General features: G+C 35.5%; 10 protein-coding genes and 1 long non-coding RNA gene across 13 annotated transcripts; 6 read left to right on the forward strand and 5 right to left on the reverse strand.

The window, feature by feature from the left end:
- The first annotated feature begins 138,669 nt into the window (after positions 1-138,669).
- Positions 138,670-139,818, forward strand: LOC145679231 (ionotropic receptor 25a-like). Its single transcript, XM_081749816.1, has one exon. The coding sequence runs from the start codon at positions 138,670-138,672 to the stop codon at positions 139,816-139,818; it is 1,149 nt and encodes a 382-aa protein (XP_081605942.1).
- Positions 139,819-148,640: 8,822 nt separating this feature from the next.
- LOC145679761 (uncharacterized) lies at positions 148,641-157,740 on the reverse strand. The gene is made up of 3 exons (XM_081750315.1): positions 157,537-157,740; positions 150,145-150,290; positions 148,641-149,174 (listed from the first exon to the last, which is right to left on the reverse strand). The coding sequence occupies exons 1-2, from the start codon at positions 157,721-157,723 to the stop codon at positions 150,163-150,165; spliced, it is 315 nt and encodes a 104-aa protein (XP_081606441.1). The 5' UTR covers positions 157,724-157,740; the 3' UTR covers positions 148,641-149,174; positions 150,145-150,162.
- A 15,816-nt stretch (positions 157,741-173,556) lies between these two features.
- Positions 173,557-174,066, forward strand: LOC145679232 (uncharacterized). Its single transcript, XM_081749818.1, has one exon. The coding sequence runs from the start codon at positions 173,557-173,559 to the stop codon at positions 174,064-174,066; it is 510 nt and encodes a 169-aa protein (XP_081605944.1).
- Positions 174,067-174,302: 236 nt separating this feature from the next.
- Positions 174,303-176,966, forward strand: LOC145679233 (uncharacterized). The gene has a single exon (XM_081749819.1). It carries the CDS (start codon positions 174,303-174,305, stop codon positions 176,964-176,966), a length of 2,664 nt encoding a protein of 887 aa, XP_081605945.1.
- Positions 176,967-194,340: 17,374 nt separating this feature from the next.
- On the reverse strand, positions 194,341-716,495 carry ssp3 (SCAPER domain-containing protein short spindle 3). 2 transcript variants are annotated; one of them, XM_081747551.1, is made up of 27 exons: positions 716,322-716,495; positions 705,768-705,883; positions 666,765-666,917; positions 659,846-659,949; positions 650,223-650,369; positions 645,606-646,778; positions 644,714-644,839; positions 636,353-636,584; positions 628,486-629,212; positions 616,264-616,429; positions 614,728-614,860; positions 609,560-609,786; positions 607,890-608,102; positions 604,446-604,562; positions 595,656-595,765; positions 576,443-576,677; positions 568,720-568,952; positions 566,524-566,713; positions 555,974-556,080; positions 552,078-552,201; positions 465,242-465,323; positions 449,811-449,955; positions 292,825-292,971; positions 247,759-247,996; positions 219,713-219,862; positions 200,068-200,238; positions 194,341-195,271 (listed from the first exon to the last, which is right to left on the reverse strand). In XM_081747551.1, exons 2-27 carry the CDS (start codon positions 705,862-705,864, stop codon positions 195,176-195,178), a joined length of 5,643 nt encoding a protein of 1,880 aa, XP_081603677.1. In that variant the 5' UTR covers positions 705,865-705,883; positions 716,322-716,495; the 3' UTR covers positions 194,341-195,175. The 2 variants fall into 2 exon arrangements, with proteins under 2 accessions (XP_081603677.1, XP_081603685.1); XM_081747559.1 differs by lacking the exon at positions 644,714-644,839 and having other exon boundaries at positions 716,322-716,494.
- Positions 380,037-385,544, reverse strand: LOC145676752 (uncharacterized). Its single transcript, XM_081747561.1, has 2 exons — positions 380,258-385,544; positions 380,037-380,153 (listed from the first exon to the last, which is right to left on the reverse strand). Exon 1 carries the CDS (start codon positions 384,667-384,669, stop codon positions 380,956-380,958), a length of 3,714 nt encoding a protein of 1,237 aa, XP_081603687.1. The 5' UTR covers positions 384,670-385,544; the 3' UTR covers positions 380,037-380,153; positions 380,258-380,955.
- A 50,771-nt stretch (positions 716,496-767,266) lies between the features above and the next one.
- Positions 767,267-768,739, reverse strand: LOC145679234 (uncharacterized). Its single transcript, XM_081749820.1, has one exon. The coding sequence runs from the start codon at positions 768,737-768,739 to the stop codon at positions 767,267-767,269; it is 1,473 nt and encodes a 490-aa protein (XP_081605946.1).
- A 90,679-nt stretch (positions 768,740-859,418) lies between these two features.
- Positions 859,419-969,015, forward strand: spz6 (Spaetzle domain-containing protein 6). Its single transcript, XM_081747569.1, has 7 exons — positions 859,419-859,858; positions 931,910-932,060; positions 945,233-945,347; positions 946,590-946,721; positions 956,145-956,291; positions 959,793-960,056; positions 964,364-969,015. The coding sequence occupies exons 1-7, from the start codon at positions 859,835-859,837 to the stop codon at positions 964,755-964,757; spliced, it is 1,227 nt and encodes a 408-aa protein (XP_081603695.1). The 5' UTR covers positions 859,419-859,834; the 3' UTR covers positions 964,758-969,015.
- Positions 969,016-977,078: 8,063 nt separating this feature from the next.
- On the reverse strand, positions 977,079-1,032,114 carry LOC145676764 (uncharacterized). Of its 2 annotated transcripts, XR_014129462.1 has the most exons (7): positions 1,031,817-1,032,114; positions 1,014,364-1,014,446; positions 997,149-997,239; positions 991,265-991,347; positions 983,628-983,763; positions 978,840-979,110; positions 977,112-977,274 (listed from the first exon to the last, which is right to left on the reverse strand). XR_014129462.1 is itself a non-coding variant. In XM_081747574.1 (6 exons), exons 2-6 carry the CDS (start codon positions 1,014,436-1,014,438, stop codon positions 978,914-978,916), a joined length of 582 nt encoding a protein of 193 aa, XP_081603700.1. In that variant the 5' UTR covers positions 1,014,439-1,014,446; positions 1,031,817-1,032,112; the 3' UTR covers positions 977,079-978,913. The 2 variants fall into 2 exon arrangements, 1 of the variants encoding a protein (XP_081603700.1); XM_081747574.1 differs by having other exon boundaries at positions 977,079-979,110; positions 1,031,817-1,032,112.
- Positions 1,032,115-1,049,362: 17,248 nt separating this feature from the next.
- On the forward strand, positions 1,049,363-1,109,965 carry LOC145679235 (uncharacterized). Its single transcript, XM_081749821.1, has 5 exons — positions 1,049,363-1,049,530; positions 1,100,430-1,100,513; positions 1,106,135-1,106,240; positions 1,108,607-1,108,692; positions 1,109,816-1,109,965. Exons 2-5 carry the CDS (start codon positions 1,100,439-1,100,441, stop codon positions 1,109,963-1,109,965), a joined length of 417 nt encoding a protein of 138 aa, XP_081605947.1. The 5' UTR covers positions 1,049,363-1,049,530; positions 1,100,430-1,100,438.
- Positions 1,109,966-1,110,332: 367 nt separating this feature from the next.
- On the forward strand, positions 1,110,333-1,118,931 carry LOC145679762 (uncharacterized). Its single transcript, XR_014130525.1, has 2 exons — positions 1,110,333-1,110,459; positions 1,114,369-1,118,931. It is a non-coding gene; the product is annotated as an uncharacterized LOC145679762 (long non-coding RNA).
- The last annotated feature ends 34,502 nt before the right edge of the window (positions 1,118,932-1,153,433 follow it).

The following is a 1,153,433-nucleotide window of genomic DNA, read 5'->3' on the forward strand; positions in this document are numbered from 1 at the left end:
TAGTCTTGTGGTTAGAACTTTTGACTCCTGTTCGCGTGATTCTAGGTTCGATTCCCTACTAGAATACTCAAATCATTGGCGTTTGCTCATCGTTGTGAGGCAAGCTGGGGAGCCACGTGATTAAAAGACGTGAAAGTCTATAGAATTAATATAAATGTATACACAGTACAAATGTTGTTTGACAGTAGTAAGGTATTTCGTTGATATGTATATACTATTTCTAGGATGTATACATTTCTTTGTATACGACTTTTATAATGTATAATGTATTCTTATAATCAAGAACGAAATTTTAAAATTATTATTATTATTATTATTATTATTATTATTATTATTATTATTATTATTATTATTATTATTATTATTATTATTATTATTATTATTAAGTATTCTGCCTTTTGGCCGGTCCTGGGACTGATGAGATTTTTTTCGTTTCTTCTTAATTTTCAGTTTGGACCTTGAAATATTTTTTCCATGTTTCTCGATTTTCAGCTTCTTCTTAATAATAATTAATTATTAATGCTTAATAATAATAAGGCATAACAATGTTAGAAAACTGAAATATTTTAACAGAGCAGTTGATTTCCACGAATGTCTAATAACAAATTTTACCACCCAAGTGAGATTTATACCACTTGACACTATGGTTCGGAACTCATGACTATCATATTTGTGTTACAAGGTTATTTTCTAAAGACAGCTGTTTATTAGTCTAAAATCTAAACTCAGCAATACAGCCCATAGGGGCCTGGGCATGCCAGTTGGTAAACATTCACAACCTAGAAGATCGTGATCAGTGCAATGACATCAAACAATCCTTTCGTCTTTCTTGGCCAGAGATCGCTACCACTTTATTCGGATAGTTCTCCATTTCTTTCACGATGTTGATTCAACTTCGGAAGTTGTGAGCTTACACTGGCAATCGAATCCTATTCTACGTACAATGGAGACACAATATAACGAGATTCAGCTAAGGAAAAACTCCTAAATAGTCATTAGTAGGAAAAGAAGCTGAGTACTATTCAGGAATGAATTGTTGATCATCTCTTAGGGGGAGGATATTTTCGAGAAAATGTACGCATGGAAAATAATAATAATAATAATAATAATAATAATAATAATAATAATAATAATAATAATAATAATAATAATAATAATAATAAAACAGCTACACAAAAAGAATAAAAGTTCTGTGCACCAGACCCCAGGGTATGGATTCAAAATATTTTGGTACCCAGAACCCAAATTTCGAAACCCCAGGACGAATGACCGTGATATTTTTTTAAATGGGCGATAAACATAAGCAAACGTAAAACAGCACTTACGTTCTTCGCCCATAAAACAAAGTTGACACGGTCAAATCGTCCTGGAGTTTCGAAATTTGGGTTCTGGGTACCAAAATACATCGAATCAATACCCTGGGGTCCAGTGCACAGAACTTTTATTTATTTTGTGTGGTTGTGTAATAATAATAATACTGTATAAGGAAAAGGAATGAAGACGTACTAAAGGAAGCTAATGAAGGACGACAGATCATGAAGATAATAGGAAAAAAAAGAAACAGCATGCTTGGACATCTTATTTGGCACTCCGATTGGATCACCATGTTGATAGGGGAAAAAGCAGAAGAAAAACCAGGAAGTGGAAGATCAAGGATAGAAAAATCTATAAGTTTTACGTCCCACAGTTATGCCTGGTAGGTTAAAGGAGCTAGTGATGTTGTGAAAAGAAGGAAATGCTGGAATGCAGAAAGTGGAAGGAAACGGGAGAATCCCGAGAAAACCCCCACATATGGTGTTTGTCCTCCACAAAGTTCACTTGGTGCGAGCTGAGATCGAACTAAGGACGCCATGCATTAGAGGTGAACGCTCTACCACTGACCCACCGCGGCCCGATCAGGGATAGATGCAGTTACGAAGAAGAGACCTTATCAAATTATAAAACAGCTCTCCCAGGGGAGAGAAAAGTTTTAAAATTTCCTTCTTGCGCATCAACCTATGATTGAAGTGAGAAAGATTATTATTATTATTATTATTATTATTATTATTATTATTATTATTATTATTATTATTATTATTATTATTATTATTATTATTATTATTATTATTATTATTATATCGGGAATGTTCTTCTGGGTTTCCTCCTTAAAAAATACACACACTATTTCCAATTATGGTTATCCTACTTTTTACAAATTTGTCTTTTTTTCCCTCTGTCTTTCATTCCCATCATGCGATGGGTGGGCCATAGAAGGTGACGCCTTTTCTGTGGCCAGAGTGATCAAATTTGTCTAATTCAATATTGGTTTAAATAGTATTAGTTTTCAAGCTACATATATGAGTTCTTTGACTAACTGAATAGTGCACGCCCCTTCTGGCTCACTCGCCACTATTTAACATTAAATTTCAGATGCCTCGATATACTTGCATAAGTTTATTATTTCTAAAATAAACATTACGTAAAAGGTTATTCAAATTGATATCAAGTTTTTCTGACATTTGTATATTACGCATATCTTTCTTAATTTGCATTACTCACATTACCCCAGAGAACGAACAAATTTCAGAGTTCTGGTTTGAACTTCTCTTACAATAATAAGCAAATATACGAGGAACAAATTTACCATTATTGACGATGCGGAGGGGAGGAGATTTTCTGGACTAGGAAGGAATGTGTGCGGGTGCAGAGCAGAGGTCTGCACGGGCCGGAATTTTCAGCCCGGGCCCGGTCTGTGAATTTACAATGTGAGGCCCGACCCGAGTCCAAAATATGTCTTAGCATTTAGGCCCTAGCCCGGACTGAGCTCTGTGATAATCAATTGAGCCCGAAATAAGCCCGAATTGCAGAAACTTAATTATTAATGCAAAATTGTATTTTTATTTACAGCAATTCGAGGTTTGATTTTGCAGTTGTGTTTTAAAAGTCCTCCAGAAAGAACGGTGCAATTTGTATCGTTTTACACTATATTTACAAAGTTAGTCCCGAAAAAGTCCGAGAAATATGGTTGTATATTTAAAAATTCACAGCCCGAACCCAGGGGCGTCATTTAGGAGGACAGGGAGAGGCATTTGCCCCCCTCCCGAGTTTGAGATTTATATAATTTTATCAATAGCATTAGTAAATCAGTGAAAAACGCGAAATTTTACATATATCAAGGGGTCTTGGCCCCCCCAAGCCAAATCTGAAATGACGCTACTGCCTGAACCCCTCCCGGGCCCGAAGTGATACATTCTTTGTAGGCCCGAGCACGTGCAGACCTCTAGTGCAGGGGCGTTTCAAGTGGTGGGCGACTGCCCACGGCCTTGCATCTTGAGGGACCTCGCAAAGACCAACGAGCCTAAATCGATTTAGCACTCACTTTTGTCGATGCAACAATAGAAACAAATATGAATTCGGACTTAATTACAGAAAAACAATACGCTTCAAACTAACTTTTCATCTATTCGTATATATTAGATCGCTAGCATACGCGACAGGCGGCGAGTTTATTTTAAAATTGCAATAATGAATGTGTATAAGTCTTTATCGTTGAGATGAATTGTTTTCGATAAATTTTATTATAATTAGCAATTTTTAGAAAAGGGGGCAGGAAGGACTCGTAAACCTTATTCGCCTTCTGTGCAGATGGTATGGTAAAAATCAATACTGGATAATGAAAGGGTAAGTGTAAAGGCTAATATGGAACAGAGAAACAAAAGAGAACTTCTTCAGAAGGGAATTGGGAGGGGAGGGGATGAGAGTACAATGCTGTGACACTTAAAATGCGTCTTGATTTGTATACTTCAACAAACTTTTCTTATTAGATTACGCAATTTCTAGTTTCTTACTCTGATTATTCAAAGTATTCAAATGTTCTCGGAGGGAGTGACCGCCCCTCCCTTTAATCCGTCCGTGGTGTCATTCAGTTTGGCTTTTCGCTACTAATTCAAAGTGCTTTCCGAACCAAGTTGTCTTCTTGTGACAGCAAGGGGTGGAAGAAACAAACAAATTGTGAAAGGAAGAAAGAAGAGGTTTTGGGCTCTTCCAGTCCAGACCATTCTAACCACTGAGAAGTGAGAATCACAACGTGATTTTTCTGGTAAGAGCGTCCTTTTCAAAGCAGCCAACAAGCAAACAGATGGTCAGCCCTCTCCCCTCTGCAGCATACTTTTTATTCTCTGTTGCCAAACTTACTGAAGAATGTATTGCAATTAATCTAACGCATGTAACGTAAATTGGAGACCGTGGTTGGATTTATATGGGTCTTGTGTATTTGTATTAAAAATTTCAAGTTATTACCTGCAATACTTTGTTAGAAATTACCATATTAAATTTTACATGTTATCAAATGGAGAGTTAGAAACCTAAGCGGAGATGGTAGAAGATCCCCTTAACGTCTTCGATTTTCTCTCCATCTACCCACACGTTTGCGTCTTCCTGTCCTGCTCTTGTCGCTTTATCACTTTCGTTTTCTTCTTATTTATCTTCATTTTGCATGTTCTTTTTTTCAGCTGGTCGTTCAAGTTTGAAAGTGCTTCCTGCAAATCCTTTTCGTTCTCCGCTATCAATGCTATGTCATCAGCAAACCTTATTCTGCTGAAAACCTGACCATTTGCTTTTACGCCTTTCTCGTTTCTATCAACGAAGTCTTTCATAGCCTCTTCTATATAGACGTTCAACAGGAGAGGTGAAAGTCTACATTCTTGCCTCACTCCTTTACTTATTCTTATTTCCTTTGATCTCTTCTTATAACAGCTGTCTGGTTCCTATAAAGTTGGTATATTATTCTTCTGTTTCTGTAAACCACTTTCAGATTCTTCAATGCTCAGAACATGATATTCCAACCTATGTTGTAAAAAGCTTTCTCTATATCTACAAATGCTATCTCAATCGGTTTGTTTATTCTCATGTGCTGTTCCATGATCAACCGTAGACTCAGTATTGCTTCCCTTGTTCCCCTTTTCCTCCTGAAGCCAAGCTGGTCCTCCGATAGCCGTTCTTCGATTTTCTTTTCTATTCGTTGTACCATATTTTTGCTCAGTATTTTTGATGCATGGGAAAGCAAACTTAACATTCTCTGTTCTTCCCTTTTTCGTGCGCCTTTCCTCTTCGGGATAGGTACCATCTGCTTTTCTAGAAGTCTCTTGGTATTTTTCCCGAGATGTACATTTCGTTAATAAGATTAAATAGTTTCTTCTTTGTTGCTATTCTGACATTCTTAATCATTTCCGTTGGTATTTGATCTACTCCTGGGGATTTTCCATGTTGCATTTTGTCCAAAGCATTGTCAAATTCGCACTGTAAAATTGGTGGTCTTAATTCATTTTCATTGGCGTCTTCTTCAAGACTATTTTAGCTTTCCTTGGGTTGTAAAACCAATGGCTTGAGTTTCAGGTTGTTACAATAAGGAGCACTCTGATAGACCAAATTAAAATGACCTCAAAGATTTATTCCTCTACATGCGACGTCTCCTTCATCGCCTCCGTGACCAAGTCGGAAGAATACGTGCGTATGGATCATAAGATTGGTGTTCGCATCAATCCCAGGGTACGTTTTTTAGTGTTTTTAAGACTGACTTTAATGTAAACAAATCACACATATAGGCGATTTAGTTCATTGGTGCTTCGTCGCACCTCTGCTGTTGGTGGTATAATTCTTAAAACGGAAGTGGGACCACAGCAGATCATCGCTGCGGGCCATCCAATTTTTGTCGAGAGGTCACTAGTTGCCCATCGCTGGTCCATCGACGCTTTCGGCTTGGGATAGCTTGAGTTTCAGATTGTTTACATTAAAAGTTTTCTTTTCCTACATTTCACAAAAACAAAATTTCCATACAAAATAACGTAATAAACAGAAAATGTGCATAAAAAGTACGTTTGAGTGCACGGGCCATACATCACCTCTACGTGGGCAAACGGTTAGAGATTTTGATTTCCTCAATATCGAGTAAACTGTATAAAATGTTGAACTGGATAAAATGTAGACAATCTGCAATGTATATTAATAGCTAGTGAAAGAATATAATTATAAAGAAATGCACGAAGAGATATATTTAAACTGCAGTTTCACATAACATTAGCCTCGATGCTCAAGCATGGCGTTAAACTTCCTCATATCTAAATGCTGCAACAACTACAACTTCTATCACTCACTTTCATCAATTTATTTTGACAATCTAGATTTGAATTCTCTTGACTACTGATTCTACATAACAGTTTCTATTTTATTATGACCGAAACAAGAGTTTTTGAACATTAAAATCGTAAAAGTGTGCAATTTTTGTGACGCCAAGTTTCCCCCTTAATTAACAGCGATGTCTTAGAGTAGTGGGATAAGGGTTGGTTTCACATGCTGGTGGTCCTGCCTTCGATTCCCGTTGGGTAATTAAAAGAAATTTTAATCATTTGTAATGTTGATGCTTCTAATGTAAGATAGCATTGAAAATATTGAATTTCTCTCGGTTTTAGTGTTGAGACGGCTTTCTTCAGTGCACTCGCAATAGAAAAGTGACTTACTAAACACGACTACAAGATGACATCATCCGTATCAACCTTGATTCGTACTGTCTGGGAACGTAACGTGTTTAGCGAACAATTGATGAATACGTAAGGCATATCGCTGGTATGAGTCGAAAATACGTCTGATCAAAAACAAAAGTCATTGTTTCCCAGAAATTGCTTATAAGTTTCTACTACTTCTTCTCCTACTACTACTGCTACAATTATTAATGATTCAAGCAATTCACGATTTCAGATACGTTTCATATCAACAAATAGACTTGAAATTCAATCAAAAACTTCATGAAATACAAAATATGTAGCCAAGTCTTGACCTTCCAATAATAATAATAATAATAATAATAATAATAATAATAATAATAATAATAATAATAATAATAATAATAATAATAATAATAATAATAAAGAAATAACAGAATTACAATAGCAATTACATAAAGAATACCTTCTAATTAAGGAAAAATAATTGCCACGATGGGATTCGAACCCAGGTCTCTGCCATACGAGTTTCATGCTTTTCCAATCTGCCACAAATTCCTCACGAAAATAAACTAGTAGTCATGCAAAATACAAATAGTGCTTTCTATTTCTACACGTGTTGATGCAATTCAAAAAATGTGAAAATAATGTCTTCCGTCTTTTCTTCTTTGGAAATTAGAAGTTAAGGTGACGAAGAATAGTAATGTAAATCGGGAGTAGTTAAAATCAATGAAGTAGACACAACTTGAAGAACGTTTTGTGATATTCTCTTCATTAACGAAGGTCTATATAACTTGTTTTTGAGTTACAGAAGAAAATATTGAGTAAGTCATTGTGACACACATAATAATGTATCCTTATACGATCATTAGTATTTTGTGTATAGTCTTACATGCAACGATTTTAACTAGCTAATAGTTTAAATGGAAACTGAAGTGACGCAGTAGGAAGTGCTTAGCGCATTCAACTTCTATTTGGCGAACCCGGGTTCGAATCCCGGCCACATTCAAACTTTTTCAGATGTTTCAATTTCAATTTCAATATATATATTCAGTGTGGCCATCGAGATCTCCTCTCCAGAAAGAAAACTATGTTGGAATTTGGAGAATTGGAGAAGTTCTGTCAATGGGTTCAATCATTTACAAACTTACTTCCAGCAGTTGTTCTAGATTTGATATTTTCACCTACTTTTAAGCATTTTCTGATTCATGAGTGGTCAGTATTTTTATTTCGCCAAACATGTAGTATATAAAGAAATAATACATTACATACACAGCAATATTGAGAATAATATATAGTGTTCGTTGGACAACACGATCCGAACCATAGAGATTCATCTCAGAATGGAGAACTGTTTCGTTAGTCACCTATTTTACAATTTGACCTTCATTAACACCTGGATCAGGGCTACCAACTGCTGTCAGTGAGGAGAAAAATTATGTATAAGTTGGGTTGCACCTATCCAGGCGTTCTCACAACTTGCAGATTATCTGGACCCCAAGTAATGGAATTAGAGCACTTAGGGGGAATACTTTTGCTGGTGACTGTACCATATATGGGGATTTGTTTACGTTGGGCGTATGCACTTCGGTTTACAATATGTTCATTAAAAATACGTGATTCAGCGTTTCCGAAAATCCCAAATCTTAAGGGGAAGAAAGGAGAATTTCAACAATATTCAAATTTCCAGTTATATATTTATTACATATTATTCTTCCCGTGCTCAGAACGAACACTTCTGCTATTATTGACATAATTTAATGGTTATTTATTTTCTTCTACAGTGATTCCCCATGCGCGACACACTAAAGAATTAGTTTCTAGGATGAACGCATTTCCACATTGCTTTCTATTTGTAAGCATATACATTAAGGACAAAGGGGGAAGAAGTTGAGATTTTGTTTAATATGTATTGTATATTCTAATCTACTATATTACATAATTGTGATATGAATTTCTTACTATCATTCATGGATGCTCCTTGTCAATAAAATGCAGATTCTTCATTAAAAAGTAAAAAAGAACTTTTGGTAAACAGGATTCAAACCCATATTAAGATTAACAATGGCACATAGTTCCATGACACTATTCACTACGCCATGGGCGGCCTTTAGGGGGGGCAAGAGGGGGCAGTTTCCCCCCCCACTTTTTGAAGTGACCTATAAAGCATATAGTTTCATTTATAAATGTAGTTTCATTTATAAATGTAAATGTAAATGTATAAATGTATAAATGTAAATGTAGTAGTTTCATTTATAAATGTAAAGTTTTTGTATATTACTGGTTCATAGAAAAACAGGTGCCATGTAGCATTTGCCGTTGCGTGAGTACGTATGGGTTATTTGTCTTCCCGTGTAGTTAAGAAAGCTATAGGAATTGCGTTGTAATTGCCGTGGAAAATGGCCCAAAAATTAACCTATTGGAGCGCTACAATTCCAGCATACTTTCATTCCTAATTACAAGGTCTCGATATGTTAGTTAGCCGCTTTGAAACCATTTGAGAGAACATTTCGAAAAAATTTTACAAGCTATCCTTTAATTGCACAAAAATCGACAGTGTCTAAAATGTCATTATTCATTACTATGATTAATATTATCCTTTCCATTTATTTGTTTTTCAAATTAGTTATTAAATAATCTAATCACACAATTTTTCAAACAGAATTTTAAGATGTTCATGAGCAAGGAATCAAATCTGTTATTACACCTTCCTTGTTTCAGAGTACAAAAGGCTAGTATCTACTTGTGCAGCTCTTATCAGTTTACTTAATAAAATATGAAATACGATATACGGTATTTTAACTGAAAAAGTAGTATCCTATGAGCTATACAACCTTTCGTCAAACAAAGTGTAAGAAACAACCAGGAAACGTAACACTGATATACAAATATTCAGATCATGTTTTGCCCCTCCACTTTTAACGTCCAATCGCCGCCACTGCACTACACCAAGAACTGAGGACTGATTTTCCTCCGTTTTTTACTATTACTGTTCTGTTGACGGTATACCCTCTACGGCCATGAATCTGGCATCATGCACTATGCGATTTCTATATTTTATCTCCTTTTTAGTCATATGTTACAATATAGTCTGGAAGCACTCGTATCAAGTGAGGCGTGGGAGACCCGGGTTCGATTCCCGGCGGGAGCTCATGTGGTTCGGATTCCACGTTAATCAGTAGGTCCACGTCTCATATAGCCTATATTCTGACATATATATTTATATATCTCTGACATTTATATATTTTCTATCATTTATATATTTCTGACAATGACATTTACATATTTACTTGGCAGCAATGTCTAGATGGTCTATTTCTATCAAAGAATACGCATGTTGCTCCATAACATAATGAAAGGAAAATAGATTTCCCTTGTAAGCAGACCCAACGGACGTATGAATCTAGATTCAACTTTTTGGACTTACTCTCTGAAAGGCAATCTAAGTTTCTGTGAACAGAAGTGTACATAAACATTCCAGGATAGCATGAAATACAGAAAGACATGTTTCTCTTCTATGATTAGAATATAAGTCTATCATACTCCAGTGGTTGTATAGTCACTTGATACGAGTTGAGTTGATTTTTTAGTTTAGCGTCCCTTTAAGCAGCGAGGCTATATGAGACGTGGACCTACTGATTAACGTGGAATCCGAACCACATGAGCTCCCGCCGGGAATCGAACCCGGGTCTCCCACGCCTCACTTGATACGAGTGCTTCCAGACTCGATTCCAAGTATGGATGTTGAAGGTAGATTTTATCTCCACAGCCTTGCTGCTGACAAGATACAGATATAGAGCTCCTTTGTGTCTATAGGCTTAGCACATGCGTCTTGGGCGTGTGAAACGTGGTTTAATTCCCAGTGGGAGCTCATGTGGTTCGAATCTCACGTTAAGCCGTAGGTCCTCGTCTCATATAGCATCGGTGCTGAAGAAGACGCTAAACTCCAATCCAACCATCCAATCAAGAGACGAAAATGCATACAAAAACACTAATCACATATCACCCACACTTTGAAAATGTACTGACAACAATATTCATACAATTGTTCCAATATTATATTAAATGTTGGAGAATTGCAAAATTTTGCTTACAGGTTTGTTTTTGTTACAATGTATGGGATTTAAAATAGTGGAAACCATATGGATATCTCCATTATCATATTAATAACATTGTTTTTATAGAGCATACACATCACAGGTCTTCGTTTTGATCCAATTTAAATGAATATTTCTTGAGCAGATGTGTGCATAATCTCCAAATAATTTGTATTGTGTCACCATGGAACAAATACACAAAATTAGGTTACTCTGAGTGTATACTTTAGTGCAGCTCTTCGAAACTTTCCCTTTTATCTCATATAACGTTAAAAAAACGTCATTTCAATTTGTGACATTAAATTCTGAAATATAAACATAAAGAAAAAACACACTAATTCCATGTTGTGTTGAAATTCGTAAATTGATTACATTCATTACTATTACGGACTTTTCAAATCAAAGTAATTAGATTTAAAGTAATTTTGTCGATTACATTAATCAATAATAATTAACATTCCCAGAAATAATTTATGATCTTTATATTCAGCTATAATTTATTTAATTTAGTATATCTTTTATATATTAATTAAATTTATTTATTATAGTAGAAATCTAAAGAGGTAAAATTGAAGTGTTTTTAAAATAATAAGCCCAGTATATCTTCATCCAGGGAAAAAAAAGAAAAATTATACAATGCAAAACATAATATTAGCCTACCAAACTTAAACAAAATATTTTAAATTGACTAGACTACTTGAGTTTTAGAAACCCGGGTTCGATTTCCAGTGGGAGCTCATGTGGATTCCATGTTAAATGTGAATCTATGTCTCATGTAACTTCAGTGCTGGACAGAACACTAAGAAAAAAAAAACAAACTCGAAATCAACCAATCAACTATTTATTTATTTATTTATTTATTTATTTATTGGCATTTATTCCGAAGTTGTTCGTCCGGTCGGTTTTCGACAAAAAGCATAATAACAGCTACGAAAATTTAAAAACAATCTATTTTTAGGACCGCTTTAGAAGGGTATAAAAGAGTAGTGTAGCATAGAATAGAGTAAGGTAGGGATAAGTAGGGTAGGGTAGGGTCGGGTTAGCTTAGGGTTAGTGAAGTTTGGACCCATTTTGTTAAAATTAATAGTTTTGTTAAAATTAATAATTTTTCGTCTCTGCGTAAGGATGCCAACTGGAGCATCTCTGTACACTTGCAACCATGTTCAGGATACAAATACTCATTATTTTCCCACAATCCAACCATGCGGCAACCTTGCGCAAAGAAATTCTCTCCGCTTGCCAAATAGTTTCATGTTTATAACCACTTATAAAGAAAAATAAACACAACTTCCGCTTTTCTTACACATTATCAAGCACACAAACGAGCAAATTATCCACTTCATCCCGCTAAATTTTCAAAATTTTGCTAGAAACCGATGACTAACTTTGGAACTTAATCCTTTTTAAAAAAAATCAAGTTAAATGCGAATATCGGAGATAGAGCTGGGCGCCAAACGGACAAAAAATCATTTTTATAAAATGAAAACTTTCAAATTTTACGTCCCACTTTTATGCCAGCTAGGTTAAAGAAGATGGTGATAATGAGAAATGAATGAATTGGTAGAATGAATAAAGTGGGAGGAAACGGGGCAACCCATAGAAAATCCACGGTGCTTGTCCACCACAAAGTTCACTCGGAGTAGGCTGGGATCGAATCAGGGAGCCCACACACCAGAGGTGAACGCTCTACCACTGAGCCACCGCGATTCAACCAAACGGACAAAGAGGATGTGCATTAGCTATTTGACCAGGACAAGAATTTTGTTTCATTCGTGTAGGTAATTTTCAGAATAACTTGAGATTTCCCAAAGTGTGGTGGTTTCAGCAAAATATATACAAAATAATACACAAATGTAACAATAATAGTAAATCTATTTTTGTGTATCTTTTACTGTGTTTAATCATCTTTCTGTTTCACCGTATGCTACTTCATAAATGCAGTCCTTGGGGAAGAGCATCAAATGTCGCCTCTATTTTTTTTTTTTTTTTCCAAATCGGTCGAAAAATGTACGTGTAGCTCCCCTCCTTCTCTCTTTAAGGAAGAGACCCAATTCAGAAGTTTCCAATCATGCGACTCGTACATTTAACCTTTGTCTCTCGGAAAGTTTAATCTTCATGGCCTGTATTGTGAAAGCCGTTACTCAACCAACCCTGTAATCACGCTACCTTCCATCATTGAACACCCATCTCCATTATACAGTCCCAGCTCTCTCGCTTTTTTAATTTCCCTCGACATTCACCACATGGGAGGACACAATAGTGACGACAAATTGTCTTCAACGAAACAAGCACATTACAACAATTTGTGTGACTGACTCTTCGTCCCTCGCGTTGCCTCGCCCTGTCAGTACGCACACTGATATAATAGGTGTGCAGAAAGCGGAGTGTCAATAGAATAGCAGCTACTGGAAGCTCTTCTTGGTATTTGAAAACTAAGGAATAGAACGCGGTTGGATTTCTGTTAAAGTGACTTGATGTGTTGGAAGTTTCTTCATTTTCTACCCAAAATACAATAAAATAATACCGTTGTTACTTCGTTTATAATTTTGTCTTATGAATCATGCAAAATGTGACTCTTAGTAAGTATTCACCATTTATTTAGTACTTCACTAGCCTTAGAGCATTACACAATCTATTGGCTATGGTATCACTCATCACACAACCCGGTGGTTCAATGGTAGAGCATTCACCTCTTGTGCGAGAGGTCCCTGGATGGATTTCAAGCCGAGGGAGTAGTGCATGCTTCCGAGAGAGCAAAGCTCCCTCCCTGGAATAAGTTAACCATCCCTCCATCCCAAGCAGAGATTACATAAATTCAATTATGACTAAATGCTACTCTTGTGCAGAGCACGTCATTCAGCAAATACTAATATCCCAGTGATACCCAGTGTTGGGTAAGTTACTTGTAAAAATGTAACGCGTTACAAGTTACTTTACTTTCTCTTAAAATGTAACGCGTTACTTGCAACAAAAAAGTAACTGTTACTTTACTTCGAAACTAACGCGTTACTTTTAGGTCCGAAATTTTAAAAATATGAAAAAAATTATGACTTCAATTTTCCGTACTACTATTACTACCGCTATTATTATTATTATTATTATTATTATTATTATTATTATTATTATTATTATTATTATTATTATTATTATTATTATTATTATTATTATTATTATTGCACGTTCTGAATCGCTTTATGTAAATGCAAGGACAAATTTTAACTTTATATATGAAGATTCTCATATAATGTAACATTGATAAAATGCCATACTGCGTTACTCGTACACAAGCGAGTTCGAGCGAGTTTTCTTTGAAACTCGATTCGACTAGAAACAGATATCTTTGGGCTCGAACCGAGAACTAGACTCGAAAAATTTCCTCCAACTCGACTCGAATTTGGGTTCAGTTTCGAGTCCAGTCGAGCCAAATCCGGTTTGTAAATTCGAGTATATTCTTCAAATTTATTACATAGACAGTATAATTATTATCAATGACACTACTACTACTACAACTTATATTATTATGTTGTTAATGTAATGCTAGTGAATAACATTAACTTATTAAAAGATTTGTAACATCGGGGTCACAACTGGAACATACTACATGAAAGCAGAATCAATTTTGTATCACTACTAAATTGAGGATGATTTGAGGCGAGTCAGCACCCTTCCTACGCCATTGATACTGATTCATTTTCAATTTTCTTACTCTCATTTAACTAAGTGGATGCCCACAGTTGCTATTTCATTAGTCTACTATAGTATTGCTTGATAGCACCTGACAGTGATCTTATAATCATTTATTCTCTATTTTTACAATTTTCTTCACAAGTAAAAGCAAAGTCAAGCAAATAGTCTTCCTAAAACAATTTTTCTTTTCTTGTGAATAATTTATTGACACAACCTGTGATTTCTTTGATTCTACAACCTCTGATTTCAATTTTGCACGGTGTCAAACCCCATGTTCCGGCCGCCAATGATAATCATAATAATATGTATAATATATATGCAGTCTATGCATGGTGAGGAATTAATGCTTTAACATTCTGTAACAAGACTTTCGGTTCCCTTTTACTATGTAAAAGTCCGACCCCTCTGAAAAAGTCATAGGCCCCTCAAAAAGAACTTGCTGACGTAGTGATATCTATTAGTATGAATATTTATTATTATGAATTAGCTGAAGCGTCTTCCCGTTAATTATAAGGATTTCTAATTATGATTCCTGTCTATATACAACCAATATTACAAATCTCTCAAGCAAGTTTGTATAACATTCCAGGATAGCTTGATTCAGAGACTGACATGTTTTCCTTTATAATCACGTTGAGTTAAATTGATTCTGAGTTTAAGCTCCCTTTTGGCAGCGAGGCTATATGAGACGGAACCTACTGATTAACGTGGAATCTGAGCCACATCAGCTCCTGCCGAAAATCGAACCCAGGTCTCCTACGCCAAAGGCGCGTATGCTAACCACTTAGCCACAAAGGAGCTCCTTTATAATCAGGATTGACTTTTACGGCATTTTGTGATATTGTAGGCTGTTTAAAATCAGAATGATTTCTAATTTAAAACCCTTCATCAAAGGTTTAAAATTAGAATTTATCATGATTTTATCCTACCTTTTCAGTTTCCACATCACACTGAGGTCTTGTGGAACCTAGTTACTTGTATTTTAGAAGTAATAAATGGTATTATTTATTTATTATCGTGAAAGCTTCGCATACATTCTTGAGTCCAACTCTCATATAGGCTAATACAGTATAACAGACAAGATATTAGTAACGTTATAAAACGTTTTAAACAATAATAAGAATATTATGTTATTGTACTCAGGTATAATACAATATGTGTATGTAAATACTAAATTTTCCTTGTTAGCGTTACCAACTTCCCTATCATCAAAAAGCGCCTCTTTCCCCTTTGCATTTCTCCATTGAATGTTAACCCTGAGTATACATGGCATCCCGCCACATAACATTTAGGGTCTGCCACGGCTATGATCACTGTCTTCTAATAAAATTTTATTCCCATTTTAATCTGTTGGATTTCCAAAAGAGTTGCATTAGCGAGATTAAACTGGCACGGCTCGTGGCGGTCAGGTGGTTGTGTGTGTGTGCTGAGTCAGTGTGTAAGACTAGGGGAACTGAGAATACAGGGAAAAAAAAAAAAGGTTCCCGTACGCAATGTACCGACCGACGCAAGCTGGACCAAGCACACACATACGGTTGGTAGATTTATATATGAACTACGAAATTGTACGTCAAACCTAGGGAGACGAAAAAGTAAGAATTGCAAAACCTTTGAATACGACAAGAATCTCCGCTAGTACTGAGTCTTCACTGACTACGATATATGTACTAACAATAACAGTGTTTCATTTTCTCCTTTTATAATAATAATAAATTTAAAAATATATTTACAAGTAGTGTGTGCGTAAAGAGTGTTAGTTTCACCGTTAGTAAAAGACAAACTACAATAGAAATAATCTGTAAGTTAGCAGTGTTATTTGCTACGTATAACAGCATATAAATAAAGAACAATTTCTTCCAGCAAAAAAAAAAAAAAAAAAACTATTGTTATTTTTATTATTATTGGCGACGAACGATATCCTTTTTTTTAGCAACACCGAAGTTTGTGCATTTTTTTTCGATTTTCTTGAAAACTAAACATGAGAATTTACAAATGCGTTATATTGCTAGCTCCATGAGATCTATCGATTGATATACACAGTTTATACAAAAAACAAACAAACAAACAAACGAACGAAACTGGATTAATGAAAATGAGAAATAACTCAAGATGAAGCTTTTAGTGCTTCAGATGTTCTGCATAGTTCAACGCACAGAATGTTCATAAAACCTATGAAACTGTCCAACCAATAGTTCTTCTTTGAGATGTTATTCAATATGTACGTCACTGTGGCTTAAATGTCGGTCACGTTGTCGTATCGTTCACGTGAATTTTGTTTTTGAGGAATAAAACAGATCACTCGGCACCAAATCGGGTGAATATAGAGGGTGATTAAGAACTGGCGTTTTTTTTTTTTTTAAGGGGCGCTAGACTCTGCAATATATACAATTTAAGCTGTGTGAAAGGGCACATTGTCGTGCAGAGGGAAAAAATTTTTCTCGTTCCGTCATTCTGGAAGAACCCATTGAATCCCCTTAGACAACCAATCCATGAAACCCAGATACTACTAAGAATTTACAGGAGTGTCGGAGGGAACAAGTTCCCTGTCAATAGTGCCGCGTGCGTCAAAAAAGAAAAAAAAAAAACATTGTCTTCACTTTTGATTTTTTTTTTTTTTTTTGAGCTTCTTTCAGCATTGCCGAACCATCGCCGACCCATTCTGCACTTCATCGTTTTATCCTAGGTGCGTACTGATAACACCAAGTCTCGTCACCAGTGACGATTTTTTTCATAAAAGAATGTTCGAATTTCAAATTTCAATCAAGTTGCTGCTGGCGTCCACACGTTATTGTTTTTGTTTGGGAGTCAAAGTTAACCGCATAAACTTCGCACAAACTTCTCTCTTCATCAAAACATTCTGGACAATGTTTTGATTTAGAGATGCTCAGCTCTTCTGCGATAGCTCTGCATGAGAGATGACGGTCGGATTTCAGAAAATCACGAATTTTCTAAATATTTCAGTTGGCTGAACTTGTCGGAGACGACCTGCTCTGCGTCCTTCTTTAAAACGTTTAAACCACCAAAACAATCTTGCGCGACCTAAACAATTATCACCGTGAACCTTTTTCATAGACTTGAATGTCTCTGTAGCCGTTCTCCTGAGTAAAATGGAAGATAGAAACCATTTTCGTTGCTCCATTGCGATTTCGTGATACAACAACGTGTACCCACGACAGTCGTGTCTACTACTTAACACTGACTTACTGAATGTACGTCTATTGTTTAAATTTGTTGGTTGAAGCTACCACCGTAGTTACAGCGCAGACATCGCTTATATGACAGGAAGAAAATCAGTCTCGGAACTTTTTGCACAGATGGTGTATGCATCGTATTTGGACAATATTTTGGATAAGCGTAAATTAAATTTTAAGAACTAATGAAAAGGCTATATCTCATTAACTATGGACTATGTACTTGTCGGGCGTCTTGCTAATATCATGATAAATAATTTAATAAGGGTATATAATCAGTCTCACCTTATTTAGTATCAGTCTCACCTCAATTAATAAATGCCATGATTCTAGTACAGAATTTATTTTTAGGTTTACAGAGAAAGTAGTTTCTCTTCATTTTCTCTAAAGCTACGAATGAGCTTTTACATTGACCTCTATCATTTTGATCAGCTTATTAAGATCTATTGGTTGGCATGTCTTCTAACATTTTTTTTCTTTCTTTTTTTTTTTTTTGTGAATGGTATTGTAGAATTAACGAAGCCATATTTACATCAAACACTGTAATATTTAATAATAAAAATGGTCTTTTGAAAGAAATTTGGCCAGGGCTACTACTTAACACATTAGATTTCGGAGTTGTATTTAACTCACATTATGTCTGTTAAAGAAGTTGAGTGCGTAAAAGAAAAAACAGTCAAGTGGAATGTACGTTTAATTAGTTTGATACATTTCACATTATATATAATATATAAAGTGAATATACATGATGTCTTTTCAAACTCATGAAAGCCAATCAATATATACATAAGCATTCCAGGCATTGCTTTGTAGAACTGACGAAGAACATGTAGGAAAGATTAGAATTACTGGCCTACGATTTGAAAATACAACTTCTAATTGCAAAATAATAATAATAATAATAATAATAATAATAATAATAATAATAATAATAATAATAATAATAATAATAATAATAATAATAATAATATTAATAATAATAATAATAATAATCTGTGTTCCTAGTTTTAAGGACTGAAGCCCAAGGAAAATATAAAAACTGAGGAATACAATGAGGGATTTCAATATGTCAGATCTCTATTTTGGTTTTGCATTGCCGAATTGCAGGCAGATCCATAGTAGTAATGATACTTTATATTCAAAAAGTACACTAGAACATATTGATGATCTATTAAGGAGATAAAGAAATGTCCAATTTCCACAAAATACAATATCCTGTAGACACCCAGGGACTAATCCGTGGACTTGTTACGAATATTGAGATTGTTTTGCTGCATTTTCAAATGTGGAATTTTAAACCCGTTGATAAATATATAGAACTATTTATATACGAGGGTAATCCCAGAAGTAAAGATCTCCAAAGTGCTGAGGACGCAGGGAAATTGTTCGTGCGGCTGTTGGAAACATTCTTTTTTTATTTCCTCCCACCCCCAAACAAGCTTGCGTGCACCTCACTGGGACGCTTAGTCTTGTCTTGTAGCCGTGGAGCACCCGCTTGGTGCTATCACTAAATGAGGAGTTCGAAGCAATAATTTTGTTTTTGAAAGAAAATGTATTCAACCAATTGAAATTCATTATCAATTGGTGGAAGTGTATGGCAAATTGTGCATGGATGTCAAAAACGTCCGAGAGTAGTGTAGAGACTTTGCAGTTGGTGGCTCTGAAATTCAAGATGAAAAAAGGAGCGAGAACTGCCAATTTAAATGAGACAATTGCGAAGGTTGAGCAAACAAGTTACAAGCACTTATAAGTTGAAAAAAGTATTTGGCCGGGACGCACTCAGTAATGACGATGAGATGAAGATAAGACTCAATATTTCCTCAAGCACATGACGGCGAGCTGGTATCGCATGGCATACAAAAACTGCCACAGCGCTTTAAAAAATGCATCGACCAAAATGATTATGTAGAAAAATATATAAATGTATAAGCTTTAAACTGGAGTAAACCAGTGGCGTCTCCTTTTGCAGTTCGCAAGAGCACGTGAACCACCAAATATCGTGGGCTGTTTGTTACTCCATAAGATATTTAATAGTATTTAGAATATTATTGTATTGTCGTTTCGTTTCTATTCTTCGCTTACTTTACCAATTGCGCATATGCATTCCATCATCACACCATGTTCACAAGAGAGCAGCGAGCGTGATAGGTTGATCTGTGTGTAGCACGGAAGGGAAACGCGGGCAGCTGAGGGGAGGAAATGCGGTCTCCTGACGTTCAAATCAAGATTTGCACGAGCAGCGTTGACAACACTGTTGTTGACTTACGTATATCCAGTAATTTGGCAGAATCAAAGAATGAACTTCTGCGTTGAAAGCTGTTGTTGACTAATTTCCAGTAATGTGGAGCTTTGAACAGAATCAAACAATGAACTGCAACTTAAAATATAAAGAAGAATATAGTAGTACTATTTAACTCATTCTTTCAATCAGTTATCTACATTTCTTTTTATCTCAATTTCTCGTAATGAAAATACACTAATGGAACAAACAAAATTACGGCTTTCTGAGATCATACCAAGGGGAATGGGAGATTTAAAACCCTTCCGCAGAGATTTTTAACTTAATGAAGAATAAAATTAAATTTTAATTTATTTTCAAGACTTTTTTTTTTAAATATGTATAATCTCTTATTTTTCTGTAGGCTACGGCTTTTTCTACCTAAATAAACTAAATGTACTACTATTGAGAGAAAAATAAGAGTTATTGACAAGTTGATTGTCCAGAAGAACATAAGAAGTAATTTCATATACGGATGAAATGGAGCATTTGTTTATAAATTGATGCTTTTCATTATGTGTAAATGTATATATAATTATTTCATTGATTATTTACAGTTTTTCTTATTTAGAATACTGAAAGAATTCTAGACTAGAAGTTTCTAACGACTGTGAACTACCGACAAATTATGTCACGAGATGCCACTGGTGTAAACATTACTAAAAATAAACCCTTCTTTGTATTTCTGAAAAAAAAAAAACATAGACTTTACTTTTCAAATTACCGTCGTAATTGGTAATCATTAATTTATCCATAATACGGTTATTTCAAACCTCAATTTTTAAATGCCTAACGTTATTGATTTTTTCAGAAGATATATGCGGTATGTTACAATAATAGAAAAAAAAGATTTAAGAATTCCCTCATGGCTCTATGGTTAGCGTACTCGTTCTTGATGCGGGAGATCAGGGTTCGATTCCCGGCGGGAGCTCATGTAATTCGGATTTCACGTTAAACTATAGGTCCACGTGTCATATAGTCTCGTTGCTGGAAAGGGCGCTAAATCCAATTAAATCACATCCGAAAAGGTTTCGAATTGAAAAACCACAGTGTGTTAGTTATGAACAATTTGCACCGTAGTGGTTCAGTAAAATTACAATGAATAATTGACATGCACTCATCTATGAAAATATTATTAAATATACAATACATGAAAAATGCATTAATTGATATTAAAAAGTAATAATTGCTATGAAAATAAGCATTATTATAAAACGAGATACGTATTTCAGCCTGTTAGACATACGTATTCCTATCATAGTCAGACTAATAGATGTCGTTAGCTGCGTTCCCTCCTACCCGACGCCAAAAGATGTCACTAGTAAGCAAGTAATTGAAGGATTTTGGGGAAAGAATTAGCACTAGTAATATATTCATTATTCATTTTAATAATAATCGTATTCTCGGTTAAGCTTCGTCGTAATTTAATTTTAACCAAAGGAGCCTTGGTTTAATGTAATTTTATTTTTAAATAAATATGTCGTATCGCTGGTCAGAAGAAATACAGGTTTCGTCCCTCAGTTCATGTAAGCTTGTGAGCAATATCATATCGACGGGTTTTCTAATAACTCTTTTCTACCTACTATCAAAATTCCATCAACCATATCTTCATTATTCAGTGTATATGCAGTGCGGCAAATTCATGTGAACTTCGGAGAATTTGCGAATATTCCATCTATTCTTGTACGATGGCGAAAACTGTTATTTTATCTCTGCGCAAACCTTTTTTTTTTTAATCTGTTAATAAGTGTATAATTACTGTCACTCATAAAACTAGTAGTGTAAGGGAAGCATAAAATTGACAGGCACTGACACTAACACTAAGTCTTCTCAGTCTAGGTTTCATATGTTGGCCGCGTAGTATCATTAGCGTAATTCTGTCTTCAAGGTATAATCCAAGGTGGACATTTTCCCCTCAAACGTCAGGTCTATGCTACCTGCTAATTTCATAGTCTTCTCAACCTCAAAATGTTTGAGACTGTTACAATATGCTCAATTTTAACTTTACGTCTCCTTTTTGCCTATTCCTTTACTCTGAATTTACCTATCCACACTAACAGTTTTCAGTCTTATTTTGCTAGTGAGTGCACTTTTTAGGAGGAGGGAGAGCTACGTACCTTCAATTCAGGAAAAGTCATTGTCCCGGATACAAACTTAAACTACTAGTAGGTCGGATCCTACTTTCAGTAGGTCCTGCTTCATAGAACTTAGGTGCTGAAAGGGCCATTATTCTGTAATAATAATAAAAAAAAAACAATGAATCACTGCCGAGTGTGCTAGGTATACAATGATTTTTTTTTTTTCAAATACAGTACAGCTTATGATGACAATACGGTTTAAAATAATGATTTATATTAGAATCAAGTAATTGGAGTAAGCGTACGCAACCGGTGGACTTACAACAAATACTTCAAAGCCATAAATGCATTCAAAAAGCGTACGTGGAACAAATAGATAACTTAAAAATATAACCTTTTCCAAAAAGGTATCTGCTTGTGGTAACAAATGATTTGATAATGATGCAATGAAGATTTGAGAATCGTGAAACTAGACAAATGAAACGGGAAGTAAATTAAATCCGTGTAAGTAAACTTTGAGAAATTTTGATAACACAGTACATGTTACACGGGCTATTTATAAGCCTTATCAGAAATATAATAGGTAAATGCACTGTTTCCATCTTTTTAAGTAGAAATGTATTCTTCAAATGTCATTGCGCAGGCACGTAGCCAAGATTTCGTCAAGGGGGGGGGGGGATCCGTGACATGAATTACTGTGGTCATCACAACAGGGGCTCGATCATTCTGAAGTATTTTACTGGAACATGTATTGGTTCGTTCAGCCAGGATTTCGTAACGGGAGGGGGAGGGGACGTGACATGAAATTCTGAATGCCCAGGAGCTCGATCAATCTAAACTACTTTACTATCAACATATATTGGTTTGTTAGGACAATAAAATGAAGATATCTTGGTAAGTATTTTAATAATAAACTATGAGAAATCTCAAGTAAGATAATAATATATATATATATATATATATATATATATATATATATATATATATATATATATATATATATATAAACGTGCTGAAAAAGATTTTACAATATTTACATCCTTCCTCTGTTCATTCAAATATAACAATTTACCTTTCATTATGACCTCAACTATTATAAAAAGTACATATTCACTATTATAAAAAGTACATACTCAATAATGTCTTGTAAAATATTTTACAATATCTGCGTTCCTTTCTCTGTTGAATCAAATGTTAACAGAACATTCTTTCCATATAAATTTTCGTTTTTATTATTCCGTCAACTACTGTCTGTTCCAATGACAGGTTAAAGGAGCAGTAGAAGGTTGTTTTTGAAATAACATGTTTATACTGCAAGGATGCGATGACGAAAATTTATGATAAAAAATGTCCACGTTGGTACACATCGGTACTACACTTTCCGAAGCTTGAAATCTCCCTTGAAATCCCCCTGACCAGTAGCAAAAATTCTGAGAATTCCGTAACTCTTCTAGAAATTCTGAGAATTCCGTAACTTTTCTAGAAAGTTCAAATTCCCTGATTCTTCCAGGATATCTCGCTCACCTCGCCACCATGTATTTCAAGTAATAAAAATTTCCTCAGAAGAAAGAGTAACCAAAACCTCCTGATTTTTTTTTAATTTTTAACGCGATCCTTCTTTTTCTCATTTCATTTTTTCATCCTTCCTTATTTTTTAAATTTCTGGTCTCAAAGGGGGGATCCGGACCCCCGGACCCCCCTTGGCTACGTGCCTGCATTGCGTCGCAGCGATGTGGCCAATTAGTTGTTCTAAGGTGGTTCATTAACATTTTCAGGAGATGGGCCAAATTTTTCCGTACTAAAAGTAAACAGAAAGTCTTCTGTCAGAATATGAAAGTATCAGTTCTATACTATTATATGAGCGTTTAATTGATGTTATACAATAACCATGGGACCTGTTTAGGTGAAACTGATAATGAAATATTCACTAACCTTGTCATCATGGTACTAGCGACATTATAGAACAGCACTCCTAAGGTTGACTACAGAAACTGTTTTAGATGTTTGTCTGCGGGGCAGCTATGATTTGCTTACTTACTATAGTTCTAAGTGCTATAAAGCTGACGATATGTTGTATTTTTAAACAAAGCCAAAAATACTTGAACTTGTGTATAGACAGCTCTTGCGAAAACAAAATAAAATAACTATCATTATTTACTTAATTGTCGATTGGATTGCATTTGAATTAGCGTCCCTTTCAGCAGCAAGGGTATATGAGACGTGGACCTAAAGCTTAACGTGTAAAGCGAAACACAGAGCTCCCAGCGGGAACCAAACACGGGTCTCCGACGCCAAAGGCGCGTATACTATCTACATAGCCACGAGAGAGCTCCTACTTAATTGTCGAGAAACCAGACATAATCACTTACACAGTAAGTTAGTTTATAATGAAAGAGGGTGGAACAAATGTAGAGGAAAAGGTAAAGTGTAGAGGAAGGTTTTCATTTTCCTGTTAATTAATTGGAAAGCTTTAATTTTCTATTATCTTAGATGACTATAAAGCTCACAACCATTTTCATAAAACCAAACACTTTCCATGTTACATTTAAACTTTTCAGAGTCCAACACTTTATAGATTGCTAGTAAAATCAACAAAACTATACAGCATTTCTATTATGAGAGTCAATATTTGAAATAGATTCAAATTTATGTTATTATTCGTTCTTTAGTATCATTATTGAAACCCGTTGTTCAAATATCATACTTAAATGATATACTGATTTTAATTAATAAACAGTTATATAAAAGTACTATTTTTTCCTCTTTTGTAAAAGTTAACGACACTTTCAGTATGGTATTTTATCGATTTCAGTGTTTCCTAGATTATCACTCAGAGATGTTTGACTGCTCATTGAGTTCCACGAGTTAAAAACATACTAAACATTAATACCAGGCTGCCAAAGGAGAAGCTACGTTTGAGTACGGTCCAGGCTATCATTATCTTCGTGTGTTCCTTCCAAATGTTGCGAAAGGAACATACCAAAGTTGTGTTTAAAAGACATTTGGACTTTTCAGAAAATAATTCTTACTATAGTTACTATTAAACAAATATACAGGTACAAGCTTTACGGTTATCAGGCGTAGATAAATATTTAAAATTTCTGACTTCACGCCTGAAATGTGTTGGGTTAGAATGGCCGTCATCCATAATTTTTCAACAGTCATACCGGCCAAACGTGAGGATGGAACTTTAAATATACGTCCATAACAACTTTCTTTCACAATCCCTTCCTAGTTTTCATCTTAACTGTATAAATAGCTTGACAGCTCTTTGGATGTTTCTAAAATATACACGTTTTTTTCTGAAGATTAGTAACATGATTTTTCTGGCAGTTTTTTTTTATTTTTTGTATTTGTAAAACGAACGCCTTAATTTATATCGATTTGAAGACTAGAACAACACTATAGCAAATTATGAAAGTGTTTAGATTTTAGAGGTCATCATTGAGGAATATACATGCACCATTTTGTTCGATAATCTTCTGTCATTTTTCCGGCAACAACATAATCCCATCACTATAGAACTTCTGTGATTTCTGGTCAAACTTTCTGACACGTGGTTTTCACAGGCCTATTTTGAAACTAACTTAACACCGTTCAGGGAGTTCTACAGAGATCGAAACAAATGATAGACTGACGATGCCAGGTCCGGACTATACGGTGGATGCATCAAAACCTTTTAGCCAAGTTTTGTCAATTTCTGACGGGTCGTTAAAGATGTATGTGGCCTGGCTTTGTCAATTGACCAGTTCTGGCTATTTTTTAAATGCTAGGTGCACCCGCTCTAATCGTCAACAGTATAGGTTCGAGTCTATCGTTCTGCTAGGTGGCAGCACCTCGTAATGAACGATGTCCTTCCAATCGCACCAAAAGCACAGCATAACCTTCCTAGGCGTTGATGTAAGCTTTTCAACAACCTGTAGAACTTGTTCTTGCTTCGACGACGATCTTATTCGCACATTGTTGTCATAGGTTATCCGATTTTTATCACTCGCTGATCACAGCTTCAGAAATGGTTCGTATTCGTTACATTTCAGTAGATTCGCGGATAGAAATTGGATCGGGTAAATTGTTTCAGTCACATTGTATGACTCAGCTTCTTTTTGTACTCTGTTTTCTCCAAGTAGTTTAACACCGTTTGATGGTGGATGTCTAGGACATTGGCGAGTCGGTCTTTCTCAATTTTTGACAGAATAGTGTATCATCCATCTTTGCTGTGACTACTCGCCCACTGCGAGGAGCACTTTGGATGTCAAAACTACCAGAAAGAAAGCGACTGAATCTTCTTCTGGTTGTTGCTTTTGATAATGGATCTTGTCCATAAACAGGAGAAATTTCTTTACAGTCTTGCTCATTATTTGTGCCTTTCTCAAAAGAAAATTGTAAAATTAAAGCAGTACATTTTCTTCCGGATGGGTATCCCTAATCCTGACTCTCAATCTATCTCTACAGCTTTGTCATACACAGTTTTCTATATAGGGTCTTTTTGAAGCACAGGGGAAGGAAACTCACAATTCTATCACTGTTCTATTGGCTTAGTGGCCCAACAATTACATTAGATAAATGTGCTAGATTCGTACGTTTTTGACTGTTCATGACTGGCAGATCATTCTGATAAGATGTACTGTATCTCCTTCATTTCTTGTTCAATCAAAACGGGAAATAGAGGTAAGAATAAAGTCTTTGCACTTGTCCCCTGCCCTGCTTGCAAGGTGTATTAAATACGAATAATGTTCCTGTCTACAATGGTTTAGAATATTAACATCAACGCAAGTATCTTTATAACGACGAAACTCAAAAACCGAATAATGTTCTGAATAAATCACCAATTTATATATAACTAACGTCATTATTCAAAGATCCTCAGTTTGTATATTTATATAAGCAAGGCTACGGCAAATCACCATAAAACATTTTACGTACTGTATTTAAATATTACCTTTTATTAGAACACATAACAAATTAATCAATTACACTCCTTAGAATTATTCATGTAGCTTACACAAGATGGATCCGAAATTATCTCTATTTATCTTTTTGTTGCTAAGACAACCAATTTCACATCGTCGAATTACTATATTAACAAAACAGTAACGTATATATCAACTACAAAGAAATTACATCTACATATCCTTTTTTCATATACTTCTTCTTCATTTTCTTGAATAGCTTGTGCATAATTAAAAAAAAATATATATTCTGCCCACAAATACAAATAAAGGTTGAAATACAAGTACCGTTATAAACCGTGAAACGGTAATGAAAAGCAAAAAAATCTTGATATAAAATGAATTATGCGTTGTAAAGGGAGTAAATGCTACCGCATATGGCCTTAACAATTCTTAGTATTGACATCTGTCCATACAGTAAAAACAAGTCTCCGGCCTTTCTTTGCTTAGCTACTTATTTGAATTACCAAGGAGTTTAGAACTCATACGAAACTGTTTAAGTTTTATCTAGTCTGCTTACGGAATATATTTTACATAGATTGTACTCAAGAACTTTTAATGGAATTTGAGTTTCACGCCTCGAAAAAGGCAGTCGTCTGAATACTAGTCAACTTATCTAATTGATGCTAAGCTATCAAGCAACGAACTACTGATACTCAAGCAGAATGTTCATGAGAAAATAAAGCGATTGGTGCTAAGTCCTAGCTGTAGAGTGGGTAAATCGAAAAAGTTACAAATCACATTGTTTGTTTGTTTTGTCAGATTATCACTAGCAACTGATTTCATTCTATAATATCCTTATTGACATTTGTTTATCCATTTAAAAACTCTCAATACTATTTTAAAACTTAGCACCGGCAAGTAAAATTGAATTCAAATTATTATTTTTCTTTCAAACGAAAGCGAATGATTATGAAATGAATAGATGGAATGAGAATGTGGGAGCAAACGGGAGAATCTCAAGACCTAACTCACATTGTCTGGAACCGAATCCGGAACCCTTCGCATTAGATGTGAGCGCTTACCACTAGGCAACAGTGTCCCCGGCAAGGAAAATGGTTTGTTTTCCAATCTAATGGCATACAAGCGGGAATGCCTCAATAGAGCGAGACAGAAAACGTAGTACATCATTATGACATGTTCTTGAATATGCGTAAGAGACTACATTAATTAGTAAATGGTTAGCACAAGTGTGTGTGGGAAAGCTACCAAAACAATGAAAACATCCACACTGCAATAAGCAATCTGTACGAATTGTCTTGTGTTAAGGCCGGCTGCACACTGACCAAAGGCAAGACAGACAAACCGAGGCAGAAAGAGCCAGGAGAAAGCCCAGTGACTGTGTGTCTCAGTTACAAGCTGTAGAGGCCATTATCTAGATATGTTTGAGTGTATGTGAGGTACGAGGTTTTGTTTCATTGCTCGGCTTTCTTGTACTCTGTAATATATGTGCGACCGATCTTAGTATTGTATTGGGTGATAGTGACTAATACGTGAGACAGTATGTAATTTGAATTCATATGTGCAATAGCCCAGATTATCAAGGTGTAAATAAAAGACCACACTAATGTTCAAAGAAGACACATTATGGGTGCCCGATTACCTACAACAAGTGTATCCACGACTGCTAATGTGTTAAGTGTATCGAAAGAAATAGTGTAGGAATAGTGAACAGAAACCAATCATAGGTGAGAAGGATCGCAGAAAATTGAAGAGGATTGTTCCAAAGAATGTAGGTGTAGAGTTAGTGAGGCACAATTGGCTTCAGAACTCAATCGGTATTTGGAATGACCTGTTTCTACAGCCATGGTTCAACGGGAATTGCATAACCTCAACGTTCACTGCCACTTTACAATTTCGAAGTCTTTTATCACTACCGCCAACGCGGTATTGCAATAATAGTGGTGCTGATAACATAGAACATGGACCTCCGATAAGTAGAAGAGAGTAATATGATCCAGTGAGTAATCTTTCTCCATTTTTCTAATAGCAGATTGGGTTTATCAATTATAGACTTTTAATTAAAAGTGTGCTCCACATTTGCTACTTCCTACAGTTAAATAAGATAGTGGCCTTCAATTAGTGTAGGACCACAGAGGAAATAACAAGATTTATTTCCTCTGTGGTAGGACGTAATTTCATAGTATAGTGTAGTATCAGGTTACGAACTCCTCGGTTTGCGTAGAGATCGATTTACGAACAACTTTTGTGATCAACTTCTCATTCGAATTACGAACAACATTTCGGTACACGAACCCACATACGCGTGTATTGTCTTTTAAAAGAACAATGTTATATTTTCATTACATATTATTCATCACAGAAAGCACTTAAAAACGTTGAAAAATGCACAGAACACCATATCTCTATGGCTAGAACGGATTACTTTTATTTATATTAAAACCAATTGGAAAAATATTTTTCGTTTACGAAAATTTCAGTTTACGAAGAGGATTAAGATAATAACTCTTGGGTCCATTGCATTCCATTGGTTCTTTTGTTACTCTTATAGGACGAAAGGAATTAGGTTGACATTCTAGGTGACCAGTTACATTCTATGGAACAAAGGTTGTTCTCTAAGAACAACACAGTTTCCAAGATAACAATTCGCCAATGCATCTGTTCAGGAGGGTTGAAGAATATAAGGACGAACTTCATCACCTTTTCTGGCCCGCTTAATCTCCTGATTTCGAGTTAATTGGTCGTGAAAGGCAGTGGTAAAAGGGGATCTGAAAAGGTGGGGGGACGCATGACGTCACGTAGTCCTCCGTGCCTATATTTTCCCATTGTAATATTTTAGGAAGTAAGAGGATGCCATAGATATTTTTGGAAGTGGGGAAACGACGTACCCCTGCGTTTCTCCCTCACTTTTACCCCTGGTCAAAGGTAAATTTTAGAGTAGAGAGCCTAGTCCAAGTTTCCTCCTTCATCATTGGTAACGCAACTATGAGTTGCACTGCACGAAGAATGGTCGGAACCGATTGACGAGTTACATACCTCAATTTCACGACAAGTACACCTATACAGTACCGACAGGCTAAAGGTGATCCAACGCCGTAGTAATCAAGTAAATTGCATTTTTGTTTTTAAGTACAGTATTTCCATAATTTTGATTTGTTTTTATGCGGCTCGCTAGAAATTAATTATCCCTTAAATGATAATCCAAACCAATAAACTAAAATAAATGTATATATTGAATCTTTAAAATAAACTACACTTAACAAAGTATTTTCTAAATAGTGGCTTCCCAATATCACTGAAGAGAAATCTCAATGTTAATATAAGAGAAAAGGAAGGTCAACAAAATTTGACGCACTATCCTAGTTTATGCTGCAATTTTGAACTACCAAGATATATATTGAACATTCTTTTACCAAGCTTTCTTCGCCTTTTGTTATAGTTGCCGCAAGACTTTTTCCACAAGAGCGTAATAAAGAATTTTTATGGTATTAATGTGTCATTCCAGTAGAGGAAGGGGGAATAAGGAGCAAGAAAGTGTCGTATATAAACTTACTGCGTAGACGTAGATAATAACTTTCTTTGCAGTGAAAGAAAATTCTTATTTATATTCCCATATTCTCTCTTCCTTTCCTTTTTCTTTAATGGTTGAATGTAGTAAATTTTAAGAACAATAAAATTATATGTTCATGTTGAATTCTAGTTTCAATGTTTCTTCTAGCTTCCATTTTTTCTGTTATATACAGTTGGTTTGATTCCAAGTGTAATTATTTGGGTTTCCATTTTGTAATATATGATATTGTCGACATATTCAACTAAAAAGAAAAACTATGAAAAAAAAAACTTGTAAGAGAGGATAAATACACACTTCTTGCAAGGGTAACTGAAATCTTGCATTCAGAAGAATAGCATCATTTCAGATTTTGCCGGAGGGGGCTGAATTGTCCACCGACATAGAAGTTTCACGTTTTTTTTATTAGTATCTTAGTATACAATTTACTAAAAGGCATATGTTTCTTAAACTCAGGAGAGCAATTGCCCCTTGCCCTTCCCAAATGACGAACCTGGTTCAGAATATGGGAAACTGTTCTATTAAAAGAGATCAAGAAAGAAAGAAAGAAAGGAAAAGGAAATAAATGCATCAAGCAAAAACTACAATACAAAAAGATTCTTCTTAATACAATAAAACTCGTCACATGACTATTTTTTATCATCAGCACACTGCTTCATTTGAACGCATGTCCCTTTCAATATACAGTAAATGACCAAACTGCAATTTTGTTGATTTGCACTCAAACGCGAGCCCTCCAAGAACAGAGATCCTGAGCAAGCGCGAATCACACTGGTTTAACAAGCCCAGGACCGCGAATCCCAAAAAGGTTAGCGAACTTGATGGAAAATGTCCATCTTTGGTTATAATTTTTTAAGGTGGCAATTTACATACACAGCAACTGTGTTTGTAAAGTTGCCAATCCTCGATAAATAGTTTAAGGAAACAATTGTGACAAGTGTGGTCCCTCTACACCTGCCATCAAACAGCTAGGGTTAAAAATGATTGCTTGATTAATGTTCAGAAGAAACAGGGAATTTTTTGGGGGGGGAGGGGAGTGACAAACAAAAAATAAAGGTGAAATTTCAAAGACTCCATGATGGATATAATTCGAATCTAAATGGAGATGCTTTAAGCGATGCTACTATATAAGCTGCATATTTTCCGTGAAGTCAGCGATTACACTGATGTTGCCAGCACATTCGATAATGTTTTTATGTATTCAGATACCCAAGTACATAGTTTCTGAGACTTGTTTTGTTAGTGATTATAGTAAATTTACTAAATAAGGTACTGAATATCATTGTAGCATATGCAATTCACACATCTGTGAAAGAATTCGAAGTACTCATCCTGACAGAAGTAGAAACACGTTCTATGATTTCAAATATTCAAATAGGATCAAGCAATGATGCTACAATGTAAGTAGAATTCTACATAATCGATTCAAGGAAATCAACACATTTATGAAGATCATGTGCAACACAATATACATATAATTGTGTCACCATCTGACTCACTTGGAACCAGATGCACTTAATAAACAATATAAAATGGGGAAAATGATGGACCTTGAAAAAAACATTCTTGTTCACAGTGGAGTAGGTAGAAGATAAAACTCCCCTATCAAGGCCCCCCCATTACAGTGATACTGAAAATTGACTTTGTTTGCATGCAGTGTGAGCACTTGAGATACCCGATGTTGCAAAGCTTTTTTTTTCCTAAGTGAAATTACTATAAAATACAGTGATTGCTTAGTCATGTGAAGCAAACTTCATTCTCAAAAGCTCTATCTTTAACCAGGGGAGGTTCTCTAATGTAGTCACAAAGTTATATGCTTTCCCAAATAATACGAAGAAAAATATTTAAAAAAAACAAAAAAAAAAAAACTTATGGACATTTATTTCTGTACGCAAATGAGATACGACCGAACAAATATTTTGGCTCTTTTAATATTTAGTCTGAAATCCTAATTGATGTCCACGAGATATTTGGCAAAGTAGTAGGGACCCCGTTATGTCCAGCCGAGTCAGCAAAAATTTTTGTGACGTCATAGGTCAAAGGTCAATGACCTTGGCCCGGGGTCAATGACCTAGGGGTACCTAGGACCACCCCCTCTAAATTTTGGCAGGGGTACCTTGGCCCACCCCCTAAAATTTGGCAGGGGTACATAGGACCACCCCCCTTAAATTTCGGAAATTGTCAAATCTAAAAATTGGGTATGGTAGCCTAGGACCATAGTATGTACCTCTATCAGTATTGGGTGTCTATGTCGTTCCCTTTCATGGGTAAAAAATTGCCAAAAATTCAAATTTCGGGGGTTTTTGACCTAATTTATTCCCTTTGATGAGGTGTTATTACCCTATATAGTTATATGGGCGTATACAGGGGTCCATTACCTTTCATAAGACATGGGAATATTAATGCACCCATTTAAAAATTTGGGAGGGGTACCTTGGCCCACCCCTTCATTTTTAGAAATTGCCCAATTTAAACATTTGGTATTATAGTATAGGACGCTAATATGGATCACTATAAATTTGGGTGATCCACCTCGTTCCCTTTTAGGGGTACAAAATTGCCAAAATATAAACGTAAGCAATACGTTATACCACGTGTTTTGTTTCGACCTAAGTTATCCCTTTGATGAGGTGTTATTACCCTATATGGTTATATGGGCGTATACAGGAGTCCATTACCTTTCATAAGACATGGGTATATTAATGCACCCCTTTAAAAATTTGGGAGGGGTACCTTGGCCCACCCCTTCATTTTTAGAAATTGCCCAATTTAAACATTTGGTATTATAGTATAGGACGCTAATATGGATCACAATAAATTTGGGTGGTCCACCTCGTTCCCTTTTAGGGGTACAAAATTGCCAAAATATAAATGTAAGCAATACGTTATACCACGTGTTTTGTTTCGACCTAAGTTATCCCTTTGATGAGGTGTTATTACCCTATATGGTTATATGGGGCGTATACAGGGGTCCATTACCTTTCATAAGACATGGGTATATTAATGCACCCCTTGAAAAATTTGGGAGGGGTACCTTGGTCCACCCCTTCATTTTTAGAAATTGTCCAATTTAAACATTTGGTATTATAGTATAGGACGCTAATATGGATCACTATAAATTTGGGTGGTCCACCTCGTTCCCTTTTAGGGGTACAAAATTGCCAAATTTTAGTACAACCACGTGTTTGGTTTTTAACCTAATTTATCTCCTTGGATGAGGTCCTATTACCTTATATGGTTATATGGTCATGTATAGGTGTTCATTCCCTATCATAAGACATAGGTACATTGGTGCACCCCTTTAAATTTTTAGGAGGGGTACCCTGGCCCACCCCTTCAATTTCAGAAATTCTCCAATTTAACCATTTGGTATTATAGTACAGGACCTCATTATGTATCATGATAAATTTGGATGGTCCATCTCGTTCCCTTTCATGGGTACGAAATTGCCAAATTTAGGTACAACCACGTGTTTGTTTTTTGATTTAATTTATTCCCTTGGATGAGGTCCTATTACCTTATATGGTTATATGGTCATGTATAGGGGTCCATTTCCTATCATAAGACATAGGTACATTTTTGCACGCCTTTAAATTTTTGGGAGAGGTACCTTCGCCCACCCCTTTAATTTTGGAAATTGTTCAATTTAAACATTTGGTATTACAGTATAGGACCCTAATATGGATCACTATAAATTTGGGTGGTCCACATCGTTCCCTTTTTAGGGGTACAAAATTGCCAAATTTTAGTACAACCACGTGTTTGGTCTTTTGGCCCAATGTATCCTCTTGGATGAGGTCCTATTACCTTATATGGTTATATTGTAATGTATAGGTGTTCATTTCCTATCATAAGACATAGGTACATTGGTGCATCCCTTTTAATTTTAGGAGAGGTACGTACCTTGGCCCGCCCCTTAAATTTTGGAATTTTTTTGATTTAAGCATTCGGTATTATAGTACAGGACCTTAATATGTATCATGATAAATTTGGATGGTCCACATCGTCCACTTTCATGGGTACGAAATTGCCAAAATATAAACGTAAGCAATACGTTGTACCACGTGTTTGACATTTTGACCCAATTTATCTCTTGGATGAGGTCCTATTACCTTATATGTTTATATGGTTATGTATAGGGGTCTATTCCCTATCATAAGACATAGGTACATTTGTGCACCCCTTTAAAATTTGTTAGGGGTACCTTGGCCCATCCCTTAAATTTTAGAAATTGCTCATTTTATATATTTGGTATTATAGTACTGGACCCTAACATGTATTATGATAAATTTGGGTGGTTTACCTCGTTTCTCTTTCATGGGTACATGTTATATGGGTATGTACAGAGGTTTATTACCTTTATATGTTTATGTTCCCTTTTAAATTTGGGGACTTATCAAATAACAAAATTCGGTAAACCTTTTTCTAGGACCCATTGTAGATGTTGGTGTTCCTCTTATGGCCAAATATTCAAAATTTAAAGGTTATTGACCGGCTTTATTATTGAATAAGTACAGGATTTATTACTTTTTCATAACACACAGGTGTATTTGTGTACCAATCTTAAATTTTGGGAGGGGTACATTTCTTATTGTCATATCAATAATTGGTAATTGGATAGTATCTCATTCATTGGGTAAATCATTATGATCACGTAATCAGTTATTGACCTATGATGGAATTAGGAGTCCAGGACATTGGAACATTGAAACTTTGTAGGATAATTTGAGAATTGCGTCATTGGTTTTGATTATTCCCGCCAAATATAAACGTAAGCAAGACGTTGTACCACGTGATTGTCCTTGATGAGGTAGTGTACAGGGATTCATTTCCTTTGTTGTGGTACTTCTTAAGTTTGAGTACACACACACACTTCTAGAAAACAGTTGGTTCTACTCAGGTAAACAATTGACGGACATTATTGACATTATTGAACATATAATGATATGATTAACTCTAAGACTTAGGTATATCAAGAGAAGTATTCTTTAAATTTGGGAATGGTGATAAACAGAATTTTAACATAAGGTGCGAAATTTGAAACAATACATTGAACTTTAGTCACAGCTCATAGTCTAAGATCATTGGTGGTGATTGATTTGAAATCTGATAGCTAACCTTATTGCATTTTATGACTCATAGACGAAAGGCAATACATGCTACAACACTGGCAAAGTTATTGTTAATGCAATTTGATTGGTTGATCACTATCTGTCGTGCAATCTGATTGGCTGATCACTATCTTTCGTGCAATCTGATTGGTTGATGATTTTCAAATCTTTGCTGTATTCAGTTTTAAGTTTTGTTTAACATTTAAAAATCTTGGTTTCGTTCAACATTTTGCACTCACTGATAAATATGATCAAAACCGTTTATTTGTTAATCGAATAGTTAAAAACCGGATAAAGTTTGACGGTTAACCGTGAAACGTAAAATTTTTTTAGTTTGAAATTTTTTGCTTGAAATTTTTTGTTTGAAAATTTTTTCGTTTCCAAATTTTTTTTGTTTCAAAATTTTGTTTGAGATTTTTTCGTTTGAAATTTTTGTTTGAAATTTTTTTCGTTTGAAAATTTTTGTTCGAAAATTTTGTTTAAAATTTTTTGTTTAAAATTTTTCGTTTCCAAATTTTTTGTTTGAAATTTTTTGTTTCAAAATTTTGTTTGAAATTTTTTTCGCTTCAAAGTTTTGTTTGAATTTTTTTTGGTTTGAAATTTTTTGTTTGAATTTTTTTCGTTTCAAAATTTTGTTTCAAAGATTTTTGTTTGAAATTTTTGTTTCAAAGTTTGAGTTGACATTTTTAAAAGTTTGTGCACTTATTAGTAAAGAACTGGAACTGTTTAGAACAAAAACCTTTGACAACATTGTGGTGCAATAGTACACGTCAGAACCTGGGGTTGTACTTGAAATGAAAAAACACAATTCATTGAAATGGATCATTTTATTACACTCCACATACATCCATACCAGATAATGGTTCTGGATATTGTCGATACAATGTATTTTGAACTTCTTGCACTAGTTTGTCTTTAGCATATAATTTTAATTCCAGTTGAAGTCTTTTAAGGTCTAATGCAATATCAATTGGTGGAAACTCAATGTCCATTTGATCACAAATAAACTGTTTATCAATACAGGTATGCACCCAAGAACGATGTTGACATCCATCACAATATCTAGATACATGTTGTACAATATGCATAACACATTTTTCAAAATAGTACTTTTTCAGGAATATACTAGTTTTGTTGCACACTTCCACTGCATGTTTAACACACTGAAATACGTTGATAAATTTATTCCATTCAGTTTGTGTTAGATACACCATGTTGCGAGGGACATGAAATGTACTCTTTTTACGTAACAGCACCATCTTCTCTTCGAGGACTGTACGCAGCACCACTTCATGATTTGAGCCTAATGATTTGACTATGGTCACATTTAGCTCATCATGAAAATAATCGTTCATTTGGTCGATTTGTGAACATAATATTTGCCATTCTTCACAGGTCAGTTGTACACCAAATTGTTCTGCTTTGCCCAATCGAATCACTGGGTCAAATGTTCTAGCACTGATACCAATCATCACATGTTTTGTTTATTGGATAATAGCTTGCGAAGATGAACTCTTTATCGTTAGAAGTACACATCTTTCCTCCTGAAAAGCACTTGCTCAAATGATTTCGTGGGATGACACTGTATTTGCTGGTTTATAGTTATTGCTGACGTCATTGGTAAGGAATGTGCTGACGTTTGAATTCATGATTTCATCACAGTTGCTGACGTCATGCCGACCAACCAAATTCATACAACTACAGCTGACGTCATTGGAAAGAAATGTGCTGATTCATGATTTCATCACAATGGCTGACGAATCTGGCTGCGTACTAAATTCAAGTTGATGACTTCGACCCAAGAATCCTTTGTAACATAAAGATACAGATCCAGTATTTAAGAAACGCAGCAGTTCTTCTTGTTTTGATGGTTCCATGGGTAAATATCTTGCTGGTAAAATTATATTCTTATCATTTTCAAGCTTCACTACGATTCTTAATCCAAACTTTGTAGGGATCATTTGGCTAGCTAAGATTCTATAAGGTACATTTTGTTGTAAATCAGTAATCTTGGTAAATGATTTCATCAAATCACGTGTGTTTAGAAACTGCAGACAAGTAGCCATGATGATGTTATCATGAAAACTAACTCGAACGATACTTGTATATGATGCAAAACTGATGACGTTGCATGATCATGTTCTAACGTGTACTATTGCACCATGATAAACAACGTTGCCAGATGTTTTTGTTCTAAACAGTTCCGGCTAGTGCATACCTGTATTGATAAACAGTTTATTTGTGATCAAATGGACATTGAGTTTCCACCAATTGATATTGCAATAGATCTTAAAAGACTTCAACTGGAATTAAAATTATACGCTAAAGACAAACTAGTGGAAGAAGTTCAAAATACATTGTATCGACAATATCCAGAACCACTATCTGGTATGGATGTATGTGGAGTGTAATAAAATGATCCATTTCAATGAATTGTGTTTTTTCATTTCAAGTACAACCCCAGGTTCTGACGTGTACTATTGCACCACAATGTTGTCAAAGGTTTTTGTTCTAAACAGTTCCAGTTCTTTACTAATAAGTGCACAAACTTTTAAAAATGTCAACTCAAACTTTGAAACAAAAATTTCAAACAAAAATCTTTGAAACAAAATTTTGAAACGAAAAAAATTCAAACAAAAAATTTCAAACCAAAAAAAAATTTCAAACAAAATTTTGAAGCGAAAAAAATTTCAAACAAAATTTTGAAACAAAAAATTTCAAACAAAAAATTTGGAAACGAAAAATTTTAAACAAAAAATTTTAAACAAAATTTTCGAACAAAAATTTTCAAACGAAAAAAATTTCAAACAAAAATTTCAAACGAAAAAATCTCAAACAAAATTTTGAAACAAAAAAAATTTGGAAACGAAAAAATTTTCAAACAAAAAATTTCAAGCAAAAAATTTCAAACTAAAAAAATTTTACGTTTCACGGTTAACCGTCAAACTTTATCCGGTTTTTAACTATTCGATTAACAAATAAACGGTTTTGATCATATTTATCAGTGAGTGCAAAATGTTGAACGAAACCAAGATTTTTAAATGTTAAACAAAACTTAAAACTGAATACAGCAAAGATTTGAAAATCATCAACCAATCAGATTGCACGAAAGATAGTGATCAGCCAATCAGATTGCACGACAGATAGTGATCAACCAATCAAATTGCATTAACAATAACTTTGCCAGTGTTGTAGCATGTATTGCCTTTCGTCTATGAGTCATAAAATTCAATAAGGTTAGCTATCAGATTTCAAATCAATCACCACCAATGATCTTAGACTATGAGCTGTGACTAAAGTTCAATGTATTGTTTCAAATTTCGCACCTTATGTTAAAATTCTGTTTATCACCATTCCCAAATTTAAAGAATACTTCTCTTGATATACCTAAGTCTTAGAGTTAATCATATCATTATATGTTCAATAATGTCAATAATGTCCGTCAATTGTTTACCTGAGTAGAACCAACTGTTTTCTAGAAGTGTGTGTGTGTACTCAAACTTAAGAAGTACCACAACAAAGGAAATGAATCCCTGTACACTACCTCATCAAGGACAATCACGTGGTACAACGTCTTGCTTACGTTTATATTTGGCGGGAATAATCAAAACCAATGACGCAATTCTCAAATTATCCTACAAAGTTTCAATGTTCCAATGTCCTGGACTCCTAATTCCATCATAGGTCAATAACTGATTACGTGATCATAATGATTTACCCAATGAATGAGATACTATCCAATTACCAATTATTGATATGACAATAAGAAATGTACCCCTCCCAAAATTTAAGATTGGTACACAAATACACCTGTGTGTTATGAAAAAGTAATAAATCCTGTACTTATTCAATAATAAAGCCGGTCAATAACCTTTAAATTTTGAATATTTGGCCATAAGAGGAACACCAACATCTACAATGGGTCCTAGAAAAAGGTTTACCGAATTTTGTTATTTGATAAGTCCCCAAATTTAAAAGGGAACATAAACATATAAAGGTAATAAACCTCTGTACATACCCATATAACATGTACCCATGAAAGAGAAACGAGGTAAACCACCCAAATTTATCATAATACATGTTAGGGTCCAGTACTATAATACCAAATATATAAAATGAGCAATTTCTAAAATTTAAGGGATGGGCCAAGGTACCCCTAACAAATTTTAAAGGGGTGCACAAATGTACCTATGTCTTATGATAGGGAATAGACCCCTATACATAACCATATAAACATATAAGGTAATAGGACCTCATCCAAGAGATAAATTGGGTCAAAATGTCAAACACGTGGTACAACGTATTGCTTACGTTTATATTTTGGCAATTTCGTACCCATGAAAGTGGACGATGTGGACCATCCAAATTTATCATGATACATATTAAGGTCCTGTACTATAATACCGAATGCTTAAATCAAAAAAATTCCAAAATTTAAGGGGCGGGCCAAGGTACGTACCTCTCCTAAAATTAAAAGGGATGCACCAATGTACCTATGTCTTATGATAGGAAATGAACACCTATACATTACAATATAACCATATAAGGTAATAGGACCTCATCCAAGAGGATACATTGGGCCAAAAGACCAAACACGTGGTTGTACTAAAATTTGGCAATTTTGTACCCCTAAAAAGGGAACGATGTGGACCACCCAAATTTATAGTGATCCATATTAGGGTCCTATACTGTAATACCAAATGTTTAAATTGAACAATTTCCAAAATTAAAGGGGTGGGCGAAGGTACCTCTCCCAAAAATTTAAAGGCGTGCAAAAATGTACCTATGTCTTATGATAGGAAATGGACCCCTATACATGACCATATAACCATATAAGGTAATAGGACCTCATCCAAGGGAATAAATTAAATCAAAAAACAAACACGTGGTTGTACCTAAATTTGGCAATTTCGTACCCATGAAAGGGAACGAGATGGACCATCCAAATTTATCATGATACATAATGAGGTCCTGTACTATAATACCAAATGGTTAAATTGGAGAATTTCTGAAATTGAAGGGGTGGGCCAGGGTACCCCTCCTAAAAATTTAAAGGGGTGCACCAATGTACCTATGTCTTATGATAGGGAATGAACACCTATACATGACCATATAACCATATAAGGTAATAGGACCTCATCCAAGGAGATAAATTAGGTTAAAAACCAAACACGTGGTTGTACTAAAATTTGGCAATTTTGTACCCCTAAAAGGGAACGAGGTGGACCACCCAAATTTATAGTGATCCATATTAGCGTCCTATACTATAATACCAAATGTTTAAATTGGACAATTTCTAAAAATGAAGGGGTGGACCAAGGTACCCCTCCCAAATTTTTCAAGGGGTGCATTAATATACCCATGTCTTATGAAAGGTAATGGACCCCTGTATACGCCCCATATAACCATATAGGGTAATAACACCTCATCAAAGGGATAACTTAGGTCGAAACAAAACACGTGGTATAACGTATTGCTTACATTTATATTTTGGCAATTTTGTACCCCTAAAAGGGAACGAGGTGGACCACCCAAATTTATTGTGATCCATATTAGCGTCCTATACTATAATACCAAATGTTTAAATTGGGCAATTTCTAAAAATGAAGGGGTGGGCCAAGGTACCCCTCCCAAATTTTTAAAGGGGTGCATTAATATACCCATGTCTTATGAAAGGTAATGGACCCCTGTATACGCCCATATAACCATATAGGGTAATAACACCTCATCAAAGGGATAACTTAGGTCGAAACAAAACACGTGGTATAACGTATTGCTTACGTTTATATTTTGGCAATTTTGTACCCCTAAAAGGGAACGAGGTGGACCACCCAAATTTATAGTGATCCATATTAGCGTCCTATACTATAATACCAAATGTTTAAATTGGGCAATTTCTAAAAATGAAGGGGTGGGCCAAGGTACCCCTCCCAAATTTTTAAATGGGTGCATTAATATTCCCATGTCTTATGAAAGGTAATGGACCCCTGTATACGCCCATACAACTATATAGGGTAATAACACCTCATCAAAGGGGATAAATTAGGTCAAAAACCCCCGAAATTTGAATTTTTGGCAATTTTTTACCCATGAAAGGGAACGACATAGACACCCAATACTGATAGAGGTACATACTATGGTCCTAGGCTACCATACCCAATTTTTAGATTTGACAATTTCCGAAATTTAAGGGGGGTGGTCCTATGTACCCCTGCCAAATTTTAGGGGGTGGGCCAAGGTACCCCTGCCAAAATTTAGAGGGGGTGGTCCTAGGTACCCCTAGGTCATTGACCCCGGGCCAAGGTCATTGACCTTTGACCTATGACGTCACAAAAATTTTTGCTGACTCGGCTGGACATAACGGGGTCCCTACTACTGGCAATATAACACAAGTCATGATGCTTGATGTTACCCTCTGTTCACGTGTTCTGGTTTGCTCATATGGTCTTTCTTGCATTAGCCTGCCTCAAAGTGCTCTTTCTTGCCCTTAAGTACAATGTAATCACACTTTTACCGTGTCTAAAGTTGTTTTATACCTAGCTCCGTGCAGCAGGTAGAAGAGGAGGAACTAGGTGAAGCTTTTAAGCTGAGTGTTGATTATACGGTTGCACTGGCTGCACACAAGCCAGATGGAAGGAACTAATTTCTAATCACAGGAAATGGACTGGCTCGTATTATTTCAAGGACGAAGGGCTCCAAAGTAGATTTTTGAAGCATTGTGCGTGCTCTGTCATACTCATATATTGTGAAGAAAAAAAAAATCAAATACTTTCTTAGTGCACTCCATGATTTTGGAACTTAATAACATCTGATGTAAATTTACAAAACTTTATTATGAAACCATTTACCATATTAATATTCTTGAATTACGTTTTAAATAGATTTCCTCTGAAACGTTACTTTGAAAGTAAGCTCGCGAAGACATAGATAAATACATAATTCAAATAAATAATTACCAAATTTAAGTAAGTAGAGAATAGTGAAATGTTGAGTCATGTCGGCAGGGGTAAAAGTGGATCTGAAAAAGTAAGGGGACTGTAGGTAGCGGCATGATGTCACGGCCATCCTCCTGTTTATCTTAGCACATCGTAATTTTTTAGGAACTGGGGGGATGCCGTACATACTTTTTGGAGGAGGCGATACGGCGTGTCCCCGCGTTCCCCCTCACTTTTATCCCTTTATGTAGGGCAAATTTAAGGTGGGGAAAACTCACGGGGTTTCAGTAAATTCGGTCTCCGCTAGATTTATGGAATTTCATGCATATTCTGAAGCATCCTCGTGGAAACATGGTTAACAAATACATATTCAGCATGGGATAACAGCAGATCTACATTTTGGTGCTGAAATATATTGTAGAATGAATTACTTGTTTGCTTTAAGGTTGATTTCAAGTTTTGCGACCCTTTCAGCACCAACCAGCAATGTACTGCTAAAATTTTTGGAGGTATTCGGTCGATTGTTTTCAGAAACATAGCGTATACTCATCATGATACTCTTCATTACATCCCTGATTTAAAATGAGTATACGCGAACTATGAAAATATTAGGAGGTTATACGCTGTATATGGTACCCTTCATTACATTCAAGACTATGTAAAACGTGACTTAACATGAGATCCCAACAACATAAACTCCCAACGGGAATTGAACCTGGGTCTCCTGTGGCGAAGGTCCGAGAGCTAACTATACAGGGTAAAAGGTAATTCCACTAAAAAAAAAAAAAAAAAAAAAAAAAAAACTTTGGGAGATGAATCCTTATATGAAATGAACGAAAAAAGTTGTAATAACATGGTCGAAAAACGTCTCCTTTTAGAGTTATAAACGCCGAAAATTCGAAAAATGAGATTTCAAAATGCCTTGGCTTGAAAGCTATATGATCTACTCCAAGCGATTTAAGGAATTGCAAGGAACCAAAATACACTCTAGTTAAATGTTCATGTTTCAGAATTCTGTGATACCAGAAAAGAAAAAACGAATGCACCATTAGTACTAAAGGTGTATCACCATAGAGGTCTGCACGGGCTCGGGCCGAGCCAGCGGGCAGGACTCGGGCCTTTTCGGGCCTAACTTTGTACATCGATATTTATTGGACCGTTCTTTCTGAAAAACTTTTAAAGCACAACTTCAAAATTAAACTTCTAATTGCTGTAAATGAAAATACGATTTTACGTTAATTGTTAAGTTTCTGTAATTTGGGCTTATTTCGGGCTCATTTGATTATCACACGAGCTCGGGCCGGGCTCGGGCGTAAATGGTAAAACATATTTCGGACTCGGGTCGGGCTTCACATTTTAAGTTCACGAGCCAGGCCGGGCCTGGGCTAAAATTTCCGGCCCGTGCAGACCTCTATATTACAATACTCCAACTTACTTTATACAGTTCGTTTTGCGGATAACAGGGGATGGTAAAACATAGATATTTAAATAGAGCACCTGCTAGTGTAATTCTTGTGAAAGGAGGCGTTTACCGACGACTCGTGTTGGTTAGATTTTTTTCTTTTATTTCATGTAAGGAATCATCGCCGTACACTCTGCATAACCACGAGAGATAGAGAAGGTTCTAATCGAATGCATGTGTGAGTTTCAATGCATCATGAAAATATTATCGTCTTTTTATTTAGAAGCTAATAAATAAACTAAATGTATGTAAAAAGAAGCTAGTTAACTTTTCACAATCATTTAGTTTTTGGTATCCGTTTCAAATTGCACTGTTAATAAGTATATATGCTAATGGATATATAATCAAATAATTTTAAAAGAATCGATTGAGAAATCAATATGAAGATAAGTTAAGCAGTATTGGGAACATAAATTATTTTCCACTTGTTGGTTATATTGAATTCTTTGCGCTGAGTATTAAGAATCTGAAATTCAGTTCAGCAATTTCGTGCGTAAAACATATACTGGACATATAAATATACAAAGGCAAATTTGTTGTCATTTCCTGTAGGGTCTAATATTTTCACCTCACATCAGAATTTAAAGTGAAAAAAATCACCGGGGGCGTTGCAAGTGGAGGGGGAAAGGCCATTTGAGACTTCCTCCTTTCAGAATTCTAGAACAGCCACTACTTTAACCCTGCATAAGATTTCCGCAAATTAGTTACAGTACATAATGTACTCTTTATCTTCTAAACCCCTTTCTCATTAGCATATTCATCAAAATTTACCAATGAGTGTTCAAGAATTGTTTTAATATTGCTGAGCTCCAGCTTAACCGCATTCTAAGCGTGCGTAACTTCTGTTTCCTTGGTCCCTTGTTGTATTCCCAATAGAAGTATTGAATCTTTTCGGAGTTAACCCAATATTATGAAGTAATTGAAGAACTATTTGAATTAAGAGGTAGCGAACTCCTGTGCAGAAAGCCAGAAATAAGGACAGCTGGAAACCGATGCACTGACTACGCATCACTCCTTTGAACGTGTGCCATCTGGCCGGCCGTAGTTCTTTATGGATTGTAGCACCGGATGTTTAACACTCGATAAATTAGATAACTAGCGACAACATGGGTGAAGCTCTAGTGAGAAATTCGTATGTGACACATCTATATAGTTACTTCGTAGCATTCGTACAGAAATAATAGCTTTGGAACGTCCTATATTTATTATTCAAAGAGTGAAAGAAAAGTAATATTCGGTTTATAATTTCTAAAAACATTGTAAATAAAAACGAACTGGATTGCGGTAGCATTTGACTAGGCTACAATATGTGTTACAAAATTAACATATGTGTGAAAATAAGCTATCTCTTTGTCATATGAACAAAAGTTTACTTCATGGGGTGTATTTTTTTTTTCGTTTTTTGACAGCATTGTGGATTTAGAAAACTTCCCATGAATGCATCCAAAGTCAACTACTATCTTAGGCAGTCTATAAAATGACAAACTTATTACTTATAAAGTGAATCACGATGAAAAATTGAACGTGTTTTCAAGATTGCTACAGAAACTTTATTAAAGTATGTATACGTGTATGTTTCTACGATATAGCAATTAGTAGCTCCACTATGATGTTTCTCTGAGTATACCACTGCTTATTCTAACAGCATTGAACGATTTAGTATGTATATCATGTCATACCAAACTCAAACGCTTATTAATTTGTATACTATTAGTTGTATGCTATTCTAAAACTTGTATTTTATTCGAAATCCAGATTCCTCCGAAATCCCGATATTCTCCGATATTTGGAATTGTTCCAAAATCTGGATATCGGATTTACTCCAAAACCTGGATTTTCTCCGATATCTAGATATCCTCCGAATTCCGGCTTTTCTCTAAAATTCGGAAAGTAAAAGAAATCCGGTTTCGGAAAATTAAATCTCTTGATTCTGGATTCCGGAATTTTTGGACCAACCCTAGTACGTGCGTTAACAATGTTCAGCCCAGTTTTAGAAAATAAACATTCAACAACAGAGTTATATTTATGAGCTCGGAAGAAGTTTCTGATCAGTGACAACAAGAGCTTCCTCACTTTTTCCACACTCACACTACGATTAAAATTTTTACTTCATCAATATTTTTATGGGTGTCACTTCTTTCTTTTTTCATGCTCTAAGCTGTTTTATTTTTTCCCTTCATTTCAATGAAGAAAAAAGAAAGAAAGACTAGAGAAAATGTAAAAGCATTCAAAGGACGGACTTGGAGGGAGAGTTTTTCTTTTTCTTTTTTTTTTTCTCTATTTTGGATGAACGAAGATCGATAAGACCGATTTCGCAACCATGCATTTTCATCTCGCGTCTGCCCCAACCTCGCCCTCTAACACCTCTTTACCCTATACATCAGCTCTCTCTCTCTCTCTCTCTCCTTCTGTTCAACTGTTTAAAATACAGTTCGATAAAAGAAGGAGGAAGGATTTTCTCCCCTTTTAAGTTTTTTTATTCATTGTGAAAGAAGTTGTTTTTGGATAAAGACCCCCTCCTTAGTAGATGTTGACGTCGGATAAAGAGAAACAATAATATATATATATATTAGTCTGAAGTATGAATGATGCATAACTAGATACACAGACTATATTACAAATTCTATGAAAGGAAGAAATTATGTTGAGATTAAACCCAACACTTACATGACAACGTGATTTTCAGTACTATATCATACAAAATCAAAAAACTCGTCCGATCGTAAGCAAACTTGAAATGAGCCTGAACTTCCTTAGACCGCACGTGAAATCATAACCGAACAACCTTCTTACAATGTGTCATTTATGAATTCTGATGGACAACTCAAGGTAAGACCAATTAGTGACACGCGGGCACTTTCTAAATGGAATAAACAAAATTCTAAAGGGAACGGAGCCACACTAATATGAGCGTAATAACTGAGATCAATACCTGTTCAGATTATCCGAAATAATTGTCATAATTAAGAGTACTATTACTTTATAGACAACAAGCCTTTGGAGAAATGCATTCACAAGGAACAAATAGATACACATCATTAAAAGAAATTTACATTATTGAAAGATTGCAAAGTGAGTCAATGTATCTTGCTACTCCATGGTTCATGGTGTGTCGCTAAATTTAGCATTTAAAAATAAATGTTAAACCATCCAAAAAAAACTATAAATTTAAAGATTTTATTTTTTACCATGCAACTCTTAGTAATAAGTTAATGCTTGCTCATATACAATGATAACACAAGTTGAAATCTTTAAGACTCAGCTTCACACCAAGGATTGGATTATTCATTAGTTGCGGGACAAATATTTATGGTAATAAGAAGTGCCAGAATATAGTTGTGTCAGACTAACCCCTTATGTACCTAAATTACAAGCAAGTTATGGTTTGGTACATTTTGGCTTCAACGGAATCGCTACAATCTTCATTTGTGACATAGTTGTTCATGTTCGAACACACAAATGGTTATGGAAATGCTAATTATAGCTTCGGGAAGAGATATATTTGACGAAAAAAAAGAGATTATCTTTTTTCATGACAATTTTGCCCCTGCCACATATATGAAGTTCGTAAGTAACGTTACAGAAGTTCTTTTGATGAAGGAGATGAGTGTTGCATTTTGTTTTTCGGATGAAATAAGCTGTTTCAAGTAATATCATAGAAAAATCTCGAGAATAAGGCCGGGCAACTTGAATGGTCATTCAACGCAACGTCATCGGTTTACTCAACTGGGAAGTTTCACATCCTGCCATTGACAAAAGTCTTGTTCTTAGTATGGTGGTGCTCTACCCTGCAAGAAATAACGAAGGAACAGAAAAGGTATATTCAAGCTATTCGAGATACCGCGGAGAAATGCGTGATGTCGATCCCATATTCAGTGCCCGTATTCCACATCACACCATCAATCACTACCGACTAATGACTGCTTTCGGTTCATCTAACCTGAGGGGTTTATGTCACTTCAGTCAGGTGGTTTTGACAGTTTATCTCGCCATCTACATGAAAATATGCCTCGTCGGAAAACAAAATGTTTACTACGAATCACGGATCTTGCTCCTCTTAGTGTCAGTCACAGGCACAGAATTGTACCCGTCTTTCTCGATCAATCTCCTCTAGTATCTGATGAATTTGTATTTCGTATGATTGCATTTGGAGAGTTCACAAAATTCGCACAATGTAAATCCGACACAACACTTTATTGATAGATGTCATACTTCTCGGTGAATTTTTGGCAACAGATGACAAGACCTCGTAGATATTCCTCATCGATAGCCGTTTTCGATTGACTACAGTAACGCTTTTCCGCTAAATGTCCTGTTTTTACTGAACTTGGCTATTAAAAATGGGATGGTGCTGAGGGAAACTTGTCTCCTCTTGGAGTGTTTATTCTTAAGGTCGGCACCTACGACACGCTCTTTCCTAACAACCAAGATTACCTCAATCTTCTCTTCCATTATCAGGCCATCGTTATTACCTGCAGTAAACGAAGATGATGTCAACCTTTAGATGTTAATAACTTTCGAACCATAACAGTATAACGGAACTAATTGTTATACGGAACTGTTCACCTAGAGACGAAGCGTCAAGAACATTCTTTACACAGACGACTATGGTAAACATATATAACTCGTGACGTCAATATATTTACGGAGCATATTATATTCTGTTATTAGCTAACATGAAACATTGAAAGATTTTAAACTGATTTGAACATTTCTATTGTTTTTTATTCATTGTAAGCATATGGTGACTCAATATTACACTTGTAGTTACAAATTACAACTTTATTGGTTGAAACAAAAAACAAAACTTTGACTCGAGCGGGAATCGAACGAGGGACCCTTTGGACGTGAGTCACAGATGCAACTCACTCTGCCACGCCGCCAATTGAAAACGTCACGCGTCGTACGATATATGTAGCGAGTCAAAAACTTTAAAACGCTATTTATCCGCTATTTTTGGCCCTTGCACTCTCCCAGTTTATAATATTAACACTTTAAATGTGCACTACCACACCGCGAAAAATCGCCCCGAAGTTAATTTACCAAAGTCTGCTTTCTCCTTGTTAGTAGTAATAGTGGCTAGTGCATTGATGCAGCAAACTAGAGGCCCAGGACCGATCATTGGTTCAGACACATATTTTCATTAAAAACTATAAAATTTAGGATTTAGGATTTAGATTTCTGGGCTTTCGGTATCTAAGGCAATTTAGCCCGTCATGTTTGAGGAATGACGTCACTCGGAGAGCACACTATCCGGGGAAAGGGGAAGAAGGAAGCGGTCTAGGACCTATAACTTAGGTAACACCCCGGCATTTGCCTGGTGTGAATGAGGAAAACCCAGAAAAATCTCATTCAAGGTAGCTGGCCTGAAAGAGCGTTTTACACTTTTTCGACTGAGTGTTCCCACCGGGAATTGAACCAGAGATCGCTCGCACCGAAGGCGAGAGTGAAAAACTATAAAATGTATGCACTTTTTTATATAGTCTTTTAGCGAGAGATCATTCGAAATCATAGATATATCGATTTGACATGAATAGTGATACAAAAATGACAACATAACTGGACTAATCCATTGAGAAAAAAGTTAGAAGTTAGTCAAAATCTATAAGCCCATACCCAGAGACAGTGGCGTATTTACGATTTTGTTTCGGGGGGCTTTGCTAACTTTCGGAGGGAGCTTTGCTAATTTTCGGGGAGGCTTTGACTGGAAATGTGAAAATTCTGCAAAATATTTAATTTACTTTACTATAGTAAGATTTCGTGGGGGCTTAAGCCCGGAAGCTCCTCCCCCCCAATACGCTACTGCCCAGAGACCCCATGAGAATTCTGCTTATTTCACTCTAATATCGATCTGAAGTGTTGTTGGTTACGGTGACATAAACTTTGTAATGGATCTACGTATATGTATGTAGGGTTACATAATGTATTTGATAAGCAAAAATTACATAAAAGGTAAACGATGAGGAAGAATTTAGAAAATGTGTGAAATTAAACGAAATGGAATTGAGGAAAGAAAACATTGTACCGAAAATAACGAACACGAAGGAAAGATTTCGTGTGGGGAACATTGTGGAATTGAACAAAGGTATTTTTAAAAGAAAAAAAGAGAGAAAAGAAAGAAGCAGGAATAAAACGTCCACACTAATTTCAGTTCATTGCTAATTTGCCATTAAGTACAAAATGCATAATCTCTAAGCTCTTTCTACTCTAACCCACTCCATGAATAGCAAGCACATTGATGTCTGTCAAATCACTCCCTTTCTTTCAAAGCAACCCCCAAAATCCTCAAAACTCTTACTTTCCCTCTTCTACAACCTCTCTCTCCCTCTATAACTAGCAACCATCCATTTATTCCTCTCTCTCTCTCTTTATCATCTTTTTTGCGTGTTCCCTTATTCTCCTCCTGCTCTTTTTCCCTTTTTCTCTACACTAATTCAACCCATTTTGTGCAAACCCAGAGATGTCGATATCCTCAACAGAAGGTTACTAATGGTTCTTGGTCGAAGCTTTCTGGATTTCTTTCTCCTTTTAATGTTACAGAGCACATTGGTGGACTCGGGTGAAAGTATGCATCACAGACGAGAGATAAGTGAGGTAGCGAGACCATGGGTATGTCCATGGTTGCTTCTCTTCAGCCCATACATATACAGAGATGTGTGTGTGTGTGTTGGAAAGTAGTAGTAAGCACTTTGAGAATGAAATACATATATAAAAAAAGGACAGAGATGGGACTAGGTTAGAGCAAGGACATATAGCGGTCGAAAAATTTTGCTGAAACGACAACCACACACGCATTTCACCCCGAAGGAAGGAAAAGAGAGGTCAGTGCACAAAAAAATAGAAAGAAAAGAGCAAAGCACAGCGACTGGAGGAGAAAGAGAAAGAAGAAGAAGAAATTGCAACATAGAAACGTTAAAACGAAGGGGAAGAAGCGAGTCGACCAACCAAAAATGTTCACTCTCCAATATGACAAGTGATGCATGAATTACAAACGCGGTTGTCGAGATGGAACATTTCTGCTATCACTTTTGAAGGTAATGGACAAAAGACCAAAATCTAGGGAGAAAAAAAATTTCTCCCCGTGCTGCTACCTTTAGAATGCTGGTGCATTTGCGTCCAACAAAAGTAACAATGATGAAAGTATTGTTTAATGGTAATGTCTTTTATTACTTGTTTGTAATATGTATAGCAATAAACGTTAATTACTTCGGGCGTTCATCATTCAAAATTATGAGTATATTGAGATAATAACTCCCCGCTAAATTAAACAAATACTTTGATTGTTTTAGTACACCAAAGTAAGGATTCTCCCTTGCAGGACAGACCATGAAGACCCAAGGGCTGTGTTTGAAAGTGAAGGTTCCACACTTTTTTGACTTAGCACCCATGGAGGTGATGCAGTTGACACCACTCTCCAGTCCTTTACTTCCCAACTTGCCACAGGTACCCATTATAAAGGGGCTAGGTAAACCTGAAACCCGCATTGGAACGAGGGTAGTACGAGAAAAAAAAAATCCTGTCCCTCTTGGAATCGAACTCGGGGCGGTCAGAAGGCAAGCAGACGCCCTACCAACTACGGAACCACAGTTCTTTACTCCTTTTAAGTTTAATATAATTAGCTGTATGCGTCACTTTCAATTTAAGTCTGTAGAACTATTTTTTTTTTTTTTTTAGATTGAAAGAGAGGACACATGTCTTCAGCTGTGTATACTTTTGGGTCGAATTTTCACAAATAGGCGTGAAATTGTAGTAAAAAGGATTATAAATAAAGACTTCAGTAGTAATTGCAACACAAAAATATTTAATTTAAGAAATGGGAGCGAGAAAGTTCAGTGTTGTCAACAAAGGTGCCTACTTTCGACTAACCTCACTCAAACTCACGCTTACAAATCATTTCAACCTCACGCTCACTCAACCTCACACTCATACCTCGTCAACCCGACGTCATGCCCACAATATCATTTCGATCCCACGCTCACAGTATCATCACGACATTACGCTCACTCGACCTCACGATTACAACATCCTTTCGACATCACGCTCACATCGTCAAATTAACATCACACTCATTCGACTTCACACTAACTACATCATCTCGACATCACGCTCACTTCGAGTTCCGAACTCATGAGCGCCGATCTCATGAGTTCTGGTACCTTTGGTTATGAATATTTCCGAGAGAAACAAGTATCATTACATTATAAAATATTTGATTGTGAAATATGATTGACTGGTTGGATTAAAGTTTAACATTGCGTTCAGCACAGGCTACATGTAACGAGGATCTACAACTTAACGTGGGATCCGAACTACATTGGATTTGTTTTACAGTGGAAGATAATGTGATTTGGGTAGCACCTTCAGCTGAGTGGGGCGCTTAACTCTAATTAAGCAATGAACCGAACCACATGAGCACCGTCAAGAATCGAACTCAGGTCTCCCACGCCTTTGTGAAATATAAATTTGATCGTTAAAGCCATTTACGATCACCCTCTAAACTGTTCTTACTTTGATAGAACTAGTGACGGCGCCTAAGAGAGGCAAAGGGGCAAAAGTGTCCTCATCTCTGTTGGCTACGATTACCCACCAGATATGTATTGTAATGCGGGCGAAGTAACATTCGTATAAAACTTCCTTTTCGGGATACAAAAAGAAAAAGGCTGCCCTTCCAATTTGTCTGCCCCTTCGCTTGGCTCCTTCCAAGAAACTAAAGTTGCTGTCGTCACTGGTGTGTAGGTAGAAAATATGAAATTTTCTCATGAGGAATGACAAATAAGTTTAAATTTTGATCTCAATAAAATGAATCTCACATTACAAACGGATGGATATTCAGAAATCACTAGTGCAGTATCTAGATATCGTGAAGCGTAGGGCTATATTTTTCGTAACTATTCAAAACTCTTTACTTGAAAGTAGCAATAAGTACAGTTTATTTCAATCCGGATCCAATTAACTTCGACTCTTCAAATACAGACATATTAAAATAAAATTCTATCATTTGAATTTAGTTACATCCAGATCAAGGAAATAACTTATTTTTGGATTAGTATATAGTCCTTGAATTTTGAAAGAATAAAAAAGAAAGTTCTTATTCTATCCATTTGTTTTAGAAAAAGAAAAGTGATGAATACTCCATACAGTGAATTGAAGGAAGATCCTTCAATTTGCAAAGGTAAAGCAAAATGTACACTGGATGCGATACCTCTATAACTATCAGTATGTTCTCTTATGAGGTGAAGTAAGTTAAAGTATATATTAATATATTGAGAAATGAAGAAGTACAAAGGATAAAATCAAGTTAGAATGCGATTCGCGTGGTCCAAGGTTCAATTGTGGGTGACAGCTGTTCCTTTGGATTGTATAGTTCACTAATTTTAAGCACTAAGCTCCATCTCACATAGGTGCCTCAAACTCACGTCAACAATCAATCAAATTAGTACTCATTTCTCCATCTGAAAATAACTTCTTACATTATTCCTTATAACTCGCCTAAAGCAGGGGTAAAAGTGTGGGGGAACGTGGGGTGACGCCGTTCCCCCACCTCGAAAAAATATGTACGGCGTCCCCCGAGTTCCTAAAAAAATTACAATGGACAAAGATAGGCAGGGGAATAGCGTGACGTCATGCCGCTACCTACCGTCCCTCCACCTTTTCAGATCTACTTTTACCCCTGGCCTAGAGGCTATACCATTTAACGTATCTTAACCAAACTTTAAACTTAAGATTTTTATGTGATTCTCTAGTAATATTTTTTTAAAATTTTCTTTCTACCCCCTAAAAATAAGAGTTGTTCACTGAAGGGCGAAAGTAAAAGACTGTGATTTTCTCAAGAACGATTGTAACGATTTTGTTTATATTTCATAAATCAATTTTTCAATAACAACCCCATACTGTGGTCTAAGTTATTTCTCTGAAAAAAAAAAATCGAGAAAGGGTAGTTCCTCTTTAGAGGGTGTTTTTTTTTTTTTTTTTTTTTTTTTTTAATGATTTTCTCAAAAATCACTCAGTAGATTTTGGTCATATTTCATTAATAACCTGATACTATGGCATTACTCATTTGCCCTGGCATGTTTCTCAGCCTGTGTTTGTGGCCACGAATGATATATTTTTCTACACTATAAAAATTTGTTTTCTAAATTTTCTCGAAAACTATGTATGATAGTTTATATTCAAGCATGGCATTTTGTTCAGGCCACTGAGATCTGTCGATTGATATGTATGTCAGCTCTGAGCTTTTTTTTCAGTATATGCTAATACTATTTTAATATTTTTATGTTCGACACGCTTAATAAAAACAATTTTTAACCACTGCGTTACCCAAAAAAAAATATCAAAGCTGAATTCTTTCCTTAAGGAATTCTCTGCTTATTCTGCATAGTTACATTTTACAAATATAGGGTAATAGTTTCTAATACTACTTTTCGAAAGATTTTGCTAATGTTGACGTTATCTTTTATCTTTTAAGTTTTACGACCAAAATTTGCCGGCTAGGCTAAATGAGACGACGATGATGAGAAATGAATGAAATGGTGGGAGGAAACGGGAGAACCCCGAGAAAACTCACGTACACGGTGTTTGTCCACCATAAAGCTCAGTTGGCGCGAGCTGGGATCGAACCGAGGACTTCATGTATCAGAGGTGAATGTTTTACCACTGAGCCACCGCGGCCCCTGATATTGACATTTTAGCTTGAAAATTGATATATGTTAATAAATTATGGGTCCGTAATTATTTTCAGTGGACTATCAGTATAAAATGCTTACTTTTGCGTATTTCCATCAGCTTTATTCTCACTGTTGATTTTTAATTTAGACTATTCGCTTAAAATTGATGGTTATATATCCGAAATTGCTCTGATAAAAGAGTGCATTATCATTTTACCTTTATATGTTCTCATTAACTCTATCAACCAAAAAACTATGGTATCTTCTCCCAACATCTACTTTAATTGCAATTATTTCTGATAGTGATTACAGAAGACAACAGAAGAAAAAAATGGAAGAAGAAGTCTGCAAACAAGGAAACAATTGTTTATCTTCCGTTTCATTTCCACTTTTCTCTTGTTTTGATCTTTGTTGAAAACGGGAAGGAGAAGAGAGAGACGTATGCTGCTGATAGTTGAAGGTTGATACTTTATTTTTTCTATTTTTATTATTTTTTTACGTGTTCTTCAAAGGAAAATCTTCTTTGATTTTCTCTTCTCTTTTTTTCTTTCTTTTCAACAACTGATGCTTTCTGAGCTACTGTGACCCTGCTGACTGGTACGCCAAAAAGCTGACCAGGAAAGACAGCAAGTACCCTCTGACCCCTCTCTTCTGTTCACCCACCAATCGATAACTCATTGGTGTAAAAGGGTATTAGTGCTGGCAGACCAAAAGACATAGAGGGAATGCAATATGTGTAATGGATATCGTCTCCAGTGAAAATGAAAGACGTCGAGCCGAGAATGTGGGGAGGAAAAGGAGAGAGACAGAGAGATTCGTGTTTTCTGAGGCCCAAGGGCGGCTATGTTGTGATGTCTCTAGAATTTGATGGGTATGTTGCGCTGATTGCACGAGTCACAGCAGCTTAGATTAAAAATGGTCTCGATAATTTCAGACATGTCGTAAGTTTAGGATTAAAAAAAAAAAAAAAAAGAAAAAGAAAGACTACAACAAAGCATTTTCATGGTAGCAATCAAAGATATTTTTGTAATTAGCCTGATATATTAACATACAGGATGACACACACACTGCTTAACGAGCTCTTTTGTTGCTATATGTAGCGCACACGTCTTTGACTAGGGAAAACTGGGCTCGATACTCGTTGGGATCTTACGTTAAGCTGTAAGCGCACGTCTCATATACCCTCAGTGCTAAAAGTGGCACTACACACGTACCCAACCTAACAAAACTGTTTAACAAAATTATGGATAGGTATTGAACACATTACATACAGAATTCTAGATATACAATTTTATTTTCGGACTAGTTTTTCGGAAACATCTGAAGCAATTTTGTTGATCTATTATATAAAAGAGAACGCACAAATCCTTTGTTAGCTCATCACGCTAATACGGCTGAACCAATTTCTTTCATTTTTGGGGGGTTATTAGGATTTGGACCCTAGATGGTTTTTATCATATCACTTTAATTTTTAATTACCAGTGTCTTGAGATAATTGACCATTCAAGTGTCCATAACGTACAAATCCTTTGTTAGTTCATCATAGGTATAAAAATAAACGTATTTATATGCAACACGCATGACCGTGTCACTCGGCGGGTTAACATAAATGACAGGCGCTATAATGTTAAAATTTGAAAGCGAAAAAGTAAAAATTATCTAAGTAACAAAGTTTATTGCGTTCCGGGGTGACCGCAGCGAAGCGGGGTGAACGCTGCTAGTATTTCATAAACAAATATTTCATTAATTATTCCATAATGTGACATAAGCCATTTCCCCTTAAGCATTCTAAAAGGGGTAGTTTATTCCTGAGGTGAGCTTTATTCAGACGAATTTCGCAAAAAACTGCTCAACCGATATTGTTTGTATTCCATAAGCAAATATTAACAACTTTATAATATTCTCTTGGAGATACTTAAAAAAAAAAAAAAACTCACAAATGTTAGTTTACTCTTGGGGTGATTTTTTTCAGGCGGTTTTCTCAAAAAATACTCAGGCGATTTTATTCATGTTTATACACATGGTAGAACATTTATTCTGATATGTTTTTACAACTAATTTAATATATACAAAAAGCTGAAATTTTGCACCATACAAATATTGACAAGGGGATATTGTTTAGCATATATTTCAGTACAACAAGATTAATAGTGTTGCCAACACAACATAAACTTGTGTTTTGTCAAATGGCACTAGTCATACCATTAGGTATTTCACATCTACATACTAAATGAAAACTTTTCACTCTTGTTACACAGTGTTACTAAACTAAGGACGCTGCAATATTACAAACACCAGGGGAAAAAAAATTGGAGACTACTACGACAGCAATAACGCAAGTGAAACAGACAGGCCAATGCATATCCAAAGTACATTAGTGTCGAATACTACGGTCATGATATGTCATATTTCAAACAAATAGAAACAAAATTACAAGAAATTGGAAATTTGATTTTTTCAAAGGACTTTATTTCGAAAAAGTGCTAAGTTTTTTTTTTCCATAGGCATGGTTTTCAATAGATATGAAGATCGTAATGCCATTTACAGCAATTTGATATCTCAAACTATTCCGAGAATGTGAAAAAAAATGTAAAAATTTCTATATCGCTTACAATAGTGTATTTCTGAAAACTTTATAAAACGGGCGTAACTTTTCTTTGCTTCTATAACATTCGAATATCAATTTTTGGTACACGCAATTAAATTACACCAAGTTCTCGGAATTACATAATTTGAAATAGTTTTGCAAACTTTACCAGTGTTTTCCATAACATCAGAATAATATATTTCAAATTGCTTTAAACGGCATTATGATCTTTACCTATATTGAAAACTATATCTGTGATTGGATGAGGAACTTATCTAAGTATTTTTTTTAATAAAAGCTTTTGAAAAAAGTCAAATGTTCAATTCCTTGTAACTTTGTTTGAATTCATTCGAAATCCACCATATCATGATCATAGCAATAGATACTAAAGTATTTTGGATGTGCACTGCTCCGTGCGTCTCACTTGTGCTACTACTGCTGTAGAGCTGGCCAAAACTTGGATGTTTCCGATATATAGCGTTCTTAGTTTCCAACACTAACATTATGTAATATCGTAAGCTTTCGTTTCACGTTGATATTTGAAATGTGCAATAACCTGACACAGTGTCATTTAAATGTACAAACTGTTCGAGACGAAACGCCCTAATTTGAAATGTTTGTAATAAACAACATGTATTCAATACATACAGAAGGTTCATACAACAATGTAAACACAAAGATTTCCAGTTATATTTGTTCAATCACCCTATTTTTACATGAGCCCCACGAGTGGCACGTAGGATGTCTAATCGATACTCGATTTTTTCAGGTATTCCCTAGCATATGTGGCGTAACACTCTCAATTACAACTCTAATTCTCTCACGAAATTGTTTCAGAATTGTCACTTTAATACAGTACAATCTGTCCTTAAAGTACCCCCACAGGAAGAAATCCAAGCGAGTAATGTCAGGCGACCAGGGTAGTCATGGTATTGGATCATCTCTACCAACTCATCTTTGGGAATTCGTCACTCAATGCATCACGAACTTCCACATGCCAGTGTAGAGGTGCTCCATCCTGCTCAAAGTATAGATGTAGGTGTCGATGTCCTATCTGAGGGAACACAAGATTAACTAACATATCAATATATGACTCACCAGTGATAGTTGTGTTTGCAAAGAAAAAAGTCAAAAATTTCATCCTCCACTAAGATACACTAAACATTGACCTTTGGACTATCTCGTTGATACACTATGGCCTTCCGAGGATATTCACTACCCCATATTCATACATTTGGTCTGTTGACATTTCCACTGAGGTGAAATGTTGCCTCATCAGAAAACATAACCTTGGCCAAAAAGTTGTTGTTTATGATGACGCGCTGAAGAATGTCTTCGGCAAAGGTTGCTCGTTCGGGTTTATCGTTGGGTTTTACCTCGTGTAACAATTGCACTTTCTATGCATAAAGCTTTAAGCTCTTGTGTAGAACATTGTGGATAATGATTTTGGGGCACCAAGCGCACGTGACCGCCGTACGAACGGATTTCTCCGGACTTCTTAAAAATGTATCTGAAATGCGATTAACAGTTTCCTTCAATGTTCTTGATGGTCCACCACCATGCCTCTTAACAACAGATCCTGTCTGTAGAAACGCTGCTTTCCCCGAATTGATTCTCTTGGGATCGGCACAGTTTCTATGGCATTCTGCATTGCACGCAAACGCCACTGAACTGCAATAATGGACCCTAGTTCTGCATACTTTTGCACGATTTGTGCTTTTTTAAGCATTATTTGCCATTTTTCAGTTTTTTAAAAATTTATAACCGTTTTTCGTTTTGAGCATCTGAAATAAAAATGAACAAAAATAAAAATAAACTTGATATTATTATAAATATACATTTACAGAGCTAATCTACCATCTAGCACCTAACAAAATTATCTGGATTGATTATTATGTTCAGTATAACTGTTCCAAATTAAGGCGTTTCGTCTTGGACATCCTGTGTATATATAAATGAATGAGCCATGGGTGTATGTTCCAGCATAACTCTAGAATCTTGGAGCAATTTCAATCAAACTTGTTAGATAGACATATGGCATACAATCTGGGAAAAAGCCCTGTGAGAGATAAGACCCCCTAGCACCTCGAGAAGATATACCAAAGGGTGATATGTAAAAATAATCGAAAACAACCAATATTAGTATCGAATACATAATTTTCAGGGTCCCTAAGCTAGTTGGTGATACACACGATGAAATTTAAGCCGAAGTTTAGGCAAGATACAAACATACAAGCTGGCTTACAACTTGATGAGCTTAGGCCAACGCTTCTCATTGCGGATAATTTTACTGTTTTTTAAATTATTAATTTCGTACAGGAGCAACATCCATACATTTGTCTATACTAATATAGAAAAAAACGTGTGTTTGTGTGTATCATCAGATTTCCGCATAGAAATAAGCCGCCTAGAGTCACCAAATTTTGTACACGGATAGATCTTACCCACAGGGGCGGACCAAGGCAAACTTTTCACCCGGGCAAAGTGACTTTTTGACGTCCCCCTAGTACTAGCCTATATTTTACATTTTATTACATGATTTTAATATTTAAACCCATTTTTCAGAAAGAAAAATTAATACTCAAATGCATGATATAGGTATATTTAGTACTTAAAAATATACATATGGGATGAATTACATTGTGTTTATTATTATTATTATTATTATTATTATTATTATTATTATTATTATTATTATTATTATTATTATTATTATTATTATTTATATACCAATAATATAAACAAAAACAATATCGAACACCATTTATGAATACTACTAATGGTGACATGATTACTACTTTATTGTAAATTGTTTTGTTATATCAATAACATCAGGAGTCATTCTAGAAGAGTACTATATATATATATATATATATATATATATATATATATATATATATATATATATATATAATCCAATAACATTCATTGTCTGGGAAAAGTTCAAAAAGAACATGACCCGCTATAAACAATATCAACTCCCCATTCTACATACCATGTCTCCATTTGCAGATATAGACCCCGCCCCCCCCCCTCCGCTAGTACTATGAAACTCTCTTCTTCTGTGCGGAATGGAAAAAGATTATGTAATTGACGCTACTTTACATGAATATAAACCAAAAATGTCACTAGGAAACATGTTCTAAAATCTACTTTTTGAGGCTCGGTTTGGCGCTCCCTGACTGTTGTGCCTCGGATAAATGCCCAGCTTGGCCGGGCCTTGGTCCAAGCTTCCCAGATCTAATCGTGTTCGAAACTGTTTTATCAATTTTCGACTAGAGGGGAGGGGGGATTGGGGCTCAAATTTAATACAAAATATTGAATATCTCACGCAACAAAAAAAGTAGCTCACGAGGCTGTGAAGTTAGAGGATGAAACTTGATGTACCATATATGATTTATTCATTAACTGCAAACGAAAAAAACGGACGCCTGCCCCAGCGTTTTTAAAAATTCCCTTTATAAGGAGGTATGGAGTAGGAAAGGAGGATTGATGTGTAAAAATTATCGAAAACGACGGATATTAGTATCAAATTCATAGTTTCCGGGATTACTCAGATGAACAGTTACACCATTCAAGTTCAAGTTTAGCTCCAATTGTCATAAGGGTGGGGAAAATAGCATGTCAAAAATGACCGATATTAGTGTTAAATCTATATAGTTTTCAGAGTCGCTAAAGGTAATTGGTGATAGTCTTGATGGCATTTCATCCCAATTCCCGTTTTAAGAGGGAAGGAGGGGAGAGGAGGTGATATGCAAAAGTAATCGAAAATGGCTTATATTAGTTTATTCCATATCCATAGTTTTCAGTGTTGCTAAAGTGATTTTTGACAGTCATTTTGTTGTTTCTTTATTGACATTTGTATCCTAAGAAAGAATGGAAGGAGGATCAAGAATTTTCCATAAACCAAAATGGATGACGTACCATTGCCTTCTACTTTAATATTAGTAACGATCTTCATTGTGTATCTGTTCTTAATTACAACTGCTGAATTAAAGATGAACATTAAGGATATTACAGAGTAATATATCCGGAATACTTTTCCTTATTTCACGGATGTAGAAAAAGCTGTTTAAGTAATGCTAAATTAACTGTTGTTTCTTTTCCTTATTTAATTTTATGGACGAGAAGTTCCTCTATGAAATTTTATAAGCATGAAAATAAATTTTAATTATAAGGAAAATTTGCACCCCACTTGAAAATGTTATGAAACAAGACTGCTAGGAAACACAGACTCCCAATATTTTTTGCATAAAGTGCTTTAAATTTGTATTATAAATTTTGAGAAAGTAAGAAAAAACGAGTCTCAAGCTATCCCGACTACTAGCCTGAAGCTTTGGTTGGGACAAGTAGTTGTATGTGATGAGAATTGCATGATTGTACTTAAGTTATAGGACCCTTATACAGAATCCATAATGTCACTATAAATATTGTAATTGTATCTCAAACTATAGTCCAGGTAGAGATAAAGAAAGAGGGAGAAATTGAATGTTTATAATACTTGTGTTTCTTTTTCTTACAAATATTGATTTGCACATTTTTAACGCAAAGTACTGGTTGATAGCTATAACCAATCCTCTGGTTTAATTTGATCCTGTTTTAACTTCATGATTTTGCCCTATGCTATTCCGAAATTTCTGGATCTTCTCTCTTCCGATTTGCACGGTTTACTCTCAGTTTCAAAGGAAAGTTGGTATCATTACTTATACCAACAGTTGTGTCAAAAAAAAAAAAAAAAAAAAATTCTATTATAACAATTTCCTTTAAAACTAATTGTGTAGAGTCAATTACTGTTTTGCATATACTATAGATTTCATGCAATAATAATTGTAGTACTTTAGATCTATATATCTAAACATATTCTTTACATTCCAAACGTATGTTTCCCTGGATAATTCCTGAACGACGTGAGAAAATGTCAAATCGTAATATATGGAAATTTGTCGGGATTGTAATACGGCAAATTATGGGTGCGTTAAAATGTTAAATATTACTTTCGACAAAGTGGATACTTTCAAATATCTAGCTAAATATTAACAGACGAAAACCATATTCACGAAGAAATTGAATGTCGACTAAAAGTAGAGAATTCGTGTTATAATTCAGTTCAAAATCTCTTGTCGTCGCGAATTCTGTCGAGGAATTTGAAGCTTTAGGGTGTCTCACCTAACTTTGCGACCTAAAGTATTTCCGAAATGACACAAAATGTGACAAATCTAGTTACGTAAAAACGTACCCATGTCAGGGGCCTATAAAATTCTGTAAACAACAAGTGCCCCCAGGGGTACCATCATAGGGCCCCAGGGGCCAACTTGAAAATTTCAAATAGAAACTCCCTACTTTTATTGCATATTCTGATTCTGCGATCAAAACTAAGCAACTTTTACTTGAAGCAATTTTCGTTATATTAATAAATGGCGCTGTAATCGCAAAAAAATGAATATCATCATACGTATGTCTCCCAACTTTGCGACCTCAAATATTTTCGAAATGACAAAAAATGTGACAAATCTAGTTACGTAAGAATTCACTCATATCAGAGGCCTATAAAATTCTGTGAGCAACAAGTGCCCCCAGAGGTCCGATTATAGGGCCCCTGCGGGCAACTTGAAAATTTTAAATGGAAACCCCCTATTTTCATTCCAGATTCTGATTCTGCTATAAAAACTAAGCAACTTTTACATGAAACACATTTTCGTTATTCTAATAGATGGCGTTGAAGTCGCAAAAAAATGAATATCATCGTATGTACGTCCCCTCACATTGCGACCTCAAATATTTCCGAAATGACAAAAGATGGGACAAATCTAGTTACGTAAGAATGTACACATGTTAGGGGCCTATAAAATTCTGTAAACAACATGTTCTGTCAAGGATCCCATCATAGGGTCCGAGGGGCCAACTTGAAAGTTTTAAATGGAAATTCCCTATTTTTGTTGCAGATTCTGATTCTGCGATCGAAAATACGCAAATTTTACTTGAAGTACTTTTCGTTATCCACCTAGATGACGCTGTAATCACAAGAAAAGAAACATCATCGTACGCTACCTGGGATGGATGATAAACTAAATACAGTACAACCCCTCAAATCCGAACCCCGGAAATCCGAAAACCAGGCAAATCTGAACACGTTCTCAGGGGGAAAAATAACTACAGCTGGAAAATGAAAAAAATAGATTTAATCACACAAATTTAGTTTTTTTAAGGTTTTAACATTTTTAGACTTAATGCTTATTAATGCATATTAAGCATGCATTAATGCATATACAAGCATCTTAATGCATGTATATACATTCATGTCCAAAATTATTATGGTATATCTATAAATATGTTGTTGTAGCAATATAATTTGATAACTAGGGATGCGCACGAGTCGAGTCGAGACATAATTTTCCTGAGAAATTTCGAGTCGAGACACAGCTCTTCCAATAGAAAAATATACGTTTTTCGAGTCGAGACATCACTTTTACAGCACATTTTCGAGACGAGATAGCCTCAAATCTTGTCTCGTGCGCATCCCTATTGATAACGAATTCGTCCGGTATTTCTTATAATGTTAGTATGTTTATAATCGACAAAGACATGTATGTTGCAAATTTCTTGTCAAAAGAGCAGTAATTAAGAACAATAAAACAAAAATAAAACTTTCTTGTCCATTTAGCAACATTTTGTTTTACTCACTCTAATTTTCGTATTTATAATTGTATTCCTGTGAAATTTGCCACAAATATACATTCCCGATTATACATATAGTATTACCATTAAAAGTATCCTGCAAACTCATTATCTAATTATATTCTTATAAGAAGACAGTTATAGATATGCGACAATCATTTTGGACATGAGTGTACACCCGTCAGTCAAGGTCACTGCCCTTTCGACCACTGGGCACCCTTTCTAACCTCACTCGTTGTTTTACCGCCAATTCAGTGACGAAATAAGTACGTAATATTATTTCCCGGGTAATCCGAACCCCCCGAAATCCGAACAGGCTTCAGACCCAATTAGTTCGGATTTGAGGGGTTGTACTGTATCTCCAGAAATACACGTGCAATTAAAAAGCACGAAATACGTGTAAAATATTTTAAAAAGGCTTAGCATAAAATAAAATTGCTTTTATTTACATTTCAATGCGAGCGTGGTAGGCCAATACGATACGGAAAGGAAAGTGTTTGTGTTTTGCAACAAGAAACATCTTCCCTAGAATTGTAAAGCTCAAGTAGACCAATATGTTCGTTAAATATCACGTGACACGGACAGATTAAGTAAAATCATTATTTCACAGTAAGTAGGAAAAGGAAAAATGGCAAAAGAGATTACACAGGAGAACAAATTTAGAAAACTGGATAAAGCGCAAAGAAAATTAATTGATATACAGGGCTATTGTAAATGATCCTCCCGATTTCAAAGGTTAATAACTCACGTGTGTTTAGTAACAATGACATGCTGCTTCTGTTAAGTGACAGAAAACTTAAAATTATTTTTTGTTTATAAATACATGCTTGTTATGTTTCTTATCAAAGTTGCTCAAGATGAGTGCCGTTTGTAATTCAAAATACATCAGTTTGATAATCTAATTCTTGGTACACTCTTTTTTACATTTCACAGCCAGGAGATCCATCTGCTTCTTAAATGCATTCTCAAATTTTAGTTTAATTGTTAGGGGTGGGTGACCGATACACTTGAATTTAACATAACCCTAACTTCATTGAAAATTCCGTTTCACATGAATGTAGAGAATAAAAAACAAAAAACAAAAAAAGAAACATTGTGCTGTCCACGTAGTGTCTCCCCGTCTTTTTTTTTATATATAGAATTTCCTTATCATGAGTCTCCTTGCCTCTCGCGACACTGTTGTCTAAAATTAGCAGATGAACAAAGTGTAACTGATGTTTTACAGCATGTGATCAAACTGCGCACCTTTCTTGGTATGACAGTGAGCAATTCGATGGTAAAACACAAATAGTGCATTCCTGATGACGCCCAGTTCAATAAGAGCAGAATCATCAATAACCCTTTGACGAAGATTATCCAAAGTGGTTGGCATTGTTTGATATACTCGGGTTTTTAGATAAACCCAGAAAAAGTATCTACTGGCGATAAATCAGGGGAAAAGAGAGCCAGTGGGCTACCCAATATAACCTCTTCTGCAAATCCGTTATTTAGGAAATTACGTGTTAAGAAGTTGCCGCATATTTACACGGTTGTGCGATCCTGCAAATCTCGCTGAAACCATATGTGGGCAAAATTGTCTTCTGCAGTGTCTCTTATTGTTGGAACTACTTGATTTCGAAGCATCTCCTCACACGGTTCAGAAGCCATATTGTTATTAATAAAAAAGGGACCAATTATTGTATATTTAGCACTACCGCCCAGATATTCAACTTTTCAAGATGTAGAACGTGTTACTTATTCTTCTTTCTTATATGCTTCAAGTGAACTAGAAGATATAATAATGTGTTTCTGAAAGAAGACCAATAATGCGAAAAAATACAAGTTCTAGGAATAATATAACTAAATAATATTTTTACTATATACTATATGTGATCAAAAGTATCCGGACACCCCCCAAAACATACGCTTTTCATATGAGGTGAATTGTGCTGCCACGTACTGCCAGGTTCTCATTATCAGCGACCTCAGCAGTCATTAGACATCGTGAGAAGGCAGAATGGGGCGCTCCGCGGAACTCATGGACTTCGAACGTGGTCAGGTGATTGGGTGTCACTTGTGTCAGAAGTCTGTACGCGAGATTTCCACACTCCTAAACATCCCTGGGTCTATTGTGTCTGATGTGATAGTGAAGTGGAGACGTGAAGGAACACGTACAGCACAAAATCGTACAGGCAGACTTCGTCTGTTTACTGACAGAAACCGCCGACAGTTGAAGAGGATCGTAAAGTGTAATAGGCAGACATCTATCCAGACCATCACACAGGAATTCCAAACTGCATCAAAATCCACTCTAAGTACTATGACAATTAGGCGTGAGATGAGAAAACTTGGATTTCATGGTCGAGCAGCTGCTCATAAGCCACACATCACGCAGGTAAATGCGAAACGATGCCTCGTTTGGTGTAAGGAGCGTAAACATTGGACAATTGAAGAATGGAAAAACGTTGTGTGGAGTGACGAATCACGGTACATAATGTGGCGATCCGATGGCAGGGTGTGAGTAGTAATGGCATGACTTGGCCGAACTTTTGGCGTCCCGCCAGTGGCGCCGGCGCCCCACCAACATTTTGCGCCCCGGGCACCCAGATCAATAACCTAGGGACCACCCCTGGCAGGGGTACCTTGGCCCACCCCAATACTAATAGAGGTACATACTATGGTCATAGGCTACCATACCCAATTTTTAAATTTGGCAATTTCCAAAATCTAAGGGGAGCCCATCTTATGTGTTTCCGAAATTAGGTCAAAAGCCCCCGAAATTTGATTTTTTTGCAAATTTTTACCCATGAAAGGGAACGAGGTGGACCACCAATACTGATAGAGGTACATACTATGGTCCTAGGCTACCATACAAAATTTTTAGATTTGGCAATTTCCAAAATTTAAAGTGTGGGCCAAGATACCCCTCCCAAATTTTTAAAGGGTGCATTAATATACCCATGTCTTGTAAAAGGGAATATACCCCTGTACATGTCCTAGTACACAGCCTCATCTGTGAATTTGGAGTTGTCAGCATGACGTCAGCAATTGTGAGCCATAGTTGTATGATGAAATCGTCAATGCAAACGTCAGCAAATTCCGTGTTAGTCTGTAAGCTATAATCCCTGAAATCATTCGAGCAAGTGCGTTTTAGCAGGAAAGATGTGTACTTCCAACGATAAAGAATACCTCTTCGCAAGCTATTATCCGATAAATATATTTAAAACAAAACATGTGATGGTTGGTATCTGTGCTACAACGTTTGAACCTGTTATTCGATTGGGCAAAGCAGAACAATTTGGTGTACAACTGAACTTTGAAGAATGGCAGATATTATGTACACGAATCGACCAAATGAGTGACTATTTTAATGATGAGTTAAATGTGACCATAGTCAAATCATTAGGCTCAAATCATGAAGTTGTGCTGCGTACAGTCCTCGAGAAGAAGATGGTGCTGTTACTTAAAAAGAGTACATTGCAGGAAGCCCGCAACATGGTGTATCTAACGCAATCGGAATGAACCAAATTTATCAATGTATTCGAGTGTGTAAAACATGCAGTGGAAGTGTGCAACAAACCAAGTATATTCCTGAAAAAGTACTATTTTGAGAAATGTGTATTGCATATTGTACAACATATGTATAAATGGTGTGATGGTTGTCAACATCGTTCGTGGGTGCATACCTTATTGATAAACAGTTTATTTGTGATCAAATGGACACTGAGTTTCCACCAACTGACATTGCAATAGACCTTAAAAGACTTCAATTGGAATTAAAGTGTACGCCAAAGACAAACTAGTGCAAGAAGTTCAAAATACATTGTATCGGCAATATCCAGACCCTTTAGCTGGTATGGATGTATGTGATTAACCAGTGCAGTGTAATAAAATGACCAATTTCAATGATTTGTGTTTTTCATTCAAGTACAACCCCATGTTCCAGGCACGTAGCCAGGATTTCGTGAAGGGGGGGGGTCCTTGACATTAAATACTGTGGTCATCACACCAGGGGCTCGATAACTCTAACTATTTTACTGGAACATATATTGTTTCGTTTAGCCAGGATTTCGTAACGGCGGGGGGAGGGTGACATAAAATTCTGAAGGTCCAAAAGCTCGATCAATCTAAACTACTTTACTATCAACATATATTGGTTTGTTAGGACAATAAAATTAGGATATCTTGGTAAGTATTTTAATAACAAACTATGAAGATATCTCGAGTAAAATAATTAAAAAAAACGCATTGAAAAAGATTTTACAATATTTACGTCCTTCCTCTGTGTATTCAAATATAACAATTTTCCTTTCATTATGACTTCAACTATTATAAAAAGTACATATTCACTATTATAAAAAGTACATATTCACTCTTATAAAAAGTACTTCAATAATGTAATAAGTATTTCAATAATGTCTTGAAAAAAATATTTTACAATATCTGCGTTCCTTTCTCTGTCAAATCAAATGCTAATAGAACTTTCTTTCCACATAAATTTTTGTTTTTATTCCGCCAACTACTGTTCGTTCAAAGTAACAGGTTAAAAGAGTAGGAGAAAATTGTTTTGGAAATAACATGTTTGATACCGCAACGATGCGATGACGAAAAACTATGATTAAAAAAATGTCCACGCTGTTACTCAACGGCACTATGTTCGGAAGCTTGAAATCTCCCTGACTAGTAGAAGAAATTCTTAGAATTCTCTAACTTTTCGAGAAATTTCAAATTCCCTGACTCTTGCAGAATATCTTGCTCACCTCGCCACCATGTATTGCAAGTAATACAAATCTCCTCATAAGAAAGAGTAACCAAAAGCTTCCTGTAGTTTTTATTTTTTTATTTTTAACGCTAATCCTTCTTTTTCTCGTTCCATTTTGTTTCATCCTTCCTTAATTTTTTTCATTTGAGATCTCGAAGGGGGGGTCCGGACCCCCCGGACCCCCCCTTGGCTACGTGCCTGCATGTTCTGACGTGTACTATTGCATCATGATAAACGGTATTGCCAGATGTTTTTGTTCTAAACAGTTACGGTTCTTTACCAATGAGTGCACAAACTTAAAAAAATTCAAACCAAAATTTTCCAAACAAAAATTTCAAACAAAAATTTCAAACAAAAAAATTTGAAACAAAATTTTGAAACTAAAAATTTTCAAACAAAAAATTTTGAAAAAAATTCAAAAGATTTTGAAAAAAATTCAAACAAAAAATTTTCAAACAAAATTTTGAAAAATAATTCAAACAAAAATTTCAAACAAAATTTTGAAAAAAATTTCAAACTATTTTTTTAAAATTCAACTTAAAATTTTCACGTTTCACGGTTAGCCGTCAAACTTTATCCGGTTTTTAACTATTCGATTAACAAATAAACTGTTTTGATTATATTTATCAGTGAGGGCAAAATGTCGGACGAAAATGTTCAAACCAAGATTTTTAAAGAGTAATCGATAAATGTTAAACAAAACTGAATGCAGCAAAGATTTGAAAATCATCAACCAATCAGATAGCACGAAAGACAGTGATCAACCAATCAAATTGCATCAACAATAACTTTGCCAGTGATCAGATTACATCATCTTGTGACTAAATTTCAAAGTGTTGAAGCATATCAGATATCATTAAGATTACCTATCAGATTTCTAAAGCTCAAGTTAAAAAATCAACCATCACCAATGATCTTAGACTATGAGCTGTGACTAAAGTTCAAAGTATTGTTTCATATTAATCAGGTATTGAACATTCAAACTTCGCGCCTCATACTAAAATTTTGTTTATCACAATTACCAAATTTAAAGAATGATCCTACGTATCTCTCTCGATATACCTAAGTCTTAGAATGAACCTATAATTATACGTTCAATGAGGTCAATAACCTACAAGGAAATAAGCAGAACCAACTGTTGTCTAGAAGTGTGTTATTTGATAACTCCCAAATTAAGAAGTACCACAATAAATTTTGAAAAGGAAATGAATTCCTGTACACTACTTCATCAAGGACAATCACGTGGTACAACGTATTGCTTACGTTTATATTTTGGCCCATTGGCGGGAATATTCAAGACCAATGACGTAATTTTATTTTGACAATTCTCAAATTTAAGCAAAGTGATCCTCCCAAAAGTTTAAGAGGAACATATCAATGTACCAATGTCATGGATTCCCATAATCACATCATAGGTCAATAACTGACCACGTGACCATACTAATATTTGACAATGATTTACCCGAAGAATGAGATAAACTGAATCACTCAATTCTAAGAACAATTACCAATTATTAATTTGACAATAAGAAATGTACCCCTTCCAAAATTTAAGATTGGTGCACAAATATACCTGTGTCTTATGAAAAAAGTAATAAAGCCGTATCAAAGAAGATAAAATAACCTTCGAAATTTGAATATTTGGCCATAAGAGGGACACAAACATTTACAAAGGGTTCTAGATAATGTTTACCGAATTTTGTTATTTGATAATTCCCAAATTTAAGGAATGGTTCTATATACACCAAACAAACAAGAGAAAATCAAAGTATAAGGGAAATGGACCCCTGTACACATCCATCCTTATCAAAGGGGTACAATTACATTTTTTCATAACTTTAACCCATGAAAGGGAACGAAATTTATAATGATATTTGTTAGAGGCCTGTACTATTGTACCAAATTAATCAATTTCTAAATTTTAAGAGGTAGGTCAATGTACCTCTGCCAAATTTTAAGATGAAAGCATCAATAGTTATGCCTTATAAAAGAACATAGACCCCTGAACACAATCATATGTTCATATAAAATAACAAAGCCCTCATTAAAGAGAAAAAATGGGTAAATAACCTCCGAAATTTAAATTTTTTGGCAATTTTTTTATCCATGAAAGGAAACGAATTAACCACCCAAATTTATGGTGATACATATTAGGGTCCTATAGTACTATATTAAATGTTTAAATAGGGCAATATCCAAAATATAAGATAATAAAACCTCATCAAAGGGGGTCAATAACCTCCAAAATTTGATTTTTGGTAACTTTTTACCCATGAAAGGGAATGAGGCGGACCATCCAAATTTATAGTGATACATAATGATGCCCTATACTATTATACCAAATGCTTATATTGGACAATTTCCAAAATTTAAGGGGTGAGCCAAGGTACCCCTCCCAAATTTTAAGAAGGGTGTATCAATGTACCTGTCTTATGTAAGAAAATAAAACCCTATACATGCTCATATAACCATATAAGGTAATAAGACCTCATCAAAGGGGATAAATTGGACCAAAAACCGAACACGTGGTACAACGTATTGGTTACGTTTATATTTTGGCAATTTTTACCCATGAAAGGGAACGAGGTGGACCACCTAAATTAATAGTGATACATATTAGGGCCCAGTGCTATTATACCGAATTTTTAAATTGTGCAATTTCCAAAATTGAAGGGGTGGGTCAAGGTACTCATCCCAAATTTTTAAAGGGTGCACCAATGTAACCGTATCTTATTTAAGAGAATGGACCCCTATACATATCCATATAATCATATAAGGTAATAGGAACTCATCAAAAGGGATAAATTGGGCCAAAAATCAAACACGTGGTCATACTAATTTTCGACAATTTTTTACCCATGAAAGGGAACGAAATTGACCACCCAAACTTATCATGATACATATTAAGGTTCTGTACTATGATACCAAATGCTTAAATTGGAGAATTTCCAAAATTGAAGGGGTGTGTCAATGTACCCCTCCCGAAATTTTACAGGGGTGCACCAATGTAACTATGTCTTATGATAGGAAATGGACCCCTATACATGACCATACAACCATATAAGGTAATAGGACCTCATCAAAGGGGATAAATTGGGCCGAAAACGAAACACGTGGTACAATGTATTGCTAACGTTTATAGTTTGGCAATTTTTTACTCCTCAAAGGGAACGAGGTAGACCATCCAAATTTATGGTAATATATCTTAGGGTCCTATACTATTATACCAAATGTTTAAATTGGGCAATTTCCCAAATTTAAGGGATAGGCCAAGGTACCTCTCCGAAATTTCTAAATGGGTGCATCGATATACTCATGTCTTATGAAAGAGATTGGACCCTTGTATACGCCCATATAACCATATAGGGTAATTAAACCTCATCAAAGGGGATAAATTAGATCAAAACCCCCGAAATTTAAATTTCTGGCAATTTTTTACCCATGAAAGGGAACGAGGTGGACCCCCAATACTGATAGAGGTACATACTATGGTCCTAGGCTACCATACCCAATTTTTAGATTTTGCAATTTCCAAAATTTAAGGTAGGTAGTCCTATGTACCCCTGCCAAAATCTAGAGGGGGTGATCATAAGCACCCCTAGATCATTGACCCCGGGCCAAGGTCATTGACCTTTGATCTATGACGTCACAAAAATTTTTGCTGACGGCGCAATATACGCCGACCCCTACTACTGTGTGGGTATGGCAAAGGCCCGGTAAACGTCATCTATAAGCGTGTGTAGTGCCAACAGTCAAATTCGGAAGTAGTGGTGTTATGGTGTGGTCGTATTTTTCTTGGATGGGGCTTGCACCTCTTGTTGTTTTGCGTGGCATTCTCACAGCGCAGGCCTACATTGATGTTTTAAGCACCTTCTTGCTTCCCACTGTTGAAGAGCAATTCGGGGATAGCGATTGCATCTTTCAACACGATCGAGCAGCTGTTCATATTGCATAGCGTGTGGCGGAGTGGTTACACGACCATAACATCCCTGTAATGGACTGGCCTGCACAGAGTCATGGGCTGCCATTCTCCAAGAAACCTTACAGCACCTGATTGAAAGTATGCCTGCGAGAGTGAAAGCTGTCATCAAGGCTAAGGGTGGGCCAACACCATATTGAATTCCAGCAGTACCGATGCAGGGCGCCACGAACTTGAAAGTCATTTTAAGCCAGGTGTCCGGATACTTTTGATCACATAGTATATATATATATACGCTCATAAAATATATATGAAACGATGGCGAAGAATAATCCCAGAGATGACTTTTCTGACATTGGTATTAATATATTTTATGAGACGAAAAACGAGGAAGAGAGTTTCACTTATCCAAAGATTGAAGATTGACATCCACGACATATGTATCTATCATCTCACATAAAAAAGTAAATTCAACATAAGAAAAATTCCATCGTTCTTTCTCTCCATTTCTATCTTTCGCTTTCTTTTTTTTCCTTTTTCCAAGTTCCTTTTTGAAATTTGCTTTTGTCCTTAGCACTTTTCCTCGAAATTGATATATGTTACCCATCGATCTGTGATCATCAAAGTGCATTTTTACGATTCAAGACGGTTTTTGGTAAAGAATAACACATTAAGGGTTGGTACCAAAAAGTCCAGAATAAAGAAAAGAAAGAGAAAGCTTCTAGCGATCAAACTAAGAAAGGCATGGCTGCGTAGGAGAATGGGAGAAGTACAATGGGAGGAGAGATGTTTCGCTGTTAACAAATGTTAGATACTCTGTCATCATCTGGTTTCTCTAATAAATAAATAAATAAAATAAAAGTAGAGTGAAAAAGGTACACTACAGGGAATAACACAATACAGATAAGCGAAATATGTCAAATGATACAAGCAAATAATAATAATAATAATAATAATAATAATAATAATAATAATAATAATAATAATAATAATAATAATAATAATAATAATAATAATAATAATAATTACTTTTAAAAAATTCTTTTACAGAAGAAAAAAAATCGTGGTTTATTCCGAAATCATAGTAAAGATGTTTTACATTACAGGATTCAGAAGACCAAATTTTGTTTGGATATAACTTAATTTCATGTATGAGAGCCGTGTAGGCTCAGTGGTAAAGCGTTCATCTCCCTGCACGTGGAGTCCCTGGTTTGATGTCAGCTCACGTCAAATGGTCTTTGTGGTGGACAAATAGTATGTGTTCTATTTTTATCGAAGTTCTCCCGTTTCGTCCCACTTCCGCCATTCCATCATCATTATCCCTTTCATCATCATCGTTTCCCATAGCTTCGGTGCAAAATCGTGAGATGTTAAACTAAAAGGAAAAAAACATGCATAACACGACTAACTTGGTTATTTTAAGATTTACTACATATGAAAGTACCCATAAGCACCATATATATACCAGTCATAAAGAAAAACACACCTTTCTTACAAGGCTGGCTAGAATATTTATTATAAAAAATAGACTAGAAAAGTAACGGTTTCGGAAGTATAGCACTTCCTTCCTCACACTACACTCTAACTCTACAAGATACGTAGAGTTAGTCTGAGGAATGAAGAGCTATACTTCCGAAACCGTTACTTTTCTAGTCTATTTTTTATAATAAATATTCTAGACACGAGGCCATATTATCATAATATCCATATCAGGCATATTTCAGCACAATTATGCTAAGAGGGTGATCCAGATATTTACAATCGATATCTTATACACTTTTTCAATAAATGCTGGTGTCTTTGCATGGATTTGGTCTGATTCTTTATATAATATGCAGTTACTACTGTACAACTGCAGAAAGTCTCTTCAATGTACCTTTCATGTGCTTCTCTTAAAAGGTTTCCCAGATATAGTGTATAGTCTACACGAATCACATAAAAATATTTGAAAAAGGTGTAGTCCCACATTGGTTTCTGTAATTCCTTACTGATAGGAGCTACTCATTGATACCGCTAATATTTTTATTCGTAAGTTCAAAACTTTTCAAACTAGAGATATTTTGATTCTATTTAAAATATATTTGTTACATAGAGCCAAGAAAAATAGTCCTTAGCTCCTTATTGTATGAGATAAAATCCAATTTTAAAATAAAGTTCTTACCTTTATTATCTTGGACAAAGCTATATTTAAAAAAAATGAAAAGCTTACAAAAATAGTACTTAAATAAGCTAGAATGGAAGAAAACCTGCTACTGGATGTTTGATTTACAACACCTGATAGATGCTGGCTATGACTTGCTCGCTTCTCTAGAGTGCTCTTTAAAAAAAGAAAAAAAAAAGTAAAAGTAAGTTTCACTGATCGCTCAATCACCGAACGGAAATGATCATACTTCTTTTGAGATCTAGACATATTTAGTAAACTTTCTTTTTCGATCTTTTCCCGAAGCAGTTACGAGTTATTCATGGAGCAGTTTGTGCTCCGCGGATCATAGTTTGGACACCGGGCATTAATATATTTAAAGATATGGGATTATTTTAATTTTACAAATGAAATCAAGTTTTCCTGCTGAACGAAGTTACAACTCTAGGAATAATTCACCATTTCATCTCTTCAGACTAGTGCTCTCAACGGGTCGGGTCGGGTCGGGTAGAAGCCCGTGACCCGAATTGACCGACCAGACCCGATGACCCGACCCGACACGTGATCCGATCCGATTGACCTGACCCGAGCTGACCCGATTGACCCGACCCGAGCTGACCCAATTGACCCGACCCGACAACCCGACCCGTTTGAGAGCAGTATGGTCACGACACTGGGTGAACGAAAAAATGCACTTCCATTGGGAATTAAACCCGGACCACGTGTACCGGTCTTACACGTTAACCACTAGCTAGATCAAGCGGGGGATTTGTATATGCATCTTAATGAATATTTGGCACTTTTGAGGTTTGGTTACTTCTTTTTATAACTGATACCAGTGTCCGACGTGGGAGAAATTTATTTTTTTCTTGCTTTAGTTCTATGTGCCGAAATTTTTATTCAAGGTCAGTGTTCTCACCTGCTCGGACGGCAGGGGGTCTTATCGGAAGGCAGTAGCAAGAGTCTCTTGGCGGAGACAAAAGGAAATCGTTTAACTACAATGATAAGGGTTGAGGAAACAGGAGAACACCTGTGATTTTTTCCAAGCCTTCAACTTTCATTCCAAAATAGGTTCTTATGATTCCGGGACCCGTGCCACTTTGATTTTTCTTTCTTGGTAATTAAAACGTATTTCACAGTATATGTGGTTGCACGTAAGAAGATACATAATATGAATTTTGTAATTTAAAATTTAAAAATACAGTATGATATTTAATTACAAAGTGCTAATTTTATTTCATCACTTTCAGCCCAACAAATGAAATTCAAACAATTCGCTCCCTGGGTCTTGGTCATCAATACTGCTTCTTATTCTTTGTCTTGCAGTCAAGTCTTGGTCCTGCATTTCGTAGTCTTGGTGGTCTTTCATGCTATACAAGAGCCAAGAATGCTCGCCTCATCGGTACAAATGAAGACCAAGTGTGATTTTGATTATGGTCTTTCATACTATACGGAAAGCAAGAAAATATGCTCATCGCTACTTCGTGATCACTAAAACAAGGCCAAGAGCAAGATTACTATGCACTTCGTCTTGCATATCCAATCTTTATCTTATTCTTGTATCGATGTTCTTGGGCTTGGTGAAATAAAATGAAATATTCAGTTTAAGGTCCCTCGATTCTGCACCGAGGCTAAGGGATATGGTGACCATGAGAAATGAATGCAATGGTGGAATGAAGAAAGTGGGAGGAAACAGGAGAACTTCGAGAAAACCCACTACACGGCGTTTCTCCACCACAAAGCCCACTTAGCACAAGCTGGGATCGAACCATGGACACCATGCACCTATAACAAAATACTTTGGTTTGTGTAATATTTACCTGTACCTTGGGCAGAAAGTACTCATACATATGCACTATACTTAGTAGAATGTTCATTTCATATTAACAAAAGAAGAATGTTTTTAATATATGTAAGTGATTATTATGGGATAGTTGTTGATATGGACATGTTTTATGGTTACCTAGTCAGTGAGTTTGTGTACTTAACAGTTTTAAAAAAAAGGATATTATAAGTTATATCAAATAATAAACCCGTTTAACATCGTTTATAGACGTTGTCAGTTTTATTAAAAAGGTGAGATTAATGGTACTTAAATATCGAAGCTAATATTTTTAATGTCAAAGAAATACTACCACTTCAAATTTTTACCTCAGCAAACGAACCAGGTTTACAACTATCTTTTTGATAAGTCGTTATAAAAATTTTGGTGCCGGAACCCGGGACTTGTAAATTCAATTCCCGAAGAAGAGTAAGGTGGAATTTACTTTTATATTACAGTTAATGAATACGAACTTAACCATATTGCGAAGTGGTAAAGTAATCATAAGAAAAATGGACAACGAAACAATGCAGCAGGAATCAAACACTAGTGACAGCGATGAGACTAGTATAACACCAGGATTGACATCGGAAGATATCTTGTTAGCTTTACAGCGACAATTAATGCAGTTGTCTACCGAGATAAATCAGAACATGGAACAGAAGTTCAACGAATCTAACAAGACCATAGAACAGAAGATGGAACAGAAGTTTGACGAAGCTAACAAGCAATATGAAGAATTAAAGCAGACCATGGAACAGAAGTTCAACGAAGCTAACAAACAAAATGAAGAATTAAAGCAGACCATGGAACAGAAATTCAACGAATCTAACAAGACCATGGAACAGAAGATAGAACTGAAGTTTGACGAAGCTAACAAGCAATACGAAGAATTAAGTAGACGGATAGAACGGATAGAACAGAAATCAGATGAAACGAAACAAACAATTGTCCAGGTGGTGAACGACATTTCCTCACAGTTCGAGGAAAAGTTAAAAAGGATATCCGATGATTGTCAAGAAAAGTACAATCACCAAAACCAAGAAATTAGTGCTTTAAAAAAGGATTTAGAAGTAATAGAATCTTCCATTAAACAGCAAAAGATCCAGGTCAGCAACAATTCTAATAACATACGTGTAAATACACAGTTGTTAGCTACTATTCAGGAAGAGATTAGAACGTTACAGGCTAAAGACAAAATTTGCCGTAATAACTTGGGTAGTGATCGCTTTGAGTTTCCCCACTCACCAGAGATGACTTCGCCTTCGCCGGGGTCTGATGAAGATATTATACTAGAAGAAAGTTGTCCGAAGAGTACTGATGAGCGAAACATAGATGGTGTCACGACACAGCACGTCACGGATAGGAACTATCACTCAACAAGAACAAGGAATGAGAAAAAGAAGGTAAAATTAAGTGTTAAGATGAGTGAAATTCGAGCTATGAGCAAATTCAGTGGTAAGTGTAATGAGAATGCTACTTCTTTCTTAGAGAAATTCCAAGACGAATGCAATATAATGTGTATCGATCGATCACAATATATGAAATTAATACCCCATGTATTACTCCCACCTTGTTCCTTATGGTTTAAAGCAATACGTGATCACATTAGTTCATATGAGGAATTCAAAGCGGCATTGATCGCAAATTATGAAAATGACTTTTTGCTGGCAAATAGAGATGCCACCCTTAGAAATCAACACTTCAATCCTCGATTGCACAAATCTGTTGTAGAGTTTGTTGTAAATGTCTACAACGAATTAAAGGTCGTTAATCCTTTGCAATCGGAATCGAGAATAATAGCATCGATTCGAAATTTGCTTCCATTTAAACTGCAACAGATCTTATTTTCCACACAGTGTATGAGTTTCAGCCATTTATTGATGCTTGTCCAATGCTACGAAACTCAATACCATGCCATGAATTCACAATCAGGAATGGGTAAAAATAAGAATAATTCAGATCATTTGGTGCCTGTTCGGAATTTAAATATCCGAAGTGTGAATAATACAGAACATAACCTAAGCCGAGTATACTCTAGCAATCAAAATGAGCAAAATAGACAAGGTTATGTAGGGAATCCGCCTAACCTAATTAATCGTAACAATTCATATGTTAGACCATATAGTCAAAATAGGTTTAAAAATCGACGTAATGTATGGCGAAATTCCAGAAATACAGCGAACTACGTGGATAGACGTAATTGGAGATCAAGAGAGGGCACTTCATATCAAAATCTGAATCACGATGAAAGACATGTACAACATAATGTAAAACCTAATCATGATTGTGCGGTACAATGCACTTTATTAGATTCATATGCAAGTACGAATGTAACATGATTACCGTCAATGAAATTAGGTTAAAACCATATTAGTTATAGATTCTTGTAAATTTTCATTTTAAAGTTTATGTGTTAATATCAATAATGAAAACGATTCTTAAAAATACTTGAAATGCTTAAATAGAGTTTTAGGTAGACTGGAAAATTGATTTTCAAATGATTTTTATTCTTTCTTGTTAATGTGAAGAATCATAATTCGATTTATAATTAATTAAAAGCAAAGATTATTTATATTAGATTGATTTGTGTTGAAAACTTAATTGTCAAAGATTATGTTAAGAAGAAGATCTATTCTATAAAATTAATTATTCAACGACTACCTTGAATGAGATTCTTCCTTACTATAACATATTAGTGCTACGATGTATATCTTTAAATGCAACATCTAACTTATTTATTATATAATGCGCTCTGTCTATTTGTAACCCACGTTTGTCCTTTACATTTTTTTTGAAATCGCACTCGTCGACGATTAATTAAATAAGCGACGATATTTTAATAAGAAAATATATTAATAATATAATGGATAATAATGGAATAAATATAATTAATGTAATTAAAGATAAATATTGATGAAATGAAAGAATTGTTATGAATGTATTTATATATATATGTATATGTGAAATATAATGAATAGATATACAAGGTGCGATTAAAATATGTTGGACATAAGCAATGTAAAGAACACTAATGTTAACGGACCAGTGGTTCTTGAAGATAAAAGCCAAGCCTACTCATGACTTTTATATTCAGTCCCTTTGTCGAGCGACATTTTTATATAACAAAATACTTTGGTTTGTGTAATATTTACCTGTACCTTGGGCAGAAAGTACTCATACATATGCACTATACTTAGTAGAATGTTCATTTCATATTAACAAAAGAAGAATGTTTTTAATATATGTAAGTGATTATTATGGGATAGTTGTTGATATGGACATGTTTTATGGTTACCTAGTCAGTGAGTTTGTGTACTTAACAGTTTTAAAAAAAAGGATATTATAAGTTATATCAAATAATAAACCCGTTTAACATCGTTTATAGACGTTGTCAGTTTTATTAAAAAGGTGAGATTAATGGTACTTAAATATCGAAGCTAATATTTTTAATGTCAAAGAAATACTACCACTTCAAATTTTTACCTCAGCAAACGAACCAGGTTTACGACTATCTTTTTGATAAGTCGTTATACACCAGAGATGAATTTTCTACCACTGAGCTACTGCGGCCCTGCTTGGGCTTGGTCGTCCATATCCAATATTTCTTTTGGTCTTGCTTAAACAACTTCTAGTTTTCTTCTAAATCCAGACTCCATATTGGCGTAGATATTAATATTACAGTCGATTGGTAAAATTAATTTTCCACATTTAAAAATTAAAGTACACACAAGTACAAAAATAAGCATTTACCATAAAAACACTAACTTCAAAATAGATTTGTGGTTTCTATAAAATCAATTGAAAATTCCTATTTTTAATTAGGCAGCTAGTGAAAAACAGCAGCTTTCGACTCCAGTCGAGTTTAAGCTCAACCTAAACTCGGTTGACCAAAGTGAACTGACCCGACTGAGCCGACCCGAGCTGACCCGATTGACCCGAACCGACAACCCGACCCGAGCTGACCCGACCCGACCCGAGAGGCCTGACCCGACAACCCGACTCGAGCTGACCCGACTGACCCGACCCGAGCTGACCCGAAAGGCATGACCCGACAACCCGACTCGAGCTGACCCGACTGACCCTAGTTGACCTGACCCGACCCATTTGAGAGCACTACTTCATACGAACTTTGATATTGATGCCCTTCCTGCTAGTGTAGTGACTAGCGTGTACGCCTATGGTGTACGTAGTCCCGGCTTCGTTTCCGCGTGGGAGAGCACAAAAAAATTAGTTTCAAATCATTCGCTTTTATTAATAATCCGTCTTCTTTAGTCTAGGCCAGCGTTTCCCAACCTTTTTCAACTTGCGGCACACTACAGGTGTAACTTGAATTCTCGCGGTACACTCATGTAGATATTATTATTAATATTTGTAAATATAAAATACCGTGGTAATTTATTTTTGTGATTACGGATTTCCTCAGAGAGAAGAAAGCTCGATGACTGGTTTTCGGTAAATTATTATGCTTATTTTTCATTCTAATTTAAAAGTAGAAAACAACTGCAATGAGATATAGGACTCAAGATTTCCTTTTTCGAACTTTTTCGAAAACTGTATCCAATCTTTCACTAAGAAGGAAGATAAGTAAATAACGAACGAGCAAACAAATCTCTTTTATTTTAAAAACACAAATGTAGGTAATTTGTATGCATGTTTGCTTTGTTGAAAAGATTAACTGATAGTACGAAACAGTCTGCAACAATAAAAAAGGAATAATGGTCATAACAATTATAATAAATACACGTTTCAACATTAAAAATATACAGAGATGTAACTGAGTATGAAAATTAAAATTGTAGATTCATAGTAGAGGTTCATAGTGATGTGAAATACAAATATACTTTTTCCGCTATGTTTTGCAATTTGATTGCCATGAATTAATTTATTTCGATTTCCTCGCGGCACACCAGCGAACCATTGGCGGCACACCGGTTGGGAAACGCTGGCCTAGGCCATAACCATGAGACGCTAAACTAAAATTTTTATTTCAGTTGGTTATCGATATATTACGATATATCACATATTTAATATTCTAGATAAACTAAAAGGAAAGCCTTCTTGCTTCATAAAATATTTCACTCTCGATTCCGGTGACCCTAAATTTGTGTACTTTTACAAGTTAGCGAGATTATAACTAATCCACGTTGAATTATAATGATACGAAATACATCAGATTTAAAAAAAAAAAAACTGAACTACGAGGCTGTTGCAAGCATGACCTTACGGTTGATGCAATTTCCTTAAAGTCTTACGCTAACCTTAGTAGTACTCGTTAATATGTATCCAACAATATCCACCGAACTTTTAAAACACTTAACTTTGGTGTGCATGGTGTCAGATTTGATTACTGGAAAAAGATTGTGGTTCGGATCGTAAAACGAAGTTCCCTATATGAGGTCAATGATAATAAGGTAGGCTATGTAAAGAAACTAGAAATTCAAATCGCGATCTACCATGCAATGCACTTTGTAATCTTTGATCAAATTCAAATACGTAAATAGGTTATCTTCCTATTATAATTTACACGATGAATACTACCACCCAGACGTACAAAGTTAACCCACTCTGAATCTGAACATTAAAACCAGAAAAAAATTCTGTCTACTATCGTCATAGAACAAAACCCCATTATAATGACGTACAGTATTTGCAACAATGTTTTATTCACAATAGAACAACATATGCTGACCACACAACACCAGAAAAAGCCATATAGATAATAGTCCAATGTTGTAGCTCTAAGGAGAATTTTCCTGTTGGATGCAGTATATCAATAACAAATTGTTTGAAGGGAACTTGGTTGGCTGGTTGCGTATTTACCCTCTTTCTGTAAAATGCTCCAGCGCCTTGTATTCCTCTATGTTTGCAATTCTTTTACTTTATCTTTTAGTGTCTATTCTTAGAGAAGTAGCGGAGGTCGATTTAAATATTGGTATTGGTCTGTTTATTTCAGTTTAACAACACAATAGAATTTGTTTTAAATAGTAAGATAACAATCGTATTCCGGTCATTCCAAATTAAAGTACCAAAAATATCTGGAACTTGAGTAAATACGTTGAACATTGTATGTAAAATCTTTTTATTTTAAACAGTAGCGGATTTTTTTCTTTCTTTTAAAATAAAAATTGTCATGGTTAAATGGAGCTCCCTTATGCGCCAGATCTGGCGAAGAGCTTTCATTTTTCATGTGTCGGCGCACGCTAGGCGCCATTGTATGCGTTCCCCGCTAAGTGCTACTGTTAATCTTTACCAGAGAAAGAGAGCGAGAGAGGATCATTTAAAATCTCGTCCCTTTCCTTCGAAAGCTGCAAACAAAAAATATGAAAAAAAAAAAAGTTGTCTCACTGTATCTAAAATAGTAAAGAATACAGATAACATGCCTGTGAGGCAATATAAACCAACAACACATCCACAAAAATCAGATTCACATTTACCTTCTTCCTCAGTTTCCCTGTCGCTACGTTTCTGTTCATTTTTTTAAAACTATTTCTGCCAGTATTCTATAGCGATGAATGCATGAGAACAACTTGATGACAAATAGCAGGGAAAAGGTGTAACACAAAACCGTCAAAGACAAATGGACCATGTAGATAAATCAGGAAACTAAATCCACCTCATGACAGAAAATGAAAATAAAAAGAAAGGCCTTTCCAGTCAGTGTAAGAGTCAGAGAGACAAGAGGACTATTGAAATTGACTGATGATCTATTTGTACAAAGAAATTTGATCGATTTTATTATTCCTGTATTATAAATATTATTTTAAATGCAACTAGAATAAGATTACGGGAGTTTTTTTACTCAATGAATCCGGAGAAGCTCTTCAACTTTAGTTAAAAAGCATAAGGATTTTGCCTTAAAGCCATGCTAATTTCAGGGAATGTCCCCAGGGAACGAGTATGTCTCGTAACCTTAAAGTACAGAATGATTAGCACTCTTGTTACAGCATGGTTATCACGTTACATGAATCTTGTATCTATCATAAAAAGAATCTTCGAACCCTACTATATTTCTCCATGTAAACATAATTTTGAAAGGAACACACACACATATATATATATATATATATATATATATATATATATATATATATATATATATATATATATATATATATATATATATATATATTCCATCTTGTAAGGAGTTAAACCATGTGCAACTTTGTGGGTCGTCTTGCTTGCTACCTGCTATCGCCCTCCCGCTGACATAAAGGAAAAACCAGTTTCGCCGCTCCCGAAACAACGGATTCTTTTGGACAGGGAGAGGAAGTGCGCCAAAATACACGTTTTTAATGAGGAGGTTCACTATTTATCCACTAGAGTGCAGTGCTGCATGGATGAAGGTACCTTTCTTGCTTTCAGGAAGTTGTAACATGTAAACAGTAAATAGAAAGATCGGGTTGCAAGTTTTTTAATTTTTTTTTTAATGACAGCTACAAGATTCATGTAAAATGGAAACGTGGTTTACAATATACGGTGTTACATGTTAGTATTCCGTTGTTAGAAAACTCTTGTATTGGAGCCTATCTTACAATACACATCTACTTATATAGGTATTAACAATCGAGTGTGGTTGCACATGACAGTTCGAGATCTTAGTTTTAATTACTGTACTGCATATATGGTCCTTTTCTCTACTTCTTCATTGTCTCTCGTTCATCAGTTTAATTTGGTCTGTCTGTACGATTAGCGATTGTAGAAAGAATTGGTCATAATTATTCAATTAAAGTGTCCCATCTTGGGCAGTGGCCAACGCAAATACTTTCTCTGCGTGTGATCCCGGGCTGGGTTCCCGTTGGAGATACGTGCCTCGGGTGATTAATTAATTGATTTGAGGGGATTAATGGGAACGTTACCATCGTGGTCACGTGTCTTTGTCACAATAATCACTACTGACAAAAGGAACGGACTCCTAATGTTGTAAAAAATAACCAAACTTTAAAAGAAGATTTAAAGAAACAAGAAAACGAGCAAAAGGATGAAAACATTGCGAGATAAAGAATAAAACAAGAAACAATAGTTAAACGAAGAAATAACGCACATTAAACATACAATAATAATAACAATAATAATAATAATAATAATAATAATAATAATAATAATAAAATGAAATGAAATGAAATCCTTAAGTTTTACGTCCCATGGTTATGCCGGTTAGGCTAAAGAAGACGGTGATGATGAGAAATGAGTGAAATGGTGGAATGAAGAAAGTGGGAGGAAACGGGAGAACCCCGAGAAAACCCACGAGCACGGTGTTTGTCCACCACAAAGTTCACTTGGCGGGGGCTGGGATCGAACCCGGGACCCCAAGCACCAGAGGTGAACGCTCTACCACTGAGCCACCGCGCCCCCTAATAATAATAATAATAATAATAATAATAATAATAATAATAATAATAATAATAATAATAATAATAATAATAATAATAATAATAATAATAATAATAATAATAGAAAAATATAAAATGAAATGCAAAACTATCAGCGAAAAATAAACACGAAAGAGCTAAAAAAAGAAAAAGACAGAGAACGTGAGCAACGTAAGCACCATTCGCAAATTCAAGAACACGAGAAACACAGCCTAAGTGCACTAAGCAGTTCGTGGCGTTCTCTGAGGTCTGAGTATTCAGGACATTCGACAAGTTTACTATCGGGTAGATGGCACAATCGCACTAAAATATATAATTGTAATGAAATGAAATGAAATCTTTAAGTTTTACGTCCCACGGTTATGCCAGATAGGCTAAAGGAGACGGTGATGATAAGAAGTAAATGAAAGGATGAAAAAAGTGGGAGGAACGGGAAGAATTGCGAGGAAACCCACGCACACGGTATTTGTTCACCACAAAGCTCACTTGGCGCAAGCTGGATCGAACCAAGGACCCTATGCACCAGAGGTGAACACTCTACCACTAAGCCACTCCGGCTCTATATTATTGTAATGCTTTTAACCATTAATTGTGAAAGAGAATTGAGCATGAATAATATTTTAAAGTAATTAATTCTCTTTTGAATGAAAAGACAAAATTGTGTCATTGTTGCACACTTTTGGGGGTAGAATTGTAAATGTGGAATAATTGCGCGCCCAAGTAGTTGGAGGAGTTATACACCACTAGTACCATGTTTATGCTTTATATGTTGATGAGAAAGGAAAAAATGAAAATGAAATCTTTGAGTTTTACGTTTCACGGCTGTGCCGTTTAGGCTAACGGAGACGGTGATGATGAGTAATGAATGAAATGGTGGAATGAAGAAAGTGGGAGGAAACGGGAGAACCCCAAGGAAACCCACGCACACGGTGTTTGTTCACCACAAAGTTCACTTGGAGGGGGCTGGGATCGAACCCAGGACCAGAGGTGAACGCTCTACCACTGAGCCACCGCGGCCCTCTTGATGAGAAAGGTATCGAAGCAGAGACCTTTCACACTTTAGATGAGAGCTGTGTGATTGAGCCAAAGCATTGCTAATCACTTCATTTTGCTATTATATTATTCATTTGGTCCGAAATTCATCTACTTAGGATGATAAATAGTATAATATTTTACTCACGTTAACATCCCGATTAAGATGTGACAACATTACTATCTATTTCATGTAGCAAAAAAAGCTCGCAGTGGCTTGCCTTTAAATACATCACAATTGTCCCGGAGTATCTTCATTAAGGAAAGAATAGTTTCATAGCCAGTGGTCGAAGTGAGACGGTATGCGGTGGTATGCCATATAGCCTCTGATTTTTCAGTGATGAAGGCATACCGCCTCTAGTTTCTCAGTGATCAAGACATACCGTCACGGAAGAGTAGATGCTGAATATCTTTAATAAATTCAATTTTATACACAATAATTGACGAATAGCTTCGCACGTAAAATGATTTTATTTTTTACCGGCATAATCGTAAGCTGTAAAACTGAAAGATTTTATTTCATTTTTCAAAGATTGCTATGAGAATTATCAAGTTTTTCCATCACACTCCTAAATATTACAAATAAATAAATAAAAGTACCTTAAATCATTCCTTAATACATTTTAAGTATATTAAATCATTGATGGAGATAAGACTAATTCGATTATTTGTCATTTTTTCAAAAAAAAAAAAATAATAAAGAATAAAAGAAAAGGAAAGAAAGAAAAGGAAAGAAAAGAAACACCCGTATTATAAGGCCCGACCACTGAAAAGAAATCCACAAAATGCAATGTAGTCAAAATTAATAATTAAAACATAAAAAGAAGATAAGAATGGATGCATATGTTTTACAAATACAAATAGAGTCATACTTGTATATACTATCAGTCCCCTGTAAAGAAAGAAAGGACTATAATGGTGATACATAATGAAATTTCCGGCCAGTTGCAGGCTTCTAGCTAAAGATTCAGAGACACATAGCTTTTGCTACCCTTTTACGCAAACTCAACCTGAGAGAAACAAACACCTGTGAAGCGGAAGTTCATTAGTGAAGTCCTATGGCAGTCGAAAAACTGTGGGTACATTGTTGCCACGCATGAAAATTATATGAAGATCAAGGGAACTTGAAGGTATTAATTGTCTGCAGGTGTTCGAGTACTGACTACTACTTCTATACTGATAAGGGAAGGTGGGTATTGTATTTGAATTCCATTAGTATATTTTACGAAAGCAAATCAATGGACAGGAAGGGAGATTGTAAAACTAATTAACATACTGTATATTGGAATCTTCTTGTTGTGACATAACACACACTCACACCTGTGTACATGCCAGTTTAGTTGCTTTCTAAAAGTAAAATTGGAAAAGTCCTGTTGATTATATCACTCCGCAATAAAGTTCTATCAGCGAAGTTCTTCCATAATTTTACTGTCTAGAACTAAATAAAGCAAAAAGGCGAAATACTAATGTTCTCGGTTTTTTCTGTAAATTTACGATGTTCATTGCATTTAACTAACACGTCAGCAACATTTGATGGAATATGCGTAAATAGTAATTTCACATTACCACAAAACATGATCCTTACTGCGCATGATACAGCACTATTGTCTCATATTAATGATGGTTACAAAGACCATCGAAATTTCGAATTCTGCAGTGATATCAGTGTTAACCACCCCGTCCCTGGGGAGACAAGCATTGATATTTGGGCCAACGTAGAGAAATATGAAGTTAGGCCCCCCATTAAAATATGAAATAAGATATTTCTCTACTCTCCCCCCGAGAATTTAAAGCCTTAATAAACATATTTGTTATTCTTCTATCGGCCCGAGGTGGCGTTTGTGATTAAGGACCAGGATTACATTTATACTTCATCTTAGGGAAATATAATTTGTTCAGATGATTATTTGAAAGAAATTTCAAAATTTTAAATTGAATCGATGATTGCAAAAAGGACCTAAGTCACATTTTTTTCTTTAAAAAATATGGTTTACGAACTTCTCCATTTCTCTGGGGCCCTACACAACTCTGCGTATAAGAAGGACAAATGTAGATGTTACAACGGTGTAAACGGAACATTGAACTGTAGATCGAGTGTAAGAAAAATCTACAGTCCTAGATTTAAAAAGTTTTTCTTTAGTATCTCCAAGCTACACAAATGAACTTAAGCCTTATCTGCAATCACAGATTCAACTGTATTACTGGAAATAATATGGTGAAGGCCATTCCACTCTTTACAAGATAATTTGAGGTGACAGCATTTGACACAACTTAAGGCCTTGAAGAAGTATATACTGTAGATTATTTCTGGAGAACCTAAAGCAGATGCTTTACTGAAACGGGCCCAGGACACATTTTGTTTCATTTAAGAGATTTGTATTGTTTTTCGGATGTGGTGAACTTATTCCATGCTTCATTTATACATTCATGTTCGTATAGTATCACATGGAGTGAGTAAGCTTTATCTTGAACTGGATCCCCTTCGAACGACAGGGAGCTTAAATGGAGGGATAGTTGCCTCTCGTGCCCCCTCCCCACAAGTTACGGCCCTGATATTAACCTCTGTTGCTAATGTTTTCCCAGATTGAAGGAATTAAAAACTTTCAATTGGTTTCAAATTATATTTTCTGCGTGTGTGGCATTATTAATCCAAAATTCATATTTTCAAGGACTGAAATGTACTAGTTAGATATATCTTTTACAACGTTACACGCGAGTAAACCTTCTTTTAACACGAGTAAAGATAGTCACTGAATTCTACCGTGTGCCAATTCAACCCAATTACCATAGTATCGTAATAGTGTTATTAGTCACCTACCTCTCTAAAAGACCCATCTTTATATTACACTCCCATTCTTTTAATCAATTTATCCAAATATTTCACCAGTGGCGCGCACAAAAGGCGCGTGCGCCCCTCCTCTTGAATGAAAAATTGTAACACTGGGGTTCCTCTATCGGAAGCCAAGTTTTGTAATGATAATGTTATTGTTTTGGGCGCTAAGTTTTGCAACGATTGAAAATAACTAATAATTAAAGGAAAATTTCTGCTCGGGCTGCCAAATAGAATTACTGCGTGATATTACCAATAAGCAGATTTTACGTATTTGGGCGACGAGGAATATGAAACGTATTGTTTTTGGAATTTGATTCCTTATTTTTAATTTGCATATTTAATTTGCATTAGAATGAATAATTAAGGCACTCACGGATGAGCCTAATATGCATTAGAAAAATGAATACCTGACCTTGTACTTGAAAAGTGAATGGTATTGATGAGTGGCAACTCATCTGCCTATTACACAAATAATATTTAAAAAAAAATGAATGAGAGTTTGGAGAATTGAAGTTGACTTCACGGGGCTCGAACTTCAGTTCTCCAAGTTAAAGATACAGTTTTGCTAAGATGGTTAGGAATTTAAAAAAATTATATATATATATATAACGAAAGATGACCTAATGTCTAATCGATCCTGTTTTCCCCATAACGGTGTTTCCAAGGCGCTAGGAAAACAGGTGCGTAGTTAATAGTTAAGTGATTTAAACATGCGGAGCAAAAATTTTAAAAGCTGCAAAGCTGAAAGAAAGATTTTTCGCTAATGGCTTGTTTAGTTGGCTACACTGACTATCACTCTGTTACCGAAGTGTGTGGAGATAGCAAAAATAGTTAAAAAGCAACAAACAAGGAAAGTTTAATTTAAAGTTTAAAAAAAATGAGTTAATTTAGATAAAAATTTTTGATGGTTAATGTAACCGTATTTTAACTTTTTTAGTTTTTTTAGGTATGCTAATACCGGTTAAAGAAATAGGCATATTTTTGAAATGATAACCACATAAATGCTTTGGTTTTAACGTTAAATAGACTTTTAATAAATTTAACGAGAAATAAGGTGATATTTACAAAAATTAACAAGAAAGTTAATTTGGATTTACAAAAAAAAAATGAATTAATTGACTTTACTGAAAATGAATTAGATTTTTGACTGTTTTGACCAAATAATATGATTTTTTTTAACACATTCTTCACTGTACAACGTAATATTTAAATTATTCAATTTTGACTGTAAAATTTAGCAACAATTTATTTTTACTCAATTAAACTGACAATATTCGATTTTTTATAATTACCATGACGTAGTTATACAAACAAAAATTTCTATTAAACTGAATATTAATTAGCAAAATGATTTATTGTTTTCCTCCCAGACATAACCGACTATTAAGTAATTTGCCCACAGTTACTAACTCTTTTTATTAATAAAAGAAATGGAAATAAGTTTAAGAATTGGATTGCGGAATGAAAGAATTAATGGTTTATGTTGCTTGCAAGACTTACTGGAGAAATAGTTTAGAAGCGATAGTATGCTTTTGAGTAAATTTAGTGCACTGTTTTTAATGAACTCTAGTGAATTTTCAATTTTAAAAGATTTGCATAAACAAGACATAACTTTGTACACATACTATATCAGTTGGAAAATAATACAATTCACAATAAAAATCGTTACACAACACTAACTACACAAATATTTTATATTTAAATACACTACACAGAAATATATATATAGTACTACCATTATTATAGTTTGGCCAATTGATCAAAATAATTATATTGTTGACACTTTTTTATTTTCTTACTGATTCCTTTTTTTGCGAATAAACGTTTCTCCATAGCTATGGACCCTATCTGCGTTCGTTGCTTAGATAGGTACCTCCGAAGGGATTTACTCGAGTATTTTAAATTGTTTACCTTATTTATGAGACTCTAACGATATTACGGGATAAGAATATTTACACTTATTTGTTTGAAACTTACTCAACATAGCACGTCTTTGGAAGCTTTATATTGATTGTTTCTTTTAAGAATGAGTATAATAAAAATTGACAAGTTACAATAAAATTATATTAAGCCTGTTTACCGCTCTGACACATATTTTCCTAACACAACCTATACAAATGTTAAAATTTGAAAAACTAGACTTTGACGCTAAATCATAGTTTACTCAAAACAGAAATTACATTACATTTACACATTTTAAACGCGATTTATGTTTAAAAGAGAAATAATCCATACTTGATATAAATAAATACTGGATTGCATATAAATGATTATAATGACGGCTTTAAGGATCTAAATATTGACACATTACGATTACAAATAAATGCATGATTGAAGATCAAATCAATGTATACAAATTTCACTAGTAAAATAATCAAAAATTTTATGGTACTTATTTAAGAATGAAATTAACAGTTCCTATATCAGTGAATTAATTTTGGAAATGCAACCAAGGCATTAGGCTATTTGTTTACTTCTTTAAAAAAAATGCTTTAAATGTTTACGGACAGTTCCGTATGAATAAACAATGTCCCGAAGTTTTTAGGAAAAGGTGAGTATGGAGATCACGAATCACGGAAATATTGGCCATCGTCCTTCTTTAATAACGAAAATAACAGAATACTTTGTCCTACCTTAATAAGTCTTTTCGCTTATATTTTCACACTTCAGAAGAAAACTGCACTGTACTTAACTGACCGTCACAATGCTTCCTAATGTTCCTTCTCAGACCCCGCTGTCCTCTGGATTTAACTCCCGGAGAAGAGGTCCTCGTTTGTCTGAAGCGTTTGGGTCTTCCTGTGGCAAGGCATTTGTCTCGAGTATCGGGGATTGAACCCGTGTCTCCGTCCTTCATTTCCATGTTGTTGAAATGTAACGATGCGTCACTTATCAAATCCATCTGCACTTAAATTTCACTCGCACAGTTTATATATATATCCGCCATCCATCGCACTATTTTTCCTCTCTGAATACAGGAAGTTTACTATATAGATCAATCACAGACTCAGTTCAAAATCACAAATTACGTAGCGTTACCATAAGATGATAAAAATTATGTTTAGGTGTTGATGTTTTAAATATTTCTATAAATAATCTTGTAACGACGAAGTTGCTGTGGATAACGCGTGGTTTAAGTAACTGGCTGCTAACGGGTTTTTAGCTAGCCATTTTTCTGAAATTTAAACACTTAAATATATATATATATCTATATATGTATATATGAGTTGACGTATGCTTATGAATCGCGTGTTGGTGATGTTTTTACGATGAAGTGTCGACTTAGAGTAACCTCTCTTCCGTGTAGGCGTTTCCCAGCTTTCTTTATTTTTTTAAAAAAAAATAGACGCTTCATTCTTCTCTTTGTGAATTTTGAATTTCGGATTTTGATTCGCCGCTTTAAGTTTGTGACACCATTTCCCAAAAATTGGTTGATAATTTGGCTTGGGTTTCTAGCGTTTCTTCTGGGCTAGTACGTGATGTTAAAGAGTTTCATAAGCACTTGCGAAGATTGTAGATAAAAAATTTTGGTTCCTGTGTGTCTGTGACGTGATATTTGCGATATCGAGGTACTTAGGTAGTGCGACAGTATGGCTGGAGGAACAATAGCAAATTCCATTACCGTTTACTGGCGAGGTAGAAAAGTGGGTGGTCAATTAGTGCGGTTACCGTCTTATGTTTTTTTTTCTTTCTGAAAAGCAGAGAAACTTCTTTACCTGGGACAAATGAAAGAGGTTCGCTTGGCTGCTAAATGAAACAAAATAAAATTTTCCTTGACTTATTAAAATAAATTGAATTTACATATAAATATGTTTTAATTTGAATATATGAACAATTAATTGAGTGTGTGAGCGTAATTGTCACAATACCCCCCTCCCAAGATGTAGTAAGTGCTGCAACAGAGTGAAGCACGGCTGCATCTAAGGAGAAGTAACATTTGATAAATATAAAAGTTTAAATTTTGACAAAAAGTACAAATACATGAAAATCCTAACCCTAATTTATGTTGAAGAAGAAAATTTATATATTCACCAAAAATCCGAACCCTAATGTTAAAATTTCGTGCAAGCTGAGAGAGATAATTTCAATGTTATGTTTGAAGATTATTTTTGGCTACTGGATTCTCCGGGTGAGAGTCGCTCATTTATGCGTTGGATTTATTTTTCCTTTTTCTCTTTTGAGCATTTTCACGTTTTGAGATTTTCCAGATGTTGTGGGACCAATTTTTTTTTTTTGTACTACAGTTAATAATGGCGAAGGTATTAGCTCCAACCTTTTTTTTTTACATAGTACGGACCCTGGTAAAGATTGAAAAACTTCCGCACGGTCTGGTTTGCAGCAGCACTTAACCTGTGCGCTTTTAGGAACACTAAGTCCCCAGGTGTTACCACCGGACCTTTAGTGGTGAGTTTTTCATTTTTTCGCCTTTTTAAGGTGATGTTTCTACGGGATGCATAGAACAGCTTGTCCTCCCAGGTCTCTCGTTTTTTTCTCGGAATACCAAAATGTTCCAAGATGGGATTTTTTCGCACTGCTTTTAGAAGTAATTTCGCTGGAGTATAAGAGAGGGATTTTGTTACCGCATGATTTACGAGGATGACAATGCTTGGTAGATGTTTTGCCCAAGAAGTGTGATTTTTGGCACAGAATACTCTGAATAGTCGGTGAAGTTTAGCGTGTGTTCTTTTTACCAGGTTTGACTTCGGATGGTATGGAGGTGCGTACAAGACCTTGATGTTGTGTCTTTCCATTTTTTTCTTTCATCTTGAACAGGTAAATTGTGGTCTTTGGTCACTCAATATGGCATTTGGTACCCCAATGATGGGTAGAACGTAACGGCTGAGATACTTGAGGACTAGGTTAGCCGAACTGTTCCTCAAGGGAATGGCTACGAGATACCTCGTGCATCCGTTTATTACGGTGAGGATATACTTTTTTCCCGTGGGTGTTTGTGTTATTGGTCCTACAAGATTGACATAGTAAATATTTTTGGGTCGCTCTGCGTGGTAAGAGGTTACTGTTTGCTGAGGGGGATGTTTGTCCACTTTGGATTGAGCACACATTTTACAATTGGCTATTTATTTTTTTAAGTTTCGCCTCATTTTTTCCAGAAGTAAGATTGGCTCAGGGCCTTCCACGACTTGTAAAAGCCAAAGTGTCCGCCGTTGTTATGGATGTTTTGGAGTGCCTTGTTTTGAAGTGTTTTTGGAAGACAGATTGTCAGCATTTCTAGAGCATGAAAGTTTTTGAGGCATAGAACTTGGTTAGCTAAGCAATAGCTTTGACTCCAATTTCGGTTTCTGGTGCTCCCATTCGTAATATCGCCTTTTATTAGGAAGTCAATTATATCCTTTCACTGAGGATCCTCTCTCTGCTGTCTCGCAAGCTCTTCTTTGGTGACTGCAAGTACCAAGGTCTGCTGCTTTACAGTATTCACGCTGAAAGTGTTTGCAGGGCCTTCCTCGTAATAGCGTGACAAGGAGTTTGCAACTGTGTTATTTTCGCCTTTGCAGTACTCTACATTAAAAGCGTAATCCTGCAGCTGTACACTCCAGCGGGTCAACCTACTGTTCCAGTTCTTGCTGCGGTGCAGCCTTTGCAGGTTTTTGTGATCAGTGATCACAGTGAAGCGCCGACCAAGGAGGTAGATGCGAAATTTATGTATGCACCAAAGAATGGCAAGACATTCCAGCTCATTGATGGCGTAATTCTTCTCTGCTCCTCTTAAACTTTGGCTGGCGTATTGGATCACTCGCCTTTCATCCCCTTGTTTTTGGTACAAACAGCCTCCCAGGCCTGACAAACATGCATCACACTGCACGTAAAAGGGTTCCTGGAAGTTGGGATGGTACAGCATCACATCTTCCGCGATAGCCCTTTTTAAGTTTTCGAAACTTTTCTGGTGTGCTTGAGTCCACTTCCATCTTTGGCTCTTTTGCAGCAACTTAAAGAGAGGTTGCGCCACTTGCGAGAAGTTTGGTATGTATGAGCGGTGATATCCTAAGATGCCAAGAAATTTTTTCACTTGTTTTATTGTGCGAGGCGGCTCCAGGTTTAGTATGACTTTTACTTTCGATTTATCTTTTACAATACCAGTTGGTGAAATCACGTGTCCCAAAAATTGAACTTTTTGTAACCCGAACTCTGATTTCTTTAATTTTACCGTCATTTTTGCTTTGCTGATAAGTGCCAAAACGGTGTCGATGTGCTGCAGGTGTTTTTCCATCGACCTAGAAAAGATTAGGAGGTCATCCACATAACAAATGGTGAAGTCCTGAACCTGATCCCCTAATACCAAATTCATCGCATTCGTAAAAGATTGAGTTCCATTGCAAAGTCCAAATGGCATGACTTGAAATTCATACAATTTGTTTTCAAATGGGAAGGCGGTATAGGGTTTCGAGCGTTTCGTCAGTTCTAGCTGCCAGAAAGAACAGTTTATATTTATTTTTGCAAAATGCTTCACACCGTGGAATTTCTGCAGTATCTCCTGAATTTTTAGAGGTTGTGTTTGTAACACCTTGGTATGCCTATTTAGGGATCTAAAGTCAACACATAGACGTAGAGTTTTATCACTTTTAGGTACAACCAGCAGTGGATTCAAATGACAGGATTTTGAAGGCCTAATAATGTCCCATTCAAGCATTTGCTTAAGTTGCGTACGCACTTCATCTCTGTGTGCTAATGCAACCGGATATATCTTGGAAACTATGGCCTCCTCTGTTTCAACAACAATATCATGTTGATACACCCTACAGCGTCCTGGACGATCAGAAAATACTGAACAGTGATTACGAAGGATATCTTGAAGTTGTTGTGCCTCAATGTGCGAGGGTAAGTTGGCTGCACGCACTTTTTCTTCAATCTCTTGCATTAATTTGTCTTTGGTTACATTTGAAATTTGAAGATCTTTTTCGACGCAAAGTTCCTCTTCCATTTTTGACATAGGTAGGAATTTGCGGATTATGTTGGCGGGTTCTGCATCCGCTCGCAGCTTACAGCGATTGAAATTTAGCTCGGCGCGTACACGGTACAGAAAGTCCACGCCCAGGAGAATGGGTGCGTTGAGTCGTTTAACTACCAATACTTTCAACGCAATTTTCATCCCTGAGAGCTCAATCGGTATAACTGCACGACCGATTGCTCTGGATTGACACCTACCCGTGAAATCCACTAATCTGATCTCCTGTGCTTGTCGCAATGTTGGGTTGCGAACATCTGCCGATATCTTTTTCCAAGTGGACTCCGTAATTAACGTAGCTTCACTGCCCGTATCCAAAATTGCCTCGAAGGTATGTTGGTTTATAACGACTTCTATCCTGGGTGTTTGATATCGTTGTGTTTCATCTTCCTCTTGTTCATTCTCATTATCATCAGAGGTAAGCCAAGTGGCAGAGACATGCACATTCATCTTCTGAGGCTCAGTATTCTTTTGTGTTTGCTCTACAACGTTTTTTTGATTAGTCTCTGTGCAACATTTGCCTTCTGCATTAATTCTTATTTTCACTGCTGTTTCATTTCCTTCCACATCGGTGTCAACTACTTTATTGGGTTCCTTTCTAGCAGACTGAGACTGACCGTCAACCCGAACCCTGGACCGTTGGCGGTCAAGTTTTAGTTTTCCTGCTGCTGCTCTGCCTGCAGGACCAGTGGGTTGGTAGCATTGATGCTGTCTGGTGTACTGCTACCTCTCCCTCGTGACCCACGATTGTTTTCTCTGGTGTGACCTCTTCGCTCCGAGCTGTTCTCTCGATGCGTGGTCACTTGTCGGACTTGTTTTTTTAGTTCTTGGCCTGTCTCCTCTGTTTTTTTGATTGCGGCGGAAACGGCGCTGCGCGTGACCTCTTGTTGGTGCTCCTGTACTTCTCTCGCTGCCGGAACTGTTTTTATCTGTCCGCTGTGATGGCTGGTGAGTGTTGTGCAATCGATTGTCCTCTCTTCGATAAGGATGGTTTCGTTGTCTTTTATTTCCGGAGTCCCTATATACGGTTTTCTCCGTTGACTGCCTACGCACATGCTGTACTTTCCGTTGGCCTGTCGTACCCCTGTTATTCCTTTGGGCATTTTGGTCTTTCTGGAAACTCTCTATCCTGTCCAGCTTTTCGCTGTCCCAGAGGATAATTGACAGTTGCTCCGTGTCCTCCAGCTGAACTCCGATGAGCTGCCTTTGGATACGTAACGGTAACATGTTCTTCACGTTTGAGAGAACTTCCGCTTCTGATATAGAAGGACTTAGTTTCCGGAACGCCTTGACTTGCTCCCAAAAGAATTCACGCAGGGACTTACGTGAATCAGCCCTATAGCGTGTGTTTCTGAGGCGAGTGAGCTTTTGCTGAATAATGGCTTCGCTTTGGAAATTCCTCAGAAAGGCACGACGGAAGTTTTCAAAAGTTTTGAACTGTTGGATGTGATTGTTTATCCACATCTTTGCTGCTCCACGTAGGATACGTGGAATTATGTGGAGAAGTTTTTCCTGCGCTATTCCGTATAGCCTGCAGTCATCCAACAACCGCTCAAGGAAGGTTGATGGCAGTCCCACATCCGTGTCCGGATTAAACGATGGCAATTTATTTATTTTAGGAGCTCGAAGAAAACTTCTGCAGCTAGCGTGAGAGTCCACAGATCTTCCACTTTCCTGATTCCCTTGACTGAGGTCTTCTAAAATTGGATTTGAAACCGGAGGCGTCGGAGTCCTTCGAGGTGGTTTTATTCCTGAGAAGGCGGGTTGAGGTATGTTTCTTACTGCTTTCCCAACTCTCCTTTCTACCAACTCGGACATCTCCGTTAGGGATGCTGTCAGTTGGTCCACCGTCTGCTGAATAGCTCCTGCTTTCTCCCGTTCGACATCTTGGATTTGCCGGAGTTCCTCAATCCTGGTGCTCTGATTAGTGAGGCTCTCTATTAGCTCCTCTTGTCGTACAGTCATGGAATGTTTAATATTCTCCATTCTTGTTTGCAGCTCTATCCTTTGTGCTTGGGTCTGCGTCTCCAAGTCCATCCGCATGCGCTGCATATCTTCTAGGACCTGTCCCTGCTTTTCCTCCATTTGCCTGACCATCCTCTCTTCCATTTGGCCAGCTTGTGCCGTGAGACGTTTTTCTGTTTCCTGCAACTGCCTGTGCTGCCGCTCTCTCTGTTCCTCCAGACTTTGGGAGATGGTGCGCTTGAAGTCCTCCAGCGCTTCCGTGTTTGACTTCTCGTGTTCGTTTAGCCTCCTAGCTTGCTCCTGTAGTTTCCTCGAGAGGTCTTCTGCCAAATGGTCTTGTTTTTCCATGAGCTTGTCAAGTTTTTTATTTTGTTTTTCTTGGTCTTGTGCCAGATGGTCTTGTTTTTCCATGAGCTTGTTAAGTTTTTTATCTTGTTTTTCTCGGTTTTGTGCCAGATGGTTTTGTTTTTCCATGAGCTTGTCAAGTTTTTTTATCTTGTTCTTCACTTTTTTTTGTTCTTCTCTAAATTCTTCGTTTTTTTTGTTCTGTTCTTCTATATTCTTCCTCTGTTCTTCTCTAAATTCCTCCTCTTTTCGGTCCCGTTCTGCAAGCCACTTTTGTATCATTGATAGAAGAGATTCCTGAAAATCAACATTAGTGCTGTTTGGCCCGTGATGCTGTTGAATGTTGTCTCTACTTCCTTGAGTGATATTATTTTCCATAACTGGACTTGTATTCCTCTGGTCACCACATTCAGGACAATTTCGAGCCTCATCCGTGGGATCCAAATCCTGTTCCCATAGGTCACGTCCACACGTGCGACAACGTTGTGCTTCTTCCATTGCAGACATCCTGTTTCTTGGTCGTTGCCTCAAGGTAGATGGCCTCAACTGTGGCATCTGCAAGTAGACTTAAATAACTGGATTGTCAGAATAATTCTTATTAAAATTTGTCTAAAATGAATTCTAATTGTCTGACCTATGCTGTCAATCACTCTAAATTTCGTACTCTAAGTTCACCTTAATACGCAAAAATATTACTATTTCATCAATGTAGCATGCCAAGCTACTTTATCACCACACGTTTTCCACAACAACTTAGTTCATTCTTGTTTTTTTTCTTTTTTTACTATATTCATATGGATATTTATGTGTGTGTACAAATAGTGTATTAATTAACAGATAACATGTCTAAAACACAATAATATGTAAGTAATAAAATGCATGTGTAAATAAAGGTATTAAATCTGACCTATTCTAAACCTATATCTATATATGAATATATAATTATGTTAATACTAATGTTATTCACTAGAAACACACTTAGCTAAATTTATGCATCAATATGCCAAGAATTTGCATGTTCACTTATATTAGTCGCTTACCTGGTGCATTACCTTTTTGTTTTCTTCTTTCCTTCTTTTCTTCTCTTTTTTTTAAACAAACAAAATGGTGTATCTCCTTTCTCTTCCAATCAAACAAACCAACAAACAAACATGAGGTAAGAACAATTATTATTATTATTTTTATTTTTTTTTATTTTTTTTACGCATGTGCTGAAATGAAATAAAATTGGATACGAGGGGGAGTAGAACGCTTAATCGTTCCCTACGGGTAATCTCGAAATAATGATTCTTTGAATACAAAGTTACCTAATTTCATATCACGCTTCCCATTCTTAATTTTAGTATTACGGAATAGACTTGATTACTGTTTTCGTTCGCTGTTCGAAATTTACTATGTATGCTTCTCCAAACTAGATTTCCTACTTTTTTTTTAGGCTTACTACGCTTTTCGGTCCTGAAATAAAATTAACTACGCATGTTGGTCCTTCAAATAAGATTAACTACGCATTCGGGTTCCTCAAATAAGATTAACTACGCATTCGGGTTCCTCAAATAAGATTAACTACGCATTCGGGTCCCTGTTCGGGCGCCATTTCTTGTAACACTGGGGTTCCTCTATCGGAAGCCAAGTTTTGTAATGATAATGTTATTGTTTTGGGCGCTAAGTTTTGCAACGATTGAAAATAACTAATAATTAAAGGAAAATTTCTGCTCGGGCTGCCAAATAGAATTACTGCGTGATATTACCAATAAGCAGATTTTACGTATTCGGGCGACGAGGAATATGAAACGTATTGTTTTTGGAATTTGATTCCTTATTTCTAATTTGCATATTTAATTTGCACTAGAATGAATAATTAAGGCACTCACGGATGAGCCTAATATGCATCAGAAAAATGAATACCTGACCTTGTACTTGAAAAGTGAATGGTATTGATGAGTGGCAACTCATCTGCCTATTACACAAATAATATTTAAAAAAAAATGAATAAGAGTTTGGAGAATTGAAGTTGACTTCACGGGGCTCGAACTTCAGTTCTCCAAGGTAAAGATACAGTTTTGCTAAGATGGTTAGGAATTAAAAAAAAATATATATATATATATAACGAAAGATGACCTAATGTCTAATCGATCCTGTTTTCCCCATAACGGTGTCTCCAAGGCGCTAGGAAAACAGGTGCGTAGATAATAGTTAAGTGATTTAAACATGCGGAGCAAAAATTTTACAAGCTGCAAAGCTGAAAGAAAGATTTTTCGCTAATGGCTTGTTTAGTTGGCTACACTGACTATCACTCTGTCACCGAAGTGTGTGGAGATAGCAAAAATAGTTAAAAAGCAACAAACAAGGAAAGTTTAATTTAAAGTTAAAAAAAATGAGTTAATTTTGATAAAAAATTTTTGATGGTTAATGTAACCGTATTTCAACTTTTTCAGTTTTTCTAGGTATGCTAATACCGGTTAAGGAAATAGGCATATTTTTGAAATGATAACCACATAAATGCTTTGGTTTTAACGTTAAATAGACTTTTAATAAATTTAACGAGAAATAAGGTGATATTTACAAAAATCAACAAGAAAGTTAATTTGGATTTACAAAAAAAAAAATGAATTAATTGACTTTACTGAAAATGAATCAGACTTTTCACTGTTTTGACCAAATAATATGATTTTTCTTAACACATTCTTCACTGTACAACGTAATATTCAAATTATTCAATCTTGAGTAGTATGGGCTGCACTATAGGACACTTTTTGGCCCCTGGGTCCCTGCCTCAGGACCCATGGTCCCTGGCCGGGGTCAATGACCTAGGGGTACATAGGACCACCCCCTCTAAATTTTGGCAGGGGTACCATGGCCCACCCCCTAAATTTTGGCAGGGGTACATAGGACCACCCCCCTTAAATTTTGGAAATTGCCAAATCTAAAAATTTGGTATGGTAGCCTAGGACCATAGTATGTACCTCTATCAGTATTGGGTGTCTATGTCGTTCCCTTTCATGGGTAAAAAATTGCCAAAAAGTCAAATTTCGGGGGTTTTTGACCTAATTTATCCCCTTTGATGAGGTGTTATTACCCTATATGGTTATATGGGCGTATACAGTGGTCCATTCCCTTTCATAAGACATGGGTATATTAATGCACCCCTTGAAAAATTTGGGAGGGGTACCATGGCCCACCCCTTAAATTTTAGAAATTGACCAGTTTAAACATTTGGTATTATAGTACAGAACCCTAATATGTATTATAATAAATTTGGATGGTCCACCTCGTTCCCTTCTAGGGGTACCAAATTGCCAAAAAAATATAAACGTAAGCAATACGTAGTACCACGTGTTTGGTTTTTGACCTAATTTATTCCCTTGGATGAGGTCCTATTACCTTATATGTTTATATGAGCGTATACAGGAGTCTATTACCTTTCATAAGACATGGGTATATTGGTGCATCCCTTTAAAAATTTGGTAGGGGTACCTTGGCCCACCCCTTAAATTTTAGAAATTGCCCAATTTAAACATTTGGTATAATAGTATAGAACCCTAGTATGTACCACGATAAATTTGGGTGGTCCACCTCATTCCTTTTAGGGGTACAAAATTGTCAAATTTTAGTACAACCACGTGTTTGGTCTTTTGACCCAATTTATCGCCTTGGATGAGGTCCTATTACCTTATATGGTTATTTGGTTATGTATAGGGGTCTATTACATATCATAAGACATAGGTACATTTGTGCACCCCGGGAGGGGTACCTTGGCCCACCCCTTATATCTTGGAAATTGCCCAATTTAAACATTTGGTATTATAGTATAGGACCCTAATATATATATTACTATAACCTCGTTCCCTTTTAGGGGTACCAAATTGCCAAAAATATAAACGTAAGCAATACGTTGTACCACGTGTTTGGTTTTTGACCTAATTTATTCCATTGGATGAGGTCCTATTACCTTATATCGTTATATGGTCGTGTATAGGGGTCCATTACCTATCATAAGACATAGGTACATTTGTGCACTCCTTTAAATTTTTGGTAGGGGTACATTGGACCACCCCTTCAATTTTGGAAATTGCTCAATTTAAACATTTGGTATTATAGTATAGGACCCTAATATGTATTATGATAAATTTGGGTGGTCCACCTCGTTCCCTTTAAGGGGTACAAATTCGCCAAATTTTAGTACAACCACGTGGTTGGTTTTTTGGCACAATTTATCCCCTTGGATGAGGTCCTATTACCTTATATGGTTATATGGTCATGTATATTGGTCCATTCCCTATCATAAGACATGGGTATAATGATGCACCCCGGGAGGGGTACTTTGGCCCACCCCTTTAATTTTGGAAATTGCCCCTTTTACATGTTTGGTATTATAGTATAGAACCCTAATATATATTACTATAAATTTGGGTGGTTCACCACGTTTCCTTTGATGGGTACGAAATTGCCAAATTTTAGTACAACCACGTGTTTGGTTTTGGCTCAATTTATCCCCTTGGATGAGGTCCTATTACCTTATATGGTTATATGATCATGTATAGGGGTCCATTCCATATCCCCTTAAATTTTGGAAATTTTCCAATTTAAGCATTTGGTATCATAGTACATGACCTCAACATGTATCATGATAAATTTGGGTGGTCCATCTTGTTCCCTTTCATGGGTAAAAATTACTAAAATATAAACATAAGCAATATGTTGTACCATGCGTTTGGTTTTTGGCCCAATTTCTTCCCTTTGATGGGGTTCTGTTACCTTATATGGTTATATGGTCATGTATATGGGTTCATTTCCTATCATAAGGCATGGGTACATTGACGCACCCTTTAAAATTTTGGGAGGGGGTATCTTGGCTCATCCACTCGGTTTTAGAAATTGTTTAATATAAGCATTTGGTATCATAGTACAGGACTTCAATATGTACCACTATAAATTTGGATGGTCCACATCGTTCCCTTTCATGGGTAAAGAACTACCAAAAATCGAATTTCGGAGGTTATTGACCCCTATTTAGCACGTTATATGGTTTATTACCTTTATATGTTTATGTTCCCTTTTAAATTTGGGAATTATCAAATAACAAAATTCGGTAAACGTTTTCTAGGACCCATTGGTGTTCCTCTTATGGCCAAATATTCAAAAATTTAAATGTTATTGACCGGCTTTATTATTGAATAAGTACAGGATTTATTACTTTTTTCATAAGACACAGGTGTATTTGTGTACCAATCTTAAATTTTGGGAGGGGGTACAGTTCTTATTGTCGTATCAATAATTGGTAATTGGATAGTATCTCATTCATTGGGTAAATCATTATGATCACGTGATCAGTTATTGACCTATGATGGGATTAGGAGTCCAGGACATTGGTACATTAAAACTTTGTAGTATAATTTGAGAATGCGTCATTGGTTTTGATTATTCACGCCAAATATAAACGTAAGCAAGACGTTGTACCACGTGATTGTCCTTGATGAGGTAGTGTACAGGGATTCATTTCCTTTGTTGTGGTACTTCTTAAGTTTGAGTACACACACTTCTAGAAAACAGTTGGTTCTACTCAGGTAAACAATTGACGGACATTATTGACCTTATTGAACATATAATGATATGATTAACTCTAAGACTTAGGTATATCAAGAGAAGTATTCTTTAAATTTGGGAATGGTGATAAACAGAATTTTAACATAAGGCGCGAAATTTGAAACAATACATTGAACTTTAGTCACAGCTCATAGTCTAAGATCATTGGTGGTGATTGATTTGAAATCTGATAGCTAACCTTATTGAATCTTATGACTCATAGACGAAAGGCAATACATGCTACAACAGTTTGAAATTTAATCATAAGGTGATGTAATCTGACACTAGCAAAGTTATTGTTAATGCAATTTGATTGGATGATCACTATCTTTCGTGCAATCTGATTGGCTGATCACTATCTTTCGTGCAATCTGATTGGTTGCTGATTTTCAAATCTTTGCTGTATTGTTTTTGAGTTTTGTTTAACATTTAAAAATCTTGGTTTCGTTCAACATTTTGCACTCACTGATAAATATGATCAAAACCGTTTATTTGTTAATCGAATAGTTAAAAACCGGATAAAGTTTGACGGTTAACCGTGAAACGTAAAATTTTTTAGTTTGAAAACTCTTGTTTCAAATTTGTTTGAATTTTTTGTTTCAGAATTTTGTTGAAATTTATGTTTCAAAATTTTTTGTTTGAAAATTTTCGTTTGAAATTTTTGTTTGAAAATTTTTTGTTTAAAATTTTTTGTTCGAAATTTTTCTTTTGAAATTTTTCGTTTCCAAATTTTTTTGTTTAAAATTTTTTGTTTCGATTTTTTTTCAAAATTTTTTTGAAATTTTTTGTTTCAAAATTTTGTTTGAATTTTTTTTCGTTTCCAAATTTTTTCGTTTCAAAATTTTGTTTCAAAATTTGGTTTGACATTTTTATTGTCATGTTTGTGCACTCATTAGTAAAGAACCGAAACTGTTTAGAACTAAAACCTCTGGCAACATTGTGGTGCAATAGTACACGTCAGAACATGATAATGCAACGTCATCAGTTTTGCATCATATATAAGTATCGGTCGAGTTAGTATTCATGATAACATCATCATGGCTACTTGTCTGCAGTTTCTAAACACACGTGATGTGATGAAATCATTTACCAAGATTACTGATTTACAACAGAATGTACCTTATAGAATCTTAGCTAGCCAAATGATCCCTACAAAGTTTGGATTAAGAATCGTAGTGAAGCTTGAAAATGATAAGAATATAATTTTACCAGCAAGATATTTACCCATGGAAGCATCAAAACAAGAAGAACTGCTGCGTTTCTTAAATACTGGATCTGTATCTTTATGTTACAAAGGATTCTTGGGTCGAAGTCATCAATTTGAATTTAGTACACAGCCAGATTCGTCAGCAATTGTGATGAAATCATGAATTCAAACGTCAGCACGTCAGACATAGTTGTATGAATGTGGTTGGTCGGCATGACGTCAGCAACTGTGATGAAATCATGAATTCAAGCGTCAGCACATTCCTTTTCAATGACGTCAGCCGTAGTTCTAAAAATCAACCAATACAGTGTCAGCCCATGAAATCATTTGAGCAAGTGCTTTTCAGGAGGAAAGATGTGTACTTCTAACGATAAAGAGTTCATCTTCGCAAGCTATTATCCAATAAATATATTTCAAACAAAACCTGTGATGATTGGTATCAGTGCTAGAACATTTGAACCAGTAATTCGATTGGGCAAAGCAGAACAATTTGGTGTACAACTGACCTTTGAAGAATGGCAAATATTATGTTCACGAATCGACCAAATGAACGATTATTTTCATGATGAGCTAAATGTGACCATAGTCAAATCATTAGGCTCAAATCATGAAGTGGTGCTGCGTACAGTCCTCGAAGAGAAGATGGTGTTGTTACGTAAAAAGAGTACATTCCATGTCCCTCGCAACATGGTGTATCTAACACAAACGGAATGGAACAAATTTATCAGCGTATTTCAGTGTGTGAAACATGCAGTGGAAGTGTGCAACAAAACAAGTATATTCCTGAAAAAGTACTATTTTGAAAAATGTGTTATGCATATTGTACAACATGTATCTAGATATTGTGATGGTTGTCAACATCGTTCGTGGGTGCATACCTGTATTGATAAACAGTTTATTTGTGTTCAAATGGACATTGAGTTTCCACCAATTGATATTGCATTAGACCTTAAAAGACTTCAATTGGAATTAAAATTATATGCTAAAGACAAACTAGTGCAAGAAGTTCAAAATACATTGTATCGACAATATCCAGAACCACTATCTGGTATGGATGTATGTGGAGTGTAATAAAATGATCCATTTCAATGAATTGTGTTTTTTTCATTTCAAGTACAACCCCATGTTCTGACGTGTACTATTGCACCACAATGTTGCCAGAGGTTTTAGTTCTAAACAGTTTCGGTTCTTTACTAATGAGTGCACAAACATGACAATAAAAATGTCAAACCAAATTTTGAAACAAAATTTTGAAACGAAAAAATTTGGAAACGAAAAAAAAATTCAAACAAAATTTTGAAACAAAAAATTTCAAACAAAAAATTTTGAAAAAAAATCGAAACAAAAAATTTTAAACAAAAAAATTTGGAAACGAAAAATTTCAAAAGAAAAATTTCGAACAAAAAATTTTAAACAAAAAATTTTCAAACAAAAATTTCAAACGAAAATTTTCAAACAAAAAATTTTGAAACATAAATTTCAACAAAATTCTGAAACAAAAAATTCAAACAAATTTGAAACAAGAGTTTTCAAACTAAAAAATTTTACGTTTCACGGTTAACCGTCAAACTTTATCCGGTTTTTAACTATTCGATTAACAAATAAACGGTTTTGATCATATTTATCAGTGAGTGCAAAATGTTGAACGAAACCAAGATTTTTAAATGTTAAACAAAACTCAAAAACAATACAGCAAAGATTTGAAAATCAGCAACCAATCAGATTGCACGAAAGATAGTGATCAGCCAATCAGATTGCACGAAAGATAGTGATCATCCAATCAAATTGCATTAACAATAACTTTGCTAGTGTCAGATTACATCACCTTATGATTAAATTTCAAACTGTTGTAGCATGTATTGCCTTTCGTCTATGAGTCATAAGATTCAATAAGGTTAGCTATCAGATTTCAAATCAATCACCACCAATGATCTTAGACTATGAGCTGTGACTAAAGTTCAATGTATTGTTTCAAATTTCGCGCCTTATGTTAAAATTCTGTTTATCACCATTCCCAAATTTAAAGAATACTTCTCTTGATATACCTAAGTCTTAGAGTTAATCATATCATTATATGTTCAATAAGGTCAATAATGTCCGTCAATTGTTTACCTGAGTAGAACCAACTGTTTTCTAGAAGTGTGTGTACTCAAACTTAAGAAGTACCACAACAAAGGAAATGAATCCCTGTACACTACCTCATCAAGGACAATCACGTGGTACAACGTCTTGCTTACGTTTATATTTGGCGTGAATAATCAAAACCAATGACGCATTCTCAAATTATACTACAAAGTTTTAATGTACCAATGTCCTGGACTCCTAATCCCATCATAGGTCAATAACTGATCACGTGATCATAATGATTTACCCAATGAATGAGATACTATCCAATTACCAATTATTGATACGACAATAAGAACTGTACCCCCTCCCAAAATTTAAGATTGGTACACAAATACACCTGTGTCTTATGAAAAAAGTAATAAATCCTGTACTTATTCAATAATAAAGCCGGTCAATAACATTTAAATTTTTGAATATTTGGCCATAAGAGGAACACCAATGGGTCCTAGAAAACGTTTACCGAATTTTGTTATTTGATAATTCCCAAATTTAAAAGGGAACATAAACATATAAAGGTAATAAACCATATAACGTGCTAAATAGGGGTCAATAACCTCCGAAATTCGATTTTTGGTAGTTCTTTACCCATGAAAGGGAACGATGTGGACCATCCAAATTTATAGTGGTACATATTGAAGTCCTGTACTATGATACCAAATGCTTATATTAAACAATTTCTAAAACCGAGTGGATGAGCCAAGATACCCCCTCCCAAAATTTTAAAGGGTGCGTCAATGTACCCATGCCTTATGATAGGAAATGAACCCATATACATGACCATATAACCATATAAGGTAACAGAACCCCATCAAAGGGAAGAAATTGGGCCAAAAACCAAACGCATGGTACAACATATTGCTTATGTTTATATTTTAGTAATTTTTACCCATGAAAGGGAACAAGATGGACCACCCAAATTTATCATGATACATGTTGAGGTCATGTACTATGATACCAAATGCTTAAATTGGAAAATTTCCAAAATTTAAGGGGATATGGAATGGACCCCTATACATGATCATATAACCATATAAGGTAATAGGACCTCATCCAAGGGGATAAATTGAGCCAAAACCAAACACGTGGTTGTACTAAAATTTGGCAATTTCGTACCCATCAAAGGAAACGTGGTGAACCACCCAAATTTATAGTAATATATATTAGGGTTCTATACTATAATACCAAACATGTAAAAGGGGCAATTTCCAAAATTAAAGGGGTGGGCCAAAGTACCCCTCCCGGGGTGCATCATTATACCCATGTCTTATGATAGGGAATGGACCAATATACATGACCATATAACCATATAAGGTAATAGGACCTCATCCAAGGGGATAAATTGTGCCAAAAAACCAACCACGTGGTTGTACTAAAATTTGGCGAATTTGTACCCCTTAAAGGGAACGAGGTGGACCACCCAAATTTATCATAATACATATTAGGGTCCTATACTATAATACCAAATGTTTAAATTGAGCAATTTCCAAAATTGAAGGGGTGGTCCAATGTACCCCTACCAAAAATTTAAAGGAGTGCACAAATGTACCTATGTCTTATGATAGGTAATGGACCCCTATACACGACCATATAACGATATAAGGTAATAGGACCTCATCCAAGGGAATAAATTAGGTCAAAAACCAAACACGTGGTACAACGTATTGCTTACGTTTATATTTTTTTGGCAATTCGGTACCCCTAGAAGGGAACGAGGTGGACCATCCAAATTTATTATAATACATATTAGGGTTCTGTACTATAATACCAAATGTTTAAATTGGTCAATTTCTAAAATTTAAGGGGTGGGCCATGGTACCCCTCCCAAATTTCTCAAGGGGTGCATTAATATACCCATGTCTTATGAAAGGGAATGGACCCCTGTATACGCCCATATAACCATATAGGGTAATAACACCTCATCAAAGGGGATAAATTAGGTCAAAAACCCCCGAAATTTGACTTTTTGGCAATTTTTTACCCATGAAAGGGAACGACATAGACACCCAATACTGATAGAGGTACATACTATGGTCCTAGGCTACCATGCCAAATTTTTAGATTTGGCAATTTCCAAAATTTAAGGGGGGTGGTCCTATGTACCCCTGCCAAAATTTAGGGGGTGGGCCATGGTACCCCTGCCAAAATTTAGAGGGGATGGTCCTATGTACCCCTAGGTCATTGACCCCGGCCAGGGACCATGGGTCCTGAGGCAGGGACCCAGGGGCCAAAAAGTGTCCTATAGTGCAGCCCATACTACTTCTTGACTGTAAAATTTAGCAACAATTTATTTCTACTCAATTAAACTGACAATATTCGATTTTTTATAATTACCATGACGTAGTTATACAAACAAAAATTTCTATTAAACTGAATATTAATTAGCAAAATGATTTATTGTTTTCCTCCCAGACATAACCGACTATTAAGTAATTTGCCCACAGTTACTACCTCTTTTTATTAATAAAAGAAATGGAAATAAGTTTAAGAATTGGATTGCGGAATGAAAGAATTAATGGTTTATGTTGCTTGCAAGACTTACTGGAGAAATAGTTTAGAAGCGATAGTATGCTTTTGAGTAAATTTAGTGCACTGTTTTTAATGAACTCTAGTGAATTTTCAATTTTAAAAGATTTGCATAAACAAGACATAACTTTGTACACATACTATATCAGTTGGAAAATAATACAATTCACAATAAAAATCGTTACACAACACTAACTACACAAATATTTCATATTCAAATACACTACACAGAAATATATATATAGTACTACCATTATTATAGTTTGGCCAATTGATCAAAATAATTATATTGTCGACACTTTTTTATTTTCTCACTGATTCCTTTTTTTGCGAATAAACGTTTCTCCATAGCTATGGACCCTATCTGCGTTCGTTGCTCAGATAGGTACCTCCGAAGGGATTTACTCGAGTATCTTAAATTGTTTACCTTATTTATGAGACTCTAACGATATTACGGGATAAGAATATTTACACTTATTTGTTTGAAACTTACTCAACATAGCACGTCTTTGAAAGCTTTATATTGATTGTTTCTTTTAAGAATGAGTATAATAAAAATTGACAAGTTACAATAAAATTATATTAAGCCTGTTTACCGCTCTGACACATATTTTCCTAACACAACCTATACAAATGTTAAAATTTGAAAAACTAGACTTTGACGCTAAATCATAGTTTACTCAAAACAGAAATTACATTACATTCACACATTTTAAACGCGATTTATGTTTAAAAGAGAAATAATCCATACTTGATATAAATAAATACTGGATTGCATATAAATGATTATAATGACGGCTTCAAGGATCTAAATATTGACACATTACGATTACAAATAAATGCATGATTGAAGATCAAATCAATGTATACAAATTTCACTAGTAAAATAATCAAAAATTTTATGGTACTTATTCAAGAATGAAATTAACAGTTCCTATATCAGTGAATTAATTTTGGAAATGCAACCAAGGCATTAGGCTATTTGTTTACTTCTTCAAAAAAAAAATGCTCTAAATGTTTACGGACAGTTCCGTATGAATAAACAATGTCCCGAAGTTTCTAGGAAAAGGTGAGTATGGAGATCACGAATCACGGAAATATTGGCCATCGTCCTTCTTCAATAACGAAAATAACAGAATACTTTGTCCTACCTTAATAAGTCTTTCCGCTTATATTTCCACACTTCAGAAGAAAACTGCACTGTACTTAACTAACCGTCACAATGCTTCCTAATGTCCCTTCTCAGACCCCGCTGTCCTCTGGATTTAACTCCCGGAGAAGAGGTCCTCGTTTGTCTGAAGCGTTTGGGTCTTCCTGTGGCAAGGCATTTGTCTCGAGTATTGGGGATCGAACCCGTGTCTCCGTCCTTCATCTCCATGTTGTTGAAATGCAACGATGCGTCACTTATCAAATCCATCTGCACTTAAATTTCACTCGCACAGTTTATATATATATCCGCCATCCATCGCACTACTTTTCCTCTCTGAATACAGGAAGTTTACGTATATAGATCAATCACAGACTCAGTTCAAAATCACAAATTACGTAGCGTTACCATAAGATGATAAAAATTATGTTTAGGTGTTGATGTTTTAAATATTTCTATAAATAATCTTGTAACGACGAAGTTGCTGTGGATAACGCGTGGTTTAAGTAACTGGCTGCTAACGGGTCTTTAGCTAGCCATTTTTCTGAAATTTAAACACTTAAATATATATATATATATATATCTATATATGTATATATGAGTTGACGTATGCTTATGAATCGCGTGTTGGTGATGTTTTTACGATGAAGTGTCGACTTAGAGTAACCTCTCTTCCGTGTAGGCGTTCTCCCAGCTTTCTTTATTTTTTTAAAAAAAAATAGACGCTTCATTCTTCTCTTTGTGAATTTTGAATTTCGGATTTTGATTCGCCGCTTTAAGTTCGTGACACCATTTCCCAAAAATCGGTTGATAATTTGGCTTGGGTTTCTAGCGTTTCTTCTGGGCTAGTACGTGATGTTAAAGAGTTTCATAAGCACTTGCGAAGATTGTAGATAAAAAATTTTGGTTCCTGTGTGTCTGTGACGTGATATTTGCGATATCGAGGTACTTAGGTAGTGCGACAGTATGGCTGGAGGAACAATAGCAAATTCCATTACCGTTTACTGGCGAGGTAGAAAAGTGGGTGGTCAATTAGTGCGGTTACCGTCTTATGTTTTTTTTTTTCTTTCTGAAAAGCAGAGAAACTTCTTTACCTGGGACAAATGAAAGAGGTTCGCTTGGCTGCTAAATGAAACAAAATAAAATTTTCCTTGACTTTTTAAAATAAATTGAATTTACATATAAATATGTTTTAATTTGAATATATGAACAATTAATTGAGTGTGTGAGCGTAATTGTCACAAAATATAACTCTTTTTCTTTTATTATTATTTTGAAGACTCGCTGACAATAGTATTTTTTCTGTCGATGCATTAGATCTACAATCTAATCTCAGAATATGTTTACTATAAACTAGCTATTACTTCAAAAGTTGCAGCGAGTAATAATTTGCGCTACCTCCACCCTACAATCCTTTCGCGCAAGAATGAAGAGACACGAAAATCCCGAGGTCGAAGGTTTACTTGTGCAAATATATATATAAGAATTGATAGATTATCTTCTGTGATGATGCGGTCCGTCGTCCACGGCACCAAAGTGAATTGGCAAAATCTTCCAGACTAGGAAGACTTAAGAAAATAAAAGTTACATATTCAAATCAAACAATACAGAGATTTCATACAAGTTGTAGGACGGTTGAGTTATGAAAAATTACGGAATTATCTCCAGTTAACTCCTTTCAAATTCCTGGTGCTGCTTCTGTTTCAGCAGAGACATAGCTAAAACCACTCACAATAAGAAGAACTAAAAAGAAATGAGTTTCATTTCACAGTGCGAAACTACAGTAGAGTTCCAAACTATAAAAATTGAATACCCAAATTTGAAGTAGTACATCTATAACTACTGGTTACAATAGAGGAATAAGATAAAAGGTATAACCTGTTCCTTGGATGCTGAATCCATATCAAAAAGCCATTACTCGCTATCCCTTACTGCTTTTGTTCTATGGCGTTAAAAATTGAAACCAAAAATAGTTAATTTCAACTATTTCCGGTATGAATAGTGTGTTAAGAGAGGACATAGAGTCTATTCAGGTGACTCTGAATCGATTGCAGAAACCACATTTCAATGTTTCTTACCGTTTTTGCTCTATGGAAATCTACATTAAAACCGGACGTAGCAGTAAATATCAACCACTTCCGATTTTAATAGAGTGTGGGGGTTGTGATGATATTCTCTCTTGACACCCTGAATCGATTGCAGAAAAACGTTTGTCATTATGTGTTGCTATTTTTGTTCCATGTCGATAAATATTGAAATCGGAAATGGTTAATTTGAAACAGTTCCGGTTTGAATAGAAGATTAACGAAAAACAAAGAACTTATTCTTGGCAAGCTAAATCGATTGGATAAAACCCCATTTCGATATCTCTTACCGTCCTTGCTCTATGGAAATCAGTATCAGATATACAAAATACGATTTTCGCTATCTGTTACTGTTTATGTTCTATGGCGATAAATGTCGGAGGCGGAAATGATTAATTTGAACCACGTCCGGTTTGAATATAATGTTATCGAAGCATATGGAATCTATTTTTGGAACGCTGAATCGACTGTAAAAAAGTTAGGAACGATTCTCGATATTCTTACCGTTTTTGCTCTGATGCCTGTCGACAGATACTTGGAAGGACATAACCATTCTATAAGACTTTCAACATTTATGCATACCATAGTTTAAAAGTACAAAAAAAAAAAAATCAAACAAATGTGTTTATGTTGAACTCGTATTAAATTTTGTGAATACTGGAACCTAAAAGTTGATATCCAAAGTAGAACCTACCAGTATGAAGAGAAACATCACACACACACACGTATTACATATATATATATATATATATATATATATATATATATATATATATATATATATATATATATATATATACAGGGTGTTAATGAACTAGACTGACAAACTGAAACCGGCAATTCCTGACATCAAAATAAGGAAAAAAGTTTATATGGATACGTGTTCAAAAGTGCGTAGTTTCAGAGCTAGGACTCTCCAAAACCGAGGAAAATGAATTTTGGGAACGAATGTCTCCAAAACCATTAGCTATTGAGCTGAGGCGGTATGTTATTGTCTTAGACCTGTAATCTGCTGTATCCAAAAATGCATGATTCTGAATCGTTAAGTGGCGGCGCAAGGGAGTCCCTCAGAGGAAGTGGGGGTCCCGGATATTTAGTTAGAACAGATGGGTCCAATTCATGACAGATAGATCAATGTACCACCAAGTTACAAAAAGCCGTTGAAAGGTCATCAATATTTTGAACAAAATCAAGATGGCGAAGGGTTTTTGATGTGTTATGCGTGGTTGCATAACTACAGTTGGGGCTGAATATAGTGGATAAAAGGAAATTAAATAAAACTATCTGAACCTGCGCTATTTACATAGCGCACAGTTCTAATATGAGCGTAAATATCTTCCCACTTTTCACTATATCTGTGCAAGTCCCCTTACGAACACAAGTAAAGGACAGGAAGACTCTCAAAGGGAATGAATTGCCATAGACAAACATATAAATGTGGTTTGTGACAAACTTGGATAAGTAATAGATTATACCAAATGCAGTTTTTTCTTATAATTATATATCGAAGTACGCCTCATTGTGGGTCCACAAGCCTTCGAAGTTGCCAAAGGTTTTGTCATTCAGATTAATGCAAAGTGTCTGAAATGTCTATCAACCCTCTATAATACGTAGCTCCTCTACTGGTTGCCTTTCACAAGTGTCAATAGGGCCAAAACGATACCTAAAATGTGGAATGGAAAAATAAAGATAAGTTTTCATGGGGGGGGGGGGGAGTTGAATGAGAACTGGCAAATCTACGCAAAATTTGAATTGACCACCAGAGAGGCACGTTTCTAGCACTTGTGGTTTTCGAGATTTCATTGTCGAAAGGATTGGGGACAACATATAAACTTTTCTAGCATTTTAACATATAGACTAGCTGAACCTGCGCTGTCTACTCAGCGCATCGTTTTATTATGACCATGAACCTCCTTCCCACTGTACATGTCTCCTTACTCACACAAGTAAAGGACAGGAGACTCACAAAGGAAGTAAACTGCTATGTATAAATGTTGGAGTGTGTTTGTAGCAAATTTGTAGAAGTAACACGGTATCAAGTGGAAATATTTTTTTCTAATAAATCCATATCCGTCCGAGTACGCCTCATTGCGCCTCTTGAAGCCTTTGTAGTTGTCATCCAATAGGTTTTGCCATTCAGATTTAAGTAAAGCACCTATAATGTCCGTCAACCCGCCATACGTAACTTCTCTACTGGTTGCCTAACACCGTAATTTCGGCCTGCAACAATGTTAATCTTATGGGCTGAAAACGGCCCCTAAAATGTTCAATAGAACAATAACGACACGGATTTTAAAAATTTGAATGAGAACTGAACAATCTACACAAAATTTGGAATCGTCCAGCGAAAACGACACGTTTCTAGCATTTTAATATATACTAGCTGAATCTGCGCTCTCTACATAGTGCATCATTCACATATGAGAATGAATCTTGTTGCCATTCCTCACAACATCTGTACATGTCCCTTTACAGGTACAAGTGTAAGGCCTGTTGATAAAAATGGGCAAGGGCTACCATAAAGAGGAGATTTTTTTTCAATATCTCGCACCGTTTGCAAGATTGAGTCTATTTCCTGTTGGAGTTTCTAATTCATGTATGTGATTAGTGTCTTCTTTCTTCTTGATCGCAGTATGTAATAAGCAAATACATTACATGCACAATTCATTATAATGTCAATGATATGTGGTGTCCATTGAGCAAAACTCTCCAAACAATATTCATCTCAGACTGGAGAAAGGGTTATCCTTCGTTTTTTCATTACAAATGCTTGAGAGATATACAACCACTATATACAACATTGTGGTGTTGGAATGTATGACTTGTAGGATATGATGCTTGACTTTTTAAAAATTTCAATATTTCTAGTGTAAGCTTAAAAACGTAATAGCGGACATGTTTTTAAAATATTCCATTAGAACTGGACAATCTACACAAAATTTGGAATCCACCAGAGAAAACGACACGTTTGTAGCACTTGTGGTTTCCGAGATCTCATTGTAGAAAAGATTGGAGACAAACATATAAACCTGGCATTTTAATTAGCTGAACCTGCGCTCTGTACACAGCGCATCATTCGCATATGAGCATAAATCTCCTCATTTCTCACATCTGTACATGTTCCCTTACAGACACAAGTGAAAGAAGTCTTGATTAAAAGAAAATGGGAAAAGGGTATTATAAAGGGGAGATTTTTTCGATTATTTTTTCTCAATATCTCGCACCGTTTACACGATTTGAGCCTACTTCCGGTTGGAGTTTCTAATTCATGTATGATCAGTGTTTTCTTTCTTCTTGCATGCAGTGTGTAATAAGCAAATACAATTACATACACAATTAATTATAACGCCAGTTATATGTGGTGTTCATTGGGAAAAACACTCCAAAAATATTCATCTTAGACTAGAGAAATGGTTATCCTTCCCTTTTCATTATTTGGCCATGAAACAAATGCCTGAGACATATAGAACTCCCGTATACAATTATGTGGTATTGTAATGTATAATGCGTAGGGTATGTTGCTTTAGTTTAATTTCAACGCTTTCAGTGTACCGGTAAAAATGTAATAAAGAAATAATGGACATGTTTTTCAAATACTCAATTAAAACTGGACAATCTATTCAAAATTTGCAATCGATCAGTGAAAACGTCATCTTTCTAGAGCCTGTAGTTTCCGAGTTCTCGTTGTCGAAAGGATTGGCCACAAACATATAAACGTCCACAAACATATAAAAATCCACAAACATATAATTTAAAAGAACTCCAGAGGTGGCAGCCCAATTCATTTGCATTGATTTTGGAAAAGGCTTATTAAAATACAAATGCTTTGAACAATAATTTAAAAAAATAAACTTTATGAAAATTATCTAGTTATATAATTTATTTAAAGTACACATACTTTAAAATATTTGTCTTTGTTAAACGTGAAATCACAAACGTAAATCAAAGGTTTGAAATCAAAAGTTAGAGGTTGGAGCTCATGTGTTTTTATTGGTATTGTAGAATTTTAATAGATAGATAGATCATTACATCTGCAGGTTCATGACCCATAGTCATAATATGTGTGCTAAAGGAGCCAGACATTAATAATATGTAATGATGGTAGAAGAATTGATCGAATAAGGATTTGCGAGAAAATGGGTGTATCCTTGAAAAAAAAAAAAAACAACGTTCTTCATCACAAACTTGTAGATTAAAATGGGATTCCTTGTCATATAGGTGCACACTAACACTGTGGAATGTAAATTTGTTTCAAATCTGAGAGGATAAGTTACCAACTCTTCTAGATATATCTACCTTCTTAAAATGATTTTCACTCTTTTTGTTACACAACCAGTATTGTTGCTTTGTGTGTCATCAGCTCCCATGATTTTATTTAATTTCCTTTTATTCACTATATTCAGCCCCAACTGTAGTAATGTAACCACGCACAACACATTAAAAATCCTTCGCCATCTTGATTTTGATCAAAATATTGATGATTTTTCAACGACTTATTGTTAATTGGTGGCACACTGTTCTATCTGTCATGAATCGGACCCATCTGTCCTAACAGAATATCCGGGACCCCTACTTCCTGTGGCGGACTCACTTCTGCTGCCACTGAACGATCAGAATCATACATTTTTGGATACAGCAGATTACAAGTTTAAGACAATAACATGCCGCCTCAGCTCAGTAGCTAATAGTTTTGGAGATATTCGCCCAAACATTCATTTTCTCACGGTTTTGGAGAGTCCTAGCTCTGAAACTACGCACTTTTGACCACGGGTTCATATAAACATTTTTCCTTATTTTGATGTGAGAAATCACCTGTTTCAGTTTGTCGGTCTAGTTCATTAACACACTGCATATATATATATATATATATATATATATATATATATATATATATATATATATATATATATATATATATATATATAAAAGGTCAAAAATGGTTTTATATCGGACCAAAGTAGAGTTGGAGGAATATGATCAAAGAGAAAACCGACAGACTTGAAAAAAGTAGACCTAATATAAGAAAACATTAAAACAATCTTTTATAAGGAAAAGAGTAAATCATCATCAAATAAGTATTCTGCCATTATTGACAGGTCATTTGCCGCTAATGAAAAGCTTCCATACATCATGTTCTTCAGTTAATATCTTGTTGCAATACTGTTCACCAACTGTAGAGTCTTTCGCCTTATTCTTGTTACTGCCACCAAATTTAATGGCACGTCAATCGTGATACTGCTCTTTCTCAGCCACGTGCCAATCAATCAATCTTCCTTTCTCTGTTTAATTATATCTAAAATTGTTGCTTTTCCTCTACTATTTATAACATTTTTCATTCGTTTTCAGTTCTTACCAGCTAGTTATCTCAATTAAGGAGTTTGATGTAATAAGGGCGTAAGTCTAAAACATGTAGTTGAAGAGAAATGATGTTGAAAATTTAAGTAGTGTTTTTTTTTCTTACAGAAAACAATGTAATATGCAGCGTTTTATTCCGACATAGAATCGAAATGTTACTAGGAAGCTAAACAAGCATGGCAAAAGTCAAAAATGCGTTTGATGCAAAAAGGGCGTAAACTCGCTAACGCCCTTATTACATCAAACTCCTCAATTCTTCTCCACACCCACATATCGAAATTTTCCAACCTTTTTTCATCGCTTTTGCGTACTGTTTGTAATTCTGCCCCTTAGAGTACAATACTCCACACGAAACATTTTATGAATCGTTTTCTCAACTTTTTTTTTTTTCAAGGACCCGCCACAATATAGATTTTTCTTGTTCCTAAATTGTTCTTTCGCCATGCCTATCTTTGCTTTTGTTACAGGTTTACATTTCATGCCTTCACGAGTTATGGGAAACTAGTTAAACATCACACCAATTATTTCTTCTTCTGTGGAAGGGAGAGTTCGAATTGAATCTACTTACTTTTTTTGTCATAGCTGTATATAATTTTATTTTAAAAAGGAAAAGAAAATAGAAAGTAAATGTTTGCAGCTTTTAACAAGCACGAAATATTGCAGTCTTGAAATATCTTGAAACATTCCATTAAAACTGCACTTTTTCTTTCAGTGGAACCATGTTATAAAATGAGCTGACAAACTATCTAAAAAGCGTCTGTCAACGCAAACTTCCCAACAGCAGAGAATGGATAAACAAAGTCTTTTTTACCCTTTAAAAAAAATGAAGATAAATTTAACCTTGGTGTCAGCAATTCTCTTGTTTCTATTCGTATTAACCATTGCATTGCAATGCTATGGAAGGTTTCGACATAAACTACACAGACACTTTGTTCTTTTTCTTCACAAGTCGCTTAAGTTCTTCCCCCGATAAAAGGCGACACAGACTAAAAAGAAAACTACACTTTTATTAAACCTTTGAGTTTATATAACGTTAAAAAAAAAAAAAAAAACAGTAAACACAATCGCTTGCTTATGGTTTCATTCTGTCCGATCGCACCAGGCATTTGGAGATTAAAACGAATAACAATAAAACAAGTAGCTGGTCATGTGTAGGCCACGGAAGGAGTTTCGTTTCTATGGCGTGATATTTTCTCAATTAATATTGAAATCGGAAGGAGTTTCGTTTCTATGGCGTGATATTTTTTCAATTAATATTGAAATCGGAAGGAGTTTCGTTTCTATGGCGTGATATTTTTTCAATTAATATTGAAATCGGAAGGAGTTTCGTTTCTATGGCGTGATATTTTCTCAATTAATATTGAAATCGGAAGGAGTTTCGTTTCTATGGCGTGATATTTTCTCAATTAATATTGAAATCGGAAGGAGTTTCGTTTCTATGGCGTGATATTTTCTCAATTAATATTGAAATCGGAAGGAATTTTGTTTCTATGGCGTGATATTTTCTCAATTAATATTGAAATCGGAAGGAGTTTCGTTTCTATGGCATGATATTTTCTCAATTAATATTGAAATCGGAAGGAATTTTGTTTCTATGGCGTGATATTTTCTCAATTAATATTGAAATCGGAAGGAATTTTGTTTCTATGGCGTGATATTTTCTCAATTAATATTGAAATCGGAAGGAGTTTCTTTTCTATGGCGTGATATTTTCTCAATTAATATTGAAATCGGAAGGAGTTTCGTTTCTATGGCGAGATATTTTCTCAATTAATATTGAAATCGGAAGGAGTTTCGTATCTATGGCGTGATATTTTCTCAATTAATATTGAAATCGGAAGGAGTTTCGTTTCTATGGCGTGATATTTTCTGAATTAATATTGAAATCGGAAGGAGTTTCGTTTCTATGGCGTGATATTTTCTCAATTAATATTGAAATCGGAAGGAGTTTCTTTTCTATGGCGTGATATTTTCTGAATTAATATTGAAATCGGAAGGAGTTTCGTTTCTATGGCGTGATATTTTCTCAATTAATATTGAAATCGGAAGGAGTTTCGTTTCTATGGCGTGATATTTTCTCAATTAATATTGAAATCGGAAGGAGTTTCGTTTCTATGGCGTGATATTTTCTCAATTAATATTGAAATCGGAAGGAGTTTCGTTTCTATGGCGTGATATTTTCTCAATTAATATTGAAATCGGAAGGAGTTTCGTTTCTATGGCGTGATATTTTCTCAATTAATATTGAAATCGGAAGGAATTTTGTTTCTATGGCGTGATATTTTCTCAATTAATATTGAAATCGGAAGGAGTTTCGTTTCTATGGCATGATATTTTCTCAATTAATATTGAAATCGGAAGGAATTTTGTTTCTATGGCGTGATATTTTCTCAATTAATATTGAAATCGGAAGGAATTTTGTTTCTATGGCGTGATATTTTCTCAATTAATATTGAAATCGGAAGGAGTTTCTTTTCTATGGCGTGATATTTTCTCAATTAATATTGAAATCGGAAGGAGTTTCGTTTCTATGGCGTGATATTTTCTCAATTAATATTGAAATCGGAAGGAGTTTCGTATCTATGGCGTGATATTTTCTCAATTAATATTGAAATCGGAAGGAGTTTCGTTTCTATGGCGTGATATTTTCTGAATTAATATTGAAATCGGAAGGAGTTTCGTTTCTATGGCGTGATATTTTCTCAATTAATATTGAAATCGGAAGGAGTTTCGTTTCTATGGCGTGATATTTTCTGAATTAATATTGAAATCGGAAGGAGTTTCGTTTCTATGGCGTGATATTTTCTCAATTAATATTGAAATCGGAAGGAGTTTCGTTTCTATGGCGTGATATTTTCTCAATTAATATTGAAATCGGAAGGAGTAGTACCTTTCTTCCATTTCTGGTTTTAGTAGAGAAGTTAGAGTAGAGACGGAATATATTTTCGGGAAGCTTAAGAGGCCCCATCACGACGAAATTAAAATATCACTAATTTTACAGTAATTATCTGATATCTTTAAATAGATAAAATATAATCGAAAAGTGTAACAAGAGCTCGCTGGACAATATTATTTTACACGAGATACCGTTATTACAACTCACTTATCAGCTTTCGATTTCCAGTTATTTACAAAACTGGCATTTATTTTCGCGTTTCTAAATGGCTGCAAACGAAAAGCTACTAGGTGACTTGTGATACACGTTACCTCATGCAAAATATTATTGTCAGCGTGCTCATGTTCCACATTTCAATTATCTTTTATCTATTTAAAGATATCAGATAATTACTGTAAAATTAGCTGTATTTTAATTTCACAGTGATTAGGCCTCTTAATTTATTACAGAAAACGCTTCTCGCTATCCAGTACGTTTTTTTTTTTTTTAATGGCGGTAAATGCTAAAACCGAATATACTTGATTTCTACCACTTCCGGTTTGAATATGAACTTCAATAATGAAGTAGATTCCTAGCTTTTGACCCTATACAGCTTGATCAAAATGGTAATGTTTCATCAAGTAATTCTTGAGATTTTTGTCTCCTAAACGGACACATGACAGGGTAAACATATAGGAGTGATAAAAGATTTCTGTTGAAACAAACTCGTTAAAAAATTTAATTCCACTAGAAAACTATGGTTACATAAAAATTATTCAATCTTTGGTTTGTCTGACACTTTATTTTGCCAATCACAAGTTTTCTTTGCCTCACTTTTGATACTTTCATGGGGAGCAGAAGGATCAGGATAATATGTTACACTTCATATTTCTTATTGCAGAATCTGAATCGCAACTTGAAATGTTATAAAACCTTAAATATATATATATATATATATATATATATATATATATATATATATATATATATATATATATATATATATATATATATATATAGTGGCGTATTTACGATTTTGTTTCGGGAGGGGCTCTGCTAACTTTCGGGGGGGCTTTGCCTGGAAATGTGAAATTCTACAAGATATTTAATTTATTTTACTATACTAAGTAAGATTTCGGGAGGGGCTTAAGCCCGGAAGCCACCCCCCTAAATACGCCACTGTGTATATATATATATATATAGTAATAAAGAATGCTTAGATTTAAATCAGTTTATTACACAAAACACCCATAAAATGACTACAGAGTATATGCAGAGATTACAGAGAATCTCACGCTATTTTCATATTTCTTTAAAAAAAAAAAAAAAAAGTATTTTCTATGTACGAAGAAATAAAAATTCTGAATAAGCTTTAAGAATTGAGATTTTACCTCCAATTTAACCACTTAAGAGGCTCCATCACTGCGAAATTAAAATATCGCTAATTTTACAGTAATGATCTGATATCTTCAAATAGATAAAAGATTATCAAAATGTGGAACAAGATCTCCCTAGACAATTATCATTTTTTGCATAAGGTACCGTTATCACGAGTCACCTAGTTGCTTTCCGTGTGCAGCTATTTAGAAGCGCGAAAATAAATGCCGATTTTCTAAATGACTGGAAATTGAAAGCAGATAAGTGAGTCGTGATAACGGTATTCAGAGCCCTGCAAACCCAGGCCCGAAGACGGCCCAGCCCGACCCGAATGGATCTGAATTCTGTGCCCGGCTCGACCCGGCCCGAATCTCGAGCCGGGCCGGCCCGACTCGGCCCGAACACTGTGAAAGACGGATCGGAAACTAATGGTGGCAGCCTGTGTTAATCGTAATGTGTTTGGCATGGGCGGCGATTAGGGGGGGGCAAAGGGGGGCAGTTGCCCCCGCACTTTTTTGAAGTAACCAATTAATGTATATAGTTTCATTTGGAAATGTAACGATTTTGTATGTGTTACTGATTAATAGGAAAAAATGCTGCCATATAATATTTGCTGTTGCGTGAATACGTATTGGTTGTCTTCCCGTGGAGTAAAGAAAGCTACGGTAATTGCGTTTTAATCGCCACAGAAAATAACCCCAAAAAATAACCTATTGGAGCACAATTTCAGCATACTTTCATTTCTTCTTACAAGGGCTCGATATGTTAGTGAGCCGCTTTGAAGCTAATCGAAAGAACATTATGCAAAAAAGTAGGGCCTATTTCACAAAAATTGACAGTTCCTAAAATGTCTTTTCTTCTTTCTAAAGTAAGGAATATCGATTAAAAAGAGCGTGATAAGAAACAACTTCTACCTTTTCCATTGTTTTGTAGTGTAATATACGAGTGAAGTGTTGTGTTTAAGGATGTACGAGTGTATATACAATAAAATTTAGTAAACTGAACATAATTCTAGGTTTTAAGTTTATTTTGTATAACTGAAGTGTGGATTGTAAGTATTGTTGTGTTTTGATGTGTTCCAAGAAAGTGAAAACTGCACCTAATGGCAACGAACATATTTCAAGAAGTTGCAAAAGCAAATATTTCTTTAAATGTCGTAGCATATGCTTGTAGTATTTACTGCCTTTCATTTTCTAAGAGTAATAACATACATTTAATAGCATGTGTGGAATTAATATTAAGTTTTTCATTAATCCTCAGTTTCAATATAACTTTTGCAAAACAAGCATCATTATTCATTACTATGATTAATATTATCCTTTCTATTTATTTGTTTTGCAAATTTATTAAATAATCTGATCACACAATTTTCCAGACAGAATTTTAAGATGTTCATGAGCAAGGAATCAAATCTCTTCTTACACTTTCGTTGTTTAAGAGTACAAAGGGCTAGTATCTACTTGCGTTGTTCTTCTCAATTTACTTAATAAAATATGAAATACGATATACGGTATTTTAACTGAAAATATAGTATCCTATTATTTATACAACCTTTCGTCAAACAAAATATTAGAAACAACCAGGAAAACTAACATTTATATACAAATATTCAGATCATGTCTTGCCCCCTCACTTTTAACGTCCAACCGCCGCCACTGGTGTTTGGGAAATTAACTCTTTATTCAAGACTGTAAAGTACTGTACTTCTACTACTCTTATTACTACTACTACTGCTACTGCTATTATTATTATTATTATTATTATTATTATTATTATTATTATTATTATTATTATTATTATTATTATTATTACCATGTCTGGTGGTACATACTTTACAATCTAAGTACAGAAAAAATCGAAGAAATACTAGTTATTATGGCCAGTCTGCGTAGTCTGGCCAGTAGAATGCATTCACATCTGGTGCTAGAGGTCGTCGGATCGATCCCTCCTCGTGTTATGTGAGCTTTGTGGTGGACAAACATCGTGAGAGTGGGAGTTTTTGGATTAGCCCGTTTTCGTCCAGTCTTCATTACACCAATTCATCCCATCATCATCCATACGTCTTGAGCCGTAATTGCCTAAAGAACATATGAGAAAGTCAAGTCCTTGACCTACTAATTAGAATTTGTTCCGCTACCATTAGACCACGGAGACCGAAACCATGAACTGGCGTGTTCATAAGATTAGCGCAATTTGTAGTAATGTTCAATTAGCACGGCAGATTCCAAATCATATTACATGTTCCTGTATTCTTTATAATTCGATGCTACAATAATAATAACAAAAAACAATGATCAAATAAATCACTCAGACCCCAGGATCGATGAAGTGTTCCTGGAACGGTGCGTAACAAGTAAATAACAGAGCTATATGACGGAATGCGAGGCAGTAAATCAAAACAAAATCCACACATATCATTTACCTCAAAAGTCCCCTGAATGAAAAATGTATAGATATCAGCTATCAAAAATGCCTCTTAACATCACATATAATAGAAGGGATAGTTGATATTAAGAAAATGAAAATATAAGGTTTCCTAAGAAACCAATAGTGCAAAATGAACATCGCTTTACTGTATGTCCTTGTACGCATCGAATAGCACGGAAACAGATTCAACAGTTTCAGGCTTTAGAGCATTTCTCCGTTCCTGAGTACTAAAATCTCTTTCAGTAGACGCACTAGAAGCAGGGATGACGAGATACTGACGCGTTAATTTACACAATTTTGGTAATGTTTGTTCTTGTTGCTTCCACCACTGCAGTATATCTAGTTCTCTTACACATGATGACATGTTGAGGTAGATGTCTACTTCACCATCAAATTCACCAGAGACTGAATGTCTATCTTCCCAATCCATTAGTTTGTGCTTCTTGGTAGGTGGTTCCAAGTCATGCCAACTAGCCTAAAGGAGACGATGGTGAGAAATAAATGAAATAGTGGAGTAAATAAAGTGGAAGGAAAGAGGAGAACGCCGCGAACCCCCCACACGGTGTTTGTCCACCACAAAGTTCACTTGGCGAGAGCTCGGATCAAACCAGGGACCCCATACACCAGAGGTGAAAGCTGAGCCACCGTTCCAGGAACACCTAATCGACCTTAGCGATTTGGTGATTTATTTGATCATTATATTTTGTTATATTTGTAGCATCATACTATAAACAATACATGAACATGTAACACCATTCGATATTTGCCTTGCTAATTGAACATTACTACAAATTGCACTGATCTTATGAGCACGCCAGTTTATGGTTTCGCCCTCCGTGGTCCAATGATAGCGTACCAAATTCTACTTACTAGGTCAAGTACTTGACTTTACCATACGTTCTTTAGGTAACTACGGCTCAGGCTGAATGGATGATGATGGGATGAATTGGTGGAAAGAAAACAGTGCGAGGAAGCGGGACCACCCCAGAAACTCCCATGCACACGATGTTTGTCCACAACAAAGCTCACATAGCATGAGTAGGGATTGATCCGACGACCTCTAGCACCAGATGTGAGTGTTTTTTCTATTGAGCCACTATTCTCCCTCGTAGATCAAGCATCGGTTCACATTCTACCCAGACCGGCCATAATAACTAGCATTTCTCAATTTTATTCTGTACCTAGAAGGTAAATTCGGTACCACCAGACATGTCAACTCTGACGCGAAGTCGTAGCTCTTGTAGTAGTATTAGCAGTGGTCGTAGTAGTAATAGTAGAAGTAGTAATAATAGTAGTAGAAGTAGTAATAGTAATAGTATTACCAGTACATCACAGTCTTGAATAAAGAGTCAGTTTCCCAAACACATTACGATTAACATAGGCTGACAGTAAGACCGTACAAACGCGGCAAAAATAGAGGTAGTGGAGGACATTAAAAAAACAAATAGGCTGACAACATTAGTTTCCGAACCGTCTTTCAGAGTATCTGATATGTGCTCGCCCCGATTCGGCCCGAAATGTGCCCGGCCCGGTCAGGGCCCGGTCCAGTTTGATATTACTTGAAACGGGTCGGGCCGGGCGCGCCCGGTCCGTGCAGGGCTCTGAACGGTATCCCACGTAAAATAATATTGTTCCACTTTTCGATTATCTTTTATCTATTTGAAGTTATCACATAATTACTGTAAAATTAGCGGTATTTTAATTTCACAGTGATAAGGCCTCTTAAGTCGCTTTCTTTCTTTTAGTACGGGAGATATGAGCTCCCGAATTAAATAAAATTGAAGGACAGGAGAAAGTTTTAAAATTGTGCCAAATGGGAAGCTGCTATACAGAATGGTTCAAAACAGTAATTGTGAAAACTTGAGAAGTTAGAGAGAAAAAAACATAAACAAGATTTTATTATGGAAGATTCGAAATCAGTCGAAAAATAAAACCAAGAAAAAGCAGGCAAAATGAGCATTTAGGAAAAAGAAAGATTTATTTTTGTGGATATTTAAATTAGGAATGGGCAAAACCGGTTTTTACAAAAACCGAAAACCGAAAAACCGACATTTCGGTTTTGTCCAAAACCGGTTTCGGTGAAAACTTTTCGAAAACACATAAAACTATTTCTGTGGAAATGGATTCGGTTTCCGGAGAACAACGAAACACCATTGTGGTCAGAAATAGAACAAATTTGGAAAAAAAACGGAACCGGTTTTGAAGAAAACCGATAACCGGTTTTGAAGAAAACCGATAACCGGTTTCGGAGGAAACCGAACCGGTTTTGAAGAAAACCGAAACCGGTTTTTTGAAAATTTTTAAAACCCGGTTTCGTTTTTTTAAAAAACGAAAGAAAACCGAAAAACCGGTTTTTGTGCCCACCACTAATTTAAATAGGACTAAGGAAAAGACTCGTCAAACACATCGTGTGGTGCGTGGTATTTTTGTGTAGCAAACATGGTGACACTAGGCAAAAGCATTAAAGCTATAGACTTTCGGTACAAAGAAGGATTGAAAACAACTGTGTCGAGTGGAAAACTAATAAGAAATTCCTACAGCATGATTAATAGTGAGAAAGAGTTGAAAGTCATCTTAGTGTTGTATTGCACAGAGAGATTAATATTTGCACCCTGAACATTATACTAACCCGCTATTCTCAAGAACATTGCGGGTATTTATCAAGCAAGGATGATATTTTTATTTATTCCCATAAGAGTACATGTAAAACTAATTTATGGTTGTCCATATCTATGATTAATTGGATGGATCACCTCTAATAACGAACCCGATTCCTAACTTAACCTTCTACATCCTGAATAAAATTAATAGAGATCCATTAAGTAGTTCTTGAGATGATGTGTCTTCCGAACAGACACAGGGACAAAGTGAATATATAAAGGAGCTTTAAGTAAATTAAATTCCTTACAAATTGAAGGCAATTAAAAGAGAGAAAAAGAAACCGGTCATAATATTGTTCAAAAAGCAATTGAATTCTGAGAGTTTTGGCGGGTGGAAGAAGACGGAGAGGGGACGATAATACAACGGACATTCTTCACATCGAAGTAGAGGTTATACCTGAAGATCATAATCCATGCAAATTCTTCAATTTGTGGTAAATGAGGGCCGTGGTGGCACAGTGGTAGAGAACTTATCTCTGGTGCATGGGGTCCTTCGTTCGATCCCAGCTCGCGCCAAGTAAACTTTGTGGTGGATAAACACCGTGTGTGTGAGTTTTCTCGGGGTTCTCTCGTTTCCTCCCACTTCCTTCATTTAGTGACGAGCAAATGCAAGACCAAAACCAAGACCCGGGTGATCTCGGTCTTGGTCTTGCACATCCAGTCTTGGTCTTGGTCTTGCACTGGAACCCTTGGTCTTGGTTTTGCACACCAAGTCTTGGTCTTGGTTTTGGTCTTGCTGCAAGAGGCTTGCAAGTCTTGCTTTTAAGAAATCTTATGCTTTTCATAGGTAAATTTTACTCTGGATAAATTCTACAATACGCCAATAGTAACGGAAATACAATGTATGTTCTAAATGTAATATAGTTTACCTTCGTGTAAGTATGATGATAGTGTACAACATAGGCAATAACCTTTATTTTTTCGATGAGTCCCCACGCTTCACTACTTATAAGATAAATTACAACGTTTCGTAATCTTTTTATTTTATTTTTTTTTTTTAACAGATTCAATACTCCACTGGTTCCCAAAAATTGGGTAGGCTACCCCTGAGACGCATAAAAGAAAATAAAGACGGCACAGGTTACTGAAATAGCATAAATTGCTAAATTGTTTTTACACTCTAAACGCGTCAGATATTTTTTATTTTCAACCAAGGTTAGCTAATCTTTGTATTGAACAAACTTCCAATTAAATATTGAGATTTTGTTTTACTGATTTCAATATGTACTCTATGGAACAGAAACACGGACATTACACAAAAGCGATGAAAAATATATTGGAGGTTTTCGAAAGAGAATTAGCTGGGTTAAACGGGAAACGAATGAGGAAGTGTTAGAAATAGTCGCAGTAGGGAAAAAAGAAGAATTTTAGATGTAATTAAGAGGAGGAAAAGGAACTGGTTGGAACATTGGCTGAGGAGGAACTTTATTATGAGGGACGTCCTAGAGGATATGGTGGAAGGAAAGAGAGAGGGGGCAAATGAGACTGTAGTTGAAGGAAAGTATTAAAACCGAAAATTGCTACGTCAAGACGAAGAAACTAACTGAGGACCACCGTACATCGAAGCTTGAGTTGCAACAAGTGGACTGCCAATAATGACAGAATAACTATGACGACGACGATGATGATGATGATATGTTAGCAATATGGACCAAAAAAGAGAGAGAGAGAAATTAAAATAATAACGATTATAATCAAACCTCTTAATATTTTAGAATAATTTGACTGAAAATTGAAAACGACTCAACTGTCATTGTCTTTTGTGTAAATTCAATTTATACAAATACTTTTGATCTATATTAGAAATACGAAAACACAGCATCAAACTCCAAGTTATTTGAAATAACGGTACAAAATTACTCTCACTTGTGAATATGGATTATTTATTGTTGTATAATGTTATATGGCTTAATCCTCGTGTGCTATATACTTGAGGAGGCTAAAAGCATGGGCGGAGTTATGGGGGGCGTGGAGGATATTGCCCCCCAACTTTTTGACAAAAAATAAAAATACCACCTATAAGATGGCCACCTCCGATACCGACCAAATTGTCTGGTCCCCACTGCCCTCCAGCAGACAATTCCTAGCTCTGCCTATTATAAATAAAGGCTGAAAGTTATATTGATAAACAATTATTGAACGTATAAGCACCCGCCCATGATTTCAAACTTGGGGTCAAATACACTAAGTTTTTGTCAATGTCATGAAAATGTTATTTCGATATTAATTTTTTGAGCACACATTAAAACATTCTAACGGATCTTGATCCTTGGAGCCAAAACCATAGTCATGTAGTCGGCACCTATGGTGTACAGAATTACCCATATTCAATACTATACTTCTCTTTGGTTTTGGAAGAAAAATACCACTAATATGTTCTGAAATGATGTAATAACTAGTTTTACGTGCCAGAATTATACACCGAGGCTAAGGGAGATGGTAATGATGAGAAATGAATGAAATGGTGGAATGAAGAAAGTAGAAGGAAAGGGGAAAATCCCGAGAAAACCTACACACACGGTCTCTATCCACCATAAAACTCACATGGTGCAAATTAGGATCGAACTAGGAACCTCAGCACCAGAGGCAAACGCTCTACCACTGACCGGTACTTGTGCAAGACTCTTGCGCAAGAGTCTTGGTCTTAGTCTTGCAACCCTTGGTCTTGGTCTTGATCTTGCATCGGGATTCCTGGTCTTGGTCTTGCATGCAAGACTCTTGCAAAAACTGCAAGACCAAGACTCTCGCGCTCATCTTTACCTTCATTCTGGCATTTCATTCATTTCTCATCACCCTCTCCTTTAGCCCAGTCGGTACAACTATGGGACATAAAACTTAAAGATCTCATTTAATTTCATTTATGGTATGACCTGCCAATTATGAAAGAATACAAGTGAGTTTCGTTTCACAGTGTGAAAATATGGTAGACATTCAAACTACTATAAGCATTCAATACTCACACTTTAAGTAGTACATCTATAACTGCTGGTTGCAATAGATTAATAAGTCAAAGACAGAACATGTTCCTCGGACGTTGAATTCGTATCAGAAAGCCATTACTCGCTATGCCTTACTGCTTTATTCTATGTTGATAAAGGTTGAAACCGGAAATCGTTAATTTCAACCACTTCCGGTTTGATTAGATGGTTGATGAAGAAAGAAGATAAAATCTACTCTTGGAAAGCTGAATCGATTACAGAAAAAAAACTATATCTCGATATTTTACCGTTTTTGCTCTACGGACATCAGTATAGAAACAGGAAATAGTAGTAAATTTCAACCACTTCTGGTTTTGGTAGAATGTTGCAAGTTGTGATAGTATATTCTCTGGAAACAATATATCAATTGCAGAAAACCACTTGTCGCTATTTAATACCATTATCGTCCTCCGGCGATAAGTATTGAAGCTAAATCGATTGCAAAAAAACTGCATCTCGATATCTTTTACCGATTTTGCTCTGTGGAAATCACTATTCAAGCCAGAAGTAATATTACAGTTGAAGCACTTCCGGTTTTGATAGACTTACCAGTTTGATAGTTATGGTACATTGTCTTGAGATGCCGAATTGTTTGCATAAAACTGCTCCTCGCTATTGTTACCATTTTCGTTTTGTAGCGATAAAAATTGAAACTGGAAATGCCAAATTTGAACCACTTCGGGTTTGAATAGAGAGTTAATGAAGGAGATAGAACCTCCCTTGAGACGCTGAATCGATTGCAAAGAAAAGTATCTCGGAGTCTCTTACCGTTTTTGTTCTAATGCCTGTTGACAGACGGACAAAACCGTTTTATAATACTTCCGAACTTACGCTTAGCACAATTTGGAAGTCTAGAAATTTTCCGTTCGATAATGACTAGAAAAAAAAATCGTTAATGGTAAATAAACAATTAGCGTTGTCCAGGAGACGAGACGAGAAATAAAGCTTTCTTATGTCGTCTCGTCTCGATTCTCAGAAAATTGTTTCGTTTCATTTCGTAAATTTATGAACAAATTTTATCCCCTACATTTTTCTCTATTTTGTCTAGAAGTGATAAGAACCTCTCCGTGTCATGAGAGATCCACGAAAGGTATAACATAACAACATTTATACGTTGATAAAACCTTCCTATTATATTTGTACAGTAGTTAGGATTTCACATCTGTTCTAATCCCTAATTTACTAGTTAACTTCAAAGCAATGCATTTCATCAGATCAGAACTAGTACCTTCCTCTCAAGGTTATTACGAAACGAATACTCTGCGAGATCACAGAGTAATCTTCGGTGAAGTAAATGAATACTTTATGTTGTTAGCCATTTGTTGGATTTGCGAGATATAGTATGTAACTATCTAAACGCGTATGTAATTATTGCGAAATTTAATTAATAAATTGGTGTATGTAAAGACAAGTTGGTGTAAGATTTGAAACACATATTATCAGCGGGACCAGGAATCAAAGTTATCAGTTTATTGATGTTTAATTTACTTTTCATATCTATGGATTTTCTAATAATTCCGGTTACTATCATTTTCTGCTATTTTAAAGTCTACTTCAGATATTATTCAATCTATTTTAAGTTCTTATTCTGTAGAACTACGACAAGAGGATACACAATACAGTAGTTTAAATAAAACATTCTTTCCCTGTGCGTCTTTTCGGTTAGTATAGTTTAAAAAGTTTATTGTGCTTAGTTAATGCTCATAACTTGTCACTGAGAAGTTATAATTATCCAACTGGATTCCGATTTCAGTTCTAACGACCTCGCATATATTTGCAAAACTTATTCTCCCTCCTATTTCCGATGTTTTATATTCATTTTTCATTGTAGTTCTCGTCCCATAATTTTTCTCATATTCTTAATTAGGAACAAGGGCTCCGTACTTTGTCCTTGTTCTTACACGTATACGTATACTCAGTGGCGGATCCAAGGGGGGACTAAGGGGCTATAGCCCCCCTTGACGCTCAGGTATACACTGGATAAAATGGGCTTCAATCCTGCTTTACACTGGATAAAACGTCAAAATATGGTTTAGCCCCTCCCTTGATCATATTCTGGATCCGCCCCTGCGTATACTCATAATGTATTTCCTTATTAAGATCACAGAAGTGAGCCTTATAAGATTGTAATATATGTCCGTTACTCCACACGATAACTCTTGGACGAAAACAGTTCTAAAACTCTGTTGTTTTGCAATATATACGTGCTAGAGCGATTGTCTCATGCGAGTTTGTTACTGGAATTAATATTTCGCAGGTAACGATGAATATATATACCAAGGTATATATCATATTCAATCATTCATAAATGTACGGTTTCCTTAACGCTGATAGGCAACCCGCAACACAATTAAGAGCAACGGATTGTATAAAATCCAGGCAAAAATATTTAGATATCCTTAAACCATATTATAAAAGCAACCCCATTCATTCATAAACGTACTTAACAGAGTTTATTTACAACCTAAATTGAATTTCTCTTGCGTTACAGTGTACCAGGAACATTTTTCGAAATGTAATTATTTGTACCTACAAAGACAGATTCCTTTTCATTCGAACAAACTGAAGTTATTACTTACTAGTGGCCTAGCCAGAATATCATTATGGAGGTGTCGGGGTAGTTGCTGAAATGTTGAAAAAGCACCTCCACACACACACACACACACACACACACACACATATATATATATATATATATATATATATATATATATATATATATATATATATATATATATATATAAATGGTGGAAAACATCGTGTTCGTGAGTTTTCTCCGAGTTCCCTAGTTTCCTCCCAGATTTTCATTCTACAAATTACACCGTTAGTATTCACTTTCACCAATCATCCGTCCTTTTTAGCCTAAAGAGCATAACTTGGGATGTGGAACTTGAAATTTCATTTCATTGAATTTGAAACTAGCGGATGACAGACGCTGAAGTTTTGTGCAATACAAACATCAACAGGAGAGAAACGTTTGACATACTCTGCAATACCACTAGATTAACAGAGTTGCCAACCTAATATAAAGTTGTATTTTTTCAAACAGTTATGTCAGTTTACAAATTTTAAATCTATATGCTTAATGGAAACTTACAGTACCGCATGTGTTATTCATTGTTCCGAACTCAGGACACTACATCATCAGATACATTGCAATCTTGGAGGCATCTACAACAGTAACAACCCAACTGAGATCCACGGAACAATAAGAATCCGAAGTATCGTACTGGAGTTGACGTCCCTTTCAGCACTGAGGCTATATGAGACGCGACCTACGCGATGAATCCGAACCACATGAGCTCCCGTCGAGAATCGAATCCGGGTCTCCCACGCCAAAGGTGCATACGCTAACCGCGTAGCCACGAAGGAGCTCCGAATTACTGTACTGTCGCATACTATGATGAGTTAGTTCGGAGTTTTATTTAAAAAAAAAATGCTTGGATAAGTATCATGCAATCACTTAGATCGTTTTCAACAGACGTAAAGATCATAATGTTGTTTTACGATTCTATGATATCTTAAACCGTTCTAGAGATATGATAAACAATGTTAAAGTTTCCAACACTGCTTAAACTTAATGTCACTGCGAGAACTTGTAATTACAACTAGAGATGCGCACGAGTCGAGACGTATCTCAACTCGACTCAACTCAAATTCGAGTCGAGACACACTTTGTAAAATTCGAGACGAGTCGAGACAAACGTATTTCTCGACTCGAATGCCTCGAAAATCTTTCAATAATTTTTAATATTATTTTAAAGAAAGTATTCACTCAGAAACAGCCTTGAAACCAATTCCAGCATTTATAACTTTAGAAAGGTACAGAACGCATAAATTTAATAGTTAATATTTCGAGGTCAACATTTAATTTTCAGATCAATTCAGTTAATTAGTGAAGTGCTGGCAGCGTGTAGAATGGGGAAGGCGCGCAATCTATCTGAGTTTGACCGGTAGCAGGCTGTAATAGCCTGGAGACTCGGCATGAGAATTTCGGAAACTGCAGGACTTGTCGGGTGTTCGAGGAGCCCTGTGGTGAGTGTCTTCAACAATTGGAGAAACCAAGGGGAAACGTCGAGGGGTTGGCACCCCCTTCTCATTATATATGTCGGACGTCGTAGGCTGGGCAGTCTGATAAAAAGAGGATAGGCAGCGAACTGTGGCGGAACTAACATCAGATTTTAATTTTGGGCAAAGTACAAGTGTATCTGAACACACAGTCCACCGAACACTCCTAATGATTTGCCTCCGCAGCCGACGAATGTTAACACATGTGCGAATGTTAACACCACGACATCAGCAACTACGACTGACCATCGGTACTGGACCTTGGCGCAGTGGCAGAATGTTGCATTGTCTGATGAATCCCGATACCTTCTTCATCATGACGATGGTACAGCTCCTTGACACCTGTACTGCGGGACGGAGCCAAGCTGGCGGTGGCTTAATTATGCTCTGGAGAACATTCACGTGAGCATCCATGTGTCTAGTGGACCTCTAGCAAGGCACCATGACGGCCGAGGCATATCGCACACTGCTTGCAGATTACGTACCTCCTTCATGTTTCCCAACGGTAATGGCATTTTCGACAAGATAATGCACCATGTCACAAGGCTACGAGTGTGATGGAGTGGTTCCAGGAACACAGGGGCGAGTTTCAAGTGATGTGCTGGCCTCCCGACTCGCCGGATCCAACCCAATCGAACATATCTGGGATGTGATTGAACGTGACGTCAGAGCGCATCGACCCCCCTCCACGGAATTTACGGGAATTATGTGATCTGTGTGTGCACATGTGGTGCCAACTCTCTCCAGCTACCTACCAAGGATCATTGCGTCCATACTAAGACGCGACGCCGTTGTTATCCGTGCCAAAGGTGGACATACTGACAATTAGGTAGGTAGTTATAATGTTCTGGCTGATGTGTGCGTATATTTTTTCTCGTCTCGAATTCGAGTCGAGTCGAGACAGAAACATATTTTCGAGTCGAGACGAGTCAAGACAGGCTTAAATCTCGACTCGACTCGACTCGTGCGCTTCCCTAATTACAACTACGAAAAACTGTTACTCTAATGTTATGAAAGGAACAAAAATTCATAATAATTTTGAAAATTTCTCATAATTACGTCATTTCAAGCAGTAATGCAATCTCTAGGCGTGTTTTACGTATCTCAAAAACCATAGCTTAGTCGTAGAGTGCCCCCATCTGAAGCGCAGGCCCCGAAGGTTCGATCGCACCAGGTCATGTGAGTTTGCAGTGGGCAACACTGTGTGTGTGTGTTTTCTCGGGGTTCTATCGTTTCCTTCCACATTCTCATTTCACCAACTATTTCACAATTATTCACTTTCATTAATAAATCCTTTAGCCTAAAAAGTATAAACGCGGGACGTTGAACTAGAAACTTCATTTCATTATTGTTATTATTATTGAAAATGATGATGCAAGCTATTAGTTTTCGTAAGAGGTGGATCTTGTGGTAGAGAGAGAATTTTAACGGGAACCTGAGAAATTTTAACAATAGTTTCGGGCGAACCAATGAAAACCGGCTTAAGGCTCCACTGATGGAATCACGTTTTCATTTTTACTGTCTACTAGAGATTATTTATTCATAAATACCTGTATTATTTATCAATCGTTCAATTATACTACGTTTTAATGAATATTTAGTTGTTGCATTTTATTCTTATAATAGAAAGGGAATATTGATATCTGATAGACGTAACTAATGACTATTCAAAGTTCCTTATTGTATTATTCGCCGTAGAATAATGAACCAATTTTATCAGAATACCTGATAATTTACTCAGCAATATACTTAACAATATGACACGTAAATGGGATATTGATAAGCTCTTTTCTTATCTTGTTCTCTTACGCAACACACAAATTGACAATAATATCATCGAATTAAGCTTATTCAGTCACAAGTATATGACACTGTTTTGAAATAAGGAAACACGTATTCACAAAATAGTTTATCACATTTTATAAGACTATTGGGTAGCACGAAACGATGAAACAGAAAATCTTAGGAAATGCAGGAGAATTCATAAAGGTTGTAGCGCACTCCTGTTAGTGACATTATACTTCAAGTGTAACAACTATCTATAATGGGTAAGTTAAAAATTGTTAAAATTGGTAGTTGAAAGTAAGTAATAAATAGTTATTTCATACTTAAACTGTTATTTCGTTTTATTTCATTGTTATTATCTGGAATCACTCGTATATGAATGCTTTTTCCTTAACCTGTTTCTGGATTCTATCCCTGTTTAAAACACATATTCAGTAGTTCGGAACATAGTGAATTGGCAGTGGCTTGAGGCAAAGCGATCTCTCCACGCAATAGCCTGTTAATACAGGTGTGCCTTTGTATGCTTCGGTCTCAAACATTAACAAACACTGGTAAGTGTTCAGGAAATCAATTTCCTCCGCAAAGATTTTTTTTTTAAATCTTCTCAGGTGGATCAGCGGTACAGAAAAGCTAGCTCATCAATATCCACGCTTCTGTAAGTTCTTACATATCACAAGTGTATCATTTAGTTATTTATGTGAACGCGGTCTAAATACTAACAAGTAAAAGCTTCAGATGAAGTAATCGAGTTATGAAATGAAACGTAGTACATTTGATAGAACATGAGATGAAAGAAATATTAGCAAAGTTATAGCGAATAAACACCATATAGAATGGAGAAGAAGGAAGGAAGCATGATAGGAGGCAGCAAGACTGTGCTATTAGAATGCTCAAAGGGATCCTCAAAAGTTTCATTGATAAAATAAAGCACTGAAGGGAGGTGAAACCAAATGAGTTACGTGTCTCCAGCGCAATCTAGATATTCGATATTTTAAATTTAGCTCCAAATTGTAAATAGGAAGATAGACATGTGATTTATCAATCTGAGCTAACTACGTGCACGATTCTACACGAGGTCTAACCATGAAGTTCGCGAACTTGTTCCATAAAATGTGCTACATACCTTATTGCTGCATACAGTGTAATCCACCTTCAAAGTGTTACATTGGTAAACCCCATAAATAGAGTTTCATTATGGAAAGTCTCTCAGGAATCTATGCATAACAGAGCTATTTGTTTTTGTATGGCTTAATAAATATTTTCGAAATATCCATTATTATTATTATTATTATTATTATTATTATTATTATTATTATTATTATTATTATTATTATTATTATTATTAATAATAATAATAATAATAATAATAATAATAATAATAATAATATAGTAGGTAAAATTATGGTTAACACGCGTACGAGATCTCAGTAATGATTGATGTAGAGTGGTTTAAAAGTTTTAATGACTTGTGCTCCCCCCAAAAAAACATATTTATGGCCTTCCAAACTTCTGTGCTGGTTGCAGGTCGGGCTTACTCACAAAGATCTTATAAAGTGACCTACATTTACGAGTTTATATATATAATGCCTATTACAAACTGACTTACATTTAGGAGTCTCTTTTAGATTAATTGCGCACTAACTGCATTTGTTCTACCATAGCCTAGGGTAAGTCCCTAGCGGTATTAAGTTATCACCTACTCACTTTTACCACAAACCTTAACTTTTAATTTGCAACGAATAAGATAGTCCTTATGAAGTCACTAGGAAATGCCAATACGATACTGTTCTTATTAATTATGACATTTTTCATTTCAGGATATCAGTTGTTTCTTCACCATTTCTGTGGAAATATTACTCTAATGCATAATAGTGAAATCAAAGATGAAGAAAATGATAACAATGCTTCTGTTTCTACACAATTTGGACATGCAAGCTTTCTTATCTGTTTCTCACTACCAGGAGAGTGATAATAGTAATAAACAGAAATTACTTGCTTCAACAATACTTGATCGTTTTCTTCACGAAGGAGTTTGTAACATTATTTATCAAGATGGACATAACACCATGTTGAATCAATTTGTTAATCATAATCTGTATAAAACTTTCTATGTGTCTCTCATAAATATAATGGTGACGAACACACTTGCATTGGATGTCGTAGTTATAGAGGCTATGAACCAAGGATGTACAAATTTCATAATCAAATCACAAAATCTCACACAAACATTTTGGTATCTAAAATCTTTGGATATAATTTCAGCTCGGAGAAAAGCAGTAAAATTTATTGTGGTGAGTGAAGAATCATCACTTAAGTTAACTCGCATACTGAATAACAACTGGATGAAATTATTTTGGAATATGTGTGTACTAGTATGTAATAGTAACTTGATCGATGGGTCTGAACAATGTCAACTTTTAAAACCTACTTTTGGAGAAAACTTACGGCTTGAAAATTTTCAACAAATATTTTTATTGAGAAATAAGAGTTTTATAGAAACTACAGTGGATACTAAAAGAGATGAATTTTTCAATTTAAATAACATACTAGTAAAGTTACTATTGATATCATATTTTCCTTATGCTTTTCATACAGAAAATGTGACTGACGGTATAGATTTCAGGATAATGAAAGAATTGTCTTCCAAACTAAATTTCACTTGGGACATAACCCAAATTGATGAAGAAGATTGGGGATCTTACGAGGATAATGAAACTGCCCAAACGTATTGTGGATTGCTAAAATCATTTGATTATGGAGTTGGAATCCCTGCTGAATACATGTCATATTCTTTACCAACATATTATGACACAACAATCTCATATTCCAAATCTAGCATCTGTTTCCTTGTACCAAAACCTCGACGATTAACAAATTTGTGGTCCGTGTTTCAACCTCTCTCAATCTCTGTGTGGGGAGCCATTTTGGGATTTATTTTTTGTTCTTCAATTTTGTTATACACTTGTTCACATATCCAAACCTGCGTAAAGAAAAATAGTGATGGATTATGTAGATCTGATTTTCCTAACTTCACATATACTTTAGTAACATTTATTTCTGTTGTTGTGGGTAACGGTAGTAGCATACCTCAACCACGAAATCCAGCTATCAGACACTTGTTGGTATGGCTTTTTATGATTTCCATAGTCAATATTACGGCTTATAATAGTAACCTGGTTTCATTTTTAACATTGCCCATTTACGAAAAACCAATTGACACACTAAAAGAATTTATCAGCTCTAACTTGCAGTGGGCCACTGACGATATAACGTGGTTAGATTATTTCGAGGAGACATCAGACGACCTTCTTCTAATACTAAGTAAGAGGTATACGGTTATTGAAGATATTGGTAGTTTTAACCAAGTAGCTAGGAATGGTCAAACAGCTGTGCTTGTTGAAAAACTATCATCAAATCGTTTAACAAATCTGCACACCATCCAGGACAAAACTTTCAAATATTTGCGACTGATGAAACAAGAGATATACACTCGTTCTAATGTTTTTACCTTACGCAAAGGGTCTTTTCTTGTACATAAGTTAAACATACTCTTGCGACGCTTAAGGGATTCAGGTATAATTGAGAAATGGCAAGATGAAATTCTTGACAGCTACCAAACAAGAGACACTATATTGTCACTATTACACACACCAAAGTATTCAGATGAACCTCGCACTTTATCATTAAGTGATATTGTTGGAAGTTTCATTATACTGCTCATAGGTTATGGACTATCAGTGATGGCATTTATTGCAGAGACTCTTAAGAAGGACTGATAAAAGTTATTACTTAAATTGTGTGTAAGTATTAGTAGTATACACTGCAAATTTGGGTAAATTAAAAGTAAACAATGTTTACACCCGACTCTTAGGTATGTTGTACATTATAAGTGAAAATCGTGCTCTAATTGTTTTCATTTAACTTTTCTCTTTTAAAGTTGCCAACCAACTAGCCTGTGGTTACACAAATGTTAATACTTAGTGCTAAATATGAGTATGGCTCTTGCCTTATTTTGAAATAAATTGAAACAATGCAGTTCTAAGAGCTCCCTCATGGCTACATGGTTAGCGTAACCGCCTTTGGTGCGGTAGGCCGCATTGGATTCCCGGTGGAAACTCATATGGTTTGAATGCTACGTTAAGCTGTAAGTCCATGTTTTATGTAGTCTCGGTGCCGAAAGCGACACTGAACTCGAATCCAACCAACCAAACTAATGCAGTTTTTAAATTGCAAGTAAATTGTCACAATAGTTGTAAACATCCACATTGCCAGCACGCTAGCGACACCTATTAGCCAGAGATGACGTGGGTCAATGAATGACCCACTGACTCAGCATCCACTCTGATCCACAACCCACAATGACCCACCATCCACGGTGACCCACTCTGACCCACCACTCAACAATGAAAACCCATCGTCATCAACCCTGACCCGTGATCCACGCCTTCCTCTCAACTGAATAAAGAGCTTACACTTGTAACAAACAAGGCTGTGAAATTATCACTAATCGGAGTTTAAATGTCTACGGTCAATCGCTCAAGCACCACTCTGTTACAATACCGGTCGATCTGACCTTCACGATATAAAATGTAGAGTGTTTGTCATGTGCCATAATATGAATTTCAATTTAATTATGATATGAAATTATTTCCTTGTTGAATTACAAATACTTTTCAGTGGAAAATAGGATGGAATTTGAGTCTCAAATCAAGATAATGTAGGCCAACATAAAGGAAAAAACCAGCGTAAAATTCGATTGTCTGTCGAAAGCCAAGTAGTAAGTCGTATAGCTATTATTACAATTACAAATATCAATATCCAAGAGTGCCTGAAGTTGTTTTTTCACCTGTTAGTTAGATATAATTACTCATCTCAGGTAAGTAAATAAAACAAATGAAAAAGGAAGAAAAATGGAGCCCTTGAAAGTAAAGCGTAGAAGAATTTACCAGTGTTCGGAAGAATCTGTCTATAATGCACTAAGAAGAGTGAGTCGGTGGGTTAGAGTGTGTGGTGGGTCACGTCTTGTAGACGTACGACCAACTGACCCACTCCATCTCTGCCAGTGGCGGCTTTAGCAGGTAGGTCGGGTCTACGAAAAAATTTGAAAAATATATAAACGCTAAAAGATACAATAAAGAGCAAATATATTTTCCACTATTTATATTAATGGTAGATAATTATTTAACAAATAGTATCAACCATTACTGTAAAAGTAATTTCCTACTCTCATTAATCAATTAAGTATATATATGTATCCACAGCGAGGAAGCGGGCCTACCCAAAATTAAAATCCTAAAGCCGCTCCTGATCTCTGCTATAAGGGCATGATTGTTTACTATTAGGAATTAGCAGGACCTAATGACATGTTTGTCTTTTATAAATAAGATATTGTGCCACGTAGACGGCCATAGTCCTTCATGTGCTCTGGTGACATGAATCTTAATATTTTCTTTCAGTAACAGAGGTGAGGTGAAATGCGGGAGAGATAGACAACAAAGGAGTCTCATTCTTTTCAGTTTTCTTTACTTACACAGTATTGAAATGCCGGCGATTAACTATCAGATAGAAAGATGTACTAAAGTAAACTCCCTGGCGCTACACCCGATGAAGGGCTATGGTAGGGAAGAAGGTGAACGTTCAACTAGGTGATGCGTGGACAACGCATCGTCTTTCAGATGCCATATTTCTAGCTTTTTGGACCGAGTTTGCTACCTCTTAATTCAGTTAAGTTTTCAATTGACTCATGATGCTAGGTCAACGCTGGAAAATTATAATGGTGCCACCGGAAATAAAATCAGCGACCATGCACACCAAATGCGTATGCGCTAACAATTTTGCTATGCAGAAAATAAGTAGTATCTAAAAGTCCTTGACCACCCACTATCTTTTTTAATAATCTATTCCGTACCAATAGACGAAGTATTTCCATGAATATGCTAAGGAGAAAAAGCTCAAAAAGATGACAAATATACTATAACTAATTTGTTTAAATACTTCGGAGATTTAGAGCTTTTGATAGTAAGTTTTTGAACATGACTGCTATTCTTGTGACGAATTTAAAATAAAAAAAAAGACGCAATATTGGACAACAAATAGATCCATTTCTGATATCACTGTACTAATGGAGAAGGCTTGAGCCGGGTTAGCCCCTTACTTACACCACTGTTCCTTAAGATATTCCACCCTACAACAATACGTTGTATATTTTTACTTGTTACTTGTAAATCATTATTTTCTTGTAATCTTGGGCCGTAAGGTATCTTAAATATGTACTAGGCTGATTCTACTATTAGAAGAAGAAAAAGAAAAAGAAATAAAAGTTAGTTATAATGTCAATATTAAAAAAAAAAAGATATTCAAATGTTTTTAAATAATATGATTTTGGGATGTCGTTGTCAGGACAACCGAAAATAAATAGATTCAATGAGTTAAACGAGATAGACATCTTGAAGAAAAAGTGTTTAAAGGTAAACTGTACATTTGTCGTTTATGATTATTAAACAAAGTGTGAAAACAGATAAATAAAGATGTTTTAATGGCTCAATATTAAGGATAAAGAACCAGTGATATCGTTATATATATTAGTTATACTCGAAACACCGAGAGTGGGTTGTATCGTTTAGAAGTTCAGTAAAAGCGATCAACGTTGAGCCTGATACGAGCGTTGGGCCTCGTATTAATCGTACTATTTTGAGGAGTAACAAGATTATATATAGAAATATCATGAGTGATACAGATAGTGGAACGATTGACAATATTCCTTTCGTAATGAATTCTCCAGATAACATGTTAGAAGTCTTAAGAGAAATATCCCGACAAATTAGGGATAAAGCTCAACAAATTAAGGATCAAGCTCGGGATCAAGATCGACTAAGTGAGAAGATATCACGACAAATTAAGGACCAAGATCAGGACCAAGCTCGACATGGTGATGAACATTTTGAAAAAATGAATCAACAATTTGAAAAACTGGAACAAAAGGTGAATCAACAAGCTCAACATTTTGACAAAAGATTAGAGCAATTGCAGCAACGCAATGATGGCATACAACAGCAATTACATCAGATAACTCAGCAAATTGTAGCTAAATTTGAACGCTATGATGAAGAAATGGAAAAGATAGTACAGAGATGCACCGAGGTTCAAGACTCTGTAGATATTATAGACTGTGGTAAATGAACACGCCAATCAAATTAAGCAGTTACAGGATGAAGTGAATTTCATCAAAGAGAAATGTATACATGAAAGTGCAGTGCATAATGGTGGGCACACGGATACTGTACACCCTACTTTCATCGGTTTGGAATCTATACGTCTTCGTCATACAACTCTTGAATGTAATGAATCTTCAAGTTGTACTGAAGATAGCACCGAAGGAGAAAGGAGAACGAGGCAATCATCCAGGCAGAAACGTAATCACCACAGGTATTTGAAGGCCAATTAAGGTAAATCATTACAGTTTAGTGAAGTAAAAGCACTTACTAAATTTAGTGGTGTGCCGGTACCGGAAGACATACCTGCACGAGGGTTTCTTGAAAATTTTGAGGACAGAGAGACATCAGATGACCAGAGGAAGACTCCATGGAACAGAAACCGTGGTAGGACAAATTACCGTGAATATTGGGGAAAAAATAGGTACAGCCCTATTAGAAGACACGATATTTCGTCACCAGTCAAACGGATGAGAACTGAACCAAATTCTAACGGCAAGATAACCAAACCTAATCCTAGTAGCAACAGTATTAGTAATCGCGTAACGAAACCTAATCTTAGTAGCAACAGTAATAGTAATTGTACTACATTTATGAAGCATGTAATCATTAGACCTAATTTCATTCGAATTGGATTTTGTAGAAATTTCACAGATGGCAAAAATTCTCAAAATAGGAAACAAGGAACTGAAGATGTAAATAACGCGCAAGACTGTATTCTGGTTTATGACTTTCAAGGCAGCTTACACAAATTCGTTGGTCACCTAACATAACCTAATGTAGGGGCGTCCGAAAGGATATATTCAATCGATTCTTATTTCATTTCACTGTAAATACCGTTATGATTTCGTTTGTTATTTATACTTTATTTGAATTCTATGAAGATAATCATATTCACGAAGAAATTAAATGTCGACTAAAAGCAGGGAATTCGTGTTATTATTCAGTTCAAAATCTCTTGTCGTCGCGAATTCTATCGAGGAATCTGAAGCTTAAAATATACAAAACGATAATCATGCCTCTTGTTCTGTATGGTTACGAAACATGGTCGCTTACTCTGAGGGAAGAACATAGACTGAAAGTATTTGAGAACAAGATCCTGAGACGAATATTCGGACCCAAGAGGAACGGGAATGGGGAATGGCGGAAACTTCATAACGAGGAACTACATAATTTATATGGTCTACCCAACATTGTTAGGGTCGTCAAGTCTAGGAGGCTTAGGTGGGCGGGTCATGTAGCTAGAATGGAAGAAAATAGAAACGCTTTCAAAGTCTTGACTGGAAGACCAATCGGAAAACGACCATTAGGAAGACCTAGGCGCAGATGGGAAGACAATGTTAAGATGGATCTCGCAGAGATTGAAGAAACTGGATGCAGTTAGCTAAGGATAGAAATCAGTGGAGAGCTTTTGTGAACGCGTCATTGAACCTCCAGGTTACATAGGCCATAGAGTTAGTTAGTTAATGAAGATAATATAAATAATCGTAACACATTTTGGTATCAAAGAAATTAATCCTAAAGTATTTGAACTTATGGATATAAGAACTGGGAAAATATTAGGATTACGAAATATTGATGAAATTAAGCTATGGCAGCCTACCGAAAACACTAGAAAACGGTGGATGGATTTAGTCAATACTTTAGTTCCTTCTGAAGTTATAAGAAAGCTAATGTAAAGAACGTTTAACAGAAGGAACTTAATATGCTATTTAGTCTTTAATTTTATATCCATATTAGTAATTGCTCAATTTTATGTTAACATCCGTCTTAATGTTATGTGTTTTCTTTGATATTTGTATTTCATACTATTCATGTGTTCTCCTATGATTGCAAAACGCAATATTAGTCGCATTATTCATGTTTCATGTTAGAGAGTATATTTGAAAGCATCTTTGTAATGCGAGAATATATATTGAAGTTAATAATTCATGTTTTCTAAAAGGAATTTGTATTTAAACAATTCTTACTTTTGTGTTCTTGTCATATTCGAATTATATGCTAATAATATAAATGTTAAAGAATAAAAGATGATATTTTAAATGTAAACGTATGGAAGTAATGATCATTATGTAAAATTGATGTCATGTATTTCATCGAGTAATGAAAATCAAAATTTTTACGTTTTTCAAAGAACTTCGAAATTAAATGTTATTACAGATTCAGTTTTGATTTGCCTAGAATACATATACATTAACATCTTCAGTTATTATGCCTAAAGTCAATGATTTAAATTTGTTAACAATTAACCTTATATGACCCTTAACGGACTTAAATTAAGTGACCGTAATTTTTTTTTTGTGCCTTGTAATCAACGATTATGATGAAATATAATTAATAATAGTGTTTTAATGTAAAAATAAGAAAATGCATGTGTATTATATGGTACCGTATATTTTGTATGTACGAGGGCCACATAAGAAGTACCTAAGGGTAACGGTCCAGAGTTCTTTTTCTTTTTATTGAATAAATAAATAAAAAGAAAAGTCAGTCGAGCGTCATAATATACAACAGTACGTTGTATATTTTTACTTGTTACTTGTAAATCATTATTTTCTTGTAATCTTGGGCCGTAAGGTATTTTAAATATGTACTAGGCTGATTCTACTATCAGAAGAAGAAAAAGAGAAAGAAATAAAAGTTAGTTATAATGTCAATATATAAAAAAAGATATTCAAATGTTTTTAAATAATATGATTTTGGGATGTCGTTGTCAGGACAACCGAAAATAAATAGATTCAATCAGTTAAACGAGGTAGACATCTTGAAGAAAAAGTGTTTAAAGGTAAACTGTACATTTCTCGTTTATGATTATTAAACAAAGTGTGAAAACAGATAAATAAAGATGTTTTAATGGCTTAATATTAAGTATAAAGAACCAGTGATATGGTTATAACCCCACCACTATCCCACACAGCAATGAAATATTTTCAAAACGTTTCTAAAACGTGCCATCATTTTCCTTCAGAAAATGTATCCTACTTCCCTTAAGGAAATATATTCCATATGTTGTTGAAAACATTTTCCACATAATACTGAAAACATTCTCTGAATATACTCAAAAACGTTGTAGAAATATTTTATACGCCGTTAGAGAAGATTTCCAAAAAATGTTTCCTGTACGATTTCCAAACATTACTGAAAATGTATTTGGAACGTTTTATACAATGTTAACGGAATGGTTTTTAAAATGTTTCTCATGGAATATTTTAAAATTATTTACTGGTAACACAGACAATATTTTCCTACATATGCCGAAATATATTTAGTGAATATTTTTTGTACATCTCAGAAAATATTTAGAGAATAGTTTCTGTGCATGACAAAATATTTAGGGAATATTTTCTGTACATGACAAAATATTTACAGAATATTTTCTGTACATGATAGAACCCGAAGCCCATAGGCCAACCCGGTTACTATTGCAGATACGGAAACAAGGTAAGATATAGAAGGAAATTTTTAAAATGCAGCAAGTTTTGTATTTATATTAGTATACCGCCCAATAGTAACGAGAAGTACAACGCTGCCACTGTTGGATAACACTGAATGAAAGAAAGTGTGGTTTGAAATTATTTGGACCAAAGGGAACGGAAAGACGCAATGAAAAATATAGTGCAAGACCCAATTTCGCGTCCTTCGTATCTTCTCTCTCCCCCCTCCCCCCCACCGTGGTTGCTACGCCACTGGCGTAGACATTGCATTTGAATGTTTATTCTTCACTGTGTCTCCTTTCAATTCTTCTCGGTGTAGCTAATTTTAAACTACACATTATTTCATTCGTGTAGCCCAACATGATGTATGGTAACGCATTTTCTTTATTGAGCGGTACACTAGTACAAAAACAAAAGTGTTGCTGGAATTTAAAAGTGTCCTTACATATCTTACCTTGTTTTCATATCTGCAATAGTAACCGAGTTGGCCTATGGGCTCCAGCCTTTTGCGTCATTGTGTATATATAATGGCTTCTTGCTGGGAACAAATAGTGGGTCGAAAACAAGGCGGCCAGACTGTGACATAGCAGCTGGAAGAAAACATAATATTCTTCTGTCCAATTTTACCTGCTTAGACGCCTTTGCCTCACTCTGTCTTCATGACGAAAAACCATTGCGGCCCACAGACTCAGACAAAATATATAACTAAACTAAAAAAAACTAACTCTATGGCCTATGGAACCCGGAGGTTCAGTGCCGCGTTCACAAAAGCTCTCCACTGACTTCTATTCTTAGCTAATTGGATCCAGTTTCTACTTTGTATTCCTATCTCTGCGAGATCCATCTTAATATTATCCTCCCATCTGCGCCTAGGTCTTCCTAATGGTCGTTTTCCTATGGGTCTACCAGTCAAGACTTTAAAAGCGTTTCTACTTTCTTCCATTCTAGCTACATGACCTGCCCACCTAAGCCTCCTAGACTTGACGACCCTAACAATGTTGGGTAAACCGTATAAACTATGTAGTTCCTCGTTATGAAGCTTCCGCCATTCCCCATTCTCGTTCCTCTTGGGTCCGAATATTCTTCTCAGGATCCTGTTCTCAAATACTTTCAGTCTATGTTCTTCCCTCAGAGTAAGCGACCATGTTTCGCAACCATACAGAACAACAGGCATGATTATCGTTTTATATATTTTAAGCTTCAAATTCCTCGACAGAATTCGCGACGACAAGAGATTTTGAACCGAATAATAACACGAATTCCCTGCTTTTAGTCGACATTTAATTTCTTCGTGAATATGATTTTCGTCTGTTAGACAAAATATATATAAAATAAAAATTAATAATAATAATAATAATAAAGAGTGTAAATTGTAACTACAATAATGTTAGCTTGTTCTCATAATTTTAAGCATTATTTTTTTACTAAAAATATTATCTATACAAATGGTTTATGGGTGTTCTACTGGTGCTACTGGTATGTGGCCACGCCGTGCATATATGTTGGGCTGTCTTATGTGACTTACGAGATTCAAACTGGATATTAGTGTGTTCACAATCATCGCCTGCCAGTTTTGAAAGCGGCTGTATTGGATCCATTTTAAAAAAAATAAAAAAATTGAGGTTTAGACATCCAATTCAAGAAACAATTGTTGGCAATCCTTTTCCTATCTTAAAAATAATAAATTCAATATAGCCGCTTTGAAAACTGGAACGCGATGATTGTGAAGACTAATTTGCAGTCTGAACCTCGCAATATGACATAAGACACCCCAACATACATACACAGCGTGGCCACATACCAGTAGTAGCAGTGGAACACCCAGAAACATTCTGTGCATAAATAAGATTTTGAGGAGGAGGAGAAAAAAAATGAGAGCAAGCTAACATTATGTAGTTATAATTTACACTGTCCACTATAATAAATATACATATGTATCAGTTTATATCGGTTAGTAGTTTAATAAAAATATAAATATACACTATTCTGGTTTTATTTATTTAAATTCTCTTCAGCAGAATCTTCATGCTGCTCGTATTATTTGTTTCTATACATTAAGAACAATCTTCTCAAATATCAGAAATTCACATTTTAACTTCTAAAAACTTGTTCTAGGAAATTATGTCACTGACACGCTAATTCAATAAAAATCAACAACAATATTTATGTGTGTTGCTAAAAATATGTTCCACAAATCTACGGCGCATGGGGAATAGATCTTTTCACGAAATGTCACTTTCTTGCTACTTTCAAGAAATATCACATTGCTGAATAACCAGAAATACTCATTTGCTTCTGTATAATCTCACTTTTGATTACCACAACTAACTCTAATTGCGACGCTGGGAATTGTCACTTCAAGTTCTGTGGAACTGCAGCTGAATTCTTAACTGATTTTCTTGTTCGTCTCTGTATGGCATGTTGAAGCCAAATCCCAATAATCCACGCGATCTCATCGTTAGTTACGTTTCTCTCGTGTTGCAGTTTCTGAAAATAAAAATAATAGGTAGTGTTTAATAACATAATAACAGCAGGGAATGATTAGAGATCAATTATTACATCTTACACTTACAAAAATATTTAAAATGTTTGTGTAGGACCTACAGCAGGTTGTGAAGACAATAATGTGTTACAAAAGTAACATCCTGAAGAAAGTGTAAAGGGCAAGGAAGACAACAGCTAAAGCTGAAAGTGATATACCTCAGACTGTAGCTTAATTACGGACGTCGTAACATGTTGAAGTTGTCGCACTTTTATTTTTAAAAAGTATAGCATCTTATAAATATTAAACCTAATATTAAAAATAATAATAATTTGAAAACATGTGGCAGCATTTGAGTTGATGAACGAGCGTCTCATTCCGAAGGCTCCGATCTCAAATCTGGGCCCGATCATTCTTTTTCCCTCAGTCGCACAAGATGAATGCCGAGATGGTTACTAAGGCTTTGATGACCGCTACCTTGCTCGATTTCTTTGCCACGGAGCAGGTCATACATATTACTTTGCTTTATACAAATGAATAATTTTGATAATGTAGGAATTAATCATGAAATGCTCAAGAAAACCACCAACATGACAGAAGAATTCAGTAAAAGGATGAAATGTATTTTATACATATTCAGCTCTCTCTTCCACGGGCACTTAAATGTAACGTGTCACTTGAGGACAGGAAAATTGCACATTTTGCTAAAATAAGAATTTCCAAAGCCTATTAAATGTTATAACAGCGGTTGCAGTATATGCTTTTGGGAAATAAAGTTTACAGGAAGATGGTTCTGAGAAGTATTCATGGCACAATAGTAAGTATTTAAAGCGAAGAAAATAAAAAGGGCACCAGAATGTTTTTTTTTTTTTTACAATATTTTAAACATAGTGTATCCCTCTTCAAATGACAACTTCTATATTTTTTTTTCCACTCTGAAAATGAGATTAAAGAACAATAGGGAGAGTTTCTTACCTATTATTGTGTTAGTGGTTAACGAGGAAAGCTCTTTCCTTTTGCACCGTGCCAACTAAATTGCTCAGCTATTGCACTTGCCTTTTTCATGATGTTTCTTGTGATGGCTTCTAAGCTGTGACCTCCCAGTTTTTCATTTCTTAGACCTGTAATGAAATACACATTAAGCACCCAAGTAATAGTAATGGAAATTTAGAGCATACAACTGATGCCCTTAAACAAATTACATTGATTTTAGACGACAGTCTCACCGAGTCAGTTGCAATTGGCGCATCCTCAAAAATTAATGTTTGCACTGACGTTTTATTTTTCTAATAAAAGAAAAGTTACATACTAATTTTCAAGCAGTTGTACAGAGTTGGCAAAACCCATGGTTTTTATTGAAAAAAAAGTTTTTTTGTTTAAATAATTTACTCTTTGTATTTATATTAGATATGGACAGAAATTAATTTGTTTCGTCTTGGTGTTATTATGCAACAACAAGGTTATGCTGAAAGGGAATCCAAACCGCTTCTCGGCTTACATCCAAGAGAAATTGTCCATTTCGACACGAAACCGGGACTAATTGGTCACAAGTGAGATTGTCGACTCACTCACGAAGGACTCCTGATAAAAATACGTTATACTGATCTTTACATAGGCCTAGTTGTTAATATAATTGTCAAAAGTCATGTCAGAAGGACAAAAAGATAAGTAGTTACAGAAGTAAAAACATTATACAGAATTACATATAAATCAGGAAACTCCCGCCTTAGCCATTGGGAAAATCCTATTATTAGTTTAAATGTATTTGTATGTAAAATTTTAAGGTGAACGTATCATATTAAATGACAAATTTATTATGTAGATAACATTCAACAAAATTAAAACAAAGTCGAATCCAAGCTGACGTTGGAAGCTAAGTAGGCAGTTGATACATTTTGCCAATTTCTATCAATATATTTAAGCAACCTTGGCTTCTTTATAAAACAACAGGCATTCAGGCAAGTAGAAATATACAATTTGTTTTCGTTTCGTATGTTTAGGCTTAACATCCTTATGAAATACCAAAGTTGTCACGGAGAAGACTTTCGCTTAAAGGGACACCGAATCGCTACTTGGTTTACACTTGAAAGATGGGTTGTGGTTCGACCGAGAATTGAACACGGGACCCCTTGATTAAAAGATGAAAAGTAGATAAACATAATGCATATGGTGTGATATGTGGAGACCACACCATGAAGTTCACACGATTTAAAGCATTTTTCGTTCTTTTTTTCTTTTTTGTCTTAAACCTGTTGGTTTTTTTTTTTGAAAAACAAAAACAAAAAAAAACTGCTGTTTAAACCAGCCAACCTGCCGTTGTAAATTAGAAATTGATGAAAGCAACGTATCTATAAAAAAAATATTACGAAATCTACAGGAAGACGAGGAATAATTTAACAGTTTCAGAATATACACGGTGGTTATAAAGTCAATACCTATTTTTAATCTAGATTATCCTAGAAATTGGCATCAGCTTAGCTGGCGTGTGATACTGTTAACATTTTAGAAGTTGTGGAAAATGCGGGTTCATACGTTGAAATGTAACTTAATAACCAAATGGTGCACTCTAATAATGTATTCGATGAAAATAAAACTGTGATAAGTTGTTTAGTTTTAGAAATATTCATTGTTACAAATAAGAACTGACTTTACACCCACGCTGTATTCAGGGAGTAGTAATGCAGTAAACAAACTATTCGCGAACATGGATGAGAGATACTTTCTAGCATGCATTGTTTAACAAGTCACGTATTTCCAAATTACTTCCAAAACAAAGCCTACACGAAGTTGTTCTATCAGAATTCATAAATATCAAATTCTGCGGAGAATTGTAGGTACTATAACGTCAGCAACCTATATTAATACACTAGTTTAGCATTGTTCACAGATTGAAAATATTACATATAACTCAAGAAGCAGGTATTGTACATGGAAATTAAAATGAAATGAAACATTTAGTTTAACGTCCCACGTTTATGCATCCAGGGTGAGACGCTGATGATGAGAAATGAATGAAATAGTGGAATAAAGTAAGTGGGAGGAAACGGGACAGCCCCGAGAAAACACACGCACACGGTTTGTCTACCACAAAGCCCGCTTGACGTTAGCTGGGATCGAACCAAGGACCCCATGCAGCAGAGATGAACTACGTTCCTTCTAAACGTTTCAACTAGTTCTAAACGTACTCGCTTCATTGTCGGACCAACAATTGAGCCTCTTTCACTCTAATATACGGAATTTTCAAAAACTGTCGGACACGTGTCTACTAACTTTTACCACCCATCTCCCTTAGGCTTATAGACATAATCGTGGGATGTTAAACTGGAAGATTTCATTTTCATTTCATTTCATATTTTTTAACACCTCCATCGCCGTCAGCACCCTTCTTCTTCCCTTCTTTTTTTGAAAAAGCCCAACACACCTGAACCCATATGGGGTTTTTCGGGTTTGTTTTTTCTTCGGGTTTAATTGAGGTTTTTTTAAAAATATTCCAATGCCTTTAGGGTAAAAGTGTTAAAATGTGATTTATATTTCAAGATTATGATTGTCACAACTTGCAACAATTTTATATTCATTGCTGTTTTGAAAAATGACTGTCATTTTGAAATTTTATGTTGGATCGCCGCCAAAATATACACAGTTAATTTAGAGTGTCTTGTGCTTCTACTCTGAAAATTTCAACTTGAAAAACTGAAAATTGCGGCGTGGATACCCGCTATTTTGAAATTTTAGGTTGGTATGCCGCCCAAATCTGAACATGAGAAATTTAGTTTGTCTCGTACCCTGAAAATCTAAACTTAAAAGACGGAAAGTGGTACCCTGTTGTACGTGTGGTACAGGCAGACGAACGAACAAATATAGAACGAATCAGCCTAATACCCTTACTGACATTCGCCAAATATATTAATTGAAAACAAATATATTAATTTAATTTAAACAAATCAATCTATAACTCATGTTTTATAAAATAAAAGTTTCAAAATGTCTTAAATAAAATTAAATATTTTCTAGCGTAAAATAAATGGTTCTATTGTTGAAGTTCACTGCCGAAAACATGAACAAGCGGTAGTTGGACAGTACTCCAAATTATATGCCAGTAGCAAGGCTAACTCTATAAAAATTGTTGCGTGAGTACCGCAGGATTCTGAAACGTGTAGTTTTGGAGAGTGCACATCTCGTTTTTAAGTGAAGTCTCGACACGACTACGGTAGGTCCCATAGTTTTGGCGCTATAGACCTTTAAAATTCATCTCTTCATATTTTCGGCAGCCTACAAGTCCGAAAGGAAGCAACTGTGCACCCAGGTTGGTCTATACTTTTTGTCTTATCTTGGTGTCAGGAATCATCTCAAAAACGTTGTCGGTGTTGTTATAAAACACCCTGTATAATTCAATTTCATAAAGTAAATGTTTCAATTGTCTTAAATGAAACTAAATATCTTACAGCGTAAAATAAACAGATTTATTAGGGACGCGGTGGCTCAGTGATAGAGCGTTCACCTCCGGTGCTTGGGGTCCCTGGTTCGATTCCAGCTCGCGCCGTGTCGACTTCTTGGTGGATAAACACCGTGCTCGTGAGTTTTCTCGGGTTATTCCGTTTCCTCCCACCATTTCATTCATTTCTCATAATCACGGTCTCCTTTAGCCTAACAGGCATAAACGTGGGACTTAAAACTGATAGAGTTCATTTCATTTTTTTCAAATAGTTTTATTGTTGAAGTACCGGTATTTACTTTCGATGCTTTGTGCGTTTAATTGCGGGAATTTCCCGAGCACTTCTTTCGCGACGAAGGTTTATTATTATTTTCCGAAAATGCAAGCTTTCTTTACTGTACATCGAAACTTCCACTAGTACAAAGTTTGAATTCAGCACTTGAAATAGTAAGCGTTACGCACTCTTCGAAACTCCGAGCACTAAGATTCTTAAATTTGACACGAAATTTTACGCTATTGCTGCTGTTGATTCTACAGAAAGCTTATTTGAAAAGTAGCAACAAATAACTAAACTGTTGTTGGAAAACCAAACTCTACTGAAGAATACCAGTGTTACCATCAAAGATAATAAAAAATAATACTAATAGTTTTATCAATACACTACATATTTACTAGTACTACCAGCACCTATGGCACTAAACCCATCAGATGTATGAGGGATAATGTCCTTCGGCGTCGCTAAGTAAGCGAGCACACTATTCACGGAAAGTATTTTCTAAAATATAAAATTGCATATTTTACTTCAAATCGGATATAAGCACATTCCATAAATGAATTTGTTCTATAATTATCTCAATCTAAGGTACGGCTTTTTTAAATGCATTCAGTGCATTAAGAACTTTATAAAGGCCTTACTTTGGATGTTGTATACCTTAACGTGAAAGCACCTACTGTGCCCAAGGAAAGTCCAAAATCTGATAATAATCACTTCCAACGTGATCACCTTAATTGCACCAATAATATACTAACGAAAATTTCAAAAACTCAGGTGGGTCCAACCCGAAAAAACCCGGTGTTTTTTTTCGGGCTGGGCCCACTTGGGCAAACCCTGAATACAATACAATACAATCCAATACAAGAATAATTGTAATTTATCGGCAAATCTAGTCTGATGGCCCCCTTGAATTTTATATATGCTAGGTGAAATATTTACATTCGCCTGCCGCAAATCGCTTAAGAGACAATAACAAAATTAGCAAAAGAATTATAATTTTTCAACAAATATTTCGAGCGGCACGCCAATAGTAAACCTGCACGCAGAATTAGGCAATACTCGAGCAGGCTGTTTTACCAAATTTTGACGCATTTCTTGCATCTTTCGGTGTCCTTTTGCAGAACATGCACTAAATGAAAAATCCTTAAGTTTAACGTCCCGCCGCTTAGGCTAAAGAAGACGGCGATAATGAGAAATGAGTGAAATGAAGAAAGTGGGGGGGAAACGGGATAACCCCGAGAAAACACACGAGCACGTTTGTTCACCACAAAGTCGACACCGCGCGAGCTGGCATCGAACCAGGGACTCCAAGCACCGGAGGTGAACGCTCTACCACTAAGCAACCGTGCTCCCCTATGCACTAAATGAGGAGCTCTAAAAGAAAAAGCGAAACAACTTGTGCAAGGTGGCCAGTAAAAAGTAAGAACGCTATTTAACCGTCAGGGCAGAAGCACAGCAGGGGGCCCGAGCGACAACGTAGGAAGCAGGCACATCAGCGACAGGGGGTGGGGGTACGCATAAAAGAGTACGGATGGTTATTTACAATATTTGTAATTATTCTTATCTTCAAAAACACTTATAATTTCTATCCTTTAAAAAAAAAACCTTTCACAGCTAATACACGTGTGTTACACTCCTTTCTTTCTCACCTTTACAACTGAAAATAGTGTATGTAGGGCTATTGCCTCTGTTCTGAATTTTTCTTCGTGAATACATCTTTTCCACACTTTGCGCAGTTGATTTTACGCGCTTCACCATACCATGGCTCTGTAGAAACTTTATAATCCTTCTCTCTTTATTACACAATTCTTTAAAAAAAAAAAAATCACATTACGGCCATCGCAGATGTTCACAACTGACGTATGAACCGGAAATTCCCGTCGCTTACTCCTGACCCTATTTGTATTCAAAATCCATTTCAATAAGCTGTGCAATGACAGAAATAACTTACATTCACACTCTTATTCCTTCACGAAAAATACTTCACATTTTACCTATAAATTTTGTTCTCGGTGTAAACATCAGCTCGAACGATCCCCACAATTATTATAACCCAGTGGTGTATTTAAGGGGGGCTTCCGGGTTTAAGCCCATTGAAATTGTATTAAAGTAAATAAATTATCTTGCAGAATTTTTTCATCTCCAGGAACAAAGTTAGTCAAGCGCCTGTACCCTAAAAAAAATCGTGAATACGTCATTAAAATGGTAATATACGCGCCATTATCCCGTGATCAAAATAGAAGAGTACGTGCCTGCTCCCTTCGGAAGCACTCCCTTGGGCCCCCGCCTTCACCCTCCATGACTCGGTTAGATGGTATTCGTGCTTTTTAGTAGCCCACTAACACAGATTGATTTCTATTTTTTGTACTGTACTTCTTATCCACACATCAGGACTCAGTATAAATACGCAAATCGTAAAAGAATTGTAACTTTTCGACAATTAATTCTGATGGTCCCATTAAATTTTATCTATGCCAAGTGAAAAATTTATACTTCGCTTGGCGAAAATCATTGAATACACAACAAGAAAGAAAGTGGCGAAAGAATTATATCTCACTAAGTATTTCGAGCAGTGTTTCTTCCAGACCTGTTTTTGGGAGGGCAGTGCCCCCCGGAGCATCCAAAACAATACGTTTATAATAATAACTAGAATAGTATTAGCAATGCCCCGGGAACATTACTTCTGAAAGAAAGACAGATATCGAGTGGCACGCCAGAAGTATAACTACACGCAGAATTATTATAACCTGTCATTAAAATGGTAATATACGCCTGGTAACTCTACTTTGGGCAAGGCAGTAATATTATAAAGTACAAATCGCCGAGCGAGCGTTAGCGAGTGAAGGCGGGGTCGAGCCCCGCAGGGCACGTTGTTTTCTGTCTTTCCTTCTTGAGAACTGTAACTAACTGCAGGAACAGGTTCAGATGAATTGTTTATTGCCACTTCCTTGCCTAAAGTAAAGTGTTGCCCACATCCTTTCCCTTTGGAAAGCATCCACTCGCTCCTGCTGTCCTCCACCTTTGCCCTGCTCTGATTCAGATAGTATTGTTGCGGGAAGGTTCTAGAACACAGGTCCCCATATAGGTTAATAGATTTTTTCTCTATACCAAAGTAAAATATTTAATTCACATAGTATTGCCAAGCGAGCGTTAGCAAGTGAAAGCGGGTTAGAGCCCCGCAGGGCACGTTGATTTCTGTCTATATTACAGATAAATGGGAAGAGAGACCTGTGTTCTAGAGCCCTGCCTATTGGTGCTTTTTAGTGGCCACGTAGTACAGGCTATTTGTATTTTTTGTACTGTAGTTTTTACGTGATATACCCGGCCCCGTATATATATACACAAATCATAAAATAATAACTGTAATTTTTCGACAATTACTTCTGACGCTCCCTTTGAATTTTATCCATGCCATGTGACGTATTTCAAATCACCAATCGAAAATCACTTAGGAGACAATAAAAAGAACATTATTAAACTAATTCATTTTTCAGCAATTATTTCGAATGGTGAGCCAAAAGAAACCTGCACGGTATTTTATGTATAAACATAAAAAAATGGAAATCTAGCCTCCCACATGAATTTACTAATTTGTAAACAAATTTGTCGTAACTTTTACAGACAATAAAGCAAAATTATTTTATGTAATCGCTCTACTTACCGACTTTTCTTGTAAGCTCCTGCGTTGTCACAACTTCTTCTTCTTCTTGTTGCTTTCTTGCCCCGGCTTTTACCTTTGGACAGTTTATAAACTGATGATTTTGACGGTATTTGTGCATTTTATATGGTCCACTAAGATAAACTGATCGTGTAAATATGTTCACAACTTCACAGGGACAGATCAACATTCAAATTCAACATATCGCGCAAGGAATGCTGGTACTTTTGAGAAACAAATGACGGTTGATGTAGCGATGCTATTTTGCGATCGCAAATAAATGCCTGTGCGATGCCACCAGGATATTATAAATTTCAAATTTTTAACAAATATATTTATTTGATGCTGCTATAATTAGTATAATGATTGGTAATAATGCTACTACGATACTCTTGTGAGAGAATTTATTCAACATTCGATAAAATATTCTGGAAATAATTCCAAAATATTGCATGAAAATATTTCATTTAAGTTACAGGACAAGGTAACAAAAACATTTCCATACAAAATTAATAGGCGTTTTAAAAATATTTCTGAAAAATATTTCTCATATTACGAACGAATTTATTTTTAAAATATTCGAAATATTTTAAAAATTATATTTCATATGTTTTCTTGTAAGAATAGAAAAGATTGCAAATGACATGTTGGAAAACATTTTATTCTGTTCACAGGCCTATTCTGTTTTCTTTATCATGTAGGCCCTATGTAAAACATTTTTAGTGTTACTTCGAAAACATTTTCTCTTTCAACTAGAGGCAAAAAGTGCGGGAGGACGCCGCCCCCCACCTGGAAAAATATGTACGGCGTCTCCCCAGTTCCTAAAAAAAAATACAATGGTCAAAGATAGTCAGGGGCAACGGCGTGACGTCATCCGCTACCTACCGTCCCCCCACCTTTTCAGATCCAATTTTACCACTGCTCTCAACATTGAAAACATATTACATTACATTCAACACAATATTTCTATTACAATTTGTGAAAATTTTCCTTACATTATTTTCCTACTAACGTTCTAAAAATGCACATCCTGTCAGTGGCGTATTTACGATTTTGTTTCGTGGAGGGAATTTTTGCTTACTTTATTCCTGGAAATGTGAAAATTGTACAGGATATTTCATTTACTTTAATATAGTAAAACAAATTTCGGTGGGGCTAAGCCCGGAAAGCTTATTTAATTCCACTGCTTCCTGTACTTCATTAAATGTTCTCCAAACACATTTTAAAAAATATTTCCGGCAAATATGTGGGATACTTCTCAGATCTAACAAGGAATGTTTTCTCCAGTAACGGAAGAGTATATTCTGAAAACAATGTAAAAATGTTTCTATAATAGACCTATATCCAGGGCCGCAACTAGAGGGGGGCAGAGGGGGCACGTGCCCCGGGCGCGTGGTTGGAGGGGGCGCCAGAAAGAAGATAGTATATCAATTGTTTTAAAAATCGCACCCTTTGCCTTGAAGAACTTATTCTAGAGGTTAAAAGAAATCAAAAGTTTACTTGGCCTTTTCCATGGGACCTCTTTTAGAGAGAGAGAGAGAGAGTCTCATCTAAATAGGTGTAATATCATACATTAAAAACCTAATATTGCATGCATTTGTTCCCTTGGGCGACCATAGAGAATCCGCCCCCCTTTCCTTTTCCTACCACAAGGAGCTGTTTGTCTGTATAATTCCATTGAGTTGAGTTGATTTTGAGTTTAACGTCCCTTTCAGCAGCAAGGCTAAATGAGACGTGGACCTACTGATTAACGTGGAATCCGAACCACATGAGCTCCCGCCAGGAATCGAACCCGGGTCTCCCACGCCAAAGGCGCGTACGCTAACCGCTTAGCCACGAAGAAGCTTTATAATTCCATTGAGAACAGCTCTGAAGTATAAAACGCTGTTATCAATAGAGGCGGGGGCGAAAAGTTACCGATTTTTGTTGCTTGCTGGTGGTTGAAGAGTTTAGCTTAGACGCGCCCTCTGTAATGTTACGCAATTGCTGTAATGTTTTTAAACTAGAGGGCAGTTTTGTGGCGGAAAAGATAAGTTACACGCCTCGGTGTATTTAATTGTTTCTTGTACGCCTACCAAGGGATTTTGCGAGTGAAGGCTGTATGAAGTTTTATCTATTAGTTTTGCTTGAGAGCTTTCCGAGGCATTTTGAATTGTTATCTATCAGTCCAACTTATGCTTTATTATGCTTTATTGTTAATTTCAATCATTGTTTTACATTAATCGCGTATAATGTATAATATTTACTATACATTAAATAATCTAAATATCTTGATCTATTTATTAATATTTTATGAAGCAATTTCTTTCATATTTTTCTAGTTAATGCACTGTAAAGATATGCTTTGCTCGAATCAGTTTTTTCTATCATTTGTGTGCACCTTAGAGGTGCATATATACAGAAAGAGAAAGTATACAGAAAGGTGCACAAAAAGTACTGAAAGTGCTCAAGTTCGAGAGGTACACATAACAACATAGTGTGGAGTTCTTGTGTGCTTCATTGTTGATGGAAAGTTTTCTTCTTTTCTTTTCTTCTTTTCTCCACATCAAAGGATTACACCAAAAAATTTACAGAAATAAAAATAAGCTTTTCATTGTTGCATTATTATGTTCTCAATGATTTTGCATTGTAAATATTTTTTAAAAAATATTAATATAGTATATGTTAAACTTGCAGTTAAATAGAATTTCCAAGAATTATGCTATATATTTTAAATTATGCTTTATTTTCTAAAATTATGCTTTGTTATTATTTAAAATTAGTTTCTTCTGGACCCTTAGACAACCACACCCTTGTTCAAGGTACCAACCATATGTCTAAATTGCTATTATGCTTTTTATGCTTTTGGGTTGCTCTATTTATAATATACCCAAGGTGACCAGAACTTTTACTTTCAAAAACGGGATGCATACGAATCGGCGACGGGAGGGGGGGGGGTGACTTCCACATTGCATTTTGGGACTCAGCAGTGTTTTCAATTTACAAAATACACAAGTAAGAATGATGACACAGCGAACTACTTCAACACTCAGAATAACCACTTAATTTCCACTTGAACCACAGAAAATTCAATTCTCATTTGAATATTCAGAAGTTCTAGGCACGGCTGAACCTTCCCAATGAGTGTTGGTACGGAAGAGTGTAGAATAAGCATTGACCATTTATATTTTGAATAATATTTACGGGACACCTGGGTCATGTTTGCTTAAAAACGGGACATTTAAGCGTCCCGTTTGAGAATCAGAAAAAAACGGGACAACGGTTGAAAATAAGGAACTGTCCCGGCTAAAACGGGACGTCTGGTCACCTTGAATATACCAGATATTTTCAAGTTTATTTTGTATTGTTTTTATATTTTTAAATGAAAGCTTATGTACAAAATTATTTTTGAGTTTATTAGAACTAAATGTTATTTCAATTATAACTTTATGATGTACTAGATATTTTCTAGTTCATTTTGTTTTGATTTCTTCATACAACATTAAAACAAAATGTATGTTCAAAATTATTCTTAAAACTTGTGAGCACATAACGAATGTAATATATTTTTGTGGTTAAAGTAAGTTTGATTAAAGTACTTAAAAATCGATATAACTGGTTTAATTAAGAATGTTATTTACAGTTGCAATACATAAGTAATGGGGCGTTTACACTTGGTCGATTTAGTCGCACGACTAAATCGACTCGCTGCATTTGCCACTAAATCGAAGCAACTAGGCCGAATTAGATCGATGGATGTGTTCAATTATTTCAACCACAGAAAATAGAACGTCTTTCAATTCAGTTGCCAGTCGATTAGTCGCCTTCGATCAACAAGCGATTAAATTGAAGTCCCGTTTACACGGTCGATTAAGTTGAAAGTGACGTCAATTCAACTGAATCGAACGCAAATCGACTAAGTGTAAACGCCCCATAAGTGATACTTTTCGACTAAACCTGGGGGGGGGGGGCGCCGAATTGTGTGTTTGCCCCGGGTGACAGAAACCCTAGTTGCGGGCCTGCCTATATCAGAAAATGTTGTTCACTAAAGACACAAAATATTTTCCAAAACAGAATGGAAAACATTTTTCTATTCATTTTTAATGTTTTCTTTTATCTGCTTTAAAGTTTTATATTCAAAATTTGATAAAATATTCTGGAAATAATACTAAAATATCATACGAAAATGTTTCATTTAAGTTATAGAAGAAGATTACCAAAATACTTTTGTAAAAAGTAAGTAAACCTTTTTAAAACATTTCTGAAAAATATTTCTTATATTACGAAAGATTTTTTAAAAATATTCTAAATGTTTTTTATAATATATATTTAATACGTTTTCTCGTAAAAAATAGAAAATATTGCAAATAACGTATTAGAAAACATTTTTTAAATATGTGGAGTATATTTCGTTTCATTGTTTTCCGTATCACATATAGAAAACATTTTTAGTATCATTTCAAAAATATTTCCCTTCTCAACAGTGAAAATATATTAAATTAGATCCAAAACAATATTTCTAATATATTTTGTGAATATTTCCCTGGATTTACTTTCCGGCAAGCATTCTCAAAATGTACTTCAGGTAATTTCTGAAATGTTTTACAAACATTTTTGGGAAAATATTTTCGGGAAATATTCTGAATACATTGGGGAAACCAGCATGGAAATGTACAGAAAAGGAAAATCTTTTGGAAACCAAGGAAAATATTTTCTTTTGATTGAGGAAATATTCCTTGCTGTGTGGGATCGATCATGCTGGATGTGATGGCCACCAGTATGGGCCATTGCACAACATCGTAATTCCACTGCAGCTGTACCACGAATATATATTGTCCCTTTCTTGCTTGCAGGCTTTGTAAAGACCATTTACCGTGCAAACCCGACATTATGAAAGGCGCCGTTCAAGAAGTTAGCACACGGGAATATCCTCGAATGGTACAGCATAAATACCTGTTACGGTTGTCATGAGCCAGTGGAAGGCCAATGATGTTTTGGCCCTGTGACTTCAAGCTTTGTCTTGGTGCAGTTCCACACGATAAGTGTCGTCGCCACACAATGCTGTTATTTCGATGTGTAAACTGGGGAGAAAAATGTTCTGGTTAATTAGCAGTATGATTTTCACATTTTTTCGACCTTACGAATCTAGGGCTTCCCTCTGTAGCAAAAGCCAGTAACAACTACAACATTTTTGAGAAACTTTTTTGGTATAGACGCACAGAAATACAATGGCCTTTCTTATGAACATCTCTATAGGTGATGGTTCAAATTTTTTCACAATCACTTTGGCAGATCCATGCTTCGTCCATTGTCACAACTAATTTCCAGCATTTACCTGTGACATACTACGTCAGGAGGGAAGAGGTAAAAGTCAACGCCATAGTAATGGGAGACTTGAACAGCATGGTAGAGCTTCTTCTGGTAGAACTGGAAAGGTGGGATAAAATCGTGCTGAATTCTAATTTTAAACCTTTGATGAAGGGTTTTAAATTAGAAATCAGTGTGATTTTAAACAGCATACAATATCACAAAATGCCGTAAAAGTCAATCCTGATTATAAAGGAGCTCCTTTGTGGCTAAGTGGTTAGCGTACTCGCCTTTGGCGTGGGAAACCCAGGTTCGATTCCCGAAGGGAGCTCATGTGGTTCGGATTCCACGTTAATCAGTAGCTTCCATCTCATATAGCCTCGCTACTGAAAGGAGCGTTAAACTCAATCTCAATTCAACTCAACTCATTAAACAGCATGGTAGGAGAAGGAGCTGCAAGTAAGGGGGTAGAATCATTTGGGGTAGGCAGAAGAAACATAAGGGACGAGATGCTTATCGACTTTTGCAGGCAACGGTGACGAACATGTGGTTTAAGAAATGAAAAACCAAGCTGTACACGTTTTAAAAGTCAGAAGTCAAGAAACGCTACCAAATCGATTACATCCTTGACAAGCAATGTTTCAGGAATAGTGTACAGGACGTGAAGAACTATCGCGAGCAGACATTAATTCGGACCACAATCTCATTTGGTGGAAGTGCAAATCTGGTCATTCAAGAAAATTGGGAGGAGAAATCAAAAATGGAATTTCAAACGACTAAGAAGTATGTGAAAGAAGATATAGAAGATACATTTTGTGCAATGGACGATAGGGTAGAAAATAGCTGAAGAAAAGTTAAGTAGATTCTGCTAGATACACTCAATAATATTGGCAAGATAGAGAGAGCACATGAAACCGTGAGTAACTGAAGCGGTTTAAGGAGGAGGAAGAATGAAAAAGAGCGAAAATTACGGACATCAAAGAATACAGAAGGCTGAATAATCAATTAAGAAGAGAAACTGACAAAGCCAGAGAGAAAAGAAATATGAAGAAATAATGGAACTTCAACGACGCGGAAAATATGATCTGATATATCAGAAAGTACAGGAATAGGGAAAGTACAGGAAAGCTAACAGAAATATACAGGAGTCAGGGAAGGATAAGTCACCCAAATTATTCAACGTTTACAGTGAATGCTTAAAGACGGAATCATTAACAGAAGCTGACATTTTCAAGCATCATCAGCAGATCATCACAAAGATCATTAACAAAGTCAGGTATGCGGATGACATGGTGGTTGTTGGATTACATGCGAGATCGACGCGGCGTAGACCGACACTGTCAAAGGATCGAAAGCAGCTATTTGCATATCGGAACGAAATAAATAAATATTTATAATCACACAATATTGACTAATGATCATTTTCTTGAATAAGGAAAACCCGGCATAGATCTGAACGGCATAAGATTGAAACGGTATACGACCGTTTCTACGTAGGGTCGACAATGTCTGGAATACCTCCGTGTCCCGCACCTTGAATGTGGGAGCATAACAATCTGTGAAGATAAATAATTCTTAACAGTTGACTAAAGCTTTTTGATATCAACGAAATAATATTTTTATGTCTCGTCTTGAATTTCGTCACAGCAATTATCTCATCTCGTATCGTGGACAACAGTAATAACATTATATATTCTCCCAAATGAATAGCCTACTACTGCTCAACGTCCTAAATGAATAGCAACGCCACTACTTATAGGGAAAGAACAACTTGTACCCAGTAATTGTTTACGGAACTAGGGCAGAGAAAGAAGCACCAGGGACAAGTGATCATAATTACGTTGCGACGGTATACGATACAAGTAGATATTATACGAAAATTTCATGTTCCTGCGATATCCGATCCAAATGTGCAGTAGACAATTTATACTTGACTACCTTAAGAAGAAATAAAGTAATTTTGAATTCTGAACTGTTCGTATCATAATTTAATGTTAGGGATTATTTGTTCATAAGTTTGAATATGAAAATGCTCATTATTATTTTATTATTATTAGCAAAAGTAAAATATTAATAAATTCAAAATTTATTCCTTGGATGCCCTTACAAGTATTAAGACTGCCGCGTCTCTTCGTCATCTTATATTTTAACCTTTTTCTGAATATTGAAAAGTAAAAAAGTAATCAAAACTCCCTTTAATTTAAACTACGTTTCATGGAAGTTTACGGACACCCATATGGCACACATTCAAGAGGCTGATGCATGGTCTGTACATTGGCTTCCACTCACATTGTAGATCGGAATCTGCAACATATATAGATGCCAATCGACCAGAAGAAGTTTTAAATTTTTTACATTGTTGGCTTAGGGTTAAAGTACGACAGGTAAATTTATCACAGAGTACAGTAATTAAAACGGCCTGGTCTTAGGTGTGTTTCCTGAACTGCACGAAGAGAAAAGTAGGCCAAGCGGCTTCATCAAGATGTGGTAACATGATCTGTAATGATATACTAAACATTCCATACGTACGTTTCCTACATAGAGTTGTGAGCATGAAATATTTCAATTTGAAATATTCCAAATAAAATATTTCAGAGCTTTAAAATATTTAAAAAATGGCGACCGACATGAAAAGTGCCCAGTCGATTTTCACTGTCAAATTCATTCCTGGACATAGAGCATAATCGAATAAAGTCAGAATGTGATTCTAAGGTAGAAGTCTTTTTATCACTTGGACTAATGTGTAATGGGTGGAAAAACATAAGAAGAGAACGTATCAGTAACTTTATTGTAACCGAGCCAGTTTTTTTTTTTATTTTTTTTTATAAGTCCCTTCCAACCAAAACTGTGAAACATGATGCTCCATAAGTTGCTAAAAGCATGACTAATGTAATGGAACAAGTCGGGCCAGAAAAGTTCATTAGCATGCTAACTGATAGACAACGCAGCAAATATGAAAGCAACATGGAGAAAAGTGGAAGAAAAGTATCCGTATGTCACAACTTATGGTTGTATGGCATTTCGTCTGAACTTGCATATCCAGGACTGTGAAAATAGACAGCCTGAAGCACCTTACTGCCAAACAAAAAGTGTAATAAACGAAATCAACGACAGTGCAGTAGCGAATGCAATGTTCAGGGAGAAACAAACGGGCAAGAAAATTATACTGAAATACCAGCTGAGAGTCGATGGGATTCCTAAGATATTTCTTTGGGCAGTCTGCTGCAAAACAACTCAGCACTAAGAAGTTTGTATATTGATGGAAAGGTAGAAAAACTGCCATCGAAAACAACCAAGGCCCCGATTCTCGAAGATGTCTTCTGGGACAAAATAAACAATTTTTGTATTTTAATTGTTTCAACAGCAGACTGGATCACTAAAATCGAAAGCGACAAACCTCAGCTAAGCAAAGTGTATGAAATATTTTCCGACCTGAGGGGAAAAAAATCCAGAACACAGTTTCAAGTGCTTCTGTTTTTAGAAAGGAAGAGCAAACCATTATGCAGTTCTTCGAGGACCGTAAGCAAATCTGTCTGCGTCCTGTACATTTGTTAGTGAATATTCTAGACCCTAGTTACAAAGGCAAGAACTTGACCACTGAATAACAATTGGACGCTCTAGAATATCTGAGATAGATCTCAGATGTTGATGAGACAGAAGTTCTGCCCTAATTTGCACAATACAGAATGAAAGAAAATGTCTGGTCCAAAGAATATTTGTGGTCTACTGCGTCATAGGTGTCTCCTCTAACTTGGTGGAATGGACTATGCCCTTCTTGTGAGCTCACAAAAGTTGCAAGCAAAGTCATTGGCCTTCCTACTACTTCTGCTTCTTGTGAAAGTATCTTTAGCACATGCGGAAACATTAATACCAAGAAACGTAACTGTTTAATAAATGAACGTGCTGCTAAACTGACTTTTGTAAAGCTTGACCTGAAGTACACATCACTATTTAAAAAATCTGTTGGAGATGAAAAAACATCTCCCCTTTCTAAAAGGAGTCGACCGAGTCCGAGTCGTAACCTAAGTGAGCCTATAGCAGGAACAAGTGGATATTCAATGAAGAAAAGGAAGAAGCAGATTCAAGGACTAATTGAGCCAATATATGACGAAGAAACAGACACTTCTACTCCTACAGAATTTGATGACGGTGACACTGATGTCGATGTATCACATGCAGAGACTGATATCTCTGAGAACAGTGACAGTAATCTTTCTGATGTTTCTGATGCAGAAACATATTTAAAGTCGGTTAAACATGCGAACTGTCGAGTCTGTCGTATACTCGTATAAGAAAAGTCGTACATGTTTTACATCATAGTTCCTTCTTGGTAACTTAACCTACTTTAATAAAAAAGACACTGTATTCATTGTAATAGCTGCAGTTTTTATTTTCACAATGCCAGTGTTATATCTTTGTTAAACAATGATAAAAACAAAAAAAAAAATCCGAAATTTCAATGAAATATTTCAATTTTAAAAATTTCATGAAATTATCCATTCCTATTCCTACATATTCAGGAAGTTGCAACGCAAGTACGTTTGTAACATCCAGAATACGTAGGGAACATATCCTATTCGTGTCAATCTGTAAATGTTATAGAAGAGTCCGGAAATATTATTATTAGTATCTATAGAAATTGGAATGAAATGTTCTTGACCAAGCACCCAACAAATTGTATTTTATATCCACTACTATTTAGCACTATGGTTATTTTGTTGTTTACAATTATTAGTATTCATATTGTGAATATTTTATAGCTTTATAATGTAAAATCGATTGGCAGAGTTCTAGTTGCTTTCTTGAGAAAGAAATCTTTGTTGCAGTTGACCTTACACTGTGTTGATTGACGCCATTTTCATCTACGCCGTTTCGATTGGGTAAAGTCCATGCATATAACTCAAACTGGAATAGAACCGACAACAGTTTATATAACTGATAGCAGTACAGATTAAACAGATTTTTTGGGGGGAGGAGGGGGGGGGGAAGAAGCGCATGATTAAAACAAATAATTTCAGGACAATGGCGTAGGACCGAAACGACATACGATCGAAACATCGTACGACTGATAGCGGTGTAGGGTCGTAACAGGTTTCTGAGCTGAAGTATTGACCATATGAAATTTGAGGTTTTCAATCTTATGCGGGTCAATCCATCTGAAGTGGTCCAAAGATGGCGAAAATGGTTGCTCGACCATCTTCGAAAATTACAGAAATTAAGAATGTGATGAACCTTGTGTATGAAAAGGTCAATAACATCATTCACGTTTCACATGTACAAGTGTTCCTCAATGGCGGCCATCCTTGTTATCGGTGGAGTGCCAATTTTTGCATTTGCAAGCGTTTGCGAAAACTACAGTTGCTCAGGACGTACGTATCAGACGAATACCAAACAAAAACGAATGTTTAGAGGAGAGACTAAGGTACAAGGAGAATATATACTCTTGCTTCTAAATAAATATGCAGGGTTGCAAACCAATACATGAAATCACAAGAAAAAGTACACAAAATTACACTTTTAAAGGGGCTGTATTTTGGAATGGCATAAAGTGGGGGTTTATAAGTTTTGTGCTGAATACTATTGCATGTAAGGAGTCTGCAGAAATATCCACACCTATGATACTACTGGCACCGTAGATTTATGGGGATTCAAAAGTTGAAGTTTGTGATTTTGATGCCATGTTTGGGGCGTAATATCTCAGGAGGGCAAAGTGCTAAAAATTGCTGCTTAGGCCACAAAGTAATTCTGTATGTGAATAAACTATTGCAAAAAAAATCATGAGTGACATTACATGGAGAAAAAAGTAAGGACTTGGTAAAAACGCGAAGAAAGCACGCGCGTGACGATGGTCATAGTCTGGAAAAAATTAAATGTTTTGATACGTTTCATGCTAGATCTCAAAAAAACTGCGAATGGTTCAGCAATTAGGTTCGCTTTTGTGTGTATTCAGTTGTGCAAAAGGTTACGAGTGCCGTTTTTTCCATCTTTCTAGTTCCATGATAATTGTCCAGTCTATATGGTAAGGAGGTTAGGTCTCCCTTGCACCCACGACACCCATTGTTAAACTGGACCGCAGTATTAAGGCACTTAATGTATCAGCAAAGTATCATTGAAATCCAATCCCAGTTGCGAGAGTAAATGTGTCTACAAGGTTGCGTTGCAAATATCTATCCTATCCTGCTGAAAATGCCGTATTTGTGGAAAATATTTAAAATGATTATTGTTTCCCTTCTCTTCTATAGCATTACAGCAATACCTTTTAGTAGCTGTAATTACAACAAGTTCTCGCAATTACACGATTTAAGCAGTGTTGTAAACTTAAAGGAGCAGTTCGAGTTAGAAATGCATTTTTTACAATTTATTTCCATTTGTAGAGTTGATAATTCTAAAAGGAATGGTGTTTGTTTGATCGCGATACGTTCAGTCGTTAGCGAGTAACAGAGGAAGAAAGATTTTGTGATGACGTCATAGGTGGGCAAGAAGCGAGAGCAGGCTTACATACTTCACAGTGCCAAGCATTTCGTTTGTGAGAGGTGCGGTGGCACGTCCTAAGTGTGGTTTCCTTTTTCAGAACTGATTGCAAAGACTTACAAATATCATCTGCATGTAGAAAATGATATCTGATGGTGGGCTGTACAAACGCTTTTATAATATTATAAAACGTATCCTATAAAGCATGAGTTCAGCGTTTCAAAAAAAAAAAAAAAAAAAAAAAATCGAAACCAATATGTAAATAGATGGCGGACGAGATTGCTGCAACACCTAAGTACCTTTTCTTTAATCATTCTTTCGATTCCCAAACATAAGTATACAGGAGCGTAACATATGAGGCAAAAATGAAGTAACATCTGTAAAGTTTGCCAGAATACGAAAAACACTTCACCGGTTAAATTTCTTTTATTCTCATAGCTGTCCGCGGAACAACTCTCATCACCCGTTTCATCATCATTGTCACATGATACAGAGAAATTAAACGATGGTTCAATGTCTTGAGGAACAGTCATCGTCACTGATTCCTTCTACAAGCCGGTATATTTCACTCCCTAATTCACATTGTATAGCTTATTTCTAAAGCAGTATCTTTAGAATCATAAGTGATGTTCGATTCCCGGTGGGGGCACTCGGTCGAAGAAGTGTAAAACGCTTTTTCAGGCCAGCCACCTTGAATGAGGTTTTCCTGGGTTTTCCTCATTCCCACCAGGCAAATGCCGGGGTGGTACCTAACTTATAGGTCCCAGGCCGCTTCCTTCCTTTCCCAAACCTTTCTTCCTTCCCTTTCCCCGGATTGTGTGCTCGCCGAGGGACGTCATCCCTCAAAACGTGAAGGGCTAAATGGCCTTAGATGCCGAAAGCCCAGAAATCTAAATCCCATCCCATCCATCATAAGTGACATCGTCTCTATTACCCTCTAATGCCTCGTCTTGACTACAACCATCAATTGCGTCTTGTACCATATTTGTACGTTGGTAACTGGACATAGATCGGTGCTTGTTCAATGGCTCGGATTTTAAACCTTTCAATAATATACTTCGAACAGTATTCTTTCTCAGTTTGCGTGTAAATAATTCTCCTGGCATTAGCCAGAAGTGCATCTAGACGCTAAAAGCTCAGGGGGGGGGGGAAGTCAGAACCCAGAATATGATATGTATATCATGTTTACTAAAAACTTTCAAAAATATCTAAATAATAGCTTAAATCAATTTTGTCACTCAAAAACTGGAATGCCTAGGCCCCCGGCCCCAGCCTAGATCCGCCACTGGCATTAACTTTTCTTTCAGTAAACTTGACTTCTCGAAGGCCGGCTCTTCAAGATGTTTGGAACACGGGTGATTTTATTTGGTACATATTTTTCCCATTGATTTTCTTGGGCCATAATTTATATCGATCTGATGATTTCTCACGACTTAGACACGTAAGAAAAGATACTTTACGTCCTCAGCTTCAATTGCACAAGAATTACAACCGAAAACACAGCAGGTGTTAGGCATTTCTACTTCATTTCACAGACACAGCACGCGCTGTACTAACACATGTTTTCTACTTCACACTAGTGTTTCTTTCAGGAAAAAAAATCCGGGGGGGGGGGAGGGCAAGGGACACTTAGTATTCGGAGAGGCACATTATTTTTACACAGTATTATTATATTTATTACATTATAGACGTATTATTTTGGTCTCCTCCGGGGGAATCTCTCAGAGCTCCAGGAAACAGTGCCACCCTAAAAACATGTCTGGAAGAAACATTATTTCGCACAACAAACGTAATTACTGCTCTCTACTCTTTTTTTTATACTAATGCTATAGGAAAAACAACTAACAAAGACTTCCCTCAAGAATTCAACACACAGCAAGACTGCTAACAAATCCAAAACACAATCTATTAAATCCAATGCACTATTAAAGGTTTATCAGCTGTGTAGCGTTCTGAGAAGAACGAGTGTAGAACAGTAAAGAAGAAGAAGAAGAAAGACATTATAGTATAGTGGAAGCGGGACATTTTTGTTTCATGGAACTTCAGTTTTCTAGGAAAATAATGTTTGTCTTGCCTAGAGATTACTGGAATGAGTTTGGCTATATTAAGAAGATGTATAATAGATATTGTACCAAGTAGTTGAATGTTGAGAATAAATGCATGATTTATTCAACGTGGGAATTATAGTTTTTTGTTATGAATGTTCGAGATTCGATGCAGTTATTGTCTGCACATGGATTGGAGTCGGTGGAAAATATAGTTAGGTTGTTGGTAGCAACTATTAGAGTGTAATTGGTGAAATTGCAGTAAAATAGGTAAGCTTCGCAATAATTAGATTTAACATTTTTGGCGCATCAGCGTGGGGCATAGAGTTTCGCATTTTATATATTGCGAAGTGATAGTGTAACTAGTGAAACCACGATGGATAAGTTAATTGCATTACGGAAACCCATTCGTACATTGTATACAAAGACTATCATTAGTGCAAAAGAAGAGTTAAAGGAGAGTAATCCGAATGAAGAAACAGTAAGAGTGTATATTACGAAGTTAAATAGGCTAAGTACAGAACTTGCTGATTACGATACAAAGATTCTAGAGCAGTTGGCAGAAGAAGTAGAAGCAATTGACGTAAGTGTATATGAAAGTGAATATAACAGCATAGAAGAATATAAGTCAATGTGGGACGAAGTGCAAGTGTTATATGAGCAGCTCATTAAGTCACAGTACGAGAAAAAGAGTGAACAAGGCAGCAGTAATAGTTCAACTGGTTGTGTTAATTCATGCAAAAAACTGAAACTACCCAAATTAGAGCTTAAGAAATTTGGAGGACAGATTAGCGAATGGCTAGGTTTCTGGGGACAGTTTAAGAGAATACACGAAGACAAGGACATTGACAAAGAGGACAAATTTCAATACCTACTGCAATCCGTTGTACAAGGTACCAGAGTCTGGGAAGTAGTAAACAGTTATCCTCCTACAGCACAAAATTACGACAAGGTCATTCAGAGTTTGAAGAACAGGTTCGGTCGTGAGGAATTGTTAATTGAATACTACGTCAGAGAATTGTTAGGGATTTTGATACAGAATGTGTCAAACCAATCCAACAAGCTATCGCTTCCTCGTTTGTACGATAAATTAGAATCACAGTTGAGAGCATTAGAATCGATTGGTATGGATAGTGATAAGTTCGCAGCAGTACTGTTTCCCTTAGTTGAATCATGTCTTCCCGAAGAATTCTTACGAGTATGGTTAAGGTACTCAGGAACTGATACAAGGAGCACTGAAAATGAATCAGTTGTAACGTACAGTGATAAAATGAATCAGTTGTTGAAATTTTTGAAAAATGAAGTGGAAGGAGAGGAAAGAATCGTTCTAGCACAAACAGGCTTCAAGGTATCAAGTAGTAAAACAAGTTACGCAAAGAAGATGAGAATTGAAAACAAAATCCCCACAGCTAGTAATTTGTTGTCAAGTCATAAATTGAATACAGAAGCAGGTAAGAAGTGCATATTTTGTGAAGAATCACATCTTGAACAGAACTGTTCCAAGGCCCGTGACATGTCACTGGACGAGAAAAAGAAAGTTCTTTTGCACAATAAATGTTGTTTTTTGTGTTTTCAGCCGTATCATCAAACAAAGTCTTGTAAAGTGAAGGTCAACTGTTTTAAGTGTAAACGAAATCATTTTTCTGTGATGTGTCCAGTGAGTGTGGAAAGAAAAGGTAAAAGTACCGGTGATTGTAAAGAATCGAAAACGTGTACGCTTACAAACCAACATTACTGTGATCAATATTTGTTACAAACTGTGAAAGTAAAACTGAATGTGAACGGACAAATGCGTGAAGTAAGAGCTTTAATAGATAATGGCTCTCAGCGTTCTTACATTCTGAAACGGGTCGCAAGAGAATTGAATCTTAAAACCCAAAGAAAAGAAACCGTGAAACATATGTTGTTTGGCGGAGTTGAAACAAATAAGGAACAGCACAATTGTTATACGATCACTGTTTGCGACATGCAAGAAAAGTTTTCATGTGAATTAGAAGTGTTGGAAAGATCTGTTATTTGTGTTCAAATACCAAGTTTGAAGCCAGGACCATGGGTTGCAGAAATGAAAAGAAACCAAATTTGGCTGTCAGATTTCGGAGGTCATGACACAGAAATAGAATTATTGATCGGTGCAGATGTGGCTGGTCAACTTATGACAAATAAAGTGCATAAGTTAAAATGTTGATTAGTTGCTGTTCGAACTTTGTTAGGCTGGGTTATGATGGGAAAGGTGCCGATAAAGAAACAAGATAGCTGTCATGAAGTTTCAACATTAAATGTTATTTCACTATTGACACAGAATGCAAATACATCAGATTTGTGGAAGTTAGACACATTAGGAATTTGGGACCCAACAGAAACAAAATCCAGAAAAGAATCGGATGAAGCGGCTTTGAATCATTTTAAAGAAACTGTACGAGTTAATGAGGAGCGACGGTACGAAGTCAGTCTTCCATGGAAAGTTTGTCACCCAGAACTACCTGACAACCGAATACAAGCAGAAAAAAAATGTGTTTTGGTTACAGAAAAATTAATTGTAAATGGAAAGTATGAAGAATATGAGTCCGTGTTCAATGAATGGTTGCGAGATGGAATAATCGAAGAAGTCCCACCAGGTGAGGTTACAGATTCAGGATATTATCTCCCGCATAGAGCTGTTTTCAAAGATCAACGACTAAAATTAGACCAGTTTTCGACGCTTCGTGTAAAGTACGAAATTCACCTTCGTTGAATGATTGTTTAGAGAAAGGTCCCAACCTTGTGGAGTTGATTACTGACATTTTATTGAAATTTCGAGAGCATAAAATAGGGGTAATATCTGATATTAAAAAAGCATTTCTACAGATAGCTGTTAAAAAGGGGGATTGTGATTTTTTGAGATTTTTGTGGTGGAGGAATTTTGCTGAAAGAAACTTAAAAGTGTACCGGCATCGTAGAGTAGTTTTTGGTGTCAATTGTAGTCCATTTATGTTAAGTGCTGTTATACAGTTTCACTTAGAACATGTTTCTTCAGAGTACAAGGGTACAGCTAAAAAGTTGAAAGAATCATTTTATGTTGACAATTGTGTTACATCAGTGCGTAATGAAGAAGAACTCACCTCATTTATTGAACAAGCTAAGAAGTTATTAGCTGAAGCACAATTTGATTTACGTGGATGGGAATATAATAGTGTAGATGATAACAGTGAAAATCATGACAGTACCAATGTTCTAGGCATGTATTGGAACAAGCAAAAGGATGTTATTATGTGTGATCTGAATAGTTTAAAAGGTGTTGAAGAACCTGTGACCAGAAGGAAAATGTTGGCGGTAGCTCATAGCATATTTGATCCATTAGGATTCCTGTCACCTGTGACTTTAGTACCTAAACTTTTGTTACAAGACAGTTTCCGTAAGAAAGCAGGATGGGACGAGGAAGTATCTCCTGAAGTAAAACAAAAGTTTGATCGTTGGGTAAAAGATTTATATCAGTTAAAACAAATAGCAATACCGAGATGTTTGTCGGTAGATGAATCAAGGAAGTCATGGTCTCTGCATATATTTTGTGATGCTTGTCAGTATGCATATGCTTGTGTTGTATACTTGAAAAGTGAACATAATGGTAAAGTCGTAGTCCAGTTGGTAGCCAGTAAGGCACGTGTTGCTCCTATGAAGGAAATAAGTATCCCTCGTCTTGAGTTGTTAGCATGTTGCATTGGTGCACGTCTTGCGAATAATATTATTAGTAGTTTGAAATTAAATATTCCCGTAAATTATTGGACTGATTCTACAACTGCGTTATATTGGATTCAAAAGAACGAACCATGGAGTGTGTTCGTGTTCAATAGAGTCAAGGAAATTCGTTCGTTGAGTGACATAGCGTGTTGGAGACACGTACCTGGTAATTCTAATCCTGCGGACCTTCCCAGCAGAGGTTGTAATGCCGCAACTTTTGTGAAATCCCGTTGGTGGGAGGGACCGGATTGGTTGAAGTTAAGAAAACCTGATTGGCCCACAGAAGAAAGCGCTTGCGACAAAGTTGAAATAAATAAGGAAAGAAAGAAGACAGTAGTTGCGATGACTGTACAGTGCGAAGATGTGTGGTATCTGAGACGTTTCTCCAAGTATCAAAATGTGTTGCGTATGATAGCGTGGATGCGCAGATTTATTATAAATTGTCGGACTGTACCGGTTAACAGAAATGTCGGAGAGTTGACTGTACAGGAGCTCAACGCTGCAGAAAGGCGGTTAATATATCTCATGCAAAAAGAGAGTTTTAATGACGACAGTGAGAAATTGAAGACGTTGATGATTTTCAAGGACGAAGAAAACTTGATCCGAGTCAAAACGAAGATTGTTAGAAGAGATTATAAAGAGAACTTCAGGAGTCCATTTGTACTTCCGTCAGATCATGAGTTAGTTCACAGAATGGTTATGGAGGAACATGTTAGGATGAACCATGCAGGGACCCAAATTTTATTATGTAAGCTAAGAGAAAATTACTGGATATTGCGCGGAAGAAAGACTGTACAGAGTGTAATTCGAAAATGTGTCATATGTAGGAAACAAGACGCTGCAAGAATGACTACAGTCACAAGTCCCTTACCTGATGATAGAGTGCGCGATGCCTTAGCATTTGAGATAACAGGAATTGATTTGACAGGACCGCTTATATTGAATGATGGAAATAAGGTTTGGATAGTGATATTTACTTGTGCGGTGTATAGAGCTGTGCATTTAGAATTAGTGTCTTCCTGTGAATTCATGTTGGCAATGAGAAGATTTATTGCACGACGAGGTAGACCAAAGGTAGTGTACAGTGACAATGGAACGAATTTTGTGGGCACTGATAATTTGTTTAAGTCTATTGATTGGAAAGAAATAGAACTGAGTTGCTCTGTATATAAAATTCAATGGAAATTTATTCCCCCAGGAGCTCCATGGTGGGGTGGATGGTGGGAGAGAATTATACGTACCTTGAAAAATCTGTTGCGAAGAACACTAGGAAAAGCTTCATTGAATTTTGAGGAGTTGTCTACTGTTTTATGTGACTGCGAATCCGTAATTAACTGTCGTCCTTTGACGTATGTATCTGAGGACACTGAGGATTTTGTTGCTTTAACACCCGCTATGTTCATACAGGATGTTCAAGAAGTTGGAGTGCCTGACTTGGACCGAGTGGAAGACACATTATTGATCAAGAGATACAAGAGGTTGAGTGCTATTAGACAACAATTGCGAGACCGGTTCAGAAATGAGTACTTAAGTCTGTTGGTGCAAAAGCAATGGGATAAAGGACATGGTAGAGAAGTGCAGCTGGGAGATGTTGTTTTGGTAGCAACGGAAGATAAGAAAAGAATTAACTGGCCACTAGGGAGAGTTACAGAATTGTGTCCTGGTGTAGATAGTCATGTTCGAGTGGTAAAGGTGAAAACATCGAGTGGAGTTTTAACTCGACCTATACAGAAATTATATCCTTTAGAGATAGTGTTTCCGACCGATCAAAGTAAACAGGTTTCGTCAAAAACTGTTGAGAAGATCGAAAAATCTGAAACAGATGAAAAATCGATGGCAGAGCCAAGTGTTGATGAACGAAAAATAGTCACTAGAAGTGGACGTGTTGTAAATGTTCCATTACGGTATTTGTTTTGATTGCTATTCGCAATCAAAAGGTGGGAGGATGTAGCGTTCTGAGAAGAACGAGTGTAGAACAGTAAAGAAGAAGAAGAAGAAAGACATTATAGTATAGTGGAAGCGGGACATTTTTGTTTCATGGAACTTCAGTTTTCTAGGAAAATAATGTTTGTCTTGCCTATAGATTACTGGAATGAGTTTGGCTATATTAAGATGATGTATAATAGATATTGTACCAAGTAGTTGAATGTTGAGAATAAATGCATGATTTATTCAACGTGGGAATTATAGTTTTTTGTTATGAATGTTCGAGATTCGATGCAGTTATTGTCTGCACATGGATTGGAGTCTGGTGGAAAATATAGTTAGGTTGTTGGTAGCAACTATTAGAGTGTAATTGGTGAAATTGCAGTAAAATAGGTAAGCTTCGCAATAATTAGATTTAACAAGCTGCGTACAAGGGAGTGGTTGCTGACTCACATTGAGTTTCTCACGTATCCCACCAATGACGTCACGATTTACGATTCATCAAAAACAAATGCCTGTAGAAGCTCAACGAGACGGCCTATCAAGATATAAAAAAATACGGGTCTCTTATTTTTTGTTTCTCTTTCTATTGCACCAAACTTGTTTTTAAGTCGAACTGCTCCTTTAAGCAGTTTATCATATTTCCGGAACGGTTTGAGATATCGAAGTGCTGTAAACGGTAAAATAATTTACACATTCATTGCAAACCATACAAGTAACTAGATATGATACTTATCTCAGCAATTTTTTAAATAAAGGCTTTCAATTTTTTCAAGCCCTGGTAATTTCGTTCCTGTTCATTGGAAACAAATCATACGATGGCCACGGCATCCAACACTAAAGTACTTTCGATGTAAGTTATCTTGTGCATCTCCGTTATGCTGTATTTGCGTTAGAAGCTTCTGAATGTTGGATGTTTGTGATACTATAACGTCCTTAGTTTGCAACACAGAATAACAAAAGTTGATTTTAAGTTTACGTTTGACACGTTGATTTAAAATATGTAATAATTTGACGTAGTGCCATCAGAAAAAATAAAACTTTATGTTGGGATGGCAACACTGTTGACTATTCCTGCTTAATACATACAAAGATGTCCCCCTTCTTATAGTTGCTTCGTGCAAATTTTCGCTTTTCTATCTTTTTCTTTGGTTTGTCCCTTATAGCGGATGGTCCTAATTGTCCACTCTGTAGACGAGACAATGAGCATGTGCTAGAAAGATGCAACAAACGCTACTCGCAACCTTTTGCACAACTGAACACACAAAAGCGGGCCTAATTGCTGAACCATGCGTAGTTTTTGAGATCTAGCATGAAACATATCGAAACTGAAATTTTTCCGGGCTACGGCCATCGTCACACATCTGCTTTCTTCGCGTTTTTAGTATGTCCTTATTTTTTCTCTACATGTAATATCAGTCATTATTTTTTTTGCAATAGTTTATTCACGTACAAAATTACTTTGTGCCTAAGCAGCAATTTTTAGCACTTTGTCCTCATGAGATATTACGCCCCAAACATGGCTTCAAAATCACAAACTTCAACTTTTGAATTCCCATAAATCTACGGCGCCAGTAGTATCATAGGTGTGGATATTTCTGCAGACTCCTTACATGCAATAGTATTCAGCACAAAACTTATAAACCCCCACTTTATGCCATTCCAAATTACAGCCCGTTTAAAAGTGTAATTTTCTGTGCTTTTTCTTGTGATTTCATGTATTGGTTTGCAACCCTGCATATTTATTTAGAAGCAAGAGTATATGTTCTCCTTGTACCTCAGTCTCTTCTCTAAACATTCGTTTTTGTTTGGTGTTTGTCTGATACACACGTACTGAGCAGCTGTAGTTTTCATAAACGCTTGCAAATGCAAAAAATACTCCACCGATAACAAGGATGGCCGCCATTCAGGAACACTTGTACATACGACAACGTGAACGATGTTATTGACCTTCTCATACACAAGGTTCATCACACTCCAATTTCTATAATTTTCGGAGATGGTCGAGCAACCATTTTCCCCATTTTTGGACCACTTCAAATGGATTGACCCAATAATAAGAAAATGAAATGAAATAATAAGATAGAATGAAAACAAGACAGAGGAAGATGTTTCTCTCTTCTTGAATAGAGAAAGAAAAAGTACAGTTAAGTAGGGCCTCCAAGGCTTTTCTTGGATTTAGCAACTGCGCCCAAGCAAAGAGCACCTGATGATCATACGTGTATTTTTGTGTAAATGCGCATTGAGGCATTACTATAGTAGTACGAAAAATACGCATCATCAATCATTAACAAAACAAAATCACATAGTCTATTTGACAAAACGAAATAGTGCAAGTACATGAAATACTATTAAGTTTGTCGAAGACACCACTTATCATATGCTATAGCAGGAGAATATTGTGCCCAAAGTGCTAACGCTCTTCCTTACTCTGTGTGTGATTCCGTGTTCGATTTTCCGTTCGATACTTGCATAGGATAAAATGGTTCGGATTCCATTTTAACTGGTAGCTCTCACCCTTTTAGTCTTAGTAGTGAAAAGAGACGTTTAACTCCAATAAATAAATGAATAAAATTGGAAGTAACCCAGTAGCGAAATAGAACTAAAGGCTCAAAATTATATTGGGAACGTGCAAGCGTTCTACCTGTTTGTGGTAGGTTGCTGGTGACACGTATTGACCGAATAGATGGCGCTCCAAAAGCTGGAATTGTTGGTCATGTTATCGGGAGAACATTACACTAACAGTAGGCAGTGTATACTAGTGGCTTGTAACTGGAAAGAATGTTGTGCCGATCAAATAGAGATCAATAAGGAACACATCAGACACTGTTTACTGTTTGAGTTGGATAAGGGTCGTAGTGCCGAAACATTAGGAAAGTGTATTGTGACGATGCAATTTACTAAAGTATACGTCATCGCTGGTTTTAAAAATTCACGAACGGTGACAAGAGCTGTCAAGATCAACCACGGTCTGTGCATTCATCAGCGTTTTCTGAAGATGATCTGGACCAAAACATAACAGTCAGCCCGAATCAGACTGCAGAGAAATTAGCTGAAACTTTCCAGGTACACAGAAAAACAGTGAAAAGCTTGTAGGGCTGGGTTTCACCACAAAGTTCGGTCATTGGTTCCACGTCAGTTAAATGCAAATCAACGAGAGGCGAGTCACATCTGTTTCCTTCCTTTCCATGTATAAAAATGGCTCCTTGATACGGATTGTCACAAGTGATGAGGAGTGGGGTATGTACCTGTACCGGTAAGTGAAGCGTCCAGGATTCTGTCGCGTTTCCGAACTGGCTCGATCAACGTCCAAACAAGAATTTCATCCCAAGAAGGTGTTGTTGAGTGTGTGGTGAGTAGTTCAAGCCATAATTCATAGCAGTCCTGCAACCTAATCAAGCCAATAATGCGACATTCTACTGTCAATAGCCAGACACACTGCATGAATCATTGCAGTCAAAGCAGCCAGGCGGCCAGGCCTTGTCAATCGCCAAGGGTTATTATCCAGCGTAACACCACTACGCCACATTGTGGCGATGACATGTCAGAAATTAATGGGGTTTGATTGGGAGGTTTTACCTCACCTTCCATATTTCCCTGACTTGGCTTCTACAGACGTCTACCTTTCTTCACGCTTTGCAAATCCCCTAACTAGGATGACATTTACTGATGTGGAGGCTGTGCAAATTACCTTACGTGAGTTCTACAACTCCAGACCTACGGAGCTGGGATTCATTTTCTACCAGAAAAATGGAGAGAGAATTGATCATGCTGATGATTACACACAGTCCTAGGTGAATTATATTTTGTGTTCTTCATACTTCTATATGCATACTTAACACACGTAGAATTTGTACATGACTCAATATTTTCTGTAGACTACACTTCAAAGGGCAAAGATAAAACGAACATTTTGCACCTAGGTATATATGATATAATGCTGGCTAACAATTGTTAGGAAACAAACACTTATTGACCCATAACTTCTGGGAATATGTGTATTAATTGACTAATGTATGAGTACAGATACAGGAGTCCTCAACTTTATGTCAAAAAAATGGCTCGGCTTCCCCGCTATGCAAAGGAACAAGATGTGATAAACCGAAAAAGATTTAAAAAAAAAAAAGCAATATAGAGAGGATATGAAATTAAAATTGTCATGGCTATTTTATATTGGAAAACTTAACAACTGCGAGGCAGTGATTTATCTACCCCCCCTAACACCCTCCCAGCACCCCCTAAAATTTTCGGACACTCCCCCGGAAATAAATTGCTTACACCCCTCCAACTAGGGGGTGCAATATTAAAAATATTCATTCTCGTTCTGCCTAAAGCCCTCCAGGACTTTGTAGAAAATATTTTAATCGATTTTATTTTTAAGCAGAACAGGAATTTCCGTTCTGCCTAATCTTTGGAGACAGGGAATTCTATGCGAGGCAGGGGCGGATCCAGGACCGACTTCTGTGGGGGAGTGGGGGGTTGTCATACTGCTACTTTTAAGGGCTCCAAACTTTGGGATGGGTTTTATTTATATATATAAAATAAGAAAGTTTCCTCTTCTGGGGGGCGATCGCCCCCCTGGATCCGCCCCTGATGCGAGGAGAAATTTTTTAGGGAAATGCAGCACCGAAAAGCTTGACTCCTAGCGTGTTTGAATGCAGATTGGAACTCATGTATAAAATGACTGTAATAACGAGGGCAGGAACTAAATCCAAGTGGTCAAAATGCAAGGAAAATTCTGAAGAGGAGAAAATCACAGGAGTATTTATTGGATGTACCAGTGCACATCCTATATGATTTTTTCCCCTTTCAATTCTCATATATTGTAAAATGTTATCTATATTTTTTTTTTAACTGAAATAACTTTTTCTTTCTTTTAAAATGCTGAAAACTCAATAAAACGTAAAAATGTTATAATAAAAGACCAGATTAGCTTTAATTATTTTCACACATACTCATATCATTTTAATTACAAAAAGTAACTATAATGCTATTTGATTTTTGAAAAAGTTGTTCTTGTATGGTAACATATAGCAGTCTTTTACATTGAGTAATGTATAAATATTTATTTTAATTCTGAAATACTGATCAAGAATTTTTTTTAGCAAAGATCAAAATGTGAAATATATACAGTACTTACTATAACAGTCTTACGTCTTTTATTAGGTTTTCAGCATTTTAAAAAAAATGTTATTTCTGTAAAGTGAAGAATTTCAGATACTTTAGATGCATAAACATTGAAGAAAAAACTAATCATACTTTTGTTAATCTGCGCCTATGATTCTGTCGCTTGAATTTAGTCCGTTTTGTCTGAATTTTCCTTGGGGTTTGTCCTCTTGAACTTTGTCCTGCATTCGTAATGATCTGTGGTAATTCTAACAGAGGCTGTAAAAAATAACCATTTCTTCAAGTTTCATCATAAATTTAGATGTTATTCTTCTTGTTCTTCTCGGAAAAATGTCAAGGACATTCTTTATCAGCAGTGTTATTCACATCTACTTTGGTAAAGATGAATGTGATTTTTTAAAAATACCTGCGGGCAAATGGAAAATTGGTTGACTCACTTGTAAGAAAGCCGTTTGACATTGTAACTGAAACGAACGTAAAATAAACTTAATTCGGTATAATATCAAATTATTTCATATCAAAATTTTATTCACTTTTTCAATAGTTCATCTCTAACATGCTAAGAGTCGTAGTACGTAAAATTTGCCACAGTTCACATCCTCAAAGCATGTTTGACCTTATATTAAGTAAACAATGCAAGAGAATGCATAAGGCGACTATTAAGAAAGATGTTAATGTTCTACATCACAACTCCTTTTTCGGCATTACCTTATCAACTGATTTGTTTTATATACATAATTCTATACTATATGCAATAGTATCATATGTACTTCTATTTTCATATTTATATTGTCAATGTAAATAGCAGGAATACAAAATATTAATATCAATACTGAAATACTTGCATGTTTTTTGTAGTTTAAATCAAATCAAAAGGTAAGATAATCGGGGATAAGGGCCGTCTTACGCAACCTTTTGCATTGCTTGCTTAATATGTGGCCAAACTTGTCTTGAGGATGTGAACTGTGGCACCTTTTACGCACTACGAGCAGTGGCGGTTTTAGCGGGTAGGCCAGGTAGGCACGGGCCTACCCAAAAACTTTGGAAAATATATAAACACTAAAGGATACAATAAAGAGTAAATATATTTTCCCTTTTTATATTAATGGTTACATGATTGTTTAATAAACAGCATCAACCACTACTGTAAAAGTAATTTCCTATTGTCATTAATCAATCAAATGTGCATATGTATCCATAGGCGAGGGAGCGGCCTACCCAAAATTAAAATTCTAAAACCACCTCTGACTGCGAGCCTTAGCATGTTGGAGGTGAACTACTGGAAAACTGAATAAAATTTTGATATGAAATGACTTGATACTAGATCGAAGTAACTTCGAGTTATCTTCGTTTCAGCTACAATGTGAAACGGTTTTCTTGCAACTGAGTCAATCAATTTTCCATTTCTCTGCAGGTAGTTTTTTTTTTTTTTTGAATCACATTCATTTCTACTGAAGTAGATGTGAATAACACTGTTAATAACAGAACTGTATCTAGTCATTTTTCCTAGAAGAACAAGTAGAATAACATCTAAAATTTATGATAAAACTTGAAGAAATAGTTATTCTTCTTACAGAATCTATTACAATTATTAAAGAAAAATTTTCTTGAGGAAATCCCTCCCTGGACAGAATTCCTCGTCTCGAAATATTAGACAGAACGGGAATTCCCGTTCTGCCTACACACCATTTAAAATTTTTCTACAAAGTGCTTTAGAGCCTTTAGGCAGAACGGGAAGACACCATTAAAAAACTTACTGTTTTGGTTCTTAAAAAATTTTGAATTCTTGTTTGTAAGTGCCAGTATAATAAAACAACTTACTTTCGACAAGATAAATTTTCAGGCAAAGCACGCAACGCAAGGTTGAATGGAAATCAACCTTTACACGGCTGTGATCGTCACAACAATGTTTGATCAATCGATTGCGAAGGATTTCATCTCGACTTCACACAAAGCATGAGAAAATCGACGCTAATTCGCTCTGGCTGAGGAAGGAAATCCAATGCAATCGTTCGTTGCATCAACGAATTTTAGTTATATATATATATATATATAAAAAAAGACGATAATAGTATACGACCTTAATTCAAGATTGCAACCCCCAGATTTTTTGAACACCCCCCTAAGTTCAAAATTCTGCATAAATCAGTGCTGCGAGGAAAGGAGGAAATTGGCCAAAATCTATTTTTACAGCTATTTTACGTGAACTGAATAAACCTGCAAAACGTTCAATTACGAGGGTCAACCATCGTATCCTTGATTGGGAGGCAGCAACAGTAACCGATAGCTGACGCCCACTCTGCAAATTACGTAACAACAGAGTTACGTGAAAAAATAATTAGCAATTGTTGTGAAAAAACTTGGGAAAGCACTAATCCAGAAATGGATTGACAACTATTGACGATTATGATTATATATATATATATATATATATATATATATATATATATATATATATATATATATAAAACGCAAGTTTTGTAAGATGAAAAGAAGTTACGAAATACTATCTAAAATACTACTATTGATTTGATATATTAGCTGCAATGTCCGTCCTACTTTGACGTAACATTTTCAACCACCTTGCTCATTTACGATACGCCCTTTAATCAGACTGACTTGATAAAATCCAGGTGGAGATAAAGTGCAAACTATATTCCAAAATTCATTTCAAAGGGGCAATCATTTTTCCGTGGTGCGATCACAAACAGATAACGTCCAATTCAGAGTGGGAGAAAAATAAAACGCTCTCCTTCCACCTTTAAAACACCGCCACGTTGTATTCCTTTCCACAATTTTGTAGAAGGTTGTACAGAATTCTATTCGCTCCTAAAAAAAAAAATCTAGAAAATATCTAGATAGTCTTATAAAGCCTGGGCTTCAATGAAGTGGGGACTGTCACCAATCAGCTTATCCCCGAAAACTATGGATTCGACACTAATATCAATCGTTCTAGATTATTTTTTACATGTTACGCCTTCTCACACTCACCGCGTGTACTAGGGGTATATTACGCACCACAGTATTTGTTTTCAAGATTGTAAGTCACACGAGTACCAAGTTTGGTTGAAATTGCTCCAGGCGTTTGAGAGTTATGTGGAATATACACACACATAGAGCTACATTCATTTATGGTAATTATATAGAGAAATAAAATGGTTAGAGCTGATTTCCAAAAACTCGTAATTTTTATTTTCATCCTCCAGTAAACTACCAGTATCTTTTAGGGCAGGAAAATTCGAACCTCTTTCCCTGTAAAATCTTCTGAAAAGCTTAAGTTTAAACTTTCATCCAGATACTTGAATAGCATAGTCTCCAGGCAAGTCTAACTCATTGGCAGGAAAGAACAAGCGAACTGGTGAACAGATGGAGGAACAGACATCGAAGAATCACTTTCCTGCTATGTAGAGACCATAAAACGTGCAAATGTTTGGAAATCTCGAATTAAATTCTTTTCACGATCACCATGCTTTTTTCTCGCCTATCGTCGCTCGAAAGTATAAAAATGATTCTGGTAGCTAGCAAATGTGCTATTGTTATAAATTTTATCAGAAAACTAGCTGAAATCTCAGTCCTATATTTAATTTGACCATATATTAACAGATTACATTAAAAATATATATTATTTCTTAAAGAAAATCCTGGATCAATTCTCCTATGCAATTTAGTTATTATTTTCAAAAGAAATCATAGTCTGTTCATTGAAGAACTTTTGCTACGTGATATCCTTAGTTTATTATTATTACTACTACTATTTTGTGACAGTTGCCTCATATTCATTTTTATTTAATTTTAAATAAATTATTTTAATTCAATTACGCATATAATTAAAACAACGTTAGTGAATATCATTTTAAATTTTGTGTGGTTAAAGAAGCAAAGGGAATTAAAATGGCATCCTTTATTTTATTTCCCTATCCAAGAGTAAGATATTTTCTTTTTTCATTCTGTATACCTGTTGTTGCAGCGAGGACATTTAAACGACCCTTCTTTTATCTCTTAATACTCCGCTGAACGTTTGAAGCCACACTAAGACCACACATACAGAGGACCCTTCGTGAGCCCAAGCAAAGGAAACAGAAGAGCTTTTAGCATCTTTTTGTGAAACAGGAGAAAAATAGTAAATTCTGCACAAACTGAATAGGATCGAAGTGAAAAATAATCTCTGTGAATTTGTCAAACTCACATACTAGTCAGGATGGCTCCACATAGAACGTAGATAAAATTTTGACAGGTCTGTAAGTTGGTCCAAGAGCATGCACGAGACAGAAAGACTCCAAATGAACAACCATAAAAATTTTCGATATAACTTGTGAAATTTAAAGAAATCACATACTTTGGAGAGACGACGCTCGAACACCGTAAATAGGCGGATACTAAGAAAATAAAATAAGAAAATAAATTGAGAACACCAAAATAATTTGACCAATGAGAGAAAATTAGGGAGATCAAAAACGCGGTTGGAGGCGTGTTCAAGAAAAAGATCGGCGGGTTGAGAATTCAAAATTTCCAAGTCAGTCGCAGTCGCAGTCGTAGTCAACTCGAACAACCGGGAACCAGTGCGTCCAAAAACTTCCATAATACCCGGAAAACGCACATACACTACACGAAGTCTCATACGTTAATTAACAAACAGTATGCGAGGCTAGGTTAACAAGTAGCCCAGTGGAAGATTTCGGTAACACTAAAGTATAGATATTTATACGTAGATTTTCTTCAACTAAAGGAAAACTTTGAAACTCCGAAATACCGCAAACGTTTATAGACATTTTGTGTGAGTGATCCATTTTTACACACTTACGAATATTAACGAAAAATTCCGCACAGAGAGCGTTAGCGAACTGATTTTGCTAAGATTACTAACGACTCGTGAAAACAAACTTGAACGTCGTTTACACACTTTCAGACAGAACTTAAGACTAGCCCTAACAACATGAAATTAGTTTGAATTACCATGAACACTTCATAAAAACACTTAATATAATTAGTCTGTGCGACAATACACTCACGACACAAAGAGTGATGTTGGTGTAGTGCAATGGTTAAAATTTGCTAGTGCTAAAAACGATAGAGACATTTTGGCAAATTTTACTTATATAGTATGTGATATTACTGACCGCATCATTCTCATTAAAGATATATTAATTCCTATAATTTTTTGTTGTCATTTATGAAGCATAATTGCGGATAGAAAGAGAGAAACTAAATGTAAACAAAATAATATGTAGACTTTTTAGTGGCTCGAATTGTGCAATTTTTGATAAAGTATGACAATCTAAGTATTCATAATAGAATGTTTACATTTGTATGCAATGAAAATGCGTCATCTAAGTCATTGACAGGCCCTTTTTAATGTAAGATAATTAAAAACAAAGCTGGATATTTTTTTTAAAAAAGTGTAATCAGTGTATTGTTTAAATTATATGAAATCACTATGTTTGTAAAGTCATTTACATAGGAGTTGGTAACTGATCGAATTTATTTAAATCAATATGGTAATAGGAGGTTAATAAATGATCTGCAGTCATGTCTCAATGAAAGTATTCGACGCAGAAAGCTTAAAGGTTAATTAGTAATTAGAAGAACGTGGATAATCTCACGATCAGTCAATTTTGTTAGAGATACGGAATCCGTCATTAAGAACGGAACAGCTATTGTATTCTGTCATGAAAAGTATGTATTTGCAATAACCGTGAAGTAGGCTAAGCAAAGCCGCATTTAATACATTATTATGATCCTCCAACCAATAGAGCGATCAGAAGTCTATGCGCATAGATCACACTAATTACGACAACCTACGGATATATGCATGTTACTGTTGCAACATAAGAAAAACCATGAAAAATAGACACATTTGTCTAAAAAATTCTTTAAAAGACGTCTTCGCATTTATTATAAATATTTGAGTATAAATTGTATTCTGTGTATGTATGCATGCTTATATTTATGATTTATCTATGTATATTTGTGTCTTGATATTTTTCTATATTCGCCAACATGTGTGTATATATGTTATGCATTGTTAAATCACAATATTAATCACATTGATATTATGTATGAGGTATTCTTGTTGTTTACGTTAATATCAAATTTAATATCAAGTGTAATTATCTCCGATTCTCAGCTATAATTAAAAACAATTAGAAGTCAGGCTTAGGCTTACTTAATTTCTGCTTTTCTCTCAAATTTCTCACTAAATTCTAAATCAAAGTCATGACTTAGTCCAACTTATTTCCACGTATTCCAACTTATTCTGGATTATTCCACTATATATATATAAATTTTGCTTAATTTAAATCGTAAGTAACTAAATTCAGGTTCTATCACACTATACAAATCTTTAATTCATAATTTTAGGAATATCATTAGTCATAGAGTATCAGCTGATCAGCGCTAATCATGTTTATTATCCAATGTTACGCAAATAAGTATTTTCAAATGTAAGGTTCTAAATTGACCAGCTTGTATTGTGCATAATTATAAGAGCTCATTATGTAAGGATAATCAATCGAAAATTTCAGATAGGACTGGTTATGGATATCGATTTCACTATTTTGGCTATGTATGTCAAGTTACTTACAGAAATTCATTCAAGCTGGAGGTCAAGAAAGAAAACAGAGATGTAATTCACTCAAATTAATTTTTAGTGCTACGCCCTTCTGCCTTACTCTTCATATCTGTTGTCACAAAATTCCAAATTCAGTGTTAATTTTCATCATACTTGATTTTTTAAAATATTTTTTTATCTAAACATTTTTGTTTGTTTTTACTCATTAAAGCTTTTATTGTTTTGTTATCCTAAATTCGTGAACTTTTTCTTTCATAAACAAATTGCATCCCTAACCTCAAGGATAACTTTTTTTTTTAGAGTCTGTTAGGCTAAACTATTAAGGCAACGTAGGTAATTTTCTAATTCTATCTACCATGGACTGAATTGAACTTATTTTCAATCAAAATTTTAAATTCAAGATTTGTTTATTTCTTGCAACATTATTATTATTATTATTATTATCGTTATCATCATTCAATTTTTATGGAAAGTGAAAATCAGTCTAGTTCGTCCCTACAAACCAGAAATTAGAGCAAACTTCCTTTTCAGCATTGCAGCATGTGAATACACGGATACAGACGCGAATAGAATAAATTTTCGTTTGCTCTCTCGGTTTAGGGGATCTTATTTCCCTAAAGCCCTGGGATACCGCGGGGAGATAGGATTTCCAAACCGTAAAATCAGTCTTTATCGTCATAAACCATTTTAATTCAAAGAAGGGAGACTTCAACAGTGGTGCACATGATAGCAATGGTGACACCAGGAACACGAACCCAAAACCCCACTCATATAATTTTCAACTTTAACACATTTGGCTCTCCGAACAAACAACCACCATCATACATCTCTCTCTTCTCTCTTTTAATTTTTACAAATTTGGCGGCCCAAACAGGGTTCCCCTATCTTTTAATTTTTATAATTTTAAGATTGAAAAACTGCTCTCCCCCGCTGCTATTGTTATACAGTGCGGTATGCTATTGTTATACAGTGCGTCCCACTAGCTTTCGAACCCGAGAAAAAGTTATTTCCGAACAAATGTACATAAGAAAATGAAATTCACAATACACGTACCTTGTTTCATGCTAAACACGAGAACGGATTGAACAGAAGCGCACACGTCAAAACAAAAACGATAGGTGGCGCCAGGGAAAGTGCTGCTTGGCGTGGAGCGCGTGCGTTAGTGTGACTCGAGTCGCTCCATTGCTAGGATGGTTCTGTACACCGTACAGGAACGCGTGTTCATTGTTAAAAAATATTGGATATCGGGATCGTATTAGACCGTTCAACGTGAATTTGGATGCCGTAAAGAACCATCGAAATCATCAATACATCATTTGGTGAACAAGTTCGAAACAATAGGAACGTTGCTTACGGTACATGGAGGCGCACGTCCACGGATGTCCGAGGAGACTGTACAGAATGCGCGGCAACGTCTTTTGCAGTCCCCTAAGAAGAGCCTGCGTCGATTATCACAAGAGGTAGGTATGTCAAAGTCAACTGTGCAAAGAGCCGCCAAAAGAGCCAAGCTGTTTCCATATCGCGTTACAGTCGTCCAGGAGTTGAAGACTACAGATTGGGAAAAGCGCGTGATGTATTGTCGTTGGTTGCAAGCTTTGTTGCATGACAATCCAGGAATCCTAGACTATACTTGGTTCACAGATGAAGCTTAGTTCCATCTCTCCAGTTATGTGAACTCGCAGAATACTCAGGTGTAGGCCGACGAAAATCCGCATGTGTACCATGAGATTCCACTTCATCCCTTGAAGGTGGGAGTTTGGTGTGCAATTTCCCGACAGCGTATCATTGGACCCATCTTCTTTGAAGATACAGTAAACACATAAGTTTACTTACACATCTTCAGTGAATTTGTGAATCAGCTGGACGATCAAGAACTGCGTCGCGGTTATTTCCAACAAGACGGAGCAACATGTCATACTTCCAACGTGGCCATGGCAGAAATTGAGTCCTTTTTTGGTGACAGGATAATCTCCGAAGGATTGTGGCCGCCAAGATTTCCGGATTTGACACCACCTGATTTCTTCTTATGGGGTTTTCTTAAAGGTTGTGTCTACAGAAAGAACCCACGATCACTGCAAGAGTTGAGAAACAACATTGAGAATGCAATTCATGAGATCACACCGGAGACTCTACATCGGACTTTTCACAATATGGAACGCTGTGTACAAACATGTCTTGACGTCCAGGGAGGACACTCAGCACCTGCTGTGACTGTCATGTATTCAGCATGAAACAAGGTACGTGTATTGTGAATTTCATTTTCCTATGTATATTTGTTCGGAACTTATAACGTTTCGGGTTCGAAAGCTAGTGGGACGCACTGTACTAGGAAAAGCCAAATAAGGTCGGTAACCAGCGTTGTAGTATTTTGTGCGACAATGATCGTCCCGATTGCTCCAGGCACAATATATCGGTGCATTCACTTGCAGAAACCCTTTGATCCCAGTATTTTATTTTGTTGTGTATAGAGCATCTAGGTTTAAAGTTGAATTTACAAATTCATATTTGCTCAAGGTAAATTTTACCAAATTCCTCTGCAGAAGTATTAAGAGTTAATTCGGATATCCTCCACAAAGTTACCTTCAATGTAGCCATATCTCTCGTATATTTTTGACGTCTCATGTATTTTTTTATGGTCTCGTCTCGCCCCGCAAATGTGTATACTTGATTTTTGGAAATAATGCAAACAGTAGCACTGTTAGATTAATTTAGTAATAGGACCAGTGGCGGCCCGTGACTAAATCCTGCATGAATCGCATGGCATAAAATGGTCATTTTTCTGGAGGCTTCGAAGTATATAATATTCTGATGGACTGCAGGTGTCTCCAATGCCCTATTCGGCTGGGTTGAGCAAAATTAGTGTAGAAATATGTATGAAATATGTACCTTTAATGCTAAGAACAAATTGCCAGGCAAAAGTCTCTCGAGGCGATGCTGTATAGAATTTGTTCTCAGCACTAAAGTTGCAACTTTAATTCACCGATTTCCATAGAACTTCAGATCGTTTCAGAATACTTACACAGAAGCTATCTATTATATTAAAGATAATATGAAAGAGGGTTTGTACTACCGTAAACTTCAAGCTAGGAGTTTGGAAAGTTGCATACTCCATATAAACATTTCTGAGATTACCGGAATCTATAACCTTAAGCCCGTTACGTATAAACGATGAAGTCCTTCGGTAAGCATACTATCCGGGAAAGGGGGAAGGAAGGAAGCGGCCTTGGACTTTTATGTAAGGTACCATTCTGGCATATGTCTGGTGTGAATGAGGATAACCCAAGGAAAAACCTCACTCAGAAAGGATGATCTGCAAAACTGGTTACAGCTTTTCGACTGAATGTTCCCACCGGGAATCAAACTCGTACCAAAGGCGAGTGTTAGCAATTACGCTACGCAGGAACACAGCACTAAAGTTGTATATTTAATTTTCCGATTTTAATAGAACTCAACATCGTTTCTAACTTGGCACCGTTTTCCACATTTAGGTTTTTGGTAGAATTCAAATTGCTTCTCTCGCTGTCCACTGATGAACATTTTACTCAACTCCACTGTAAGTATTTTTGAATCTGTACTTGCTATTCAGGTATAGTTGTAACCAGTGCTCGAAAAATTTTCTTCTAACCTAGGCGTCAGCTCTGAAGACCAAGCGTCATAGTAATACAAATCTAATTTGTATCCTTGGCCTACACGTTCTGATAGTAAATTAGTAAAGTGCGAGACTTATATTTCTGGTCGCCATGGCTCTGGTTATAATCCTAATATTCCAACACAAACGTTAAAAACATTTTGCTAATACATCAGTGAAGATATTTCATTCTACTCCTACTGAAACATATTTGTGGTACAGATATAATGTGACACATGTAGCGACTACAGTCGTATTGCAGAATTGAAGAAACTCCTATTTATATTAGGCATAAATTGCAGAATAAGCGGTATATTCAATCACATTACATGGGAGAAAGAAATGGTGAAAACAACTATCTATTTTTCTTTTTTCCTTCGATATTCGCTAAGCTTCGAAATGCAAAGTAGCATTTTTGTGTTATATCTAGTTTACAAAACCTTTTTTTATTTAAAAAAAAAAAAAAGATGGACTTTTTTTTTTTTTGATCAGAACCAGTATTGTAATGCTTCTCAACTCGTTTCGAATCTCAAAATCCACTCCTTGTCTCGGTTTTGGGACAAGAGAAATTTCTCATCTCGTGAGCAACCCTTCTGACATCTTATGACTGCACTTCACAAACAGCAGAAAAAGTGTAATAGCAGATGGTTCGCAATTGCTCAATATTTTTATTCCTAAGAATAAGTTAAAAATAGTAAACTTGTTAATTTTCCTACGGAGCCAGAACGTTTTCTCGCATAGTGGAGCGGCTGCCCCATTTACCCCACCCATGGGCCATGGGTAGAATTGAAGCGCTCAAGGTAACCACTTGTGTGTTTTCTAGTCGCAAGATAGACATGACATGACATTCAGTTTTTGTATACTTGAATGTGTAGCCAATGTTGAATGTAAGCATATTATATAGGGCTGGTCTGGTATTTCTTCATAACTTCCACTCATAACTTCATACGTCTTCCGATAGGTTGCTGCGGTATATTACAAAGTGAAACCGTGTTAGCAGTAGGCCTACATCAGATCAGCTTTGAATTCTGTAAGTTAACATGTGTACAATCAACACTATTTATTGGAATTTTGTAATTTCTTCTTCTTGCGACAGTCCGAACTACTGTCCATACATTTCTACACATAACCTGATTCTTGAATCCCATAACATAACAATAGAACATCATGTAACAGGAGGTAATATTTAGGACTGCATGAAAAGAAGAAATACAGTATCAATTTATGAAACAATCGTGAAATTAAGGATGTCTCGTGTTTCTTCGTTTAGTTTTATGTTCCTTCTCAGCAGTGAGGCTATATGAAGTGGGACCTCTTTCATTTCCAAGGCGAGAACGCTTGCTACGGAGTCACAGGGATCAAAACTTGGAATACCTGGCAATCCTTACGTATTGCGTCACGTATGATATATCTGATAAATCTGTAATGACAATACTTGACAAACTGAACGCTACCTCTAGTTTCACATTCCATGACTAGATCCTGTAGGCTAAAAGAGAAGGATCATTAATGAAAGTGAAAAATATAAATTGGTAGAATAAGAATGTGGGAGGAAAACCCCGAGGAAACCCATGGGCATGATCTTATTCATCATTTTAGTTTTAAGATTTTAGAGTGTTTGATCCTTAACGGAATCTAATCTTCTTACTTGCAACAAATCCGTTGTGGAACTTTTTCGTATTATTACATTTTTATATTTGAGAAAGAAAGTAGTCACCTACAGGACACGATGTTATTCATCATTTTAATTTTGAGATTTTAGAGTTTGTTCCTTAACGGAATCTAATCTTATTTGGAACAAGTCCGTTGTGTATCTTTTCGTATTATTTACATTTTTGTATTTGGGGAAGGAAGTAGTCACATACACAATTTTTTCAGCGCTTCTGCACATTTCGGGTCTATACTTCTTTTTTTTTTATCCACATATAACACTACATCATTCATCTTCATTCTATACTCACTCTCACTACTTTTTTTTTAAAATTATTGGTGACCTTACTAAGGACATGTAATATGGCTGACCAAAGAAAAAATATTACAAGAAATTGCAATTCTTTTATTACCTTTAAGGTAATTTACAAGCATGTAATTGATTGAATTACAAATGCTTTACACTTAGTAACTGGAATGCCTCTACATATAAATAATTTAAAATTTCTTAGAAAAGATTCAGGAAATGAATTAATATGTACACAATCATACTCATTCACATAATCGCTTGACATGCAGAAGTATAACCAATACATCAAAATACTGCTCATACACGTCTCATATAAACTGTGCCTGGATATGTGCACCGTACACGATGCTAAAATATAATAAAGTATAATACAAACCTATAGTTAATATTATTGATATACTTTTTGAAAGTAAATATTACAATTACTGCTTTTACGACACAAACAATTCATGAGATTCTTACAAGATACGAAAATTCTCAAAATTTATTTACTGTAGCAAAAAATAGTTACTATTAATTCTTTCAACCTTCTTTATCAAGAAAGAGGAACGCTCATATACCTACGAAGATAAAACGACTAATGCACTCACAGTGGACAGAATTTATTATTACCCTAACTTCACATGACGAATCTCCACATGCTTCTTGGTTGTTCAACCATTACTATGCATGTCCCACCAACACTCACAGAATGGCTAAAGTACGTACATTATATATTTTTGGGGAAATTGCAATGAAGACGAAATACTTGCAAATTACGCAAAGTACTGGAGTAGTCATTGGTACAATCTTTCAAATTGTATCTTATTTCGTAGACGAATTATTGCAACGACTACCACCACCCGCGATCCCAACAAGACCATAAAGAACATCAGCTCATTCCAACCAGTTTTCATCCATACTAAGCTTCACTCCTGTTAAGAACTGCTCACTTTTGTTTTATTACTTTCATCCAACAACTGGACCAAAGCATTATTCTTTCCTGCTTCCGATAAACGAAATTCTTCAAGCAACTAGAAGAAAAAAGGAAACACGACTGTAATTAGAAAAGTATAATAATAATAATAATAATAATAATAATAATAATAATAATAATAATAATAATAATAATAATAATAATAATAATACAGTGCAAGGTTTGTTGGGAAGACGGTTTAGGATAATTGTAAGATTCACTTATTATTATTATTATTATTATTATTATTATTACAACTGAAAATAATGCCAATCCTAAATAATAGATACAATACACTTGCACTGTACAGCAGGGCTTTGTCACACATCTGAACAAAAGGTAAAGGACTATTTAGTATCTTGAATCCTAATGTAACACGTAATAATAAATTAATAATAACGAATATATGTTTAAATTTTTATATTTATTTTTGAGAATGTTTATTTACCTAGGTATATGTAGCTACAGTACTTATTTATACTAAGAATCTTATTGAAAAAAGGAAAAAAAATACGTTTTATAAGAAATGAAGTTATGAATATTGTAAAAGTTATATATATATGTAAAAAAAGCAAAAGTAAACGGAAAAGCCTAATAATGGAATTTATGAAAAAATAAAACAAGATTAGATGAAGCGATGAAGAGAATTAATTATAAGTTTTCCGTACTGCATTAAGCTGAGTGAAAAATTCGCTAACATTTCCAGTCTGAAAGGTGATTATGAACGCCTCTGAATAACAGAGACAGACTGTCTTCCTAAAGAATTTTTATGTCTAGAGAATCTAACTCAAACATGCAAAATTTACCTTGAGTAGTGAATTTCATCCATTAATTCAAACCTGGTTTAGCTACTTATAGCACTACATTATATCTATTACTTCCATAAATTATCATCTCTATTCATATATTTAATAATGTTAATTCTGAATGTACAATGTTTTCAAAGAACCTTACCACCCATCTCCTCTAAAAGGTGGCCAGTTGAGATACTTATTTAGAGCGAAAATATTAGAATTTTTGAAGTACGTTTGCCGGAATATGACCTTTTAAGACAAGGTGGGTGGTAGAGACCTGCGCGGGCCGAATTTTTCGGCCCGAGCCCAATCCAGCCCGAACGTACCTAGGCCCGGCCCAGCCCGGGCCCGAAAAGTTTTGGATATTTTCGGCCCGAGCCCGGCCCGGCCCGATAATTTTTCCAAAATTCTTGGCCCAAGCCCGGCCCGGGCCCTATAAATTTTAAAAGTTTTTGGCCCGACCCCGACCCGATAATTTTTTAAAAAAAATAGCTCGAGCCCGAATCTTTCTCAAAATTTAGTACTAAATTTGACCTAACCCTCAGAAACATTTTCTAAACTTTGGTTCACAAACTGACGCTAGCCTTCCGAATGGTACCATTGCCTCCTAGAACTTTGCCTGTCATCGAGAGAACAAAAACTCCATTCCCTGTAACAAAAATCTAACTTAATTGATTTTTAGCATAAAGTGAAGATGATAATATTGTTTAGCGACAGGCAAAACATTCCCACCCCTTCTTTTTATATATTGAGTTCAGTGAAGGTCAAGGTCAGAGCTCAATTTACCGCAATCCTCTATAGTGAAAGTGGAGCCGCTAAGCAACACAAACTGTAAATAGCTATTGCATTCTTTGTAACATTTTTCACGGACACACTTCTTCAACGTTTGGCTTTATTCCAATTATCGTTCAACGAAAGTCAATAATTATTGAAGAATTGCAATTGATCGGCCCCAGCCCTGCCGGACCTGAAGAGAAATCAGTGTCGGCCAGCCCAAGCCCGGCCCGGCCCAAAGAAATAACAGTGTCGGCCCGCCCAAGCCCGGCCCGCCCAAGCCCGGCCCATGCAGGTCTCTAGTGGGTGGCCGAGAGTTTTTTTTAACCAAATTGTACACATAAATCAACCGGTGAATAACTGTTCTTGCTCATATAACTGCATCAAACAGAAACAGCACAAAGAATTAAGACAAAGGCTTCTGACGAATTAGAGTACATTCATAAAAATGAAATTAATATTGAAAAAGCATTAAAGTATAAAATCACTACAACAGGCACAACAAATTATTATCAATAAATGGAAGCTAAGTCTTCACGATGTTGATGCAAAATAGTCTGCTTACAAATAATCCCACATCACTTCAGAGAGTGAAATAAAAATACAAATGCAAAGATTATTTCTTTGTTTCTACCCTAACGCCTTGGTAATTAAATTAGTTCTTTTCACCGTTCAGAACAGTATAAGACCGTTCCTAATCCGGTTGGATCCAGGGTTGAAGTAATAAAAGCTGCTCAGTCCGGTTGTTTTCACACCCTGCTTCCCTCACCGGAAAGTGCGCGCTCCTTATTCGATTACTGTACGAAAGGCCGTGTCCACCTCGATTACAACTACATGTCATGAAGTTCAACACTCACCGAAGAGAAAAGGGTCAGAAAACGCGTTAATGGAAAGACATTGCTGCTCTATCTATACCATTTCAGCAACGGAAGCGCTATATTTAATCATTTTTGTACAAATTACAAATATTACTCAAACATACTAAAAACATAATTATATTTTTAAAGCCACATAGCAGTTTTGTTAAGAAGGTTTCATCATCTCTAGTATTTTCCTAAAATAAAAGGGAATGTTTAATATATGGAGTAACAGCTTGCATTTAAAGTATCGATTTACAACTATGGTCACGTTCAAAAATGAATATCTACCTATTTTTCGGAAGTTCGATACATAGAAACAATTTGTAACGAATAACTTTAAAATACTTTAAGATTTTGTATAAGGTGAACTAATTCATTCACTCATCACCAGCTCTTAGGAGTCTCGAAAATTGAAAATTTGAATGTGTATTCTTCTTAAAACCTAGACTGTGGTAAGGAAAGTACGATGTATATTTCTTGTATGTTTGGAACTACCGGTATCATATCAACAACCATTTCGACTGTAATTTCTTTGGAAAGGAATAACTCCTTAACTTTCGAACAAAGATCAGAATGCTATCGCTCGTGGTTTCAAGAATAAATAGATAGATAGTTCTATCTATCTTTTACACATCGAAGCCATGTGAGAAGTAGACCTACATGAACTGATACTGGAAATATATTATATTGGAGTTATTTGCATTACAGAATATCGATCCGATCATACATTACTTGTATTTATTTGCTTGTGTTCAAATAAGAAGAAAAACTAAATAATGATTCTGTTTTTATAAGTAGATAAAAATAAGTAAATAAAAATAAATATGACAGAGGCATATATAGGTGTTAAATTCCATAACATAGTATATGACATTGAAACAGTATGCAAATAAGCAACAAAATTTTACTAGCCCACATCCAACAATAGAAATCATTTACTTACCTTCGGTATGATATTAAATACTCGCCCGCACCGATGGACGGGCAAGTGATTATCTGTATCCCTGATCTTTTTTAATTCACGAAACTGCAAAATCATAATTAAATACTGATCTACGCAACTTACAGAAAGCTTAAACTCAGTTACTGATGCATATACGAAGATTTTCGCCTTTAAGGATTAAAATAACAGGTTCCATGAAGCCAGAAATACAAAAACAATCAAAAACAAACATAAAAAATGGGTTTTTAAATATGGAAGTAACAGACGAACAACTATAAATAAGATTTATGATGTTTGATAGTTCTTTCTTTCATTTTATTGCCTTTCCTTTTAGTATTGTTCCTGAGTTGTGCATCTTTCTTTCAAATTGACTTGGAACAATCAGCCACCAACTGATGAAGCAGTTACTGTAGAAAAAATCTGAATAAAAAGACAAGATTCCTTGAAGAAAACTGCCGCAGAAAAGAATCCTTTCCACTGAAACTGAAAACTATTAATTTTAATCAAAATTCGTGTCTTTTTAAGAGGGAAGTTTGTAATCATTAACTTAAGAATGTATCAGGAACAGAAATTTTATCAAGGAGGACTGCATTTTAAATCAGAATTTATGCTAGTTCATATAAGTTGCTCACAATTAACTAACGCCTGTTTACTTTTCGAGGCTAGTCGTGTAAGTAATAATGATAGTACCATTATTTCTAAGGCAGAATTAACCGCATTTCGATGGTTCAGAGAAGTTAATAAAGGCAATATTTCGACAAAATAACCAATCCAGGCGCTCTGATTACAGCAGTGAAGTGAAACAAGGCAACGATCAACAATGATGCCTCCATTGTTTTTGAATCATAAGGTAACTATGTATATGTTAGACATGTAGCACAAGTTCTCTACGAACACTTTCACATGTCACTTATTTGCACACGGTGTGACCTGAAACTACTTACACGTGGATGTTGTGCATTAATATTTGGTTATATTACCCTCCATACAGCTCTGATCTTTTTGTGTAACTTTTTTTTTTCTTTATTGGTTCCCTCACATCAAACTGAAACAAGAGATAAAAATTTTGACTTGTTTGGGGTTGTCATATCGAAGGATGTATTCTGGAACGCACTCCAAAATCGGCAAATCTCTCTGAACTAATGTACTGCATTTGGTAATAAATTAACTCTATTTTTTTACTAACTAGTCCTCATATTACATTGCTTTTAGATATGACATCGTTACACATGAAAATCCAGGTGAACCACATGATAAACGCCGATAAAAGTCGATATCTGCCCAAGAAATGGGAAAGTATAATCTTTTGTGATTATGTTACGTACTTTCTGTAATAAAACTTTTGAAATATGAAATTTATCTTGTTACCGTCATGTATGAAATTTATCTTGTTACCGTCATGTTATTACCAAATAATTCTTTGGGTGAGGCTCTTTAACACTTGTTTTAAAATGAAACATGTCTGTACAGCGAAGAAACTTACCTCGTAGCTGACTTCTTGCTCCAAAATTGCCCTATTTTCTGCATTGTCAACACAGCAGGCCAAAAGTGTAGGAAATAAATGACTGGATAATGAAGGATCACTAAAGTACGAAAAAGGTAAATTACATAACTGTTGTAATACTGTAGGCATGTAACCGGATTGGATCATGGTCTGAAAAATAAGACAGAAAATAAATTATATATATAGTTTATTTCAATAACGACAATGTTTCAAACAGTAAGTTGATAAGATACATTAAAAAGTTTGTATAATAATATGTTTGCTCTTCCTTATGTTAAAAAGTAATTACCCCGGTAATATACAATCGTACACCGGAACTGATTGCAAGAGAAGAGGAAAGTTACCTTAATTCTACTTAATTTATGCCATGTACTGTTATCACAAAATAATATTTATTCTGAAGTCGAAGGTAAATGTACAGGCACATATCTTTCAGAACCTCTATATTCTTATCCATACGAAGGATTACTGCCAATGTAGACATATATTCTTCGTTCTAATGAGATCTTTGTTGTACAGCTATGTGTGGAAGTACACAACTATTAAAAAATGATTCGATTTTCAGGTGTTTCAGAACATGGTTGTAAAACAGAACTATTTAGGACTACTGAAGTAACACATCGTTCTATGTAAAATTAAGAACTTCAGTACTGAAATCTTTCATAACATACCATAGTGCAAGGAAGGGGGGAGCACGATGGCTCGGAGGTAGAGCGCTTACCTCTGGTGCGTGGAGCCCATGGTTCGATGTCTGACTAAGTACGTTTGTAGTAGACCACATCGTGTCCGTGGGTTTTCTCGGGGGTACTCCCATTTACTACCATTTTCTCATTCCACCAATTCTTCCATCATTCATTTGCTTTAATCATTGTCTTCCTTGGCCTACAGGGTATAATGGTGGGACGTTAAACTGAAAGTTTTCATTTTTACACGATAATGCATAAAAATCCCAGAAACAACTGGAAATATATTGAAACACGCTCACTGATGTATTCCACGATTAATAATAATAATAATAATAATAATAATAATAATAATAATAATAATAATAATAATAATAATAATAATAATAATAATAATAATAACTAATTGCACTAAGGCTCATTTTAGCTAGTTACCTTGACTTTCCGAATTTAACCTCCTGACTGTTATTTCTTGTTTCGTCCATATCAACTAAAGGTCTGCCTGATACTCATAGGGTAAAATACTGTACATCAACTAACAAACGTTTGTTTATTATGAGATTGACGCAGAATCCGAACCACGCATTTAAACTGGTAACTGAACCACCCAAAGCGAAATAATAACCAATTAGTTACAAGGCTGCTCTTAATAAAATGTATGTATTAATTTACAGTATAGGAATACCTTGCATAACGCGGTCTTTTATTATTTCACATATCTACGAACTAGAGTGCTGCCAAAATGTCTTCATCCGTGGAATAAAAATGCGAATTAAAGCTCACCCCACGCGTTGAGCCAATAAGGGTTCAGCTGTTGCTAAGCGAGACAGCGCATGGCGAATGAGTGTGGAATTCCTTCAGCCGATAGTTGCGATTGGAATGGAAGACAGGTGTCAAGTCAATGTGGTATATCTACAGCAACGAATTTACCACAGTAGATTTCGAACAACGTGGTTTTGTGCGGCGTGGAACCAGCTAATCGCGTTACGCAAGGTGTTACTTACATATTATAGACATACAGAAAATAATGGAGCATATTTCGAAACTCTACTACTGAAAATGAAACGCTTGTCTTGAGTGAAAAATTGTGTCTGAAACTTAGCATCTATGATGTATCTACGTATCGTCACCTAACATGTCCATTTTATCTTTAATTTAATCTCATCCAATAAACCTACACCTGAACATTCTTATTGATATTAGACACACGAGAAATAAATGTGTGGTGGATTGTTTTATTATACAAATATCTTGTTACCGTTAATTTTCTTTACAATTTCTTGCAAGGCTATTACATCAAAATACTACTTATAAAAATAAAATCGATTTGAGAAAATATTAAGAAAATGAATCTAAGTTTTACGTCCTACAAAAAATATTAAGAATAAAAAATGGTGACTCAATAACAGAAAGGTCAAATTATGCGCAAGTCACTGAACAGCATATGGATAACAAGATCAAAATATTTAATGTAGACACACACATCTCTCGCATAGAAAATATTGTTAGTTTGTTAAGTTCACAATCCTTTTCCAGGACCGAGGAAGACGTGGAGCAACAGCGTAAGGTGAAATCAGAATTCAAAGTTCAAAGTTTCTCACGCTTTTTCACTAGGAATCGAACCCAGGACCACATGCATCAAGAGCACACGCGCTAGTCACTACACCAGCGGCGAGGGTGCATAGACAATACTTGTACAAAAGTTAGAGATAAGTTTTTGGGTGGAAGATGGAAAAACAATATGAAGCTGGATTATAACAATCCTGACTTATTTGGTTGTCACAGTACAACAAAGACAAGCACGGGTCAAATGTTGGCATAATCCAACCCGGGATTGGAAAGTTTTGGAGGAACTGGATAAGCAAGCCGCTGCTAAGTAACACCAACTGTAAATATTGCATTGTTTGTAATATCTTTCATTCCACCTGCGTGCACACAGATCTCAACATTTCGCTTTATTGCAATTATCGTTTAACGAAAATTAATAAAGTATTGCAATTAATCGGCCCGACCAACAGGAAGCAGTATAGACCTCGCCCACAGAAATAGCGCAGCTGCCCCACCTAAACCCGGCCAGTGCGCAGCAGCAGTATAATTTTTTTAACACAAGGCATAACCCAATGATGGATTTTGATTCTGTGGCAATTAACACGTCGTGTTTCTTAAACAAATTTGTTAATTCTGCAATTTTAATCTCTATAAGTATGTAAAAAAAAAAAAAAAAAAGTAATGACTGACTAACTTATCAACGCGTAGACCAACTGCTTACGAAAGAACCTTGACATTTGGACACTACATAGCATTTGTGACGTAGGGTATCAGTGAAGAAATAATTTTAGGAATTCGACGTCAGAGGGGGTAAATGGCGGTTGATTATTATAACACTGGTAACAAATTTTGACCAACTTTATGTTTATCTGATTTCTTTTCTTTTTTTAATATCGTTGGGTGGTACTAATAACGTGCATAACATTAGTTTTTCGAAATGTCAGAAATTGCCTTAAAATTCGTCTTTAGCCCTTAGAAATCGGGTAATTTGTCGCCCTAACACAACCGGTTATGCCTTGCTTTTTAAGCAAAGGAACAGACTTTTAACTGTGTAAGTTTATTTGCAATATTACATGCGAAATTTATTCAACAAATTTTGAGAAAATTCTTAATTTTTCCTCAAAATTAAGTATTTTTTTATTTCTGGAAAAATGAAATGAAATCTTTGAGTTTTACGTCCCACAATTATGCCGGTTAGGCTAAAGGAGACGGTGGTGATGAGTAATGAACGAAATGGTGGAATGAAGAAAGTGGGAGGAAACGGGAGAACCCCGAGAAAACCCACGCACACGGTGTTTTTTTATTTCTGGAGTTAGCAACACTGTTCGTAGTTAGTCAAATTACATCAGATTTTTTTTTTAAATCAGAAATTGATTCTGTAAGTTTTAAATTGGTATTCACGAGACGACACAAAATGTTGGGGACAAAATTAGAAATTTGGTTATGAAATCAACTGGAACTCGACAAAGAAAAATGAAAAAAGTCATTTTTCATTTCCGTATGGTAGTTCTTAACCTCTATCTTCGACTAAAATATATTACATTTCTAACACTTTTCGTACGCAGAAGAAGTGAATATTAAATGGCTAGTCTATATAAGTAGCAGTTTGGGCCCGGTTTTGATTTTTATCGAGAAATTTAGAGCTAATTGCTATCTTTATGCAGAATTAACTTAGTCACTATGGAGTACGAATACAGCGTACAAAATAATAATAATAATAAAAAAAACTTAGCAAAAATATATCCACTTTCACTACAAGCACATAATGCAGAACATTTTAAAAATGAGCATGCTTGCTTTTTTGCTTGTGCGAAGCTGATGTCATCAGAAATCAATGTCCAAATGTAATCTCCCATCATCGCGGTGTCCCAGCGCCCTTGGTATCTTCTTTCCATTTGTTTAATATCTTGAAAGCGTTCACCATGTTCTTCACTCATCTGCTAAATTTGGACGGAAAAAATCAAGATGAAAAAAAAAAAACAACAAAAAAGAAAAAGCAATTTCAACAACATTCTACAACCCAAATTGCGATATAGGTCAATCAAAGAATCTATTAACTCCCTATAATTTTCACTCCTATTTTTACCAAGAAAACCTTGCACTACCGCCCTTAAAGCTTTCCAAGCACTTCTTTGCTCTTGAGTCATTCTATACTGAAGTTAAAGCATCACACGTATCTGTGGACCAGTAAATACGCCAGCTGTGATTTTAGCGTCAGTTAACTGTGGAAACATTTGTCTTATGTAAGAAAGAGCTGCAGAATGTGGATCTAATGATCTAACAAACTGTTTTACAAGTCCTAATTTTAGATTTTTTTCTCTTTCAACTAAAGGTTCATGTATGACATTGTGAGTGCCAGGAAGTAAATGTTTCCTTTCTGGCCACACTTTGAGTGTATAATGACGGTCAGTAGCTCTGCTATCCCAAAGGCAAAGAAAACGTGAATATTTAGTATTGCCACTCTGCAAGCCTAAAAGAAAACCGATCATCTTAATATCTCCACAAATATCCCATTTATATTTTTGGTACTCAATCTTTTCCAACAATAATTTCACGTTTTCGTAGTCTTCCTTCATGTGGACTAAGTGTGCAACTGGTACAGAATGATTCACATTTCCATTGTGCAGAAGAACTGCCTTCAAACTTCTAGATGAACTGTGTATGAAAAGACGCCACTCCTCTGGTTGATGTGGGAAACCGATAGCTTCAAATAGACCACTAACGTCATGGCAATAACACAAACTTCCTTCCATTTTGAAGAATTGTGAAAAAGTCTTATGTCTTTTTCTATATTTTGATATTTTACATGTTGTAAGGAGAAAATTTCACTTATTTAAACGTGAAGCAAGAAGTTCTGCCTTTGATTTGGGAAGATCTAAATCTCTTATCAAGTCATCAAGTTTTTGCTGATTAAGCAAATGTTCCTTTCCCCTGGTTCATGCGAAAAACTAATATCAAGATCGGAAGATTCCTCTGGCTCTTCTTCCGATGACAATATCTCTGGTGGTTTGAGTACAGGAAGTTCGTCACTGTGTGGAATTGGAGCAATGTATGAAGGTAAACTGGAGTATTCTATTTTTCTCCTATTCTTTCTCTTTTTATAGTGTGTCACGTCAACTGAACAGAAGTAGCAGTCATTATGGTGATTAGTAGGCTCTCTCCAAATTCGAGGAATAGCAAATGGCATACACTTTCTGGTTCCCCGTAACCAACCTTCTAATGTAGAGTGGCAATTACCGCAACACACATGCGGGGCCCAATGTTTGTCTTGATCACCTACAAGCACTCAAAGTAAGCTTCATATGCAACACAGAACTTTGTTTCAAGCACAATGTTGTGTTTAAGTTGTTTGGGGCTTATGTAATACCACAAACATAACAAAATGAGTATACTGACATTTTACAACGCCTATTTGTAGACATTTTATCTTCCACACAGCACCTAGTGAAATTAAATCAAATGCCACTGATGTAATATAGTAACCACTATAGTTACTCAATACTGTATGCAGCTGGCTATCCAAGTGGAGTCATATAGAAATTTACTGACTTTACTTAAGTAAAAGTTAATATTTTTTGTAAAAGTAAGGGGAAAAATAAGAAATTATATTTTTCTAGACAGTTATTTTCATTCAAAATAAATGCTGTATTCAAAATTTGTAATCATAGAACGAAACGGAACTTGCTAATTAATCCACAAGAGTTTGTTCTGTGTTGCCAACTATAGACAGCCGAAGTAAAGGCTGAAATTCTTCCTCTAAAATGGTGTTCTTGAACAAAGACGATTTTGTAAAATTCCTTCCAAACAATCGACATTTGAGGAAAACTAATACCAGATTCGTAAATTAGCACGTCAAAATCATTCGGTAAATGTAAAAACTTTAAGATAAAAAATTTTGTTGTTGAGCAGTGTAATCATTTGTCCATATTTCGAAAATTTTAAAGGTTAACGACATTTCATAATTACGCTTTTCTTTCTAAATAATTAAACATGTGTTTATAATTTTAGTTATTGATTACTAAATTCGTTTGTTTAAGCAAGAATTAGGTAAGAAACAACTTCAATAATCATTTACAAAATTATCATCGACTTCTTAAAGAAATTTGACAAACTATTATAATCCAGTTTCTTCTGATGAACTTGAACGTTCCTTTCCAGCACCAACCTATGAGATGGAAACTTCTAGCTTAACGTGGAATCTGAACCACATGTTTTACACTGGGAATCGAACCCGGCTTTCCCGGACCGAAGCGAAGAAGACTGATCATTTAGTTGTGAAAGAAATCATAATTTTCCTTCAAAAAGCAGTAGTAAATGATAGTACACAATAACAATTCTCTAAATTTCTTTTTAAACGAAGTAGATAACAAGTATACGTCCAGCAAAATGTCACGATGTAAGACGTGTATAGATTACTTTACCTTCAGCCCATTTAAATTTATTTAATTCTGACTGTTTAAAAATTACTCATGGCTGGAGTCTTACTTCACAAACTACCTATGTATACAGTATACAACGCTTATCAATAGTTAAAAAAAAGAAAAAGAAAAAGAAAAGAAAAGAAAAGAAAAAAGAAAGAAAAAAAAGATGTCTCTGCCGGTGTCGCTTTTGTTAAATATGCTTCATGATAACTAGCTATTTTATAAAATTTTAAAGGCTCCACTACAAACATCCTGGAGACTACCGTTGGTGAAATAAGTACTTTTACTTAGACTTAAATAGTATTTTAGGTATGTTCATTTTTATGATCGTTTCAAATTGGCGAATGAAATCATACATTTATTCCCTTCCTCGTGTCTATATGGTTAGTGTACATGCTTCCGTCGCGAAAGATTTGGGTTCGATTCCCGGTAGGGGCTTATATGGTTCGAATCCCACAAAAATCGTACGTTCCACGGTTCATATAGTCTCGATGTAAAAGGGAAGATAAATTTCAATCCTAGCAACTAACCTATTCATATTCCCCTTGCAAATTAATTTCTTTTTTCTGTGGGGGCGTGGTGGCTCAGTGATAGAGCATTCACATGGTGCATGATGTCTTGGTTCGATCCAGCTTGCGCCAAGTGGACTTTGGTGGACAAACACCGTGTGTGAGAGTTGGATTTTCTCAGGGTTCTCCCGTTTCCTCTCACTTTTTTCATTCCACTATTTCATTCATTTCTCATCATCACCGTCTCCTTTAGCAGTGGAACGTAAAACTCAGATTTCATTTATTCTTTTCTGTAACCATATTGAAGTATTATTAACGGTATTAGAGTATAACAAAAATAAAAATGGTAATAATCTAGTGATTTGTCATGCTTGGAAATTTAACTAATTTTAAGAGCGACGGAGAATCCTGTTATTAATTTAACAAAATTTAAGTTCCAAATATTTTAATACAAAAGCTAATGTATAAAGATAAGCAATATTTTATTTTTATAATAACAGCCATATACTATTATTTTCCTAACATTTATTATCCAGGAGGGAAAGATTTGGTTCATTTGGAAAAGAATACAACTATTTTTTACCATTTTTTGGTCTGGCAACCATAGCCAGTATTCTCTCTCTCTCTCTCTCTCTCTCTCTCTCTCTCTCTCTATATATATATATATATATATATATATATATATATATATATATATATATAATGAATAAAATTATTTATAAATTTACTTTCATGAAATCCTGTTGGAAATTCCAGTTCTAAGGGAAAAAAATCTGCAATATAAACCGGTGTACGTTTCAACAAGATAAGCAAATGTACCTAAATACTGTGCAATTGACATGTAAAATATATTTACTTACGAAAAGAAAAATAAAAAAATTCGAAAGATGTATGTATCAAGTCAAGATGGAGACTAGAAGTGGTGGAATGACATCAGTGTGTTGGCGGCCTTCACGGAAATTATGGCTAGATACGTCTCTTCATGCATTGTCGCTCTTTCGACAAGAATGTCACTGCTTCACCATAAACTCGTTTCCCACCCCTTAGTTCATTGCAACAGAACGGAGTGGCGTCAGGGAGCCGGTATGTTATCTTAATGGCTCAGGCTCTGGACCATCGATGACGCCAGCAGAGGTATTTCCGGTCCCCACACACACACAAATATATACCTTCACACACGCACACTAGAATACGCACATATACAGTGTCCGCGCCTCATTAAGATAGCACGTGCGGCCAATGAGACGCCTCTATGTTGTCATGGCAAGAGGCGCCTCCCATCAATCTATCCATCTTACATAAAGGTTCACAAAAATCCTAAGTCTGTAGTAATTCCTCTCTCATCTTCCAATGGGAGGCATATAAGAATTTCACGCCTAGTCAAACATACAACACATTGATGCATTGGCGATAGATTATTCAACAGAACCTGATTCTTAGAAACGCGACGAAAACGCTTAATCTTTTGAACTAGCACTGGCATGATTTATTATTCAAGCAAGTGGATTTTAAAATAAAAAAGGTTAAGATAAATTCCATGCACAACTCTTTCCATTATTTGTCTTATACTCGTTCGTAGCAAATATAAGTATTGTGTGTGTGCCACTGCAAGTAAGAAGTGTGTCACGTGAGCCACTGTTAGGAGTACGTATGTCATCGATAAGAGAGAACAAAACAGGTACAATCTCTCACCTAACACTGTATAATATACAATATTTTAAATATATATATATATATATATATATATATATATATATATATATATATATATATATATATATATATATATATATATATATATATATTCCAGCGCAATAAAAGTTATCAATTATCTTTGGAAATGAACGGCACATCTTTTAATGCAATACATTTCTTTTCAATTTTTTTTTCGAAAACTACAAATAAGAATATATGTACCTTCAAGTATCTCACTTTGTTTAATCTATTGATTAATACTGTCTCATCCTTGGACGATGAATTAATTAAGCGCAAATTAAACTTTAACAGTTAATCATTATTTTGGTCTATATTTCATCTAACCATACTGTGTACTATCATCTTGCTAATTTCATAGTGAAAACTTGAAGAGGGTGTACTACAATTATGAGTTTAATCTTAATAGCTGGCGTGGTTATTGAACAGAATCATTATTTTAGGCTTGCAAAAAGACTGTTTTCTCTATTGTTTTCGAAAATTACGCATCAGGATTTACTCACTCATATCACTTTGTTCAATTCAATATCTATCGATTGAAATACTGTACAGGGTGGCCCAAAAGTAGATAAATATCCCTGCATTGATCAAGTATGTCATTCTAGTTTATGGGTTTATTTGCTTCGGCTCTTCCGAGCTTAAGATATAAGTAGAAACACGCTAAGAACAAATAATAAAGAAACTAAGTCTACCTGATGGATATGATATGATATGAAATACACTAAGCTGATCAGTATGGGACTATATACCTACTTTTGGGCCACCCTGTATGTCTCATCTTTGGTCATTTTCTTCTTAAATTCTAATAGTATTGCAGAATATCCAGAATTTACTGTACGATTATTTTATGAATATGTAATTTTTCTTTGTTTTTAAATGTACCAGTTAGGAGTCTTAAGTTTTACTGTGTCATTATCCACAAAATGTAGAAGCCCACTTCATCATTAATTTATCACGTGAGTCACAAGTTAAAGGTAAAACCATATTTCTACACTGCAGCACAGGAATTAGAATAATTTGAGAAAAATATACTGCGAGGAATTTAATTCTCTAGTGGAGGGGTCTTTGGTTTGATCCTCACCCACGCGAGTTTGTGTTGGATATTATCGTGTCCGTGGGGTTTTCCCGGTTCTTCCGTTTCCTCCCACATTGTCTTTCCACTAATTACTTCATAATTCAATTTTATTAATTCATCAGTCTTCTTTAGCAAAAGAGCAGTAACAAGGGAGGTAAAACTAGAAATTTCGTTTCATTCACAGGACTGATTGAGAAAATTTGGTTGAAAAAAAAATAGGTTGAGTAGTGTTAGCAGGATCAATTGTTTTTCACTTCTTGAATAACTTGAATTATTTGTGCTGAAGAAACGTGAAGTTAAATAATTTTGTATCGTAAGAGGGGTTACTTTGCACTTCAGGGGTAACTTTGCACAAAATATGAAGGAGTTGCACAGTCCTCTGTCACTAAAGCCATGAACTGTAAAGAGAAAGTTTCAACTGCCACCGCAAGATAGAACATCTAACTGTATTTTGGCTATAGTGTTGGCGGTTAACATCAGTGCTAATTGTCCGGAGGGTTTGTTGTTGTAAAGGTATGGAAAGCAGTCACTGTAAAAACCAACAAAATATGAAAAATATCACCTACTAGAATTTCCGCCAAAGTTGTCAGTTTCATAGAATACTATTGTGTATAATAGAACTTTGAAGCAATAGTTGAGATTGAAAAGTGAAACATTTTAAAGTCATAAGAAAAATAAAGCTGGGAGAAGCCGGTTTCAGCTTCTAATTGGGGTTACTTTGCACCGGTCCAAAGTAACCCCTTACATAGGAAATTACTACCGCTGGTACCTCCTGTCTTCTAATTTTAGGTAAATTTCCTATTTAGGTAAATGCCGGAATGGATTTCTAGTTAGAAAATAAATTACGAACAGTGGCGAATCCAGAATATAGTTTGATAGGGGCTTCACTCAGAAAAGTTTATTTATTTTTAAGAAATCACTAGACTTTTTTTGGGGGGGGGGGGGACTGAAGCTTATACGCATAGGAATGACTAACATTAGATATTTTAAAATATGTAATTTTAGTGGGCTTCAGCCTCAAAGCCCCAAATCCCGTAAACATTCCACGGATTACGTTTGGGATGATATTCTTGGACATAAAGAGCAATCAAATCAAATCAGTTTACGGGGATTTTTTCTCTTCCTGAGTTGGCAATTTTGTGGGGCATACGCTAAACTATCAGAATGTGGTTCTTATGCCGGTACCAGAAAATACATAATTTTCTTTACAAATATCGATAATTCATACTAATAAGGGAACATTCTGATTTGGTAAATTCATTTGCTGAAAATGGCTGCTAGCACTGTATTCAGCACCGAAAGAAACAGACAAAAATACGTTTAGTGGCAGACCGTATACAGGGTGGGAGATAAGTGAGGGCAAAGTGCGAAGATAGAACGTAGAAAATGTCTAGAAATGTCATTATAATTTTGGAACAAGTAGAGGGATTGAAGTCAAATGTTGACATGAGGAATGCATGTAGAGCTTTACTGAATAGGAGTAATGTGAATCATGGGGGACATCTGAGAAAACGCCATGTTGAAATTAGCGCAAGAAGAATATAAGGAAAAGGAGTCATGTGACATGGCTATTGACGCACATCATCTATTGAAATCAATAGTGGCCAATACAGTTTGAGACCTCTGCAACAAGAGGCGTTCCATGCTATCGCAATGTAGCAATACTGTCGTAAAGGTGACGTGAATGAGAAACAACCACAAACGTGAATGAGGCCACTTTCCAGCCAATTAGCGTCCCGATCCATCCAATATTCGATCATATGCTGGTAAAAGTGCAAATATGACCAAGGAAAATCTGAAATAGTTCATGACTGACGTTTTCTGGCCTTCTATAGAGCAGATAAAACTACTGTCCCTCGTTGATTCATGGAGAACCAATAACGGTGAAGAGTTGGTGCTAAAACCGGACAATGTTGAAATTATCCCAACTTCTTATCCCTGACGGTTGCATGTTACTCATATAACCGTTGGATGTGTTCTTCTTCTGTCTATACGAATTTCGTAAAAATATATAACAGACACCGTTTCTCTGTCATCTGACTTCAAAATATGACAACGGGACTTCATTAATTTGCCATAATTCACCCACTTCCAGTTTACAGCACCAAGGTTCCAAGATATAATTAGATATGCTTTCTACAAAACTGGATATTTGCAAACACAGCTTGGCGCATTCATGATACCTGTTGACTACTGCCTTGTCGACTACCGAAGACAACTGTGACGAGCCTGATTGTTCATCTTTATCGTTTTTCAAATGTGCCCACTGTTACCTTCATTTTTGTATCAACCACACAATCATTCTTAAGTTTCATAACAGTTACAATTAAACAGTCTCAAACCGTATTGGTCATTATTGATTTCAATAGACGACGTGCGTCAAGAGCCATGTCACAATGACCCCTTCTCCGTATATTCTTTTTGCGCTAATTCCAACATGGCAGCTTTTCAGATGTCCTCCACGATTCACACTTCTATTCAGTGGAGCTCTACATGCATTCCTCATGTCCAACATTTGACCTTGATCACTCTACTCGTTTCAAAACATGGCATTTCTAGACCTTTTTTAAGTTCTATCTTCGCACTTTGCCCTTACTTATCTTCCACCCTGTATACGGTCTGTCACTAAACATATTTTTGTCTCTGTTTCTTTTGGTGCTGAATCTAGTTCTAGCGATCATTTTCAGCAATTGTATTCACCAAATTGGAATGTTTCTTTGTAAGTACTGATACCGGTACCATCATTCTAATATCAATATTTGTAGACTGCATGCAATTTTGTGTAGGAAATGAAATGTATAAACACTGAAGGGAAAACATTGCACAGAAACATTATGTTCGTATGTTGAACATACTTTTTTGTATGTTGTGCAAAGTATTCCTACCTATAAGAAATTTTATACATTTATTGAGAGTGTAAAAGAACTTCTTTAAAAAAAATCCTGTAGTTGAAGTTTAAAGAATAAATTTCATTTTCCAAATCCAAAATGGTCACGTAAAGATTAATATACTTTTGTTCCTCTGTTTCGATAATTTTAAAGAAGTAGCAGTTACTGGTAATACAATAAAATGACCAATGCCTATTTCAGTTTTTCATTTATAGCACAATGCATCTATTAAGCTTCTTAGTGAATGTACTAAAGATATACAGAATATAGGTGCTAATGCACTTTTGTTCACGACAGCTCATTTATTTCCCATGGTCTATGGATGGATCCGAACAGAGATACTTCACACAACAGACAGACACTTCATTCTTGTCTGTGCTTTACACTTAGACCTATATCATAGGGAATTTTGAGAGGGTACCGCTTTTTTTTATTTTCCACAGTTGGCAACCCTAGTTAACCCCCTCAAAACATTATCTCAGTACCCTGTCTTAGTGTCGTGGCTACGGCCTGCATATATATTGGATACGATTATACAATGGCAATTTCTTCTAATATTAGAATTTACCAAAATGATTTGAAAGTAAAATATCACTGCACGCCCCAAAGCCAGGGAACAATTTTGTGACGCGGAGGGGGATGGGGAGCAAGGCTAGTTCTACTGCCATTGCCGATAATATCTGATGTAGAACTCTACAGCCGCCACTGCGTTTGACCTATCTATCAGTTCCGTCAGTACTTGAATATGATCTACCGCGCTGTAACCACTTTAAATTCAGCCCTGTTCTCTTGGTTAGGCGAGGTTTTTCTACTCTAAGCGTCAATGCTTTCTGAACTGCAGAGAGTACATTACTAGGTCTATAATTGCGTTGACCTTCGTGTTCTTTCTTACGAAGCAGTACGATAACCGCACACCTCCGTTCCTCAAGAACTCGACCGCTTCGCAGACATTTAGAATAACGTAGCGCAAGGACTTTTTCCTCTCTTCATCAGCTTCCTTTAATATGTCTAATGAAACTCCATCTTCTCCTGGTCCTCTTCGTTATAGCGTATGCTATTTCTTGCAGTATGGCAGTATCCCTGTTTCCTCTTCCTCTTTACATTTATTCACTTTCGGTTCATTGCTTGAATACAACTTGCCGTATAATAGTTGAATCTCCTTCAGTGCTTCCTTGCGTGTTTTCGTGGTTGTCATCGCTAAGACACTGTTTTTTCTTCCTACGACCCATTTTGTCTTCAATCATCTTTTTACGATACTGATGTTGAACTTTCTTACATCTTCTGTTGTATCATATGTTCTAATTTAGATCTTGCATTGTCACTATTAATCTCCACTTCTCTTCTTTTCCTCATCAGACAGCGCGTTTCATCGAAAATTATGTTTTTCGTCGCAATACTTCTTATCTTCGTACCTGTATCCAACATAATTTATAAAATCTCGTTGTTAACTTCTGAAATGCCCATATCCTTTCCGAGTACGGCTTTTCTTTCTTTCTTTTCTTTTCTTTTTTTTTTTTTTTTTTTAGTTATAACTCAAATACATTACAATGTTTATTGCAAAATCTTCCTTTCTACATGTTCCTGTCCCCTACAAGTTTACTTATTTCCAATTTGATCTTCAGGTCAGCTTACAGTTTACCATTCGATGGTTACTTCCTGTGTTAAACTTGTTTGATCTGATATAGTCAATTTCGTTTGTCCTTCCACTTGGACGTCGCTATGTACATTTTCAGTGCTGCTTTTTCCCGAAGAAGGAATTCATAACGTACATCTGATTGGCTTAGGTGAAGTTTACACGTTCATCTTGTTCGCTATAACCGAAATTTATTATCGATTTTTCATTTTGCTCTTTTTCTCCTAATTTGCGTTAAAATCTTGAATAATATATATAATCATGAAATATACAGAGGTTGATTCATTTACATTGAACCGAAATCAAGGTGCAACTGTACCGCGCATGCGCAACATATCACCGTAAGATTGTCACGAGCAAGCAAGAGTATCTCGTTAGTCACGCAGTACAGCAGTGTCATCCAGCGCAGTCTAATGCCGCTGAAACTGAACAGGTTCTGGGACGGGTTCATTGTGACCCGTACCGACGCTAACTTTACGGCGTCGCGCATCGTAGAAATGTATAAAGTAATTTTCTTGTAGGACGTGTCACTATGAATTATTATACGGAAATATGTGGACAGTCTTGGGTTCACCACACCGATACGACCAGCTAGAAACCAGCTTCCCGCCGTTATCGCGTATTGTAACCTCCGAAAATTACCAACATAAACTGTGCAATGGCCAACAAATGCCGCACACTGAAGGCGACAAGCAAATGCACCACTCAGAGGAATTTACGCCTCATGGTCGTTCGGGAGTGCAGTGTGCACGCCCTGACATCATGTCATGTGGCTGAGCAAAAAACCACCCTGCAAGGGACTGTATGAACGTAATCTCGCGGGAGATCGGTAGAAGTTTGTTGTTACCCTTGATGAGGCATGGATTTAACTCAGACTGTGATGAATTGATTGATTGGGGGAAGAATAGGGACGTCAGCAGCGGGGCCATTTGTACCCGTCACAATAAAACGAAGAAGGGATAAAAGGACTGCCGAAATCTGTGGTGTAAAAGACATGCTACAACAGTAAAATGGTAAAAGTTAAAATAATAGAGCTAAAACTAACAATAACAAAATAAGGGAAAACAATAAAAGATCAGAAGAGTAAAATAGACAACAATAAAGACTAGAACAATAAAGTAAATATGAAAACAAAAATCAACAAAAGGCTAAAATAACAGATAAAACACCTCAGAGAACGGTATCTAAATTCGCAGCACGAATAAAACTAAGAACAAGACCAACATTAGAGAAATTTCCCTCAAGGTTTTGTCAAGAGTATGCGGCAGTCCGACACGTTCTCTGAGATTCGAGTATTCAGGACATTCGACAAGAATGTGCTGAATACTTAGAGGAACAATCCAGTCGTCACAATACGGACGGTTCAATTAGCTACGCATGTGATGACTGTCCGATACGCAAACGCGCCAGGAGCACTTCATCTCAACGATTACGACCCGAAGATGTTTCCCAGTTCCCAGGCAGTGGCTTAACGGCGTGGAGTTTATTCTCATGTGCTGGTCCCAATCTGTTTGCTAGTGAGAGCGCATCAAGCTTGAAAAATAACGACAAACATTGGAGCGAGGAAGACTATGCTCCAATGCAACATCAGACAAGGCGTCCTTCTTGACAACTGTGTCAGCACGCTCGTTTCCTCGAATGCCGACATGATCCGGCACCCAGCAGACAACGACGACACAACCTTGTTGCTGTAGTTGATGGCATCTCACAAGAATGTCTTGAACGAGGGCATTCCGGCTAAAGACATTCTGTAGGCTAACGACTACGCCGAGAGTTGGTGCAAACCAGTACGCGACTAAGCGAAAGGTGAAAGCATGGTCACAGGCAAGTTTAAAGGCATGGAATTCAGGTGATGTAGACTGAATTCTGAGCTGAAATCGCCTGCGACAATGGCACAGCCAACAGAATTCCATTCTTGGAACCGTCCGTATAAAACACATTAAACCGGGATACTGATCTAACAAAGCTGCAAACTCCTGTTGGTATACCTGAAAACAGGTGTGCTGTTTTGAATGGAAAGACAAGGGCATATTAAATCTGGGTGTAAGAAGGAGCTACGGAGGCAAAGCACAAAAATTAAGCAACTAGAAAGAGGGCCACATGAAATTCTTAGCGAGAAAACTCTCACACGCACGGATATACCATGGGCGTGCAGCGCGAGGACGTGCAACACAGCGCTGGTAAATCTGACTACCACCATGACAAGGTCTACAAGGGTGGTCAGGAATACAACGCATACGCGCACAATAATGGAGAAGTCTCGATGATATGCCAGATGGTTCGTTGGCTTCAACATAAAGGCTAGCGACGGGACTAGTATGGAACGCTCCAGTAGCTAATCGAATACCCAGGTGATGAACCGTATCTAATTGTTTCATCAGGGAAGAACGAGCGGACGAATAAGCAACACAACCATAGTCTACCTTGGACCGGATTTAAGTACGGTATAAGCGAAGGAGAACGGTACGATCAGCATCCCACGTGCGGCGGGACAGGACACGGAGATTCATAGTGTGGAGACAATAGTACTTAAGAAATCGTATATGCGGTTCCCACGACAAGCTACGGTCAAAGATTAGGCCCAAGAAACGGGCAGTATCAACGAATGACAAGCGTATGCCATCGATATACAAGTCCGGGTCAACAATGCAAGTGTGCTTACGGCAGAGACGCACTGAGATTTCTCGGTGGAAAATCGAAATTCTGTCTTGGTCGACCAGCGAACAAGACGATTTAGAGTCAGCTGAAGCTGTCGAATACTGCCACGAAGGTGGCGGGAGCGACAGAATATGATAAGGTCGTCGACATAAAGCAGACAAGATACAGAAGCCTGGATCTGCGAAAGAACACGACGGCAACAACAAACAGCGTGACACAAAGGTAACCTTGTGGAACACCATTTCCTTGGAGAAAGCGCTCGGAAAGACTGGATCCCACACGCACTCTAAAATATCGCTCGGCAAGATACTCCTCAATAAAGTGAGCCATATGGCCACGAAGACCCCAGTCATATAGCTGCTTCAAGATACCGTAACACCAAGTGCTGTCGTACGCCTTCTCTAGGTCGAAAAAATAGCAACAAGATGTTCACCGTTGAGAAAGCGTCCTGAATTTGACCCTCAAGATAAGCAAGATTGTCAGAAGTGGAGCGGAAGGAACGAAATACACTTTGATGGTTGCTCAAGAGCGAATTAGACTCCAAATACCAGACCAGGCGTTTGTGTGCTACAGAACTTATTATGAAAAGAAGGGATATATTTCCCTCCCTTTCTCAATATTTGTATCAAATATGTTAGGAAACACAGTCACACTGTTCACAATCACTTCACACACCTTCAGCACAAACAATTAGTCAAATTCTTTTTCCCATTTCAATGATGCAGTTCCACATGTCTGGAACAGCAATCCTCAAATCAAAGGAATGAAAATAATTTGTATCAATGTAACCAATATAATTTTAGAAACATCCATACTGACTAACAAAAATAATGATCTGTATTGAGTAATGTTCGGAAACAATACCTCTCTAAATAACTCGAAAGGTAGATAATTGTGTAAATTCGAATGAATACATCAAGAAACAAATGAAGTTGAATATAAATTCTTTGGATGCTCCAGGTAAATAGCTACAGGCAAATTGTTATCGATCTGAACCCAGATATTCACATGGTCAATATCTTACAATGTTTGGTTTATGTTGAATTTTGAATCGGATCCCATTGAGTGACCAAAATGCAACTTTGTGGTGTTTTAGTACACATATGAGACTACAATCTGAATAATTTTGAAATTCACAGGGACATTTCTGTGCGAAATTCGAAATTCAAATTTTAATTTGAATTTTTGAAGTGCTATTTTTTATTGTACAGGTTTTTTTCCAATATGGTACAACTTGTAGAGCAATGTTTAAGCTTTCCAATGGTGTTTCTTCCATGTCCCTAGTGTACATATTAACCATTTTATGACAATATTTAATAATCGCTGTAACTGAACAAATGTCCTTTTTCGAAATTTTGGAACACCCAGTATGGGGGCACTTTCAGGAGGAGAGAGATAATATTTGGAATTTTTTCATCTCTCACTGTGCGCCAATTTTTACAAAAATCTGCGATGGTCAAGTCTGATGACTTGTTGATTTCACATGGAATGTATCAGTTCGAAATACTTCCATATATTTTTAATGACCTTCAATTTATTATTATTGTAAATGTATCACTTGAGAAATCTTGCGTTCGAAAAGTAACTATACACCAGTCGTCCACTGTAGTACATTAATATGTAACATCGACTTACCGTTACGGTAGTTGTGGATGGGCAGTTAAGGTACCCATAAACATCCAGACACGTTTGTACTGTACGTCTTTCTTCTTGTTCTCGAAGACCCTCAGAAGTTGTTCATGTGGAATGTTCCTGGTGAAATCACGAATAACAATTTGAAGTTCCTAGAGCGTGTAGGAGTTTTCTCGACAGACACTTCTTTATGCATAGCCTCAAAAGTAAAAACCCAGTGGGCTTAAGTCCAGATAATAATGTGGCCGCAAGTCCTTAGAAACCAATTTCAGTGAATTAAATTTTGATTGACACAGTTTATAGCAAATACCTTTCCAACAGTTTTCACTTTATGTGGGATGAATCTGAGTTGCTTTGCTTTGTATGCAATTGCAGCACTAGTGTTTTTCTGCATCAAATTACTGATGGCCTACCATTCTGCTCATTAGTTCTTTACGGATCCACTTTCCGAAAATTTTTAAGTAATACTAAGTCGATTAGGAACGGTGTATTTGAAAATTTAACGGAAAACTGATCTTTCATACTCTGTGTATACTCACCATGTTTACGGATGACGTATCTAACGAGAAATATTTGTTATTGTAAAGTTAACACCATTCTGAATGTACACGACAAGACGCTCTCAATCGTCCAAAGGCGTTGAAGACACGACGAACAACAAAGAACTCCTTTCTGTCTCAAGATCGCCAGTTGTATTGGCTCATGGAAGCAAAGTACACATTACCCAGAATTATTAACTTTCGCAGATAAAACTACACGCACCACAGCGTACAGAATACAATCGAGCAACATATAATCGTATTTATAAAGGTGTATAGTTACTTTTCTATTGCGTTGTATAAGGCACAGTACTTGAATTCTTACCTGGTTGTCGTGATTTCGCACAGCGAAAAATCCTACTATTCTAATCACTTCGTGTAATAGATCTTGTTCCTTATCATGAGAACAATACCACAGAAGGTAACTAGAGATGTGTCGGAATTGTAATGAGATGCCTTCTGCTCCCAAAACACACTACAAATAAAATAGAAAAAAGGAGGTTTATTCCAAAGGAAAATACAAGAAATCAATTTATACATACAAGAAATACACTACACACACAATAAACAGGCACATTTATGTTTTTTGAATTCAGAATTCGAACAGTTTATGAAGTATCTTGGATGCAGTAAGATGAAAGAAAATGAAAACGCCACTAATAAAAACTATAAGTATCATCTGGTTTCTTTCCGATGTTAAACTGAAACTAAACTTCTTAACGCTGCAGCGCGTATAAACAGGCCAATCAAATTGTTTCCCTTGTGTGGATACAGAAAGATGGCGTCTGACAGATGGCTCCATGTATTTTGCAGTACACAACAGGAAGAAGAAAGTTGTTCATCAATCAGTGCAATATTCTTCCATGCAGTTTCAAAGTAAACAAATTTTACTGCCAACTCCGTTGCCTTACTCACAAATAATCTTGTCATATTTATTACGATTTAGATTTACAACTTAGTCAACATATCTGCTGTCTTTGTTATTACAGTACCTTTAGTCACAGCGTCTTCAACGCACCACGTGCCGTGCTCTTTGCTCAACTATGAGACGCCAGCTTTATTTAGGAAGGCTTCTCACGTGGTAACCGAGTGACGTGACTAAGTTCTGTCACTGCTTATGAACCAGGCAACCGCCAGGAGACACCGAGGTTTCTTGTTCTTTTCTGTGTTTTTCTCCTTTTATTGCCCAAATTATGGATGGTGTTGCTAGGACACATAGAAATATATGGAACACACAGAAACATACATATAGCCATTCATTGTTCGAGATTTGTGTCCACTCGAATAAAGTTGAATTAATTATTTTTCGGTGACGCTGAGAGCGGTCTGTGACGGCAACTGTAGTTGCCTCGTACAAAAACAACAATTTAAAGCAATGCTTCACAAGCAGTTGTGTCACTCAATGACTGGGTATGAATAAGCACTTAAGAGCACGCTAGTTGTGTGACATGGTGGCACATCTGCCCTATCACAGCTACTCCACAGTTCAATTTAATTTAAGACGCTAGCCAACTAACTACTTCTTGGTGATTCTGCCCCAAAAAAGTCTGTGCTCCTTTCGTGAACGGGCCAATAACGAAGTATGCTAAACAAGTGTCTACATGAGAAAACAATTTAATCTTTCGATGGGTCCAAAAGCTTGTTTTTGTGATATACTAGGTAATCACATTTAAGTTGTTCTTGACGAAGAAACCCGTTCAAAAAAAAATCTGTAGCTCGATCACTCTCTAATAGAGATAAAATGCATTGCCCATTACTTCCTGTTACATATAAAAGGATCTACGATTACGAGACGAAAATACTTTCAAAGGAAAGAAAAGTGGAAGACCACAATGACCGTAGGTATGTTCAAGGGTGACTCCTCTCATCAATTTTTAGCTAGTTTCAAAATATCAAAATTACAGAAAATATAAGTACTCGTGTTATAGGTACACCCTACCGGAGTAGTACGCTTAGGGTTTTTGGGAATGAAATTCATATGAACAATATAAGGCTAAGTCATAAGTCTTACCATATTCTGGTACACAATATATTTGTACAAGGGGCATACTGAAAGTCGTGAGCAACATGTTTTCTCAACCGTAACCTTTAGTTGTAAGTGAAACCTAGTATATCATCTCAATCTACATTCTTTTTTTCTTCTTTCTAGACGCTGACGCTATTTGTTGCTAGCACGTGACCACAGGTAGGATTTCCAAAATGGCGGGGAGCGATGTTTCGTTTCGACAGCATGCTGTGATTGAATTCCTTGTTAAAGAGTATCAATATGCTTCTGAAAGTCACCGCAGACTGCAGCGTGCCTATAAATATGTATGCATGGGTGTAGTGTTAGGAGGCAGGTGAAACATTTTAAGGATGGAAACACGAGTATCGAAGATGAGCCTTGCAGCGGGCACCCTTGAACTGCCTCTTCGGAACGCAACAAGGAAAGGGTTGATGAGCTGATTAGGGAAGATAGGCGTATTACTGTGAATGAAATCGCTGTAAAACTTCGTGTTGAACATAGTGCGGTGTAAGAAATGATTCACAGCTTAGGTTATCGGAAGGTTTGTGCTCGTTGGGTCCCGAGGACCACAAATGTCAGGAACTAACCAATACCCTTCTTCAGAGATGTCGATATGAAGGTGATGACTTTTTGACGAGTATTGTGTCTGGAGATGAAAGCTGGTTATTATGAACCTGAAACTCATCGACAGAGTAATGGAATGGCATCACTTGAATTCGCCACCGAAGAAAGCGAAGTCAGTGCAATTGGTAGGGAAAGGTGAGGAGCGTCTTCTGGGATGCGCAGGGTTGCATTCTGGTTGACTTTCTTGAGCCTGAACAAACCATAAATTCTACCCGCTACACCCAGACACTTTTGACACTACCATCTTTTCGCTTTGGTGAAGGAACAGATGCGAGGCCATCGCTACGAGACACTGGATGATATTTGGCACGCAGTGCGTCAGTGTCTACGGACAGCTGGAACGGAAATCAATCAGAAATGCATTTTCAAACTTGCAGGACGATGGGAAAAAACGTGTTAAAAAATACGGAAACTATGTGGAAAAGTGACAGAAAGGTCTGCAGATTGAGATGATATATTTGGTTTCACTTACAAATAAAGATTACGATTGTCAGAAAAAAATGTTGCTCACGACTTTCAGTATGCCCCTCGTATTTATTACAATATAATGAAAGCAGGTGAACACTCAAAGTAAGGCCTCTTGTGTTGGACTGTCCGCAGTCACCTTCATGCCAGTTCCTTGATTCCACGTCGATACCACTTCTTAGCGAAAAAAAAAGTCTGTTACTGCTTTTTCCATTTCATATTTCCGTCGATATCACTTCACATAGTTACTGAAGCATCGTATCACGAAGTGTGCCATGGACCGAAACAGGTGGTAATTCGAAGGGACAAGGTCAGGATTATATCCCGGATGTGGCATCAGTTCAATGCAATCAAATTCCTGATTTTTTTTTGTTTTGCGAGCCGATTGTGGTTTTGCGTTATCCTGTTAAAGCAGGGCGCGCTTCTGGTTCAAAATTCATTCATTCATTTATTTAATTTCAGCATACATTTCCTTCAACTCTTTGGAATGAAGGTCCCCATTGGTAGTACGACAGTTAGGAACGAACTCGAAGTGAATTACCACCTCGTAGTTGAACCACACAGAGACAACATACTTTTATGCTTGAAACGGCCCTGATTAAAAACCACTTCTAGAAGTTGATGCTTGCTCAACCATTGTTTTTGCACATTCAGACTTCGGGGAAACACTCATTTTTCGTCGCATGTGACAATCCATTTCAGGAAACACACACCAAACGAATTTTGCAGCGGCTGTCAGCACAGAAACACTTTCTTTTGGGCCTGAGCTGGGGTCAACTCATGTGGCAGCTCCTGATGGTTTTCACGAGTTCATGACGGTTACGCACTACAGTGCACTGGACAAATCGAACTGGCTGGTGAATGAATTTTCCTCAAGAGCTCGTATGACCTCAGAATCTGCTCCCTGGGACGGCTGGACATTGGCTGATCTGCGACATTATTACAACAAGCACGAAATCTCTGGAACAAACAAGTTGTTGTGCTGTGATTCCATACACCTTCCCCTTTCGTAAAATGACTGTTTTAGGTTGCCGTTGCAGCGTTATGGCTGAATTCGGACTTATATTACAGTAACACTTCACGTATTAGACGTTCTTGATCACTTGTAACTGTCACTAAAAACTAACCGAAGATAGTGACGGAGTGGCGGTATCCGCGTTAAATAGTCTGCTTACCATGCTACCTCTTGGCCTAGTTTAACCTTTAATTACGATTGACTATAGCGTATAATACATGCGCCTGCTGTTTGAGTTGTATAAATATTGCATTGGAAGACATACTCTCTCCCTTGGGGGGAAAAAACCTACACACGCGCGATGTATCAGTAAGTTACATTTCTTCGAATTAGGGCTGCCCACGAGACGAGACAGTTCTTCCAACAGAAACAAATACACTTACCAAGAAACCGTTTTACCTTTTCGAGACATGACAATTTCAACTCTTGTCTCGTAGGCGACCCTACCTAGTATCAAACCTACGCCCAGCAGTACCAGATAGCTTAATACTGAGAATCGTCCCCTTTTCCGCGTAAAAAGATAAGGCTACTAGTAATTAAGAGTCAGCAAACTATTCGAATTAAAGCCTGTGACAAACATCTTGGCATTTCAGTTAAACGAATAAAACGTAGGTTCTTACGCGATGTTGCCGAATGCTAAGGGGTGTAATTATGGCTAAACAGACGAACTACAGCGCGATCAGGTGGCAAAGGATAGACGTGGATGTGTACAAAATAAATGTGGCAATACCGCTGGCCTCTCATTTGCTAGCAGCATTTAAAGGGAACTTGGAGCGCCGCCTTCAAATGCCAAGATATTTGTCATGCTGTTTAATTCACTTCAAAACACATGCAATTCTCAAATATTATAGTCAACAACAGACGTGAAAAAAACTTGCATTATTGAAATTTCTGGAAATAATTTTTTTTATTGAAGTTTCTTGAAATAGGCTAAAAATAAAATAAGTTAAAAAAAATATTTACGGAAAACGTACTGAAAACATTTTTATAATCAAAAAGGAAGTATTGTATTTTCTCCATCTTGCTCTAAAAATGATTAATTTCCACATAGATTAAATTTGCTGTTTATTATTTACTTATTATTAAATGATGCAGTGTCTGCCAAGGCGACGTGCAACGATATATATAATGGCGACCATCATTTCTTCATTTCTGTAGAGTAGGTCAATTCTCGACTTAGCTTGTTCTCTGAACAAGAAGTTCTAGTTCTTTCATCGCCTGTTGAAATGCTGGGTCAGGATGAAAAAGAGAAGAGAATTACGCTTTCTCGGAGCATGGGTCGCACAAGTTACGAGGGAATTACGTGGGCTGCTTGGGCCATGAGCGCTCCGCCAAGTGTGCATTTTTCGAGATTTGTGAGACAACCTTCTCGCTCTTTCCATGGCTTTCAACTGAATTACTGAACTAAGGCATACTGGACCGTAAATACAGTATGCTAGAAACGTAAAGACAGACCCAAGGCAAATTTATCGCTTCCTTTTTCTCTTCCATTCTTTCTTTCTTTCCGACTGGTGGTTGGAATTACCACAAGTTTTCTTTTTTTACCATTAAATCGAAAAACCTCAACGAACACTATAATAAAGTAAATTTAACAATACGAGCGTATTAGAAATGACGTTAAACACACAGACACACACATAGTCATAATAAGCCACTATTATTGTAATCCAGTTCTTCACAACGGAACAAAATGTAACAAAAATATTTTCATTATTATAAAACAAACCAATAAATACATTTTTAAAATTATTCAAAACCAGGAAGGCTAAAGTACTTTATTATTATTATTATTATTATTATTATTATTATTATTATTATTATTTTTAAACTTCCAAACAATGCACATGTATGGTCGTATACATGTGTCGGAAGAAGGCTTTGTCCGTCTGTTAGTCTATAGACAGATATCAGATCAAAAACGGAGAGAGATAATGCGATTTTTTTTTTTACAATCTATTCAGGGTCCCAAGGATAAGTTTCATCTCCTTCGTTAACTTTCTATTCAAACCGGAAGTAGTTTAAATTAGTCATTTACAGTTTCAACGTTTATTGCCACAAAACGAAAACGGTAAAAGAGGACGAGAAGCGGTTTCTTGCCAAACAATTTAACGTCCGAAGGCAATATACAATGACAATTCCGAACGCTCTACCGAAACCGGAAGTGGTTCAAATATAATATTTCTTCCGGTTTCAATACTGATTTCCACAGAGCAAAAATGGCAAAAGATATCGAGATGTAGTTTTATGTAATCAATTCAGCGTCCTAAGAATATGTTCCATCTTCCCCACTAACCTCTATTCAAACCGGACATGGTTCTAATTAATCATTTCCGGTTTTAACGTTTATCGCCATAGAGTGAAGACGATAACAGCGAGAAGCCGTTTCTTATAAACTATTCAACGTCTCAAGGCAATGTACCATGAATATTCCAAATACTCTACCAAAATCAGAAGTGGGTGAAATTTGCTACTACTTCCGGATTTAATACTAATTTTTATACAGTAAAAGCGGTAAGACAAAATGAGAGCTTTTTTTTTTTTCAATTGATTCAGCGTCCCAAGAACGTCCCATCTTCAGAACAAAATGGTATTAGATAGAGATAAGCTGCTTCCTGTACAAGTTCAGGCTACCAGGAGAACATACCACACAACCCGCAACATTTACACAAAACCGGAAGTGATTGAAATTTACTGCTACTTCCGGTTTCAACACTGATTTTCATAAAGCATAAGCATTAATATACCGAGATGAGTTTTTTTTTGCAATTGATTCAGCTTTCTAAGAATAGGTTCGGCCTTCTCCATTAACCGTCTATTCAAGCCGGAAGTGTTTTAACTATTTCCAATATCAGTACTTATCACTATAGAGAAAAAGTAGTAATAGATAGCGACAAGTGATTTTCTGCAATCGATTCAGGGTGCAAAGGGCATATCGTCACAATCAGCAACAGTCTATCAAAACCGGAAATGGTTGTAATTTACTACTACTTTAGGTTTCAATACTAATTTCCGTTGAGCAAAAACGGTAAGAAATATCGAGATGCAGACTTTTGCAATCGATTCAACTTCCTAAGAGTAGATTCCACCTCCTCTTAAACTTCTATTCAAACCGGAAGTGGCTCAAAGTAAAGAATTTTTGTTTAACCTTTCATCAACTTACAACAAAAGCAGTAAGGCACAGCGAGTAGACTTTGCGATATGGATTCAGTGTCCGAAAAAAGGTTCTATCTTTGATCTTATTAACCTACTAGCATATATTACCCACTTCGCTGGGTTGAAATGAAAATTTAAATGCACAACTTCATATTTCATGTGTTTAGTACCCATGAAATATACTGTACTCGTATTTAATGGCATCGATTTAAACAGCATCGGAAAGATCATTGATCATCTCGGCAACCCCGAAAACCATGGATTCGACACTAATATTGGTCATTATAAATATATATATCACCTCCCTCGAGATGCGGGGTTGAATGTGAATTTAAATACGACACTATAAATTCGACACTGATAGTGGCCATTTTCGATCATTTTTATATCTCTCTCTTTCCCCCTCCCCCAAAGTAGCGGAGCTGATTTTGGATTTAAATCGAATAGAAAATGTCTCTGCTCATCTGAATGATCCCGAAAACTGAGTTGATTTTGAGTTTAACGTCCCGTTGTAAGAGACCAATTAGGAAGATGTTAAAATTTACTTTATATACAAAAGTACTTAAGTCCTTAATTATATAGATGCTAGCTTATATTTGATTTATTTTATTTTATTAATTTAGTTTTGTATTCTTTTACATTTTCTAGTAGAAGTCTTTATAGTTATTAAGATGCATTTATCTTTTCTTTTGAAAATAATAATAAAAAAAGGGTATTGCTTTTCTGGTTATGGCTGAATGTAGCTACAAAAATATACACAAAATTACAGAAATCCCAAAATTGCAGAAAAAGACGCCAAACTTAGAGTTTGTTGAACTCACTGCTATGCAGTGTTTATAACCATTTAAAATTCATTTGGTCAAGAAATTTAAAAAAAAATCTCATCTCTTTTAGTATGGGAACAAAACACACCCCTGTTAGCTATATTTCTAACAGTTGGCCACAGTCTCAACGAGGTGTCAAGTTTCAGTGTCCACTTCGTTGCAGAAACCCTGTCCAAAAGTAAAAAAAAAAAAATAAAAATAAAAAAAAAAAACGTCGCATGACGCTAAGATAGCGTTGGTTGATCTGCCCAGTCAGCCAGCCTTTCCAAAGTGACGCTTTCTTGCTTTGTTTTATATACAATAATTAAATATAAGCACAACAATTATTTTTGGAAGTACTAATAACTCTAGAAAATTCTAATTAACATAAACCTTTCTTAAAACCTTTTCCAAATTGCCTTCCTAAGTTTGTATTTACTTCTAAACAGTACCTGGAGGGAGGGTTGTGGGTGCCTCTCATGATGAGCAGACAACCACGACGGATTTTGGAAATACAGGTATTTGTAGCTAAACTTTTAAATGTCATCCGATTGTTAGTACTTGTAATGTCAGCAAAAATATGTAAAATTATAATTGTACATGAATTCAAATGTGTGCTTGTTTAAAATCACATAAACTTTAAAAAAAATTCAAACTAAGGGTTGTAAAAAAAAAAAGCAAAAGCAAAATACTCTCGCTGTCACCAGGCGGCGCTGTCATTTGTTTAGGTAGAAAATTTGTAAATAACATTAAAACAACTAGTTTAATGAAAAGGAAAATATAACAATACATAATTACGGTGAAAATCCAAAAGTCAAAAGGTTTGTGTGAAAGATAAACAAGTGTTTCGAAGAACAGTAAAAAATAGTGCGAGTCCATAAACGCTAGTGTGGCGTCCCTTGGGAACAAAAACCAAAGCCGATGGCTTGGGTGGTCATTAGAACCGTGGTCAGTGTAAAAGAAACCTATGAAAAAAGTCCAGCTGTAAAATAAAAAGACTAAAAAAGATACACAACATATCTGCAGCTAGTTAAAGTGTACAAAAAAAACTGAAGTAGTTGCGTGGTAAACACGTCAAAATTCAGAAATATCGCCGTATGCAACTAATAATTTTAAAAATCACAATTATATAATAGTAAACTTATACAAAGCGTGCCCAAGACCTCTAATAAAAAAGAGAAGAGGAGTAAAGCACAACAATAAACTGTTATTCAGCATAGGGAGCAGACTCAACCATGAAGATCTAAAAAATGGAAAGTTAAAAAGGAACTAAACAGTGCACTAAAAAGTATAAAACTAAGACAATTTTATTTTATCATAGTAACCAAGAATAATAAAAGTGGTAGTTGTTGAATAAAAGTGTTATTGCAATGTGTAGTGTTTCTAGTGTGGTGTTTCTAGTGAGAAGGCTAAATGCATATTAAAATAGTCTACCTAAATAATAAGTATCATTAATTTGTGTTCAACTTACATACACCTGTGTTTCCAACAAAGCTGTATGGTAAGTCCAAATTTTTCTTATGTTTTATATGTTTGCATATATATGTTTGTCGGGGAGGATCTCCTAGGATCTCCTGATGTTTCCTTGCAGGTATTGTTTAACTAGCATCTATGTATCATAGCTTGGTTCACGCTATGGGCGCCAAAGTTGTATAGTTGCAGGACTATTTCCAGAAGAGGGGGTGCTATTACAGTGTGGGAACCATATGCTTTGCCCACTACCTGCAAACAATGGGTTTATTAATTTGAGTTTGCTACCCCTTACAGACTTGCTTGGTTGGTACCAGGCCTTGAACCCATGACCCGTGAACCAAGCTATGATACATAGATGCTAGTTAAACAATACCTGCAAGGAAACATCAGGAGATCCTAGGAGATCCTCCCCGACAAACATATATATGCAAACATATAAAACATAAGAAAAATTTGGACTTACCATACAGCTTTGCTGGAAACACAGGTGTATGTAAGTTGAACACAAATTAATGATACTTATTATTTAGGTAGACTATTTTAATATGCATTTAGCCTTCTCACTAGAAACACCACACTAGAAACACTACACATTGCAATAACACTTTTATTCAACAACTACCACTTTTATTATTCTTGGTTACTATGATAAAATAAAATTGTCTTAGTTTTATACTTTTTAGTGCACTGTTTAGTTCCTTTTTAACTTTCCATTTTTTAGATCTTCATGGTTGAGTCTGCTCCCTATGCTGAATAACAGTTTATTGTTGTGCTTTACTCCTCTTCTCTTTTTTATTAGAGGTCTTGGGCACGCTTTGTATAAGTTTACTATTATATAATTGTGATTTTTAAAATTATTAGTTGCATACGGCGATATTTCTGAATTTTGACGTGTTTACCACGCAACTACTTCAGTTTTCTTTGTACACTTTAACTAGCTGCAGATATGTTGTGTATCTTTTTTAGTCTTTTTATTTTACAGCTGGACTTTTTTCATAGGTTTCTTTTACACTGACCACGGTTCTAATGACCACCCAAGCCATCGGCTTTGGTTTTTGTTCCCAAGGGACGCCACACTAGCGTTTATGGACTCGCACTATTTTTTACTGTTCTTCGAAACACTTGTTTATCTTTCACACAAACCTTTTGACTTTTGGATTTTCACCGTAATTATGTATTGTTATATTTTCCTTTTCATTAAACTAGTTGTTTTAATGTTATTTACAAATTTTCTACCTAAACAAATGACAGCGCCGCCTGGTGACAGCGAGAGTATTTTGCTTTTGCTTTTTTTTTTTTTTACAACCCTTAGTTTGATTTTTTTTTAAAGTTTATGTGATTTTAAACAAGCACACATTTGAATTCATGTACAATTATAATTTTACATATTTTTGCTGACATTACAAGTACTAACAATCGGATGACATTTAAAAGTTTAGCTACAAATACCTGTATTTCCAAAATCCGTCGTGGTTGTCTGCTCATCATGAGAGGCACCCACAACCCTCCCTCCAGGTACTGTTTAGAAGTAAATACAAACTTAGGAAGGCAATTTGGAAAAGGTTTTAAGAAAGGTTTATGTTAATTAGAATTTTCTAGAGTTATTAGTACTTCCAAAAATAATTGTTGTGCTTATATTTAATTATTGTATATAAAACAAAGCAAGAAAGCGTCACTTTGGAAAGGCTGGCTGACTGGGCAGATCAACCAACGCTATCTTAGCGTCATGCGACGTTTTTTTTTTATTTTTATTTTTTTTTTTACTTTTGGACAGGGTTTCTGCAACGAAGTGGACACTGAAACTTGACACCTCGTTGAGACTGTGGCCAACTGTTAGAAATATAGCTAACAGGGGTGTGTTTTGTTCCCATACTAAAAGAGATGAGATTTTTTTTTAAATTTCTTGACCAAATGAATTTTAAATGGTTATAAACACTGCATAGCAGTGAGTTCAACAAACTCTAAGTTTGGCGTCTTTTTCTGCAATTTTGGGATTTCTGTAATTTTGTGTATATTTTTGTAGCTACATTCAGCCATAACCAGAAAAGCAATACCCTTTTTTTATTATTATTTTCAAAAGAAAAGATAAATGCATCTTAATAACTATAAAGACTTCTACTAGAAAATGTAAAAGAATACAAAACTAAATTAATAAAATAAAATAAATCAAATATAAGCTAGCATCTATATAATTAAGGACTTAAGTACTTTTGTATATAAAGTAAATTTTAACATCTTCCTAATTGGTCCCTTACACCGTTCAGCAGCGAGGCTATATGAGACGTGGACCTACTGATTAACGTGGAATCCGAACCACATGAGCTCCCACCGGTGATCCCGAAAACTATAGATTAGATACTAATATTGGTCATTTTCGATTACAGCCCCAACTCCCCCTCCACCGTGCTGCGGCACACGGCACCAGAATTGCCACTGTTAATATCAGCTACTCCTAAAACTATGGATTCGACACTAATATTAGTTATTTTCGATCATTTTTAATGTTTATCCCCTCCCCCACGTTGCACCCTCCAACTCTCCGACTATTGGGCTGAACTTGGTTTGAAACAGCATCAGAAGTGTCACTGTTTCTCTCATTGACCCCAAAAATTATGGATTCAACACTAATATTGGTCATTTTTTATCATTTTAAAATTTCTTTCCCCCTCCCCTCCTCTACGTTGCATCATCAAAGTGAATAGCCTAAAGTAATCCCTGCCCCTAAGCTCATGTATGTTGAAAATTTGATTGAGATCGGTCAGGTGGTTCAGGAGTGATGAAGTCACAAAGGCAGTCATTTTAATTTAATTTTTTTTACACACATCTCCCCTTCCCCTCCCCCAGGTTGGCTCGTCAAAGTGAAACGATAAAAATCACCCAAGTCTCGACCCTCATATATGTTGAAAATTTGATCGAGATTGGTTGAGTGGTTCAAAATTTATTAGGTTTTATTAGTTTTATTAGTAGTTATTATACGTCCCTCTCCCCTAGGATCTACCATTAAAGTGAAATTACTAAAATGTTTCCAGATCCGAACCTCATGTATCTTGAAAATTTGATTGAGATTGGTCGGATAGTTCAAGAGTTATTAAGTTACAAAGATAGTCACTTTCAGTCTTATGTAATGTCTCAGTAAATTGATTTATATATATATATATATATATATATCCCCCTCCTTCTCCTCCCCTACTTTGCTCCGTCAAATTTAAATCATAAAAACGATCCCAGGCCTGAACCTCATCTATGTTGAAAATTTGATCAAGATCGGTCGAGTGGTTCAGGAGTTATTAAGTTTTATTTATTTTTATATACCTTCTCTCCCTCCCCCAACTCTCAGTTCTACCATCAAAGTGAATAGTCTAAAACCATCCCAGCCTCGAAACTCAACCATGTTACAAATTTGATCGAAATCGGTCGGGCGGTTCGGGAGATTTAGTCACAAACATAGTGATTTTTAATTTTAGATTCCAATCAGTAGTTATAGATGCACTTCAAGTTGAGTATTGAATTCCTGTACTCTGGAAGTTACCGTAGTTTCACATTATGAAACTAAACTAACTCATTCTTCTTCTTCTTCTTCTTATTATTATTATTATTATTCAAAGACTAATTTATAAATTACGAACAACTATTGTTGACCAGATAGCATATAATCAATTGTTTGATGTGCGTTCTACACACGGGCACCAATCCTGAAAGGGGACACACTAACTGTTACATTTTCCATAAGTAGAAGCTTTGCTTTGTATATACTTAAACACAAACAAACTATTTGCTGAGCAAAACAATATATTCACATAAAAAACTACATACGTGTTACAGTTTCGCCAACTAACATTTTGGCTTCATCAGACACTATCAGATAGTGTCTGATGAAGCCAAAATGTTAGTTGGCGAAACTGTAACACGTATGTAGATTTTTATGTGAATATATTGTTTTGCTCAGCAAATAGTTTGTTTCTGAAAGGGGAGTCGAGATGGTCCGGACCTCTCCCGCAATTCTCACTGATTTCTTGCAGATGATATCTTACAATGAAATACACGTACAGTCACGAAAGAAAGTATTCTTCAGTTGATAAAATTTCTTTTCCTAATAACTCAACAACAAATTATCCTATCAGAGTATCGATTTTGACAAATTATCAAGTTATAACTATTCTAAGGATAGCAACAAAAAGATCCAAATTAATTCATTTGTTCCCAAGGTATTGCTAATGAAAATTTGTCAACTCTCAAATACTTTATTTCCCGTGTGTGTACCTAAACAGGTGATCCAAAGTTATATAGTAGAAATAGGCGCCACTGGTTCAGTACATCAGTTCTCAGAATCATTATTTCTGGAGTTCTAGACCGGAATTTTCTACCTCCTTATATAACTCCGAAACTGCCCGAAGATGCTGGAACAATGCAGAAAAATAAATTCCTATTGGAATTGAAGCTGGAACAACGCGAATCAAAGGTACAAGCGCGATATACACCTGTACGCATCCACAATAACCCCGGTCTTCATTTTTCCTGCAACAATTCATTCAGTTTTGAATACCTACTCTTGTCTGTGTTTGGATACATTTGAGTAACTTTCTCTGATAGATTGTTTATTACTCTAGAATTTTATTTTATTTTATTTTATTTTATTTATTTATTTTTTTTTTTTTGTTTAGTTAAACTGAAGAATTTAATTTTAGTAGCAATCAAAAGCAGATTGTTCTAGAGACGATGTTCCGATGTGTCGACAACAGTTATTTACAAAATCGGCAGAGACTGAGAGGATCTGCCACATTGTCTCCTAATTGCGATATAGTTATAAGTTGAATGGTTATCGTATCACTGTGTTACAGACTGTAAAGTCAGAGCTAAGGGAAATAGGCTTTTACTCCAAATGAAGATCTTTAACTTCGTCATTAGTATTAAAATAACCTGTTTAATCTTGCAGCTCATTGTGAACAAGCAAGATACTACAGTTCTCATGCATTAATTTACATGAAGCCATGGACAAGATTAGTAGATTATCTGTTGTCTTACAAGACTTTCGAAATGATGAGATATCTATGGCGATATCTGAAACTGGTTCTCCAGATTTTCTTATCAATATTTCGAAGAGTACTTTCTTGGTTTACGTCTTTCGTGTTAAGTGACTTCTTTTACTTTCTCTCCTATATACCATATGATTACACTGTAATATTACCATAATCACATTGGAAATGTTTTATTACTTCCTCATTTCGCTTTTAATGGTCCTGATAGCCATGTGGTCTAGAAGGCTAGACAACCGACATATTTGGGATCGCGGGTTCCAATCCCACCTCGGACGTTTTTGTTGTACTTTTCTCCTTATATTTCATTGTTATCTTTCTCTTTCATAGTGGTTCGGATGCCACAGGACGTAAAAATGGCGTACAAGTTGTCACTCAATTTCGTTTTTCAAATGTAGCAATATTTTCTGACACTGCTGAAAATTTGCTATGTCATACTATCGGTGTTATGTATTTGAACTAAATTAATGATATGAGACTCAGATTCCTTTATTACCATATGTTGCCACATATCAGACTTCTCCAGTGTACATTTTCAGCACACGTAGCTCCAACAGTATGCAACAATGTACCACTACACTTCACTGTTGTTTAGTGATAATAGTGCATTTTAAATCTGTATACGCTTGTATATGGTGCTATTTCAAACAATATATTTTATGCTGAGTTGGCAACACTGCTTCACCTATGGCAACACTGTTTGTTGTTTTCGATATAGAGCATTTTGTTCTCATTATATTGTGGAACTTTTGTTTTGATCGCTTTAACGGTTGATGATATTTACTTTCAACGTACGTAATTCCATGATATATAGGGTGGCACAAAAGCAGGTATACACCCCTGCATTGATTAAGTGTAAAATTCTAGTTTATGAGTTTATTGGCTTTGGCTGTTGTAAGTAAAAACACATTAAGAACGAATAATAAAGAAACTAAATCTACCGGATGGATAACAGTAAAAAATGATATAAAACGCAGTACGGTATTGTATACCTACTTTTGGGCCACACGGTAATTTTTTGTATATTCAAATTTTGAATCTCCGTAGCTCCTATCCTTCTGGTCCATAGCACCTTAAATTTTGCTCATTTTCATTTCTCATGATGCTCTATCAGATGTGCTATGTGGCAATTAGATTTGAGCGACAACTTGTGGGATCCTCCTGTGTCAGCACTCTCAGGGGTCCCTCAGGGCTCAAACCTTGGCCCACTTTAATTTTAATTATTGATATTCCCAATTGCCTCCAAAATGCATTCAGTCTACTATATGCAGATGACCTAAAATTCGGAAGATGTATTAGTAATGTCAATGACTCAGTATCTCTACAAAAGATATAAATGCTGTTTCCAAATGGTGTTAACACAATGATATGAACCTTAATATAAATAAATGTTTTATGTCATACTCGCGTAAGAATACACCTCTAAAATATAATATTGCATTGGTACGTCAATACTACAAGGATCGAAGAGTTTTAAGACCTCGGGGACACCTCTGATACAAAACTAACATTTTCCAACCACGTTTAAAACATTGTGAACGAAACTTATAGAAATCTGGGGTATACAATAAGAAGTGGAAGGGATTTGAAGAAACAAGACACTAAAAACGATATATAATGCAATTGTTAAATCAAAACTGGAATACGCTGCCAAAATCTGGAACCGCAAAATTCGCAAAATATATATATCCGCAAAATAGCAACAATATAATAAAAATTCGCAAGGTACTTAGTTTTCAACAAAACAAGCATATATCCTGAATTTGAATCATATCAATGTTTAATTAAATAAGTGAATATTATATCCCTCGACAGCAGAAGAAAAGATCGGTTACTCTGCCTTCTATATAAAATTTTAAACAACATAATCCAAGTGTTGCCATTTTCTGAACTTCTGCTTTCAAGTTCCCAACGATAGACGATGTCCAAAAGTTGGCTTATTTTACTGTGGAACATTAAAAACTAAATACAATAAAGAGCTCACCTATTTGGAGCATGTGTGATCTCTACAACAAACTTTGTGTGGTTGATACAAATATTGATATATTCAGAATGCCCTTCAATAAATTTAAGAAGTACGCGCGTTTGCCGTGGGAGACCCGGGTTCGATTCCTGGCGGGAGCTCATGTGGTTCGGATTTCACGTTAAGGTCCACTTCTCATATAGCCTCACTGTTGAACGGGACGTTAAACTCAACTCAACTAATTTTAAGAAGTAGTAAATTCTTAAAGTGACAGAATCGATGATTAACCTGTCATTAAAATTATCACTTGTCTGTTTATTCCACTGTTATATGTTTATCTGTTTTTCCGAATACTGTAAATGGGTATTTTTACCTGTAGTATTAATCTCCCTCTACATAAATATATAAATAAAACGTGGATGTCAGATGCTATGGTTGCTACATGATATTTTCACTGTGGTTCGTCACGAAATATCTTAGAAAACACGATTCAGGCTTATATCCAATAGAAGCACCCCCATTGGAAGCCGAACCCTGGACCATGCAAATGGAAAGCACGCCACGAACGAATGCATTATATAATTATTACAATTTTGAGAAATTTTGACTGAAAGCAGAGAATTCGTGTTACTATTAAGCTCAAACTCTTTTTGTTTTCGAAAAATATGTAAGAATATAATTATGCCTATTGTGCTCTATGGCTATGAAAAATTGTCTTCACCTTGAGGAAAGAAGACACTTTCTTTGAGAATAAAATCCTGAGGCGAATATTCGGACCTCAGAGAGACGGGAATGGGAATCTGGTAATGGCGAGAACTCCATAGCGAGGAACTGCATAATTCATACAATTAACATTAACATCATTAGGGTCATTAGGCATAGAAGGCACAGCTGGGCAGGTCATGTAGCCAAAATGGAAGACAATAGAGACGTTTCCAAAAATACCGGAAACCGAATCGCAAAAAGGCCATTAGAAAGATCTACGTGGAGGACAATGTTCAGATGGATCTCGCAGAAACAGTATTACAAAGTAGAAATTGGATCCAGCTGGCCAAGAACAGACATCAATGGACAGTCTTTGTGAACGTGGCATTGAACCTCCGTGTTCCATAGGCCATGAAGTTAGGTAGTTTGTTTTTGTCCATATCCGAAAGTGTCCGTTAAAGAAAGGGTTCTAACCCTAATAATACACATTTTTCCCAGGAAAGAAAAATCTGTCCGTATTATGAAAGTGTCCGTTAAGGGACGTTTGAATGTATTTGGTCTGACTATTAACAAAGCAAAATTATTTAGACAGTGATATGCGCACCTTAAGTAATTTATATCAATGCCATTGACTCTATACAGGGTGTTTCAAAACAACATTGACAACGTTTGGAAAGTGATTCCTGACACCACGATAAGACGAAAAGTATAGACCAACCTGGGTGCACAAATTCTTCCTTTCGGAGTTACAGGCTGTCGAAAACATGAAAAAATTAAATTTACAGGTCTATAGCTACAAAACTATGGGACCTACCGTAGTCGGGTCAAGACTTCACTTGACTTCACTTAGAAACTAATATGTGCGCTACCCAAAAATACATATTTCAGAACCCTAAGGCACCCACGCAACAATTTTTATAGGAGATTTTGAGTACTTCAGATTTTTTACGCGTAGCCAAACTGCCTCTATAAAAATAAATTGTTGCGGAAGTACCGCAGGATTTTAAAACATGAATATCTGAATAGGGCACATAATAGTTCCTAAATACAGTATTGATCCGACTACGGTAGGCCCCATAATATTGGAGTTATGTATCTTTGAAGTTCATTCTTTCATGTTTTCAGTAGCCTGTAACTCAGAAAGGAAGCATTTGTGCACCCCGGTTGGTCTATACCTTTCGTCTTATCTTGGTGTCAGGAATCACCTCCCAAACGTTGTCAGTGTTGTTTTGAAACACCCTGTATAAGCCATTTTGGTGCTATGCACTGAAAATATTATTTATTCCAAAACATTTATTTCCAGTATTTTTGAAAAACGCGACATTAAAATATGAATTTGTTAACAGTTTTCAAGAATACTCTACATTCTTGATAGTTGTCAAAACTGTTTGGCTTAGTGGCAGAGCACACCACCTCTGATGCGAGAGGTCTTTGGTTCGATTCCAAGCCATGTTAGTTTGTGGTGGACAATCATGTTCATGTTTTTCGGGAGTTCTCCTGTTTCTTTGCACATTCTCATTCCACGAATTATTTCTTAACAATTATTTTATTTTCATAATACACTCATAGGGTGTAACTATGTACATAAAACTAAGGGTTTAATTTCATTCCATTTTTTGAAAATTAAAAGGACTTTCTCAACAAGTTTTTCTGCTAATAAAACATAGGACAGTTTACGGTCTGAGACACCAAAATAAAGGCAGAAACGCTCGTACAAAATGTTCAAAATAATTAGTAAATAATTCAGAACGTTGTGTTCACCTTGTACCTAGGTACTATATTACCAGGTACTTGCGTTCAATTTGTGTTATTCATATCTGATTAAATCTGTGCTGTGACAATATGTGTATTAGATTGTGCTTCGTGCATCACGTAAATGAAGATATATATAATGTAATAAATACAAAACTTTTACGTAGACCCTACTCTCACAAGGGAAGGTTACGAACTGGATCTGCTGAGATCCGAACGAGACAATTGTGTTTGCATCTGATATGGTATAACTAGACGAATCCCAAAGTTTACGTGCCACCGGTCGGGATATCGTGAGTTAGAACATATTTTGAAACGGAAAAGCTACAAAAAATTAGCTTGCAGGAACGGGGTCATTCGTTCGGAAACGGTTGGGTAGATGGAAAATTCGGCGAACACGTATCCCACTATTTTTAAGACACACTTTTTGGGGTAAAAACGTTTGCCCCAGGGTCCCCCGCAGAATTCCAGACGGGATCCAACTTAAAATTTTCAAATGGCAAGGGGGTTAAGTAGCACATCGCTAGAAAGCTGTTGTGAAATGAAAGAAGATGAAGCAAGTCTCGACTCTCTACAACAATCCTGTGCAAAATGGCGGCGGGTCAAAATGTAAACACAAACTTAATTGAAAAGTCCATGGTCACCCCTATAAATCGGAAAGTGTGAGACAAATGTGAAAACAGGAAAGCATGTGTAGCATTATTTTCAAGGTACAACGATTTGAAGTGAAAACGTCTTATCCCAAGGCCCCGCACATCCCAAGTGGGTCCAACTCAAAGGTTTCAAATGGCAAGAAAGGTTAAGTAGCACATCGTTTGAAAGCTGTTGTTAAATGAAAAAAGATGGAGCAAGTCTCGACTCTCTACGAGTGTTCATCACTCTTGAACCAGCCAATCGATCTTAATGAAATTTTCAACACATATGAGGTTCGGACTTGGGATGTTTTCTATCACATCACTTTGACGGTAGAACTTAGGGGAGGAGGAGGGCAGGGGAAGTGTACAAAAATAAATAAAACTTAATAACTCTTGAACCACCCAACCGATCTCGATCACATTTTCAACATAAATGAGGTTCGAACCTGAGATGGTTTCTGTCATATCACTTTGACGGTAGAGCTTAGGGGACGTGGAGAGGAGAGATATTTAAAAATGATCGAAAATGGCCGATATTAGAATGGAGTCTATAGTTTTGGGGGTCGCTGAAAAGATAAACAGTGACACTTCCGATGCTGTTTAAATCCAAATTCAGCCCCGTAGCTTGGCGGTGGGAGGGTATATACCTAAAAATGATCGAAAATTAATATTAGTGTCGAATTCATAGTTTTTGCGGTCACTAAAGTGAACAATGATACTTCCAATCCCGTTTAAATGCAAATTCAGCACCGCAACTTGGGAAGGGGCAAGAAGGAGATATATATAAAAATGATCGAAAATGGCCATTATTATCAATGTCAAATTCATGGTTTTCGAGGTCATTGAGATGAATAGTGACACTTCCGATGCCGTGCCTTGCAACATGGGGGAGAAGGAGATATATAAATTTATTGAAAATGACCGATATTAGTGCCGAATCCAGTTTTCGGTGTCTCTATGATGAACAGTGACGTTTCTGATGCCGTTTAAACCCAAATTCAGCCTCGCAACTTGGGGAAGAGGAGGAGAGAAATATAAAAATAATCGGAAATGACAGATATCAGAAAGCGCTTAGTAAGAATAAAAAGTGACTGATTAACGAAAGATATATATATATATATATATATATATATATATATATATATATATATATATATATATATATATATATATATATATATAAATTTAACCCAATGAAGTGGGTAATTGATGCTAGTAATCCATATTCACAAGTGAGATTCATTTTGTACAGTTATTTTAAAGCATAAGATTTCTTAAAAGGAAGACTTGCAAGACTCTTGCAAGCAAGACCAAGATCAAGATCAAGACTGAGTGTGCAAGACCAAGACGAATACTGGGTGTGCAAGACCAAGACCAAGACTGGGTGTGCACGACCAAAACCAAGATCAGCCCAATCTTGGTCTTGGTCTTGCATTTGCTCATCACTAATCACAGGTATACTAATACATGTTTTCATACTGCCGCTCGTAGCCTGATTATCTTAAATTCATGGTTAGTCACAAATCTTGGTTAACAAATCTGTACCTGTTACATAACACAGTTTTTAATTATAATTAAAATTATATAATTATAATTATCTTCGTTGTTGATAACTAATCAAAGTACTGTAAGGTTTACATTTTGCATGAGTGTTAAATTAAACGTTTACCGAAACTAGTGAATTCTATTTCGAAAATAAATAAATAAAATAATAAACAAGGAACAGCTTTCATTAGATTTTACAGGTGGACGTAGATGAATGGCAAGCACACGGGAAGTACCGGGGTCGAATTACATGGCCGGCTATCTAGATTGAGATTTCCACGTTTTCTCAACCCTACCAGGTAATTTATGGAATCACCATAAATCTAATAGGACTTGGCCTACCTTTATTAGACACTTCTTTTGTGAAATATTCTCATGATGCACGTCTCGGTTATAACACGAGTGATGGGCGACATGTTTTAAACCCGCGTTATAATCTTACCGTGGAACTTAAATATTACATGGTAGTTAAAAGAAATTTTCCCAGTTTTATTAACTTTATTGCTACTTCATTAACTTCGTTGCAGTTTTATTAATTACATTTCTATACTTAGATTCTTAAGTCTTCACCGAAGATCTCTCAATTTTTCTCGCTCGCAATTCAATCTAATGTACCGCATTTTGATAAAAACTTTTTGTGATCACATGTTACTTTGTCAATTATTTTCTTCAGTATTGGACTTATAATGTGTACTAGCACGAATCGAAAATGAGATTATGATATTGCCACTGGTTTTAATATTTCGTTTGAAACCAGAATCGACAAAGTCGAAACGTTTATTTCTTGACTTGACATATTATGAAGAATCGAATTTTCTGAACTCCAGTTTTCTTAAAATCGATTTTCTATGTGCTTTCAAGTAATTATAATTTTCCATTGGATCAATCATATCGTACAGTGGAGACTGAGCCAAACAGTGAAAAAGATACTACTACTCTTGTTTAAAACAAATTTTTGTTACCTTCTTGTTTACTCGAAATCCAGAAATATCTTTATACATCTTCGAATTACTCAAACCTGAATATAGTTTCCGACTCGTGACACCAGAAAGCATATTACTGTATTAGTATTGTACCAACCAATCTAAACATCCGAAAGTAACTAGAAATAATTATTGTCATTGATAGGTATATAAACTGATTGTCGTTTTATTTTCACTTATTATAACAGTATAGATCTAATCAGAAAAAACGAAGATAGCTGTGAATTGGCCACTTTCAATTTCGGTCTTCGGCAATTTTGCTTCAAATAAGCTCACCACTGTTTGTCTCAGTCTAACAGTGTTTGGACGGATGTAATTGAATGATTTCACGACCCAAATTAGCTTTGGGATGAGAACTTTTCTATTGGCACCGCGCTCTCTTCAAGCCGAATGCTCATCCCTCATCGCTTGGCTATGGTTACCATGCAGGGAAGTTAATCACGAGGGAACATGCTCCAAAAACTCTTCCCCCTTCCTCCAACTAAGAAAGAAAAAAAGATAGAGGGAGAGACACAAAGCCCAGGCTATCAATATCATAACGAAGCAATTACCATTCAAAAGGGAATAGCTAGCCGGAGAGCAAACATCAGAACACCGCTAGCTATAATATATACATAGCCATATTAACGCCTGAATGACAGGTCCAATAGCAAACAATCTGTGTTGAACCATGTGCGGTCTCAATCAACGTCATGTACACATACTTAAGCGCTGGTGGCATCATTCTGCTTCTGCCTTACAGTCCTGACATGTCTTCTGCTTACAGAATGCATTAATTGCCAGCCATCAGATCACAATCACTCGCATCTAGATTCCCGAAGATGATGTTCCGTATTGGTTGTGTTCTTTCAAAATACTCTTGTCATCAGATGAAATGGAACATCCAAGAGACGGACTGAACGGTGCCTATCTGTTATGGGCTCTGCAAATATTGACTCAATTATTATATGTCCGTGATTTGTTGTTGAATATAGCGACAGTCAACTTTCGTTAATGTATCCGTGGAATTCAATTTCCTTACTTGGGTTTTTTAACGATGATGATTGATGTAGTAAAGCTTAAGAAATTAATGTAACTCTGAAATACAAACGAATGTTCGTTAATCACGACAGCTTTTCTTAAAGTAAACACAAATTTCTAAGTTGCACAACAGTTGGATATCATTTCAGATAAAAACACATAAACTTCAGTAATTATTCACTTTGTTGGTGAATTAATGCTTACATCAATACAATCTGTACGTTGATCACTTCTGATTTCGCAAAATGGTGGTCATCTTACAGGGATATACATAGTCCTTTCTTTTCTGGTTTCACACGAATGTGCCAAACGAAGCTAAGAGTAAATCATATATCAGTGAAAAAAGAACTTTCGCTCATGCCAATGGTAAAAGGGATATTTATATCCGAAATTGCCAAATGAAGCTAAAGGGCAAATTATATATCGCTTATGACAATGGTAAATGGGACATTTATTTATATTTCAACTTCGAAGTCATTTTTCTCCTAACTCCATGGATAGATACGTTTTAAAATATTTTCATTAGATCCCGCGTTCTCAAGTTAGTATATAAAAAAGTGCAATTAGAAATTTATTGAAGCACGGATACTTTTTACCATTGGCACGAGCGATAGTTTGAATATCCCAATTTTTTTAGGTTATCTTTCTCGTGATCCATGGACTTTAAAAAAAATCCTTCTATTGGACTTAGTATCCTTCAATTCATATAAAAGGCGAATTAGAAACTTATTCAAGCGTTTGCAATTTTACTATTGGCATGAGCGATAATCTTCACAGATTTGGCTGTTTTGGCAAATAAATGTTGAACAATGAATTGTTCTCGCGCATTTTCAATAAACCCCGTTGAAATATTCAATACAAATTCAATGTAAATCTGTAAAGTTTCAAAAATTTAAAACTGACAAAATTCCTGATGCAAGACTTAACATAACTAAATTTCAACGACAATAAAGAGCAATATCAACAGTTGTCTTGTTCCTTTAGTGCATACAGATATTTTTCTTCTTGCAAATGACATCGTAGCATGTTGTTGACAAAACTGAATACCTAATGTGTAAATTCTGACGTTTAAATCTAGATAATTTTCAAAGTAGAACATTAACTGCGAACAATTCCAACAGGATAGAACACGATTTGCAGTTTATCATTTTCACCTCTTATGAGAACGATCAACAGGTAATGCACAACAATTCTTTTGCATGGGACCTGGGACGGGAAAATTGAGAGTTTTGAAGTTCACACTGTAGCAGTGTTCGTAGGTTTCCTTAAGAAAATTTCCCTCGACTAATACAAAATTTTCCCTAGTTTGTTGAATATCCAATTCCTGTGACAGAAGTTATGTGATAAGATTAATAATTTATCTATATTAAAGGAAGTATTGTCACATTTCTTTTATTCATTTGCATTTTGCTTCTTCTTTTACTTTTTCCTTCACTTTTCTTTTTACAAAAAAAAGAAAAGAAAAGAAAAAGAAACATACGTAATACTCAGGCAACAATGGATGTAAAATGTGCTACATTGAACAGGCACACACACACACACAAACTATTTTTATTGTATTGGTTCATTTCTGAAGAACAAAGAAACATTTAAGCATTTATATTGGTAAATCAGTCAGTGCGAAAATTTAACTTTCTATCGAAGAAATTCCCTTTTTCCTAATTTACCTACGAAATTTCCCTGGATTAGGGAAATTTTCCTCATACTACGAACACTGCTCTGTAGTAGGCAGTTCTTCGATCAGGACAACCTCTCCACCTCTAGTGGGGGAAAGGTGAATTAGTAAGAAAATATGACGCGTGTCGTCTACTTTTGAAGACAGGAGGTATAGTTCGTTTTCTGTGGCCAAATGGACAAAACCCGAGTTAACCCCTTCAGACCTGAATTTTTTTTAAGCTTGAAAAAAATTATTTGTTGTGGTTTTTAAACGCATTGGGGTCTTCTGATGCCATTTTGCTTGAAATTTTGTTTTTGTTACCCATAGTTCTCCAGATATTTTATGTGCACAAATGTGTACATCTGGACTCAACTGTTATATAAATTTTTAGCTTTTATATAGCATTGGTGACCCGTTGTACACATTTGTGTACATTAAATATTTAGAAGGCTATCGGTGATATTTTTTAAAAATAAATAACCGGTGAATCTTCCTCAGTTTCATCTTCAGATAAATCGAAATCAGGAATGTCACCTTTCTCCAACACATCTAAAATTTTCTCCGTGGAGAGAAATGGGCTGCTACCAGATGGTTTATCCATGATTCTAATTCGTGTACACACTACCTCAATGTACCATATAATTTATAAGAAAATTTTGGTCTCATGTTGATATAAGTCCGATCGAAGCTAAAACAAAGCAATTCTTACTAATATTATCACCCAAAAACACATACTCAATGAGCTTTCATTGTTAACGCATCTGTTCATTACGATCCTCTTGGGCACAATTGTGTACATTATATTTCAACAACAAATAAAGTTATAACGAATTGCTTGTCATATTTGTAATTTTACCACAAAAGATAACAGATAATAACAAACACACGCAAGCACTTCAAAAAGATAGATCACAAACGATAAACTTCTAATTATTGTAATAAAATCGACGAGGTAGTACCTGTTGATAAAACTGCAACACCATGGACTATTTACAATACTTTTATCACATACTACTCACTAGAGCGCAGCAGCTACTTGTATAACAGTGAAGCAAAGCTACACAAATGTAAACAATCGGCCTGTATGCCCACAACAATGCTTTAAGTAGAATTAATGCAATAGAAATTTAATGTACACAATTGTGACCGCCAGGTCTGAATGGGTTAAATTCACAGTGAAATAGTAAACAAACATCTCCAGGCAGTGCAAATTCTTTAACGAGGGCCATGAACTCTGAGGATATGCAACGTGTCGGGAGTCCTGTATCATCATCATGCGAACAGAATATCACGGCCATTAGAGAGGCAATTCGAAATGACCAGCGAATCTTCGAATATTGTCGAACACACTGAACATTTTATACGATACAGTGTATGATGTAGTAGTGGATAAAAGAAAAAGAAATTTCGTTGAGTGCGTGCTCGGTGGTTGCAGTGAACCTCACAGACGTCAATAAGGGGCAAAGATTGATGACAAGCCTGTATCACTTAACACGGTACGCTGAAGAAACACATGCTTTCCGCGAGTTATCGTTACAGGTGACCATCTTGAGTGTATGACCAGGGGCGAAAATACAGGGGGTTCACTGGGTCCGGACTCTCCCAAAACTTCCAAACTCAACATAAATTTGTACATTTTCTCAATAAAACTATACTTGTTTAACAGGATAATAATTGATGTACATGAAAATTTGATCTTACACTCCATCTGTACTCTTTCTCTTATAAAAACAATCTAGTTCTATCATTTTTATTCTGAAAAATGAAATGAAATCTTTGAGTTTTACGTCCCACGGTTATGCCGGTTAGGTTGAAGGAGACGGTGATTATGAGAAATGAATGAAATGGTGGTAGGAAACGGGAGAACCCCGAGAAAACCCACGTACACGGTGTTTGTCCACCACAAGATTCACTTGGCGAAGCTGGGATCGAACCCAAGACCCCAAGCATCAGAGGTGAGCGCTCTACCACTGGGCCACAGCGATCCTCCATTTTTATTCTGAAAATATAAGTGACAGTATTTTACAACTGCTTATTGTCTTTTCGGGTGCACAATAATACCCGTTCAATATTACACAGACGTAGTGGCTTGTAGTATTGGAGCTTCCTCTCAAAGCCTGGACCCCCCCCCCCCAACAAAAATGTCTAGGTGCGCATCTGTGTATGACTATACGTCTGAAACAAAGCGGGCATCCATAAAATGGAAGCAGTAACTCTCCATCAACGGAGATTAAAGATGACTGAATCAGCGAAGAAAAAAGTGTTGGTGACTGTGTTCTGTGACATAGAAAAGGTTCTACTGGTGGATATTTTAACAGGCTGGGCCACTATGAATTCTGCGTCATAAGAAATAACACTGATGTTGCATGTTTTCGCTTCATGACAAACACCCCAACATTAATGCTTGAAATATCAAATTCTTTCACGAAAGTTGGTGCTTTTGCTCGTGAAAAATACGAAAGGTGCTCGTTCACGAGCCATACAGTCCTGATCTGGCATCTTCAGACTATCATCATTTTGCCCGATCAAGAAATTCATGCCCAGTCATAATTTCAATTCCGATGACAAAGACGAATTAGCTGTGTGCAGGTGGCTATACTCCCAAAAGACGGACTTGGGATATTTATAGGATATTTCGAAGCTTATGCCATGGTGGGATAAATGTGTTAAAAGACTTGGCGGCTGCGTTGAAATGTAATATATTTAATATGATCCTTTATTTCATATATATTCTTGATGTGGTAATTTCTTCTACGTAAACTGTTGTGTGTAGTCAGCCCAGTCTCACGAATTTTAGGGAAAATTTTCTCACGCAGCAGGTACATGGGTGTAAGATATTCATTGTCTTACATTGGGTGTCTCACATTTAACCCAAATTTATACAAATTACATTTGCTTTAAAAATATTTTATTAAATTTGGTTTCATCTTAATAATACTCTATAGCAGTGGTTCCCAATCGGTGTGTCCCGATACACGACATGTCGCGTAGTCCCATAGGGTGTGTAGCGAAATTTTAGAATTTAAAAATCATGAAGCATTTAACAGTTAGTTAAAGTCAAATTTTGAGATAGATTGTGCCAGTTAATATCTCCAGCGGCAGCAACAGTGCTCAGTACTACACGGAGTCACTACTTCGTAGAAATTTACAAGCTATTATAATTTACATTGTTATTTTTTTTAAAAAATCAAACAAGTGCGTCACGCTGTCATGGGTTTTCCAGTAAAGTATATTGTCAGTCAAAAAAGAATGGAAACCACTGTTGTAGAGGTTATATTTCGCCAAAACTTTTCAAACTAACTTCAATAAATTATTTACAAACTTTCCAATCTATCACCTCCTAACCATATGTATAAGTAAATATTCTGAATAGTATTATAAAATTTACTTCACCAATTGAAGTTCCAATTCTCTTTAGTAGTGTTAATTCTCTCAGTTTAGCACTAAACATACTAACCTGTTTTATACGAATAGATATATTTTCCTTGATTAGACATTAAAAGTTCAAATTACAGGTGCAAAATGAAGCTTTGCACTTACCTGAAACATGTGGAGGTCGAGTTCAGCCACGCGGTTCAGCAAACGGATCGTTGCTATGGTGACAGCAATAGTGTGAGAGGGAAGAGCTGGAGGAGGTGAACTACTACCCCTTGCTGGTGCGCCCTGATGCAGCAGCATTCCATATAACATAGAAACAGCTCCCACAAGCTCTGTCACCTGCAAGGTGGCAACCAGTTGCGTCGGATCCTCACCTCGACGAATGAAACCACTGCGGAAGCTGAAATAACACACAATTCACAGTCATTAAGCATACGATTTATTTGCTTTTACTGTGACTTTATTCTCTTGATGTAATTACGTTCTAAAATGACCAAAAATCTGTCGAGATGGATTAAAGCGTCCACTGCTTCATGGTCGCCAAATTTGAATTTAGTGAAATGCAATGTTCTTTCCCACTGGAAAACTTATGTTCAGATCGAGAACCCTTGATTAAGAAATAAACATTAATCATATTTTAAGGAAAATAATTTAATTTCACTGTAGATACCCTACAAATAAATAAATAACTTCTTAAATTTTTCAGTTTCACTTAAAACCCTCCCCTACTCATCTTGGTATTCAGGTTAATTTGAATTCCAAGCTTGAATTTCAATAATAATAATAATAATAATAATAATAATAATAATAATAATAATAATAATAATAATAATAATAATAATAGTAATAATAATAATAATAATAATAATAATAATAATAATAATAATAATAATAAAAATAAAATAATAATAAATATACACAATAGAGTATAGATAATATAGAAATGATGATGGAAATACCAGATAAATATTGTGCATGTTGTTTACATTTGATCTGAATTATACGCCTCATTTATATAGACAAATTCACATGGGATCCGATATACTATCATCTAGGACGTATAATAATATTTGATCTTTTGCAGAACGTATCATTTTTCTTTGCTACTGTTAATTTAATGAGGTCCCGTGTACCTAATGATTAGCTCATGATTCTGACATCGATTCTTGATAGAGACAACGAGTTTTCGATGTCGACATTCTGTCGTGAGGCAAACGGGAAGCTATTTAAAATAAGGAGTATCAAACTATGGTCTGGAACGCCGGCAGTGGGAGCGAATACGCTTACCACGTATCATTTAGTTAATTACTGTATATTTCATTCAGCCTGCCACAGCCAATTCTAGCTGTACACCAAGAAGTTTAATTGAGATGATTTTAATTGTTCTTTAATACAGGAAATGTGTACTGTAGAGATTATGCTGAAATTCAATTAACTTTCCACATATGTTACCCACATACTAAACCAAGATATGAGTTAGTTTAGTTGTTCGTAAGACATTTCTTTCACAATTCGATTAGGAAATGTCCATAACCATTGATTATGACAATGATATCACTTTATACGCGTGTTATTCATATACTAAACCTCAGAAACTAAATGTGGTTTACGTCAGATGTTTGTAAGATTTTTCTTCCACAGCTCTATCAAAAAATGTGCAAAATTGTTGATTATGATTAATACATCACTACATCATCCACTAGTGTATTATAAAATTCTGCCTTTTTGAATTGTGTGGATGTAACGTCTAATTTAAACCATTTTACATTATGTTTATTTAGGTGTACACAGCATAGTATGTTTTGTACGAGTTCGTAAACATAAGAGCGCACGGAGACCCTATTAATACATTATCACCAATCACCACAACAGACGTCTTTTCGAATGGTAATATGTACACTCATGTCCAAAATGATTGTCGCATATCTATAACTGTCTTCTTGTAAGAATATAATTTGATAATGATTTTGAAGGGTACTTTTAATACTGATACTGTGTGTATATCGAGAAATGTATATTTGTGGTAAATTTCATAGGAAAAGAATTATAGATACGAAAATTAGAATGAGTAAAACAAAATGTTGCTAAATGGACAAGGAAGTTTTATTTTCGTTTTATTGTTCTTATTTACTGCTCTTTTGACATGAAATTTTCCACATATATGTCTTTGCCGATTATACACATACTAACATTATAAGAAATACCGGGTGAATTTGTTATTAAATTATATTCCTACAACGACATATTTATAGACATGTGACAATAATTTTGAACATGAGTGTACATACTACATGCATGGTACATCCAGCGGCGCAAATCTGTCTTCAACATTTGGAGGGGGGGGGGGTAGTATGACCGATCCCATTCTTTTTAAGCGATGTTCAAAACATTTATGAAGTTGAAAAAAATGCTGTGGAGGGTCAGGGAAGTAGAGTTGTCTTCAACATTGGGAGGAGGGCAGATTTGAGGCTTATTTTGGGGAGACATCAATTTAATCTCACTTTCCTTTGTGACAATCGGACACAAATTATCACATTCCTCACCCCCCCAAATAAATTTCAAATTGGATTATTGGGAGGGACAGTCCCCTCAGTTTCAAGATTGGATGGGACATGTCCCCTCATCCCCCCGAGATTTGCGCCAGTGGATACATCGACATTTATAGTCCTCACTTCTGGTTTTTGAAAGGGGAGTCTGCCACAGTTTCCAACTGCCTCTTGGTCAGGGTTCAGGGTGTCTACTAAAAGTCCAAAATGAAACTTCGTGACTTTTTCGTGACCTTCTCTTTACCAAACCATAAAATTTCTTAACATCCTAAAGAGCGAATTTTGGTGCGAATTAGACCGACTTTTCATGCACGCGATAGAAGCGTGCTTTGCTTGCAATTTAGTAACGTTTAAAGCCGACCACAGACATTTTGGTGGTTAATTTTATCGTTTTATAAAACAAACTTTTACATTCTGTACTTATATTTGCACAGATAAAAAATAGTCACCCAAAAGCTAAATTTTGGGACTTTTTCTTGACTTTCATGGCCGTTTTCTGATTTCGTGACTTTCCTGACCGATAAACACCCTGGAGTTGTTAGAATTTTCCCCAGCCCGAAATTCTCCTCTCCCCCAAATAAATACTTCAAAACTTGGATTGAAATAATAACCTTAGTGTAATTATAATTACATTCTTCAATCGTGGTTCTCAGTACAGGCCTAGTTTCAGAATTGGTTTAAAATATATATATTTATTAAGTGATCATCACCAGAACAAAATACTATTAAAAAATGTTTGGGAATCGAATTTTGTTTGTGCTCGATCAATTTGCTTTAACGGTATTCAACTGTAATCTGGAACAAAAAGTAATGCGACTATATTCCCTTTGTTTTTGCAGTACAAACAAATGATAGTATTAGCACAAACAAATAATAAAGTATTTTTCTCCATGTGTTAGGTAATTACAAGTCGAAAACACTTCATTTAAAGAACGAAATTCTTGAAGATACACCTCTATCTGCTCAACACTAACGGCACTCAGATCAGGAAACTCCCGCTTTCTTCTTGGGTATATGGTCGAGATGTGACGTATAGTACAGTTATCGTAAATTATAAAGGCCCTTTAATCGTAAAATGTAAACCAGCAAATTGGCAACTGGAAATGATTTTTTTTAAAAAAAAGTTTCCGTTTGTTTTAAAAAAATCGACTTTTTATTAAAAAGCACCCATTTAGTAAAATCGTATATTTTATCTCTGGCTCCTAAACTTGACGTACTATCCCAGTATTTGCCTGGCGTGGTTTGAGGGAAATTGAAGGAATTTTCAGATAAGGCGACTGGGCCAAGGATTTGATCCCTGAGTGAATGGGGAATTTTATTTCTATTGCAAGGTTTTACGTGCTTTTAACACCGCGTGCTGGCTGTAAACACATTTTAGACGAAAGCTACAAAGAAGACGGTCGACCATTATTAACAATTGCCAAATAACGTCGCCAGTCAACTCTAGAGAACTTTTGGAATCGAGGATTAAATGTTTTTGCTTTAATCTCATCAAACGCTTTTTGTATCTTTCTGATTTTACTCGTTCATTCTTCAATCAATGGTCGCGGTGGATTGCTGTGATCTTTCAGCACACTAGCAACAACTGCAAATTTTAAGACACAACGACTACACTAGAATGCAATCCAATACCTGTTTCAATCAGAAAGTTACGCTACGACTGCATGCAAGGTATAATTCTATATTACAAGGACCGCTATTAGCATTAAATTTCATAATTTTACTACTTATTTGTTAATATATTGCAGTAATTCACAAAAATAAATGAATAAAATGAATTTACTAATGCCGCTCATCCCTACTTCAAACGACTGGTGTGATACAATGATGAAATCTCAAAAGTTATAAAATCGTATCCCTTGAGTCAAAAAGGTCCCATTTAGCTTTTGAACTTCCGTTGTTACACTACATGTAATTACAAGATAACAACAACAATAATATATGACATTAAACTATTCGATCTTCCACGAATATAAAATAGCTTGTGAATAAGTACTCCTTAATTGAAAAGAAGTATTTTGTGTTGTTAGAAGTGCAGTGTGTCCAGGCTCGGACTGGTCAGGGCAGGAGGGCAGGATTCCCTGCTGGGGCCCTCTCTGAATATATATTGTAGTTTGTTTCGTTTCCAGAGTTCAGTGGCCCCGAGCATTGAAGGTAGTTTTATGGTCCCACTATTGGAATGAAACTAACAGTATTATAAATAGTGCTGTCGAAATCGGTTTTTGAAAAAACCGAAAACCGGTTTTTGAAAAAAGTGAAATTTCATAAAACCGAAATGTCGGTTTTGAAAACCGATTTTGCTGTTTCGGTTTGGAAAACCGATTTTGCGGTTTCGGTTTGGAAAACCGCATTTGCGGTTTCGGTTTTGAAAACCGCTTTTGCGGTTTCGGTTTCGAAAACCGCTTTTGCGGTTTCGGTTTCGAAAACCGCATTTGCGGTTTCGGTTTTGAAAACCGCATTTGCGGTTTCGGTTTTGAAAACCACTTTTGCGGTTTCGGTTTTGAAAACCGCAAATGTCACAAAAATTCTACAGCACTAATATCAAGTAACGACGAGAAAACAGCAAAGAATCTTTCCCCACACCGGCTCTCAGTTGCCAGATGGAGGGAAATTTCCCTCGGCGGCTTAGGGGAAAATGATCAAAATTTGCAGAAGGAAAAGAAGGTATTTTTTCTTAAAATGTCCTAAAGTGTAGGGAAATTCTATACTTTTACAATTGGCAGAATAAAAAAAAAATAAGCTGCAATTTCTCAAAGAGGCACGGCTATCGTTATTGGGAAGTAAAAAGATACAGAATAAAATATGATCGGTGTTTCCGTCTAGTATAAACTATTGCAGGTGTCTGGGACTTGCGATAAGAAGCCAGTCGACACATGCAAAACCACAACATTCACATTTATCGGAGTGGCAACAAATCAACAATAAAATTGTGTATTGCGATAGAGATTTTCTTTCTTTCTTTTCTCTTTCTTTATATTAAGAAAGGGAGGTGGTGCCTTTTTGTTAACAAAAGAAAGAGTGGCAGTACTATTTTTAAAAATATGGGGAGAGAGTAATAATAATATAAAAGATGTCAGTCTAAGTGGATGATATTTCAAATTGAATTTCATGAGTTGCATGTGTAGTGATCTTAAATAGGGATATACCTTATTTCTATTGAGCTTCGTGTTGGCTTATTACCCTATTTTAGCGGGTACCACCCGATTTTCAGGTTATATATTCGTTCCCCGCTTAAACATATCTTAATCACGAAAAACCACCCGCTTTTTGGGATTGGAGAAAAATCTAAGAAAACTTAGTTGATAAAGTGTTGGTATGATATATTCCCCGTAAACCGCTACACCTTTGACAATCTCAATCGCGATTGAGTTAAATTTGGACTCGCGCTCAGGCTCAAGCTCTGGGCTATCTGAGCAGTGCGCGTGTGCAGAATCATTTGCTAATAAGAGATCTGCTCTAATGCACAATGGTTTTCTTTGTATATTTTATGTGTTTTCTATGTAATGTATTGGAGGTTCTATACGAATGAATATTCGTTTGTAGATGTTGTAACAAACATACTTGAATTATTCATACCTTCACAAGCTACAAGAATGCCGAACGACAATTTCAAGTGTAACTTTAAAGACTCTTATAGAAGCGAATTTACTTTTCTTAGCCAGGGCAGAACTCAGTTTGAAGCAAAATGTACAATCTGGAAAACTGTTTCGTTTGAAAAGTAGGATGCAGGGAAGCAAATTGGACCTCCCCTGATTTTTATATATTTTGTAAACTAGATCACGAGGAACACGAATCTGAAGGCGTTTTGACATTCCGACCTCCGGAACTCGAGATATTAAAACTTAAAGTTTAATATAGACGCTATATGAAAAAAACACAATATTCTCTATACGAAACATATTATGTCCTGAGAGATATATAAAGGTAACCAAGAAAGTTCTGTCGCTTTTTGTGGAATTCTGTGTAAAATTGACCCTCATACCGTGAGTTTAATGCGAATGGAGATAAGGCGAAGATCAGTTGTTGGTGTGGGTATATCCGACATTCTACCTGGTTGTGGAAGTTCAGTGACGGAGTGAATATGGAACCTCCACAGAGCGTCATAGGGGCGTGTATGCTGTACGAGTTCCAACTTGGATCAAACGCCACTGTAGCGGGGCGGAAGATACCTCAGGCCTTTGGTGAGGGTGTCGTGATTACGCAGACAGTGCAAGAGTGGTTTAGCAAGTTTAAGAACGGTGACGAAACACTCACGAAAGACGCACCATACGTGCCGGAAGACCAACACATGTACAAAATGAGGATCTTCAGGTAGCAATTGAGCCGAACAGACATGTGAGGAACTGGTGCTAACATTCAATGTTAGTCGAGAAACCATTCGCCAGCACCTCCATCAATTTGGGAAGCACTACAAGTTGGGTCTATGTGTCCCAGATGATTTGTTTCCGGGCCAGAAAGTCCTCCTGTGTGTTTGGTGGACTGCTCACGACATCGTGCATCGGGAACTGCTACCGGGCGGTCAGAGAAGAACATCAATGCAACTGTCTACTGTCAGCAGTTGAGCCGTGTTCAAGAAAAACTCAATACCCTGGAGCCAACACTTCTCAATCGCTAAGGGGTTCCCCCATTACGGGACAACGCTATGCCCCACATAGCTAGAATGAGCCGGAACACCATCCTACACCTTGAATGGGAAACACTATTGCATCCGCCATACTGTCCGGGCATTATACCGTCCGGTTATCACCTGTTCCTTTCCTTGGACACTCACTTTAGAGGACTCCAGTTCAACTTCGTAGTAGAGGTGCTAAATGCACTTGATACCTTCTTCGCTTCACGGCAAACCAAGTTCTACCGCGAAGGAATCCATGCCCATCCCGAACGTTGGCAGAAGGTCCTTGATACTGATGGGTACTATTTTTGATCTTCCAGGTACGTCTTTGGTGACATATCTATGCTCTAAGTGATAGGTCAAAAAGCGACAGAACTTTCTTCGTTACTTTTATACATATTACATAAAACTACTGTATAAGTTCTAGTATCTCGAGATCGGGAAATCGGAATGTCAAAATTCGTTCAGATAATTGCTAATTTTGGTCCAGTTTACAAAATATATAAAAATCAAATAGTGTCCTTTTTGCTTCCTGGTTACTTTATGTTCGAATATCTCGAGTTCCGAAATTCGGAATGTCAAAATTCCTTCAGATTCGTGTTTCTCGTGGTTTAGTTTACAAAATATATAAAAATCAGTTGGGGTCTAGTTTGCTTCCGTTTTCACTGATGTTCGAATATCTCGAGTTCCGAAATTCGGAATGTCAAAATTCCTTCAGATACGTGTTCCTTGTGGTCTACTTTACAAAATATATAAAAATCAGGTGGGGTCCAGTTTGCTTCCATGGTCAATTTATGTTCGAATATCTCGAGTTCCGACATTCGAAATGTCAAAATTCCTTCAGATCCGTGTTCCTGGTGGTCTAATTTACAACATATATGAAAATCAGATGGGGTCCAGTTTGCTTCCCTGCAGCCGAAAAGTACATTGAATAGTCGTCAAAGAAATAACTAAAAAAAAAAAAAAAAAAAAAAAAAGCTAAGGATCGAACGTCAGTATTTGTCACCCTAATTTAGCTGTGACTTGTACAGCCATCGAATTATCCCTTTCGCACTGTGCTGCACATATTACCATAATAGTCTTGGAGCAAATAAAAAAAGATAAAACACACATATAAATCAATACATTTGTCTCGATCGATAGATGCTTTCACAATTGTTAAAAGGTGTAATTAAAAACAGCAAACATTGTTTCTACTTTGAAAAGGACAATCCCTTATAAAACCGCAAACACGGTTTCGGGCGGCTTTCGCTTTCGAAAAGAGCTTTTTCGGTTTCAGTTTGGAAAACCGCATTTGCGGTTTCGGTTTTGAAAACCGCTTTTGCGGTTTCGGTTTTGAAAACCGCATCTGCGGTTTCGGTTTTGAAAACCGCTTTTGCGGTTTCGGTTTTGAAAACCGCTTTTGCGGTTTCGGTTTTGAAAACCGCTTTTGCGGTTTCGGTTTTGAAAACCGCATTTGCGGTTTTCGGTTTTCAGAAAATCGGTTTTCTCAAAAACCGAAAACCGCAAATGTCACAAAAATTCAACAGCACTAATTATAAAGTCCTGTTTGGGACCCTTTGTTTGTGGCCTAGTAAGAATATATTTCAACAATATGAAAAATGAGGCCCCGGCATCATATTGTTTAAATGTGTATTGGGGTCTCATGAATGACGAAATGAGACTGGGTTTTATCAAGTCCTGTAGGGACCCAGGGACGCCCGAATAAAATTTCCTAGAGTTGCCCATCTCTATGGTTGCTATATTATGTCTGGTATTTCTGGTAATCAATATACGTGGTTTGCTATGTTACGTATACATTTTCGTGAACCAGGCGGGGGAAGAGGGGCTCTACCCTGTCCCCACGCTCAGGCACCCATTTTATTTTCTTTATTTATTTTTTCTTTTGTACACTTTACAAAATATATTTACATGTATACAACATTTATATATAATATGTTTTGTGTGAGAGAAAGAAAACCAATATTATGCAGTCTAAATGATTCGTTAAGTATGTGTTTTAACTCCTTTCTGCATGATTTTTTTCTTTTAGAGAAAAAAAATAATCAGTATTGGAAATCCTCATATGGGAACTTGAAAAATGAATTAAACCTGGAATTTTAGATTTTCCACTTAATTCTGACGAGAAATAAGTAAGTACTATATATGACACACTTACAACTCACAAAGAACATGCCAGATGACTCCAAAATATCTTACTCATACACGTCAATATCTCACACAGTAGACAAAACAGTCATTTGGTGCCTTTGATAAATCACAGAAAAGCTAAAGTGAAAAAAGGGGATGTGCCATATATGGCACAGCATGCGATAAGGGGTTAACATGCATTTTAAGAATAACAATGATTCACTTCTCTGGATACAATAAGTTCTGTATGAGAGCCAGAAAAAATGCTTGTCTTGAATGCTCACTATGAAGTCTAAATGATTTTTATGTGCTAACAAGTGATTTGTTATAAATAACAGTGGTTCATTTTTTCCCTTCGTTCTCATTTTACTTGCCATTTTTGGGTGTTTATTTTGCAATTTTGCCAGTCATTTTCGGGCTTTTATTTCGCCATTAATTCCGGGTTTTACTAATGACTTTTCTCTCTTCTTGTAGTTTCTGTAGTTCCTTTGCAATATTAAGTTTGTCATTTTTCTCCTCTCTCTTTTGGTTTCGTGCCTCTTCCAAAAAAACTTTCATACCTCTGTCCTGCTGCTCGAACATATCCCAACATTTTACTCTGTAATTGTTACATATTATCTGCCACCATGAAACTGAATGGCTTCATAAACAGTTCTCTGTGCTATGATGCTGAATTCACTCTGATTCTCAACCATGAAGTCTTTGTTGATCGAAAATCCAGACTCCATAGATGCATTACTATGCGAAACAATCAACACTAGCTTTGCAACTTGCCACACTTCAGCATACTTTTTATCCTGAAGAATACGTACATAGAAATAATCTAATCGCTGTGGTTTATTAGCATGTTCTTCGAATATGTTCTTCAAAGAACCGTTTGCCTCAAAACAGTTGAAAATATTGATGCTTTGCCTTCTCTGCAACACTTCCACTTATTCTGTTTAAACTGAAGAGTCTCTTAAGGAGAACATTTGCTCTAGATTTCCCTACCTCAGATTCGTTCATTATAATTGGTGGATTAAAACAATACATTCCTCTCACTTCAGGATATTGAAGGGGGGATCTCTCTTTCAACTTGTCCACCATTTTCATGAGAAATGTCCTACACTCATTCCGAAACTGTAAAACACTGACATCTTTTTCACATTTGACTTTTTTCAAAAACTTTTCACACTCGAATCCAATGTCTACTTTGGAGGCAAGAAGCAAGGTATTATAGGGAGCTAGCTTTAATGCGAGGCTGAGGAATTCAGAGTTGGTTGGCAGGTTCCCCACCCCGTCGCCAAGAAACGGTCACTCGACGGTCCTGGGCAGGGTTGCCAGTCGTTGTCAAAAAATTCAGCTAATACTCACTTAATTCAAAGAGTTTATGCAATTATACAATCCCTATCAAAGATCCCTGTATACGTGGAAACACGCAAATTAGGCTGTGATAACAAATGCTTCAGTTTTTTCTCCTTCGCTTCTTCGTCGCACTGCACTATGGCCTTCCTTATTACTTCTCTAGCTTCGTTGTGTGTAGTTTGCCCTCTCTTACGCTGTGAAGCCATTGTCAAATGAATAATAAACAACAAAACCGCAACCACAACAGCACACAACAAATAACCAACTCACACTAACCCTTCAGAATGACATTCATGTGACAAATTTTTAACCCTGGCAACGCTGACATATAGAAGGAGGGTAAGGGAGTATTGCAAGAGTCAGGCAGAAAAATTGTTGAAATTTTTCCCCCTTTACCTCAGCCCCCGCTGGTAAACAAGCTAGCTCCCTATAATATCTGACTCTTTATCCATGTGTACAGCATACAGCTGGTTGACAGTAGTAGCTTCTTCCATTACTCTTGGTTTGACAATTCGAGCCATGAGGACCCTCAACAGATGCAAAAGTTCTCCATACAAATATGAAGACAATGGATCCGAAGTCTGGAATCTTCTCGAAAAGCCTTGGCAATCACATGGGATGGTATTAAAGAAATTCAATTTACATTTCAGAAAGGGGTCCCCCATGTACTGAGTAATTTTTTTTGTATGGCTCAGAATTTAATGGTTTTGTTTCATGAATGTACTTTTTTACATCCTCAAATATTTGCAATGCCCTTTCAGTCAATTTTTCATTTTCCAGCCATCTTGTTGCGCAATACTTCATAGGGAAGATTGAACTACCTGTCACTGCTGTATATTCCCCATGTCTTGCTGGTGAGTTATTAAAAATGTACAAATCTCTCAGAAATAAGTTCACCTCCCAACTAACTCCTCGCATACCAACATCATAGCGATCTCTTCGTCAGAGTTTTATCTCTTCGTCTTGATCACCCCCTAACCCTTCTATGCATTACAACATTAACCCTCAGCAAAACAGTAAGTCATATTACTTCTTCTGTCATGACTGGGTTGTTCGTATGATGTAATTTCAAGAAGACATTATTATAATTGTCACACAAACAAAAACTACGTACTACTACTACTACTACTACTAAGATACCCACTTAGTCTGTGAAAATGTATTAAAATAGCAAAATAATTTAAAACATAAATCTTCATACAATTTTACATTACTTTCATTCCTTTTGACCTTGTTTCTATTACTTTCACATTCCATGACTTTCCAGGTCTGTGGCAACCCTGTAGAAGTAGTAGTAGTAGTACTACTACTACTACTATTACTACTACTACTACTATTACTACTACTACTACTACTACTACTACTACTAATAATAATAATAATAATAATAATAATAATGGAAGATGGGGCCATCCAAATGAGGCTCCTGCCGGGGCCCTATACTACCCAGTCCAAGACTGAGTGCGTAAATCACATCTTTGTGACATCACCTCATGCTGAGCCTGACGACACTTGAAAAACTTCGTTTTCCACACTGTGGAAGTGCATTGTGTTTCGTTTGATAGTTTTTCTTTTGTTCGTTCTTTCGTTTGTTCATTATTTTATTTTACCAAAGCACAATTTTCGTTTTTCGAATATCACACACTTCATAAACCATTTCCTCAGTAGATTGAACTTTCGAGATTTCTTTAAAAAAGAAAAATAAACTTCTTGTTAAAATTTGATAACTAACATTAATTTCACGTTCTTTGAGCACTCGTTATATCTATTTTTCGACCCCTAGAAAATTATGATGGCATGGATTTTATATGTACAAAAAATTCTATATATGCTGCTAATTTCAACAGAAATTCCCCTTATCTTTTTTCGGATAAAAATAATGTCAAAAATGGGATTTTTCCACGAGAAAATTTACAGGATTAAATTAGGCAAAGTTCGGTTGCTATTAATCGAGTTGCTTCGTCAATATATAACATACCGAGCTCTTGGTTACTAGAGCCACATACCAGTTACCTAGTTAATCTTCATTTATTTATCCTAGTAATTGATAAATACAATTGAAGGAATTACGTAATCGAGTACGTAGAGGCCATTAAGAAAAATAAGAAAGGGAAAAAAAGCAGAACGAAACTCGGACGACTCGAACCACTGTTTCCTTGGTCAGCATGATAACACCATGACATGCTGGGCTGTGAAGAGGTGATACCTATGCCATTTCTTCCTTCTCTACTAAAAATGTAACAATGCAAACACCGATCATTTCTATACATCCCTCCCAAACGGATTAATTTGATTGGAACTTGGTACGTAGGTTCCTTTTATGTTGCAACACGATCTTTTACTAATTCACCCCAAAACACAGAAGGCCTTATGCAGAGTCGTATTGACGAATGATTAGCGTCATACTAAAGGCCTGACTACTGCAGGAAACATACATACACTATGTGATCAAAAGTATCCGGACACACCCAAAAACATACGTTTTTAATATTAGGTGCATTGTGCTGTCACCTACTGCCAGGTACTCATTATCAGCGACCTCAGTAGTCATTAGACATTGTGAGAAAGCAGAATGGGGCGCTCCGCGGAACTCACGGACTTCGAACGTGGTCAGGTGATCGGGTGTCACTTGTGTCAGAAGTCTGTACGCGAGATTTCCACACTCCTAAACATCCCTAGGTCCACTGTGTCTGGTGTGATAGTGAAGTGGAAATGAGAAGGGACACGTGCAGCACAAAAGGGTACAGGCCGACCTCGTCTGTTTACTGACAGAGACCGCGGACAGTTGAAAAGGGTCGTAAAATGTAATAGACAGACATCTATCCAGACCATCACACAAGAATTCCAAACTGCATCAGGATCCACTCCAAGTACTATGACAGTTAGGCGTGAGGTGAGAAATCTTGGATTTCATGATCGTGCGGCTGCCGTAAGCCACACATCACGCAGGTAAATGCCAAATGACGCCTTGTTTGGTGTAAGGAGCTTAAACATTGGACGATTGAACAGTGGAAAAAAGTTGTGTGGAGTGACGAAACACGATACACAATGTGACGCTCCGATGGCAGGGTGTGGGTATGGCGAATGCCCGGTGAACGTCATCTGTCAGCGTGTGTAGTGCCAACAGTCAAATTCGGAGGTGGTGATGTTATGGTGTGGTCGTGTTTTCCTTGGGAGGGGGCTTACACCCCTTGTTTTGCATGGCACTAGCACAGCGCAGGTTACATTGATGTTTTAAGCACCTTCTTGCTTCCCACTGTTGAAGAGCAATTCGAGGATGATGGTGATTACATCTTTCAACACGGCCTGTGGCGGAGTGGTTACGCGACCATAACATCCCTGTAATGGACTGGCCTGCACAGAGTCCTAACTTGAATCCTATAGAACACCTTTGGGATGTTTTGGAACACCGACTTCATGCCAGGCCTCACCGACCTACATCGATACCTCTCCTCAGTTCAGCACTCCGTGAAAAATGGGCTGCCGTTCCCCAAGAAACTTCCAGCACCTGATTGAACGTACGCCTGCGATAGTGGAAGCTGTCATCAAGGCTAAGGGTGGGCCAACACCATATTGAATTCTAGCAGCACCGATGGAGGGCGCCACGAACTTGTAAGTCATTTTCAGCCAGGTGTCCGGATACGTTCAATCACATAGTGTATGTTAGTCGAACTCTTTAGTATGGCACTAATCACGCGTCAGAGCAACTCCGCATAAGGCCAATAGCAGGCTTTCCAATGCTAATGGAAAATATATAGGAAACCATGATGAAAAAATATAGGAGGTTTCGTGAAACTGTGAAAAAGGAACATTTCAATTATTTCCTGGAACATTTTGAAGGAAAACTTGTGCATTTGGAATATTTTTAAAGAATAAGAAATTAAGAAACTCATATAACAATATTTCTACCTATTGGAAGGAATATTTCAATTATCCAATAGGTAGATAAAAATCACATGGAAATCACACCAACTGTTATATGATCATACATTCTACTCTAAATATAACTAAATGTGTACTTATCTCGTTGCAAAATTTTATACGAGTTTCTTAGTGTTTTCGTACGTAGCTCACCAATGCTAAGCAACTATCTGAAATGTAAAATCTAAAATGCAAACATTCTCGCGCTTTTAAGGTAAGATTTGATTATGTGTAACATATTCTACAATTATTTGCCTACAATTAGTGCAAAAAGTATTAATGCCTAAATAAATTATTTATAAGTCTTGAAAATCACTACTCCATATAACTTTTTAATAAATATGACGAAACTAGTTTATTTTTTGTTTCATTTTGCAGGTGTATGAATAATTTTAGCGCTAACTGTATATTGTTTGATGTAATTATCTTTAGACAATGAGCAGGAAAGGACGAAACACAGAAGAGTCTCCATTCAACCACCCTACTGTGGAGACAAAAGGCCCTCCAACCATCCACACCTTATTTCCTTATGTTATTTTCACAAGTGGAAGTAGCAACGCCACAAAAATATAAAAGGTTTCGTTAAAATGTAGGAGATATACGAGTTTATAGGAAGAGACGCAAATACATAGGAAAAATAGGAAATATAGGAACATTAGAAAGCCTGTAATACTATTTAACGTGTTTAAGTAGCCGAGTTAATTAGTAAAATATTTTGGTCAATTTTGTCGGCAACTAGTAGCGCAGAAATAAATTAAAAGAACAAATTATGGTTTAACTGAGTACTGCTCGGTTATTAGTAGTCCAGAAGATTTCTTCAAAAAGAGTAGTTTTAACAGAAATTCAGCTACTAGCAACCGAGTTATATTTAACTCTCACTCAGCACACGTACAATTCTCTCAGTGTAAATTACGTGCACTAACGAGGAAACGGTCCCAAGTGTAAACAACCGATACGGAGAAATTTCCGAAATACGCGACTCCAAAGTGGCCCTACACGCTATAACTAGAAAGCGAATGACGTTACTTGTACACAACCGATTTGGCTGGGGCCCGGATATGTGTTACGGGAGACCAAAGTAGGAGACACGTATTTTGGCGTTTGGGCTCATACGCAGAAATTTCCGAAATACGGGACCCCAAAGTGGCCCTACATGCTATAACTAGGAAGCGAATTACGTTACTTTTACACAACCGATTTGGCTGGGGTCCGAATGTGTGTTACGGGAGAACAAGGTAGGAGACACGTATTTTGGCGTTTGGGCCCATACACAGAAATTTCCACAATACGGGGCCCCAAAGTGGCCTTATATGCTATAACTAGGAAGCGAATGACGTTACTGGTACAGAATGTTGGCTTGGGTTGGAATGTGTTGTAATATATCCAAAAGTATGAGACTTGTGTTTGTTGTTAGGTCCCACAAAAAGGAATGTCGAATATACAGGGTCCCATATTGCTAGATTTTCAATAAGGCCATGAAGTGGGCGTATGTGGTACCCATGCAATTCTGAACAGATGTTCAGCTGGCACGAGCCGTCGAGGGGGGATCTGCTGACCACGAGCGTGTCAACGGAGCGAAAGAATATTTGCGTTTTTCGCTTGTATTTCTATGGCTGTGTGTGGAAACCGGGCGGAACACTTTTGTCCACGAGAGTGAACATTTATATTTAATCGATACGGCGTGTGTTGTCAGGAAACCGGGCAGAGTGGCGGAAGTAAAGTTTGCCGGCCTGTCAGGTTTGGTTGGAAGAAAAACTAGATCTCTTCAACTTGGGTTTATAATAGCCATATCCGGATCCCAGCCAAATCGGTTGTGTACAAGTAACGTCATTCGCTTCCTAGTTATAGCATGTAGGGGAACTTTGGGGCTCCGTATTTCGGAAATTTCTGCGTATGGGCCCAAACGACAAAATACGTGTCTCGTACTTTGGTCTCCCGTAACACATATACGGACCCCAGCCAAATCGGTTGTGTACAAGTAACGTCATTCGCTTCCTAGTTATAGCATGTAGGGGCACTTAGGGGCTCCGTATTTCGGAAATTTCTGCGTATGGCCCCAAACGCCAAAATACGTGTCTGCTACTTTGGTCTCCCGTAACACATATCCGGACCCCAGCTAAATCGGTTGTGTACAAGTAACGTCATTCGCTTCCTAGTTATAGGGCCACTTGGTCTCCCGTAACACATATCCGGACCGCAGCCAAATCCGTTGTTTACACTTGGGACCGTTTCCTCGTAAGACATGCAGGGATCGTCGTTATTTTAACATTAAGGACATACATATGCATTTAATATTTTTCGTCGTAAATTTCACAATGACATACATCAGTCACACCTATAATTTCATTCTACACTGCAGTGTTACAGCTATCAGAGAAATAAAAATTATGCCTGTTCGCCTACGTTAAGAAAACTGACCAACAGTTGTTTCAACATAATGTATGGGTGAGGACAGGGACCGGCGTGACGAAATCATGGAATTTTATTATTTGAATCAACATAAAAGTTATTTACTGCAACTTCAACCTGGATTACATGCAGCATTATGAATTCCAATATGCAAAATTAATACGAAGTATACATTTTGAAATAAAAATGAGGGACACGAAATTATTCCCAATTCAGATTTTCACCCTTATATAATGTGAGCAGAAACTTCAAGCTTGCTTTAAATATGTACATAGTATTGATAAGTGAGTAAAGGTGTGAGAGGTCCCTCAACACTGAACCAAAAACAAGCCAGGATTGTAATCAAATATTTATATTTGCTGAAAAAAAAGGCAAGACCTAAAAAAAAAACTTCACAACGACATGTTCAATACACTTGTTAATACGTCGTTAATTCCTATTAAATCATAAAGTAAGCTTCTCCACAACTGAAACACAATAGGGAAGCCACTTGAGATGATCCACCATTGGAGCGTCCGAAATCAGAGACCATGCATGGAAGTCATTCAACATCATGGTTCTGCAAGATACGTACATGCCTAATTGCCAAATACATAGCAGAAACATTCGTTAATGCATATTAGTGTTGTCTCTGTTTACTCGGTTTTGATCAAGGGCCTTTATAAGAGAGGGCTAGTACCTATGTATCTTCAACGCATGAACGCACTGGAGCCCCAAAACAATCGAACATCAATTAATATGGTTATTTCTTTCCTCAAAACATTAAATTAATACATAAAAAAATATATTCTGTATTTTTTTACGTTTACTTCCTCTAAAATGCTCGAATTTCACTTAGATATACAGGCCCATTTCAGCAGTAAACTAATTTTGATTTGTGTGTTGTAAGCAACTTTTTCTTCTGTTGTTTTCCTAAAGTTATTCTTACAGTGGTTAACTAAACCTGAAATTGTACTTGCAATTGAATATTGAATTATCCAGAGCTTAAATGAATGCAACACACTAATTGCAATTTTAACTCTGGTGTAAGTGACAATTAATTCAGATGTACCAACATCGCACGAACTAACCAATTTTATTCATGTCAGAAATCCTATCATCGTACTGAAGTTAATCTATATGTTATCGACCTTTGGATCAATATATCGTGAAATATAATTCATTTTTTAAACAACAGTCTCTTGTTAGAAATGTCTTCCGTCAATTTTTTCCATATTTGCTTTTTTGTGGAATAAGCAAAACCTACTTCTGAATAAATGAACTTGGAAACATTGAAGATTTTCATTTTTTTTACTACGAAAAAAATAGTTAATTTTAGTTTAGTAATTTAACGTTTCTTTTGATGTGAACTATACAATTTGTTTCGTTACTATTAAAAAAAGAAAGAAAAAAGAAAAGAAAAATAATAATGGCAGTGGACAAGGCAAAGCTAAAGGGGCATATGGTTCTACTAAATAGATGTATCATCTATACTATAAAGACTTTGGTTTTTACTGCCTTCCTGGGAATAAATAAGCTATGTAAGATGGGTTCTTTAAATGGTTACGCCGGAAAAGAAGAAAAATAAACTGGAGAATTGGAGACATGTTCAGACAGATCCAGGGAAATTCATCAGATCAGTAACTAATGATGGAATTTTAATTCACGGAAAGCAAAAAGGAAACATACAGCTTCGTCTTACTCCAAGGAAATTGAAGAAAGAGGTATTTGTCAGCAAGATGATGGTTTTCAGTATTTAAGACAATCAGAGAGCCCAAATGGAGCTGTTAATGGGGCTACTATCCATCAGAACACCAATAACTAAAATAATCCATCAAGAATAAAAAGCAAGGAAGGTTTCACGATGGAGTGCCCCTATCGTTCCTGTTTCAACATAATCCCTCACCACACCCACAGATCACTATGGCATCAGAAGGCAAATGTGGCACTAGGCTGTTGACCCATGTACCTTAATTGCCTAACCTTGCACTACCGGACTTCTGTTCTCGAAATTTAATTTATACCTGAATGGTTACCGTTTTATGGAATGTAAGAATCGTAATTTCACACCAATGATATTATCGACGTTGTTCATGCTCAAGATACGACCTTCTACGAAAGGAAAGCAAAGTTGGAATACCCAAAGGAGACTACGTCGAGAAATAATACACACACGATATATTCTGAGCTGATGTCTTCTAGGTAAAGTCGAAAATACAGTATTTCGAGCTATCCTCGTAAATAGCCAACATTAAGTTTTTCATTATAAGAATATATGCCTCCTGACATTTGAACAAAAGTATAATCATTACATTTTCTCAAATGATACCATTATTCTGCAAATGGAACTTACTTGGGAAAAACAACAGTTTCTCTTACATTTGGATATAGCTTATACTTTCTTTTTTATATGTCTGAGAACAAAACACAAGAAAATGAGACTGAATATCCCCTGTAGAGATAAGATATTTTCTTAAGATTTTACGGAAACATCCCAAGGATAAAATATATTAGTGGTGCTTTCCAGGCTACTTTAGCAAATGATACGCACGCACAAAATGTATAGCCATAATTCCTACTGACAGGAAGAATAAACTTTGTGTCGCTCTGCAATTTGCATTTTCTGTGTCTCATCGTCAGGTGTGCCTGACACTGATGAGGGAGATATAGTTTCCATGTCACAAATATACGTTATCAGAAACAACCATTTTCAGGGAAAGATGTTATTACGTATTCAGAAGAAGCTGTAGAAAGCAGCAGGTGGAAAGAGAACAACATACACAGAAACCATTTCTTTGTTTCTAGATACATTTAGCTAGTTAAAATATTGTGTCATTAAAGATTCGAATATTATTGTAACTCAAACCTAAAACTATCATAATTCGTTATATGCTTTGTACTTATTTAGTTAAATTAACCGTCGCTACACAATGTGGATTTTTTTTTTAATATAGTGAAGATACCTTTCCTACGATAGAGAATAAAAGCGAAAACTAAATTACAGTCTCGATGGCGACTTCCTCTGTAAGACGACAACTATTATAGTTGTATTTGCGATAATAATTTGTCAAAATAAAGTACAGGAATATCTTGCGCTGTATTTATTATTTGACATATTTACAAATTGGCAATATGTCTACCAACTCAAATTTTTAAAAATACCCCCCCCAAAAAAAAGCAGTAAATAGCACGTATGTGCGCATAAATGGAAATCGTTTACAAGTCGAGTCGAGTCTTGGTTTGTGATATATGACGAAATTAACAGTTTTTCATTACAGTACATTGAAGAAGGAGGGCACAGTGGATCAGTAGGTTTTCTTAAGGTTCTCCCGTTCTCACTCCATCGATTCCCTTCATAATCATTCCACTTTCGTTAACCATCCAACTCCTTTAGCCTGCTTTAGACGTAAAACTATCATTAAGGAGGTTGGTTTGCCAGGACAATTTTATATATTTGCTCTGTCTGTCCGTGTGTCCGGGAGACCAATAGTCTCAAAATTCTACTTGATAGAATACCATTAATTTTCGTCAGGACAGAGAGTTAAGAGTTACGAATTGAGTTCGTTGATGGAGATGATCTATCCACTGGAAATGGTAGAAATCCGATTTTAATGTTGATCACTATAGAGCAAAAAACGGTACTAGATAACGAGATGCGGTTGACGGACGAGATGGAACCTATTCTTGGGAATCGATTGCAGAAAACATTTCTTGACATCTCTTATTGTTTTTGCTCTGATACTGGTCAACGATATAGTCGTTCTACAAGACTTACACCACTTACGCGCAGCATAGTTTGGAAGTTAAAAAAAATCTAGAAAATACGAACTATATATTATAAATGTATATCTATCGCTTCACACGTTACATGAATAATCCTGAGGATGAGAATATTTGAAAAGTCATTTTCCCTATTTAACGCAGTAAACAATTACGCAATGGAAATAAGTTATCTCTAGTCGAATGGATACGATAACAAAAACACATTATAATGATGTACTAGGTGAAGTAATAAATGGAACAGGTGAAGAAATTCCATGTATATGGGTGTTTGTTCACATGACTAGTTTTTCCCCACAAATTTAAGAAATGGATAATGCTAAATATCGAATTCAGATTTGTTGTGAGAAACTAACAAATACAACAATTTTATGAAAGAGAATTACCATACCATGAACTCATTTTTCCTATTTTCTTCTGTGTTCCTACTACTTATAATCTAATCTGGTTCTTAGGGTCAAGCTTCCAACCAGTTAGGGCTGTATTCATCTTTCTAATGGTCTTCTCAAAGGACTCGTTCGAGATATAGGCTACGTAAGAAACTGATCTTCAGTTTAATGTGAAATTCGATCCACATAGGGAATAAAGTATTTATTGAAGGTAATAACATACATTTTAAGCCACTAATCGACTTGCAAGTTTCATTTTTACTTGAAGTAACTACCACATATTTATTAGTCTATATTATTATTATTACACTACAATACTGACGTTGGTTCATCAGTATACTCTCGACCTGTTTATATTTTGCCCTACATTGGCATCAAATGGCTAATTCATACTAACAAGGGACACCCGCGAACTTGAACAGGAGAAACCGGATGAAATTTCTACAGTTAACTAATTTCAGGTAACTGAATCCAGTGGTGATACTCGTTTCATGCAAAATCAAGCAGTCAAACACTGGCGGCGTCAGCTCATGGAGTATGGTCCAATTTTTTGGACAAGGTATGAGAAGAAACGGGAAAATTGAAATGCTCAATGTAGTAAATATGAGTAACGATTGAGTCTACAATATGTAGAAGCTCATGTGAACGTCTTACGTTAATCACAGTATTGCCAACTCATTGAAAATCTTGTGTGAAAAAATGGTAATGGAAGAAAGTGTCAAAATAATGCGAAGTACTGTAATAAGTATTGTAATACATAAAGAACCCGACTCGTCACACGTAAAGATATAACTGATGACCAGATTATTCGTCAGAATGCACGAGAGTTTGAACACGTAAATACTATATTACACAAGATACTTTGGTGCAAAACAATATGTGAAATAGTGATCAAAGCCAGTATTATTATGAAGTGTCTTCATCGTCTACACTATGTCGTAGAAGAGAAAAACACATCCGTGGCATGCTCCAGTCTGTTCATAGCTCTCCCCACAGTTATACAATTGATGTGGCTATCTCAATGGGTGATACATAAGCCAAGAAGCTCTACTTATGTTTTCAAGAGCCACAATGCAGATCTGGCCCTCATATTGCCAAAAAACTTGAAACATGCCCTCGCAACATTTACGTGGAGGCAAGTACAAGTGGTAAAATATCGAAAGTATATATGAAAAGTTTTCTAACGGCTGTCCTTGGTGACTATATCAGCGATGAGAAGTGCTAGTGTGTTTCCCAAACATACATGTTAAGTTGAAGATAATACCATCTAAGACAACGAAATATTATCAACCCCTTGATGTCTGGTTCTTTTGGCAATACAAGCTTTATTTTCGGCGGATCGGTGATTTCGTACGGCTCCAATGTGACAAACCTAAGGTGAATTTATACGATCGTAATTTCGTTATCAAGCTGCAATCTGTGATCTACAGTCAACTTTCAGCACCGATCTACAAGCCGATGTTGCAGTATGCCTAGCAAAAGGCAGGGTACGACATAGGATCAGTCATATTGTCATTTGATAATGTCATTAGTGTAGCATTTGTCATAAGATTGTTACTATGTAGAGGTGATGTTGATTGTGGGTCAGTAGCGATGGTCAAATGTGCATACTGTACACTGTCTCTGTGCTTTGACCACCTCCTTGACAACCCACATCTGCATTTTGAGAATTAACTGGTTCTTGCACACTTACAGGTCAATGTAGACAAGTAATGTAACTTATTTTTAAGTTCTTCAGTATTGTATCATTTTACCAGTATCACAGTCGCCTCGACGGTTCCATATTTATTTTGGTCCTTATAATAATGATATCTTGTCGCAGTACTTCTCTCTTACTCATAATATTCACACACAAAATGGCGCCTGTCATCCAATGCAGCGTATTACATGGATATCAGTAACGCCACTCTTTCTTTCTGTGCGTGCTGATTTACTCCCACTTATCGTGTCTGATTGAAAGTTTTCTTTTTTTTCTTTTGCTTATACCTTACGTTTATTACCTTTTTTTATACTTTATGAAGTTAGCAACACTGTTTTATACCTCTTTCCCGAATAATGTGTCAAGTTCTTTATGTATTGCAATACAATACATCGTGTTATTTTGACACTTTCTTACATTACCATTTTCACACACGATTTTTAATGTGTTGGCAATACTGTGTTTCATACTACATTGAGCATTTCAATTTTCCCGTTTCTTCTCATACCTTCTCTAGAAAATTGGACCATACTCCATGAGCTGGCGCCGCCACTGCTTGACTGCTTGATTTTGCATGGGAACGACTATCACCACTGGATTCAGTGACTTCAAATTAGTTACTGTAGAACATTTCATCTGGTTTCTCCTGTTCAAGTTCGCGGGTGTTCCTTGTAAGTAACAAGAGAATGGAGGAAAGATATGCAAAATATGGCGGTGATATCAAACTAATTAGATGAGAGGTAAATTTTTCAGACCAATCCTTACAACATACTAAAAGTCCCCATTGATTCCAGTTTCAAATGGCATCTCAAGATGGCGGCGTGGAATTTCATACGCCCGCACTTTCGCTCTCATGATTAATTAATGGATTTTCATCTTCTAAACGCTAAATTATACAGAAGGTCTTGATCTTGTTTCTGATTTAACGTTCCTTTCAGAAGAAGGCTATATGAGACATGGATCTACACCTTAACGTGGGTTCCGAAGCACACGAGCTCCCGCCGGGACACATTATACAGGAATGAACTTGTAATTAATAACAATATAATATATTTACAGAATGACTTTTGATCGTGAAAAAATCTTTTGATTTTCTACACTTTTGTCAATCTCATGTGAATTTCACTTTGAAATATGTAGAAAACTAGGATTTTTAGAAAAATCTTCCTATAAATGTTTTAGATGTTAATGTTTACTTTAAGCTGTTTTTGAAACAAAACAAATCAAGTAATTAGTTGAAGAGGTAAGATAAAAATCCGAGCGTAGTTCGAGATATGACGGAAAACATTAACATATTAGTCTCGTTTCCAAGGCAAGACTAGAAATTTCACGAGGTTCGTGAGCAACATTAGTACACCTAAGACTTACGTCTCATGTTTTAGTGTTAAATGAATCATAGAAAAACTACAAATTGATGAAGATGATTTGCTATTTAACACATTATAATTGTATCTATTTCCAAACGTATAACATCATTTGAATATATAGTACATTCTAAATATTTAATTTCCTCTTGTAAATAGATTAGACAAGAAATAATGAAGGCCCGAAGTTAAAATCTTGTTTATATATCATTACATGATTTAATGGTTTGGCTTAACTATACTACTAATATACTAACGTAATATACAATACTACTTTAACTGCATAGAAATAAAAATAAATAAATACAATAAAACAGTTCTAAATGATACGTAGGAAGTTTAACATGAAGATCCACGAAAGGAAAACAAAAGATGCGCTAAAAAAGAGACTTGAAAATTGAAGATAAATATAAGGAGATTAAATTGTGAAAGAGGAACATGAATTATGTTAATTGCAAGAGTAAAATAACAAGCGATAATTGGTGCAAGCAAGATGTGAGATTCAGAATAGTTCAGACAAAGAAGCGTTTAAAGGAAAACAAATGCTTCTGACCGGAAATATTCACAGAAAACTGAAGAAAAGGCTGATGAAAGCGTATGTACGAAATGTAGCATGAGGTATGGACTCTAGAAGAAGAAAAATTAAGAATAAAACCTTCGAAATCTGGTGCTACAGAGGAATGCTGAAAATGAAATGGTTAGTTAAGGTATCAAATCAAAAACTTATGGATATGGCAGAGAAAAAAAGAAGTACGTACACTGAAGACAGTTTTACAAAGGAGAGAGAAAATTAGACATTATGAGACATGGAGGAATCGCACTATTAGCTATGGAGGGACATTGATAGGCAACTGCGCAGAGGAAAGCCGCAACTGAAATATAGGGACCCAAATCGTAAGATGTAGGGAAGAAAAAGTACACGGAAATGAAAAGTCTTGTTCAAGATATAGAAGAATGAAAAGATGCGTCAAACCATTCACGAAATTGTTTTATTTAAGAAAAGATGATTTAAGTAACTATTAAACTGCTTAAACTATTTATTATTATTTTATTACGGAAATTACTTCCATATTTAAAAGTACAGCATCTTACTTTCCACATGAATTAACTTTTAATGGAACATTTAGTTTAAGTTTAATTGTATACTATTGTATTGTTGTATTATTTATACCTGAAAGAGTATAAGTAAATCTTTGCATTTCATATATACTCCGAAAATTTGCCTTGTTAAAGTCTACTAGTGGGTCATTCCATGTCAAGTGGACTAATGGTCCTCACTTAATCATCTCTAATTTTTCTCAAATTTTGCACAAATGTTATCTGACACCAACGATGAAGAATGGTCAAATTTGAGTTGAAGATCTGTATTGGTTGTGGTAGTAGGGAGTTTTCAAAATAGCTCCTGTCTCAGCAACAACGAATAGCAAACGTGTTCTCCCATTTTCAAGTGTTTAACATTTTGAACTGGAAGCTCTGATAGCCTTCAAAATTTATTTCCAAGGAAAACTATTAGAGTAGATGAAGGTCAGTTGGTCACGAATTCCCTTGGGGGTTCAGAATTTGTACAATGAATGAACAAAGTTGGCTAAAAAGCGTGTGTACGTTTAATGCGTACCGGATTTAGACCCCCATAAAGTTGTATGAAGTCAAATCAGTAGATTGATATTTGAAAGAAAGAAACCATAACATACGTACTTTAGGACAGATAAAACATTTAGCCTTTAACGTATTAGGTTTAAGGGATATGTAGAAAATAGGAAAAGATGAAAGTATGCAAAAAAAAAAAAAAAAATGGACCTTTTTGTTACCCAAAAATGGCCAAGTTGCCTACCTTGCACCAACTTATAACCATAAACAATGCAAAGAGCATGTATTGATTTAATTAGGAATGAATTTTGGTGTTGGTGCCTTGTTGGGGTTTTTGGTTTACAGCCAATGTTACTAGTATGCGTTTGAAATATAGGAAAGGTGGGCAAGAGTACGCAAATTTCAATTAAACGTATATATTTTGGTAAAAAGTTACAACGGAAAACTTTTACATGGAAAACAAAACTTGAACTCTCCTTTACTTAATGTGAACTCAACTTTTATATACCTCTGTCCTTGGAGAAACTATAATGCATAAAATGAAAGCATTCAAATTCGTACTCTTGCCCCTATATGTGGGGCAAGAGTACGAAATCAAAGAGGCAAGAGTACGCACCCTAAAAAGTATTAACAATTAACATTAATGAAGGTGCCTACTCCTTCATATGATGTGCATTGTTCATGCCACTATTCATGGCATCTTGCGCACTTGATCTACTCTTCTATTCGTGGATCACTGCAGATGATATTGCATAATGAACACTCGTACACTACTTCTTTACTGACCTGAGGAGTTACCTTCGGTTGTAGCTTTCTTGGTGCAAGTTGATGTTTCCTTTGCTCTTTGGAGGGCGCCGTTTCAGAAGTAAGTTCTGCTTGAAAGGAAAGGATCTCAGAATCTCTGATTGACCTCGAGAAGATCAAGATTTTTGGTTGTGGGCTTGGTGGCAGTCGGAGGAGGACTGACAACCACCAAAGGAGTGCATGATGTGGACGGTCTTAATGGGCCCCTGCTTACCTCCAGTGAAGATCCAGTTTTATTGGTTGGAGGTTTGGTAACAGATGAACGAGCAGCCGGCAGAGGAGTGTTTGAAGTGGACAGTCCGCATGAGCTCTTGCTTGTTTCTAGTGAGGATCTAGCGTTACTGGTTGAAGATTTGGCAACAGATGAATGAGAACGAGCAACCGGCAGAAGAGTGTTTGAAGTGGACAGTCCGCATGAACTCTTGCTTATTTCTAGTGAGGATCTAGCGTTACTGTTTGAAAGTTTGGTAGCAGATGGAGGAGGACGAGCAACTGGCAAAGGAGTGCTTGATTTGGATGCGCCGCATGGATCCCTTTTCACTTCCAGTGAATCATCTGATGAACGATTTTGGACTCTATTCAGGTCTGATGTTTGATTTGTTGCTTCAAGAATGCTTCCATCTTCAGAGCTGGCTTCTACATTTAAGTCTACCACATTCACAATAGAGGAAAGAAAATCTTCTTCAGTGAACACATCCGGATTCAGTGGGACAACTCCAGATTCTTGAAGGCTGGATACCAATGGTTGCAGATTTGTAGTAAGCCTCAGTAAACAAACTAGCAACTTGGAATTAGGCGGGATGGATGATTCCTCATCCATTTATCACACACTGTTGAATACCAGGATTTCTGCGGGTCAAAAACAGGAGCGATCTAATGGTTTCAAATTATGGCTGGTATGGGGTGGTAAACTCAACATCACTATCCCATTTTGCCTGCAGAAATCAATCACCTCGATTGAAATGTGAGAGGTCTGATTGTCAACAAGTAACAATACCTTTTTCGTAACCGAATTTGATCGCACATGTTGGTGTAAATAATATAACCATTCTACGAAAAGTTGTGAGTTGATGAACCAGAATCAGATATCATTCCCACAGAACCCGGCGGCGAGCCATCGAATAATTCTTGTTTCATTCGTTTTCTGGGAAATATCTGGGGAATAAAGGAACCAAATGCACTCACCAGAAAACAGCTGTTATGTTAACTCCAAAATCACTAGATACAGTTTTATTCACAACTGATTTTTAGTCGACTTTTGGAACTTTATGAAGAACCGTGTTTATGCAAATTTCGTACATGTTGTAGACATCCCGTAGAGAAAAGCCGTTCTCTCTTCCAAGATCTTTTAGACAATTAAAAAAGCATTCAACTTGTGGCTTGCTAAACCCACGAGCTCTCCCCAGACCAGTCATTGAAGGCTGTAGCAAAGCAATAGTTAAATGTCTACGACGGAAAGACTCTGTCCAATCTCTTCCTGCCATTCGATTCGCATGGCTAAAGAATATGGGGCAACTAGTTACGTTCAGCAAAATTGTATGCCATTCTTCTTAGATCTTTTAAAGTTAAGTCATAGAAGAATTGATCCAGTAATGCGACATATTACACTAATTCGTTCTCCATTTCTTCGGTAAATAGGCCTACTGGCTTTATTGTGCCTAAAGACGTTGCAGATTCTCATTTAGAAAAAGAAAAGAAAAATCCTTAATTCTCCTTATATTAGTAATGGGAATGCATAGGATACAAAAAAAGATATTATTTAGATCCTTTATAAAAATATATTTCCATCAGTTACAAAATGCTTGTCACTTACGAGGGTAACTTGAAAACTTCTCGACCTAACTTTGATGAAGCTACATATTGTCAAATGATAGGTTAGGTTAGCTTCATATATTTTTATAGGATCCCATAGCAATCATTGGACTAATGCCGCCTTATGCAGAGTCATTTTAACGTATGATTACTAAAGGACTGACTACTACAGGAAACATATGGTAATCGAACTTTTAGTATGGCATTAACCACGCGTCACAACGACTCTGCATAAGGCCTATTGAAATTTATTACTGAAAACTACTAACATTTAAGATAAAAGAGGGCAAAGCGTAGCATTTCTGAAACCTGAATAAAATAAGCAAGCGTAATGTTATTCAATAACTGCAGATTTAACTATCTCACACATTTATCTGTTTAGAAAACTCAAACACCACCTTAGATATTTTATGTAAGGAGTGGTATTTAGAATAACAATTTATCCCTCGTACATAAGAAAATATCAGGATTCTTCAGAATTCTTAACGTTAAAGGCTACATATGGGAACCAGTATTCATAAAGTTTGCCGTCAGTCTCTATTACAACAGAATCTACATTCTTTTTTGATTGTTAGATTTAAATAAAATTTAATTCCTTTTTCATAGAACAGAAGGGGCAAGAGTACGCACGCGTACCCTTGACCCGTCGGTATCTGCGTACCCTTGCCCCCTCACTACACAATTGACTTTCCCGTGATGTTGTACAGCCAACTGTTGGAAGAAAGTCAATTTACTCCATCCTGTCAAACAATGGATATGTTAGAAACTAACGCTTTATAGTACTTTGAAATCGTTAAAAAATTGTGTAAGTTATTCATTAACTACTTATGTCCCAATATTATATCAAACTATTAGAAAAACATAAATAATTACCTAGATAGCTTGTAGTTTGCCGCAGCACACTCAAACTTGTTTAGGTTCTAGACGCCATTAACATCGAACTCCACATGACGCATTATTGCCATACGCGTATATATTCACCTGATTTTAGGGAATCGTATCCTTACCCCCCACGTACTCTTGCCCCCCTCTACTCTATATTTATTATTCTGCGTTGATTCATGGTGGCGAAGCCACTACTAATCTCCCAAAAATACTGATGTATTAATCTAGGTGTTATCAAACTTTCTGATAATTTCCTTAGATACCACATTTGTAGTGATGCCCCTGCAGATGGGTAAATGAGGGGTAAAACGGGTAGTTTCTTGACCCTCTCCTGTGAAGGCAGTTTTTATCATTCTCACAGCCATTGAAATTGTTCCTTGGTGAAACAAATGCCAGAAATACTTCGTGACCCGCTGCTGTGAAAATTGGAATAGGGAAAATTGGCGTTGTCCTTCACTATACATGATAAAGACACGACATTCCTTGCTAAGAATAGCGAGACAGCTAGCTAGCTATTGCGACATTCGGTTTGGAAATCCCTGTCAATAGTCAATAAAATATGTAAAAATTAAAGATTTGGCACATACAATGGAGTGATTTGTAACCCCATCGTCAAGGAGCCACGCCTAATAGCTGTGCAGGTCCAGCCACAACCCCACTCACTTACCAATGATGTCGTCTTAACTCAATGAGTTTAGCACACCATTCAACTTATGCTGAAAACTGTGAAACATATTTTCTATCCTAGATATGGTTTCTCCTGATAAGGAAAAATGTCTTTCCATAGCACTTGGTATTGGAGCAGACACAGCATCAAAATATGCTGCTCTGAAACCCAATAAGGTCTGTATGTAAGGGCCAATGAAATTCTTTTGTTGGTCCTTGAGGGCGCATAAAATTAATTTGTGCATCATATTCTTCCTCACTAACTACACCTATGTTCCCAATCAACCAGTGGTTATCATAGATACACACCACGTATTGACCTGATTGTAGTTTCAACTTACTTTGTCAATCGAACTGTCCAGAGCAGCAAATTTTGATGACTGTGTCTGCTCCAATACAAGAACTATGGGAAGATATTTTTCTTACCAGGAGAATCATATTTAAATAGTGTGCTAGACTCATAGAGACAGTTAAGACAACATCATTGGTGGGTTAGTGGGCCTGTGGCTGGACCTGCATAGCTATCAGGCGTGGATCCTTGCCGATGGGGTTACTAATCTTTCCATTGTATGAGCCAAATCTTTAATTTTTACATATTTTACTGACTATTGACAAGGATTTCCAAACCAAATATCGCAATAGCGAGCTATCTCACCATTCTCAACCAGGGATGTCAGTCTTCATCCTTGTATGCCAATCTTCTCTATTCCAATTTTCACAGCAACGGGTCACGAGGTTATTTCTACGGCTGTGAGAATAATAAAAACTAGCTCCATACGAGGGAGTCAACTTACTACCCGTTCTACCTCACATTCACCCGTCTGCAGGGGCATCGCACTACAAATGTGGTATCTAAGGAAATCTATCAGAAAATTTGGCAAGCATTTGGGAATGGGAAAAGACGTCTGCTACTCATTGTTGCTGAGACAGGAGCCATTTTGAAAACGCCCTACTACCACAACCAATACAGACCTTCCAACTCAAATTTGACCATTCTTCATCGATGGTGCCAGGTAACATTATTGTGCAAAATTTGAAACAAATCTGAGATGGTGGAGTGGGAACTTTTTCCAAAATTGTCCCACTTGATATGGAATGACCCTAGAAGTTATTTGCTGTGAACAACTATTATGTTCGTTTGAGTTTGAGAATCATTAAGCAACCTGGATGAAATCTTTTTTAACTAATGCTAATTATTCAATCGTTATTCCTATATAGCATTTGAATTTCCTATTACTAATTGCAAATTTCCAACAAAATTACTTCCAAAAGTCAAGTACATAAATTTGCAAAACGAGAAAATCTTATGTTTTGTCTCGTAGGCTGCACTACTTCTAGCTCAATCTTTATTTAGTTGTAAGCTGGAACTCTTTTATGTGTCTGACAATTATATTTTAATTCCTAGTGTAACACAGTTTGCCATTTAATCAACGTCATCGAAGGGCATGTCACATGACAATATTAGGTACTACTGCCAACATTTGATTCAGCAATGAGCTCTCTAGGGCTATATGATTAGTGTATGCACCATTGGTACGGGAGATCCGGATTGGATTTTCAGTGGAAGCTCATGTGGTCCGGAACCCATGTTAAACCGTAGGTCCACGTCTCGTATAGCTTCGATGCTGAAGGAGACGCTAAACTCAAACCAACCTGGGGGCACGGTGGCTGGGTAGTTGAGCGTTCACCTATGATGTGACGGGTTCCTTATTCGATCCAAGGCAATCAGTTTCTGGCGGGCAACAACGTGTCCGTGGATTTGCTCGAGGTTTTCCAGTTTCCTCCCACATTTTCATTCCATCCTTCTTTCATAATTATTCATTTTCGTTGATCATCCGTCTCCTTTAGCCTACAGAGCATAATTGTGACACATAAAACTATAAATTTCAATTCATTTTTCCAATCCAATCAACAAATTTGTTTCTCCAGCGATTAACATGTGTATTTCTGTTAGATGTGCGGAAATATTGTAATCCATTAAAAAGGTAAACAATGCAGTACGATAAATTACGTAAACAACTTCTAAAAATAAAACAGTTTTATTTAAAATGAATAAATATTATAAAAACGATAACTCAAGACCGCCTCAAGGAGAGAAGAGCGTCAGCGTGCTGCTGTGTCCTATACAACTTCCTGTCCAATTAGTAAGGTAAGGATTCGAACGTGACCACATACTACATTTCATGTCAAATGAAACAAAATTATCTTTCAACTGAATTTTTCCGTTTCCTGACAAATTACAAAAACTAGAGGAGTCCTATTTTTCTGCTTTTCATTGGAATAGCTCGTTCATGCGTAAAATAGGTATTTGCACGGGGTTTTATCCATATAATCATCATCTAATTGCTCGGTTTTGATATTTCAAAAACAGTTTGAAAGTAATTATCATCATCTAAAACTTTCATACGATTTTTCCTGAAAATTCTAAGTATTCTAAACATTTCAAACTGTAAAAAAATTACGACTGTTCCAACGATAAAAATTCATTTTGTAAATATATTATAATGTATTTAATATTAATTATTACAAGTCCATTTCCTTCTGTGCAATTTGACATTTACATGAAAGTCCATGAATATATGTTAACGTGACGAGCATATGGAACTCCCGCGCCGCCATCTGGAGACGCCATTTTAAAAGTGAAGCCGGCGTGGGATAAGAATTTTTAATATGTTCTAAGGATTGGTCTGAAATACCGATTCTGGAAAAATTCAGCTTTCATCTAATTAGTTCGATACCAAAGCTTGTCTTCCCTGGAGAAATTGACAAACCCGGTGTCTTTTATATATATATATATATATATATATATATATATATATATATATATATATATATATATATATATAACTGCAGTATAAAACAAAAATATACTGGCAATAACATTTTAATAGCATGGTCTATGGGTCAACAGTGACACAAAATCCCTAAGAACTTTCTCATGTTGCCTCATCATCGCTGTGTAACTGGCTAATTAAAAGGATTCAAGTTGCAACTAACTTTGTGTTTCAATGCAGAATTACTAACTCAATTAACTTCGATATCGAACAGTTCCAATTTCACCACCACTACTCCCTCTGCCACCTTGCCCTTGACTCATCGAACTTTCCTCACTAAAATTTCACAGCTCGTAAGCCCATTACAGTTTAGCTAATAGCAGAACAAGGCAGTTATAATTACGTGTAACAAATTAAGGATCGGCGCCAACAAATTTATTTATGTCAATGCTAATTTGAAGGTCGGTGTTGCCTAATTTGGGAGTAGGTTGTCGGAGGTAATTGGCGTACAACTCCTGGGATTAGAGTTGATGTGCAGAGGCAAATGGAAACACAAGGAGACAAAATCTATTCTCCAGCGATGTATTTATAGCCCGGCTTGTGAACGCGCTAAGAAAATGAAGTCTTGTCTTCACAAATGCATTGTCATTGTTACATCCAACACATGGATTAGGAATAAAGAAGATCGATAGATGAATACATACCTCGAAGAAAATATAATTGTGATATTACGTTGGTTACATACTAAAAAGGGTTTGGTATTAAGAACAAATTATTTGCTATTTGACGCAAAAAGTCATTTAGGTATATTTCTCTTGGTGACCTGTCAAACTGTTAAGAGTTCGGCTGGAAAGATTTGAACATTTACAGTATTCACCTTACATTGTACCGTTAATTTTAATTTAGTTTTATATTTACAAAATTTATTAAATGAAAAAGAAAAATTGATTCGGTAGAAGACTGAAAACGGCACGTGGAACAGTTCTTCACTCAAAAACATCAATAATTTTAGGAAGACGCTATTATACAGTACCTAAAAGAAGATATAACAATATTATTGGTGAAGAAGCACAAGGCAGTGGAACAAAATGGTGAATAAACTGTGGAATAATATTATTGGTGAAAATAAGTGTATGTATGTGTTTTTTAAAGGTAGAAACTGAACGAATATTTTCGTCAAACTAATACTATATTTATGTAGTTGTTCACATAGTAAATATCTATTTTAATTTAATTATTTATTCTTTTACTTGCTATTTTAATACTTGTAAAGACACAACTTACAGGACAAAAGAGCACCATATCCCTGGTTCATTGTCTAGAACAGGGGTGTACAATCTTTACTATTGGTGCACCGGCTTGAGATTTGTAACGGTTTTGCGGACTGCAACTCTCTCTGTAATCTATTTACCAAAGTACAACTTCTTCCGGCAGGAGGACAATTTTAAACCTGTTATGAAACCCTTTTATGAATTATTATCTTAAGTACATAGCATTTAAACAAGTATTTCAACTTTGAACTTCACAAAACATAAGAAGTACAAAGTACTCATGCTTAAAATGTAAAAGAAAAACTTTATTTTATTCTCATGGGAAAAGCTTTTAATTCAATTAAGAAGTATTCAGCTGTGGTTCAATGTAATCTTGAACACCCTCCTAAACCATCAACTTTCGATCTCGTGGCAGTACAATGTCAGTTGATGAACTACATTTGGGCGGTAAGTTGGGCACTTCTAGAATAAAACAATTTACTAAACTAGATTCTCAATGACTTTTATGGCCAAGTGGTTAACGCGTGTGCTTTCTATCCATGTGGTACCGGTCTCTGTGATTTCTAATGGAATGCTTACTTCGAATACTCCGAGTAGTCCATCAAAGTGCAATTTTCTGTTGATGCAGTGGTAGTTTTTGTTACCTGAGAGTGGATTCACGTGAAGTTACTTAATGACGGCGGTAACATGAAGTATCGAAGAAAAAAAAACTTTTAATTACAAGTTAGCACTATCCAGAAATAGATTCTTCTCTTCAGGAAAGAGAGAAAAAAAAGAAAGAAAACGGAATTCGATTATGTCCTTTTTGAGCTGCAGTCAACTCATGTACAGAAACAGAGAAACGAAAGTGGGCACTACCCCGCAAACCTCGCAGACCCGGTCTTGGGCAGATGATCCTCTAGTTCCCAGGTTCTGTAGCGCGTTAGATACAGAATTCAGCTGTCACGAGGTTGTTTTTGATTCATGAGTGGATAGGTAAATCTTGCAAATTAGTAGGACCTACTTTATCTTCCTTAAAAGTAACGTGTTCAAGTACTCCACCGATGTGAACGGTATATACATTCGGACAATGTTTTAGTTAAACAGAAATTAAAACGGCATGGTTCTCGTGTAGTGTCAACTTTTTGTTGTGAAAAAAAAAAAAAAAAAACATTTTTTGAAAACTATGTATGAGATTTTACACTCACGCGTATACTTTTTTCAGCTCAATAAGATCTATAGATCAGTATATGTTCATCTTTGGGCTTTTATTTATTTATTTATTTTTTTTATTTTTGGTTAGACGCCAATAATATTGAAAATTTTCCTGTTTTATTACCGTTTATTCTGAGTTTAAACTCGTAGATACAGCCCCGATCAACTACATGTGCTGCTCTAACAGACACTTCCGATTAATTGTAATCGCCCCAACCAGCTGGCTACACGAGGAAATATTCAGTAAAACGTAACCTTCCTCTTCCTTTACCTCGAAATGAAAGGTATACAGGACTGTGTGCAGTGGCCACTACATGGAAATACGACAGAACATTTTGAATGCTTAATATCACTTCTTTAAACTTTCGATTCTTTATCTGATTTCAATTTTTAAAATGTTGAGCAAGAACTTGAAGCACTAACAAATGTATCTACGCATAAATATTTTGCTGTTAGGTATTTATAAACGCAAAACTACTTAAAATAGTAGGCTGATGGCTGTTCACATCAAGCTTCAAAATGTGGAGTGCTGAATGGGGACGTCAAGTACGAGGCATCAAAGTATCACCAGGAACTCAGCTTAGAAGCTTTATTATTATTATTATTATTAAATATTTCTTATCCAGATAGTAGGTGTGACAAATTTACCCTTCAAGATTAGCTTTGTTGTTTCCGAGAAAGTGCTTTCACAGTACACACATTTTTTTTTTTTTTTAATGATCGTCATCAGTCATTTCAGAAGTTTTCTGAATCATTGATATATTGAGCCATCCAACGTTACAGGCATACATTAGTATTATTAATATATTATGTAGGTTTGAAAAGTATATACATATGATATGGGTATTGATTGGTGCCCATAAACGCAGTCAGTTATAAAATACGTATCTCGCATCTTCCACAAAAGACCCAGTGACATAACAAGAAACACCCAAACATGATCTTGTAATATACGAAAAAAAGTAGAAAAAAATGAGAAGTTATCAAAAACCGGCATGTGTAATATTTAGATCCAGATGAAACAACATTCTCCTTTTACCTTTAGATGTCTATCCTAATAAGCAGATTACATTTAACAACTCTGTTTCATTGAAATTAAATTTGAAATATACTTTCCCTGCAAAAATATAAAAGCCAGTCAGTTTCCTTTAATATTAACATCTTGAATTGATTCAGTTTTGCTATGAACTCTTCAATTACTTCCTTGATTTTGTAATTATCGTCACTAACATTCAGATGGCATTGAACAGTACATTCCCTATTTACAAGATGACAATGGGTAAAAAGAAGAGACAGGGTATTTCGTGGTTGTGGTCTGATAAATCGTGTATTGCTGATGCTTAGAGTTTGTTGTCTTGTCTTCAAGTAGATGATAATTTCAAATATCGAATATTTTAGAACACATCCCTCCATATTAGGGTGCTTACTAGTATTTTGTTCGGAGATGTTTATTTTACTTTCGAGAAGCTTCACTCCAATGTGTGGTCCAGAAAGGGGGCAGCGAATGTAAGAAAATGTATGAAAAAAAAAAAAATCCTGATTTCCCTCGATCAAATGTTTGGACGAAATTTTTCAAAACACTGATTACTTTTTTTCTTCTCTTTTTATTTTCGGAAAACTATATTTACCTGTATGTGCCTCTCCAGGAAAAATTTAAAAAAAATAATCGTAATGTCCATAGGCGCCGACTTGAAGAAAATATTGGGGGGTCCAAACAATGAATAAATATATCATAATCGTATTCAACCGTTTTCAATTAACTGCTTGATGAAGGCCCCCTTCTCCCCAAATTTAGATCCGCTACTCCGCTGCAAAATTCACACTGCTTTGATCTTCACTTGTCAGATCAGCGTTGCCAGTGTTGGTTGAAGCTTCAGTGCTCTATTCAACACTTTTCTGAAAACCGTCTTTTCAGAATAAGAAGTCTGTAGGGATAGCCACGAGCGACTTCGAGTGAGTTTTCTTTGAAACTTGACTGGTCTCGAAACAGACATATTTAAGCTCGACTCGAAAACTTTCCTCCAACTCGACCCGAATTTAAGTCGAGTTTCGAGTCGAGTCGAGCCAGAACGAGCCAAATTGAGCTAAATTTTGTGTAGTTTCAAATACTCTCTTGAACTATCCTACATAGCTGTGGTGCCCAATTATAATAAGCCTGAGGGCCATAACTGTCTTTACTAGTAAGGTGGAGGGCCGAAGCTAATATTATTATATTATTATTATTATTATTATTATTATTATTATTATTATTATTATTATTATTATTATTATTATTATTATTATTATTATTACACTACAAAAGAAAAATATAAAAAATATATTTGAAATATTACATACCTATTCAATGTGACTAATGAGGGTGACTAGCAGCGTTTACAAGGGCTGGGGTATCTACATCCATTCCTTTTGTAAAAGATGTAACCCGCAGAAGATGTAAAAGAGAAGAATCTCCAAGGCAGCTTCTGGAGCGATTCTTTGCAATTTTCATGGTGGAAAATGCACTTTCACAGAGATAAGTACTACCAAACATTGACACTATTTTCCGACACAACACACAAAAGATAGGGAAACGTTTGTTAGAAAGTAGTCTGAAAAATTACTCCTTTCTTTGTTCTTGTCTGAAACAATGGGTCAGCCTGAAAGTCACAAAGTTCGAGCTGTAAGTTTGGAGCTTGTTCTTCGATGTTTATTGTCAATGGATTAGTAAATAATGCAATGCGTCTTTTAGTTTGTCAAAATCTGAGAATCTCGCATTAAATCCATTCATGATACTCTCGATGTTTCTACAGAACTCAGAAAAATTAAACGCTTTCTTTTCAAAATCTAATGTCAGACGATAGCAACTTGGAAAGTACGCTAAATTGTGTTTATCACAAGAAGTGGTGTATTCTTTGCGCTCTATGGCTCCTAGGCAAAGTTCGAGGAAGAAAGGGTCTGATTTAAAAAGCTAGATCAAATATATATTCGTTCATTGAAGTAATCGTCCCTTTAAGCAACGATTACATTACCGACTCCAGTGTTGTCTTGGATACCTGCGCCGTTTTGTTTTATAGAAGCGCTAAATGGATGCCTTATTTCGAAAGAAAAGTGGAAACATTAAATGAATGAATGAATATAAATTAAAATATTATCAGTTATAACAATCGTAAATCATGAAAGCTTTGTGGGCCGCAGGAAATGGTTTGGCGGGCCGCCATTTGGACAGCCCTGCTACATAGACAGTGTAATTGCTACTACAACTTTATTATTATTATTATTATTATTATTATTATTATTATTATTATTATTATTATTATTATTATTATTATTATTATTATTATTATTATTATTATTATTATTATTATTATAACACAGTGTATAAACATGAAAGATAGGTGGTTTCTATCTGAGTACTAAAAACTAATTGACTGCCGACCTCGGTAGTCGTGAAGTCTAGGAGGCATGGAAATCGTTCACGAGATTCTGGATTTAAGTTCCGGAGAAGCAAGGATTTGGCTCGAACCAAAAATTGTTAAAAGTTAAAGGGCGCTGACCAAACATGTTCAAAACTGCTCGACTCGGGCTTAGGGTTGTCGACCTGGATGAGCCGATCTAAGCCGATGGCTCACACAAACCGAGCCGAACAGAGCTGATGGCTCAGTTGGGGCGAATCGATGGTTCATTCGAATTATGCCGGCTCGAGCGTTTTGCTCCGTTGAACCGAGCCGAACAACTTCACTTCACTACCGGGTTGAGCTTCTGTTTCGGTTCAAAAATTCGACCGTGCAGGTCTCAGCCTTGGTGGTAAAAACTAAAGTATATACTTAAATTGGCGCTAACGACATTTGAGGCCTCGTTATAAAATCCTTTGTCGTCTCGTTATAGAGACGAAACGAGATGAAAGCAGTGTCCCCTCTCGTGAACAATACTAAAAGTATTCCACTTTATCGCTTATATTTCTCATGGCTTTCGCTTGCCAGTCTAATCATGCCATGACTTTAAAACGAGTTAAAACGAGCTGAACGAGCAAGCCATTTATCAAACTCGACTCAACTCGAAACTCGACCTAAAATCAGAGACTCGGTTCGGAACTCGACTCGAGAAAATTACGTTTGATTCGACTCGGAACTTGACTCGAATTCGAGTCGAGTCGAGTTTTAGCTCGACTCGTGCCCATCCCTAGAAGGCTGTTCCTAACGTTGAATTAAAGGAATGACGAAGTTTACGACAGAAATTCTTGCTCCTCTTTGTTAATTCTTCCTCGGCGGGATTATATTGGAGGGGCGAGGACCCACCTCTAAATATTGGGGGGAGGGTCCTGCCCCCCAAAGTCGGCGCCTATGTTAATGTCGATTTTAACATGTAGATAATCGCTGTTTTGATCTACTTTTCCTTTTTTCTAATAGTATCTGAAATGGGAAATTAGATTGCAAAAGGATTTTTTTTTTCTTATAGCACTCATTTGCTGTATATAGTCTATTGTACAAAACATTGCTGCAATGTGGGTTGCATACCACTAAGGTTTTTAGCATTGGATATTGAAAGTGATTTAAGATATTACATGCAACACGTATTCACACTAGATTAATATTTGTATGATATACAAAATTGCTACATATCAAATTCTTTAAATACATTCCTATACAAAACATACAAGGAAGTACGTATTAAACATTTACAGAGAACAATCTTCTCTCTTGAGAATATGATCGGTGGAAATATTGAAGGATTAAATATGCACTTTCTATTTTACTCTGTACCAACAAAGATGGCCATTTTGTTATCGGGGTTCACTCACTATATTCAATGGGGCTCACGCAAGCTTGATCTAAGCCATTTAACCTCACTAAGCTCGTGCTCCCTAAAGATTCGGATTTTCAATGAGGTATACACACTCCTGCTTGCTCAGACTCGGGCCCGGGCTCACTAGCGACGTAGGACTTGGGCTTATATGGGTTGCTCCAAATTCATTGAAAGCGGGGCTTGTGAGTTTGAACATTTCTAATCTATATGACAAATTAACCGGAGAATCATAACGAAATAGCAAATATCAGTGTTACATGTACACCACGTGAAAGAGTTTGGTTAGTATGGCGTGATATTTGCTCAGTTAATACTGAAACTGGAAGTGATAGTATTTCTACCAATTACAATTTTAATAGAGATATTATAATGGAGATGGAGTATATTCTTTGCACATTTAGCTGACTGCAGAAAACCGCCTCTCGCTATCTTTTACAGTTGTTATTATATAGTAATCAACGTTGAAACCAGAAATGGATCTCTGCTACTTCTGGTTTGAATAAAGGGTTAAGAGAGAAGACGTACCTAGTCTTAGAATGTTCAATCCAATAATAATAAATATTTTTTTTTTTAAAAAAAAAAAGCCTATTGCTATCTCCTACCGTTTTTGCTCTTCGGTGACTAAAACTAAAATGTATAACCTCCATCAACTACGTCGATTTCTAACTTTTGATCCTCTAGATCAGGACACAAAATTTCCGGTCGCCAGGTGGTCATTGGCGACTAGAAATTTAGAGCTGGCGATCCGTGTTCAGTAGGAATGGTTTCTACCTAAACTCACAGGGCTACACAGTTTCTGTTTCGCATGAAAATAATTGTCACTGAGTGAGAGAAAACACGGAATGTGAAATCTTCAAAATGGACATGGAAGACGAAATTGGCACAACTCAAGTATATATATGAATATATATGAATTGTTCAATACAAAATTGATTTTCCTGAATCTAATGTCTGATTTTGAAATTTTATGTCCTGATGTAATCTCTTTCTTCGTCAAACCAAAGGCCGTGGAGGAGGGGGAGGGGGAGATCTCTCATAACTTGTACGTGAGAGGTACTGGCGACCAACATTTTTGGATTGGCGAGTGCGTTTGACTTTGAAATTTTGCACCCTGATCTAGATTCTGATCAAAATTATGGTGATCCTTCAAGTAGTACGTACTTGCCAGTTTAGTTTTCCGGACGGACGAACTGACACACGAATAGATAGGGTAAATATAGGTTATAAAGAAATTTTGATAAACAAAACTCTAAAAAGATAGAAGAATATATTACGAAAAAGAAAAAGCATTAAAAGATACGGGAAATAAGCGAACGTAGAGGAGAGGGAAATTACTGAAGTAAACCTTCAAAATTATAAAGGAATATATGAAAAATGCACAAATTGAACGAAAATATAAAGATCAAAAATTCCTAGACTGCGCTCTTATGCTTACATAAGCTATATACTGTATGTGTGTGTGAATATACTAATTCGTGATAAGAACACATTGTGCTTCGGATTCCTAAGTTTCATATTAGGAAACAATCAATTTTGTTTATCATCAACTGTCACTTTGCATTCATTACATATAACAAAATTAGTAATAAATAATTATTTACGAGCATTTTAGTATTACAGGATGACACATGAGTCTACAATATTTCACATTCGAAATCTGAAGAGTAGATCCTACGTATTATTCTCATATATACACAGCAAGATGCTCATCTTCCTTCTCTCTGCCCGTCCAAAGGTTTGTGGTGCATCCCCTAAATTATCCTCACAATTTGTCCCTCAGAAAGACAATATCTACTTTTAAAATTTCTCAGTGGTTCTGATCTTCAGTAACCCCTTCTCGTGGTACAATTATGATTACAAGCGCTATTTTTGTATAAACTATTCAGTTTGGTTGCTGACTATTTAAATCTCTCTCGTTTCGCCGCCCCAAAATTATTTCAGTTATGCATTTTACTCATGATCCCCTTGTTGGCACTACTGGTACGCAGCACGCGTATCCATTTTCTAATTCAGTTCGTACATCTTTACAAGAGGATGTGTTTCGAACGCATATTCCTTCGTTCTATTTTGTCTTTTAAACACACTAGTGATTTTGAAAAATTTGTTTAAGATAGTTTTCTGTAGAAAACCTCACTTAATTTTGGTATTATAAGCTATTAAGCCTTTGTCCTGCAGTTTTCTTGGCAGTTTATTGCCAATCATGTTTCAATTTATCACGTATTTTAGTGGAATTTACTGTATTGCTTCAATATCCTTAAGAGTTAAGAAAGGGCAGTAATTGGACACAATTATAATTTATATATATTTGAACTTGCAATACTGTTGAAATTTTACAAAAATTGCTTTATGTTGGGACTGCTTGAAAACGCAATTCTATATTTGATCTGATACTACGTAGTATTGGAACGCTAGATGAAGGTAACTATCAAACAGACATGAAGCATAATCCTCACGATTTATGTTTTAGGTAACAAAAATGCCTCCAGTCCTTAGCAAAGAAGATCGAGCCAAAACTAAAGCAAGGTACGAAGTATGGAAATCAGTTATTCAAGTCCGTCGTTAGTGGAGAGCTGAGAAGGGTAAGAATGCAACGTTGAATCCAAAACCATTAGAACCTGTCACCGGAAATTAATAATAGGGTCTGGATTGGATTGCCGACTTCTATACTGTATATGATCTGAAGAAAATGTTACGTACGTACGGAGAAAAAATAATGAAAAGTTCATCCGTCAGGCATCTAGACAAAGCGGGTTAACAGCTATACCATCTTATAATATATATATATATATATATATATATATATATATATATATATATATATATATATATATATATATATATATATATATATATATATATATATATCACTTCGATTTCTTCCTGGGAAGCCTCATTACATCCTGCAAATATTTTCCGAGGGCTGAAACCATCACATGGAAGTTCCAGATATCACGTTAGGGAGGAAAGAAGATAATCCCAATCTGTTCAAAAACATTTCAAGGTCTGATAAAGCATTTCTCTCATGTCAGTGGTTTTATTAATAGGCATAACTGTCACTATTGAACTACTATTCTAAGAAATGCAGTAACCTTCAAGAGTAACAGTGCAACGTAGAATGACATCGACTAATGTGGTGGGTCCGTATCTATTATGGGACCAATTAAGTCAAAGCTACTTCGATATGCTTATGAACTTTGTGGTGCATACCTTTATTTAATGGAATAACGCTGCTCAAATCGTATCTATGCAGGAAGGTGCTCCCCATACTTTGCTCCTGATGTTTGGAAGTGACTCAACACTCACTTTTAGGAAGACGGATAGGTCGTCGTGGATCAATACAGTAGTCTGCTCGAAGCCCTGATCTTAATCCTCTGCAATTTATTCTTGTGGTGCTGAGCCAAAGAAATCTTTTACAAGACTTGTAAAAAACCTCTTGATGAACTTGAGGAAATAATTCATGATATTGTGAACATATAGTTCTTAAAAAAAGTAGATAATATACCAACACGTTTCGAGTCTTGACAATGCTCGGGCTTAAATTTTAAGGAGAATGATTTGCAATGGTAAATATGCAATAGATACCTACCGGTCACGATGCAATTGAAACTATGTATTTTTTTTAGGCACCTTGTATACTTACTAAAGCATTTAACATTACACTCTTTTGAAGATCTTGATTATGGAAGGTGGTATAATGTGTATTTTTACCAAGCATAATTTCACTATTGTCTATTTTGAACCTTTAACAATGCCGACCTAAACGACCGAAAGTAAATATAGATTAAGTTCCAAGATATTTTATAGGTCTTCATAACTACCAATTTTAGTGTTAACGTATGAAGATTCAGCACGTGTATTACGCTTCAAAATGTTTCTAATTTTATTAGTAGTTTATATCACGCGCAGCCGCTGCCTCAGGTTCCATTACTGTGTAACTTTCTTGTTTTACAAAAACGAGTGAGCCCCAAAAACTTGGAAGAAAGCAGACAATGAATGGGTGACAAAATACAACATGCTTTGCAAACGAAACAAATATGAGTGAGGTTGTGGTCCATACAAGTTAATTCAAGTCATTTTAGCGGGGGTAGACGGTGTCTTGTATAAATTGCTCTGAATCTGTTTTTAATCTTAATACTGATAATATTTTTGATTTCAATTCCCTAAATGAAAACTAACATACAAAATTGTTAAAACAGATCCATACTTCATGCAATAAAGTACACGCTGTATTACATTTACCTAATGTTTAATAAGATCTATGCAGAACTTTTATGTTCAAATAACTTTTAAACTTATGTTGAGCAGTAACTGTTCATTACGTCTGGAAGTGAATAATAACTGAATAAGAGCGAATATAAACTTAATTCAACAATTAAAACAGTGAAGGGATTTTCTTGTTTGTATTTCCTAAATATTTAAATACGACTCAGGAGCAGAGCGCGCGCCAGCGTATGTGAATATGCCTTTGATACTGTAAGTACCCCTTTTATAGACCACGAATCGCTAGTAGTTTACATTTATATTATTTGTTGATAGGTTAGTTTGTTTAGCGTTCCGAGGCCATGTAAGACGTGGGCATACAATTTTAGGTGGAATCCGAATGTGTTCACCATAATGTGTTCATATTTCATGGCTCACCCACTGGGAATCGAACCCGGGACCCCATGTACCAAAGGCTCGCGCTAGTCCCCTAGACAAGTGGGGTGAACACTATATTTGTTGTTACCATGTGTTTACAATTCTAATTACTGACATTGTAGTTATAATATTCTTCTTTCGTCGCTTCTTCGTAGCTAAGCGGTTAGCGTACGCGCCTTTGGCGTGGGAGACCTGGGTTCGGTTTCCGGTAGAAACTCATGTGATTCGGATTCCACGTTAATCGATAGATCCCGTCTCATATAGCCTCGCTGCTGAAAGGGACATTAAACTAAAAAAACAACTCTTCTTTCGTCGCGAGAAACTACTGTTTAATGAATATCTTGCTTAATAGAATTCACAACTTTCTATTTCCACTTGCATATATCATTCTTCTGTTTTGTGGCATTATGTCATAATTTAGAAAAACGACACTGTTTGGCGCAGACGTCAAAGTTACGCAGTGTTTGACGCTAATACTGCTTTTATCTCAAGAATTGCTTTATAAAATTCATGGTTAAATCCGTTTTGCTTAAACTTAATAAATAAATACAATAATTTAGCTTCTAATTAACAAAGTTAATTCTAATCTTTACAACTGATATTCTAAAAACTGTCGTAATGTAGTAACAAATATATACTCACCAAGCAGCAAGACGATCTGCTAATGCAGTAATTAATTCCAGCCCGTTAAGCAGAAAAACAGCCGCCTGTGCATCGGCTCCAATGGGATCACGAACGCCACCACAGTACAGTGCTAACTTGTCAACAACACCTACACTCACAGTGTAACTGTAACAAACGAGAAAACACGATTAAGCTTTCAATCATTGAACACATCACACACATACAAATACACACAATGCTCGCTCTACATTTGTTATTTCTGTCTCAATTCAACATCAGAAGCTCCTCATTTACGTTTATCGGAAGATCATTGTGGGGTAACGAAGTGATACACGCTAAATAGTCTCTGCCGTCGTGTCATTCAATCAAACAACAGGCATTGCATAAGTACGATTAGATTATATTGGTCAACGCTATCTGAAAAGATTACTATTAACATTAGGTTAGCTAAACATGTTCTACAAAGATCACACTTATTACTATGGAGAATTTCCAACTCAAGGGAATGAAATATTTGTGAAACTCTTAAAAAGATTTTGTTCTTTTAAGTAAAACCAGGTAATTAAACATACTAAAAAGAAAAAAAATACATACTATAATTTTAAAAATATTTTATTTAGTGCTGAAATAATACAGGTTTACGTTTTGTATATTAGTTCATTCTGAATTTTCCTGTCAGAACGTTATGAGCCTTACATCATGGTTACCAAAAATACCTTACCGGTTGATCTTACTAATATATATAAGAATGTGTGTGACTGTCTGTCCGTCATCAGATTTTCGCATAAAACGGAGTAGCCTAGAACCACCAAAATTTGCACACACATGACGGAAGATAACTTTATTATACTAAGTACCGGTGAATGGCAATGTAAAGAATAACAAAAGAAGAAAAAGGACAGTGTATTATGTGTGACTGTTTATGTTCAGTTTTGAATAATTTTAGACAGATCCTATTATATACGGTATGTCGAAATTGTGTATATACGAGGTGTATTCAAAAAATATAGAATCTTTGGTTAGCAAAAAACATTTATTGATTTGGAAATCCGAAACACTAACCCCCTTCAAAATAGTCTCTTTGGTAATGCACACTTTTCCCAGCGCTCCCGCCATTGTTGAAAACACTTCTGAAACGCAGTTTTTGGAATGGTGAGCAACCGTCCTATCGCATTACGCATGATGTCTTCACTTGACTCAAATCGGATACCCTTAAGTGGCATTTTAGCTTGGGAAATCACCAAAAGCCATGGAGCCATGTCGGGTCAGTAAGGAGCCTGAAGACAAATAGAAATGTTATGTTTGGCGATGAAACCCTGAATCAAATTTGGCGGACACTCTCCTCATGCCCAAATTCTCGTTCAAAATTGAATCTACCGATCCGGTTGAATGGTTTTCGCTTGGGTATCGTCAAGCTTTTGACAAAATTTGATGTAATATCGTTGCTCAAGTTTTTCTGTCATTTTACAAAAACTAAAATCCGACGACCGCTCACTACACGTCTTCAGTCGTTGACGACTACCAGCGACTGGTGCTTTCTGCGGGCGGGAAAAAATTCAACTGTGCATGAATGTCCGCTCTACATCTACAGTAGGAAAGTCTCCCGCGCTTCACTGGTTTACGCGGGAAAAAATAAGGTTCGATACTTTCTGAACACACCTCGTAGATAATATCTGTTGTGGAAATACCAATGGTATTGAAATACATATAGAGTATTGAAAAATTGGAAATAATTTATTCGTTATGCACTTTTATACGATATTTATATTTGATAATCTTCATGTGTAATTAGGCCTATTAAGTTTAGTTTGATATGGAAATTGCTGCGTAAATATCTACAGCAAGAAATCACAAAATGAATTTCCAAAAACAACATATAGATCACTTAAAAAGCAGTTGTTTTTTTTTCGATTAGAGTGAGATGCGGGCGTCAAAATATATACAATGAACCACAGTACCTGTGAGGTAGGCAACACAATCATTTTTGCGGTGTTCAAAGTTGCATACCCTTCAGATCTCTGAATTCTTTTGCATTAAGTTTATTCTTCCCGTATAAAGAAGAGACACGTCAGCTGGCCGAGAATCGATAGGAGGAATGCCGAAAGCATTGCTCCTCCTTATACATTTCACGCATTTCTTGACTTTCAAAGAAATGATATTAACATTGTTCTTCCAGTGCGAAGAACAGCGTGAAAGTCTGTTATATTTTCACATAAAAAGGAGTCACCCAGAACACTTAATTTTGTTTACAGATAGATTTCCACCATATCTAATTGCGTACATTTTTTTTTTTTAATTTTGACTCGATAGGGGATTGGGAGTAAAACTTTATGCAAATATATACAGTGAATTACAGTCTGATAGGTAGACAACCCAACCGTTTCTGTGGTGTTCCAGATTACATACCTTTCAAATCTTTATTTTACAATTATCTTATTCTTTACAAACATATGAGTTGACCCGAGAATCTCTTACTTGGGAGTGCACTTACACACACACACACACACACACTATATGTATTATATATATATATCTATATATATATTTGGTCTAGGAATTAATTCGTGCGGTTTTACAAAAGATGGCGTAACTAGCTTATTGTCCCATCGTTTCGTTGATCCAAACATGCGTTGAAAACTACTGTCATTGAGCATCTTATTTAGTATATGTCAGTTGCTTGAAGCGGAAACAACAACATTTTTTCTTCAACTGAAAATGGCGCATTTTGTGCCTGATAAAGTGTTTTTGCGGGGAGTTATTCTTCATTGCTTTAACATGAAGAAAAGTGCTACCGCAAGTCACCATATTTTAGTGGAAGTGTTTGGTGACCATGCTCTAGCTGAGCGAACGTGTCAGAAGTGGTTTGCACGGTTTAAAGGTGGTGATTTCAGCTTGGAAGACCAAAAGCAATTTGGACAGCCAAAAGAATTTGAAGATGAAGAATTGAGAGCATTGCTTGATCAGGATTCGTGTCAAACGCAGGACGAACTTGCAGAAGCATTTGGAGTTGAGCAAACAACAGTTTCCAAACGTCTCAAAGCCATACGAATGATTCAAAAGATGTCTTATTGGGTTTCACATGAATTGAAAAGAAAGACGTTGAAAGAAGAAAAACCGTTTGCGAATTGCTGCTTCAAAGACAGAAAAGGAAGGGATTTTTGCATCGAATTGTAACTGGTGATGAGAAGTGGATTCATTACGAGAATCCTAAACGAAAAAAGGCCTGGGTGAAGCAAGGTGAACCAGGTCCTTCACAACCGAAACGAGATATTCATTGTGCAAAGGTTATGCTGTATATATGGTGGGATTTGAAACGTGTGGTGTACTATGAACTTCTGAAACTTGGTGAAACTATTAATGGACACCGCTATCGACAACAATTAATGCGTTTGAAGCAAGCTCTGGCCTGAAAACGACCAGAATGGAATAACATGCATAATAAACTTATTTATCAAGATGATAACGCTCGACCACATGTCGCAAAACCGGTCAAAACCTATTTAGAAAATGTCGGATGGAAAGTGTTACTCCACCCGCCATATTTACCAGACACTGCTCCGTCTGACTACTACTTGATCGATTGCATGAATAACGATTTGATTGGACAGCGGTTCACTTCTTCAGAAAATATCGAAAAATGGATCTTTGATTAGATTGCGTCAAAAGATGAGGAATTCTTTCGACACGGAATCCGTAAATTGCCTGAAAGATGGGAGAAAGTAGTGGCTAGCGATGGATAATATTTTTGTTAACGTATTCATTTACTTTGTTTTTGAAATAAAGCTTCAATTTTTATTAAAAACCGCACGAATTAATTCCTAGACCAAATATATATATATATCAAAAGTGTTAATGAACTATAAGAAGTGATTCCTCACATCAAAATAAGAGAAATAGTTCATATGGATTTATGGCGAAAAGTGCATAGCTTCAGAGCTAGGGCTATCCAAAATCAAGAAAAAGCCAAATTTCAATAGACTCTATTTCGAATTCCAGAAAATGTGGATAGTGGTCCTTACCAGCGTAAAGGAAGCCAGGCATACACAATCCAAAAGTGCATATTTCGTCAATTTTCAATAGGTATACAGGATATTCTCTACAGGGTGTAATTCTCAGATACCGGTATACTCTCAATAAAGTAGTTTTCGGATATACCCTGATTTCATGAAGGGTCCAAAGTAGTCAGAAGGTAAGCCTTGACAACAGTGGACAACCAATGCTTCGGAGGGAAGTCGGAAGTGTTAGAAACCGGCTGCTCCATGTTTCTTTTCTTTTCTTTTTTTTCTTTCTTTCTTTCTTTTTTTTTTTTTTTTTTGGTGTATGTGTGTGTGTGTGTGCGCGCTCGGAATAATGTGTGATGCCATCTATTTCTTCACGGTATATCTCACGTTTTCTTCACTTATAGGTGTGAAAGAAAACATTACAGCATGCGTTTTCCTGAGTACGAGAAACCGTGCTGTTGACGATCCTTAACACTTCTGACATCACGCCAAAGGATTCTGTGTTCATTGCTATCAAGGCTTATCGTCTTATCATCAAACTCCTTTGGACCAATCATAAAGTCAGAGCATGTCTCAAAATTCAGTTGATGGCATGTCTGGGAATTTCACCCTGTATAGAATACTCGGTATACCCATTGAACATTAATGAAATATACATTTTTGGATTGCGTATGCGTGATTTCCTATACGCTGATAAGGACCACCTACAGTTTCTGGCCGAAATAGGGCCTGCTGAAATTCGGCTTTTTCTTGATTTTGGACAGCCCTAGCTCTGCAACTATGCACTTTTCGCCATAGGTCCATATGAACTTTTTCTCTTACTTTGATGTGAGGAATTAATCACCTCTTACAGTTTGTCGGTATAGTTTATTAACACCCTTTATATATAAAGACAAGGAAACTAAACACTGACTTCATGCTCATTAGGGATGGTACCGAGACCGAGACTAGTCTCGGTCTCGTCTCGGTCTCGTCTCGAATTATCGAGACGAGACCGAGACCGAGACGGACTTTTACATACCGAGACGAGACCGAGACCGAGACGAGACCGAGACCGAGACAGACCTCTATAAATCGAGACGAGACCGAGACGAGACTTAGGTCAGTCTCGAAAGTCTCGGTCTCGTCTCGAATATTGATATTAATATATACTAAAATTGCCTTCACTCGAAATTTGTTTTGTTGCTGTGTTAGGTAATATGAGAACGGTTGACTGATGCACAGTGACGTATTTAGGGCGTGGTTTCAGGCTCAAACCCCTCCCCAAATAGATTTGTGATCATTTTTTGCATTGCACGTACAACGCAAATGTTTCTTACTCGTTCCTCAAGCCTCTCCTGAAAGAAAATCCACTGCTGCTGATGCAAATAGAATTCTCTCTCTCTCTCTCTCTATATATATATATATATATATATATATATATATATATATATATATATATGGTCGCACCCACCCAGGGCCGCCCTGCATGGGTTCCCGGGGCCCAACTTTAATTTTAAATGGAAGCAAGGGATGAGTGGTACCTCGTTCGATATATCTTTAAAAACTAAAAAGCGTTCTGGCAAAAGATCTTTCATATCGGGCACTGTATTCAAAATGGCCGCCAAGACATGTTGCCTCTACCAGATACAGTAAAACGTGCAGTACCACTAATATGAAAACGGTTGAACATAAATGAACCGAACAACAACTCAAATAGAAAATGTTATGTGGCACATCAATGATATTGTTGCGGAGGCTTCCAGAGCCACCCTTCATTGGGGCCCAAGGCGCAACTTCAAAATTGTAAATGGAAACATGGGGTGAGTGATACCTCGTCCGACATATCTTTAAAAACTAAAGAGTGCTGTTGCAAAAGATTGTTCATATGGGTCACCGTTTTCAAAATTACCACCAAGACATGGTACCTGCATCAGATAAAACGTCCAGTATTACTAATATGAAAACACCAGAACAAATATTCGAATAGGAAATCACAGAGGGTATTTATCATTCTATATCTCGGGAATGTTGCAACAGTCAAAAAGATGATTAGAGTGAAAGTACCATAATGGTAAGGAAGAAATCTAACTCCTAGAAAATTATCGTTCCAACTTCACTCCGTAAGTGAGTGAAGCGGGAAGGATCGGTGGAATTGCAGATGAGAGCCTTAGTTTTTGCAAATTGTATCTACGAAACAAAGTTATTTGAAATATGTTTTTATGAGAGATAGATGTGTCTGTAATGGGATAAAGTATGTAAAATTCTTGTTAAATGGTACCTTCCATTTTGATTGCAGGCAATGGTTTGATGCAAAAATGAATCAACTGGAATGCGAAACAAATTTGTCGAACAATGTAATTTTAGAACAATATTTACAAACGTTGGTTTTGTTCAACAGTCGTCTGCGTGATATTGGTTCGCTCCTTTTCCTTCTATGTCTTCTTGCATGTGATAGAATAAGAGTTTCACTGATATGTTGTCCACAGTTACATTCCGAATAACTTGGTAATTACAGTTGTAATCCTTAGTAACGAAACGGTACATACTGATGCAGATATGTACCAAAAATCTTGCACGCAATGCGTTAAATTATCAGGGTCGAAGCGGCGGGTAAAATGTTGTTAAACTTAAATTTTACCTTATTTTTATTCACCTTATTTCTATTCATTATAGTACCAGTAATTTGTACACACAAATGTTTCAAACAAACCATATCTATTGCAAATAAAAGTGAGGTTCTCATTTGAGATTTTACCATTCATTCCCGCTTCATCTACTTACGGACAGAGATCGGAAAAATAATTTTCTATCATTTCCTCTTTTGCATCATGTCAATTATACTTCAATAATCTTTTTCTCCGTTGCATTTAACTTGAGGTGTGGAATGATAAATACCCTTTGTGCTTTCCTATACGAGTTTTATTCTGTTCATTTATCTCCAACTATTTTCATATTAGGGGTCTAGTGGTACTGGACGTTTTATCAGATACAGGCACCGCTTCTTGGCAGCCATCTTGAATACGGTGAACGATATGAAAAATCTTTTGCCAGAACGCTTTTTACTTTTTAAAGATCTATGGAACGAGGTATTACTCGCCCCATGTTTCCATTTAAAATTTTAAATTTTGGTCCTGGGACCCTATGAAGGGCGGCCCCGGGAGGCACCGCGGCAACACCGTTCGGTGTGCCCCATGGCATTTCCTATTTGAGTTTTTGTTCGGTTCTTTATGTTCAATCGTTTTCGAGATATCTTCGTGGAAAGATTAAAATTGCCCATCCTCTCTCTCTCTCTCTCTCTCTCTCTCTCTATATATATATATATATATACAGCCACGGATCCAGTGTATGATCAAGGGAGGGGCTAAACTATGGTTTACCAAGTCCATTTTATCCAGAGTATACCTGAGCGTTAAGGGGGGCTATAGTCCGTATAGCCCTCCCCTAGGATCTGCGATATACATACATACATATATATATATATATATATATCTTAAAAATGCTGAAATTTTGTACCAAGTTGGAAAATTCTTCTAGATACTCTCCAATACCACTAGATAAACAAGCAATGTTGCTAAAGCAATATAAAGTTGTATTTTCTCAAACTGCGCTACGTAAAGTATTACATATTTCTAATTTAGTTATTTAACAAGACCACAATAGCCCATACATTATTTAGTGTAAAAAAGAACAACACAGTATCACTAACATCAACATTTTGGAGATCTCTAATAACTCAAATGGCATGGACGGTGCAATGCGCATGAACTGTATCTTAGCGTCAAATACTATGATCATGATATAGTATATTTCGAATGAATGAAGGGAAAAAAAAATTAAAAAATGGAAAATTTAAATGTTTCTAAAGACTTTACTTCGAAAACGCGCTGACATATCACGTCTCATCATGTAGATGCTTCTAAAAGACTAAAATGCTTATAACGCCATTTACAACAATTGTTATTTCAAATCGTTTCAGAGATACCAAACACATTGGTAGTGATTGTTATACTGCTTAAAATGACGTATTTGCAATAATTTTTTATAATGATTATTGATTTCCTATACTTCTATAACATTACAACAATAGTATTTGGTGGTTTTAATTACAAGTCGCAGTTACATTATTTTAAGCAGTGTTGCCCACTTAAAAAAATTGCTAAATATTATTCTAAATATGTGCAAATAACGTAGATAAACTGCAAAATATTTTAAAATTACTTGTAATTTGTTTTATGGTGCAAGAAGACACGACGTTTTTCATAGTCTTTGGGCTACTTATAATGTTAATGTTTAATTCTTCGCTCCAGCAATAAATGTAAATGCAAATTGTAACTGAAATTAAATGTAACTAGAGATGCAAAAAAGCCGGCTTTTTTGAATCGATGGTTTTTTTCACATAAAAAGCCGGCTTTTTTGGGAAACAAACGAGAATTTTGGAAATTTTGGCTTTTTTCAACTTCATGATTTTTCTATCTAAATAGCTTTCTTATAGTATATTCTATAGTTAGATAAAAATTCCATGACCTGAATGTGATATTTCGCTCTGAAATTCACCATCAAGATGGATGGAGCACATGTTTTACGAATTAAAGCTAACATGAAGAATGTAGTATTTGAGGGTAATTTTAGAGGCTATTTAACTTTATTTTAACTTTTGAGTTATCGACATCTTTTTTCTTCTCTAGTTTGTCATCCGTGTTTCATTTCTAAGAGCTTTTAGTACTCTAGCTTCTAGCGCAAAAGTTAAACTTGCCCGTTTTTCTATTTATCCGTCAAAGCGTACGTTTTTCAATATATCCGTCAAACCGTACTTCCACATTTCTGTTATACTGTAGCTGTGAAGTGATTTAGCAATAATTTTCCGGACACAACCTTGAATACTAATTTATACAAATAATCAGTAGCGGATTTAGAAAAGTACTTTAGGAGGGTTTTTCTGATTGTTTCGTTTCCTAAAAAGTCCTAATTTTATTTGGGAAGTGCTTGAAGTTTATGAGTACAGCATAACTAATATTTCGTTTCGTTTATATGTTTAGCAATAATCTTCCGGATACAACTTTAAAAATCATTTTATACTGAGAATCAGTGGCGGATTTAGAAAATTATTTTGGGAAGGGTTTCTTACTAATGTTTAGTTTTTTTAAATATTCGTAATTTTTTTTGACGGGAGCTTAAAGTTTATGAGTAAAGGCATAAATAATAGATATTTCGTTTGTTGCAGACATTCCGTAACTTTGGGGAACGGGCTTCAGTCCGAAAGACCGCCCCCCTAACCTTCGCAAAACCGTCACTGCTGGTAATTAGTAATAATAACGATTTAAAAACAATAAAAAAGGAAGTCGCCCAACTCACAGTACACGCACTATTTCTACATTCACAGATGGAATGAAGAAAAGCTTTGTCAGAATGGTCGAATGCTGGTTGAATCCCGGACTTCCCGATAGAAGCGCAAAAGCTAATCACTCAGTCATGTTTGTTGTGCAGTTGTATTTAGCTTAACTTAAATATATTCCGTAGTCTTTTTTTTGGGGGGGGGAGTTCCGTAATGATATGTTGAATCCCTCTTGTTAAAAATTCAGAAAACTTGAGGATTGGGTAAACTGTGATGGTGGTTCTATAAAACTTAACTGTAGAATTTCAAGAATATACAGAACCAAAAGCTCTAGATGTGCAGCCTTTAAGTGTATCCTATAAATCTAAGTATTTCTCTTATGTTTTATTTTAATTTTATTTTGTTTCAAAAAGAGGGTATGGAATATTTTGAAGTAAAAATACTACATACTATTTTGCTAGTTATTTGTGTATTCTTTAAAAAGAAGTGTTTACTTTTAGGGTTGGCTGATTTACACCAACTTTTTTTTTAATAACTGGTTTAAACCACAAAAATAAAAAGAATGAAAAATGCGAATCGTGTGAACTTCATGGTAACGTTTCCAGATATCAAACTACCTGCAATAGTTTTATTTCCCTTTCACCTTTTAATCAAGGTGTCCCATGTTCAATTCTCGGTCGAACCACAATCCTTCTTTTATGCGTAACCCAAGTAGCGGTTCGGATGTCAGTTTAAGCGAAAGTCTTCTCCTTGATAACCTCGGTATTTCGTAAGGATGTTGCCTAAATATACGAAACAAACCAAATTGTATATTTCTACATGCCTAAATGCGTGTTGTTTTATAAAGAAGCCAATATTGCTTAAATATATTGATAGAAATTGGCAAAATTTATCGATTGCCTACGTAGCTTCCAACATTAGCTTGGATTGGACTTTCAATGATATCTACGTACCGGTACTAAATTTGTAATTTAATACCTCAGTTTTAGCGTACTGATTATGGTACGTTGACCTTTAAATTTTACATGCAAAGCAATAACAGGATTTTCCCGTTATCAGTGGTGCCCCCCCCCCTTATGTCTATGACGCACCCCCCCCCCAGTTGTCTATCCGTAGGTGTTCTCCCATGAAAAAATCTTCTTTTCGATTAATTTTACCCCCCTCATTTCAAGTAATGACGGGATTTTCCCAATGGCTAGAGCGGGAGATTCTCAACTTAAGAAATTTACTGACCGCACTTCTTTAAGCTTATGGGAGTTCTTCCGGCATAACCCCGCTGTTGCATAATAACATCAAGGCAAAACAAACTTATTTCTGTGAATATGTAATATAAATACATAAAGCAAAAAATCTAAGTCAAAAAAGCCTGGTTTAAACCAAAAAAGCCTGGTTTAAACATCCCCCAAAAAACGGGTTTTTGGCATTTTCAAAAACAACCACGGTTCTTGCCAACTCTGCTTACTTTTGTATATAGGAGGTTAAAAAAGTCTTATTATATACATTGGTTAATCCTGTGGAATTCATAATGTAAATATGTTGAAGAAAAATTGTTTGAAATATTTTTTCGAAATTCATAGTTTATTTTCGATGTTTTATATTATTATCAGCATCAACCACTAATTAAATGATTTTTTGTGTTATAGAGAAGCGATACAAAGTCTGTTTTATCAATTTAAAGCAGTATTTTGAAAAAAGCTCAAAATTTCCGAAGCAAAAAAGCAAAGCAGAAAAAACCGAGTTTTTTTTTCCAAAAAAGCCGGTTTTTTTCCGAGCCCTTGCATCTCTAAATGTAACTGATACATTTTCAGTAACACTAGTTGTTCTTCCTAAGCCTTATGCCAGGTATACACTTTAGATTAAGACCCTGCTTAAATAAAAGTTCTAATTACAACCCTTATTACATTTCACTTGCTTTAGTTTGACCACCGACCACCTCAAACTCGATCCATACCATATAGCTATATGCAATTATTCAAGGACTTACAGTTAGTAATACACAGTGTTCACTTTTGTTTTGGTTTGTTTTAGTTTAAAGTCCCACAGTTATGTTAGGGCGGCTAAAGGAGACATGGAGCTAATGATTATAGTGGAATCCGAACCACTTCTGTCGTTCAACATTACTCCTACCGGAAATCGAACTCGGGACCACGCGAACCGAAATCAAGCGTGCTATCCGCTAGACCAAATTGGGGTCCTCACATGGTGTTGATTTAAATCATTCAGTCATGTTGCCATATCCAAGGAATAAAAAGTAGCGTGTCTGTACTCCGAAAGTAGCGAATTTGAACTATTTGTAGCCCAAATATGTAGAAATGAATACTGGGTGCTAATGAAATAATTTAATATGGAAAATGTGCTGGACGTATTGCAAGAAGAAATTATGATCGACGGACGAAAACAATTCTAGACTGGATACCACGAGAAAAAAACAGCCTAGGAAACCTCCGCATACAAGAAGGTGTGATGAAATCAAGAGCCACTGAGGAGTAACCTGGAAAACAATTGCCCAAGTTAGATAGTTGTGGAGAAGACTTGGAAAGACCTTCATCCAGCAGTGGATTGATAATGGTTGATTATGATGATGGTGATGATTTTATTATATCTCGATCTCAAAGGTAAACTAAATCAAGTCATAATTTCGTAATTTTACAGAAGCGAAAAACCGGTTCCTCAACCAAGACCTATAGTACTGTTTTCCAAACTTACAAAGTAGTTACAAAGTAGTAGGATGCTTTCAAACTTACATTATTACACCACTAGAAAGAACATAGTCTATTAAAAAAGCATTCTTAACTCAATTTCGACCAAAAAGTGACTTAGCATAGTCTACCTCTAAAGTTCATATGTATGGGTCATATATATAAAACTTTTACTAGGTAAGGTAGGGTAAAAATGGATTCAAAATTTAATGAAAGTCGTAGAGCGAAAAAATATTTTTGACTATTCAGTCCGTCATGTTGCAGCAAAACTACGAAAATTAATACAAAATAAAACTGGAAAGTTAAGAATCACTTGTTTTGGCGAGTGAGAAAAAAATAGACACAGATAATTTGAATTACCTATATACTTATATAATATGTATGTCCATGTTTCGCAAGTAATTTTCGATCAACATAAAATTTCAACGTAATGAACACACGATTAGTTTTCTCGAATAAAGATTGCATGCACTGCTGAGAGCTCAGGAATAAGATTAATCTATGCTACGGCACTGGATATGTGCTTATGTATTGCATTACGACCTTATGAACTTGTATAAAAAACAGAATGCACTTAAAATAAGACGCGAACTATGTGAAACATCGGACTTTGAATCTAACTTGTTTTGTGATCTATCTCGATACCTCACATAGCAAAGATGAGTGTAGTAGCTCCCACCACAAGGTTCAGGACGTTCGTGTTATAAAGTGTCAATTAAACACGGAGATGTGAAACGGTAATAAAGCATTTCATCAATTTGAAACAAAATACGTATATTGTAGTAATAATTTACCCTATTTGTTAAGATATGAACGTTATATTCTGTTTTGAAAATGACAGTCAAAGCAGAATGTATTGAATAATAAATGAGAAATTGTAAAGTTTCAATTTCAGTACAAATAATACATTCGTGCTGGTATGTGTTGCGTTATCCGTTAAGAGGTATTGAACAATTTTGATTCAAAGGAAGGAAATAAACTGGAGTAATAGGAGTATAGTACTGGAGTATACTATAACTGGACTATAGTACTGGAGTTAATTTTAATAGAGTTTAATTGTATAGGCAGTACTGAGGCTATATGAGACAAACTCTATTGCTGAAAGTGAAATATGGGCTACTTTTAGGGTTTTAGGGTGATATACCCACTGATCATTGAACCTGGAATACACGCATGGAAAACATTAGCACTAGCAAATTATCTATGAAGAGATACACCATACCATAATTCTAAGTCAAAAATGAAAGGAAAAAATAAGCGGAAACAACAGACTGCACGAGAATAATACTTTCATTATTTTAATTTCAAGCTATTTATTTCGAGACTTTCGAGACGAGACCGAGACTTGGTACTCGAGACCGAGACCGAGATCGAGACAAGCATCTGTTGACCGAGACGAGACCGAGACCGAGACGGTGATTTTTTACTCGAGACGAGACCGAGACCGAGACCGTTATTTATCAACCGAGACGAGACCGAGACTGTACAAAGTCTCGTCTCGTCTCGTCTCGATACCATCCCTAATGCTCATGTACCTTAATAAAATTTGTATATACCATATGTAAACAAAAAGACTTTAATTGCATCCGAACGAACACGGGACGTTGCACCTAAATCTGTTACATCTGGTCTTTTGTTCGGTATAGCTTATTTAGTTCGGTCATTTTATGAAACCCATTTTTTAAATTATGAGTCTAAAACACTGTTATCTTGATAGGATTTTTTTAAAAGCCGAAACGAAAATATTGAACCCTGCTGTTCTGTTCCCGTTTACTACATGCATATCCATTATTGAGTTTTATTAGAAGAGAGACCGGTATCCAAACAATTATTAGTTTAATAGTACGTTATTAACAAAATATTTAAATATTTTTCTTAATTTTTAAATTCATTCATTACCTGTACGCTCTCTTAAAGCAAAAAAGATAGGAAATGTTATTTGTGACTAAATGTATTGAAAATTTTATTTTTGAACAGTATTTTACTTTCGAATATGTATTTCTTTCAAATATCTAAAAACAAGATGAAATGGCTTTTACCAATTAATATGAATTTGTTTTACTATGCAGCTATTAGTTTTAAAATCCACAGGTAACTAGTGCTTCAATGTAACTAGTGTTTACAAGAGTTCAAAACAAGATTCATACCTAATCAAGTAGAAAATGAAATGAAATGAAATCTTTAAGTTTTACGTCCCACGGCTATGCCAGTTAGACTAAAGGAGACTGTGATGATGAGTGAAATGGTGGAATGGAGAAAGTGAGAGGAAAAGGGAGAACCCAGAGAAAACCCACGAACATGGTGTTTGTACACCACAAAGTCCACACGGTGCGAACTGGGATCGATCCAGGGACCCCCAAGCACCGAAGGTGAACGTTCTACCACTGAGCCACCGCGCCCTCCTCTAATCAAGTAGAGTATAACACATGTGACACACAGATAAGATTTGTTGATAAATTTGATAAGCGTTACATGTGATGATAGAAGTATTTATTTATTTATAACACAGACAGTAATAAGCAGAATGGTATTCACTTTTTATTTATTTTTTGTTTCAAATAAATCACATCCAAGTTTGTCTCATTATTGTTAGATGGGCAATATTTACATCTTTCATGTTTAATAGCAAAGTCTGTTTTTGTGGTTACCAATGTAGATTCTGATTTACCACTTTCTTGTGCTCTATCCTACGAGATTCTTCATTTCTGGGCATACACTGTCCGGATTGTATGTCACCTAAGATGAGAGACTTTTCAAGTTCTTTTAAATACAACCTCCTTTTGAAGAGCTTTCCTTGTTGCTAACTTCGATGTTTACAAAACAAATCCATTTGTAAGCGGACATATCGGTCATATCATACAACACATTCATCGGACATCTGCTGGTTTTACGTTTGTACAGTATGTGTATGAATTCTGAACTTGCCTAAGGTGTACAGCTCCTTTGGTTAAATTACAGAGTGGAATGATTTAAATAAGTCTGATTTAAATCACTTGATTTGATTTAAATCAAATTCCGAAATAAATTAATTTAAAGTGAAAATAAGTAAAATCCCTTTCTGATCTGTTATTTCGATTATGGAAGATAATCATAATACAATGACACTCAAATGTATTTACAGCACTGTATGAAAACGAATGTCATGCAGAGGATTGTTGGATATTAGGAATAAGGTTGCTGGGTAGAAAGTGTTATGAATTTGGAAACTGTCTTATGGGTTGATAATTGTGATTGTCTGTGCAAATAATAGTTTGTTAAAAGATGTAATTATTATTGCCAATATATAATGGGTTAATCAATATTATCTGGAATACTAAGAAGTCAATTACAAAGATTTTGCGTAAGATAGGAAGTTCGGTGCAAATATACAGAGGAATGAATGAGGAAGATAAAACCAGTACAGATTGAGAACAATACATTCATGTAAGGTCGTTACTTATTAGAAAGATGCAACGTTCATCCACTTGTGTAACCTTAGTAATGTAAATTATAGTCTCTGGTTGAGTAAACTGCGATTTTTTTTTTTTTCGAAATACCGAATTATTTGAGTGTAGCTAACAAGGATGATTGGGAAAAATTCCGTTTTGAACGGGTAACGGCCGAATCCTGCTTTCTTCTCTTCGTAACATAGGGTTTGTAAATTGTTAACTATTCCACCGGGGAAATCACTATTCGACATTTAAGAAGAAAATTATTTTGTGTGTGTGTGTGTTTGTTTGTTCCCAAATAATAGAAGCGTTTTTAGAGGGGTCTGATTCCCTCTCCATAACGTAAAAAGTTTTTAGGTTTATGACTTTAGGCGAAATTTACGTATTTTACATGTATTTCATGCGCAAACTAGTTCCGATTTTTTTTTTTAAATATGCCACTGCTAAATATCAGTAACTTTTGTGGAAAAAAAGTGTCATATTCATAAAAGTTCATAATTTTTTTCTTAATGCTTAACAAACGTTGTTTGGGATTGAAATGAGTTGACGATTGGAGATTAATTCAAAATTCAACCCCAATACTTTCACTTAAATGTCATAATTAACATTCAATACTAATTCCTAATGTTTTTCCTTCAGTTCGCGACTTGTATTATACGAGGAGAAAGATTTAATTTAAATGAAAAAAATTGATTTAAACCCTTCGGTCCCAGACTACCAACCTTTTAAAACCATCTTTCAATAGTTTGTAAGTTGCATCATTTGAAATCATAATTTTCAATTTATTTTTCAGAATTTGAATTTGTTTATTGTTTTACAAGAAAATACTATGTCCACGTTTGTGCACATTGGTTTAGTAACAAGCAATTACATATCTATATATTTGTGAGTAATTATGATACATTTTATTCCGTTTCTTGCTATACTACATCTTTCTTCTGACACATTATTACATTGTTCTGACAATAAAACAACAGCTACATTTATATACTGAAAACAGCATGAACGAAATACTATACTATTTTATTTAGTAATGTTTTCTTTAGATTTTTCTCCTTTCTTGAGAACATAACGTGACATCAAATTGTTTGTTGTGTTTCTGAATATCCATTTTCTTATTTTTGTGGAACAAATAAAAGCAATTTTCATCTCTACTTTTCAAAAACAAACATATAGTCAATGTTTTCGTTCTTTTCACTCTTAGGAGAGCTAATCACAGAAGGTGTTCTAAATTTACTTTAGGGTTTAGATATCGGCGATTCAGATAATGATCCAGATTTTATGGATGATGACTCCAATAACTCTAGCATTGAAGATAGTGATGGCGGTGTTGCAAGAGACGGAAATGGTAAACAGTAAATTGTACTCGTTATCTATTCTAAAGAATTGAATTATCTACACAAAATTATTTGGCCAATCACAAGTTTGTTTATTTAGATGTCGCACTATAGATAATTGAAGTGGCCACATTTTGAAATGGCCCTCCGTCGTTTATTGGATTGTCCAGTCCGCAGCAAAAAACCTGCAACATGAGCATATAAGTTTATTGTGAAATGACGAAGTCTCTTGCTCCAAACTAAGTGTGCAGGTGAGGATGCCGAGGTTTCTCCTGGCGTGATTCGTGCCACTTAGACGTTATGTTGATTCACTGCGCTGTTAGGCGTAGTTTCGGAATAAACTTCCATTCTCATGTTGCAGGTTTTTTGCTGCGGACTGTACATTTTTTTCTTGGTTGAACAAAATTTGGACAAGGTAGTTAAAATTCAAATTTAAACGTGTCGCACTACAACTAAATGGACCCGCCTCTGATTGGCCAAATAACCTCGTGTATGTAATTCAGTTCTTTAGAACAGATAACGAGTACAACAATTTATTGCTTGCCATTTTGTCTGTTGCAATACCGCCATCGCTATCTTCACTGCTAGAGTTACTGGAGTCATTACCCATAAAATCTGGATATTTATCTAGATCGTCGATATCTGAACCCAAATCAAATCTAGAACATCTTTTGTGGTTAGCTCTCCTAAGAATGAAAAGAACGAAACCATTGACTATATGCTTGTACAGGGGCGTAAATAAGAGCCCCGCAGACCCCGCATTGCGGGAGGGCCACAAGCCATCAGGGGGCCCCAAATCGTGAAGTGGGACCTAGAGAAGGGGCCCCGCTACACGCTGTCTGCGGGAGGGCCCCCAAGCCTTTAGTTACGCCACTGTGCTTGCAATATTTGTTACAACAATAATTAGCACAAACAGTAAAAATTACAATAGTTACAAATTTTTCTATACTTTCTAATAATGAAAATGAAATAATGCTATCATTAAAAATAGATATTTTTACTTCTTTCAATGTATTTATATTGTGTTTCGTTTCTAACATGTACAATTTTGTAGCAAAACAAACCGAAAAAAGTATACGAAAGAATATAGAGAAACAATTATCTAATATAAAACCAGTGTACATAATTGTGGACCTTAAAAAATAAGTTCTCATTATTTTTGGTGCTCCAGAGATAAAGCGAAGCTAATAATTGCCAACAAGTCTCTGAAACTTTAATTGTTTATCACAAAAATATCTTGATTGTAGCAATCTTGGCACATATTTGGGCGAAAATGATACTTGCTTTTCCAACTTACAGAAGTCTGTGTTCCACCAACACTTGCATCTAAAAACAATTGAAAGGCAGTTGCCACTTGCACTCGAGCTTACCGGAAAAAAATCTGTTGTGTTTAGACGTCCACGCGTGTATACGCCAGGAATTAATCGAGCAGGTTTAACGAAACGACCACGAAAAATATATCAATTTGTGTGCACAAATGTGCACATAGGGACCGAAGGGGTTAAATAAAAAAAAATTAACAGAAATGATTTTTTGTATTTAAAAAAAATCATGATTTTTTCCACCCTGTTAAATTATAATTCGATATCATGTTGAATTTCTTGTCAACTTGGTTGCTGATTTATTCTTTTTTGTGCGAAGAATACTCATGAATAAATAACATAGTAAACAATGTTTCAAATAACATAATTGCATGTGAAATAGGCTACCTTGATTCCTTATCTCAAAGATTCTTAGTGAATTCCCTGTGCGATTTGTACACACCTGCTAGAATCAATAGTCCTGAAAAGCTGCACTATCGATATATTTCCACCTTCCACTACTTTCCTTTCATTGTTTCTCATTTTTTATGATTTTTATTATATAAACATTCGATCCAAGTGAAGACTTAATATCTGATATACTTGTCACTGCATATCTTGTTGAACCTGGAGATGTACTTATAACATTAGATGATAAACTTTCACAATCGTTGCTACACATTTTATTTGAAACAAGTGGCGCATTTTTTTCTAGTTCCCTCTAATTTACCCCATACACAGCATAAAAAAAAGAAGAACTGGTATCTTTTAAGTTTTACGTCCCACGGCTATGCCGGCTAGATTAAAGGAGACGGTGATGATGAGAAATGAATGAAATGGTGGAATGAAGAAAGTGTGAGGAAATGGGAGAACACCGAGAAAAAACCACGCACACTGTCTGTCCACCACAAAAAACAAATTGGTGTATTCCTTTTAGAAATCAAAGACTGAAATTCATGTTCTAATCGTTCTATTGAAAATAAACGCAATGTTTATCCACTTTCACCCGAAAACGCAATATAGTTACACAAAAAGAGATGGGAGAAAGACCGATGAAGCAAGAAATAAAGAAACGAACATGTTTCGACAGAAAAATCAGAAACAAGTTGAAAAAAAATTCTCTTAATACGTAATCGCACTGAAAAAACTTATTCGATTCATATTGACCCGAACAGTACATTAGAACATGAATGAAAATTATTAAAACCATCAATATTTAAAATTAGAAACTTTTAGAAAACATAAACTGAATTGAATAAAACAAATTCATAAATCTGGTTCACCATAGGGAACTATTCATAAATTTTATAAGAAATAAAAATCTCTTTCGGGTCAAATAGACGAGAACAGCACAGCAGGGTTAACTGTATCACTTTTTAATATTCAAAATTGGGAGTTGAGAGGATTATTTACTGTAATAATATTATATTAATAATATATCTAATAACAGTACAAGAAATATATTACTAAAAACCTGACCTACCCCTCTGGCGTCCAATTTCTGAGCATTTGTGGAGTAATAAATCACATAACTTTTATTATTAAAACTGGATCAATTTCAACTGATTCAATATTTCCTAGAGCACATTGCACTGACAACTAATAATAGATTTCAATAAAAACATTTTTATTCATTTCATTTATTCTATATGCTTATACATATATTAGCGCAGCTTTCCTAAATCTATCAACACGGCGAAAAAAAAAAAAAAAACAGTCGCGCTGAATCTTCTTTCACATGCTAATTTGTTACATCTCATTGGTCACACATCTAGCCGTAAGAAGCAGCAAAATCAAGACTGCCCACTTTGTGCAGAAAGAGAAAGATCAAGCCGATCTACAAGAACTGCTCGGCTTAGAGCAAATGAGCCTCAACCAGACACGTTCGTCGCGTACATTTATTTTCCATTTTCTTCAAACAACGTTGCCATCTGGGCTTTTAAAAGCACTCAAAATGTATCCGAAATTATGAGCAAAGCTGATGTCTACTGAACCAGAAATTATATAGATTACTTTCATTCAGTAATTACCTGAATTGATGAAAGTAATTGCCTGAATTTGAGGGTTGTGATTACTGCATGCACTGTACTAGAAAATATGATGGACAAGGATCTTCGGTATTTTTTTTACAAGAGTAAATTCGTTTAGTATTATCTAGAATTTTGAAATTAGCCATAGCGTTTCAACTTTAAGTTGGTAGTTTCTTTATTTCTTATTTGTTTGTTTACATATATATACACACGGCACTCGTTTAGCTGTTTACATGTACTCTAAGTACGTATAATAATACTGTTTCATCTGTCAGGTTGTTTATTTTTATGGTTTTCTATTAAATGTGTGTGGTTTTCTATTTATTTAACATTATTTATATTTCTTGGTATTTTATCAGTTTATTTTTTAAGTTTGATATTTTATTCCTCTTTGCCATTATTTCCAATACAGAACTGCACCTCAAGCTGAATTTTGATGATAAATACAAGGAGTAATATATACTATGTGATCAAAAGTATCCGGACACCTGGCTGAAAATGACTTACAAGTTCGTGGCGCCCTACAGGGGTGTTAGGGTAGTCCATTACAGGGATGGGACTCCGACATAGGCTGTGCAGTATGAACAGGTGGTCGATCGTGTTGAAAGATGCAATCATCATCATCCCCGAATTGCTCTTCAACAGTGGGAAGCAAGAAGGTGCTTAAAACTTCAATGTAGGCCTGCGTTGTGAGAGTGCCACGCAAAACAACAAGGGCTGCAAGCCCCCTCCAAGAAAACGCGACCACACCATAACACCACCACCTCCGAATTTGACTGTTAGCACTACACACGCTGACAGATGACGTTCACCGGGCATTCGCCATACCCACACCCTGCCATCGGATCGCCACATTGTGTACCGTGATTCGTCACTCCACACAACGTTTTTCCACTGTTCAATTGTCCAATGTTTACGCTCCTTACACTAAGTGAAGCGTCGTTTGGCATTTACCTGCGTGATATGTGGCTTATGAGCAGCCGCTCGACCATGAAATCCAAGGTTTCCCACCTCACGCCTAACTGCCATAGTACTTGGGAGTGGATCCTGATGCAGTTTGGAATTCTTCTGTGATGGTCTGGATAGATGTCTGCCTATTACACTTTATGACCCTCTTCAACTGTCGGGGATCTCTGTTAGTTAACAGAGGTCGGCCTGTACGATTTTGTGCTGTACGTGTCCCTTCATGTTTCCACTTCACTATCACATCAGACACAGTGGGCCTAGGGATGTTTAGGAGTGTGGAAATCTCGCGTACAGACTTCTGACACAAGTGACACCCAATCACCTGACCATGTTCGAAGTCCGTGAGTTCCGCGGAGCGCCCTATTCTGCTTTTTCACGATGTCTAATAGCTACTGAGGTCGCTGATAATGAGTACCTGGCAGTAGGTGGCAGCACAATGCACCTAATACGAAAAAGTGTTTTTGGGGGTGTCCGGATACTTTTGATCACATATGTAGCTCTCTTTCTTTTGTGTCTTAAGATCATTAATATCTTATGCAAAATACGCACAGTTTTTTTAATGAACTAGAAATCTTGCCTCCATAAACAAATTATTAATTTAAATTAAATTTCACTGGATTCCGACACATTTTCTGTAGATAGCAACGCTGAATCCTGGTTCCTTCTGCCAACGGAAAGAAAAAGGAACAGAGAGAAGTAGAGGGAGTGAACGAAGTATTCACCCCTCAATTTGCACCGCATATGGATATTGCAGGGAGCGTATGAATTTTAATGAGGCACCAAATTATATTCATAATAACCACAGCCCCATTTCGGGGTATATGTATCTCGTCTTGGGATGGCGAGGAGGTTGGCCGGAATACATTATCCAACTTTTCAGATGGAACAGTAGCATAAAAAGGAGGAAGGGCTTAGTGAATATCCACTGCACCATGAGCAACTCAATCACAAAATTTTGCGAAAATTGACGTCATCCTCTAAGTAATAAAAGGACAGACGATCAAGATTACAAACTCAATCAAACAAAGCTAACTGAGGGGAGACAGCTAAGGTCTTTATCAACTGCTCACTTACTGATGACAATTATTCACATATTCTACCGGTACGGATTGTTTGCTTCCCTTACTTAAAAAATCAGATAAAAAAATACATTAAGATATACATCTGAAATAAAAAGAATTTAATTGTTAACCATTAACTACTAACGTATGGTTAAGTTTGACTCCTCTCGTTATACCACTAGTAATAGTTGAAACTAGGCGACGCTCAAGATAATCTTTAGTGAGGTGTACAAGATTTAGATCTTGAATACGTGCCTTTTCTGGAGCAGAATGCAACCTACAATTGATTGGCTTACGACATATTCCACTGAAAAAAGAGGGTGTTTTTCTTTGGCTACTGGGACCCACTTAACAAATTGTTTAATTCATGAATTGCCTCATAACCTATACATTTTACTAAAACTTAATATAGGTAATCAACCCATGAGTGTAATGATTTTTTTTTAGTTTAAAGTCCCATGATTGTGTACCGAGGCTAAAGAAGACAGTGATGAAAAGATGATGATAATTGTGGAAAGGAGAAAGTGGGAAAAAATGGGAGAACCCCTACGAAGTCCATGCACAAGATGTTTGTCCACCACAAATCCCACTTGACAGGAATTAGAATCAAACGAGGGACCCGCGCACTAGAGGTGAAAGCTCTACAACTGCCACAGTGACTGACTGTAATATGTTGTTTGCCGATTGGCTAAAAATAACTATTGGGGCCAAATTTGATCCCACCATATTCTTAATATTTACGTATCTGAAAATTAACGATAGTATATTGAGTTTAATATATTGAAAGTTTTTAGATCAAAAGCATATTTTCTGTACTAAAATTCAGCAACCATCGTTGAGAGAATAGGAGTAGTTTAAAAACAACTCTTCCGGGAAACTCAATGGGAAAATAAAATTAGTGCAATGAGATCGGAAATACAACTGAGAATGAAAAATGGTCGGATTACTCTCTGTCCCTAGCACATTACATCACCTAAATTTTCGAAGGACCTGTCCAGTGAGGATCTGTATTATTTCAATACATCCAGTTTTGTTGAATTTCCCCTTACATTAAAAAAAAAAAAAGTTTCCTCCTCGAACTAAATAGCTGATGCAAAGTAAGGGCTTTCAATGATGTAGTCGCGTGCTTACTCACAGAATTGTAGGTGACGATCAGCATAATCTTTAGTGAGGTGCACAACATTTAGACCTTCAATAGATGTCTTTTCTGGAGCAGAATGCGACCTACAATTGATTGACTTACGACATATTCCACTTTTTTTTTTTTTTTTTTTTTTTTTTTTTTTTTTTTTTTTTTGCTATTGAACACAGCTGCTAACACATTGGTTAATTTTCCTTAACCTATGGGAAACGTCAGTCTCCCACTAACTGGTTTACTATACATGCTCTAAATTCCCTTAAATCACTGTAGCAATTCTGTTACTGCATTGTGTGTGATGGGTGCCTGGTCTTGGTATATGCGGTTAACTCCTTTGTTGGCCATAGCTGTAATTGCGACTGCCAGGAAATTCAGGAAGCCATTTCTACCTTTTCGTTTTACGTCAACCATTTTCTTTCACTTACTTAACTGTACACAGTGATCTGAGGCAAGAAAAGGAGGAGGGGGGGATCATATTAACTTGGCTTTTGACTCACCCTGTTGTAATAAGTATCTATAGGTCAAGGAAGCTAAAAGTGCTAATTTTGGAGATCTATATACTGATCAGCTATTACTCAGTTAAAAGTGCGCTATCCGGCGGCCATAGCTCTTCACGGCTTAAAATCCTAGCTTGCATTACCCTATTATTAAACAGTAGAACAACAAATAATAGAAAATATTCATCAATAGAATTGATTTTGTGGTACTTCTTAAGCCAACATGACTTTCACAGCTAGCCTCATTTTTGACGAAAGTAGCAGACTATCAACAAAAAGTCTCATAAGCTGTAGGCAGCTAAAAACCAACAAAATCATTAATAAAATTTATGAGCAAAACATTACTTAACGAAAAATATTTTTTAAAAAACTTTTTCTATAAATAAATAAAACTATCAAAAAATAACGCACTAAAAGTAATATCAATCAGACCCCGGGTAGGACCACAATACTCTAAAGCAGCGTTTCCTAATCTTTCTGATGTATACTCTTTGTAACGATTGTTAATTCTCCGCGATTCCCATGAAATGAAAAATGATTTTTAAAAATATACATTTTACGTATCATAAAAATGAAGTGACAATTAAAACAACAAAATACTATTATAAATAGAAATATTCGAAAAAAAATACGATTATACCAGTTAGGTCTAATGAACAAACTCCATGGCTCTGGATAAGTAGCTTAACAAATAAAACACAGTTCTGACCAGAGCAGAATGAAATATATTAAAAACTCTACTTACAATGTGTTACAGTTTCAAGGACCTAACGTCCTCTTCATCAGACACCAACACTCTGAGTGTTGGTGTCTGATGAAGAGGACGTTAGGTCCTTGAAACTGTAACACATTGTAAGTAGAGTTTTTAATATATTTCATTCTGCTCTGGTCAGAACTGTGTTTTATCAGTTAGGTCTAATATTATGAATTAAACATTCACCTAATGTGGTAGCTGATGCTATTTTTTTTTTTTTTTTTTTTTTTTAAGAAAACTTCCGTATGCCTAGATCAAAACTGGATAATTTTAGACATGGATCTGATTACACGTTAAGTCTGTTCCTGTACTTGTTTTTATATGTGCGAGATGAAGTATCTCACATATGTAGTGGCAATTGGCAATATTTATCTTATAGCTCTTTTGTAAATTTAAGGATAAGCAGCTTTAGACTGAAAACAAAACTCCAGTAACGGTAACGAAAGGAATAGCATTTTGAACGTCGGATCACAAGATAGCTAGATAAGTTGTTTTTGAACGGAACAAAGTTTATATTTCGAGTGTAGAAAGGGAGTTTTCAATCAATTACTTTATTTTTCTGGAGAAACCGAAAAATTCTGACGTTGCTGAGACGCCAATTATTTTATACTTTCAATCAATACTTACAGCGACATCCCTAAAAGCGGATTGTTCACCGAAATAAGTATCTGAGGGGAATCGTATTTTCCTTTCTTCAAACAGTTGCACTATATATTTAATTTGTTGACTGATGACTGTATCTTATCTTACACAAAAGACACAATGGCAGATGTACCCCAAAGGCTCAAGTTCAATGATGATGATTGAGGAGAGGATTTAGGATTTAGATTTCTGGACTTTCGGCATCTAAGGTCATTTAGCCCTTCACGTTTTGAGGGATGACGTCCCTCGGCGAGCACACAATCCGGGGAAAGGGAAGGAAGGAAGCGGCCTGGGACCTATAAGTTAGGTACCACCCCGGCATTTGCTTGGTGTGAATTAGGAAAACCCAGGAAAACCTCAATCAGGGTCTTTCAAATCAGGAAAACCTCATTCGTTTTACACTTTTTCGACCGTCCCCCACCGCTCCGAAGGCGAGAGTGTTAGCGACTACTCTACGTGGGGCCAAGATTGGGGAGAGGATTTCAAATCTGTTTTGATATAAAGAGTCTTCTGTAAGAGATCGATATGAGAAATATGGAAGCAAAATAAAACAAAACAAATTCACTAAAAATTCTTATTGTACATTATAAATATCCCAGGTGTGAGCAAAATGATATGTAGTTTAATGAAAGTACAATATCCTGCGAAGTATCTTTCAATCTCTTGTGACTCCCATGGGTCTGCATACCACAGACTGGGAAACATTACACTAAAGTATTGCCCATGCATATGTAAGATAATATTGCTCATAAATCACAACTGATTATTGGTCCCTCCTCAAGGTAGGTATGTAAATTATATCCTACTTTTATTTCGTACAATCGAAGTCAGAAACTAAGTATCATAACTTAAAGCATATTTACGAATACTAGGTCTCGTAAGAATACCTTGACACGTGTGCTGACAGAGAGAAAACAAAAAAAAAAAAATGTTATTAATTTAACATAAAACATGGGCGCCGACCTGGGGTAAGGGGGACCCGGGCCCTCACAAAGCTTATGTGGGCCCCTATTGTATTTTTGAATATACAATATTTGGCATAACTTGAGTGCAATTTGTCTTAAAATCTTCATATATATACCTTCTGCATCTGAATAGGCCTCCCAAACTTACAGAGAAATCGGCGCCCTTGACAAAGTACTTTTGAAGTCGACTACACACATCATAAAAAGGTTTGCATATTTAAAAAAGACGAGCAAGTTACGAAATTTAAGTTTTCATATATAATCTACCAACTGTTTAGATGTAAACGTGAACACCGTACCATAGGTCAGAACTTACATACTATGGTTAACTAGACCAACAGAAACTAAGAATGGGTAGAAAATGAAAATGAACAAATGATATTTTTGTGTTTAACATTCCACGATTATGCCCTTTAGGCTAAGGGAGGCGATGATTAAAGCAAGTGAATGATGATGGAAGAATTGGTGGACCGAGAATGTGGGAGGAAACGGGAGTACCCCGACAAATCCCACGGGCACGATGCTGTCCTCCACAAATTTACTTAGCTGGGGATCGAAGCAAGAACCCCACGTACCAGAGGTAAGCGCTATTCACTGAGCCACCGTGGCCCATTAAGAACGGACAGAGTTTAGTGTAACACAAATTCTTCAAGAGGCTAAATGCACGATTCTTAGACTTTTCAAACTTGTACAATACAAGAAATTTGTATCGAAACAAAAACAAATAATAATAAATTCCAAAGCTATTTGGAAATAAACAATATTCTCTTCAGAACTGATCACTTGTTACTCAATAAAAACTCAGATATAATGACGACTATTACCAGTGAGTGATAAGACACAGATAACTGTCCCCCAACTTTAATTGGAAAGCACAGATGGACTATATTTCTTTTACGGTATGGAACTTTGGTATCCGGGAATTCACTTACGTAAAATGAGTACAACCAGTGCAATATGCTGAAGGGTAATTTGAATCAAGCGAACAATATACGGTAGACATTAATGCTAATGACCTGAATTAGTTTAAAAGAGAATTATAATAGTTGTAGATTACAATGAAGAAAACGCTATAATGTTACCAACGAGACGAAAAGTGAAATTTCACGAGTCTCGTGAGCAGCTTAATTATTAGATTTCCAACACTAAAACGTTAGGTAATTCATACAATGGAAACTACAAAGTACGCCAGTCATTATACAATATACTCTAATTATAAAAATGGTTAAAATGTAGATCTTGGAATTTAATACATTACAAACATATTACAATTTTGGTAACCGGTTTTGATCTTACCTTGACCCAAGCTTTCACGAATTACATATATATCACCCCCAATTTGTGGGTTCAGGTTCAAGTACATCCCGTGTTAGAGCTACTTTTAAGAGCTCCAAACTCTGGGATGGGTTTTATTTATATAAAAAATAGTTTCCTCTTCGGGGGGGGGGGTCGCCCCGATCGCTCCTGTTAAAAAGCAGGAGGGTCTTTGTTCTTTAACATGGTAATAATTCCCTTAGCACAAAATAACTGAACAATCAGGCAATTTTCTACGTGAATTAATTTCTATCTGAGCGGTTTTGCCTAATATTTGATTAATTGTATACTATTATTTCAGTTACATTACTTTTACCTGTAAGAGAGCACATGGTTGGTTATCTTCGCATTTCATATATACTCCGAAAATCTGCTTTATTAAAATCTATTACTGTAGTTCTGAGCTGCAATTAATGATACTTATTCAACAGCTATCCTATATCCCATTTTAATTACCTATAATTAAGTATACAATTCCAGCAAGACTACTACCAAAATTAATGCACATAAATGTACAAAACGACACGAGACGAGAAGAACTATTCACAAATCGAGAAGAGAAACCTTTATTTCTCGTTTCATGGGCAACACTACCTGTAATTAAATAATAATATTTATTGTAGGAATTAAGCACGGAATTTTTGAAATTTTCATTTGAGTATGCAGAAAAATTTTACATTCGAATGATGCCAGTTTCACATTCGTGTCGACTGAAGCTAACATGGGAATGAAATTTTAGTTAAAAAAAAAAAAAAAAAAAGTGTTTTTCTGTCACCAGAAGAATAATACTGCTCCTGGCCAAACAAACCTTCAGAACAGGAATTTGTTATTCAACCCAGATTACAACGCTAAACAAATTAGTTTCCTGTACTGTTAATAGTTATAAGAACTTTATTTTATTTCCCACTCCATCCCAAAGAAAAACAAACAATATAGATTTCGTAACCCTCCACTGAGCACCGTCTGATAATGCGGGATGCAGCACAGTACACGCAAAGTGGGGAAAGCGACCATGCACATTGGTCCACAGGGACCCACCAGCAGAACAAGCTGGAAGCAGGCAGATGATGGGAGCCCCGCTGGGATGACAGCCCAATCCCGCAGTAGAGGGGTCACAGCCAGGGCATTCCATTGATACTCCCGTTATTGGTTGGGATTAGCGTCATTATGGACCACTGGTTCCGGGATTGGCGTCTCTTGTTGCGTCACGCAAAAGCTCGCAGGGGATGAGAGGTTTCCTCCCACCTCACCGAACTCTGTCTCACGAAGAGGGGAATTACAGAAATAGGATTGACCATAGCACTGACTGAAATACAAATGAAATGATAAAAATCTGAACACATGACTTTTTCACTCGAACACAAGATTCAGAATTAATCCAACAGATTTCAAAAGTGCAAACGCTCATCTACATACGATTTCATTCCCCCTTATGTATGAGCATGTATCACTAGTGATTCTTAGCTTGTATCCAATAAACAGTACTGAAGAAAATAAACAGTTTATATGGTTTTTAATAATAATGTGAAGTCGCGTTCAAAATTAACTACGGTAATTACTTATACGAGTAATGGGCTTTATTTATTTAGCCAATGATTATCTCAGTAGAATTTTGCTCATATTATGTTATATGTTTGCTTAATGAGCTAGCCACATTAAAAATAACTTGATGATCACGATACATTCCCTAATAAATATTAATAATAACTAAAGGCATTACAATTACAGTCTTAATTCATGACTATAATAAACTATTAACGATATCACGTAAAATTGGTTATCATTCTTGCTTCGCAATCGCAAGATATCAAGTTCGAATCTGGTAGTTGGTTATCCTGAAAGGTTTATCTGAAGTGTTTCCTAAGTTTCACCACGCGAATGCAGGAATAGTACTATCAGACTTTTCACTCTTTTTTTTTTTTTAAACATTTTTGTTGATTGTTAATGACACCAGAGTAAAAGATTTTATGAAACGTTAGTTTTAAAAGAAGTCCAAATACATTTAAGAATCTGTAACTTATAAAATTTTCAGTTCACCGTTTCTGGTACGAGAAGCTGCTGAAAAATCCGCAGCCCTACCCAAAGGAGTGCAGGTAGAATGATGAAATTGTACAGTTTTAAAGAATGTGTCTCTGTATGTACACATTTTCATACTACTAACAAAGTTCTAATTGTGTTTTTCAGGCCCCTGAAGTGATCACGTGTGCCCAACTAGTGAATTTCACGAACATTGAAATCACGGCTGTCAGCAAGTTCTTGTTCTGCCAAGAAAAATCACTGAAGCAAATTCATAAGGAAATCAGTGAAACACTACGGGATTCTTCTCCGTCATGTGCAGTAGTGAAGAAACGGGTAGCACAATTCAAACATGCTTATCTCTCAACATGTGATGCTCCACGTGCAGGAAGACTAAAAACAGTAACTGTCCCTGAAATCGTGGGTGTAATTCATAACATTATTATTGAAGATTGCATGATATCAGCAAAACGTCTGGAAGCGATTCGTGGGCATTTCTTGGGAACATGCCGGTAGCATAATTCATAAGGACTTGGGCACATGCAAGCTCTCGGCAAAATGTGTTTCCGAAAATCGGTCAGCAGATCAAAAGTGTAAAAGAGTGAAGGCATCAAGGGAATTCATCTTCCATTCTGACTGCAATGACGACCAATTTCTACCACGGATAGCAACTATGAACGAAACACAGTTGTACGACCTGAAAAGAAACAGGTCAATGTAGTGGCAGCACTCAGGTACCCTCGCCCTAAGTATTTCAAGAGACAGAAGTCGGCTGGGAAAGTATTTGCAACATTCTTCTGGGGTAAGAATGGAGTCATATTCATAGACTACCTGCCAAAGGGTCAGACATTTAATGCAGCGAAAAATGTAAGACAAATTGAAAGTGCAACGTCCAGGATAATTGAAAAAAGGAATTTTGTTCCTTCACGACAATGCCGCTGTCCATCGGGTACTGCAAAACACAATTAACATGGGTAGGGTTTCAATGTCTAGATCATTATCCTTATTCTCCAGATCTAGCTCCATAAGCCTATTACTTATTCCTCAAGCTCACATAACTCTTGGAATGACGCTATGGTAGCACCGTCCAAGGAAGTGTATTGAACTTCGGGGAATATGTAGAATAACTGTAAAATTTCATCATTGCACATGTACTCCTCCGGGGTTATGCTACGAACTCTTTTGCAGCTCCTCGTAATCTTTTATAAACAACTTGATGATTATGAAATTTTAGCGACGTAAAGTACGAGATAATGGAAAACACCTGGAAAACATAAATAAATAAAACAAATTGATATGACCAAGTTAAGAGGAAATATATATATAGTGACTGTCTGTACTCAACAGATGGTGTTGGCATTGGCATCTGCTTAGCGTCGTGAGGACAATTGGGGCCACAGCCTGAGAGGAACTAGTGAACTCCGATGTAGAAAGCCAGCATTGATAGATGTGCTGACCAGACTTACCTCGAATGCATGTTTGCTACAAACTGGCTGCTAGATCCTGTCCGCTATGGGCTGGTTATTGCACAGAAGTGACCAGGTATGACCAGGTTTCGTACATAAGAATTAGCGTTCCAGAAGAAAACCGTATAGCGCAACACTACATTTCTTCAAGTTCACATACGAAAGATAAAGGCAGCCGAAAGTCGCTGAAAACTGTATTAGAAATTCTTTTGTACATCGCTCTGATAGAATTTCAGTCTATGAAAAAGTGTTGTATCGATCTGATGTCAAAAGTTTTCTCATCATTGTCACCTTGAGGCTCGCCTCATGTTAAGAAATATTCTACAACCGTATGCTATTATAGTACAGTAAAACCTGCCTTCAACGGACCCTTCATTAAACGGAAAACTGTCTTAAACGGAAATATTTCACGGTTCCATGAATTTCTGGAGTAAAAGACGTGTAAAAGTCCCTCATTAAGCGGAAACTGTGTTACGTGGACAACGGAAGGCAAAATACACCTTTAACGGAAAATTTTGAGTTCGGACTACAGCGTTTACCAAATTTTTAGGCATTCTATGAGGGGCAAACATACATCACACTGTCTGGTATAAATTCTTCGTTCTTTTGTTAAACCTTTCTGGACAATTTGCCTTACGAAAAAATGACTGATTTACTTAGTGTAGTTTCTCAGGCGGAAAATGGAGCAGCCAAGCAGCAATGTATACAGGAAACCCTGCTTGACTATTGGAAAAAATTACGAAAACGTGTGCATAACATATTTTGTGTTCATTTTAAAAATTTTTGTATTAATTAGTAGAAGAAAGAAGTACTATAATTGAACAAGCTACGTACATCAATATATTTTCACAGGATGTCCGTTTTAAGCATATATATATATATATATAAAGGAAGGGTCTACCTCTATTAAGCGGAAACCTGATTTTAACGGAAACTTTTGCGAGTCCCGCTCGATTCCGCTGAAGACAGGTTTCACTGTATATAGATTTTGTTTATACTATTTGTATTCTGAAAAAAGATTGCTAATAAGGTGAATAGAATGACAGCGAATTGAAAATAAGAATTTTGACCTCCCTTTTATATTTCCTACGACCTAAGAACTAGTGGTGGCGTGCATAATAGAAACGAACGACTCTTTTGAAGTTATGGAATCTTATCGAAGTTAACCTTTTCATTTTTAAGCTGGAGCGATTTCACTTCTTGAACCTAACAGGTTAATCACCACAGAATAGATGTAATCAGAAAGCTTTAAAACGTACACACCATTTTAAAGAAAGCGGAGTATTTTTTAAAAAAGGGAAGTTATCATCTAAAACACTTTTCCAGGTAAGGTGAATTCATCCCCTTGCCTGTAACTAGACCTAAACCCCAAGCCATATTGGTAATTCTTAACCCAGAACGAAAACATGTTTCTATCTTTTACGAAGTTTATCGTGAAACATTGTCATTTAACAAGATAAGAATGAATTTATCCCTTACTCCTGACCAATATCAATTTCAAGCGATGAGAATAACGGGGAAATGGAAAGAAAAAAAAAAAGAAAGAAAAAGTGCCATGTTGCATCAAATTTGAATAATTCTTAAGAAATTTATTACGAAAAATGTTATACCATCGTGTATATTAACAAATTACGTATACGAACACATTTTTCACGTTAAATAATAAATATAAATAATTCACGTTATCTTGGTATTTAATTTATTTCCTTTCACGCCCTTATCCTTAATCGACTTCAATCTCAAGCAAGAAACTTATTCCTTAATCCCAAGGAAAGTACACTCTAAGATTCATTAACATCGGATCTTTTAAACTTACCGGGAACGAGACACAAACACTAACGCCTATTATTAAAAAATGATATTAATTTAATTTAACGTCCCACTATATATGAGCCAAGTAATTTAGTCACTTTGGCTGTCAACCTTAGTGCAAATTCTAAAGAAGACATTTCCGATTCCACACACTACGTCTGCTAGGCAAAGAAAGCAGAAACGTTAACTGTTGAAACTGTTACATATTATTTTAGAGTTAAGAAATAAGTATAAGGGAAAGTGGAACAAAAACGGGTAGCTAAAGTTTGATGACCTCTGAGAGGTGAAGTTGTGCTAGTAAAGTGCTGTACAATTATACATCGGGCAAGCATAGAATGATGTTTACTATTATGACCTTACAAGTTGTAGAGCTGTTTAAAAAGGTCAAATCAGTTTGTAAAAGTCACAAGATATGTAAGTTTCCTGTAAAAATGTAAAATAGTATTTTTCTTTAATTAACGTACATTTGTATTGCAAGTTACACAAACATTGATGTTTAGTGTTAACATTCACAAAAGAAATTGTTATATTGGCCTGCTTCATACTTTACTGACCCCAAGATTGTCGGCCTGACTTTCGTTTGTAATTTCTAGGCACTGTATAATCTGAAAAGAGAGAAAACGCAGACCTAAAGAGTGTAGAATAACAGTACAAAAAATATCCAGCAGGCAAAAACTCTTCTACAGTTGCGCTGAGCTCAGTGCATTTTTTTTTTTTTTTTTTTTTTGATGAGTTTTCATTTAGGCTTTTCATTTTGTTTTGTAACATTTTCATTCACAACAATCATAGTAACTTTAGTTTGCAGCATTCTCAGATCTACAAACCCAACACGAACAAATAACTTGTAGTGTCATGTACAGTGATGTCATGTCATGTGATTGCACAGGGTTTGTTTCCGTGGAAACACCTTTATTACATAACACATTTACTTTAATAAACAAGTAAATAAATAAAAATGAAATGATAAAAAAATAAGACATGAACTTATCAATATTTCCCCAACTTCTAAATTTTATTTATTGGATATTCACGATTATAATACCAAATCAAGACTCTCAGTAAAATACGAAGTGTTGTTTTATTATAATGTAAGGAATGTTCTACAAAGTTTAAGTCCATCGATACAAGCTAACATGATCTGAAACAAAACGAAGTGTAAAATCGTAGTGCCATATAATTTTTGATAAACGTGCACCGAAAGTGAGTTTCAAATGCCGTAGGCTCATCAAAGAGAAGTAAAGCTAATCTCATTTTCTTTTCTGATCGAATCAATGTGATAGTTAAAGCATTATTTAAAATAATAATAACAATAATTAGATGGTTAAAATACTGGTAGTAAATTTCGAGTTACCAAATATGTCATAATAACAAAAAGAACCAAAAAACGCTAGCTTTTTTTCAGTAACAACTCAACTACATTTATTTCATGTAAGTTTCATCTCTAGATACTTGCTTCTGTGCCTGCTATTCCATCATATGCAAATATAATAAGACAAATCATAACCAATATAGAGAGAAACAATTGACGAAGACGTGCCACAAGATGTTCGTATTTCCCGAACAAGGGAGAAATGTCATCTGTCTGGTGTCCTCCGCTCTCCGTCAAAACAAATCCAGACCAAAACCTACGCAATGTGTATGGGGAAGCACTTCGGCAGGGGCCACCTTTAAATAATGCACGAGGTTGAGAGAAAGGGGGAAAAAAAGAGAGAAACGAACCCATCCCCTTAAATAAAACATAGGGCGCTCCCGTTTTTGAAGCATTATTCGGTTGTCAGCTGATGTTTGTGCAGAGGGATTGGGTTTAATTCAATCAGCCTCGTTAATGTCGGCGCCCGGTCCCCAGGGATTGAACAAGAGAGCTCTTGCGTTAGTCACAGTGCAGGCTTTGGCTGTTGGGAATTCATGGGAACCCGGAGAGGGAAGTAGATCCACGAGGAATACACATGAGGATATCATGGGAATGAGAGCGGTAGATACAAGTGCAGTATCAACCACAGTGAAGCATGTGACGGTAACAACTGGCTCCACTATACAAAATAACTCTCTCTTCTCTCTCTCTCCCATGTGCTTTGTGCTTGAGGTAAAGGATGAGAATGTACTCTTCATTTTTATTGACTTACAACTCTGAACCTCATTCTTATAGATAATACAAATAGAACGATGCATCATACATGTGCAGTAAGTAGGGCAGCGTTTTTCTGCGACTTCTACCATAATTTGTAAAGTACTATTGAATAGTTCTACACTACCGCTCATTCATAGAACAGTACAAACAGGTATCACATAATTTCGATCTTGGAACTGAACTTTCATTATCTTGTAAATATTTTCCGTAAACAAAATTTCCTGGCGATACGAAATAAAGGGTCATGACCATCCAGGTGATTTTAAATTAGGTAGTGTGTTATCAGCACACTGGCTTCCTTTGCCAATACTTCTGGATTTCTAGATTGGAATTCACTACCACTTAATTCAAATAGCTCCCCAATGGATATTTCCTTTCTAATCAAAAGCCTTCATTTAATTATTTCATCGGGTAGAACTAACCATATATAACATACTGAAAACTTAAAATAGTATCTTTTAGTTACGGAGAACCAGTTTAAAAAGTTGTAGAAAGCACATACGTCATAGAAGGATGAGAAATTGTGACTGGTTTGACATCTCGAACCACTTTTCCTTTCTGCAAGCCGTATACTTTCTACAAAGTTACAGTGATTGTTTTTACATTCTAATTTTCCTTCGAAACAACGTTATGTGTTTGACTATCGAAATTTAGCGTCCCTTTTCACCGCCAAGGCTGTACTAGACGTCGACCTACAGTTAAGGTGGAATCCGAATAATTCTAATGTGCTCAAATACTCTCCCATCGGAAATCGAACCAAAATGAAGTTTGAATTCGTAAAAGAACGATACAACTACAAAAATAGGTTGTTAATTATAATGACCTAATTTTCTTACTTTAAAGTCCACTATACTTAATCTGTAATGTCGTACTATTGGAAATTATTTTCACAGACACAAACAACATTGTCTACATTAAAGCAGAAACATTGAAACTAGTTAATGAGCCCAAAGATTAAAAACAGATAAAATAATAATCACATCCAAATGCGAATATTACAGTAGTAACTAAAATGAAATACTGAATTCTATAATGTTTGAAGAATAACTTTGTGTATTGCTATTATACTTTACAGTGTATTTTAAACGTCTAGTTTAGGGAGTCATACCGTTCAACATAACTGACCGCGGCAGGAAGAACTGAGTATCAGTACACCTTCTTCCTGCGGTCTGATGCAGTAGTAATTCATCTGCAAAAGGTTCCACTACGTAATTAGTTTTCATATTCTCGTTTTCTGGAAAATGCCGCAAAAATGTGTCCAAAATGTACATTTTTCAAGACAATAGTAAGGGAATCTAAGCTAAGAGTACATTTGTTTCACTTAGTATACCACCAAGCAATTATACAATTTTATACTTATTTAATAATATTCCAGTTGGAACTAGGGTGTGAGATCATAACAATAAAATATGCGTGTGTGTGTGGGGGGGGGGTGACGAAATAGGAGTTTAAGAAAAACTCTTCGAACTGAGATGTTTCTACATAGAAAGTGTACATTATATGAACATTCATGATTACTGAACTAAGTAAGATTAGGAATATCGCAAACAACTAGTTCATCCATTAATTGCATATGAAATGCATATCAATTACATATGAATTACTGTAATTAATTTGCAAACTTACGTAAAAGTGTCACGTAATTCACCAAAGTAGGTTATTTATTTATTTATTTATTTACCTATTTAGAAGGGATTCTTCCAAAAATATTAACTGGAGGAATTTTTCGAAACCCCTAGGATTTCGATCTTGCTTCGTTTAAGATAATCACTACAACACTATTTTTAATTTCAGGTCTGTTATGGGACAAATATATATATATCAATTAACTGTTCAAAACATCTAATTCGACTTGAATATTTTTCAAAATTAACCACTAAATATTAAACTACCAGTTATTAAACTATGCTATGTTATTTTGCTTCATACTTTGTTTTTCGCTCATTTGGAACTACAAAGTTGACATTCAAAAATTTGACCATCGATAATCTGTTTCCTTCAGATAGATTTTGGAGCCCATTTTCAAATTTACTGCGTTGGCAAGTCACTGTTTTCTGTCGTTCATTTAAAATTCTGAAGATAGTTTTTTAATTAAAATTCTGAGGAACTATTTTATATGGTTCAATTAACATTTTGTAGAAGTATTTTATTCAGTTGAACTAAATTCTGTAGAACTACTTTTATATAGTTGGTGAACAGTATAATTTCACTTCCGTTTCATTTATTGTATTTCTTTATTAATTAATTTTATTCCTTTAATTCCTTCATTCATTCCATCCATTTAATTTTATTCCTTCATTCATTAATTTTATTTCTTTAAATGACTTATTTTCTTTTAAATATACTAGCTCCACCTGCGCTCTCTACACAGCACATCATTCACATATAAGCATGAATCTCCTTGTTATTCCTCGCATCTGTACATGTCCCTTTACAAACATAAGTGAAAGACGTCTTGATAAAAATCGCCAAGAGATATCGTAAAGGGGAGATTTATTTCGATTATTTTTTCAATATTTTGCACCGTTTGCAAGATTTGAGTCTCCTTCCAGTTGGAGTTTCTAATTCATATATGATCAATGTTTTCTTTTTTCTTGCATGCAATATGTAATTAGCAAATACATTACACACACAATTAATTATAATATCAGTGATATATGGTATCAATTGGGCAAAACGCTCCAAACAATAAAGATTCAACTTAGATTGAAGAAATGATTATCCATCGTTTTGCAAGATTGAAGAAATGGTGATCCATCGTTTTTCATAAGTTGACAATGAAACAAACGGCTGAGAGATATGCAACCCGTATATAGAGTTATGTGGTTTTGGAATGTATAATGCGTAGGATACGATTTTTTTAAATTTCTACACTTCCAGTGTACCCGTGAAAATGTAATAAATAATGGCCATATTATATATATATATATATATATATATATATATATATATATATATATATATATATATTTAATTAGAACGGACAATCTGTACAAAATTTGCAATCGATCAGTGAAAATGTCATTTTTCTAGAGCCTATAGTTTCCGCGATCTCATTGTCGAAAAGACTGGCCACAAATGTATAGTTTAAAAGAACTCCAAAGATGGCAGCACAATTCATTTGCATTGATTTTGGAGAAGACTTATTAAAATACACAGGCTTTGAAAAATAATTTAAAAAAATAAACTTTATGAAAAAGGAATTTTTAAATAATTTATTTAAAGTACACATACTTTAAAATATTTGTCTTTGTTAAACGTGAAATCACAAATAACCGTAAATCAAACGTTTGAAATTAAAAGTTAGAGGTTGGAGCTCAGGCGTTTTTATTGCTACCGTATTGTAGCATTTAATAGATAAATACATCATATATAACCATCCAAAATCCGGTAATTTTCAGGTCCAGAGGTTGTAGGATTACTTTTTCAATCTGAAATACTCCCCCATTCGTGATCACTCAGAAGAAATGCGAGTTAATCTACTTGTACAGAATGAAATAAATCTATCCCATATGTATGCTTTGCACGTATAATAATATTTGTATTTATTTTGTAATAAAGAGAAAATGTAACTATTTCTCTTTATTAGAAATACAAATATTATTTAAAAAAGTAGTTAACAAGGAGCCGATAAAACATGGTAAGTCATCAATTACCGTTGAGTTCATTTTCCTAATCGCTACCTTAACCTAGATTTTTTTTGGGTAATTCCTATTTTGGTCACACTGTAATTTCTATGGACGACAACACTGAAAATTCTTTCGATTTATATTTTCGGGTGTAGAATAGCATGATATATTATTGTGGTAAGTTATATTTCATTATCTGTTTTCATTTACGAAAAACGGGGAAAAGAAAAATGATTAGCTTTTGTATCAGTTTTAGTAGTCTGCTCCCTTAATGGTTATTCTACATGTAATCTTAATACGAGGTCTATCCATAGGGAAACAGAATTTTCTAAATATAATGGTATTTACGGTTTTCAGAAGTTATTCAGATATATATCCTTCAAAATAGTTCTCTCCGCGAAAAAAAGATCGTTCCTTTCTGGAACAGAATGGAGGCTCCAGAGCATACTTTTATCTCATCTATGGATTGAAAACAGCGACCGTTTACGATGAATTTCAACTTGGGAAATAAAAAGAAGTTTGCAGGTGCTTCTAAAATCTTCATTTGTACCACAAAATCGCCACAAATACAGAACACAATTTAACTCCAATGCTCGCAGTCTCATAATGACGCAAAACAGGATGACACAATTACCATTAAAATGCTTGGAAAGATTCCCACTACGCGGTGCTGGTAAGCAGGAAGTCAACGGAAGTTTCTTTTATCGTATTTCCCCCCCCCCCCCAAAGTTTGGCTTCTTTCTGGGTAAACCTCAAAAAATCATTATTTCTGAAATGTCCCAAATGTGCCACTACTTTTAGGCTAAAGTCAAAAACTTAGGTACGGATACGTGCATAGAATGTTTCGTGACAATTTCAATGGATTTCTAATTATATTACGAGACAAAGAGCCTACTTTGGACAACAAAATACAATTCATACTTTGAAAAATAATATGCTGTAATCGATAGTAAAGCAAAACGAAGTGAGAATCTTAAAAGTTTTCAGTTCTGTCAAACGAACTCATGGAGCTCCATTTTGTACGTTTCTCTAGCTGAGCGACTTGTAACGAAACTGATTAAGGTTGGTGTAAAGGGACAAGTTTTGCCAACAGATGCCACTAGTCTTCGTATCTCTCTCATGTATTTTTTTACCTTTCACGAAAATTTACTATCTCTTACAAATTTCAACCTAGACACTTGAAATTTTTAGGGAAGGAACTTCATAACCTATTGAAGACAACAATCCGTGCCGATTTTTTATTTAGAATCTTTTTTTCATTGTTGAAACAGTTATATTGTTAAAGGTTTGGATATCCATTTCAACAATCAAGACATTTCAACAATGAAGAAAATTCTAAATAATAATAAAAAAAACAGCACGGATTGTTGCCTTCGTTAGGTTATGAAGTTCCTTCTCTAAAAATTCCAAGTCTCTAGATTGAAATTTGTCAGAGAAATCGTGAATTTTCGTGAAAGGTAAAAAAATACATGAGAAAAATACGAAGACTGTAGTGACTTCTATCGGCAAAACTTGTCCCTTTAAACCAACCTTAAATTGAATATAATGTATTAGTTATAAAATTGTTATTTCTACTGAGGAAGCTTTTGAAACTTATAATTTCTTAACTAAGTATATATCTCAAACACGTGTGTCGTACATCAGGATCAAAAACAAAAAAAACAAACAAAAAAATCTTCACAAAATAATTTCTTTTATTCTTAATATTTTTAAACTTACGAATGTAATAAAAATTGCGAACACACAGAAATAAATATTTTTCAGAGCTCCTTCGTGGCTAAGCAGTTAGCATACGCCCCTTTGACATGGGAGACCCGGGTTCGATTTTCGACAGGAGCTCATGCGCGGACTCCACGTTAATCAGCATGTCCCGTCTCACAGCCTCGCTGCTGAAAGGAACGTTAAACTCAAAATCCAACCATCCATAAATATTTTTCTGAACTTGTCTTTCCAACGCATATGTTATAAACGACGTGGACCAATAGCTTAACGTAGATCTAAGCCACATGTATTCACATTGAGATTCAAATCCGGAACTCTTGCAACAACGAATGCTAACTAAACACAAGAGGGAGTTCATGGGAAACGAATATTGATCGCGAAGAATAGGATAACATAATGAAAAATGCTTTGTTTTGCTAATGATTCTAAAATAAACACCACAAACAGTATATTAGGTCTATAATAAAGAGGGCCGTCACGTGGGCGGGGAACAATGCGGCGCCGGGACAACAAATCAACATAATTCAAGGAATTCAGATTATGAAGGTAAATGATTTTTTTAAAAAAACAATAATGTTAAATCAGATATTTTAATGATTAGGCCATGGCTAAGTAAAATTACCGGCAATATAAAACATCATTTAGGATTATTCCACTGGAACTCTCTCCAGCCCCCTGTGAGAAGGGCTTTCACCTTGGAAAACCCACAGAGATCTGCTACTACGTACTTCTTATCCGTATGACAGTTTGGTACAAACTGAAGAAACTTCAGTAGAATTCAATAAAATTCCTTTATTCCTATTCTGCCCAAGAAACGCTCAAGTAATACCACAATAACTGCAGTACTACATTTACCTGCTTATTTTGACACCACTTGAAAATAACCAGTTAGTATCACAAATACAACTTCGTACGTGCTTTCCAATCAATAACAGAATAAATATCTTTTCAGTCCTTCAATTCTGTACTAACCTCATACAACAACTGTGTTTATTAATTATCAGAGACGTAGCATTGGAGGAGACTCAAGGATTCCTCCCCACTTAAATGGAAAAGAAATCTTAATAAAATTCAAATTTATGCCATCCTTTGTTGGTTTAAACTGAAAACAGTTTTTAAAAAGGCATTAATGCAATTTTAAGGCTTATTTTTTTTTTTTTAAGAAAAAATTTCGAGGGGTACTGCGGGACCTCGTGTACTCGGAGGAGTATTGCCAGACCCGTTTCCCGGTGTCCCCGATGATAAATTTACTGGAAAAATTGTGCGTTAATCATATAAGTTGGTTTAATATAAGTTAGTTGTGTTAATCATATAATAAAAGTTCATTTTGTTGATTTTTTAGAGAAAATCAGAAAATTACAGTTTTTGTTATCACTTACACATTGGGTTTTAATATTAGAATCATTATTTGTATATTCTATGCTATTACTATGTTGATCTCTATCAAGTTCAAAATAAACAAGAATAGCAATCGATTTTAAGAATTTAAAACCATGTTTCCATTAACTTTTAACTACAAAGGCCATTCAATAATAATAATAATAATAATAATAATAATAATAATAATAATAATAATAATAATAATAATAATAATAATAATAATAATAATAATAATAAAGGAAACTGACATACTACCAACTTCTTTTGTCTTACATTATGATCTTACATTACCCACTTAAATGTACGAGTAGAAAATAAACTTGGTTATTTTTTATAACACTGTGGGGGGATGGGAATTCTCGCCCCGGGCGCTTACAGCCCACGCGACAGCCCTGATAATAAAAGTGACTCAACTCAACATCTAATACAAAAGAAAATTTAATGGTCAATAATTAGAAAAAAATCGACTAAGTTATAACTTTAGTAAGTTGGAAAGCTATCAGTCCGCAACATCAAAACGCAACAGATGGGTAAGTGTTGTTATATATCTCTATAAACAAAACGTACTCGACACTCGCCGATAACAATGAATTATTTAATGTTGACATATTTGCAATATCACTAATACCAACCAACCTTTTTTATATGTAACATCTTCGGCTAGTATGTATTCTTTGCATTCCAATTTGATACTATATATATAAGAGACGTGTGTCAATTATAGATTACCACTTTAAAGCAATCATACAAGCAGGATAGTTCAAACTGTGACAGTTGGCGCTTCTTATCTCAACTTGCCGAAAGAGCATCGTGCAGTAAACGTAGTATCACATATGGGAAAATGATAGGTCTCAGAACTTATTTTGATTAAACAAGTCTCACACAAAGCTTTTTATTTTATTGTTGATGTAACTTTGTAACACGTGCTTATATTGTCTTGTCTGAGTATTTCGCCCGAAGATAGTTCCTAGCCTATTTACCTAGCGTAGTTAGGCCAGAAGTCACTAAGAAAAAATAGCAAGGGTAAAAGGGTCCTTTTAAAAATGTGTTTCAAAAGGATAATACAGGACAAAAGGACATACATGAAACTAGAATTCAAGTAGTTTCTATTCAAGTAGTACAATAGTGCACCAATACACTTAACATAACAAATGTCCCTCCCTTCACCGTTGGTCTAGTGGTTAGCGCGCGCGCCATTCGTGACGGAGTCTTGGATTCGATTCCCAGCGAGAGAAAATTTAAGTTTGAACGCATTAGGTGATTCAAATTCCATCTTAAACTGTAGATCCTTGTCTTATATAACCTCAGTGCTGACAAGATACATTAAAGTTTAACCAACCAATTTTTAACACTATAGTTAAGGACACCACGTACAAAACCTGGTTAACAGTGACTCCAACGAAGATATTTCCCACACGTCAATTAATACTGCTGCGATATATAAGGCACTTGCATTTATGTAAGAAGCAAGAGGATGATCCTTAATAGAGGCTCCATTATATTACAAGCTCTTAAAATAAAATAAAAAAAAGTGCTTATGAAACAAAATTAAAAAAAAAAAAAAGATTCCAATTACTTACCTCTATTCACACACCTGCATTATGTATAGCAATATTCCATATAGCAAATTTTTCTTCTTTGTTTTTAAGTTTTGAGCTATTTAAATGTTCATTTGATTTAATTTACAGTAACTCCACCTCGTCAGTCTAGTCTGTTGAATTGCGTACAGCAAGAATGTTATATAAGCTTCTGCATATTAATTAAAAGAACGACACTATGCTGGTATTTAATTCGAAAAAACTAAGAAAATGCAGAACGACTTTGTTAGTGAACTTCGTTGGATTAAGGATTGAATCCGACATTTTTTTAAGACAGTTTTTCTTCGTACGTTTACTCCCTTACTAACCAACTTAACCAACAACCAATTTTTTAACCAACTTAAAACTGTAGGTAGGTAAGGATGTTCGCGATTATATCGAGAACCGTTAGTCATATGTGATGCTATTTTCACTAATCGAATATGCTATTCCAAAGAAAGGTTCTTACGTATATAAAATAATTGAGAAAGTATATAATTAATTAATTATATATAAAATAATTCATATGCATATAAACTAAGTTAGGATATATATTGTTGTGTGTTTGTTCACGCATAACTTCGGCATAGATGCCCCGACTTTTATTATTATTTACTTATTATCTTTTTTTTTTTCTTACTTTCCCGATGGTTTCGTGTAAATTTCATCAAAACCAGACCATGGAACTCCTCAACAGCAGAAAGTGTTATATCGTAATTAACAGACTTCATCGTGTGCATGTTCACGCATCATGATTATTATTATTATTATTATTATTATTATTATTATTATTTTTTTTTTAATTTTAAAGAGTACACTTTCTCGCAGATTGCATATAAATTTTATCAAGTTCGATAAGAGTCTTTCAAGCTAGACCATAAAACTTTTCAATAGCTGATAGTGTTAATACTATTTGTTAATGTAGTATAATTTCCTAACCCACACCGAATTTAATATATTTGTTCACGCGTGTTTCGTAGGGAGCCCCGTTTCATAGGAAGATAGTGCCCTAACTTTAGTTTAGGTATCTAATTAAATTACCGGTGTAAAGAAAAAGTGGAAAAATTAAACAAACTTGAAAGAAAAATAAGAGTTAAAGTTTTAAAAAACATAATAATAATAATAATAATAATAATAATAATAATAATAATAATAATAATAATAATAATAATAATAAAACGCTCAGTGACGACGCCAGGCTAAATTTCTTGCGGAGGGGGAAGTGGAGAGTTACGAAAATTTTGGAGGCTAGCAAATTTGTATATATTGAAAAGAAAGTTTTATATTATTTCAACTACATGAAAACACATGTCTAGCAGGACACGTGTCGTCACCAGAGACAAGCGCTTGTCCTCGTGTTCCCCTTCTGACCTTGTCACTAATTCTTAACTTTTACATTATATAATTTCAATACATCGCAAACGTATTACACTTACAAAGTAGAAGGGCAACACGAAGGAAACGCGGCTAGGAACTTCAACTAGGGGAACTTCAAGAGTAGAAGGTAAAAATAGTCAGGAAACACAATAGAGAAAGTAAATGTGTATAATAGGAAGTTTCAATAATTTATTAGTTTAGGAATATAAACACACTAAGGATAGATTCTAAGAAGAAAGAAAATTAAGGTGGTGTATTCTTCGTAAAGTACAGAACATTCTTAATAATTACAGTTACAAAATCTACGAACTCCAACGCACCATACATACTTCAATCTTTTTCGTAAATTATATACTCAAGATATTCAAGGCCAAAGTTATACACTCAAAGGATGTGCCCATCCGAGAGTTTATTCTGTACTGACACAAAGTAGAGCAATCAAATAAGTGTTATCTTTAACTTTCCTTCTTTCGAATTTTAACAGTATTCTTCTAACCTGAACGATGTACTATGAGTTTTATTCACTCAACTACTACACTTGATTGTTAATTATTATCCTTAATCTACTTTTGATAAATATCTCAGGAATTCTGTAGTTCTTTTGGGGGTCACCTTTGCACTGTTCTTGTTCATTAAAGGCCAACATACACTAGCGTATTTTCAGCGCGTATTTTCGGTCCGTAAAATGATGTCGTAAATTTCGGTCCGTAAGTTGGCCCATACACCTAGCGTAAAAATAGGCGCGTAAAAGAAGAAGAAAAAGAAGCGGTCATTTTTCGCTCTTCCTCTTGCCTGTTGTTTGAGCACGCGGTCGTATTCCAGTTTGCTAAAATTGTTTGAAGAGAACGCATATATCTTCTAAGTGCAGGTCCTACAAACATTATGCTATTAAGGAAACGAATAAAAAGAAAGATCAACAGAATAGATTTGGATAGGAAATGATATTCAAATGTAGGAGTACTTTTTGTTTCTTTTTCGTAGTATTGGAATGTGAAATTCCCATAGAATGTTTTAAGAAAGTTAAATCAGATTAAAAAAAAAAATGGAAGAAAGAAAAACAAAAGCTAAATGCAATTTCAAAGAGTATTCAATTTAATAAATTTTCTCACTAAATTTGTTAGACTTCTCAAACAAATAAATAAATCTAATCTCTTGGCGTAACATATCTCATGGAACGAGGGCCTACCATCCAGCATGTGCCACTCATGTCTTTAGGGCAGGGTGCGAATCCCGGGCCGGAATTTCCTTGTATTTTGTTTTAATTCCTTCCAAAAGCAACAAATTGAAACATTGATCGCTCACAAAGCAATCAACTATCTTCTGTTAGGAACTATTTTATTTCCCTTCAAATATACACAACCTAATTTGCGCACTGCTTTTGGGTAATATATGCTCAGCACATCTGCTGCTCTTGTAGAATCTAGTCCTTAATGAAAGGGTCAAGTAAAAGAAGGAAAGTCAACCATCTCCAAGTACAAACAAACCAAGTTTTAATTTCGAAGTGTGACTTGACAAGCTATTTAAAAGTTACAAAGAATATCTAGAAAAATTAAAATTTAATATTTAGAAAACGAATTAACACTTGACCTGAGGTACAACATAACCAAATGAAAACAATATCAATTGTATTGTTGTACTTTACTAATATGAAAGGTGGCAACTAATTCACTCTCCATTTTTCTTTCACGATCTTTGAAGCATAGCATTTGTTCTAACAATGACGATATTAATGCACCATGCTACATTACATTGGATAGTGCATTTGCTCATAATAATAAGTTGCTTGGAAGTTAAAATATCTTTTTAAGATAAAAAAATACTTTACCTTAAATACAACTAATTTTTAAATATATAAGTGCTTGTGCTATCTCTTATCCGTTTAGCAACTATAGAATAGATTGCTTTATATTTAGAATAGTTCTCATCAGAGTCTTAACTAAGTTGGGGGGCCAGCGGGGCTGTCTCCCCGGGCGCTGATTACAAGAGGGTGCTGAAGGAGCAAGAAGAAAGGAAAGTATTGGAAATCATTATGTTTACTACAGAAATCTGCACGGAACATACGTTATCCATATGCTACAGATTTTCCCCGCTTAGATGTTACATCATTCCGTTGCAGGATGTATGACATCTAACAGTCTTCCATATATCACATACGTATACGTATGTTACATATGCCAGTTGTCTGCTACATGCGTATATCTGTATGTGAGATCCTGACCACCTATATACAGTTCGTTCGTTCGTACAAAAAGTACGTTTATTCGAAACATGTATGCGGAAAGTATGTATAAAATGTACTTTTTTCAGTTATACATTTGCTGAGCGTTAAGTCCTAAAACTACATGATTTACACATGTAACCTACGTTTTTACGTACGCCACATACATTTTTCTCAGTGTATAATTTCACAATACGCCCTCTTTCCTCCTCTAATGTTAATGTATAAGATATAAGAAATTTACAGCATTCAATGTAGGGTCTACTGAAAACCTTGTGACACAGTAAGCAGACACTTTTAATCGATGAAACCAACTTTTAAATTTAAAAAAAATGATTGATTCTAATGACTGGAGGTGCCTTCCATTTCAACTCAGGCAAAAAAATATAAAATTGTACCATCACCATCTCAGATATTGTTGAAACTTTTTTTATAGCAACTAGACATGTTTTTAAGAGACCCATATTTTTTTGTTTTGTCGAAAAAAATTTTCCCGCCAAGTAATGGGCCATCAAAGACGGGGAGTACAATTTACGAATTGTAGAAGACATGGAAAATGGTCAATTTCGGAGCCTCACCATTCGGCTATGGAGACAGGTAGAGTTATAATTCTTATTGTGGTATGTACATAGGGATATAAATAAACTATATTTTATTATAGTTTGGTTTGCGTATGCGTATCTTTTTGTACATAAATTAACAAATGAACGTCAATTTATCTGAAAAGTCGAAGTTTGCGAATTTTTTTCGAGCACTTCCGGTTCGAATTTTAAAATTCTGTTTTCACGGTTGGTAAGACCTAGTTACCCGATTTTCGAAAAAACTTTTGTATCGCTTCTGTGGTCAACCGTTTTGTCGCAAAAAATTCGAGAAATTGTAAAATTTTCAAAAATCGCCATTTTTGGGCGCCATTTTCTCGAAAACACCATTTTTTAAAATTCTGAAATTTTGTCAGATGGTTCAACTTTACCTGAATAATAAACACACCAAATATCATTCTCGACCAATGCTTCATGGATTAACTGCAGCCTTTTAAATTTAGCGAAGTTTCGCTAATTTTGATGTCACAGTTAGCAACACTGGGAACAATGAAAGTGTAATGATTTGATGATGTTTGTGGTTCACATTCATTAAATGAAGAATAAATGGTTTTCTTGGCTGTTTTTTTTTATTATTTTGATTAAAAAGGCTCTCTGAAATAGTAAAATGAGCCTCCCTCTACTCCTCCGTTTTCTTAAACTGAAGTAATCTGAGGTGGAAATTACGATTACGAAGCACACACATTTCAAGTTCACTTACTTAAAATGGTCTTCGGAAACCAAATTTCACTCATTTTATTTATTTATTTATTTTTACATGGACCAATCATTTGCTTGGTTGTTGTCTTCTTTGCTAATAGCATGTAACCGTGCAGATGCTCCAATAGATGTTGGTTCACTCATAACTCATCCAGGAGTGGAGCTAGGGGGACGATTGCCGCCCCCCCAGAAGAAGAAACTTTCTTATTTATATATAAATAAAACCCATCCCAGAGTTTGGAGCTCTTAAAAGTAGTTCTAAGTAGCAGTATTACAACCCCCCCCCCGAAGTCCATTCTGGATCCGCCCCTGCGTAACACATTGTCGATAGTCACAAAACACTTATTTTCACTTCTCTTATGCTCTTCTGGAAACCTGTACCCTGCTGAAGGTTCATGTGGAAGCATAAACAGCACTTAAACTTCACGTAATTCATGATTTATTCATAATATTTCTGCTACGCACCACTGGTTATCATACATATATGTATATAGCAAAAGTTCATTTTTGCAGATTTCTTAAATCTACATTTTGAATTGCAAAAGTTCGATTTTGGGGGAAGTATGAAGTTAGTTCATGGTGACCCGTTACTGCCATAAAAACTTCGCAATTTTCCGAAAGCCAAAGATAACTTCGTTGAATACCAGTTACCGGTCGCATACTTTCCCTTTTTTCTTCCGGAAGTCGTCGAATTCAGTTCCAGGTAACAAAACGAGAGTAATACCCGGAGTTTGTACTTGCACTATACTCACGAATTCTCCTGCGGTTTTAGTGGGGACGCGGTGGCTCAGTGGGAGCCCTCCCTGCTGGTCTAGTGGCTAGCACGTGCGCCTTTGGTGTACGGGGTCCCGGGTTCGATTCCCGGTGGGAGAGCCTTTGTGATTTTAACTGTCCTCGATATTTGTGTGTTCGTGTCCCTGTCGCTTTGGAAAATGGAGAAAGCAAGTTAAAAATGAGTAAAGCAAGTAAAATTAGGTATAAGTAGTTAAGTAAGTTACTGGAACACGTTCGGTGAGTCAGTTGACTTAAAAAAAAAAAAAAAGTGGTAGAGCGTTCACTTCCGGTGGTTGGGGTCCCTGGTTCAATCCCAGCTCGTGCCGTTCTGCATTCCACCATTTCATTCATTTCTCATAATCACCGTCTCCTGTAGCCTAACCGGCATAACCGTGGAACGTAAAACTTAAAGATTTCATTTTTTTTCTTCTGCGGTTTTAATACTGTGTATCTGTTTTCGCCTAAGGCTATGGCGCGTTGCCACATTCTTTGCCTCCCCCCCTTCCCCACTACCGTCGCAGAGACCCTTGCATGGCCGGTTTCACTGTAAAAACACTGCTTTATCGGACCTGTCTGCATCTCGAACATCTGAAAGTGATTTTTAAAGTGGGATGCAGCACCATCAGAAATCACTGACACGGTTTGGGAAATTGTAGACACCTATTTTCACGTATTCAAACCTTTTTCTATAAAATATATTTTCGCTTTTCTTCGAGTATGTTCAGAATCTTGTCTATGACTATGAGTACATGAGCCGAATCGTGTGTTTTATCGTCGTTTATTACAACAAAACTGTCAATTGTTTCATATTTCGGTGATAACTCTGAATTTCACTTTGCAGAATAACAGTCCAGTTTTCAACGAAGTCCACATGAAGTAAAATAGAATTTGTATCTTGAAATTTTATACGGTGCTTTTCGGTAGCAATTAATTCTCTTTGTATTTTCTTGATGTACTAATGAATTACAATTCTTACAGTTAAACCAGCAATGTACGATACGAAAACAGAAAGTGGCACAGTTTTTTAACGATATTATTGTTTTCCTATATAGCATACGTAACACTTTCATTTTCATCAGGATCAATAATTAAAGACTCCACACTTATTTCTTCCACTCCAGGACATTCACCACATTCTTGAAGAAGACAGCTGTCATTTTCTACGGATCATACTACTAAAGGAAATAGGTCACTCATGACAGCTTCAATACAGGTTGCACCTTTGATTTGTAGCAACGCAGTAGCAGCTAACTTAAAATTTGCACAATACACACACACACACACTTCCCTCTCAGGTTGCGGACTGACACACTTTAGTCGAATACCATAAAATTCCGAGTGACCCATTTTTATGCTGGGATTGTTCTGTTTAAAAATTCAGTAAATTTCTTTGGAACGCGTAAGAAAACGTTTCGATTTTTTTTAACTTTTTGTCATTTTTCGATCACTGTAATGACATCGCACTTAATTGAGACTGTCTGGAGCATTCCAAATCATACTGAGGTAATAGTTTAGGCCTTTTATAGATCATTAGAATTCATTGGATGGCCATTTCAAGTAAACTTAAAATTTGTGTGTTTCGTAATCGTAATTTCCACCTCAGATTACTTTAGTTTAAGAAAACGGAGGAGTAGAGGGAGGCTCATTTTACTATTTCAGAGAGCCTCTTTGTTCAAAATAATAAAAAACCAGCCAAGAAAACCTTTTATTCTTCATTTAATGAATATGAACCACAAACATCATCAAATCATTGCACTTTCATTGTTCCCAGTGTTGCTAACTGTGACATCAAAATTAGCGAAACTTCGCTAAATTTAAAAGGCTGCAGTTAATCCATGAAGCATTGGTCGAGAATGATATTTGGTGTGTTTATTATTCAGGTAAAGTTGAACCATCTGACAAAATTTCAGAATTTTAAAAAATGGTGTTTTCGAGAAAATGGCGCCCAAAAATGGCGATTTTTGAAAATTTTACAATTTCTCGAATTTTTTGCGACAAAACGGTTGACCACAGAAGCAATACAAAATTTTTTTCGGAAAGCAGGTAACTAGGTCTTACCAACCGTGAAAACATAATTTTAAAATTCCTACCGGAAGTGCTCGAAAAAAATTCGCAAACTTCGACTTTTCAGATAAATTGACGTTCATTTGTTAATTTATGTACAAAAAGATACGCATGCGCAAACCAAACTATAATAAAATATAGTTTATTTATATCCCTATGTACATACCACAACAAGAATTATAACTCTACCTGTCTCCATAGCCGAATGGTGAGGCTCCGAAATTGACCATTTTCCATGTCTTCTACAATTCATAAATTGTACTCCCCGTCTTTGATGGCCCATTACTTGGCGGGAAAATTTTTTTCGACAAAACAAAAAAATATGGGTCTCTTAAAAACATGTCTAGTTGCTATAAAAAAAGTTTCAACAATATCTGAGATGGTGGTGGTACATGCTCTGCCTGAATTGAAATGGAAGGCACCTGGAGCAAACCACATGTTCAAATTAAATATAACAAATTTGGTGTTTTTTTAAAAAAAAGGTCATTTATTTAATTGTAAACAAATTAATTTAAGTTGTTGGCCAATGTAATGACTATTAGTGAATATTCTACATTTGAACGCATCGTTTGATGATTAACAGTTAATGAAAATATAATGAAACTAATTGTAGATCTGAAGTGAAGTAATTCAAATAAAACCGTATAGATCTAATTAAATACTACTAAAATTATTCTTCAACAATTTCTTAAAATTCACTTAAATTGGGAATATTATTAACAAGTTTGCTGTCCATCGGCGATTAGGGGCATGGAGGTAATTGCTGCCCCTACTTTTTTGGCTTTACACTATAGCCTAATTACATGCCCCCTTACTATTAGTAGTGTTTTGTCCCCCTTTCTAGTGTTCATACTCAATTGCCGTCACTGGTACTTTCCATTACAAGCGAATAGATCTGTGTTTTTGCGCAACTACAATTGATTACGGAAAGTAAGATAAATTTAACGCTTTATTAAAATTATTATAGTTATTTAGTATACTAAATATTAAATTTATCTAAAAGAAAGAAGTTTGCACGTGTATGTTATATGGGAACATAAAAAAACTGCAAATAATAAAATGTGGGGTTGTTACAAATGATTGTAGCTGTTTCATGGATTTGGCGTAGCTATGATATTTGGCATATTATCACGAAGCTTTACCATAATATAGATCTTTATTTAATTTCGAACTTATAGTAGTCAAATTCCGTTCAAACATTAGCTATTCACAACTCTCTATTCTCCAATTCAACTCAGATTAGGTTATTTTCAAACAAAGTTAAACTATTCTGAACGACTGGTTTGTTTAAATTTTACTACATGTTGGTACAAACATCCAATTGCTTATTAAAATTAACTGAGAGCTACCCAATCTTAATTTAGATTTTTTTTCAAAAGAAGTTTAAACTGTTAACTCATTAAAGACACTTTGAACCAAATCCATTCGTTCGTTTAAATTTATTATTATTATTATTATTATTATTATTATTATTATTATTATTATTACATTCGTTTCACAACTTATGATCCAATGATTTGAAGCAATCTAAGTCGGAAGAGTTTCCATTTACTGGTTCAGAAAATAAACAGATTTGTTTTATTTTAAATTTTCATTTTTCTCAGTGTAAAGAGCCCGTCGTATTGTATGTTTTTAATACTCATAATTCTTATATTCATTATATAAGGCATATTTCACTGTAAGAAAGCGTAGTTATAAGGAATTAAGCAGAAAGTAAAAAGAAAAATGTAAACAAACTTGTATGTTATACGAAACTGAAAACAATTAAATATCAATTAATTTCGAAGCTCTAGTAGTAAAAATGACACTAAAATAATACACTATTAAGTAAGAAGAAAAATAGTACACTATTAAGTCAATTATTATATAAATTCTCCTGACAGGATGGACATGCTACTTATAAAGATAGTAAAACGATTAAGTTGAGTTGATTTTGAGTTTAACGTCCCTTTCACCAGCGAGGCTATATGAGACGAGACCTACTGATTAACGTGGAATCCGAACCACATGAACTCCCACCGGGAAGCAAACCCGGCTCTCCCACGCCAAAGACACGTATGCTAACCGTTTAGTCACAGAGGAGCTCAGTAAAGTGATTGAGTTCTTCGTGAAAGAAATTATTTAAGTGTCAGATATTCATTCTTATTTAATATTTTGTGATAATAGACCTTAAGTTAACGTTTATCTGGGGAGAATTGATAGTAACCACACCACAAAGGTTGAGAAATGCTTTAATGGCTTACTACGAGTTAACATGAACTATTATGAGTGTAATCCTATTTCCTGCAACTGGGTGTCATTTCAATTTTGGCGTTAGGTATGTTCTGTTTTGAGTCTACATAAGCTTTTCAAGTAAGTGTTGGCACAGTCCCCATCATGACGAGATATAATAAAATGTTGAAAAATATTCAACATAGCTGGTGCCCTGGATTGAACTTGAACTTTTAAGGCTGGAAAGCAAGCACACTAAAACGAGCGGACAATGATTGTGCTATTTAGACTTAGTATGTGAGTTGTTGATTTTAGTTTAGCGTCTCTTTCAGCAGCGAGGCTATATGAGACGTGGACCTACTGATTAACGTGTAATCCGAACCACATGAGCTCCCACCGGGAATCGAACCCGGGTCTCCCACGCCAAGGGCGCGTACGCTAACCGCTTAGCCACGGAGGAGCTCGACTTAGTATGTGAGCACTAATGGCGAAATAGGATTATTAGGTCTATTAAATTTAAATAAATGTACAATCTGAGGTTTGAAATAATTCACAAAGAAAGAAACACTAGCCTATGTATTGTGGTTTATCACATTTTCTTTTTCACGAGTAATGTTAAGATTACGTGAAAAAAAATAATGACTTTCTGAATCTAATTTGTTACAAGTTCTTGTAAAATTGAGAAGGTACTTAAAATAACAATCAGCAGGTGGTCGAAATAGCAAAAAAAAAAAAAAAAAAAAAAAAAAAAAAAAAAAAAAAAAAAAAATCAGCGAATTTCGATAGTCAAACGCAATTTTTTGCTGTTTTATCAGGCAGATATCGAGATAGTATCTTGTTAAAGTATCTTGGGACTAATTGTCAAATATTAAATTTAATGTTAAATTCGTAGTCGAAAGACATCATGTTCGATTGGATTGGGTTTGACTTGAGCGACCTCTTAGACAGCGAGGCTACATGAGAAGTGAGATCCAAACTGCATGAGCTTCTGCCGAGAATCGAACAGGATATCCTGCGCCGAAGAAGCGTACGCTGACCATATAACTACGGAGGAGCTCTCATCATTTGCGAATTCTGATTCTGAAGTATTGGATTTAAATACCTTTTTCTCTGTGCACTGAAAATTAATTATGAATTTTAATTAGGAAATAAGGTCTCGTTTTGTGCAATAGAAAATATTAATTTAACCGAAATCATGTATTGTATAGAAGGACTGAAACTAGATTGGAATGATGATTTCTGGTGAGTCTACCAGCAAACCTCAGCAACGATTCGCGAGGACAACACAAGAACAGGTTCTCTCTTCTGAAAACAATAAGACCAGACCAGGGAGAAGGCCGTGGAAAGGGCAAGAGACCACCTGCTGCTCGAAAACCCTTTCATCTGAGCCGTTTTTACGCGCCGTATTTACGCTCGAAGTTAAAAGCACCCAGACTTTTCCAGCGTATAAAAATTCGGTACGTAAACGTACGCCAGGTCCCATACACTAACGTATTGACAGCTGCTAACAAGACTAGCGCATGAAATTTTATGGCTACGGCGGAAAAATACGTCAGTGTATGGCTGGTGTAATGGAATCTACGGCTAAGAATCATGAACATTCCTTCTTACCCGATTTCGATCCGACATTTTGTTTTCGACTTATAGTTGTTTATGCATTTCCTGGCAAAGTATCGATTAATCGATAGGAAGTCGAAAGTAAGTATTTCTATAACCAGGTTGGTCTATATTTCTTGTCTTTCCTTGGTTTAAGGAATCACCTCTCAAACATTGTCGGTGCTATTTCGAAATACCCTGTATATAGGCTTACCACTATTACCCGAGACTGTACATTGTATGTCAGTTTGACATGTAAGGTAGTAAGTTACGAACCAAGTCATCTTGAATTTAACGCTAAAAAGTAATTAGAGGCATCATCTTGAGTAGAGATAAGAGAGGAGAAAAAAGAAAAACATTACAATGTAGCATTTTATATTTTTCAGAATTTATATATTAACACTACAGATGAAACGTATGTAATTTCGATAACTAATTATATATGGAGAAAACTGTTTTTCCTGTTGAAATGGGAGTGATCTCTTGAGTTTTTTTAAACTGAAAATGTCAAATATATTTAAAATTAAGTAAAATTTAAGAATATTTAGTTCATACACTTTAAGAATGAAATGTAATTTTATAAAGCACGAGAAGAAACATATGGATTTCTTTTTAGAATTTATTAATATGTATATAAGTACAAAGCAGTTACTTAACAATCTTTATATACGATTCAGGGAGAGGCCGAGCATCTGCTGTTTGATGTTCTCCCTTTCAGAAATGATTTATTATAGGATGGCGAGTAAATACTTAATATATGTAGATAACACAAAATGACATGAGGTTGTAAATACTTATTGTCTCAATTTTCAAACACTCTTTCAGCTGTTTTATAAATTTGCTAAAAGTTTGTAGTTTTTCGGTACTTAGGGGAAGAGCATTCCAGGCCTTATACATTGGTACCTGATACTTTTGATGCCAAAATTTAATTGTGGTTTTGGGTTTTCAAGTTCATTGTTGTCTTCCACGTGTACTACCTGAGTGTTTTATTTCTACAAATTGTGTTAAAAATATAGTTGCACAGGTAACTAAACACAACTGTAAATTACTTCCATTCAATTAGAAAAAATCTTATTTCCCGGAGAGATTAATGGACTAAATTTTTAATTGTAATTTCTAATGATACATGAACTCTAGAAGTATAAATTTGTAAAATCACTGTTCTATATGTTAACAGATAAAGATTGTTAACTTATTTACTGTTAATTAAAAAGTAAACTTTTATACAGCTGCGCAACATTTTCACTCTATTCTAGTGTAATAAGTTCGATCCGCAATGAGAGAACAGCATAATCTTCAGTTAAATGCTACTCTCTTCTTTATATATTTGTTATTGCATCATTTCAAACACTGAAAAACAAAACACTGACGAAAAACAACATTCTGCTTTATATTTGGTAGTCTACTACATGAAAACGACCAAACTCAAGCATTACATTACCTAAACATACTCGCGTAACACATTTTTTGGATAATGGACAAACCCCTACATGCAAAAGCACATAATCTAGGCCCAGAGGCATCACAATGGAAACAAATAACGTTGGTTCTATGGTGGTTCGTAACAGGAATTAATAGTAGATAACTACTGTGGTTAAATTTTTGTTAGTAATGAAGAGCAAACAGCGGTTCGTCCTCTGATGTGGTTCACAAATTTCAGCTTCTCTCAGTCATGTACGTCCTCCGTTTTTTTATTTTTCCCTGGTTATTTTTTGTGTGCCTCATCCATATCTTTTATGCATAAAATGTTCTATCACAGAACACAAACAATACGTGGGAGGGTTGTTAATGTCAAAGGCCCTCGAGCAGTAGGCTATCGAACAGCAATGATACCTCATCAGTGATGCGCAGAGGCACATCATCAGCGTGATTTGTGTACACAGAACAACCCGCGTTACACGGACACAAGGGACTTACCCGCGTGATATTACTGGTACGGTTATGCACAGAATATCATGAGCATGTTTGTTAATTAACAAGTGTTATCTTCTCTGTGGAGTGTGATTACCGAAGAGCGTATTTGAGTAAGCTCAAGTGTCCCTTCTCTCAAACTGTATAGTTAGGTAAGAATATACTGCAACCACCAAGGACTACATTAAAGTGTTAATTAATATTAACATTAAACAGCAGTGAATACTAAATAAAGTACTTTTCATTAAATTTAAGTTTTATTACAGATAAAAAATATTTTAGAAGTTATGACAGATAATTCAAACTTTAAGGATCTCTATGGAATACAATATATGAACAATTATAAAATGGATCTGGTTATTAGTTAACTATCATTTTCTCATTGAACCATAAAACATTTTTTTAAAAAATATTACAACTTGTGCATTAACTTATAAAAATTAGTACTAACATAAAATATATTAAATTAATCACAATAAATGTTATACAAAATTATTACCTCTATTTGTAAGGGCGTACGAATTAGCTATTATACTCTCGTAACCAGTCGTTTTGTTTCTATATGTTTAGCCAGTATCTCCATAAAATTTTGTATTATATTAAAACGTGAATATCTATTTTATCAATAACAGAACAATACTATTCAAGATTTTTTCTTTAAATCAAGAACGAGCGTGCTTTCGTCCCTTGAACACGTCAGTTATGGGTGTGAGGCCAGTTTTTCAAACGAAATAGTTATTTCATCTTTCCTGAACAGATATGTGTACATACCTGTTTTGCATATTTAATATGACTGACTGATTGGTCAGCACTCAGGACAAATCACTTACCCTAGAAGCTTGAAATTTCGACAGTGCATACGACCTGTGATGTAAGGCCACTAAGGAAGGATTTCTGGAAATTCGATGGGATAGGCGGGAAATGGGGTGGTTTATCTTTCCCTATTTTTTCTTTCCTTCTAGGGGAAATATAAAGAAACTGCGAAATATGCGTCTAATTATTTAAATGTTTATATATTATATATTAAATTTCATGTCTCTATCATTTAGAGATTTGGAAATAGGACCTATGGACATTTTCTTCTCTATATACAAAAGAAGACTCGTAAAAGAAGTCCTGAGTGACTGACTGACTGATCAAAGCCGAGGAAAAACCGCTTAAACTAGAAACTTGAAATTACGGCAGTGCATAGGATTTGTAACGTAAGGTACCACTAAGAAAGGATTTTGAAAGATTACACAGTAAAGAGAGAAACGAGATTGGCAATTATTTATAGTAAAATGCCCGCATCTCCGAATCACTGAAGGACAGCGACATGAAATCTAGCATATATGGAGTTTCCATTAAAAATAATTAGACACAAGTTTTATATATATATATATATATATATATATATATATATATATATATATATATATATATATATATATCCCGTACCACGAAAAGAAGTGGAAAGAAAAAGAAAGGGAGTTACAATTGTAATAAAAAGATAGTCACATCTCTAAATTCCTTAAATATATAGTAATACGTAACGAAGAATAACGATTTAATATGTGTGGAATGACATATTATATATGGTTTAAAAGTTGCATAACAACATTTTTATACGAACTAAAAAAAGTTTTAACAAAATTAAAGAAATCAGTGGTAGAAGCCATACACTTTCGACTTAAAATGAGGGTTATGTGGTCTCATTAATACGGTAAGAGTTGTGGTTCTTGTAATAATAAAAAAATGGTACTAACTTCACTAGTTTTTTCTACCAATTTGTGCATTTCCTATCCATAATGATGTGTAGAATATAAAGGTAGCATATTTAGTTCTGGTTTGGACAAAAACATATAGAGGGTGACAGGGTGATGCAAAATTCACTTTTGTAAAAGACAAATTATCATTTAGATTTCAGAAAAATGAAGAAATTGCAGCAATTAACGTAAGTTCTGCTTGTATTTCTGGAAAATATAGATATTTATTCCTTGGGTGTTATTTTTAAGCCATATAGTGGTGTGTCATGTCAGGAATCATGGAATCAAATCTGATATATTTTGTAAAAACAATGAATTAGTGCTAAATATGATATATAAAAAAAGTTACTTTGTGTCAACGATATGGGGCGGCTTTTGCAACTGGAATACAAAGAGGGCGCTGTTCTTCAATTTGAGACTTACTTCGTTAAAAATATAGCCTTAAATATATAGTAGTATGTAACAATGGATAACAATTTAATATGTGTAAAATTACATATTATATATTGTTGAAAAGTTGCGTAACAAGATTTTTCAACGAAATAAGAGTGTTAACAAAATTAATGAATTTAGTGTTAGAACGGATACATTTTCTACTGGAGATGAGGCTCATGTGGTCTCATTAGTATGGTAACGGTTAAAGTGGTTCTTGAAGAACAGATAGTACTAACTGCATTATTTTAAGTTCTTCCTATTAATTTGTTCATTTACTATCCATTAAGAACATGAAGGTAACATATACTATTTTGTTCTGGCTTGAAAAAAAAAACATATACAGGGTGATGAAAATTCACTTTTGTAAAAGATTACCATTTGGATTTCAGAAAAATGAAGGAATCGCAGCAATTAACGTAAGTTCTGTTTGTATTTCTGAAAACTACAGATATTTCTTCCAAGGGTGTCATTTGTAACCCATATCGAATCTGTTATATTTTGTGAAAACAAGGAATCAGTACTAAATATGATATATAAAATGTTACTGTGCCTCAACGACATGATACGACTCTTGAAACCGGAACACAAAGAGGGCACTGCTCTTAAAATTGAACCTTATTTCGCTAAGGTATGTTAGAATGTTTCGGGGATACAGGTTTAAATATATAGGCCTAGTAGTACGTAACAATGAATAACAATTTAATACGCGTAGAATGACATATTATATATTGTTGAAAAGTAGTCTAACAACATTTTTATACGAAATAAAGTTTTAACATAATTAAAGAAATTGGTGGTAGAAGACATACGTTTTCGACTGAAGATAACGGTCATGTGATCTCATTAGTACGGTAAGGGTTAAAGTGGTTCTTGTAGAACAAATGGAACTAACTTCGTTATTTTAAGTTTTTTCTACATGGAGACCATTACTCAAATGATTTATGACATTTATTTAGATGTGACAGATAGTAGAATAAAAGAGATTGAATAAAAATAAGAAAAATGCATAATGTAAATTAATTAATATTTAGAAAAAAACAATTACATATAAGTCAAATGCACAAATATATTACGGGACTAAAAGAAAGAAGCATACAATAACTACAAAAGCATGTAAATTGCTTATAGATAATTTTAACTTGTTATATTACACCATACATTATACTTTTTTTTTTTTTTTTAGTTTATACTTAATGTCCTGACAACAGCTATTCAGACACTTCATCTTGACGCTCTGAACGGAACTAAGTAAATCCCAAATGGTGGAAGCCAACTGAATGATCCTTGAATAAATCTTGGTTTATAAAATTTGTTTTTTATACTTGTAAATGTCTTTGTCTGTTACAACTTGTTGGCATTATATTTGTGAATTTTAAAAAGTCCAAATTATACTTTTTTTTTTAAAATAAATATTATTGTTGTATACAAATATAAAGGTTATTTTTGTTTTCTTGTTTAGTTTTGGAAAATCCGTGTATTTGTCCACCAAAACGTTACCAGATATTTTGTTTTTAACTTTTTTGCAAACAATAAATTAGATTACAGAAGCACATATCGAGGTCAGCTAGATGTTATGTTATAGTTTGTTGTGGGAAAGTTTATTTTTCAGTTTACACAACCGTGGTCTCATGTTATTTTTATTTTTGAATGCTTTGACTATTTTCTTACTTTTCACGTACCAAATATTTGCATTGAAAAATATTATTTTAATTGTTTATTTTGTTCCATGTTAATAAAAAAACTTTATGCACTATTAAGTGATAATTTACTTATTATATAATAATATAGTGGTGTATCAATGTCAGGGATCATGGAATCAAATCTGTTATATTTTGTAAAAACGAATTAGTACTAAATATGATATATAAAATATCACTTTGCGTCAACGATAGGGGAAGTTTTTCAACCGGAACACAAAGAGGGCGTTGTTCTTCAATTCGAGACTTATTTCGTTCAAATATGTTACAAAGTTCCGGAGATATAGCCTTAAATATATATAAGTACGCAACAAAGAATAACTATTTAATGTGTAGAATGACATATTATATATGGTTTAAAAGTTGCCTAACAACATTTTTATACGAACTAAGAAAGTTTTAACAAAATTAAAGAAATCAGTGGTAGAAGCAATATGAGGGTTATGTGGTCTCATTAATACGGTAAGAGTTGTGGTTCTTGTAAAACAAATGGTACTAACTTCATTATATTAAGTTTTTTCTACTAATTTTTGCACTTACTATCTATCATGATGTGTAGAACATGAAGGTAACATACAGAGTTGGAAAAAACATACAGAGTTAGAGGGTGATGCAAAATTTACTTTTGTAAAAGAAATTATCATTTAGATTTCAGAAAAATGAAGAAAATGTAGCAATTAATGTAAGTTCTGTTTGTATTTCTGAAAACTACAAGTATTTGTACCTTGGGTGTCATTTGTAATCCATATAGTGGTGTGTCAAAGTCAGGGATAATGGAATCGAATATTTTGTAAAAACATTGAATTAGTACTAAATATTATATATAAAAAGTCACTTTGTGTCAACGATATGTGATAGCTTTTGCAACCGGAATATAAAGAGGGCGGTGTTCTTCAATTTGAACCTTATTTCATTAAAGCATGTTAAAAAGTTACGGAAATATAGCCTTAAGATTAGAGACATGAAAATTTGTATTTACGCTTTTAGCTTAAAATAATTCAAGACGTTTTTCAGCGTTCTTTATTGTTTTCCTTAGAAGGGAGAAAAATTTGGGAAAAAAGCATGCGGGTTGCAACTGTTACAGTAAGTTGGCCATATCTCGATATCCCTCAAAATTATAGAGACATGTTAGGGTATGGAACGTGGTATATAAATTTCTTATTCAAAACTAGTGGGCATATCCAATACTGTTTCCGGAAATTCCACTACAGTGTCTCCCGAAATTTCACTTTTAACGGGATAAGGGGGCCAATTTCTAGTTTTCTTTTTCTCAATATGTAACTCTGAGGTTTATAAGTCTCATCATCAGGGTAAAAGAGAGGATGAACTTGGGCCGACATGGGCCGTGAACTTAAAACAATGAACTTTTGAACACTTTGATTGAAATGCGCATTCTCAGGGTGAAAGGGGTTTAAATTTTTGGCTAACAGTAAACGTATTCTTAGGTGTAAAGAACGAAAGCAACGGCTAAAATAGGCAAAGCAAAATTGGGGGTCTCGGGAACGAAGTTCCAGCCAGGCAAAGGCTAGTGTATTCACATACAATCATTGTCAGAAGTGAGTACACTATTGATTTTTAAGAATTTTCCAAATAAAAGACATTGTGTACATACAAAATCATGTTATTGGACTCGTTTTTGAAAACAAACAACGTTGCTCATATAAGCATACGAAAATTCATGATCTTGTTCACATAGAGTGAAATTTATTGAGGAAAGCTGCTTGGCAATAAACAGATAACTAATGAACAGACAACTAACGTCACGCATCGTTAGATGATGGATCATTTCAATGACACCTAGTGGTGTACGCATGAAATTTTGTCAGTAATTGCCTCTTTACTTCAACGAACAGTTGTGGGCACACTATTCAATCGTGTCGTATTATGAACAAAATTGGATGTAAATCTGTGACATGCAATCTTACTGTTTTCATTCGCGAAGACCAGTTGAACAGTGTGAGGAACAAGCAAATAGTGTAAAATGCGTAAGAGAAACTGTTAATTAAAAGTCGAAGCACATGCTCAAGTGATTACTTTGATAGAAGAGACCCGTTCTCTTCAAAATTCGCTCATATATCGGACAGAGCAGTGTATCGGACTCTTGAAAAATAATCGCAAAGTGATGTGTGCATATATATTACAGAGAAAGACACTGATCGTACAAAAATAACAACTCTTAAGGAAAGTTCACTGGCAAAACAAGAAAACACAACAGATGTTAACCACTCCGAAAGAACCAATAGAACTACAAGGTCTGTATGATAAGTAATGAGACTCGCCGCGCCGCGGCGCGCGTGTCGCTGGAGCGGGTTTGTCGGTGATGGAGGATGTAGGGGGGGGTCCGAGCAAAGCAACGCACCGCGCGTCAGTTGGCTCCGAGCCTTAGTGGAGCGCGGACAAGCCTTGGACAAAGCCCTTGTGAACATTCTTGTCACGGCGGAAAATCAACAAACATGGAGGGTTCCATCGAACAGCGTTATGCGATCAAATTTTGCGTTCGCCTGGGGAAAACGGCTACTCAGACGCTTTCTCTCATCACGGAGGCCTACAAAGAGGAAGCCCTATCCAAAGCCCAGGTGTTTCGTTGGCACAGTGCGTTCCGGAACGGCCGGGAAAGCGTTGAGGATCTGGAGAGGGCTGGACGCCCGACAACAGTGACTACGGACGAAACTGTGGCAAAAGTGAGGGATCTCCTGAACTCAGACCGTCGATTATCGTTGAGATTGATTGCTGATGAACTCGATATGAACCACACAACAGTGCACAAGATTGTGACGGAACAATTGGGAATGAGAAAAATCTGTGCGAAACTGGTGCCGCGAGTGTTGACTGACGAACAAAAGCAACGACGTGTTGATTGTTGTCAGGAACTGTTGAACCTCATGAACAGTGACCCTAACTTTGAAGATGACGTCATAACAGGTGACGAGTCGTGGGTGTTCCAGTACGACCCTGAAACGAAACGTCAAAGCGCGGAGTGGCACACTCCTGCGTCCCCGCGCCCCAAGAAGGCCAGAATGTCGAAGTCAAAGGTGAAAACAATGTTGATTGTTTTTTTTGACAATGTGGGGGTGGTCCACAAGGAGTTTGTACCCCAAGGACAAGCCGTCAACGCCGCCTTCTACAAACAAGTCCTTGAGAGACTGCACAGGAGCGTCAAGCGGAAAAGACCGGCGATCGCTAGCCGGTGGAAGTTGCATCACGACAATGCCCCTGCCCACACCGCCTTCTTAGTGACCTCCTTTTTGACCCGGATTGGGGTGGAAGTCCTTCCACAACCACCCTACAGCCCAGATGTGAGCCCGGCCGACTTCTTCCTCTTCCCGAAGCTGAAGCCACGCTTGAAAGGAACCCGTTTTGCAGACGTCACAGCCATCCAAGCAGCCGTGACCACATTTCTAAAGGACATGCCGGCTGCTGACTTCCAGGGGGCGTTTGCAGCGTGGAAACATCGATTGCAGAAGTGCATCGACGCAAGAGGAGAGTACTTCGAAAGCTTTTAAGTCCCTGTACAGATCAGATCAATAAAATAATGTTTCCAGACCTGGTCTCATTACTTATCATACAAACCCTGTATGGAAGAGCCATTTCCATTCCGTATCAAATAGGACGTTGGCCCAGCGTCTTCAGATCTATGGTCTTAGGGTAGGACTGCGATACAGAAAGCATTCCTTCAAGCAGAAAACATTGCAAAAAGTTACTCCTGGGCCAAAAATAAAATTAAATAAATAAATAAAAAAAGATTAAAAATGAAGACTGGAATGATGATCAATGGAACACCGTACTCTGGTACCGACGAATCTAAATTTCAACTTTTCGTCTTCCAATGCTAGAAGCTTGTTCGTTGTTAACATTTTAAGGGGGATTTGAGATGGTTTGAGATATAAAATTATTTAAACGGCATTATAATCTTTATGTCTCTTGGAAACCACCTACGTAATTGGACATGATACTTATCTAAACACTTTTTCGAAGTAATAATAATCATTGATATTCTGTTGGCAGGTCACTTGCCGCAACTAAGAAGTTTTCATGTTCAGCAAACCTCTTCATCTTCGACCTCTTCTAGATAGCTATTAAATAATGCAGGCGAGAGACAGCATCCCTGTCTAACTCCGCTTCCAATTGCACTCTCCTCCGTTATTTCCTCTCTTATTCTAACACTTACTTGTTGGGTTCATACATAAGTTTCTTATGAATTTTCGATTTTTTTATTCCAACCCAACCTTATTTAGAACTCCCAACAACAATTCCTAATTCACATGGTCAAAAGCTTTTTCTAGGTCAATAAATACAACATATACTTCTTTCCCTTCTTCTACAAGTCTCAACAAACATGTATTAAAGAAACTACTGGTAATATCAAAAGTTTTCTAGTGATCTGATGACTGTCGTATCTGAGCCCTGTACGAAAACCAACACCGAGGGAAAAAAATGACACCAAGCGAATTTGGCAAAGAAATCATTGTAATTACGGTTACTTAGGCTAATTTTTCTTTCTCTCGAACGCAAATGTTTGCCATGAAATGTTACTTATTATAAAACAAATCACACAATTTGCATATCATATTTCGTTTCTCACCATCTTCTGTACAACTTCACTTCGTATTATATCATGTTGCTGTAACTAATAGTTGGAAGTCAAGCTAATTTCTTGAAGTTTCAATATCTAACAGAACGGAAGGAAAAGCTATTATATACTTATTCTACTATTTATTTTCAATCCAACTTTCTTCTAATAACCATTTAGCCAAATGAAATCTCTCAATACGTTCATGTACTGGTTGAAATTTATGAAAAATAATACATCCTATCTTTGAGCTTCTAAGAATAATTCATAAACCGCTTGAAATATTGAGCTATGTTCCCAAATAAATTGTAGCTTAACCACGTGACGTCACTGATGATTACTCATCTCATGCACCTTTCCTCCACACAACTAATACCTTAGATTCATAAGCTTATGCACTTTTCAAGAATTTGTCGAAACTTCCCCGTTGAACATCACGCGCGTTTATTTAACGTACAGTTTTACAAGAATAGTGTAATGTAACGTACAGTTTTACTTGGAAGAATGAGGCCCGGAATGAAAAATGGAATCGTCCCTGCACGATGAAGATAATAAATGTTGAGCTGATTCTTAAAAGAACAACGTAAGGAACAGTGATAATACTGTAATCCCAAGGGAGAAACTCATCAGTTCATGACACAAAAACTTATTTTATTTATGTTACATGGTAAGTCAAAGGAATCAGTTATCACCATAGAACAATCTTAGACGACATTCTCATGTCTATATGCAACCTCTACCAAATTCAAGGACTCACAACAGTAAAAATCACCGAAGACATTACTTCATTCGTAGAATTCATTTAACATTACTTATACTTGACATCGAAAACATTAATTATGTAAAATTGTTCGCTTATATGAACACGTATATTATAAATAATTGGTGACAATTGTTACCTAATCCTATATTCGGTTTCCTTTGAGGCATACATTATTTTCCTTACAGTTTACACCAATTCTACTTAGACTGAACCAGGTAACATGCACCTTTGCCGATACTATATTTTCACAAGAAATTTTGTAATTTTCACTGGACATCGTAAGACGGGCTTACGATTAGTTTTAACTGCTTACTGATACATATTAATCATTCTTTTTAGGCCATACAACAGAATTAAAATACAAAGACGAAAGATAAGAACTAATTTGAAGATAATAAACGTTCTTCGATATCGTAGACTAATAAGTTGAATATTATTAATAGTTTGTCACACTTGTGTTTTGTAGTACAATTTTGCTACAAAGTTTCTCGTTATTTTTAAGAAAGAAGAAAAAAGCTAAAGCATGTTCCTTTTAAATTAAGTACATATGGTGCCTCATAACATCAAATTAAATAAGTTATATGTAAATCTACAAACATACATAAATAAGGCATTTATTCCGAAGTTGGTCGTCCGCCTGGCTTTCGACAATAAAATGTAATAACAGCTACGAATATTTAAAAATCATCAATGTTTAGGACCGCTTCAAAAGGGTATAATAGAGTAGAGTAGGGTAGAGTAGAGAAAATAGAGTAGAGAAAGTAGGGATAAGTAGGGTAGAGTGAGGTCGGGTTACATTAGGGTCAGGGAAGTTTGCACCCAGTTTGTTAAAATAATTAGAGTGTAAGTTCTCATCTCTGCGTAAGGACACCAGTTGCACCGTCTCTGTACACCTGCAGCACATTCACAATACAAATGCTTGTTACTTTCTCCATAATCCAACCTTGCGGTAACCTTCCACGAAGTAGTTCCGTCCGCTTGATAAAAAGTTCCATGTTTATGGCGTGTTATAAAGAAAAATAAACAGAATTTCAGCTTTCCTTACATATTATCAAGCACACAAACAAGCCAATTATCCGTTTCTTCCCGGTAAATTTTCAAAATTTTGCTACAAACGGCCGACCAACTTTGGAACTTAACCCATAAATAAACTCAAATAATTCACGAATTAACAAATTAACTAAAATTAAAATAAAATCTTTAAGTTTTACGTCCCACAGTTATGCCGACTAAGCTAAAGGAGATAGTGATGATGAGAAATGAATGAAATGGTGGAATGAAGAAAGTGGGAAGAAACGGGAGAACTCCGAGGAAACCCACGCACACGGTGGTTGTCCACCACAAAGTTCATTTGGCGCGAGCTGGAATTGAACCAAGGACCTTAAGTACCAGAAGTGAACGCTCTACCACTGAGCCACCGCGGCCTACACATTAACTAATACAAGCACTTCGATCACAAGGAAAATATTCAACATAAATTCAATGACTCGAGTAAATCATAAACAACACTAAAGGAGATGCCATCATTTGTTCAGTGATAGTGTAACAATCTGTACCGTGTCTGGAACAGATCCGTCACAAAGTCTCTCAAAATAGTAGGGCCTATGTGCTGACTGTGAGATTTTAGGTTTACCTGACACTTATCTTATTTTAGACATTTTAAAAACAAAATGAAAAACGAGGCTAATAGGAACAAAGAGATACGGAAACGCACACACAAAAGACTCAAAAAATTTGGCTTTTCAGTTACTTCAGCCTATTTATCCTTGTCGAACATTTAATCAAAGAATTACTATAATTGTATCAGAAGAGACAAAAGCTGTAAGCATAGAAAATGGCATCGGTACACGGAGGGTATGAAACAGTCTCCCCCTAAACAGAATGAGGGAGAGAGGGCTGGACGTATATACCACACGCCGAAGGAGATAGAGAGTTGCGAGGCGTAGTAACAACTTTCAAAAGCACACTAACACTCCCTAACAAAACACACATATGCCGAAGTGCTCGTTCTATAATTTCATTTCTCTGACTCAGTAAGCCTGTTTGTGGACAAAATTGAGTTTTCTCATCGTTCGGCGGCCAATTCTACTGACACTAAACAAGCATGGCAGTTCAGACGGCACAGCACCGTTCTTTCCATTACTTTGCTAACCAACATTTTCTTCTTACGACAAAACAATGAAATATGAATTTCTGTTGCTTCCCTGCGGACTGCTACTTTTAAGCTCAACAAAAGAACAAAGAAAAAGGTTTTATATAGTACTTTGTCACTGTAAATTTATTAGTTTTGCGTTTCCTAAGAACAAGATAAGGGATTCCTAAACCGCACATACACAATGAAGTACTCCAATACCAAAAAGTGTTTCTCAAATGCTGTGAAATTTTGAATTACGAAACTTCGCAAACTAATAGAATTTTGGAAACTACAAACATTTCCACATAATGAAAGGTACAGCCCACTGTACTAAACTTTCTCGCTCCAATTTCTTGAACTAAATCAGGTTATGCTGCAGTTACTATGCAACTCTATCCATCACGACTCTGGAACTCACTAAAGAAATAATAAACACTTCTGACCAGAGTATATACACTTGTTTATTAAAAACTAAATTCCAGTGTAACAGTTTCAACAACGTAACGTTGTCTTCATCAGACACTAACTGAAAGAGATATCTTAGAGCGCAGTTATATATACTAAAAGTGAAAGTCCTTGTGTGCATGGGAAGCCACCTGGGTCGGACTTCCCCGGGCGTCATCTTCCAGCCACCTGCCCTGACTTAATTACCCTCCCACCTGTGTTTATCTTTTCCAGACACACCTGTTGTTTATCCTGACCAATTGCCTTAAAACATTTTCTCTTAATCTACCTCCGATGCCTATTAGAAATAAATAACACTATACTACATACAACTGACTATAAATACAGCAATACAAATATATATATATATATATATATATATATATATATAGACATAAAAATAAACTATAAAATATAACAATATATAAAACTCTATATAACTATATACAATATTAAACTATAACAATATATATACTATTAAATATATGACTATAAATTACATATAAATATGTTCAATCTTGTTTTTTCCCTTCAATTTGTTCTAATAATTTATCCCATAGATCATGTATTAACAGTCCACTTGTCCAGTTCATTAATTTGTCACTTTTCTCTTTCTTTATTCTTCGTGCTTCCTTCCATTTTCTTATCATTGGCCTATTCTCCCTTTCTAGCCCCTTTACACCTTCCCAATCTATATCATGTCCCGTTTCTTTAACATGTTTATATATGGCATTGTTTTCTCTCATAAGTCTCACATCATCCCTATGTTGTTTAATTCTCTCCCTAAGTTTTTTCCCTGTTTCCCCTATGTATATCATATCACAATCCTTACACGTCACTTTATACACTACACCTTCATCTTTTTCACATATTTCCTTCGTTCTATTTTTCGCTTTCTTGATCATTTCCAAAATTCTTCTTCCTCCTTTTCTGTAGGTCTTCACACCACCTCTTCTAAGTAAGTTCTTTAGTACTTCTGTCTTCTCCCCGATGCTCTCTATCCCGTGCCATTTGTTCTCCTCCTCTTCCTTTCTCTCCTTTCTCCTTCCTTTCCTTCTTTCCTCTTCAATTCTGTTCTTCCTTAACTTCTGTCTGTTGTACCCGTTCTGCTCTAGTAAACTGTGGAACTTCTCTTTGTCCTCCTTCTTTTTCTCCTCTTCAGTATCTATTTCTTCTATTCTTCTCTCCATATTCCTTATGAAGTTTCTTTTGGTGCTGTGAAAGAAACTTCATAAGGAATATGGAGAGAAGAATAGAAGAAATAGATACTGAAGAGGAGAAAAAGAAGGAGGACATAGAGAAGTTCCACAGTTTACTAGAGCAGAACGGGTACAACAGACAGAAGTTAAGGAAGAACAGAATTGAAGAGGAAAGAAGGAAAGGAAGGAGAAAGGAGAGAAAGGAAGAGGAGGACAACAAATGGCACGGGATAGAGAGCATCGGGGAGAAGACAGAAGTACTAAAGAACTTACTTAGAAGAGGTGGTGTGAAGACCTACAGAAAAGGAGGAAGAAGAATTTTGGAAATGATCAAGAAAGCGAAAAATAGAACGAAGGAAATATGTGAAAAAGATGAAGGTGTAGTGTATAAAGTGACGTGTAAGGATTGTGATATGATATACATAGGGGAAACAGGGAAAAAAACTTAGGGAGAGAATTAAACAACATAGGGATGATGTGAGACTTATGAGAGAAAACAATGCCATATATAAACATGTTAAAGAAACGGGACATGATATAGATTGGGAAGGTGTAAAGGGGCTAGAAAGGGAGAATAGGCCAATGATAAGAAAATGGAAGGAAGCACGAAGAATAAAGAAAGAGAAAAGTGACAAATTAATGAACTGGACAAGTGGACTGTTAATACATGATCTATGGGATAAATTATTAGAACAAATTGAAGGGAAAAAACAAGATTGAACATATTTATATGTAATTTATAGTCATATATTTAATAGTATATATATTGTTATAGTTTAATATTGTATATAGTTATATAGAGTTTTATATATTGTTACATTTTATAGTTTATTTTTATGTCTATATATATATATATATATTTGTATTGCTGTATTTATAGTCAGTTGTATGTAGTATAGTCTGTTATTTATTTCTAATAGGCATCGGAGGTAGATTAAGAGAAAATGTTTTAAGGCAATTGGTCAGGATAAACAACAGGTGTGTCTGGAAAAGATAAACACAGGTGGGAGGGTAATTAAGTCAGGGCAGGTGGCTGGAAGATGACGCCCGGGGAAGTCCGACCCAGGTGGCTTCCCATGCACACAAGGACTTTCACTTTTAGTATATATAACTGCGCTCTAAGATATCTCTTTCAGTTAGTGTCTGATGAAGACAACGTTACGTTGTTGAAACTGTTACACTGGAATTTAGTTTTTAATAAACAAGTGTATATACTCTGGTCAGAAGTGTTTATTATTTCTGCAGTTACTACTGAAACATTTTATTTGTGAAATACGAACAAAATTACGAAGACTGATGGAAAAGTTTCTGCAAACTACTACTAACGGCGGTGCTAGCGTTCTGCTATTATAAAATTCGGAAGATAGATCCTTCTATGTTAAATTATCTTTGCTTGTTTGTTCAAGCTTATTCGCTTATGTTTTACAGCAATTTGAGAAATGGAAAGTTCTCATGAACACTTTGGGTCAATATTTTATGATTCGAGGGACACCATACAACATCGCAAAATAATGGATGAAACGAGGGACCCCATACAACAAACTTAAGAGCTCTACTACTGAGCTAGCGCAGTCTTAAAAAAAAAAAAAAAAAAAAGTAATGCCTCGTATAAATTCGAATATTAATCTTCCAATATGATGCATATTTACAACTGAATCGTTCTCTTCTTGGTCAAACAATAGGTTTTGGATATATTTTTTAAATGAAACTATGACTTCGTGGAATGGTCTGGAATTCAACATCTTTTTCTGGTACCGAAACTACATGAAACGTAGGTTCTTATAAAGCTCCCACCAAGAATCGGCTCCTGTTCTCCCACGCGGAATGCATGTATGTTACCTATATGGAAACTTCCTTTCCTTAAAACACTCTTCATATCATTATTATATGTTTTACACAACGAAATTTCTTAAATATGGTGAACATTACTTAATTATCTACACAAATTCAATATTCTAATGGAAGCAACGATTGGTGTACGTGTTAAGGCAATGTTAGCTGAAACTTCTAATGGTGTGACAATGAAGACGAGGGGTAACAAAATCGATGAGGCTGCTAATCTCATCAATCTGTCATCTGGATCGGCCCACACGGCTCCCCTAATTCAGTGTTGGCTGTGAAAAGACTAGCAAGCTATAGCTACTTTTCAATGAATCACAAAGTACACATACAGTAGTATTTCCACTGTCAGAAGGTTCTCTTTTATTATTCAACACAACCTAAATTAAGACTTTAAAAAAAAATCACTACATATTTATGTCAGAACACAATATATACGTATTGAATCGTTTCGCCTATCTCATACAGCTGTGGGAACTAAATAAGATTTGTGTCCATTGTCAATTTATTTTAATTAATTTTGATTTTGTGGAAAGTTTAACCTTTATCACATAAACTAAACGAAAATAGGATTTTTTTTTTTTAATAAAGGTTTTTACTTTCCACAACTTTACGTAACATGAACTTATCATTTCAAGTCATCCATCTCTCGATCGGTTTGACGCAGCTTTCCACCCTTCCCTATTAGCCAGACATTTCTTTGTAGTTTTTCTTTCCTATATCTTGTATTATTTGGCCCGTATATTTTAATCGTGTCCTTTCTCTAGACATTTTTCCTTCTGCAATTCTCGTCATAGCTACTAACGAGATTCCTCCACTGCGTCCAATCATCCCATCTCGTCTTTTCGACATATTCTTCAATATACTCCTTTTTCTCCTACCATTTCCAATACTCTCATTCGATAAATGTCCGTTCATCTAAACTTCATCATTCTTCTATAGCATTACACTTCAAAGATTTCCTTCCTCCATTTTTCCTCTTCTCCTAGTGTCCATGTCTCATATCCATACAATGCCATACTCTACACATACGCTTTCATTAGTCTTTTCTTAGGTTTTATATTGACGCTTCCGGTCAGAATGCCTTCTTCGCATGAACTATTCTGGATCTTACACCCTGTTTGCACCTGTTACTGCTCATTATTTTACTCCCTAAAGTAACAAAATTCCTTCACTTCTTCACCAGGTGGTGCTCTAGCCTATTTTGATCTTTTCTAGCACATCTCATAACTTTTGTTTTGCTCTTGTTAATCTTTAAGTTGAATTTGCTTCTAAGTAATTGTTCCATACCGTTTAGACCTGTCTCTGACTTTTTCCCACCGTTCGCAAATTACGATATCGTTCGTAAACCTAAGCATGTGTATTTCCTGTCCATAAACAGTTATTTCTATGGTTTAAATGTCCTTGATTTCTTTTATTTCTTCTTCAATGTAGATATTAAACAAAATTGGTGAAAATGAGCATCCTTGTCTATCCCCTTTCTAAATTGCTACTAGTTCTACTACTACTACTACTTCGATTGTTACCTTCTGTTTTTTGTACAAGTTCTATATTCTCCATTCCTTATACTTTATTCTTGCTTCATTCAGAATTTTGAATATTTTGTTCAATTCTACATTATCAAAAACTTTTACACGTTCGTAAATGCTATTTAACTTGCTCTACCTACCCCAATTCTTTCTCCCAGTAATCCTCTTATTGCTATTATTGCTTCCCTCGTTCGTGTTTCATTTTTGATTCTATTGGATTTCAATCTTTTATATATTATCTTTGTCAAAATTTTTTTAAGCATGCATAAGCAAACTTATCGTTCTGTGATTCTCGCATTTCTCAGAACCTACTGTTTTTGGTATTGCTACTATATCTTGCTGGTCTGGAAGTCTGTAGCAATCTGCCCCTCTTTATAAATGTTGTTCATTAATTTATACTATTTGTCCTGAACTTCCTGTCCCTTTGTATGATTTCTGCTGGTATATCATATACAGCTGGAGCTTTTTCATATTTACTTCTTGCAATGCTTTGTCGTACTTGGTTTCGAGTATGACGTCTTCTCTTGTCTCTTCTATTTCCACCGTGTCTTCTAATTCTTCTAATTGTTTGTCGCTTCCATAGAGCCTTTATAAATATTTCTCACATGTCTTCACTCTATCTTCAGCTTCAGTTATGGATCTTCCTTCTTTATCTTTTAGTACATTGGTCTTTGGACTCCGTGACCAGAAGTTCATCTTAAACTTCTCATAAACCGTATGTATTGTTTCTGTCTTAATATATATATATATATATATATATATATATATATATATATATATATATATATATATATATTCTTCACATTGTTGTCTAATCTACTCCTTGGCAAGTCACGAATGATCTGATTTCTTATTCCTTTATATTGCGCCTTAGCCTCATTGTTGTTGATATTCTTCAATTTCTTTCTCTCATACATTAAGTCCAGAATTTTCTTGGTGACAATACTTCGTTTCCGGTAGCAAGCACTCCACCATTTATAAATGGCCATTTTTTTTAAAGTTCTTCCTGTATCTTCCATTTTCTTCCTGTATCTTTCTTAAGGTCCATCCCAGAGCCCCCATATAGGGGTACGTGGGGTTAACTTGAAAATTTCAAATGGCAAAAGAGGTCTAGTAATATATTGTTGGAAAGGTTCTGACAAGAGAAATATTTTACCGAAAGTTTCAAGTCGCTATGTTGACCTCATCCAAAATGGCGGGGGGTTCACATTCCGTGTTCATGAAGTCCGTTCCCTCCCCGTGTATCTGCGAAACGACTGCGAATATAAGAAAACACAAGAATAGGGTATTCATTATTTTAAGGGATTGAAATAGTGTGCTATAAAAGTTCACCCCAGATCCCCCAAATAGACATAGGGTGTAAACTTCTCTACATTCTGGTAGTGCTGATCCCTTTTTTGATGTCGATATTTTCGCAACTCTTTATTCCCACTTTTGACATAACCATTCCCTAAAACCTTACTCTTATGGCAATACAGTTTAACAGCAAAATGGACCTAAACTAAGTGCAACATGCACAGAAACAAAGTCTCCACCCAATAACTCATCATTTTCTCGTTTTACAAACGTATTTACGATACTTACACCCTAGTTACATATCACAAAAACGTAGAAGGACCACATTCACACGCTACATTTACAATATTTGGAAGTCATTAAAGGCCTTCACTTCGAAATTTGATTTTACCGACAATTTAGATGTTGGCAACCTAGCAAATTTAGAATTTACAGCAAAAGGTCTTTTGTCGAGCCTGTTCAAATTACTCGACCTCTTTGCCATTTTAAAATGTTCATGTTTACCTTCGTACCCCTATTTGGGGGAGGGGTTTAAGGTGAAACTTTTACAACACACAATTGCAATATTCGCAGTCGTTTCGAACACAAGGTGGCAACGGACTTTATGGACACTATATATATATATATATATATATATATATATATATATATATATATATACAGTAAAACCTGTCATCAACGGACCCTTTATTAAACAGAAAACTGTATTAAACGGAAATATTTCACGGTCCCATGAATTTTGGAGAACAAAACGTGTAAAACTCCCTTCATTAAGCGGAAACTGTGTTACGCGGACAACGGAAAGAAAAATAAACATTTAACGGAAAATTCTGAGTTCCGGACTACAGCGTTTAGATGTTTAGACATTCTGTGAGACATATACATTACACTGTCTGCGATAAAATGTTCCTTTTTTGTTAAATATTTCTGAACAGTGTTGACCTTCTCCGACCATTACTCATATTCACCTCCACAAATCGTCCTTAATCCCCGCAACTTAATCAAGAATCATACGAAATGTCGGAAAGAAGAAAACGAGATAGAGGAAGAAGAGGAATACGATACCGAGTTCCAAGAACAGTGTAGAATAAATGTATATCAAGATTCTCTCAGAAGTTTAAAGGAACTGCAAAAATTTGCCTTACGAAAAAATTATTCTGTTTCCCTTAGTATAATTTCTCAGGCTAAAGTGTATGCGGAAAGTCAAGCAGCCAAGGAGCAATGTACACAGAAAACCCTGCTTGGCTATTAGAAAAATAAAGAAAACGTGTGCATAGCATATTTTATATTCATTTTTTTTTGTGTGTGTGTATTTATTCGTAGAAGAAAGAAGTACTGTAATCGAACAATGTACGTAGAACAATATATTTTCTCAGTATGCCCCTTTATAAGCATGTATTTTTTTTTAAAGAAAGGAAAAGTCTACCTCCACTAACGGAAACCTGACTTTAACGGAAATTTTTGCAAGTCCCGCTCGAATCCGCTAAAGACAGGTTTCACTGTATATATATATATATATATATATATATATATAGAGAGAGAGAGAGAGAGAGAGAGATAATAATTATATCCCTTGGTTTTGTAGCTAGTTTTACTCTTGTGACGTCGTTTACTATGTTGTAACATCTTACTCATCGCCCTATCTTCTTATTCATTACAAATCCAACTCCAGTTACGCCATTTTCCGTACCCGAGTTAATAATTATGTATTTATCTGACCAGAAATCATCTTGTTCTTTCCATTTTATTTCGCTTTGGCCATTATATTCACGTTCAGTCGTTGGATCTCTCTATTCAGATTTCTAGCTTACCTGCCATGTTTAGACTCCTGACATTATATCCTCTAATTTATACTGCCTTTCCACAACTAAGCGACTTCTTGCTTTTATCAAAATATGTGGACCTAACTGCTTTTGCAGTACAGGATTCTGAGTTTATTGCTGTCAAATATTAAATTAGTCATGCATTAAAAGTAAACTAAAGTAAATTCGGCAAGTAAACTAGTAAACATGTCACTAACTTAATTCTGCAAATGAATACAACAAGATACAGGAATATAAACTTAACAAAATTCACTATGCATATGCATAATAATAAGACTATCGAAAATTTTACAGCAAATAGATCACCACTGTATTATTAACTATCGGTCAGAGATAAGATGCAAACATGTTAAACTCGAATTGGTGGGATAGCACTTGGAAAAATTGCAGAAACTGAATTTGAAGACTGAACATTCTAAATAGTTCGTAATTACAAGTAAAAGTCGAAAATTAATTTCCAATGCTGAAGACAAGGCACGATTGCAGTAAATGCATTAAACTCAACTGGAGTAACTACTATGCTATACTCTGCCCTTCAATTTAATGAAATTATTTTCTAATTTTCACGTTTTCAATTTTCAATTCCATCTTAACAAAATCAAAGTTTTCAGATACTAATTAGATATACACAGGGCATGTCGTGTCTTATCCGAGATCGGACAAAGCAGCAGGTCAAAATGGGGTTGATCTGAGAATTGCAATCGAAAGAATTTGTCATGAGCTTTCGATTGAATATTAAAAAACGCCAATCGACCGGGAAAACTAGCATAAAATTTTACGAAAAACGAAGAAATAACACCTCCAGAAAGCAAACAACAACTCTAGATGTAATTCATTGACTGTTATTAATATGTAATATGAATTTATTCAAAATTAGTACCTAGAAGCTAATAAGTTGCAACGAAGGATCAAATACCTTAATCTCGACATATGATTCAAGAATATTTGAATGGCTGTAACGGCCCGAAACTACCGTTACATTTGATTTCAGTTCTTCACTTATTTTTTCATTTATTCATAATATTCATTTGTTAATTAGCTAGTCTCTTATGTTCTTTATTATCTGCAAAATTATTATATTAAGGTATCATCAAAATTAGGGTATTAGGAACAGCTAATAACTGCATTAAGACTTGTCCTATGATCAACTGTGTGTCTAATCTTTTAATTACAAGTTAGTGCCAGCTTTTACTGTACAAAGGACACTAACATTAATCTTGATTATTTAAAGGAATGCTGCATAATATATTCCATAACATTTCCGAACTATATAAAGTACTTGCAGATGTAATGGCAATTATTCATGACAATTAGAAAAGTAAAGAATGATTCGTGAGACAAGAATAATTTAGAACTTCATAATGTGACAAATACAACACAAAACTAGGAATCACTAGAGAAATATATATTTTCTAAATAATTTCTCTTTTCCTTCTACTCCACTAATCCTTCCTGAGCCATAACATCTCCTGGAAATGCCATGACATTACTTTTATAGGCTTTATAGCACATGAAATGATACTTTAATACAATAATTTTGCAAAATAATAAAGAACATAAGAGAACAGCTAATTACCAAATGAATATTACGAATAATCGAGAAAATAAATTAAGAACTGAAACGAAATGTAACGATATTTTCGAGCCGTTACATTCACCGCTGCCACCAAAATAATAATAAAAAAACAAAGAGAAAAATAAATATTTTTAATGTAAACTACATCTTTAATCTGCCTATTGCTTAGTTTCCAAGCAACTTAAATTCCTGAACGATAGGACGCACCAGCAAGATATCCATTACTAATTAACACAGGGATGCGATTATACTTCCCTGGTATGTTTTTATTTCGAGTATAACCACTACAGTAAAACCATCATGCTTCGAACTTCACATACTTTCTTTCCTTTTATTTATCTTCTGAGGTTTACGCTTCCGATGTTTCCATTATATGTTCTCTTTTGATCTCATTGACGTAAATTTCATCATCTTTCAGTTCTCCATCCTTTTCTGGAAATTCATCCCTTTCATAATCACGCGACGTCCTTTCGTTTCTGATTTGGTTCTTCGTATTTCCCTTTTGTTTTATTCTTTCTCGGGTCTCTCAATTTCGTTCTTTCTCGCTTAGTAGTCTCTTTCTTTTTTTTCTTTCTCTCTTGGAAATCTTCTATCCACCTGATCTTATGTAACACTCGGTATTTATATGGTCTTCTAACAATTTCCATGTTCTTTTTCTTAAATTTCAGACGAGTTTTCTCCATCATTTCGGTCTCTCCTATTTCTCTGCCTTCCAGATTCTTCCCAATATAATTAATTTCTTCATTGTTATTGGTTCGGGATATCATTTTCTACCTTTTCAGATTTTTGCTTTCTCTTGAGTTCTCGACTTCTTCAGGATCTGACTCTTTCTTTTCATTTGGTTATCATTTTATTTAACGTCAAATCCTTACTTTTTCATCTTTTCACCATCCGCAGTCTCCTCTTCTTCAAGATTCTTTTCATTCTCGTTTTCCTTTCCAATAATTCAATCTTCTTGAAAAATACATTCATCTTAATCAGTTTTTGTAAGCTTCCCTTTCGGGTTAGGTATTACATCCAATTCAACCGTCTCATCTTTGTTCCTGTTCTCCACATTTGGAATAACATTGATTTTTGGTTTTGTGACTTTTACTACACTTTCTTCATTTACCACTCTATTTCAGCTTTTTATTTTATCAAATCTGGCTTACTCTTATACTCACCGTCTTTTTTTTTTTTCATCATCTTCATTCTGTATAGAGGACTTAAGTCCTCTAACTCATATATTATGAGTCCATTGCTATCAATTTATAATTATAATTACTTTCTTCTTTTTGATTACATTTGTTTAATGAGTCAGTTGGCATCTCAGTTTCCACATCATCCTTATTTTCTCTATCTGTATTATTAGAATCAGTTTTCTCTACGAGTTGATTACATTTGATGTTCTCTATTTGCAAGCTCAATCTTATTTCATCCACTCGGTTACGTAAGGCCACACAATGTAATTCTCTTTCCGATTAAATGATTCGCATTTCAAAAGAAGATTCTCAAATTGATCCAGCCGCATTATAATATCTTGCACCGGCTGACATATCTTATCTATAGTTTTATAATCACTTTATTTATTTATGGTCTCAACATATGAACCTTTAGTCACACTTTCGAATCTTATTTCCCTTAAATTTGCTTCTTCCGGTTTTGAAAGCTTATAATCATTATTGCAATTGTCCTTGTACACACTTCGATTGTGACCGTATTCTTCTGACCGACTATACTCTCACTTGTCAATTTAGCATAATCATCTTCATCAAAACTAAGCAGCAATACATTCTCATCAGTTATATATTTGATTATTCCATCATATTGGTGCGTTCCTTCCGTGTAAGGCGGCTAGGAGGCTTACCTCCGAGAGCTCTGGTTTGAATTCCGAGCTATAAGTATCTATACACAACATGAGATCGTACTTGCATAAAAATACAGTCAGAATAAGGCGCAAAAAAAAAAAAAAAAAAGTCCAGAAATCTGGTTTGAACACTTATCGCTTGATGAATACGATGTTTAATCACATACCTACTCCTACACCACATCGGGCAATGGCAATACCTTGCGGGTAAACATTTGTTCTGTCATTTGCCGTGCAACGTTGCTACATCGTGCTATTTTTTATCGGATCTACTGCCGATTTAAAATCCAGAGCTAAAATGTCATTGATATTTTCGTCTAATTTTTACTTCTAGTATCATCCCGCGATGAGCACGGGCGCGAGTTTTAGAACACCCTATGTAGATCTACCTAGGAACAGAATAATGCTAGAACGCTTGTCAGTTTAGCTAAATATAATTTACTGCCCTCTAAAAACAATCCTAGCTACGCTACTCTTTGTAAGATTCTTCTGTGTAAAATATGACTTAAAAAAAAAGAAAGAAAAAAACGGAAATGTCAGCTGTAATTTAACTGTTCGATTATCTTCTTTCATGTGATTTTACGTGAACTAAGTTACACGAATATAGAAAGAATAAATACGAAAAATCTACAAAACATCTATGTAGTTAAAAAAAAATTAACAGATTACATATTACATATTACCGAATATATAAATTATTGTTATTCATTTTATGTTCAAAGGAAAGTCATGGTTTATAGTTCATTCTCTTCAGCATGAAACAAGCTTACCAGAGGTGGGTGCTATTAGGACCCATAACGTACTTGAACAGAAAAAATTGGGAGTGTGTCAGGGAAATTCCCTCCAAAAATCCCTCCCATCAACTTTGGACCCCTCTGGAGTGGTCCCGGCTAAAAACACACAATCTAAATGTATCTTGAAAAAATACTATAGGGATTAAGAAATGACTGTAACAAGTTTTGTATTGGTAAATGGAATAGATATTAGGGAAAAGCTTGTATACCAATACATGTTTTCCCCTCATACCTATTCTGTCTATCGATACAAAACTTGGTACACACATTTTCCCAAAATTCTCCCAATCTTCCCTGTTGAAGTACGTTATAGGCCCCAATACATAGCACCTCTGGAAGGCTTGTTCCATGCTGAAGAGAATGAACTATAAACCATGACTTTCCAATGAACAGTGTTGATACAATAGCTTCTTCACTGTAAGTGTATGATTTTCTTTAATACTAACAGAGTTAATGAATCCCAAGGACTTACTCCGTTGTCCTTGGCACCAGTTTTTATTTTTATTTTTATTTTATTTTATTTATTTATTTATTTTTGGAGCATGGAGATATCTTTGCTATATTTATCGAATGGACTAGGTTTAATTCGGATGACCGGATGACACGTTCATGTCCGTTCCTTGTGAGTATGTTATATACAACGCTCGAAATAGGCCGTATGCTCCGGTATGATATACTCCGACACTTCTTACTTCCATTAATTTTCATAAGGGCATCTTTCATAGTGGGATTGTGCGTGTTAAATTTTTAATTGAGTGATAAAAATTTATACATTTGAAAATTCAAATGCAAAATACACAGGCTACCGCCCCTATTGTTAGGCATTTCTCGTTTCGGGCGCTGGTTACATTGGAAATATTTCGAAAACGAGAGGAATGTCAATCTTAAAGAAATGAAAAGAAAGGGAACACTACTCCCCCTAATTCGAGCACTCTGAATAACAAAGAGACGACCAAAATCGCAATTGGTTGCTGGGTTTTGAAAAGTCATTTTATTGTTTCAAAACCGAAATAGAAAATCGATCTTTAGATATTCTATTTTTAAAAAAACCGAAAACATCGTGAAATGTAAACAGCACAAGTTTCAAGCATTCAAATTCATATTCCTTTAGGATACACGTGATTTTTGTATTCAAAAGTAATTATGATAAATATTGATTCTAGCATATCATCTTGTGGAAGGTGTGTGTTGAAACTCGATAAGCCCCCCTTAGCATATTCCACTGATTGTATTATTATTGTTACTCTTCCATCGAAATTTTATTCAACCAAAGTATACGAATGATGGGTTGTATTGTTGTAGTATTAGTTCGTGGTGCTCTAAAATACATAGCCCACACAGAGTTAGCATACAGAGTGCAACCACAGTTAGCACAGAAAGCTTGTACCCCTTCTCCCAAACACAGCCGGTTAATGAACATGCTGTTTGGGCCGTAACCCAGCGGTTTGAAAACGGTCAGGGCGTGGCAGAATATTCTGACTGCATCCCTCTCTCCACGGTCATGTTTACCTGCCTGTCAGTTGGGACAGGGGAGGCAGGTCTATGTAAACCCGGGACGGCCACCGTTATTTGATCACAAGACAACACGCGATACAAAAGCCACGTCGATGAAACAGAAGAGCAAACAGGGAGAGGTCGGCTTTTCATCCACCGCTCTCTGTACACAAAGCGCGCGCGCTGTGTCTGTCTGCCTCTCTCTCTCTCTCTATCACACACACACACATGTATTACATATATGGTATATAAACGCAGCCGCTTGAAATTATCAAACGCAACTCTCACACACACATTGTTATATATATATATATATATATATATATATATATATATATATATATATATATATATATATATATATATATATGTGTGTGTGTGTGTGTGTGTGTGTGTGTTTTGTGAGAATGTGTATGTAACAGTGAACAAACCTGCTGAAATGCTAGCTGGGTATTTTTTTTCTTTCTTTCTAAATATTCGATCAACTGTAACCTACAAAAGCAAATGTTGTTAATTGAGTTAACATGAAATTGTTAATTACTTATGTGTATACAATTACATTTATTTTCTTCAAATCCCAAGAAATGTGACATGGAAGAAATGAATTCTCAGATTATTAAAATTCATCCCATTATTAATCTATCTATCTATCTACATATATATATATATATATATATATATATATATATATATATATATATATATATATATATATACCTAGTTATATCATAAATACTGTCACAAGTTTGAATGTGAATAACACAGAGAGTATTCAACACCAAGGCAATTTATTTTGGTCATGTTTTACATTGATATGTTGTACACCTGACACACGAGGTCTGTCCGGCCACTGGTCAATGATATTATGCATCACGTCCATGGGAAAATTGTTCACTGCTCGGGTCAAGAATTGTTTCAGACTGTCGACAGATGGATGCCGTTTATGGCAGACCTTTGCCTGAAGGACTGCCCAAAGTTTGTAGTCCAACGGTTAAGGTCCGGGCTGCTAGAAGGCCAATCAGCGGTAGAAGTGAAGTCGGGGACGTTCTGTGCCAGCCAGTCCTGGGTTGTTTTAGCTTTGTGGCCTGGAGCGGAATCCTGCTGGAAGGTCCACCTTTCTCCAGGGAACACGGTAGCAGACAGTGGTTTCACTATAGGTGTTAGCCTGGTACACCTTGGCAGAGGTTTTAACACCTTGTTCGCAAAAATGCAGCTGGGTTGTGCCTGAGTAGTTCATTCCCCACCAAACCATCACTGAGGCAGGATGATGTGCCCTCTGAAGCTGCCTCAGCAACTGCAGCAGATGACGTGGCATACACACGGTCATTTTGGGCGTTGTAGGCCTGCTCAATTGTGAACACTTTTTCGTCAGTGAACAGAAACTTCCTATGCAGATTGTTGGCGTAACGCCGCAACAGCATCTTTGATTTAAGGACCCTCTGCAACATTAATGTTTGGATCAGAAAGTGACCAGTCCGCCTCTTATACGCCGTAGATGTCGGTTCTCCTGAGCATAAGAGACACGGAATTTCTGCTAATGTTCATCTTAGCAGCCATCACACTTTGTGTTCGAGGAAAAACGTCTAGTTGCCAGAGAAAGAATGACTCACATCGTTTCATGGACGACATAGTTTCGCAGTAGGTTTTCGACGAGGTTGCGTTTCCTTTACGACGTTCATACATTTGAAGAAAAATTAAATTCTTTCTTAATGCACTTTAGGATTTCGAAATTTAATAACAAGTACGTTATATTTTATTTGTTTATTTATTGCAAGTATTTAGAGAACGAATGAATATTCTTGAAATGCATTTTAAATTGATTTGCCGCAAAATGTTATTGTGAAACCAAGCATGTGAAGCTACAGACAAATATATGTGTTAGACTTGAAATTCAAATAAATAAATAAATAAATACAAAATACAAACAAGTCAATTGTGAAGTCATGGAGGATAGGTTTAGTGCGGAGATCACTCATGCGGGGTGAGTAAATTTAGTCCCCGCTAGTCTTGAAGAATTTCACGCATATTTTGGAGCTTATTCGTGGATATATGGTTAGCAAACATGTCTTATGCGTGGGATACTTGGATTCGATTTCCGGTAGGAGTGATTCAAATTCAATGTCAAACAGTAGGCCTACGTCTTGATACTGAAAATGAATGGTTGAATGAATTTTCATTTGCTTCATAAACAAATGCAATCGAATGAATACCCAAATTTTAATGGATCATGAAAACATTGTTGTGTCCTATTCAACAAATAAATATTATAGATATGAGAAATAAGGGTGTTAACATTTTATCGGTTTCGAGTTATAGTATCCGTTTCAAACTGCACTGTTAATAATTATGTTGTAAGTTGAACATGTAGCCAAATGGTTTTTTACAGAATCAATTAAGAAATACATTTTGAAGGAACAGTTTGAACAGTGTTTGCAACATTAATTATTTCCCACTTCTCACTATAAAAAAGGGTTAAGTCATAACAACCATAAAAATATAGTTAAACTTGCCATGGCCATTGGGAACATAATACTTGTTACATAAACCATATTACAATTACCTGCTGTTACAAGAATCATATAAGAAAATTCTTATGTGCTGTATAAAGCATATTGTATAATTATCGTTTTTTTTTTTTAGTTGCGCTCATAATATATACTGTAATTGTGTCAATGATATAAATAATAGTATAAATCATTCCGTGTTTATGCATGCGCTGAAAAGCGTACTAAAAGCAAAAACAGCAAAGTCGCCATTTGTAATTTCAAGAATTAACTGTTTAACAATTATGAATAAATTTAAAGGAATAGGAAAGCAGTTAGAAAAACATGGACTCTGCATGAATTAATAGAGTAGTATGAAGGAAAGTTTATTCATTTAAAAGTGAAGTAAGTTTATACATTTTCTTTTGGAAATATTTATACACTAGCACTGTTATTTATATATATGCTATCAGAAAATGCAGTGTAATCGAAAAAGAGTGCTATTGTAACCTATGTGCGAGAGAATACTGAAGTGCACCCGTTGCGTCGATATATGTACGTTTGTTTCAAGAATAAAAGAAGGTTGACTTGTATGAGTTTTCGTGCTGAGAACACAGTTGATTGAGATTTACGATTATTATATCATTAAAATATAAATGAGGTAAGTTTTAGTGATCAATATATAAACGATGTATCTCACATACGGCTAGCCACTAGACCAGTAGGAAGAGTACTATTTGTATATATATATATATATAGGTTCTACAGACCTTGGTGCAAGTTAGTTATAAATCTGGGGTCCCGCAAAATGTTCCCAATCGGGCCCCGCACCGTCTATGGCCGGCCCTGTTCTTGATTACATAGAAGACGGCAAGCTACCAAAAGACGACTTATTGCTACACATGAAATTTCGCACAGAACCACTAAAAACACTACTTACAATGCTTCAAATGCAGTGGCGTAGCACACTTTTGCGGCCCCCCCCCGCAAAGTATAGAGAAGGGGCCCCACTTGTAAAGCCGACACAAGTAAGGTGGAAGTTCTACTTCTTTAAAACTTTATTCATCGCAAGACTTCAGGGCCCCTATACATCGGGCCCCCCCGCACTGCGGGGGTTGCGGGGGCAGCTGCTACGCCACTGTTCAAATGCCAAAGATTTGGGCTTTCTCAACCAACTTGGCAAGATCTACCTGGGCGCGTTAAGTGCGGCGATGTTCAAAATATTTATGAAGTTGAAAAACAATGCCGTGAAGGATCAGGGGAGCAGATTTGTCATCAGTAGTAGGCCCCCCCGTATGGCTCGCCGAGTCAGCAAAAATTTTCTCGATTCTGATTGGCTGAGAGAGGTCACGTGACGTTAGGCCCCGCCCACGCGGGAAATTCAAATTTCCAGGTCACGTGGTATGACGTCATGAGTCACCCTGCGGGGAAATCCCTCACCAGGGATTTTTGAAATTCGTTCCCTTTTACGGGTAAGATGAGTGCTTTGATACTTGATTCTGATTGGTTGACAAATGTCACGTGATCTTAGACCCCGGGATATTTGAAATTCGTTCCCTTTTATGGGTAACATGAGTGCTTTGGTACCACGATGATGATTGGTTGACAGAGGTCACGTGATCTTAGACCCCGGGATATTTGAAATTCGTTCCCTTTTATGGGTAACATGAGTGCTTTGGTACCACGATGATGATTGGTTGACAGAGGTCACGTGATCTTAGGCCCTGGGATTTTTTAAATTCGTTCCCTTTTATGGGTAAGATGAGTCCTTTGATACCTGATTCTGATTGGTTGACAGAGGTCACATGATCTTAGATCCAGAGATATTTGAAATTCGTTTCCTTTTACGGGTAAGATGGGTGCATTGGTACCTGAGGTCACGTGATCTTAGGTCCTAGGATTTTTGATTTTCAGGTATCCTCTTTGATGTATACCTTGGTACTACGATACTGATTGCCTGATAGAGGTCACATGATTTAGACACACCACATGATGAACAGATTACATGGAAATCCCTCACTCATACGTTTCATTTTATGTGTAAGATGAATGTTTTGGTACCTCGATTTTGATTGAAGGATAGAAGTCACATGATCTTAACCACACCCCAATGCTAGAAATTCAGAGTGTTATGACGGCGATCCACTCTTGACCTGGATTTTAGAATTACGTTCCCTTTTATTGATATGTACTGAAGTTCACCTTAAATATTATCGTTTTCTTTCATGGGTAAGATGGTTCTTACCTTATATGTTTACGTATGGAGATCCTGTCCTGGAATTAGTAGCCTATGTCTCTGAAAGGAACAGTGGTGAAAGAGGGGTCCATTCTTGTCGCTTGTAGATTTCTTATAACACATTGTTGTGAGTTTAAGCGATTTTTTAAACGCTCAGTAAGCGATTCATTAATGGAAACAGTGTTGCCAGATTTTTCTTACCTAAACTGCTCCGATTCTTTTCGAAACGGTTCAGCAGAGTGCAAGAAATTTTAAACTAAAATTTTTTCGAACTAAAAAAAGTTGTAACTAAAAAATTTTAAACAAAAATTTTCAAACAAAAAATTTTCGAACTAAAAATTTTGAAACAAAAATTTCAAAAAATTTCGAACTAAAAAAATTTAAACAAATTTTTCGAACAAAAAATTTTAAACTAAAAACTTTCGAACTAAATTTTCAAATCAAAAAATTTTCGAACTAAACCAATTTTTAAAAACAAGTCTCGAACTAAAGAAGTAAACCACGTTTAAAAATTTTTCAAATCATTTTTCGAACTAAAAATTAAAAACCAAATTTTGGACACTAAAAGTTCTTTAATTTTTCGAGCAAAATCATTTAATCCAAATCTTAGATATATTTTCCACCTTAAATTTTCAAGATTACCATTATTTGAAAACAAGTGTTCAGGATTTCAAGAAATAATAAAACAAATTTTTTTAGCTTGTATTTTAACGAAAGGTATGTGCTCTTCTCATACAATTTTATTAACATAATAAATACAGGATCTAGTTAATGAATATTTTGGACGTGTCATCATCTTCGAATCTTGTAGACGTATCCTGTAAAGAAAAAGAAGAAACAATGGATTACTTTATGAATTTGTTTTTTTTTTCCTCAAACAATAAAAACGAGTAAATATTGATAAGAGAGAAATAAAACTTACTCGTAAATGATGGATCTGTTTAGGCTCATCTTCCTCCTCGGGGACCAGCATTTCTTCCACTGATGGTGGTGTTGGTGGTTTATGAACTCTTCTGGGTACTGCATTTTTCTTGGTGTTGCTGCTTTATGGTCAAGATTCCCCTTAGGTACGAGATGACTACATTTCTTCCACTGATGGTGGTGTTGGTGGTTTATGAACTCTTCTGGGTACTGCATTTTTCTTGGTGTTGCTGCTTTATGGTCAAGATTCCTCCTCCGGTACGAGATGAGTACATTTCTTCCACTGATGGTGTTGGTGGTTTATGAACTCTTCTGGGTACTGCGTTTTTTTCTTCTTGGTGTTACTGCTTTGTGATTAAGGAGTGGAAAAAAGGAAAAGGAAAAAAGAAATGGCGGCCTTATTGGGTGTTTACAGTTTTTTCTTCATCTTCTTCTTTTTCCAGTTCCAACTTCTGTTTTTTAACGTACCCGTACGGAACCGTATCATAGGAATTGAGTTCTTTAAATCGACGTTTTGTGTACTGGATGTTGTACATTTTTTCTTCTTTGCGTGTGACGATGGTATGGTCTTTGGTCCTGCATATTTTATGGGGGATGGTAATGGTGACTTGTCCACGGCATTGATTTGTAATCATTTCTTTTAGCGTGTTGAAATTTAATTGTTGTCCTGCATTGTAGTTTAATGTAAATCCTCTAATTTTACATATGTAGCTGGTGATGTTGGTGTCTGGATTGTATATTTCTAAGCTGTAATTTTTTTTGCCCTCCACTAACAAATGTCTTGATGTATGCTCGTTGTCCATAAGACTCCATCTCATCCGATAAGCATCCCAAGTACGTTGAAGGTTCAATGGTTGGCTCCCCGGGCTTCTCTGTAAATATCACAGAATCCGTGTCGAAATATAAAACACGTTCCTGCAACATTTCCAGGTACTTGTACAGTTCCAGACGTGCCTGACATGTTGTAAATGCACCTAACACGACATTGGTGTTTCGGTTTTGAACAGGCACATGTTCATTGTACTCCCAGAACGCATATAACATCGTATCATTGATGGGTACAATTTGATGGAGTTTAATGTCGGGGGAAGTGAGTTTTTCATAAAATTCTTCCGCCCGATCAATAATTGTGGTCTGGCTAAAGTTTGAACGCTGCGAAAGTTTTCCAAATAGAGAGTTAACACAAAGCTTAGATAAACTTCTTCGTGCAGGATTATTTTCAATTTTGGTCGGATCCAATGCAATACCTTCACGCTCCAGGACGGTTTGTATAAATTTTGTTTTGTCTTCTTCGGTGACACAGGAACTGGGCCAGCCAGACGCTTCCATTTTCGATTTCAAAAACGTATTGATGTATTCCGTGAACAAGCCACCTGTTTTCGTGATGGGATCATATTGTTCAATGTCATAATCCCAAATTTCAAAGATCTCCACCGGTTGATATCCCAATTCTATTGCTTTCTGTATTTCATATGATACCCATGTTCCAGTGAGGCACCGCTCCTGATCGTTGTGCGTACACGTTGTTGTAGGGTCTGGGTTCATTTCTTCGGCACAAGCAGCACACAGTGGAAACAGTAGTTTCTTGTTACATCGGTAAGGCAGGAGACCATGATAAAGATGGCGACTTCGTAATATCGTCATTTTGATCAGACCATTGACTTTATTTATTGGTGGTATATTTTCATCACCCTGTAGATAAATTCTAGGATGACCTACAGGGTATTTAGCACACTTATTTATGTAAGGATAAAGCGAGACAATATCGAAATATTTTATTTTTTCTCCTGCTTTTTCGTCGACTTGGTGGTACAATTTCACACAATTGGTCCTTCCTCCAAAAAAGCTATCTCTTGGATTTAATGGTCTACGGTTCATGTACGGGTGATTCTTCAGATACGTCGCCATTGTTGGATTTTGTTTCAAGAATTGTTTAAATTCGCACTCCCACATTTCATGTACAATGTACCCCAATTCACGCAGTCTTGCATTTTTTCGTTGCGTTCGTTCATAACGGAATTCCATGGTGTCTTCTGGATTGCCGTAGATGGGCTGATTACGGCCTGTAGTAATACATACTTTACACCCGTGATAAAAACAGCCGGCATGCTCGTAGACGTGCTCCTCTAACGTCTCAGGATCTTGGTAGTAGCCATCAACATGGAATCCCGCAATAAACACTTCTTTTTGTCGGGCCGCATGTAAGATTTGTTTTCCTTCGGTTTTTTCAATGTAGGCCAGCCATTGCATTGCAGCGATCGATTGCGTACTTCTCCATCGATAGCCATGTGCCGGTAGAATTCCAATGGTGTTGGGTTTGAGGAAATTCCGGCGGAATACTAAATTGGAAGCACTGGCAATCGTGATCGTCTCCAAGAAGGGATTCACTTTGGTTTCTGCTTCAAATGACGTCATAAACGAAACGCATGCTTGTCGCAGTACATTGACATCTTGAATACAATACTTGATAATTTCCTTCTGAAAATCAAACGTGTCATTACGATGATCGTTGTACCACTGCATGAACTTGTTCCTGTTTTCGACGGCCATTTCATTTGCACCATAATACTTCGTTTCTGGAAGTGGTCCAATATATGATTGATTTTCTTTGGTGTTGAAGAAATGCGGGAAGTAGCCCTTGGTTGCGGGTAAATCGAACGCTTTTGACAATTTGCTTAATGCCATAGGCAGGAAGTTCAACGAGTCAATGAACGTCAGATTATTCAACGTTAAACTCAGTATCTTGGTCCCATTTAATATGACGTCAGGTCTCCATTGGCATTGTTCGACCATGGTCTTTAGAATAAAATGTCCATCGTAGCCCTTCGAGTTGTGAGCGAGACAGAAAATCCTATTTATATTGGGACGACGTTCCCGCAAGTACTGGAGAAAATCATAAACTGGATCCTCTCCTTGGAAAATATGCTGGCGCTGACCACACGTACTGCAAGACTGCTTGATATTATCGTTTTCAACACATGCATAACATACTTGTTGTGCAACCAATAAATTCGGAACGTGTACATACGTATTATCGCCAATATTCGTGTCCTGCATAGATTCTATATCGTAGAAAATCAACAAGGCTTTCTTTGCGTGCATGAGTGAAGGAACACCAGGTTTCAAGCATTGTCGATCGGGAAGCATAAAACATTGATGGGATCCTGGAACAATCTTCTTACAAACATTGCAAAAGATCTCATTACAGTCATGAATGCGTTGTCCACTTCGTGCAAAAGAATATACTCTGTAGCATTTAGTACATTGCTTCACCATTCTACATACAGGTTCCCCTTGATGATATACAATATTACGATGATTGTTAAAACATTCTTCGCCGTAAAATTGACGATTGCAGTCTTTGCACAGCACCGGCGTTTGGTTCTTGTCACATAGAGGTCTCTGTAAACATTTGGAGCATGTTACAGGACAATTTTTCACATGTTCATTACGTTTACTATACTTTTTATGGCACGCTCCACAGTAGAACTTGGTTGCAAAACAAGCAGTTAAGGATTGGATGATATCAAAGTGTCCAGCTAAACAAATTAAATTTATGGGAGTGCGATTTTCATCGTTGGGCCCCTCGTACATGATATCATGGCCTGTGAAACTAGTATAAACAGTAATTTTATATTCTTTGAGGTATGATTGGAATTGCCGAATTTCATTTACACTGGCACCATGATCCAAATTCACTCCTGCATTTGAACATAACGCATCGACTTCATCGTCCACAACACATTTTCTCTGATTTTTATATTGCTTATGTCGTTTCATATCTGTATTCTTGTATTTTTTCAGGCCAATAGCAATGACAAGGGCGTACGCCAGGCACCTTGAATCTTGATTTTGTACACGTACAATCCCTCGCTTGCTACGTAACAATTCTTCATTTTGTAGTATTCCTTGTCGCAAACCGCCATAGCCACGTGGAATATCCACACGATGGAAATGAACGGTGAATGGCTCATGCAGGAGAAATGCACTGTTACTTTGTAAAACTCTTTCGAACGAGGCCCACATCGTTTCCAGTGTTAGGTTTCGTGCTTGGCGAAAACTCACCCAAAATGGTTTATTGGTGTTGCGTGGCGATATTACTTTTAAACCAACCATCGCCTCATCGTCGACATTGGCTAATAAATGGTCCAGCATTGCTTGGAAACTATTATGCACGTATTGGATAATATCGGTTCCTACGGGCGGTGCGTTAAATTGAATTTCGAGCATTCTGCCCTCAATGTTAAATCGTCTATAATGACGAGTGATTTCATTGCGAACAGTAAAACCCGATTCGGCCATGGTTAAAAATGAAAACAAACAAAGAGGTACAATTCCGATAAATGTGTAAGGGAAAAAGGAATTGAGCAGCGTGAATTTACTACAAAAGAAAAGAAGAAAAATCTTAATCATCTGATAAACAGGAAATCATAACATTCATGATAAATTCTTAACTAAGTAATTCATGTAAAGGTCCTGAGTTTGATTCCCTGACGGTGGCGTTCAGAATCTCATTATTAAAGCACGTGTACTAGAAATTAAAGTTTTTTTAAAAAATAATTGTTACTGAAATGAGTGTTTTATTGCTGTCAAACTCGAGACCATTACATCAGCATGTAACTGACCTACCATTCTATAGTGATAAAAAGAATGCATGAAATGAATCAACAGTACTGAGATGTGATAAAGCACGCGTAAGCATTTTTTCTACTCACAACGACCTTTAAATGATGCGTTTGCAAGTTGAAGAGATTCATCAAACATTAACGTTACGCATACGTAATTGTCAAAACAAAATCTGTATAGCGTAAATCTTTTAACCAAATATTCATGCACTCTTTTTTATTATTTAAGCGGTTAGCGTACATGCTTTCTAACGTGGAAGGCCCTGGTTCAATCTTCGGTGGGGTTTGCTTTTCACATCGGATCGCTGTCAAGCCTTTTTTGAAATGTATTATTCTCACGCGTTATCATACATTCTTTTCAAAACTAAGCTAAGTGGTTGACGTACACAGCTCTGGCCCAGGTTCAATCCAGGGCGGTTGCTCGAATATCACGTTAACCTGAAAGGACGCTAAACTAAAACAATGTTTCAAAGGGTATCGAACAATATTATTCTCAGGCATAGTTTCTGAAATTTTGTAATGCATTCTTTTCAAAACTAAGCACACACATCTTTGACCATGGTTCAATTCCCGACGGGAGTTCACATTCAACATTAAGCTGAAGGGACGCTAAACCATATCATTTATCGTGCTTAGTTTTAATGTGTGTGGGTTCCTGATTCGTACTCCCACTTTCCCATTCCACTAATTCCACATAGTCTAAATATTTCGTACTAAAAGTAAAACAGTGTATTAGTGATCCTCTCACAAATATAAAATAAAAATGATTTTTCGAATCTTGTGTGAAAAATAAAATCTCACTGAACTTACCTCAAATTCAATGAACAAAAAGTCGGTGCAGTAAAACTTAAATGAAGACACTTTTAAAAGTAGACCTTCTCACTTGATAGTTGAGAGCGGTGTAGGATTTGAAAAATGAAATTTAGATTTTTATTTAGGTCGCTGTGAAAACGATGTCATCATCAACCAATCAGAAACGAGGAAATTTATAAAATGACATCACAACGAACCAATCAAAACGCTCGCTGCTTTTGTCATGAATCACGAACCAAAACGATGTGTAACAATCGATCGTGACGTCATTCACGTTTCTCAATAGTTACAACATCTAGTATCGCAATTCCGATCATGACATCATCCCAAAATGCTTTCTGCCAGGATCATGTCACTACCTGTCGTAACTGTGACAACATTTCATTTTCCTCATATTCCATACGAGAATGTCAATGTTTGCTTTTTTCATGAATCATGCTGACACGTTCGTAGTAAAACTAAAGTAATACGATCGGCTGACGTTTGCATTTTCAATCATATGTGCTTCTATGTCAACACACAAAGAAGTCTATCAGCATTTTATTTTAATCCACGAACGGAAGCGTTACACTGCCAGATTTATTTTCTTAAAGTATAAGTGCATCCTTTTCAAGGACCATGGTTCGAAACCCACCAAGCACGATTAAAACCGAATTCATTCATAGCTAAGCGGTTAGGATACACGTCTTTGGTTTGAAAGACCTGAGTTCGATTCCTGGAGAAACATTTCTTAGGATTTTTCTTAAACTTGGTTTAGTTCAAAATTTTTTTGTTTCAATTTTTGGGTCGAAAAAATTTTGATTTGAAAATTTAGTTCGAAAGTTTTTAGTTTAAAATATTTTTTTTCGTTCGAAAAAATTTTTAATTTTTTTGTTCGAAATTTTTTTGGGTTCGAAAATTTTAAAAAAAAATTAGTTCGAAAATTTTTTGATTTGAAAATTTAGCTCGAAAGTTTTGTTTAAATTTTTTTTCGAAAAATTTGTTTAAATTTTTTAGTTCGATTTTTTTTGAAATTTTTGTTTCAAAATTTTTAGTTCGAGAATTTTTTGTTTGAAAATTTTTGTTTAAAATTTTTGTTACAATTTTTTTTAGTTCGAAAAAATGTTAGTTTAAAATTTCTTGCACTCTGCGGAACCGTTTCGAAAAGAATCGGAGCAGTTTAGGTAAAAAAAAAATCTGGCAACACTGTTTCCATTAATGAAGTGCTTACTGCGCAATAAAACGCTGAGCGTTTAAAAATCGCTTAAACTACAACAATGTGTTATAAGAAATCTACATGCGACAAGAACGGGACCCTCTTTCATCATTAGAGAATAAATGTATCCTTTTAGAGACACGCTAATTCAAGTACAGGATCTTCATACGTAAACATACAAGGTAACAGCCATCTTGCACATAAAAGGAAACGATAATATTTAAGATGAACTTCAGTACAGTAACAATAAAAGGGAACGTAATTCTAAAATCTCTGGTCAAGGGTGGATCGCCATCATATCACTCTGAATTTCCCGCATGGGCTGGGGGCTAAGATCATGTGACTTCTATCAACCCAATCAAAATCGTGGTACCAAAGTACTCATCTTACACATAAAATGAAACAAATGAGTGAGGGATTTCCCCACGTTATACCATGTAACCTGTTCACTGTGTGGCGGGTCTAAAATCATGTGACCTCTATCAGCCAATCAGTATCGTAGTACCAAAGTAAACATCAAAATTGATACCATAATTTAAAAAATCCTAGGACCTAAGATCACGTGACCTCTATCAGCCAATCAGAATCAAGGTACCAAAGCACTCATCTTACCCGTAAAAGAAAACGAATTTCAAAAATCCCGAGTGATGAATTTCCCCGCAAGGGTAAAACATGACACCATACCATATGACCTGTTCACCGTGTAGCGGGTCTAAGATCATGTAACCTCTATCAGCCAATCAGAATCGAGGTAGCAAAGTACTCATCAAAGAGGATACCCAAATTTGAAATATCCTAGAGTCTAAGATCACGTGACATCTGTCAACCAATCAGAATCAGGTATCAAAGCACTCATCTTACCCGTAAAAAGAGAACATTTTTTTAAAAAAAAAAAGTCCCAAAGCCTAAGATCACGTGACCTCTGTCAGCCAATCATCATCGTGGTACCAAAGCACTCATGTTACCCATAAAAGGGAACGAATTTCAAATATCCCGGGGTCTAAGATCACGTGACATTTGTCAACCAATCAGAATCAAGTATCAAAGCACTCATCTTACCCGTAAAAGGGAACGAATTTCAAAAATCCCTGGTGAGGGATTTCCCCGCAGGGTGACTCATGACGTCATACCACGTGACCTGGAAATTTGAATTTCCCGCGTGGGCGGGGCCTAACGTCACGTGACCTCTCTCAGCCAATCAGAATCGAGAAAATTTTTGCTGACTCGGCGAGCCATACGGGGGGGCCTACTACTGTCATCAGTGGCGTATTTAGAAGGCTATCGGGCTCAACCTCACCCCGAAATAAATTTGTTAGTTTTTCGCATTCCACGTACAACAATAATTCTTCTTACCATTTCTAAGTATATCACTGATTTTCCATTTTCTTATGTTCTTTGTTCAGAAATAATACTGTATTTGTCAAATTTCATTCCATGTAAGAACTGCGTCCTTTTGTTCTTTCTTTCGTTCTTTCTACTTTTCTGTTTCTTTTTCTTGGCGTTACTTTCTTTCATTTCGCCTATCATACTTTATCGACCTTATCATACTTTATCGAATTACTACATATTGATGAGACTACTAAGCGTACTACAACACGAAGTTCAGTTTGAAACACTACAGAGTACGATTCTTTTTATTAAAAAAATGCCAAAAGCCAAGATAAATCAATTTCATCTTACATTCCCTTGTCGCAGTCGGACACAAATCATCACACTTATCCCAAAAAGCACTTTCTAAGTCAGATTATTGGGGGGGAGCAGTTTCCCCAAGGTCCAAGATTGGGAGGACATGTCCCCCTCGTCCCCCCGGGAATTGCACCAGTGTATTATTGGACATATCAATACGAAAATAAGGCCAGACACACACCAGGGAAATGTGTCAAATGTAAAGGCGCTAATTATTTCGGATGTCCGCGAATACAAATTCTACAAGCAAAAAGGAAAACAACACCAGCAAGCACAATCCCACATTCAGCACCTCTTCAAGACATCATTGCTACATCTACTTCAAGGCCTGAGCCTACAATATCATGCACTATCGCAGCTTCGACAGCCAACACGTCCCCTGATTATAATTCATCCTCTGAAGACTTCATCCAAACTACTAAAGAACATCTTCAACTTCTGAAGGATCTAAACCTGATCAACATAGTACATACGCTACGCACTTACATGTCAAAGCTGAAAGCTGCGCCAGATCTGGTCAGCAAATTCACCATCCTCATGGCTTGTTATAAGGTGCATTTTCTTCTTTATTTTGTGTTGTTCTGTATTTGATGAAATGAAGTGTAGATAACAGAACACAAGGATATATGATGTTACTTGTGACGTTGGTGTTAATCTTCTGCCTAAGGGCTACTCAGACACGCCACTAACATATGATTCACGGCCTCTTCTCTACTGGTTAAAGAGTTTACACTTGTCATAAAACCAGGCTGTGAAATTTTAACTAATCAGAGTTTGAATTTCTACGGACAATCGCTCAAGCACCGCACTGTTACAGTAAGGGTGGATCTGACTTTTACGATATAAAATGGTAGTGTTTGTCATATGCCAAATTACGATGAATTTCAATTAAATTGTCGCGGCATAATTATTTCCTTGGTGAATTATCGATCCGTTTTAGTAGGAAAAATGATGAAATTTGAAAGTCCCGAATCAAGGTAAGTAGACCAACATAGAGGGAAAAATTGTAAAATTTTCCATATAATTATGCGTACAGTCCAAATTTAAAATTTCCATGTAATTAAGCTTACAGCACAAATTTTATGTCTATTTTTCTCACAAATTTTTGAGTAGATTGCCCTGTGCTCTAAGCCCTCCATATAATAAACATAAGCTTCAGCAATTACAGAGGTTGTTCAGTCTACATTTGGCCAATTTCGACTTACCTAAAAATTTAGAAGAATCCATGGTGCCAGGTCTGTAAGTGCTCGATGTGTTTCCCTTGGTTCCTAACAATAGCCCGACAGCGTAATTTCCACTGTAATAGGCTTCTCTGAAGAACTGGGAGGGGATTCTTGTCCCATTCCCTTTGCACAGCTTTCCAAAGTCCTTCCACAGTTGCCATACGCCGTTTTCCCAAAGCCCGCTTTAGCAATCCAAATCCACAATAGTCCACAGAACTTGCATCTGGAGATTTAACAGGCACCTCATTGAAAGGTATTACCTGTATACCACTTGTCTCCTCCATCTCCTTGTAGAATGCGAGGGACGATCGTGAGGTATGTGATGAGGCCTTGTCCATGTGAATGCGCACCAGATTGGCGTCATTTCCGTACATTGTTGGAATCTCATGCTCGTAGATCGGCGCATGATCTGCTCCTGAAAATACTGCGAATTTATTTTCCAGCTCTTCGCACCCTACGAATCTTCAGTTTACCTCGGTAACAGTAGCCAGTATCGACCATGAACCCTTTCGGGAAGGATTCTTTATAGACACGGACCCACCTTCTGAAGTTCTTGGCGCCTTTCACTCGGTACATGATGACTCTCGGTTTGCCGCAGTCGGAAAGGTAATTCCATGCTTCATCGAGCGTTACGACGTACATCCACCTTTGTTTTACCAGATGCCGTTCGTACAGCTTCCAGGCGTTACACTTTCGTTCCTTTTGGTGGACATCCGTGAGAAAATGGCCGCGAGCTGTCATGTGTTTTTCCAGCTTGAGTTGTTGGTGTAACGTCCGGCTCACAGTCCCCAAAGACATGTCAAGACGATTAGCCATACACCTTTGTGTTGGCGGATTTTCTTGCATTGCCATTTTGTGAAGTTTCCTCTGCATGTTGGAGGTGTCCTTGGTGCATTCCCGCTTCCTAGGCAACTTCGTTGGTGATCCAAATGATGGAACTTCGTTGCCCTTGCACTTTTTAATAACATTTTTATTCCACTTAAACTGATGTTGCAACCATTCTTCTTGCACTGTTTTCTAATAGAAACACTAGAGGGGGCTCATAAAGAGCCGCAACCTAGCTTTCCCAAAACCGGCTTAGTTTGGGCGGCATTTGGGTCACAGAGCGAAAACCCACACTTGGAAACATAATTAACACAACACACAACAATGGTCCTGTTTTGTGCGTTATTGTCGTCCGCGCAGAAAAACAACTCCGTTCCCAGCAAGCCACTGCACAACACTACAGGACGCCACGAGCCAGGTCGCGTGAGTCCATTCTGCCCGGGAGGGGGAAGGAACGAAATCGGCCAAATGTAGGCTGAACAACCTCTGTAGTAGAAAGCAATGGATGTATGAAACGAAGCACTGTATTTCTTGTTCCCTAATTAATTATTGTTTCTGTTTTTTTTCTCAACTAATATCGATCGTTTTCGATTATTTTTACAAACCAACACATTACCAATTTTCCATACATAGAAAATGCCCCCATAAAAGAGAATTTAAAAAAAATGCTACGACGCATTCTGTTTATTTTCAATAAAGAATTAATATACTGAATTTCAGCTCCGCAAGTTTAAGGAAAAGAAATACTCAAATTGTTTCGCAAAAATTCGGACCCCACTACTCCCTTAGGATAACGAAAGCGATATCATAACATCCCAGGTTGGATTAAAGCCTAACTATATCTCAAAAGTCATTTCATTTAACTTCGCAATTTGGCCGTGATGATCAGGCACACATAGTTACATTCATTTTTTTATATAATAATTGATATATTACAGTGATTCAATTTTTTTTTTTCTCCAGGAGTTAGCTCCTCTAAAAACTCTCAGGCTGTGTACTTCGTAAGTCAAGTAGTAGTTTAAGTCCTATTGCTATTATTACAATTACAAATATCAATATGCAAAGGTGTCTGAAGTTCTTTTTTCACTTAGATATACTCATCTCAGGTAAGATGACAGAAACAAATGAAAAATGAAGGGAAATTGAGGTCTTGAAAGTAAAACGTAGACAAATTCACCAGTGTTTAGAAGATGCTGTATACAATGCACTGAGCAAAGTGGGTCGGTAGGTCAGAGTGGGTCATGGTAGATGATGGATCGCAGTGGGCCACATGCTGTTGACCCACGACCGACTCAAAAAATTGACCCACTCATTTGTGGTACAGTCGCAAAAGAAAGTATTCTTCAGTCGACAAAATTCTTTTCTTAATAACTCAACAATAAATTAACCTATTACATTACTGATTTTGGCAACTTATCAAATTATAACTATCCTATGAATAACAACAAAAAGATTCAAATTAATTCATTTGTTCCCCAGTTAATGGCAAAAGAAAATTTATCAACTGTCAAATACTTTCTTTTCCGTGAGTATGTATAATAGTGTTGACAAAACAGAACCTTGAGGAACTCCGGCCCGTAGGATGAAGTGATGTGATTGTATCAACGTGTTAAGCGATTTACAAAATACTATTACATATATATATATATATATATATATATATATATATATATATATATATATATATATATATAATGTGTGTAAGTGTGTATAAAGTAAAAAGCACAAGCAAATAAGTACAACTCAGAAGTAACACAGTTGGAAATTAAATAAGTAAACATAATTTACCTTACATAATAACACCATTTGATACTTTACAGTTACAATTACTTAAAATTATGTAGTGTAGTTTTATTTATTTTTTTAAATAAACCTACAATCAAACTTTGGCAAATATGGGCCCTATACTACATGTCTTTTTGCAATCCAGTGTTGCACAGGGAACACGTTTCATTTTAAAATAATAATGAATAATATATTAATTTAAATTTTGTAACTATTTGAAATTGTAAAACAAGTTTATAAACACACTATATTTTCTACATCGCTTTGGATTTTTTTTTTTTTTTAAATTAAAATCGTCAACTTCCAAACAACTTTTCAGATATTGAAATGCTAACGTTCTCACAACTTGAAATAATTTTCCGTTCGAAACTTTTTTTTTAATACGTTTAAAAGCAAACTGTTTCATTGCTACCTTCAACAAAGAAATGAAAAAAAAAAAGCCCCCGATCACTTGTCGTCACATAGACACACCAGGCAACTTATCCCCTCCACCTCCTTTCATTCAAGGTCTGCTAGATAATCAAATTCATAATAGTGGCGTTCGGCTGGCCCATTAGGAAATTACACCACAGGATGACCGCTGGCAGAAAGGGAGAGAGTCAGTCACATGACTCACTCGGCTACAATCGCAGATGGAGATGGGAGTAGCAATAATATTGATGGATAGGTTGTATACAAAACGAACAATAACACAGTAAACGACAGAAGTTTATTTAAATCATTTATCACAACCATTGCCTATGAAATCTATTACGTTTTTACTTTTCCATCTAGTTTATTTCAGATATAGAAGTTCGTCTACATAAATTATTGCTCGATGCATGCTTCGAGGCCAAGGGAGACTGGTGACGAGATGCATGATAATGATGGAACGACGGAAGTGGGAGGAAACGGGAGAAAACCGAGTAAACATACGTACATGTTTATCCACCACAAAGCTCACTTTGCGCGAGCTTCGATCTAACCAGGGACCCCAAGCACCAGAAGTGAACGCTCTACCACTGAGCCACTGTAACCCCATTGTTCATAATAGAATTATATATTGTATGATGGTAGTTCTTATAAGTCAATAAACACTTTTCCCTTCGTTGAACTGAAGTGATTCCATTAATTCAATGAATCAAAAATACCGCTTTAAGCCATTAAAGCAAATTAGTCGATGTTAATACCTCACTCGAATTTATACTATTAATAACTATCTCAGCTAAAAACCTACAGCAAGACATAAAAACTAAATACTTTATATGTTAATATTTGCTTTATATTAAGTTATCGATCTGTTCTAGGCAAGTATTAAATTTACATACCCATATCAATTCCGATTCCTTCTACTTACAAATTTTGCTGACCAAGTATCATATCGAAACGAATTATAAACACAACTCTTATAAATACGGATGTCGCGATAGCAATGCAAAATAGAAATTCGAATTCCTACCGACAGTGAATTTCTGGGTGCTTTGGACTACCGGATGATAAAGTAATAGGAAGGTAAAGTGCCAAGCTCTACAACGATCCTTTCATTTTTTTTTTTAAATTCGAACTTATTAATGGTACCGGGGTTTCTAAAAAAAATCAGATTGGGTTTATATTAATATTTTCCCCAAAAGACGCATTAGGGTTTAGGTATTTTCGGGGGATATATTTAATTTAGCTTAGCTTAACGTTAGGAAACTCAATGCGGAATGTAGATGTAATCTGCAAAGTGTGGGAAAATGAGCGCAAATGCGATATACATGGCAACGTATTTGTTGACTTGGAGCGCAAATCGCTATTATAGTGCTCTTTGATTGTAAGAAACGAGCAAAATTTGATTTTCTGATAGGTTTATCGGGATAATAACAATATTACTGTAACTAAAAATGAAACCGACACTCACTCACGTAACCTTCCGGCAACTACACATAAGAATAAAATAATAAAACATTTTTTTTAAAACAAAACATGTTTCCATTTAAAAAATTTACAAATTAAACACACTAAAGAGTAAAAAATAAAACAAATTGTACTAAAAACAAAAAAAATATTCTTTCTCAAGAAAAAATGTTTCTTGAAAAATATTTATAGCATGACTAAAACGACAAGCAATGGAGCGCTCTCATACGTAATCAATTTCCAACGTATGAGAGCGAACTCCATGCTTTTCTTTATAATCATTAATATTTTTTTTCTAAAAAAGGAAGTTTTTTGAAAATAATATTTTTTTCTTTCTATCGCTGTAGAAATTTGTTTGTTTCCCTTCGAACATGCTTGCCGAGATTCGGTGTCTTCTGACACTATAGTCTACCTGAGAAAGATTTAAAAATTTCACAAAAAGATATATATATATATATATATATATATATATATATATATATATATTGGTGGGGTCAAATGAAGAAAAAGCCTAAGACTAAAAGGGCATTGCGTGATTTACAATTAATCGCAGACCCAGTTCCTTATTTTATCCACAAAAGCATCTCCTTTTTCGTGCATATTATAAAAGCTTAATTATTTTTTTTAATCATCTTTTGTTATATTTCCACATTCAATCTGTTTAAGATCTGTCTCCTTCCACAGTATGAAACGTAATTGACGAAGATTTCTTGGATATTATACTGCACACGCAACCTGCAGAGCATGTTTTGTTCCATAATTGAATACGATAGAGGTTAGTACAGTGCAATATTAATAACATACAAAAAAGATAAAGTAATAATGGAATACTGTGTTCTACCATTGAATGATGTCGGGAAATAAGTTAAATTAAAATTGCAAGATTCGTTTAACCAGCATACAGTTGAAACATTGTAGGTTAAAGAAAAGCATGTCAAATTAATTAAGTTGGTTTGAAGTAATACATCTCGAGCAATGCAACTACTAGACAAAATTTTGGGGGGTAGGGTTTATTCTTGAATTAGGGTTTACAATACGCACGAGTAATCTGTTTTGTTTTCCTTTGGTCTTATTGTCGGGAAAACATGGCAGTAGACAGGGGATTATAATGCCGAATATTTATACCGTATAGGTCTATCCTAATGGAAGCTAATGAAGGACGACATATCACGAAAGTAATAGGGAAAAGAAGAAATAGTATGCTTGGCCATTTTATTCGGCACTCCGATTGGATCACCGTGCTGATAGAGGGAAAGGCGGAAAGAAAACCAGGAGGAGGAAAATCAAGGATACAATATCTAGATGCAGTTACGAAAAAGAGACCTTATCAAAGTATAAAACAGCTCTCCCAAGGAAGAGAAAAGCTTTAAAATTGCCATGTTGCCCACCAACTTATGGTTGAGCTGAACAAGAAGATAAGTCTAAGCAACCAGTAACAATGAATGAGATTTTTTCCTTATATTAGTAATTCCACCCAATCTGCTTCTCTGTTACGTTAACACGACATGAGTCATTTGCACTGAAGATGCACCGTATTACAACAACTGAAATGGATTGAAATTCGATCAATTTATTGTTGCGCTACTATAGTCTTATGACAGACAGCGTTGCTCTGTTGACAATAGCTGTTGTAATGTTTAAAACATTAGTTCTATAAATGAGTATACCGCAACAACGTTTAAATCAATCTGCCATTTATGTATATCTAGGAATCCCAATGCATCTTAACACTTTTTAATCATTACATTGCCGCAATTCCCTTGTTTCTTCGTCATGTGAAATCAAGACATAGGCTCATGCTGGTTCTGTCAGTCCTACTCTTCCACCAGATGAAAACTTGAATTTACAGCACATGTTCCATAATGAACTCGAAGTGACGAATTCTTTAAGAATATAGAGAATATGTTCATCCTGGACGGCGTTCTACGATGCGTATGATGGCTGGATTTTGACGTAATATTCAAAAACAAGTACGGTAGTTCTGTCTCTTCTATGTTCCAACACAACGAGGGCCCAATGCGCTATCTATTGGTGAAATTTTAGTGACGATATATCAAATCAAATGGCCTTAATTGTGAATGTGTGTTATTAATTTTTCCTGGTTCCTAATATTTCCATTTGTATGAAAATTAATTACTATATAGATTTTATAGTGGTGTCGACTTTCATCTCTTAACAGTTATAGACAGTTTTTTTTTTTTTTTTTTTTTTTTTTTTTTGACAATAAGTCATTCTACTAACACGTTTAAAAGGTAACATAATCCTACATATCGTTTTTCATTCGTTGACCTTATTGATGTGTAAAACTTCAATTTCACAGTTTATTGTACGCATTAAGCAATTTATAAATGAGAAAATACCCAATCTGACTAGTTTCGAAATATCTACCACAAATATTTAACATATTAATGATAAAGAAAACAGTTCATCTATCACTATCACTGTGCTGTAAATCAAACTTACATTATCAAACGCTACATGCATTTCGTATTGACGCCTTCGCCGCCACACAACAGGAAATCATTGATCTGAGGGGAAAACCAACACGGACGCGGTAGCACGTGGCCAGTAAAACGTGAGGGCGTGAAGATTTCAATCTATTACAAGACAGAATGCATAGCAAATAACTATTGCTTCACAGTAAATTAGACAGTAAATTATATATATGATTTTTTAAGCAAATATGGACCGTGATAATCTACAATCAAAGCTGCTGTCTCCCTCAATACTACGTTCTTTGAAAAAATAAACAGTGCGTAGTATCTGGTTAAGTAGAACGAAAATCGAAGAATTACCTAGAAATATACTACACCGAATTTGCTGAATTGTCAAGAGTAATAACGAAAAATAAACAATAGAAATCCAGTATTTAAAACGTACTATCAAAAGAAGTGATCAGTGACTGAAATATCTTATTATTGCTAATAAATCAAATATTCAGTTCTTAATTATAGATCTAAATTATGAATTTCTTCACTTAATTAAATTCATACTTCCCTCATTTATAAAACTATACCACTAATTTTTGCAAACTTAGACAATGCAAACATTGTGTACTCTATTCTGACTGAGTAGTGTATTAACTCCAGTGTTCGAATCTTTAGTACAAGGTAGTTTTTGTTAAAGTTCGAGTTTTGAGTTTGAGTTTTACGTCCCACACTTATGTCGGTTAGGCTAAAGGAATATAGTTAAAAGTTCGAATACATAAATTCACAGAATTGTATAGTGTAACTTTATGTTCATGAAGAAGCTTTTTATACATAGAATTAACTCCGTAATTCCATATGTTGAACGAGATAGACTCTTACAATACCACAGAGGTTCATTAGAAAGTTTCATCTATATAGGAGATAGACGAACAAACAGAAAGGAGAAAGAAATTGCTCTGTGCAGCATGAACAATCTTAACGATGATGCTTTTTGTCAAGCTCTAACATTAAATTTTTAATTCCGATCTCATCAGAACACATGAATAATCTTTAGGATGTTAATAATGCCAATATATAATTGTGAATTTAATTGTATACTTACATCTTATTACAGGCTATATCTTATTACATTACATATAATCGGAATTAGCTAATAATGACAAATGAAATAAGTTGATGAACCATTTGTCATTTGCTGTAAAAGCGAAAAATCCTGTTAGTGCCAATTTATTACAGACACCAGAGACATGTATATCCGGTATCTATAATAAATACATTTAACGAAACCAAATTAGTGTTAAAATTTTGTATAACAATAGACTGCTTGGTTTCAGTCTAAATGTTCCTTTTCAATATAGAGGCTCAATGAAACAGGACTAACTCCAACTGATATCCCAATCCCTAATTTAGTTTGTACTTGAGAAGCATGTCTATGGGGATCGAATTCACGCGCACAAAAAGGACGTGTTGGCCAATTGTTTATAAAAGCACTACATATATTGGACCTAAGTATGTAGAACCTTACAGCAAGACATATACGCCCGTAAGGTCCCTCAGCAGAAACTTGTACTTCAGTTATATATATATATATATATACACATTATATATACACTAGCTGAACCTGCATTCCTTACACAGCGCATCACTCATATATGAGCATGAATCTCCTTGTTATTCCTCACATCTGTACATGTCCCTTTGTAGACACAAGTGAAAGAAATCTTGGTAAAAATCGGCAAGAGATACCGTAAAGGGGAGATTTTTTTCGATTACTTTTTCAATATCTCGTACTGTTTGCAAGATTTGAGCCAACTTCCGGTTGGAGTTTTTAATTCATGTATGATCTGTGTTTTCTTTATTCTTGCATGTAGTATGTAATAAGCAAATATATAAACTAAGTAACTCTATGGCCTATGGAACCCGGAGGTTCAATGCCGCGTTCACAAAAGCTCTCCACTGACTTCTATCCTTCGCCAATTGGATCCAGTTTCTACTTTGTATTCCTATCTCTGCGAGATCCATCTTAATATTGTTCTCCCACCTGCGCCTACGTCTTCCTAATGGTCGTTTTAAGGCCGGTCTTCCAGTTAAGATTTTGAAAGCGTTCGTTCTTCCATCCTGGCTACATGACCTGCCCACATGAGCCTCCTAGATTTGATGACCCTAACAATGTTGGATAAAAAGTATAAATTATGTAGTTCCTCGTTATGAAGATTCCGCCATTCCTAATTCCCGTTTCTCTTGGGTCCGAATATTCGTCTCACGATCTTGTTCTCAAATACTTTCAATCTATGTTCTTCGTTCCGAGTAAGAGAGATATTTCGCAACCATACAGAACAACAGGCATGATTATCGTTTTATACATTTTAAAATAAGCTAATACATTACACATACAATCGATTATAATGTCAGTGATATTTGGTGTTCATTGGGCAAAACACTCCAAACAACAAAGTTTCAACTTAGACTGGAGAAATGGTTATACTTCGTTTTTCATTATAATTTGGCCATGAAACAAAACAACTGAGAGATATGCAGCCCCTATATACAATTATATGGTGTTGGAATGTATAATAGGTAGGATATGATGTTTTTTTTTTTTTTTAATTTCAACACTTCCAGTGTACCCGTAAAAATGTAATAAATAAATAATGGTCATGTTTTTTTTTTTAGAACTGGACAATCTACATGAAATTTGCAATCGATCAGTGAAAACGTCATCTTTCTTGAGCCTGTAGTTTCCGAGATCTCACTGTCGAAAGGATTTGCCACAAACATATAAACGTGCACAAACGTATAGTTAGAAAACTCCAGAGATGGCAGGACAATTCATTTGCATTTATTTCCGAGAAGACTTAATAAAATGCAAAGGCTTTGAACAATAATTTAAAAGGATAAACTTTGTGAAAAAGATCTCTTTAAGTAATTTATTTAAAGTACACCTTTTTAAAAATATTTGTCTTTGTTATAAACGTGAAATCACAAATAACCGTGAATCAGAGGTTTGAAAGCTAAAGTTATAGGTTGGAGCTCAGTCGCTCTTAATTGCTAGTGTAGCATTTTAATATATATACAAGGGCGGATCCAAGGGGAGGCTATAGGGGCTATAGCCCCCCTTGGCCCACAGGCATACACTGGATAAAACGGACTTCAATCTTGTTTTACACTGGATAAAACGGCAAACTATGATTTAGCCCCTCCCTTGATCATATCCTGGATCCGCCACTGTAATATATATATATATATATATATATATATATATATATATATATATATATATATATATATATATATATATATAAACTACATTCCTGTTGGCTGGTATTGTAGTATGATGTCTATTTTGGTCCCCTGATCGAAAGTCTCAATGGGCACGAAACGTGGGATTTTAAAGATTCGTGCCCATTGAGACTTTCCATCAGGGACCAAAATACACAACATACTACAATACCAGCCAATTTAACGAAAACCGGATTTCCATAATCTCTGAGCGTGGTCCTTTCGGTGTATAATTCCACATCAGCACTCCTGTATTAGCAGAATCTGTTTAACATGGAGGCGACAATCCTTTCGCCTTTGAATAACGGATTTTTTAAAAACAATCGAAAGGCACTGTATTAATTTAGTTTTAAATTTTATTTTTACAATGCTTTCATTTGGTTATTTTTCTGATTGTGAGTAAAACTCTGCAACTTAAATTTTAACACTTCCATACTAGCAAAAGTCTGAAATTTTCTACAAACAACTTAAACCAATGACAATACAATATTTTTATATAATATTCGCTATAGCTTATTGTTTTGCTGCAATACTAATTACAGTCGGACGTCGATAATTCGAACGCGGTTCCTAGAAGGTTTGTACATTTTATCTTAGCACTAGTGATAAACAAACAATAGGATTGTCCGTCAGCGTTGTGTGAAGTCAGTGTTTTTACAAAAGCTCATTCATATGTAATTATTTGTCATACATATTTTTATTTTTATTTTCCATTAGGCCTATACAATTAAAGTTTTAACCCTTTTCTGCATGATTTGTTTCTTTTAGCGAAAAAAATCAGTATTGGAAATCCTCATATGGGAACTTGAAAAGTGAATTAAAACTTGAATTTTTAGATTTTTCACTTAAGTCCGACGAGAAATAAGTAAGTGCCATATATGACACACTTACAACTCACAAAGAACATGCCAGATGACATCAAAATCTCTTATTTATACACGTCAATATCTCACACAGCAGACAAAACAGTTATTTGATGCCTTTGATAAATCACAAAAAAAGCTAAAATGAAAAAGGGGTACGTGCCATATATGGCACGACATGCGGTAAGGGGTTAAGTAAGAGTTACAAGAACAGTGTAATTTAGTATAGACGCAGGTTCTTCAGAAACATTAAAGGTAAGTAGCCTTACGTACGTATTGTAATTACTGTATGTGCTGTATAACCACTGTATCGATAAAAGAGCATTCCATACAGTATATTTACGAGGGTCGGCTGATAAGTTCTCGGCCCGACCCCCTTCCGAATGTACTACCCTGATGTAATTGGTCATGTGAAATGTTGATCTTTTATATGTTTAAGTACCAAATTTCACGATTCTACCATGAACGGTTTTTATTTTACAGGTAACTGAATGAACCATGGCGGAGCCAGATGTCAAATTCACCAAAGAGGAGTTGCGAGGTGTAATGAAGTTCTTCTTCCTGCAACAGAAGTCGCCCAAGGAAATCCATGGTTGCATGCTAGACACATTGGGTGGACAGTGTCCTTCATACTCCACTGTGGAGAAATGGTGTGCGAACTTCAAGCGTGGTGAATTTTCTACAGAAGATGGTGACAGGTGTGGCAGGCCAGTGTCAGTGTCAAATCCGGAAAAAGTGGACCAGATTCATGACCTGATTTTGAGCAACAGACGGATTTCGCTTCAGAAGATAGCTGACAAAGTGCACATATCCAAAGAATGTGTTGGGTCAATAATCCATGATCAGTTTGGACATGCGCAAGCTTTCTGCGAAATGGATTCCGAAATGTTTGAACGCGGATCAGAAACGCGAACGTGTGAGATCATCGCAGGTGATTTTACGGCATTTTGCGAACTCCAAGGACGATTTTTTGAATTAGCTTGTTACCCAGGATGAAACGTGATTGCATTACTTTGATCCGGAAACCAAACAGCAGTCATGCGAGTGGCGCCACTCAGGATCTCCAAGGCCCAAAAAATTCAAAGCACAGAAGTCCGCAGGGAAGGTGCTTGCCTCAATATTCTGAGATAAGGATGGTGTTTTGCTCTCAGACTACCTTCCAAAGGGCCAAACCATAACTAACCGTATTACTGCAGTCTGCTGGCTAAGGTAAAGAACGCTATTAAAGAAAAACGCCGGGGAAAGTTGACACGAGGTGTCTTGTTCTTGCAGGACAATGCTCCCGTCAACAAGGCTGGCAGAACAATGAATTTTCTGAGGGACCTAGGGTTTCAGTGCATTGACCACCCACCTTACTCGCCAGATCTTGCCCCCTTCTGATTATTATCTGTTTCCGAAACTCAAAACAGCACTGAAAGGACAGAAATTTTACAGTGATGAAGAGGTGATAACAGCTGCGGAACAGTTTTTTTTTTTTTTTTTTGCAGACTGAGATTTTTTATTTTTTTTATTTTGGAGGGGTTGGAGAAGTTGCAGCATCGAAGTGCCAAGTGCGTTGACCTTCGAGGGGACTATTTTGAATAGCCTCACACTTTCATGCCTGCAGCTCAAGTCCTTCTGGGTCGGGCCGAGAACTTATCAGTCCACCCTCGTAAATCTAAATGACATTTTCTTGGTCATTTTCGAAAATCCGAACAATTTGAAAATCCGAACTACCTGTGGTCCCAATTAGTTCGGATTTTCGACTTCCTACTGTATTTATAAAAAAAATTATTCGGCGTAAGCTCTAAACTGCGATAAACAAAGCCACATGAAACTAAATCTCGCTGATTTGCTGTTGTCCTACCGACGCTTGTACTCCTCTGCAAAATAGTTCATGTGATTGCATTATTACTTTTACTATGAAGCTTCATATAAAACTGCTAGATTATTATAAATGACAAAAATATAATACGGATTATCTAATAATACTGCAATCGAGCGTGGCTAATGAAAGAATACAAATAAACACTAAGCATGCGCAGCAAATATGGCGCCAACTCAACTGTGGACGGGTGTTCTGCTTTTAAAGTCTGAAAGATGACTGGCATGAATCCCGGTTCCGCGAGTGTTGTGGTGAAACATTAACAAGGCAAACCTTTACTCACTAAGCAACAATTGTTTACGTGCGAAATTCAAATACTTTTTTTTTTTTTTTTAATCTTTCGAGTTTCTTTTCTTTCTTTTCTGTTGCTGCTGTAAGTATCTGAACAACACGAGACAGTATTGTTAAAATGCACGTGTATAATTTGCTCCTCCCCGTGGGGAGTGGGAGTGATACATCACTAGCCAATCGTATTTGTGACAAGCGGAAGGATACAAATATTTTGTTTATCGGAGTTTAGAGCTTACGCTGAACAATGTATGGAATTAATTATCGAGCGCCTGCTGCTTATACAACCCAACTCATCACAGAAGTGTGGTTGGTTGAAGACGTTCTGTTGAGTTCATATTGAAAGTTTGTTTGTGCGTTCACATTTGAATATCTCTTTGCAAAAAGCTTGAATGAAAACGGTTTTAAGACTTGTAAATGTCCTTAAAAATAAAATATGTAAACTCTCACAAAGAAACTTTGAAGATGCTTTTATAAAATACACTATAACAGACAAGCAGCGACGCAAATCTGTCTTCAACATTGGGGAGGTGAGGTAAGACCGTTCCCATATTTTTTTTAAGCGATGTTCAAAATATTGATGAAGTTGAAAAACAATGCTGTGGAGGATCAGGGGAGCAGAGTTGTCTCAACATCTGGGGGGGGGGCATGAATTTCATCTAACTTTCCTTTGTGGCAATCGGATACAAATCATCACATTTCTCCCCCAAAAATACATTTCAAATCAGAATATTGGGAAGACAGGATCCCCAGTTTTAAGACTGGAGGAGACATGTCCCCCTCATCCCCTCGGGGATTTGCGCCAGTGCAGACAAGTATACATATGTAAGGTAGGAGGGGAATACAATGAGGACATTAGCATTAAAAGCATTTGGAGTTGTTCTTTATCCCACCAAAAACTTCTTTTACGGTATTTTATTATTTTCTCCTTTTTGGTAATAAAACTAATATGTTTAATTACATGCAAAGTGAAAAAATACCAGAGCGTATAAATACCAAATAAAATATATCGATAATATATGTGTATTGTGTTTCCACATTCTGATTTCAGGTTCAATAAATTCACTTTTAATGCTGTTTACTTCTACCAGCAGTTTTTGATTGAACCTATTCGTAAGCTAATACTAATTGTATATTATGTAACAACTAACCTATCAAGTGCTTTATGCTTAACCTATCAAGTGCTTTATCAATGCTCTTTAATCGAAATATCGAAGAAATCTCTATTAGAGTTGTTACGAACATCTAGGAACAAACTAGTATGAATATCCAACTGTTTGGTTGTACAAAGATAGCAAGGAATGATGAGTTATAGTAGAGTGGAATTGTTTCTTACAAACTTCTTACGAACATATTTCGGTTTCTGAACTGAGAGAAAAATTAGAAACATCGGATGGCATAATTTCGTTTCACTGACAGCATGGTTCTTTTTGTAGATAAGGTTCCGGGTTCGATTCCCGGTGAGGGCACTCGGTCGAAAAAGTGTAAAAAGTTATTTCAAGCCACCCATCCTAAATGAGGTTTTCCTCAGTTTTCCTCATTCACACCAGGCAAATGCTGGGGTGATACCTAACATATAGGTCCCAGGCCGCTTCCTTCCTTCCATTTCACCGGATAGTGTGCTCGCCAAGGGACGTCATTCCTCATACGAGACGGGCTAAATGGCCATAGCTTCCGAAAGCCCAGAAATCTAAATCCTTTTTCTTTGTAGATAACATTACAAAATACATAGTAGTGATTAAAAAAAAAAGAAGAAGATTAATTTGAAGAATGAAAATCGAGTTAAGAATGAACATGGAAAAGAAGAAAGTGGCGCTTAACAATTCCGCAAGACAATCAAGAATAAAACTTAAAAATACGAAATTAGAAGCAGTGAATATTTACGTCTCTACGACAGATAATTTTTATGGATAGTAACTTTACGTACAATTAACACATGTATTATGTTAGACAGGAGACGACACATAATTTCTATGAATAGTAACATTTACGTACAATTAACACATATATTAAGTTAGTACATTCGAACGGAACACCTTTCTATTAAGAAGTAAAACTAGGAAGTGTAAAAGGCAGAAAATTTTCAATAAATGTATTCTTCCTGTTTCGACACAAGGTCAAAAACTCATATACGTCACGAAGAATAGAGATACTGGGAATGATTCATACAGAAAAACAAAAATTACGTGGATCAGAAAGATGACAAGAGTAACGAATATCATTGTGAAAATAAAAACAGTGAAATGACAATAGGCTGAACATTTTATAATAATAAAAATCATATACAAAAGCAATCCTCAAATGGATGTAAAGACACAACAAGTGACCTCAAATATCCTTATACAAGGTGATATGATGAACTCAAGAGGCACTGGGATTAGTATCGAAAGAAATGCTGAAAACAAAAGTGGAGAAATACTGGAGACCTTCATCCAGCTATAGATTGGCAGTAAGTGGATATCATTTTTGTTTCTTTGTTTTCTGTAACCCCCGTCATTTAAATAACCCACTTCCCTCGTAAATGTATAACTGTACACGACAAAATTTCACATATTTATTGTAATCATATTTACAGAAGTACTATTATTATTTATGCTTAATATAGAATATTTTAATGAATTGCTATGTGGGATAATTTCCACCGACACGCTTGCTATTGGGAGATATGAATGTTGATCTTGCATGCGTGCTTTGTCGGTGAATACAATGTTCGATGTCTTTGCGTGGTCACAAGTGACCCTAAGGTTACGTTGGTGCATTAGTTGCTTAGAAACGAAGCACAGTGCGTGATATTCAGTACATTTGAGTTACGTGTGTCGAATCTAACCTATGACCTCGCATCGCGTCCCAAAGTTAGTTAACATTCGTGCGCTTCCTTCTGGTGTATGGGGGAAACCAGGTCACGCTTTTGTAGTAAGTTTCGTTGTGAAACAGTTCATGCACAGGATATATTTATAATTATTTGTTACTAGTTGTATTACGAGACAGATGGGGTCGATTAAATTACAGGTGGATCGTAGCCATTGATTGCAGTCTCATCAACGAAAATTTATTGATGTATTAGCTATCCCTAATTCTACAGGGTGGGTGAGAAGTAATTCCATATTTTCTAGGGATATCAGACATCCTATTTCACAAAGACATGTCCTCTTCTTGGGCCTTAAAAATGGTCTGGGCGGATTTTTTAAAAATAGGGAAATATGTCCTTTTTTTTGGGGGGGGGGTATTACAGGTAACTGCTTCAGCTTCAATATCATCTGAGCTTAATAATGCAGATGATGAACGTCAGATTTCATTTTATATTTCTATTTGGTTGGTGGAACTTGCTTCAGTAATAACACTGACCTTGGACAATATTATTTACAAATATACATTTAAAAATAAACTATTTTAATATCACTCTTAATATGATGTCGTTTACTTATGGTATAGTTTACGAATTAAAATTGTGAGAGTAATAACAATACATAATACAAAATGCAGTATGTTTAAATGAAAGGTGGTGAAATGTCAAAGATATAAATTCCAACTGAAAAAATACGAATTACAACAGATGTTCACCTGAAACACTACCTTAACATTTCTGTACTTGGTACTGTAAAAGTTCAGTAGTTCAGTTGTATGAATTGTTTCCTTCTTACACCATTAAGAATATATATCAAGTGAAAGACGTCTTGATAAAAATCGGCAAGAGCTGCCGTAACGGGGAGATTTTTTTTCGATTATTTTTTCAACATCTCCCACCGTTTGCAAGATTTGAGCCTACTTCCGTTGGAGTTTTTAATTCATGTATGATCAGTGTTTTCTTCTTGCATGCAGTATGTAATAAGCAAATACATTACACACACAATTAGTTATAATGTCAGTGATTTAAGGTGTTCATTGGGCAAAACACTCCAAACAATAAAGATACAACTTAGACTGGGAAAATGGTTATCCTTTGTTTTTTATTGTAATTTGGCCGTGAAACAAACGCCAGAAAGATATGCAACCCCTATATACAATTCTGTAGTACTGGGATGTATAATGCGCAGGATATAATGATTTATCTTTATCTTAATAAAGAAATAATGGCCATTTTTTTTTTTAAATATTCAATTAGAACTGGACAATCTATATGAAATTTGCAATCGATCAGTGAAAACGTCATCTTTCTAGAGCCTTTCTAGTTTCCGAGATCTCATTGTCGAAAAGATTGGAAAGAAACATATAAACGTTCAGAAACATATAGTTTAATAGAAATCCAAAGATGGCAGCAGAATTCAATTGCATTGAGTTTGGAAAAGGCTTGTTAAAATACAATGGCTTTGAACAATAGTTTAAAAACATAAACTTTATATAAAAAAAAGATGTATTTAAATAATTTATTTAAAGTACACACACTTTAAATTATTGTCTGTGTTAAACGTGAAATCACAAATAACCGTAAATTAAAGGTTTGAAATCCAAAGTTAGAGGCTGGAGCTCAGGCGTTTTTATAGCTTTCGTAGCATTTTAATAGATAGATAACTCTTGTCAAATTGTGCAGATATTACAATCTAAATTAGCTTGTATTATAGTCCAAATTTAAGCTATATATATATATATATATATATATATATATATATATATATATATAGTATGGCACTAAATTCGTTGTACAAAAGCAAAGGAATGATTCCTGAGAGTAAAACAATAAAAAAGTTCCAATAAACATAGGCCGAAAACCCCAACGTTTACGTGTTATAGGCTGCCGAAAACATAAAAAAATGAATTCTAAAGGGCCATAGCTCCAAAACTATGGGACCTACTGTAGTCGGGTCAAGACTTCACTTAGAAACTAGTATGTGCTCTATCCAAAAATACATGTTTTAGAATCCTAAGGTACTAACGCAACAATTTTTATGGAGGTAGTTGGAGATTACTTTATATCATAGGCACGTAGTCAAACTCCCTCTATAAAAATTATGGAACCACCTCAGGATTCTGAAACACGTATTTTTGGATAGGGCTTATACTAGTTCCTAAGTGAAGTCTTGACCAGACCAAGGTAGGTTCCATAATTTTGGAGCTATGAACCTTTAAAATTCATTTTTTCATTATTTCGGCACCCTATAACATGTAAACGATGGGGTTTTCGCCCTATGTTTATTGGAACTTTTTTTATTTGTTTTACTCCCAGAAATCACTCCTCTGCTTTTGTACAACGAATTTAGTGCCATACTGTATTTAAAGAGCATTCATTTAATTCGTAGTCACCCCGTGAAATGAATGGAAGCTGTGCGAAACGTGTAACAATTATATCGGCTTGTAGCGGTTTTTATAAGGGTTCGATAGATGGCGGCATGGTGGCTACCCCGGAAAAAAGAAAGGGAAGGTGAAGCTGCAAAGAGGGACAGCTGTGAGTCAGCGTCGTCCAAATACACAGTAGTGTGTTCTCAGTCGAAACATAAACTAACTAGTTCGCGGAAAGTAAAGGTCAATAGAGTGGAGCAGCGTGCCGTTATACGGTTTCTTACCACCGAAGGTGTCGGCGCACAGCCAATGCATAGACGAATGGCGGGTGTTTACGGGCAGCATGCATTGTCACTCCCAGCAATCACCAAATGACGCAAGCAGTTTGCAGAGGGTCGAAAGAAGCTTAAAGATGACGTTCGTCTGGCGAAGCCCGTTGTGGCGACGCCACAGATTACTGCGCGAGTGGACGAGATCATCCGGGTGAACGGGAGAAGTACTGTCAAGGAGGTGGCGACGGAGGTGGACATCGGCGTCTGATTGGCCCACTCCATAATCGCCCACACGCTTCATTTTTGCATAGTTTGTGCCCAATGGGTGCCCCATAGCCTTACCGACGCTCAAAAAGAAAGAACAGAATGGAGGCGAGCCAGTCGCACCTGGGTAGATTCGAAACTGAGGGGGGAGGCATTCCTGGAGAAAATCATCACACGGGATGAGACGTGGTGCCATCACTACGACCCGGAAAGCAAACGCCAAAGTTCGCAGTGGAGTCACCCCACCTCTCCCTCTCCGAAAAAGTCCAAATCGATCTGATCCTCAGCGGGAAAGGTCATGGTCTCGTCCCATGTTCTTCAAAATTTGTGCACGGAATTTTAGCAGCACAGACAGATAGTGAACGCCGCCCGGCATGGAGAGACATTACACAATCTCCGCAAGTCCAAGTCTAAATACCCAGGGAAACTGTCGGCGGGTAATGTTGCTTCATGACAATGCGCGGCCCCATAGGGCTAACGTGACGCAGGGGACTTTGACGAAGTGTAAGTGGAAGGTTTCTGTCACCTGCCCTAAAGCACCGACCTCTTTCCTTGTGATTTTCACCTGTTTGGGGGAACTGATAAAAAGCTCTACGTGGACACCGTATCCATTCGGACGATGAGGTCATACAGGAGGTGACGCTTCGCCGGCAGCCCAAGGTCTTCTACCAGAATGCATCCAGCGGCTCGTGTCACACTGGAAAAAGTGCGTCGCCGATGGGGGTAATTACTTCTAAGGTAGGTGAAGAGACCTTCTTCCAGTATTTGAAACATAAGCCCCCAAAGTACCTGCGCTACACAAAATGGACGAGAAGATGGCAATCGTGTACCAATAGAGATGAAGAGTTTGTTGAGGAATATACACAAGTTAGTTCCCTGCACTTCCTTATTCTTGGAAATTAGAACAAAACGCCACGTACTTTTGGTGTGTACCTCGCATGTACATTTATCTACAGGTCACACCATTCAACGTATCCGCACCAAATTTAAAACTTGAGGTTTCCAGAAGATTCTCCATGGAGGATGGTCAAATATTCTTCCTACCCCCAAATATGTCTGATTTTTTCCCCACTGTAACATAAATCACTTCTATGGGGAAAACCCGGGTGATTTTATCACAATTCGACTCATAATTTTTGTTCACATTTCATAAATAAATGTTTCATTAATAAGCTAACAATGTGGTCTAACTCACTGTCTGAAAAATTTAGTCCTAGCTTACTTATGGAGTGAGTTTTATTCGAATGATTTTCTCAAAAATGACTCACAAGAGAACATCTTATATTGATAGTAGTATTGCCCAATCAAACAATGTGCAATCGATAGAGAAGTGAAAAAAGTAAGAAATCCAAAGTTTTAAGGGCCGACACCCAGAAACACAGGAGATACAGAGGAAAGAAGAATTTAGAATCATGTGAAGATAGCAATGGAAAAGATACACTTACACAGGAAGGACTTCAAAATGATTAAAGTAATCAAAATGACATTTACACAACAGTATAGTAAGCAAACATTGTACCCACAGATATGTTCAATAACATCATACGTAATGCAGTGTTACCAACTAAGCACAAAATGAAGATTTGTTAAATGGCACGGAACACAAATTATAACATGTAGAAAATCAAATTATGAGTAGAACCTTACCTGTGAAGTCATGATGTTCAGTGTTGCCAACGTTTGAAGATAGACCTATAAGAATTCCTATATGAATCTCGGATGTAGAAGAGTACATACAGTACCAACTCACTGCCGAGTGCTTTATCAACAGCAACACTGAAAAATTGACTACCAATAATGTGAGGTGATATAATATTACGTGTATCAGAAAAGTGAGCTTGCTAATCAATTGTCAATCCAGGAGCATGCATCATTTCAGTTTTGTGTGTTGTGTTTGATACTATTCTGATTTTCCACCTGGGCAAACCTGCTTCGACACTGTGCTTCGTCCCTTATTTTTTTCATACTTCGGTGATTATACTCTTGTTTGTGGTCTCATTTTAGTTTTAACTAGTTTGAATTGTGTACTGTATGTACCGGTACTCTCCTACATCCGAGATTCGTATAGGAATTCATATAGGCCTATCTTCAAACGTTGGCAACACTGCACATCATGACTTCACAGGTATGGTTCTACCCATAATTTGATTTTCTACATGTTATAATTTGTGTTCCGTGCCATTTAACAATTCTTCATTTTGTGCTTAGTTGGCAATACTGCATTACATATGATATTATTGAGCATGTCTGTGGGTACAATGTTTGCTTACTATACTGTCGTGTAAATGTCATTTTGATTACTTTAATCATTTTGAAGTTCTTTCTATGTATCTTTTGCATTGCTATCTTCACATGATTTTAGATTCTTGTTTCCTCTGTATCTCCTGTGTTTCTGGGTGTCGGCCCTTAAAACTTTGGATTTCTAACTTTTTTTCACTCCTCTATCGATTGCACAATGTTTGATTGGGAAATGCTACTATCAATATAAGATGTTCCCTTGTCAGACAATTTTGATCATATTTTGAAAATATTAAAAAAAAAAAAAAAAATGACCCTCTGGACGTACGGACGACTCCAAAAGTGCATTCCCACCTGCAATTCTCGTTGGGGTAGTTGAGAATTAGAAAGGCGTTGGACCAAACCCCACTTTTATTACAAATATATCAGGTGTGGAAAACTGCAAATAAGAGAATAAAATAAATTGTTAAGAATGACGATTTTATCTTGAGCGCAATGGATAACATAAAAAGTTACAAATGATCTGAAGCAGTTCAAACAAGATGAATGGAAAGAAATAGATCAGAGCAAAGCAGTTACTATTCTTTTTCAAAAACAGCAACAAAAAGAAACTCGTAACAATGAAAAGGGACATAATGTAAAGGTTTAATATAATAGCGTACAGCACAGAATAAGGGACAGCAGTGGCGTAACACATTGCGGGACACCCATGCAAAATAAAGAGATGAGACAAAAGTTGTAACCTCAATTGCTACTATTATTAACTCATTTCCTTTTCAAAATCTCTGACTGCCAAATCTCTGACATGTCTGCATATAGCGGTCATGCGTGCACCTTTTGTCAATGAGAGATTCAAAGGCCAAAAGAGATGAAAATCTCCGAGAGAGAGGAACAAAAAACTATGGTGATAAATTCTAGGTCAAAAACTTCGAAGTACTTGCTTCTGACAGGTGCTTTTTTTTTTTTTTCGGAAACAAAAAAGTTTTTATCCGTTAAGAAATTACAGTATATAATACTGCTAACTTGCAAGTGGGATTATTTACATTGCAATTTGTCGTAATAAAGAAACAGTAATTGGAAGACTTTATTGTAAAAATCAAGTTTTATTTCTTCATCTATCCCAAGTCTTAGGGGTCCCCTACACCTCGCCCCCCGAATATCGATATCGAAACTTTAGAATGTTGATATATGGATATCGAAATATTTGCGATATCGACTGTTCATATATGTCAACATCGATACCGACGATGTTGATATATCGACATATCGCACAGGCCTCGATCCGACAAATGATGCTTGAAATATACTGGAATCAACAATCGAAGTTCTTCCATTTCTGTACCCAAGGTTGCGAGGTAAGGGGGGTGAACCGGAATTTTTTTTAAAAAAAATTCTTAAAGTAATTATACTTTCCCCTTAATAGAAAAATATTACCGTAATTTACCGTTTACTTCTGTTTCTGATTGTCATCACAATTCAGCGACAGTACACATACCTTACATAGTATAGCGATACACTATAATTTTTCACAACAAAGCAAACCGAAAGATGAAATTCCTGTAATATTAAAATGGAATGTTCTACAAAATAATCACCAAAGACAGAACAACAAAACTAAAAGAATTAGAAATGAGAGATTTCATCCATTTTTTCCTCAGACAAAGACTTTTGCATTTTAATGTGATTGTCACTTTTTTTTTTAAATATGTCTTCTATCTCGGCCTAATTCTGGCTACTGGGCTTCCGAGGTAATCGGTACCCAAAAAAGTAAATTTGTCGACTCTCAAATCTCCACGGTACATTAAAAAGAGATTTCACATATTATGTTATTTCTTCCTTACAAAAACACTTCTGGTTGGTTCTATTCATGGTGAATTACTGAACTTATACACTCAGCGTAAAAAAAAAAAAAAAAAAAAGTGCGACAACTAAGCCGTGCAGCTAGGCCACCCAATATACATCTTATACCATAATCGTGTCTGGTAGAGACCTCTCTCTCTTTTCCTTTCCTCTCTCCCATTCTAAAATCAACATGAGCACAATTCTAATTTCAAAATATACGTGTATTAGTAGGTCTATCAATAAAACGAAAGAATAAACATAAGACGAAACAAAATTCGTAAGTTGATGAAGAGGAGAAACTTAAACACATCTCAAAAATTGAAACCTATAGATATCTGGTAGACGTACAGACGTAAGACAGAGAGAAAAGGGGATAAAGGAGAAAAAGAAAAGGGAGCACAGATAAAAATATTTGATTTAAACGTAGTGAGAAAAGAACCTAACATTATAAAGATTCATTTTCAGAATTCAAACAATAATATAGAAGTAACGTTTGTTTTTCTTATATTTTTTCAGAACATGTCGAATATATAGAGGACGCTTAAAAAAATAATTAAGTCACTTTGAAAATGAATATCGAGCTTGGTGGTCAAATTAATTACTCAATTTCCAGTGAAACTAGTTCCGAGACACATCTGAGATCATGCCTAAAGTTTAACACATGCTTTGTTTCTACGTGGTTCGGTTGCAAATTTGATAGTGTTCAATAAACATATTGATTCGAACTACATTATAATAAACCTAGTAGGTAGCGTAGGTCATACCTTCCATTCCAGACTAATACAAACTGAACAAAAAAGAAAGAAAAAAGAGAAAAAGAAAAATGATTAAGTGCTATTTTATTGCCCAGGAAAAAGAGATTTTACTTATTTCCTTGACAAAGTATGTGTATGCACTTGTGTGTGTGAGAGAAAGAGTGAGAAGAGAAAGACATGATAAGGAAACGTAAAGAAAGATGAACAGAGAGAGAGAAAGAGACGAATATAAATATGAAAACTAATTATCATTACAATGTGTGCTTAAGAACGCATAAGCACTTTACTCGGACTCTCGTTAATGATCCCTTCTAACTTCTCCATTCTCGGATCAATCTTTGTTGGTAGCGAATATTTTATGAAAAAAAAAAAAAAGATATTACCTAATAGGGATGGGAACTGAGATTTTTCGTTTGGAAACCCAGCACGATACCAATATCCCACCGCTAACCCTACCCGAAATATGTTTTAACAAATGGTATAGTGTTTCTTTCTAAAAACAATAACATGAAAAATGGACACTACAGATCAATTAAATGTTCCCAATTGTCCTAGTGGCCCTGTAGTTTTAATTTCACCTTTCCCAGCCAACATTCGTAAATCGTGTTTATCCTGCTACAGCTGTTTGCTTCCACATTCTTACGGATTGCTCGTTTAGTATGAGAAGTCACTCTTCGATTCTTCACGATCACTTTGTGAAAAAATAGTTTAGCTTAAACAGAATTTGAACCTGTTTTGAACCTATAATACTTTGTAAACGCAGTAAGTTACCCCCTACATTATCCTGCCACCTAAAATTATAACCCAAATATTACTAAGTTCAGTTTTATTGTTTGGAACTAATCGGCTTCTCCCTGTAGAGTTATTTACACCAAAGTGCATGCCAAAATTAATTTATTCGACGACCTAGAGGAAAATCAGTGCCCACTAATAAACGAAATAACATACAATCCAGGAAAAATTACAGAAATAATAACATGCTATGCAGTAATTTCGCCATGCAAGTTCAAAAGTACGCTTAATAATAATAATAATAATAATAATAATAATAATAATAATAATAATAATAATAATAATAATAATAATTTCATTTTCAGTGTATAGTTGTCACTTAAAAGAATAATAATATCATATGCTTCTATACTTATGATACCACGCACAGATACTTATACGGAGACAATGTAGCGAACATTCTTTGAAGATTAGGCAGTTGTCCCATTTTCTCTTTCGTTTCCAGAAAATCCACTCACGTTTTGTTTATCCACCAAAAGTGTATGTATACGGAATCGACCTTACGTATACATAAATGTCGGGAGCAGTACTACTCATGTTATGGTCGAATAAGCTGTGTGCAGCTTTACAAAAATATTTACTTACATCTTCGTACGCGTGGATATGTGTTCAAGTGTGTTCTGAACTATAGAACACAGTGGTTCTTGACATACTTTAGCCAAAATTGTAAGTCCCGTCGTTAGAAGCTCAGCTGTTAGTTTTAGTCTTTCGTAGTAATTATTATTAATAATGATTAGTACCGGTAATGTTTTGTTTTTTTGCCTTTGTGTATTGTCTTTATTCTTTTCATTTTAAAAATATATCAAAATAAATGCCACCATAGCTACTCTTATTTTAAATGTAAACGCCATTTACAATTGGTAAAGAACAAAAATTTAACGTTCCGATGTAACTGCAAAAAGTAAAAACAAAAAGTACAAGTTTTGGGGTTCGAATTCATACTCATGAACAACAAAAGTATTATAACCACATATCTGAAGCTTTTTTCTACCGAACGTTTCTCAATAACTTGATTAACTACTTATTTTTGTTTAACTCCAGTTTTACTCGTTTTTCCAGTAAGCTAAAACGACAGGGAGACGCAGACACAAATATTGATGACAGTAAAAATTCCAAAGGCTCTCTCATCGGGAAGCTCCTCAGCTATGATGATTACGCTTAGTAGGGTTCAATTTATTCAAGTTCTGCAGTGTTTACAGCAAATTTATGATTTTTTCTTTATGTTAGAGAACTTTAAAATGTAGAGATAGTTTTGATGCTAGACGATTACTGCCAAAAATCCGAGTAAACATTGTGTACGTTCTTTACGATAATGAGAATATATTGTGCATTTTTTCATTCGCCTTTGTCTGTCTGTCTTTCACGTTTCTTCATCATGTATTTGTTTCTGTTTCTTCAGCTCTCTCTATTCATCTGATCAGTCTTACTGATTCCTTCTCTCTTTCTTTCTTTCTTTCTCTTTCACACACACCCTTTTTGCACCTGTGAATATTCCAGAGCTGAAAACGGGCCACCTTTCAAAATCTGACCTAAACATAAAGGTCTGGTCCACATGTTCATCTCTGGAATAAGGAAAACCGCTTAAACTTGCGTTAATAGGGGCACTACAGAACTTAAATAAATAGTATTATTAAGCGTAATCACCATGACCAAGCGGTTTCAGGCAGGTGGTTATAATACTTAATTTATTGGTATGAGTATGGGTTCGGACTCCAATACCTCCACTTTCGTTTTTTTTTTTTTTTTTTTTTTTTACTTTTTGTAGCTACGTCGGAACGTAAAATTCTTTCTTTATCAATTGTGAATGGTGTCTACATTCAAAATAAGAGTAATTATGGTGGCACTTATTTGCATATATACTATTCTAATTGTATTCTAAAATAAATAATAGTTTATGGATCTGTGTCTGTCGGTCTGTATGCGGCCTGGGGACCAGACGAGTAGACCGAGTTACCAAATTTTTATCATGGATACATTGGTCCAGAACCCCAGATCAAGTGTCTTCAAAATTCGAACAAGGAAGCCTCAGGGAAGCGTTTACCGGGACAAGCAATAGTAGTAGAAAATGACCTATATTACTGTCAAATTCAAAGTTTTCACGGTCGCTGACATCAATTGTGAAACTTCGATCGCAATAACTTCCACATTCTTCCCATTCGGTTGCGCGCCGGGGGTCACCGGAGGATAACCAAGACGTAAAAATAATCCAAAATGACCGATATTAGTGTCAAATCCATTAGTGAAATAAGAGTTTTTTTTTTCCTTGAGTTTATTTAGTTTACAGATACATTCAGTTTGTTTACATAGATATATCGTCTGAGCCGTGCGAAGTGCGCATACTTCAGCTAGTTTTAAAATAAAGAAAATAAAAACAATAAACAAAGACAAAAACTATTACTAGTACTAAACATCAATACCGGTAATAATTTCTACGAAAGACTAAAACGAACAGCTGAGCTTCTAACGACGGGACTTATAATTTTGGCTAAAGTATGTCAAGAACCACTGTGTTCTATAGTTCAGAACACACTTGAACACATATCCACGCGTACGAAGATGTAAGTAAATATTTTTGTAAAGCTGCACACAGCTTATTCGACCATAACATGAGTAGTACTGCTCCCGACATTTATGTATACGTAAGATCAATTCCGTCTCATGCCACATGGACTTTTGGTGGATAAACACCACGTGAGTGGATTTTCTGGAAACGAAAGAGAAAATGGGACAATAGCCTAATCTTCAAAGAATGTTCGCTACATTGTCTCCGTATAAGTATCTGTGCGTGGTGTCAGAAGTATAGAAGCATATTGATATTATTATTCTTTTAAGTGGCAACTATACACTGAAAATGAAATTATTATTATTATTATTATTGAGCGTACTTTTGAACTTGCACGGCGAAATTACTGCATAGTATGTTGTTATTTCTGTAACTTTTCCTGGATTGTGTTATTTCGTTTCTTAGAGGCACTGATTTGTCTCCAGGTCGTCGAATAAATTAATTTTGGCGTGCACTTTGGTGTAAATAACTACAGGGAGAAGCCGATTAGTTCCAAACAATAGAACTGAACTTAGTAATATTTGGGTTATAGTTTTAGGTGGCAGGATAATGTAGGGGGTAACGTACTGCGTTTACAAGTATTAGAGGTTCAAAACATAGGTTCAAATTCTGCTTAAGTTAAACTGTATTTTTTCACAAAGTGATCGTGAAGAATCGAAGTGTCTTCTCATACTAAACGAGCAATCCGTAAGAATGTGGAAGCAAACAGCTGTAGCAGAATAGAGACGATTTACGAATGTTGGTTGGGAAAAAAGAAATTACAACTACGGAGCTACTAGGACAATTGAAAACACTTAATTGACCTGTAGTATCCAATTTTCATGTTGTTCTTAGAAACACTATACTACTTGTTAAACATGTTTCGGGTAGAGTAACAGGTGGAATATTGGTATCGTGCTGGACTTCCAAACGGAGAATTTCGGTTTGAATTCCTATCAGGTAGTACAATTTTTCGCAGTACGCACAAGTACACAACACACACTTAATATCAAGGAAATAAGTAAAATCTCTTTTTCCAGGGTCAGTAAAATAGCACTCATTCATTTTTCTTAATTTTTTCTTTCGTTTTTGTTCAATTTGCGTTTGTAGTTGCGAATGGAAGATATGACCTACGCTGCGTACTAGGTTTATTATAATATACTTCGAATCAGTATGTTTAATGAACACTATCAAATTTGCAACCGAACCACGCGGACACAAAGCATGTGTTAAATTTTTGGCATGATCCTAGATGTATCTCGAAACTCTACAGTTTGAATGGAAATTGAGTAATTAATTTGACCATTAAGTTTCATATTAATTTTGAAAGTGACTTAATGATTTTTCAAGCATCTATATATTCGAATAGTTCTAAAAAAATAATAAAAACAAACGTTATTTCTATATTTCTGTTGGAATTTTGGAAACGAAACTTTATGTTAAGTTCTTTTCTCACTACGTTTAAATCTATTATTTTTATCTGTGCTCCCTTTTCTTTTTCTTGTTCTTCTATCTCCTTTTTCTCTCTCACGTCTGTGCATTTTCCCTACATAAACTCATGAATCTTGTTTCGTCTCATTTTTATTCTTTCGTTTTATCGATACACAAACTAATACATGTATATTTTTAAATTAGAATTGTACTCATGTTCATTTTAGTATGGAAGAGGAAAGGAGAAGAGAGAGGGGTCTCTTTACCAGACACGAATATGGTATAAGAAGATGTATATTGAGTGGTCTAGCTGCACGGCTTAGTATATAAGTTTAGTATTTCACCATGAATAGAACCAACCAGAAGTGTTTTGTAACGAAGAAATGCCGGGGAATACAAAATCTCTTTTAACAAACTGTCGAGATTTGACAGTCGACAAATTTACACTTTCGGGTACCGATTACCTCGAAAACCCGGTAGCCAGAATTAGCCCGGGATAGGGGACATTATTTTTTTAAAAAGTGACAATCACAGCAAAATGCAGAAGTCTGAGAGAAAAAAGGAATGAAATCTCCCATTTCTAGTTATATTAGACTTGTAGCTGTCAGTCTGTGGCAAAACTACTGATAGAAATAAGGACAATGAATTATGGTCATTTTCTAGAAGATTCCATTTTAATGTCAGAAATTTTATCTTCTGGTTTGCTTACTTGTGAAAAATTACTGGGTATGTTGCTATGCTATATAAAGTGTGTGTACTGTCGTTGATTTGTGATGACAATCACAAACAGAAGTAAAAGATTAATTATAGTAATATTTTTCTATTAAGTGGAAAGTATAACTACTTTCAACAAATTTTTTGGCTTAAAATTTTTGTTTCGGTTCACCTCCTTACACCTCAACATTGGGTACAGAAATTGAAGAAATGGATTTTGATTGCTGATTCCAGTATATTTCAAGCATCATTTGTCAGATCTAGGCCTGTGTGATATGTCGATATCAATATTGACATATATCAACATTGGGTATCGCAAATATTTCGACATCCATATATCAACATCCTAAATCTTCGATAACAATATTCGGGAGGCGAGGTATAGGGGGCCCCTAGGACTTGCGATCGAAGAAGAAATAAAACTTAATTTTTACAATAATGTCTTCTAATGACAAATTCTTTATTGCCACAAATTGCAATGGAAATAAATCCACTTGCAAATTTGCAATATTATATACTGTAATTTCTTAACCAATAAAAACTTTTCTGTTCCCCAAAGAAAGAAAAAATTACCTGACAAAAGCAAGTGCTTCGAACTTTGACCTAGAATTTATCATAAAGTATTTTTGTTCCTGCCTCTCGCAGATTTCCATCTCTTTTGGCCTTTCGGACCGCTCATTGAGAAAAAAAAAAAGATGCACATATGACCGCTATATGCAGATATGCTCTTAGCCCGAGATTTTGAAAGGGAAACGAGTTCATAATAATAATAATAATAATATATCAATTGAGTTTACAACTAGGATCCCATCTTTTTATCTTGCATGGGAGTCCCACAAGTGTGCTACGCCACTCCTGTAATTTATTTTGTGTTTGGCTTTCCGTTTCGTGTGGATGTTTGTTTCTATGCTGTTACGCTTTTATATTAAACCTTTACATTATGTAACCTTTTCTTTTTTAATGATCCTTTTCTGGAAAAAGAGAGAAAGTGGTTTCCTCTGATATCTACTTCTTTTCATTCATCTTGTTTGATCTGCTTAAGTAAGATCATTTTGTATCCTTCTGTCATTTACTGCCCTCAGTATAATAAAGTCGTGATTCTTAACAATTTATTTTATTCTTTTATTTGCAGTTTGCTACATTGATATATTTTTAACAAAATTACGGTTTGGTTCAACGCCTTTCTAATTCTCAACCACTCCATCGACCCTATTTTTGGGTTGCCTACTATCGCAGAAAAGAGCAAATTGCAGGTGAAAATGTACTTTTATAGTCGTGTATACAAACATGTCTGCATACACTTTTGTACGTTAACGGAGTGGCGATATTCTTAAGTATATAATCTGTGTAAATGTAATTTGGTTTACAGATCATACATTATTTCCATAGATGTACGCATTCTCAGTGAACAGTAATTTGACGAACACTATATTATATATACAAGGTGTGTGAGAAAAATAATGAGACTGGCAACACTGCGGGCGATCTGGCAACGTTGTGTCTACCGGCCTGTGCTAGACAGGTTTGTTTATCCCTTCTACTTTCTCAGTCCAAGTTACCACTTCGTACAGATAACTCATTATTTTTGACAGCGCCATCAGTGAAGTTGTGTTTTCGTTGTGTGGTACAGAAATGGAGCATCGGAATTTAGAGCAACGTTGTGAAATAAAGTTCTGTATTAAACTTGGTGAATCCGCTAGTGTGACTTTTGAAAAGTTGAAACAGGCCGGTGGGGAACATTGCTTATCAAGAGCACTTGTTTTCCGCTGGCACAAATCATTTTTGGAAGGCTAAGAACACGTTGAAGATGAACTTCGTTCAGGAAGACCTTCAACTTCAAAAACTGACGAAAATGTTGAATGTGTGAGGGCTCTTGTGAGTTCAGACCGTCGTTTAACAATAAGGATGATGAGTGAGCAATTAAATTTAAACACTTTCACTGCACATCAAATTTTGACAGACGATTTGAACATGCGAAAGATTTGTGCCAAAATGGTGCCGAAAAACCTCACAACTGAACAGAAGGACAATCGAAATAACGTTGCGTTGATCTTCTTGAGAGGATAGCCTATGACCAAGAAATCTTCAATTGTGTGATCACATGTGACGAATAGTGGATATTTGAGTACGATCCTGAAACAAAGTGGCAAAGCGAAGTGCGACAAACTCCGTCATCTCAGCCGAAGAAATATCGAATGAACAAATCAAAGATCAAGACGATGCTGATTTTTTTTTTTTTTTTTGACAATAAGGGTATCGTACACAAAGAATTTGCTCCACCAGGACAAACTGTCAACCAAGTGTTTTATAAGTGTCCTTGAAAGGCTTAGGAAAAGAGCGATTCGTGTGAGACCAGACATTGTAGACAAGTGGATGCTTGATCATGACAATGCCCCGTGTCATACGGCCATTTACATCAGTGAATTTTTGACCTCAAAACGCATTACTGTTGTTCCTCAACCCCGCTATTCACCTGATTTGAGTCCTTATGACTTTTTTCTTTTCCCGAAATTAAACATGTCCTAAAAGGACGCCATTTTGGAACTCTGGACAACATTCAAAAGACTGTGACCGACCAGTTAAAAGCCATACCAGTTCCAGACTTCCAGCGCTGCTACCAGGAGTGGGAACGACTCCCCCAGTGTATAGCTGTCCAAGGGAACTACTTTGAAGGAGATAACATTGTTGTTTGAAAAACATAAAAACTTTAGTTAGTACAAAATGTCTCATTTCTTTTCTAACACACCTCGTATATACGTATATAAGGGTGGTCCAGCATAGAATGGTAAAGAAAAAAAGATCTCTGATCTAAACGCACAGTTGCCAATTTTGATCCATGTGGTCTAAATGTACTGAATGAAAAATTTCATCGCAGTAAAAAAATATTTAGAGGTCGCTCAAAGCCTTCATTTGTGTTCCATACCTGTTATTTGAAATACTGAACTTATTCGCATTTAAGCGGTGATGGACCTTTTCGTTGTTTTGTGCAATGCTTGTGAATTTCGCCCAAAAACAATATTCAAAGTGGCTAGACTTTCGTAATAGGGGGAGAAGGGGTCCGTGACATGAAATAACCCCGTTACAACAATATCCATTTTTAACTTACACCCCCCCCCCCCGTTTCCTCCACACAAAGCTGCTCTTAAGAAAGAGTAACCAAACGCTTGCTGCAGCTTTTTTACTTTTAACAGTGATTATTCTTTTTCTCGATTCTTTGTGTTTAATCCTTCCTTAATTTTTCCATTTTTTTGGTTTCGAAGGGGGGTCCATACCCCCCTCTTGGCTACGTACCTAAAATGGCGTTTCTAGTGTAGGCATAAATATAAGACATGGGGTTTCTAGTGTAGACATAAATATAAGACATATAAGTCCACGACTGGAAGAGACACGGAGTTATATTTATGATTGGTATCGTCTAAAATACGGATAAATTTCACCTAATTAATTATGCACCTCCCACAATTTTGGAGAACATACTAGAGGCCCAAATATTTCACTGTTTCAACGTTTCCAAGAGTTTTGACCAAACCTTAAGCATTATAATTTTAAGGCGCTGGAAGACGAACGCCTTTCCATGCTATATGTACGAACACTGAAAAATGAAGTTGTTATGTTTCTACAATATTGTCTTGTACATAAGGAAGATAATAACTACGTTCCCCGTGATGACTATAAAGAAATGATAGAGCTTTGCCTGTTGATACTTGGTGAATTTCCAAAGGAGTGCCGTTTCAAGTCACCACGTGCTTACCATATTGCTCGATGGATGGGAAAGATAATATGCTGCTTCAAGATATAAATTCTCCGCGAGATGTTTAAGCTTACAGTCAAAGAGAAAAAAAATCTGCGGGATGTGTGTTTATTTGCAAGTCTCATATACGTGAAAGCATGGATTTCGTGTCCCAAGACATGTGATGCCCCCGTCAACGACTTACTTCTGTTCAAGCAGATCGAACAATACGCCATAGTGAATAAATCTGTGTCTGGGTCTGCAATGAACAAGTTTCAAACTCACTTGTGGTATCTTGAAGTAGAGTTAGTTCCACTCTCACTGTTCTCTGAGAAGTTATCTTTCGAGGACAAACGGAATATTATAAATCGTCTTAACCCCTTCAGTGTGTAATTTTCAGATGCAAACCGCTGTAAAAAGTGTAGGTTTTTTTTTTTTTTTTTTTGAGAACTATGGAATTTGTTTCCTTTTAATAACTTTTGAACCTCTCGAGCAATCACAATGAAATTTTCGGCATTATGATCTTTGTTGCTTCTAATTAGCTACTATAACTTGTCATAGTCGTATTTATGGTTATCATTATCATCATCAGGTTAGGTTACAAAAAAATTGGGAATGCCTCAACAGATCAAGCTCAATTTTTCTGTGTGGTCTCTTGGGGTTCCTAGGTAAAAATGAATGTTAGGAATTTATTACGGTAATCAAAATAAGCGTCATCATCACCATCATCATCATCATTGATACGCGTATCCACATACATTCATGAAGTGAAAATCAATATTTTGAACGAATATAAATAGTATTTTCACATTTTGTTCTTTGTGTGTTTTCTCTTTTTTCTTGAAAGGTACAATTGACTAACAACAAGTGTGATCAAAAAGTTCTGGGACTGATTTTTATGTATCTTTTCTGGAATACACCTTTTTTGTGTGATCAAAAGTTCTAATGAATCGCCCTTGTCCTTCACGTTCACATTGAATCCACTATGACCACTAAAACTTCAGGCTGCAATTGTGGTTGCCTTTTAGTCCAGATAACACCGTCCAACGACGACGCAATCACGTCATCACTAAAATCACCATCATCACTTTCGTCCGACTCCAAACCTGTTGATTCCAAATCTGTTTCAAAATCACTTACATCAGAATCACTAATTAATAACTCTTTCTCGATGTCAGAATCGTTGAAATATCGTTTTGAAGCCATTACTATGCTGTCTACTCTCAAACAAAACAAAGAATGAAAACTGTATTTGACGAAGCACAAACTCTTATTTTAATTTCTTTCTTTTTTTCCTCTTCTTTTAATTAAGCAATAATTGAAACCAGTTGAGCGCAAACTCGCTAAATATTGTCGGGATAGCATTACTCATACTATGGGCAAGTATATTCGCCATACGCAATACAAAATAGGCAAAGCAAAATGAAAGCGTATATATACGCCATCCGCACAGCAGGTGCGTTTTGAAGACACGAGTTAATTCGCCACCCACACTGAAGGGGTTAAGGCTTGTGAAGAAAACTGGAGTTCAAGAGGCATAAAACTCACAGACTGCCACGGCTTAGAAACAAAGAATCTTCGGCCTCTCTTTGCGCCTTACGTTCTCTTCGAGTTGACATCAACTTCATGTTCCAATGTAAACCCGAGCACTGGAGTAATTCGGGCAAATTCCAAAACGAGATACGAATCGTCGAGTCACTTAAGGTTGTCAACGATGCTGCTGAATGTTCAGTGGCCCTTATGTTCGATTTCAATGAGTCAATCACAAAGAAAAAAAGTGAAATGAGGAGCCAAATTCAGGTTGTTGAGGACCACAGAAAGCGTGTTTTAGACGCTCGAAAGAGCACTTTGAAAAATTACCAACTTCATTAATAGCCTTACTTTTTTCTGTTTAAAATGAGCAGCAACTGCATATTTAGAGGTATCTCACTTATTTTGAAATCAATAAAAGGTAATTTTGGTAACAGCTATTTGCAAGTTTAGTAATAATAATAAATAACTCATTTTGTAGGGCAAAAAGTACATTTACTTTATAAGGATTGAACTTTTAAACCGCCAATATGTCTCGTATACGACATAATTATATGCATCCTATGGCACAACTTCGTGTCGCTTGAGCGATCCCTAAATATTATCCAACTGAGTTGATTTTTTTTTTTTTTTTTTTTTTGCAGTGAAATATACTTGTAGGAAAGGAACAATATTAGATGCATGTAGGGTAGAAGAGGGTAATTGGGCGGAAAACTTTTAAAGAATTTCTCAGTATATTTTTATGGAATTTAATTACGCCCTAAATTTTGATTAGAAAAAAGCTTAGATGAATTTTGAGAGGGTGTAATAATGGCAAAAAAAAAAGATTTGATTGAGAAATGACATATTTGAAACCGAATTTCAGGTTTGTGTGTGTTTTGGTTTGAATCATAATAAATCGCGGATCTGTTAATGGTTTGATCCTGATTTTTTACTGCTGCTTAGAAACATCATAAGGATGGTGCCGTAAAGAGCAGCAATCTTGAATCCTCATTGTGAGGCAGTTAAAATTTTGTTAAAATTTATACCTCCCAATTCCCCCACGGGGTAATTGGGCGCATAATATGGGGGTAAATGGGTGGAATGCCTAAAGTGAACAATTTTGCTTAGAATTCATTTAAATGTTGTGCTATCTTTGTCTTTTATGGTGTACACTTTTGTTTTATAGTGCACTAGCAGCGTCCACCCCGCTTCGCTGCGGTCACCCCGGAACGCAATAAACGTTGTTACTTAGATAATTTTTACTTTTTCGCTTTCAAGTCATATGATAAAAACCGTAGAAGATTGCATTAAATGTTAACATTATATCGCCTGTCATTTATGTTAACCCGCCCCGCTTCGCTGCGGTCACCCCGGAACGCAATAAACTTTGTTACTTAGATAATTTTTACTTTTTCGCTTTCAAGTGATTGCAGTAAATGTTAACATTATAGCGCCTGTCATTTATGTTAACCCGCCGAGTGACACGGTCATGCGGGTTGCATATAAATACGTTTATTTTTACCTATGATGAACTAACAAAGGATTTGTACGTTATGGACACTTGAATGGTCAATTATCTCAAGACACTGGTAATTAAAAATTAAAGTGATATGATAAAAACCATCTAGGGTCCAAATCCTAATAACCCCCCAAAAATGAAAGAAATTGGTTCAGCCGTATTAGCGTGATGAGGGAACAAAGGATTTGTACGTTCTCTTTTATATAATAGATTGTGCTTATTAAGCTATTTTATTCAACTTGGGCCTCCAGTGGCAGTTGCGTATGCCAATAGTGCTGATGCTGTAAACAGGACCTGCTTATCAATCCAGAGTTTCAACACATGTTCTATTGTAATAGTTTATAGTTATTAGGGTTAGTCTTATTATCTTCTTCTATGTTTGTTTGAATAACAGGGACTGTTCTCTTGTTTTATTTTACTTTTTTGGCCAGTTTCGACCGCTTATATGTTTTTCGTATGTGATACATTTTGGATTAAGTTAACAGAACAATATACTATAAACAGTAACTGGAAGGCTTGAAAAGGCATTCGAATATCTTTGAGATTTAGAAATAGGTTACTCCAAACTTAGGGCTCCAGTGGCCGTTCCGTATGTCAATAGTATTGATGATGTAAGTAGGACCTGTTTATCAATCCAGAGTTTCAGCACATGTACTATTGTAATAGTTTATAGTTGTTTAGCGTTAGTCTTATTACCTTCTTCTATGTTTGGTTGAATATCAGTGCCTGTTCTCTCGGTTTCTCTATTTTTCTTTTTCTCTTTTTTTTTTCATGTTATCGGCCAAAGTTTTGACCGCTTATAATTTTTTTTTTTTTTTTTTTTTTTGTATCTGATAAATTTTGGATTGATTTTACAGGACAATATACTATGCTATAAACAATAAATGGAAGGCTTGAAAAGCCATTCAAATATCTTTGAGATTTAGAAATAAGTTACTCCTTATTTTGCGTAAACAAAAGTATATTTTTTCCTAGACCACATAAAACTATTAGTTTTTATGTGGAATACAAGTTATATACACCAAATGCAAGCTTGAGTTTTCTTCATTTACACCCAATCACTCACACGGGTTTATGTGCACCGGCAATAACTTTAATCATTTTGCACCCAATTACCCCCGTGGAAATCAGACCAACAACAATAACAATGTTGCAGCATCAAAAGTAGATGCCGAAAGCTTACCACTATCACAGTAGGTGCACAAGAACCTGCAACATACAATCAGTTCTTAAAAACTAGAAAAACACATATAACCTGTGAGGAAAAAGGTTGGAAAAAAAAAACATTCCTCCCAATTCCCTCTTCTACCCTATCTACCTTATATATATATTGCGTGTTTTAAATGTAGCTATTACGAAAGAAATAAATCATTTCAGTAAACGAAGAAAGATCAGAATTTTTCTTGAATACTCATGAACTGTTTTTTTACGCAGTCTAGTTTTTGATATACCGGTACATATCGGCTTACTAAAACATGTATGATTACAAATGTCAGTTCCTGAAAAATGTGCTCATTCTGTGAATGTTTGAGTAAAACAACACATTTAAACATTATATATACTTAAGAATTACGAAAAAGCAGTTATCACGTATCTTCGCTTTCAAAAGACTAGTCCATCGTTCCTATATAACGTTGAGTATACCAATGGAGGTACCGAGATTAGTAATCTCTATTTATTTTTGGTTTCCATCCTACACAATATAACGTATGAAATTTTACTCATTGGAAGCAATTTTTACAAACCAGTGTAATTTTTCTAACTAAAAACTAAACTACAGAGTGTTTCAAAAAGAATATGCGTATTACGAAGAATTATTTTGTCCAAACTATCGATCGCTGTGCCTCGGCTCGGCTATTGGAGAAACGAATACATAGTCTAGTTTATATTAATAGCCGCTAGATGTTAGTTGTCTTCTGTTTTGTTTGGTAACCGTCATATGTTTAAAATGACTAGTTCCGCCATTTTGTGTTCTCGAGTTTCCGAAGTGCAATTCCGTGATTACAGTGCAAAGACGTTTCAGGTTGAGGTACCAAATTGATCCTCCGAATGGGTGGAACATTCGCAGATGGTTGAGTTGATTGAGTTGATTTTGAGTTTAACGTCCCGTTCAGCAGCGAGGCTATATGAGACGTGGACCTACTGATTAACGTGGAATCCGAACCACATGAGCTCCCGCCGGGACTCCCACGCCAAAGGCGCGTACGCTAACCGCTTAGCCACGGAGGAGCTCATTCGCAGATGGTATCGACAGTTTGTAGATACAGGATGTGTACGTGCAGGAAAGAATCCTGGCCGCCCTCGTGCTCCTGAAGAAAATGTTGCACGAATTCAAACTGCTTTCCAACGTAGTCCTTCAAAATCAACTCGTCGGGAGTTACAAGTGCTGACAACAACAATTTGGCGTGTTTTGAGACGTCGGTTGGTTATGAAGCTGTACAAGTTACAGTTGTTACAAGCTCTGCGTCCTGACGACAACCGCAAACGTGGGACATTTTGTAACGATATTCTGGATGCTATTGACAATGATAACACTTTTGCACACCGCATCGTGTTCAGTGATGAAGCGACTTTCCATGTTAGTGGTCAGGTAAACAAACAAAATGTTCGAATTTAGGACCTACAGAACCCACATGCAGTCATTGAACATGTACGAGATTCGTCCAAAGTCAATGTGTTTTGTGCGATATCCCGATCATCTGTTTACGGCCCATTCTTCTTTAATGGAAACACGGTTAACAGTCAGCAGTATCCGCTATGTTACAAAACTGGTTGTTTTCGAGGCTGCACGAAGACAACTTCATTTGTCAACAAGACGGGACACCCCCTCACTGGAGTCGCCAAGTGCGTGAATATCTGAATGAAACTCTACCGAACCGTTGGATTGGTCGTCAAGGAGCTGGCGACTTACCATGTCTCAGCTGGCCTCCATGGTCACCGGATTTGAAACCCTGTGACTTCTTCCTGTGGAGTTTCGTTAAAGACAACGTTTATGTACAACCACTCCCAAAGAACCTAGAAGAGTTGAAGAACCGGATCTGTACTGCCATAATATCAGTGAAGCAGGACATGCTTGCCCGAATATGGGAGGAATTTTAGTATCGATGTGATATTGTTCGTGTCGCTGATGGAGGACATATTGAACGTCTGTAATTTGAACTTTGAACTTGAGAGGTTTGTAAATATGTGTGTAAAATTTCATGTTCGTATGTCTTAAAGTTTAATAAATATATGCATTCGAAATACGTATATTCTTTTCGAAACAGGTTGTATAATTAACAAAATCAACGGTACATAATGAACTACTTTACAAGAAACCATGTGACTAGTGCTGAGTATAAAACCGCGGAAGAAATACATTTTCACAAGATAGTTGATGAAACCGGTCTTCGCAATGCTACAGCAAAAAAGAAAAAAAAATGCATGTATAAAATACCCGTAAGCGAATCCTCGCGTACGAGAGCGAAGAAGAAAAACATTAACGAGAAACCACATCAAATGCATATATACACAGAGAGAAAGAGAGATTTAATACTTTTTTTTTTTTTTTTAAAGAGATATGGTAAAATATACCGTACAAGCAAGACTACGTGTTTCTCTAAAAACCAAACGAGATATCATTTCTTGCGCAGTGCGCCGTTTGAAACACATCCCATGTTTTCTCTCAGGATTTTTATCTCAATTACCTCAGTTCCTGCTGGAGCCGTACATTTTACTCGTACGCCACACAATGAATGTAATTTCCTACAGCACCTTAGGGAACATACATAGCAACACTGTTTCGTTTGCTCTGATGTATCGTCCGGTGGCCTTTTTCCCGCGATATGCTTTTGTTACTTTTTTTAAAAAAATCTGATCCGGAAACTGACAGTTCCGATTTCTCCGGAAATCCCTCCCCTTTCATCACTACCCCATTCTGCCAGCTTCATCTGTAAGATCTAGTCAATTTTCACAGTTCGGACTGTCTGCAAAAATACTAGAGCTGAACAGAAAGCAGGGAGGAGGTACGAGGGAGGAACTCACCCTCTACTGAATCCTCTGGTTTTAATAGGATTACTGTTCCCGCATCAAACCATGGGAAGGAAAAAAAAAAGTATGTATGTGTGGACCCGTGTGCCTGGGAACTAGGCAACCATTCCTCTGGTAGCGGAAAAGTCGTATTGGCCGATGGCAAGGATTTAAAAACAGCAGAACTAGGAGTGTGCACACCCCGGATAATGAAAAATAATACTTGGAAATCTAACACCCTCTTGTCAGTGTTGATTTTGTGTGTCTTTTCGCTTCAGTTATCGATCATACGTCGACTTCTGCAGTCATGCAAAAACGGGATTATCTTAAATGTAAACATATAGACCGTATGCACACACACACACACACATTATATATATATATATATATATATATATATATATATATTTCTAATTATATTAAGTTCGACTGAAAACCGAAAAATTAATACGATCAATCTTTTTTTTTTTTTCAATAAAGGAAAACCTGACATACGAGAAATAACAAAAAAACAATCCCATATATGCATAAAAAATTCCTTTAACAGGTTTTTGTTCACTCTCTATCAATCAAGATCAACTTATTGTCAATTTTTTCATTTTCTCTTTTTGTGCCTGGAAAAAAAACTATAAAACAAACTAAATGTATTGATTAAAAAAATCAGTTTGCTCTTTCACTAAAGTAAGAATCATATATAAAAAGATTTTGTTAATTTGAGAATTCTTAAAAGAGGGAAAGGGGAGATACATGATTACATTGCTGCAATCATAAATAGTGATGAAGCATGTTTAATATATACATATAACTGCATACACATATGCTTTGAATATTTTTCGTCCCCTTTAAGTATTCTCTTCAAAGATTACTAAAATATCCTACCTACAAGTAGGGGAGGGAAAAGAGCTTTTGATGGAAAAGGGAATATTTCATATTTACTCCCGAACGATCATAGGAGTAAAGGGAATCTTGTAATCGTAAACACGATTCGAATTCAAAATTCCAACAATTTACATGCTTGATGATTCCTACATGTTGAAAAGGGGGACACGGAGGGGAAGGCTCGGTGATAAGAGTGCTTCCCTCTGATGCGTAGAGTCCCTGGTTCGATCCCTGGCCAAGTAAGTTTGTGGTGGACAAATCGTCTCCTTCCTTATTCTCATTCCACCAATTCTTCCACCAAAATTTCCTTCCTCATTGTCTTAATTGTTCGTTTCACTTAGCATAATAGAGGGACGTTAAACTAAAAGATTTCATTTCATTTTTTTTCTTTAATATTGAAAAATCTAGCCATAAAAGTCCTTTGGCTATTATAATAAGCAGAAGTACATGACTTAAGTTGGAAGTTATAATTTTTCTAGAAACAGCTCAAACGATTTGTTCTAACTCCACTGTCATTAATAATAATATGATATGGCACCACCCACAAACAGTTGTTTGTTGCTGAGAATAAGTTTAACTACGCACAATTTTCTAGAATACCCTCTAGCGACATCGTTCAAATTTATGGATTCCAAAACATGTATTTTTTTTATATTGATCTTCAGCCATTCTTTTGTCATCGAATACTCGTTATATGAAATTAATAATTTCCATGCTAAGATCTTAGCTACAGGCACCACTGACTATTCTTTTAGTTCCAAATGAAGACTCTACATTTCCAAGTATACGATAAGCGATTCATTTCAGACGTTACGCGGAAAGGGAGGTTTAGAATTGGTTGTTGTGGTAATGACAACAATGTGAAGAATAACAACTTCAGAGGTATAGCTGGCGATTCTGCATGTTGGATAGTACTGCAAAGGCTTCTGTATCTCTATTTTAAAATCGATGTTACCAGCTTAATTATCGTTATTACCGCAAGTAAAATTGTCTTTTAGACATTAAATATGAATTTAGCTTTTTAGCTATTTTGTCATTTGTCAAACATTATAATATATTCTGCGTCATGAATTCCGTTAAATAAAGATCATATTAAATTTTATCCTCTATACATATGTTTTGTTCATCACTCTAAAGAATACTCGGAAACTAGATAAATTAATCACATACGTGTTAGTGAAATCATTTGATTATGAGTGGAAGGCTAGTGTGCGTACTTTGAAAGTTGAATTTCAATTTGATTTACCAGTTTCCTTGACAGACATCTATTCCTTTGTGCTGAGTATAGTTTACCACGATTATCTGTATATTTAAACGACAAATTAATATATACCGCAACGATTCTCAACCTATACTTCGCGACCCACTGCTAAGTAATAAGTAAAACTACGGGTCACAAAATTCTTGTATCAGATTGAACTGCTTCATGTAGTTTAGCAATTTTTACGGGTGTAAAGAATAGATATTCTGAAATTTAGGATAAAGCATCAAGTAGCTCATGTCACTCTCAACTTTATGATTGGGTAATGAAATAAGATTATGTTCTTGGATTCAAGTAAAAACGAAGCTTGTTACATTTTTAAAATTAAGATTTCAGTGAATCGTCACTGGGGAGGGGGGGGTATAAAGATGTTTGTTTTGTACCTACAAGCATTATTCTTCTGGGTTCATTGAAGCTCCAGTAGATCTACCATGGTCAAGACGTGGGCGATGATCTTGGAGTCCGACCTTCTCCAAATTTTACATGGGCCCTCCGATTCTGGATATTATTTGTTCCTTTCTTTGATTGAATATGTGACAATATATATGATTTTGAACCTTAAGTGTAAACAGTCACAAGTTGTCTGAAGTCAAACGGAATAAAATGAACTAAAGACCATAATAAGCACAGGTTTCGATACTATATAATCCCAGTAATAAAATCATTTGCGGTTCTGCGCTGATACATCGTCTTCGAAGGCATCGTTACTAATGTTTTGGTTATCGAAGGCGTGTCTTACAAGAATATCTCCAGACGATGAAAAGGCACTGTTGCAACTCTTATTAGCAAATGTCGCTAAATTCAGCTCCGAAAGTAGCTTTTTTTGCGAAAAAAAAAACATGTAAATGTAAACATAATCAATAAAAACAGAAAAATGTAAACGGACTTACCTACCCGCAAAGAAACGGTCTCCTCCATACTTCTGCTCCTCTTTGGGATTTACCCATACTTAATTTAAAAAATATGGCACTTATAAAGGCGAACAAAAAATGACCACGTTGCACAGTTTAGTCACTTCAGTTTATCAATTACATAGCACTACGTACTACACAGTACACACTGCAACTAGATACATTCACAAATTTAATTGAAATCCCCTAGTTCAGTAATGGGCAAACTAGGGCCAGCGGGCCAGATGCGGTCGCCTGGAAGATTTTATCCGGCTCGCGACATGATACCTAATCTGAAGAATGAGAAGAAGAATAGGGTTTCTTCGAAAAAGAGTTGTTTTAGAAACTGACCAACAGATGGTGAATTTAACTTCCCTTCTGAGAAACATTGCATCCCAGTTCGAACCAGATTATGAAAAACTTCAATCAGTAATAGAGCTTAGTATTACAAACATTATGTTTAAAGATACCGTTCTTATTTTAACCATTTATGTTGACCTGCTTAAGACTCTTTCCGTTTTCCTTTGGCTCTCTTCTAAAAAGATATGCCCATCACTACTCTGGTTTGTTCTTCTGTTTCGAAAAATAAACGTGCAGTAATCCCCCCTTTTCCCCCACACACTCTATTTAGCAACAATGTTGCCAGTGATGTCAGTCGCAACTAGCCACCGGGGAATACCCGAATTTGTCATGCATGGTGTATTCAGGTGGCGACGCCATGAACCACACAGGTTATTCCCGAATAATGCCTAGTGTCACTCACATAATGATTCGTGTTTGTTTTACTCACCAATTTCCAAATGATCGACTGATAAATGATGAGCTCCTCTATAACTGCTTGTGTCATTTTCCGCGAATCTGCTTCGGTAATCACATTCAACTATAGTCGTTCACAACAGAACGAGGCCAATGACTTTCCTTACTTTCCAAGCACAATATTTCATTAAAAACTTCGGAACAGCACTGGATTGTAGATTCGCTCACACTGTCTCAATTTACCGCGCGCATTCATTAATATTTCGAACTGTTTGGGTTTCTCTGCGACCAAGTTTAAACACGTTGAAGTAGATTTTGCGAAAATCCTGTTTTGGCATCCTATTCTCTCTAGCCTGAAAACAGGCAAACCCAGATATATTTCCTCTAATATACTATAATGTGCAAAACATAAGCTTGCATAACTTGACCATTAAAAACGTCAAGTTTACTTACCAGCGTTTTGTCCGATACCACCCGATTCCCTTTTGTCCGATACCAGCCGAAAGACTTGTAACTTATGAATGACTATCTACCAGCTTGTAACAACACGAAGGCAAATATACGCCTAAATTATAATATATAAACCCTAATAAATGCTGTGATAGCAATAATATATCAATACATTTGCTTTGTGAGAAGTTGCAGGCACACAAATCTATCTCCGTGCACCTGATAACTCGCAAAAATACAAAAACCTTGAAGCACGAGATACACCGTTCATCAAACAAATCCACTATGACATGGGCTTGGCTAGTTCACTTCGATCAACTAACTGTATGCTTGACAGGTGCCACCTTAAGGAAGAAATAACGAAAACTGCTTTTGTCCGATACCAACCTCTGTCCGATACCAGACGACTTTCCCCTACTAGTGCTACCAAAGAAACTGGATTTGGGCTATCTCTCCTTCAAAAGATGCCCTGAAACTGCTGTCTCGTATCGTATTTCTGTTTCGTCTCGTCTCGTGGATAACATTACCAAGCATACTAAAGACACACGCGCTAGCCACTAGACCAGCGGGTAGGGATAGTACATCATTAATGACTCTACAATATAATATTAGACATTTTATTCAGTTAAGTATCATTTACTCATGGATCGATTTAACAAGAGATCTTTTAAAAGAAGCTGCTCAAGTTTAGGGATGGCCAAAGTTCCGGTTCCGTCGGTACCGGTTCCAGATCTGGATCCGAAAACTCGGTTCCAGAACCGGATCTTAGGAACCGGTTCCAGACTTGATTCGAAAGCCCCTAAAGACCCGTAAAGGAGAGACAAAGTTCACCTTCAAAACACTGCAAAGAGCACCACGCGCTTGTTCCCTCCCCGCCCAGACCCGCCTGTGCCCTCCAGAAAAAAAAATTTGGTCCACCAGTGGGTGTTTAGCCAAATGAGACAAGCGTCCGCCGCTTGGGCGCCTGCCTGTCGCTTCTACCATTTCATCTAGCACACTGTTCACAGCCTGCCAGCAGCTCAGGTTTAGCGTAGGGATTGCCACAAAATTCCGGTTCCGGCGGAACCGATTCCGCGGAGAACCGGTTCTTGGAGATCCGGTTTTCAGAACCGGTTCCAGACCTGATCCGAAAACTCGGTTCCGAAACCAGATCTTGGGAACCGGTTCCAGACGTAGATCCGAAAGACCGGTTCCACCAGGAACCGGTTCTGGCCATCCCTACTCAGGTTTTCTCAAGATCCATTAATATATAGAGTGGACAACTTATATTGATACGCTCTTGTAAATTTTGAAGTAATAAATGCAAACCACTGAAATTTCATACCATGCAAATATGAACAGAGGGACATTGATATACTTTTCAATACCACCAGATTAACAGTGTTATCAACTCAACATAAAGTTGTATTTTCTCAAATAGCACTACGTCAAGTTATTAGATTATTTTAAATCTACGTGTAAAACGAAAACTCACTATTTCATACTTATTATGCTCTGTTGCACAGTAAGGAAGCTACAATATTTCACAAACACCGAAAAAAACAAAACAAATTTTGGAAGATTCTATAACAGTAATTATGTAAGTAATACGGACGGGCTAACGCACATTCAAATTACTTTAGTACGACCATCCTATGATGTATTTCGAACAAGTAGAATCCAAGTTAAAAGAAACTGAAAATTTGACTTTTTTCAAAGGACTTTATTACGAAGAAGTGTTTATATAAGTATCACATCCAATTACGTAGTTTTCAATAGACATAAAGATCATAATGCCGTTTATTGGAATTTGATATTTCAAACCATTTAAAGATATGAACAAATGGTTAAATTTGATATATTGCTTGAAATAGTATATTAGCTGAAACTTTTTAAAACAATGTTTTTATTTACTTTGCTTCTTTAACATTACAACAATACTTTTTCATAGATGTGATTACAAGATATCGTAATTACATATTAAGCAGTGTTACAAACGGAATGGTTTGAGATATCAAGTTGTAAATGTAATAATCATCTTCACATCTATTGCAAACAATCTATGCAATTAGTGAGGCACTTACTACGGAAGGTCGCGAGGTGTTACTCTGACTTCATATCGATACTATGTTCAATCGACTCATTTTTACATTTGAAACAATTACGCAAACGGAGAAATCCTCCCATCTGAAGTGTGTTCGAATTACGAGTGTTCAAAGTTTAAAACTGAACAGATTTTGCGAATAGTTTGAAGTTACCACTTTTTGAGATAGACGCTTCATTTCTGGTATTTTTTTTTGGGGGGGGGGTACCCAACACAGTGGTGAGGTGAAAACATACGCAGTTTGCAAGATAAGGTACTTATTAGGGAGAAGGTGAAGGGTAATAGTCTTACAACTTGAAAATTGTCTCCTGTTTGGCATACAGTATCGATAAGCTAATAAAATGTATTTGCTACCCCTATTCGACAGTATTATCATTCAAATATCACCTTCAAACTGAACAACGACATTTGTCTCCGAAACGTTTTGCCAGGCGTACGAAACTCAAATAATGAACGTCATGGTATTCATAATTAATTTTGTGATAATCTACTAGCAGCGTTCACCCCGCTTCGCTGCGGTCACCCCGTTCGCTTTCAAGTGATATGATGAAAACCATAGAAGATTGCAGTAAATCTTAACATTATATCGCCTGTCATTTATGTTAACCCGCCCCGCTTCGCTGCGGTCATCCCGGTGCTGGCATATTGTAAAAGTGTCTGTAAAAATAAGCAAATCAATTAAAAAATTTTAAACAGAAGATTCAAGCTATTTTCCGCTGTATATCGCCTGTCATTTATGTTAACCCGCCGAGTGACACGGTCATGCGGGTTGCATACAAATACGTTTATTTTTACCTATGATGAACTAATAACAAAGGATTTGTGGACACCTGAATGGTCAATTATCTCAAGACACTGGTAATTAAAAATTAAAGTGATATGATAAAAACCATCTAGGGTCCAAATCCTAATAACCCCCCAAAAATGAAAGAAATTGGTTCAGCCGTATTAGCGTGATGAGCGGACAAAGGATTTTGTACGTTCTCTTTTATATATATAGATATTGTGATGTTCTTTCCCTTCTGTAAGTAGGAGTAAGACCAATATTTTTAAAAAATGTTCTCCACCAATGTTGTTTTGCCCAGACCAGCTGTTAAACAAAAATTTTCCACTGATGTGTACAACATAGTATCATACTGTATGTGGAAAACAAAAATCTGTTTATTGTTAAAATGAAGTTAATCCAAATAAATTATCCACTACAGGCTGGCACTAACAGTGAATACGAATATCAGTTTGCATTACCGGTATTTCATTTGTAGTCAATCGCGCGTAATTGTCGTTTCAAACTAATCGAGCTGCGCCAGAGCGGTAGGCTGCGGAACTATCCTGAGCGCCGAACCCTGTCAGGCTATGGTTAGGTCTATGCATTGCGGAAGACGGTGTTCCAATACATCATCGCTTGCTTTTTTTTTCTTCTTTTTTTTCAAGCTTTCAGCGAATTTAAATTCTGATTACGGGAAAATATTAAGTCAAACTCCAGGCAATATTCGAAGATATTCTGCGACAAAATAGGCCGAAAAATTTAACAAAAAAGAAAAAAATTAGCGAGAATATGCACTGGCTGTGAAAAAGGTGGCTTTTATTCTGGAGAAAACCAATGTTTGCGTAATTGTCGCTAGCCGATTGTTTGTTTTCGGCCATTTTTATCGCAGATTGTCGTAAAATACTTCCTGACGTCGCTATTTTCCAACAATCGCCATTAAAATCCGTTAACAAATTATTTTAAAAAATGCTAGCGATGAGATATTGAAACACCGTCTTTCACAGAGGCCGACTGGGTTCGGAGTCTCGTTGACGTTAGTTCCGCGGCCAAGCGTTCCGGAGATAAATTTCATTGTTCATTTAAGATAGCCACACAGGAAGTACGACTTGAATGACAATACAGTCGAATAGGGGTGGCAAATACATTTTATCAGCCTATCGACCCTGCGTACCAACCAGAAGGCAATTTGAAAGTTGTAAAACTCCATTACCTTTCACCCCCTCCATAGTAAATGTCCTTATCTGGCAAAATGCGTACGTTTTGACCTCACCATTCTGCTAGGCAGCCAAGAACACCCCCCGATACCAAAAATGAAGCGTGTATCTCAAAAACTTCAAACCTTCTGCAAAATGTGTTCAGTTTTGAATTTTGAACGCTCGTAATTCAAACACGCTTCCGATTGAGGATTTCTCCGTTTGCATAATTGTTTCATATGCAAAAACGAGTCGATTGAGCATACCAACCTTTCCTAGTTAGATAAGCAGGTTTTCGAAACAAAAGGTTTGGAAAAAGTCAAATTTTCAGTCTTCTGTATTTTTGGTTCTATTCATTCGAAATCAAGATTCATATCATGAATATAGTACTAGACACTAAAGTACTTTAGATGTACATTGACTCGCCCGGCTCAGTTGCATTGTTACTGCTATAGACATAAGTTTGACATACTTGCGTTATAAGTTTAACTTTTCCCATTGGAAGTAATTGCTATTTTACTATCTTTTGGCTATAGAGGCAACCAAATTTTAGATGTCTGTGATAATGTACCGTCGCGTCCTTAGTTTGCAACACCGAATAACAAATTTAATATTGTAAGTTTCCATTTAACATTTCCAATATAAGTTTCCATATATATATATATATATTAACCTGGAGGCATCATAGAGCATGTCAAATAATGTCTAGCTGCAGATATTTGCACACGGTACAACATTTCAGTGTTGTCTATTAGTTTAAAATTTACAAAGCCATATCAAAATAAATCGTCCACCCTGTATATGTACATGCAGGAAAGCTTTCTACTAATCTGTAACAAATGGACTTACGTACCAAATTACACTGGAGACATAAATAATAATATATGCATAACGAACTAAAACTTTTACTGAAAAAAAATCCTCAGTGGTTAAATGATGCGGAAGACCTAAATTTCATTTCCAGTGGGAATAAATGTGATTCAAATTCTACGCGAAACTGTCCATACATGTCCCATATAGTCTCGGTACTGAAAATGAATGTTCAAGTAAATAAACAAACATTTTGTTGCTGGAAACTCAAAGTTTCCGCATTGCACGTGTCCATACCCAAGTGATAAACTGACTTTCAATTAGTCGACTTTTATGATTTTTTTTTAAAGAACTGTATTCCGTATGTTATGTACTGCTCAGTGGTTCGGATTCCACCTTAAACTGGGGAGGTACACATGTCATACAACCTCGGTGCTGGAAAGGGACGCTACACTCCAACCAATCAAAACCACCTTGATTTCTCACGACTCCCCTCCCCCTTTTACCCGTTAAGAATTGGGAATGACTGAGGCTGTAGAGCGGGTAAATCACTTCCACTAAATTAAACTACAATTAAATAAAACCGTAATAAATAAAACCTCCATATCAGTAAAATCCTTCACCTAGTACCGCTAACATAAACTTACCAGAAACAGAAGAACAAAAACTACTGCAATGCCACTAAACTAATATGTACTTTTACTCAGATTGTGTATTTATCATCAGATTTTTTTTAAGGCAATCGAACAGTCGCAGTTCACGTTAGAAAACGATCGTGCCTGAGTACGGGTGTTCATTGTTGATCCTTTCAGCAAAGCCTTAAAACGTTTACAGAGCTCTTGAGGGGAAACATGGGTCTCGCTAAGAATATAGGGCGTCTCCACCTTCTGATCTCACAGTCACCCACTGCCATCTAGAAAACTACGTCTTCAAAGACTGACGAAGCTTCAAACCTTTACACACAGGACTGGGTTTTGTGAAGTAATCACAGAGTTGCCATCCTTAATCACAAAAAATATGTATTCCTTATTTGCATCTACATTTAGTAAGTACTGCTATCACCAGTGGCGTATTTAGGGGGGGGATTCCGGGCTTAAGCCCCCCCCCCCCGAAATCTTACTTACTATAGTAAAGTATATGAAATATCTTGCAGAATTTTCACATTTTCAGGCAAAGCCCTCCCCGAAAGTTAGCAAAGCCCCCCCGAAAGAAAATCGTAAATACGCCACTGGCTATCACTAACACTATAGTTATAATTTTTTTATGTAATTATAAGAGATTATAAAAAAAGGAATAGAGAGAATAGTATTTCATGTATTTACGACACTCAATGTTTTTTTTTTTTTTTTTATGAAGTCTTTCAGGTTAACATTCCACGATTATGCCCGCTAGCTAAGGGAGACGAAGATTAAATCATGTGATGGAGATATAGGTTAGAATGTTGGAGGGAACGGGAACACCCACGATCTTGTCCACCACAAACTCACTTGGCCGGAGATCGAACCAAGAACCTCGTGCACTTGAGGTAGGCGTTCTACCACTGAATCACTATGCCCCTCTCCCTACTAAATGCTACTTATAATCTTCGGACTAACTTCGCAATGCCAAGAAAACAAACAAAAAAAATCTATTGGGAATTGAATTCAACTACGTGCACGGGAAGCAAATTATTTAACAGAAGCACTCCTCTTTTGATTATTATGTTTGAAAAATACGATAGTGATAGTGAATTTTAAAATTATCTGCCATATTGAAAAAAAGCATGACACACAAAAAGGTATACGGTCCTCACATGCTATACGCACACAACAATATTCTTGGTATGCTTGCGAGAGACACGACGTTTACCTCTGATGCGCCGAGCATGATTCCAGATTATATGAATTTGTGGTAGGCAATACTGTGCATGAGTATTTTTTTTTTTTTTTTTTTCGAGTTCTCAGTTTCACTTACCTATTCTTCTATAATGATTCACTTACATTTTTCATCTGTCTATATGTAGCGTAACTCTTCAGTTAAAGTTTGTTTATGTTTGCTTACCTTTCAAAAACATGGTGGAATTATATTCCTCCAAATAACTCAACGACTGATAATCACACTTACTATATTTTTCTCTTTTAATTGGTTAGTAGAATAATTGACTTCAGAAAAAAAAAAGAACAGGTTTAACAATAGAAACTTGGAAAGTTGCTTTCGCACTGTGCGCCCAGCAAAAAACTATGAGAGCACAGCTGTTTATCGGTTAAGACAAACGGAGCTAAGAGTAATTATTGAGTACATATACGTATATTATAATTATCGGTTTGAAAATTAATACGGAAAAGATATAAGTGATGTTCAAAGTCAACACTTCATTTCACAATTTCACAAGGAAGTCAACGACTGAAGCTGAAAATACGAAATTGGAAGTGAATATCTACGTCTACCTAAGACATAAATTCATGGACGGCTTCATCAAAGAAGAAATTAACAAACGTAGCTATTAAGTTAGGCTACAGTCCACTCGGAAGGAACAATCATTTTGAAAAATTAAATCTCAATGCGTCTAAAGGATAAAATTTTCAATGAACTTCTTTTTGTTTTGACGTAGATCAGAATCGTGAATACTAATAAAATCAGACATTCATCGTCTGCAGACTTCAAAGTAGAGCACAGATATGTATGCTAGAAATCACCCGCAAAGACAGTAAAAGAATCACACGGATGGAAAAGATGACAGGAGTGACGAATATCATGAAAATAAAGACACTGAATGACAGTGGGTCTGACGTATTGCAAAAAGAAATGATGATTGATGGACAAAAGCAGTTTCTGACTGGATACTAAGAGTTAAGAGGTGACCTAGGAAATGTTCTCATAAATTATGGTGACAGCATCAAGAAACCGGCGGAGTAACCCGGAAAAGAATTGCCAAGGTAGAGGGTTGCGGAGAACTGGAGAGAGACCTTCATCCGTTAGTAGATTGTTCATGAAATTATTTATTGACAACACTCTTATTAGAATGAGTTTACCAGTGACGAGTTGGCTGGAGCAAAACACGCAATAAAGATCTTAACAGGCCAGAAACATGAAGTAATGCATCTTATATTTTTTAAACAATTTGTGTCTTGTACAAAATTGTAAGTAATGTGCCTTTTGTGTGGTATAACATGCAGTTAATACTGTTGAATCCCTTCCTTCCGATCGGGGACGAGTGTCGCGATCATAATTCAATTAAGTATTACTGATACCGGTTTTTAAGGTTGGTATCTTATAGTTGAACTGAGTGCATTTGAGTAGCAACTTCGTAAAAAGTATACTAATGACAGTCAAGGAACCACACTATGGTTGGTAGTAGTTATCTATTTTTCAATTTCTTTTTTCTTTTTTCTTTTTCTTTGAAGGGAAAGGGAAAAAAAGAGGGAATCGGAGAAAAGTTTAGTTCATATACGTGCGTAATCCTTTCATGTACAAAGTTTTAATAGGAGACGTTATTTTGGATCAAATTCTAATTGAGACTTGCCTTGCCAACCCCTCTCTCTACTCGGCTTCAGTATGTATTAAAACTGGAAAACTTTGCCTTTCTCCTAAAGTAAATCAATTTTATAAACACAGATACTTCAAGTAGCAGGTTTATAAAGACGGAAAAGAAATTGAGATGGAACTGAAAAAAAAAATACCATTTATAAGGCATTTGCTCTAAGAAAGAGAGAGGAAGTTTCATATATATAAAAAAAAGTAGCCAAATAAAATTTTCGGGAGACTGGCAAAGTAAAAATACAAGGAGCAACATGGTTTCTGGGCAAACATTCGCTCAAAAGGGGGCGAGAGAGGAAAAAGATGGGGGTAAGTCCTTCGAGTATTTAAACTGGGATTCAGTTCACTTAAAAAAGAAAACGAAGACGAGGGGTAGAATGAAGCACGCTTTCTCTCTTGCTTTTCGTCTCCACATTTTTTTCGTTCTTATGTTGTTTCATAATACAAATTACAGGAGAAAGAAATGTTAGAAGAAGGAAAAGTTTAAGAAGAAAAAGAGTATTTGCAGAGTAAATGTAAAAGATGTTCCTTTTAATTTCCAGAGACATTTTCTGAACTGTCGAATTGGACTCCAACCGGTGCTTCTACTACTGGTAAAAAGGAATGAGGAAAACCTAAAGCAGCAGGAGAGGTACTTCTCAGAGAAAGTAATTTCAAAGATCTTCGTAAAACTTCTGATTTAAAATGAAAGACAGAAGTTTTAATTTAATTTTATACCAATATAAGGGTAGTAGAAGTATTTTCAGTATTTTTTAAAGCTTCCTTGAGAACTATCACGTCGGAATATCACGAAGAGTGAGAGGAAGGAAAAGAAAGGAAATAAGCTAGCATATTCTTAGATGTAGAACAAAAGAGAGCATTCAGTCTAAGTAATTTACAGTATCCCTCGTCAGGAACATTACAATATACAACTTTTCTCTCTGAAATACAAACCGCGAAGGAATTGTTCTAGCAACGGCACAAAAGAAAGATGATGAAAGCAGGAAACCACATTTTTTGGAAGTTTTTCACTACAAAATTAAATGACTCTTCAGAATTTCTTAATGCATTTTCCACAGCTTTCACAAGAGAACATCACAAGGCTTCTTAAATACCACTCATGCCTTTCCTTTCAAAGAAATCCTCCCTCTCTTTTTTTTATTTCTTTTTAAACAGTTTTAAGAGTTTTAATAGAGCAATTAAATCCCCCTTTATGTGATACAACTGCTACTACTTCTCAAACTTTACGAATGACACTGTGTCATTTCCTACACACACAAAATGATAGTTTGTTCTACAGAGAACAGCAGTTTTCGAAACACTTTGGAAGCAGCGTATTATTCATTTTACCAACATTATAACACAAGAAATACTGAATTATCTTGCAACTTGACGATCATCGGTTTAAATGTCACTAAACTATATCATATCATAAATATTCTACCTTCACTGACATGTCAATTGATGGAAATTGACCCGTTTTCAAGTACTATAAGTTTCTTGCTCTCTCTCGTTTTTGTATGAAAATACGACCCTCTCTAACCCTTCAGACGCAAAAGTTTTGAACTTTTTTCCACATTGTCGATGGATTCGAGCATTATCTATTTTGGTTTTCCACCAATCGTAAAATCGTTATTGACTGAAATTAAGCAAACATGATTTTCTTGTATATTTACACTGTATTCTTGTAAGTATATTCAGTTTTTAGATACTGGCTCATTCCATGTCAAATGAACCAATGCCATTTGCCCTTATGTCATGGATTTTCTTCATATTTTTTCTTTGGGTAGATACCCATGAGAAATGACCACAGGAATATTTGCAGATTTTTATCTCCTAAACGGACCTCAGGAAAAATAAATGAAAATCTGGCATTTTCCGAGACTTCTGCCGCGGAAAAATCGACATGTAACGTTAAAAATTCTGTAACTCCCTTATTTTTCGGCCAATTGAAGTGTGTCTGGTGTCAAATTAAAGCTAATAGTCTCTACTGTTCAGAACTACTGTTGAATCAGAAAAAGTGGTTCATAGAAAACAGATACAAACTCTGAAACACAATTTGTATGATTTATATGTGATTTTTGTAAAAAATCATATCTGCTAAATCACTGAAAACACAACCTCCACATTTTTACCTCAGATTCACCTAAATATGTATGTTCAATAGTGCAAAAATGAAAAGGGTGTTTTTTGTGGTTTGTCAGTAAGAAATTATAATGCAGGGACACGACTTATGGCACGTTATTAACAAGCGTTGAATATTGTACAACAATTCACTGGCACACTGTTAGTTTTTTATGTTCACAGAGATATACAAATAATATCTGGGTAAAATGTAGGAGTTACAAAATATTAGCTACACACATACAGGCAGATACTACTACAAATATATACCTGAATAAATAAAAGTTTAAAACGTCCCCTTGTTTTGCATCAGCTGGTAAGTTGAAGCATGAATGGCCTCAGCAACTGATGTTTGAACACTGTCTGCAATGAAGTAGTTTCTTCCTGAAAGTGTTTTCAAGCTTGGCACTGGAACCTCTTTGATAATATTTTCAAATGGCACCCAACAATAGTCTTCTGTTTCTGGCCAAAAAAATGTATTCGAAGGTCTAGACGGGTGCATAAATTGAACTTTTGCATCTCTCTCAGAGTAGGAGATTTCAATGACTTTTCCTATCCACCACTTCCTGTCATACTGAACAGCGTAAAACTTCTCTTGTGACACTTTGATGAAAGTATCTCTTTCCTTACATCCAAGCACAGCTTGAAATGATGTCTTTGATGATGATGTTTTCTTCACAAGGAGGGTTGATCCATGCAGAGGCTGGAAGAAATGGTTTTCCCTTGTTCCTGGTACTGTGTTGGCAGTTTCAAAACGTTTTTCCAAAAACTGTGTGCTTTCTTCTATTTCTTTTTCATCAACATAGAATGATGTTATTCCTTTTACATTTTCGGCAGCAAATTTGTACACATCTTCTGCACTTAAAATGTGACCATCTGTAGTTCTCTGGAGACTTGCTCTAGTAACAAGTCTCTTAATGGTACCACCTATTCCATCACATGCATTTTTCCCATAGCTTGTGGCAAAAAAATTCCACTCAGCTGTTAAGCCATGGTCTTGATGATGGTGACAAAGGTTAATAAAGTTTTTATAGTTCTTGTACTGTGCCCCGGCTCCGTCACTAAAGTAACTTGCATGTGTGAGGTTCGGATTTTCAGTTAATATGTACTGTATGAATTTCTTCTGAAATGTAAAAAACGTGCAGATATCATGTTTTAGACAGTTACTAATAAAACACATTGACAATGATGTAAGTTCCGCATCTTTCTTCGTGTAAACAACAACAGGGTGTATTATAACTTGGATATTGTGCCAATGGAAGCCTTGAGTAGCATCTTGCACAATGCAGGTGTAATTTTCACTGAAATCTACCAATATAAGACATTCATTAATTCCTAATTTGGTTTTCACTTCTTTCAGGGAAGCACTCTGAGACTTGGCAATGAAATGATGTTTTGTCAAAGTGTCCAGTTTATTAACTAAAGTATCGATGAATTCATCAACAGATTTAACTAATGTTTCAAGCATAGAACGATCTGTTTGGAGCCACTGCTTGAAAGTAACATCATCTCTTGTTTCTAATACCTCCAGCTGCATTAAATAGTCATGAAGGGGAGTTGTACCTGGACAGTTGGGGCACCGGTGAAGCATGCACTCTTCTGATTCTATATCACACACTATTTTCCTGAATAATTCCTGGTAGGGCACAGGAATGTGAATACTCCGCAGCCATTAATTTCACATTTTGATGGTAGGTGCAGACACAAATGGAATGTATTCCCCGACTCGTGACTGTGACACATTCTTTAGGTCGGAGTTCGCAGAATTTAGAAAATCCAACCTTATCATGGGGATGTTTTTCTTTGAAGGCAAGAAACACATCTTTGAGGTTGTGGAGGATCAATCGTTTAACTTTCAATACCCTGTTCCCACTCTCCGTTGGTACAGATATGACATCTCTAGTGTTTGATGATATCCGACTAATATCATCATCATAGTAGTGAAGTTCAATGTTCTTTACTACATTATGTGAGAGAGTATGTCCTTTCTTTTGACTAGGTTTGCCTAGAATCCCCTCATTTTGTAATATTTTCCTTGCTTTTTTTTTGCTAAATACACAGTGGTATTGAAATAAGACACTGTGTTTTGGATACTCCATGATTCAGGGACAAGGGTTAATATTTGGACTTTTTCATCAACACTGCTGGCAGAAAACTTTGCGCGAAGTCTCTCCATCAGACTTTCACAATCCTTGCATTTTTTGTCTTCATCCACCTCATTCTTACAGGACTGGGGCCCTTCAGTACCAAAAGCGTTTGCTGCTAACCCTGTGAAACTGGCAGCAAAACGACTAGCCTTATGTGTTAAGTATGTGCCTCTTCTGTCCACTTTTCTTTTGGTAGCTTTTAGTGGTGAACAGTTAAGTAATTCACACGCTTTATTAAGTTTTTCTGAGACAGATTCTTCTGGTTCGTAAGCGTCATCAGAATCAAAGTTGACTTCACTGTCCGATTTGCTGCTGTTTGCTATCACTGCTTTCCTGCAAGATATACACAATTTTGTGCCAGGAATTAGTTCAATATCTGTAAATCTTCTGGAAAATGCCAGCGAAACAGATTTTAAACTTTTCACTACCCTTTTCTTATGCTTTTGAAAAGGATCAATGCATGTTCTCTGCCTGTCTTCATAAAGAGATAAATACTGCTTTAAATGGAAATCACAAATAAATTTCAAGTCAGAACATTTGGCTCTAAGTCTGATAAGTTCCACATCACTTGCTTTCATATCACACACGGAAGTTACTTTCCTGTCTGGAACTTCCTCACATTCCTCATACTGCCTGCAAACCGAACACTGGTCACCTGGTTCCATTTGTAACATTGTTAGAGTAACTTCAAAATACCAAATAACAGTCACTCAGTAACACCTTTTCAACAGTACATGTGTATACCACAAGCTCTGAAGGCCAACTGAGTAGGAGCTGCCACTTTGACACAAGCAAGTTTCTGTTTGAACAGGCTCAAACACGTCCAAACCTGGGGGGCGCGGTGGCTCCGTGATAGAGCGTTCACCTCCGGTGCTTGGGGTCCCTGGTTCGATCCCAGCTCGCGCCGTGTGGACTTTGTGGTGGACAAACACCGTGCTCGTGGGTTTTCTCGGGGTTCTCCCGTTTCCTCCCACTTTCTTCATTCCACCATTTCACTCATTTCTCATTATCACCGTCTCCTTTAGCCTAACCGGCATAACCGTGGGACGTTAAACTTAAAGATTTCATTTCATTTCATTTACGTCCAAACCTGTTAGATCCAGCACAGAACATGCGCTTCTTAGGTGACTCATTCTTCACCAGACACAGCTTTTATAAGTTTCATACTGGACAAGTCATTTAAAAAGCATAATCTATTATTTAATAATAATAATAATTATATATATATATATATATACGTATAACTAATTGCCGAACGTCAGTGAGGCTCCTACTTGGACTCGATCTGCATTTGGATTTTCCTGTCTGTCTGTCTGTACCACGCTACAGGGCGTAATTTTCGGTATTTTAATACGAAATTTTTAGGATAGGACTACGAGATACCCTAAACTTGCTGTATACATTTTGGCGATGATCGAAATTAAAATTTCAAAATGGCGACCATCCACTCTTTACGGCGCAATTTCCAGTCTTTTAACACGAAATTTTGAGGTAAGGACCGTGAGACGCTCGAAATTTGCTTTATAGATTTTGGTAATGAACAAAAGTAAAATTTCAAAAGGCGGCCAGATTTTTAAAATGGTGGCCATCCACGCTATAGGGCGGTTTTCGGGTTTTTGACTTGAAATTTTATGAATAGAAGCATAAGACATATACAATTTACTGTGCGTACCATTAAAGTGGAGCAATGTCAACTTTCAAAATGGCGGTCGATTTTTAAAATGGCGGAAATCTACACTCCAGGGCGTAATTTTCAGTATTTTGACTTGAAATTTTGAGAATAGAAGCAAAAGACATATAAAATTTAGTGTATCTAACAATCAAGTGATCCAATGTACAGTTTCAAAATGGCGGCAAACTTTTTCAAAATGGCGGCCATCCACTCTATACGGCGCAATTTTCGAAATTCACGTGAGGCACCTGGTCATTAGACCCACAGGTAATAGTAATGTGGGTATGTGTGATGGGGAGAGTGAGCGAGAATGTCATTGCAATTGACTTCCTTAAATATTTATGATATCCTTTCGTATTCATAAAATAATGTTTTAATATATTAATTTTTGCACGTTACGCGTTCATCTCAACCAAGCCAAATGTAACCAATGTAGTAAACATTCCAACAAAATGCAACATTTCTATAATTAATAACATGTTAATGTTAAATGTTAATAACGTGCCATAAGTCGTGTCCCTGCATTATAATTTCTTACTGACAAACCACAAAAAACACCCTTTTCATTTTTGCACTATCGAACATACATATTTAGGTGAATCTGAGGTAAAAATGTGGAGGTTGTGTTTTCAGTGATTTAGCAGATATGATTTTTTACAAAAATCACATATAAATCATACAAATTGTGTTTCAGAGTTTGTATCTGTTTTCTATGAACCACTTTTTCTGAATCAACATTAGTTCTGAACAGTAGAGACTATTAGCTTTAAGTTGACACCAGACACACTTCAATTGGCCGAAAAATAAGGGAGTTACAGAATTTTTAACATTACATGTCGATTTTTCCGCGGCAGAAGTCTCGGAAAATGCCAGATTTTCATTTATTTTTCCTGAGGTCCGTTTAGGAGATAAAAATCTGCAAATATTCCTGTGGTCATTTCTCATAGGTATCTACCCACAGACAAAATATGAAGAAAATCCATGATGTAAGGGCAACCATAAAATCTGATATTGGTTCATTTGACATGGAATGAGCCTACTTTTGAATGCGCATACAGAAAATTCTTAATTACCTGTATTTTTAGTAATGCCCAAAATATTCTGGCGAAATAGCAAGCAACAGAGAGCTGTCCAGGTTTGAAAAGAATATAATTATCCAGTACGCTGAATGCAAGTAGGGGGGGGGGAGGAATTAACTTTGCCACCCTGATAAAATCATGAAATCACAAAACTTCGAGCACAGATTGCTGCAAGGGTTAGTTTCCATCTTCAGTACTTTTGATATTATTTTATAACACACAGTTCTGTAAAAGTAACTTGCTTCTTTCCTGGAACACTTTTATATTCCTACAACAGAAAAAAGAAAGATTTTTTGCACTTACAAATCAAAAATGGCAAGCTCAAATCATTGATTTAAAAAAAGCTAACAAATGTTTTGTACTCACCTAATGACGTCCTGAATTCGAAGCCAAAATTCTTCCCGTTGTACATTGGAATCTGCCTCACCTTCAATTGATTTCGTTTTTTCCTCTGGTTTCTGAGGTTCCTTTGCATGAGATAGTATCAAAGCAAGGAGGCACATTAAAGCTCCTGTAACATAAAAGCAATCACAGATGTTAACTCTCAAATATATATTTTTTTGCTTTGTGCATTTATTACAATAGAAATATCGTACCCAGTGGCGTATTTAAGGGGTGGCTTCCGGGGCTTAAGCTCCCTCCCCGAAATTGTTCTTACTTTATTAAAGAAAATGAAATATCTTGCAGAATTTTCACATGTCCAGCAATAAAGTTAGCAAAGCCCTTCCCGAAACAAAATCGTAAATACGCCACTGATCATACCATTTGTATAACATATTTAATCTTAATAATACTGATGTCAGAATGATTGGCTAAAAGAAGAACAATCATTTCCGAATACATTTTAGCCACACACTAACAAGTCATTAAATACATGTATGCACTTTGTGTTGATACATTGTTTTTTCATGTCATCTAAGAAACAGATTTGAAATTAAAGGTCATAAGTTTCATGCACGAAGAAAAATAAGATTATTGACGTGCGAATGTTCGTCCTACATGACTGCTGTGAAAATCAGTACTTTTTTTTTTTTTTTTTTTTCGAAAAGAGTTGCGACAATATTGTTCGCAGCGTTTCACGCAGAATTCAATCGATGGCCAAATTTATTTTAAATATTCAGAACATGACAATATATGTATCAATGTACTTAGCTCAGATCTCAGTTTTCAATTTTCAACAAAGAAATATTTAAATTAAATTGATTGCCAGTTTATAGTGCGTCCAGTAAAAGAACGTCTCTGACAGCTCGCAGTGACATTGCCATTAATCGCCTGTCAAGGTTTTTTTTCGGTGCAACTGTAGTGGCAATTTAATTAATGGTATAAGACAGAGTGATCGTGGTTGGTAACACTGGTATCAAAGTAGGGGCTGCAATGTCCCACCGCATGTGGTAAGAAACGTCAGAGACCATCTCTTGTTGGCCGTGCTATAGGAATCTATTAGAAAAATAGACGAATGATACATTACCATAAAAAGATTTAAGCCATCTACACTCACAAATTAGAACTCAAATTTAATTGCACCGAAGTTAATTGGATTATCATTAATTTGCTGGAAATCCAACTTTTCTTTTTATTCATTCATATATTATTTATAAAAGAAATATTTCCTCAGAGATATCACCATGACTATAGATGGGTATTTAAAAACTGAATACATTGCAATACGGAAATATCTGAAGAACCGGTTATCAGTGGAAAAAACTGTAAGAGGTATGAAATCTCCTTTCTTTAGAGGCCCGATAACGGCGAAATTAAAATACCGCTAATTTTACAGTAATTATGTGATATCTTCAAATAAATAAAATATAATCGAAAAGTGGAATCAGAGCGCCCTAGACAATATTATTTTGTATGAGTTACCGTCACCACAAGTTATCTAGTAGCTTTCCATATGCAGCCATTCAGAAACGCGAAAATAAATACCGATTTTCCAAATGGCTGGAAATCGAAAGCAGATAAATGAGTCGTGACAAAATGACAACGGTATCTCATGTACAGTCATGTACTGTACTGTTAAGTGAACTGTCGATGACTAGAAGCGCTTAACATATCCGATGAGTCCTCTTTCATCTTAGTTTCAACAACTGACCGTCTTCATGTGAAGTAAATGCCCAAAGAAATGTATGTTCCGAATTGTCTCCTCCCTACCATGAAATATGGCCGTGGCTCTGTAATGCTGTAGACAGGACTTCCCTGGTATTTCATGGGTCCTGTGATTAGACTCACAGGAACGTAACACCCCCAGTGTTTATATAAAGTTTTTAGGAGACCATGTGCATCCTATGATCCAGATGTTTGCTGCCAATGACGAAATATAACAACGTACCAATTCACACTGCTGGAGATGTCACTAGGATAAACTACAACACCTCTCCTGGCCTGCTCAATCCTCAGATCTCAATATTATTGAATAACTGTGGTTAGTTCTGGAGCTCAGATTTCGAAGCATATTCTCTTTCATCCTCACTGGTGGACTTGAGTGCTGCACTTTACAAGAAATGGTACAATAATCTTTTAGAAACCATTTACGACTTATATACCTCAATTCAAATCAAGAACTGTTCTATAGGTCAACAGTAGTCCTACGCCGTGTTAAGCAGATAAGCTGCATTTTCTTCAGGTATCTCCATTATTTTGCTAGCCAACTGTATATATATATCTTTATTATTGCCGCACTCAGAATAGTATCATCGAGAAGCTTTGATAGTAGTTTAAACTAATAATATACGGACTAAGCCAGAACTGCAATGTGCCATTAGCACGTAAGGTTCAATTTATTTACTCATATCAAAAACAAATTGGCTGCTTTTGATTGGTGTTAAAGAACAGTGCGGGTGAAATTAAAAAAAAAAAAAACTCACTAAACGGGGTAACAATCCTTTGAAAAAAAAGTGGGTATCATTACTATTCAGGAATATCAAACTTCCAAACTATGCGCCGCTTGGACTAGAGCAGTGGTTCTCAACCTAATTGCTATCACGACCCCCATTTTACCACATCCTCTTGCCAGCGACCATCTTATAATTTCTGGTTTGTTGTAAGCTTGTGTATATTGAAAATCTACCAATTGCGATCTCACGATCTCCATCTATTTCTATAGTAGTAGTAAAATCCATTTCTTGTATATAGTGGATATAGTAACTTCTCTAAAAGCGAATGGATTAAAAACCAAATTGGTCAGTTCATTCATATTACTAATACTGAATCCGATCAGTCATACTGTTTCAAATTGAATATCATTGGCCGGAGTGGTTTTTGTTCGATGGTAAGCATTAAAACAAAGACAAGAAATCACTTATCAGTTGAAAATGACTTGATGTTGCGCGTCACGAAGATTGAACTGAACATTGCCGCACTACTAAAATCACACCATGCTCAGATATCTCATTACCTTTCAATTTTAATTGTATTTCAATATGCAAGTTTTCTTGCATTTGTATTTTTCTGGTAATTCAATATGCAGTTCTCATTGTTTCATATCGTACCTTTTTCATTTAAATTGATTTTTAAACAACTCTGTTGAAAATGTTTAGTAGACCTACTTTTTGTTGTTCTTAACAATATGTATAAAAATAAAAATATCCCTATCAGCGCAAAATTCAAAATAATATTTAAAAATATTTTCCGGTATTAGATTCTAATTATATTTATCTCTTCCGCTTATCTTTGCGACCCCCAGGTTGAGAAACCCTGGACTAGAGGGCTAAGGTGTGAGATGGAACCTGTTTTTCGGACGCAAAACCCATATCAATAGCAGTTCCTCGCTCTTTTACAATTATTCCTATATATGAATTAATATGAAAATCGGAAGTCGAAATAAGCTTTCTTCTTTTTGGTTTGAGAAAAAGAATAAAGAGCTGAGGATCCTGAATCCAAATCACAACCGTTTGTCGCCTTCTATTACCGTTTCCTCACTATGGGAATCAATATTGGAACCGAAAATGATAAAAGTTTTCTATCACTTCCGGCAGCAATGGACGAATAGGATCGGAGATGGAATCTATTCTTGGAGTAATAAACCCGCATCTAATCCTGCTTCTTACTATCCACTGCGGCGATGTATTAAAACCGGAAACTTTAGATTATCCTCACTTATCTCTTAGAATATCTCTCTTACCGTCTTTGCACTGATACCTGTCGACATACAGGTAGCCATAGCCGTTCTATAAGATTTCCCAATACTTATGCATAGCATAATCTGGAAGTCAAATTGAAAGGATTCGGGCGAGGCTACTCACTGTTCCACAATCCATATAAACAAAAGTTTTGTCTAATAAAGAAGCAGATTAATAGAATGAGCAGGAATAATGTAAACATAAAGAAGAAAGTATTTTATATAAATATAAATTCAAAAAATGTGTAATAATTACCAGTCTTGTTAAAAAATTGTGATTCATTTCCAAGTGCCCCCATCATAAAAAATACAGCTGCTTATTAGGATTACATATACTTTCCTTTTTTGCTGCGTTTCCAGACCACAATTCATATGCACGAGAAAAATTATCGTTACGTGACATTTATTACGAAATAATATCAAATCGTCAAGCTGCCGGTGTTTCGATCAATGTTTACATTTTCATCGGCAACTTCTCAGAGGAGCATCATACAGACAAGCGAGAAACTTAATTATGCCAATATGAAAATGCCCAAATTAGCTTCTGCGCATAAGTGTCGTTTGCATCGATTCACTCAATCAATCAATTAAAGTATCTTTTGTTAAGTGTTACTGTCAGGCATGTCATTTTCAAGCGATATCAGCTTTTTTTTTTTTGTCACATTCTTCTTTCTTTTTTCTCCCCACTGTAGATAATTTCATTTGCACATCACACCAAACGACTGCAGCCAATTGACAATCATTCACAGAACAATATCAACCACATTCACACACACACACAATGTGAAAAAAAAAAAAAAGACTATAGAATTATACCACCTGCAAAGTGTCATTATCAGAAGAAAAATATTACGGGTAACGGCAGTTACAAAAGATGGGACATTATTCCAATAGTGTGTGTTCACTGTTGGAATTCATTACGGCTATCAGCGAAGATTCTAAAATTCAGAGAATGTGTAATCATTATCAATTTTGTTAAAATCGTCATCCATTTCCAACCGCCCCCACTATATTTCTGATATATTTTCCAACCTCTTCACGAAACAGCGTACTTTGCAATGCGATGATACTTTTATATGAACGACTAATTTCTATATATGCAATCTGGGAACCCTTCTGGATATCGTTAATTCTTACGCTCTACTATAAAGGTAATAAAAAGTCACCCATAAAAACTCCCTTTTACGAGCATCGGCGATGTTTAAACAGAAAGCACAGCTCCGCCAATCAAGACACATGCGACATAATATCGTTTAATATAGATTGGATATATTCCAGCAAATATACGGGCCCCTTGCTTCCAGGTTTAAATACCAAGGGAGTATCGTGTACCTGTTCTGGGACTTTTCGAGAGCACCGCCATAATAGCCAATAAACTCACGGAAACTGGAGAGAGGTAAGCGCGGTTGGCCGCCCCCTACTTCGTATATTTATGGCGCACCTAACTCCGCTGTGAAACGCAAATCATTGTTAAAGCTCGTGTAGTAATAACTGAAGAACAATACGGTCCCTCGAGTCTTTATATAACCACCATAGTTTCAACGGCGCAAACAAGAGCTGCAAAATGGCTGCTTCATTATCTCCAAAACTCCCAGCATATTTTTACTTCTTTAAAAGCATATTCATATTTGTCTTTTTTTTTTTAAGTGATCCATATGTATGCATATATTGCACGAGAGCTCACAATCCCCTCTATATAGATGCAACACATTTACATTTTATCTAAAAAGACAAAAAAAAAAAAAAAAAAAAGCTACCCAACTAAAGAAAATGATGATAAAAATAATTCCACTCAAAGAAGAAGAATTAATAAGAACACTAGTAACAAATTTACTTAATGTGAACTTCCTATAATTACATGTAAAAATTTGTCTTGCATTGCCAATATTTACAAACAGAGAAGAGTATTCCTTCAATTCTAATTATTAACTTTTCTCTATCCTTTCTTTTTATGCAAGAACAACTATTCCTATTATTTCAAATTTCACTTACACTAACCACATAGTATCAATATAATAGCGTCATTTATGGTTTTGTTTGGGTCCGAGGGGGCAGTAGGGTGGGTTCGACATTCGCGTTTTTTACTGACATACAGTATTACTATAGGCCTACTATTGATTTATACATACATAAAAGATGTGATCAAAAAACACGGTCATTTTTTTATTTATTTATTTTTTTAAAGCAGCTGCTGACACTACAGCTAAATGATGTAATTTGTCCGATAGCCTGATCCGCTGAGACAGGCAGAGTCAAGTCGAAACACGTTCTGACTTGTCAGTCAGCGTTCAGAGCCGCCAGAGTGAGGCTGTGTTCACCATGTCTGTCGCGCATCATGGTTTTCGAACAACGCGTGAACATTAAGTTCCGTTTCAAGTTGCAAACAAGTGAGGAAAAAAAAAAAACCCTCATGAAATGTTGAAATTGGCGTACTGCGAAAATGCTATAACTAACTCTGTAAGACTGTTTACAACTGCTATGAGCAATTTAAAAGCGCAAATGAGTTGTTAAAAGACGAACAATGTTCAGGACGTCAATTATTCTCAAAACAGAAGAAAATGTGCAGAAAGTGGCAAAAATTGTTCGTTCAAACAGATGAATAACTATTCGAGAGCTTACCGAAGAATTTAGCATGTAATACGGGTCCATGCAAAGCATTTTAACCGCCGATCTGCAGATGAGAAGAGTGAGTGAGAAATTCGTTCCCCGACTTTAGACTGACTAACAGGAGTTTTTGGTAGATAAACATATTGATGTTTGTCCACATCCATAGTATTCTCCTCATATAGTACCGTGCAACTTCTGGCTCTTCCCAAAAATTAAAACAATGCTTAAAGGAAAACGTTTTGCATCATTCCTGTCATTGAGAGGGCCACGATAGAGCAGCAGAACGCCCTTCGAAAAGAAGCCTTCCAAAATACTTTTAGCCATGGATTCAACGTTAGGACAATTACACTGCTAGCCAAGGGCAGTACTTTGAAGAAGATTAAATCAAATTATATGTAAGCTTATTAGTTTATTTCTAACCGTATTTTTGATCACACCTCGTATATATCAGGGAGCAACTGCCCTCCACGATGGAGTCCCAAATTAAACTCCAGTATCAATATGAAATGCTATGAATAAAGGTATAATGTTACTGCACATGGACAAATGATCAGCTTACGCTAATCTTGTTTAATTTTAATTCAAATGACTGAAACCTTCCTACTGGTATAATCGCTAGCACACGGGCTTTTAGTCTATATGACTCGGGTTCGATTCCTGGTAAAAGACCATTGAAAGCATTACGGTGATTGTGTTTCCACGTCACATATAGCCTCGGTGCAGAAAAGGGACGCTAAACTTCAAACAAATAAGCAATTCGATTGACTGTTTTTTTCTTTTAAATCGTTATTTTGTTTCATAGGAATTATGAAATCAATAATATCTGTTTCTGATATTTTAAAAATTCTATAAGAATAAATGACAGGTTGAAAACGCTTCTTCTAAATCAAATTATTTTCCTTATTGTCAGCCGAAGTATCAATTTGCAAATTAACTAATTTTCATTTTGTCTTCTTTCTGATTAGGAAATACTAAGTGTTAAACAAGCTTTTATTATGCATTAATTTTACCAAAAATCTACAGTAATTGTATATCACATCAGACTTTTCTGGTTAACAGTTAAAATTTGACAACATATCCAGAAGCTTTCTTATTCTGATTTTACTTATGATGAGAATTGAATATAGATAGGCTTTTCAGTGTTTATTTATTTATTTATTTATTTATTTTTCACGTACGTTTCTAAAGAAACTAAATTTCTACAGTCGACCATATAAACTAAACTCCGTGACACAGAGCACTAGTGATTTTAAGTTGGGAATGTGTGATCAGCACATCGCGGAACTTATCACCATTGTTGCAGGTTTCCTTGACTGTACGAGCCCGCTATTTCTTTCATTCAAAGTAGCTCCTTAATTGTCCACACAACGCTGCCATTCAAGTACTGGTAAGGACATACACTGTTTGATTTCAGGGATTTCACACGAAACTGTATGATAAAATATTGGTTCTGCCCTCTACTTTCCCCCTAGATAAAGTAAATGGAGCAATACTCGGAGCAAAATAAGAAACATGCTGACATTTGATGTAGTACATGTTAATTTCGATTACGCACTCTCAACTATTCTCGCTGAGAAGAGAGAAAAATGCTTAATGATGGATAAACGAATTAAAAAAAAAAACGTTTGATTGTTTGTGTGTGAGAGAAAAAGAAAGAAAGAAAAAGACAGTAAGAAGAGTAAAGAGGAGAGAAATGACAAATAAAGATTCTTTACTTCAAGATTGTCAAAAAAGACAATAGATTTTAGAATATAGACAAATAAGCTAAAGATAAATAAACCAAAAACTCACATCACATTTCACCGTGTTCGAATTTGTATTAGAATTTCGTGAACATTAATTTCGTTTAGAGGTTCTTTCTTTTATACTGAAGTATACCCTCAGCAAGCGTTTCACTACGTCATTAGCCAAAAAAACAACGAGGATTTTAGTTAATGAGATGAATTCCAAAACGATGACTATTAAACTTTAATTTTTGGTTAACTACAATATTACGCAAAGATGAGACACGAATCGATAGATAACATTGAACTAAACAAAATGGCGTGCTTGTAGATAAATTCTCATGTTTACTTTTCGAAAGAATCGACAAAAAATAACTTTTATGGTGCTAAATAGTATGTCATACGTTGGGGCCAAAAATAATTGACAGTTGTACTGTTACAGAAATACAATGTTAACTAGTATCATGGGCGGTGATTAGGGGGGCAAAGGAGGCAGTTGCCCCCGCACTTTTTTGAAGTAATCCATTAATGTATATAGTTTCATTTGGAAATGCAAAGTTTCTGTATGTATTACTAATTCATAGAAAAATGGTGCTGTCATATAATATTTGCCGTTGCGTGAGTACGTATCTGTTGTCTTCCCGTCGAGTACAGAAAACTACAGGAATTGTGTTTTAATAGTCACAGAAAATAACCCAAAAATTAACCTATTGGAGCACAACAATTGCAGCACACTTTCACTCCTTCTTACATGGGGTCGATATGTTAGTCAGCTGCTTTGAAACTAATTGAGAGAATATTTCGCAAAACAAGAAAAGTATTTCATAATTATTCTTTAATTCCACAAAAATTCACAGTTTCTAAATGTCTTTTGTTTCTAAGGTAATGGATATTGATTAAAGAGAGCGTAATAAGAAACAACTTCTACTTTCTCCATTGTTTTGTAGCATAATAAACTACTGAAGTGGTGTTTAGGGGTGTACGAGTGTATATACAATTAAATTTAATGAATTCAACATAATTCTAGGTTTTAGCATTATTTTGTATAACTGGAGTGTGGAGTGATTCTAAGTATTGTGTTTTGATGTGTTCCAAGACAGTGAAAACTGCTCCTAATGGCAACGAACATGTTTCGGAAAGTTGCAAAAGCAAATATTTCTTTAAATGTCGTAGCATATGCTTGTAGTATTTACTGTCTTTCGTTTTCAAGAGTAATAACATACATTTAATAGCATGCGTAGAATTAAAAATTAAGTTGTTCGTTAATCCCAGTTTCAATATAACCTTTGCGAAACAAGCATCATTATTCATTACTATGATTAATATTATCCTTTCTATTTATTTGTTTTGAAAATTTGTTATTCAATAATCTGATCACACAATTTTCCAGACAGAATTTTAAGATGTTCATGAGCAAGGAATCAAATTTCTTCTCACACTTTCGTTGTTAAGAGTACAGAAGAGTAGTGCCTACATGCGTTGCTCTTGTCAATTTACTTAATAAAATATGAAATACGATATACTGTATTTTAACTGAAAATAGTATCCTATTAATTATACAATCTTTCGTCAAACAAAGTGTTAGAAACAACCAGGAAAACTAACATTTATACAAATATTCGAATCATGTCTTGCTCCCCCACTTTTAACGTCCAACCACCGCCACTGACTCTTGTCGTCGCGAATTCTGTCGAGGAATTTGAAGCTTAAAATATATAAAACGATAATCATGCCTGTTCTGTATGGTTGCGAAACATGGTCGCTTACTCTGAGGGAAGAACATAGACTGAAAGTATTTGAGAACAGGATCCTGAGAAGAATATTCGGACCCAAGAGGAACGAGAATGGGGAATGGCGGAAGCTTCATAACGAGGAACTACATAGTTTATACGGTTTACCCAACATTGTTAGGGTCGTCAAGTCTAGGAGGCTTAGGTGGGCAGGTCATGTAGCTAGAATGGAAGAAAGTAGAAACGCTTTCAAAGTCTTGACTGGTAGACCCATAGGAAAACGACCATTAGGAAGACCAAGGCGCAGATGGGAGGATAATATTAAGATGGATCTCGCAGAGATAGGAATACAAAGTAGAAACTGGATCCAATTAGCTAAGAATAGAAGTCAGTGGAGAGCTTTTGTGAACGCGGCACTGAACCTCCGGGTTCCATAGGCCATAGAGTTAGTTAGTAGTTAGTTTTATTTTTCTAACGGCTACAAACACACATGGCCCTCTGATTATCTTAATAGATGCACATACTACTTCTAATGTGATGTAAAGAAATAATAATAATTGCATATATCTATAAATACGAAGGAATAAAAGAGCTAACGAAGTAGGGTATCACATTAAGAAAACAAAATCTCTAATTAACACAGCCGTGTTTGTTATAGATTTTGTACAGTGCACTGTTTTGGCTCTCTAAATTATTACCATCAATTTGAATAATTCAGAAGTTTACAAAAAAGCGACAAATTTTAAATAATCACTGAAATGATTGAAAATAGGCCATTTACAAGAGCAACAGTAATAAAAGTAACACCAAACAATGTCTTTACGTTTCATCTTCCTCCTTTATACTTCCAAACTTATGAATATATTTTTCCACACTATTACCAGTGGAAGCAAAAGAATTTTTGATATCGAATGGCTACTGAAAGAGACATGAATTAAGTAGTAATCAATCTTAATCTAGAAGCTCCCTTTTAGCTAAGCGGTTAGCGTACGCGCCTTTTGACGTGGGAGACCCGGATTCGATTCCGGGCAGAACTCATGTGGTTTGGATTCCACGTTAAGCTGTAGATTCACGTCTCATATAGCATCGCTGTTGAAAGGGACGCTAAAATCAAATCAAACTGAAAGATTCAAATATAGAAAGCCATAAATAATGAAGCATCATTCAACTGACAAGAGTCATCTGGCCTTTCATGGGTTATAGCATTAAGGAAATTTTCATATTTTCTATCTTACCTACTAACATTATGTTCAACCTAGAGTCATCACAACTATAATTAAAGTACTCATCAACTAATGACAGTTACCACGAACTTGGAAGTTTTCCAATGCACTGAGAGTCTTGTTATCTCTTCGCTCTGAGCATATACTTTCCATTTAATATCATCAACTGAATTCTCCCTAACCTTCTAGTTATTTCTTTCACCACGCCTTTTATCAACACGCTCAATGGTTCAGTGATCGCTTACCTCTAGTTTCTGATTTGATCCCCGGTGGGTTTTCTCAGAGTACTCCCGTTTCCTCTCTCATTCTCATTCCATCCATTTTACATCATCATTCACTTGCCTTAATCATCCGTCATAAAGGTGGGACGTTAAACTGGTAAATTTTGTATCATTTTATTTCATCTCTCTCAGAATACAATTTATTTCACTTTGAATAATACTATTTCCTCCTGTTATCATACAATACTATTAACAGGTGTAAGTATGCGTATATGTTTGGTCACCGTCAATGTCTCAAAAGCTAACTGGATGGTTTCATTAATATTTTTAACAGTCTGTTAATTGGAAACTCAGGATTGTAGCAGAATACATACAAGAGATTAAGATTCCAGGAGCATAATTAACCATGAACAAACAGTACTTCTATAAAATGCACAAGAAAAGGAGAAAATTATTTTGGTGAGGTAAAATGAAGCAATGAGGCAGACTATAAAACCATTTGATCTCAAAGTTCACTATAACTCATTATTATCAATAAAATACAATGCTTTCATAACCTTAGTTCCATTTCTTCATATTACATCATCTTAATTTTTTTTTTTCATTTTATAAAAGCTTTTTTTTTTCGGTTACTTGTATTATCATCTTGATGTCTGTCGTAGTTAAACAAAGAAACAAAACTTACGAAGATTCCCTGGACGTTATACTGTACACACCACTTCAAGAGCATTTTTGGTTGCATAACGGAATAGGATACATAGATCATAGTGAACAATTGAGGTGTTCCCAGAAACAAGAGTGCTCTCACAATCAGCAAAATGTTTATCTATCATTTATTATTATTATTATTATTATTATTATTATTATTATTATTATTATTATTATTATTACTTTGGGTAAATAAAAAATGACCCGATGTTGAGTTTGTCCTTACTATCTGCTTCAATTAACAGTTTAAATAATTACACAGTAAAATGAGTCTATGTGACAATATCTATTGTCATTGGCTTTACGTATCTGTACACAATTTTAGAGCTTCAGTTAGTATAGTAGTGCGTTAATTTTAAAAAGTGTCTTTTAAAAAACCTATTTAAAAAATATTTAAAAAGTGCAGCAAAGTGTGTGAAAATCGAAGCTTATCTCCCTTTCAATCATTGTTTATAGGAACGCTGCCATTAAATTGGTACCTTTTATACCAATAACATTGACATAGATATTAGACTGTCAATTTTCAGTCATTTTGTTTCTTTATTTGAGTCTATAAAATGAACAAGCACGAAATTTGGTACGTGAAAGTTTTAAAATACACTTTGGAAATTTTATCTGGAAGGTGAAAGATAAGGGAGCAAATTCGAGGAAAGATAGGGAAGTTTTTATGAATCACAGAATTTCAAGACATCATAAACTCGTAAGTCTTGCGCTTTATTAAAATACACTGACCAGCCATAACATTTATGACCAACTACTTAATATCTGGTATGTCCACTTTTGGCTCGCAGAACAGCAGCAATACGGTGTGACATGGAAGCAATGAGACTTTGGCACGGGACACGACATCTGGATAAACAAGTTATTTTATTCTGTAAATTCCGCGGGGCGATGAGCTCGGATCTGATATTCAATGATATCCCAAATGTGTTCAATCAGGTTAAGATCGGGTGAGTTTGGGGTCCACTGAAGCAATTGAAATTCACCACTGTGCACCTCAAACCAATGCACCACAACGTTGGCCTTGTAATAAGGACCGATGTCCTGTTGAGCGTTGCCCTACGTACCCATTCCAGTCGTTATTGATGACGCTGTGCGGTCAACATTCGCACAAGCGTGTGACATAGGCTGCGAAGGCCCATATCTAACAGTGTTCGGTGACTTTTGTGCTTAGATCCACTCGTGCTCTGTTCACTGTTAAAGCCTCTCGTGCACCGTTAAAGCCACTCGTGCACTGTTATTAATTATGAAACAGTTTGCAGCTTATCCTGTTGCACCGATCTTGACAGTCTACTAAGTACAGCATTTTTCGTGACGTTGCCCATGTCTTGTGTTTTGGTGCCATCCTTTTCCCCTCTCTGGAGGACACTAACCACGGCAACTCACGAACACCCGGTAAGTCATGCTATTTCCGAGATGCTCGTTCCAAGTCGTTTGGCCATTCCAATATGGCTCCAATCAAACTCTGATATATTGCCGGCCTTTCCTATTCTACTCACAAGCATCAGTATCCTTGATCGAGTGAGATCCCTTCACCGTCTCGAAAGCGGTTCTGCTATATCTCGTGCCTCTTATATCAGCCTAACGACTCCGTTCAAAAAATAGCGGGAGGTAATAATGTTTTGCCTGGTCAGTATAAATGTTACCTGAATAGAAGTTGACAGTCAATCAACATGTTCCCCTTGAAGTTGACTGCACTTCTGGCAACTGTCTCCTAACTTATTCAAGCCCTCCAGGAAAAATGTTTTTAACTGGGCCTGAAACAACTATTTGAAGCTGCTGTGTGTTCCCTTTTAAATGTTTTTTGAGATTTGGAAAAAGGTGGAAGTCACCCGGTGCTAGAATGGGTAAATAAAGTGGGTGTTGTACGATTTCAACTTAAGTCAGTTTTCGCATTCTGAGAAACATTTCTTCTATAAACATGTTGCTAATAAAAACCTTAATAATAAGTGTAAAAAACCTTAATAATGAGTGTAAAAATGATTTTCTACTCCTCGAATTATAAAGAGCTCTGTTGTGATACAAATATTTGTTTGGTTTATTACAAAATATGACTAAGATTTATCGTCCCTTTTCAAAACCAAGCCTATATGAGACGAGATATACTGCTTAAATCTAAATCACTACTCGAGATTTTATCAGAAGCATGTGCCCTATCAGAGATTGAAGAGAGATCACGCACGTTAAGAAACTTGTCCACGAATAAACACAATATGATTCTTTAGTTCTTGATGCATGTGATTACCTGAATTTTTAGTTCACACTTAAAATTTATAAAAGATAATTCATTTGGGGGGGGGGAAGCACACACAACGAAACACGAAACCATTCGTTGGAACTGGAAAACTTGTTCAGACCACAATTTTGCTCTTCTCACGCCGACTCATTTTATTCTTCTTCTCAGAATTCAATAATTAAACGTTTCTTTATGTTATTCCGGCAAAAAGCATACTATTGTTTGGCTTTCAAATAGTATTATTTTTTCTTTTCAAATGTAATTTTCATAGCAATTTTCATCAAAAAAACAGTGTTTTTTTTTTGTTTTGTTTTTTAAGAATGGCAGATGATTCACATCGACACTATCATCTCTGTACGTACCATTTTATGCAGTAAATCATTTTGTTTTCAATCTGTGGCCTCCGGAGCCGCAAGAAATTGCAAGGGTGTCCGCAAGACACTTTATTTTCACTTTATCTTATCATTCCTATCATCTTATCACTAAATTCTGTTCACACCTGGGATACATGTAATGTTTATTACCGAAGTTTCAACCAATTGAGAAGAATAGAATACCAAGAGATAAGAAGAAATAACAAAATACCAACCTAGGCTGGAAGATGTATCACCCATCACATCAGATGAATGTTGAATTCATAATATCAAGTCTAACTAGTATAATCGTATTTTTTTCGCGTATCTCCATTTATAGCAGTATTGCATTGTCCTAATGACATATTTCATTTTTATTATATGTATTTTGATTTCATTGAGGACTGCAGAAAATTAACAGTCGCTACAAGGATTCCACATCAGGACGATTGGGAAACGCTGTAGTAGATGAATTTCATTTGACCAAATGTTTTATATTAATGTGTTAATTCTTCGCTAAATATACTATGTGCTAGACACGAAATTTATCATCTAAATTTAAACGTTCGAACAAAAAAGAAGTATAGAAAAATGTACTTTTTGATCAGTCGAATCTGTTGTTCAGATCCTCTTTTGCTTTTCTACTATATATATATATATTCATGATCACAGAAATAATGTACAGAAAAGAATTATCTCGGATATATTTTCAGCACTAGGGGTCTCTTTGCCACTGGCTCCGTTCAGTGATACCTGAGTATTACCCACCATTTGGATATGGCAGTCGGACAAAACATTACATACACTGTATTTCTAAATATACATCTACACATTCAGAAATGACCATCTCTATCTAATATACACATTTAACTGCATACCTGCAACACCATCAACAGGAAGAGACGTGGATCCTGAATTGGGATTTCCTGACAGTAGCCGACTCTTGTCAGGTATCAACACCTGTAAAATAGAGAAAGATAAAGTTAATACCTACGAGTACCTATGCATTCAAAATGTATCATGTATATTAGAGTGAAGCCCATGATTAACGCCGAATATTCTTTGGCTTCTGACCACTGATGCGACGATAATTATGCGGGTAAGCCTGCAAAAGTAAATTTTAGGCCTCCTAAAATTACAATAAAATCTTACACAAATTAAATGAGTTCATTCATTTTCAATTCAGCCTCGTGCAAATACCCACTTCTTCAGGTACGAACCATAAATTCATGCTACATTTATCCTTTATTTGTAGCATTCTTGTTATTCATAACATCCTTCTTGAAAATTGAATCAATGCTATATATTTGGAGTTTATTTTTTATTTATTTGTATTAAAATTATCAATATTGGATAAGTCGTTTTTAATATATTTGGTCTAGGAATTAATTCGTGCGGGTGGACAAGAGATGGCGCAACGAACGGAGCGTCCCACAGTTCCGTGTATCCACACATGTGTTGCAAACCCCTGTCATCGCGTATCGTTCGTAGTATAGGGCAGTGGATTAAAGCGTCAACAACACCAGTTTGTAGTTAAGTGAACATGGCGCAATTTGTGCCTGATAAAGTGTTTTTGCGGGGTGTCCTGCTGCATTACTTTAACATGCAGAAAAGTGCGACTGAAAGTCATCGTATTTTGGTGGAATTGTATGGTGACCATGCTCTAGCTGAGCGAACGTGTCAGAAGTCGTTTGCACGGTTTAGAAGTGGTGATTTTGGCTTGGCAGACCAAGAGCGAGCTGGACAGCCAAAAAAATTTCAAGACGAAGAATTGACAGCATTGCTCGAGCAGGATTCGTGTCAAACGCAGGAACAACTTGCAGCAGCATTAGGCGTTGATCAAACAACAGTCTCCAAACGCTTGAAAGCCATGGGAATGATTCCAAAGATGTCACATTGGGTTCCACATGAATTGAAAGACAGAGACGTTGAAAGACGAAAAACCATTTGCGAATTGCTGCTTCAACGACAGAGCAGAAAGGGGTTTCTGCATCGAATTACTACGGGTGATGAGAAGTGGATCCATTACGAGAACCCTAAACGAAAAAAGGCCTGGGTGAAACCAGGTGAACCAGGTCCATCACAACCAAAACGAGATATTCACTGTGCAAAGGTTATGCTGTGCATATGGTGGGATATGAAAGGTGTGGTGTACTATGAGCTGCTGCAACCGGGTGAAACTATGAATGGAGAACGTTATCGACGACAATTAATGCGTTTGAAGCAAGCTCTGGCCAGAACACGACCAGAATGGGAGAACAGACATGATAAACTTATTGTTCAACATGATAACGCTCGCCCACATGTCGCAAAACCGGTCAAAACCTATTTAGAAAATGTCGGATGGGAAGTTTTACCCCACCCGCCGTATTCACCAGACGTTGCTCCTTCGGACTACTACTTGTTCGATTGCATGAACAACGATTTGATTGGACAGCGGTTTACTTCTTCAGAAGATATCGAAACATGGGTCTCTGACTGGATCGCTTCCAAGGATGAGGACTTCTTTCGCCACGGAATCCGTACATTGCCTGACAGATGGGCGAAAGTGGTGGCTAGCGATGGACAATATTTTTCTTAAGGTATTTATGTATTTTGTGTTTGTACTACAGCTTCAATGTGTGCGTACCAACCGCACGAATTAATTCCTAGACCAAATATTATTTATTAATATGTCCCATTGATCTTTTGGAATGCTGCATCAATCGTGTAGGATACTGCAGTGCCGGATTTTGCGGGCTCCAGGTAATAGCCTTACAACATTATAAAAGAAATTTAATATAAATTACTTTATATCAATAAGTTTACAGTTTTTCTTTTTCCTTTGATAGCACGAACTTCTCTATTTTTCACAAACATGAATACGTACTACGACACAACCGTCATCAGCCTTGTGCGCAGTCATCTCGCTCTTAGAAATTCGCGAAGTGGAAACGCTGTGAAAACCGTTGTCTACTGTCAGCAGCACGAATTGTAACTTGTATGTATCCGCGTTTCTACCGTCCTAATAATGTGCTAATGGGTTGGCAGGAATCGCATTCCCGCTGAACTTCTCCTTTTCATGGACAGAGCGACAAAGTAAATGCTAGTTATGAGAGTAATGACATAGTAGCCATTTTGGGGGTATATGCGAATTGTTACGGACACTATTCTTAATTGGAGAATGGGTTGACCCAACTACCACAATGAATGATGTATTGGAGTGATATCTAACGGGAATATGAAATATTACGAAGTGTCAATTTTTATTTTTATTTTGATACAAAACATACTAAATTGATTATAAAAGGTATGTTTGTAAGCCTTTACATAAAAATCAGAACAATAATAGTGGGTTTACATAAAAATCACAACAAATTGTGGGGAACCGCTGGTCCGATCTTGATTTTTGGTACCTAACTCGATCCTTGCATACTTTAGGTTTTGGTTATACTATTTTATCGACATATGTATTCTAAGGGGAAAGAATAGGTCAAAATTTAAGTAAAAAAAATAGTATTTCACACTTCTGCCAACTTAGAAGGATGATATATAAATTCTTCATTAAAATAAGTGGACCCATGACTCAGCATTTTTTTTTTGTTTTAATTGACGCAACTATCTTTGTCGACGAACTCTTAGACCGCTGCAATTTTGACGATTTTTGGTCCATGACTGGACTATGGCCTAAATTTGTTACTTTGATTAAAATGCGTATCCTAAGAGAGGAGTGAGGGGTCAAGACTGAGTATGTCACGACCCTGTTATCTTACGACGATGAAACTTGGTATATAAATTCATTAAAATAAGCTATACGTTAGCCAGCATTTGTGAAAATAGCCTAATACAACGATTTTTATTCACAAACTACTCCTACACTGCTGCATCAATTTTGATTATTTTTGGGATTTGACTGGAACGTAGTCTAGATATTAAAATGCTTATCTCAAAGGAGAAGCGAGGGGTTCAAAATTTTTGCGAAAATTTGGTTATCTCATGACCCTGTCAACTTAGGAAGATGAAACTTCGTGTCTAAATTTGTCATTTAGAATAAGTGGACTCATGTCCCGACGTATTTGAAAATTTCCGTTTCATGGAGAACAAGGAGGCATATTATATATATATCGGGTGTTCTAAAAATGGCGCCCACTGACTACAGAGCATTATTCTACAAGTCAAAATAAAGCTATATATATATGGCCCAATAGAATGAATGAATTTGAACTTAAACGACATCGTCATTGTCACTATGCATGAATGCAACAATGTTTGTCCATGAACTCCTCCTAGAACGCTAGGCAGATTTTGATTATTTTTAAACCACGAGCATACCCTGGCTTAACTTAAGTTCTTAGCATATTTTCGGAAAGGGGAGAAGAAATGGAGAGTGACATGTAAACATAATCGAAAACGATCGATAGTGTGTCCAATCCATGAGATAAATAATGACAATGACGATGTCGTTTAAGTTCAAATTCATTAATTACGCGTATCCTAAATGGAGGAAGGGGTTCAAATACTTTTTCCTGAAACCTACTACCCGAGTGCGGACAACGGGCGCTTCAACTAATACATATATATTGTATTGCAAACTGAGGAACGAAAAAATTGCTGTTGATTAATTTCAGCATGTGGAAAATGTTGCAGGACACATCGTCAACAACAGAGGCGGCTCTTGATCTTGAGGGAAGTAACATCGATAGAAAAAAATAACATCTTATCACTGCAATCCCAAGTTAACTGGGCAGAGGTATGATGCACTTCATTTACGATGGAGAACATTAATGGTCAGAAAACTAAAGTTCAGCACACATATCACAACCACTATTTCTTACGCACTATTACGCACTTTGTATTGTAGTAATAGTAGCAGTGATAATAATAATAATAATAATAATAATAATAATAATAATAATAATAATAATAATAATAATACCACTCGTAGTTCATACCATCAAACCAGCATAGGCCGCTACAAAAATTGTACCTGGTCGTTGATGATGTTCCTGTTTCTGGACTCGACGATACTTTTGAAGCATGAAAACACCGTGTTCCTACGTCTAATAATATTTTGAAAAAAAAAAAAATAGTACAGAAGTTAGAAAACTAAATGAAGTGGTCATGGCATGTTACAACAGACAACAATCCAAGTTAGTGCACTGTTTATCATTAATATTCAATTACTTACATTATTTTTACTTTTTCCATATTAATTCAGAGGGAAGTGATTCAATTTAATGATTATGTATTTTTATCTGCTTCATGTATTTTCAAATGTTTATATAGAACTGAAGTCACATTGATTTCTAATGGAACTAACCATACAGCGTGCTTGCAGGAAGGAAGGAAAATAAGTATTGCTATTCCAAGTATTAGACTTTCCTGTTTTATCAATATATAGTTGGTACCTACTGAAGCTTCCTCACTTCAGTGCTACAACGCAACGATTTTCTTTTTTAAAAAAAGGAATTTGATTACAACAAAATTAAGGAACTGATTAAGTACAAAAAAAAAAAAATGTGTAGACTTATATTCACTGAGATATTATTATTAAAATCCCAATGTCATTCTTTCACTGTCGCAAATGATTTCCTGAAATAGATTACAAGTTAATTGTTACGTGTACTAGGTTTGTGACATAGACACGTGATCTCAGTTCATCCCTGTGTTGTGTTGCTGAGCTATTTCTTACCACACGTCGAATTGGACATTTCATTCGCACTAACCGATTATAAATGTGTTACATTCTGCTCATTTTCAAATAAAATTTCCTCACTAATATAACAATACTACTTCTGATACTAGTATCGCTACTATATACAAAAAATACTATTTTTTTTTAGGAATATGTGTAGAGAAAATTTCTCCATAAATCACTGGAATAAATAACAATACTTGTACTACAGTTAAAACGTCTTTAATTGGACAGATTCATATATATTAATAATGTACTAACAGATAAAAATTGCTGACATTTTATACGAAGCAAATATAAACAAAATAAAATCGTACTATACTCTATAATACGTACTGCCAGATTAACACTGCTGCTAACAACATAAAACTGTACATTTTTTTTTTCTAAATGGCACTATGTCAAATTACATATTTCAAATTACGTGTTAAATGAAAACTTACACTATCACATTTACTACTAATGTGGCAAACCAAAGACGTTACAATATCACAAACATCAAAATTTTGGAGGCCTCTACAATGGTAATAACGCAACTAACAAGGGACGTATGCGAATCGTGACAGCTAGATATTTATGAAAATTGGTACCCTAACTAGTTATGAATCGCCAATCATCGTGGTGACAGTCATTCGGTGCGGAAATGCCTTGTTTACCCGCTACGTATAATACAAATACTAGGCAGCGACCGAGTTAAGCTGTGTCGAGTCATACCCTAAAAATGCCGGGGAAAAGCAGAAAATGAAAAATAAGTGTAAGTAATCTGATATGTATGGGAGGGGGATACGTGACCAAAAACACGGCAGTAGTGTCGCACAAGCAGTGTTGCCATCTCAACACCAACATATAGTTTTTCTAATAGGGCATATACCATTTTATTGCATTAAAACAATTGGCATAAAATGAGAAAGAAAATAGGCAAAAGGTGAGTTATCAGTGTTATCAAATAGGGAAGTTCAAAGCTCTAAAGTTGAGAAATTATGGGGCCCGAACAAGAAGCGAACAAATGCACAACAACAAGAAGACTGCGTAAGGAACAAATATATAGTAGGGACTAAACCACGCCATGCAGAGCGTCCAGTGACTAACAGCTTTCATGCTTCATATCGACTATGCAGCTAGGGCGAGAAACGTACTTATTTTGCCATACTATCTATGCTTTTCTATTGTGTGTATTGGTGTATTATGTTAAAATATTTTGCGCCTGTATATTACTGTTAACCTGAATGCAGTATGTTTTGTCTTTATTGTTGTCTCACATGTTAACGTTTCCTATATTCTTGACTGACACCTATTACAAGTTATTAATCGATTCTGACGTACTTTCTTGACACAGGTTTGTTGCCTTTTGTAGCACAGCTTTTTTTGTAATATTTTCAGGCGCTGCACCGTCGTTTCTGTGGTTTTGAAGGCATGCAGGATTTTATGCAGTGTTGCAACCCCGGAAGGCATGCAGGATTTTATGCAGTGTTGCAACCCCAAGACAGTTGATTTTATAGTTCTCGTGAACGGCTCGAGACATCGATTCTCCACAAACGCCATTGGAATTGCTGCGCCATAGGGAGACTCCCTGTTTACATTTCCACACTATGTCACATGGGACTTCTTTCTACGGCTATCTAACATGTGCCCTGTTGTGAGTGAATCCTGTATCAAGCCTGTTTAGTCATTGGATACTGTGCATGGTGTGGTTTACTTCCTACTGTACATTTGTCCCTTCTGCAGTTTTGTTGTTGTTGTACATTTATTCGTTTCTCTTTACGAACCCCGCAACTTCTCAAATTTAGAGCTTCATATCTCCCTTCTTTGCAACACTGATAACCCATCTTTAGCTTATTTTCTTTCACACTTTATGCCAATTGTCTTAACGCCAGAAAATGGTATACGCTCTATTATAAAAACTATATCTTTGTTTTGAGGTGGCAACACTGCTTGTGCGACACTACTGCCGTGTTCTTGGTAACGTGTCCCCCTCTCGTAGATATCAGGTTAGCTGCACACGTTTTATTATTATTATTATTATTATTATTATTATTATTATTATTATTATTATTATTATTATTATTATTATTATTATTTGCCTTTTTCCGGCGTTTTTGGAGTATAACTTGGCTGAGCCTCATTCCGCCACTGCCCAGTGTATGTATTATATGTAGAGGATAAACAAGGCATTTCCGCACCGAGTGACTATCAGCACGATGATTAGTGATCCATAATTAGTCAGGATACCAATTTTCATAAATATTTAGCTGTCACGATTAGCATACGTCCCTTGTAAAACAAACGGGGAAATCCACTTTAAAGTACCTTTGTGTGGAATACTGTGATCATGATATAATGCATTGAACGAAGTTCCAAGGAATTAAAAAATGACTATTTCGAAAGAGTTTATTTCAAGAATGTGCTTAGACCAATTCTAAGGACTGATATAGTTTTCCATACACGAAAACACTATTTTACCGTTTACAGCAATTTGATATGCTTGCGATCATTATTATTTTGAATATGGTACTATATACAAGCCCCACCTAATGGTGAAAAAGTGTGTGTTCAGTGCTATCAGTGGAGGAGTTGCCTGCCTCCGTTACTTTTTTTTTTTTTTTTTCGACATACACTTTACATGATGCGAACACTTTGAGATCAAGTTATAACAAAGTACACTGGACTCTTTTTAATTCGAAGTCCAAGGGGACACGAAACAACTTGGAATTATTCAAAATTCGAATTATCCAACAGCATTTTTTCACATATATAACAACAAACAAACCAAAGTACTGTGCATCAAAAACATATTCATATGGTGTAGACTTTACCTTTAAAGCAACTTGTTTGCGTGATCGAATACCGCAAACTAACAAACGATATTGACTCCTCATAATTCGAACTACGTGTACAATGGAAACTATATTTACGTACAACACTACAACATACATTGAATAGCGCAAACAATTAAATACCAGTAACAATTTGAATATTCTGTTCTCACTTTTAAGAAGTCGTGAACTTCATTTGCTTAAATTTGATTGTTTTTGTACGGTCAATAAATCTTGAATTTCATGTATTGCGTGGAATACGATATTAATAACATTTTGTTGACTTTATCAATAATTCATCTTAAATTTTCAACCAATTCTGAAACAAGATGAGATTGGCACACGTTGTCTATCTTTACTTCTTCCCTAACTTACCTTAATCTCTATCATTGCATAGATTTTCTATTTATCTTTTGTATTATTCATCCCTATGGCTGCATCTGGATAACTGAAAACACGTTAAAACTGTATTTCTCTGTTTACATCTGTCCAACATTAAAAATTTTCAACTGTATTTAGTTCGAATTATCCAAAACATAGGTTCAAAAGTTCGATTTATCCACGATTTTTTACTATTGTTTTCAATACAGTTTTCAATGGGAATGGACTTCTGTTCGAATTATCCAATATTTCGAATTATCCAAGTTCGAATTAACGAGACTCCACTGTATTCACTACTATACAATAATCAGGAGACTCATAGGACTCTATTAAACATAGCCTAAATGTTCTAAAAACTCGTTCATAAAGAAAAGATTAAAAAGACTGGTGTATGACCAATGTTTAAAGAGAGATGTCAAAATGTTACTCATTAACATAGTTTCAACCAACTTTTCATTTTATTCGCTAGTGTTCGGAGCGTATGGCTCCGTATTCGGTTTACGGTGATAGTACGTTTTCGAACATAGCGTCATAAGGAAATTCGACAACTACCTGTAGGGGTAAAAGTGGATCTGGAAAGGTGGGGAGACGGTAGACAGTGGCATGATTTCACGCCGTCTCCCTACCTATCTTTGCTCATTGTAATTTTTCAGGAGCCGGGGAGACGCCGGACATATGTTTTTGGAGGTAGGCGGACAGCGTCCCCCGCGTTTCTCCTCACTTTTATCACTGACTACCTGAAATGAAAGAGAGCAAACTCTCAGCCAAAAATAACGACGCTGACAGAAGTTGCGCTGACTATGAAACCCTGGTCAGTATACCCTCCCCGCTGATCTAGTAACTAGCGCGCGTGCCTCTTGTGTACGAGGTCCCGGATTCGATACTTGATGGAAAAAAACAGAATACATTACATGTAAACTGTACGTCCACGTCCCATATAGCCTGTGTGGAAAGGGACGCTAAACTCTTATCAAACTAGCCACCAACCCTGGAAATGTTAGCCATTTGCCCAGTCACATTCTTAGTGGGATGTGACGCCACTGAAAATTGCATTGTTTCACGGTTTATATATTTATTTCTGCTGGAAGGTTTCATACGTTGCACAAAAGCTTCAACAAAGAGTAGGGTTTATAGAGTTATAAAATGAGTATACTGTGTTACTTTGGTTGGAAGTCACTGGAAAAGTAATATTATGTATGGTAAAGTAGTTGTTTCATCCTGTTAATGGTTCAAAATGTTGACCGCGAACGAAATTAGGACAAGAATTCCTAAATAAAACAGAACGTATTACGTACATGGAAAACAGTTTGTGAGGAAAACAAATACTAGGCCTAACACAAAGTAAACAGCATTTCACTTTCACGCAATACTAGTATACATGAAACAATGTAGAAAATATTCTAGGTTTTGGGGTGCTCTACCATTTGAGCTGCCAGCAATACAGCCAAGTTATGTGTGTTTATTTCTTATTGCTTAAGCACCATCTAACCCTGCATTTTTTGATAACTAGAGACCGGATGTTAGGCAAAATGCCTATTCTTTAATATTTAAAAAACATGATGAAAAATAACGTTTTAAAGTTTATATGGGGAGGGGGTTATAGTTTCAATTTAAGACAATTTTATTTTGCCTATTTCGCCCATACCTGCCTAAATAATTGCTTTAGTGCCTAATGTTCCCTATTCTATGCATTTTCTTCAAAATAAGACCTTATTGCGGAAAAATATATAATTTAGTATTTCAAGAACTTTATTCTGCCTCTTCTGATAATATAAGTGTTTTTTGTAGTGATAAAATGTAGAACTTTGGACTGCTGTGTGTACTTAAAGTGTATGAAATTTGGACTATTATGTGCAGTGATAAAGTGCTGCAGGGAATGTATTTACCAAATATACACGGAATACATGTCAAGCTTCGTTTTCATATATATAGTAAAAGAAGATATTAACAAACATGTATATTTCTATATTCTCTGAACATTATCTATGACTTGAATTTATATTTTAATTGTATTGAGTATTTATCTTAATTATTTCGAGTTACATTTTAGTGCCTATTTTTTAAAAATTTTAAGTGCCTGTTTGCCTGCTTATTTTCTTGGTTTTTAATGCCTAAACATCCGGTTTCTATTGATAACTACTTTGTAGAAGCAACCTACATTGCTCATTTTCTACATTACGTCTTGTTTAGACAACACGTTAAACTGCACTTCACGTTCATATTGCTATGTATTTGTAAAACTACGTGAAACTTCACAAATGTTTGTTCACAAATTTATTCATTTATAGTGGTAACATTCTTTGAAGTTCTAGAAATTTGGCATATTGAAGTAACAATACAGGCACTTATTTATAGACAAAACACTTTGCAACAAAAGGAATTGTTTGTATCAATGCTGTTCAATACAATAAAACCCACACAATACAATACAATATCTGTTTATACACGATATTTAGGATGAGAATTCAGTGTATGAAAATCCAAAGCAGACCGTCGGCAATATAAGAGTGTCTTCCAAAAATGGGAAACGAGTTCACCGAAGGCACATATATATCCGTATTCATCAGTTCGAAGAAAGTGCCTACAGACCATGTAAAAGAGTCTATAAAAAGGACTCCTCGTACCGTCAATTCAATCTTATTCCCGCAGTCAAATTTTATCGGATCCTCACCGCAATGGAATCCGAAATCCGGATCTTTCCAACAGGATGAGAATCTCCGTTAGGGGTCACAGAATTTAATCTTCCCCACCCAACTTCGCGTTCGCTGTCCCAACGATTTCATCTGCCCCGATTTACTCTTTCCCCATTTCAAGCTATTTCCTTTCTTTCCCTCTCTTTTTTAGTTTGCAACAATTTTGACGACGGCTACGAAAAGAAGAGAAAAGAGTATATAAAAGAAAATCACATTCAATGAACTGATTGATCTTTATTCAAACCAAAGCCATTTGATTACATCAATAATAAAAAGAAAAAAAAGAAGAACTGTGACGACTCAAGTTTCCAATTGAAAAATTTTCAATCTGGCCTTTATTATTTGATCAATGCACCTTATCTTTCCATTGCAATGTTCTTACACACACACACATACATATTATATATATATATATATATATATATATATATATATATATATATATATATATATATATATATATATATATATATATATATAACGCAAGCTCAGACTTCATAACTTAGTTCTTGTACACTGAACTTTTGAAAAAGTAAAAATAAATGAATTCCCTGTTCCTTCATCAGAGTAAATAGTTTTCGCTTAAAAAAAGAAAAGAAAAGAATTCGAATTACATTTGATCAGTACAGATCTTCATTCAGAAATTTTAGAAGGCAAAAGATTTTCTTACATTTTTGCGTTCTCTCTATACTTGAATTCATCATGAAGACATAAAGCTCAGAAAATAAACTACACTACAGCAACGTTTACCGAATTTCCGGGTTAACCAAATCGCTTAAAATAAAAAAAAAAAAAGCCTTTACTCGTACTTCGTAAAAAAGAAGAAAAAAACTCCATTGAAGTGTCTATCTAACCTTAAGAAGAAAATATATATTAAATATACAGTACTGTATGTCAATAAAAACTTCATACCGGTTTAATAGAATTTCGTTCAACCGAAGCACCATAGGTCCCACTAATTTAATATATCAATGAGAAATGGAATGAATTTTTCAGTTTAACGTCCTATGATTATGCTTTTTAGGCTGAGAGATGGATGATTAAGTCAAGTGAATGATAATGGAAGAACTGCTTGAATGAGAATGTGGGAGGAAACGGAAGTATTCTGGGAAAACCCTCGGACACAATGTTGTGCACTACAAACTTACTTGGCCGGGGACCGAACTAGGGACCTCACGCATCAGAGATAAGCGCTTTACCACTGAGCCACCGAACTCCCAATATATCGCTGAGAAACGGCAAAAATGTGCAACATTGAACCTCAAAACATAGGAATCCAAGAAACAACAGGCACTAAGAGGTTCGTTATGTGATGCTATTCTTATTTCATTTCGCAACCATACTGTGTTGTTTAATATAAATTTAATAATTATATTTGAGTATAATTAAAATAAATGTAAAAGCTGTTCTTTTTTTAGTCATGTCCTTAAGACTATGACTAAGAACTAGCTTCAAGCAAGTAGGGCTGTGTGTTGTTTAATATAAATTTAATAATTATATTTGAGTATAATTAAAACTTTTTAAAACTCATTTAAATATAAAGGCAATAGCAACACTCTTTAGAAAACAAGATATTTCATCAGACGGACAAATCATTGTAAACAACTTCTGGTGAAAGGGAAAGTGTTCTGCCACAATCATATAAAAGGACTCACTTTTAACAACAAGGGATGATTTGGAAGATTTGAAGATTCAAGTTGATTCGACGACCAAGGTTCTTCGAGGTTTTTCAAGAATGGCAGCACACTCTCCTGGCCAGTAAGTTGCCCTTTCTCTCCTAACTGCTTATTTGTTATGATGACATTTGCTACGCCAGATTGTTGGTAGGTCTTCCAACAACAGGCTTCACTTATACTACTGAGCATTCAGATTCATAATTTGTGTAATTATCATGATTGAATAGTACATTTGCTTTGAGAATGCAAATCTCAAGTTGGCTCCCATTTGTTAATGTGTTTGTGTAAAAGATATCTGCTAATGCTAATGGCACATATATATAAATAATTAAGTAGTCTCTATAATTGTGCCTATAATAGCGAAAAGGCAGAATGTGACTTTGTATAATATCTGATATAATAAATCTGTTAACAGACCACATCCTTTTTTCATTCACAAATAAATATATATTTTTAAGAGACAAAACAATACAGCTGACTCGAAGATACATTCAAACCTCGCTACTGTGAACTATTTGGGATCGGTACCTTTGAAATTTAACGTCCTTTTTAGTATTGAGTGCTGCTATATGAGACGTAGACCTCATGTTTAACATGAAATACGAACAAAAATTCCAATCGGTCGTGAATCCAAGGAGTGTACTCTCGCTCAAAATAATGCTGAAAAAAGATACAGGATTTTGTGTTCTTCACTTACCGAGGTTCAGTTTGGATTAAAGGAGTTTAATATCTCTCTCTAATGTTATCTGAAATACGTTCACATTGTTTTCTTCTTTTGGATTTAACAGAACAAAAATAAACTACAAAGTATTAAATGACTGGAATTAATACATCTCCAATGTTATATTAAATGGGACCAACTACTTCAAGTGTGTCGGAACCACTACTCGCGTTTTTACCCGAGACACTCTACCAGAGGTTGAACTCTGAACCACGCACAAAAAGCATGAGCGTTAGCCGCTTAACCACGGAGATGCAATAAATTATAGACTAGTAATTTAAGAACAAGAATCAAGGAAAAAAATAGAAAAAAGAAATGGCAGGTTGTAAGATTGTATTATTTATACATTCTTTTTTATTTCATTAATTTCTGTCGATACTACCGAAACAAGACCAAATCTGGCATCTGTGGGTCGAGATAAGACAAACTGTATGCACTCTCGTCTAGATTCAATCTATAGTATCGAGCTCCTTCGTGGCTAAGCGGTTAGCGCACGCGCCTTTGGCATGGGAGACCCGGGTTCTATTCCCGGCAGGTGCTCATGTGGTTGACATTCCACGTTAATCAGTAGGTCCATGCTTCATATAGCCTCGCTGCTGAACAGGATGTTAAAATCACCGCAATTCAATCTATAGTATCAATCAGTTCTATGAAATGACGAGAAGTTAGTAGTTATTCCGTGATTGTTCCTTTTCACATAAGATAACGCGTTATCTTTATACAAATCTAAGCATGTATGCTATGTATAATGTTTTTTGATCTTCTGAATCTTCAAGGTTCAGATCTAGATACAAAATAAGGAATACTTATATTATAGATAATTCAGATCAATGAAACTTCAATTCCAGAAAAATCTTTATATTGAACGTAACTAGTTCTCGAACTACCAGATACTATTTCAGAAGGATTCTTGATTGGTACTGACAGATATTTAGGAATAACGTAGAGTATTATAGATTCAGTACAATATCATCTGCACAGAAAGCGAAACTGACAGCGAATAGTACACATCGCTCGATAAAAATCTTTCTCTTTGCAGTTTACAGTCATAGACACTACAGAAATATCATAAAATATAATAAAAAGAAAATAAAACGACGTTCTTTCACAACTTGAAACTTACGGATATTAGTCACATATTTACAGAGTACACGAGCACTAGCACATGTTGTTCCGTGGTTCATTGGATCCGTACAGGACTTCCATCTACACGACCGGTGTTCGATTCTTTCTCGCGCCTTGCTTTTGTTTCTTCATTGATCAGGTAGGATAACAGGAAAAGTAAAAATATAATAATTTTATTCCATTTTTCATTTTTTTTTTAAAGTAGAGAGGATGAAGTACGATTTTACAAATATCAAGACCGTTCTAGATGTTTCTATTAATAAAAACTAGGAATAGGTTTACAGATGAATGCTAATGAAGTTCAAACTGACTAAAGTAGCGATAAATCCAGGAATGGCTCACTGAACCACCTCTTGTCTCCCAATTTCTTTATAAATCAACACAACTAATTACATTGTTACCACAAGTTGAATTTTAGGTCAAAATATATTTTTCCTTTGCATATATTTCAGAAAGAAACCAATTGAGAATGCTCCAAGAGCATTGCCAGAACGAACTTAAAAGAATTAATTTTTCTTATTAACTTCCACAGGCTTTATACTAATTGTTCTATAGTCTATGTACTTTATTATTATATTCATTAAACAATTCGTGTAATATATGTATCTATATAAGTACTAAAGTATATAAGTATTACCTTGAGTACTAAACTTTTTCCACATGTTTTCTTTAAGAGTTTTGTTAAAACGTTCTACTATATTTTGTTTTACGAAGACATGCTCAAGTTGGAGGGTTTAAAATTGAAAAATTCGCAAAATATCATTTCTCTATGACTTACGGTTCCCGAGATATGGCTCTTTAAATCTCCCGAAATCCGACCTTTTTTTTGCCAATATCTGGGAAACGGTGGCCAGATACCATCCTCTTAGGCACTGACCAACACCAATACAATCTCTCTATGACTTACAGTCCCGAAATCGGAATTTTTTGGTCAATATCTCGGAAACGGTAAGTCAGAGAAATAATATTGGTGTTGATCAATACCTAAGAGCATGGTAAGCATTTTGGTACCAAATATAATATAATAATAATCGGTGGCCACTGGCATCAATACGATTAAACTAAATCCATATTATACAAGGGAGAAAGACGTGTTACATCATAAATGTGTAAACCGCTGAAAATGACTTTTTGAACATAGATAACATCTCATTCATTATTACAATGCATGTCATAAGGGGGAGATGGAGGTTTCAAAATGTGTGCCAACAGAAATAAGAGTATCTCGTGTTATTGAGATAAAACTTGGTAGCGAAAATTCAGTATTCGAAACAAGGGGGCATGTGTCCACGCGTTTTAAGAAATTCCACTTTTAAGGGGAAGAAGGACAATTTCTATAACTTTTTCTAAATATTAAAAAAAAAATCAAGGTTCTATGTCTCAACATCACAGGAACACAGATGAACCGTTTGAAACGAATTTTTCAAAATATGTAATTAGCATTTGCCTCTAGGCAGGTTTTTATTGTTACAAACGACCCTTACATTAGAAAGACAAAACTAGGTATATAAACACCTCATTAAAAAAAGGGAGGGAGCTTCATCGTCGTCAAAAATTTTGCTTTTAACTCTTTTAGGATTTATGGTAACTTTTGTTACCATAGTATAGTATCGTCTTTGACCGCTTATTAAAGTTCTATAACAGTTATTTAAGCCGGGTGTTTTATTGGTCAAGTCAAGGATGGACCAAAGAAGATCCCAGATGCATTTTTAGAACCGGATGATCAACTTGGCGGCGCCGAGTGGAGGCGAAGAGGCAAGACTTTTTTCAATTAAAAAAAAAAATTAAAAATCACGCCTTTAGTTTTTAAGGTATTAGATAGAAACTTTGCATATGGATTGTGAGCACCTTTGGGTATATATTTTTTTTTTTTTTTAGATCGCTGCGTGAAACCGGGGCTGGGCCCGAAGGGGTGATTTTTCAGAAAAAAATGTTTTTTCTCGATTTTTCCGGTTCAGGTGCATGATACGGTCATGTGAGCAGTACCGTTGGAAAAAGTTCGTTATACTGAAGAAAATGACGTTTGAACCATGACTCTAAGCCCCACATATTAATGACGCAGTAAATTTTTATATATATAATAAAATTATTTTTTTAAATGTATATGCAACAACAGAAGATAAGGATGACGATATATAAGACAGTTTTTACGAAGAAGTAGAACGGATATTTGACTAACTCCCGCAGTACCATATGAAAATTCTATTACGGGATTTCAATGCGAAGGTAGAACGAGAGGAAACGAAAGTCTACATAAGGATAGTAATGACAACGGTGTTAGACTCGAACTTTGCAACATCCAAAACCCTTTTCGTGAAGAGTACAAAATTCTCACATCGCGACGTTTATAAATACACTTGGACCTCACCAGATGGAAAAACATATAATCAAATTGATCACGTTTTAGTAGACAGAAGAAGACAGTTTAGCATAATTGATGTTCGGTCGTTTCGAGGGGCTGACTGTGACACTGATCACTACCTGGTAGCAGCAACAACAAGAGAGAGATTATCATTTAATTGAGGAAATATTCAATGTATTAAAACGGAGAGATTTAATTTAGAGAAATTAGAAGAGCCAGGTAAAAGAGGAATACCAGATTGAAGTTTCGAATAGATTCTCGCTTTCAGAAGATTCGGAGTGTACTAGTGTTGAAGATACTTGGGTTGAAATTAGAGATAGCGTTAAAATTTCAGCAAAAGAAAAATTGGAACATGTGGAAATACGTAGGAACAAACCATGGTTCCACCAGGAATGCATTAAACTAGCTGAGAAGAAAAATCAGGCAAAATTATGTTGGCTACAAAATCTGAATGAAATAACTACACAAAATTTCGTAGACATCAGGCGGGAAACTTCCAGAACGTTTAGAGCAAAGAAACACGATTTTTTGAAAGCTAAAGTTAAGGAACTTGAAGATAACAGTAAAAATAAAAACATTCGAGACATGCATAAGGGGATTCACGAATTTAAGAAAGGACATCAACCTCGTTCTTATATATTAAAGAAAGCTGACGGAACACTTCTCACTGATACAGATAGCATCTTAGAAAGATTTCTTTGACGATTTGCGTAACGCGCAGGGAAAAAAAAATAATGTATGTGCAGAAAGGGAAATACACACCTAAGAACCATATATTCCAGAACTTAATCGAGTAGAATTAGAAATCGCTATAAAGAAATTGAAGAAACACTAATCTCCGGGTGTAGAAACATTAATTCCGGCTGAGTTAATTTTAGCTGGAGGCGAAAGATTGAGGAACAAGATACACAAACTCATTCTTATCTGGAACAAGGAAGAATTGCCACAAGAGAAGAAAGAATCAATCATTGTTCCAATTCATAAGAAAGGTGACAAAACCGACTGTAATAATTATCGAGGCATTTTCTTCTGTCAACATCCTATAAAATAATTTCAATTATTCTATTAGCAACATTGACTCCAAACGCAGATAAAATTATCAGTGCGGACTTAGACGAAATCGATCAACTATCAACCAAATATTTACCAGTCCACAATTACTCGACAAGAAGTGGAAATACAGTACCCGGTACATAAACTATTTATTGATTTTAGAAAGGCTTACGACTCAGTTAGGAAAGAAGCATTGTACAACACAATTTGGAATACCGAAAAAGCTAATTAGATTAATTAAGATATGTTTAAATGAATCCCAAAGTAAAGTCCGGGTAGGAAAATATCTGTCTATGAGCTTTCACTTCGAGAATGGCCTGAAACACGGAGATGCGCTGTTGCCATTATTATTCAATTTTGTCCTGGAATACGCTATAAGGAAAATCAAAGATAGCAACCAGGGCCTAGAGTTGAATGATATTTACCATGTTATGGTGTATGCTGATGATGTAAATTTAATAGGATGACAAGAGAACAGTAGAATGAAATGCAGAGATCTTATTAAACGCTTGCAGGGACATGAGTTTAGAACTAAATACAAAGAAAACTAAATACATGGAAGTTTGTTGGGATCGAAATACGGCAAATTATGGATGCGTTAAAATATCAAATAATACCATTGATAAATTGAATACCATTGATAAATTGGATACTTTCAAATATCTAGGATCAGTATTAACAGAAGAAGAAAAACATATTCACGAAGAACTACAATGTCAACTAAAAGCAGGGAATTCGTGTTATTATTCTGTTCAAAATCTTTTGCCGTCGCGAATTCTGTCGAGGAATTTGAAGATTAAAATATATAAAACGATAATCATGCCTGCTGTTCTGTATGGTTGCGAAACCTGCTCGCTTACTCTACGGGAAGAACATAGACAAAAGTATTTGAGAAAAAGATACTGAGACGAATAATCGGGCCCAAGAGGAACGAGAATAATGAATGGCGGGGAATGGCGGAAACTTCATAACGAGGAACTACATAATTTATACGGTTTACCAAACTTTGTTAGGGTCATCAAGTCTAGGGGGCTCAGATGGGCAGGCCATGTAGATAGGATGGAATAAAGTAGGAACGTTTTTAAAGTCTTAACTGGAAAACCAATCGGAAAACACCATTAGGAAGACCTAGGCGCAAATGGGAGGACAATATTAAGATGGATCTCGCAAAAATAGGAATACAAAGTAAAAACTGGATCCAGTTGGCTAAGGATAGAAGCCACTGGAGAGCTTATGTGAACGCGCAATTGAACCTCCGGGTTATATGGGCAACAAATATATATATACAGTGTATATAGCGTAAATTAAGTTTTTCAAAAACTTCTCCCGATCTTAGTTTTCCAGATACAAGATTGAAATTTTGCACACGTATTACGTACACCCAACCACAAAAGTATCTCCCCCTAAGCGTTCTAATTCCATTACTTGGGGTCCAGGGCATTTGCAGTTGTGAGAGCGCCTAGACAGATGTAACCAACTTACACGTAACTTTTCTCGGTACTGACAGCAGTTGGTAGACCTGATCCAAGTGTTTATGCAGGTAAAATTGTAAAGTAGGTGACTAACGAAACAGTTCTCCATTCTAAGATGAATCTCTATGGTTCGGATCGTGTATTATTTCTTTATATACTGTATGTTTAGAGAAATAAAAATACTGACCACGCATTTATCAGCAAATGCTTGAAAGTAGCTCAAAACATCAAATCTAGAACAACTGCTGGAAATAAGTTTGTAAATGATTGCCTCCATTGAGAGACCTTCTCAAATTCTTCTCATTCCAACATCATTTTCTTTCTGGAGGAGAGAAGATCTTTCTTATCACACTGAGTATGTATTGAAATTGAAACATTTCAAAAAGTTTCAACCTTGCCGGGATTCGAACCCGGGCAAGCCGAACAGAAGTTAAATACGCTAACCAATTACCTAAAGCGTCACTTAACCTTTAATCTAAATTTTAACTAGGTAAAATCGTTGCATGTAAGACTATTCAAAATACTAATGCTCGTATGAGAAGACGTTCCTTATGAGTGTCACAATCACTTACTCAAAATTTCCTTCTTTAACTGAAAAGCAAGTTATATAGACCTTCGTCAATGAGGAAAATATTACGAAACGTTCTTCAAGTTGAGGCTATCTCATCGTTTTTAACTGCTCCCGATTTATATTACTACTATTCTTCCTCATCGTAACTTCTAATTTCCAAAGAAGACGAGCCGGCAGCATTTACGCCGATCCCAACAGTTTCAGTATTCGCGCGCTACCCTAGCCAGCTGTTTGAAGTTGGTCATGCAAAATATACAAAAAAAAAAAAAATCAGCAAGAGAACAGAACCTAACTAACCCCTGCAGGGCTTCTAACCCGTTCCTATTATTATTATTATTATTATTATTATTATTATTATTATTATTATTATTATTATTATTATTATTATTACTTTTACTATGGATTCGTATATTAAAACTGCAAGCTTATTTTATTGAAGAAAGTGTTACGAAAATTTTAAAAATCCTTGGGCAAGGTTTGAATTCTCGCCAAAAACTATTTTCATTACTAGAACGTTGCCCTAGAACGCTCGGCCACGAGGACCGACAGCACTTGGCCTTAATTTCCGCTATATGTAGGTCATGACTCTTGATGTCCTATCTGTATCGGCCAATAAGATCAGAGAATATCTGAAATTATTGGAATCCCCCGCATACCAAGGTCTGCGGGATCATTAGTTACGCCTCAGCCCGTTCCATACACGACAAATTAATTAAGGGGACCATATTGACAAATCTGACAAGATACGAATATATATTTCTAGTGCCCCTAATAGTACTGAAATGGGCTTACGACTCATTATTGTTTTATTTACCTTTTGTGTGCTGTTCTGTTTATGTAATGTTGTGAACCTGTTTGATGCTTCACTTATAATTTCATTTTCGTATCATATATGGAGTAAGACAATTTTGTCTTGAAATGGTAACCACTCGAACGGCGGGAAGCTTCCCTGGGGGACAGTGCCCCACTGCCCCCACAAGTTACGGCCTTGCGTTATGGCAACCATTTCATTCTTACTTGGAAGGTATTGTTTACGTAATTGATTTTGTAATTCTGTTATTCCTTTATTATTATTATTATTATTATTATTATTATTATTATTATTATTATTATTGCAAAGTCGAGACTTGGCTATATATTTTTATTTTATGAATTTTCTTATTGGATTTCAAATCTTTTTGTTGAATAATCAACACACTCTACTTTAGGGTGTTCGGGGGAAGGAAATATTATCATGTTGCTTTTCATTTCTTTACCTGCACGCTACACCAAGCCTGGATACTACATTTCACCTTTCTATATCTACGGGAAGTATCCTAAAGGTTGTGATGATTATAAGAGAATAAGTGAATAAGTGATGAGATCAATGAACTTTGCGTATTAAAAACATTTAAAATATCAGTTGTCAGAAAAGTCATGACGTATTTCGGTAAAATATGACAAATGATGGTTTGTGGATATACTAGAGTTATTCGGATCATGCAATAGTTTGTCATGTATAGCTAAGATGTTGATTGTTTTGTGTATTAATATTGCTCTTTGTTTGGTTCGGTTTTACAGATTTGATGAGATGGCGTGAGTCAATGAAAACTTGACCCACCACCCACCGCGATCCACTCTGACCCATGATCCACCACCCATCTTGGCCCACTCTGACCCACCACCCCACCTTGAACCACTAACCCACCAAAACACATCGTCATCAACTGACATGATCCACGTCCTGTTTTCTACCGACTAAAGAGTTTATACTTGTAATAAAACCAGGTTGTCAAATTCTAACTAATCGAAATTTGCATTTCTCAGAAAACTCGATACATTTGACCCACTGACCCACTCACACTCCAACTCTGGATTCGACATCATATAGAAAATGGAAGACGAAAACTTGCATGTTCACCATATTTTATTGTTTTACTTCAGGCAAGGGAAGAACGCGCGAATAGTGTTTGTGATTTTACTGTCCTCCATGTTTCTGTGTTTTTGTCCCTGTTCTTAAAGAGTTAGTGGAAAAACTAAAAGTGAGTAAAACGCGTCAAAATAGAAAACAAGGTACTGAGGAAGGTTTGTTAAATTAGTTAACTTTTAAAAAATAATCCAGTGCCCTGAAACATCAGATTCCAATCAACATAAGTATCTGTCCAATGCCTTGCCGTGAAAAATCAGGGCCCGAGGCGAGAGCATACAGCAGCGCCTCAATACATATGAGTAGTCAATTTAAAGTTGACTTCTCTGGACTATTCTTTCTGTATAATATTTTACTATTTTATCATTACTGAAATCAGAAAGTTTCAGCGTTATTACACTGGAATCGTAAGAGTGTAATTACTGAAATCACTGCAGCTCCATTTTTCCTTCTCCCAGAACAATGATGTCTTAGAGTACTGGCTTAAGCGTTACTTGCATAATGTTGGGGACGCGAGTTCGATTCCGGCTGTGGCAATTCACGAATTTTTTATAATCTACAAAACTGATACTTCTGATGTATACTAACATGAAAAATATTCAATTTCTCTGTGTCTAAGAGCTGAGACAACTTCCTTTACAGGTGAAATGCCAACAACACAAAGTTACGTCATCCGTATCAACCTTCGTTCGAAACTGTTTGGCAAGTAACGTGTTTGGACATAATTGATGAACACATAAGGGCTAAACACGTCCTTACTGCAGTAGTAAGGGCCAAGAATAAGTTCCAAGGAATTGTTCCTAGCTGTGCAAATTGCAAATAGTGATCGAACTTACAATAGGGATTGCTAGTCACAATAATGATCCTATTTAAGATGTCACTTCACCTTTCTACTTAGTAGGAGGGCGAAACAAAATGTATTACTGTTATCAGCTAAAAAAATTTATATTCCATTTCTTGTTATCATTAACCCTTTGGGGATCTCATGGTACAATTTGTACCATACGGGGTGTTTCATGGTACATTGCGTTATAACTCTCCTATTTGAGCTTTTTCGTCCGTTTTTTTTCTTTTCAAGTCCAGAGGCATTGCAGAAGACACCTTCCTGTGTCGAGACATAGGAGGTGATGACGTCATAAGTCTAAAATTTATATTTTCGTGTAATACTTTTTGGGGGGGTATGTAAAGTATTTTGGCGGGCTTATTTTTGCACGTAGAAGATTGAAATTTTGCACAAACATGCAGTCCACCGAGTAGTATTTACCAGATTTTTTTTCAGATTTCTGCGTTAAAACATGAGGGGATCCAGAGGGTCAAAAAGTTGAAAAAAGGGATATTTTTACCCCAAAATCCCGTGTTTCCACATTTTCCCGCCTTAAATACATGATGGAGACAAGCGAATGGTACCACCTGAAAGGCAGTTCTATTCTGAAGAGAATCATGTGCGACACATGACCCTAGGGTAATTAGGGAAGTGTCAGGGAATTTTTATCAAAATATACTTCTGTATAGGGGAATTTTGGACATTTTCTGTACTCTTTTTGTGCTGGCTTATTTTTGCACCTAGAAGATTGAAATTGTGCAGAAACATTCAGCCCACCGAGTAGTATTTACCAGATTTTTTTCAGACTTCTGCGTTAAAACAGGGGGTACAGAGGGGCTAAACGTTGAAAAGGGAAATTTTTACCAAAAAATCCCTTTCACGGTATTTTCCCGCCTTAGATACATAATGGGGACAAGTGAATGGTACCGCATGAAAGGCAGTTCTATTCTGAAGAGAATGATGGGCGACACATGGCCCTAGGGTAATTAGGGATGTCTCAGGGAATGTTTAAAAATTTCCCTCTGTATACGGGAATATGGGACATTGTCGGTATTTTTTTTTGGCGGGCTTACTTTTGCACCTAGAAAATTGGAATTGTGCATAAACATTCAGCCCACCGAGTAGTATTTACCAGATTTGTTTTTCAGATCTCTGCGTTTAAACAGGGGGGTCCGGGGGGGCTAAAAGTTGAAAAAAGGATATTTAGACGCAAAAATCCCGTTTTTCCTCATTTTCCCGCCTTAGATACATGATGGAGACACGTGAGTCATACCGCCAGAAAGGCAGTTCTATTCTGAAGAGGATGATGGGCGAAACGTGACCCTAGGGTAATTAGGGATGTCTCAGGAATTTTTTTACCTGGGATCATGGTGTTTTACGGTAATTTGGGGCATGGTGGGAATTCATGATAAAATTTCTCCCGCCCTTGGTATTCAAGATAGAAACTTGAAATTTGGCACACACATTCAGTATACCAAGTACTATTTATCAGATTTTTTTAGATGGCTACGTTCAAACAGGGTCGCTCCAGGAGGGCCCAAAGTGCGAGAAAAAAAATCCCTCCGAAATTTTCCTTTTGACATCATTTTTCCCGCTCCTGGTATATGGTATGAGCATGCAAATGGAATCATTTGAAAGCCAGCTCCATTCTGAACAGAATGAGATATGAACCATGATCCTAAGATAAATAGTGACGATGCAGTAGCTGCTTGACTGAAAGTCTAAAAAATAGCCCAAAAACCCCGAATCTCTTAAGAGTTAAATGATAATGCTATCTGTAAATCCATTAACGTAATATTATTACGTTGATGTGTAAACCTAAGAAACATCTGACATCTTTTCTGTTCCTATGAATACCTTCGACTATGTCACTTTTTCTTTCCATTGTGGTAATAATAATAATAATAATAATAATAATAATAATAATAATAATAATAATAATAATAATAATAATAATAAAGGAATAACATAATTACAATACCAATTACATGAACATTATCTTCCCATTCACAAAAAGTACTAATTACCACGACGGGATTTGAACCCAAGTAGCTGCAATGGAGATTCCTGCTTTCATATTTTTTTTAAACAAATCGCCCCAACGGAAGTATTGTTCGTCACTGGCACCTCATGTCCTTTCGACGTGTTCCAAACACTACAAGGACACTAAAAGAGAAATACTGAGGACATTTAAAATTCCGACCTTGCTCTTCAGAGGAATTCGAACCCCTAGTGGATTGCGCCTCCTGATCAGAAGCCGAACGTCTAAGATCATTCGGCTAGTGCCACCGGTTCAATTTGCCACAAATTCCTCATATGAATATAAGAAAATAAACTAGTAGTTAACTAACTAAACTCACTCACTCTATGGCCTATGGAACCCGGAGGTTCAATGCCGCGTTCACAAAAGCTCTCCACTGACTTCTATCCTTAGCCAACTGGATCCAGTTTCTACTTTATATTCCAATCTCTGCGAGATCCATCTTAATATTGTCCTCCCACCTGCGCCTAGGTCTTCCTAATGGTCGTTTTCCGATTGGTCTTCCAGTCAAGACTTTGAAAGCTTTTCTACTTTCTTCCATTTTAGCTACATGACCCGCCCATCTAAGCCTCCTAGAATTGACGACCCTAACAATGTTGGGTAAACTGTATAAATTATGTAGTTCCTTGTTATGAAGTTTCCGCCATTCCCGTTCCTCTTAGGTCCGATTATTCGTCTCAGGATCTTGTTCTCAAATACTTTCAGTCTATGTTCTTCCCTCAGAGTAAGCGACCATGTTTCGCAACCATACAGAACAGACATGATTATTGTTTTGTATGTTTTAAGCTTCAGATTTCTCGATAAAATTCACGACAAGATATTTTGAACCGAGTAGTAACATGAATTCCCTGCTTTTAGTCGACATTTAATTTCTTCGTGAATATGATTTTCCTCTGTTAATACTGATCCTAGATATTTGAAACTATCCACTTTATCAAAAGTATAATTTAATATTTTAACGCATCCATAATCTGCCGTATTACGGTCCCGACGCACTTCCATGTATTTAGTTTTCTTCGCATTTAGTTCTAAACCCATGTCCCTGCAAGCGTTTAATAAGATCTCTGCATTTCTTTCAATTGTTCTCCTATCATCCCCTATTAAATTTACATCATCAGCATATGCATAACCTGGTGAATACCGTTCAACTCTAGGACCTGGTTGCTATCTTTGATGTTCCTTATAGCGTATTCCAGAACAAAGTTAAATAATAGTGGCGACAACGCATCTCCTTGTTTCAGGCCATTCTCGACGTGAAAGGTTGGGGACAAAAATTTTCCTCCCCGGACTTTACTTTGGTATTCATTTAAACATATCTTAATTAATCTAATTTGCTTTCTCGGTATTCCAAGTTCTGTAAGAACGTTGTATAATGTTTCTCTCCTAACCGAGTCGTACGCCTTTCTAAAATAAATAAATAGTTGGTGTATTCCCACTTTTTTTCGAGTAAAACTAGTAGTTATGGAACAAACATAGAACTGTCTATTTCTACACGTGTTGATATACTTCAAAAAATGTGAAAATAATTTATGTCGTCTTTTCTTCTTTGGAAATTAGAAGTTATGGTAAAGAGGAAATGTAATGGAAATCGGGACCATCCCTCCAACCGATGACCAACGCCGGAACTTAGATTCTTTTCTGGGGAGGGGGCAAGCATTGATAAGCTTATTTGGGCCCCCGGAGTCTGTGGGCCCTCCCGCATGTCAAGGTCTGCGGTTCCGTTAGTTACTCCCTGGGTCCATTCCATACATGACAAAATTATTAAGGGGACAATATTGATAAATCTCAAAGCCATACGAATAAATATTACTGAAATGGGTCCACAACTCATATTTGTTCTATTTACCTTTTGTTTGCTTTTTTGTTTATGTAATGTAGCGACCCTATTTTGATGCTTCATTTGTAATATCATGTGCGCATCGTATATAGAGTAAGAAAATTTTGTCTTAAAATGGGCTTATCGGGGGGGCGATTCCTCCCCCACAAGTTACGGCTCTGCCGATGACGTAGCCTCAATTTGAAGAACATTTCGTGATATTTCCCTCATTGAGGAACGTCTATATAACTTGTTTTCGAGTTAAACAAGGAAATCTCGAGTAAGTTATTAAGACACACATAAGTTGCTTATATTTTATTTATATTTGTTTGTTTTTGTTATATTTGAGTATCTTGTTTATATTTTCCATGAAACGATTTTAACTAGGTATTAGTTTTGCTGGAAGGTTACATGGCGCGGTAGATGAGTGGTTAGCGCATTGAACTTCTATTTGGTAGACCCGGGTTCGAATCCCGGCCAGGCTGAAACTTTTTCAAGTGTTCCTGTTTCAATTTCAGTTTTAATGCATACTCAGTGTAACAAGCAAGATCTTCTCTACCCTAGAATGAAAAAGATTATGGAATAAGGAGAACTGGAGAAGGTCTCTCAATAGAGACAGTGATTTACAAACTTATTTCCAGCAGTTGTTCTAGATTTGATATTTTCGTCTACTTTCAAGCATTTTCTGATTTATGTGTGTACAGTGTTTTTATTTCTTTGAATTACAGTATATAATGAAATAATACATTACATACACAGCAATATTAAGATTAACATGTGATGTTTATTGGACAACACGCTCTGAACCAGAGAGATTGATCTCAGAATGGTGAAATGTTTCGTGCATCATCTACTCACAATTTTATTTGCATACAGACTTGATTCAGTTGTACAAACTGCTGTCAGTGCCAAGAGAATTTACGTGTAAGTTGGGTTGCATGTGTCACAACTGCAAATGACCTGGACCCCAAGTAATGGAATTAGAGCACTTAGGGGGGAGATACTTTTGTGGTTGGGTGTACATAAAGTAAAAAAAAATACCTACGTCAACCCAGGCCAGAGGGGCGCAAAATTTTCGATATTTTTCGAAAAATCTCCCTGTCTTTCCCGATTTTCCCGTTTCTGTATTATAATACAGACAAGCGAGTGGTACAGTTGGGAAGTATGCTCATACCTCCTGAAAAAAAAAGGAGGTATGAACCAAGATCCTACGATAAATAGTAAGGAAGTTGTAGCTGTTTGAGTGAAAGTCTAAAATTTAACTCAAAAGTGGACATCCTAAAAGACCTAAAGAAAAAATAGCAAGTTCCAAATGATTGGTAAATATATAAAAATGACATCGAGGTTGATCATCACGGAAAAAGAGATGAACCGTTTGAAATGAATTTTTGAACACGTATAGTTACCATTTGGTTACTAGAAAATGGTCAGCTGGTAGCTTGCTGGAAATTTGAACGAACTTAGAAACAATTTAGAGGGTGGTTAACTATGCAGAAAATATAGTTTTTTGTTTTAGTTTTACGCCCCATGGTTATGCCGGTTAGACTAAAGGAGACGGTGATGAGAGATGAATGAAATGGTGGAATGAAAGTGGAAAGAAACGGGAGAACCCCGAGAAAACCACGCACACAGTATCTGTCCACTACAAAGTTCACTTGGCTGAAGCAGGGTTTGAATCCGGGACCCCAAGCACCAGAGGTGAACGCTCTAGCACTGAGCCACCGCGGCCCATTGCCGAAAATAGAATTTCAAGTAGTAGTACACACGGCGGGAGAAGTAATGAAGATTTGAAATTTAGCATTGGAAATTAATGAGAAAAAGAATTAGATGTGCGCGAAAAAGAAAACTTTTTACAGGGTTTGAACTTATTAACATCTGATAACAGATTCTTTACTCAAACCGCTCAGCTTTTTCTGACGCGTGTTTGAATACGTCAGCTGCGCTGTAATTATTGTTGACCGAGAAAACAAGGGAGCATTATGATACCAGTAAAAAATAAGAATCAGAAGGAAGTCAGTGAAAGTGAAATCTTTAGAAAAATGGAAAGAATATGTTGAGGACTTGTATAAGAGTAGGGATAGACCGTGTGACCTAGATGCTGAAGTAGAAACTCAAGTACATGAGGACGATAAAGGCTTTAGTATTCTTTGAGATGAGTTTGAAAAAGCTATATCTGTGAGATTAGGAATGGAAAGGCAACTGAAATAGATACTATACCAATCGAATTCATTAAGAATATACGACACAAGGGCAAGAAAGAATTGCTGCAATAAAACATATGAAATACGAGAGTTGGTACAAGATTTCCTAAAGGCGCTCATGATACCGACTGCTAAGAAATCGAAGCCAGACTAACATGTAAGGACTACAGAACTATTAATTTCATATCGCAAGCACCAAAAATTATGTTTTGAATACTGAACAGAAGGATATATGGAAGAACAAATGAAAAAAAAGGAGGAACAGTTCGAGTTTAGGAGAGGTAAAGGCACAAGAGATGCAAGTGGATTATTAAGGGTAATTAGTGAAAAATTTAGATAAAGAGGGAAAGAGGTGTATATTGTATTTATTGATCTAGAAAACGGTTTTGACCGAGTGAACTGGCAATTGTTGCTGGGAGTTCTAAAAATAGGTTGAGTTGGAGTGGAAAGATTGAAGACGCTGAAGAAACATATATGAACCAACAAGTAAGTATTAGAATAGGAAAAGAAATGACAGAGGAAAGTGCAACTGGAAGGGAAATTTGACAGAAATGCTGTCTTTCGCCAACATTATTTAATATCTACCTAGAAGAGTCAGTGAAAAGGAACCTACATAATGAAGACAGCATTTCGGCAGGAGGTGGAATGATTAAGTGTATATTGCTTACAGATGATATGGTGCTTGCTGCGGAATCTGATAAGAAAATCAATAAGTTATTAGAAAACTTAAGAAAGGGCTATGAAGAATATGGAATGAAAATAAATGTTAGAATGACAATAGTCATGGTGATTGGAACGAAGCAGTCGGTGTCAAATATAGTAGTAGGAAGGAAGAAAATAGAACAGGTGGCTAGTTTTCGATATCTAGGTAGTATTATTAGTGATGATATGAAGTACGAATATGAAATAAAAGCAAGGATAGGAATGGTGAAAGAATCGTTTCGGAGGAAGTCTTTTTTGTGGGTTCTTCAATAAAGAATTGAGGAAAAGACTCATAAAATACTTCGTGTTGAGAATTGTATTGTATGGGGCGGTAACATACTCATTATGCAAAAGTGATTAAAAACGACTGGAAGCTTTCGAAATGTCGGTGTGAAAAATCGAGTGGACTAGATGGGTCGAGCGGAAACCGAAGGATAGGATGTTCGAAGCAAGGGACAATTTTGGATGTAATTGAGAAGCGGAAGAGAAACTGGTTGGCACATTGGATAAGAAGGAACTGTATCGTAGGGAGGAGACGAATAAGCCTACAGTTGATGGACAATATCAAAACAGAAAATTGGACGTGACGACGAAGTTAAATGAAGATCGTGGTGCACGGAAGTTCCTCAGTTGCAGCAAGTGAATTACTTTATCTCATTATTTTCATCACAATATCTCAGGAGCCTCTCATCATAGGAAGATGAAACTCGGTGTATAAACTCTTCATGAAACATTTGTGACTAAATGGTTCACCATTTTCGAAACTTCGCATCTAGGAGGTGGCAGAAAGGGGGCAAATTGCTATAGTGTTTAAAATAAAGCTTGAACATAATTAGCACTTGTACTGACTTAAATAGCTTTTATCATTTCATTTTGATTGGGGAAAAGGGGTTTAAATATTTTGCAAATAACATTTCCATAAATTTATTCTTCTTGTGTGAAGAATGGGAATTTCAAATAGTTGGTTGATAATTTTAAAAGTGGCGTAAACAACAAAAACGTGGTTTCAAAATTAAGATTAATTCAATTGTGTGTGTAATTATTTTTACATATTTCTTTTAAAATTCTGAATTTTAAAGTTTTACCCAGTCAATGTTTCTAAAGGAATTGTTCATTCTATTTCATAGTTTTTAAGAACATATTTAACTATTTTTCAAACTTATATTAGGAACCTAGAAGTACAATTTTTGGAAACTAAAAATCTCGAAGTTTATGAGTTATTATTCTTTAGCGAGAGATCAACTTCTATACTCAGATTTGTGACTCTGATCTATTTTTGGCTTTTTAGATTAATTTCAACCCTTCACGGATCACAAATCACTTTCCCACAATCTTGGGTAGTTAGGGGTTTAACGTAACTCAACACCGTGGCTATATGAGACATGGACCTAAAGCTTAACGTGGGACCCCGAACCAAAGAAACTCGCACTGGAAATCGAACCCAGGTCTTCCACACTGAGCACTAAGAGAGTGTATTTCCCTTTTTTCCATGTTATCTTTGTAACAATTATTTTTTTAAGTTTATGATTAATCTATCATTGTCTTCCTTAGCATAAAAATGTCATAATCATAAAATGTTACATTAAAGGTAACTTTCTTCTGTTTCTGACACGAACTTAGTTTCAAGATACATCTTTCCACTTGGTAATAACAGTTTATTAACCATATTTTGACTAAATACTAGACATGTTATATTTTTTCATGCTCAAAAAATTAATAGCGTGATGAACATAAAATATAGCTCATACTTTTCCTTTCATCTCTTTATGTTTCCACATACAGACCAATTTTTCATTGACATAATACGTACCACAATTTCGTTTTAAATGCAGTGTCTTCACTTCACAGTTTAAACATAGGCAAGACGCACATTTCAAACAATGTCTGAGACAATATCGCTTTATAGCGTTTAGTGTTGACTCATTCAACAAGTTGTTTGCTACTAAAGAAATTTCATTGACTCGACGAGTCTCACACGTAAATAAATCCATTTACCATATTATTATTTTTTTCAAAAATAGAAAAAGAATATAGTGACAATTTGTATATTCGGATAGTAACTTGCTTCTTTACAAAAATAAAATTACTAGCACTCACAACAGTGAAACACGAGTCAATAAATAAATCAATACGAAATATAACTCTGATCCTTAATACATGCTTTCAAATTCATTTTGTGAAGTATTTCATCCAAGGTTAACTTGGTGTCAGAAAAAAGCCTAGAACTACAGGCTCTTTAGATTTGACTGCCGTTAAAAATGGAGTAATTATTGGTCGTGCTTCCATTTCTGAGAAATTCTCTCATTGCTAAAGATTTTGAATGCGATCCTAGAGCTCTGAGGAAGTGGCTGGATCGTTATAGGGAGCAGTGAAACAGAGGATGGTCTGAGTAAAAACCCAGACGTAGAAGACAGCGAGCAACATCAGCGGCCCAAGATCAACCTCTGGTTGAAAAAGTATGGAACCGTCGTTTACGTCACCGATTTGTCTTGACAGAGAAAGCAGTTAAATTAGCATGTACACACGAGACAGTAAGGCGACGGTTTATTGCAGCTGGACTCCATCATTCACGTCCAGCCATGAGAACTGTTCTCACAGATTACAACAAGGAAAGGCTTTTAGGATGAGCTCACAATCCAGAAGAACGTGTGTCTTCCACAAGCCTATTAGACTCGCCATCTTGGTCTGATGAGGTGTTCCTCTCTGATCAGCAATGGAAAACGATATTATACAGCGTCCATATCTGTCGCAATATCTGTGTCATTCGCACCTAACATTCACGATGAGTTTCGGTTCATTTTTGGAACACTGTGACAGCTGAAGGTCTGGGCAAGATCGTTCCTGTTCCTGGCAGTGAGACTGATATCCAAGTGCTGGAGAATACGCTGCTTCCGTCTCTACACGAAGTTTCCAGAACAAGAGGAATGAAACACAACATACCTCGAGGCGAACTTAAGCTCGGTTCGAAGATCATTTAGAGCTAATATCTATGGAATGGCCTCCTCGATCGCTAGACCTTAACAGCACAGACCATCTTTGGACGTTAATGATTCAAAAATGGCAAGAATGCCGACAAGACTATAACAAAGAAATTCTTCAGGCACATGTAATGGAATTCTGGAATCATTTCCAACAACATCCAGATATATGCTCGGATCTTGTACCTAGTATACCTAATTGTCTGGGTGACATAGAAGCAGAAGGTGACTACACAAAATACTAAACTTCTTTCATTTTGAAATGTTTGTTTTTTATTGTTTATTTCTTTCTTTGTTCAGTGATAAAGACTTAAACATCTAATTTTTGTTCTCAATTAACCGAAGAGACATTCATCAAATTTAACTTTGATTTTATTTTCGTTCCAATCAATGGCAAAGAGCCCTCGGAGCTAGAGTTTAATATTTTATTTCGTTTTTATAAAAAGCAATTTCACTATCTTTCTAATTAATGCCTAAGAGATATCTGATACTAGAATTATTTTATTTCTCCTGTATAAAATTACGTTGTATTACTACTACTGACGCTCTATGTTGAAGAAGTGAGCAGTTTTTTTTTTTTTTCTTTTACAAAACCTTTCTCTTCGGCAACTTCAGTCCCTAATAACTAATGAAAACTTTCCAATTCATAAAAACATACTCCACTTATTCCTACAGCGTTGTTTAGCCGTAAACTTTATTTGTAATAAATACTGTCTGAAAAAAAGTTTCATGAAGTGAACACAAGGAACTGGAATTTTTATGCAGTTATTTCATTACATAGGCAGGCGTATATATGAATAGTGGAATTTTCTGTTTTTGAAATAACTGATAAATTCTCAAAGGTTTATTTTCGCTTTCTTATTACATTTTAAACAATGAGATGGGATATTTGTACTCTACGAACTCGATTTATGTTCTCTGCACTTATATATATATATATACAGAGAGAGAGAGAGAGAAATACTGTATATTTTTACTTGCCAACCCGAAGGTTCCCGAAAGTTAACTGGAAAATTATAATTTGTTGCTGTGTAACTTTCCTCTACAGGAATTCAATTTTATAGCTCAATGTGCAGTTAAATATAGTGGAAAATTTTCCATCTAACATCACTATACACGATATTCAAAAGTTATGAAAAGTTCCGGGTTATGAAAAGTTTTTCCACTTGTTTCTACATCATAATGAAAATTTTTCGATCCATGAAAATTCCTTTCACTTATTTCTACAGAGAAATAAAAGCTTTCCGATTCACAAAAAGTTGTTTTACTTCTTGCTTCAAAATTATGAAAATTCCTACTTATAAAAAGTTTTTCAATTTTTCCATGCACGACAGAAAATGTTTCCATTCATGAAAAATTGTTTCACTTGTTCTACATAGTATCGGGAATTTTCTGAGCCATGAAAATTTTCAGATTCTTTAAACGATCTTCCACTTTTTAACGTTTCTACGCATGAAGTCAATCAATTTTGTGGTTAATGAGGAATTGATACTTGATCACTGATATTTGTTTAGAACGGAAATTTTTTCCCCTATACCACTACTTATAACACAGTCATAAGCATAAAAAAGGTATTTAACTATATTATATATATAATTTCAGATATAATCTGAATTGACTAAATTGTCATCATTGAGTCTTGATGTATTATATATGAAACACACCATTTCAGGAACTCCAAACATTAAATTATACATGACCTTACATTACTATATCCAAAATCTCGAGTGTGGGTCTGAAGAGAATATAGCTGCTCTAATTGTGAAACCACTATCTCGAAGGATTACCGTGTTGGTCTTCAGAAAGAAAACACTATAAAGAATGAAGAGATCGTTCCAAGCAGAATGCATTTGGTTTTCAGACCTATTTAAAAATTAAAAACCGGTATGTTATGAAAACCTTGTTCCTGTATCGGTGCGGACATTTTCATCCCATCTCCCTCCCGCTTACCCCAAAAGAAAAAAACGAAAGCCACAACAGCCAGTCGTAGACGCAAAACACACACACATATATACATACAGAGGCAGAGACACACAATGCTTTAGCTCGCGGAACAACTCGCGCCATGATCTAGCGGTCCCGCCCACCTCCATCCTGCAGCCTAGAGGAAATATCATTTGGGTTATTTATGAAGGGATATTGGCTCGGAGGGGGGCTTTCACCACAGATGCATTAGTCTGGTCTTCTCCAAGCTTTTACCGTGCATTTAGGGGCAGATACGTGGTGCGTGCGAGCGAAAGAGAGAGATGAAGAAAAAAGAAGAGTTGGAGACAAGAGGAAAGCTACTACTATCAGACAAAAGTTGCTTCCGTAATCTCGGAGAAATGGAGACCCTACAACATACGGATATTTATATATGAGCATTGCATTTTTATGGCGCATGCAAGTTCCTAGATTTATTAGATCAGTTGCAGAGACTAAAGAATATGCAAATCCACAATATGAGCACATAAAGAATATAGCGTTTCCAAATTCACTAGAGAGAAAAAGTGAAAATCTAAGATTATGCTAATACATACGACTGGTACATAAATGATTTAAGTTCCGTTTTATTTTCTAAACTGACCAAAGATTTTATGGAAAATGAAACCAAAGATTTATGTAACTACCACAATTTTCAATATTATGCTTAATTGATTCATTAAATGATTACCTAATTTCACCGGAAACCATTTGAAGAATTTACATTCAAAAGGTCCATCCATACACCTTTACAGCAGACTTTTAAAACTTGTTCCATAAAATAATAATAATAATAATAATAATAATAATAATAATAATAATAATAATAATAATAATAATAATATAAAAGAATAATAATTTTGTAGCATAAAAGTGATTGGTTCATTTGGAGTTTAACAAATCCGTTCAGCACCAAGATTATATGAGATCTGAACTTACAGTTTAATTTATTTATTTATTTTACTTTTGAGCACGAAAGCAGAGTATGGTGATCGTGAAAATATCGAAGTCGATATTTCAAAGAATTTACACGATGTATCGTCCCTAAATGCCGAAAATGTTACCTTTGAATGTCTGTCTCGGTTCGTTCGCGCTCTAAATAAATGTGTTCACTCGCATAGAAAATATGCCGTCCTATGTACCGAGACAAAATTTTGAGTTTTTTTTTTGTTTTTTTTTTTTTACGAAAAATATATTTATTTTCTTCTTAGAGTATTTTAGTTAAAGATGAAAATCAAAATTGTCGATTTTCTCGAAAACGGCTATAACAATTTTATTTATAATTTACATATCAATATTTCATTAACAACCTTACATTGCAACATATGTCATTTTCTAAGAAAATGTAGAAGGGTAGTTTACTCCTAGGAGGGAGTTCTTCTCGTATGATTTTCTCAAAAACCACTGAGATTATTTTGATCATATTTCATAAATAAAGAATTCATTAATAATAATCTAATAATACGGCATAACACATTTGTTCTGGAAAATAACTTCAAGGGGTAATTTACTCGTATTTATTGATGAGCTTTTTGGGATGATTTCCTCAAAAACGAATTGAAATCTTTTCCTTCCCACAACACCCCCGAAGATAAGGAAGACGGATGATTAAAGCAGGTGAATGATAATGGAAGAATTCCTGGAATGAGAATGTCTAAGGAAACGGGAGTACGCCTGAAAAAACCCACGGACACGACGTTGACTGCCACAAACTTACTTGGCCGGGGATCGAACCAATGACCCCACGTATCAAGGTTTTCTCAAAAACAATTCTGGCGATTTTGTTCATGTATCCGGTACTCTACTGAGTATTTGACTCTTTTGCGCACGAGATGGCGTTAGTGTCCAAAATTTCAGGATATATGGATCGCAGCGGTCAGGCATAACGTCATTTGACAGCCAATAGTTGAAGCTACTAGATGTCCAGAAAGTACTGGAATTCTTAGGATCACACGTAACGTATTGCGCCATGGAGATAAGTGAACTTTCCACAAACTTAAATACATTTTACAATTTTATTTTGTTAAACGAACGAATGCTCCGCATACCCATGAAAAAAATTGTGCTGTTTATGGGTAAAACATGTTATCAAAAGTAAGAGCCAAAAGATGATTTGGTAGCTTTCGTTTTAGAATTTTATATGTCCAAGATGCTCCTTGCAGTAGGCGACCAATCATAGCAAAAGTAGATGATATTCTCGCAGTAGTCGAGCAAGATCGGCATGTAAGCAGTCATGACATCGCCAATGACGTAAGTATCTATCGGCAAACAGTGTTAAACCATTTGAAGAAAGCTGTCTACAAAACGAAACTCGACGTTTAGGCGCAACATGATCTAACTCAAAAATATTTACAAGCTCCCTTGTGGCTAAGAAGTTAAGAGTACGGGCCTTTGATGCGGAAGACCAGGGTTCGATTCCCGGTGGGAGTTCCTATGGTTCGGATTCCACGTTAAGATATAGGTTCACGTCTCACATGGTCTCGCTGCTGGAAGGGACGCTAAATTGACAATCAAATCAAAAACATTTACTAGATCGCATTTCTATCTACAAATCTCTACTGAAACATAAACTCGAACTATTTCTGAAGCGGTTGATCGAGAAGTAGTTAACGTAAAAATGATTGTGGTCAAAACGAGAAGAAGCTCCAGAGTCTGAGGCAAAGCACACACTGAGGCCCAGAAATGTTATGCTGGTGGGATTGGAAGAGCATCGTGCATTACGAAATGCTGCTGTAAATGCACCTAGCAAAAAAAAAAAAAAAAAAAAAAAAAGACTACTAAACAAGAAGTGTATCGTATAACACGTTGACAACATCAAACCGCATATACTATTAACAACCCGTCAGAAACTGAAAAACTTAGATGGAGGTTTCAATGAATCTACCGCAGTGCTATTCGACTTTTTTTTTTTTCCTCGCGTACCTCAAGACACAGTTCGCCATCCAACTGTGTGCCCCTGAAGCTGTTTAAAATAAAGTAAATCAAAATGAACTGATTAAACTTAATACACATGTTCTGTTGATTAAAAAGGAGGATAAATAGAGACCCAACAAAAGGTCAATCAGTGTGCCAATCAAAAAACTATTTACAGGGAGATAAACAGCATATCTGAAATAAAATATTAACATGGGGAATTTCAAAATGTTCTTCAACTATGATCATTCAATCTACGTACCTCGGTTGAATAGCACTGATCTACCGTATAGTTCGAACTTGGCACTGTCAAATTATCATTTGTTTGAGTCCGCAGAACTCCGTGAATGGTGTTAAGCTAATTTCAAAAGAGGCCTGTGAGAACCACGTGGCACAATATTTTGGCTGGAAACCATAAGTTCCATAGCGATGGGACAATGATGTTCCCGGACAAATGACAGGCCATCGAACAAAATGGTGCGTTTGTGATTTCATAATGGTCTTTTCAGATCACGAAATCGATACATATCTTCTTAATTTTGACCTCCAAAAGCTAAATATCATACATAAGGGGACATGGCGGGTCAGTAGCAGAGCGCTCACCTCTGGTGTTAAAGGTCCCTGGTTCGATCTCAGGACGAGAAACTTAATGATCGATTATTCATGTGAATAATTTCATTCGTATACAACAAACTGTTAAAACATCTGTACTAAACTGTGATTGTACGGTTTTAAAAATAATGATACACAGTAAATCAGATTGTTCTAAGTTTTGAGAATGTTCTTGACAAATTTTAACACAATAAGCGATGAATGTTCATTTGAAGATTTTTGAGAGGAAGTATTCATAAAATATTCTTTTTGTGAAGCATTTTTCTACTACACTCATTGTCCTTTGCCTCTATATTTTTATGATGCACAAGATTATAGGTGATTAGGTTGAATTTGCAGTTTATTGATGCAAAAAGCATGGATTTTTTGGTGTGGGACTGGAACCTACAACCCATTGCAAAAAGAGATAGTGCCTACTTTTGCTCATTTTCTATTTATGGCATTAAGAGCAACAACAAGCTGTATAAAAACAAGTAACAAAATAATTAACAATAACCATTAGTGGGATTGTAGAAATAAAAATAAAAGTAACACGTCCTAGATTCGGAAACAGATCTGTGAATTAAAAATCCGACGCTTAAACCACTATACTACGCATGCACTTATTGGGCTATTCCGGGCTTACAAGTATGCTGGCGCAAATTTTACTTTTATGCTCTTGGTGGAACTTCTACCCTAATTTTCTCATCGCCCTTTGAGATCAAGGATTTGCTACTCCGTAACTGAACTTATCAATACAATAAATATTACATCACTATATTCAAGAATAAACCGATATCAAAGCTGCATATGTTCCGTTACACGCATTAGTTATGCCAGGACAGGATATATCGTTATATTGTTGCCAAGTTTTGCAGGTACAATGTTACCATTTCACTCTCACCCAAGGTTCTCATTACGGAGCTAAGCCATTTAATTTCGTGAGTGTATACTACATATATACAGTATATGTGTAGGGGTCTGACTTAATCGAGGGACTTGAGGGAGTAAAAATATTCACTCGAGGAAGTCGAGGGAGTAAAATATTCACATCAGGGAGTAAAAATAATCACTCGAGGGAGTCGCGAGACTAAAAATATTCACTCAAGGGAGAAAAATATTCTCGACGTAGTCGAGGGAGTAAAATGTATTCACTCGAGGGAGTAAAAATATTCACACGAGGGAGTGAAAATATTCACTCTAGGAAGTAAAAATAATCACTAGAGGAGATCGACGGAGTAAAAATATTCACTCGAGGGAGCAAAAATATTCACTCGAGGGAGTCTTGGAAGTAAAAATATTCAATCGAGGGGGTCGATGGAGTAAAAATAATCACTCGAGGGAGTAAAAATAATCACTCGAAGGAGTAAAAATAATGACTCGAGGGAGTAAAAATAATCACTTGAGGGAGTAAAAATAATCACTTGAGGGAGTCTTGGGAGTAAAAATATTCAATCGAGGGGCTCGAGGAAGTAAAAATAATCACTCGAGGGAATCCAGGGAGTAAAAACATTTACTCGAGGGAGTAAACATATTCACTCCAGGGAGTAAAGATAATCACTCAAGGGAGTCGAGGAAGTAAAAATAATCACTCAAGGTAATCGAGGGAGTAAAAATATTCAATCGAGAGAGCAAAAATATTCACTCAAGGGAATCGAGGGAGTAAAAATATTGGGACCCGGACAAATCCGCCAAATGACAAATCCGCCAATTACCAAATCTGCCAATTACCAAATGCGCCAAACGCGAAAATGACCAAATGCGCCAATTGTGAAAATGGACAAATCAGCCAATGGACAAATCTGCCAATTACCAAATCTGCCAATTACCAAATCTGCCAATTACCAAATCTGCCAATTACCAAATCTGCCAATTACCAAATCTGCCAAACGCGAAAATGACTAAATGCGCCAATGACGAGAATGGACAAATCTGCCAATTGACAAATCCGCCAATTACCAAATCTGCCAATTACCAAATCTGCCAAACGCAAAAATGACCAAATGCGCCAATCGTGAAAATGGACAAATCAGCCAATTGACAAATCTGCCAATTACCAAATCTGCCAATGACCAAATCTGCCAATGACCAAATCCGCCAATTACCAAATCTGCCAATTACCAAATCTGCCAATTGACAAATCTGCCAAACGGAAAACACCGAACTATGTTTGTATTATCATCAAATAACTGGATAGTCTAGTAAAAAGCATACAGAAAGAAAGTATTTATGAATATCAAGCAAGAAACTAAAAGTAATTAATAGAAAGCAATCAAATCAAATATTTGAGGATTTGAACGAGGTAACCATTTAAAATAACATTAACGTTTACTCAATATATGTAAAAAAAAAAAAAAGAAAGAAAGAAAGAAGTTGGTTATTTTATGAAGACCGGAGAGACATGATGTAAAAGTTCAATAAATCGTACATGCTCTAACGCAATGAGATAATTTGTTTGTTCTTATATTTTAATTTTGATGAATTTATAACTGTTAAAAATGAATGTTTTTGTTATTTGCTGGAGTGATTGCCCCCTTTCTGCACTGAGGTTATATTTTTGGGTGCCCGACCTCTTGGACATTACACTATACTTGTTACAGTTGGCAATGCTTCTTAAAATGACGTAGTTGCGAGAAATTTTTAAAACGATCGTTGTTTGTTTTCGTACTTTTGACACTTGATCAACAGTTTTAGGGAGTCGCGATTACTACATATTCTCCTAATTTCACGACTTTTAGCAGTATTGCCAACATTAACATTCATTATCACATCTCCTAAACCATGTAAAATATCAAATTGCTATTACGTGTTGTTTGCCATGACTCAATTTTGGTGTTGTTTGCCACGGTATTGTTCTCTCTAGCTTATCTTATACCACAATCGTGAAGACTTATACAAAATCGACTTATAAGCTAAGGGTTGCCAGATGAGCATATTATAATGATCAAATCTATTATATTATAAACAGAATGCATACAATACGAATTGTCCCAAGCACATTATTGGGGTACTACGCTATCGGCTGTTAACGCCACAGTTAAATTTATTCAAGGTGAGTTGAAGCACTCAATATAATAATTTGTTTGCTTAGAAACTCTCAAGTGCATTTTCAAAATTGATATTGCCTACAATTTGTTTGTGTTCGACTATGTAGCCAACGTTAAATTTAGGCATATCATCAGGACTAACAATAAGGGGGGTATAGGAATCCCGATAAATGAGGACCCAAACCTTCCAGAGGGAGCGCGATATGCGATATATATATATATATATATATATATATATATATATATATATATATATATATATATATATATCTGGATTTAGCGATCTTTTAAACACCTTTGGTGAAAGGAGAAAAATTTAGTCTATTGGTAATACAAAAATTTAGTGACTTATGTATAGTTACTGGGGTATTTTCAAGTCCACACAAAGAGCTCCCTAGCGGATGAGCGGTTAGCGTAGGGACCCAGGTTCTATTCTTGGCGGGAGCTTATTTGGTTCGGATTCCACGTTAAATTGTAGGTCCACGTCTCATATAGCCTCGATGCTGAACGGGACGATAAGACTGAAAATCAAATCTGTCCCACAGAGATTATTAAAATACAAGGGTCGGCAATCCCTCTATAGCATTTCTGAAACAAGATGGAATATACACGAATTGGAGTAGATTTGAGTTAAGCATCCCATTCAGCCTTGGGCCTACAACTTAACATAGTTTCCGATACACATGAGTTTCCGCCGGTAATCGAACCCGGGTCTCCCATACCAAAGGCGCGTACGCTATCCACATAGCCACAAGGGAGCCCTGTGTACGATTTAAGACTATAAAACCTATGGCAGAAGAAACGGGTAGGTTACATTTCTCTAAGTTACAACCATTAATTCTTCCGGACGTTTGAAGATAAAATCTAGATCATATCAATGTAAGAAATTGAATCCCGCATTTGATACTGAACCACTCCGAGAAGAAATCAGAGAAGAACAATTTAAAATATATGGCCTTTTGATGTAATCGTACACAAGATCGTATCTCAGGTGGATTCTCGGTGTACAGAAATGAGATATATTTACTTGACTTTTCAAGCAATTCTCAGAGTAAACACTTTGGATGACAGCGTCACAATCAAGAAATTAATTACAATCTACTCTGATGACTTCAGTTGTAATTTTGTCAAAGAGAAACAAGTATATAAGTCAGTCTCTGTGCAGCTACTTTCTCGGATCTTCACAATAAAAATTATAAATTGATGTTATATTTGTGTTTCCTGAACTTCAGAATTTCCTCGCGCGAAGTGGATTTTGTGGTGGACAAACACAGTGTGTCTGAGGTTTCTCGGGGTTCTTCTTCCTCCCATTTTCTTCATTACACTATTTTTCATTCATTCTTATCATTACCATATCCTTTAGCTTACACGGCATAAGGGTAGGACGCATCGGCGCAAATCTGTCTTCAACATTGGGGGGGGGACGAGTAAGACCGTTCTCATATATATATATATATAGGCGATGTTCAAAATATTTATGAAGTTGAAAAACAATGCTGTGAAGGATCAGAGGAGCAGAATTGTCTTCAGTGGCGTATTTAGGAGGCTATCGGGTTCAAGTCCCCCCCCCCGAAATAAATTTGTTAGTTTTTCGCATTCCACGTACAACAATAATCCTTCTTACCATTTCTAAGAATGCAATTGATTTTCCATTTTCTTATGCTCTTTGTTCACAAATAATACTGTATTTGTCAAATTTCATTCCACGTAAGAACTGCGTCCTTTTGTTTTTTTCTTTCGTCCTTTCTACTTTTCTGTTTCTTTTTCTGGACGTTACTTTCTTTCATTTCGCCTATCATACTTTATCGACCGTTGTCAGTTGTGATTCAAGTCAGCCGCCATCAGTAACATCAAACCTAAGAGAGTTGATGAGCGAAACTGCTGTTCCACACCAACTTGCGCGGATATCAACATGACAGGACTTTAGTTATTATAATAAAGGAAAAAAATATATCGTTTAGTTATTTTTAAAAGAAGGAAATATTTGAATTAAAGAAAATCAAAACGGGGGAATAATTAGTCAAGGAAGTTAGGAAGGCCAAGAGGATGCTTCCTTTTTCTTGTATGAATAGAATAAAGGGTTAGATTCACTCATAAGTTTTTGTATCATATCATATATAGGATTTATCGGTCTGCAATTCTTGCCACTATAACTTCAATTTATGCATAAATTAAAATATATTTAATTCTCAAACTCAGATGGGCAATTACACTCCCACTTCCTTCCTTGTGTTGGGCATAGCCCCTCGAAACAAAATACTAAGTACGCCTTATTCTAGAGAAGGGAGATGAAACTCATATTACGGTAGATGAATCTGATCAACTGTTGTGGAGTATATTATATATTAGGCAATGTAGGTGAAGTAGTTGTACATATCAGTATTACAAATCACTGCCGTGAACACATTCTGAAATCTGAACACACGCATATTTATAATTGGTATATTTCTAATTAGGCATCCACAAAGATCAACGTTAAAATTGTTTTATAATAATATAATAATATAAATGACTTCCCCAAAACTATGAAGAAAAAATACCAATTATGTATGACGCAACAATACTGTTTGAGCAAAATTATGATAATCTCAATAACACTACATGAATCGTTATAGAAATCTAACGCATGTCATATACTCTTTAGTTAACAGATGTAACCTTAAGATTATGGAGAAAAATATTCCAGCAATTGAATTCTTTTCTTTGCTTACGAAGCATCCTCTCTCAAAAGTAAAATTGGTACACGGAAATACGTAGGAACAAACCATGGTTCGATCTAGCAGAGAAGAGAAAACAGGCAAAATTATGTTGGCTAAAAAATCCGAATGAAATAACTACACAAAATTTCGTCGATATCAGGCGGGAAACTTCCAAACAAAGAAACGCGATTTTTTGAAAGCTAAAATTTAAGAACTTGAAAATAATAATGGAGAAAGGGAGATACTCACAGCAGAACCGTATATTTCAGAACCCAACCGAATAGAAGTAGAAATCGCTATAAAGAAATTAAAGAAACACAAATCTCCGGGTGTAAACGAAATTCCGGCTGAGTTAATTTTAGCTGGAGGCGAAAAATTGTGGAACAAGATACACAAACTCATTCTCCTTATCTGGAACAAGGAAGAATTGCCACAAGAGTGGAAAGAATCAATCATTGTTTCAATCCACAAGAAAGGCGACAAAACTGACTGTAATAATTATCGAGGCATCTCTCTTCTGTCAACATCCTATAAAATCTTTTCGAACTTTCTATTAGCAAGATTGACCCCATACGCAGATGAAATTATTGGAGATTATCAGTGTGGATTTAGAAGAAATCGATCAACTATCGACCAAATATTTACCATTCGCCAAATACTCGAAAAGAAGTGGGAATACAGTAGCCCGGTACATCAACTATTAATTGATTTTAGAAAGGCTTACGACTCGGTTAGGAGAGAAACATTGTACAACGTTCTTACGAATTTGGAATGCCGGAAAAGCTAATTAGATCAATTAAAGAATGTTTAAATAAATCCCAAAATAAAGTCCGGGTAGGAAAATTTTTGGGCACGAGCTTTCACGTCGAGAATGGCCTGAAACAAGGAGATTCGTTGTCGCCATTATTATTCAACTTTGTCCTGGAATACGCTACAAGGAAAATCAAAGATAGCAACCAGGGCCTAGAGCTGAACGGTGTTCACCAGGTTATGCGTACGCTTATGATGTAAATTTAATAGATGGTAGGAGAACAATAGAAAGAAATGCAGAGATCTTATTAAACGCTTGCAGGGACAAGGGTTTAGAAGTAAATGCAGAGAAAACTAAATACATGAAAGTGCGTCGGGACCGTAATACGGGAAATTATGAATGCGTTAAAATATTAAATAATACTTTTGATAGAGTGGATACTTTAAAATATCTAGGATCAATATTAACAGACGAAAATCCTATTCACGAAGAAATTAAATGTCGACTAAAAACAGGAAATTCGTGTTATTATTCGAAATATCTTGTCGTCGCGAATTCTGTTGAGGAATGGTCGCTTATTCTGAGGGAAGAACATAGACGTAAAGTATCTGAGAACAAAATGCTCAGACGAATATTCGGACCCAAGAGGAATGGGAATGGGAAATGGCGGAAACTTGATAACGAGGAACTACGTAAATTATACTGCTTATCAAACATAGTTAGGGTCATCAAGTCTAAGAGGCTTAGGTGGGCAGGACATATAGCCAGGATGGAAGAAAGTAGGAACGCTTTCAAAGTGTTAGCGGTAAGACAAATCGGAAAACGACTATTAGGAAGACCTAGGCGCAGATGGGAAGACAATATTAAGATGGATCTCGTAAAAATAGGAATACAAAGTAGAAACTGGATCCAGTTGGTTAAGGATAGAAGTCAGTGGAGAGCTTTTGTGAACGCGGCATTGAACCTCCGGGTTCCATAGGCTACAAAGGTAGTTAGCTTACGAAGCATGAGCAGATGCCTAGGCTGATACTACAAATAGATTAAATACGCATTTACTGAAAAGATGAGTTCTACTGACATTGGATAGTCTATACTCTTCCCGTGCTAGGGCCTAGGGGAGAGGAGGAGATAAGATTTCATATCAGGTTACGTCACACACAGTTGCACGCCTTCATTTTCATTAAAAATGGAAAAGCCAAGAGAAACAAACTTCATTTCACTTTCCTTTGTGGCAGTCGGACACAAATCATCACACTTATCTGCAAAAAAAAACTTTTCAAATCGGATTATTGGGAGAGTCTCTAGTTCCTATGTTGGGGGGACATGTCTCCCCATTTCCCCGGAATTTGTGCCCGTGCCTACAGCTGAGACAACTTTCCAGCATGAGGAGAGAGGCATATCCTCCTCTGGCATTTATTGCAATTTGTGCCCAAGTAGCGGAAGTGGAATTAATACATATTGATGAGACTACTAAACGCACTACAGCACGAAGTTCAGTTTGAAATACTACAGAATACGATTCTTTTTTAAAAAATGGAAAAGCCAAGAGAAATCAATTTCATCTTACATTCCTTTGTGGAAGTCAGACACAAATCATCACACTTTCCCAAAAAGCACTTTTTGTCAGATTATTGGGGGACAGTCCCCCTCAGTTCCAAGATTGGAGGGGACATGTCCCCTCATCCCCCCTGGGATTTGCGCCAGTGGTAGGGCATAATTGAAATTGAAAACAGAAAATTATACAACAGGAGATAATATTAAAACTCCGTTAGAAGAGAAAATGCAATTATATCAATTTATTAAGTTATTGTGATATTAATGATGTTCTGTGTTCATTTGTTTTGAGTTTAATGTCTCTTGTTTTGTTTAATGTCTCTTGTTTGATGTTTGTTTTGAGTCTCTTTCAACAGCGACTCTAATGAGACCTCTCTCATCCCAAAGGCGAGAACATTTACCACTTGTTCCAGAGGATCAAAAACAGAGGTGCCTGGCAACCCTTCCTCTTACTCTAGATGTGTGTAAATTTTCACGATAATAAGATATGATAAGATCGGAATGCAAATACTTCGTGGCAAACAACTCGAAAATCAAGTCGTGGCAAACAACACCGTTGCAAACAACACGCCACCCAAATTGCTGTAAACGGCATTATGATCATTACATCTTTTGAAAATAATCTACGTAATTAGATGTGATACTTATCTCAGCTCTTTTTCGAAACAAAGCCCTTTGCAAGAAGTCAAGTTTTGAATTCCTTGTGAATTAGTCCCAGAAGCGACAGTCCTATTAGCGACAGGAACTGTTATCTGTCCTATGAGCGACCGATTCATTTATATTGAGATCATGGAAGATGATATGATTCCCTCTTGTAAAATATGTTTGCTTCTGGCGTTATTAGCGACCGAACAACCTTGGTATGAAATATGTACGTGCCAGTGATACTGTTCGTCAAATATATTTTTCCTTTACTGTGAGTGCAAATAAACCTTATTTTAATTTTGAGTTAGATTTGATATGAAACATATCAAATAACTTAACGAGACAACAGGAATATTTTCATTAAAAGTATATTCCTATGTAATTATTGAAAATCCAGTTGTAATATCCCCTTTCTTCAAAAGCTCTGTTTGCTGTACTTAATTTGATTCAAATCTAATTACTCACTAAGCACAGTAATAAAGAAAAATGTAAACAAACTTGTATGTTATACGAAACTGAAAACAATTAAATACCAATTAATTTCGAAGCTCTAGTAGTTAAAATACCACTAAAATAACACACTATTAAGTAGGAAGTTGCGTCAATTATTATATCAATTCTCCTGACAGTGATGAACATGCTACTTACAAACATAGTAAAACGATATAACTTGAGTTGATTTTGAGTTTAACGTCCCTTTCAACAGCGAGGCTATATGATATGAGACCTACTGATTAACGTGGAATCCGAACCACATGACTCCCACCGGGAAGCGAACTCGGATCTTCCACGCCAAAGACACGTACGCTAACCGTTTAGTGACGTAGGAGCTCAGTAAAACGATTGAGTTGTTCAGGAAAGAAATTATTTAAGTGTCAGGTATTCATTGTTATTTAATAGTTTGTGGTAATATACCTTAAGTTAACGTTTATCTGGGAAAGATTGATAGTAACCATACCACAAAGGTTGAGAAATGCTTTAACGGAATACTACAAGTTAACATGAACTATTATGAGTGTATTCCTATTTCCTGCAAATGGGTGTCATTTAAATTTTGATGTTTGGTATGTTCTGTTTTAAATCTACATAAGTTTTCAAGTAAGTGGTGGTACAGTCCCCATCATGACGAGATATAATAAAATGTTGAAAAATATTCAACATAGCTGTTATCCTGGATTGAACTAGAACTTTTATCAATGGAAAGCAAGCACACTAAAACAAGCGGTACAATGATTCTTCTATTTATACTTAGTATGTGAGCATTAATAGAGAAATAGAATTATTAGGTCTATTAAACTTAAATATGTGTACATTCTGAGGTTTGAAATAATACACAAAGAAAGAAGCATTAGGCTATGTATTGTGGTTTATCACATTTTCTTTTTCACGAGTAAAGTCACGAGAAAAAGAATAGTGACTTTCTGAACCCATTTTGCTACAAGTTCTTGTAAGATTGAGAAGGTACTTAAAATAACAAGCAGCAGGTGGTCGAAATAGCAAAAAACTTTTAAGCGAATTTCGATACTCAAACGCAAATTTTTGCTCAGTTTTATCAGGCAGATATCGAGATAGTATCTTGTTGAAGGTCAGGATTACTACTTTTTATCTTAAATATACCTAGTAGGTACCTCTAGCCTCTATACTGGTGATGATTTCTTCTAAAAGTATTGTCTGGGTAGCGTGGGACAAAACAAACTATCAGAAAGCTGCACTTGGACATTGTTTGGTGAAGTGTTCTTCACAAGAGTGAAATGTAATTTATCTTTGCTACTGGGGACATTTTTATTCATATTCGACTGAGAGAACCAAGTGCCCGAAAGTATATCTGGAAGTAACATTGCTGTTGGTTGCCCTAACCTTCCTTCTTTCCCTTCTCTTGCTTTCTCTCTCTTTTATAAATAGCGTGACATTTTCAGTTTGCCGAGAATTGGTCACACCCTATTAAAAGTCATGTTATACTTCTCTTTTTAATATCAGAACATGACCAATTCTAAAGGTGTGACTTCATCTTTATAACCATCTCGACCTCTGTGTGTGTGTGGGGGGGGGGACTAATATGCAAATACTAAATTTAATGTTAAATTCGTAGTCGAAAGACATCATCTTGGATTGGGTTTCAATTTAGCGACCTCTTAAACAGCGAGGCTATATGAGAAGTGGGATCCAAACTGCATGAGCTCCTGCCGAGAATCGAACAGGATGTCCCGCGCCAGAGAAGCGTACGGTGACCATATAGCCACGGAGGAGCTCTCATCATTTGCGAATTCTGATTAGGAAGTATTGGATTTAAATAGCTTTTTCTCTATGTACTGAAAATTAATTATGAATTTTAATTAGGAAATAATATCTCGTTTTGTGCAATAGAAAATATTAATTTAGCTGAAATCATGTATTGTATAGAAAGACTGAAACTAGATTGGAATGATGATTTATGGTGAGGCTGCCAGCAAACCTCAGCAACGATCCGAGAGGACAACACAAGAACAGGTTTTCTCTTCTGAAAACAATAAAACCAGAACGGGGAGAAGGCCTGGAAAGGGCAAGAGACCACCTGCTGCTTGAAAACTTTCATCTGAGCCGTTTTTACGTGCCGTATTTACGCTCGAAGTTAAAAGCAGCCAGACTTTTCCAGCGTATAAAAATTCGTTACGTAAACTTACGCCAGGTCCCATACACTAACGTATTGACAGCTGCTAACAAGACTAGCGTATGAAATTTTATGGTTACGACCGAAAAATACATCAATGTATGGCCGACTTAAATGTGCAATACGCATTTCCTGAGCAGCTGTCAGTCTCTTAACTCGCCCCAACTGAGACAATATTCTCTGTAATTATCTTTTGATTCTAATTGTACTGAATGAGACATGACAGAGACACGGACACAGAAAGATCGAGGACAGTTAAAATCACAGAGAATCTCCACTGCGGATGAAACCTCGGACCCATACACCAAAAACCCACCCACCAGCCACTATAGCAGCTTAATTTCCTTTAATTAGTTGCAACAGCGACACCCGACTGTGTAGTCATCTTTTTTGGTTGCAATTCAACTTAAGCATACACGTTAGTGACAAACAGAAATGTAACGGACAGTCCAAATCACAAAGTATCTCTTACCAGGAATCAAGGCCGGGACCCCTTATACAAAATGCTCACGTACTAGCGACTAGATTAACGCGAAGGCTCAAAGGGAGGGTTTATAGATATTGTAGATAAATGTGCAAAAAGGACTTTCAGAAGATTACAATATTAGTTTAGGACCATTTTAACTCTTATACACTCCGAGGATTACAATATTTGCTTTAGACCATTTTAACTCTTATACCCTTTGATGTCTGCCCCCATTCAAGATAAATACATAGAATAAGAATTCATTCATCTATACGAAAGCTTGCTCAAAAGAAGAAGGGAAACTTGGTGTTCATGACTGCATCACTTGCTCGCATCAGACATACGTTATAAAGGCTGTAAAAAATCGCATAGTACTCATGTTAATATCACCTTCCAGTACAAATACAAACTGATATTTGAGCAGGTATATAGTCTTAAAGTAGCTAGGCGGTGATCGTAGGAAATGCTGTCATAATCATGTGTCTGTCAGAATCGCATGCTAGGGCTATGTTTGATGAACCAAGGGTAGGTTATCAAACGAGAGTAGAAGGTGTATAAAGTGACTAGAATACACCTGATTCATGTTATGAAAGTGTGTTATCCTCCTCGAAGATGAAATCGCAAAAAGTTGTTCAAATATTTATAGAGATGACAATTGAGGATGAAAGCACCCATAGCGGAACAACAGATGTGTGAGATATGTAGCTTAATGCCCTATAGTAAAATTTTGGTATTCATCCTATATGCGAAATTCATACACACTCAATAGTCGCCATTGTGTTAAAGGGTAAAACGACAATATTATCGAAATATCAGCGTCCTCCATGTGCCTAGTCAATGACGAAGATCCTGTAAGCGAAGAACAGATGGAGAAAAATCGTAGGAAAAGAACATAAACGTGCGATTCAATAGTAGATTGGTTACTGTTCGTGCGTTCACGTGGGCCCACACATGTTCCAATGAAGTTGGTAGTGATCGTCCTATCAATTATGGTTATCCGCACGTGTCTTACTTACGACTTACAGCGAATAACTATATACATCATTACCCACGAGAATGGTCTATAAATAAATACGTAAAATAGTGGTAAAATTCAGAGCAATATTTTAGTTTACCTTTACTAATTCAAGTAATAAATTACTTTCTGTAGAAAGGAAATAAATATATCTGGAAAAATTATCTGTTTTTGCTTCAGAGATGAAAAGAGTTGAAAATTAAGTATATGTAAACAGTTACTATAAGCAATAATGAAAGTGATGTTTAATTTTGTATAGGTGAAAATTCTTTGCATCTCCTTAACATGCACAACGATATGTTCAAAGAATATTTCTAACGTTAAATAAACCACCTGTAGACCTTGTAAACAAATTTTATAAATAACTCAATTGTCATGACAAGGTACAGCACTTTTTAATAAAAACACTGTATAAAATGTAAAGTTTCAATACTATAATAGTATCTTCACCAGACTTAACACACTTATCTAGAATGTTGTTTCTACTCTTTCTACATCTCGTGGTGTAGCTCAAGGTTGTGGTTGCAATGAGGTACCTAAAAGAACGCCAAAAGCGATTCAACTAATGTAATGTCGTATAATGCATTGCCCTTCTTCCTAAGATGCCACTATTGATACATAATGGGTTGTAATAACTTTATCAAAAACTTGGTATGTATAAGCTTTAACGTATGTCATTTTAACGAACATTCCTAAGACATTATAATATTTATATCCCATTAAATTGTATCATTGTGACTCTATATTACGTTTGCAATTGTAAAAAAAGACACAGTACATTTTTTCTAAAAGAAAGTGACTGAATGAGAAATGGATGAAAAAAACATGTTGATTTCGAAGTTATGACTACTTACTTTATAAATTTATAGTTTACAACTATTCTCAGGTTATCGAAATGAATAATGAAAAATATATAACTAGTTAGTAAATCAAAGAAATATGAGTCGAAATGTTAAGTTTTGTATAAATAAATTTATAAGTACAGAAAAGGGAACATGTCATACACATCGTTATTTTAGAGAACCTAACCTATTCATTGAAAAACCATAAAGTAAAAATTGTATGTAAGAGAATAACACTTACACACTTTATATATGCTGTATTATAAGTAGGCAATTTGTGATACTTTTATTGAAGTTATAGCATTTGTTCCAAAGGATCAATCTATATATGCCCATGAATATATTATAATGAAAGAAATACAAGAGAATACGAAGATAAATATGTGAGTAATGTATTGGCTTATTGTATATTATTTAATTTTAAAAAGACTGTAAATGTATGTAGTGGAAATATTATCTTGTAAAGGACAAACTGCGTTTCTTTACTAATATGACCGCAAAGGGGGTAACCGTGGCTAATATTGTGGAAAAGCGGGTCTTTGGGGAGCCAGTTTATTTCTTTTCTTTGTTTATTTTGTTTATTCCGTTATGAGAGCTCCTCCGTGGCTAAGCGGTTAGCGTACGCGCCTTTGGCGTGGGAGACCCGAGTTCGATTCCCGGCGGGAGCTCATGTGGTTCGGATTCCACGTTAATCAGTAGGTCCACGTCTCATATAGCCTCGCTGCTGAAAGGGACGCTAAACTAAAATCAACTCAACTCAATTTATTCCGTTATGAGTATTTCAAGTTTGAAGTTACCGACGAAGTGCCTGTGGTGCATCATCATGTAAGTAGCCCACTATGAGAGGGATACACTTTACACAAAAGCTCTTTCAATTTTCAAATTTAAAAGTAGTAGAAGAAATAATAAAGAAAAAGGACTTGAACCATATAAATATTGTTACTTGACTATTTCAACAAAAACGAAGTTGCAACTGTGCTGACGACCTTTACGGGGATGGAGATTTCACAAGTTTGGTTGGACCTCGCATAGAATTTGTGTGAAAGACCATGAAATATACGAGCAGCCCTGTCTATGGCTGACCTAATTCATTAAGCGGATGTCTGCTTCTTTTTTACATTTTCGAAATAAACCAATATATGTATTCCTTGTAGAAAAATACAGTCGGTAAAAGTTAATAATAAAAAGTCTTGAACAAGAATCTATAATCTTTAACAGAAAATGGATAAGGAAAGTAAGAAGAAACGCAATTATTTTAGCAATAATAACATCGTTAATAAGTAGGCAGTAGTTAGTATAATCATGACTTGTTTGCAAACACGTATCTTGAGATCTTTTTTGAGTACTCTATTTAGAACGTTTAGAATATATAGTTTTTTTTTTCTATATATTTTATTAAGAGTCAGGTTTGCGGGGTTCTAGATTGTAGGAACTTTGCCCATATTACAAGTAACTTTTGTCCTCTTGACCTGATTTACAGTCGTGAAATTTAAAACCGAAAGTTATAACAGAAGAAATTGTTTTACAACTATAAATTTTGGTATTTCTATTTTGTACGATCAAGTACTTAGTGAGAAATTCTAATTTGTAATTGTGAAAGTTGTGAATATTTGAAAGAATGTGAAGAAATATTTTTTCATAGCCTTGTAAATAATAAGTAAAGTTAATATTTTAAGTAAACACTTTTGTGAAATTCTTTAAAAAAATCTAAAGTGACTGCTTATATTTTGATATTCCTATTCAAATTACCCGTCCCGAAAACAGGTTCGTATTCATTTTAACCAATTTGAAAATACTTATTACCAAGACTTTTTAATTAACTTGATTGTTATTACCTACGATTACAACTATCATGTTCGAAAAAGTGTATGTGTCACCTTACGAAAAGACAAGGAAACTCTGCTAGTTCACTACTGCCAGGACAATGAATGAAAGCTGTCACTGATTATTGGGAACAAAAGATACAGTTGTTAGTGCAGCATATTTTTTTTTATATATATATAAACTAAACTTGTATTCGAGCATCTCATTTTATTTGGTTCGATGTGATTTATCGATTTATACATATATAATGTGTTTGACAATGTTATTTTTAAAGGAAGAAAATCAATCAACAGTGTGGACTATATCTCATTAACTGAGTAATGTAGTCTTAGAATTGGTGTAATAAAGATCTTAATGACAGCGACGACGACTTCTGTATAATTTTGAGGAGGTATTGAAATATGTGTATATCCTTGTCACAAATTCGAATAAAGATATCTACATCCAGGGAGGCCAATTCCAAGATCAGTGTGCATGGTTAATGACGATATAATTCAATTTCACTTTTATATCAGTAAGTAGCTGTAACCGAGCATCAATGTTCATATCTACGAATACGATATTTTACTACATGTTCTAGAAAAGTTTACACGCATGTATAACATTTTGTTTACCTCAATATTATCAATGGAATGATATATGTCTCGTCATTGGAAGACTGTTAGAACTACGCGTTTCATTCTTGGAAATATGTGTGTCAGTGTTAAGAGAAATCAAGTAACGAAACGTACAATCCGATTGTTAACAGTTAATATTTTTCACTTTAGAAATCTGTAATCAGGATCACAAAATTATTACAAAATCACTAAGCATACAAGTTACAAAACACCAGTTACTAATGTGTATTTACTAATAGATGCGAAGTGAACTCAATTATACTAATTTTCCTTTTATATGAACTAATCTTGAATCATATTCAATCCACTTTAAACGTATTAACTACATAAAGAGAAACTTACTCTGAAAATTATTTGTTGGCTATCGAATAATTACAACAAACATTAGTCTTTTCGGGTTCGTTTCCCAGTAAGAGGGTATTAAAATTCAATCGCGTTATGTCACGTCTCATATAACCTATGTACAGCAATGGGATACTAAACTCCAACAACCAACATCAGTAAACATTCATTTTGAAACATAATTGCGAATTAATTAAAGTAAAACACATCAAAATTAAAATACCCTTTTCCGCTTTCTTTCATAAATAATTCTTCTTCTTTTTCGTAATATTGTAGGATGATGATTGAAGAATACATCTAAAATAAAATGATAGTTCGGTGACTTATCCGTTGGCAGATTTGTCCATTGGCAGATTTGGTAATTGGCGGATTTGGTAATTGGCGGATTTGGTAATTGGCGGATTTGTCAATTGGCAGATTTGTCCATTGGCAGATTTGTCCATTGGCAGATCTGTCCATTGTCACGATTGGCGCATTTGGTCATTTTCGCGATTGGCGCATTTGGTAATTGGCAGATTTGTCAATTGGCAGATTTGTCAATTGGCTGATTTGTCCATTTTCACAATTGGCGCATTTGGTCATTTTCGCGTTTGGCGCATTTGGTAATTGGCAGATTTGGTAATTGGCAGATTTGTCCATTTTCACAATTGGCGCATTTGGTCATTTTTGCGTTTGGCACATTTGGTAATTGGCAGATTTGGTAATTGGCAGATTTGTCAATTGGCAGATTTGTCCATTGGCGGATTTGTCCATTGGCAGATTTGTCCATTTTCACGATTGGCGCATTTGGTAATTGGCAGATTTGTCCTAGGCCCAAAATATTCAATCGAGGAAGTAAAAATAATCACTCGAGGGAGTCGAGGGAGTAAAAATTATCACTGGAGGGAGTCGAGGGAGTAAAAATAATCAATCGAGGGAATCGAGGGAGTAAAAATATTCACTCGAGGGAGTCGACGGAGTAAAGATATTCACTCGAAGGGGTCGAGGGAGAAAAGTATTCAGTGGAGAGAACCAAGGGAGTAAAAATATTCACTCGAGGGAGTAAAAATAATCACTCGAGGGGGGTCGAGGGAGTAAAATTATTCACTCGAGGGAGTAAAAATTTTCACTCTAGGGATTCGTGGAAGTAAAAAATATTAACTCGAGGGAATCAAGGGAGTAAAAGTATTCACAGGAGGGAGTACATATATTCACTTCATGGAGTGAAAATAATCACTCGAGGGAGTCTACGGCATCTAGTTTCTCACATGTGATCTCCTATCAGTTTTCTCCTTCGTTACAATGATATGATATGATAGTTTAATTATTTTCCTTTGTCCGCTTAAACAATCAAATCCTTTTTCTTAACTAACTGCTGTTAAGCGCATGTATGTATGGCGAACAGCTCAAAATTATGTACCCTGTTAGAAATATTCAATTGTGGCATTTTTTTTTGCTTTCTAAACATCTCTCATTTACTTCAGTCACGGTGCGAGTACCTTTATTTAAACTTACTAACTGGAAGACCCGTCTAATGTCCACACCCTGAAATTTTAGTTGAAATATTGGGTAAAAATGTGCGGACATCACATGAGCGTATACGGTAATCAGAATACAGTACATAAGATATATCCATTATTACTGTTTATATATAGTTCATGTTCATGATTTGTTTATGTGTACTGATTATTTCCTTTTAGTGTATAAAAAATTGTTAAAAATTATAAAATATGTATGTGTACAGTAGGAACTTGTAGTCAAAGAAACCGAACTTTTACCAAGTCAACGTATTTCATTAAAATTTTTAAGATTTGTGTATTACAATTTTTCTACATAAATTAATTCTATTACCTGTATAGTTTTTAATGCAAACGACTTAAATGTGTTAAATATGTAAGCCATAATAGAAGCAATGTACAAATGTCGTTATATGTAGCACGAAAAAAAAAGAAGAGAAGATTTTGATAAATCAAGATGATTCTGTTGAGTGAAGATGAATACTAACTCTGCATTACAGTTTATTTTATAATAATGAAAATTTAATTTTCATGTATATTTTTTTAATAGTAAGAAAGATTTGTACGAGTTTAATCATAAAATATATCAACTCGACTAACTCGCTCAAGATGATAGATTTATATAATATTAAAGAACAAGAAAAGGTAAAATTAAAATTTAATTATTCAGACGTATAGAAGGACAAGTAAATCAAAAGCTATCCATGTGATTCTTCTAATGATGAATTTCATATTGTACGAGAGATTAGCAAATTCTCTAGGATATTAGAGACTCGATAGAAATCACTTGATTACTGTTAGTAAGTATGTGCTAGTACAACTTGAAGAATAGAGAAGTAAAATAATAATAATAATAATAATAATAATAATAATAATAATAATAATAATAATAATAATAATAATAATAATAATAATAATAATAATAATAATAAAATAAAAAAGCTTAGAAGATGAATTCAAAACTTAGTATTTTTAACAATAAGAATTTACCATGATTATAAATGAAGAGGTTAATAACTTATCTATATTGGATCAAATGTATATTTTGAACCATACAAAACAAATTAACATTGGTGGAACAAGACGGTCCTCCAACCACATGAAGCTTAATGAAGATTATACTAATTTATTTGGAAATGAAATGAAATCTTTGAGTTTTACGTCCCACGGTTATGCCGGTTAGGCTAAGACAGTGATGATGAGTGATGAATGAAATGGTGGAATGAAGAAAGTGGGGGGAAACGGGAGAACCCCGTGGAAACCCACGCACACGGTGTTTGTCCACCACAAAGTTAACTTAGCGGTGGCTGGGATCGAACCCGGGACCCCAAACACTAGAGGTTGAACGCTCTACCACTGAGCCACCGCAGCCCCACTAATTTATTTGGATCTGTCCAACAAATATTTTCACTACCTCTACTCCCTCGACTAAATACTTTACTATCTCGATTCCCTCAAGTGATTATTTTTACACCCTCGACTGAATATTTTAACTCCCTCGAGTGATTATTTTTACTCCCTTGACTCCCTCGAGTGAATATTTTTACTCCCTCGACTCCCTCTAGTGAATATTTTTATTCCATAGACTCCCTCGAGTGATTATTTTTACTCACTCGAGTGAATATTTTTACTCACTCGACTCCCTCGGGTGAGTATTTTCACTTCCTCGGTTGAATATTTTTACTCCCTCGAGTGAATATTTTTTACTTTCTCGTCTTCCTCGAGTTAATATTTTTAGTCCCTCGACTTCCTCGAGTTAATATTTTTAGTCCCTCGACTCCCTCCAGTGACTATTTTTACTCCCTCAACTCCTTCGAGTGAATATTTTTACTGCTTCGACTCCCTCGAGCGATTATTTTTACTTCCTCGAGTGAATATTTTTATTCCCTCGACTCCCCCGAACGATTATTTTTACTCCCTCAAGTGAATATTTTCACTCCCTCGACTCTTTCGAGTGAATATTTTTACTCCCTCGACTCCCTCGAGTGATTATTTTTACTCCATCGACTGATTATTTTTACTCCCTCGACTGCTTCGAGTGAATATTTTTTACTCCGTCGACTTCCTCGAGTGATTATTTTTACTCCCTCGACTGCTTCGAGTGAATATTTTTTACTCCGTCGACTCCCTCGAGTGATTATTTTGACTCCCTCTTGTGAGTATTTTCACTCCCTCGACTCCCTCGAGTGAACATTTTTACTCTCTCGACTCCCTCGAGTGAACATTTTTACTCCCTCGACTTTCTCGAGTGATTATTTTTACTCCCTCGTCTCCTTCAAGTGAAGATTTTTACTCCGTCGAGTGATTATTTTTATTCTCTCTTGTGAGTATTTTTTATTCCCTCGAGTAAATATTTTTACTTCCTCGACCCCCTCGAGTGATTATTTTTAGTCCCTCGACTCCCTCGAGTGACTATTTTTAGTCCCTCGACTCCCTCGAGTGAATATATTTACTCCCTCGGGTGAGTATTTTTACTCTCTCGAGTGAATATTTTTAGTCCCTCGACTTCCTCGATGAAGTCAAACCATATGTGTAGGTAGAGAAGTTTTGCAAAACAATTTACAGTAGGAAGTCGAAAATCTGAACTAATTGACACCACAGGTTGTTCGGATTTTCGAAAAATAACCAAGAAAATGTTATTTAAGTTAAATATACTGTATGATATGCTCTTTTATCGATGCAATAGTTATACAGTACATACAATAATTACAATACAATTACAGTAATTACATTAATTACAATTCTAGGGGCGGCGTTCGGATTTTTGACGTTCGAATTATCGACGTCCTAGTGTATTTTATAAAATGTCCCCTACCAAACATCCGGAGGTAAAAAAAGAAATGGATTCTAAAAATTAAAAATCCGTACTTAAAATTATTTTTTTTTTCAAATTTTTTTCAGCTTTCCATGAAATTTTCTGACTTTTCCAGGACTTTATACAAGTAAGTTGATTCCCTGCCTTTTCCAGGTTTTCCAGATTTTCCAGGTCGATGGGAATCCTGATATGTCAACAAGTTACAAATCATTCCGTTACTTCGTATGTCCTTAGGTTGGGTTTCATTTTTATTTTCATTTCTATTGAGTATTATATAATGCCCCTCAATACTGCTCGTAAAATTAAAACTTTTTCGACAAATGGTCAAGAATATTAAAGAAGGCCTTCATTTGTTCATTTTATATTAGCATAGATTTAAAACTGAACGCAGTAACTCAATTCATTTGGCATTTATAATCTGTACAACTTACTACATATCTGTATATACTGTGTAAGCAATCTGGTAACACAAAAACAGAAAATGCATTTCTTGCTTTAAAAACGAGAGAGAGAAAAAAAATTGAAATCAACACTTGAAGATAGTGAAATCAATTTAAATCTGTTACTAAATTTTATAAGTTGTATTGAATCAATTTCTGATTAATGAAAATATAATATCTGACTATATTTGCTGAAGAATGGAATTGAAAATCCACGATCTTATACGAATTCAGTCAATTACAGAATATTTATAAAGTGTGTTTTCAAAATGAAAACTTTTCATATAGAAAAAATTAACTGATAGAACTTCTAGCAAAGTTATGCAACACACGTATTTAAGAGGAAATGTTCCAAACAAAATACGCAATTACATCAAACATTTGTCATTACTTATGAAGCAAGCAAAATACAGATGCTATTATTGGAAAGAGAACTAATACGAAGAAACGTTTTAACTCAATCTAAAGATCAAGTTTTATTGGTAAAATATATTACAAATACATAATTAATATTGATTTTTTCATATCACGCTACTACAAAACTTTAAATAACCAACTTTACAGTAATTTACAGTTTCTAATTACTTTTCTTGAAATAATATATATAACGTAGATGTAACTCAAGAGAGAGACTGTAAATCTTCGAAATTCATACACAAAGAAACAAATATATATATGTAATAATAATCTGGGTCTTCCACGTCAACTTCTAGTCCATACGGAAATTAAAAATAACTGTTAATTTCGTTTTAGAATAATCATACTATTTGTATATAATTAAGAAAATACAACAGAATTTGTAATATGCGGTAATGCTTTAAGAATCATCTTTCCGCGTAATACCGTGCCATGCACACAAGAAGCATTTATTTACGTATTTAAGTTGGGAGAATTTCGTTTTTGACCGACTTCTAATTAGAAAAAAATTCTTAAGCTCAAAAGCAGTCTCATGAAAATCGAAACTTATTTATGAAAACTGCCCTAAAACATTTTCTTAAAGTTGGGAGTGAATTCACCCTATTTACTCTTGACTGTGATTCTAATCTCAAGTAGTAAGACTCAAAACAAACATTCTATGTTTCATGAAAATCCCGTAATTTGTGGCAAAATTTATTACTACACATCCTTGTTTAATATTAATGGATGGAGGAGAATTCACTCCCTTGCCTTGACTAATTTCAACCTCAAGCAATAGGGATAATTCTTAAGTCTCGAAGAAAACCATGCGATATTTCAAGAAAATCGGACAACTTTACCGAAATTTATTGTTGAACATATTTTTAAGAGAAATATTCTTGATCAACTGCAACCCTATGCAATGAGTATAATTGGGACGCCTTAAAAGACAATATACGCCATATTGAATCAAATTGCTTATATATATATATATATATATATACAGGGTGCGGCACGTAAAACCGGCCCGTAAAATGAACACGGCAGTGCCGTATTCTTTGAGACGACAGTGAACAGTGACGTGTATATGGGATTCCTGGAGGAGTTTTATACACACTTGACCGAAGAGGAGCGTCAGTTATGTTACTTTCAGCAGGACGGTGCAACATGCCACACATCAGCTGCATCATTGTCCCTTGTGCATGAGATGTTTACACCAGAGAGGACAATCAGCAAAGGCTTGTGGCCTCCTCGGTCACCAGACTTGTCCACGTGTTACTTTTACTTATGGGGACTGTTAAAGGGAAGAGTATACGAAACAAATCCACACACAATTGAAGAACTCAAGACCAGGATCCAGGATGTCACCAATAGCATTACAACACAAGAACTGACAAGGATATATATGAATCTCCTCAATCGTGCTCACATGTGTGTTGAAGTGGGCGGAGGACACTTTCAGCACCTGCTGTGAAGGTGAGTAGTCATATTCAATACATTACATTTCATTTATGTGTTGTAGTTAATCATATTCAATACATTACATTTCATTTTATGTATTCACTTTACGGGCCGGTTTTACGTGCCGCACCCTGTATAACGAGTTATCGTTGGCAGTTGCTCTATTACACTACGTATACGCACAAACTCCTAACTTGGGTTAATTTTAACCGTTTATTTTTCATGGATTTAATCTTCAGCGATAGGTTTATTTCCAACGCCTAAACCTTTGAACCTTCGTTGTACGGGGTTCCGGGATCTATTCTCGGTGGAAGAGCCTTGAAGAATGAACACATTACGGTGGTGCAGATTCCATCTTAAACTGTACCGGTAGGTCCACGTCTCAAATAGCCTCAGTTCTGGTAAGGGACTTATCTCCAGCGAATTCCTCCCCCCCCCAAAAAAAAAAGAAAGAAAGAAAGCACAAGTTTCATTAAATCTATTAAAAGTTTACAGTGACAGACAGACACAAACACATTGTGACAAATGATACAAACACAAGCGTACCAAAACTTTATTATGCGTATTATGAGCCAATACCTTTAAAGCACAGCTTGCCTTCCAACGTTGAACAACCTTTAAAAAAAAAATTAAAATAAAAATCGGAAATAGTCTTTCCCCCCTCTTGTGTATTTTCTTATCATCAACATTCTGACTAAAAGGCTTGTGCCTTATTTGTAGTATCGGCTATAGAATCGAAGTTAAGTACTTGCTCGGAGCATGAAGTGATACAGAAGAGATGTCATTACGTATCATATACTTGTCTTCTACTGTTTATGTTTCTCGCTTGAAATCAGACTCTTTTCTCTGTCGACACACCGTATCTATTTTCTGTAAGCAAGTTAATGGAGTTCTGTCTTCGACTCCAACTAACTGACCGCAAACGCACGCACGCTAACAACTTAACGTACATCCCTCATCGTGTACGTAGATGGAAAGCAGAAGTCTCAGCTCTAGCCCATTAGTATTCTGGATCAGGTTTCGCTTTCCTTTCTGTTACAATTGATCAGCTTCAACTATTCGGAAGGTGTGGATTTCGGGTGCACCGACATTGCGCAAATTTTCCCACGCTTATCTGTTGACACAGATAAAGCCTTAATGAGCAGGCAACAAAATTGGAAATTGCGAAAAAAATCTTGTGCAACGTTGCCATCATTACCATAAGTATATCGACTAATAAAAACAGTCACCAAAATGCAAGTCGTTTTAACAAAAAAAAAAAATACAAAGTAATGGATAACAATAGCATTTTCAGTCATCTATATTATATGTGTGCAATGGCGTCGTTAGAGAGGGTGACTGGGGAATGTGTCCCAGTCATTCATTTTCCGTATCATATCTAACTGTAAGATTAAAACTGTAAGAATATAGTTATTGAAAGCAAATAGTTTTGAAATACTGTAAGGAAAACAAACATATATAAAATAAACAATATATATAAATATTTCTAGAAGTTCTCTTGAAATATCGTGAACAGACGTTCGACCAATCAGAAATAAAGATTTGTCTATATCTTCCAGTTTTGGCCAATCAGAAACAAGCACTTGTATACATATTTCAGGTGTGTCTACCACATATCTTAATAACTATCCTTTCACCTTTCTATAAATGATACTTAGATTTGCATTTGCGTCTTAGTTGTTCTTAGGTGCTGTGAGAAACATTTGTTATATATTACCTAGGTATTATCGTATAAATTGTTACAAGAATGAGTGGTCAGTGTATTAGAGATAAATAGGGCCCCTTGGCAAGAAAGCTCGCCCCCTTGAGTGATGCAGCAACTTATATCTACGTGTACCTCCTACATGCAGTTAGAATTCTAAAGCAGCATGTCGAATGTTGTGTCTCGCCGCGGTTTTCAACGAACTTAAAGAGTTCTGGTTTGGCCAATGGCCACCAATTAATATTGCTACCAAAGTGTTTACCATCCTCTTAGGTATTGATTAAGACCAATATCGTCTCTCTATGAATTACCGTTCCCATGATATTGGCCAAAAATATATAATAAACCAATAATAGAACAAGCCAATGAGGAACGAGAATCACAACGAGCCAATCAGGATCGAGAATTAATCGCAAGTTTTAGTGAGGAGGGTAATATAAACAGGAAGCAATAAACTGGAGAAACATAAGTGAAACTTTCAGAATGGAGTTTACATTGACGAAAACAGAAAAAGGTGTACCTTGTGTATTAATGGGAGGCTTTAAGTATCGTTTCTTTCGCCAAGGAAAAAAAGGCTCAAATTGGAGGTAAGTTAATGTAGTACATAATTTTTGCATGTATATTAGCCTATAGCTTGCTAAGTTATGCAAAGCCTACATTAGTATTTTCAGTAGTCAGCTTGACCTATATTTTAGTAAGTTCTGTAAGCCTATATTAGTATTTATGCTAGTCAATAGGATCCATATATACTTTGTTAAAAGATGTAACACACTATTAGTATTAATGTCGGGAAGTTGGACCTATATTTTGTTAAGTGATGTAACCTATATTAATATTTATGCCATTCAGTTGCTTCTATACTTTGTTAAGTAATGGAAAGTTACATTAATATCCATGTCAGTCAGTTGGGTCTATATTTTGTTAAAATATGTGTCTAGTCCCTATTTTAATATTTATGCCAGGCAATTTGTCCTATACTTTCGTAAGTGAATAAGTAAGCCTGCATTAGTATTTATGTCAGTCAATTGGACCTATACTTTGTTAAAAGGTGATGGAAGATATAACATTTTTGCCAGTGAAATAGTGAATACATTTTTCTTTAAATAGTAAGTTTAGAACACGTGATACGATTTAATTATTATTTCCTTTCTTTCAGATGTACTAAGAAAAGCTGTAATGCTAGTATAACAATGGATGAAAATACAAGTGAAGTTTTAGAAAGGAAAGATATTCATAATCATTGTGAAGATGAAGATGGTGTTCAACGGCATTTTCTTAGAGAGAATTGTAAGCGACGAGCCACTGAACAATTGAACGAGAAGCCAAATAAAATTATAAGGCAGGAAGTTTCAAAATTGGAACATCATGACACACTTGATCATAAAGAAATTAAAAGATGCCGAGACGTTATTTATAAAAATCGAAGAAAGGTGACTCCTCGTCTACCCAGAAACACCGTAGAGGCTATACAGCAAATGGTTCAGAAGCAGGATGATATAGCAATTGACGGAGAAAGATTCATCTTTGTTGATGATGAAGCTAATATAATTCTTTTCACGTGTAAGAAAAATATCGAGTAAGTATAATTTCATTTATAACCATTAACTTTGAAATGAGTTTCATTTACAGCATCAAGAAGTAGAATAGGAAGTAGTTGCTTGAACAGAAAAGTTCCTTTTTCCGTCTTATTTCCAAATTATAGTAAAATAGTTTTTTTTTTTTTTTTTTTTTTTTTTTTGATTCTCACAAAATATATCGTAACATAGCATTTCACCTAACGATATGACACTACAGTCTTGTTTACTATTTTCTTTTCTGACACTAATCTTATTTTCTTTTCAGTTTTCTGTGTGAGTTCAGCGGGTTAGAAGTATTTGCAGATGGAACTTTCACTTATGCTCCTAAGCATTTCACACAGTTATATACAATACATGCATATAAAAATGGATATTATCTACCTCTATGTTTTGCATTTTTGCCGAAGAAAGACAAGAATACGTATGTGGCCATGTGGAAGATGATAAGAAACTTAGACAGTAGATTCGACTTGAAAATCATTTACGTTGATTTTGAAACAGCTGCTCACGAAGCCATCAAGAATGTGTTTCCAAATTGTGACATTCGTGGCTGCAGATTCCATTTGGGACAAACATGGTGGCGGAGGATTCAAGCCGACAATGATCTGCGACAAGCATATATGGATCCAAAATCTGAACTAGGTATTATTGATATTATTATGGTCTATTATTCTTTATTATTAATTTAATAATACCATGTGGACTTTGTTTTGTTATATATTAATACAGAATACAGTTGAAAATAGAATCTTATTCTGTTTGACTGAAGAATCTTAATTCAGTCACCATTCTTAAAAGCAAATAAACTGCTGTTCTAATAATGTACGAAATGAAGAAATTATAAAGCCAACAGTAAGATCCATCAATTTCACTACTTTCCCAATGCTTGCTTATTCTAACAAATTATTATTATTATTATTATTATTATTATTATTATTATTATTATTATTATTATTATTATTATTATTGCTTTTCTTACAGGTTCATGGATAAAGGCATTTTTTGGGTTGCCATATTTACATCCAACAGAAGTATCAGATGCCTTTACTCAACTAATATCAATGACGCCGGATGATACAGGGCATAAATTTTCCGATTACGTCCTAGAAAACTACATAGAAGACGGTTGCAAGTAAGTAGCTTCCTTTTGAATTTCATCTATAGTAGCACATGCTTCAATAACTCTTAATACTGCAAAAACTGTTGTCCTAGTTTGAACACAACATTAATGGTTGTGCTGATATGGTATTTTCTCTCAATGCAACTTAATTATAGTGAAATTTTCTTCTGTCTTCATGTAAGACGTAGATTAAAATGCAGGTTTTGATAGTTGTAAACAAATTACGGACCAAGACTATAAATATTTCTTGAATCTAGTGTTATAAATGTTTTAGTGTTTTATATAAATTGTCAATAATTGTGTGCATGAACTAAGGATCTTTTTATTTTATTAATTTTAGGTATCCACCTGTCATGTGGGCGTCTATACCATCCACGATGCGTCGGACGACAAATGGACCAGAAGCTTTTCACAGACATTATAATAGTCAATTTTACTTCCCTGCTCCTGATATTCATACGGTGATTTCTGCTTTGTTAGAGATCCAAACGGAAACTGCCATGAAAATAACGTCCATATTAAAAGGAATTTCAAAGGCCCAAAGACCAGCAGAAGTCAAAAGGAGCGAGTTTGTCATGAGGAAGTATGCTGAGTTCAGGAATTCGCAGAGAAACTATGAGAAGGCACGTATGACATTTTTAAAAGCTGTAGGATTTAAATTTCAAGCATTCAAACTGTAAAATGAAATTTTCTGTAAATAAGTATGTTGCTTTGTAAATATTAGAATGCAATAAAATATATCTCATAAAGGAATAGCTTTATACATTTCATTTCGATGCAAAATTTCACACAATTCCTTAAATCCTGTTGTTGGCAACGTCGCGGCGGAAATTTGCGCAATTTCAGCACTTTCTGCTCCTCGTTAATAAGACATAAATTACTTAGATTATCAACGATCTAATCTTTAGAAAAATTTGCGCAATGTCGTTGCATCGTGGATTTCAATGAAATGCCGGAGGAACCATTTCGTATGGGGAAGATCTGTGCTTCGAACACTGATCAATACACGTGTGCCGTCGTGATTGACTTTCAAAAGAGGAATCAAGGTAATTTAACTTATCCAAAACTTCGAGAAAAGAGGAAGTAAATTATTTTACGGAGTTGCCTTTCTCTAACAACTGTCCAATAAAATATAATTGGTTACTTTAATTGTTCTCGACGAATATCTCTCAAAATAACAGAAATAATAATAATAATAATTATTATTATTATTATTCAGAAATATTTACCGCTGAAAATTAATACCGTTTTTATCGAATCGCGGTTACTTAGTGGAAGAACGTCTACTTTTAGACTGCAAGGCCGTGCGTTCGATATCAGTATGCGTTGCGTGAGCTTGGAGATGGTAAAACACATGTATTAAATTTTTTATTATATTTATTTATTTTTGTTTTGGGACACTATTTCCATTGAGTTCATGGTTCATTTCATTCTCCAGGTCTTCTAACAGCTTCTAGGTCTATTCTAGTGCCGGACACGTGACTATAAATAGTTGCTATTTTCTCTACTACACCAGATAGGAATCATTAATTAATATAAGTCAGGCTCACTTCCAGCTTATCTTTTAATTTAAGAACTAATTATCACATGCAATATACTGAAATCTAAATATTGGAATCGCTTGCAAAAATAGAATTTCATGAGAAGTTTTGAATATGAATTTAAATTTGAATCTACGCTTATAAATAGAGAGAGGTGAAGTATGAAGAAAACAGAAGGAAATGTGGAAATCGAAGTCCAAAATATGAAAGAACTAACGATCATGCCAATAGTAAGAAGTGTCCCCACATGGATAATTTCTAATTGTGCTTTTATTCTAATTTGAAATGATCCAACAAAACTATTTTTGAACATATCCGTTCACGGGGTCACGAGAAAAATAACCTTAAAGCTGAGATATTTATATTTATTTATATCCCAAATTTGAGATCATTTTTCTAGACGTACGCGTATGTTTCAAAATCGTTCCAATGGATCCAGTGTCCTCAAATTAGGATAACTCGTTTGATTTATCTGTGCGTGCGGCAAAGTTGCGAACTAATTTCCATGTTTACAAGTGACGTCAGCCTCATGGCAGGGTTGCCAGATGTAATGGTTTTACTTGACATTTCTTTCATATGCAGTTTTTCAAGAAAATCAAAAGGATATTCTGAACCGAATCAAATTTAATGTAAGCAGTCGGGTACATACTTTAAGTCGCTGTGCGCTGAATACCATAAAACTATTTAACATAGGAACAAACACTAAAGCATGTAGATGGTTCCAAACTTAATTTTCGACATATGAAAATATCTTACAAGATATTATTAAATGATATCTTTTAAAAGTAATTTAACATGTCCATAGCAGTGGCGGATGTAGAAAAACATCATGGGGATAATAAACTGACATGTCAGTGGTGGAGATAAGCATAAATATACGACAGACTTTCATGTTCTCCTGCAACACCACGTTAAGTATTTTATTTCAGTACACACAGGTGAGCCGAATTGCAGGAAAGACAGATAACAAACAAGTCTCATTCCTTATAGTCATACGAGTGTGAAATATTAATTAAATTAGTTAGCAGACAGAAAGAAGTACTCAATTCACTGCCGCTACATTCCATGAAGGACTGTGGCTAGCCATATGTAACACGTTTAACATGGTGATGCGTGGTCAGTGCATCAGCTCTCAGGTATCATTATTTCTGGGTTTTTGAAGCTGACGCGGGGGAGTCCCACAAATTGTCGCTAAAATCTAACAGCTACATAGCACATCTGATAGGCACCATGAGAAATGAACATTAGCAAAATTTAACGTGCTATGGACCAGAAGGATAGGAGCTAGGGGGCTTCAAAATTTGAATATCCAAAAAATTATATCATTGAATTATATACGTTTAAAGTAAATATCTTGAAAACCATTGAAGCTATCAAAACAGAAGTTGCACAATATAATGAGAACAAAATGCCCTATCGAAAAGCATAAACAGCGTTGCCATAGGTGACGCAGTGTTGCCAACTCAGCATAAAAATATTCTGTTTGAAATAGCACCTTATACAAATGTGCACAGATTTAAAATGTACTATTATCACTAAACATAACAGAAATGTAGTGGTACAGTGTTGCACGCTATTGGAGCAACGTGTACTGAAATGTACAATGGAGAAGGTTGATATGTGGCAACAGATGATATTAAAGGAATCTGGGTCTTATACTATGAATGTAGTTTAAATGCATAACAGATAGTATAACATCGCAAAATGTCAGCAGTGTCACAAAATATTGATGCAATTTGAAAAACGAAATTGAGTGATGCTATTTTTACGTCCTGTGTCAGCTTCGAATCTATATAGGAGTGTAAAGTGGAATCCGAATCACTATGAAAGAGAAAGATTATAATGAAATGCAAGGTGAAAAGTACAACAAAAATATGTCCGAAGCGGGATTGGAACCCGCGATGCTTAATATATCGGTTGTCTAGCCTTCTAGACCACACGGCTATCCTGGCCAAATAAAAACAAAATGAGCTAGTAATAAAATAATTATATTTCCAATGTGAATATGGTACTATTACAGTGTACAAACATAATCATAGGAGAGGAAGTAAAAGAATATGTCACTTAACACGAAGGACAGAAACTAAGAAACTACTCTTCCAAATACTGATAAGATAATCGAGAACCAGTTTACAGAAATAGAAAAACCACGTGTTTCTTTCCTCGCGTGTATCATTTTGTTTTCGCGAGTTGTCTGCTTATTCATCGGGGCTAAAGAAGTATAATGCTAAATCCTCACTTGTTTCTAATGCATTTCTTTATTATCCTTTGTTGCCACATATCAGACTTCTCTATAGTACATTTTCAGCACATTTAACTCCAATAGTGTGCAACACTGTACCACTACACTTCACTTTTATGTTTAGTGATAGTGTATTTTGTATATGGCGCTATTTCAAATAAAATATTTTATGCTGAGTTGGCAACACTGCTTCACCTATGCCAACACTGTTTAATGGTTTTCGATAGGGCATTTCGTTCTCATTATATTGTGCAACTTTTGTTTTGATTGCCTTAACTGTTTTCAAGATATTTACTTTATACGTACAGAATTCCATGATATAATTATTTGGATATTCAAATTTTGAAGATCCCTAGCTCCTATCCTTCTGGTCCATAGCACGTTAAATTTTGCTAATGTTCATTTCTCATTATGCTCTATCAGATGTGCTATGTGGCAATCAGATTTTAGCGACAACTTGTGGGACCCTCCCGTGTGAGCTCGCTATTTCTTAATTCACATAATTCCGCAACTGCCTCATGATGATGAAAAAAATAAAATATCTCTTCTTTACGACTCACGATTACGACCCATGATGATAATGAACGAAATGGTGAAATGAAGAAAGTGGAAGATAACGGGAGAACATGAGAAAATGCATGCAAAAGTGGTTGTCCACATGGCGCGAGCAGAGATCAAACCATGGACTTCAAGCACCATAGAGGAGCACTCTGGCACTGAGCTACCGCGGCCCTTCATGATGATGGGTCAATACTAGAAAATTTTAGTAGTCTAATTGAACCAGGGACCATGCAAACGAAGTCGCATGCACTAACAATTCAGCTAAGCAAGTCAATAAATTAAAAAAAAAAAAAAAACTTGAGGAACCTGTTTTTCCTTTTTGATCCTCTTACTCGTACCCGCAGGCAGTAGTACATTTTGATGCTTATGCTGAAGAGAAGGAGCCCCTCCTCTCAAAATAATAATAATTCAGTGCATAACCAATTTGTTAAAATCTTATGCAAGGTTAAGGAGAGCTTCTGAAAACTAAGTTTTAATATGACTACAATACTTGTGATAAATTATAAGTAAAGTCTATTTCGGATCACAAATGGAATATACTGCATACTAGCAGAATCAATTTTTGATATCACTATAACTAAGAGGGAGTAGGCTTAAGCGCATCAGTCCCTTCCTTACGCCACTGGTCTACAGTGTGGATGTACTATACAAGTACATACTTTGTATAGTATGGTTGAATAAAATAACAGTTCTCACATCGCACAGCAGCTTTGTCTATTATCTTTTAAATGCAATATGAGTCCACTTTTTTCTTTCTTTTCTACAAAGAAAAAAACTAACACTATTTGGATGGATTTAATACTATATGTAGTCCTTCTAATATTTTCTAATATCAAAATCATTGTGTACTTTTTTCCCCCACTTCAAATCAAAACAACCACTTTAGCAATATAATTACACAACAAGGCAAGAAATGTACTATGTGTATTGACTTTTAGTGATCGTACATTCTGACCTCCTAAAGTAAAGCAGAAAAGCACTGACATCTCCTTTCCGATAACTCCTTCAACCAATAACAACTATAAAGACTACAACGATAATGTATATTTCGTATGTACTTCTAAGTATCGTTTCTATTTACGGGCAAAAATGCTATTTAAAAGGCACAAGCTATTACGAAGAAGAAGAAAGTATATAAAGAAATAATTTTAAATATTTTGTATTATATCGAGATTTTTCTTGTTTTCGTTGGTATGTCAACTTGGTTATCTAGTTGATGTGGTAATGTAGAAATATATAGAACGAAGAGCCATATTGTTAGAATTGAATGTATATTATTTTAATGTGGCAAATACGGTATATGTTGAAAAATATACATATCCAAAAGTGCGTAACTGTGGTGTAATTCATTTGTAATCTCGTTGACTTTATAAATATTCAAAGTATATTTGAACCAGGGATCGAACCGGGAATCTTGAGATTAGTCAGAAGTTTAAGTAAACTATCTCAACATCACGGATTACATTTTACTGCGTAATTAAAGAAAAATATATCGAAGAACTAAAATGAATACCAGTACAGGAGTTGAAGATGTCAATATCCCAGCAATTGAGACTTCAACAGATGTGATTGATCTTTTACGACAGCTAGGACAGCAGATGAATTCCATGACACAGCAGATGGATCCCAAATTGGATACCAGATTGGGACAAGTAATACAAAATTTGACCCTGTGAAGAAGACAGCAACCCATCAGAAGGTTATTCTGAAAGGGAGAACACCATCTCTAATATCGAGGACGAAGAAATAAGACCACATCGAAGTAACCATACACACGTAAAACCTACACATCTAAGAGGTATTTTGGTACTAAATGTAATCGCATGAAATTTAGTGAAATCAGATCCTTAACTAAATTCAGCGGTATAACTAAGGACATCCCAGCGAGTACCTTTTTAGAAAATTTTGAAGAATGTGAACTAATTGGTATAGATAGGGCTAATTTCCTCAAAATATTGCCACATATATTGTTACCACCTTGTTCGGTACGGTATAAAGCGATCAGAGGTAGTCTGCGTAATTATTCAGATTTTAAAAATGCGCTGTTAGCAAATTTTGAAAACGATTTGTTACCAGACCGGGGTGCCCAGATCAGAAACCGACGTTTTGATCCTAAGGTGGACAAAAGTCTCTCAGATTTTGTAATTTCAGCATATAATAACTTAAAACATCAATCCATATCGGCAGGAATCACACATTATTGCATCAATAACAATATTATTACCGTTTAGGCTACAGCAAGTATTGATCTCTTTGCAGTGTATTAATTTTAATCACTTAATAATGATAGTTCAAAATTATGAGTCAGTCTAGGTTACAAGGTAATAATAACAGAAATCAAGCTACCTATATTCCTGTTCGAAATATTAATGTTAGAGAAGACTGTAATCATAATACGAAAGGTAATGTTTAGATTTTCTCATAATGGTAATGCGACCGAACCTAATTTTAGAAGAAACAGAAATAATAATCGTACTGCTTTTAGGAATAATGTAAATAATCGAGCTAATTTCCCACGAACTTTCAGATTTCGTAGTAATTACATAGATGGCAGAAATTTTCAGAATAGGAATCAAAGTACTGGTGAAGTCAACAGTATACAGGACTGTATTCAAGATTGTGCCGTTCAGTGCAACCTAATTGAATCTTTTGGTAATGTAACCTACGAAAGGTAATGTTTAGATTTTCTCATAATGGTAATGCGACCGAACCTAATTTTAGAAGAAACAGAAATAATAATCGTACTGCTTTTAGGAATAATGTAAATAATCGAGCTAATTTCCCACGAACTTCCAGATTTCGTAGTAATTACATAGGTGGCAGAAATTTTCAGAATAGGAATCAAAGTACTGGTGAAGTCAACAGTATACAGGACTGTATTCAAGATTGTGTCATTCAGTGCAACATAATCGAATCTTTTGGTAATGTAACCTGAACTAAAATTATGGCGTCCGTCAAAGTATACCAAAAGTAAATGGATGCAATTAGTTGAAAAGTTAGTTCCTACAGAAGTTTTATCCAAGATCAATATAGATAATATCGAAGTTTCAGATTGATCCTTAGTGTAATCATTTCTTTGTGTAATTATTATTATTATTATTATTATTATTATTATTATTATTATTATTATTATTATTATTATGTGATATCAATTAGTTTTTGTTTCGTTTCTCTTTGAATACTGTTATGATTTCCTTGCAATTTTTACTTCGTTCACATTCTATGCAATCACATCTATACATTAATACAAATATTGTTTATCAAAGTTATGCTAACTATGCCCAAATAAGTGAAATAGGTTATGTTGTATTTTAACTTACAGCAACTTTATTGTTATCAAACATAAATGGTATTGAATTACAGAATCTATTTAGGACCTAAAAATAATCCATTTATCATATTTTGAATGTCTTTCTCATCGATAATTTTATAGAATTAAAATAAAATTGATTATTGGATAAATATGAGAATGATATTGAGATAAGATGAAAATAATATATTATTTCATGAATTGTAATTATATATATATATATATATATAAAGATTATTCAAAAAGTAAGGTAACTATGTATATGAAATTTTTAACGGTCCAGGATTCTTTCTTTAATTATAATCAATTTAAAGAAGTCCTATAGTTCGGGAGCCATTATACAACGATAATGTATATTTCGTATGTACTTCTAAGTATCGTTTCTATTTACGGGCAAACGTGATATTTAAAAGGCACAAGCTATTAAGAAGAAGAAAGTATATAAAGAAATAATTTAAATATGTTGTATTATATCGAGATTTTTCTTGTTTTCGTTGCTATAACAATTTGTTTATCTGGCTGATATGGTAATGTAGAAATATATAGAACGAAGAACCATATTGTTAGAATTGAATGTATATTATTTTAATGTGGCAAATACGGTATATGTTGAAAAATATACGTATCCAAAAGTGCATAACTGTGGTGTAATTCATTTGTAATCTCGTGGACTTTATAAATGTTCAAAGTATATTTGAACCAGGGAATGTAACGAAAGTAAATAACGTTACAAGACAGAACAGTAACTCCACAAAACAAACGCACGAACTGGTCAGATAAATAATATAAACAGTGCAATTACAAATGTAACCAAGCGTAGGCACTTTTTCTATTGGCATAAGCGGTATTTCGAAGATTCCAAATTTGAGGTTATTTTGCTCATGACCCCATGGACGGATATGTTTAAAAATAGTGTAATTGGATTCATCATCCTCAAAGTAGTATAAAAACTGAAATCAGAAATTCATCCATGCGTAGGCACTTTTCACTAGTGGCATGGTCGTTATTTTTTTTATTATTATTAATATACTTTCTAAATGTACATATCACCTTACATTTATGCCACGCGGTCACGGACCTTCTTTAAAACATATCAGGCGTGGGTTTACACCATCATCTGTATTTATTAAGTACCTCACGACAGCCTGAAGTCAGAGGTATAACTTAACATACAAAATTTTCATTAAACCAAGAGAATACGTGTTTCAGTGTTCTCTAAAATTCGGCTCCTAAAAGGAGAAATGAAGATATTTCTATTATACTAAAATTTGCCTTTTTATTCCAAGAGAAAATATGAAGATTTATTTAAGTTCCAAGTACGAAGTTCGGTATACAGACTTACGGAAAAACGTATTTCAGTGATTTTGAAAATTTTTTTCCTAGGGAGAGAAGATGGAGCATTTCCATAACTAAAATTTCTCTTTCTTCATTCAAAAAGAATCGAATGTGAGGTGCGCTTGTTTGGAGGTGCGAAATTCGGTACATAAACTCTAAATTACAATTACGATTTTTTACAATGCTTAAATTTCCATTTCTTTATTCAGAAAGTATCAATTGTGAGGAATTGTGTAAGTTTGGCGATTCAAATTCGGTTTATCGACTTTTAACGAATAATAAGGAAATATGTGTTTCACCGATTTCGAAAATTCCGCTTTTATGGGAGAAAAGAACGGCACTTCTATAGGCTGTCCGAGAAGTTCTCGTGTCTCGAGTATCACAGAGAACAATGTCGGTGTAATTCTAGTTGAGGTACTAGTAGCACTGTCTGGAACCCGTACCCCTGCTTTCAAGTACTGTCTGGTGTCTCTGCATTCAAGGTCACGTGGAGCATTTCAGATTTGAAGCCATAGCTGAAGTCAGTGGTTGCAGTTACAGTCGACGAATTGTTAGTGCCATGTGTATGGGTCAAACCTGATTCATACCTCAGCTGCAACAAAAGGGAATCATGGAGATCGTGTGTGGGTACAACAGGACGGGGCTCCAGCCCATTTTGCTCTTCAGGTGCATGATTTCTTTAAGGAACAATTTCCAGGCCTCTGGAGAGGGAAGGTTCTCTACCATTTCCATTCCCATTGAAATGGTCTTTACTGAGCCTGGATTTCACAACACTAGACAATTCATTGTGGGCAGTAATCAAGCTACATTTCTCTCATTGTCGGAACAAGACGAACGATGAATTGCGCAGAAGTGTGGAGGAAGCCATTAGAATTATAGCTCCTTAGATGGACTGCAACATGTCAAGGAGGACATGGAGACGCATACATCTGTGTGTACAGCACATACAGATCCGGCTGATACATAGCTCGTATATATGAGTATTCAACTATAGGATATACTAAATACATAAAGTAAAATTACAGTGACACTGGTTACTGCGATACTCAAACTTAGAGGTACATGGACTTCTAAGACAACCTATAATATTAAAATTTCTCTTTCTTAATCTAGAAGATCCGAATGCGAGGATTCACTGAAATTGAAGGTGTAAAATTTGCTATATAGACTTCAATTTAAAATAAGGAAATACTATTTCCAGGTTTACAAAAAATTCCTTCTTGTCAGGCAATCATTTCTGCGCCCATATTTCCCTTCCTGTGTTATTCACAATCCGTATTTCTCTTCCTGTGCTATTCACAATCTGTATTTCTCTTCCTGTGCTATTCACCAAATGCAAATGTGAGGATCTATTATATTGGAGGCGTGAAATTCAGCATAAACTTATTTAAAAATACGGGAATACATGTTCGTTATATCCTTTTCGAAAATTCTGTATCTAGAACGGGAAATTTTTATAATACTAACGCTTTCCTTTCTTCTATTCTGTAAATAATCAATGTGAGAATTTACTTAAATTGGAAGTGTGAAATTCGGTATACAAACACTCAATTAAAAATAAGGGAATACATGTTCGAACATGCGTTTTCGAATATTCCTCTCCTAAGGGAAAAAGGAGTTAATTTGTACAATACGCAAATATCTGCTAACACCTTATTCTTCCCTAAGAAAACCAAGCACGCTTCTTATAGTTTTAACAGTAAAAGCAACTCGTATTATACTTTAAAGGATACAGCAGCACACAAGTGGAGTATAGTGGCTTAGTCGTAGAGCTCTCACCTCTGGTGTAGACCAAACGGTCTACACCAGTCTTCTTTAACATAAAGGCTTAAAGTAGGGCGTAAAACTAGAAATTTCATTTCAATTCAGTAATATACAATAAGAAAACAAAAAATCTGGAAATATTCAACTACTACCATCTCATTTCTTCAAATTTTCTGTTAGTGTCTCACAGCTCTGCTCCTCGTGGAATATAGTGGAATAAAACTTTAAAGTTAAACTAGCTGAACCTGCGCTCTCTACACAGCGCATCATTCGCATATGAGCATAAATCTCCTTCTCATTCCTCACAACATATGTACATGTCCCTTTACAGACACAACTGAAAGACATCTTGATAAAAAATCGGCAAGGGGTATCACAAAGGGGAGATTTTTTCGATTATTTTTTCTCAATATCTCGCACCGTTTGCAAGATTTGAGCCTACTTCCGGTTGGAGTTTCTAATTCATGTATGACCAGTGTTTTCTTTCTTCTTGCATGCAGTATGTAATAAGCAAATACATCACATACACAATTAATTATAACGTCAGTTATATATGGTGTTCACTGGGCAAAACACTCAAAAAATAAAGATTTATCTTAGACTCGAGAAATGCTTATCCTTCCTTTTTCATTATTATTTGGCCATGAAACATACGCCTGAGACATATACAACCCCAATATACAACAATGTGGTGTTGGAATGTATAACGCGTAGGATATGATGCTTGAGTTTGTTTTTTTAATTTCAACGCTTCCAGTGTACCCTAAAAATGTAATAAAGAAATAATGCCCATGTCTTTTTTTTTTTTTTTTTTTTTTAATATTCAATTAGAACTGGACAATCTACGCAAAATTTGCAATCGATCAGTGAAAACGTCATCTTCCTAGAGCCTGTGGTTTCCGAGATCTCATTGTCGAAAAGGCTGGCCACAAACATATAAATTTCCAGAAACATATGTTTAAAAGAACTCCAAAGATGGCAACATAGTTCATTTGCATTCATTTTGGAGAAGGCTTATTAAAATACAAAGGTTTTGAACACTAATTTCATATCATAAACTTTATGAGAAAGATATAGTTAACTAATTTAGACTATTTAAAGTACAAATACTTAAACTGTTTGTCTGTGTTAAACGTGAAATCACACATAACCGTAAATGAAAGATTTGAAAGCCAAAGTTATAGATTGGAGCTCAGGCGCTTTTAATTGCTATATTGTAGCATTTTAATAGATAGATATATTGCCGGTACAGGTAAATCCTACGCTGGCTTTGTTTTCCTTTCTTATAAAGTACGATCAGCCAAATGTGAAGGAAATGTTCGTCCCATTCCGTATGGGCAGATTGCACGAGTCATTGGTTCAGATAGTACAGACGGTGTCTCAGCCCTAATCTAATGTAGGTAGTCTTGGGATTACAACCTTTCCTTGTTATAAAGGGCTCCCAGTGGTCTCTGCCAGACTGTACCGTGACCTTCGATACCTTGCAATGTTGCGACGCCTCCTGGCACCAAAAGAAGAACGTTACCTTGCCTAGAACGCGGTGAATAATCGGTGCCAACTTGAAATGCTGGTAGATACCTTCCACTCGTTAAGGGTGTTCTCTCCACCAGTAGATACACATAAGTAGGAGATAGATTTCAATCCATCGTAGTTGATCTCATACAATAGCATATTCCATTGTACATTTGTGAGGGAAAATGAGCTTATGATGCGAAGTCACTGGGTTTAACGAAATTAGACATCAGTTTAGGCATACGCCATACAAAAAATGTGAAGAAATATGAAAATTTGAAATACGATATTTCCATTCAACAATACCATGGAACATTAAGACTTTTGTTCCCATTGCTCCACAAGACATGATTTAAAACATGAAATTTCATATTTTCTGTCTCTACTTATAAGCAATTCTTCTCATTCACTAATATCAAATTTATAACTGATACACACTATACCTATTCATTTTCCAATAAGAATAATAATTTTTCAATTTTCATCTTGTTATTAAACTAATATTATCTACGGAAGTTTAAAAGAACACTAATTACGATATCTTAACTATGAATAGTGCTATCCACGGAGTTATTAGAGTAACCACTAAAGCCACAATTTAGCGCTGCAAACGCGTTGCTTTTCAAACCGTACAGGTGTGCGGCAAAAGCGCGCTTGTATGGCATTGTATGTTACGAAAGACGTCTGTTTGGAGGCAGGGCTGTAAACGTTCACTTTTGAAACGAGCTTAGCTCAGCTCAAACTCAGAGGGTAAAAAGTGAGTTAACTCAAGTTCAAACTCACGTTTTATAAAAAGGAGCGCGCTCAGCTCACGCTAAATTTTTGTTTGAACTAGCCCAACTTGGCGCTCAACATTAAGGAAAATTACAAATAAAACTGTCCGATGATTTAATAACTAAAAATATTTATAATGGTGCATATTGAGAACGATCCAGCATACAAATGGATATTTTACGGTAAATATATTACTTTACAAAGAAAGCATAATAAGTAAAAACGAATGTTTAAGAAACTAACTTATACAAGCGACAAATAGCAATTAGGTAGAAATAATATAGCTTATATAAACCTGACCACCATATATGACTCAATAAAGAAAGCATCCCGCACATAATGTGTATGCCGATACTGAATATGCATCTGCCTAAAGTACTGTATCTGACTTTGAATAGTTCCCGTTCCTGCACATTCGGCGCCCTTACAATGCAAGTCACAGACCGGACACGCTTATTCCAGCGTGATTAACTTACAATTTTGAATTAATTTTGAGTAATAGTTTCATTTCAAAGAACTTATCAAGCAATCTAATACGCGATTGTGACATTATATATTTGCCGGTTCAAAAGAATTAATCATCCAGTTCATAGCAGCACTGTCAACCCTATTATTCACTTTCAACATTTTCTCGCAGACACCTTCAGAAGTTAATTGTCTTTTTTTTTTTTTTTTTTTTTGTTTGGCTTTCTCCCTGTATTTATTTAACTCCTTGATTTTGTTAGGATGCGCCCTTTGCAAAGAGTTAGCTAAAGTTACTCTTTATGATTTCGGTATTGGTGTAAATGTTCAACGTAAGTTCGTATTATAAATAAACTTCCAAAAGAACAGTGTACACTAGGCTTTCTAATCTGGCCTTTCCTTGCAAAGGGGAGTGAGGATAATTGGGAGAGTCTGAAATTTAGTTTAATATATACAATGCTGCACTTTATTAAATCTAAAAATACATATATGATCATATAAAAAAATAGAAAAACTTAGGCCTTGAGTTTACGTAAAGTATGAAAAATGACTTCCACAATGAAGATGCTCGACAGCGGATGCTTTGTCACACAACCGCTTTACAAGCAACAATAAAAGGAAGTCACAATAGTATTGTATGTATTTATCTGCAGTTACAGTATAAACAAATATAATCGTTGAGAAATTGTTGCGACGTCATGCAGCAGAGGAAAGGTGTGAGGCGAGACTACTGAGGGCCAGACTAGCGAGAGTCTAATAAATAGTTCCGTTGTTAACATTAAACACCCATCTAATCTCAACATATCGCTGAACTAACCTATCAGAGTTATCAAGTGGAGAAAAAGTTATGAAGAAAAATGTTAAAAGAAAAAAAATATATGAAGCAATGAAACGTTTTCTAACTATTTTAAACACATTTTCTGGAATAGCGCCCATTCTCTATTTATTATTCGTTTCTGGTTTCGTATTAGAGGTAACCACGAAAGTTCTGTCGCTTTTTCATCCACCACCTTCGAACATCGATATGTCACCTATGACGTATCTGGAAGATCAAAAATAATCTCTATCAGCATTGACGACCTTCTGCCAACATTTTGGAAGGCCATCGATTCCATCGCGGTAGAACTTGGTGGACTGTGAAGCGAAGAAGGTATCAAGTGCATTTTGAACCTCTACTAGAGATTTGAACTGGCGTCCTCTAAGGTGATTGTACAAGGACAAATGATAATCGGACGGTGCAATGTCCGGGGAGTATGGCGGATGCAACAGTGTTTCCAATCCAAGGCGTACAATGGTGTCCCGGGTCATCCTAGCCATGTGGGGCTTAGCGTTCTCCTGTAACGGGAGGACCCCTTTGCGACTCAAAGTGCTGGCTCTAGAGTTTTGAGTTTTTCTTGAACACGGCTCAATTGCTGACAGTACACAGTTGCTTTTATGCTCTGACCTGCTGGTAGCAGTTCACGACGCACGATGCCACCAGCAGTACGCCGAACACACAGGAGGACTTCTTCCGTTGCGGTGCTGGTTTTGGCTGTTTTGGAACCGGTTCTAGGATGCTAACCAATGATGACGGCGCCGTGGAGCTTCGGACAGGAGTTACTTCTCATCACATGTCAACACCCTGTCCAGAAATGGCTCCTTCCTTACAGTTTCGTCCTTCCCTTAAGCAGGTTACAATTGTTCATTTCAGTGGTAACGTAGCACCGTTTGGTTGGTGATTTCTGCGCTGTCGTTTTCACGCTATACGCTCGCATGCCATATTTACACCCAGAACAGTTAAGCCCTCCTTAAGTGAATTTGCACCCACAAATGCAATCCTTCCCAAAAGAAATAATTCATAAAGTACTGGGGTAGATTTCTTAATGAAAGAACTACACAATTCATGAATTCATACATGGGCTCCTGAACAGGACATTACTAAAATATGTTTCTTCTTTTCAACCACGTAATCAAAATTCAAATCTGCCTTTTTCGCTTCTTCATTTTCCATGTGTGCATTTTACGCTTCAGAATTTCAATAACTGAATTGGCCATAACATAATATCATAATATTCGAAATCGGATTCTGCCATCATTTGCTGGTAACTAGCTGCAAACAAACACTTAAGCAGATCAGAAATTAGTTAATAAATTATATATATATATATATATATATATATATATATATATATACAGTATATATATATATATATATATATATATATATAATGTTATTTAAAATCAATCTCAATATGGCGATACATATTCATTGGTGAGGTCTTTGATATGGAGATTATTTTCGCAACACAAAGTTTACAGCTTACATTTTTCTTCGTTTTCTTCAACGTGAAGTCTCTATTACAAACAAGCCATGGTGTATTTCTTCTCTCTTTGGATCACACTTAATTATCCTGTTTTTGTGCAAACGTAATACAAACACATCAATTTCTTGATAAATTCTAGCTAAACGAGATTCTAAAATGTACTCCTTGTCGCCTTGAGAAGCTATTTCTAGCTCTATTCTTCCTGACCGTGCGTTACTTGTTAAATAACACTATTAGAGTATAAAGTCTCTTCTCAGAGACTGGACAAGAATAAACTTACATATGGCCGATTACAATAATTTCTGAAAAAATAATAATCGGAATTGAGCGTTAATTTGAACGTAGTTTTCGCTCAAACTCACCTATATTTCGAGTTAAACTCACCTCAACGCTCACATTTTAAAAGCGAGTTAGCTCATGATAAAACGCACGAAAAACGAGCGCGCTCTAATGAGCTAGATGAAATGAGCGAGCTCATTTACAACCCTGTTTGAAGGAAGAAAATGTCAATTTCTTGTGCAGCTTATGGTTGTACAGAGACTTTCTTACTGTGGGTATATGTGAGTACCCGCAGAGATTTTGTAGATGATAATACTACAGAAGTGCAATAATAGACGTCCCACAAAGAAATACAACAAGGACTGTTTGGGAAATGCAAAGATCAGACGTGTGAAATGAGTCCATCCTCTTCACCACCGTGGCGATAGATCAAGAGCCGGACTCCATGAAATTCTCTCTTGTTACATCCCTGACTTGTATTGTGAAGTTACTCATCTGCTCAAACTTTTGTTTTTAAATACATCCCATACATGCACTTTAGACCGAAAAGCGAACGATTAAATAATGATTAAGAGAGTTGGTGGAGCGAAAATGTACTAGGAAATGGGAGAACAGAGTTTCTAATAATGAATATCAGTATCTTTTGCTTTAAAATCGTGAAATTATTCAATGTTATTTTAATACATTAAATAATTATAGAAATTATCTAAGAAGATGATTCTAAAACTCTGAGGAACGTGTCCACTTATTTCTCATTAAGAGTTTAAATACAAAGTTTCATCTTCCGAATGTGAGAGACCCGTGTGGCATATTTTAAACATACTTTTCCCTTAGAATACGCATTTATGAAAATGACATGTCAAAATACCAGCTCGAACAAAGTGTTACATTCAAAAATTCATTTCAAACACTCCAGCCGTTTTTTCGTGATGATGAGAGAAACAATGTCGAATTGAATGTGGAAGGAAAAAATATACGAATTTTCCTTTTCTCCCTTTAGAACTGGAATTTGGGAAAGCGATGGGCCATATATTAAATTATTTTTACTGTTAACCTTATATACCGAGTTTCATCTTCCTAATTTGAGAGGTTCCTGAACTCTCTATTTGTGGCATGAATATTAAATCCCTTTCTTCCCCTTAGGATACGCATCTTAACCAGGGATATGATAAAAACCTAGCTTGAGGTATGTTCAAAAATTAATTTCAAACTGTTCAGTTCGTTAAATATATATATATATATATATATATATATGTGTGTGTGTGTGTGTGTGTGTGTAAAAACTAAAAATTGTGGTGAGTATTGAATGTTAAATAGATTCAAGCTTTTTCCTCAAGTCTTCTGTACAATATAAAATTATTAAATTAAGTACATTGCCAAAAATTAATATGCCATTAACTTTACTCTAAAAACAGATATTTTGTTTAAACTTACATTATTAAGATCCTAACTTTACATAGTACGGATTAAGATGCCGATTAGAGTCCAAGAATGGTCAGAAACACTACATTTTATTTATGTTTTAAACAAAATAAATTTGATTTAAATCACAGATTTTTTAAAAAAGAAAATCATCCGATTTAAATCGTGATTTAAAATCACTTTGATTTAAATAGATCAACTTTCAAAGGCATGAATTCTAGCAAGAAAACGGAGAACGGATCTCTTCAAAACGTGGTGCTAGAAGAACGGAAATTAGATGGAGTAGATAAGATATCAAATGAAAAAATTATTGAAATGGTAAGAGAAAGTAGGAGTATTCTAAAGACAGTTTCGAAAAGGAGGGAGAGAATGTCTAGATGCAAATATGAGACATGAAATAATTGTGCTATAGCTATGGAGGGAATGTCAAAAGGAAAAATCCAAGAGGAAGACCGCGGCTGAAATATATGAACTACATAACAGTTGGTTTAATTGAAAAAGGTGTTTCAACTTAAAGTAATTTGAGACAGGGTGGAAAAAATTCATGATTTTTTAAATAAAAATCATTTTTGTTGATTTTTTTGATTTAAATCGATTTTTTTGATTTAAATCAAATCTTTCTCCTGGTATAACACAAGTCGCGAATTGAAGATAAAACATTAGGAATTAGTATTAAATGCTAATTATGCCATTTAAGTGAAAGTATTGGGGTTGAATTTTGAATTATCCCCAATCGTTAACCTATATCAATCCCAAACAATGTTTCTTAACCCTTTTAAATTATGGCTCTTTTTAAAGGTAAATTATAGACTTTCAGTCAAGCAGCTACATCACCATCCCTATTTATCCTGGGATCATGGTACATGCATCACTCTCTTTAGAATAGAACAGCTTTTGAAACGGTAACATTCACATTTCCTTATCATGTCCCCCGCTTTTGAGAGTAATCGGCATTTTTTAAACTTTTTTTTTTTTAATTTGGTCCCCTCTGGATACCCCTGTGTTACAGCACGGATCTCAAAATCAACTGGGAAATGCTAAGGGGTGTACTAAATGTGTGTACAAAATTTCAAGCTTCTCTTTTGCGTAGTAAGAGTGAGGAAAGTATTTAACAATGAGCTAAGAACATTCCCACAATACCCCAGATGACCCGGATTTAATATAAAAATTTCCTCAGACATCCCTATTTATTCTAAGATCATGATTTGTACATTATTCTCTTCAGAATAAAACAAATTTTCAAACAGTACCCTTCAAATGTCTCCATCATGTATCTGGGGCGGGTAAATCACGAAAAAAGGAATTTTCTGTTAAAAATGTGTTTTTTTAAAAAAAGAAATTACCTCTGTGGACAACTTCCCCTGTTTTAAGGCAGAGATCTGAAACAAATCTGAAAAATACTGAGGGGTGCACTGAGTAAATGTGCAAAATTTCAATCTTGTAGGTGCAAAAGTAAACCCGTGAAAAATAATATTCCCCAAATACCCCAGATTCCCGTATAAAATAGGATCTCAGGTAACAGTTTCCTGAGACATCCCTATTTATCCTAGGAGCATAGTACGTACATCATTTTCTTCAGAATAGAACAGCCTTTCAAACGGTACCATTCATATGTCTTCATCTGAGACGGGAAAATCGCGAAAAAAGCTATTTTTTGTTAAAAATATCCTTTTTTTAAACATTTTTGCCCCTCTGGACCCCGCAGTTTCCACGCAGAGATCTGAAAACATCTGAAAATTATTAAGGGGTGCACTGAACGAGTGTGCAAAATTTCAGTCTTCTGAATGCAAAATGTAACCCGCCAAAAAAATAATAATAATACCCATAACAAAAAATATTTTTTAAATTTATGACGTCATCACACACTATGCCTCAACGCAGAAAGGCGTGGCAGGGTTGGCAAAAACCATGGTTTTTATTGAAAAAAATCAGTTTTTTTTGTTTAAACCTGTTTTTTTTTTTTTTTTTTTTTTTTTTGTTTAAACCAGTTTTTTTTATTAAATAATTTATTCTATGTATTTATATCCCATATGAACAGAAATAAGTTTGTTTCACTTTGGTGTTATTATGCAACAACCGGGTTGTGCTGGAACGGATCACATAAGCTTAAAGCGGAGTCCAAACCGTTTCTCGTTTCTTACATCCGAAACAAATTGTCCTCCATTTGAACTTGAAAGCTGGACTAATTGGCCACAAATGCGATACGTCTGCCGACTCACTCACGAAGGACTCCTGATACGTTGTACTGATCTTTACATACTTTTAATATAATTGTCTAATTGTCAAGAGTCATTTCAGAAGGACAAAAAGATAAACAGTTGCACAATTGAAACCATTATACAGAATTACATATGGACAGTTTCAAAATACTGCAGAGTACAGAACTAATTTAGTCCAAATTAGTTCACTACGACTTTGATTAATCCAAGTTAAAGAAATACAACGACTTAATTTGCATATCAGTAAGAAAAGTGAATAAAAATAAGAATTATTTGAGTCGACTTTGGCTCTGACCCATTTATACATAAATAGATACCAAAGATATTGCTGATTTCAGTAAATGCCTCTCGGGGGGTTTGTACGATCCCCCTTCCCCAAAGTACGATATTTTGATGTATATTATCAATAGTAAACAGTACTAAAACGATACAATATTTAGAATTTTCCTTTGATTGCAATTGCATAACAATAATAACAAACTATTTAAAAAATCACAAAAGAAACATTCATAACCTTACAAAAAAAGTTGCTTTTGTAGTATAGGGCTAATTTCTTTGAGTAATGAATGGGGAATTTAAATTTGAATATAATAGGAATAATATGCGGGAGTGACATGCGATAACCCACTAATGTGTGTGTTGAAGATTTTACGAAAACTTACACTTTTACAAACATTTTTCGTTTTTTTTGCACGGTTTAAACCAGCCAACCCTGCGTGAAAGCATAAGTAACGTGTTCTAAAATGCCTCCAGCCTTACAGAAAACGAAGTAATAAGCCTTCTTGGTACTTCTAAAATTGAACAATGAAGATTCTACCATATCACCTAAAAATAGGTGATATAATTTAAAAGGTCAAGTATTAAGGAAAAAGTACAGCAACGTTTATCAAAAAGACTTTTTTTTTTTTTTGTTTTGTTTTACAAAAGTTACTGATATTTGGCAGGGGCCTATTTTTAAAAACTCAGAACCAGCTTGCGGCATGAAATACATAAATTTCGCCTAAAGTTATAAAATTAACAAAAAAAGGGGGATAGGACCCCTCTAAATACGCCCTATTATCTGAGGACAAACAAACAGACACGCACAAAAAAGAATTTTCATCTTAAATGTCAATGGTGATTTTCCCGTTGGAATAGTTAACGATTTTAAAACCCAAACCCAATGTTACGAAAATAAGAAAGAAGGATTGCTCCGTTACCTTTTCAAAACGGGATTTTCCCTAATCATCCTCTGCATGACACTTGTTTTCATACTATACTGTACATTTGAGTCTCATTGTATTATGATTATTAACTTCCATAATCGAAATAACAGAACAGAAAGGGGATTTTACTTATTTTCATTTTAAATTAATTTATTTAGGAATTCGATTTAAATCAACGATTTTTATTTAAAAAATCAAGTGATTTAAATCGTGATTTAAATCAATCCACCCTGATTTGAGACGAAGAAGTTAGTCTTGCAATCCAAAACGAATATTCTAGAGATAATGCTTGTATGTCAAAAGAAAAGTGTACATATATATTTCTTAAGAAAGAGCATATTTGGAGGGTATAATGAGGTTGCAAAAAGATTAATTTAAGTGTATTATATTACAACTGAGAAGTATAAATTTTCGGAGAAATGGTGAAAAAATGTATTACCGAATCGTAATTTAAGACAAAGTTACCAAATAAGATGAAAATTGTTTCTTACCAATAGGATTCGTTGATTTCATATGACTGTTTCATTTAGGGGTTGTTGATGTATCGTTAAATTAAATAATGTCAGCTCATATATTGGATCATTTGAGAATTTTCTACTTTTGTCCCCTTTATACTTTCTCACATAATAAAGGCGTTTTCAGGAACAAAGACATTTTAAAATACATGCATATCATAAAAATCATCCACATTCAAAGAAAATTTTAAGTTAGAGAGCAGTTACCACTTACATAAGTACTGACCGTAGCCTCAAGGTTAATTAAGGTTTCGGTTTCTTTCGGTTTTCGTAGATTAAGGTTTCTTCTTAATTTTTTTTAACTACTACTAGTAAAACAATAAACAAATTAATTACTTACAGTTAACCTATGGAGTAGCAGATCAAGAATTATGCCGACTTTATTGCTATATAACACGTAATTGGAATTCGACCCATTATCTTTACAGGCTAAATTATATGTTGTGCACGTTGTAATAAAACACCTGGAACAGAAAATAAACGTAATAAGATACTGCACTCTATGCGATGAAGTTTTCAGATATGCGACAGGTAACTAGTAAGAATTCTTATGTACATCCATGTTCAAAATGATTGTCGCTAACTTGATAATGATTGTGCAGGGTACTTTTAATTCTCATACTATGTGTATAATCGGGAAATGTATATTTGTGGGAAATTTCATAGGAAAAGAATTATAGATACGAAAATTAGAATGAGTTAAACAAAATGTTGCTAAATGGACAAGAAAGATTTATGTTCGTTTTATTGTTCGTATTTACTGTTCTTTTGACATGAAATTTTCCACATACATGTCTTTGCCGATTATATACACATACTAACATTATAAGAAATACCGGGCGAATTTCTTATCAAATGTTATTCCTAGAACAACATATTTATAGACATGCGACAATAATTTTGGACATGAGTGTACATACAAATTTTATTCGTTATCATCCTTATTATAAAGCCAAAACATTAATCTATGAGTAACGCTAATATGCAAACTTCAAAAACTGGTAGTAAGCTTAGGGAAGAGCCTTAATTCTGTTCAATTCTAGTCTTGTTACTCAATACTTCATATTTGTGTTTATTCGTTTTTATCACTGTTCCTTGATCATAGATGACGAGTAATTATACTTCCAAAACTAGAAATAAACATATATATATATATATATATATATACGAGGAGCAGTGAAAAAGTTACCGGAATGATGATGTAATTTTAGCATTTGTGATGCAATCACAATGAAACTTGTACAGAACAATCCTTAGGCTGCCTAACTATGAATTTGACAAGTGTGTACAGCTCACAACAGGCAGTGTACCAATAGTGTAGCTGAACGAAGGAGTATGTAGTGATCTGTTGGCGCAATTGCGCAGTTCGAGCAACGCGCAAACATCAAATTCATGTGTAAATTGGAGAAAATCTGTTTCAGAGACTTTGATTAAAAACAGTTTAGCACCATTGGACGTTTCGTCTCTTTCCATAGAAGAGAATAAAATCAACATGAAGGCTGAACTTCAGAAGATATGAAAAGAGGACTTTCATCTGTGTTCCAGCAATCGCACGGGCGGTGTGTGTTTCGAAAGTCCGTAGTTTGAAGGTGATTAATTAAACATGTACTTACATTGAGGTAATAAAGAGCTACAATGAAATTCCGGGAACTTTTTAAATGCTCCTCGTATACATATTTGCTATAAAATGACTGTTGTAAAAATTAGTGATACTATCTGTCAATATAACTTTCCATAATGACACCCCACTGCATATTTACGAAAGATGTTCAACAATTATTGTCCGTGATATAGATGATGTTAAACAAAAAAAAAAGAAAAAAGAAAAAAAAGAAAAGAAAAGAAAAGAAAAGTGCTTATAGTATGTTGCATTCTAAAGCTTTAGAAGTATGTGTCCAAGTATTGGTAATGTCACTGATACTGGAGATGTTCTCTGCTTCCCAGGTAGCAGGTGTGTCTGGATTGTCCAAATTAATAAAACTACAGTACATACCGTGACGAAATACTTCAAGATGAGAAGCCTACTATCGACGGACATGCACGGTGAAATGGTTAATGTGTTCTGATATTACTTGGTTGGAGGGGGACTAAAAAATTGGTCGCGGGAACAAGTTCGAAAATTACGCGGTTATTTCACATGCTGTTGACCAATCGACATTTTTTCTCAAGGTATAACAGCTGTTGAACCTATGTGGACGAAATCCATTTTCGTAATGGGTGACTTTGTGGAAAAGTAAATTTCCTTCTACGAGTATATCAGGAACAATAATTGTTGTACATCCCTCGTAAGTTGCCTACGTCACTATTGAATACACGATTCCCTCCCTGTACGTAAAACATGATTTAGATGTGTGCGACAGCAACTCATGAAGGTTACGTAAGCACACCGGACAGAAAATTAACCGCCCTCTCCAGAGCGTACGTAACACCATGTAATCGCTTCTGGCATTAATAACCACCTGGAGTGTTTGAATGTGATTCCACGATGTGTTGCAGGTATGCAACATTAATATAAATCCACCCAATCATCAATAGATTCCGTAGTCCCAGCAACGTACGGAAGTGCCTATTTCCATGCTTCAGCCGCTAATTCAATTAGTCAAACAGATTTTCAATCGGATTTAAATTTGTGGACTTTGCATGTCAAATCATGCAACAGGGTAAATGTTTCTCAAACCATACGGCAGTTTCATCTTGAAAGACGTGATGGTCCACTGCAACTTCATCATAAAAACATTGGAGAAATAGTAACACATGGTCATTAAGAATATCAAAATACATTTGCTGGTTCATGTTCACATTCACTTGTGAACATATGAGTGAGCCCGAGTCACGCTACGAAAATCATCCCAGCGCCATCACAGAACTACACCCTTCACACACTGAAAGTCAAATGCTTCATTGGATTTCTGGGACACTTGATGTCATGAATCACTGGAATACAGACAAAAACAAGACTCGTCGGATCACAATACATATTTTCAGTCCGTTACATACCAGTGTCTGAGTTTTTGAACCCATTGGAGACGTGCAGTTTTATGCATCACAAAAGAAACAACCTCTAGTACTAGATCCAAATCAATTGAATTACGTTCCCTTCGCAATATACTTCAGGAAGTTCGCTAAGATGAACCTGCATTCACGGACTGAAGCGATTTTTCTCTGGTCTCAAAGTTATTTCCTTGGCCAGGAGTCAATTACGACGGTGTACCCTGGATTAGATCTTTTTGCGACCATATTTCTGAGATCTATTTGCATTCACAGGCGTGCTAGGCCATTCTTTGTAGACACGTTGGACAGTATGATTTGAAACAAGGCAACAACTTCATTTTACCGTGTGTTACAGAAACCAAACAAAATGGTATTCTTTGTAATTCTTTCACATCTTTGCTTCCACTAATCTTGACGAATTATTACCACAGAATCGACTGGCACATACATTCCCGCTAACTGCAATAATAATGTGACTGCGATGACGGGTTTTAATCACGTGTTACCAGTGAAACTTAATCTGTATCAACAGAAACGCACTGATGTTAGTTCTAGAGTAAGGTGTTTTCTTTTTCTTTTTTGGGGGGGGAAGGGGGTGCGCTTACATCAATTATGATTTTGCTTTGACAAACTTGAAATTGTTGAATTCTCTTCTTATGGCTCGCAAAATTCTTCTTTATTATTGTATTTAAGTTGCGTTTACATACATATATAGGTATTAGTAATCCACATATAACTTCGTACACTCCAGACTAAGTGTCTTTAAATACAAACAACAGTTTATACCCCGTCAACAACTTAAGCCTAAAACTAGTTTTGTTGTTGCCGGGAGCAAAGTGATCGCAAGTTTTCTGTTCTGTATTTTATCTATTTTGATTTTGTCCATTTTAATATATTCAAGTGTTACTGTCTGCCATTCCCCACTCCATAGTTTGTAGGCGTCATGCATTTTATTTTATTTTTATTGTTTTGTCTAAATAGATAATGTAATTAATTTCTGTTTGTATATCTTCATTTAATACAATTAATCGATTAATACAAAGAAATTTTATTCAAACATTTTACTTTTACTAAATGGAGACGATTATTAAAAAATAAGAATTAGCAAGCAGAAAGAAATTTGTATAAATGTAGCTAAACATCCTTTTTCAATACAGAGAGTAAATGAGACATGATCCTAAACTATAACATGAATCCCGATTCAGGAAAAGCACAAAGCTTTGTCAATTACATGGATTTACTTACTTTGTAGGCAAATACGGCGTTGAGGGATTATCCAATGCCAGATTCAAAATATTCGAAAGTGCTGCAAAACCACCGAGAGCCTGAAAAGCTACTTGATCCAGTGCATTCTAAAAGAGAAGAATTACATTTATATCATTTTAGATTCACAGGACTGACGGTGAAAATGACAATGGAATTATAGAACAAATATATTAATCCTTTCAAGCAGCGTTTATCAACGTACGTTCTCCAAAATCCCGAGGTTTCAAAAACAATTCCTAGGGGTTCAGTCAGTCTTTAATAGTGTAAAACTATTCGTAAGGTTTTTCTAACACTACACATAAAGGTCTACTAGCAAATCATTTGATCCCAACAGAAATTGATCCTACGGTCCAGAAATTAATATATATGAAATTTAAACTAGTTCCTGAAAATTACATAGGAAATCATAATAACCAATACATATAGTAGAAATCAGTGAGCATTAGCAGTGCATGTGGCAAGACAGTAATGAAATGTTATAAAACTTTCTTCTGCTAATACAGATTATTTAAAATTAAAGAATGCGAAGGCCAGCGTTTCTAAATGTAGAAGTGGGTCAACAATGTACGAATATATTTTAATTCCTGTGCACAAAACGCGCGACTTGTATTTTTCTTACAGTTAATTGGAGGAAAACGTCTCAAGGAGTATTCCCCAAAACAAAGGACAACGGTTTTGGCCTCTACTGCAATGAAGCGAAGTAAGACAGAGTTTCTTACAACTATAATTGTCTTCCGAAGCAGCCTTTGTTTAAATTTCGCTATTCTAACTTTTGACTTTAATTTTATCAAACATGGATCGATGACTAAAAACAGGATCGTTAAAACAACGTCCAAGTGATATCTACATGCTCAACTGTTCCTGGACAAATGCATGACAAAAGGCAGACGGAACCCACGAACCTACTTTAGATAGCAAATGCCGATCGTCTGAAAATGTGGAGAGGCGTATGATGAAAATTAGCATTGGGTTTCATGGATGCTGAAAATTGTCATCAGTGCGTAATATCATCGTAGAATTGTGCCTAATAATTTCAGGGCACCTTCAAAATTAGGTCATCATTCAGAGAGAAACCATCCTGAATTTCACGATAAGTAGATTTCTTTAAAGAGAAAATGTCTTGAACTATTAAATTCACAAAAAGGCTTAGCTCAGACATCTGACAGTATAAATGAAAAAGCAACAAAAGTATATTTCGATGTAAGGTATAGAGTGGCTTAGACAAGTGAGACGCACACAATACCTGAAAAACCAATAAAACTTGACTCGATTAACATGGTTAGCTGCATGATTAATGAAAGGGTGGCTAAACAGTCATCGTCGGTACCACTTTCAAAATGATACAGTACTCGGTCCATTGCAGATATGGTAAACCATGTTAAGAAAGAATTGAATCGTCGGTTCATATCATCTCCATTTGCTACAAATAGATGAGACAACCGATGTAGCACATGTGGCAGTTGTATTTGTCCATTATCCTTACGAAGAGGTGTTCAAAGAAGATATACTATTATGTATACTGCTTACAGCTAACACAGCCGGATCTGAAATTTTCAGAATTATTGATGAGTACTTGGTAGAGAGTCGTATATCAGGAAACAACCGCACTGATGTTTATACGGATGGTGCGAAGGCAATGGTGGGAAAAACAGTTGGTGCCGTATCGCTCATAAAAGCAGTTGCAAAATCTGCAAAAGCAGTCATTGTATTTTGCACTGTCAAGCATTAGCCCCATTAAAAATGCGAAATTCTCATAAAACCGTCCTTCATGAAGCAGTTAGAATCATTCATAAATTCAAGTCTAAACCACTAAACTCACGACACTTCAAAACTCTTTGTAAGGGCATGGAAATCCCCGATTCTCCATATGGAAGTAAGACAACTTTCTCGCAGTAAAACTGTAAGCGGACTCATTGAACTAAGAGTTGAGGAGAGGGATTTCTCCACGGATTACCATTTCGAGTTGGACAATCGTTTGGACGATCAACAATGGATGTTTAGACTTGCATATTTAGCTGTCTTTACACGGACAAAATGCAAATATGTATACCGCAGTGGATAAACTCACACCCTTCAAAGCAAATGACAGTTCTGGATCGGAAGTGCCGCCAGCAGTGAATCTGACAGCTTTTTACACTGATATACTTCCTGGAGGAGAACGACGGAACTTTGCTAGATCTTGAGTAAATCAATGAAGAAATTATTAAGCATCTGGAGGATTTGCACGACAGAGCAGTACTTTCCAGAAGAGAAGAGTGAATACTATTGTCAACACTTATGGCTAAAAACTTATTGGATATCAAAGTGAAACCTTCTTACTTTATCTCTGAAGAATAGAAGCATTAATAGAATTCACGTCCGATTCACTCTTGCTATCTCAATTCATGAAGATATCTCTGCCAGATTTTTAGCACAATCTAAGAATAGACTATCCAGGGTTATCAAAGAAAGCTGTTGAAATGCTGCTTTCTTTTTGTAAGTACGTACTTATGTGAGACTGAGACTGGATCGTTTATGTATGTATCTATCAAAACAGACTGAACGCAGAAGCGGATATACGACTACAACTATCCACCATAAAGAATGATTTTTCTGATTTTACGAAAGAACTAAATTTTGGCAACTTTTGTTTATAACAATATGGAGATTTTTTTATTCATATGTATAGAACATACAATGTTACAAAACTATTCGCAGTATACGAATAGTAGCTTTTTCAATCGTTTTCCCTTTCTTTTTATATCATTTTCTACTCTGTCGTGCAAAACTTAAGGACGAAAGTACGTTTCGCATGCTGTGTCGTTCCCATATGACATAGATCGATGAACTATACACGGAAAGTAATCCTACAGTATGATACAAAAAATGACAAAGACATGTGATCAGAACAAAAAATATATAGAGACAATATTAATATATAGAGGGTGATACTGTAGGCAATGCACTCATGATGTCCCCGTGACATTACTGGTGGAGTGAACTGGTTCTTAGAAGGGTGTGCGATTACAACGGACAGCGATGCATGCTTTACAATGTGCTCTCATGTTGCTCACAAGATTGGTAATGATGTGTTGTGAGTCCATTCCTTCACCAGCGCTGTTGCTGCATAGTCCTTGGTGCTGTAAGATGTTTCCCCGTAGCGTCCTACGCGTTGTCAATAAAATTCAAGTTGGAGGAACTGGCAGGCCAACCCATTTGCAGAATATCCTCTCGTTTCAAGGGCTCCGCTACCTGCGTTATTCGATGCGGTCGCACATTATCATTCGTAAATATTAAGTCGGGGTCGACTGCACTTTTGAAAAGACGCACATGGGGAAGGAGTGCCACAATAATGCGACCAGTGAATATATCATGTTTAAAAATTGGGAGGTCAGTATGCTCATATAACATTATGCCTACCTAAACAAGACCACCGGACTACTAAAATGGGATCATGTTCGACAATGTTCTTAGGTTCACTGCGTGTTCCCCCTGTCGCCAAATGAGTGTACGCCCAGAATCACTACTCAGACTGACTGCTTCCACGGAAGAAGAAAACGCAACCCACTCCTCGACCTAGTCATGTTCTTGGAATCACCGCAACCGGCACTGACGACGTGCGAGTATCAACAAAATTGCTAAAACCTTAAAAATAGGTTTGCAATCTACCTTAAACGTAACCGGTTTTGTGACGTAAAAGGCAGTTAGAAACTTCTGGAGGCATGTCGAACGGAGATCTCTTGTCTGGGTCGCGAACCCCAAACAATTCTCATACATGAAAACTACAGAATGGCCTTAACATCCACCCAATTCCTCCAAGAAGTAATTTAAATTAATGCAAGTCTTGGGGGCGTAGATAGCGTAGCTCAGAATTAGAAACATGGGAGTAGAAATTCAAAGATAAAATTCGACAACACAGAAATAATTTAGAATAAGGATTTAATGAACTGATCTTGAATAACTGAATGACTACAGAGCATGATATGGACTGGTATGACTTAAAGACTAGAGAAGACAATGCATAATCACTTACTTTTGGTAACTATGACGAGCAGAACCTCTGATGGACAGAATGACGGAGTAACAAAACTAATTATGAATAATCTGACTCGCAGAGTTTCGGCGTCAAAATAGAACTTCCCATACCCGGAAGAGAATCCGGTAGTATTTATATGATTTTTCCGTCATGTCAACATTCTTGCACATTCTTTCTGAGTGTTCCTTGTTCTGGAAGTCATAGCCGGTCATTTGCATTGTAGAAGTCAAGGCACTCTAAATTTTCCATTGGATTATGAATCCTAAAGAATATTCAAACTGCCTCCACTTCATACATTGCCTGTTTCATTACATTGTGGTACACAATAAAATACAGCGTGATAACCGTCGGGTAAAGAGATCACCACCCCTGCAGTCGACGTGGTATTATGTATAATGAAATGGGTCATCTTGCAGTCCTATTAAATGTATTTGCAATTACACACGATGTTTGATCCCTGGAACGCATGATAGATTGAAGAACACCGCTTCTCGCGAACTGTTACCGCTTTTACTATATAGTGATCAACGTTAAAACCGGAAATTATATTACCTCCGTGAAAGAACTCCGTGAAATCTTGTAATAAAATTTTCATACGGTATCGCGGGGGTTGGTCAAACACCCATGGGTCATTCCATATGAATTAACCAGATTGAAGAAACATTTGTTGCTTCATAGTCACAGATTTGGTTTTTTTTTTTTTTTTTTTTTTTTTTTTTTTTTTTTTTTTTTTTTTTTCTGAAAGATAGTGTGATCTAGGTAAGAGAAATGCAATATGAGAGTCTTTTAATAGATACTGCAGAAAATACATATTGTTCAAAAAAGTGAAAAATTTTTTCCAAATTGACCGTTTCTGAAAAACACCTTACGACAAAAAAAAAAAAAAAAGCTATATCTTAAAAACTATTTGACCAGTTGTAATGATATATATACTAACCAAAATAACACACGAAATGACAATTTTTTAAATGGTGAATCCCAGGTGGTAAAACAAAATAATTTGGTATATCACCTTATCAACACATACACAATAACACAATAACAAAAAAAAAAAAAAATTGAAAAGATATTATTTCTGACAATAAAATTATCACAATTTTATTGTACCCTTACCTGGTTGCTGTCTGACGCTTTAGAAGAGTTTGTATTTTCGCAAAGACATGTACTCTATCGTCTCTTGAATTAATTTTTGGAGCATATCCTTATAATCTTTATCTGAATTGCTTGCAGCATCAACGTGACATTGTGATGATATGTAGGGTCACAATCCTTGGAACGTAACTGGCAAAAGTTAGAAAATCCAATAATATTCTAGTGAATGTTTCTCCTTAAAATATGTGAAGATTTTCTTTAAGTTGAGCAATAATAGCCTCTTCTGCTTCAAGATCTTTCCATTCTCAACTGGCACAGATACACAATCCTTTCTACCAGCACACTCGACTTATATCATTATGTAGGTAAAATTCTTGAACACATTTTATAGTATCTTCCCTTACACTTGCTCCTTTTCTTTCCCGAGGCTTGAATGAATCAGAGCCATCTATTGAATATGTGAAGAATGTACACTGTTCACTTCTGCCATCTGTGGGTAATTAACAAAACTACTTAGCTACATGAGAAACAAGTCCAAACTTGTACAGTATAATGAGTGCTGGCATTGTTTGGGTGGGTAACAATGGTGACTGGTTTCCTTTGTAGTGGTGAGCATATGGAGATACAGTCATTATACTCTGTGTATAGTTTAAGTACAGAAAACCAAGAACTTCTTAAATTAAGAACAGGTGACTTTGGTTCACTACATATTTGTGAGAGTTACAAGACAGAATACCTCACAAAATATGAACATAAGCAAAGATGATATTGTGACCCTCTGAATCTGCATCCTCATAAACCACGAAAGAAATCTCTTAATAACAATGAAAATGTTGTGTGAAGTCAACCTTACAAATTTGAACACTGCACCAGGACAGAAACTGTGCATTCAATGCTACCAAAATATTTTTACTACTGTAGGTAAAACGAAGCAAGATATATATGTGCTTCATATTCTGAAGATGTAAAGTTTTCTGAACCAAGTACGTGTCTAGAGGGACTAAACACCTCCGTCACTGCTGTTGGCTGTTCACCTCTCAAAGTTAAGAAACTATTCAGAAAAAGGCGCACACAATACATGAAAAAGAAATTGTTAGATTTAAGTGCAAAATGTGTTCAAACCGCAGCAAATCTATTACACGTTCCTCCTCATGAGTTACACAGTGTTCCAACGCCATGCACTCCTACATGTTCAGACTGTGACACATGATGTAAGTCGAGTTTGTGCTAGGAAAAAGGATTGTGTGTCTGTGCCCGTAACCCCGTATGACCACTGTAAGACGTGGAATACATTCCGTCTGTATATGTAAATACCATCAAAATGTCAAGTTGATGCTACAAGCCATACACTTACAAGATTATAAGGGTATGCTCCAAAAATTCGTTTGTACATTGGAGAATGAGGAATGCATGATTCATCGCTGCAAAAACTGTTCGATCTGCATAGTTTGTCAAGTCAGAACTGCTGCAATCTGAAATATTTACCTTGTAAATACTATAAAGTACTACCAGTGGGAAGAAACGTACAGATCAACTATTGCATGCATAGAACAGCCATGGGATGACTTTATTGACAAACTGGTTACCAATCTTTCGAAACTTACAGCTCATAACTTCATTTCTAAATGTCAGAGCACTTTTTTCTTTCTTTCTTTTTTTTTTTTTCTTTCTTTCTTGCAAATATCAAGGGAGAACATAACACAAGAAACAGTTATCATTATTGCTGATTTCTCTGAAAATTACTCCGCTGTAATTCAAGATTCCATTCAGAGTTTCCATTGGACTACTTGTCAAGCTACGGTTTATCCGTTTCTGGGTTATTACAGAGATGCTTCTTGGTCTGTCATCTCTGTATGTGTGGAATAAGTGACTGCTTGCAACATGATACAAATACATTTTGGTCATTTCAGAAACACATTGTTGCTCACATTAGATATGTTGTTCCGGAAGTGGCCCATATTTTGAATTTCAGCGATGGCTCAGCTGCACAGTATAAAAAATTACAAAAATCTTACAAATTTATGCTACCATCTGGAAGATCATGGCAAAATGGCATTTCTTTGGCACAAAATGGCATTTCTTTGGCACAAGCCATGGAAAACCTGCATGTGATGGTATTAGTGCAACTGTGAAACGAATGGCTACTCACAACAATCTTAAACACCCAAAAGATAATACGATATTAACTCCTGAAGATCTCTTCAATTATGCAGACAAGAATATCACTGGCATCAAAATGTTGTATGTTTCATAATCAGAAATAGCTGCTTCTTCCACTGCTTTGGAGAAAAGATACACTAATACACAGGTATCAGGCACTATCATAGCTTCATCCCTATACCGAATTCCCTAATAATTCAAGTGCGCAGAGTTTCTAGTTCTCTTCATTCACACAATGTACACTTGGGTAAAAGGGAACATGTACGCCCAAAGTTACTGAGTTACAAGTAGAGCAGTACGTAGCTTGTGTTTATTGTGGAAAATGGTGGTTGGGAAAGATCATTGATATTTCACAAGAAAATGGTAATGTAACAGTACAGTTCATGCATCCTAATGGTCCTCTCTGTCTTACACCTGGTCAACTCCTAACAAATGCTGGATCATCACAGGCCATGTCTTGAAGATCATCAATGTTCCCATCACATCAACAGGATGAACATTTAACATCAGTGCAGAAGATACTGCCAATATCGTGTCCCTCTTTCAGAAGCAGAATTTGTAAGTGTTTCTCGGTGGGAGCTTCTACATGCTGTACCTTCATACCATCGTCTTTTTTGGACATACTGTAATTATCATGGTATATCATTGTTAATAACGATGTATAATTGGAGCATTTGCCTTCTATTATGTGAGTGTTAATTCTTACACAGTACTGACGTACTTTCACATATTTTCTGGTGTGCTAGAACTGTTCAATTTGTGACACATATGTAGTGTTTGCAGAAATATGGACTCTTCTAAAGCGTCAGACAGCAATCAGTTAAGGGCACAATAAAATTGTGATAATTTTATTTCAGAAATAATACCTTTTTATTTTATTTTTTTATGTTATTGTGTATGTGTTGATAAGGTGGTATACCAAATTATTTTGTTTTATCAGCTGGGATTCACCATTTAAAAAATTGTCATTTCGGATGTTATTTTTTTTTTTCTATTTCACAAGATTTTTGGAAATTTTTGAAGTTGCGCATGCAAAAATGACATTTTCGGTTTGTACAGACCTTCCACTTTCAAATAAGACCAAAATAATTACAACTAGTCAAATAGTTTTTGAGATATGGCTCTTTTTCTGTCGTAGGGTGTTTTTCAGAAACGGCCAATTTGGAGAAATTCGTCACTTTTTGAACATCCTGTATTTTCTGCAGTATCTATTAAAAAAAAAAAAACTCTCATATCGCATTTCTCTTACCTAGACCACACTATCTTTCAGTAAAAAAAAAAAAAAAAGCCAAATCTGACTATGAAGCAACATGAATCTGGTGAATTTGTAAGGAATGACCCCCATTCTACTTCGTAAAAACTTTCTTTTTTATCATCACACTTATCTTCTGTTGGGGCATGTACATTTAGAACAATACTATCACACCTCCGACCGTAAAGATTAGAATAAGGATTTCGATTTCTGGGCTTTCGGCATCTAAGGCCATTTAGCAGTCACGTATAAAGGATGACGTCCCTCGGCAAGCACATTATCCGGAGAAAGGGAAGGAAGAAAGGATTAGGGGAGGAAGGAAGCGGCTGGGACCTATATGTTTGGTTCCACCCCGGCATCTGCCTAGTGTGAATGAGGAAAACCTCATTTAGGATGACTGGCCTGAAAAAGCTTTTTGCACTTTTTCGACTGAGTGCCCCCACCGGGAATCGAACCCGGAACCGCTCGCACCGGCCGACCGTAAAAAGTAATAAAAGAAAGTGTGTTACTAACAAATCCAACTTGTTTAATTGCTAATTTTATTAGTTTGTGGAAGAAAAACCTTGTTCCTAGTTGTAATTTTTTATTTTCCTCCCCGTAAAAGAGCACAAAATTTCCAGACTTCACTGCTCCCTTTCCTTCCAATCTAACTTCCCGAACTCCTACTAGATCCATCCTATATTTATGTAACTCATCGTTACGACTTTTAACGCACCTACCCTATAAATACTTCTTATATTTCATGTTCCAAATCTCACGTTCATATTACTTCGCTGAGGTCGAGCCAAGTTATCAGTCCTGGTTCGGGGTTTCTTGCCCGACTCCCAAGCTGAAGGACCACCCCTTGTCGCGTGTTCGCGAGTGCTTATTCAATATACTCGCAGCTAAGCTCTTTATCTAGAGACCTTCCTCTCGATCCGCAACCTGAGAAAGTGTATGCTGTGATGACAGGTACCCACATTACACGGCAAGTTAATTTAACTGTTATAAATAAAAATAATGGCAAAATTATAAAAGATACTTCTTTAAAATAGGAAGCATTAATTAATTTACCAAAATTCGGCAAATTAATTATAAATAAATTGTATAAAAATATCTGGATGGACTGTATTATGTAATTCATGATTGTGTAATTAAATGACAACTTATGCCATGTAATTAAATGATGTAATTGTCATAAAAATATTAAATAATACTAAATCGATCAAATATAGATCTAAATCTACTATAATAAAACTAAATAATAGATCAATTTCTAGAAAACCAAATAACTCATGAGGTCAGCCTCAAGTTTAATGGGCAAATAACCTATCGTCTAAAAATGAAAGATTGCTATATTTGGTGGCCGCGCTCGGTCAGAGACAGGCTCGGCTTGGCTAGGCTTGTATGTGGTATACTATTTGTCGGGAACTAGTGGTCGGATCTGAACGAAATTGGTGGGCAAGTAGGCCAACATCTAAGGAATAAAGATCGCTATAGTTGGTGGTCAAGCTCGACCACAAACAGCCTCGGCTCGGCAACAGAAGCTGAGTTCCACAGTTTTGAACGCCAGGAACTTTTGAGTTCGGTTCACTGATTGCCTTCCGTTTGTTATACTATGCACCCTTTCACTCAAATTATTCGATTCATTTAATCAGCAGTGTTACAATAATCTAAAAAGTACTTAATACACATTTATACTATGGCATCAACTTGAACCTATATGGATTAAATAAAAATTATACTCTACATGATGTGGAAGTTTAAAGGATAAAATTCACTAAACTTAACTAAGCAGTCGCTAAAGTGAGGAAACTAATTTGCATTAATAATAATCTAGTGTATAACTCTCGGTATCTCAAATGATTCTTCATATTTTCTTCGAAATTCTTTCGATATGTCGTTTTAAAAGTAAATTGAATTTTTTAAAAGTTGAGAAACTCAGATTATTTTTTTTCAAGCATGAAACTAGGTGAAATGATACGAGTGTTCTACAATACAAATTTTATTTTAAAAAATGAATATTCTTACCCGTTTTTCCAATATTCTGTTGATTTCCCCCAGGGCTCTTTCAAGAGAGGTAATGGCATTATTCGGCCACTGACCTTTACCCTGGCTGTTATGCAGCTTTTCCACATCCTTCAAACACTTCTGCAAGCGTGTTTTATTTGGCGAATCAACCTTCTGGGAGTTCTCTCTTTTAGATTCATACTCCTGCCCCCTTGAACAAAATAATAATACTTCAAAACATGTCGCTTTACTGTTAACTACAAGAAAATATAATGATGATACCAGGGTTGTTAATGGTAATGAAATCGATTAGCATAGAAGGATTACTATTAAGTGCCTGTTCAGGAACCGGAACCTATTTCCTCGGCTCGGAACTCAAATTGATTTTCTGAGAAAATTGATTTTGGTTCCGGAACCGAAATTGATTGTTTAGGGAAACCTTTGCTGGGTTTGTTATCACAACCAATATTGAAACGGTAGCGAAATTACACGAAAAAGATAATAGGTTTTGCAACAAAACCGACCTTGTGTTGCTGTAGATGGTTCCTTCGAGTTATAATTCACAGTTGCTCAACATCATTTCAACTTGTTACGATCTTGAGTTAACGATGCATGCGAACTATGATTATGAAATAATTTTAAAAGATAATTTAATGTAACGTTGTGTTTCGGAGAAAGCTAGCAAAAATAAATAAATAAATAAATAAATAAAAAATATCGATGTTTGGGTGGTACATGATCTGACTCAGAAACATTTACTCGACTTCTCTATTTGTAGCTTGTCTGTGTAAAACACACATTGATGCTTATTGCATTTTGAAATTTGAAGTATGTTAAATTACAAAATGTTTATTGTGAGGAGAATGAGTGGGTGTGTAATAGTGTTTTGCAATTTGGAGTGTTTATATAACAAAGGTATATATGTATGTGTATCTGAACAAACCTAGCACTAATAATCTGGATAAAGTATGTAATTTAATTTACAACATTTTTAACATCATTGAAGTATAAATTTGCAGATGAGAACCCGTAATGGACAAATCAATTAGTTACCTATATTACTATAATGCATAATAATGAACAATAGTATAAATGATAGTAAATGTAAGCAGAACTGTGCATTTAATTTTTCTTATTTTGTAACACTTACTTGATTAAAATTGTTCCTTTGATACTGACAATGATGCAACATATTTAATTTCTTTTGTAATTTAATACTTATATAACCAGACTATTCAGAAGACAATGATTTTAAATGAAAAACTTTAGCTTAAAACTAATATTTTTCATTTGATTGGAATACATTGTTCAAGCATATCATTTTATTTATTTTATTTTCTTCCTACATGATTCGATTTCTGGCTTAGAATTTTGTATCTTTCTAGCCAATAATCATATCGTACGGACTGAGAACATATCGACTAATAATAGCAATTGACAATAACTTAAGATCATGTAATAATAATAACGAATAAATACTACAAACAATTGTAGAACATTTGCGTATATATATCAAAAGAGAGAAAATGTGTGTTTTCTTTATCCTTTGTTTCGTGTACCAGATAATCTACTATGTCTGTTTTTTCTTTTTTTTTCAATTTCCATACTTATGTCTAACGTTGTAAAATACCCCTCCTTATGCTAAGTATGAAGGTTAACCATTATGTCACGCAATAAACAATAAGCCTGATTTTTTAAACGTGTTACTTTCTGTATGGGTTGGTCGAATAACGCGCTCTTCCATTTCTAGAATTTCTAAATAATACATGAGAGCAAATATAATTACGGAAAAAGAATGTCTGCTTCAGTTATATTAATTAACGGTAGTTTCACCAATACACTATAATTGTAGTGAAGTTTAGCGTTTATAATCGAAAGCTGGATTTTGCTTGTGTTTCTAGTAAGTAATTACGATTATTTACGCTATGTCCCACTTGTCGTTAAGACTTACTCACGTGATCATTTACTATAGGTATATTTGACGATGTTCACAACTACTGAGTTTCGCATATACTGTAACTTACTTCAGTCAATTTGCTTGTTTACTTTTGCTTAATACTTATCTTATTTTTCATTCTTCTTATAGCTTTACAGGCTTCCGATATATTATATATTACAAAGAGATGTCAATGACCTTGGTATTTACTGTGAAATATATATTGGAATACGGGGCTTGCTAATATTGAATAATTTATATAATCCAATCACTGTACATACCTTGCTGACATTCTAAGCCTTATCTTCTTACACCGTTTCTTCAGGGCTTTTTGTCTCTCCTTGTCTAAAGCAATTTTTGGATCAATTTTATCTGCCGGAGCATCTATTATATGTTTTATGTTATACGATTCCAATTCTTCTCTGGAAGGATCTTTACCATCATGCTGACTCTTTATCGACTCTTGGTGCTTTTTACCTCTTAAATGACTTAGCAAATAAACTTCTGATCCAATCTGTTAGAGGAAGAAAACAAGTATTATCTCTACTAAAATAGGGAGCAAATCAAATTCGTATATACATTAAGTTTTAAGAGTAACTTTACTTGATTTACCGTTCTATCGAAAGTAATAATAAAAAAACACGGTGACACAGAGGCAGAACGCTCACCTTTCAGGTGAGCCGTTCTTGGTTCGACCCCAGTTCATATGAATTTGTGATGGACAACATCGTGTCAATGGGTTTTCTCGGGGTTTTCCCACATTCTCCTTACATCAATTATTTCATGATCATACATTTTCATTACTCATCTCTCTTTTAATCTAAAGGACGTAGTGATGGGACGTTAAATAAAAGATTGCCTTTAATTTTCAAATAAATAAATAAACAACAACAACTACTACTACTAAAAAGAAGAAGAAGAAGAAGAAGAAGAAGAAGAAGAAGTAGTAGTAGTAGTAGTAGTAGTAGTAGTAGTAGTAGTAGTAGTAGTAGTAGTAGTAGTAGTAGTAGTAGTAGTAGTAGTAGTAGTAGTAGTAGTAGTAGTAGTAGTAGTAGTAGTAGTAGTAGTAGTAGTAGTAGTAGTAGTAGTAGTAGTAGTAGTAGTAGTAGTAGTAGTAGTAGTAGTAGTAGTAGTAGTAGTAGTAGTAGTAGTAGTAGTAGTAGTAGTAGTAGTAGTAGTAGTAGTAGTAGTAGTAGTAGTAGTAGTAGTAGTAGTAATAATAATAATAATAATAATAATAATAATAATAATAATAATAATAATAATAATCGACCAAAATCACATCTCTCACATTAATACTTCAGGGACGGCTATCAGTGTTTCTTCAGAGACGAAAAAACTGGGCGCTCAAAAGGCCATACAAGCCTATGACTGGTTATAAATTGATTTGACAAATTAAACGCATCTGAGGCTCATAAATCCTACCCGTCCTCTTTCACCAGATTTTACATTTATATACCACTCCCTTCCTAAACGGAACGATCGGCTCTGTATTTATATGCCACCCCCATCTCTAAAGGGTTAAAAAATAATACCAAAGAACTATCTGCTATATTAAAGCACTTCATTGAAATTTAAGCAACTAACCCTCAGCACACCAAAATCATTTGACTCCGCGCGAAATGCCAAAATAAATTGCAATAAGAGCAACATATGGCTTCTTAAATATTTATTTATAGATTTATATTTACTAATTCGTTACAAGCTATTTCTTTGTCCGTAATTGTAGTATTTACAAACAGTAACCGGGTTCACAGAAATAAAATTTACTCTTTTACACATTTTTTTTTAAAATATTTAAATATTACTAATAAACATGGCAAATTTCTTGAAATTTGACAATTTACATGGAACGCCACTAGCGGATCAAAACTGACTCAATCTCGATTATACGTATTCCAATTTCTAAAATAATAATTGAATGTACATTTATTATTTTTTTATTTATTTATTTATTATTATTATTTTGATTTATTTATTTACAGACTATCGTTGGAGAGTTCCGTGAAGAATGTCAGACTATGCAGTAGTTAATATATCACAAATTAACATTTCTGAGTATCTGGATTATCACCCGATCCTGCAGTCTTGTAGGTTAACAAATTTAATTTTGGTACTAACAAAGATAAGAGAGAGAAAAAAGATTGTCTCTACATAAGAATAACTGACTACTATTTTATTTGATGGAAATTCGCCTTTACTACTATTTTTCCTTCTTATACCAATACTGTTAAACTTTAAAAAAATATTAATTGTAAAACTGGGTTACAATGTTCCAACTTATATCGGGTGTTCTAAACTATGTGCTTGTGCTCAGTGAAGTGTGCTTCCAAAGGTAAAAAAGACGAAAACATAATATGACGTTTAACTTCTGGGACTTTCTTTCGGCGGTAGGGTCCTGTAAAAATACAAACCGAGATGAATCGAACTCAGGAGCTCCCAGCATGCAAAGCTGTGGAACTCAGCCTCTGTCGCCAAGCCGAACTTCTGGCCAAGCTCGGCCTTCATATACAGGGTGTTTCAAAATAACACCGACAACGTTTGGGTGGTGATTCCTGACACCAAGATAAGACAAAAAGTATACATCATCCTGGGTGCACAAATGCTTCCTTTTGAAGTTATAGGCTGCCGAAAACGAAAAAATGATCTTTAAAGGTCCATAGCTCCAAAACAATGGAACCTACTGTAGTCGGATTAAGACTTCACTTAGAAACTAGTATGTGCCCTATCCAAATATCCAAATTTCAGAATCCTTCGGGACTTCCGCAACAATGTTTATAGAGGCAGTTGGAGAGTACTTCATATTACATGACCGTAGCCAAACTTCCTCTATAAAAATGCTTAATGAGTACCTTAGGATTCTGAAACATGTATGTTTTTTCAAGTTTTCGACAGCTTATAACCCCGAAAGGAAGCATTTGTGCACCCAGGATGGTCTATACTTTTTGTCTTGTTTTAGTGTCAGGAATCACCTCCAAACGTTGTCGTTGTTGTTTTGAAACACCATGTATAGCTATCTTTATTCATTAGATGATGGGTTACTTGACCACCAAATTTCGTTCAGATATGACCAACGGTAACTGAGAAATAAAGTACCATATACAAGGTGAGTCGAGCTTTCCCTCCCCGAGTTCGGCCACCAAATATAGCGATCTTTGTTTCTTAAACCATGCCCATGAAATTTGGTCTAGAACCAGCCGCTAGTTACCTAGAAATAAAGTACCAAATACAAGGCGAGCCGAGCCAAGCGAGCCTGTTCCTGGCCAAGCCTAGCCCCCAAATATAGTGATCTCTGTTCCTTAAACTATGGGCTATTTGCCCACCATATTTGGTTCGGATCCGCTAGAAATAAAGTACCAAATACAATGCGAGCCGAGTCAAGCGAGCCTGTTCCTGGGCGAGCCAGTCCACTAAATATAGCGATCTCTATTCCTTAGTCCATGGGCTAATTGCCCACCAAATTTTATTCAGATTCACCCAGTAGTTGCCCGGAGTGAAACTATAAGCTCCTGTATGCTCACGCCGGAAGTTAACAACATCGCACGGCACATAGAAAGATAAGTTTAACAGAAAAACATTACTATTATATATTACTATTATTGGGGATAGAGTTGAGTTGATTTTAGTTTAACGTCCCGTTCAGCAGCGAGGCTATATGAGACGTGGACCTACTAATTAACGTGGAATCCGAACCACATGAGCTCCCGCGGGAATCGAAGCCGGGTCTCTCACGCCACAGGCGCGTACGCTAACCGCTTAGCCACGAAGGAGCTCTTATTGGGGATAGAGTAGAGGCTGCCAGACACACACGTTACCCCTACTCCACGCCATACAATAATGATATTTTTCTATCAAATACTGATCTTTACATGTCCCGTGCAGTACTCATATATTTACCGAGCCCTATCGCCATAGCAGACAAGGAAGTTAAATGTCATATTATGTTTTCGTATTCATTTTACCTCTATCAATGCATCAAGCTTACCCAGTTTTAAAGAACACTCGATATACTTTCTACCTAATTAACCTCTTAATGTAAAACTCCAAACATACTTCGGGTTATCTTCTATTGACTAGTATATACTTTAACATAACAACTATACTAGTTTTTTTCTCATTCCTTGTTCTTTCTTCACATTTTATTATTATACGTACTTTATTGTACGTAAGTGATTGTTTCATTATAGAAGAAAAATATATGAAACTGAATCTATCTTTTTAAGTTTTGTACAAAGGTAACCAAGAAAGTTCTGTCGCTTTTTGTGGAGGTCTGTGTTCAATTGGCCCTCACATCGTGAGTTAAAAGAATGGAGATAAGACGAAGGTCAGTTGTTGTTGTGGAAGTTCAGTTACTCCGTGAAGGACAGAGTGGACATGAGACCTCCGCAGAGCGTGATAAGGACGTATATGCTGTACGAGTTCAAACTGGGTCAAACGCCGCTGCAGCGGGACAGAAGATATGCCAGGCACTTGGTGTGGGTGTCGTGACTACGCGGACAATGCAATGGTGGTTTAACAAGTTTAAGGACGGTGACGAAACACTTGAAGACGCACCACGTGCCGGAAGAAAAACACATGTACAAAATAAAGATCTTCAGGCAGCAATTGAGACGAACAATGGCCAAACATGTTAGAAATTCGGACTAGAGTTCAGTGTGAATGGAGAAACCATTCGGCAACACCTCCATCAACTTGGGAAGCACTACAAGTTGGGTCGATGGGTTAAACATGATTTGACTCTGGGCCAGAAGACAACGCGAGCAGACACCTGTGTTTATTTGCTGTCTCGTCCAAGAAAGGAGTCATTTCTGGACAGGGTGTTGACATGTGATGAGAAGTGGGTCTGTACGAATCTCCACACCGCCTTCATCAATGGTTAGCAGCCCATGAACCGGTTTCAAAACAGCCGAAACCAGCACTGCACCAGAAGACGGTCCTCCTGTGTATTTGGTGGACTATTCACGGCATCGTGCACCGCGAACTGCTACCAGCTGGTCAGAGCATCAATGCAACTGTGTACTGTCAGCAGTTGTGCCGTGTTTAAGAAGAACTCAAAACTCTGGAGCCAGCACTTCTGAATTGCAAAGAGGTGCTCCTGTTACAGGACAACACTAATCCCAGGGACACCATTCTACGCCTTGGATGGGAACAATATTGCATGCGCCATACTCTCCGGACAGTACACTGTCCGATTATCACCTGGTCCATTCCTTGGATAATCACCTTAGAGGACGCCAATTTAAATCCCTAGTAGAGGTGCAAAATGCACTTGATACCTTCTTCGCTTCACGGCTCACCAAGTTCTACCGCGATGGAATCCATGGCCTTCCAGAACGTTGACAGAAGGTCGTCGATGCTGGTGGGGACTACTTTTGATCTTCCAGGTATGTCTTAGGTGACATGCCGATGTTTGAAGGTTGTGGGTGAAAAGGCGAGAGAACTTTCTTGGTTACCTTTATACGTTAAGCGATTAAAGTAACCATAAGAATACAAATATACGAAATTTAAAATGTCCATTTTTTTTCATTTCTTTACGGTATATATACATATGTACAGGGTGACTAGTAATTCGATGCATTCCTTGCAAAGAGGATATTCTGCAAGTACTTTGAAACGTTTTTACCTATATGAATCGGGGCTCACAAATCAATAGTTTCTGAGTAATTTGCACAGGTGTGATTTCTTTGAAATTTGCCTGCTAACGAGAGGTGTGCGGGAAAATTTTACTCCGATTCATTTCCACATATCGTAGAGCGATGAAATTTTACATGAGTAATCCTGCATACCCATGTACGTCATGTGACAATGTACAACTTTTAACTTTGCACTGTTGTTGTGTTATAGGTCCAAACGTGAAGTACGGTGTAGTGGTCCAAAATCCATTACTGCTCTTCAGAAAGTAGCGTGGCAACATCGCTAAAGTACTTGCCTCTAGGAAATGACTACATGGTTGGGAAAAAGTGGAATAAATATGGTGTGCGGTCAAAAGAAAACGCAAACTATGTTGGATTTCATACCCAGGTCGTGCATCTGTCTGGCCAACATTCGAGTAGTAAACGGGTGCGTTGTTTTCCAGGAGGCGGACACCTTTTGTCAGCATGCCACGCTCTGGTATTTCACAGAATCCCAGAACGCACTTAGTAGTGAGGCATGGTATATCCAGGTAATTGTGGTACCCATTGCCTAGAGAGCAAGTATTAATACCCCACACTGATCCCAAATAAACGTGGCCATCACTTTAGTCACTCAAGAGTTGAACACGGACTTTATTTGGTGGTAGTAAGTCGGCACGCTGTCATTGGTTTGACTAGGTTTCCTCTAGTTTTCTTCACTTCCACCAGGTGAGGCCGGGATGGTACCTTCTAAGTCAGAGCCAGTTCCTTCCCAAATCCTAGACCCACCTAAAAGACCGATGTGATCCCGGAGGGCTTGAGTTATTCCCTAGCATAAATACATACCTAATTAAATACAAAAAGAAAGAAATAGCAATCGAATACATCGCTTTAATAACTCAAAACAAAATTACGACCATTACCGTACCAATTGCTACAATGAAAGCGTAATGACCTAAGCTTCCTACAAAGGTAACAATATTAAACCTTGGAAAGTCATAACAAAATAACACATATGAGTTATTAAAGCGATGTATTCGATTGTTATTTATTTATTTATTTATTTGTGAAAGAGAATGACTAAACGAAGAATTCTACTTCCAACTCCGGGATCACATCGGTCTTTTAGGTGGGTCTAGGATTTGGGAAGGAACTGGCTCTGGCCTTCTAGAAAGTACAATCTCGGCCTTCATTTTGTGGGAGTGAAGAAAACCAGGGAAAACTTAGTCAAGCCAATACGACGTACCACCACCAAAGGAAATTCGTATTCAACTCTGAGTGATTAAAGTGATGATCACGCTTACTTGAGATCAGCGTGGAGTATTAATACTTGCTTTCCAGGCAAAGGGTACCACAATTACCTGGATATACTATGCCTCAACGCTGCGTGCGTTGCGGGATTCTGTGAAATACCAGAGCGATGCATGCTGACAAAAGGCGTCCGCCTCCTGGAAAACAACGCACCCGTTCACTGCTCGAATGTTAGCCAGACAAATGCATGACCCTGGTATGAAACCTGTATAGTTCGCGTTTTCTCTTGACCACACACCATCATCATTTCACCTCTTCCCAACCATGTAGTCATTTCATAGGGGCAAGTAATTCTGCGATGTTGCAACGCTGCTTTCTGAAGTGGAGTAATGGATTTTGGACCAGTACACCTTACTTCACGTTCGGACCTATAACACAGCAATGGTGCAGTTACGAGTTGTACATTACCCCATGACGTACATAGATTTGCAGGATTATACATGTAAAATTCCATCGCTCTATGATATGTGGAAATGGATCAGGGTAAAACTTTCCCGCGTACCTCTCGTTAGCAGGCAAATTTCAAAGAAATCACACATGTGCAAATTACTCAGACACTATTGATTTGCGACCCTCGGTTCATATAGGTAAAAACGTTCCAAAAAAGTACTTGTAGTATATATATCGTTCTGTATCTTGCAATAAGTCGTATGTTGAAATTTACAACTTTATAGAAGAGCGAAAAAAATTTTAGTACTGAAATAGGATGAAATAGGCATTTTTCTGCATTATTTTTTATAACTCTCCTATTATTAGCCGGATACACACGATACTTTGCCAGGTGATGAAACAAGTACCCCCAGATCCAATACTGGTGTTAACTAAAAATACTCAAATTTTAACACATGACGTGCGTATAATACTGTATAAAATGTTGTAATCGCACTCACTGAGTCAGGCTTAATTGCAAGACTATAATATAATGTTTCGATTTCTAATTTTATTGTTCCTATATAATATGAAATCAATAATAATAATAATAATAATAATAATAATAATAATAATAATAATAATAATAAGAAGAAGAAGAAGAAGAAGAAGAAGAAGAAGAAGAAGAAAATATTGTGAAGTCAATTCTCACCAAGACGTTGCACAAAGTACACAATTTCTTAGTTTCATATGGAACAAGACGCGGCGCATCATCATCTGTTGAACATCTTAAAATGCTAAGCTCCAAAGCTCGCTGTCTTATGTGTTCAATGTTTTCCTCATGTCGACGTGCTGATTCTTCTTGCTTCTGTTGAATTTTCTTTTGAAGCTCTTCCTGCGTTGCTAACTGAGCAGCATGCAGGGCTGAAAGTCTCTCTTCCCTATCTCTGTAACGAGAAGTACGATACTATTTTAACTTAACATGAAAACTCAAAAATAACTGAACTATTAGTACAATGAATAAGCTATGTAATCATTTTATATTATGAATGTTGAGCTCTAAAAGCCACTTTCGAGCTCCTCATCAGTCACACAATGCTAGGAAAAACAAGTTCGGTACGGAATTTGACCGATCGTTGTGTATATGCCTACTCCCACAGAATTTTACAAACCTGAAAGGAAAACGGGAATCACTGGATTATTATATTAACGATTTCCTCTCTGTTAGTTAACAAGCAGGTGCATAGATTACAAGCAATGATTTATTAGGTTCACCTCAACAGTACACGAATCGACTACATTATCTGCGATTGTTTATATACCCAATCGGTATCTGCCATTGTTACTGAAAATAATTACAATGGGGAAAAAATATCCACTGTGGTCACTGATTAAGCCTTAATATTTTATATGAAAAAATGGGAAGAATCAACTAATTTTTCTTACAATATACTCTTTCTACGATGAAATCCAATGAAAACCTAAATGGTGAAAAGGTCCAGCACTTTTTCACTCTAAATTTACCACATATTTAGAATGGTCGAATGTTTCGAGGCTAATGAAGCGATTAGTTTTAAAATTTGGGGAGGGAACTACTCCAAACGATTCTAGGTTTCGCTTAAAACAGTTTAACCGATCTTACGACTTACAGTTGCTTCATACATAGGACCTAGTTTTAGGAATATTACTGATGGTTTAATATAACTTGATACTAATTCATTAGTTGAAGTCGAAAAGTTCCATCTATCACTTGTCTTTGAATGACAAGTAGATAGAAGGAAGTGCAGTATAGGATTTCACATAGTAAATGTACAATTATATGAAGGCGTTAAAAACAATATAGGTAATTTGATTTTTCGGATATGGACTAATGAATTATTATGCTAACACTATATTGTAACAATTATTGTTAGTTTACTGCACGTCTAGGTAGTAATAAGGAAAACGAATGTACCAAAATACTCATCCACCAGGAAAACGAAAAGCTTATTGTACACAAAAATAAATACAAAGTTCCTCGCAAAGAATTAAAAGCGTTATTTACAAAAAGAAAAATAATTAACTAACTCCTCTGTAAAATTTGAGAAAACGATATCATGTATGAAAATATTTTCACGTTCAGTAAATATGTAAGAAGAATGTGTAATGAATTAGAGGTAATTTATTTTCCAAACTGGAAAAATGTGCTTTTAAAAATACAATTCCGTCGTCTTAACGCACAAAACAACAATTGTAACTCTTACAAGAAATATGTTGAAGTATCTAAAGAAATATTTTATAACCAATCAAACCTGAAAATTAGAATAAAATAATATTCAGTAATTAGCAAACTCAATGACACCAACGTAACTGAAAGAGATGCCATCAACGAAATGTATTTTTAAAACTATCGTGAGATCAAGCGTCAATAATTTTGAACAGTGAGACACAGATTCTAGTAAATAGCACAGAAGGACTACAAAATGCTTCATTAGAATGTTATGCTTTCTATTAAGCTTAGATTATTATTATTATTTTATATCAGAATACTTGAAAACGCAATCTAGACTCTAATAACTGCAGACTCACAAGGGACGGACATGAACCTGTCATCCGAACATCCGAATGAAACCTAGTTCATTCGATAAACATAACAAAGATACGTTCATGCACAAAAAATTAGGTGCCATGGACAACGAAGTACGTCCCTGGTGCCCATTAAGCCTGTTAATATAATCATAGACTCGCAGTGAAATAGATATTGCATCAACACTGTTCATTGTAAAGTATCTCTTCAGCATGAAATAAGCTTTTCAGAGGTGGAGCCCATAACGTACTTGAACAGGGAAAATTGGGAGAATGTTGGGAAAACCCCCTCCAGAAATCCCTCCTATTAACTTTGGACCACTCTGGAGTGGCCCTGGGTAAAAGTACACAATCGAAATGTATCTCGAAAAATACTATAGGGAATAAAAAATGACTAACAAGTTTTGTATTGATAGATTTGTGTGCTTTTATCCGGGGCCATTCCAGAGGGGTTCGAAGTTGATAGGAGGGATTTCTGGAGGGAATTTTCCCAACATTCTCCCAATTTTCCCTGTTCAGGTACGTTATGGGCCCCAATACACTGAAAGAGATGAACAGCTTATTTCATGCTGAAGAGAATAAACTATAAATGAATTTACAATGAGCAGTGTTGATGCAATAGCTATTTCACTGCGAGTCTATGATTTTCTTTATACTAACAGGGTTAATGGGCCTCAGGGACGTACTCTGTTGTCAATGGCACCTAATGTTTTGCGCATATCGAATGGACTAGGTTTGATTCGGATGTCCGGATGACATGTTCATGTCCTTCTTTGTCAGTATATTTCGGAACGATATTTTACAAACCGCTGCTTATCGGAAAATATTAAAAAATATATAAATAAGAATTTCAATCCACCACAAGAGCTAAGCGATAAATGATTATCCACCTAAGAGACGTATAATGTGGTTTAATTTCGAGAATTATTGCAAATTATAACATTGTACTTTAGTATTTCAAACATTCACGTACATATACGGTCAAAGCTAACTTGGAAAGGAACTTTATTTTATTTATAATAAAATGGTTCCCTATTATTTGCTTACTCAGATTGCATTTCAATGTTTTATTTATTTCATTTCACTTACTTTAAATTCTTATTCCTGAAAACTTCTTGCAATTCCAAGCTTTCGGTTCTCACCTGGAGCCTTGTTTACGGAGGGTAAAAATAGGAGTAAAAGTAATGAAAACATCAAGGAAATGGTTACACTCAATTCATGTCGACAACAGAACATGGAATACCAAAACATCGATGGTACATAACATCCACAACATCGACAGGGGGCACGGTGGCTCAGTGGTACAGCATTCCCCTCTCATGCGACGAGTTCCTGGTTCGATATTAAACCATATGAGTTTGTAGTGGACAACATCATGTCGGTCAGTTTTATCGGGGTTCTCCCTTTTCCTTTCATATTCGCATTACATCAATTTTGATAAAATTACATACTTTCATTAATCATCCGTCTCGTTTAGCTTAAAAGGAATAAACGTGAGATGTTAAACCAAAAATTTCATGAACTGAAACACCAACAGTGCATAACATCAATAATTAAAGCATCGACGCTACACATAACACTCACAGTACGAAACATGGAGAACACGTAATATCAATGGTACGTAACATGAGAACACACAGGATCGACAACCAAACTATCGACATTACGTAACATCAACAACCGAAACATGAATGGTATAGGTGCTCAAGGTCCCAGGAGAGATTCCTGGTGAAAGATAATTCTTGAACGTATTAGAGTGGTTCGGATTCCACCTTGAACAGTAGCTTCTCGTCTCACATAGCCTTGGCAACAAATAAACAGAAATTGATAGGATATATTATCGACAACCAAACATCATAACATCGACATCCAAAATACGGACAATATAAAGCACACACACACACACACACAACAAGGTACGTACGTTGATAAAGAGAACCTGGGCATTAAGGAACTTGTAACTTTTAAACATGACAAAAACGTTATTAATTATCATGCGGGAAAATTCTCTTAATTTCAACTTATATATAAAGTCCACAAGCGAGAAAAGGTTGGCGATTGCTGCTTTATATGAAACAGACTTTTTTAGTTGATGCGACAGAAGATCGCTGAATTTAGCATTTGTCATAAGTTAATTTAGAAGTAGTGTTTCCCAATTTCCCCCATTCTTTATCACGATTTTACTGTTACAAATTGTTGATTTGTATTAGCTAAAAACGAATGATACAACTGCATTTAAGAAAACAAAATTAAGAATATTTGAAGTTCATTTGCGCTCCACCTTAGTAAATCGACATTACTTCTAAAAGCTGAGCTCTAGAGAAGACAAACTTCTAAAGACTTGTAGAATGAACTTCATTCTACAAATACTAACTTGACAATGTTGAAGAAATGAAAATCAACTTTGATAATGAATAAATATTAATATGAAAACATCTAGACAATACCATTATTCACAAAATACTTTTAAAATGGCCTAACAATATAAGCGAGGTTGTTACATAAATTCTAAGTCTAACCAAAAAATATTAGAACTAGATATGTAATACTTTTAGGCCATATTTATTGAACCTTCCTTAATGCCAGATTTGGTATTAATATCAACTTTCATTCTGTTGTTATAGGTTCAGAAAGACGTGTGACCAAATGGAGAAATTAAAGGCGAGAGCTGTTATTGAGTATCTCCACAAGAAAGGTTTAAAGCTGCAGGAGATTCATGCCGACATGGTTACTACTTTAGGTGATAGTGCCCCTTCATATGGCTCAGTGAAAAATGGTCAGTCTAATTTAAGAGGGGGAGAACTTCCATTGAAGATGACACTCGATCAGGAAGGCTCGTGCAAGCATTAACTGGGGAGAACATAGACAAAGTGCATGAAATACCAAGAAAGGTAGGCGAACAATCATAAGGCACATTGCTGAGACAGTAGACTTATCTACTGCATGCGTTGACAGAATTAATACAAAACATCTGGGAATGAGCAAGATTTCGGCGAGAAGGATGCTAAAACTTTTGACACCTGATCAAAAGCTCACCAGATTCAATATTTCAAGGGAAAATTTTCATCTCCTCCGGACAAATGCAGTTGCTTTTCGCACTCGATTCATATCAACAGATGAGAGCTGGGTCCACCATTACCAACCAGTGTCTAAACAAAGTTCCAAGCAGTGGAAACACCCCTCATCCTCCTTCTGAAAAAGGCCAAGTCAGTATCCTCAGCTGGAAAAGTTATGGCTACAGTTTTCTAGGATTCGGAAGGAATAGTGATAGTGGATTATCTTCCAAATGGGCCAACAGTGACTAGAGAGTACTATGCAGATCTACGACAGCTGCGTGATAATATTCGGCAGAAGCGTCGTGGGAAACTGACAGCCGGTGCGCTTCTCGATCAAGACAATGCCCTAGCCACAAGCCAGTCATTGCAATGAAAATAATTCATGATAGTGGCTACGGATTGATCACCCACCCACCTTATTCGCCTGATTTCGCACTTTCTGAGTTTCATCTCTTTCCAAAGCTCAAAAAGAAGTTGTAAGGTACTCACTTTAACATTGATGATGATGTCATGCATGCCGTAGATGAAATTTTACAAACTTTCGACAAATATCTTTTTACCAGCGGCATTAACGCACTTGAACATCGATGGGAGAAATGTGTTGACTTGTCAGGAGACTATGTTGAAAAGTAACAACAACGTCTATAAACTTTCTGCTGCTCCGTTCATAGGTAGGCTTAAAATTTTGTAACAATCCTTGTATTACAAAGTATTTTAAAATATATTACAAATTTCAAAAATACATTTATAATCTTGCCCATTTATTTGACAAGGAATATAGGTGAGAATGATAAGCAGTGGTACCTTCTACGTAGCTGAATTTCATAACGTTATCTGCATTTACACTATATATAAGAAAAACTAACACTGCATTTTTAGTTAACTTAGTTATATATAGATTTATCTTCATTAGCTTTTGTTTATTTATCTTTTTGCTTATGGAAATAAACTGCACAAATGAGAAAATTCTGAATATAAACTCAACATTTTTATTCAATCACAGATTTCATAATCAATCACAAGGTATACGGTACTATTTCTATGCAAATAGCCTATCTCCTCTTGCGTAAAATTAAACACAAAAAACAACTTTGTAGAAAATAACTTAATTCTAAGTACCACTCTATTCTTTATTTACACTGTCTTTTATGGATTTCTACACAAATTTATTTAAACCTTCAAGTTTAATTCCTGGCTAAGACTAGAGCACTGTAATTTTGGTTTAACAGGAAGTTTGTTTCCATGCAGTCCAAGAGTGTTTTCACGTAGTTCGCACACCGGCTTTCTCTCTTTTAAATGGCTTTGATAATATTCAGAAAATAAATGATCGAAAATGGTGTTAAAATAACTAGAACAGTAGCAATTAAACATAGTTGTATCACAGCAGTAATCGGGTTCAGGGAATGTTAGTAACTGGATGTTTGGTATTTTGATAGTGAACCTCTATTACTTTCTCTTCTACAAATGCAATAAATTTCCTAGATCCTTCCTTACTGGTTATAAAGAAGCCATAACCTTCTGCGACTTACCATCTCTGATTGGAAAGAACATAAATCCTGCATCTAAAACAAATTAAAACTGACCCTCTTAAGTTAAGCATACATCAATCAACATTTAATGAAGACATTTAAAACCAAACCATATTTAATTACTCATTTTTTAAATATGCACCAAAACAGCTTCATTTCAAAGCATGATAAATCAATAATATAATTAACTGTTTTCTCCTATTCCAAAAACATCCAACCTAAAAGTAGCATTACTTAAAGCGCTTTCTCCCCAACAATAACAACAATAACATTTATAAATGTGATAGCTACAAATTTCTACTGTTCAACTGCAGTAATCCTAACAAATTTGATTCCCACATTTAGCAAGACAGAGTATAACTGTCTGTCGAATAATTAGGAAAAAAAAAAGTCGACATCACCCGACCAGGCCCGGCGCCAAAACAGTAAGACTCGATGGCTGATTTCTTTCTCGAGGGAACTAGTTTAAGTTTCCTTTACACTCATAGTTTCTTAAAACAACTGCTATTATGAAAGAGATTTTAATACTTGAAAATCATTGAACCATTAGCAGTTTATTGTCGTGTTAACTTTTGAAACTTGATTACAACATAAATTCTATCAAGTCATTCCTGCCTGCAGAATACCAAATCATCTGGAACCTTCAAGAAAAGTAAAAAGTAAATACCACAGCAATCAGATTAGTACAATAAACGAAATGCTGCTTTAAAAAAATGAAATTTTCGGCTACGCAAGGAATCTTTGTCAAGTCAATGAGGACACAAACCTCTAAGATACCTGAGCGATTTAGTTAATACAAAGAAAAAAAAACTCGTTTTCTCTCGAAGATATCATGGGCCGGAAATAGTACAATTTTAAATTGGATTCTCTATTTTGCATCACAACCCAACTGGAATAGGCAATGGAAGACAGTAGTTAAAAAATACATCCAGTATCGGAACAACAATAAAAATATTATTATGAGGTAGCAATCATTTTTGCCTGAACAAAAAACAGAACTTGAGCCCACCACTTCATAGTGTGTCGCACTAGAATTTGACATGTGAGCAGCAGCAATCGACAAGGTGTTCATGCACTGCCCTACCCCAATTAAGTCCATTCCTCTATATTTCTTTGGTGATTTTATTACTTTTATTCATATTTTTGTTCTTCGTGAGCAAGGCTCTAGGAGAGAGCCGAAAGCTCCGAAGCTTAGAAGTGTAAGACATTTTCAGGAATCAGAAATTAATGTAAGAAAGAATGATCGTTAAAACTTCTGATTGTGTTTCATGTTGTCTGTTATTTCTTTATTTTTAATTAAACCTAAATGAAGTTCCAATTTTTATCGTTGCAAACACTAAACAACGAGATATCAGAAATACTAAAATCAAAATGACCCTATTATTTAGTTGACTGACTGGAATTAATGGAGATGTCAGTGGGGTGGCTACATGACCCGTCACGATACACCGAACGGCCAACAAGACTCCTCATAAATTGAAACAAAAAGACTTCTAAAGTATGTTGCAATATCCTATGTGATGTTGTAAACAAACAATTCCACGCATCAGTGTTTACAAACACCACCACGTGGTTCGGCAAGAGGATCTCCCACCAGATGGATCTACAGTCACATGCAGACGACGGCTTCTACACCTTCCACGGAGCCGAAACGCCACCACCCTCCAAAGGACCCTATAAATTGGATGGACGAAGACAACTCGATACCAGTTTTCTGGTGACCCTCCTCTAGTGTGCTACGGGACTTTTGGAGTAACCTAACCCCAGGCCTCTAGTCTGCTACGGGATTACGCCTATCCTATCTCCTGGCTTAGCCTACTATGGGGCTCTGTCTGGAAATCCTAACCTCAGCCGCTTAGCCTGTTACGGGGCTCTGTTGGCCATTTAACCCGTCTCTGCTTGCTACGGAGCATTGGTTCCTTAATTCCTCTCTGCTTAGCCTGCTACGGGGCTCTGTGGAGATCCTGTCTGCGACCCTACGGTCAAAGACTACTATTTCTAACCTTTCATATTAGAGAGATTATTTTGTATAATATTTTGTGAAAATACTTTTATAGTGTAAGTTCTTATAATAAAACTAGTAGTGGGAGTCGATTCCGGACGCTCTTTTTATTAAATGCTCTACCTACAACTTATATGAGACAAAGTTTTACAATACAAACTGAAAGTAAGTTCGCTGGAGTAATAGAATCAAACAAACAACCAAAAAAGTTAAAACAGAACTCTTGGAGAAGGTTTTAAAAATACACAATAAACTAGGAAACACATAACAAGAAAAACACTCAAAAATAGCAATAATACGAGAGAAGTCAGAAAGTTTTTATCCTCATTATGATATACATGAGCTAGGGATCCGCAGTTTGATCCATGGACTTGTCTTTCTCTACATATTGCCTTCTCATACTGCTTAATACAAATCTACATAAAAGTCTGCGGTGTTGCAGCAAACTAGTTTTCCACCGCATTATCACCTCCTCATCATCCACGAAACGCCTACCCCGCAAATGTTCCTCCACATTTTGAAAGAAGAAGTAATTGAACGGATTCATATCGGGTGCATGTGGTGGGCGGCCACACTGACGCACAAGAGTTAGTATTTCTACAGCTCGGTGTGTCGATGCACTGTCAGTTAGGAGCACCAATCCTTTCCAGAACAAACCGTCTTCTTGCTTTTGTATCATCCCGTAACTTTCGTAGCAGGTTTCTGTAATGTGCCTATGATTATAGCTATCAATCAAAATAACACCTTTATGGTCCAAAAATACGAGGGGGAAACGTGTGGTTCTATGTTTTACTCGTTTCTTCGGTTTTAGGGTCAAATGTATACAACCTGCATTCACCCATAGTCACTAATCTGTTTACGAAAGCATCCTTGTCCTTATGTTATAGGTCCAAATTGCTTTGTGCACATTGCAAACGTTGTGGTTTTGGAAAAAAGTGTCAACAATTGGGCAACCCATCTTGGTGCCACTTTGTTCATATGCAGAATGTCGTGTAATAAGATGAAGGGACCCTTCATTAACGTTCATCTTCCTGCTAAATAATTAATAGTCATTAGTCTATCTTCAAGAACTAGCTACTAAAATTTTACTACCACACGTCGGTCTGCAGCCGCTAAACGACGACCTCTTGGGTAATCTTTTAGACTTCTCCGACCACAATTGAAGTCTCTTTTCCAGCGTTTCACTGTCACAAGATGGCATTCCTCACCATACACAGCTGTCATTTTTTTATATATCGTGTGGGCTGGTTTTCCTTGAGGATGAAGAAATCTAATCACAGCTCGGTATTGATTTTGTCCAAGATGTTGCCGCCGCTTAGTTTTCTGGCTATAACATCAATTCAACAGCCCTGTATAAAGTCACACATTAGTAAGATGACAAACCTATCACTATGCAAATTTTTACATTACCAGCACAAGCGTAAGAACTTTGTCGCTTTCCATAGGTAGCATAATATAACAAGAAAAATCTAAAAACAAAACCTTTAAGCTATGTTAACTATTCCAACCTCACGAATAAAAGTAATAATACTGTCACTACACATTTGCATTATTCCATATCCTGCTAAGATTTTTGGGCTGTCCTTAAGTTCTCTGAGGTCGGTTGCACGGCATAGTCTTCATAATACGGGGTAGGATTGTGCGAGATTAGTGTCAGATACGAAAGTGAGTTAGGATCACTTAATTTCGACGACTCGTAAGCGATGAGGTTTGTCAATTGCCAGAAAGTATTACTGAGTAAAGCTTATTTTTGTTGGCTTGGTTTCAAATCATTCGTCAATGAAAGCGCATCCGTTGGAGGAAATAGCTACTGAAATGAGAACATAGATAGTGCTCCATGGCAATGCGACGTTCTTGACTCTGATGTCGGTACGTTTCCCTGCATGCCGGAACGTCCCAACACTCAGCAGACAACAACATAATCTTGTCACTGTAGTTGATGGCATCTCACTAGAAAGGATTTTAATAACGCTTTGCGAGTAAGTGCAGATAAACAGACGACGCAGCTAAAGTTAATGCACTTCGTCGAGGGCAAGTTTAACTGGTTTACAGTAAATACTGAACAGAGGCGACGCTAAGACTAAATTCCGAATTGTCCTCGTATGTGACGAAGGCGCAGGTAACAGAAGTCTCATTTGCTGAATAGTCCGTATACAACACAGTAAAACTGGAACATTGTTCTAGCAAAACTTATAATTCTTGCTGGAATTCCTGGGTATTTATATGCTGTTTAGTGTGTAACGACAATAGAAGGTCGCCCATGATGAAGTCAACAGTCACGTGGAACAGTACAAACATGTAGCAAACAAAGAGACAGCTATCCAAATTCTCCTGAACCGAGATTCTCACAAACACGAACATACCATAGGCGTATAAGCCCAAGGCCTGCATATCGGTCATAGATCCGGCCATCCGCAACGGAAAGCTGGAAGGGTGATCAGACATACAACGCACATGGGCTGTATCGTTTTTGAGAGGTCTCTCACGATAAGCTAACGGTGCTTCATTTGCTTCTGCATAACGACTAATAACAGGAATTAGTAGGGAAAGCACCAGTAGCTACCTGGATATCCAGGTGATGAAAAGTATCAAGTTCTTTCAGCAGAGAGGAACGTATAGTTGAGTAAGTAACACAACCATAGTTTGACTTGGATAGAATTAGACTTCGATATGAGTGTAACAAATCCGATCCGATTAGCAAGCCAGATGCTGTGGAAAAGTAGAAATAGTAAATTCAAAGCTCGGAAACAAGAGTATTTAATATTACGGTGCTGACGTCAAGTGGCGATCAAAGGTCAAGTTCAGAAATCGGACTGTGTTAACAAACAAGAGATGAGTTTCGCTAAGAAGGTAAGTTTGTTAACGGCAAAAATGTGTACATTTTTTTTAAAAAGCAGAAAATCGAAATCTGTCTCAGTCGACAAGCGAATAAGTTGAAGCTGTCGAGTAATATCGCGAACTATCTGGAATGAGAATAAATAACGAGAGCTTCAACATAGAGAAGATCACACAAAGGAGCCTGGATCTGTGACAGAATACTGTTGACGGCGACAGTAAATAATACGACACTGAAAACACTGCCTTGTGGGACCCAGTTTTCCTTCAAAAATCGCTCTGAGAGACTACAGCCCACACTAACCTTGAAATAACGTTCACCCAGAAAATTCTTTCTGAATATCGTCATGTAGCCAAGAAGATCCCAATCACATAACTGTTTTAAAATTCCACAAGCCAAACTTGTGCCATAAGCCTTTTACAAATTGAGAAATAAGACAAGGTGCTGACGATGGAAGATTTCTTGAATCTGACTTTCAAGGTGAGCAACATTGTAATGAAACGGAAAGACTGAAATCCACACTGAAATTTGTTCAAGAAAAAATTGGATTCTCACTACCAAACGAGACGCTTGTTCGCCATGCGCTCAAAAAGCTAAATAAAGCTCGTAAGGGCAGTGAGTATTGTCCGTGGAGGTTTATTGTGCTTTTCTCGGGTTTCAAGGTGGTAACGATCAGAGCCTCACACCATCGAAGTGCAAACGTCTTCTCTAATCAGATACGATTAAATAGCTGCAATAACGCAAGCTGTAAATAGGCGACATTTGCCCAATATGTAGTATAATATACGGCCAATCCCTAGAGCAGTATTGGACGACTCACATAAGGAAAGGCGAATTCGTGAACAGTGAAGGAAATGATATTAAGCTTAGTATTGGTGGTATAGAAATTTAGAGCGTATCTCTTGGTACGAGTATAAAAGCAATTAAACTCGATCAAATAGTGTGCAGAGTCATAGAAAGAAAAGCTTAGCCTCGGTCATTTAGAGGGGCTGATTGTGACACTGACCACTACATGGTAGCAGTGATAATAAGAGAGAGATTATCGCTGAATAAAGGAAATATCAATATCCGAAAACGGAGAGATTCAATTTAAAGAAATTAGAAGAGAGCCAGGTAAGAGAGGCATACCAGATTGAAGTTTCGAACAGGTTCTCGGCTTTAGAAGATTCGGAGTGCACTAGTGTTCAGGATACTTGGATTGAAATTAGAGATAGAATTAAAATTTCAGCAAGAGAAAAATTAGGACACGCGGTAATACGTAGGAACAAACCATGGTTCGACCAGGAATGCATTAAACTAGCAGGGAAAAGAAAACAGGCAAAATTACGGTGGCTACTAAATCCGAATGAAATAACTACACAAAATTTCGCAGACATCAGGCGGGAAACTTCGGAACTTGAAGATAATAGTAAAAATAAAAACATTTGGGACATGTATAAAGAGATTAACGAATTTAAGAAAGTCTATCAACCTCGTGCTTATATATAAAGAAATCTGACGGAAAAATTCTCACTGATACGGATAGCATCTTAAATAGATGGAAAGATTTCTTTCATGATTTTCTTAACACGCAGCCAAAAACTAATGTGCGTGGAGAAAAGGAGTTACACACTGCAGAACCGTATATTCCAGAACCTAACCGTATAGAAGTAGAAACCGCTATAAAGAAATTAAAGAAACACAAATCTCCGAGTGTAGACGAAATATCGGCTGAGTAAATTTTAGCTGGAAGCGAAAAATTGTGGAACAAGATACATAAACTCATTCTCCTTATCTGGAACAAGGAAGAATTACCACCAGAGTGGAAAGAATCAATCATTGTTCCAATTCACAAGAAAGGCGACAAAACTGATTGTAATAATTATCGAGGCATTTCTCTTCTGTCAACATCCTATAAAATACTTTCAAATATTCTATTAGCAAGATTGACCCTATACGCAGATGAAATTAATGGAGATTATCAGTGCAGATTTAGACGAAATCGATCAACTATCGACCAAATACTTACCATTCGACAAATACTCGAAAAGAAGTAGGAATACAATACCCCGGTACATCAACTATTTATTGCTTTTAGAAAGTCCTACGACTCGGTTAGGAGAGAAACATTCTACAACGTTCTTACAGAACTTGGAATACCGAGAAAACTAATTAGATTAATTAAGATATGTTTAAATGAATCCCAAAGTAAAGTCCAGGTAGGAAAATTTTTGTTCATGAGCTTTCACGTCGAAAATGACCTGAAACAAGGAGATGCGCTGTCGCCATTGTTATTCAACTTTGTTCTGGAATACGCTATAAGGAAAATCAAAGATAGCAACCAGGGCCTAGAGTTAAACGGTATTCACCAGGTTATGGCATATGGCATATGTAAATTTAATAGGGATGATAGGAGAACAATAGAAAGAAATGCAGAGATCTTATTAAACGCTTGCAGGGACATGGGTTTAGAAGTAAACGCAGAGAAAACTAAATACATGGAAGTGCGTCGGGACCGTAATACGGCAAATTATGGATACGTTAAAATATTAAATAATACTTTTGATAAAGTGGGTACTTTCAAATATCTAGGATTAATATTATTAGACGAAAATCATATTCACGAAGAAATTAAATGTCGACTACAAGCAGGAAATTCGTGTTACTATTCGGTTCAAAATCTCTTGTCGCGAATTTTGTCGAGAAATTTGAAGCTTAAAATATATAAAACGATAATCGTGCCTGTTGTTCTGTATGGTTGCGAAACATGGTCACTTACTCTGAGGGAAGAACATAAATTGAATGTATCTGAGAACAAGATCCTGAGACGAATATTCGGACCCAAGAGGAACTGGAATGGAGAATGGCTGAAACTTCATAACGAGGAACTACATAATTTATACGATTTATCCTACAATTGTTAGGGTCATAAAGTCTAGGAGGCTTAGATGGGCAGGTCATGTAGCTAGAATGGAAGAAAGTAGAAACGCTTTCAAAGTCTTAACTGGAAGACCAATCGGAAAACGACCATTAGGAAGACCTAGGCGCAGATGGAAGGACAATATTAAGATGGATCTCGAAGAGACAGGAATACAAAGTAGAAACTGGATCCAATTGGCTAAGGACAGAAGTCAGTGGAGAGCTTTTGTGAACGTGGCATTGAACCTCCGATTCCATAGGCCATAGAGTTAGTTAGTTATGTTAGCTATCTCTGTGGGTTAGTCACCAGGATCCCGTTTGCCAATATAACAGGCACACTAATACTCGAACAGTGGTCATTTATGGAACGACATCGACTCAAACAACGTCAACTACTGAGAAACGTTACAGGCACCTTCGAATTTTGACGCTTTGACGATTCAATAAGATACCTAGTATGAGCACGAAGAATGTGAAATTGCTGAAGATTCTCAGCAGTTGGATGACAATTAAAAGTGGCAAAAGCAGGCCGACGAGCCAGGATAGACTCGTGAATTTCCGCGCACAATTACTGAACTCACCGTCGTGGACGATCACTTTTACATGGGCAGCATCGATAACGATCTGCTCAAATAGGTTTACAGCTGCACTTCTGGGAAAATTATTAGGAGGATGAAACTTACTGAGATTCCAAAATATTGGCCAATACTACCCTTCGGAAGATGACAAATTAGTAACAGACAGACCATCAGTGATCACAGAATCAGTGGCACAAGAGATCTGGATGGGAAACACTACAAAGGAAAAGTCAACGGAAAAGTTGATACAAGGTCTTATAGGAAAGTGAGTTGGACTACCGTCATTGAGTACAAGCATCCTACTCTCATCAAGAAATTCCGTTATCTGACGGCTAGGATCCTTAGGTCGAATGCAGCCCCACAGGTGATGGTACGCATTCAAATCTCGACAATCAACACGGGTGGCTCTAGTTGATTGTAAAACTGAGTCAGATCGGCAGCCGAAAAGGCTTCATTACGAGAAATATACAACGAAGAAATTGCAATTGAGCGAGGAAGAAAGCTTGCGCCGCCACTGCTTCAACCAGAAGTTTCCGTTAATACACTCAAGAATGAAAGCGAGTACAGCGATGGCTACGTGACCACCAGTGTGCTTATCAAACCTGTAAATCGTGTAATAAGATAAAACAGATCATTGTGTAGGATAAAAATAAGTTTTCTGTAAACAGACAACTGTTGGAGAGGTGGTCAGAGATCAGTTGTTTCAATTCCTTAAGCTGAATACTGAAGCCTTATGTACCATTGTAGATACGTCACATTCGGAAAGATTAACGTTTATGACGAACCTCGCGTCGGGAGCAAATTATCATTAACTTATCATCCATTAAGTTCGTCTTTCACAGTATTAAATTGCAGTAAAATCGAAGGTGGCTCCAAACTAATAAAAGGACAGGATTGTTAAGACGACGACGTATATACCAGCTTAATTTGATGCCATTAAAGTATGGAGAGTGACGAGCAGATGACATTAGTTGAGACCACCGTTACAAACAATACGTGGAGTTTTCGAAGATTCCTTAGTTAAGCAACGATTGGGAGTTTTGGCAAGGGCGTCGATCCTGGGGGGCCGGGCCCCCCAAAGCTCATGTGCGCCCCCTATTGAATTTATGAATATACAATAGTTGGCAGAATTTGAATGCAATTTGTAATCCTCATATATATACCTTCTGCATCTGAATGGGCCCTCCCAAATTTACAGAGAAATCGGCGCCCTTGGGTTTTGGATCATAATTCTCAAATACAGAGAGTTCACTTTGGATACAAAAAGTAAAAAACAATGTCAGATTTCTGGATTGCCATATATTTTTGATCAGCACGGAAACAGAAGCAAACGGAACACGAAGAGAAGTTGAGATACTTTCTTTTAAGCGTCGCTTACCATCGGCAGAGGAAATCACCTTCTCAATCATGAGCTCTCAAATATGCTTCTCTTTTTAAAAAGCTGGACAGTCCCTAGACAATGCAAAATGACCATCCTTACAGAGAACATAGTAGAGTTGGTCGCCGTACCAGGTTCCGCACAATGATTATCCTGGTCACAATCGCACAAATAGCAAGTGTCGCATTACATGACGTGCCGGTGTGCCCGAAATGTTAGGTATTTAAGGTCCAATCTTGAGGCGGTAACAACCAGCCTTCGCGAATTCGTGGAGCGTAGGTAGGCCGAAAACAAGAACCAGTGACAGCGTTGTAAGCAGTTCACCTGACTTCTTACTTTAATCCGAGCTACCTCTACTACATGTTGATCTGCTAGTTTTGATTCAATTTCCTTCTCGGTTACGTCACTATTGGTACTGTAAACTGAGTCTTTCTTTAATTAGAAAATAACGAACCACTAGAGCTGCAACACTTCTTGCCTTTCCCACCATACGAGGGGCTGCTGGAAAGTTCGAAACCCAACCCAGAAGAAGTGCGCGTACAATGATGAAATTTTACAGTTATTCTACATACTCCCCCCGAAGTTCAATACACTTCTTGCACGGTGCTCCAAATTTTGCAGACCAGATTAAAAAAAAAAAAAAAAAAATCTGAAGGGAACTGTTCCTCGCAGCATTGATTCGTAGCATTAATCACTTCCTTAGTAATAGTCTGACGGAGCTAGATCTGGCAATAAGAAGGCTGATCTAGACATAGAGACCATGCAATGTTAGTTGTGTCTCAATGCTCGATGGACAGGAGTATAGTCCTGAAGGAACTTTTTTTTTTCCATGTCGCTGAACTTTCAAGTTGTCTTTCAGTTATGTGAGTAATGCAGAGTAATACTCTGTATTAAGAGTCTGACTCTTGGGAAGGTAGTCTTATGAGTACGATTTCATCCTTATTCTAGAAGAATGTTGAACACACACTTTCCCAGTCGACTTCTGTCTTTTTGGTTTCGGAATTAATGAAAATAATCACACAGATATCTACGATGAACCAGGCATTTCAGTTGGTAAGTAAGATACATGTAGAGCATTATGTAATGATTGAAAAACATACAAAAGAGCTTTGGGTACGCCAATAAAAAAAGATGAGAATAATAGTGTATAAAGAAGGAGTTCTTTATGATGGTAATAACAGATCGCATTGAAATGGCATAAGCTACGATCTACTGAAAATCTTCTGTTGCTGCACTGCTGAATCCATTAGTTCTTTCAACCATAAAGTTAGTCAGAAGTACACGAACAATGGCAGAAACTAGTTCTTCAAAACAGTAAGATTATATTCTTCTATAATATCGAAAGCATACAAAAAAAGTACTAATGCCATAATTGAAAATGCCAGGACTTTTATGTAAACTTATGACATAAAAAATATGATCACTAACAACAATGCTACTTGCGTACACTATCAAATTCACAAGAAGCACATTGTACAAATCAACTAGTAAACTAATAAAAAGAATAGCGAAAAACAAAATTCTTACCTCGAAATGCTCTAACATACGCAGTTATACTCTGTGTCTTTGCCAGACTCATTCGAAGAACAAGGGAAAAAATTACAGTAAAGAAATAAAGCCACATGAGAATGACATATAAATATGTCTAAAAGTTCAGAGAACTTGTCTAATTTCCGTTTCAGTGTGAAATAGAAAACGAGTTGAGACAGCAAGTGGAAGCAGTTGATGTATACTGAAATCTGGATGTTTGTTGGAAAATATTGAATAAAGCTGCTTAGGCAGTGCATGCCATGTTTGATCCGAATTTCTATTGTTCTATATCAATATTTAGTTTCTATGTTTTCATTATTATTATTATTATTATTATTATTATTATTATTATTATTATTATTATTATTATTATTATTATTATTATTATGGAAGATTCAAACCCATTTTTTATGTTATAGTTTTCTCTGTATGTAAACCCTTCTATTCACTGTTATAATTGTGCGCTTCTAAATGTTTGCAGAGGCTAGAAGTGATTCTACCCTTTCCGTGTGTACTATAATTTTGATATCTGTTGCATTTTGGCTTTTTATTTATTTATGTTGCCTTTATTTCTCTACTGTTATTTTTTTTTTTTTTTTTTTTTTTTTTTTTAACAAAAAGTCTATTGAGATAAAAAGAAATATCAGTATACACTATGAGGCACGAAATAATGGGTTCGACACCTGATGGGAGAGCACTGAAGTCTGAACGCATTATGATGGTACGGATTAAACACGAGATCTCTACACAACCTCGGAGCTGAAAGGGGTGATATACTCCAATTCAAATAACCAACCATCAGCATATATTAGGAATACGAAACTATTTTTGGATTAAACGTGTAAATGTTTTATATGCCCATTTGCAAACATTGAATAAACTAAATGTTTTCGTGAATGTTTGCAAACATATTATTTTTGAAAATTTCAAGAAAAACTTTTGTTCTCTGCATTACATTCTCAGCATGATATTAGACTAATTACACAATAATAATGTTTCATTTCATTTCTAATTATAAACCTAACTATTAGCTGTAAGACATATTGTTTCCATAGATCTGAAAGATAAAATTGACCCACGCTTTAAAAAACGAAAGACGAAAGCAGCAGACAGAAAACCTATTGAATAACTGCTCTAGTGATCAACGGTAGGATTAAACCCGGATAAGTGCAAATACGCTAAATAGCATTGTTTCCTTGCTCGCTGTAATTTTTGTTCACAATATTATTGTAGAAATGTTGTGCGAGTTTCAAAATGTTTTAATTTCTTATCAAAACGTCAATTAATTTCACGATAGGTTCCTTGATTTAATGGGCATTATTTTCTACTCGAAACTTTAGTTGTATAAATCCAGACTTTTTTTTAAAAAAAAATCTACTTCATATTCACTTTATATTTTACGAATGAATGAATACGTATTTTATTAATGCGTTATTCGTCTTGTTCTCTATCTTCATTCTTAATTTTTTTCTAATATTGAAACATTAGAATAAACTAATAAACTATGTATTATTAATTTTTCTACAATAACAAAATAGTAATAAAAATTCTACCTTGCTTTTTCTCTTGCCAGTTCTTGCCTTTCTTTCTCCTTCTCTTGAAGCTCTCTTCCTATTCTCTCCTCTTTCTTTCTTCGTCTCTCTTGCATTTTTTCTAGCCGAGCCTAAAAAATGTAATAATAAAGTCAGTTGAAAAATTTCTAACACTTCTTTCAGTTGCCTTGCAGTTGTTGCAAATCAGTTTTGACCTCAAATATCGAACCAATACAATATTTGTTTTTAACAGAACACCTTAAACTATCCTTAACTTTAAAAACCTTTACCTTCTCATATCCAAGAATCTGAAATAACCTTTTCTTTAACATTCTTTCCAAACTACCTAACAATAATCACGTCACTGGAACAAAGGAACCCCGAAGCAGGCACAGAAAACAAAATTACTTGCTAATCACCAGAACAAATTACCAGAAAACAGTGAAAACATACACACTAAAGTAGTAATACTAAAGGCTCATCAAATAGAGAGGCGGTAAAAACGAAAAGATATACTACAGAACAGAAATATAGATATGAAAATCCGGTTGGGCGCTATATTGGAACGCAGTCACGTGACTGTGTTGTCAAGTTGTGAGTAGAGAGGGTTTAGTAAAGAAAGATAAGATTATTGGGGACTCGTTGATCGATAAGATATATATAAGAGAGAAGGGAATTCATTTAATGAAATATATATATATATAGTAACGGACCAAATTTTTGGCCGTATAGTTTTCGTTAATTCTTATGTTATTGTGCCGCGTACACTCACATATTCTTTATGTTAGTCTTCATTTAGATACTAATATACAGGGTTATCATAAATAATTCATTCGTTTTGAAAAGGCTGATTTTCAAAAGTACTACACGTACACACAAAAGATATATGAAAAGAATCATAAACTCACCAACTTTGTGTATTCCAGATGGCAGCACGTGGAGGGTACAAGACGGGGCACCCCACATTGGCACATCGCGCATCGCTGGATTGGCGTATTGGTGAGAATGACCTAGCTTTGTTTCCCTGGCCTCCCAGATTGATTTAACTCCTGCGACTTCTTCCTGTGAGGATACGTTAAGGACCTTCTTTACGTACTCCCACTACCGCAATCCTTAATCGAACTCAAAGAACGCACCAGTGTTGCAGTGCAGACAATTGACAGGACTATGCTATAAAATGTATGGAAGGAAATCAAGTATCGTCTGGATGTGTGTCGTGTCGCCAAAGGAGCACATATTAAACATTTGTAGAGAGTGTATAAACTCAGTGAGTTTGTGGTTCTTTTCATATATCTTTCATGTGTGTACGTGTAATACTTTTGAAAGTACAACCTTTTCAAAACGAATGACTCATTTATGCTAACCCTATAGAACATCAATAATTAACAGTCCATCGTGTAAGTGAGAATAGAATAGCACGTATATGCGAATAAATGCGTCGAAATGATATGCAGGATGGTATTTCAATATGTGTTCGCTTCTGTTGAACTGTTCTATAATTTATTTATTTATTGTCCAGAAAGGTTAGATTGGTAACATCTATTACCTGTTTATCTGTTTAACGACTGTCGTACGGATCGCTATAGTATCACGTGCTAACAAATGTACTTATATCAACAGCTCTGACAAAAGTGTACATGCTTTTGAATTAATGCTTTTATTGATCGTAACTGTGGTCTACTAGTCGCTCTTCATTAACAGTGACGTCTTATCCATGGAGCGAGCTCCCTCATGACTAAGTGTGGGAGACGTGGGTTTGATTCCCGGTGGAAGCTCATGTGCTTCCGATTCTAAGTTAAGCTATAGGTCCACATCTTACATAGCCTCGCTACTGAAAGGGACACTAAACCCAAAATCAAATCATTAATGGAGCCTTCGCACGGTCATCGCGAACCAGCAAACTTCTTACAAAGTCCATTTACCAATTCAACTACTTCTGTGATCACTTGATATCAGCACATCCTAGATAAACGTTGGAGTGTAGTAACAATATATTTATATAAAATACGGAATAATACCATCACTTTCCATGTTGTATATGTCAGACTTCAGAACGGACATTTTCAGACTGCTGTAACCGAACTTAATCAACAATATGCAAAACTGAGCACTCACCCTCACTAAATTCTTCTACTCTGTACCACGATAACGTTTTCATTTTAACTGTGTGCACACGCATATTTTTATATAATAAATCTAATATGTTACTTTTACTTTATGCGCGTACGTTATTTCTTCTTTATCTATAATTTTGGCTTCCAATGATACTAAAGTACTTAATCTGGATATAAATATATTAGATGATTATGTCCATTATATTTAAATTCTAATCCGAAAGTTGAAATTATAGGTACAGAAATAACATACACATATAAGGTAAAGTAACATATTATATTTATTATATACTCTACCCTATGTATTAGCAATTCGACCACTCGACTTTCAAGAAGGAGCCGCGGTGGCTCAGTGGTAGAGCGTTCACCTCTGGTGCTTGGGGTCTCAGGTTAAAACCCTGCTCCCGCCAAGTGAACTTTGTGGTGGACGAACACCGTGTGCGTGGGTTTTCTCGGAGTTCTCCCGTTTCCTCCCACTGTCTTCATTCCACCATTTAATTTATCTCTCATCATCACCGTCTCCTTTAGCCTAACCGGCATAACCGTGGGACGTAAAACTCAAAAATTTCATTTCATTTTCGACTTTCAAGAACTACCTCAAGGTCCTCTCGTTAGCACTTACTAACAGAGGATTTCTCTTCTTCCCCACTTTATCCACAAACAATTCAAAGTGTACAAAAAATAAATCAAGAAAATAAAGATAATTACAAATTAAATTTGTAATTAAAGAAGAAACACCTTCTATCATCGATCCACTATTTCAAATTTCTTCAATAAACACGGTCTTTTCCTAAAGAAACTTATGAAATTTGCTTATGTCATATATTCTATTTTATTTTAAACTCGACATGTTTTCCCATTTCCTGCAAATCGTGTGCTAACTTTTACCTATAAAGGTAACAAAGAAAGTTCTGTTGTTTTTTCACCCACCACCTTCGCACATCGATATGTCACCTAAGACGTACCTGCAAGATCAAAAATAGTTCATCGATGACGTTCTGCCAACGTTCTGGAAGGCCATGGATTCCATCGCGGTAGAACTTGGTGGTCCGTGAAACGATGAAGGTATCAAGTGAATTTTGCATCTCTACTAGGGATCTGAACTGGCGTCCTCTAAGGTGATTATCCAAGGAATAGAACAGGTATTAATCGGACGGCGCAATGTCCGTGGAGTGTGGCGGATGCAATAGTGTTTCCCATCCAAGGTGGAGAATAGTGTTCCGGGTCATCCTAGCCACGTGGGGCTTAGCATTGTCCTATAAGAGGAAGGCTATTTGCAATTCAGAAGTAATGGTTCCAGTTTTTTTTTTTTCTTTCTTTCACGGCTCAACTGCTGACAGTACACAGTTCCATTGATGCTCTGACCTGCTGGTAGCAGTTCATGATGCCACGAGCAGTCCACCAAACATACAGGAGGACCTTCTGCTGGTGTAGTGCTGGTTTCGGCTGTTTTGAAACTGGTTCATGGGATGCTAACCAATGATGACGACGGCGTGGAGCTTCGTACAAGACTCACTTCTCATCACGTCAATACCCTGTCCAGAAATGGCTCCTTCCTCAGACGAGACAGCAAAGAAACACAAGTGTCTGCTCGCGCTGCCTTCTGGCCCGGAGTCAAATCATGTGGGACCCATCGACAAAACTCGCAGTGCTTCCCAAGTTGATGGAAGTGCCACAGAATGGTTTCTCCACTCGCAGTGAATTGTAGTCCCAGTTCTTCACATGTCTGGCCACTGTTCGCCTCAATTGTTGCTTGAAGATCTTCATTTTGTATATCTGTTAGTCTTCTGGCACGTGGTGCGTCTTCGAGTGTTTCGTCACCGTCCTTAAATTTGTTAAACCACGCTGCACTGTCTGCGTAGTCGTGACACCCTCACCAAAGGCCTGGCATATCTTCCGCCCCGCTGCAACGGCGTTTGACCCCAGTTTGAACTCGTACAGCATACACGCCCTTATCACGCTCTGTGGAGGTCCCATGTTCACTTGGTCCTTACGTAAGTTCACGGCGTAACTGAACTGCTACAGCCAGGCAGTATGTTGGATATACCATCAACAACTGACCTTCGTCTTATCTCCATTCGCATTCAACTCACGGTGTGAGGGCCAATTGAACACAGACCTCCACCAAAAGCGACAGACCTTTCTTGGTTAACTTTATACATTATGAGAACTGGCCCCTTCACGCAACCCGCATCTCTGCCCAAAAAAAGCCGGAAGCTTAGATGTAAAAATTTACTTTTCAATATCCTATAACAAAGACAACACACTGCGATTCCTTTTAACTTCATTTATTTCCTTGAATACATTCAATGTCCAAACCTTCAAGTCAGAGGATTTCAAACTCCTTTTAATCCGCATAAACAATCATCAATACTCCCTCAAACCAATGACACTCATTACACTCAACATACACCCACATCATTTTATTCATTCTATATATCCTTATACAGATTTTTATCTTCACCACTATTTTCTTAAAAAGTTTTAACTATTATTTTTCCTACATTTCATTTTGATTATTTCTGACTATTGTCTACTTTTTATTATTACTTTATAATTTACTTTTTTTTTAAGTTTATATTTTGTTTTTTTTATTAATTCCTATTTTATATTTTTCCACTTGACTCTTTCCAATTTGAACCTGCCAATACAAGCACGTGACTTCATTCGAGTATGATGTTCAACTGGACGCTTCACAGTTATTTCTTTGTTCTCTCACCTTTCGTTCTACATCTTCTCTCATTATCTGATGAAGTGTTGTGCGGATGTCTAATGATGTTTTTTGGTGTTGTATGATAATGTGTTCATTATTTTCTGCTACGTAATTCGTTGAACGCAAGTACTGAGGCATTATTTTTTTAAATGTCATTTATTTTGTATCATCCGTTTGATGCATATAAAAATTATGCAAAGACAGTGCATATTTTTCTCATTGCATTCTTTCCTGAAACCCTTAATGTGGTTGAATATTCAAAGAATAGTTCTCTTACTCTGGCCTACTCGACGACAGGAAGAAGATGTACAGGAGGCAAAATTTTTGGGGCGTTCCTCGCTGTGTGATCAAAGGCAATCAATACTTTTTCTGTGGAGTTCGTATAAGGTGACTGACTAGCCAGCACACGCTAGCACACTGTAGTTTTAGAACAATTTGCTTTGCCAGTCAATTTAGGTTTCCTCACTAATGTTTAGAGAAGCATTATTTCTTATAAACAATGAGAATGTTTTGTTCAATAGCCCATCAAGATTACTAGGAATATACAGACACTTTTCCAATATGGCGATGTATTTTTAGCTGTTACCTCCACATATCCTACGGGATCCCGTCGCCCTGTACGCGAAATGATACCCACACTATAGCAGAAAATATCCACGATTGACAGTGTTTGATGAACTTCTAGCTTGGTTTTGTCCAGATCTATTTGGAACTGCTACCTATCTAGGATTCCTAAGCTCGACGGCATTCACATTTTCGTTGTTCTCATTTTGCAATACTGACTCACTGTAAAACTTTCGCATGGCAGCTCTCCTGTAGCACGACAGAAGTATTACAGTTGAAGACGTTCTCAAATATCTGTAGTCTTATTAAAGGAACTTTCCTTTCATCATCTGGTTTGCAGTCCTTAATTGTCGTGTTGTTGTCCTAGGTCGAGTTCAGCGTGACCTGTTTATTTTATTGCAGTTTTAAATACCATATGTCTGACTGACAACAAAGAACAACGAAATGTTCAGCTTTAAGTATCCTGAAGCTTACACTAATCTCGGATTTCACAACAATACCCCACTCAATTAAGAGTCTCCAAGGAATCTGGAAATACTTCCTGACTTCAAAAATATGTATGTATCTGTACACAACGGCGAAGAAAAGTAAAGTCAGCTTATAAGTCATCTCTGTATATACTACTTATAATATTATCACGTCCTACTCTCTAAAATATAACCTATTCAAACGAAAGACCTTTCAAACGATCTTGTCTCACACAACTGATGAAATAAGTGCTTAAATAATTTCATTCTTAGACTAAAAAACAAACAAAAACTGAAATAGGTTGTGCATACTTTTATAATTTCAAGGTCTTTTTTCGGACCATCTATCAATTTGCAAAACTTCCAAGAATTGTAGGAACCTTATAGAATATATAACACACTGTTTTCTTTCCCTCTTTCTTTCAACTTAATATCCTTCTATTCTTCGCTGGAAAGTTTTAACAAGTGTCATTAATGAGTGTTTGATCCAGACTTACAAAAGTGGGCCATGAAAAGGACATATTTAAAGTATTTTATAATGTTACTTGATATTACCGTAATAATATATTTCTCTTCATGTATTACAGCTGATATATCGTATGCAAAATACTGTATTCAATTTAAAGATTATTAAATTTAAAAAGTAAGAAAACAATATAATAAGAGAATAAATAAAACAAGGTTTCAACAACAAACTTAACGAAATTCGTGGGCAATGTATTATGAGCATTATAATAAAGCAGAAAAATATCTTGTATTTTGAGTAATTTTAACGGAGAATTGCAGCCATAAGAAAACTGTATCAACCTAACTATATTGTAATATAACCTGATCACGTGTTGACTACAGCGGAAAACACTACGGCCATAAACAAGCCATCATGTGAATATATATATATATATATATATATATATATATATATATATATATATATATATATATATATAAAGCATCAGACACCTCGATAACAATTGACCATTCTTCTCTGGGATGAAAGCCCCTGAGAAACTCCTATACTTCTCTCTTAGTTGCTTGGGCCAGGATAATCACACAAGCTACCCATTATGATCAACTTCTTGGGTCGTGGAGTTAACCCGTCCAAGAACCTCATAGGGCTCCCCGAGCCTAGAGCTACCCTGTACGAATGCTCACCGTACTTCTTCCTTACTGCTTATATAACAGACAGGCTTATTGTAAGAGACATAATTGCTTTATATAATTTGACTTTGTAAAGAAGATTGTATCTTAGTCTTTTGTAATAAAAGGTTGAAAGGAGAAAACAAAATCCCGTGTACGATTTCTCTACCATCAAAACGTTACAATATATACCACTGTCTCTTAAACTATTCCAATATGGGTCACTATATTTTCATTTCTCTCCTTAATAATAATAATAAAAAACGTAAAAGTGATCTGATCTAGATTAATATTAAAGCATTCAATTCGGAAATTGTCACTGAGAACTATATATTGCTGATCCAAAAAGAATAAAGTTTACTGAATATAAAACCGGAAATTTGAATATCGTAGAAATTACTCCATTTTCCCTTTCTACAACCGGAATTTTCAAAAGTACTTTAGTAACATAAGTGTTTTTAATGACGTATTTATATACCGAACTTCGCATCTCCAATTTAAGCGAATTCCCTTATTAGGCATTAAAGAATAAGAAAGTTTAATATGATATAAACTACTTCCTCTAGGAGTAAGTTTTTTCGTTTATTTTTATTGGGGAATTTATATACGGAGTTTCATTTCCCTAACTTCAGGGGTTCGTGAGATACTCTATTATTGGCAAAAACCTTTACCCCCATTAGGATACGAATTTAAAAAAAAAAAAAAAAAAAAAAATCTTTTCTTATCCCTTGCTTTCGCACCAAAATGAGCTTTATGACCAAATTTCACTTCTCTACTTACAGTAGTATGGTACGGGTAATGATGAATGAGTTCGAAGAACATAATCTGGCTTCATTGAAATCATTATTAAGTTTCCTTATGACTATCTGGGTATGTTTCTGCCTATTTATTTTATTATCGGTGGAAGTATATGTAATTAAGATTCCACGTACGCCCGCCACTCACATAACTTTTATGTGAGTGGAAGGACAGGAATAGCTTGCTTTTCCATGACGCAACGGGAAAAACATTTTCCTGATACAACATTCTCATGAATGCTAATTCGTAATTAAGTTCAAATAAACTATTTTAATGTGATACCCATGCTCTGTTCCCGTAGTTTCACTTTGACCAGCATGGACAAGTATTCTGTAGCTACGGTATGGCCAGTATTTGAAGAGCAACTCGCAGGTTCTATTCTCTTCAGAGTAAAGACGTTTGTTCATCATTGTTTCAACTCATCATCATCATCTTTGCCCAAATAATTATGAAACCCGTAACTCTTAAATGGTGGCTCCGTATAGTGTAGACGCTACTGCATTCGCATTTCGTGCGAGCGGATCGGGTTCGATTTCGGCGAGAACACTCGATCGGAAAGTGTAACAGATTTTTTAGGCCAGTCATCCTGAGCGATGATTTCCTCATTCACACCAGGCAAATGCCCGAATGGTACCTAACCGATACAAGTCCAAGGCTGCTTCCTTCCTTTCCTATTTTTTTTTTTCTTTCTTCTTTTCCGCTTCCCCGAAGTGTACTCGCCGAGATCATTATTCCTCATACATGATGGGCTTAAGGTCGTGTATTCCGGTAATGTCCAGAAATATGTAAAAATAAATAAAATAAAAAATAAAACTCTTAAATGTTTTTCAGGCTGCATAAAACTGTAAGAGTTTGTTAGCATGTCGGACGGATTTTTTTTCTACTACAAATAAGATCCATCTGCATCGTCTCCGCTACTTACAGACCGAACTGCAACTAGGGAAGAGCGAACATTATGTACAATAATACTATAACGCTGAATGAAGAAAGAACTATTAATTTTATTTTAAAAACCTACCTTCCTTTCTGCTTCTAACAATCTCCTCCTTTCTTCTGCAGCTGCACCTTTGGCGGCTTTTTCTTCCTGTTTCCTTTGTCTCTCTTCTTGAATACCTTGCAGTCTTTCTTCTTGTTCCTGGTAAATAAAATAATGCATTACTATTGGTTGTTAAATAAACAAAAGACGCAACCGTCACTAAAATAAAAGTAAGCTGGCTTGCTTCACATATTGCAAACATATTTTTTTCATGTATTGCTAAAGAACCACAAAATTATACTTTTAATTTTGTAATTGTTATTCAATTTTTTCTTAATGAAAATAAAAAAAAACGCTTTCTACAATTAAAAAAAAAATGTTCTTGCCATTTTTGATGTCCCATTAATCATGTGCTCATGGAGAGGAAACGAAATGACGCACGTGCCTTCCAAGCGATCGGGAATTAATCTGAAAATCGACCTTCAGTAATATAAGCACGCTGTGTACACTCAGCGATCATATTCAGAGCCGAAAAGCAATGGAGGTAAAGAAGCAGCTTCTTCACGTGTGTTTGATGTGTAACTGTAAAGTGGACCTGTCAGCTGCCGCATCAAATCAACTCATATACCAGTCATTTGGGTAATGCTGTAAACGAACGTACCTCCCGGCAATAATTCCAGAAATTCCGTTCGGGAGATGTGAGCCTTCCAGATGAACCTCGCAATGGATGACTATATGTGTTAGATGACGAGGCCTTGAAAGCAGCCATCGAGGAGAACAGTGGTCTAACGTGTGATGAACTTGCTGAAAGGTTCCATGTTTCTGCTGAAACAGTCAGACTGCACCTGCATGGGATAAGGAAGTGGGTACCTCACACGTTATTGGCAGCCAACAAGGAACAACGAGCAACAGCCTGTTTGTCTATGCTCACTCGGCACTTCAACATATCCATATTTGATCGCTTGCTCACTGGTGACGAAAAGTGGGTCTTCTGTGACACTCCCAAGCGTACCAGACATTGAGTGTCCATGTGACCCTGTTCTCACATCTCAAGACCACCTCTACACCCATGAAAGGTAATACTCTCTGTATGGTGGAATTGTCGACTAGTAATACATTACGAGCTCCTTCCACCTGGTCAGACCATTTCTGCTGACCTCTCTCTTAGCAGCTACAAAGGGTGTACTGTGCATTGCGGGAGAAGGGGCCGGTATTCGTAAATCAGCCTACGAGTATATTTTTTTTTCTGTCCTATTTCGTTCAACTGAAAACTCCACCCGATAAAGAAAGTAAGCATACTGAAACTATCTCAAAATGTTTGTTTAAAAAAAAAAAAAAAAAAAACGAACTTCAGAAAAGAAAAACGGATAGTTCTGTAAACGTGAAAGAACATAAGCGTTGCAAGAAATAAGAAAAACTATGTGGAATAACAATATAAATATTCTGGGTTTATAAACACTAGTGCAAGCAAGAACTGTGTGAAATGGCGATAATTTATATTCAGCACTATATACACCAACAAACCCTAGTGTAAGAACATGGTATGATGTTTTAGCCCAAAAATGGAAAATCAAAAAAGAGAGAAAAGTGCGATGGAACAGTGCTTGGTTACACATGTGCAAAGATTGCGTGTATGAACGTAATTCAGGTACAACGTAGCCTCTGGACTAATTAACAAAAATAGAGTGCGACATAATAATAAGAACATATTGTACATTCGTTACATAGATTTTTCTTTTTCACATTATCCTTACTTTATTGTGATCTGTCATAATGAAACAAGTTGATTTTTTTTAGTGTGTTTTTGTCACTGCTATTTTTGAGGGCTCAAAAAATCAAAATTAAAAAGGAAACTGAGGCAGAGCTCTAAAATTTTTATTCATTATGTCTTTCCAACTTTATATTTCTTGGACGATTGCAAACCCATTCTACTGCGTCGCGAAGTTCATACATACGACACTTTGGCACCAACTTGAGTTGATAATTTCTAAAAATGCACCACTTGAACAATAGTTCATTCTCTAAGGTTGGTAGAAAGAGGTCTTGTTCCTAAATCTTTGTAGGGCATTTCAGGGAGAAAACCCTACAATTTGGAATAGTCCTATTGCTTAGTGGACATTTTCAGCCAATCGCAAATGAGTATTACGAGCAGAGTTATGATGACCGAACCAGGCAGCAGCAGTCCGCGTTACTCCAATTCCCGTCCCAACACGTAGAGCAGGAAGCTCTGTGGGTGAATTAGTAAATTAATAATTCGCAGCGGGCATGCGAATTGGCTGCTAGTGTACAGAAATACACACATGGACATTTGATAAAGAAGTTTAATAACAATATCATATGTGGGAGCCTACCTACTACGATAACGACGTACTCAAGTTAGCCGTGGTGTATCAATCTGTTTGAGTGTTGAACTGTGTGTCCGCTAAAGCAACACGTATACTATTATTAGTGTCTAGGAAACGTCTGCATCATTTGCCATATCCATGACCGAAAACGTTAACTGAATTGTACTTGTCATATCTCATGAGGTTATACTTCTCACCACTGAGAAGACGACATAGTAGCAGTGAGTTGTGTTTTCCCCACACCCTGTCCAGTGACATATAACAGGTTTGGTTTACAAGGGTTAGCAAATAGTGAAAATACGCATAAAGGCTGTATAACAGTATTGCAGTGAGTATAACAACATTTTTAAGAAACGCAGAGGCCACCTAAAAAAAAAAAAAAAAAAAAAACAGTAGTAATTTAATGGGTTATTAGTAAGATATTCATAAGAGCTCTTTAATATAATTTGGTACACACCAATAGCTTGTAATGTAACAGTTTGTGTCTATTATGTAAGTTGCTTCTGTAATTTTTCATATCTTTTGCTGAGTTAGAATTTTAATACAGCATATACACTATTAAACCATGAGATTTTACTTGTCACTACCAATGATTCTATGTATGTAATTTGTGAGATCCAACATATGTAGTATTCTTACACGCTGACTGTATCTAGCCTATTGCGATTCCAGCTCCCGATGGGAGGGATGTAATCATGGTTTCGAGACCGGATATTATGACTAGCTGGAATATATTTTATATCTGTTTCGAAGTGAGCGAGTGAGTGAGTGAGAGAGAGTGAGAAAGAGAAAGAAAGAAAGAAGGAGAGAGATTTTTTTTAAGGATATTTGGAAATTTGTTTGTTACACCGTGTTCGTTCCCGGAAAACATAAAAAGTTACAACAGACGATCACACTTTGTTATATGTTTCTGCGCACACATTTTCTTCACATAACTTTCAAAATACATTTAGCTCAATGCTCTGCCGATCCGTTTCACTACAAACTCATCATACTACACATGAAATAGTATATTACGTAACGGAGCAAAACAACAAGAAAAGATATTGGAATTACTGGTTAATGACAATATTTCTTGACACAGTTTTTAAATACAAAAGATCTTTATAGGCTTGCTTAATTCTACCAAAATAAGAAATACCTGGCACAGGGTCATAAAGTCGTGCCTCTTATTTTGAGCTTCTAATTCGTTGATGAAGGCTATCTCTTTCAACTTTTCCTCTTCATCATGAGCCTTCTTCACGATTCCCTGTAAATGCTTATTTCGCTGTTCTTCAGCACGTTTAAGCTTCAATTCGTATTGCTCTCTTTTCTGTTTTAAGTCCAATTCTTTTGCAGCTCGTACTTCTTCGATCTGAAAAATATACAATACACCACTGTAATTTACTTACATATCTAAGAAATCAACGTATAATCCATAATCAATGAAACGTATTTCGTCTTTACAGTAACATATGAACTTGGTTATTAAAAAGTTACTTGTATTACTCTCGATTTTATATTACTTGAACAAATATGTCGTCAAATATTACATAAATCAAAACACTGTATAACATTTATTTACAGATGACATAATCTGCATCGAGAAACTTGAAGTTTAACAGTTTTTCCAGGTACCGTAACAAAACGTGCTGTTTCCTACATGGTTCCACAGATATTACTACAAAGTTTATTTAAAAAGTTGCTACCTAGAACAAGTTTTGAGGTACTACTATAAGAGTCAACGATGTTATACAAGGTACTGAGAAACAGTTTTGGTACATGAAACCTTACACGAAAACAAATATATATAGCCTTTGGTGTGTGCGTGGTCCCGGGCTCGACTCCTGGCGAGAGAGTATTGAAATTTGAATGAATTACGATAGTTTGGATGTCACCTTAAGTCTATGTCTCATACAGCCTCAGTGCTGAAAAGGGGCGCTTAACTTTACCGTTTATTTGTGTACAAAATTCAACATTTGCTATTAAATGCTAACCACTATCATACTATTCTCTTGAGAGAATTCGTACTCGTTTTCTATGCATTTACATGTTTCATGTTCACTATAGTCACATTCTAATTCACTCATTCCTGAATATACACGATAATACAAAATGAATTCATTGACAAATAGGAGTTCTAGGTCATTTATAATTATAAGAAATAAAAATTGCAACTAAACAACGAAGCAGAAATAATAAAAAGACGTTCTTTCATGCTGAGTAAGGTCCAAAGTATCTACGTAAAGAATAATCGGGTACAAGCTTTGTTTTTCCTTCAGTTTTTAACACTTTCGATCATACGCTTGAGTACTTAACTTAATGCAAATGGTAAAGCTCGAATCTCGCTCGGTAATACTGTAGCGATATCGCACACTGATACCAATAAATGTTGTATTCATCTTCAAACAGAACGCTTCGAGATTTCTTGTTATGAATTTCGCACTACTATCTGATACATGTCTTTTAAAAATTTACTAAACTGACAGGAAATTGGAATTTGCTATATAAGTCCAGGAGCAAAAGTGCTAAAACCCACTTTACATTAATTCAGATTATCGAAAGATGAACCATTATGAAATTTGGTTTCTTGACATTAAAATGAGTTTAGTTCTAGAGCTTTGTTAGATCTAAAACACATAATGATAAATGCAAAAAATTAAAGGAAATTACGTGCTACAATTTACAGATTATAATTACCTCAATAAAAGGTTAAGAGCTACCATTATTTATAATTATAATTCTTAACCTATTATATAAAACTTATAAATTCATTATTTCTAACAGAAAAAGCCTTTGTTGGGACAAAAGGAATCTAACAAGGAACCAAACCTTTTTGGACAATTCTCTCAATTTCTGTGCTTTCTCTTCTTTCAGTCTATCTCTCTTTTCTTGAGCTTTCGCTTGTTTAACCTGATAACGTCTCAGGGTTTCTGCTAATGTTCGTCGTCTGGAGGGTGATGACAGTTTCTGGTGTAATTGCAGAGCTCGTCCTGGGTGCCTTGCTGCTAATTCTTCCAGTTGCTCCAATACATCTACTCTTTCTGCCCATGACATACCTAACGAGCAAATATATATATATTAACACTAGAAACTGAAACTAGAAACTAGAAGACCGTTATAAGAAAATATAAAACGGGAGTGCATAAGAAAGAAAACGAATTAATTAAAGTATAATTTCTCATCATCGCATCATGTATTTTCATCCTGGAATAATTCAAGTTCATTTTCACTTTACATACTCTGTTACAACATAAAAGACAAAATTAACTGCTAATGAAGTTTTCTGATTTACATTGTTACAGATATACAAAATTAACGATAACAAAATTAAAAATGTACATGAGTGTGAAGAGATAAGAAATTGTCAAAATATATGATCGGATCAAAAATTATTTCTGTGGGTGTAATCACGGGGTTCGGATTCCAGAGCAGATATCTCCTTCGGATAAAAATCCAAGTAGTGGTTCAGATTACTACACAGGCCCTGTCTCATATAGCCCCAGTGCTGAAAAAGAACTTTAAATCAATCAATCAATCAAACAAGCAAGCAAAAACATATAGGAAAATCTGTGAATTGTAGATCAAGAAAATTTATTTATACTTCTTTTCTTGCACAACATTTTTCTATACAAACTAAACTTCAAATTTACGAACTCGCTAGTTTTTTATAAGTTTAACAAGAAGATAGATATTTCTTTGGATCGGCAATATAAGAAGAAATAGTAATACGCGAATTTTCAATTCGATGCTGCCCAAGGAAGGGGGATACTTTTCTACGAAATATTGTAGCATATAATTCTGGAATCGGTGAACATTGAGGTAATTTTATAAATATCAAAATTGTTATTTGCTATAATAATTTATTAGATACATCGCGTATACTCAAGCAGATATGTTTTACGAAGTAGCACCACGATACCTACTTTTAATTTGAAAGTTTCTGTTTCACAGAAATAGTTATTTTAAAAAAAATAATAAAAACTTCTCCAAGATATTCTTACTGAATTACAAGACTGAGTTACGTCGTCTCGAAACGTAGTTTTCTTCTAATTTATTTATTTATATTTACATTTTTAAAAAAATTAGCCGAACTTAACAAGCCACATGCGAAACGCTTACTAGTACAAAACTACACACCCAGGAAATCTCAAATTTGCTTTATTTTCAAATTTTAAAACTGAACCTTCGTTTATAGAAATGAAACAAGTATTGCCAACAAAACAGAAACACTCGACTATTAATATCACACCTACTTTCCTGAAAAGGAATCTAACAATTTTAAGTATTTAGTTGTTTCGAGCTCGAAATTCCTTTCCAGCACCGATACTGTGAGACATGGGTCTAATTCAAGGTAGAATCCGAACCATGGGTTCCAAGCAGGGATCGAACTCGGGTCTTGCTTCAAAATCTAGAAGTTATTTAGCCGCAAAATTCAAAAAACCTAACCACCTGAACGGGACTGTTATTCCCTCTTTTCTTCATTGTTTGCATCCGAAATTTTGTTTCTAATCGACGAAGAATTCAATTTCTTAAAAAAATTCAATTAAACAAAAACTGAAAGCTTAAACATTGGATATACAAAGAATAAATTCTAACAAAAATTTAGAATTAGCAGTAGGAGTTTTCCAACGCAAAGAAAGAAGAATGATGTTTGGAGTTGGCAGCCGTACAGGGTGTCGATATATGTAAAGAAACCTTTAGGGTCATATATGAGTGCAAAAGTGTTCCAGTATGCTTTTCAATTAGATTAGTGAAACTGTCAATATCTTGTAGAAGGGTAGTTTTTCTTAACTTATCTCAATATACTATTTTCATTCTTCTCGTTTCTCCTTTATCTTTCCTTACAACCTGATTAGTAGCTGACAGCCAATCACCTTGCAGACCAAACCTTTCGGTTGTTTGCAGACCAGAAAGCAACTTTTAGTGTTTCTTTTCCTTTTTCATGTCGTACATTTAGATAGATACACACCTTCAAATAATTAAGCCTGAGATTACATTCCTTCTGTGGTGATATGCCTTTGGACATTGAAAATTTGTCAATTTTGATGTTCTTGCAGTCCTGAGCAACGGTCTTACTCGAGACAGGGACATATAACCTCGTTGCTGACGTCCCCATTAATCTCCTCCTACTCATACTCAATTTCGATGTTCACTGCTAGGTGGATTTGGACAGTTTTGCATACAAATTTCATTAAATATGAACTGAACAAAGAAAAGGCTGTTCTCTCCTGAATAAAATGATGATGTTTCATCAATCTAGGGTTCGCAGATCTGAGTAATGTAAGTTAACGTAAACCTCTACAAATGCAAGACTAGGCCCGTACTGTGAAATAAAAATGATTGCAAATGATTGCCACCAAATTTGAAAAAATGAATATACGTAGATATAGATATAGATATAGATATAGATATAATTTTTGAACTCTGTAATCATGTAGGAATCCACAAACAAAAAAAATTATTTGACTGTAAAATGGTCAAGCAACACCTACTGCTCACTTTATAATACCATATTGCTGGTTTATTGATGAAACATTAATTTATGAAATATGAACAAAATCGTAACATCCTTTCTCCAGAATATTGCAAATTCTAATTTTCATCCTGCAGTTAAGTATCCTTATTTTGGGGGATGGAAAGAGAATTCAAAAATGTCCATTAAAAAACTTACTTGGTCAAGAAATATAGAATGGTATGACTTCTACGCGAGTGAGCACATTTACATCGGGACGAACGGATGGACAGTTAAGACACCCAAAAATCCTATTTTCGGCACGTAGGGGCCATGAATTATGTGAATTCGTTAAAATCTCGACTTCGATCTTTTTCGTGATCACCATATTTTCCACTCTTCTATCGTCGCTCCGAAGTAAGAAGATTAATTCCTTGTACTTAGTTATCCTGTTTCTGTAAGAAAATACCTCAATTCCTTGTACTTAGTTATCCTGTTTCTGTAAGAAAATACCTCACTATGAAATCTTATGGCAGCGTAGAGCATTTTCTAAGGCACTGAAGATGACGGCAGAAAGCTTTTGAAACTGTCTAAATTTCTATTAGGCGGAGGCTTAAGATGAGTCTTTCTTTAAGGAGTGTACCGATATATCGGTATCGGTGATATCGGCCACTTTTGGAAGTATCGGTATTGGCAAATGAACACCGATATTTACCGATACATTTTCTGAACTATTTTCAATTTCTTTGATATTGAACAGTGACATTTATATTTCATCGATTTCTTTTAGACTTAAAGTTATCTAAATTATTATCAGTTGAACAATCAATTTCTTTATGTATGTTTACGCCTTTGATTTGCGCTACTCGTACTCAATTGATATTTTAAGTCCCTCCATGCCAAAATAGTGGTGAAGAAAAGTCAAAGATCATCAGTCAGTATAGCAGACCCAAGAAATGATGATCCTCCATCGTGGTGAGAACAACATGCACATAGTTTTCCTTTACGTGTGAAGAAATATTTCAGTGCTTCCCCATCATCAGTTGAAACTGAATGTCTCTTTAGTATTAGTGGACATATATACGATAATTTAAGAAGTAGAATGAAACCTGAAACAGCTGAAGCACTTATGTTTCTTCATTGTGATTTGCGTTTACTGAATTTCAGCTACTAGAAAATGGAGTTAGTGTAACAAGTGATGTCGCAAATTACAAAATTGTGTTCAAATATTTCGAAACTACTACAAATGAATGGAACTTTTAAAAATGGACTTTTTCAGTTTGTATTTTTACTAACTTTTTTTAAAAAATGAATAGAATATAGAATTTACTTCTTGTTATTTTTTATGTTACTTTTTCAGTCATACAATTACAATCAAGTGGCTTGTAACATTTTGCATTTACAAAAAATATAATTTTACCATACCTTTAATTTCAGAATTTGAAGAAAGTTTTCATTAGGTTTTTCGTACGTCATTTTTTAATTATATAGTTTTTATGCGAGACGGATGTGTTACAGAGTTTCTTGATGTCACGAACAATCCTCTAAAAACTATGAATTCCGAAAAGCGAACTGGAGGTTAAGAATTAGTTCATAACAATGTATATAACTGTTGAAAATCCTGATGTAGAAAATTTTCCCTGGTTAAAAACAATTGAAGGGTAAGGGAAGAAAGAAGGAATGTCACAAAACTGCATTTACGAGAAAACGGCGTTTTAATATTGAAAACCACGTAAAAAGAATAGGGTTAGTTACATCTTTTGCCCCTTTTTACATGGACATTTTTACATCTAAGCATTCATGGCATATACAGTCAAATAGTACTAAGAGTCACCAACAGATAGGGCAAAGCACCCGGAAAACCTCATACATGGACGTTCCTTGTTCTTTTCCCTTACCCTTCAATTAGTTCTTAAGTTAATACAGTTTTAGCGTTTTCGACTTCGCTTAAATACCCCCCCCCTTTTTTTTTTTTTTTTTTTTTTTTTTTTTTTTTTTTTTTTTTTTTTTTTTTTTGAAATGATACACACAGCAACACCTGATTCAGCACGTGTAAACAATAAAAATTTGTGACGGTAGTATCCGTTTGCATTATGTGTATGTAATAGAGACTAGTAAATACAATGTAACTATCAAAGCACATCATCACTCTAAATATCAATTACTGACTCTTAGAATTAAGTTTACACTATGTAAGTATTTGCTGCTTTTTAGTTCGTTTCATGTGAGCTAGATTAAGTTTAGAGGAAATATATTTTTTGTGTGGAACCTAATATGAAATTCTGCTTTTTGTCTTTGTATGTCAAATTTTGGCCTTAAATCTAATATGAGCTATTGCAATGTTGATCCCGATTTATTATTCTGAAAATTCCTGACAATATATAAGAAATGTGTCCAAAAGTATCGGTATCGGCCTTTTCAGTATCGGTATCGGTACATCCCTACTTTAGTTATTCAATATGCTTCGTGTCCTATTGTCAGAATACTGTAAGTAATCTAGAACCTGCTTCTGTGAATACTCAGACAAGACAAGAACTGAAATTACCTGCCAACATTGGTTCGTATTTTGCTTCAATTGTAGCACGATCTTCAGGCGCTTCCTGATGGCATTCTTCCTCTTCTCCTGGACCAGCAGTGGCTTCTCCATCCGTCTCGGTTTCATCTGTTTCTGTATCAACCTACAGAAAACAAGTTTTACGCTTTAGCCAAACTGTATTCTATAATATTCATATTTTGTTTTTGAATTGATTAAAACCCAAATAAAGCTGCTAAATGTACTGAATTACACGCTATTTATTGGACAATAATTAGTTCATCTTCTAATGCGCTACGGTGCGATTATCCAAAACATTACTTCTCCGTTCTTCAAAAAACTACCTCTTTTCTTTTCTATCTAAATATCTATCCTCTTAAATCGCTCATTCATTCCTTCTACATTTTCAGTACATTTTCTATTGTGCCTTTGTGTGAGACATGACAAGTTACTTCCCTAGGCTACATGAATTAAGCTATTGATTTGAAATCTTAAACATTTTTTTATAAATCAAAAATAAGATTTTACCATTTGCAAATACTGTTTATACAATATAAATTTATTATGTTCACTATCATTATACAAGTTCACACTTTCAATTTGAAATTGATTCAGAACAAAGCTTCTGTACTTTTGCGGAATAAAACTGAAACTTTCAGCAAAACGTTATCTTCTTCCGCATTTTACTTAAAACAAAGGAAGAAAAAGAACCCTAATTGCAGGTGCCAAGATCAAATATTACTCACAAAAACTATTTTTCTTTACTTTTTCACATAATTTATCCCACAACAACAAAATATTATACTTTATTGTTTGCTCTTTATAATGTTCTGTGATTATACATTTTTGAGCTGGCAATATTACTATATAATAGGTTAATTTTATTAAATCAATTATATTAATTTTGTCGGTTTGTTGCAATTGTAGACCAGACGTAAGTCATACAGAACAAATGACCCTTTTTTTTTTTCATGACGTTAAATGAAACCTTGGGCATCTAAGTCAACACAATAAAATGTAACACTGTAAAATGTACAATATTAAAACAGCCAACAGAAAAAATGAAACAAATATACTATATACACCGACAATTGTAATAAACGAAGAGTAACACATAATGATTAATAAGTGTTTCAGTCCTCTCTACTTAGATTTTGCCATAATCACAATCACACACTAACGAACAAAAGTATCATTTCATACTGTATCTGTTTTGCAAGTAATAATTGTTTACATTCAAAAACTGTTTATATTATTTTAGATAAAAAATTTCATTCACTTTGGGTGAAGATGGGAAGGAGTTTAATATGCTAATTGGATTGTCTCTTTGTATGGCTAGGCTTATCCCTTGTGTCAGAAAATAACCGCTTCTAGGATCTATTGTTTGCTTAAATTTTATATTTGTACCTTATAGACAGAAGATAACGATAGATTCTGTTTCCAAGTTTCCCATATTCAAACCGATACCACCTGAGAGCAAAAATATGTAATTCCATTACTAATTCATTTTCTGTAATTTCATTCCGTTATTACTTATCTAATACTTACTTCAATTTCTGCTTTCTCAAGTTCTTGATATTCTTTCTGAAGCATTTCTTCTTGTGCACGTAACTCGTCACTTGTTCTTAATTCATCGGCATCAAATAAATTTCTCTCTTGAAATAAATCTTCAATCTTTGGAGGAGCTTCAGCTTCCTTTTCTATATTCTCCTTCCTAATGCACACGAATACGATGAATTAGTAACATGGTGATTACTTCATATATAACACAACACATAAGACAAACAAGAAATATGTAGAGAAATACAGGAGATAACCGACATACCTTTTATTACTTAATGTAAGAATAGGATTTTATATATATATATATATATATATATATATATATATATATATAAAAGTAATAATAAGTATAAAACACCAGAGTAAAAGTGGGGAGAATGGTTTAGTTTGTTGTGGGAATGGGAATTTTAAAATGGAAAATGACTTTCATACAATGTGGGAAATTTGAGTTACTCAACAGCTGATATTTTCTGACACATGAATTTATTTTTCAAAATAATCAACGATCATAAAGCTTAAGTTGTTACTGTTTCACAAGCAATGGTAACAATTACATATAAGCCATTCAGAATTAAGTATTGTGGAATTAAAGTGTTTTGTGCATAGATGAATACTGTTGACGTTTATTTGTTTCAAGTCTAGATACTAAAAATGGGAACACTCAGCAAGAAAAGTTCTTTGTACGATCTGTCAAAAATTTAGTTCTTTGGGCAACATATGTTCCTTTATTAAAAAAAAGAAAAACACCGCACTGACGCTGGCGTGAATTTATCGTTCAAACAGACTAATTTCTACTCGGATCTGAAGATGAGTGTTGAGCTTTTATTATTGATTTTCTTTTATTATCAAATCCGGCACTGTAAGTCAAATACCGGCTTCGCCCCACGGCGCAGTAGGACATTTTCACTCTAAATTTCATAAAGAAAATAACTGTCTAATCTCTTTCCTTTACAGCGAATACAAAATCATGGGCTACGTTTTTACGGTATGTTCAGCAGTCATACGAAAAAAGAAAAATATATTTTACGAATATTCAAGAACTTTCTGTAAAGTGACAACAGTTGACAGGACTTCGACTTTATTAATTGGGGACATATACTCCCACCAGTGGTAATATACAATTAATAAAGTCGAAGTCCCACTTTATTAATTACTCCCACCAGTGTTGGGGACATATACAGTACTGTTGTCAGATATTTTTTTTTAAATCTTCTATAATCTATTATTCTTTTTAAGTACTCTGAAAAGTCCTTTTAAAACACAAATTACGACTTTTTTTTAAAAAAAAAATATTACTGTATATTAGTAATCTAAATCTTTTAGATTCAACTCATCTCAATGACTTTAAAACTGAAATGAATTGTTGAGGTTAATATTCCACATACAAGATGATTATCAAAATAACAAAAACACGTGAAACAAGTGCAATGTACGCATTAATATCGCGTGGGATCACCTTTCGCACTCAAAATAGCTCTGATGCAACGTGGAATGGAGTCATAGAAGTCGTGAATGGTAGCAAGTGGGATATTTGTTACTCTGTTCCGTGAGAGGAGATGGAGGCGGAAATCTGCACCAGATTCGTGTTTCCAATACATTCCACAAACGTACAATTATGGTCAAGTCCAGAGACTGGGTAGACCACGGAAGGTGTTCAATCTCATTCCAATTTTCCTCAAATCATGCCACAACAGCTTTAGCTATGTGAATGTATTATTCTTGAAATGACGCCATTACTCGGAAACAATATCTAGACCACAACAGGATGCACTTGTCCCCTAAAATGACGATGGGTAATGACGCGAACGGTGTCAATACGGGACCACTGAAATAAGGATATTTTGACCCACAGCATTACAGAGTCTCCGTTATGTTTCACGGTTGAGCGTAGAGACTGAGTTTCATACACTTCTATGGATGTCCGCCACACAAATACAGCCCGTGGTTTAAAATAGCGTGAATGATGTCTTATCCAACCATATCACATATTTTCTGTTAACAGTCATGTTGCATATTCACAGCAGAACTGGTATCGTGCTAAAGCGTAATAGTCCCTTATTAGCGGTTTCACCCCTACAACCCGACCCCATACATTCATGTACTGTAACTCGCTGTCGACAAAGGATGTGGAACATGCTGTTTGAGTTCTTCCATCATTTGTACCGCATTTGCATGACAGGTGGGTGACAACTTGATTTAATGCTCGGCAGGTTCTATCACTGAGGATTTTCTTCCGGCCCTGTTCTTCACCGATGTGGTTTTGCCATGAGCTTTGTAGGCCATTATCACCTTGGACACTGTCCCTCATGACACAGCCAACACACTCGCCACTTTCGTCACGATTGCACCACATACCGAGCGCCAATTGGCCCTCTTCAGTAATCAGAGAAGTTGACCATTCTGGACTATCACCGTCTGCTCAGTTCACTGCACACTGCCATTCGTTCTGCTCCCGAAGCACACCATCACATCGAAGTAGCACATCATCATTAGCAGGCAGGTGCTGTGGTCGCCGCCAGATCGTTGTCAACCTAGACATTACGTATTTGCAACTCTAGATGTTTCCAATATTTTTATAACCATCTGTATGTCCTGTGATCAAAATGAGACTGATAAATGCAAATGCTAAGAGCTCTATTGCCGAAACGCTGTGATCCTCCCTAATGGCTTATTAGGTAAAATCACATCACATACTCTGACTTTCATTTGACTCTAAAAAGAATTACATGACACGTGGAATTTTAACTTGTACTGTAAAAATGAACAACTATTTTAAAATGAACATTATCAATTACCTGAACTGAAACACGATTTTATTGTAAATCTGAAAAAATCTCTCTGACTGAAGATTATTATTTATGTGATTCCGTTTCAGTTGAGCGAGGATAGAAGCATAACTACCGGCTTATGGTTTTAATATCATTGTAAGGATAATACTTTCATAACTTAAGAGTTATTATTATTATTATTATTATTATTATTATTATTATTATTAAAAAGTAGTATGAAGTAAAGAATAGGTATGTCATCGTTAAGGGAAGACAAATGACACACTGCTATTTAGCATGTATTTTGCTACATATACAGTACATAAGTGAATAACAATTTCTGCCAGAAAAATAAATGTTCTCATTTATTATTGGCATCAAACAACATACTTTTTAGTGCCAAGAAAGTCCGTTTCGTTATACTTACTCGAAAACTACGATAATTTACCTTCAAGCATGTTATTTTGTTAAGCTAAATGTGATTTATCGACTGATGTCTTTCTTTGGACAATATTCTCGTTAAACAGAATGAAATGAGGTGAAATCTTTCATTTTAACGTCCCACGTTTTGCCCATTAGGCTAATGGAGACGGATGAGTAAGGCAAGTTAATGATGATGGAAGAACTGGTGGAATGAAATGTGGGAGGAAACGGGAGTACCTCGAGAAATCCTAAGGACATAATGTTCACCACAAACTTACTTGGACGGGGATCGAATCAAGGACCCCATGCGCCAGAGGTAAGCGCTCTACCACTGAGCCAACATGCCCCCTCTAGTTCAACAGAAATTAGAATTTAAGAGTTTGTGATAATTTTAGGCTATATCTCTCTAACTATACTATGTACTGTCGTCGTGGTAGCAGCATCATAATGAAAAGGTTAATGACCTTATATTTCAGTATTAGTTTCACTTTACAAAGCGGCATTGTTCTCGTACTATATCGATTTTTAAGTTTACCAAAAAAATTCGTTTTTTGCGTTTTTCTCAAGAACTACGGTTTTATACTCACGCATATCATTTTCTTCACTTCAACATGATTTAACAATTGGTACAAGGCGCAAAATTTCGAAGTCAGACACACTCACCAATCCAAAAATGATGGTCGCCAGTATCTCTCACGTACAAATTATGAAAGGTCCCCCACTCCCACGATCTTTCTAATTCTAAAGGATTAGAAAGGAAGAAAAGGAGTGTGATAAGAAAGTGGAAAGAAGCCCAGTGGATTAAGAAATAAGGGAAGGAGAAGTTGATGAATTGGTCTAGTGGACTTGTAATACACGAATTATGGGAAGACATGATAGACAAAATAGAAAGAAAGAATTAAAAGGATCGACACGAGCTGTTGGAGCAGGTGTACTATGGAGAACAGCAGATGGGCAATAGCGAATAGAAAATGTAAGTGACAAAAAACTAATTAAGAGTTTCATAACTGGTGAGCAAAAAGAGAAAGTAACTACCCTAATTAAAAAAAAAAAAATACCTTTTAAAGCCAATTAAAAGTTTACTTTTTGTAAAGAGAAAGTGGACGTGTCTTGCATTCAGATTGTATACAAGCTGTCAAAATTTGATATTTCTCTCATAGTGTGTCTGAAGAAGGCTATGTTACATAGCCGAAACTGTAACACAAATATACAATCTTAAAATATATATACTGCTTTGGTCAGTTGGAGTTTTATTAGCAATCTAGAATTTTCCAAAGCTGCAGTGAATAATTTAAGATCTTTGGTTTGACAAAGAGATTACGTCAGGGCACAAAATTTCAAAACCAGACGCACCAGGAGACAAACCATTTCGATTGAGGGTGAGAAAGAAGGGGCGAATTACAACGTTGTGAAGACTTCACTTTCCATGTTTTCTCTTGCTCTGTGAGAATTATTTTCGTGCGAAACAGAAACTGTGCAGCCCTGTGAGTTTAGGCAGAAACCATTCCTACTGAATACTGGTCGCCTGCTCTAAATTTCTAGTCGCTAATGGCGACCTGACGACCAGAAATTTTGCGCCCTGAATTGGTATATGTCTTATCTTTGATTTTTTTTCGTTAAACATTAATAATATTGTAAAATTCTTGTGCATATCATAGTATTTGTGAACTTTTCTCAACTTAAATAAAATGTCATTATAACTCAGAAAATTAACAAAATCAGTTAATTTTCAGCTTCTGTTTGTAAATGTATTTACTTGCTTCATCTCTACAGTGAGTGAATATTACTGAACTATTTGTACGTAACTCATTGGTGCAGGTTAGATGGAACTTTGACACTAACATACATAAAAACCAACATGCAATGGAAGATAATGTATGTTTGCCTAAAAAGACCAATTTTCAAAAATTGATTTACCAAAACTTTTCAATCCTAAACTCATAATAATTACTAGCTGAAATCAACAATGATTTTTCGTATTACTAATCTCCTAATTGCTTCTTAAATACAGTAATAGCAATGAAATATAGTTGTTAAGTCCTATCTCTTGAATTATTATGTTTTTGAACATGTCAACAAGAGAAATAAAATATATCTTTTCTTAAGGTTTTCTTCTTCACTATCATAAAATAGTATTCTCAATGCACTGAGAAGAAACAAACAAACAAACAAACAAAAAAAGGTATATTCTGGTGTTTCTTTATCAAGTAATTGTTCGCAGATTATTGAATTCACGGTATTTTACTGTAAGCCATAAACGCTCGAGATCGCCGCCATGGAACAAATCACATCACGGCAAAGTTTTTGGAAGAAATTGCATTTCGTCTCTAGATAGTAGCGTGGAGTCTACGTCTAAGGTTTAATCAACTACATTCTAGTCTGCTTTCAACATTTCCCTTAGTTCTGCATTCCGTATAACCTCAGGAAACGTCACCTGGCGTTACATGCAGAAATACTAGTAAGTTCATTCAAAATTTATAAAGAACATTTTACTTTCAAATTAATTTGCCTTAAAAATCAAATAAACATAATGTTTCATAAGTTTGTACTGAGTCAAATAAGTGATATGTCTAAAGAATTGATTGATTAAATCGGCACTGAACCAGCTCAAGTATCGGATTGCTGCGATTGAAGCGTCCAAGTGACGTGTGCCAGTTTTCAAAGGTGCAAATAAACAGGGTGCCATCTCTGTTAATTACAACACCTGGTTAGTTAAAGTATCTCCGGTTGTAGTCATATAGTCCAGGAACTTTAGTCAAAAAAGGGGTGTTTCTTTGGAAAAATTAGAAGCCAAGGTTTTTCTTCACAAAAAAGTTCATTAGATCATTCTAAATGACATATCAAAAGTCCCCGACTTTCTGCTGTACGCTTCCCCTTTTTTCGGGGGGTGGAAGTGGGGGAGGAAAACGCAATTTAATATACAATCAAATTCAGCTTATTTGCATGTTAACCTAAATATTTCGGTTAAGAAAACCAAATTTGCTGGGAACGCTTAGCACATTCGCTCGTAAATGTTTCACAGGAAGTCCCAAAGGATATCGGGTCGGGTTTCGGAAATATTACGTCATCAAAATGGCCGACACCAGAATTTGTAGTGTTTTGTGGGAATGGTTATAACTTCCCGCAGAATAGTGGTAAAACCGTCGTTTTTGTTTCAGATTCAAGATAATTATTTACCAAATGTACGGAATGAAAGTGCTGTCTGTATCATTAATTTCTTTCGAGATACAATAACGAAAAAACTAGTTTTTGAGTACCTGCTTTTAAGTGTAAAAGCAAATAACTCAGTAATCATAAAATATTTCAAAATATATCTTCAAATAAAGGTTGTAGAACATTATAAAGCCTACGAAAATAATTAGGTCCACAGAAAGAAAGGATGAGAGTTGTGCAAAACCCAGCCGAAATCATACGTCAAGATATACGTTCTGCATCATGTGATGTAGATACTTATCCTCCCAGTACTGACTTGTTCTCTCATGTCAACGCCAGTGTGCCTGAGTCATTAATTTCTCTGATAGAGGAAATCATCTTAACAAACAGAAAGGGTTCTACAGAGCTTTTGAAAAGAAAGTCAACTCCCATATGTCATAGCATTATGTCCGTGGTTCGTCCTCGGTCCTTTATACCACCTGTACTCCTTGGAGTATCCGTTCATTTACATAGATACTTTGGCTCCAGACGTCTAATCGAGATTTTATCACCTTTAGGACTCTCTTCTTCTTATAAAGAAACAGTCCTATATGAATCTTCCAATGTGATGCATCAGCAGCTTTCAATCTCTTTCCCTGAAGAAGGCTGTTTCATTCAGTATGTTGGTGACAACGCAGATCATAATGTTGCAACAACTGATGGCATGAATACATTTCATTCAATGGGAATCATCCGAATTGTTGCTCCCCATGATAAGGTTAATGATTCTCTAGATAATGTACCAAGATTGAAAGAGATCCCAAGTGCCTTAGAAATAACTAAAACAACACAAATACCAATCAAGGTTTACGAAAACCGGGATGTTCGATGACTTGAAAACATTATTTGGAACAGCTTGATTGCAGTCCAACACTTATCTCTAGTCTTTGAAATGCTGATGTCTTGCAGTTTTATGCTAAATATAAAGAAGTACTGCGCATTCCTGGGTGGAGTGGAGACATGGAGTTGTTGACACAACAGGAAGACCACTACAAATCACGTGTCATGTTTTTGCCATTTGTAAACAGTCCTGCAAGCGAATACAACACAATTTACAGCACTTTACAATATGTTCTCGAAGATAGTCTCAAGTATGGGCACAATACTTGTGTAATAACCTTTGACCAGCCCCTTTATATTAAAACAAGGGAAATCGTTGCTTCATCCGGTGAAAATTCTGGGATATCCAAAATAGTGGTCAGACTAGAAGGTTTTCATATGTGCATGTCCTTTCTTGGATCAATTGGTTTCATCATGGCTGGCAGTGGACTCAAAGAAGTGTTGAGTACTATTTACGCTTCTCATTCTGTTGACAAAATGTTGATGGGCCATGCTTACTCTCGAGCTGTCAGAGGTCATACAATTCTGCTAATAGCTCTGTCTAAAATAATTTTCAATGAACTGTCGTTGTCCAGTGAGGAACAACAATTTATGGAAGCCAATCTACAAGACCTATATGAAACAACACTTTCATTTTCAACGGTAGAAGCTACGATTCCTCAGTGATATTAAAGGTAAGTATCAAGATAAGTGTTCCCAACTAAAAGAGAGAGGTCCAACTGCACAATTATGAGTTTGGTATTTATATATGGTGTTAATCCTCAAAGAGTTTATTAGGGCAGAGAGGATGAGTGATAGGAAGGCATATTTGTCTGCAGTGAAGAGGATGATTCCGTATTTCCACGCCGCAGGACATTTTTGTACGCTAAAAGTGCCAACTTGTTTGTACAAGACATGATAAAGTTGGAGAACATAATAGATGGAGACACCTATAGAAAATTTACTGCAGACTTTTTTCACTGTTAAGCAATCAGACAATTTTTTTAGTGGAACTCCAACAGATATGGTAATTGAAAAGTCACTCATGATGTCTTTAAAGATGTGAGGAGGCTTTGTACATGGAAGAAGTACAAAAGAGAATGTTTTAACAAAGTTTGTTGTTGGTTTGTTAAGTGCGAGCTACATTTCTGAAGGACTAGAAAACTTTTGTGAGATTTCATTTGCAAGTGAAGAACAGTATATAGATGCACATCTTCTTGGTCCCGTTTGATTCGAGATTCAAACGGGAACAAGAAGATGTTAAGAAAGTATCAGAGTGGTTCAGTGTCCACAGCCCTTTCCCAAATGTACAAGTGATCATGTCTATAGCAACAGGGGTTACAGGTAATGTGGAGACGATAAACTGCTACGATGCACTGAACATTGGAGCAACCATGATGGAAAGAAAAGTTGGTGACAATGTTCATGACATAAAATATTCTCGTACTGATAGGGTTCTTTCTCTTCAAACAATGAAGAGTCACCTTACTGTACATGATGTTACTGTGCCTGTCGATCCACTGCTGTTGTTTCAACAATTCAGCGTAATCAAAAGATCAGATGATGACCTTCGAGCATGTTTAAATTTCGAACTGGCTCCTTACCCAATGGCTCTTTTTTGATGCAACTGGAATGAGAAAAACGAAGAAATCATCCTTATTCAACATCTTCAACCCGATCGATGTTCATCCTGATCTCGGAAACGCAAACTACGTCGTTGATGGAGGATTTCTTCTTCATCGTGTGGTATGCCGTCAAAACGATTCTTTCATGGATATTTGTGATAAATATGTGACATGTGTGGAAAAACACTTCAGTCAAAACATGTCATCGTATTTTATGGATATGGTAATCCTCAGAAAAAATGTAGAAAGCATGGAGCAACTTCGACGGTGCTCGAAAGCAACATGAACAATTATATTTGATGGAAACATGGTTGCGACTACGAGCCAAGAAAACTCTCGCCAATGCAAACAACAAAAGTAGGTTGATTGGTTTGCTCACTGATAAATTCAAGGCTTCCAATATTGATGCCAAACAAGCAGAGAATGATGCTCATGTCCTCATTGTAGAAACCGCACTCACGATATCAAAAGTTAATTCTAATTCTACAGTTATTGTTGGTGAGGATATTGATTTGTTAGTAATCATGACAGTTCGAACTCCACCGAATTTGGAATTTTTTTCTTGAAGCCAGGAAAAGGAAAGACAGAGCGGAAGATTTACTCATCAAGGAGTTTAGAAGGTGTATGCAAAAATCACATTTTATTTCTACATGCATTTTCAGGCTGTGATGGAACATCTGTCATTTTTCAGAAGGGGAAATCAGCTTGTTTGAAATTATTACAAAATCGTCAAGATTTAAAACATGTCGTAGAAATTTTTAATCGAAGTAATGTTTCCCATGCAGAATTAACTGAAAATGGCATACAGTTGTTTTGGGTTTATACGGTGCATCTGCAAATGACATTTCACTAAATGATTACCGTTATCATTATATCACCAAATCAGTGAAGAGAAATAAGTCTGTCGATTTAAAAGCCCTACTACCGACTTCAGCTGCAGCACAACAACATTTGTTTCGGGTTTATTACCACGTACAAACATGGCTCGGAAACCAACTAAATCCTGAGGAATGGGGTTGGGTTATGAAAGACAATTTGTTAGTACCAATTTGATCAACGCAGCCACCTGCTCCACCATTCCTTTTAAAAATGATTTCTGTTCATGTTCTAAACGATGCGACAATGTGTGTGGATGTCGAAAGCTGGGTCTGTTCTGCTCTCTTGTTTGTGCAAATTGTCACGGACAATCCTGCTTGAATGTCACTCCAACGGAAGGAATCTCTGAACGTGAAATATTCATGGACGCCGAAGAAATAGAGGTGACAAACGAGGTGGACATGCTATAATTACAATTATTATTTATCAATCAGCAAAGGAACTCAACAAGTAAACCATTTCAGGTAAGGTGAATAGTTTACATTTCTTATTCATTATTACTCTGAATTTTACATTTCTCATTCTACAAACGATAAGAATCTATTGCCAAACGTTGTAAATCCTCATTTTTGTATCTGTATCTAGGATGTGTGAGACTTACGGATTGTAAGGCGATATTGAATCTTATATCCATTTTTTTTAAAGTTAAAAAATAGGATTATATTGTCTTTACAAGGGTCGGTCTATTAAATAAAACACATACCTTCCTTACATTTAAAAATACAAAAAAAAAAAAAAAAAAAATGCAGCTACAGGTACCGTTGGAAAGTTTTATAATGCTCTACAACCATTGTTTGAAGATATATTTTGCAATATTTTATGATTACTGAGTTATTTGCATTTACACGTAAAACCAGATACTCAAAAACTAGTTTTTTGTTATTGTATCTAGAAAGAAATTAATGATACAGACAGCACTTTCATTCCGTACATTTGGTAAATAATTATCTTGAATCTGAAACAAAAACGACGGTTTTACCACTATTCTGCGGGAAGTTATAACCATTCCCACAAAAACACTACAAATTCCGATGTCGGCCATTTTGAAGACGTAATATTTCCGAAACCCGATCCGATATCCTTTGGGACTTCCTGTGAAATATTTACGAGCGAATGTGCTAAGCGTTCCCGGTAAATTTTGTTCTTTTATTCGGAATATTTAGGTTAACATGCAAATAAGCTGAATTTGATTGTATATTAAATTGCGTTTTCCTCCCCCACTTCCACCCCCCGAAAAAAGGGGAAGCGTACAGCAGAAAGTCGGGGACTTTTGATATGTCATTGAGAATGACCTAATGAACGTTTTTGTGAAGAAAAACCTTGGCTTCTAATTTTTCCGAAGAAAAATGCTAAAGTTCCTGGACTAATACATTTATACCATTGTGCAGTCAACGATTAGATTTCATGACAAAAGAAGACTAAAGTCTGCGATATGAAGAAGTCCTCACAATACATGATGCACTTTCCAGTCATCAGGGAAGTTCCTCCCTTCCAAGTCGTGATCGAAATGCCAGAAGAGGTGGTAGTCGGTAGGAGATACGTAAGGAGAATACGGTGAATGAGGAAAGTTTCCATATTACGACTCATGGAGTGTCTGCATCGTCCTTTGAGGACATGCAGGCGTGCATTCAAGTGCAACATGAAAGTACCATCTCTATTGACTATTGCTGTACATTTCATTCTGTTCAACCATATTAACTATCCTCAGTGATTGTTTCATCTCGTCAGAGAAAAAATGACAGATCACTCCACAGCATAGACCACCATACCAGCAACAATACCTTCTGCGAGTGGCGAGATTGTTTTGGAAACCGTCCTAGATGTTTATCACGATCTAACCACCGTCCTGACTGTTTACGTCTGTCGGAGCAGATCCACTGTTCATCATAAATAGCAATCCAATGCAAGAAACATTCTCGGTTATTCCGTACACTCAGAGAACTGAACATCTACAAGCGGTGTTCTTTACTGGCAGGTGTCAATTTATATGGCACCATGACTCCAGTGTTTCCAACTTACCGATTGCGCGTAACCTGGCAGTGGTAAACTCGTATGCAAGCCTGTGAAAACTTTTTCGATCGTTTCCTCTGTGCTCCAGAGAGCTCATCGCAACAAGCTGTTAGTCGGTGCCTACGGGGCATTGAAATTCCTTAATAGAATTTACACATGGTATCGCGAGAGTTGGTCAAATACACATTCTACTTCGTAAAAACTGTCATTTATTTCATCACTCTTTATATTCTATTGAGGCATGCACATTTAGAATAATAATATTGCACCACCAACCATCAGGAGTAATAAAAGAAAGTCCATCATTTCTATTATTAACAAATTCAGCACGTTTACTTGCTGATATTATTCATTCGTGAACGAAAAGCCCAGTTTCCTAGTTGGTGATTTTTATTTTCTTGCCCATTAAAAACTTCCCATTTCCCCCAAATTATTACATAAAAAGAAAATATAATGTAAATTAATATTGATTTAGAATAATTTTAATGACATACCTTTCACTGGTATCCTCGTACTTGGTTTCTGAATTAATGCTACCCTTGGTACTGTTGTTATTGTTACTATCATTAGCTTCACAATTATTTTCTTTATCTGAGAGCTTGGATTCTTCTTCATTTGTGTTTTGCTTTACTTCCTGAACTATTATATTCTTCTTATCTTTTTTATTCTTTAATCCACCATTCTCCTTCGGTTTCTTCACATCCTTTTCAGAACTTTTCACTTCTTCCTTCGTTGGAATTACATCTACATTTTCCTTCTCTGAAACTTTTATTGTTCTTTCTTTCTTTCCACAATTTATTGAGTTCTTAATATTGACATTCGAGTTCTTTGTTGGCCCTTTATCGTCTTTCGGAGATAAAGATTTCTTTCGATTTTTTTGATAATCTTGAACAGACCTGGGTTTACCATTTGGCTTTCTATCAGACTGCTTAATGTCTGATCCTGAGAATTTTCTCTCCCTTTTCACGTGAACACGAGTATTTTCGTGAACGTCGTCAAATGCCAAGGCAGGCAGCGATACTGCTGATATTGTGGAATGGAAACGAGGTTTCGTACAATTCTGAAAGGAAGCGCTATTTCCATTGCTTCCTTTTCTCTCTACTCTTGATTTAATGTTACCAGCACTTCGTGATAAGGATGAACCCAGCGTCGGCACTTTGTTCGCCGGTGAAGTTCTTGAGCGTGATCTTGCCTTCACAGTTTCCCATCCTTGAGAATCATCTACAAAAGAAATCACGAAGAATTAGAGCAAAGGGTACAAACAATGGTTTTCTATGAAATAAGTTGTTACAAAAAAAAAAAAAAAAAACTAGAAAATGTAGGTCTCTCAGTACTCAAACAATGCTATGAAATCAACTAATTGGTTCCTACAGAGCTAAAATAAAATAAATAAATCTATCATTAGGTCAATTCATGACACACTAATATCCAGAGTATCTTTTCAAAATAATAATAATCAGTTTCTCATCCACGATAATCAGGAAGTTTAATCACATTCTTCTGTATTCAGTAATTTCACAGCATTGAAAATTTACTTCCATCTCAGTCTATCCATAGTGCTGAAAATAAGTAACCAACTATAAAACCCAATACAGAGATCCAAAAATGTGAACACAGGTGTATGAAGTTACACGCAGATCCCAAGCAAATACTTACGTAAAACACAACAGTGCCTGACTTTCCAAACACAGGGATTATTATTATTATTATTATTATTATTATTATTATTATTATTATTATTATTATTATTATTATTATTATTATTATTATTACACGGATAAAAATACTCTCATATATTATATATAGAACGCCATTGTCACTTTTAAACTAATAGATTAAAAAACACTGGAATTTTGTAGGATGCAAATAACAATTTAAGGGTTGTCTGATCGTTAAGTTAGGATTCGGGATCTGAGGTCTGATCCACGTAGGTTCGAATCTAAGGTCTCTAAGGTTTGACGACACAGTGAAAAGTAAATTAAACATGAAGAACCTCAAGTTTGTGAAAAATTGTGACAATTGCACAAAAAACAGAGCCCAAAAATGATACAAAGCGATCGTAACAAATGTATTAACAAAAAATATATAAATAAACAAGATAACTATTTCGTTACCGTGAAAGTAAAGGGTCATATAAAAAGTTTCCGCGTTTTTTTGGTACATTTTTGCACAAAATATTTCTTTATTGAAAATCAATTTTCATTAAGTACATATTGACCATTGTTATGTATGACCTTTTGCCACTTTTCGGGTAGCTTCATAATTCCATCCGTGTAGAACTTCTATGCTTTATCGTCGAAAAACTTGGCCAAGTGATTTTCAGCGGCGATTCGATCGGCAATTTTTTACCATCAAGAGAGTTTTGCAGAGACCGAAATAAACTGTAGTCAGGCGGTACAAGGCCCGGGCTATACGGTAGATACATCAAAACTTCCCAACCAAGTTTCGTAAATTTGTTCCGAGTTATCAAAGATGTGTGTGGCCGCGCAATGTCATGATGGAACACAACTCCCTTTCTGCTGACCAATTCTAGTGGCTTTTTCTGGACTGCTTCATTCAAATGGTCGAGTTGTGCACAGTACAGGACCGAATTGATGGTTTCATCAGGTTGCAGCAGCTCATAATGGACAATTCCCTTCCAATCCCACCAAACACTCAACATAACCTAGTTGGCTGACAATCCAGAGTTGTGTTCCTGACAATTTGATTTAAGATTAATATTTCTGGGCTTTCATGTTTGAGGGATGACGTTTCTCAGCGATCACACGATCCGTTGAAAGGGAAGGAAGAAAGGATGGGGAAGAAGGGAAGCGGCCTGGGACCTATATATGAGATACCATCCCGGCATTTGCCTAGTGTGAATGAGGATAACCCAGGGAAACCTCATTCAGGGTGGCTGGCCTGAAAAAGCTGTTTACATTTTCTCGACCGAGTGCCCCACCGGGAATCGAATCCGGGACCGCTCGCACCAAAGGCGAGAGCGTTATATACAAATTTGAATTTGTAAATGACAAGGCTTTGCCTTTACAGTTATGAAATAAACCTATAATGATATCTTATTTTACTTTCTTATCTATATCTAAGTACCTAACCAACTCACAGATATTACAAAGTAATTTTGATTTAATTAATTACTCATGTTCTTTATGCGTGTTTATTACATGCCTTTTATTTAATTTTTTGTAACTACATGCTTTGATGAGTAATATATGAACACTATAAACGTTTTAATACGATAATTGAAAGACTATTTTACTTGTAGGCTTCTAGGTAACATTGTAATTTTTGTAAAATAAATAAATAAATATGATTTAACAAAATAAAATAAAAACTTATACATGATTACAATCAATTAATAAACACCATTAATGAAATTAATATTAGTTTCTTAGTCGACAAACATTGTTTTCATAAAAATTCTTAGAATATTCTATCGAAGATTAAAAAAAAATACTATCTAAGCTCATTATAAGCACTGTTTAATATGAGCTCAATTAAATTCATATTGATACACTAGTTTTTCTTTTTGGGGGGAGGGCGGGGGGAAGGAGGAGGTCGTTACTGGGACACAAAACTAATCAACATCGTTCCACAAAACGGAAGGTTAACTTGACGTAAAGTTAATGTCCTTGCAAAGGAATTCAGAAGATACCAATGATAAAAAGGATTAATACTACTAAGACGTATGTCTTCTTACTGGAATCTATTTTAGTTGTCACACGTGCTTTGTTCCAGAAACTGTCGCACTTCTGAAGTCTTCTGATTTCCTCCGCTTTGTATCTTTGCACATTCCTTTCTAATTTCGGAAGTTTGGACATCTGGTAGTTTCATGGACCTAATAGATCTCCGTTTGTCTGGTAGTCATGTGCTACACTCTCTACACAAAGTTGTAGTAGTTCAATACAACTTCTCTCTACAATACCTACTGCTTCTATATTACGACAAAAGATATGGGTACTTGTAATTACAAGAAATTCTCGCAATCACATAATTTTAAGTAGTGTTGCAATCTTTACTAATGTTCATACATCATATCCCCTGAATGGTTTGAGATATCAAGTTGCTGTAAACGACACTAGCAACAGTGTTAATCTGTTGTTATTACAAAAATGTGATGTGCAATGTCACTATTTGCATAATACAAAATTTCATTGTTTTTTTATCTATTAGTTTAAAAGTTCAAGAGCGTTTCAAGATAAATGATTTACCATATTCATGAAAGAGTGTCACTAAATTCAGGTCTGAGCAATATATTGTACAAACGGAAGTAGTTAGGAATGGTTTGCATATGGTAATAGGAAAACTTTCCGGATCAACTGCGACGTCCATCTGCCATCTTGAGATTCAGCTTAAGTTGTAAATGGGATGGAATTAGGGTTATATAATAAATGTTTCAGGGCGAAAATTCGCAAAAACACGCAAGTGAAGTCAATTTTGGAAGTTAAAATAATATCCAGTAACTTATTATTTCGTGTAACATATGTAATCCGTGAGAATCATGTGCAAACATTACAAGTTGTGTTTCTGTTTTTGCAGATACGCCTTCACGTTTGAATGACAATCTCACTAGCAAACGACGAGACGAAGAAAAAACTGATAATTGGCGGTTGCAGTTTCAAGAAGTTGCCAGACCGTCAATGAACGACACTCTATTAGGGAACTAGTCTCTGATAGTGCTATCAGAAGTTGATACGGAATTTTGAACAACTAGATCGATGGAAGGTAAGCCCAGTTCCGGCTGACCATGTTCAACACTTGATGAGGTTACATCTGTTTTAGCACCTATGATCAAGACACCATTAAAAGGTATCTGGCGACTTTCTCAAAAAACATGGTGTTCCTCCAAACAATGCTCACAGGATTTTGAAAAAACAAAAATGGCATCCCTTCAAATAGCAACAACTTCCCGCGGAGGACAACCCAGTTCTACGAGTGCATGTTATAGCACGACAAGATATTGCTGCCTGCAACATACTTTCCAGTAATGAAACCAATACTCTCGCTCATGGGGAGATTAAGCAAGACCTACAGTACTGCTCCTGACAACCCAAGATAAACAGTATTTGTTAATAATGAGTTCTAGCCCTAAAATATGTATCACATTACCTTAGCCCCATAAATTAAATAAATAAATAAATAAATAAATAAATAAAAATAAAACTTTGGGGTGAATTCAGTACGGAAACCTTTACCTTTCTCCATTATCACTACCATACGTAAACTTCCCTAACTATTGCCGTTGGTGCAGGAGTATACGAAGGTGTTGATAAGTTCTCGGTCTACCCAGGTTCAAACAAACCTAGATATAAAAGTTATATACGTTTATGAGGCTTATAATTTGTGAAGCTACTGAGCAAAATTTGGTTTGCCTAAACCAATTTTAAATTTGTTTTTTTGAGGTCCAAAGTGAGGATGTCAGCCCATCTCCCAGAAATTAGTAAATTTGAACACCATGCATTCATCAAGTACCTCTTCCTAAAGAGACTCTCGCCGAAGGAGATCCACAACGTCCTTGTCCGACATTGGGGGACAACTCACCATTGTATGTCATTGAGAAGAAATGGGCAGCGAACTTCAAACGTGGTCAGTTTGGTCTGAACGATGATCCAAAGTGTGGCAAACCAATTTCAGTGACCTCTCCCGAGATGATTGACGCCATTCACCAGATGATTCTCGACAATCGCCGAATCCCGCTCAAACAGACAGAGGACACATTGGACATTAGTCATGAACGGGTGTGGAAAGCAGCATTAAAGAAGAAGAGACATGGAAAGCTATCAAAAGAGGTAATCTTCCACCATGACAATACGCCCTCACACAAGGCACGTCTAACATTGCAAAAATTGGAGGACCTACGGTTTCAAATACAGGAACATCCACCTTATTCGCCTGATTTGGCTCCATCAGACTTTTATCTTTTTCCTAAATTGAAAATGTTTTTAAAGGAAACGCATTTCAATGGCGCGGATGACGTCATTTCTTAAACAGAGGTCTGGTTTGCAGAACATTTATCCGACTTCTATTTGTCTGGCCTGCAACACTGCAGCAGCGATGTGAAAAGTGCATTGCACTACAAGGGGAATATGTTGAATAAAAACACCAAGCTTCGCTTCCTATCTACTTGTTTTCTTGGTGAGGCTGAGAACTTATCAACCTACCCTCGTATACATGTAACTCTGACAGTTCTCCAGTTTTTATGCCATTTTTTAAAATAGTGTGCGGCACCATTTTTTACATATATTTTTATACTTTAACTGTGTTATTTGCAAACTAAATTGTATTAAACCTAATTGTGATTTGGTATCTAATTGTATCTAAAATCAGAAACAAATGTAACTAGAACACTTAGACGCAAATGGTTATTAATTCACAATTAGAAAAAGAATGCACAGAGTACATTGCACAAATTCAAAATCTACACTCTTTCTTAACTGGCCATCCTTAAGAAATACATATTACGCGACTATATCTGAAGGTTTCCTGCCGTTTCGCAGCTCGATAAAATATGCCCTGAAGCATCCTGTTGATCAGATCCACTTGATGTGCAACTAAAAAGCTATTTAGGAAGTTATGCACACAATAAGTCAATTTCGTTCAAAATTGAACTGTCTGTGATCATTACGTACAGTAGTCGGTATGCTGCCGTACATTTCCACTAACGGTGTTTACTACTCGAACCCTTAAAAAAACTCTTTCACTGTTGTTCACATATAAAATAGAACTATTATACTTCACAAGAACACATTAATTGAACATACTAAAAACAATTATTACAAACAGTTTTCATAGTTCATTATCGAAAATAAATTATATATATATATATATATATATATATATATATATATATATATATATATATATATATAACGGTTTTGTCCTCAGACTTAAGCACATGGATTATTGATGAAAGTTAGTGATTATGAAAAAATTGGTAGAATGAAAATGTGGGAAGGAACGGGGGTTCCCCGAGAAAAGCCACGAATACGATGTTGTCTACTACAAACTCATAGGGTTTGGAATCGAATCAGGAACTCCTTACACCAGAGACAAGCATTTTAGCACTCAACTACCGTGTCACCCAGTTCGTTGCGAAGTAGCAGTGCTTCAAGATAGTTGATTTGTATATAGTTTTGTATACACCTTATATATATTTTTATAACGTAATTTAATTAATAAGTTTTTTCAAATGTAATGATTCCAGTGTTTAATAGGTGAACAACATGAAATAATTTTTCAAATGTTCCATCAATGAACACTATTAGTGAAAATGTATGGCAACCCACTTGATTAAGCAATTCCATTTGAATAACAGTTATTTACTGTATACGCAACTTACTAAATAACTTTCAGTTGTGAAACAATTGGAAATATCAACAAGATGTTTTCAAACAGTTGATATATCTTCACACTTTTTTTTTAACAGACCGAAAGAGGGAGGCAGAATAGCTTCCCTATTATTACTTCTTAACAGACGGGCACTTATGAAGATGAAAAGAAAACACAAGCAACATTAATAACATAGAAAAAATTAATACAATGAATGAATTTTCCTGTGACGTATAACTTCATTCCCTCATAAAGAACTCCAATCATCCTGTCCTTATTTAAAGAACCTGACAAACGCCGAAGAGGTAGATGGAAGTAACATTGAAAACTAACCTACTTAAAAGACTTAAAAAAAAATAGTTTTATTAATATTTGTTCCCTGCGTTATACGCAAATAAATTAAATGATATAATAAATACTTTTCTAAGGCGAGTGCATGAGTCTGTCTTAGTGAAAGAACACCATTGTTACACATTCTAAGCGATATGTATGGATATGCAGTGTCGTGTTTTATTCACACACATCGCACATACAAATTAAATCAAGAATTAACTGTTGTCACAAACATTTCCCGTCAACAACATCATTTTTTCCCTAAAAACATTACTTTCCAATGATCTAAATTCTTTCATTTTATTTCACTTGTACTAAGTACCAGCAGGCACTGAACAAAAGGTGGAATCACAAAATCAGGCCGACTACAAATTAAAAGCAGACGACAGTCAGTAGGAGTTTGAGAAAAATGCCAAAGAAGAGAAAACCTGGCTGCTGGCACAGCAACCGGCCGGTAAGACAGCGAATGGGAAATTGAAGATTAGTCAAATCTAGAACAGTTCCTTAACCTATCGAGTAGATGACGCAGCAGTTTACCGAATATTTGAAAATAATACAGTTTTAAATAGGTAAGCATTATATTCAGAAAGTATTTGCGTTATATCCAGTATTTGAAATCTCCGCTCAAGTATTACAATACAGCAAAATTTTTAACAAATCCCTAATTGTTTCTCAAACAGACAATATTTCTATTTAACTTACCATCATCCTTATTTACTGTCGTCTGCTTTGGTATATTTTCGGCTGATGTTGCAGTAACATTCTGATCATTAGTTGGTGTTGGTGTGCTTCCTTTTAACTTATCAGCCCAACTTTTTCCTCCCGAAGACGCTGAACTATTTAGAGATGAGTTAGAAGCACTCAACGCTTCTGATTTCCCTTGCGCTTCTGTGCCTTCTTCAGGTTGTGGTGGAGTATGCATCTTGCTACGAGACTAAGACACAATATATCTTTATCAACAACCTTCTCAGAATTTTATAATCACGTTATTAGAAAATAATTATAACCATGATAGACACTAAAAAGATAATACTATAAGCACTTTCGGTAAAACTTCATCAGATAAAGACGAGAAGTAGAGGAAAGGAAAAGAAATCTTAAAGAACATTTAGGATGCAGGGTCATGTGATAGTGTTACATGACAAAGCGTAAGTAGTAAGCGCGAGAGCCTTTGATGCACAGTGGAATTCAATTCCCAGTGCACAAGTGTTGAAATTTTAACACATTACAGTGGTTCGGGTTCAAACTTTAATTGTATGTCCACGACTTATATAGCCTCGGTGCTGAAAAGGAACGCTAAACAACAAAAATTTAAAAAGCTGAAAGTAAGTAAACTTTAGTAATGGGGGAAGATAAAATTAATGAGAGAAGTGCTTCGATGAGAGTACAGGTGAGTGAATAAACAATAAATAACGATAAAACTTCCTCTACTAAACTCTACTTACTTTCAGCCTTGTAAGACTATTACGTGACCTTGCATAGAAATATAGCACTTAGAATCTCTACTTCGCCTCCTTATTTGATGAAGTATTTAGCGAAAGTGTTTATCGTAAACTTTTAAAATGTGATTACACTACACTATTATCTGGTTAAGTAATTTATTTTCATTTTCCACTTCGGAATTGCTCTGTTCCAACCATATGTATACGCAAATCTATGAATCATAAGTACGCCATTAAAGCAATTAGTAATTGTTCAATAATTATCACCTGACATGCTTCAGTTTATTCAGTGTTTTAATCTAGAAATTATATTTAGAAGGAAAAATAAGAAAAAAAAAACGTAACTGACATGAGTACATATAAACAGCTTACCAACTTGTGTGGTTCTTAATTTTGGTTTATAATTTAATGGAACTGCGTTGGTCGCCTTTATGAGAAATTAAGAAGAATGGGTTTATTTTTCGTTGCTCTATACAGCTAAAGCAATGATATCCTGTATTTATTACACATCAAGGTTTATTTACCTGTGTCATGCGGTGAGGCGTTTGAAAACACTCCAATATTTTGTCGCCTTTATTTCTGTCAATTTTGACGAACATGTTACTCTGGGATTACGCTACCGGTATTTCTTGAACTGTTGCATATTCCCCCTTTTTTTTTTTTTTTTTTTTTTCTGGTATGCAAAAGAGAGATCTTCAGCACTGAAAATCAAAAACAAATAGATTTGTTCAGGCCGTCCGCTTCTGCAATGATATAGCTTAACATAACTGAACATGCCAGAAGCGAACAGGTTTGCAAATTTATCTATTTTTGACTTTTAAGTGCTGAAGAGACTTTTTCCTGTTCACCAGGTAAAAAACAAGTATGGAACAAGTAGTAGTTTAAGAAATAATCCCACACTACTAACATGCTCATCAAAGCTAACACAAGAGTACAGAGTTGAGTCATATCTCTCATCATTGTTATCATCTCCACAGAACTTAACCAGTGACGTAAAGCTTAAGCGAAATAAATAAATAGCACTAAATCGATAGTGTCACAGATATTCGAATAGAAATCCAACCAAATTTTAGATTTATGCACGAAAATTCTTGGAACAAGAAATTTCAAAATCATCTCGTCGAAAGTGAACCACTAAAAACAGATATCAATTAAATGTTACACTTAATAAATAGAAGGTTCTAACTGACTATGAATAACACTGAAATAAGAATGCACAAAATATCCATATGTCAGTATATTTTCATGTTCCTTTCAACTTCTTGAAACTGTAGTATAGCTCGCCAACGATAATGAACTAAAATTTTCCTAACCAAATACTATTACTGCGTAGCAATACAAAATATATCTTTTAAATTAACATTAATATCTTCTGATCTCATTCAACAAGAAAAGGATTAATTGAAAACTTTCAGAATATCTCAAATAATATTAAAACGCAATACTACAAAACAAACATATCTAAACAACACAAAAACAAACAAACCACACAATATACTGAAACACCCACCACCAATTTTGAAAGGACAACTGAAGAGCTAATTATATCGATATTCTGCATTTACAAATATTACAATGAATTTCTCGGATACATCAACATGCTGATAATGGTTTTAAAATACTTAAACATTTCCTTCCCATCCACTGCATATCCTTGTAAGGCTGACACAGAAATGACAATTTATCTATTTATAGTATCCGAAACAAGTATTAATAGTATAAGTTAGGGAAATTGTAATTTTTCATCCATATAATATTCGAATACACTTCACTGCTTAGTAGAACTATACATCTCCATTCCCAAGTAAAATATTTCTGACAACATTACTTAAAGATATATATATTGTCGAGAAATGGCACCTCTAACTCATGAATTATGGTACAACCACATGCAAGTATATGCTTGAATCACTAGGGAAAAAGGGATCTTAACAATTTGTCAGAGCAGAGAGGTATTACAAAAAGTACAAATTTCTTTTAAATACGCAACCCTAAAACCATATTATTTTCATCTATAATCCAAAATAATAACATATAGATATTAGTTAAGGTAAAAAACTATACTTACGCATACTTAAAAAGGAGACGAATTTCTCCCAATAATTTCAATAACAAAATACAGTTGCCATCTATTTTTAAGAGTGAAGAAACAAGGAAAATTGGTTCAAGGTTAGACTGGTTAATACATAAAAAATAACAAAAGAAATACAAGCTACTGACATCTATTCACCAAATAAATAAATACGTTTATATATATATATAAAATTGCAAAAATACGGATTATCCGTTCGTAAGTATTAAACACTACCTCAAGTTTATATATAATTCAAGATTTGCCGCATTTAAGAAAATATTCAGGACGGTCAACAGATAGAAACATTCCTGGTCCTAAATGTAAAAGCTCATTACAATGAAGTACGATAATTACACATAGATCACACCCGATAGCTTTGTAGTAAATGTTTTTACAGCCACACTAACCTGTAACAATCATTGGCATTTCTCCCACATTTCGCAGAATAAACATCAATAGCTGAAATGCGCTGTTTATTTAATTTCTCCCTCTTCAGAATTAAACACGGATTATTTGTTCTTATATATAGGATGATAATTAAATCTTTGTTATAAATTTAGGTGGATTCCTTGTATCAAATGCACGAAAAAAAAGTTCTAATAAACATAAGTGAGGCCTTTTAGATTTATAATACGCTGAAAATACAAAATATGTTTTCGAATATTCTAGTTTGAAAATTAGGGACCTCCCGTAAGCGATTCAAGAAATTACACAGAAACTAGTATACGTTCTATCTAAATATTCATATTTTACAATCCTCTGATACCCTCGCAATGAATACTCAATTAGTACTTAAAAGTGTATCCCCATACCCCACTTTATGACAAGGGAAGTTTAGAAGTAGGTAATACTAAACCGAAACTCCATCTATTTACAGCCTGGTAACAATTTCGACCACGTAGCCCAACCCAACATGGCACCCACATGGACGCTTCTCAGTTTTCTGATTCTTCTTCAATTCTTCTTTTCTACTTATTCCTTCCCCTTCCAACATAAGTGGTTTAGTGAAAAGGCTTTTTTATTTTTTCTTCTTCTTCTTCATCATCATCATCATCATCATCATCATCATCATCATCATCATCATCATCATCATCATCATCATCATCATCATCATCATCATCATCATCATCATCATCATCATCATCATCATCATCATCATCATCATCATCATCATCATCATCATCATCATCATCATCATCATCATCATCATCATCATCATCATCATCATCATCATCATCATCATCATCATCATCATCATCATCATCATCATCATCATCATCATCATCATCATCATCATCTTCTTCTTCTTCTTCTTCTTCTTCTTCTTCTTCTTCTTCTTCTTCTTCTTCTTCTTCAGGATATAAAGATTTTATTATATGTTGACGATGTAAAACTTTTTAAAACGGTGACAATTGCAAACGACAAAACATGCATTCAAACGGCATTAGACAGCATTTATAAATGGGCGTCTGATAACAGTATGAGCATAAATAGCAGCAAATGCAAACATGTAACATACACAAAGAAAATTCAGTACTTGGCAACAAAATATAGTATAAATGGTAAAACTATAGAAAAGGTAAAATCTGTCCGATACCTTGGAGCAATTTTTGATCGTCAACTTACATTCAGCCTCCACTTGAATGAGGTTATCAAACATGCAAACACCGCAACAGGTAATTTACTTAGAAACTGATCGAATTTCAAGAACTACACCACGTGTATAAGACTATATAAAACTCTTAATCAGACCTAAACTTGAATTCGCAAGTGCGATTTAGACAAACATTAGCAAAACAAATAATGACAAAATAAAAAGGGTTCAAAAAAAGGTTTATAAAATATGTATATTTTCATTTCATTTGTACCAATATTACTGTGACTACGACAGGTTATTAGAGGTTTTAAATCTAGATATTTTATCAGACAGAAAACAACAAGCGTTAAGACTTTTCGAGTCCATTTTAGAACAAATTTATTGTCTAAGAACGGTACAAAGAACTCTGTTTTAAGTACCTTACTTACTATGTATAATAACAGAGGACTGGACTCTTAGAAATTAGGCTTGTGTTAGGTTTTTAGTACTTTCATAATATTTTATTTTGTTATAACAATTCAGATGTGATTCTCTTTTATAAATAGTTATATTTATATTTTATTATTAGACAACCTAATCATTAAGATTAGGGTTATTTTAGTGGTATTTTACTTTATATGACTCAGTTTTAAACTATAAAATATTACAACTGTACTCTGATATGGTATAACTTTGAATTTTAAGCCTTTAAATTGTATTATACACAAATATTTAATTACCTTGTACAGTCCGCAACAAAAAACCTGCAACATGAGCATGTAAGTTTATTGTGAAAAGACAAAGTCTTTTGCTCCAAAATAAGTGTGCAGAGGAGGACGCCGAGGTTTCTCCTGACGTGATTCTTGCCACTTAGACGTTATGTTGATTCCCTGCGCTGTTAGGCGTAATTTCACAATAAACTTACATGCTCATGTTACAGGTTTTTTGCTGCGGACTGTACAATGCTATACTTGGCTAATGCTGTTCTTAGCAGTTTAAATATGTTATTAAATTAAATTATTATTATGTTTTCACCACTTTTTCGTAAGTAATTCGTTAAAAAAAAAAGCACACATACACACACACACTACACACGGAGTATTATGAACTATACCGATAAACCGTAAGAGGTGATTTCTTACATCAAAATAAGAAAAAGAGGGCACGGTGGCTCAGATCTTGAGTGCTCACCTCGGCTGCGTGCGGTCCCTGGCCAAGTCAGTTTGTGGTGAACAATATTCTATGGGTACTCAATTTTCCTACCACATTCTCATTCCACCAACTCTTCCATCATCATCCCTTTGCCTTAATCAATCATTTCCCTTCGCCTAACGGAACGCTCAACTGAAAAATTTCATTTGAAAATAAGAAAAGAAAGTTCATATAGGCCTGTGAGGAAAGTGCATAGTTACAGAGCTAAGGCCGTCCGACAACGTGGAAAAACGACATTGCGACATGCATTATTTCGAACATAAGAAATTGTGGAGTGGCAATCCATTGCGTAAAGGAAGTCACACAAACACAATCCAAAGATGCATAATTCAGTAATATCAGCGCAAGGGATTCGCTACAGGGCATAATGATGACCAGACATGCACCTAACAGAATTCTCAGGTATACTCCGATTTAAAGATGAGACCAAAGCAGAAAAGACATAAACCTTGACAGTAGTGAACACAGAATATTCAGTGGGAAATCGAAAGTATTGGGGGCCGTCAGTTCTATAGTTCCTCATATTCAGAATAACGCGTGCAGCGATGTGTTGTTTCACGCTAATACACGTAAAAAATGTGATATATATATATATATATATATATATATATATATATATATATATATATATATATATATATATATATATCGTGAAACAATACATCGGAGCACGCGTTATTACGAATACGAAGAAACGTGTAACTGGCGGTCCCTAAACTTCCGACTTTCCATACAGAATTAAATGATCACTGCTGTCAAGGTTTACCATATGCCTAGTTTGGACCAATATTTAAGTCACAGCATGTCTGTGAATTTTGTTGAGAGTATGCTTGGGAATTATGCCTTGTAGGGAATTCCTGGCGCAGACACTGCATATTGTTGAAAAATGCATTTTTGGATGGAATATAGGTGACTTCCTTTACGCTGATGTGAACTGCCACTCCACGGTTTTTCATCTTTGAAATAACGCGTGTTGCAATACAGCGTTTCAACACTTATGGACGGCCCTTACTTTAAACCTATACACTTTACCCCACAGATCCATGTGATTTTTTTTTTTTTTTTTTTTTTTTTTTTATTTCTTTTGATGTGAGAAATCACCTCTCACAGTTTGTTGCTGTAGTTCAATAACACCCTGTACATACACTCGCATTTAAATCTAGACAGAGGTTAGCTTGACAAAAAAACAGATTCTGATTAATCAGTTTAAGAAATAAACATGAAGTACAAAAAATAAATAACGGTAAGGATTTATTCTGGAAGAATGTAAAGTGTATCAATAACTTACTTACTGGCACCTCTGATTCCAAGCAATGTGATAGTAAAAAGATATGTGGAACGCTATCGGACGTCCCATGTGTGTAATTATCGCACTGCTCTTTATGAGTTTTTACACCCAAAACCAAATATATATATATTTACCTTTAATTATTTTTATCACCATATGTATTTTTGTGAACATACCTGAGGGCAAGTTACACTCACACTTGAAACGTAGTACTCAATACTTCGGATGAACGATGGTGAGTGTCTCTTATTTATTTATTTATTTATTTATTTGGTGAATATATACATAAAAACATATGTGCGTAATTATCTGGCACTCTGGCACGGAAATGTAATATCTATAAACAAACATAACACGACAGGAAAACTGGAGGAAGTAATGTAGCAGCAAACAAACGGATTAAAAGTGATAAAAGACTTCAGAATTAAGATGATTTCATATATAAAAACAGAATAAAAGGTACAAGCCACCGCATCTTCTCTTTTCAACTCCTAAAACTAAATCCTGTTATGCTGCAGTTATTAATAAAACATATTCTTTTAAGATACGAACAAAATATAAATTTTCGGAAAACTTCGCCCGAAGAAAACTCTCTCTCCAAAAGTAAACTAACCCTTAAGGATTATTTCATATGAAAGCTATGTTCCGAAAAAACAAATAATTCCCCCCTCTTCCGAAAATAAATTATTCCTCATAGATTTTTTCAGAGCAAATGAATTAAGCCATATTGTCAGGTTGTCAGTAAAATGTTTATTTATGAAATATACACAAAATCGTCTGAGTCAGTTTTGAGAAAATTGTCCTTAAAGATCTCATCCTAAAAATAAAATTACCCTTGTAGATAACAAAATAAATTTCTCGTACCTAGCATATTTCCTTACAAATATACGCAATCTGTGTATATTATTATTCGCAATGGTTGTCGAGCATATTTTAATTGTTATAATTTAAGTTACAGGATTTCTGTAGTGCCTTTAAGAAGTTGTGTCCGTCTACTAATGGAGAAAATAATTATGTGAAGATTCGATTTACACATTCACATGCCAGAGTCGAAATAGGAATCGATTCTTCCAACTTGTAAACGACTTCCGTGAAGGTGAAATTTGTGAAATACTAAAACACCTTAGTTTTGAACCAATTTACTTTATTCTTTCACCCTTAAAGACGACAACCGCATTTAGTTGATGAATTATCGAAAGAAATTCGTCTCTTCCACAGAACTATAATTTTTCACCTTAGGTATATGTTGCTTTTGCATTCTCAAATACAAATTATTTATTAGTTACATGATTCAATCCCAAATTCCGCATTTTTTGCCTTGTCCAATCATGCATTAGTCAAAATAAACATTGAAATATTGCCAAAAAGTGAAGAAAAAGATTGTGCTAGTGATAAGGAAATAAGAAAACCTCAAATGTCTAAACTTCTATTTAAACACATTAAGAGCACTACCAAAGGTCAAGCAGAGTACCTGCACATATATCATGGAGGCCTGCTTTTCCTCGATAATGCTCTGAGTTTTCACACCCCTTCCAGTTACCCCAGAGAGGTTAGGTCTACTGGGCAATGTGCTCATGGCATTATTGTTCAGCCGTGTCTGTCAAGGTGAGAAAAAAGAACAGGAATAAGTGCATAGCTGCAGAAAGAAAGTATTTAGAAAAGTGAAGATGAGAACACTTGAAATTCTAAACGAATATGATGTCCAATGTACACAACAATTAGATAAACTAAGATATACACATCTACTTATATAACTAGTGATTACGGTTTACTGATAAATACAAGACATTTATTTTGTATCAAATCAACTTTTGTGTTAAGATAACATTTTACAAGACACCAATCGTCTACACCATAATTAATTACACAAAATGAAAAGTTTGTATTCAGATACTATCGACTCGAAACCTTACATAAAAATATGATTAACTCAAAATACTATACACAAATCTTTACTATGTATTTTTTCTTATATTGTTGTTAACAACTTCAAACTATATTATAATTTTTATTTATTATTTTCACTCACGACATTAATAGCTAAAAATACGCGGTGCTTTTGACAAGAACAAAACTACCAGATTTCAAGTTGTATTCAAGTGCTTAAGAAATTAATCACCAAAATTATAAAAAAAAATCACTCTCATTTGTATTTCCATAATCTTTTTAAAGTTGTTTATCACAATGACACATATTGCATATTGAATTTGCATAACTTTAATAAACAGAATGAAGCAAAATTTCAATTGTACACATTTTAGAATCCACATGACAACCTTATCCTACCATGCATATCTACAGGAATTATAGTACTTGATCAACTAGTCATTAAAAAACGAAACAAATATATAAATAAAGCATACCTGTCGAGTTGCCAATACAGGTCTTTGTGGCTTAGGTGATAACTCGATCGGCGTTCTGCGAATGCCTCTGCCTGATTCCAACGGTTTACCATCTCCTAAACGATTTCTAACAAATTTTGGACTCGCTTGTATCACAGGCCTAGTAACAGGTTTTGCTTCAGCAGTCGTCTTTGGGGTGTATAGTCTGGAAACTGCAGCATACGCTGGTCTTGGGCCTGTCAGGTGTGCTCGTGTTGTCGATTGTGGTGACGTTGTAGTCTTCATGGTGGGACGGGAAGAGATAGTTGACACAGGTTTGCTCTGACTTACACTAGTAGAAACTGGAACGGGTTTAGCGGAAGAAGCACTGGTAGGAATGGACACTGTTTTCTGCGTGTTTGGAACTGCACTTACAGGCTCAGGAACAGTTGGTTCATCAGCTGCACTAATTTCTTGGATTACTTTACCTTCAGGTAAATCATCAGTCTGAGAAGCTTGATGTACCATTACCTTTACTTCCTCCCCTTCTAAAGTACTCGCATCGCTCTGAGCGTGTTCATCTTCAGTATTTGTTTGAACATCTTGTGTTCCATTAGAAGATATATGATTTTCAACAACCAACTGGTTTTCGTTAGTAGAGGAAATAATTTCTCGAACAGGCTCGACTTCATTGGAATTACTATTAATATCTTCTGAAGATGTACATTTGCACGGATCAGTAGTGCTTGCTGAAGTATGTGATGTATCCTCAATAACTTTCTGAGATACGGTATCAGTCTTTTCACTTTCTTTGTGAGCCTCCGTAACATCTCTTTCTTGGTCTTTCACTTTTTGATTCAACAAATCAAAAGTTTCAGGCTTACTCTTGTTTTCATCGTCAGTAGCACTGTTAACACACTGGAAGTTTGCTTCACTTACTGGTTTTAATTTATTCTGTTCTTCTGCAATCACTGGGGTTTCCATTAAACTTTCTTTTGTTTCCATAGACGTTTTATTTAATACTACAGAAGATTTAGGGCTTTCTTCCTCGACTAAAGGTCCATTTCTAATTAATTTGGCTGCACCACTTTTGTCAGTTTCCTGTCCACTAGACGAAGCTTTAGAATTCATCTTACTGGTTAAACTAAAATCTAGTTGTTTCTTTGCTGTGCTTTTGATATGAAGCTTCTTTTCCACAACACATGGATGGTAAACCTGTAATAATAAAAGATAAAATCGACTCAATATTCGTACAAATTATTTTACTACACTGTAAGATCCGTATGTATATATATATATATATATTCCAAATTTCGAACACAAACAGTGAGTGATTAAAAACATCAAACATGGCCAAATGGTTAACACGATCTCTTTGTTGTCGTACTCGACTTCCAAAAAAAATTTAAAAACTTTCGGTGAGCTGAACACATTATAACGGGTCATCTGGCTCGCCATACGTCCTCACGCGTTGCATCTGTGCAGTTTACTAGTCATGTTGTGCTCTAAAAAGTGAGCGGAAGGTTTTTATATATCAGCATTTTGTTAAAAGCAATAAATGTTTCACATTTTGCTATCCAATTCTTCATTTGCTATATAAAATGCGCCGCAAACGAAGAATTGGATAGTAAAATGCGAAGCATCTATGATTATAATTTATTGCCAAAATGAGCTATTTTTGCGACCACAACATCCTGATAGAAAGGTTCTTCTTCGATATCACAAATAGTTGTGATAAATCCTCCCTTGAAAATCTCACGTGTCCCTTTAAGTGTCATACCGTCCTCTATAACATACATTAATTCACTAAAGACTTCACACAATCATATTGGAGACTGATCATAGAATTGATAACAATAAAGAAACCATGTGCACTGACAGCACACGGAAATAAAGCACAACAATTAGTTTTCAAAATGAAAGACTTAACCGTATTTTCAGAAGACAAAACTTTAGCTGTACCTCTTTTATTTGTTTCAAACTCTAATAAGGAAGTCATAATTAATACTACTACATAGTCATTTCATATCATTAGTCCTTTTTTTTTTTTTTTTTTTCTACACCCTCTTGTATTTTATTGAAATAGCTCAAGAAAAATAGTGTTTTCAACTTTCAAAAGCTAAAAAGACGGACCGGATCCGGGTAGCATTTCGTTATACTACAACTTGGGTGTAACACTTGCGTGAAATTAATTTATTGACTTTCACTTTGTAGACTGCGTAGTGCCAATTTTCCGTTTCTTGGAAGAATTATGGATTCAACATTTAACGGTGTTAAATACATACGCCATCTTTATTTTTTAGTGGATTGATTTATATGGGAAACTATTTTTCCTGGCCAATGGTAGTATTTTCCTGTTTTCTTTCAAATGATCTGGAATTTCAGTGATTTCTTCTTCTAGTCTAATTCAATGTCATTTGCACTTAATATTACTTAAATTAAATTTGATTAGTAAATATATATATATATATATATATATATATATATATATATATATATATATATATATATATATATATATATATATATATATATATATATATATTTACTAAGTCTGAACATTTAAATATGTTAGAAGAAGAAATCACTTTTATAAAAAGACGTCATTAGCACATTTAAAACCCGCTACCCTTTTAGGTAATCTGTAAACTGACAAATTTTGTACTTTAAAAAAACTGTTATTACCTTTTGTCTACTTTGCTTTTCATTATCATAATACTTGTCACATAAAAAACTTATTATTATTATTATATTTCATGTCCACGCAAAACAAAAATAAACAGACAGTATTTATTATTATTTCATGTCCACGCAAAACAAAAACAGACAGACAGTATTTTCCATTTCTACTGTTGCCGACAATGCTACGCAAAAATTGTAACTGCCCTACATAGTTAAGTTTGTTCCGTAAATTACTACTACTACTGCAAAAAAAAAAAAAAAAAAAAAAAACGCTGATATATCAGTGATTCAAATAAAATTGAAGTGCTATTTAACTTATAATGTGAAACACTTGAAGAGCAGTCTTATCAACGAACTCAAAGGTACTTACTTTTGCTCTTCAAAAATCTTATTGATCGTTCAAAAAGTAATATTTAGCGTAGAATTTTTGCTGACAACAGTCAGGATTTTCAAGGCCTAGATAAGACACTGTACTTAGATTGGTATAGGAGTAAATGCTTACATTCAAAATTAATAATAATAATAATAATAAAAATCTATTTGCTTCACAAAATAAACATCTTAATTCTTTCTTTTCTTCTTTTTCTTCTTCTTCTTCTTCTTCAGTGTTTGGTGGTGCCTGTGAAGATGTCAATGATATTATTCCAACTTCTGTCCATATTTCCCATGCTCAAAATTAAACTTCAGAGTCACTAGGAGAAGAAGCGAGTACCTTTGAGTTTTTGTTACTTAACAATTTATTCAGAATTACGAGTTCTTAAGCTGTAAGAAATGTCACAATGCATAAAGAAAAGGCGTAAAAGAAAGATTAAAAAGTACATAATACAGTTTTCCATTTAAATACCGGTGTGTGTACACCAATCTTAAGAGGCAGTAGGATTGTATAGTTAGTGTGGAGTAACGCTTCGTTCTAACGAAGTCCATAAACATTTTCCATTGTATATCTTGACAGAGTTTCTTGAAAACAATCCTCTAATAAGTATATGCAAATGACAGACACATTAACGCAACTGTACCGATAAAAGCTTCATATGCATAATTAACTTGTAATTTATCATATTAATAATCCAAAACTGAATAAGAATAGCAATGAAAAACAAGGAAACGTCAAATCTTGGTTAGAGCTTAGAGTGCAGATAAAACTTTTGTTCTTTTTCTAAAATGCCATCGGTTGGTCTAGAACAAACTTCTTGGAATAAATTTCCTCTTATAACAATACAATTTGTTTAAAAGATAAAAATAATGAGTTATTTTGCACTACTTACAGGTTTATGCCATTTCTGAATGTCACTTGCACGTCTGAGCTTTCTCCTTTATTGACGATAGCAATTTTTTTTTTTTTTTTTTTTTTTTTTTTTTTAAGTTTAGTTTAACGTCCCATAATTATGACCTTTAGGCTAAACGAGACGAATGATTGATAAAAGAATAAATATAAAATTAATTTTTTTAAGCTCTCCCACGGGAATCGAAATACAAGGCACACACGCTGGCCACTAGACCAGCGGGGAAGACTTATTGATGACGGTAATGTCAAATCTATTTGAAGCTACCATCAATCCGTTCTGATTTCTTGATCCCAGTATAAGTTGTATTTATCGTTTTCAAGTATTGGATTTGGCTGCTATTTGTAGTATGTTTTGGTAACGATGGATAACATTCCATGTTATTTGGGAGAAATTATTATTATTATTATTATTATTATTATTATTATTATTATTATTATTATTATTAAAACGACTGAAGCTGTACCTTCCAACTGATTGCTGCACATTCATCTTGATTCGTATGAACATCTTTACCACTTTCTTCGATTACTATCCGATGCACATAAAATAAAACAACTTTATTCATTTAGAAACGCTTAAAAACAATAAGTAAAGATGAAAATCATGTTCCATTCTCTACATATTGAAAAAAAAAAAAAATGTTCCTTAATATTGATATAGATGCAAATTTTTCAAGCTTTGTAAAACTCACCTTCCCTGGTGACGATTTTCTTACTTCCCATGCTAAGGACGTAGGTCGCTGAGGTGGTGGCGTATTTTCATATTCCCATTTTAATTTAAACCATTCAATTAGATTATGAAAATCACGAGTATAATTATCTAACACAAGGATCACCTCCTGCAATAAAGCAATCAGGTACAAATAAAAAAATTCTATTAGAAGTTTAAGTTAGTCCAAATTAAATAGATACAGAATATTTAAGGAAATTAATCAAATAAGCACACATTCTGTTGATCTTGCATCCAAATGCTTCGAATGTAAAACAAAAGCAAGCACACACTTGGGAAAGCGTATCGTCCTAGAATATAGAAGATACTTTAAAACTAAGAAAATGTTGCCACACACACACACACATATATATCTATATATATATATATATATAAACTAGTTTTATTTGAATTAATTTTTTAAATGATCTCATTTTGATGTATGTAGCACAAGAAGCATACGGATTGTACATAACAGTTGGCCTGAGGTGTATATACTTTCGTAAGCGCAAACCCCCCTCCCCCCCCCTAAAAAAACTAACTGAAATTAAAAGTACAATATCCAATTGCGATCATTATGCGTAAGTTACGATTTTCAACTTTCTAACAAGAATGAGAAAAGGAAATATGTTAAAAGAAGACGACTGTGGCTGTGAGATAAAGGAAGATTAATCTATTCTTGTATTTATGATTCTGATTTCTATTCGCTATTTCTGTATAAAGTATCGAAAGAAAGAAAAATGATTTTTCATTACTTTGAATTTAAATAGAACTTTTGCTAATGTTATCTAATGATCTCGTACTGATCTAATGGTCTCCTATGAACAAACGTGTTTACCTCAGGGCCAACACTAATGAGATTTTAATCAGAGATCCAGCAGTGAATCCTTCAACAAAGCCAGTCTTTTCTCCTTCTTTTGTTCCTCACTTCTTTCAGTCATTATTCAACATAATTATCTTCACTACAAGATGACAGATTAATCGTCTTTTGCGGTCTTTTCCACATACAAACATAACGAAGAGCGAACACACGATATATCTCATCGAACAACATGGCACTACTCATACACAGTACAATGTTAACGTCCTCTGGCTTATATGACACGAATTACATACTACCGAGGTGCCAATAATAGTATTGAATGACTAGTAAACCCTATGGAATACAGTATACTTTGTGTTGTATAATACATTGACTATTGGACTGAAGACGTTGAATTAGGATATGGTTTGAACCGATCTTCCTCCTTTATTATAAAGTTATTATCCCTGTCAGTCACCAATAGTCCTATTCTTGCAGCGCCTGTGGGCACATGTGAGTCAAAGAATATGAAAAAGATAACAAATATAATTATTCTCCTGTTCCTGAATAATCCGAAATTTTGAGACTGGTCAAACATCAAATTTAAATACGTATTAAGAATGTATTTTTCCAGCTAAGAGACAGGTATTGGAAGTAGTCTTTATATAAAACACAAAATAAGAGCTACCTATGGATTTAGGTAATTTGCAAAAAAAATTTTATTCGATCTAGGGTTCCCACTCAAACTAAATAATTAAATTCACGACTTTTTCACGGTTTTTACAGTCAAAAAAATGTTCAATTTCACGGACGGAAAGTTTATAAATATAATCTTTACCGATCGTACACCGACTATAAAGACCGTCCGATGCGGATTTTTATTTATTTATTTTTTTTTTATTTTAAAATTTTCTAGATTTTCGGTCTGATAACGAAAAATCGCTGCTTATTCCAGGTTTTCTCATGCTATACGAAATCCACGGCTTTATTCACTGTTTTACAGTTGGGTGAGCACCCTGTAATCATACGATCACTGACAATCATTGCAATCACACAAAAAATTTGCTTCCACGAATTGAAAAATTAAATGAAATCTTTCAGTTTAACGTCCCACGATTATGCTCTTTAGACTCAGGGAAACGGATGATTTAGACAAGTATATGATGATGGAAGAATTGGTGGAATAATAATGTGGGAGGAAACTGGAGTATCCGAGAAAAAATGAAATGAAATTTTTGAGTTTTACGTCCCACGGTTATGCCGGTTAGGCTAAAGGAGTTTTTGAGAAATGAGGGAAATGGTGGAATGAAGAAAGTGGGAGGAAACGGGAAAACCCCGAGAAAACCCACGCATACGGTGTTTGTCCACCACAAAGTTCACTTGGTGCAAGCTGGGATCGAACCAGGGACCCCAAGCACCAGAGGTGAACGCTCTACCACTAAACCACCGTTGCCCCCCGAGGAAAATCACAACCACGATGTTGTCCATCACAAACTTACTTGGCCGAGGATCTACCATGGACTCCGAGCACCAGAGGTAAGCGCTCTATCACTGAGCCACCGTGCTTCCCCTCCCCGGCCCCTTGGTTCTAACAAGGTTCATGACACAGTTGTCCCGCCCCTTTTGGGACCAAACCTAGTGGACATTGTAGACCTTGACTCCCGATATGAGGAATGGGTTGGCATTCGCCAGACTAAAGCCTGGTTTAGCAGTAACCGCCGTTGGAACGTCGCCAAGCAGTCCGCCAAGGCCGACCGGCATGCCTGTGGCTACAGAGAACCTGACCGTAGAGTTAGTTTGTGAAGGCGTTGTTTTGTGCTGTTTCGCGCTGGTTCTTGCTGTTTCTTTGCAAGTGTGTGTTTTAACGCTGTTGTAGTCATATGGCAACGGCTGGAAAGAGAGTTTTGTGTTACATTAGCAGTGCGTTTGGACTGATTGTGTGGACTCTGCATCCTGTGAGTGTGGATCAAGAGTGACTGATTATAGTGGACTCTCCTTTAAGCGTAATATGTTTGACAGATAGACTTGTGCGGGATCCCGAATAAGCGACATGGCTACCCGAGTGACGAATAAAATCAATCCTGCGAACATTATTCACCTCCTCCAGGAGCGTCTGCGCACACGGGAATTTGCGCAGACACGACCGAATCAACAGGAAATCGAACTGGCTAATATTATTTGGGACACGGTCTTGGCTGCAAATTGCAGTGATGTTTATGATGTCGAAGTCATGGAAACATTGGACATTGGATCTGTTGGGCGTGACAGTGATGAGAATTTCCAAATTGTGGTTGACGATTCGCATACCGCAGCAACTTCTGTCGATTCTCCATACAAATCAAGCCCTAGAAAGCGACGTAGAGCATCTGGTGAAGGTCCTACTGTCAAGCAAAAGTTCAAAGCCATTTCCTTGAGGACGAACGATTTTCACCAAGACAAGAAAACTTGGAAAACTGTCAAATACGTCATGTCAAAATGCTTGTTCCTTGGCAGTAATGAAGACTCAGCTCGGAAATCACCAAACCGTTGGCTCGAAGCACATCAAAGAGGAGGTAGTCGGGAGGATAAGCTGCGAGATGTCTACGAGCATGTTTATGACAAGTTCATTAAAGCCAGAGACAATCGCGAAATCATCCATGACACTCGAATCAAGTACTGGGCAAATGCAAGAGCGAAAGAACTCGGTGGTATTCCGAATTTCAAGGCAAGCGACCGCTGGATTCAAAGATTCAAGCGCACCTACGACTTGACATCACGTAAAATCACGAAAATCATCACACGTTCAAAGTTGGTCAAAGAATCTAAACGAACCGAGGAATTGGAAGCATTCCGAGTGCGGGTCAATGGCAAGATCGAGCGGTACGGTGTCGATAGCGTTTTCAACATGGATCAGTCTGGTTTTCAACTGGAAATGCACACAGGGCGTACTTTGGCAATCAAAGGTTCACGGCACATCGAAGTCGGTGTCCAAAACGTTGATTCTACAAAGTACAGTTACACAATTCAACCGATTCTGTGTGCTAACGGAACTTTACATCCAATGTTATTCATCGTACTCAAGGAAACATCTGGCAAAATTCCTGCTAATCCAAGACCACCCCTCGCAACATTTGCAAATCTTTACGTTGTCGCCTCAAAGTCCGGGAAAATGACCAAGGAGCTCCTGGAAAAGTGGTGCAAAGATGTTTACTCCAACGCAGCACCTCGAGATCGAGTGTCATGTCTGATCATCGATTCGTGGAGGCCATACGCGGACACTGATAGCATGTTTCCGACTGGAATGACTGTTGACATCCAACAAGTTCCCGAAGGATGTACGGACGAAGGACAGCCGCTTGATGTTCGCCACTTCCGTCAACGTAAAGTTTTCCAACGATACATCGAGGACCACATCTTGTGCGACGAGCCTGACATTGATTTGAAACAGCGGAATCAAATAATGAAACGGCAATCTTTAATACATCATCAACTGTGCTCTCCTAGATTTCGTGAAATGAATCGATCGGCTTGGACAAAGGCTGGCTTCGACGTCGGCGATGCTGGGGCATTCTTCATTCCCAAAAAGTTCTGCTTCGATCAAATTACAGGTGAATGTTTCACTTGTGATGTAGCTACTTTTATTGTATGTGCTTGGTGTAAAAAGAACTTGTGTTTCAGACATTTTTATTATGATCATCATTACCATGACAATCTTGAAGATTATGTCGAGTAGAATTACTGGATGAAATCCTGTACGCATTTTCTTTGCAACCGAAAATAAATGGTTTATGTTAGGCCCAGAGTAACCAAAATGGTCGTGTTGGTTAGATATAGTGTACTACATCCTATGACACCTACATTGTTAACTTGCGCCTTCTAGAGGTCGAGAAGGAAGGGTTAGAACTTTTTCGCATTTATTCTTGCTCCACCTGAACCGGAAGTCGGACGGGGTCAAATTGGGGGTTACATTACTGTACTCATATAGTATTATTTGCGGATATATAGAAATGAACCCTAACCACCCTGGGGAGGTCAGAATCGAACAGTTCTACAAAAGTTCCAACGACGTTTACTTCTAAACCAGGCTTTAGTCTGGCGAATGCCAACCCATTCCGCGCATCGGGAGTCAAGGTCTACAATGTCCACTAGGTTTGGTCCCAAAAGGGGCGGGACAACTGTGTCATGAACCTTGTAAGAATTAAAAAGTAATTCACTTGAATAGCAAGACATACTAGCATTTGTAAAATAACTGAAAAATGAAAAACTGAATAAGGAGAAAAAGTAGATAATAAATTTTTGTGTATTAAAATGTACATTGTTTACTTTTTTCGTACATACTTACTAAAACTTTTTAATTATTGCTGACATGTAGTACTTTTTTAGTTAATTTGTAACAATATTGTCAGCAATAATTCTCCTTAAACACTATGCTAACGAAGTTTGATGAAAATAATGTGGTGATTCTTTATTCAAAGAAACGATGGAATGCATATAAATTATTCAAAAGAACAGTTATATTACTCCAAGCACTCAACAAAGCGTTTCTCTGCGTTCAGTTTGAGGTAGACTTTTATATCTTCATCAGTACAAAGGGTGAAATATTATGCTTAACAACCCACATTTTAGAGAATTCTGTCGTTGGGCATAACCAGAAGTCTATCTACAAGAAAACAAGAAATTAATTATTGCTTGTTGATTTGTATACTCTTTTTTCTTCTTGAATTCTGTGTTAGGAGTCAACATATTCATTTGAGCGCTCAAAGAAATAACACAGAATTCGAGAAAAAGACCATATAAATCAACAAATAATAATTAATCTCTTGTTTTTTTGTAAATAGATTTTTGGAGTCTGATGAGAGAATTCTTCAAAATATAAGTTATTCAGCAGCTTAGTTTCTCATACTTCATAATGACGAAGATGAAAACCCACATCGAAATATATGCATAAAAATGCTTTCTTGCACGCCTCGGGGTTACATTACTGTGCCCCCGAGTTACATTGCACTTTCTTAACAAATGTGGTGATTCGTTATAATAAACTTCTTGTTACTGAGGATCTAAATTAAGTAGTTTAATTTATTGATATTGCGTAAGCAATCTTTGCATATTATACAAATATGTGGTCACACAACTCAGGGTTGTTGGAAATTCTTCCAGTCCCTGTTTTTTGGCGGAGGGGGCGGCGTAAAACCTATATTAAAAAACACAAACCCAAAAAAAGGCTCACCTCTAAAAATATTTGGTCTAGGAATTAATTCGTGCGGGTGGACAAGAGATGGCGCAACGAACGGAGCGTCCTACAGTTCCGTGTATCCACACATGTGTTGCAAACCCCTGTCATCGCGTATCGTTCGTAGTATAGGGCAGTGGATTAAAGCGTCAACAACACCAGTTTGTAGTTAAGTGAACATGGCGCAATTTGTGCCTGATAAAGTGTTTTTGCGGGGTGTCTGCTGCATTACTTTAACATGCAGAAAAGTGCGACTGAAAGTCATCGTATTTTGGTGGAAGTGTATGGTGACCATGCTCTAGCTGAGCGAACGTGTCAGAAGTGGTTTGCACGGTTTAGAAATGGTGATTTCGGCTTGGCAGACCAAGAGCGAGCTGGACAGCCAAAAAAAATTTCAAGACGAAGAATTGACAGCATTGCTCGAGCAGGATTCGTGTCAAACGCAGGAACAACTTGCAGCAGCATTAGGCGTTGATCAAACAACAGTCTCCAAACGCTTGAAAGCCATGGGAATGATTCAAAAGATGTCACATTGGGTTCCACATGAATTAAAAGACAGAGACGTTGAAAGACGAAAAACCATTTGCGAATTGCTGCTTCAACGACAGAGCAGAAAGGGGTTTCTGCATCGAATTATTACGGGTGATGAGAAGTGGATCCATTACGAGAACCCTAAACGAAAAAAGGCCTGGGTGAAACCAGGTGAACCAGGTCCATCACAACCAAAACGAGATATTCACTGTGCAAAGGTTATGCTGTGCATATGGTGGGATATGAAAGGTGTGGTGTACTATGAGCTGCTGCAACCGGGTGAAACTATGAATGGAGAACGTTATCGACGACAATTAATGCGTTTGAAGCAAGCTCTGGCCAGAACACGACCAGAATGGGAGAACAGACATTATAAACTTATTGTTCAACATGATAACGCTCGCCCACATGTCGCAAAACCGGTCAAAACCTATTTAGAAAATGTCGGATGGGAAGTTTTACCCCACCCGCCGTATTCACCAGACGTTGCTCCTTCGGACTACTACTTGTTCGATTGCATGAACAACGATTTGATTGGACAGCGGTTTACTTCTTCAGAAGATATCGAAACATGGGTCTCTGACTGGATCGCTTCCAAGGATGAGGACTTCTTTCGCCACGGAATCCGTACATTGCCTGACAGATGGGCGAAAGTGGTGGCTAGCGATGGACAATATTTTTCTTAAGGTATTTATGTATTTTGTGTTTGTACTACAGCTTCAATGAGTGCGTACCAACCGCACGAATTAATTCCTAGACCAAATATATCTCAAAACTTGGACTGAAATGTGATTATAATTCCTTCAATCAAGTTTTTCAGTACACGTCTAGCTTCAGAATTGGCTTAAAGTATGTATTTATCAAGAGAATACCAACACAATATCATTGATAAAAAAAAAATGTTTGGGAATAATGAATAACGAATTTTGTTTGCGCTCGATCAAATTCGCTGTAACAGTGTTCAATCTATTATATAAAAATAAACTGGATCTTGTTTCTGATCGCACAAAAGGAAACGGATACTGTTTGAAACGAATTTTTGGATGTAGTTATTATGTACCTCGAAATGGGCTTTTATCAAGTTATTTTGATTAAAATTCGTATTCTAAGGGCGGGTGGAGCAGAGGGTCAAAATCTATGCGAAAAATTGAGTATCTCCCGATTCTGTCAACTTAGGAAGATGAAAGTTAGTATTATATCCTCATCAAAAATAAGTGTCTGAGTGCTTTCGAGAGGAGGGTAAGAAGAGAAGAAGTGGGGCAATTTCTATAATTTATTTCTTTACATTGAAAGCGTTGTTGCCTGTTGTTTGTGATTGCATCACGGAGAAACGGCTGAACAGCTTGAACGTAATTAGTACCTACCTTGAGCTGGGTTGCTGATATATTAGATTGTTTCAAGGGCGCATCCTGGAGGGGTAGAAGTGATTCAAAATTTATGTAAAAAAAAAAAAATGCAGAGTTATTTTTTTCACCCCGAGGATGAAACTTAGTAGATGAAACTCATTAAGTGGACACGTGTTGCAGCGTTTTTAAAAATTTTGGTTTTAAGGGCGGCATTTTCCATAATTCCTTTCTTCGCATTGAAAACGATGTAGCCTGTTGTTTGTGATCGCATCACTGGCAAACGATTGAACAGTTTGAAGTGGAAAACATAATTAATATCTACCTTGAGCTGGGTTTTTACTTGTTATTTTGATTAAAGAGCGCATCCTAATGGAAGTAGAGGGAATTCTAAATTTCAGCCAAAAATACAATATCTCATGAGCAGATGAAGTTAGGTAGATGAAACTCGGTATATTAATTTCTTATTAAAAATAAGGTGACACAGCTTTCCTCATCTTTGAAAATTACCGTTTTAAAGAAAGAAGGAGGACATTTTCTATAATCTCTTGTCTCGCATTTAAATCGATGTAGTCTGTTGTTTGTGTTTACGTCACGGGGAAATAATTGAACAGTTTGAAATGAGTTTTGAACACAGTTAATACCTACTTCAAGCTGGAATTTTATTACGTAATTCTGGTTCAAAATTTATGAAAAAAACAGAATATCTTATGAAGTTTTTATTACTACACTTTAATTGATATGCGTACCCTAAAGGGAGAGCAGAGGTTTAAAAGAACAGCCATTTCAGCCCAAGCAATACAACTACATTACTTTTCTTTTTGTAGTACGTACTCGCATATTAATACAAACAAATAATAAAATGTTTTTCTCCACGTATGAGTTAATTACAAATCGGAAACACTTCACTTAAAAAGGGAAGTTACTGTTGTATGTTACAAAAGCCCTTTATCGTAAAATCTATTGTAAGAAAGCAAATTAAGAATTGGAAATAAGATTTTTTTTTTTTTTTTTTTTTTCAAAAATAGTCATTTCCAACATTCCAGTTCTTCCCTTAAAAAGAATAAAAAACGTTTTACTAAAAACACCCATTTAACAAATCTATTTTTTTCTTCTTCTTTTTTAATCTCTCGCTCCTGAACTTGAGATACTGCCCCAGTATATAGAGGAAACTAAAAGAATCTTCAGTCAGAAGTGGCTTAGAGATTTGGATCCTGAGTATAATATTGATTTTATTCCTATAATAAATCATATAGAATTACAAACCTCTTTGTGACTGCACAGAACTGTGTACTTACTTCTTTCTAGAAATCGAAATATAAGCGAGTGTCACTGATGCAAAGTGTCCCACGAAACACGGATGCGGTTTAATAGATTTCTCACGATTATTCACCGAGATCAAGGGAGACAGTGATGATAAGATCGATGCTAATGATGGGAGAAAACAGAACCCTGAGTAAACCATGCACACAGTGTTTGCCCACCACAAAGCCCACTTGGCGGGAGCTGGGATTGAACCAGGAACCCACGCCAGAGGTGTCACCACGGCCTCAAAACGGAATTCCATACTTTCATGTGTACAATAGAACATGAATGCTTAAACAGTATTTGAAGTAGGAATATGACTTTAAATGTAAGTACAAAATTTAATAAGAACCCAATTTTGTCCAATAAAACCCATTGGGCTGTGTTTTTCACAACCCTGCTAGAAGTTTACTCACCTTACATTCTGCTATACTTTCGTCAGTTTCGCAAGTTTGATAAATTTCATCAACGGCTCTTTGTAAGTTGCCAAACAGAAAAGCCCAATACCTTGCTTGCAACTCTGAAAAACAAAATGGATTTGATAATAATGGACAAAGTAATAATATATTCATCAAAACTGTTCGAATTAGTTCTAACAAAAAAAAAAAAAAAAAAAAAATAGTTTACATATGTTATTACGTAAATTGACTATCATACGACTCATCTCACGGTATGAAAAACTACGAATTACATTTTATTCTGAGCGGAGAGATCCACGTTGCATTCGAGTGCACTACCTGAAACTAAAAATCTAATACCACCAAATTACCTGTGGTACACAGCAGTTTTCAATTCCTTGTAACTTTAATCCTATTGATTCAAAATGTGTCATATGATCATAGTCTTCGACACTAAAGCACTTTGGATGTATATTGCAGAGTTCTTACAAAATTACTTTTACCATTTTCCCTGATTTCCAGCAGCAAGACCAACTATTTTCCCTGACCCGCGACATTTAATAAGATAATGATGTTCTGATGATGAATGTCTGTTAGAGCTAAATAAAGGCTTGGGCCAATGATTCTCAACGTGTGTACTATTTTCCGTTTGCAACACTATACAGTAGACACAGAGCCATACAAATGGCTAATAATAGTAAACAAGCAAACCAGCGTAAGCTAACCAAAGAATTGATATTTGAGCTAATGAAGAAACCCTATAAGACATCTTTCAATAATATTACACATTAATGTTAAACTTCTTTAAAAAAGAAACGCTAAGAAGAAATTGGCCACCCTTCTCCCCAATGAGCAGCTGTAACTTAAAAATTCTTAAAAAATGTCAACAAGTTGCTTCTGTTAATTTCGAAGAAATTAAGACCCGCTCCTAAAAATTTAGTAAGCAAACGAAAAACAATACTTTAATGGAACTTCTCAATATTTCTTCGAATTCAATAAAATGAGAAAATGAAACAATTAGTTAAATTTTTCAAAATAATGTGTAAAGATATATGCAATTGTGATTTTTTTCCCTGAAACGCAAAAATATTTTAAAGTATAACATAATGAAAGTTATGAAGAGCGGACATTACAACTGCCCATGCCAATTCCCTAACCTCCATTTCTTGTACCGATTTTTTTTTTTTTTTTCAGTTATTACAATAGATCCTAACTGTTATTACAATAGAACATAAATTAATTGTGTTATATATATTGTACAACATACTAAAAGGTAAAAAGGATTTAAATGATATTAAGTAAGTAGGAACACTATTTAAAAACTTTTAACAATAACAGCTACGATTACTTGTTTCAGTTACTTAGATTGATTGCTTTAAAATTTTGATCTCACTTTCAATTTCTTCTTATTCCAATCTTTTTTTTTTTTTTTCTTAAGTTCATTTCTCTTTTATTTCTAGTTCTTTTAACTCAGCCATTTTCCTCCGTTTAAGTACCACCTGAGACTTCTCATTTTCTCTTTCTTTTCTTCCAAAGCCGAATTATATATTGTTTTCGCACCTTTTACAGAAGTTAAGAGTTTTGGATCTGAAGCATTGAGACATCTCATTCCACCTATGCAGGCCAAATAATCTACCAGTTGTTGTTGGACTAGTAAAGAAGCCTCTTGCAAATTTTCTAGTAATAAACTTTTGTCAATAGAAAAACCAGATTCTACACTTGCATTTCCATGTAAAATAATCAATATCATTTTCACAAGACTCAAGAAGTGTTTGAATTTATTTTTGCCACTTAGAACTGATTTATGAAACTCATCAAGATTTGTTTTGCTTCCATCTGAATTATAATAAGACGCCAACACACTTTTTGACCGCTGAAGAAAAGATTCGAACTCTTTCTAAACCAGCTCTGCTTTAACATCATCGAGACGAGACGACTGATGGAATATTTCCAAGCACTTCGTCTTTCTTATCCGGCAATTTTAGGTTTATGCAAGAAAATCTCAGGATCAAGGCATGAAATGGTACGAGTAAGAGGATATCTAAGATGACATTTTCCGCGTATATTTTTAGTAGTACCTATCAAAAATTTTTGAAAATCACTGAAAAAACTGCACTTGTCTAGTTCATTGACATCTTGAAGCTTCCCTTTTTTTTTTATTATTATTTTATTTTATTTATTTATTTATTTATTTATTTTTCGAATTCTATATCTACATTCTTTGGGGCTTTCAGATTATTTTTAACTCTTAGATCGACAGACATTAACTTATTTGCTGTTATGATAAAGTGAAGAATTCCTTCTCTTACAAATGCTTCAATAAATTTATAATAACAGTAAACAATTCTTCATATAAAAGAGGGGCCATAGGTCTTTTGGCCTGAAACTTAGTTTAAAAATGGTTCTAGCTCCAACGCCACACATTTGAAAAATGTAAGTTTAGCAGGCATGAGGGGATCTTGAACACCTAATTCCACTCTGTTCACAGTGGAATTTTGGAAAAGTTTAGTGTCAGGACTTTCAATGAAACCTTTCACATTTTCAAATAGTTTTAAAGGTCTGTCTACACAATCAGCATTGTCCACCAATCGAACTTCACTTTTTTTTTTTTTTTTTTTTTTTTTTTTTTTAAGTAATTCCTGTGTATTTTTACTGTTCCTACAAAATGAGACAAACATTCCTCTTCGGGCTGGTGACTCTCTATATAAATAATAAAGATCGTAAAAACTTGTTGAGGTTCCATTTAACGATTAAATGTTCCCTTTAAACGAGCACCGTGTAGCACATGCAAACCACAGGATCCAGTCTGTGAAGGTTTGGTTTCACTTCCCTGTACCTCTATTTCAGTTTGTACAGAAGTAAGAAACTTCCAATTAACACTGGTTCCATCCACGCTTATTTGGAGTATCTTGATCAAATCAAAACCCTCTGGGAAAGGTTCCTTAAATTTCAACAACAAATCATTTGCAGTTGCCCTATATATATATATATATATATATATATATATATATATATATATACAAGTAAAACAGAAGTCAAGTACCTTGTTGTAACTCTATCTTCAATTTGATCCCAAAATAGCACATGCAGATCCATTTGACCCTTCCCAGCAATTTTGTTACAACGACTCATCAAATTCAACAACAAAATATTTACATTTTTCAAATCTGCTTTTTTTTTTTTTTTCTGAATTAAAGCGGAAATACCATAACATATGGTGTAGCTATTTTTAACAGGTCTCATGTGAAAATTCTTTGTATGTTATTGTCTAGAAACATAGTCTGAAAAAGAAAGCTCTTGTTTTTACACAAATTGTAACTATCTTTGCAGTTGATGAGTCTTAAACATCCCATAATTTCAGCACCTGTAGGTTCCTTCGATATTATATAGTTTGAAAGGCCTGCTGTGATTTTATTGCCACTTCGGATAGCACCATGTACACCATGAAGTTCTTCAGAAGACTGTACGAAATGGGTTTTTGTACAACTCAACGAAAATCGTTTATTTGTAGTGCCTCTTTCAACGAAATAATGACTGAATTATTGGCTTATTTTAACAAATAGGTAAGACGGACAATAGTTTCATTTCCTGAAAAAAATCTCCAATTTTCCTTTATTTTTAGATTTGCCAGCTTAAAAACCATTTTCTCTTATTTTTCCCTGACATTTGCCCTTCGTTTCATTTTCCCTGACTTTTCCCTGTTTTCCTGATATTGCCTCGTCAATCTGAACTGCAGTATTACTGTTATAGAGGCCTCCAAAATTTAGATGTTTGTGTTACAGCAGAGTCCCTAATTCGCAACATTGAATAATAAAAGTAATATTGTAAGTTTTCGTTTAACATGTGATTTGCAATATGTAATACTCTGAGATAATGCCATTTGAAAAATTACAACTCTATGTTGAGTTAGCTATACTATTAATTTGGTGGTATTGCACAGTAAGTCCAATTATTTCTCCCTGTTATATTTGCCTTGTACAAAATTCCAGCTTAAAATCTAAAAATTAATTTTTAGATATTAGTTTGGAAATTACAAGGTTGTTTCATGATAAATAGTCCACCCTGTATATAGCAGCCCAGCAGATAGCATCGCAAATTAGTAATCCAAGTTTCAAATATACGTACTTGACCCTAAATATAACTGTCTAAAGATAAATATTATTGATGAATATTGTAATTTCCACGGACTTTATTAAAATACATGACTTTTCTTATCATTTACACTCAGTTTATTTTTCCGTGTTATTCCTCGTTTTCGATTCCTCTGCTTTCCCTAATCTTTTCTTTGATTTGAAGGTGATCAATTAATAATCTAAACATTAAAAGATTAATTTATTTCTGAGAAATCTAACATCCCTTTTCAACACGATGATAAACATACGGAGGCTATGCGTAATTGTAAAAGGTGAAGAATGCTGCTACAGAAGGAAGGACAGAAAGGTATACAGTAATTAATATGGTTAGAAAAAAGAAATAAGAAAAAGAATTGCTTTTGTCTACAACGGACAGAAATAGAAAATACGTGTCACTTTAAGGAACTTTCCTGTTCCTGACATGATATGTTGCACCCATCCGTTGTAACTTCTACACAAAACTGTCGAAGATCTCGCTAAAGGCCGAAGTGATGCTTTCACTAACAAGGCCGAAGTACGAAAATTGCCAAGTATACTTGCAGATAAATCTGTCACTTAGCTCAACTTTGTTCAGTTAACAAGAAAAGCTTCCCAACTGCAAAACTGGTTTCGAAAATCTGATAAGTAAATTTCGTTGACCTCTTGAACGTTTGACTTATTCCAAAGTAACAGGTTCTAATGGCCATAAGTAACGAAATTATCATTCAATAAAGATTTGAGGATCATGAGTCCACAATGTTTTCTCTTGCATAACTTAAAATGCATGTAATTGACGTACTTTTAATCTAATTGTTTCACTTATTTCTTTAACAATTAATCAACAAAAAACGTTGGTACCGTAGTGTACATGATAGAAGCTACCCACAAGCATCACCACTAGTCATAAGAAACGCAGTAATACCATTGACTCGACTTGGAATAAATGTTGACTCGAATAGTGGATCTCTGAAAGTCCAGTACGCTAACCACATGACCATACCGCACATTGGAAAAGAACTCGATATAGATTTTCACCGCTTTTTTTTTTCTGCTGGTTTTCCACTTACTAACTCTAAACGACTGGTGTATTTTATGTACGCCCGATAGAGGTCTGCACGGGCCGGAATTTTTAACCCAGTCCGTAAATTTATAATGTGAGGCCCGATCCGAGTCCGAAATATGTTTTAGCATTTAGGCCTGAGCTCGTGTGATAATCAAATGAGCTTAAATTACAGAAACTTTATAATTTACGCAAAATTATATTTTTATTTACAGCAATTAGAAGTTTAATTTTTCAGTTGAGCTTTTAAAGTTCTTCAGAAAGAACGATCAAACGTCCAATAAATATCGTTGTACACTATATTTACAAAGTTAGGCCTGAAAAGGTCCGAGAAATATGGTTGTATATTTAAAAATTTATGGCCCGATCCCGTGGAGTAACTTAATTTAGTACCATTATAATAGTGTGGAATAACTTGACTTAGTTCCATTTTAATAAAACTAAGTTTCTACCAAGCTGGCAACATGGCATTTCTTATTATATCGGTGATAAAACTTGTGAATAGCTTCTGTAGTATGTATTACACCGAGGATTCTTGTTGATTATTTAAGAGCAGTTCAAGATACCATACGTTGATATATATATATATATATATATATATATATATATATATATATATATATAAAACTGTCTGAACTCACGCTGCTGAAATATTTACTGCGCTGTAATTTAGTTACTTATGAACTAAGAAGCTGCAACTCTGAAATTAGTCAAACTTTCAACTAAATCTACCGACTACATATATATTACAATTGGGAAGTATTCCTTGTCAAGAGAGATATAAGAAGATATTGTGAACTGGTCGTTATATAGAGGCCGATACGCTTCCATATACACGAAATACGAAGGATACGGTATGGTGTAGGTGCAGCTCAAGACGTGAAATAGTTGCACAACTGAAGCAGTAGAGTGTGATGTGTTTGCTAGTAAAGTAGTCGTATTGTTCGAGGTCTAATGACATCGAAAAAAAAAGTTTCTGTAAAGGCTACATTGTAGCACTTTCCGACGAAAATTCCTCTTGTTTCACCATAGGAAAACAGTCCACGAACAAGAATTTACTGTTGGATGCTACACTGTGAATATCACAGTACGACTATATACAACGTGACCACCTCCGAATTTTATCATCAATTAAGCCACATCCGAAACGGATCCCAGTAAAGCTCACCGGAGCTGAGTGAAATTAAGTCAATGACAGTGTTGGAGAATCTACCGATACAGCGTGCTATGTCCACCAGGATCCGTGTATCTCATTCAACCATCCGCCATGTAATTCACACACACACACACAAAAAAAAAAAAAGGATTAAATTTTAAGTTTTACATCCCACGGTTATGCCGGCTAGGCTAAAGAAGACGGTGATAATCAGAAATGAATGAAGTGATGGAATGAAGAAAGTGGGAGGAAACGGCAGAACCCCGAGGAAACCCACGCACATGGTGTTTGTTTACCACAAAGTTCACTTGGCGGGAGCTGGGATCGAACCCAGGACCCCATGCACCAGAAGTGAACGCTCTACCACTGAGCCACTGCACTCTACCACTTTTCAACAATATACAAGAAATACGTCGGATTGTTGCACAAGCGCCTCAGAAGATACTAGTCTTTGAATATGATAAATTGGTGGAGAATTTCCACAATCATTTAACCAAAATTATTCATGTACGAACGTAATTTGACTTACGTTGGTCCATTTCACGCTATCTAGTCTAAAAATAATGCTCTTCTATATATGAATAAGTATTAAAGATGGATGGAAAATACCTGATTTTTTATCCCTCCCTGTTGAAGCGGATCTAACTCTTGTTCCTGGTTTGGTGGATTCATTTGATCTCTTTGATGTTCTCTGTATATCTTCTTTCTTTGCTTCAGTTAGCTGTCTGGGGGAAGTTGGTGGCTTCCTCGCAACTAGCTTTCCTGAAAAATAAATGATATTTAAAAAAAAAAATAATAAGAAAAATAGAATATGAACAATCAAACTATCTTATCATATGCTGTGCTATTATATCTAAAGATTATTTCTGCTCTCTTAAGGAAAAACTTGTCTTTTCGGGGATGGGTGGAGGAGGAATGAGGATTACTTAAACTACCTATTTAACTCTATGACTTAAAGAACTCACGGGTTTAAGGTCACACAACAAACTATATATATCGCACCCCCAAAATAAGACTGTCGTAACTCAAAATGAATTTTAAATTGCTATCAACATTTAATATGTAATAATTGTAATTTGTACGTATTTAAGAAAGGTTTACTCTACAATAATTAATACTATACATATTGAAATAATGTTACTATTTTCAAAAACGGAAAAGATAATCAACTTTCTTACGATAGAATTTATTTATTTACTAGTGTCAATTACCCGCTTCGCTGGGTTAAAACAAGAAAAAAATAGTAATATGTTCCGTTAGTCGGTTACTTTTTACTATTACTGAAGCGCTCTCAAATCAATAGAAACAAAGAAAATATAACGAAAAATCAGAAAATAATAATCCATATAAATAAAAATTAAGTATTACTATTGTGGTCTGAATTTAGATTTAAACATCGGAAGTGACACTGTCCATCTCAGCGACCCCGAAAACTATGGATTCGACACCAATATCGATCACTTTCGATCGTTTTTATATATCTCCCTCCTCCTCCCTCCCCCTAAGTTAAGTTGAGTTGATTTTGAGTTTAACGTCACATTCAGCAGAGAGGCTATATGAGACGTGGACCTACTAATCAACGTGGAATCTGAACCACATGAGCTCCCACCGGAAATCGAACCCGGATCTCCCACGCCAAAGGCGCGTACGCTAGCCGCTTAGCCACGAAGGAGCTCTTCTCCTCCCCTACGTTGACTGTCAAAGTGAAATGATAAAAAGTATTCCAGGCCCGAACCTCATCTATGATGAAAATTTGATCAAGATCGGTCGGGTGATTCAAGATTTATTAAGTCTCAAATATAGTGACTTTCATTTTTATATATACACACATAGATATCTTACTTGTCAAATTGACATTTTAGAGTTATGACAGTCTTATTCTGAGGGTTCAATATATATCATATCCACTAGCAGATCTTATTCTGTACCCATCCAAGCCAGTCAAAAAAAAAAAAAAAAAAAAAAACGGGTGTTAGCCCCCTCCTTATAATCCACTATTTATCCTCTGCGCAAGCAATGAAAAAATAGACTAGAATCCTTCGAAGGAAAAGGATGGAGGTATGGAGAAGAATGAAGAGAACTAGTTGAGCAGAACGGAAAACAAATGTGTCAAAAAGAGTGGGAGAGAAAAGGACAATTTTAGATGTAATTGAAAAAAGGACGACAAAACTGATTGGGACATTGGCTAAGAAGAAACTGTATCATGAGAAATATGCCAGAGGGTGTGGTGGCTGGAAAGAGAGGGAGAGGGCGAACGAGTCTACAGTTGATGGACGGTATCAAAAGAGAAAAATCATACGTGGAGCCAAAAAGATAAGCTGAAGATCATGGTGCATGGAAATTTCTCAGTTGCGGGAAATGACCTGATAATAATGTCGGAATACTTATGATGATGATGATGATTTATAAAGGGTGGCTCAAAAGTCGGTATACAGTCCCATCCCGTATTTTATATCATTTCTTATTGTTATTAAACAGGTAGACCTAGTTTCTTTATTATTTGATCTTAACATCTTTTTATTTATAACTTAAGCTCGGAACAGTCGAAGCAATTAAATCCATAAACTAGATTGTTATACTTGATCAATGCAGGAGTGTATACCTACTTTTGGGCCACCCTGTATTTCAATCTTTTTGTTCTATTCAAGAATACTTTCCCAAAATGTTTGCTCTACCTTGAAATTTACACATTTTTCTTTCATTTCATATTTTCAATGTAGTTGTTTTCAACATCTTAAACTCCTGACATCTATACCCGTATGATATTACATAAGACTGTTAAGTTTTAATAGAATAATCTGACTCAGAAAGAAGTATCAGCTTGCGTTGAATGTGAATTAAAATGTAAATATTCAAGCTGATCCCGGAAACGTTTTAGATAGATCCGAATTGCACTCTGGTGACCTATGAAATAAACTATGGAAAGTAAAACAAAAGCAGTAAAGTATACAGAGAAACTGCTGAGTAGAGAGCAGACCATACTCAAATAAATAAATAAATAAATAAATAATAATAATAATAATAATAATAATAATAATAATAATAATAATAATAATAATAATAATAAACATCAGGAGCTGATCCTATTCTACGAGTCGAATTATTCATGGCGGAAGGAACCAGCTTAATCAATGAGATCCTCAGATTAAACAAATTAATTGCCAAAAAGACAAAAATTTCCAAGGAATGGACCAAATATTATATATTAGGCAGATGTTACGAGTAAGATTTGGAAAATGACTGTACAATTTACCTTCTAGAATCTACATTATATGAAAGTCTATGACTCATCAAAAGAGAAAGGATATACAATATTTTGGAAAAATTCGAAATTATGAAGAATGTGAAATTGATGAATGCGTCTTTAGCAAAACCAGTAATAAGGTGACACCAGTCTGATGTTTCCGGAATTCTGAAGGAAGACCGTATATTCACACCGTTATGATTTGCTTCAGAATATGCGCTTAGAGAAAATTAAAGATGGTTATACTTGTATGCGCAAATGATCTGGTATTAACAAAGAACAATACAGGACCGATGCAGGTAAATGTATTAGTGACGGTTGTAATGAAATCGGCCTAGAAGTAAATATACTAAATAACACAAAACACACGGTTATGAGCATAAACCACAAGCATGGAAACATTGTAATCAATATTAACAAATGAGTTTCACTTCACACTGTCACACTACGGTAAATTTCCACCAACTATTGAGATTCAACACTAAAACCGAAAATAGTGCACCTATCACTTCCGACTTCAATAAAGAGATACGGTTGAAAACGTAACACATTCCCGTGACGCTGAATCTATATCGAAATACACCTTCGCTGCTACTGTTTTTGCTTTCCACTTCTGGGTTTAAATAGAAAGTTGTGGGAGAAGATGGGACCCATTCTTGGCGAACAGAATCCATATCAAAACATTGCTTCTTGCTATTTCTTTTCGGTGATACTTGTTGACAAACATAGCCATCCCATAAGATTTCCGATATTGATGCACAGCATAGTATGGAAGTCGAGTAACGTAGACGAGGTGAATAGATTTAAAATACCGTACAGTATTCCCGGCACAGTGTTAACAAACAAGAACAAAATCAAAGAAAGTAGACTAATGGCGGGTAATACTTCATGTTATTACTCCGACAAGATCTCTTATAATTGCCAAGTAGTATCGGTAGTGTCCAATATACAATGCAACCCGGAGTTTGGGATAGTAGAACTTTTGAACCTGAAGTGATACACAAATAATAGTTAGATCAAAATGAAGCTTTTTTTTTTTTTTTTTTTTTTTTTTTTTTTTTTTTTTTTTTGCAAAACATGTAAATTGACTCGTAACTCATACGTATGGATATTCTGTCATTAATTTTCAGTTTGCTTAGTTAGAGTAGCTTGCAAAATATGGAACAGAAAAAAGAATTTTCATTTACACCGATAACTAATCGGATGGGGCCTCTGTAACGGGGAACTACGGAAAACTTAGTTTTCATAAATTAACACTCTGAATTCGCAACCCTGCTGATGTTTCAGTGCATCAAATGGTGTGTTAAGAATCTGTCTACATAATGCAATTCCTGAAAACAATGAAAAAAACTTTGAAATTATCACGATAAAATTTTTACTTACATGCACCCGGCAACATTGCTATTCACTTCTATGGGGTTGTTTAAAGCAAGAGGTATACAAGAACAATTCTCGAACTATTCAAGACCTGGAAACGAACATTCGCAGTGCCAATGAGAACATTAACACTTCTAATCTTCGTTAAGTTGCTGCCAACCTGGTGAAACGTGTGAACCAGTGTTTGAATCAAAACAGGGGACACTCCCAGCATCCACTGTAGAGCTGGTAACTCACTTATGATAGTAGCAGAGTTGCCGGGTGCATATAAGTAAACGTTTAATCATAATAATTTCAAAGTTTGTTTTTCATTGTTTTCAGGAATTGCACAGACAGATCCTTAACACACCTTTTGATGCACTGAAACATCAGCGAAGTTGCCAATTCAGAGTGATAATTTATGAAAACTACGATTTCTCTAGTTCCCCCTTACAGAGGCCTCATCCGATTAGTTATCGGTGGAAATGAAAAATTCTTTTTTTCTGCTCCATAGTTTCCAAGCTACTCCAACTAAACAAACTGAAAATTAACGACAGAACATCCATACGTATGAGTTAATTTATATGTTTTGTTAAAAAAAAATGATTTACACCGGTTACATCTGGCAACAGTGTGGTTCCTAGTGTACTTCAATCGTTGCTTGCTAGTTTAAAAATGAACAAGGCTTCATTTTGGTATAACCATTATTCGTGTATCACTTCAGGTTTAAAAGTCCTAACATCCCAATGTCTTTAGGCATCTGTGATATGTGTGAGGAACTGACTTAAACTACTGTGTTTAGCAAAACCGCTTTAAGTCCGAAATGGAAACATGACATGAAATTTTAGGAAAGTATTGCTATTTCCACTGCCAATTTCTCACTTTAGATAGTGTATATTCAGAATGGAAGGGGGGGCACGTGCTCCGGTGCACCCTCTAAATCCGGCCCTGTATATATATATAACTCTATGGCCTATTGAACCCAGAGGTTCAATGCCGCGTTCACAAAAGCTCTCCACTGACTTCTATCCTTAGCCAATTGGATCCAGTTTCTACTTTCTATTCCTATCTCTGCGAGATCCATCTTAATATTGTCCTCCCAGTGGTCGTTTTCCGATTGGTCTTCCAGTCAATACTTTGAAAGCGTTTCTACTTTCTTCCATCCTAGCTACATGACCTGCCCACCTAAGCCTTCTAGACTTGACGATCCTAACAATGTTGGGTAAACAGTATAAATTATGTAGTACCTCGTTATGAAGTTTCCGCCATTCCCCATTCCCGTTCCTCTTGGGTCCGAATATTCGTCTCAGGATCTTGTTCTCAAATACTTTCAAGTCTATGTTCTTCCCTCAGAGTAAGGGACCATGCTTTGCAACCATACAGAACAACAGGCATGATTATCGTTTTATATATTTTAAGCTTCAAATTCCTCGACAGAATTCGCGACAGCAAGAGATTTTGAACCGAATAGTAACAAGAATTCCCTGCTTTTAGTCGACATTTAATTTCTTCGTGAATATGATTTTCGTCTGTTAATATTGATCCTAAATATTTGAAAGTATCCACTTTATCAAAAATATTATTTAATATTTTAACGCATCCACAACTTGCCGTATTACGGTCCCGACGCACTTCCATGTATTTAGTTTTCTCTGCATTTACTTCTAAACCCATGTCCCTGCAAGCGTTTAATAAGATCTCTGCATTTCTTTCTATTGTTCTCCTATCATCCCCAATTAAATTTACATCATCAGCGTATGCCATAACCTGGTAAATACCGTTCAACTCTAGGCCCTGGTTGCTATCTTTGATTTTCCTTATAGCGTATTCCAGCACAAAGTTAAATAATAATGGCGACAACGCATCTGCTTGTTTCAGGTCATTTTCGACGTGAAAGCTCATGGACAAAAATTTTCCTATCCGGACTTTACTTTGGGATTCATTTAAACATATCTTAATTAATCTAATTAGCTTTTTCGGTATTCCAAATTCTGTAAGAACGTTGTAGAATGTTTCTCTCCTAACCGAGTCGTACGCCTTTCTAAAATCAATAAATAATTGATGTACCGGGGTATTGTATTCCCACTTTTTTTCGAGTCAAATATATATAGGGTGAGTCAAAATAAGTGTTACAAGCCAATGTCTCGCGATTTATACATCAAATAAGAAAAATATTAAGAGTCAATGTACAATACAGAGGGCTTTAAAAATGAGTCAAACACGAGGTTCTCCCGACCCCCATTTTTTAGGGGGGGGGATGTACGTGAAATTTTCAAATCGGTACATAGGTCGAGTGATACCTCGTTCGAAAGAGCTTGGAAAATTGAACAATTTTTGATACGGGGCACCGTTTTCAAGATGGCCCCAAAACTGGCCCTGTATCAGATAAAATTTCCAGTACTTATAAATCAGAAACGGCTGAGTAGAAAACGGTGAAACAAAAAATGAAAAAGGAAAAAAGCAATAGGCAACTTGGAATGGTATTGTTGCGGTGTCCCCAAGGACTCCATCATGGGGCCCGAGACCAACTTGAAAATTTCAAACGGGAATATAGGTTGAGTGATACCTTGTTTGGTAGATCGTGGAAAGCCAAACAGCTTAGTACATTTTTTTTTTTTTTTATTTCGGGCAAGTCTGTTTCAAAATGGCCGCCGAAAATGGTTCCATATTCAGATACAAAGCTCAGTGTTCAAATTGAGTGTTAGACGCCCATATCCCGTGAACTATGCATCAAATAAGAAAAGTGTTAAGAGTCAATATACAATACAGACGGCCTAAAATATGGGTCAAACACGAGGTTCCTCCATCCCCCATTTCAGAGGGAGGGTTCTACGTGGAATTTTCAAATGGCAACATAGGCGAGCGATACCTTCTTTGATAGATCGTGAAATACCAAACAGATTAGTACAAAATTATGGCCTCGTGTTTGACCCATTCTTTTTAGGCCTGTCTGTATTGTACAGTGACTCTTAACATATTTCTTATTTGATGCATAGTTCGCTGGATATTGGCTTGTAACACTCAGTTTGAACACTGCGCTTTGTATTTGAATGGGGAACCATTTTCGGTGGCCATTTCGAAACAGGCTTGCCCGAAATCAAAACAAATTTTGTACGAAGCTGTTTGGTTTTCCACGATCTATTAAACAAGGTATAATTCAACCTATATTCCCATTTGAGATTTTCATGATGGGGCCCTGGGGACACCGCAACAATACCATTCCACGTTGCGTATGTCTTTTTCCTTTTTCATTTTTTGTTTCATCTTTTCTACTCAGTCGTTTCTGATTTATAAGTACTGGAAATTTTATCTGATACAGGACCACTTTCGGGGGCCATCTTGAAAACGGTGCACCATATCAAAAATTGTTTCCTACAACAATTGTTCAATTTTCCAAGCTCTTCCCAACGAGGTATCACTCGACCTATGTTCCGATTTGAAAATTTCACGTACACCCCTCCCCCAAATGGGGTGGGAGGAACCTCGTGTTTGACTCATTTTTAGGCCCCTCTGTATTGTACATTGACTCTAACAGTTTTCTTATTTGATGTATATTTCGCGAGATACTGGCTTGCAACATTTATTTTGACTCACTATATATATATATATATATATATATATATATATAAGCATAATTCCAGCTATTGCTTAAGAAAATGTCAGAGTTGTCATTAGTTTCCGAAAATAAACATTGAATGAATTGAAGTAGTTGCACACCGCTACATAAAAGATTCATAACACATCACTCAATAAATTCGTAGGATGACTACTAAAACAACAACTTTTAGGCAAAATTCGACTTTATTCATCAACATAGTCTCCTTCAAGCGTGATTCATTCATTCCAACGTTTATCTAACATTTCGATGCCTTTTTTGTAGAACGATTTATCTTTAGCCTCAAAATAGGCATCAGTTTCGGGAATTACTTCTTTATTGGAGCCAAATCTCTTTCCCTGGAGCATTCATTTTAGGTCTGCAAACTCCCAATAGCAGTCACTGTGTGCCAGATCCGGAGAGTACGGTGGATGGAGAAGCAATTCAAAGTACAATTCGTGCAATTTTGTCACTGTTGCGATTGTCTTGGTGAGAGCGCATTTTCTCTTCTTTATTGGGGTAGTTCTTTTCGCAATTTCTTCTTCTAAATACACCAATAACGCCATATAATATTCGCTATTGATGGTCCTTTCTTTCTGAAGATAATATATGAATAAAATACCGTGCGCATCCCAAACTACATAAGTCAAAACCTTACCGGCTGACATTTACGTTTTCCGTCGTTTGGGCAGCTTTTGCCGATTGCTGTCCACTCAGCTGACTGCCGATTTGACTCTGGAGTGCAATAATAAATCTATGTTTCATCCATTGTCACAAATCGCATGAAAAAAACTCCTTTTATTGCGCTGAAACAGCTTCAAACAGCGTTCTGAATCGTCACTAAGTTGTTTCTGGTTGATTGTAAGCAAATTCAGTATCCATTTCGAACAGACCTCTCTCATGGACAAAGTTCATGCAAAATGCTGAACACACTGCCTTTTGATATCTTTAAGGTGTGAGCTATCTCATCCAACTTCATTTTACGATCGGCCAAAGCTATTTTGTGGGCTTTTTTTTTATGTTTTCTGGAACAACTGCCGAATTTGGGCGACAGACCGTTTAGTATCATCGGTGTTTGTACGGCTACATTTAAATTCAGAAAACCACTTCTCTACCATTTGCCTCGATGAAGCACAGTTTAAATAACACTTCTCAAGCATTATTTTGATTGAATGGATTTTTTTACATTAAAAAGCAGTGCTTTATCAACACACAAAATCCAGATTTTTCCTTTGTCTTGATAATTACAAAAGTTGCGTCACTAAAACCACTATAACTTGTGAACTAAAGGTCAGATTGTTGTGAAAAATGGCATGTATCATTTGAAGATTTGTACTTCCTAAACATCGCATGAATTTGTGAATAGTGGCGACATATATGCTATCTTACGAACTTATTGAGTCATGTGTTAACAACTACTAGTTACGTAATATCACATGGATAATATAAAAGGAGTTTTAAGATACGTAAAAAATGTAAATCGCATGAAAAATACGCGCGGGGTGTAAATGTCTACTCGAGAACTCCCACAGAGCTCTCTGCCGTTGCCGCGTCCTTATGAAAAGTCAAGTACTTAATGTGAAAGCCCAATTTGAAATTGTTAATGTAGCTCACACTGTCTTACGCGCTGAAGAACCCTGATTAGACTATGAATAGTTGAGGGAAATAAGCTATAAATAATAATCATCGAAGGGTGGGTAACAATGCTATTACCTTGGCACAGGATAATATTCAATGGCGATTTTTTGTTTCAGGCGATGAACCATTGGTCACTTAAGGTACTGAGTTCATTTTGAAATGCGAAAATGAGCGGTAAGTCGGCTCGTCTTAACCTTGAAATTGTTCAAATTTTTTACACGAACATCTTCGGTGTGGAGATCTGGGTATGATTCCCGGTAGTAGATCATTGGGTTCGGATTTCATGTAAAATAGCAGATCCACATCTAAGACAGCCTCGCTATTGAAAAGGACCTAACAAACTCTTTCACGAAAAATAAATCAATCAATCAATAATCATAACCCACAGAGCACAATACACTAGAAATCTTCTTAACTTAGGTGATGTGTGATCAATAATAATAATAATAATAATAATAATAATAATAATAATAATAATAATCATCATCATCATCATCATGAGATAGGTGGAGGAGGAATGGTTGACAGTATTTGCATCAATTAAAATACCTTACAGAGACACATCGCTATTTGCTAACGTTGTGCCATAAAACGTGCGTTATTTTGGTGTTGGGGTATGCATTGTGTACAGTATTTCTCTTTTGGAGGATTGCTGTCAGACTTACATTATTGGAGCGAAGCAAGTGTTAATGAGCATTATTCTTCCTCGCAAGTTTATTTTCGTTTTTCTAAAGTATTCGATTCGTCTTTTTTTTTTTAAAAAAAAAAATCCTTTAAAAGGGAATATCAGGAAACTCTTTCAAAGAAATTTATGCTGCTTTATTGAAACTTTGATTTTTAAAACCTGCCTTGTATTATTATTTTCTAGAAACAACGGTTAACAAAGATTTTAAGGAAACAAGGAGATACTAAACCTACTCAGTGGTTTCCAACCTTTTTAAATAACAACACATTTTACACAACGTTCACCGATATCGTGGCACACGTATTCGATTTTTTTATTACTGATAATAAATATAATAATGAAATGGATTTATTTTAGTTTAATGACCCATGATTATTTTCTTTAAGCTAAAGAGGACGGAGAATAATAATAATATAAGGCATTATCTAAGTATCGATAAGTAGAATTAACATTGTTGCTGCCGTTGACAGGTACAGTCTGTCTCAAAATTGATTTTAACCAGGGATGTAATGGGGCAAATAATGAGTATACGGTGTATACCTATCTAATAAGTTTATAGTCCAGCGTGCACTCCTTTAAATTTACGGAAGAACGAGTGTATATGTGCGTGGGTGTAAGAGATGGCGCAACGAACGGAGCGTCCTACAGTTCCGTGTATCCACACATGTGTTGCAAACCCCTATCATCGCGTATCGTTCGTAGTATAGGGCAGTGGATTAAAGCGTCAACAACACCAGTTTGTAGTTAAGTGAACATGGCGCAATTTGTGCCTGATAAAGTGTTTTTGCGGGGTGTCCTGCTGCATTACTTTAACATGCAGAAAAGTGCGACTGAAAGTCATCGTATTTTGGTGGAAGTGTATGGTGACCATGCTCTAGCTGAGCGAACGTGTCAGAAGTGGTTTGCACGGTTTAAAAGTGGTGATTTCGGCTTGGCAGACCAAGAGCGAGCTGGACAGCCAAAAAAATTTCAAGACGAAGAATTGACAGCATTGCTCGAGCAGGATTCGTGTCAAACGCAGGAACAACTTGCAGCAGCATTAGGTGTTGATCAAACAACAGTCTCCAAACGCTTGAAAGCCATGGGAATGATTCAAAAGATGTCACATTGGGTTCCACATGAATTGAAAGACAGAGACGTTGAAAGACGAAAAAACATTTGCGAATTGCTGCTTCAACGACAGAGCAGAAAGGGGTTTCTGCATCGAATTATTACGGGTGATGAGAAGTGGATCCATTACGAGAACCCTAAACGAAAAAAGGCCTGGGTGAAACCAGGTGAACCAGGTCCATCACAACCAAAACGAGATATTCACTGTGCAAAGGTTATGCTGTGCATATGGTGGGATATGAAAGGTGTGGTGTACTATGAGCTGCTGCAACCGGGTGAAACTATGAATGGAGAACGTTATCGACGACAATTAATGCGTTTGAAGCAAGCTCTGGCCAGAACACGACCAGAATGGGAGAACAGACATGATAAACTTATTGTTCAACATGATAACGCTCGCCCACATGTCGCAAAACCGGTCAAAACCTATTTAGAAAATGTCGGATGGGAAGTTTTACCCCACCCGCCGTATTCACCAGACGTTGCTCCTTCGGACTACTACTTGTTCGATTGCATGAACAACGATTTGATTGGACAGCGGTTTACTTCTTCAGAAGATATCGAAACATGGGTCTCTGACTGGATCGCTTCCAAGGATGAGGACTTCTTTCGCCACGGAATCCGTACATTGCCTGACAGATGGGCGAAAGTGGTGGCTAGCGATGGACAATATTTTTCTTAAGGTATTTATGTATTTTGTGTTTGTACTACAGCTTCAATGTGTGCGTACCAACCGCACGAATTAATTCCTAGACCAAATATTTTGAAAATGGTCGAACGTATGTCTACCAGAAATTCTAGCATTACATCAATGATTTTAACTTATTATTAAAGGCTTCATGGTAAAAATAAAATATTTTATATTTACACTTATTCGACTTCCGGATGGCATAACATTTAATTTTAAATTCTAAAATTTTGCGACACATCCCAGGAGAATGCGTGAAACACCGGCTGGGAAAGCCTGAACTAACACTGATAGTCTACAAATACCTATGGCTGGCCACACGGCGAGTAGTTGAACTGTATGTGATCAGTATAATGGCATCTACCACGTTATTTCTTGCCTTCCAGATCGGAGTTCGCTGTCTCTTAATTCAGTTAACTTCCCAATTGTCTGCACCCACCAGTAATCAATTCGATAGGGCGAGAAAAGCTTGTAGCTAGGAATTTATATAAATTGTGTTAAGCGAGACGTGACTGCGTGCAATGTTATATGATCTGAGTCGGATTGTGATATAGATCGAAAGAATCAGCAAATATATTTTGAACTTGGAAATACGGCTATTGAGACGTACGAAATGTTGCAAATAGCATTCGGTGATACATCAAGTCGCTCACTGACCTTCCAGAAGAGCGCACGCTCCCAAGATGGAAGAAAGTCCGTGGAGGAGTGGAGGATGATTCTAGTCTTGATCACCTGTCCATGAGTCGGAATGAGGGTAAAATTGCTCAGGATCTCATTTATGAGATCCGATCGTCAACTGACTGTCAATGAAATTGCGGGAAGTAAATACCAGGACACTTGTATCACCACCAGTAGGAAACCGGGAAAAACAGCTACCAACGATTCGACATTCATGGCCAGTATAATCGCAGATGATGAATTATGGGTTTACAGATACGACTCCGAAACCAAGGAAATGTCGCCCTAATGGAAGTTACCGGATCCGCAAGATTCAATAAGGCCACACAAGTCCGATCCCGGACAAATATGGATTGAATTTTCTGATAGGTTCGGGATTATGCACACGAATTAGTTCCACATGACCAAACTGCCAATACGAAAGTTTACACAGGCGTGTTACAACGGTTACACGATTCCGCTCGTCGTAAGCGGTTCGAAAAGTGGGCACCAAAACATTAGCGTTTGCACCGTCATAGCGCTCTGTGTCACACTTTTGAATTTGTCATAGCGCTCTGTGTCATACTGAATTTTGTTCAAGTTCTTAGCTAGAAACATCTACGTCGTACAGAATCTAGCTCCATGTGACTCTTTCTTGTTTTCTTAAAAGGGAAAATATTTATCATCCAAGTCATCCAGGATAACACGACGAGATAACTCCGGCAAATTTCACAACAGGCGTCCCAGAATAGCTTCCCAGCGATGGCGACAACGTTGGAGTCGGTGTCGAAATGCAGCAGAAAAGTACTTTGAAGGAAACAAGCACGAATAGTCATCTTACCAGTTCGAGAATTATGAAACAGCCCTTATACTTGTCAAACAAAACTTTTTATCAGGCAAGAACAGCGACTTTCAACACATTAACGACAAGATAACTATTGGCGGCTTTAGCGGGTAGGCCGGGTAGGCATGGGCCTAACTAACTAAACTAACTAACTCTATGGCCTATGGAACCCAGAGGTTCAGTGCCGCGTTCACAAAAGCTCTCCATTGACTTCTATCTTTAGCTAATTGGATCCAGTTTCTACTTTGTATTCCTATCTCTGCGAGATCCATCTTAATATTATCCTCCCATCTGCGCCTAGGTCTTCCTAATGGTCGTTTTCCTATGGGTCTACCAGTCAAGACTTTGAAAGCGTTTCTACTTTCTTCCATTCTAGCTACGTGACCTGCCCACCTAAGCCTCCTAGACTTGACGACCCTAACAATGTTAGGTAAACCGTATAAAATATGTAGTTCCTCGTTATGAAGCTTCCGCCATTCCCCATTCTCGTTCCTCTTGGGTCCGAATATTCTTCTCAGGATCCTGTTCTCAAATACTTTCAGTCTATGTTCTTCCCTCAGAGTAAGCGACCATGTTTCGCAACCGCAACCATACAGAACAACAGGCATGATTATCGTTTTATATATTTTAAGCTTCAAATTCCTCGACAGAACTCGCGACGACAAGAGATTTTGAACCGAATAGTAACACGAATTCCCTGCTTTTAGTCGACATTTAATTTCTTCGTGAATATGATTTTCGTCTGTTAATATTGATCCTAAATATTTGAAAGTATCCACTTTATCAAAAGTATTATTTAATATTTTAACGCCTCCACAATTTGCCGTATTACGGTCCCGACGCACTTCCATGTATTTAGTTTTCTCTGCATTTACTTCTAAACCCATGTCCCTGCAAGCGTTTAATAATATCTCTGCATTTATTTCTACTGTTCTCCTATCATCCCCTACCTAAAAATTTTGAAAAATATATAAACGCTAAAAGATACAATAAAGAGCAAATATATTTTCCACTATTTATATTAATGGTAAATAATTATTTAACAAATAGTATCAACCATTACTGTAAAGGTAATTGCCTACTGTCATTAATCAATCAAATGTGTATATGTATTCATAAGCGAGGAAGCAGGCCTACCCAAAATTAAAATCCTAAAGCCGCCTCTGAAGATTACAATATTAAGTTATAATTAACGATACAGAGATCCTAATTAGTCCAGGAACTTTAGTCAAAAAATGGGTGTTTCTTCGGAAAAATTAGAAGCCAAGGTTTTTCTTCACAAAAACGTTCATTAGGTCATTCTAAATGACATATCAAAAGTCCCCGACTTTCTGATGTACGCTTCCCCTTTTTTCAGGGGGTGGAAGTAGGGGAGGAAAATGCAATTTAAAATACAATCAAATTCAGCTTATTTGCATGTTAACCTAAATATTCCGAATAAAAAAACAAAATTTACCGGGAACGCTTAGCACATTTGCTCGTAAATGTTTCACAGGAAGTCCCAAAGAATATCGGGTCGGGTTTCGGAAATATGACGTCATCAAAATGGCCGACACCAGAATTTGTAGTGTTTTGTGGGAATGGTTATAACTAGAGACCGGATGTTTAGGCACTAAAAACCTGGAAAATAGGCAGGCAAATAGGCACTTAAAATGTAAAAAATAGGCAATAAAATAGGCACAAAAAGTAACAGGAAATAACTGAGATAAATAGTCAATACGATTAAAAAATAGATTAAAGTCACAGATAATGTTCAAAGAATATAGAAACATAACTGTTTGTTAATGTCTTCTTTTACTTTACGTTATATATATTCTAACGTACCACGTATTTGTGTTTACAAACACCTTATATATATATATATATATATATATATATATATATATATATATATATATATATATATATATATATATATGTGTGTGTGTGTGTGTGTGTGTGTGTGTGTGTGTGTGTGTGTGTGTGTGTGTGTTATTGATATTGTATAAGTTATATATCTTCCTAATGAAGGCTTATTTTGAAGAAAATGCATAGAATAGGCAACATTAGGCACTAAAACAATTATTTAGGCAGTAACGGGTGAAATAGGCAAAATAGGCAAAATAAAATTGGCTTAAATCGTAACTATAACCCCTCATATAAACTTTAAAACGTTATTTTTGATCATATCTTTAATATTAAGGAATAGGCATTTTGCCTAACATCCGGTCTCTAGTTATAACTTTCCGCAGAATAGTGGTAAAACCGTCGTTTTTGTTTCAGATTGAAGATAATTTATTACCAAATGTACGGAATGAAACGTGCTGTCTGCATTGTTAATTTCTTTCGAGATACAATAACAAAAAAAACTAGTTTTTGAGTACCTGGTTTTAAGTGTAAATACAAATAACTTAGTAATCATAAAATATTTCAAAATATATCTTCAAATAAAGGTTGTAGAACATTACAAAACCTTTCCAACGGCATCTCTACCAGCATTTTTTGGTAACTAAAACCAACTAAAAGGGAGAGGCCCAACTGCACAATTAAGGGACCAGTATTTAGATATGGTGTTAATCCGTAAAGAGTTTATTGGGGCATAGAGGATGGGTGACTGGAAGGCATATCTGTCTGCAGTGAAGAGGATGATTCCGTATTTCGACGCCGCAGGACATTTTTTGTACGCTAAAAGTGCCAACTTGTTTGTACAAGACATGGTAAAGTTGGAGAACATAATGGATGGAGAAATATATAGAAAATTTACTGCAGACTTTTTCACTGTTAAGCGATCAGACAATTTTTTTAGTGGAACTCCAAAAGATATGGTAATAGAACAGTCACTCATGAAGTCTTCAAAGATACGAGGAGGCTTTTGGAAGAAGTACAAAAGAGAATGTTTTAACAAAGTTTGTTGTTGGTTTGTTAAGTGCGAGCAACATTTCTGAAGGACTAGAAAACTTTTGTGGGATTTCGTTTGCAAGTGGAGAACAGCACGTAGATGCACGAGAATCTCGAATCAAATGGGACCAAGAAGATGTTAGGAAAGTATCAGAGTGGTTCAGTGCCCACAACCCTTTCCCAAATGTACAAGTGATCATGTTTATAGCAACAGGAGTTACAGGTAATGTTGAGAAGATAAACTGCTACGATGCACTGAACATTGGAGCAACCATGATGGAAACAAAAGTTGGTGACAATTTTCATGACAAAATATTCTCGTACTGATAGGGTTCTTTCTCTTCAAACAGTGAACAGTCACCTTATGGTACATGATGTTACTGTACGGTACATGATGCCTGTCGATCCACTGCTGTTGTTTCAACGATTCAGCGTAATCAAAAGATCAGATGATGACCTTCGAGAATGTTTAAATTTCGAACTGGATCCTTACCCAATGGCTCTTTTTGATGCAACTGGAATGAGAAAAACGAAGAAATCATTCTTATTCAACATCTTCAACCCGACCAATGTTCATCCTGATCTCGGAAACGCAAACTACGTCGTTGATGGAGGGTTCCTTCTTCATCGAGTGGTGTGGCGTCAAAACGATTCTTTCATGGATATTTGTGATAAATATGTGGCATATGTGGAAAAACACTTCGATCAAAACACTGTCATCGTATTTGATGGATATGATAATTCTCAGAAAAATGTAAGACCTGGAGCAACTTCGACGGTGCTCGAAAGCAGCATCAAAAACAATTATATTTGATGGAAACATGGTTGCAACTACGAGCCAACAAAACTTTCTCGCCAATGCAAACAACAAAAGTAGGTTGATTGGTTTGCTCACTGATAAATTCAAGGCTGCCAATATTGACGTCAAACAAGCAGAGAATGATGCTGATGTCCTCTGTAAAAACAGCACTCACGATATCAAAAATTAATTCTAATTCTACAGTTATTGTTGGTGAAGATATTCATTTGTTAGTAATCACGACAGCTCGATCTCCGCCGAATTTAGAAATTTTTCTTGAAGCCAGGAAAAGGAAAGACAGAGCAGAAGATTTACTCATCAAGGAGTTTAGAAGGTGTATTCAAAAATCACATTTTATTTCTACGGCTGTGATGGAACATCTGCCATTTTTCAGAAGGGGAAATCAACTTGTTTGAAATTATTACAAAAACGTCAAGATTTAAAACATGTCGTAGAAATTTTTAATCGAAGTAATGTTTCCAATCCAGAAATAACTGAAAGTGGCATACAGTTTTTTTTGGGGGGGGGGTTATACGGTGCATCTGCAAATGACATTTCACTAAATGATTACCGTTATCATTATTTCTCCAAATCCATGAAGAGAAAGAAGTCTGTCGATTTAAAAGCCATACCACCGACTTCAGCTGCAGCACAACATTTGTTTCGGGTTTATTACCACGTACAAACATGGCTCGGAAACCAACTAAATCCTGAGAAGTGGGGTTGGGTTATGAAAGACAATTTGTTAGTACCAATTCGATCAACGCAGCCACCTGCTCCATCGTCCCTTTAAAATGATTTTCTGTTCATGATTTAAAGGATGCAGCAATGTGTGTGGATGTCGAAAGCTGGGTCTGTTCTGCTCTCTTGCTTGTGCAAATTGTCACGGAAAATCCTGTTTGAATGTCACTCCAACGGAAGGAATCTCTGAACGTTAAATATTCATGGACGCCGAAGAAATAGAGGCCGAATACTTATTGAATTCCTTTGCTGATTGATAAATAATAATTGTGATTATAGCATGTCCCAAACCAGGTGGACATGCTATAATTACAATTATTATTTATCAATTAGCAAAGGAACTCAATAAGTAAACCATTTCAGGTAAGTTGAATAGTTTACATTTCTTATTCATTATTACTCTGAATTTTACATTTCTCATTCTACAAACCATAAGAATCTATCGCCGAACGTTGTAAATCCTCATTTTTGTATCTGTGTCTGGGGTTTGTGTGACTTACGGATTCTAATGCAATACTGAATCTTATATCCAATTTTTTCCATTTTTTTTTCAAAAAAGTAGGCTTATATTGTCTTTACAAGAGTCGGTCTATTAAATAAAATAAACATACCTTCCTTACATTTCAAAATACAAAAAAAAAAAAAAAAATGCAGATCCAGGTACCGCTGGAAAGGCTTTATAATGCCCTACAACCATTGTTTGAAGATATATTTTGAAATATTTTATGATTACTAAGTTATTTGTATTTACACTTAAAACCAGGTACTCAAAAACTAGTTTTTTTGTTATTGTATCTCGAAAGAAATTAACGATACAGTAGCGCGTTTCATTCCGTACATTTGGTAATTAATTATCTTCAATCTGAAAGAAAAACGACGGTTTTACCACTATTCTGCGGAAAGTTATAACCATTCCCACAAAACACTACAAATTCTGGTGTCGGCCATTTTGATGACGTCATATTTCCGAAACCCGACCCGATATTCTTTGGGACTTCCTGTAAAACATTTACGAGCGAATGTGCTAAGTGTTCCCGGTATATTTTGTTTTTATTCAGAATATTTAGGTTAACATGCAAATAAGCTGAATTTGATTGTATTTTAAATTGCATTTTCCTCCCCTACTTCCACCCCCTGATAAAAGGGGAAGCGTACATCAGAAAGTCGGGGACTTTTGATATGTCATTTAGAATGACCTAATGAACGTTTTTGTGAAGAAAAACCTTGGCTTCTAATTTTTCCGAAGAAAGATGCTAAAGTTCCTGGACTAAATAGGAAAATGACGGCGAAGCTTAAATTCAAGACGGTAGTCATTAAACTCCTACAATAATTTTAACTTTTGTCTTTGAATGTTCCTAGTCACATGAAAAACAAGCTTTTGCTTGGCCTAAGCCTCGCACCTCTCATATTTCTAATCTTAAGTGAATTCGAGATATGATCATTATCATATCAACTGCAACCCCCACCCACTTTTCTTCCTTTCTAAGGGAAACATTTTACTACAGTAATTAGCACCACCACTTCCCCCTCCTTTCCCGTCGAATTTCCAAAAATCCTTTGTTAGTGGTTGGTAGGTCTACCTTACGTCATAAATCCTATGGAATGTCAGCATACAAGTTTTTAGCTTATGCGGCTTGGCCTGGACGTTGATCATTCAGTCACGACTTCTTCTTTTATATATAGAAAATGAAATAATTTAATTATATACAGTAAAACCCATAAAGTTTACTATTGCTTCATTCGGCTACACATAATGCAATTATATAGTCATTGCTACACTGTTATTACTCTGTAAGTTGGCCACTGTTTAAATTGGACCAAGTTCTGTAAAACAAGGCAAGTTTTATTATATTATTTCATGTTCGCGTCAACTTCCCTATTGCATGAATATACTGCAAATTTTAATACGATTCTTAGTGTTCCACGAACTGACAGAAGTTTAAAATTGCAGATAATCAGTCATGGGGTAGCATTTTTAATTACGATACCTATATTATAAACTTGCAATCAATAAACCAAGCACCGAATATTTAGATCAACTGGATTAGGACTTGGTGTCCCTTTCAGCAGCTAGGCTACGTGAGACGTGAACCTATAGCTTAATGTGGGAGCCGAACTATATGAGCTCCCGCCGGAATCGAGCCCGGGTCTCCCGCGCAGAATACGCATATGATAAACATATAGCACCAACAGAGCTCTAAGATTAAGATTAGAATTCTAAACTTACGAAGCAATCACAATGGTGTCAATTCCCAGTCTTGCCTTAACTTTAAAAAAAAAAAATATGCACCTAACTGAAATGAAATTTTTAGTTTTATGTCCCACAGTTATGCACTTTATCTAAAGGAGACGGGTGATCAATGGAAGTGAATTATGAAATAACTGATGGAACAAAAATGTGGGAGGAAATGAAAAAATCACGGACACAGTATTTTCCACCAGAGACTCGCGAGAATCGAACCAGGAATCCCGTGCACCACAAGCGAGCGCTCTAGCACTGAGCCACCGTGCTTCATGTACTTTAAATACTAGTTTATTATGTAAAATAATTTATTGACATCGCCGAAGTTTAACTACAATATGAAATTATACATAAAACTAAAACCTATCTTAAAATATGAACATTTCTATCGAAAAAAAAACAGTTACTTAGTTCTGTAAATCAATTACTTCTCTTTGAAGTATCATGCACTTTCGCTAAGCGAAACATACACCTCGTATAATAAATAATGAGTGAACTGGTCGAAGTGCAGCACAAATCTATGGATACAACGTATGCCATATAGTTTTCTGTTTTTGAGACGAAAAAAGCGTGTAAGTCACACTACCAGAAATACAAAATCACTGATTCTAAAATATAATGGAAATCAAAATTACCCATTTTAAGTGTCATCTACGCATATACTGCTATTTCTTGGCACGAAGTTGCTTCTTACTAACGCAGAACACTATGAACAACTGTGTGCCTTAAATGGAATCTTTAATCAAGTTCTTTACATCGGAACTGCCTACACAGTCTGAGTAGTTGGGCCGCTTTAACTTTCTACTCAGCCTCCGTACACACCTACAATCATCTTCAAAGCGAGAGGAGTCCACAGAGAAATTTAATTCATTGTTCACGCATGACTGCGCCATCTGTTGTCAAATATAGAAACTAAATTATCTAGATGGAATTCAGAACCTTTTGAACTATGATTATTTTATAATAGTTAATAAAAGACTTTGGTCACTGATGTTTTCAGCAGTCGTCGCATCGCTTCATTAATGCTTTAGAACAAGATTTCCCAGGATTAATTTTCGACAAATTAGTGGTCTGGTGCACTAGTGATACCCAATAACTTCTCCCAGTAACGAGTTGCCCACCAAGTTCAGAGTTAGAATAAAATTTAAAATATTTAGTGGTGGCTCTTGAGGGAAGTCACAATTGATACCATTTCGTATTTTATCACTACAAGCAAGAAGAATTAGTATATATTTTATCGCTCTAAGTTCTATACAAGAATTAATACACATGGGTTTAAGCTTCTTTTCCTTATTTTGTAGCGATAAAATGTTACTTCTTGCCATTGTGACTTCCTTCAAGAGCTGCGTCAACGACTATCATTTACAATCAACTATCTTCTATTCCGAATTCTCTACGGGCCGATTTACCAAACCACAGCTACTAACCTTTAGATTAGCGTTCCTTTTCAACACCGAGGCTATACGACACATGAACCTACAGCTTAACGTGAGATACGAACCAGCTGAACTCTCACCGCAAATCGAACCCGGGTCTCCCGCAACAAAGGCGTGCACGCTTACCACATAGGCATGAGAGAGCTTCTGGCACCTCTTTTATTAAAAGAAAGTAGCAATACTTGCTATTAGACAGACCACCACCAAAAGTATCCAATTCCTCATGTCTATCTACATTACAGGTGTATTAGGTTGGTATATTCGAAATTTTCACGAAATGACTTGCACATGTAGTCATTTTCAAGTGGACGCTCTTTGATGTCACAGTTTGCTGCTTATGTTCTCAGTAAACAACACAGAGAGAACAAGAAGACATCAAATTTAGTGTTATCAGGCAAATAAAGCGTAGTCGATAGTTCTGCAAATACAATGTCCGCTCTGAAAGTATCCGAACATATTTATTTGCAAACAATTTATTGATGACAATTATAACTGCTGTCAATATTCTTCAAGCTAGGCACCTTATGCCACAAAACAGTGAGTATAGCTACTTTTCCACTGTTCGTAGTAGTCCTGGAAGTTCTTGACTAAAATCCCTCTCGAAGAATGCTGCGGTCATAGTGGCTTGAACTTCTTGAATTGACGCAAAACGCTTCTCCTTGAGCACCCTATTTAACTTGGGAAACAAGAAGTGGCCGATACGAAGTCCGGGCTGTAAGGGGAATGAGGCAGCGTTACCATGTGCCTTGGCCAGAAACTCATCTCTCACAGCGCTGTGTGAGGCGGCGCGTTGTCGTGGTGTACCATACACCTGTCAGCGATGTCAGAACAGACGCGCAGGACCCCCTGTCGGAGATGCTCAAGCACTGATGCCTCCATTTAACGAGGGGTTGCGGGGGTGTGCCACTCTGAACTATGTCTTGCTTTCGGGGTCATACTCGAATAACCAGTTTTTTTTTTTTTTTCGGTAATCACTCGGCCGAGTGAAGTTTCGTCACCGTTCGCACGTTCCATAAATTCGCGGGAAATTCGCACACGACACTGCATTTAATCGTTCGTTAAAATCTTCGAACCCATTTTTACACAGATTTTTCGCATGTTCCAGTTTCCGGTAACAATTTAAAGAACTTGCGTTTTCGCCAGTCACATTTCTTCTGCAATCACCTGGAGACAAACGCCTGTCTTTGTCTAAAAGAGCTTTCACTGGGGCCACATTTTCCTCCGTTATATATATGTGTGTGTGTGTGTGTGTGTGTGTGTGTGGACAGCCTCTTTGAGCGTTGTTCGTCCTCGATCACCTCCCGCCCCTCCTTAAATGCCGTATGCCAAAGTGCGGAACATCAGTTCCTCGCCGTAAGCCTCCGGTAGCATTTTTTTTTTCGTAAAGTTTTTTTTAACAAAATTTTACAGCGTAGCGCTGTTCCAAAGTGCACTCCATTGTCTTCAAATCCACCAAAAACAAATTCTCAGCGTGACGTTGTTTCGGTGTACACAACGAGCAATAGCACCTCAACCACTGCTCGCAGGCAACTGAGCGAGGCCTTATTTTGAAGGTTAAGGTCCACTGACACCTGATGTCGCGTAGCCGCACTCTCGATTGATTCTCGCGCTGTGCTGCAGACAATTCGGCTATTATCAGAACGGAGCCTGTACAATACTCATGGATTCAAGACCATAAACTACCAATAATGTTTTAATCTATTCCACTTACTTCGTTCCCTCCCCTTTACCACTCAATCTGTTCTCTCCACTGTTGCCACATTGGGTACAATTGTACCAAATTCAACCCTCTTTGTCATTCTTCGGCCCGTTGGTACCACGCTGGCATTTTCAGCCCCTTTTGTGAAAAAGTTGGTCCAATTCTACCCAATTCAGCACCATTTAACAAATACTTGTCATATTTTCAAAAGTGTCAGTAAGACTTTTCCTACATCTCACGTTACTCATACTGTGTGATGTCATGAGGAGCGAACTCGGAGATGATTGATTTGTTTCTCGTTTTATATATATATATATATATATATATATATATATATATATATATATATTTATATATATATATATATATATATATATATATATATTTATATATATATATATATATATATATATATATATATATATATATATATATATATATATATATATATATATATATATATATATATTCATATATGGCCATAATACCGTTTTGGTTTATTGGTCACTTTAAAATAGAGGCGTGTTTAATTTCCTTACAATACATATCGAAGACAATAACTATTTTTTCTTTTAATTTGCGGCCTCTGTCATACTTCCTACGTGCGAGAAAGGTTTCATCTACTTCTACGGTTGTTTGGGGTCCTCCCAGTGGTGTAGCAATAGATAGGCAGGGTATGCATTGCCTACGGGCGCAGGACGTTTCGGTATATCAGGGGGCACCTCAGGTTTTAAGTAAAAAAGAAGCAAATTATATAAATGGAGCCCCAAGTTTTCGTTGTCTTTGTTTCCAAACACGGCAAGAATAAAAATTCCTGGTCACTTCGCTCGCAGTTTATTACATTTCCGTATCAAATTATTGGCATTACTGTAAACTCGTCGACATTATAGCACTGTATGATTAAGAAATTACTCCTTCTGTATTAATACGATACCAGTCCTATATTATATGTACTGAACTTACTAACTATAAATAAAATTCCCCTGCGCAACAGGCTTTCAACAATAATGACAAATTATATGACCTATAAGATCTGGAGTAAAACGAGTTTAAAAGTGTTGCTATAAGGCACAGCACAATTGCCACGTACTGCGTCTACACAGAACCAAGCACAAGCACCAAAGGTTGGGCAAACCGGGCAACTGCCCGGGACGCTAACGTCAGGGAGCGCCGAAACGAGCACCCCAAAATAAATGTTCTAACATCACTGTATTAAAATGTAAAGTATAAGCTAGGACTAGGTGTGTGTGTGTGGGGGGGGGGGGGGGGCACTCATTGGCAGGGTGAAAATTTTGCCTTCGTCCACTCCTCATGTTGACTGAGATGACGTAGTGTTAAATGGATGAGGAGAATGCTGATCTATTTAGGCTCTAATCTCAACATTATTGGAGAGTACTAATTAGCCGATCTTTATAAATACCGATTGCAATATTACTTACAGTATTTTTATTGCAGTTAGCGAATTTTTAGCCGTTTTGGCGGAAAGAAAAATCTCATGTTGGCAACACTGCCTAAAGCTAGTCAAATGTGGGATATGGCGCGTACGCACAGATGTTCATACATTGGCCTATTAAATGGGTGAGGGGGCGCCAGAGGGGGGAGTGTTCTAGAACTTTACGTCTTTTAGTTTCGTGCTATAGAGCCATGTATTAGACTGGCATAAAATAATGAATTCAGCCCCTTTTGTTTCAATTTGGTACTATTTTTCAGCCCACTCCAGAGCTAGAATTGTGGCAACACTGGTTCTCTCCGTCCTGATCCTATAGGCCCACTTCTACGTCATACATTCATCAGCTGGAAATGATTTGTACATGTTACAGTAATGCCCCGGGTCTACGTCTTGATTCACAAACCCAAATAATTGGGTCGAGTCGTACAGACCCACAGCTCCAAAATGAATTTCATTAATTAGGTGAATCACTCTCTTTCATTGTTTTCATAATCTCATATATGATACCTGTTCTGTCCGAGTGGAAATTAACGAAGAGGAGTTTTGAAGAGGATCAGCAGTACGTTTCCTTTAAAAGCTGTCATCCGGATTGGACGTTATTATCGTTGCATAACCTTCTAGTGCAATATTGCACATGCACAGCAGAACCAGGAACCTTGCTAGAAACGAAATGGCAACTAGATAAATGCAAGGGGAAAAAATTGCCCTTGTTAGTATCAAGTTACCAATATGCGTGGCAAGATTGTAGTCTTGCATGTGTGACAAGAACAGTTGGCAAGGTAATTTACTAGTTACGTTTTTTCACGTAAGTTACATGTAACTTACTAGTGATTTACTTCACGTAGAAAAAAGTTTTTATGTGTATGTAAAAACTTACTTTTTCTTTTAAAAAAAATCAATGGTAGAACACAGTCAATGGCAGAACACAAAATACAATTTCTTCTAACTTGCTAGTTACTGTATATCACCTGATGCCAAGTCTATGACCTTCATAATTTATAGTAATAAAATAACAGAAAGCATGGAAAATAACAAATGTACCGTGTAGCTAATATATTATTTTACCGTTTCACTCTCGTTGCTGACTGCGGAGCGCGAAACACTGAAAACTGAAACCAACAAAACAGCCGACAACAAGTGTGAAGTGGAGTGGGTTTTTCTGAGTGCAGAAAGCCGTCAGATGCAACGATTGCGAAGACGCATAGATATCAAAAGCGAAAAACAAACATTGTTGCAGTATTGTAGTCCGCAGCAAAAAACCTGCAACATGAGCATTGAAGTTTATTGTGAAACGAAAGTCTTTTGCTCCAAAATAAGCGTGCAGGTGAGGACACCGAGATTTCTCTTGGCGTGATTCGAACCACTGAGATGTTATGTTGATTCCCTGGGCTGTTAGGCGTAGTTTCACAATAAACTAACTTACTCATGTTGCAGGTTTTTTGCTTCGGATTGTACAATTGTCCTTCATTTCATTATCGCCTCTCTGGCTTAAAACTTTTGTCGACTATAGAAGATTTAAAGCGTAGAACACTATGATGAGTTTTTAAAACATAACCAGGCGCGCACATCATAATACTTATTTATTATTTATATAGGCAAGGCTACTTTACAAAGTCAATATGGCAGTTTATAAAACTGCAAAATCCAGCGAGAGACCATACAAATTTGAAAGGAACCTTTTAAAATTTTTATTTGTGCCAAACAAAACATACCTTGCGCAAAAATAGCTTTATTTTAATTTGTTGACTTCTTTCTAGTTTCTTCACGCATTTTATGCGTCAAATAGATAACTTTTTTACGTGTAATTACCATATCTTGTGACAAATGTAGATAATTCACAGGTCTGTGTGGGTTCTGGCTCTATTTAACTCATTGTAACTGCTAGGCAGATGGGTTTAACGGCAATTAACTGTTTTAAATAGTACCCATTAGTATCCACTTAACATCACAAGCGAACTGGGCTTACTCGTAACAAATTTAAAAGTTAAATGCAATAACACTAATGATGCTATGTAATGTAAAAGCGAGAGATTACAAACAAAACAAAAAAAAAAATCTCGTCACCTTAGCTAGGTTATCAATGACCGGTAGCTTACCGGCTGATTAGTATTTTCTGTTAGACTCCACTATATATTTCAAGGTTGAACTACAATTATTTTTCATCTGTTTTGGAGTCATTTCATATAACTTTATCAGATTGAAGGACCATTTGTTGCTTCATACTCACAGATTTGGCTTTTTTTCTTTTTTTGTACTGAAAGGTAAATATGAGTTTTTTAATAGATACTGCAGAAAATACATGGTGTTCAAAAAGTGACGAATTTCTCTAAATTGGCCGTTTCTGAAAAGCACCCTACGACAGAAAAAGAGCCATATCTCAAAAACTATTTGACCAATTGTAACGATTTTGGTCTTGTTTGAAAGTGGAAGATTCTGTACAAACCAAAAACGTCATTTTTGCATGCCTAATCCCAAAAACCTAAAACTTCTGAAACAGACAATATATATATATATATATATATATATATATATATATATACTAACCAGAAAAAAAAAAAACACCCGAAATGACAATTAAATGGTAAATCCCAGGTGGTAAAACAAAATAATTTGAACATCATCTTATCAACATATACACAATAACATTAAAAAAATTAAAAAGGTTTATCTCTGACAATAAAATTATCACAATTTTATTGTACCCTTACCTGGTTGCTTCTGACATTTAAGAAGGGTATATTTTTGCAAAGATATGTACTCTCTTGTCTCCCTTGAACTAATTTTTGGAGCATAACCTTACAATTTTTATGTGAATTACTTGCAGCATCAACGTGACATTGTGATGATATGTACGGTCACACAATCCTTGGAACGTAACTGGCAAAAGTTAGAAAATCCAATATGTTCTAGTGAATGTTTCTCCTTAAAATCTGTAAAGATTTTAAGTTGAAAAATAATAGCCTCTTCTGCTTCAAGATCTTTCCATACCCAAATGGCACAGATACACAATTCTTTTTACCAGCACACTCGACTTATATCATCATATAGGTAAAATTCTTGAACACATTTTATAGTATCTTGCTTACACTTGCTCCTTTTCTTTTGCCAGGTTTGGATGAATCAGAACCATCTATTGAATATATGAAGAATGTACATTGTTCAGTTCTGTGGGTAATTAACAAAAACTACCTGGCCACATGAGAAACAAGTCCAAACTTGTAGAGTCTGTGCTGGCATTGTCTGAGTAGGTTACAATGGAGACTTGTTTCCTTTGTAGTGGTGAGCATGTGGAGATACAACCGTTGTACTCTGTGTCTAAGTGCAGAAAACCAAGAACTTCTTAAATTAAGAACAAGAATTGTCCAGAATGAAACAGGTGACTTTGCTTCATTACATATTTGTAAGAGTCACAAGATATAATACCTCATAAACCACGAAAAGAAATCTCTTAAAACTATAACGGTGAAAATGTTGTGTGAAGTCAACCTTACAAATTTGAACGTTGCACCAGGACAGAAACTGCATTACATGCTACCAAAATATTTTTACTGCAGGTAAAACGGAGCAAGATATATATGTGTGTTTCACATTCTGAAGATGTTAAGTGTTTCACATTCTGAAGATGTTAAGTTTTCTGAACCAAGTGCGCCTCTAGAGGGACTAAACACCTCCCTCACTGTTGCTGGCTGTTCACCTCTCGAAGTTAAGAAACTATCCAGAAAATGGCGTACCCATACATGAAAAAGAAATTGTTAGATTTAAATGCAAAATGTGTTCAAACCGCAGCAGATCTGTTACATGTTCCTCCTCATAAGTTACAAAGTGTTCCAACGCCATGCACTGACACATGCACTGTGACACATTGTGCGTTCAAATTTCATGTCATGTTCTTCCAAAACTGATTGTGGTAATTATTGTAAGTATCGGAAATCAAATATGAATTGTTCAGCTATGTGCGAACATTGTAATAATCTCTTACGTCACAACGCAGCAACCATGGATTAAGATCAAGACGCAATTGATTATGAACAATAGCATGTATATATTGTAAATAGTGTTAAATACCTTCAATATGGACAGGAATTGTATGTACGAATTATTGATAGGATGATGTGTAAACAAAAGTCAAGAAATGACTAATGAACATAACGCGTATAAGAAACATAAAATTCTAACATTAGCTAGAGGTGGGTGAGATGTTTGTGATTCTGTGAATGGCAATGATTATTTTTAATAGATAATATTGTAAATTAATTCACAGCTGCCGGTTGTGATAATAGTGTCAATTAATTCACAGCTGCCGGCTGTTAGTCCGGGACACGGCGGGTTCATACGTGGTGAATAATGGAACAACCCTATATCATATGGGTTAGGGACAGAAGCCCCCCTGAACGGAAACTGACAAAAAAAAAAAAAAAAAAAAAAAAAAACGCGAAATTGAGATAAAATACGAGAAATATATTCCACAAAATCGAAAAATATTTATTTACGATCATCATTCATCAAGAACGATAGTGAGTGTGGCTTGAGGCAGGGACCGTGAGTGTCAAAGCTCAGGTTACCAATAAAGCCAGAAAAAGAAAGAAAGGAACCCATTTTTGGATATTGCGTAGCGTAGGGGTTCACGCGGTATTTGAAGTAAACGAGGCGAGCGAGGTGCGGCAACTCTGCGAAGTTAGCAATAATGGTGAGCACGCACTTCGCTCTCTTCAGGTGCCCTTTTACACGTTCCCATACCTCTAAGTATATTAATATATACACCGTTTTAAAGCTAAAGAACCACTCTACAACTTTTATTTGAAGCTTTTCTACAAATTATCGAATACACAAAAGTTAAAATATAAAAAACGAAAAAAAGTACACATAAAAACGTGAAATTTTACATATTTCTATGAATATCTCTTAAAGTATTAGACCTAGCGAAAATGTTAAGGATAACTTTTTACAGATCGTGATTCAAGGAAGAAAAGTGTAAACAGAGTCTGAAGATCGGATTAATAATAACGGAGATATGAGCAATAATCGAAAACCTTGCAAATCGGATGTTAAAGGGGAAGTAGAGGGGAAAGCACAATGGGAAGGGTGGGGACTTTTGGGAAAATACACTTCTAGTTGAGCCCTAACAACTGGCAGAAATTCAGCTTGTCTCGAATTTTTCCCGACAAAAACCTTTTATTTCCTGGGCTAGTAGGAGGGACACCAGAGAACTGGTACTGGTCCGCTGGTTGCTGCCGAATTTATAGGCCTCCAGGCGGCGGTGGCGCTGCTGCTCCGATGTCATCGTCTGCTGGTTGGAGTGAATCCACATGGTGTGTAGTATCCCGACGTAAAACCATGTGGTAGTGTTCGTAAACACAAGCGTAAAGTATTGTTTGTATAAAGTACCACGTGGGATATTACAATATTGATTCAGAACCGCAAAAATTAGGTTCCACTTCTGATATTGTCTCTCTATTGCAACCGAAAGTGGCAAAAATCTACTATCACTTCCGGTTTCAATTCTGTTCTTCATAGAACAAAACGGTAAAACTGCGAGAAATATATATATATATATTTAATATGGATTAAGCGTCCGAAAAATAACTTTCATCTCTACATTTATATCTCTATTTAAATCGTTAGTGGTTGAAACTTACAATTTTCGGTTTCAATATTGATAGCCATATTGAAAAAAAGAGTAACAAATAGCAAGAAATACTTTTTATATCGATTTAGTACGTATAACCTTAGAACGAATGCCACTATTCGTTTGATCCGCAGTCAATACACGCTGTTGTACTCTTATTCGCATGAATAGGTTCTATTTTCGACTTTATTCCTTCATTGCAACAGTAAGTGGCAGAAATCTACTTGTCCACTTCCAGTTTCGGTATTGATCCCCCACAGAGCAAAAGTGTTAACGGAGGCTACAAACATTTTCTTCAGATGGTTTAAAAACCCTTAGAACAATTTTCAAAGCTTTTAATGTTCTACTGAAACCGGAGGTCGTAAAGAACTAACAACTAATAAATAAACTAAAACTAATAACTTCAATGTTGAGAAACTTTTGATATCGATTCAGCGTCCGAAGAGCAGGTTCCATCTTTGACTTTTTGACTTTATCTTGAAACCGGAAGTTACTATTTCTCCTCTCAGTGTACAATTTGCGTAGTATGGAAGTCTACTATAGTTTCAAAATGAGAAACGAAATTAGCTTGTTTACTATTTAGAAACTAGAAAAACACATTTCATAGTTCAAATTTTAGTGTTAAATTGAGCACAGGAACAAGCTTAAAGGTAACACTTTGTACCCTATAATTTCTGAATCGAAGATGTTTCGAATCAAATACCACCTAAATCTTTCACAATTTAAATTTGTTATGTTCCATAACCCACGATAACTCAAAGTACCCATTTCTATTTCATCACGCCAGGTCATCTGTAAATGTTAGGAAGTTACAGTAACATTTTATTTAAAGATGGTAAAATTAATTTTTCGGGAGATGATCTTTCTACATAAGATTATATTTAATTTCAGCTCTGTACACAAATGATCGAGCAGGGTTGTCAATGTATTGGAGAACAAGAATTTATCGAGATTTTTTCTCTAAACGTTCTGTACAATATAACTTGTTACCTTACCGTTATTCTCTGAGTATATTCCCGACTCATTTTCCATTTTTTTTCTAAATTTTACCGTTTTTCAGTGGCAGGCACTCTGTTAACGAATCCTTTAGGCCCATTTAACGATTACAATGGCGCTGCAGAGCTCAATGGATATAAAGAAACTAGACACGGAAGATAAAATAAAAAGAAAATTAACACCACCACTATTTACCTGTTGGAATTCCGTTTGTTATTGATCTATTCTCCTTTTTCTGTTTTCTTTCTAGTCGCTATTTCTAACCCAAAAGCCGAATATTAACAAGAATTAATTTTTTATTCCACAAAATAGAAATAATGAAGATTTCGAAATCCGATTTTCAAAATACTTAAATGTTGAGGATTGTAACTAACGTACGTATTTTGAAATATAAAAGGGATAAACGTCTGAACAAACAAAATTATATAGGAGGCAGAAGTAGCTATATCTTGTGTACTTGTTAGCAAATACACTAAGCTGACAAATAAACAGACACCCGAAACATGAGCCTGGCAAATGCTGCATACCCGTGCACAGGAGCCATTTGTAATTGGAATTAGTGCTTGGTGGAGCCTCCTTGGCAGTAAGTAAAGTTTCAACCCTACATGGGAACTATTCAGTCATCAATGATTTTCTGTGACAGGTGGTATCATTTTTTCACAGAGTAAACGTAACTGTTGTTTGTTTGCGAGTCTTCGTGGCAGTATCTGCAGCTTCAGCTGTAGGAGATGCCAAACTACAGTATTTCTATAGGATTCAAGTATGGACCACAGTAAAGTTTGAACCCTACTTTGCACCTTTCAGTGGATAGTCAGCTTTGCTCTATGACATAGTGCCCCATTATCCATAAACTGCTTGACTTCCGGGAAACTTTGCCTCTTTAAAAAAGAGTAGTAATCAATCTTGCAATATTTCAACGTGTTTCGTACATAACAAAAAATGAAGTATCTACGGCCACGTTTCCAAATTGCAGCCCACACCATGACACTTATGCCGCTGCATTTCATTGTCGGATGATAAATTCGTGTCTGTCGATCCCTCCCACACCCACTGTCCACAGCTATCTGAGAATTGGCAACATCAGCTTTCATCGGAAAATACACCAAGATTTCAAAGGTTGATTATGATAATGAAAGAAATTAAATCTTTCAGTTTAACGTCCAACGATTATGCCCCTTAGGTTAAGGGAGACGGATGATTAAGACAAATAAATAATGATAAAAGAATTGAGGGAATAAGATGTGGACGGAAACAGGAGTACCCCGAGAAAACCCACGGACACGATGTTGTTCACCACAAACTTACTTGAAAGGAGTTCGAACCAAGGACCCCACGCATCAGAGTAAGCGCTCTACCGCTGAGCTCCCGTGCCCCTTCCCCCATGATAATGAAAAAAAAAATGATGGAATGAAGAAATGGGACGAAACGGAGGTACCAGAAAATTTACACACACGGTGTTTGTCAACCACAAAGCCCACTTGGCGCGAGCTAGAATCGAACTAGGGATCCCACGTGCCAGAAGTTAGTGCTCTATCCCTGAGCAACCGCAGCCCTTGTAACTTGGAAAGTTAATACGGTTAAGATTTTATTAAATTTTGATTATAGGCTTTCCTGGGTCCACCGTAATGTTGAAGTAACATACGACGATCGTCGAAAAGTCTCCTTTTACTAATTTTCTTAAATCTAACCAAATAAGTCTTGAATTTATGCAGGGGCTATTAGTCACTAGAAGGAGTTAAAAATCTAGGTTGGACTAAGTTGGCTGGACCTAAAATTTGAGCCAGACCCAAGTATGGACCCTACTAACTGGAATCAAATGGATGCACTGTACGCATTTCATATCTATATTAAAGTTGTCAAGATTTCATTGCAAACCTAACTATCTAAACACCAGCAGTTGCGAAAAGAAAACGTCGCAAAGGAAAGTGAATATAACTACAGCGTTTTAAACATAAGTTTGTAAACACTCTCTTTCAAAACATGACTGAATACAAACACCAAACGCCAAGCGCCAACATATTACTAACTTCTTGAATACCGCTCATATAAGAGGGAACACGAAGTTGGCGCGAACGAAATGTCTGCTTCGATGTCTAATAGAAAACTAACTTGAGCAACACAACACAGGGATGAACTAAGGTCACGCGTCTAATGTCATCACAAACTCTATACACGTCAAGTAAACAGGCTGAGGTACCCAAATATTGAAGAGGTAATGTTATAGAATAAGCGTGTATGAAAGTGCACCAAAAAGAACACAACTGCGAGTGATTTTCCTTTAAGAATTCAAATTGTGACATTCTGCACGCAAGTCACAAAAAACATTAACAGTGCACTTGGGCCAGGAATGACGAATGAAAGCACCATGCATCGCTGGTTTGTTCAATTCCGTTCCAGTAACAGCATCGCAAAATAAGCCTCGTAGACACCGACCAAAATCATGTTCCGATGTGCTCCTTTGGAATAATCGAAGCATACTCTCGGAAAAGTGTTTCTGCCATTGCAGACGAGTTAGGTATACACTATACCACTGTCATCTAGTGATTCCGTGCAATTAATAAGGTACAGGGTGTCCGAGAAGTCCTTCCCTGATTACAGAAATTGATAACTCAGGCTAGAAATAAGATAGAAATATGAAACTGGTGTTGAATTGTTTACAAACTATAAAAGTTTTTGTCTGTGTTAGGTTTGTTCTGTTTTACCAAGTCTCAATTTTGTTTGTTTTAGGTTTGTAGTACGTAAGTAAGAAGCCCAAAAAGCAATGCCAACCAACCAGGAGAAGGCACAGTGTGTCCTGTGGTACCATGAGACACGATCACCAACCACGGTGCAGAGACAGTTCCAGACAACATTTGGGAGGACTCCACCTGATGTCAAGAGCATTAAAGCCTGGTATGAGAAGTTCAAGAACACAGGGTCGGTTGCTGACCTTCCGAGGTCTGGTCGACCAAGAACCTCAGCAGACACGGTGGAGGCTGTGCGGCAGTCTTTTCTGAGAAGTCCTAAGAAATCGGTGCGCAGGGTCTCACGTGAATTACAGATGCCAAAAAGCTCTATCCATGACATTTTACACAAACGTTTATTATTTCGTGCTTACAAAGTGCAACTCGTTCAGGCCTTGTTGCCCGACGACGATACACGTCGATATGACTTTGCGGTCGAAATGCTATCACGTATTGAGGACGTGTGCTACGTGCTACCAAGGGTGATCATGTGGAAGTGTACTGATGTGACCAAAACTTTTATAGTTTGTAAACAATTGAACACCAGTTTCATATTTCTATCTTATTTCTAGCCTGAGTTATCAATTTCTGTAATCAGGGAAGGACTTCTCGGACACCCTGTATAAAAGTTAGACTTGTGCCACGTAAGTTAACACCGGCCAACGAAGTCGCCGTAAGGGCTGTGGTGGCTCAGTGTTAGAGTCTCACATTAAGTGTGTGGTGTCTGGATCGTACCTGGTAGGGCTTTGTGATGGACAGACACCGTGTGCTTGGATTTTCCTGAGATTCTCCAGCTTCCTCCCAGCTTATTTCATTTCATTATCATCATTACCATCTCCCCTAGCTTAAGTGAATAGCCGTAAAATATAAATAATTAAAACACCGTCTGGAGTGTGAAATTCTTTAAGGAAAACATTGGAAACTTTCCTGCATCGGAGTGTTACTTCAGATGAAAATTGGATGTGCAATGATAATCATACACTGTCAGGACAATGGGTGGATCGTGATAACGTCCAGAATGATTTCAAGAACCACCTTTGTACCCACAGAATATATTTGTTGCTTTGTTGCTGGTATCATGGTCTATGGTGAGAATCATCTCAACCAGTCTTCCTCAGGCTAGATGAAACCATCAATGGTCAGTTCTCATGGTGGACGACAATGCTCATCCATGTATTGCGCAAAGGTCAACACATTCTCTCCATAAGTTACAGTTACAAAACCGCTTCCTCACCTACCGTACTCCCCTAATCTGTCTCCCACTGACTAGCACCTCTTCCGGTATCCCAATCCCTTCTAGAAAGGAAAAATATTATCTGATGATCGAGCAGTTAAACATGGGTAGAGGACTTCTTACTTCTTCACAGCACAAATTCCAGATTTCTTGTAGCCATGGAACCCACTCATTGATTGAGTGATGGCAAAAGTGTGTGGTTAAAGACGGCGACTATTTTGATTAACCAGGTATTGTATTTTCATTTCTTACCCTCTGGAAATGATTTTCATTACTTACCCTCTGGAAATGATGCACCTGGGTGGAATTTTATTAACACCAAACTAATACTGTACAAACAATATTTTACTCTTATATTTGGAAAGAGTTAAAAAAAATCCATGAAATAAATTTAACCCACTATGAAATACATGACCAAAGTATTAGACTTTCAAATTAAATAATTAATAAAAATTTTCAGTATGAGAAATCTCTCATTATTTCATCATGCCTTAAAATAAATAAATATTTTTAATAATGGAAAGAATATGTAAAGTAAATGTGTTTGGATTTGCTCAAGTTCGCTATTCTGAATAAGTTTAATTAACAGAATATACCTAGTTATTTCATAAATACTGTCAGAAGTTTCGGAATGAAACACAGACCAAGTGTTGACGATATAATAATATACTTTTGCAAGATGATACATGGAAGTGTGAGCATGAAGAGCACCAATCAGTTTTCAAAATATCCACATTGAGCCGGAATCTGGGCTCCCTTGGCCAGTGCGTGCTTCAAGGAGTTTGCATTAGGGTGTCACTTCTTGCAGACCACTGATTGAAGCACTGACAACGGTTCGTAGTCGAATGGGTTCAGATCTGAGCTGTCAGATGGCCAATCTGATGTGGAAATAAAGTGTGAGACGTTGGTCCGTAGCCACTCCTGTGTTGAACGTGCCTTGTGAACGGGAGTAGAATGCTGTAATACAGGGATGCAAATAACCATTCGCCCAGGGCGAGCGGTTCATCGGTGCGGGCGAGTAGTTTTTTTCTTGGGCTAGTAAAATTTTGTTGCTTATTTGCATCCCTGCTGTAATAAGATCCACTGTTGGTTCAGAAACATGATGGCACTCAGTGGTTTCACAATCGGCTCCAACATTGTGGTTTGATACTAAGTGTTCGCTGTCTTCATCCCTTGTTCACAAAAATGGAGCCATGTTGTGCCGTTGAAACTCACACCTTACCACACCATGACCAATGCTGAGTTATGGGACCTTTGCATTCTGGAAACATGTTTAACAGCAGATGATGCGTACACACGATCATTTTGAGCATTAAAGGACTGCTCAACTGTGAACAGCTTCTCGTCCGAAAAGAGAATTGTCCTATGAACATTTTCTGCGTAAAGTTTGAGGTGTGGCTTTCACCACCCTCTGCTGACATAATGCATCAGTCAGGAAGCGACCTGTAAGTTTTCTGGAGACTCCTGAGTCACAGGTCCTAACTGAGTACTCGTAACATGGTTGCTCTCGAAATGGACATCTCTCAGGACATTACTTATTGAGTTCTGACGGGATTTCGCCGAATCCTTGCAAATACGGCTTTAACTACCTGCGGTGTCCTTGGTGTCCTCAATATGTGCGGTCCGCTAGCGCTATAACTGAAACAAGATTCTCGTAATCGCCCTACTCCATCATTACACGTTCCCACTGTCATGTGCCTCACCATGGAATGAACAGCTCTGGGACCCACTTTTCTCACGATATCCAATGATACACTCACTCATGGCAAACGCCGGTCAAAATCTCTGACAATACTTATAACAAAACATCAGAATCATACATTACTGGAAACTGCGACTAATTCCCTTCTATTCAGTATGTGCTCCCTAGGTAGTGCCCAACAATTCCACAAGTTTACGGTGAGGTTTCAAAAACAGACAAACTCACAAACTCAAATTAATATGTAGTAAAAAGATGTTGCTTTATGTGTCTTATCTAATGTATCTAACTGATGAATTTCAGAAATAAACAATATGTAGTCAATATATTAAAAGTCAATATGTAAATGTATACACTCACCTTGCAGCCAATAGTGTATTTATTTGCTCAAAATAAAACACAAATGAAGAAGCCTAACGTATACGAAAGTAGTTACCTTAAGTCAAAGCCTAGAGCTCAGAGGACTAAATTCCAACCGAACCTTGTAGTGCTTCAAATTAATGGCAAAGATGACTTGTTTGGATGATTGGTTAGTTGGTGCATTGAAATTTAACGTCTCTTTCCATCATCGAGGCTAAATAAAACGGAACCTACTGTTTAAAGTGGGATTCTAACCATTACTTGAGTTTTAATCTAAGAGAAGTACTCCCACCAGAAATCGAGCCTAGGATAGTGCACATAAAATGCATGTTGACCGTTTGGCCATGAAGGGGCACATAATTTGATCGGAGTTTTACCGTTCTTTGTAAGCACCTGGTCTAGACAAAATGTGTATGTTGGCCTACAGTTTAGCGCGAGATTCGAACCATATGTACTTCCAGGGGGTTTAAAATTTGAATCTCCCAGACGAAAGGCGGAGATGCCGGCAAAATACCTACTGTCAAAATATCAACAAAGCTAGTTAAGTCCCGCCGATTTCAACGCTACAATCATTAAGTCACCGCAAAAATGTGGACTGGAACAAAAGATAATACTTTATAACTGCAAATTTTTATCACTTGTGTCCCACTAAATAGAAACAATAAATTTACTGTAGAAACAATAAATAACCGAAGTTAGCACTTCGATTAGGTTAGCGTACGCACAATCGACGCAGGACACCCAGGTTTGATTCTCGGCGGGCGCTCATGTAGTTCACGTCCTACGTTAGGTTGTAGGTCCACGTCTCACATAGCCTAGCTGGTAAAAGGGTCGCTAAACCGTAATTCAATCCGATCCATTCTATTAGGATCCCAAAATTTAACTTGTACGACAGTTGTGCTCCTTTAGAATACGTGTCAGAAGAAAACTAACAATTTGATTTTCCTTTCAGGCAAATAAATTCAATTCTACGTATTATGTCGTAACTGTATTATGGATATAACTTCAAATTTGATGTATAGCTACAATGATTGACTTATATATTCTTCGTAATCAGAGTATTCCTACCATATCCAGTTTCAACTACCGTATAGGACAGATTTCCCTAGAACTAAAAGCAATGTAAACCGAACAGAATAGGTAGGCCAGATCTCGCCAAGACACGAATGACATGAACATAAAGAAAGATTTAACACATCTGATCTTGTCACTGTCGCCGAACAACAGGCATCCGCACTATTATAAGATCATATATTGTACACAGTTTGTAAATCCCGACACCAGGTCGCCATGGCGAATGAAAGTATGAGTTTGGTGCCTAGCTTTTTCTGACGTTACTATTCCCAGTTTTACCTGCCAGCTGTACTGACGTTTATACTCTTGAATGGATTAAGAACAAATTATAATAAATTCCTTATAAAATTCAAAGTTTCTCATTTATGTCAAACCTCAATATATTTAATTCTGATGAATTACAAGTGCCTACTATGTCACTTTATTCTACGCTATGTGTGCATAGGTGTGTTTTTGCTTTAGTTAATACAATTTTCTTCCCAGATTAATCATGAAATGTGCGGCATCAAATACTCATACACAGGATTTGAAACAATCTCATCTGATGAATTAACATGTTGGAAAAAAAATAACTTGTGTTACAAGTACTGAGCCGTAACCGTGTACAGCGAGGAATGGAAATTCTGAATTAGATTACTGTTCCAATCGTACTTTTTATACCAGTAATAATTTAAGGCCAAAAAATATAGATCTATGTATCAAATTGGATTTGTATTATTCGAACACCTGATTTTCGTAACTGGTGCCTAGGTCAGAAAAAAAAAAAATCTCAAGCACTACAATAATGCATTACTATAGCCATTAAAAGCCGCCGTAGATGAAAAGGTTAGATTACTCACCAGTTTCCGATGTTGATAGATCTACTGGAACATTAAACGCAATAAGGTTTCTAGCGGCTCTTCCTTCCTCTTGGACTAACAAGCGTACTTCCTCCATTGTTCACAGAAATTAGTAACTTCAATTAAAAGAAATAGTATATGTTAATTTCAAATAGAAAATACATGAATAGTCTAAATGGGAAACATATTTCTAACACAGAACTCATTTTACCAAATTATCAAGAAGAAGGTAAATACCTAAATATTCTTAATCAATATTAGAACAATACGCATTAAATACAGTATTGTGCGCAAAAAAGATAAATGATTAAAAATATATTAAATTAATATATTAAATGAGAAGCTGGTACGAATTACACACTGATACCAGTTCTATTCATCATCTTTCTCGTTCACTATGTGGAGAAAAATATAAATACTCTAAAGCGCATTACACTTCAAGAAATTATATTTTTCTTTATGCATTCAGTATGTTATTGAGATTAACTACCCAAAAGTGGTGGAGTTTTATCGATTCACAGAAGAGGGTAACATCAACTTCACTTATCATCACTCTGCATATACGATATACTAAAGAATGTTACACTTATGGAAATGGGAAATATTTTTACCATTAGCAAAATGAATTTCTAAAATTTAACAAGGACAACCTTCGCTTCATTTCTATAAGAATAATTGTTCCATAGAATTAAACTGCTTATAGAACGTAAGGAACACATCAAAACATAATAAAGAATTTTACTGACTTCTCTTAATATTCCTAAGCACACCAATATTTTATCATATATCCTCGATATTTCAGATACGATTAGCGAGTATACATCCTCAAGTGCAAGCTTAAAACATATTATGCACGCGATAAGTTCGTCACATGCTGATTGTAGCAACTACTACTACTTCATTAAATGTATCGAAATAAAGAGAACTTGGGAATATTACAGAGGCCAGTAAAAAATAAATAAATAAACGAAATCTTTGAGTTTTACGACCCACGGTTATGCCGGTTAGGCTAAAAGAGACAGTGATGAGAAATGAATGAAATGGTGGAATGAAGAAAGTGGGAGGAAACGGGAAAACCAAGAGGAAACCCACGCACACGGTGTTTGTCCACCACAAAGTTTATTTGGCGAGGCTGGGATCGAACCCGGGACCCAAAACACCAGATGTGAACGCTCTACCACTGAGCCACCGCGACCCTAGACGCCAGTAAAATTCTTCAATACGTTCCATTAAAATCACTTCATAGGATGGCTATACAGTCTGCAGCCAATGGAAGATGATTTCTGTTCAACATACAGGACAAAGCAACCTTTATAGTGGTTACCCTCCCTCATAATAATTCAGATTGTGAATATTCACAGTATACATCCGAACTTCAAAATTCCCTATGGGTAAAGTCAATGGGGTTGAGATATCGTGATTGTGTTGTCCATTTCACACGACCTTCTCCCAATCAAGCTTCTGGAACATATGTTATAAAGCCAGCAATGCACAAAATTTCTATATGACGATAGCAAAATATGACATGTACATTTGTACAGGTAAGCAAATTTCAACCGTATGAATCAAATCAATACGAGAATGGCGAATCCATAATACTTCACTTTTTGGCTATTTTCTGCTTTTCGCTCCAGTAGTTTGTCACACTGAGATCTATACGCTGGAAACAGCTGATGATGGCTCAATTAAAAATTCTGTATTTAACGGTATATATTATATGTCGTTTTCGTCTGTAAACTGAAAAAAAAAATTAAACTTAATTCTTAAGGTTGAAATCTGCCTGCATGTATAAGTGTACAATATCATGTTTTGTCATCATATATAAATTTATTTCTCTTTCTTGTACGTACACTCATGTCCAAAATGATTGACGCACATCTATAACTGTCTTCTTGTAAGAATATAATCTGATAATGATTTTACAGGGTACTTTTAATACTGATACTATGTGTATAATCGGGAAATGTATATTTGCGGTAAATTTCATAGGAAAAGAATTATAAATACGAAAATTAGAATGAATAAAACAAAATGTTGCTAAATGAAGACGAAAGTTTTATTTTCGTTTTAATGTTCTTATTTACTGCTCTTTTGACACGAAATTTGCCATATACATGTCTTTGCCGATTATACACATACTAGCATTATAAGAAATGCAGGGCGAATTCGTTATCAAATTATATTAAAACAACAACATATTTATAGACATGCGACAATAATTTTGGACATGAGTGTACCTAAGTTCCAAACATAGCCTGTGAGACATGATATATAGGGGAAGATGGGATAATAAGAGACAAAAATGGCTGGTAGTTTGGTTTATCTTAAGAAAAAACGAAAAAAAAATCCACAGCTTACTGTATCTTTCTGTGCACAAGCCTAAAAAAAATCATTGCTTTTAGGCAATTTCTTTACCTTCCTTTCTGCCTTTCAAAAAGTGTTCACCAAAAACTTTAGGTATCTAAATTCAGTCTTTTTCGCTAAGATTCTTTTTACAATTTAATTATAAATGTTTCTTAAAAAATGGTTGCATAAATTTGTTCAGCATTAGTGATACTTCAAAGTGGAATTATTCCAGTATTCCTGGTAAATGAGCGTACCACAAAATGCGTGTCTCTTATTACCCCCTTTTTTGGGGGGAGGGCGGAGGGGTAATAAGAGACAGTCGTTTGGTCTTTCCGGGTTCGCTAACTGAAGATTAAAATTCCACTGGCCTGCTTACGATGATATTCAGGAAGTGAATAAAGTGTTTATCTTTCATTACGATCTTGTAATTTTATTAGGGAATGATCCGTTCATTGTTAAAAGAGCAGAACTTATAAATATTAAGAGACTTTATTCTATTAAAAAGAGAGAATGTTTGGTTAAAAAGTTTTGGTATAGGCAGGTTTTCTGTTTTAGGGCTTAAAGTTTCATTCTATTATTGTTAAAAGTATTCATGCAGGCTTTTTTTTATTTTGGTACAGCCTACTTAATTTTGTATAGCTCACTGTCTAAGAAGTCACTGTAGCACAAAGAGTTGTTTTACGATATAACAGAAAGAGTTGTTTTAACAAAATATATATATATATATATATATATATATATATATATATATATATATATATATATATATATATATATATATGACTACAATGTAATTCTGTCATTCCAAAATGTTCAGAATGAGTGAAAAACTTTATAAATTATGAAAGGCTGTAATTTGTAATTAAAAGCATTCAATTTTCAAGTACGACTTTCACTAACCTTAATTTTCACATGGCAATTAACAGAAAAATAACCAGAAAAAACAAGTAAAAAACAGTACGGCAATAGAATACATCTTAGGTATATCCCTTGTAACTCGTTTAGTAACAAGGCACAGCATGAAAGAAATTTGGGCAGCGTCTCTTATTACTCCATTAGGAATAAAAGATAACAACTAAAATTTAAAAAAACTATTTTTTCGCAAATCTTCCTGTACATTGGGAAGAAATAAAATAATTATCTATTGTGTTGCCTAGTAACAAATTATATATACACAGAGAATCAGAAATATGACTTGAAAACTGTTAACATTTTAAATTAGTTATTACTCCGAGTGCCTCTTATTAACCCATCTTCCGCTATGTATATAATGTCCGGCAATAATATCACACATATAAGATTTTGGGCAAAGACACTTGATAACACCTATCCCTTCAACTTCGATATAAATATCAAGTAAATGTACGTTACTAATTTTCTCCTTTTATAGCACCTATGCTTAATCCTTGGGTCCGTGATCACAAAGGTACTTTCTACATTTTTTCTCTGATTATATAAACTCGTTTGTATTAAATGTATGTTATTTGAAATAGTCTCCCAAAAAGAATAGCTGTAATAAAAATCAATCTTTATATATATAAAACGCAAACCCTAACTAAATTATTCATATCCAAGCTAAAGAAATAATAAACACTTCTGACCAGAGGATATACACTTGTTTATTAAAAACTAAATTACAGTGTAACGGTTTCGACAACTTAACGTTGTCTTCATCAGACACTAACTGAAAGAGATATCTTAGAGCGTAGATACTAAAAGTGAAAGTCCTTGTGTGCATGGGAAGACACCTGGGTCGTACTTCCCCGGGCGTCATCTTTCGGCCACCTGCCTAGACTTAATTACCCTCCCACCAGGTTGTCAACATTCATGTATGTCAATGAAGTTCATTCTTTTTTAGTGGTTATTCGTTCTTAGTTGTGAGTGGAGACAATTAATTCTGAACCACTTCTATAATTTCGTCAATCCTATTAGTGTAGAATATACACAAAATATTGATTCGTTTGGTGCCATTCGACTATTATTTATGAAGTAGGAAATTTCAGGCTTTCCAATGCTAATTAAAAAATTGTAGAAAATCACAACGAAAAAATGGGAGGTTTCGTGAAGCTGTGAAAAAAGAACATTTCAATTATCTTCTCGAACATTTTGAAGGAACATTTGTGCATTTGGAACATTTTGAAAGAACAAGGAACAAAGAAACTCATATAACAATATTTCTATCTATTGGAAGAAACATTTCAATTATCCAATAGACACACCAATATGAACACATGTTATATGAACATACATTCTACTCTAAATATAACTAAATGGGTAATTAGCTCGTTGCAAAATTTTATACGAGTTTTCAGTGTTTTCGTACGTAGCTCACCAGTACTAAGCAACAACCCTTCCAGGAACAACTATCTGAAATGTAAAATAAAATCTAAAATGTAAAATTCTGCAGCTGTCGCTTTTAACGTAAGATCTGATTATGTGTAACATATCCTATAATTATTTGCCTACAGTTAATGCTCCTAGGTGTAAGAATATTTTTTGCGCTAACTGTATATTGTTTGGTGTAATTATCTTTAGACAATAAGCCGAAAAGAACGAAACACAGAAGAGTCTCCATTCAACAATACTACTATGGAGATCAAAAGGCCCTCCAACTACCCACCAGTAGCGTAACGTGATATTCCGAAATGGGAATACCAAAGATAGTCACTTGTGCGATACAATACTACTGCAATCAGCAATACATAGCTATTCCGAGGGGAAATATAGAATTATAAAAAAAAAAAAAAAATTAGGGGTGGCTTAGTGGAGCAAATAGAAGCAAATGCGTAGATTACGTTAGAACCCAATCAGCAATTGTCTCAGCTCCTTCTTGCCACTACCGTTGTGGCGAGAAAACTCGGCTCACTGTTGTATGAAAATTGTTTTCAGTAGTTCCGTTTATTTATCGCTCGTGGGCTGCTTCTTTCTCCGTATACCATACTTCAATCTCGTTCTTTTTTTAATATATGTCGTCCCTAGAAATTTGTCATCTTGGGTCCGGAACTCAAACGCCCGTTAGTGAATATGGCCTGCGTCTATACGTATAACATTTAAAGATGCAAATAGAAAACACCAGGGTGGATTGATTTAAATCAGTCTGATTTAAATCACGATTTTAATCAAGATTTAAATCACTTGATTTTTTAAATAAAAATCGTTGATTTAAATCAAATTCCGAAATGAATTAATTTAAAATGAAAGTAAGTAAAATCCCGTTTCTCTTCTGTTATTTCGATTATGGAAGATAATAATCATAATACAATGAGACTCAAATGTATGTAAGCACAGTATGAAAACAAATGTAGGGAACAATCAGGGAAAATCCCGTTTGAACGGGTTACAAGTGAACCCTACTTTCTTCTCTTTGTAACACAGGGTTTTAAAATTTCTATTCCAACGAGGAAATCACCATGGACATTTAAGATGAAAACTCTTTTGTTTCCACGTCTATTTGTTTGTTTCCAGATAATAGGGGCGTATTTAGAGGGTTCAGATCCCCTCTCCGAAACAAAAAAATTAATAATTTTAAAATTTTGTGCGAAATTTATGTACTAAATACATAAAGTTCCTCGGGATCGTAATACAACAAATTTTGGATGCGTTAAAATATCGAATAATACTTTTGATAAAGTGGATACTTGACCCCATTGCAGAACATGCCGCGATCTGCGATGTGATCGCAGAAAATTTGCCGCGCCTGTGCAGGAAAAATTGTCAGAGGAAATAAAATAGCCAACAGAAAAGTATAAAAACGTGCCTGCTATGTATACATGTCTTAAATGCACGGACAGCTAGCATTTGAACTGTTTTTGACGTTACATAAAGCATATTTTTAACAATCACAAGTGTTTCTTCTCCTGGAACTGATCATCTTGATTTCTTTTTTCTTTCTTTTTTTTTTTTTTTTTTTGGAATTCCTGCAGGGAATTCGTGTTATTATTCAGTTCAAAATCTCTTATCGTCGCGAATTCTGTTGAGGAATTTGAAGCTTAAAATATATAAAACGATAATTATGCCTGTTGTGCTGTATGATTGTGAAACATGGTCGCTTACTCTGAGGGAAGAACGCAGACCGAAAGTATTTGAGAATAAAATCCTGAAACGAATATTCGGAACCAAAAGGAACGGAAATGAGGAATGGCGAAAACTTCATGATGAGGAACTGCATAATTTATACCATTCACCAAACATTGTTAGGGTCATCAAATCTTGGAGGCTCAGGTGGGCAGGACATGTAGCGAGAATGGAAGAAAGTAGGAATGCTTTCGAAGTTTTAACTGGAAGTCCAATCGGAAAACGACCATTAGGAACAACTAGGCACAGATGAGAGGACAGTATTAAGATGGATCTCGCAGAAATAAGAAAACAAAATAGAAACTGGATTCAGTTGACTAAGGATAGAAGTCAGGAGACATGGCATTGAACCTCCGGGTTCCATAGGTCATAGAGTGAGTTAGTTAATTTTAGGCGAAATTTATGTACTTTATATGTATTTCGTGCCGCTAGCTAGTTCCAATTGTTTAAAAATATGCCCCTGCCAGATATCAGTAACTTTCGTGAAAAGAAAAGTGTTATGTTGATATACATTGGCTGTACTTTTTCCTTAATGCTTAAGAAACATTGTTTGGGATTGAAATAGGTTAACGATTGGGAATTAGTTCAAAATTAAAACCCAATACTTTCACTTAAATGACATAATTAACATTTAATACTAATTCCTAATGTTTTTTCTTCAGTTCGCGACTTGTATTATACGAAGAAAAAGATTTGATTTAAATCAAAAAAATCGATTTAAATCAAAAAAATCAACAAAAATGATTTTTTTGAAAAAAATCATGATTTTTTTCCACCCTGGAAAACACTTAAAACAACTCAGGTGGACTGTTTCTCTGTGTCTATTTCGTTGACAGATAACCAGATACTCAAGGGTCCAAGCAATCTTTGCGAGGTGCTGGCTCTCCTGGCCTACCAGATCGGTGACCGTAATTCTACAGAATGTTTTATATTTATGCTTATGTGTGTGAGCTCCCTCAAAGAGTTTCTGGCTACGCCACTGGGCATACTATGTATTTATAATGAAGATTAATAGTTTGCCTTTAATTACGATGCATTTAATCACGATTAACGCATAAATATTTTTATACTATTATTTACATAACCGACATGCTTCAAAAAGGCATTGAACTAGCCATTTCTGGTTTGTTCTATTTCCTTGATGTTAGCGCTCGTGCGTTCTGTAGAGAAACTATAGCTTAGTTCAAAATAGATGAAAATATTTGAGAATATGCCAACTTATATCTAAAGCAAGATGTAGAATTGCAAGGGATGACGAGGAGTGAGAAAGCAAGTATTTGGGCATGCGCATTCGACAGAAAGCAGACGAAAACCCCGATGCATGCAGAACGCCTGGAAGCCCAAAGAACATAGCATACGATAAGAGAAAAAACAGAAAATGTGCATCTGAGTGACGCGCATGTTTGTCAAAGTAAGGCGAGAGAGCACATTCAGAAGACTGCAGTGGAAATATTTGTAATAATTACAAGCAAACAATTTATATATAATGAAATATGAATTTTTTCTTAACAGGGAATGCCGGCCATACCGGCGTTTCCTTATGCTACGCCACTGCCACCCACACCTTATTTCTTTATGTTATTTTCACAAGTAAAAGTAACAATGCCACAAAAATATAGATGGTTTAATAAAAATGTAGGAAATATAGCAGCATTGGAAAGCCTAAAATTTAGTTCCAGTTTAATATTGGGGAGAAATATTTATTCATGAATCAAGCTGCTGAACTACATGTACTATATATTACAATTTCAGGTATTTATTTCTAATTACTTTTTACGTTATTTTTAGATACATAATTGGTTCTGGTTGCAAGCTCCTGGAAGTATATAAATGTGTAAGCAGTTCATATTAGTTTTAGTATTTTTAAATTTTAATTGTTCAGAGGGGGGCGGGGTAGAGAGGACATACAATGTTAATATTTTTCATTCATTCTCTTTCGTGTGTTTTTCTTTTTACTTTGGCTTTCCGGCCTTGATAATTTGCTTGTTTTCATATTGTCTATTGTGTGCCCTTTATAGTAAACGATAAATACGATGGTCCTCGTTGTAGATCTTTTCTATTATTTTATACATTGCATATTTCAAATACTGATACATTTAGACCTGTGTTACGATGGGAAGTTAGCATGGTTCTAAGAAATATTGAAGTCTGAACCACTGTGATCTCTATCTGAATCGATTCTTGAGAAACTAGTTCCAATTGATATTTAATGCATTGTTCTGGAGAACCAGTTCCCTACGAATCGATTGACTAAACGATCCTTTGAATGAAATAATCAAAGTAAAAACTTGCCTACATTACAAATATACGTGTGAGCAACAAGATAACGAAGGTTAATGAAAATAAAATGTCTCGCGAATCCCCCTTTAGTCTCTCGTGCTCCCGGGATCTGCGGACCACAGATTGGGAAACACTTTCCTAGATAATTTGATTCGAGGAAATTTCATGAATTTACACAATTTGTCTCATTCTTGCTCTTAAAATTTATTTATTTATTTTGGTGTAAACCACTTGATTTAACCTAACCTAACCTAACCGAATCTAACCTAACATGTTTTATGACCCGACGGTGCTTCTACCTCCCATATTCATTTGCAGGAGCGGATACTTGAGACTACAATATTTTCCTTTAAATAAAATGTATTTTAATTGCTGACACTTGAACCGGACATTTCGTTTAAGAATTCTGTGATGAATTGTTAAGCCAATTAAGTTGCTAAATGGCCTCTTTTTTTTTATCTTTATTACTGTACATTAAGCCTTCTAGAAATGTTTGTATATACTAGACAGCTTGTCCTGTTTGATACAATATACTAGCCCCTTGGAATGGACTCAATTCTAATTCTGTAAGATTGAATAAACCACAATGCAGAATACTTCGTGCAGGTGAGAATCTACACATATTCCTTTATACAAATAAGCTGATAGTTTACAGTTGTACATATTCACTTGTTAAAAATACTGTATGGAGAAACATATTTAGGTGAAACAGTAACGCAACAAATCAGTTCCTTTTTAAGTTATATATATATATATATATATATATATATATATATATATATATATATATATATATATCCCGCATATATATATATATATATAAGAGAAACGAAGAACGAAACTTCTTTATCGGATGGCATTTAGAATCTCCCCAACTCGTTTCATGGCTCCAGAATCGAGTTCCTTGTCCTTGTCTAAATTGTGATAAAGGTAAAAAACAACGATCCCTGTAGGACTTCTAAACCCTTCGCTCGCTCAGCCATTTTTTGTGAAGTGACATTGGAGATATTATATGTGCAAGACTGGGGGAGAAACTAATAGATACTCCTCGAAAAAAAAAATGTGTAAGCGGTTTCTTAAACTGTGCAAATTGTTTTATCTTCATTGGTATTTTATTGTGAAATCACGATATAAAACGTCAAAACAATTTGACAGTATAGTTGTCAAAACTTAACCTACAACCGAAATTCCACTAACATTTTAGTATAACAATCACAATACTTAACCCTTCGGGCATTTATCCCACTAAGCCCCGGCAGCTTGACAATAATTACTTAGGAATAGGTTAGTTTTGGTTGGGTTTCTTTCACTTAGTTCATAGGTATAGCCGGGTGAGGCTTATCGGAACTTAACCCATCCTTTGAATGAAAACCCTGAGCAGAGCCATAATTTTTAAGATTATGTGAATAATAATGATCGCACTGGACAGTTAGAAAAGAGTAATTACTATTTTAAATTTTAAAAAATCTGTACACAATTATACTGTAATAGTACTTGCTATAATTGTTAATATATTCCTACTTATAGTCTTCTGCTATCTTGAAACAGCAGGATACTTCTGCCAATATGATACGCATTTAATCAAAATAAACAAACTTTCAAGTTAGGTACAAAATTTATGCGTCTTTGTTTATTGTCACTCATCATGACGCTTAAAATAATTTCTTATATCCAAATCATCTTACTATTAAATTCTTGAGACTTATGTAATTTGATCCGCAATATAGGTTTAAACGAAGCTGTTCAATAAACTCGCGCCAGAAAAAAATAATTAGTTTCGTAACATGGTTCTGTACATTTGATTTTCACGTCAGTCTGTAATCTTACAGACAAGTTATTCCAGACTCAACTTACCTTTTCCTTATAGATTTACAACAAGTTCCTGAATGTTCATGTACGCTTCAGCACTGCGTTATTATTATAATTTTTTAACTTTATGCAGATGTTTCACTATACTCCTATCTGTCTCTTTCCACTGACATTCCCATCCCACCCCTTTGCGCAATGTTGTTTTCTGGTGTTTAGTCTGTTCAGTTTGTTCGAAACAATACCGCCAGATGTCACTACTGAAAGTTTATCCAGCTTTGCCAGTTCAGAGACAATGTAAATTGTTCACAATGTAAATTACCCGCATATATAGGGTTGCCGGATTTCTTATGGGGTGTTTACACTTAGTCGATTTGCGTTCGATTCAGTTGAATTGACGTCACTTTCAACTTAATCGACCGTGTAAACAGGACTTCAACTTAATCGCTTGTTGATCGAAAGCGACTAATCGACTAGCAACTGAATTGAAAGACGTTCTATTTTCTGTGGTCGATTCTATTTTCTTCTGCTATAACACCGCAAATTGTACCAATTACTTTTTGCTTGGACATCTTTAAAATTGCCAGTCGATTTCGAATCGACCAGAGGAGAGCGAGTCGACAAGCAGCATTCAATTTCGGTTGAAACAATTGAACACATCCATCGATCTCATTCGGTCTAGTTGCTTCGATTTAGTCGGAAATGCAGCGAGTCGATTTAGCCGTGCGACTAAATCGACCAAGTGTAAACGCCCCATAACTTTTATAGGTTTATGCCTTGAGCAGCAACAAACCTATCAACAACTTCTTCAAGATCTAACGATTTAGCAGTTTTCTCCTCAATATAAAGTAATTTTAAATTCTTCAACCTATTATCAGTCATTGAATTGCATATCTCTTTGTGTAAAAATGTATAAAATGTATTTCCCTGCTTCCACTTAAATCAATCAACCACACATATTTTAAACGCTGTGATTAAATAATTACTTACTTATATTAGAAATCAATTGTATTAATGTATCCCAACTGTTTCAGGTAATAAATTCTAACATTTTCACTGTTTTGGAAAGAGGAAGAGTAAAATTCATGAATAACAAAGATGAAAATATTCACCTTGAAAAAAAAAAAAAATATATATATATATATATATATATATATATATATATATATATATATATATATATATATATATATATATATATATATGTGTGTGTGTGTGTGTGTGTGTGTGTGTGTGTGTGTGTGTGTAGGGAAAACTTTCTCGGAGTTATTTCGTTTCCTCCCATTTCATTCACGCCATTATTATCATCTATCTTATCATCACCATCCTTCTTAGCCTCGGTGTGTAATGGTGGGGCGTTAACTTAAAAAAAAGAAATAAGTTCCCAACATTGCACCCGTAGTCGGTTAGATGCTGTAGGCTATGTCTGTCTTCGGAGATCTTCCTTTTCAGAGCCGGCGGTGATTAGGCAGCGTCCCATTATGCCCCACGTATTCTAACGTATTCTAGATAAGGCTTAGATCCAGAGACCTAGTAGCGCTAGAGCAGGTGTATACCAGATAGCAGTGGCGGCGATTGGACGTTAAAAGTAAGGGGGGGCAAGACATGATCTGAATATTTGTATATAAATGTTAATATACATATTTCCCTGGTTGAAACTACATACATTAATAGGCTATTTCAGAAAAGTTGGGGGGCAACTGCCCCCCTTTGCCCCCCTAATCACCGCCCATTCCAGATAGAGCAACGCTGAGTTCACCTAACGGTGTGAGGACGCGTGATGTGCTGCTGAAAGTTAGAGTTGCAGAAAGTGTCTAAATAAAGTCGGAGGACATACTTGGCGACACAAGGAAATCACGGCATAACTAATTAGTCTATCCTTTCCTGAATGAAGACCAGAGACAAGACTGATATGTGGCATATTTCTCTCCTCCCTTATCAAATACCAGGAAGTGAAATGTGGGTAGCTGTATGATGAATGAAAATACGTTAGAATTTCTTTCTCACCTGCAAGTTTACATACGCGCACAAAACTATCTCTATGTCAGTGTTGGGTAAGTTACTTGTAAAAATGTAACGCGTTACAAGTTACTTTACTTTTTCTTAAAATGTAACGCGTTAGTAATTCGTTACTTGGCCCCAAAAAGTAACTATTACTTTACTTCGAAAGTAACGCGTTACTAACGCGTTACTTTTAGGTCCGAAACTTTAAAAATGTGGAAAAACATTATGACTCCAATTTTCCGTACTACTATTATTACCGCTATTATTATTATTATTATTATTATTATTATTATTATTATTATTATTATTATTATTATTATTATTATTATTATTATTATTATTATTATTATTATTATTGCACGTTTTGAATCGCTTTATGTAAATGCAAGGACAAATTTTTACTTGATATATGAACATTTTCATATAATGTAACATTGATAAAATGCCAAACTGCGTTAGTCGTAGGGATGGACACGAGCGAGTTTTCTTTGACATTCAATTCGACTAGAAGCAGACATCTTTGAGCTCGACCCGAGAACTCGACTCGAAAAATGTCCTCCAACTCGACTCGAATTGGGGTCGAGTTTCGAGTCAACTCGAGCCAAATCCGGTGTGTAGTTTCGAGTACATTCTTCAAGTATATTACATAGACAGTATAATTATTATCAATGACGCTATTACTACTACAACTTAGATTATTATTAATATTATTATTTTTAATTATAACAACACTGTATATTAAAAAAGGCGGTTTGTATTTGAATACTAAAAAACTAGTTGATTGCCAACCTCGGCAGTCGTGAAGTCTAGGAGTCAAGACATTGTTCACGACCTTCTGAATTTGGGTTGAGGGTCTAGGTTGAGTATTCGGGCTCGAGCCAAACACTGTTGAAAGTTATAGGGTACTGGCCAGATATCTTCAAAACTGCTCGGCTCGGGTTTAGAATTGTCAACGACTCGAGCAGCTTGGCTTACAGCTCATTCACTATCGACCCGAACCGAGCAATGGGCCGAGCCAACAGCTCAGCCAACCGTTGAGCCGAGCCAAGCTGAGTTTGTTATAAAAGATCTCTTGTGGTCTCGCTATAGAGACGAGACGAGATGCGAGCAGTATCCCCTCTCTTGAGCAACACTAAAAGTATTCCATATTACTGTTTAGCTTACATTTCCCATGGCTTTCGTTTTCCAGTGCAATCAGGCCATGGTTTCAAGACGACTTAAAACTAACGAGCCATTTATCAAACTCGACTGGACTCGAAACTCGACGCGAAAAACTGAATCGGCTCGGAACTCGACTCGAGGATATTACCCTTGACTTGACTCGAAACTCGACTTGAATTCGAGTCGAGTCGAGTTTTAGCTTGACTCGTGCTCATTCCTATGCGTTAGAAAATATGGTTGCTTATTATTATTCTGCTAAACTAATTATATGATAATAACAATGCTGTCATGTAAAATTAAAAATAAAGAATATAGAGAAACATTACACTACTCTATAATCAACGGGACTCTAGGATAAGCAAACTATCTGAAAGAACTTCAATATTATATGCCATCAGCAAACTATTTTATAGTAATAAAGTAGGCCTGCTCATCTGAACACAGTTTATTCATATTAACCCCTTACTGTAAATCGTTAATTATGGCAGCCTAGTTGTTGATATTTTCCGCCGGAGCACTTCAGACTGTTGACTTTTAAATTCAGTCCACCATCATCCTCAGCTCTTAAGAAAAAAGTGTTCTTTCAAATGTTCGAACAGTAAAATATTCTCGTTCTCCATCTTTATAAAAACAACACCAATCAAAGTAAAATAGACTACCGGTATCATTGCACTCCTAGTTCACTCATTGAATGTATTGATTTGGAGCTGTCAAAATCTACGACAAAATCTTCCAGATGCTTCCAATCAGTACACGTGATTTCCCTAAGGCTGTCGTCATCTTAATAATAATAAAAAAAAAAAAAAAAAAAAAAAAGAATGGCACTACAAACTTATCTGTTTCTCTGAGTGTCTGACTGTCGGTCACTGACATACATAGTTCATGCTCGATTGTTTCATTCTGAGAAATTGACTTACAGGAAAGAAACATTTGTTTCCGAAAAAAATATACATATATTGTAGTTACTCATCCGAAATGTAACGCGAAAAAAATAACGCAAACTAGGTACGATACTTAAAAATTTGTAACGCGTTACCGTTACAGTTACTTTGGAAAAAATGTAACGCGTTACTAGGAAACGTTACTTAAAAAGTAACGCGTTACCAGTAACGCGTTACTTGCGTTACGTTACTTCCCAACACTGCTCTATGTCTAACATAGAATTGCTCTCATTGCTGAATACCACGACCATACTTTGACTTCCCACTGCAGTCTCATCTGATACCATGGAATACTTTCTTGGCGATGATCAGGTGTCAGGAGTAATCGATCGAAAGTAATGCAGGTTGATAGACACAATCCATGATACTAAGCAATCGAATGTTTAGTGTTCGTACGTCACTGTGCTTAGTGTTCGAGAAATCATGGTTACTCTGACCCTACTAGTGATCACCATCCCGCCAGTTAGGGTGACCTAAATGATTTTTCTTTCCAGGAGCACTTAAGTACATCGTGGAAGTACTAAAAAGGTCACGTCGGCTATGGTAACCCTCTGTCTCTCATATGTACACCATCAATGGACTACTAGACGACATGACAAGTCAACGGCAATTCACCAGGACTACCATCTAATCTCTCACTAGCTCAGGAGGCTCTCTACATGGCTACACTCGAGGACTCTTACTTGTACTATACAACATATGTTCGCTCTATCATTCTGGGCATTCCCACACTTAACTACACTCGTTTTATCCGACAACCTCTGTACTACTGACAGCATGCCCTCTACTGACACTATGATCAGTCTGCCATTTACGGTGATCGGGTACTGAACCTTCAAACCAAGATTGTAATAATGTCATTTTTAATTTTTTCTATAGTGTTAAATTTTTACAATATTATCATATTTTGTTGACAGTTTTGTATACTATTAACATTTGTTCATTTTTTTCAAGTTTTCGTTTATGTCATAGTTGGTCATGTTATTTAACTGACTTATATGTGGGCGTAGTGATCTAATGATCACGTTTGTTGCCCATTGAAATGTATACTGTATATGTAGGAAAATTGTTTTAAATTATATGAATTTACATTATTTTAGCATCATATTCTAAATATTGAATTTCGTTAATTGTGATAAATATTTTCAAAATTATTCACTCAGAAACTTCAATCATTATTAAAAATAGGCAAATTATATTCATTTTTGTAAAGGTAGTTGATGAGTACTTCAAATTATATGCGAGTAGCCAAACTATCTCTATACAAAGATGCGGAAGTACCTTAGGATTCCGAAACATGGATATTTGGATAGGGCACATACAAGTTCCTATGTGAAGTCTTGATCCGACTACGGTAGGTCCCATAGTATTGGAGCTATGGACCTTTAAAGTTCATTTTTTCAAGTTTTCGGCAACCTATAACTCCGAAAGGAAGCATTTGTGCACCCAAGTTGGTCTATACTTTTTGTCTTATCTAGGTGCCAGGAATCACCTCCTAAACGTTGTCGGTGTTGTTTTGAAACACCCTGTATATATTTACAGTTCTATATGTTTTAATGCAACATTGCCATGGAAACAGGTATGGGAACCACTGATTTACTGAACGTCTGTGGTTGACACTAGGTACTCGATGGTATTTTAAAATGTAAGGTAACCATGCGGAATTTCTGTTCTCGTAGATATTTCGCAATTTTGCTGATTTTAGCAGAAATAAAAGTATGTTAGACATGCGAAGTTTAATAAGTAAAGCTCAAAATAAAGTTTTTCAATTCAATAAACTCAAATTTATAGTACTAACAAAATTCTTCAAACTGGTTTTGTTCCGTACAATAATGCTTATTATTGCACATATAGTCACAGTAAATAAATATGAATGAAACAAATATAGTTTAATGGATACTTTTATTTTATTTAAAATTGTTCGTTGCTGGTGTTTACAAAAATAATTTCCATAAATATTTATGCTTAATTACCTTTCTATTTTGACTTTTGTTACTGTGTTTTCAAATTCACACTCTATGATTTCATGTTTGAAATGTGCGAAATAAAAGGGAAAATATTATATCCATGTACTTGCACTGGCGGAGTAAATATAAAAAAATAGAAAACAAGGTATTTACCCCCCTCAAAAAAAATCTAATGAATGTAACAATAACATTTTCCTTAGCATTATCGGGCAGAGCAGATCCAGAAATACCAAGAAAATTAGTGGGAGGAAATTTATTATCATAAAACAAGCTTTTAAAATGGTTTAATCCATAATAATAATAATAATAATAATAATAATAATAATAATAATAATAATAATAATAATAATAATAATAATAATAATAATAATAATAATAATAATAATAATACATTTTGTTGCAGAAACATCTGACAACATAAGACGTATTACAATCGTCAGAAATAAATAATTAAAAGTTGAAAATTTTAGGATTACATATATAACATACTATAATATAAACAAAGATCACTGTATAACACGAAAATATTTCAACTGTGAATTTTTGAGTTCAAAAAATTCTTAAACACTATACATACAATTATTAATAAGTAATTTCTGTACTTATTTTTTAAAAGCCAGAAATGGAAGTTCTCTTAAAAATATAGGGAGAAAATTATAAAATTTAACTGACTTAGAGTAAAAGGTTTTTTTGTGTCTTACTATATTCACATCTAAATAATAATAAACGGTTCCTGTTTCTAGTTTGATAAGCATGGGAGTACTCTAATTCATTGTAAATATTATTGTTTTTCCTGATGTAAAGCAAACATTGATGTATGAAAATTGTAGGTACTGTCATAATTCCTAATTTAACGAAGCATGACTTACAATGTGCACGACTAGGGAGACCGAGCATCAATCTTACAAATATCTTTTGTATTTTCAATAGGCTTTTGATGGAGGACTGATGACCCCAAAGTATCGTGCCATAACTTAAGTGGCTTTTAACGAAAGAGACACTGACCAAAGCTTAAAACCCACTTTATTTTAAATTATAATTTGTAACTGTTTCGGATATCTAGCATATCCTTCTTCAGACACTATCGAAATTAATGAAAATACAGACATATATATAAATGTTGTTATAACAAAGTTTAAATTCTTTAACCTTTATTGTATTGGAGATTGAGAAAAGAATAATAATAAGGAAGTGGAAAGAAGCGGATTGGATAAAGAAGATAGGAAGAGATAAACTAATGAACTGGACAGGGGGCTTACCAATTAATGAATTATGGCAAAGAAGTTTGAATAGCATAGAGAAAAAGAAAATTTAAAAAAAAAAGGCCCTTATAAGAACCAAAAATGAAGGAACGTGATTAATTGGCAAGTGAACACGAAGACTTATAGGATTGGCTGACGGCCTCAGTAAATAAGAAGAAAAAAAAAGAAATAAAAATAAAAAAAAGTACAACAATGACTATATATATATGTCTGTTAAAAGAATTTAAACTTTTTTTTTATAACAATGACTATATATATGACGGTTAAAGAATTTAAACTTTGTTATAACAACATTTATATATATGTCTGTATTTTCATTAATTTTGATAGTGTCTGAAGAAGAATTAGTCCCAGAAGCGACAGTCCTATTAGCGACAGGAGCTGTTATCTGTCCTATGAGCGACCGATTCATTTATATTGAGATGATGGAAGATGATATGATCCCTCTCGTAAAATATGTTTGCCTCTGGCGTTACTAGCGCCCGAACAACCTTGGTATGAAATATGTACATGCCAGTGATACTGCTCGTCAAATATATTTTTTTTCTCTACTATGAGTGTAAATAAACCTTATTTTAATTTTGAGTTAGATTTGACATAAAACATATCAAGTAACTTAACGAGACAACAGGAATATTTCCATGAAAAGTATATTCCTATGTAATTATTGAAAATCCAGTTGTAATATCCCCTTTCTTCCAAAGCTCTGTTTTCTGTACTTAATTTGATTCAAATCTAATTACTCACTAAGCACAGTAATATATTTTATTTTCGAAAACTTAAACGTGTAACAGTTTCGCCAACTATCTACTTTTTAGACTTCCTAAGACACTGTGAATAAAATGAAAAAAAAATGTCAATGATAAAAGACAGCTTTTGAGATTCCTTACATCTGACTGGCTATTCTCAACCAATCCCACCAATTACAATGCAGTTCACTCTAAACAATCTAAAAGGTAAACAAACTCTTTAAACTACCTTCCCCCCTATTGTAAGCTACTAAAACATAAACTAATTGCTTAATTTGCCTTCCTCCCTTGTTTTGACTTATACATAAAAGCTTGTCGTATAACAATCTGAAATAATCCCTTATAACTAGACGAACTGTTAAGTCCTGCGAGAGATTTGTAACTTGTGTAATAATTTCTTCGAATACACCGTGTTTTTAGATTTCTTCGATATCCTCAAGTGGTGAACACCCTCTTTCCATGGGCGCCCGATCGGAAGGCAGGGCCCCCTGACTCACGAAAATGTATACTAATATAGCAAACCACGTATATTAAATACCAGACATACCAGACATACCAGACATAATACAGCAACCATGGAGATGCCTCTCCCTAGAAAATTTTCTTATGGCGCCCCTGTCTCTTTCTGATCTCTTTCTTATGCCATAAACATATTCAATCTAAACTTATACTCCATATCATTTTAACATTAAATTTAAAGACTATGTACTCTAAATATTTAGTTAGTTTTCCCCTTGATATAGTGTGTATTCATAAAAATTAATTCAAAAATATAATATTAGGAAAAACGTATAAAAGATTGTTAATGTAATGAGAGCATTCTCACGTATTAAATTCAGGTAGAGCGAAATTTTTCATAATACATTTTGTTAGGTTCTAAATCACATTAGCATGAAACAAGTTAAAGGAGACAGAACCTTATGTTCTTCCATCATCTTAGTATGAACGAATCGGTGACTCATAGAGCAGTTAACAGATCGAATCGGTCGCTCATAGGACAGTTAACAGTTCCTGTCGCTAATAGGACTGTCGCAAGTGGGACGACACCTCTGAAGAAGGATATGCTAGATATCCGAAACAGTTACAAATTATAATTTAAAATAAAGTGGGTTTTAAGCTTTGGTCAGTGTCTCTTTTGTTAAAACAATCAATCCAAAGCCATGAATAGTCTTACTATTAAGTGGCTATGAATTTGCGCATAATAAGCAGTTTTAAGTATCTCTAAACTTACGCACAATCTTAATCTACGTATTAGATAAACTCCCTTACTAGCTCTAGATTCCACTTTAAGAATATGGTCGTCCCAGTTCAAATGATTTCAATTAAAACCCCCCAAAAAGGAGCAGAATATTTATAAAGTTTAGCATTCGAATTTTTGTTATGTAGGTAAGCACCGTCTTTGATCTTATCAAAGTTAATACAAAGCAAGTTGGAAGTACACCAGTCTTTAATAATATCTGAGGTGATGTTTAATATAGACTGAACTGAGGCTTTTTGTCGTGAGTTAACACAGATATTGAGATCATCAGCAAATAAACAACTATTGACGAAGGTTGAAGCGACATTAATATAAATATGGTTGTATGGGAGGTCATTAATATAAATAATAAAAAGAATCGGACCAAGAATAGATCCCTGAGGTACTCCGTGTCTAACATGCAGAAGGTTAGGCGTAAGATTACAATAAATGTTGTTATGGATTATGTTTAACTCCCCTTGTGCGTCGAGTTGCTAAATCCATAAACTGAAGAAAATCTTTTAAAATGTTGAGGGGGGGGGAGCTATTCTTCTCTTGCTCGTCGAAAACAGGGACATTTATGCATTCGGCACTCCGGGATACAGATGTCAATTCAGGTACGATCCCGGAAACCCCGGGACGTATAGCAACCCTATTCTAAGGGTTACACAGATACTCTTAATAGTTACCCACATACTACTTGTATTTTTTGTAGTATATTAGAAGTTTTTACTATGCTCCTATATCAAAAAGTCTTCACTCCTTCTCCACTTACCGAAAACAAAACCTGAAATAACCAGGGGCGTCATTTCAACCTTCGCTTGAGGGCCACCGCAAGAGCACCACCGACATAAGTATATTAACGTTTTGTACTAGTATATTAGTAGACAATCGATTAAAGTATATGTATTTCTCAAACTCTTGGGAGGGGCAATTGCCCCCTCCTGCCCTCCCTAAATGACGCCCCTGGAAATAACGCTAACGCTAAGTGTTGCGCCTCGAGAAGTACTCATAGTAAGAAGTTCCGGGAATCTCCACCAGATGACTCAAGTTTACTGTTGCAGTTTTGATGACAAACTGGATAAGACATGTTTTGCCATCTATTGATCGAAATTACAACTCTGAGAGTCTTGAACTTGATAATAACCGAAACAGATGCAAATACAGTAGTTCAATTGAAGTCAAAATATGTATAGTGCTTAACCTCAGGGGCGGATCCAGCGGGGCAATTGACCCCCCCAGAAGAGGAAACTTTCTTATTTTATATATAAATAAAACCCATCCCAGAGTTTGGAGCTCTTAAAAGTAGCTGTAACAGTATTACAACCCACCGCACCCCCCCCAGAAGTCCGTCCTGGATCCGCCCCTGGCTTAACGAATATCATTGTCACCACGTGAAGGAGTTTGGTTCATATAGCGCGAAATTTTGTCAATCAATATTGAAACAGAAAGTGGTAGTAAGTTTCTTCCACTTCCGATTTTAGGAGAGAGATTCGAGTGGGAGATGATATTCTTGGGATACTTAGTTGATTACAGAAAACCACTTCTGTTTCCTTCCGTTTAAACTCTATAGCAATCAACGTTAAAACCGAAAATGGTTGATTTTGCCACTTCCGGTTTTGATAGACAGTTAAGAGAGATGGTACCTATTCTTAGAGCGCTAAGTCGATTTAAACAAAACGCTTTTTAACTATCGCTTATCATTTTCGCTACATATAGATCAAATACAGGTATTGAAACCGGGAATTCTATTACTTCCGATTTTAGCATAGTTAAGAATTAAGATAAAATGTATTCCTGGAACTCTTAGTCGATTCTCGATTGCAGAATGCACTTCTCGGTATCTATTACTGCTTTTGCTCTATAACGATCAACGTTAGAACCAGAAACTACTTTCGGTAGTTTCCACCACTTTCGGTTTGTATATCATCTCTATCAATAAACTCGATTACTAACTTCCGATACTCTACATCCTGCTCCAAATTGTTAGTGATCCATCAAGCAGTTCTTGAACTTTTTTCTCCCGGACGGACATACAGACAAGAAAATATACAGAGTGAGTCAAAATTAAGTCATTTCACTCAAATTGTATAAATATTTTTTATTAACCATAAATCCAACATGTATTCCATCGAACTTTTGTCTTCCAATAGCTTATATTGTTTATCTCTTCACTTTGACTTAATCATGTTTTTTATTGTTTTCATAAATTAACTTCTCTTGTCTATCTCTTCACTTTGACTTAATCATGTTTTTATTGTTTTCATAGATTTACTTCTCTTGTTTATCTTTTCAACTTGACTTAATCATGTTTTTATTGTTTTCATAGATTAACTTCTCTTGTTTATCTCTTCACTTTGACTTAATCATGTTTTTATTGTTTTCATAGATTAATTTCTCTTGTTTATCTCTTCACTTTACTTAATCATGTTTTTATTGTTTTCATAGGTTAATTTCTCTTGTTTATCTCTTCACTTTGACTTAATCATGTTTTTATTGTTTTCATAGATTAATTTCTCTTGTTTGTCTCTTCACTTTGACTTAATCATGTTTTTATTGTTTTCATAGATTTACTTCTCTTGTTTATCTCTTCACTTTGACTTAATTATGTTTTTATTGTTTTCATAGATTAATTTCTATTGTTTATCTCTTCAACTTGGCTCATATGTTTTTAGGTTAGACAATATCTGATCAATTAACACTGGAACAAAGAAGAGTTGTAACAAGCTTGATGGAAGTGTATTGTTCGCCGATTGTAGTCCGTCGAATGTTTTGTTAACAATTTGCACGTGACCCGCTAAGCAATTTAACTGTTCGCCACATTTATAAAAACTTTGTGAAAACTGGATCGATAGCGAACAACTATCTAGCAAATGCAATATACGGTATACGCCCGAGATTAGGAAGATATGAATTGAACTTCGCTGTTATGTAACAAGATCTCTTGCAGAGTCCTTCCAGGTCAACCAGACGGTGGAGTATAGAAACAGGAATTCCCTCGACACAGTGTGTCGTATCTTAAAATACGACCTTGGTATATCATGTCCAAGTCATCGACCAAGCTTTAACAATGGCCCAGAAACGTTTAGGGTGGAATGTTCAGATTTTAACAGAAATGTAGACTATCTAGGGAGACATTTTGAATGTAATGGCATTCACTGATGAAGTTATTTTTCATACAAGTGGATTTGTCAATCAACGTTACACGATTTTCTGAGGTACTGAAAATCCTCGAGTCACTCGGGAGCATGAACGTGACACCTCAAATTATGAATGTTTGATACGCTTTGACAGCCGCTAAAGTAACTGGCTCTACTTTTATTGATACCCCCAGAGTGGCATCAGACGTGTACTTAACGATGTTGCAGCTGTATGCCATTGGTGAACTACCATTACAAATCTGACTTAGACAATATTTCCAATAAGGTAGTAACCTACTCCATTATGCCCTTATTGTTTGTGCCTATCTCTAGCATACATTTCCCGGTGAATGGATTAGTCGTGGTAGATCACTGCGCTGGCCTCCACAATCCGCAGTTTTGTGATCCTATGATGTTTGTGGTATATGGTAAACAAGCGCGTAAATAGCAGGAAAGTTCGCGACATCAAAAACCTCTAGGACCGGATACGTGAGAAATATTATCCATTCCTTGAGAATGTATACAGGCTTTACATACAGATAAGGGCAAGTTTTTGTGTTGAACATGATGATGAACAACTTGAAACCGCAATGTAAATTCTTTCTCACATTTCATAAATGGTAAATTTCTATTATTTGAGTGGTAACATTTTTGACGCACCCTGTATAAAGAAGCTTTGGTAAACCAAACTTCTTGAAAAGCAATAAAAAAAAAAGAAAAACCAATGACTAATAAACAAATCATCATTAGTACTGCCATGGCACTTGTCACGAATTGAGAAGCTTATATTCATCACGGTCTTAGGCTAAGCTCTTCGTTTTGACGTTGGAATTGTCCTACTAATCCAGTGAAGATACCTTATATGGTGCAGATGATTGTACACTACGCGACAAAAATAGCATGCTCGTCATATACGCAATCTTTAATAACAAAATGTGTCTGTGTGGTCAGTTTTTCGAAGAGAAAGGAGTCATGTAGAGCCACCAAATTTTGTACACCGTTAGATTTTCATCAGGTCCAATCATACAAAGCCATTTTCTTCGGGGGAGTAAAAATATATGCGAAAATGTAGGCAAGTTTCTCTCCACATAGCATGCGGACGTAAACGGGACGTCCGAGACTAACCGTCAGTGGACAACGGGGCATCCTGAGATCATCCGAATTTGCTCCCGGGACATCCATAGGACCTCCGCAACATTCCAGATGTCCGCTAACATCCCGGAAAACGGGATATTTAACAGGACCTCAAAGGGATGTCCAATGGTAAATTGTAGGATAATGTGGTCCTAGGTACGTCTGGCGTGGGATTTCCTTGGGATCTCCTGTCCCATCCGGGATGTCCTGTGGAAATCCTGGGAAATCGTTTAGGATACCCCATGCAGAACGTCCATGGGATGTCTACTCATTGCCCCGATAATCTCAGGAATTATATGGGGTAATTGTGCTCAAAGTGGGACGTCGTGTACTATGTGGGTCGCGTTTCCTAAACGACTTTTGCCTGTATGCAACTATAATAATAATAATAATAATAATAATAATAATAATAATAATAATAATAATAATAATAATAATAATAATAATAATAATAATAATAATAATAATAAAATATACTTATCTATTTACATATAGAAGAGAACAGGAGGAAACCATAAAATTTGTCCGAGTAGAACAAAATTTGGAGAATTTAATCTCCATCACGCTCTGAAAAATAAAATAATTTACATTTTTCCCTCTATTTGACGAAAGCAGGGGATGCATATTTCCCATGTAACGCCATGATTGTTCCATTTGGACAAGTTTTATGGATTATGCTCCTCCCGTCAGCGATGTATATGTAAATAGGCTAGATAAATTCATTATTATTATTATTATTATTATTATTATTATTATTATTATTATTATTATTATTATTATTATTATTATTATTATTATTATTATTATTACAGGGTGAGAGGAAATAACCCGTACAAAGTTTCGCGTATCCTCCCAAATAAGCGTTGTGTCCTGTAGCCAAATAAGAGTTGTTTTGTCGGATACTTGTGTACCTGTACATGGTTTTCCGTCTTTCATAACGAAGAATTTCTTTTGTGTTTCACAATGTCAACCAAACGCAGGGCAACACAGACAAAGGATAGGCCTATATATCCTTTGTCTGTGCAGGGCAATGTTGCAACTGTTTCGTCAAGGAAAGCGTCAAGTCAAATTGTTCGTTTGCTTGGTGTTCCAAACACGACAGTGTCAGACGTAGTTCGGCGATTCGAGAAGCTCGGCCATGAAGTCGACAGTCCCGGAAGAGGAAGAAAGAGCACCGTCAACACGTCCAAGAACCGCAAGATCATCAAAAAGCGAGTGCAACGAAATCAGAGGGTCTCCATGAGAAAAATCGCTCGTGATACCGGGATCAATCGCGAATCAGTATGACAAATAACTAAAAGGCGGCTCAATCTCAAGGCGTACAAGCTCCAAAAATTTCAGCTGCTCACGGACGAAAACAAGCGCATGCAACTCGATCGATGCCACCTTCTCAATCACCGGGCCGCAGGTCAGCGATGGGAATGCATTCTTTTCACCGACAAAAAGCTGTTCACAATGGAGCAGACGCACAACCACCAACACGACAGAATCTGGTCCACAGAGGCTCCCGATATCTCAGACATCGTCAAACAACGCCAAAATCCGCAGTCATCATGGTCTGGAACGGAATATGCGCAAGTGGCAAGACCCTTCTGGTGTTCGTAGATCAAGGGGTCAAAATCAACCACGAGGAGTACTGCCGCGACATTCTCGAGACCGTGGTACTTCCGTGGGCCAAGCGGCACTTCGGCGGCGACTTTCAAACAGGACTCTGCTTCTGCCGAGAGGGTGAAACAGCCGCAAGACTGGTGCAGAATCCATTTTCCGAGCTTCATCTAGTCTGCGGAATAGCCCCTACTCTCCGTATCTCAACCCCATTGACTGCTGTGTATGGTCAATTTTAGAGGCACTATGCACTATACGCCGCAAAAAGTTTGGAATCGCTGAAGCAATCGCTGCGCCGTGGGTGGAAACAATTGTCGCCCGAGGACCTGCGGCCCATCGCCGAACATTTCAAAGCACATATGGACGTCTGTATCGCCACAAGGACGGTCACTTCGAAACTGGCTGAACATATTCTTCCTAAATACCCATGATATTGGTATTTCGTGTTGTTTTTTTAAATGCTTTCGGTTTAATAAACTTATGGTAACAAACATTCGTACGGGTTATTTCTTGTCATCTTGTATTATTATAGGCCAAAGAACTATGGGTTGTGAAAGTTGGTTCTAATCATTCCACTCCTTCTGTACTAGGCCTAAGAGCCAACTCATGGTATTACATGGGGAGATATGCCCCCTCTGCTCCCGTCAAGTAGGAAAGAAAAAAGTAAATTTATTTTACTTTTGAACGCGTCATAGAGATAGAGAGTGAATTCTGCAAGTTATATTCCCTTATGACAATTTTTTGAGTATGTCTCTCTGTCCCCTTTTTATGTATGTAAATAGATAAGGTTTTTTTTTTTTTTGTTTTAAACCAAAGAGTTATTGATCCTGTAAATATGATTCTAATCTAGGCTAGACAGAGAAGCCGAAATTTGACTGAAACCATTTTGGCGCCAATCGTTGGAGTTGGACATCTGCGCCCAAAAGAGATACAGTAATATCTCAAACTTTCTTTTGTGCAGAAACGAAAATTTTCAGATTGAGAACATTGTGCCGCCAATCGGCAGGGGTGAGGTCCCTACTCTAAAACTAATTTTTGAAATCCTTAAAATTGCTTTCTTTACAAAAGTGCAGAGAAGATGCACAAACGATTGAGACTATTTGTGAAATTCGGGAGAGGTTGGGAGGAGCTGTCTAAATGGATGTAAAAAAAATCAAAGTTAGGAATCGAATGAAAATAATTGTCGATAAACACCACCTTGAATCTTAATCTATCCAGTGATGAGCGGATTATGTTTCTTTCCTTTTACTAGTTTAGTCTAACGTCCCACTCTTTGCTTTGATGATAATGAATTAAATTGTTGAATGAGAATAGTGTGAAACGGAAGAACTCCGAAAAAACCCATACACGGTGTTTATGTACCATAAACCTCACTTGGTGCAATCTGGGATTGAACGAAAAACCCACCCACCGAAGGTACGCGCTGTAACACTAATCCACTGTAGCCCCCGATTATGTTTCTGTCATGTAGTTAGTTGAAATAACATTTTAAAATATTCCATTCCTTTTAACTAACCAGAACACATATAATTAGTGTGCCCCAAGTTTCTTGATCTTGATCTGCCTAGCGCATGTAACATTCATGCATATGGTTCTGGTTCGATTCCCAGTTGAAGTATTTGCTCCATATACAAACCCAAATATTGTTTTGAATTTCACACTAAACAGTAAACTCATCGTCTCACATAGCCTCGATACTGAAAAAGGTCATTATACTCCAATTAATTCCCATGTAAGGAACTCAAACCTTTATATATATATATACTAGCATATATTACCCGCTTCGCTGGGTTGAAATGAAAATTTAAATGCACAACTCCATATCTCATGTGTTTAATACCCGTGAAATATGCTTGCAGTAAATGTTAACATTATATCGCCTGTCATTTATGTTAACCCGCCGAGTGATACGGTCATGCGGGTTGCATATAAATACGTTTATTTTTACCTATGATGAACTAACAAAGGATTTGTACGTTATGGACACTTGAATGGTCAATTATCTCAAGACACTGGTAATTAAAAATTAAAGTGATATGATAAAAACAATCTAGGGTCCAAATCCTAATAACCCCCCAAAAATGAAAGAAATTGGTTCAGCCGTATTAGCGTGATGAGGGAACAAAGGATTTGTACGTTCTCTTTTATATATATATATATATATATATATATATATATATATATATATATATATATATATATATATATATATATATAATATCAAGAAGCCAGACCCTTCATCTTGAGAAGAAAATGATGTCGTACAGGAAGAATAACAATACAGTCTCCATATTTTCTTTTCCTGAAAAAAACAATAATAAACTTTATAACAAGAAAAACCGGAATGGTAGAGTAATACACAAGTATGACCAAAAAGTCTTCTTCTAAACACATACTCATATGACTTTACTGATGTGAGTATGTTACTGAATTTATGAGACAAAAGAAACGAAGATATTTTTCCTGTCCTGTGTGTATTTGCATGCAGAAAATGGGGACTTTTTCCCACGTACCATTCATTGCATCGACAGCCGAGCCGGCCAAGTCGAACGTGACAACGAAAGGAAGGCTGCCACTGCTGCCTCGGTCGTTTGATTAAAGCAACCAAAAAGGATCTGTGGTATAGGTCACAATTACCAAGGAAGCGACCGAGACGAACATTCAAGTAATCTGCACGCATTGCATCGTTTCCCAAGTAAGCAAGCGTTGTTTGGTATCTTGTCGGGGGAAGCTCAAATGAATGAATGCATGTATATAACAGTGTATCCATCCTATAAATAGCCAATTATTATGCTGGAATGTAATGTACAGGGTAGCCTATGGAACGCGGAGGTTCAATGCCGCCTTCACAAAAGATCTCCATTGACTTCTCCAAAGCTCTCCACGCCAACTGGATCTACGTTAGTTTCTACATTCCTATTTCTGCGAGATCCATCTTAATATTGGTTGAGTTGAGTTGATTTGAGTTTAACGTCTCTTTCAGCAGCGAGGCTATATGAGACGTGGACCTACTGATTAACGTGGAATCTGAACCACATGAGCTCCAACCGGGAATCGAACCCGGGTCTCCCACGCCAAAGGCGCGTATGCTAATCGCTTAGCCACGAAGGAGCTCAATCTTAATATTGGCCTCCCATCTGCGATTAGATCTTCATAATGGACATTTTCTGATTAGACCTCCAGTTAAAATTTTGAAAGCGTTCCTACTTTCTTCCATTCCGGTTATATGATTTTCCCACCTGAGCCTTCTAGACTTGATGACCCTAACAATGTTTGGTAGGCAGTATAAATTATGCAGTTCCTCGTCATTAAGTTTCCTTCATTCCCCATTCCCATTCTTCTTGGTCCGAATATTCGTCTGAGGATTTTTATTTTCAAATACTTTCATTTTGCGTTCTTCCATCAAAGTGAGCGACCATGTTTGGCAACCATACAGCACAACAGACATGATTATCGTTTTGTATATTTTAGGCTTCAAATTCCTCTACAGAATTCATGACGACAAAAGTTTTTCTACTGAATAATAACACGAATTCCCTACTTTCAGTCGACATTTAATTTCGTCGTGGATAAAAGTGTACTCGGTGTGACCTTTCCAACGATATATAACACCTGCAGATCCCCGCGTATCACTTCTAGTACTTCCCTAGTAAGTACGCTACAGCATGACAAACATTTTTTACCAACAAATTTTGGAGACCTCTACGACGGTAATAACGCAAATGAGACGGATGGGTCAATGCACGTCTAAAATACATTAGTGTTGAATGCTATATCATGATATGGTGTATCTCGAATAAATGCAATCCAAGTTACAAGGATTAAAAATTTGACTCTTTCAAAAGACTTTATCTGGAAAACTTTTTAGATGAGTATGATATTTAATTAATAAGTTGTTTTCAATAGACATAAAGATTATAATATCATTAAGACCAATTTGAAATTTCAAATTGTTCCGGAGATGCGAAAAACATGGGTAAAGATTGCTATTCAGTGGCGGAGGTACAGGCAGACTCCTACTCGAAACATTGGCTCCCACAATGGCCACTGCTCAGTAGTGGCCATATTGCTACTAGTTATAAGTAAAATATTGAAAAATGTAGTACTGGTCGGTGATTACTTTGAGCTATTACACATTCAAATTACATTTAATGCGCTTGCAACTACTACTAATCTTAAAAAAAAAAAAAAAAAAAAAACTGAGATGAACGCAAAAAAAAAGTTTGTTACCATGAGTACAATACAGTATAATGTTCGTTATAAAACTATTTCGTGACTCTTATATATATACATATATATATATACTTTCCTACATTTTTGCATATATACAGGGTGTTTCAAAACAACACCGACAGCGTTTGGGAGCTGATTCCTGAGACCAAGGTAAGACAAGAAGTATAGACCAACCTGGGTGCACGAATGCTTACTTTCAGAGTTATAGGCTACCAAAAACATTAAAAAAAATGAATTTTAAAGGTCTATAACTCCTATACTATGAGAATTACCGTTAGTGATGAGCAAATGCAAGACCAAGACCGGATTGGTCTTGGTCTTGCACATCCAGTCTTGGTCTTGGTCTTCCACTGGAATCCTTGGTCTTGGTCTTGTAGACCCAGTCTTGGTCTTGCATGCAAGAGTCTTGCAAGTCTTGCATTTAAGAAATCTCAAGCTTTTCATAGGTAAATTTCGCTATGAATATAAGAGATAATAAACTCTACAATGCGCCAGTAGTAACTGAAATACAATGTATGTTTCTAAATGTAATATAGTTTAACTTCGTGTAAGTATGATGATAGTCTACAACATAGGTGAGGACCTTCATTTTTTTTAATGGGTGCCCACGCTTCACTAATAAGATATGCCTAAATCACAACCTTTCATAATCTGTTTATATTTTTTAACAGATCCAACACTCCATTGGTTCCCAAACTAGGGATTCTACCCCTGAGACGCATGAAAGAAAATCAAGACGGCACAGATTATTGAAATACCATGAATTGCACAATTATTTTTACACTCTAAAGACGTTAGATTTTTCTTTTCAACGACGATCAGCTAATCCTTGTATTAAACAAACTTCTAATTAAATATTGAGATTTTGTTTAACTGATTCCAATATGTACTCTATGGGGCATAAAATGGACATTACGCAAAAGCGATTTAAAAAATTGCAGGCCTTTGAAATGTTGGCATCTAGGAAAAAAAGGAGAGAATTAATTGTGTTGAACGTAAAACGAATGTGAAGGTGTTAGAAATATTAGCAGTAAAGGAAAAAAAGAAGAATTTTAGATAATGTTAAGAAGAGGAAGAGAAACTGCTTAGGATATTAGCTGAGGAGGAACTGTATTATAAGGTACCTGCTAGAGGGTATTTTGGAAGGAAAGAGAGGGAGGAGCGAAGGAGACTGTAGTTGAAGGAAGGTATTAAAACAGAAAATTACCACGTCAAGACGAAGAGACTAGCTGAGGACCACCGAACGTCGAACCTTCTCAGTTGCAGCAAGTAACATGCCAATAATGGCAGAATAGCTATGATGATGATGATGATGATATGTTTAGCAATATTGACCCAAAAAAGAGAGAGAAAATTAAAATAATAATTATTATAATCGAACTTCTTAATATTTTAAAATAATTTGAGTGAAAACTGAAAATGACTCAACTGTCTATGTCTTGTATAAACTCAATTTATATGAATAGGGTATACTTTCGACCTGTATTAGAAATTCAAAATGACGGCATCAGACTCCAAGTTATTTGAAATCTCACTTGTGAATATGGATTACTAGCATCAATTACCCACTTCATTGGGTTAAACTAAAAAAAAAAAAAAAAAAAAAAATAGTAATATATTTCGTTAGTTAGTCACTTTTTACTATTAGTAAAGCGCTCTCTTATATCGGTCATTTTCGATTATTTTTATATTTCTCTCTCCTCCTTCTCCCCAAGTTGCGGGGCTGAATTTGGATTTAAACGGCATCAGAAGTGTCACTGTTCGTCTCAGATACCTCGAAAACTATGGATTCGGTACTAATATCGGCCATTTTCAATAAACTTATATATATATATCTCCTCCTCCCCATGTTGCGAGGCACGGCATCGGAAGTGTCATTGTTTATCCCAATGACCTCGAAAACCATGAGTTCAACATTGATAATAGCCATTTTCGATAATTTTTATATATCTCCTTCCTCCCCAAATTGCGGTGGTGAATTTGCATTTAAACGGGATAGAAAGTATCACTGTTCACCTTAGCGACGCCGAAAACTATGGATTCGACACTAATATTTGATCATTTTTATTATTATTATGATCTCTCCCCCAAGTTACGAGGCTGAATTTGGTCGTAAACGGTATCGGAAGGTCAGTATTCAACTCAACAACCTCGAAAACTATCCATTCGACACTAATATTCGTCATTTTCGATCATTTTTATATCTCTTCCCTTCCTTCCTCCAAGCTACGGGACTGAATTTGAATTTATACAGCATCGGAAGTGTCACTGTTTAGCTCTGTGACCCCAAACCTATAGATTCCATTTTAATATCGGTCATTTTCGATCATTTTTAAATATCTTTCCCCTCCCTCTCCCGTAAACTGCACCGTCAAAGTGATATGACAGAGACCATCTTAGGACCGATCCTATATTGAAAAGGAGATCGAGTTCGGTCGGGTGGTTCAAGAGTTATTAAATTGTATTTATTTTTGTACATTTTCCATCCCCTTCCCCTTCCCTAAGTTCTACCGTCAAAGTGATTTGACAGAAACCACCACAAGTCCGAACGTCATCTATGTTGTAAATTTGATTGAGATCGATTGGCTGGATAAAGAGTGATGAAGTCACAATGACAGTCACTTATATTTTTAATTTTTTACATATATCTCCCTCCTCCCCCTCCCCTATATATATAGACCCCCTGGTCTCCTGCCCTACGTTCTACCATCAAAATGAAACAAACTCTAAAAACTTTCCAGTCCCGAACCTCACACATGTTAAACATTTGATTGAGATCGGTTCAAGAGTTATTGTCACAAACTTAGTCACTTTTATTTTTATTGATAGTGATTTCTGTACATCTCCCCCACCTCCTCCTCCCCTATGTTGCTCCGTCAAAGTGAACTGACAGATAACATTCCAGTCTTGAACCTCATCTATGTTAAAAATTGATCGAGATTGGTCGTTTGGTTCAAGAGTTATTAAGTTTTATTTATTATCTTATAACTCCCCCTTCTCCCCTCCCCTAAGTTTTATCGTCAAAGTGAAATGATGAAAACACTCCCAGGCCCAAACCTTATCTATGTTGAAAATTTGATCGAGATCAGTCGGGTGGTTCAAGAGATTAGTAGTCACAAAAAGAGTCACTTTCAATTTTATAATATAGATTTGTTGTTGTAGTATATTATTATATCGCTCAATCCTCGATGTGGCGTATACCTAAGGAGGCTAAAAATTATATTAATAAACAATTATTCAACGTACAAGCATCCGTCCATGAAATCAAATTTGCGGTCACATGCACTAAGTTTTTGCCAATGTCATGAAAATGTTATTTCTATATTAATTGTATTAGCACACATTAAAAATTTCCAACGGATGTTTGAATCTCGGAGCCAAGACCATACCCATGTAGTCGACATCTATGGTGTACGGTATTACCGATATTCAATACTACATTTCTCTTATGCATCAAGGCTAAGGGAGACGGTAATGATGAGAAATGACTGAAATGGTGGAATGAAAATGTAGGAAGAAACAAAAACACCGAGAAAATCCACGCACACAGTGTTTGTCCACCAAAAAAGCTCACATGGCGCAAGATGACACCTGTGTGGCTTGAAAACGAGCAATATCTACAGAAAAAAGCAAACAACAAATTCAAAAAACGATATACTGTAGTTGTATGCTACAGAGGCAAATCGACTCACACGGATTGCATAAACTACTGGGAACACATTCACTCCAGCAGCATTTTTACTGAAGCCAAGAAATCCGTCTCCTTCTTTTTTACATTCTATATATATATATATATATATATACACATCAAGTAGTGTCGGTACACGTGCAAGACTCTTGCGCAAGAGTCTTGGTCTTGGTCTTGGTCTTGCACCCCTTGGTCTTGCATCGAGATTCCTGGTATTGGTCTTGGTCTTGCATGCAAGACTCTTGCAAAAACTGCAAGATCAAGACTCTTGCGCTCATCACTAGTAGTCGGGTCAACACTTCACTTAGGATCTAGTATACGCGCTATTCAAAAATACGTGTTTCAGAATCCTAAGGTACTCACGAAGCAATTTTTATAGAGGGAGTTTGGCTACTGACATATAATTTGAAGTACTCTCCAACTACCTCTATAACTCCAACTCCCTACTTGTTGCGGAAGTAGCGCAGGTTCCTGAAACTTGGATATTTGGATATGACACATACTAGTTTCTAAGTGTAGACTTGACCCGACTGTGGTAGGTCCCATAGGAGCTATGGACCTTTAAAGTTCAATTTTTCAAGTTTTCGGCAGCTTACAACTCCGAAACGAAGCATTTGTGCATCCAGGATAGTCTATACTTTATTGTCTTATCTTGGTGTCAGGAATCACCTCCCAAACGTTGTCAGTTTGTTTTGAAACACCCTGTATGATGCCGTAGTGCCCCCTCGCTGCCTTTCCCTCTAAAAATAATCCTGCTACGCTACTGTTGTTACTACTCAAATGTTTTTTTTTTTTTTTTTTAATGACTGTTGGTTACTTTTGCTTCAATAACATTGCAGCAACAATTTTCGGTAGTTTTAAATACACAATAGGGTGGATCGAAAAAAATCAAAAGTTATCCAATTAAATAGCACTAGGTGTCAAAAATTGTGTATTTACTAGTATAACATTCCTGAATTTTTCATAATTTTTGTACTTCATTCCCCGGAAGGGTCTCAAAATTTGGTATTTTTTTTATGAAAATTTGATTTTTTCAAAATAATTGAAATTTTTTAAAGCAGCCCAATGAAACCGAACTGGTTATCAAATGTTGGATAATGACTAGATTGACTATACCATTAATGATTTTAAAAATTATTTATATCTTCATTTCTCTCAAGGGCCTGAAATTTTGCAGTTCTTATAGTAAATTTTGAAATTCCACTTAAAATATTTAAAAAGTTTTAAAATTCGCCAAATCACTTCACACTTGCTTAACAAAGAGTTGTGTTCGCTACCATAACACCTATGATTTTGAAATAATTTTTGTGCTTTATCTTATTACCCGCAGATGCTTTAAAATTTTGGAATTTATACAGTAAATCTCAAAATTCATTGTAGACACTGACAATTTTCAAGAATTGTCAAGTAATACCCTATTAGATTTCAAGCCTTGTGCATGACTAGCATAATGTCGATTATTTTTTAAAATATTTTTCTTTCATGTTCGTTACCTCCAACAAGTTTTAAAATGCAGTTTCACAGTAATATCTAACAATACATTGAGCATAATGTTAAGATACACTACGTAAATTTAATAATTTTGCATTGAAATTATTTTTGATATGCACCTCTTTGCTGGCTCCCAGAAACACCCAGAACTCAGCACGAGGAGGTGGCTGCATATAGAGTTCTGCCCATCCTCCCATCCCACCTACCCTACCTTTGGAAATTATTTCTTTAACTCGTTGGTTTGTATTCAGATTTTGTTTCGAATGTGGGCATAATTGACACATCCAAAAGTCTTGCTCTGATAAATCTATTTCGAGCTACACATTTTAGATGAAGCTTCTGTAACAGTTTTAACGCACTCCTTGACTGCTTCGGTATGACATGGCAAATGGAAAACAGGCGGAAAGACAGGTAAACCTTTTGTTACACATTTCTGTAGATCCTCCTCTGACAAATGTCTCATCAGGGGTTGCTCGGTTACTTCGCGTTCCTGCCAGTTGTTTAGGTCAATGTAAACCTGAACACTTAAGTGGATTGCTGGAATACCGAACTTGGAACTTGTGTACAGGAGGTGTTTGATTTGAGCTTTTGACCTTGCGTCAAGGATTCTATGCATAACTAGTTCTTGAATGTGCTTTCTATCATCGGCGAGCATAGATACCAGTAAATTCTTCGGATACGCGAAGAAACCATTGGATGAATTGTCTTATCTACAAGGAGCTTCAGTTCATTGCTTAAGTACCATGAAAAGGCTATGGCACGATATAAGTTCACAGGAGCATACTTCATAGTAGGGTTACATGTAATGTAAAACCACATCGGAGCATACACTTTCATGATGAATGTAACGAGCTCCTTCAAGTTCGAACATGGGTCAGTCACTACCTTAGTAGTAGTGATCCATCTTGCATGGGATAATTTTCCAGGACTCCTTGATGCAAGATTCGGTGAATACTCACGAGCAGAGATTGCTTTGCAAATATTCCACATATGTTTTTGGTCTGTGCTACGGTTTGACGTCTTTTTCTTCCATGGCTGGGAAAGTTCATTCATCTGGTAAATCCTCACAATTGGTTAAAAATTTTTCTATAGTTCCCGAGAACTTTTGAGGATCCACTCTTGCGCCGTCTAAATGCTGTAGAATATGCCTTAGAACAGCGACGCCGACTTTCCAAAATTTATGTGGGTGCGTATCAATGGCGGGGCTTGTTATATATTTTCAGAAGAATCTCTATATTTTTTATTGATTTCCTTTTAGTTAAAATCTTTTGTGAACACTGTCATAAAGGGCTGTGCTGTGATAAAGTAAACTATACCAGTACTATAGGGGTCTAAGGATAAGTTGGGACTGCCTAAGCTCAGTAGGTAACACGGCTGACTTAAACGCAACGGGTTCAAACCATCGTCCAAGAATAAGAATAAGTTACTGTAATGAACATTCTCAACACATGTAATTGTAACATTAAATGCATACTTTAAACAACTTACATGGTGCCACTAGCGGATCCAGAAGGATCGTTTGGGAGGGGCGGTTCGCTTTGTCGAAGATGACCGTAGCTTCAAGATGACCAGTATTTAATTTGCAAGAATGGGACTCCTATGGATCCGGGGCTGGAAGGGGTTGGAAAAAAAAAAAGATTCCCAGATTCCACTTTGGGACCCGAAATTGTTTTTTTTTTTTTTTTTTTTGTAATGGGAGTATTTTTTTCTGTAGATTTAAATTAAATACGTACTTCCGTTTCGGAGACGTGACGGTGTCATGATTCACTTCACACACAGTCACCGCAACATATGAGATGCACTGTCTGGCACAGTACTTGCACAAAAGAAAATACTGTATTGACGATATCATTCATTTTAACGAAAGAGTGTACAATTTGCTCTAATCATTTATATTTTGAGTAACTTGCGGGACAGCAGTTAGAAAAATTAATACAAAATTAACCTATCTCTATATTTGTGTGGGGTCCAAGAAACATAGTATAATTATAGTTATGCTTACAACAACAATAAAATTACCTAGGTATATTATACTAGCCTACGTCTAGGTGGGGCTCGCCCCAGATCCCCAATCTGGTCGACATACGGCCGTAGCAGATGTTCCTACGTGGTGCTGTGGCACAATATTTCGCGTTCTTCCTTCTGCCTTTCATATAGAATTGGATTGAGCTAAGACTGTGTCACGAAATTCAAACACCTCGTAAGGCATTTTAATGAACCAGCCCCACCTTTTTTCCTTCTCTTCTACGTTAAGTGAAAAAAACGTTCAAATAAATGTTGAATTATTTTAAATGAAAAATCAAACTACCAACTTTCATGTTTCTAACCGCAAGGGATCCCGAGATATTGCATCTTATAATAATAATAATAATAATAATAATAATAATAATAATAATAATAATAATAATAATAATAATAATAATAATAATAATAATAATAATAATCCCAACGCTTTTCTTTCCTTCTAGGTAAAATATAAAAAATTCTGCTATACGTATTGAATTATTTTAAGTGGAAAGTCCATATACGAAATTTCATGTTTGTAACCTTCAAAGATTCTTAGATATTGATATCTTATTATAATATTTGCAATCGCCGCCACTTTTTCTTTCCATCTCTTTTTTCTCCGTTTTACTATAATATCAAAAAAAAGAAGTTGAAACGCGTGTCAAATTATTTTAAATGAGAAATCCAAATGCCAAATTTCAAGTCTCTAGTCGTAACGGATTCGAAGAGATGGCCATCTTATTAAAGTAATTTCCACCCCATTCTCCCTTCCTTTCTTCGAATTTCAAAAAAAAAAAAAAAAAAATCCTTCCTTAGTAATACCCTACGTAACAAATCTTATATTCTGTCCTAATTTCAAGTTTGAATTACAATAACAAACTTGTGTTATTTCTCAAGAAAATATGAAATGCCATTTGAAGTCATAATAAATCCCTGGTCAATTCCTAATGTTTCCGTGTTGAACCCCAAAAGTCACGGCTCTCTTTGTTGATCTAGTAGCTAGCGAACGTACCTTTGATCTTTGATGCAAGGGGTTCTGTGGTTTGATTTCCGGTGAGTAAGCATCGAACGCACTACAGTGGTTCAGATCAAACTTTAAACTCTAGTCCTCGTTCTGTAAAGCATCGCTTTTGGCAAACGACGTAAATACATATTAATCAATCAACCAACTGAAAAGTCTCAGTTTCAGAGATCTTTCCGGTAAGGAGCGCTGAAGATTCTATATTTCTCTTTATTCAAGGTAAAGGTACTTGAAGTTTCAGGACCCGAATTCCATTCCCATATCCTTTTTCTAGGACACAATTTTAAAATATACGTTTTTAGTTCAAAGAGTGAGCCGTCTTACCCTCCTTCTTACAGCTGTTCGTCCAACGAATGAATCATATTCTCGCTCCTTTGGGGCTTATGGTGACCGCCCCAAGGAACTAGGGAGAAACGTATTCACAATTCAAATATGTATGTATTAAGTATTATTAAGTACCACACAGTTTGATTAGACTCTGCTACGCTTGTCACACATATTGGATCGGTCGGGAAAAAGACCATGTTAGTATTTCCCAATGATAAATGCTGAAAGTTCATAAAATCCTTTGGAGGGGGCGATCGCCCCCTCCGCCCTCCCCGTGGATCCGCCAGTGCATGGTGCACAATGATTGCAAGAGGCAACGATATTATCAACATGTTACTAGAAGAAAATACAACATTCGTACAAATAAAAATGAAAAAAATCTTGATAAAAGCAAATAATTTTAATGGTATTGCAAAAATGGAACTGCAAGGATTTTGTTGTGAACATAACAAACTTAAGTGTGTTGCTTGGTTGCCTTCGCAAAAACAAATTTGAAACAAACAATTGTGTTTTAGAGGTTAGAAATTTTAACTTCAATTTCAATGTTTAATTGCTTATTGTTTTTTGATAATACTAAGTGAGAAATATTTCTTTTATTTTGTTTCTATTAAACTAAAAATCTTGTGGGTGCGCCACACCCACAAGATTATTTGTGTGAGTGCTTGTACCCCGGAACACCCACATAGTCGGCGCGCATGCCTTAGAATATACCATAAAAACTGCAAATTTTCGGGCCCTGCGGAATATGAAGATATAAATTATTTTAAAAATCATGAATAGCGTAGTCAATCTACTCATTATGCAACTTTTGTCACCTAGTTCGATTTCATTGGGCAACTTTTAAAAAAAAAAAATCGATATTTTTTTAAAAATCAAATTTTCATAAAAATTGCAAAATTTTGAGGCCCTTGCGGGGAATGAAGATGAAGTAGAAAAATATGAAAAAAATTCACGAATGTTGTACTAATCAATACACAACTTTTGACACCTAGTGCTATTTCATTGGACAACTTTTGATTTTTTTCGATCTACCCTATTACACAATGTTTTCGTAAGATAAAATTTTACCCAGTGTTGCAAACTCTATCAATCTTAATCATACACTACATTATAATCTATATACTAACCGTTGAAATTTTGAGAATGTTGCCACCGTCTTTGATGAAAGCAAGCTGCGCCTCATCGTGTCGCTAATATGAAAAAAAAAAAAAAAAGATAAGGAAAAAATTAGTGCTAAGCCTAGCACCATAGTAATATTGAATCGATAATGGACAGTGTATGAGGAGTACCTTAAAAAAATAATAACAAAAAAAGAATTAGCGATGTACTTACAGGTTGTGCAGCTAGGTCCCATTAGTGATTAGAATGAAATATCTTGCATCAATCTGCAAGTTGGTATTAATCTGTGTTGAGTGGTTCGTTCTTAGTGTTGTATTGTTTGTGGTGCTGTGGCAAGAGTGTGGTGATTTTTGATTGATTGTTTAGATGGCGTACCACAAAGAGCAAAGGGTTTGTGTTAAATTTTGTTTCTCGTTGGGAAAAACTGCTGTTGACACCGTTATTATGCTTCGCCAATGATGTTGCTTTGGGTAAGACAAGTCTACGAGGGGTTTTCCCACTTTAAAAATGGTAATATATCAACTGAAGACTTGTCACGTTCTTGCCGTTCTTCAACAGGAAGAAATGAAGAAAACATTGGAAAAGTTCGAGGTATCATTAATGAACATCGTCGGAAGACCATCGACCAATTTTTTGAAGAAGTGGGGTTATCCTGGACCTGGTATAGGGGTGCCTGCCAGGGGATGAGAGGAACACGTCCCTCCCAGAAAATTTCCAGGGGATGATTGTCTCCTCAGAAAATTGTATAGTAGGGGTTCTTCCTCAAATATCTCGGCAAAAACGATGAAATACTGGAAAGGGAACATCGATTGTCAATTCGATGATTCCTGGAATGGGAAAAGAATTACAATTTCATTGAAGAAAATTTTGCAACAATTACCATGGTATATAAATGAAGTACACAACGTAGCCAGAGTGTATTAGCTCCATCGAAAAGTACAATAAAGCGAATTGCGAACCACCTTGCAAGACAATGACTCGCATTTAGACAACATGACTCCACTTTGAAGATTTTTCACAATTGACGAGCTGGATAGAGGGAAACAAGAAGAAATGCAATTTCATGGATGGTGAAATCCAGAACAAAATTCTGGAAATCATGGGCCAAAAAATTGTTTTCCATACGTGTAACAAAATCAAATCTCAAAACCCTCCTCTGTTCTCTATCATGTCTGATGGTTCACGTGATGTGAGTGAAGAACAATAAATATTTGTGCCAGGTGGGTTGATGAAGATCTCTGTCCTCATGAAAGTTTTCTTGGGCTCTACAGTATATCAAAACTACTTCTGAGTTTATAGCTTCAGGTATTCTGGATGCAACATTGAGACTCCAGCTTTTCATTCAGGGATAAATTCAGGGGATAGCCCGGGGGAATCTCTCCCCCGAAGAAAATTTATTCCCAAGGAGAAACTCTCAAAATTTCAATTACAAAATGTAGAAATTACTTCACCCAAACTCCCCTCCCCCGAGGAGTTCATATTCCCCCCCCGGGTGAAAATGTCTGAATTCAACACTGTTTCCATTGTTCAACTCAGAGGGCTAGCTTACGATGGCGCTCAAAATGTGAGTGGTGGAAACATTGATGTTCAATCTATCATATGTAAACAGCAACTTCTTGACATGTGCGTACATAGTGGAGCTCACTGTGCTAATCTTGTTATAAAAGATGCCTGTAGTGCGTCAGAAATAGTGAGAAATACTGTAATGGCTGCATCACCCTATTTAGTGCACTGTAATTTTCTTGTTGTTGTTGTTCCCGCTGCTGAAGAAGAACCTGAAAAGGAAGCAATTCAATGGAGTTATTTAGACCAAAGACATTACGAAAAATTCTAGAATACTATTGTACCAGAAGAATTTCGACACTGTTTTCAAGAGCGGGCAAAACGTTGGGATAAGTGCATTAAAGCATATAGACAATATTTTGAAGATGATTAGAGTAATATACTACAGACATGCGTACACTGAGAAAAAATTGTATGTGACGTACGTAAAAACGTAGGTTACATATGTAAATCCTGTAGTTTTTGTACTTAACGTACAGCAAACGTATAACTGAAAAAGTATATTTTATACTTACTATCTATATGAGTGTTCCAAATAAAGGTACTTTCCGTACGAAGGAAAGAATTGTATATAGGCGGTCAGGATCTCACATACAGATAGACGTATGTAACATGTAGCTGACGTATATAACATATTTATACGTAAGTAATATATGGAAGACTGTTAGATGTCACACATTATACAACGGCATGATACAAATCTAAACGGGAAAAGTATGTAGCATATAGATAACGTATGCTCCGTACTGGTTTCCGTAGTAAATATAAGGATTCCGTATATTTGTACAATATACCGCTGTCCGGATATGGGATTTTTCTCATTGTACTTAATATAACCTAAACATGTACCCTTTGTATGGTGCTTTCAATTCAGTCTGATATGTTTCTGAAAATATTAATTTAAATAACTCATAAGCTACGCGAGAAAAGAGTGGGAACCACAACAGCAGTTGCACTACGGCATAATTATTGAATTAAACTTCGTGCAATGGTGCAACTGATGAATTCCTGGTGCACTAATGTAAGCTAGGATGGGAATACTATTATGAATACATCAGGGTATCAAAATTAGTATTATCGAAAGAAATAATAATAATAATAATAATAATAATAATAATAATAATAATAATAATAATAATAATAATAATAATGATAATGATAATGATAATGATAATGATAAGAGAAAGACATCTCATTACACCTAGAAAAGATTAAAATGACGTACACAAACACTCCAAATCTTCATTTGTTGCCATTTATATTAAGTGGAGGAAGTAGGACGAAGCATTGAAATCTTTAAGTAATTTTACGAAAATGGAGAAAAAAACATTTTAGCGATTTCTAGTTTTTATTTGATTTATTTCCTTAGACATAATTTTTGTTGTCTTCTTCCTCATTCTTTACTTTCTTATTATTATTATTATTATTATTATTATTATTATTATTATTATTATTATTATTATTATTATTATTATTATTATTATTATTATTATTAATGATGATGATGATGTTCATATTCTTATTCTCCTCAATAAAGAACAACAATTTTAACCTTTTGAGAAAATACAAACGAACATTTTACCAAAATATTATTTATTTTTGCATTCTAAATAATAATAATAAAACTAGCACAGCTTTAAATTTATGTAAACTCACAAGATCACATTCATATTACATTGTACGTATGTTGAATGTGCAGTGGTTGGTAACGGTGATTTTTCTGGCGGGCAATCACAGAGATGAAGTGAATTGTTTTCTTCGAACAATTGAGAAAGGTCACGCTTGCTGTCATCTGCTTCACTTTGTGTTGTCGTTTTCATGTATCCAAGTGTGCATGCTCAGCATACCTTTCCGTTACGCATGTTCACATTCTCACATGCGAGGTTCATTATAAGCTTATGGGAACAATATGCATGTTTGTGAAGAATATATATATATATATATATATATATATATATATATATATATAGGGTGTCCGGTGAGAAAAGTCAAAGATTTTGGGAGGTGATAGGGGACGTCATTCTAAGCAAGAATATGAACATAGAGTCTACTACCCCTCGTTCCGGAGATAGGGGTGGGGCCTCCGGAACTTGCCTCTTGCACTTGCCAATTTTCGTTTGAAACATTCTAGCACACCCTGTAGTTGGGATTATGTTACATATTATACCTCATTTGAAAGCTAATGAAACAGGTTTGCAGATGGTATACAGTTTGTCCCACTACTGCATACCAGAGGGAAGTAACGGAGGAAGATTTTTCGAATTTCCCTATAAAATTCCCTTTTTAAACAATTTTGCACTGTTCTGGAGTGGAAGCACTGTCGCTAGAGGAACAGCATCTGATACTGTACTACGATAGTGATGTGGACTGTAATAAGATCATTGGATCCTTTTTCTGGCCCAGCATTTGACCGGTGAATACTATTTGCATTTCCTGCTCCATGAATTACCAGTACTACGGAAAGACGTGTCTCTTCAAACTTGGGAGTCCATGTACTTCCAGCACGACGGGGGCTTCCTCTCATGCAACACAAGCTGTATGTCAATATCTTGACTTCAAGTTTCTTCATAGGTAAGTGGGTCACGGAGGACGGAGGTCGATTGTTCACTGGCTGTCCCGCTCTCCGGATCTTACACCTTTAGATTTTTCTTATGGGGGTGGTTGAAGGACGTTGAGTTGGACGAAAGGCCAATTCACGAGAAGAGTTAATTCAGATCATTCTAGAGGCATTCAACACCGTCAACACCGTCAAAGAGCACCGAGAAGACATCCATCGTACAACACTGCATGTACTGTCGCGCACTGCAAAGGACATTGAGGAGGATGGTGATATCTTTGACCATTTGCTGAACGCGCAAAATAATTACATTGAAGGTTTACACTAGTAGGGTTACGTCTCTATCTGTATGCGTAATTATTATTTATGTATTAGAAGTAATTATTTATGATTTCAACAACTGTATTGCAATGAACATTCTGGTGTAGTATGTTGTACGAAAACTTTAATTCAAGTGGGTTTTGTATCACTACCATCTGTTGTTCAAAACTGTAATTAGTGTTCCCGCATAGAAATGTAGAGCTCTCGCATGTTAGGGAATAGTATTGTACTTCCAATTTTGCATAAAAACATTCATTTATTAATAGCCTATTCATAACCATTGTCATCTATGGAAAGTTGGAACATTGTTATGTTATTAGAGTAAGGAATTAGGAATGATGCTTTTTTTGTACCGTTTCTAATGAAGCTAAAAACTTGACACCTCACCTGGATCTTTGGTATACAGTATCATTTTCGCCTAATCAGATACTGTTCCTCTAGCGACAGTGTTTCTACTCAAGAACAGTGCAAAATTGTTTAAAAAGGGAATTTTACGGGGAAATTCGAACAATTTCCCTAAGTTACTTCCCTCTGGTATGCAGTAGTAGGACAAACTGTATACCATCTGCAAGCCTGTTTCATTTGCTTTCAAACGAGATATAATATATAACATAATCCCAACTACAGGGTGTTCTACAATGTTTCAAACAAAAATCGGCAAGTGCAAGAGGCACGTTCCGGAGGCCCCACCCCTATCTCCGGAACAAGGGGAAATAGACCCTATGTTCACATAAGCATTTTTGCTTAGAATGACGTCCCCTATCACCTCCCAAAATTTTTGACTTTCCTCAGCAGACACCCTACATATATATATAGGCCCAAAATTACACGACCTAGAAAAAGAAAAACAAAATATTCCATAATACTCGCTGTTTATTTTTTTTCCTTTTGCAAGATGATCAATGAAAATTATCCCACATGCATCCCCAAAAAACTGACGTCATAACCTTACCATCAGATGGTCTTCGCCTTCTTTTTGAGGCGATTCTCCCATTTCAGTCCATTGTTTTGACTCTTCCTTCGTCTAAGGTTTGAAATGATGGACTCATCTTTCATCCATGGTTATGAATCGACTAGAAAACTCAGCTTTTTTACATACACAGTAATTGTTTGCTGAGCACACAAATATACAGAGCAAAGCTTCTACTTATGGAAAATATCTCAGCTTTTTGCTGTAATACATCGCCAAACACTTGATTGAAACATCCTCACGGCGCTGTTTTTGTTCCATTGTGAGCAAACGTGGCACCCATCTCGCGCACAGCTTTCTCATGCCCAAATTTTCAGTCAATATGCGATGTACCCCTATGTTCAAAGAAAAGGAACGTATACTGTAACTCACGATTTATCGCATTTATTTCATTTTTCTTACATTTATAGATAAAATTATGTTATTAGTAAGTGGAGATAATAGAAAGCAAGAAATTTATGGAGATATTTCCAAAATATATTAAATACAATAATAAAAATGTAAGCAATATATATATATACACTCAGTTTTGTGTATGCTTGAATCATGCTTTCGAGGGAGTTTTGCAGTAGCAGAGCACGATTGCGAAGGGAAATTGACAATTACCAGTTAAAAATTACCAGTTCTAATAGTAAAATGGAAAATAAATGTCTGTATTCCACACAAAATAAAAAATGTCCTCATGTTGTAACATAACCCTACGTTTCGTTGTAGTATACAGTAATATGTGCGAAATTTGTAATTTAACGTGTAAGTAGTATCTTAACATGTCAGAAGAAAAAACTTATTTATAATCTAATGCAATAATGTAGATTAAAATACAAACAAGATTAGAACAGCAAACAAAATGTACTGTAGTAGCACACAAAGCACAATTTGCTGAAATCAATTTTCTTTCTACAGAGGAAGATCGAAAAGCAATAGTAAGAGTGCTAATAATTATAAATGTCTAATAAACAAATTAATTGACAACATTTTATCATTTCCATTTGATGTCACAATACAATTAAAACCTCTGTGAATATACCAATCAGATAAAATATGTATATTACGAAAAATAAAACACATCACCCTAAAGAAAACAAAGTTGTGCAATTGGTAAGCCAAATATACTCTCAAAGCTCACATGTAAAATGTAATAAATACCAATAGTCTTCTAATAATTTCATAATTCTTTGTATGTCTTGAAAATATGAAAAAATCCTACATTGTGTTGATCCTTTAATTGAAATACGATATCAGAACATTTATAAAATGAACAAAACATTCATCCATTCACAAACAATGTCTTGGTAGGATTTCAAACCTTCAAATCAATTAATACTGTAAATGTCATAATCTGTAATACAACTAAATTACCTTGCAATTCGTCAGTACTGAAAATAGTCTATAGTTTTGTCTGTAATCAATCTGAAATAAAAATGGTTGTTGTTCCTATTAAACATAGATACATAAAGAGTCTTCATAAGTAAGAATATCAAGATATTTCTCATACATCGTATTTTCCTCATATATCTCCACACCATAGACTCAAGTCTCATCCAAATACTTGTTAATAATCCTTATGATTCTTAAAACTTTCTGTATTTGAAGAAAACTTCTGTCCTATAAGGATACACTGTTCTTCAGTATAAGAAAATTAGTCCCTATTCATAGAAAGTTATCCTTAATGCTATGCATATTCAATACTAATGTGTGTTTATATCTATAATATAGTTTCCACTCATATAAAAATATAACATTCTCAGTGCGCTTGTTCAATTCTTCGTCATCAGCTCGTAAATCAAACCAATACTTATTCGGTATACAAGCAACAAATATAAAATTTCAATTTACCTACATTTATACAATTATATTTATCTTATCAAATTTCTTTAACAAATGAAAACGTCTACAATAACAAGTTACTATAAACAGCAAAAAAATGAAATATAAAGTTATGTAAAACAAAGATAAAATGAATATCCACTAGTATTTATTTATTTATTTATTTATTAGTTATTCAAATAATTAGTCTTTACTATGAAAAGCAAACCTTCTTAGTCTGCCAGTCATGAATCTAATAATTTAAAGACAGTGTATTACATATTAATGGGGTATGTTGTATCGTATTTAATGCCTATGTATCATGTTAGTATGCAATCAATTTTTAAAAGATGCGCACGGTTTGATAAACAAATATTTGAAGTAAAACAATTGTCTAACATTCATCCATTTAATAGTTCAAATAAATCAATAGTTGTCGCTAATTGCGCTGCCTCCTATCTAACATGAATAATCTTGTTATTATACTAATCAAATATCAATCCTTAAATGTAAACCTACTATATTGCAATATAAAGCAAAGAAATCAGTCTGACATTCATGCTTTTCAATAATTCAAATAAGTTAGTAGATGTCGCTAGTTGCATTGACTTATATCTAACACGAATAGATTTCAGTATTGTACTAATCAAAATACCAATCCTTAAATGTAAACCTGCTATATCGCAATATAAACCAAACAAATCAGTCTGACATTCACGCATTTTAATAATTCAAATAAGTTAGTAGATGTCTCTAGTTGCATTGACTTATATCTAACACGAATAGATTTCAATATTGTACTAATCAAAATACCAATCCTTAAATGTAATCATCTATATCTTATTATAAAATCAAACAAATCAGTTTGACATTCACGTGTTTTAATAAATCAAATAAGTCAATAGTTGTCGCTAGTTGCGCTACCCCCTATCTAACATGAATAATCTTGGTATTATACTAATCAAATATCAATCCTTAAATGTAAACCTGATATATCGCAATATAAAACAAACAAATCAGTTTGACATTCACGCATTTTAATAATTCAAATAAGTCAATAGTTGTCGCTAGTTGTGCTGCCTCCTATCTAACATGAATAAGTGACTAATGCAGTAAACAAAAGCGCCTCCATAAATCTAAACCAAACAGGGGCGCCGGAACCGGGGGGCAACGTTGGCAGCTGCCCCCTAAAACTTTTAGAGGGGGCAAGATACTCGTTTTGCCCCCTCACTTTCAAACTATAAAAATATCACAGAACAGTGATTATATGAACTAAATTTTGCTTCTTATGGTAATGTGAAAAAATTCTCTATTCTAGATTCATCTTTCTTTTGGAGACATGGGATCGGGCGCTTTTTTGACCCCATGTTAGACAGAAAGATTTAGGAAAAAGAATTGAAAATTCTCTTTATTTCCATTGGTCTACATTCTCAAAACACTGTAAATTCTTTAAAAATTGTTGTTTAAGTAATCGTAAGTCTGCGATGTGAAACGAGTCGTTGAGCGAGATTTTAAAGTTTAAAAAATATAACAGTTTAAAAAGTAACAGGACATTTAAATACATTTTGTATAAAGTGAAATTAATGTTCTTACAAACAATATGCAGTGTGCAGTATGTTTTACAGTGAGGAGTAAAAATGTATGAGGTAGGATTAATAATTGAGAGCACATGAAAAATGCGAAGTACATTGTCGTTCCGTTCATTTAAGATATGAGTGCAGAAACAGAACCCCTATTTCAGCTCTACTTTCAGAACCAAGTTCGTAAACAACAAGAATAAGGAAGACAGTCGCTGCTTATAATTAACAGTCTTAGATATTTAGCTCACAGTAGTCAAGAATCAGTGGACATACGGGTAATTTGATATCGCTCCTGGATAAAGAAAAATGGATGTGCCTGTTCTCAGCCAATGGATTAATCGACAGGATAACTGGCTTAGTGCTGATTGAAATAATGAAATTTTGAAGATTATGGCTAGGGATGCGCACGAGACAAGGTTTGTGGCTGTCTCGTCTCGAAAATGTGCTGTAAAAGTGACATCTCGACTCGAAAAATGTATATTTCACTATTGGAAGAGCCGTGTCTCGACTCGAATTTTGACAGGAAAATCCTGTATCGAGTCGTCTCGTGCGCATCCCTAATTTATGGCACATGCAATACAGACAGACTTGGTAGCAGAAGTTAAAGTGTCTCAATTTTATGCAATCATAGCCGACTCCACGACTGATATTTCAAAGAAAGATCAGTTGTCTCTGTGTACATTGTGTTGTCTCTGACTCATCAAACCCCCCAAAAAATATTTATGGGAATGATTACCCCACATGGCACAAAATCGGAAATATTAGAATTTGACTTATGATTCAATCTACGACAGCGTGAGTTTTGTACAGACGAGTGCCCAGAATTTTCTGTCAACAAATGTGCTTGGTATTTGCGGGAGCTGTGTGTCACCCATTCGTTTTACTCACTACCACTACTACCGAGATTTTCAACAATAGGTACAATCTTGACACACCACACGCGTTGTCATATGCAAATAGTGCCTGTCTGCACATTTGTATAGGAGTATGTAGCATGTTCTAGAAAACACAGCCTTGCCTTATCTACACCGTTGTTTTATTCTGGTCAACCATTATATACTGTATGTACACCGTTGAAGACAACTCTGCTCCCCTGATACTCCACAATATTGTTTTTCAACATCAAAAATATTTTGAACGATAAATATTTTTAGAAAAATATGGGAACGGTCTTACCCGTCCCCCCAATATTGGAGACAGATTTTCGTCGCTTAATAGAAGTGCAATAAGGGGTAATCTCCTTTCATTATAGTAACATTCATCGAGATTATCGTCTGTTATGTTTACTCATAAGACCAGTTAGGCCTACATTGTTACAACGTAATATGTCACTTTCCACTGAAAATACTGTTCAGGGATTCTGACGTATTCAAAACACGAACACTTTTAGATCTTCAAATAAGCTCCCCACTTCTTGAGTTTAGATGTCAGCAGTTCTGCGCCATTTTTGACAACCCCAGGTAATTTAATTCAGATTGAGTATCATATGGTGAATAGATAATGGTATTTTGGTTTTGTGAGGTAAGGATCGGTGAAAGACGATGAATCTGCAGCAGAATTTGACAATGTGGGTCGACATTGTACTCCTTTGGCTCTTCATCAGGTGAAACACTGGAGTAAGGTACGGGAAGTTGTGGAATTTTAGTTCTTCAGAGTGTGGCAGATTGACGAACATTTCAAGGAATATTTGAATAAGTAGCAGTCCACTTTTTTTTTCTTTTTTTTGGATAGATCTTTAATTGGAAGAACTATGCAAAAATCGTAGTTTGAAGTATGATCTGTCGGTTCTCTCCATATCGTTGCAACTGCAGTTGGCACGCACAGCCTTTTTCCGTGTAGCCAGTCTCGCAAATTTGTAGAACAAGTATTATAACATATATGTGGTACTCACTTCTTGTCCACATCTCCCACTTTACAGCCAAAGTACAAGTGATAGGCTTTCTTTGTGATAGGAGCGAAATACCACTTTTCGCTTCACTTCGTAAAAAACAATTTGCTCTGCACTGCAAACACATTTACGCGACATGTTTCTGCTTAGTATAGTCATAGAACGATAAATAATAATAATAATAATAATAATAATAATAATAATAATAATAATAATAATAATAATAATAATAATAATAATAATAATAATAATAATAACAGCACCCACTCATCCACATAATATCTTACCACGACTAAGTCCGAGATGGGAAATTATAACTACAAAAGAACGTTACACAACATGTTTTCTCTGGCAAACTCTTCAATACAAACTAAACCGTGGAGTGGTTGATATTTCTTTCTTAGCAATGAAGTGCGAGCAATATGGATAGGCAGAGACTACGCAGGAATTTATTTCGGGAGGGCTAGTAAACTTTTCGGGGGTCCAAATACAATTTGAAGCTAAATTATATTAAAATTTGTAAAATTTCACCTGAAATTAGACTAAATTTTCAAACAAGTCCGGGTGTCAAGACCCGCAGGACCCACTCCTGCGTATGTCCCTGAGGATAGCAATGAAACTAACCGTCAAACAATGCAAGTTTGTTGAAATAAGTAGACAGTTCCTGTTGCCACGAACCCTTAATTTGCCCAGCAGAGCACATCGGGTGATAACGTATTTCTTTGAAACCCGAACCAATCTTCAAAAACTAATTTCATATTCGTTATCAGCACCCTAAAATTAGTAAGAATTGGTTAGTTTTATCTCCGAAGCATTTTCACTGTTGACCAGTGTAATTGGTAATATACAGCCGAGTGAGCCAGCGCACTATGCTAGTAACGAAAATCGTTTTTGGCGTGGGTTCAAACCCTGTCTAAGGAAAGTTTTCTTTATTATTTCTAAAAAAAATATATATAACATTTCTTTCGTTAAAATAAGATTAAAAATAATATTGAAATAGTGATTTAACGATTATTTTTTAAACTTTTCATTAAACTTCTTTCATTAAAATAAGTTTGCCCTTGTACTATACAGATCCAAAGCAAAAGTATTAGTATTAGTAGTAGTAGTAGTAGTAGTAATAGTTGTAGTAAAAGTAGTAGTAGCATTATTATTATTATTATTATTATTAGTAGTAGTAGTAGTAGTAGTAGTAAAAGTAGGAACGGGTTACATGCCCAGCAGGGGTTGGTTGGGTTCTGTTCTCGACATCAAATTGGAAAGAATACTGAAACGTTTGGGATCGGCAAAAATGCAGACCGGTGACGTACAAACATGGTGGTCTTTGTTTTAAGCGCACGAGTAACAGACAGGAATTCAATCACAAATTTCGACTAGTTAGAATCGTCGCATGATCGAAAGTAAGTGTTAACCGTAATCAGCTAGCTCTGAAGTTGTTTTAGAGCAATAAAACAAATCAGTTGAAATGTCCATTGAGAACTTAGAGGGTATTCAATAAATTATCAACATTACAAATTTTTAAAAAGTATAATACAGAACTCCTTTATTTTGAATCAAATACGGTCTATTATACTCGTACCAAATTTCATTTAAGTAAGTCCCCACGTTAAGCGGTCTGCATATCCAGACTCATAACTGTGAAAACATTTATGATCGCTCCAATCCAACCCCAATTATTTCACAGATTCAACCTGTTGTATGTAAGTTGTTAGGACGTAATATCGAATGTAATTTATAGGAAAAAGACTTTTATACATTGCAAGACCTGTAACGTCCAAATATCCACAACAAACTCATAGTCGTACCGACATAAACAAAAGCAAGTGTGGAGCAGAAAACCACTTTATACAAAAGTCAGAGAGACACTGTGAAGGGATGTGAAATGGCCGAGCGGTTTGAGTGAATAATCTGTCAATCAGAAGTTTATGTGTTCAAACCCTGTAAGTAGAATTCGTCTTTTTCTAAAGGGTGTTCCTATTTTGATCACAGGACTGAGAACATTTCTTTGAATAAGTCTTTGGCAACTACTTTTCTTTCAAATTCGATTAGAACGGAACATTATATGAATTGCAAATCTAAAATCCATAGCTGAAAACAAAATATTAAGTATGTTCAATACATGGGCGGCTATTAACCTCTACGGTCCCGAATTTTTTTTACTGCACCGAAAAATTATTTCTGAATATTTTCTAGTTAGTTATATGTATTTCAGTGTATTAAAAGCAATTTCATATTAAAATGTGCCATAGGGGCAGAGGGAGGGCATGTGCTCATTTGAGTACTTTAGGGGCGTACTACATATATTTATTGTAAATATAAAAATAAATAAAGGATGTTTTTGCTAGAAACGAAGCAAGTATTAGAAGCCAGGTATCAATAAAGATTTAGTTGTTTTATTTTGAAGCAAAATTATTTATTTTAACATCATTCATGATACATTCAGTGTGAGTATAATACTTATGAGAATTTAGTTGAATTCACTGCATACCATAAACGACTTTTTGCAATTGTTCAGTGAAAAATCAAAAGTTAATGGCAAAAATATTGTTGCAGTGTTTACAACAAATTATGCTAAAATTTTGTGATGTATCTTAACAAAATGAGAAATAAAGAAAATGAACTAGTTGTATATTCAGTACCTTATAAGATAAGCTGCTAACATAATCATGTACATTCAATGTTTCATTACAACAATCATGCATTTTACATCTCGAGAATAATTTTACATTTGCCATGTGTAATACTATCTAGCATGCACTGTTGTTTTCATAACATATAATCTTGCAAACCCGGTGAATGGATTTACTTGGTGTGGAACGCAAGAAAACAACTTCTATTTTGCAAGCAAAGGAAAGCTTCGCAGTTTATGCATTTAATCCTTGTTCTTTCTCTGCATTCTTCAAACCTACATCGATATTGTGATTTACCATGGACATGATCTGGCCAGTGATTTACTGAACCATACTTTACATGATATTGAAGCATAGGCATAACATTTTGTTCTCTTTTTTCACAGAAATCGCCTTACTGTTATTGTTACTTGGCCTGTCAACTTTGGGACTGTCACGTTTTCTGGGTCAGACGCTAATAGAGAATTAGCAATGTCTGATCTAAATTCTTAACAGATCAAAATCGTCTTTTTTGGTGTACCTGCAAGCTTACAATCTATTTTATGCCAAATACAACAGCAAAATCCAAAAAATGAGTGTATACCCTTATAGTCCATTTCTTAGTCTTAGTGGAGATTCTGTGGTACGAAATCAATCTATCTTGCAAATCTACATCCCCATTTTCTCATTATAATGTTTTACTACAGAAGGCCTAGGAACACAAATATAATACTTATCTTCTTTGTTGTATCTTAGGACTTGATCTTGTGGTAAACTACCAAAAGCCGTAAATAACAAGAGAAGACTTTTATTGTTCTTCCATTTAACTATAACTATTTTACCATCACTTCTACATATAACATCACTTCGCCTCTTACCATTTCCTTATCATTCTTCAGATTTTTAAATGCTCTTCCTGTTCTGTTTCGCATTACTGTGCCAGTACAATATGCATTGCGTCCAACATTTTTTCAGCAGTGGACACACTATTAAAGAGCTTGTCAGTATAAACAAATTTTACATAATCCATTGGTTCAACTAATTTTTTACAACAGCTCCTCCTACTCCATACACTTTCACTAACTCTTCAGAAAATGTATTTTTACCTTGATATTTCAAAACATTTAAAACCAAACCATCACACGTGCTAGAGCAATATTTTTAATCTCCAAGGATTGGGCTTAGAAGGAACATACTGCTTCAAACCTTGAGTTATTTTCTGTCATGAAAAAAGTATAATTTGTTCGTCGATAGCAACGGACTTTTGTTTGTAGCAGTAGGTTACAACCGTATTGTATCTCATCAACTGTTGGCTTCACTTTCCAAATTTTGTCTGGTGATTCGGAATCATGAGATAAGTTATCTAAAAAATGGAGCATATTTATTTCTAAATACAATTAAAAGAAAACAAAACTTAAGATAGCTTTTGAAAGATAAAAAAATATCTAGCAATATGAAAAGTACTCAAATGAGCACAGCGGAATAATATGTATATAAGTCCCGAAGTACTCATCTGAGTACATGATATTTTTTACTAAGTTCTGAAATGTACAGAACGTCCAAATCACAAGTAAGGTTCTTATATCAAGAAGTTTCTATTAAACTACAAGAAAATAATTTTTTATACTATACCGAAGGTAAATCAAATAATATACTCACGTTTTCTTGTCAGGACTTTCAATCCCTTCCTCTCCTGTTGCAGCCATACTTTTGAATCTAACACTCTATGCTCAATGCTGCTATCTGATGGACCCAGAGTGCACTAAATTTGTTCTCGAATGAGTACTTGAGAAGCAAAACGTGTAATGGTGCGATTTAAATGAAACGACATACATTTACGTAAGATTAAAATGAATGTACTCAAATGAGTACTGGGGGACCGTAGAGGTTAAGGGGGGCAAGAGGGGGCAGTTGCCCCCCCACTTTTTTGAAGTGACGCCCTAATTTATATAATTTCATTTGGAAATATAAACTGGGTGTCCACACAATTTGGAGAAAAGATCTCTGACTTCTCCCTGACTATCCATGACGAAAGTTCCAGATTTCCCTGACCCCCTGAATAACTTTAAAATGTAGAAAAAAGAAAGAAACCCCAGCCTTCACACTCCCCAAAGTTGGCCTTGTTTTCTTCCGTTTCTGTTTCTTTCTTTTTTCAATTTTCTTTCCAAAGGAATGTAAATTTACAAACATATGCATTAGGCCGATATTGATTAGGCCTACATATTGCACAAAATGTAAAGTTACAAACGAAAGTGTGCAGTATACAGAGTACAGATATGAAAAAAAATACACATTATATACTTATACACTATAATAACAATTACACAGCATTATAATATTGACTATAGTAATAAACAGTTCATACATGATTTTACTGATTATTAAAAAAAAAACACACACACACATACATTATGTAACACATACTTTTGCTGGTGCAGTTGTTAAATGCAACCCATTTAGAAATTTGTTTTCATCCTTTCTCGCATAGTTTTCTTCTCATTGATCTGAATATCCTCCTTGTTGTCTCCGCAGTTTAATTTTCTTCTCTTCTTCCTCCAGCTTCTTTAGTTGTAGCTGAATCTTCCGTTTCTCTCTCCTCTTCTCGTCTCCAGCATCTGTTTCTCTTTTCTTTTCCAAATACACCTGATATTGTCTCATTGAACTTTTCACTGAATTTATCATACTCTTGTAATTATTAATCTTGATGATCCACCTATTCTCATCACAGAATCATATATGATCCGATGAACCACCAGAGATTCTTCTTGTAATTTGTCAACAATGAGAATTTTATCTATTGTAAAACAAATTTCAAAAAATGCGTTTCCGTGAAAGAAGATAAAACACAATTTCATAACTGACCATAAGTCAACGAAGTTCTTCCCATTTCCTAAGACTAAGTAAAAAACTCATCAAGTCCAATACCATCTCTATTATTGGCTATGAATTCATTCGAGTGTTCGTTAAATTATACAGTCTGAGCTTTCACTGTGAGCTGGAGATACTATTTCTTCCCGTTCTCAGCCACTTGTCCAGATATCCTCTTGGCACCATGCAATTCTTCTAGAACAGCGTCTACCCTTTTGAGCAAATATGCCAAGATGCAGTTAGATGTGTGTTTTTCGCAGAAAATTAGTTTCAACAACTATATCAGAGAACACTGACTCCCTCAATATCATCATTGTGAACATCGCATTTTGCATCCAGTAACAGTAAAGAAATTAACCCTATTTCGTAAATTTGGAAATTGAACAATGGACCTAAATCGATTTTTCCCTGACTTTCCCTGACCAATGTGCCATTGTCCTGACTTCACCTGATTCATTTTTACTTCCCTGACCTTTCCCTGACTTTCACTTATTTTCCAGAATGTGTACACCCTGGTAAAGGTTTTGTATGTATTACTGTTTCATAGAAAAAATGGTGCCATATGATATTTGGCGTTGCGTGAGTACGTATTGGTTATTTGTCTTCCCGTGGAGTTAAGAAAGCTACAGGAATTGCGTTTTAATTGCAATTCAAAGCAATTAATATTGCAATTGCATATTTCTTTAAATGTCACAGCATATGCTTGCAGTACTTACTGTATTTCATTTTCTAAGAGTAAAAGCATTCATTTAATGGCATGTGTGGAATTAAAAGTATAAGTTGTTCATTAATTCCCAGTTTCAATGTAACTTCTGCACAACAAGCGTCATTATTCATTACTATGATTAATATTGTCCCATCTATTTAATTATTTTGCATATTTATTAAATAATCTGATCACACAATTTTCCAGACAGAATTTTAAGATGTTCATGAGCAAGAATTCAAATTTCTTCTTACACTTCGTTGTTTAAGAGTATAAAGGGCTAGTACCTACCTGTATTGCTCTTATGAATTTACTTAATAAAATAAAAATACGATATACAGTATTTTAAGTGACAAGATAGTATCCTATTAGATACAACCTTTTATCAAACAGTGTTCTAAACAACCAGGAAATCTAATATTCATATACAATTGTTCAGATCATGTCTTGCCCCCTCACTTTTAATGTCCAACCACCGCCACTGGTTCAATATTTCATTATTATCCTTTGATTTGTAATGAAAAACTATTTATAAGCATTGGTGATTTCAGAAGATTCTTCCCGGGGTATTGTCAATATATGAAGGACTGAAAACAGCTAAAACAGCTATTAGTCCACTTTGAGCATGATCGAAGATATGGCTTCGAAGGGGGAAATTTTTTATATCGACAGTGTCTCAAATTCTCTCTCAGGTCACCCCTGAAAACATCACTGTTTCAAAGGTTTCTTTAACAAATAGAATATTACATTCATTTCTCGTTCCACGTTTTGAAATGGCAAAATCGTAACTCAAAGAGAATTATAATACGTACAAGAATAAAGAATTATAGAAATAACGAAGTAAATATTGTGTAAGTTATCGATTTCTAGTCGGATTAAAACTCGAATATTCGTGTTGATTACACTTTAAAGGAAATCTTCTCTCTCTATAATTCTTACTGGAAAGGCATGTTTAACTCCAATTACTTAATCAATATTTTTAATTGTATATTTTTATTGTAATATTTTTACTATTCAATGTTGTATACACTTCATTTCCCAAGGAAACTATCGCAAATGTATGGTGGACTAGTGAATATTATCAAATAAATTATCATTTAGTTTACGTAAATGCTGCATAGCCTCATTTTAAATTTCGTACTTTAACTAATATTAATAATAATAATAATAATAATAATAATAATAATAATAATAAAATCATAGTCGTTATCTTTATCAGAACTTCTGGCTTAGTCAATAAATGAATTCCACGACGTCTCTATTCCAAGTTGTATTTAATCGAATCCGATAGAAACACAAAGAGAAAATTCGAGAACAGGTAAAAGACAAATCTTACTTTGATGGGACTCGAAATAATCTTTAAGAGTGATCTACGCGCAAGAGCTTTAGACCATATTTTCTCTTCTTTAAGTTAACTGATTCACCGAACGTATCTCAGTAACTTGTCTCTATTTTGTATTTGATATACACATTTTACAGTTATTTCCGATAACCATGAACGACAGGGACACAAACACAAAAACATTAAAGACAGTTAAAATTCTCCCAGCGAGAATCGAACCCGGACGCCGTACACCAAAGGCACACGTGCTAGTCACTAGACCGGCAGGGAGAGAAAGTGAAATGTATTTTGTAGTGTTTGAAGTTTAAGCCTATTTCACCCTGACGTAATATGTCTATTGATCGTATGTTTATGTTCACTGTATTTGTTACTTTGAGGAATGATGCATGTTATTGATATAGGTTCTATTACATATTCGTCCATAAATATTATAAAGTATAAGAATTATTCATGATTTGCCATGGAGATTTACTGGTGAATGCACAGTAGACAAAGAATGCAATTTTAAGGAGAGTTCGATAGGAATGATATCTTTCGCCGACATTATTTAATATCTTTCTAGAAGGGATTACGAAGAGGAGTCTACTAATGGAGATAACATTTTGTTAGGAGGTAAAGTGATTAGGTGTATACGGTTTGGGGATGATATGGCTGTTGTTGCCGAATATAAAAAGAAAGTCAATAAGATGTTGAAAACTTGAGAAGAGTTTGTGAAGAATATAAGTTGAAAATAAATGTTAAAAAAACAAAATCCATGGTGATTCGAACGAACTCATCTGTGTCAAATATAGAAGTAGGAGCGGAAAAAATACAACAGGTGACTAGTTTTGTCTGACAAGTTACACTTCCCAAGTACAACATTCCGATTTTGATAAAATTTGCCAGGTAGATACTACACATAAAATAAACGAATACGGATTTTTTATTTTCTGCGGAACAATGGTTTTAGAGTTCAAAAGCTCTCATCCAAAATTTTGAAATTTGACGCCCGAAGGGCAATAGGAAGTGGACCGAAGTCAATGAAATTGTGCACTAATATTGTAGACGTGAAATGAGTTAATACTGTTTCGAATTTTCCTTTTTAAAAAAGAAGGTCGGGACACAAACCTTCTAAACCATTGACGAAACATCAAAAGTGCAGTTCGGAGGGGCCTTGGCCCTAACACTGTTTTGGGAACGAAGATCCCCCCGATAAAAGTAAATATTACCGTAGTTGCACAGGAAGGAGTGGGCCGAGGCAAATGAAATTGTGTGTAGGTATTGCATAAGTTAAATAAGGTATCTCGTGTTTCCCGTGTCCGCATTCAATTTGCTTCAAATTTGGCACATCAACAGTAAATAGAAAATAAATCGACACGTCTTTCTGTTTATACGGAAAAACATTGTAAGGATTAAAGGCGTCTCCCGAAATACTATAAAATACGCTATACTGTTTGTGCTTACAGTTGATGTACCAAATTTGAAGAAATCGGATGAGGGCACTTGTTGAACACGAAGGACCTTATTTAACCTATATAATATCTACACACAATTTCATTCACTTCGGTCCATTTCTTCTTGCCTTTCGGACGTCAAATTTCAAAATTTTAGGTGGGAGCTTTTGCCCCCTAAAACCGTTTTCCCGCAGAAAATAAAAAACACGCATTCGTTTATGTGTGGTATCTATCTGCTAAATTTTATCAAAATCGGAGTGTTACACTTGGGAAGTATTACATGTTAGACATGTAGAGTTTAAACCAGGCCGCAGTGGGTCAGTAGTAGAGCGTTCACTTCTGGTGCATCCTATCTCAGCTCGCGCCAAGTGAACTTTGTGGTTGACAAACACCGTGTGCGTGGGTTTTCTCGGTGTTCTCCCAGTTTTTTCATTCCACCCTTTCATTTATTTCTCATCATCACCGTCTCTTTTACCCTAGCTGACATATCCGTGGGACGTAAAACTCAAAGATTTCATATCATTGTAGAGTTTAACGTCCCTCTTAGCAGCGAGGCTACATGAGACAGAACCTACTGATTAACGTGGAATCCGAACCACATAAGCTCCCGCCGGAAATGGAAGACCAACTGAGTACGTAACAAGTAGTGAGTAGGTAGGTTCCCTTCCGTCACCAAAGCATGATGGCGGACGTTGAATTAAACTGATATCACGCTGTATTACGGGCTTCTAGCGCTGCGGCGTTGCCAAATTAGGCTCTAAAAGGGTTGAAATTCCCTATATTTTGCATATTTATAGTGTAAATCAGGCAACATTGTAAGATATAATTTAATTAAATTTTGATATCAATTTAATTAACCCTTTAATCAAACTCCTATCAAAATGATTACCCCTTTAATCAAACTCCTATCAAAATGATTACCCCTTTAATCAAATTGGTATTAATTTATTCAATTAAAGATGATTTCGTAGAATTAATGTAATCGCGTATGATGATATACGTACCGTTATTACCTTATAGTACTATTTAATTATATCAAATTTAATTAACCCTTTAATTAAACTCCTATCAAATTTCATTACCCCTTTAATCAAATACCTATTAATTTATTCAATCACATATGATTTCCTAGAATTAATGTAATCGCGTCTGATCATACACGTGACGTCATTACCTTGTAGTGGTGTTTACTTACTTACCTTACTCACAATTATTCTTGGGGCCAAAATTCGTTTTCCTGTTTGGTCGGTTTCATTTCTTCTTTGACGAATACTTCATACATGATATAGGAAAGATTTTGAGTTGAATCTTTGTGCTTGACGATAAACTATGATGTAATAGAATATCAGTTACTTTTAATAAAATAATAATGTAATAATTTGGTATTATAATTTAAAATTAAACAGTATATCATGCCTTTAATACGATAACTGATACTCTATTTTATGCATAAGAAGTATATGTATTCTTCCTTTATCTTATACAGAATACACATACTTATGTTATTAATGTACGTAAATAAACTTATGTAATAGTATATGAAGCATATGTATTCTTCCCTTATCTTATATATAATACACATACCTTGTATTAAGTACCTTATTTGATTGTAATTGTACAGGATGTAGAAATAAAATGCAGGGATGTAAGTTTAAAAAAATTTTTTATTGAAAATTTAAGAAAAAAATTGTATATATGATAAAAAAAATAAAAAAAATTGTAAACATGTAATAAGAAAAAAAATAAAAAAAGTATTTTGAAAATAGGGAAAAGGGTATATATACAATATTTATATATTGATCTATATTTGTTTACATAGGTTTGTTTATACTTGATTTGAATTAAGAAAATAATTTAAGCTTTGAAATATTCTATATACAATATACATATTATGAAAAATCTATTTACAATATATGAAAACTATTTACAATAAGATACAAATGAGTTAAAATACAATATACATAATATATAAATACTATTTATAATATAAATTATTTGAAAAAAAAATATTATTTACACTTGAAGCCGTAGATCTTAGGGTGTGAGGGGTCGTAAAAGATTTAAAGAATTTGATAACATAACATACCCGGGAATAACATGATACAGTGTATAATTGTTACGTGTTTCCTTTATTCATAACATTATTTACATTTTTTTCATTCATTCATTTATTTTATTTACAGTTTGTTCAATTTTATTAACAAAATATATACAAATATTTACATTACATTCATGCATTCACACATTCACACATTTGCCAACCATTAGGCGCGGTACCCAAAGGGTAATGTTCTGTAGTCGGTCGTGCTGTCAGGATTTAATCGTCGTCGTTTGTTGGATACCATTTGATGGGTCTTTGTTTCAGGACGCGAAACGATGACAAATCCCTGCTTACAGGTAATCCTACCTGGGATGTTTATTGTTTTTCTTTCAATTTTTCCACGAACCAGGTTATAGAAATGCTCAAAATTAATTTCTTCGCGTGTTCTATAATCCAAAGTGATACCCCGAATTTTATACACATAATCAAATTTTCCCGTCCCAATTTCTTTCAACCTATACGCATAATTTTTTGGCCCCAGACCTATAAATTTGTCTATTTCCCACCCATCTTTTACTTCATCGGTTAGTTCACCCAAGTAGGGCCCTAATGTAAGCGGAGATTTTTCATCACGGCGTTGTACGAACATGATGCTATCAGTATCACAATACAACACCTTATCACGCCCTACACTTGTCATCAAGTCATACAGTTTTAACCGCGCCCATGACGTAATGAACGACGCAAGAACAACGTTTGAGAATTTCCAGGGCTTATTCTTATTTTCCGTATTATGAAAAGTAAGAATAAGATGTTTATTTCCGACGGGTAACACGCTTTGTACCTCATATTGCGGTGCCCATAGATAATGCAAAAATTTTTCCGGGGTGTCAACAATTACCGATTGCGACAAATCCGTTCTTTGTCCCCATTTCCCATAAAGCGAGTTAAGGAATATCTTGGAGATATACCTCAGACCAGGGTTCAATCCAATATTATCCTCCATTAACTCTATGCCTTCGTGGGCATAATAATCTGCTATGTATTTATGTTTGTCTCCTTTAGTTTTGCACCAAGCAGGAAATCCTGAAGATTCCTGCTTTAATTTTAGGAAGGAGCCCACATAGTCTTTAAACAGACTATCCGAGTTTTCCTCCTTACAACCGAGTAGTTCGAATTCCCATACTTCAATAATTTGCAGAATTTTATATCCAGTCTTTAACGCTTTATGAAGTTCTGGGGTACAATATGTGTCTGTTAAGGCACGCTCGGCGTCGCAATGCATGCAATCATTGATACCTTCTTCCATACACGTGCGACATAAGCCAAACATAAGTCGACCGTTACACGTATATGGGAGCACCGGAAAAAATAGATCATTTGGAGGCAAAATGGTGCATTTTACTAACCCATTGATACTTCCCACATCTGGGAAGTCCGGCCCCTTGTATATTTTTGGTTTACCTACGGGCATTGGTTTACGTGCCATTACCCAAGGATACAATGATGTTACATCATAATATGCAATGAACTCATCGGAAGTACATTCGTACAAAGCATTGAAACACTCCGTCCGACCACCATGAAAACCGTCCTTGGGTACAAGGTGATCAACAAGATCATTACATTGAGTTTTAATAAACTCTTGCAAACTCTTGTCATTCTTCACCATGTGATCCCAATCACATTCCCACATTTCAACGAGATTAACACCCCGTTTCTTGAGGTAATTAGCTTTTATGATGGTCTTTTCGAAGCGGTCTTGTAGGGATGTACTATCCTTAGAGGCAGAATCGAGACTGACGTGGCGCAATGCTGTAAAACAACGCTTACACCCGTGGAAAAAACATCCATGAAACTCATAAACTGTATTTGTTTTGCTATCATAACCATCCACTTTATATTTACCAATACGCCTTTCCAATCCATTCCCTGAATGTTCAATTTTATTACCTTTGGTACGTTCTAAATACCGTAACCAATACAAAGCTTTTAGACTTTGCCGATCACGGTGATCGAACCCATAAGGCGGAATAATTGGAATGACCTCCTTTGGTAAATATAAGGACCGATAAGTTAAAATTGCCAAACTTGCAATTGTAGGGGAGGAAATAAACACTGGATACCATTCGTTTTTTCCTCGATTAAGTTCGAAAACTTAATCACAGCCTCTGCAAGAATCTTAACGTCATTCCTACAGTATTCCATCATCTCGTATTGGAGATCATACTCCTCGCCACTTAAAGCACGTTCTTGGTGCCAGGCGATTAATTGTCCCCGTTCTTTTGGGCTGAGACTGTCTGCATCAAAATACTCTAAAGACGGAATTTTGCCTACATAATTTTGATTTTCGGATGTGTTAAATAAGTAGGGGAAATATCCCTTTCGCAAATTGCCAGATAAACCTAACGCTTCTGGGAGCCGGGACAATTTGACTCCCATATACAAATATGTGTCACGAAAATAGATTTTATTTCCAAGTCTCATTTCTACAATTTTTTGGCCCGTCATTATTACATTTGGTACGAGATCATGTTTTTCTATTAAGGTTTTTGCACAAAACTGCATGTCATAGTTACTTCCATTATGAGAAAGTACTATGATCTTTTTGAACATTGCCCGACTTATTAGCACGTGACTAATAAATTAGTCAATATCCTGGAAATCAAACTTACGGGATCCATTTTTATCCCCACACACAAAGCATGGATCGTCCAACTTTGTGTCTTTGCATTTATGGCAAATATTAATACAATTTACGAAATTCACGCAATGTTCTCGTTCTCCCCGTTCATTCTTGGGTAATAACATCGTCTCCACGTCAAACACAATGTACAAGAAGGTGTCGACATGCTCAACTTTGGCAGCCTGAACAAAACAAACATGGTCACCATCCACATGCATGTAGCATGCTTTGCAGAAATGTTCACCACATTTGTGTTCAGACTTCCTGTTACGCATATCGAACATATCACCAAAATCGGGACAAACTTTCTTTAATTCACACATTGTCTTACCACGCGCAATTACGTTTTTATGATTGGCAAAACACTCATGCGAAGGAAACAGTCGTAAACAATCATTACACTCGCGTTTAATATCGTCATTACAAGGCTCATGATATTTTTCACACGCAGGACACTTATATGCACACTTATGATATTGTACCTTATTATATCCTTGTAGACAATAGCAACAATATGATTTTTTGTCTAAAAGTGTAGTAATATTGGTAATCAGCTCATAATGCCCTTCTGTGTATAATATTAAGATTTGTTTGTTTGCATGAATTCCCGGATATATTATATTATACTCCCGAGTCAATTTGTTCTTCTCATAAATGACAATTTGATATTCGGGGGTTAGTTTGTTTTGGAACTTCTTCGCATCAGTAATAGTGCACCCATTTTGATGCTCAATAGTAACATTGGCATCATCGCACAAATCCTTGGCCTGCTTCAACAATCGCTTAGGGTGATTCTTTAGTTCGTACACGTAGTTACGACGCTGATCAGCCCTACCCTTCCCGAGGATGATAGCCTTAGGAAGACAATAGACATTTCTTTCCATAGGGATGGTACACTTTTCCAAAAGCGTTGCATAATCTTCATATTTGGCTGATCCACGGGTTCGACCCCTTCCCTTACGTGGATTAGCAATATGGATCTTAAAATTCACCTTCTTCCCAAAAAGAAAATGTTCATTACTATTTAAAACATTTTCAACTGTACAGAACAATATATCGGGGTTCAATTCCTTTTTAGGACGCCATGTCATGTACACCGGTTTGTTTAATTTCGACGCAGAACTTTCAATAGTAATACCGATATACATATCATCATCGACGTCATTTAGCGTATGCTCTTGTAAAAATTCAAATAATGAGCGAATATATGTTTGCGGGTCTTCAATTCCAGTAGTGCGCATACGCTCAATGGTAACTTCCTTTCCACGCAGACCAAAATAAGGATAGTGCTTAGTTCTACTATTAACAATGCGAAAATAATCCCGTTTGCCTGCACCATACAATGTAGGTTCCAATGTAGAACATGTACTATGTTCTGGTGCAGAACTCGTAGTAGCCCCCGGAAGAACACCCAATAACTCGTTGGAATCATCAGCAGTTAAGCCCGTAGTCTTCCCTGCAGACACAAATTCCCTAAATTTTTCACGCGCTGCTTCCAGCATATTGTCTTGACGAAAGAAGCCCACACGATACAAATCAACAATATCCTTTGCGGACTTGCAACTCTTCAATACAATAGCTGGTACACAGCCAAAGTGCACGAATACCGCTTGCAATAACTTTACATATGACAGAGTGTTTACCCTCACACCCGTAGCATGGCATTGTGTCAACACTTCCCACGTAAAAAACACTTCTTCGGCATTGTCATAGCTGCGAGCTTCCTGGGCTGCCAGCATGGTGGAAATAACATTGCGCGCTTCCAATTTTTCAGTCTTCAAGCACTGTTTAAATAAAATACGTAGTTTTAGTTTTTTCGATAGAACTTTCTAAATATTCTTACACAATTTTGCACTAATGATATAATGAAAAGTTTCCGTGCTTCAAATCAGCAACTTTATTTTTCAATTTACCGAACACAATGTTTAACTTTATCGGCAAATCCGTCTGTACTTTCCGCCAACAACAATTCGCAATGTCCCGCAATAATACCGTTGATCACAACACGAAGACTACAATCAGGGACGTCTTCACTTTTTTCATTGATTTTACTACTAACTGACCGTGCAATTTTACCTAACTTATATAGACGTAACTATTGTAAATTCCGAGAATTCTATCCAATTCCAAGAATTCAACACGAAGTTTGCCGAAGATTCCCGATACTTTAAAATAGCAATCCTATACTAGCACTGTTTTATCAAAATATGATTAAATGTTTATCAACAGATCCTGATAACTTTGACTCAGTAAGTTTTTGAGTTTACAGAATCGTTAAATTCACTCAGTTTCCGATAACACTAAATGGCAAAATCCTGTAATATTAATCTAACTGTTTTGCAATTGCAGCACACAGCGTACAAACAGGAACGTCTTAACTGCAGCAGTCCTTCTCCTATAGTGAACCGCCGCGGGTTGCTGCGCCGTATTTATACTTTCGGAAATGTAATCTCTAACCCAAACACACTTAGTTCAAAGTCTCGTACCCAGTCGGATTAAATCATGTATCAAGGAAAATATTTTATAAAGTAATTAGTAATAATACTATTTTAAAATCATATATTATTTAAATTATATTAAATTGCGATGATTTCTTACTACATTCTCGAAGTTTCCCGAACTTAACCGAATGTTTCCGAATATTTAATTTTCACTGATAGTATTATTTCATATTTGAAAAATGAACATATCCGATGTGAACATTCCAAAGAATAAAATCACAATCATTTCAAAATAACATTCGCAATAAAAAGAACAAAGTATTAGTAAATAGGAACACAAATTAATAAAAATAACATAGTAAAGAAAACATATCAAAGAAGAAATAATTTAGCAAAAATCGAATAAGAAAAAAATAAAAGGGTAGAAAAAAGGTTTAGAACATCTTATGACTCAAAGCATCAGAACTTTATCAGACAAACAATATAGCAGAGATTAAGAAATATACATAATTAATCGAAATAAAGAAATGTAGTAAAGTTAGGTTAGGAAAAGGTATATTTAATTAAGCCAATTATTAAACAAACGATAGCATAGAAATAGTTGATTTCAAAGATACTTAGTTAATGCAGTTTTATTCAACAAAGAATAGCAAAAGATAGCATTTGGATAGGTAATTGTTACAAATCGAAGTTAAAGGCCAACCAATAACAACATAACACAAGAACAAAGAAATTAATAAAATAGCAATAGTATAGAAAAAATAGCAGAGAATAAACGAACTTGAAACCAAATAAGAAAAAGAAGAAAGGTTAGGAAAAAGCACAGTTCCTTTAAACAAATTATGTAGCAGTTCACAACTTTTAACAAGTTTCGAAACATTTAACAACTATTTTAAAACGTTCACACTAAGTGTTCTGAATTTGCAAAGCAGATAATCCAATAAAAATAAATAGTACGAAAAACAAATAACCAAGGATTGTGTAGCAAACGAAATATTTATTGGATCCCAACAAAGTTGGTCAGAGTTTCTTCAAGATTTTTTAAATATATTCACAATCATAGATTGTTCAGAGTTTCAGTTCATAGGAAGCGTACCAATTTAAATTGTAAAACTAGCATAAAAGGTATAAGTAAACAAAGTAAAACACATATTAAATATTTTTGTGATAATGTAGTTTTTTTATAATACAATTTTTAAATTCTGTTTTAATGTATTTTGTAACGCATGATTTATTTATTACTAAAAAATATTATTCACTTGTAATGTTAGTTTTCATTAAGTAACTGTTAATGATATTTGTATCTTCTACTTTAATAGCCATTTATATTCTAACTGATAAAATTAAGAATGTCATGTATTAGTAAAACTTTTCATCTTTCAAATTTACTTGTAGCGATACTTTGAAATTGTTATAGTATAAAGAATGTATTTACATTATACAAAATTAAAAAATACAAGTTTAAAAAAAACGAAGATGTAATTTTCAAAATTAAAAATGCAACTTGTCAAACAAAAATGTAATTTTAAAATTAAAAATGCAAAAATGTAAACTAAAAAATGTGAGTTGATAAAATAAAAATGTAATTTGTAAAACAAATGTGCAACTTAAGAAAATTAAAAAATGCAATTTCAAAAACACAAAATGTAGAATGGAAAGTTAAAAAATCAAATTTGCGAAATTAAAAGTGTATCTTTGAAAAATAAAAAAATGTTTTGAAAAAATTTTTCTGCACATGTTCATGAAATTCTGTTAATTGTAAAATTCAATTCTTCATAATTGTTATTTTTGTTTAATTAATCATCTTATATACTCTTTATATTTGTTTTTTATTAGAATAAAATCTTGTTGTTTTATTAATTCATCTATGTAAGTAACAAATATTTTTATTTCTGTTTATTAACAAGTTTAAAGTTTGACAATAATGTATATGAACACTTACCGCCGCTGGGAAGACAGGAAATCCTTATCTAAATGTTCTTAGATGGCAAATTAAATATAAATGTGATAAATTCACAGTTGAGGATGAAACACCTGAATGCTGTAATAATAAAGAAAGACAATATTACTTTACATGAAATTATATTTCGGTATAAAAAATTTGAAAATGTGTATTACTAAACTGTAGAAATTAATTTGCAAAAAATTTAACTATGTTGCATGCTACAAAAATTTTTAAACGGTGTTAACAAAACTGCATGTTGAAAAAAACTTACATGTATATTGTGAACAAAAAATAAATTCAAAGAAAGATGTATGCAAAAAAATACAAGCACGAAACAAATTGCATGACAAAAACCTTATGTTGTAAACGGAAACATGTTACAGAGTTTATGTTGCGCAAAACAAATGCATGTTCTCAAAGAAATAAGTAATGTAAAATAATTCTTCAAAAAGAAATCTGCATGCTACATACTGTTACAAAATAACGCACGCTTTCAAAGAAATAACTGATGGAAAAATAATTCTTTCATAAAGTAATCTGCATGCTACAAAGTGTTACAAAATAATGCATGTGAAAAATTTCTTAAACACAAACTATTATGTAAGTTGTCAATGATACTTACTTTACTTCTGTGAACTTTGATACTTTGGAATTCTAAATTCCGTTGCAACTTCTACTTAGTAGCTGCTTGCATTGAAGGTTATCTCCAATTAGTTGCCCTGAAACAAAAGAAACATTACTAAGTAACACTTGTAATTTATTTCCCTAATAGTTTTTATGAATTGATTCTTTTTTTTTCCTAATAAATTAGTCGAGCTTTTTGTGTGAGCATACTAATTATTTAACCTCGTCTAATAAATTACTCGAACATTTCATGTGAGCATACTAAAGATGTTCCGAAAATTAAGATTGTGTAGAACAACATTGCTGTGAATATTAGAATGTTTAATCAAACTAACTCAACCTAACTTAAGCTAACCTTTTTATTTCTACTTTGTCTTTCAATATTCTTTCTTATATGTTTGACTATTTCTACTTTGTCTTTCAATATTCTTTCTTATATGTTTGACTATTTCAACTTTGTCTTTCAATATTCTTTCTTATATGTTTGACTATTTCTACTTTGTCTTTCAATATTCTTTCTTATATGTTTGACTATTTCTACTTTGTCTTTCAATATTCTTTCTTATATGTTTGACTATTTCAACTTTGTCTTTCAATATTCTTTCTTATATGTTTGACTATTTCAACTTTGTCTTTCAATATTCTTTTCTTAACTTTGACGGATTGTTTTCTGTGAAAACTCCTTATTTATTTAACCTCTCGTAATAAATTACTCGAACACTTCGTGTGAGCACACTAAAGATGTTCCAAAAAAATACTAATTATTTATTCTCTCATCTGTTACACAAACTCGTTTTTAATTATTTATTAGATCGTATGCCAAAGCATACTCGCTAGAACAGCTACGCTGTGATTATTTTATTTGTTCGTTTGGTGTGCAAACTCATTGTTAACTTTAATTTGATCGCTTCTTATTTTATTGGTTCGTATGCCAGAGCATACTCCTAAGAGCAGCTACGCTGCGAAACTTACAAAAATTTCTTATTTTACTATTTCGTATTATATTTAATAATACTCTTGCAGCAACATAGTTGCTCTATTTAAGTAATTTATTACAAAGGAATAAAAAAATACCTTTGGTAACAGAAAAATATCCTGTTCCTCTAAGACTTCTGGTGGTCACTTATGACAGTTTGCAAAGGGTAAGCTAAAATATAACATAACATGTGTTAGAATGATATTTTGTACTATATATATTTGATATCTAGTATACAATATGTTGTCATATGTATATTGTTGAAATATAGATAATGTTTAAAGCGTATATATATAAAGGCACTAAGATTATATTAGCTAATTTATGACATGCAGTTATCTAAAGATATATTTCGGAAGCGACTGTAGTTATATTTGGTTCTATATAAGTAAAGGTTAGAATGAAGTTGTTTATTTCATAATATATATCTGTGATACTTTCAAATAGGAGTAGTGGGATAATAAGGTTGAAAACAGTTGGGCAGTCAAAAGATGAATAAAGTATATGTGAGTAAGCACACTAGATGGCAATGAAATTTTGTAAATTCACACTCTACGAGTGTGAGACCTAAAGGAAACATTCATAGAAGTTTAGAAAAACATGGCTAGAGTTCAAAACAATATTAAGAGAGAAGTCAGAAGCAGTCATACATACATAAGAACTTCAATTATTCATAGAAACAAAAGCATTCATAAAGACAGATGACAAAACATAAGAAACGGATTATAAGAGCATAGAAAGAAACAATAGCATACATAAAGACATATGACAAAACATAAGAAACGGATTATAAGAGCATAGAAAGAAACAATAGCATACATAAAGACAGATGACAAACATAAGAAACGGGTTATAAGAGCATAAAAAGAAACAATAGCACATACAGAAACATAAAAGGCATAGGATATACAGACCAATATCAAATAAGTTACAAGCACATACAGAAACATAAAAAGGCATAGGATATACAGACCAATATCAAATAAGTTACAAGCACATACAGAAACATGAAAGGCATAGGATATACAGACAAAAAAGGATAAGAATCCACGTACAGCGGATACTAATAGATTGCAGTAGCGGGCAAACATCTTAAGAAATAGCAGTAGCCATAATACGTTACAAAACCATGTAAGGAATATAGTAAACAGAATAGAATAGCAAGCAACCATGTTAAGAAATATATAATGCCAGCACAATAAAGAACACATACACCAGTGTTAAAAGACATCTACAAAGAGGCGCACAATTGGAAATTCTAAGAGGCATCTAATAATAGAATTGGTAACAGACATATAATAGCAAACAAGGGGGACAGAAAAAAACTTTCAAATAACTTAAGCTTAGTTCAGGATAGGAACATAAACTTGTGTATGCAATAGTTAAAAGAACACACTGGTCTAGCATTAATTAAGAAGTAACGAACTAATTAGTTAGCGAGTAAAAGCAGGACATGAGCTCAAGTCATTTAGTTTAGGAAACATTTCAAGCTTGGCTACGGACAAGATCTTAAAAGTTTAAATTAATTCAAAACAAGTTATTCAGATCATGACCGTATTGGCGTTTAATAAGTATTGTAGGTCATTGGCGGTTGACGACTGAGGCAAAGCACAAATACAATAAATTAAATTTAGTTCACATTAGGAAGTACAATAATAGCAGGAATAGAAGTGGCGGCAAAGTAAAAGAGGAAATCATGTAGGACGACAAACAGAAAGAAAATATTTAGCGATTCATACCATGGAGACAATGAAGGACAGATATATATTACCTAACAAGTAAAGGCGGGTGGGTTAATCAAAGAGAAGCAAGAATATGTTAGCTAAAGCATAGTTGGAAAGACACCAAAGAAAGAGCGGATCAGGACGTAATTTATGTAAAATTTAATTGCAAGGCCATCAAAATTAGGGTAATTGGAATAACTTAGGTTAGGACAGGTTACATAGAAAGTTGTCAGACCCAAGCAAGAGAAGATACTAATCTGTAAGAGATGGTTTGTTAAAGGTACTTTACTTAGTTTTACCTACTTCATCATTTTATACTATAGAAAGAGACAGACATGCAAGAGAAAAAAGAGAAATATTCAATAGAAATAAACCAACGAAAGAAAGAGACAATTTAGAAGCCGATCAATGAAGGAGTGAAATAGAAATAAATAAATGGGTGCAGATAGAACAATAGGTGAAATAGAAATCTAATAGCATTCCACATAGAGCAAATAGGTAAAAATAGTTAAGAAGAAACACAAAGAAAAGAAATTTTGGTTAGAAAAAGGGCATACATGCAAAGGCAAACATAGAGAGAGGTACAGAGATGGAGGGAGAGGGAGAGAGAGGGAGAGGCATACATGCAAAGGTAGACATAGAGAGAGAGAGAGAGAGAGAGGCATACATGCAAAGGCAAACATAGAGAGAGGTACAGATAGGGAGATAGGGAGAGAGAGAAGTTCAGAGAGAGGTCCAGAGAGGGAGAGATAGAGAGGCATACATGCAAAGGTAGACATAGTAGTAGAAGAAATAAGGTTAGATTACAAGCGGAAGAAAAGAAATAACAGCAAAGCAACAAGCAGTACCAGATACTCGATAGTTCACATGCAACCAATAGTAGTAGTAGTAGTAGTAGTAATAGTAGCAGAGGTAGTACTGATAGAGTACTAGTAGCAATAGTGATGGTGACAGTGATAATGCTAAGTCAGTAGTAGTAGTATTAGTTGTTGTAGTGGTGGTACTAGCAGTAGTAGTAGTAGCAGAGGTAGTACTGGTAGAGTAGTAATAACAGTAGTGGCGATGACACTGGTAATATTAGTAGTCTGTAATAGTAGTAGTAGTAGTAGTAGTAGTAGTAGTAATAGCAGAGGTAGTACTGGTAAAATACTAGTAGCAGTAGTGGCGGTGACAGTGGTAATGCTAATAGTCGGTAGTAGTAGTATTAGTTGTTGTTGTAGTGGTGGTACTAGCAGTAGTATTAGCAGTAGTAGTAGTAGCAGAAATAGTATTGGTAGAATACTAATAGTAATAGTTATGGTAACAGTGGTAATACTAGTAGTCGGTAGTAGTAGTAGCGGTGGTAGTAGTAGTAGTAGCAGTGGTAGTACTAATAGAGCACTAGTAGCAATAGTGATGGTGACAGTAGTAATGCTAATAGTCGGTAGTAGTAGTAGTAGTAGTAGTTGTTGTTGTAGTGGTGGTACTAGCAGTAGTATTAGTAGTAGTAGTAGTAGTAGCAGAGGTAGTACTGGTAGAATACTAGTAGCAGTAGTGGCGGTGACAGTGGTAATACAAGTAGTCTGTAATAGTAGTAGTAGAGGTGGTAGTAGTAGTAGTAGTAGCAGCGGTAGTACTAATAGAGTACTAGTAGCAGTAGTGGCAATGACACTGGTAATACTAGTAGTCTGTAATAGTAGTAGTAGAGGTGGTAGTAGTACTAGTAATAGTAGCAGTAGCAGTGGTAGTACTGATTCATCTCTCATCATCACCGTCTCCTTTAGCCTAACCGGCATAACCGTGGGACGTAAAACTTAAAGATTTCATTTCATTTTCATTTCATTTCAGTAATAATGCTAATAGTCGGTAGTAGTAGTATTAGTTGTTGTTGTAGTGGTGGTACTAGCAGTAGTATTAGTAGTAGTATTAGTAGCAGAGATAGTACTGGTAGAATACTAGTAGCAATAGTGATGGTGACAGTGGTAATACTAGTAGTCGGTAGTAGTAGTAGCGGTAGCGGTAGTACTAATAGCAGTAGTAATAGTGGTAGTAATAGTAGTAGCGGAGTAGCAATAGTAGTAGTAGTAATAATAGGAGTTCATGTAGCTTCAACGATCATGTGTTTTACATATATAAAGTATCTGTAATTCAGAACTTAGTTACTTAAGAACACAAGGTAAATACATATGTAACGGCCTCAGCTAATACAGATTTACTTTTAATTAGATACTTTCTGTTACATATACAATAAGTTTCCATATACGTAGACTCTCATTGAGTAAGCATTTATCTAATGTAGGGTTCCAGGGTAAGCATTCTACATTGAACTAAATTAGTGACTATTTATAAGAAAAAAGGCATGCCTAAATTTAATAATTATTATTGCTAAGCTTGAAAATGAGTCTTTACAATGTATCACTCTAATATAAACAGCTATATTTTCTGACAATATCAATAACTTGGCCCTAATACTGTTCTCAATAGAATCTGCAAATGTAAGTTGAAAACTAAATGAAACAGTTTTTTTCTTAGTTTTACATGTGTTAGTGTCTTGAACAATAGTATTCACATTGAACTGAAACAAGTGTTTCTGCTTCTATTATTCATATTGACTATTAATAGGGCCCACCCATACTTTCACAAATATTAACAGCGTGCAGTTCTTCCGTCATTGCTTATATTGAAATCTTCTAACTAAATGCGTATCCTACTTATAGTTAAAATTGCGTCCATTTAACTCGAATGCATGACATACTCAATAGTAAAATTGTGGGGCCGATGCTAGGAATTCTTGGTTCAACAAATCCTGTAGCGTTCTCATGACAAAAGCAAGTGTTTTGTATAAATTGTGGTAAACAAACAGTGTAATCGTGGCTTTCCCGGAGTTTCCTTCCACTTTCTATATACTTTTTTCATCAGCTTTCTTTGTAAAGCAAGTCAATATAAAAGATTCATTTCTCATGATCACCCTGACACACAAACATAGTCAACGTCTTGCGAATGAAATCAGAAAAATAAACACACTGCTGAACAAGACTGCACTTATTTAATATAAAAACACATTTACACGTGACGTTTCGATCTTCTAGCCAAGATCCTCATCACGTGTACGTCTGATGAGGATCTTGGCTAGAAGATCGAAACGTCACGTGTAAATGTGTTTTTATATTAAATAAGTGCAGTCTTGTTCAGCAGTGTGTTTATTTTTCATGATCACCGTAAGCTGAAAGATACTGATTCTTTAACAAGTGCATACAAAATTCCCTCTGTCCCAATCTTAGGGGTGCTAAAGCGTTCATGTTTAAGAGTCCGGTCAAGTGTTTTCATAACAGTTTAAATCTTATATAAATTGTGGTGGGACCCCTCCCCTTTGGCTTACATTTGAAAGAAGATTGGTGAGTATTCTACGAAAGTCATAATTGCGGGACGCTAAACTAAAATATGTCATCTCATTATAATAGTAAATTTCAAAGAATAAGTTGAGATACGGTAGTATCAGACTCAATCTGTTATCCCTAGTTGTATGCAACCCAGCGGTACATACGTGCTTATCTAGTCTACATAACATTTCAGGCACTTTTCTATTAAATATGTTGGTATTGTTCCTAAAGTATATGTGTTTCTTCCCTGTATAGTTAAACCTCCTGTACGTTAAGCATTTTAAATGTCAAAATATACAAGTCTCGGCATGTCCTCAAATAAGTCATTATCCAAAGTGGCCTAGAAAATCTAAAATCTTAATTCCAATTCTATATGTATTTCTGAGTATTGTCCTGAACATCCCACTAATCAACCTTACAAGTATTGAGGAGTGCTATAACATTTTTTTCGACGGCATCAAATATTTTAAGGAAGCTAAAGACTCTATTTGTTAATTAAGAAATTTCATTTAATTTTTTGTCCATCTAAACAATTTCTCATTTGTATTATCAAACGGAAATAGATATAAAACAAATCGGGTACGCTAATATTCAAATATTACTGTAAACAAGGATGCAAAACACAATTTATGTATACTGTTCAACTTATTTTACACAAATACGGAACTAATAGCTAATTTGATAATTCCGATATAAATTATGTTTCCAATAATATTGAAACTCAATCGGGTACAAATCAAATTTGGTTTCAGGGAATACTAATTTCAATAAACTCAAATAGTACGCTACAAACAAAATTCAAGAGTACTACAACTCGCTGTATCTAAAATCGTGTCTATGGACCCTGTAATCATCACTATTTTTTTAATAAAAATGTAACCTACAAACTAAAATACAATGTGATTAGTCTAAATAGCAAATCAGTACAACTCCTCCTTTATATAGCCTCAGTATTGATCAATTTGTCTTCATACCAAAATATTTTCTATATTTCTTTAATTGTGGGGAATCAGTGGTAGAGTGCGTACTTCGAAAGCAAGCTATGGCATCATAACAATGTCTGCTGCATATCCATAGATTTTTAGGGGTTCTATCTATTTTAAAGGAGCAAATCACCACCGTCTCCCTCATAAGTTAGCAACTATAATTGCAAAAGTTGGAATTATTCCCCAAATCACTATGACTGTGAGTTTTTCCCGGGGGGAGGGGGAAATGTTAAAACAATATGGTGCAGTAAACAAAGTTAAGGGGATTCTTTAAATTTGTTCTCCAAACTTTAAAATTCATGTGTGCCGTTCATTTTTAAAATTACTAACAGCCTTCAGGATCTCAATCAAACAAAGCAGCGCTACTAATTCAATAATATACGGGTGTTTATATATTAAGTGCCTCATATAATCACACCGTTGGAGGGTCATGTCTCAAATAGCCATAACTTTAAAACTTATGTCTCAGACACTGGAGGTTCCCCATTTAAGAAAACTAATTACCTTAGTTCATATATTATATCCAATTTCCTTAAGTGTCAATGCTACCTGTATTACGCTATTTTGAAAAGTCATGAATCTATTCGCTTTGTTTCACACTAAATTTTCTGACATCCAATAAATTAAAACTACTATTTCGCTCTACGCAATTTCTACTTTCATTTAAGCTCCTCCCCATAAAATTTAATTTTACATGCATCCAAAAGAGATATCATCTATAAAGTATTAAGCTTCCTCGGGGTAGCATATAAGGCTTTAGCACTGTGGGGATCTCTCATGTTACTTCCTGTGGTTCACGAAATAATAAAATATAGGTCCATGTCTCATACAGCCTATCTGTTTAAAGTAATAATAATAAATCATGTTCCTTGCTAAGCAACTAACGTACACGTTTTAGTTGCGGAAGACCCATCAATGGGCAAACACCGCTAAACTGTGTCTCATACAGCCACAGTGTTGAATGAACTATATGCATTATCTTGGACTTTAAACGTAATTTTACTCAATAACCGTAAAATTAAAAGAGTACATTTTCGGGGAGTCATAATCAAGAAAAGATCTAAATTGAGAAATAAAAATCAATTAGGTATTTTCAATTACAAGATTAATATAATAAATAACAGTACGGTCAATAAGCGTAGACTCCTCTCATTATGCAGCGTGAAGCATCTAAGAAAAATTAAAACTAATAAACTTCAATCTAAAACGTCGACGGCATTTATTATACATAACACAGCTAAAATTCATTCCATAACATTCTAGATGTTAATGCAAATTATGTACAAAGTTCCGCAATTTCATCTCATGACTTATCCCTAGCTGGACACTATTTATTTTTTACTGCTACCATTAAAATAACTCCTTCGTTACTCACAAAATTTTAGAATTCAAACCCTTAAACTTAATTATTCTGTCACGCAGCAATTCCTGTAACACTGGCAATGCTCCGTTTCATATAAAGTCAATATTTTATACAAAGCTATAATAAAAATACTATCGGTATATGGGGTCGGCAATAAAAAGTCTGATAACAACTTGTCATAAGGAAACATCATAAATGTAATTCAATAGAACTGACATCACAATTTGATGGTCATATTACAAAATAAGGAAAACAAAACTAATGTTGATAAAGGGCTATGGGAGACAATCAAATAACTCATAGTTAATGTTCTTACACGTCTTTCTCTTTGCTGAACGAAGGATTTTCTTTATATATAATCTCAAATTAATTCCTAGTTAGAAAACCTTAAACACCAATGTGCTAAAGTAGTCACCGTAAAAGTAAAATCCGCATCTCACAGTACTCAACTCCAATAAAATCACTTCAACAAATATCGTTTTCCTACAACCTTTGATTCTAATTCTGTACTGCATAATAATAAGATACAAAAAAATCTCCGAACGGAAAACAAAGTTTGAAATCAAACTCAAGATGTGCAAAAAAAACTTCAACTCATAATAATAATAATAATAATAATAATAATAATAATAATAATAATAATAATAATAATAATAATAATAATAATAATAATAATAATAATAATAATAATAGAGCTTCTTTCATGCTAAGCTTTTAGCGTACGCGCCTTTGGCATTTAATTTTTATTTCTACAAAGCAATATTCAATTCAACTTTCCATTGCTTACAGTCATCAAAGTTTGTCCGTTTCGTTAAAAAAAAAAAAAAAAAGCCTTGCTGCTAAAAGGGACGTTAAACTCAAAATTAACTAAAGTCAACATGATAAAACAAATCTCTTTCAATAAAACAAAGTTTGAAAATGAAATATCAATTTCATGAATTAATCAATCTCTGCAATATTTAATTGTATATTTCCTATGTATAAATTAGTTAAAGTTTTCTTACCTTAATTCTGCATAAGCGCTGAAACAGTCTTCGTTGCCAATACTGGTAACCGGTGAAATCAAACACCCAAACTACCACTCCAACAAATTTTAATACAGCCACACGATAAAACTTCTCTAAACCAAACGCAATACTAAAGAAGAATAAAACGGCCATGCTCGGTCGTGTTGTTATAAACCCCAAATCCGTTCAATGTGATAGTTCATTCCCTCCCACTTCTCCCATCTATGACCAGTTACGGATGTCTTTCAGACGCCTGCACCATGTTCATTTAAAAGAAAAAAATAAAAGATGGATAAAATTCGATTTCCTCATGTTTCATCAGCTATAATAAATGAGGGTTCAGTCCCCCTCCCCCCTGTCCTGTTTTCTTGGATTGCACAAACACATCACACAATTGCATGAATCTAGTCAATTTACTTTATTTCTTTTCTACCCGACATGTTATTCAAAAATATTGAATGAGGGATCACATAAAAGAGAAAATTGTGGGGACCTTTTGGTGGTTACTTAGCAATAACCCAGTAAATAACGACACCAATTAACGTAGCAGCTTTTTTCTTCCCTTAAATTAAATTTCATCCGTTTAGAGGTCGTTCCTTTCAATTCGTGTATTAGTACATAGTTAGAGGCGTCTTGCAGACATAAATCCATTCACATAAGTAAATCGTAAACACCATAAAGGATCAAGGTAAAAATCATAAACATCGTAAGGTTGTTCTTTCAGATAATATCGCTCACTGTATCTACATTCCGAATAATAACCTTTATAGGAGACAGCCACATAGTGGTTCAAAAAATAACGCAAGGGATCAAAGCATGTTTTCATTACAACGGTTGTGGGTATTAATCAGATAATGTCCGCACAAATAGTGCACCACCGTCCTTTTTCAAAAAATATTTGTATTGCTCTATTTTACTTCTCACTAATAACATAGGGATTATGTACAACAAAATAGGCATAAGCATCAAAGAAAATATTTCAACAAGTTGTATTTCAACTAGAGGTAAATAACATTCTAAGAATCAATAAATTCCACATGGTTTCAAGGTTGTGTTCCAAATTTTCAATGACAATAAACGTTCCGCTTATACGCTGGTGAAGTAAACGTCATTTCCGCTTCCTGTTCAGCTAGCTGGTTACAAACAAACCAGCTTTGAGCGGGTTATATGAAGAAGTTTACATGGTACTCGCCTATGAAAATGATTTGTTTCGTTTTCGGATATAACCATAAGAGTTTAAGAGGTACATGCAATGCTTTTTGTTTTCCCAAGAATGAAATTAGAAATATTGTACTATATAACATATTAAAGAGAAACAAAAACAAAGCCACACTGCACAACAAGCGATATAATGATTAATTACTTATTGGGCGAACAGATATATCTCAATCTTTTTGAAGAACACTTTCTCTCCTTGCATATTCTGCCGGAAAGAAATTAAAATACACATATTTTTACCACAACTCCCTTGCTCTATCTTTGTTTGTTTGTTTGTGACATTTTTAGGCTAATTTCGCTGTTTAATATATATTAATACTCAGAACACTGTAAAATCGTTTCTTAGTAAACTGATAATTGAATGACACGTTTAAAGTCATCTATAACCAGGGTGCGAATTACCGGGGGGGATGAGGGGGATTTTCCCCCTCAATCACATTTTGTTCCCCCCCCAAAGAAGTCAGCTGAAGTATCCCCACCGGGGATGCTCGCTTTCCCCCTCAAACTATGCTTAGTATAACTCCAAATTTCACTGATTTTTGTTATTTCTTGTAAATTTAATCTTCTAGCTGTATTTCGAAATGATCGATGTAACTGTTCAGTTTTGGTCATTTCTACTTACCACCTAATTACCCACTATTTTCAACGTTGTTTAGTAGAACTATATTATTATGACTACGGTTGTTACTTGCAACTGTACCTTCGTACCCTTCAGTTCGTCATCGTTTGTGAATTTGAATGTACTAATTGTGTATAACAAAGTCACATATAGATTTATAAATGTTCTTAGCGGTTGGCCAAGAAGAAGTAAACAAATAGCTTCTTCTACCATACTTGGCGAAGTTCGGATATGTCATATTCATCCTCTATATTTGTATCGATTATCATCTTATTTTAATTTTTGTTATAACATGTTATTTCATTTTCCAGTGTACTCTTTGTTAGCACATGGTCTTCATTCCCTAGTAGGTTGTGTGTATGCAACTCAAAAGTTGCATTTAATTTGTGATAATTAGCATAGTAATCACTGCTTTTACAGTTTACGGAAATGAACTTTTGAAACTGTACTCAAAATCTGAGATATAGGTATTCTCTAGTAAGTATATGTTAACGTACACGCTGGGGGATACGCTCCTAGTGAGCAGACATGTTAATGAAGGTGATTTTTAGGTGAATAAGCGAATAATTCAAGATTTGTTTCAGCATTTGTTAAACGACTGGTTTTCCGTGTCATTGTCCGTGTCTGTATAAGCATTTCAACTGGAGTGGGTTTTTTAAAAGTTAACCCTTCATTTTTCCATCTTTTCGCTGTACAGTTTGCTGTCCACGCAATTAATGTTGTCTGAAAATCTTCAGTGTAATGTTTTACTTTATTTGAATAACTTAGCCCATAGTGAATCAACTCATCTTCAACCTAACAGTAAAGTAATTTTTAAGTGTTGACTTTCCGTGCCCATCACGGAATCGATATTTGGAGAGAAAAAAGTCGTGATGAGCACAGCTTTAGCGGGAAGTAGAAGCACAAGCTCGAAATTTGAATTGAGAGATTTTAAATATTTGGCCTTCGATTTGACCTTGATGTGAGAAATCGGGACCAGCAACAATCCATTTCTTATTTGATAGGTTAATATCTAGATTTTCTTTAAAAAAAATGTCCGGTTTAACTGATAATTTTAGTGGTTTTCACAAGACTGAAGTAGGTTTCTTTTCGCAACCTGTATGTATTAATGCAAAGTGGAAGCTTTCAATATGAGTGAAAAAATTAACATATGCTTGTGATCTTGGCTATCGCTCGAGCCGAATTATTAACTAAATAAACCTTAGAGAGCTACGGGGACAAGAGTGAGTACAACATTAAAACACGTTCAGAAAGGTTTAGTGGGGTGTGTGTGTCAGACAATATATATGTGCATAGTTATTGTCGGTAGATTCATTAAATTAATAAATCTCTTATTTATTACAGATGTCACACACACACACACACACATATATATATATATATATATATATATATATATATATATATATATATATATATATATATATATATGGGGGGTAGGGCATTTATTGTCTCATTTTGAAATTTGAACCTTCAGACTATGTCCTTTGGCCTAATTTTATCGCCCCCAATATAGATTATCTAATTCGCACACTGTCTATAAGTGCCTGCCCCAGCATGGAGTGTGTACTTGCCTGCCTGCCTCCGCTCTTTCTGATCCTTACCAGCGTAAGTTCGATAACAATTTTACCTTTGTGATTACATATATGTGTAAAAATTTGAAACTCTCGATACAATTGAGATTTGCAGGCAATGGATGATTTTAAAATTAGTAAATCGGCATTATACATATATGTAAGACAACCGCATTTAAGTTATCGCAAGTTAACCTGACAGTACCTTACCGCATATAAATTTTGGTAAGAGTATAGTACAGGCAATATAGTAAAGTTTAAGCCGGACTTGTTAATTTGTCTCATTCCGTTTGACATAAAATATAATTGCTCCATCCTATCGATCTACGCTAAGTACGCATGAAAAATACGGGATCACTATTTGAAAATTTATGTATAAAATTTGTCTAATCTACGAAAGTACTTCTGTGCAAGAAAATTATTTATGTAGAGGGAGAACATAGAAACAGCGTTAAAAATGTACCATGGTTACTAAGAAATTGAAATGCAAATTCACTTGTAGTGATTACTAAGCCTGGCTATTGTACGCTTTTCGTACCTGTCTTTCCTTCACGCATACCCAACTTCACTGATCCGCCTGCTCTCTACAGATGTATCCTTACATTCGCTCGAGCTTCAAGCTGCCCTTAATCATCATAGATGTAGTGTTACGTGAAGTGACCACCCAGCGTAAGTTGGTACGCGTTTTCCTTATGAATTATAATACATGTATATGCTGGCATATTACAAATCTGTACGTTGTTTGTGGTAGACGCAAAGAAAATAATTCAGACAACATTAGGACATTATATAGGATAGTTAGAGAGTTATACATTTTAAATTATTTAATTAAATCTGGTGACGCATTTCAACTTTACCAGTGCCAAGCAAAGAATGGACACCCGCTAACAAAAGTATGAAGAATAAATTAGGAAATTATTTCCACGAAGATGCTAAGTTTCTGAGATTATGTATTCGTAATTGTATGCTTTAAGATGCATTGGTTATTCTAGCGCTGTACTCTTTTGTTCCGAATATCTGATCACTGATTTCATAAAAATCAACTTTCTTCCATATTAAACATTTTCACTGAAGTTAAACAAACAATTGACAGAAGTATATAGCATAACAATTTTCAATAATTTTAATTAAACTCAATCTAAAATTATTATTAAGGGACGCTCATGTACATGCTTGGGATTCTCATTCACTTGTTGTCCAGCAAGTTATTGGCGATTGAAGGAATTAAAATGTTGAGTAATTTTGTTTCATATTTTGATAAATATAGCCTTCCTATACGTATAAAGTAAATATATTCACTGCTATTCGTAGCCTTTTAGCCTTTTATTCATAATTTTAAGTTCGTCTTTCACAAGACTCACAGCTGCCACATATAACGCCATTGAAACTGCCTTAACAACGACCTTAGCAACAGGTTGTTTGTAACCAATATGGCTGCGCCCAGTAAAATTCACAGCAGACGACTTCAGCAGCGTATATTAGGTAAACATTAAATAAATAACAAAAATTTCTATTCATCAATCACGCCGAAACCTGCCAATGTTGTTTCATTCCAGGTCATATATCCTGTCTTTCCCTCCTGCCCCTTGTAGTACAAAGACTTGTTACCTGATGTCGCCATCTCCTTATACGCAAAGAGGAATCTAGCTTCGGAGGTATCAACACGCAAAGGAAGATGTATAGCCGGCTTGCCTTTGGTTTCTTTCTTTCAACAAAAAGGAGCGTAAAAAAGTTTATGGATAACAGATGTCACCATTGTACCGTAAAAAAAAATTCCTATCAAATACTTTATACTGTAATTGTGTACTTTCTAGTATTTATTATTCCACGTGCATAAATAATATTTAAATCAACTATTTATCCCTAAATAATTATAATATATGAAAATATTAATGTAACATTAAATAATTGTAAGTTGTTCGGTGGAAATCAAGTTCGTTTAGAAATAATTAAAAGATCAGGACTGAGGATGATGTAATCGTCCGTGTTGAAAAAAAAAACCTCCGGGATCAAAACGCTGCTCGGATAAGCTCGGGTGCTTTCGGTGGTAGTTCTCCTCGCGCTTCGGTTTCAGGTAAGTTGAGTATTATAAGTTCATTAATTCAATAAGTTAATTAGCTTTAAAATTCAATAATACGCTAAACCCGTTCGTAATAAAACACCATTACAAGGTAATGACGTCACGTGTATGATCAGACGCGATTACATTAATTCTAGGAAATCATATGTGATTGAATAAATTAATAGGTATTTGATTGAAGGGGTAATGAAATTTGATAGGAGTTTAATTAAAGGGTTAATTAAATTTGATATAATTAAATAGTACTATAAGGTAATAACGGTACGTGTATCATCATACGCGATTACATTAATTCTACGAAATCATCTTTAATTGAATAAATTAATACCAATTTGATTAAAGGGGTAATCATTTTGATAGGAGTTTGATTAAAGGGGTAATCATTTTGATAGGAGTTTGATTAAAGGGTTAATTAAATTGATATCAAAATTTAATTAAATTATATCTTACAATGTTGCCTGATTTACACTATAAATATGCAAAATATAGGGAATTTCAACCCTTTTAGAGCCTAATTTGGCAACGCCGCAGCGCTAGAAGCCCGTAATACAGCGTGATATCAGTTTAATTCAACGTCCGCCATCATGCTTTGGTGACGGAAGGGAACCTACCTACTGTAGTGACTATTTTCATGAACGCATGTATCATATAGAAACCTCTGCAAGTCTGATAGTAAAATATTATTATTATTTTACGTATTACTTGAGATGCAAACTATAGTTGCAGTATTGTAGAAGGAATATTGCCTAACAGACAATGCTTATGAGAATTGTTAGGTTTCTACAGGGGTAGATCTACTCTTCCCCCCCTGGAAAAGCAGTAATTACGTAAATTCCTCTTCCACTCTACAAATAAAGCACTGATTAGCATATAGCGCTGGAAAAGGATTAAATTTTAAACAAGAAAGTAAAACTTTACATATTGTTTTTTTTTTCTGTAAAACAGATGATTGTTTAGCTTTAATGGATGAACGCTAAAAAAAAAGTATTGGAACTAATTAATTTCTTTATACTACAAATAACTTCCGTTTCTAAAGACAGCAGAGACATAGCAAGTAAACATAAATCGAAACATCTGCTGAGCTAATACTCACAGAACGGTGTGTTAACATTTTGATTTTTTCTTATACCTAGAGGCATTTACAAAGTCAGTACAATATTGTCTGTGAACGTGTAAAAATTGCCTGAAGAAAAGTGAAAAAGAATACTAAACAGTTGTGCAGTGCTCACTTTAAGTCAAACAACATATATTGAAATAAGGAGTGGATTCTGGCTGTTAGCAAATAAAAAATACTTTTTTATGAGCTGTTAGAGCAACCAACTGCACCTACTGATATAAATAGAAGCTACTGCTAGAAATAGAAGAGATTTAAATGCTTCAGCAAAGTAAAAATATGCTTCGTAGCAATTGAATCCCTACTATGAAAAATTATGACCGCAGCGAGATTCGTACGCGGAGTACATGACTTCGTTAATAGTCCAAAACTTCGCCGTCTGAGCAGCGACTATTTGCTTGCTTTTGTTGGTATATCAATGCATTTCGGGCACAACTTTGGAACATGAACATAGAAGTGAAATAATTAGAATGATGGGATTGACAGTTTGAACTGTTCACTATTGCAACCCTAGTTGGGCATTACAACATTACTCAAACTCTATTTTATATACAACCATTATTATACATTTCATTTTCATAAACTTGCTCTTATGATAACAATACTAATTTCCTAATTAACATGGAATCCGAACCACATGAGCTCCCGCCGGAATCGAACCAAGGCCTCCCACACCAAAGGTATATATAATTGTGTCTTATATAGCAGCTAATATCGACTTTGTGGTGGACAAACACCGTGCTCGTGGGGTTCCTCGGGGTTCTCCCGTTTCCTCACATTTTCTTCATTCCACCATTTTATTCACTTCTCATCGTCACCGTCTCCTTTAGACTAACCAGCGTAACTGTGGGACGTAAAACTAAAGATTTCATTTTATGTTTCTTGCTATAAAGTATAAAATAATTAAACATTTGATGTAAAAAAAATCAGAATCATTTGATGTAAATAAATAAGATATTGCAGATTACTGAAATTGCGACTTAATTCAATTTTAAGCATTATACATCCATATGATTCTTCAAGTTGCTTTATAAAGATGCAGATTATGAATTATACTAATTTTTTCAATGGAATGAAATTAAATCTTCAAGTTAGACGTCCATGCATATGTCAGCTAGGTAAAGGAGACGGTGATGGTGAGGAATGAATGAAAATTGTGGAACGAAGAAAGTGGGAGGAAAGAGGGGAAACCCTGATAAACCCCACGCACACACGGTGTTTCTCCACCACAAATCTCATTTTGTGAAAGCTGGGATCGAACCAAGGACCCCATGCACCAGAGAAGAACGCTCTACCACTAAGCAACCACGGCCCTATGAAAAGTGCAACCATATTTATTCTGCTCTCTCTCTCTCATATATATATATATATATATATATATATATATATATATATATATATATATATATATATATATAATTTTCATTTTGGATGTATGGTTTCAAATTGATATTTAACTCAGAACTATGTTCTTAATGAGTGGAGTTGATTTGGAGTTTAAGGTCCATTCAACAGCAAGACTAAATGAGACGTGGACGTATTAATTAACGTAAAAACCGAACCACGTGAACTCCCACCGAGTGGTGATGATGATTTTGACGCAGCTTTCATTTATGCCACACATAAACTTAGGGAAGACAGTGCCCCATATTTAGGAATGTTTTGATGTCAGCAATCATAGTCTAAAAGTGTGGACGTCTACTGCTATTTGAAAACATAACACTTTGTACCAGGTTGGCAACATTGTCAACCCAATAAGCTCAAATATTGATTAGTTTCATTGTCTATGTTAGTATAAAAGTATTTGCACAGGCATAATTCCACTTGATTATATTATTCCCGTAACATTGAACATTTCCATTCACTTCCCCATAGTAAGCCAATGTAGGGACTCGACATATTCCATATTCCTGTGTTTTGACAATCAATTCGACTATAAACAATCTACTGTTTTGAGCGAACAGAAAATACTCTCTATTTAGGCGAGCCAGAGTAAGTAACGCTTTAGGTGAATGGTTAGCGTTGTGATTTGCCGATTTCCTGGCTCGGGTTCAATTCCCGCTCGCTCTTTTTAGTCTTTTTAAAATGTTTCATTTACACGGCTGAGCTCCAGTTGGATGCTGCAAAACGAAGATAATCTCCAGTGGAGAAATTCAGTAATGATGTAATCCTGAAAATAAAGGAAGAAAGATGAATGGAGAAAACGAATCACAGAGTTAATTCTATTAATGGTTCTATATTTGATATTATCCGTTAATTTCGTACATTTTTAAATTGTTGTTAATTGACACTATATTTTCCTTTTTTCTCTTTGTGTCTCAATCTGTAAATTTTCAGAAATATTATACAAATCAGGAACCTTTAGTTATATTTGCAACCTAAGGGGAAATACGCTTAGTACGGATAAGTTCTCCAACTCGTTTGAGAGTTATGGAATTTTGCATTTTTAATATTTCAAATAAATTACTGCTTAACAATATTTAGCATTTTCAAAAGTCATTTAACGAATAATGAAATTCGGACAAGTTGTTCTTTCGAAGTAGTATTACGTATCAATCAGTGGAGCCGGAACCAAGGAGCTCAGGACCTGTTAGACCCCCAAAATTTTCATTGGAGGGTGGTCTCTTCCCCGAATGATCGATCCATATTTTAATTGATTTACAGGTAGGACTACTGTTAATAGTTTCAAAACTCAGCGCAAGGCTTTGTGTTTACTTAAAAAAAAATATCGTATTACACATACCATATAATCTATCCGTACATTTTTTGATACGCATATATGTATAGTCATTTGAAGTAAGTTAACTTGTTTATAATCCCTCATTTCAGTTGATTATAAAATTATTTAAGTCCCCTGACTGTTATCTACTCATCGGCGCCTCTGGTGTCCGTATTTTTTTCTGGTATTGTGCTGTTTACTGTGAGTACAAGTATCCAAAGACTCCCTTTTGTCATATCGTCAGCCAGCGTTTCTCCTCACTCCTGCACAAAAACACACTTTACGATTTGTTCTTTTAACAGTTGGGGTAACTTCATGCAACGTCACTACCAGGCGGAATTAATCTTGGAGCAGGCGTTAGTTGGGTTGCCTATCTCGCGGATCCACTGTACACGTCCTATCTCGCGGATCTGTACATCAAGAATTTCTGTGGACCACTGTACACGTCAGTAGGCCTATGGCTGTATGTCCACATACTTTCGCAGCAGGGTGCCTTTGTTTAGTGAATAGCAACGATTTAAATGTATACCAGATGCTTCTTTTGAAGCTGTCACGTATTTTCATCATTATGTCAATTAAGGAAGTAACAAAGTGTCAATTTAATGTGACATATGGATGTTGCACAATACTTTAAATGTTGGAAGGCGGAGAAACATGAGAAACATGAAAGAAAAGGATACAATTTGAAATTGAGAAGCTTTTTGTAACACTGTTACAATTTGAACATTGTGTCATTAAAAGAAAGAATATATTGTTTGAGAAAGTTTAACTGTTGGAAGCCAGAAAATAGTGTAACAGCAGGACGTGAGAAAGTCATGTAACCTAAGAATGGCATGAGTAGGGAGAGAATTCTTTGATGTGTACTAAAGAAAGAAACATATACACAGGTGTGCTATATTTTTGGGTGGTCCAGTTTTTTGGAGGTGGAGGGCCAACTGTGCTCTGGACATTGCTTAATTGGGGGGACTGTAATTTCTAATGCATGGAAAAGAAAGAAATAGGAGACACCTGCTTGTATGTGTGTGTTCTAGGTTTTTGGAGGTGGAGGGGGGGGGGTACTGTACTTTTGGAGAAATAGCAATGAGTATACTGAAGGAGAGAGAATGTAAGAAATACCTTGAAAATGTTAGATTGCCTCATACTGAGAGACGGGGCATACAAGATTCCATAGGGAAAGTGTAGTGTCCTTTTGACCAAAGGACCAGTTTAAATTAACGTGGGAATAGTTAAAATTACTACAATAGAAAGCGAAACTTTTTTTGTGTGTGGATGAGAAAACGTCATGTTGGTTGCGACACACGTGCATGTCTAAGTCTTTTTAGAAAAGAAAGAAAAAAAAAAGATCTTTTAAGTTGTTAGGATATAGAAAGTTATTTGAGAAAATGTATGTGACATTTATTGTTGAGGGATGAGACTCCCTGTAATTTCGACTTGAACGTAACTGTTTTTAGAAAAAAAAAGATTTTTCTGACTTGTCAGACAGAAAAATGTTCCATTTAGCATGCCCTGATAGAATAAAAAAAGAAAGAAAAGAAAAAAGCCCTTTTTCTGTAAAAGATTCTTGTTAACTTTAAAGAATAGCTATTGTACTTGTTTTTGTGAAAAAACGGAAGTGTGTGTGTGTGTGTGTGTGTGTGTGTGTGTGTGTGTGTGTGTGTGAACGCTGGAACCACCCAGGTTAACGAATATATATATATATATAACGAAGTTTGAAATGAGAGCAGATTATATAGTGTGCTTTTGGCGTTGTGGAAACTTGCCTTGTGTATTTTTTCTGTGAGTGTGTTGTTTGGAGAATAATTTTGGAATTACCGGAAGGAAAAAAGTAAGTTAAAATTTACCATTTATATAAATAAATATTGAACTTTGATTTTAAATGTATTTACATGCATTAAAATGACTTGTGTTTGCTTTTATTTATTGGACAAATGTCAGATATAATCGTTGTTATGAGACTTGTTTGTGAAGATTGAAATACGCAAACCAGAAATGTTGTGTATTTTGTGGATATTTAAAACACCAAGAAACCCAAAGTGTAGAGATTGCTTACCTAGCGTAAGAGACCAAGAGAGGGAGGAAAAAAAGAAAAAAGTTTGCTTCATTGTAGGCTAGCGACCAGGCCGGAGGTATGGCGGGGCGGGAGGATTTTGGTGTTTGTAGTTTGAAGGAAACAGCGATAGAGAGGCGAGGGGAGTTTTTGCTTCTAGTTTGGCGAAAAGAGCAAGAGAGGGAGATAGGGAGAGAATGTTTGCAAGGTTGGATAAATGCGTTGGGTGCGTGAGAGGAGAGGAGACGTGCGGGGCAGTTTCACGAAAAGAGCAAGAGAGGTAGAGCGAAGCATGCATGTATTGGTGAGCGGAAGACAGGGGGAAGGCGCGGGGTTAACCTGCTTGAGGGCATTTTTTTTTATTCTTAGCTGAATGCAATGGAATTTACGGTCTTTAAAAAGGAACGGTGAAATCTTGTTTTGAACACAGAAACTGCAAAAGTTTGTGTAAGCCAAGAGAAAAGAAATAGCAAATGAACGAAAATAAATAATTTATATGTTGATATCAGTGGCGTATATGCGTGCGGTTTATTGAAATTTTAAGTGACTATTTTTTTTTCTTTTTAAATATGTAAAGTTAGATTATAATGTTATGATGTGTACTAAAAAACACATGTAAAGTATAGAAATGTTAAAATGATGATACTTACGTAACACAGAATGTTATCCTCTTCAATGTTTGAAGCACATACGAAGCACTAATATATGGCGGGAAAAAAAAGACGGGAAACGACAAAATGATTTCGTCGGTAAACGAATGAGGGAATGCCGGTTCTACAAATAAGACGAGGTCGATACGATGTGATGCTAACCGCACAAAAGAATGTATGCTACTGACATGTGTTGCTATATAGGTGGCGTTGATGCATAAAGACTAAGATTTTTTTCCGTATAAAAACTTTAAATGGGCGTAGCTCCTAAACGATTGATTATACGATAAAACGGATTACAGAAATCGATTTGTTAGATGAAAATCTATATAGAAAGACACCTTACATGATAAAATTAAACAATTTTTTGTGGGGGCTAACAGTGGCGGGTGGACATGTAGGGCTCTAACATTACATTTTTGGCTTTTGACGGTCAACTATTGGTTGTAGAAAGAAAAGAAAGGTATTTTCTTGAATGTTAGGACCTAACAAACACTACTATACAGATTAGAACAATGTAACTTTAAAATAATTTTAAATGTGCGTGGCTCCTAAACGGTTCATCGTAGGTGAAAATGGACAACAGAAATCGATTTGTCAGGTCCAAATCTATATAGAAAGACACCCTACATGATACATTTGAACAATTTTTATTTTTTTTGAAATTTATATACAGGGTGTTTCAAAAGTATAGTTTTTTTATTTTTTGGCTTTTTAGTCAAACTATTGGTCGTAGAAACAAAAGAAAAGTATTTTCTTAATCGTTAGGACCTAAGGAACACTACTATACAGATTAGAACAATGTAACTTTAAAATAATTTTAAATGTGCGTGGCTCCTAAACGGTTCATCGTAGGTGAAAATGGACTACAGAAATCGATTTGTCAGGTCCAAATCTATATAGAAAGACACCCTACATGATACATTTGAACAATTTTTATTTTTTTGAAATTTATATACAGGGTGTTCCAAAAGTATAGTTTTTTATTTTTTCGCTTTTTTGGCCAAACTATTGGTCGTAGAAAGAAAAGAAAGGTATTTTCTTAATCGTTAGGACCTAAGGAACATGACTATACAGATTAGAACACTGTAACTTGAAAATAATTTTAAATGTGCGTGGCTTCTAAACGGTTCATCGTAGGTGAAAATGGACTACAGAAATCGATTTGTCAGGTCCAAATCTATATAGAAAGACACCCTACATGATACATTTGAACAATTTTTATTTTTTTTGAAATTTATATACAGGGTGTTCCAAAAGTATAGTTTTTTATTTTTTCGCTTTTTTGGCCAAACTATTGCTCGTAGAAAGAAAAGAAAAGTATTTTCTTAATCGTTAGGACCTAAGGAACATGACTATACAGATTAGAACACTGTAACTTGAAAATAATTTCAAATGGGCGTAGCTCTTAAACGGTTGATCGTAGAACCAAATGGATTACAGAAATCGATTTATCAGGTCAAAATCTATATAGAAAGACACCCTACATGATACATTTGAACACTTTTTATTTTTTCGATTTATATACAGGGTGTTCCAAAAGTACAGTTTTTTATTTTTTTTGCTTTTTTGACCAAACTATTGGTCGTAGAAACAAAAGAAAGGTATTTTCTTAATCGTTAGGACCTAAGGAACACTACTATACAGATTAGAACATTGTAAATTGAAAATAAAAATTTAATGAATTTACATAAACATTATGGCGTCGATTTTTTTCAAACTTTGGAAATATGTTTATTAAAAGATATATTTTTATATGAATAGGTAAAATGAATAATATTACTAAAATAAATACCTTTTTTGCGCTTTTTACCGCAAGCGGTGCGCGCCGCGCGTTTTTTACCGCGACCGGTACGCGCCGCGCGGTATTTGCGCCCGGAAAAAGGTTTTCGCGACGCGGGACGCGTAAAATATTGCCGCCCGCAAACTGCGCGGGGTATTGCCGGTTATAAAAAACAAACAACACTCGGTAACTTGCTATGGTACATGTACACACACGCACAGTCTTATACACACTAATGTGAATGTTATGGTACAGGTGGCGTTGTTTCAAGAAACAAACATGGCGGATGAATTTTAATGTGTTTTCTTTGCATTAATCTAGTATACATTATTTTTAAAACACTAATAATTAAAAATTTAAACAAGTTAACACGAACTTAACCGAACTTTTACGAACATTGCCGAACATAAACCTAACAGTTTATCCACATTTCCTGTACATGTTGGTTAATGTATCACACGAATGGTTCCAAACAAACATAAAAATGTATTATCATTTACCGCACACGTTTTGTATACATATACTTTGCATTAAATATAATTTAATTACCGTCCAAAATAATAATTATAATATTAACACGAAGTATAACACTATTACCTGTATAGGGTACAACACAGTTTGTAGTCTCGTACCCAAACGCATTTGGTTTTGTAATCTTGTACCAAAAAGCATTTGGTTTTGTAATCTCAAACCCAAAAGCATTTCGTTTTGTAGTGTCGTACACAGGTGCTTTAACATATTTTAAATTTAGTAACAGTGATATTACACAATTTGATGTAATTTGTACCTTATGTTAGTGGGTTTAAAAAATTCCTTTGTTAGTAGTGCTAGGAATTTCTTTTGTTTGCTTTGCTGCAGGTGTTTAAACAGGTTTAAACTGGTTTTATTGTTTTTTTTTGTTAGGCATTGTGTATATATATATATACCCCCGTTGCAAAGGAAATATTATCATATGCGTGCTGGAAACCGTACCTTCAACACAATATTTACTTAGTGAATAAATTCATAGAAACATATATTAAAAGAAATATTAAAATATTATATTTACAAAAGAGTAGTAATATTAACTGTATTGTTGCAGTTGTTGAAATTCAAAACAAGATAAGAAGAAAAAAACAAAAGAAGAAAGGAAGTAAGGAAGAAATCCTGATTTTATCTCAAGTTTAGAATACATAACAGATTTACTTAGAAGATCATCGTAAGTATATTTACATACTATACATATTTGAATGATTATGTTTTTATACTTTGATTAAATATTGGTATATAAAGTATTATTTTTAAAAATTGTAAACTGTTAAATATTTATAATAATATTTTATTTAAAACATACGAAAGTTGTTTTATCATTGTGCAAAACGTGTTTTTAATACGATTACATTGTATTTTAACAGCAAAGTTCTTGCAGAATTTTAATGATGATCACACTCTATTTTAACAACAAAGTTCTTGCAGAATTTTAATGATGATCAACAGAAAAAATAAGTAGAGCTTCTTAGAAGAAAACTAAATAATATTGTTAACTGAATAACACTATATTTTTATATATTGATGTATTTATTTTAATGTATACTAATTTTTGTTTTTATATTTTACAGATGGAATTTTTGGGTGCATCATACGTAAACGAGTTTAACGAAATTGACGAAATTTATTTGGCTGGAGTTATAGAAGGCCTGCACACTAAGGAGCGCGTGTTGGAGACCTGGTGGCGTATTATGGATAAGCAACGCCAGGGATTTCGTGGCAGTGAAAGGTATGATACCTTGCTATCAGCTCTTTTTAATTTTTACCATGATAATCAAGCACTTATATTGCAATATGCAATGTCTAGTGCTGACATTGTTGAGTTATTTGCACACGGATTTTTCCGTGAGCAAATCATGTATCAGTGGGCACATGATAAATTCATTCATTTTAATTATTTTAATTCTGCACAAGGTGATAGGATAAATGCTACAGAGGTAGCCGAATTTTGTAATTATGGATCGCGTTTTATTTCGGTTCATAATAATGTGATGCCATCTGTTGAAAATTCCGTAACCTCGGTCCACCAAGAAAGTCAACCCTTGGAAAACATACTTCAAGAAGAAGATTTTAATTTAATTGATGAAATTATTAATGAACAAATACAAAATGAAACAGCAGATGGTACACAAACTAATCAAAATTCCGCAGTTTTAGTAAATTCCGATGAGTTTGGAACATCTGATTATGTGGAGGCTTTACTAAACGAGTTATGTGAAAACGGACAAAATCCTGTGGATGTTGTAAATAATGAAGTAGAGGTATCAAGTGTACAATGTTCACGGGATACTCGTGGTTACGGAATGGGCTCTCCACAACCTAGTACTTCCGGTTACGTTCCTCCAAGTGAGCGTAGCGGACATACAGATGTTCAAAATACAGGGGAAGGTAATTTCGAAGTAGTACGTGAAAGCAGAAAAAGTTTCACTAAGTTTAACTTGGTGGGACATGAAATTGCGGTAAGGCCAATGGGAAATGAGGAAATTAGAAATCCTGCGGCCTATATTGAAAACCTAATGAACTTCGCATTGGATAATGTACTAAACAATGCGAGACCTAATGATTTTGTTGGAATGTACATTGATTCTTCCAATAGTAAGGATAAAAAAGCAGTGTATGTTCCATGGAGACGCCGCAAAGACATTTCTGCTAAGTCCGTTTTAGCTTCCATTACTAGAGTGTTAAATAGTAATGAAGACTTCCTTTTAGGTAATCATGTCCTGTTTCGATTTCATATAGTAAATTCCATGTTTGGTGCTGGAAGAACACGAGATAATAATTCCACACTAAACAAATATTTACCTTTAAATGAATTTTTAGTACAACATTTGGTTGAGCTCCCGGGAACCGATAATGATAAACTTTGCTTACCTAAAAGTATTGCTTGGGGTATAGCAAAGCATACCGAAACACGTCAAAATTTGAGTAATTTAACAGATCCAAGTCGAGATACATTAAAAGGTAGAGCAATTAAGCTTTGTACTGAGGCAGGTGTTAGCGTTAAAGGTGGTTGCGATTTGAATGACGTTGAATTGTTTCAGAAACATTTAAGTCCAAACTATGAAATTATTATTTATGAAAAAGTACCCGAAAGCAAACGTGAATTTAGAGTACGTTATCCGGAAACACAATTACAAAGACCAGAGTTACAAAATGCAAAACCCATCTATATTTATTACGATGAAAGGGGAAGTATTGGACATTTTCGCCCTATTCGTACTATAACGTCATTTCTAAGAAAAGAAAAGTATTGCTTGCATTGTTTAAAGGGTTTTAATGGTTTGAATCGTTTTCATAAGTGTGAGTTAATGTGTTCATCTTGCGAACATATGCATAAACTTGATGTTACGATGGATAAAATGAAATGCAATGCATGCAATAGATATTTTACTAGGGGTGAATGTTTCGACAATCACTTAAAAGGTAATCAAATTGGCAAGAATGTGTGTGAATATGTGAAAGTTTGCATCAACTGTAATGCATTCTATGATTTAAGAACACGTAAATCTGATCATACATGTGGTGAATACTTTTGTAGTACATGTCGTGAACATGTACAGGAAGGTCACTCATGTTATGTGAAGAAAGTAAAACCTACTCATATCAAGAGGTTTCTTTATATTGTCTTTGACGTAGAAACCATGCTCAAACCGGAAAATGAGCGTGGGGAGCGGGAACACGTTGTTTGCTTGGTATGTGTTAGACATGTATGCCATAAATGTATGAATAACGGCATTGATGAAGCCTGCAGTACATGTGGTGATGAAAACGGTAACCGTTCGTTTTCTTTTAAAACCATTGATGAATTTATTACACATATTTTATTAGATAGACCCCAATTTAGTAAAGTATGTGTCATAAGTCATAATGGTAGTCGTTTTGATAGCATTTTCTGTTTGAGATCTCTCATTGAGTCCCAGCATATCATTCCAAAAACTTTAATTCAGGGTCAAAAGATTTTTAGTATTTCTATTTATAATAAAATCATTTTTAGAGATAGTTATTTGTTTGTTGGTGTAAAATTATCAAAATTACCTAAAACGTTAGGCCTTTCAGAAAATTTAAAGAAGGGAGATTTCCCATACTTGTTTAACACAGTAGAGAACCAAAATTATGTAGGACCATATCCGGGAATAGAGTACTATGATCCTGAATCGCGATCTGCTGAAGAAAGAAAGCGGTTGGAGGGATGGCACCAAGAACGGGTGCAATTGGGAGAGCAATTTAATTTGCAAAAGGAAATGCTGGAGTACTGTGAAAATGATGTGAGAATTCTCACAGAAGCTGTTATTAAATTTACTAATATCATAGAAGAGAAAACGGGTGGATTACAATGTTTTCTAGTATCGTCTACGATTGCAAGTTTAGCCATGCAAACATATCGTACATCATATCTTCCAGAAGAAAGTATTTCTGTTATACCACCTTTGGGGTACCATTATAAAACAAAAACCAGTGAAAAAGCAATGAAATGGCTAAAGTATATGGAACACCAATTGGGTATAGAAATCCAGCATGCTGGACGAAACGGAGAACAATCTTTTGGAAGGTATAATGTTGACGGATACAATGCAGAGCTTAATGCCGTGTTCGAATTTATGGGATGTTACTGGCATGCCTGTAAAACGTGTTTTCCAAATAACCGTAATGCCATAATAGATAATGCACATGGTCCGTACAACACATTTGAAAAAAGATATGAACATACGGAAATCCGGCGAAAATATTTCACAGAAATTCTAAAAATGAATTTGTATGAAATATGGGAGTGCTCTTGGGATAATAAAGTACGCACAGATGTAGATTTACAAAAGTTCCTTAAAGAACAATGTGATACTACTGCTGACTTTCTTATTCCTAAGAGTTGCTACAACGGAGGCCGTACTGAAGTATTTCGTTCATATGTGAATTGTGCGGACGATGAATCCATTCTTTATTATGATATTACATCGTTATACCCCTACGTCATGGCAAGGAAACCTCTTCCGGTGGGGGCACCTAAGGTGCATAAGGGGCCGGTTTTCCCAGATGTGGGAAAAATTCATGGGATTGTAAAATGTACTGTATTGGCTCCTAAACAACTCTTTTTTCCCATCTTACCGTATGTAGCACAAAGCCGATTAATATTTGGACTTTGTAGGCTATGTATGGAAGGAGAAACTATTGATAATTGCACACATAGTGATACTGAACGTGCATTAACTGGAACTTTTTGTACACCAGAGCTTCACCGTGCTCTTGAAAACGGTTATAAAATCGTCAAAATTTGTGAAATATGGGAATTTGAACTCATGGGTTCTGAAGATCGGAATTCACCTAGTTTATTCCGGGACTATGTGAATACGTTTCTTCAGATGAAGCAGGAAGCTTCAGGCTATCCTGCTTGGTGTAAAACTGAAGAAGACAAAGATAAGTATATTGACGATTACTATGCTCACGAAGGCATAAAATTAAATAAAGATAATATTAGGACGAACCCTGGACTTAGACAATGCGCGAAGTTGTACCTCAATTCCTTATACGGAAAATGGGGACAGCGCACAGATATGACACAGTGTGTAATTATTGATAGTGGGGCAGAGTTCCATAGGTACCTTGCTACACCGAGATATGAGGTTCATAGTGTTATTCCAGTTGGTGATGAACATCTTATTCTAACATATAAAGACTTGGAAACCGAAAATGTACCTCTGCAATTTTCCAATGTTGTCCTTGCCGGTTTTATTACTTCATGGGCCAGGCTACAATTATATGATTTACTTGTGACTGTAGGACCTGAAGACGTAATTTATTGTGACACAGACAGTATTATGTTTACGTGTAAAAAAGATAGGGAACCTCCGTTGAAGCTTGGCAGCTATTTGGGTGATCTTACTGATGAAATTGAAGAAGGGTGGGAGTTTGTAACATTTATAGGATTAGGGCCAAAAAATTATAGTATTCGGCTTAAAAATGCCGCAGGGGAATTTCGGAATATTTTCAAAATTCGGGGAATTACACTAAATGATAGGACCTCTCAAAGAATAAACTTTGAGAGTTTCTATGGATTAGTGACAGGAAATATTAATTGTACAATTATAGAAAATCCAAATAGTATTGTGCGGAAACAGGGCTTCACTATCTTTTCACGTAAAGAGACAAAAACACACCAAGAGGTAAACAAAAAACGTAAACGTATTGACGATACACAAAGTGACGAACCAATACCAAAGACAAAAAGTTTACCTCATGGATATGTATCATGATAATTTTAGCTTGGCTTATAAGTGATTGTTTTTATTTATTTATTTATTTATTTATTTATTTATTTATTTTTTTAAAAGATCATTAGAAGAGTATGACTATTTATTTATTTATTTATTCCATCGTTTGCTGAGCAAACTTATACATTGTAAACCAAAGTATACATTTCATTCTAGTCATTCATTTATTCTAGTCATTCATTCATATTCTAGTCATTTCAAGCTTTAATATTTATTGTTTAACTTATTTTTAATTTATTTTTAATTTATGTTGTTAACTGTGTGAGTGAGTGTGTGAATGAGTGTATATAAAGTAAAGTATCTATTGTATGCATTCAGTTTAATACAAGATGTTAAAGTTTCAACATCCATCAACCATTTTAATTGCTGGCCCTTCACGTGCAGGTAAAACATGTTTTGTAAATCGATTATTAAATGAACGTGATCAAATGTTTACTATGAAATTTAATGAAATTGTTTGGTGTTATGGCGCAGTCATACCAAATTTAGATGCAAGTTCAAAAATTCGATTTATAGAAGGAATTCCAGATATGAATAATTTTGAAATACAAGAAAATTCATTATTAATATTAGATGACTTAATGTCTGAAACCAATGGTGATGTTGCAAATTTATTTACAAAATATGCACATCATAAAAAATTAACAGTAATATTTATTGTTCAAAATTTATTTCCAAAAGGAAAACATGCTCGTGATATAAGTTTAAATGCACATTATATTATAGTATTTAAAAATCCTCGTGATAAATTACAAATACAATATTTAGCAAGACAAATTATGCCACGATATAGTAAACAAGTTGTGAATGTGTTCGAAGATGTAACACGTGAACCTCACACTTATTTGTTATTTGACTTAACTCAAAAAACAAATGATGCATTACGATTACGTACAAATATTTTTCCTAATGAAACACTGCATGTATATGCAAATGTAAAAGACAGTAATTCAGTCGTTTACGTTTAGTTTAGTTCAAGATGTTGAAGGTGAAACAACACTTTGATACTCTCCGTGCTTTGTGCAAATGCAAAAGCGCAAAGCGAAAACAAATTATACGACATGCATCTGGTGATTTAATACGTACTATTTCACAAGTTGCTAAAAACACAATAAAAGGAAACATTCCGCTGAATTCGCGTCAGAAGCAACGTTTACGTAGACATAAAAAGATCTTGCGTGCTTTATCTGCACAACGTACAGCACTTAATAAGAAAAAGAAAATTTTATTGCAGAAAGGTGGGGCATTTTTACCATTAATTTTAGGACCATTACTTGGTGCAGTAGCAAGTAGTTTGTTTGGAAGATAAGTATGTCGGAATTTCGTAAAATGATATTAGTGCCTGAAAATGCAATGTAACAAATGCATGCGAATATAAAATCAATAGATTCACATCAATCGCGTTTAGACGAAGAAATGAATAGTATTTTACAACGTCGTAATCTTAGTATTGAAGAAAAATGGAAATTGTATCAGCAAGCATTACAACAATATTTAAATTATACTTCATCAGTTTCACAAAATCCAATTACATTACCTATTATTGGAAAAGATGTTCCTCAAACATCATCATCATCATTATCTCAAGAAGAAGAAAAAAATAATTCTATTTTACCCTTTGTATCAGACATTTTACAATCAGTACCAAAAACACAACGAAGGAAAACAGATCTATTATTAAAACAGTTAACAAGTTCTGATAAAATTCATTGGGATCAATCAGGAACAGTACGTATTCAAGGAAAAATAATACCAGGTTCTAATATTATTGATTTAATAAATGATGTTGTTCGTACACGAAAATATTCAAGAAATCCGATAGGTATTCACGAGTTTAAAAATTTATTGGATGATCTTAATGTACCACGTGAATTTATTTCTACTCCTATAGTGAAATCACATAGCAAAGTTAAAAAATCACAAAGTCCAACACTAGTAACAAATATTTTTAAAAATTGGAAAGAATATAAAATGTAAATAAAAAATGGGAAAATTGTCAAAATTATATTATGATTATACGAATCCTGCTTCTTTATCAAGTATTAAAACATTACAAACAAAAACAAAATTATCAAAAAAGAAAATTAAAAATTAGTTAGCATCTCAAGATGCATATACATTACATGCACCAGCACGTAAAGTATTTGAACGTAAACAATATTATGTTAGTGCACCAAATGAAACATTACAAATGGATTTAGCAGATATGCAAAATATTGCAAAGTATAACAAAAATTATAAGTATATATTATGTTGTATCGATATTTTTTCACGGTATGCGTATTGTGTTCCCTTAAAAACAAAAACAGGTCCTGAAATGGCAAAAGCAATCAAAAAAATTTTAAAAAATTTTAAACTACCTGTGTTTAATGTACAAACGGATTTAGGTACAGAATTTTATAATCGGCATGTAAAACGTTTATTTAAAGAATACGAAATTAATCATTATAGTGTACATTCAGAAATTAAATGTGCATTAGCTGAACGCTTTATAAGAACATTAAAAGAAAAATTGTATCGTTATTTTACGGCTAAAAATACATACCGTTATATAGATGTGTTAGATCAATTTGTAAAAAATTATAATCATTCGTATCATAGTAGTATTAAAATGGCACCAGCCAATGTAAATTACTCTAATGTTGATCAAGTTTTAAATACGTTGTACGGTGATAAAACTAATAAAAAGAAATTAACATGTAAATTTCACCCTGGTGATTATGTGCGTGTTAGTAAATATAAACATAAATTAGAAAAGGGATATTTACCAAAATGGTCACAAGAAATTTTTATTGTTGATAAATGTATTCCGACAAATCCTATTACGTATAAATTAAAAGATTGGAATGATGAGGAAATTAAAGGAATATTTTACACAGAAGAATTACAAAAAGTAAATGTAAATTCAAACAAAACATTTTTAATTGAAAAAGTACTAAAACGAAAAAAAGATATGATGTATGTAAAGTGGTTAGGATATCCATCAAGTATGAATTCATGGATTAAAACAAATTCTGTTCAGTCTTCAAAATGAGTTCAATGATAGAACATGATTTCTATGTTACTCTTCCTTCAAATGCTAGTACTGAAATTTTTACTAATAATACAACTTCTTCATTTATAGTAAAGTTAGCACAACCTATTCACTTAAGTGAAGGAGAATGGTATGTTGCATTAACACAACTTAATGTTCCTTTTAGTTTTTATAATGTAGGTAAAAATGAAAAAATTATAATTGAAACCATCGTTAATGATGAACTTGAAATTGTAGATGTTGATATTACACCAGGATACTATACTTCTATTTCATCCATTTTAGAAATGATTCCTGAAGAATTACGCATGTTAAAATATTATAAAAATAAAAATCAAGTTGGAATTAGACATTCTTTAAAATTGAAAGATTTTTGTGTTATTGGAATGACACGCGGATTGCAACATTTACTTGGATTTATAAATGAAAATACAACAGAGTTTACAGATGCTGTTTTTGTAAAACCAGTTAATGAAGATGTTCCATCCGTAACACGTGCAAAATTTCCATGCAATTTAGAATATAATATACCAAATGTTTTTAATGTTTGTGTTGATATTGTAAAACAACAAGAAAATATTGGACCAGTACTTCGTAAAGTTAGTGCTTATAATATTGAGCACGGAGATGTAAAATGTTTTCTATTTCACACACCACAATATGTTAAAGTTGTAAAATCTTATTTTAATACGATTGAAGTAAACTTAAAAGATGAGCACGGTTTAAAATTGCCATTTGAATTTGGAACTTCAAACTTAACACTTCACTTTAAACGAAAATGATTTCTGAAAGTATTGATGATAGTTTTTACATTACACTTGTATCAAACGCAAGTACTGATGTATATCCTACAAATAGTCCAACACATTTTATTAATCAACTAAAAAATAATATTCAATTATCAGAAACCGATTGGCATGTAGGTTTAAGTGAATTACATGTTCTTTTAACATGTTATAATGTTAACGAAGGAGAAAATGTTATGTGGTATAAAATAAAAAATGAAGAAGCACAAAAAGGTAAAATTGTAAGTGGATATTATCACTCTGCACATCATATCATTGATGAATTAAATAAAATATCAAAAGACATAAAATTTTCTATATCAAATATTGTACAAGTAGATTGTAGTGATCGTGTTGAATATGCCTTATTATCAGCAACATTAGCAATGCAATTAGGACTTCGTCAACATAAAGATCTTGTTTTGTATAAACGTGGATTTAAACAACCATATGTTGATATTGGATATCCTCATCAAATTTTTATTTATACTGATATCATACAATATCAGTTTTTAGGTGATACAAAAGCACCTTTATTACGTATTGCAACAATATCAAATGTAAAATACGGTAAAGTGAAAACATTAACATTTCAAGATATTCATTATCTTCCACTTGCAAAGTTTTCATTTAACAGTATTGAAATACTATTAAAAGACCATGCAGGACGAAATTTGCCATTTCGTTCTGGGACACTAAGTGTTACACTTCATTTTAAGCGCTCTCCTAATAAAAAGTAATTAATCAATTATATTTTAAAAATGAAATTAAGACGGCATTACGGACATGGTATCCCATACTTTTCAGGACCTGTATATCAACGGGGACATGGTATAGGTAGTTTCTTTCAAGGATTATTTCGTTTTGCATTACCATTTCTTAAACAGGGTGCAAAAACTTTAGGTCGACAAGCATTACAAACGGGAATACAAGTAGCGGGTGATGTATTAGAAGATAAACCATTTAAAGAATCTGTTCGTACACGTGTAAAAGAAGCTGGTGAAACATTAAAGACAAAAGCTGTTAACAAAGTTGGTCAGTTATTAACTGGAAGTGGTAAGAGACGGCCACGCAAGCGTAAAGCTCCGGCAATTGTTCGCTTTGGACCTCCAACTAAACGTAAGCGTACAAACAAAAGCAAAAGCAAAAGAAAAGTAAAAAGAAAATAAATCGTGTTACAGATATATTTTCATAATGGCACTACTTAATTCAAACAGTGTGGAATGTTGTACCAATGATTTCGATTTATTTAGTACTCCAATGACACAAACTGCAATTGAATCTTGCTTTAATGCTGAATACCGTCCAATTTCAACATTAAGTTCTGATGGACCTATTGAATTTTTTATTCCCGGTGAAACAGGAGAATTTATTCATACTGCATATCTTTATCTTTACGTACGTTGTAAAATTACAAAACCTGATGATACACCATTAGCTGACACTGATGTAGCACCAACAAATAATTTCTTACATTCATTATTTAGTCAAATTGACATTTCATTAAATGATAAATTAATTACTTCTTCATCAGGATTTTATCCTTATCGTGCGTACCTTGAAACATTATTAAATTATTCCCGTGATGCTTCTGATACACATTTGAAATTAGGTATGTGGTATAAAGATACTGCTAAACAATTTGATACCATAGGTAATGCTAATGTAGGCTTTCAACAACGTGCTAATTATATTAAAAATAGTAAATCGTTTGAAATGTATGGTCGTCTGTATACAGATATTGCTGGATTACCAAGAGCACTTGTAAATAAAGTAGGTCTTCGTATAAAATTACATCGTAGTAAAGATGCTTTTTGTTTATTATCTCCTGCAAATACTTCTTATAAAGTAAAACTTGAAGATGTTACTCTACATATACGTCGCATTGATGTTGCACCTCATTTAGCAATGGAAATCAATACTAATATGAATCATGAAACAGCAAAATATCCCCTTACAAGAGTACAAACAAGATCGTATACTATTCCTGCAAACGTTAATTCATACAATCTTGATAATATTTTTCTGGGTAACGTACCTAAAGGCGTTGTTATCGGGTTTGTTTCCAATTCGGCATTTAATGGAAAATCTGAACTAAATCCATTTCATTTTCAACACTTTAACGTTAACAAACTGCAGCTACAAGTTGGATCAAAATCTTTTCCTCCCAGTCCCCTCACCCCCTATTTTGAAAACAATTTGTACCTTCTAAGTTACCATTCTCTGTTTTCCGGTACTGGTTTATATTATAAAGATGATGCACATACTATTACTCCTGAAGAATATCCACACGGCTATACTCTTTATGCATTTATTCTATCACCTACAGCAACATTAGATGATTGTACGTGGGACCTTGTGCGTGATGCACCTGTAAATATTAAAGTTTCCTTTTCTGAAAATTTAACTGAACCTATAACATGTATTGTGTACGCCCAGTTTGATTCTTTAATTCAAATTGATAAAGATAGAAATATATATACTGATAATACTTTTTAAAAGTATCATTTTAATAAAAGAAGTATAACTGTTCACTTCTAAGCATATGAATTACATGTGTCCTACTGGTACAAAGTGTGTTAAACATTGTATATTGTAATATTTTTGCTTGATTATTCAAAGAGTTGCAAGGTATCATACTATGAAGTTTGTCAAAAGTATTTTTTATGCGTTAGCACCATTCATCGTTATTGGAAAAGTTATAAAAAACTCTGTCATGAATATTTTAAACATGTTATTTCGTTTTATGAAAATATTCCATATACTCCACTAGGTCTTCCAACATATACGCGTATAAAGTGATGTAAAGTGAAGTGATGTAAATTTAAAAACAAAAGTTATGTACACGGATGATTTAATAAAAGTGTTACTTCGTGATAAAGTTACTGGTGCAAATGTGCATGGCATTTATCCTATTGATAGAATACCAAAAACTGTGCAACCACCGGCTGGACTTATTATAAATTTAAGCAATTCATCTTCAGGTGGCACACATTGGGTGTGTGTATTCATTGATGAAAATCAAAGAGGATACTATTTCGATAGCCTAGCATTACCATTTCCAAAAGAAATAAAAACTTTTTTAAATAAAAATTGTAAAATATATTTTACAAATAGTTCCGCATATCAAGATGATAATTCAATCTTGTGTGGACAATTTGTGTTGTACTTTCTGCATCATATTGTACGAAAGAAAAGCTTTAACCAATGTTTAAATTTGTTCAAAAAAAATAATCTTAAACAAAATGATAAAATTGTATTCAATCATGTATCCAATATAATGAAAAAGAAAAACAAGTAAATTAGTTTAATAAAATTTTTTTATTTACAATTTAAAATCTTGTATTTTTATTTACAAGAACATATCATATCCTTTTTACAACTTTGCAAATGCATTAGTTAATGTTATAGTACGTTGAAACTTCCACCAATAACATAACTGTTGTGCATTACGAAATGCACATCCTGATTTTTTCTCAAGTTTAATATTTTGTTCATGAAAAGCACAATAATCATTAAATACGTTTGCATGCATTGTGTTTAATGGTGGACACTGTTTACTTTCCAAATCAATAACATTAGCTAGTGCAAAAATATTTTTAATCCAAAGTGTTTTTTCTGCACCTTTACAATAAAAGGTTGCATCTTGTTTACAAAGTTGATATATAAGGTTACGTATGTGTGATACAGTATAACCGCATTTATCATTCCAAGTTAATCCATGTAAGTTTAATGTTAACCATTCAATTTGTTTTTGACAACCTAATGGAAGTATATTGTATTCTACTGGTGATTTTATTAAACAATGCAAATTTACTGTATCATCACACGCTGTTAAACAAAATTCACGTATAATAAATTCATTATTTGAAATCTTAAAACCTTGTATGTCAATAATGTATTCATTAACACATGGTGAAATTTTATGTTTACGTTCTAAGAAAAATGGTATAATTTGTCCAACAAATTCAGTGTTCTTTAAACAATCACGCACTTTGCGTATAAAGTTTATACTTGAAATTTCACTATGGTGTTCTTCAAACACTTCAAATAAGTCAATAAGAGTTATATCATTGGATAAATATCCTACAGCAAAAGTTCCAATATCATCGTGAAATAAGCATTGATGTTCAAGATGCAGCAAACATTGTTCACAGGAAATATTATTATTAAAACGTAAGTATGCACTTATAGTTTTTAAAACACAAACTTCACTAATATGTTCTTCACTACATGATACACAAAAATTATTTTCGAAATACATTATGTACAGTACGTTTTCTTAACACACCTCACTATTGTCGTTCGATCTGTCTTTTTCAAGAAAAATACTTAAAAGTTCTTTTCGTACATTCACATCCACTGATAGTTCACCAAATGTAATATTAAAATAGTCTCTTGTTAATGGTGTAATAACTGTATGTGTTTCTCCATAAATGTCAAATAATTCCTCCTGTACACGAGGGTTCACTAACAGAGACCAAACACGAATGTCTAAAACGTCTTCATTACAATAAAAACATTCATGAGACCATTCACATGTATCGTGCCAATAGCATGCATAGCATATTAAATAATCATTTGGTTTCCATTTCGCAATGCAGTCTCTTACACAGTTCACATCCACATAATTAACACCACATTCACAGTTCCAACTTAATTCTGATAAATCAGGTGAACATGGCGGCGTATCCACAATTGATACCACTTCGTCATTTGATTCGGCCTCACTATCATCTGCATAAACTTTTATATTATCGTTTTCATATCTTTCTAATTCATTTTCATCAAATGTACAATCTGGAGAATCTGGATATTCATTCTCAGCGTCTAACTTATGCTTCACAACAACGTCTTCTACAAACTGACGGTTCTCCATCGCTAACAAAACTATACATGCCTATTTTTTAAAACCAATATTTAAATAAAAATTTCAAATGACGTCACGCGCTCGCGCCCGCGCACGCAAGTATTTTCCGTTCGCGCCCCCGCGCCTTCCCGCGCCGCGTCCGCGTTTCCGCCGCAGCCGGGTTAAAAATTCTTTTTATAACAATCCGCTATTGTTCGTCACCTAAATTATTATTCTTTAACGCATACAGCTGCAAGGTTTCTCTTTACATACACCTGCAAGGTTTCTCTTTTATTATTCTTTATAACAAGCTTCCCATTGTTCAGCAAGTTTCCAAGGTTTCTCTTTTATTATTCTCTTTTATGTCACTACTATACATACAATAGTACAACAACCATTACCTGTCATCATATGTCATTTCAACAATAGTGTATTTCTATACAACTATACTCTCTAGCCATTGTCTGCAAGACCATCCATTGGTGCTTCTCTCTTACGTATACAATAGGTTTCTATTGTGTTTACCACCCCTAACAAAGGACCCCCTGCCTCAATGGTATGTGGACATATAGCCATAGACCTACTCACGTCCCCTTACTCACACAAGTAAAGAATAAGAGACTCACAAAGGAAGTGAATTGCTATGTTTAGGTGTTGGAGTGAATTTTTAGCAAATTTGTGGAAATAACACAATATCAAGTGGGAAAATATTTTTTTCTAATAAATTCCATATCCGCCCGATACGCCTCATTGCGTCTCTTGAAGCCTTTGAAGTTGCCAGCATGCAATAGGTTTTGCCATTCAGATTTAAACAAAGCGCCTCCAATAATCCTGTAATCCTGAAAATAAAGGAAGAAAGATGAATGGAGAAAACGAATTACAGAGTTAATTCTATTAATGGTTCTATATTTGATATTATCCGTTAATTTCGTACATTTTTAAATTGTTGTTAATTGACACTATATTTTCCTTTTTTCTCTTTGTGTCTCAATCTGTAAATTTTCAGAAATATTATACAAATCAGGAACCTTTAGTTATATTTGCAACCTAAGGGGGAATACGCTTAGTACGGATAAGTTCTCCAACTCGTTTGAGAGTTATGGAATTTTGCATTTTTAATATTTCAAATAAATTACTGCTTAACAATATTTAGCATTTTCAAAAGTCATTTAACGAATAATGAAATTCGGACAAGTTGTTCTTTCGAAGTAGTATTACGTATCAATCAGTGGAGCCGGAACCAAGGAGCTCAGGACCTGTTAGACCCCCAAAATTTTCATTGGAGGGTGGTCTCTTCCCCGAATGATCGATCCATATTTTAATTGATTTACAGGTAGGACTACTGTTAATAGTTTCAAAACTCAGCGCAAGGCTTTGTGTTTACTTAAAAAAAATATCGTATTACACATACCATATAATCTATCCGTACATTTTTTGATACGCATATATGTATAGTCATTTGAAGTAAGTTAACTTGTTTATAATCCCTCATTTCAGTTGATTATAAGATTATTTAAGTCCCCTGACTGTTATCTACTCATCGGCGCCTCTGGTGTCCGTATTTTTTTCTGGTATTGTGCTGTTTACTGTGAGTACAAGTATCCAAAGACTCCCTTTTGTCATATCGTCAGCCAGCGTTTCTCCTCACTCCTGCACAAAAACACACTTTACGATTTGTTCTTTTAACAGTTGGGGTAACTTCATGCAACGTCACTACCAGGCGGAATTAATCTTGGAGCAGGCGTTAGTTGGGTTGCCTATCTCGCGGATCCACTGTACACGTCCTATCTCGCGGATCTGTACATCAAGAATTTCTGTGGACCACTGTACACGTCCCCTTACTCACACAAGTAAAGAATAAGAGACTCACAAAGGAAGTGAATTGCTATGTTTAGGTGTTGGAGTGAATTTTTAGCAAATTTGTGGAAATAACACAATATCAAGTGGGAAAATATTTTTTTCTAATAAATTCCATATCCGCCCGATACGCCTCATTGCGTCTCTTGAAGCCTTTGAAGTTGCCAGCATGCAATAGGTTTTGCCATTCAGATTTAAACAAAGCGCCTCCAATGTCCGTCAACCCGCCATACGTAACTTCTCTACTTGTTGCCTAACGCCGTAGTTTCGGCTGCAACAATGTTAATCTTATGGGCTCAAAACGGCCTCTAAAATGTTGAATAGAACAATAACGACACGATTTTTTGATAATTTGAATGAGAACTGGACAATCTACACAAAATTTGGAATCGACCAGGGAAAACGACACGTTTCTAGCACGTGTGGTTTTCGAGATCTCATTGTCGAAAGGATTGGGGACAAACATATGAACCTAGCATTTTAATATATAGGTAATACCAAGCTACTTTTTACTGATTGTCGCAGTAATTCATAGTATTAAGAGTCTTGTCTTAGCTCTCCCCTTCCAAATACATTATCCAGTACATATATTTTTCCTTGCTCTTCTCCGTAAGTTGCGAGTCTAACTTAATATAAAAGTTATTGATAATGTTTTACACAAACATATTCTACTGTAGATATTAATATCTGTCTGAATAATACCGGATTAATGTAGTAATAAACAAATAATAAGGTATTCAGGAAAATAATGCACATTGTAATTTATGCAAATTAACACTTTTATAATTTAATGAATTGCCTTCGAAATTGTCATTAATATTCAATTTTATTGTAGTCGTAAAACAAAAAATAATATACTTGCATCATGTTTTTGTTTACTTTCTCAGTGTGTTATTTTGTAAAATGAAAATATAATCTTACATTGAAGGTTTATGACATTATTCAATCAGAAATGCAGCCACGATAGCGCTTTGTGCACTTTAATGATTTTTGTTTTATTAACAAAAATATATATATACAGTACTTGATGATTCAACTGTATTTATAGAGAAATTCTAAGAATGGAAATGCGTACCATATGAATGTAAATTATAAGCTACAACTTTGAAAATAAAATGAAGATTGAACGCAATATTACTTTCATCTTTACGATTTCACTACTTATTTTGATCTTTTACACATGTTATCGGAGCAAGGAGCACGACATAGGCTGATTATTGAGACCAACTCTTTCTACCAAGAGCAATGTAAGAACAATCTACAATAACATTATTATCTATATTATTACTTTGGTCTTCGAAAATAAGCTTTACACGATTACTGTATTTATCAATACACATTGTTATACAAGTAGCATAGAATTTTGATTTACTTTTTCTCTTGCAAAAACAAAAAGTCTGACGAAGATATAAATGTTATATACAGTATATGGAAGTCAATTGGTGATCTCCTCCTTGCCCCTTCTTCTTGGCATTCCTAAATCTTTTACAGTAAATTCCCAGTCATGTGAAGAATTTGCTGGTGTGGCAACAACGGATAAGCGTTTTCTATTAATAACCCTTAAAATGGCCAAAAAAGGACACAAATCGATACAAAAATGCATTTGGACATTTTTTATACAGTAATGACTGTACAAACATCTCTACTTTATTTGTGATTCATTAAACAACATTTTGTCACAATTTTTCAACATTTTTTTCTTCCAATAATGTAATTTATCGTCTAAAAAAATGGAATGGAAATATATATATGAGTAAAATAACTAGCTTTTACCTTTATTACTCCTATTTGTATGTAAAATCTGCATCAGCTTGGGTTGTTTTTATCTCACAAGCAGAGGGTACGATATCATGATTAGAGTTGCGCAATAAGAGTTATATATACTTAAAGAGCATCAAGTATTTAGTTAATTACCAAGTTATTAGCTGCAGTCCGCCAATATGGAAAAAGTGATGGGACTTCAAAGGTAACATGAGGGTCTATGGCAAACACAAGAAAGAAAGCGTTTCTTCCGTGTCTCTTTTGTATTTGAGGTGAAATAGTGAATCAAATGACATGTTCAAGCCACACAGTTAATGTGGAGAGTAGGAAGGATCGAAGGATCAAAGCAAAAGCAGTCTGTACAATGTACAAATCTTACAATGGCCAACGAGTCGCAGTGATAACACTATTCAGAGGTAAGGGAGTTGAAGCAGCACTGAATGAGTGTCTGGAATGCTTCAGGTTCAATATCCAGATATCTCGCTTTGTAGAAAGCAAATCGAACCATGTTGCGGAACGGGAAGCACAGAACTAACACAGCGTAAATGATTGGAGATTCAAGAAATTGTCACAGTGTCATATATTCATTTCCTGGGAAAGTACGATTGCGTCAGTGACAAACTTAAATTTCTTGTAACCTCCATCGATCATTTGTAGTATCTATGCTACATCTGGATTTATTTATTTATTTATTTTTTATGAAAGACCCAAGCTTTGGTTGTGCGAATGGCCACTTGTAGTGTCTTTGCTAGACACAACGCAACGCGTCAGTCATTTTTTCTTTAAGAAAATGTGCAATTTGAGGGTAATGTGTAAAGATGGCATCGGAAGGACGTCTCCGGTTCGGAAAGAGAAAAAGACGGTAAGCTAATTATTTTTCTGCAAAACTCACGTTTTTATTATGAAATAAAGAAAATATAAAACGGAGAGTGTGTAGAAATTGATTGTTGGTGTAATTTGACAGAAACAGACCTTACACGCTGTTACATTTTTGTTTGTAGCACAGATGCTACATTGGGTTCTAGTGACGATTTTACATAGTAAAGCAGTGTTGATAAGTATGTTTCACCCATACTGCAACATTTCCCCCCCTGAAGTCGTATAAATATATTCATTTGTCTAGCTGATGTGAGGCTAAAGTTTTAGCTTTCATTTACTGTAATTTGAAAGCAAATAGAAAGAGTTATTAATAGTTTTTCCTAATATTAATGTAGGGTGTATCAAAAAGATTTTACAACTTTGAAAACTCGTATTGATTTATTAATTTATCTTACATATATGGTTTTGGTGTCATTTTGTAGCAAACTACATCAAGTTTTGACTAGCGCAAACGCTAGCGCAGTCGCAGAGAAATTAAGCGGCATTCATTTTCTTTGCCCAAAGTTGTACCGGATACTGACATACCAGATCTTTTGATGATGAAGACTACATCACGAGCCAAAATGAGAGTGAAAGCAGTTCAGAGGGTGAAGAAGACAACCAAATAAGGACCAGACGATAAAGCATTATAACAACAACATGGGTGGGATTGATCTCTTGAACAGGGTTATTTCAAAGTATGTTATGCTAACAAGGATTAATAAGTGGATAGTTAGTTATCCACCACTTTTTTGATTTCTCACTTACTGCGGCATGGCTTGAGTATCGCAGTTGCTAAATCTAACAGATTGCTGAAGAATGATACTCTTGATTACTTTGAATTCAGAATGGTAATTGCTGAAGAGTTCATATATCCAATGAGAAGAGCCCATACATCCCTTACAAATTGAAGAATCCGATTCAAATTCCGAAACAGAGCAAAATTCATTTACCACTACTTCGAGAGGGAAAAGAAGGCGCACGGTTACACCATTGCCACCTGGAGGACTTCCAAAAAATGCCATGTTTACACGTACCAGACTACGTAAAAGACGGATCGCGATCTGTATGCAGAATCAAGGGATGCACACAGTTCACATACGTGCTATGTACAGCCACTCACAAAAGTATCTCCCCCCTAAGTGTTTTAATTCCATTACTTGGAGTCCAGGGCATTTGCAGTTGTGAGAACGCCTAGACAGACGCAACCCAACTTACACGTAACTTTTCTCTTAACTGACGGCAGTTAGTAACACTTAGTCAAGTCTTTATGCAAGTAAAATTGTGAGACGCACGAAACATTTCTCCATTCTGAGATCAATCTCTCTGGTTCAGAGCGTGTTGTCCAATGAACATCACATATTAATCCCAATATTGCTGTGTATGTAATGTATTATTTCATTATATACTGTATATTCAAAGAAATAAAAGCACTGATCACACAAGAATCAGAAAATGCTTGAAAGTAGACGAAAATATCAAATCTAGAACAACTACTGGAAATAAGTTTGTAAATCACTGTCTCCATTGACAGACCTTCTCCACTTCTCCTTAATACAACATCTTTTTCTTTCTAGGGAAGAGATATTGCTTGTCACACTGAATATGCATTGAAATTGAAATTGAAACAGGAACACTTGAGAAAGTTTCAGCCTGGCCGGGATTCGAACCGGTGTCTACCGAATAGAAGTTCAATGCGCTAACCACTCACCTACCGCGCCACTTAACCTCTACCCGAACTAATACCTAGTTAAAATCGTTTCATGCAAAAATATAAACAAGATATTCAAATATAACAAAAACAAACAAATATAAACAAAATATATATATAAAAATATAAATATGAAAATATAAGCAACTTGTGTGAATGTCTTAATGACTTACTCGAGATTTCCTTGTTTAACTCAAAAACAAATTATATAGACGTTCCTCAATAAGGAAAATATCACGAAACGTTCTTCAGGTTGAGGCTACGTCATCGGCAGAGCCGTAACTTGTGGGGGGCAGGGGGCAACTGCCCTCCCCAGAGAAGCTCCCCGCCGTTCGAGAGGACCCATTTTGAGACAAAATTTTCTTACTCCATATACGATACGAACATGAAATTAAAAATGAAGCATCAAATAGGATCGCTACATTACATAAAGAAAACAGCACACAAAAGGTAAATAGAACAAAAATGAGTCGTGGACCCATTTCAGTAAAAAATGTCAACTATTAGGGGCTCTAGAAATAATATATATTCGTATGGTTTTGAGATTTATCAATATTGTCCCCTTAATAATTTTGTCATGTATGGAATGGGCCCAGGGAGTAACTAACGGAACCGCAGACCTTGCCGTGCGGGAGGGCCATAAAGATTAAGAGAAAGTTGGAAAGAGGGGGCCCAAGAATTACAAAAACAACTTTTCCTAGGGGGCCCAAATAAGCTTATTAATGCTTGCCCCCACCAGAAAAGAATCTAAGTTACGGCGCTGGTCATCGGTTGCAGGGATGGTCCCGATTTACATTACATTTCGACTTTACCATAACTTCTAATTTCCAAAGAAGAAAAGACAACATAAATTATTTTCACATCCTTTGAATTGTATCAACACGTGTAGAAATAGACAGTTCTATGTTTATGTTCCATAACTACTAGTTTATTTTCTTATATTCATATGAGGAATTTGTGGCAAATCAAGCCGGTGGCACTAGCCGAGTGATCTCGGGCGTTCAGCTTCTGATCATGAGGCGCAATCCTCTAGGGGTTCGAATTCCTTTGAAGAGCAAGGTTGGAATTTTAACTGTCCTTAGTATTTCTGTGTTCCTGTCTTTGTAGTGTTTGGAATACGTCGAAAGAACATGAGGTGCCAATGGCGAACGATACTCCGGTTGGGGCGATCTTTTTTAAAAAAAAACTGTGAAAGCAGGAAACTCCCATTGCAGCTACTTGGGTTGAAACCCCGTCGTGGCAGTTATTATTTTTTCTGAATGGGAAGATAATGTTTATGTATTTGGTATTGTAATTATGTTATTCCTTTATTATATTAATAATAATAATAATAATAATAATATATTATTATTATTATTACCACTGAAGGAAAGAAAAAGCAACATGGTTGAAGTTATTCATAGCAACAGAAAAGAAAGACAGTATTTTTCACAGCTCATTCAATATCGAGCCGAGCCAGTAGCTCACCCACCCAAGCCGGCTCGAGTCGAACCAAAGCGAGCTGATGGCTTACCCCAACCAAGTTGGCTCGAGCCGATTGCTCACCTGAACCGAGTAGGTGCCTCATCTTAACCGAGTCAGCTCGAGCTGTTCGCTCAGTTAAACCGAGCTGAGTCGGTTAACATCACTACCCGGGTTGGGCTGCTTCGGCTCAAATCTTCGACCGTGCATGTCTTAGCCTTGGTGGTAAGAAATACAGTATATACTTATGTTAGTGCTTACGACATTTGAGGCTGTCTCATTATAAAAATCCATTGTCGCTTTGTTAATCGAGACGAGACGAGATGCGAGCAATGTCCCATCTAATGAAAAACACTATAAATATTCCACATTACTGCTTACATTTCTCATAGCTTTCGCTTTCCAGTCTAATCAGGTAATGATTTCAAAACGAGTTAAAACGAGCTAAACGAGCGAGCCATTTATCGAACTCGACTCGACTGAAACTCAACTTCAGAACAGTGACTGGTCTTGGAACTCGACTCGAGAAAATTACCTTTGAGTAGACTCGAAACTCGACTCGAATTCACTTCGAGTTTCGACTCGATTTGAATTTTAGCTCGACTCGTGCCCATACCTAAAGAATTGTATTGTAAATCGGGACCATTGCTGAAAACTATGACGTAGCCTTAACTTGAAGAACGTTTCGTGATATGTTCCTCATTGAGGAACGTCTATATAAGTTTTTTTTTGTTTAAAGAAAGAAATGTCGAGTAAGTTATTGTGACACTCACATAAGCAACGTCTCCTTATAGAGGGATAAACCGTTGAGCCCTTTTAATTTGACCAACAGAGTGCTCCTTTAACCGTGTATATTTGACGATAACCGTTTGGGATAAGATAAATGCGTTCGACATATAATTTTATAATAAAATGACGCGCATCTATTTACTTTATTTCATAGTTCTCCCATATTCACTTTCTAATATTCTGCGACAGTTGCCATAGAAATTCATACAAATATACGCATAATAATAATATCAATTACGAAACAATACCTTCCACTAAAGAAAAATAAATGTCACGCCGCGATTCGAACCCGGGTCACTGAAATGGCAGTTCTCTGCTTTCACACTGCCATCAATTCCTCATACAAAGATAAGAAAATAAACTAGTAGTTATGTTAGATAAACATAGCACACAATTTCTACACGTCTTGATGCAATTCAAAGAATGCGAAAATAATGTCTGCCGGTTTTTCTTCTTTAGAAATTAGAAGTTACGGTGAGGAAGAATTGCAGTAATGTAAATCGGGACCACTTAAAAACGATGAGGTAGCCTAATCTTGAAGAACGTTTCCTCATTGACGAAGGTCTATATCACTTGTTTTTGAGTTAAAGAAGGAAACCTCTAGTAAGTCATTGTAACACTCATAAGGAACGTCTTATACGCGTATTTTGTGTATAGTCTTACATGCAATGCTTTTAACTAGCTAATAGTTAGCGCATTGAATTGCTATTCGGCGGACACGTGTTCAAATTCCGGCCAGGTTCTAACTTATTCAAATGTTTCAATTTCAATTTCAATACATACTCAGTATGACAAGCAAGATCTTCTCTCCTCCAGAAAGAAAAATATGTTGGAATGAGAAGAATTGGAGAAGGTCTTTCAATAAAGGCAATCATTTACAAACTTATTTCCAGCAGTTGTTCTAGATTTGATGTTTTCAGATACTTTCAAGCATTTTCTGATTCATGCTTGGTCAGTATTTTTATTTCTCTAATCATACAGTATATAAAGAAATAATACATTACATACACAATAATATTAAGATAAATATATGGTGTTCTTTGGAAAACACGATCCAGAGATTCATCTTAGAATGGAGAACTGTTTCGTTAGTCATCTACTTTACAATTTTACCTGGATAAACACACGGATCAGGGCTACCAACTGCGGTCAATGCCGAGAAAAGCTACGTGTAAGTTGGGTTGCATCTGTCTAGGCGTTCTCACAACTGCAAGTTACATGTACCCCAAGTAATGGAATTAAAGAACTTTACTGGTTGGGTGTACAACTTGTAAGGCAACCATCTTCTACAATGCCAAACAGGGGTAAAAATGGATCTGAAGAGGTAGGAGAACGGATGACGTCACGTCGTCCTCCGTGCCTATCTTTTCCCATTGTAAATTTTTAGAAAGGAGGGGACACCATATATATTTTTGGAAGTGGGGGTACGGCGTCCTCGCGCGTTCCCCCTTACTTTAACCCCTGATGCCAACAGAAAAGGTTTCAAAATCTTTCATATCTAAAAATACCTTCTTCTAAAGTTGGATGAGTATTTCAACATGCTGCCATCAACATATGGTGTATACATATACACAAAAGTTTAATAAATAAACGTTTAATGTAAACACTAAATGGGTAAAATTTAATGTAAACGCTGAAAATAGTGTTTATTGTATGCCAGCTATCACTGCAAATTGATGTATTTAAATATTACAACATGAAAGGGCGTAAAACATTTACGATACTATTATTTACTAGAATGTGTAAATACTTTAAAATATCATCATTACGACCCACTGTAACACCTACGCTACATGACGTCAGCTACGCTACTAATACAAATATTTTGAAAAAATAAAATTTTTTTGTGTATTTAATCTTCAAGTAAAATGTTACAAAAGGATTCACTGAAATTCGAGTTGTAGATGATTTTTTAGGTCGATAGAGGGTAAAAACGGAAAAAGTATATGTCCAGGGTCTGCACTAGTCCTGTGCATCCAGCCAAGATAAGTTTCTTCGTGAATGTGACATTCGCAGGAACAAATTTGTCGGAAAGCTTTGGTCATTGTTGTAGAATGTACACATTGTACAAACTGCTTTTGTTTGGATCATCCGATCCTTTCTACTTCCACGTCAACTGTTTGGCTTGAACATGCCACTTGAATCGCTAACTCACCTTCCGAAATACATTAGTCCGGCAGCCAGACCCCCTATTTTCGGTTTTTCGGCTCAGTTGGGCGCAGGATTTGCAACTTTGGGTGAAGATTGTTTGGCCCATGGGAAGTATAAAAATGAATGTTGCCCGTCTGGGAAGAGCAGCTTTTCCAAGATGGCGGCCCAAATCCAAGATGGCTTCCATCAAACAGACGCATTCACATTTCCCCACATTAAAATAAAACGGTAAGAGATAGGAAGGTTTTCCTTTAGTGTAAGGACGCTGAATGGTCTATGGAAAGTTAAGAAATGCATGCTACCCGTCTGGGAAGAGCAGCTGTTCCAAGATGGCTGCCTAAATCCAAGATGGCCTCCATCAAACAGTCGCGGTTTCGCATTTTCTTTCATAACAATGAATTAGTGATAGAAAATAAGGTTTTTCTTCTTTGTGAAAATGTTGAATAACCCACGGGATGTTCAAAAATAGATGTTGCCCATCTGGGAAGAGCAGCTCTGGAGCACTAAAATTAATTCACTTGAGCATTAAAACTGAAGTTTGAATATTTCTAAAAAAAAAAAAAAGAATCAAGGACAGTTCAATGAGTTCCAAGATGGCTATCAAACAGACAGGGTTTTTACTATCGCTCTTTTTAACACTAACACATACTCATTGAACTGTCCTTGATTTTTTTTTTTTTTTTTTTAGAAATATTCAAAATTCAGTTTTAATGCTCCAGTGAATTAATTTTTGTTCCGCATGGATCAATGTTTCATATTCAGTTTCATTTAAAAAAGTAATATAGATTCGAGGCAGTTTATTGTTCTTTTATATTATTCTTTTTAATGGTGAAGGTATGGGATAAATGCTGTTATTATGTAACTGGATAAATCCTTCTTCTTTTACAACTCTGTATTCCAGTTACACATTTTATTTTACAAGGCAATCAATGAAAAGGTGTGTAAAATTTAATAACAGTAACAGGACTAAAACTCCTCACACAATTTTAATAAGAAATTATTGTGAAATCACAGAAAGAAACCAGTTTTTCTTATACCAATCGTGGAAAACCTCACACATCCTCACCAGTGTCACTTTTCATGTTATCACACTGAACTTTACATAAATCTGTGCAAAGTAAACTAGCTTGGAAACAGCAGCAGATATCTTTGGTGCATTTTTTACAGTCGCAACACATGAATTGTAGTATTTCATCTGGCGCTGGTTTACATCCTAGCCACTGTATCTGCAGAGTGTTGCCATCACTCAGAGTCCATCCATGACCGTGGGGTGTAGGGATTGTAGGTTTTGCAATAAGTGCGTTTCTCCAGATGCCACATTGATAGTTTGCTCGAGCAATATGAAGTTGAAGGGATGACTGGCAAGGAGGAAGATTTTCTGGATTTATCTCTCCACCCTTTGCACAGTACAGTTCATATCTTAAGGAATTCACATCAGCCATCTTTTTTCCGTATAATTCGCACACTAATGACTCGATGGAAGCTGTTAGCTCTTCAGTTACTTCCCAGTTTGTCCCCAGATGCTTACATGCAATAGTGTGTTCTTTTGATCTGAGGACCAACTTAAGAATGGAAACTTTTCCTTTTCCGGAGAAGGCTGAAACTGTGTCGCACCCTGAAAGTGAATGCACTCCAGGCAAAGCGGAAAGGAAATCATTCACCGTTATGTCTGCACTGATCGATTTCTTGACTTTACCTACAATGGCTTGAAATGGAATTATCTTAGGTTTTTTTCCTTTCTTGAAGTAAAAAAATCCCTGTTTCTGTATAGTAAGACTATGTGACAAAGCGATCACAAATGCGTCTGTGTCATCGCTGTGGATCACAAATGATGACTGAGGGACGTGGGCAACATGCAGCATCATTCTTGTGTCAGCCTCCTCATGTGTGCAGAACAACTCCGGAACAGGATGGGAACCACTGGAAGTGATGCAAATGCATTCTTCACCACGGGTTACGAAGAGTGTTCTTCCACCGAGTTTTTTCCTATAAGACTCCTTCTCCCATTCCTTTGTAAGAAAGGTGACCAATGCCATTTTGTTTTCTGAGCATTGTAAGAATTGTCTCCATGACCGCACAACATAAGACGGTAGGATAGCACTGTACTGCAACGAGGCTGGTTGTGATTGTGCTCTTCTCTGTCGTTCACAATCTTTTATGCTAGGGCAGGTATACACATCAAAAACAACATCTATTCTGCTAGAAGGGAACCTAGTAATGGTATCGAATATCTTCTGAGCGAGCACATCAAATGTTTCACCAGATGGAGGTGTGTATCTCTGAATAACAGCCATTCCATCAAAGACGGTTGCAGCTCCGTTTGGATAACTCGTTTCAGGATCGAGATCTTTTGTGAAGTAGTTGGTAAGCTGGGCTTTGTTGGTTTTTCTGGGAATGGCAAAAGGATCACTCAGACTCCATGGAAGTGGACCCAAAGGATACTGGAACACAGTTCTCATGTCGATGGAGCGGACCTGTGCCAAGACTGCCATTCTGCCGAATATAGACCTGTCAGCTTTTAAGGGGATGAGCTTATCCTTTGTTGAAACAGAGACTTTGGTCGTCATGCTTGTAAAAGTTCTTAAACGTTGCTTTGGTAATGGGTCAAAATAACCCGTTGCTGGGGTACTTGAACAACGATCCTGAAGGAACTGTTTGTAGGCTTTTCTTCCTATTTCTTCTGCGTTCAACAAATCTTGTTTTGTCTGTTCTGTTGCCACTTTTCCTGTAGACAGACTTCTGAACTCGCCACCTAACCATGGATTCGCTACGACTTCACCAAACAAAAGGGTTACTTTGCGCACACATTCATTGTCTTTCTTTGTGAAAGAATGGTACAGTTCCTTGTGTTGGCAGACGTTCTCAGGTGACTTTATATGGTCATGGATGAGTTGTCTGAACATGGCTCTACGTGATGCATTCAGTACCCAACGCTGAGTCGCTGAATAATTTACACTAAAGCCAGTGTAACCTCCTGGCGTCTTGCAGTCTCTGTTAATCGTGTTTTCAATCGTTTTGTCAGCTTCGTTTCCAGAGAAAGGGCGTTTATCACTGCGGTATATGGCGAAGTCACCTCGTAAGAAGGCATTGTGAACTGAAGGATGTGAATGAGGAAGATGAAGCATATCACTCAGGAAAGGTGGGAGATACCTGGCATAATTTTGCCTGTCATACGCAAACGTCCAAGGAATTACTGCGTTTAGGCAAGCAACGTACATGTTCCAGTCTCCAGTACGAGTAGCGAAGATGAGATTCAGGACCAGTTCTACCATATGTAAGTATGTTTCCCAGAATCGTAACAAATCTCCACGTTTCTCTTTCTGATCAGAAAAATGTTGTTCGAATTGCTGATACCACGTTAGAAACACTTCACTTTGTAGCACTTGTTCATGCTGATGCTGACAAAGATTGAGCTTCAGATCACCAATGGATTCGGTAAATTCACGTACTGTCATTTCGAAACTATCCTTTTCTTGCAGTGAAGCCTCAAAGTCATCGATGAGTAAACGGAATAGAGATTCGTACATCACTTTATGCATGTGAATCGCCCGATTATAGTTCTTACCACTTAACGCACTATCCACGCTACCAGCAGCTACAACCTCACCATAGACCGCTAAGTCCCTAAGGCCTGCATCCTGATATCTGTGTCCAATTATCCCGAGCAGCATCATCAACAGGTGAAAACCACCCAACATTATAACTATGTTTCCGTATAAGTCCTTGTTCTTCCAGTAAACCTCGGCAACTTTCGCATAAAATGACTGATCGAATACACACACTACTGCTGCAAGATGCAACGTTTCGCGCACTGCAAGTGCTCTCTGAAGAATCTCATGGGCAGTTCTTACGTCTGTTGCGGGAGAATCTATCATGTCTAAATAGCCCACAACACTTTCAATGATAGCGATGTCTTGATGAACAAGAATGTTGAATCCCGTCCAGCTGGGAACAAGTTTATTTGGATAAAGAGGATTTCGCCTGGCACTTATCCAAATCAGGTAACGCTGTCTCTGCTTTTTCTCAATTTCCGAGTACTTATGATCGTCGGGAATATTTAAAGGTCCAGGTCCCACCCTAAGCCCGGAATAGTAGTCAGGAATATTTTTTGCAATTATAGCAGTGGGTAAGGAACGGCAATGTCTTTTTATTCTCGGTTCGATTACTTCCTCTGATTCTTCACTCTGCTCATTCGGAAAAGAGTCGGGTAACTTTCTCTGGGCAACAATGGCATTGACACGATGTGATGTACCAGCACCTGTAAAGGTATTTTCGTTCTTGTCGATGTTGTCTGCAACCATAACTACTATTCCATCTCCAGGCACATGTGACTTACGAATTGAATCGGGAATGACAACAGAAGTCTGATTTTGTTTGGATATAATGTTGAGTGCGTGCGCAGTTTCAAGTTCTTCAATGAGATCGTAACTAATCCCATGACCATGCTGATTAATAAGCTTTATCACTTCTTTGTTATTGCATAGTGATTTAATTACACATGGAAAAAGGACACTTTTGGGAGGTTTTACAGCTCCGTCTGTAGCACAGAAAACAATATCTTGCGCTAGGGATGTTGCTCGCCGAAGAACACGAGTATTAAGCTCATCACTACTAAAGCTTCCACTGAGAAGAACACGTAGGAATGACAATAGTAGCTCTGGCACATACTTCGAAACATCACTGGGTTTTAGATCTTCTGCTTTGGGAGGCCATTGCTGTATTGATGGATCGTTTTTCAAGATGTGTTTCCGCAACAACTTCGCAGCGGTTTGCAGTTTGACGTCATCCTCACTTAGTCCTTTAAATGTCTCCTGCTCTTTCCTTAATTTGTAATTCTCGCGAATGACATCTTCCATTTTCAGCGTGATGGGAACGATCACAGTTTTTCTCTGTTCGATCTCGATGAACGTTAACTCAGGGAATTTGTTTGAAATGTGACGCACAAGATTCTTCTTAAGAGAAGGTCTGCATTCCAGTTCGTGACTTTTGAATTCGTTTAGTAGGATTTCATGCAATACTTCAAGATGAACTGCCTTCGGATCCTCAATGAGGTTCTCACAGAAAGAGTACACTTTTCCCATTGCTTGTACTTCAATACTCTCAACTCCACTTTGCTGTGCAATTTCTGAATCGGTGGTGGAGTCAAGAATTCTGGTAAAATTTCTATAACAGGAATTGTGATATTTACCTTCACTTGACATGAGGTCTTTAACACATATACCCATTATGTAACTGGCATCGGAGTAACAGGAGGTTTTATCTTTTATGTGCTTCATTGCTGCTGCCTTGATGTTTTCGCTTGCTCTGGTTACTTCACAATTACTTAACCTCTCTCGAGTGTTCGATGCTTTCACGTACTTGTCTTTTTTACAAAATATGCATACAGGTGGTAGTATATTAGATGAAGTAGATGACGAAGTACCAGTAATGGACAATGTTGCTCGGGTGCATGGTTTATGTAAATCCGCCGCTGGTTCATCAGATGAAGCTACTGACTTGTTGATTTTTTCAAGCTTCTGCTTATGAGTGAATGCTTGGTAACATTGCCGGTGATAAACAATGGATTTCTTATCAACGGCGGGGAATGTGGTCTCAAGGATTTTGCTGTGGCTTCGTATCTTTGCAGCATTACGCAAAGTTTCCCAGGATGATGAAGAACGTATTTGACTTAGGGATCCTCCCCCTTCTCCACATATGATGCAGGTGTCATTCATTTCATCTGAAAATAAAAGGAAACAAAAAATATAAATACGTTAAACATGGAGGCATATGCATATACATTACATGTGGATATATACGCATTACTTGTTATACATATATGAAAGTGGTGATTGTGCCATATTTCAACGTTTAACACAATGAAAAGATGTATATAAAAAATTTAAATATAAATTTTAAATTATAGGTGTAAATCCTTCATTCTTATTAATGTCACCCTTGAAACCGCCCCTGAAAACAACCGAATGAGGTGTTGTTTACTAACCAAATATTGCATATTTACAAATGGGAACATGTGCCCTAAAACTAGTCTATTTCGTTCTTTTTCCAAAATCTAACAGATAAGTGAGAAATAATAATTAATAATAATAATGAGAAATATAATTCTCTATGCTCAGTGTCGCCCTTGAAGCCCCCCTGCCCCTGAAACAAAGAACGAGATACTGCTTACTAACCAAATCTTGAATATCCAAAATGATAACAATGTTCCGTAAGCGAAGTCTCTTTCTTCTTGCCAAAGTATGAGAGATAAATGAAATAAGTGAAATAATTAAATAAATGAAAAATAATAATTAAATTCTCTATTCTTAGAAATGCCAATAGCGAAACCGCCCCTGAAATCAGACATGTAACTAAAGAATGGACCTCCAGCCCCTATATCAAAAGCATTTGGCAAGATGAAGTCAAAAATTGGTGACGGAGGGCCGAGCACAGGGTAGGTTGGGTGGATTTGAATTCTATTATTTGCAATTATTTATATTTAATCCAATTACTCACTATACGATTACTTTTCTGTATAGTCATCGAGTAACGCAATGTACATAAAAATTACCCCCGTCAGATAAATTAGTGATTCACAGTGAGGGTAGGATGTGTCTATCCACCTATTTCCGGCTTCAAAATGCCCGCTACTGGCTGTTGGAATTGCCACAACCTACCCTCACCACATCTATTTCCGACTTCATAATGCACGGTCTCGTTATCGCTCTATTCTTTAGTTATATGTCTGTGCCTGAAACAGAGATAATTATATACTGCTCACATCATACCTACAAATGGCAGTCATTCTCTAATATTTAGCATACAACGCACAATTCGAATAATATTACCTAAAATTGCAACATATCTTTGTTTAGTCGTAAAACATCCATTGAGTCACAATGTCCAAGATAAAGGACACACAATTTGAAACACATATTACGGGATAACTATAACAGCTATTATCATCATTTAACACAAGTTTTCTTTCTAGACATTATGATTACTTAAAATCACAAGTAATGGGGCTGTAGAAATAACAAAAATAATAAATATTTATAATGCTTACCTCCATTACTCTTCGTGCTCTTATCCATCGTGTAAGTATGACGTCACTACACCATCAATGTTGCACAAGCGGGATATATTTTGACTACAAATGAACAATAAAGGCTCCAAGCACGAGTACTTGGATATCATAATAATCAGCCTCATAACAACGGTATAAAATTGATGTCCATCAAAGTGGACACGATGATCGCAAGGGTTAAGAATCAATTTGATAATTTGGTATGTTATCCAAACATGTCCACTGTCTATTGGATTTGGGCGTATTGGATTTGTGCGGCCATCTTGGAGCAGTTTCTCTGTTCAGACTGGTAACATTATTTTCTTTATTGCCCATGGGTCATTCACATCTTTACAATAAAGGGGAAAACTTCCTATACCACCGTTTCATTTTTATGTATGGAAATCTGAATACAGCTGTTGATGGAGACCATATTGATTTTAGGCAGCCATCTTGGAACAGCTGCACTTCCCAGACAGGCAACATCCATTTTTAACATCCCATAGACCATTCAACATCTTTACAAAAAAAGGCAAACCTTCATATTCATTACAATTCCATTCTTATGTAGGAAAATGTGAATGCAGCTGTTTGATGGAGGCCATCTTGGATTTGTACCGCCATCTTGGAACAGTTACTCTTCTCAGACTTGCAACAATCAACTTCCCATAGACCAGTCAGCATCTTTATAATGAAGAAAAACCTTCCTATATATCACCGTTTCATTTTTATGTAGGGAAATGTTAATGGAGGAGGCCATCTTGGATTTAGACAGCCATCTTGGAACAGCTGCTCTTCCCAGATGGGCAACATCTATTTTTCAACATCCCGTGGGTCACAACATTTTCACAAAGAAGAAAAAACTTCCTATCTATCACTAATTCATTGTTATGAAAGAAAATGTGAAACAGCGGCTGTTTGATGGAGGCCATCTTGGACTTAGGCAGCCATCTTGGAACTGCTGCTCTTCCCAGACGGGCAGCATGTACTTTTTAACTTCCCACAGACCATTCAACGTCTTTATAATAAAGGAAAACCTTCATATCTCTCACCGTTTCATTTTTATGTAGGGAAATGTGAATGCGTCTGTTTGATGGAAGCCATCTTGGATTTGGGCCGCCATCTTGGAAAAGCTGCTCTTCCCAGACGGGCAACATTCATTTTTATACTTCCCATGGGCCAAACAATCTTCACCCAAAGTTGCAAATCCTGCCCTCAACTGAGCCGAAAATTGACCCTGGCTGCCGGACTTAGGAGAGACGGGAGAAACGCTTTCTTTCTTGTGTTTGCAATAGCCCCCAATGTTACTTTTGAAGTAATTAATTTTTAAGTGATTAATAGTAATACCAGCTAATAACTTGGTAGTTAACTAAGTACTTGATGCTCTTTAAGGATATATAATTCTTATTGCACAACTCGAGTCCTGATATCGTACCCTTTGCTTGTCATGGTATGAAAAACAACATGAAGAAGTCTAAAACCAATTAGACTGTACGTTTTTACATTTCTTTTATATTTGTACCACATATATCATTGCATGTTTGTATATTAGGCTATAGCAAGGAGTTTCATTGTACTCAGGGGCGTCATCTGGGAAGGGCTAGGGACAATTGCCTCCTGACTTTGAAAATCACAGGCTTTTAATAAATTGTATTTAGATATACTAATAAACACGTGAAACTTTTATGTCGGGGGGTAATCTTGCACCTTCTGGCAACATTTGAATGAAGCTACTGATTGTGCTTATTCTTTGGCATATAACAAGTTTTGGATTTTATAATTGTTTACAATAGTATGTGCGTAAAACGTATGTTTCACACTTAGAAAAAGCACAAATAATAATCTGTAACTAACAATGTAATACATTACATAAAAAACAACAATTTCTTCAAAGAAAGTAAAAACTGTCAACTATTATTCGCAACTAACAAGTACTTTACAGGGCCACAATTTTCTTGTTCTTTTTTTTTTTTTTTTTTTTTAAATTTTCTCGCTAACTACACACAAGAGTCGACCCTCAAGCATGTTATCTTGCCACTTCGATTTGATCTATGGGATGAAAATAACTGTTAGAAAGACAAAAGCCATGGTGATTGGAACGAAGCGGTCGGTGTTAAATATAGAACTAAAAGGGGAGAAAATAGAGCAGGCAATTAGTTTCCGATATCGTGGGTAGTATTATCAGTGATGATGAAATGTGAACATGAAATAAAAGCAAGAATAGGAATGGAGAAAGAAGCCTTTAGAAGAAAAAAAAGAGACTATTTTGTGGGACATTGAATAAAGAGTTGAGAAATAGACTTATAAAATGCTTCGTGTGGAGTGTGGTGCTGTATGGGTCAAAAACATGGACATTACGCAAAAATGATAAAAAACGACTGGAAATGTGGGTGTGAAGAAGAATGGAAAGCATTAGTTGGGTCGAGCGGAAGATGAATGAGAAGGTGAAATTAAGAAGCGGAAGAGAAACATTGGCTAAGAAGGAAGTATGGCAGAATACCTATGAAATGATTATCAATAACAATACTTTAATAAAAATGATGTGTTTTTCTTTTTATTATGGCGAATACAGTATACAAGAAGATAACATAAAACAGGTACAAAACAATTACATTGTAGCGGAACTCACACGATTGGCTTTCACACGAGTTCATAACAATGCGGGTGAGCTTGCTGACAAAATGTACGGTAAAACACATAGCAAATACGTGCTGGGGTTTCGGATTCCAAAGTAATGTTCGTTCGTATTCCGAGGCAAATTTTACTCGGATTTTTCTTTCGTATTCCAAGTTGTTCGAGTTTGGGACGTTCAGTTTGCGGGGGAATACTGTATTTTTTTTTTTTTTAATAACTTACGAGAAAAGCGAAAAGATCTGTTTCAAGAATATTTATTTACAGTTGACGTTAACTAGCAGAGCAATACAGGAATTGAACCGATAACCCAATTGATTTGTAAGTAAATACAACATTAATGCTTTCGGTGAGGTACGGTAATTCATTTACGGAGCAAAATAGAAAAAAAAAATACAGAAGTAAGCTTTTGAACCGTTTTGCTGTTAACTTACATTGTGTGAGCGCGTAACGGACTATGGAAAAAGAGGATTTTATACTTTACGCTCTGCTGTGCTAACAAGCTGACATGCATATTTTTGCTCTTTTAAAATAAACCACGTTAAAACCCAACGAAGACACAAGAACATTAATCCATAGAACTAAATAGTCTGCTGACCTTACTTTTGTACAGTGTATCGCTGTTACGCTTGGAGGTGTTTTATTTGTCAATGCCGTCCGCGTTCACGTGAATTCACTTTTGCTTGCCGCCTTTGAATATGCAGAAAGAAGAAAGAAAAAAAAAAGCTCATTCTTCTTGACTTTGCTTTCAACTTCACTGAACTGATAGAACTAAAAACAAGACTACCCATTTAAATAATTTTTTTCAGTTTATTTTTTTAAAGTTGTTAAGTATTGGCACGATTTTCCACGTGTAAAAGCGAAACGTTTCAAATTTACACTATACGTATATATGATGGTGATGTTTTAATTAAACCCTTTAAAATTTACTGAATTTGTAAGCACCTACAGTTATACGTAATTTCAAGTCTGTTTCCTTGAAACTACGAGCACTGAAGTCAGATTATCTGATATTGCAGGAATACAATTGATACGTGCAAGCCAGTTCCTGTACCTAGGTATAATAAAGATGTAATTATTTAGTTATTAGGAGGGGTGCCGGTGTAACCGGTAAAAACTACTTCCGGCAAAGAAGTATCCCCAGTATAAAATGTCAAAGCAAGAAGTATCTCCCAAGAAAATGCGTTTTTTTTTAATAACAGGGGGGCCTAGGCAATACCACCTCCCATGTTATAACAAATACAAATTAGAGATACATTAAATATGGCTTAGTGAAAACTCAATACCGTATATAAAGATTACAAGGGTGGATACTACCTGCCTAGGCAATTTATACCCCCTCCTAGAATTGAGGAATTGCAAGTTAGCGGTACATCAAAGAAGACTTAATGTTAACATAATATAAAGGGACTACAAAAGGGGGTACTTCCTACTTAGGCACTTTATATCCCCTCCCACATTCGACGTAATACAAATTGTCGGGTTCTTCTTAGAATTCATATTTATTTTGTCCCATTCTTGTTTCGTATGCAAAAGTGTAGCTCCATATCGACTATTGGATACTTCAAAGATGCGGTCAGATGTTACATTACAAATTGATATCATTACATGTTATCTTTTGGGATACGCAGTCATTTGGGACAAGATGGTTTTATATTCGAATATTTGCTTAGAAAGAGGTATTATTTTTTCTTAGGAAAGCTTTGTTTCTCCTTTCAGTTTCTGGTTAGTACATTGTAACAAAATATATTCTATTGCATATTGCTTTCTAATGAAGTTTCTTCATGTATCTAGCTTATGGTAACGTATTGTATTTCCTGTAAACCTTCACGAAAATAGTTTCTGTGTATACCGGTATCCATTTCCTGATGTTTATATTAGTAGAAGTGCTATCATCTGTTACTCTTGTGTTCACTATGTTTCTCTTTATTGCTGACTATACTTCGTTCCTATTAGTCGTTTATAAATAATTTATGCCACAGCTTATTATCCAGTATAAAACTAAAATCCTTTTAACAAGAATTTTTTTTTTGCAAAAGTAGCTGTTTGGCAACTGTATATAAAACATCACGTATATTGTATTACTATTATCAATCGTCATCATGTCAGTTAATTGATTTGACGATCCCCATTTTAACACTTTACACCAAAATACGACGGAGTTAAAGTACAGCAGGCATGTGTCAAAATTGAACACAACTGGAGTAACAGAGCCATTGTGTTAAATCAAAACAGCCATTTTTACTGTGTAGTTATTACAGTTAATTATTGTTTTTGTTTTTTTTTTTTAAAGTTATATCTATTTTAGGAAAACTAAAAATGGATCAAAAGATTTCGATCTTGGCCAAGAATTTTAGGAATTATCAAAAAACGCAGCAAAAGATTGCGATCTAGGCCAATAATTGGTTTTTACAATCAGGGGTCATAAAATTTTTGAACTGCCCCTAAATCGAGTTTTCTTATTTTCTACGGAATAAGCACATTATTCTTATCTCCTGGACTTCTCCACATTTACAGCTTAGTTTTTATTTTCTTAAACCGCGTGTTCATCACTATCAAATCATGTTGTCTACAGAAATCGATAAGCATTTGACCTCGTTCGTTTCTTCTACTTCCAGTTTTATTATTGAATTTCCATAGTTTGGAAGCTACTTATTGTAGTTTTTCACTTTGAAAGGAAACTCACTTGTTCCTCAAATGAAATATTGTTCAAAAGTCTTATCACTTTACAGTACTTCTTACGTTTCTACATGTAATATTCAAATAGTATCCAATGAAATATTGCCTGCCAGCTTCGTTTTTTACTTTTCTGCTGAAAAATGTAAACCGTTTCGTGATGGAAATTTTATAATAGATATAACTTTTTAAGAAGTGTAAAATTTTATGTTGTTTATTTTTCACTTTTAAATCTTATATGAGGCAGACGGATGTATTGTAATTTGTAAAAAAAAGAAAAAAGAAAAAAAGAAAGAAAGAAAAAAGAAAAAGAAAGAAAAGAAAAAAGAAGAAATGCACAGCTGAATGCATGCGTTTCCCAAAGTTAATTGGGTGTATCTTGGACTTGGACTGATACAACGTTTCCTTTTACGAGCTGAGATTAACCCTCCAATCACGAAATTGTATCTTCTGACTACTTCTTACTCGAGGATTCACTAACTCTGGTAAAATACAACACATATAAAATGTTCGTAATTTTGGAAACACTTTGTTCCAAAAGTTATCATCTCTCCGAATACGTTCAATGAATAATCCCTTTGGTGTCCAAACGGCAAAGTCACACCACTGTCTACCTGTAACTTGTAACTGTCCTTGAATTTGATAATAATAATTATGGTTAGTTTTCAGTTTCAGCTCCTTGGTGAGAAAGTCTATGTGTAAGTAAAAATTCTTCAATTTTCTAGCCGCTTCTGTTGGAGTATAATCACTACCTGAACTTGGACACTTCACTTCCAACAATCCATCGTCGTTTATAAGCCCATCAGGACTGGCAGCTAACCAAGGATAGAGGCTGTGAACTACCAGTCCACATCGCGTGACATTGAAGGATGGATCCATTTTACTGTACTCCTCTATCGCTAACGGCTCATGTGTGATTCCAGACATCATACTAACCGTTTGAGGAGTCTTTCTATAAAGCAAATTATGCACAAGATTGTGACCATTTGTGCTATCTCTCCTTTTGGCCACCAATCCAAGTGAACTAGCTGTCAGCCTTTTTCGTCGTTCGTGATGCCATAGCTCACTATCGGACTGCAGATATGTTTCAATATTCAGTTTCTGAATGTCTTGCTGAGATAATTGGAGAGACCTCAACAGTTCTTCGCATTCCGATCTCAATTGTTCGAGTTTTAAATCTGGTTTTTGTGCATTTTCACCGTAACTTTCATCTCCTCCAGGTGTTGGTAGGCTGGAAACCCCAAACTCTAATTTCCTTTGTTTCTGTTGAGATCTACTCATACCTGCAGTAGTCCTAACTCTGGCGTTTTCCAGTCTTATTTTTCTGGATGCTTCAAACTTTTTGGTTACTATATTTGGGCTCCTGTGAGTGATGTTTCTCTTCACGGAAACTTGCCAACCAGGCCCTAAGGAATAATTTAAGGCTGCTGCTGTACATCTATAGTTATAGGATGATTTATATGACCGATTAAACTGTTTGCCACCTACAAGTTTTGTTACAAGATGCATGTATGTCTCTGCAGCATTAGTAGTAGCATCTTCCAAGAGACGATCAGCTTTCCTCAATAATATGTTACCACAACTAATTATCCTGTTCTTCATGTTTCTTGAGACAACGTCTTCCGAAGTAAGAAAGGAATCTGAACGACAATGCCCTGCTTTGTCACAGCTCTCAGTGCAATTTTGATGGTTTCCAAAGCAATGATTAAATACGAGCTTGATCTGTTCTCGTAATTCTTCTGCATTACCTTTGGATCTTTTATTTTTTGAAATTGTCTTGCGAAGGCATCTTGATACGTGGTTGATTTTGGCTTTAGATAAAACTTTCTTAAAACCAGGTTCGGATGACAATTTGAACAATGCCTTCGTGACATTTTTTACTGCATGGTTGGCACATTCAAATTTTTGAACTTCTGGTCCATAGTCATGCACTCTCCACACTGGAATCTCCATCACCCACATACTCTTTGTAAATAAGTCCATGCATTTCCTGACTTCTATTGAATCCCTCAACAATTATGTCACTCTCCATTGCACCTGAACTTCCACTTCAATTTCTGGCGCATGCATGATCAGCAGCTTCTGTCCCGGAATACATTGCTCTTGAGCACACATAGCAATATTTATTTCGTACTCCTGACAAGGGACATCACCCAATTGTCCGGCTCCGATTTCAATGAAATATATATTGCTGATAGAGGACATGTATTCGTTACTTGTGATAACAGAAATGTTTGCCATGGTGCATGTTTTCTATTTTTTAATAATTTTTAAAGGTTGTGATGTGGTTAATAGAGATTACTGCAGAAGTCCCTTACTACCCTTTGTAAACGAAGTGTTAATGTATGAACAACCATGTACATACGTATAGGGCATAAGGGGAAGTCGTATGGTAAGAAATGACCTTGATGGCAGCCATCTTGAAATCCGCCATTTTGGATTAAGTTTAAGTTTTTTAAATAGGAATAGGGTAATATGATATATAATTTCGGGCTAGAATTTAATCAGGAAGACAATGGTGAAGTTAGTTTTAAGCTGCGCCCATTTGGGGAAAAGTTACAGGCATATTAATTGTTTATACTTACTATGTGTGTAAGTCCCTTACCTCCGCTTCTAACCCGCATATTAATCATAATAAGTGGATAAAGGTTTCGGTAATACGTATTATGCCTAGAGGGAAGCGATACGATAAGGGTATCTTGACGGCAGCCATCTTGAAATCCGCCATTTTGAATTAAAGTGAAGTTTTAAAAAATGAAAACCATACCATGTGGCACCTAATTTTAATTGCAAATTTTCCCCAAAAGCCAATGGTATGCTTATTTTTGTTCTATAGTTAACTAGTATGAATTTATGACTCTTCTAATGAGCATGAAACGTCCATTATTCGATCTTTCAAATTGGCAACACTCCTAATTTTCACTGCATGTTTAAAGATTCCAACTGGCACTTTGCAATTGTTGCCATGGCTCATGTTTTCTAAATTTATTACATTTTTTTAAGAGTTGCGATTTTTCAGTTCATGAATAGTGTTGGGATTAGCATCCAGCAATCTTTCTGAATTTTGAAGACTTGCCATGTAATTATTAATTTTCTAGGAAATGTAATTATTTATTTCCTATACCTGCCCTTCAAAAACTCGTTTACTGACATGAATCATCACACAACGAAAGAACTCCAACTTTGCATTCAGGTAATACCGAAGATGTAGCTTGTAATGGATAGTAGATGAGACGAGAAATCAAATGAAAATTCACTTCAAAAAAGAAAACGAAATATGATTGTTGTGTAAATCAATGGTCTTTTGTTTTGTTTTATATTTATTTGTTTATTGTATATTTATTTATTTTCTATGGTAATATTTTAGCTAGTCAGACAAAAAAGTCATTCGTTTCTAGCAATTGTTGTCGATGGTTCATGTCTGTAAGATTTATAATCAGTATTTATCGGGAATTCGATTAAGTTACAAGTCTTTATAAACAAGTTACCTGTTTTCATATTTTCCTCATGGTACAAACAGTGTGTTAGGAACAGTCATATTATGTCTCTGATATTTTCTATCATTCCTGCTGTTCCTTTAAAGTTGTAAAGTTGTATTTATTTAAAAAATACTGTTTATCGTTTGCGCAACATGTAGGCTACATTTCATGGTGATTCGTGTAACACCAATTTGTTATAATTTTATTTGTATTGCTATGTCCATAGGTTTCTCATGTACTCTGGGTTAAAATAAATGATTACACTGTCTAGGAAATTAATAATTGCATGGCAAGTCTTCAAAATTCAGAAAGATTGCTGGATGCTTATCCCAACACTATTCATGAACTGAAAAATCGCAACTCTTAAAAAAATGTAATAAATTTAGAAAACATGAGCCATGGCAACAATTGCAAAGTGCTAGTTGGAATCTTTAAACATGCGGTGAAAATTAGGAGTGTTGCCAATTTGAAAGATCGAATAATGGACGTTTCATGCTCATTAGAAGTCATAAATTCATACTAGTTAACTATAGAACAAAAATAAGCATACCATTGGCTTTTGGGGAAAATTTACTATTAAAATTAGGTGCCACATGGTATGGTTTTCATTTTTCAAAATTTCACTTTAATTCAAAATGGCGGATTTCAAGATGGCTGTCGTCAATGATACCCTTATCGTATCAGTTCCCTCTAGGCATAATACGTATTACCGAAACCTTTATCCACTTATTATGATTAATATGCGGGTTAGAAGCGGAGGTAAGGGACTTACACACATAGTAAGTATAAACAATTAATATGCCTGTAACTTTTCCCCAAATGGGCGCAGCTTAAAACTAACTTCACCATTGTCTTCCTGATTAAATTCTAGCCCGAAATTATGTATCATATTACCCTATTCCCATTTAAAAAACTTAACCTTAATTCAAAATGGCGGATTTCAAGATGGCTGCCGTCAAGGTCATACGTACCATACGACTTCCCCTTATGCCCTATACGTATGTACATGGTTGTTCATACATTAACACTTCGTTTACAAAGGGTAGTAAGAGACTTCTGCAGTAATCTCTATTAACCACATCACAACCTTTAAAAATTATTAAAAAATAGAAAACATGCACCATGGCAAAAATTTCTGTTATCACAATTAATGAATACATGTCCTCTATCAGCAATATAAATTTCATTGAAATCGGAGCCGGACAATTGGGTGATGTCCCTTGTGAGTATAATAGTTTTTTTTTTTTTTTTTTTTTGTATAATAACCTACTATCGCCGCACAGCCAGACATAGCAGAATAACGGTGTCCATAGGATCTCTGTGACCAACCACCATCAACAATGACACGTGTGTAAGGAATACCATGGAATAGTCTACCTGATGATATTGCCAGTTGTTTTTCTTCTCCACCATTCTTCTTGAGTTGATCCTCCAGTACTTGTTGCCATATTTCACCTAGTTTTTTTTTCTTTCCTCAAATATATTGATCCACTCATGGATGGTATTTTCAACATGGCAAGAATCTCTTGTAAGTGATCAAAACCTAATCCTACAGAGACTGCTGCCCACACTGCTTCGTCGTTAATATCGATTATGGTCGGCTCTACACTCCCGCCATTTTTCGAAATTTTAAGTTCATCATCATCATTCACTGTTGTTAATATATATATTTTTCATTACACAGGGAACACTGATAATGAAGTGACAACTTCAAACCATTACGTGTTTCCTTAACGCACTTGAAACCACCCGATGCACTTACGTAGAAACATTTGTGTTCATATAGGTGCCTTGCTTGTTTTAAAACATGCGCCAAGTCAGTTATTCGACGGCCCTGTACTATTTCGAGTGTAGACATTTCTAAATATCCACATCTTTCAATGTTGAAGATTACAATTTATGTCTTCTTCATCTACTTCTATGTACGTATCTGATTCTGGGATGTTACCATGTATGTCGGATTGACATTCGTCTGAGTCCGTCTTCACCGGTGTTGATGTAACGGTCTGTCTGTGACGCGCAGGGTACGTGATTGTAGGTATTTTAACCATCAGAGTATCTTCAGAATCACTCTCTTGGCTTTTATGTATTTTCCTGTGACATAAGAGGAAAAAAATAGTCTTATAATAATATACTTGAGAAATAACAGAAAAAATACATATGAATTTACAAATATACTGGTAGCATATAAACAATTGCATGTAGAATAGAGAGAGTTGAATATGAAATATCTACTACGTAGATAAGCATCCACGTTGCGTCCATCGCGGTGAACAGTGACCAAGTGACTGACGACAGAACAGCAAAATTACATTGTCAAAGAGAAACAGTTATCGGAAGAAAATGGCCAATAACAGGTAACGCCGAACATTAAGTGGATTGCCAGCACTCAGAATCACCGTTCGACTGCAGTGCATCGAACCGAGAAACTCAAATAGCACCTCCTATACTCTGTGTTAACAATCACACACTGCCACGAGTTGAAATGAACTCTGAAAGTTTTACGTCCCAAGGTTATGCCGGCTAGGTTAAAGGAGACGGTGATGATGGGAAATGAATGAAATGGTGGAAAGAAGAAAGTGGGAGGAAACGGGAGAACCCCGAGAAAACCCGCGCAAACGGTGTTTGTCCAATACAAAATTCACTTGGCGCGAGCTGGGATCGAACCCAGGACCCCATGCACTAGAGGTAAACGCTTACTATTGAGCCACTGCGACCCCCGCCACGAGTTGTATGACATGGACATGGACACACGTGGGGGGTTGCACGGGGAAAACTGTTTATAAGCGACCATATAACATTTAACACGACGGCAATCATCCTCGATCATGAATTGCTGCATGGACTGCTGATGATTGAAAACGTGTGATATTTGTCGGATGAGTCATCGCTAACTTTATATCAAACCATGGACCATGATTGTGTATGGCGGACGCCTAAAGAAGCGTGTATTGTAATCGCAGTGTCTCCACCCAACTATGAATCATGGCAACGGCTCTGCAGTACCTTACCTTGATTTTCATCACGTCACCGCCCGTGATCATGTCGCCATTCTAAGAGACCAAGTGAATCTTATACTCCAGATGTTGTTCCTGGGCAATGATGCCGTATTTCAGGATGATAATGTGCCCATGCCCACAGCTGAAGATGTTGCGGCGTGGTTTGAGAAACATGGGGATAAAGTTAAACATATCCTTTAGCTCACTCAATATCCAGACCTGAATATAGTTGGACATTTCTATTCCGTCTTTGAAACACGAATCCAACCCAAATTTTCTTCTCCCTACTCTTTCACGGAACTGATTTATTCGCTGCAAACCGAATGGTATAATATTACACTTGGTTCCATTCGCGACCTCTGTGATACCTTCCACAACAAATCAGAGCTTTTGTGCTGCCTAACGTGGTCCCAAACAGTGGTGTATCGCATTTTTTCCGGATGGAGTTAATTAAAACCATGAGTACTACTTGGGCAATAAGTGACTTAGATATTTCATACGGTCATATTTTATATATTTCGGGGGAAGGGGTTCTGACCTCCGGAACCCCCCATACTGTACGTCCATGGTCCCAACAGTAATTTGTACACAGCTCACAGACGTGTAATGGTTAAGATACAGTTCCTTCCACATAGAGTAGCTCAAAATGAATCATCATAAGATTTATATTATTGTTTATACAAATATAAAGTATAGTATTCTGTAGTATGTAAAGCATGTAATATGCAGTGCAGTGTACAAATTATACTGTAGTATGTATATAATGTACTACAGTCTATATTTGTGTAAGTACCCTTTGGGGAGGCTCTCTACCTTCCCCATCACTCGTGTGCAGTGTTTCTTTTAGGAAAAAGTGCCGGGTGGCATTCTTAGTATTCGTAAGGACACATCTTAGTATCCCCCACTGCTATTCTAGTTAGTATTAACCTCATCTCCTTCGGGAGACACTTGCCCCCAAAAACAGACCTTAGAGAAACACTGCTCGTGTGTGAACCTCCTCTCAGCTACATGGTTTGAGTACGCACTTACAACGTAGGAGCCCTGTATTAGATTCAAGGCGGGAGCTCATGTGGTTCGGAACCCACGTTAACCGGTAGGGTGCGCTTCATATAGCCTTGGTGCTGATGGGTCAACAGCATTATATTCCAATACAATAAATGAAACCATCATCTATGAGAAATGCAATTCATCTTTGATTCAATTTATAGTCAGAACTCCTCCGTGGCTAAGCGGTTAGCGAACGCGCCTTTGGCGTGGGAGACCCGGGTTCGATTCCCGGCGGGAGCTCATGTAGTTCGGATTCCACGTTAATCAGTAGGTCCACGTCTCATATAGCCTCGCTGCTGAACGGGACGTAAAACTCAAAATCAATCAATCAATCAATCAATCAATTTATAGTCGTATGTTATGTATGCAATGAATGCATGTTATACATTACGGCCGAATCCAAAGTCAATATTTCAATCCTCCAGTGGTTCTCAAAGTTTGCTAATAACTAGACCACCATCTTCCTAAGATAGTATTTTGTGGTTACTTTTTATGGCCGACAGTAATCACGAACATAATATTGGTATACTTTTGTCAGGTTAATTCCTCATAAGATATGCAATACTGCTGAGAAGAAAGAAGCTATATTTTTGAAACTATATTTCATGGTACAAATGAATACTACTTTCATGAATGAATGAATGGATATGATGTTAAATATACAGAAGTATTATGTAAGCTTATATGGACGCATTGTTGGGAAAGAAAAAATGACTTTTTACAAATAATGTCGCTTTCCATATAATATAATTGCAGATTCCCGTAGGCCGTGGAACCTCAAAAATTCCACGTGAACGCTACCCTAGCCGGTGGCCTAATGACAACAGCACGCGTCTTACACTCTTGTCCAAAATGATTGTCGCATATCTATAACTGTCCTCTTGTAAGAATATTATTTGATAATGATTTTGCAGGGTACTTTTAATACTGATACTATGTGTATAATCGGGAAATGTATATTTGTGGTAAATTTCATAGGAAAAGAATTATAAATACGAAAATTAGAATGAGTAAAACAAAAGGTTGCTAAATGGACAAGAAGGTTTTATTTTCGTTTTATTGTTCTTATTTACTGCTCTTTTGACATAAAATTTTCCACATACATGTCTTTGCCGGTTATACACATACTAACATTATAAGAAATACCGGGCGAATTTGTTATCAAATTATATTCCTACAACAACATATTTATAGACATGCGACGATAATTTTGGACATGAGTATACGTATTGGCCCGGACTCGATTACTGGCAAGAGAGGAATGAAAGTTGAAAGCACCCCAACTCATTTATTTAGGCTCGGTGCTGAAACGGGATGCAAGACTTCAACCAATCAAAATAATCCACACAACTGCAAGGAGGTATAAAATTCCTTGAACGATATGCAATTTAGCAACGTCAAGTGGGATATATATGTCAGGGCGCTGGAATATTTCTTCCGTATCCCCTGAGAAAAATCCGTTCTCGGGTCAGCGGTATATTTTACAAATATACGGAATCCTCTTGTTCACTACAGAAATCAGTACAGGGCATACGTTATCTGTGAAACACTTCCGATGCCGTTTAAATCCAAATTCAGTCCACAATATTAATATCTATTTTTATTTTAACAAAAGAGACACTGACCAAAGCTTAAAACTTTATTTTAAATTATAATTTAAAATAAAGTAAAGTTTTAAGCTTTGGTCAGTGTCTCTTTTGTTAAAACAATTAATCCAAAGCCATGAATAGTCTTACTATCTATTTTTACTGCCATTTTTACCAAACACGTAACATAAGGAGTTGTGCATTTGAAGCTTTTATTTCAAACCAGCGAAGCGGGTAATCGGCTGCAATAAAATTGCATACACTTTTCTGGTTTTATCAGTTTTATCTGATAAGCCGTTGACAAGTTGTCATAATGTACAGGATTGCGCACAAAAAATTAAGCAATGTTGTCAGCTGGAAAATATGTTCTATTCTGTTATGTTTGTACATTATATATGTGTAAGAAATTTGTGAGAAAAGAGCAGCGGAATACCCAAACGAAAGGTCGAATGAAATTATTAGGACTGAGGTATCTAATTTAGAAAATGCAGAGGAATTAACACATAAGGATATGAAGAAAAGCCATGTATTGTTCGTCCTAGAAATATAGTATTACAGAGGCTGTTAAGCAAATGGTTGAAAGAGAAGATGAGTTCAGTCATGATGGAGAAAAGTTTCTATTTGTAAATGAAGCTAGGATTATCGCCTTAACTTGTGCGAGTAACATTAGGTACGTACAATTGGGGCTGAAGCATTTCATAAACATTGCAATGAACAATTCTATTCACCAGATCTAGATATTTATCAGGTGATTTCATCTTTGTTGTAGATACGATCAGAAACAAAATTGAAAAGATCAATTGCGAAAGGAGATACCAATACACAAAGAAAGGAAGATTTGGAGATTCGTAACTTCATATTGAAGCATTATGAGATGCTTAAAGATGGTACATATTCAGAGTATGAGACAAGGAGAATTGAATTTCTAAAAATTGTAGGCAAGAAAATTTTAACATGTGGATTGTAAATATAAAAACTTAGTTTTGGAGGTATCTTGATTGTTGTATTTGTTGATCAAATTATATTTAGTTAATCCCCAATATAATATGTATTTTATTTCTAATTTCTGTTTTTATCCTAATCTGAAGGAAAACCTTGTTTGCGTACAGATTTTAAAGCTATCATTGTGGCAACGTTGGACAAAAATCTGTGTTCAAAAAGGCCAACAAAGATTTGTGCGCAATTCGGGATCTAGAGTGTGCGCAATCCAGTTTCTCCCGGGTAATCAATGCTAATTAATGTATAACTGGTTGCTTTTCTCCATATGGATAAGTGCGTACAGGAGAAGGTGCAGAACTTAAATTTCGTCGGTGAATATAATAGTAATGAAGAAATATGGTTGATAATTTAAATATATGCAGTTCTTGTTTTCGAAATTACAGGACATGGATGATGGCTGGTTGTTCATCCATGGAGAAGGTCCTGGTAACGGGAAGTTAGAAGATTCTTGGAATAATTTCTACATCAGTAGCTCGAAAACTAAGATACTCGTGTGGATATATGGACTTGCTACCAGCGGAGTAATAATGCTGTAGAAGGATGGAATAACAGGATAAAGACGTTGCTCAGTAGACTCATTCGAAGGTTTGAGACTTGATTTCATGCCTCAAGTCGGAAGCAGAAAGCACGAATGTGATGTTTATCAGAATGAAACTTAAAGAAAGAAACAATATATACAGATGGATGAGAGGATTGAGAGAATCATTCAGAAGTACGAAGATGGTGATTTCAGAAAATGCCTGCAAAACCTGAATGAATGCAAATTTCCGGTAAACTGATTGCGCATATAATGCGTATTCCTCATTGTTCATATATGGTATATTACAACAGTACTAGACAAATAAATGTTAAAATAAGACAAAGAAGTGAAAATTAACACTGATTTTAAACACACCGAAATAGTTGCGCATTAACTCGGAGTTCCGACTATTGCCACTTTCAAGCCTTAAAAAATGTGAGAGAGAAATCAATATTGTATCATTAATGTTGCTATCTATTAATAGTAATACTTTTTGAAAATTATAGCAGTTCAATACCAAATATATAGACATTTTCAGTTGATCGCAATAACCACTGAAGTCTTCAGATTAAAATAGACTATTTCCTTGTTGATCACAATTTTCAAGACACCAGTTTCCTAACCCATAATGTAGCCAGACAGAAAAATGGGCAGTGTTAAATTTTGTGTTTCGCTAGTGAGCTAATTTCCGAAAAGGAGGCCGAGGTTTGCTGGCATTTTCAAACTCATTGACATATTTTTATGTGTTATAAAATATCAAATTGCATGTTGTTACTTTGTCGTCAATTTTACAGTCAATCTCTACTAATATGGTGTGTGGTCCATAGTAAATTGAATTCAGTTATAGAAAACCTGAAGGAAAACCTCAATTTTTTGCGTGAAGATTTTTTTCAACTACATCTGAGATCAAAACAGAACTTTCTGTCATGAAGAAATTACAATGCTGGGCTGTTTACGTCACAAAAATAATTCACTTTGGCTGTACGTTATGATCAAATATAACACTTTGATATCCAGTTCTCCGTTTGCATCGCTTTTCTATCATTCTGTGGAGCAAACTGTGATGCATCTTTTATTTCGGAAACAAGAGTTAAATGATAACATACGCCGTCTTCAACCAAAGTCAATAACTCATTTTTTAATCTTTCGAAAGTCAAGCAGTGCTCTACTTTCCAATATAACTGAATCAGCTAACAATGTGTTCGTTTGTGTCAAACATTGTTTAAAAGCTCGAAATTCAGAGTAAAAGATTCTGTAAAAGTAATAAATGTTAGTACTGCGCCGGTGCTGTACCATCAGTTATAGCTCAGAATAATTTCTAAAATATTCATTGAATAAACGTAACAATTGGGAATGAAACTGATGCACAACACGGTACTTAACTGCAAAATTATGGTTGAATTTAAATAAAATTCAAATGTTTTAATTTTGAAAATGACTAGTTGGGGAAAAGGTGAGAGAGAGATAGGTTATGATTACGAGATAAAGGATGAGCACTAGCCTGACATTCCGATGAGACTGGTGTCGTCCTGGCCATCTGGATGATGAATGATTTTCCCTAGAAGAGCCTGGATGTACTGGAGTCACCCAACAACTGGAACTCGATCCTGCTGGACTGTTAGGGGCGTCGAGTTCTCTGTTTACGGAACGTCTTCTACGATGTTCTTCTTCACCTTCATTCCACTACTCAGATGTCAAACTCAAATCTGTCTGTGGCGATGAACCAACAGAATGTTATTCTAGAGACATGGAGTTGGTTGTCCTCCAACGGTGCGATGTGCTTCTCTCCACGATCCTGCACCTTCCTAACCCTTGTCGCAAATACCCCTTGTCGATATGTCCTCCGTGGTTTCGTTTGGCTGTAAAGTCCTGAGTCTGGCATTCAGAGAGCGGTGGAATATCATGCTATGCGGAAGGGAATGCGGAAAATCAGGAAGGAAACTAGTCGTGTTTATTAACAATTTCAAAAGCGAGAATTAACAAATACATGATTACAGAAGCTGTCTGAAAATGTACAACATTAATAAGAAGTTTATATTCCGTTGAATTTTAAAGAGTTCATGATTCTGTCGTGGATAAATGAGATTTAATAAAATAATTGAATTTGGCGAATTAAGTTAAGAGTTTACAGTCATCTCACAGTCACATCACTGTTACTTCACAGATACTTCACAATAGGGTTGTAGGGTTGCACGCGAGACAAAACGAGACAGGATTTTCGTGATGAAACACAGCTCTTCCAATAAAAACATACATTTTTCGAGACGATACATCACTTTCACGATACCTTTCGAGACGAGACATCATTTTCAGGATACCTTTTCGAGACGAGATAGCATTTCCAGGGTACATTTCCGAGGCGAAAAATCCTCAATTCTTGTCTCGTGCACATCCTTAAATGTTAGTTGTCTTCATGAGTTTACCAAGGCCCCTTGAAATAAATATATAAACAAGAAACAAAAGACAATTGCAACGGTTACAGAGAAATGTAGTAAAGATTCGAAAGGAAAACAGAAACTAATAAAACTTGGATGTTCTGAATCAATTTTTATAGCACTTGTAATAATCCATTGTGTTTGTACTTTACGTATTGTTCTGAAATTGAACTATGAACTTTTCAATGTCAAAAAAGAGGTTGCAACCAAAGGGGCACAGCGGTAAACCTTTTAGAAAAAGCCTCATTATTCAGTAATAAATATTTCTTTCTGGTAGTAACCTATAACATTTGATGTGTTGTTTATGTGTGGTTACAAGTGAGTATATAATAATAATACATAAATATGATGAATGTATGTAGTGGCTAAAGAATTTGAAGTATGTGAACTCGTACGGCTTCACATCCTGTCGTGTCAGCTCATTAGCATTGTTGCGCCATGGTTGTTTTTCAGCAAGGTCCTTTGAGTAACCGTTCCACATATGCTTCTCCTTCTGTATTTGTTGCTTTGGTATAGGTACCTCTTTTCTTTCCTCTCTCTCTCTCTCTCTGCCCTTCTCCAGCCTCATATTGGCTTTACCATATATGCGTCAACATCTCGCAGAACTGCTAACCTACTACTTGAAAATTTTATACAAAATTATTGTTAGTTCACTTTTAAAGACTTCTGGTTTCTCAAAGTTAACTAAATTCGTCAATATATTTACATTTTTAAAAAATGAACATGTGCCCTTCTCTAGAGAGCTTTCCAACTAGCAGACAATATATTTTGTTAAATAAAAGCTTCAAAGAGGTACAGGGTCGGAATGGCAACTAGTTGGCCCCGGCGGCTGACATATTGTGTTGAGCCCGAATTCTCAATCCCCCATCCTAACCAAGGATCGCTCAAACAGCTTGATGTATGCAGATTGCCCCCGTGACTGTTTGAAAGAATATTAGTTGTCGCACACATTTGCCACATTTTTTCTCTTCCTCCTAACCCTCCTCTCTTTATTAAAATTTTCATTTGCCTCCCCCCTTGGGTGGCGATCGCCACCTAGCTACCTGGGCCAGTCCGGCCCCGGAGACTGTGACTAATTTCAATCACTGACGGACCCAAGAGGAGGGCAGACGGGGAATCTCCCCCCAAGTCAAGGATGTTATAAATAGAGGATCTATCCATATGTATCTTCATCCCATTAAATCGATGAAGCCAAAAAACAACCGAGCATCGGTACGTCTGATTGGCTACTCTCGTTTCTGAAATTGTTTGATTGGATACTTTCGTTTCCGCCATGATTGTTGGCTCAAAACATTGCGATCCTATTGGTCGGAGTGGGCAGAGTAGGACTGGCGAAACTATGGATTCAAGATTTTGTTGTAGCTCCAAGTCTGCTTTTTTGTTTACTTGCAGCATTAATTCATTAGGGAACATACACACACGTATGCACACATAAAAATAATCTTTTCTCAATCAATCTAGTCTAGGAGTCTCAAGCTCTTGCAGAGTCGAACTATAATGTTTCGTATTTAATACAGACTTGCAGATGTATCATCTGAATTATTGCTAGGACTTCTGTTTCTAATTCCTTGGGCCGGTGACGTATCGAAATGCATCAAATGTGGAAGGATTTCACCGTGTAGTTTGATTTTGTATACAACATTAAGGAATACATTGTTGATGTGCATTTCAACTGTAAGCAATCAGCAGATGGAATTCTATAAGAGTGCGGATCATTTTGGTAAATATAATCAACGTTGAGTGATTACACTGCATTTATATGTAATTAACTGTAGGCATGTTAAATGTGAATGGTCTAGATTCTAGAATTTACCTTGATCATGTTACATGAATTTTTAATAGAATCATTTATCTAAGTTCTCCATAGCCCTATCACATCACTAAGAGAACATCGTGTATGTTGATAGGAGTGTCCATAAGGATGGTTCCTGACGCAAAATGGATCATTAAAACTTTAGGAGGGATAAAATATTAAAGTTTTAATCAGATAGCAACTAAAACTTTCTGTATAAGCGGATCAACATTTTTAAATCATGGCTGGACCCTCAGGAACGAGAGGGAATTATTGATGGTAAGACTCACTGACAAGATTTAAGGGAAGATGTTTTGTTTGAGGAACTGAGTGTGTGTGTTAGGAAATTGATGAGTGAGTCCGGGATCTTCAGGGGATGGTTATATTCGTTATATAAGGCTTAAATGAAATTTTTACTTTTACAGTTAGACTAAAGAAGACACAGTTGAATTGATTAAAGTGAATAATTATGAAGTAATTGGTGGAATGAGGATGCGGGAGAAATGGGAGAACCCCGAGAAACCCCACGGAAACAATGTTGTCCCCACACACTTGAGTGATCAGGGATCGAACCAGGGCTTCGTCACACTAGAGATACTCATTCTAATACATTTCTAATGCGTTATTGCAGATCAATAGATATTTTTACTAACTTAATACAAAAAACCTACTAGGCTATGATTCAGCTTGTCTCCAGGTTTGCTGATGTTCACATAGTTTATTTCATAAGTCATTTATAGTAAATGTTTAATTTAACTTTCGTAATAGTAAAGTGAATTAGTACTATTTCACTTCTATTACAATTACTAAAATACTACTACTACTACTACTACTACTACTACTACTACTACTACTACTACTACTACTACTACTAATAATAATAATAATAATAATAATAATAATAATAATAATAATAATAATAATAATAATAATAATAATAATAATAATAATAAAGGAACTTACATTTTAACGTGAAGGACATGGTGTAAAGATGTAAGGTAATAAACAAATAGATATGTTTCATTTTACACTGTAAAGCTACAATACACTTCCAACCAACGTTGGAAGACCGGTGAGGGCTATGGAACGAAACATGTTCTTGGGACACTCAATCCATATTTAAAAAAATATATATATATATATAAATAAATAAATAATAATTTCTCGCTATTTCTTGTAATTTTTTTTTCTGATATCTTTCAACATACAAACGGATAGAATCATTCTAAAGGGCATAGCATACTTTGGAAGTCTCAAGGGGCTTCTACCCAGTATATACGGTACTTAAACGTTTGGGGATAGAAATATTTACTTCCAGTATTATTTGGCTGCAGATTTCAACAAATTTGTTATTATTGTGTAAATATATAAACTGTATGCAATTTTGTGCATTACCTTCAAATCTTAATACCAAAGGCGATGCGTAGAAAATAACTAGTGCTCCTCACGAGACGGGAAGTATATTTTAAATTTTGAAACGAGACGAGAAGCAATATAATTCTTGTCTCATTTTCGAGACGAGACACGATACACGTGAGCAATACTACTTCATCCAAATCTTAGATCTCAAACACTATTTAATGTTACATGATTCATGGCATAAAATCTATAAATAAATAAATAGATTGATACGAGCACAATGAAATGTGGCAGCGGTGGCTCAGTGGTACAGCATTCATCTCTCGTGTATAGGGTCCTTAGTTCGTTCCTAGCTCGCACCACGTGAGCTTTGTGGTGGACAAACACCATGTGAGTGGGTTTTCTCGGAATTCTCCAGTTTGCTCTCACGTTCATCATTCACCATTTCATTCATTTCTCATCATCACAGTATGCTTTAGCCTAGCCGGCATGACGTAAAACTTAAAAGATTTCATTTTTTACGAACACAATGAAAAAACATTTATCAACATTTGAAGATACGCAACTCATTACACAAAATACAAAAAAAAAAAAAGTTCCAATGATAAGTTTGATTTAAATGTAACAACATATCCTTTGTAGACCTCTCGCGTCGCGGGAGGATTCTGACAACTTCTAGATGAAATCAAGAGGAAACTCAGGCGTAAAATTTTATCCATAAATTTTCAAAACGAAACGAGAAAGAATTAGGTGAGAATCGAGACGAGACTTACAGAAAATTTACAAGATGAGACGAGAAAACCTTATTTCTCTTATCGTATTGTATTGTGGACAATACTAACTTTATTTCAAATTCAGCTAGCACGAGAATATCTATAACATAAAAAAATGTAAGTTCATTGCTTTAGCTAAGTAACACAAATGCAACCAATGTACAGTAAAATTCATAACAGGTGGAAGCCCTGTCCCGCATCTTTGCCGGCATCACATATACATATACATTTATAAAATACACACACATACACGCACTAAAGGAACACACATATTCATACAGAGAAATGTACACGCGCATATCTAGACATAACGGTGACAGGACATTCTGTACGCACGCCTCACCTCTTCTTTCTCTGCCTTGCCCCCAGGGTGCCTCCGCCTGTGCACGGAGAATCTTGTCAATTTACTACACCCAATCCATATTCAATGGAAATACATGATGTCATAGCCTTCTGGCTGCGAACGATATAGGCTATGTAATATTTGCGAACCTTCCACTCAATTTGGATATTTTTTTTCTGAAAAGCACAACTGATATTTTTATTATTATTATTATTATTTCATTCACTGAACACATTCTATATTTCATTCACCCAGGATAAAAATTCTATCAATATATTTTATCCTGTGTTAGTACAATCGAAACAGGATTATTGGCAGTAGAATGTACAAGTTACATCAAGGAGGGTGGGAGATTCAAACTCCAAAGTTCATATCGTTATGTGATTTTTATATGCATACCTTAATAGAGCAAATGTCTATTGTTTCATTATATCCTGTTCAAGGGAGATTAAAACCCTGAAATTCCCCCTTTGTGTACGATACTGATTATTAATCCCTCGTATTATCCATCTTTCTTTAGCATGTAATCCTTTCATCACGTTCTTGGTCTACGGAAAGGCACTTTTCTTTCCGTAGCTAGCACTTTACGCATATGTAAAACAATTTCTGTAAAATAATAATAATAATAATAAATAAATAAAATAAAAATGAAATTAAATTTTTAGTGCAGTGTTTCTCAACGTGGGGGTCGCGAGAGAGTTTCATGGAAATCGCGAAGATAAGCGGAAAAGATAAATATAATTAGAATCTAATTCCGGAAAATATTTTTAAATATTATTTCGGATTTTGTTCTGATAGGCATATTTTTATGTTTATACATACAGTTAGGTACAACAAAAAGTAGGTCTACTAAACATTTTCAAGAGGTGCAGAGTTGTTTAAAAATCAATTTAAATGAAAAAGGTAGGATATGAAACTAATGAGAACTGCATATTGAATTACCAAAAAAAAATACAAATGCAACAAACTCTGCATATTGAAATACAATTAAAATTGAAAGCTAATGAAATACCTGAGCATGGTGTGATTTCACTAGTGCGGCAATGAACGGATCAATCCTCGTGACGCACATGATCAAGTCATTTAAAATACTCAATAACTTTTCAAATAACTGTTCAAGTTCTTTTAAACCAAAATTAAAAATCATTTTACTTTTTATCATATGACTCAAAATTAAGGGAGTTATGAAGTTTTAAAATTTTCAAACGGCCTCCATTTTGAAACAGTATGACGGATCAGATTCGATATCTTAACTATATATAACATCTATATTACATATTTGAAAGTGACTATGTTTGTGACTCTTAATCTCTTGAATCGCCCGACCGATCTCGATCAAATTTTCAACGTAGATACAGTTCTGGCCTGGGAGTGTTTTTAGCTATTTACTTTGACGGTACAACTTAGGGAAGGGGCAGGAGGGGGACATAGAAAAAAATAAATAAAACTTAATAACTCTTGAACCACCTGACCGATCTTGATCAAATTTTCAATGTAGATGAGATTCGGGACTGGGATAATTTTTATCATTTCACTTTGACGGAGCAACGTAGGGAAGAGGATAAAGGGGGAGATATACCTAGGTACAAAAATCAATAAATATAAAAATAAAAGTGACTATGTTCGTGAATTAATTACTTTTGAACCACATGATCGATTTCAATCAAATTTTCAACATATATGAAGTTCAAACCTGGGAAGTTTTTTATCATTTCATTTTGACGATAGATCTTAAGGGAGGGGAGGAAGGGAAATATATGAAAATAAATAAAATGTAATAACTCTTGAACCACCCGACCGATCTCGATCAAACTTTCAACATAGGTAAGGTTCGGGAATGGGATGTTTTCTTCATTTCACTTTTACAATGCAACAAAGGGGAGAGGAAGGGGGAGATATATGTCAAAAAAGTAAAAATAAAAGTGACTGTTTTTGTGACTTCACGTTTAAACCACCCGACCGATTTTAACCAAATTTTCAACATAGATGAGGTTCAGATATAAGGTGGTTTTTATTATATCACTTTAACTGTAAAACGTAGGGGAGGGCAAGGAAGGGGATAAATCTATAAAAATAAATAAAACTTAATAACTCTTGAACCACCCGACCGATCTCGATCAAACTTTCAATATAGATAAGGTTCGGGCCTGGGATGTTTTCTTCATTTCACTTTTACAGTGCAACGAAGGGAAAGGGGAAGATATATGTAAAAAAAAAAAAAAAAGAGTAAAAATAAAAGTGACTGTCTATGTGACTTAATCACGCTTAAACCACCCGACCGATCTTAGTTAAATTTTCAATATGGATGAAGTTCGGACCAGGGGTGATTTTTTATCATATCACTTTGACGGTAGACCTTAGGGGAGGGGGAAGGGAGGGGACAAATATATAAAAATAAATAAAACTTATTAACTCTTGAACCACCCAACCGATCTCTATCAAATTTTCGACATAGATGACGTTCGGGCTAATTCTTATTATTTAACTTTGACGGTGCAACTTAGGGGGGGGGGAGGAAGAGGCAGAGATATATGTAAAAAATAAAAATGAAAGTGACTGTCTATGTGACTTCACTCCTGAATCACCTGACTGATCTCGATCAAATTTTCAACATGAGGTTCGGACCTGGGATGGTATTTATCTATTCACTTTGACGATAGAACTTAGGGGAGGAGGTAGGAGGGAAACTATATACAAATAAATAAAATTTAATAACTCTTGAACCACCGAACCGATCTCGATTAAATTTTCAACCTAGATTAAGTTCGAAAAGATGATTTTTGTCATATCACTTTGACGATGTAACTTAATGGAGGGGAAAGACATTTACAAATGATGGAAAATTACCAATATCAGTGTCGAATTCATACTTTTCGGGGTCGCTGAGATGAACAATGACACTTCCGATGCCGTGGCCCGCAACATGAAGAGGAGAGGGGATATATAAAATCATCGAGAATGACTAATATCAAGGAGCGCTTTAGTAATAGTAAAAAGTGACTGACTAACGAAACATATTAATATTTTTTTTCTTAATTTAACCCAGAGAAGCGGATAATTGATGCTAGTTTATAATATGAATGAACTGACCAAATTTGGTTTTATTCCATTCGCTTTTAGGGAAGTTACTGTATCGGATCCCACTTTAAAGTTTAAACTACAAATCCACATCTCATATAGGCTCGGTGCTGGAAAAAGACGCTAAACTTCAACAAATAAACACATACCTCAGAAATTTATATGCAACCCTATATTCAACAACAAAAAAAAACACACATAAAGAACCTACCCTCCCCCCCCCAAAAAAAAAGGGAAAATGAAGCAGAAATCCATACAAAAATAGTGACAAACACGGGGAAGACATATTACAAATACAAAATGTAAAAAGTTACCCCAAGTGTAAACCTAACTCCAAGAAGCGGAAGAAAACTCCTCTACACAGAAAGCAGAGCAGACTGCTAGCAAACGAGAAGAGAAAAGATATAATAGAAATTTAAGGGTCTAGTGTCACCACAAAAAGGACTCAGGTTCTGGACAGAACTATTTTCATAGAAAATTCAAGATAACTGCCAAGCAGTAGATAAGATTTAAAAAAAAAAATAAATCTTTTGATATAAGGTGTGACGTTGATAGAATTAATTGTATATTCTATCCTCTAGTTAAGGGAATTTCCAATCTTCGGGGATCTGCTACTCTCGGGCCATCCTCATCGAGTCATCACTGTCCATACTCTCCATGAATCTCGAACACATTGTAAATCGTACTACATAACTATGACAGAAAGTAATTATATGAGACGAGGTGGTGAAATTATAGCAATATGGTGGTAAACAGGTTCCAAGAAAATTCATTAATTACGGTGTTTGTCCTTTAATTGGTTTTGTAACTTCGAATATTAGATTGATGCGAATAAAATATCCACTCCAGGTGCGTCTTTTCAAAACACCATACAAATTGAAACTACCTGATTAATTGAAAATCTTTGAGTTTTACGTCCCACGGTTATGCCGGTTAGGCTAAAGGAGACGGTGATGATGAGTAATGAATGAAATGGTGGAATGAAGAAAGTGGGAGGAAACGGGAGAATCTCGAGAAAACCCACGCACACGGTGTTTGTCCACCACAAAGTTCACTTGTCGAGGGCTGGGATCGAACTCTGGACCCCAAGCACCAGAGGTGAACGCTCTACCACTGAGCTACCGCGGCCCCTACCTGATTAATTAAAATCAAAATTACTATCATCTGATACTATATATTTTTGCCATAGCTCAGCAAACGATTAGGTTGCGTAAGTGAAAGAAGTTTGGAATCTGCGATGCGAAGAATTCCTCAATTGCACGTTCCACCGCGCGATCATCAGGGAAGGCCTTCCCTCCTGGAACAGGGGGTAGTCAGTGGGAGAGATATCAGAGGAGTACCGTGAGTAAAAAGGATTTCATATTGCAACTCATGGAGAGCCTGCACCGTCCTTCGCGCGCCAGCGTTGTTGTGCAACATGAGAACACCTTGTCTATTGATCATTGGTGGATGGTTGCGGATAAGTCAGCGGTGCATTTCATGGAGTTCAGGACATAACGATGTAAACTGATGGTTTCACTTTGCCTGAGAGACATGATGGATCTCTTCCACCGCAGACACCATACCAGCAAGATCTTCAATAGGTGGAGAGGTGGATCTGGGAAAACGTCCTAGATGTTGATCATGATATGACCATTGTTTTGACTGTTTACAATTGTAATAGTTGATCCAGTTTTCGTATGAAGTGACAATGCAGTGTAGGAAACATTCCCGGTTACTCCTTACACTCAGAAAACTGCACTCGGAAAACTGCACACTTCCAGATAGTAATTCTTGTTGGCCTGTGTCAAGTCATGCGGCATCCATGACTCCAACTTTTTCACGTTTTTGACTGCAAGGAGCTGTTGAACGAAGATACTACATGCCTAACTCATCCGCAATGGCACTAACACTTTCTTGGAGGCCTGATTCCACGGTGTTCCTGAGAACCTCATCCAAACATGATGTCGGTCGGTGTCCACGGGGCGTTTTGCAATGTTATGTCACCGGACCGAAATCTGATAAACCAACGACAATTAGTCCCATTATTTGTCATTTCCGGTCTAAATGCACTGTTATTTTTTATTTGTTTATTTTTGGGGTGCAGAATGTCCTAGTTTAAATACATAAAGAAAAATAACTGGCAATTGTGTTCTTTTTCGTGCACTTTCGTACGACCTTGTTCAACAACGCACTACGACCTGACTGTCGAAAACCTCGGTTTGTTTGAAGGAGGTAGGTATACAGAATTTGTGACCTTAGCTATACATGTGACCTTAGTCCATCCCTGTGTTGTGTTGTTGAGGTAAGTTTCCCGCAAGACGCCAAAGCGGACATTTCATTCACTCCAACTTAGTACTTCTGGTAAATGCTCTTCAATCGAGTCACTATGCTCCTGTTTTCCGATTCGTTTAATTGCTCTAGTGGCTAGTCACTTATGGTTGGTGTAGTGGCTAACGTGTGTGGCATAGGAATACGTGATCCGGAGGAAGTACATTGAATGTATTATGGTGATTCGAACTCATCTTAAAATGTAAATCTACGTCTCAAGTAACTTTGGTGCTGAAAAGTGACGTTAAACTTCAAAATGAAAAATGAAATGTAATTTTTGGGTTTAACATTCCACGATCATGTCCTTTAGGCTAAGGGAGACGATGATTAAAGCAAGTGAATGATGATGGGAAAATTGGTGGAATGAGAAAGTGGGAGGAAACGGGTGAAAACCCACGAGCACAATGTTATCCTCCACAAACTTACTTAGTCGGGGATCGAACCAGGGACCCCATGCACCAGAGGTAAGCGCTCTACCATTGAGCCACCGAGCCCCCATGTTAAATTTCAATAAGCAATCTTATTTTGAAACTAATTACTGGAAAACGGATGAATGAATTAGGAGAAAATTCTGTTGACATATCTCTTCTTGTGCTTTCGATATTTTTTCTAATAAAAAAAAAGAAAGAAAAGAGAAAACAAGAAAAGCTACTGCTATGCATCATCTGATCTATCTCTCTGCCGTACCATCCAGCTACTAGTACTACCACTAAACTACTTGCTTACTACCTACCTACCAACCTACCTACCTGCGGCTTCCTTCTGCCTTCTCATCTTGATGGCACATAGCACAACCTTGAACTTGGCTGTGGTTGGATGGCTTCTAGCAAGACGTGAACAGCTGGCCTGGATTCTCAATTGACCGAGCGGTACTCTGTTCCGTGACGAGACCGCGTAATACACTAGGCTTTCGTTCCTTCATTGGAAGCGGACGGGTGCAACTCGAATAATATCGAACATTGTGTATGTATATGTTTTCTTTCTTGACATTCCTCTGAAAGAACTTTGCCATTAGTTGTGGTCCAACTCTACGGAAGGGAAGTCAGTGACAATCTTTCGAACAATACGCGTAAAAAAAAAAAAAAAAAAAAAAAAAAAAAAAATCGTTTAGTACTGACATTTTTTGTTTTGTTTACTTGTTTGTTATCCTTTGAAGTAAAAAACTGTCTTTGAAGTGTCATTTTTTTTGTTCGTTTTGTTTGTGTGCAACGGCAAGAACAGCTGACTAGTGTGATACCCCTGACTGACTGAGATCAACATGGAGTTAAAATCCTTCATACAGGTGAGTTAATGACCGTCTCTATATTTGCTGTAGCTTTTTGCAATAAATTGCGATGTCATATTTCACTAACAGGTCCGTAGCCAGCCCAGATTTTTAGAGGGAGCAGAAATTAATACTGAGAGGATAGTGACAAACATCAAGGAACATCACAAAACCATTTATTTATAATTTGATTAATCAATAACAGAGCTCTTTTCCATCGTATATTCTTGACTGCTTAGTTTTGAATCTAAACAACTGAAAGTTTCAGGAGGGTTGAAAATGACCACACGGGATGCTAAGCCCCTAAACACTTCCAAACTAAAGGCCAGCTCTATTGTTTATTTGCGATCTCATTTAATGTTGTGTACCTCATGACTCAAGTATTCTGCATCTGGACCCATACCTGTGACGCATGTTATGGTGCAATAACAAAGTAAGTGCGATTGAAATTCTTAAAATGAGAAGGGGAACAGTGGCTCAGTGGTAGAACACTTACCTCTGGTGCGTGGTATTCCTGATTCAATCCCCGGCCGAGTTAGTTTGTGGTAGAAGCATATCGTGTCCTTGGATTTTCTCGGGATGTTCCCGTTTCCTCCCACATTTCATTCCACCATTTCTTTCATCATCATTCACTTGCCTTAATCATCCGTCTTCCTTAGCCTTAAGGGCATAATCGTGGGACGTTAACCTGAAACATTTACTTAGAGTGAGAAAACACCATGGGAGGTGTTTGGTATACAAGCAAGAAGTATGTAATTGACAAATGAATAAAATTGGTTAAATTAAAATTAATTTGATTAATAAAATTACAAGAATTTCATATCTAGTTTGCTTCAATTTATTTTTTTACAACTTTTTATTTTAATATGGAAAAAAAATTAGGAGGGCATTGTCAGCTCTAGCCCCTCCCTGGCCATGGTCCTGTTCAGCAATATGTCCTACAGGCACACTTGAGCATCAATAAAAGTTCGAACCTGGGCTATTCGCACTAAAGTTGAGCGCGTTCCATTGCTTATATTACTCAGGCTTTCTTCCAGAATATTTTGTCTGGAAGCGCAAAATCAACATGCCAGTCGGCTGAACTGGGATACTATATTGGCATATTGATAATAGTAAATTAATTTTTCTTAGCCCCGTAGGGAGAGAACAAATACCCTCCCCCTTCCGTAAGTATGCCTGGAGGGAAAAAAACACTGATACTATTATTCTACTCAACATATTTTATTTTTTCAAAATTACTATAGATTCTTTTATAACATTCTCCAAACTAATTTTCTTTCCTTAACAATAGCATTATTGATACAGCATTACCATCTTATGGTTTGTTGGTTTATTTTGGAGCTTAAGATTCTCAGCACCGAAGCAATATGAGACGTGGGCCTAATCTTAATGTTGGATCCAAACTACATGAATTCTAGCCAAACTCTAATTCGGGTCTGCTTCTCCGAAGGCAAGTATGCTATGTATCCAAGAGGGAGCTCATTATGATCTTATGAACTCTAGATATAGAAATAGAGGAACACTACTTGCATATTAATGTTTAGATAATAGAAAGTTTACAACTATATTAGGATTTTAGCTTAAGTGTTCGCACCAATTTTAATGCGATCAATCCTATAAGGATTTGATTTTTAGCAAGTGATGATTGGATTGCCAATCTTTTTATTTTCTTCTATAAAGGTTTTCGTACGAAAAGTCATCGCAGGTGTGACTGTATGTTTTGAAATAGAAATTTTCCTTTCGTAAATACGAAAGTACTTTAAAAAATCGAACACATTTTTATGATGTAACTAACTGAACCTGCGTTCTCTACTCAGCGCATCCTTCACATTTGAGCATGAATCTCCTTGCCACTCCTCACATCATCTATACATGTCTCTTTACAGATACAAGTGAAGGACGTCTTGATAAAAATCGACAAGAGGTATCATAAAGGGTAGATTTTTTCGATTATTTTTTCAATATCTCGTACCGTTTGCAAGATTTGAGCCTATTTCCGGTTGGAGTTTTTAATTCATGTATGATCAGTGTTTTCTCTCTTCTTGCATGCAGTATGTAACATACATTACACACACAATTAATTATAATATCAGCGATATATGGTGTTCATTGGGCAAACAATAAAGATTCATCTTAGATTGGAGAAATGGTTATCCCTCGTTGGCCATGAAAGAAACACCCTAGAGATATACTAACCCCGTATACGAATGTGTGGTGTTGGGATGTATAACTCTTCCAGTGTACCCCTAAAAATGTAATAAAGAAATAACGGCCATTTTAAAAACATATTCAATTAGAACTGAACAAACTACACAAAATTTGCAATCGATCAGTGAAAACTGCATCTTTTTAGACCTTATGATTTACGAGATATTATTGTCAAAATAATTGATCACAAACATATAAACGTCCACAAACATATAAACGTCCACAAACATATAAACTTTTCTTGACCACAAACATATAAACCTAGCATTTTAATATGTAGATAATACACCAGCACATAAACTATTTTCAATCATTAATACATCATCTTGACAGTGACGAAAGTGTTTTCCATGAATCTTCAACTTCTTTTCTCTCACTATCACTAAATAAAGCATTTTATGTGTTCTTCCCGCTTTAACCATCTCAGGGCCAATCTTCTCCTGATCCTTCGTTCTTCTTAAAGTTGGTTTCGTTATTCATTCAGTTCGTTATATTCATTTGCTCTGTTTATCACATGTCATGAACAAAAATAACAGACATATTAGTATCACGTTTATTATTATTATTATTATTATTATTATTATTATTATTATTATTATTATTATTATTATTATTATTATTATTATTATTATTATTATTATTATTATTGTTGTTGTTGTTGTTTTTGTTGTTGTTTTACAGGAGTTCTTATTTTAATTGTCATTCAGAGGAAAAGTTTGAAATTAAGCAACTATCTCAAGTTTCAGTATACTTATACAAAAAAAAAAAAAAAAAAAGGAATAGATTCTTGATGTCGATCTGCAAGTCCGATGTTTCAAAACACCAAATTAGTATAAGCCTAAATTTAACAAAAAAACATAGTAATTATTTATGCTTTCGTTAAGTTTAGTCATAATTAATTACTGTTCAAATTTCATTTTTTTTATTTTATTTTATTTTTTTTTTAACATTTTATTCAGACCTCTGAACTTGTGTTTCGGAATTTTTCTGTTCAATGTAAGACCACTAATGTCTGAACATGGACAAGTAAACTTTAAATTTTGGAAATAAAATATCCCGGTAGCTCATAGATTGTATATTCTTTAAAAAAATAGAATATAAAGAAATACAAACAAGAAGATACTCTGATAGTAATCGTCATAAGCACTTTTCCATTACTATCAAGTCATATTCTGCAATTTGCATATTCTCATATTCTCATATTCTGCATTATTGTACACTCATTTACCACATCCCTACCGAATGCTCTGAGGTAATTTTCTTATAGCTTTACTAGCGTTTGTTCTAGTTTAAACTCATAAAGTTATTGGCTCTTATAACGCTGTTTGGGTTCCCACGTTTGATCTGCTCTCACTGAAATCCTCATTTAACTGTAGCGACCACAACCTGCAGGCTACTGTAGGACACGTTCACAAACACGTTACCTTCTTTTTTCTTTATCTCGAAACGAAAGTTATGGGAAGCGCGAGCAGTGCCACTTCATGGAAATTTGACAGAAAATTTTGTATACCTAGTAAATTAGCCCTCTCTATTATTTAGAATGTTATAGGCTGGCATATTTTGAATTAACTTGAACAAGCATTTACTTAGCAATTAGAAGAGATTCGTTACCATATATTACATTAATTATATTATGGAGTTTCATTGAACATAACTGGAATCACACACTATACAATGAAGATAAACATGTTTAAAAGTGCGTAAATAAACGAAAGTGAATATATGATAAACAGTTTTTGCATGAAATGAAATTCTGCAAGTGAAAGCAATGTCAAGCGTATTATAACAGAATTACAACATGCATTCGTGAGTTATAAATTTAGAAATATTAATGAATTTGCATATTTTTTCAGTTAACGACATTGCACGAATCATTAAAATTAAAGTTAAACGTGCCTCCAATTGTCGTTAAACATTGACCAATAGATAGCATCATCAGTTATATATATATATATATATATATATATATATATATATATATATATATATATATATATATATATATATATATATATAGTGGCGTATTTAAGGGGGACTTCCGGGCTGCTTAAGCCCTCCTCCAAGATTTATGTGCTGTTTGAAAGTAAATGAAATATCTTGTAGAATTTTCACATTTCCAGGAATAAAGTTAGCAAAGCCTCCATCGAAACAAAATCGTAAATACGCCACTGATATTCTTACCTGTATCAGGAATACTGTTCAATAATTAATATAAATAAATTAAACCATTATCCCATTAACAATAGATTGCTTACCGAAGGTCTCTCCAATTCTCCACAGTCATCTTTCTTAAAAATTAAGTTAAACTCCTCATGACTTACCAGCTGGATTGTGACACTTAAGCGTCCGGAGTGATGTGTGGTCAGTACATCTCCTCTCGTCGCTAATGCTGGGTTTTAAGATCGGAATGTGCTACTTCTTTCTTATAAGTAGCTCCCCAATCGTCCTCACTACACTGGATGAACATCGCAAAGCTTACCTCAATGAACGGTCATCCATCACTCCTCTGACCAGACCTGACACTGCTTGACTTGATTGATCTTATGAGAAGTGGTATTCCAGAGTAGCTAGGGCGTTGACAAACATCTTTCTCAGGCAATTCTTTTCACGTTGTTCCGCATTGCTTCTTGATTTCGTCAATCCACGGTACAAAACAACATTTTCTCGGCCTTTTCTTGTTTCTATAGTATCCAGCCAAGGATTAGTTTTATCCACCGATTATGATTTCTCAAAATGCCGGGCTCACTGTCATTTGAATCCATTTATTTTCATAACGTATGTCATTTCTGTCATCTTTCTGGTCCATGCGATTTTTTCCTATCTCCTAACGACGTCCATCCATACTTCGTTATGTAGTCTACAGACTGTACATGTTTAATTTGTTAGTGTCCGTGTCTCCGATGCATATCGAAACAATCAAATTACATACATTGAAATTTCTACGCATTACGCACATTGATTGCTATTGAAGTCATTCCTTCCAAATGTACTCCAGTATAGCTTATAACTACGTTTAATTCCTTATGGATATATATATTCTGTCCAACAAAAACGTAGTTGTATAAACTCTTACTAATTATGCGTTTTCAACTTCAATCCTTGATTTTCTTGCGAAGTTGTTGAACATCATTTTCGTCTTGTCCATATTTATTTTCAATACGACTTCCTTGCTCTCGAAATCAAGCACATCTGTCATATAATGCAGTTCTGTGTTATTTACGGTGAGAACGATGTTCTGTTTACATTTACCTATCTGTTCTCTCAGCGATCGAAACACATATGGGGCGTTCAAAGAACAAGAGAATAAAGTCCAATTACCAAAATTGCTAGAAAAAGATATAAAGTTTGTACAGTATCCTTAAGGACACAGAAAAATAACTCTGTTTTTTTTATATTATGTAAGTTACTTACAATATCTGGACATGGATCTTTTATGTTTTGAAAGGAGTTTCATATAGAGATCTAAAGAAAAAATGATCTATGTCCAAAATGATCAAAAGCGAACTAGATTCGCTTGTGTACCGAACGTGCTATCTGCAAGTACGTTTGTAAAAAGATGGGAAGAATTGTCGTACTCCCTTCTACAGTATATTCTCTGGCTGTACAAAGACTATACCATTCCTTAGATAGCCAAACACTTGGATATTTGCACTGGCCTATTCATATATATATATATTAAACTTCTGCATAAGCTTTTTCGATACCACTTGATTTAACCGCTGAGCGAATCTAAAGTTTTCCAATGAACGCTACACATAAGGGTAGTTCATACTCATTTGATCTTTCAATCAGTTCCCTTTCCTTATCGGAACGTCAGTACTTTCGTGAACACTTGGAAATTGCAGTGAGAATACTTATAGGACTATATAATTGCGTAGATCTTCTTTTTTGTGTCTTTTCTTATGCAGCAGTGTGGTCATGGCATGTATTCACTTCTCGGCAGCGTAACACTTCGTAGATTTAGTGCAAATAATTGCTATGACTTATTTCCGTTTCTTCACCAGCTGTCTTTAATTCCATTTTCGGGTGTCACGCTTTGTCTACTTCTTCCTGTAGGACGGGGAGTATAAAACCTCTATCTCTATTTTGGCTTTATCTTTGTGGTCCCTTGTTCGATCTCATTCCACGTTAGTTTATAGTAAACAACATCGTGTACGTTGGTTTTCTCGAGGTTCTCTCATTTCCTTTCTCATGTTCATTCTACTACCTCTTTTACAATCGTTCACTTTCAGCAAATTACCCATCTCCTTTAGCCTACAAATCATAATCTTGGAATGTAAAAGAAGAGTTTTATTTTTCAAATTTAATCATTCAAAAAGTTTCGTGACTATTTGAATATTTAGTTCTACATTTATTGCAGAATTTGATTTTTCGAGAACCGGGAACTGTTAGAATTGACTGCATATTTGAACTACAGCATTTTGCATGACTAAAAATTTGAATTTTAGAGAACTGAGGGATTTACTATCTTTCAATACCATTCTTCTACTTTGCTATAAATAACTTCATATCAGCAGAGAAATTACTAAATATTCATTTACATTATATCCATATTGTATTTGTCATTAACTAAAAGTGATATATCAAAAAGTACAAAAAAAAAAAAGGCTTTGCGATATGCAAGTCAAAAGATCATTCAAAAATTCCCATCCGTTATATTGGTCAAGAAGATATCTAGTAGGCATACTATGAGAAATTATGCAATAATTTAAATTGTCAAATTTAAACGTATGTTAAAGAAACCGGCTGTTTAAGTTTATAAAAATAATTTTTATTTAACATGCCGTTTAAATATTTTAACGATCGTTAAATAAACAGAGTTACGTAGTATTTAGCGTAGTTTGCTGATATTCGCTGATTGTTTTAAATGTTGATTAAAACAATTAGATGTTGTTATTTTCTTTTAAAAGAAAAGATTACCAGATAAAATGATAGTAACCTCCTTTCTTGAAAAATACCCGTTAACTCGAGACTGTAAATTAATTCAAGTAGTATTTATAAAAGATCCGGGATGATTAAGAAAGAAAGAAGCATAACGCTAAACATATTTATTTTCTGTTTTGTCAAACGGTATTGTGATTTATAGTGCATTAAGGTAAGCAGTGTTGTTGTTGTCTCTGATTTCAATGAATGTCTAATTGGTTAAGAATTTGACTGGAAATGAGAACAACTTGTAAACATGAATAACAGAGGCAGAAAAGGAAGAAGGAAAAGGATAGAAGAAGATTTACTTACTACAAGTTAAATAAAACCGTGTCACGTACGAAAGTGGTTACTAGAATACGTAACGATAGCAAATTATTTTTTTGTAGAGTATCAATGGTTTAAAATAAAAGAAAAATCACACCGTACTCTTGAAAATTTCGGTCACTGGGTTCGTCTTCCAATACTGTTCTTGTTCCTACAATGTTACAATTTATTCTAATATACCAAACTCATTAGAATGAGTAGTTGTGTACCAATTAACAACTCACGTACTTAATTACAGGCATTATTATCTTTCATGATACTCAACAAGTGACGAAATACTTAGAAAATAGTTTAGTGATAAATATTTATTTCATTACTGACAAATTCCTGCCTTCATGAGCTATAACATAAACTATAAAACATTAGTAATTTTATGATAACTCTCGATATCATATAGCCTTAATCATATGCGCTTCAGTTTTGAGAAATAAACGCACTGAGTAACAGTGAAATTTGACAAATTAGTATGAGAATGGTATAAGAAAGATCTAAAAGAATGCATCTAAAAGATCATTACTACTCGGATTTCCATAACGTCATATTTTTGTCCTGGAATCTTTTTGGATGCCTAACTAAATATAAACATTTTCCTGACTCTTGTGAACACGAAAATAGCTTTCCATTGATCATACGAATGCATAATTGAACCATATTTTAGTTTTTAAAATCATATTTGGGCTCAAAGTTATATAAAACCAGATATTTTGGTCATATTTTAGGCGGTTAAACCATATTCACGAAGAAATTAAATGTCGACTAAAAGCAGGGAATTTGTTATTATTCAGTTCAAAATGTTTTGTCGTCGCGAGTTCTGCCGAGGAATTTGAAGCTTAAAATATATAAAACGATAATCATGCCTGTTGTTCTGTATGATTGCGAAACGTGGTCGCTTACTCTCAGGAATCAACTAGGCTGAAAGTATTTGAGAACATGCTCCTGAGACGAATATTCGGACCCAAGAGAAACAGGAATGGTCGGAAACTTCATAACGAGGAACTACAGTTATGATTTATACCGTTTACCAAACATTGTTAGGGTTATCAAATCTAGTAGGCCTCAGGTGGGTAGGTCATGTAGCTAGAGTGTAAGAGAGCAGGAACGCTTTCAAAGTTTTAACGGAAAGTCCAATCGGAAAACGACCATTGGGAAGACCTAGGTGTAGATAAGAGGACAATATTAAGATTGATCTCACATAAATAGGAATACAAAGTAGAAACTGGATACAGTTGGCTAAGGACAGAGGTCAGTGAAATGCTTTTGTGAACGCGACATAGAACCGCCGGGTTCCATAGGTCATAGAGTTAGTTAGTTTATTTTAGGCGGGATTCACTTACGTATTTCTCAGAAATATATTTGCCTGTGTTGCCAACGAGGAGAAAACAATTCACCTTTTCTCTTTATGATGAGGTAAACAATATGCTGTGATCGATTCTACCGAGATTGAAGATATTTATTTAGAACAAAATAAACTTTTTAAACTTCTTAATAAATGTTTATAAAAATCGTCTTATCTAAGGATTAGTTATTTAAATTGCGTTTGTTAAATATTTACTTATTTTTTGCAACTTATTCTGTCATATTTTAGGACATACTTACTTTGTCAGTTTACGGCATATTTGCAAAGATTTTATTTAGATCATATGAAATGAAATGAAATCTTTCAGTTTTACATCCCACGGTTATGCCAGCTAGGCTAAAGGATACGATAATGATGAGAAATAAATGAAATGGTGGAATGTAGAAAGTGGGAGGAAACGGCAGAACCCTGAGGAAACCCACGCACACGGTGTTTGTCCACCACAAAGTTTACTTGTCGCAAGCTAGAATCGAACCAGGGACCCCATGCACCAAAGGTGAACGCTCTACCACTGAGCCACCGTGGCCCCTAGGTAGGTCCTATGAATCTTAGCCTAATGACCATATATGTTTTTGAATGATTATTTCATGACATGAACTTTTAAACGCAACCTCTATATACACCGATCTCAAATAAACAAGACTCATACACGTAGTTCCCTCTATTTCTAGACAATATAAACATCTTATTAATGTGCAGATTTAGTAAATAATCAACACTTATAAAGGGACCGTTTGGACTCACCACTGGTGCGTGACATCCCTGGTTCGATCCCCGACCAAGTAAGTTTGTGGTGGATAACATCGTGTCCGTGGGTTTTCTCGGGGTATTCCCACTTTTTCATTCCTCCAATTCTGCCACCTTCATTCCCTTGCCTTATTCATCATTTCCCTTAGCCTAAAGGAGACGTTAAACTGAAATATTTCATTTCTTTCATTACACATATATTAAATGAAGCTATTGTACACTTCTTTTTATACATTTTCAACACAGTTATGAGCTAATTCCATGTACAGTCCTTCCGTGAAACTAACATTATAGTTAATCTTACAATGGAATACAGTAACAAGTAGCAGTGTAATGTGTACTTCTTGTAAAGGAGATCAGTTTGTATGGATTAATATTTCCCCAATATTGAACCGGAAAATGTAGTAAATTTCTAGTAGTTCCGCTTTTAGTAGAGAGATTAAAGTGGATATATAATATATTCTTGGGATACTTAATTGATTGCAAAAATTCACTTCTCGTTATATATTATGGTTTTTACTCTATAGCGATCAACATTCAAACCAAAAGCTATTCATTTCTGCCACTTCCGGTTTAAGAGAGAAGGTAGTACCTTATTAGGATGAAGGAGGTTAGGTCTAAATCCTTAATCTGTTCAACACGCGCGTAAGTTGCACTTCATTCATATTCTTTATACTGAAAAGTGTTTAAAAAAAAAAAAAAAAAAAAAAAAAAAACATTGTCGTGTAAACGATTTATCCTACTGTGTTGGGTAATGGGATCCGTAAAAGCAATGGTTACAATATGAAAGTACTTGCGCGCATGCATGTGCGCTCCCTGCTTCCGAATGTTAGTTCAATATTTTGAATATAAAATCCTAGACTCCTGACGCATCAGCTTTTAGAGGCCCAGAGCCTACAAGCCGGCTTGTGATACTCATGCATTTGGAGTGATGTGTGGTCAGTACATGCCCCCCCCCCCTTCCTCTCGCCGTTAATGCTGGCATTTTGGACTGGGATTCGCTACTTCTTTCTTTTAAGTAAATCTATAATTGTCTTCACGACACTGGGTGAACGCCGCAATGCCAGCACCATTTAGTGAGGACGAATGGTCAACTTTCTTTCCTCTCAACAGTTCCGGCACAACTTGACTTCGCTTATCTCAATAGAAGCGATATTTCAATACGGCTACTGTATTGACATATATACTGTAAGTAAAATATGTGCACTAGAATATCTTCTTTTCTGTAGTCGTATTTATTGATGTAAGGTAAGATTTCGCTATTATTACTATAATATTCAGTTACTATTCACTTTCAAATGTAGTGAACATTATTGACCAACACAAGTTTAAAAATCATTTCTGTACAAAACTACTCCAGCAATCATAGTAGATATTAATTAAACGAAATGGGGCATGCACTATAAATGGCATAAAATACTCGTATATATTTCAATAATTACGGATGTTTCTTTTTTATTTATAGAATTAAAAGCACTGCAATACTTTTCAGGCACACTTGTAATAAAATAAAAGAACAATTCATAATATTTAACGCTTTATATGAGGACTACCGTAGCTTTCGGCTAGCTGAATACTTCGCCTCCAGACTCCCCACTCACTCATTTTTTCGGCTTATCGTAAGCGTGGCATGGAATTGGCAGGGTTAATCTAAGCTTGTAGCCCATAGTTTTCACGAAGTTTAGAACTAGGTCACACATTACTTCGTATGTGCACAGTGTATGTAGAAGGTACGAGCTTAATATTTATTGTTCTTGTTTGATGTTCGGTACTACGTTAAGTACATTCATCAAGAAGAAAAACCCCCCTTGGCATTCAAATAAAATAAACTTGTTTAACTGGAACACGGATGCAACAACTGATGAAGAAATCGATTATTCTGGTTTAGCTATTGTCAAACAGATATATACCGTACACTGATATTATTTGACAGTCGATAGTTCTTTAAAGTTGTGTGAAGTTTGATATCAATAGCTCAATCACCTTTGACGGTACAATACATAATGCATGTACTCCATAGGCGGTAAAGGAGGTAATGAATGAATTACGCTCTCGTACTTGATATTTATCTGTTAGCCAACTACTTCTTCTGGTATCTCGAGGGCAAAGCGCACGGTAAAGTAATGCTCCTACTTAAACATGATTCTTCTCGCACCTACGACAGCGGAATTTTAAATACGATTTATCTCCAGGTGTATGATTCAAAGAAGAGAAAATTCTTAAAAAATAACAATAAAAAGCCTAAGAAGATTGGAATGCAATCGTACAGGAAATAGTGTTTGTAGTGTGGGTAAAGAAGACTGCGACGAGTAATCAGAGCATTTTGATAGCACTTGTGGTTAGGTTGTGAATAAAAGGAATGCGTAGGCTTTTTTAAAAAATCCTTTTTGTGGCCTGTAGGAGTGTTCTACAATACGTGTTGTAATTCTTAATTTTAGGTGTGACTTACTTATAAACTCAAGTTTAGTTAGATCAAAGAGAAGCACTTTAAAGTTAAAATTCATTGCCGCTATCGTGAAAATTAACTTTACCTATGTTTAAAATCGTATTGATTATTTCTTCTTACACTCTTGTATGGTGATGAAACGTAGTTCTAGTTGACCTCTGCTTCATACAGATATATTATTGAATCCAGTCACATATTAAACTGCATAAAATCAACAAACACAGTTCTGAAAATGTTTCATACTTGTATAAAAAATGTTAAAGCAGATAATTGAAAATTTAATTACAACTTTTACATTAATTACTTTTACAATTTAATTACATTAATTACAACTTTTTTAAAACCAAGAAATATCTCACAAAATGATCATTTTTGTTTTCTTTTTTTAAAATTTAATCCACTTTGTGATGATGACTCTCTAACAATAACACCCGTCCAAAATTTTTGGTCAAGCGAGATTATTTACCATTTGTGTCTGTTGGCGGGAAGAAGTAGTCTCAAATATCATAGTTGACACGTTTCACACAGAAAAAATTTATCATATGATCATAGGCGTAGCCACGGGATATGCCCAGGCACACTCTAATGGGCTGCTTTATCAGAGAATTAAAGACAAATATTTTAATAAGAGAAAAAATAAGCGGCATCTTTCCTTTTCCAGGACAAAATTGTTAGAAGTACAGATTATTACAAATATCAAACTCGCTGAGCATACCCCCGAATTCTACCTCCTTTCCTCAATATTGGTTATTAAAACTTACCTATATTTGTGGAGATGTGGAGACTGATTCTTTTCTTTCGAGTTCATACCTCAGAATGATCGAAAGAACATATTTAATGCAAATTGCCGCTTGTTGGACGTGATATTTCGTTTGTGTTAACTTACCGTACTTTTTGGCAACGTCATAAATAAAGAACCGTAGATTAGATCTACCAATCTATTAAATAGTTATATCGATTCTTTCCAGATAGCAGCTAAAGTCGGTATTAATTGACATTAACATCACTTATTAGTGTAGCAATCGATTCAAATGCTTGCTGTATTCGTAGAGTAATGCTAATGGCTCCGAATTGATCTGAGACGTTGCCACATTGTGAAATTTTGATTCCCAATAGAGGTTGAAAAAGGAAGCTACGTAGAGCATACCATCATATAACATTCTCGCTTTATTTGGCCGGTAGAATAGTGCTCGTAGTCTGTGGACATCATTATTAGAACACCTGATATAATTTTTTAACATTGTCATTTAGTGAATTTATATTCCTTTAGAAACATTGTAATTAAAGAGCCAAGTGATTGTATTGCAAAGCTACAAAGGTATTAAAAAGGCACAAGACCTAATTTGTTTTCTTTTCTTTGTGCACACCCAAATATGAAGTTTTAGCTACGCCTATGCATATGATATATTGAAGCTGGAAAATCTTAGTTTGCTGCACGTTTTCTGTGTGTACCATTAGTTTAATTTTAATTACGGCTTCATGTAATTAAAATTAAAATACGAACGAGGCAAATTATATCTTTAAAAAATTGAGAACTATGGCAAAAGAAAGAGTATTAGTTGTGAATGATAATGCAGTGGGTGAATAAGTCTAACAAATCGATGGCTACAAAATTCGAGGACAAACATACAATATTTATTTATGTTACTCTTATATGCTCATAAGCCATAGATAAATCTGATATTTTAGAAGACGAGGCTCCTTGATGTTCTAAATGTTAGAAGATAGGGCTCCTTGGTGTTGCAATGTATCTTCACCTATAAGGAACATATCATGGCTATTCCAGAACGCGGAACTTTATTGATTGGAGAGTATTCAAGTCTAAGCCGTGCTTTAGCATAGTCTGTCTTTCAAGCTATAGTCCCAAGTTCGATTCCCAGTGGGAATTCTTTTGATTAGTATACAAGATCCATAAGCGAAACAAAATATATTGATTGAATACACGGAGAAAAAAAATCGATCGCATTTAGGAGGAAAATCCATATATTCTGGCTACAACAGACGGTTTTCCTGACATTGTTCTGCCATGATAGAAATTACAACCCAGAAAATCCATGTTGTGACGCTGATTGTCTGGACTGTATGGTGTCCGTACACAACCAGACAATGTTTATTAAAGTTTATTTTAAAAATTCTGTATCTTGAATATGCCGACGGAGGACACACATGATTTCCGTATATTTCCGGCTCTACAGGTTGTTCTGGCTAAGCAACTAACCTGTAGGTAGTCTGATACAGAAAACCTGGTGTAATCCTGCTAAATTTGACCTTTTCTAAATTTAGTAGATTAAAAGAAGCCTTTTTCCTCTCTCTCTCTCTCTCTCTCTCAGTGCAGAAAATAAAAAAAATAATTGCTTTTTATCTGCTGTTCTAACAGTCCATTCAGCATGGGTATAGCCTACTGAAATTTTCTTGACAAAAACTTGAGAAATATTCTTGAATTATTTTGGTGGACAGCAGAAGACATCAGCCAATAAAACAAGGGAACGCCCTAACCGCTCAGGTCTACCAGTTCCCGCCAGATTACCGAAGTCAAAAAGTGCAGAGTCCAGCTACCATTTGGATGAGTAACAGTTAAGGAATATAAAAGAACTAGCGATCCCCCGGTCAAGCAAACCAACAGCAACAACAGTGGACCTGGCAATGTGCTGACATCCCAACTCTAAATGTGTTTTTTGGTAAGCATTCAGCATTTTGTACCAAGGACTAATGTTGTCCATGAGATGAGAAATAATTTTTCTTGTCTCGCTCTCGTAAATTTTATAGGAATCTAATCTCAATTCTCGAAGAATTGTTTTTCGTCCTGTCACTGTTATGAGAAAATTTTCTCGTCTGTTTTGTAAGTTGGTGTACAAACTTTATAACATGATTTTTATTTCATCTAGAAATTATCAGAGTCCTTCCGCTTCACTAAAGGTCCACGAAGAGCCTGCTATAACGACATTTAAACCATACGTATTTATTATTAGAACATATTCTGTAATAGGTATGGCCAAAATTTTCATGAATCCGGATTTCGTAATTTTTTTCCGGAATCGGAAATTTCACTTTCCGGATTTCGGAAAAATTCCGGATTTTTTCCGATTTTACTTTCCGGATTCCGGATTTATAATTGTTATGCTATGCAAAATTAATTGCTATTTTTCTTTGAAACAGACGAATTGTCGCGGGAATCCATGCAATTAATGGATCTGGATTTGGAAAAAAGACAATTAATGGATTTGGATTTGGACATCATGTCATAGGACAAAGCTGACCAAATTGTTCGAAGAACAAAGTCGAGTTCAATCTCTACCATGGGCCGTACACTCTTCCAGATATATATAAAAAAATATTTTATATCTTCTGAACTAAAATTGTACAAACAGTCACACAGACTAGCAAACAACGAACAGTTATTTTAGGTACTCTATGGCGAATGATATCAAATATTACATACAGGATGCCATGAATGACACACTGTAGACCATTGGTTCTCAAAGTGGGGTCCGCGACGCAAAAATTGAAATGTGTTGTAATAAAATGGAACTCACAGCTGTTAAGCAAGAAGTATTTTTAAAATTAAGAAACTGCAGCTGTGGGCAGTACGAGTACAAAACAATAACTATTCTTCATTTCCAGTGCTCAAGGATTTCATTGAGGTAACAAACGCTTTGCTGAAATGCACAAAATACTTCTAGGACACTCGAAAGCATTAGCTGCAACTTTCCGAGAATATTTCCCTGTCCCATAACCTGGTAATGGTTGATTGAAAGTCATTTTACTAATGTAGAAATCCATGACATACAAGGTATGAATCTCTCTAACATAAAACAAGAACTGCTATTGGAACTACCCTGCGATAATTCATGGAGAATCGTTTTCAAAGAAAATGAACTTTGTAGCTTTTGGTTGTGTATGCATTGTGAGTATGAAGAGTTGTCTAAAGAGGCATTGCAACATTTGATGCCTTTCCCTACCACTTACTTATGTGAGCAGACCGTTTCTGCTCTTTGCCGTATTAAAACCTTAAATCGAAATCGCATTAATGTGGGATCGGACCTAAGATTGATGGTGACAAAACTTATTCCAGATTTCAATGCAACTATGAAAAACACAAAGAATTTCATTCCTTACATTAGTGACCCCACATTTGAGAATATTGTTTATCAAGTGGATTTCATGATATGTATACAGTGACGAATCCAGGATATGATAAAGGGAGGTGCTAAACCATAGTTTACCGCAGGACTGAAGCCCATTTTATCCAGTGTATACCTGAGCGTCAAGTTGGGGCTATAGCCCCCTTGGATCCGGCACTATATATATATATATATATATATATATATATATATATATATATATATATATATATATATATATATATATATTCAGTCTTGAAAGTTACTGTATTTTCAATTAAAATTTCGTTCACTAGGAAACAATCATGTATCTTTAGAATAAATTACTTGTTGCATTATATTTCTTGATCTTTTTTCTAGTCAGTGGTAATCCTAATTAGTATATTTTTTTAATACCATGTGAAATTTCAGATAGCATTGCAAAGGGGTCCGCAGATCACTTTTCGAATGAACAGAGAGTCCACGTTATCGGAAAGTTTGAGAACCACTGTTGTAGACAATGCTACATAAGGTATTGCGACCAGACGTTCTGTTTTTAACGGGATTATTCCTTTTCTCAGAAAGTGGTCCAATGTTCCGAGAAAAATGCAAACAGGATGCCAAATGTCCCTTTTGTTAAATAAAAAAGTCCTTTTTTTCTTGTAGTAATGCACGAGTATGATTAGTTTTACGTATTTTTCAACTCCATAGTTGAGTTTCATAAGGAAAAATTTCGAAGTTATGTAAAAATTTTCGAAGAGTGGCTTTTAGTAAATTCTATGTTTCGATGTTCGACAACCCTTCGTGGATAGGGGTATGATGAATAGCGACATAACATTGACTAGGAACGTACGTAGGTGGTAGGTCCTGCAGGTTCAGGCCCTCCTTGAAATCCCAACTTTTCTGTAAATTTAATCTAATTTTAGGGGCGATTATGCAATTTTAATATAATTTATCATAATGTTGAATTTGGACCCTCCTAAAATACATTCCTGTGTACGTGTCTAACACTGGTATCTAGGTGGATTGTTAAGTTTGCCAGTTTGCCGATTGATCCGTCTTTTTATTACTATTAGTATTCATTATTTCTAAACCTTGTCACTGTAACGTAGATTTTGAAACTTTATGTGTTACCAAAGTGGATCAAGTAAAGTTGTAACTCAAACATCAAGAATAATTCCTTCTGTACTAGTATGCAGGATTATTTTTCATGTGTATATTTTACTTATGTTAGGCTAGTATATAAAGTCAAAAGGCATACTCATAAATGAATAAAATTTAAAAAAAATGCGTTCTCACTGCTTGTTGTTAGTTGCAGTACTTTTTTCAGCACTTCCCACACAGCAAAACAATAAAGTTGGAGGAACACTGTAATTCCCACCAAATTATAACTTTTGTTCCTTACGTGACGTGTTTATTATAATGAGAAGAATGGAGTTTAAAAAGGGACATTAAGTTCTTTGCAATGCATCATGCACTGTCGGAATCCTTTTGTCTTCGTAATTTGCTAACAACAGAGTTATTTACTAATAAGTAGCGTTACTTTTAAAAGTCATTTTCTGCGATGTCCTTATTATGTAAGTACTATGGGAAAAACAAAACCCCCGTGTCATAACGGTAGCACTTGAGCACACACGCAAACATTTTACCATGTTTGCTATTTGTCCAACTCCATTTAATGGAGATCCTGCATTCTTCACACTACTGTCCCAGATCTTTTAGATTCTGATGACATCTAAACGTCAAGATCATTTGATTATCCGTAGTTTCATATTTCTACATATTCGTGTTTCATTGTATAAAGCTTCTTAAGCTAAATTGCCAATATTCCTGCATTTAGTATGGGAGGTTAGACTTCAATTCTTGATGGAAGCTCATGTGATTAGAATCCCACTAAAATGAAACTTTCTGCCTCAACTAACTTTCTCGAATATGCTCTTAAATATTTTCTTTTGGGACTATCTGAAGGACAAAGGATGTGTGAACAAACCACAAACAATACAACGGCTCAAGGATAATATCCATGCAGAAATACGGGCACTCGGACCAGAAGTGTTGACCCCTGTCATAAATCATATGCTACACATTGTATCTGTGAAGAACATAATGGCGGACACCTACCTGAGATTATATTCTACACATAAGTAGAAACAATTCCCCACCCTTGGCCTATGAAATATCAATGGAATCTAGTGACAAATAAAACAAAAATAAGTTATTCGCAATTATAACAACCCCTTTACTTCGCGACTTTTGAAATGTATCCAAAATTAAAAGTATATTATTTGTGTTAACTTCGTTAAATCTTTAAACATTTCATTAGTTTATTTTCTGTTCAAATAAGATTTTTCTGAGAGTATTTTGGATATTAATATAGGTCAAAGTTGAAGAAAATTATATACATTGTTACTTAAGATGCATGTTATTAATTGCCATATGCAATTTGTTACTCTTACAAATACCGATGCTAGTAATACAGATAATTTCATATTTTTGAATAAATTGGCCACAGTAGAAAATAGAAATTTGGGTCAATTAGTACCATAGAATAATCTTGATTTATCCTTGTGTTACAAAGTCTACGTCTAACTAATAACAATAAAAAAAACTTACCTTAAGTTTTAAAAATAAAGTATTTGGAAAACTTATGTTGCAATCTTATGGCCAGTGGAACCCGGAGGTTCAATGTCGCATTCAGAAAACCTCTCCATTGACATCTATCGTTAGGCAACTGGATCCAGTTTCTACTTTGTATTCCTATGTCTGTGAGATTTATTGTTTTTTTTTCAATCTGCGTCTAGGTCTTCCTGATAGTCATCTGTTTTCTATTTAATTCAAGATTGGATTTCCTATTAAATTTTGAAAGCGTTCCACTTTTCGGAAGGTCGCGAGGTGTTACTCTGACTTTGTATTGATACAATGCTCAATGGACTCATTTACATATGAAACAATTACGCAAACGGAGAAACCCTCGATCGGAAGTGTGTTCGAATTACGACTGTTCAAAATTCAAAATTGAACAGAGTTTGCAAAAGGTTTGAAGTAATTATTTTTTATATTCACGCTTCATTTTTGGTTTCGGAGGGGGGGGGGGGGGTTCTTGGCTCACCAGCACAGTGTGAGGTCAAAACGTACGCATTTTGCAAGATAAGGACACTTAGGGCTACTATGGAGGAGGTGAAGGGTAATGGTGTTTTACAACTTTCAAATTGCCTTCTCTTCGGTACAAAGGGTCGATAGGCTGATAAAATGTATTTACCACCCCTATTCGACTGTATTGTCATTCAAATGGTACTTCCTATGTGGCACCTTCAAATTGAACAATGAAATTTGTCTCCGGAACGCTTAGCCGCGAAACTAACGTGAACGAGACTCCGAACCCAGTCGGCCTCTGTGAAAGACGGTGTTTCAATATCTCATCGCTAGCATTTGTTTAATAATTTGTTGAATGGCGATTGTTGGAAAATAGCTACGTCAGGAAGTATTTTACGATAATCTACGATAAATGTGGCCAAAAACAAACAATTGGCTAGCGACAATGTATGCAAACATCGGTTTTCTCCAGAATAAAACCCGCCTTTCCCACAGCTTTCAGCTGCCTATTTTGTCGCTGAATGTCTCCAAATATTCCCTGGAGCTTGACTAATATTTTCCCATAATCGGAATTTAAATTCGTTGAAAACTTAAAAAAATAATGGCAAGCAATGATGTATTGAAACACCGTCTTCTGCAATGCATAAGCATAGCACGACAAAGTTCGGAGTACCGCTCAGGATAGTTCCACAGCGCGATTAATTTAAAGCGCCAATTCCGCGCGATTGATTACAAATAAAATACCGGTAATGTAAACTGATATTCGTATTCACGGTTAGTGCCAGTCTGTGGTGGATAATTTATTTGGGTTAACTTCATTTTAACAATAAACAGATTTTTGTTTTCCACATATGATACTATGTTGTGCGCCCTAGTGGAAAATTTTTGTTGGACAGGTGATCTGGGCAAAACAACATAGGTGACAGAGCCTTTTAAGAAAATATTAGTCTCACTCCTACCTACAGAAGGGAAAGAACATCACAATATAGATTATCAGAAGATTAATTATAAATGTCATGACATTCATTATTAAATTTCGCACGTCTGGCAAAACGTTTTGGGTGTGCCAAACAGAAGGCAATTTGCAAGTTGTAAGACGCCATTACCCCCTCCCCAATAAGTGCCCTTATCTTGCTAACTGCGTGTGTTTTTACCTTACAACTGTGTTGAGTACCCAAGAACCCCCCCCTCCATACCAAAAATGAAGCGTATATCTCAAAAAGTGGAACTTCAAACTATTAGCAAAATCTGTTCAATTTTGAACTTTGAACGCTCGTATTTCGAATACACTTCCGACCGAGGATTTCTCCGTTTGCGTAATTGCTTCAACTGTAAAAACGAATCGATTGAACATAGTATCGATATGAAGTCAGAGTAACACCTCGCGACCTTCCCTAGACTCAGTGACTCTAACAATATTTTCTAAATGGTATAAATTATGCAGTACGTCGTGGTCAAGTTTCCACCATTCCCCATTCCCATTCCTTTTACAGGATCCAAATATACGCCTCAGGATTTTATTTTCAAATACTTTCTATCTCTATATTTCCTTCAAGGCAAGGGACCATGGTTCACAACCATGTAGTACAACAGGCATAATTATTGTTTTATATATTTTAAGCTTTAAATTCTTCGACATAATTCGCGAAGACAAAAGGATTTGGACTGAATAATAACACGAATTTCCTACTTCCAGACTGCATCTAATTTCTTCGTGCATGTGCCTATGGTCTGTCGATCCTAGATTTTTGAAAGTAAAAATCAAATGAAATGAAAGCTTTGAGTTTTACGTCCCATAGTTATCCCGGCTAGGCTAAAGAAGACGGTGATGATGAGAAAGGAATGAAATGGTGGAATGAAGAAAGTGAAAGGAAACGGAAGAATCTCGAGAAAACCCACGCACACGGTGTCTGTCTATCACAAACTGCACTTGGCGCGAGCTGGGATAGAACCAGGAACCCCACGCACCAGAGGTGAACGCACTACCACTCAGCCACGGCGGCCCGAGTTCCGAAGTATTCTCCCATTACTGGTAGGTCAGTTGCAAATTGAGAATCTTGCATCTACTACGTCCCCAAATAACCCCTTCGTCTTTACAATATATATAATTGGACAGCTGCTCTAATTTTCTTATTTATTTCTTTAACCCAAGTATAATGAGTTTATATATACAGACGAGCGCGGATCCAAAGGGGGCTGTAGGGGCTATAGCCCTCCCTTTACGCTCAGGTATACACTGGATAAAATGGGCTTCAACCTGCTTTACACTGGATAAAGCGGCAAACTATAGTTTAGCCCCTCCCTTGATCATATCCTGGATCAGCCATTATACACACACACACACACACACACACATATATATATATATATATATATATATATATATATATATATATATATATATATATACAGTGAAACCTCTCTAAAGCGGACAGCCGTGGGGAATCAAAAATTGTCCGCTATAGAGAGGTGTCCGCCTTCAAGAGGTTTCAGTATTTTGTTATGTAAATTAGTGAGCAAGGTAATATACAATTAGAAAAAAATATTTTTGCATGAATCACGTATTTACGAATAATACATGCATTATCCCCTGTCATCCAATACTCTATGTTCGGGGCACACATGGAAATAACATGTTATAGTTCTCTGCACTTTACACTTATCAGTACTTCCTTCGTTTTCAGTATGGCGCTATAATTCGTGGGGTAATTGCAGTCCTGAAGTGTCTTTTTTGAGACAATATATATACCTGAGGGCAAAAAATATTAAATTTGTCTTCTGGTTGGTTAGAGACTCCAACGGGACAGTAGCATAACGTGTCATCCCTAACGGCGGGCAACTGTCAATCACTTTTGTGTCTAAAACAGCTTGGGTGGGAGTTGGATGCAAGCAAAGGACATAAGAGTGTTGTTAAACAGAGACGCTTCATCTGGATTGCTGAGCAGACAGTTGAGGAGGCAAATGTTGTCACAATGCATTCTTGGTGACACATGTATGAATTACTAACTAAAAATGTATTTTGACTACACTTTTCAACTTATTTCTAGAGAAAGTGTCCGTAATACGGAGGTAAATAATACTATATATATATAATAATATATATATATATATATATATATATATATATATATATATATATATATATAGATAGATAGATAACATATATTTTTAGAATGTTCCAATGATATGATGGTTTTGGGTCTATCTGAAGAAAAGCCTATAATTCTTTATTTTTGTAGAAAAACAATTTCTACATTCTGTTGAAAAACACCCTACCTGCTTAAGAACACGACTATTTTAACTTTGTAAACGGAGTTTAGAAATAACAATTATTTATATATTATTCTTTCTTTCATTTTATTCACAGCCCGAATATGAAACTAAATGCAAGTTATTATTTCTTAATATTACGGCAAGCAGTAGTAGCAATACCTTTTGAATGCAATCTAAATGCAGTATTAAAATTATTATTCTGCTTGTGGTTTATTTCAATGATCCTTTTTTCATTCGTAATAGAACAGTAAAAATACTCACAGGCAGGTTTGACCATCAATGTTTTAGAATATCTGGTATAATAATTTTATTTTCAAATCCTACTAACTTTATTACATCATCATCTATATTGTTTACACACCGGATGTACTAATCACATTACATTTAGATTTTTTCTTCCTTTCGAAAAGCCCCAAAAGAAAGATTTTCAGCACTAGGTCGAATGCATTAGTTTTCCAGGTGAGGAAGGTAGTATTGTAGTGGATAATTGAGATCTTATCTTTCAAAATTAAAAACATAAAATCTTGACCTGCTTAAATGTGTGTTTTGATTTTGTCCGACAAGATAGGTAGATCAGCAGAACTAATATAAATGTCCTTTAATCAGCAGAATTCAGACAAACAAGATGCAGCGAAGAAAAAATCGTGAGTAATGGTCAGTGGATGCTAATTAAAATGCAGCAGACGTTAGAACTTCGAGTACTTACATGCGTCTACATTACATCTTACTTGGTTTATTTTTAATGATTTTCTTTGCGCTAGACATGTCAGGAAAGAGTAAACAAGCAAGAAAAAATGTACAATTCACACAAGACGAGTTGTTACGTAAAGCTGACAATCAACATTGACACGGTGACATCTTTTAAAGAGCTCTTTTTTTCTTACTATATAATGAGAAAAATCTTTTTTCCGCGAGACAGTTACGCTAAATCCAGGCTACTATAAGGATATGTATGTTACGTTATATTTTTACGTATTTGTTTGCTTGTTTTGTTCCATGAGAAAAAAAAAATGACGGAAGTGCATGTGCTTAAACAAACTTTTATGTGCGGCCTTTGTAGTTGGTCATTTGGCATTATACAAAATTTGTGGATATAAAATTGTAACAAAAAAGCGATGGTACGGAAATAGAATATCAAGTATTCTGTCCTAGTATTTTGACATTTATATTGTCACTTAAACGATGGATCTTCTATTCCTAAGCAACCTCTCTATCTTATCGTTTTTACATCATATGGGTATGTTCCCTTGAACAACTTGCTTCTTACATAAAGTCTTCAACTGACATAGCTTTTGTATTATTCGCTTATTTACAAGTAGAATGTGTGTCACTGTTAGGAGTACGTGTACCACTGTTAAGACTATGTTTTCCACTCTTATGAGTATGCATTTCACTGTAAAGGGTATGTGCATCACTGTTACAGCATGTGTGTCACTGTTAAGAGTATGTGCGTCACTGTTAGGAGTATATGTGTCACTGTTAAGAGTATGTGTGTCACTGTTAGGAATGTCTGTCACTGGTCGGAGAATGCTTAAGTACGTTTGTCACTGTTAGCAGTATATGTGTCATGGTTAAGAGTATGTACATCACTATTAGGAGTACGTATCTCAGTGTAACAAGTATGTGTATTACCTTGACGAGGAGACAAACAGTAATAAATAAAATAAATTAGTTAATAGTGTATTCATACCTGTACAGTACATATATAAATATCTTGTTCCAGCAAAATAGAAACTTACATTCTGGCGCCAGAAAAAATCGATTTTCGATTTTCTCCAAAACCACGTATTACAATTTTCCCTCAAATATTCTATTTTATTCAGTTCGATCTTTCCAATCGATTGATGAAATACGTCCCACGGTTATGCCGGCTAGGCTAAAGGAACAGTGATGATGAGAAATGAAGGACATGGTGGAATGAATAAAGTGGGAGGGAGCGGGAGAACCCCGAGAAAACCCACGCACACGGTGTTAGTCCATCACAAGTTTCACTTGGCGCGAGCTGGGATCGAAGCAAGGACTACATGCACCAGAGGTGAACGCTCTTCCGCTGAGCCACCGCGGCGTCTCAATCGATTAATGTATGTACAGTATGTGTCATGTATGGAGAATGTTATGGTTTTATTATTATTATTATTATTAATAATAATAATAATAATAATAATAATAATAATAATAATAATAATAATAATAATAATAATAATAATAATAATAATAATAATAATAATAATAAAGTTCAAGTGTTAAATCACAATTTTTGTCTATATCTCATTAAGCATACTTGTTACTGTCATTTCGACTAGTAATATGATAAAAAGTTGGCTTAGTGTATACTTTTGTTCATAATAATCATCATAATAAGCTGCGTGATTTTTGTGCAGCACCAATTTTTAGGTTTTTCTATATGGTAAGTGTGGGGTGATTAGGGCCCTCTAAGAAAATTCCATCTGGCAACGTTGGACAGTAATGCAGAATGTAAAACGCTTCATGGAAGGAGAGTTTAGTACGTGAGGAGAGTTAATGGAACAAGTGGATGCGTGTTGGTTGCACAGTTTTCATTGTATGAAGACTTGAAGTTACATTCTTGAAGGTAAGTTGTTAGAATTTGACTAGAAGTTAAAATTCAGTGTTAAGAATATTACTTATCGTATGCATGTATTTTTCCTAACAATGAAACATTTCTTTATGTAAGAGTGATAGTTATGGGACAACAAATGGTCACTTGTTCAAGGTCAGTCAGTGCATGGCCATCCAATGATACGAAAATATGTGTAAATTGGATGAATAGGGCCTAGTCATTTGGGGCGAATAGGACTCCCATACTTGTAACATATTTTGTAGAGTTTTATACTTTAAATGGCTGTAGTCATATTGTTTTGAAGATGTTTTCACATATTAAGACGCCTGTAAGACAAAATATATTATTTATTTTGTACTGTTTAATTTCAGATGACCAGATACGAAAGAGAAACTAAAGTCAAATGGACTGAAGAAGTTATTCAGGCGGCACTGCAGGCAGTTAGAGACGGTATGAGTCAAAGACAAGCAGCGAGGATGTATGGTGTTCCCAGAACGTGCTTGCAGAGAAGAATTAAAGGTAACGCAAGTATCAAATCAGTTGAAGAGGACAAGCATATTTTACAAATGACCAAGAGCAGTTCCAAAACCAATTATCAATCATGCTGTGGTATAAGCTCTGATTCTTCTTCTGAAAAATCGAAGGGAAGTCAAAAAGGAAAGGAGAAAACAAAGAACATAAAGTTGATGACAATATATGTGCATTTTGTTGTATTTCATATTACCACCCCAATTCTTCATCCTTCGTCGATCGGATATCTTGTGTGAAATGTAAAGCTTGGTTCCATGCATGATGCGTATGGCAGACAAGAAGAAAATGTTCACATGCAGATGATGCTTGATTGTCTCTACTTCTTAAATACAAGTGTAACTTGAGACTCAAGTGTAACTACTGAGTCTCAAGTGATTTTATTATTATTATTATTACTTCATACGAGCAATATAATTTCTAATTCTCTAATCTACTGTATTCCGATTAAACTACTAATGTTTTATGCTTACTCTGAATCCTGAAAGAAAAACTATTTTTTTTAAACAATATTGTCTTTAATAACTCATTATTTCATGAATACTTTGTAATCAATTGCATCACGGTGAGAGTAACAATATATTTGTACTTACAATATTCATGAAAAAACTGTTCTTTTTTCGCATTATTGTTCTTTTTTCGGACTATTGATAACATATATGTTTGTTGTCTTGATAAATAAATGTATTTTCCAAATATATATCAATTTAGTATATCAATAGTATATCAATTTAGTGATAAATAAATTCAATGACCCTATTCACCCTTTGGGTGGCCCTATTCACCGAATCAACAATGGTGAATAGCTCCACTCGTAATACTTTGTCTTTTTTTAATTTCCTCTTTTTTTAATTTAAGCTTAGAGAATGTGTAAACATTTCTGGATGGAATCAATGTCTAATGGATGTAGGAAGTATATGTACTAGAAATTCGGAAGATATAATAAACAATGAAGGAGCAGCAGGTATTTTTTTTTTAAAAAAAAGAAGTGGCCCTAATCACCCACAGTTACCATAGAACTAATTTAGTTTTTCTCGATTTTTTCGAAAACTACACATGAGGTTTATAGTGACATATATAATTTAGTTTAACTCAATAATATCTGTCGATTGGTATATGTCTTACCTTCGGATATTGTTTTTCGTTAATCTATTTTTAACCAATTAAAAAAAAAACAAAAAAAAACAGATTCTCAGCTTGCCCTGTACGTATGTATATACAGTTTTTATGTAAGTAGGTAGGTAGGTAGGTATGTTGGCAATTATATCGAGAACCATTGGTCATATCTCGATGCGGTTTCCAGTAATCGAATAAGCTATTCCCAAGAAAAGTTCTAACGCATAAAATATTTTTAAAGAAATGGATAAATAAATTAATTATTTAAAAAATCAATTCCTCCAATTAGTGATGAGCGCAAGAGTCTTAGTTTTGCAGTTTTTGCAAGAGTCTTGCATGCAAGACCAAGACCAAGACCAAGACCAAGACCATACCTGCAAGACCAAGACCAAGACTCTTGTGCAAGAGTCTTGCACAAGTACCGGCTCGGTGGTAGAGCAGTCACTTCTGGTTATACGGATCCCTGGTTGGATTCTAGCTTGCGCCATGGGCAAACACCGTATGCGTGGGTTTTCTCGAGGTTTTGATGTTTCCTCCTATTTTCTTCATTCCACCATTTCATTCATTTCTCATCATTACCGTCTCCCTTAGCCTCGATGCATTATCGTGGTACGTTAAACTAGATATTTCGTTTCGTTTCAAAACATATTAGTGGTGTTTTTCTTCCTAAACTAAAGAGAAATGTAGTATTGAACTTTGGTAATACCGTACACCTTAGGTGTCGACTACATGGGTATGGCCTTGGCTCCGAGACTCAAACATCCGTTGGAAATTTGTAATGTGTGCTCATAAAATTAATGTCGGAATAACATTTTCATGACATTGACAAAAACTTAGTACATGTGACCGCAAGTTCGATTTCATGGGTGGATGCTTATACGTTGAATAATTGTTTATCAATATAATTTTAGCCTCCTTAGGTATACGACACATCGAGAATTGAGCGATATAACATTATACCCCAACAATAAATCTATATTATAAAATTGAATGTGACTATTTTTGTGACTCCTAATCTCTTGAACCACCCGACCGATCTCGATCAAATTTCAACATAGATAAGGTTTGGGCCTGGGAGTGTTTTCGTCATTTCACTTTGACGGTAAAACTTAGGGGAGGGGAGAAGGGGGAGTTATAAAATAATAAATAAAACTTAATAACTTGAACCAAACGAGCAATCTCGATCAAATTTTTAACATAGATGAGGTTCAAGCCTGGAATATTATATGTCAGTTCACTTTGACGGAGCAACGTAGGGGAGGGGAAGATGTATATACAAAAATCAATATGAATAAAAATAAAAGTGGCTAAGGTTGTGACTCAATAACTCTTCAACCGATCTCAATCTAATTTTAACATGTATGAAGCTCTTCCCTGGAAAGTTTCTTAGAGTTTGTTTCACTTTGATGGTAGAATCTAGGGGGAGGAGAGGAAAGGAAGGGATATATATATAACTTAATAATTCTTGAACCACCCGACCTAACTCGACCTTATTTTCAACATAGATGAGGATCGGACCTGAGATGGTTTCTGTCATATCACTTTGACAGTGCAGTTTAGGGGAGAGGGAGAGGAAAGATATTTAAAAATGATCGAAAATGATCGACATTAAAATGGAATGTATAGTTTTGGGGATCGCTGAGATAAACAATGATAGTTCCGGTGCTTTTAAATCAAAATTCACTCCTGTAGCTTGGCGGAGGGAAGGGGAGATATACAAAAATGATCGAAAATGACGAATATTAGTGTCGAATCCATAGTTTTCGAGGTCGCTGAGTTGAATACTGAGACTTCCTATACCGTTTACGACCAAATTCAGCCTCGTAACTTGGGGAAGGGGGAGATACATAATAATGATCAAAAATGACCAAATATTAGTGCCGAATCCATAGTTTTCGGGGTCTCTGACACGAATAGTGACACTTGTGATGCTGTTTAAATCCAAATTCAGCCCCACAACTTGGGAAGGAGGAGGAGAGAGAAATATAAAAATAATCGAAAATGACCGATATTAGAGTGCGCTTTACTAATAGTAAAAAAGTGATTGACTAACGAAATATATTATTATTATTATTATTATTATTATTATTATTATTATTATTATTATTATTATTATTATTATTATTATTATTATTATTATTATAGTTTAACCGAACGAAGTGGGTACTTGATGCTAGTAATCTATATCCACAAGTGAGACTTCAAATTACTTGCAGTTTGATGCCGTTATTTTGTATTTCTAATACAGGTCAACAGTATTTATATAAATTGAGCTTACACAACAGACATAGACAGTTGAGTCGTTTTCAGTTTTCACTCAAATTATTCTAAAATATTAAGAGGTTTGATTATAATAATTATTATTTTAATTTTCTCTCCCTCTTTTTTTGGTCAATATTGCTAAAGATATCATCTTCATAATACCTATTCTGCGGTTATTGGCAGGTTATTTGTTTCAACAGACAAGGTTCGACGTTCGGTGGTCCTCAGCTAGTCTCTTCGTGTTGACGTAACAATTTTCTGTTTTAATACCTACCTTCAATTAGTCTGCTTCGCTCCCTCCCTCTCTTTCCTTCCACAATACTCTCTAGCACGTCCCTCATAATACAGTTACTTCTCAGCCAATATCCCAAACCAGTTTCTCTTCTTCCTCTTAACAATATCTAGAACTCTTCTTTTCTGCTCCTACTGCTGATATTTCTAACACCTTCTCATTCGTTTTCGTTCAACAAAGCTATTTTTCTCCTTTTTTCTCCATGCCCATGTTTCAAAAGTCTGCAATTTTTTTCATCGCTTTTGCGTAATGTGAATGTTTCTGCCCCGTAGAGTACATACTGAAATCAGTAAAACAAAGTTTCAATATTTAATTGGAAGTTTGTTTATTACAAGGATTAGCTAATCGTCGTTGAAAAGAAAAATCTGAGGCCTTTAGAGTGTAAAAATAATTTTGCAATTTATGGTATTTCAATAAACTATGCCGTCTGATTTTCTTTCATGCGTCTCAGGGGTAGTTCTCCCCAGTTTGGGAACTAGTGGAGTGTTGGATCTGTTAAAAAATATAAACAGATTTCGAAACGTTGTGATTTAGGCATATCTTATAAGTAGTGAAGCGTGGGGACCCATAAAAAAATAAAGGTCATCAGCTATGTTGTACACTATCATCATACTTAAATGATGTTAAATTATATTACATTTAGAAACATACATTGTATTTCCGTTACTACTGGTGCATTGTAGAGTTTATTATCCCTTATATCCATAGTAAAATTTACCTATGAAAAGCTTGAGATTTCTTAAATGCAAGACTTGCATGCAAGACCAAGACCAAGACCAAGACTGGGTGTGCAAGACCAAGACCAAGACCAAGACCAAAGGTTCCAGTGCAAGACCAAGACCAAGACCAAGACCAAAGGTTCCAGTGTAAGACCAAGACCAATACTCGATGCGTAAGACCAAGACCAAGACCACCCCGGTCTTGGTCTTGGTCTTGCATTTGCTCATCACTATCTCCAATGGCTGATGAAAAAACTTTTCCTGAAATATGCGGCAACCAGATAATTAACAAAGTAAGATGTGTTGAATAGAACTAAGGGGTAAAGTTAGAAATATTACTTCCTCCAAAAATGTTTAACATTGTTTGGAGATGGATGTTTAGGTCATTGGCAGCATGACTGCTCACATGCCAGTCTTGTTCGACTTTTGCCAACATATCATCTACTTTTTCTGTGATTGGTTGCCTACTTCGAGGATCATCTTGGACATCGATATTTCCAGAGCGAAAGCGATTGATCCATTTTTTTTTTTTTTTTTTTTAGTTGTTGCTTTTGTTAACATATCTTGCCCATAAAGAGTATAAATTTCTTCATGAGCCTACACAGCATTTGCGCTTTTATCGAAATAAACTTGTAAAAATGTAACAGTTTTACAGAAAGCTGACACATCTTTACAGTGCAATACTTTAAATGTAATTATAAGAATCAAACACTTTTTATTCATCTACTAGCTTCAACTGTTAGCTGTCAAATGACGATAGGCTGGACCCGCTGCGATTTTGGAACACTAACGCTATCTCTTGCGCAAAAAATTCACTATGTGATATTTGGATGCCGTTTTTACTAATGTACTGAACGATTGCCAAGAAAGGTCCTTGCTTAAAATAAAATTAAAAAATATACGTATGTCAATAATTTTGATAAGAAATTATTACACATTTGTTCACATATATCGTGTGAAGGCTCATTTTATAAAAAGTTTATTTGAATGGGATGGATATTTTTAAGTTTAACGTCCCAGTTATGCCCTTTAGCTTAAAGGAGATGCGGATAATTAATGAAAGTGTATGATTGTGAAATTAAATTTTTTGTTCTCTTCTATTGGGAATTGAACCCGGGACCACGTGGACCAAAGGCACATGCGCTAGCCACTAGATCAGCAGGGAGAGCTTTATAGAAAATTAGTGTTTTACCTTTATTTTAGGTCTCAAATAAACTACAAAGTGGAAAAGTTTTTTAAAAAATTAACTGACTTCAAAACGCACTAAAAAGCAGAAAGTAAAAACTTCTAAAAGAAAAATATCCGACTTCAAAAACGCACTAAAAAAACAGAAAATAACTACTTTTAAAAATATAAAGTGACTTCTAAAAAGCACCAAAAGGCAGAAAATAATAAAAGCGCTAAAAAGCATAAAATTATAATAAAGCTCTTAAAATGAGAAAATAATTTGTTAGTGTTATATGTAAAAAAAATTTTTTTTTTGAAGTCGTGCCAAACTAAACATATTATTGCGATCGAAATAATTTTATATTAGACATTATTTGTTCCTGTTGGAACATTTAAAAAATCTTTATGCAGAGTGGGGCACAAAATCCCATCAGCTCTCCTTGAAGTAGTTGAAGGAAGGTATTAAAACAGAATATTGCTACGTCAACACGAAGAGACTAGCTGAGGACCACCGAACGTCGAACCTTGTTTGTTGAAGCAAATAACCTGCGAATAATGGCAGAATAGGTATTATGAAGATGATGATATTCAAACTATCTAAACTTCAATTATTACTATAGTGTATACACCATTGATTGAGTTTTATGAATAATGGAGACTTGTTGCTTTAATGTCTAAATGTTTAACACATTAGTGTGGGCTCCCTCGTGCTCCGAAAACAAAATAATTCATCCCCAAGTTTTGGGAGACATTTTTCTCAGCATTGTTGAAGTGCCCTGTCTGAAAGCAAGTCTAACAGCTTCTTTCAATTCATCAATCGTAACATAATGTTGTCCTGCAATAATATTCTTGATGAATTCTCATTTTAACAATTCTTGATGAATAGTCTTACTAATGAATTCTCAAAGCGAAATTGTCATAACTCATTAAGTTCGGGCTTCGAAGTGGCCAGCCAAATGGAGCGAACGATGAAGGCACTCCGTAGCCAATCCAGCGCCCTGGGAACATCTCATTGAGATATTCTGAAATGGGAAAATGCGGAGTTGCTCCATCTTGCTGAAACCAAATTGTCCCCTTGACCTTTCAGGTTTCCAAATGGGAGTGAACCAGTTACTTAGAATATCAAAATATCGATGTTGATTTACAGGTCCATCAAAAAAAAAAAAAAAGGACCATAAATTTGTTTGCTGTTCACGCCAGCTCATATCATGATATGGGGAGGATTATTTTTTCAATCTCCTCATTAAAATAAGAGTTGTCCTTTGACCAGAAGACAATATTTCTTGCTCAGAAGCTTTGGTATATTGCACATTCATCACTGAAAATCACTTTTGTACGTTTTGGGATAGTGTCAAACATCTGCAGAAGTACGTTACATTCTTCACTCCTTCGATTTAAATCATTGTCAGATAATTTTTGATCAAATTTCGATCGAGATGGGTGTAATAGTAAGTCATGTTTCATGTGTTTGCACACAGTTGATCATGGTATACCGAGTTCCGCGGACCGTTTGCGAGTTGACTTCATTGGTAATCTTTTCACTGATGTCGCAACTTCTTTGCATTGTCAATGTCTTGTTGATGATCTACCACTCCGTGCTTTATCCTTAGCACTGGTGGTAGAAAGCAGTTTCTGTTCCCAGCGTAAAAGCGTTCTCTTTGTAGAGAGCTCTCGTCCGAATCGTAGCTGGAAATCCATTCTCACCTGTTCCAACGTTTTTCTTGTTCTGGGCCTCTCTTGAGTCCAAGTACCTGTGACGATACGTTCTTCAATAGTTTAATCACTTACGATCAGGCATTGTTTATGCCTGAAATAAGAAAGAAATACATTGTAATCCATTATAGATATTTACAGTTTACATATATTTACAGTCTACATAGTTTGATTATTTTATTCCTAATGAGGGTGACGGGACATTGTACCGCCTTGTCGATAATAACAATAAGTTATTTTCTGCCTTTAAGCACTTTATAGTTATTATTATTATTGTTATTATTATTATTATTATTATTATTATTATTATTATTATTATTATTATTATTATTATTATTATTATTTGCTGTTTAGTGCTTTTATTATTTTCTGCTTTTTTAGTTTTTTTTTAATTGGCTCGTTTTTAAAATTTTTATGCAATGTGAAATTATAGAAAACTACTACTAGGGTGGTCCAAAAGTAGGTATACAGTACCGTACTGATCAGCTCATTGCTTTTCTTATTGTTATCCATCAGGCAAACTTAGTTCCTTTATTATTTATTCTTAATGTGCTTTTACTTACATCTTAAGCTCGGAGGAGCCGAAGCAAATAAACCCATAAACTAGAATGTTATACTTGATCAATACAGGGGTGTATACCTACTTTTGGACTACCCTGTACAATTATGAATTTATTTATTCATTTATTTTTTGAATTTGTCTCACATGTCTTCCATACGATACAAAGAGATATACTGAAGATTGCGTAGAATTTTGCATCCATTGCACTTCTTCTAAGCTTGATTGATAATTACATTGTTTTTTTTTTTCTTACGAAATTTGAGTGATTTTTTTTTCTATTTATAGACAAGATAGCTAGAGCAATGAATCCCAATCTTGTTTACCTGGTGCTCCCCTTCGTAAACCCTGCGTACTTCATGACCTTTTTTTTTTCGGTCAAACGTGTTTTTCTGTGACCCTTTCTGCGATTTCAGGTGAAACAGTGAATTTTCTAATCCACAATACTATTTTAACAAAAGAGACACTAACCAAAGCTTAAAACTTTACTTTATTTTAAATTATAATTTGTAACTGTTTCGGATATCTAGCATATCCTTCTTCAGACACGATCGAAATTAATGAAAATACAGACATATATATAAATGTTGTTATAACAGAATTTAAACTCTGTTATAACAACATTTATATATATATGTCTGTATTTTCATTAATTTCGATCGTGTCTGAAGAAGGATATGCTAGATATCCGAAACAGTTACAAATTATAATTTAAAATAAAGTAAAGTTTTAAGCTTTGGTCAGTGTCTCTTTTGTTAAAACAATTAATCCAAAGCCATGAATAGTCTTACCACAATACTACTAATACTATTAATCATAATAACCATATTCTCACCAATTTATATTTATTTCCAGCAACAATTTTTTTTCTGCATATCATTGCTGTATAGTTTTATTTTTTAAACTGTTCTTTCTTAATAGTTCCTTTGTATCTGTACTGCATTTACTTTAACGCCTGTTTGTTACATTTCCAATATTTGTAATTAGGAGTATAGTTTATTTCTCTCGGTACCTTGCACCCCCGTGCTCGCTCCACACTTTTCACCACCGCCCGGGCAAATTGAGTAACAGGGGGCCGCGGTGACTCTGTGGTAGAGCGTTTACCTTTGGTGCATGGGATCCTTGGTTCGATCCCAGCTCGCGCCAAGTTAACTTTGTGGTAGACAAATACCGTTTGCATGTTTTTTCGGGTTTCTCCTGCTTCCTCCCACTATCTTCATTCCACATTTCATTCATTTGTCATCATCACCGTCTCCTTTAGCCTAGCCGACACGATCGTGGGACGTAAAACTTACAGATTTGATTTGATTTCATTTCAAAGTGAGAAACCCTCTATGATAAACTAAAACGTTCGGATGACAGAAAATGTAACAGAAAATACGATCGGTTTGAATAAGGGGTTAAGAGAGAAGATGGTACCTGTCCTTAGAATGCTAAATCGATATCATAAAACAAGTTCTTGTTTTCTTTTAGTGTTTTTTTTTTAAATGTAAATCAATATTAAAATAGGAAGTCAGTAGATTGATACTGTTTCCGGTTTTATTAGAGACTTAAGGGTGGACATGAAATGTACTGCGGAGACGTTTAATCGATTGCAGAAAACCGTTTCTTGCTATCTGATACCGTTTTTACTTTATAACAATCAAGTTAAAACAGAAAGTGGTTGATTTATGCCATTTCCGAATTCAGTAGATTAGAATAGTGATGTAACGTATTTTTGGAACGCCTAATTGATTTCAAAAAATCGCTTATCGCTATCTATTACGGTTTTTATTCTAAGGAGATCAACGTTAAAACCGAAAATGGTTGGTAGTTTTAGGGATGCACACGAGTCGAGTCGAGTCGACACAGAATATACGAGTTAAAATATACGCACACATCGGCCAGGAGTGAAAGTCGAAGTTCAATATCTCATTAACAATCCATATTTCTTTTATGTTGGGAACCAAAACCATAACTACAGTATGTAGTTTATTGTTTTATAATTTATTGTTTACAAAAATCCTTTTATAAAATACCTATCTGTTGAAGTGAAAGGTACCTATCTGTACTAGTTCTTGGCATCCAAGCAGTCCATTTATAATAATATACTATGTAAAATAGTATCTTATCATAATGTGTGATGTAAACAAATGTTACATTATATATTATCCGTAACTCATGATATGCCGCAACACATTAAAGCCTCAAAATAGTTGGGGAAGCGAATAATCCAGAAGTTATGTAGCCCTATTGTGTTCATGGGAACGAAATGAGAATAATTATAACTATGCTAAATTACTATAGATTGCCAATTGCTCATTCAGAGAATTTATGAAGTTCACTTTATCGCAATAGTTTTATACAAACTAGATAATATTTTATTATTATTATTATTATTATTATTATTATTATTATTATTATTATTATTATTATTATTATTATTATATTTGAATGGTGATACGTACGAGTCGAGTCGAGTCGAGATTTAAGCCTGTCTCGACTCGCCTCAAGAAAATGTTGTCTTGACTTGAAAAATGTTTCTGTCTCGACTCGATAGTTTCTGTCTCATCTCGATTCGAATTCGAGACGAGACGTCTCGAAATTCGAGTCGAGACAAAATATACGAATACATCAACTAGAACATTATGACTACCTACCTAATTGTCAGTACATCCACTTTTGACACGGATAACAACGGTGACGCGTCTTGGCATGGACGCAATGATCCTTAGTAAGTCGCTGGAGAGAGTTGGCACCACATATGCACACACAGGCACGTAATTTCCTTAAATTCCGGGGATGGGGTCGATGCGCTCTGACGCCTCGTTGAATCACATCCCAGATGTGTTCGATTGGGTTCAGATGCGGCGAGTTGGGGAGCCATCAGTTGGAGATCGCTCCTGTGTTCCTCGAACCACTCCATCACACTCCTGGCCTTGTGACATGGTGCATAATCTTGTCGAAAAATGCCACTACCGTTGGGAAACATGGTCGTTGTGAAAGGGGTGTACGTAGTCTGTAAGCAGTGTGCGATACGCCTCGGCCGTCATGGTGCCTTGCTCGAACTCCACTAAACACATGGATGCTCACGTTAATGTTCCCCAGAGCATAATTAAGCCGCCGTTAGCTTGTCCCCGTCCCGCAGTACAGGTATCAAGGAGATGTTCTCTTGAAACACGACGGATTCGCACCCTCCCATTGTCATGATAAAGAAAGTATCGGGATTCATCAGACAATGCAACGCTCAGCCACTGCGCCAAGATCCAGTGGCGATGGTCACGTGTTCATTTCAGTCGTAGTTTCCGATGTCGTGGTGTTAACATTCGCACATGAATGGCTCGTCGGCTGCGGAGGCCTATCGTTAGGAGTGTTCGGTGCACTGGGTATTCAAACACACTTGTACTTTGCCCAGCATTTAAAGTCTGATGTTAGTTCCACCACAATTCACTGCCTGTTCTGTTTTACCAGTCTGACCAGCCAACGACGTCCAACATCTGTAATGAAGTGGGGGGGGGGTGATCTACCCCTTGATGTTTGGACGTAGTTTCTCCTTGACTTCGCCACTTGTTGAAGACACTCACCACAGCACTCCTCGAACACCCGACAAGTCCTGCAGTTTCCGAAATTCTCGTGGCAAGTCTCCGAGCCATTACAACCTGCCCTCGGTCACAGATAGATCGCGCGCCTTCCCCATTCCATACACAGCCAGCACTCTCACTGGCACTACATGCACCGTATGTGTCTGACTAGCAGGCATTTCTCGGCAAGTGACGCTGCTATCGCCTGGACGGGTTTATATCGATAGTAGGTAGGTCTATAAGAGAATAATCCAGAAGTTATGTAGCCCTATTGCGTTCATGGGAACGAAAACACAATAATTATAACCAGTGGCGTATTTAGGATTTAGTTTCGGGGGAAGCTATGCACAACACTTTAATAAGCACTTTTGGGTGCCGACAAATTTGAATGAAGTGTTGCATATAACAAATTTATTTTTCGGGGTGCGGACTTGAGCCCGGTAGGCACCCCCTAAATACGCCACTGATTATAACTATGCCAAATTACTATAGACTGCCAATTGTTAATTCAGAGAATTTATGAAGTTACCTTTATCGCAATAGTTTTATACAAATTAGATAATCAATTATTATTATTATTATTATTATTATTATTATTATTATTATTATTATTATTATTATTATTATTATTATTATTATTATTATTATTATTATTAAATTTGAAGTACAATCAAATATCACGACATTAATTATTAGTTTTAATTAACTGAATTGAGCTGAAAATTAAATCTTGATCTCGAAATATTAACTATTAAGTGTATGCGTTCTGTACCTTTCTAAAGTAATAAATGCTGGAATTAGTTTCAAGGCTGTTTCTGAATGAATACTTTCTTCAAAATAATATTTTAAAAAATTATAGAAAAATTTTCGAGACATTCTAGTCGAGAAATACGTTTGTCTCGACTCGTCTCGAATTTTACGAAATGTGTCTCGACTCATGCGCATCTTTATATGTAGTTTCAATAGGGTTAAGAGAGAAGATGGTACCTATTCTTAGAACGCTAAATCGATTTTTTTACAAACACTTCTCGCTATCTGTTATTCTTTTTGCTCTATGTAAATCAATATTGAAACCGGAAGTTGTAGTCGATTCCTACCATTTCCCATTTAGTAGAGACTTAAGGATGAAGATATAATGTATTCTTGAGACGCTTAACCGATTGCAGAAAAGTTTACCTTTCTATCTATTACCGTTTTTGCTCTATAGCAGTCAATGTTAAAACTAGGAATGGTTGATTTCTACCATTTTTTAGTCTGGATATCGTCTAAAAAATAAATAAATAAATAAATAAATAAATAAATAAAACTTGATCCTCTACATTTTTACCAAATTTGGTGATGATTGGTCAGGTAGTTCTTGAGATTTTTGTCTCCCGGACAGACGGAAGGACAGGATAAACATATAAAGGAGTTTTGGTGAACTAATTTCTTTAAATAATAGTTTCTTTTCAAAGACAATCGAAATAAACTTCTTTTAATGACCTACTTTGTTACATTTATTAACTAACACATTTTAAGAACATCTTCACAGAAGAGAAGATGAAAAAGGTATGAACATTATCTTACCCACAAGTGAATAAATAAACAAATAAACGAGCGTATATAAATAAAACATAAAAATTAACGTAATTTTATTCGCGATTTCAATTATTTTTCTTAGTGTCCAAACTAGACCTATAAGAAAGTATACTTGAAAAAGGCTTATGACGCAAAGTGTGTCATTGTGTTTTTAGGGGGTCGAAGGAAATTCAGTTGAACCTGATAGGAAACTTTATTGATAACCTTAATTTATAATATATGGACAATAAGTTTTAATCAAGACTCTATCAGAGTTTCAGGAAGGTAGGAGGATAGTATTAGAGGTTAGAACAATTTTATTTATTTATTTTAAGAGAATATGTCAATGAATTTAGATATGCCTCATGGACTAAAGGGGATATAGGCTTGATAAACCTCTTTAAATTTGGGATATTTGCATTAGAAATATTCGCAGATGAAAATTTTAACTGCCTTTACCGGACAAGGAGGCAGGAGATGCTGTATGTTAAGTCCTCAAGATGAAGAACTAAATACAAATTGATTACAGAATAGTGCTATATAAATTAAGAATATATTTTCATATGGAAATATGATAACACATATTGAAACATGTAAGATTTTAAAACTAATATGATTTATTAAGTGTTATCTTCATAGTAATAAAGAGCTCTAATATCAAATATCGTAAAGTATTTAGTTTTTTAAGTATGTATTTAACACCATAGAAGACTTTTTTTTTTAAATTACAAATACCTCTTACATTATGTTTGCGGAATCTAAGATCGGTTAAGAAGGCTTAAGTAGGTTTTACTATTTGACATCGTATCTCACGCAAATTAACAATCAAAACACTGTCAGGAGATGAACTAATATACAAAACAAATAGCAGTAATGTAGAGGTAATTTACAGTAATATATCCTTAATATATTCACTGAAAAAGACACTTCAATGAATACACACAAATCATACATCTTGTATACGTATACAAACCGGATCATGAATAATTATTGTTGAACATTGGTGCGTGTTCCAGTTAGTAGGAAAAGGCATGAATAATTAATTATGAAATTTAAATTAAAATATTTTAACATTAAGATTTTATTTATTTGCTTATTTACTTAGACCGTGGTTCCTAAACTCGGGATATATGTGTGAGCACTAAGGAAGGGATAACGAACTACTAAAAAATTGTAACTTTAGACTAAAATAGATTTTGTGAGAAATAATAGTGGTGCTGTGTGTATTATAAGCGTGTAAAACATGATTCATTAAATGTTGATGCAAAAAGTCATGAGACAGACATACCTACACCATATAGCACAAAGATACTTCTACACCTAATTATCCACATCGGAAGTCAAATCCAGAATCTCACGCACGAAAATAAACCGCGTTATCCACTTGGCTACGAACATGAATTTGCTTCAACTACTGTTATCGTCCAAACTAGAATCAAAGAACGATATTTTTTTTTTTTTTTTTTTTTTTTTTAAGATGAAGTAGATTTTAATTTACCAACTCGGTCTTGATGAAGCTAATCTTATAAGGGCGAATTTGTAAGTCTCAGACAACTCATGAAAATACGAAAATTAGGAGTAACACAATAATGTTAAAGTAGATTATTTGTATTTAGGTTGAAGGAATGAATTAAATTCCTTGTACTTGACGGATTCAACGCCAAATAATAGGTCTGTTGGGAAAATTTCAAAGAAAGCACACGTCAAGTGTCAACAAAATTAGACATTTTATTTTTTTTTTTTTTTTTAAAGATACAGTAAAACGAATACACATGCGCATACATATATTGTCGTGTGCAATAGTGAAAACTCACTTCGTTATTTAACGTAATCTCATCTGAAGCCAGAGTCTTATGCACCAAAGATATACATGGTGATAGACCAAACATATAGAGTAAGGGGCGGAGTTGTCAAAAGTTATAGAGTGGAATACCAGACTTTTTAAAATGGAAATTTATGACTTACAAATTTTAAATACGTGTTAATAGTGTACTACGATTTACATTGAAATTTACTTATTTTCTTATTTACGAACATAATTCCAGATATAGCTCAACGCCTGTTTATACTGGAATATCTAACAAATCTATGGAACAAAAACATGCAATAGTAATAATAATAATAATAATAATAATAATAATAATAATAATAATAATAATAATAATAATAATAATAATAATAATAATTATTATTATTATTATTATTATTATTATTATTATTATTATTATTATTATTATTATAACTATAACAACACCTAAACTAATAACAAGAATGGTTAATAAATTTATCTGCTAAAATGACATTGTGTATATGCAATTTAAGAATTAAATAAATCGATAGGTGTAGCCTATGTAATATTTCGTTGAACGTACGAGAAGCCTGTAGAACAGAATGTTGAACTTATGAGATGCGTGTTACATGTTTGTGTGAATGGAACTCAGAAATAAATTTCTGAGAATAGCGTTTAGGACCAAAACTGGCCATGTGTGGGTTGATACAAATATCTGAAATGAGTGATTTTATGACGGGTGTCAGGAAGTTGATATTCGTGTTTTGTCATCGCACGTGTGCGAGGTACTTTAAACATACTTTTGCAAGGAAGAAATTTAAAATTGAATTATCCCGGATATATTTGTAATAGCTGAGATTTTCCAGATAGCTGAACAATACTGAATTCTTTAGAGAAATTATTGCCTTCTAAAACGTTGCTAATATATATATATATATATTAGCAACTCTCTCTCTCTCTCTCTCTCTATATATATATATATATATATATATATATATATATATATATATATATAGAGAGAGAGAGAGAGAGAGAGAGAGAAGTTCCGTACCGTACTTATGTTAATCTGTATCAAAGTCCTAGAATACGCATTGATTGTTTAGTTATTATGTTTGTATGTTCTCCAAAATTTAGTTTTACGTCAAAAGTAACTCCAAAGTCCTTATGACAATTGACACTCGTGATGGGCGAACCATTTATGTTGTACGAGGTGTGTACAATATTTTTCTTAACGAAAAATGTTATGGAACTATTCTTATCGGGATTCAATTTAAAGAGCCATGTGTTACACCATGAAGAGGAATTATGTTATTTTGAAGTAGTTTGGAGTCTCTTTTACTGTTGACTACCCTCAAGAATTTTGCAGTTGTCTGCGAATAACGAGATTCTACTGGATGTTGAGTTGAAGCGAGACATATGAATGTTAAATACTTTTTTAGGCGTAAAATGCTACTAGTTACCAATTAAATACAATTGGCTAGTATTGCCCCATCCTTTTAGGTGTTACTTTCAGCTGTAATATATCTGTTCTTCTCTATGGGCTTCTTGGCTATAAGCTGTCAAAACGCTTTAATGTCGAAGAAATATCAATTAATATATGTATATAAATGTATGGGTGATGTGATCATAATTATTTATTTTTATATACTGTATTGTAGAGATATTGGATTTCCCTTATATTATTAGTATTCAGTGTATAAACAAATCAAGATTTAATAACGATTTTTTAAAGAGTATGGTCTATTCCTAATACTAATTCTCAAATTTTCCCTTCTCTCTGCTCACTCATTTCCAGTTTTTAAGCATTGGTTGCCTACGAGATTGGTTTACCTGTATTTGAGTAGAGTTGATGCCCATGAGACGAGACAGAGCTCTTTCAATAGAAACATATACATTTTTACAATACTTTTTCGAGACGAGTTTAGACTGGTTCGTCTCGAAATGAAATCGTGAAAGTTATGTCTCTTCTCATAAAATAGGGTCCATATATGTTTCTATTGAAAGATTACTATCTCGTCTCGTAGTCAACTATATTCAAGAACAGGTAAATCAGAGGGAAATGGAACTTAGACCCGATTTCTGCTCTACTCATTGTGTCTCTATGAGACAAAATGAGAGAATTTTTCATAACAAGATATGAAAGGAGACTGAGCTCTTGCAATAGAAACATACTTTTTCCGAGACCAGACATCACTTTCACCTTTTTGGACACGAGAAACCTTAAACACCGACAACATTTGGGAGGTGATTCCTGACACCAAGATAAGACGAAAAGTATAGACCAACCTGGGTACACTAATGCTTCCTTTCGAAGTTATAGGCTGCCAAAAACATTAAAAAATGAATTTTAAAGGTCCATAGCTCCAAAACTATGGGACCTACCGTAGTCAAATTAAGACTTCACTTAAGAACTAATATATGCGCTGTCCGAAAATATACGTTTCAGAATCGTGAAGTACTCACGCAACAATTTTTATAGAGGCAGTTTGGCTACGGGCATATAATTTGAAGTACTCAACAACTACCTCTATAAAAATTGTTGCGGAAGTACCGTAGGATTCCAAAACTTAGATATTTGGATAGGGCACATACTAGTTCCTAAGTGAAGTCTTGACCCGACTATACGGTAGGCCCCATAGTATTGGAGCTATGGATGTTTATAATTCATTTTTGCATGTTTTCGACAGACTATAACTCCGAAAGGAAGCATTTGTGCACCCAGGTTGGTCTATACTTTTTGCCCTATCTTTGTGTCTGGAATCACCTCCCAAACGTTGCCGATGTTGTTTTGAAACATCCTGCATAATCAAGCTAGCTTCAATTATAAAACTGTCAACAACTATATATATATATATATATATATATATATATATATATATATATATATATATATATATATATATATATATATATATAGCGCATAAACGGACAAAACTGTATACCTTTATGTAGAATTTGTCTCCTTTCAGCAGGTACGTTATGTGACAGATCGACCCTAGCATTACGTAGGATTAGAACCGCATCCACTGTCACCAGCAACTGGAGCCGGTCTCCCACAGCAAAGGCGAACGCCAATAATAATGAGGAGGTTAAAATGTGGGCACTTTGAGGATTGCAAATTTCAACTCTTTATTAAAATTAATCTTCTTTCTTTTTAAAGCTAGTTATTTTTAAGGAATTATCTCAAATCTGTTTTAAGGAATTATCTCAAATTTGCTAATATTTCTTTTAAATAGCTGTAGCACATCATAGAAACAAAATTTCAGTTTTCCGGAGTTATATAACGTGATGTAGCTAACTGTACCATCCTTTAGTTAATACGAATGTTCTTAAAAAGCAAAAGTAAACGGTATATGAAGAACTTTATAAATCAAATAGTGTTTGAGAAAACATTTAGCAAGGAACTAGACAGATGGTCTTTGTTTGAATTTGTGATAGTTCTTGAAGATTTCAACGTAAGTTTTCTGAACAGCTAGCTTAACAGATGGTTACATTTACAAAATAATGAAGAGAGAACAGCATCAGGTCATGCAGTTTCATTGCATTTTATAACGGCTTTGCGTGATTTAAAACTCTTTAAGCTATATAGAGTTTATAAACAATCTCTGTGTTTAGGTTTTGAGTCAATAACCTGGACTTTGTTTTCATTTCTGGACCTTTCTGAGTCTTAAATCTACTGTATATTGTAATTGATTAATTAGCATTCGCATCGTAATCAGCAAATACACTGTCCGGAGAATTGGATGCGATGGAAAATCCAAGGATTTTATTCAAGGCGCTACCCATTCCATTTTCATCTAACGACATCTCTTGAAAATCTCGAGTCAAATTTACAGGTGATAGGAGGTGCCATACTGTACTTTCTTTTAATACTTGCTCGTACTTTGTATTCCGAATTTTATCAACGATGAAATTCACCATTGAACAATGTTTATGAGCTTCGTGTACTGCCCAAAATACTTTTAACTCATAAAATCCTTCAATCAGTATGTGATTCTTGGGCAACTGTCCTAACTTATCTGGTCTTTTAATATACTAAATTACAATGTTGGTTTCCGCACAATTTTCGCTTATCATTTTGTTCAGAAACGATCGTGCTACAATTTACAAGGTTAATTCACGTATTCACCACCATCCCGTCCAGTCTTTCTTCCAGACATGTTTGTTGGGAGGCATTGCCCTTCTGGAGCTCTGAGGGGGCCCCCCCTTGGAGGAGACCAAAATAATACGTATATAATATAATAATATTTGGTCTAGGAATTAATTCGTGCGGTTGGTACGCACACATTGAAGCTGTAGTACAAACACAAAATACATAAATACCTTAAGAAAAATATTGTCCATCGCTAGCCACCACTTTCGCCCATCTGTCAGGCAATGTACGGATTCCGTGGCGAAAGAAGTCCTCATCCTTGGAAGCGATCCAGTCAGAGACCCATGTTTCGATATCTTCTGAAGAAGTAAACCGCTGTCCAATCAAATCGTTGTTCATGCAATCGAACAAGTAGTAGTCCGAAGGAGCAACGTCTGATGAATACGGCGGGTGGGGTAAAACTTCCCATCCGACATTTTCTAAATAGGTTTTGACCGGTTTTGCGACATGTGGGCGAGCGTTATCATGTTGAACAATAAGTTTATCATGTCTGTTCTCCCATTCTGGTCGTGTTCTGGCCAGAGCTTGCTTCAAACGCATTAATTGTCGTCGATAACGTTCTCCATTCATAGTTTCACCCGGTTGCAGCAGCTCATAGTACACCACACCTTTCATATCCCACCATATGCACAGCATAACCTTTGCACAGTGAATATCTCGTTTTGGTTGTGATGGACCTGGTTCACCTGGTTTCACCCAGGCCTTTTTTCGTTTAGGGTTCTCGTAATGGATCCACTTCTCATCACCCGTAATAATTCGATGCAGAAACCCCTTTCTGCTCTGTCGTTGAAGCAGCAATTCGCAAATGGTTTTTCGTCTTTCAACGTCTCTGTCTTTCAATTCATGTGGAACCCAATGTGACATCTTTTGAATCATTCCCATGGCTTTCAAGCGTTTGGAGACTGTTGTTTGATCAACGCCTAATGCTGCTGCAAGTTGTTCCTGCGTTTGACACGAATCCTGCTCGAGCAATGCTGTCAATTCTTCGTCTTAAAATTTTTTTGGCTGTCCAGCTCGCTCTTGGTCTGCCAAGCCGAAATCACCACTTCTAAACCGTGCAAACCACTTCTGACACGTTCGCTCAGCTACAGCATGGTCACCATACACTTCCACCAAAATACGATGACTTTCAGTCGCACTTTTCTGCATGTTAAAGTAATGCAGCAGGACACCCCGCAAAAACACTTTATCAGGCACAAATTGCGCCATGTTCACTTAACTACAAACTGGTGTTGTTGACGCTTTAATCCACTGCCCTATACTACGAACGATACGCGATGACAGGGGTTTGCAACACTTGTGTGGATACACGGAACTGTGGGACGCTCCGTTCGTTGCGCCATCTCTTGTCCACCCGCACGAATTAATTCCTAGACCAAATAAATAGAAACATTTTTTTCTGAAAGAACGACTGATCCCGTCATATGGACCTTAGAGCCTTAGTTGTATATGAATTTGCTCATTTTCTCGCTATATTTTCATATCTAGTAATTATATTTCAATAAAACTTTGCACATACATAACCGAGGGTATGTATTTTTCAGGTACCTTTCGTTCAGGTATACTTGAACCTGGGGTTCCGGTAGGGGTGCCAAAAATTATTTTTTTAAAAAGTTTTTCGTAAAAACAAAATCCTGAATTTGTCATTCCGGTATTTTACATGTGCTTAGCATTGTTCATAAGCCTAATTTATTCTAAAGACAGTGACGTACGAATCATGAATCTAAGACAATTAGAGTACAAGTAGTGTTGTTGATGAAACGAGACGAGAATTGTATCCTAAATTTTTGTAGAACTCTCGTCTCGTCCAGATTCTACAATTTCCTTTTAAACATTCCCTGATTTTTTTTTAAAAAAGGATACTTGTCGGTAAACGAACGTGTCGATAAAATATGTTGATACGTACGTACTTCAGTTCAATATCTATATGATAGTCTACAGTAAGCGTTCTCAATTTTTGCTCCTGCAAGCGGTTTCGTTATTGTGGCTAAAATAAAATACCAGAAATTCTGGAGGTTACAGTTTACATTTTTAACATGAGAAGTCAATTATTACCTCTTTCATGCTCTCGTTTATATTTAAAGTATAAATGTGTAAAGGTTAGTTTTAAATTTATGGACCTACGAGGGTGGGGTGAAAAGTTCTCGGCCTGACAATGTAAGACTGCGAATTCCAGTTCAAAAATGATTTTATTTTTCGACGTAATCTCCCTTAGCTTCAATACACTTAGTCCAGCGTTTCTCCAACATCAGTATTCCTTCCCAGAAGTGAGAGTCTGGAAGGTTGTGAAAATAGTCATCCACGACCCTCTCAACTTCTTCATTCGATGCGAAGTGCTTCCCAGAAAGACATTTCTTCAAGTTTGGAAATTTGTAGAGGTCCGATGGTGCCAAATCAGGGGAATATGGTGGATGGTCGAGCAAATCATACCCCAAATCCCGCAGTTTTCCCATCGACAACGCCCCCTTGATACAGATGCGTTGCCCTGGTGAAAGATGATTTTCTTCTTCTTCAAGCCAGGTCTCTTCTCGCGAATTTTGGCGTCCAGCTGGTCTGTAATTGTTCTCCCTTTTGCAAGGTAATCAAATAACAGGATCCCTTTCACATCCAAAAACCCACTGGCCATGACCTTTCCGGCCGATACGATCATCTTCGCTTTCTTCGGCGCTGCACCACCGGCTTCCGTCCACTGCTTGGACTGCTGTTTCAGTTCTGGCGTGTAGTGGTGAATCCATGTCTCATCCATTGTCACAAATCGCTGCACAAAATCGGTCGGATCCCTTTTGAATCGGCCCAAAGATTGCTGCGAAAATCGTTTTCGCATTTGTTTTTGGTCGGCAGTCAGCAAATGTGGCACCTATCTTGCGCAGAACTTTCCCATCCCTAGTTCTTTGTGCAAGATGTTTCGCATCCGTTCCCCTCCGATATCCTCACACTCTCAGCTATCTCACTAACCTTCACTCGCCTGTCGTCCAACACGATATCATACACTTTTTCGATTGTTTCTGATGTGGTTGCGGTTTTCGGCCTTCCTTCACGTGGGTCATCTTCGAGGGATGTGCGACCACGTTTAAATTCAGCTGCCCACTTTTTAACGGTTGACATGGAAGGAGCAGAGTCCCCGTAAACTTTTGTCAACTTCGGATGAATTTCCGTAGGGGTTAATCCATCCTAAATGAAAAATTTGATTACCGCACGATATTCAAGTTTATCCATTTTCACAACTAACACGCAAGACGTCTAACTCCAACAATGCCTGCCCACAAACAAATTGACACTTGTTATACAAACAACTGAAAAGCGCCCCCAGGCAATAACAATAAAATTTTGCTGATTGAAGTGCCATCTCTGGGTCAGGCCGAGAACATTTCACCTCGCTCTCGTACATTCTATATTTACAGCAAATTATGTTTTAACTATAAGAAGAGATCCATTATATGTAGGAATAAATAATAAAATATGGTATACGTACTAAGTATACATTAATAGTAACTTCTATTGCAGTTTAGCAGTATATCATTGTCTTCATGACACACATGTTATCCATAATGTGTTCTGTGAAGGGATTATGAACTTCCGAAATTGTAACGTAAGTTAAGTTAGTGCTTTGATCAGATTTTGTTTGCTGTCTTGAAATATGGATTCCAACCAATAGGAATCAATGTTATCAATGATTGAATATTAATACACATTTGATCTATAGCCGACTACAGACTTGTAATTTATTGAATTCGGTAATAGTAATAATTAAGATGCAAGCTTTACAATACAACGCTGAACATTAAAAAATCAGCACCGAGAATGAGGCTTCAGGTTGACCCTATATTGGCAGAATGTGTAGAGAATGTGGGAGGATAGTACTTAAAATGATTAACAATACTGCTCCGCGACACATCATATACGCCAGCCACGATTTTTGGAAACAGCAACCGTACTCAGAGCTGAGAGACATAGTTCGGTAGTTGAAGGATGTTGGTGTGGCATGATTGTATCTGGACAGTCGGATTATGCCTCGTTGTCAAATGCTGCAGAAATTCCAGCAGGCACCCGCTGTTGATTGCGAAAGAATTGTGACATATCGTGACTGCTACATTGGTGTTAGACGGAATGTAGCATAGTACAACGAGGTGCAGGATTCCAACGACAGCATCAGACCACGGATCTAAAAGACAAACTTTTTGTGCGAATGGCTAAAGTGGATTGGATATACACATCCCAAACACTGACGCACTGACTTAGGATCGTTGTGTAGTGGTCAATACCCACACGAAAACTTCGACATCTTCTGACACGTCGAGCTAAATTTCCACAGAGCCCATTGTTACGGGACTCTAACTGCACAGCATAGATGTGGACCGATTCAATTGTGTGCAAACATCACACATAGAAAGTGGCATGGCAAGATATCCTTTTCTCAGAGGAATTCCTCTTCTGTCTGTAACATCATGATGGCCGCATACGTGTCTTGTACCACCTTGGTGAGCAACGCTTGCATTCTGAATCATTACACCGGTTCGACATCAGTGTGGTATGCAGTATCGTTTGCTTTCGTATCCGCTCATGTGTAATACTAATAGGAATAGTATATCGAAGAGGTGTTGGACCCAGTTGTGGTCCACTTAACTACAAATCCTAAATGAAGTAATTTTGCAACAGGATAACGCACGACTATATATGCCACACAACATCCTAGACTTTCTCTATAGACACGATGTTTCATTGCTTTCCTGTTCTGTCCAGAATTCACATTGTGTCTCGTAGATTGAATGCATTTGGTCTATAATTTTACGACGTCTCGCACACCAGAGGGCTCTTCCAACTTTAGTTGATAACGTTTGTCAAATGTCACAGACGCATGCTTGTTATTCTAAAAGACACTCAAGGCCTCATTCTCTATATACCTCATCGCGGCGTGGTCGTTCTGAACTCCCTTGGTGAATCCACGTGTTACTGACATCCGAACCTTCTGGTAGACTCTAGCAGTGCTGTCACACATTGCACAGAGCTAGTGGCGTATTTACGATTTTATTTCGGGGGGACTTTTTCTACCTTTATTCCTGGAAATGTGAAAATTTTGCAAGATATTTCATTTACTTTAAAATACTAAATAAAATTTCAGGAGGCTTAAACCCAGAAGCCCCCTTAAATACACTACCGCACAGAGCAATAAATATAATAATTATAGTAGAACGGGGGAAGACGCCATACTTTTTCATTTTGAGGACTGTATCTCTTGAATAATGCGGTGATAAAAGGCAAACTGTACAGCAATGAATAGCTACAGGGTTAACGCACAATTGCTGTAAATATCGCATGTTGAACTTCTATGGTGCACTGACAATTTATTGAAGAAATGACTAATGAAATTTGCCATCTTACCCCGACATGTCGGGTAGAGATGCCTAGTGCTTCGGGGAAAGATGCCACGATAATAAAATTGTAGCTACAATTAACAAAAATATACGTTAATGCTTTTATTTCAGTACAAACACACACTATAAGCTTGTCATGACCCAACAGAGTTATATGTAGCATAAAGAAATACATAGAAATATAAATGTAGTTAGTTTGAAAACACTGTACTTCTCATACAAAAGGAAACTTCATGAATTAAAATAAAAGCTCCGAAGATAATATGTTTTATAAGATTAGTTTATATCCGTAGAATAAGTATTAGCTACATTCTAATGCAATATTGGGTCTTCATGTTTATCTAATAGTTAGTATAAAATACAGGAAAATACGCGTGCAACTCAAACAAACTTAAATCCACTAGTCATGAGAAAAAGGTATGGTCAAAACGGTGTTTCCTACCATATCAATCCGTATATTTATAACATTTGAACTCAGTTGTGGCATGCGACACATGTATCAGGAAATATTTCACAATTTTCGTGTAACCACATGTTACAGATCGTACATCCGATCCATGCCACGTTTACACCTTTTGGATCGAATAACATCGACCATATATACAGCAATGGTCATTGGAGGAAACATCATCCTTTCTGTTATTTAGACATAGCCCTACTTTTGCAGCTGATCTCTTACGAAGTTTCTTCAATTTGCAACCATAACTTCCTCCAGAACTGAAAGAGTACATTGTTGCTACTTCAAAATTTACTTGCTGCTTATCCCTAGTGCGTTTTGGGAGTGTATGTTCAGTGTCATTTAAAATAGTGCTTCTCTTTTTGGTTCCCGTCTCCTACCAGTTGGGGTTTCTTCGCGATCTATTGGGGTTTCTTCGGGATGAATTGGAGATATGTTTTCTGAGGAAGGGAGCATGAACGTACAATATTAACGAAAGATGCAGGAATAGAAGATCGAGAAAAGTCATTTGAGCAGCTAAGACTTGCAGAATCTCGAGGAAGGTGTTCTGAAAGAGTACTGTCATCTGATGGAGAGGGAGAAGCAGAATTTCGTTCGTTAGTTGAAGCAACACTAAAATCTGAAATAGCAAAAGCTTCATCAGGGATGATTTTAGGATCGTAGGGCAAGATCCCACATGCTTGGAAACCTGAAGTACCATTTCTGTGTGTTGCAGCTTTATCCCAGACTTGACGATGCAAGATATGAAATAGTGACCTGAATAGTTTTCTATGTGGATCTGTTCGCTGACATTGTGACACAGCTCTGTAGAAACAACTCTTCAATGGACGAAAGAAGCTCTTATCTAATGGCTGCAAGTAATGAGTGCAGTGACTAGGGAGGCAAAACATGATAATATAATTTTCTGTTGCAAAGTCCAGCATATCAGGATTAGCACAATGAGAAGAGTGACTGTTCAGAATGAATAAGACTTTTCCTGGGAGTTTGCGTGGCAGAAAGTGTTTTTTGCAACCAATTCATAAAGATTTCAGAATTTATATAGGCATGTTTTTGATTCATAACTACTCTAGAATCATTAGAAAGAGCATCTTCTCACTTGGACGTCTTATTTTTCCTTCTCAAAATACATAACATTGGCAGAAAATTGCCTTCTGCATTGGAACAAGCAATCAGTGAAATATTTTCAACTTTGTCTGCTGACGAAAGCACTAACTTGTTTAAAACCTTTTGCTGCTACTATAGTTTCTGAACAAGAATTTAATTGTAATCCTATTTCATCACAATTAAAGATACTACCTGCCCTGTTGAGTAAATCATGTTTCTCACAGATTTCTGAAAGAAGTTTAAAATAATTTCCAACATTCTCACGATTCATAGCTTATGCTCGATCGCTAGACAAATTCTGAAACTTTCTTCTTACTAACGTAGGAAATCTCATGAAAGACTACAACCAATCGTATCCAGCCATTCCATTCCCTTTGTTAAATTTATGCTTCACACCATAACGTTCAGCGAAGTTGTATACTAGTGTTCGTATCTCTCATCCAGTTGGAGCAAATCCTGCATTTTGTAGTTTCTATATGCAGGCAAAAAGCAATTTTAAATATTCATGACCAAGACAGCCTGGAAAAATATAAATACACAATGATAGTACGATGTGTTATGGAATATGTATAGAAGTGTATGTGCATTGTATACGAAGGTTTTACTAATAACTAACTCTTATGGAACTCATACCCGCTATATCAAACGTTCTCCCTTTCCGAACTTTAAAATAATACCAGGAGAATAACAGTTCTGTATATTTTCATTTTCAACTTTCTTGATATTAATCGCGAAGTTAGGAACTTCGTGACTACCCGAGCTTGCATCTTTACCCGAGAAAATGTACACATGCATCTTTACCCGACATTGATGTAGCAACTTTCCCAAAAATCGGGGAAAGATGCCAGCTGAAAATTCGCTCCAAAACTGCCACAAGGTATGCTGAGATTCACATGCACTTAAACACTGTAATCCTCTCTATACAGCAACTACGTGTTTCGCCTCATTATTAATTGCATTACAAACTCATGCAGGAAATACGACTTATTCACAAGCAAAAACATGTGTAAATTTATTGATAATTTCTACATTTTACCATGAAACAAGTGCATAACATACTCATCGACGTGACTAACGGCATCCCTTTCTTCTTCTTGACCTCCGGTAACAGCCTGCGCAAGCTCGTGCCATCTGTTGTTGTTACGACGAAATTATAGCAAAACTAGCATCTCTCCCCTATGGGCATCTCCCCCCGAAGCACTCTAAACATTTTTTTCCATGAAGATGTTACATTAAGCTATCTATCTGTCGTATTTGATTCTGCTATCTTTTGGCCTTCCTGGTGTTGTATTTTTTTAAACATCTATTACATATTCCGACTTACCTTTAAAGGAATATAAACAAAACTATTCGTATCTTTCTGCTGGTCAAAACTGTGATGCATCACTCCCACTCTCTGCCGGGTAGGAGCAAGTTCGTATGTATTTTGGCAATCCTGTGTCGCATGGAGTACTTGCAGCAGAAGAAAGAAACTGGAAAGGTTAAAGAAAACGAAACAAGAAAAAGAAAATATTCTTTCAGTTTCGTTAGTTAGCAGAACTTGTTAAACACATTTAGCATAAATTGATTTTCACCATTGCCTAAAGATTTCGCTTTCTGTGTTTTAGCACAACACCCACGGAATCGGGATTCATGTCAGCTCTTTTTCCGACATGAAAGCAAAACAGACATAAGTAGTTGAATTGGTGTCATAATCACTGCACAGGCATAAATGTTATTATTCTATTATTTCATTAAATGTACTCGATTGTAGTATTATTAGATTATTAGCATTATTATAATAAAGATATAAAAATATAAAACAGATTAGATAATCTGTATTAGGCTACACATTTTATTTATATGTTTATAATAAAAGTGGTGAACTATTTTCTGTAGTAGTACAAGCATCTGTACGTGTAGGTCAACAGTAAATAAGCATGACTTAGTTGCAGTTGGCTTTGTTTATTGCGATTTAGCGGTAAGGTTGAATAGATACTAATAATAGTGAAGTAGAGTGGAAAATAGCGTTAAGACCCTGTTTTCTCTATCGCTGCCATTAAGTAATTTTTAAATCGTGAATATAGTTCGATCAATTTAAGATAAAATTGGTACAAAAACAAGGCTATTTTCAGGGATGACTTGTGAGGGAAGTCACATCGGTAAAAATTAAAGTTTTATCACTTGAAATTAAGGGATGAAAAGTAAGATACAGTTCTCATTCTTCTATACAACATTTTTAACGTTAAGTAACATTTCTTCATTTAGTTTGAAGCACTAGAACTTAAATTTTTAACGATGTGACTTCCCTCAGAGCCACACCTGGCTATTTTTTTTAAGGAATCATTTTCTCATGCAGTTAATTTAATTAATATTAATTGAATTTTTATTGTGCTTGCATTCTAAATCAGAGTTTGAAAGATTGTCGCGATTTTAAAATAGTTAGGAATTCCTGCTCCAGATTTTGAACCAACATACCGTAAAGTCAGAAACATGTTTCTGGAGAAGAAGAAGAAAAAAAGGTACGTGATCATGAAGTCTATCTGTTAACTTCAACTATCCACGTGAAAATAATTGTAGATGCAGTTAACCCATATTCCCGTTGTTGACACGACCCTTGGCAATAAAATATGAGAAATTTTTACTCGTCCTCAGTTCACAAAACATTCTATTGTATTCTGACTTTACTTTTTCAACTCTAGAAAAGAAAAGAGTCCATTGTCCAAGAAGCATATATATTTTTTAAAAGCGTAGTAAATACAGTACAATATAGCACACAATACTCTTACGGAAACCTGGAATTTTGCATGACCAAATTTAACTTACTTAAACCATTATTTACGCATTTAAGACTATAGTGTGATTGTAACGGTAGTAGAAGCTCTTTTTTTTCTTTTTGCAGAACTTATTCAAAATTCAGGAATACTGCTGTTCTCAAGAGTATAATGCAAATTGTAAAAGCTATAGAAACGGGTACAATAAGCTTTGTAACTTCTGAAATTCGTTTTTACTTCTTATAGATGATCCATTCCTTTTGATTATTGAATTTTCTTTAAATAGCGTACAACGAAATTAGAGCCATTTATAAGATTAAGTTCGTTCAATCCGTACCTGAGACAGCTAAAGAAATTTCTACAATAGCCCTTAACTCCTCCCCCTTCCCCGAAAATACAAGGATGAGACATAATATCAATCAACCAATGAAACTTATTGAGCCGAAAAAAATACGAGGAGTGATCAGAAAGTAAGGTTACAAAGCCTGCAGTGAAACGTGTATATATTATTTCATACAATCAATACAGCCAACACACAATACATACATTATGGTTACTTTTCGACATAGTCTCCAAATCGGCTAACGTACTTGTCGCATCGTAGGATGAGTTTGAAGATTCCCTCCCGGTAAAAATCCTGTTCTTGTGTGTTCAGCCATGTTGTCACGATGTGTTTCAACTGCTCGTCTGAATCGAAGCGACGGCCTCCTGGGTGCTCCTTCAAGTGCGGGAACAAGTGAAAGAGTCTTCGAGCGAGGTCCGGGCTGTAGGGAAGGTAGTCGACGATGTCCCAGCAAAACTATTTCAACGGTGTTGTAGTCTTCTGGGTAGGCTCTTCGTCGGTGACGTTTCCTCTATCAGCCGCAATCTTTCGACACCATTCTGCCACATACTGGCAGTTTCCCAAACCAGTCGCCGTTTATGTTTACATAGAACTAACGCCATAGATGGCGCATGGTAGAAACTCTGCACAGCTGCCAACTCAATGTATTAAAATTACCGCACACTCACCATTCCTTTATAACGAACGAAACTGCAGAAATATCAGCCTTGTAACCTTAGTTTCTGAATCTTTCTCGTATACGCGCGAGTCTAAATGCTTATGAGTAGTTTACGAGAAAATGGAGAAAAGCAATTATTTGGTAAAACTGAAAATTGATGCTATACGAGAACCACGATACTTCTGATATGAAACTGATACTAAAATTTTTCCTCGTTAACCTCTTCGTTGTGACACTAGCCAGATAACAGTGCATAGTCTATAGTTAAGGAGATATAGCCTAACGTTATCATTAACTCTGAAATTTTAACTTCTGTTAACTAAAATATTGTTCGAAGGTAAGACATAATACTACGTAAGATATACTATATAAGTGGGTCGATCGCCTCAAAGTAAACAAGATAACCTGCTTCAGGGTAAAGGACCTCGCACTTTTCTTATGGAAAGTGGCTTTCGGCTAATGTTGTTGAAACTTCGCTGGTTGATAGTTCTTAACATGTCGATCAAAAGTCTCAATGGGCACAAAGACCGAAATCCACTCCTTCCCCCCAAAAAACCGCCTCCAAGTAACTGGGGGGGGTTGAACTGATTTCAGCATGTAAAACAATTTGTTGTTTTAATCAACTCAACAAGGACCCCAAACAACCACATGTTAGACTATCAAACTACCCCTCTTGACACCGCCCTTTTCCCCCCACATATCCCCCCCCCCGCGAATTACCTTACGGATGTTCCATATTACTGTAGTTTATAGTTGCGCATATGTGTTGAAATACCTACAGTTTTGGTCTCACTGACAATATAATGGGTTTCACGTATCGCTGATTACGAATCTGATGTGAGAGTTCTAGAATTCAAGATGGAGGATCAATATGGCGGATCAAAAACACGAAACTCCTTAATGTAGCCACAAATAGCTGTTTACTAGGGTATTTTGGGTCGTTGGTTACGAATCTGAGGTCAAAATTCTTGAATTCAAGATTGCAGATCCAATATGGTGGATAAAAACGTCGAAGCCACAAATCGTAGTAGACTAGAGTGTATTTAGATCGCTGTTTAAGTACGCAACATTCCTTGATACTTCAGCTACCATGTAGAATTATTCTGCACCCTTGCCCTTTACCAAAACCCACCACAGATATCTTAATGCTTCATCAATTATCTGTTCATTATTTTCATCATTTCGGTTTGCAGCATCTAATGTGGTACTTAGCAATGAGTCCTCGGGATATCTAATATTCTGTAAATGTCGTGCATGGCCTAAATACCACAAGACACTTGCAACGTGCGCACAAGAACCTAATGTACGAGCACCGCTTTGACATGTACAGTAGTAACCTTGAATAACATTTTGTTCATAATCCTGGTCATCTTCATCATTGGCTACATATGCTACATATGCTATTCCGCAATGCAACTAAGCATCAAGTTTTCATAGCATATGTAGCCAATGATGAAGATGACCAGGATTATGATCAAAATGTTATTCAAGGTTACTACTGTACATTAGGTACTTGTGCGCACGTTGCAAGTGTCTTGTGGTATTTAGGCCATGCACGACATTTACAGAATATTAAATATCCCGATGACTCATTGCAAAGTACCACATTAGATGCTGCAAACCGAAATTATGAAAATAATGAACAGATAATTGATGAATTATTTTAACACCGTTCAGCATTAAGATATCTGTGGTGGGTTTTGGTAAAGGGCAAGGGTGCAGAATAATTCTACATGGTAGCTGAAGTATCAAGGAATGTTACGTACTTAAACAGCGATCTAAAAATACTCTAGTCTACTACGATTTGTGGCTTCGACGTTTTTATCCACCATATTGGATCTGCAATCTTGAATTCAAGAATTTTGACCTCAGATTCGTAGCCAACGACCCAAAATACCCTAGTAAACAGCTATTTGTGGCTACATTAAGGAGTTTCGTGTTTTTGATCCGCCATATTGATCCTCCATCTTGAATTCTAGAACTCTCACATCAGATTCGTAATCAGCGATACGTGAAACCCATTATATCGTCAGTGAGACCAAAACTGTAGGTATTTCAACACATATGCGCAACTATAAACTACAGTAATATGGAACATCCGTAAGGTAATTCGCGGGGGGGGATATGTGGGGGGCAAAGGGCGGTGTCAAGTGGGGTAGTTTGATAGTCTAACATGTGGTTGTTTGGGGTCCTTGTTGAGTTGATTAAAACAACAAATTGTTTTACATGCTGAAATCAGTTCAACCCCCCCCCCAGTTACTTGGAGGCGGTTTTTTGGGGGGAAGGAGTGGATTTCGGTCTTTGTGCCCATTGAGACTTTTGATCCACATGTTAAGAACTATCAACCAGCGAAGTTTCAACAAGATTAGCCGAAAGCCACTTTCCATAAGAAAAGTGCGAGGTCTTTTCTAGGCGTAATTTTGGAGAAAATCGGGAAAATACTAACTTTGGTGCCGCTTCGTTGCCAATAATAATAAGCGACGGTTTTTATATTTCTTTAAAAAAATATTTATATATTGTCTAACGGTGACACAATACTATTCGTAAAATTCTAACTGAAATTAAAAAAAAAAAAAAAGAATATAACATGAAATATCAATGAAAATGCTTCAACCGATAAGAAAATATTGAAAATTTAACAGACAAACCGAAATGAAAAAGGAAAAGAATTGATACAGTCCTTCGAATAATAGTGTATGACACATTTTAGAATTTACTGAGTTACCAGTGAGTGGAGCCATTGCTCTACAGCAGTGCTTCTCAACCTAATTCCTATCACGACCCCATTTCATCACATCTTCTTGCCAGCGACCCCCTTATAATTTCTGGTTTGTAATAAGTTTGTGTGGGATTTTTAATACGCCTATTGCGGAGATCTCACGATATTCATCTATTTGTGATAGTGGAATTAATTTTTATTTTTTTTGGAATTGTATATAGTGGATACAATAACTTCCCTAAAAGCGAATGAATTGAAACCAAATTTGATCAGTTCATTCATATTACAAATATCGAACCCGATTCGTCATAATGATTCAAAATGGAGGTCGTTTGAAAATATTAAAACTTCATTATATACAAGTATACCTGTATAATTATACAAGATTATCACATCCTAGATTTATTCTATAACACACGTTCTGTATTTTTAATGAAGAAATTAGTAATCCTAGAAATGGTAAAACACATATCGACCCAAGTGCTAGTCAGTGTTTCTTTCAGAAACAATGTTCCAGGGAGGCACTCTCAGAGCTCCGAGGGGGGGGGGCACTACTGATATTATTCTATTTATTATTATATTATAGACGTATTATTTTGGTCTGCTTCGGGGGGGGGGCACTCTCAGAGCTCCGGGGGACAGTGCCCCAAAAAACAAGTCTGGTGCTAATTATGGGGAACACGGTGGCTCAGTGGTGGAGGGCTTACCTCTGGTACATATGGTCCCTGGTTCGATCCCGGTAAAGTAAGTTTGTGTTGGAGATCATTATGTCCGTGGATTCTCTCGGTGCACTCCTATTTCTTCCTACCTTCTCATTCAGTCAATCCTTCCATCATCATCATTCACTTGCCTTAATCATCCATCCCCTTTATCATAATCATGGGACATTAAACTGAAAGATTTCCAAGTGTTAATTACGTACAAAAAGTCATTTGAAAGGATTCAGATGTTTTATCGTGAAAAGGGTGCACACAATGTTCATTTCATTTTTAGTGTTTGAAATGGGCAAACTTGTTGGAACTAGGGTTGCCACCAGTCGTCCTGATTTTGTCGGGGCAGTTCCGATTTTGGAAAAAATGTCCCCACGTCGCGACGTGGCTCTTTCAAGACTTTAAATGTCCCGATTTTGTTTCTTTATTGAGGAAGTTGGTAACTACTACTACTATTATGATTAATAATAATAATAATAATAATAATAATAATAATAATAATAATAATAATAATAATAATAATAATAATAATAATAATAATAATAAAGGAACTTAGTTTCCACACTTTTATACAGAGCCTTAAAAATAAGACAAAACCTTAAAACATCGGCAGGCAGATAGCAACCTGCCTGGTAGCAGAAAGTTTATTTAATTAACATTTTAATTGATCGACTTCTCAAGGAAGTAACAAGTAACCAGAAATTTATATTTAAATTTGATCAGCAGAAGCAGTAGATCTGGAAATGGCAGCAGCTAAAACAATAACAACTGCAAATTGCACTGTTTCTACAAAAAAAAAAAAAAAAATATATATATATATATATATATATATATATATATATATATATATATATATATATATATATATATATATATATATATATATATATATATATATATATATAAAAGTATTGGGATAATTAACTATTTCAATTTTTTATTTTGCATGTATTTAGGTTCGTAAGATACAGACCTATACATAGGATACATATTCAAATTCGCCATGTTTTTATTAGGCCTATATATTATATTTTATAAAGTGTATGTAATTTAAATTGTCTAACTTATCTTTTATCAGTTAGATATACAGGGTATTTCAAAACAACAACGACGTTTGGAAAATGAAATGAAATGAAATCTCTAAGTTTTACGTCCCTCGGTTATGCCGGTTAGGCTAAAGGAGACGGTGAAGATGAGAAATGAATGAAATGATGGAATGAAGAAAGTGGGAGGAAACGGGAAAACCCAGAGAAAACCCACGAACACGGTGTTCGTCCACCACAAAGTCACGACGACGTTTGGGATGTGATTCCTGACAACAAGGTAAGACAAAAAATATAAACCAACCTGGGTGCACAAATGCTTCCTTCGGAGTTATGTTCTACTGTAAACATGAAAAAAATGAAATTTAAAGATCTATAGCTCCAGAACTATGGGGCCTACCGTAGTCGGGTCAAGAGTTCACATAGGAACTAGTATGTGCCCTATCCAAATATACGAGTTTCAGAATCCTACTGTACTTCCGCAACAATTTTTATAGAGGTAGTTGGTGGGTACTTCAGATTATAGTATGCCCGTAGCCAAACTCCCTCTATAAAAATTGTTGCGTGAGTACCTTAGGATTCTGAAACTTATATTTTTGGACAGCGCATATATTAGTTCCTCAGTGAAGTCGTGATCTGACTACGGTAGGTCCCATAGTTTTGGAGCTATGAACCTCTTAAGCTTCACTTTTTCATGTTTTTGGCAACCTATAACTCCGAAAAGAAGCATTTGTGCACTCAAGTTGGCCTATACTTTATGTCTTATTTTGGTATCAGGAATCAGCTCCCAAACATTGGCGGTGTTGTTTTGAAACACCCTGTATATGATTCGATCTTCAGCATAGAAAGTCTTATATATGACAAAGGAAAAAGATACGCTGATATGTCTCTCCCCAAATAGCTGCATGAAGTGTCCTTATATTTCGCTTTGGAAAGGTGGCAACCTAGTTGGAACCGTTTCTAGTGTTCCATCGTAACCCTACAAAAGTCATATGTTAAAATTACGTAATAATTTTTTGGCATGATTGCTGATTACATTATGATCCTGAACTTCGTATCTGATTCTCGTCACAACTGGTAATAACAAAATGGGGAGCCATGGTGGTTCCACTGGTAGAGTGTTTGTTTCTGATGCGTGAGGTCCCTGGTTCAATTTCCGGCCTAGGAAGTTTGTAGTGGATTACATCGTGTCCGTGAGTTTTTTTAGATACTCTTGTTTCCCCCCACATTCTCATTCCAACACTTCTTCGACTATCGTTCACTTGCCTTAATCGTACGTCTTCGTTAGCCTAAAGGGCATAATTGTGGGCATAACTGAAAGATTTCATTTCATTTCATGTTACAATAATAACAACAATATTGAAAGTAATGTAGGTAATACTTTCTATACAACATGTTATAATCTGAGCTGTTCCTCCGATTTTCCACGCCTGGAGCGAAACTAAACTTCGGGGTCAGTGATATAGCTGAGAATTCCACATCCAGCATGAATTAAATTCAAGTATTTTGTGGTAACTTTGATTTTTTCACATAATTAACTATGATGTTCCACTAAACTGCACTTTGCTTAATAGTATATAGACGTAAAAATTTCTTAGAACATGATCGTTCTTTATCTCTAAATATTTTGAATCTCACGAATAAATTAGAAATACTAAACGATTTACTTCTCTAACACGGTGCCTAGGGAGAACGCCCCACTTGGTCCAACCACGGGACGACTTAGGTTAGAATACACATATTATATTAAGCATGTGTATCAGATACCTCCTTCAATTTGATTTTTGTTAATAAAATTCAATCACAAGAATTAGTAAGTATATATCGTATCCGATCGATCAAACTCATCCGAACTCGATCAAATTTGGTACGTTTGTGGACCTTAAGAAGTAGAGTAAGCATAGTATTAAATATGATGATGTCAATGCCTTTGGTTCTGGAGTTATGAGACATGAAATTTAGGGTTTGGATTTAGTCAAATTTTCGCAACAGAATTTTCCTAATTCCTATTTAAAAACTATATACAGTATATATATATATATATATATATATATTAAACATTAAAGCATTCCCCTGACGAGATGGTTGATTAGCTAGATATGTTTTAAAAGTACCTATGCTGTAAATAAAAGTAGTTTGGTTTGCCAAAAACTCTTTGATACATTTACTCTGCCTGTCTTTGTGTCCGTCCAGGAAACATAATCTCTCTTATTTATTCCTATGGAAGTAATTATGGATATTATCCTTGCTTGGTAGATTTATCTGCAGTGTTGTTGATATTGGCGGGTTAGTATAATGCTTAGGATATAAAATACTATCGTGGATTACAACGCTAGAATGAAACTAAATGAGTTTGTACTTGTTTTCTTTGTTGCGAATGAACACAAGCGTGAAGAAGTACTGGCGTCTCTGGCTGGGGGACAGGCGAACGCGTCCCCCAAATATTTTGTCGAGGAGGTGAAATGGATCAATGCTGAAAAGTATTTGATTCTATATGGAAGAAGTAAATGAAAGTTATATTTGTTTCTAACTATTAGGGTGGTGTGATAGAAATGTCCGTTTTTTGTCCTGCTCTATTTTGATTGAGAGAGGTCGAATTATATGTTACCGTGGTTTTGTAGGATAGTTCTAAGTATTCATTATAGGTGAAACAGAGTAATTATCAAAATATAAATTTTTAATCTAGGAAACAATTAGAACAGTAATGGATGGTACTAGACATATTTTAATATACATCTTACTGTGCACAACTGTATTATAGTGGCCACGCGTAGCATAATCGCTAACGCTCTTGCCTTCGGGTTCGATTCCCAAAAAGCTTTTTCATGCCAGCCATCCTGATCACAGGTTTTCCTGAATTTTCCTCATTCACACCAGGCAAATGCCGGAGGTGGTGCCTAAACATATTTTTTCTATAGGTCTCAGACCGCTTACTTCCTTCCCTTTCTCCGGATAGTGTGCTCGCCGAGGGACACCATCCGTCAAACGTGACGGGCTAACATGGTCAGAGATGCCGAAAGCCCAGAAATCTAAAATCCTAACAGAAGCATACTTATTCTTTTTATGCTTAATTGGTACCTTAATTTTGATTTCAGCAAATTTCCTGATTTAAAACATCATTACACTTAAGAATTCAAATTAGGAAGCCTTAATAAGGAAACATACATGTAATATGGGCTACAAAATGAATAATAAATAAAATAAAATAAAATAAACACTGATAATAGCAGAAATATGTAATACTTGGAACCGCGATACGAGTTTTCCTTCCTACCTGGAAATATACTTTTGCTACTCACTAAAGAAATTCAAATGTTCGAAGAAATTTCAGCATTAAATTAAACAGTTTTTCAATATATTGTAATTTCCATTGCTGGAAAATGATAAATTTCTCCAAATTTAATATTTATTAAATGATGTCTCGAAAGGGAAGAATTTTTAGATTTCATGCTTCTTTACAGTAGAGCAACAGACAAAAATGCATGGACAATAAAAACTAAATTTATGTCCCCTATATTTATTTTTTAAAGAAATGCCAATAAAATACCGATCATCGGAAGAGAGAGGTGCTTCTCTATCCTAAAGAAAACAGACTTCCTTCGGAACACCATGGCAGAAGGAATACTATCTGCGGTACCAATGTTCCCTATTTAAAAAGACTTGGCAAACAGCATTCCAGATTTGAAAATGAAATGAAATCTTTAAGTTTAACGTCCCACGGTTATGCCGGTTAGGCTAAAGGAGACGGTGATAATGAGAAATGAGTGAAATGGTGGAATGAAGAAAGTGGAAGGAAACGGGAGAACCCCGAGAAAACCCACGAGCACGGTGTTTGTTCACCACAAAGTCCACACGGTGCGAGCTGGGATCGAACCAGAGACCCCAAGCACCGGAGGTGAACGCTCTACCACTGAGCCACCGCGCCCCCGATTCCAGATTTGAATTAGTATGCAATAGAAAAGTAGGAAGAATAAACTTGCATTTTAAATAATATATGGTTTATTTAACGTTAATGAAATAATTTGGTTTAACTAAACTTCGTGCATGGGCATATGCATTTTTACTTTTCCTATGTTCTTATTTATGCATTACAGCACATGTTCTATATATACTACTTACCTTTTTTGGTTTAATGTCTCACAATTATGCAGCAAGCCTAAGGAAGGAGATTATGATGAGATAGATGAAAATTACAGGATGACGAAAGTGGGACGAAACAGGACAGCAGCAAGAAAATTCACGCACGCAATGTTTGTCTATCACAAACCAAGTTGGCGGTAGCTGGACCCTATGCGCCAGAAGTGAGCGCTCTACCACGAGGCACCACGGCATTGATATTTCTTTAACAACATTGGTATAGAAGTTTCGTGTATAAATAACTTATCAACGCACATTGACAGTTAGTGTTCATTTTTTAAAGGAAATATAATATCAATTTTGAGTGTATTCAATTTTTAAAAAAATAATAACTCTTGAAGGGACTTTCCTGTTCATATTTCTTAAATATTGTTTGGTTAGGAATCAAGAGGACCCCCAGGAGGGAACATTCGCGAGTACGCACATACCTTTGATATTGCAACCTCTGTTTCTACAGACCACGAACCACTACTGATAAATCTACTATCACTTCCGTTTTCAATATTAATTAAGAAAATATTGCTCCGAACAACTTCTTCATGTGGTGTATACACGTGTCTTTATATATAGATCGGAGAAGTACGTGTATATTTACCTGACAAACTCATTACAACCACACATTGTAGAGTAGTAGTTACACGTATACGCCACTCGAAGGGGTGGTTTGTGATGACATATGATATAATTATATAGTATGTGATGGCCGGACGTATATGGGTGAGTTATCCTCCCTAGGGAAGATATTCAATTCGCACACTGAATCTCGTTCACTTTTAAGTACTCGGACGTTATGCCAAACAGTTAAATTTTCAGTGAATTCTTCATTTTCTCTCGTTCTTTTTCACGTTTTAGTCCAACAATCATTGCTACTGCCCTGGTTCAGTTTAAATCAGTAGCTCGTGAATTTTGTATCGCTATTCCCTGGTGTTTTTTGAGAGGTTTCAATAAAATTCGTGAATTATTTAATAATATCATTGAAAATGTATAATTAATATTTTTGACACAAAGAACTTGTTAATTATAACTAGTGTTCCCTTATTTTTAAAATTTAAACCAAACCAACCCATACAATACACTTGGTATACCTAAATTCTGACTCGCGTAGTTGTAAAATCTTAACCCATTTGGCAAGTATGCCAGTATTGTTGATACACTGACTAAGGACTTTAATATGCTATAAAAAAAAATAAATAAAAAAAACTACTTGATTTCTAGGTTGCACTAAACTAAATCTTTGCGATCCATGCTCTTTCGTCTTATAAAGTAATTTACTCTGTTAATACAGTAGATTGTTACACATCCGATATTAAAAATGTACCTATACAAATACCACAGTATTGCCAACTTCTTGATGTATCCGATATCTACAATATTTTGAAATAAGCATAATTTGTTGTTTCAAATCCAACAATACTATTACCGTATAAGGAAAAAAATATATCCAAACCTATCCAATGCCGTACGCAGAATTTCGTCAAGAAGAGATTCAACCATTCAATTTCGTTTCCTTTTAGGACAAGCGTGATTATTGTATATATTAATATAGTAAATGTTTATTTTCATTCATGGGAAGTTTAAACCCCAAAACCTTCCTTGCGTACACCACTACATATATCAAGCTGAACAAAATGACATGTTGAGAGTAAATCCTCATGCGCAGTTTTCGAGAAAATTGACAAATACGACACTAAAAATATAGATCATTCGTTAGTTATTTTTAATTTTAATGTCCCTTTCAGCACCAAGACTATGTGACATGGGGACCTACCGTTTAGCGTGAGATCCAAACCACATAAGCTCTCGTCGGGAATCAAACCCGGGCTTCCCATGCTAAAGGCGCGTACGGTATCCAATAGTCACGAGGAAGCTCATAAGTTATTCGTCGCCAGCAATAAGAGACACAAAAACACGCTACATATATTAAGTTAAAATGATACGCTAAAATATACCCCAATCAAGCCTTACATCAGTAAAGTTATAAGGTGCTTTATTAATTGGTGATATTTACTATAAAGGCTTAAATGCATCCAGAGTACACTGTTTTGTAAAAAAGTAATAATTCGAACGCCTCATCTTCTTCATCAAAATGTGATCTCTACTGTTCTAATACCTTTATTCTATTCTATTTTAAAAAATAGAGGTTTCCTTGTCCACAAGTTTATTTATTTATTTATACATATTTCTGGGTATTGCCGCATCTATGGCTTTAAGTCCGTAACGTCTGAGGAATGACATCCCTCGACAAGCATACTACAGGAAGGAAGCGGGGAAGCGGAAGGAAGCGGGAATGGGGAAGGAAGGAAGCGGCCTGGACATGTATGTTAGATACTATCTTGGTATTTGCCTGGTATGAATGAGGAAAATACAGGAAAAATCTCACTCACTGTGATTTGGCCTGAAAAAGCTATTATACTTTTTCGACCGAGTGTCTTCACCGGGATCGATGAGTATAGGACTTCAACCCCTTCTCCATAGCCTCTCCTCTTATAAGGTTGAAAATTCTTTGATGTTTCCAGAATAAGAATGAAACATTAAGAATGCCTAAAAAGATTGCTATCCTAGCAGCACAGACAATAGACCTAATAGTGTGAAACGATGGGCTAGCCAACTGATAATATTGACCTACGTTATAATGTGGCCGAAGATTTGCCAACTAACTCAATTACAAATGTAACTCGTACACAAAAGGCACAATTATGATTTGAGAGCATGATGTCGAAACCGTTGGATAAATGACGGCTAATTGTTGGTTGGCCAACATATACTTCAAAAATTACGTTGGACCAACGTATTTCTCTATTATAGCAATTATCAATTCTCAACCATGCCGACCATTAGCCCACTTAGGACCTATTAAATGTACTGATAAACAAAAGAATATTAAAGAAAAAAAGTACTGGCTCACGCTCATTGCATTTACTAGCTATTCGTAAAGAGTGAACGAACGAACAACTGAAACATTGTTCTTTTCTTTCTTATGCACTTTCGCCGCCAATTTTTGTGGCTATGTAACACTTTTTCCTACACAAAACACGCTGAACTAATGAACGACTACGGAGGAGAGAAGAAGAGAGCAATCCATCCCCAACCGTGTTTGTGTGTTACACATTACATCATACACAAGAAGTCTGTCGCGATGTTTATCTCTGAGAAAGGAATCTCATTGTAACTCCTTTTTCTTCTTTTTTGCGTCACTTCCTCGTTTGAGAGAAGGAGACACTAGGCTGGTAGGGTCAGGAATGTTCCCGTTACGTGTTTCGACATATAACGGTTTCATCTCCCACCTTGCTCTTCGTATGTAACCTCGTGAAACTATGAACACGGAATAATTGGAGTCTCTTCTTCATCCTCATATGGGATACTTTGATTACTGCACATAAGGTAATCGTATGTGTGAGTATGTGTATGTGTGTATATGTGTATATATATCGTAAGATATGTTGTTACAAGGTCCCCAAAAGTGCCTCCGTGATGTAAATACTTGCTTTATTCAGTTAGACACTATTTTTAGCAATGTAAACCAGTCACGATTTTTATAAAAGAATGTCCTTTATAAACAACTATTGTTGGATCAAACGGAGCTTCTCAAATGATCACAACAACAAACTATTATCCCTCTCTCCAAACCCCTTCGTAGTGACCTAAATACGTAGATAGTCTAACATTTGCGCAAATCACGCATTTATAATAATAGTTGGTTTCATCCTGCCAATTAACTTAACTCAAATTCTGGAAACCACTTCATTACTTAATAAAATGGACATGTTTTGGTTTAAGTAGGCCTGTGGATTCTGATTGAACAACGAACATTTTCCCACAGCCTTACTGCACCACGCTATACCCAAATTACGAGGATGCGCCCATAATAAATTGTAGTCTTGAGAATTACTAACTGCTTTACTTTTGAATTATCGATTCTCTAATATAACTATCGTCTAAGTTGTGGACCCTTCTAATAGGCTACACAAAGAACAAAAGATATAATTACAAATAAATATTCATTCTCCCCCTATAAGATTTCTATCAGTCATATTCATACCATACTTTAATTTTAAAATGACAATCCAGTCTTTAGTTTAGTACAACAGTTTGAGAGGATACTCTGAAAATACACCACAACTATTAAATTTTATTCATTTCTCTTTTAATAAAGGGAGGAACAAATAATTAGGCTATACCTCATTGTTTTCATTATAGCGGTCCAATATTTACGTACGTGTAGGCAAGGTCGTAACTTGTGGAAAGTAGGTTAAGCAATTGTCCCTCTATTTAAGTTTCCTGCCATTCGAGGGAGCCCACTTCAAGGGAAAACTTTGTACGAAAATGAATGTATAAATGATACATGAAATAGGTTCGTCTCATCCGAAAAGCAACACAAATTTCTGAAACGAAGCAAAATGTGATCTGGGCCCATTTCCAGTGGCAGATCTAGGCCGGGGGCCTAATATCCCCAGTTTTTTTTAGTGACAAAGATAATTTAAGCTATTATTATTATATTTGTTGAGAGTTTATAGTAAACTCATGATATACCTATCATAGTCTGGGTTCTGGCTGCCCTCCCCCCGCTTTTCCCTTCTAAATTCGCCTCTGCCCATTTCAATAAAATGTATACTATTAGGGTCTTAAGAAATAATCCATAAACTTTCTTTTGTGAACATATTTTTGAATTTTGTGAAGAATGTAATCAAATAAACTAAATTTGTCATGTAAGATATTTCACGGTTTTATTCTTATTAATCTCAGTGAAGTAAAACACTGAAACTATGCAGGCTTACAGAGTCAAGTAACTAGAACAACGTACCGAGGTATATAACCAAGAATTCAAGAATTCATTTTTGATGTATTGTATGCTAACTTTGTGTCTTCTCTTAATTACATCGCTTAGTAGTAATAAAAATCTCATATAATCAAATCTATATTCATTCGATACTATCAGAGTTTCAAATATCATAATCAACATATACCAAATTAAATATGATTCAAACATCTACTCGTTATATACACTGAGAATGGAACACTAATAAAAAGCATTCTTACCTTGACATATTCTATGTTTGTGAATAAATGTAACTTCTTCAATATTTCGGTTAAAATTAATGCCTTGATCACGAAAATAGGTTAGTTTCTTTTTTTTTTTTTTAAATACGAGCGAAGTAGCTCAAGTGGTAGATCGTTGGCTTTGCATTTGGGAGGTCACGGGTTCGATTATCGCTGCCAACCATCCTGACTGGGACTTTCCAGAGTTTTCCTCAGTCCTACCAGGTAAATGCAGGGATGGTACCTACTAAACAGGCCCTGGCCAATACCTTCCCAAATCCTTTCCTGTTGTTGTTGTGGTTAGATATCCAGTGTAAAATGGCATCTGACCTGTTATTGTTAAATAAAATAAAATTTCGTCAGAGAACGCTCATTTGAATTATAGTAATTTTTACGTTGTAGTTATAGATTTTTCATTATCCACTCCTCTCCGTAAAACCTTTTAAGGATATTATCATAATTTCATGATCAAGACTGATAACCTTCGGGCGAAATATTCAAGAAATTGCATTTACCCTGTAAAGTCACATAGACTCGGTAAAGTGACGTAACACTGACTTCTTCATTTTATTCTTTATTTTGAACACTTTTTTTTCTGATTTAGATGCCTGTCATATTGATGTGGATACTTCTTGCCCGTTACTGTGGTAGTCGCCATATTTGCTTTTCTATATAGAATGAAACGGAGGGCGTATTGTGAAACTCTACCATACAAGTAGCTCTCGGATTATAGAGAGTAGAGAAAGTAGAATAACTAGGAATAGGGGAAAAAAGTAATTGAATCTAATAGTATAGCGTGTGACGTGACATGTCATTAGACACTGAAATAAGAAATACAATTAAAGCAAGATGAAGAGACTGGAAAATATCAAATGTTCTTTGCGGTTAAAGGATAAACTCCAGAGTAAAAGGGAGAACCTACTTGAGTGTAGTGAGGTTCGTAATGCATATGGAGAAGAAACAAAGAGGAATGAAAGAAACTTAGATATGACAAATGAAAATGTAAGGATATATGTATGATGTCTCCAGGATAGATAACTTCAGAAATCAAACGGTAAGAGGCAATAATAAGACAAGTGAAACTTCGAAGAAAGTACAGGAAAAAGAATTATAGTGGTATGGTCACACCATAAAAAGAAATGAAGATTATGTAGAGAAAATAGAAGTGAAAGGCAGAAGAGGTAGAGGAATATCAAAAAGAAATTGATCAGACTGTGTGAATACGGAGTTGATAAGACTTACAAAAATGGAAACGAATCGTGGGGAATGCTGTAGGCGGGAATAGAGAATTTAAAACAAGAAAAAGATTTAATTTTATTCTTAGCACGTGAGTTGCAGGGAAAAAATAATTATAAAGCGTGGCTGTCACCACGGTAACGAGCAGACTATCCCAACTTACTGATATGGAAAAAACCTTCAAGTGTTAGTGTCATTAACACTCACGGAGTAGAACAAGAAGAACTCGAGTGTTTCCCGTCCTCCCGCTACTCCTGTCTATTATATATTCACTGGAGTGTGTTGAAAATATTATTCAAACGCCACACAATTCACTTTTAATTTGGATAAGAGCTCTTCTATCGGACTGTAAATTCTGCATGAGTTTTTACTTTTTTTTTTCTCATCGCATGTTTTAGAAATTTGATGCTGTAGTTTAGGGACCACAGGCGAAACGCTAAATGTTTAACTGACATTCAAAGATTTTTAAAATTAGTTTTCCGAAGTAGTAAGTGCGTTACTTACATCAGTAGGTCTGCCACTGTTCGAAGGAGACAAAGAACAATAAACTGTAGATGCAATCTGCTACTTAAGAGCCTGACATACTAAAAATAATACAAAATTTACCATTTTTCTTTTGCTTGTTTTTCATAAGTGAAAGTAGATAATGAAATGCAACTTACCACAATCATAGATAATATTATTCTACAACAGAAAATATGAATCTGAAGAATTTTTAGTGTTGCCATCGATAGAAAAGAATTACAGTGGGGCCAAAATAACATTTCTCCCAAAATCTAAGTTAAGGCAGCGACTAGGGGAACTAACTCAACTGCATTTGATTAGGTATCATGTTGTTTTTGGTATCCGGTTGTTTTGGTACTTTTTAAATAACATTATTATTTAATTTTAATAACTTATATTAAAACTATTTTGTTTATTACAAACTAATTACAACTATTATTTAAAAAGTAGTTCACAGGATTACAAGACAACAGGATACGTAATCAAATGCAGTTGAGTTCGTTCCTCTAGATCCTGTCTTAATTTAGATTTTGGGGGAAATGTTATTTTGGCCACATTGTAATTGTTTTCTATTGATAGCAACACTAAAAATTTGTCAGTTCATATTTTCTGTTGTAAAATAACATTATCTATGATTGTAGTAAGTTGCATTTTATTATCTCCTTTCACTAATGAAAACAAGCAAAAGAAAAAATGGTAATTTTCGTATTATTTTTAGTATGTCAGGCTCTTAACAACGTGAAAAAAATATTGTCTTTCTCGAAAACTAAGCATGACGTTTGACACTCATGTAATTTCTTCTGCTTGATAAGATCTATCGATTGGTATGTACACTCATGTCCAAAATTATTGTCGCATGTCTATAAATATGTTGTAGGAATATAATTTGATAACGAATTCGCCCGGTATTTCTTATGATGTTAGTATGTGTATAATCGGCAAAGACATGTAGGTGGCAAATTTCATGTCAAAAGAGCAGTAAATAAGAACAATAAAACGAAAATAAAACTTTCTTGTCCATTTAGCAACATTTTGTTTTACTTATTCTAATTTTCGTATTTATAATTCTTTTCCTATGAAATTTACCACAAATATACGTTTCCCGATTATACACATAGTATCAGTATTAAAAGTACCCTGCAAAATCATTATCAAATTATATTCTTACAAAAAGACAGTTATAGATATGCGACAATCATTTTGGACATGAGTGTACGTCCCATTTTGGACAAAGATTTTTTTCTTAGACACTGATAATACTGTATTGTAGAATTTTAAAAAAATCATTAAGAGAAAGAGAAAAGTTAATTTGCATAAGAGTTTACACAGCATTTTTTCTACTAAAGCCATTATCCAAATCTACTCTTTACTGATTTTGATCAACTATTCAGTCATGAAGAATGGTCCTAGCTCTTAGATATCATTGCACAGTATTATGTACATTTTAAGTTTAAAACAAAGACTAGAGTAGTATTTTTAATCAGTTGTGAGTTATATACCAGAAAATTCATTTTTGTTTCCGTTTGCAGCTACTGCTGTTACTGACGATATCATGGGAAGCAGGTAGATGCGACTATCCTGATCCACCAGAGGGCTACTATGCGTTTGTAGAGTCCCCACATTCAGACCCACCTAAAGTGAGAAAGCCCCCTTACTTGCAGACTGACATGGGATGTCCAGGTATGTAAACACTTTGTTTTAAATACTACCTTTTTTCTTTATTCGTTTGTATGAGTATTAACTAGTACATTATTTTGAAAACTTGTCACAATTTTCATCTTATACTGTAGCTCCGTAACTTTGCGTACCTAGGTAAACTGCAAGTTAAACTTTCTAATACGTAAGTAATGTATGTGAATATTTTGCCAATTTATTTTGGTTAGTTTTTGGGATAATGCGTTTGATCCTAAACTTTCGTCTTTCTGGGCTTGAAACAAAGTGGATTATATTGTCAGTAAATTTGAGAGGATTGTGTGTTAAAACTTTATATGACATAATTTTACACAAATGTATCCAAAAATGTTTTTAAAAATAATAATTTCATGTTTCATAACTTATTTAGATCTAAAATACGGAACGATCTTTACAAGAAATTAAAATTTAATTTAATGTATAGGGTGTTCCATGGTTTTATTTTTAGTCACATATTAACATGTGTACAACAGTTACAACATAAAAGTATTAACAAATATATAAGCTAATAACATTATTTAAGTATAAATCCACTTCATTACAAAAAGATAAAAATCTTATTTAAATATGTTAACCATATGTACCGCATATTAGTCATTTTTTTCTTGCATACTTTGTTGAAACGATAAAAGAAAGGTAAGAATCAGATCTAAAATTATCTAGAGTTAATATAATAAAGGCATCTTCAGTCAGTTCTCAACCAGATTTCAATAGAATTTAAAAAATCGAGTAAGCATTCTCTCAATATACCTAATACTCTTCTGTAGGAAATTAGTGCTGACAAAAAGTATTGGTAAACAATGAACACCAGTTCTGAAATAGGCTTCTGATAAAAAATGTAAGCACTACTATCTCAAAGAAATAGGAAGACATCAAAATCGATTAACGCCTGAAAAAGGATACTATCCGACTCGATGTACAAAAATCGAAAAGTTGATGCGAAATCATCTATCAGCAAACGGTTACGATAACCAGCTACTGTAGAGCTTAGCTCACGAATCTCTGCCGCGATTCTAATTCTTCGTAGGCGTCAATCGCGGCAGAGATTCGTGAACTAAGCTATAAGCTTCGCTATCTCAAACTTAACTTTATCTTAAAAAAATCATTTTGTATCTTCAACATGGACTTGGTAGAAGCAGCGGTTCGTGAGCATTGACGCTCAATGGATTACGTTAACTTTATCACAGTAAACAAAACTTTTTGGGCCTTATGCAGAGTCGTTTTGACGCGTAATTAGCGACATATTAAAGAGTTCGACTAACATGTTTCCTGCAGTCGTCAGGCCTTTAGTATGACGCCAATCATACGAAAAAACGACTCTGCACATCGCCCTTTGTGTCTTCCGATCATCGATTGCAAGACCATCTGATAAAAAAAAAAAAAGAAAGAAAGAAAAGAAAAGAAAAGAAAAGAAATCATTTGCATTCTGCAGCCTTGTAGTGACAGTGAGATAGCCTAGCAGTCATAAAAACAGCTTGCAGCAATAATGTGCAACTACAAAAGACAAGTGAATATTGTCTTGTATAATCTAGCACTCCTATAAAAGAAAAAAACAAATAGTAATTTGATCAATATGTATTTTGGCTCACTCATACTCAGCTAGAGACTTCTGAAAATTCATTCGTATTGTTAGCTTCACTAGCTGTGTTTGCAAACTATTGCATTATGCCTAATGGGCAAACATAATAATCCTATCTTTGCCGCACATGTTTGCCTTGCGTAATATTAAGCCAGTTGCGTTTTTCAAAATGTATTTTGTGTTTATTTTACACTCCCATTCTTACATTAACATCTTAAAAATCTGTCGCAATTTGTAAATACGTGCCTCACAATTATAATAGTTTTGACAACACTGTCTTTTTTTTTTTTAAAAAAAAAAAAAAAGTTGTAAATGGTATACGTTTGCCAGTAACAAACTACTGCAAGATATAGCACATAGAGGAAGCACCGTGTTTTCATTTTTTTCAAACTTTTCTCCCCTTTCGCTAAGCCTCCCTTTTTATTCCATGTTCTCAAAAGTACATTATAGAGACGTCTTGTGCTTTAACTATGATTTTTTCTCTTGCCATTCGTGACCAATAGTCTAATATTATTATAATCATCATTAGTATTCTGCGTTACATGATATTATTGAGAAGCTTCCGTGCACTAAGGTAACAAGCTGACGTTTTTTCTTCATGTTATCTGTTATCCATCCTAATATCGTCCATCAGTTGCAGTCTTTCCTCCTTTCTAGTTCTCCTTCTACGGTACATTTCTATATCATGGTCCTGAGGATGCAATTCTTCTCAAATATTGTTCTAAACCGGTTTGTTTTTTCTTTATAATTACCACCGACACTAATATTTCTTCCGTATTATTCCTAAGAATTACGCATTGGTTTCTCATTTGACCAATTTAACTTTTATATTTTTCTCCACAGTCACATTTCAAAAGTGTTTAGCCTTTTCCCTTTCTTTTACCACTTTTTTTCTCCTATAGTGAAATGTGAACAAAGCATTTCTCGTAACTCTATCTAACAATCCACAAAATAAAATTTCCTTCTCCCTAAATGCTTATTTTCTTATCCTTACTCTTGCTTTCATTTCCACCTTACATTTCATTCACTAAGAATACCAGTTGGTTCATCTGTTCTACTCTTTCCCCCTAACATTTGTAATTACCAGTTTCTTTGGTTTTAGTCTCCATTGCTTTGTATCTATTTAACCAAGGCTCTCAGTTTGACTTTTATGTACGTAGATATGTGTGTATTGGTGAGAAGATCTCTTGTCAACAGACAACTTTTCCTTCCTACTCTATTGCAAATATAGTTGCCAGCTCATACGTTAAAAGTACAAGTGTAGCTGCGAGATAGTACTATTCCAATATCTACATTTACAATGGTCACGCGAAAGCCAGTAACTGGAAGTGTTCTTGGGAACAGTATTCCAAATAATATGCTTACCACTGCAAGGTGTATATTGAATAGTAATCGGAAAGCAAAAGTTCCCGTTAGCCTAGGGCTACCATATAAACATTATCAAATGCCAAGACATTCTTTCAGTGAAAGCACGACTTTTCAGAAAAAAAAAAAAAAAAAAAAATCTGTTACTTTTGAAAACAACTTTTCTACCTTATAATTGTGTTAATATTGAAACTGTTTCGTTTTAAGTGGAAAATCTCTTTTTCAGTCGTTATCCAGTTTGTATTCGGTTCTAAAGCCTGTGACAAACATCTTGGTATTTCAGCTAAACGAATAAAACGCAAGCTCTGACGCGACGTTGCCGAATGCTAAGGGGTGTGGCTATGGCTAAGCAGACAAACTATAGCGCGATCAGGTGGCAGAGAATAGACCTGGATGTGTACAAAATAAATGTGGCAATACTGCTGGCCTCTCATTTACTAGCAGCATTTAAAGGGAACTTCGAGCGCCGCCTTCAAATGCCAAGATGGTTGTCACGCCATTTAAAACAGGGCTGCGCCAAATATCAGGTTAGTTTTATCGTACAGACATAGTGCACCCGTCAGCTGTTCGGTGAGCTGCATACGAGATTCTCAAGAAAACTTTTCTACAGTATACATGTATGTTCGCTAGTACATCAAGAATCATTGGTCATATTTCAACGCGGTTTTCAGTAATCGAATAAACTATTTCCCAAGGAGAGTTCTTACGTATAAAATATTTGAGAAATTTTAGTAGTTAATTATTTATTTTTAAAAAAATCAAATAATTCCTGTAACGGCTGATAAAAGAATATTATCCTAAAATATGCGACAACCAGATAATCAACAAAATAAAGTGGATTTCATATAACCCTCTTTCTAGCAAATTTTCTCCAAATGGTTTAATTGTTTGGTGATGGATGGTCAAGCCATTGGGGATGTCATGACTGTTTACATGCTGGTTTTGCTCGTCTTTTTCCAGAATATCATCCACTTTTTTCTATGATTGGTCGCCCACTGCTAAGATCATCTTGGACATCGAAATTTCCAGAACGAAAGCGAATTAACGATCTTTTGCCCAGTGCTTAAAGTGACATTAGATGAGGTGACGGTATGGAACAAATATGACCCTTTAGAACAGTAATTTTGACAGAAGCCTAAAGATCATCTCTACTCCTGACATTTTTGCACCATTTTTTAACGTAAAATTCTATAGAAAGAGAGAGAGAAAGAGTGAGTGAGGAATAATATGTAAATGTTTTACTCTCCACTATCATCAGCGTAGTATTCAATGAATATTGTCTTCCGTTGTATTCCATTGATTGTATTGTATTCCACCAGCATTTAATAATTCTTTCCAATCTAATTTCCATTTTTCAAAAACTGTTCTCGTCTCGTCTCCTGGTCAGCACTGATTTTCTTACAATTGTAAACCAGGGGCGTCATTTAGGGGGCAGGGAGGGGCATTTGCCCCCCTGAGTTTGAGGTGTATATAGATTTTATCAATAGAATTGTAATAAATCAGTGAGAAACGCGAAATTTTACTTATATCAAGGGGTCTTGCCCCCCCCCCCCTAAGCAAAATCTGAAATGACGCTCCTGTTGTAAACACAGAAGCCCAGGCAATGTGAAAAGAATAATTTTGAATTTAAAAAGGTCCTGTCAACGCCATGGACGGATCCAGATTAAACATTTTAGGCGGGTGGAACAGTAGTTACAATTTTTTTGAGAGGGGTAAAATTGCTCACACAAATGTTAAAAAAAATAAAGAGCACAAATTCTGCTATTGAATAGGGTGATAGGGAACTGTTATTTACTTTCGAAGCAGCAGCAGGAAGGAAATCTTTGATAGTACAAACATTTGCTGAATCAATGGTAAAGTCGTACTTATTTCTATGTGTAATTTTTTTTTTTTTTCTGCACGCAAATTACAATTTAAATTGTTATTTTTACCGGTATGCCATACCGGCCGATTTTCGAACTTTCGGATGCATAGCCGCCTCATACCGGCTCACTTTAAGCACTGCTTTTGCCTATTGCTTTTGATAACGTATATTGCCCATAATCAGTACAAATTTTTTCATGGGCTTGCACAGTATTTGGACTTTCGTCGAAATAAAATTGTAAAATGTAGCACAATTTTGCGGAATGTACTCTCATCTTCACGGTGCAATACCTTATATCTGATTCTAAGAATTCCTACAGTTTTTACACATCTACTAGCTTCAATTGTCATCTGTCAAATGACGTTAGACAGACCCACTGCGACTCATACACTTTGTTATCTTGTGCTCAAAAGGATCACTATTTTTATTATTACATGATATTTTGGATATGATAAAAAGGCCTTGTGTTCATCTTAATCACAAACTAAACACACTTTCTTACAAGGCTGTCTATAATCTTTATTATAAATTAACACGAAATCCAACTGAAATCATAAATAACATTACCATAGATAACATAAGGTAATGTTATTTATGATTTCAGTTGGAGTAGTAGTCTGAAGAAGGAAGTGATATACTTCCGAAACTGTAACATTTCTAGTTAATTTATAATAAAGATTATAGACAGCCTTGTAAGAAAGTGTGTTTAGTTTGTTTTTATGATATTTTGATGCACTTTTCTCTAATATATTGAGCTATTCCCAAAGAAAGTTCTTAATTGTAATTAAAATATTACAATAATTCTGATAATTTGTAGCGTTTGTTCACGCATGTTTCATAGCAAGACCCATTTATAGGAAGTTAGTGTCTTCTCTTTAGTTTAGGTATGTAACTAAACCACTGAAATAACAAAAAAGTGGAAACTTTTGTAAAAACTTAAAATAAATATTACTGATTTCAAAAACGCACTAAGTAGTAGAAAATAAAAAAAAAAAAGTTTTGAAAGAAAAACAACCGACTTCAAAAACTCACTAAAAGCAAAAAATAAATATTTTAAAAATATATTTACCGACTTTAAAAAAAAACTCTAAAAGGCAGAAAATAATAAAAGCGTTATAAAGCAGAAAATAATTTATTACTGTTATCTATATATTTTTAAGTCGTGCGTAGCTAAACGTATTAATATTTCATAAAATATCCTCTTCTTCAAGTTTTACGGCCCGCGGTTCTACCGGCTAGGCTAAAGCAGACGGTGATGATGAGAAATGAATGAAATAGTGGAATGAAGACAATAGGAGGAAACGCGAAACCTCGAGATGACCCACGCGCACGGTGTTTGTCCGCCACAAAGTTCACTTGGCGCGAGCTGGGATCGAACCATGGACTCCATGCACCAGAGGTGAATGCTCTACCACTGAGCCATCGCGACTCTTGATAAAATTTCCATTGAAATAATTTTATATTAGGCATTAATTTGTTTGGCTTGGCACAACTTCAAACATTTTGTGTAGATAATAGCAAAAAACAGTTTTCTGCTTTTAAACCCTTCATTATTATTATTTTCTGCTTTCTAGCGTTTTTATTATATTCTGCCTTTGTGTTTTTAAAGACGGTTCATCTTTTAAAAAAGGTTTATATTTTTAATATTAATTTTCATCACAGATTATTTACAAATTTTTCTCGAGTTTTCTGTATCTCATTTTTTTTTTTTTTTTTTTTTTTTTTACTTTTAATTACTTCTGAATAAATTCATGAAACATTTATATTCGAAGCGAAGCGAGCGGAAATCTATTCTCTAACAAGTTAAATTCGGTTTTTCTCCAATTTAGTTTTTGAACTTGATGTTTTGCGTCCCTATATAAAACTAAAGTTATGAAGGGTCAGGACCTGTTAATATGGACTCTAAAGCACTGTCGGGGCTTAAATTCCGTGCAGTTCGCGGTTGCACAGACCATCTTGCAAGATCAATTTTCACGGTATAGCCATTTCCCACCACTCTATCTCACCTCCAAGAGACCCGAATTACAAGACCACACCACTGATCCCAGCTTCTATCTTTTGTCTTCTTGTCAACGGTTTCTGACCTGAACCAAATTTTTCATCGTCATAAGGACAATCGGTGTATAGTACTTGCCTATGACGAATAATCATTTTAAAAAAACACTTCTTCCATAGAAGTCAATGAAGCAAAGCGATGGCTAAATATTTGCAACCATTTACACATTACTTTGTTGATGTTTAATAATGTCTAGGAATAGGGCCTTTTGTAAAATTATTTTTTTTTCAAGGAATATGTAATAACATTAGCACATCGATATGCAGTACATAGTGAGCCCACAAAATCATCCTCAAGACTAGTATAAGAAATTTCCATACGTATGAAACGTGGGGCGTGAGTTTCGGTGCTGAATTCATTCTAGAATCAAAATCTTAATTGACTATCTAAAAAGAATCATAAAGATACAATCATCATCATAAAATAAAATATGATCAAAAATATGAAAGATACCGTATTCCCTTAACTTGAATACCGTACTTTCACAGAAAAATATTACGCGAAGTCAATAAGGGCCACATACTGTTTCTATTCCCGAGTCTCCAGATAGGTTAATTCGGTTCTGTGTTTTGTTTATAACTTTCAGTATGAATGATCAGCAAAAACAGTTAATTTTTATTCCATGTAATGTTAGTTTTAGTTAAGTTAATTATGTAAACAAATACAATAAAATTGAAAATATAATAAATATTTCTATTGTTTAAATAAAACAAATTTCTACTCATACAAAAGAAACGTCATTGTGTTTATCAGTTATAAAATCATGAAGAATTATGGTCTTCTTTTCCTGGAAGTAAACATTTTGGATTAATTCGTACGAGATAAGATAGGTCAAGCATTAAACAAATCTTGACATAAACTGAGCTGTTTTCTCTAACAGGCATGATAGATTAGGAAATATGAAATGAAGTCTTTGAGTTTTACACCCCACGATTATGCCGGCTTGGCTAAAGGATACGGTGATGATGAAAAATGAATGAAATGATGAAATGAAGAAAGTGGGAAAAAACGGAAGAACCCCGAGGAAACCCACGCACACGGTATTTATCCACCACAAAGTTCACTTGGCGCGAGTTGGGATCGAACCAGGGACAGCATGCACCAGAGGCGAACGCATGAGAGATTAGAAATTTGTCTGGACACATGTGATTATGTTCTACAATATTGTGATTGTCTAAATCACAATATGGTAGAACATAGACTGAACACCAGCAGCATTATACGTACGTACATATGGTTAATTATAATGGTATCCTCTGATTTTTTTAAAAAAAACACTCCTTCCTAGTCTGGTCACACCAAGAAATTATGAACCAAAATAAATAAGGCACAAGGCATTGCCACAAATATTTGTGACAATAACAATGTGTCACAATTATTGTTTGTTGCATTTTTTCAGTGCATACTACTGTACCATAAAAAGTAGTAATGCTTCATTTGAATGACTAATGTATTTAAGATATTACGATCCTTGTTTCTTAATTTTATTCAGATAATCCAAGTCACTGGAGAAAAGCTTGTTTTGTACTGCAACCTGTGTCAATTTTTCATATTTGAGAATATTAGTGTTATTATTATTATTATTATTATTATTATTATTATTATTATTATTATTATTATTATTATTATTATTATTATTATTACTATGTGAGTAATCCACATCTGCTTTATCTATTGAATTCCGGATATTTTGTAAGTAACTAAATCATTATACCACAGTACACTGTTTGTATATACTTGTTTGATTTTTGTGTAGACGAAGATAAGGCAGTAGAATAATCTATGGCTGAATTTCTTTTAGATCAACGAAGAGATTTTCAATTCAATTACATTTATTCGGAAACTGCACGATACAACCGTGTTTGCTGTAACTATGTCAGAATTCTAGCCGACCACAAATATTTTGATTTTTACAGTACATTAAAATTACATGCAAAACCAAAGAAAATTAGGTCACCTTTATATTGTGTGTGAGTAATGTCGTTACACTAGAATAAACACACCCACAGAAAAAGAAGATTCCGTTATAGATTAAGACATGAGTTTATCTGAGTTGCATACTATACGGGCACTCTGCGATGTATTCAATAAAATTTGCTGATATATCTTACAGAGTTTTACATAATGAGAGATTTTTCACAGCGTAATAATCGATTCTTCGCAGCATAGACTCTACGCAATTATAGAAAGCTCGGCTACGGATCAACGACCATAAGAATAAGAAATGACTGTTCTATTTTCTTACTTCTAACAGCACAGAAGTACAAGTAGTAGATGTTAATATTATGTAAAATTATGTAAAATCATTGAAGCTTTTCTTTAAAGATTTGTCCAAACATATTTTTTCTGATTGTTTTCGAGAGAGATGACTTATAGTTTTGATAATAAAATTATTAGAACTGTTTTCGAGAAAATCGTCGGAATAAAACTTCACCTCAATCAGTAAAATGCATTTTGTGGGATCTTGTGAGGAAAATGCCATAGTGTCCGGTTCATAATGAAATATCCTAACTGTATATAAAACTATATGAGCTGACATAAATTATTGAGCACTTCCTGTAGGGCTACAATGATTAAATTTGGCATGATTGTAGCTTTCCGGAACTAACCGACAGGAAAATTGCCAAAAGTGAACATTTTTAATTTGTAGGGGGTCTAAAGATTGGATGAAGAATTTCCCCATGGACCTTTCTTTTTACCTATAATCTCATGTTTTAGGTACTTAGAATTGGAATAAAAACTTGAAATTCGGTACGCTTGTACGTTTTCATTAGCGTCACCCAAGTGAATCATCAGAAATAAAAATTTCTAAACGTAGAGTGTTTTTGTGGGGAACTGAAAAATCTTTCCCATGTTATTTATATTGGATGTCTTCTACACCCCCAAAATGTTTAGGCACTTCGGGCAGGATTAGAATGATGAAATTTGGTATGATTGTAGCCTCCCAGAACTAACCGACAGGAAAATTGCCAAAAGTTAATATTTTTAATTTTTTAGGGATCTAAAGGGGGATGAAGAAATTCTCATGCTATTTAAATGGGCGTTTTCTTGGGATACAAGATCTTATCTTTTAGGTAGTTGAAATAGAAAAAGAAACGATAGAATTGTGGGTCCAAAAGGTGCGAGGCTGTAGGCCGAGCAAACAGTGTGTGGGAGCAAAGCCCCCGGATGGACAAATTCAGGAAATATGAAGAACAAGTTCACGAAATTCTGTATTGATGCAAAGGCCGATAGATAAGAAATACGAAGCCGTAGGCCGAGCAAACTCAGGGGTCTGGGGGCTCCGCCCCCAGCTAGCCAAAGGATAGTTTATTTATAAAATATAAACGAAAATCGCCTGAACAATTTTTGAGAAAACAGTCCGAACAAAACTTACCCTATAACGTTGTAACTGTTCTCCAAAAACATAATTCAAAAAGAATAAATTCTTCCAGAAGTAAATAAATTGTGTTAATTTGTAGTCAGCATTTCTTCCAAAATATTTTGTTTCAGAGAGTGTGGGGAATCAAACTATGAAGGGGTTGTATCCGGATACTATTTGCTAAAGAACGTGCCATGTGCGAGAGTGAAATGAAATCACAATTTATTTCATCCTAGCTCCGGAGGAGCGGCTAGCCAACAGTGTTTGTGTTGTTCTCAATGGAATACTTGTTTATTAAAATTAAGAGAAATTTTTAGGAAAAATAAATCGTCATATTTTTTTTTTTATTTGTTAATATGACATTTATATACGAAATAGAAATAAAATCCGTTAAAAGCATTTTCGAGAAATTTGTTCAAGCAAAACTCACCCTATCCATAAACTATTCTTTCGGGATTCTTCCGAGCTACGAATGATAAGGTTTCGCTTAGGACTTTGCATATATAGTGAGTCTTCAAAGAAAGTTTATGATAATAAAGTGAATTCAAATTGCAGTATTAGAATATGATTTGATAAAGTTTTTAAGGATGCATTTACTAAATTGCTTCTGCTCAAGGATAAATATTACAAAATACATCATATCACAAAGTTCACAATGACGTCTAGCTGGAAATACTTTTGATAGTAATTGCTAAAAAGGGCGAAGAATTGTATAGATTTCGTTAGAAAATACGAATGTATGACAAACAAAAAGCTTATTGTTCAACTGGCAGAGAATTGAAACCAGTTCTGTCGTTTTCAACGGTTAATCTACCATTTAGGTGGTGCGATTTCATTTCTTTGTTTGTTTCATGTCATTATGAGAAAATTAAACTAATTAAAATTTAAATGGTTATTTTGAACTTGCACATCTGCAGTACAAAATAGTATAAATAAATAAATAAATAAATAAATAAATTCATTAGGTACTGGAATTGGTAGGACGTGAACTTTGATTTTCCGTCTGCCTAGCAATTGCCTCGTGCATTTATTAAAAGCATCAAATATGTATTTATGTGCACAAACTAGTTGGTTGACTCTATAAAATCCTTTTCAGTACCCATGTATGTGGTCACTTAAATTTTGCTTGAAAAATCTCTAGTTCAGTGACGAAAGACTTCCTGATGTACTGCAAGCTGGGATTCGGTTTTTTATTGCTCAAGATGTTCTATTTTTTTCTTTCTTTTCACATAGCTCTACGTACACAAACTTCGTGGAAACGGAACTTTATGTATCGAAGTAGCTACTGGTGTATTCTTAACTTAGTTAAATATCCAAAAGTAAATTTTTATGTACATATGGTGTCCAGTTGATTACATTGCTGGGAGTTCTTAATGGAACAGATGCTCGGAGGGTAGACACCTGAGGACTAGATACAATTTGGTGATTAATGAATTAAACAAAGAAGATAAGTTTTTATATTTTGTGTTCTTATGCAACACCGAGATTATGTGAGGTAGGATCTACTAGGAACGTGGGCTTGGATTGACTGTAGTTGGGAGTACGCAAACTATCATGCAAAGGCTATAATATAGGCAATTCTTCACCACACTATTTCGCTTCCAAGAAAGCTGAATTACTGGACTAAGGCACCGCCTCTGACTACATTTAATGCTGTCTCATAGACTCGACATACCTCCTATTTTAAGTATTAAAGTGTTGACGGTTTAAATGCAACATGTTAAGATGCAAAGTTGTATTACACATTATTATTCTGTACTAAACATGTTCTCACTGATCGTTTATTTATGTATTAACGGCTGAATGTGGATTTGGAAGAGAGATGAACTCCAATAAAGTCAAACCTGCATCAACAAGTATTTTGAAACCTGAAAAATTTTGTATACATATTTTTTAAATGTTTTCTATAAACCGTATTCTTTTCATGCGAAGAACGAGTATTCTGCTGAGGCTCCTCACGAGTAAGAGGGTTATGAGCCAGAGGGCTCATACACAAATCATATCCTGCCTCTTATGTTGGTTCAATGCTCCATAAAAGTGAAGTTTTATGAAATTATATTTACAATTTGGTACAGAAAGAAACAACTCTAAATTTTGAAAGTCTGTCTGACGTTGGTGAAGTGATATTTTTACATACAATTGTGCTGAAAGTTCACACAGTTTGTATTGGTTTTCTTAAAGTGTATACAGAGTGTTTCAAAACAACACCGACAACGTTTGCGATGTGATTTCTGACACCAAGATAAGACCAAAAGTATAAACCAACTTGGGTGCACAAATACTTCCTTTCGGAGTTATAGGCTGCGGAAAACATGAAAAAATGAACTTTAAAGGTCCATAGCTCCAAAACTATGAGATCTACCGTAGTCAGGTCAAGACTTCACTTAGGAACTAATATGTGCCCTACCCAAAAATAAATGTTTCAGAATCCTAAGGTACTCACGCAACCATTTTTATACAGGGACTTTGGCTATGGGCATTTAATTGAAAGTACTCACCAACTACCTCTATAAAAACTGTTGCGGAAGTACCGCAGGATGCTGAAACTTGAATATTTGGATAGGGCACATGCTAGTTCCTAAGTGAAGTCTTGATCCGACTAAGGTAGGTCCCATAGTTTTGGAGCTATGGGTTTTTAAAGCTAAATCTTTCATGTTTTCGGCAGCCTATAACTGAGAAAGGAAGCATTTGTACACCCAGGATGGTCTATACTTTTTGTCTTATCTTGGTGTCAGGAATCACCTTCCAAACGTTGTCGGTGTTGTTTTGAAACACCCTGTATATTTAAAGTTAAGCCTTTTTCCACCGTAGATGACGATTTCTATTCATTGAATTCTCAAGTAAGTGTATATTATAAGTATGTCAGGATGAAGCTGTTCTATAAAATGACTTAATTTTTTAGTAGGGCCTAATGCATTTTTTATGTGTTTTTAAGGTGTCGGTAACGTTCATCCTCACGTATCCTTGGACAATCTCTGTGGTGACCTCAACAAAGGATATATACCAAAGAACCCAATGGATCAAAATGTGTTGGGATCTCCATATCCATTGTAAGTGTGTCTTAAATTTATTAAGTATCATAGTGTGTCTTAAATTTATTTTCAATTGCAAATTTGTTTCATACTTACCTAGTTTTGCTTGTTAAACGTAACTAGTAACTCCAAAATTATTCAAAGACAGACAGTACAATGTACAAATACATAAATAGATTCAAGTAATTTCAAAAGAATTAATTTTATCTGAGTACATAGTGTAAATTAATTGCTTTGAACTTTTAAATATTAACCCTCGAATACACATTCAATTTCTGTCTCTTTCAATACATACATCGGGTTGTGGAGAACTCCAATGATTAAATTTAGCATAGTTGTATTTATTTCAATACTAATATGATGTTTGTAAATGACTGAGATTGTTAGTAAAGTACAATTGCTGACACAAGCTATGTAGGCCATTATTTTAAACAGAAATATAAATGCGGAATATTGCATTTATTCTGAAGTGAATTATGGAAGTCTGAATGTTGACGTTATCATCAACTTCATTTAGGTCTTTAGTGATGTTATCATCACTTACTTTAACAATAATATTTCGGATGGCATCTCCAAAATCACTGACAGTTGTGTCCAAATGATCTGTAGTGATTAATATTTAAAAAAGAAAAAAGAACAGTTATTAAAACAAATACACTCAGCAATACAGTCAATTTGTATTTTTATTCCTAGAATTTACTAGTGATGGAAAAATATTCTCTGTCCTTTGAAGATTTTAAGACTGTTACTTATACAATGCTAGTATTAATTTCATCATTATTACATTGCAATTAAAGAAATATAGTTTACTTTTTTGTTTTTGATTATCAAAACTGTTGGAGTACTTTGAAAGTTGAGTCATCTAAAATTTCAAAAAACAAGAGATATAAGCAAGACAGTTTACTTATTTATTTTAATAAACTACTGTTCAAAAAATTTCGAATTATGCAAAGAACAAAATAAAAGAAAACAAAAAAGAAGAACTTTAATATAAAGAGTTTATTCCGTCATAGAAATTTTAGAGGTTCAAATTAGGTATTTTCAAGATCATCTGGTACGAGTAACATATCTGTTTTGATTGGAGTATATAATGTAAAATTAGTGTAAATAAAGTTTTCAATTAAGTGTAACTTGGCTTACTTTACAATCTTTTGGTTCTTCCTTGAAGGTTTGAAAACTATACATAGTTTCAACTATTTTACTAAAATACTCTCATTTTTATATTGCTTTGCATTTTTCTATTTTGTATTTCTGTTACAGTGAATTGATTAGAAATAAAACACTGGACTTCTTTAGCAAAACTTTGCCGATACTAAAAGAAGATGACACTTTACCAAAGGTTGCAAAGTTTCAAGAGCCACCACAAACTTATTATGGATACCAACATTCATCGTAAGTTTTGTTCAATAATTAACATATTCTTTTTTTCTTTCTTTCTCTTTTGTTCAATTATCAATCTTATTCCTGTTTCTGGCATTTGTTTCTAGAGTAACGTAATGTTTGAAATTCGAGTATAGAATGATGCTACTATAGAAATAAATGTTTTAGTATTGTACAATGAACATAAAATATTAGAAGATATTGTGTCAAATATTGTAAATAAAATTATGCTTGTGGATTGGAACTTCAACAATTTTGTTCACTACTTTAGAAAAAATACACTTGTCTTGTTTTTAAAAGACTTAGTCCCAAATGCATCGAAAGCAACGTTGTAATTTTTTTTTTTTTTTTTTTTTTTTTTTTTTTTTTTTTTTCACGTAATATTTGACAAAGACAACTTTCTTGAAGAACATTCATCATTTCAATCGTTTATTTCTTTGTTGATAGAATCGTTTCGCTAGTTCAATTTGCAATAGTTGCTAATTTGTTGAAACAAAATCACGCTCCGTCAACGTGGTCCACCTTGACCATTGATTGAAGAAAGAATGAGCAAGATCAGAAAGACACAAAAATCCTTTAATGAGATTGAAACAAAGATATTTAACCCCAGGATCCAAAATTCCCATAGGATTGGTTGCCAACATAAAAATGGCTACGCATGGGAAAAAGAGACTAGTATTTGGTGAGAAACTTCTTAATTATTTAAGTAATATTAGAAAAAAATCAAAAGTTGAGCAACAAACCTACGCTATATTAGTATCTTCAAATACATTTAAACACTTAAAATAAATGAAAGATGCTTGATTTAAATTAACACTCTATAAAACCTTCCTATCGAAGTGTCAATCCCAACAAAAGAAAAAAATATTATATGAGATCATAAATGAGGAAACAAAGAAAGATATTATTGGACCTCTGAAGGAGGGTGTTTACTCGAGACTGTACTCAAGAAAGAAAAATAGAACATAAAATATAGTTTCAAGAGAGGTTTTCAATCACAAACTGGAAACTTTATGTTTACTGTTTGTATTCTGTATTTGTAGTCTATGTATGTTCACAAGGGACATCACCCAATTGTCCGGCTCCGATTTCAATGACATTTTTCTAGCTGATAGAGGACGTATAAGTATTATTTGTGATGACAGAAATTTTTGCCATGGTACATGCTTTCTATATTTTTATATAATTTTTTAAGAGTTGTGATGTGGTTATTAGAGATTACTGCAGAAGTCCCTTACTAACCTTTGTAAACGGAGCGTTAATGAAAGAACAACCATGTAGATACATATAAGGCCTAGAGGGAAGTTGTATGGTAGGTATGATCTTGACAGCAGCCATCTTGAAATCCGACATTTTGAATTAAGGTCAAGTTTTTTAAATGGGAATAGGATAATATGATACACAATTTCGGGCTAGAATTTAATCAGGAAGACAATAGTGAAGCTAGTTTTAAGATACATCCATTTGGGGAAAAGTTACAGGCATTTAATTGTTCACTTACTACGTGCGAAAGTCCCTTACCTACGCTTCTAACCCGCGTATTAATGATAATAAGTAGATAAAAGCTTCGGTAATACATGTTATGCCTAGAGGGAAGTGATACGGTAAGGGTATCCTTGACGGCAGCCATCTTGAAATCCGCAATTTTGAATTAAAGTGAAGTTTGAAAAAATTAAAACCATAGTATGTGACACCTCATTTCAATAGCAAATTTTCCCAAACAACCAATGGTATGCTTATTTTTGTTCTATAGTTAACCAGTATGAATTTAGGACTGCTTTTAAAGTGCACCAAACGTCCATTAATCGATCTTTCAAATTGGCAACACTCATAATTTTCACCGCATGTTTTAAGATTCCAACTGGCACTTTGCAATTGTTGCCATGGCTCATGTTTTCTAAATTTATTACATTTCTTTAAGAGTTGCGATTTGTCAGTTCATGAATAGTGTAGGGATAAGCATCCAGCATTTTTCTGAATTTTGAAGACTTGCCATATAATTATTTTTTTCCTATAGCTGTCATTCAAAAACTCGTTTACTGACATAAATCATCGGATAACGAAACAACCCAACTTTGCATTCAGAAAATACCGAAGACGCAGCTTGTATAGTAGATGAGACGAAAAATCAAATGAAAATTCACTTCAAAAAGAAAAACGAAATACGATTGTTGTGTAAATCAAGGATATTTTGTTTTGTTTTATATTTATTTCTTTATTGTATATTTATTTATTTATATATATATTTATTTATTTATTTACTTATTTATTTATTTATTTTCTATTTCCTTTTTTTAGCTAGTCAGACAAAAAAGTCATTCGTTTTCTAGCGATTGTTGTCGATGATTCATTTTGTAAGATTTATAATCAGCGTTGATCGGGAACTCAATTAAGTTACACCTCTTTATAAACAAGTTACCTGTTTTCATATTATGTTCATGGTACCAACAGCGTGTTGGGAACAGTCATACTATGCCTCTTTGATATTTTCTATCATTGCTGCTGTTCCTTTAAAGTTGTATTTATTAAAAATATTTTATTGTTTGTCGTTTCGCAACATGTAGGCTACATTTCCTGATAATTTTGTGTTCGTATAACACCAGTTTGTTATAATTTCATTTGTATTTCTTTACGTCACATAGGTCCATAGGTTCTTCATGTATTCTCGTCTAAAAGAAACAATTACATTGCAAGTTTTCAAAATTCAGAAAGATTGCTGAATGCTTATCCCAACACTATTCATGAACTGACAAATCGCAACTCTTAAAAAATGTAATAAATTTAGAAAACATGAGCCATGGTAACAATTGCAAAGTGCCAGTTGGAATCTTAAAACATGCGGTGAAAATTATGAGTGTTGCCACTTTGAAAGATCGAATAATGGACGTTTGGTGCACTTTAAAAGCAGTCCTAAATTCATACTGGTTAACTATAGATCAAAAATAAGCATACCATTGGTTGTTTGGGAAAATTTGCTATTGAAATGAGGTGTCACATACTATGGTTTTAATTTTTTCAAACTTCACTTTAATTCAAAATTGCGAATTTCAAGATGGCTGCCGTCAAGGATACCCTTACCGTATCACTTCCCTCTAGGCATAACATGTATTACCGAAGCTTTTATCTACTTATTATCATTAATACGCGAGTTAGAAGCGTAGGTAAGGGACTTTCGCACGTAGTAAGTGAACAATTAAATGCCTGTAACTTTTCCCCAAATGGATGTATCTTAAAACTAGCTTCACTATTGTCTTCCTGATTAAATTCTAGCCCGAAATTGTGTATCATATTATCCTATTCCCATTTAAAAAACTTGACCTTAATTCAAAATGTCGGATTTTAAGATGGCTGCTGTCAAGATCATACCTACCATACAACTTCCCTCTAGGCCTTATATGTATCTACATGGTTGTTCTTTCATTAACGCTCCGTTTACAAAGGTTAGTAAGGGACTTCTGCAGTAATCTCTAATAACCACATCACAACTCTTAAAAAATTATATAAAAATATAGAAAACATGTACCATGGCAAAAATTTCTGTCATCACAAATATTACATATATGTCCTCTATCAGCTAGAAAAATGTCATTGAAATCGGAGCCGGAGAATTGGGTGATGTCCCTTGTCAGTATTTTAATACGATATATATATATATATATATATATATATATATATATATATAATTTCATTATTTCAATATTCAGTACTTGTATTCAATGTTTCGTATTTTAATACATACAGTACTTGTTGTAGTATCTGTATATATCTTCATAAGCTCCATCCTTCATAATCTTAATACATATTATGTATGTTATAGTTCAGAATAACGACGGTATGGTACCACTTGTCCCTTTTAATAATAATATTTTTCATTACTCAATATTATCTATTTCTTCATTATTCTTTGTTGCCTGTAGAAGATTCGGCAGCAAACGCTATTATAAAAAACAACTAAAGAATTATTTGCCAAAAATATATACAATAAAATCATGAATTAGGTTTGGTATTTTGTATTTCATGATCTTTTTTCTTGAAGAAATTAATTTGGAATTCAGTTCATTCCATTTCATTTCTAAGAAGATGTGCCCAAATATTTGTATTCCTATGTAACCACTGTCAATGAATACAATGTATTGATAAGCTTGTTTTGAAAAAAGAGATAGTTGTAATGAAGTGCCTTGTTTATACTACGTTAATATGTAAACATTAAAAAAATATATGTCTTATATGGGCAATGCTAGAAATCAATATTAGAGACACAAAGCTACATTAAGATTATCTGGTAGACCTCTTACTACTACCTTAAATTTTTGACAGTAACTGTTTGCAAATTGTCCCCAATTAATACTTTCACTCATATAGACAGTAAATACAATATATATTCAAAAAGAACAGAAAGCAATGAAATAAACTTTAATTATGTAGTATGAAGCTCAATAAAAAATAGTACTACTATAATGAGAAAAAGCAAAAAGGTTACTACTCACCGCAAAAAAAAAAAAAAAAAAAAAAATGTAGCAGAATTTTCTTCTACATGCAACAAGTAGCACTTTCAGAAGATGCTACTTCTTTCTTCGGCCTGTTAAAGACTCAAAAAGGATTTAAAAATATGAAGGAAGGGTAAAAAATTGGTTAAAAGGCTAAGATATGTAAAAAAACAAATCTTCTGTCAAACATTAAATCACACGGGAATAGACACTCACTGATATTGTACACTGCTATTTACCGTTTTCTGTTTTTGCTATCCAAATGGTGAAAGTATGTAGTGAAGAGAATACTCCAAATAATACTTATTTCTCCTCTATCCAGATTAGTATGGGCCTTTCTTTATGAATATAATATGATTCTTTAACTTTTCGTTCTGTTGCTGTTTTAGCTTTCTCAATTAAACGTTATTTCACGATATGATGATTACAATCTCTAAGATGCGTTGCTAAACCGGATAACTATTGCGGGTTCCGAAATTCCGAGGTGCGAACGTGTTCAGTTATTCTAGTACAAATGTTCCTTTTTGTTTGACCTATATACACTTTATCACATTGACATTTCATTCGATAGACGCCACTGCTTTGTAAAGGGTCAGTAAAAAATGTCTTAAGATTGGTTATGTGTTTATCTATAGATTTCGGAGGATCTTCTGAAATTTTGATGTTGTGTCTTTGCAGAACTTTCTTAATTTTTGCTGAGAAATGTGGAACCAAAGGGATACCAATCCATCAGTCAGTTGCAGCATCTGTTATTGATTGATGGTGTGTGCCGACGACCTTCTATTGTACCTGTTTGTACCATTTTAGCAATAACGATTTTTGGAAACCATTTTCTTGTTCAATTTGTAATAAATATTGTATTTTCTTGTTGACATCCTCAGAGAAATCTGAAAGTAAAAGAGCTCTTCTGAAAAAGTTTTTCCAGATATTTAATTTTTAAAGCCATGAATGTGATGATTTAAAGTTGATATATTTTGTACCAGCAGAAGGTTTTCGGTATACCGAAGTAGCAAATTTATTGTTATGTCTTTTAATGGTAATGTCAAGAAAGTTAAGAGCACCATGTTCTTCAAGTTTCATCGTAAATTTTATTCTGCGATGAATCTGATTAAACTCATCGAACAGTTTATTTAATTCTTGAGGGTCCTTGTATAAAGTCAGAGTATCATCAGCATATCGGAAATATCTAATACAAGGAAATTTAGGAAGGATATTGGTTTCAAACATGTTCAGTACCGAATTAGAAAGTATTGGAGAAAGAGTATTACCCATGGCCAATCCATCGCCCTGTCGAAAAATGGTGTCTTCTAATTGAAAGTCACTGTTTCTTAGACAAAAGGCTATTAGTCGAGAGATTAATTGGATTTCGTATGAGTTCACTTTTAATTTAAGTAAAGCCAGTTCCACTGCCTGTAGAGCCAGGTCTACTGATATTGATGGATACATCTCCACGACATCAAAAGATGCCAAATGCATGGAATTTGTAGTGACAAAGGAGTTCAAGCATTTTTAATCGTGTATCTAACTGGAATATTATATGACATGAGTTTATTATACAGTCATTTTGAAAGTAAATATGTAGGGTGATGAAAACCAGCTACTATTGGTCTCAATGGAACATTAGGTTTATGTATTTTTGGAAGCCTATATATGATTGGTAAGGCTGGTTCATGGATTTTCAATTTTATTTTGGTTTCATCAGGAATTATAGGAGACAACTCCTCAGTGTGATAAGTGTATAGATCAAACAAAAAGGAATATTTGTACTAGAATTACTGAACACGTTCGCACTTCGAAATCTCGGAACCTGCAACAGTTATCCGGTTTAGCAACGCATCTTAGAGATTATAATCATCATATCGTGGAATCATGTTTAATTGAGAAAGCTAAAACAGCAACGGAACGAAAAATTAAAGAATCATATTAATCATTATTCATAAAGAAAGGCCCATACTTAATCTGGATAGAGAAGAAATAAATATCATTTGGAGTAATCTCTTCACTACATACTTTCACCATTTGGATAGCAAGAACAGAAAACAGTGAACAGCAGTGTACAATGTCAGTGAGTGTCTATTCCCGTGTGATTTAATGTTTGACTGAAGATTTGTTTTTACATATCTTACCCTTTTAACCAATTTTTCACCCTTCCTTCATATTTTAAAATCCTTTTTGAGTCTTTAACAGGCAGAAGAAGGAAGTAGCATCTTCCGAAAGCACTAATTGTTGCATGTAGAAGAAAATTCTGCTACATATTTTTTTGCGTTGCTTAGTAGCCTTTTTGCTTTTTCTCATTGAATATTATCACCGCTCGCAATATTGTGATAGTACTACATGTTTTTAAAGTTTGTAAAGATAGTACTACATAGCGCTACATGTGATTTAAATGTTTTTTTACATGATAAAAACTAAATTTCTTCTTAATATTTTTCATAGAAAATGCGAAGATATAAAGTGAACTTTAAGAAAGAATAATCCAGTAGTACCAGCTGTATCAAAAAAATGTATACATACTTTGAACTGTCATAAAAAATTATTTTCCAACCTACAAGATTAAATTTCTGAGGCTACAGTCCAATTTGTAAAATAAGTATACTTCTTGGCAAACTGAGTGTTTAAAATGGTGACCTTCAACATCGATACATTTCTGAGTACGAGTCACGAGTCTGCTTCTGCACTTCTCACCAAAATATCCCATAAGATTTCTGCGCACACTGTTTAAATCATCCCATACTGTGTCCAGGTTACGAGATTTACAATACACCTCATCTTTTACTGTGCGCCATAAGAAAAAATTGAGCATCATAAGGTCTGGAGAGGGTGTAGGAAACTTAATTGGTCCGCTGCATCCAATCCACTGGCCTTGTACATTTTGATCCAGGTATGCACTCACATCCTTATTATAGTGTGATGGGGCGCTATCTTGTTGATAACGAAACCTATGGTTACCAAACATTGCACGAATGGCAGGGAAGATTGAATCAGCAAGCATTGTTAGGTACTTTCCTCCAGTTACAGTATTGCCAAAATGGAAAGGCCCAATGCGTCCCCTAGAAAACTAACTACATCACACATTTACCCCAGGGAAATTCGCAGCATTTTCAACAGCTGAATATGAAATTATCTTCAGCCCAGTACACACAATTATACCTATTGAAAATACCATCAAGTATGAATTGTGCTTCATCCGATCAAAGAATGCTACCTATAAATCCTAGTTCACGTGTAAACATCTCCTGAAACCATTCACAAAATTGTATCCTCTAGATCGTCCTCACTTACCTCTTGTACAAGCCTTGGAACATACACACGCAACAGTATACGTGTTACACTACTAGCCAAAGCCGGATTTAGGGGGTGCAAAGGTGCATGTACACCCCTCTCCCTTCGTTGTAAATATACACTGTTTAAAATGACAAGCTAGTAGTGAAAATAGCCACATTTTCCGAAACTTTCTTCCATCATATTTCTGTTTGGGGCTTAAACGAAAGCAGAACCTTGCAAAAACAAAAGTTTAAGTCGATTTTCTAAAGGTATAAGGAAAAGGATTCACCAAGCAAAACAATATAGCATTGTCAAGTAGGGAAGAAAACACAACGCACGAGGAGAGAACATGTTTTCCTACATAATACTTGCAACCCTCCGTTCTGCAAAATACTTTCCTCCGTTCTATGCATCAGTGTTGTTAGGGGTAAAGTATATTGTCACATGCCACTTTGAAAAGTTTCAGTGTGATTGGTTATTTTGGTAGTTATTGGTGCACACACACACCCTCAGACAATCCTGGATCCGGCCCTGCTACTAGCTCTTATACTTCTCTCACGTGACCTTTGCTTTGAAGAGTTTCGTGGTGAACGCTGAAACAATCGAGCACCGCAGCTGAGGATTTAGCACTTGTAGCCGTGCTAGATCGCCCTGATCGACCTTTCTGCACATCACACACTGTTCCACGAACTTCGAATTTGTCTCGTAGACGTGTAATTGTTACCCTTGAAGGTGGATCAGTCCAACACTTGCGTTTCCTCTATTTCTGAACCGCAGCAACATTCTCAAACCTCCAATAGCACTTAATAACCTGCTTCCACTCTTCAAGCTCAAACATTTGTTCGCCATGTTGATGTTACTCTTTTGCCACTAACTGGGTTGCGCAGCTAAACCAACGATTCTGCTGCCACTTGTTGAGAAAGCATAATAGTACTTTTTCCCAGGAATTTAACCTTGTAGATTAAAGTATAAACTTCTATGACGGTTCAAAGTGTGTATACATTTTTTTTTATTTTTTTTATTTTTATTTATTTATTTATTTATTTATTTATTTATTTTTTACGCACACGGTGTTTATGTAACATTAAACGGTAAAATAAGTAAATTGTAGTTCAGCTTAAACTATATGAACGAATTAATAAAATTTTTTAGATAAGATTGATTATTCGCGTGTATTTAACCTTCGTCCTTACTACATTGTATCATTATTAGTGCTCAGCAAATGGAATCGTAATGAGAGACTTACTATGTACCGCTAAGTTTCTTTCCTAATAGTTATTCCTCAGAACTAAAATTAAATTGGTGTGAATGTGATTCTAGAAGTTAAATAGAAAATTAGCTTGCAATGTAAGAAACTCAGAATGTCTTCATGATATATGTCTTCCATTATTAGTTTCTCCTTGAACAGATACATGGAGATGAGATATTTCTTTCAATACATAGATTAATTATTTTCTTTGCGATTAGTCATTCTTCCAAACTTTCACTGAGTGCATACATTGGAAGGCAGGTACATGCATATCCCTTGCTTCTTTCAGTATCTGATGTGAAATATCTATTGTATAGGAATGACAGGTAAAGTGGGAGTGAATATTAAAGTTAATTATTGGTTTGCAATAACCCTAATGAATAAGCAACAATAGCGTTAAACTACTCACATCGTTTATTAATTATTTACTTTTAGAGGACCAGTTTATCACCACAGAAGTAAACGAGAAGAAAAAATAGAAAAATCCGAGAAAACTCCCCCATCGTCCGAAGAGGAAGTTGTACCAGTAAGTAATGTGACATCTCGTCAAGCCAGAAAATTTTGCGACAATGGCGGAGGAGTGTAAGTATTCATAATGTTCTTATGGAATTTTGGAATGTTATTAAATGTATATAATACTCTTCAAAATTTATCTTTGTTTTAACGTAGTTTTGCATTAAATTTTATGCAGTAAAAGCGGGGGGAAGGGGGAGGAATCAGCCATTTGAAGAAAGAATATACATGAAAGCAGAGTATTATTATTACTTAAGTGGTACTAGATTCTAGAAATTAGACAACACATTAAGCTTTTTTTTAACACCTCAATGTTATTTTCTAATACTAAATTTTTAAAAAAAAACTGAAAAATTTTAGATTTTAAAAAAATAATTTCTGTATTTCTTAAGTACCCTATATTCCTATATTTTATCTTTGTACGTTTGTTTTGTAATCGGTGATTCGCCATATATGATATTTATCGAACTTATTCAAAGTTTGTAGATAGTTCCTCAAACAATTATGAAGAACTACAACACTTCTATATTTTGAGATCATTTACACTGTGCTTAATTGAGCATAAGAATTGAGAAATCACATATTTATCTTTTGCATGGATACCTTAAACTTCACTCTGAATGTTTGTTTGTTTTGAATCTTCTGTCTCAGCTCAAGTCTTTTGTGAAAAAAAAAAAAAAAAAAACTTTTATCTAAGTATTAAATTATCAACAACAAATTTTGAAAAGAAGTAAAAGCAATTGTTTTAATCCTATCATTATCTTTATAATAATCACCAGCAATCTGCCATTCCTAGCGGGTAACTTTTTACAATTGAAGAACTTCTACGCATGACTGTCTTCTGCAAATCTCTTCGTTTTCATGTAAAAAATATTATTATTGTTATTGTTATTATTGAAATATTGTCCATCAATTCCTACCTTTTTTTTATTTCTTTATATTCTGCCATACCGTCTATCACACAATGCATCTATAAATTCCTAATAATAAACAGCCACGCTAATAGATGGTGCTTCCTGCGCTATCTGATATTAAAATGTACAGGTAATTTCTCGATTTAAAAAAAAAAAAACTGATATGTTTTAATTTAACGATTTCAAATCAATGTATCTATGTGATAACTTTATATTTTTATCTTCTTTACTCTTCCTAGTTCATTTTTTCAATGTCTCGTTTGACTTATTATTTTCCCAGTTTACTCTGCTAAATTTTCTCCAATCCCCTGTGTATAAGAGTTAAGTACTGGGGAATTGACTTACTGAGAGGAAGCAGTCAAACATACCGCAGGAAGTTTCACTTTTGTATAAAACAATATTAACAGAACGTAAGATTTGAAAACGACATTAGGCGTCAGAACATGCTTCCATAAAGTTTTATTTTGTGTAGTGTAATAAATACATTAAGAGTATTATTTATATATTTGATAGTGAATTGTAATAGTAGACCACAAAAGTCTGTCTGTGGGTCACGAAAATTCCTAATAATAAACAGCCACGCTAATAGATGGTGCTTCCTGCGCTATCTGATATTAAAATGTACAGGTAACTTGTCGATTTAAAAAAAAAACTGATATGTTTTAATTTAACGATTTCAAATCAATGTATCTATGTGATAACTTTATATTTTTATCTTCTTTACTCTTCCTAGTTCATTTTTTCAATGTCTCGTTTGACTTATTATTTTCCCAGTTTACTCTGCTAAATTTTCTCCAATCCCCTGTGTATAAGAGTTAAATACTGGGGAATTGACTTACTGAGAGGAAGCAGTCAAACATACCGCAGGAAGTTTCACTTTTGTATAAAACAATATTAACAGAACGTAAGATTTGAAAACGACATTAGGCGTCAGAACATGCTTCCATAAAGTTTTATTTTGTGTAGTGTAATAAATACATTAAGAGTATTATTTATATATTTGATAGTGAATTGTAATAGTAGACCACAAAAGTCTGTCTGTGGGTCACGAAAATTCCTAATAATAAACAGCCACGCTAATAGATGGTGCCTCCTGCGCTATCTGATATTAAAATGTACAGGTAATTTGTCGATTAAAAAAAAAAACTGATATGTTTTAATTTAACGATTTTAAAGTATGTAGGACAAGGGCGTAACCATATTTAATTTTGAGTATTAATATTCGTGTAAACGCAAGTTTAGTCACCTAATAACCTAATGCAGTGTGCGAATTGAAAAATTTTCCCAGAGGGGGATGAATTTCACCTATATGCGCACCCAGTCCTCCCCCCACACATTATATATATATATTTACTAACAAGTACAAAACAGTTGAGATGTGAGATCTTTCATAAATTTTCACTCAAGTAATATTTAGGTTCGCTACGCAAAGTAAGAATTGTTCCCTTTTTCTATCTTATCTTCATGTCCATTTAAAAATAATCCAGAGGGGGAAAAGTTATCCCTGCCAGGGATAAAATTTTTCTTCTCCAGGGTGGGAAAGATTTTTGTCAGGGGGTGAAATCCCTGGCATCCCCCCCGCCAATTCACACCCTGACCTAATGCATGTCTTCTGTACAGACATGATTTAGTTACTACAACCATTCTCATTTTGTTCGTGGAAGGATAAAATTAATATATTCTTTGAGCTTTGCGTTTATTTTGATGTGTTGCTCTTTGATGATGCATTTTCTACGATGATATACAGCTAGCCGAAGGCTTCGGCCTCAACAATTAGTAAAACTAAAATTAAAATTTCAAAATCCATATATTGCACATAATGTTCACGGAGATATTTGTAATTAAATAAATTAATTTTTTGGTCTTTCATCCGTGCTTTATTTACTTTAACTTGACTTTTCAAAGGCAAATGACTACCTTTGAAATGTCAGTTAAAATAAACAAAGCACAAATAGAGCTCCAAAACCTAATCTGCTTAATTCAGAACTCGTGTTTAGAAAAATAAAACTGTCAATTGCATTGAAATATTTTGTTTATTGTGTCTCGTGCATTTACCAGAGCATAGCTCATGGCCACTTTTACACAACGTAAACGTGTATAAACTCATAGTGTTCCTAATCGCAGTTCACTTTTGATATATATATAAATTCCGTTATAGTCAACAATAATTGTTATTTGTTATGTGTGTAGAATGGAATATTTTAATCATTAACGAGGTGTAAGATTTTAGTCCGTTTCGCAACTGTTTATAAGTGCTCTAAACATCAATATAAAAGTAACTGAAGTATTTGCCCTTTGTATCATTAGTTAAATTTGCATCTTGCATAAGTTTGAGAACATAATGATAGTTACTGTACAATTGAATACCTTTATGTTGTTGAAGTGATATAAAATATTATCAAGTATTATATAAAATACTAGATTACGGTATGAAGCTGTTTCTGTTGTTGACGACAAAAGAAAGTCTACAAAAATGAACAGAAGTTGTAAAAACAAATTGTGTTGTGCTAGTATTGTTCTTCTAGTATTTCGTAAGATTTTTTTCAAATGATTATGCAAATTACATCATTCACGAATATTTTTCTCAATAACAGACCCAGACGTTACTGTAGTTTAAAGAATAAGTAACTGATTTTTTTTTCTTTTAACTTTGTAGATTCTGTATGCTGTACAGAGCTTTCAGAGGACAAGCTTTGGCTTCTGGTATTGGTGAAAGAAGAGATGAATTTTCTGAGCAGCCTGAATTCCGAAGAGGAGAATCATCAATCAATGCTGTCGATTCTCCTCCAACACCGTGTCCAGCAAAAGTTGAATATGCAACTCCTGTGTTTGCCAAAAATTACCAGGGAGTATGGAGATACGTTGTTCAGATTCCTTATGAAGGCTACTTTACACAAACAGTAGAAGTTACGAAGTGTATGTAAGTATAATCCGCTTAAGTCCATCACAGTAAATTGTTCAAAAACATGTAATATTTACTAATTTTGAGAAGATCGTTAGATGTAAAGCAACAACCAATAATGTTCTGAAATAATACCATAAACTCAAATCACTGTATCTAATATTACAGTAATAGTAAATATGTCTGTAACACTAGGGGTGTTAATTCTTTAATATAAATTTTTAGCTTAAAAATAAGTACGATAAAACTAAACCAAACACCTGAAGAGTCGAGGCTTGATGAATGACTTTACAGCTAGCTGATTTTGAGGCAACATTATACATCCTATAGTCTGTTTTAGCCTCATGTCGAACCTTCTAATATGTTTATTATTTCTCAATTCAAATGTAGCTAACACGCGATCTTTCTGCACGCGTGGTCTCGAGTTCAGTTCCTGATGGGGAGTGTTAAACCTTGGATAAGAAATGCGAATGGTAGTTCAGATCTGACTTTAAGCATGAGATTCTGTCTCATATGGCCTTAGCTTTGAAAAGAAATGTTAAACTTCTATTACGCTATCAATCAATAAAATGACTAACAAGACGGACACTCAGGAGCGGATTAAGGGCGGAGCAAATGGAGCTCAGGCGCCGGGGCCCCTAGGCTCAGCCCCCCCTTCAAATCCCTCTATTTAATACTAAAATATAGCAATCAACTTATTATATTATAGGCTTCAGACCCATGCTAATTTTTTTCCACTCGCTACGTTCGTGGTATCGCTAGAGTTAAGTCTTCTTTCACCAGCGTCTTTACGATACTTATTTTGTGAGAGAGTGAGCTATTTTGGACCTCTCCCAAACCAAATTATTAGCTTGTGGTGACAATTCCTTTGAAATCTCTGTTATTACTTAGAGCAAATCTAGGAGGTTTCCCAAGTCTGCTTAGCAATAAAACGTTCCTATTTAAATCAATTTCGGCTCTCTGAGATATCATACTAAAAAGTCATTCTCTAACATGTCTTGTAAAAAATTACTCAACATGCAGAAAGTATGATAAAATGTTCTCTCATTAATTTTGTAACGTACAATTGCTATCTTGTTTATCAAAAGATAATGCTGAGTTATTCCTTTTATTCGTCTGTTGATATTCAATATCTTAGCCTTAGATGAAACTAAATCCTCTCTGATCATTGATATCTGCGAATCAGAATCTAATACATCATCAGTATTCTTATCGTCAATTATACAGCACAGTTCTCGGTGTTTCGATAAACCTATGATGCAGTGGAAGGCAGCAAAGAAAATGTATTCGCTGGAATTATTCGTAATATAGGGCCCCCTTGAAATAGTTGGCTCCGGGACCCCAAAAGCCTTAGTCCGTCCCTGCGGACACTACACTATTCAAATTCAAATTCGCCAGACTGAAGTGTTGTTACAAAATCAAAGTTAGGGAAAATTTTTCAAAACACTGAAGATTTCTGAATACCATAGCATAAAATATTAATTGCCATATTTTGAAGATGAGATTAACTATTCAGATTTCGGTAACAAGAATGCCAATAACAATGATCTCAAATTCTCAATGTTAACAGCGCGAGAGATGGGAGATAATCTTTTAGTTCCGTAGATACTTCATTAACGATGTGGAAGAGCAGTCATGTGCTGCATCCATTATTAGGGTGGTCAACATTAACTCATAATTTCTACGTTTCTGGGAAAACACATTTTATGTTTAATGTTCTTGTGTGCTGGCACAGACTGAACACAGTTCCTTTTTACATGTCTGGATCAAAGTAAGCAACTATCAGTTTATCTAAACATATGACGGAATTAAATATTATATAATTTTTCTGTAAACGAGGAAGTTATGATTATGGAATTTTGTTTACCATGTTGCTGGAAATATTGATTGTTAAATAGTTTCAGAAACTGGAATCTCGAAAAACAGACACTTGTACTGAAATATTCATAATATTGAAGTTTCTGTTTGTGAGAAACACTAAGAGCAATTAAAGGTTACTTCCAGCAAACAAGTGAGAAACATTAAGAGTAATGAAAAAATCATTTTAAAGGTCACTTCCAGCAAACAAATACTCACCTCAAGCAGTTCGAAAATTTCTACCACAATCCAAATATCTATTCGTATACTTAACATTTGGAAGGCTGAGTTTTGCTAAGTAAAAGTTTAAAAAAATATATATCCATAAAAATCGTTAGGATATCCCTAAATAAATTTCCCAGATAACTCTAAAATGAGTTTCCCCAAAATCTTATACGAGCTAAATTGAATTTTTGCATTTTGGATAAACAGTATCAATAGTAATAGAATATGATTGTAAATCAATTTAATATTAATAAAGTACAGTATTAAGCTAAATTCTCTGTTTGTTATTTTTTGATAAGAAAATTAATAGCACAAAAAATCTTGCTATATAAGGTCTGGAATAAGGAAGTTAGGAATTTAATATGTATTAGATGTACGGTAATTTATCAGAAAATACGATAATTTTGGTGATTCAATACGATCCTTCTGGTTCTATAAATTTCCAGCTCTTTCTAAATTGAAGCTGACCACGAGATGTGAGCTTCTAAGCACTTTAAATTAAAGAAACAGCAGTGGGGCTGATTTTTGTATAACTTCTGGAAGGGGGACATTTAGGTTTGTCACATATCACCTAACAAAACATCAATGAGTATTTAATGCAAATAACTAAGTTCAAGCAGACTTCGGGTGGTTCTGGACCCTCTCATACCCCAAGGATTGCCACCGATGAGAGAAAGTAGAACTTAACACACGACAAACATATTCAAATACGACACTTGTTAAAGATAGCTTTATTTTATTTTATTTTATTTATTTTTAGATATTTATTTGCTGCATAACACTGAATGTATCATTGTAAATATTCCGAGAAAAAGACAAAACGTTCATTCAATAAAAGTCGATCACCGGAAACATGTATGTGAATCGAAAGTCACATATTATGAGTAATTCTTCAGCAATGTTTCAGCAGACGTAGAGGCTAGAAAAACTACTAACTTTGAGAACAACAAAAACTCAACCGCATCTTGCTTTAACAAAATAACGAAATTTAACCTAATATAATTAAGAATAATAAAATACTGAAGTATCTGTATTACTTGTAAATTTCAAAGTCTCAACGGTTTCCATGGATGTTATACTGCTGTTAATTCGTGGATCGATAGTTAAATCTAATACTCGTGAGCGAATTTTTAAGGAACTTATCGTCATAGAAAGACCTATATCTGCTTACAAAGATCAATAATGGGAGGTGGAGTAGCTCAGTGGTACAGCATTTACCTCTGGTGCGTGGGATCCTTGGTTCTGTCTCAGCCTGTGCCAGGTGGGCTTTGTAGTGGACAAACACTGTGTGCGTAGGTTTTCTTGAGGTTCTCCTGTTTCCTCCTACTTTCATCACTTTACCATATCACCTATCTCATCTTCGTTGCTTCCTTTAGCCTCAGTGCATAATTGTAGAACGTTAAAGTAAAAAAGATCGATAATAATAATAATAATGGCTTTGATAATCAAATTCCAGACGTTTAACTGAACGATAGAGATCAGCATATGGACTCCGAACATTATATAATGTAATCAGAAGTTAGTAGCCATAGCCCATAGCGTTTTCTTCAGGTATCACAATAAAGCATTAAAAGAAATTTATGATATACACACAATGCACTATAGTTGTATAGTGTTGCTTCATAACAGCACTTATGTCCTCTTTTTAATGGCACAATTTGCGATTAACTCTTTTAGGATTTCCACTTTTTGAGGTAAATTTTAGACTTTCATTCAAACAGCTACTGCTTCCTTACTATTTATCGTAGGATCATGGTTCATACCTCGCTTTTTTTTTTTTTTAAAGGATAAAGCATACTTTCCAACAATACCACTCACTTGTCCGTATTATACACTAGAAATGGAAACATCGCGAAAAACCGGGAGATTTTTCGAAGTTTTTGCGCCCCTCTGTCCCGAGTCTGCGTTCACGTAGGGATCTTAATGTTTTTAAAAAAATATTGTTATGTACATAATACGTGTGCAAAAATTCAATCTTGTATCTATATTTTAATTTGTTACGGAGCTACCAAATTGATCAAAATAATAATAATAATAATAATAATAATAATAATAATAATAATAATAATAATAATAATAATAATAATAATAATAATAATAATAATAATAATAATAATAAAAAGAAAAAAGAAAGAAAATTAAATGAATTTTCTATCATCTACTCAAATAATTGTACCTAAATTACCTACGTTAATAGTAGAATATTAGTTTCTTTGACTTTAATATTTCGTTTCTGTTTGTAGGCAATCAAAATGCCATTATATGGATGGATCATGTTTATCATCTCCTCGGTGGGTGAGCATGCTTGTTGCAGAAATTTATTATCCTGACTCTTACTTCCCCACTACTCCAAGATGGCCTCCACGTCGGCCTGTTGCTACTGAAAAACCACCTCCAGTCTACGATTTCCAAAACTACCAACAATATTTGCACAAACGAGCCGGAGAAGGTGACGGAGCTACCTCAACGACACCAGAGCCAACGCAGAAACCAAGCTATTGTGATGGAATAGATGAAATTGGTTGCTTCCAAGTACGGTTGTACTATGACTGGTTTTTGATTCCTGGAAGTTGCAAGTGCTGGAGGCCTGACTACTTTTCACGGTATATGAGAAGAAAGCTTCCGTCTGAAAAGTAAATGAGATAAACAAAAAGAAACGAACAAAACAAAATGTGCAAAGGAATCAAATAGGGTGAAACGAGTAAATGAATATGTAAATATATATATTATTAAGGTAATCTGGCAGCGAATTTATAAATCCTGCATTTCATGTGGCTTATTGATTCATCTAGAGGAATTATAAAATTATTTTGCGACATGAATGCATGACCAAAGTATTTCCTTTAATACGAGAGATTCTTCGTTATCAATGTACACACTAGTCCTGTTCTTCACAATATAGCATTCTTTAAATATATTATTTGCTCATGATATTGAACATATCATCTACTGCTCCTTAGTTGTTTGGTATGATACACTGACTTATTTATTGAGTGTATAATGTCGAATGTGTGACTTTATGTGGCGGATAGACAGTGTTTTAACTTGTCACGTTATTTATTTGTTTTATAACTGTTAATAACAGTATATTTAATATTTTGTAGATAGGTTGTATTTTAGTGCAAACACTCGTTTAGAAGGAAGAAAGATAATGTGGTTAACTTAAGATATAGGATGTAGTTTAGGTTTCTTCAAACTCTTGAGAAAAATATAGGAATAATAATATTGTATATCATCTACATGAAGTTATATCAACTTTAACACGACATCATCATGAATAAATGGATTAGGCTATGAGATCACGCACCTTGAGGCTGAATCGGTTTACCTTAAAGTCGTGCAGGCACCTATTGTTTCTTCGTAAAAACTAATGATTGTACTTCTTGATCATGAAATTAATTTAATGTTAAACTAGGATTTCAATAGCAATGGTATTTAATGCAAACAATTTAATGTAATTGTTTAATGATATTTTATTATGTTTTCAGAACAATGTTGCAAAGAACTTACTGTACTTAATAGAAACAGTATAATTTTATTAAGATTATCATACCATATTATTTTTGATTTGGCTGAACAAATCGTTTTCAAGAGCAATCTACAAGTGACAAATATAAATTTTACATAAATGACAAAGATAAGCACTTGATTTACCAAATAAACCTGGTAATTTGCCTGTTAGCTGAATTAGTTTTATTAAACTAACACACCTGATGACTTATCGTTTTGGAGTTCATTTACAAGTTTCAAAAGTCTATTTATTCTTCTTGTTTTTGTATCTCTTGTATATTGTACTTCAATATCCTGTTCAGTATTGTGCTTTCGTTATTAATACTTTGTTATTGATACAAGTTTATCGCAGATTAACTTTTCTAAAACAAGTGTAATCTTTCTGATCGTTTTGTGCTATACTATCAGTATTATTATATTGCTTTTGTATTTTCTTCTTCACTAGCTATAAAACATACAATGAGCTTGTCAATACTCCTTCATTATGTTATTGTTGAAAACTACCATGAAATCGCAGTGATATATTTGCTGTTTTTATCATTAACTTATGCTAATACTTCCAATAGCTGGCGAAGTATAGTTCAGTACTTACGCCTTTAATACCTTGGTGGTCATAAATGCGATGCGTCTGTACAAACATGTGGTAATTGATTTGGTCTCAGGGTATCTGATTGGCTTTGTGACAGGATTAATTCATTTATTTATGTTTGACCCCAGGAACACTTCTTGTAAATGTACTAATTTATATATATATATATTAAAACTATGTAACACAAACTCAAACAAGGGTTATTACTAGAAAATTCAATCCGATGTGTCTGGGATAATAACGAAAATTATTCAGGTTGTCATAGATTTTGTGTAGAACGAAGAAAAAGATGAGTTTTTTTTATTATTATTTGAAAAACAGTTTTCATGAATGCAGTTGCTGACATGACATTTTAATAAGGGAGTTTTCAAATATCCACAAGTACACATGAAAGAAAACAAAAAATGGTTAAGATATTTATTATTTTCCTTATGATTGCTAGATATTACTAAGTTTGCTGCCAAATTATCTTGAGTTATAAGTACGAATATATTAATAATTCGATACGAAGAAGTGGGGCAGAAAGTCAAGGTCTAATTATTTAAAAAAATCTGATAAAATAAACCATGTGAAAGAATGGTGATTTTAAAACAGATAGACTAAAAGGAATATTTATTATTCGCTACTATTTTGTGATTTATATTATAGTTACTAAAACTCGATAAAACCTGTTGAACCAAATGATTTATTACAAAATAAAAAAAATACTTAATAGTTTCAATAGTTTTGAATGAAGTAAAGTAGAGCTCTCTTGATTATGAAATTTTTATTATTTTTCTATATCTAGAACTGAAGGTACTTGAGTTTATAATAAAACTTTGTATTTTATGTCTCCCTATAAAATAAAATAAATTTCATTACTGTATTTTTTTTTTTTTTTGTTTAGTATAACGTAAAAACATTTTTTCTTACAAAATTCTCAATAAAATATGCTATCAAAAGGAATAACCATGACAAATAGTTTTGTGTGAATGAGGAATTATACCTTTTCATGTTTCAGATAACAATAATACCACTTTTTTCACAGATTTTGTCTAATTATGTTATTATTAAACATATAAGCTATTATATAATTGAGTTATATATTTTTTTATTTAAGTAAAGATTTCTCTCCAGAACTTCCTCTTTTTCATTATTTTACTTGTTTTTCGTAATTTCATAGCAGTGGTTGGATATTAGCATAGTGTCTTATCTCCGTTGAGTTTTCCAAATACGTATTTTCCATTAAGAAAAGTTACTTTCTATTGCATTGAGGTAACAATGAGATCTTTAGAGAATGCAAGTGAAGGATTTGTTTCTAATATTATTTCAATTATTTTAAAATATTATTTAGTATATGTATTGCGAAATAGGAATTAAGTGATGATTACTGGTATGGTGGTAAATATAAATGTGAATTTAATGTCAAACTTTTATGTTATTGCGTGGATTATGGATTAAAGCAAGAAATTATTTGTTAAAATGTTGCACATTCAAAACTGAAAGCCACAAATATATAGAGAGAAATGATATTTTCAGATATGAAATCAAACACAATTTTTTAACAGTAATATTTTAAGTAACAGTATACTTAATCCATCAAATTTAAACGATGTGGATTATGGATGTGGATTAATATCGAGTGGAATTTTGAAATGATGTGAGTTTTGAGGATAAGACTTGCTTGAACTTGATCAACAGTCCCTATCATAAATATTTTATACAAAAGAAATCAAAGGGAAAAGGAAAAGTAGTCACAGATAATAGAACGAATCAGGAATTTTTGCATTTTTTATTCATTTATTTATATACACATTGAAGTATTTACAGCTGTTGCTTGCAATTAACTATGCATTATATGTGATACCTCATTAATGATTTATGAACACAATTTGAAATCCATTATCGACAAACAGGAATCAATTAAGTGAATTAAAGATTTCTTATTCTTTCTTTCAATTATAAGCTGCAGAAAATGTCTACGGAATCAGTCGGACTTGGACTAACTCATCTTGATATTTAAAGAAATCAAAATGCTTCTCTTCAGGAATTTCTGAATATGTCACATGTGATAGCCACATAGTTGAAAGTTGAACATTAAAATTTCAAATGTAGATACTAGTCCTAAAATTAGATAATACTCTTATTTCAAAATCTTAGTCTGCAATTTAAGATATAAGTGAAATAAGTGATAATAAATAATCAACATTATCATCAGCCCTATTGTAAAATACAATCAGGACTTTTCTGATATATATTCTATCAATGTAACTATTTTCTGACTGTTTTAATTAAACATTGTGATCTTAGTTTATATATATATCTTGTTTTGCTATAAATACAATCTTATTGTGTATCAACACGTAGGCATTTAAAATTAACTATTCATTTGAAGAGTATATATGATCTACATATTCTACGAAGCATACTGATAGATTGTACATAAGTATTTTTTTTTTTTTTTTGAATTGTAAAATAAAAAAATAAGAAAAACTTTTATTTATAAATGTTTAGTACAACTTTTCATTCGAAATGGAAACAACATAAAAATACAGGGTTTGTATGATAAGTAATGAGACCAGGTCTGGAAACATTGTTTTATTGATCTGATCTGTACAGGGACTTAAAAGCTTTCGAAGTACTCTCCTCTTGCGTCGATGCACTTCTGCAATCGATGTTTCCACGCTGCAAACGCCCCCTGGAAGTCAGCAGCCGGCATGTCCTTTAGAAATGTGGTCACGGCTGCTTGGATGGCTGTGACGTCTGCAAAACGGGTTCCTTTCAAGCGTGGCTTCAGCTTCGGGAAGAGGAAGAAGTCGGCCGGGCTCACATCTGGGCTGTAGGGTGGTTGTGGAAGGACTTCCACCCCAATCCGGGTCAAAAAGGAGGTCACTAAGAAGGCGGTGTGGGCAGGGGCATTGTCGTGATGCAACTTCCACCGGCTAGCGATCGCCGGTCTTTTCCGCTTGACGCTCCTGTGCAGTCTCTCAAGGACTTGTTTGTAGAAGGCGGCGTTGACGGCTTGTCCTTGGGGTACAAACTCCTTGTGGACCACCCCCACATTGTCAAAAAAAACAATCAACATTGTTTTCACCTTTGACTTCGACATTCTGGCCTTCTTGGGGCGCGGGGACGCAGGAGTGTGCCACTCCGCGCTTTGACGTTTCGTTTCAGGGTCGTACTGGAACACCCACGACTCGTCACCTGTTATGACGTCATCTTCAAAGTTAGGGTCACTGTTCATGAGGTTCAACAGTTCCTGACAACAATCAACACGTCGTTGCTTTTGTTCGTCAGTCAACACTCGCGGCACCAGTTTCGCACAGATTTTTCTCATTCCCAATTGTTCCGTCACAATCTTGTGCACTGTTGTGTGGTTCATATCGAGTTCATCAGCAATCAATCTCAACGATAATCGACGGTCTGAGTTCAGGAGATCCCTCACTTTTGCCACAGTTTCGTCCGTAGTCACTGTTGTCGGGCGTCCAGCCCTCTCCAGATCCTCAACGCTTTCCCGGCCGTTCCGGAACGCACTGTGCCAACGAAACACCTGGGCTTTGGATAGGGCTTCCTCTTTGTAGGCCTCCGTGATGAGAGAAAGCGTCTGAGTAGCCGTTTTCCCCAGGCGAACGCAAAATTTGATCGCATAACGCTGTTCGATGGAACCCTCCATGTTTGTTGATTTTCCGCCGTGACAAGAATGTTCACAAGGGCTTTGTCCAAGGCTTGTCCACGCTCCACTAAGGCTCGGAGCCAACTGACGCGCGGTGCGTTGCTTTGCTCGGACCCCCCCCTACATCCTCCATCACCGACAAACCCGCTCCAGCGACACGCGCGCCGCGGCGCGGCGAGTCTCATTACTTATCATACAGACCTTGTAAATGTATTTATTGATATTAAAAGTTATTTTATTACATTCCCTCGTGTATCCTGATTTTTCTTGAATACTGACCTATTTCTTAAACCTACTATAATTTATTTCAATAATAATAATGATAGTAACTTGAAGAGTAAAGATTAAATTAAACAACGAATAAAAAAGTGAAGATGTAACTACGACAGCATTTCATATTTCTAATAGAAAATGTTGTTATAGAAACTCAGAAGGGAAATCCATGAATTGAATGAAGAATAATTCAAGATTGAAGATACTTAGTATCTTAACCAAAGTAATAATTCAAAATTAATTTTATTTCTCTTATAATCTCTTGGGTTTCTGTCATATCTTGTCTTGCCTAGTTTTTCGCATATGTTCATAGTTACAATATGAATTAAATGTTGAAAACAGAAAGAGAAAAGATAGACAAAATTCGTCCATTCTTCATAAAAATAGAAAACAATATGTTTATCATTTTACACAGAATTTAATATAACAACAATAAATTGATTTTATTTATTAATATAATTCATTATTGTTTATTCGAATAATTGTTAAAGTATTTTGCTATTACAAATTTCCTGAACATTCATATATAGTTCTTTCATTTATTCCTTTCTACCAAGTAAATTATTAAAAAAAAAAAAAAAAAAAAAAAAAAAAAAAAAAAAAAAATGGTTTCATGATTGCAGAAAGCTGTAGAGTTTATCAGTTGTTACTTCACAAGCTTGACTAAAGTTTAGCACTTCATACTCACGTTAAACTTAAAGGTACCAGTAATAGTTAACGACTATTCTTACATTTTTCCGTTTATGATGCATACATGTATAGAGGTAGGTAAAATCTCTTCTGGAAGTTATTGGATAATAAACTTAGCCTTCACATGAAATATTAAACTAAAGTGCATGACTAACTTCTAACTGTAACCAATGGTTAATCTCTACGAACGAGAAAGTTACTTTGAACTTAAAGCATTTTATATGGATGAAAAAGTAACATACTTTGAGCACTCGCTTCTCCAAAGCAATGAGTGTTATAAAGAAAGAGTATCACTAAAATTTTATTTCTTCATTTAACACATTCAATTTATAGTGTAGCTATTCATTAAAATGTAAACATTGGTTTATAGAAATTTTGCCGCTTCGGGGGTTGTTGATCATTTGGTTGACATGATTTTATTGATTTGGATAATTAAACTATTTTGATTAATATCACATTAGGGCTGTTGTAATATTCATATATTTCTCTCCGGTTCTCTTATCAAATTAATATCCATCAGAAAAAAAAAAAAGAGTGGACTCCATTTCACTCGACTAAGCTGGACAATATAAATGTGATATCAGCCTGTCCTGTAGCAGAGAGACTACTGTATGCAGTATATTCTAATGGTCATCTGTTGCTCGTGGTTCTGGGTTTAATTCCCAATTCAGATAATTGTGTTAATGATTTGGTTGGTTGATGTCTTGACATCGAACTCAGTAGACATTCTAAAATGAAACTAAGGTTTATAAAAGAAAATACTAAAGTTGTAACCGAATAGTTTAATATTACTCCAAATATGTATTAACTAAATAGTTCTAGGAAGTATCATAGTATTATGAGCGGTAATAGTGTTTGGAAAGAAAACTTTCTAAACATTTATTTTTTTATTTCTAAACATTATCACCGCTCGCAAAACTGTGATATTTAATCCCACGACGCTGGTGGAAATGCGAAAGTTTGAAGAGGATAGGCTTAAATTACAAAATAGTTTTTTGGATTTACAATTTGTGCAATTATACTCCTACCAAGGATTAACTCCACAAACAGATCAAACTACCATATTTGGAAAAGAAATTCGCGATTTAAATTCAAAAAATACGATAGCAACTCAGTCGTGTCTCGTAACATAATTTTTTCGGGAGTTCACAGGCGTTAGAAAATTCTAATTCTAGAATCCTTTCAGTATTCTAAATAAGAGAAACGATAAAAAATCAATGAAAGTAGCCATATAAAGACCCTAATATTTACATATAATAAAAAAGTGCCAATTCATAAACAAATACTACATTTCATTCATATATAAATCACTTCTGATGTTCTTTTGGGCAATCACTTTGTCAATAAGTCTTCTAAAGTTTAGTGTTTAGTTTTTTTTTCTCTATTAATACTATAGCTAACGAATGCACTGAGACTATTTTGAGCTACTGCACTCCTTCATGTGCTTTTATATCTTTAATATTATAAAACAACTTTCAGTTTCTGAAGTCAACGCCAGATTATTTACTCTGATTTTCACGAATGTTGTTGTATGCCATTCACTTTCTACAGATTCACCTTCAATTTCACGACAATATACTAAACGGAATCTGCCTGTTATCTCGTATATTTGAATTGACATGTATGCTGTTTTGTGAACTGTTAACAGTACACATAAAACATGCAATGTATCAGAATTATTATAATAGTTGCAAAGGCACCTTTAATTACGTACGCTTTGTCCATGTACTTTTGTATTGTTGCCTCAAGACATTTCATGACTGTTTATTTTGTACTTATGTTCTCTGTTAGAGGTTAGGCTATATAGGACGATATTTATAGTTTAAAAAGAAGATTACTGTAATGTGTTTGATGCTCTCCCACCTGGAACTGAACGCGGGGATTGTCCACCAAAGACACGCTAGTCACTATACAAATGAGGAGGACAGAACACTTCATGAAGTCAAACAAACCACGGAAAACACTGGAGCTACTAGAATCTTCAAACTCCTAATGGAGACACACAGCATACTCAAGCATCCCAAAATCTGATGCAATCAATCAAAAGTGAGAGAATGTGACTTCTTTTTCTACACATTATTATTATGAGTCTTAATAGAAATGATCATGTGAACGAATCGTGTTAGAACATTTGGTATACTTACCAGGAACGTACCCAAAAAATTTTGTTGGATGAGTCCAAGATTTGGGAGGGGGGTCCAATAGTATAAGACACTACATCTATGTACAATTGATCCGGTGTAATTCTACACACGATAAACGATATGTACTTGTTAAGTTGTGCCATTTATATTCTAAGAAAAAATACAGAATTAATTTTTTTAAGAAAAAAAGAGTACAGATGAAGTGTAACATCAAATCTTTAGGCTACATAAGTCATTTCTCTACTAAACAATTATAGTTTTATTATGAAAGTTTACAAACGTATGTCAAATTAAGAAGTTTTGAGGGAGGATCCGAACTCGGTAGATTCTCCATGTGGACGCGCCCCTGATGCTCACACTAGTTAAATTCAGCATAGTTTTAATGTGTTTATTACATGTCTCATACTTCTTTACTTTTTCAATCAGATGTCCCACATACATTACACATCAGATTCACTGCTAATTCACTTCATATAAGACACGAGAAAAGCAAACCAATGATATTTTCATTTCATAATCTGTCAGCCATTCATTGCTTTAAATCAACTTTGAAATTTCGACATACCGTAGTTTAGTTTTCACCTCCAGATGATAGTTAACATTCGTTGATTATGTTCTAACTTTTTTCCAAATTTTCACAATCTGCTAATGCACTTAAAGATGTATCTATAGTAGTTTGCAACAGAATTCTCTATGAAATAGGGTAATGATAGGATTTTTCTTACAAGAAATCTTCCGAAAAATGCTTCTGTATCGAACAGGCCTTAGATTCACTAGCACTGAGAAAATATTTTAGGAAAACCCACAAACCTATCGAGGAGGGTATACGGAATATACCCATCTAATTTCTTTATATTTCATTATGTATTTAGTTTAATTGAGAGATGTAATGGAGGTATAAGGATGGATATAAGCTATAGTTTTGAAAACAGTTGAGCGTATACTTACTAAAAATTCTAGCAGAACATAACTGATCGAAATTATGGACAAGAAATAATAAATCTTGCAAACACATTTATAAACTAATCAGTATACCATCACACAACACGTTTTCTCTTTTGCCACTTTAAAATACATTGAGGGGGCCGCGCTGGCTCAGTGGTAGAGCGTTCACCTCTGGTGCATGGGGTCGCGGGTTCAAACCCTGTTCCTGCCAAGTGAACTTTGTGGTGGACAAACACCGTGTGCGTGGGTTCTCTCGGGGTTCTCCCGTTTCCTCCCACTTTCTTCATTCCATCATTTCATTCATTACTCATCATCACCGTCTCCTTTAGCCTAGCCGGCATAACCGTTGGACGTAAAACTCAAAAATTTCATTTCATTTCATTTTTTGAAATACATTGAGAAAATAATATTTCTGCGTATAAACTAAATCTCGGAAGGAAGTTACGCCCTCCACCAAAGAAAAAAACCTTTCCGCGTTTTCTCAGAAATGTTATAGCTGAATGTACGTTACTGCAAATACCAATACTCTCTTTTTTTCTATTTTGCATGTGTTAAAGATAAATGTTGAAATAGAAAAATCAGTTCCAAAATTTCCTTTAGGTTCTCACAATATTGAAAGTACCGGCGGCAGCTCATGTTGTTCGAATTCCACGTTAATCAGTAGGTCCACATCTCATATAGCCTCGCTGCTGAAAGGAGCGTTAAACTCAAAATCAACTCAATACTGAAAGTACGATTTTATCTGTAGCAGTGTTACGAAGTACATTAAGTTTCTATTCGCTTTTCTTACAAACATTCCGTTTATTTAGGCAGGATAAGCGCAGCCTAAAGAAAAATCAGAGATTATACGCATTTAAAAAGAAATCTTGAAAATAAATTAAAATGCGCTAATTTAAGAATCTCTGGGGAAGGGTTCTAAACATCTGATTCTCCTCGGCACGACCTCGGAATGCCGTAATTTTGTTTGTGCCATTAGTTTATTTTCATTACAAGAAATTGAGATAAAAAGAAATGTGGATAACAGATGGAAAGAATGAGTTATACACTACTATATTCTTCCGTTTTAAATAGCATAAGTTCATTCTTTGATTCTGTTTAAAGCACCACATTACTGGAAATTAGTCAACAATAGCTTTCAACGCTGCTCGTTCAAGTCTTCATTTGAACGTCAGAAGACCTCAGTTCCTCCGCTCAGCTGCCTGCGCTTCCCTACAGTACTACACACAGAGCAGTCTATTACGCTCGCAGCTCTGTTATAAACGTCGTGTGATCATGGAATGCATAAACGCAAGGGGTAAACCAAGCGGATAGTAAAAAGGAAACGACAATATAATAATATTCTAAATATTATTAAATATCTTAAGGAGCAACGAACAGCTCACGATATTTGGTGGTTCAGGTACTCTTGCGAACTGCACAAGACGACGCCACTGCAGCAACTATTACAAACAGCCATCAGGTCCAAACACAAAGAAATTGACGTTTTAAGTCATAGCTGCTACAAATAACTTATGACCTTGCACTCACAAGTTGACTCTTGCACCATAGACATCTGTTTGCGTACTATTTTCACTAAATTGCAAAAGGACTTTTATTTTAAACTGCACAAACTCAAGAAAAAAATCAAATATTAAGGTGAATCCTGGCGCCAAACAAAAGGTACAATGACAATAGATAAACCTATATGGAACAATCATTAGTGAATCTTATAGATATGAAAATTAAAAAAAAAAAAAAAAAAAATCATTGCCTTGGGATTCAAATTTAGTTTTCAGCCTACACATTTATCAATTCATGACTTAGTTTACTTTGTTGAGAAAGCTACATATTTCATTAAGGACCAAGAGGACGCTACTGAGGTGAGAAAAGTATGTGTCCTTGTACTATCTCAGCGCCATCAAAATAATGATTCTACCGGACACATAAGAAGATGAACAATTCAATTTAGGTCTTTGTTACGTAAACACGAACTCTTTTGGATCAGAGCCGAAAAGACAACAGATACGTAATAATATCCAAACAACAATATAGTAACAAAATCTACGAGTGTGCCCATAAGTCTCGTTTTACCATATGTAAAGGCAATCCATTAAATTCCTTGATAACAACAACCAATCAGTTGATTAACAATATACCCATAATCCCTGATTAAATTAAAACAAAATTAAAATCCATGATCCAGCATTACCTATTATATATGGTCTTCCAAAAATACATAAATCCATTGAGACCTATAATAGCTGGTTCTCATCATCCTACGTATTTACTTTCTAAATGGCTGTATAATCAGAAAAATAAACACACTGCTGAACATGACTGCACTTATTTAATGTAAAAACACATTTTTTGGTGTGTTTTTATATTAAATAAGTGCAGTCTTGTTCAGCAGTGTGTTTATTTTTCTGATTTTCTTTGCAAGATGTATGACTATGATTGTGTGTCAGGCTGTATAATAAACTTGTGTCCTTTAATATTCCAATTAAATGTACTGTTAAAGACAGTTTAGAATCAAAAACATGTTTGAATTCTCTTGTCGCGGCAGATTCTATCCATCTGGCATCTTTAGATGTTGTGGAGATGTATCCATCAAAACCAGTAGACCTGGCTTTGCAGGCAGTGGAACTTGCTTTACTCAAATTAAAAGTAAACCCATATAAAATTCAATTAACATCTCAATTAATAGCTTTTTGCCTGAGAAATAATGTTTTTTTTTAATTATAAGACACCATCTTTCGACAAGACAATGGATTGGCAATGGGTAATACTCTTTTTTTCCAATACTTTCTGATTTGGTACTGGGCATGTTTGAAACTAACATTCTTTCAAAATTTCCTCGTATCAGATATTTTCGGTATGCCGATGATACCTTGATTCTGTACAAGGAATCTCAGGACTTACAGAAATTATTTGACGAATTTAATCAGATACACCCTAGAATTAAATTTACGATAGGACTTGAAGCAAATGGAGCTCTTAACTTCCTTGATATTACTATCAAAAGACAAGACAACAAATTTGTTACTTCGGTATATCGCAAACCTTCTGCTGGTACAAGTATATTAATTTTAAATCATCACACTCATGGCTTCAGCAAATGAATGTTTGGAGAAACTTCTTTAGGAGAGTTTCTCTACTACTTTCAGATCTCCCTGGTGATCTCAATCAGGAAATTCAATATTTAATATAAATCGGACAAGAAATTGGTTTTCAAAAATCTTTATTACTGAAGTGAAACAAGCAGGTACAACAGGAGATCATTGGCATCCACCATCAACCAACAACGATACCAAGGCTGACAGATGGATTGGTATCCCTCTGGTCCCTCATTTTTCAACAAAAATTAAGAAGATACTGCAAAAACACATCATCAAAGTTTCTGAAATCCCTTCTAAATCCATAGAAAACTACATAACAAATTTTAAAGCTTTTTTTTTACCGATCTTTAACAAAGTAATGGCGTTTATTGGGTTAAATGTCAGTGTGATAAAGTATATATAGGTCAAACAAAAAGTAATATTTGTACCAGAATAGCTGAGCACATTCGCACATCGAAATCTCGTATCTTGCAACAGTTATCCGGATTGGCAGCACATCTTAAAGACTATAATCATAGTATTGCGGATTCATATTTAATAGAGAAAGCAAAAACAACAACTGAACGAAAAATTAAAGAATTCTATTACATTCATAGAGAGAAACCTACACTTAATTTAGATAAAGGAGAAATAAATGTGATTTGGAGCAGTCCTTTTACTACATATTTCCGCCGTCTGGAAGGTAGAAAAAAAAAAACAGTGAACAGTGACGAGTAAGTGATCATTTACATGTGTTTATTTTTGGCAGGAGACTTGTGCTCCACATTTTAAAATACTTTTAACCATTTTTTACCTATCCACATTCCCCTTCATGTTTTGAATCCCCTTCGAATTGGATTTAAGCTGAAGATGGAGGAAGGATCTTCCGAAAGCGCTGCTCAGTCTTAGAAGAATATTTTGTTTTTTGTGGTGAGTACTAGCCTTTTGCTTACATTTCTTTCTAGTTCTAGGAAGGTTTGTACATTTTAACTTCATAGTATTGTTATATATATATACACACGATCGATCTTGTTCCCGGTAATTTAGTGATTATTCAAAGAAAATGAACAATTCTCTTTCTAGTCCAGTACTAGTTACTCCGACATTGAAGGATAAACAAAAATTTAGAAATATTAATCAAATTTATTTTGCACATTTTCTTGTAAGAATTGGTGAATCGAATGACACTTAAATTAATAAACAGTTTATACCTCTGATGCAGGATAAAGATAAAAGTGATCAATTGTGAGATCTTCTAAATTGAAGATGGCTGAACGACGACCAGCTTATACTAAGTAAATAATATATTTAGATCTACATACTTGAGAAAACAAATCTACTTGACACGACACGAATATAATCTTTTATTTAGGATTATTGCATAATCTTGGTTAAACTTTTGGTTGCTAGGTATCATAATACATAAGCATTTAAAAACGATAACGAAAATTTTATATGTTATAGAAACGTGTGCATTCTCGGTATCTGCATAATTAAATTTATCATAATTGTCAGTCTTGATATTAAATTATACTGTGCTTCATGAATAAAGTGACGGCTTCTACAAATATGGATAAAGTAGAAAAAAAACTAAGATTTTATTTTGATTAAAACAAACAAATTGAAATATATTTTCTATTTGTAAATTTGTGATCTTCATTACATTTAGTGTGTTATATTAGGATGAGTTTAGAGTAATAGATATAAATACAAAGGCGTAACTGTAGAAGTTTCACGATAAACATGTTTCACAGTAAACAAACATTTTATTAAACATATTGCAGATAAACAATACATTTAAATTGGCAGAACTGAGTAGTTGTATGTAAAATTTTCACTTACCATCAAAGACACATGTCTAGATGTTTCAAGAGAAATAAAAAAATATATTATATTAGCTAGTAAAACAAAAAACACTATGAATAAGCAGGCGGAGGCTCTCTTAAAAGTACTTCGTCCATTTCGTATATTTTCTCATAAGGGGGTGGAGAAGAATGTCCATCGAGAATAATTGTCATATTGTTGAAAGTGGTCATTTCTTCACGAATACTTTGCTCATCTTGAAGTTGTTTATACAGTTCCCAAATGCAGACACAATAATACATACTCATTACTGAAACAAAAAAGTACAATATATAAAAACAAGTAATACGCTCACATGTTTAAATAATAAAAACTTTATGAAACTTTCTGTGTAATGCATGAATACGAATTATATATACTAGGTTGAAGGTAGGATTTCAAATTACCGTAATCATATCTAAGAACACAACATTTCGATTAACTAACATTCACCTATACTTTGTGTACCTTTGGAATCCTAAATAGATTTTTATCTTTCTAGTATGATTTCACCAACCAATCCTCTTGTTTTCATTAGCTAGACAGTAATAAAGAGTTTCGACTCCACAAATATATCTTTTACATTTTATTCAACGTAATCCGTTTTCCACACAAAACACTAAAATCGGCAATAAGCTTTTGAAATGTTAGAGAACACTACAAGCACTAACTCGCAACTTAGCGGTACCAAAACAAAAACAAACTACGACGTTACTCTTTACACATGTTTCATACATCCCATATCACTTCAGTTATTTTCTTCTTCTTTAACTCATAGAAAAATTGCGTTAACCAATTTAAATCCACTTATGTACAAACTGTTAGTTTGTGAAACCGAAGCTCATAGTTATTGTCTAGCTGTTGAAGGCAACAGGATTGATTATCATAATTACTGGAATATAACAGTTCTCTTAGGACTCCCAGGGCACATTATAGGTGAATAGTAGTTAATTTTAAACAAACCGTACCAGACTGTGTCTGTGTTGAAACGCAACTTTTTTTTTTTTTAATTTTATTTTATGCTTTACAAATTCCTTGTAGGTAGAAAATAAAATCTTTGTAATACTTATGTATTGGTCATTGCAGTTATATCTGAATAAAATTGTTGAACAATTAATTATGTTGACACCAATGATTGTTACTTTTCTTCCACATTTCATTCGAAACAAGTATCCAATTTTTTAATTTATTTTCTCAATGTCGACGATGATAGCAGAGGATATAATGATGTAATTTATTTGCGTACAGTATTTTCTCTTTAAGTATAAGGTTAAATAAAGTATTATACAGAAACAAAGCAGAAAAGTTATTATTATTATTATTATTATTATTATTATTATTATTATTATTATTATTATTATTATTATTATTATTATTATTATTATTATTATTATTATTATTAGGACAATCCTCTCCTGGTTATTAGCTATTGTAATAACATATGGCTCAGGTTCTGGAAAATTACCAAGCCAGTCTTTACGCTTAGTTATATGGGAAGTGCAACTTGAATAAATCAATCAGTCAAAGTTGTTTTTAACATAATTTGACAAAGCAATATGACTTGTTAACAGAAGTGTATCATATAATTTCGATGTACTCTCCTTTGTACAAGGGCTGTTTTGCGGACACTTTCTTTGGTGTCTTCTTTACCTGTTTCATTACAGCACAATCTTTCTTGAAATGATCTTACTCATTACACCGAAAATAAGTAGATACGAACACACCCTTTCCTTAGCGACACAAGCACTATCACTAGACAAATTTTCTGCTGCACTTTCACCTCTTCTGAAATCACCTTGTATCAATGTGCACTTTACGAATTCACTGGTTAACTTTACTTGTGTTCCTTCTATTGCCATTACAAGTGGGTTAAATCTTTTAGGTAAACCAACAAGCACCATTACAGTAATTTTTTTTCCATCTTTCACTGGACATCCAATATCTGCAAGCTCTTGTGTCAGCGTAAAGATTTCCCCCAGGTATTTATCCATGTATTCGAAATGTTCATACCTCATTCTGCAAAGCTTCCGTTTTATTGCTAGTCGTCTATTGATTCCCTGATTCTCATACGATGCCTGCAAATTATTCCAGGCTTCTTTGGCTATTTTTGCATTTCGTATATGCGCATATCATGGACCGAAAGAAAAAGCAATGAAGACGTACTAAGGGAAGCTAACAAAGGACGACAGATCATGAAGATAATAGGAAAAAGAAGAAACAGCATGCTTGGCGATCTTATTCGGCACTCCGATTGGATCACTGTATTGATAGAAGGAAAGGCAGAAGGAAAACCAGGAAGAGAAAGATCAAGGATAGAATACCTGGACGCAGTTACGAAGAAGAGGCCTTATCAAAGTATCAAACAGCTCTCCCAAGCGAGAGAAAAGTTTTAAAATTTCCATGTTGCCCACCAACCTATGGTTGAGGTGAACAAGAAGAAGATATGTGGGTTACATAACAACCATACTCCAAGACAGGTTTTTGCATAGGCTCTCTGGTCCTTCAATATATCCACTGGTTCTGTTGCTTCTACGCAATCCCATGAACCGCAGTCTATAAGATAAAATTTCATCTGGAACTTCCACGTACTGTAGTTTTTGGTACCGTCTAAGTGCCACTATTTACTATGAATGGAACCGACATTTGTTCTTTTGAAGTAGAAGAGACGGACGAATTATTTTTCGCTGACATCATTCAAATGCAGTTTTATAAACGCACAGTCACATATTCTCAGCAATTTTACATACTGTATATCATATGCGCATTTACGAATTAGTATGTTTTACTTTGTAACTTATAGCCACAACCCATGAGGACTTGGGTTAGAATTATAAAGTTATACATAAAGACATTTTTAGTTTAATAAGCAATTTTTTATTACTCCAGCAGCTTTACACAAATTAACAAGGCGCACTCAAACACAAAAAGAGAAAGAAGAAGAAGAAAAAGAAACATATATGAAGAATTTAGCTTTACAAATGTATAATAAATTCTTCCTTCATATTACAAGATACTCCATATTTAAGTACAAATAACTTGATTACATATTTTAACAGATGATAATAAATTACTCCAGATAATTACATATTATTCTAAAAATATTCCCTTCCCACAAACTAGCTTCTATGTGATTATGAAGTGTAATTCTAATACCTTAAAATTCTACTTTTATTTAATAGATTGTATTTGAACAAGGGGCGTCATTTGATGAGGACAGGAGGAATGTTCCCCTGAGTTTCAGAAGTCCATATTTTTTAATCGATTAGAAATAAGCAACCGAAACTCTTATGTCAGTGGAGCACCTTGCTCCTCCCTGGCAAAATCTGAAATGAAGCACCGATTTGACCTCATCATAATGTTAATCTTTCCGAACATGTTAATCACTCTGTTTATATTATAAATTTTTATTCCTGAATATTATACTACCTTAAAATCAGTAGCGTCACTTGAGATTTTGCCAAGGGGAGGGGAGCAAGATTGTCCACCGTCAAAGAATTTCACGGTTTTATTAGTATATTAATATACACTTTTTAAAAAGCATGTGCTTCTCAAACTCAGGAAGACAATTATCTCTCTGTCCTCCACCAAATGACGCCTCTACTTAAAATGACGTTCAAGTGATTGATGGTGGGTGTTCACTGTTGCAAGAGAGAAAACATTTATAACATTTTATGAAAAAAATGCCTGACAACCCTGATGCAACCCATGAGAATCACGTCTTAATTTATAGAAGTCTGGTGAAATTTTATATTTGGAACTAACAGTTTTGTTGGTGTGTGATCAGAGCTGCTAATAAATAAATACATTAGACTGTCGCTAATCCGGCCATTTCTTGCAAAGAAGGGTGCTTGGTTAGCAAAAGTTCCGGATTATTGAGTAGTGTCTGAAATTAAATTCCATACTATACTTTATGAAATATAAGGTTACATACATTATCTCAGAAAAAAAATAGAGAAACTAAATGCTTGAGATTGTACGTAGATTATCACTCACTATGCCACGTGTTCCAAATGTTCAGTTGAAGCAATGAAGATGCTCGACGGCGGCATGCATTATCACGCATCCGATTTACAAGCATCAATAAACGGGAGCCACAATAGTACTGTATGTCGGGTTCGACTTCTGGTGGAGATAGTCGGTCGAAAAAGTGTAAAATCTTTTTCAGGTCAGCCATCCTGAGTGAGGTTTTCCTGGGTTCTCTTTATTCATACCAGGCAAATGCCGGTATGGTACTTAACATATAGGTCCCAGGCCGCTTTCTAGCTTCCTTAGTCGTTTCTTCGGATAGTGTGATCGGCGAGGGACGCCATGCCTCATACATGACGGACTAACATATTTATAGATGCCGAAAGCCCAGAAATCTAATTCCTAGTTCCTAAGTACTGTATTTATTTTTCCGCAGCTACAGTATAAACAAATACATACAATCGTTCATAGATTGTTGCAACGTTATGCGGCAGACACCAGATGTTGGGACCGATTACTGAAAGGACAGACTACTGAGGGCCGGATTGGCGAGAGGCTAGTGTATATGTATATTGATGATACCTGCGTTATTTACGCGTACATGCAGTAGCGCAAATAAGGCATATCCCCTATCTTAATTGCTGATATATTTGTATTCTCGCTTGATCGAGCAATCGTACTCCGAATCATACTCAGTTGAGACTGTTCAAGTAGAATTGAAACCTTTCCATATCTCAAAATACAGTATCCAAACGGAGATAAGCGGCAATCAATCCACTGTACACTCATTCATAACATATTAAGATTGTGAAAACTACTGACCTTCGAATCCTAAACCTCCAATAATATATCCTACAGGTAAAGTTCCCAATATAATAGTTCTCACAATAGCATATCCAATACATACAATGAGAAGCAGTTTGCATATCAGCCATGGAAGTAAGAAAAACCGATTACCCTGGAAAGTAATAAAGATACATATTATGCTATCCTCTAATAATGCATTTAAAATATGAGAAGGGTTTAATAGCTCAAAGACAACATTGGACGCATACTCATATTATTAAAGAACTGACTTATAAGCATTCTATATAAATACCATAGACCAGGGGTCTCCCAACTACGACCCATGAGTCAACACCGACCCCCCACAGTTTATTTTGATTATTTTGTGTGATTTATTAAGTAAACCATACAAAATAATAACCATATGTTTTATATGAGCAATTAAGAAACACAATAACTGGCATACATTATGAAATCAAACATTTTATCTGTAACTAAAGTCATGAGATTTATCCTAAAAACTTGCAATAAGTGACATACATAGATAATTCACATAATAAAATTAAACATTATAATTATGATTAATGATATGGAGAATGTTTTTTTTTTTTTTCACAGAGATAAGTAATTTCGAAAGTGAAAAGAATGGCATGAACAAATTTATGCATCTGATCAAACTGTGTGAGTAGAAGACTCATAGGGTCTTATGCGGAGACGTTTTGAAGTATGATTAGCGTCATACTAAACGCCTGACTACTGCAGGAAAAAATGTTGGTCGAACTCTTTAGTATGGTACTAATCACGCGTCAGAAGGACTCTGCATAAGGCCCATGGAATTCAAGCAATGATTTATTTAGTATTTTTAAATAAAAATATCGCTACACTGCAAACCAATCGTTTCTATTTCCATTTGAAGTTCTGGGGCTGTCGACATTGAAGGAATTTTGAAAAATCTTGATGTCATTTGCAATTGCATCAAAATCTGAAAAAGAGACCCAAAATGTATTTTTAAAGCATCCAAAGCTTTAACTGCAAAATATATCGTAAATCGGGTCTCAATTTGCTGACTGAAGGTTTGGCATGTATTGAATAGTGAAACTTTCTTTTCGATTGGAATTAAAACTTTTTTTTTAATCGAAAGGACTTAATATGAATGTATAAATTAGGCAGAAACTGGCTTTCTTCTCGTAATTTTAAACTAAGATCATTCATATGTTTAGTTAAATCTAACTCCCATAACCATTCATTATTGTGTAACTCAGCTAGAGGACGATTCTTTTTATTCAAGAAAATTTCAATTATTGTTCGGAGCTTAAAAAAATCACGTTAGAACTTTTTCTTAGGTAAACCAGAGTATTGCAGTATAATGTTTTAAGTTATTTTCTCCAATTTCCTCAATAAACTAGCGGAATTGATGATGCTGAGCACATGCAAACTGATTTAATTAACAGCTGATATGACTGGCTTTAAAACTTCTGATATATCCAAGTATTTTCCACACAAAGAGTGTTGATTAACAATGCAGTGTACGATTAATGGTTTTGGACCACCTTCATTTTCTACGGCCTTCGACACGAGAGTAAAGACGCCTTTATTTTTTCCACGTATGTTTTTGCCACCATCAGTAATGATACACTTCAATTTTGTCCACTGAAGATTGTTTTTCTCAACAGTATTTTGAACTCTAAAACGTATCTTCTCCAGTAGTCGTACCGTGAATGCTATGAAGGTCTAGAAGCTTTTCATACACTTCATAATTTGTCTATCTCTCGAATAAAAATAAATAAATAAATAGTACCTAAGCAGTATCTGAAACACCTGTTGACTCATCCAGGGCCAAAGAGAACCACTCTAAATGTTGATTTTCGTCCGACAATTGAGTTAATATATTTTTTGCAATATCATCTACTCTTCGAGCCACAGTGCTTGCTGACAAACTGATGTTTTTAAATAAATTAGCTTTTCTTCTGGATACATTTCTTCTGTTGCTGCAATCATACAATCCTTGATTAATTAACCGTTAGTAAAGGACTTCCCATGTTTTGTTATTGAATGAGCCACGCGGAAACTAGAACGAGTTGCTGCTTCTTGTTCGGCACTTACTTTCTTAAACAACAATTGATGAGATTTCAACTTTACTTTTTAAAGATACATGTTTTCGTAACCGTAGACTTCCTGTAAATTTGAAGTAATCTGAGAATGTTTAGTCTTAAAATGACGCTTTATATTATATTCTTTGAGAACGGATATTGTTTCATTGCAAGTTACACACATTGTCTTATTTCTATTACTTGACTTAATCACGAAATATTGATATCCTCATTATTCTTTAAATATGCTGTATTCACTATCTATTTTTCGTTTCTTTTATGCTGTCCTCAAATGACACCTCTGCTTGAAATGACGTTCAAGTAATTAACGGTGGGTGCCCACTCTCGCAAGAAAGAGAAAACACCTGTGACATTTTAAGAAAAGACTGCCTGGTAACCCTGATGCAATCCGTGAGAATAACACACCAATCACGCTTTATGACGCTTTTCAGATCGCACTTGTCGCTCTGAACTCAAAATTTAGAACTGTTCAACTTTCGGTTGTATGCTGTATTTATATCACTCATCCTCGGTAGGTAGAACACATTCGAAAACACTTGAAAGTACTCGAATCTTTCAGACAAGCTATCACGCACCAGAACTTTTCCAGAATATGCTGTAGTTCTGCTACTTGCTACAATGTGGCGCTGTATATACTTCAACTGACCAAGCAGATTGACAATTTGTGTAATTTCACTGCTCCTCACATGATAGCGCTGGCGCTACAGTATGTTGGTATTATGGTCTTGGCCCTTAGCTAGCTAGGTCTTGGCCCTTGGTACTTAGTGGAGAAATCAGTGTGGTCCTTAGGCTAAAAAGTTCGGAAGCCCCTGCTGTAGACGACAAACTATTTCAACAAACCACCATCATCTTCGTCAGTTTGATTGAAAAAAAAAAAAAAAGAAAAGAAAAGAAAGAAAAGGAAAGAAAAAACTTAAATTGTTGAACTTTCAATAATGTTTTCAGTTCTTTAATAATGAAAATGATTTGTTTCAATTTACGATGAACGGTACAGTTGAGGATTTTTTTTTTCCTCGCACAGAAGGAAAAATCACATTGTTAATAATTTATGTACAATGAAAAACTGTAAATTTTTGGGTATCTGCTCTTGCTGGTATCAGGCCGGTAGCCAGTCTAAAACTGTAGGGGGGGGGAGGCGATCCAACCATATTATAGTTCATTTGCAAGAATACCGTGATAATTTTAGGGGGTCAAGTAAACATTTAGGAGGTGGCCTCCCTAGACCTCCCTTGGATACGGGCCTGGCTGATATTTATAATACAGAAACACATAATTGTAGCTCTGTGTGTAGAATCATGTAATTGCTTTCTTTCGAGGTTATCTACAATATTATTCTCAAATAACTAATATTAATTCTACTTATAGAAATCAACTTTCCTTCATTACAAACAAGTCAATGTACCCGGAACTCACGGTATAAAACTAAAAACTTAATGGTATCAGGATAGAGGAGAAAATTCTCGGAGTTTCTTTTCCCTAATAATTTGTTCAGCAGAGACTGTCATTTTCAGATGTAATATGGAACTGTAGATAATTCGTAGGTTACAGTAAATTACATGAAGAAAATATATTATGATTATTATAATAACTTTAATCAAAAAAATAAAAAATAAAATAAAATAAAAAAAATAAAAAAATAAAAATCGCACTGATAGTCTAGCATCTTATATTTTTACTCCGACTGCAAATGCATTAGACAGTGCCTTCAAGAAACTATTGTAAATGAGTATAACTGTACAATAAATATATAAAAAAGATGATTAATCAAAGACACATGAACAAATTTTGTGGGGAAAGATCATATGCAATATTCTTTTGCTAAGAATAATTATGGGTTGTATTTCCTCTTTCTTTAGTAAGTTCTCCTGACGTGTTTCTTAAAGTCACAAAATTAAATTTAGGCTCTAGAACTCCTCCTATCCTCGACTTAATAAAATCATAGATATTAATGATGAACATTTAGTACACATTGTAAGAAAAGAAAGAAGGGAAAGAAAATCCCAGAAACTTTCAAAATAGTAATATGTAGTACAATACAGAGAACTATTTGAGTGGAACAAAACTCTTAGACAATGAAAAAAATGAGCTTTTACACCAAGATAAGGTTAATAGAAAACTGAGTGGCGACTTTTCTTTATGGGAAGTGACCTGTTATTCACGGTAGAAATTTATGACAGTGATAAACTATAATACAACGTTGCTAAAGAAAAAGAAAGTAAACTTAAACACAAATAAAATCTGATCAAAGCAAACGATTATTATTAACTAGCTGAAATACTTGTTCTTCGCACGTGGAGGATAAGGTTTAAGCAACATTTCATATTTGTAAATAAAAAATAAGTAGTAAACTAAATAAATAATAAGGAAGAGTAACGCCGATTAAATGTCAAAATAACAAAGAGGAACATCTTTTTGGCGTTGCATCTGACAATATTAGTCAAATAAATAAATAACGAAGAGTAACGCTTTTGGCGTTGCCTCTGTCAATATGAGTGAAACAAGTAAACAACGAAGAGTAACGTTTTTAGCGTTGCATCTGACAATATTAGTGAAATAAATAAATAACGAAGAGTAACGCTTTTGACGTTGCTCCTGTCAATACGAGTGAAATAAGTAAAAATGAAGAGTAACGCTTTTTCCGTTGCTTCTATTAATATTAGTGAAATAAATAAATTACGAAGAGTAATATTTTCGGCGTTGCCCCAGTCAATATGAGTGAAATAAATAAATAAATAAATACATAAATGAACAAATAAATAACGAAGAGTAACATTTTTGGCGTTGCTCTATCAATATGATTGAAATAAATAAAGAAATAAAGAAGAGTCACGCCTTCGGTGTTATCCCTCTTAATATGAGTGAAATAAGTAACTAACAAAGAATTACACCTTCGGTATTGCCACTGTCAGTTCCTGGCCCAGTTGATGTATTCCGTCTAAGCTTAAGCTTAAATATCATCGGAACTTTTACTAATCAGCTTAGCGATTCCGTAAAATATGGATTCGACGCTAATATCGGTTATTTTCGACATTATTTTTCACCTCTACCCGTTCGGGGCTAAACTTAGAAGTTAACAGCATCGGAAGGGACACTATTCATCTCAGCGATCCCGAAAAGTATGAACTTGCCACTTATATCCGTCTGGAGCTCCCTCGTAGCTATATAGTTAGCGCACGTGCTTTTGGTGCGGGAAACCCGAGTTCATTTCCCAGCAAGAGTTCATGTGGTTAGAATTGCCTGTTAAGCAGTAAGTCCACGTCTCATTGCTGAAAGGGTTGCTAAACTCCAATCCATTCCCACTAATATTCATCGTCCCGACTACTCCTTTTACACATATATTTTCAACCCTAAGAAATCTGACCCTCGTAACGACCAGAAAATCGAGACAATTAGGTCTGGTGGCCACCTGTGTATAAAATTTGATGGCTCTAGGTCACTCCTCTTCTACGCGAAAAGCTGATGAAGACAGACACACACGTTATTTTATTATTTTAAAAAATATTCTGTGTTACAGTTTCGGCAATGTATCATTCTCATCATCAAATACGTTATCTGATAATATGCTGATGAAAGTACTTTGGTCAGATTTCGTATTGTTTTGTATTGTATTTATTTCGTCCTTTTTTTCATACATTTAGCACTGTATTGCAATGCATATGAAGTGGACACGTCATTTATATATAAACACAAAAGTAAAAAGAACAATAATAATGAAAATTACACATACTAGATTAGTAATTATGCCTTGTATCTTACATCTTATTATACATTACATATCATTATTAAAGATAAAGTTAGGGTAAGTAATTATTACTTACAGTGTATTTAGAAATACTTACACATATACATCTGATGCTAAAAACAAATAATGACACTGGTTTACTGTACATCATGTAATTATTTCCAGTTAGCAATTCATATATTCCTCTACCGAGTAAAATCAGTGTTGTAATAAATATTTCTGGAGTTCTTTTTTAAATATAGCAATAGATTCCTTAGTCTTTATATTTTTGGGAAGTTTATTGTAAAGTATGATACCCGCGTATTTACACCCTTTTTCATATAATACAGTTCTGCGTTCTACAATAGAAAAGTTTTGTATGTTTCTTGTATCATGATCATGTTGTTCTTCTGCTCGTGTAAGGACACCCTCTAGGTGTCTCTTTATAAATACCAGTAGATTTAAAATGTACAAACAGGGTACTGAGAATATACGAAATTTTTTAAATATTGGTTTGCAGTGATCTTTTGGTTTAGTGGTCACCTCATTCTTATTCGTTTCTGTATTGTAAAAATTACTTTGGCTTTGTGTGTATTTCCTCAAAATATAATGTCATATGTTAAATTCGACTTAAATTAATCCAAAGTAAATTGTTTTTAAAGTAGACTCTTTTAAAACATTTTTAAGTACTTTAATTGTGAAATACATTTGATTAAATTTTTTACTAAGCTAGTTATTTGCACATCCCAGGAGAGATTTTTATCTATTCAAATTCCTAAGAACTTAGTTGAGTTCGCATAGTCTATTTCGTTATTTTCAATTAAAATATTCACGGGCTGCGTATGTTTGTTGCGCATATGAAGAAAATTGATTGCTTGTGTTTTTTTAGTGTTTAATTTAATATTATTTTCTTTAATCCAATAAGATAGTTTACAAATAATTTCATTTGCATTATCTTCAACATTCTCATTTGTGTTTCCTTTTACTATAAAATTTTAGCATCATCTGCATAAAGATATAGTTCTCCTAGAGCAATATTACTTAGTAGATCGTTAATGTATATCAAAACGTAGTTGAAAAGCTGGAACATTATTCAAGAAGATGAAGTGTAATACAGTTTAAATTATGATATCAAGTTCGCGAGTTGTTAAAAAAAAAAAAAATCTTAACCGGTCTTGTCATTGTAATAATTCGCTATTTTCTTAGATAATACTGTTTATGAATTTATATTTTTTTTTAACTGTAATTATGTATATATGTATTGTTAAATCTGTGTGCTTGAATTTATTAAGTTTTGAAAAAATGGATGGTTTGATATTGACTTTTTGTTTAGTTATATATATTTTCAATCTTTACGAACGTTGCTAAGAGATAATGAAATAGTGCAAAAGAAGAACGTGAATGGATAATATCAGTCACATATAGGAGGAACTAATTTTCATCTTCTACTCTTTCGTTTGTTCAATATTATAATGGTGAATCTATGCATGATTGAAAAAGAGACACATACATACATACACATACATAGACAAGGGTGCCTCCCTTCCCAAGGGCTTGGGCACAATACTCCAAATTTAACATTTTCCACCCCAAGTTTATGATTCTTCCCTCCCAAATTTACAATTCTCCCCCAAATTTACTATTATGCGCCCAAAGTTTACCAGTTTTCTCGCCAATTTACTATTATCCAATATCCAATTTGATTGAACCATTTTCAATTAAAAATCATGTCCCATGCCTCTGGGCACCCCTGCACACACACACACACACACACACACATACATATATATATATATACTCGTAGACACACACATAAACAAAGACTAAATTTGAATATTTACCTTTATTACTCCAACTAGAAGAGAAATAGATGTAATGAAGCTGAGACTGAACAGAACAATAGCTGAGCATGCTAAGATCTCATCTGAAACGATACAAGGAATGGCAAACATAAATCAATGAATGTTCTTCTCAAATGTTCAGAACAACATATTATCACTGCATTATTATAGTGAATTTGATTCCGTATTACATGTATATGTGTAGTTTTCTAAGGATGCTTTTCTTAAATATTACAACTTTCTACCCTTCCTTCTGAACAATGGCATTGCTTCAAAATTTTACTTAAGATATGACTGGTCTTAGATAATGTGATACCTAGAACAGGAGAAGTATCATTTTTCTTTATACCCGGATCTGTTTATACAATATTTAAATTCATTTTTAAATTTGCTCATTTAATATCAAATAGTAAATATTATTTAACGACATTCTAATGTATATGTGTGTCTCTTTATCAAAACCATTACACTTTCCCAAAAGTTTTTTCAATTGTTAAAATTAGAAGATCGATACTGTCATAAGGATAGCACTTAAATTAAAACTTATAACTGAGGAGTTGTAGTTATAATAATAATAATAATAATAATAATAATAATAATAATAATAATAATAATAATAATAATAATAATAATAATAATAATAATAATGTGTAAGTTTACTTATTTATTTAAAGAAAATCTTATTTTATTTACTTAAAGAAAAGATTCGTAACATAGTTAAATATCATTTTTTATGGTTTCAACGACAGTGTTATTAGGAATAGTTCCATCCGGTGAGGATCTTACGATGTCACATTACCAATTTCATTGGCCAATTCCTAACAAATTAATAGTGAACTCTCAATTGATATTTTTGCACTTAAATTTGTCCTAATTTTCTATTAAATCAGGACTTTTTAGTCTTTGTTTTCGAAACTGCACAATAATAGATTTCTTCTATCAGAACCAAATTCTTTTGCCAATTCATTTTCAGTTGATAAGATTGCAAGGTTGGAAAATTACTGTCCCGTGTGCGTAAAAGCTTTAGAGTTGGAAACCTGCTAAAGCAATAGACATACTGCTTGTCAGAATCTATTTTAGGTTTACTGAAGTGGTTGGAATACTGGTCATGTAAATATAAACCAGATCTAATCAACCGGTTAGATCCGCATCCCTCAAACTACTTTTGACTGTACTGAACATTTCCCAGAAATTCTCGACTCGATATGTGCTATATAAGTATAAGGTAACCAAGAAAGTGCTGTCGCTTTTTCATTCACTACCTTCGAACATCGATATGTCACCCAAGACTTACCTGGAAGATAAAAAATAGTCCCCAACAGCATAGACGATCTTCTCCCAACGTTCCGGAGGGAGCTCATATGATTCGGATTCCACGTTCATTAGTAGGTCCACGTCTCATATAGCCTCGCTGCTGAAAAGGGACGTTAAACTCAAAATCAACTCAACTCATTCTGCCAACGTTCTGCAAGACCATGGATTCCATCGCAGTAGAACTTGGTGGACCGTGAAGCGAAGAAGGTATCAAGTGCATTTTGCACCTCTACTAGAGAATTGAACGGGTGTCCTCTAAGGTAATTTTCCAAGGAATGGAACACGTGATAATTGGACGGTACAATGTCAGGGTAGTATGGTGGATGCCATAGTGTTTTGCATCCAAGGCGTAGAATGGTGTTCCGGGTCATCCTAGCCATGTGGGTCTTAGCGTTGTCCTGTAACAGGAAGACCCCTTTGCGATTCAGAAGTGCTGGCTCCAGAGTTTTGAGTTTTTCTTGAACACGGCTCAACTGCTGACAGTACACAGTTGCATTGATGCTCTGACGAGCTGTTAGCAGTTCCCGATGCACGATGCAGCGAGCAGTCCATCAAATACACAAGAAGTCATGCGGTGCTAACCAACGATGACGGCGCCGTGAAGCTTCGTACAGGACGAGACAGCAGAGAAACACAGGTGTCTGCTCGCGTTGCCTTCTGGCCCGGAAACAAATCATGTGGGACCCATCGACCCAACTTGTAGTGCTTTCCAATTTCATGGAGGTGCTGCCGAATGCTTTCTCCACTCACACTGAATTGTAGTCCCAGTTCCTTACATGTCTGGCCACTGTTCGCCTCAATTGCTGCCGGAAGATTTTAATTTTGTACATGCGTTGGTCTTCCGGCACGTGGTGTGTCTTCGAGTGTTTCGTCACCGTCCTTAAACTTATTAAACCACCGCTGCACTGTCCGCATAGTCACGACTCCCTCACCAAAAGCCTGGCATATCTTCCGCCCCGCTGCAGCGTCGTTTGACCCCAGTTTGAACTCGTACAGCATACACGCTTCTGAGGAGGTCCCATGTTCACTCTATCCTTACACAAGTTCACAGTGTAATTGAAGTGCCACAACCAGGTAGTATGTTGGATATACCCACACCAACAACTGATCTTCGCCTTATCTCCATTCGCATTCAGCTAATGGTGTGAGGGTCAATTGAACACAGACCTCTTCAAAAAGCCCAGAACTTTCTTGGTTACCTTTATATATGATGAACGTTTGGTGGCATGGCCAAAACTAACATTGAAGCTAGGATCAAAGAGCACACAAGACTTTAAAAGTACCGGAAACCAAAAGCACCTCTGATCTTTCTAAACATTTTAAAATTAATAATCATATATAAGCATTATTACAAAACTCGATCTGTTGGTCTCTAAGAATATTACGATCAATGTCATCGCTAAACGAAACACTGAAGGATGAAGAATTCACCATTAAAATTTGGAAATGCTTGGTGAAATGACAGTTCGAATTTTCAGTATATAATATTGTACCTTTATTGTATATGAATTTGATACTCTTCTAAGTTTCTAGTTGTGTTGCTTATGATAAACAAACAAGGTTAATTAGACTACATGTTTTCTTCCTTTTTTTAGTTTTCTTTATTAGTGAGCTTTTAAATTTTGAAATGGTTAGAAAGTCGACAATTATTATACAGTGAAACCCCTACTAACGGACACCTCTATAAAGCGGACACCTCCCTTAACGGACATATTTTGTAATCCCCAAACACTGGAATAGGAAAAAGCATATTGGCAAACCTCTCTAAAGCGGACACTCTCTAGTACGGACACGGACAGTCTTTTCTGTCTTTTATAGGTATTATTTACCTCCGTATTACGGACACTTTCTCTAGAAATAAGTTGAAAAGTGTAGTAAAAATACATTTTTAGTAATTCATACATGTGTCACCAAGGAAGCATTGTGACAACATTTTGCCCCCGCAACTGTCTGCTCAGAAACCCACACGAAGCATTTCTGTTTAACAACACTCTTATGTCCTTTGCTTGCATCCCACTCCCACCCAAACTGCTTTAGACACAAAAGTGATTGACAGTTGCCCGCCGTTATGGATGACCGTTACGCGACTGTCTCGTTGGAGTCTCTAACCAACTAGAAGACAAGTTTAGTATTTTTTGCCCTCAGGTATGTATATTGTCTCAAAAAGGACACTTCAGGACTGCAATTCCCCCCAAATTAAAGCGCCATACTGAAAACGAAGGAAGTACTGATAAGTGTAAAGTGCAGAGAACTATAAGATGTTATTCCCATGTTGTGCCTCGAATATAGAGTATTGGATGAAAGAAGATAATGCATGTATATAATATCCGTAAACATAAGATTCATGCAAAAATATTTTTTCTAATTGTATATTACCTTGCTGACTAATTTACATAACAAAATACTGTAACCTCTTGAAGGCGGACACCTCTCTATAGCGGACAATTTTTGATTCCCCACGGCTGTCCGCTTTAGAGAGGTTTCACTGTATTTGGAGATGGGAATTTATCCCCGTCTCAGAAAAAAAAAGTTAGACTGGGGTGCAAAGTGTTCATTGTATGCTTCTTGTAAGATAGCACAACACAATATTAACTATACTAAAATTTTTGGCAATTAGTAAAAGTGTAAATTAAATTAAATTTCGCAAAGAAAGTGTAACATTTAAATAACAATACTCAAGAAGTCCTTTCAGCACCTTGAAGAAAGGAAAAGAAGAGACCTTACAATCTATGTATTAAATTTCAAAAATCGTGCTCATAGTTTACAGCGATAAGTTCGGATAGCCTGAAATGACATTATAATATCACCGCTTAAAATATTTTCTCCTGTACTAAATCTCCACTATACATTATTACCTACATTGTCTTCTATTTGGTGCAAGCATGGGTTAATAGTTAGCATTCTTACTTCGTAATCGGGGAATTCAGACTGACATTCTGACTAAGGATTTTTCACGTTTTTCTTCTTAGTTGTACCAACTAATAACTTGATGGTCACTTTAAATATAGTTCCAGTTAACTTCATTTCATTTTGCTTTCCATTGTAGCAATTGTTTTGGAAATTCGTCGTGCCCGTATATTGCAAATTATGGATTCGTTAGAACATGAAGTAACACTTTCGCAAAATGAACACTTTAAATATCTAGGATCAACATTAGCAGACCAAAACTGTATTCATGAAGAAATAAAAGGTCAATTGAAGGCAGGGAATTCGTATTGTTATTAAGTCTAAAATTTTTTTGTCTTCGCAAATTCTGTCGAAGTAGGCTATTTAAAGCTTAAAGTACAGTACATAAAACAATATTTCTGTAATGCTGTGTAGTTGCAAAACATGGTCGTTTACTTTGAAAGTATTTAGGAATAAAATACTGACGCAAATATTCTGACCCATGAAGAATGGGAATGGGAAATGACGGAAACTTCATAATCGAAACTCCATGGTTTATACCGTTTACCTAATATTGTTGAAGTTATTAAGTCTAGGAGGCTGAGATGAACAAGTCATGTAGCCAGAATGGAAGAAAGTAGGAATGCTTTCAAAAAATTTAACTGTGAACTCAATCGGAAAGGGCCAGCAGGAAGACCTAGTGCAGATTAGAGAACAATATTAAGATGATTTAAACAGAAATAGGAATACAATAGAAATAGTAATGGTTTTGTAGCTATTGTTTAACAAAGATAAAGTCTGGAACATTTTTGTTAAGATTAACAGTCAAACTAACCTTGTTAATTCCAAGTTGTGAGCTGGTAAGTGTAGGGGATCATCAGTAGTTTTAAAAAAGTGATTGTTGATGATGTTAGTGTTTTCTTAGAAGTCTCTTTGAAACTCCTGTTCTTCAATTAATGTTTGACAATGTATGGGAACAGAAATGAAATGAAATATTACGTTTTACGTCCCACGGTTACGCCGGTTAGGCCAAAGGAGACGGTGATGATGAGAGATGAGTGAAATGGTGGAATGAAGAAAGTTGGAGGAAACGGGAGAACCCCGAGAAAACCCACGAGCACGGTGTTTGTCCACCACAAAGTCCACACTGTATGGGAACAGAATTGGTTATCAAAATCATATTAGAAAAGTAATCATTCCGATTAGAATTCCCAGAGCACGATAAAAGGAAGTCAGTGGCATGTAACATTGTTCTTGTTTCTCATTGTCAATTATTTTAACGTGAACTTGCGTTGAAGTCTCTCTCTGGATGTTTTTATTTTTATTTTATTTTATTATTTTTTTAAAATCGAATTATACCATCTCTTATTTTAGGTATTACCTCAGTTGCCACAAAATACCGAATAAGTGCTCCTGCCGGAATCAACACGCAGAATCATCAGCATCAAAGGGATGTGCATTATTTGTTCACTACGTTTAAACTTCATTTTATATTTAAATGGAGATTTGAAAACAGTTGGCATGACCCATTTACATCCAACTTATAGCTGTTAACTTGAGCCTTGACAACTAACACGGTCAAAACCTTTACAAAATTAGTTACCACTTTAGCACACTAAATGTTTCACAAATTGACACTTAAATATAGACAAACTTTAAAGTTAAAACATACGATAATTCTTACTCATATTTTGGCCAGCAATGGAATATATGTCTGCTTGTGTTTCTTGCAATGCAGTAACGCTTGCGGCCATTAGAGCTATCAGACTTAGAACCTAAAAAAAGTAAATAAAAATAATAAAGTTCATGTATAAGCTGCTGCTAACAGCTTTTCTCATTACTCAAATCAATCATGTATGATATTCTGTATTGTAGGAGTAAGAGTTAAAAGTACTATAGCATTACTCAAATGAATCATGCATCCTATTCTATATTACCTTAAATTTTTGTTCTAACTTACATATATTTAGCTTTATATTTTCAAGGTCAGAGAATAAACAAAACTAAATTTATTATACATTAAACTAATGTCTATTGGGTATTGGTTTACACAATGATACTAGGTTAAATATGGTCTACAGTGGGCTACTTTACCAGAACTACCTCTAGGTGATGAAGAGCATAATATATATTAAGGAAAGGACCGTACTCATAATCCAAAACTTCAACATTCCTTACACTACGGTTCCGTATCCTTCGGGTCCCATCTACAACCATTGAAAGGAATATATAAAGAAAGATAAATAAATAGAAGGAATAATAAGACATTATGACCGATTAAATATCGTGTCCTCACAGCTTTGCAATCGCAGCGCAAAATTTTTCCTCTTGGTTTGCGATTTTACTTTGCGTGGAATTAAATTAATCGATGTTAGTCGCATCGCAAATGATATTTAATGCCATTATCTGAGTCTCAACATTTAATATAATATTGAAACTTCGGGACCCAAATAATTATTTATAATTTCCATTCATTTACAGTATCTTTCTTTCTTCAGATAACTAAGGGGCCTCCTTGTCCAGTAGTAGAGAAATTTTGTGAAATAAATAATAAGGGAATCGGATTGTAGTTTAAGATCAGGATTAGCGATCAAGAATTATTTGTTCAGACTAGTGTAAACTTTGTAGTCTTAGATCATATTTATTTATTTATTATTTTTATTTATTTATTTATTTATTTCAAGTGGGTAGTAATATGAATGGTGATTGTTGTTGATCCTCCGACTGTTTGAATGCTTTATGAAATATCAAGGAAAGCACATATGAATTTTCTTGTTGTCCCATGACACACCTTTTGTTGATGTATCTTACCTCCTTTAACCAATTTCTAATGTATTTTGTGATAGATATTTAATTCACCTGAAGTTAATAATCTTTACTTTTCTTCTTTTTCAATTTCTGGTGTCGACAAGGTGATTTGAAGACATTTTCTCCAAGTGATAACTTTCAACTACGGGAGGATGTCCTGAGCTTTTCTGAATGGATTGAATTTCTTGCGTAAATTTACTATGCAGATCGGAGCATAACTTATATCATTATGCCCATAAATAGTAGAATTAAAAATGTAAAATAATATAAAAAATGTATTTTTCAACTGTGAACGAGAATTGCTTTTGCACGATGGGGATTTGAGATTATTGAGAGTTTGTAACAAAAACTAATTGATAATCATTCCATTAAAAAAAAAAACAATGTTATTCATTCCAATTGGTGGGATACTACATCATCAAAGGACATTTAAAAAAGAGGATTCGACATAGAATAACAAGATCCCAGTAAGGCATTCCAATTTTTCTGGTTATTGTGAATAATCTCATAAAAAAATTTCACGATATATAATCACACTTCGTTAAGACTACCGAAAATTCTGTAAAAATTTTTTACGAAACATGATTATTATCAAGATAAGATTACGTTTACGGGAGGATACTAAACTATTTATGAGTTTCTGACGCTGATAGGAATGCCCAAAAGAAACTTCCGTATATGGGTAAAGACCACATTACATACTCTGAAAATTTAAAAACAGCTAATTCCGGTTTATCTGCACATTTAATAGGAAGTGAGTATACAATAAATCAAGTACAATGCAAAATTACAAGTACAACATACATATAATAACAACAGAAAGGATTATTGTTTAAGCTTTTTATTTTCTCGCAACGAAGCCAAAATTAAATTTTGACTGAGCAAACCTTCATAAATACTGACACAATATCAAGGTGAAAACACGATATAATGATAATAATTTATATTTACGAACCACAAGCTTTCAAATAAGGAAATCTTAATTGTTACAGTCTACTAACTTTCTCGTTCATATCGCGTTGAAGAGTGTGGCACTAAGAGGGCAAGTTTATCATTAATTTATCACCCATTCATTCGGATGTTCTTTTCCTACCCTCTAAGTTGCGAATACCGCTGCGGAACTCCGGGGTGCTTAATGGGAGTCTTAGAACTTCTTTAGTTTGAGGTGGACGTGCACCATTTCATCCTAACTTTTGTGTAATTCCAGTATTCTGTTTTCTTTCTTTCTTTTTTTTTAAAGTAAGAAACCTACTATAATATACAATATATATATTAAAAATAAAAATAAAAACGTTTAAAAAATCAGTTCTTGTTTTCGTTTATGAGAGTTGTGTTTTCGTTTATTCAATTTTTTCGTTTCTTTTTTATTTTTTATTTTTTATTTATTTATTTATTTTTTACTCGGCCGCCATGTGTTTCTGTCACCTGCCAACGTAATTTGGTTCTCATCCCATTTTTGTAAACTTATATAACTTAAGACAGGATTATTCAAAACCATTGCAACAAACACCATTTTCTTCAACATTTGTTCTTCTTTAATTTTGTTTCTTAACATGAAAAGCGTTAATTGAACCCCCTAATAGGTGAAAATTGTTTCGTAAGTTTAGTATCGAAAGTGAACAAATTCCACTGTTTAGACCATAAGTTTATAATGAAAAGATTATTGTAAGTACATATCGTACTATACTCACTATAAGTAGAGTAACAACACTGATAAGTGCTTCATACATTCTTTTAAATGATTTCATAAAATTTAAAATTTTGTTTATTTTTTTCAAAGTTTAAAGTATGATATTTCAGGTGAGACATAAAATAAAAAGTTATTTTTTTACAGAATATATATCTATATAAGATAAAATTATGGTAAAAATTTCAAGTTTGATATTTGATTGTGAACAGAGTTATGAATTCTCAAAAAATGGGCAATTAACGTGAATTTGTTCTTTATCAAAATTAAAAAGAAGGACTTGTATAATATATATATAGTTTAATTGCTATTTCTACACACACACACACACACACACACATACACACAAAAATAAAAATAAAACCATTATTACTCATCAGTAAAACATAAATAATAAGAAGAAATATTAACCTATTAATCCTAGTTGCAAAATTGAAAAAAAAAAAGCCACATGTTTGTCTTATTTTCTAATTTGAATGACGGTTGAGGAACATGCTTATTTCTTCAGAGAGGTTTTTGTGGAATGCTATATGATCTGCTTGTTGCTGTTATAAATTCAAGGGGTGCATTTTTCTTAGAATATTTTTTACAGGTACCAACACACGATCATTAGCAGACTTCTTAAATTACGTTCTAGATACTGCAGGATGGTAAAATCGTACATACATATCACTGTTTCCTAAACTGAGTTGTTCAATTTCTGTCAACCATCATCATTTATTATAGGCACGCGTCTCTATATCATTTGTTTGTAAAGTCAAGAACACAATTTAATAAACACAATGGTCTCCTCTTTAAATGTCCGTTTTCGATGTTACATAGCACTAGTGGCGGCGATTGGACATTAACCCTTAACAGGAAACGTTATTTTTTTTCGCTTACAGGAAATGTGTGTCTGTGGGACACGGATACGTATAAAGCAATATTAAAAAAAAAAAAAAAAAAAAAAGTGTAATGTAGATTAATGAAACTTTATATTTTGTACTTCGAGTAAAATATGATAAACAAGAATTACACACATTAATTCGATTCTATTGGCATATAAATTCAGAAAATATTTCAATATCTAAATAAAAATAGTACATAAATTAAAAAAAAACTGACACATTTTAAGTTAGTATAATTCTACACGTTACTACCATGCAAATATACCATTTGTCCACATGTAGCTACCCTGTCCAAATGTGCTATTTATCCAAAAGAGCTTGGACACGTTTGACGAACATGGTAGCTCTAAATAGAGGTCGTCCGAAAGTGTCTTGAAAATGGTGAATACATGTCTTCCTATCTTGATTTACAAATAGAACAGAACATTAGGAGAGCAATAAGGGCTTAAATTTCAGATAGGTCAGTAGATCTGAAGTTTGACTTTATTCTACTTCAAATTTGTTTCGACATTCTTCCAACTTCATGTTGAAATCTCTTGAATTATATCATCACATAAGGTAGACCAAATATCAACTTTGCTAGGATTTTTTCCCCAGATTTCTTACATGGGTGGCTATACCAGGCATCCCTCTTACTATCTTTTGATGAAGAACCCTTCGATTTCTTAGTGGTTCACTTGAATTCCAAACAAACCTGTATTTATCTATGTATGTAAGGCTTTCATTATCACATGAAACTTGAGTAGGGCTGCTCACATTGACACTTCTGTTACTATTTGACCTCACACCTTGCACTGTATCAGAATTTGTATCGCCCTCACTGTCAGTATGTAATTCATGACTTTCAGGGGAAAAAAGGAGGGGTCTTAATCAGAATCTACTGAAGACAGTAACATAAATTCCTCCTCCATTTTCAGCGTTTTTGAAATTTTTGCCGTGGAATAAGGATCTGGTGTATTTACAGTTTCTTTCTTGCATTTGTTTCTCGAAGTACTAGGTCTATATTTTGCAAATACATAAAATCTTATACAAACAAAATAGTATGTTTGAAGAGTTCTATAGCTTCTATTTCATGGTAAATAAAAGTCAACCCCAAAACCTTTTGAAAAAATACTGTCTTTTCGGGAAATGCGTGTCCAATAAACACGCAAAAATATAGACGATAACGGAAATGTGTGCCTCTCAGACACCGTAGGTTTTCTAAAATCATCTATAAATGTTCACTCAGACATTAACGCCAACAATGAACTACTGCAACACACGTACAACTAAATAATAGGAAGGTACTGAGAAAACCGATACATTGAGTGGATCAGTGTTGCCAGTGTAATACAAAGAAAAACCATACGTGTCTGACAGACACATATTTCCTGTTAAGGGTTAAAAGTGGGGGGAGGGGCAAAACATGATCTAAATATTTGTATATCAATGTTAATTTTACTGGTTGTTTCTAACACTTTGTTTGACGAGGGTTGTATAACTAATAGGATACTATCTTGTAAAACTAATCTAATTTGTAATTTATAGAAAGAAAGCAAAAATAAATAAGAACGAGTAAAAGGAAATAATCGGAGGAAAACTCAACTATTCCAAATTAATTTTCATTGCATAGAAACAATTACTTTTCTTACTTCATTAAATCGGCCTTCAACATTAGCCGGGAAACAGACATGCAGACAGAGCATAAGATTGAAACAAATTCAACGAAACTGCAAACCTAAGATAGAAATGCATTGAAGAGACTGTTCTCATCGCCAGGAAATCAATTTGTTGAGATATGGACGCTTCATCGCTCGAAGAACGCCATACGAAACTACAAATAAGACCAACGATTTGTAACATTAATCTTTCTGCCTCCAAAGTCTGTCGCGCAAGATCTCCGTGTGCGAGCTCTTCCTTATTTGTTTAACTTAATCATTGAAAGACAAATTTAATATGAGGAAGAAGATATCCAATACGTAAAAAGACTGTTTTACAATTCTTTGGATATTTCAGAGTATTTAGAAGATACCCTCAACATCCTCCCAAAAAGAGGGAAGTCACCGGAAACATCGCCCTCACAGAAGAGAAGGGAAAAGACGATTGCTAGCCGCCTATGATGCTGGGACCCCGACTCCTCATTGGTCACCGCTCAGGATTGAACTTCTAGCAATTTTGATGTCCAATGAATTAGAGGACTTTCCATTCATCTTTATGGACTAAACAAGTGCCACCGAACAACTTCTACAAACTATGTAGTAGTGAAGTGTTTATGTGAGTGTTTATGTGAGTGTTGGTGCCGATTACGACGAACTGGAATGGAAAACTTTAAGTCCGTAAGTAGTAAGCATTCATTGACATAGATCTGAATCTATTGCAGTTTCTTTACAAATGCCTATAACTCTGCTCTCCCGTCTAAATGTCTGTTTTGAGGCTAAGTGTTGTTTTCAGTCCGACACTAATCAAAATTTTTCCTTGAAACTAAATTCCAAATTAGACTCATTTTAGAGAACAAAGGTACTCGCATTGAGCCTCACATACTACCTTTGCTATTAATGAATGTTTCCTTTTGCTCACAATTTCCTCCACGAAATTTGTGTACCCTTTATTTACTTTCATAATCTCCTTCGTAGAATAAACATGAGGATACGTTCTAGATTTGTAGATATGGAAACCTCATCTGGAAAAGAGCGTCTAGTGTGCGCTGTGTCTCTGAGCCCAGGTAAGCCTCAGTAGCATAGGCACACAACGATCTTTTTCAGTTAAAATACCATATATCATATTTCATATTTTATTAAGTAAATTGACAAGAGCAACGCAAGTAGGTACTAGACCTTTGTACTCTTAAACAACGAAGGTATAAGACGAGATTTGATTCCTTGTTCATCAACAATAAATCGATAATGGAATGGAACTTGTCGCTGAATGAGCCAATCAGAGCTTTCCAGTGGCAAGGTAATTGGTAGAAAGAATCAAAACACGTTCGAATCCAGTAAAAGTATATAGATGGAGATCAGGCGAGTTGCCAGGCTTAATGCTTTATTATGTGTTTTAGGCTAAATTTACATGTGTTAGAACTACTGAAGCCTGTATTCAACACTAGCACCGATTATATATATATATATATATATATATATATATATATATATATATATATATATATATATATATATATATATATATATATATATATATCCCAATAATACATATTTTATTCAATTAGAGCTCCGTCGTGACTAATATACGCATCTTCGGCGCAGAAGTCCCGGGTCCGATTTCTGGCAGGAGCTCATGTAGTTCGGATTGCACGTTACTCTGTAGATCTACGTTTCACAGGGGTGCCCACAAGTGGGGCTATGACGCAAAGTGCGTCATTGAAATATTTGGGGGGGGGGTAAAAATCTGTATAAATATGTTTGAGGGAGTGTGAAAATTAATCGAAAAGAAGATTTTTTTTCATGGAAGAACACCTACGGGTAGACAATTGGGGGGGGGGGTGCGTCATGGACATAAGGGGGGTGGGCACCACTGCGTTTCATATAGCCCCGCTGCTAAACGGGGCGCCAAATATAATACAACTCAACCAATTAAGTAAATTGACATGAGCAACGCAAGTATATATTAGCATTTGTAGGTATTAAATAACAAAGGTGTAAGAAAAGATTTAATTCCTTGCTCATGAACATCTTAAAATTCTATCTGGAAAAGTGTGTGATCAGATTATTTAATAAAAAATTTGCAAAACAAATAAATAGAAAGGATAATATTAATCATAGTAGTGAATAATGAGGTTTGTTTTGTAGAATTTATATTGAAATTGGGGATTAATGAACAACTTCCACACATTTCATTAACTGTATGTTATTACTCTTAGATAATGAAAGTCAGTAAATACTATAAGCATATACTACATTTAAAGAAATATGCAATTACAATATCAATTACTTTGAATTACAACTAAAACTCAATTCCTGTAGCTTTCTTAACTCCGCGAGAAGACAAATAAAAAATACGTACACACGCAACGACAAATATTATATGGCACCATTTTTTCTATGAACCAGTAATATATACAAAAACTTTACATTTCCAAATGAAACTATATGCATTAAGGGGCCACTTCAAAAAAGTGGGGGCAACTGCCCTCTCTTGTCCCCTTAATAGCCGCCCTTGCATAACACCTAATTATCTCATGAAATTTATATTTTCTTGTTCCTTAGACTTCTATACAATTTTCAAACCTGATTTTAAGTGGTTCGGTATAAGCGAGCCCTAGTGAGTGCAAGCTCAGTTGAAAGAAGTAAGTGTGAGCCCGAGCGAGCGCGAGCTCAATTGAGTGCGAGCCCGCGCTCGCTTTGCGCTCATGTTTATTCATTTGCTTCTGAGATGAAAAGATAAGAAATGCATTGCGTGTGCAGAATTGAAAAGGAAGATTGAAGCAACTTTACTGACACTATTTTAACAAAAATCGATTCAGATAATAGTTTGTGCTGTCGCAAAAATAGGAAAAGTTAGAAATTTCCGTTTAGTTTTCACAACTGTATCAGGAGTGGAAATTGAAGGGTAGAGTACGCCATTAATCAGTCCATTTCATAGGTGTTCAAACTCGCGAGTCCGACTGTCGCGAGCTCTGCACTCGCGCTCAACTGGGCTCGGGCTCAATAATTGAGCCCGAGCCCGAACCCGAGTGAGCTCGAGCCCCAATGAAATAAGTAAGCGCGAGCCTGAGTGAGCATGAGCCCAATTGAGGGAACTGAGCCCGAGCGCAAGTGAGCGCGAGCCCAATTGAGAGAAATGAACCCGAGCCCTACTGAGCGCGAGCCCTGTTGTGACAAGTGATAGCGAGCGCGAGTGAGCGCGAGCCCCGTTGAGGGATGTGTCACGAACTCGAGTGAGCGCGAGCTTAGTTGAAGGAAGTGATCGTGCCCGGTTGGAAGAAGTGAGCGCGAGCGCTAGCGCGAGTGAGCCCAGTGCAAAATGGTTATCTATGCTCCAACCCAGTCATTCTTGCCATGCAAAGAGGATGGAGGGAGCCACTCAGATTCTAGTTTACAATTTGTTTTGTGGTTACAAATGTTTGAAAAGTTTTTTCTAATTTCCACTGCCATCTAAAAAGTAAATAATGAGCGTGAGGAGACATTATCCTTTATCTGCTGTCCTTATTCTTAATTCAATTACAATAATCAGTTTCATATTTTCCAACGCTCTTTTTTCTTATTACTTTTAATATCTTATTTTATTTTTATTCGAGATTGGTTAACAATTATATTCAATTTTCAGAATTAACTTTTACTTGAATGTTGTAAGCTTATTCTAAGGTGTAAGTCATTCAACATTAAAAGAGGAATAAAAAATTAAAACAATGTGTTCTATGATTCAAGTTGGCAAAGTAAACTTATTTAGCTCAGAACCAAATAGTTGAGAGTATCGTAAACATACTTTTCTGTGCAATTTTTGTATATTCTAAAAAAAAAAAAAAAAAGTTTCATTCCATGTCCCACCAGACTTATTATACTTCAAACCTTGCAAGAATTTCAAATTAAAAAAAAAAAAAATCAAAAATTGTAGGAAGAAAGTATAAGTACTCCATAGTTACTCTAGCTCTACTAAGTATAATGTACTCTATAAATTATAATTTAAAATATTGTTTTTGATATTTTACACCTTCATTATAAGCTTCAGCTCGAAAAAATGGAACTTGTTAAATTTCTACACTAAACTTCGGGGGCAATTTTCACCTATTAGGGTTCAATTAAGGCTTTTCATGCGAAGAGACAAAATTAAAGAAGAGGAGGTGCTGAAGAAAATGGTGTTTGTTGCAATCTTTTTGAATAACACAGTTCTAAATTATGCAAGTTAACGCTAACGTCTGCAAAGTCACTAATTAGCTCGCACTGCTCAACAAAAATGGTTGCCTCTCACAAACGGGCTTAAATCTACGTTTTAAGAAAACAGTTTTGTGATGCCAATGAAAATGGTAATAGTATATTAAAGAAATTAAAAAAATAAAAACGGTCAAGCAACCATCACTTCATATGGATTGACCCATTTATAAATTTTAATAATAAACACACTTTTATAGGTAGAAATCATTTCAAGCCCGGGCTTAAGAAACTCGATCCAGTGTAGAGAATGTGGAAGACAAATATCGCGACTTTTGTAATACGCTACCTCATAGTTAAAGATAAGGATGACAATACTGCGAGTGCTGAGTCTAACCGTCCAAATGGCATTATGGGCCTGTCCCGTTTTGCCCCTTTTGTTTTACTAAGGTTCTTAGCTCACACAGCTGGACAGGTTAAAGACAGGAAACTTAGAAATGGCTCTGTATTAGTGGAAACGCTTAGTGAGAAACAAGCTACTTAAACTGGATAGACCACTTTGCGTCTCAATAGATCCTCACCACCTATTGACCGTCAATCGAGGAGTAATTTCATGTTGAGATTTCCTGAAGACCAGTGATGAGGAGATTAAATCTGAATTAGCAGGTTAATATATTGTAGAAGTAGCTCGAATGAAAAGTAAGAACTTACACTGGCGTCGTTAGCTTTCGAATATTGGGGAGAGCATGTTATATTTCACATGCATAAGTTATTTTTTAACTACACATTATGGTTTAGTTTAGTTTAATTTAATAAAAGAAATTTAATTATTTATCTAACCCATGTAGTGAAAAAATAGATTTAGATTTATTAATCATTCTGTGGACCATATTACATATAAATTCTACAAAATGATATAGAGCTTGTCAGTACATAAAATAGATACAATATTTAGAAAAAGTACAATGCCCTTGTTTTTAACAGCTAAACTATTTCTACGATCAGGGGCGGACTGGCCCACCCTGCTACCCTGCAAATGCAGGGTGGGCCCCCCAAACAGGTGGGCCCCCTCCACCAATTTTAAAAAGATGTGCTCAATTAAACCTACCAACATCAAAAATGTGGCAGGGTAACTCCCGCAAACTTGTGTTTTGCACAAAAAAGATGCAAAGTTATACTTTCATGAACAGACCTTATTCTTCTTCACGTTTATCGACTTGAAAAGGTTCCGTCTATGAGACAATCAGACCCTAAAACATTGCGGGGTTTGTGATACAGCAGCTGTTAAAAACGAGCACGTTAACTACTACTTTTTTAAATATAAGAAATACAGTAGATTTCAGGCTGTTATTGGATTTGGATACCATTGCCTACTCCGGTCCTTTTACAAGACGTCGAATGAAGATGTTTTAAAGAAACAATAGTTTCGTAGATATTGTTATTGTGGAAAGTGGAGGTGGAACCGGAACGCTTTTGAACTGCATTGTCCTCAGACCAAGCTTCGAGGAAAGAAATCGAATCAGGCTTTTTTTTTTCTTTTTTTTAAGTGCTGTTAAGCGAAAAGAAATTAGTCGCTGCTATCAACGATTGTTTTATACAAACTTCAAACAATTACTATAAAGTTGCTGCCCTCGGCTCGTGTTTTATTTGTACGAGGGCTATCCAGAAAGTAGATTACGTTTTGGAATAAAAAATCAACAAAGTATAGGAAACAAATTTTATTATATACAGATGAAAGCCACACACAAATACTACTTTTCGACATAGTCACCATTCAAATTAAGGCATTTATCGTAGCGATGTACGAGCTTGGAAATTCCTTCGTCGAAAAATTCGGCCGCCTGCGACTTCAACCACTTCGTTACCTCTTCTTGCAGCTGTTCGTCGTCATCAAAACGCTGCATAGCCAGCCACTTCTTCATTGCTGGGAATAGGTGGAAGTCGCTCGGTGCCAGGTCGGGACTGTACGGCGGATGAGGAAACAACTCCCACTGAAAAGATTCAAGAACTTCACGCGTGACATTTGCCGTGTGGGGCCGGGCGTTGTCGTGAATCAACAAGATCTTAGAGCTCAACATTCCTCTGCGCTTGTTTTGAATTGCTCTTCTGAGGTTTTGCAGAGTTTGGCAATACCTTTGAGCGTTTATTGTAGTGCCTCTTTCCAGGAAGTCCACCAAAATCACACCTTTTCTGTCCCAAAAAACAGTCGCCATCATCTTCCTTGCCGACATTGTTTGCATGCATTTCTTGGGTTTTTGGGGAGAACCTGTGTGCCCCCACTGCATTGATTGCAATTTCGTTTCACAGTTCACGTGTTTCACCCATGTTTCGTCACCAGTAACGATGCGATCGAGTAAAGAGTCACCATCCTTATTGTAGGCGTCCAAAAAGTGCAACGCTGCAGCCATTCGCTGATTTTTGTGGTCCTCTGTCAAGATTTTTGGAATCCATCTTGCACAAAACTTGTGGTAACCAAGCTTTTCGCTGATGATTTCGTGCAACAAACTTCGCGAAATTTGTGGAAAACTCAAAGAAAGTTCCGTTATTGTGAACTTTCGATTTTCACGGACTTTAACATCGACTTTTTCGACAAGTTCGGCAGTCACTTTGCTGGGTCTCCCACTTCGATCTTCGTCGTGAACATTGGTTCGGCCATTTTTAAATCTTATGACCCACTGTCGCACTCCACCTTCAGTGATAATGTTGTCCCCATACACTTCACACAGCTGCCGATAGATTTCTATCGGTTTACAGTTTTTTGCTGTCAGAAACCTTATTACTGCACGCACCTCGCAGCTCGCGGGATTTTCAATTAACGCAGACATTTCAAACCGTCACAGTATCTTAACGGAGCACAGCACGAACCTCTCACTAGCACGGCTAGATGCCGACTGAGCTGCGCAACGCTCTGACCCCAAGATGGCCGCGCTAGCCCCGCCCCTAGCGGACACAGACGAAAACGTAATCTACTTTCTGGATAGCCCTCGTATATTATATCGAAGAGCAAATCCGATAGCAGCAATTCAATTATTGGAACAGCAGTTACGTGTCGTTTGTCGTGGAAGACAGATATGGTTGTGTCAGTATGGATGGTAGGAGTGATTGTAAGATACTGTAAAGAAAAAATATAAAAGTGGTGCTAAAAAGCGAGAACACAAACGAAGATGTGATTTACAAAAAGCTGCATCTGACCCAAAACCACGTAGGCTATTTGAATCTGTGAAGCCCCAAGAAACAAATGAGCGTGATGTGACTCATTCGAGTACTGCAGGACAGTTGCCAGGTATTTTTTTTTTTTCTGTCTAAGGTGTTTATAAATTATAATGTATACACCACGTCTTTGGATGATTTCAGTCCATTGTAGCTTATCTTTTATGGCTATTTTACTTGAAATTACACAACTTTAACAAGCGAACACGAAATTAGCTGAACTGTTTGCTGCTGCGTAGTGCTTTCAAACGGGTCAGATCAGGCTTTTATGGATCAGGGGTCGAGTCAAGCCTGCTTAAGACACGGGTCGGGTCAGGTCACCTATGCTAGGGTAAGGCTGCTCTAGCCACGGGTCGGCTCGGGTCAACTTTCTTATGCGCCGTTTCGGCTAAATCCTTCTCGGGTCGAGAGGGTCGGGTCGAGTTGAACGTCGACCCGACACGACTCATGACCCGAATAGGTTTTAGCCGAAACGACGCATAAGAAAGTTGACCCGAGCCGACCCGTGGCTAGAGCAGCCCTGACCCGACCTGTACCCAAGGAGGTTCGACTCGAGCCCTGACCCGATGAAGCTTAACCTGGCCCGTTTGAGAGCACTAGCTGCCGGGACTGGGCTCAGTAAGCGTTGGTGTAACTTCTAAAAGTGCTGAACACTTATGCTGTCAGTCAAATCAGTGTGTATATGAAAATGAAATGAAAATGTCTTTATTGAAGCGGGCGAGGTTCAGCCATGGCTGCTCTACCACTTATCGTGTAAATGATAACTTCCCTTTAGTTATTTAATTTAAAATAAAAGTGTAGTAAAATGTAAAAATTATTTGTGATGTGCAAAGTAGGTATTCATATGAAAAGAGAAGTTGGGGCCAGCCGAGGAATGGGCGGACTACACTAGACGATAGACGATATCTAATCTTTCTGCCACATGAAGATATGGTATTATGACTTACTTATGTCAAGGAAAATCTTGGTTTCGAAACCTATCGCAAATTTACCTCCAATCGCATTCTTTATGTTGCATTGAGGCCACAAAGGTACAGCTTTTTCAAGTTTCCAACACTGACGTCATGTCTGTTGTCTCACCTGACACGCTTGGGAAGGGGGGAAAGTGTCTGCTAAGAGCGGGGCGTACTTCCTCGAGATTATGCAGCAATATTTAGACGAGTTTGTGTATGTGGGTTACAACATTTTCTTTTCGCCAAAAAGACAGGTACAGAGAGAGATTGCGGCACATTCGCGAGCGGGCTCCCGATTGAAATAAGTGGTATTTTTTACATATCAAGGGAGTGGGGAACCATAGATCAGCTATGACAAAATACGGATCTTCGTTAAGTAGGGTGGTTGCAGGTTTGGTTACTTAAAAAAAGTTTCAGATATGTTATTTTACATGAAAACGCAATAAAAATTGCCTCAAAATTAATTAACGTTTCCCCCAAATGTCTATATCTCCTCTACTGCTTTTTTTTTTTTTTTAATCTGATGGCATTTTCTGAAACACCAGTCTTTATTTTGGGATTTCCAGCAGACATGGGTAAAATCATGTCAAAATTAACTAGTTTATAATTTTAAAAAATCTGTTGTTCATTCTCCGCCGGCCCTGAATAGGCTACATGCCCTTATTCCATGGGTTCGAAGATGGACTGATCCCAGTGCCGGCAGCTAGTGCTCTCAAACGGGCCAGGTCAGGCTTCATCGGGTCAGGGCTCGAGTCGAACCTCTTTGGGTCACAGGTCGGGTCAGGGCTACTCTAGCCACCGGTCGGCTCGGGTCAACTTTCTTATGCGTCGTTTCGGCTAAAACCTATTCGGGTCATGAGTCGGGTCGGGTCGACGTTCAACTCGACCCGACCTTTTTTACATTTTTATACAATGGGCCCTCATTTCAGTTTAGCAGGGTGGGCCCTATGGTTGCCAGTCCGCCCCTGTCTACGATCTATATAACAATTATATATATGAACTTAATTACTATTTTAATTACTGTATATTCATGTCTATTTGTATTTACCATCTAATATTATGAAATAGGGATTTAATTATTTTTCCAAGTTTCACAATGAGCTGCTAAGATATTAACCTACTATATAAAATGTGTTCTTTTATTGCAGTTTGCATACTGAGTTGTCAAAGAAATTCTTTTCATGAGTATTTTTTATATATCCAGTTAGCTTTTTATGTACCCAGTTAGCTTATTACACAGTTTTACACCCATATAGATATGTGATTTTCCGAATGCAGATGTTCTATGACACACAATAGATAATAAGACTATTCATGGCTTTGGATTAATTGTTTTAACAAAAGAGACACTGACCAAAGCTTAAAACTTTACTTTATTATCTATTGTAATAAATTTAAACTCTGTTATAACAACATTTATATATATGTCTGTATTTTCATTAATTTCGATCGTGTCTGAAGAAGGATATGCTAGATATCCGAAACAGTTACAAATTATAATTTAAAATAAAGTAAAGTTTTAAGCTTTGGTCAGTGTCTCTTTTGTTAAAACAATAGATAAGTTATCTTTCCCATGCGTAAGATAATTGTATCACCATCTCTTTTAATATTATCCAAGTAATTTTGAGAAATTCAAATATGTACTAAGAAGAAACTGTCATAATGTTCAATGATTCAAATAGTTCCTTACAGCTGGTGCGTTTCAGTGATTTTGAAATGATGCTTATGACACATTTTTGTTGTTTGAATATATTCTGAGGTTTTGGCGAAGACGCCCACAAGGCAATTCCGTGTTTAATATGAAAGTTGAATATGGCACAGTACAGGGACAGAATTGATTGTAGATTCAATATTCGGACTAGAGTTCGTATTATGTACATAGTTTGGGCTAACGTTTTGCTTAGTTCGTCTACACGTTCTTGGCATGAAAATTTATCATCTAGATACATTGCAAAAAAATTTATGGTATTAGTAAATGTACATACTTCATGATTCACGAATATCTGCGGTAGTTGGTGTGATGTTCTGTGAGATAAATGATAGTAGACACACTTTGTTTTATCTGCATTTAGTTTTAATTTATTTGTAGAAAATCACTGCATAAGTTGGGATGTTGTAAGATCAATGGCTTCTTGCAATGCTATCTCTGTCTTTTTCAGTTACAATTACTGTTGTATCATCTTCAAAAAAGATTACATTACCCTTTTTTTTACGAGATAAATCATTAAGATACAGAAGGAAGAGTTTAGGACCTAGAATTGACCCTTGTGGAACACCTTTTCTATTTATTTGTTCATCGAGTATATTTTGCTCAGAGTTTTAGTTGTTTCGTTCATTAGAAGAATTTATTTGATTTGTTTACAATTGTAGTATTGGAGCTGAACACATTTTATAAAATGAAATTAAATGAAATCTTTCAGTTTTACGTCCCACGTTCATAGCATTTATTGAGAGCGTTAAAATTCAAGCGGAAGAAAGTTAAAATGCTTTAACCAAATTTCCATTTCAAATATATTGACACTATTTAACAGTAAAGAAAGAATAAATTCAGTAGACAATCTATTTCTACTCCGGTTAAAGTAAAATCATACCTATAATTGTCGTTAATGGCTTTTATGGCTTTTTGTTTTGTAAACTGAACTTATATTAGGTTTTAATTTTAAAAAATCTGAAGCTCATAATAAAATGTTTGCCGAACAGAGAACAAGTTGTAAGCCAAATTCTATACTAAAACAAAATGGTTTTGTATCTGTTTCTTGGTTTATGATACTTATTTTCTTGTCTGTTAGTTTGAGTTTAAACAACCTATAAAACACATTTCAAGATGTATAACTTTCAGAGAATTTGTAAGGTGATTAAGCAATCAATCGCAGGCATCAATATATATATATATATATATATATATATGGTATGTTGGGTTGCATAACTTACACTTGCTGAACATCAGTAAAATGTCAGTTCGAGAAGCAATGTTAGTTTGAAGCATCCCCGAACTGAAATGGAACCCGCACAGAAGTAATGAATGTGGTAAAGGTACATTTTTAATTGTGGAATCCACTACTGGAAAACGAAGGTAGTACTTGAATAAGAAAAATAAAAAAGTCAAAAAAGCAAAAATTTTCGTATTTTTGAAGAAAAATGCTGTTTTGATAAAAAAAAGTTCATTCCAAAAAATCGGCTTTTTGGTGTCTACTAATAACTAAAATTAGACCACAAATCGTGAAAGTCTTGTGGACCCCCATTTGGACAGCTCTGATATAATTGTATTTGAGATTAGTGTCCCATTGAGCAGCGAGGCTATATATATGAGATGTCGCCTGCAATTGTACACGAGTCTCCACGCAAAACATGTGTATGCTATCTACATAGCCACAAGGGAGCTCAGCTTTGGTGTAAGTCAAGATTATTGAATTAAATTATTTCTCGTAGTCCATAGGTATCTTTAGTGATTCCTGGATTTTCTATTTCGTTTATAAAACTTATACAAAAATATAGGGTTTGTTTCTACAGTAGATTGTATACAGAGGTTAGACAAAACCTATATTATACTTACTATTTCAACAAGAGATACAACCAATCCTCCAGTAGTTATACTGCAGCAAGTACAAAATAGTTCAAATGATCTCATTGTTGAACCTAAAACAGAACAAAGAAGAGGAAATACATTAAATGGTCACATGATTAATTTCCAAATAACATTGATATCTTGTGTTTTATACGGATTTTTTGTATGCAAACATCTAAAGTATCTTTGTTATTACCCCATAATGTAAAATAATAAGTGTTATGATTACACGGTTTTATGTGGATAAGATCATGGTTGTCCAGTAATGGAGCTCGCAATGTATAACAACAGTCTTATTTTAATAATTATTTTGTCACTACTTATCTGAGTATATTATCTTCTGCCTACAGTGCATAGTCGTGGGACGTTAAATTAAAGATTACATTTTCTATGCTTCTAGAATCTGGAATATTGGTTATAGCGTGGCAAACCAGTTCTCTTGCTAGAGCTAGCTCATTTCACTAGGCACCGACACGGAAGTCGTTCAAAGGTGCCAGTTTTTTTTTTTTTTTTTTTTTTTTTTTTAACCGGTTGTCAAATTCGGTGTTGAAGCGATCCTGCCATTCACGGCTCCGTTTCTGTTATACAGAGGGATCTCTTAAACGCGAAACGCAGATCAATTTTAAATTGCTGCTAAGCACATGACGTCACGATAAGAACAGGTAGATATTCTGTAACAAAATCTGAAAGGACGTTATGTGTTGTCTTTTCACGAGAAAATAGCTGAATCAACTGAAATAGGTTTTTGATTTTTAAACATATTTAACATCAGGGGTACACCCACGCGGATCCGGATCCGGACCCTCCAGAAAATTTCCTAACTTAACATACATTTGTACACTTTCTCATACTTGTTTAACAGGAAAATGATTGAAGTAGCATAAATATTTGATCTTACACTTGATTGCTACTCTTTCTCTTATAAAAAACAATCTAGTTCTATCATTCTTATCCCTAAAATATAAGTGGAAGCATTTTACAAATACTTCTAGCTTTTCTGGGTGCAGAATAATATCCGTTCAATACTACATAGACGTAGTGACTTGTAGTATTTAGTCCCTCCCCTCCTCCCAGAGCTTGGACCCTTCCCAAGAAAAATTTCTGGGTGCGCGTCTGTTTTGACTCCCCCAGCTCGAACCGAGTTTATATCATGTCATTTTTATTCATTATGTATACTAAGGCGGGACAAAGAGGGTCCAAATTGTGTGTCAAAAATTTTGTATCTCATCAGCACTCTAAGTTAGGGAGTTGAAACTCGGTCTACAAACTTCTAATTACAAGTAAGTCAATATGTGCCTCAGTGTTTGCGAAAATGCCACTTCTAAAAGAAGAAGAGAATAATTCGTATAGCAATTTTTCTTTCCGATTTGTACACGTATAAAATGTGAGGAAACGGCTCAACTATTTGAAATGAAGTTTTGAAAATATTGTAGTTAGTTTTTGTGTTGATTTGTTTGTCTTTGATTAGATAATTATCGTTTGTCTTTGATTAAAATACATATCTAAAGGGGTTTTCAAATACTTTTCATAAACGTTACTCTTTCCGAGCGAAGAACTAATGTATTGATAAGAGAACTTTTAAGCATGAATGGGAAAGTTCTCGGTATTCGCAGTTCGAGCGGACTATTGAAAGGCTTCTTATTTAAATAATAATAATAATAATAATAATAATAATAATAATAATAATAATAATAATAATAATAATAATAATAATAATAATAATAATAATAATAATAATATAGATTTCAGTACTAGTGTCTTAGTAGTTGTTTCTTTCCTGACTGGTGTTCTATTGTATACTCATGTGTATGCATGTGTGGATGTTACATACTGCGTATAGATCGAATTTAAGTAAAAGTCTCTCTCTCTCTCTCTCTCTCTCTCTCTCTCTCTCTCTCTCTGTGTGTGTGTGTGTGTGTGTGTGTGTGAATGTGCTGTATTGTATTGAGTTGTTCACAGAAGTCGACATAGAAAGAATAACTCATTGCACGATTGCCAGATGTACTAACAAGGAAATGGTGCCAATCTGACAAGTCCGAATTGGACGAAATTTCGTATAGATACTAATTTGAGGCCGGTGAATAACGTGGGAATAGTCATTCGATTCGCTTTTGGGTACTTTACGATATATACAGGGTGATGCAAAACAGAATGCAACATAAGACAACTACGTAATCTGAGTCCGAATTGGACGAAATTTCGTCGGTGAATAACGTAAGAATAGTCATTCGATTCGCTTCGAATGATCCTGAAACCAAGAGAAAGAGTGCAGAATGGCGGTCCCCCAGCTTCCCTAAACAGAAAAGTTTCGATTTCAAAAATCAAAGGTCAAAGTCATGTTAGAGTGGGGTGGGGGGACTCTGAACGGCGGACGACTCTGAACATATTAACGTTTGTCATTTGTTTCCAAAAACCGCCAACTTGAGTTTGGTAGAAAGTGGTGGAATTGGAAGACGTTTGTGTGGTGAGCTAAATATTCGTGCAACGTGAGGAACTCACGTTTGTTTTGGAGACGAAAGCGAAAGGGACAAAACACAAATGTAAGAATCAAGTAATAAAATAACCATATTGTAGTTTGAGACCTTGTGTATATAGTGTGTAATTTCTATGAGAGACAGCACAGAACCACGTTGTTGATGCATGGAAGTTTGGCGGGGATTTAGTCATGTCTGACTGCTAAATGCTGACTGGTGCTGCCATCTGTGAAAAATTACGAACACTTAACCGACAACCTTCGTTGTGGGGCTACTCTGAACAGATTTGATGGGGTGACACTGAGTACAGCTTTGTATTGCTGTTATGATGTTTTTACTGTACAATTTGTATGCATTGCCTTATCAGGGTTTCATGTTTCATTACAGCTGCCCAGAGACTACAAGAGAGTAAAGAATGGCACAAAATACGAACGATGGAATGAGGAAACAATGGTGCAAGCCTTCGAGGAAATTAAAAAAAAAAAAAAAAAAAACTCCCTCTGCCAGGCTGCCGAGAAGTACGAGATACCCAAAGGCACGTTACATTTGCGGTTGAAATCTGTCAGTAGGAGGTCACAAGGAAGTCAGCCCGTGTTTGGGAAAGAAGAGGAAGATGAAATGGCAAACTTGTGCTCAAGGCGGCACGGAAAGCTTTCCCTAAAACACCGCAAAATGTAAGAAAAGCCGCATTTAACTACGCTGAAAAGAAAGCACTGAAAGATCCTTTCAACAGGGAGACGCGATTTCAAACGAAACCCTGAATTATTATTACGAACCCTGAAACAGCTATCTCTTGCAAGAGCATAAGGTTTCGACAAGGAAGTTGTTACAGAATATTTTGATCTCCTGCATCAAATCGTAGAAGGCACTGGCTTGGTCAATTCTCCGGAACACATCTACAACGTGAAAGAGACTGACCTTTCTTTCAACAATAAGCCAAAGCGTGTTGTGGCAGACAAAGGTTGTTCAAATGCAGTGTTCGTGTTTCATTTCTCTGTCCTGGGTTATCTACAATATGTAACTGGATCCAATGTTCAAGATGCAGCCGTTGGTACCGCATAGTCTGTGTGAGCACTGGTAACAATGTACTTTTTATCTGTGGACGATGCAGAACCAGTGCGTGAGTACATGTCAGCATTGCTTAGTTCTATGGGATCTACGTTCCCCAAGGAGTTTTAATACACAGTAGATATATTATTGCTTTCGTTTTGACTATAGTAAATCTCTTCCTTTGTTCTTATTGGACAGATCATACATGCAGATTATTCTTCCCTAAAATATATACGTTTAGTATTTCTGCATATTTTTAGTGCTTTTTTAATGTTCAGTGTTACCCCTCCCTTGTTCAGTTTCACCTCTCGATCGTGGGTGACTCTGAATAGAACACACGTGTTCATTTCCACGCACGTAGCATCCATTCTATACCAGGTACCGCGTAGTGCTTGCACTGAGTGTTGAACAACATATTGAGGTTTCGATTCCATGTAAAGATTCTTCCATTCGTTGCGAACCGTTTGCTTATAAGGTAAATTACCATGAAATTGTTCAGTGTCCCCCACCCCACTATAATCGCTTTCTTCGATAGTGAATGACTTATTCATCATGAATTTGTTCCACCTCGCACGACTGTTACAGGACAGTATTACGCAGAAGTTCTTGCCCGACTCCGGCAAAGAATTCGCAGAGTACGTCCCCGTTTTCGACAGAATGAGAGATGGTTTCTGTTGCACGACAACGCCCGCCCCCACATTGCGTTGTCAGTGAAGCGGTTTTTGGCCAAGCATGAGGTCGTGTAACTGCATAATCTGCCATACTCTCCTGACTTGGTCCCCGCAACTTTTTTTTTTTTTTTTTTTTTTTTTTTGTTCTCACAACTCAAAACTGATGGAAGGAAGACGGTTTGTGGATGTTGAAGACATCAAGAAGCACGTGACGTCGACACTGAAGAGCCTACCGAGAAAGGACTTTAAAAGTTGTTTCCACAATTTATACAGCCGAGCACAGAAGTGTATTACGGCAGGTGGAAATTACTTCGAAACATATTAAAAGGGTACGTTTTTCGCATCATCTGTTCTGGTGTTATTAGAGCAGTTCTGGAAATTAATAGCCACGCTTTGTAACATTAGAGCAGGGATGTGCAACTTGGAACAGTGTGTGGGCCAATCACAGAGCACTAAATGGCGTCGCGGGCCTCACTGTAGGTATATCATTTTTACGATAATTGAATAGTATAGTATTAAATTATGGAATGTGTTCATCGTAATTTACATCATAATAACACAAAACAACTTTGTCGGTACATCTGGCACTCCTTATACCGAGGGAAATTTCCCCCAAGTACCTGCACTTGCCAAGTTTTGTCTTTATGGCGTTACCACGTTTCGCACTGTGTGATCGATGGAAAATTTCCAGTTCACTCTTAACAGGTTTTGTAAAAAAAGAAAAATTATAATAATTATTGTTTTCAATAACTGACCAGCGGGCCAGAATACAGGGTTAGGCGGGCCGGCTGTTGTACACGGCTAATTTAGAGCATATTTATTATTGAAGTCTATTGTGTAATGACTTGTGTATCTTTAAACGTTAATAAATACTACTCTTTCTTCATTGTGTTCCTATAATCACTTTACCAATTTATAGTTTCTTTCTTTTTTTTAACTATGAATCATATACAAGGACCATCCGGAAAGTAGTACCCGTTTGTGCAATAAAGACACAGTAGTACATATTAACAAATATACACGTTTTTATTGGAAAGAGCATACTTTACACTACTTCTCCACATAATCACCAAGCAAATTGAGGCATTTGTTATACCGTGTGACGAGTTTTTGCATTCCAGCGTCATAGTCCTCCGCCGCTAGCATATTGAGATAGGTAGTCACGCCTAATTTAAGTTCTTCATCGCTGTCAAATCTTTTTCCCGCCAGAAAGTCTTTAAGCTTCGTAAAGAGATGAAAATCCGAAGGGCCAAGTCCGGGATATACGGTGGATGGTCGAAGGTTTCCCACTTGAATTGCTGCAGAAGTTGTATTTTCGCAGCTGCATGGAATCATTCTCCTGGCATTGTCATGAAGGAGAATGACGCCTGTAGACAACAGACCTCGCCGTCGATTTTGTATTGCCCGCCGTAATTTCTTTAATGTTTCACAATACGCATTAGCATTAATTGCGTCTCCACGGGCCATAAAATCAATGAGCAGTACACCTCGTCGATCCCAGAATATGGTTGCCATGAGTTTCCTGGTGGACGGAACTGTCTTAATTTTTTTTTTTTTTTTTTTTTTGTTTGGTTGGTGAATGAGCGTGATGACACTTCATGAACTGTCGTTTACTCTCAGGAGATGCATAACAAACCCATGTTTCGTCCCCTGTAATGATGCGATCCAGGAAAGAGTCTCCTTCATCGGAATAAAGTCCCAGAAACGTCAGTGCTGCAGCCATACGCTTGGTTTTGTGCTCATCTGTGAGCATGCGAGGGATCCACCTTGCACAGATTTTTCAATAATGCAGATGGTCTTTGACAATTTCATGAACAATTGTTCGAGACACATTAGGAAAATGTTCACGGAGTTCATCAATTGTGACGCGCCGATCGTTGCTCACGCATTCGTCTACTGACCTCAGCAGTTCGTCTGTAATGACAGATGGTCTCCCTGAACGCTCCTCGTCATGTGTACTCCCCCTCCCCAGGTTGAAGTTGCGACACCAGCGCCGAACAGACGACTCGTCCATCACATTGTCTCCATACGCCTCCTTTAATTGGCGATGAATTTCACAAGGTCGAACGTTTCGTGCATTAAGAAATTTAATCACGGCCCTCACTTCACAACTGGCGAGGTTCTCAATTCGTTTAATCATTATAAACGAGCACAGACACAACACAGGCACTGCTAGCGTCACGCAACCTCGCACAGAGCAGGCAAACAAGCCAATGACGCGGTCTGACCTTGCCCAGCGGCTCCCCGAGTCGTCAGCGCTTCATGCGGCGCAAACGGGTACCACTTTCCGGATGGCCCTCGTAATAATAAAAGTGTTTGACGACTAGAACTTGGGTGAAGTAATGTTGCTCACGAGAATCAGAAATTTCTCGTCTGAAAAACGAGAAGAGAATTGCCATATTGCCAGTCTCCTACGCAACACTAGTCATATCCTCCCCTCATAACTTTGATTTTGCTCCCCCGGACAAAATTTCCGAAAAAAAAAAAACACTATTATTATGTTTGGATGTTTAATAAAAAAAAAGTTTTCTACCTTGGAGGAAAGAAACATCAACACAAGAGGAAGCATATTTAAACAATCATAGTGCCTATTTGATAACATGAAAGACGCTTGGAGACGGTTCAGTGGCGGTTTTAGTGGATAGACCGGATAGGCACGGACCTACCCAAACATTTTGAAAAATATATAAACACTAAAAGATAGAATAAAGAGTAAATATATAAGCGAGGGAGCGGGTCTACCCAAAATTAAAATCCTAAAGCCGCTCGTGGGGTGGTTGATAAAATGCAGAAATATGTAGGTAAACAAATCACATCATTATTTAGCGACGGAAATGTACAGAAATATTATCATCTCTCTCTCTTTTCCTTCTTCTTTTTTGTTTGTTTTATGTCCATGCATCTTTTGAAATATAGGGTGAGGCAAAGGTCCAGCACCACTCTTGCATTTTTGAAACGACTTGGGGAAAGATTACGAAACTTTGAATGTGGGTAATTGGGGTAGGGGCATACCAGGTGGTGCCATTTGGCATCATTGCATTCCGTATATCCTAACAAATATATTCAGATTATATGGGGCTCGAGCAAACTTTCTGGGGCAAAGCCTGCTCAGCCCCCCATCCGCGAATTGGCGTAGGAAGTTCTAGTGCGTAAGTAGAATTTTAGTGATACTCTGCAGTTGTGCACTATTTTGTGTTTAGTAAGAAGTGTTTAATTAGTGCTGTCACGCCTGATGAGGATCTTGGCTAGAAGATCGAAACGTCACGTGTAAATGTGTTTTTATATGAAATAAGTGCAGTCTTGTTCAGCAGTGTTTTTATTTTTCTGATTTTATTTGCAAGACGTATGACTATGATTGTGTGTTACCCTACTATTTTCTTATCAAAGTTTCCGCAGTTTGTTGAGTTCCAGTTTCTACGACAGAAGTTATTTGATAAGATTAATTTGGCTATGTTAAAGGAAATACCAACCACATTTGTTTTGCTTATTATTTTTTCTTTCTATATCTTTTACTTTTTCTCCACTCTATTATTATTTTTAGAACGAAAAAAAGATACACACAAATACACCCAGCGTACAATGGGTACAAATTATGCTGCTTTGAACAGACATACACTATTGCTTTTGTATTATAGTTCATTTCTGAAGAACAAAGAAAAGTTTAAACTAGTGGTTTTCAAAGTGGGGTCCGCAAAATTTTAGCCAGGGGGGTCCGCGACGCCTACAAATTAAAATGTGTTGTAATAAAATGGAACCCACAGCTGTTATGCAAGAAGCATTTTTAAGATTATAAGAAACTGCAGCTGTGGGCAGTACAAGTGCAAAACAATAACTATTCAGCATTTCCAGTGCTCAAGGATTTAGTTGATTCTTCAGGTGAAAATCTCTCTGCTGAAATGTATGTACAAAACACTTTTAGGACACTCTAAAAGTATAAGCTGCAAGTTTTCGATAATATTTTCCTGTCCCACAACCTGGTAATGGTTGAATTGAAAATCTTTTCACTTATGTAGAAATCCATGACATACAAGGTATGAATCTCTCTAACACAAAACAAAAACAGCTATTGAAACTATCCTGGAGCTTCATGGAAAAACGTTTTCAAAGAAAATGAACTTTTTAGCTTTTTGGTTACGTGTGCGTTGTGAGTATGAAGAGTTGTCTAAAATGGTATTGCAACATTTGATGCCTTTCCCTACCACTTACTTATATGAGCAGATCTTTTCTGCTCTTTGCAGTATTAAAACTTTAAAGCGAAATCGTCTCAATGTGGAACCGGACCTAAGATTGATGCTACAAAACTTATTCCAGATTACAATGCAATTATGGAAAAACAAAGAGTTTCATTCCTCACATTAGTAACCCCACATTTGAGAACATTGTTTATCAAGTGGATTTCCTTAATAATAATAATAATAATAATAATAATAATAATAATAATAATAATAATAATAATAATAATAATAATAATAATAATAATAATAATAATAAAAGACATTGATTTTCTGTTTTGAAAGTTACCGTATTTTCAATTGAAGTCTCATTCATTAGGAAATAATCATGTATCTTTAGAATAAATTACTTATTGCATTACTTTTTGATCTTTTTCTCGTCAGTGGTAATTCTAATTAGTTATTTTTAAATACCATGTGAAATTTCAGATAGCATTGCAAGGGGGTCCGTAGATCACTTTCTGAATGAACATGGGGTCCGTGTTATCGGAAAGTTTGATAACCAGTGGTAAACATTTATATTGGTCAACCAGTTTGCGCGAGAATTTCCCTGGATTTCAACGTTTTATCGAAAAAAGAAACTTTTTCCATTTTTCTAAATTTACCTACGAAATTTACCTAAATTAGAGAGATTTTCCTCAAACTACTAACACTGACAACGTGTAATCTGAATCATGACTGCGGCTTGAATTTTATGCAGTAGATGGGTGCACACAGTGTCGGATTTACGTACAAGCTAAACAAGCTATAGCTTAGGGTCCCACTTTCTTGGGGGCCCAAAAAATCTACAGAAAAAGTTGATGTACATTTCCAAACTATAGGATAAAAAATAAGTTATAGGGGAGAGTTGTATAAAACGGGGACATGCTGTTTCTACATCATTGGGGCTGTTTACAGCAGCAAGGCTATGTACTACTGTTCAAGGCCACAATTAAACTGTTTTGAGCAAGAATATAGACATCACTGTACATTTAGTGTGGATGTATATTGTTTTGAAGTTTTTTGCGAAATATTTTTCGATATGTCATTGTTTGCATGTTTCACTTATTGGAGTATCTAACCCATGGGCATAGGGAACCCATGTGTTTCCATGTATGTTACATTCTGCCAAAACGGGGACATAGAAGGTAGTACAAACTGGGGACTTCCCATTTTAGACGACATTTAACATCATTATAATTTACTTATATTACAGTCCGCTCGAGGCCGAGAGCGCGGTACATTATAGGCCAGTGCTGAGGCGATGGCTGAGGAAGCAACCCGGTTAAAATTAACAACACATAATTGTAGAACATACGTCCATAAAATGTCTTTCTTAGTTAATGTATTTTTGTTAGCCATACCTGATTCTATAGTTTTACCTGATGACAATCGAACCCAAGCCTAAACCTATTACTTCTTTATACCTAGGTATTCATGGATTTTTACACACACATTTGTTTGGTTACTACATAGTATACACTAAAAGTCAGATATATGGTATGTACAGGGCTGTGCTACTTATATGCCATTAAAACAGATCTACAGGAATGAAATATAAAATGGAGACAAGTACTTGTATTTTAAAATTGTTCTGTATTTGTACATGGCTAATGTCAGCGTTCGTTTCTTGTCTTGTCTTGCAGATTCCTCTGGAGCGGTATCAGAGAAAATCGGATAGACAAAGTTGCTCCAGCCATGTTTGCTTCAGAGCAACTTTGTCTATCCGATTTTCTCTGATACCGGGACATTAGCCAAATGGGTTACAGAAGAGCTTCTGCAGTATTCAATGTCCATTAGACGACACTAGAAAGAAAAATAGGGCCTACAGAAGGCACGAGAGAAAGGCCTGTTTTCTGCAGAGGCTGCAGCGAAACGTCAAGGGAGATTCGAAAGTGTTTTCTCGAAGAATCAGGAAGAAGTAGTCCAACACATACTAACACTAGAAGAAAGACTATTTGTCCTGACACTAACCGATTTACGTTCTTTTACGTTCAAATTGGCTAAAGCGAACCGTGTTTCTTACTCGTTTAACAGGGGGAAGAAGCTTGCTGAAAAAGGCTAGCTATACAGTTTTCTCTCTAGGCAACCTAACCTTTCTTTGCGTGATCCTGAGAAGACATCTATGGCTAGAGCAAACGGAGTTAAGAGGCTGTCAAAAAGTTTTTTGATCTATTGGAATCTCTTGGTGAACATAATTTCTCTCCAAATGACATTTATAATGTTGACGAGACAGGCATCATAATAGTACCCAATAAGTCGTCTAAAGTACTTGCTCTTCGTGGGAAAAAACAAGTAGGTGCTTTGAAATCATCTGAAAGAGGGGTTTTAGTGACTGCAGAAATATGTATGAATGCAGCTTGTAATTTTGGGCCACCATGTTTGTTTTCCCCATTAAAAGGGAAAATCCTATGTTGATGGATGATGCACCTCTTGGTTCATTTGCTGTGTATCACGAGAGTGGCTGGATAAATAAGAAAAGTTTTTTTTTTTTTGTTGTTTGGTTGTTTGGTTTAATAAATCTTTAGAGTTCGCAAATCCTACTTCTGAGAAACCTTTACTACTTCTATTAGAGTCACGATTCACATGTCAAATGCTTAAAACTGATCAATCTAGCAGAGAAAAGGAATATAATTTTGCTTTGCTTTCCATCACACACAACCCACATATTACAACCTCTGGATGTCAGTTTCATGGCACCTCTTAGTAATTACTATTCTGAAAAAGTAAGGAAATTGTTGATAAACCATCCTGGCTGGGTAGTAACCATACATCAAGTGGGGAAACTCTTCCATGCAGCTTTTGCAAAAGCAGCTTCAGTGCAAACGGTAGTAAATAGCTTTAGGAAAACTGGAATATACCCGTTGGAGATGTATTTGATTATCAATTATTTGTTCCATCTGAGACTACCAAAAGACCACGCGGATCGACAACAATTGCTGAGCTTTCTCAACTTTCAACCTCTGTTGCCCACTTGTATCCCACCACCAGCTGCTGGGCCATTTTAACACTCAACATCTGTAGCTACAACTTCTCCGACATTTGCTGATGAGGTTTCTCAACCTTCAACATCTGTGCCAACTTGTGTCCTACTACCAGCTGCTGAATCATCTCAACACTCCATATCTGCAGCTGCCACTTCTCCGACATCAAATGTTGAGCTTTCTCAACTTTCGACATATGGGATTAATTGGGATCCGGTGGAAAATTCTTCAGGTTTTCTTATTTTGGCAAAATTGCTCATGCCTCCACCTAAAGAGCTTAGCAGGATTAGGAAAATAAAAGTGATAAAAGAAGAGGTAAGGCGGTTGTTCTCACTTTCTCACCATACAAAGCTGAATTAGAAGCAGAAGAGAAACGAAAGGGAGAAAATAAGAAAAAAATCTACAAAAGATTGTTTAATAAGGCTACTCCTGGAGAGACAAATATTAAAGGATCTACTAGTAAAGAACGAAAAATTAGCAAACGTATTGGAATGAAAAAAGGGATCTTGTTTGATAATGGTTACTCTTAGAGACCCAAAGTAAAACAAATTAAATGCAGGACGGAAACAATACTATCTTCATCGTCGGAAGAGGAAGAGAATTCTGATGTTTCTTTTCTTTTTTTTTCTTTTTTTTTTACAACGAACTCTAAAGCAAACGAAGGATGTATTAGGTGTTCTAACTGCAATGGGTGGGCACACGATGCTTGCTCTAACGCGGACTAAGACGATCATACATTTGTTTATGACTTTTGTAGCACGTAAAGTTTAAATACTAGACAAAAGCTTTATATTTCTAATTAGTTTTGATTATTTAGTATGAAAACCTCACTTTTATTTCCTTTTTGAATAATTATAAACAAGATACGTGTATAAGATATAAAGAAGTTGCAAGCAAGATTTACATTTTTTAAAGCAAGATATTTGTAAGTTTTGTAAGTATTTTGGTAAGTTTTTAAAGGAAACCCCATTTTACCTGACTAGTAGTATAAAACGGGGACTTTTGCTCTGTTTCAGTTTCCTTTTTTTTTTTTTTTTTTTTGTTAAAATAAACGTTCTTGTGGTACAAAAAGACCTGTTTTATGGTAACCAATATTCCACTCAAAATTTTGATTTACATTTTGAAATTTTATCATTGATAGTTTTGGCTTTATGTACTAAAATATATAAGGGTCCCCATTTTGTACAACTTTCCCCTGCGTTTGCACGCGGCAACGATAATATCGGTGGAAGCCCCGATAATATCGGTGTCGGTGTCGGCGTACTTTGCATACGTCGCCGACAATATCGGTGGAAGCCCCGACAATATCGTTGCCGGTGATGAGCGAAGTAAGCGACACACACAAAGAAATCTTCTCCATATATGAAAACAAATTTTAAAAAATAATAATTGGGAAAATTATTTTTGAAAAAAGGACTACAAAAACTGTTCTGAAGATCTGTGGAGGACGGTGCAAAACTTAGAAAAAATAGCCCTATGCCTAAACATGTTTAGATTTAACAGTGCCGTTTTAAATAGATGCTGTAAACATATTATTTTCGTTTCGATGAGAATTGATGCTGCTGTACATTGCAAAATGTATTAGTTTTAATTTTTGTTGGAACACTGTTACATATTGTACGTATGTATATTATTTTGTTTTCCATGCAATTAACATTAATGTCATAGTAGATTAAATGATAAGATTCGAATTAGTAATTCTGTTTTACATTGCTCCATACATACACTGGCGCAAATCCCGGGGGGATGAAGGGGACCTGTCCCCTCTAATCTTGGAACTGGGGAGACTGTCCCCCCAAATAATCCGATTGAAATGTGTTTTTTGGGAGAGAAATTTGATTGTGTTCGATCGCCAGAAAGGAAAGTGAGATGAAATTAATGTCCACTCAGAATAAGCCTCAAATCTGTCCGCCTCCCAATGTTGAAGACAACCCTGCTCCCCTCATCCTCCACAGCATTCTTTCTCGACTACAGAAATAGTTTGAACATCGCTATATATATAATATGGGAACGATCTTACCCCCCCCCCCAAAGTTGAAGACAGATTTGCGCTGTTGCATACATACCTGTCGTTTCTCGTTTTTTTTTTTTTTTTTTTTTTTTTGTCCATGAACTCAAAATACTGGGCAAGGCTTGCATAAACTTTTCGCCATGCTTTTTTACTTTTCAATTCTGTCCTTGAAAGAGTCTGTTATCTTATCCCATATGCTAGGTCTACATTCCACAAGTTCAATAAGGGTTAAAATATCGAATGGAAAAATTCCTGCCATCTCTAAAAATCTAAGCAAAACTAGAAAGATACGAATGCAATAATACACAACCTTTTCATTTAGTCACTGTAGCTAAACTGCAGAACTCTATCAGGGGGTCGATCCCGATACAAAGGGGAGAGGGAAAACTTGGATACATAGCTTTGGTCTTTGTTTTCAATTGCCATTCCACAAATTATTTTTTAAAAGGGGGGATTTGGGATAGTTTTGGAAATGAGAGAAAAAATCTGCAACAAGTGAAGCATGAAGTCACATTCCAATTGTTGAGATCACAATCAAGAAAATGCCAAATGAGTAACTTGTCCTTGGAGCTTTGGAAAGAGTGTTTGATTGTGCTGGTTTCATTTCAAAATAATAATAATTCTACTTTGACTTGTCAACAAATATTCTATTCAATCATTGCTTATTGAGTGGAACAGGGAAAAGTGATCTGCACATAATTCTGATGAAAATAAAAGAAAGTAATAATAATCAGGATTTTTTCCATATGCTTATGTTCACAGTGTATCAAACTTTGAAAATTACGCTTAAATTAATTTCCAGAATGTATTAAAATTTAAAAGCATTAATAGATTAAAAAATATACCATCAAAGAGTAAAAGAACAAAAATAAAAAAGGAGTGGAAAATAATCAAGAAATTGGTAATCTAAATTTCCTATATTCTATTTGGTAATAGCTATTTAGAGGGAAACCAGTACTCTTCAGACTTCCCACATTTTATATTTATTTAATAAAGGGAATTAGGTACTCCAAAACAGAGACTGTAAAAAAATAAGCTGTTCCGAAGTTGTTTATAGGACAAGATAATAATAATAATAATATACAATTGCAATAGAAAAAATGGAAACAACTAAATTCCAAAGACCAGAAACGAAACAAAAATACACAGCGCCTTGTCACTCACTCTCTTCATCTAACCCGCTGGCCGGCCGACATTATCGGTGGCGTGTGCATCCAATCATAAGAAAACATTGCCCCCGACAAAATCGGTGTCGGCGATACCGCCGACAGTATCGGGGACTTGGCCGACAGCATCTGCGTGTCGGAGGATCGGCCGATAATATCGGTGGCGTGTGCAAGCTACGATTTGAATACATTGAAGTCGATTTCACCGCCGATATTTTCGGTGCTCCCACCGCCGACATTATCGGTGCTTCCACCGATATTATCGTTGCCGTGTGCAAACGCACTAACAGTATTTTATGTTGTGTAGGCTCCTATGACAGATCCAATACTCCACTGGTTCCCAAACGGGGAGGCTACCCCCTGAGACGCATGAATGAAAATCAAGACGGCAAAGGTTACTGAAATACCGTGAATTGCAAAATTATTTTTACACTCTAAAAGCGTCATATTTTTTTTTTTCTTTTCAACCACGATTAGCTAAGTAATGGGGCCTCTCTGCTAGCCTGCTCCCAAAATTACTACTACATGTCTGCTAGCCTGCTCATTTCTGCACATAGGTGCCTACGTTCTTCATGAACTGGTTCCATGGCAACATGCAGCATGCAATGCTGACAATTTGTCATTGACAGGACAAAGGATAGCTGGACATATAAAGGGCCTCATTACTTTCAATAGCCTAGGGCCTCATCAAATCTAAATCAGGCTCTTGGTGGACAGACCGTCAATCCGTTCTCCACTACACTCACGAGAGCCGGATTACATTACCACTCCATCTTTCCCAGCTATTAATGTAAAAGAACGACAATGCATTATAAGTGTTCATGGCATTTTCATACAATCTTCGTATGATAACGGAATTGCATGGCTTGTGTAACAGCCATAAGCTGTCGAAATTATTTCGTTAGCCGTTATTCAGCAGCAAACTTCATACGTGGAGGAAATTAAAAAAAAAAAAAAAATCTTACTCGAATTCCTTCACACTGCAACCCCGAAATATTGAAGACTGGTATTTAAAGGAACATGAGATTTGAAATTCTTGTCAGTGCAGAGTTTATTTAAAGTTACATAAGCAACAAGCTCCACAAAATGTCGGAGCCATGGTGGCTCAGTGGTAGAGCATTCACTTCTGGTGTATAGGGTCCTTGATTCGATCCCAGCTCACGGCAAGTGAGCTTTATGGCAGACTAACACTGTGTGCGTGAGTTTTCTCAGGGTTCTCCAGTTTCCTGCCACTTTCTACATTCCATCATTTCATTCATTTCTCATCATCACCGTCTCCTTTAGCCTAGCCGGCATAAGCGTGGGACATAAAACTTAAAGATTTCATTTCGTTTTCCACAAAATGTCGAATATAATGTTGTTTTAAAAATTGAAAAGTTTTATTGAGTTAATAAATGCAGCTTGTTTTCAGGGTTATGATGTGAGTGTAGAGTATGATAATCGACAAAATTCTTTTAAGCATTTAAATTCCATGAGTGAAATTAACCATTACTCTCCAATCATCTTTAGAGCTCTAAGGTCTTTCATAGTACTTACTTTAATTCAGAAATACTTCTGAAAAAGTTCTTTCGTGCTTATGCGGTTAGAATACGTGCCCTTGGCGATAGAGGCCTGACTTCAATTTCCAGTGGGAGCACATGTGGTTCGGATTTTACGTTAAGGTGTAGATCCATGTTTCATATAGCTAGGAGTTAACGGGATCCAAAACACAAATCCAACTAACACAAACTAACTGCCTGAAAATTAAAGTTCAACTATAGTATTTCCCAGGGGCGGATCCAGGGGGGGCGATCGGGGCGATCGCCCCCCCCCAGGATAGGAAACATTTTTATTTTTTATATATAAATTAAATCCATCACAGAGTTTGGAGCCCTTAAAAGTAGCATTATGACAACCCACCGCCCCCCCCAGAAGTCGGTCCTGGATCCGCCCCTGGTATTTCCAGTTACTATTTACTCATGACTGAGTAAATAATAATAATAATAATAATAATAATAATAATAATAATAATAATAATAATAATAATAATAATAGTTAACTAGATCAGTGGTAGCCCAAACCATTGAACCAGTATATGCCACTGTACACTTGGTGTGTACCAGCAAAGCATGTAGTCTACCCGTTCCGCTTATAATACACCTTTCGGATTGTACCGTATAAGTTAAGCTTAGGTTTTTATTTTCCTTTATAGCAGTGAAGAGCAGGACCAAACGACGCATAATTAGGGAATCTTCTGCTCTAGCTAATCATACTCCCATTCGAAAGCTGAGTTGCTTTTCTAAAAAAAATGTATAAAACTTCAATAAAAATTAACATCCACACAATTATTATTTGAAGCAAGCCAGCAACTTAACCTCCAAAGACCCACGTGTCACTTTGTTTTTCTCCTGACGTCCTCGTATATCATTCTTTTAAAATGATGTAATAATTTGTTCAAATTTTGAAAGACTTTGCTTTACAAACCTCACTTATTTGGAGGATACCAAGTTAACTTGAGAGCCTAGAACCCACGTGTATCCATGGAGCGCAGGCAATGATAATTCCCAAGATTTCTCCTAGAGGGAGAATTTAATATACATAAAGTGTGAAAGTAGTACCACGAAGATACAGGTAACTCACGTTGAAAACGGTCGGAGTTTTGAGTTTGAGACTCTTGCGATAAACTATTTCATAACTTGAACACTGTTATGACGACAGCTGTGTCGGTCAGTGAAACACTTGACTATCATCTATCGCTACCACACTCAGTTTCTGGAAAAGCACCGTTTGAACTAGGAGTAATGTATACTATTATAAATAGAACGCCATGTTCAATTGAGTTTAGGTCAATTGTTTACACTAGAATAATAAGAAATAGCTAAAATTTTGTCTTACCTGTTTGATCACTTTGTTCTGGAAGATAAAGCAGTATGTCCAAGTATGTTGGTAACCGCTGACAAAGAGGCTTGCATTATTCTAAGTAATTCATTTCTTTTCTTTCTTTCCTGTTTGTCTTCGAAATTTAACTCTCTTATCAAATGTAGGAAGGAAATGGAAGTCAGATATTAAGGAAAGCATTGGAACAATGTATGTGTGACGTAAATAGCATTTCCCGCATGTACGAGTGTCTTCGTGACGACATATTTAAACCGCTAATCTTAATCATTCTTTTCGAATATAATACTGTAAATCTGTTAACTTACCAGGTCATATTTATAATGCTAGTGGTATCCAGGGAGAATTGCAACGGAATGCTATAAATAAGATGACCAGACGTCTCTTTCTTTTCTTTTCTTTACTCTTTTTTTAAACGAGATTATCTATTTTTCTGGAACAGTTGTTCGATGTCCTGTTAAAGAAAAGTCCTGTTATCTTTCTTGTAGCATAAATTTTAAATGTCCATACGCCTCATGTTTGAGTCTTCATTTAGAAGGATCTCAAGGAATTGAAAAATAGTTTCAACGCATATTTCTCGACTACATGACACTTCAATAACTCCATATATCGATCGATATTCGATCACTTTTATTGGGCTGATAACACTGGTTTATAAAAGAGTCTGTCACAAAATCAAAACAAACTGTTTCTGAAAGATAATTTCCCCCTGAATCCTGATCTAATTGCAGAATTTTCCCATCGGCCTATTTTCATGTGAAAATGTTTTTTTCTATATGCGTATTGCAGCTTATATAAATTAATATAAATTACAGTACATTATCGGTTAACCGATCCCCGGTTATTCGAGATTCCGGTTGGAGTTATCCGAGGTGGTTATTACTTATAAATATTTACTTTTATTTTCAGCTTGAACGTAATAGTTTTAGAAATATATATATATATATATATATATATATATATATATATATATATATATATATATATATATATATATATATATATATATATATTGTATACCTTTCAGGTCCTTGTCTGGAGACACGAATTGCACTATGTGGCAACGTCGCAAATAAATAACCATAGAGTAGATCTACTGATCTATCAAATAGTCGCATTGATGCTTTCCAAATGGCTGCTAAAGTCGATGTAGATTGGTACTAGCATCACTTATTAGTGTAGTAATCGATTTAACTGGTTAATGTATTTGTAGAGTGATACCAATTGTTTCCAAGTTATCTGCGACGTTGCCACATTGTGAAATTTTGATTCCGCATAACAGCTAAAGAAAGCCCCGGAGGGCAAACCATCATATAACATTTTCGCTTTATTTTGGCCTGCGGAATAGTGTCCTGTGGTCCGTGGGCGCCATTTTTAGAACATCCGATATATATATAATTTTATACTATAATTCATTGGATTTCATACTGTAATAACTGGATATAAGCATACAATACTGTATTAATGTTCTGTTTTAATATAAAACTATACTCGAAAAAAATTTAGTTTCACTTCATGGAAGACTTTGCGCGATCGAAGCGGCATTGGCATTTATCAAACAGCAGGGAGAGTGATCTCCTCACGTTGTTCTACCATTCAAGCGATGGAGTCATGTTGCCACAAAGAAGCGAAGGAAACAACTGAAGCAAAAGACAATTAAGAACTTATTTAATACCTGTAAATAAAGTTAAATTTGGAGTTTATGAAGTTAAATGTTGTTCATGAACAATTTCATCTTACTGTATCATTCTTAAAACAGTTTTCCTTGAGAATTGGTTTTCTTTTTTTAAGAAAAAGTTCCTATAGTTTTAACATTCCATCAATTGATAATAAAGATATTTTAAATTCATTTACTTGTTTAAAAGGATCTACTTATAAAACAACTTCAATGGTTTTCACCTCTGTACTATCCGAGGTAGTCTCGGTCCCAATTACCTCGGATAATCACGAGTATAATACTGTATGCGTTTTTTTTATTAGGACAGTTTTGAAACAATAGTTTTTAAGGTAAAGTGTTTAAAAATCGATGTTAGTACACAAAAGAATCGGAGGGGAAGCAGTTACGCTCTTCGTTAGTACTGTCACTTCTGGTGCTGGGAATCGCATATTCGACCCCCGTTCGGACCATGTGAGTTTTTGAATATTGCTAAGTCGTATGTTTCGGAACCCATGTTTAGATGTTCCGTCTGATATGGTATATAGTGATACTCGACGTCGCTATATATGAATCGGATACCAAAAGTGTAAAATTCAAAATGACAGGTCCAAGATGGCGAACAAAATGCAAAACACTGCTATGGAGCTGAAAGCGGATAGGTAGAGGTTTTCGTGGACGCCGAATACGAATTTAGTGTTAAAAGTGCAAAATGCAATATGGCGGATCCAATGTGGCAGACGAAAAATACAAAATGTATGTACAGAACGGATAGGGCCTATATGTGTTTCTTACACATGTAGTAGAGAAATACCTTTAGTACATAACGGGGCAAGAGGAGTAGATGATGTTTTACAACAAACAATTAGTGTGTTGTGCTAGCTCACGCGTAGCACATATGGAAGTTTTCTGATACGAATAGATTGCAATCATAGACAATAATTATTTTACTATCAACTCCTCTCCCCCCTCCCAAAGAGATACGCGAGGATCGGCATGTGTTATATATCTTTGGAAAGCTCGTATTTAGTACATATTACATTTGTAACATCTCGCTTGAATGGCGCCAGTAAGGTACGTTGCGATTATTTGCAGATACCATCTGAAGATTCTATCAATGAGAGTAGAAAGTGCGCGTTGGAGTTTAAAACATCGTTATGCTTCCATAACTGTCTTTCCGGTTTCACATTATGCCGTGCACACTTGTGACAAATGTCCACTTTCATGAGTAGGGATGGCCCCGACGGGATACGGACAAAATCTCGCGGCCGAAACATCGCCGTCCAAAATCTCGCCGGCCAAAACCTCGCCGCCCAAAACCTCGCGGGACAAAATCTCGCCGGGACAAAACCTCGCGTGGCCAAAACCTCGCCGCCCAAAACCTCGCGGAACATAATCTCACCGCCCAAAATCTCGCCACCCAAAACATCGCGTGGCCAAAACTTCGCCTCCAAACCCTCGTGGGCCAAAATATATATCTCCCACTCCCCCTCCCTTTTGTTGTGTCTACAAAGTGAAATTATAAAAGACATTCTAGGCTCGAACCTCATCTATGTTGAAAATTTTATTGAGATCGGTAGGATGGCTCAAGAGGTATAATGTAACAAACATAGTCATTTAATTTTTATATATATAGATTTCCAAAGCATGCATTAGAATTTTTCTTGTCATTATTTTAATGTAATTACGTGTTATTACTAAACATATACATATAGTAATATACAGAATATTCTACATTGAAGAAATCGTCCTGAAGAGGTTTTATCCTGCGACATTTCTTCCCAGGCGACACTATGTCTCGCTTAATTTAGACCAGGCGAGATTCTGTGTCGAGAGATCATTACAACGAGGTTTTGGTCAGGCGAAATTTTGGGTATGGCGATATTTTGGGGCGCTAGGTTTTGGAAGACGAGGTTTTGGCAAGGCGAGGTTTTGGCCCGCGAGGTTTTGGGTGGCGAAGTTTTGGCCAGGCGAAGTGTCGGCCCGGCGAGATTTTGGGCCGCGAGGTTTTCGGTGGCGAGGTTTTGGCCAGGCGGGGTTTTGGCCAGGCGAGATTTTGTCCCGCGAGGTTTTGGGCGGCGAGGTTTTGGCCAGACGAGGTTTCGGCCCGGCGAGATTTTGGGTTGCGAAGTTTTGGGAGGCGAGGTTTTGGCCAGGCGAGGTTTTGGTCCGCGAGGTTGTCGCCGCGAGGTTTTGTACCCAAACCGGCCCCGACACCGAAACTGGTCCCGATTTCGTCTCTAATAGACCGAGATGTGCTTTCCTGCCTTTTACACATTTTGTCTGCCATTGGATCCGTCATATTGCATTTTGCACTTTTAACATTGGATTCGTATTCCGCGATCTTGAAAACCTCTACCTGCCTGCTTTCAGCTCCATAGCACCTTTTTGCATTTTGCTCTCTATCTAGGATCCGCCATTTTGAATTTTACACTTTTGGTAGAGGTCTATCTGATTCATAATATCTCTATATACCCAATTTCAGGTCCATAGCCTGATTTTTTGTAATTTGTGTCCGCCATATTGGATCCACCATTTTGATTTGTAAACATTTGATGTCAGATTCGTATTCAGCTATCTTTCAAACCTACATATACCACGTCTCAAAACAATTACTTCATAGTTTCTATTTTGTCCACGTTTTCTGGTGTTTCGGAGCGTGCTTTGTTCTGATCTTCAAATGATCGCCATGCCCCCTACAGGCCCCATTCAAGCGAGATATTTCACACGTGGGATGTACTTGGTGTGACCTTTCCAACGATATATAACACATGCTGATCCCCCCGTACCACTTTAGGTACTTCCGTTGTGAGTGTTTACTCAGTTATCGTATTCGTTGGTTTTCTTGGGGTTTTTTGTTCCACATTATCATTAATGAATCGTCTCCTTTAGCCTACAGTGCATAGGAATGGGACGTTAAACCAGCTAAATGTTTCATATTATTATTATTATTATTATTATTATTATTATTATTATTATTATTATTATTATGGTCAATCATGGTCAGACTGTATGGTCAAAGTGGAAGTGCGCTATTTGCGATATGAAAACTAAGCCCATTCAAAGTAATTTTAAATTGAAAAATGTTGTCAGAATTTGTTAAATATGACTACGTATTTTGTGTAGGATTAAAAACAGTATTATTATTTTAAATATATAACATTAGTACAGTAATTTCGAAAATGAATTTTGCTTATAAGCAATGTGTTCCATATATGATACACGATGATACGACTTTCTTACATACAACAAGCATTGTGCAGTCTTTTATTACTATTATTATTATTTAGTTTAAAGTTCTCTTGTCAGAAGCTCTATCTTGAACCATCATAAGATTTCAGCAAATTAGTTGTATTGTAAATCTATTTGAACTCTTTATCGTTAGCATCAGTGGCGTATTTACGATTTTGTTTCGGGGAGGGCTTTGCTAATTTTCGGGGGGGCTTTGCCTGAAAATGTGAAAATTCTGCAAGATATTTCATATACTTTACTATAGTAAGTAAGATTTCGGGGGGGGGGGCTTAAGCCCGGAAGCCACCCCCCTAAATACGCCACTGGTTAGCATATGCATTAAAATTTATCGACCACTGGTACTGATGAAGAGCATTAGAAATCAAACTTGATTTAATTTCTTTTAAAAGAAAATAATACTGAAGTTCTGCTTATCCGAATTTTTAGTATGCACGACTTCGGTGCGCGCAGTGCCTCTTTCTGTTGCTGGTGGAAGAACCAGAACCTTTCGGTGTTGACCCAATATCAGGAAGTGATTAGGAAGCTTCTTGAATTGAAATTCCGTTCCAGAAAATCAGAAATAATGACACCTGGGAGGTGATGTGCTGACTGTGCCAGTGATGATGGAACAGGGCACGATTTTCGTCCGTCTGACCCAGCGACTTAGAAGCAGCTAAAATACCAAGTCTCCAGCATTATGGCAGAAGTTTACAATGGATTAATTATGCCCGCACTTCAGCACATCTCACTTTAGAGACGTAGATATAGTGCACATTTTTTTAATTAATAATAATTATGTATGGTCATTGCATTTTAGTACAAGTTGTAATTAAATAAAATATTTAGACTTGTACCGTGCAATAGTGGTCTGTTTTTATATTTTAGTTTCAACTTCTAGACTAGTGATGGGCAATCTATGGCCCGCAGACCAGATACGATCTGAAAGGTTCTATCCGGCTGTGACGTAATTCCTAATCTGACGAACGAATAGAAAATGAAATCTTTGAGTTTTACGTCCCACGGTTATGCCGGTTAGGCTAAAGGAGACGGTGATAATGAGTAATGAATGAAATGAAGAAAGTGGGGGGAAACGGGAGAACCCCGAGAAAACCCACGCACACGGTGTTCGTCCACCACAAAGTTCACTTGGTGGGAGCAGGGTTTGAACCCGAGACCCCTAGCACCAGAGGTGAACGCTCTACCACTGAGCCACCGCGGCCCCGACGAACGAATAGAACAAGGATTTCTTTCAAGAACCTGTGTTAGAAAGAAGCTGATAAAGTGACATTCAACTTTGCTTTTGAGCGTCAGTGCATCTCAATTCGCACCAAATTATGAGAAACTTCAATGATGAACAGATTTTATTATTATAAAATTTTTATAAAATGTACCACTGTTATTTCAATAAAATTATAGTGATGCGCAGAGCTCCCTCATTATTATGTGGTTAGTACACATCTTCAACGCAGGAGATCCGGGTTCGATTCCCGACGGGAGCTCATGGTTTAGATCCCACGGTAAGTTGTAGGTGCTTCCCTGCTGAAAGGGACGCTAAACTCTACTTTATTCTTCCAGAAATTAGTTATTTTTTAAACAAAAAATAGATTTATAAATATAATTTCCTACAATGTTTTCGTATTGTGTTTTCATTTAAAGGTCCTTTTGAGAATTTACTATCTCGCTGAAATTACATAGCATTAGGAACATAACTGTTAATAATAATTACAACGGTATGTTGTATACTTATACTTGTATATTTGTATTCTCTTTGAGCAATAGTTGGTTTATAAATAGGTACAAGCCAGTTTATTTTATAGAGGAAGAAAAAGAAGAAAATATATAAGATTTATATATATATATAATTAAATGTTGTTACGAAGAACGACGAACTGAAGGTTGTCATAGGAACAAACAAACAAGATATAATGTTATGTAATGTCATAGTCTCGCTGTTATGTTGTATGTGAATATTTTTTTTTTTTTTTTTTACGAAGCTTCAAAATATAATAAAAGATTTAACAAGGTAATTTAGAGTCGGTCAATTTTTACTAATTTACGAACCAGTGAGTTTGTGATTGATAACTATATTTTGTTATATTTAAATGGTGCCGAAACGTCGGGAAACTGTGATTTAGATTAGAAGAATAGTAAATCTTTATCACCATTGACCGAGATGTAAATTTCACTTTACTTCGTAGTAAAACAAAAATATACAGGAGCGTAAAAATGAGTGTCCCGGGTTTCGGCACCATTTAAATATAACAAAATATATTTATCAATCACAAACTCACTAGCTCGTAAATTAGTAAAAATTGATGACTCTAAATTACCTTGTTAAATCTTTTATTATCTTTTGAAGCTTCGTAAAACATTTACTCACATACAACATAAAAGCGAGACTATGACATTACATAACATTATATATTGTTTGTTTGTTTCTATGACAACCTTCAGTTCGTCGTTCTTCGTAACAACATTCAATTATATATTAAAAATACATATATCTTATATTATTTTCTTCTTTTTCTTCCTCTATAAAATAAACTGGCTTGTACCTATTTATAAACCAACTTTTGCTCGAAGAGAATACAAATATACAAGTATAAGTATACAACATATCGTTGTATAATATTTTGAAATTATTTTATTTATTTTTCATTGTATTTTTTTTTAAATACGTAATTATTAATTTTCTTAAGGATTATAAATTTGCGGTTCTCACCTAGAGTGTGACTACAACGATCATACAGTACATTTAGTCGCCGTCACAAAGACTAGGACTACCTGTTGCAAGTTCGAATCCTGCTCAGTGTATGGATGTTATGTATATCAGTATATCCCTTTCACCATTCATTTTATTATCGTCATCCTTTTCTCATCGTCTTACCCAACTTAAATCTCTAAAATAAACAAGTGAGTTTCGTTTTACAGTGTGAAAGTACGAAAAAACTTCCAAATTATGCGAATTAACTATTTAAAGTAGAACATCTATAACTACTGCTTACAATAAAGAAAAAAGATCGAAGATAGAACCTGTTCGACGGACGCTGAATCAATATTACAGGACCACTATTCGTCATCTGTTACTGTTTTTGCTCTATAGAGATTAATATTGAAACCGGAAGTGCTAATTGATATATCTAGGTATATTACTTCTGGTTTGCAATAGGAAAATAAAATCAGAGATGAAACATATTCTTGCAATCCATATGCATATCAAAAAACTGCTTGTCGCCATCAATTTCCGTTTTATGCATTATGTGATGAGTGTTCCATCTACAAATCGTAGCACTGTCGGTTTGAACTGATAGATTTAACTGGAGATTTAAAATTCATTCTTGGGAGCTGAAAGTGTCAAAAAGCTGTTTTTTAAGATATCTCTTACCCCTTTTGATCTATGGAAATAAGTATTGAAACCGGAAATACCAGAAAATTTAAATTCCAACCACTTCCGGTTTTGTTAGTGTTGTGATTAGTAATGATATATTTTCTTGAGACGCTGAATCAATTGCTAAAAAGTAAAAGAAAAGAAAAGGAAAAACAAAAAGAAAAAAAACAGCTTGTTGCTATTTGTTGCCGTTTTTGTTCCATGGTGATCAGTATTGAAACCGTAAACAGTTGATTTCTACCACTTCCGGTTTGATTAGAGCGTTAACGCAGGAGATTGAACCTATTATTGGGATACTGAATCGAATTGCAAAAACTGCTTCTCGAATCTCTAACCGTTTTTGACTTGTCAACAGACAGACGAACGGACGGACATAGCCATTCTGTAAGACTTCCAACATAATAATAGCCATAATTCTACTACATAATGCACTTCTACAGTTGGCCAAATAAGAAATTTAGAAGATTTTCTTCTAATAAAGACGCAGTAAAACTATTTGAACTATTAATAAATGAACGAGCTTTCTGCATTTCTAACAACTTGTAATATTGACAATAACAACTTACGAGGTCATATGTTGCGTGCTTAGAGTGCACCACTAAATAATGCACGAAAGGAAGGCTTATTGATTTTCCACAAGACTTTTAATGCTGTACAAATTTGCACTGAGCGATATAAAACACATTATGATGCAAATACAACCTGTTAGATTAAAATATTATTATTATCCATTTACGTTCAAATGATGTTTGCAGAGATTCATTCCACAAACTTCTTTTATTTCACTTTAACGTCCCACGTTTATATCCTTTAGGTTAAAGAAGATGGGTGATTAATGAAAGGGTATGACTGTGGAATTAAATGTTTGTGTTCTTCCACTACGAATCGAACCTGGGACACGAAATGTTCACGCGTTAGCCACTAGGCCCAGCTGGAGGGACTCTCACAAACTGCTCTTCTGTACAATGTGGAATGTTCAATATTCGTGGTTTTGATTGATTGATTTTGAGTTTAACGTCCGTTTCAGCAGCGAGGCTATATGAGACGTGGACCTACTGATTAACGTGGAATCCGAACCACGTGGGCTCCCACCGGGAATCGAACCCGGGTTTCGTGGTTTTGAATCTAACGATGAAAGATCTTATTCATTCCCAGCTTAAGCCCTTATTTTTGCAAATGTTTTCCAAAAACAACCAAGTAGCAGCCGACAGGATATTATTTACAGCAAGAGTTGGATTTTTTAAAAATTTGATCTTAAATTTCTGTTAAGATTGTTAAGATTACGGAACACTTATTCTTTGAATTTTTCTCTCATTGTCTGTATTTTTGCTGACCGGATAATCGTTCAAAGAACTATTCCTTTTACTAGTGGTTCCCAATCTCTTGTCGACCGACACACTAAAATGAACACCTATGGCATCGCAACATACTTACTTGATTTATTATTAATAATAATAATAAAATAAATTATAGGTGTACACCTATAACTTATGGGCTGTAAGTTTCTATGAAGTAGTGACTCTATGTAGACTTGAGCATTGTTGCTGCTGCTGGAAGCGTTGAGTAAAACAGCCTGTCTCAATGATTTTAAATAATTATTACATGTTTCATGATTTTTAAGTTCTAAAATTTCGCGCCATAGGGCCTACCCAATAAGACTATGCGAGACACCAGTGTGTCGTGACACATCAGTTGAGAGCCATTGCCTTTATGAATCAGGAAATACATATTGGATTATTTATGAAATAATTATTTAAATAAATAATCCAGTAATTATTAAGTTAAGATAAGCTTCTTCGTGGTCGTATGGGAGAGTGCTTGGTTTTCGTACGCGTGGTGTCAGGTTCTATTCCCAATGGATATAGTTGCCTCAGAATGAAATCACAAATAAGGATGTGTATTAATTTTAATGAGTAAAACTCGTTTCCTATAGCCTCGACGTACTTCAACGGATTTTTTATTTGCATTTAAAAAATAGTTTGGTAGAGCAGTGTCAGAATATTCATTTATTGTATATGTACTTGCAAGGAAAGGACATGAACCTGTCAACGGGACTTCCTAATCAAACCTAGTCCATTCGATAAACATAACAAAGATATGTTCATGCACAAAAAAATAGGTGGCATGGACAAAGGAGTAAGTCCCTGGGGCCCATTAATCCTGTTAATATATTAAAAATATCGTAGACTCGCAGTGACATAGCTATTGCATCAACGCTGTTCATTGGAACGTCATGGTTTATAGTTCGTTCTCTTCAGCATAAAACAAGCTTTCCAGAAAAGTTATGTATTGGAGCCCATAACGTACTTGAACAGGGAAAATTGGGAAAATTCCCTCCAGAAATCTCTCCCATCAACTTTGGATCCTTCTGGAGTAACCCCAGGTAAAAGTACACAATCCAAATGTATCTCGAAAAATACTATAGGGGATAAGAAATGTATGTACCAAGTTTTGTATTGCTAGACAGAATAGGTATAAGGGGATATCGTGCATTGGTATAAAGCTTTTACCTCATATCTATTCTTTATATCAATAAATAACTTGGTATACACATTTCTTATCCCCTATACTATTTTTTTTTAGATACATTTGGATTTTGTACTTTTACCCGGGACACTCCAGAGTTGTCCAAAGTTAATGGGAGGGATTTCTGGAGGGAGTTTTCCCGACATTCTCCCAGTTTTCCTTGTTCAAGTACGTCAGGGGCCAGAATACATAGCACCTCTGGAAAGTTTGTTTTATGCTGACGAGAATGAGCTATAGAACATGACTTTCCAATGAATGCAATAGCTATTTCACTGCGAGTCTATGATTTTCTTTATACTAACAGGATCTATGGCCCCCAGGGACTCACTCCGTTGTCCATGGAACCTAATTTTTTTGTGCATGAACATATCTTTGTTATGTTTATCGAATGGACTAGGTTTGATTAGGAAGTCCCGTTAACAGGTTCGTGTTCTTTCCTTATTAGATAAATAATAATAATAATAATAATAATAATAATAATAATAATAATAATAATAATAATAATAATAATAATAATAATAATAATAATAATAACTGCTTGGTCACATTTTTCAAAACACTGAAAATTTTAACAAAATGCCATCAATATCATCATCTGATGCAGTTAAACAGGAATTTCTCTTGTGGCCACAAAAGATGTTATAATCTATTGTTAGAGTCTGCACTAATCCTGAATTGTCTTTATAGCTCATACTTATGTACTGTATCATCATTCTTCTTCACATCTGCTTTGTACCACATGACCTGTTTGACCGATGTATACTATAATTACATTCAGGCTTGTAATTAACCAGTTAAAAAATGAACGATTAGCTATGGAGGGAATGAATTAATCTATTAGCTATGGAGGGAATGGAAGAAAGAAAAATGCCCAGAAGGGTGTCACGATTAAAATATACCGACGAAATAATATAAGATATCAGGGGGAGGGGAAATGAAAAATCTAGCTCAGGATAGAACAGAGAGGAAACCTGTGTCAAAGATTACTGACCTGAGAAAAATATATAATCAGTTAAAAGTTTTGTTAATTTTTATTTAGTCGATTAAATATTCCATTATTTTTAATTGCTAATCTTAAAACATTCGTGCCGATTAAAAGAATAATCGTTACTTTCTCTTGAAAACCCTGTGAAATGAATATTCTATAAGAACTATTTTTTGTGGATATATACATAAACTTTAACAAATAGCAGTGACGCGTGTACATCGCGTGAAGAAGTTTGCTTTTTATTGCGATATTTTTGTATTATTATCGAAACCAGAAGTTGAAGGATATTTATATCACTTCCGGTTTCAGTAGGGAGATTAGAGTGGAGATGGAATACCGTATATTCTTGAGACGTTTAATCGATTACAGCAAACCTCATCTTACTATCAACGTTTTTAAAATCTGAAGTGGTTGATTTCTGCCACTTCCGGGTTTAGTAGATAGATTAGCGTAGAGATGGAATATACTTTTGGGATGCTTAATTCATTGCAGAAAACCGCTTCTCGTTATCTACTAGGTTTTTGTTCTATGGCGATGAATGTTAAATCCGGAAGTGATTGATTTGTGCAACTTCCGGTTTGAATAGAGGGTTAAGAGAGAAGATTGTATCTATTCTTAGAATGCTAAATCGATTCCAATAAACTACTTCTCGCACTCACTTATCGGTTTTTTTTTTTTTTTTTTTTTTTTTTTTTTTTTTTTTTTTTTTTTTTGTTCTATGTAGATCAATATTGAATACGTTCTTGCACCATTTTTCAACGGAACACAAATGTGTATGTACAATTCAGAGAAGATTAAGATAAAAATAAAATAAAGACATGCTTAGTAAGGAGTTCAAGACCTATGATAAAGCTCAAGAAGATAGTTCCTTGTATGTGAGATTATTATTTAAAAACATGCTTAATCTCATATAGTTAGAGAGAGAGCAACCATTCCAACATGCTGTGCTATGGTGAAAAATGATATGTTTGGCTTTGAGTACGAACGTGATGTCAAGGAAACTCCCTTTGCTGATAATACAGTTGGCTTGGAAGTCATAATATTCAGGACATGGTGAATCAAATTCAATGTTCGAAATTCACCTGGAAGCATCTGGATTATCTCAACTCGTTTCTTTTAGTCGTTTCATTGGTGGACCTGAAACAACAACAAGCCTTTTTTTAAGAACTTAAGTACAACAAAGCAGTGGCGTAGGCAGAAACTCATCATGGTGGACTCACAGATACGCATATATATATATACAGTGTGCGAATTAAATAATCTATATTGGGGGGAGGGATAAAATTAGGCCAACAGGACACAAAGTCTGAAGGTGCAAATTTCAAAATGAGACAATAATGTCTTACCCCATATATACCCAAGCAAACCTTTCTGAACGTGTTTAAATGTTGTACTCACTCTTGTCCCCGTAGCTTTCTAAGGTTTAGGCCTATTCAGTTGTTAATTCGGCGCAAGCGATAGCCATTATCACAAGCATATATTAATTTTTCCACTCATATTGAAATCTTCCACTTTGCGTTATTAGATACAAGTTGAATAATAAAAAAAAAAAACTTCAATCTTATGAAAACCACTAAAATTATCAGTTAAACCTGACTCACATTTTTTTAAAAAAGAAAATCTAGATATTAGCCTATCAAACAAAAACTGGATTGTTGCTGGGCCCGATTTCTGACATCAAGATCAAATCGAAGGCCAAATATTTAAAATCTTTCAATTCAAATACTTCAACTCCCCGCTCTTCACGACTTTTTCCCTCCAAATATCGATTCCGTGCTGGGGCTCAGGAAGTCAACACTTACAATTACTTTACTGTTAAGTTGCAGATGAGTCGATTCACTATGGGCTACGTTATTCAAATGAAGTAAAACATTACATTGAAGTTTTTCAGACATTATTAGCATGGACAGCGAAAAGAAAGATGGAAAAATGAAGGGTTAACTTTAAAAATACCCGCTCCAGTTGAAATGCTTGTACAAACACGGACAATGACACGGAGAACCAGTCGTATTAACAAATGCTGAAACAAATCTTTAATTACGTGCTTATTCACCTAGAAATCACCTTCACTAACATGTCTGCTCACTAGGAGCGTATCCCCAGCATTTACGTTAACATACACTTACGAGAATATACTAGGGATGGCCACAAATTTCCGATTCCGGTGGAACCGGTTCCACGAGGAACCGGTTCTCGGAGATCCGGTTTTCAGAACCGGTTCCGGACCTGGATCCGAAAACCCGGTTCCAGAACCGGATCTTAGCAACCGGTTTCAGACCTGGATCCGAAAACCCGGTTCCAGACCTGGATCCGAAATCCCCCAAAGACCCGTAAAGGAGGCACAAATTTCACCTTCGAAACACTGCAAAGAGGACCATGCGCTTGTGCCCTCCCCGCCCAGACTCGCGTGTGCCCCCCAAAAATAATTTTGGTCCACCAGTGTTTTTTGTTTTTATTTTGGTCCACCAGTGGGTGTTTAGCCAAATGAGTTGGCCAGTTTGCCTGTTTAACCATTAAGTTTGCCAGTTACCCAGTTAATTTAGCCAAATGAGACAAGCGTCTGCCTGTCGCTTCCACTATTTCATCTAGCACACTGTTCACAGCCTTCCAGCAGCTCGGGTTTAGCGTAGGGATCGTCACAAAGTTTCGGATCCAGACCTGGATCCGAAAACCCGGTTCCAGAACCGGATCTTGAGAACCGGTTCCAGACCTGGATCTGAAGAACCGGTTCCAGATCTGGATCCGAAAAAACGGTTCCGGAACCGGATCTTCTAGAACCGGGTCCGTTCAGACCCGAAAACCGGTTCCAACGGGAACCGGTTCTGGCCATCCCTAGAATATACCTATATCTCAGATTTTGAGTACAGTTCCAAAAGTTAATTTCCGTAAACTGTAAAGGGCAGTGATTATTATGCTAATTATCACAAATTAAATGCAAGTTTTGAGTTCCATACACACAAACTACTAGCGAATGAAGACCATGTGCTAACAAAGAGTACACTATAACAAAAATTAAAATAAGATGATAATCGATACAAATGTAGAGGATCAATATGACATGTCCGAACTTCTCCAAGTATGGTGGAAGAAGCTATTTGTTTACTTCTTCTTGGCCAACCGCTAAGAATATTTATAAAACCATACGTGGCTTTGTTGTACGCAATTAGTACATTCAAATTCACGAACGATGACAAACTGAAGGGTATGAAGGTACAGTTGCAAGTAACAACCGTAGTCATAATAAAATAGTTCAATTAAACAACGTTGAAAATAGTGGGTAATTAGGTGGTAAGTAGAAATGACCAAAACTGAATAGTTTCCATCAAACATTTCGAAATACAGCTAGAAGATTAAACTTACAAGAAATGACAAAATCAGTAAATTTGGAGTTATACTGACATAGTTTGGGGGGGAAAAGTGAGCATCCCCGGTGGGGATACTTCACCTGACTTCTTTAGGGGGAACAAAATGTGATTGAGGGGGGAAATCCCCCTCATCCCCCGGTATATATATGCAACAACAGCTCAGTATATTTTTAGAAGCTTAAAACATCTACTTTCTTTCCAGCTTCCGGCGTAAGCATGTAGGAGTTGATAGTTTCACTCTAGATTGTATGTATGTATGTATGTATGTATGTGTGTGTGTGTTTGTGGTATTTTATTTCTCGGAAACTACTGGTGAGATCTAATCCAAGTTTGGTGGCCAAGTAGCACATCGCCAAAATTAAAGATCGCTGTATTTGGTGGCCGTGCTCCACCACAGTCGATTTGGCTCGACAATAGAGGCTGCGTTCCACAGCTTTGCATGTTGTGAGTTTCTGAGTTCGGTTCACAAACTGTGTCCCACTCGTTAAATGCTTTGTATTCACAGCATATGCTAGAGAGAAAGCGCTCAGAAAAGATTATGAATACATCATATAGTTAGTTTGATGTATTCTTATGAAGGGTTAAATATAGAGGTTCTGGTGAGTAAGTTTCTTTTAACATGACTGTACAATCTTATTTTGTGATAGATTATAAAAAATAACGTAATAGCATCGGGATAACACAGAACATACTGCATATAAGCAGAATCTATTTTCAATATCACTGCACTAAGAGAGGTTTTAACTGGGTGAACCCCCCTGGCTACACCACTGAAACAAATAATGAGATTTATATAGTTTCTAGATTTCTATTCAACGAGATTTTCCTCACCTAAGTAAAAAAAGCACGCATTGTTTTGCTACAATTTTCTACAACATATTCATGTGAAAGTGCTTTTCATTGTGTCTAATACACAAATAGTTAAACGCGAAAGATTGAGAATGTTAGATCTGGAGATGTGTGTAAATTTGTCATCCATGCTGTCGACCTAAGACAGATTTGTAAGCTCGCCGAGTCAATATCAGCCATGGAACAGTGTCATAAAAATGTAATTTTTCCATATTATTATATGAATGCGTAAATATAAATTTTGTATGTAAAAAACTGAATTTAGTATTAAACTTGAGAAGTCACTTACAAAATTTAAATAATATTTCTTTAAAGTAAACTAGCGTTGCTACAATCGAATCTTTGTTTTATAATTATTATTAGTGAAAGATTGGTGTGTAAAACTGTGTGTATTAATACGGTATCTCCATAAGCGAAGAGTTGGAAAGTACTGGTATAAGCTATGTTGTCCAACCAATAATTTGACATAATTTAACCAACAGTTCAGACCTCTCACTTCCAATAATAATTTTACTTCCTTCGAAGGCGATTCGTTGGTAATTGAATTCGATGATAAATGGTCGATAAAGCGAGTTAGCAGCGCAATAGTCGTACCTTGTTTAGCTTTCTTCTTCTTCAAAAGATCCAATATATTTCAATCAAGAATTTTCTTGTAGGTCTTATATTTGGAGAACTACATACAGTGTAGCCAATCCCAAACTATCAGTTGAGCTCCTTCGTGGCTAAGCGGTTAGTGTATGCGCCTTTGGCATGGGAGACCCGGGTTCGATTCCCGGCGGGAGCTTATGTGGTTCGGATTCCACGTTAATCAGTAGGTCCACGTCTCATATAGCCTCGCTGCTGAACGGAACGTTAAACTCAAAATCAACTCAACTCAACCAAACTATCGGTTAACTCAGTATGATGTGTTTATTCCGTAGAAAATACGAAAACTCGATTTAGGGGTTGTTCAAACCTTTTGTGGCCGCTGATCCAAAAACTAATTATTGGCCAAGATCAAAATCTTTTGATGTACTTTTTGGATCATTCCTAAAATTCTTGTTAATATTTATTCATTCATTTTTTGGTTCATTTTAGGCTTACGGAAAGAACGGTCGGAAAAATACATTTCAAATGATTATTACATAGGAATTTATTTCGGAAGGTCCAAATTAAATATGAGAATAAATTATATTAAAATATGTAAAATTACTCCTAAAATTAGACTAAATTTACAGCAAAGTCGGGATTTCCTAGGGTCCGAAACCCCAGAACCCGCCCTCTGTGCACGTCCCGAATTAGAGTCTGAAATGCATATATTTGGTAGAAAGTATTTTTTTTTTTCTTACCAAACCTTTCAAATCTATCTGTAACATAAGACTTTTCTTTTGCAAACAGGGGTTACTTATTTTATTGATTGATTGGCGTTTGTACACGTTGCATAGCTGAAGAACGCACGGCAACAAAACATCAATTCTCAGACCGAGTAAGGAAGACGAAACAAGCACACGCTTGCGCATGGTAACAATAAAAATTCCCTAACGCCAAAGGAAAAGAAGAATTAAAATAGTATTACTGCGTTGCATTTGTAATGTGAAGAGTCTCGTGATCAAAGATGTACGATTTTGTTAATTTCTTGTGATAAATTTCCATGATCAACTCATTTAGAACATTAACATATTGATCTTGAACCTGTAAAAGTGTATACACCGAGGAAAAGCGACACTAGCGAAGGTGAGGCAACAATTATTTAATTCTGCACAAAAATCATAAAGTGACTTTTAAGTTTATCAGTGGCGTTGTAGTCAAGGGGTGAAATTTCTTGTTTAGAAGACGAAATATCTATATAATAGTTTTTCACTATATAGAATTGTGTAAAGAGAAAATCTTTAAAATTTTATCTAACAGATGATTGCATGAACATTTTTTAAAGCACACTATGTAATTGCTGTTGCACTATGCAATTTTGCTGTGGCGGCTCTTGAGGAAAATCACATTGGTAAAAATTAAAATTTTATCGCTAAAGCTAAGCAAAGAAAACTTACGTAAGGTACTAATTCTTGTATACAACAAGTAGAATGTACGTAAGGTTTCTTCACTTTGCCTGTAGCGACAAAATTGTAATTGTTCCGGTGTGACTTCGCTCACGAACCGCCACTTCTTTTAAGAAATAGTAAGATGAAAAGAGGATCGCTATTTGGTTCATAAACACGAAATAAAGTAGTATATCATGTAACGATAGAGCAGAGTAAATGGAAGTTGCACGAATATGCCAATTGATTTCCAATCAACAAGCCGCAACTAGGGTTCGTGCCATCTAGGACAAACACAAAATTCAGCATCCTCTCAACGTATACATACTACCCTTTTACATACCCCACTAACCACGAACATGCTCCACTTGCTTCCTCCTAGTTACGGTCCAGTCAATCGACAATGTAATGGCTAATGAGGAACGTTAAAAGAGACGATTAACTAATCAATCAAGCAGTGCATTTTTTAAGAAATCGCTACTGGGTATCCAGGCACAAAAGGGTTGTTGACACACATAGCAGAGATTTTTTAAAGTGCATTTTTGTATAAAGTACACTTTTGAAATAATCACATACAAAATTACGTATTTGTCAGACTTCTACTAACCGTTTCATTTCCAATTCAACACATCGCCATCAATACAAGAGCATTGCATGTAGCCCTACCTTTCCTATGAAAACATAATGCATGCAGTGTATTAGAGATTTCGGCATTAGATACTATTAGGACAGTCCATTAATTGTGTAACGCTACAGAGCATGAGAAAGATTTTCAATTTGTTACGTTTTGTGACATAAGGGATTCTTTCTAACAATTTAACTGTCGCAAACTTTCAATCATTTTCTAGCATTTCACTGTTCGTAAAATTACCAAACGAAAGAAAACATTTCTGGCAATATTTAAGAAAAAACGAAAAAGTACACGGCCATTTTAATCTGAGTATTAGAGATTCTAATATCTGAGTATAAGGGGAAAAAGGGTATGGGCACAAAGGTAACCAGCAACAGATTTAGAAAAATATTTTGGTATGGGCTTCTCTTAGGAATACTTCGTGTTTAGAAATCCCAAAATATTAGGGGGCGGAGCTTGAAGATTATGAGTAACGTTTAATTAGTTTTCTATAGAAATAAAGTTTTGGAGGATCTCAGCCCCTTTCTCGCAGGCGTAAATCTGCCACTGAAGGTAACTGTGCATCAAAGAGGGTCAAAGATTGTTAAAAATAGCTCTTTGTACTTAATGGACAATCTCTTACTTTCTTTCAAGTTTGTGCCATCTATTAATTGTCAAAAAATGTGCCTGAACAAATCTCAATTACCGATATTTCCCATAACAGACACGAAATGTTTGGTTGCAAGGAAATGTTAGACCAGGATAAAACAGGTTAGGTTAAAGAGAACAATCTTTGGGAAGATTGGAATTGGGCGATAATGAAAATTGGGAATCTCTGGAAAAGGGACCAAATTACAAATGCACGAGCGTAGCTCAGGAATAGCTGAAAGCCAGTCTCAACAGGACTCGAAAATAACAACTTCAACATTATGTATAAAATATGTATAATCAATGCATTCACATTGTCAATATATAACCCAACCTAAGCAAAAAAATCAAAAGTTGTTTCATCAAAGTTTATAACTTAATATGCGTCGCATCAAATGAATATCCACAATATAGTGCATAGTAGATCGGTGTGATGGTAGGATGAGTGAAACAATCATGTGATGGTAAAGAATAAAAGGCAATCTGACTTTAAAGGAAAAAGCGCCTGTGGTCGCTTTTTCTCAATAAAACGGATATGGATTTTAGGAAACTTGATATTCAATTTTCTTCAGAAACCATACAAGTAGCAAAACAAACCAAACATGGCAAGCCTAACTAATTCTGTCGTTCTAGTTCCTTCCTATTTACCATAACCTCCTTTTCAACAGATAGGTTAGCTTAGCCTCAAATATGTTCTAACACGTGAGCTACCTTATAGATGGCAAACAATAATCCTGGCTTTGATTTCACGTAGGTACATTAATCATTCGGCGTGAGAGATTTTCACTTAAAAGCCATCGGCGTTGAAACTCTGCATCAGCAGCTCCTTCTTGTTCTATATATTGCCGTTTCTGATCTAAGGTTGCTACGTCAGAAACACAACTGGCTATCATCGCAACGCAAAATGTTCCCCAATAGTATAAAAGGTCAGAAGAGATATTTTATCAAATATTCAGATATTTTATCAGAAATAATGAGTCTTAATTGTAAAGAACCAAAACAGTATTGTAAGCTAAGTAAAAAATGTCCAAATAGCAAGTTTTCTTCTTGTTATTTTCTCTCAGAGACTATTCAAAAGGTATATAAGGTAAACGTCATTTGGACCGTTACATGTGAGAGTTCGGCTTCAACCTTTCTACCTCTTAAGTCGGTCTATTAACTTTCTCTGTATTAGAGTATTGTAGAATGAAACTGGTAGACAAATGAGTACGCAAAACGAAGAGAAATATCTGAAATTTCAAGAATGAAACTCTCCAATTTTATATTTATCCACAGAATACAAGCTAAGTCACAAAACCAAAGTATATTGGAGTAATTTCAAATGTACAGTAATTCAAGTAATTTATTGAAGTACTCTCCCAGTAATTTAAAGATTTATGACGTGCACTGGGTATCCAAACTGCTGGGCCTGGGTATCCAAATACTGGGCCTGGGTATCCATTTGGATACAAAAAAGTAGCTTAAAAATGCCCTGCAATCAAGATATCCGGAACAATTTCTAGATATCTCCAAAATGGCTGTTCTGTAATTACTCGCATAACTTCTACTTACTCTGTGAGAGGGCCGAGAGGTAATCTTAGATAGTGATGACTTCAGGGAGTGGAGGAGGGTGCATCCCCACTGAAAGCCACAAAATTCCCCCATGGCATTCCTTCGATCGGGTTTAACCTAGGGTATCAGTATTCTCACAGCACTACTTTCTACCCTCATTTATTCAAAATCTTCCCAGGGGACAATCTTCTGAAATCATTACTGATATTACATATACTCGTATTGTGACGAGTTTTTGATCAGAGCGCGAAACTTGACAAGATCGGCCTGAAACTTCAAATTCATTTTTCATACACGCTTAGTTAACAATTATTACCAAATATAATAATTTTCCTCAGTTCATCTTAGAAATATGTACTGATTGTTCACTCATTTGAGTGTTATATTGCATCGTGGCCTAATTGATCTATAGACCTAACATATTTCAATTTCGTATTGGCTTCTAAAGTGATTGATACAATTTCTCTTCTGTTTTTTCGTGTTTTGATTATTTTACACACCTTTCGTGCAATGCAAGACAAGTGATATGTATACAACTTTGTTTTTTTCTCATGAGTCCTTTCCATCAATATCAATTTTATTTTGTTTCATATACTTTCATATTTCAGACTTCTTCTTTTTTTTCCTGAACGTTGCTCTCTGATCTGAATGTTTCTATAAACTGTACGAGACATTTTGGATATTTAATATCACACGCATGACCATTACAGAGAAGTTGTGGTTTCGGCCTCTAATAGCACAACCGGTAAGCCCGCGTACACAGCAAAAAATAAAGTGTTGAAACAACACAAAATGACTACCACTTGAGCGTGCTACTTGTGTGTCAACACCGAGCATTTTTGTATTTAAGGGGTATGGGAATAGGGTTATAAGTGATCTGGATAATTCTTTATTCATCAATTATTAAATGATTTGAAAAGATGATACTCCTACTCCCAGCCATTAAAGGGTTACGCCCTCTCTTCTGAGAATGAAGTTATATATCGCCCCCAGTAGTAGTAGAAGTGATTGTAGGGCTTCTTTAATATGTCGATAGCGTATGTTATCAACCCTAGGGATGTTCTTTTTCCGCTGAGGGTAATATGGAGTTCATCTGTAGTAATGGGTGCTGTGAGTGGATGTTCCAGATCAATGACATGATCTGCAGAAGGTTGTAAAGCATGAATGCAAGAGATGCCTGTCCGTCCAGAGATCTTAGAGGCAGCTGTTGGAGTAAAAACTGTCTGTAACTGACTAGCAAAAGCGTTAGCTTTCTCTGCGTCTGAGAAAAGAGGAGTGTCATCTACAATTAGAGGATAAGTTGTTGTATTCTTGCCAATTAGTTGATTAGACCTCTTCCAATATCGTGATGGATGTGCTTCCTTAGATAAGGTATTACAAGTCTTAATCTAACTGCAACGTTTATATGCAGCAAGATAATTAAGAACCGCTCTTTGCCATTGGCGATGTTGATGAAGATAGACATCATTTTCTGTTCGATTTTATTCACGGATATGTTGACGAGCCTTATGTATTAGAGTGACATACGTCGGTGGTAATTTTGGCTTGTGCAGAGTCACTTGAACAGGTTATGATGAGCACTGGTTCGTTTTACCTCAGTGAGAGTAGTAAGACACGAAGCCAACTCAGACTCGGTAGCTGGAGCTGTTGCACTTAAAAAAGAGTGTTCGATGTCATGCTGAAAATGAGGCCAATTCGCTTTGTCAAATCTAGGAACACGTCGCGGTGCAATTACCGCTCATAGCGGTTGTCCTCGAGTTAATGTTAATTTAACTGGATGATGATCGCTTCCGATGGAATCGAGAACAAGCTGGCAGTCGTTAATAAGATTTATAGATGTAATTACGGCATCTGGTGTAGTCTGACTGATTGGTCTGGTGTGAGTAGGAAGGACATGAAGATACAACTGAAGATTGTCAGTTAAGAACTGCTGAAAATTTGCCTTTTCGCCAGCACTACGACTATAGATATTAATATCCGCCATAATGATAATATTACGAAAGTTATTGGCTATGTATTCAAAATATTGTAATGGTATGGGTTGGCGTGGTCGAATATAGATTGTGCTAAAATTAACTATTAATGGTGGAAAGTATATAGAGTAAAGTTGAGGAGTACGTATATGTTTTTATTGGATATTTGGGAGAATAACCTATGGCAACTCCGCCTTGAGCACGTGCCATATGATCGTGATAATCGTGGCGATGTAGTTGGTAACCAGAAATATGAGCTAACATGTTCGGTCTTAAGGCGGTTTCGTTAAGTGCAAATACATTAATATGTTCCTCATATAATAATGCTTCGAATAACAGCTTATGTTGTGTAAATGTATTTTGCGGCAGAGATTATATGGTGCAAGATATGAGCTCGCTGAAATGGATATATAGTTTGTAACACCAAACTGATATAACGGAGGAAATCTTCGACAGTTAGTGGAAGTAATATGAATTGAGTCGGTTGAGTTGTTTTATCGGCCGTTTTTAGTGGTACCGTTAGTTCTGGATGCTCAGGTTGAAGCGATAAGTGTAGGTAAGATGCAGCCCACTGCAAGTGTTGCATTTCGGTGGTACTTGGAGATTGGGACACGCTTTGGTTTTGTGCAGTCCTGAGCAGTACCCGCATTTAGAAGGATTTGAACAGTTTGCGGAAGTATGATCGTTGTAAACCTGACATTTTTCACAACGAATTGGTAACGGTCCTTGAGTTTGGATGATTCAACTCTGTGGATTTTCTTATAGATAGGCGCACCATATCCAATAAGTAGTCAATAGTATCCTGTCGCTTACAAAGAACGCGGACCATGTACAGTATGTAGAACCATTATTATTTCGAATCCGAAGGCATTTATCGACTGATATTCCTTCTTGAGCTAATTCCTCGCGTATTTCTGCATCCGTTAGTTCGGGTGAGACACCTCTAATTACAACAGACAGAAAATATGATTGTCGAGGTAGTGAAGGTTGCTTCTGGCGCTTATCTGCCAATTTTGTGATTTTAGCGCTTTTCCCGAAAATTTCGTAGGAAGCTTTGTTCCGTATGGTAATTCCAAAATTTGGATCTTTGGATTCCAAGATGTAGCCATTCCTAGTAGAAATGGTTTGGACTTGAGTATTTCGTACCCTAGGAACGTACTTCATTATTTGTAGAAATATCATTTTGGAATTAGTCAATTTGGTGTCATAATCTGTGAGTAGAAAATGATAAACAGGATCGAAAGTTGAGCGTGTTAAGGAATGATCAATAGGCCCGGTAGTCGTATTTGTATGCTATGGGTTGCTGTAGATATCCATTAATATAATAGGGGACCTTGATCGAACACGTTTAGCAAATTGAGTGGATCCAGTAGAAGGATGCCGATCTGTAGATGTACTTCCTATCGGTTGACTTCCCCAAGAAAAGTGGCGAGTCCGGCTGCGAGATCCAATAGATGTAGTTTGTTCGCGCGAAGTGCTTGGATTGGTCGTAATTGTAGGTGGTAGTACTATGTGTCGACCAGGGAGCTCTTGAGCGTTTGTTGTGCCAGGGTCCGCCATCATGATGAAGAAGCCTAGGAAAGAAGCCCAATTGAAGATGAAAAAGAAAGAAAGAATTATGAAGATGAACGAGGTTCAAAAAGCAAGTTGCCGAAAGTGAAAACTTCGTCAATCCTCTAAGTGTCGTATGTGTGCTGAGATCCCAAATGCGTATTACAACACTTGATCGTAGCTGACACATTAACTAACACAAGAGAGGTTAGGCTCCTTGATTCAGTATCAACACCAAGCACATCGCCTTCCGAGCATATCAGAAATACCTAATTACTGGCTGTGAGTATTTGCATTGGTTTTTATTGTTTGGTATGAGCAAAGCTTTGCGCAATATATTTTGCATTTATGGCAAGTAACTAATAAAATTCTGTTTTCTGTAATCGGTCATAATAATATTGTTGTAAACCTGTGAATTGTCTAACAACAGTTATACGGATAGCAGTGCTTCTATCTGTTTTGTTTATGTGTTATTCTTGTGTCTTAGCATGTAAGAACAGAAGATGGCTGAACTCTTACCCGTGTAACTGTTGTCAAACGATTCACAGGCTTACAACAAAATTATTATAACCTATTACAGAAAAGAGAATATTATTGGTTACTTGCCATAAATGCCGAATATATTTCGCAAAGCTTTGCTCATACCAAACAATAATTACCAATTCAAATTTTCTCAGATGGTAACGAGTTATTTCTGATATGCTCGGAAGGCGATGTGTTTGCAACTGAATTAATCCCTTACCGCATGCCGTGCCATATATGCACATACCCTTTTTCCACTTTAGCTTTTTTGTGATTTATCAAATGCATCAAATGACTGTTTTGTCTGCTGTGTGAGATATTGACGTGTATGTATAAGAGATTTTGGTGTCATCTGGCATGTTCTTTGTGAGTTGTAAGTGTGTCATATATGGCACTTACTTATTTCTCGTCGGAATTAAGTAAAACCATCTAAAATTCAAGTTTTAATTCATTTTTCAAGTTCCCATATTAGGATTTCCGATACTGATTATTTTTTTTCGCTAAAGGAAAAAAATCATACAGAAAGGGGTTAACACACAAATAACACGCTAAAATGGTAGTCATTTAGTGTTGTTTCAACACCCCATTTTTTGCTGTGTAGGATAATGGTTGGCATAATTTCGAATTTGTATTGCACAAAGTTGAAACATGAGTTGTTACAACGTAGATTAAAGTAAATTATGTCTAGCAAAGCAGCAAAAGAAAAAAAATACCGTCATTTATTCTACAGTACTTCCCAGGGGCGGATCCAGGGTGCGATCGGGGCGATCGCCCCCCCCCAGAAGAGGAAACTTTTACATATATATATATATATATATATATATATATATATATATATATATATATATATATATATATATATATATATAACCCATCCCAAAGTTTGGAGCCCTTAAAAGTAGCAGTATGATAACCCACCGCCCCCCAGAAGTCGGTCCTGGATCCGCCCCTGGTACTTCCAACCGCAATTTTACTTTATTTATTTATTTTGTGCAAGTTGCATTGGCAATTGAGTTGGCTGGCAAATGCTCAATCAGTAAGGCAGCGACTTACAACGTAGGGCCAATTGGTAATTGGCTAGTCTACTATTTTCCACTATTGGCCCTACGGTTTGTATTGCTGTGCTACATTCGTATCCAGGATCTCAATATTGGTCTCCTGGAGGTTAGAAGCATTGGAGAAAATAGAGGGTGAGAATGGACACTCCTATTGGCAGAGAGATTGAAATGATTAACTTTTGGTTCATTCACACTGAAAACTGCAGTTCCGATGCTCCTGCAGGATACCATTATTTCAAATCGAGAATAGTATGAAGATTATAAAACATACTGTATACGTATCATATCGTTGGTGCTTTAGTTTTTGATCCAGTATGGATCAAAGATGGAGTAGGTCGTGGATGAAGTGAGTCAGTGCGTCAACAGGATGAGACCCACTGCGCCCCACCGCACACCGTGACCCACTCTGACCCACCGGCCCATTCTGTTGCATTGTAGACAACTTCTTCTGAACACTGGTGAATTTGTCTACGGTATTTTTTCACGGTCTCCATTTTTTTTTCTTTTTCAATTTGTTTCTATTTACTTACCTGAGATGAGTATATCTAAGTGAAAAAAGAACTTTGGCACTTTTAGATATTGATATTTGTAATTGTATTAATAGCAATAGGACTTACTACTTTGCTTTCGAGATAGTCGAATTTTACAGTTTTTTCCCCTTTACCTTAGCCTATTTTACCTTGATTTGAGACTAAAATTTCATCCTATTTTTCCTACTGAAAAGTATCTTTAATTCAACAAGGAAACAATTATATAATTAAATTGAAATTCATCGTGTTATGGCCTATGACAAAAACTTTACCATTTCATGTCATGAGAAACAGTAGAATTCAAACTCCGATTATAATTTCACAGCCTTGTTTTATTACAAAAGTAAAACCTTTAGTCAGTGGAGAGGGCGTGAATCATGGATCAGAGTGGATGACGATGTAGTCTGGAGGAAAAACCCTACTTTTGGACCAAACCAAAAATTTCAGTATATCAAATGTTTTTCAACGGTTTTTACCTCACTTGAGGGTGCTGAATCTGAATCTGCCGGGTGTACAAATGTACACCTTGAACATTTTGAGTAATTCAAGATGGCTGCCAATATGGCGGCTGCAAAAGTGATAGGAATATTTTTGTATATTTTATCAAGATGGGTATCAAATTATATGTTTCTGGGGTTGCAGATTCCAATAATAATGTCAAAAATGTTATGAAATTGATACAAATCGAGATTTCAATATGGCGCCCAATATGGCGGCTGCAAAAGAAGTTTATGTTATCATTTCTGAAACCTATTTTTGATGATATGATGGCATTACTGGAAGAAAGAGCAAAGACCAGCTGAACCTGCAAACTTTGGTTGGATGTTGTCATTAAACTTGTTTTCATTATGATGCTTTACGTACGTGCAGAGAAAGAAGGTGATTTTCCGTTACATTTAGTTGCTGTAAGGTTAATGTTACCATATTTTTTTCTGCTGGTCACGTTAATTACGCTAGATATGGTCTTCTTTATCTGCGGTCAATGGACCGACTTCCAAGTGAAATACTAGAACGATTTATGAAAGGCGAACATGTTCTACGTCACAAACCAGGTATCTGGAATGCTATATGGTCAAATATGTTCATTGAGAATACATTTATGCGTTATGGTCATGGATCAGGAGGAATAATCGGACTTACACTAAATCCATCAGCAGGGAAGAGATGGGCTTTCAGCCTTCACACCTGCAGTCGTTTAGTAAATGCTATGTCATGAGAGATGCTGGACGAGATAAGGAAATAACTAAGCATAAGGAAGAAATGCCATCTTGAGTAAAAGGAGATGCTGCAGACCGAATTACGTTAAAGGAAAACCTGTCTCATTGTATAGATCCTTTGAAGATCGATGATCACCCAAAAACAATTGTGAATATTGTGACAGGGAAAATTTGTTCCCAGAAAGTGAATGTTGATAATGCTGTTGAGATAGGTCAGAAGGCGTTGTGTTCTTACCAAGAAAAACTACCAACTGATTGTCACGATCCAATCTCAACAACGGTTCGTAATGTTTCCTGCGATGACGTCCAAAGAACAGCTAGTATTGGTGTCATTGACACAGAACTCTTGTACACGCGTACAATGTTTCTCACATCTACAAGAGATATTGATGCTAAAGAAGTGATTTCATATGAGCTTGCCGCTGTCCCCACATCTTTGATGAATATGGAACTCCCAGGTTCTGCAAAAGTAAGTCAAAAGTGAAACAAATATTACAGGTAGAGAAGTCTATGAGATCGTACAAGCACGAAGATGCTATTATACTTGATGCTTGTGCTGTTTTGTGGGTGATCAACTGGCCATCTAACGGAACTGTTCTTGACTTCATAAAGTTGTATCGGTCATATGTGCTTGAAGAATTGAACAAATGCAACGTGTACCTGATATTTGACAAATACAAGGAGTACAGCACCAAAGGAGAAATAAGGAGCGTCAGAACAGGACCAACATGTAGCAGGTATCATAAATTGTCTTTCAACACGTCCTTGCCCTCCCAACAAGTTGTGCTGAATGTTACGAAGAATAAGGTACAACTAGTACGGCTGATCTGCAAGTATCTAATGACAGAAGGGTTGCCATCAGATTCCACCAAAAGCCTATTCATCACTGGACCAGAAGATGTTACAACAGAAATAACTGCTGATTGTATCAAGGAACGTCCAGATATGAAAAACACTCACAGAAGAGGCTGATGTCATAACTATCACACAAGTAGTGATGGTAGCCAATCAGATGGACAAAAATTGTACAATAAATGTAATTAGTGATGACACGGATGTTCTCCTCCTGATGCACCACTACCACACACAAAAACTTACTTGTAACATTTTTATGGAGGCAACTCAAAGTCAGAGGGGAGATATTGACATTGGATTGTCTGTGTCCAATGACCGTAATATTGTTTTAAACTTACTAGCACTGGAAAACAGAATGCAATGAAAGTACTACAAAGTGGGAAAGAGCTTCAAAAGCTTGGAAATAAGACATCACTACTTGAAGATGTGATTCAGGAGGCAACTGAGTTTACAGCTTCTTGCTATGGTAGTAGGATAACTGGCCCTACAATGTCTGATGTCAGAAGAGATGTCTGGCTGAAGAAATTATCAAAGAAGACTGCCGTACATATGCCGAAATTGAAGAGCTTGCCACCAACTACAGAGACATTCTCTGAAAATGTAAAAAGAATTCATTTCTAGGCTTGTATTTGGAAACAAGCAGATAAACCAGACCCACCGGACATGGATCCGACACAGTTCGGATGGTATCGTGATGAGCTGAACAAAACATTGGAACCAGTTACTGAACCACCGGGAACTGTGATGGCACCGAAAGACATCTTGAAGATGGTGAGTTGCGGCTGTCCTTCTGAAACATGTGTAAAGGACGTTGTGGCTGTGTGGCAAATCATAATAGTTGCACTGACTTCTGCAATTGTGAAGCCTCTAAACGATGCCAGAATATCTGCACACGTCAAAATACTAGGAATCTAGAAGACAAAACATGGATACGTCTCCTGACGAAGACTGACAAGTGACTGATCTGTGATATTTATTATTTTGTTGCGGAGTAACATACAAACTTCGGCATTTTGTATTGTAAATGCACATATTTCGCATTAATGTGACCAGCAACATAATTCTTGATTAAGAAAACGTCCAGGAAGAAAAATATAAGAAAATCTTCAAACCTAAGCTGTGTTGTTTGTTCTCTTTTGCACACAGAAAGGAATGGTTTTATAAATAAATATAGAGAAGCTCAAAATGTGGGAAAAATGTTCTGGAGCGCAAACAAGGTGAGTTGCGGTGACAGAGAAAGCATCAACACTCAATCCAAAATTTCAGTGTATCAGATATTGTTCTAAGCATGTACCTAGCTCGAGGGTCGCGAATCTGAATATTTCATATTGAATATATTGATTTCTATCAATTTCATAAGATTTTTGAAGTGACTATTGAAATCTGCAACCCAAAAAACATATAATTCGATACCCATGTCGATACAATACTCCAAAAATATTCTTTTCAATTTTACGGCCGCCATATTGGGTGCCATATTGAATATCTCGATTTGTATCAATTTCATAACATTTTTGACATTATTATTCGAATCTGCAACCCAAAAAAGATATAATTTGATACCCATCTTGATAAAATATACAAAAATATTCCTATCAATTTTACAGCAGCCATTTTGGCCGCCATCTTGAATTACACAAAACGCTCAAGGTGTACATTTGTACACCCGGTAGATTCAGATTTAGCACCCTCAAATTAGGTAAAAGCCACCGAGAAAATTTAGACATACTGAAATTTTTAGTTTCGATGGATTTCCTCCAGACTAATGGGTATCGGTGGGTGTGAGTCGGAGTGGGTCACGGTGGGTCGTGAGTTCAATAGGTAGTGGGTCACAGTGGATGGGGATCAGTGGGTTATAGGTCAAGTTTTCATTGACCCACGCCATCTCTGATATCACTAAGGAAAACACAAGCTTTAATTTATTATTATTAGCTTATGTCTAGGTGTACTATAACTCATAGTAAATAAAGTGTTCAATACACCTTAAAGTAAAATTTTGTAACTTCGACGGCCAATAACTCAGAAACTAAAGAGCTGCACACCATAATATTTTTATCGTTGTTAAATATAGTATTGTCGAAACATATTATGACGTTCCACTAACAGCAAGTCAAATCCCAACTTTGATGGCCACTAACTAACGAACCAAAGGCTTACCCAACATAATATTTCATATATTTACTAAGCTCGTCATGTTCTATCACCATCCTAATTTTGGTTAAGCCGAACCTAAATTCGAGGGCCAGCAACTCAAGGACGAATGGTCTGTATACGTACCATAATATTTCATGAACGTACTAAGCTACACGAGATCTACTATCATACCAAATTTCGTCAAGATTGGAACAGTATCGTCGACATCTTAAGCTAAGTCAAACCTCATCACACTCTATTACTATTCCAATTTTGGTCAAGATCGCATGAGTTTTATCGATCGCAACTGTCCTTCTGATATAGATTTTTTTTTTGTTTTAGAAAAAATCAAATTAAGGACGAATAGTGAATTAAGACACAGTATTACACAATTACTATTAAATTACCTAAGTTTAATTAGTATTGAAATTGAGAACTTTGGCGCCCCAATGTATCATTTTACCACATCGAAATACAGTAGAGCGTCGATTATCCGAAGTAATTGGGGGACATGGGTGTTCGGAAAACTGGTTTGTTAGGATAATCGAACTGTACATGTTTATTTGCCATGCGCGGAGCGGCACGCCTCAACTCTAAGCTGGCGCAGCTGTTGCTGTGAACAGCTTTGATACTGCCGCTACTTCTACAAAGTATCAAACCGACAGAAGTGTGCTGATTGTTGAAACACAGCGACTGGCGGCTTGGCCGGTCAGCAGCGCCTTATGAAGGCCCCATTAGAAGCAATGTTCCGCCAGCGGTGGCTCAGTGCGGCGACTACTGTGGGAAACTTGGTTTGGGAGTGAGGGGGATGATGGACGGTAGGGTGGGAGAGTAACAGGTGCGAGCGAGTACACAGTTCGGTTAAGCGGTCGTTCGGTTGACCGACGTTCGGATAATCGACGCTCTACTGTATAGAAAAGTCACTTGATAACATTAGGTTTGTTATGAGGAAGCGTATGAGTGGAAGGAAATGACTTTTTGTTATTTTTGTTTTGAGTATCATCTTCACAACCATTAAAAAAAAATATTTAGGTCTTTAAAATATTATTATTGAACATTATGAAATATGATAGGGGACTGACTCCAAGGACTCAAGGAGATTTTGATTCAGCACTAGACATCTCACCACTTTTATAAAACTAGAGCAATCGAAGGGTAAGTTTGAATATATGTGATAAATATACTGCGTTTGAAGTTTTCGAAATTTGATGTATTGATTCAATACGAAATAATATTCCATTATGATTTGAAATTAGAACATTTTAATACATTAGCACGACAGCATTATCTCAATTTCAATCGCGATGGTTTTCTCAAGTCTCACATACTTGTACCAATTGGGTATTAGTCCTCAACGATCAATTTTATGTTTAATCAATAATAATAATTCTATTGTTTCCTGACGTGGGAAAATTGCGTGGGTAGTACGTGGTCATTTTGGTGACAAAACAATATTGATTGTGCACACTCACTCGATGTCAGTACAAGAATTAAATGAAAGCAGTAGTAAAGCAATTACTTGAAAGAACACGCTTTAATCTAAGATGAAATAATATATGTTTTCAGCCTTCTTTCTTCAGTCAAACTATTCGCAAATATTTCAAATGATATAAACAAATACTACAAACATAAGGGAATTCTAAAGTGTTTTATGTTACTAACCATAACTGAATTTTTTTAAAATTAATAATGTTTTTTTCCTATAGTATTCAGCTCGGGCGGAACAAGTACTACTCTGCTTTTTCATTACGTCAGGGGTGTTATTTGGTGAGGGAAGGGAAGGGCAATTGTCTCCTCTGAGTTTTAGATACACATTTAAAAAAATAAATTGCATAATAATATAATAACAAAAAAGTGAAATTCTTATGTTGATGGACAGTCTTGCACTGTAAAAACTGTATAGTTGGAATAACCCAGAATTCTGGGTTGAAAAAGTGACAACCACGCCGTATTGTCTTAGAAATCAGAAAATATGGTTATAATAACAATACGAGAAGTCAAAACTAGTAAAAAATAAAAACCTCTGGCATGACCTGGATTCGAACTCACACCGCGCGGCTGTTAAGCGCGTGCGTTATCCACCAGACCAACCGGAACCTTAGTTTAGGCTGTGTGATAACAAGAATTACAGCATACTTTGGAAGCAATTGTTTAGTCACTGAATTTAAAACAAGTCAATTAAAAAAACTAAACCAAACCAAACATCACCCGGAATATTGAATCAATGCCATTAAATGCTAGTTTAGTACAGCAGCTATTTATCAATGTTAACGTATGTTTTGAGAGAAATTGTCTTCACTCTTGGCGAAGTGTACTGAGTGAACTGCAGTGCACTTCGCCAAGAGTGAAGAAAATTTCTCTCAAAACATACGTTAACATTGATAAATAACTGCTGTACTAAACTAGCATTTAATGGCATTGATTCAATATTCCGGGTGATGTTTGGTTTGGTTTAGTTTTTTTAATTGACTTGTTTTAAATTCAGTGACTAAACAATTGCTTCCAAAGTATGCTGTAATTCTTGTTATCACACAGCCTAAACTAAGGTTCCGATTGGTCTGGTGGATAACGCACGCGCTTAACAGCCGCGCGGTGTGAGTTCGAATCCAGGTCATGCCAGAGGTTTTTATTTTTTACTAGTTTTGACTTCTCGTATTGTTATTATAACCATATTTTCTGATTTCTAAGACAATACGGCGTGGTTGTCACTTTTTCAACCCAGAATTCTGGGTTATTCCAACTATACAGTTTTTACAGTGTGGCTTCGTGTGGAAAAATCTGAAATTACACTACTGATGTGTATAAGTGATTTTAATATAGATAACCAAGAAAGTTCTGTTGCTTTTTCACTCATCGATATGTCACCTAACACTTCCTGGAAGATCAAAAATAGTCCCCACCAGCATCGACGACCTTCTCCCAACGTTCTGGAAGACCGTGAATTCCATCATGGTAGACTTGATGGGACATGAAGCGAAGAAGATATCAAGTGCATTTGGTACCTCTACTAGGCATTTGAACTGGCGTCCTCTAAGATAATTGTTCAAGGAATGGGACAGGTGATAATGGGACGGTGCAATGTCTGGGGAGTGTGGTGAATGCAATAGTGATTTCCATCGAAGGCATACAATAGTGTCTTGGGTCTTCATATCCACATGGGGCTTAGCGTTGTCCTGTAACAGGAGGACACCTTTGCAATTCAGAAGAGAATTTTGAGTATTTCTTGAACATGCTGCTGCCAGCACACAGTTGCATTGATGCCCTGACCAGCTGGTAGCAGTTCCTGATGCACGATGCCGCGAGCAGTCCAGCAAACACACAGGAGGACCTTCTTCTGTTGCAGTGCTTGTTTCGGCTGTTTTGAAACCGGTTCACTGACGGATGCTAACCAATGACGTGGGCGCCGTGGAGCTTCATACATCACCCACTTCTCATCACATGTCAACACACTGCCCAGAAATTGCTCCTTCTTCAGACGAGACAGTAAAGAAACACAGGTGTTTGCTCGTGTTGCCTTCTGGCCCAGAGTCAAATCATGGGGATCCATCTTTTTTAACTTGTGGTGCTTCCCAATTTTCTGGAGATCCTGCCGAATGGTTTCTTCACTCAGGACACTATTCGCCTCAATTGCTGCCTAAAGATCATTTTGTACATGTGTTGGTCTTTCGGCACATGGTGCGTCTTCGAGTGTTTCGTCACCGTCCTTAAACTTGTTAAACCACCGCTGCACTGTCCGCGTAGTCACAACACCCTCACCAAAGGTCAGGCATATCTTCCGCCTTGCTGCAGCGGCGTTTGACCCCAGTTTCAACTCGTACAGCATACACTTCCTTATGACGCTCTGTGGAGGTCCCATGTTCAGTCTGTCCTTACGCAAGTTCACGGTGTAAGTGAGCTGCCTCAACTAGGTAGTATGTTGGATATACCCACACCAACAACTGACGTTCCCCTTATCTCCATTCGCATTCAACTTAGGGTGTAAGGGCCAATTGAACACAGATCTCCATAAAAAGCGACAGAACTTTCTTGGTTATCTTTATAAAAGCAGTATCGCATAGCAGTTTGCGATGCAAAAACATGGAAATGCGATACAAATTGAAAAATGTATCGCAAATTGCGATGCGTCTTTCATTATTACCACGAAAGCTAAAATTAGAGCAAGTTGAAAAAATATTACTATTATTTTAAGAAAATTTTCTTTGAAGGGTCAGTTACTGGCAAAAAAAAAAAAAGTCTTGACTTGGGGTTGCAAAACTGTTTCCCATTACGTCTTTCCTTCCTTTTGTCGGTTTGTTGCTAGTGTTTCATCCTCCAGACCTTCTCATCTCAAGTTTTGGGTCATCCTATCCTTGTTTCTGAGTGTGTAATAAAAAAAAAAAATTTCTTGAAGAAAAGGCACATTGGCAGCAGAGAAAAAAGTTGAAACTATATTGGACCTAACTGATGTATGTATGGTAGCATGAATGGGGCTTGGATATGGTTAGCAAAACGCAGAAATGCACACAGTATCGGCATTCTTGAGCGCCTAAAATATAGAAATATACATTCGTCTTTCTCTCTCGTTTTTTTTTTTCACTTTTCGTTTGAAATACTGATATAGCGGATTCCTATTTTCGCCCCTTGTAAAAACCAATGGAATTGTGAAGTACTTTAGTATTGATTGAAAATCTTTAATGAATACATAATTACTCATTATAATACAGAAAATAGAATACAAAGTTTCGAATTGCGAAACAAATTGAAATTTGTATCGCAATTTGCTACACAAAATGTTAAAAAAAAAAAAAAAAAAAAAAAACACGGTGCATGTATGTGTGTGTGTGTGTGTGTGTGTGTGTGTGTGTGTGTGTGTGTAGGCGTAAATTGGATGGTCCATTTATCTTGAAACGTCTTTGTAGTTTTTAGAATAATACATAAAGAAGACTGAAATTTTGGACCATCAAATATTGATATGAAGAAATATCTTGAAATATTCTATAACAATGGTGTTCAAATTAACGGTGTTTTAAACCCAACTACTTTTAAGTTTACTTATTACTTATTTACTAAAGTTTTACTTATTATCTAATAATACTGCGTAAGATTGTTACATATTGCAACGCTACGTGTTACGAGAAAACTTCCAATACTACATTTATTATTCAGTGTTGCAAACTAAGGAGGACGCTACAGTATCAGAAATATCCAAGGGAGTCCTCTACAGTAACAGTAACTCAAGTGAAACGGTCGGTACAAGCCAGTGGCATTTGTAAAATTTTCAAACAAGTGGAGCAGAGCCTCAATATTTGCCCACTCTACCATAAATCTGTTTTCTTCTAACTATTAAAAAATTACTCCCCTGTAGCTACCTGGTATGTAAAGATAAGTGTTGGTATGCCCTGTTGTCCTGCAACATTGTGTCACTACCATACTGCAACTTTATACATATTTCCGGCAGTTTATCACAGGTAGCAAGGAGGAATGTTTCAATGAAAAACAGAATTTGGTGGTTCATTTCCACCCCACCTGACAGGTAGAATCTGAGACTCGTTTTATTTTAAAATGGTTTCCTCAGGAGGCTTAATCCACAGGTCTTCTTCACCTGTGCCACTCAACAGTTATTGGAAAGCTTGACAAAAAATGGATCAATCTTCGCCAAAATGTGCTTCAACAGAGTCCTGTGGAATCAGAGTTCCAGGGCGATATCAGCAACTGGTGACGTCATGGAATTTCTTAAATAATAACGCAGCCAAATTTATCATTATAAACCTGCAACGACGTTCTGTACAAGGAAACGCTTTTAAAAGAGGTTTAATCGCTTCTCTGTAACTTCGGCTTATAAAAAGCTGCCTAGTAATTTCCTCGTTAACATTTTTCTTAATTATAACAATTACGCCTAAGTGATTCAATTGATTCATCTCTAGTTATGATTCTTCACGATTGCTCAAGTATAGTCTTGTCTTGTCGCTATGCGGGCCTAGCTCATGTGTTTCGCTATGAAGATGAGATCGAGACCGATTTCCCTACACACATTTTCTTGTCTTAACCTATATTCCCTTGTCAAATCTACATCCAACAATCATCCAACTGACAAATAACTGAGTCAGTCCATCCAATGCTAATCCTCTCTTTTGCTAATTTTAATTTTCATCTTCACGGTGAGTTTGGAGATATTAAGTTGACGTTGTAATGAAGAAAGTTAATTTTCCGTGTTGTAATAAAAAGTCTGTAGACTAGGCAACGCTGATATCATAACATGACAAAGAGCGTTAAAATTCTTTTTTTTCAAATCTTATTATACAAGAAACATATTGGCTAAACCCTATAAATATATTCATGTTCACATACTATAATTACTAGATGCATTCAACATGTATTTTTTTCACTTCTTTATCCTTTAACTGCTCAATTTATATTGTAATATGATCAACGAACTTAAAAAGTTCGTTATTGAATTCTCTATGTCTGTGTGTGTGTCTATCTGTCTGTCTGTTCCGTCTGTTTGTTATTTGCTTTTTTTTTTTTTTTTTTTTTTTATTTTGAACCCTGCATTCCATAGAGCATCAAAAACTATAAGAGAAAATGAGTAAATTTTTCATGTCACTCTTACCGTTCCTGAGATATTGGCCAAGAAATGGTCGGTTTCCAGAGATTTAAGGAACCATATCTCGGGAACCTTAAGTCATAGAGAGATCATGTTGGTATGGATCAATATCTAAAAGGATGGTAAATATTTTGGTACCAAATAGTAAACGGTGGCCACTGTCCAACTGGCCACTGGTTTGACCAATAGCCAGCTAGCTAGTGGACATCAATAAATAGCGGTACAAAAATGTTTACCATTCTCTTAAGTATTGATTAACACCAATATAATCTCTCTATGACTTACCATTCCCGTGATTTGGCCAAAAAATGGCCATAGCTCGGGAACCATAAGTTGTAGAGAGATGATATTGATATTGATCAATACCTAAGAGGATGGTAAATATTATGGTACTAAATAGTAACTAGTGGCTACTCCAGTGGCCAGTTGGACAGTGACCATCAATTATTATCGGTACGAAAATGTTTAACATTCTATTAGGGATTGGTTAAACCGATATCATCTCTCTATCTCTTACCGTTTCCGTGATATTGGCCAAGAAAGTTCGAATTTCTATATTTAAGCAGCCATATCTCGAGAACTGTAAGTCATAGCTAGATGATATTTTGCTAATTTTTGGAGAAAGAGAAGAAGGTGCGGATAAGAAGATTTACTTTTACATCTAGAAACAATGACAGTTATCCTTCCAGCTCCAGCTCTCCATTCTTTTTAAAAATGAAATGAAACGAAATTTGTAAGCTTTACGTCCCAAGGTTATGCCGGTTAGGCTAAAGGAGACGGTTATGATGAAAAATGAATGAAACGATGGAATGAAGAAAATGGGAGGAAACGGGAAAATCCCGAGAAAACCCACGCACACGGTGTTTGTCCACCACAAGGTTCACACGGCGCGAGCTGGGATCGAATCAGGGACCCCCAAGCACCGGAGGTGAACGCTCTACCACTGAGCCACCGCGCCCCCTCCCATTCTTTTAAAGTTCGTTCTGGCAATGCTCTTGGAGCATTCTCAACTGGTTTTCATAAGTATTTAGTAGTGTACCATCATGAAATCAATCGTTGCTTATATGTGCTGAAAAAAACAGCATTACCTCCTAAAATTTAGTACTGCTGTTTTTAAAATGAAAGAATTCATTTCAAAAACAGCACAACTAAATATTAGGAGGAAATGTATCAAAAGAAGGAAAAACAATATACGGTCAGATTAAACTTGCTCGCTCATGTTTCTTAAATTAAATCATTTTTTGCTCCAATTATTATAAAATATGAATAAAATAGTCGTAGACGGAAAACTCGATCCAAAAAAGATTTTTAAGAGTAAGTTTCTCCTTATGCTTTTTTAATCAAGAATGGCATAAGGCATATTATATGCTTGTTAATGAAATGTTCATGAATATTGCTGAAGAATTATTGAGAAATTTGTCCGAAAAAACTTAACCTAACTGTAAACTACTGCTTGTGAATTCTTTTTCTTTTTATCTCATATTGTAGGATTGGTAATGAAACATTAATTTATGAGACTTGAACAAAGTCTCTTGAGTCTATTTTGAGAAAATTGTCTGTAAATAATTTATTCAGGAGTAGGCCTAAACTACTTTTTCTGGATTTCCCCCCAAAAATTACACCATATGTATTATTGGATTTAAATGATATATTGAATTTTGAAATATAAACAATATCGTTGAAACAACTTTCAAGAAATTTTCAGATTTTTACTTTTAACCTCCGGTAAGCTACCATTATTTTTTAAGTTTGGCAAAAATTTTCCAATCCCCTCCCTCCGAAAAATCCTATGAAAACCTTAAGTTTAAAATTAGGTCCGGATATTTGAATGTTATGGTGGGCCGTGATGGCTCAATGGTAAAGCGTTCACCTCTGGTGCGTGGGGTCCCTGGTTCGATCCTAGCTCTCACCAAGTGAACTTTGTGATGGATAAATAAACACATACGCGTGGGTTTTCTCAGGGTTCTCCCGTTTCCTCCCATTTTATTCATTCCATTCATTTCTCATCATCATCGTCTCCTTTAGCCTGGTCGACATAATCGTGCGAAATAAAACAAAGATTTTATTTCATTTGAATGTTATGGCTTCTAGATGTATGTATCCATACATCGGAACAAACAGACTCACAGACGTTAAAAAAAAAGAAAAAGAAAGAAAGAAAAGAAATACTTGTTCTGAAGGTCATGAAACGTGTAAATCCGTTGAAATCTTGAATTCGATGCTTTTCATGATCACCATCCTTTCTTTTCTTATCTCCTATCGTTACTTGAAAGTAAAAATAATAAGAAATATCAAAATCACCGCTTTTAATTATAACCTTGCCGAAAATAAAGAAAAAAAAGTTGTGAAGCTTACTTTCTCGAAAACTATGGAACCTTGTTCAACGGTTCGAGAAATTACGTAAGAAAAGAATATTTGTTCTATCTAAGGATCCATGTTTGCGAACTGGACATACATTGATATTGCATGTATGCAGTGGATTTTAGTAATGTCATAATGTAGCTCTTCCTTAAATATTTATTCAATGACACATAAGCAAAATTATATTATATGATTTAGAGAAACTACAATCTATGGAAACTTTTCCCATCAACAGAACACCCTTTCTACACTCTTTCGAAAGAAGTAGATTATTTCGTATTCTAGGACCGACAATAAAGTATTTATTCATAAAATATCAAGAAAATATTTAGAGCTTTACCCCTCCCCCCCAAAAAAAAAGGTATTGGAGTAAAGCATATTCACATCACGAGACTAAACTTTTTGAAATTTTATTACTAGCAATGAAAATAACTAGAGGCTATTATTGCAACCCTTTATTATTATTATTATTATTATTATTATTATTATTATTATTATTATTATTATTATTATTATTATTATTATTATTATTACTATTACTATTATTATTATTATTATTATTATTATTATTATTATTATTATTATTATTATTATTATTGGAAACAGAAAGTATAAATTGAACTGGTGATTGGTTTGATGACACCTACTAGATTATTCGTAAGAAAAAAAATATATATATACAAATATGCTGAGTCTGGACAGGTGAGGCCGGGGCCGCACCCTTTCTGTGCCAAAATAAATAAAATTTTAATAAACGAAAATAGTAACCTTGGAATCACGTTTGATGCACTTTGTACTGAAAAAGTTCTACTGTTGCATTAAAACCTACACACCAGTTCGTATTCCTAAGTTGCAGTAATTTTCTTGAGTTTTCAAATTTATCTATAATCACTGACAAAAAGTGCTTGAATGAGGAATGTCATCTCAATAGCTTATACATAACTGATTTAACTTCAAGCTAAGTTTAACAACAAAAACTTCTTGAAATAATTCTTTCACTCATTAATAAAGATTCTTGCCCGTCGAATTAGGTCTGCCTTAGTTTGTATTTTATCTAGCTAAAACTAGAACTAAAACCAGTAATCTGGATCAGAAGAATATTCTTAAGATAACTTATAACTTTCAAATTATGATGAAAAAACTTTGAGGGATTCATTTTATTCTTCGTTCATTTCAAAATGAAATGAGGAGTAATTCCATGCGAAATATGGTTACTGTCTTTGTCTACGTCACTCCGCTTGTATTCGGCCAATAACAGTGTAGAATTCCCCTTCCAATTTCTGAATCGTTTGAGATCCAAAAATATGCATGCTACGTGCCTATCACAAACACTGAGAAAAGAAAACAAACGAAGAAAGAAGAAAAAATAATCTGGAAAGCAACCAGAGCAAGATCGCGTCTTATTATATATTGGCCAGAAGAAATAGAACTGCTCTCCATCCATCTCAACAAGGGAAAAATACATTCTCAACAAGAAACTAAGACACCAAAAACATTCGTATCCACAAAGAACTTTACAGCTACATACTTTAAAAAAAAAAAAAACTGATAAATCAAATTAGAGCATTAGTTTGCAAACAATAACGAACATAGATTCAACCAAGAAGCCACCAGTATAAACACCAGTAGATATTATAAATATCACACTTACGATGAACGAAATCATGAAATCATATTATCTTCTATCAATTGTGGTTATCAAGGCACCGAAACTTGCACGGTACACGCAAATTCTAAATAACTATGACTACAAATGAAATTCACAATGTACAAGAGATATAAACAATTTCATCATAGAGTTATCAAGCAGTTTTCTTACATTGCAATGGAGAACTCTCTAACCATTCACTAGAAACAAGCTACTTTCACATAGGACTTGTGTCATACCCGGCTTTGGATATTGAGAATCGATATCGACAAATATTGAAACTTCATCCACACATCGAAAGATACCGAAAAATATCAAAATATCGAAACTATCAAAATATTGTGATACCAAAAATATTGATGAAAATCCAAGTTCGTATTTTCAGAAATCTAAATAGGAAATAATAATAGGCAAAGAGAAAGAAAGAGAGAGAAAGATGTTTCTCTCTCTCTCTCTCTTGCGTAGACAAAGAAATACGAGGGGGGACCCAAAATAATCCGGAATCGTACTCCTGCACGTCGTGTACTTGTAGTGCAAGGTTGTAACGCTGGGACGCTGTAAGAGGACCTCTCTTCAGTCACTATGTCAAGTGACGTCAACAGAATAGGGACTCCTATGCTTATCTTGGATTTTGTAACTGCGACCAAGCAAAGATTACCCGCTGACTTTATGGGTATTTTTTTCTCGTAAATGCACACTCGAGCCTACTACTGTATCTATCACCGCATCTAGTATATCCATAGCGGTCATCTTGAGGTCCATCACCTTCGATTCAGGTCCAAAATTTTTAATAGGAAGGTGGTCATGTTTGGGGTAGCTGTTTATCACAAATAAACATCTGATGTTATTTGAAACTTATTTATAATCATTTAATAATTATTATGTTCATAATATATTTTTATTAACTTACCATTGTCAATTATCAAATGATGAGTAATTCAACTAATGAGAAGTTCTTCATACAGACCTTAGTATCTGGACTATAGCCTTAGATGAAAGGTTCTTAACTAGCTAACAGTTTTTGTGCAATATTAAGTAAGTGGTCAGCGTAGGCAAGTGATTGTCTCATCTGGTTTCTAGCAAGACGGCTCGAGTTCGAATATCTGAGATTTTTAGTCTGCTTCAATTTCAGTTTCAATCCATATTCAGTGTGATATGCAAGATCTTCTCCTGTGGAGAAGGAAAGAGATTATCGAATGACAGGGAATTGGAGTAGGCCCATAAGTGAAGACAACGATTTAAAAACTTATTTCCTTGTATCGTTTCAGATTTAATATTTTCAGTTAATTTCAACTATTTTCTAACTCACATGATCAGTTTTTTCCTCTCTTCTAACATGAAGAATGTAGTTAAACAATAATATATTATGCACACAATGAATTATAATATCAATGATAGTAACATTATTGGCTTCGTGCATCAACTACTGTACACAGAAAAAGCCTGTTTCAGTACCCTACAGACTTACACACTGTCGTCTGCTAGTTGAAATGTTAGATGAAAACTGAGTTGCATCTGTCTAGGCGTTTATGACAGCAGTAAAAGTGCTGCACTTGACCTGAGTTATAGCATTCAGGGGAAGATACTTTTACTGCTGACTGTACCTTAAAACAATAATAGAACAAAACCTTAAAAGAGAATATGATGGAGCAGGCAAATGGAGAAATCAAGGCACGCTTTAGAATAGGTCCAAGGGATAAAGCACGCATCTACTAATTAAAGTTAATTCGAGTATAAGAAAGAAGTTAATTGTAGGCGAAAAATTGTATTTTCTTTATGAAACACAAGGAGTAAAATATTTCTTGTCGATTCCGAGATGCCTGAAATGTACCAATCTTGGTCATATTACAAAATACTGTGTATCTCTCAGTCTAAGATTTATAGAATGTGATGAAAGGATCACCAATATTGAGAATCAGTGCAAGAACAAGAAAAGATACACAGCATAGAATACATATACCTTATGCTGTTAGAAAGAGGATATGTACCACTAAAGAATTGAAAGAATGTCAAATTTATAAAGCGCTATATGAACGAAATTATGGATAAAAGAGAAAAATATTCTGATATATATATATAAAACCAATTAATTTGTAGATGATAGCAGTACGTAAAATGTCTGACAAGATAATTACGTAAAACACCTGCAAAGTTTAAAATCTGGTTAAAGATGAAATCAGAAGACAAAGTGAAGCTAACAATAGAACAAAAGATGGATAAAGATTCAAGACAATAACATCTGTATCTTACATTTTATAAATTCAAATAAAAATATTTCCAAGAGGGTTTGCGAAACTAGTAGCGAAAACTCATTTAGACTTCAAATTGGAAAAATTATTAAAATTGAACATTCAAAGTAAAATTCGAAGAAAAATAATGATATATTATCTAACAAACGATTTTGAGTGTAAATTTTATACATATCGAATCTAATCGAGAAGAATTCTTAGAAAACTTCCAGGAAATAATAGAATTTCTTCTAACAATAAAAATGACAAAAACATAGAAAGTGTAATACTAGCTGTAGGAATGGGACTGTGGGCTTATAGTCCTTCGAAAGTTATGGAAAATTTGAGGGAATACTGGGAAAGAAACAACCGCATACACTACAAAATGACAACAAAAAATATCAAAATATCAACCAGAAGCCGTGGTGGCTCCGTGGCAGAGAGTTCATCTCTGGTGCATAGAGTCCTTGGTTCGATCCCAGCTCGCGCCAAGTGAACTTTGTGGTGGTGAAACACCGTGTGCGTGGGTTTTCTCGGGGTTCTCTCGGTTCCTCCCACTTTATTCATTTCATTCATTTCTTATCACCACCGTCTCCTTTAGCCTACACGGCATAATCATGGGACTTAAATCTGATAGATTTCATTTCATTTCATTTTTTCAAAAATTAAAAAATGCCCAATCAAGAAACACAAAGAGACGTACATGTTGAAACTAAAACTTACAGAATACAAACCGAAGGCGACATATCAATTATAACACAAGAAACAGAAAAATGGAGTAGAACAACAAATAAAGAACGAAAACTGAACACGAAAAGTCAAAAAAGTACGAACAACAATAAAAAAAATAGAAAATGGACTAATAAACTCGGAAGAGAATGTCAACCAACACTGGAAGCTGATAAATTCAGGAAGATATCAACAACAGTAATATGAGGAGCAAGAATAACAAAAACAATAAAATGATGACACATTTAAAAAAAGAATCACTACAAAGAAAAAGAAGAAAGAAGGATACAACGAACACAAAGAAACAAAAAGTAAACTAGAACAGGACAAGTATCCAGAGGAGTACTATAACTCGAATCTTTTCAATCCATTCTTTAGTGCATGCCTTATCTATAAAATATTTGATCCTAAAACATTTGACCCAGGGATTTTGTACACAAGTATAGAGAATGTCATGCAATAAACCAAATTAGAGAACCCAATAGTAATAACAATAGCTTTAAGACATATAATTAGTTTGTTAAATGACAAAGAAGACACAATTGCATTTCCACAAATAGAAGCAGTTGGCAGACTACAGTACTTCTAAAGACATTCAGTCTACCGTCGAATTCCAATGAACTTCTCAAACTATCGAAAGAAGTATTGAAAAGAAGAAATGAAGTATTTGACATACAAGAAATACGTATATTGTCAGGTAGTAAAAGTACATGGTGGAACTGTATTTGGTTTGAAACAACCTTGGCCAATGTGCTACATACTCACTCATCAATCACAATGAGTGAGAAACTGAAATGTACACAGTTAAATGTACAAAGTTCCAAGACAGTCTTATAATACATGAAGTAAGGAAAATAGATGGAAGATCAAAATAGATGGAAGATGAATGGAAGATCAAAACTTGGATATTTTATATTTCCAAGAGCCATATATAAAGAGCAGCAAAATTTCTTTCCTGCTAGTACACACAAATCATAACGGCAGGATATCGGAACCAAAATCAGCAATATTAGTTTTCAATAGAGGTATTAATGTAACGGTAATAACCAAATTCTGTGACGAGTGGAACCAAGTAGTAGAGCTAAAATCAAAACAAGGAACATTTAGTCTGATAAGTTTGTATTTTCAATACAGCCATCCAATTCAGCCATATTTAGAAAAGCTTAAAACAATCTGCAATATACTACAAAATTTAAAAGAAAAAATGGTAATTACAGCTGATACAAATGCAAAACATAATATTTGGGTTAGATTATATACAGATGACAGACTAAGACCACTGAATTGAACCTAAAAATAAATAATATGGGAAATCCATCAAGTTTTCAATATAGAAGGAGTAAGTGGAAATATAGATACAACAGCAGAAAACAATACAGCACCAAAATATGTGATAAACTGGCACGTAAAGGACATTGAAAAAGATAGTGATCATAATCTAATAATGCTTGATTAAACAGGAATTACACAAATCTAAAATAAGAAGCTGGGAGACTTACGTAAATTCCTATATTAATAACTGACGCTTGGGAAACAACATATAATATTGACACTGAAAATATAAAATTACCAACTATAATATTAAAATTACAAACAGTAGATAGTACATAAACAATAAAATGGAACGAGTTAGTAGATTTGTTAATAAAAGAACTCTTTCCAAGTGATAATTTAACAGATAAGATGATACAAAATAAATTGTGAAGAAAAACTGAAAAGCATTACACAAAATTTAATGAAAAAAGAACAAGACAAATCACGGAATAGGAGATTGGAGAAAGCATATCAAAGTTAAAAAAGAAAGATCTGCAAGGTCAGATGAAATAACAACTAGTGCTGTCGAAATCGGTTTTTGAAAAAACCGAAAACCGGTTTTTGAAAAAAGTGAAATTTCATAAAACCGAAATGTCGGTTTTGAAAACCGCATTTGCGGTTTCGGTTTTGAAAACCGCTTTTGCGGTTTCGGTTTTAAAAACCGCATTTGCGGTTTCGGTTTTAAAAACCGTTTTTGCGGTTTCGGTTTTAAAAACCGCTTTTGCGGTTTCGGTTTTGAAAACCGCTTTTGCGGTTTCGGTTTTGAAAACCGCATTTGCGGTTTCGGTTTTGAAAACCGCTTTTTCGGTTTCGGTTTTGAAAACCGCTTTTGCGGTTTCGGTTTCGGTTTTCTCAAAAACCGAAAACCGCAAATGTCACAAAAATTCAACAGCACTAATAACAACGGAGGCAATAATCGAGCTAAAACAACGATTAACACCAGTATTAACTAAGCTTTGTAATGAATCCTTACAACAACAAAGAGTGCCGGAAAATTAGAAAGAATCATTAAAAAGCAACAACATAAAACTCTACTAATCTCTAATCACACAGACCAATATGCTTAATAAATACAATAGGAAAATTTTTCAAAAAATTAATGGTAACAACAGTTAATGAATACATAAAAGAAATAGAAATGTATGAAAATCAATTTGGATACAATGAAGAAATCGACTAGAGATACAGTTAATAAAGCACCAGATGTAGGAACGACCGAAAAGAAATATATAGTTGGAATATTTGCGAATGTGATCGGTGAGTGTGACAACTATAGTACCCATCAATATTCAGTAGGATGTGACGACAAAATTATCCAGAAGATCTATATTATACCCTAGTTGATTATTGCAATAACATGATATCGAGTCATGGGGAAAATGTACAGAAACTAATAACAAATGAATGTCCTCAAGAATCAGTATGTGGCTCAACATTTTGGTATATAGCTGTGGAAAATTATGTCTTCAAGAACTAAAACCCATCCCAGAACTTAAAAGCGTAGTAGAATATGCCTATGATGTACTCATTTTGATTAAGGGTGATAGCAGAAAAGAAATAGAGAATAGAAGCAATATAAGGATAAATAACTTAATAAAATGGTGTAGCAACAATAAATTAAAGTTATCTCCAACAAAAACAGTACATGGTTATGAAATGAAAATTAGTGAGAAATCCAACCATTAAAATATTCTTGAATTTTAAATGCTTTACTATTGAAATGTTACTGTGAAAGCAAACGTGCGAAATTACATACACATATGCCATTAAATTCATTCTAAAATTACTTTTTCACTGAAAATAAAGTTTTTTTTTTTAAAAAAAAAGCCTGTCTCATTATATACAATCGTATTAATTGATGTCTCAGGACAGAGGATGTTTTATTATGCAACAAAATTCAAAATTATAAAGTAACAATTAGTAGAGAATAGCCAATTCTCAAATCATGTAGGATAGGTTTAAAGCGAACAGCACTCACGGTGGATCTGTAAATTCGATCACCAATAAACTTTCGAAACTTCATTCATATTTTAAAGCTTCCTCCTGTACATGGTTTGCAAACACATTTTCGGCTTTCCTAGTCCCTAGTTTGTTCCCCTTCGGAGTCCCTAGTTTGATCCCCGTCGACGCGAGTTTGTGGTTAACAACATCGTTTTTGAGTATTTTCTCCGGGTTCTCCCGTTTCTACCTACATTCTTATTCCACAGTTATTTCAAAATTCACTTCCATTTATTCACTCGTTTTCTTTAGCCTAAAGCGCAGAACGATTGGACGTAAAAGTAGAAAATTCAATTGAAAAAATGGGTTGAGTAATGTTTGCAACATCTTTATTTTATTTTATTTTATTTTATTTTACTTTTTGAATAACTTGAATTCTTTGTGCTGAATAAATATACAAAGTTAATTAATTCGTATGTAAGACATAAACGATTATATAATGGAATTTTCCCCCTGCAAATTTGTATTTAATATCAGATTTAAAAAAAAATGCCTTAAAACTAAAACATCGCTGGAGGTCTCAAAGCCAAGAGATGATTTTGTGACGGGGGAGGGTGCAAATGCAGTTTAACCCATTGCCGATGTGATTTCTCTGTTGTAGAACACTAGAGCCGCCAATGGTCATCTTGAACTGTAGCTATCTTCAATATATGCAGACGCAAAGCCAGATCGTCATAAGTTGCTTGATTCTATGTAGACCAATTGAAAAAACCTTACTGTAAATTATGACGAAATAAATCAAGTAGTGCTTCGTGGTGCATCATCTTATCCATCTAACTTTCCTCCCAACGGTAATGCTTTTCCTCGTTTGATGGTGACATATACCCTTAAAATTAATAAAATAAAAAACCGAGATTGGCTTGCATGAAAACAGCACAAAAGTGCTCTGTTGGCCTTATAGATTGTTTAGTTAACTTTCATTGTCAAACAGATCAATGTTAGCAACAGTGATGCCAATTTGGTCTATTTTTGGCTAATCTAGCATATTTAGAGAAATATTTAGCCATACAAATCTATGAAATGTTTATAGCATTAAATATTATGAAACTCTTTTGCTATTTTTGTCCTTTTTTAATTAGCCATTAAATCAATTCTAAATATATTTGTTTTCCTTTGAACATAAAGTGTAAACCATAGATGTTCATTTTACTACGACCTCACTCACCCTCACCCTCGCGAAGTGAGTTTTTCATCGCCCTCGTCCTTGTGCTGGAAAATGTCCTAGCCCTCACGCACTCTCGCCCTTGCAGTGACAGTTGACTCTCGGCCTCCTTCACTCTCGCTCTCGCGAAGGGAGTTGTCTATCACCCTCGCCCTCGTGTTGGAAACTTGTCTTTGCCCTCCCGCACCCTCGCTCTCGTGCTGGAAACTTGTCCTCGCCATTGCACACCCTCGCTCTCGTGCTGGAAACTTGTCCTCGCCATTGCACACCCTCGCTCTCGTGCTGGAAACTTGTCCTCGCCATTGCACACCCTCGCCCTCGCAGTTACAGTTGGGCCTGGCCCTCATTCACCGTCACCATATCGAAGGGAGTTGTCCATCGCCCTCGCGCACCTCACCTTCGCAGTGTCAGTTGGCATTCGCCCTTGTTCACCCTCGCTCTCACGATGGGAGTTGTCTCTCGCTCTCACTCGAGCTCGCACACCCTCACCATCGCGTCATTGTGAGGGTGACGATGCCCTACTAAAAAAAAAACCTGTCTCATTATATACTTACAAACGCATTAATTAATGATGAGCAAATGCAAGACTAAGACCAAGTCTCGAGTCCAAGTCTTGGTCTTGCAAATCCAGTCTTGGTCTTGGTATTGCACTGGAACCCTTGGTCTTGGTCTTGGTCTTGCAAGTCTTGCTTTTCAGAAATCTTTTGCTTTTCATAGGTAAATTTTACTCTGGATATAAGGGATAATAAATTCTATAATGCGCCAATATAATACTAACGGAAATACAATGTATGTTTCTAAATGCAATATATAAAGATAATCAAGAAAGTTCTGTCGCTTTTTGTAGAGGTCTAAGTTTCATAGGCCCTCATACGGTGAGTTGAATGCGAATGGAAATAAGGCGAAGGTCAGTTGTTGGTGTGGGTATATCCAATATATTATCTGTTGTGGCAGTTCAGTTACACCTTAAACTTACCTAAGGACAGAGTGAACATGGGAACTCCGCAGAGCGTCATAAGGGCGTGTATGCTGTACGAGTTCAAACTGAGGTCAAACGCCGCTGCAGCGGACGGAAGATATATCAGGCCTTTGGTGAGGATGTCGTGACTACGCGAAAAGTGCAGCGGTGGTTTAACAAGTTTGAGGACGGTGATGATATTACTCAAAGACGCACCATGTGCTGGAAGAACAACACATGTTCAAAATGAAGATCTTCAGGCAACAATTGAGGCGAAGGGTGGCCAGACATTTGAGGAACTGGGACTACAATTCAGTGTGAGTGGGAAAACCATTCTGCAGCACCTCCATCTACATGAGAAACACTTCAAGTTGGGTCGATGGATCCCACATGATTTGACTCCGGGCCACAAGGAAGCAGACGAAGTGAAGAACCTGTGTTTCTTGGCTGTCTCGTCTGAGGAGGGAGCAGTTTCTGTACAGGGTGTTGACATGTGATAAGAAGTGGGTCCTGTACGAAGCTCAATGGTGACGTCATCATTTTTAGCATCCCATGAACCGGTTCCAAATCGGTTCGCAACGCGTTTTTATGGCTCATTCGTACGCTTGGAATACACTGAGCATGTTTTTAAATGTGGATGGCTAATCACAATGCGTTGCAAACGCGAAGGCGATAAAAACGCGCAGTATAGTCGGCTCAAGCGTATTTGGTGTGTTTCGGGTCAATAGACCGCCTGCTGTTTCGGAATCAGTAAAAGAGGTTTAAAGGAAGGAAAAAAGGAAAGACAAGCAAGGGGATTTTACAAGAAACAGCTGCTTGGAAGATGCTTTGTGCAGAATATTGGAACTCTGCTACTATTAAATATGTGCGTGTATAACAAAAGGAAATTCACAAAAATACAAGGAAATTCCGAAAAATTTGCTAAGCACAGAAAAATCTATGTAACACAATAAGGTTATTTCTAGTGATTCGCATGAATGAGAATAAGGGTGTGGCAGTAAGGCCTGGAAACCCTGACTGGCTCACAGTATGATATGTAACCCTGGCGAAAGTAAAATTACCGAGAAGCCACCTAGGTCACGTTCGCTGCGGTGGGTAACTTATCGGAAAACGCATCCTCGTATAGCCATACACTTAGTAACAGATCTAAACGCATTAGCATTCAGAGGAACATTTAGAAGATATATCACGTAAAGGAAAGTGTTCGCATATTTTCAGTAATAATGGATCCAATTTTATTGAATTGAATTCATTGCTTATTCATCATTTATTCACTTATTCATCATTTGTTCACTTCAGTTCGGCTTCAGGTTTCTATTAATGAATTTACTGCATCAGAAGCCATCACTTGGCATTTTATTCTGCCGAAGTGTCCATAGTTTGATAGTCTTTGGGAAAGTGCCGTCAAATCAACGAAATATCATTTAAAGAAAGTAACTGGAAATACTACACTTACATATAAAGAATTGAGTACTTTATTTACCCAAATAGAAGCATGTCTCAATTCCAGACCGTACTGATTTGCTATTTTGTCGAGTGACCGTACTGATGATAGCTATCTTAACCTTGTCCATTTTCTTATTGGTTCACTGTTGTTGAGTTTACCTAAACCAAATTTCGTATAGTATATGTTGAGGAAACTTACCTTTCTCAGTGGCAACGCATCGAACAGATGGAGCAATACATACAGGAACGTTGGTTCACATTAGTGCTGTCGAAATCGGTTTTTGAAAAAACCGAAAACCGGTTTTTGAAAAAAGTGAAATTTCATAAAACCGAAATGTTGGTTTTGAAAACCGCATTTGCGGTTTCGGTTTTGAAAACCGCATTTGCGGTTTCGGTTTCGAAAACCGCTTTTGCGGTTTCGGTTTCGAAAACCGCATCTGCGGTTTCGGTTTTGAAAACCGCATCTGCGGTTTCGGTTTTGAAAACCGCATTTGCGGTTTCGGTTTTGAAAACCGCTTTTGCGGTTTCGGTTTTGAAAACCGCATTTGCGGTTTTCGGTTTTCAGAAAATCGGTTTTCTCAAAAACCGAAAACCGCAAATGTCACAAAAATTCAACAGCACTAGTTCACATTATCTTCATGGATTGAAATAACAAATGGAAGAAGATATCAGAGAACTTGCAACCGAATACTATAGTGTTAGTGAAAGAAGACAACTTTTTCCCTTTATCATGGCAGCTGGGGGTACTTGACGGAGTCTACAAGTGGCAAGTTGATCGACTTGCAAGCGTAGTGAAAATTAGAACAAAATTTGGAACTTACAAACATTCAATAACCAAGCTGGTTCCTTTTTGTTAATGTATTGTATCAGTTTATCGTATGGTATTTCCTTATTTCTTGATTCTATTAAATCAAGAAAGGAAAGTTATGTTGTGATAGAATAATATCGAGGGATAAAAGTGGATCTGAAAAAGTAGAGGGGACGGATGACGTCATGCCGTGCCCGTGCTTATCTTTACCCATTGTATTTTTTTTATGAAGTGGGAGGACGCCATAGATTTCTTTTGGAAGTGGAGTAACGGCACCCTATCACGTTCCCCCTCACTTTTACTCTTGGTAATATCCAAAACTCTCAAAAGAAGAATGGATTGAAAGAACAAACATTTTTTTAAAAAATACTTATAACAGTCGTGCATCCGAAGACACGTAGATAATGTTATCAACTTGAAGATGATTCAGCCTGATAATCTTGAAAATTACTTTTCTTATAAAATTTCTAAACAGATTGGAAAAACAGAAACTCAGAAGCATTTTTCCAAATGTATGTATTGCTCTTCAAGTTACACACTGCCTGTAACCGTAGCTAAAGCAAAAAGGTCATTTAGCATGCTTCAAGAGTGAACTTCCTCCACTCAACCACGCCCAAAAATCTATTTATCGATTTTTTGGACTCCTGCGAGGGATTTTTTTTTTTTTTTTTTTTTTTTTTTTTAGACAGACAACTTAATTTCAATTGAGTTGCCAACCAAAGGACGATAATTTGCTAACAAAAGTAATAATTTAACACGTGAAGAAAATAACTTAAATGTTAGAGGCTTTCTATTTCAAGTGTGCCCTCGGAAAATAAGCGGAACACACTTCGACCCCACACCCGCCACCCACTTAGGGAGGAAAATCTCTTTGATTTGGGGAAAGAAGTGAATGACCTCGTCTGTGTTGCCAGTTTGTCATTCAGTCATTTGTCTTTAGGAGTGAAGTAGGCTACTTAGAACGGCTAACAACACAGTGCACAGTGAAGCCAGTCAATGTGGCAACCCTGTCCACATTTAACTATTGAAGGATTTCGGCCAAAGCAACTTGTCCCTCCTCTTTCAAGAGAGGTTCGGGAAAACACACATCGACAGCAGCGCCAGAAGAGGCATAGTTGAAATAGAAAGGTTATAGAATATTTTCAGAAGCACCAGCAATGGTTTTTCAGATAAAAATATTTTTGTGATGTGATAATTAATTTAATCAAAATTGAATGGTTCAAAATTATTTGAGTAAGCCATTTGTTTGTTTTTAAACCATTTAGTCTTTCAAAATTAGTCTGTAATTAAAGTATTAAGAAATTTCAACAGGCTAATAATTCTCGTTAGGACCGTATTGGTATATCCACGGGGCCTGGTATTTCTCTCCACGGTCCTGATAGGGTATAGTCTTAGCAATCAATGCTCCTCCATCAAGAAAACAACGTACGCAAATCACGCCTGTCGTCACTTCAGAAACACTCAGAGAAACACCACCGCGCCTTCCACATATATCTCGACATCCATTAAAAGTTCGTTCCACTCATTTCTTCTTTCAATCAATGATGTGATTAATATAGTGCTTTCCAATCTTTCGTGAAAGTGTTGACACGCTAGTGAAGGCCAACGACATCACGACACACATAGGTAATAGATTATAATTGAGTATTGTTGCTATCATTGTTGATTGATACATTCTTTAGGATTAGAATTAGATTTCTGGGCTTTCGGCATCTATGGCCATGTTAGAATGTCACCTATCAGGGATGACTTCCCTCGGTGACCACACTATTCGGGAAATTGAGGAGGAAGAAAAGAATGGAGAAGGAAGAGAACAGCCTAAGATCATTATGTGAGGTACCATCTAGTGTGAATTTTGCCTAGTGTGAATTAGGAAAACTCAAGAAAACCGCACTCAGGATGGGTGACCTAAACTAAACTACCTGGGATTACGAATGATAAATTCTGTTTTAAAACTGATTTAACTTGTTACTAAAGTCTTTATGGTAATAATAATAACACTAATAAAGTTTGTCATACCAAGCCTAAACTTACCTTTGGACTATATTTTTTTAAATATAGGGTAACTATATAACTCTACATATAAAATAAGCCATGACTGACTGGCTGATTAACACCCAGGCCAAACTACTTAAAGTAGAAACTTGAAATTTAGGCAGTACATAGTACATAGGGCACCAACCATTAAGGAAATAATTATCGAAAATTCAAATGGGATTAACTATTGTCTAAGATGTCGTTATCTCGGAATCTCCCAAGGCTAGAGATATGAAATGTGGTATTTAGACATCTCATTTAAAATAAATACTGCTTAAACGTTTTTACATATTTTAATTAGGAAACAGAAAATAGATAAGAAGATTTTAAAAGATGAATGGGAATTGTAATTATAATAAGATATCCATATATCTGGTGATACTTAGATTATTAAACTTTTGCCAGCTCTGGGAGAACCCTGTTTGGGCCTTAATGAATTAGGACATTAAAATTGGCGTTTGAACTTCTCACCGAAAATAAATAAATACGTCTATATAAAGACCCGGCAGAAGCTCATGTGGTTAGGATCCAACGTTAAGCTATAGGTCCACGTCTCATATATCCTCGCAGCTGAACGGGAAGCTAAACCTCAACTCAATCAATCGATATAAAGACATATTTTTTCTAATCTTTGGTGTGACAGTTGTTCGCGGACCTGAGCCTGCTCCAACGCCATCTGTTACATACCATTGGAACTATGTTCAGCCTAACGATGAATACACTTGTAGCGTCTCTCTTTCTCTAACAGCCGTATTAGGAGGTTGAGTTGAGTTGATTTTGAGTGTAATGTCCCGTTCAGCAACGAAGCTATGTGAGATGTGGACCTACTGATTAATGTGGAATACGAACCACATGAGCTCTGGCCGGGAATCAAACCTGGATCTCCCACGCCGAAGGCGCGTACGCTAACCGCTTAGCCTTGAATGAACTCCCGTATTAGGAGGTATCTTGACTTACGTTAGTGGCCGTCATATCTTTATTCATGTGACTCTCCAGTTTGCATCACAACGCTAGGTGGACGAAGAAAACTGGGATTAAGTAACCGAGAATCGAACCCGAGACCTACGGACTTGAGTCCAACGTTCGAACCACTAGATTACGGAGCACTTCATTAAAATTATGCTGATACATGTCACAGCATTTTCGAAAATTTCAATTTTAAGGGAGAGAGGGGGAATTTTTTTATATTTTTCTCCACATTCAAATCGACGTGCGTCTCATCACTATGGTAAAACAGTGAAGTCCTTGAAATTAATTTTTGATCATTTTCACTGTCCTTGGGATAGGGTTTTAACATGTCATTTTTATTAAAATGCATATTCTAAGGGGGTAGAAATGGGTTAAAATGAGTGCCAAAAATAGAGTATAGTATTAGACCTTTACCTACAAAGATGAAACGTGGTATATAAAGTCATCATTAAAAACAAGCGAATACCTGGTGCAGCGTTTTTGAAAATTACAATTTTAAGGAAGGGAGGGGAGATATTTCTATATTTTTTTCTCAATATATAAAAGTATTTGAGGCTGTCTGTCATCATCATGGGAAACGGCTGAACCGTTTGAAATGAACTTAATTGATCTTGGCTGAGACCGGTTTTTATCATATAACTTTCATTAAAGTACGTATACGAATTAGGATTGAAAATGTACGCCGAGTATCTACCGAGGCTCTCATCTTAGGGAGATGAAGCCAGTAGCGTAACACAAAAATGTCGGCTCCACCGCAGGATTATTTTTGGGACCCCCTTCCCATGCGCAATAACTTCCCACTATATTATGTCACTGTAGAAGACAATGGTTAATAAATCCATGAAATATAATAAAATTACAATTAAAATTAATGCTCACCGAAAAAATCAAAAATTATTTTCCCTTAACCTTCGAGTGCTAAGATGATTTTTTTTAAAAAAAACTGATGTTGCTAGAATGGATGAATTTTCACCCAGAGCATATTTTTCTTTTCTAAAGTAAATAATGTTGTTCAGGGAAATGAATATTCCGTATTCAGCTTACTTTTTGTAGCCTATAGTTCTTGGCGTTTGCTTCGCAGTTGTCCCCCAAATCCAGCGGACCTCCCGGCACTGCAGGCCCTGCGGGCCCTCATTTGCGCCACTGGATGAAGCTGATAGGCCTTATAAACTACTCACGAAAAATATGTGAGCACGTGTTCGATCGTTTCTGAAAGTTCCGCCTCTAGAGGGGAAGGATAATTTTGAATTCATAAAATGGAAAAAGGTTTCAAGCTTTAGAAATTGATTTTTGTACATAGAACTGAATCTGTCCTATTTTTTTTATCATTTCACTTAGATTGAAATATGTATCCCAAGTTGAGGAAAGTGTTCAAAACTTTTGCAAAGAATATTCCATAAACGCATTTTTTCTTGCAAAGAACGAGCATTTCAGATGTTTCTATAGGTGGTCCGCGATAGTTCAGTGATAGAGCGTCCTCTCTGGTGCGTGAAATCCTTGCTTCGATCCCCACTCGAATCAAGTTGGATTTGTTGTGTCCAAACATTATTTTCTCGTTGTTTTGCCGTTTCCTCCCACTTTCTTCATTCCACCATTTCATTCATCACCGTCTTCTTTAGTCTCGGAGCATGATCTCGCAAACCGTTACCGAATGGGACCCCTTGGTGTCAATAAGCAGAATATAGCTTTAAAGTTTTTCCTCCTCTGAGAATTATTCTAGTAGTTAGTTTTCTGTGTGAGAATTAAGAGGGATGTGAACAAAAATAAAGCTTCGTGGCTAGTTTGCGGGAAATTTGCCAATGTAAACATCGTTCTCTTAGTTACAACACCCACGCGTCAGTTGCTATAAACTTTCCGTTTCGCGTTGCCAGTGCATCAGAAACAGAATGAGAATTCTCCTTGTCAGTTTCCTTGTAGCAAAGTCATGGTTAGATTTTAAACAATTATACACACATAGATGTGCTATATCAGGCACGGCTACTGTCTTAGGTGTATGTTTGTGTTACAATATTTATTCTATCTTTAGGAACAATATTCATACAATATTTTATACACGAATACTTTCTTGTACTAAATAAATAGATAGCCGAATATACAGCTTCAATATTCATTAGCATTAGTAACATTCTTACTCTTATATTATTGAAGCACCTATGTCTAATGGTTATTTAATGTAAGAAGTTATAGCAAACATGATGTGGTGAGAAATTAATAAAAATTTAATAGACTCAACACATGTATTCGTTTAATGAGTTTGAAATATCCGACGGGTGTCATTTTTACAGAAGAAAAATAACAGAAAACTACAATACTTAGTTAGATGAAGTGTCTCCGGCTGCAACCCAACACATTTTGCTATCCCTTTACCATTGATTAGTTTCGAGGCGAAAGAAGTGACGAAGATAGGCTACCACAAGAGTGGTAGTCGGAGCGAGAAAAGTTAGGTAAACACGGTTGGTGAGGAAGGGTTTCAACTGACACTCGTGGAGAGTTTGCCGTCTTGTAAGCGACATATTGGTGTGCATGTAGTGAAAAATGTATACATCATGTCTGTTGATCATAGTTGAATGCTTGTGAAGAGGTTTGTGATGTATTTCATGGAGTTCAGCACGGCAAGGATCCGCAGGTGATGGTTTTGCTTCAACGGAGAAAGAGATTATGATTGGAGTATGGAAATCAGTATTGAAACCGGAAGTAGTATTAAATTTGAACCACTTCCAGTTTTGGTGGAGTGTTGCTGATTGTGATTATATGCCCTGTTGAGACCCCGAATCGATTGCAGAGAACCACTTGTGACTATCTATTATTACTTTCGTTCTATGACGATGTTTTGAAACCATAAATTGTTAATTTGAACCACTTACGGTTAGTAAATAGCGTTAACGGAAATCCATTTTTGGGACACTAAACCATTGCAATAAACCGCATCTTGACACCTCTGACCATTTATGGCCTATGGAAATCAGTTTTGAAACCGGAAGTAATAGAGAATTTGAACCACTTCCGGTTTTGGTAGAGTTTTGCATATAGTCCTGGTAGCTGAATCGTTTGCAAACAAACGCTTCTCGATATCTGTTGTCGTTTTCGTTCTTTGGTGATAGAAGTTGAAACAGGAAATAATTAATTTTAAACCACTTTCAGTTTGAGTAGAGGATTAACGGAAGAAATTGAACCTACTTACGGAACGCTGAATCGATTCCAAAAGAAGCGCTTCTCGATATGTCTTACTTAGGGATGGCCAAAATTTTCCGGAATCGGAAATTTCACTTTCCGTTTTTCGAAAAAAAATCCGGAATTTGGAAAATCCATAATTTAGAAAATTCCGGAATTCGGAAAAATCCAGAATTAAGAAAATTCCGGAATTTTTCCGAAATCAAGAATTTTCCGGAATCAAGATTTTTTCGGGAATCGGAAATTTTCCGAAATCCGGAATTTTTTCAATTTTACTTTCCGGAGAGGAGCAACACTATGTGTCATCCATGGATCCAATTTTCCCATTTTACAGACTCCATGAAGTTGCGAAACGACAGTACGCGTAACTCGTATGCAATTAAACGAATATTTTAACTAGAAAACACTCTCACTGTATTAGGCGTTCATTAGCACATAGGCCTACTGTTCGTTGATGGCCGCGAGGCTCATTTTTCAAAGTTTGTCACCTAGAGGAAATTTCATAAACCAACAGCCATGGTATATTCATTCATCATTCCTAGCACAAATGTAGCATTGATGTTTTCCGAGGCTAGATGTGCAGAATTTCTAGCTCGGATCGTAAAGAAAAATTACTTGTAATTATGTGTTCTCTAGATGCATTTTACACGCCTTTGTTCAACATCTTACTACTTCTCCTGATTGACTGGAAATTCCAGCATGTTTCTCGAATATGCACGGTTTGTTATGTTTGACCTCGGTTCATTCATTGGTTGCGTTACTCGGTTCATTCATTGGTTGCGTTGAGGGTACTTCGTTGTTTCTCTCCAGATGTAAAATTGATATTTGAAACCATACCAATCTAAAAGCATATATACATCTAATATATATAGTCACCATACATTACCATACAGTACTATATGTGCATTAGTATTGTATTAGGTCGTGATTAACGTCCAGCGTGGCTTCTAAAGCATCCCTCCACCCAGTGTGCGAATTGAAAATTTTTCCCAGGGGGGGATGAATTTCACCCATATGCGCACCCAGTCCTCCCCCCATATATATATATATATATATATATATATATATATATATATATATATATATATATATATATATATATACTCGGTGGGGGAATAAAAATATGGAATTTTAATTTTCGATTGGAGTAAAGTTTTCATAGTTCGCTTATTATCAATGCTTTCTCGTCTTTTAAAACTCACGAAAATGCAACACCTGAATGCTCATCATTGTTTCTCAGACTGTAGACTGTAGAACAGGACGAGGCTACCCACCGAATATCAAAACTATGACCAATTTCTTTGTAATTCAAAATCAAGTTTCTCTGCAACAACTTCTAAACGCCGTTAATTCTTTGGACTTGCTGAGAAAAGGGTGTATAATGAATCCATAAACGACTTAAAATGAAGAGAAGTTGATTGTTCGTTCATTACGTGATGAATGGCGAGCTCTAACTTGTGATTTAGGCAGTGCATTACAATTAAATCTATATATATAAAAGAGAACGCACAAAATCCTTTGTCCGCTCATCACGCTAATACGGCTGAACCGATTTCTTTCATTTTTGGGGGGTTGTTAGGATTTGGACCCTAGATGGTTTTTATCATATCACTTTAATTTTCAATTACCAGTGTCTTGAGATAATTGACCAATCAGGTGTCAATACGTACAAAAAATCCTTTGTCCGCTCATCACGCTAATACGGCTGAACCGATTTCTTTCATTTTTGGGGGGTTGTTAGGATGTGGACCCTAGATGGTTTTTATCATATCACTTTAATTTTCAATTACCAGTGTCTTGAGATAATTGACCAATCAGGTGTCAATACGTACAAAAAATCCTTTGTTATTAGTTCATCATAGGTATAAAAATAAACGTATTTATATGCAACCCGCATGACCCTGTGACTCGGCGGGTTAACATAACTGACAGGCGCTATAAATCACTTGAAAGCGAAAAAGTAAAAATTATCTAAGTAACAAAGTTTATTGCGTTCCGGGATGACCGCAGCGAAGCGGGGCGGGTTGGGGTGACCGCAGCGAAGCGGGGCGGGTTAACATAAATGACAGGCGATATAATGTTAACATTAGTGCAATCTTCTATGGTTTTTATCATATCACTTGAAAGCGAAAAAGTAAAAATTATCTAAGTAACAAAGTTTATTGCGTTCCGGGGTGACCGCAGCGAAGCGGGGTGAACGCTGCTAGTTATAATTAAATCTGTTCTTGAGAATTGATGCAGCGCCCCTATAGTGTCCCTAAAGATTTGCTGCACCATCAGAAACAAAAACAACTAGGTTTTTTTTTTTTTTTTTTTTAAGATTTCTTCAGAAAGTCCATGTCCCCCTAAGCACAAAACGATAGCATCTGCTATTGAACTATCTGTAAGAGAGGATAGTTCCAATATATCGAAGAAGTAATTGCATGCTTGCCCGTCAAACTGAGTACGAACATACATTATTAGGCAAGATTTGTTCGAAATTGTAGTACTTTCGTCTACTAAAATGCTAAAAATATTGCCTGAGTGTACAATATGGTTAAAGTTTCCTGCATTTTCTTACCTGTGAAATTAATTATATTTGCGCAAGAATGTTCTGAATGTAGCATTTGTCCCATATTAGCCCCGTTAAGGCGTTGTAAAGTGCACACATCTTTAAAGAGTTTAAAAGGTTCATTTCGCTTACACAACAAATAGGCAGTGCGGAAATTATGTGTAGTCACTTCCACCTTCGACTTATTTTGCTCCTCCTACAAAGACATACTGTTAGACAACGATGATTTTTAGCTTTTTTGTCTCTTTTCCAAAACACTCGCGCAATCTATGTGATAGATTTTGCATGGTTTGATATTTTATCATTTAATTTTTTTTTTTTTTTTTTTGCAACAACTTCGTTCACAAATGCAAGTTCCACTCTCGTATTGCTGTTCTTGAGAACTCCGAGTTTTTGCACATCACTACAATACAAACAAATCACTTCCCCACTATGTTTTGCACTCAACCAGGGTCGACTTTGCTTCCATTTTTCAAATCTTTGCTTCTCAACACAACCACCAATAATTGTACAAGTTTCATTTTTATCTTCATTTAAATTAACACTTTCTGAGTTAATCGCACACTCATCACCTTGGGTCGGCACAACCACACTTTTCGCTTCCGTTTTCCGGTTACTACTTTCTGAATTATTTGAAAAATCTTTTTTTTTTCCTCGAAACAATCTAAAATTGTTTCTTGACGCTTCATTGTTCCCCGAGCAATGACACCACGACTTCGAAACACTTAATGCTCTTACGGGTCCGACAACAATACTTCGTTACAAGCTCATCCGAGATGGTTATGAATCAGTACATTCATTAGAACGGGGAAGGGAATCTAGATACAAACAATTATTACGGCTTCTGTGAAAGTAATTTCCGTAAATACAATTTCTCTTAAAGCTAGATTTATCATCCTTATAATGAAATCGTATAGGATTGTCTTAATCTGTTATCAAACACATACACAACTTAACTAAAAACTACTCGATATTGAAATTTCTTCTTAATACAAATGTGTTTGTAGATGAAACTAGATCATCATCCGTTTGACTAAATCTGGTGACACGGGTTCTTTTCCAGTAACTGCAGACTCAAATATTTGGTGGCCTTTCCACCCTCTTCGAGTTTCCTTGCATACTTCGGATCCACCCCCGTCGCCCTCTTGCAGAGGAAACCATCCCTTTGCTTAAGGGAAGAAGTCAATTACCTCGGCTGTATTGCCAATTTGTCATTCAGTCGTTTGTTCTTGGCAAGTGAAGATCGTAAGCTACTTAGAAAGGCTAAAGTGCACAGCGAAACCCGCGAAATAATTCAATGTGGCAACCTGTCTGCATCCAACTATTGAAGGATCTCGGTCACAGCAACTTGTCCCTCCCTCTTTCGAGTGAGATACGGAAAAAAACACATACACATAACACCAGTAGGGACACACTTGAAATATAAAGTTTTTATTTATTTATATTTTTTACTAACAAGTACAAAACAGTTGAGATGTGAAATGTTTCATAAATTTTCACTCAAACAATATTTAGGTTAGCTACACAAAGTAAGAATTGTTCCCTTTTCCTATCTTCATGTCCATTCAAAAATACTCCGGTACAAATATCAAAATTAACTGCAGATGGGTTTCAAACAACTTGTTCGTCTTTATCAACTGTAGTCAGAGGTGTTCCTCAAGGTTCCATTTTGGGTCCTATTCTCTTCTTGATATATATAAATGACTTGTTAGAATTTATGCATCCAGCGAAATGTATTCTATATGCTGATGACATCAGTATGATAATATCAGGAAAATCAATAGAAGAAGTTGAGAGGAAATCTGACATTTTTACGGACAAATTAGTAAAATGGATAACAGCGAATAGGTTAATTATAAATCATGATAAATCGATCCTCTTACATTTTCATTTTCCAGGAAAACCGCGTATATCACCTAGAATAAAAATATCTTCTAACTTACTCCAATATTCTTGCATAACAAAGCTTTTAGGTGTAATCATAAGTGATGATCTTTCATGGTCTGCTCATATCTCCACTTTAAACAAGAAACTAAGTAGCGTGTGTTTTGCCTTATACAAACTTCAAGGTACTGTATCGAGAGAAGCACTTCTTAGCTTTTACTACGCCAAGTTTAATTCATTAATTAACTTCGGCATAATACACTGGGGATCTGCTGAAAATAGTTTAAGCACTTTCCGATTGCAAAAGAAAGCGATTAGAATAATTTTTGGGTTACCCACAAAATCGTCATGTAAAAAGGTTTTCATAGAAGCAAAAATTTTAACACTCCCCAGCTTATACATCTATAAATCTATTCTTTTTACTGTGAAAAACAAGCATCTTTTTATCTTTAATAAAAATGTTCATAGCCATAATACAAGACAAGGTAGTGACATATTTGTGATGCATCAAAAATATGCTAATATAAGCAAAACCGTGTACATGAATTGTGTCAGATTGTATAATAAACTTCCTCTGTACTTGAAAAATATGACCAATGTTTCCATTCTTGGTAAGACTTTATATAATCTACTCACTGAGAAGTGCTATTATACAATTAAAGAATATTTAAATGACTCATTAACCGAAGAGTTGGAAACAGATACTTACCCGTGAGTACATGCCTGGTGTGGTAGAAACAGTTACCTAATTATGTGCTTTTGTATTTTTAGAAAGATTGCATGATGTATACCTCTGGTACTTGATAATATTGTATGTTTTTTTTTTCTTTCTTTCTGACAACTGTAATGCTTACATGAGAATTTCTCATGCTTTGTAAGCTAATGAAACAGGCAAATAAATGAAATGAAATGAAAACTCCAGAGGGGGAAAAAGTTATCCCTGCCAGGGATAATATTTTTCTTCTCTAGAGGGGGAAAGATGTTTGTCAGGGGGGAAATCCCTGGCATCCCCCCCGCCAATTCGCACCCTGCCTCCACCCATAGTTGGGTTTGTTGTTTGCATGGTAATATATGATCGGGCTAGTCAATATCTTCGACGCGGCGAACCCATCACTGAAGATCATCACTGTGTTGAAATCCATAAAATGCCGCAAATATTCAGCAACAGTCCACAGACATACTGTCCTCATGTTGTTCGATAATTCACAGCCACGTGTCACTTAAAGGACGTTATAACTCCCCATGTATTACAGTATAACTCCCCATGTAAACACTTCCTTACCCACTTTATTCTACTGACATCTTTTCCCAGACAGCCAACTTTTTCCGGGACATCACAAATGTTTCTTCTCAGTGAAGAACTTTGCTGATGACCGGCGATGAAACTTGAGAACTTACTCGCAATGCAGATTCCTTACTTCTTTCATCATGAAATCCAATAATTGGCTCAGTGATTGCAAAAGAATGATTGCAGCCTGTAATGTTAATTATGTCGTGAACTACGTTACATGTGCCCTGATGGTGTCCTCTCTGTCAGAATAGATTTCTGATGAATGGTTGTCTTCTTCGCAGTGTCTTAACTCAGATCTCCTACATTCATCATGCACAACATTGAGGGCAGGATCAGGGTTACAGTTGATCGCACTGATCTTCTCTTTAATAATATGGGTTTTTTCCTGCAGTTTTCGAATTTGATTGTCATGTTCGTTGACTTGGGTTTCGACTACGTTAACAGTACTTTTCACCAATGCAAAGCTATGAACAATCTGTTCCATCCTATTGTCAGTTACTTCCAATTTGGTATTTATCTGTTCCAATCTGGTGTCCAATTTGGAATCCATTTGTTCCAATCTGGTGTCCAATTTGGATTCCATTTGTTCCAATCGGGTATCAAAGTTTTATGTCACTCATTCCAACTTAGTATCAATCTGTTGTGACATGGAATTCATTTGTTGTCCTAGCTGTTGTAAAAGTTTAATTACGTCTGTTGAAGTTTCACTTCCAGGAACATCAACTTCTTCAATGCGGTATTCATATTCATTATGTAGGGGCCGCGGTGGCTCAGTGGTAGAGCGTTCACCTCTAGTGCTTGGGGTCGCGGGTTCGATCCCAGCCCCCGCCAAGTGAACTTTGTGGTGGACAAACACCGTGTGCGTGGGTTTTCTCGGGGTTCTCCCGTTTCCTCCCACTTTCTTCATTCCACCATTTCATTCATTACTCATCATCACCGTCTCCTTTAGCCTAACCGGCATAACCGTGGGACGTAAAACTCAAAGATTTCATTTCATTTCATATTCATTATGGGTCTTCTGTAAATTTTTCTTTTATTACGAAGCAATAAATAATCCATGATGCTGAGAGATAGTTTACTAATACTTCTAACTGATCTCCAAGGTCCCGGGTTTCGGCACCATATAATATGTAACGTTAATTCTGTCGTGAGCTATGTTACATATGCCCTGATTCTAAATGTTTATGCAATACACAAGATCATCTGGAATATCTCAACACAGTAATGCACTTCAAATATATATTATCCTTCAACTTATATCTTGTTCGACACTTTAAAATATTGTATATACATGCAGATTACACAAGATGGTTCTTCATTACATCTATATTTTTCTAGTTACTATAGCAACGACATTAAAACAGGTAAACAAATCGTCATAGCAACGACAACAAGCAAAATCTCAATATAATACAAAATATTTACGGTAAATTATTTCTTTATGTAATTTTTTCTTCCTCTTCTTCTTCTTGATAGCTTGTGCCTTTTAAATAGCTCCTTTTGCCCGTAAATAAAAATAATACTTAAAAGTACATAAGAAATATACATTATCGTTGCAAGACAGAGACTATTTCGACTAGCCAGGTATTGTATATAGTTTTTACGTTTTTAGCCTTTGATTTCGGACATTTTAATAGCATCAACCCAATAAGAGAAGAGAATACATTATTTATATTATAGTGTGGTTATTTATATGATGTAGGTTTCTTTTTTTGATTACTACACATGTCATTCAAAGGACATAATCGATTTCCTTATGAAGTTTTCGCATACGAATATCATAAATTACGTCAATGTTATGGTACTGCTGAATTGAAGTAAAAGGGTATATTAAAGTTGTAATTTATTATACTAATAATGGACTTCCTTATGAAGTATCGATTAATATTGTTATTATTATAAATAGAAACTTCAATATGGTCATGAAGCTTCCATTGATACAGCTGCATTAACATATCCATCGTATACATTGGACTATTATGCCATTAAAAAAAAGAAAAAAGAAAAAAATTCACAGACCTGATAGGCCTATATACAATGAAAAGTGTTTGACTCGTGCTAAGTCGAAGCTCTTAGTCCATACTAGCTATATCTACTCCTGCTCCTGTTCAACTAAACTCCAATGCCTTCATCATATATTTTAGTCACACTTTACCCAACTAAGCGGTTAGCGTACTCGCCTTTGGCGTGGGAGACCCGGGTTCGATTCCTGGTGGGAGCTCATGTGGTTCCGATTCCACATTAATCAGTAGGTCCACGTCTCATATAGCCTCGCTGCTGAACGGGACGTTAAACTCAAAATCAACTCAACTCAACTTTACCCAAAATGCTATTCCTCTTTAAGTGTATCGACTGAAATTTTAAGATAATTATGTACTACACACGGTCTGCAACCATCAAATTAAGAGGTAAGATAGATAAGAACGTAGGCTAAGATTTAAGATAAGCTAATCAAATAAATTTTGGCAGGAGTGAGTGCATGTCATCCCCACCATCCAAAATTATATCCTTTACTAATCAACTGACATCTATTGTGAAAGACTCCTCCCCACTGATCTAGTGGCTAGCGCGTGTGCCCTTAGTCCACATTGTTTCAGGTTCGATTCCCGGTGGGAAAACACAACAAATTAGTTCCAAAATCGTTCACTTTCAGTACTAATCCGTCTCCTTTAACTAAAAGGACATATACATGGGACGTTAAACTATTGATTCTATTCTATTATATTGTAAAATACACGTACATGTCTTCAACAAATGACCGTCCAAAATCAATTTGTTAATCTCTGTTACTAAGTAATTGCCCTTATAACCCCAGAGAAGTTCTTGGTCCGGGTCTAGGTGCTTCTCTAAAACTTAATGACTCGGCTTTCATAGAGCGGTAAATAATACTTTTATATATATATATATATATATATATATATATATATATATATATATATATATATATATATATATATATATATATATATATATATATACATATGAAAGTAATTCACAATTTCATTAACATATATATATATATATATATGTGTATGTGTGTGTGTATGTATGTATGTATGTTAATGAAATTGTGAATTACTTTCATATTTATTGTTTTTATGAACCTATTATTATTATTATTATTATTATTATTATTATTATTATTATTATTATTATTATTATTATTTGGTCGGGATGTTTTTTTGAGTTAGGTTCGTGACGTCTCGCGAGGAGAAATTTTGCAAATACTATATGTTGGTTTTTATAAGGAGCGTAAATGGGCATAAATGGGCATCCAGTATATCAGTCGGTTTATCAGTACTTCAAATGAAAAGCGAAAAGAAAAGACGAGTATATTTTTCTGTGTTTTCGGCGCTGAAGGATGCCGTTACTGTTTCAGTGATAATTATACGCATTTCTGCATTTTATTAACCATATCCAAGCCCCACTCATGTTACACCATACTATATCGGCTAGGTCTAATATAGTTTGAACTTGTTTTCTCTGCTGCCAATGCGCCTTTTCTTCAAGGGACATTTATTTTATTTCACTCAGAAACAAGGATAGGATGACCCGAAACCTGAGAAGATACGGTAGCAACAAACCGACAAAGGAAATGGAAGACAGAGTGAGAAACTGTTTTGTAACCTAAAGTCGAGGCATTTTTCCTTACAGCAACCGACCCTTCAAAGAAAAGTTTCTTAAAATAACAGTCACATCTTTTTCAGCTGGCTCCTTACCTTATTTTAGTTTCAGTGGTAATAATAAAAGATGTATTGCAATTTGCGATACATTTTAAAATTTGCATCACATTTCCATGTATTTGCATCGCAAACTGCGTTGCGATACCGCTTTACCTGATATATAACTGCAATGATATATATCAGGTAAAGCGGTATTGAATTGTAGTTTGCGATGCAAAAACATGGAAATGTGATATACGGTCCTATATACACATACGCTCTGCACCAGTATTTTCTAACGTGTAGATGCATATTGTTTACTCTGTAGATATTTTAAACTTTTTCTTGTGCACAAATAACTAATGTGTTAACATTGGGGAGAACCGGAACTCTAAACAATGTATTACTAAATTTGAGATCATTGCAGTCTGGCAGCACGATATATGTCTGCCATTTGTACACTGAGAAAAAAAATGTAGGTGGCGTACTTAAAAAGATAGGTTACATGAGTAATTCATGTAGTTTTTGGACTTAACGTACAGCAGACGTACACATAACTGAAAACGCATGTTTTAGAATACTTTCTGTATAAGTGTTACATCTGTACGTACTTTCCGTATGAAATAATATTGGCGGTCAAGGATCTCACATACAAATGGACGTATATAACATACAGCTGAGGAATGTAACATAAGTATATGCATGTGATATACGGAAAACTGTTAGATGTCAGACATCCTGCAACGGCATGATGTAACATCCAAGGGCAGCATATGGATAACGTATGCTCTGTACTGATTTCTGTAGTAAGCAAGAGGATAACGTATATTTGTACAATATACCGCTGTCCGGAGAACGGATTTTCCTCAGTGTACCTGGGTATTTATCACAACAACCTTTATCTTACGATTCTTTGCTGACCTCCTAAAATATTTCCCTACGCCCCATAGTTTCGAATTTGGTTCAATGAAATTCATTTTCTTATTATTTCGGTACCTTCTCACTCTTCAATTAAGCATTTCAGGGTATTAGTTTATTAATACTTTCTTATTGACTTACTTGATCAAAATACATACATTAACACTTTTTTACTATATATACTGCACATATAAACATTGAAATTACACGAATTTATTATGTTTATCTTTCCAGCCCGTAAAAATGTCATGGTTAGAAGATTTCTCCTTTCGCAAGTATTTGAAGCCAACAGCAGTAATTCTGTCTTGGGTTGAAATTGTAAGTACATTAAATGTTAAATAAAAGAAAAGGAAAAACGATATAGCATGTACTTGTTCACAACCTTAAATTGATAATCCATTTGATTTCCTAGGTCCAAAGATCAGAAAATAAGAATAGAAAGACCTTGTTTACCTTCAAAAAAAAAAAAAAAAAAAAAAAAAAAACTAATAAGCTATTTAGACTGATACTCGTATGCAGTGATGATTTCGGAAGATTTTCCTCAGGGGTACCTTCAATGTACATGGTGAAAACAGTACTGTAAAAATACCGGTAAACTACTTTGAGCACAGTGAGAGATATGTCCCAGAAGGGAATTTTGTAGTTCGGGGGAAGAATTGTCTCCTGGGTCACTTCCTGAAATCATCACTGCTCGTATTTGTCACTAAAATAATGTGCGTATTATAGACTGCGACATTAAATAATCCTTGGCCGTAGTCTAGTTTGTACAAGAAGATTAGGGGAATTATTATCCTTATAAGTAAAGTTCCGTTTGAAATCAACTGTTGAAATCGAAAATATTATTAATATTGTTGTTCAATTCACATTAGCCTACAAAAGGTTAAGCATAATTTTCTTTATTGTGGAATACTAGTACGTGCAGAACATACTCTAAACTTTAATAAATTGTTCTCTAATTATATGCACGAGGGTCATCCAAAAAGTGAAGAACATTTTGGCACGGTTAAATAAAAATAAAAGATATCAGCATAAAACTTTATTTACAAAGCCACAAGACCTTACTCTACTTTTCTATGTAATCTCCATAGCTGTCAAGACACTTTTTATAACATAAGATCAATTTTTCAATGCCGATGTTATACTCATCTGCTGCCAAAGATTTGAGTCCGGCTATCACTGCTCCTTGAGTTCCTCATCGTTTGCGAACTGTTTTCTATCCAAAAATTCCTTTCGCGAATAAGTGAAAATCACGTGGTGCCAAGTTAGGGCTGTAAGCAGGATGACCAAAGATTTCCCACTTTAGACGTTGAAGTTCCTGCTGTGTTCGTGCTGATGCGTGAGGCCGGGCTTTGTCATGGATCAACATTTTGTCGACAGCATTCCTCGTTTGAATGAGCGTCGAAATCGTTGGAGAGTTTCACGATAGACCTTTGAGTTTATTGTTGCTTCTCTTGGCCAGGGCCGGATTAAGGGGGAACTATAGCTCCGGGCCTTCAGGTAGACAGGGGCCTCCAATCTGATCAAAATCTCGACTAGCTATCTAAAAAGAATCATGGAAATACAACCATAATCATAAAATAAAATATAACCAAAAATATGAAACATATCCCCTTAACTTTCCTATCATACTTTCACAGAAATGTATTAGGTAAAGTCAGCAGAGGCTACATTTTTAATTTTTAGCCCCAAGCCTCCAGATGAGTTAATCCAGCCCTGCTCTTGGCATGTACTCGACGTGGATTAAACCCTTTCGGTCGCCCCAAAAAGACTGTTACCATGAATTTCCGGGTGTTTAAATTTGGTATTTTCTTCTTGAGTTCTGAAGGCGAATTTGGGTGATGCTACTTCATTGACTGGTGCTTGTTTACTGGAGTCTCGTGTGAAAACCAAGTTTCATCTCCCATAACAATGCGGGTAAGAAGTGTCACCATATTTGTCATATCGGGTCAAAAATTCACGTGCCGCTCACATTCCCATTAGATTCGCCTTATGGCCATCAGTCAAAGTCTTTGACATCCACCGAGCACACATTTTCTTGTAACATAGGAACACTGTCACTACTTCATATAGGAGCGATCGTGAAATTTGTGGAAACGATTGGTGTAATGTGCTCTGTCAGTTTTCCAGAATGTTTTCTTCGACTTTTTCCTTCAGTTCTTCCATAACAAGTTATGGCCTTCCACTCCGATCTTCATCTAGTAGACCGGTCGTTCCTTGATTAAACATAATGCACTATTTCCTCAGTGATGACTCATTCATTATATTGTCACCATAAACATTCTTTATTTGCCTATAAATTTCAATGGGCTTCTTCACTTTTTGAGCGTTTAGAAAACGAATGACACTCCGTATTTGGGGATATTCGATTGGTGCCACCAGTTTGAATCGCTACAAAAACAAGTATTGCAACCGCACAGCATTGAAACTGCTCACACTGAGGTGAAGGAAGGAGCTAACTGCCGCGCACGCAATCGCAGTGGTGCAGGTTAGCACTATGTGCGATGTGCAATTGTTCTTTAATTTCTGGTCGGGTCTCGTATATTGATATACTTAAATATAAGAAACACTATAAAATTCAAACTTCATAATACATGCTGCAATTGACATGCCAATGATACAGTAATTTTAAAGCTTGCATTGACTTCTGTCGGAAAATTGTTAGATTACATTACACTTTAAAGATAGACATGGTCTTTTAGACACATGGGATACAAAGTATATAAAAGGATGATTTCGCACATCAGTGTAGGTCATACATCATAACATATTTTGATTCCTTCGCGGAGGCTAACGTGTTACTGGAGTTAGAAATGTGTGTGAACATGCGTGTGGAATCTAAGTAAAATTATTCCGCATTATATCCACTATAAATTCTGGTCCAGATGTCTTTTCTTTGATCAAAGATGGGTTTTGAGTCACAGAATACTGTCTCGTTCAAAACAATTAAAGGAAGAATACTTGGGCTACAATAATCGATTCTCATTCAACATAAAAATAGATCTGAAGCATTACTAAGTGTCCTAAATGCCACATATTTATACAGAACAGAGATGTTCAGAGTCGCGAACCTGGAACTCTCGCTCTAACTGAGAGCAAGCCCGAGCCCGATTCAGAGTAACAAGCCAAAGGGAACTTCGATGTTGAGATTCGTGAGAGGGAGCTCGAGTTAATTCGAGCCTCATTGAAAACACAAGCCTGAGGCCGAAATGTTGCGAGCTCCAATGAAGCTAGTGATGAGCGCGAATCCGGGCCTCATAGTGAGAGTGGCGAGCCTGCACTCCCGTAAGTGTGAGCTCTAACGAGGTTAGTGAACGAGAGCAAAAAGGAGGTTGAGTCCCATTGAAGGTACCGAGAAATGCAAAAGCGACATTTCATCATTTTGCGTACATCCACATAGTTTTCTCTTCTTTCTTCGCTTAGAATATGAATCATAGTTGTATAGTTCGCAAACACATTTTTAACAATTGTGAGCAAATATAACTATTCCAAGAATTTAGTAAGGCTTTCACCACAGATTTTTTTTCCCAAACTGTTTGTTATTTTTAGAAGATGTTTATGGATGAAAATTTACCATTTGTTAACATGACCTAGAGATGCTGAGTTTTCTTCTAAGAAAACTTCTTAGAGTATAGTCAAGAACAGAGAAAGAAGTAATAAGAAAATACTGAGCCAATATGTACCACACAGTTAACATTTACTCAATATTGTCCTTCGAATGTGATGATCAGCTCTGACAACAAACTTTTATTCGTTTCAGTATTACTTTGCAAACTGCGAGTAAACAAAGTGAAACAATGTTCATATTAGGCATGTAGACCTACCACCTTGAAAATTGAGATCTGTTGTATGTACAATAAGGACTCAAATGCCCGAAAAATAAATTTCGAAAATAAAATGAAAGCTTTCGCTACATTATTCGCGTAAAACTAGTTAAAACAAATGTTTTGCTGCTTAAAAGTTGTTCAACACGGATTCGAAACGTCATACCTTGTGAAGGAACTATTCCTGTTCCTGTAATTCTGTTATGAATATTATCTCGTTTACTCGAAAGTGAATTTGCATCAAGACAGGCTACATATATATTATTTTAAAGTATTCATTTGTTAATTTATTCTTCTGTGGCTCTACATTATTATTCCTACGTACTTGTAAATGCATTTTGATAAGTAATATTAATTTGTAGCATGTTGAATAGCTTACATGTTAAATGAAAATAACACTTTATTTGCTAACACTATTTTAATACTTATTGACCTGCTTCAAGGATTTTTTTTTTTTTTTTAATGAGAGACTAGTTATCAGACAAATATAGTAAAATATATCTTACAAGTAATTTTACGTAACATGTACATATTTTATTGCTGTGTATTTGATTCAGAAAACTTCATACAGAAAACTTCAGTCTTGCTTCTATTACTTCCTCCCAAAGCTTCATTGTATTTCTCATAGTCATAAGCTTTATTCCCCTGTAGTTGTTACATTCTTGCACATCTTTGTTTTTAAAAAGCGGCACAACTTCCAATATCCTATTAAGAAGTTAAGTATACCACTGCATTCCTTCCTTACTTGAATATTATTCAATCCTGAGGTTTTACCACTTTATATCTTTTTATGTCATTTTTCACCTTCACCATACTCGCAGGCCGAGCAAGTTCCTGATTCATGACTAGATTTTCGGAAGTTTCCCTCAGATTATCTTTATTGAGAAATTTCTGGAAATACTCCTTCCACCGCTTTTATATCTTCTCACTTGTCAAAACTAAGGACGCGCACGAGATGAGACGAAACAGAAGTTCCGTTACGAAATTCGAGACGAGATAGTTCTTCCAATAGAAACAGATACAGTTTTCAAGACGAGACATAACTTTCGCTGCACCTTTTCGAAAGAAGACAGCCTCAAATCTTGTCTTGTGCGTATCCCTAGTCAAAACCTCGTTATTTTCATCCTTGATTCACAACACATGCAAAATATCTTTCTTTTGACTCTCTCTCTCTCTCTTATAGTTCATCTTTTATTTCCAGCTGGCTGTGCAACTCATCATAAGCTTTGTTTTTTGATACATTAACTGCCTTCTTAACGTTCTTCGACTTTTTGTAATCCTTTAGGTCTTATTGATTGCCACCGTTCTGTCATTTTTTTTCCTCCTTCATAGCTGCGTGAACTTCTTTACCATTACCACCATTACGTTTATCAAGCTTTTTTCTTTCAATTACACTCATATTCTGGAACAAAAATTTCAATTGATTCCATTGCATAAAGCTTGAATTAAATGCTTTTCCGGTTTAAAAAGGTTTTATTTGAAACGTAGTGTTCCTTATTTGATACGAGGTCAATACCAACTATGTTTAGTTGATACAACCGAAAACTAGAGCCCCCTCTGCTCTAAATTCATGATTAGTACTTGGTGAACTTAGATCACTACTAATTCCGGCCATTTGTTACTGAATTGGGAAAATGATACAGTACCCAGAACCCTATTTTGACGCTATCACACGAAATAACGTCTCAGAATACAGCTTTGCATGTTTTATTGACAGTTTTTCAAGTTTCTTTTTGCATTAGATTTTTTTAAATTAAAAAAAATACTCTGTAGAAGTTTATTTATTTTTTATTTGAATGCATCTAGGCAGTTAGAAAGATGATTATAGTCCTCTAAAATAGCATTTAATTAGCAATTACACCAGCTTACACACACTTAAAATACTTTCTTCTCAAAAGAGTTTTCGAACAGTGTTGTGTACCTTTCATCTTCTTCCAGCTAACTGCATGTTTCTTTAGATGGCGAAGACTCCATCGGTCTCTTATGTACCAATGTTGAGCAGATAATGTTAATGAATGTGACTTGTGTCATCAGTATCAAAATTAGACTAACGTGTGTGAATTGCTGAGAAAGTATTGCTTAACATTAGAATAATATTATACCTTCTGTTTGTTTCAGGTCGGCAGTTTATTGGTGCTAACATTCTTCGCCACTGTTGCTGGTAATCCAGTACAATTCAGTACTTATTTGAAAGATGCGGACTTTGAGCTTGAGCCCTGGATAGGTAAGATTATGTTGTACAATTCTTAAATTGCAATTAATAAATAGCAATAACTTCAAACAGTATAGTATAATAGTTCTAGGGAAATTGAGGTATATTAATTGAATTGACTATAATGTTAATATTAACACCAAATGGAGTAAATGTATCGTGAATACATTAAGGAAAGTTTGGTCTGACTATATCAGCTGGCATATTCCTATGGTGCATGAGAAAGACAAGCCAAACCAAACGTGCAGAACAAATACTTCTGTATATCCTATTCATAAACGTCAAATTTAATTAGGACCAAAATGTCAAAATGTAATAACTTCTAGCATTGAAATGACCAGTATTATTCATACCATTCCTCTTAGTTAGCGTGGGCGGAAGAATGTTATACAAGTACAGAAACACAAGTAAGTCAATGAAATATATGAAGGGAATGGGTAAGCAAAAAGGTAAAATCCGAAAAGTTGAAGAGTTTATAAATGTATTTTGCACCCCCCCCCCCAAAAAAAAAAAAAAAACCTGGAATCCGAAGAAGGCGTGTTAAATCACAGTTATGTTCTAATCACTGAATCAAATGAAGTATACAGGGTGTTTCAAAACAACACCGACAACGTTTTGGAGGTGATTTTTGGCACCAAGATAAGACGAAAAGTAAAGACCAACCTAGATGCACAAATGCTTTCCTTCGGAGTTACTGGCTGTCGAAAACATGAAAAAATGAATTTTAAATTTCCATAGTTCCAAAACTATGGGATCTACCGTAGTCTGGTCAAGACTATAGCGCGCCATAGACGCACGCACTTGCATTACCAACATGTATGAAAGGTTTCTTTCATCATGCATCTTGAAAGAATTTTTTGCCCCCACACGTACCAACGTGCTGTCCAACATACTGAAAGTAGTTTGAGAAATGTGGAGGACGAGGAAACGCGTGCTTTTTCTTTCTGCAACTGCACGACCTTGGCATGCGACGGAGGAGAGACTCACGTGATTTCTTCCGCTGTCGTGATTGGCGGACCTAAATATAAAACAGCCACCTTGCATGAACGAGCCCATACACGGTAAACATGCATGCAGAACGGCAAAAACATCAAACATGTTTTCAGAAGATTTTGAAAACTTTCAACATGAATGAACGAGGCCATACACGATCAACTTGCCTGTGGTTTTATCATTTTTCATACAAGTCGGGCTGTTTCTTCAGGCATGTGTTTACGTGTATGGGCTGCTTATTTAGGAACTAACACGTGTCCTATCGAAATATTCATGTTTCAGAATCCTGCAGTACTTCCCCAACAATTTTTGTAGAAGTAGTTGGTGAGTACTGCAAATTATATGCCCGTAGCCAAACTGCCTCTATAAAAATTGTTGAGTGAGTACCGCAGGATTCTGAAACCTGAAACCATATTAGTTCCTCGGGGAAGTCTTCACCTGACTACGGTATATCTCATAGTTTTGGAGGTATGGACCTTCAAACTTCATTTCTTCATGTTTTCGGCAGGAAGCATTTGTGCACCCAGGTTGGTCTATACTTTTCGTCTTATCTTCGTGTCAGGAATCATCTCCCAAACATTGTCGGTGTTGTTTTAAAACACTCTGTATATGGTGGTTGCTGAGAATGAAATTAACACTTAAACGAGGTCGTGTGAAGATCTATCTCAACATTGCCGTTTGATTGAATGATTGGTGCTTCGTGTCCATTTTCAGAGCGTATAGGCTATATAAGACGGCACCTACTTTTGTGGCCCCACGGAGCGTAGTTGTTAACACATCTCGCCTTTGGTGCGAGTGGTCCCGGGTTCGATTTCATGTGGGGACACTCAGTCGAAAAAGTGTAAAAGCCATCCTGAGTAAGGTTTTCTTGGGTTTTCTTCATTCACATCGGGATGGTACCTACCATAATAGTCCCAAGCCCTTCCTTCCTTCCCCTTCTATTCTTCCTCTCCCAATCCCTGGATAATGTGATCGCCGAGGGCAGTGGCGGATCTATCCCGGAGCTTGTGGAGAACAAAACTGTGACCATGGATTTTGTTGGGGTTCTCCCGCATTCTCATTCCAATAATTCTTACACTATTAATCATTCTTGTTAATCATTTGTCTTCTTAACCTAAATGGCATAACCATATGAGGATAAACTAAAGAGAGTGACTGACTGAGGGTGCTGAGTGGATGACTGCAAGATCCAGGATCGAACCCAAAACCGATTTCAAAACATTTAATATACTTAATTTGTATCGGCTTACTTTAATTTCTATAATAATTTAAATCAACAGAATGTGTGTTGAAATAAAATAATTTAGCATGAAAGACGACGTAAAAATTTGTCAATCTCGAATACACAATGTTATATTTAATAATAATTTTGCTTTCTTTTTCAGTTGTATCAATGGTAGCAACGATTTTCATTACGTGCTCGATTATCAATTTGGTAGCTTCTATTTTTCTTCTGATCGGAACTCTCAAGGTAAATAAGTTAAATATATTCTTTCTATTTATTAAAATAAATTATATCACTGGCTGTGACATTATTTTAATTTGAAAGAAGATGATGAGGGATGCGCATGTTATTCTAGGATGTCAGTGAATATAATTTATTCAAAGTCAATTTTAACATGAAATGTTAGGTATTTAATTGTGAAGTTTAGGGAAGAAACGGTATGTTCCCCAAAATTTTTCAAAATCGAGATTTTAAGAGTTTTATCTATATTTACCATTGATCAAACTCTAGTTAAAATTTTACTGTCAAATTGCATACTCCAAGGGGCAAGAGACTTTTTGTCTTCGTTCCAATGAAAGAAATACGATAGCCATTAGATAATTGCCCTGAAACTTAAAAAAAAAAAAAAAGTTAATCTGCAATCGAAGAGATGTCTTCCTCCCTGAGAATTTTAAATTTAGTTTAACTGTTAATATTTTCTGAGATCCTAAATTAAGTATGGTTCTCTATTCCTAGCAATGTGTCCATTTAACCCTTTGACTACCATTGTTAAAAAGTATTATTCTGGGTAAAAGAAATTTTGGCATATATCTAAATAAGATGTTATTACAGATTATTTCTGTATAGAAAATATTCTTTATAATTTTCGTCATATGTTATCACGTCAGAGGGCTCGAGAGTGTCTTTCCCGTTGATTGTTGTACATTGAATGGAAGAAATGGTAATCTGACAGTCCAGCGCTCGGGGACTATGGGAGCAGCATTCATTTTCAAACCACGTAAGATTATGGTTATCACGGGTAATCTTAACAATATGTATATGACTTTGGGTTTTCCAGGAGCAGAATAACATTCTACAATTCAGAACCTATCAACTTTTGATGCATACGTTCCAGTTTCTACGAATACACAGTTGCATTGATCATGTTTCCAGATAGCAGTAGTTTGTGATGCATGATTTCTCAAAACACAATAACACAATATGTAAGGCTAATGGGACAATATATAAAGAAAACTCAATGATATAAGATGATATAAGATATAAGAGATAACAAACTCCCAAGCAGCCAGAAGGAGTGGCAGTCTGATGAAGACACAGTTATTGTGTTGAAACTGTTACGTGATTATGTTTTTCTCATATTATCACATAGCCTTGCACAGTGCGTTATTGTGTTTGGTTTGACATTACGAAATCAAGGCATAATAGAATAGTTATGATCCCTCAGGAGTCCACTAAACCTTCTGTTGATGCAGTGTGGTTTTGGTTGTTCGGATATCTATTCATGTCGTTCAATCAATGATGGCAACGGCGTGGACATTGCGAAAGAATCCATTTGTTGTTGCACATCAACACTCAATTTAGAAATATATATTTCCCTGCACCCAGGTCCACAAGTTTTAAAAGAGGACAATATTCGCGAGTCCCCAAAAATTCAAGTTTGGCCAAACGGATAGAACTTCTTTAAATGCATGTAAAGTATTAGACCCTATTACAAAATCATAGTGAGCGTTGAAAGTTATTAATATTTTACCTGGTCAGGATTTCTCACCTTGATTTAAAGTGTTAATACGAGAAATGTTACAAAAGCAAATTAAAATAATAATAAATATAGAACTGGCTGGTTACAAATGACGTCAATTTATCTTTATTTTTTTCAGAGTAATCGATGGTTTGTCCTTTCATGGCTGGTAGTGAAGATGATGGAACTGTTACTCTTCACCATATTTACTGGAATCACAATAGTGAAACTTAGTAATGGAATATGTGTCGGGATCTTTTTTGTTTTATTGGAAGGTTAGTAAAAACATATATAGGTACTTTAGAAACAGTAGAATTGAACAGTAGAATTAAAATGGGTTAAGGGGTCGTCCACATATTACGTAACGCGGCAAAGAGGGGAGGGGTTTGGCCTTGCGTTACGAAGTGTGACAAGGGAGGAGGAGGGGGTTTACGTAACGCTTTTTCCGTTGTAATTTTTATTTTTATTCTCAGATTTATATGCAATATTTTAAACAAATAATTTTATTCAGTTCTTTTCTTTTTTTATAACTAAACTAGCAGAATACCCGTTCCTCGCATACATTTTGGACATAAAGAGAACCAAAACTTTCACTAATTAACTTAGTTACCCCAAAAACTATGAATTCGACACTAATAGTAGTCATTTTCAAGTATTTTTACATGTCACCTCCCTTAGAATCACTGTTTAACTCAGTGATCCCGAAAGTTGTGGACTAGACACTAATATCGGTCATTTTCGAACATTTTTATATTTCTCCTCTCCCCTTCAATCAAGTTGCGGGAATGAATTTGGATTTAAACGGCATTGGAAACGTCACTGTTTATCTCAGGGCACCCTAAAACTATGGGTATTTGACACTTAACAGGAGGTTGTTTTCGATTATTTTTATGTATTTTCCCCTCCCTCAAGTTACAGTTTCAAAATGAAATGATAAAAAAAAAAAAAAAACATTCCAGGCCTGAACTTCACCTATGTTAAAAATTTGATCGAGAAAAAAATGAAATGAAATCTTTGAGTTTTACGTTCCACAGTTATGCCGGTTAGGCTAAAGGAGACGGTGATGATGAGTAATGAATGAAATGGTGGAATGAAGAAAGTGGGAGGAAACGGGAGAACCCCGAGAAAACCCACGCACACGGTGTTTGTCCACCACAAAGTTCACTTGGCGGGGGTTGGGATTGAACCCGGGACCCCAAGCACCAGAGGTGAACGCTCTACCACTGAGTCACCGCGGCCCCTTTGAATAGTTCTGACTCCATTTTATATTGTAGATCCACCTTATATAGGACCGAGTTGGAAATGGGCTTTAAACATTGTTAAAGTATGTAATTTATCTTGAAAGCCACTTCTCTATTGGTAGAAATTGCTTCCTGATCCAAATAGATACACCTTCCTTATATCGTTATACATGTATCTCTCTTTTCATTTTTATTTTTAATTTTGGGCAGAAGGTAGTAGTCTGAAAGTACCAGGTTAGACAAAATTTGTTTGGTAGTTGAAATCACACTCTCTTACAGTTGTCTTCTCTGCTTTCTGATGAGATAAGATAAACGGTTAATTTCCTCACGTTTTGTTTTACAAACCTCGAGTACCAATTGTAATGGAATTCAGAATGGACACGAGTAGTATTACGAGCAGATTTCAAGTGATATGTCGGGATAACGAATTCGTTATTTCAAAACAATGACAATATTTTACACAAGAGTGTACCTTCCTTCTGGCATATCGTCAACATGGTAACTAAATATCCCACCTTCTGTTTCCTTTGAAATGAAATTAGAAAACCCGAAAACCCGAAAGCTAGAAACTTGGAACAGATGTAGATATTTACGAAGAATGGAACTATGTCATAACTTTTAGCTTAGTCATTATATCATGGAACCTGGTTATATACCTGCTTTGGCTATTGTATTTACGTTACACTTGCTGGCAAACAAACATAATATTATAAACTCACTAGCCTTCAGCTAGCTGGGAACTTTCCCCTCAGACCCTCACATTTGCTCGGCCTTCGGTCTCGCACTTCTCATATCCCTACTTATCTCTTAAGGGATTCCGAGAATCTTATTACAACAATTTCAACCCCACCCTTTTGCTTTCCTTCTAACGGAAATTTTAAAAACAAAGCTGAAACACACATATTTAATTAGCATGTCTCTACTCCAAAGGGATTTCGCGATATGACCATCTTAATTTAAGAATTACAATCCCACTCTTTTACCTTCTGGTCTTTTTCCTTCTGTTCTAAAGGAAACGTCTAAAAACGCGGAAATACGTCTTTAACTATTTTAAATGAAAACCCTAAATACCAACTTTCATGCCTCTAACCTTTAGGGATTTCGAGATATGGCAATATTATTTTAACAACTGCAGTCCCGACTCTTTTTTTTTTCCGCGCTTTTTCTCCAATTCCAGGGGAAATATTAAAAAAAAAAAAAACGCTGTAACAAGTCTTGATTATTTTAAATGAAAGATACCAAATTTCATGTCGTTAACCTTGAATTTCGAGGTACAGCCATCCAATTATAACAATTGTAATCTCAGCCTTCATTATTTCCGCATTTTCCCCTTCCCTTCTACGGAAAAAGTCCAAAAAGGTGAAACACGTGTTTAATTATTATAATTTAATTTGCGGTTCCATTCTTCCTTTAGGACAGTTTTGAGATCCTGTAGGGTCTAGAGTGGTGGATTCATCACAGCATTGCTCGATATTCCAGGTTGTTCGTTAGCCGAATAGCTGTATGGAAAATAATATGGAATTGACGTATTAATTCGACTCTTAACCATTAAATATGTCTTAAACCATTAATACGTTTTATGGCTAGGGTTGCAATTTCTCCAAACCAAAATTAGGAACACTTCATGCAGCTAATTGGGCGGAGAGGAGGGGGAGAAATGAACCAGCGGTAATTCTTTCGTAATAATGTAAAATAAGTCCTTCAAATGAAGAACAAATCACATGTATTTAATTGTAAAGAGTATAACGAGATAATTTTAAGTCTCTACGTCTTTTATTATACATATAATAAATAAATATGGTCAACTTGAGTAATGTGTAGACTTTCTGTTGTCGGCCACATTGCTACCTGTCTACCATTATTGTGAGATTTCTTCTTATTTCCAATGCTCTGTGTTTAACAGTAAATTCCAATAGTAGTAGTAAAATAATAATAATACAGTGTAGACTTTTAGTTTGAAGTTCAAGAGGACATGAAAAGAAGTTCGAATTATCCAAAATTTGAAATACCCAAAAGTATGAATTTTTAGTACCTGAAATCAAGCGAACAAAACTACTGTAAATAATAATAATAATAATAATAATAATAATAATAATAATAATAATAATAATAATAATAATAATAATAATAATAATAATAATAATAATAATAAGAAGAAGAAGAAGAATAGACCTATGCTGAACACTAAAATTATTTACTGTATCAATTCGAATTATCTAAACAGGAGATTCAAACGTTCGATTTATTCACGACATTTACTATTGTTCTCATTACAGTATTCAAAGGGAATAAATTTCTGTTTGAATTATCTAATAATTTGAATTATCCGATTTCGAATTAACGATTGTCCACTGTATTAATAATAACAGTCGTCAGCTTCATCATTAAAGTCGGAACATTTTAAAGTTCCGACAGAGCCATGTTGGGACATGGGGATTTTTTTTTCTGAGGTCTGGATTGTCCCGACAAAATCGGGACGGATGGTAACCTATTTATGGTCATGCATTTATAGTGTATTAATCTTAATTTTAGTTTTCAAATTCGCAAACTGTCTTTACAGTTGGCAATATTTGCTCTCTTGTCCAAAACTTTAACTTAGGTTCTATATTTAAGTCTACAATTTCCTTTAAAAACCCCAAAGTGTTAAAAGGGTTAAGCATATTGTATAGTCTCTCATTCTTCACAATATCCCACTTAGTTCTGATCCGTGCAAACTCCCGAACGAGTCTCAAATGGTTCGAGCCGTGCGGATAAGTATTAAGGGGCACTAAGATAGTAGGAATGTATATTGACAAAATTACCTGTTCTCTTTTATACTGTGTATATCATATTTACTTTTTTTTTTAAATTTAGAAGTTTTTGTGGCTTTTAAACATTTTTCTATTAGAAAATTATTTCTGTTGTTTAGCACTGAAAACTAACTAATATTCTTTTTCTTCGTAGCATTCGGTGTGTGTTGCTGGATTGTCATTTGTATTCTGTACACATACCTTGAGGAGAAAGAAGGAGGGCACCATAGAATGGAGGACATACGGGGTGCTCTAGTTGAAAATCTGCCCTCATTGTCACCGTCACCACCACCATATATGGAATTAACTAACACGACTTAAACGATCGGTTACTTCGTTTGACACACTCAAGATAGTCTCAGTGACTATATATTAACGCGAGCAAGTTATAAAAGAACTAAATTTTGTCCCTGTTTATATTTATGATGTAATTACCACTGGAAAACAGTGGCGTACACAGAGAAAGTTCCATGCTTAACCCCTATACATTAAGATATGCATATACAAAAATTCTGAACAGATAAGAACTTCGAAGTTTGAAATCCCCTTGGTGAAATTCTGTACACGCCACTGGTTGAAAATGATTAAACTTAGGGGAGTTCGTAAGGTTTGGAATCGTAAGATTTTTCCACTTAACAATTTTCCACTTCATTTCCGTTCTATATAGAATACAATAATTCTTATATAGATTAAGAAACAAGAAAAACAGAGAAGACGTAAAGGCGAAATTTGTACTTAAATTATTTATAAGAAGTAACAGACCAATATTGGTGATTAATATTGAAAAAAGAGGCAAGAAAATATTAAGAGGCCTAATCACTGCGAAATTAAAATACCGCTAATTTTACAGTAATCATGAGATATCTTCAAATAGATAAAATATAATCAAAATGTGGAACATGAACGCGTTGCTCAATATTATTTTGCATGAGGTACCGTTATCACTAGTCACCTACTAGCTTTTCGTTTGCAGCCATTTAGAAAAACGAAAATAAATGCCGATTTTCGAAATGACTGGAAATCGAAAGCAGATAAATGAGTCGTGATAACGGTATCTTACGTAAAATAGTATTGTTAGCGAGCTTTGGTTCCACTTTTTGATTACCTTTTATCTTTTTAAAGATATCACATAATTACTATAAAATTAGCGGTATTTTAATTTCGCTGTGATGGGGTCTCTTAAGCGTTGATTAGATAAATTATTTAGGAAGTAGTACTTTTCTTCAATGTTGAATACTATTTTCCTAATGCTGAAAAATTATGTTTTTTTTTTGTCTTCTGATTACAGACCTGTCAACAGCAAAATGAATTAAAACTGTAAAATCTACCCTCATTAATACGACTAAGAGGGTACAATCTAAAGCTTTAAAATGTTTTTTAGATGATAAGATAATATTGATCAGCTGTAATTCTTAAATCTAAAGTGTAATAGCTTTAACGTTTCTGAGTGCATACAGGGAACCACCAAAAAAATATATATATATATATTTTTTTGACAAACTAGTGTGGTAATGAATGTATTTTATACGTACGTCACATAATACAGTAGAGGCTATAAGTATAGTATGTAATATGGTGATATCGGGTGTTTGTTAAAGGTACATAAAAAGAGGTTAGACTTTTTAGTTTACCCAAAATGTATTTTTGCTCTATGAAAATAAGAAACTACGCTGTTCTCTTTGAAAAAAAAAAAAGTTATGTATGCATTGAAACAGTTATGTTTACCAATTACGAAAAAAATGTTTATCCCGTACCTTAAATGTGAGCCAAAATAATGCACTTAAACACACATATAAAGACACAGGGAATTTTCTAAAGGTAATTTGACAAGATAAATATTACTAAACTGATTAATTACAGTGTTGTTGTTTATGGCGTTGAATACCTGCTTTCTCATATTTTTTTCATCCTATTAATTTATATGAGAAGTTACTTTTCTGTTTTATGTGAAATGAACAATAATTTTAATGATTTGATTTAATTGATTTATTCAAATCAGTTTAAATGTCTCATTGCTCCGTGAAAATTAATAGGTATATATAATTTTAATAATTAATAATTAAATTTAGTTTACGTGATATTAAATTCAAATATCCAGGGCTGGGAAGGTTCGAGGCCCAATTTGGAACAATTATGGTCTTCTCGAGGTTTCCAGCCAACTTACAATGTGTTGCTCTTTGTACTTTTGACACTTGAGAGTTTATTGCACTCTTAGCGCAGTCCCCATTAGACGCAGGGCTCAATTGGTAACAAACGGTCCAATCGCCTGAAGGCTGACTGTATATATGTATACGTATATCTCGCACGTTCATTTTGAAGAAGGAAGAGGCCGTATGAAGAATAAATCAGCATGAAGCATGAATTAGATATGAAGCATAAATCAGCATAATATGAAGAATTAACTAGATATGAAGCATAAATCAGCATAATATGAAGAATTAACTAGATATGAAGCATAAATCAGCATAATACGAAGCATGAACTAGAAATGAAGCATAAATCAGCATAATATGAAGCATTAACTAGATGTGAAGCATAAATCAGTAAAATCGCATCATTAAAATTCCAATTCATTTCAAAGGGAACAGAAAAATAATTCCTATGTAAAACAATGGGCTAAAATAAATAAATAAAAACATTGCCGTAGGTAGTCAACACTGTAAATTTGTGACTTTAAAATACTTCATATTTTGGCGAATATTTGAGGAACTATTTGCACATGACATTGACCTAAAGTTGAACCTTAAGTAAACCATAATCTGCTTTTGCTCGCAGATATGGGTCATTAAGAGCACAAGATATACTTAGATAAACAAATCTAATTATCAAAGTTGAAACAAAAGTTTGTGCTCTCCGTTTAAATACATGGAAAAAGTGAGCACTGTTTTTTTATATTATAAGAACTTTTTAGTCTGAGCGTGAATCTTTTAAGCACTGAAATGAGTTTCAGATGGAGATATTAAATATGAAATATATCTAAAATGACCAAAAGTGAGCTTAAATCTTTTGTACAGTGAGCGCTACACTGTTAAAACAAAACTAAGAAATTATTTTCATAGTCCAAAGATAAGTTTACATTTGTCTGCAAGGTGACTGATTTTATGTCCAAAAATACACCCGATTTTTTCCCCTTATTAAAACATTTATGGCCATTGCTACATCTGAAAGCTGTTTCCAGCTTCTTTATCCCATGAATTTCCGTTGTCAATTCATGAGATAAGGTTGTTTCCAAACAGTTGACTAGATACAATTTTTGTTAATTTTTCAACCGTCTTAATATATTTAAGTCTCACTTACTCAATCGCTTGGCACAATGAATCACTAACTCAGCTCATTTGTAACGAGAGGTGTACAATAATTTGTTTGCTACGAATAAAATGTGATACAATTTGTTGCCTTAGAACGTGATTAAGATTGCGTAACAAAATATTAGACATAAATAGTGTATGTATTTTGAACAGTAACTCAATTTAATTATCTATTATACACTGAAGCTTTGTGATACTACTTTAATTGTAAAGGAAAATTTATTTTTACAGACATTTACATTTTTCATCGAATTCTTCTACTATGCACATAGAGATATTTATCCAATAGTTCATTCTATTGTATACAAATATTATATAAACAAAGTAAATTTATATACAGTATTGTATGCATTTCATTGTATTGTGGATATTTTATACAATATTTTTCAAAGCTTTTGTGAGACTATTGAAAATAGACAGTTTCTTGATAATACAATTTGTCCGTGCTATACTAATCCTGATACTGATAGTATTTCATCTTTCGGTGTGTCTGAATGAATATTTTTGGTGTATCAAATTATTCTGATTATCTGTAATGTATACGAATATTTATGTAGAAGGAACTTATTATTTGCATTTTCGTTAAAAATTGGTCTGCTTGATACAGTATCACAGAAACTTATTGTTTTAATGTTCACGTCTGAGTGTGTTCACGTAAATATATTTTGTGTACCAGATGAGTTATGCTATAATATTAAACAAAAGAAATAAAGAATGCTATAACAACAGTTGTCGTTAGTTTTCATATTAAAATCCTTAATTGGTTAAGCAACATACTGTACTCTTTTTCTTCTAAGATCACTAACCTTTTGTTTAGTTTGACGTACTTCCATTCTTCTCTTTTCCTGAGCCAGATTTTTTATTTCCATGTACTTTTCTTTCCTCCTTACATCTTGTATTATTTGGTCCATATATTTCAATCGAGGCATTCCTCTAGATACTTTTCTTTCTGCCATTCCCGTCATTCGCAATAGCCTGATTCTTCCATGTCTCATAATGTGTCCATTCGTCCTATATCTTCTTTCTGGAATATTCTTTAGTATATTCCTTTTTTTTCACTACTATTTCAAATATTCTTACGTTTGATACCTTATCCACCATCTAATTTTCAACATTCTTCTAGTAGCGCCACATTTCGAAACCTTTCAATCTCCATTTTCCTTTTTTTTTCCCTACAATTCATGCTTCGTATTCATACCATACTTCATGCATACGCTTTCACTAGTTAACAAATTTAAACTTTTTGTTTGTTACATGAGAAAAATAACCTGATCTTAAAGGAACTTTTTGCGCTGAATTCGAATATGCACTCGGTTTCTCTCCATCACGTACAGTTTTCCCGTAACAGAGGGATTTTCGGGAAATTCCCTCAAAAATTTCCCTTTTTCAGATATTTTATTCCCCTAGCTCCTGTCCTCTTACATATAGTAACATAAAAATTATACCTAAGTATACCTTGATTTATATTTAATAAACCCTAAAAGTTTCGTAAAAATCGCTTTGTTCTTTCTAGAGAAATAAATATATTTGTATGTATACTGTGTGCACTGTTTATTGCACCTGATAGTAATGCTTTCAGATCTCCTGAGTTGGGGCAAAAACGATTTGCTTTATTACTACAAACACAGACATAAAAATGAATATTTACAATAGTCAACAACACACTTGTATTGCTCTCTGTAAATTAGAAACGTGTATAAAAATAGAATGTACTTCCAACGTATATATTTTTTTTAAACGTACAGTATATGTATATCTTAATACATATATATACAATTCTCCAAGTTTTTTCGTTTTGTTCATGAAATGGTTATCAATATTTGTTATCAAATGTAACAGAATGACATTATGACTGATGACAAACATTATGAAGTGAAGGATGGGAACCTAGAGTGAATTACGTACCTGGAGAATGCAACGTCAAATACGCTCCTTTGGTAGATCCTAATAAGATATTACTACCGCCACTTCATATCAAGTTAGGACTTATGAAAAACTTTGTCAAAGCCATGGACACATCTGGTGAAGGTTTCTTCAAGTATTTGCGAGATAAGTTCCCTAACCTGAGTGATACTAAGATTTCAGCGGGAGTGTTTATTGGTCCCCAAATTAGGAAATTAATGCTTGATGATAGCTTTGACAGCAAGTTAAACAGTGCTGAGCTAGCTGCCTGGACAGCATTTAAGTGTGTTGTGCGCAACTTTCTGGGCAATAACAAAGCTGAGAGTTACACAGAAATCGTACAGGACATGATACAGAAATACAAAGAGTTGGGTTGTAGGATGTCTTTAAAAATCCACTTTTTGCACTCCCACCTCAGCTTCTTTCCTGCTAACCTAGGTGCTCTCAGCGACGAACAGGGGGAAAGATTCCACCAAGATATAATGGCAATGGAGAAAAGGTACCAGGGATCCTTCAATGATGGGGGACTATTGTTGGGGTCTTGTTAGAGAATGCAACATTTCTTACAAAAGAAGGAAGTAGTGTACGTTTTTGTAACCCAATGGAAGTTTCATATATTGTGATAGTTTTGATTGTCTTTTCATAACCTTTTGGTACATTTGTATTATTGTTTATTGTAAATTGTCACACTTGTAAATTATATTGTATTATATTTTATATATGTATTTGTGGTAATAAAGCAAAACGTTTTACCTCAACTTAAGAGATCTGAAAGCATTACTATAAGGTGCAATAAACAGTACACACAGTATACATACAAACATATTTATTTCTCTAGAAAGAATAAAGCGATTATTACGAAACTTGGAGGGTTTGTTAAATATGAATCAAAGTATACTTAGGTATAATTTCTATGTTAGTATATGCAAGGGGACAAGATCTTGGGGTGTAAATAAACGAAAAGGGAAATTTTTGAGGGATTTTCCCGAGATGCCCTCTGCTACGGGAAAATCGTATGTGATGGAGAAAAACCGAGTGCATATTCGAATTCAGCGCAAAAAGTTCCTTTAAGAACAGGTATTTCCTTTTATGTAACAAAACCTTTGTTAATTAGTGTGATCATTTTCTCAAGTTCCATATCTGTGTTTCCTGTTAAAAGCTTTAGTGCTTTTTCCGAATGTCTTCTTCGCCTGAGCTATTCTGAATTTTATGTCTTGTTTGCACCTATTGTCGCTACTTGTTTTATTCCCTGAGTAACTTCATTTTCTCACTCCGAACTTCTTCCACCGTAAAAATTTAGTTCCCAAACAATCACTTCATAATGGTAAAAATTGAAATCCCCAAGTTGACAGATGCAATATCAGCAGCATAGTGCTTCTCTGCTAAGCTGTAACTAAGAAAAAATTACACGAAAATAAATCATCTTGTAAATTAAATAAAAATGAATATAGATATAGTTCACCACAGAAAATCACGCACAGTATCTTAATGCACATCAGTTCATGTCAAAACCGAGGACATGAAAGTATAAAGCCTTCTGCCCTTGGACCTGACTCAAAATGGAGAACGTACACTCATGTCCAAAATTATTGTCGCATGTCTATAAATATGTTGTTGTATAACTCGACAAGTTTCAAACCAAGATGCGCAGATCGCTACGGAGCACTTCGTATTCCGCCTTCCTCCCCACTACTCTTCCATCCACTTGTCTGGCTTTGAAAGTTCCAGTGATACTAACTCAGCAAACTTATGCTACAACAAATATCACCTGCTAAAATGTTTAAAGTCCGAAACTTACTTTTTTTTTTTTTTAAAGTAGGTAAGCAACCTCGTGGTAGAGGTCTGCACGAGCTCGGGCCTAGGGCCGGGCCCGGGCCGTAAATTTTTAAATAAACAATAATATTTCTCTGGACCTTATCGGGCATAATACAACTTTATTTTCTGGAGAACTTTTAACGTACACCTAAATTTGTAACTTGAGACGCCTACACTTAAAATCACTGTGCAATTGAGAGAAAAGCTGTGTAATAGAAAAAAAAAAAGCTAAAAGTAACAGAAATAAATATGCGTAGCTTGTCTGAATGAAAATACTGCTTCTTACACTGAATTAAAGAACAAGAGCATTGAGAACGTGTCTTGTTTTTTTTTTCTTCAAGACAATGTCAGTTTATGTTATATGAGCATTTATATAATGACTTTTATATAATGAAGAGAATTCATAGTTAACTAAATGTAAAGGATAACCTTTATTTCCTTGTTGGTTCTGAATCATGAAAGCTTTTAAACTGCAAAATTAAACATTTAATTGTTGCAAATAAAAAAATACAATTTTGCCTTAATTGTTAAGTTTTTGTAATTCGGGCTTATTTCGGGCTCATTTGATTATCACATGGGGTCTGGCCTAAATGCTAAAACATATTTCTAACTCGGGTCGGGCCTCATATTATTAATTCATGGGCCGGGCCTGTGCAGACTACCTCATGGATACACTATAAGCTGTGACGCTTTCCGACGGGGCGATCCCTTCATGCCTTCTGAAAGGAAAATTTTTTTTTTGTTATAATTTTTTCATTGGTACAAACTGGCACAGTCAATATACAGCTTTTACCTCAAATGTCGTAGAAAATCCTCAGACCATTCCGCTCCCTGCAGATTGCAACACTGTAAAACATCATCGTCGCGGAAAAGGGAGTGGGGAAATGTAGGATTAGGTGCGCGACAGCTAGGCTGCAGCGTTCTGTTTACAAACTTTTTTACTTATAGGAATATAATTTGATAACGAATTTGCCCGGTATTTCTTATGATGTTAGTATGTGTATAATCGGCAAAGACATGTATGTGGCAAATTTCATGTCAAAAGAGCAGTAAATAAGAACAATAAAACGAAAATAAAACTTTCTTGTCCATTTAGCAACATTTTGTTTTACTCATTCTAATTTTCGTATTTATAATTCTTTTCCTATGAAATTTACCACAAATATACATTTCCCGATTATATACATAGTATCAATATTAAAAGCACCCTGCAAAATCATTATTAAATTATACTCTCACAAGAAGACAGTTATAGATATGCGACAATCATTTTGGACATGAATGTACCTGTACCTTCTACTTTCGTGTATTTATTCTGAACACCACCTACCAAATTAAAGATAAACATTAAGGATATTACAGAGTAAACATAAGCATAGGATTCCTTATTTTATGAATGTAAAACAGTCTTTATTTAATTTGACAGAAGTGAAATTTCTCTTTGAAATTCTACAACCAGGAAAATAATTTTGAATTTTAGAGTATAGCGCTGGTTCCCAATCACTCTGGTCCGACGACACACTTAAAGTAGGGCGTAACATAACGCCACATTTGTTTGATTTTAAAATTAATAACAATATAAATTATAGTAGTATAAGCATACAAGTTTCCATAAACTAGGGATATGCATGTAGTACTGACCATTTCCGCAATAAAGAAACAGTAATTGAACAACAAATATCGGGATTGTACCTCAAATTACAGTGTGCATAGTGACAAAGAGAAGTAAAGAGAATGTTTGGTTTTATGGCTTAGTAAAAACACTTCCCAGAAATACTGTATTAATATACAATTTGTTGTACATTTTAAATGTGAAGTACCACTTAATTGCTCTAACCAATTCTCTGGTTTAATTTGATGCTCTTTCTCCCTCCATGATCTTGCTCTATTCTATTCCAAAATTTCTTCTACTCTCTGCCAACCTGAAGCTTTTAATTTTAGTTTTAACCCTTTCGTAGGCCGCTTCTTCTTCTACTTCTTCTTCTTTTTTTAAGAAGTGATATATCGATATCTCTTGAATGTTAAGCAACGCACACTCAATAAAACAAAGAAAAGAAAAAAAACTGTGCAATTTCCATTTCTTTAGTGAAAAAGATTCGTGGCTGTAATGGGAATAACTCTTCGTAGTGGAGCAAATACACGCATACTACGTTCCTTTGGCAGGAAATGTACTTCCCATTGCCCATGAAATTAAAGTTCGTACCATTACCTATACGAGCAGTTTAGTAAAACAACAACTTTTAAACATTCTTCCGGAAAAGATTTTGATACCTGATATGTTTGCTTTACAGAATTACCTTTGGAATATATTGGCAACACAATCTTCGAGTAATTAAAATGAATAGAAAGAGAATGAAATATATTGAATATCAACTCAAAATTGTGTGCTGTTTAGAACAATTTTCGATATACCACGTGATCAGAGGTAGCATTTGCACCCCTTTCTTTCGTGCATACGATCACGACTATGGCTACCCAAGGAAAATTATTCCACCTTCTTATGTGTAATATAATAGTGCTCGAATTTTGAATCAAGATAATTTCAGTATTTATTATTATTATTATTATTATTATTATTATTATTATTATTATTATTATTATTAGTAGTAGTAGTAGTAGTAGTAGTAGTAGTAGTAGTAGTAGTAGTAGTAGTAGTAGTAGTATATGCCAATATTCAAGACGAAACCGATACTAACGAAAATGGATTTAGTCTTGTCCCGATATCTTCTCGAATTACAAGTATCTGCCTCGACTTCACACGGAAGGGTTCCACAAGTTGTCGCTAAAATCTGATTTCCACATAGCACATCTGACAGAGCATCGTGGGAAATAAAAATGAGCAAAATTTAAGGTGCTATGAACCAGAAGGATAGGAGCTAGGGGGTTTCAAAATTTGGAAATCCAAAAAATTATATCATGGAATTATGTACGTTTAAAGTAAATATCTTGAAAACCGTTAAAGCAATCAAAACAAAAGTTGCACAATATAATGAGAACAAAATGTCCTATCGAAAACCACAAACAGTGTTGCCATAGATGAAGCAGTGTTGCCAACTCAGTATATTTTTTTGAAATAGCACCATATACAAGTGTGCACAGATTTAAAATGCACTATTATTACTAAACATAACAGTGAAGTGTAGTGGTACAGTGTTCCACACTATTGGAGCTACATGTGCTGAAAATGTACAATTGAGAAGTCTAATATGTGGCAGCAGATGATAACAAAGGAATCTGGGTCTCATACTATGAATTCAGTTCAAATGCATAAAACAGATAGAATAACATAGCAAAATGTCAGCAGTGTCACAAAATATAGATGCCTTTGAAAAACGAAAGTGTATGATGCCATTTTTACGTCCTGTGTCAGCTCCGAATGTATATGGGAGTGTAAGGCAGCTCCGAATCTATATGGGAGTGTAAGGTGGGATCCGAATCACTATGAAAGAGAAAGATTACAATTAAATGTAAGATGAAAAGTACAACAAAAACATGTCCGACGCGGGATTGGAACCCGCGATACCTAATATGTCGGTTGTCTAGCCCTCTAGACCACACGGCTATCCTGACCGACTAAAAACGAAATGAGGTAGTAATGAAATAATTATATTTTCAATGTAAATATGGTAATATTACAGTGTACAAACGTAATCAAATGGTATACAGGAGAAGTAAAATAAATGTCACTTAACACGAAAGACAGAAATCAAGAAAGTACTCTTCCAAATGTTGATAAGGTAACCGAGAGCCAGTTTACAGAATTAGAAAACACGTGTTTCTTTCCTCGCGTGTATCATTTTGTTTTCGCAAGTTGTCTGCTTATTCATCGGGGCTACATAAGTGTAATGCAAAATCCGTACTTGTTTCTAGTTCATTACTTTATTACCCTTTGTTGCCAACAAAAAAGACTTCTCAATTGTACATTTTCAGCACATGTAGCTCCAATAGTGTGGAACACTGTACCACTACACTTCACTGTTATGTTTAGTAATAATAGTGCATTTTAAAACTGTGCACACTTGTATATGGTACTATTTCAAAAAAAAATATATGCTGAATTGGCAACACTGCTTCATCTATGGCAACACTGTTTGTGGTTTTCGATAGGGCATTTTGTTCTCATTATATTGTGCAACTTTTGTTTTGATTGCTTTAACGGTTTTCAAGATATTTACTTTAAACGTACATAATTCCATGATATAATTTTTTGGATATTCAAATTTTGAAGCTCCCAAGCTCCTATCCTTCTGGTTCATAGCACCTTAAATTTTGCTCACTTTTATTTCCCACGATGCTCTGTCAGATGTGCTATGTGGAAATCAGATTTTAGCGACAACTTGTGGGACCCTCCCGTGTCAGTCTCGCCTCCAGTAGGTCTTGGTATGTTATGTCTCGGTCTCGTCCCAATCTACAAACGTCCGTCTCGATTTCGATCTCGTCTCGAAACTTCGAGACTACAGTCTCAGTCTCAGTACCATGCCTAGGTAAACACGAAATTTGGTATATGAACTTCTAATTTAAATTAATTAGACAAGTATTTCGGCGCAGAGCCGGATTTAGGGGGGTGCAAAGATACACGTGCACCCCTCGCCCATTCGTTGTAAATATACACTATTTAAAATTAGAAGCTAGCAGTGAAAGTAGCAACCCTTTCCGAAAATTTATGCCATCATATTTCCGTTTGGGGTTTAAAAGAAAGCAGAGATTAGCAAAAACAATGGTTTAAGTCGATTTTCTAAAGATTGAAGGAAAAGGCTTCACCAAGCAAAACAATATAACATTTGTCAAGTAGTGAAGAGAACAGAATCCAGGAGAGAACATTTTTTTCTGCATAACACTTGCGACCCTCTTTAAAATACTTTCCTCCGTTCTGTGTATCAGTGTTGTCAGGGGTAAAGAATATTGTCACATGTCACTTTGAAGAGTTTCAGTGTGATTGGTTATTTTGGTAGTTATCGGTGCAACCCCCTCAGACAATCCTGGATCCGGCCCTATATATATATATATATATATATATATATATATATATATACAGAGCGTTCAAAAAGTCTCTATACACCTGAATTGTCACATATTCAAAGCAACGAGAAAATTATTTTACTCAAAATTTATTACATTTTATGGTATAAAAGCACTATGTAAGGGGCGTAGCATATACACACACATTTTCACAGCAAATGTTGGAAATGTCCCCCATGAGCCTCCAAATGTCCCCCACCCCCACGATTCAGGTGTATAGAGACTTTTTGAACGCTCTGTATATATATATATATATATATATATATATATATATATATATATATATATATATATATATATATATATATATATATATATGTGTGTGTGTGTGTGTGTGTGTGTGTGTGTGTATTTGACCTAGGAGAAAAGGAAAAGGGTGAGAAGGAAAAAGGATCGGGATTACAATTATTATATCATAATTGGATGACTATGCTTATTTTTAACTTTACTCAATTCCTCTTCTATTTGTTTAGTTATTTTTCGCCGCGGAAACCTTTTTCACAGAGGCAGAGATGCATTTAGGAAGGGATGAATTTTGAAAAGGAAAAGTGTCACTGTCTTGTTATAACTTCATAACTGCATGAAGGCTGTTCTAGATCATGATGGGTAACCCTATTCTTATTAACATCTTCTGCTGCGTAATTGGACGTATATTTTTGATTTGCGTTCACCTGGATAGAGCATAAATCATCACAATCATGAAAAACATTCGTACTTTGTTTATCTGAGGAAATGGAGAAAGTACATCCGACACGGTTTCCTTATGCTCTTTTCATTTTATTCTAGGTATAGCTTCAGAATTACTCGTATCTTACAGCACAAGACAGAAAATCAGATTCATCAACTATTTCAGAATTAAAAGGAAATATTCCGGTCTTAGAAAAATCATTCATAATAGTAACCTTTGTTGTGAAAGCAAGATGAAATGTGTCCCTACCAATTGTATTTCTTCATAAATTGTAATTGTTTTTCCTGGATCCAACATTAGCCACGCATCTGCTCATTTTTTGTATACCAGATTGTCATCGTCTATTTTGTAATAAATAAATTAATCACTAAAAAAGTAGGTTATCATTGTCCCTAGTACAATAATCTTTGTCAATTTATACGTATCCAGCATAATGACCTGCTCGTTAAAAATTACTCTGGCATTTCTGTAATACGTTAGTAACTTATGCAGTCTAAAGCTGAAATACCTAGTTATCAAGAATATATTTTTCTTTAGTCTTGCACAAATACCTCATTTCAGTAAAATAAAACATAAAAAGTGCCCTTTGCATGAACAACTTCCCTTGTATGCAGCGGCTTTTCCCCTAGTTGGGTCTAGGGGTTATTTTTTCCGGAGTAATTTCTATCGGGACATTTTTACATTCGGTTTAATGAAATTAGGTAGTGTAAAGCATTCTTGTTTTACTGAACTTCTTCATTGATAAAAAAGACACTGTTGCCATGCCTCTTTGTATACTATTCCTCTTCTCCCTTGCTATTTTTAAGAATTGTTAGCTAGCACAGCAACACAAAAATTTGAGAGCCCATCAGCCATCATCTGGAAAGAACTGATTTCTAACCCCCAATTATTTTACGATTTAATAGAAGTTCTTTGGGGTATCCTTGGCTTCCTTCGTTTCCCGAAAGAAAAAGATTTTTTTTTTTGTCATGTAGATTGTTCTCTACTCGCTTTCTCTTCTCGTTTATATACATTTGTTTCTGCCAACATTATGGTCATCAAAGCTACCGACCGCTTGGCCTAAAAACTGTCGCTGCTTGTTCCTTTTGCCAACATTAGGGAAGAGGGTTCGGTGAACCAGTTTTTTGCTTCAGGCACACAGTGGGTGGATGACCCTTCTTTTCTCCGTTGTTCTCTTCAGGAAATACGAAGAGTAATAAAAGTTTCCCTTCAAAATTCCATCTTTTTTTTTTCCCACAAGATGCAAAGATATTCCGACTTATGTAATGAAATCTGCCCCGCAGATGAAATGGAAGTCTACGAGGGTTCTCTTTCAGATAAAAGAAATTTGGCATAGTGGTGGTTTGACCAGTTGCGAAACAGATTTCTACATTCTTTTTTTTTTCCTTCATAGATTCACTTTTTCCTCATTTTTACAAAAATTCGTATACATATGGTTGTTTGTTTCCGATTTTTTCATATGTGTCAATTATTTCTGTTTGATTTCTGCATAAAACAGCTACAATATGAATGTTACTGCTATGTAAATTAGGCTGGTAATCTCATCTTACGGAAATTTCAAAAATTAAGATAACCAAAGGAATCGTTTCATTTACGTTCTTTCTCCGAAATATTATATTCCAAACGAGTCTGTTATGCAAATAACGCCGTTATTATTATTTTCAATGCCTCGGCCAAATATGTCCGAATTCATGACACTGAAACTTACACTCAGCGAGCGCGAGGTTGTGAATTTCAAATAATGATGTGAGTGTGGGTGGCGTGAGCCTGATGTCGAAATGGTGTGAAAATAATCCCAAATAATGATGTGAGAAAAAATGAAATCTTTAAGTTCTACGTCCCAGGGTTATGCCGGCTAGGTTAAACGAGATGGTGATGATTGAGAAATGAATGAATTAAAGAAGTGGGAGAAAACGGGAAAACCCTGAGAAAACCCACGGATACGGTGTTTGTCCACCACAAATCTCATTTCGCGCAAGCTGGGATCGAACGAAGGACCCCATGCACCAGAAGTGAACGTTTTACTACTGAGCCCCCGCGGCCCCCGCTTGTGGGGGAGTGTGATGTTGAAATGATCGTGTGAGCGCGATATTGGGTTCATGATGGAGGTTAGTAAAAAAAAAAAAAAAAAAACTGGTTTTAACGTTCTTTCTCGAGTCTGAACGATTGTGCATAACTCCGTTATTTATATTCATATCAAAATCCCACTATAGGATGGTGACTTGTTGTGTTACAAGAACTTAAACTCGGTGGCTATACATCCCACAGGGATCAAATTTTGATCACAAAATAGTAAGCTAAATTCAGCTATATGGTAATATAACTATTATACTAATTGTTTCTACCCAGCCTTCTACCCACTGTACACTATCGGTTAATTAATTATTAGTAAACGGATTCTGAACATGAACATGCTCTGGTGTTTATTATTAGGACGAGGGCTGTTGCATTAATATTTGTGTGACCGCAAGTTAGTTACCCATTAGCAAAATGGTGGCGGATAGCTAGCGAACCTCCGGCGGCTGTTGCTGGCGAGTGTCATATGAAATTACACATGTAACACCAGCGATCTATTGCTTTGAGTCCACAACTACCCCAGCCAAAGCTCTCTCTCTTTAATATGTCTACAAAACTAAACAAGTAAAGTATATTTTTTAAGAAGAATAACTTCCCGGGAGTGAGTTTTGAACCACCGACACAACGATCAGCAGCAACACTGGGACTTTGCCCATTGTTTTTAGCCACTCGTCTATTTCCACACTATGCCGGCAATATTACTCAACGCATGTATTTGTGTATATAACATTTGAAAATCCATGTAACACTTTTATGGTTGTAGATTATATCCCGATCTCTTTACCAAAATCCGTTTCAATATTTTTCCCCTATTACCTCAACTGTAAATTTAAAAAAAAAATCCATTTACCGAGTCAAAATTAAATGTAGCACCATTATTAACTGCAAGAAACTTTAATCTGAAAAATACTTAACAAATGGAGATACTCTTTTGCATAATCTACAAGAGAGAAGGAAGAAATTATGATAACAAAGCGTCTCTACATTTAGTAGATCAGAGGAAATTTAGTTGAAACTAACGATAAATATTTCTCTAAAATATATTTAAATACGTAGAACGTACGGGTCAATACACTAAACTTCCTCGTTCGTATTTCCGATGTTGAATTTTAATTTTGTATTTACTACGGAAATGTTTATTTATTCAATATGAACAGAATTATGAATTCTTAATATAACATTAATGATCGTCGTAAAACGACTCAGTTCCAAAATAAAACAATCCTTTATGGATGTGTTCATGAATAATTGATAGTGCCATATTGTATACTTGTTAATGAAAGATTTATTTATCAAATATAAACAAAATCCCCAGGGTCACTTTACAGAAAATCGTCTGAAAATAACTCACCTTAAGAGTATGTCTTATACCACACTAGCAGAAGTGTTCATTGTTCATACTGACTGAACAGTATTCAACGCATAACACATTAGAGCAGTGTGGATTGTCTAACTCGAAGGGTTCTTTTAGCTCTATTCTCTATACTTTCTGAAGCTTCAGAACACAACTCCATAATACCATCGAGTCGAAAATCGAAAAAAAAAAAAAAAACGGTTTCGTACGAGACTAGAACTTTTGGAGAACTATTTGTGTACAAAATTTAGTACCTTTAAGTGATTTCTTTTCTTTTCTATGTGAAAATATTGTGACAGACGCTCTTTTATTAGGATGCAATTATTTAAATTCTGTCTTTTCAAACAGACAGCTCAATTATCTCGGCCGAGTTCGTTAATGGAGTAAATCTGTTAACGGATTAACGGATAACGGCGACTTTAACGATAGCTGTACCATGCATGTAAGCGAATATTTGAAATCTGTTTTTTCAACATAGCTAGAGCAACTACAACAACCGAGCTCGTTAATGGAGTGAATCTGTTAACATGTTAACATACTGTATAACGACAATTTTAACGGTGCAATTACCTCGACCGAGTTCGTTAATGAAATGAATCCGTTAAAGTATTAACGGATAACGGTGGCTATGAAACATGTAAATCCGTTGAAATCTCGAATTCGACTTTTTATCCTATAATTTCTTTATCGCGATTATTCTGGCAGATATCTTACACCTACAGATAGAACATGCTAAAGGCAGGGTTGCCGGTATCATAAAAGATTGCATTTTTTTTTTATCTCGGTTTCATTTTACGAGGGCTGCTATATATATTTCTGGCCTAATAATGAAAATACGAATATTTATCAACGAAAATGGTTTTATTGTTTTTCAAAATATTCTCCATCAAGATTTATACACTTTTGCATGCGCTCAAACCAATTTTCGAAGCACTTTTTCCACTCCGATTGAGACACCTCCAAAACATGGTTTTTGAATGCTTCAACAGCATTTTCTGGCGACGAAAATCGTTGACCACGCATTTTTTTCTTGATGTGTGGGAATAAAAAGAAGTCATTGGGTGCCAAGTCAGGGCTGTACGGCGGATGACCCATCACTTCGACGTTTTGGCCGGTCAAAAATGCGCTGGTTTGAGCCGATGTGTGAGAGCTCGCATTGTCATGGTGCACAATGATTCGTCTTCTCTTGTTCATTTTTCGAATTTCTCCGAAGACTTCAGGCAAACAAATGGTGGTGTACCACTCAGAATTGACCGTCCTACGTTGCTCAAGCGGAACAGTCGCCACATGACCAGTTATGCCGAAGAAACAGGCGACCATTTGCTTCGAAGTGCTTCTTCCACGAACAACTTTCGTTGGATTTGGCTCGTCTTGGAAGACCCACACGGTCGATTGCTGTTTTGTTTCGGGCTCATACGCATAGATCCATGATTCGTCACCTGTGACGATCTTATAAACGTCTTTTGAAGCACCGCGATCGTATTTTTTCAGCATTTCTTTACACCAATCCACACGAGCTTTCTTTTGAGCGATTGTCAAATTGTGCGGGATCCAACGAGAACAAACCTTTTTTACGGCCAGGTGTTCATGCAATATCGAATGTATGCTGGTGGAAGAAATGCCTAGGCATGCCTCTATCTCACGGTAAGTCACATGACGGTCTTGCATTATCAGTTCACGTACGGCATCGATGTTTTCTGGCACAACGGCTGTTTTTGGACGACCTTCACGGAATTCGTCTTTGAGCGAGCGTCGGCCACGATTGAATTCGTTGTACCAGTTTTTCACAGTGCTATAGGATGGTGCTTCGTCGCCATACAAAGATTTAAGTTCATCGATGCACTCTTGTCGTGATAATCCACGTCGAAAGTTGTGAAAAATGATCGCACGAAAATGTTCACGAGTTAATTCCATTTTTTTGCCAAGTTGATTTCTTCAAGTACCTGTAAAAGAAAAAAAAATTGTCGTAAGTCAAAAAGTTCTGAGTACATTTATGCTACAAAATGTCAAACTTTCCAATGGAAATGTCAGATTGCACCTGGCAACACTTAGTGTTGCCTAGGCCAGAAATATATATAGCAACCCTCGTATCTCCTGGTACACCCTAATACCTGCACTATTGCCGTGTTGAAGCGGCTCTTACGTTATGAATATTTAATTATTAGAAAGGACCGTTCAAAACTTATTACTTTTCTGAATATCTTATCATGTATCTGGAGTAATTGAGTTTTCATGGTTAACATATTACTTTGTTAATCTGCTGTTCTCCCCCCCACGAGCTGCTGGTATCAATGATTATAGAGAATTCCAGTGAGCAAGAAAAATTACTTATTTTTTCTAAGTATGAATATGTAATTGTTAACAATATTAAATCATGACTTGTTAAAGTTTCTTATATATTTATTTACCGGTAAATACTATTTGACTTTCAATATGCAAGGGAAATACTTTCAGTTAAAGTATTCCTCGTAGAACTCTTTCGTAATATTCCTACAATATTTGTCCGTGTGTAATATTTCTATAGTATGTATAAATTCCTCGTATTTATAATTTCATGGAGAAGAATAATTGTCATCTATATTTGGGGTGATAGAAGCCTACATTTATTATTATTATTATTATTATTATTATTATTATTATTATTATTATTATTATTATTATTATTATTATTATTATTATTATTATTATTATTATTTGAAAGGACACCAATGTCTGCAAAATGCTCTTTCTCATAACAATCCTTTAATTTTTTATAAGAATATTTGGGCAAACAGAAGTGCTGACATTCCACATGTCGAAAAAGTACTGGCGAGTTGATATATATATATATATATATATATATATATATATATATATATATATATATATATACAACGCTTGGAGAAATAACGAATACCTTCTATGACCGGAAATCCTCTTTATCTTCTTCACCATTGTAGAAAAAGGTTTTGATAAATTTGAACTGGACAGTAATGGAACATGTGTAGTTTATTGTTCAACAGCCCTACAAGTAAACAGTTTGCCATCCAACGGAATCTGTAATCAGATCCGAGAGAACAGGATTTTCCATATATTTTTAAAATCTCTTTCCCTTTTTTATAGCGGGCAATATACCGTAAATAGACAAAGAAAAACAGTATTTTTTGTGCCAGTTTGTCCTTCAGTTGAGCAAAGCGACGATAGTCAGAATCAGAAATTGCAGCTAAAACTACATTTCTCGAGGAATAATAAGAAAGATTCTTAATTCAACACCAATTTTTAAAAAGTAATCGGAAAAATAGGTTCACTTCTCAGCTTTAATGAAACTCACCTCTATGATACACTATGTGCCAAAGAATAAAACGAACTAATAATAATAATAATAATAATAATAATAATAATAATAATAATAATAATAATAATAATAATAATAATAATAATAATAATAATAATAATAATAATAATAGAAGATCCGGAAATGTTTCATTTGGCAAATGAAACATTTGCCAGAATATTTAACAGAAACAGAAAGACTTAATTTTCTCGCTTTCACTTCTCACATTCCTTGGAGGCGAGATCATGTAGTGGGGGACAGACGAGGTTGTGACGGTTGATTTTGCACCCACCCACCAACCAGGGAATTCAAGCCCCTGATGTAGTTCGCAATCCACGTTAATAGTAGAGCCCGTCCTTTATACCTTCGAGATTGCATAAGAATTAAAAAAAAAAAAAAAAAAAAACTTCAAACCTATTTCCTAAATATATCGCGTTATGCGCAGTTATCACTGCAACTTTATATAAGAATAAAATTATAAGACATTTTCAGAAAATATCGTTTAAAGAAAATTCGCCCCGGAGAATAGACCACCCATGATGGGTTTTTTCATGCGAAATGACTAATGTTACACTAACATACTAATGAAATATTTATGTAGGAAGTATTAACAAAATATTCTAAATTATATTTGATACACTTATGCAAAAGAATTCACCTTTAAGAGTACTGTTCCTTTTGATGAATATCAAACAACCTTATGGTAGGAAGAAATTAAACACCAGCCCTCTTTTGGAAAATCTTCTGCAAACCTTACAATAAAGTTAAAATTTGGTTCGCAAATTAATTTATTTTCTTAGTTACGCTCCGAGGCTAAGGAAGACGATGAAGATGATAGGGAACGAAATATTGGAATGAATGAAGTGAGAAGAATCCCATCACAAAGTCCAGCTGGTGCGAACCGCGATCGAATCAGCAACCCTACTCACCAGACGTAAGCTCTCTACTACTGAGTCACCGCAGTCCTTTGGTCTGGATACCAAGGTTTCTAAGCGTGTGTGCATATATAGCAATGAACGGCCGAACTGACGAACGGACGGAAAACAGTTTGCTGGTATATAGAAGTCATAAAACGTGTTAATGCGTTGAAATTTCGAATTGGATTCTCTCCTATCATTGCTTGAAAATGAAAAATATGCAACAATTAAGCAACAATGCAGTTCAATTAGCATCACTGAGAAAGTGAATTATTTGATCTTGTGTACGGCAACATCTAACGTAAATAGGTTTTATAAGAAAATGGAAAATATGAAAATATCGCAAAATATGGACATAAAGGTAATATTGAAATATATCGCAATATCGAAATATATCGAATATCAAAATCTCAATAGATCGATCAGTAAAATTTTTCGATATTGATATTCGAAAATATCGATCAATATATCGAAATCTTGCACAGCCTTATCTCAAATCTCAGACAATTTAAAACTTTATTAAACCATAAATATGTACGTATATCATATCATAAATTACTCAATCGTTTTATTCTTTTATATTTTTTCGTTCTATATCGTAACATGACCAATGAAATTAGTCTTATCTACAAGATGAGACATTTCTCTTCTCATTATGACTCTCGTCCTTGAAGGAGACGAGAAATAGACATTTAAATTCGAGACGAGACGAAAAAATGACAATTTTCTAGTTTGCGAGACGAGACGAGAAATTTCACAAGTCTAGTGGGCAAGCCCTTGAGTCTCAAACATTGTTTTAGTGTTACGTGGTTCATAGTACAAATAGATAAAGTGATAGTACGAACACAATGAAGAGCATTTATGAACGTTTAAAGATACGCAAATAGTTATACAATATACTCAAATAATAAATATGGCTTAATGTTGTTGTGTCACACCTTCTGTGGATCTCTCGTCTCGCGGAAAGATTCTGATAATTTCTAACTTTATTAATAATAATAATAATAATAATAATAATAATAATAATAAAATGGCATACATTTTGTACATATATTAACAAAATGAGACGAGAAAGTTTCAAGACGAGAGACGAGGAAAGTTTTTCGAAAAACGAGGCGATACGATACTTCTACAAAATCTACAAGAGAGAGAGAAATAGAAAAATGCCTTATTTCTCATCTCATAGGCAACAATAGATAAAACTCATATGATCTTGACTAAAATCGGCATTATGGCAATATAAAACAGCCATATTTTAAGAATCCTTACCACTCAGATTTATTTAAAAGGGCTGCAAAAAATAATAATAAAAAATAAAATAAATATTAAAAAAAAATATGTATCATTTCGCAGTGACTAAAGCTAATATGGTATTATAACTATGTGCTTCTCATAGGTAATGTACAGATATGTTAGCTACTTACCGGCTTACATGTATGTAATTCATATTAAAATGTAGAATACATTTATCTACTAACTTGCATGCACTTTTTAAATATTTGATTGTTTTGCATTCCATCACAGAGAGATAGTTTCGAATAGATTTTATATACAGAGTGGATCACTTATCTTGATAAGCCTGTGTAATTTTTAGACTAATAGACAAAAACCGTTGAAATTTTGTACTTTGCAAATGTCGGCAGGGAAGTATTGTTTACCATACTCTTTGATACCACAAAGTTAACAGTGTTTCCAGTTCAATATAAAGATGTGAAGGTCATAATACTGTTTACAGCAATTTAACATCTCACACCGTTCTGGTAAAAACTTAATACCTACTTAATACCTGGTTTGTAACACTACTTAATATTACGTAATGTCCAGAACTTATTGTAATTACAACTACCAAAAAATGTAGCAAAATAAATAAGTAATAGTTTTAAAAGTTCCCACAAATACGCCATTTTAAGCAATATATTTATTTAATTCAGAATTATGTGTGTCACTGTTAGAAGTAGGGGAAACCGGGGCTGGTTGGCAGCAGGGGCTTGTTGACGAACTGCATATAACTCCTTCATTAATTAACATAACGAACTGTTGCTGCTGTCATAAAAGAACGACCTATGGATGCAGCTGTCACCTTCATATGGAATTTGTAACTTGCGGATTATGGCGTCTATTAGATAAAGAGTGTTTTTGCCAGTCCGAAATATTTTTTTCAGTTCTCCGTTACAACATCACAGAATCGTCACTACTTGGAGTACAGAGGTAAGTAATACAGCATTAGTTAGATCTGAACTTTGTTTTTATGAATATTCAAACAATAAAACGTAAATGCCAAACAATCGTCACTACTTGGAGTACAGAGGTAAGTAATATAGCATTAGTTAGATCTGAACTTTGTTTTTATGGACATTCAAACAATAAAACGTAAATGCCAAACAATTACCGAGTAATTACGACTTTGTTGCACAACACGGGCTTGGGGTTGGTTTGCAAGTGCGATAAACAACCTCGTGTGAAATTTTATTTCCTTTTCCTTTTATTGTTACATTGTTTGTTTTATTGTTATGTAGTTTATAGTTCTACCAATCTTTTACTTCAATGTTATAGAATAGCATCACGTATTGGATTACTGTCAAAATTTAGAAATCGAGATAAGACTATATGGCGGACTCTGAATTTCCTGAATAGGCCTAATTCTCAGGATCAAGAATATTTTGTATGTGCTCTTTTGTTACAAAAATAGAGGCCTAGCTATTGCTTTTTCTTTCTTTGTGGAAAGTAGGAAATAAACTGCATTTCTCGATAATTCAGCTAAAACATATTTTAGTTTCTTTTAGCTACTTTGTGAACAGCGGGAAATAAACTACCTTTCTTGATAGTTCAGTTATTTTAATTACATTTTGAAATAATATGAAGAATTAACCTACACCAAATCATATTAAAACTGATGTGGTTTGATAATCTTGTAGCTTTCAATGTCACGACAACCAAGCTAGAATGAAAGAAAGAAGTTTTCATATTTCATAATGCTGATTCTTTTAAATGTTGTGAATAAGAGTCATTTCAAACATCAAATAGCCTACTTCATTGCAATAGGCTATATATAATAGAATTTAGAAATATAACGTTTATTTCTAATAAATCCAATTTTTGTTTGTGTTTTGTTATACACCCTCCATTCCAAAAGAAACCGAACGTTTAAAAAAACAACAAAAAAGCAATGTACATTTTGGAACAAATCATTTTTATTAATCAATGTATTCCCCTTCTGCATCGATACACATATTTGCACGCTCCAACAAGTTGTCAAAAGACTTCTCCATGTCCTTTATTGGAATGGTCTTTAGGACGGCGGTCGTCGCCTTCTCAATGGCATCAATCGATGCATGCCACTTTCCTTTCATCGCCAAATGCAGTTTCGGGAACAGATAGAAATCGCACGGAGCGAGATCTGGTGAATAGAGCGGATGATGCAACCGAATAATGTGATTTTTGACCAAAAATTCAGTTACAAGTCGCGAACGATGTGATGGTGCATTATCGTCCAAAAGAGTCCAACTGCCGATTTCGCGATATTCGGGCCGAATACGACGAATTCTTGCCAGCAAACGCTTCATGACGCCCAAGTAAAATTCTCCAGTGACTGTCTGGCCGGGCTGAACAAATTCTTTGTGGATAATTCCTTTTGAATCGTAAAAACAAATCAGCATCACCTTAACTTTTGACTTCACCAAGCGACTTTTTTTGGGTGTTCCTTCATCCGGCGCTCTCCATTCAGCACTTTGCCGCTTTATTTCGGGCTCATATTCAAAACACCACGTCTCGTCACCAGTTACAATCGATTTCAAGAAGTTTCGATCCTGCCGAGCACTTTTAACGATGTTTTTGCAATGCGCAATTCGATCAACTTTTTGGTCTTCGGTGAGTTTGTGTGGTACAAACCGCGAATTAACCTTCTTAAGACCCAAAACTTCGGTCAAAATGCGGTATGCGGTTGTTTGAGGAATGCCTAATTCCATTTCAATAACTTTCACCGACAATTTTTTGTTATGTTTGATGAATTCACGCACTTTTTCGATGTTTTCTTCCGATAATCCGGTTCTGGGACGGCCTTATCTTTCGTCATCATCCAGCGTCTCTCTACCCGATTTGAATCGCCTGAACCACTCGTAAACTTGCGTACGGGATAGACACTCATCACCATATGCATTTTGCAGCATTTGGTGCGTTTCACTAAAAGTTTTACCCAGTTTAACACAAAACTCAATTGCAGCTCGTTGTTTGAAACTCATTTTCCGACCGATGTACACAACACACTGACAGTTGAAACGCAATAACTTTGTTGCCGTGCATCCAAATGTCATGACATTTATACCAGTTGTCAATGAGGGACTACGCCATCTACCGGTAAAATATTACAACAGATGGCACTAGTGGTACTATTTGTTTTCAAAAGTTCTGTTTCTTTTGGAATGGAGGGTGTATTTAAAAAGAATACCAACTAGCCCCAAAGTATCAGCCACCCAGCCCTTTACTACAGGTCGGTTGGCATACTCTCTTTTAAAAGAAAGAAAAAATTATTTCTCGAAAACTGTAAGCAACAAAACAAAAACAAAAATTGAATTTGTTAGAGGAAACATTGGTCTGTCCGTACACATCTATTACATTTCAATACAATGCACCATCTGCTTATAAAAAAAAATAAAGACTGGAAAGTTCGCCAACCAGCCCCGGTCTCCCCTATATGTATCACTATTAGGAATATGTATGTCACTGTTAAGAGTGTGTGTCATTGTTAGGAATATATATGTGTCACTGTTAGGAGTATATGTGTCACTGTTAAGAGTGTGTGTCAGTGTTACGAATATATGTGTCACTGTTAGGAGTATATCTGTCACTGTAGGAGTATATGTATCACTATTAGGAGTATTTATTTATTTATTTATTTATGACTTCTTTTACGTGGGAAGTTAAGGCTCTGCAGCCTTCTCCGAGCACTTAACCACGTGCATACATTTAAAAAAAGTACCAATACATAGAAAATATTAACAATTACAAAAGAAAAGTATTGAACCACATAAAAGTATTTGTCACTGTTAAGGATATGTGTGACAGTGTTAGAAGTAGATCCTGTGTGTAACTGTTAGGAGTATATGTATCGCTGTTACGAGTATATGTGTCACTGTTAGGAGTATATGTATCAGTATTACGAGTATATGCGTCACTGTTAGGAATATATATGTCACGTAGGAGTATATGTGTCACTATTAGGAGTATGTGTTATTGTTAAGGGTATGTGTAACACTGTTAGAAGTAGGCCCAATGTGTCACTGTTAGGAGTATATATGTCAGTGTAGAAATCTGTATGTCACAGTTAGGAACATATGTGTCACTGTTAAAAGCATATGTGTCATTGTTACGAGGAATTAAACAACAATACAGTTGATACAATCTGCTGCTCAACAAACAGTTTTTCATATACAATATAAACAAATAGATAATTTAATCCAACAGAATAAATGCTATCAACTTCATTAAATTGGTAACAAACTACGCACCATAAAAATTCATTTTTCGTGATTTTGTCGAAAACTGCACATAAGAATTTGTCCTTAAGCAAGTCGTTTTGTTCAGCTCGATATTATGTGCGGATTCATGTGTGTCTCATCTTTTCACAATTTCAGTTAATCATAATGTTGGACTATTAAGTTAATATGATGATAGTACACAGAGTATGGTTAATAGTATTAACCATATTCTGTGTACTATCATCTTCCTAATATCACAATAAAAAGCTTCATGAGGGTATCAGTTTTATTTTAATGGGATAGAGGTAGGATTGCAGCATCCATTTTCAGGTTTTCGAAACATTAGTTTTTTCTCAAATTTGTCGAAAAGTACGCATGATGATTTCTACTCACCTCTATCATTTTGTTCAACTGAATGAGCTCTATTGATTGATATATGCTTAATCTTTGGAATTTTTTTCCTTCGTGAAATGCTAATACTATTCGAGAATTATTTGTCAAGAGTATAAAATCAATTGCTAATGAAACGCATGTGAGGAAACTCTGCACCTCCAAGAAGATGGAAGATATAAGGATAAAAGAGTAAAGCTGAAAACAAAGTAAATGAGTTTCATTTCACACTGCAAACATTCAGTAGAATTCCAAACTATGATAATTCAATACCGAAGTCGGAAACAATAAATCTTTTAACTCCCGCCTACAATAGAATAACAAGATCATAGATGAAACCTGTTCCTCGGACGGTTATTTCATTTATTTATTTATTTTTAAGTTTCTGGCTATTTCTTTTAATTATTACAATGTAAAAATCAGTACTAAAACTGGCTCGATTGCAGAGCGCTTACATCTGGAGCTAGATTGAGGTTCGTAATACGAACTCAGACTGCATTATGATGGACAACGTTGTGTCCGTGAGTTTTCTTGCGGTTCTCCTGTTTCGTTCCATGTTCTCATGCCACCAATGCTTTCGTCATGACTTATCTTCATTAATCATCCGAATCCGATTCCTTTAGTCTAAACGGTATAATCGTGAGACGTAAAATTGAAAGATTTATTTATCTACTTCCTATTGTTTTTACTCTATGAAGACTAATATTTAAACAGAAAGTGGTAGTGGATTTTAGTACAGAGGTATAGTGAATGTATTTTTGGTAAGTTTTTTTAAGGGAACATGTTGGGTGAATTTAAGAGTGTGCGTCTGGACCAATATGGGTGCTAGGCAGTTCTGTCTTTAGAATAGCTTGAACACAATAGTATGTAGTTCCAGGCTGTTATTGTTCATTTCCATCGTCGTTAAAAGTGTTTTTAGGGAAGTAAAAATTGTTATTATTATTGTTATTATTATTATTATTATTATTATTATTATTACTACTACTACTACTACTACTACTACTACTACTATTATTATTATTATTATTATTATTATTATTATTATTATTATTATTATTATTATTATTATTATTATTATTATTATTATTATTATTATTATTTGGTACTGGATAAATCGAAGGTGCATGATGACATGGGGCATTATGTATTCGAGGACTTCGGAACTACGTATTTTTTGGTACCGGTATGTTTTAATAATGACTATAAACACTGAACATTGAATAAAAATTTAATTTTTAATTTTGAAGTTTGGATTTAAAAAAAAATGTGAAAGGGAACGCAGAGAAGTCGTATTGAAAGTTGTAATATATGCAAGGTAAATTACAAATAGTGAGGATTTAAGAGATATTTACCAGAGACAGATTCAACACAATAGCCACAATAGCGGCTATGCACCAGCTGCGTCATTAGTGTATCATTATTCTATTGATTAAAATATACGTAAATCATAAACTCAAGAGGTGAATTGCCTCCCTGGAGTCCCAAATGACGCCACTACTAGGCACACCAGCCAACCAACTGACAGTTGTACAACATCAAATTTCAGCTGACTTTTAAAAACAACACTGCAGGAAGTTATTTCAGAGGAATATTAATTGACGTCAGAGACGCATGCAGGGGGAGCGTCCTGGGAGTTCAGATCCCTCAAAATCCCAACTTATCTGTAACTTTAGTCTAATTTTAGGAGTGATTTGACAAATGTTAATATAATTCACCTTCATATTGAATTTTGACCTTCCCAAATAAGAATCTACGTACGTACGGTACCTAATTGGCATGTGCAATTGACTATTTGTATAATAAATTCAGAATTACACAGTTGTTGTATACGTGGTATCCCTAATCCCAATTTTCAATCTATTCCTCTACTCCAGTTCGTTCATAGTTTCTAGTTTGCCATAACCCTGCTTGAACCATGTGAGGTGCAGGTAGCCAGAGCCGAAGCTAAGGTTACCAAGGAACACCAACACAAATAAGTTAAAATAAATAAGGTGGAGTGGCTGGGAATTTCAAAGTAAACAGAGAAATTTACATAAAATGCAAATTGCAGACATCTGCGTAATTACTTCCCTTCTTGGAGATAAGGGTACTCTCGTGTAAGAGCCGCCACTGCCACAAGTGAGTCGGTAGAGCATGAAAAATTTTAAATAAGGAGAACAACAGATCTCAGGGTTATCTGTGTAACAGTCATGGTCAAGATGCTACTATAGTGAGTTGTTTATGAAATACCAAAAGGTTAAAAAAAAAAAAAACTATACGTTTAAATTAACAGGTAGTAGCCTGTTTTAGAACTCACTATACTCATGACTGTTATTAATGGTTCTCTGGGCATTAATACTCTCTCCGGGCCCCATTCAGAGAGCCGGTCAGACATACACACAATAAGGGAAAATGCTTCCTTGTCTCACACTCCTGAAAACAAACATTTCATTAGTAGTAGGTACTCACCCTGCAGCAAATTGAGTTCAACACAAATTCTGGTTAGAGATGTCGGTTTAATTCCAATATAATGACACATTAAGATGGGAGCTGTTGAGGTAGATTCACACTCCAATACACTAAGACATTAACTTCCTTCGGTAGTGCACTACTAAAACACATACACGATTATATATATATTCATATATATATATATACAACACTGCTTTACTATATTAGAAAAACAACAAAAGAGGGGAGGACGAAAACTTGATAATTTAGGTCTGGTTGACCTTAGAAATATAAAAAAATGATATACAGATTTTTTTTAACTCCTCATTTCGATGAGTTCATGGTCTCTGACAGTCTCAGAGAGGAGTAAATAATATCACACAAATTTTCATATTTTATCAACACGTTAAAAAAAATTTAAATTGATCAAATATCTTAGTTAGTTCGTGGCACAGTTCCTGTAGTTGACCTATGTTTCACGCACACAGTTCTCGTTCAAAGTCACCAAGTCCTTCTACATTCCCATTTCACTGCGAAGGGTAAGTGCTCTCCACAATGTTAATAGGCTGGATAATAATGTTTCTTGAAGTGGACATATAGTATGTCCATGAACGCAAGCAAATACAAATGCTTGGAACCTTGTACAAAAGTCCAAGGAAGGCACTGTTTTAAAAGACGTTACAGGCCTTTTAGAATATCTCAACTAGAGATGTTTCACTTTACGTGTTTCACTGCCATACTCGAAAGGTAAATGCTTCCCCCATATTCACTGGTGGGGTTTTGATAAGATGTCCACTTATCTATACGTGACGGTTAGCAATCAGTTAAGAAAAAAAATAAATGATTTGAATTGCTAATTTCCATATCAAGTGTAGTTAATTTGCACGACTTAGTTTCACACACTGTAGATACGTGCACGGTTAGACACATTCTTTATGTACACTCGAAAGTGACATGTAAAGCAAAGTTCACTAAACACTCGAGTTTTTGGTATTTCACAGGAATCTCCACGGGGACTAATATGTCCACACGTCTTCCTGGGTTAGCAGTAACGGATAGGTAAGAGAAGTCAAGACGGCTTCCTTACGACGATATTTTAACGTGTTCTCACTTCCGGATACAAGAACGAACTTAACTTGTTCTCCACCAAAACAAGTATATCTATCGCACAAAAACCAAGAAAGGAAGAAACTCGCTCCCTTTCGAGTCTCTAACAAAGGTTTTGTGCCTTCTGGCAATCTTCCGGGTGGTCCTCTCTACAAATACCACCAGTTCAGCCGCATCTCGTTGCAAATTCAACCTGCGCCCCTTTGACAGGTGCTGCTCTTTGTAAATGACGGTCAACTTGGAACCTTCTGCTCCCAGCAGAAGTCTATGAGAGTTTTTAAAACAATATGATTATCTTCACTTATAACACACTTATAAATAGAAGCAATACATGTTATGATACACAGAAATAAAGAACAATATTCATACAATACATTGTTATGCTATACATAAACTGTCATCTCTCTCAGAAGCAGAAATAAGCCCAATTTCCTGTGGTTGTCCTTCAAGCTGTCTGCTACTAATGGCAACCATGTTTGTATGGAGAGGGATAGAGGAAACATCTTTGTTTATTATTACTTTTGACAAATACAAGATCCAAATGTCTTGTACGAAAAGGATACACGCTGATAAAAATAATCAGTAATTTTGTACGGTATTTCCAAGAACGATTTGAGCGTAATACGTTAATATTAATATTTTACATAGAAAATGAGTCAAAATAGAGTAAAACAGTTTAAACTGGTGTTGCATCTTGGGAAAAATATATAGGTCCGCACGCAGACCGTACCGGTCATGGGTGAAGAGGGGGGCGGAAGAGACGCTTGAGCTAGCTGCACAGAAACTCACACCTATAGAAATCTAAAAACTCACATGTAGAAGCTAAATTTTTTACAACTTTTTAAACAATGGAAGTTGTGTGTCTCTACCCACTGTTTCCAAGTCAGTGTTGTTTCACTAAGGAAGTTTGTAGGATCCTTCCTGTGTATAATGAGTCTTATTTAGTCCCTCATCTAGTGATTTCTTTACATGGTGAGTTGTGAGGACCTCACATATAGAAGTCTAGGCGACGAGATGTCGGGAAGAGAGAAAAAAAACTCTGTCAGCGCTCGCTCTGTCTTCCAGCATTCTAAAATCAATGCATGATTCCCATAGAATATGCTATTTCTTCCATAATTAGTCCATCATAGAGGCTTTTAATATCATTCTTCCTTCATCCCCATGTATGCTATATATTATACAATGACTCAGTAATTAGATGCAAGCGGTAAATACACTATAACTAGCCTATAAAGGAAATCACACAAATGAATAAATACAATATAATACAATATTGTACAGTGAAACCTCTGAATAACGGACACCAGTGGGACATGAATTTTTGTCCGTTATTGAGAGGTGTCCGTTACAGAGGGGTTACGGAAATTTAATTTCTCACAATGGTAGGTCTAATTGTATTCAGTAATATACAGTAAAAGCATTATGTATGAGCATAGATACGTACAATTTAATATGAAAATACCCTATTTAGTGCGTATTTGAATTACTGGGAGGGATGAAGGAGAAATTCATTTCTCTTAAATAATATTATTACTGGGAGATTGTGTTAATATATTCTTTTTTTGGCGGATTGGATGAAAAGGCAAGTTATTGGGAGTGCATATGTCTATTGACCCAGTCCAAATCACAAAGAATATCCTCTTAGTGACAGTGAAAAGGAAGCCGAAAAAACTCCAACTCAGAATTGTTCCAGTATCATAAGTAAAAGAAAAATGTTGCTTTTCCAAAAAAAAAAAAAAAAAAAAAAAAAAAAAAAAAAAAAGTAAGAGGAAACATTGCTCGTTGAAAATGTTATTGTAAAACAATGTTTTGTTATCTATGAAATTGTCGGGAAAGATCCAAGAACCAGATGAAAAAGGACTAAAATTTGTTAGGGAAGAGAAGATCTTCTGCATAGAATTCTTGGCCACACGACTGACCCTGCACGAGTGTTATTGCTAATTGAAGGTTTTCTAGGACTTCCACCAGAAAGCAGTTTATTGCGGACAGAAAAAAGAAGAATTTCAAGTTCAGCTTGAAGCTGTTCTGTTTGATGGTTCACCAGGTCTAGACTCATGATAGATACACTTGTGGGGAAGAATTTTCTGTCTCTTGTAATATATCGCAGAACCGAGAATAATTTCTGTCCGTTATGAAGAGGTTATTGAAACGTTTGGGGAGAAAAAGGATTGTCCGCGTCCGTATCTGAGAGTGTCCGTAAAAGGGAGGGTTTTGTTCCGTAAGAGACCATATATTTTTGCCGGGGCAAAAAAATCTGTCCGTATTATAGAGGTGTCCGTTATTGAGAGGTGTCCGTTAAGGGAGGTTTCACTGTATTAATATTTCCGTACTACGCTCGGTGTTTTAAACATCTTTACTCATAATACCTAGATAATATTCAATAAGTATGCCAATAATCAAGCAATTAATTGTATCACAAAATAATCTATTTACATATTGATATGTAAATGTGCCCCTCATCTGCATTTTGATATGCAGATGATGGAGAAGGACATTGGCCTTCTACAACCACAGGGGAAGAAACTCTCCAAGTTACTTCTACCCTGTCGGGTTTAATAATACCATGTAGCTAAGTTACGGTAAGTAGGCTAGAACTTGTATTCAGGTAGAATACTCAGACATCTTACAAACGCTGATTGGAGTTAGATGTTAATTCTTGTGGGTTGCATCAAAGCTGCCTAGGCAATCTCTTAAATTGTTAAAGGTCACAGGTGTTTCCTTTCTTACGAAACTGAACGCCCACCGTTAAATTACTCGAACGTCATATCAAGACAGCAAAATAATGGGAAGTAAAATTTACTCTATAACCCGAGTGACATGTTCGTTTATGATTAGCATTAAAGTAAGTTCAAACACAATCTATTAGACAATGATATAGTTTTAAAAAATAGCAACTAAATTCATAAACGCGTTAATATCATAAAATAATTTTAAAAGCGCTAGAAAGGAGAAAATAATTTTAAAAAGGCTAAACTGCTACTATGATCACCCCCCCCCCAAAAAAAAAATTGAAGTCTGTCCAAAGTCAAATAGAATTGTGGTTTCAATTATAGTTTTAATAGACATTGCTTGACTTGACACATAACCTCAAAATTTTTTATTGATAATACAGTAGTGACATATACGTGCTTTTTAAAATTATTTTCTCCTTTCTAACATTTTTAAAAAATTATTATCTGCTTTTTAGCGTTTTTTGAAGTCGGTTAGTTCTTTGTAAGAAGTTCTTATTTTCTGCTCTTTAATTCTTATTTAAAGTCAGTTAATACTGTTTTTTTTGTTTTGTTTTTTTTTATTTTTTTCTAACCCCATTATTTTTTTTTCACTTTCTCGTGACCCCATTAGTTCAAGTGTGTATCTAAACTAAAGGTAGGATACTAACTTCCTATAAAATGAGTTGGTCTACGAAAAATACGTGAACAAATATTTTTCTTCAAATCAATATGTTACGAAATTATATTTGAACATAGCTACACTCAATAACGGTATTAACGCTGTCAGTCGTTGAGAAGTTTAATGGCCTAACTCCAACGACTACCAATGAATTTTACGAAAATCAAAAATAAATAAATTAAATAAAATAGAAAATAGAAAAATAAAAAAATGTAAACAAGAGTCGGTGGTGGTTCAGTGGTACACCGTTCATCTCTAATGCGTGGGGTCCTGGTTTGGTTGCAGTCCGCGCCAATGAACTTTGTGGTGGACAATCACTTATATATAGGTTTGCTCGGGGTTCTCCCATTTTCTTCCAATTCTTTCATTACACCATTATCATTCATCTCATCATTACCGTCTCCCTTAGCCTCACTGTATAATTCTGGAACGTTAAATTAAAAAAGAAACCATATATCGGAATTTAATGGAATTTGGTTTACATTTAACGTTTGTTTTCAGTATGGAGGCTACACCAAACAGACTCTACACTCATTGTGTGATCCAAACCATTATTTTGATTACAATTGAAATCAAGTATCCACTCTGAGATCGATCCCAGGACCACGTGCACAGAAAACACGCGGGTTAGCCACTTGGCAACAAATGGCCACGAATAAGTATTTGAATACCTTCATATCCAGGCACGCACACATGAATTTATTTCGGGATGGGGTTCAAACCTTTCCTGGAATGGATCAAATTGAGTATAAGGATAAATTATATTAAAATTGGTAAAATCACTCCTAAAATTAGACTAAATTTACAAAAGAGTCGGGATTTCGGGGGAGGGTCGGTTTGGACTTCCAGGATCCACTCCCTATGTACGTTCCTGTTCTTATTAAATACTTTTATGCCAAAACTACTTTGTGGATCTCTACATGTGATCGAAAGGTATTTGGAAAACGATTCATCACAAGAAAACATTTTAAAAGACTAACGCAAATGCACAAATGCGTCACTTCGAAGTTACTGTCTGCCAAAAATTAGGAGAGACAAAAAACTCCTTCTAACGAAACATCAGATCGAGGTTCGATAAAAGAACATAATAATTACTTTGACCAGTGACGGATATAGCCAGGGGTCGGGAGTCTAGACCCCCAGTTTTTTGAGTAACAAAAGTAATTTAAGCTATTATTTATATATTTTTGAAAGTTATGGTAAACTTATGATATGCCTATCATAATCTGGGTTCTGGCTTGCCCCTCAGGGTTTACCTTCTAGATCTGCCACTGATCTTATTTATTTATTTTATTTTATTTTATTTAAAATTTCATGGCTCTATTCCCCTACGTATTTACTTTTGACCATTAATTTCATTGATGTAACCAGTAGATGTGCTATCTGTACTAGTTTTCAGTTCCTAATTTGTCATTTTTTGTTGTATAAAAGACCTCATGATTGTTGTACTATGTTTCGCGGACAACCCTGTTTCACATCAATTGGTATATTAATGAAATTTGGCCTAAAAATAATCTGTATCTTCTTTTACCCGAACTTAGCATCATTTCAGGTTTGAACAGGGTTAGAGAAGAGGTGGGGAGATTGTTCACAGACAAGATTTTCACGATTTTATTAGTATATTAGGTTATAATTTATTAAATAGCATGTGAGTCTCCTCAGGTTCTCCCCAAATGGCGTCCCTGATATTATTATCTGTTCAAACTTTCGGCGGAAATATAACGAAACGAAATTAGTCATTTGCGCACCCATTCCCCCATTCTCAAATTCCCGTTCCTTTTGGGTCCGTATATTCGTTTCAGGATTTTATTCTCACTTTCAGTCTGTATTCTTCCCTCAGAGTAAGCGATCATATTTCACATGCATAAAGCACAACAGGCATGATTATCGTTTTATATAGGGTGACTGGTAATTCGATCCATTCATTGCGAAGGGATATTCTACAAGTACTTTGGAACATTTTCACCTATATAAACCAGGGATCGCAAATCAATAGTTTCTGAGTAATTTGCACGTATGTGATGTCTTTGAAATTTGCCGGCTAACGAGAGATACGCGATAAAATTTCAACCTGACCCGTTTCCACATATCGTACAGCGATGAAATTTTACATGTTTAATCTTGCATACCTATGTAAATCATGTGATAATGTACAGCTCGTAATTCTGTGGCGTTGCTGTGTTATAGGTCCGAACGTGAAGTAAGGTGTAGTGGTTCAAAATCCATTACTGCACCTCAGAAAGCAGCCTGACATCATAGAAATACTTGCCCTTAGGAAATGAGTACCTAGTTGGGAAGAGATGTAATGAAGATAATGTACTGTCAAGAGAAAACGCGAACTATGACGGATTTCATATACAGGGTTGTGTATCTGTCTGGCCAACAGACGAGCAGTGAACGGGTGTGTTCTTTTATCAACATGCCACAGAACCCCTCTGGGACTTTACAGAAGCCCCAAGGCACGCAGCAATAAGGGATAGTATATCCTGGTAATTGTGGTACCTTTTGCCTGGAAAGCAAGTAGTATACCCATGATGATCCCAAAGAAACGCGATCATCACTATGGTCGCTCAGAATTGAACATGGACTTGATTTGGTTGTGGTACGTCCGTACGCTGTCATTAATTTGGCTAGGTTTTCCCTGGTTTTCTTCACTCCCACCAGGTGAAGGCCGGGATGTTACCTTATAGAAGGCCAGAGCCAGTTCCTTCCCAAATTCTAGATCCACCTGAAAGACCGATGTGACCCCGGAGTTGGAGGTCCAAACCCTTCCTTGAGTAATTTCCTTGCATAAATACATAAATATCTAAATAAATAAATAAACAGAAATAGAATACATCGTTTACTTAACTCGAAACAAAATTACGATCATTACCGTACCAATTGCTACCAGTGGCGGATCCAGGGGATGATCGGGGCAATCGCTCCTCCCCCAGAAGAGGAAAGTTTTGTTATTTCATTTATAAATAAAACCAATCTCAGAGTTTGGAGCTCTTAAAAGTGGCTCTAAGTAGCAGTATTACAACCCACCGCCCCCCAGAAGTCCGTCCTGGACCCGCCCCTGATTGCTACAATGACAACCTAATATTATAAGCTTTCTCCAAAGGGTAAAGATGCAAACGTTGGAAAGTTGTTACAAAATAACATAATAAGCACTGTAACACTAACTAAAGCTTGTGAAAATAGGAATAGAGCGTGGCATGGTGAGAAAATGTGTCCGCCTCCTGGAAAAACAACACACCCGTTTACTGCTCGAATGTTGGCCAGAAAGATGCACGACCCTGTATATGAAACCCGTCATAGTTCGCGTTTTCTCTAGACTGCACATTATATTCATTCCACCCAGTGTGTGAATTAGATAATTTGTATTGTGTGTGGGGAGGGGATAAAATTAGGCCAACAGGACGTACAGTCTAAAGGTGCAATAATGCAAAATGAGACAATAATGCCTTACCCCCTACATAAATATGATTAATTCAATAAATCTACCGACAATACCTAGGCCCCATGTATATATTGTCTGACATACACACATCACGCCTAACTTTTCTGAACGTGTTTAAATGTTGTACTCACTCTTGTGCCCGTAGCTTTCTAAGGTTTATTTATTTAATAATTTGGCCCGACCGATACCCATGATCACAAGTATATGTTAATTTTTCCTCTCATATTGAAACCTTCAACACAGCTAGCAGATTAAACTTACAAGAAATGGACTAAAATCAATGAAATTTGGCGTTATACTAAGCATAGTTTGGGGTGGGGGGAGGGACGCGAGTATCCCCGGTGGGGATACTTCAGTTGATTTCTTTGGCGGCGAAAATGTGATTGGGAGGGAAAATCCCCCGGTTATTCGCACTCTGATTCCACCTCTCATAGGCAGTCATTTCCTAGGGGTAAGTATTTCTATGATGTTGTCAGAATGTTTTCAAGGTGCAGTAATGGATTTTGGACCACTACACCTTACTTTCCGTTCGGATCTATAACACAGCAAACGGCACAGAGTTACGAGCTGTACATTATCACATGATTTACATAGGTATGTAGGATTAAACATATAAAATTTCATCGCTGTTCAATATGTGGAAGTGGGTCAGGGTGAAACTTTCTCGCGCACCTCTCGTTAGCCGGCAAATTTTAGATATATCACATGTGCAAATTACTCAGAAACCATTGATTTGTGACCCCGGGTTCATGTAGGTAAAAATGTTCCCAAGTACTTGTATAATATCCCCTCGCAATCAATGCATCGAATTACCAGTCACCCTGTACAACGGCGCCGATTTCTCTGTAACTTGGGGGGGGGGCATTCATAAAAAACACACAACAATACATATAACAATAAAAATACATATAAAATACATATTCATAAAAATACATGGGGGCCCACATGAGCTTGAGGGGGGGGCGGGCTCCCAGCCCCCCAGGATCGGCGCCCTTGACCCGGTATATTTTAAGTTTCAAATTCCTCAACATAATTCGCAACGACAAAATATTTTGAACCGAATAATAACACGAATTCCCTGCTTTCAGTCGACACTTAATTTCTTTGTGGATATGATTTTGATCTGTCAATATTGATCGTAGGTATTTTAAAGTATCCACTTTGTCGAAAGCATTATTTGAAATTTTGACGCATCCATAATAATTTGTAGTATTACGATCCCGGTGAACTTTTATATATATAGTTTTCTCTCCATTTACTTCTAAACCAATGTCGCTACAAGCGTTTTTTTTTTAAAAAGAAATACGCATATGTTTCTATTGTCTTTCTACCATCCAATATCAGATTTACATCATCCAGATAATAATAATAATCCGAACCACGGTAATTCGTTCAACGCTCTCCCACTAAAAATTGAACCTGGGGCCCCACACTAGACCAACGGGGAGGGCTTCGATACTTCGTAAAATGAAATGAAATGAAAGGAGACAGGTGATTAATGAAAGTGAATGATTATAAAATAATTAATGGAACGAGAATGTGGGAGGAAACGGGAGAAACCCAAGAAAACCGGCGGACACGATGTTGTCAGTACAAAGTCAGGTGTATTGGGATCGACGTAGGGACCTATCACACCAGAGATAAGCACTCTATAGCATTGCGAGGCTTCCCTTGGTTCAGCTTAGTTTAGGTTTACTCAGAGAGAAAACAACGTTTTAGAAAGGGTAACTTTCTTTTCTTTTATCATATAATAAGTGAATTATCAATAGTGCATAAAGTTTTTTTTATTAACTTAGAACAAAATGAACAATTAAAATTATATTTTTTAGTGCGAATAGTCAAAGCATCCAAAAATAAGAATAACCTGAGGCCAAGGTTGTGTGAACTGGAAAATAAACTTTCCCATAACAAGCTATAGCGTAACACCTAGCTGACCTCGATAGGTGCATCGGTGATCTCACAATTGTTTGCAGGAAAAGTTAAAAACAAAATATCTGGTGATGTTCTGGTGGACAAATACACGGATTTTCCTAAACTGAACAGAGAAACAAAAATAACTTTTATATTTGTATACATAACAATAATATTTATCAGAAAACTATTATTTGACTGGTCTAAGATTCAAAAATATAGTGACAACTAGTTGTAACAAACAAGAACATTTACGAGTATAAAAAGACAGATTTTATAAACCAAGCATACATTCTTTTGGAATCATTCATTCGGAATCCACCATTTCGGATTCACTTCGTTCCGTTCAGAGCTTCGACATGAAGTCTCTGAGTAGCTGTCGTCAGGACATTAAGTATAAACTCAGAAAGAAAGTATAACTAAAGTATGGCATAATATGACAAGTCAAAATTATTTATTAGCAATTTACATGTTTTTGTAGTTATTGTATGCTTCTTTCTTTTCGTGTTTTATTTGTGTATTTGACTTATGTGTAATTGTTTATTTTATTCTGAATATTAATTAATTACATTATGCATTCTTCTTATATATTTTATTCAATCTCTTTTATTTTACTATCTGTCACATCTGAATGAAATGTCATGGATCATTTGGGTAATGGTCTCCATGTGACAGGCAAT

The sequence above is a fragment of the Thermobia domestica genome, chromosome 2 (assembly GCF_964235325.1).
Source record: "Thermobia domestica chromosome 2, izTheDome1.hap1.1, whole genome shotgun sequence".
NCBI classification, from domain to species: Eukaryota; Metazoa; Arthropoda; class Insecta; order Zygentoma; family Lepismatidae; genus Thermobia; species Thermobia domestica.

Coding starts and splice junctions, on each gene's coding strand:
- ssp3 (XM_081747551.1), bottom strand. CDS start 705,864: ATGGAGGAAGTACGCTTGTTAGTCCAAGAGGAAGGAAGAGCCGCTAGA. Junction 552,202..555,973: donor ACGCCGTATTTGCCTACAAA/GTAAGTAAATCC, acceptor TTTCTGTTCCAG/GTGTTTTATTACAACGTGCA. Junction 200,239..219,712: donor TGCGAAATCACGACAACCAG/GTAAGAATTCAA, acceptor CTTATTTTTCAG/ACCATGATCCAATCCGGTTA.
- LOC145679233 (XM_081749819.1), top strand. CDS start 174,303: ATGTTAAGTGCTGTTATACAGTTTCACTTAGAACATGTTTCTTCAGAG.
- LOC145679235 (XM_081749821.1), top strand. CDS start 1,100,439: ATGTCATGGTTAGAAGATTTCTCCTTTCGCAAGTATTTGAAGCCAACA. Junction 1,106,241..1,108,606: donor TGAGCTTGAGCCCTGGATAG/GTAAGATTATGT, acceptor TTTCTTTTTCAG/TTGTATCAATGGTAGCAACG. Junction 1,108,693..1,109,815: donor TTCTGATCGGAACTCTCAAG/GTAAATAAGTTA, acceptor ATTATCACATAG/CCTTGCACAGTGCGTTATTG.
- spz6 (XM_081747569.1), top strand. CDS start 859,835: ATGGAGTTAAAATCCTTCATACAG. Junction 859,859..931,909: donor AGTTAAAATCCTTCATACAG/GTGAGTTAATGA, acceptor TTCCGTTTGCAG/CTACTGCTGTTACTGACGAT. Junction 932,061..945,232: donor GACTGACATGGGATGTCCAG/GTATGTAAACAC, acceptor TGTGTTTTTAAG/GTGTCGGTAACGTTCATCCT.
- LOC145676752 (XM_081747561.1), bottom strand. CDS start 384,669: ATGATTAAGATTTTTCTTCTTTTCTTTTGTAGTAAATTCACGCTGCTC.
- LOC145679232 (XM_081749818.1), top strand. CDS start 173,557: ATGGGAAAGGTGCCGATAAAGAAACAAGATAGCTGTCATGAAGTTTCA.
- LOC145679761 (XM_081750315.1), bottom strand. CDS start 157,723: ATGTTGATCTGTCCCTGTGAAGTTGTGAACATATTTACACGATCAGTT. Junction 150,291..157,536: donor GGAGCTTACAAGAAAAGTCG/GTAAGTAGAGCG, acceptor ATTTCATTACAG/GTCTAAGAAATGAAAAACTG.
- LOC145679231 (XM_081749816.1), top strand. CDS start 138,670: ATGAAAGAATTGTCTTCCAAACTAAATTTCACTTGGGACATAACCCAA.
- LOC145676764 (XM_081747574.1), bottom strand. CDS start 1,014,438: ATGAGATCATTTGAACTATTTTGTACTTGCTGCAGTATAACTACTGGA. Junction 991,348..997,148: donor CATTGCTGGCCAAAATATGA/GTAAGAATTATC, acceptor GTATCGTTTCAG/ATGAGATCTTAGCATGCTCA. Junction 979,111..983,627: donor TGGAGGTTTAGGATTCGAAG/GTCAGTAGTTTT, acceptor TTTTTGTTTCAG/TAATGAGTATGTATTATTGT.
- LOC145679234 (XM_081749820.1), bottom strand. CDS start 768,739: ATGTGGGAATGTGATTGGGATCACATGGTGAAGAATGACAAGAGTTTG.